Below are 1136666 nucleotides of genomic sequence, written 5' to 3' on the forward strand. Positions count from 1 at the left end.
TTAATTCATTTTAACAGCGCAAATGCAGCAATTTCTTGAAACTCATGGGGAGGTTGACAGGAGCTCCTGTTTTGACAAGGTGAATTGCTGAGTGGTGCAAATTGTCCAGCAATTTGTTGCGATTCGCAACTCGTAGGGTATCTCTTCCTCGCCACAAATTGCTAGGTTATTTACACACTAATAACAGCGTGTACATTAAACTTGCTGTTATTTTGCCTGCAAATTCTGGCCCAATATGTATTTATCAAGAATTAACTGTATTACAATATCATTGATGTTGGAACTTGATGGAGATGAACCTTCATTTCATCATCTAAATGCAATGTAATTCAGAATTTAGATTTATATATCGTAACCTAGAACTTTTGAATTGTGATTTTAATATATGTCAATTGCTCAGGGCAGATCCAGATGGAAAAATGATTTTGCTAGGTGCCTAAGCTTTCAATAACTTTAATAATCAAACAATGCACATTTTATACTCCATTTATAAATCTTTAGAGTTTAAAGATCATTCATCAACAATAACAAATGTCCATCGACAGCAACGATGACGTCTGACTAAGCGATACAAGAAGCAGCCATCAATCATCACTGCAGATAAAAGTTTATCTATGATAATGTAAGTATTCTGATAACTTCCTAAATGATTCATAATTAAGAACAATCAGTTAAGGTATCAATGCTTCATTCGCTGAAAACATTTCCTGAATCACAAGCATTATCTATTTATTTTTCAGCACCACGGCCATATGATGTATAGCGTTTCTTGCTATCAGAAGGTTTTAAAAATATTTAATGCATCCTGTGCAACAGCAATTCTCTTAAGTTCTCATATTAAAGGGGCGATTTGTGAGGCATTAATGACTGCATAGAGCCTCAATAGATGGGAATGTGGGTCATAGAATTGGCCCAATAATGTTATAGCCTTTTCTTTGACCAAGGCTCTACACTGGGTAGAAAGCCTCGCCAAATTACCCCTTATAGTTTTAAAGGGAGCTTTACATAGATTACGTAGGATGTACAGCACATAAACAGGCCATTCGGCCCAACAGGTTCATGCCGGTGTTTATGCTCCACACAAGCCTCCTCCCTCCCTACTTCATCTAATCCTATCAGCATATCCTTCTATTCCTTTCTCCCTCATGTGTCTATCCAGCTTCCCCTTAAATAGATCTATGCTCGTCGCATCAACTACTCCTTGTGGCCGCAGGTTCCACATTCTCACCACTCTCTGGGTAAAGAAGTTTCTCCTGAATTCCCTATTGGAATTATTAGTGACTATCTTATATTTATGGCCCCTAGTTCTGGTGTCCTCTGCAAGTGGAAATATCTCTAGGTCTACCAAATCAAACCCTTTCATAATCTTAAAGACCTCTATCAGGTCACCCCTCAGTCTTTTCCTTTCTAGAGAAAAGAGCCTGCTCAGTCTTTCCTGATAGGTATAACCTCTCAGTTCTGGTATCATCTTAGTAAATCTTTTTTGACCCTCTTCATATTTTTATAAAATGGAGACCAGAACTGTTCACAGTACACAGTGTGGTTTAACCAAGGTTCTATATAAGTTTAACATAACTTCTCTGCTTTTTAATTCTGTCCCTCTAGAAATGAACCCCGCTGCTTGTTTTGCATTTTTTTTATAGCCTTATTAACCTGCGTCATTACTTTTAGTGATTTGTGTATCTGTACTCCCAGATCCTCTGCTCCCCTACCCCATTTGGACTCTCATTATCCAAGCAGTATGTGGCCTCCCTATTCTTCCTATCAAAATGTAATACCTCACACTTATCCAAATTGAAATTCCTTTGCCAATCACACGCCCTTTCTGCATCCTGTATTTTGTCGCCATCCTCCTCGGTATTAATTATACCCCCAATTTGGTGTCGTCCGCAAATTTTGAAATTGTACTTCTGATTCCTGAGTCCAAATCGTTTGTGTAAATAGTGAATAACAGTGGTCCCAGCACCAATCCTTGTGGAACACCACTTCCTGCCTTTTACCATTCTGAGTAACTACCTTTAACCCCGACTCTCTGTTTTCTGTTTTGTAGCCAGCTTGTTTTCATTCTGCTACTTGTCCCCTGACTCCACATGCTCTGACCTTAGTCATGAGTCTAAAATGCGGTACCTTATCAAAGGCCTTTTGAAAATCCAAAGATATTATCCTTGTCCACCCTTTCTGTTACTTCTTCAAAGAATTTAATAAGGTTGGTCAAGCATGACTGTCCCGTCCCTTTTGAAATCTGTGCTGTCTATTCTTTATTATATTTTCGGTTTCTAGATGTTTTTCTATTCCATCTTTGAGTAAGGATTCCATTATCTTTCCTACCACTGACATTAAGCTAATTGGTCTAGAGTTCCAATGGACTGGTTCTATGTCCCTTTTTAAATATAAGAATCACATTAGCTGTCCACCAATCCTCTGGCACTATTCCCTTTACTAATGAATTTTTATATATATGTATTGGTGCCTCTGTTATCTCTTCCCTAACTTCTTTTACTATGCACGGATGCAATCCATCCAGGGGTTTTATCCTCTCTGAGTTTGATTAGTTTATCAATTATCTCCCCCATTTCCATCTATTTAAGGGGAAGCTAGACAAGTACATGAGAGAGAAAGGAATAGAAGGATATATTGATAGGGTTAGATGTAGGGTAGGCATAAACACTGGCATAGACTGGTTGGGCAGAATGGCCTGTTTCTGTGTTATAAATTCCAAGTAATTGACCTCATGGTTGTATCTATTTAGACTGCTCCTTGCAGGGAGTATCTGAGCAGTAGTGCATAAACATTATTGTCATCTTCCAAACCCCAGACTACTGTAACTAACACCATGAGAGATCAACTGGTATATAAAGTAACAGCAAATTATAGTTATTAGCGGCAATCACTCACAACCACATTTATTTTTGTCAAGATTGCTGTGAGTTAATATTTTGGAAAAACAAATCTTTATTGATTTCCCTGCAGCATTTTTCAGGTTTTTTTTCAGATGGTGTGCATCTAGTGCTTTGATTACTGGCTGCGGCCTTTGCAAGAAAGATCACCAGCCTATTTTACTGATGACAAAACTCACATGTAATTTAACCCTAGTAAAGTTACAATATTCATAGGCTTACAATAGTTCAAAGCAACTAGGCATGCAATGGAAGGACTTCCTTCAGCCCACGTGAGACATCCAGGATTTGTGGAAAGAGAGGAAACAGTTGCCGGCAGGGAGAAGTGGTGTCCATACACCGATGTTTCCCTCAGCACCCTGGAGAGGGAATCAGCTCTAGGATGGGCAAATCTATTTGTGAAAGCATGAGGATTAGAATTGAGCAATTGGGGATAACACAGTCTAGTACACAATACTGGACGAGGATGTCTAAAATATCAAAATGACTGGCACATTGCAAACTGTCCTGCACAGGTTCTTTAACAATGCTGTAAGCAAATGTCACAGGAAGGAACATAGGACCATAGGAACAGGAGTAGGCCATTCAGCTCCTCGAACCTGTTCCACCATTCAATTAGATCATGGCTGATCTGTATCTCAACTCCATTTACCCACCTTGGTTCCATATCCCTTACCTAACAAAAATCTACCAATCTCAGTTTTGAAATTTGCAATTGACCTAGCCTTAACAGCTTTGTCCATCATTTAGCTGATGAAGAAACTCAGACTTATGATAGCTGCAAGAAGGCATTACCTAGAGGGTGGGTATGTAAACATGCAGTTGTACATACAGGTTTCAATGCCTATCTTGACTGGGTTGCAGAAAAGCAAGCAGTTGTTGATGAAGTTCTGCACCTCCATCTAGTAAAATCACTGTTTGATGGGTACAGTGTGTGTCCATGCTATGTTCAGGAATATGGTGACAGTGTACGACACAATGAGTTCTGTTCATTAATGTTCTGTTTGGGAGGCACTGCTTGTACCTGCTGTTCTAGGAAGGACTCAAACCCAACATTATCTAATGAACTAGTAATGGGTATGTGCAATCTCCTTGGGGTCAAGATGGCTCCAAGATGACACAGTGGCAATGGGAGATTGGAACTGACTCATTCCTCTGTGGCAGATTTAATAATCCAAAACCTGAGCCAGGCAGGTTTGTAGTGCACCAGGAGCTATTCCTATTTGAAAGTTACAGCATCCCATGCTTCAAAGAAACCAGCTTTAACTTCAAAGATCAATAGACATGGGAAAAGCTAATCTTACAGCTGCTCTTCCAGTGTTCTTGGTTGACAATGGGGATATGTTGGAATCTGCCTGAGAGCAGGTTGTGTTGGAAACACATTTTAAGTTCACAACTGGGCTTCCAGCTAGGTTTGCCCATGGGCTGAGGAAGAGGGTAGGCTGTGTCTGGCAAGGCCAAGTGTGAGGAAGACATGTCTGATTGGAAGCTGGTGTGAAGAATTCAGGAGTAATTTTAACCTAATCCACCCAGCGGACAACTGATGGGATTGGATTGGAAGTCAATGGGAAGCAACATCCGGCAGGGTGCAAAACAGGTGGCCTATCTGATCCCGTCACTTTCCCGCCGGCCGGGTTAGATTAAAATTATCTCCCTAGGCCTTGACACTAGCCACTTGCAGGCACACTTATCTTTATAATATCTGTAACTAAAATGCGTGTTGATTATAATGTTGCTGTCTTCTCCTGTTTAGCATGAAGAGAAACCTCCCAAAGCAGAATTACCAACTCGGTAATCAGTACCAGTCTAAATATTTAGGAGCCTTTCACAAACTGGGATGGTTATAGTAACACCCATCTGTGGGATTGTGATGATTAACACTGAGCAGCTTTTGGGAAAATAGCCCAAATAGTGAGAAATAGGTGGGCAGTACCTGACGATCCGGATTCTTTCCCCTCAGTCTGGTTCAGTAATAACTGAAGTCGAATACATTTTAAAGTTCAACACATCTTTAATAGCAGGGTTCTTAGTCTGCAGCATTGATTTGGACTCCTGATAGAGTCCCTCTATGCTGGCAGAGCAAGAACAAGAACATACAGAAATCCACACGTTTTTATACAATCAATAGGGGTTGGAACATACTTAACGAGGGTCAACACCAATCATAAGCCGGGCACAGGTTGCCATGCGAGGTTACATTATTTCCGGCCAATCATAAATCGTCCATGTGCTGATCATGCTGCTGTTAGACATCAAAGGGGATACTTCCTCACCTTCCAACTTGGAATGTTCTTCCCTGTTCCTTCTGTTCCTTATCTCCCAACCTGGAATGTCTTTCAACTTTGGCTAAGCTCGTTACCTATATTGATCTGCCATAAACATGGAGACATTCAGACCAGTCCTTGACTCACATCAAAGACCTATCATTGATAAGACAATGCAGGCCTGCTGACTAAGCAAACATATGGCCCAGCAGGAGGGCCAGGCCACTTGTATCAATCTCAGTTACTAACTAATTAACCCTTTCTAACCATTTTGCATTCTGCTTCTTTGCCACGTAGGCATTTTAATATTTTACCGAAAACTGACCATGTAGGGATTCTCATACCCATCCCAACACTAAGCACCAGATGATTAGTAATATATAGAAGATTTTGGGTAATATTTAGTTTTACCTAATGGATTACGTGAATGCTTGGTAAGGCCTGTTTAAAAAAAATACCGAAATGATTTTCAGTTACATGTTACAATGGGCAATAGCACGTAAACTGTGTCCAGAGTCTGGGGGCTCCAGGTTAAATCTGTCAAAAATACTCTTCCCCCACATAAAGATGATGTGGAGATGCCTGTGATGGACTGGGGTTGACAATTGTAAACAATTTTACAACACCAAGTTATAGTCCAACAATTTTATTTGAAATTCACAAGCTTTCGGAGGCTTCCTCCTTCCTCAGGTGAATGTTGTGGAAATGAAATCCTCGAACCCTTCGCATTTATAAATCACAGAACAATGCCTGGTGATTACAGATAGTCTTTCCAACTGCCCATTGCCACGGCAATCACAGTGTGCAGACAGAGAGGTGTTACCTAAAAGGCCACCGAATATACAAACCACAAAAAAAAAAACAGAGAGAGGCAGAAACATAGAAGAGACAGCAAATGACCCGTTATATTAAAAACATATAACATTTGTTCGCTGGTGGGGTTACGTGTAGCGTGACATGAACCCAAGATCCCGGTTGAGGCCGTCCTCATGGGTGCGGAACTTGGCTATCAATTTCTGCTCGACAATTTTGCGTTGTCGTGTGTCTCGAAGGCCGCCTTGGAGTATGCTTACCCGAAGGTCGGTGGCTGAATGTCCTTGACTGCTGAAGTGTTCCCCGACTGGGAGGGAACCCTCCTGTCTGGCGATTGTTGCGCGGTGTCCGTTCATCCGTTGTCGCAGCGTCTGCATGGTCTCGCCAATGTACCATGCTCTGGGGCATCCTTTCCTGCAACGTATGAGGTAGACAACGTTGGCCGAGTCACAGGAGTATGAACCATGCACCTGGTGGGTGGTGTCCTCTCGTGTGATGGTGGTATCTGTGTCGATGATCTGCCATGTCTTGCAGAGGTTACTGTGGCAGGGTTGTGTGGTGTCGTGGACGCTGTTCTCCTGAAAGCTGGGTAATTTGCTGCGAATGATGGTCTGTTTGAGGTTGGGTGGCTGTTTAAAGGCGAGTAGTGGAGGTGTGGGGATGGCCATAGCGAGGTGTTCGTCGTCAATGTCATCAATGACGACGAACACCTCGCTATGGCCATCCCCACACCTCCACTACTCGCCTTTAAACAGCCACCCAACCTCAAACAGACCATCGTTCGCAGCAAATTACCCAGCTTTCAGGAGAACAGCGTCCACGACACCACACAACCCTGCCACGGTAACCTCTGCAAGACATGCCAGATCATCGACACAGATACCACCATCACACGAGAGGACACCACCCACCAGGTGCATGGTTCATACTCCTGTGACTCGGCCAACGTTGTCTACCTCATACGTTGCAGGAAAGGATGCCCCAGAGCATGGTACATTGGCGAGACCATGCAGACGCTGCGACAACGGATGAACGGACACCGCGCAACAATCGCCAGACAGGAGGGTTCCCTCCCAGTCGGGGAGCACTTCAGCAGTCATGGACATTCAGCCACCGACCTTCGGGTAAGCATACTCCAAAGCGGCCTTCGAGACAAACGACAACGCAAAATCGTCGAGCAGAAATTGATAGCCAAGTTCCGCACTCATGAGGACGGCCTCAACCGGGATCTTGGGTTCATGTCACGCTACACGTAACCCCACCAGCGAACAAATGTTATCTGTTTTTAATATAACGGGTCATTTGCTGTCTTTTCTATGTTTCTGCCTCTTTTTTTTTGGTGGTTTGTATATTCGGTGGCCTTTTAGGGAACACCTCTCTGTCTGCACACGGTGATTGCCGTGGCAACGGGCAGTTGGAAAGACTATCAGCCCACATAAAGAAGCAGTCCAATGGAAAGAACCTGGCGAATTGTGCACTCCCATGCTGTTCCGGTGATGTATATTTGGGCGATGACCCACGTGTCCAGGAATGACTCCATTAATTTAAATTGGAATGGGTGTTTTGGATTTTTAATGGGTGTTGATTCGGCTATAAGATGGCCTGACGCTCGAGCTTTGACTGAAATCAATGGAACCACTCCAAGAACACATGGGCTGCCAATTCCCACCCTCCCCCACTATCCTACATTATTGAACTGGCTCAGGAGAGGGATGGAGATGCTAAATTGCAGGTTTTTCTGGGAAGATAAATACTGAACATAAATTGAAAATTTGCCGAATAGGTTTTTTTTCAAAGAGAAAGATGATGGGAGTACATTGTACAGGAAGTACTTCTTCTCCTTCTTTTACCTTTAAAGAGAAAGCTGAAACTGGATCAATCGAATCCTATTAATCAATTAGGAATAAATCCTACAAATAAACTATGTAATTACACAAAATTAACCAATTAATACACTAAATAAAAGATAAGATTATACATCTGTATTTGGGATTAACAGTTTCTCTGTTTCATTTTGACAGGCATTCTGAAAGTCCCACTGATGCTATGGGTGAAATAAACAATCCATGGCTGTCTTTCAATATCACATAGGTACTTAAATTTACATTCATATATAATTTTAAGTTCCCAATTAAAATAATTTCAATAGAGTAAAAGAGATAGACCACAAACTTTAATTCGCAAACTTTTTTTTTGCAACACTGACAACTTTCTGTAAGATTTTTATGACTTGATTGGGTTCAAAAAATTGAAAAATGTCTTTAACAGATAAAAGGCTTCAGTGTGAACACAAGAACTTCAAGAGACTTGCATGTGAAGATGAATCACTCAACATAGCGAATATTTTATAGCAGCAGTAAAATAGTACATGTACCAAGGACACATGTTTTACTGCTTACTGAGCATTGACAGTATATTGCTTTCTCATACAGGGGTCTTTCTAAAAGCAATGCAATGGCAGGGTGATTAATTGGCTCCAATTCCTTTGGGATTAATAATGCATTAAGGTTAAAAGAAAACTGAAATGGAAGTAAAAATGCAGACATCTTCAGTTCTGTTTTAATAATTTAAAGTTGCAATGGCCCAAAGTTTTGTTTTGCAGAGTAATGCAGTTTGATGTCACTTCTCTTATTGAACAGAAAGAAAGCACAGAAGGGGAGTACTTTTTAATTCAAAAATATTCCATTTTATATTGGGCAAGATTTAGGCATAAAAATATTGATTGACTTTTTTTTTAGTTCTCTTCACAGACACGCACCATATGCTATCTCTTTGTCGATAGGCCACTCCAGTGACTCTCTAATTACACGCATCCCTGAATGACTTTATTAATTGCAATGGGAGCTGCGACTTCAGACTGGTCGAAAAGCTAATCTGGAGTTGCCGACCGCAGGTATTGCTGGATTATTTGGCCATGTACTTTCCTGGGGCCAGTGGCTCTGGATTGGCTATCGGGTGAGTCCAAAGTCAAAACCCATTGCAATCAGTGGAGCTGCTCCGAGACATATGGGCCATTTTACCATCAGTGATGTCATTGGAGCAGCATGGACTGACCAGATCCAACATGGCAAGTCTCTGTGCAGACAAGATATTTTTATGAATAAATACCAACCAATATTTTAATATCCATACACCTTTTAATGCAAAATGGGGAGTACTTTTTGTACAAAGTACACTCTCCTTTTATATCAAAAAAATACAGATATTAAAGTTAATTTTTTTGTCCCCGTGGAGACTTTGCACAAAACATACTTACCCTAACTTTCCTCCCTGTTTATATATTCTTATTGTGAATAATTGAGAGTGAATTTTACGGCATCCACAAGCTTACAAGAATATTTTAAGAGTCGCTGCTGAATCCTTTCCGTCTTCTTTTATCTTTGGATTTCATCTTTTCCAATTTTCTGCCCTCTGTTGAAGGTATGTTTACATGTTGACCCTCAGGGACATTATCCATAGGCAAGGGGTCAGCTTCCACATGCACACTAACAACATTCAGTTGTATCTCTCCGCGACCACCTTCAAATCCATGACTATCACTGTGTTGTCCTATTGCTTTTCTAACATCAGGTCATGGATGAGCAGAACTTCCTCCAACTCAAATTTAGCAAGACTGAAGCCATCTTGTTCAGCTCCTAAGAAATCTCTGTCCCTTGCCCCAGATTCCAATCCTCTCCCTAACTGATTGCCTGGACTGAACTTGATAGTTTGCACTGTCCTGTTTGACCCCAACCTAAGCTTCAAACTCTATATCTGAGACAATACCAACACCCTTACTTTATCTCTACAACATTGTCTGCTTCCATTTATCTCACCCCACTGCTACTGAAAACCTTATCCATGGCTTTGTCATCTCCACGCTTAACTTCTCCAGTGCTCTCCTTGCTGGTCTCCGTAGTTCCATCCTACATAAATTCAAACCCCACTGCCTACATCCTATCCTGCACAAAGTCTTGCACACTCATCATCCCTATTCTCTGCATCTGTCTGATTCATTGGACACAATTTCCTCATCCTCATTTATAACTGTCTCCAGGGCCTCAAGCCACTTTCCTCTGCAACAGCATCAACTTACATTTATTTAACATTTTTAACATAGACAATTCTCCCATCCAAAGTACTCCACACAGAAAGAGGAATGGACACCAATGCTTTTTGGAGGAATTGAGAGATGACTGAACAAGGACGTAGATTTCAAGGCTTTTAAAGATGGGAAAAAGTGGAGTATTTTAGGGAGATAAATCCAGAAGTAGGACTGAAGTGGCTGAAGGCTTTGCCTTCCGTTGGAGCAGATGGAGAGTGGGAAGAACAGAAGGCCAGAGTCAGAAAATTGGAAGGCACGGGAGCAATGTCAGATTGGAAGAGATTATAAAGGTAGGGCATGACAAAGATGTGGAGGGATTTGTAGATATGTACGAGGATTTTAAATTTGATTCATTGGAGGTCAGGAAGCCAGTATTAGTCAGACTGGGGTGAAGGATAAGCAGGACTTAGTGTGGGTAGCTGAGTTCTGGACAAGTTGCAGTTTATGGAACGTGGATGTTTGGGGTCCTGTGAGCGGAATCAAATCAAGATAACAAAATTATGAGTAAAGATTTTGGCGCTGGTGTGGATGAGGTAGTGGACAATGTTACAAATATGGAATTAAGCAGGCTTGGAGTGAATAGGGTATGGAGTTTGAAGCAACTCCTCAAGACCTGTGTCCTAACACAGGTTCTTCAGGATTTCAACTCTGGCTTATTGTGCATCCACCCCTCCCTCTGCTTTACCATTGGTGGCAGGACCTTCAACCATCAAGGGCCTCCCTCTTAAACCCATCTGCCTTACTAACTCTCTCCTACCTTCAATAGCTTCTCAAAAACCTGTCTTCGTCCATGCTTTCAGACTTCTTCCCAAACATTCCTACTGTTGTTTAATGGGACATTTACTGCATTAAAATGGCTGTAAATCCCCAAAGGTACCACGAGCTCTCTAGTACCTTGCAAGTAGTCATTTTTATGTGAAATCTTTAATCAGTAAAAGTTCACATGTTATGGGGCTATCAAGAATATCACACCTAAGCCCAATCTTGCTTTCGCCTTGTGTCCACACATATATACTTTCCAGTAATCAAGGCTGATGTATACAATTGGCCGAGGGTACAGGAAATTGGAATCGCCTGTTTTAACTACAGTGTAAATGTGAACAAATGGGCCACTAGAGGCAAGTTCTGGCTATGAGGCCTGCCCATCCTGAGTGAAGACCAGCAATCACTTCAGATTAAGAATGCACCCCACTCCGGATATTAATATTGGGCAAAGTCATTGCTTCACCTTAGTTAGCATCTATGGTCTGGGTGTCCATTTGTATTCCACCTGGCTATGGGATATGGCCAAAGTTGGCATTCAAAGCAGTTCACTCTCTGTTCAGTGAGAAAGAAACATCAAAATACTATTAAGAGGTGGGGCTATCTCACCATTCATCAAACAAACAAAGGGGCTCTCCCAAAACTGTGGATTTACAGTTTTATAGAACTATAATTTCTATATTTTTTCATTTTTTTGTGGAGTGTGTGAAATGTCTGTTTCCACTCAGCAACTGCCAACAATGGGATATTTGAAATCAGGAGCTTGCTGTGTGGGAAACTGCAGCTGCAGACTTATGCTCCAGCACCCCATGGTATAACATGTTGACGAATTCCTCAGATTTGCCCTCTAACAAAACACTGTTTGGGATTGTGGTCTTTAACAAAGATTAGTGTAAAATAGTGGGCTTTTGTCACACCGACTCTTTATGCTCCTATCACAAGATAGTCACAGATAAAGAAGGCAAATTCAGCTCATCTTAATTCATCCATGCAAAAATATCCTAACATCCCCACATTTCAACATCCAATTGTTTCTTAAAAGTCCAGGGTTCTTAAAAGACTCCAAAGCTCTTCCTGGAAGTCTATTCCATATGTTGATCACTCCATGGGAAGAAGAATTTTCTGACTGTTCCTAAATTTTCTTTTACCAGTTTGAATCCTCTTGTCCTATTCTCACAATTTAATTTCAAGTAATATTTCAGTTTTACCTTTTCCATCCACTGGCCTTTTTTATATATGTCTATAAGATCTCCTCTCTGGCATCAGTCTTTCCTCATAACTCGGACCACTGACACTGGAGATTAGTCTCGTAGCTCTTCTCTGCACTCCCTCTTGTGTTTGAATTTTTCCTTTGTGCCTCGGCAACCAGAACTGGTAGCAGTATTCAAGGTGCAGTCGGACAAGAGCACTGCAGTTTGGACATGACTTCCTCTGACCAGTAAGACTCCTACCTTTCTTTTGGCTTCATCCCCAGCTATTTCAATATAATTCCCAAAGTAGCTATGTCAATTATTTTTTTTCTTCCAATGTGCAGTATTTTACACATGGCTGAATTAAATTTCATCTGTGATTGTTCTGTCTACTGAGATATATATAATCCAACTCATTCTTTGCCCCCTGATTACCCCTTTAACCTGTTTGTGTATATTTTTATATTCATTCCAGTGAACTTCTTACCCCTGTCTCACTCCAAAATTTGTAGAGATTATTTTCCTCCTTAAAGGCAATAGCGATCATCACATAATAAGGTTTAAAATGATTGAGAAAGACATAAGTAAGACAAAGACCAAAGTAATAGATTGGAAAAAAGCTAATTTTGAGGGGATGAGAGCAAAACCAGGGCAGATAAACTGGGAAAAAAATTGAAAGACAAAGAAATAGATCAATAGAGTTCAGGAGAAATCTATTCCTCTAAACAGCAAGTAAAAAAATAGCCAACAATGAAACACCATGGATAAATAAAGAGATAAGGGTAAAATTGAAACTAAAGAAAAAGGCATACACTAAGTACATAGACACGAAAGGAGAGGATGACAAAAGGGAATACGAAGAGGTTAGGAAAGAAGTAAAAAAAAAATTAGGAAAGCAAAGAGGAACTACGAGATTAAATTATCAAGGAATATAAAAAGAAATAGCAAAGTATTCGACAGACACAAAAATAACAAAAGAAAAATCAGAATAGCAATAGTGCCACGAAGGGATGCACAAGATAAACTCACAGGTAATGACAGCAAAATGGCAGAAATATTGAATAGTTACTTTGCCTTAGTATTTACCAGGGAGACTAACAAGGTAGGCAGGATATTGGAAGAAGAGGTCGAAAAATATATTTAAATATTTAAGATAGGAAGGAGGGATATAATTGATAAACTAATCAAACTAAGGGAAGATAAGATCCCTGGTCCGGACGGATTGTAACCGTGAATATTAAAAGAAGTTAGGGAGGAGATAGCAGAGGCCCTATTACATATCACATTACTTGGAAATATATCGCCGTTCCTTCATCGTCGCTGTGTCAAAATCCTGGAACTCCCTTCCTAACAGCACTGTGGGAGAACCTTCACCAGACAGACTGCAGCGGTTCAAGAAGGCGGCTCACCACCACCTTCTCAAGGGCAATTAGGGATGGGCAATAAATGCCGGCCTCGCCAGCGACGCCCACATCCCATGAACGAATGAAAAAAATATATATAATTCACTAGAAAAGGGAAAGTGCCAGAGAACTGGTGGTCAGCTAATGTGATTTCTATATTGAATGATTTAATCCTATATTTAATAATTTATTACATGGGTACAGTAGCATAGCGGTTATGTTACTGGACTAGTAATCCAGAGGCCTGGACTAATAATCCGGAGTCATGACTTCAAATCCCGCCACGGCAGCTGGCGAATTTAAATTCAATTAATTAAATAAAATCTGGAATTAAAAAACTAGTATCAGTATTGATGGCCATGAAACTACCGGATTGTCGTAAAAACCCATCTGGTTCATTAATGTCCTTTAGGGAAGGAAACCTGCTGTCGTTACCCGGTCTGGCCTATATGTGACTCCAGACCCACAACAATGTGGTTGATTCTTAATTGCCCTCTGAAATGGCCTAGCAAGCCACTCAGTTGTACAATCTCGCTACAAAAAGTCAAAATAAGAATAAAAACGGACGGACCACCCGGCATCGGACCACTGGGCACCGGACACGACAAAGGCAAACCAAGCCCAGTCGACCCTGCAAGGTCCTCCTCACTAACATCTGGGGACTTGTGCCAAAATTGGGAGAGCTGTCCCACGGACGAGTCAAGCAACAGCTTGACATAGCCATACTCACAGAATCATACCTTTCAGCCAATGTCCCAGACTCTTCCATCACCATCCCTGGGTATGTCTTGTCCCACCGGCAGGACAGACCCACCAGAGGTGGCGGTACAGTGATATACAGTCAGGAGGGAGTGGCTCTGGGAGTCCTCAACATTGACTCTGCACCCCATGAAATCTCATGGCATCAGGTCAAACATGGGCAAGGAAACCTCCTGCTGATTACCACCTACCGTCCTCCCTCAGCTGATGAATCAGTCCTCCTCCATGTTGAGCACCACTTGGAGGAAGCACTGTGGGTAGCAAGGGCACAGAATGTACTCTGGGTGGGGGACTTCAATGTCCATCACCAAGAGTGGCTACGGTAGCACCACTACTGACTGAGCTGGCTGAGTCCTGAAGGACATAACTGCCAGACTGGGCCTGCGGCAGGTGGTGAGCAAACCAACACGAGGGAAAATCCTACTTGACCTTGTCCTCACCAATCTACCTGTCGCAGTTGCATCTCTCCATGACAGCGTTGGTAGGAGTGACCACCGCGCCGTCCTCATGGAGATGGAGTCCCGTCCTAGCAGAGAGGATACCATCCAACGTGTTGTGTGGCACTACCACTGTGCTAAATGGGATAGATTCAGAACAGATCTCGCAGCTCAAAACTGGGCATCCATAAGGCATTGTGGGCCATCAGCAGCAGCAGAATTGTATTCCAGCAAGCCAGGGGATCAACCCTGGTTCAATGAGGAGTGTCGAAGAGCATTCCAGGAGCAGCACCAGGCGTACCTAAAAATGAGGTGCCAACCTGGTGAAGCTACAACTCAGGACTACATGCATGCTAAACAGTGGAAGCAACATGTTATAGACAGAGCTAAGCGATTCCACAACCAACAGATCAGATCAAAGCTCTGCAGTCCTGCCACATCCAGTCGTGAATGGTGGTGGACAATTAAACAACTAACGGGAGGAGGAGGCTCTGTAAACATCCCCATCCTCAATGATGGCAGAGTCCAGCACGTGAGTGCAAAAGACAAGGCTGAAGCATTTGCAACCATCTTCAGCCAGAAGTGCCGAGTGGATGATCCATCTCGGCCTCCTCCCGATATCCCCACCATCACAGAAGCCAGTCTTCAGCCAATTCGATTCACTCCACGTGATATCAAGAAACAGCTGAATGCACTGGATACAGCAAAGGCTATGGGCCCCGACAACATCCCGGCTGTAGTGCTGAAGACTTGAGCTCCAGAACTAGCTGCGCCTCTAGCCAAACTGTTCCAGTACAGCTACAACACTGGCATCTACTCGACAATGTGGAAAATTGCCCAGGTATGTCCTGTTCACAAAAAGCAGGACAAATCTAATCCGGCCAGTTACCGCCCCATCAGTCTACTCTCAATCATCAGCAAAGTGATGGAAGGTGTCGTCGACAGTGCTATCAAGCGGCATTTACTCACCAATAACCTGCTCACCAATGCTCAGTTTGGGTTCCGCCAGGACCACTCAGCTCCAGACCTCATTACAGCCTTGGTACAAACATGGACAAAAGAGCTGAATTCCAGAGGTGAGGTGAGAGTGACTGCCCTTGACATCAAGGCAGCATTTGACCGAGTGTGGCACAATGGAGCCCCAGTAAAATTGAAGTCAATGGGAATCAGGGGGAAAACTCTCCAGTGGTTGGAGTCATACCTAGCACAATGGAAGATGGTAGTGGTTGTTGGAGGCCAATCATCTCAGCCCCAGGACATCGCTGCAGGAGTTCCTCAGGGCAGTGTCCTAGGCCCAACCATCTTCAGCTGCTTCATCAATGACCTTCCCTCCATCATAAGGTCAGAAATGGGGATGTTCGCTGATGACTGCACAGTGTTCAGTTCCATTCGCAACCCCTCAGATAATGAAGCTGTCCGTGCCCACATGCAGCAAGACCTGGACAACATCCAGGCTTGGGCTGATAAGTGGCAAGTAACATTCACGCCAGACAAGTGCCAGGCAATGACCATCTCCAACAAGAGAAAGTCTAATGACCTTCCCTTGACATTCAACGGCATTATCATTACCGTATCCCCCACCATCAACATCCTGGGGGCCACAATTGACCAGAAACTTAACTGGACCAGCCATATAAATACTATGGCTACAAGAGCAGGTCAGAGGTTGGGTATTCTGCAGCGAGTGACTCACTTCCTGACTCCCCAAAGCCTTTCCACCATCTGCAAGACATAAGTCAGGAGTGTGATGGAATACTCTCCACTTGCCTGGATGAGTGCAGCTCCAACAACACTCAAGAAGCTTGACATCATCTGGGACAAAGCAGCCCGCTTGATTGGCACCCCATCCACCACCCTAAACATTCACTCCCTTCACCACCAGCGCACTGTGGCTGCAGTGTGTACCATCCACAGGATGCACTGCAGCAACTCGCCACGGCTTCTTCAACAGCACCTTCCAAACCCGCGACCTCTACCACCTAGAAGGACAAGAGCAGCAGGCACATGGGAACAACACCACCTGCACGTTTCCCTCCAAGTCACACACCATCCCGACTTGGAAATATATCGCCGTTCCTTCATCGTCGCTGGGTCAAAATCCTGGAACTCCCTACCTAACAGCACTGTGGGAGAACCTTCACCACACGGACTGCAGCGGTTCAAGAAGGCGGCTCACCACCACCTTCTCAAGGGCAATTAGGGATGGGCAATAAATGCTGGCATTGCCAGCGATGCCCACATCCCATGAACGAATAAAAAAACGGGAGACAGAACAAGTCCAGGGAACTATATACCAGTGAGCTTAACGTTGTTGGTAGGAAAGATAATGAAATCTTTACACAAAGATGTAATAGAAAGACATCGAGAGAATTTAAAAATAATAAAGAATAGTCAGCAAGGATTTCAGAAGGGAAAGTCACGCTTGACCAACCTTATTGAATTCTTTGAAGAAATAACAGAAAGAGTAGACTGGGGTAGTGCAGTGGATGTAATATATTTGGATTTTCAAAAGGCCTTCGATAAGGTACCGCATTGTAAACTCATGGCTTAGGTCAGAGCAGGTGGAGTCAGGGGACAGATAGCAGAAGGGATAGCAAGCTGGCTACAAAACAGAAAACAGAGAGTCGAGGTTAAAGGTAGCTACTCAGACTGGCAAAAAGTCGGAAGTGGTGTACTACAGGGATCGGTGCTGGGACGACTGTTGTTCACAATTTACATGAACGATTTGGTTTCGGGAATCTGAATTGCAATTTCAAAATTTGAGGATCACATCAAATAGGGGGGTATAGTTAATACAAAGGAAGAATGCGTCAAAATGCAAGAGGACATTAATAAACTTGCAGAATGGCAATGTAATTGGCAAATGAATTTCAACATAGAGGTGGTGCAATTTGTTAGGAAGAATAAAGAGGCCACATATCGCTTGGATAATAAGAGTCTAAAGGCAGAGAGGAGCAAAGGGATCTAGGGGTACAGATATACAAATCACTAAAAGTAGCGATGGAGGTTAAAAAGGCAAACCAAGTACTAGGGTTAATTTCTAGAGGGATAGAATTGAAAAGCAAAGAAGGTTTGTTAAACTTGGATAGACCACACTTGGAGAATTGTGCACAGTTCTGGTCTCCATATTATGGAAAGGATATAGAGGCATTGGAGAGGGTGCAAAAAAAATTCTCAAGGATGATACCAGAACTGAGAGGATATACTTATTCGGAAAGGCTGGACAGGCTGGGGTTCTTCTTTCTGCAAAAGAGAAGGCTGAGGGGTGACCTGATTGAGGTCTTTAAGATAATGATAAGGTTTGATAGGGTAGACATAGAGAAAATGTTTCCACTTGTGGGGGAGTTCAAAACTCGAGGTCATAAATATAAAATAGTCGCTAATAAATCCAAAAGGGAATTCAGGAGAAACTTCTTTATCCAAACAGTGGTAAGAATGTGGAATATGCTACCACAAGGAGTAGCTGAGGCAAATGGCATAGATGCATTTAAGGGGAAGCTAGATAAACACATGAGGGAGAAAGGAATAGAAGGGTGTCCTGATAGGGTTAGATGAAGTAGGGAGGGTGGAAGCTTGAATGGAGCATAAATACCGGCATGGACCTGTTGGGCTGAATGGCCTGTTTCTGTGCTGTAGTTTTGATGTAACTCAATATCATTTTTAATTTGTTTGTTAAACCATTTATGGTCATTTCTGTTTAGTCTGAACTTGTTCGTTTTGGGAATGTTTTTATTCTCCATGTCCAGCATTACTCATTTAAAGATGTTCCACTTGCTCAACAATACTTCAGTGGAGGACAACTTTTAAACTTATTACCTGACTCCTGGTCTGATGTCTAGAACCCTAAATCAATTTGTGCTTCACAATTTTTGCTAATATTTAAATCATTACTTCAATGCAGAAAAGCTACTGTAGTTCTCAGAAGATGAAACAAAATGGGTGCCAATCAATAAATTGGATTTTGCTGTTAAATCTTTTAATACAGTAGCCATGATACGATTTAGAGGAATGTAATCACTTCTGTAGTTGTCATATTGCCATGACCAAATATTACGTACTTAGGAGTCTATGGCCTGGATATCCCACCATGTACTGCCTGATCTTCAGGTGGGTAGGAAATGAGACCTGAATCCTTTATGGAAGATCCCTACCAACTTGAACAACCACTCAATGTCTCACCATCACTTCCATCGGATGGTGGACATATTTAAATGGGGCAGTAGAGCTAGCAATTTCATCAGCTTCACCAGAGACAAGCCACTCAGTAAAACTGTAGTGACAGAACATTATGATTTTACTGGGTGGCAGGATTCCCCGATGTCCATGGAGTCATGCATGACACCCACATGGCCTTTAGAGGCAAAGACAGGAGAAATTATAATGGGTAATAAGGAAATGGCAGAGATATTAAACAAATATTTTGTATCCGTCTTCACAGTAGAAGACACAAAAAACATATCAGAAATAATGGGGAACCAAGGGTCCAATGTGAGTGAGGAACTTAAAGTAATTAAGATTAGTAAAGAAAAAGTACTGGAGAAATTAATGGGACTAAAAGCTGACAAATCCCCTGGATCTGATGGCCTATATCCTAGGGTTTTAAAGGAGGTGGCTGCAGAGACAGTGGATGCATTGGTTTTGATTTTCCAGAATTCCCTAGATTCTATAACAGTCCCTGTAGATTGGAAGGTAGCAAATGTAACCCCGCTATTCAAGAAAGGAGTGAGCGAGAAAACAGGGAACTATAGGCTAGTTAGTCTGACAGTAGAAGGGAAAATGCTAGAATCTATTATTGAGGACGTAGTAATAGGACACTTAGAAAATTATAATATGATTAGGCAGAGTCAACACGGCTTTATGAAAGGGAAATCGTGTTTGACAAATCTATTAAGAGTTTTTTGGGAGGGTAACTAGCAGGGTAGATAAGAGGGAACCAGTGGATGTAGTACATTTGGATTTTCAAAAGGCATTCGATAAGGTGCCACACAAGATTGGGGTCATATATTGGCATGGATTGAGGATTGGTTAACGGGCAGAAAACAGAGAGTAGGTATAAATGGGTCATTCACAGGTTGGCAGGTTGTAACTAGTGGGGTGTTGCAAGGATCAGTGCTTGGGCCTCAGCTATTTACAATCTATATCATTGACTTATATGAGAGGACCAAGTGTAATGTAATTAAGTTTGCTGATGATACAAAGCTAGGTGAGTAAGTAAGCTGTGAAAAGGACGCAAAAAGGCTGCAAAGGGATATAGACAGGTTAAGTGAGTGGGCGAGAAGGTGGCAGATGGAGTATAATGTGGGAAGAATAGAAAAGCAGAATATTTTTTAAAAGGTGAGAGACTAAGAAATGTTGGTATTCAGAGGGATTTGGGTGTCCTTGTACACGAAACACAGAAAGTTAACATGCAGTTTCAGCAAGCAATTAGGAAGGCAAATGGTATGTCAGCCTTTATTGCAAGGGGGTTGGAGTATAAGAGTAAGGAGGTCTTGCTGCAATTATATAGGGCTCTGGTAAGACTACACCTGGAGTACTGTGTACAGATTTGATCTCCTTACCTAAGGAAGGATATACTTGTCTTAGTGGGGGTGCAACGAAGGTTCACTAGATTGATTCCTGGGATGAAATGGTTGTCCTGAGGAGAGATTGAGTAAAATGGGCCAATATTCTCTGGAGTTTAGAAAAATGAGAGGTGATCTCATTGAAATGTATAAAATTCTTAGAGGGCTTGACAGTGTAGCTGCTGTAAGGCTGTTTCCCCTGGGTGGAGAGTCTAGAACTAGGGGATCTCAAGATAAGGGTTCGGCCATTTAAGACTGCGATGAGGAGGAATTTCTTCACTCTTCACAGGGTTGTGAATCTTTGGAATTCTTCACCCCAGAGGGCTGTGGATGCTAAGTCGTTGAATATATTCAATACTGAGATTGATAGATTTTTGGACACCAAGGGAATCAAGGGATATGGAGATCGAGCGGGAAAGTGGAGCTGAGGTAGAAGATCAGCCATGATCTTATTGAATGGCAGCGCAGGCTCGAGGGGCCATATGGCCTGCTCCTGCTCCTATTTCTTATGTTCTTCATCAATGGCCAGATGTACGTCAACATGAAAGGACACCACTCTGTCAAAGTGCAGCTTGGTTGTGACCAACAGCACAACATCAAGCAAGAGATGCTCATGATCCAGGAATCTGCCACAATGCCTTTATGAAATTTCACTGCTCTGGCTCTCTTTACCACTGAAAGGTAAATCATTGGGTGGATCCTCAGAGATCAAGTCTACCCTCTGACACCATGACTGATGACACATGTACTGTCACTGGACTCCAGCTGAGCAGTGCAACAAGGTGCATGCAGCCACCAGAATTATCATAGAACATACAAGGGCATATTAAAGGCTCGCTTCAGTTACTTGATCCCAATTAGGTGTTCTGCAATACAGTCCAGCCAAGGTCTGAAGAATCATGATGGTGAGCTGTATGATGCACGATTCAGCCATACAAAGAGGCCTCCTTCTGGAGATCCCGGGTGATGAAGGCTCCCATAAGGAGCAGGGCCATCAGTAAGAGGGGCAGGAGCAGCAGCAGCCTGAGGAACTTGTGCAGGACTTCCTATTACTGGCTAGAAAAGAGACATTTGTGTATACTCTGATTCAGGAGACCTTCTCTTGACTACCACATTTGGCCACTGCACGAGCAATCCTGTCTGCATCTTCTCCCTTCCCACCACAAATATGCTATCATCCACAGAGCCTTCTCTGTGCGCATCAAATTACACAGTTGCCATTCATTGCCCTTCGTCAAAGCCACTTGGAAACCTTGCCAAAAACAATGTCTGCAGGCACATCAACTTTAGTGCAAGTATATTTTTAATCAAAACCCATACAGTGTGTGAATTTCCTCTTAATTCTTATCACAGTGCTGCCCCCTTTGCTAGTGTGTGAATTGGAGCTTTTAAACTTAGTCTTGGGCTTCTCCTAGGTGCTATCTGAGCAGCAGGAGTCTGGGAGGTGGCTAGCTGTTGTGCTCCTAAATAAGCCTTCTGAGACGGAGGGAGCCTTTCTCTTATGGCAGCCAAGTCCCAAGATGACCTGCAAAAGGTTACATTACCTGTGTAGCTGCACAGGCAACTTGGCCTGCGCTCCTTCAGCCGCAAGTACAGGTATTAGAGGAGACTGACTTGAGGGTCCAAATGTGATGCGATCCTGAGAGACAGCAGCATATTATGGCTGCCCATTCCTGCCATACCATTAGATTAGGCAATCCTCCACATGGGCACTGATTTGCAGGAACGTTGTCCTAATGGTACCAATGAGATCAGTGAAGCCCTTTGACATACTTGCCAGTATCCCAGTTTGGAGCCCAGAATAGACAGCTCTTTCTAATCCCAGGCCTTCTGGCAACAGTCTGAACATCAATGGAGGAAGCACAGACTGTCCTTTGCACTTCTGTTGTGGGGGCTTCTGTTGGAGAACTGCCAGGATGGATTAGAGCGCTGTGAAGCCATCTATCAGAGTACTGCCTGCACGCTTCTATTTGATCCAGCATCTACAATGTCAGACACGCTCCCCAGTACCTGCACATATGCTCTGCAAGCATCCTTCTTTTAAAAGCAGGTCCCATGAGATCCCCAGGCCTTCAGCCAAGGAGTGACATCTCCTGACCCTCCTGTCAGCAATGTTTTCCTCCTTATCTTCCACCCATAGCTGTCCCACATTTATCATGAACTATGCTTCACCCAGAACACTTCCCTCTGGTTCACTCTCTAATTCCCCACAGTTGGATGTCTCCAGGCTAATGTTCATGTGCTGAAGTTCTGGTAGAACAGAAGCAAAGGGGCCTGATATTACTTCTTCCTTTGCTTCGTCTTTCTTGGGCACATCTAGAGGCTGAAAAGAACAAAAAAGGTTAGAATGGGTAGTGCAGGAGCAGAGAATACATCGCTTTCAGTAGGAGTGACATGAGGATTTTATGATTTAGTTTGCTGACAGGTAACGTGGGGTGGGGGGGGGGGTCAGAGGGTGGAGTTTTTAGGGTTCACCGCCAGTCACTGATCTTGCTGTCTGGTGTTATGGGCTGTTTTCTCGTTTTAAAAGAATGCAAATAGTGAGAATGATCTTTGTTTACCATGAGATGCAGTAACACCCAGGTGTCAGCATGCTCCAAACAATTATAAACCCTGTGAGGCTTTTAGTGGGGTGAATGCATGTAAGCCCATGAGTGAAGGAAGACTTCTGGGTGAAGGCTGGGTGTGTAAAGAACACTGGGTGCCCTCTAGGGAATTGATAGTGATCAATTAAAACACTTCAGTACAGTGTGAGGAGAGGACGTGGCAGATCTGATAAGGTCATTAAACTTTTTGCAGCCCTGGGTTACCAGGCGTGAAGGTCCCAGTATTGACAGTTGCACCCCTCGCAACCACTTTCCACTGATACTGTGCTGCTCTCCTTTGGGGACAGTGCTGCTCAGTTCTTAACTGAACATTCCTCTATTGCCTAACTTCTGAGAGGCATCTCAGCTACAACATCAGTGAACCAGAGGCTCTGGTCCTCCAGCAGGCCTGACAGGCATTGCTTGCAAGCCAAGTTGCACTATTGCTTTCTTCAAGATTTTCTTCTGGTCTGACCCCCCTAAAGGTTTCCGACCCCATATCCTCTCCTTCACCAAGACCACCTACTTCCACCTTCGTAACATCGCCTGTCTCCACCCCTGCCTCAGCTCATCTGCTGTTAAACCCTCATCAATTCCTTTGTTACCTCTAGGCCTGACTATTCCAATGCTCTCCTGGCCATCCTCCTACCTCCGTAAACTCGAACTCCCAAAATTCTGTTGCTCATATACTAACTCGCACCAAGTCCTGTTTACTCATCACCCCTGTGCTCACTGACCTACAAGCGAGATCTCTGCAATTCTTCAATTCTGGCCTCTTGCGCATCCCCAATTTTAATTGCACCACCATTGGCTGCCAAGCCTTCAGCTGCCTCGGCCCGAAGCTCTGGAATTCCCTCCCTAAACCTCTCCACCTCTCTCTCCTGTCCTAATATCTCTTTATGTGGTGCGGTGTCAAATATTGTTTGATAATTGCTCCTGTGAAGCTCCTTGGGATGTTTTACTACATTAAAAGCGCTATATAAATACAAGTTATTGTTTTTGTTGTCTGATGGCAGGACTATGGCAAGTGGGCCTGCCAGCCTCATTAGGATAGTACTGGCGAGCTGTGAGCTCTAGTCGCAGCCCCAGAGGCAGCTCACCAGTTGTGGAGGAGGAGTGAATTCAGCTCGCTCAGACGCCAGCTGAGGGCTTCAGGGGGTCCGGAGAGGGAGGCAATCGGGAGGGGGGCAAGCAGTAACCAGCAGTGGCACTCCTGGATCCACAATAAGGTCAGTAAAAAAACTTGAAACTCATCTTTTGGGTGGCAGCCCTCAGCAGTCCCTTTAAGGACCATTGGTTTGCTTGTTGTGCTCCTGATAAAATTGACCGGAGCATGAATGGCGCAAGTTTCAGGCGCGCGCCCTGGACGACTACAGGGTCTCCTAACCAATATGACGTGTGGCGCACTTCCACGCAGAATGAGCACGCACGCCATTTTGGGTCCTGCAGCGATAAAAAATGGGTGGTGCGTAATCGAATTTCTAGGCTACTAAATTTTAAATCCCTTGCAGTAAGCAGAAGGAAAAATGTATTGAATTAGATTCAGAAGCAAATATTTTTGGCTTGTGAATGTATTTTAACAGCAAAATAGCAATAACTGAGCCTCCAGAAACGTCAAAATTTTTTAAATACAAATCTGTATGCTTATCCTGTTTTCCACATACTTTGAATGAATCATTGCTACAGAAGCACAGTCGATTCATTTACCATCTATAAGAAGCAGGAAGTTTGCCAGCACTCCGGTTTTTCTAAGCAGGAAATCCACAAGTTAATGTGTTTACTGTCTGCACTGTGAAGACTGGGAGAAGAAACTCCTAATTTGTTGCTGCCAAGTTCCGGGTACGTACTGCATTGCACTTCTCTGCTGCTGGATGTTTTCAAATAGTTGCATCTGTTTGAGAACCACATCTCAACAGACAGTAAGCAGAGCTGTTCATAAAAAGCCTCACTGCTGAGTAATAAAGTACAATTATGCATCTCTGTGTTACAAACTGGATAGCCAGGTGGTGAAGGATAGAATACTAGAGCCTGGTCTTCAGTTGCTTCCAAGCCTTTATTCACAGAGCTCCACATTACCCACTCCACACCCGAGATCAGCTCTCTTATAAATGGATACAAGAGCGTTCCCAATTGATACGCACCATCTGAATACAATTAACACTAATTGATATAAATCACATGGATACAATTAACATCTGCAGACCTTTACCCAGAGGAATGGTAAAGATTGACCTACTCACGGCATTGATATGTGATTGATCTGTGATATATAAAAATATGTGGAAATAGAGATGGCTGCAGACAAACAAGTATACTTGCCGATGGTTCAAATAGTCTGAATGCGCTTGAATGACCTGCATTTATGCTACAGCTGTAGTGTCGGTGCATAGTAGTCTCACTTCACAACAATGTTAAAAAGTTGCATTGCAAATGTGAAATCAAGGCCCAATCTGACTCTACAATGTTGGCACATCTCTTGCTTCTTATAGATGGTAAATGAATCAACTGTGCTTCTGTGGCAATGATTCATTCAAAATATGTGAAAAATAGGATAAGCATATGGACTTGTATTATTCCCTGGAGGAAGGAATCTCACTCTGCTTCATTCTAGAGTCAGGCTGGGCTCTGACTTTTGATTTCATTGCGATGACTTTAGCATCAATGTGAAGTGAAAGCATTTTGCACCAATGCTACACCTGTAGTGTAAAAGTACTTCCACCTCCAGAATATCGCCTGTCTCTCCCCCACCAACGTCAGCCTCATCCATGCTTTCGTTACTTCCAAACTTGACTATTCCAATGCTCTCCTGGCCGGTCTCCCATCTTCCACCCTCCATAAATTTGAGCTCATCCAAAACTCTGCTGCCCCTATCCTAACTCACACCAAGTCCCCTTCACCCATTACCCCTCTGCTCGCTGACCTACATTGGTCCATCAACGCCTCAATTTTAAAATTTGCATCCTTGTATTCAAATCCCTCCATGGCCTCTCCCCTCCCTATATCTGTAACCTCCTCCAGCCCTACAACCCTTCGAGAACTGTGTGTTCCTCCAACTTTGGCCTCTTGCACATCCCCCGTTTCATATGCACCACCATTGTCAGCCTTGCCTTCACCCATCTAGACCCTAAGCTCTGGAATTCCCTTCTCAAACCTCTTCACCTTTCCACCTCTCTCTGGTCCTTTAAGATGCTGTTTAAAACCTACTTGTTCAATCAAGCATTTGGTCACTTGTCCTGATATCGCTTTCTTTGGCTTGTTGTCAAATCTTTGTCCTGTAACACTCCTGTGAAGCGCTTTGGGATGTTTTACTACGTTAAAAGTGCTATATAAATTCAAGTTGTTGTTGTAGTGTAAAAGGAACCTAAGATTTTATCACCAGCCTGTAGCTTCAATTTCTTTTTAATGAAGCTTTAAAAATATTAACTAAAACTAATGTGAGAAGTGCACTGTTACTTGCAGGCTTCATTCCCATAATTAGCATGATATAGGTGTTGGTGCACAAAGTAAACAAAAAATGTAACATTATGCAAATTACACCTATTTCATATGTTAATTGCTGTAACCTGTATTGAAGAACTTTCTAAATTAAAATCCACAGGAGATTGGTGATTTGAGTCCCTGCTTTTGAAAAGCAGCAATTGATATTAATCTATGGATTATATCATCAACATATATATCAGCAACATAAAGTAGTAAATTCAAAATTCCAAAACCATCCTCTAACAAAATATATTGAAACAACCAATCCTTCAATTGACATTCAAGGAAAAAGGGAACTCTATCTTTATATGTTTGGCAGGTCGTCCTTTCCTCCTACATCTTATTAGGAACTTTTAAAATGAGAAAAGACCCATCAAAACCCATTCCTTCCACTTATTGTCAATGACTCTACTCAACCTAATCTCTTGGAGTTTTCCCAATAGCTCATTGAGATTATCCATTGAGTGACTGAGTGATACACACCAGGACTGTCCAAGATTCAATCCCTAGTCTATACTAAATTTGCTGATTCCAACTGAGGCAGCGGTAGGGGTGCTACAGTTGGTTTCACTGCAGCTGGGTTGGGGAGCAGAAAATCAGCCAGAATTCCTGCTCCTGATCACTATTCAGCAACCCTTGCTGGAAGTGCATGTGTATGGTCTTCAGGTGACAATAAGATGCAGCTCAGCTACCCCCAGAGGTCAAACAGCCTCGTTATTATTGCTCACACATGAATAATTGTCATTTTGGCGAGGTACCACTGGAACCATGCTCCAGCAAGAAATCAAGCAGAGGAGGGGAGATAATTGAGGGAAGGTTCTGCACAGTTTCTCCTTGCACCCAAAGATAATTGAGCAAAACTCCAGAATAGCCTTACAATCTTGAATGGTGGATCTCTGGTTTCAGTAAATTGGGAGAGCTGTCCCACAGACTAGTCAAGCAACAGCCTGACATAACCATACTCTCAGAATCATAACTTTCAGCCAACATCCCAGACTCCTTCATCACCATCCCTGTGTATGTCCTGTCCCACCGGCAGGACAGACCCACAGAGGAGGCGGTACAGTGATATACAGTCAGGAGGGAGTGGCCCTGGGAGTCCTCAACATTGACTCTGGACCCCATGAAATCTCATGGCATCAGGTCAAACATAGGAAAGAAACCTCCTGCTGATTACCACCTACCGCCCTCCCTCAGCTGACGAATCAGTACTGCTCCATGTTGAGCACCACTTGGAGGAAGCACTGTGGGTAGCAAGGGCACAAAATGTACTCTGGGTGGGGGACTTCAAAGTCCATCACCAAGAGTGGCTCGGTAGCACCACTACTGACCGAGCTGGCCAAGTCCTGAAGGACATAGCTGCCAGACTGGACCTGCGGCAGATGGTGAGCGAACTAACACGAGGGAAAATCCTACTTGACCTCGTCCTCACCAATCTACCTGTCGCAGATGCATCTGTACATGACATATTGGTAGGAGTGACCACCGCACAGTCCTTGTGGAGACAAAGTCCCGTCTTCACACTGAGGACACCGTCCATCGTGTTGTGTGGCAGTACCACCATGCTAAATGGGATAGATTCAGAACAGATCCAGCAGTTCAAAACTGGGCATCCATGAGGCGCTGTGGGCCATCAGCAGCAGCAGAATTGTATTCCAGCACAATCTGTAACCTCATCGCCCGGCATATTCCTCACTCTACCATTACCAACAAGCCAGGGGATCAACCCTGGTTCAATGAGGAGTGTAGAAGAGCATGCCAGGAGCAGCACCAGGCGTACCTAAAAATGCGATGCCAACCTGGTGAAGCTACAACACAGGACTACATGCATGCTAAACAGCAGAAGCAACATGCTATAGACAGAGCTAAGCGATTCCACAACCAACGGATCAGATCAAAGCTCTGCAGTCCTGCCACATCTCGTCGTGAATGGTGGTGGACAATTAAACAACTAACGAGAGGAGGAGGCTCCGTGAACATCCCCATCCTTAATGATGGCAGAGTCCAGCACATGAGTGCAAAAGGCAAGGCTGAAGTATTTGCAACCATCTTCAGCCAGAAATGCCGAGTGGATAATCAATCTCGGCCTCCTCACGAGATCCCCACCATCACAGAAGCCAGTCGTCAGCCAATTCGATTCACTCGACGTGATATCAAGAAACGGCTGAGTGCACTGGATACAGCAAAGGCTATGGGCCCCGAAACATCCCAGCTGTAATGCTGAAGACTTGTGTTCCAGAACTAGCTGTGCCTCCAGTCAAGCTATTCAAGAACAGCTACAACACTGGCATCTACCCGACAATGTGGAAAATTGCCCAGGTATGTCCTGTCCACAAAAAGCAGGGCAAATCCAATCCAGCCAATTACCGCCCCATCAGTCTACTTTCTGAGGGAAGGTGTCGTCGACAGTGCTATCAAGCGGCACTTACTCACCAATAACCTGCTCACCGATGCTCAGTTTGGGTTCCGCCAGGACCACTCAGCTCCAGACCTCATTACAGCCTTGGTCCAAACATGGACAAAAGAGCTGAATTCCAGAGGTGAGGTGAGAGTGATTGCCCTTGACATCAAGGCAGCATTTGACTGAGTGTGGCACCAAGGAGCTGTAGTAAAATTGAAGTTACATAAGAACATAAGAAATAGGAGCAGGAGTAGGCCAATCGGCCCCTCGAGCCTGCTCCGCCATTAATAAGATCATGGCTGATCTGATCCTAACCTCAAATCTAAATTCATGTCCAATTTCCTGCCCACTCCCCGTAACCCCTAATTCCCTTTACTTCTAGGAAACTGTCTATTTCTGTTTTAAATTTATTTAATGATAAATTTATAGGTTGTTACATAAGGTTAGATCTCACGGGATCTAAGGTGAGGTAGCCAATTGGACACAAAATTGGCTTGACGACAGAAGACAGAGGGTGGTTGTAGAGGGTTGTTTTTCAAACTGGAGGCCTGTGTCCAGCGGTGTGCCTCAGGGATCGGTGCTGGGTCCGCTGTTATTTGTTATTTATATTAATGATTTGGATGAGAATTTAGGAGGCATGGTTAGTAAGTTTGCAGATGACACCAAGATTGGTGGCATTGTGGACAGTGAAGAAGGTTATCTAGGATTGCAACGGGATCTTGATAAATTGGGCCAGTGGGCCGATGAATGGCAGATGGAGTTTAATTTAGATAAATGTGAGGTGATGCATTTTGGTAGATCGAATCGGGCCCGGACCTACTCCGTTAATGGTAGGGCGTTGGGGAGAGTTATAGAACAAAGAGATCTAGGAGTACAGGTTCATAGCTCCTTGAAAGTGGAGTCACAGGTGGATAGGGTGGTGAAGAAGGCATTCGGCATGCTTGGTTTCATTGGTCAGAACACTGAATGCAGGAGTTGGGATGCCTTGTTGAAGTTGTACAGGGCATTGGTGAGGCCACACTTGGAGTACTGTGTACAGTTCTGGTCACCCTATTATAGAAAGGATATTATTGAACTAGAAAGAGTGCAAAAAAGATTTACTAATGCGACCGGGACTTGATGGTTTGACTTATAGGGAGAGGTTAGACAGACTGGGACTTTTTTCCCTGGAGAGTAGGAGGTTTAGGGGTGATCTTATAGAAGTCTATAAAATAATGAGGGGCATAGATAAGGTCGATAGTCAAAATCTTTTCCCAAAGGTAGGGGAGTCTATAACGAGGGGGCATAGATTTAAGGTGAGAGGGGAGAGATAGAAGGGTCCAGAGGGGCAATTTTTTCACTCAAAGGGTGGTGAGTGTCTGGAACGAGCTGCCAGAGGCAGTAGTAGAGGCAGGTACAATTTTGTCTTTTAAAAAGCATTTGGACAGTTACATGGGTAAGATGGGTATGGAGGGATATGGGCCAAGTGCAGGCAATTGGGACTAGCTTAGTGGTATAAACTGGGCGACATGGACATGTTGGGCCGAAGGGCCTGTTTCCATGTTGTAAACTTCTATGATTCTATGATGTAGCTTCCACAGCTTCCTGGGGCAGCAAATTCCACAGACCTATTACCCTCTGAGTGAAGAAGTTTCTCCTCATCTCAGTTTTGAAAGAGCAGCCCCTTATTCTAAGATTATGCCCCCTAGTTCTAGTTTCACCCATCCTTGGGAACATCCTTACTGCATCCACCCGATCAAGCCCCTTCACAATCGTATATGTTTCAATAAGATCGCCTCTCATTCTTCTGAACTCCAATGGGTAGAGTCCCAATCTACTCAACCTCTCCTCATATGTCCACCCCCTCATCCCCGGGATTAACCGAGTGAACCTTCTTTGTACTGCCTCGAGAGCAAGTATGTCTTTTCTTAAGTATGGAGACCAAAACTGTGTGCAGTATTCCAGGTGCGGTCTCAGCAATACCTTATATAACTGCAGCAATACCTCCCTGTTTTTATATTCTATCCCCCTAGCAATAAAAGCCAACATTCTGTTGGCCTTCTTGATCACTTGCTGCACCTGCAAACTAACTTTTTGATTTTCTTGCACTAGGACCCCCAGATCCCTTTGTACTGCAGTACTTTCCAGTTGCTCGCCATTAAGATAATAACTTGCTCTCCGATTTTTCCTGCCAAAGTGCATAACCTCACATTTTCCAATATTGTATTGCATCTGCCAAATCTCCGCCCACTCACCCAGCCTGTCTATATCCCCTTGTAGGTTTTTTATGTCCTCCTCACTCTCTACTTTCCCTCCCATCTTTGTATCATCTGCAAACTTTGATATGTTACACTCGGTCCCCTCCTCCAAATCGTTAATATAGATTGTAAAGAGTTGGGGACCCAGCACCGACCCCTGCGGAACACCACTGGCTACAGGTTGCCAGTCTGAGAATGTACCATTTATCCCAACTCTCTGCTTCCTGTTAGATAACCAATCCTCCACCCATGCCAGAATATTAATGGGAATGAGGGGGAAAACTCTCCAGTGGCTGGAGTCGCACCTAGCACAAAGGAAGCTGGTAGCGGTTGTTGGAGGCCAATCATCTCAGCCCCAGGACATTGCTGCAGGAGTTCCTCAGGACAGTGTCCTCGGCCCAACCATCTTCAGTTGCTTCATCAATGACCTTCCCTCCAACATAAGGTCAGACATGGGGAGGTTCACGGATGATTGCACAGTGTTCAGTTCCATTTGCAACTCCTCAGATAATGAAGCAGTCCGTGCCCGCATGCAGCATGGGCTGATAAGTGGGAAGTAACATTCATGCCAGACAAGTGCCAGGCAATGACCATCTCCAACAAGAGAGGGTCTAACCACCTCCCCTTGACATTCAATGGCATTACCATTGCCAAATCCCCTACCATCAACATCCTGGGGGTCACCATTGACCAGAAATGTAATTGGACTAGCCACATAGAAACATAGAAAATAGGAGCAAGTGTGGGCCATTCGGCCCTTCGGGCCTGCTCTGCCATTCAAAATGATCATGGCTGATCGTCTAACTCAGTACCCTATTCCTGCTTTTTTCCCCCATATCCCTTGATCCCTTTAGCATTAAGAAATATATCCTTATCTGAGGAAGGATGTCTTTGCCATGGAGGGAGTGCAACGAAGGTTTACCACACTGATTCCTGGGATGGCAGGACTGACGTATGAGGAGAGATTGGGTCGACAAGGCCTATATTCACTCGAGTTTAGAAGAATGAGAGGTGATCTCATCGAAACATATAAAATTCTAACAGGACTAGACAGACTAGATGCAGGGAGGATGTTCCCGATTGATGGGGAGTCCAGAACCAGGGGTCACAGTCTCAGGATACGGGGTATGCCATTTAGAACCGAGATGAGGAGAAATTTCTTCACTCTCTTTAGAATTTAAGACCCCTAAATTCAAGAATCATTCTGGTCAATGCTCTCAATATCTGTTTCATAGTAGGATGCCTCACACTGTATGCAATGGCCTAAATGTTTTGATGTGCACTGGTGAAGAGAAACCTCACTGCTAGTGGTTGCTTACAATTTTGCGATGTGCACCAGTGGCAGGTGAGGCTCCTTGCTGCTGTCACATACTTGGAAATGTTAGGCAAGTATTTCAGATGAGGCCCCACTAATGACCTAGACAATGTCTGAATAACTTGTTTGAAACAAATTAAAACTGTTAAAGGGACTGACCTTCTGCATTTGGCATTATGCTCGACCTTTTATTATCTCATTCCATTTGACTTCTTATTTGTTCAGGCACTGATGGAAATTGAGTGTATTGCTGTAGATAATTATTTCAAAACAAAAAATTCCACCTTGCTAATGAAAGTAAGCTGTTTACACAAAATAATTCTCTTACCTGCAGAAATGTTTTCACTTAAAAGCTTTAAACTCAAAATCCAATTTCTTCAAAACAACAACTTTCAAATGGTAATTCTGAATCGCTGGGTTGATGCACTGTCTTAGAGGACTGTTCTGTCACCTCTGGAACCCAGGATTCAGTGCAGCTCAAAATCAAGAAATTAAAAATTCCTCTTTCCGACACCTGTAAGGTTCCTGTCACTGCCTCCTCTATTACCTCCCCTGGATCAGCTTATTATCATTTTTCTGTTGTCAAGCCAAGTTTCAATCCAGCAAACTCATTTGTGGTTATTTGCATGTTTCTTGATGTTCTATATAAACTTTATGTTGCACAGTTTAATCTTTCAGAATAATCTACTGCAGCCTTGTCTATTTAAATTAGTTACTTTTTCAAAGAATTTAAATTGCGAAGCACGACATATCTCTTCTAAAAACCATGCTTATTGTTTTGTTCTTGATCCTTAGATGAACATTGCTAATGTCCCATAAAAAGCCTACAAGTGTTTTGCCCACTTTGAGGGGAAGAAATTTGGATTTTCATAAAACTTGTCCAGTGGTTTCTCATATATTTGGTTTCTTTTGAAATAAGGTAGAAGGGGTCTGTCCATAAGTTATCTTGTCATTTTGGAATTGAAACCTATTCAGTTTCGGTTTTCTTCACATCTGCATTTTACATTTTACTGCAAAATTTCATTAATATTTTACTAAATCTTCCATAGTCTAATAATTCTTTATGTGGGGAAAACATTATTTTAACCTTTCTGTTTCTAATACTAATCCTAGATTTATGCCCACATTAGCCTTCATTTGATTGTGTACTTCCTTTTAAACTTCATTTTTGACCTCATCTCTTTTTTCATTTGTGGAACTCGGACGTTTTCCGCAATCCCTTCACATCCAGTGAGAATGTTTTTAGTCTGTACCTTACCTTCTTCATAATTAAATATTTCCCACTGCTTATCTGCTATTTTATCTGCCAGCTTTTTAATCAAATTAATCTGCCGTTTTCCAGCATAACACATTTGTTTTTGATTCACTTTTTTCTTTAACTTTTCAACCTGTAAACTTAATTGCATAATGCTCATTGGCCCCTAAGGTTCTCCTACTTTTATGTCACTTATTAGTCCAGTTTGTTACCCATAGCCAGGTCTAGTACATAATCTTTCATCTTTTGATTTGTGTTTTCCCAGGCTTGAATCCCCCTTGAATAAGCCCTGCTATCTCTGCCCCTCTTGGCGTTCTCCATAGGGCCCATCGAGGCATGCATCAGTACTTCTTTAAAAGCAACAATCCCAACTGTCCCATCTTCTTCTCTCACCAATCTTCCCATCTATTGCCCCTGCTGAGGGCTAACCTCGCCACAACCCCTGTCTGTCCCACTCAGCCCACCCTTTGGAGTCTGCTAGTGGATCGACAATCATTTGACCACCATTGTTGGTGTAATTTAGGTACCAAATGTGGGGATGAATGAATAGCATGGAGTTTTGCTTGATTACCTCAGGAGAGTAAATTGATGGGGTAGGGTACTTGCGGTCTTTGACTGAAGCTGGTTTGATGGGCCTAATCTCCTTTTCTTATGCTATGCTTTCTCTGAATCAGAAGGTTATGGGTTCAAGCCCCCTTCAGTCCTTGAGCAAGTAATCTAGCCTGACACTTCAGTGCATTACTGAGGGAGTGCTGGATGGTCAAAAGTGCTGTCTTTCAGATGGCACATTAAACCAAAGCTCAGACTGCCTGTTGCAGGTCAACGTAATAGATTCCATAGCACTATTTGCTCTAGTCTTAGCCATTGTTCTTCCTTCAGCCAATGCCTCCAAAAAAAAATACAGATTAATTTGTCTTTGATCTCATTTGCTGTTTCTGGGATCTCTCTGTGCAAAAGTTTCTGCCACAGTTGCCTACATAAAAGTTATTTCACTTCAAAAGTAATTGTGAAGTGCTTTGGACATCCTGATGACTTGATAAGATGCTACATATAAGTTATTTATTTCTCTTTATGTTCTTGCAAGCTCTTCCAGCAGATTGCATTACAAAGTGATATCCATGTAAAATGAAGAAAGTTCCTTCTGTTTACAATTCTTCATTCACTCCTAGGAATGTGTTTTGTAGTTTCCATCTTGCCTGATTGATTTTAAAAAACAATTGAATTGGGTTAATTAGCTCCTACAGCAACACTCTCCATTGGGAGATTTGAGTGAGTTGCTCAGAAATACATTTTTTAACAGTCTAATACGCAAGTCCTGCTGTGTCTTTAAGCTAAATTAAATATAATTATTGTTTTTTTATTTTTTGTATACTTGTGCATCATTTATAGCAAAATCCTTGCTATAACAGCTAAATAATATTTATATGTATAGTATTGAATATCTCAGTTACAGGACTTGCTGAGGGGGATGCACTATTAAGCAGTACTGAAAATCTCAGTAGAAATGTCACAGACAAACATTTCACAGATACTATTACCAATTGTTTTACTAGTAGTAATTGCTTCAGTGCTATAGAAGTGGCAGATACTCCATAGTAATCCCCTAAGCAAAAGAGCAAGCACAAAATTACTCATGGACAAAATATTCTTTTGCACTACCTGAATGACAGGTTTTCCAGTGCTCAATTCATTCCAACTTAATAATATAACTTGTATTTCATCAATGTGCCTCTTGTTTTATGAATGGTTAATGTGCTACAGTATTGGTCTAGTGGTAAGAAGAATAGCAGATAAGTGTATTTGTTCTGTAATTCAGAAACCACAGGTTTGTGTTTCAAGGTTGCCTGACATTCAGAGCTGGCAGATGAATGCTATTAGTTCACAGGCCACTAGGTGGTGCAACTTGCACTGGTGGAGAACTGTGCAATATAAAGTTTCTCCATGCAAATTTTTGTAATTTAGTAAAGCACTTACATATAAAGAGTATCTTTCACGTCCACAGGACATCTTTGTGCACCAGCTCAATCCTTAGTGAATTGATGCAGTAAGAAATGCATGAACCTGTGTGGTGGTGTATCAAATATAAACCGATAGAAAATAAGGTTTGAAAAATCTTTTGTCCTGCATGTTTATATAGCCGGTTATGTTGCCATTGCTTTGATTTAGTTCTGTTCTGGCCACATTATCCTTGTGACAGCACTCCAAAAACCTGATGGGCTCAGTCTATTCTCCAATAGGAATCATGTGGCTTTTAAAATGTGTACCCCTCCCCTTGGAAAATTTTGCATTCAGTCTCACTGCAGGAGTTTAAGCTCCCTTGTAGAAGTCAGCCCGTTTTCAGTTCTTAAAGGTATTATGATCTTTCTGCTGCTCTCTAATAAATATATTTACAATGTAGCTTAAGGCTACGGTGGCTGAGCACAAGATAGATACAGAGGAGGCAGGCCATTTGGCCCATCCTCTCACTTCCATCCAAGGGGAAAGAAGCTGTACTCCCCATCACAACATGCAGCTATTGCTTGGTGACCAAACTCTGGATGCACTGCTCAAGGTCTGATCTGACCACAGTGCCTTACAGTTTTAGTTTGACATCCTCTGATTTGTACTCCACTGATTCACCTTAATCGTTCAGCATTCTGTTTGTTTTGTTGGTTTCTGCTCTGCATTAATTGGCCACGTTGGGATGATTTTTAACATCCACCCAAGAAACGTGTGAAGTCGGTGGAGCAGCCCTGCCACCTCCGAACCCCCACCCCCTCCACAAGAAGCCGGTGCTGAGAGACCTGAACCATTTTCAGTTTCAGGCCTCATCAGTATAACTCGGCCGATCTGCCAAGAACTTGACACAGCGCTGGCAAGCAGCTTGCCACACTGGGAGCGGGAAATCCAGTGGCTCCAGGGCGGGCCGAGCCAGATGTCGGTAGTAAAGGGGGGGGGGGCGCGGAGGAGGCGCACCTGATAAGCACATCAGGCAGGCCTTGGGCATCCAAGGGGTGGCCAAGGTACCGCCCACTCCCCCCTCCCCACCACCAATTGTCCACTGCTGGAACAGACAACAGCAATTGGAAATTACCCCCATTAAACACCTGTTCAACTTCATTCGTGGCTATTTCTGCACTATTCATAGTGTCCATATGTCACCCATTTTTTTCCTCCAACGTGTAATACTTTACACTTAATCATCTGGTGCTTACAGATTTTTTGTAGCTTATTTTGTAGACCCTTAACTAATAACATTAATCTCTCCCACTTTGGTTTACTAGAAAAATATATTTACTAATTCACCATTTGTTGTATCTTTTATCATATTTTAACCAATTTTCCTCTTGTTTGTCCTAACTAGATTAGTATAGTTAATCTGTTGGTTGCTGCTTTAAGGGAGATATCATCTGTCAGTGTTATTGGCACAATTAGACCTGGGCAAATGGCAGCAGGGATCTCTGTAAAATGAAAAGAACATTTTCAATGATCAAAGTACAGCATTATTACTGGAACTTTTTGTTTATGATGAACAGACCTCATGCCCTTACATTGCTTTAACCTTAAACAAATGCTTCACAATTCAGATGGTCTCATGTTTTAAGATTTATGTCTGAAGAAAAGACTAGTGCTTGTGTTAAACCCTGTAAAATTATTGGCCACATTAAGGCCTGAACTTTCCCACTTTCCAGGACCATAAATAGTGTTCTGCTAAAAATGTTAACATGGTGTGGATTTCAACAGTACTATTCTCAAAACTGAATATGCACAGCGAATCCATCAGCATCTGAAAAGAGGAGACATTTTGGAGGGTGACCATTTTTCAGAATTTATAACTTCTTTTCTCAAAGTACTGCTTGTTCTTAGATGGGAACATGGAATTCTTCAGTGACTGGGATAATAAATATAACCAACTTTTATATTTGCCCTTCTCTCCTGAAGATGCAAACTCATGTTGGGCACAATTCCACAGGCACTGACACCTACCCAAACTGACTATTCTTCATGTGTGTTCCCAGATGGTGTGTTTTGGCAGACTATTATATTAATGGAAGCTCCACAGCTGTGCCGAATTCTGGTCTTACCCAACATCCACATACAGGTAATTACCAGCAACACTCACTGGATGGCGATCAAGAGTAGGAACCCTGGTGGATTTCTTTCTAGCTCTGTAACACATGGGCACTGAGGCCAATTTTAGCACCCCTATGACTGCCTTGGATATGATCAGCTAACTCAGCATAGATTGGGGATTGAATCTGAGACCTAGGAGATTTTAGATCCTAATTGCTTATGACTGTATTGTCCAAATTATATTTTGAAACTGATCACCAATTTTTCAAGTTAGATGTTTCCTGAAAACAAAGCTGTGGTCATTATGTAATGAACCAACCCATCGCGTTGTGTTGTAAATTTGCATGTTTAGATAAATTTATCAGTATTAGTTATTTTCTTCTAAGTATTCTCTATATCTTTGCACAGCTAATGAAAGAATAACTAGAAATATCCATCGGGTGCCTTGCTGGTTTTTGTTTCTGGATTTGTCAGGGCAACTGACAGTGTTCTGGCCCTTTGTCCTCTTTAAACTTAGAGGAGCCAAAAGGAGTTGATTCTGGAAGTGCAAAGAAGTCAGAGTTCAATGTCTTTTGTTTGTTTCTTATAGAGATTAGCTGGCTTTGGAGAAGGACTGAAGGCCGGAAACCTCATTCTGAATGGAAAGTTTGAGTTGTTTTGTTGAACTAAGAATGTCTGGAGGCTGGAAACTTACCCTCAGGGATACACAGTCCAGAGTGCTTGGAGGGGGGAATGGCCAATAGATATTTCTTTTGGTTCTTGCTTCCAAGGAATTGTGGTCATTTGTTCTCTGTGTAATCAAATAATCCAGTTTTAATTCTTCCCTGTCCTGCCTTTCTTCCTCCACTTATCGACCAAGTACGTATTAAACCTGATGACATTAGTTACTGACCAGGGGTCATATATTACAGTACTGTATATTAAAAAAGCTGAAAGCACCGCAGAGCTGTCATACTCACATGTAAACAAAAATGTCCTCATTGTACCCTGTTAATAATAGACATCTAGTACTAGAATGATGAAACCTTTTCTGTTAGATAGCACAAGGAAGGTACCGATTTCAGGCATTATTAGTCAGGATTTTCTTGATCACAGCCTGATTTAGAGTGCAGGTTACCAGTTGCTAAAACATACAGAGGCTGAAGCTTCTATTAATGAAGCAACTGAGAATTTTACATGATGAAATATTAGCTTAGCAATTAGAGATTAAGTACATTTTCAATTTTATTTATAGACACATGTTTACACATTACATTGTTAGGGTATGTTGACTTTCAGTATGCTTGGAGTCAATAACTTTTTGTAACAGGAAGCTTTGTTTTGTGTGTATAGGGTCAATATTGATAGTACTAAACAGTTAACACCTCCATTACATCTATGAAAAATGTATGTCCAGCAGTGCTGCATCCCCTTTGAATGATTTCAAATATCAACTTAAAGCCATCATCAGAAGAGTAGTATTTGATATATAGGATATATTTATTCACATCCCCATTTATGGTTTTGCTGAAAGGTGAGATTGTTGAATTTAGAATATTTTTATGCAATGAGCTCTTGTTCCATGGGGAACAGGCTACAACTGTCAAAATTCATATCAGCTGTGACCCTTAACAGGCATCACTGAAAGCTGACATTAATTACTCATCCCTGGACTTAATTCTGTCTGTTTTCCAGAAGTAGATGTCATTTTGCGAGACAGATGGCTAAGTCCTCTGCATCACTTAGACCCTAACATATCTAACATAATACAAAAGAGATAAAGTGTTGTCTCTAAGACATTAGTCAGGATTTCAGCACCAAAGTCCCATGACATAACTGGTTCAGTTCAGGAACTGAACTTGGATGAAAATCCTCCCTTCTACTACTGTGGCAATTCTAGTGATGATTATTCATTTGTACAAAACCACAAAAATGATTGCAGACCTTCAGGGTTTTATTTTTGTTTGTGGGAAGGGGTACAAAGTGTATGTGATTCAATTTAGTTGGTCAACCCAGCTGATTCATTCCAGTATTGCTACATCATTTGGTTTAGCAACAGATGTGGCAGGTCATGGCAACACAGACTTTAAGGCTCCATTGATATTGGCTAATAACAGACATAAAGCTGAAAAACAAATAATTCTTTCTGAGAAAGTTGTGTTTTCTTTCATCTCACTTTCTTTGTAGATTTCACACTTACTATTTCTGTCAAGGTGATTATAGTTTTGTTTACCTGAGGGTCTGTTTATTTGAGCATCCTTTGTTGGCTTAGCTTAAGCTCCCAGAAATGTGGCTCCATATTAATCTAAAAATGGACATCAAGTGAATAGAACACATTAACTAATCAGCATTTCATACAATTGATTCAATTTTCATGTGTCAATGCAAATTGCATTTTTAATGCTTTATTTTGTTTCTTCTTATTCTCTTGTAGTGCCAAAATTAATTAGAATGGCATTTTAATATTATACTGATTACCTGTTCCACATATTGACCGAGGCTTTCTGATGGTGGGGCATCTCCAGTTGGGCGGGGTTTTTGCCCCCTAGGGGGATGCACCCCCATTGCGTTAATCTCCTGACTACAGAATACTATTTGCATGTGAGAAGGAGGCTCCTTGGCCTCCAGCAGGGAATCGTGCCACACTAGGGCCTTGGACCTGCTACAGTGAGAGGAAGAAACCAGCCACAGAACTCTCTGAAGAATGTTAAAAAAGTTTTGATTTGTTTTTTCCTGCAGCTGTTGGGACTTGTGCATGACCACACTCCCAGCATGATTGTATCGGCCCCTTCACAATGAAATCTCCAATATCTGCTCTGCCGACCGTTGAATGCTCGGTGCTAGACGCAGCATCCAATGCCTTTGAGGGGAGAGAATTGCACATTTCCATTACACTTTGTGTGAAAAAGTGGTTCCTAACATCACTCCTGAATGGCCTAGCTCTAATTTTAATGTTCTGGGTTCCCCATCGAAGGAAATAGCTTCTCTGTATCTACTCTATTGAATCCTTTTATTATTTTAAATGCCTCAATTAGATCATCCCCTCAACTTTCTAAACTCAAGGGAATACAAGTCAAGTTTATGCAACTAATACTCATAACTTAACCCTGTATGGCCCAGTATCATTTTGGTAAATCTGCGGTGTACTTCCAAATGTTGATCACTAAGAAGAGGTTCTTGAAAAATAGCTTTGGAGATGATTTCAGGGACTAAATTTTATTACTACTAGTAAATTGCCTGCGGCAGTGTCCATGGTCAGTTGATAAATATAAGGTTTTTTTGTGTATAACGTGGTGACTGAATTGGGAGAGACTTCAGAAATGTGCTCAGCATTGCTACCTACTAGCCGGAATATGCAATTACATTGTTATTGACAACTTTATATAGCAGAGATTCACAAACTGGTGGGGGTGATGCCCCCCACCCTGGTGGGTGCAACAAGGATATAGGGTGGGGGCGTGAGGAGGACAGGCTAGCCGAGGAGAGCCATCGATGAAACCTCACAAAGACAGAGGAGATGTATCTAAAGTCTGAATTTTAAAGAAACTAAGTAAATTTAAGTTTAAATTCAAATAAAAAGTATACATCAATGCAGCCTCACCAGCACAGTTTAAATTCCAGCTGATTTCTGCAAATGGTAGTTGGACCAATCAGAGCTGCCTCTGATGCACAGCAATACTATGCACCAGAAGGAGCTCTGATTGGTCCAACTTCCAGTTCTAGAAATCAATGGGAATTGAAACATCCTGTTGCGAGCACCATGTGCAAGGCTGCACTGATGTGTACCTTTTATTTGAACTTAAATTTGTTCAATTTCTTTAAAATTCAAAGAAATTCTGACTTTTGATTGTCAGTCTACTAGAGTAAGACAGGAAGTTGAGGTGAGGCCGCATTGATGGTAGCTGCAGGCACCCACCAGGTGAGCAGTGTTTTTTCACAATATTATAATTTTCTACCCATCTAAATGATCCTTGCTTGAATTGTGTCACTACGTGCTGAGGTTCTACCTGTCCCCGGTGTTGAGAAGGATGGGCCTGGCCACGCTGCCACGGAACGCTCCGTCCAGTTGGACCGTTCCGCCCCACCTGTCCTTTGTGGTAAGGTTTGTGCAGGAAAACACCTTTGACCACAAGGCGATCAGCAAGTGGTCCGCACGTAACGTCCTCGAGACCCTGCGGGAAAAGGAGATGGTGGATCCTGTCGGTTGGTTCCCCGAGCAGACTGTCAATGTCATTTGGCAGAACGCCTCATCGCCAGAGCTTTCAAACAAGCACCAAGACCTTGCTTGGCTGGTGGTGAGAAGGGCCCTTCCCGTCAGATCCTTCATGCACTCCCGGACTCTCAGCGCCACCGCGCGCTGTCCCAGAGGAGGCTGCGGTGGAGACGAGACCGTCACCCATCTCCTTATGGAATGTGCCTTTGCAAAGAAGGTCTGGAGAGAGATGCAGTGGTATCTGTCCAGGTTCGTCCCGAGCAGTTCCGTAACACAGGTTTCTGTGCTCTACGGGCTGTTCCCGGGGACGCACACTGAGACGGACATCGGCTGCTGCTGGAAGACCATCAACTCGGTGAAAGACGCCCTTTGGTCTGCCCGAAACTTGCTGGTCTTCCAGCACAAGGAGCTGTCCTCGACCGAGTGTTGCAGACTGGCACATTCCAAGGTCCAGGACTACGTGCTGAGGGATGCACTGAGGATGGGTGCGGCCGCCGCAAAGGCCCTGTGGGGAAAGGCAACCGTTTAGAGCCTTCCCGCCATTGTAAACCGAGGGGCTGCAATCAGGGAAAAACCCCCTCGGGCAGAATGTAAAATTCAAATTGCTGTAATGTACCTGTAATGAATCTGAAATGGACCAGAAATGAATCTGTAAGCAATAATCTGTGTTGACGTATGATGCAATGAGACACCCTAGAGTGTCATGAACTGCAATGATGTCCAATGTGTTCACTGTACTGCACTTAACGTAACCTGCAAATTGTATAATCTGTATTGTGTACGTTTGGAAAGTGATATGACAACTGTTTTGTATGTACTGCTGCAAATTTTATGAATAAAGTATATTTTTTGAAAAAAAAAATGATCCTTGCTTGAATTGTACTGATCTGCCATTTCAAATTAAAGTATTCTGGACACACCAGCACCCTCTCGCTCCCTGGTGCTATATAACTGATGTGAGTATGATGTTTGTTATATTTGTGAAGGAATAGAGTGTTTTTTAAAGCGTAAAGTTGAGGATGTTGATCATGGGGAAGGAACAAGTAGAGCCGGGCAAAAGAATAATGGGAAATACGATCCTTCCTACTGGGATTCACATTTATTGGTTCTGACAAAAATCCTCATTGTGGTGTTTGTGCTGATGTTCCTGCTCGTGATAGCATGAAACCAAGCAAACTAAAACAGCGCTTGGAGACCAAACATCCTGCCCTCAAGGGTAGACCACAAGATTTTTTAAAATGAAAGCTCTTTCAACTGAAAGGACAGATGAAGGTAATCAAAGAATGCAGTGCTTGAAGCATCCTATGGTGTCTCATGTTAAATAGCAAGAAGTACAAAATCTCATACGGTTGGTGAAAGTCTTGTATTGCCAGCAGTGATTGAAATGGCACTGACAGCATATGGAAGGAAAGTTGCTGACCAGCTAAGTCTCACCCCACTATCTGACAACACAGATAGCATCAGAATTTCTGACATGGAAGGAGACTTCGAGGAGCAGCTGGTTGAAGCAGTGAGTAAAGCCCTTTTATCGCACCACAAATTGACCAAAGTACTGACTTATGACAATGCAGCACAAATTATAGCTTTCATTCGATACATCAGCTAATCTGGGACCAAAGAGGACTTTTTATTTTGCTGTTCTGCCCCAAGGAGACCAAATGGGGAGTTGTTGTTCAAGGTTTTAGACCAGTATATGACAGATTGAAAACATAGTGTGGAATTGTGTCAAGCTTTGCATGGATGGGGCAAAAGCCATGAGTGGTCGAAATAGTGGACTTGCTCAGGTGAAAACTGTTGCACGATGCTGTGTATGGCACCACTGTTGTATACACAAGGAGGCACTAGCTGCAAAAGTGTGCCAAAAGGCCTGTCAGATGTACTGATTACTGCTGTTAAGATTGTGAACCACATAAAAGCTCGACGGCTGAACTTGCGCCTCTTCTCGGTCTAGTGTAAAGAAATGGGATTGTTGCACTGGAAACATCTGCTTCATGCAGAAGTTTGATGAATGTCCCGTGGTAAAGTTTTGTCAGGAATCTGCAAACTCAGGGAGGAGTGCCATATGTTTTTGATCGACTCTGAATCACCACTTCATCATTTCCTCGACCAGCACTTCCACGTTTTACTGAGCTGTTTGACCGATGTACGTGACAGGCTCAATGAACCTTTCGTTGCAAGGTAAGAACTGTAACATTTTCGTCATGCACAAAAAAGTACAGAGCTTTGCCAAAAAACTTTTGCTGTCGAGTAGCTACGTGCTGCAAGAAAATGCAACTTGTCTTCCGTCATTATGCACTGTGATATGTTGGTCCTAGAAGTTAAAGATGGAGGAGTGGAATTTCCTGTGGGCACAAATACACATGATATTCCATCCTATAATCCTGGAGTGTTTGTCTCAGCTTTGCACAAAATTCAGTGAACATTTTCCTGAAAGAGAGGCAAAAGAATTGCAAGATTTCACCTGGGTTCGAAATCCATTTTCAGAGGACTTCATAGCGAAGGTCAAGACAAGGACATGACCTCTCACCTCCAACCGCCCCACCTAATCAAACAGTCTTTTTGCCCATCTCCAATATTTTCATAACTAATAAACAAACATGTTCAAAGAAAATGAAAAATACACACTTTTTAAGTCTCCCTATGATTTTTTTTTTCCTGGGTTGCTTGCAGCTGTGTCTTGGAGATTAATCTTTACTTCCTGAACATAAGAAATAGGATTAGGGGTAGGCCATACAGCCTCTCGGGCCTGCTCCGCCATTCATTAGGATCATGGCTGACCTTCGACCTCAACTCCACTTTCCTGCCCGATCCCCATATCCCTTCATTCCCCTTGAGTCCAAAAATCTATCGATCTCAGCCTTGAACATATTCAATGACTCAGCATCCACAGCCCTCTGGGTTAGAGAATTCCAAAGATTCACAACCCTCTGAGTGAAGAAATTTCTCCTCATCTCAGTCTTAAATAGCCGACCCCTTGTCCTGCGACTGTTCCCCCTAGTTCTAGACTTTCCAGCCAGGGGAAACAACCTCTCAGCATCTACCCTGTTAAGCCCCCTTGGAATATTGTATGTTTCAATGAAATCACCTCTCATTCTTCTAAACTCCAGAGAGTATAGGCCCATTCTACTCAATCTCTCCTTATAGGACAACCCTCTCATCCCAGGAATTTAGTGAACATTTGTTACACCCCCTCTAAGGCAAGGTGTGCTCCGCTAAATAAGTTTAGGAACCAATGGCATTCAGGATTTCCATTCTAAATGTTTACATAGGTAGTTTAAACGTTGCTAAATATGTATGACCAAAGTACATGACAATCGCAAGTTGGTCATGAAGTATGCACATACATAAGATTTTTAATATAAAATATAAATGGTTCTAGCTCAAGCATGCAAGCCTAGCCTGTATAGGCAGTGAAGAACGAGTAAAGATTTGTGTTTAAAAAAATTGAATTTGTTTAAAAAAAAAGAAAATAAAAAAGTTAAAAGTGAAAATACAAAACAAATTAGAGAGATAAAAAGAATGCAAAAAAATGAGAAATGAAGTTTTCAGAACTTTATTTTTATTTATATATTTTGATTCTTTTATCTATAAAACATTAATCCATAGTGATAAAGCTATTCCTGATACCTGAGTGGTATATCAACAACTTGGATTTATATAGTGCCTTTTTAAGGTCAAAAAATGTCCCAAAGAGATTTACTGAGCTATAATTGGAATAGTTGAGTCTGGAGGTGACAAAAGCATAGATCAGGGTTTCAGCAGCAGATGGGCTGAGGTAGGAGTGGAGTTGGGTGATGTTATACAGATTGTAATAGGCGGTCTTTATGATGGAGACGATATGAGGGTTGAAGGTTGAGCTTGGAGTCCAATAGTGTGCCAGAGTTACAGACAGTCTGGTTCAGCCTGAGATAGTGGCAGGGAGGGGGAGGGAGTTGTTGGTGAGGTTACAGAGTTTGTGATGGGGACCAAAGACAATGGCTTTGGTCTTCTCAATGTTTTGCTGGAGGAAATTATGGCTTATCCAAGACCCGATGTTGGACAAGCGGTCTGACAGCATAGACGATGTGAAGAAAGTTATGATCAAACTGTACAGTGCTCTGGTGACACCACTCTTTGAATACTGTGTCCAGCTCGAGTAACCAAGAAATGAGGGAGAACTTCAAGCACTGAGGTCAGTGCAGAGAAGAGCCATGAGGCTGTTCACTAGTGTCAGAAGTCTGCATTATGAAGAAAATTGAAAAGACTTGGACTCCTGAGGCTGAACCAGACCGTTCAAAACCTTGGAGTCCTATTTGACCCTGAGCTGAGCTTCCGACCACATAGCCACTTCATCACCAAGACCGCCCACTTCCACCTCCGTAACGTTGTCTGTTTCCACCCTAGTTACCTTTAGACATGACTATTCCAATGCTCTCCTGGCTGGCCTCCCATCTTCCACCTTCCATAAATTTGAACTCATCCAGAATTCTGCTGCCTGTATTTTAACTCGCACCAAATCCCGTTCACCCATCAACCCTATGCTCGCTGACCCACTTTGGCTCCCAGTCCGGTAACGCCTCGATTTTTAAAATTCTCATCCTTGTTTTCAAATCCCACCAGGTCCTCGCCCCTCCCTAGAACCCTCCGAGATCTCTGCGCTCCTCCAATTCTGACCTCTTGCACATTCTCGATTTTAATCGCTCCACCATTGACAGCCATGCCTTCAGCTGCCGAGTCCCTAAGCTCTGGAATTCCCTCCCTAAACCTCTCTACCTCTCTCTCCTCCTTTTAAGACGCTCCTTAAAACCTACCTCTTTGACCAAGCTTTTGATCACCTGACCTAATATTTCCTTATGTGACTCGGTGTCAAATTTTGTTTGATAATGCTCCTGTGAAACATGTTGGGACATTTTACTACATTAAAGGCGCTATGTAAATGCAAGTTGTCGTTGTTGTTTTTGGATAGGTGATGTTTGAGAGGTGATCTTAGAGATTTATAAGATGATAATACGGAAAAGGGTTAACCCCGGAATATGACTGTAAATTAAACTGTTGGAGTAAATGTCCTGACATCAATGGGACCCGATTTGCGTATATAAAGAAGGACTCCGCTATTTTCCTGCGGGTGTCTCGCTTGCATGCTCGACAGAGTAGGTTAATATCGTGACACGGCAGGAAGGCAGCGGGATGAGAGGGGGTAAGTTTTAACTGCCCCCATCCCCTGGTCCAGTTTCTGCAGGGAGTTAAAATCGGGGCCTCTGTGTTTTTGCTAAAGGGGATGGACCTTCTAGAGGTCCGCTCTGCTTCTGGAAGACCAATATAGCAGGACCTCCATTTGCCAGTCTGCCCTAGTCTTGACTCCCTCTCAAAGCCTGGCCTTTTTTTTTAAAAAGTCGATTTTTGAAGGAGTCATTTTGCTAACAGCAATCAATCATTCTGTTGTAATATCTCTTAATGCAAGAAATCGAGGAAGAGACTCAATGGAACCAGATCCCGCCCCAAATCCCCCCTTCCCCCCAACTGACTTGCTCTTTGGAAATGCCCTCCAAAGCCTTGTATTTCAGGAATAGGTGCCAGGACTCTTGTGTTCTGAACTGAACTGTGCTGAACCAAATGGGGCCACTAAAAACTTGATATGAAAGCCAGCTGGGTTTATGGACCTCAACTGGCCTTAAAAAAAAAAGTTTTTCAGGATTAATCTGTGTCTGTTGTAAACTGGAGGTATTTCCTTCCTGCATCTAAAAAATTATAAAGTGATGGTGGAGACAAACTTTATTGCAGAGCCAAACGTCAGCCAGCACTATCACCTCATAGCAGCACTGGTCCAGATGTGGCCATCGTCTGTCAACCATAATCTTTCTCAGTAAGCCATTTTGGGGAAATTAAACACTTAAAACCCAATGGGGAATCTCATTAGCTCATTGCTGAAGCTGGAAAGAAAACCATGTTAATGGTTTGAGTGCAGTGTCAAACTGCTTTCAATTCCAAGGTAAGGAAATGGACATTTGCAACCTTATTAAATAGCCATGCTGCTAAAGGTAATTATTTGGAATGGGTCCCCAAGGAATCTTCTGCACTGCTCCTGTGTGATAACTTGCTGCTTTGAATGGTGTTAGGTCTGCTTTAAATTTCCTGTCAAAAACATTTGCCGTAGTCTATTCTTGTTTGCATATTACACTACTGCTGTAAATAGTATCATTTTAATAAACATATGGGCTTGAATATGAATATGAGTCAAATCATCATAATCTAATAAGATGTTGATTGAGTTGCATTATCTCATGTTGTTAACATCTGTGGAGATATGAAACCCACAATCACTACCAACTAAAAGTGATTAGAGTGCTCCATTTGAGCTCTTTTTTTGATGGTGATTGAATTTACATTTGTTGCAAACTATCATTTTTCATTTGTTACAAAGCAAAAAAACCACCATAGATCATGTTGGGATAGTTTATAATTGTCATTTTTGCAAGAGTACGAGTAATACTGGGGTAAGTGAGCCATTGTTCCTTGCACATTATTATGAAACACACAATATAAAAGTGATTGACGGTGCTGCAGCATTCTTGATGTCGGATGTACTTTCAAGGGACTGCTCAAGCTCTCTCCATGGCGAGTGAGTCATCTTTTACATAGAATTACATAGAATTTACGGCACAGAAACAGGCCATTCGACCCAACTGGTCCATGCTGGTGTTCATGATCCACACGACCCTCCTACCAGCCTTCTTCATCTAACCTTATCAACATATCCTTCTGTTCCTTTCTCCCTCATGTGTTTATCTAGCGTCCCCTTAAATCAATCCATGCTATTTGCCTCAACTACTCCTTGTGATGGTGAGTTCCACTTTCTGAGTAAAGAAATTTCTCCTGAATTCCTTATTGGATTTATTGGCGACTATCTTATATTACTGGCCCCTAGTTTTGGACTCATCCACAAGTGGAAACATTTTTTATACGTCTACCCTATCGCACCAGTTCATAATTTTAAAGACCTCGATCAGGTCACCCCTCAGCCTTCTCTTTTCTCGACAAAAGAGCCCCAGCCTGTTCAGTCTTTCCTGATGGTTATAACCTCTCAGTTTTGGTATAATCCTTGTAAATCTTTTTTGCACCTTCTCCGGTGCCTCGATATCCTTTAACCATCACCAATGAAACAGAATAGAGGTGCAAGAAGAGCTTCAGCTGAAGGTTGGAGTTGGGACTTGGTGGTCTAGGTGGAGAAAGTAAACTTTAAATAAACCACCTAGCAGCAGAGTTCTAGTTGGAGTGGGGGTAAAGATGGAAGTAAAAGTAGATTTTAAAAAGGGAGAGAAATTATATTTGCACCCGTCTACTAATAATTTTCAGAATATGATCGTGGGAAATGGTTGAGTAATGGAGTACCAATGACAAAATTGTAACTTCTGTAAACAGCCCCTTACTACAGATTCAACTGGAATCTTGCACACCTGAGTTAAAAGGTTTCATTTCTGCTGGGATTGGGTGTCAACAAGTTTTAATTCACACATCTGAAGATGCACTGCATCAAGCAGGTAATATAACACCTCACAAAACTTAACACATCTATTTATGCACAATAAACACATTTATTCACGATAATCTTTAGAAACTGGAGCATGTAATCCTGGTTGGAGCAAGCTATAGTGTCAACCAGAGTAAAGTATTCGCACTTGTGTCATCAGATTATGTATCAATTCTTTGCATACTGCCTCTTGGCAACACATCCATAGACGTGCAGTCAGCCTCCACATAAATGCTGATGACACCCAGCTCTACCCCTCCACCACCTCTCTCAGCCCCTTCACTACCTCTGTTGTCAGATTGCTCATCCATAATCCAATCTTGAATGAGCCACAATTTCCTCTAGCTAAACATTGGGAAGATCAAAGCCATCATCTTTGGCCCCTGCCTCAAAATCCATGCCCGTGCCACCGATTCCATCCCCCTTTCCAGCCACTTTCTCAGGCTGAACCAGACTGATGATGTTGGCTTCGTATTTGACCCTGAGCTGAATTTTCGATCCTATATCCTCTCTATCACTAAGACCACCTCCATAAAATCATCCATCTCCGCACCTGCCTCAACTCATCTGCTGCTGAAACCCTCGCCCATGCCTTTGTCACCTCCAGACTTGACTACTCTAACGCTCTCCTGGCCAGCCTCCCATCCTCCAACCTCAGTAAGCTTAATCTCTTTCAAAACTTTGGTTCCTGTATTCTATCTTGCACAAAGTCCATCTCACCCATCACCCCTGTCCTCACTGATCTACACTGGCTCCCGGTCACCAAACACCTCAAATTTAAAATTCACATCCTTGTGTTTAAATTCCTTCATGGCCTTGACAATCCCTACCTCTGACCTCCGTAACCTCCTCAATCTCTACAATCCCACACCCCGAACACACTGTTCCTCTGACTCTGGTCTCTTATGCATCCCCCCCACCCCCATCTCACCATTGGTGGCCGTCCCTCCCTAAACCCCTCCATGTCCAGCCCCCTCTTTTCCTTCTAAGATATTCCTTAAAACCCATTTCTTTGATCAATCTTTTAGTCACCACTTCTAATAGCTCTTTCTTTGGCTTGGCATTCACTGTTTCCTTACGCCTCAGTGAAGTGCCTTGGAAAGTTTTTTCCAAGTTAAAGATGCTATATAAATGTAAGTTGTTTGCTAGTTCTGTGTTCTGTTGTTCTTTCTTGAAAGTCATTGGTAAATGAGAGGGTGAGATGTCAAAACCCATGAACATACTGGCAAATGTCATGAATTTAAGGAGGCCTAATAATCATTAAGAGACATGTATATTTTCATTTCAGTGTAAAGGCTGATTGTTGTGTGGTTACAAAAAATTACCTATCCATTATGCGATTAAGCTACTCACTTCCAAATTTGAAATTAAATTAACCAGAAGAAAGTTATCAACATTTATAAAAGTTGGATATTCTTAATTGGGTTTACTTTTTATATTAACAATGTTTCCAGAGCTAAACCATGGTCTAACAGAGTAGGAAACAACTCTATATTCCTTATTACGCCATCAGCTGCATTAGATCAATGAACAAAGACTTTGGCCTAGAAATTCAATGATGCTGTGCCCTTTTTACTGGTGTAAAATGGGCACAAAAGTGTCCAATAACGCAGGTGGCCCTGTTTGAGGCCCCTTTGTAAAACAGGGCTGCCCTGAACTCAGCCAAAACCGGACCGACTGCATTCATAAAAACCAGGTCTACATGCGACCTAAGCAGCAGTCCTTAAAGGGACCACTGCAGGCCGCCATCAAAAAGGTAAGTTTTAAAAAAAATTTTGTACAGGAGTGCTCGTCCCGGCTCCACATTAAAACCACAGCTCGCACCACCTCTCTATTTCCTTTCTCCCTCTCCCGGGGTAGCTGCCCCCCCACCCTACTGGTCGCTCCCCTCCCTCCCGATCACTTCCAGGATCTACCTGCGGGCCACAGCCAGCAACGCAGTGGCCCAAAATTCAAATAGTCTTCACCTATGTGCTGCCCAGCAGGTGTCTGCAGCTCAACAGTTTAATGTAAATGAGGCTGGAGACCCAATATCTGGTGAGCCTCAGGCCTATCTGTTCCACCGCAGGCAAGGGTGAACAAATTTCTAGGCTGTTGACTCCTTTGCTCATCTTGAAGTAAACTGGTTTGGAAGCCAACATTAAGTATTTTCAATGGTTATTCAGGCCATGATGTGGAGATGCCGGTGATGGACTGGGGTTGACAATTGTAGACAATTTTACAACACCAAGTTATAGTCCAGCAATTTTATTTTAAATTCACAAGCTTTCGGAGGCTACCTCCTTCCTCAGGTGAACGATTCAGGTCATGTTTGATGTATACCAACTCCTATCAAAATAATTCTGACTAGGGTATTCTTCTGCCATAAATGTAAAATAAAATGCAAAATATTTTGAAAGGACTGACCAGTTGCAAAATTACTTTTTTAAAAAATTAGCATTTTTATCTTACTGGTTTTAAATTGCAAAATAATATCAAAAAAATGTTAAAGGTAAATAATTGTGCTTAATTTTGACAGGAGAAAAGAGAGAGTTCACCATGGGACAAGGAAAAAAATCCACCTGAAGAGCAAATGTTTAAAACTTCCCAATCATTTATTTTCTTTAAGGAGCTCAATGCACATTGGCTTTATCCTTTATCAGGCAGGCAGATGGTATCACTCATTGTGGCAAAATTAATATATATCATTTAAGATAATTCTTTAAATGTTGAAAACAACCCACCATTGCAATGTACATTAAAATCTCTCAGATAAAATTACAAAGAATCTTCAGGTGCAGTTTTTTGTATGTCCTATTTGAAGGGGTGGCCCTTAAGAAAGCATTTTCCTTCTTTACTGCCGCAAATCCACACCAAAAATGGGTACTAATTCAGAAGAGAATCCAGGCCGTAATGTCCTACCAGAAACAGAGATGGAAGCAGAATCCATCAAAAGCGTTAGAAGGGAAGTGGGTAAATGTTTGAAAATGAAAAATTCAGAAAGTTATGGGACAGGGCAGGAGAATCGAACTGAATGGATAGCTCTTTCAGAGAGCTGACACAGATGTGATGGGCCGAATGGCCTCCTTTTGCGCTTATAAGAATTTATAATGGACTGGATAGTAAATGATGTGAATTCTAAATAATGCACACTAGTCACAATATATTGGAAATATTGTACTGAAAAATTCCAATACAAAAGCTTTATTAGTTGAAGGGTATCAAACAAAAGTTCTCTTCTTTACTGACATATAAACGTCAGAAGTTAGATTGGAATTTAATATTGTCTAAGGTGTTTTTTATGGTGCCCAAATTAGCTTGCTTCAAATCATCCTACTTAACTCAGTCTGAAAGGTATTGATTATTGATCACGCCAGATCAATCAACTACAGGACTACAATATAACACTGAATGAAATGCAACTTAACTCTTATTTGGCAGAGACATCAAAGATTGAGTCACGCATAGAAATGCATTACTAACACTATTGAACTACATCTGCAATATTATGATTAGTACTATCACAATGTTAAGTATTGCCAATTACAGTAAAAATTATACTTGATATCAAAGAAAAAAATCTAAATCATCCTAAGCCAACAGTTGCTTAATTATATCACAATATCTCAGCTGTAGTGGCAATATTACAGAGTTATATTTGATGTCCAGGATTATAAGATTAAATTCACAGTCTATATCACAGTCTATATTCATCGTATCAATAGTAGATATCCATTGTTAAGACTGTCCCTTGATGACATGAACATAAAATCATACAACCTCTATCCTTGAGTAGTAGGCTGGCTGCAGAGTTGGGTAGTTCTGGCTTTCTCCGGGATATTCTGGCTTTGCTCCCGTGGACTGTGTTGAGCCATTGTCCATGGTATTTCCTGCCTCTCTTCAGTTGTCTTCATTGCCTCCTGGCTTTAGATAACTTGGCATGCCCCATATTTTCTCTGGTTGTAATACTATACTTTCTGACCGAGAACTTAGGCTGCTAAATTATGTGTTGCAATATCCTTAATTTTCCAGTGGGGATCCTCATCTGCCAAAAGTGCATGTCAGAAATTTGGGCATGTAATAATTGAAAAATCATGGGCAATGTGCACCATAATTTCTCACATGCACTCTTGATCAGCAAGGCTTCCTGTTGGGAGTGTGAAGTCAGCAAATTACTCATTTAATTTCTATTTCTATTTTCAATCTTATGGCTTTATACTCTTAAATATTCACTGAACTTTTGAAGAAAAACTCTTTCAAAGCTTGCTGACCTTTTAATTTCCAGGACTTCTGAAAAACCTTCGGCTTTAGCCAAACCAAGTCTGACTTTAGATACCTTAGAGTACCACAAAGATTCTGCCTCAAGTGGCATGACCAATCAAGGTGGCCAATTTGACTAAATGGATCACTTTTTAAGGTGTCATTCAACTAAACAAGCATGTCTTAGTAACTTTAGTTGCCAGATCTTAATTAATTTTACAAAAACACACTTATTTCCTCTTTCCTCTTTTTTTGTCCCAGTATTTAATTCACTGGGTGGAAGGCAGCTCTTAAGGCCTTGTTAAGAACTTATCTGTCCAAGGCAAATCAATCTCCTTTTGTTCTTGAGACTCAATAGGCCCTGAACTTGAACTAGTTCAATGGTACTAATTAGTTACACGTGACTATAATATACTGTCTCAGAAGGATTAACTCTTTAATTTGAGCATTTTAGATTGATGCTTTTTCTTTTCCAACTGGTAGTAAATCTGGAAATAAAAAGTTGGTATCGGTAAAAGTGACCATGAAGCTGTCGGATTGTTGTTAAAAACCCACCTGGTTCACTAATGTTCTTTAGGGAAGGAAACCTGCCATCCTTACCCGGTCTGCCCTAAATGTTGACTCCAGTCCCACATCAACATGGGTGACTCTTAATTGCCCTCTGATGTGGCCTAGCAAGCCACTCAGTTGTATCAAACCGCTACACATGCAATGGTTTAAAAAGAAAGCCCACCACTACCTTAGAATCATAGATTCATAGAAATTTACAGCACAGAAGGAGGCTATTTGGCCCATTGTGTCTGTGCCAGCCATAAAGAGCTATCCAGCCTAATCCCACTTTCCAGCTTTTGGTCCGTAGGTTATGGCATTTCCAGTGCATATCCGTGTACTTTTTAAATGCGATGAGGGTTTCTGCCTCTACCACCCTTTCAGGCAGTGAGTTCCAGACCCTCAGCGCCCTCTGGGTGAAAAATTTCTCCTCAACTCCCTTCTAATCTTTCCACCAATTACTTTGTATCTATGCCCTCTCTGCTAAGGGAATAAAGTCCCTCCTATCCACTCTATCTGGGCCCCTCATTATTTTGTACACCTCGATCAAATCACCCTCAGCCTCCTCTGTTCCAAAGAAAACAACCCCAGCCTATCCAATCTTTCCTCATAGCTAAAATTCTCCAGTCCTGGCAACATCGTCATAAATCTCCTCTATACCCGCACTCTTGCAGTCACATCTTTTCTGTAATGTGGTGACCAAAACTGTATGCAGTACTCTGGCTGTGGCCTAACTAGTGTTTTACACAGTTCTAGCAATAACCTCCCTGCTCTTATATTCTATGCCTCGGCTAATAAAGGAAAGTATCCCGTATGCCTTTTTAACCACCTTATCTACCTGTCCTGCCACCTTCAGGGATCTGTGGACATGTACTCCAAGGCCCCTTTGTTCCTCTACACTTCTCCGTATCCCCCCATTTATTGTGTATTCCCTTGCCTTGTTTGCCCTCCCCAAATGCATTACCTCACATTTCTCCAGATTGAATTCCATTTGCCACTTTTCTGCCCACCTGATCAGTCCATTGATATCTTCCTGCAGTCTATAGCTTTCTTCCTCACTATCAACCACACGGCCAATTTTTGTATCATCTGCAAACTTCTTAATCATGCCCGCTACATTTAAGTCTAAATCATTGAGATATACCACAAAAAGCAATGGACCCAATACTGAGCCCAGCAGAACCCCGCTGGAAACAGCCTTCCAGTCACAAAAACACCTGTCGACTATTACCTTCTCAGGGCAACTAGAGATGGGCAATAAATGTCAGCCTTGCCAACAACACCTAGATGCTGAGAATGCATTTTTTAACTTTTAATGGAATAATCTTTGTTCATGCAGATATCTCAAGTGCAGCACCTGATCTGCTTACCTGCTTAATCATGTTTCCTGGAAGGTTGATTGAGGAGCGGAGCCAACTGCATCCACAGCTAAATCTGCATGATGTGCAGTACTACTGAGGTTAGGGCCTGTTGATCCTGAAGAACAAAGGAAGATCTGTGTGTCGTGATCCTTGGACAGATAAAGCCTTGAAAAACAGCACTATTCCCAAGTTTCATCCCACCTCTCGAAGGTGGTGAATCATGCTGGGGTACAATTCTGTGTTGTGGCATAGCAGCCTCCCGTTCCTCTCCTAAGTGACCATTAATATATCGATATTAAACAGTGAGTGTTGGTTATTCAACTGTGGATAGGCACCAAAGTTGAGTTTGACCTCCTCACACCTCCAGATGCAAATATAACAGTGGGGTCTCTGGATAGCAATTAGCAGTAGGAAACCTAGCTGAAAGTGTATAGTTTATTCCTTTTGAAGTCTTATTTTGATAAAGGCCATAGGGAGGAAGTGTGAATAAAACCATAGAAAAATGTAAATAGAAGTACAGGTTTGCACATTTTATACTACAGTTTAAGTGTTGCAACTTGGGAACAATTAACACTTGCTGATGCTCAGACTTGGCTGAAGCCGAGGAATTTTGGAAGCTGTAATTGTAGTGAACTAAGCCCCATTGTTATCAAAAGCAAAAGACTGATCACATTGGAATTCCAGGTAGATTCTAGTGATAGCTGCATATAATAATGATTAAAATCTATAGATAAACACCTCACTGAAAATCACGCTCTGGATTCTCACTGACGATAGGTATAGAAATACTTTTGCCACCGCTTTGACAGTGCTCTTAAATCATCTGTCAACAGTATCAGAGAAATGGTTGCTTCACAGTAGCTCAAATGACAGAGCATGCCATGGGCAATCCAGACAGAGTTGGCTGACATATTCAAGATTTGTTTCTTACACTTAGACTTAATTATATCTTTTCAAGTCTTTTTTCCCCTTTTAGTTATTAGCATCAGCAGCTGTGGAATTACTTATTCTGAGACACTGCGGAGAATGTGGCTTTCAGTTGTAGCTGTTATGCTTGAGTATTGTTATCTCTACTGGCTGCCAGTCATCTTGTCAGATAACAAGCTCGCTCTTGTTTCCTGATAATTGTATCCAGGAGCCTATGTTTGTAATTCACGGTAGGCCAGTATTGTTCTATTTGCCTATATCTCTCTCTTGTTAATTGAAAATTATATTTCAAACACTGGCTGGATAAACCAATAGGTCTGCAAGATTTACAAAATCACTGTCCTGGGGTCAATCCCATTCTTTTATCTTTTGAACTGACTGAACATAGTGTTTTTTAAAAGTGAAACAAAGCTATTAAATACAAGTTCAATTAGCTTTTCTTGGCTTATCATGCATTTCAGTTAACACATAGGCAGTAAAGCTAATCTGCTATAACAGTGGTCCCAACCATCTGATTCAGCTGAGCTGGTAAATTGCAAAGCTGCTTCAGACAGGCTAAACATAAAGACATTTCTCCATAGGCTGCCCACATTGAAAATTAATAATATGTTTTTAAATCACATTCCAGAAGTATCTTTGATGAGGACTGACTGTTTTTCATCAAGATACAAATCATGTTTTAGCTGAAAGGCTGAAAAACATGGGAGTAATTTTAACTTTTATCGCAGGACTAAAAGGGGGTGATAGCGAATTGACAACCATTTTACACTTGCCCAATTTTTCTTTTCCATTCATATAACACCTTTCACGACCTCAAGGCACTTTACAGCCAATGAACTACTTTTGAAACGTAGTCACTGTTGTAATGTAGGGAAACTCGGCAGCCGATTTGTGCACAGCAACTTCTCACAATCAGCAATTAAGTAAATGACCAGATACTCTGTTTATGATGGTGTTGATTGAGGGATAAATGTTGGCCAAGGCACCAGGAGAACTCCCCTGTTGGTCTTTGAATAGTGCCATAGGATCTTTTACGTCCACCTGAGAGGGCAGATGGGGCCTCGGTTTAACGTCTTAGTCAAATGACGGCACCTCCGACAGTGCAGCATTCTCCCGGTACTGCGCCGAAGTATTAGCTTAGATTAGTATGTGCTTAAATCTCTGGGGTTGGGCTTGAACCATGACCTTCTGGCTCATATAATTATTTCTTAAATAATTTGAGGGTTTTTGCCTCCACAACCTTGCCCATAAATTAATCACTCTTTGTGTGAGATTGAGCTCCTTGATATCAGTTTTAAATTTGCCTTTGTCAGTTTCAGTTTGAACCCCCTTCCTTCACTGTCACAGTTTAATTTTAAGTAATAATTCAACTTAACTTTTCTATGCCATTCACTAACTTACATAGCGATGAGGTTCCCTCTTAGTTGCTAACGTTATTCCATTCTTTCTTTGTAGCTCAGTGCTCTGGTGCTAGTGATCAATCTTTTGTCTCTTCTCTGTACTGGGTCAAGGCGTTGAATACTTCCCTTGTGTCAGTGACCGAAACTGGACATAATACTGGAAGTAAGGTACGTCCACAGCACTGTCCAGTTTAAATGTAACATCTCTGAACTGTACCTTGTGCTTTAATTATAACTGAGCAGACTGTTTGCCTTGCTGAGTGCTGCTCTGCAGTGATTGGCCATGGTAACCACCAAGGCCACTGATACCCCTAAGTCTGTTTCAACTTCACCCTTTGTATTTTAATACCATTCATGGAGTACTCATGCCCATTTTTTCTTCCTGTATGTAAAGTTTTGTACTTGCCTATTTTAAATTTCATTTGCCACTGTTTTGACCACTTAGTATATTTTATGTAACAAATGAGGATTCTGAGATTTAACTCCCACCGCAACAGATCTAGCAGCTCAAAACTGGGCATCCATGAGGCACTGTGGGCCATCAGCAGCAGTAGAATTGTATTCCAGCACAATCTGTAACTTCATGGCCCGGCATATTCCTCACTCTACCATTACCAACAAGCCAGGGGATCAACCCTGGTTCAATGAGGAGTGTAGAAGAGCATGCCAGGAGCAGCACCAGGTGTACCTAAAAATGAGGTGCCAACCTGGTGAAGCTACAACTCAGGACTACATGCATGCTAAACAGTGGAAGCAACATGCAATGGTCAGAGCTAAGCGATTCAACAACCAACGGATCAGATCAAAGCTCTGCAGTCCTGCCACATCCAGTCATGAATGGTGGTGGACAATTAAACAACTAACGGGAGGAGGTGGCTCTGCAAACATCCCCATCCTCAATGATGGCGGAGTCCAGCAAGTGAGTGCAAAAGACAAGGCTGAAACGTTTGCAACCATCTTCAGCCAGAAGTGCCGAGTGGATGATCCATCTCTGCCTCCTCCCGATATCCCCACCATCACAGAAGCCAGTCTTCAGCCAATTCGATTCACTCCACGTGATATCAAGAAACGGCTGAGTGCACTGGATACAGCAAAGGCTATGGGCCCCGACAACATCCTGGCTATAGTGCTGAAGATTTGTGCTCCAGAACTAGCTGCGCCTCTAGCCAAGCTGTTCCAGTACAGCTACAACACTGGCATGTACCCGACAATGTGGAAAATTGGCCAGGTATGTCCTGTTCACAAAAAGCAGGACAAATCCAATCCGGCCAATTACCGCCCCATCAGTCTACTCTCAATCATCAGCAAAGTGATGGAAGGTGTCATCGACAGTGCTATCAAGCGGCACTTACTCACCAATAACCTGCTCACCGATGCTCAGTTTGGGTTCCGCCAGGACCACTCGGCTCAGACCTCATTACAGTCTTGGTCCAAACATGAACAAAAGAGCTGAATTCCAGGCAGCATTTGACCGAGTGTGGCACCAAGGAGCCCTAGTAAAATTGAAGTCAATGGGAATCAGGGGGGAAAACTCTCCAGTGGCTGAAGTCATACCTATCACAAAGGAGGATGGTAGTGGTTGTTGGGGGCCAATCATCTCAGCCCCAGGGCATTGCTGCAGGAGTTCCTCAGGGCAGTGTCCTAGGCCCAACCATCTTCAGCTGCTTCATCAATGACCTTCCCTCCATCATAAGGTCAGAAATGGGGATGTTCGCTGATGACTGCACAGTGTTCAGTTCCATTCGCAACCACTCAAATAATGAAGCAGTCCGAGCCCGCATGCAGCAAGACCTGGACAACATCCAGGCTTGGGCTCATAAGTGGCAAGTAACATTCGCACCAGATAAGTGCCAGGCAATGACCATCTCCAACAAGAGAGAGTCTAACCACCTCCCCTTGACGTTCAACGGCATTACCATCGCCGAATCCCCCACCATCAACATCCTGGGGGTCACCATTGACCAGAAACTTAACTGGACCAGCAATATAAATACTGTGGCTACGAGAGCAGGTCAGAGGCTGGGTATTCTGCGGCGAGCGACTCACCTGCTGACTCCCCAAAGCCTTTCCACCATCTACAAGGCACAAGTCAGGAGTGTGATGGATTACTCTCCACTTGCTTGGATGAGTGCAGCTCCAACAACACTCAAGAAGCTCGACACCATCCAAGATAAAGCAGCCTGCTTGATTGGCACCCCATCCACCACCCTAAACATTCACTCCCTTCACCACCGGCGCACTGTGGCTGCAGTGTGTACCATCCACAGGATGCACTGCAGCAACTCGCCAAGGCTTCTTCGACAGCACCTCCCAAACCCACGACCTCTACCACCTAGAAGGACAAGGGCAGCAGGCACATGGGAACAACACCACCTGCACGTTCCCCTCCAAGTCACACACCATCCCGACTTGGAAATATATCGCCATTCCTTCATCTTCGTTGGGTCAAGATCCTGGAACTCCCTTCCTAACAGCACTGTGGGAGAACCGTCACCACACGGACTGCAGTGGTTCAAGAAGGCGGCTCACCACCACCTTCTCAAAGGCAATTAGGGATGGGCAATAAATGCCGGCCTTGCCAGTGACGCCCACATCCCATGAACGAATAATTTAAAAAAAATTTTCTTGGGAATTTCACCAGTTTCTATTGATCCTCTGAATATAAGTTGCGGTTATAAAATAGAAAGAATAAGAGTCCCAATACCAATCCTTGGAGCACCCCACTTAGTACTCATCATCCCCCACCCATACCTCGCCTCTGACAAGTACACAATGCTTCCTATTCTTTAACCATTTTAATTCCCTAGTTTTACCTTAAAGGTTAATAGCTGTTTTTCAGTGAAACTTTGTCAAGATTTCTTGGAAATCCAAGTGTACCATGCCATAGGCCTTTCTACAGCTCATTTGGGATGAAGATTGGTTTCTGCTCCTATTGGGAATATTGGGGCTTCTTCGAATTGTCAGCAGAGAGATTGCAGAAGCTGGCTTTCATTATCAAGTGTCCAAAAGCACCATCTAGCCTCTTTCATGATTTTTCCTTCGGGGTCACAGGGGTCTGTTCATAAGAAAATATTGCTGAATCACATATTCTAGTATGACCTAGGCATGCTGTTGGGAATTCCCTTTCAACACTTTTATAAAATTACAATTACATTACATTGTTAGCACTATATCATGTGCGATTCTCAATAGTAAAAGCATCTAGATCAATATCTAGCCCAAGATCACTGGTGCTCTTAATCTCCCAATAGAACCTGAGGCTTTTCCTGATGGTGAGCATGGTTCTTCTTAGGAACATAGAAATTGCCAGACAAAAAAAGACCACGGTCCATCTCGTTTGCCTTCTACCATCCTGGTAGTCACATGATACAATGACAATGGAGTTGTTGACTAAGCTTAGGAATCAATCTCTACTAATGTCTACAACATTAATGACAACATACCCAGACATGAGGCGAGAAAAAGCCCCATTGCTGGGAAGGTTTGGAAACAATAGGTCTAAAGACATCTGTTCCTCCCAAGTATGTTACACTTACCATAGTCATGTCTCAAATTACACATATACTGTATCCCAAAATATTATATTCTGAAAGAAATCTACTTCATTTGCATTTGAATTAATCAACACTATCTGCTTTCACTATCTCCCTAGGGAGTCTGTTCCATAAATTGACCACTCGTTCCCTGAAATGTTGTTTCCGCAGATTAGTTTTGAATTTACCCCCCTTCATCTACAGACTGTGTCCTCTGGTTCTATTGTTCTGGACAAGGAGAAATAGCTTGTCAAGGTTTACATTATCTAGCCCCTTTAGAACCTTAAAAACAGCAATCATTTTACCTCTCAACCATCTCTTTTCCAGTGAGACCATGCCCAATTTACATAATTGCTCTTCGTAATCCAATTCCTCCATCTCCTCAATCATTCTAGTTGCCCTCTCCTGTATTCTTTCAATAACTGCAATATCATTTTTGTATTGCAGCAACCAGAACTGTACATAGTATATAGTACAAAATACACCAATAATTTATAAAGTTGCAGGATTACATCACTATTTTGGCATAATATTTGATATTATTTTGAAACATCCCAACATCTGATTTGCTTTACTCACTGCCACAGAGCATTGTTGTGATAGCTTCAATTTATCGACAATCAGGACCACCCGATCTCTTTAATTTTACATACACATTGTTTTCTTTCCATTTAAATAACAGTCCCTTCCTGGATTTTTTTTTTCCCAATGTGAAACATTTTGCATTTCTCTACATTAAATTCCATCTACCACCTTGCTTCAATCATAAACACCAGGAATGCATCCCAAAGAATTTCAGCCCCATTGGTTTAGCAAATATCAGCAATCAAAAGCTCCATCCTTATGACTGTGCTTTTGACAAATAAGTCATCTTGTGGATACTCGATGGCCACAGAAAATTGTCACATTATGTGGTTCTGCAGCAGCACATCATATCTGGAATCATAGCACTTGGATGTCCACCCAATATTATGGAATCAAGATAAATGCATTATCATCACCCAAGTTCTAAAGATTAAATGAAAATGTTCGATTCATCCGGGTGCCGGTGTAGGATCAGCAGGCTCTCCATGAAGACTTTGTTCTCTGTACATTATTGCTGCGGTTGTATCTTCTCATCCCTTCTGATGCAAAAAAAAGCGTAAGAGATTCAGTATCTGATGTTGTTTTATTGACCCAGTAATCTTTCATGTCTTCAATGTCGGGCCTTCACAGCTCTTGAATGAATGGCTGTTCTAAGAAGATCTATGTCTGCCTTTCATCAAGGCTCTATTAACACTTTAACAAGTCTAACCTCTTTTCATTCATATTAGGAAAGAACCTTCTGCTTTAGCCTTCATCTGAATCCATCCTTCCAGCATAGAATTTGAACTTGCTGCTAGCCAAATTCACTGCCCCCACCCCCCACCCAACTTCCATCTGCTTGACCTAGCTGCAGTTTGTTGTGTTAAGTTCCTGTCATAAAAAACAGCACTTTCTTCTGGCCATGAAATCAACTGACAAATGGGTGAGCTTTCACAGTTTAGTTAGTTCTGTTTATTGAGATACTAAAGAATTTTTGTCCTCCAGCCAAGGCTGAATTATTTCAACTTCTGCTGTTGATTGACTGTGACCGCAGCAAAACTTTTGTCGTGGTACTTTAGAAAACAAATCACAGCTCCAACTCTACATTCAACAATCAAAGTATACTGATCTCCATTCTACCTGCTGCTGTGTTTATGAAGGGTACTCATGTCTACTGTCAGCTGAACACGTTCACTCTTGTGATATTCCAGGCTGCTCTGGGCTATCAAACAGATTTTCAATAAAAGATTCATGTTTGTGTGTAGTAGATAGCAATCAAACATAAATAGATATATATTTCCACTGAAAATACTTCCCTCTTCTTCAGCTGATTTTGAAATGCTAAAAGTTGTGATAGTATTTGATGTGTACCCCATTCTCTCAAATTGTGATGACACATGCAAATTAAACATACATAAATAAAAGCTTTTTTTTCTGTAGCTTCAAATTTTTGTACTAGTCACAGTTTATATCATTTCTGAGTTCTCTATCAAAACTGAATATAAATGTATTACATTATCTCACTTTGATTCCCTCTAATTTGCTTTTCTTAGGGTGGAGTTATACTGTCACTTTTGCATCACTGTGAAACAGTTTCCCTGTGAGAGGCTGTTACACACTGTTTGGGACTGATAGCTTGTGGAGTGTAACTCTGATCAGGTGTCAAACCAGGTTTAAAAAAATGCTCAGTTGGACCTCCAGTGCATTTGAAAGTGCATTTGAGAAAGTGGTGCTTTATTGAATAAAACACTCAAGGAATTTTAAATATCACTTGATTGGCTGGTTTGATTAATGATATCTTGCACTCAGTTCAAAATATTATACCTTTCAAACAAGATACCAGTAATTGGCTAAAGAATTGTCATATTTGAAAGATAGTTTTACTTTTATCAATGAGCTAGAGTTAGTAATGTCAACAAGCATTAGAACACAGGCTATTTGAGCTGAATGTATTAAAAAGGACACATTTTATTACCCTACTTGTGATTGCAGGGCAAAAATTGGCAAGCTATTACTCCAGAAGTTACAAAAAGTCTGTTATAATTCTCTCAGATAACCTATAATAGAGTTTATATTTGTATAAAATGATTATCTAAAGTGCAGATGATTGAAGAATCAACAAATATATTGGTTTTAAAATTAAGTTAAATTATTAAAAAGACTGGTTTTACAAAATTATCTCTTACTCATCATAATATACTAGAAACCATAGAAAAGATACAGCACAGAAGGGGGCCATTCGGCCTATCGTGTCCGCGCCGGCTCGAAGAACAACCAGATGCCCATTCTAATCCCACCTTCCAGCACCACCGGTCCGTAGCCCTGCAGTTTACAGCACTTTAGGTGCAGGTCCAGGTACTTTTTAAAAGATGTGGAGATGCCGGTGATGGACTGGGGTTGACAAATGTAAGGAATCTTACAACACCAGGTTATAGTCCAACTGTTTTATTTGAAAATCACAAGCTTTCGGAGGCTTTCTCCTTCGTCAGGTGAGCAAGTGGCTCACCTGACGAAGGAGAAAGCCTCCGAAAGCTTGTGATTTTCAAATAAAACAGTTGGACTATAACCTGGTGTTGTAAGATTCCTTACTTTTTAAAAGAGTTGAGGGTCCCTGCCTCTACCACCAATTTGGGCAGTGAATTCCATACACCCACCACCCTCTGGGTAAAAAAGTTTTTCCTCATGTCCCCTCTAATCCTTCCACCAATCAGCTTAAATCTATGTCCTATAGTTCTTGAACTCTCCGCTAGGGGAAACAGGTACTTCCTGTCTATTCTATCTAGGCCCCTCATAATTTTGTACACCTCAATCAAGTCTCCCCTCAGCTTCCTCTGCTCCAAGGAAAACAACCCCAGCCTATCCAATCTCTCCTCATAGCTGCAATTTTCAAGCCCTGGCAGCGTTCTTGTAAATCTTCTCTGCACTCTCTCCAGAGCAATTACGTCCTTCCTGTAATGTGGTGACCAGAATTGGGCGCAATTCTCCAGCTGTGGCCTTACCAACGTTTTATACAGTTCCATCATTACATCCCTGCTTTTGTATTCTATAGCTCGGCTAATAACGGAGAGCATTCCGTATGCCTTCTTCACAACCTTATCTACCTGTACTGCCACCTTCAGGGATCTGTGCACATGCACTCCAAGGTCTCTCACATCCTCTACCCCTCAATATATTCCCGTTTACTGCTCTTTTACTCTTTGCCCTCCCTAAGTGCATTACCTCACACTTCTCCGGGTTGAACTCCATTTGCCACTTTTCTGCCTACTCCACTCATCATCATTTTATTCCTGCTGTCAACTAATCATAATTTGCGATTGGAGAAAATGAACAGAATCAGAACCATGCATAATATTTTTAATGAAACCTCTAATATTTTGTTTACATATTAATTTTCCAAAGATCTCAAATATAATGCACAGTGTATTCATTACAGTAGCCTAATTACTGTTATGGTTATGGTATTGGATTAGTAACCCAGAGGTTGTGAGGTCAAAACCCACTATGGCAAGTTGTGAATTTGAATTCAATAAATTTGGTAATTTGTAGGTGGGTACCAGAAAAATGACTATGAAAGCTGCTGGATTGCTTAAAAAAACCAACTGACTCACTAATATCCTTCAGGGAAGGGAACTTGCCATGCCCACCTGGTGGATCTATCTGGTCTGACCTACAGGTGACTCCAGTCCCACACTGTGTGATTGATTCTTAATTCCCTCTGGACAGCTAGTGATGAGCAATAAATGCTGCCTTGCCAGTGTTGTCCACATCCCAAGAAAAAATAAACAATTTGTTTTTAAGCTCAAAATAAACCAGTTGCACTAATTATAATTTCTTCACCTTTTTAGGTTTCTTCTCAGCATGAAGACAGTTTTATAGTTAGCTTTTATGTCCTGTAGCCCAACGGCTAGTAGGTTTAGGTTATATTTAGCAAACAAAATATCAATGTATGTTACATGTTGGCTTATCCAGTACTAGCAGTTTGCTGTCCCTAATGTTTCCTCAGTTTGATGATGAGCCATCAGCCGGTCACGGGTGTTATCTTGTTGGCATTTTGAAGTGCTGATTTCTGCAACATTTTTCAAACATTGCTGAACTTTTTCGGTTGGTCTCATTGATCTGCTTGCGGTAAAATAGAAGATAGCAGAAGATCAAGTTGAATCCTGATAAATGACTAAATAATTTGACGAGAAATGCTATGCTTGGGTCAGTAGTTCTCTAACGAAACAAAATTAGTAATGTACATTGTTGTATTGAAATGTTATGCCAAGATCAGGCACATGACTATCCAATCACTAGTGTACTGCAGTCTGGTCTGCAGGATAATTTATTCTCTTGTGTTTTAGGGGTGGGGGAGGAGGGGAGAGTGTGCAACTTTTGTGCTTATCAAGATAAGGCACATTGCTGCTGGTATGTGAAACATTTTTCATTTTTTTTTCCCATTTAGTGTCAGCATCAAGTACTCCCAGGGTAACTATAATGTGGTTTAGATGCAACATAAAGATCCATCAACATGCTTTGACTCAAATCTCTTAGGAGCATTCCCTGCTACACCAGTGTGGTATTTCCATTTCCCATATCAGCTATCTTTCTGAGATTGATAACTCACTGCTAATTGTGGGTAGTTTTGTGCTGTGGACTTACACCAATGAGTAACTAGACTTAGTCTGCCCAAATTAATTTCTTATATCTCTTATAGCTGTCACAGAAAGGAAACTTTCATCCTACTTGGGTCAGATTAGAATCCAGGTTACGTAAGTACTCAAGGAAGTGTCTTAACTCACTGAAGCAGCCAGCACCCATTTAAACTGGAATTCTTTTCTACTGAATTGTCTGATCTTAAAAAGGAAGATACCTGTCCACTTGCTGGTGTCTGTCACTCCTTGTTTTTTTGCTTTTAATCTAGTGGTTACAAGTGGATTGAGAACAGACATTTAATGTATTCTGCCTGCTGTGGCATCATGAAGTTATGATCAAGTAACATTATGAATGGACTGAAATCTTCATTTACAATGGCATTGGAGCAGAAGTTCAAAGTTTCAAATTACAAAATAAATGGCATCCCAAATACAAACAAAATATATAATAGTAGAAAATCAGAATTAGCAGCACCAAATTGAATAACATAATTCACAACTGCAAAGAAAAACAACATTCAAAAGTTAAGTTAATTCTGTGGAAATCTTATACACATCAGGGGAGTTCTTTTGGTATCCTGGAAAGCATTTTTCCCTCAACCAACGCCACTTTAAAAAACAGATGATCTAGTTATTTATATAATTGCTGTTTGTGGCACCTTGCTGTGTGCAAATTGGCTGCTACATTTCCCTACATTTCAAAAGTACTTCATTGGCAGTGAAGCACTTTGGGATGTCCTAAGGTTATGAAATGTGTTATATAAATGCAACTTATTTCTTTCCGTAACCTCCTGCAACCTTCAAGATGGCTGACCACACCATCTGTCCTCCGTTGTCCAGCTCTGTGGGACTGCCCTCACCTGGTTCCACTTTCACCTATCTAGATGTACGCAGAGCATCTCTCGTAATTACTTTTCCCATCCACATCTGTCACCTCTGGAGTGCTCAAGGATCTATCCTTGACCTCCTGCTCTTCCTCATCTACATGCTGTCCCTTGTCATGGAGTCAGTTTTCACACATATGCTGTTGATATCCAGCTCCACCTCTCCAACAACTCTCTCGACCCCTCTACTGCCTCTGTGCTGTCAGACTGCTAGTCCAACATGCACTCTTACATGAGCCTTAATTTCTTCCAGTTAAACATTGGGAAGACCGAAGCCATCATTATCGCCCTCCCCTCCCCTTCCCCCCCCCCCCCTCCTCCCCACCCCAAATACAAACACAAACTCCATATCCTCGCAATAGCCACCTTCCTACTTCCCAGCCGCTGCCTCAGGCACAACCAGACTGTTCATACGCATTACGTATTATTTGACCCTGAGCTGAGCTTCGGACTCCATTTTCTCTCCATCAAACTTCTACTTCCATCTCCTAACATATAAGAAAGAAATAAAAGATAGGAGCAGGAGTAGGCCATATGACCCCTCAAGCCTGCTCTGCCATTCGATAAGATCATGCCTGATCTTCAATCTCAACTTCTCTTTCCTGCCCGATCCCCATATCCCTTCAATCCCCTAGAGTCCAAAAATCTATCGATCTCAGCCTTGAATATAGTCAACTACTCAGCATCCACAGCCCTCAGGGGTAGTGAATTTCAAAGATTCACAACACTCTGAATGAAGAAATTTCTCCTCATCTCAGTCTTAAATGGCCGACCCCTTATCCTGAGACTATGCCCCCTAGTTCTAGACTCTCCAGCCAGGGGAAACAACTTCTCAGCCCCCTCAGAATCTTATATGTTTCAATGAGATCACTTCTCATTCTTCTAAATTCTAGAGAGTATAGGCTCTTTCTACTCAACATAGCCTGCCTCCATTCCTATCTCAGCCTAGCTACCTTTGAAACTTTTATATATGCTTTTATCATCAACGCAGCTGATTGCTCTCCAGCCAAGTGCTCTCTTGACAAGCCTCCCATCATCTACCCTCCAAAAATGTCAGCTGCTCCAAACTCTGCTGCCTATCCAGCACCCGCCAATTTACATTGGCTATCGGTCTCCCAATAGCTCAAATTTAAAATTCTTATGATTGTGTTTAGATCCCTCCATTACCTACCTTCTCTCTATATCTGTAATCTCCTGCAGTCCAACAACACTCTCCCTGCCCCATACTCTCAATTCTTCTCACTTTGGCCCCTTGTGGATTCCCCCCAACTTTACCTAATAGCAGCTGTGTCCTCAGCTGCCAAGGTCCCACGGTTTGGAATCCCTCCCCCTCCCCTGCCCCAAACCCCTCTACCTCCTCGGACCCTTTTCGAGACCCTCCAACACAACTCTTTCACCCTCCTCATCTCTCCTTGCGTGGCTGGCATCCATTTATTGCTTACACCTACGTGAAGAGCGTTTGGACATTTTTCTACATTAAATGCGCTATATAAATGCAGGTTGTTGGTGGTGTTGGCGAATTCTTGCATGAGAACATGTGAGAAACCAAGAATTGTGTGATGACTGGTTTGGCGGGTGTCTTAACCTAACCCTGCCTCCATCCCAGCAGCTTGGCTCTGTTTTCCTAATACTACATGATCAGTGTTAAACATGATAAATTCACCATCATAAAATAGCCTTATAGAATAGAAAGTCACCATTCAATATGCTAGTATTATATGGATTTGTATGGCAGATATTTAGCAATTAATGTAGCTGACTGTAGGGCTTAGATTGAAGTCATTTATTTTCTAATAATCCTGCTTCTAACTTGGCCAAGGATCATTAAATAAGTGCTTTGAGTTTTCTGAAATTAATTGTTAGCTGTTGCTTCCCGAGTGAGGAATGACGTTCACCAGTTTGCAGGCACAGAGATTTCAAGGGCAAACCATGAAAAGTGTGTTGATCTTTCAGTGCAGTCTTGATTTTTTAAATTCATATATAGTCATGCTCAAATGGGCTCTTATGATCAGATATGCAGCACACGATTGTCCTGAACCCAGGTGCAGCCATTGGTTGGGAAAGGGGAACATGGTTTTCCCTCCTCCCAATTATTTACATGCCTCTCTCCTCCCTGCTTTAATTCTGGAATTACCCCCAATGTCCATCCACCAGGTCTTCAGACATGGTTGTGTTTCTGAGACAACATACTGTCAAATGTTGTACTGAATGTTGCATATAAGTAGGCCAGATGTTCTGTTGGAAACAACAGGCTCAGTTCTAAAAATGGTGCTCTTGGACATGTATCTACTTTAGCACAGATGTGCCAATTTAGACATGTCCTACATTAACATTTGAAGAGAGTACCCAACAAAAATAATTAACAGCTAACTTTTAATCTGTTCAAAAATACTGCAAAAAAAAAAGGAAATTTTGCTTTTTCTATTTTTCCCCTCCACTCAAAAGTGTTGAATCATGCTGGGATGTGGCTCCTTCAATACTGGCCACCCTCTAGTACCTCCGCCGAGTGTCCATTCTTCATGCGTGAACTTAAACAATGAGTGTCTGCAGCCTATTTGAATACAAAGGGCACCACAAGGTCTTTAAGATAATGAAAGGGTTTGATAGGCTAGATGTGGAGAAAATGTTTCCACCTGTGGGGCAGTCCAAAACTAGAGGTCATAAACATAGAATAGTCGCTAATAAATCCAATAGGGAATTCAGGAGAAACTTCTTTACCCAAAGAGTGGTGAGAATGTGGAACATGCTACCACAAGGAGTAGTTGAGGCAAATAGCATAGATGCATTTAAGGGGAAGCTGGATAAGCACATGAGGGAGAAAGGATTAGAAGGGTATCCTGATAGGGTTAAATGATGTAAGGAGGAAGCTTGTGTGGCACATAAACGTCGACATAGACCAATTGGGCTGAATGGCCTGTTTCTGTGCTGTAGTTTTGCATTTGATAACTCGATGTAACAACACAGCCAACATCCACACTTGCATTTTCTAGAAGGGAATCACTGAATAGCAGTCAGCAGTGGGAACCCAGGTTGATTTTTCTCCTCCCTTCCTCAGGGTGCTAATGCCCATAGTAGTACTAAACTGCAAATGGGCTTGGCTGAGATCAGCACAGACCAGAAATTGAAGCTAGGAACCTACTGATCTATATAGCTTAGTAAATACCTTTATCTATTGGGCTATTGGGAGAACTCATGGATACCTAGTTAAACATCATTACATTTTGAAGGTTTAGAACATACATCTTTCCACAATGGACTGTTCCACTAATGCATGTCATTGGTTGAGTCTTAGGCATATTCCGTGCATTAACTCTTTAATTTATGACATTATCTAATGGAGCAATGCATACTAAAAGAAGGGAGCAACAAAACCTTAGTAATAACATTCAGGCTTTTAATTTTCAGTACTGCGTTATATACGAACATATGAATTAAGAGCAGGAGTGACCATTCGGCCCCTCGAGCCTGCTCTGCCATTTGATAAGATCATGGCTGATCTGATTGTGACTTCAACCCTACTTTCCTGTCTACCTACTATAACCTTTGACTCCCTTGTTAATCAGGAATCTATCTAACTCAGCCTTAAAAATATTCAATGACCCTGTCTCCACCGCTCTCTGGGGAAGGGAGTTCCACAGACCCACGACCCTCTCAGAGCAAAAAATTCTCCTTATCTCCATCTTAAATGGGAGACCCCTTATTTTTAAACGGTGGCCCCTAGCTCTTGTCTCTCCCACAAGGGGAAACATCCTCTCAACATCTACCCCTTCAAGTCCCCACAGGATCTTATATTTCAATAAGATCACCTCTCATTCTTCTAAACTCCAGTGTATACAGGCCCAACTTGTCCAGCCTTTTATCAAAAGATAACCCCCTCATTCCAGGAGTCAGTCGAGTGAACCTTCTCTGAACTGCCTCCAAAGCAATTATGTCCTTTCTTAAATAAGGAGACCAAAACTGCACACAGTATTCCAGATGTGGTCTCACCAATGCCTGTACAACTGTAGCAAAATATCTCTACTTTTATATTCCATTCCCCTTACAATAAATGACAACATTCCATTTGCCTTCCTAATCACTTGCTGTACCTGCATACTAACTTTTTGTGATTCATGTACTAGGACACCCAGATCCCTCTGTACCTCAGAGTTCTGCAATCTCTCTCCATTTAAATAATATACTGCTTTTCTATTCCTCCTGCCAAAGTGGACAAGTTCACATTTTCCCACATTATACTCCATCTGCCAAATTTTTGCCCACTCACATAACCTATCGATATCCCTTTGCAGTCTCCTTATGTCCTCTTCACAACTTACTTTCCTACCTACCTTTGTGTCATCAGCAAATTTAGCAACCATACATTCGGTCCCTTTTAACATAACAGTTTGTAACGGATACAAAAGCTGTGTGAAAGAGTCAAGGAGTTATTCATAACTATCCTTTCACCTCAAAACTGGCCCTGATGTTCGTTGGAAGTGCTTAATATTGATAGTGCGTACAAAAAGTAGAAGAGTTTTCCATTCCGCAGGATTCATATTCTTTGCCTTGATAAGTGTAAAAGGTTATCAAAAGAGCAGTTCTGAAACATACTGCTAAAACCTGACTGTCTGTTCATGCTATTTTAATAGGAACCAAGTAGCAATTAGAATTCTTAAATTTGATATTAGCTGTACATGGAGTGTGTGTGACATTTCTATATAGGAAGCTGAAGATGGGCCTTAAGTTGCACTTTCATCAGCTTGCAAAAATTAAAGCAAATCAGATTCTTAACTTCTGAGCCTGTACAAGACTGCTGTACTGCTGGGGAAATGTTTACAGCATTTTAAATTATTGTGAGGTCATGAATTCTCCAGTTTTCTCCCCGAGCAGCACACTTCCTGGAGGAGGGATGAGTGGGTGAGTGATTTGCTCCCAGAACTGCGTTAATGCTGCTCTGACCCAGCCATTCAGAGATTCATAACAGTGGTTCTGGAGCAAGGTTCCCTCTGATTTCTCCTGCTCTTTGTGTGAGGGCATGACCTCGACTTAGCATCTCACTGTAGCTGAAATAAGAAAGCTAGCAGCATTAAAGGTCAATCCTGCCTGAACCACAACTTTGGGGTAGCATGCTAGTGCTCCACTATGCTGCACCTCCATGCCAATGATGATTTTTTTTGTCATGGACCATTTTAAAGCCTTTGGAAAAGCTATATACTAAAAATGAGCGCACTTGTGCTTGGTGTCTCACCACGTGCAGATCCTTCCTCTAACCTAGCCTCTAAAGTACTTGAAGTGTCGGTCTCTGAGCTGGTGGCTGCAAGTGTAAGATCAAGTGACTGTGTGTCTTCATCACCAATATCGTCATCCTCTTCCTCCTCTGACTTTGCCGGTTTCAGTTCTTGGGTATCTGAATTGACAAAGGGACATGGGTTGAGTTGTGGCGAGGGGAGAGGAGGAAGTAAGAAGTGCGTGCTTACACCATCTGCAGCACGTGAGTCAGAAAAGATTGTGGGATGAGGGAGAAGTGGGAAGCGAGAATGAGGATTAGGTATGCAGAAACCCTCATCATCGATCTCTCCAGTACCGCCAGCCCACGGCCTCAGCAATGACCCTTCCAATGATGGCTAGTATTGTCTCCTCCATGGGAGTTAAGATGGGTAGGCACGCTTATCCTCTTCCAGTTCATTCTTGCTGCCTCCTGTTATACGCTGTCACCTCTTGCAGGAAATAGGGAAGTGTGTCAGTGAGTGTCCTGCAAAATGTTTGGGTGATGTGGCAATCATGGTTGAATAGCTGGCAGTGTGTGTGACCTGTGAGTTGTGGGTATGCGGCTTGAAATAGTGGTAATGTGTGAGGGTGAGATGCAGCATCTGATTTGAAGGGTTGAGTACTGATTGAAAGAGATTGTTGGTAGGTGGGTGATGGGGGTGTAGTGCCTGGAGCAGTGGATGAGGTTAGTGGTGCAGTCGGTAGGATAGGCCACTTGAAACTTGAACTCACTCACCTTGACCACTCGTGTCAAATTACTGAACTTCTTCCTGCACTGCATGCATGTTCTTGGCGCTTTGTTCCTGGCATTGACCTTGTCTGCTACTTCCTCCCACTGCCTCTTGAGCATATATCTGGAGGGCCTCTTGCCACCCTGCAGATGTAGGATGGCCCTCCTTTTGTCCACCTCTTACACCGAGCCTCTAGTGCCTCATCAGAGAACCTTGGTACACGCTCTCTCGCAGGCGCAGCCATTCTTCTAAGTATGACAGCCCAGAAATCACTTCTCACACAACTCCTACCACCCCTTTAGGAGGTATAGGTTGCCTTTAAGTAGCTCTAGCCACTCACGATAGCAGGGTCCCCTGCTGATGCGTGTAGCCAATCAACAGCGCCGGTAATGCTGGCTGCACGCAGCTATCATTTAAATCAGCAGGCAGCACGAATGTTACGTGCTGCCTGTGTTGCAATGAACAGGTGCAGGTTAATCGGAGACCACAATTTTTGGGGGTTATCCACTTTTTAACCACCATTATCTCAAATCAGAGTTAGGCCATTCAAGAGCGAAATCAGGAAGCACTTTTTCGCACAAAGAGTAATAGAAATTTGGAACTATCTCCCCAAAAGGCTGTGGGTGCTTGGACATTTGGGGCTATCAAGACTGAGATAAGTAGATTTTTGTTAGGTAAGGGTATCAATAAATATGGAGCAATGGAGTTAAGGTGCAGATCAGCCATGTTCTAATTGAATGGCACAGCAGGCCCTAGTTGAATGGCCTATTCCTGTTCCTATGACAGCAACCAGGGAATTACAGGCTTAGGTGTAGCTGGTAACTTCCTTCAACTGACACAGAGATAGCTCTGCAAAGTATCAATTGTAAGGCCATACTTTTAAGAAAGGCTGAGGTGTTCTAGTGAAAATGTTACTATGTTAAAGACAGAAAAGAAATCAACTTTATAGGTAAGTTTAATCATGTTATTGTGAAATATGTAATTTTAAAAATGTTTTTATGTTAAGCCTTATTTTGAGCAAGTAGTCAGGCAAGGGGAACAAATGGATGAGAACATTTTCAAAATGTATTTTGAGCAACTTGATTGGTTGGTTTTGGGCCTTCTCTTGACTGGTCATTCAGGATTGGTTGTTTTCATAATTGAAAGCTTTTCATTGGAAGCTCAGCTCCCCACTTTTCTCATGTTTGGTTATGGTGCCTAACTGTTCAGTTGTGATGTGTCATTGGCTCAAATTTTGTATTTGTAAAACAATCAGGTGCAAGTGTGACAAGTAAAATGGACCTCTATTCTCTGGAGTTTAGAAGAATGAGAGGTGATCTCATTGAAAAGTATAAAATTCTTAGCTTGTACCCTGTAGAGCCCTCTAAGAGGCTGTTTCCCCTGGCTGGAGAGTCTAGAACTATGGGTCATAGTCTCAAGATAAGAGGTTGGCCATTTAGGACTGAGATTAAGAAATTTGATGGGCGTGAAGTGAAGATATACATACCATTTTTCTAATACTAGATAAGAATGGCATTTTCTGTGGGCATACCTTTTATGCCATTATCTTAGGAACATAGGAACATAGGCACAGGAGTAGGCCATTCAGCCCCTTGTGTCTGCTCTGCCATTTGATAAGATCATGGCTGATCTGTGATCTAACTCCATATACCTACCTTTGGCCCATATCCCTTATTACCTTTGGTTGCCAAAAAGCTAGGGGAGGAGCAGGAGAGTTTGGAGGAAAAGAGAATGAAGCAACATTTAAGAAGCATGCACTCCCTCCACCCCCCAAAGAATATGTAGGCAGCACAGGTCCTACGAAGACCGGAGTGATATGTGAATAGAAGAATACATTTCACCTGAGAGACAATAGGGGGGCTCTGCCAACAAGTCTCAGTGGGATAGATCTTGACTTCATGTGAATAGAAATAAAAATCAGGAGAGATGTAAAACAGGCTGCCGATTTACTATCACGTGTTTTACACTATCGTTCAAAGTCAAATCTACCTCATTGTGTCTGTGTTCATATGGATTACTGTTAATATTTCTAATTTGATTAACTTGCCTTTTGCTATAATTATTACTTTAAAATTATAATGAGTACTGTAGAAAAGTACTTTAATTATAGATTGCTGTACCTTTTTTTAATCAGCTTTACAAGGTAACTGCACCTAAGGCGAGTGCCTATTTTTTGCTCTCAGATAAAATGAGCAGCAAACCGTGGGAAAGAGCAACTAGATCTTGTTGAAAAGGTTTCTTTCTTCTGCTTAAGAGATACAGGTGTTGAAACAGCTGCAATACAGAATGGTGCAATTCGAAAAACATCAGTGTTGATACAGCAAGACATCAAAATCAGTGTGATGACAGAAATGTGGCACTAATGTGAAATTATTCCTGAGCTGCAATGTGTAGTCTCTTGGGGATAGGGCGTGAGAACAACATTTGCACATAGGTGACTTGGCAAACTATACAGAGCTATGATACAGATGAGGTTACATTGAGGTACATCGAGTCTACAGCACAGAAACAGTCCATTCAGCCCAACTAGTCTATGCCGCCATTTATGCTCCAAATGAGCTTCCTCCCTCCCTACTTCATTTAACCCTTTCAGCATACCCTTGTATTCCTTTCTCACTTATCTAGTTTCCCTTTAAATGCATCTATGCTATTTGCCTCAAATACTACTTGTGGTGGCAAGTTCCACATTCTTACCACTCTTTGGGTAAAGAAGTTGCTCCTGAATTCTCTATTGATTTATTAGTGACTATCTGATATTTATGACCTCTAGTTTTGGACTCCCCAACAAGTCGAAACATTTTCTCTATGTCAACCCTATCAAACCTTTTCCTTATCTTAAAGACCTCTATCAAGTCACCCCTCAGCCTTGTCTTTTCTAGGGAAAAGAGCCCCAGCCTGTTCAGCCTTTTCTGATAAGTATATCCTCTCAGTTCTGGTATCATCCTTGTACCAGGTGGGAGCTGGTAAGCACATAGCCAACCATTCATTCCATTGGTATTAATGTGAGACCCTTTTGCAATGGCCTTTTGAATTATTTTATTTCTGAAAATATTTTCTTCTCATTTTTAAACTTTATTTTTATTTGCTCCCTCTGTTGAGGCTAAGGCAAATTGGCAGAAGATTTCCTCTTCGCTATTTGTAGTGAAATCATAAATATGAGTAACAATGGAAATTTTCCCTCATTGTTGGTGCTGAGAGGAGACTTTACTCTGCAGCTACCCATACTGTATCTGACCTGCGAATGCTTGATGCTGTCGAAGAGTGCCAAAGTATTGACATTTCTTACTTTGCTGCGCACAATCCTATTATTTTCAACTTTATTTCACCTTCTCGATCTTTCTAGTGGTCACTTTTTGTAACACAGCATTCTAATTAAGTCTTGGCATCAGATATATAAACACAGCAGTCTTTATAAATAGAGGAATAGAGTACGAAAGCAAGGAAGTTAAGCTAAACCTTTATAAATTACTGGTTAGGCCCCAGCTGAGTATTGTGCCCAATTTTAGGCAGTGCACTTCAGGAAGGATGTCAAGGCCTTGGTGAGGGTGCAGACAAGGTTTACTAGAATGATACCAGGGATGAGGAATTTCAGTTATGTGGAGAGACTAGAGAAGCTGGGATTGTTCTCAGACTAGAGAAGCTGGGATTGTTCTCAGAACAGAGAAGGTTAAGGAGACATTTAAGAGAGGTGTTGAAAATTCTGAAGGGTTTTGATGAAGTAAATAAGCAAAAACTGTTTTCACTGACAGGAGAATCGATAACCAGGGGACACAAATTTAAAATAGTTGGCAAAAGAACCAGAGGGGATTTGAGGAGTTTTTTTTTACACCTGAAAGTGTAGTGGAATCAGATTCAATAGTAACTTTCAAAAGGGAATTAGATATATACTTGAAAAGGAAAAAATTGCAGGGCTATGGGGAAAGAGCAGAGGTGTGGGACTAATTGGATTACTCTTTCAAAGAGCCAGCAGAGGCACGGTGGGTTGAATGGCCTCTTTCTATGCTGTGTGATTCTGTGATTTACAATTTTCTTTCACTTGTCCTTTATATTTACTGAAGAAGTCACAGTTACCTCTGTCTATGTGATGTGGTTCCACTGATCTCACACTTGCCGGTCAAATTGCTAATAGCAACATTCAGACTTTTTTTTAGATCAGTTGATTCAACAATAATTCTACATCAAAGTAATTGTTTCAATTCCGCACAATAATCTATATAAAATGTGGAGTTGCCTTCATTTCATTTCAATTATTATTATTTAATTAATTTCATTAATTTACTTTCCTCGTTTTCTAATTACGTTTTTCTTCTCTTTTTCAGGCTGCTTTCCACTATCCCTTTGTTTGCTACTGTCAAGATGGAGCAGCTTGAGCCATCAGCTTATGACTACAATCAGTTCTACTCTGTGAACAGTTGACAAGAAGTATGATTTTGTGGTAACACAGGCTTTCTCCTCCCCACCCCACCCCACCCGTACATACAGACAACAACAACTTAAACTTATAGAATGCCTTTAACTTAGCAAAACATCTCAAGATCCTTCTCAAGAGGGGGGATAATTTTAACATTGAGCTGTAATTAGAAAAGGAGTTGGGAGAAGTGACCAAAGACAAGGTTAGAGTTAGTTTTCGAGGAGGCTTCTGAAGGTGTGTAAAGCTGGATGGTTTTAGGAGAGAATTCCAGAGGATTTGGCCCTAATGGCTAACGGCTTTACCACTTTGTGGAATGGAGGGGAAAGGGTGGGGGTGCACAGTAGTCCAGAAGAGCAGACACTGCAAGCTATGATGTAGGTCTGGAGAAGGCTGCAGAGGTAGATTGAAGTGAAGCCAAGGAGGGAATTACATCAAAGGTAAGGATTTGAAGTCAATAAGTTGGGGAAGGGGAGCCAGTGGAGGTTGGCAGGTACAGGGATGATAGGTGAGGGGGCCTTAGTATAGGATAGAATATAGGTGACAGAGTTCTGGATCAGTTGGAATTTGTGTAGGTAGAGCTTGAGAAGCTGCTGAGGTGAGCATTGGAGAAATTGAGTTTGGAGATAACAAAGGTGTGGATAAAGGCTTTAGAGGTAGTGGGAGTGAGGTAGGGACAGAGGCAGGTGTTATTGCAGAGGTGGAAAAGGTGGCCTTGGTGGTGAGTTTCATGTAGCGCTTGAAGCTAAGCTCAGGGTAGAGCCAGATACTGAGGATCAGCCAGGGAGGGGGATGAATCAGCGCCTAAAATACTGAGTTTCTGGCAAAAAAAACAAGGTAGATTCAGTCTTGCCCATGTTTAGTTGGAGAACTTCTCACTCATCCAGGATTTAATAATTTACCGGCAGTCTGAAAGCACAGCATCAATCATGAAATGGAGGATGGTGTCAGACAGATAAAGCTTCATTTCATTAGCAAAGATACAAACCAAGTGCAGTGCTCTAGTTAAATGGACACTGCCTTCATGGAAAAAATGTCTGGTAAAGCTTTTTTGTTTGCGGAATCAAGAGTCATATGTCATTTTGTCACAATGATATTGGATACAAGTGATGTATTTTGACATCAATTAAGTCATTGTTTGCCAAACCTTTTATTTGTTTACAAACACTTTTCTCATAAAGCTAGTATAACTTTAATAGGTCAGCCAAGAACTGAGAAAACTAAAAGGGAATATTTGATAAAATGGATAACTTTCCTACCTCTGTGCAGGTTGCACCATTTTGTTTTTATATTTTGTTCTCTCTGTGCAAATGACTTTCTCCTGCTTCCCTCGAGTTACCCTGCCATCTAGATACACAGAATCCTAGTGTGAATCAAGAGCTTTCTGATTAGAGTTCTACTCCATCCTTTGCAAATTGAAACCCATGTGAGACAGCCTCCTGGAGGGACCTCAGGTCTTTAGTGTGCTCGGTAGTCTCCTGAGATATTTTGCCACTTTTGCGTTGTGTGTCCAAAACAAGTTGCATTAATGCAAAAGTGGAAGTCTAATTGTACCCTCTCTCGTCTGCACATCCCTTAAAAGTATGGAGACCCCGCCACAGATCGACACACTTCATTGAACCCCAGCAAGCTGGCCCATATCTCTCTGGCTCCGGAGTGCAATGAATATCTAGGCTTCCTGCTAGTTTTGCTATACTAACACCGGAATGAGGAAAGCCTCTTGCTGAATCAAAGAATGTGGCTGGGTTTTTCTTTGTCGCATTGCAGCTCTCACTGCTTCCTCTCACAAAGTGTTTGAGTATTCGATCAGCCTCTAAGCCCCTCTCCCAACTAATCCAAATCACTGTCTTTCGTTTGTCTGATGTTGCCAATTCTTTCATCTGCATGATTGAAAGTATCAGAGTTTTCCTGCTCACAATATCTCAGTAGCTTACATGCCAACCTAAATCAGAAAAGCTGATGAATGGCTTCAAAAGAGCATTGTACAACTGAAAAATAGCCCTTCATAAACACCTATGACTAAGGGCACTGCTTCAAGATAGCTGAATAAGTTAAATTCCTTTTTATTAGATTGGATTTCAGAATCTTAATTGGTGTTTTGTGTTCACATTCTGGAATTCAGTTTATTTTTCCGTGAAAACTAAAACCCAATGATTTTGTGTATGACGCATGAAAATAATCAGTTACGGTGGGAGTGCAGTGATACATGAATTTGTCATAACTGAAGCTGCAGCTATATCCAATTTTCCATTCGTTGCATTATATAGGGGGAAAACAACTGAAGTGCAGAACAGTGCAATTTCTGCATGGTGTATTTGGAACTTTTTGAAGGGAAAATGAGCTCTAATGGTACAAAATGTATTTTCTGTGAAGATTTGGGGGAATGCACCCTCCCCAAGAAATTTTGATTTTTCTTTTTACATCTTTTGGTGTCCATTCCAGCATTTTGAAACACACTGTGATTCTTTTTTTTAATCTACTTTCCTTCCTCCTACAATCCAAGATTGGTGGGTCACCTAGCCGTTACTTCCTGATTAATCTCACTTTTTATTACTTTATTACTTTCAAACTTGATGGTATCTTGCATTGTGAGCCTTGGCCCTGTATCTATCTCAATTAAGTTATAAACAAAGCAGGAACATTTATCTCTGATGTCTGTTGATGAGAAATTTGCAAACAGAATCCCACTGTGAGTGGGAAAGTTCTGGTATTCACAAGATGCTGTAAAGATTTAAAGTATTGTACCAAACCACCAGAATTGTTAAGGTAGTTGAACATGCCAATGTATCTTCAAAAGTAATACAATGTACCTGATTATCCTTCCTTTTATTGGCTTTTACTGGCTATTACTGGCTTTGAGGATTATTAGCATTGCTCCAGCTGGTAACCTGTATCACCAAGGCTATCAAGATTCACATCTATTTCAAACTTCCTGTAGAAGGAATTGTCAGATCAATTGGTATCATTGCTGGATCCAGGGAAATTAGTTAACATATATTTGGTAATATTTTTGGCAGCACACTACCTGTTTACACTGAACTGCTCTTGCCCATTACAGAAAATAATTTAATCTACTGAAAAAGTGAAAATTCTGCATGGCTGCAACCTACTGAGCCGAGACTATGTGGAATCCAGCAATCTTATAAAGTACTAGGCAGTTTTTTGTTACTATTCGCTGCTGACGGAGAAACAAATACAATGGGATAATTGATTATCTGAATATTTCAGGGGTACATGGTAGACTTACTGACAGTCTGTCACATTACCATTACAGTTAGTACTGTTGCTGCTCACCACTTCTCTATACCCCGCCTTGTGGCTGCTCTTCACTTCCCACCAACTTAAACAATGCCTAGTTGTGTGTTTCATACTTTTTGGCAGTCAGTGAGAGATGACAGTTTTCAATCCTGCCTTGATATTTGCAGTGTTTGAATTGGTGTGTGGTTTTTTGTGCTGAACAGATATACAATGAATTGGAAGTGAGCATAAGTGAAACTATAAGGTTATAGCTTTTAAGAAAGTAACTCGGTGATAAATTCACACTTTAGGATATGCATGTATTCTCTGCCTTTCCCCTAGGGTCAAATCATTGACCGCCATGATGACTACTGTGTCTGTGTGTTATTGGACTTCCTTTTATATGCTTTGGGACATGCTTATGCTTATGGCAAGTTGAATCCTGAAGTCATTTGTGTGCAAGTGAATTAGTTTCAGAAGACAATTGTTTAGAATATAGCTTATGGAACAATTTTAGTGTGGAAACTACTCTTGTACCATAAATGCCAATCCCCATCCTGTCTGTTCGCGTAATGGCTCCTAAACCAATGCATCTGGCTCTCAGCTGACTTACACTTCTCAAAGTTCATAATTTGTTGCTCCTGCATATGTGCAGATTTTATGGAGCAGGAGTCAGCAGAGAGCCAGAAGCGCTGGTTGAGAAGCCACTATGCGAACGGAACGGACAGGAATCACAAAGTGAGTTTTCCGCTCCAAACGTCGACTGTTGGCAACTATGCAGTAGTTGAGAGAGAAGGGACTCTACCAGTGAAAATAAATCAGGTTCACGCTGCACAGAAAGCTGGGATACAGCCTGCTCTCTTGCCCTTCCCCTGTAACATTCTCCAATTCTCACTATGGCTGTGAGAGTAAGGAAACTGCATTGGAATGATGGAGAAGAGACACAGGGAGCTAACATCTAGCAAGAGTACTGCAGCAATAACAATTTGAATTTAGATAGCACCTTTACCATAGAAAATGTCCCAAGACACATTGCATGGGGAGGGGGCGCGGGAGAAGAAAAAAAATGGATAAAATTAATAAAAGTGGGGCCATGGTACAAGAGTCAGGAGAAGTGCCTGAAAGTTTGGTTAAAAAGATGGTGATTGAGAAGGTTTTAAAGGTGGAGAGGGAGCTGGAGAAGCTGCAGGTTTCGGCAGGGAATTCCAGAGAATAAGGGTTTGGGTAAGTGGGAGCTGCACAGAGTGTGATGTATATAATTCTGAGTATTCCGCCAGTGTTACGTTATAGTTGAATCTATATTATTCCATATGCTGCTAAGAGTGTCATGATATGTACATTGTTATCAAGGCCCAAGTTTTCTCCTTGCATGGACAATAATGTTTAGCTGTCCTGTTAAGTGTAAGTCTAGTTACAACAACTTTTAGTCTGTCTCATCCAACTGCATGAGATCCATAAAGCTTTTATTCTTTGCACACACTTTTGTGAACCTTTATATAAAACATTTTTAATCAAGAAAAAATGAAAAAGAGAATGCCTCTCGTTCTCCTGGGGTCTTGGCTCCATTTCCCACCCCCTGAAAAGAAATAGTATTTTGTTCAATGGAACCACTTCACAACAGCACGATACTAAGAACCTGTAGAAGCCATATAAATTTTATATTTTTAAAATTTGCTATAAACTTCATATGTTGGTCATATTCACTAAGAATGCAATGACTGTTGGCTCTGTTCACTCAAATACAATATAGCTACAGAAATCAAAAGTGACTTGTAGTGGAATATTCTATCAATAGGGAGGTATTAAGATTGTAACTTTAGAGAGTGACCTCAATATGTCAGTTCCACCTCGGGAACTATTACTCTATCTCTTGGCTTCTGCTAGTTGTATGATGGATAATACATTTATAGGTTTTATATTCTTGCATAATGCCAGTGCTGGCAGCTGTTTAAACAGGTGGTATTTCATTTCTTTTTAATCTTTTAAAAGATTAAAATCAAACCAATATATGTTTGTAAAATGTTTAATATGCTTTCTGGTTATCTTGTGCTTACCTTTGTGCATCAGACATACAAAAGCGTTTTGCATCCATTACACCAAATAATTAGTGATTATAGTTTATATCCTTTTTTTAATTCTCCACTAATTTAGGTTTGTTGTATCATACAACGTTCTCCTTCAGAAGGTGCCCACAGCAAATTCCTGCCATCTTTTGCCAGTGGCACTAAGTAATCTCCACTAAAAGGTGTTTTCAATTATTTTTTTTTCTTTCACCCGGTGAGGGTGTTTATTGCCTCCCGATGAAAACCCATCTGTGATCAAAAACGCAGTATGTGGAGACTACGGTCACAAATCCATGTTCTACTGCTCCTGCAAGTGGCAGTGTGTTTGTAAATCAGTACACTTTCCCACCAGACTATCTACAATTAATAATTTAAATCAGAATGAAGTTTAGTGGTTTGTAGTTTAGTGCCACATTTATGAAAGTTTTAAGTGCTGTGATTTCCTGTTTGCTTCAGATAGTGATTTTTCTGTTTAGCATAAAATTGCATTCAGTTCTATTGACTATTTGTTAAATATAATTCATACTAAATCACTAGCACCTGTATTTCTTGTTACATTTTTGGGTCTTTTTTAAACATTTTACTCTACGGTATCCCAGCTCTTATAACGCAGATGGGTGACTCTTATGGGTAAATCCCAACCTCCCAAACCTTTCAAGAGTATAAATCCTTGTCTTGATCTTTCATTACTAACTTTTAAAGATATACTCTATCTTTCAGGAATATCAATCTTGTGATTATTTACAAACTGTCTCCTGGCTGCCTTTCTCAGATTTCCAAGCTGTCTTTTCTTATAAAATTCTTTAACTGCCCATGAGGTTATCCAACTCATAGAATCATAGAATCATAGAAGTTACAACATGGAAACAGGCCCTTCGGCCCAACATGTCCATGTCGCCCAGTTTATACCACTAAGCTAGTCCCAATTGCCTGCACTTGGCCCATATCCCTCGATACCCATCTTCCCCATGTAACTGTCCAAATGCTTTTTAAAAGACAAAATTGTACCCGCCTCTACTACTGCCTCTGGCAGCTCGTTCCAGACACTCACCACCCTTTGAGTGAAAAAATTGCCCCTCTGGACCCTTTTGTATCTCTCCCCTCTCACCTTAAATCTATGCCCCCTCGTTATAGACTCCCCTACCTTTGGGAAAAGATTTTGACTATCGACCTTATCTATGCCCCTCATTATTTTATAGACTTCTATAAGATCACCCCTTAACCTCCTACTCTCCAGGGAAAAAAGTCCCAGTCTGTCTAACCTCTCCCTGTAAGTCAAACCATCAAGTCCCGGTACCATCCGAGTAAATCTTTTCTGCACTCTTTCTAGTTTAATAATATCCTTTCTATAATAGGGTGACCAGAACTGTACACAGTACTCCAAGTGTGGCCTCACCAATGTCCTGTACAACTTCAACAAGACATCCCAACTCCTGCATTCAATGTTGTGACCAATGAAACCAAGCATGCTGAATGCCTTCTTCACCACCCTATCCACCTGTGACTCCACTTTTAAGGAGCTATGAACCTGTACTCCTAGATCTCTTTGTTCTATAACTCTCCCCAACGCCCTACCATTAACGGAGTAGGTCCTGGCCCGATTCGATCTACCAAAATGCATCACCTCACATTTATCTAAATTAAACTCCATCTGCCATTCATCGGCCCACTGGCCCAATTTATCAAGATCCCGTTGCAATCCTAGATAACCTTCTTCACTGTCCACAATGCCACCAATCTTGGTGTCATCTGCAAACTTACTAACCATGCCTCCTAAATTCTCATCCAAATCATTAATATAAATAACAAATAACAGCGGACCCAGCACCGATCCCTGAGGCACACCGCTGGACACAGGCATCCAGTTTGAAAAACAACCCTCGACAACCACCCTCTGTCTTCTGTCGTCAAGCCAATTTTGTATCCAATTGGCTACCTCACCTTGGATCCCATGAGATTTAACCTTATGTAACAACCTACCATGCGGTACCTTGTCAAATGCTTTGCTGAAGTCCATGTAGACCACGTCTACTGCACAGCCCTCATCTATCTTCTTGGTTACCCCTTCAAAAAACTCAATCAAATTCGTGAGACATGATTTTCCTCTCACAAAACCATGCTGACTGTTCCGAATTAGTCCCTGCCTCTCCAAATGCCTGTAGATCCTGTCCCTCAGAATACCCTCCAACAACTTACCCACTACAGATGTCAGGCTCACTGGTCTGTAGTTCCCAGGCTTTTCCCTGCCGCCCTTCTTAAACAAAGGCACAACATTTGCTACCCTCCAATCTTCAGGCACCTCACCTGTAGCGGTGGATGATTCAAATATCTCTGCTAGGGGACCCGCAATTTCCTCCCTAACCTCCCATAACGTCCTGGGATACATTTCATCAGGTCCCGGAGATTTATCTACCTTGATGCGCGTTAAGACTTCCAGCACCTCCCTCTCTGTAATATGTACACTCCTCAAGACATCACTATTTATTTCCCCAAGTTCCCTAACATCCATGCCTTTCTCAACCGTAAATACCGATGTGAAATATTCATTCAGGATCTCACCCATCTCTTGTGGTTCCGCACATAGATGACCTTGTTGATCCTTAAGAGGCCCTACTCTCTCCCTAGTTACCCTTTTGCCCTTTATGTATTTGTAGAAGCTCTTTGGATTCACCTTTGCCTGATCTGCCAAAGCAATCTCATATCCCCTTTTTGCCCTCCTGATTTCTCTCTTAACTGATTCATACAAAATTGTCTCTTTTGTATCCTGGAAAAAGATTACTGGGACATTATGACTTTGAATGTCTGATTCCTCAGATCCAAAAGAAACTGTTAGTCAAATACAAACTGAACCAATCATGTTTGTACTTGAAATCTGTGTTAGATTCCCTCTCCAAGCTCACAACAAATCTTGCAACATTGTATGAGTATGGGCTTCAGGTACCTTCTAAACCCCCTTTGCATAATGACTGAGTTTTAAAGTGACAACTGCCTAAACAATATTAGATAAAAACATCATTTTTAACATAGCAATACACATTGGGAGAAAATTGCATGTCACAAGTGTACTCTGAATGGTGTGGAAATAGCTAAAGGTGAAGTGGAAAGGGATCGGGGGGTGATAGTAGATTTAGTATTTAGCATATCAAATCATAATGGAGTTGTAACAAACACAGTGAATAGAATGCTTAATTATATTGCTAGGTCAGTTGAATATAAATAGGGAGATGTCATGTCTGTGCACTGGTCAGACTGCACCTTTAATACTGTATTCAGTTTTTGTCACCAAGATATAAAGGAAATATTCATGCGTTGCAGAGAAGAGTCACAAGGCTAATCCTCAGCATCAAACAATTGACTTACAAGACTGGAAAAACTGAGGCTCTTATCTTTGAAAGAAGGCTACTGAGACAGAACCTTGTAGAAGTATACAAGCAGGGATTACATGTCTGGGGTGGAGGAGGGGTGGGAAGTGTCTAGTCATGATGCTCCAGCCATCATGAGCGTGCGGTAGGCTTGATGGACCAGCTGGTCTTTTCCAGCCCTTCATTTCTGTATGTTCATATGTTAAACAACATAAATAAGCTAAGTACAGGTATGTCAGGATACTAGAACAAGGAGTTATAGGCTCAAACTGGTGAACAGATACCAGGAAGAACTTGAGCAGTAAGAGACGAGTGAAGTGTCTCCGTCTACTTGTGTTCAAATTCAAGGTTTTTGAGCTTGAGGGGCAGCTGGGGCAACACTCTATCATATACAGGAGGTTGAAGGGTTCCTGGAATGCACATTCTCAGAAAAAGGTTACCACCGTTGGCAGAGCAAGTAAGTGAGGAATGGAAGTGGGTGGCTATCAAGTGGGTTAGGAAGAGGAGACAGGATGCAGTGCAGTGACCTCCCAAGAGTGCTGAATTAACAGATAGGTATTCAGTAGCGAATGCCTTAAATAATGACAGTAACTTAGTGGAGAGAATTGAAGCAAAACCATGACACTGTGAAACAAGTGGTTATAAGGGAGTAGTAATAAGGGATTTAGTAGTTAAGGGACTAGAGAGACGCTTTTGTAACCACGACTGAGAATCCTGAATAGCATATTGCCTCCCAGGTGCCAGGTTAATTGGATATTGTGGAGTGGATCCAAAAGATTTTGGAAAGGGGAGGGGAACAGCCAGACACTGTGGTTCACGCTGGAACTAATGACATAAAAAGGAATAGAATTAAGGTCCTGCGAAGGGAGTTTCGAGAATTAGGAGATAGATTAAAGAGCAGGACCTCAACAGTAGTATTACTCCCATTGTCATGCGCTATTCTGTATAAGAATAATGAGAAGTGTTAAATGAATGGCAGGAGAGATTGTGTAGGAGGGAGAGATTCAGAAGCCTGGGCTGTTGGGAGCAGTTCTGGGGCAGGATTAGCCAGTAGATGAAGGGCAGACTTCATTGAACAAGGCTAGAACCAATGTCCTTGCCGGGATGTGGGCAAGTTTTCAACTAGGGGGAGGTGAAAAACAAGATGAGGAAACAAAGAAAAGCAAAAGCGGCAAGATTTGTAGGAAAGGAAAATAATAATTTTAAAAAATTAGAAGAAGGAGGAATTAAAAAGAGTATGACTAACAAAATTAGGATTGAGTGATACGTATATGAATGCACATAGTATTCAAAACAAAATTGGAGAGTTAGAAGCATTAATAACTATGGAGAGTAATGATATAGCAGCTAAAATAGAGACATGGCTTAGGTTTTGGATGGGATTGGAAACTTGATATTCCTGACCATAGCATTTTCAGGAGAAGTGGGAGAAAAAAGGGGGGCAGTATTAATCAAACATTTTATCACATCATTAAGACAGAATCCATGTGGATAAAGTTAAGGAACAGGAAGGGAAATGGTACAATTCTCAGTGTGCATTACAAGCCACCAAACAATGAAGGAAAGATAGAGGGGGAGATTTGTAGACTGTTCAGATAGATGTGTAAGAAAAACAGGACAATAATGATGTGATGGGAGGAATGTAAGTTTTTTTTTTCCTGAATGGATGAGTCTAGATGAACCCAATGACCTCCCTCATTTGTATTTATCTAATAATCAGGTTACAGAGCTACTTCCATCTCGTGTTGAAAACTGAGAGGTTAAATGAATTGTCATCATGGCATGATTGGATGTAGCACTGACAGACCATTGTGGTCCTAGCCTTAAGGGTTGAAAATTCAAATCCCAGTGTCAACTGATATTCTGTCTTACCTTATTGGACAACTGTTACCAGTTCTTTCCTATGTCGCTATAATCTCAGGATGGAGCAAAGACTTACAGGAATAATTCAATCCTTTCAAGGCAACTGGATAATTATCTGCAGAAAATGCTAGAAATACTCAACAGGTTGGGCAGCATCTGTGGAGAGAGAAACAGAGTTTATGTTTCAGGTCGATGACCTTTCATCAGAACTGACCTGCTGAGTGTTTCCAGCATTTATTTTTCTATTCGTTCATGGGATGTGGGCGTCGCTGGCGAGGCTGGCATTTATTGCCCATCCCTAATTGCCCTTGAGAAGGTGGTGGTGAGCTGCCTTCTTGAATGGCAGCAGTCCGTGTGGTGAATGTTCCCCCACAGTGCTGTTAGGAAGGGAGTTCCAGGATTTTGACACAGCGACGATGAAGGAACGGCAATATATTTCAAAGTCGGGATGGTGTGTGACTTGGAGGGGAACGTGCAGGTGGTGTTGTTCCCATGTGCCTGCTGCTCTTGTCCTTCTAGGTGGTAGAGGTCGCGGGTTTGGGAGGTGCTGTCGAAGAAGCCTTGGCGAGTTGCTGCAGTGCATCCTGTGGATGGTACACACTGCAGCCACAGTGCGCCGGTGGTGAAGGGAGTGAATGTTTAGGGAGGTGGATGGGGTGCCTTCAAGCGGGCTGCTTTGTCCTGGATGGTGTCGAGCTTCTTGAGTGTTGTTGGAGCTGCACTCATCCAGGCAAGTGGAGAGTATTCCATCACACTCCTGACCTGTGCCTTGTAGATGGTGGAAAGGCTTTGGGGAGTCAGGAGGTGAGTCACTCGCCGCAGAATACCCAGCCTCTGACCTGCTCTTGTAGCCACAGTATTTATATGGCTGGTCCAGTTAAGTTTCTGGTCAATGGTGACCCCCAGGATGTTGATGGTGGAGGATTCGGCGATGATAATGCCATTGAATGTCAAGGGGAGGTGTTTAGGCTTTCTCTTGTTGGAGATGGTCATTGCCTGGCACTTGTCTGGCACGAATATTACTTGCCACTTATCAGCCCAAGCCTGGATGTTGTCCAAGTCTTGCTGCATGCAGGCTCGGACTGCTTCATTATTTGAGGGGTTGCGAATGGAACTGAACACTGTGCAATCATCAGCGAGCATCCCCATTTCTGACCTTATGATGGAGGGAAGGTCATTGATGAAGCAGCTGAAGATGGTTGGGCCTTGGACACTGCCCTGAGGAACTCCTGCAGCAATGTCCTGGGGCTGAGATGATTGGCCTTCAACAACCACTACCATCTTCCTTTGTGCTAGGTATGACTCCAGCCACTGGAGAATTTTCCCCCTGATTCCCATTGACTTCAATTTTACTAGGGCTCCTTGGTGCCACACTTGGTCAAATGCTGCCTTGATGTCAAGGGCAGTCACTCTCACCTCACCTTTGGAATTCAGCTCTTTTGCCCACGTTTGGACCAAGGCTGTAATGAGGTCTGGAGCCGAGTGATCCTGGCGGAACCCAAACTGAGCATTGGTGAGCAGGTTATTGGTGAGTAAGTGCCGCTTGATAGCACTGTCGACGACACCTTCCATCACTTTGCTGATGATCGAGAGTAGACTGATGGGGTGGTAATTGGCTGGATTGGATTTCTCCTGCTTTTTGTGGAGTTCCTGTTTTTATTTCAGATTTCCAGCATCCGCAGTATTTTGCCTTTATATTGGATAATTATCTGGCTAGGAATTGGATTTAAGTTTGTAAAGAGAAGTATAGAAGTAATTATATTAAATAGCTCATGTTTTCTGTGCTGTTAGGACAAAGGGAATGGAGAAAGCAATCAGGCAGGATTTAGTTTGGAGGGGAGGGATTGGAGAGATATCCTGCAGATTTGCTTGATTATTTGGGAGGATCGGAAATTGTACAGAAATCTCTCTCAGAAAATGAGGTAATAGAGTAATCCATAGACAGAGCAGCTTTTACATGCTCTGTGGAAAAAATTTGGTGGCAAATGGCATCTTCATTATCCATACTTTTTTAACCAGTACCAACCTACAAAATGTATTTCCTCTTAAGACAATTTAGAGAAGCAATTGGCCAGATTGTCTTGGCCACTGATGACAGCAATGATAGACCTAACAAGGGGAGGTGAAATTATGTTTTATTACAACTTCTCGCCCATTTAAAATAGAATTAATATGTACATTAAAGAGGAGTGCATGTAACCACAGGTTTCGTGCAGATGTACGAATAACACCTAGGAAAGTTTATGATGGAAAATCATGGGAGCATTTGCCTAAATTCCCGATATGGGCTGCCGACAAGTGAAGCTCCCTGCTAGAAGCAGGATTACATAAAATTATAATTGCCTTGTTGGAATTGTACCATCCCAGTACATTATTAAGTTAAGCACTTCAATCATTCTCAACATCAGAATCAAAATATATTTGAATAAACAGGTGCTTGTTCTAAACAAGTGTTTATTTTAATGGGTTTTCATTTAACTACAAAGAAGTAAATTGTGGATGGGAACTATAACAAGTTGTCCTATGAATCTGTCACAACAGAAACTGAAGTATATATAGAAAGTACAAAGCAGTACTTTTTAAAAAAACCTTTTCTATTGTAGTATCCATTCGTAACCTTTTAAATTCAGCGAGTCAAATGGCTTGACAAGTGGAGGCGATTTACTGTTAGCTTTTCATTACATTGCATTTAAATCGGACGGCTGCTCTTGACAACAGTGATAAAAGCTAATAGTGCACTTACACACACCTGCTAGAAAAGATAGCTGCTTGAAATGTTTGTAATGATTTCAGTTTTCAGGCTCCCTTGTTTGAGAGCGACTGTGCAGCACACAGCTGTACAATGAAGTGACAGTGTGAAGCATAGGCGTGGGAAGAAGTGGACATGATAGAATTAAAAATAAATGCACTCATTTTTATTATTCTGGTCTTTTCACCCAATTTCTGGTGTCAGCAGCTGAACAGAAGGGTTTAAAATCTATCCATGAAGAAAGTATTCATGTTGTTTGATTTCAGAGGCTATATATTTAAAAAATGTCTGAAATCAAATTTATCCAGTGTATCTTTTCAAGATAGTCTTGGTTGCTCAAAACGTGATTTCCTCAAGCATGATGTTTAAAGGATGATATATTGGAATTTTAAATTTTCTAAATATGAAGTTCATTTGCAGTTTTTTTGAGTTTTAATACATTTGGGAAGTGTCTATGTTAGTTGTCTCCTTTTAAGACGGATAAAGCATCTAACAGTGACTTAAAGTAACTGCATTTATCTAGTAAAAGCCTATCCAATTTGGAGTAAGGGGGTTATCGTTATACTCACTATATTTGAGCAGCATTCAAGATGTGCTCTCAATCATATTTTTGAAATTGTTCAAAAACACGGTTATAAAAATTAGACCAACCTCCTTGATCAGTACCATGATATACCCTATAGTTGGCCCATGTGGTTGTGCATTGCAAGATTATTTTACAAAACAATACAACCTTTTTAAAACTTGCAAAGAGTGTGAATGTGAATTTCATACAGATTCTACAAAAAACATTTGATTCAGTTGCTAATATCACTAAAGCCTATTTGTTTTTTTACTTAATACATGGAGTCTAAATTTGGGAGAGAGGAATTATCATCACCATCTGAATCTAATATTGCTGGTTAATTATTTGAAGTCTGAAGCTTTTTTTAAGTAATGCTGCAAACATATCATTTTTATAATATGAAGTGAAGGTATCATTTAATGGAACACCAAACCTCCAGCTGGTTGTGGTCCGTGTTGTTAGGTTAATTTCTGTAGAGACACTAGTGTGTTATGGTCCTGAGTGACTATACAAACCACTGCTAAAACACAGTGATGTAATTTCCAACAATACAAATTGCACCCAGCTGGAGGTTTCATATTCCATCAAATGCTCCCTTCTATATGCCACTGGCATTTCTCCACTGAATATTATAAGATTACACTAGCATGTGAAATAAAATGGAATGTCCCCACCACTAATTTTCCCCTAAGGGTAATGAATCATATTGGGGCCATTCCAATGGCAATGTTAGACATCTGGGAGTTCATCCAAGAGCTCATTCTTCACATTTACATTTAGAAAATGAACACTGATGGGCTATTTCACCATGAAAGTCGAGATAATTGATCTCAATTATATCCTCACCCAAAATCCACATAGTTCAATAAAAATAAAATACTGCAGATACTGGAAATTTGAAATTAAAACAGAAAATGTTGAAAGTACTCAGCAGGTCAGGCAGCATCTGCAGAGGGACAGAAACAGAGTTAATGTTTCAGGTCGATGACCTTTCATCAGAACTGGAAGATGCTAGAGATGAACAGTTTTTAAGCAATTACAGACCCTGGGAAAAGGGGTGGAGGGGCAGGAGAAGAACAAAAGGGAAAGGTCTGTGATAGGGTGGAGGGCAGGAGTGATTATATGTGACAATAGGGGTGATGGTGCAAGGCAAAAGGTTCTGAAAATGAGACAAACATGGAAACAAAAGATGGGTCCAGAGGAGGTGTAAGTGGCTACAGAATGGCCAAGAGACAATGGTAGCTGTGGTTAAGATCTAAAGTTGTTAAACTCAATGTTTAGGCCGGAAGGTTCATAGTTCACTTTCCAATATAAGTCACTAGATGGCAATTCGGAATGGGAACTAGCTGATGGTTTTTGTTCCTCCCTATTGCAAGGACACTGAAGCTAATTATAATGCCCTCACTGATCCCTCAGCTGTGATCAGCTAATTCAGAAGAGACCAGGGATTGAACCTGGACATACATGGTGAGTGCTACACAGTGCCTTTATTAGTTGAGCTATCAGTGGAGCCATTCCAATCTGAAACACCATCAGCTACAATTATTATGACATTTTCAATGTATATAATTTCACGTTATGTGTGATGTTGCTATAGTGGTAACATAGCATTACTTGGTATCAGCAAACAAGTATATATACCATGCCTCACTATCCTCTGCCAAAACCGTCCACTACTCTAGGATCATTCTGGAGAGCAAAGATAACACGACTTCTTATCTTCACTACGAACTGCCTCCCTAAACCGCTCGTCCTTGCCCCTCCGTCCTCACCTCCAAGAACAAGCAAAGGGGTATTAGAAGAGGATGGTATGGTCAACTGTGTCAAAGGTAGCAGAGAGATCAAGGAGGACGGGGAGGGATAATGCACCATGGTCAAAGTCACAGAGGATGTTATTTGTAAATTTGGTTAGTGCTATTTTGGTGCTGAGGCAGAGATGGAAACCTAATTGGAGAGATTCAAACATGGAGTTGTGGGGAAAAATGGACAAGGTTATTGGAGGTGACATCACATTCAAGAGTGTTGGAGAGGAAAGGGAAGTTGGAGATGGGGTGTTAGTTTTCAAGTACAGAGCAGTTGAGTGTAGGTTTTTTGAGGAGGGGGGTAATGATGACAGTTTTGAAAAAGAGGGGAATAGTACCTGAGGAGAGGGAACCATTTACAGTCAGCTAGCAAGGGGGCTAGGAAGGGAAGTTGGGTGGTCAGCAGTTTAGTAGGAATGGAGTCAAGAGAGCATGAGTATGTCTCATGGACGAGCTCGGAGAGGGCATATGGGAAAATAGGAGAGAAGCTAGAGAAAGATGCAAGTTCACGGTTAATGCAGGGGGGAATAGTGTGGGAGATTTTGGCTTGGTGGGCAATGGGAAGGGGGATGCTGCAGAGGCAGCTGAATGTATGGTCTCAATCTCAGTCAGAAAGAAGTCTGTTCACACTTGCTGTTGGAGGTGAAGGTGTAGGAGGCAGGAGAGAGGGGTTTAATGAGATGATTGGTAGTGGGGAAAAGAAGCCAGTTATCCTGGATGATACTGGAGTAGTAGGAGATTTTGGCAAAGAAGAACAAGGCTCGATAGTGTTCAATGTGGTCCAGCCAGATCTGGCAATAGGTGGCTAAAACAGTTGTGCACCTGATCTACCCAAGTCTGCACCCCTTGGACTTGAGGGAGCAAAGATGGGAGCCATATCAGATGGAGGAATGACCAGGCTGGCAGAAAGTATGGGTTTTACTGGGGACAAGGGCATCAAAGGTGGAGATGAGGGAGTGGTTAAGCAGATTGACTGCTGCAGAAGTATCATGCCAAATGGAGGGCTAAGGGCTAGACAGCTGGGAGTTTGAAAGTGCAGTTGTAAGTGAGTCGGGGGAAGAGTATTTTCCAGGGACAGAAGCAGAAGGAAGTGGGATTGGAAAGAGGTAGACGGATGTTGGTGGTGAGGGTTACAAGGAAGTGGTGAGAGGTGGAATTGCCTATGATCGAGACGATACGAGTAGAGAGACCTTGTGCGATGGCAAGGTCAAGGGGGTGGCCATAAATATTGGTTGGAGAGTTTATATGGAGGAAAAGTTTAAGTGAGGATAGGAGGACAGTGAAATCAGAGGAATGAGGGCAAAGTGAGTTAAGATAGAGATTGAAATCACAAAGGATGAGAAGTTACTCAATGCAGACGCTGAGGGAGAAAAGGAGGGAAAGATCTTGTGGATCACCATTAACCAGAAGCTTAACTGGATCAGTCGTATCGATACCATGGCTACAAGAGTACGGCAGGGACTGGGTACTCTGCAACAAATGGCTTACCTTTTGACCATCTACAAGGCTCAACTTAGGAGTGTGATGGAATACTCACCACTCACCTGGATGGGTGAAGCTGCAATAACGCTCAAGAAACTTGACACCATCCAGAACAGAGCAGTTTGCTTGATTGGTGCCCCAATCATCAGGCTCAATATCCACCACCTCCATCACCTATGGCTACAGTATATACAATCCACAGGATGCACTGCAGCAACTCACTAAGGTTACTTCAACAGCACCTCCCTCCTATGTGAATGCAAGTTGTTGTAATATATTTTTAATTAAATTGAAGCATGCTTTAGATGAAAAGTACTCTCCCTAAACATAATTTTCCCATTAATCATTATTGAATAGTTTGAGCTACTTTTAGGTTTGAATAGATATGATCTTTTCACTCTTGGAAGATCTGGCAATATCTGGTGTGTAAGAGGTTTTTTTAATATAACGTACATATTGCAATGCAGTTGTAATCAAAGTTGACCTATATAAAAACATGATGTGGAGATGCCGGTGATGGACTGGGGTTGACAATTGTAAACAATTTTACAACACCAAGTTATAGTCCAGCAATTTTATTTTAAATTCACAAGCTTTCGGAGATTTTCTCCTTCCTCAGGCAAATGTTTCAAGAGCTCCTTGAAGCCTACGCATTTATACATATAGAACAATACATGGTGTTTACAGACTGCCCCTGCCCCGGGCAGTTGCAGGGGCAGTCTGTAAACACCATGTATTGTTCTATATGTATAAATGCGTAGGCTTCAAGGAGCTCTTGAAACATTTGCCTGAGGAAGGAGAAAATCTCCGAAAGCTTGTGAATTTAAAATAAAATTGCTGGACTATAACTTGGTGTTGTAAAATTGTTTACAATATATAAAAACAGAAAGAATGCTGATTAACCATACTCAGAGGTGGTAACTCTTAGATATACCGTAGGACCAAAGCAGGGGTATACAGCGCAGTGATAGGCAAGCAGTCACATTATTTTAGAAAATCTTGTCTCAGTGATGATAATGTTAATTTTCATATCTAATGTACGGCCTTGAAACAATAAGGGTGACATGATAAATAGGCAGGGAGGAGCGAGGAAAAATTGCATTATTATGAGGGAGACATGAAAAGAAGTCGGAACGGTCAATATTTAATTAGTGGCTTAATTGATGCAAAAAATCTATTACAAAATCTATTTAAACAAGAGTTAATGTTGTAAATATTGATATTTGTGAGTAACATGGTAGAGAAATGTATTCCCAAAGTTATTTTAAGCTCTGGCGTTTCTAATACTGCAGAGGAATAAGGATCTTGTAAACAATCTATAGTGGGGGATCATAACATTATAGCAGAAATGTCAAGTGGCCCTCATTTCACTGTCAATCCTCTGTAGCCACAATTTAAATCCCTCAACTGAGACATTCCAGTGGAGAGGCAGGGATTGTTTTAAAAAGCACCACCAAACTTGATGAGAAAATAATGTTATTTTTTTTTCCATTGAGATTTTTTTAAGGAGGAGTAAGACTTTTTCTTGAGCCTCTGAGTAAGTTAGCATTTACCTTGATTGTGAGATCTATATTTGATTAGACAACAACATTATGACATGCAACAAGAGATACCTTAATTTCGTGTTTTGGTTTTACTTTCTTTTGTCACAATTTTTTTTTAATATACTGCATGACTTATTTGCATTTGATAAACGCAGTGGCCTGAATTCTCCCGGTCTTCTGCTGTAAGCCTAGCAGAACTCCTGGAGAAACATTGTAAATGGTTGAAATCACTGTTTCCATGAGGTTTCCTGTCAACGTTATGCTGGAAAACTGGGAGAACACCCATGGAATTTCAGGGCCGATGTTTCTGTTATGGTATACTACTTATTATGAAATGTTTGAAAAGAAAATTATAAAATTAGCAATTTTTAATTTGTGAAACAGGGGTTCTCCTTGTTTTTCATAAATTGTGAAAAATTGCTGTTATCAGATTCACTTTCCTCTTAAACCTCCGGTAATAAAATTACCCACCTGTTCATAATACAATTCTGAGTCATATTTTATTCCCTCAGTATCTGTGGAATTTAACTCACAGATCAATGGGAGCCAATATTTCGATGCACTGTACCTGTTACCAGCATCAGTACTCCCACCACTGGCATACCATGGATGCAGTGTGTACTATCTTCAGGATGCACTGCAGCAACTTGCTGAGGCTTCTTTGGCAGAACTCCCAAATCCACAACCTCCAACACCTAGAAAGACAAGGGCAGCAGATGCATGGGAACATCATCCCCACCAAGTTCCCCTCCAAGCCACATACCATCCTGACTTGGAAATACATTGCCGATGCTTCATCGACATTGGGTCAAATTCCGAGAACAGAACAGCATTGTGGGAACACCTTGACCACATGGACTGCACCGGTTCAAGAAGGCCCACAACCACCTTCTCAGGGAAACCAGATGGTGGGCGGTTAAAATCCCTGATGGGATTTACTTGTCATGGTCCCGCTATCTTCCTCCAGGTTCTGATTTTAACATGCTGTTCTGAGCAGGTGAGATGGACACTAGCTGGCAACTGGTGTGGTCTTTCTTTAAATATGCAGATCAGGCTCCAATTATATCATTGGGGCCCAACTGCAATTTTAACCATAGACCTGCGCAGGGAGGTCATTGTGGCTTTTCTGCCAAGCCAACTTAGGATGAGCAGCTGGGACCAGAGCAGGCCCAAAAAGATAATTGGTTTCCCTTTTTTTAAACTTTCCTTGTGGGACCAGGAGGAACAAGGTTTAGGTCTCCCCAGCCCTGGGCTCCCCAAATTGCAACGCGAGTGTGATAACATTGCGAGGAGAAAGGTTTAAATATCTCTCATACAGAATCTTGGCAGTTTAACCAAAATACAGAGGAAAATGAAACCAAAGTGTTCAAATCAACTCCCATCTGTTCCCGGTACTCTGAGTAAATGAAGGACAACAGAGAAGAGATAGTACAACATCAGAATTTTATAGTTTGCAATTACCTAAATATCAAGGTCCAATTTTAGAATCCTAGTGAAATCATTGTCGGGACTGCTGTGAACATAGTCAGAAGCGAGGAGGACTGACTTCATCGAATCTTGAGAGGTCAGCCCCTCCCATTCATTTCAATGGGTTCTCTGTACGTGGACCATCACAATTGACAGGGGAGGGTGGTTAAGGAATCTGACGAGGCAACAATTCCTAAAAGCTGCTGTTCTCCAGGTGTTGTGAATTAGGGAGGCTTGCGCATGCCTGGTACACTGTGAGGAAAGATGCATTTGTGGGTAGCAGGTGAAGCAGGATGGAAGAAGAGATCAGTGGTTCAGAGTTCAGCCTAGAACACAGAGAGGTTAATAAATGAAGGAGCGCCACACATACCAAGAGACTGCAAGCAAGTTTCAGGGGTAGCAGGTAACTTACCATGGCTCCTCTGGTGAGGTCATTAAATTTCTTCCTGCCTTGCAAAGGCTCCAAGATAATACATTTTAAGTTAGTCTTTTTAAAAAAAAATCTTCCTGCCCCTTCACTTTATTTATGCAGTTAATTCCTGGTTGTTTTAGAAGCCTATTTCCAAGAGTGTGGGAGACAAAATATGTGAAATAAATGCAACTACTGAATCCATCTGTAAAAATAACATACCTGTTGCCAATCAGTTTGCAGTCTTACTGGTAGTGTCTCTACTGAGCTGTTTCAATAAATTCAAAGTTTCATGTTAAACTTGGAATACTGACAGTAAAATAATTTTTACAACTCTTACATTTCCTATATATTTCAGCCTGGTGTTTTTTCTGAAGCAATAGCTGAATATTACTATGGAGAAACCTGTTACCTGAGTTTTACCAGCAAAGATCTGCTACATGAATGCTGCTCAAAAGCTACATAGAGATAGGAACAGGAGTAGATCATTCAGCCTGTTGAGCCTGTTCCACCATTCAATTTGATCAAGGCTGATCTGTATCTTAACAATATCTACCTGCCTTGGTTCCCTAACCCTTAATACCCTTGCCCAACACAAATCTATCAATCTCAGTTTTGGAACTTTCAATTGACCTAGCCTCAATAGCTTTCTGGGGGAAGAGTGTTCCAGATTTCCACTACCCTTTGTGTGAAGAAATGTTTTCTGACATCACCCCTGAATGGCCTAGTTCTAATTTTAAGGTTATGCCCCCTTGTTCTGGATTCTCCCATCAGAGGAAATAGTTTCTTTCTATCTATCCTATCAAATCCTTTAATCATCATAAAACCTCAATTAGATCACCCCTTAATCGTCCACATTCAAGGAAATACAAGCCTAGTCTATGCAAGCTGACAATATAATTTAACCCTTTTAGCCCCGGTATCATTCTGGTGAATCTGCACTGCATCGCCTCCAAGACCAATATATCCTTCCTGAAATCCGGTGCCCAGAACAGAATGCAGTACTCCAGATGGGATCCAACTAGACCTCTGTGCAGCTGTAACACAATTTCCACCCCTTTATGTTCCAGCCCTCTTAAGATAAAGGCCAACATTCCATTGGCCTTTTAAATTAATTTTTGTACCTGTCCACTAGCTTTTAGTGATTTCTGTACTTGGACCCCTAAACCACTTATCCACAGTTCCTAACTTCTCGCCATTTAGAAAATATTCTGATCTATCTCTCTTAGGTCCAAAATGGATGACCTTACACTGCCCACATTGAACTCCATCTGCCAGTTTTGTACACTGATTTAATCTATTAATGTCCCTTTGCAACTTTCTGCTCCTGTCCACACTGTGCCACCTAACTTAGTGTCGTCAGCAAACTTAGACATATGGCTCTCTACATCATCCCTGAGCTGAGCTTCCAATTACATATCCGTTCCATCACCAAGACCGGCTACTTCCACCTCCATAACATCTGCTGAAACCCTCATCCATGCCTTTGTTACTTCTAGACTTGACTATTCTAATAGTCTCCTGGCCGGCCTCCCATCTTCCACCCTCTATAAACGAGCTCATCCAAAACTCTGCTGCCCGTATCCTAACTCGCACCAAATCCCATTCACCCATCACCCCTGTGCTTGCTGACTTACATTGGCCCCCGGTCTGGGAGTGACTTGATTTAAAAATTTTCATCCTTGTTTTCAAATCCCTCCATGGCCTCACCCCATTCTATCTCTGTAACCTCCTGCAGCCCCACAACTCTCCAAGATCTCTGCGCTCCTCCAATACTGGCCTCTTGTGCATCCCTGATTTTAATCGCTCCACCATTGGTGGCCACGGCTTCAGCTGCCTAGGCCCTAAGCTCTGGGATTGCCTCCCTAAACCTCTCCACCTCTCTACCTCTTCCTCCTCTTTTAAGACGCTCCCTAAAATCTGCCTCTTTAATCACTGAGGTAGGTGGCTCAGTGTCAAATTTTCTTTGATAACGCTCCTGTGAAGTGCCTTGGGACGTATTACCAAGTTAAAGGCGCTATATAAATGCAAGTTGTTGTTGTTGTTCTATTCCTTCATCCATATTTATAAAAATAGTGAAAAGCTGCAGCCCCAGTATGGATTTCTGGGGGACACCATTAGTCACATCCTGCCAATTTGAGTACATACCCATTATCCCTACTCTCTGTCTCCTACCTCCTAACCAATTCCTTATCCAAGCCAATAGGTTGCCTCCAATTCCATGTGCACTCAAATTGTTTAACAGTCTCTTATGTGGAACTTTGTCGAATGCTTTCTGTACGTCCATATAAATAACATCCATAGACACTCCCTTATCAACCAAGTTAGTTACCTTATCAAAAGATTCAACTAGGTTTGTTAGACATGACTTATCCTTTACAAATCCACACTGGCTCTCTTGAATTACTAGCCAGGTAATTAGAATAAAATCCTTTCTGTTAAGATTTATTGATGCTTTTATGTCTGTGAGCAGCTCCACATAATTTAAAGCACGTTCTTTAATGTTTGCTTTTATTAAACACAATTAAACAAATTATAATTAAAATAATCAAAGTTGAAAGGAAGAAGTTAGTGTTTGGAGTTAATCTCAAAAGTTGTTGCACAAGATATTATATATTAAAATCGGTAGGTGGATCACTACATTCCATTTCAAAATGTATTGAAAACCCCTATGTGAACCTCTGTCGATTAGTTTTTCCATTAAAGCAATGTCCACATTTACATACGATATCTGTTACGCCTGTGATATGATTTTCCAGTGTTGCGTGTTGTGCTTGTCAGCTGACGTTACGTGACAGACTAACTCCTTATGTATCTGTCATGGAGTAGAACGGGGACACTGCGATTATGAAAAATCTGGGGCCATTAAAAGGTGGGTAAAATTAAGGCCAGTCCAAATGTAAAATAATCATAGCCAATACAAATATCAAAACATCAAGACCATTAATGGGTGCTAAAATTATGGCTGGTACAAATTTAGGGAAAAAAAATAGGGCTGAATCAAATGAAAAAATGGGACCAGTAAAATCTGCAAATCATTGTCATTTTCTGATTTTAAAAATTCCTTTTCCCCACTATCAATTTTTTGATCCTGCTTCTCCATACCTGGCTGGCTGCCCTAGCCACTGCCTCCTGATGTGATGGAAAGCATCCTTATCTGGCTCAGGCCCTGCAAGGTTTGCCGAGCATAGGATGCAACCTGCTGCTGCTGGTGGACCAGTTTTTTAGTGTCAGCCCTCTTCCTGCCTCCTGCTGCTGCCCCCCTGGCTTCACTTGTGTACACTGCCCACTCTCCTGCTCTCAGCTACACCTGAAATCCAGCTCCTGTTCTTAGTTTCCTTCCTGCTTCTCCCACTTGGCTGCCCATCTTAGCTGCTGCCTCCGAGCGTGGTGCAAAATGGACTGGCTGACTCAGAGCCTCTGAGATTTGCAAAGCACCCAATGCCATCTGCTGTTGTTGTTGCTGCTGCTCAGAAGGTCTGAGGCAGAGAAAGAAACAGCAACATGAAGGTCATAGGCACAAGTAAGATACAAGTCATATACTCTGACCTACCATGAGCAACACTATGGGAGATCTACAAGTGTACAAAATAAATGAATCTGCATGCATATATTGTACTTTGAAAATATATGTAATCAAAGGCAAAATACTGCAGATGCTGGAAATATGAAATAAAAACAAAAAGTGCTGGAAATACTCAGGAAGTCAGGTAGCATCTGTTGAGAAAGAAACAGAGTTAACGTTTCAGGTCGATGACCTTTCATCAGAACTGGAAGAAGTTAAAGATTTAACAGTTTTTAAGCAACTACAGAGCAAGACAAAGGGGAGGAAAGAACAAAAGGGAAGGTCTGTGATAGGGTGGAGGACAGGGGTGATTAAATGACAAAAGGGATGTTGGTGCAAGGCAAAGAGAGTGGTAATAGGACAAGTAAAGAAACAAAAGATGGGTCCAGAGGAACTGTAAATGGTAACAGCAGAACCATTACCAGCACCTGCTGTCCGAAAAAATGGGAGCAGTGGTTATGATCTGAAGTTATTGAAATCAATGTTGAGCCTTGAAGGTTGTTAAGTGTCTAATCGAAAGATAAGGTGCTGTTCCTCAAGCTTCCGTTGAGCTTCATTGGAACAGTGTAGGAGATTGACGACAGAGAAGTGGGAATGGGAGTGGGACGGAGAATTAAAATGGCAAGCGACTGGAAAGTCAAGGTCACACTTGCGGACTGAACGGAGGTGTTCAGCAAAGCGATCACCCAATCTGCGCTTGGTCTCCCTGATGTAGATAGATGGATGCATAGATAGATGGATAGATGCATAGATGCTCCTGTGGGAGCTCCAGGCATCACCTCAAAGGTGCATTCATGTTCCTATTGCGGCCGCAGGATATTCTCCAGCATCAGAAATGGATTATTTGAATGTGTCTAGCTGAATTGTACTGTGGACACCACTGGTGTCCTGCTTGATTTTTGTTGAATCCTTTCGCTTACACTATGGTGACTTGGATGTAGCTGGGTGCTCAGTGCTGGCTCTGGTGTGCCAGGCTGGGTGCGCTGTCTCTCCCAGTGTTTCACAGGCTGCTGTTGGGAGGGGCAGAAAGAGTTGACAAGACAAGAAGACAGGGTGGGGAGAGGGTGGAGATCAAGAAAAGGAGCCATGGGGAGCCATGCTTGCTGCAGTATGGGTAGCTCTTCTTTTAAAGCATTCCCATTCTTTTCTTTCTCTTTCCACCCCCCACCCCACCTTTTCTTTCCTTCTCTCTCTTTCCTTCCTCAGGTTTTTGCATTTCCTTTCCTCTTTCCCCTTTTTACTTTTTTCCGTGCTGCTTCCTTCAATATTTACCTTTCTCCTGTTTTCTCTTTATGCAACTAACACAACTCCTTCCTCTCTCCCTTCCTTTCTGCTGCAATGTGTGCATTTAGGAGACAGTGGTGTGGAAAAAGCCCAGGGAGCTGGTTTTAGGATGAGGTAAGACTGTCAAAAGTCCAATTCTGCAACACTTGTTGAATGTTCAACATTATTGTAGAGGTGAGGCCTCCAAATCTGCCAAAACGGGAGGAGGGCTGGAGACAGAGAGAGGCTGAGGACCAAGTGTCGAGCACTTTAGCAAAAGGAGGATGAGAGGCTCATTTTTTTAAACTTTGGATGTGTCTTGGGTGGACCAGGGAGAAAGTATGGCCCCAGTTGCAAGTGGGGAAATAACTGGGCTCAAGGCCAGAATGAGAAGATGGAGAAGCAGATACCAGTCTTGGATGAATGGACTATTTCTGTAATAATTGTAATAAGTTACGATAGGACATGATTTCTGTAAATGAAATTGATTTTTAACTTCTTATGTACCATGACAGAATTAAAGATGCCAATACCAGATTAAATCTTTAACAAAAATGCTTAATTTTTATCACATCTCACCCCCTTGCTTACAGCAGTGTTTAGGAATCCTTGTGACTGAGTACCTTGGCCCAATCATTCATATCACTGAAACCATCAACTGCTGTGAGTTGGCAGTTGCTATTCGTTGTGAGGCCGGCATCTTGTCCAAGACACCTAAGGCCTGGTTTCTTGATGATGAAGATAATTTGCTAGCAGTAAGAAGTTTCCCAGTGACATTGAACAATGCAATTGGAAATTAAAGTATGCGCCAAGCTATTCGGAATAACTTGATTTATTACTGTACTGCTTTGAGCCCTGTATCAATACTACATAGTTAGTGAACCTCAGAAAGGAAGCAGAGAGCATTGCTTTCAGAGGAATTTGCACCACCTTTGGAGCCCCAGGTCTTACATATTCCAATCACCTATAAGGAGCAATGGACATTTAGGAAACCTATTGGTAATGCGGTCCACATATGTATCTAGTCTTGGGGATCCTCTGGCTTCTGAGGAATGTACCAGGATCCCACAAGCCCGGGCCTGTTTCCCTTATCGAATATCTTTGCCCAGACAAGTTTAGTAAGCGCACCCCAGCTTCCACTGCGAGTGGGTCCTGGCAAATGATCAAAGCCACCCCTTAGGCCTTGTTTGTATCTGGGACCATTGGCCTTCAATTACCTGGTAGCTGTGGAACCTCACGTGACAGCCAATGACCATTTCACATGTTTCCTCTACAGCTAGGATACAAATCCATTCTTGGGAAAAGAAATTGGGGACCAAATACCTTGGACTGGATCACCAGAGGCACACATCTGAGTCATGCTGAGCACCTAGGGTATGGCCCAGGCCAGGTCATTAGGCTATCCCTATGGTCTAGGTAGGCCAGGTCATTAGGCGATCCCTTTGGTCTAGGTAGGTCAGGTCCTTAGGCTATCCCTATGGTCTAGGTAGGCCAGGTCCTTAGGCTATCCCTTTGGTCTAGGTAGGCCACGTCATTAGGCGATCCCTATGGTCTAGGTAGGCCAGGTCATTAGGCTATCCCTATGGTCTAGGTAGGCCACGTCATTAGGCTATCCCTATGGTCTAGGTAGGCCACGTCATTAGGCTATCCCTATGGTCTAGGTAGGCGAGGTCCTTAGGCTATCCCTTTGGCCTGGGTGAATGCCGCTGGCATGATAATGGCACTCCTGTATGCCCAAGTGGTAGGTGTTATAGAAATGAAGTTGCACTTATAAGCTTGAAGTCCACACTCACTTGCCTGGAATGCTTTTCTCTCAGTTTAAGTTTGGGTAAGGAATGTCATGGTGACTGTATCTTGGAGAAAATAAACCATGTCATGATTGAAGACTTTTTTTTGCTGTAATGCATTTTAATAGATTTTTTTGTTGCAATTTGATTGGACAGAAAAAAATTGAGGAGTGAGAAAGGTTTTGTGTGATATGATTTTGGTTTCTATGATCTAAACGATTAAAAGGCCACTGGTTTCAGGTTCTGCAATTTGCTTGGTTAAAGGGGCTCTTTAATAGTACATACATTCACATACAAGATAGTTAATAATATCGATAGATGGATGGATATCATGAACATTAGATTAGAACTCGATATTAGATGTGAAACTGCACCAGATCAAGATCATTATGGACATCCAAAATGGCAGCAGGAAGGACATTTTAAATGACAATGCATGCACCATCACTGCTGTGAAATATTATGGGTATTTCTTTGTCCTATTTTTAGAATCATCTCTTTTAAGTCTGACAAGAATTTACTTAAGATTATTCAGGAAGACATATGTGGAACACAGCAGACTTGGATGAGTCTGCTCCTGGGCTGTCTAAGTGGAATAGATTGCTTGTTCTTGATTCACATAAAACTGGTTGAGACGAGTAATAAGATAATTCCACACAAATGCTTTTCAGTTCAGGTCATGATTCAACCAAATTGATCAACAGTGAACTATGTTTGCCAATACGGCAAAAGAAAACAAAAATATAATCCATACATAAGTGCTCATAAAATTATAATGTTCATTTTTGGTCAGCTCTTTAAACTCAGACAGTGCTGCTTCTATCCATTTTGTTTATTATTATATATTCATTTGTTGCTATAAAAGGAGCCTTATAGGTTCCTCCATGTCTGCTTCTCTGCATGGCATACACACATTTCAGCAACTATTGATTTTGCTGTCATAAAATGTTCCAATTAGGCCTCCATTAGCTGATCCCAAGAAATATTGAAAAGCATGTTATTTCACTCAATAAACTGCCATCAGCATGTGAACATCAAAAACCACATGCTCCAGTTTATTTAAAGTCAAAAACTTTATCTGTAGCTTGAAAATGGCCTAACAACAAGAGTGGAAAATATAATCATAAATGGCAGTCGTGCCTAAGATTTAAACTATCATTTATTAATGTTAAATCATTATAGTCTGTTAGAGAATTACAGAGTGTATTTCTGACAGATATGTTTCTGTTACTTACATATTTCAATTTAAGAATGTATATTCAATCATGGCCAATGTTGAACGTTCTTTCGTAGAATTTGACTTAAAGGATACCCGATGCCTTGATTATATGTGGAATTTTGCCATAAGTCAAATACAAAAATCATATATTACACGCCAATTTGATGGCTCTGGCTCAAATAGTAGTGTTGACTCTAGTATATCAGCTGAAGCTGGCACAGTGCTCTCGAAATCAGTGCATATCACAGTATCTCAATAACACGGTTCACATTTAAACTCTAGCTATTTTCCAGTAAACTTTTGTCAGTAGGTGGATTGAACATGTATGTGGCTGAGTGAAACAAATTGCACACACTGGCCAGTCCTGTTGCCCTAAAACTCAGAAGTACCACTGTACCAAACTGTCATCATTGAAGGGGGAAGTTCTGCATACATTCCCCTACTGACCTTCCATAGCTGCTCTTCAATGCAGCCAAAACAACCAGCAATGTTAAAATGGAGCAGCAGACTAATAGTTTCTGCTCTCAGGATTCCACACCCTCTTCCAATCATTGCATTCCCTGTGCTTGTGAAAGATATGCAAGGACCACATAAAAATTATTTCAAAGAGCTGACCTCGCTGAATTTGGCTCCATTTTGCTGGGATCACTGAATTGGACCTTCAGCCTTTTCCTGACAGCTGGTGCAGTCCTAGTAAAAAGATAGAAGTGCTGTGATAGTGCTCATTCTGTTTACAAAATAATTGAATATCCTGCTTTGGGTCATTTTTTTCAACCCTCCTTCATAGTTATGGTTTGACAAAGGAGGAGCACCTGTTAATAAACAAAACAGGTGCATGTTTTGTGTACTGAAGCTGTGGGCTTTGGCCTATTTCTTATTAAACCACATATCAGCCTTAGTATAGGTGAAGGACAAGGTCAGGGATGCTGCATATTTTTCACCACCAATGCTGAATATCAAAGTTCCTGTAAATTTTGTCAACAATGATTCCTCCCTGGAGACTGTAATTTTGACACACCAATGCATTAACCTTGTGAGGTTTAATAATGATCTTTACCAAGTGCCAGCATTTGAACTGAATCAGTTTGATTTTTTTTGTTATTATTATTCTTTTCTGTCCCAGCGTTCTGGCACAAAATGCACCTCTCATGGGATGATTGAGGCTCTTATTTCCCTTAGACATCTATGCCTCAGAGCAGCAGAATCTAGCTAATTGAAAGCTGGCTTGATGAATACATTTTCTGCAGAATGTGAGCATTATTAAATTGCTTGAACAAAAATGAACTTATAAGACCTGATACAAATGATTTTTCTTTCTAAGCACTTAAATTAAAAGCTATTAAAGGAAACAGAATCCTAATTTAATTGCTAGTAATCTGAAAGACAACTTAGTTACGGTCAGCATTTGTTTGTATCCAACTATACCAATCATATTCGAGCAGACATTGAATCTAAGCTGCATCTTTCTCACTTTTCTAGCTTTGATTATCTCTGCTCAGCATGGAGGCTGCTTGCAGTAAAACACAGTGTACCAACACGGTGCTTCAGAATCATAGAATGGTTACACCACAGAAGGAGGCCATTCAGCCCATCAAGCCCGTGCTGGCTCTTTGTCAGAGCAGTCCAATTAGTCCCATTCCCCAGCTCTTTTCCTGTACCCTGCAAATTTTTTCCCCTGAAATATTTATCTAATTCCTTTTTGAAAGCCATGATTGAATCTGCATCCACTACCCTTTCATGCAGCGCATTCCAGATCATAACTACTCGCTGCGTAAAAAAGATTATCCTCATGTCGCCTTTGGTTCTTTTGCCAAATACCTTAAATCTGTGTCCTCTGGTTCTCGATTCTTAGTCATAGAGTTATACAGCACGGATAGAGGCCCTTCGGCCCATCGTGTCCGCGCCGGCCATCAAGCCCAGTCTAATCTAATCCCATATTCCAGCATTTGGTCCGTAGCCTTGTATGCTATGGCATTTCAAGTGCTCATCAAAATGCTTCTTGAATGTTGTGAGGGTTCCTGCCTCCACAACCCTCTCAGGCAGTGAGTTCCAGACTCCAACCACCCTCTGGGTGAAAAAGTTCTTTCTCAAATCCCCTCTAATCCTCCCGCCTTTTACCTTGAATCTATGCCCCCTTGTTATAGAACCCTCAACGAAGGGAAAAAGCTCCTGAGTATCCATCCTATCTATGCCCCTCATAATTTTGTACACCTCAATCATGTCCCCCCTCAGCCTCCTCTGCTCCAAGGAAAACAAACCCAATCTTCCCAGTCTCTCTTCATAACTGAAGCGCTCCAGCCCTGGTAACATCCTGGTGAATCTCCTCTGCACCCTCTCCAAAGCGATCACATCCTTCCTGTAGTGTGGCGACCAGAACTGCACACAGTACTCCAGCTGTGGCCTAACCAGTGTTTTATACAGCTCCATCATAACCTCCTTGCCCTTATATTCTATGCCTCGGCTAATAAAGGCAAGTATCCCATATGCCTTCTTTACCACCTTATCTACCTGTTCCGCCGCCTTCAGGGATCTGTGAACTTGCACACCAAGATCCCTCTGACCCTCTGTCTTGCCTAGGGTCTTCCCATTCTGCCAATGGGAACAGTTTCTCTTTATTTACTTCATCTAAACTCGTCATGATTTTGGACACTTATATCAAATCTCCTCTTAACCGTCTCTGCTCGAAGGAGAACAACCCCAGCTTCTCCAATCTATCCATGTAACTGAAGTCCCTCATCCTGGAACCATTCTAGTAAATCTTTTCTGCACCCTCCCTAAGGCCTTCACATCCTTCCTAAAGTGCGGTGCCCAGAATTGGACACAATATTCCAGTTGTGGCCGAACCAGTGTTTTATACTGGTTCAACATAACTTCCTTGCTTTTGTACTCTATGCCTCTATTTATAAAGCCCAGGGTCTCATATGCTTTTTTAACCGCTTTCTCAACCTGTTCTGCCATCTTCAAAGATTTGTGTACATATACTCCCAGGTCTCTCTGTTCCTGCTCCCCCTTTAGAATTGTACCATTTAGTTTATATTGCCTCTCCTCATTCTTCCTGCCAAAATGTAATACTTCACACTTTTCTGCGTTAAATTTCATCTAACATGTGTCCGCCCATTCCACCAGCCTGTCCATGTCCTCTTGAAGTCTATTACTATCCTCCTCACTGTTTACTACATTTCCAAGTTTTGTATCATGTGCAAATTTTGAAATTGTGCCCTGTACACCCAAGTCCAAGTCATTAATATATATCAAAAAAAGGAATGGTCCTAGTACCGACCCCTGGGGAACACCACTGTATACCTTCCTCCAGTCTGAAAAATAACCATTCATCACTAATCTCTGTTTCCTGTCACTTACCCAATTCTGTATCCATGCTGCCACTGCCCCTTTTATACCATGGGCTTCAATTTTGCTTATTATGTGACACTTAATCAAACACCTTTTGAAAGTCCATATACACAACATCAACCACATTGTCCTCATCAACCCTCTCTGTTACCTCATCAAAAAACTCAGTCAAGTTAGTTAAACACAATTTGCCTTTAAGAAATCTGTGCTGGCTTTCATTTAATAATCCACATTTGTTCAAGTGACTATTAATTTTGTCTCAGATTATCATTTCTAAAAGCTTCCCCATCATCGACGTTAAATTGACTGGCCTGTAGTTGCTGGGTTTATCCTTACACCCTTTTTTGAACAAGGGTGAAACATTTGCAATTCTCCTGTCCTCTGGTACCACCCCTATATCTAAGGAGGATTGGAAGATTATGGCCAGCACCTCTGCAATTTCCACCCTTACTTCCCTCAGCAACCTAGGATGCATCCCATCTGGATCGGGTGACTTATCTACTTTAAGTATAACTCGCCTTTCTAGTAACTCCTTTACCAATTTTTAGCCTATCCAGTACCTCAACTGCCTCCTCTTTTACTGTGACTTTGGCAGCATCTTCTTCCTTAGTAAAGACAGATGCAAAGTACTCATTTAATACCTCAGCCATGCCCTCTGCCTCCATGTGTAGATCTCCTTTTTGGTTCCTAATCAGCCCCACTCCTCCACTTACTACCCATTTACTATTTATATGCCTACAGAAGACTTCTGGATTCCTTTTTATGTTAGCTGCCAGTCTATTCTCATACTCTCCCTTTGCCCCTCTTATTCCCTTTTTCACCTCTCCTCTGTACTTTCTATATGACACTGCTGTCACTATATGACAATGCTGACACTTCCCAATCATTCGCCCGTTGGTCAGTTCCTAAATTCAGCTGGGCATCTGGTGAAGGTTTTAAGATCACCTCAGAAGGAGAGAGAGGATAACTAATTGGCAAGTGCTTTTGTGTATATCCTACGTCCAGCAAATCTTGCATCCAGTTCCAGGAATAGGTTTCTAGCCCACTATCTCCATCATAAAATGGTGGCATCGGGATTATAAGAGGGACAAAATAGCAAAATCAAGCACTGGAATAAAGAAAGTTTGAATGTACCTTGTCTTCACAAACTATATAGATAAAATGGTTTGGCAGTTATAACATTGCATTGTCGGCACACAGCAAAGAACCTAGCTGTAATGGACAATTGCTCTTTGTCCTACCTATAATCAAAATTAGGTAGTGATCCCTTTGATGGTATAGGAAAATCTCATTTAGCTGAGCATCAGTCAAGCCCCCATTTAGTTACCTGACCAGTAAATCTATGAATAAAATTTAATTTCTTCTTTGCAGCAGTTTTAAAGTTGATGAAATACTTACACATCTAAAATGATTCAATTTTGAGTATATCAGTTAAAGAAAGCTTTATTATATTTGGTTGTTGTGCCAGACATCATACTTGTGAAAAATAATTATTGGATAATGTATATTCATAGTATGTTAGCAAATTCAATATCCTCAGGGTGTTACGGTGAGACTTCACTGTAGAACTGAAGGTTTACTCCCATGAGACATTTCGACAGCACCTTCCAAACCCGCAACCTCTACCACCTGGAAGGACAAGAGCAGCAGGCGCATGGGAACAACACCACCTGCACGTTCCCCTCCAAGTCACACACCATCCCGACTTGGAAATATATCGCCGTTCCTTCATCGTCGCTGGGTCAAAATCCTGGAATGCCCTTCCTAACAGCACTGTGGGAGAACCTTCACCACATGGACTGCAGCGGTTCAAGAAGGCGGCTCACCACCACCGTCTCAAGGGCAATTAGGGATGGGCAATAAATGCCGGCCTCGCCAGCGACGCCCACATCCCATGAACGAATTTTTAAAAAAGACATCCTTATGTTTTCTGTAAATGGGATATTTCCACTTGCATGCTTGCAACAGCCAGGGTAACGAGGACAACAGTAAATGAAAGAATCTGTTTCCTTGCAGTATTTGTTTTACTTTCCCCCCTTAATTTCCTCCCATTAACAAAGAGTTAAATTCAGGATTCAACCTACACATCTTGCATGTGTATAGTGTTTTTCACATTGAAACATCTCAAAGCACTTTAAACAATTAATTACTTCTTGAAGCCAGTGACTGTTGTTCTGTGACTGATTGAAAAGCGCACCAATATTTGAGGGCCCGAGCTCTAACTAGCAAAGTAGATTCTGCACAAGAATATTTTGCATGTACCACAAGTCTCTGATTTCTCAACTGGATCTCTAAGCAAAGCACTTAACATTAATTGAGCATTTTACTTCAAGCAAAATGATAACACAACATTGACCATTTTGGCTTGCTGTTCCTGTCAGCCAATCATGTGAGATGCAACAGTTGTTGATACATCTGTGAACTGTGGTGCTGTCTGCCTAATGCTGCATGGAGACATACAGCCATATGGGGGGGAATGAAATGGAAATATGAAATGTCATTTATAATAGTTACATGCCACGAGAACTCAAACAATATACAGTATGTCACTTTGTTTAATGAAACACTTTTGATTAAAAGCTAAGCTCGAAGTCATTCTGAGCCCTTTGCTTTCATTGAATACATGGCAGAGAATATTTAAATATCCCTTAGGATATTCTAAATTGAGCTTTTTAAGAGCCCACCACGGTAATGGAAATTTGCACTTTGCTGTCTCCTACAGAATAAATTACAAACTGGTGTAGTACTCACTAATTAGAAGCTGTAGACAACTGCTGATGTCAGTATATTAGATGCTTTGAAGCCTTGTGTTGTAGGTTTCAATGTATCAGGCTATGGATGTCTCACAGCATACGAATATCTTTTACCACACTACAGACTTCAGAAAATTGATACTAATATATAAAGTTCTGCAATAGCAATTTTGATATGAGTTTGTTCTAATCTCCAATAATCAAAATATTGTTTATAATGTTCTGAAAGTTTGTTCACTCAATTTCATTCTATTGTCGTGAGACACAGATCTTCATTTTGAAGCGGTAAAGGATGATGTAGCATGATTTAGCAAATAAAAAATTCCAATTTTTACAGAGTAGAATCTATATTTTTATACTCTTTAATCAATTGTTTCCATTACTGTAGAATGCATGGACCAGGATTTCCCACTTTTGTGGAATCCCGGCATCTGCCCCAATGACCCATCCCTGACCCTGGCCCATTTTCTGGGGTCAGGGTAATTTGAATAATGTTGGCAGGCCCTTGGTAGAGTTTCTGCCACCATGGAGAGCTCACCTTGAGGGAAGGAGGAAAATCACTATGGGGGGCCTTGGGTGCCTGCTGCAGTGTAACTGAGCCAGCTGTCTCCATGACAGCACATTGTTTTTAAATTTAAAATTTGCAGGGTGGGGTATATTGAATCGATCGCCCCTCATGTGCCTTATCAACAATGATCGGCTGGAACACATGCCTAGTACCCAGTGCTACTGGAGAACGAATGGCAGGATGTATGTTGGATGACATGTTCCAATCACTTGCATTCCCTTGGAATATGCCCACCTACATTCTACGTTCCTTGTCACTTCTGGATTAAAGATTCCTGGAAGTGGAAGTGGAAGCTAGTGGAGCAGATCCCAAAGAATTCCCCCCACCTCCCACCCATTGGATTTATGCTGAGAAGCTAAATCCAATGGAAATTTTACTCTCTGGTATATGAAAAAAGTGCATTCAAATATGTGATTCCTTCAACACAGTCCTCATTAATATTATTGTATTATATATGGGATGAATACATTCTATGTTGCCTGATTAATATGAGTTTTGCTTTGCTGTAGTACAGTATCGTTTTGTCTGGAAACTGTAATGATGCTGTTTGAATTGGAATTTACAAAAATAATTTCCATGTACAGTCAACCAACAAGAATGTAACTGGAACCAGTCCTATTCTAAACACCTACTTGAAATCTTATTGCCAAGAATTTAAAATTTTCAATGGCACAAATACCACTTCAATATTCTGCCTTCATGCTCTGACATGGCCGATCTAGAGATCGTTATATTGAGCTGTTCTGATTTTTCTTCTTCCATTGCTCCTGAAGCTGTGAATCTTATCAAGTTCTAGAATGGTTTGTTAATTTGACTGAAGTATTATTGTTGGCTTTACCTTCCACTTTACATACCAACCAAGACACTACAGCAGCTACAGTTTTGAAGTTAAGAGGAAATACTGCAGCAGCTTATGTGTTCCTCGCATAAACACGGAGGACAGCCTTAAATACTATGGGGCTGCTAAAGTTATGATCTTGACAGATCATCCAGCCACATCACCCCAATATTGTAGGAAATAGAGTTTAATATAGTGCAAATCATCCTCATCATCCAATGGTCTATGCAGCTTTGGACTAGTTGAGCATTTTTATTATTCATTCATGGGATGTGGGCGTCGCTGGCAAGGCCAGCATTTATTGCCCATCCCTAATTGCCCTTCAGCATATCTGTATACATATATTGCACAACTGACTTAGCCATTCATCACCAGACCTGGCTGGACTACATCAAGCACTATTGAGCCTCACACTCCTCTGATAAAACAGCCTACTGCTTTGGGATCATTCTGCAGAGCAAAAATAGCAACCAGCTTCTTTTCTCCACTTCCTTAAGCCCCTCTCCCTTTCTCCACCACCCTCATCTCTAACAACAAATTTGTGTAGCTCATGGATTTCTTTTTTTACCAAAGTAGAAACCACCTGCCTTTGCTGCTTCCCCCCACTTCCCCTTGCCCACCAAGCCAAACCTCTCCCCTGGCCCTCCAACCATAGCCCTCAAACCGCAACTCTTTCTCATTTAACCCTTATCTTCCCCCCTGCCAACTCCAAGCTCAATTCATTCATGAGCCCCATCTCCTGCTCCTTCAACCCCATTCCCAATAAACTGTTGACCATCCAACTTCCCCAAACCAGCGAACATTGTAAATGATTTCCTCTCTGCATGCACTATCTTCCTCCCTTTCAAAACCACTATCATCACCCTCCTTAACAAAATTCACCTTCGACCCCTTTGTACCTGCAAACTATCATCCATCTCCAACCTCCCTTTCATAGAAATCTAGAAAATAGGAGCAGGAGTAGGCAATTCGGCCCTTCAAGCCTGCTCCGCCATTCAATATGATCATGGCTGATCCTTTATCTCAATACCATATTCCCGCGCTCTCCCCATTAACCTTGATGCCTTTTGTGTCTAGAAATCCATCTATCTCCTTCTTAAATATATTCAGTGACTTGGCCTCCACAGCCTTCTGTGGTAGAGAATTCCACAGGTTCACCACCCTCTGAGTGAAAAGATTTCTCCTCATCTCAGTCTTAAATGACCTACCCCATATCCTGAGACTGTGACCCCTTGTTCTGGACCCCCCAGCCAGGGGAAACATCTTCCTGCATCCAGTCTGTCTAGCCCTGTCAGAATTTTGTGTGTTTCAATGAGATTCCCTTCTCATTCTTCTAAACGCGAGTGAATACAAGCCTAGTCAACCCAATCTCTCCTCATATGACAGTCCTGCCATCCCAGGAATCAGTCTGGTGAACCTTCACTGCACTCCCTCTATGGCAAGTATATCCTTTCTTAGGTAAGGAGACCAAAACTGCACACAATACTCCAGGTGTGGTCTCACCAAGGCCCTGTATAACTGCAGTAAGACATTCTTGCTCCTGTACTCAAATCCTCTTGCAATGAAGGCCAACATACCATTTGCCTTCCTAACTGCTTGTTGCACCTACATGTTTGCTTTCAGTGACTGGTGTACAAGGACACCCAGGTCCCTTTGTACATCAACATTTCCCAATCTATCACCATTTAAATAATACTCTGCCTTCCGAAGTGGATAACTTCACATTTATCCACAATATACTGCATCTGCCATGTATTTGCCCACTCACTCAACTTGTCTAAATTGCCTTGGAGTCTCTTTGCATCCTCCTCACAACTCACAATGCCACCTAGTTTTGTGTCGTCAGCAAATCTGGAAATATTACATTTGGTTCCCTCATCCAAATCATTGATATATATTGTGAATAGCTGGGGCTCAAGCACTGATCACTGTGGTACCACACTAGTCACTGCCTGCCACCCGGAAAAAGACCCATTTATTCCTACTCTCTGTTTCCAATTTTCAATCCATGCCAGTATATTACCCCCAATCCCATGTGCTTTAATTTTGCACACCAACCTCTTATGTGGGACTTTATCAAAGGCCTCCTGAAAATCCAAATAAACCATATCCACTGGTTCTTCCTTATCTATTCTACCAGTTACAGCCTCAAAAAACCCCAGTAGGTTTGCCAAACATGATTCCCCTTTCATAAATCCATGTTGACTTTGTTTAATCCCATCGATATTTTCTAAGTGTCCTGTGATCACATCCTTTATAATAGAGTCTTGCATTTTCCCTCCGACTGATGTTAGGCTTACCAGTCTGTCGTTCCCTGTTTTCTCTCTCCCTCCTTTTTTAAATAGTGGGGTTACATTTGCCACCCTCCAATCTGCAGGAACTGTTCCATAATCTATAGAATTTTGGAAGATGACAACTAACGCATCCACTATTTCCATGGCTACCTCTTTTAGTACTCTGGGATGCAGATTATCAGGCCCTGGGGATTTATCGGCTTTTAGTCCTATTAATTTCCCCAGCACTATTTTTTTACTAATACTAATTTCCTTTAATTCCTCCTTCTCACTCGTCCCTTGGTTCCCTAGCATTTCTGGGAAGTTATTTGTGTCCTCTTCCGTGAAGACAGAACCAAAATATTTGTTTAATTGCTCTGCCATTTCCTTGTTCCCCATTATAAATTCTCCCATTTCTGACTGTAAGGGACCGACATTTGTCTTCACTAATCTTTTTCTTTTTACATACTTGTAGAAGCTTTTACAGTCCACTTTTATGTTCCTTGCAAGTTTACTCTCGTAATCTATTTTTCCCCTCTTAATCAATCTCTTGGTCCTTTTTTGCAGAATTCTAAACTGCTCCCAATCCTCAGGCTTGCTACTTTTTCTGGCAACTTTATATAACATTCTCTGTGACTGTGACCATGGTGCATTATCCGTCTTTGACCTCCTCTATCTTTCTGCAGTCTTTGACAGTCAACCACACCATCCTCCTCCAATGCCAGTCCTCCATTATACAGCTCACTGCTTGGTTCCACTGGCTGGACCACATCAACCTATCAATTTGTAGCTGGGGCATCTCTACCAATGGCTTCTCTTCCCACTCCCCATAATATCATCAAGGATTCATCTTTGGCCTTTTCCTCTTCCTTATCTATGTGCTGTCCCTTGGTGACATCGTCGGAAAACATGGTGTTAGCTTCCACGTGCACAGTGATGACACCCAGCTCTACCTGCCCACCACCTCACTCAACCCATCCACTGCCCTTGTGCTGTTAGACTGTTTATCCCATATCCAGTCTTGGAGGAGCCACAAATTACTCTAGCTAAACATTGGGAAGATGAAAGCCATTCTCTGAGGCCCCTGTCACAATCTCCCACCAAATCCACCCCCTTTCTGCCATTGCCTCTTTAGACTACGTGCAGCTTTAGTGTTTTGTGTGGACCCCTAAGCTGAGCTTCCGACACCATACGCTGTACATTGCAAAATCCACCTACTTCCACGAACATAACATTGCCCGCCCCTGCACTGACCTCAGCCCAACTTTGACTGAAATCCTCATCCATGCCTTTATCACTTCCAGACTCAATTAATCCAATGCTCCCGTGGCTGGTCTTCCATCCTCCAAACTCCGCAAACTTCAGCCCTTCCAAAACACCGCTGTCTGTATCCTATCCTTCACTGTCTCACTCACTCATCACTCCTGTCCTTGCTGACCTAAAATGGCTATTGGTCCCCCAATGCCTCCAATTTAAAATTCTTATCCTTGTATTTAAATCCCTCATGGCCTCGACAGTCCATTTCTCTGTAACCTTCCGCAGTGTTACGACCATGTAACCTTCCGCAGTATGCCTTCAACCGCTTCAGCCCTATGGTCTCGAATTATATCCATAAACCTCTCCATCTGTCCACCTTCCTCTCTTACCGTAAGATCTCCATTAAAACCCCCTCTTCTCCCAAACTTTTAGTCACACCTCCTAATATCCACTTCTTTGTCTCAGCATCATTTTTTTTCCTTACAGCTCTGAAGCACCTTGGAACATAATCCCATGCTAAAGGTGGTATATAAAGGCAAGTTGTTGTCCCTTGCATCCAGTGTTGTTTGAACGCAAATGCTGGGAAATGTATGACATATTTTTCCCATTTGCATGTTGTCACAATACCCATTCGTAAATGGACAGGTGTATTATGGGACTGCCTCCAAATCAACCAATTCTTCATTATAATATATAGCTTTAACTTAGACCTCCTACAGAAAGTATATTAAGAAAATTGACACATTCCACTGATGGCATCTCTATAACATCCTGATATTAAATGGTGTGACAAAGGGACCAATGGCAAGGTACAGATATAGAATCATAGAAGTTTACAACATGGAAACAGGCCCTTCGGCCCAACATGTCCATGTCGCCCAGTTTATACCACTAAGCTAGTCCCAATTGCCTGCACTTGGCCCATATCCCTCTATACCCATCTTACCCATGTAACTGTCCAAATGCTTTTTAAAAGACAAAATTGTACCCGCCTCTACTACTGCCTCTGGCAGCTCGTTCCAGACACTCACCACCCTTTGAGTGAAAAAATTGCCCCTCTGAACCCTTTTGTATCTCTCCCCTCTCACCTTAAATCTATGCCCCCTCGTTATAGACTCCCCTACCTTTGGGAAAAGATTTTGACTATCGACCTTATCTATGCCCCTCATTATTTTATAGACTTCTATAAGATCACCCCTAAACCTCCTACTCTCCAGGGAAAAAAGTCTCAGTCTATCCAACCTCTCCCTATAAGTCAAACCATCAAGTCCCGGTAGCATCCTAGTAAATCTTTTCTGCACTCTTTCTAGTTTAATAATATCCTTTCTATAATAGGGTGACCAGAACTGTACACATATGGGCAAGCATCACTGGCATTGAGGTGATGCTGGTAAAGGTGCAACTGTGGTGGATCAGTCACGTGGTGAAAATGGATGCAGGTCAGCTATTAAAACAGTTCTTTTATGGCATACTCAAGAATAGAAACTGTATGAGAACGAGCCAGCACAAAATGTTCAAAGACACCCTGAAGTCAAAAATGTCAGGTGCCAGTGGATGACTTGGAAGATGCTGTCATGAACCGGCTAGGCTGGCATGAAACTGTTGAGAAAGGAGTGATACAATTCAACTAGGAGCTGTGCAGTGGAAAAAAAAGAGGAGAGGAAGGTTTGTTTGAAAGCTCAACTTGCCAATGATGGATATCACTGCTAAAATTTTCATGAGTCATCAGCCTTGCTAGCCATCTGCTACATACATATGTCAAGCAAACTCAAAAATGAATATGACCTAAGAATACAAAAAAGCTGAGGCCAAATGGCCTTTTCTTGTTCTATCAAACGAGTTCAGTTTGTGTATAACTATTCCTTCACAGATATGTTCCCCACCCCAAAGTTATCAATTGACTGAGAATTTCTGATAGTCTGTTCCACAAATTCACTATCTCTAAATTTGCTCAATGCTTTTAAATTTTGTAATTGTGTCCTTGCATTCCATGCTCTATGTCTGAGCTAAATAGCCTGTGTACCTTTATCTTCTATGTATGTTTTATTATTTTGTAAAATCCTCAGACTTAAATTGCCATCTGACAACCATCATCTGTGCTGTGGTTGCTCTAGTTTATACCTGCAGAAGTGTTTGAAGATAATAATGAATAGCACCTCAAATAAATCAGGCAATAATGAGTCATAAAAGTGCAGGTGCATTCAGTTGTAATTTAGGAACTGCAGGTTGATTGAATGCAGGATTAGAGGTCAAATCTTTCAGTCAAATTAGCATCAATTACAATTTGATGCATGACCACAACATCATTTTTTTTCAACAATTCAGTCCCCTTTGCCAAGACAATCCCCTCTCAGTTTTAATGCTGGGGATAATTGAATCCTAATTATTTAATCTTCTGATACCTGGTGCAGGATTTTGAAAGGGAAAAATGGGTGGTTTCGGTGCAGTTGGGCAATCAAAATCGTTGGTTTTGGGAGCGGGCAGACATCCCAGCTGGAACCCACACATTTTTGAATGAAACTCAGGCTAATCTGTGTGCACACATCAGTCACCAAGAAGTCCCGCCCCCACTTAAATCCAGCGGGCCGATAATTAAAGGGGCAAATGTACCTCATTGTGTACTGGTCACTTAAAAAGATTTTAACATTACCATGGCGGCTTTCCCAGATTGACAGGCTGGCTGCCGACGGGAGTTGCACATCCCAGAGGTGGGGGGGGCGGGGGTGGAGAAAGAGAGAGACCAACCTCAACGGCAGTTAGGAAAGAGGTGGGGGGGATTAGAGTGGAGATATCGGACATCGGGATCATGCCTGGTGAAACCGGGAAGGGCCGGATCGATGAAAAAGAGAGACTAAATAAATTAAATAAAATTACATTTCCCATTGTAAAAAAAAGTAAATAAACATACCTTAAAAACAATGTTGCCTGGACCCCCCCACCCCAACACCGATGTCCGATGTCTCCACTCTGATCCCAGTGTCTGATGTCTCCACTCTGATCCCGATGTCCGATATCTCCACTCTAATCTTTGTCCCCCCCCCCACCTCTTTCCTAACTGCCGTTGAGGTTGGTCTCTCTCTTTCTCCACCCCCGCCCCCCCCACCTCTGGGATGTGCAACTCCCGTCGGCAGCCAGCCTGTCAATCTGGCTGGCTGCCGGGTGCGAAACCTGGAAGAGCCTTTGATTGACCTTATTAGGGTCGTGAGCCTACTTCCCTTCTGGGTTTCGCACCCGCAAATCACCCTGCCCCACCCCCCAGACTCTTCCCGCTGGCATATTAAAGTCCTGCCCCTGGTGTCTGGCTTTTCCACCATCTGCAGTCACTTTTAATTTATTTTAAATACTTTTATGTCCTTAATATCATTTTAACTTTTGTGCTCTGACCCTAAACATAAAATAAGCTAGCTAGGCAGACTCTAATATGAAAAGGCATTCCCATTTCCCTTAGATTTGTAATGTGTACAAAACAGCTCAACCAGATATGAAGCAGAGTCCCAGCCAGCTGAAAATTGGGGTGAAGATAAATCAGGGGTATGTTTTTATTTTCTTTATTCCTTGAGACTCCAGAAGATTTCATTGTAGCTGTAATTTAATTATATATTGGAATTTTTCCTTTATTTCTGTTTAATTACTAAAGCCCTCACATTTTGGACAGGATGATATCATGGTGGAGTAATGAGTGCTATCAGTGATCACAATTGTTCCTAAGTTTGATATCACAACGGTATTTGTGCATTTGCATCATCGTCATAAAGAACATAAAATACCTCAATTCACAAATGTTTAAGTGTTTGATGGAGGTAGGATGTGGGAAGTGATAAGTAATAAGGTGGAATGAGATTATTGCTGGAGATATGTTTGCAGATACATTTTCTGCTTTCCTTTTTAGAGAATTTAATTAAACAAGACAAAAAAGGAACACATAACCTGCTAGGCACAGCAAATTTTAAAGTTTCCATTTTCTATTGCTCCTCTGCAACACGGTTACATATGATTGTGGCAATACCTTTCTCTCTGCTTGTTGTCAATTGACAGTTGCTTGTTGCAAAAGCAGCAGCCTTGTAGGCACTGGCACAAAACTGATGGAATGTTTGTTCATTACTGAAATTCATTGGTAAAATTCAAGCCATCTCGATCGTGTTTCCATATTGGATTAAGAATATTTGATAGGTTTATACCAAATTTATTATATAGATCTTATTATTCATCATATGAATCCCTTTTGGAAACTGGGCCTATCCTGTCACATGCAAATTGGCAGCCTTTGCCATATTGATTTCTACGGGACGATTTTTCCAAATGCCCCCGCCTGGTGTGAAGGCCCATCCACTGAGGACGCATATTGGGAAATTGTGGGAATGCCTACGATTTTTTGGCCTGCACTCCTGGAGAGGAAGGCTCAATACTCAGAATACATGTTTGTAAAATCTTCCACCTACTGTCAGCTCAATTAAAGAAAATAATTGACAGATGCATCAAATTCAATATGTCGACCTATTTTGTAATTATTTCCAAGTTACATCATTCGTATCATTTTTTCTCTTCTCTTGCAAAATTGATTAATACCCATTTTTCATAATTTTTTGACCTATTAACAAATGATGGGAATATACAGTTTTGAAACATGCACTTTCTGAGAATGCAATTTTGTTAGAGGTCAAAACAACTAATCACAATGCACCAGGAGTAATAATCCTATTACCCTTTACAAGCAGCTAATGAGCTACTTAGCTGTATTAAGTGTAGAAAAAAATTGTCAATGTGGAGTGATCAGATTTATTTGAAAATGGCTCTACAGAAAAGAGGCAGGTGAAAAATCGGCAGAAACATAATTTCTCTGAGGTTTCTGCCAATCTCTCGCCAAAGTTACAGTAGATCAGGAGATCCCCTGCAGAAGTTCCAGGCATATAACCCCAATTTTACGAGCGCAGCAAAATCAAGACTCATGTACTGTAAGAAAAAAATTCTAAATATTTCAGCAGGGTTTGGTTTGTTTACCAGGAAATAGAATTCCCTGCTCCCTCCCAGTAACTTTTGCTGCTGTCATTCAGCATTTTTTGGGGTAATTTTAATCCAACCCGCCCGGTGGGAAACTGAAAGGATGGGATTGGCCACCCGTTTAACACTGCGCCCGATTTTACTTTCCAATTGACTGATTGGGTAGGGTCTAAAAAAGGCGGCCAACCCAATCCCGTCAGTTTTCCACAGGGCGGGTTAGATTAAAATGACCCCCTTGCTGTTGAGGGAAGATGACTTCAAGAATCCAACTGCCCACTATCACTGTAAAAATTTCTGACAAAACTTTTTGACTGTTTTAAAAAAATATATCCAATTCTGCAAATTTTGTGTTATATATTTTGTCCAACTTTGATTTTAGAAATTCACAGGGCCATATCTGTCTGTCTCTCTTTGTCTTCCTCCTTGTGCGTTGTACTGCAAGAAACAGTTTTGCTGATCAAACAACCACATTGTTCAACGCAGCCATGAAACAAAACAACCACTCATTTCTTTACACTCAGAACATCAACGATAACCATTGCTCAGCAGGTAATTTACTTCACTGCCAAAATGTGAGCCATAATGATTAATCTCTTTTGGGAAGGGATGTCCACAGCTGACTGGCATCATGGTTGATTGATATATGGAGCTGTAAACATCAGATAACCCAAAAGTGCTGATAATACATCTTTATAATAAAATATCTTCTGTCTGTCATGTACGTCAAGTATGTCACCAATGTTGTGACAATCATGCAATTTGTCAATTATTCTGCTCCTGATTAGTTGTGTTTTTCTCCTTTCCAATTGTTCATTTTCTACTTTCATTGTTTATTGATCATATTGTGCAACATCTTTCTTCCCAATTTCAATTTTTGCCCCATCGCATTCTACCAAATAAGTTCTCTGAGATAGAGCTGCCATGATAGTTTCTTATCCATTCCACAATTGAGCTTTAAAATAAAATGATCACATAAAAAAAATAATCAATCACAAACTTTTCTATAAATGTGGCTCCAGAAACTTCCACTCCTTCCACAAATACTCCATGCTGGCTACTGAACACCCTGAACTCGGGGTATACCTTCTTTTTCTACTCCCTCCGTACTTTATGATCCTCACCTAACTATAATAAATTGGATAGGCAGGTGGTGAAGGATAGAATACTAGAGCCTGGTCTTCAGTTGCTTCCAAGCCTTTATTCACAGAGATCCACATCCACTGTGCAACCCTTAGATAAGCTCGCATATAAATGGATACAATAGATTCCCCAATTGATACACGCCACCTGAATACAATTAGCATTAATTGATATCAATCATATGGATACAATCAACACTAACCAGCTGGCTCCCCATTTTCAGAGACCTGTTGTAATGTTTTTGATGTTAATGAAAATGCATGTGGTCCACCTCCAATGTAAAAAAACTACAATTCCCAAAAGCCACTACTTGGTCAGCTCCAGTACGTGAACCAAGGAAAGAGAGAGAATCAGATATTGTCAGTGAAAGGGGAAGGAGAATGATCCTGCTGAGAGGGAGAGGTCCTAAGGAAACAAATAGGTAGAGGGAAAGGGAAACTGTTAAGGGAGAAGCGAGAGGGCAACACTACAGGGTGGGCGGGAAGAAAAGAGAAGAAGAAATATCTCGTTTTGGGAAATGGTGAAAGAAAATTTGCTAAAGGGAGAAGATATAGGCATACTAAGCAGCAAGGGGGAAGAGAAACCATGTGTGGACAACACTGGCCATGTGAGGAGTGGGAGCAATGGTCATTGTAGGGTCGTTGGCTGATTTCCCGCAGGTGCTCCTCCAGTCCCAACACCTTAGGGGAAAACTTAGGCCTCCCCTGACTCTGTCTTCTCTCCCCTGATCTCAAGACCCTCCCAAACTCCCTCATAACCACTTACCCGAGTGCTGGGGACTGTTTCTTCGGGTCCCTGGTGGCAGCCTCCTGCTGCCTGACATCCCGGTCCCATCTGACTCCTCAGCATCTTCCTAGAAAGGCCCAGGTCAGATTTGGAATTAACTATGTGTCTCAGAGGCAAAATCACATCTTACTATCCTGTGGTGCAGCACGTTGGGGCCACCATCCCATCCCATCTATGGAAACCACTTCTACATCCATCCTGTTTATCTTGAGTTTTTGTTTCTATTTTTCTGTATTTTGTTTTCTCACTGGTTTTTATTTCTATCCTCAGCTCACCCTGCATTGATACCTTCTCCAATATGGCAGCTACCAGGTTTTCATTGTCCCTCTTGCTCCCTTCCCACGACAGAGAATAGTGCTTGCGTCAGTACCTGGCAGGAATACTAAAGTGTTGGGCACAGCAGCCCCAACTCCTACTTTGAAGTCCAACTAGAGTGCGAGTCAGTGCCCTCTGTTTAGAGGACATGAAAAAGTGTGAGTTATGCACCAGGTTTTAGGATAGCTATGAATGAAACGCCTGCTGTTTGTTCTACATATTGACTGAGTAGCTACAAATGTCATACAATGTTTCTTACTAAATCTGAAAAAGATGGATGTCTTTTCAGATCTTAGTTGCCAAAATCTGGCACATCTCATTAAAATTGGCATAACATTTATCAGTTGCGCTTAGCAAGCAATTCAGTGAATTGCATTTCAATGAACAAATCTTGCAGCTCTGCCAAAACTAATCCTGGCAGAGGTGCAAATGAAGGGGTCCAATTGCTGCATGTTTAACACAATCTTTCTCTCTCACCCATATTCTCTTTCTGACTCCAATCTCTTTCTTTCTCTTTCTCTCTCTTAGTTTAATATATGTTTTAGAGTTTACCACTGGATCTCTTGTAGTGTTGTACACCAGTAAGCAAGACCATTTTCAATTTGGTCAAGCAGGGTGAAGGGGAGGAGCATAATGGAACCAATGGGAGAAGCAGAGATAGTGGAAGGGGGTGGAGGTGGAGAGGGGAAGGGCAGTATGGGAAAGGGTGTGGAGGGAAAAGAGGGGAGGTGGGAGAGCAGGTGAGGGGGAGGAGAAAACAGGAAGGGGATGGGCAGGCAAGTGGGAGGAAGAGAGGAAGGGAAAAGAGAGGAGGGAGAAAGGGAGGGGGGTGAGTGAAGGGAGAGGAAGGAAAATTCAGATCAGATAGGGTAGGGATTGAGTCATGGAGCTGCCAGCCATTGGAGGAGGATGAGAACAGCTAGTGGGGGGGGGGGGGGGGTGCATGGGTGGGAAATTCAGTCAGGAGTTAGGTTACTGTAAGAGGAATTGAAGCAGTGTAGGTATAGCCTGTGAGGGACAACATTTTTTTTATTCGTTCATTGGAATTGGGCGTTGCTGGCAAGGCCAGCATTTATTGCCCATCCCTAATTGCCCTCGAGAAGGTGCTGGTGAGCCGCCTTCTTGAACCGCTGCAGTCCATGTGGTGAAGGTTTTCCCACAGTGCTGTTAAGTAGGGAGTTCCAGGATTTCGACCCAGCGACGATGAAGGAACGGTGATGTATTTCCAAGTCAGGATGGTGTGTGACTTGGAGGGGAACATGCAGGTGGTGTTGTTCCCATGTGCCGGCTGCCCTTATCCTTCTAGGTGGTAGAGGTCGCGAGTTTGGGAGGTGCTGTCGAAGAAACCTTGGTGAGTTGCTGCAATACATCCCGTGGATGGTACACACTGCAGCCACAGTGCGCTGGTGTTGAAGGGAGTGAAAGTTTAGGGTGGTGGATGGGGTGCCAATCAGGCTGCTTTGTCCTGGATGGTGTCAAGCTTCTTGAGTGTTGTTGGAGCTGCACTCATCCAGGCAAGTGGAGAGTATTCCATCACACTCCTGACCTGTGCCTGGTAGATGGTGGAAAGGCTTTGGGGAGTCAGGAGGTGGGTCACTTGCTGCAGAATACCCAGCCTCTGACCTGCTCTTGTAGCCACAGTATTTATGTGGCTGGCCCAGTTATGTTTCTGGTCAATGGTGACCCCCAGGATGTTGATGGTGAGGGATTCGGCGATGGTAATGCCGTTGAATGTCAAGGGGAGGTGGTTAGACTCTCTCTTGTTGGAGATGGTCATTGCCTGGCACTTGTCTGGCACGAATGTTACTTGCCACTTATCAGCCCAAGCCTAGATGTTGTCCAGGTCTTGCTGCATGCGGGCACGAACTACTTAATTATCTGAGGGGTTGCGAATGGAACTGAACACTGTGCAATCATCAGTGAACTTCCCATTTCTGACCTTATGATGGAGGGAAGTTCATTGATGAAGCAGCTGAAGATGGTTGAGCCTAGGACACTGCCCTGAGGAACTCCTGCAGTAATGCCCTGGGGCTGAGATGACTGGCCTCCAACAACCATTCCCATCTTCCTTTGTGCCAGGTATGACTCCAGCCACTGAAGAGTTTTCCCCCTGATTCCCATTGACTTCAGTTTTACTAGGGCTCCTTGGTGCCACGCTCGGTCAAATGCTGCCTTGATGTCAAGGGCAGTCACTCTCGTCTCGCCTTTGGAATTCAACTCTTTTGTCCATGTTTGGACCAAGGCTGTAATGAGGTCTGGAGCTCAGTGGTCCTGGCAGAACCCAAACTGAGCATCGGTGAGCAGGTTATTGGTGAGTAAGTGCCGCTTGATAGCACTGTTGACGACACCTTCCATCACTTTGCTGATGATTGAGAGTAGACTGATGGGGCGGTAATTGGCCAAATTTGATTTGTCCTGCTTTTTGTGGACGGGACATACCTGGGCAATTTTCCACATTGTCGGGTAGATGCCAGTGTTGTAGCTGTACTGGAACAACTTGACTACAGGCGCGGCTAGTTCTGGAGCACAAGTCTTCAGAACTACAGCTGGGATGTCGTCAGGGCCCATAGCCTTTGCTGTATCCAATGCACTCAGCCGTTTCTTGATATCACGTGGAGTGAATCGAATTGGCTGAAGACTGGCTTCTGTGATGCCTGCAACTAGTGGGGGGTTGAGGAAAATTGGAAGCCCATGGGTGGGTTGCAGTGGAAGATGCAGCCAGCAATGGGGTGGAAAGGGGGAGGGAGAATGGATCGTGGGGATGAGGAATGGGGTCAAAATCTTGTTCAGTGATGGGGTGGGTTGAGGGCTGGAAAACTTGCTGAGTTGAGGGTAGGGTTTTCAGGCCAAAATCTTGTTCAGTGTGTGAGGCAGTTGAGGGCCAAAAACTTGCCACATGGGTGGGAGAAGGAGTTTGAAGGACGATAATTTATCTTATTGGGGTTTGGGATCTGAAAACTTACTGAGTGAGGGGGGTGAGGCTGAAATTTAGTTCTTTGGGGGTGGACTGAGTATCTAGCTCAGTAGGGGAGGGGTGCAGGCCAAAATCTTGATCATCAGGATTGGGGGTTTGAGGACAGAAAACTTGATCAGTATGGGGAGAGGGACAAATTTTGACCTATATGTTCATTTGGAGACCATAATGTAGCATTACGTCCAATCCCAGTGTAACAAATTGGTCACCATCTACAACTGTAATCCCATTAGAATCTTGAGCTCACTCACTGTTTTTGATAGATTACTTGTAGATCACAAAACAAAAGCTACAAGTGTGTAATGAGAACGCTATCAACTTTTTTCTCTCTCATACACACACACCTGCATACACCTGCACACACACACCCACACACACTTACACACATCCTTTCTGGTTTAAAAAATAATATAGATTTTAGCTCCAAGCAAGGCTTTTGAAACGTGTCCTCTTTTTCACAATTATTTCAAGAAAAGCTACTGAACAGAATGTGCTGGAAGCTAATATAAACAGTCCATCAATACAGCTAATGAAAGAGTACAGATGCATTCTGGAGAGCTAGTTATAATGCACATGCTCAGACTGCACAATCCTGACTCAGCTCGCAGAATCACAGCTCTCGGCAAAAATATTGGGCCAGATTTTGCTGAAGCAGGGCATCTAACGCTGAAAGTGCGAGCTGTAATAAGGGTGCAGCAAGGAAAACATGGCATCTGGGACATGAGTGAACAAGACAAACAACAGGATATCTTCTTAGCCAATCTGAGATTGTATGTCAAGGGAAGGTGATTGGACTCGCTCTTGTTGGAGATGGTCATTGCCTGGCACTTGTCTGGCGCGAATGTTACTTGCCACTTATCAGCCCAAGCCTGGATGTTGTCCAGGTCTTGCTGCATGCGGGCTCGGACTGCTTCATTATCTGAGGGGTTGCGAATGGAACTGAACACTGTGCAGTCATCAGCGAACATCCCCATTTCTGACCTTATGATGGAGGGAAGGTCATTGACGAAGCAGCTGAAGATGGTTGGGCCTAGGACACTGCCCTGAGGAACTCCTGCAGCAATGTCCTGGGGCTAAGATGATTGGCCTCCAATAGCACTACCATCTTCCTACCATCAACATCCTGGGGGTCACCATTGACCAGAAACTTAACTGGACCAGCCACATAAATACTGTGGCTACAAAAGCAGGTCAGAGGCTGGGGATTCTGTGGCGAGTGACTCAATTCCTGACTCCCCAAAGCCTTTCCACCATCTACGAGGCACAAGTCAGGAGTGTGATTGAATATTCTCCACTTGCCTGGATGAGTGCAGCTCCAACAACACTCAAGAAGCTTGACACCATCCAAGATAAAGCAGCCCGCTTGACCGGCACCCCATCCACCACCCTAAACATTCACTCCCTTCACCACCAGCGCACCATGGCTGCAGTGTGTACCATCCACAGGATGCACTGCAGGATCTCGCCAAGGCTTCTTCGACAGCACCTCCCAAACCTGCGACCTCTACCACCTAGAAGGACAAGGATAGCAGACACATGGGAACAACACCACCTGCACATTCCCCTCCAAGTCACACACCATCCCGACTTTCAAATATATCGCCGTTCCTTCATCGTCGCTGGGTCAAAATCCTGGAACTCCCTACCTAACAGCACAGTGGGAGAACCTTCACCACACGGACTGCAGCGGTTCAAGAAGGCGGCTCACCACCACCTTCTCAAATGCAATTAGGGATGAGCAATAAATTCTGGCGTTGTCAGCAACGTCCACATCCCATGAACAAATAAAAAAAAACATAGATTAAATTTTGTTCTATTTTACTATAATTCTTTAGGGTAGCACTATTTAAGTTTGTTGTTATTTATGTAGAAAACACTAGAAAATAACATGGAGAAAAACATTGTTTTATTTTCAGTGTTTTTGAAAAGAGCTTTACCAAGCTGTTTTGGTACTGCTGAGAAAATGTACTGCTTGATAACAACAGCCTGAACTGTTCTGAACTAATACTGCGACCACTTAGTTTCTAACTCTTCCCAGCCCTTTAGTCCAACCCTCTCCCTACAAATAACTAATAAATTGCTAAATTAAGAATAGATTTTGAAACTGATGAAAAAACGAACAAATACGCTTTATCAAACATTAGAGAAGCCTTAATTTTCAGTTGTTGTTTCTATGTAGCTGAAGCAGCAGTAGTAGTTCTATCAAACACTCTATTGTAAATTCATGCCACACAAAGCCCAGTGGTTGCAGATAAGGCTTATTTATAATCCATTGCAACCTTTAAAACAAAACTGAGCGAATATGTAATATTTAAAGAGCTACAGAATTTGACCTTTGGAAATAAAGGAGAAAGATTTCCTCTATGCGCTATGTATAGCAAAATCGTAAACTTATTTTTGTTACACAAAGTTCCCCCCATGGAGAGTTGTATCATCAAGAAAAACTCTTCATTTACAAATAGAAACCATGTCACAAAGCAGCCTTGTGACTGTATCATCTAGAACTTTTTTTTAAAGTCAGATTTGTGCGGTTGCTACAGGCTTATGAGTTATTTTGAAAATGGAATAGAGATGGGCATAATCCTGAATTGTTCACTTCTTGTGACCTTTACAGGCAGTAATTATGATAAATCATTTAGAATAGCTGAAAGCTGTTCTAAGGGATGTCACTGTGATGAATTGTTTTCTGAGGCCCAAATCCATTGGAGAGATGTTGCTATTAGTCTCCCTGGAAGTCCCAGTGACGATGTGGGGGAGATTAATTTCACAATTATTTTATTTATCATCTCCAAGTTGACTTTCTCATCTCTTCTATATTTTACAGCATCCCCTCGGCTGCCTATGGTCATACAGGACGGGGTAATATTGCAAATGCTATCCTTCAGCAGAAGTCCCAACATTACCATACAATTTGCATGGAAATTAATATTCAGCTTGTGAATAACATCACATCTCCAAACAAACTGAAAATACAAAAATGCAACTTTTCAGAAAGCAACATATATCACAGGTGTAGATTGTGTTGGCAATCAAACATTGGGGGACTAAATGTAGACCTTGCAGCCAATTCTATTTACATCAAATTGCATTCTTAACTTGAAAAAACTGGTGTAACACATAAAAGTGTAAATAATTAATTAATTTACTCATTCACTCACTATTATGTTTGTTCCAATATTTCTTAAAGGTGCAATAAAATCAAAGGCTACAGAAAAATGTATCACCCATTATCAGAGGAATGTTACTGGCATTTAGTTTCTGGGAAAAATAAAGACTGATGCAAGAAATATTCTTTTCTCATAACTATATGTGACCATAAGCCGAATTCTAAGGAAATTACTGGCACATCAAAAACAAAGAAGAACTTGGACAACCCAAGGATAACCCGTCTTTCAACCACAAGGTCATAAGTGTCGTTCCAAGGCCGTCTGTCATTTGTTGAGCAAGTTCAGTCAGTTCTTGGCTAGGTTGCTAGACAGAGTTCTTCAAAATATAACAGCAGGGGTTTGAATAAACTGCCTGCATTCGACCCATTCAATTTGAATCTAACCTTCTGCCCAGTAATCATGAAGAGGCATTGATGGAAATCAAGAAGCCTCTCAGCTGGAGGAAAATGTGGGTGACAAACAACTCAAGGCGGGGGAGGGAAATCATGGGTATGTGTCTTTTTTTAACAATTGAAAATTCTAACTGTTCATGACTGTCACTTTCTCAATCTTTTTAATTTGTGCCATGTATCCAATCATTCCAATATATGAAGTATATGTGATTATTTGTAATTGTCACTTGTACATTGATAAAATTTAATTTTTAAAATTTAAACCCTCACTAATTTGGTTCATGTCCAAAATCGTTAACCTTTATTACCTTATAGTGAGCGGTAAATTTTGGCACAAACAAAGCAAGTTGTTTTGTTGACTCTGAAATGTAGCTCTTGGCAAAACAAATCATGTGCAAAGTGTACATCTGGAAGCTTTGTGCCATTATTTTTTTGAGTTACTTTATAGCAGCAGTAACACATCTTCCAGATGTATTTGTGTAACTAGACCATATGTGTATGTTTTTTTTCATCTCATAACTAAAATTTTCTACCAAGCATATATAGGAGTTATAATCACCTTTTGAAAGGTCAGACATACATTCACATAAACAAACTGATAGAATGGCTCTAAAGATAGATTCTTATTTATGATAGCATTAGGACAGATGTAGACGATGCAGTGTTGTGATGGTATTATAGGCAAACTTCAAATCTTTATTAATTTTTTGTCAAATATAACACAAAAATAAATGCAATGCTAAATAAGGGTGAAAACTCAATGATGGAATTTAATATCCTTAATGCCTTAGTGTTCATGAAATCACTGCCAAGTGATATGTTCATCACACAGGGTCTCAGCTGTGAGAAGAAGGTTTTATATTTATCTGAACAAGCAGCGGATTACATTTTAGTTTGGTTACTTTTAAATAAATTACCCTCTAGATTTCTATGTTTAACTGCTGATGTCATTTCTCTTCTTGTATTCTCTTGTATAGAGCATTTTATACTTACTGATTTGAGCCACCTGGGTTGTACTGAAATCTTTATCCTACTTAGAATTGTGGGCAATTTAGTGCCCGAAAAATGGGTGCTGTGCAGTCGGATTTCTAGGCTATTGTCTGGAATGCAATTGTTCAGGTTCAATAATATGAATGGTCATGTTACATTGATGTCCTCAAGCTTTCATTCATTCATTACCTTTTGTGGAGGTGGGGGGGGGGGGGGCGGGGTTGAGGAGAAGTTTTGCAGTTTTCATTCCTTGGAGTTTTACCTGTGCGTATTTGCTTCTGTCAGAAGATTCATTAACTTTGACGGAGCCCATGGTAGTGCAAGTTGCACTTGAGTCATTGAAATGAGCCAATAAGCTGAATTTTCTTTTCTTTTTATCATGCTTTCATATGTTCTTTTTGGTACATATTGATATAGTCCAAGTGAAATGAGAAATACAACAAGCTTAAGTAAATGTTCCACTGCAGTTGCACACTTCTCCTGACCTATAACAAAACTTATATTTATATAGCACCTTGTCATATCAAAACATCTCAAAGTACTTCACAGAATTAATTCCTTTTAAAATACAGTGACTGTTGCTATGTAGATGAACATAGCAGAAATTCTGCACCATTAACATTCATAAACAGCCATGAGATGAATGACCACTCCATCTGTTTTTAGATGGTACTGGTTGAGAGAGGAGAACTCTCTGTTTTTCTTCAAATATAAATTGTAAACAATTTTACAACACCAAGTTATAGTCCAGCAATTTTATTTTAAATTCACAAGCTTTCGGAGATTTCCTCCTTCCTCAGGCAAATGTTTCAAGAGCTCCTTGAAGCCTACGCATTTATACATATAGAACAATACATGGTGTTTACAGACTGTCCCTGCAACTGCCCGTTGCCAATATGTATAAATGCGTAGGCTTCAAGGAGCTCTTGAAACATTTGCCTGAGGAAGGAGGAAATCTCCGAAAGCTTGTGAATTTAAAATAAAATTGCTGGACTATAACTTGGTGTTGTAAAATAGTTTACAATTGTCAACCCCAGTCCATCACCGGCATCTCCACATCATTTCTTCAAATAGTGCTATGGGATCGTTAACATAAACCTGAACTTGCAGATAGGACAGCACCTCCAATAATTCAGCACTTCCTCAGTACTGCACTGGTGTGTCAGCCTAAATTATGAGTTCAAGCCTACAACGTTTTGATCCAGAGATATGAGTGCTCTGAAACAAGATAAGAATTGTCAAAGAAAAACTGATGAGTTGTATTTTGGACAAGGTCTCTCCAGATGAAATGTATCCCCAGTTACCAGCTGGCAACTATTGATTTGTCACGTTGCAAGTAGACAGGTTAGAGTGCTAATCACTGCTATCACCAGACTTAGCTAGTGGTCTTTCAATACCTAATTTATCAAATCAATTTCAATTCAAGTATTACTCATTACAATTTAAAAACTATTTGACATGAATAATTTAAACTTTTAACCAGCTCAATTTCTAACATCAAATATCATTCAAATTGACATGGCCACAGTTTTGACATTTCCGGACCAAATTGTTTGATGGAGCAACATGAGACCAGTGATTCATGTTAGAGGGAGTGGGGGATGGCAGTGGAAGGAAGAGAAAAATCTGGCAGAGCCAGTCTTCCATATGGTTTACTTTGACAATATTCCTTATTGAAAACCAACAATAAACCAAACAAATACAACATTAAACAATCTCCACTCTTTCATCAACTGCCAGGAACATGAATTAAAGCTGAGTTGCTTATTGTTGCCTCATAATTATATTTTCCCACATCTACAAAATATGTATTTCCCAATGGCTTTCATTTCAAACATACTTAACTTTTAAGATCATTTTGAATAAGTGGTTTGTGTCCTTATGGGGCTGACCTCCACTCTTGCATTTGAGTCAATCGCAGCCAGTTATATGTGGATCATGAGTGCATAAATTACATATCACTGAAACTGATCTCTGCTCTAAAAAAGGCCCAGGTTTCTCACAGAAAAACTTCTTTAGTTGCTACTTTGCATAAGGGAAAGAGCTGTGATGCAACTGTGAACCGCTGCAACTTTATTTTTCAGAATTTTTCATACATACCCACATTTTGTGACGCCATGGTACATTTTAACTGTGGAAGGATTGTGGGAAAATACATTTTTTAAAATTCATTCATGGGATGTGGGGATCCTTGGCAAGGCCGGCATTTATTGCCCATCCCTAATTGCCCTTGAGAAGGTGGTGGTAAGCTACCTTCTTGAACCGCTGCAGTCCGTGTGGTGACGGTTCTCCCACAGTGCTGTTAGGAAGGGAGTTCCAGGATTTTGACCCAGCAACGATGAAGGAACGGCGATATATTTCCAAATCGGGATGGTGTGTGACTTGGAGGGGAAAGTGCAGGTGGTGTTGTTCCCATGTGCCTGCTGCCCTTGTCCTTCTAGGTGGTAGAGGTCGTGGGTTTGGGAGGTGCTGTCGAAGAAGCCTTGGTGAGTTGCTGCAGTGCATCCTGTGGATGGTACACACTGCAGCCACAGTGCGCCGGTGGTGAAGGGAGTGAATGTTTAAGGTGGTGGATGGGGTGCCAATCAAGTGGGCTTCTTTGTCCTGGATGGTGTTGAGCTTCTTGAGTGTTGTTGGAGCTGCACTCATCCAGGCAAGTGGAGAGTATTCCATCACACTCCTGACTTGTGCCTTGTAGATGCTGGAAAGGCCTTGGGGAGTCAAGAGGTGAGTCACTCGCAGCAGAATACCCAGCCTCTGACCTGCTCTTCTCGCCACAGTATTTATGTGGCTGGTCCAGTTAAGTTTCTGGTCAATGGTGACCCCCATGGTGGGAGATTTGGCAATGGTAATGCCGTTGAATGTCAAGGAGAGGTGGTTAGACTCTCTCTTGTTGGAGATGGTCATTGCCTGGCACTTGTCTGGTGCAAATGTTACTTCCTACTTATCAGCCCAAGCCTGGATGTTGTCCAGGTCTTGCTGCATGCGGACATGGACTGTTTCATTATCTGAGGGGTTGCGAATGGAACTGAACACTGTGCAATCATCAGCAAACATCCCCACTTCTGACCTTATGATGGAGGGAAGGTCATTGATGAAGCAACTGAAGATGGTTGTGCCTTGGATACTGCCCTGACGAACTCCTGCAGTGATGTCCTGGGGCTGATATGATTGGCCTCTAACAACCATTACCATCTTCCTTTGCGCTGGGTATGACTCCAACCACTGGAGAGTTTTTCCCCTGATTCCCATTGACTTCAATTTCACTGGAGCTCTTTGATGGCACACTGGATCAAATGCTGCCTTGATGTCAAGGGCAGTCGCTCTCACCTCACCTCTGGAACTCAGCTCTTTTGTCCATGTTTGGATCAAGGCTGTGATGAGGTCTGGAGCTGAGTAGTCCTGGCAGAATCCAAACTGAGCATCGGTGAGCAGGTTATTGGTGAGTAAGTGTCACTTGATAGCATTGTCGACGACATTGCCGAGCACATTGGTACTTTGAGCTTGTTGGTATGCAGTGGGAAAAATGACTGTCTAAGTGTTGAGACTATTTGTCAGGATTTGGTTGCTGAGCTTGAATTGGGCAGGATAACAAGAGGGCCTGCCTATGTTGACTGGTGCTGGGTTTGGTAGCAGAACAACTTTAACAAGAAGCAAAAATACATTTAAAACCAATGCTAACATCTTCTATGCTTCCAAAATTTATTTGAAAAAAATGTCCATAAGAATATATGCCCATTAGAATTGCTAATTCATGCAGGCTTCCACAGCCTTAGAATAATACAGCTGATTTCCCTTTACTGTGTGCCTGGGAATACTCAGTTCATGGTGCAAAACAGAAAGAAAAGGAGCATAGACCCATTACACCAGGTTTCCACTTCCTTTCTGTTACCCAGGGATATTCTGGAGGTCGGGCTTGTGCTTGGACAACAGCCAAAAGGGCTCACAGCGGCCAGTGCTGCTGCTACAGGCCTCTCAGGCCTACAACAGTGATTGACTTTTCTCTCCCACCTCTAGTCACTACACTTTCCAGGGGACAGCTCAATGCTGGGGAAGCATCTGGCCTACGTAAATGAATTGAACCCAGAAATACAGGTGGGATAATGATATGCGGAGCACACTTTGGGTGAGCTCTGCCTGACTAGCACCTGGGTGGGGAAATCGCCCAGAAGAATTTTTAAGACAGGAATAGGTAATTACACCTTCCTTGATAACTTGTTCTGTAAGTCTATGATCATAAGCGTTAAAGAAAAATGCACTTAAATTCTCTTCTAACTCCTAACTTCTTGCTTTTTTGCTTGTATCGCCCGGTATTTGAACTTTTCACCATAATGAACAACTTGCCCACATCAGTTCATCAATCCATTTCATAATCTTTAAAACTTTAATTTGGTCACCTTGAAGTCTCTTATCTTTTCCTCATAACTGAGATTCATAATGTCTAGAATCATCTTGGCTGCATATCTCAGTCCCCTCTTAAAGGCAAGGCCTTATACAACATCACTAAATATCTCAGAACAGCTATATAAATATATACACATATAGTTTTGTTTGATATTATATGCATGTACATAAACATCAAATCCCAGTAAAGAAAAGTGATCCCGGTGATGAGAGTAACTAAAAGCAGAAAGAATTTGGGAGTGATCATTGACCATCTACTGAAAGTATCAAATCAATGTGAAGCACTCGTGTTGGAATTTAACTATAATGGAAACAAGTTTTTCTATCCTCCTATAGATCATTGGTGAGGCTACATTTAGAATATTCCATGTAGTTTTGGATAGCCTATCTTTAAAGGGATACCAATGCATCAGAGAGAGTTCAAAGAAAAGCAAGAAAGGTTATGGAACTTAGAACTCTTAGTTACTAAACTTATTTTCATAGCGAGATCATAACCTAGGTATTAAGAATGCCAAAGTAAATAGATGATGAAAGGAAGGCATTTAATTTGGATTGTGAGCACAGAAATAGAGAATATGAGTACAAAGTTAAAACGTGTCAGTAGATACAAGGATTTGGAACAAAAATTGCCACACAATAATAACAAACACATGGTCCATGGGATCTCCTGGATGGATTTTGATTGTCTGAGAGGGTTGGAGAGGAAGTTTCCTGAGTTTCCCCCCCTTATTGGCCCTGGGCTTTTCTCTTTTTTTGCCTCTCTCAGGAGATTACATGGTTGTAGGGGTGGGGGTGGGTGGGGGGGAATGATAGGAAATGTCTAGTCATGATGTTCCAGCCATTATGAGTGTGGGACAGGCTTGATGGACCAGCTCGTCTTTTCCTGCCCGTCATTTCCATATGTTTCATATATTTAATATGTATATACACAAAAGCTGTTAATATCATGTAGATTAAAGCTGTTAAAAAAAAAACTGGCTAAATATCTGATGAGGAACAGGATTAAAGCTTACTGGGACAAATACAAACAAAGATGGCCAAATACTTTATGTGACACAATGGGGGGCGAAATTGCACCCCCACCCCCATCACGCCTGTTTGTTTAGCGCAAAATTCACATGTGGGGATCAATTTTCAGATGCAATGTCCCGTGCCCGAATGCTCCCCCCCCAATTTGGCAGTCAGCAACTTCCAAGTTCCTGGGACACCTGTCTAAAAAAGGCATTAGGCCCCTTGAATATGTTTATTAGTGGCCTAACACCTGTTTCAGGACCCCGTGCCAAATTCAGCAAAAGCTGCGCGCATGGTCCGCTCTGTTTTTCAGGGTCTACGGCGATGTTACCAACGGCCTCTTTTTTCACTTACCTTAATATGGAGCAAGGAGGAGCAGGAGCGTTCATCTCTTTCCCATTTGCCTCCCCCCCCCACCGCAACAGGACTTACCTGTGGGCTGGCTTGGCATCTGAGCGGGACAATTTTGGGAAAGGCCTGACTGGCAAGCTGCATGAGGGCACCCAATTGGTATCCGCAGCTCACTGGTAATATAGAGATAAGGCCTGAGGTCCAATTTGGAGCAAACCTCAGGCCTCCAACTTTGTGCGTGCATTCTAAATGTGTTATGCTGATTCCCGGCAATAACCAAATTTCTCAGCCATGATTCCTATGCTAATGGGACTATGGCAGTGTTATCTATGGAAAGCAGGTGGCCAGGGCTGATGAATTATAATATGTGTATGTTTGTGCGTATTGGAACAGGAAACAAAAGGTTATACTGCTGGTTAGATATCATGGGAGTCAAGGAGAAAGTTCACAAAGCTTTCCCCCCTGTCAATGAATAAACTGAAACAAGCCCACACAGTGCAAAGTGAACAGACTTATTGATCTGAAAGGTATTTTCTTATTCCACATTTTCTTACATTATTAAGATATCAGACTCAGAGAAAGGTTCGTAGAGAAGAAAGGATAAACGAATAAGGATGACTGTTTTGATTGTTTTGACCTCTGTCGTTTGGATACTCACAAAAAAGTGAACAAATCTTTGGCTCCAGAGAACACAGATGCTTACCCCACTCCGCACCCCCCCCACCACCCGCCACCACACTCACGCAGAAGTTAGGAATCAGACACATACTTAAATCTGCTACAGTTGGAATGAGTATCAGAAGATCATCAGGGATCAGGTACATATCTCCTCCACAAGACTTATCAGAAATGAAACTTGTAAACTCATCCCTAACAAAAGTATCAGGAAATAACTGCTTGTTAATCTCCCCTCCTTCACCTCCCGTTGTGACTTCCAAGGAGATTAACAAGCAAATAAAATAAAAAAGATATTGCAGTTGTAAGATTGGTCACACAAAAATAAATTATCTTGAACAAACAGAACAAGAGACTAAATGATCATGTTTTAGTCTTTTAAAAATATTACATGTAAACTATGATAACTATACAAGCAAAAAACATGAGATGGTTGTTAGTCTTGACCAACATTCATAATGAATGTACATCAAAAGTCTGTATGGCTCCCACATCACTAAATGGATCTTTGATAACAAGCATACCACTAATTTCAAAAATGCCAAATTAATAAGTTGGCTGTAGCTCAATTGGCAAATATGGCAATACCTATCTGTAAAAAAAATATAATGGACGACTGTGTGCTTTTGTGCTCCCTGTAAAGTAGGTATGAATTATAATTCAGAGTACGTCCTATGTTAGGCCTGGTACACTATGGAATTGAGGATATGAAAGTCAGGTAAATTTTAGAAACATACAATAAAGGAACTGCTCCATTTCCTCTGAGGCTCCAAAGCTTTTCCTTTCTGGCCAAGCATTATTAGCCAATTTAAATCTCTTTTCAAGATCTGCATTCTGTGTAACACCAGCTTTTATAACTTTTGCAATCCTGTGATTGTGTCTTGGCTTTCCAAGAAATAAAAGTGGTGTTAGCTCATCTGCCATCTGCAAGAAAGTTGACTCCTTAAAAGCAAAAGCTGATATTTCATTTTCAAAAGGCTCCAACATACTACCGCATTATTTGTTTGAAAGGTCAACTGTGATTTCAAATGGCAATCTACAAAGCTTGAGTGAATCCTGCCGCAACCTATTGAGTCAAATCATTATGGCAAAGCAACAAGAGCACCACAATGATACCAACCTACAGTTAGTCTAGAAATTTGGTAAATTGAAGTCCAACTCAAAAAGGGAAAAGTTGGTTCTTCTTTGAGATGCCTTTTGAGCCTTTCTAAAGACTTTCAGAATTTTTGCCCGCTGTTGTGACACTTCTCTTTAATTGTGCCCAACTCTTTAAATTTCACTTGCTCACTGTTTCCCATTCCCATAATTATCTGAGCACATTTATGTCTATTTTCATAATTATTCACAGATCCAGGTGCAGAATGTGCTCCCTTCACCTGTGGAAATCTGCACATGGATTTGTGAAGAATATGCAAGTGCCATGACCTAGGATATTTGAGTAATATTAACACTTTACTACCATTCTAGCAGGATTCGCACCAGTTGTTAACCATTTAGACTTGCATCGGTAGTCAAAAATTAGACTCTTACCTTTATTAGCCATGATATTTATGTTTATCAAGTATATATTGGGCCAGAAATCGTGCAGAGAGGTGAGGCAACGGTAACTGCTGCTCCTGCAAATTAAATGAACGAATTTACTTACTGCTGGCTCAGTGGCGTCGAATTGCTTGAATTTGAACTTTTAAAAAAATGTGCGCTTTCAATCCAGCCTCTGAGCAGCGTGAGTTGCTGTGCAGCTGGAAAAGTATGTGAGAGGAGAAGACACGCCCACAAAATCTGTCAGGAAGAGAAGTCACACCCACAAATTCAGGCTGCATTGCTCAAGCAGTGAATCACTCAGGCTTCATTCATTTATTCTGCATGTCATTGGGTATCATTTTAGCACCCGCTATCGGGTGCGTTCCTGGCGGGGGGGCTCCGAAAATCGGAGAATCCCAGCGCGGGACCGGAGCCCGGCTCCAACCTGCCGACTTCCGGGTTCCCCACTGACGCGCCGGCGTGCGTGCGCTGCCCCCGCTGGTGGGAATCCCGCAGGCAATTAAAGCCGGCGGGGTTCCACTTGACAATATTTATCTTGCTTGTTCAGGTCATTAACTGACCTGATTAAGGGATTATGTCAGGAGGGGTGGGATTTTATAGCAAACTGGGACTGTTTCCCATACTGGGGGAAACACTCCCAGTTCAAATGGACGTGTTGCAGCTGTCAGCCTGTGGCAGCTGCAAAGGTCCATTTGACAGGTGGTGGGGGGAGACCCTCACTCATTGCAGGAGGCCACTCTGTCACTTGGGACAAAGTTTGGCCTCCACCACCCACCTCCTGACAATCAAAGTCACCAACTTGCACACCTACCCCGGGGTCCAGAGACATGTACCTACCTTGCGGACCCCCTCAGATGTACATCTTCCGGATGGGGGCCTCCGTAGCTGCAGTCATGACCTCCTCGGAGGGCGAACAGCATCGCCAGCCTCACCAGCCTCGCCATCCACGCCGTCCACCTCTGACACGTGGAGCTCCACAACAGAGTGCTGTGACACATCCACCTGTACAGCAGGAGGGAGGGCTACCGCAGAGAGAGATGCGTCACAGAGGGCACTACCCTCGCCACAGGGACCACAGACCGAGGCTCAGCTTCTTGGTCCTCTCTGAGCAGCAGTGCACACGGAGGCTCAGAGTCACTCGACATGTAGTCGTGGACATCTGCAGCCTCCTTCATGCCAAGCTGCTCCCGGCTGACCCGAGCACCATCTTCTTACCTGTCGCTGTCAAAGTCACCACTGCCCTCAACAACTTCTCCTCCGCATCCTTCCAGGGTGCCACCGGGGACATCGCCGATGTCTCCCAGTCGTCTACGCAGAAGAGCCCTGCAAATACACCTACACCCACTCTGCAGTGACACAATGGGTGGCATCAGTTGTGGGTCCTCATAGTGATCCTCAGGAGCGGGCATTATTGCACAAACCAGACAGGATTCGCGAAGACATGACAGTAGTGGTGCCAATATAAAATGTAATGTGAGTTGTTCAGAAATTCAATATAAGTAACACCCATGACAAACCCTCAAACACCCTTGTGCATCCCCTTCATGCTCACGACACGTTTGCCTTACGCTGCCTACTGCACGTATGTGATGCATGCCCTGTGGCTGCAGCACAGGTAGTGGCAGGTTGAGTGAGGCTGACCGTGAAAGAGATGCACGAGAGGGTGAGTATGAGATAGAGCCATGAGATTGTGTGAGGATTGGGTTGAGTGGTAGTGGCGGGATGAGTACTGGCGAGGTGAGTAGGTGCAGGTAAGATGAGGATGAGGTTTGAGTGGGTATGAGGGGTGATGTGACAGAGTTGTGTTGGCAGTGCAGAAGGAGGTGTGGGGTGGGGGCGGTGATGTGGCAGACGGAGTGTAGGGGAAAGACTACGTGTACTCACTTTGGCTGACCTACTGAGGTCATTGAAGTGCTTCCTGCACTGTATGCAGGTGGGCGATATGTTGGTTGCGCTGGTGACCTCCTCTGCCACCTCGAGCCAGGCCTTCCTGGTGGCAGAGGCAGGCCGCTTCCTCCCGCACGCCGGGAGGAAGATCTCTGTCCTCCCCCTCCTCCTCACCCCATGTATTGATACCTGGAGTGAGGCATCATTAAACTGGGAGCAGCCTTCCCCCTGGGCTGCTCCATGCTGTAATTTTTGCTATTTGTTGCAGCATCTGTCAGTGGAGGACTGCCCCTTTAAATAGAGCTCCTCCAGCTGACAGATCTCACTGCGCATGCGCAGCCCGCCCGACGCGCAGATCAGCAGTGGGGAACCCGGAGGAGCAGGTAAGTGGATCCAATTAGTGGATTGGATCCTACAATCGCGCGGGAAACTGACTAATTTCACCGGGCGCGTTACCCATGCGCCCAATAGCCCCCCCCGCCGAGAACCCGCAGCCCTGCTAACATCGGGCCCAATGGGTGGCATCGGTTGTGGATCTTCATAGTGATCCTCAGGAAAGGGCATTATTGCACAAACCAGACAAGATTCGCAAAGACACGGTAGTAGTGGTGCCAATGTAATATGTAATGTGAGTTAGTCAGAAATTCAATATAAGTAACAACCATGACAAACCCTCAAACACCCTTGTACATCCCCTTCATGCTCACGACACGTTTGCCTCACGCTGCCTACTGCACGTATGTGATGCATGCCCTGTGGCTGCAGCACAGGTAGTGGCAGGTTGAGTGAGGCTGACCGTGAAAGAGATGCATGAGAGGGTGAGTATGAGATAGAGCCATGAGATTGTATGAGGATTGGGTTGAGTGGTAGTGGCGGGATGAGTACTGGTGAGGTGAGTAAGTGCAGGTAAGATGAGGATGAGGTTTGAGTGGGTATGAGGGGTGATGTGACAGAGTAGTGTTGGCAGTGCAGAAGGAGGTGTGGGGTGGGGGCAGTGATGTGGCAGATGGAGTGTAGGGGAATGAGTAAGTGTACTCACTTTGGCTGACCTACTGAGGTCATTGGAGCGCCTCCTGCACTGTATACAGGTGCGCGATATGTTGGTGGTGCAGGTGACCTCCTCTGCCACCTCGAGCCAGGCCTTCCTGGTGGCAGAGGCACGCCGCTTCCTCCCGCCCACTGGGGGGAAGATCTCTGTCCTCCCCCTCCTCCTCACCCCATGTATTGATACCTGGAGTGAGGCATCATTAAACTGGGAGCAGCCTTCCCCCTGGGCTGCTCCATGCTGTAATTTTTTCTGTTTGTTGCAGCATCTGTCAGTGGAGGACTGCCCCTTTAAATAGAGCTCCTCCAGCTGACAGATCTTACTGCGCATGCGCAGCCCGCCCGATGCGCAGATCAGCAGTGGGGAACCCAGAAGACCAGGTAAGTGGATCCAATTGGGCTGCGATTGCGCGGGTGGCTGACTAATTTCACCGGGCGCGTTACCCACGCGCCCGATAACCCCCCTGCCGCGAACCCGCAGCCCTGCTAACATCGAGCCCATTGTAAATAAAAATTTTACCTTTTTTTAATAAAAAGCCAAAGAAATAATTTAATTAAATTAAAGAGACTGAAGAGAAAAGTAAAAAAAAGTTTTAATTTTTTAATTTAAAAAAAACTTTAATGACCAAAAATTATTAAAATAAGGAATATGAGACTCCACATTTTTAAAAGTTAATTTTTAGTTGTTTGGCAGTCATTAAGACTTACTGCGCTGTTAAAACTTAGTTTAGACCTGATATTTTTAAGCGTATCTGTTTGGTGGCATAATTAGTTACTTTCCAGCTGGGCAGATAATTAAGTTGGCACCTTTTCAATGATTTCTCTGATTTTGCACACACCAAGGTCCCACAAGCAGCAATGAAAGAAATGACCATTAATCTGTTTTGGTGGTCTTCGTTGGCCAGAACACTGGGAGAACTCCTCTGCTCTTGAAATAATGCCATGAGATCTTTTATGTCCAGCTGAACTGGCAAACAGGATCTCGGTTTAATGTCTCATCTAGAAGACTGCACTCTGACAATGTAACACTCCCCCAGTACTGCACTGCATTGTCAGCCTAAATAATGTGCTCAAGTCTTGGAATGGAGCTTGAACCAATGATCTTCTGACTAAGAGGTGACAGTGCTACCACTGAACCAGCTGCTATTTTTAGAGCTGCATGGAATAATCAAGGACAGCCAGCAGATTTGTTAAAGATAAAGTCATGTTTGACAAGTTTAATAGAGATTTTTGAAGGAGTGACTAACTGTATATGGATAAAAGAAATGCAGTCGATGAAGTTTATATGGATTTTCAGAAGGCATTTGATAATTACACAGGAGGCATGCAACAAAAATTCAGATAGATGTTATGAGGAAATGTAGTCGGCATGGATAGAAGATTGGCTAATGGACAGGAAAATGTTGTGACGGAAGTGGAAGTAGACAGTCTTTATGATGGAGAGGATATGAGGCCAGAAGTTCAGCTCTGGGTCGAATAAAATGCTGAGATTGCAAATAGTCTGGTTCAGCCTGAGACAATGGCCAGGGAGGAGGATTGAATTTGCTGCTGAGGGTATAGAGTCTGTGGCGGGGGCCGAAGATGATGACTTCAGTCTTCCTAATGTTTAACTGGAGGAAATTTGCGGTTCATCCACAACTGGATTTTGGACAATGCAGAACTAGTGGAGGCATCCAAAGAAGTGGTGGAGAGGTGGAGCTGGGTGTTGTCAGCGTACATGCGGAAGGTCACCCCATGAATGTGGTTGGTGACAGTTTGTATGGAAAAGGAAGGAGCCAAGGATAGATCCTTGGTGGACTCCAGAGATAACAGTGCCAGGCAGAAAGAGAAGTCATTGCTGTAGGTGCTGCGGCTACAATTGGATAGCTAAGAGTGGAACCAAGCAACAGAAATTCTATTCAGCTGGACAACGGAGAAAAGACAAAGTCAAGGGTCTGGGCAAATCCAAGCACAGGCTTTTGGGATAGACTAAGTAAGGCCTTCAAGTAAAAACTTAATTTAAGGTATTAAAAAACAAAAGAAGCAATTCGATAGGTAAATGTTGCTGTGAAGTATGCGATTCTTAAAAACATCTTTATTTTGTTTAATACCTTACTTTGGACATCAGAAAAACTGCAGATTAGTTTTTTTTTAAAGTATTTTTTGATTGAATTGGTTGTTTTCACAAGTCATTAGTAGTTTCTCAGTAGCAGTTTCCTAGCTGCTTTTCCCCCTCTACATTCCCTAATTCTTTGGCTCTGATTTATTCCTGTTTTACTTTGAGCCCATCAACAAAGACTGAGTGTGACTGATGGAAAAAAATGTCAAATTTAATGTTACTGGAAGTAAGTGTTACAGAAGAGGAAAGGCACATATGTGCAAGACTTTTAATTATAATAAATATTATGGACTTCATAGCTTATAGAATAGTTACATTTTGTAATTCATAGGCGTTATTTTTGAGCAGAATATTCCATGCACTTCATGTGTGATAACATCCAAACGGAAGGCTTCTCATTGTGACATATTCACTGCAAGTTTACTTGGACTTTAATCTGCTGTTGAATAGATTACAATAACACAACACAGCTGTGTAGACTGAAGCCATCATTTACAGGCCCCGACACAAACTCTGTACCCTCGCCACTGATTTCATCCCCCTTCCTGGCCACTGTTTCAGGCTGAACCAGATTATTCACAACCTTGATGTCCTATCCCACCCTGACCTGGGTTTCTAACCTTATAGCCTCTCCATTCCGAACACTGCCTACTTCTACATCTGTAACATCGCCTGCCTCTGCCCTTACTGTCTGCTGCTGAAGGCATCTTCCACTCCAAACTCGATTATTCCGAAGATTTCCTGGCCAGCCTCCCATTCTCCCACCTTCTGTAAAATTCAGTTCATCCACCTCTACAAAGCGCCTTGGGACGTTTCTCTCAAAAAATGTTCTCTCTCCCCAATTCCTTAAGTGAATGATTTACTCAGATATCAGTACGACAAAAAAACTGCTTGAGAATAGAAAATGCTGGAAACACTCAGCAAGTCAGACAGCATCTGTAAAAAAAGGAAAGTGTTGATGACTTGCTGAATGTTTCTGTTTTTGTTTCAGATTTTCAGCATCTGCATTATTTTATTTTTTGTTTAACTGCTTGAGAAGATTCAGCTTTGCAATTCCTCAAGCGTTTGATAAAAACTGCTCTCATGGGTGAAAGTTATCTAATTAGTTGGGTTGAATATAATGAAGTAACGATTCATCAATACAATGGATTCTATGTATCGTCAATTTCAGTTTAATTAGGGACATTAATAGGATTTCATTTCAATATGATATTGTTTACCTCAGAGATGAATCATCTTGCAATATAATCATTACACAAGTAAGAATATTTTGCACTGACTGGTGTAGCAGTTTTCTAGAGATTTTGATTACACTTAGGACTTTAGAACAGAGTTAAAGTTGGAAGTGATAAAAGAACAGGTGACAATTAGTAGAATGTATAACAATCTTTATAGATATGCAGGTCCAAGACCATTAAAATGATAACCATTTTTTTCACATTGAACATGAAGAGCTGTTATACAAAATTACAATTGACATCTAATTTAGAACAACTACAGTTGTCAATCTCAAGAACCCTGTACAAAAGCTCTACTCTGAGTCGAAGGATTTTTTTATGGTTGCCCATTTCCTCTGTCATGATGGATTAAGATTTCTGCTGCAGCTTTTGACCAAATAGTATGGTCACATAAGGTTCTTTTCTACAGGATCTCTTGAGATTGGTCTTTAGTTGCTTGTTGTAAGTTAGATGTCAGTTTTAATTTTGTACAGGACTGTTTTATTCTAATGTGAATAATGATTGTCACATTCACAGTCTTAGTAACGTGCATCTACAAAGATCACTAGACTAAGTAGCTTATTCATACACTATTATACTTAAGAGAATAAAGTTCATTATATAGATTGGAGCCAGTTACTCACAACATATCTACACTGAAACCAGATATCAAAGTTATGGACCAGAACTCACTACACTCAAGTGCTACTGCAAAATAGAATTCTATTTAAAAAAAACTATCCAAACCCAACAATTTTATTGATACTCAATAACAGGTTAGGAAAGACTCGTGAGAATAGATTGAAATTTCCCTGAAAAAATGTAATACAATTTTGAAGTTAGGAATAAGGTGGAAAGCCAACAAGGAGTAAACATTTTATATAATTGCTAGAAAATTATTTTTGGTGCAACTATTGTGTAACTCTAGCAGAAGAAGTCCAAGTCTGCTGTATATAACAGCAAGAATAATTCTTAGCTGCAGTGATCAGGGCCATAGTTACTACTGAGCCAGTCATGGCTACTGCTACAGCAGCTATTTGTCCTTTAACTCTGTCTGATTGGGAAATGGGTATATCCATAATTTCAGTTCAAACTATTAAATTTCATTGAAAAAACAAATCTTGAAGTTAATGTGATTGATGGAATAGGGTCATATGTACCTGACTGCAGGTCAAAGGATTTTTTATGTCTTCCCTGTCATGGTGGATGGAAGAAAAGAAAGAGAGAACAGTTCTGCAGAGTCTGGCTAACTAAACTCAGCAATTTAGACTGTGCAGTACTTTATCCACAATAAATCTTCTTAACATTTTCAAAGGTTGAAATTCCACTGAAGGAACATTTAAATCTTGTTAGTGTAGTCTGGGTTTAAATCCACGATTGAAGATATTTTATATGAACCAATCACGTCTCTAAGACTGAGAGATAATTTATTGAATTTCTGCATAATTACCTGTTTACTTTACAAAATGCCATACTGATCAGAAACCAAGTCACGGACTTCAGTAAAATAACTAAAATGTTAATATAATAAAATTCCACCTACCAGAAACTTAAAAAAAAATTGTTCAGAGTTTACACACTGGAGGTAATTTTGACTTTGGGTGATTGTGTAAAATGAGCAATATCATTTCAGCTTCCCATTATATATTTTTTTTATTCGTTCACGGGATGTGGGCGTCGCTGGCAAGGCCAGCATTTATTGCCCATCCCTAATTGCCCTTGAGAAGGTGGTGGTGAGCCGCCTTCTTGAACCGCTGCAGTCCGTGTGGTGACGGTTCTCCCACAGTGCTGTTAGGAAGGGAGTTCCAGGATTTTGACCCAGCGACGATGAAGGAACGGCTATATATTTCCAAGTCGGGATGGTGTGTGACTTGGAGGGGAACGTGCAGGTGGTGTTGTTCCCATGTGCCTGCTGCTCTTGTCCTTCTAGATGGTAGAGGTCGCGGGTTTGGGAGGTGCTGTCGAAGAAGCCTTGGCGAGTTGCTGCAGTGCATCCTGTGGATGGTACACACTGCAGCCACAGTGCGCCGGTGGTGAAGGGAGTGAATGTTTAGGGTGGTGGATGGGGTGCCAATCAAGCGGGCTGTTTTATCTTGGATGGTGTCAAGCTTCTTGAGTGTTGTTGGAGCTGCACTCATCCAAGCAAGTGGAGAGTATTCCATCACACTCCTGACTTGTGCCTTGTAGATGGTGGAAAGGCTTTGGGGAGTCAGGAGGTGAGTCACTCGCTGCAGAATACCCAGCCTCTGACCTGCTCTTGTAGCCACAGTATTTATATGGCTGGTCCAGTTAAGTTTCTGGTCAATGGTGACCCCCAGGATGTTGATGGTGGGGAATTCGGCGATGGTAATGCCGTTGAATGTCAAGGGGAGGTGGTTAGACTCTTTCTTGTTGGAGATGGTCATTGCCTGGCACTTATCTGGCACGAATGTTACTTGCCACTTATGAGCCCACGCCTGGATGTTGTCCAGGTCTTGCTGCATGCGGGCTCGGACTGCTTCATTATTTGAGGGGTTGCGAATGGAACTAAACACTGTGCAGTCATCAGCGAACATCCCCATTTCTGACCTTATGATGGAGGGAAGGTCATTGATGAAGCAGCTGAAGATGGTTGGGCCTAGGACACTGCCCTGAGGAACTCCTGCAGCAATGTCATTTAATTTTCATTTAATGAAAATCGGGAGAGATGTATAATGGGTGGTTGAAACTATATCGTTCATTTTACATTATCGCCCAAAGTCAAAATCACCCCCACTGAGTTCACTCAGATACCACAGCACAGTTCATTCATTTTATAAATTTGTTTCATTTTTTTTAATTTGCTTGTTTCTTGCGCCTTGATGAGGTTAGTATGCATCATTCCCTGCCTGAGATGGTGCGTAGGTCAGGGACACCCAAACTTTTTCAGTAGCATTCTTGATGGTGATATAAGGTCAACGCCATGAACCTGGTATTTCCTTTGTTTCTTGAGGCAAGGTGCTTGACCTCTGCTTGCAGCTTCCCTGACTGCTCAGCTGAGACTGTGAACTCAATGGATCATTGTTAATAAGAGCATATGTTCTACAAAATCTAAATATTTATTAAAATGTTGAAAATTTATGAAATGTTGGTGGTATACAGCACTTACGTTCCAAAGTAGGATGTTGGTACATGAATCATTCACCATGTGGTGAATTTTTGATCTGAGCTGTGTTATTAGATGGATGCCACCATTGAGTGCAGGGAAATTCAAAGAAGCAGCATCCTTGAGTCATGCTTGAGTGCCACCTCTGACTTGGAACAAGAATGGTGGCTGTTTGTGATAGGTGTACCTATCAGTTAATCACAATTTAAATAACTCAAACCGACTCCTTACTAAGAAATAACTAGAATCTCCTTACCATCTTTCTGATGTAATTTTTGGAAGTAATTCAGCAGAAGCTGCGCAGGCAAGAATGAAAAAGTGAGGCACGTTTGCCTCAGTAATAATTAGACTGTGGCTAAAGTCATGCTAATGTCACTCAGATACTTTCGACTGTGCCTCAACTTTACTTACTACTAGTCCCATCCTTACTCCTTACTCCACTAAGTGGAGGGGGGCTGGAGGGGGTGGGGGGGGAGGGTGGTGGAGGAAGTTACGGCAATCAAATTTGACTTCGTATTTTGACTCTGACCTGACGTCCTCTCCAAAACTAAACTGACTGTTTCTCCCAGTCCAATCCTGCCAGTGTGTCTGGTAGTTTAGCCAAAGTAAAATCTACATGTGAGTCCCCATTTCATTTAAATACAACTTTTGTATCTAATCTTTGTTGAATAAGTAGCAGTTCATACAATCAAAATGTAGAGGTAAGTTACTGTACATACTCTTGTCACATGGATCACAAAGTTACAACTTTATTTTAAGCACTTAATTTAAGCATGTAATTCACTGGTGCAGATTTGAGGTTCCTGATGGCTTCCACCCCAGGGTTTTAAAGGAAGTAGGTGAGGAAATTGCAGATGTTTTAGCCATAATCTTCCAAAGCTCTCTTGATTCAGGAATTGGCCCTTTAGATTGGAAAATTGCAAATGTGACACCATTATTTAAGAAAGGTAAGAGAGAGGAACCAAGAAATTATAAACCTGTTAGTCTAAGATCTATTGTGGGGAAGTTATTGGAATCTATAATTAAGGACAGAGTCACTGAGCACTTAGAGAAATTTGAGCTGATTAGAGAGAGCCAACATGGATTTCTAAAGGGTAGGTCATGGCTAACGAACTTGATTGAATTTTTTGAGGAAGTAACTAAAGTAGTAGACAGCGGAATGTCTATGGATGTAATTTATGTAGACTTCCAGAAGGTGTTTGATAAGGATCCACATAAGAGACTGTTAGCTAAAATTAAAGCTTGTGGAATTGAAAGCAAATGGTTGACCTGGTTAGGAGATTGGTTAGGCAGTAGAAGACAAAGTAGGGATATTGGGCATGTACTCGAATCGGAAGGAAGTGACTACTGGTGTCCAACAAGGATCTGCGCTGGGGCTTCAACTATTCACTATATTTATTAATGACTTACATAACACAACAGAGAGCCATATATCCAAGTTTGCCGATGACACAAAGATTGGTGGCATAGTAAATAGAGTAGACGGGAGCCTAAAATTACAAAGAGACATCGCTGGATTAAGTGGGTGGCAAAACTGTGGCCAATGGATTTCAATGTAGGTAAGTGTGAGGTCATCCATTTTGGATCAAAAAAGAATAGATCTGAGTATTTTTTAAATGGTGAGAAGCTAGGAACAGTGAAAGTCCAAAGAGATTTAGAGGTCCTTGTACACGGATGTGTACTAAAATGTAGTATTCAGGTACAAAAAATAATCAAAAAGTCTTATGGAATGTTAGCCTTTATAACTAGGGGGCTAGAATATAAAGGGGAGGAAGTTTTACTACAACTATACAAAGCCATGGTTAGACCACATCTGGAGTACTGTGTACAGTTCTGGGCACCGCACCTTAGAAAGGATATATATATTGGCCTTGGAAGGAGTGCAGCACAGATTCAGCAGAATGTTATCAGGACTCTAAGGGTTAAATTAGGAGGAGAGATTACATAAACTAAACTTGCATTCCCTGGAATATAGAAGGTTAAGGGGTGCTTTGATGGAGGTTTTTAGGATTTTGAAAGGAGTTAATGGGGTAGATAGAGAGAAACTTTTTCCGCTGGTGGGAGAGTCTAGGATAAGGAGACATAACCTTAAAATCAGAGCTAGGCCATTCAGGAGAGAAGTTAGGAAACTCTTCTTCACGCAATGGGTGATAAAAGTGTGGAACTCTCACAAAAAACAGTAGATGTTAGCTCAATTAATAATTTTAAATCTGGAATCTATAGATTTTTGCTGGCCAAGGATATTCAGGGTTATGGAGCCAAGGCGGATGGATGGAGTTAGGATACAGATCAATCATGATCTTATTGAATGGCGGAACAGGCTCCAGGGTCGGAATGGCCTACTCCTGTTCCTATGTTCCCCATTTTGGATATAAATGGGAGATCAAGTTTAATTTAATATATGTATATAAACTTAAGTGTCCTTCGACAGCATTAACTGACTTCCAAAACATGGAAACAGATGAATAAATTGTATAGGTGGCTAGATATACTGTTTTCAGGGTACAGTCAATTCTCCATGATAGATTTTTGTGTTTGTACGTGTGCATGGAGTGATTAGGAAATCAACGGGTACATGTTTAATAATGAAAGGTCCCACTCTTCAAAATTTCATTATCGTTTTTAACAGCCAGTTAAACCACTAGATGTCACTTTTTGTGAATAATTTAACTTAACTGGTTTGAAAAAGAAGAAAAAATGTGATTTTCTTTTAACAAACTAAGCTGATTTTACAAAAAATAACAAATTTTCAAACTAATAAGTAACAGAATGCATAGTATATTACAAAATGTAAAATGACAATATTCTGTCCATTTTGTTTTGAATCTCAGTTGACAGATTTCTGTTCCTTGAAAATACACAATTGCAAAGCTGCAAAAATACTGTTTACACAGAAACAAAAAAAAAGTTCTGAAGTGTATGTTTGGATTTATTACTGAGAGTGGCATTTCCGTACTGCCCTGGGTTTAGAAAATTCACATCTCAAGTATGATATTACAGTAACATGGTGTTTTAATAATGTTTGTTATGTACAACATGCATTAGTTTCTCTCCTATGTTGAATAACTCTCGCTGAAGACTCGTTTCATGAGCGAATTAGACTAATACATATATCAAATTACTCATCATTATACAGTAATAAATGGTTATAAAAACTACTGTGCCGCAGCTGTTTGCAGCTAGGGTTTGCTATGAAGAAGGCAGTGTAAATAAATACTTTGGTAGGAAACCGGACGCAACAAAAACTGTTTTCATCTCGGTTCTGCAGGCATGATGTTTACGTTCTTACAGTTACGAAGAAATGCAATCTTATATTTTCCACACGCCGCATGTAATTATTTTATTTAAACAAAAATAGTTTCTTATTTTCCACTTAATTTACTTTTCAGTAACTAAACAAATGTACTCTGAGTGCTAAAATTGGAAAGGTTGAAAGAGTTAGAGGAATATGTTTGCATTGGTGGGGGGGGGGGGCGGGGGAGGGGGTGTAAGTAAAGGGGTAAGTAAAATGAAAAAAATAACTTTAATTGACCTGTGTCCAAAAATGCTGGATGTTTATTTCAGGACTATGTTATTTTCACTTCTGAGGGGGATAATACAATCACAAAGTAAACAAGCCGCAAAATACGTGTGTCTATGTATAAAATAAAAAATGTGCACAGCCTCAAATGTATCTATTTAATAACTAGTTGCACTTTGATGTAAAGTGAACAGCCCTACAGTGTGAATCAACTAGTGTTTTATTTTCTTTGTTCACAATAAGATGGTGATTAAGCGTGACTGTCACTAGATATAGTATGTGCAAGAAGGAAAGGATCAGTTCGAATTTTTCCAAGGCTTGAGGTTTGGCCTATCCGGTCCAAAGCCAGCAGCAGTCCCAGGTGTACTCTGCAAAGTCCAGTATCTGCCAATCTTCTGCACTGCTATGTCATATGAAGCTATGTGCAGATGTTGTCCAGATAATGCAAGGTTGGATCCAACAGATGTTCAAAAATATATTGCATTTTTGTTTTTACCTATTTGCATGAAATGGAAATCAATTGGGATTGCACATGATGACTGATATATCTGTCTGAATACAATGTATCACTGCTTGAAAAATACAACATACGTGACTGGAATATCAACATTAAAATTTTTAAATGTGTTGCAGATAAACTGAATACAAAACAATTTTTTTAACTGCATTAAATGCATATTTGATTGTGTTCTTGAGCTGATATGTGCACATTAAGGACATGCATTAAAGAAGAGAATTACGCAACATATTCATGGTATCACAGTAGGTACAGCACAGGAGAAGGCCAATTGGCCCATCGTGCCTGTGCCGGCTCTTAGAAAGAGTCCCATTCTGCTGCTCTTTCCTCATAGCCCTGTAAGCTATTTCCCTTCAAGTATTTATCCAATTCCCTTTTGAAAGTTACTACTGAATCTGCTTCCACCACTCTTTCAGGCAGTGCATTCCAGATCATTACAACTCGCTGCGTAAAAAAAAGTTTCCTCATGTCGCCTCTGGTTCTTTTGCCGATCACCGTTAAATCTGTGCCCTCTGGTTACCGACCCTTCTGCCACTGGAAACAGTTTCTCCTTATTTACACTGTCAAAACCGTTCATGATTTTGAACACCTCTATCAAATCTCCTCTTGACCTTCTCTGTTCAAAGGAGAACAACTCCAGCTTCTCCAGTCTCTCCACATAATTGAAGTCCCTCATTCCTGGCACCATTCTAGTAAATGTGTGCACTTTTAAAATCTTTAATTTACTTTGTGAGTCATAATGAATGCAAATCAGATGAATTATACAAATATTGTTTGTCTGCATGAGCAAAGGAAATCATAATCGTGAAACACTCAACTGGGATCAATGATAAAATAACAAACAATAAATTGTGGCATTCCAATTTGCTACACAAATCCACATCTGACAAACGCCAACGGTTTGTTCTGTTAATCCCCTGATTATCCTGTATTCAAGTTACTTTTGATAGTCTACATAGGGAAACTGGCAGAGTATCCATATCACAAAGTAATTGCAGATGACGAAAGACATTCAGACCACCTTTTTTACATCCATCCAGGAAGACACTACAGTGCCCCCATTGCAGTACCCAATTCTTTCTGAAATGACTCCAGGTTTTTCACTTCCACCCCTCTACCTGGGAGTCCATTCCACCTGTTGATCATGCTTTATATGAATGAGAACCTCCTGATATCAGTCTTAACTTTACTATTTTTTTTCTTTTCTTTCTTAACTTTACTATTTTCTATTTTGAACCTGTGTTGTCTTGTTTTCCTCTGGCAATTTAAGTTAAAGTTAATATTCTGGATTTACCGTTTCCATACCCTTAACTTTCTAATATAAAGAACCTCTGACAGCTCAGGCATCTCCTTTCCAGTCTGAAAACCCTAATTTTCTCCAAACTTTCCTCATAACTCACACCTTTTACACTAAGAATCAGCCTCATGGCTCTTCTCTGCACTGTCTCCAGTGCTTGAATGTTTCTCAGTGACCAGAATAAACATAATACTCAAGCTGCAGCTTGGCCAGGGCACTATGTAGTTTAATCACAGTCTTCTCTGATATATATGGTGCTGTGCTGGTTGTGTAGTTCAGCATTCTGCTCTGCATTGGTTGGAAGCATGGCATGTTGAATCTACTGAGATGCCTATGTATTTTTCAGTTTCATCCTTTGCTATTTCAACACCATTCATGAAATGAGTTGGCCATTTTCTTTCCTTTGTGCAGCACTTTACACTTCTCTATATTAAATTTCCTCTGCCATTTTTCTGACTGCGTACATATTTTTTCCAACTCAATCTATAATTTCTGAGCTGCCACCTTCGATTCCGCTGCCCCACCTAGTTTGGTATCATCTGCAAATTTTACTAATTTGCATTGTTTCTGAATCCAAGTCATTGATATAAATTAGAAATCTGTGCAGATGAATGTAAAAGATCCCATGGCAATATTCAAAGAAGAGCAGGGGCCAACATTTATCTCTCAACCAAAATTACCAAAACAGAGTAACTGGTCATTTATCTCATTGCTGTTTGTGGAATCTTGGTCTGCACAAATTAGGTGCTATGTTTACTTACATAACAACAAGGGATTAGACTTCAAAAGTAACTAATTGGCTGTGAAGCACTGAAAGATTTTTTACTATTATATTTTCAGCTTTTTTAAAGATATCTCTGCCTCTTTGGTCACCTTTTTAACTAGCTTCTGAATGTTCCTACATTAATCCCAGTGAACCCTTTCCCCTTGCAGGATTTGTAGAGGGCATCTTTCTCTTTATTTCACTTCTAATTTGTTAATCTATATATGTATTAATTATAAATTAACTTCCTTTAAAGGGTCTCCAGCTTGCTTTGGTATTTTTTATTAATTTCCAGAATTTTCTTTTTTTATTTCACAAGATCATTCGAACACAAGTTAATTAAGGATGAGAAAAGCCATTTTGGTCCATTTTAATTCATCCATAGAAATCCTAATGTCCCATATTGTGGCATCCAATTGTTTATTAAATGATTCCAGGGTTTTGTCTCAACTATTCCATCTGGACGTCTATTCCACATGTTGATCACTTTGTGTGAAGAACAATTTTCTATTATCAGTCCTAAAATTACCTTTACTAGTTTCAACCTGATTGTTCTACTCTCACAGTTTAAAGTAGTTTTCTCAAACTTTTTTATACCCTTGAGAATCTTATATATGTTAATAAGATTACTTCTCATATACCTCCCTTCTCAGTTGAAAAGCCCACGTTTTTCCAGTCTTTCCTCACAACTCAGATGCCTGATAATAGGGATCAGCCTAATGGCTTTTCTCTGACTATCTTCAATAGTTGACTGTCTCTCTTGCTTCTTCGCGACCAGAACTGGATGCAACATTGAAGTTGCGGTCTGATCAGAACACAATAAAGTTTGATCACCTACCTCTTCTGATATATATATTCCACTGTTTTGGTTTTGTAGTTCAACATCCAACTGGTTTTATTGATGCTGCTGACCTGCTGAGTGTTTCCAGCATTTTCTGTTCTTATTTTTGGTTTTATTGATTGCTGCTCTGCATTGTTGAGCATGTTTAGCATTGATGCTATGAAAACTCCTAAGACTCTTTCAGCTTCATCCTTAAATATTTCAATACAATTCTTGGAGTATGCTCATCATCTATTTTTGATTCTGATGTGCAGTGCCTGACATTTGTTTGCATTAAATTTCATCTGCCAATGTTCTGTCCACTGACATATCTTGTCCAATTCATTCTATAATTTTTGAGGTGCAGATTCTAAATCCACTGTCCTTCCGAATTTGGTACCATCTAAAAATTTGACCACTTTGCACTGAGTTCCGGAATCCAGGTTATTTATGTAAATTAGAAACATTAGTGGTCCCAGGATGGAGAGCTGAGGCACCCACTTCAATCATGAATACTTATTTTATTGTTACAATTGAACTGGTAGTTGCTAAAATTTGGATTTTGAGCGCTTCTAACTATCGCTTAGGCAAGACAACACCGAGCAGCATTATGTCATTTCACCCTTAAAGTGACAAAGAGCTGCACGAACACTTGCCCCTTTAAAACCGCAAAGGTAGCGAGGGAGGCGGAGGTTTGAACGACGTCACCGCTCTCCTCAGCAACCCATAAACACACGTCGCGCGTGCGCAGCTGGGGGGGAGAAAAACCCCATCGCTTGTGGTGATTGACGTGTCGATTGTCGAATCACGAAAGGGAATTTCACAAAAGCTGTGGCCATTTAAGCCAATGGAAGAGCAAAAGAAGGAGGGGGAGGGGGAGGGGGAAGCTCTGATCAAGTTAGATCAGTGCGAAGGGGAGACTGAGGTTTTAAAAAAAACCGTCCGGAACCAGTTGTGAGGAGGGAGGGAGAGCGCGTGAGAGAGAAGGTGTGCAGGGCTCCGAGAGGCAGAGACACATACAGACACACTCAGCAGCGGAGTTCGGCGCTTTTACTCTGAGGAAAAAAAATGTTTTAATGACCAGCAAAAGAGCGAGGAAATTCTACCACACATCGCGGAGGAAAGGCTTGAATGAGTCGGTGTCCGCAGCATTGGGGATTTGTTGCCTCTCTCGTGAAGAAAAGAAACTGAGAGGAAGAAATTGAGAGAGCATATAACGGCGCCTCCTCCACTTCAAGCCACCCGAGCCCCGTGAGACGGAATCGTTCAGGGGATTCGCGCTGATGGATGTCTGTGCTCTTTCCCACATCTATCACAGTGTGCACATTTATCTGGGTATTTACTCGCACACGCTGTAAAGGGGGTGGCAGGAGTTGTTTGAAACCGACGAGGTTTTGGAAAGTTGACGGAATTTCTTTGGTTTCAAAAAAGCAGCGATTATTTTATTCCTCCTCGCAGAACTTTTCCTCCCCAGCTGTTTCGGTAACAAAATGAGGACTTTTATCACTAACGACTGACAGTGGAGGGGGCAAACTTTTTTTAAAAAAAAGTGAATAATGTTTCTTCTTTTAAAAACAAATATTTTGTGTTTTTTATTTGCATGAAAGAATTTGATTTCTCACGACAAATCTGGAGCAAGATCAGCGTCAAAGAAAATATGTTGCCTATGCCGATGGTGACCTTGGCTTCTCCGCCAACTAGACGATAGGTTTGAATAATAAAAATAAAATCAAGGACACTGATCATTCCAGATGACAGCCCAGCGAAAAGAATATCAGCAACATATGTAACTATAAAACACACACAAATGCATGCAGGATGACTATTATCTCAAAGAGTAAAAGAATGAAAAAGGGAAAAAGTTGTTCCTGATGACAGGCTCCTGTACTGTAACTCTCAGACAAAAGCCAGGTACCCGATGATAATTCATAGTTATAAATGAAGTAATTGTTAATAAAAGTACTAGTTATGGCAACGAACTTTAATTGTCCATGCATTAAAGAGCAGGATTATCGTCCCAACCTGGAACCATGGTTTATAAATAGTTTTATTTTATAACAGTTATTTTTCTAAGTTGATATTTTTGGCGGTTTTTTTTTGTTTATAAGACTGTATTTGTGCTGATGTAAAAGATTTTTGATGGCAACCTCCTCTCTCTTTCTCTTCCCCCCCCCCCCCCCCGCGCGACACACAACAGAACCGATTTAAAGCGCATGAAGCTGTTTATATTTCTAAAGTAAGATACCATTAAAGTAGATGAAGTTAATAAGTGATTCTCACTCCTGACCATTGACGCTTGCCGCTGCTGCCTGCTTGCCTGGCTCCCGGTATTCCGGGATGTTTGGTACTGAAAGTGCCAGGTTTCCGAGTTTTGCTAATACATATGTGTGAGTTGAGGATGCAGCAGAAAAGAAGCTGCTGCTTCTCGCCTTGGCAACCACATCAACATGGCGGCGGCGGGCTCGGCTTCAGCCTCGGCCAGGGGGCAGTAACATCCTCCTCAGTCCCAGCTCTCACATCCAACACAAAACACAACTGCAGGGCTTTATATTAATAAAATAAAGTCAACTTCGAAAGGGAGGGATTTTATTGTTATATTTCTTTAACGTTGTAGAAATGTTTGCCATTGAAACTTAACTGTTTTAAGTGAGATTTTGTGATTTAGTTGACAATTGTTTTTTTTGTCTGATATTATGTGGGATTATAAACATCGAACTGTGGTGGAAACAGTGTGTTTCTCTCTCTCCTCTCCCATCCTTTTTTTCTATTCATTTCTAGCGGCCCCCCGCTCGTCCACATGCAGGCCAAGAAAAGGTATCTTCTAGTGTCATTCGGCGCCTGTCTTTTGCTGTTTTTCTACCTGAGAGGAGCGCGATTCCGACAGTTGCCCCCAAATTTACCTTCATCTTCATCATTATCATTATCACCCGATCATTTTCACAACGACCTCAGAGATCAAGGTTCACCCCCAGTCAGGCGCCGCTGGCCCGTGTGGATTAACCTTTTGAGCAGTTATTTCAGCTCAGAGGATGGGCGAAATGATGAAGAGGAGGAAACCAACCTTGGCCTCAACCATGGACTTTCTCCAAGGGAGAGGAGAGAGATCAAGGCGAACGTTTACAAGAATCGAAAATGCAGGATGGAGACTTGCTTTGATTCCTCTCTCTGCCAAAGGAACGGATTCAAAGTGTACATCTACCCGCTTCAAAAGGGGGAGAAGATTTCCGAAAGTTACCAGAAAATCATTACTACTATCGAGGATTCGAGATACTATACATCAGATCCGAGACAAGCTTGTTTGTTTGTCCTCAGCATCGATACCTTGGATAGAGATCAACTTTCATTTCAGTATGTTCATAATGTAAAAACTAAAATTCAAAGCCTCCCACTGTGGAATAATGGGAGGAATCATCTTATATTCAATTTGTATTCAGGGACCTGGCCTGATTATACGGAAGATTTAGGGTTTGATATCGGGCAGGCTATGTTAGCCAAAGCCAGTATCAGTATGGATAACTTCCGATCAAATTTCGATGTGTCTATCCCCTTGTTTTCCAAAGACCATGCTCAAAAAGGAGGCGAGAGGGGCTGGCTTATGTACAACAATGTGCCACCCACACGAAAATACTTGTTAGTTTTTAAAGGCAAAAGATACCTAACTGGCATTGGGTCAGAAACCAGAAATGCCTTGTATCATGTACATAATGGAGAAGATATTATTTTATTAACTACTTGTAAACATGGGAAGGACTGGGAAAAACACAAAGATGCCAGATGTGATAAAGATAACGAGGAATATGAAAAGTAAGTGACCTGCTTTTATACTTTGATTCTATTATACCAGATGGTACTGAAATTGATAAGAGTCACATGGAAAGCTTTCTGCTGCCACTCCTGTAGGGTGTAGTATAAATTCATGCACTGAAAATAATCATTAACTGATTATTTAATATTTTCTTTTTTTTAAATGAAGAATGGACATTATTGATGTTTCTTCATATATTGTGTCATTTGTTGGTTTTGATGGACGTACAGAAAATGTGCTACACATGTTTACACGTACATTTTAAATGTTTTAAAATCAGTCTTTGAAAATAATCTGGTATTCTTCAGATGTATAATAAATTGCTATTTTAAAAATTGATTCCAATCGTACAATAGTAAATGTCAGGGAGCGAAATGTTTGACTTTAGTATGAAGTAAAATACCGAAGTCTTAAGTTCATAAATACAGTTAAAATCTTTTAATGGGACACTTGTATCACTTTCCAAACATTCCTATTGAGCAGACACAAATAAAATATGTAACAAGTCTGATTATTTATGCTGTGTTTATTACTTGTTGGCGTTATGGAATCCTCTTTGCAGGACAATTTCCGTGGCACCATTATTGGCACTATCAAACAACCAGACACATTTGCAGCTGTTTGGTGCTGGGGAAAGTTACAATTTGCAAATTCCTGTGTGGCCTTACGACCCAACAATTAGGAAATCACATCATGGATGAAGCGAAATGTTCTCCCAACAGGGTGTTCACTAATGGGAACACAGGAACTGGAGTAGGCCATTCAATCCCTGGAGCCTATTCTGCCATTCTGTTAGATCATGCTGATCTATATCTCAACTCCATTTACCTCACCTTTTCTCCACATCCCTTCATACTCTTACCTAACAAAAATCTATCGCTCTCAGTCTTGAAAATTAGAATTGACCCAGCATACAACGCCTTTTGGGGGAGAAAGTTCCAAATTTCCACTACTTTTTGTGTAAAAAAAGTGCTTTCTGGCTTGAGTCCTAACTGGCCTAGCTCTAATTTTAAGATTATGCCCTTTGTTCTGGATTTCCCCATCATAGGAAATAGTTTCTCTGTAACTACCCTATTGAATCTCTTTTATAATTTTAAAGACCTCAATAAGATCACCCCTCAATCTTCTAAACTGAAGGGAATACAAGCCAAGTTTATGCAACCTGTCCTCATAATTTAACCCTTTAAGCATTCTGATGAATCTGTGCTGTACCTATTCTAAGGCCAAGATATCTTTCCTGAGGTTTGGTGCCCAAAACTGAACACAGTACTCCAGATGGGATCTGACTAAGGCTCTGTACAACTGAAGTATCACTTCCTCACTTTTATATTCGAAACCCCTTGAAATAAAGACCAGCATTCCATTAGCCTTTTTGATTGCTTTTTGTGCCTGTGCATTAGCTTTTAATAATTTGTGTACACGGACATGTAAATCCCTTTGATTCACCACAGGTCCTAGTCTTTCGCTATTAAGAAAATATTCCAATTTGTCTTTCTCTGATACAAAGTGGATTATCTCACACTGAACATCCCCACATTGAACGTCAACTGCCATAGTTTTTCCCACTCACTTAATATGCCTAATTGCTTTGTAACAACCTTCTTCCATCTATGCAACTTACTGGAGCCTAAATTCATTAGTGCCTGAAACCCAACGCGATTCTGGTGGCACATAATAATGGCATGCCAGAACATGGAATGTCCTAAATTCGTCCTCTGGCTTCATCTTCATAACTCAACAAACTGCAGGCGCCAACCAGGCTCCACGTCACAGCTGGCCTGTTGGGGCTTAACCAATTTTGGCTGGTGCAGAGATAAGTCGGAGGGTAGGCGATCAATTGGGGGGGAGGAGGGTGGGGGCGAGGGCAGGCCCGCAGTTTTCTGGAGCCAGGCGAAGCACTCCCACTCTTTCTGACTTCACCAAAAGAACCTTTTTAGGAAGCGTAGGGGCTTTTCCTTGAGTGCCCTCCCAGCTCTTTAAGGGCTGCTGATTAGGCGTCTCAAAACCTGAAAATACTGGTTGGAGCTTGCAAAGCCCAAGCTCCAACTAGTTTAAATAAATTTTGGCATCTGGGTTGGAAATGGGTGCAGGGATGTTATTTCAGTATGGAAGAGAGGCCTGTGCTCGTTGGCGGCCATCTTAAAAAAAAAAGACCCCGACCATTTTAGCAGTGGCCCGAGCACCTGTCCAAATCAGACGCAGCCTCTGCCCTGCTAAATTAGTTATCGTTGCGCCATTTCACACCTGGAAAATGGGTGCAATGTTGTTGAATTTAGATCCCACTATGCCTCCTAACTTAGTGTCATCTGCAAGCTTGGATATACAACGATCTATTCCTTCATTCAAGTTATTAGTATATGTAGTGTAAAGCTAAGTCCGTGGTTCAGATCCCTGTTGAATACCATGTGTCTCATTCTGCCAATCAGATTACGTTCCCTTTATCCCCACTTTGTCTTCTACCTCTCAACCAATTACCAACCCATGCCACAAGGTTGTCTCCAATTCTGTGCGCTTTCATTTTTGATAATCTCTTGTGCGGAACCTTATCAAATGCCTTCTGGAAGTCCATACGGACAACATCCACAGACACTCCTCTATCCACTATGCCACTGACCTCAAAAAAATTCAACTTGTTTAGTCAGATATTACCTACTCTTCACAAATCCATGCTGACTCACTTTGATCAGCTCATACTTAACCAAATGCTCAGTCACACTGTCCCTGATGATAGATTCCAGTAATTTCCTCACAACTGAAGTTAAACTGTCGGGTCTGTAGTTATCTGGTTTCTTCCTCCCTCTTTCCTTTCTTCAATAATGGAATGACATTTGCAATTTTTGAATCCATAGGCACATTTCCTGAATCTAGAGAGCATTGGAAAATTATGACTAATGCATCTGTAATTTCCTCACCTATTTTTTTTAATACCATGGAGTGGAAACCATCAAATCCTTGAGATTATAGTCTTGTCTGCATGTCTTTAATGGACCCACAATCCCCTTTACCACTCTCTCAATATAGTTTTAAAAACTTCTGCTGTTAGCAAAATTGGTAAGCTGTACTGCATAAACTACGTACTGTATTGCTGTTCGAACAAAGTTTGCATAAACTTTACTACATAAGTATTTGGAAATATGCTGTAAGTTGGGTCATGTAAATATTTGATTTTTGTGCAGAGCTTTGGTCTTTTACTCTTGGTTGTTTATTGAAATATTTACCATTATTTCTCATTTATAAAGTGACTTCATCTAATTGTAAACTATTTAAAATAAGATATGATATAATTCTGTAGATGAACGTGTTTGATATTTTCTTCTAAGTTTATTTATAAAAGGCTTCAAGGTCAAGGTCTGTAATCAATAAGAGTATTTGAGATTATGCAATTGTTGCAGAATGTAGTAAATTGTTTACTTAAAAGTACATGTTTGATGTAGTTCTGTAAATCAACAATGCCCCTTTGATTACTGCTATCTTTAAAGTCCTGTGAGCTTTGTGTTGGTGAGAAGATTTGTTGCATTTTTGCTGTACCTATGTGAAAGTAGAAATTGGATTTCACGTTTGTACTTTGGTTAAGCACATGTTTACATTAACCAATTTCACAATTCTGGCTAATTCTGATTTATTGAATGAGGTTATTGATTCTCAATTGTGTCGTTGGCTCTCTAGAAGTGTCTTGGATTGTGAACCTTTCAAAGTGAAAGTAATAATTACTGAGAGGGTCAGGAGAATTGCACTTTTGGAAGTTAAATACTTTCAGTTCTATCCTTTATTGTCGTTTCAATTTTACCATATTGATTCCAAAATGAATATTAGTTTTGATACTGGCTTTCTCTTAAATGACTGAGCGATGAAGATGTTATTGCATTAACATAGAGAGTGTTTTAAACACTGACTGTGGGTAAGTATGTCTCTAAACCTGTCCCTACTTTAATTCTAGTAATAATCAATGATCCTAACCTTCCATTTAAAACAAACCCTCATTCGTGTTTGTAAATTATGTGGCTAGTTTAGGGACATAATAAAAAAAAGACAATAGTCATAAAAATTTCTCCTTTAAGTAACTGTTTGGTACAAAAGACATTTGTCATCTCACATTTTGTATTTTGAGTTCTTTGCTGCTCAGCAATTCTTAAATTTTGTTGTTGTGTTTTAAATATCTCTGTTTTATTTAATTTGAATGCTTGGTGTATCTGCTTGTAAATTGAAGCATCCTTCATGTCATGCTACAAGTGTAAGCACATTTGTGCATTAAAACCAAATATATCCTTATTTGGACTTAAATGATTAAGTTAGGAGTGAAATAATTGTTCTACTGAGCAGTTCACATTGTCATAAAATGTATTTCAATTACTGCACTTTAAAGAAGAATTGAAAGGATGCTTATGAAAATGAAATGAAGCATGACTCTTGGGACTGGTACCTTCTCTGTGGACAAACCAGAAGTAAGGAGAATGGACACAACCTGGTGCCATGCATTTTGAAAATCATTCCAAGCACGTTAGAAATGGTGCAATTTTAAAGATTTAATGCTTTTTATTTCTGTAGGTGTACCTAGTGATTCTATTAGACTGCCACTTAAACATTCTTCTCTGTACCTCTAGCTAGAAGGCAGTATACAGCAGTCTGTTCTAAAACAAGTACATTAACAACTGTAAGCCTTTGAGTATAAAAGATCCCCCACCTGTGTATATTCACTTGGGACATGCGTATTAAGAAAAAAAATTGTGTTTTGGATATATTTTAGTCTCCATGTATAATATACATCATCCCTACTTAGCTTTTTTGGGGGGCCATTTTATACATGAAGATTTTCTGTTTTTGTTCAATGTTCAGGTAAAGCTGGAAAACAGGAAGTTGCTGCTTTAAATTTAAAAGTATTTTGTAAACCAGCCACTTAGACCAAAAGAATTTCTGGAATTTAGATGTTGAAATTGAGAAACAATTCACTTCTAAAACTACTATCACACTAAAACCTGATGCTGCATTTATCCATGAGATAAACTAATGTGCTGAGTTTCTCTGGTGTATTAAAAATAGAAAATGCTGGAAATACTCAGCAAGTCAGGCAGCATCTGTGGAGAAAGAAACAGAGTTAACATTTCAGGTTGATGAACTTTCATTAGTACTGGAAGAAGTTAAAGGTTTAACAGTTTTTAAGCAAATACAGTGCCAGGGAAAGGGGAGGAAAGAACAAAAGGGAAGGTCTATGATAGGGTGGAGGGCAGGAGTGATTAAATGACAAAAGGGATGATGGTGCAAGGCAAGGAGAGTGGTAATAGGACAAGTAAAGAAACAAAAGATGGGTCTAGAGGAGCTGTAAATGGCAACAGCAGAACCATTACCAGCACCTGCTGTCTGAAAAAATGGGAACAGTGGTTATGATCTGAAGTTATTGAAATCAGTGTTGAGTCTGGAAGTTTGTAAAGTGGCTAATCAAAAGATGAGGTGCTGTTCCTCGATCTTCCATCGGGCTTCATTAGAACAATGTAGGGGGTCGGAGTGGGAGTGGGATGGAGAATTAAAATGGCAAGTGACTGGAATGTCAGGGTCACGCTTGTAGACTGAATGGAGGTGTTCAGCAAAGCAGTCACTCAATCTGCATTTGGTCTCCCCGATGTAGGGGAGACCGCATCTTGAGCAGCGAATACAGTATACTAAATTGAAAGAAGTACAAGTAAATCGCTGTTTCACCTGGAAGGAGTGTTTGGGGCCCTGGACAGTAGGAACGGATGAGGTGAAAGGGCAAGTATTGCAGCTCCTGCGCTTGCATGGGAAGGTGCCGTGGGAAGTGGAGCGGGTGATGGAAGAGTGGATCAAGATGTCGCGGAGGGAGCGGTCCCTTCGGAATGCTGAAAGGGGAGGGGAGGGGAAGATGTGTTTGGAGGTGGCATTGCGCTGGAGTGGTGGCATGGCGGAGGATGATCTGTTGAATGTGGAGGCTGGTGGGTTGGAAGGTAAGGACGAGGGGGGACCCTATCGTGGTTCTGGGAAGGAGGGGAAGGGGTGAGAGCAGAATGCGGCAAATGGAATGGATAGGGTTGAGGGCCCTGTCAACCACAGTGGAGGGGAATCCTCGGTTGAGGAAAAAGGAAGACATATCAGAAGCACTGGTGTGGAAGATGGCATTGTCAGAACAGATGCAACGGTGACTGAGGAGCTGGGAGAATGGAATAGAGTTCTAACAGGACGGGTTGCACCTCAACAGATCCGGGACTAATATCCTCGCAGTGGGGTTTGCTACTGCTGTTGGGGAGGGTTTAAATTAGAGTGGCAGGGGGATGGGAACCTGAGTCAGAAGAGAGTAAAGTTGAAAGCAGCAAGAGAGGGGAGGACCCAGGGGAAATTTACAATACAAATAGTTGTTCAAGAACAAGTGAAAGGGAAAAGCGTAGAGCAGCAGAAAGAAAGTGTACTTTAGGTACTACAGATAAAGTGAAAACTAGAAGGTGTAAAGCGATTAACCCAGCATCAAAGCTGAAGGTCAGGCTAGGGTGTGTGGCCCAATTAAGAGTTCTATATACAAACGCATGGAGTATAAGGAATAAGTTAAATGAACTACAGGCACAAATTCAAATTGGAGGGTATGACATGATAGCTATTACTGGGACATGGCTGCAGGATGGTCAGGATTGGGAACTAAATATACCAGGTTATAAGTTCTACAGGAGAGATAGGGAAAATGGAAGAGGGAGAAGAGTAGCCTTAGTGATTAGAGATGAAATCACTTCAATGATAAAGGAGGATATAACGAGAGGTAAGCAGCCAACAGAGACCTTATGGGTTGAATTGAGAAATAGGAAAGGATCTAAGACTATAGTGGGAGTTGTGTATAGGACCCCTGGCAGCAGCTCTGAAGTGCTAGATTGTATAAATGCAGAGATTAGACAAGCGTGTAAGAAAGGCATAGTGGTCTTAATGGGGGACTTTAACCTTCACGTAGATTGGGAAAAGCAGACTAGCAACTGTCAGAAAGGTAGTGAATTTCTTGTGTGTCTGGGATAGTTTTCGACAGCAGTAAGGGGGCAAGCCATACTTGAGTAATGAACCAGATTTAGTTAACAGCTTAACTGTGCGTGAACATCTATCCAATAGCGATCATAACATGATCGAGTTCAATGTAGTGTTTGAAAGGGAAAAAAGTGAATCAGCTGCTAAGATTCTAGAATTGGGTAAGGCTAACTTCAATGGGATGAGGCAGAGACTGTCCGCAGTAAACTGGGCAAATATGTTAATGGGTAAAACGACTGATGATCAGTGGGAAATGTTTAAAGAAACTTTAAATGAGATACAGAACCGGTTTATACCCCTGAGGGGCAAGAACTCTACTTGCCAAGAAAAAAGCTATGGACAACTAAAGAGGTAAGGGACAGTATAAGACATAAGAAAAGGGCATACAAAAAGGCAAAAAATGGCACAGATCCTGGTGAATGGGAAAGATCAACAAAGTGTCACAAAACAGATAGTAAGAGCTACAAAAAGAGAGTATGAAAAGAAACTTTTATAGTTACGTGAGGAAAAAGAGGGTGGTCAGGAGCAGTGTTGGCCCCTTAATAATTGAAAGTGGGGATATTGTCATTGATAATGAGGAAATGGCAGACATGTTGAATAATTACTTTGCGTCAGTATTTAGAGTAGAAAAAGAGGATAGCATGCCGGAAATCCCAAGAAAACTAATATTGAATCAGGGACAGGGACTTAATAAAATTAACATCAGTAGAACAACAGTAATGAAGAAAATAATAGCACTAAAGAGTGACAAATCCCCAGGACCAGATGGTATTCCTTCCCAGGGTTTTAAAGGAGGTAGGTGAGCACATTGCAGATGTCCTAACTATAATCTTTCAAAGTTCTCTAATTCAGTAACCATCCCTCTAGATTGGAAAATTGCACATGTCACTCTGCTTTATAAGAAAGGAGAGAGAGGGAAACCAGGGAATTATCGACCAGTTAGCCACACATCTGTTGTGGGGAAAATGCTGGAGTCTATAATTAAGGATAGGGTGACTGAACACCTCGAAAATTTTCAGTTAATCAGAGAGAGCCAGCATGGATTTGTGAAAGATAGGTCATGCCTGACAAACCTGATTGAATTTTTTGAATAGTTGACTAAAGTAGTGGACAGGGGAATGTCAATGGATGTTATTTATATGGACTTCCAGAAGGCATTTGATAAAGTCCCACATAAGAGACTGTTAGCTAAGATAGAAGCCCATGGAATCGAGGGAAAAGTACGGACTTGGTTAGGAAGTTGGCTGAGCGAAAGGCGACAGAGTAGGGATAATGGGTAGGTACTCACATTGGCAGGATGTGACTAGTGGAGTCCCGCAGGGATCTGTCTTGGGGCCTCAATTATTCACAATATTTATTAACGACTTAGATGAAGGCATAGAAAGTCTCATATCTAAGTTTGCGGATGACAAAGATTGGTGGCATTGTAAGCAGTGTAGATGAAAACATAAAATTACAAAGGGATATTGATAGATTAGGTGAATGGGCAAAACTGTAGCAAATGGAATTCAGTGTAGGCAAATGTGAGGTCATCCACTTTGGACCAAAAAAGGATAGAACAGGGTACTTTCTAAATGGTAAAAAGTTAAAAACAGTGGATGTCCAAAGGGACTTAGGGGTTCAGGTACATAGATCATTGAAGTGTCATGAACAGGTGCAGAAAATAATCAATAAGGCTAATGGAACGCTGGCCTTTATATCTAGAGGACTAGAGTACAAGGGGGCATAAGTTATGCTGCAGCTATACAAAACCCTGGTTAGACCGCACCTGGAATACTGTGAGCAGTTCTGGGCATCGCACCTTTGGAAGGACGTAATGGCCTTGGAGGGAGTGCAGCATAGGTTTACTAGAATGATACCAGGACTTCAAGGGTTAAATTACGAGGAGAGATTACACAAATTGGGGTTGTATTCTCTCGAGTTTAGAAGGTTAAGCGGTGATCTGTTCGAAGTTTATAAGATATTAAGGGGAACAGATAGGGTGGATAGAGAGAAACTATTTCCGCTGGTTGGGGATTCTAGGACTAGGGGACACAGTCTAAAAATTAGAGCCAGACCTTTCAGGAGTGAGAATGGAAAACACTTCTACACACAAAAGGTGGTAGAAGTTTGGAGCTCTCTTCCGCAAATGGCAGTTGATGCTAGCTCAATTGCTAATTTTAAATCTGAGATAGATAGCTTTTTGCCAACCAAAAGTATTAAGGGATGTGGGCCAAAGGCAGGTATAAGGAGTTAGATTACAGCCATGATCTTATCAAATGACGGAGCGGGCTCGAGGGGCTGAATGGCCTACTCATGTTCCTATGTAACAGGAAGTGGGTTGGAAGGAAGTGTAATCAAGATAGTTGTGGGAGTCAGTGAGCTTATAGTAGATACTGGTTGACGGCCGATCCCCAGAAATGCAGATAGAGAAGTTGGGGAAGGGAATGGAAGACGGAGATAGACCAAGTGAAAGCGAGGGAAGGGTGGATTTCCAGCATCTGCAGTATTTTGCTTTTGATTCTCTGGTGTATTGTCTGGTAAACACTACTGCACTAGAATGTCAACAGTATTTGTGTTCAAGCTGCACTGCAGAACTTGAACACGTGAGCTGGGCTGACACTCAGTATAGACTGAGGGAGTGCTACAGTGTTGGAGGTGCAGGCCTTGGAATTAGACATTAAACAGTCTGTCTGTTCTGGTGCTCCAGATGGACGTTAGAGATCCCATTGCACTATTCAAAGTGGAGCTGGGTGTTCTCCTGGTGACCTGGTGAGAATTCCTGCTTAAACCAACACCATTACAAACAAATTAACTGATCATTCACCTCATTACAGTTTGTACTGGCTTGCTGTATGCAAAATGGCTGCTATGTTTGCTTGCACAGAAACAGTGACTGCACTTTCAAAGTAATATATCGTATATGAAATACTTTGAAATACTTTTGAGAGTCCAGATAAGGCAATGTATAAATGCAAGTCTTCCTTTTGTTAGGACTGTTAAAGGATATTGAATGCTGTAATACTCAGTCTCTATGATTTACATGCCAGCAGTGTTGACGTGCTTCATTGTCACTAAGTAAAAGTTGCTTTAAGGGTTCGCTATAGCAAGTGGTGCTGCATTCTGTTAACATATTGTGAAGTAATGATAATCAGTTTGGTCTGACTCTTTTTTCCCTTTATGCTTTCATTGTATAATTTTTTTAAGGCTTTAAAATATAGAAGTATATTTTGCGTGTTTGGTATTTAAAAAAAGATCCAAGTTCGGTTGCTAATATGTTGAGTTTTTCAATGTATGAGATTTAGTTGAAAGTTAAAACCAGAGCATTTCATGTCATAAATTTATATGAAAAACTTAAAGGTTATGTCTTCTATTACTAACATCATGTAACCTTTGTTATCGGCTTGCACGTACAGATTCATTGTACTTAGTTTACTAAATTGTTACAGATGGATGACAGAACTTTGCTTTGAAGGTACACATCTGTACCAGGAGGAAAATAAATAATTTGACTTTAGAATTTACAAAGAAAAAAACTACAAATGTTTTAAATCTGGAAAAAAAATACTGGAATAAACATGTGGTCTATCAGCATCTGAACATAGAAAAAATAGATTCATCTTTCAGATGAGACCTTTTGTGATGACTGTGTTCTGACAAAGGATTTCCACCCAAAACGTTAACTTGTCTTTTCTTTTTTCAGATCCTGCAATGTATTTCCACCATTTTCTGTTTTGACATTAGAATTTGCAGTCTGTTAATGGAGACAGACATCACTGCATATCATATTATTGTGGTAAAACACATCTATAACTGACACTTGAGTGTCCAATGTAGCCTTTGTGTTCTTTTCTTTATGTGCAGTAATGACTTTAGAACTATGGTTTTGTATTATGGACCTTCAGGCAGAATTATAGGTAGTGTTTATATTAAGCAGTAATAGTATGGAGTGTTGCTACACAGTGAATGCATTACTTGAAGGATGCACTCAAAAAGTTTCTGTGACTGGAGGGGCTGCAGTGTGATATATTGTCATTTTGTTGGTGTTGATAACATTCACCTTTGGCTAGTAATCTTGAAAATGATGAGAGTGAAATACAGCCTGTGGTACCAAAGGTTATTGTGTTCAGCCTGCCCATGGGAATAGTAAGCTATTAATAATATTAAAGGGTAGAGACTGCAGCTCCTTGATGTACTCAATGGCAGGTGATCGCAGTCTTGAATAGAACATAAGAACGTAAGAAATAGGAGCAGGAGTAGCCCATATGGCCCCTTGAGCCTGCTCCGCCATTTATTATGGCTGATCTTCGACCTCAACTCCACTTTCCTGCCCGATCCCCATATCTCTTGATTCCCTTAGAGTCCAAAAATCTATCTAGCTCTGCTTTGAATATACTCAACGATTGAGCATCCACAGCTCTCTGGGGTAGAGAATTCAAAAGATTCACAATCCTCTGAGTGGTCTCCACAAAGTCCTGTACAATTGCAGCAAGACTTCTTTACTCTTGTGCTCCAACCCCCTTACAATAAAGACCAACATACATACCATTTGCCTTCCTAATTGTTTATTGTACTTGCATGTTAACTTCCTGTGTTTCATGTGCAAGGACATCCAAATTCCTTTAGGGTTGCAGTGTCCCTTTGTGACTCTCATACTGATTTACAAATGATCAACATTTGATCCTAAAGCACTTCATCGAAAGTAAAAATAAACGTACATAACAGTCACTGCACTCAAGTAATTAATTGTATTTGAAGTGCTTTGAGACATTTTTGAGAGATGTCGTCAGGTGCTGTATAAATGGGAGTGTTTTCCTAAAATCATTTGTCAACAGTTTGAGAAAAGTCTTTGGATATTGACAGTATTTGGCTTGGCAAGTTATACTTGTCTTTGACTCTCATCCCCCTTTAGTCTTGGTGTTCATGGGAATTGCTAACATATCTAACATGCCTCCTGTTACTTGGGTCAGAAGGAGGACTCAGTTAGCACAATTTTGAATGTACTGCAGAACTGAAGCATAAATCCAATTTTTAATCTGTTGGGACAGTGGTACCAGCTTTCTGGGAATTTTGTATTGCAGCCTTTCCCAGGCAAAGGTAAATAATGACTCATGCCACTTGATAGTCTAGGAGATGCTCATTAATGTCCTGTAGACAGTTTTTCTGGACAAGATTATAGTTTGACAAAAAGAAAACCATTACCTATCAAGGTTACAATTTGATAATACAAAGAAAACCATTCAGTGATTTAAACATGTGCACATGTAAGAAACAGATTTCCAGTAGAATTTCCTATAATAAGTCAGAGGTTGCACTGTTTTATAAGGAGACGAACATCATGCCATGTGAAGCACAATATTATTCTGCTGCTAAAGTATGGGTGTGTTTCCTCATAGACTGTAAATAATGACCAATTCAGTAGCTTGTCTCAGCAATTGATTAAAAAAAACTCACACCCATTATATTTAGAAGGCCCTCGTCCCAAGTGCACAGGCGGAGGGTTGTTTGGCAGGCCTTCCCTTCTACTGGTGAACACTGAAAGATACAAATAGAGGCAGCGACACAGATCTGGCAAAGGCTCTGAGGGCAAGTTTTGGCCAGGCTTAGAAAGAGAATGCAGGGGGTTAGCTAAGAGTTATTTTGTTTAAGTCAAGTAACACGACCCACTGATGTGGGGATGTGTAGTGTATTTATTATTTTGTATTATTATGCAAATACAAGTTGTACTGATTGAACTAAGTGACTCTGTTGCGCTTTATGTTCACTCACTGTGAAATAAAGCTGCATAATGAATCCTATCTGGCCTTGTCTCAACAAATGTTTTCTCGGTGTGCCTTTGAAGAGATCGACGTAGTATACTTGCAAAAGACACAAATATTCAGTTCAGATCACAAGAGGATACTATTGTTACATATCTGGGTTATGCTATCAATAGTTAGATGTTGGGCAGTTCGAGCACACCCCTAAATGTAAGGTGCTCGGACCGCATACGCTAGTGACTAGCATTGTTGTACCTGAGCAAATATCTAAGGTCAGACCCTAAATTTGTAGCATTCCCCTTTGTGGCATTCAGTTTTTTGTTAAATAATTCTAGGATTTTAATCTCCACAACACTATCTGGAAGGCTTCATGTTGATCATTCTTTATTTGAAGAAGAACTTCTTGACATCAGTCCTAAATTTGCTTTTCACTGTGTCCCCTTGGCCTACTCTTGCAATTTAGTATGAGGTAATTTTTCGGTTGGAACTCTGACCCTAAACTCTGGCCTTGTGGCTCTTATCTGAACTGTCTCATTGCTTGAATATCTCCCTCATGTTTTGTTAACAGGAAGTAGACACAGAGTTCAAGATGTGGTCTAAATAGTTTGAGCATAACTTCCTCTGATTTGTACTCTACCGTCTTGCTGATCTAGTTTGGAATTCTAATTTTTTTGTTGGTTGCTGCTCTGTAGTGGTGAACGTGTTGAGCGTTAAGTCTACTAAGTCTATTGGATCATTTAATAACTTTATTCTTAGCTATCTTGACACTGTTCTAAAATTCATGGAGCGTATATGTCACTTTTTTTTCCCTATTTGCATTAATTCTTATCTGTCATTGCTCTGCCGACTTACATATTTTGCCCCACTCATTTTGTATTTCCTGTGCTACTCCTCAGAATCAACTGCCCCTCCTAGTTTGGTATCACCTGCAATATTTGACTCGTTTACATTGAGTATCTGAATCAAAGTCATTAATGTAAATTAGAAATAGTATTGGTTCTAATACTGATCCCTGGGGCAACCCACTCAACAATTCTGCCCACCTCATCTTGACGTAACTTCTCTAACAAGTACCGATTGTTTTCTACCCGTCGGCCAATTTCCTATCCATTCTGTAGTTTTACCCTGAAATGTCACTGCTTTGAGCTTAATTACTAGCTTTTGTCAAATGATTTTTAGAAGTCTAGGTAGACCATAGCATAGGCTTTTTGCAGTCCACTCAACGTGTCACTTCCTCAAAAAAGATCGTATATTCATCCCAGTGAATCGCTTCAGGTTTCTCTGTGCAGGAGGACATTCTTCTGCCTTATTTAATTTCTAATCCCTGCCCCAGCCTATTCCCACCTTCAATTTATTTATTGTCATTAGATCACTATACTTCAACACATTATTATTTTACTAGGTTTTTTTCAAAGCAACTAATTGTACCAGGAATAAAACTGCTTTAAAGCGAACAATGATGGTTGCTCTGGGACTTTGAAAAAGCAGTATGCAGAAGCAACAATTAAAATGTAAAATTAATGTTCTGAGTGAGCATACTAAGAGTTTTTTAGGACTGTGATGACTAATCACAGTATTGGTATTATTTCAAAAGTAAATTAATAGTATACTGGGCTGTAGGCCCCAGTAACAGGGTATAATGAACATTCACATATTTTTCTAGCATTGAACTATAGTCGCAGTAGCAATGTAAACCTGTTTGAATGAACAGTTGCTGAAGTAAACATTTTCAAGGTTATTAATTTTATTTTGATGTGCCAAATATTTCATGTGCTGGCTTCCTTTGCAATATAAAATGTTCCTATGGATTGTTGCATGGCTTTTCCCAATTTGATAGTTTCTAATCTGGGTCTATTTGTACTTTCCCTAGTTTTCTGCTGAATTCATGTTACGAATATTGCACGATACCTGCTGTAGGACAGATTCTAAATTAACCTAATTGGCACTGAAGTACAATATTTGCATAGATCCTGAGTCATTCGTCCATTTGGACTCCTTTGAATGGTTGTCGATTGAACAGTATGTCTTATTGCTATATGATCATATAGTTTTTATTGTTACCTGCCAAATAAAATCTTTTCCAGGCAGTTAAAAAATATATGCTGTTTAAAAACTAATGATTATCTATATTGGCAATCCCATATTATTGTAGAGTCCATCAGAATGATCCTGACTCAAATTTCACACCATTAATTGATTTCTCCTTCCTTTTTCAATACATTCTTCTTGATTTTAATTTTGTAATGTATTACATGATCAGATCTAATGCATATAGTAGCTCTTTCCATTGCTCATGTTGATTTTAGAACCCTTATTACCTCGACCCCGCACATGAATGGTATGCATTTGCAAATTATCTTGCTTTGTGCAGAGAGACAGACCTGCGCAGCAAACCTTACAACATATCACTTGAATATATATACATATGTGTATAGTCAGTCTTGTGCGTGCTTTCTGTTAGTGAAAGAAAGACTTACATTTATATAGCGCCTTTGACGACCTCAGGAGGTCCCAAAGCGCTTTACAACCAATGAAGTACTTTTGAAGTGTAGTCACTGTTGTAATGTAGGAAAGTGTAGCACTGTTGTAATGTAGGAAGTGTAAAACCTTTTTCTTGTAACACTCTTTTATGCCTTTTCTGGCACAATTAAACATATTCATTTTATTTGCCTCTGATGTGGTTCTCCCAAATTTGGCCTCTAAGGTAGGTGTCACTGTTGATTACATGCCGCTGAGATCTCCCAGACAGATTAACCCCCACCTCTGTTGGAACCAGACCCTTTACCAATCATGCCTAGTGTTCCATTTCCCCACTGCAGCTAAACTCAAGGCCCATGGCCCAAGGTCCCCACCCGCATTCTCAAAAGTTGCATTCTCAGCCACTGCCATAGCTTAGAGTACTTTAAGTGCTTTTAAAGTCAATGGTTGGGTACAGAGGATTTACCAGAATGGTACCAGGGATGAGGGACTTCCGTTGGGTGGAGAGACTAGAGAAGCCTGTATTGTTCTCCTGAGAACAGAGAAGGTTAAGGGAAGAATTGACAGAGGTGTTCAAAATTATGAGGGGTTTTGATAGAGTAGATGGGGAGAAACTGTTTCCATTGGCAGGAGGGTCAGTAACCAGAGGACACAGATTTAAGATAATTCGCAAAAAATCCAGGGGGGAAATGAGGAGAAATATTTTTTACACAGCAAGTTGTTATTTTCTGGAATGCACTATCTGAAAAGGTGGTGGAAGCAGATGCAATAGCGACTTTCAAAAGGGAATTGAATATACATTTGAAAAGGAGAATTTTGCAGGGCTATGGGGAAAGAGCAGGGGAGTGGGAGTAATTGGTCAGCTGTTTGAAGAGACATCACAGACACAGTGGGCCAAATGGCCTCTTTCTGTGCTGTACAATTCAATGTATTGCAAACACTGTTGTGGTGAGTGTCAAGCAGCATGCTCAGCAGTGCAGATATCCTCAGGATCTTTTTCAATAAACCATTTGGGGCCAGTTATGGACAGGCAGCAGGCCTTCAACAATGTCATTATGCATTGATATTTTAGATCATACAGATTAATGTTATAACTGAAGTAACTGTTATTCAACAATGGGGAGCTGCCAATAACGTGATCACTACAATTGAACTGTGCTGATCATTGTAAACTATTGTAATAACATTGTATCAGATGTTTGTGGTTTTGGAAAGCAGCTACAATGACCAGTTTATCAGGAATGCACTTTGAATATTATTAGATGTTGGTAAAATGGTAAGACAAAAAGCAGAGTGCGAGTGTTTATATTGATTGTTGTGAGTGCTTTACTTCCTTGGTTACTGAATGATGGTAGATGATTGTTAAAGTAAATATACACATGTGAAGTACATTTACCTGTATTGTGTGAATGAATGTAAGACATTTTCTGCTTAAAATTAGTGCATATGGCTAAAGTGGTATCACCGTAGCTACACCTGTGGTTAGTCAGCAATTTTTATTGGACAACACTGCCTTGCATACAATCTCTTGTGGTAGGTGTTTGTATGCTCATGTTTTAGAGATTTTCCGATAAATATTGTTAGTGATGTTTACTGTACAGTCGTAACTTTCCGACTTAATGCTCCTGGCAGGGAGCTTTGTTCCCAAGGGCACATAAAGGAAATTCTAATGCTGTACATGATCTTTTGACCATTATTTTAAGTGGTCAGAAAATCATGTACAGCGCACCTGAATTTCCCCAATATGCGTTCTTGGTGGGCAAGACGTCCTGCCAGGAGAGCAAAAGCAAAAAATTAGCCCTTGGATATGAGGGAATGAAAGTGCAGTTTCTTTCTATGGTATTTTAAACAGTTTCAAGCGTAATTTAATATAATTTAGTCATTTTGCAGCAAGTTTTATTTTCCTTTTTGGGGTGTGTAACCTGCATAGAGAGACCATTATCAAATGCACTTCCTCATTATTAAACTTTCAGTGATAAAAATATGAACAAGGCTGTATTTTCACTATTTGCATCAGCAGTAATGCTAGAGCTACTAATGCATGTACAACATAATGGTAAAAATTTACCTCATTTGGTGTTGCTAAGTGCAATAATGTGAGGCTGGATAAATCTCTAAATAAATGTTTCTGTTGCCCAACACTGTTCTTTCTGCATCAGAACCTTCAACACTTCCGTAGAAGAGAGCAGTGTGGCCCACATGTCTCTGTTGTGTTCACTTGCTTCATCTTTTTGTCCACAACAAACTTGCCCTTTAGTCGCCAGCTGCAATCTTTGAAGAACTGCTCCATCGCTAGATTTCCCGATCCCCAGCCAAGTGTGCTGCAGGATAAGTTCGAGGGGCAAACCTTTCCTGTACATATGGCCTACTCAAATTACGAGGAGGGGTTCCCATCGGAATGAGGAGATGGCTCTGAACTATAGGCACAAGGCCAGCACAACCTCGTTTTTGCCAAAGTCAGAAAATCGGTGTTTATTTTTCTATGCAAGCATAACTGTCATACTAAAATGTGTATAAACCAAATTTTAGGAAGGGAATTCAGAGTGCAGTTACTTGTATTTATTTACAATCAGCCCATAAAAGGTGTGCTCATTCTCGATGATATATCAAGAATAATGAAGATAAGTATCGGGAGCCAAAAATGCAGGCCTGCGAGCTTCTCCTGAAGTTCTCCTGAATTCAGTAAGGGTCCAAAATCAGGTTATTTAAATATTAAAATGAGTCTGCACACACTGGCAACCATACATAGAATTATATACAGTTCCTACCGCTTACACCGACCAAGTTTATCAAGGGCATCTGCCTATATTGGGCAACTAGCACTAACCGTTTGCCAGATAGTGCATCTGGCCGGGTTCAGGCAGGACTCCAGTTAAATTTATGGAAATGAGGCCTGGCCAAGATCAGCTGGACTTCCACGTCCCTGGACATGCCGGGTGTGCCGCCTGCTTCAGGGCTCGTGTGCACCGTACCTGCCCCCCTTTAAAATTGTGGCCATAGAATCTATAGCACATTAACAGTCCATTGGCCGAACTGGTCTATACTCCATACGAGCCTCCTCCCACTCTAGAATCTGTTCCCACCCTGCCTCTATGCCTCTTTATTCCCATCTCCTTTATGTATGCATCAACCCTCTCCTTAAATGCATCAATGCTATGTGCTTCAACAAGTCCATGTGGCAGTTTACCTTCAGTGGACTGCAAAAAGAAAAACATTAATGAAGAGGTCCCTTACAATCAGAAACGGGAGAATTTATAATGGGGACCAAGGAAATGGCAGAGCAATTAAACAAATACTTTGGTTCTGTCTTCACGGAAGAGGACACAAATAACTTCCCAGAAATGCTAGGGAACCAAGGGTCTAGAGAGAAGGAGGAATTAAAGGAAATTAGTATTAGTAAAAAAAATAGTACTGGTGAAATTAATGGGACTGATAGTCGATAAACCCCCAGGGCCTGATAATCTGCATCCCAGAGTACTAAAAGAGATAGTCCTGGAAATAGTGGATGCATTGGTTGTCATCTTCCAAAATTCTATAGATTATGGAACAGTTCCTGCAGATTGGAGGGTGGCAAATGTAACCCCACTATTTAAAAAAGGAGGGAGAGAGAAAACAGGGAACTACAGACCGGTTAGCCTAACATCAGTAGTAGGGAAAATACTAGAGTATTATAAAAGATGTGATAACAGGATACTTCGAATCATAGAAGTTTACAACATGGAAACAGGCCCTTCGGCCCAACATGTCCATGTCGCCCAGTTTATGCCACTAAGCTAGTCCCAATTGCCTGCACTTGGCCCATATCCCTCTATACCCATCTTACCCATGTAACTGTCCAAATGCTTTTTAAAAGACAAAATTGTACCCGCCTCTACTACTGCCTCTGGCAGCTCGTTCCAGACACTCACCACCCTTTGAGTGAAAAAATTGCCCCTCTGGACCCTTTTGTATCTCTCCCCTCTCACCTTAAATCTATGCCCCCTCGTTATAGACTCCCCTACCTTTGGGAAAAGATTTTGACTATCAACCTTATCTATGCCCCTCATTATTTTATAGACTTCTATAAGATCACCCCTAAACCTCCTACTCTCAAGGGAAAAAAGTCTCAGTCTATCCAACCTCTCCCTATAAGTCAAACCATCAAGTCCCGGTAGCATCCTAGTAAATCTTTTCTGCACTCTTTCTAGTTTAACTTAGGAAATATCAATGGGATTAGACAAAGTCAACATGGATTTATGAAAGGGAAATCATGTTTGACAAACCTACTGGAGTTTTTTGAGGATGTAACTGGTAGAATAGATAAGGGAGACCCAGTGGGTGGGGCTTATTTGGATTTTCAGAAGGCCTTTGATAAAGTCCCACATAAGAGGTTAGTGTGCAAAATTAAAGCAGGTGGGATTGGTGGTAATATACTGGCATGGATTGAAAATTGGTTAACAGACAGGAAACAGAGAGTAGGAATAAATGGGTCTTTTTCAGGATGGCAGGCAGTGACTAGTAGGGTACCGCAGGGATCAATACTTGGGCCCCAGCTATTCACAATATATATCAATGATTTGGATAAGGGAACCAAATGTAATATTTCCAAGTTTGCTGATGACACAAAAGTAGGTGGGATCGTGAGTTGTGAGGAGGATGCAAAGAGGCTTCAAGGCGATTTAGACAAATACATGGCAGATGCAGTATAATGTGGATAAATGTGAATTTATCCACTTCGGAAGGAAAAACAGAAAGGCAGAGTATTATTTAAATGGTGATAGATTGGGAAATGTTGATTTACAGAGGGACCTGGGTGTCCTTGTACACTAGTTACTGAAAGCAAACATGCAGGTGCAGCAAGCAGTTAGGAAGGCAAATGGTATGTTGGACTTCATTGCAAGAGTATTTGAGTAGAGGAGCAAGGATGTCTTACTGCAGTTATACAGGGCCTTGGTTATATCACACCTGGAGTATTGTCTGCAGATTTGGTCTCCTTACCTAGGAAAGGATATACTTGCCATGGAGGGAGTGCAGCGAAGGTTCATCAGATTCCCAGGATGGCATGACTATCGTATGAGGAGAGATTGGGTCGACTCGGCCTATATTCACTCGAGTTTAGAAGAATGAGAGGGGATCTCATTGAAACGTATAAAATTCTGACAGGGCTAGACAGACTGGATACAGGGAGGATGTTTCCCCTGGCTGGGGTGTCCAGAACGAGGGGTCACAGTCTCAGGATACGGGTAGGACATTTAGGACTGAGATGAGGAGAAATTTCTTCACTCAGAGGGTGGTGAACCTGTGGAATTCTCTATCACAGAAGGCTGTGGAGGCCAAGTCACTAAATATATTTAAGAAGGCGCTAGATAGATTTCTAGACACAAAAGGCATCAAGGGTAATGGGGAGAGCACGGGAATATGGTATTGAGATAGAGAGTCAGCCATGGTCATATTGAATGGCAGAGCAGGCTCGAAGGGCCGAATGGCCTGTTCCTGCTCCTGTTTTCTATGTTTCTATGTTTCCTTAGTTCCATCCTCATTCCCTCATAGTCTATCTATGTGTCTCTCAGTCATAAGTCTAAATTTTTGGCTGAAGTCACTGGTCAGAAAATTGGACCCCTTAGATTCAGGCACACTCGGTCGGGTGCCCAATTTCTGAGCTGGTTGAGCATGGCCAGTGGTGTAGTGCCTCAGAAAATGTGCCCTATACTTTACACACTAACAAACACAGACAATGTGCCTTTCTACAAGTAGCCTTTTGAAAAGGTTTCAAAGGGTATCTTGATGAGGCCGAACAATGCAAAGACATTATACTGTATGCTTGGAGAATAATAGAACTACATTAAATCTCTGACTGCATTCTTTCTCCCCTCTCATACTATGCCTGTACAGTACCTTGGAAAAGAAGCATTAGTATTTCCCAATTGGCCTTATTAGGGCCGTTTTCAGTCTAATCCTGTGGTTTGGAACTGCTCATTTGATTTAATAAAGTATAGCTGAATCAATTATGCATTTTTATACCCATGAGTACAGAGAAAAAGATCATGTTAACTAAAATATTGCAGTAAATAGATATAGCTAATAATATATTGCATAAGCTGCAGTCTCATAAAGTATAGATAAAGGCAATAATAGGTTATTCAAAGCATAGGAGAAATAAGTTGTATTAAGATTTTATCCCAGTTGGGCAAGTGTGAACTGTTTTCTTGTATCAAAAATATCTTGGAGCCAGAAATCCTCTCTGTTCCTGACTCCACCGGCCAAGGCAAAATCACAGAATTTAAATTCTAGCAGCAGGCACCTGTGCCCCTATGGGTGCATCTTGGATGCCTGCCAGAGGAAGGGGATGCAGGAAATGCACTACTGAGAAACCGCTATTACCACAGATGGTGCCACCAGCCAGGAAGATTTTTAAAAAAAATATGCCCCAGCAGCCCCTTCATGGGGGGCTGAAAAGAAATAAGGATACTGCCATTTTTGGGGGTTTAGGTCTGAACCCACAGTTGGGCCTCACTTACACTGCTGAGCTAACCTGTACATTGGATTCATCATGGCATCCAGGTCATTCATGATAAAGATGTCAAAGTCGAGGATTCCGCCCTCTGGCCCCGCTGCCTGTGATGTCGGGACCATGTAAGAGATGGAAGAATTTCTGCCTACCCCAGGCCCCTGTGCAAATTTGAACCTGGTAATACAAGTGGAGACCCGGGAGTAATTTTAACTCCCAAAAATGGCTAGGTTGGGGGTGGGTGGGAAGTTTAAGAAGCATCCTGGCTCCATCTCGCCCACTTCCGGGTTTAATCCAGGCGCGTTAGGAAGCGCACATTACAGAAACCCAGAAGTCCCACTTAAAGAAGGCAGGCTGATATTTAAAGGCCCAATTAAGGTAGTTGAAACACTTCACGTACTTACCTTTTTGTGGATTCTGCAACGGAAATGGATTTAACCATGCCTGAACGTGTCTTCCGTGGCTTCTGCAGCAAATCATTAAAACGGAGGTGAGTTGCGGCCACAGCTCATTTGGCTCTTTAAACCACTGATTGACACTTCTCAATAAAAGGTGATGTATTGCAGCTGGGCACTCATTTCTTGCAGACAAACATTTGGCTGGGAGTTCTTTTGTGTTTAGACTGAGATTTCTTTGAGACTAAGAATTCTTGTGTTCAGACAAATTTACCTCCATTTTGGAGTTCCTCAAACTGACTAGATGAAGCAATGGATCTATTCCACGGTACATCTGAGGAGGAGGAAAATGAAGATGGGGAACCCACAGCCAGAGCAGCCATGCACATTGCTGCCCGTGATACCAGGGATGTCCTCATCTCTAACAGGTTCTCATAATGAGATGTGCAAATTGAAGACTTTTTGAAATAGTCAGGTCGCCTGGAACAACCACCGTTACCAAACCCCACCCCCCCCCCCCCCCACCCTAAACTCCCTTTGCACAAAACAGTCCTTCAACTACGCATACACCCAGTGCACATGTGCCCAATGGGTGGGGTCATGTTTTGGCATTCATGATGAAGCACATGAAAGGGTGAATTCACAAAAGGGACTCAATAATGGCCAAGACATGGCAGTGGCGGTGATTAAATTTAATGTGCCATAACAAAAAAAATATAAATTAACATGACAGCTCATCAAACACCCTTGAGCATACCCTTGGCGAACTACAATTGCTTAGCCTTTCTCATTCTGTCACTTCTATGTGGCGCATCCCCTGTATCTCCAGCAAAGGTATTGGCAGGTTGCTCAGATTTCAGCCTTGACTGCTGAGACACTCTCAGCCTACGACCTCTGGGTTTTGGAGCCTGTGAGCGCCCTGCCAAAGACTGCTCCACCTGTGAAGGGGCAGACTCTGCCATCGGGAGAGGAGGCAGCATTGCGGGCACTGGTTGAGGAGGGAGCGACGGCATCACAGACATTCTCGCACTTCCCTGCACCACTAATCCACTAGCAATGGAATTGGACTCCTCCATCCTCTCCGCTATTGTGGAGAGAGTGCATGGCACTTTTTCCATTACCTTGCAAAGTTGCTGCTGCACCCCTATCATTCTGCTTCTCAACGATGGCCCTTGGGGTTCATCATCCATGTCCAGCTGAGCAGAGCTTGGAGAGGAGTGTGTCCCCCTGGCGCAGACTCTCCACCGCTGCCCCGGCACCATTATCTGCACACTTGTGAGTGGGGAATCACCAGGTGACAACCTAACTAACTGTCTAACAGGACCCGCCGACATGCAAGTATCAGCACTGATGCATAGCTGTATGTCCTATGATGGTGCACCCTCAGAAGGAATGAGCTCTTCTGAGGAATCGCTTTCTTCCATTTCTGCTGATTTCTCGGGAAGACTATGGAAGACAACAGAAATCGATATTAATGATTCATCGCAAAAGTGACAGTCTTTCCAATGACCATATTGAGGTCTGGCACAGTTACATCATTGATAAAATCAATTCAACACGTGTGAAAGATGTTAAAAGTCCTGTCACCGGCCATCAGCGGGTTTCCATTCTCTCCATCTCCAATAGATGGGCATGCGACGATCCGACTTATTTCCATGGCCTTCTCCTCCATACCTGTCACCTCCACTATGTAATAAAAACAGAAAATGCTGGAGCAGCTCAGCAAGTGAGGCAGCATCTGTGGAGAAAGAAACAGAGTTAACGTTTCAGGTCGAAGATCTTTCATCAGAACTTTAACTTGAAACGTCAACTCTGTTTCTTTCTCCACAGATGTTGCCTCACTTGCTGAGCTGCTCCAGCATTTTCTGTGTTTATTTCAGATTTCCAGCATCCGCAGTATTTTGCTTTTGACCTCCACTATGTGGTGGGCCACCTCCAGTTTTGCGCTCTCTTCTACAAGGGGAGAAAGAACAGACCTGTGAATGATTGAAGGTGACATATTTACCCTATGAATGTATTTCTTTGGGTGAGGCTGACCATGAAAGAGATGCAGCAGAAGGTGACGATCAGACTGATACATCACATTGCATCAGGATTGGGGTGAGTGACAGTGATGGGCAAATAAATCGGCGGATGAGGAAGTGCATAGAAAGTGAAGGATGTTTGCTGCTGCTGAAACTTAAGTGGGTGTGAGGAGTCATGTGAAGGGGTTGGCGAGCCAACACAGAGTGACGCGGGGGTCGGGGGGTGCGGGTGTTGAACAATACAGGATGTGGCTGAATCAGCAACTGTACTCACTTTTCCTGACCTGATTAGGTCATTAAATTGCTTCCTGCACTGAACCCAAGACCTGGGCACCATGCTGCTCACTGCTTCTGCCACCTCCAGCCAAACATTTTTGGTGACAGAGCCAGGTTTCTTCCAGCCATCCATTGGAAACATTACCTCCCTCCTGGCTCTCACTGCAGCCAGCAGTACATCCGGGGAGGTATCGTTGAATCTAGGGACAGCCTTTGCTTTCCCGGCCTCCATTTCTCCTTCAAAGTCTATTCTTGGACTAGCCCTTTTAAATAGTGGGCTTTAAGTTGCGTCATTCAGGTGTGCATTAGACCTGCTGCGCAGCTGGGAGACGTGGCACCCAGAAGCAAAGATAATTGGCTGCAATCAAGTTGCGATTGCAGATTTAAATGCCCACACTTGACTTCCGGGTTCCCCATGCACAAATCCACCCACCCGCTGAGTTCCCGTCTCCAGGTTAAAATCCAGGCCCCAGTGTCCCCAAGCCCACCAGAAATCTTGCTTCTGGCCTCCTGTTCCCAGTTGCCACCATTGGCGCACTGTAGATGTTGAGGAAATTCAGCCTCTTGTTCCTAGATATAATATGGCATCTAATTGTGATCTGATTGCCATTCATTTCTGGTAGCTCTGTTTATATTTTTTCTCTTTATACTTATAAACCGCACTTTAATACCCCTAAAAGATGAGTCCTTGAATAAACTATTTGAATTTTATTGCCTTTCTGTGTTATGGTTTATTGATGAAACTCATCAATATTACAGTTAACATCATATCCATTTAAAAGATATTTAACATTGTTGAAGTTCATAGAATCATAGGAAGTTACGGCATTGAAGGAGGCCATTCAGCCCAACATGTCTGTGCCGGCCGAAAAAGAGCTATCCAGTTTAATCCCACTTTCCAGCACTTGGTCCGTAGCCCTGTAGGTTACGGCACTTCAAATGCATATCCAAGTACTTTTTAAATGAGTTGAGGGTTTTTATCCCCCACCACCCTTTCAGGCAGTGAGCTCCAGATCCCCACCACCCTCTGGGTGAAAAAAATTTCTCCTCCGCTCCCCACTAATTCTTATACCAATTACTTTAAGTCTACACCCCCTGGTCACTGACCCCCCTGCTAAGGGAAATAGGTCCTCCCTATCCACTCTATCTAGTCCCATCATAATTTTATATACCTCAATTAAATCTCCCCTCAAAAAAGTAAAAGCCCATGGGATCAAAGGGAAGGTGGCTAGTTGGATCCAAAATTGGCTCAGTGGCAGAAACATCCCCAGCCTATCCAATCTTTTCTCATAGCTAAAGTTTTCCAGCCCTGGCAACATCCTCGTAAATCTCCTCTGTACCCTCTCTAGTGCAATCACATCTTTCCTGTAATGTAGTGACCAGAACTGTACGCAGTACTCAAGCTGTGGCCTAACCAATGTTTTATACAGTTCTAGCATAACCTCTCTGATCTTATATTCTGTGCCTCGGCTAATAAAGGAAAGTATCCCGTATGCCTTTGTTCCTCTACACTTCTCATTATCCTCCTATTTATTGTCTACTCCCTTGCCTTGTTTGCCCTCCCCAAGCCCATTACCTCACACTTCTCTGGATTGAATTCCATTTGCCACTTTTCTGCCCACCTGACCAGTCCATTGATATCTTCCTGCAGTCTACAGCTTTTCTCCTCACTATCAATGACACAGCCAATTTTTGTATCATCTGCAAACTTCTTGATCAAGCCCCCCACATTCAAGTCCAAATCATCAATATATATTACAATAAAGCAAGGGACCAAGTACTTAGCCTTAGGGAACACAACTGGTAACAGCCTTCCAGTCGCAAAAATACCCGTCAACCATTGCTCTTTGCTTTCTGCCACTGAGCCAATTTTGGATCCAACTAGCCACCTTCCCTTTGATCCCATGGGCTTTTACTTTTTTGACCAGTCTGCCATGTGTGACCTTGTCAAAAGCCTTGCTAAAGCCCATGTACACTTCATCAAATGTGTTACCTTCATCGACCCTCCTTGTTATCTCCTCAAAAAATTCAATCAAGTCAGCCAGATATGACCTTCCCTTAACAAGTTGCTGATTGTGTGGTGAAAAACATGTAAAATGTCTATTGATTCTGGAAAGACCTTAGTGGTTCTTGTTTCTGGGCCTGCTGTAAATGTGGCCAGGTGGGATTTTTGCCAACCAAAAGCTGTGCTGCTAATGGACGTTTCTTATGGTTAGTCTAATTTAAAATTTTTTGGTGGCCTCCTAGTGAAGGTTCTGTCTGCGAAAGGGAGCTGGTTATGATGAGGGTAAGAGGCATGGAGAAGCTTTGCTGTTGGAACTTCCCTGGTGCCTATAGGAGCTCAATTGAGCCATCTTCCTCCAGGCCAGGAAAAAGTATCCAGCATTGAAAGCAAAATGCAGATTGGAGAGAGTGAATTGGTTACTTTTCAATCGATTGCTGTCCCTTGGAGGAAGGGAGGGCACTTTTTTTAAAGCCTCTGCTGGCCCAATTGACACTGGATGCCCGTTGTATGCAGGTGGTCCGTAATAACAACAAATGTTACATATGATGTCACTTTGCCATTACTAACTTATTTGGTTACACTCACCCCTCTTTGGACAGGTGCTTCTGTTGTTTGGTGGGAGTCATACTGAAAGGCCGGCATGGCCATTAAATGGTTTGGGATCTATTTGGACTAGGCCCTGTCCAACTTTCTGCCATCGAGTTCTGCCAGAACTTCAGAACTCTTCTAAATAAAAACTTTTTAAAAATACACCAAGAACTGAAATCTTTTAATATTGCACACTGATTTATAGTGGTGTGCACATAGTTGGCTGGAGTTTCCACCACAGTTGGCCCAATTTTGGGGGAGAAATGGAGTGGGGGTCCCTGTCCGCTTTTGTGCCCAACCCATTTTTCGCCATTATTTGTTGCAGGCGATGGAAGTGCTCCCCCTTTTTGGGGACGTGAAGGGCACTGTGCAGTCTCCTGGGCATTGAAAGTGAGTAATGACTGACTATTCTTAATTTGGCAGACCTCGTAAACTTTTTTTTAGCACTGAGTTACCGTGCATGGGCTCGTCGAGTTGGCACTAACTAAGTTGTACATCTCCTGCCACTGCTGCTCCCCTGCTCTCCTTATAGGCTGTATGCCAAACGGTGTGTGTCACCTCTGCCATACATCATGTAAAAGCACTTCTTCATCTTCATCCGTGACTCTGGACTCTTCTACAGACTTTTTAGATCTGATAGACATTCTTGTGGGTAAATTTCTGTTTTGCATCCAAAATAATTTTTTTAGCATGGTCCCATCATACTACTGCAGACCTTTTAAATCCTGTAATTGTAATTTATTTTGAGGAGAACAATGAAGATATCAACCAACTAAATGGCGCTAGTCCTCTCAAAAATGATATAAGATCACCCGAAATTGTTTAAGTGGGCTAAATGTCAACCATAATCAGTGTATCCCAAACCAATATAATAATCCTGGTGACTAGTTAGTAATTGTGAATTACCAGTAAATTAGAATTGTAGAATCGTTTAATTTTACAGCACAGAAGAGCCCATTGTGCCTATGCCAGCTGTATGGCAGAACTATACACTTAGTCCCATTTCCTATCCCCCTCAACATACTCTTTCATTTTTTTTCTTTTTCAAATATTTATCCAATTTCTTTTTAAAAGTTATTAGGGTAGAGTTTCCTTTACCTTGCTTCCAAATAATGGGTGCAACACATAGGGAAAATGGGGGCTTATGCTCTATAGCTTTTCTCGTGTCTGTGTCTGAAGAAGATGCAGCAATGTAAATTACATGTAACTAATTGTCATAGAGGGTTTTGCATAGAGTGTCTCAAACTCTGGGTGCAGATCAGGGGCAGACTGCCCCATTAACCCTGGCGCTACTACTTTCTGAGCTGTGTAGGTGCTATGTGTCTTAAATGTCTTCATTTTGGATGCTAAAAGGCAAAAATAAGGGTGCAGCTACAGAACTTGTTTCTGAACGCTGTTAGTCTTTTACACTTGCTGGTGGAGGCTGCATTCAGTACTGTTCAACCCCCTCACCCATCTTTCAATATGGCTTATTTGGAGGTAGATAAGGGAAAACAACCACACGCCGCCTTGTCAACTGCTGAAGAAATTCGACTAGCCCTCTCCTGAACCACTGACACTTGTTTCCTTACCACAAAGCAAGATTTCGCCCTCATCCTATCCATACAACTACACCATCCCACCTTGAATAAAGAAAAGCCTTACAGTCAAACCATCATTCCTCATACCCTCATTTGTTCTTCCTGTTCCTCTAACTACTCCTTGACACCACAGTGCTGTGCTTTAATCAGCTCCCTCCAAGGCAGGCTGCAGGGGCACCCAGACTCTTGCTTGGAGTGCGGCTGCCACCCCACACTGGAGCAGCAGCATGAGCACGTTGATGGGGGTAAGCACATGAAAATAACCAAGAGGAGCAGAGGCATGCACATTTTAGCATCTGGCTGACAAAAATGGATTTCAACACTTTTAAATATTCAGGAACAGCTGACATTAACAGTCCTGCTTCCCGAAACACTGGGTTGCACAGATATCTGTCTCTTAGGGGACCACTAATGTACAGTGCACAAGCCTGATTACATCAGAATCTGAGTACTTCCAAAGTGCAACACCTATGAATCACTCTCTTGAGGCTTTAAACACAGCTTTCCTCATTTTCTACCTTCTCATCGCTGAATTGTCTATCACCAATTCTAGCGCCCAGTGAAAAATCTCCAAGGAGTTTGCCCATAAAACTGACTGATTAAGGAATCCATTGTTGAATTACTTCACTTCTATAATTTTGAAAGACAGAATGATCACTGAAACCCTTTTCCGATACAAGAGGGAAATAAAAATGCTAGGCCAAAGAAAGCTCAACATATTGGTAGGAGCTGTACATTTTCGTTCCTGTCACAAAAGATTGTATATTCTACTAGTTCTGATGAAAGGTCTTCGACCTGAAACGTTAATTCTTTTTTTCTCCACAGATGCTGCCTGACTTGCTGAGCTTCTCCAGCATTTTCTGAGTTTATTTCAGATCTCCAGCATCCGCAGTATTTTGCTTTTGACAAAAGGTTATATAGCTCTTTCCATGAAACCACTGAAATTATTCTGAGTAAAAGTTCAAACATCAAGTGGACAAAACTAACTGCATGCTATTAGACCGCCATGAAAATCTCAGGAGCACCCAGACTTCCTCTTCCTATTGGCTTGAACCAAGTAGTGCATTCCCAAGTACGCATAGTGTACCAATAATATTTAAACAAGTCCCGGCAGGAAATTTAGTGCACTTCTGCTGTGCCCAAATTGTTCCCGGACAGTGCTGGGAGAGAGAAATCAGCTCAATTATGGATTCTGCTTCTACCGCTGTTTCTGATGCGGCATTCCAAGTCCTAACAACCCTCTGCATAAAAGTGGAAATAGTTTTTCCCTATTTACCGTACCAAAATTATAATTTATGACACCTCTGTCAGGTCTTCTCTTAACCTTCTTTGTTATAATGGAAAGCGCCCGGGTTTCTCTCGCCTCTCGATAACGAAAGTCACTCATTCCTGGAATCATTTTAGGGAATCTCTTCTCCTCTCCATGGCCTTGACATCTTTCCTAAAATAAGGCTCCCAAAATTGGACATAATATTCCAACTGCAGTCTAACCAATGATTTGTACAGGCTTAGCATAACTTTGCTTTTGTACACCGAGCTCCTATTTATAAAACATAGGATCCCATATGCTTTTTTTTTGCAGCTTTTATTAACCTGTCCTCCCACTTTTAAAGTCTCTCTGTGCCTCCATTCCCTTTACATTTTTAGCATTTAGTGTATATTTCCGCTGCTTATTCTTCCTCCCAAAATATATAATTTCACATTTCTCTGCATTAAATTTCATCTCCTTTGTATCAGCCCAATCTACTAATCTGTCTATGTTGCTACTGTCGAGAGAGAAGAGCAGTGGTCCCAACACTTTCTTCTGAGGGACACCACTGTTTACATCCCTCCAGTCCAAAAATTGTAACATTGCTTTAAAAATAAATGCTTTAAACATTTACCTGAGGAAGGAGAAAATCTCCGAAAGCTTGTGAATTTAAAATAAAATTGCTGGACTATAACTTGGTGTTGTAAAATTGTTTACAATTGTCAACCCCAGTCCATCACCGGCATCTCCACATCACGCTTTATGTTTAGAACATCCATAGAGAATTTATTATGTGTAATTAGAAAATTCCGTGTAATTGCTGGATCTATAATGTCTATGTAAAATTGCCCCTAACCCCCACCTCCAGCCAGCTGTTACTGTACTTTTGCATACAGTTGAATAAGATCACTGATGGAACAGCTGCAGCTAGAGTTGCTCTTGTTAGCAGTGTCTCTTGAGGGCTAACAGCCACTGTTATTGAAACCAATTAAACATGGCACTATTCGGAATATGTATGCATTACAGGTTAGAGCTGGTAATGATCCTCCAGAGAGCGATGAAAACTGTCTTTTTATACTGCATCAGTGGGTGACAAGAGTTTGCTCTTTGGAAGATTTCATACAATGAGTAAGGTTTTCTACTAATTTGGCTTATTTGACACTTCAGAAATAACTGGGAATGATTACTCAACCAATGGCTATTAACTAGCTAAGATTAATGAAGGCAGCAGTGATTACATACAAGGGTAGAGAGTATCTCATAAATGATATTTGTCATATGAATATGAAAAACTAGTAATAAGCAGTTTCGTCATGAATGAGGTACGAATGTCTTTCACATTACAAAAGAACAACAATAATCCATTGCTATTGTGCACTACTGATACAGGATAATGGATATTAGACTACATAATATAATAAATATTTCTACTTGTGAACTTACTAATATGCAATATGTGTTGTTTGGTCAGCTGATAAGTCGGTACTTTTCATACCGTTTCATTATTAGGCTGTGAAACCAAATAGTTCAATGATTCTTGCACTTTTTAAACTTGAGTTTTAAATTTATTGTAATTGTCAAGCATTATTGGTTTATTTGAACTACTTCTTGTCTCTCCTCGGAGATGTATGTCTGGCATCCTGAAAATCTCTGCAGTGAGGATTAAATTAAGTTGGGTCCTTCCAGCTCTAAGTGCAAGTTGCTTAACAGTGATTCACAGTGTAGTGACTAAATATAAATACAATAACATCTAGATTTGCCATTGTACAGAATTAAAATGGTAAGCATTTATTTTTTTTCAGACAGCTGCCACCTGTGTATTTGAACAAGCTATATTTATAACGAGTAATGGAAATAGTCGTTGATACTTGCTCTGTCATTTGCAACATATTTGGGGTTGAGACAGCTCTGTCTATTATAACATCCAAAAGCAAGGTTGGACTTTAGTTGTTGAAATTGGTGGATAAGTATTAAAATAATCTCAGTCCTGGCACCTGAATAATGATATCACTATTATGGAGATGCAGAGGATACATTACAAAGACCTATGGCATGTGATTATATCCCATACGTGGGCTGACCTGAGAACTCGCAGATGCTAAAGTTGCCACTGAGTTACAGTGTGTGTTGTGATTGTGATATAAATTGTATCCCATGGGTCTTCATAATGTATTCTGTTTATGGATTGGTTGCACTGTGAACCAGTGTCATCTCACACTGTTTTTCACTTCAAATCATGTTCAACTGGGTTAGGGGGGTGCGAAAATGCAAATTTTAAAGGAAATATAGTTCCAGGAATAGGAATGTGAAATGATGATGTCTAATCTATGAGGGATATAAAAAGTAATTAAACAAAGGTAACATCATGACTTGTAGCTGAAAAGGGAGAACATGAGATATCTGTTATTGGGACCGGTTCTGGGGAAGGTGGGACCTGTACACGCGGGACGGGTTACACCCGAGCAGGACCGGGACCGATGTCCTCGCATGGGTGTTTGCTAGTGCTGTTGGGGAAGGTTTAAACTAGAATGGCAGGGGGATGGGAACCTGAGCAGGGAAACAGAGGAGGGGGAAACAAGGATAGAAACAAAAGACAGAAAGGGAAGATGCAATAGTGGAAGGCAGAGAAAACAAGGCCGAAAAACAAATAGGGCCATAGTGCAAAATAATACTAAGATGAATAGCAATCTTAAAAAGACAAGTCTAAAGGCATTGTGTCTTAATGCGCGGAGCATTCACAATAAGGTAGATGAATTAACAGCGCAGATAGATATTAACTGGTATGATATAGTTGCGATTACGGAGACATGGCTGCAGGGTGACCAAGGATGGGAACTGAACATCCAGGGGTATTCAATATTTAGGAAGGTCAGGCAAAAAGGGGTAGCGTTTCTAGTAAAGGAGGAAATCAATGCAATAGTGAGGAAGGATATTGACTGGGAAAATCAAGATGTGGAATCTGTATGGGTGGAGCTAAGAAACACCAAGGGGCGGAAAACATTGGTGGGGGTTATCTGTAGGCCCCCAACAGTAGTGGAGATGTAGGGGAGGGCATTAAACAGGAAATTAGAGACGCATGCAAGAAGGGTACAACTATAATCATGGGTGACTTTAATTTACAAAAGACATACTTGCTCTCGAGGCTGTACAAAGAAGGTTCACTCGGTTAATCCCGGGGATGAGGGGGTGGACATATGAGGAGAGGTTGAGTAGATTGGGACTCTACTCATTGGAGTTCAGAAGAATGAGAGTTGATCTTATTGAAACATATAAGATTGTGAAGGGGCTTGATCGGGTGGATGCGGTAAAGATGTTCCCAAGGATGGGTGAAACTAGAACTAGGGGGCATAATCTTAGAATAAGGGGCTGCTCTTTGAAAACTGAGATGAGGAGAAACTTCTTCACTCAGAGGGTGGTAGGCCTGTGGAATTTGCTGCCCCAGGAAGCTGTGGAAGCTACATCATTAAATAAATTTAAAACAGAAATAGACAGTTTCCTAGAAGTAAAGGGAATTAGGGGTTACGGGGAGCGGGCAGGAAATTGGACATGAATTTAGATTTGAGGTTAGGATCAGATCAGCCATGATCTTATTGAATGGCGGAGCAGGCTCGAGGGGCCGATTGGCCTACTCCTGCTCCTATTTCTTATGTTCTTATGTAGATTGGTCAAACCAAATTAGCAATAATACTGTGGGGGAGGAATTCCTGGAGTGTGTACGTGATGGATTTCTAGACCAATACGTTGAGGAACCAACAAGAGAACAGGCGATCCTAGACTGGGTATTGTGCAATGAGAAAGGATTAATTAATAATCTTGTTGTGCGAGGTCCCTTCGGGAAGAGCGACCATAACATGATAGAATTCCTCATTAAGATGGAGAGTGAAGTAGTCGAATCCGAAACTAGGGCCCTGAATCTAAATAAAGGAAATTACGAAAGTATGAGGTGTGAGTTGGCTTGGATAGATTGGGGAACTTTACTAAAAGGGTTGATGGTGGATAGGCAATGGCTAATATTTAAAGAACGTGTGCAGGAATTACAACAATTATTCATTCCTGTCTGGTGCAAAAAATAAAACAGGAAAGGTGGCTCAACCGTGGCTTACAAAAGAAATTAGGGATAGTATGTATTAGATCCAAAGAGGAGACATATAAAATTGCCAGAAAAAGCAGCAAGCCTGACGATTGGGAGCTGTTCAGAATTCAGCAAAGGAGAACAAAGAGATTGATTAAGAGGGGAAAAATAGAGTATGAGAGTAAACCAGCAGGGAACATAAAAACTGACTGTAAAAGCTTCTATAAATATGTCAAGAGAAAAAGATTAGTGAAGACAAATGTAGGTCTCTTACAGTCAGAAATGGGGGAAATTATAATGGGGAACAAAGAAATGGCAGAACAATTAAACACATACTTTGGTTCTGTCTTCACAGAGGAGGACACAAATAACCTCCCGGAAATGTTAGGGAACCAAGGGTCCAGTGAGAGGGAGGAACTGAAGGAAATCAGTATTAGTAAAAAAAAATTGTCCTAGGGAAATTAATGGGGCTAAAGGCTGACAAATCCCCAGGCCTTGATAATCTACATCTTAGAGTACTAAAGGAAGTGGCCCTGGAAATAGTGGATACATTGGGGGTCATCTTCCAAAATTCTATCGACTCTAACAGTTCCTACAGATTGGAGGGTGGCAAATGTAACCCCACTATTTAAAAAAGGAGGGAGAGAAAAAACAGAGAACTACAGACCAGTTAGCCTAACATCAGTAGTGGGGAAAATGCTAGAGTCTATTATAAAGGATGTGATAACAGAACACTTGGAAGGCATTAATGGGATTGGACAAAGTCAGCATGGGTTTATGAAAGGGAAATCATGCGTAACAAATCTACTGGAGTTTTTTGAGGAGGAAACTAGTAGAATAGATAGGGGCGAACCAGTGGATGTGTTGTGTTTGGATTTTCAGAAGGCTTTTGATAAGGTCCCACACAAGAGGTTAGTGTGCAAAATTAAAGCACATGGGATTGGGGGGAATATACTGGCATGGATTGAGAATTGGTTGACAGACAGGAAACAGAGAGTAGGAATAAAAGGGTCTTTTTCCAGGTGGCAGGCAGTGACTAGTGGGGTACCGCAGGGATCAATGCTTGGGTCCCAGCTATTCACAATATATATCAATGATTTGGATGAGGGAACTAAATGTAACATTTCCAAGTTTGCAGATGTCACAAAGCTGGGTTGGAATGTGAGCTGTGAGGAGGATGCAAAGCGGCTCCAATGTGATTTAGACAAGTTGGGTGAGTGGGCAAGAACATGGCAGATGCAGTATAACGTGGATAAATGTGAAGTTATCCACTTTGGTTGTAAAAACAGAAAGACAGATTATTATCTGCATGGTGATAGATTGGGAAAAGGGGAGGTGCAACGAGACCTGGGTGTCCTTGTACACCAGTCGCTGAAAGCGAGCATTCAGGTGCAGAAACAGTTAGGAATGGTACATACACTGGGGTCGATTTTAATTTGCCGAAATTGGCATTATGAGGATGATAACAACCTCAAAATGGGGTCAGTACACTTACCACCCCGTTAATGCCAATATTTGGCTTGCTGCCACTTGCACTGAGCCTACTGCTGAGTGGCCAAAGTGCCTGCCTGTTTCAGGTGGTAGGCTCCTTTTAATATGTAAATCAGAGATACATATTGCCATTTTAGGATAAAACTGGTCGGAGTGTGCGCCTTGCACTCTCTAACTTGTTTCACTAGCGATAGAGCTGATGAAGCCCTGAAAAGATAAGTTTGAAATTATTTTTGTGGGGTTAGGAAGAGGAGTGCTCTCCCTTCCCCCAGACTCACCTTTCTGTCAGCCTACTGGCTTCTGGGCTGCCCTGAATCTGTCAAGCTGCATCAGGACGCTCATTTGGTGCCTACAGCCAGTTGCACTTAAATGAGACTCTGGCTGCTTTGCTACCTGAAAGGGCAGGCTGCTACTGTACTTCAGCGGGCAACCACCCAAAAGTTTAAAATCAACCCCACTGTCTTCTCTCTTTGCAGATTCGAACTGACATGGTGTATATTTCCAGTATTTCTGTTTTTACTTCAGGTTTCCAACATTTGCAGTTTTTCCATTTTATTTTAATAATCTTTATTGTCGACTTTCCTTTGAGTTTTCAGAGTTTCCTTTTTTTTTAAAAAAAAGTTTCAGTGCCAGCTTGTCACCTCTGTGATCTTGTTTCAAATATTCTTTTGCCCATTTCTCTCCTTTCCTCCCCTCTGCCGTCGTCTCCTCTCTCTTGAAGGCATTGAATCTTGCTGGTTTCATGAGCACTTGTTGCCCATTGGCACCTCACCCAACTGGCCATCCTTAACATGTGAATTTGGACAGTGAGTATTGGCAAGCTGTTGGACCATAGCGTCACCACAGCCAAGCGCGATCCTGCCCTCACTTGATACCCATAGATGTGTACTTTCCAGCAGGCATCAGTGAATACTGATTAGGAGTAGAAACCTTAGCTAATTTTCTCTTCCCTAGCTCAAGGACATTGAGACCAACTGTAATGGCCTGACTGTCACCAAGACTGAGATCAACTTAACTTGAGCTGGTACTCTTAAATTGGTTAGATTTTTTTTTAATGTTGGAACTTTTTCTGGCCACGCTCCGGGCGGCCAGAGAGTTCGCCACCCACTTTGGCATCTGCACACCCAATTCCCACCCCCAAATTAAAATTGACCTCACTCTTTATGAATAAGTATGCCCTTGACACTTGCACTTAATAAGATTTTTTTAAAATCACCTTTGCAATGATATTTTTGGATTTTATGGGTACTTATTGTATACCTTGATGTAATATAATTAAAATGTTTTGTAAATGAGATCATTTACACTTTTACCAATACATCCCTTGGCTGATTAGAGAGAACAGCATTGAAATCAGTTGTGTGGAAACCTGATGATCAGACTGCCGCACCCTTCAGGATTCCTTTCAAAAAAGGCAGGTTTGAAATTGTCCGCATGTATATCTTTCTGGCCAACAGCAGCATGGATATCAAAGTTTATGAAGAAAAATTTGAAAGGAAAATCTAAAGGAACATGTATATTTTTAAAAATTGTATATCTAGCCCTTTGTCCATTCTTTATTGTTTATATTTTGAGACGAAGCATCTGCATATATTATGGTGTAGATAAGGTAAACTGAGAGTAGCAGTCTATCAAATGGCGGTACTAAAAGTCACAATTCTATATGTAGGTTATATTGCTTAATTCCTGTTTATCTGATACTTAAGAAGTGGAACAATGTGTTACATTAGTAAACAGATATTTACTGTATAGTCATTTTTAAACTGCCCTTACTTAAGATTGCTGAATATTTTCAGGTGTGACTGCTGCAGTATAACACAGCCCAAAAATGGCTAATTTGGATAGAAATTCCAATGGCCCACAAGATTGTGCTATAGCATCATTAATTTTTCTGAAGGGCATTTCTCTCTGATGGTAAAAATGTACTGCCAACTGTTAGATAATGATCTCTATGTCTAATACCCTCAGGTTTGGCTAAAATGCACAATGGCAATTTTGTGCCTGAAAATGTTACTCAGGTTACAAAGAACAAAGTAGTTCTTCATTTTCAATGCACATTGAGCAACAAAGGTCTTTTTTTAGTTTGTGGTTAAATTTCAGATTTGGACTTCATTCTTTTTGCACTCTGCCAATTGGTACATTTTGTTTTGTATGTATTTTCCTATGGGTAATGTCTTCTCCGATCACATGGTATTACTGTCATACGAATCACCTACAAGAGAGCATTGTACACTTAAAAGTATATCTTACATACTTTCTGGAATTGGAATCAAACCAGTGAACAAAAAATGCACAATTTACTGTATTATTTGTTCCCCTGATTTCCTTTTCATGTGCAGGCATCAGCCCAGTTGTTTCCTTTATTACTTCTAGGTGTCAAAAATATAATGTGGGTAGGTTTCACACTGCTATAGTTTACTGTCTAAATACAGACAGAAATATATTACTAATTAGTAGGGAGTGAGATATGCATCAATTAAGAACTACAGAATCTTTTTTTCATTCTTGTGAACTTTTGAAAATGAAATTATTATTTAATTAAGATGATAAATTTGTACCTTACAATAGTACATTATGAAGAAAAATAAGTTAAACTGATAAGTAAGAATAATGGTGTGCTTATTAAAATAGCTAATCAGTTTTATTTTGTAACTCACAAATGCCTTCCAATAAAGGTGTGCAGAGATGGGTTATGATGATATCTATCTGTGAGCATTCATCAATAACATTAAAACCATTCACTAGATCTTAAACTTAATAAATGTTCTCCAATCTTCCCTGGGGTCTGTTATATAATAGGGACCTACCCTATTTGTACAGCTGTCCTTTTGTACTTCTGTAAGAAGTGCAGCACTGCATAGTAGTTTCATCAGATTTTAATCCAATGTCACCAGCCTTCTCTCCTCATCAAATCCTATCTTTTGGAATTGATTATGATCATTCAATGACCTAATTTTCTTCAGTGTGGCTGAATTAAATCCAGGAGGAAGTAGGTTTAACCCAATACCAGCAATCTAAGCTGTTAACCTAAACTAACACTCCAGTGTAATTCTGAGGGAGTGCTGCCCTTTAGGAGCTGTCTTCCCTTCGGTCTTGCCTGCCTGTTCTGTCGGTTCAGGTGGATTTTAAGGATCCTATAATACTATTCAAGGAAAAGCAGGCGTTCTCCCAGTGTCTGGGCCAACATTCTTGCTTCAAACAATACCACCTAAAAAAATATAAACTGTTGGATGATTCATCTCATTGCTATATGTTGGAAATTGTGTGGAAAATGGCTGCTGGATTCGATGATATAACAGTCACTACAATCCATAGCAATTGATTGTAAATAATGAGCTTTGAGATGTTTAAGAGCTGGATGAGGCACTCCTGTAAGATTTTGTTTAACACTCCTTGAAACATTTTCTGAACACTGTTGATTTTCAAGTAGTGCGTACAGATGTACACTCTGTGCACATTTCAAGGCATTTTAAATATAATGAGGGGTCTTCTCATCACATGCTTTCTTTTGGAATTGATTATGACAGAAATTAATCCTATTAATAATGCAAAGCTTGGAGTTTTCAAAAACAGTGTGAAATTAGGTGCTCAAATTCACAGCCCTTCCCTTATGAGACACAAATTAAAACAAATCATCAATTTTTACATTCATATCAGGCTAAATATATTAGTTTATTTGATTATTCTAAATTTTGTTCTGTTCATAAAAATCAGGAGAATTGCCTGTTTTAATGGAAATTAGCAACCTGGTAATGAAATCACAGGAACTTGTAGTTTGGAAATATGCGCATCTTGAGAATGTGACTTTGTAGGCAGGCATGAATAAACAATAATAACACTTGTATTATTACATTTCTCAAGCAGACATATGAGTTGAATTAAACAATATAAAGGTCAGAATGTTCATTAATCCACCTGCGGAGTGCGCAATATTTCTGCAAAATAGTTTAAAGTCAAGTTCAAAAAGTTCATTACACCAAGCATGCTTTGGGTGCGATCATAGCTGCTGTAATGGAGAAGCATGAGCAGCTTTTTAATGGGAGAAGATGGCCCCTTGCCATCTCAAGTAGTCAACAACAACTACATATATGTAATGCCTTTAACGTGGAAAACTTTGCAAGGTGTTGTACAGAGGGACGAGAAAAAATAGATAAAGGGAACAGAAGTCAAGCCGTGGTATGAGAGGTGACAGGAAGCTTTATTGAAAAGATAAATTTTGAGATTTTAAAGGCGGAGAGAGAAGTGAAGAGGCAGATGAGTTTAGGGAGGAAGTTCCAGAAAATAGGGCCAAGACAGTGGAAAGCTATACCACATAGGACAAAGGAAGAATGGGGAGCTTGAAAGGCAAATGTCAGAGGACTGAAGAGAATATAAGGCTGGAGGAAGTTGCAAAGATAGGGTGGAGCGAGGTTGTGAAGACATGGATGAGAATTTTAAACTCAATGCATTGGTGATGCCTGAGCAGGACTTAGTGTGGGGCAGGATATGGGAGATTGAGATTTGGACAAGTTGAAGTTTATGGAGGGTAGAAAGACAGCAAGGAGGACATTGGAAAAAATCAAGTTCAGAAATGACATGAGCATGGATAAGGGATTCACCGATGGGATAGTGGTGGAGGCAGAAAGTTTTGTGGAAATGGAAGCAACCAGCCTTTGTGATGGATAGGATGTAGAGTTTGAAGCTCAATTCAGGGATGAATGGAAGACAAAGGTTTTCCATGATTTGGTTGAACATTAGCAAGTAATTGAAGAATCAGTGGCAAAGGAATGAAGTTTGTAGCCACAGCCAAAATCAGTAGCTTCAATCTTCCCAGTATTCACCTGCACAAACGTGCCGATTTATCATTGAGTCATTGTAGTGTTAACAACTTGGAGGACCAGACAGCTTCCCATAACAGACATTCCTGTGGCTTCAGTGGGTTAGGTTCCAAAATCAGTGCTACTTTGGTACTGCTCAAGCTCCCTAAGAACTGGGTTAAGACTTCCCAAACTAATTTTACATGAAACACTTAAATCCAACAGAAAGAAGTGGCCTTCATCCCAACACTTTGAGCTGGATTTGAACCTAGAATCCAGAAATGAAAGAACAGCCTCCTAACCCACTGCATCACCCAGTGCCTGAGACAGATGGGGCTGATTTCTCTTTTGGCTGCAATGAGTGCAGTGGAAATAAATGTTGTAAATCGTATTATCTAAATCATATAGCTTGTGTTTTAAAATGGAATCAGGTGTTTGTACATTTTGATAAAAATGTTTGTAGTTAGAGCTTTTAGTCTGAATGCATAGAAAATGCAATTTTGTTATGCAGTAATACAAAAATGTCCTTATGTATGCTGCATCAATGTTGCGTAAAAGCTATGGCAATTCATTATCACAATATGCTGTCTTTTGTTCATGTTACTTGACTCAAAAAGTTTTCCTTTGGTCATTGAAGAACAATTTAGATTCCCTTTAAGTACTTCACTCTCAAACCGAGCTAAAAATCTTCAGTGCGAACTTCTCTGATAATTACAGCCAACAGTTTCACACCTATAAGTGGCGTTAATAGATCAAAGCAACTGTGCTCACCTGGCTCAGTGCTAACTGCTCAGTAGCCAGGATTCATCATCACAATTCTTGCATCAGCCCAGCAGACGAAAGGTGTTAATTTGATTTTCATTTTAAAGAAGCGATAAAACAATGGAAATCTGATACTAAAAACAGAAAATGGTATAAACGCTCAGCAAGCCAGACAGCATCGGTAAAGAAAGGAAAGGAAAAATCTTGATATTTCAGGCAAAGCCTTTCATCAGAACATAAATCTAATGTTGGTGTTGATTTTAATCAATTCAAATTCAGATGCAAAAATGAACAGATTAACCACACAAAAAGCAATGCTATTAGGTTAATAATGACCAGGCATATATATGAATTAAACATAGATTAAACATATTTAATTGCATTGTCAACATAATTTTTTTTGTTACTTTATAATTTGTTATCCTATCAGCCACAAGAGTGTATTGAGACAACAAAGATTGATTTTCCTAAAAAGCACCACCATCACAAAATATACAATATGATTGGCTAATGACATGATTGTGGTTTATAGCATGTTATATTATTCAAAATTCAGAAGTAGTTAATTTTGCTTTTCTTATAGGCCATGAAAGTCCATAACATAAAATTATGTTTCTATATAATACAATAAAGTAAACTGATACTATAGGTCATGTTTAATGATATAAGAAGACTCCCATTTGATTCATACAATTCTTGTTCAGCTGAGTGTCTTAAATGATAAATAGGCCTGTACCCACATCTTTCCATTCTCCAATTGAAAATCACTGGTCTGTTAATATGCTGTGGCACGGCAATCGATTCTTACAAAATGCCTGAAGCTACGTGAGTCATTTATTTACTAGCTGTTTAACACCCTGTTAATTTGCTTTTTAAAGTAGCGAACTGTGCAGGGTAATAAGGGACAGCCCATTGCCAGTTATTAAAACAAGCTAATCGAAATGGTTGGAATTCTGCACTGAAAGATATATGATGGACAAACATATAACATGGCATATGCCTTATTAATATATTTGTTATCTTATCCATTTGTCTCCTCTGTATGCTCATTGATTGTTTTATTCCGTTCATACCTCGTGTAATTTATTGTGTCCTCTGTTCACCACATAGTTTGAGGGATGGGATAGATTCCTACTAATGACTTTAATTCCTGTTGAGATGGTTTATGGTGTTGTTATAAAACTTGTAGCGTGGCTGCTAAATGGTGGACCTATTCATTGGCAATAGCTGAGCTGGAATATCTGTTGATGGTGGGATTTAGTTGCAGTCTCTGTCTCTACTTACAGATACCGTACCAGGCTGTTAGGTTTTTTGCATTGGTAATAACCATGTAAAGAAGCATATGAGAATCACAAGAAATGAGGTTGCAAGCCAGTCTAATCATCATAAAATACTTTTAGCATTCCATGGTTACCTACTGAATTTATGCCATGAAAACTAGAACACTTTCTGACTTTCAAAAATCTTGAAATCTTGCTTCTTTCAAATGATCTTTGCCACTAAGGCAGAGTGGTACCTGACAGTATTGTGGGATGAGGTCAGGCATGCATTTTTTCAGTGGTGTGCTTCTAGGTCTCAAGTACAGCCACATAACATTATGTTCAGTGGATATTATTCAATGCAATGGAGTCATTTTAATGGCACCAACATCAATTTTATTGACAGCTGTAAAGTATAGAAGATATTTGCTATATATGTGTACTAGAGTTTACAATGGCAAAATTCTTGGATTAATTGTAGTATAACCTCATAAGCCAGGCTTATACCATTATGTATACCATTGTGAACCATGGTTGTATACCATTATGCTTTAGGTTTCTCAGCAAGAAGTAATTCTTGTGTACTATTTTCAATTTCAGTACAACTTATAGTTGCATTATTTGCAGTGTCGGCAATCATTATTGCTTAGCGGAATAGAAGTACAGTACAACATTGTGAAGTGGTAAGATGCACAACCATACCCACAGTTCCTTTGCAATTATCCTATCTCAATCATGCCATCTTAGAAAGGGGCAGTTTGTTTCCTCAGAGGGAGGGAGGAAAATTCAGAGGGCCAGCTTTTCTCTTCAACCTTCTATCATTCATTTACACAATAGCATTGGTAGCAGCCTGCAAAAGAAAATTAATGGATGGAAAATCCTGCGAGGCCCAGTGACCTCAGCGTCTAAATTCCCAATATATGCTCTGGCGGGTGAAGCTCCATGTTGAGAGTGGAAAATCATAAAATTTACCCTAGGTTTATCAGCCTATTTTTTTAGTCAAGAAAGGTGCACAATTTGGAGAAATTGTAAAGGGAAGAAAATTAAAATGTTTCAGGATTAAAGGGGGAAAAAAACCATATGAAGCGTAAAAATTCTGGCAGGGAGACTCGCCCTTTTTAAAAAATTCATTCATGGGATGTGGGCGTCGCTGACAAGGCCGGCATTTATTGTCTATCTCTAATTGCCCTTGAGAAGGTGGTGGTGAGCCACCGCCTCGAACCGCTGCAGTCCGTGTGGTGAAGGTTCTCCCACAGTGCTGTTAGGAAGGGAGTTCCAGGATTTTGACCCCGCAACGATGAAGGAACGGCGATATATTTCCAAGTCGGGATGGTGTGTGACTTGGAGGGGAACGTGCAGGTGGTGTTGTTCCCATGTGCCTGTTGCCCTTGTCCTTCTAGGTGGTAGAGGTCGTGGGTTTGGGAGGTGCTGTCGAAGAAGCCTTGCCAAGTTGCTGCAGTGCATCCTGTGGATGGTACACACTGCAGCCACGGTGCGCCGGCGGTGAAGGGAATGAATGTTTGGGTAGTGGATGGGGTGCCAATCAAGCGGGCTGCTTTGTCCTGGATGGTGTTGAGCTTCTTGAGTGTTGTTGGAGCTGCACTCATCCAGGCAATTATCCATGACACTCTTGACTTGTGCCTTGTAGATGGTGGAAAGGTTTTGGTGAGTCAGGAGGTGAGTCACTCGCCGCAGAATACCCAGCCTCTGACCTGTTCTTGTAGCCACAGTATTTATGTGGCTGGTCCAGTTAAGTTTCTGGTCAATGGTGACCCCCAGGATGTGGGGGATTCAGTGATGGTAATGCCATTGAATGTCAAGGAGAGGTGGTTAGACTCTCTCTTTTTGGAGATGGTCATTGCCTGGCACGAATGTTACTTGCCACTTATGAGCCCAAGCCTGGATGTTGTCCAGGTCCTGCTGCATGCGAGCATGGACTGCTTCATTAGCTGAGGGGTTGCGAATGGAACTGAACACTGTGCAATCATCAGCGAACATCCCCATTTCTGACCTTATGATGGAGGGAAGGTCATTGATGAAGCAGCTGAAGATGGTTGGGCCTAGGAGACTGCCCCGAGTAACTCCTGCAGCAATGTCCTGGGGCTGAGATGATTGGCCTCATACAACCACTACCATCTTCCTTTGTGCTCGGTACGACTCCAGCCACTGGAGAATTTTTCCCCTGATTCCCATTGATTTCAATTTTACTGGGGCTCCTTGGTGCCACACACGGTCAAGTGCTGCCTTGATGTCAAGGGCAGTCACTCTCACCTCACCTCTGGAATTCAGCTTTTTTGTCCATGTTTGGACCAAGGCTGTAATGAGGTCTGGAGCCGAGTGGTCCTGGCAGAACCCTAACTGAGCATTGGTTATGTTATCCGGCTAACATTATTATTAAAATTTTGTATAATTGTACAAAATGAATGTTGATTGTCTAATTCACATTTCTGGTTGATTATTTCATAAACTGTTAAAAGCAAAATAACCTAAAGAGAAGACTAGTATTGTATGTTTCGTGACATTTTGCATCTGTGGTACTTCAAATACTTTCTTTTGAGTAGGGAATAAATATGAAAAGTGGCATCTAAAATTGATCAATGTGTTAAATTGTTGCATAAAACAAGTGCCCTTTCTCTAGCATTACAATTTCACCTTCTCTGTTATGTGATTCAATCTAATATATAATATATTTTTCATTACTCTGGATCGAAATATCTTTGCTAACCTATCAATTTGTATCATTTGACAGGGCGTCAGTTATTGTGTACACTCACTTAGTCATTAACTGGGAAGGCTATCTGTCGATAGTCTGTTATATAGCTGCAATTAGATAAAGGGGGTGATTTTAAACCCCAAGAACGGGTGGGTTGAGAGCAGGTGGGAGTTGAAAATAGTTGTTTTTTTGGGTCGTGACCGCAAAATTTTTGGACTTGGCATTCCCAGTAGGAAGCCTGTCCTTTTCCACGCCGATGTTCAACCCGGAAATAAAGCCGGGTTGCGGTCGCGACCCAAAAAACAAGTTTTCAACTCCCACCTGCCCCCAACCCACCTGTTCTTAGGGTTGAAAATCACCCCCAATATGTCTGTCATGCCAGTTAGTTTTTTGTTAATTTTTTTTTCACAGGAAACCTATATTTTACAGTGGTGAGAATTGTTAGATCCAGCAGTGAAAAAAATCTAATGCACTTCATTTTTAATAAGAGGTTGCAATAACATTGGGCCAGAATTTGCTGGCAAAATAACGTCAAGTTTAATGCGCATGCTGTTATTAGTGTGTAAACAACCCAGCAATTTGTGGCGACCGTCAGATACTCTGAGTTGCGAATCGCCACAAATTGCTGGACGATTTACGCCTCCGTGTTTGCCAATAATGCTGGAGGTGGAAGATGTGGCGCCTGATAGCTGCGTGGTTCAGCACCCTTCTCAAAGGGTGCAGTTGTGATATTGATCAACCCTCCTTGTCAGAGGGCCAATTAAAACATTTGTGCAGGCAATTCTGGGCTCTTCCAGACTAGGATCCCAGTGTGAAGACCACACGGGCCCCATTTGCACCCTGTAAAACGGCCTGGATGCCATGTTCTTCCAGATTTCTGGGCAGATAGGAAGCCTGAGCCCTGGGAATTCAGTGGTGGAAAGCGATCCTTAAAGCTCTGCCTCCTCTGATGTAATGGATTATGTGTTGGGTGGATGAAAATTCTGCCCTCCCCAAGTCCCCAGTTCCCCACTTACCCCCTCACTATGTTATCAAGGGAATTTCAGGTACCAGTTTCTAAATAACTTATTAATTGCTTATGGAATGAATGAAAACGAAGGGAAGGATTTTGCTAAAAAAATTCAAATTTGTGTTTGACCAGATCCATTGCACTAAAGTTCAATGTTGTCAGTCACATCAAGCTGTCACTGGTTTAAATAAATGGATTTATGACATTGGTCAGAATTTTGTGGTAATGTCTGAGGCATTTTAATGGGGAGAAAATGACTTTGGTTGCTCTTTGTAATGACATCGTAAAAATGCATTTTAAAAAAGAATGCATTTTTCAATTTCACTACAGGCGCCGGTCAGAGCAATTCTTCTGTCTTGTTTATTAATCTGTACATTGTTCAACTGTAGGAGAGAATCTGCATTTTAGAAACTCATTAAGTTCAATTAGAGCACACAGAATAAAAGAAAGCGTATAATAAACATAGGCAGATATTAGGGCTTGGGACGAAGATACACTAAATATTTTCAAGCAATCTGTGACCTCACTGAGAATTAATTTATTGATAAACCCTAATGGCAGCTTCATTTTATCATGGGATTGTTGCATGCAGATACAGCCTAGAGAGCACACTGCATTTCTGATCAGTTATAGATGTGCATCATGGCCCAGTGGTATTTGTGAAAAGAGGTGGATACATTTTGTTAATGTCAGTTTGTTTTCATTTGGCAAATTGAAGCTTCTGCAACTCAGTGCCATGTTTTCACATCACTTTTTTAACTGTCATTTGTTGGATGTGTGGATACCACACTGCATAGCTCTTAACCTTATTTTCCTCTCATAGTTGTGATAAGTCACAGAGCTGTGACTACCTGAAAGCCAGTGCAAACCCCTTGAAAGTAACAAACTTTCTAAAAATATACCAACTTTATTGATTTACAATAAAAAAGTGACAAAATTGACATACTTTTTAAGATTGAATCCTTAATATTTATGGCATTATATCAAAGAGGTGGCAGAACCAGTTTGACACTTTTGTATTAGAAGTCGAAGGTAGTGCCTAGTGTTTGCTGTCTGTCTTGGAAATAATTTTTTTTTCTGCGGAATCCTTTCCTTATTATGGAAGCCCTGACTTTGTTTCTTTTAAACTAAACTCGCTGGGGTAGAGTTTCTGCTTTGGGCGCAAATTGCACCTGAAAGTTGTATCATTTGGGTTATAGTTCGAGTTTCCGTATTTGCATAATGACAAATGTAAAATCTTCCATGAACCAGCACAATCCGGCAGCTTAACAGAACGTAAAAATTTTTTTTTTCTTTTCCAATAAAAAATATTCATTGATGTATTTCAGAGTTGTAACCTGGTGTAGTTTTATTAATACAGCTGAAAATGGGTTTATCACAAAAATAAGCATTTTTTGATAAGTGTCTAGTCCTCCACCTGTGAGTAACCTGATTTTAAATCACTGAAAATGACTTAAAAAACTATACTGAACCATTTACTACTTTAATTGGTGTACACTAGTCAGTTTCTTCATAAATTAAATATTTTTTAATATGAAAAATATCTAAAATGTGCCTACTAGTGCCTGTGCGCCTAAGAAAACAAACTTCATTTGAAGACCTTCCTCGAACGGCCCCAAATGGGCACAATCGGTGGAGACTCATTATTTCATTCAGAGGGCCTGGTCACTTTTGTGATCGGGGCCGGCTTTAGTGCAATGATTTTTGAACCAGCACAAAAGATCGTGGGAACTCGAATTACGCCCAGCGTAAATAGAAATTCCTCGATCTTTTGTGCTGTTTTGGCCGGATTGCGCTGATAAAAACCAGCACAATCTAGTGGAAACCCACTAGCTATTTTTAAGTACCTGTATGCAGATTCTGATTTGTATCTTCTGTATTTATTCTGGTCAGATGTAATATTGAATTACTGTATTTAAAGATAAATGACATGAATTGTCAGAAAATTGGCTTATATGTAGTCATCTGTTATAGTAGTTTTTTATTCATAATTTAAAAGCGATTTTTAAATTGTATTAACAAAATTAAATATATTGGACTATCAGAATTTTCAGAATATATATTTTTGCAATTTATCAGCTGAGTTTTTTTTGTTTAGAAGTGATTTCCTACTACCCCAATAACTCAGCTGGTTGAGGTAGTGAGTAGTTGATCCATACAGATCTGGACCAATGCAGGAAAGTCTTGAGTTAATTGATCTCAATTGCTACAATTGGTCTCAGTATCTCTCGATAAGGAAAAGGAAAATTGTACAGGATTCCAACTCCTGATCACTTTCTGTTGACCCCTGATGGAAAGTGCGTGTATGTAGGTGCCTGATAGAACGGGATCGTCATCAGCTGTGATCATCTTCCATAGCTTAGAATGAACAATTGAATGAGGTACCGGAGGGTGCCTGGTGCCTGGCAAACCTCTTCTCCGAAGGAATCAATGTCTTCAGGAGAGACGGAGGGGAGAAGGCAAAAAATATATCCTTATGATTGTCCACTCCTAAATCTGCCTTAATATGCAAAAAACATTTATTTGTTTGATTTGAGTTTATAGAAATAAACTGAGTTTGATAATATTGAAATAAAAGGTATGGTGTCGAATAAAGATGGAGCCGAAAATCCCCAGCCCCGCTCTCAGCATAAGTGTGGTGGACACTGGTAACGACTGCTCCTGACCCTGCCGGAGTATCCAGGGTCAGGGCAGGTCTCTGAATTTAAATGCCAGTGATGGGCACACATGCCAATTTGGGCATCCACCAAAGGAGAGGGTGGGAAAGTGGTACTAATGAGCTGTTTGATGGCCATGCAGTGTCACCGACTCACTAAATTTTTTTCTGAGCCCAATTGACTTTCTGATTGAGGCACCAGGCTTGGGTATTAGAGAGGCCAGGGCAAAGAAATTCCCTGCATGGGAATTCTCTCACCTCAGCCCCATCCCCTCTGATGTCAGCAGCAATGTTTGGAAAGAAATCCTACTTCCATGGGCCTCCTGCCTTGTGCCACTTGGACTTGGAGCAATGTTGAGGCCGAGGACTTTCAGCCCCGCATTTGTTCAGTCCTGAAAGTCTTGTTGCTTTATTTATGTCTTGCTTTGTGCTGAAATAGTAAATGAAGAATTTTTCATTTCGAAAGTTGTTTTTAGAAAGTTTAGAAATTTAGAAAGTTGAAAGGAGTGTGGCATTTTTAGAGATGTGGTATTCGGATGAGACTATTTGAAGAAGAGCGGGAAGTTCTCCTGGTATCCTGAGTAATATTCCTTCCTCAACCAACACCACCAAACAGATTAACTTGTCATTAATTTCGTGGCTATTTTTGGGACCTGTGAATACAAAATGGCTGTCACGTTTACTTACATAACAATAGTCACGGCAGTTTAAAGTAATTTATTGTATTTAGAGTGCTTTGAAATGTTTGGGAGATGTGATGAAACACTATATTAATGCAATTCTTTTTATTTATTTCTTTTTCTTTCACATCCACTCTTTTTCTTTCTCTCTTTATGTTTCTTGAATTTATAGGCAAAATTGAAGCAGCCTTTACTTTGCTTTCTCCTATAAAAGCAAAAGAATTAATTAAGAGGTTGGGCTCGATTTTAGGGTCGGGTTTCCTGCGGGTTTCCAGTGGGGGGGCCCCGAAAATCCCGATATGAGGTCACGTGACCGGATCGCGCCGCGATCCCGACCACTTCCGGGTTCCCCGATGACGTGCGGGGCTGCGTGCGTGGCCCCCGCTGGTGGGAATCCCGCAGGCAATTAAAGCCAGCGGGGTTCCACTTGAGAGTACTTACCTTGCTTGTTGAGGTCAGTTAATGAGCTGAATCAGCTGTCAAAAGAGGAAGTGTGGGATTTTACCTGCATCGCAGACTGTTTCACACACTGGGGGAAACAGTCTCTCTCCAACCAGGCGTGTTGCAGCCAGCAGCCTGTGGCAGCTGCCAAGGTGCACTCCACGGGGGAGAGCCCTCACCCACGCAGGAGGCCACCGCGTCACATAGGGCAACCCCTGCCCCCCACCACCCCCCGCCAAGCCAGAGGACAGACCGACACGAAACCGCAGCCCCAGTCTGAGGAAGCACCCACCTACCCTGCACAACCCCTCAGACCAACACCTGCCAGATGGGTGGTGCGTGGACACCCTCGGAGGACGAACAGCATGACCAGCCCCAGCAGCCTCGCAGTCCAGGCGGTCCGCCGCAGAGACGTGGAGCCCCCCAACACGGTGTTGTTGCACGCCCACCTGCACAGCAGGAGGGAGGGCTACCGCAGAGAGAGATGCATCGCAGAGGGCACTACCCTCGCCACATGGTCCACAGACCGAGGCGAAGCTCCCCGGACCTCTCCGAGCAGCAGTGCACACGGAGGCGCAGATTCGCTCGACATGTAGTCGTGGAGATCTGCAGGCTCTTTCATGCCGAGCTGCTCCTGGCTGGCCCCAGCACCAACTGCTTACCTGTCGCTGCCAAAGTCACCACTGCCCTCCACAACTTCTCCTCCGCATCCTTCCAGGGTGCAGCCGGCTACACCGCCGATGTCTCTCAGTGGTCTGCGCGGAAGAGCCCTGCAAATACACCTGCACCTACTCTGCAGTAACACGATGGGTGGCATCAGTGGTGGGTCCTCATAGTGATACCCAGGAGCGGGCATTATTGGACACAACAGACAGGATTCGCGGTGACATGGCAGTGGTGGTGCCAATATAATGTGTGCTGTTTGTTGCTCTGAAATTCAATATAGGTAACACCCATGGCAAACCCTCCGACACCCTTGTGCACCCCCTTCATGCTCACGAAACATTTGCCTTACGCTGCCTACTGCACATATGTGATGCATGCCCTGTGGCTGCAGCACAGGTGGTGGCAGGTTGAGTGAGGCTGGCCGTGAGGGAGATGCACGAGAGGGTGAGTATGGGATAGAGCCATGAGATTGTATGAGGATTGGGTCGCGTGTTAGTGGCAGGATGAGTACTGGCGAGGTGAGTAGGTGGAGGTAAGATGAGGATGGGGTTTGAGTGGGTATGAGGGGTGATGTGACAGAGTAGTGTTGGCGGTGCCGAAGGAGATGTGGGGTTGGGGCAGTGTTGTGGCAGATGGAGTGTAGGGGAAAGACTTCGTGTTCTCACTGTGGCTGACCTACTGAGGTCATTGGAGCGCCTCCTGCACTGTATGCAGGTGGGCGATATGTTGGTTGTGCAGGTGACCCCCTCTGCCACCTCGAGCCAGGCCTTCTTGGTGGCAGAGGCTGGCCGCTTCCTCCCGCCCGCCGGGTGGAAGATCTCTGTCTTCGCCCTCCTCCTCACCCCATCTGATGATACCTGGGGTGAGGCATCATTAAACTGGGAGCAGCCTTCCCCCTGGGCTGCTCCATGCTGAAATTTGTTCCATTGGTTGCAGCTTCTGTTAGTGGAGGACTGCCCCTTTAACTAGAGAGCCTCCAGCTGACAGATCGTACTGCGCATGCGCAGCCCTCCCGACGCGCAGACCAGCAGCGCGGACCCCGGAGGAGCAGGTAATTGATTCCTATTAGTGTGTTGCCTGCTACGATCGCGCGGGCAACCCACTAATTTCACCGAGCATGTTGACCACGCTCCCGAAACCCAACCCGCCGGAAACCCGCAGGCCTCGTAACATCGAGCCCGTTGTCTTTGGAACATTTTAGTGTGCATCACAAAAAAGGTAATATTATAGATAGGTATTATTTAGATGGATAGGGACAAGTATGTCCTAATGTCCAGTGGATGGTGCAGGTTTGTGCCTCAACATTGCTTCACATCTATCGCAGCTGGTTGAGTTAGCTTAGTCTGCTAAGTAAAGAGTTTTGTGAGATAGAACTGGCTGACAGTCATGCTGCAACTTGGTGCATTCCTAATTTTCTGCATTCTTGAGGCTGGTCACAAAGTGGCTTTTATAGCAGTTATGGAGGCATAGCCCTGTGAGTCCTGACCAAAAAGGAAGAAAGAACTTGCATTTATATAGCACCACTGATGACCTCAGCATATCCCAAAGCACTTTGCAGCCAATTAAGTACTTTTTGAAGTATATTCACTGTTGTAATGTAGGGAAATGTGGCAGCTAATTTGTGCACAGCAAAATAAATGACCAGATAATTTCTTTTGGTCCTGTAGGTTGAGGGATAAATGTTGGCGAGGATATTGGGAGAACTCCTTACTGGTCTTCGATTAGTGCCGTAGGATCTTTTACATACAGCTGAGAGGGTAGACAGGGTCCCGGTTTAAAATCTCATCCAAAACACAGCACCTCTGCGGAGCATTGCAGCAGCCCCTCTACTGCACTAAAGTGTCAACCTAGATTATGTGCAGAAGACTCTGTAGTGGGGCTTGAACTCACAACCTTCTGATTCAGAGGCAAAAGTGCTACGACTGAACCAAAGCTGATATCTAAAAGAGCGTTTTGCTGGGGAGTGGTACCTCTGAAAGTAGAAAGTAAATAGGAAATTTAAAAGCAATATATTACAGAATGCTCCATTCTTAGCCTTAGCCATATTGCCCCTGTTCAGGTTTATTATAGCCTTTGAAAGCTCCTACTGCTATGAGTTCACCTGTGGCTACTTTTTCATTTCCCCAATGCAGTAACACTTTATTGAATGAAAAAGGTAGTTAAGTTTTCATTGTGATGTGTTCTGTTTCCTCTGGCTTTGCATCTTAGTAATATTTCACTTCTCACTACTCTAGAATAGTATACAATGTCCAATACTATATTTCAGAATGAAGTACGGTTCTTTTTTTAAAAAAAATCTGATAATACCTGTAGATTGTGAAGCAGTCATGTAGAAGACTGTAGTGATACTAATTGAAGCACATTACTTCAGTCACTTCAAATAATTTGACATTTAAGAGTGAGATAGAATGCTTAGACGAGTGCAGTTCTTCACTGTATCTGTTCCAGATCACATTTCACATTTGTAGATGTACAGTAGCTAGTTTTGGGTAATTTGTTTAGGCTAATATTTCACCTGTCTATACGCTATTGTCAAGTGGAAATGAAACATTTCTGTTACAAAACACACGCATGTAGAAAGAGATGATATCATAATAAGCTTAATTTATCTGTATCACATCTTTTAGGTAGTAAGCATGCCAAACTAATAATTTTTCCATTTTGGATCTGTTTTTACTATTGCTAAGCATTGTAGAATGCCCTTTAAGGCTGGGTATCCAGGCTTTATGTTTTGGGCCGCACAGGACAAGACATGTGGTCCAAGATATGCCACATATGAAATTTAAATCCATGTTCGCATTAATTTGCATGTATCTCAAGTTTCTGATACCGACCAGCCTTGATGTTCTGATTTGAATGTATTCCCCAATGAGGCAGTAGCACTAAAAGCAGCTCTTTTCAAATCTGTTGGCCCACAAAATTTGAACAGGATAAATTGCAAATAAAAAAAATCTAAGCACAAATAGGACTGTATGGCCTGGGCTTTGAGGGTAGATTACCAGGACTGAGGGGAGGGTGGGGCAGGGCAGGGGAGTCTGCATGTGGCCTCACAGCTGCAGGTTGGACACCACTACTTTAAGGGAATGTCCCATGTAAGCAGAGCATTCCAGTTAAACAGTCAATCCCACTAAATACACAAAACAGGATAAAAACCATCAGGGTTGGAATATTAACCACTCTTCTGGATAGGAGTAGCTGCAACAAAGCTCAAGAAGCTCAACACTACTCAAGACAGAGCAATTTGATTGACCGACACCCTGCCACTGGAATCAACATCCGCCTCTTCCATCACCAGCACACCATGCCTGCAGTATGTACAGTCTACAGGATGCACTACAGCGACTCGATGTGATTACTTCGACAGCACTTCTCTCCTCCGTGACCTCTATCATCAAGAAGGACAAGAGCAGCTATATCATAAGAACACCAACACCTTCAATTTCTCTACAAATCACACACCATCCTGGTTTGAACATATACCAAGAACAAATTTTAAAAATGAACTGCATATGAAAAGTGCCACCTGTTAACTATTATATATTAGTTAATGCAGTCAATGCAGCATGTTGTTTAACCCTGCTTTGAAATTATATTCCAATTTTCAAAATATTCATAGTTGTAATAATGTATCAGCCATAAGAGTGATGCTCGTGTTTATTTTGAATGTTAGATATTTTCAACGAAACTCGGAGAAGCAAATGAACTAAGGACCATTTTATTTACATTCTTCTATGGACAACTGAAAGTTGTAAACATGTTTTTAATTCAACATGCTTATGTACTATTAACCCTTGAAATATTGCAATTTTTTCACTTTATCCTCTCCAACAACCAAAATGACTGAGGCTGGCAAAATTTACCTTCTAGTGCAGCCTAGTTGAAATGTCAGTTGGTTATGAATTTTAGTTTCCCTTTTGAGTCCAGTGTTCTTGGATAGCCAGTGCACAGTCACTGAAAGCATTTTTTGATTTACAGTGATCTTAATTCTAGGTTCCTTTCAAAGCAAAAATGGGCACGTCAATGCCATTCTTGAACATTTTGTTTAATTTTGACCAAGTATGAATGTTTTGTTTAGTAGTATAGCACAACGTTTCATGATTTATATTGAAATATTTTATTTTGAAGTTCTGAGGTGTGATTCAATGTTAAAATCTGGCACTGCCTATCACTATAAGAAATTTTACAGCATCAGCTATTGTATTACATTCTGTTGGAAAAAATTCTTCCAAAGTTAAAGTGAAAAAGTGAATTAAGTTTATGCTATACAATTATATAAGCCACTATTCTCACATTTAATCCATTTTGTGAATGATTTTCCAAACCTATATCAACCAATTTTCATCATTTAAATTTTTCATTCCATTCTAAAAAATAAACAACATTCACTTTCTCACCTTAGAAGGATTTTTTCCAACAGAATGTAATACATTAGTTGATGCTGTAAAATATCTCTGACTGGTAGGCATTAAAGGAAATTGTTAAAAGCTTAAGAATACCGAAACGAAATGTTGTGTTTTGGTTAAAGTTTGATGACCTGAGTGTTACTGCTAAGCAAAAAAATAAATAAATAAATGAAACATTCCTCCTGATAATTTTAGCAAAAAAACTCAGTGTGAGTTTAAAACTGGTTTTTCTAACATTTTTGCTGTTATCAACAGGAGGAATTTCACCCCGTAGATACCTATGACCTCGTCTGAATTAGGCTGTAAGGAACTTTACAGTTTGTATTAAGTGAGAAAAGCTTTAGATGATGCATGGTAAGATTTGACATCTACATAATAAAAGTACAATCAGATTAACTTTGCATTCGATTAAAAGAAAATGTTTTAGTGAAAGGCATTGAAAATAAATTTAGAAGTAGCATTTTGGAAAACATAAGCGGTTGCTTATCTTTACCAACTGCAATGTTTTTGTTTTACTTTTAGAGATCAAACTCAGTTCTGAAGTTTATGATAGTATGTAAAACGAATCTTAATGATGGTTTTACATGGGAAAATACATTAGCATTTGGCTGATAATAAATTGACTTTGAGAAAACTATTATACATTCAGGGTAGATTCCCTGATCATGTGCAGTGGTAGCACTCGCACTGATTGGGAGGGAGGGGCCGGGCGAGGTGAGTCAGAGAATTGGGTAAACAGGCTTTAGACTTATTTTGTAACTCGTGCAGAAAATGCAATTTGTTTGCCCGGTTCACGCACTGAGAAGCAGTAAGTTACAGCTCAGGTGGGCTGCCTGCACCCAGCCTAAGTCAACCAGCCGTGTCTATAGGCCAAGACACGGCTACATGGATATGTTCAATGAGATTTGCCTTTCCTGCCTATTTTTAAAATGGTTGAGGAAAAAAATAATTTCTTCAAGTTTGATATCATACTGGACTATAAAATGGTAGATATAGTTCTTTTTGTATCCGTACAAAAAGGTTTAAAAAGAAGATAAATAGGAAAAAGTGCAAATGCTGGAAATCTAATGTAAAAGCAGGAACTGCTGGAAATCCATAAGCAGATCAGCATCTGCAAAAGAGAAAAGACAGGTTAGGACATTTGGTTGTGTACCCATAGTCAGAAAAATGTTCTGATAAGTAGTACATGACTGAGACTTCATACATTACCTTTTCCCTTCACAGCTGCTGACTGATCTGTGCATTTCCAGCATCTTCTGTTTTTATTATTGTAAAGACGATACCTGTTTAATGAACCTGTTTATAAAATTTGTGTAGTCTGGTTTTACAGGTGCACAATAACTTTGGTTGACCTTCCTTAAATACAAAACAAAATAGGATTTGTAGAGTTCAGTTCTTTGAACAAAATTCAATTTTGTGGCATTGCTGCATTGCTTATAAAAGGGATGAATGTGCACAGATGAACCACAAGTTACATTTGTTGCAGATAATTAATTAATAGAATGGAATAAAAATGAAGGGATTTATTTCATTGGCTGGTAAAAATAATATTGCTGGGCTAGGGTAATCTTGGATTTCTTGGGGCAGTTCTTCATCATTTCACACCACTTACGTAAGCACTAAGTTTACAGTATCCTGGATAAAGCATCATATTTTTAATGGATCAGGATCAAATTTGACATGTATTTACTGATAAGTACATGATATTATTGTGAACATAAGAAATAAGAGCAGGAGTAGGCCATTGGCCACTCGAGTCTGCTCCGCCATTCAGTAAGATCATGGCTAATCTTCAACCTCAACTCCACTTTCCCACCCAATCCCCATATCCCTTGATTCCCTTCGTTTCCAAAAATCTATCAATCTCAGCCTTGAATATACCTCAAAGACTAAGCATCCACAGCCCTCTGGGGTAGGAAATTCCAAAGATTCACAACCCTCTGAGTGAAGAAATTCCTCCTCATCTCAGTCGTAAGTGGCCGAACCTTATCCTGTGACTATGCCCCTAGTTCTAGACTCTCCAGCCAGGGGAAGCAGCCTCTCAGCATCTACCCTGTCAAGCCCCCTCAGAATCTTGTGTTTCAATGAGGTCACCTCTCATTCTTCTAAACTCCAGAGCGTATAGGCCCATTCTACTCAATCTCTCCTCATAGGACAACCCTCTCATCCCAGGAATCGATCTAGTGAACCTTCGTTGCACTGCCTCTAAGGCAAGTATATCCTTCCTTAGAAAAGGAGATCAAAACTGTACACAATACTCCAGGTGTGGTCTCACTAAGGCCCTACACAATTGCAGCAAGACCTCCTTACTCTTGTATTCCAACCCCCTTGCACTAAAGAGCAACATGCCATTCGTCTTCCTAATTGCTTGCTGAAATTGCATGTTAACTTTCTGCATTTTGTGTACGAGGGCACCCAAATCTCTCTGAACACCAACATTTAATAGTTTCTCACCATTCAAAAGATATTCTGCTTTTCTATTCTTCCTTCCAAAGTGAATAACCTCACATTTTCACCATGTTATACTCCATCTGCCAGCGTCTTGCCCTGTCTATATCCCTTTGCGGACTCTTTGGGGTGATTTCAAAGCCCAAGAACAGGTGCACTGGGGGCGGGAGGAGTTGAAAATAGTTGTTTTTTTGGATCGCAACCGCAAAATTTTCGGACTTTGCATTCCCAGTGGGAAGGTTGTACTTTTAAGTGCCAACATTAAACCCGGAAATAAAGCCAGGTTGCGGTTACGACCCAAAAAACAACTATTTTCAACTCCCACCTGTCCCTAACCCACCCATTCTTGGGGTTTAAAATCATCCCTTTGTGTCCTTCTCACAGCTTACTTTCCCACCTAGCTTTGTATCGTCAGCAAACTTGGTCCCTTCATCGAAGTCATTAATATGGATTGTAAATAGCTGAGGCCCAAGCACTGATCCTTGCCACACAATAACCATGACATCGTAAAAGTAGTCCTTGGGACCTTTGGGGGAAAAGAAATCAGAACTTTTCTAGGTCCAGGGCCTCTGCATGGCTCAGCTTTAATCAAATTACTAGCCTTATTGAAGAAAATGGAGCATAAAATGGGTGTCCGCTCCATTGCTGTTTGGTTAGGTTAAAATCGGGGCGTTAATATTTTATTTTTCCAAATACACATGCGAATATACAAAATAGGAAAGGAAAAGACCATCAGCCTTCGTGCACCATAGGCCTACCGTCCAGTCACGCAAGCTCCTAGAAGAGGCAAAAAAAGAGAAAAAAGTCAGACGAGTTTATGAAGAACTCTCCGACCCCTGAAGGCTGTAATAAGAATAAAACCGGACTGACCACCCGGCATCGAACCACTAGGTATCGGACACGACAAAGTCAAACCAAGCCCAGTTGCCCTTTCAAAGTCCTCCTCGCTAACATCTGTGGTCTTGTGCCATAATTGGGAGAGTTGTCCCACAGACTAGTCAAGCAACAGCCTGACATAGCCATACTCACAGAATCATACCTTTCAGCCAACATCCCAGACTCCTCCATCATCATCACTGGGTATGTCCTGTCCCACCGCCACGACAGACCCACCAAAGGTGGTGGCACAGTGGTATGCAGTCAGGAGGGAGTGGCCCTGGGAGTCCAAAACATTGACCCCGGACCCCATGAAGTCTCATGGCATCAGGTCAAACATGGGCAAGGAAACCTCCTGCTGATTACCACCTACCCCCTCCATCAGCTGATAAATCAGTACTTCTCCATGTTGAGCACCACTTGGAGGAAGCACTGAGGGCAGCAAGGGCACAGAATGTACTCTGACTGAGTCCTGAAGGACATAGCTGCTAGACTGGGCCTGCGGCAGGTGGTGAGGGAACCAACACGAGGGAAAAACCTACTTGACATCGTCCTCACCTGTCGCGGATGCATCTGTCAATGACAGTATTGGAGGAAGTCCCATCTCAGCAGCTCAAAAGTGGGCATCCTTGAGGCGCTGTGGGCCATCAGCAGCAGCAGAATTGTATTCTCCCACAATCTGTAACCTCATGGCCCGGCATATCCCTCACTCTACTATTACCATCAAGCCAGGGGATCAACCTTGGTTCAATGGGGAGTGTAGAAGAGCACGTCTGGAGCAGCATCAGGCATACCTAAAAATGAGATGCCAACTTGGTGAAGCTACAACACAGGACTACAGGATGGTTGCAAAGTGTTCAGTTCCATTCGCAACCCCTCCGATAATGAAGCAGTCTGTGCCCGCATGCAGCAAGACCTGGACAACATCCAGGCTTGGGCTGATAAGTGGCAAGTAACATTCACGCCAGACAACTGCCAGGCAATGACTATCTCCAACAAGGGAGAGTCTAACCACCTCCCCATGACATTCAACGGCATTACCATTGCTGAATCCCTCACCATCAACATCCTGGGAGTCACCATTGACCAGAAACTTAACTGGACCAGCCACATTCATACCGTGGCTGCAAGAGCAGGTCAGAGGCTGGGTATTTTGCAGCAAGTGATTCATCTCCTGACTCCCAAAGCCTTTCCACTATCTACAAGGCACAAGTCATGAGTGTGATGGAATACTTTCCACTTGCCTGGATGAGTGCAGCTCCAACAACACTCAAGAAACTCGGTACCATCCAGGACAAAGCTGCTGACTTGATTGGCACCCCATTCACCACCCTAAACATTCACTCCCTCCACCACTGGCACACCGTGGCTGCAGTGTGTACCGTCTACAAGATGCACTGCAGCAACTTGCCAAAGCTTCTTCGACAGCACCTCCCAAACCTGCGACCTCTACCTCCTAGAAGGTCAAATGCAGCAGGCGTTTGCAACCATCTTCAGCCAGAAATGCCGAGTGGATGATCCATCTCGGCCTCCTCCCGATATCCCCACCGTCACAGAAGCTAGCCTTCAGCCAATTCGATTCACTCCATGTTATATCAAGAAACGGCTGAGTGCACTGAATACCACAAAGGTTATGGGCCCCGACAACATCCCGGCTGCAGTGCTGAAGAGTTGTGCTCCAGAACTCGCCGCGCCTCAATCCAAGCTGTTTCAGTACAGCTACAACACTGGCATCTACTCGACAATGTGGAAAATTTCCCAGGTACGTCCTGTCCACTAAAAGCAGGACAAATCCAATCCGGCCAATTACCGTTCCATTAGTCTACTTTCGATCATCAGCAAAGTGATGGAAGGTGTCATCGACAGTGCTATCAAGTGGCACTTACTCACCAATAACCTGGTCACTGATGCTCAGTTTGGGTTCTGCCAGGACCACTCGGCTCCAGACCTCATTACAGCCTTGGTCCAAGCATGGACAAAAGAGCTAGATCCAGAGGTGAGGTGAGAGTGACTGCCCTTGACATCAAGGCAGCATTTGACCGAGTGTGGCACCAAGGAGCCCCAGTAAAATTGAAGTCAATGGGAATCAAGGGGAAAACTCTCCAGTTGCTGGAGTCATACCTCGCACAAGGAAGATGGTAGTGGTTGTTGGAGGCCAATCATCTCAGCCCCAGGACATTGCTGCAGGAGTTCCTCAGGGCAGTGTCCTAGGCCCAACCATCTTCAGCTGCTTCATCAATGACCTTCCCTCCATCATAAGGTCAGAAATGGGGATGTTCACTGATGATTGCACAATGTTCAGTTCCATTTGCAACCCCTCAGATAATGAAGCAGTCCGTGCCCGCATGCAACAAGTCAACATCCAGGCTTGGGCTCATAAGTGGCAAGTAACATTCGTGCCAGACAAGTGCCAGGCAATGACCATCTCCAACAAGAGAGAGTCTAACCACCTCCCCTTGACATTCAACGGCATTACCATCACCGAATCCCCCACTATCATCATCTTCGGGGTCACCATTGACCAGAAACTTAACTGGACCATCCATATAAATACTGTGGCTACAAGAGCAGGTCAGAGGCTGGGTATTCTGCAACAAGTGACTCACCTCCTGACTCCACAAAGTCTTTCCACCATCTACAAGGCACAAATCAGGAGTGTGATGGAATATTCTCCATTTGCCTGGATGAGTGCAGCTCCATCAGTACTTAAGAAGCTCGACACCATCCAGGACAAAGCAGCCCGCTTGATTGGTACCCCATCCACCATCCGAAATATTCACTCCCTTCACCACCGGCGCACAGTGGCTGCAGTGTGCACCATCGACAGGATGCACTGCAGCAACTTGCCAAGGCTTCTTCGACAGTACCTCTCAAACCCGCAACCTCTACCACCTAGAAGGACAAGGGCAGCAGGCACATGGGAACACCACCACCTGCACGCTCCCCTCCAAGTCACACATCATCCTGAGTTGGAAATATATCGCTGTTCCTTCATCGTCACTGGGTCAAAACCCTGGAACTCCCTACCTAACAGCACTGTGGGAGAACCTTCACCACACGGCCCACAGCGCTTCAAGAAGGCGGCTCACCACCACCTTCTCAAAGGCAATTAGGAATGGACAATAACTGCTGGCCTTGCCAGCATTACCCACATCCCATGAATGAACAAAAAAAAGCAATAAAACAATCATCAGGAGACTGCAATAACTCATATCAGTAATCCCAGGTAGCTCTTACCTACCTTCTATAACTTGAGGCGTCCCCCACTCTCATGAACTCATCCAGCCCCCTTTAGATGGACTCGCACTTACATATAGTTGGGTCATCTGTTCCAAGTGCTTCCCAGCATTTTACTAGCTCTTTGCATTCATACTTTAAATTAATACTCCCTAGATCTCCCATCCCTAGCTCATATAACATCAACCCAGACAGAAACTTTTCCCTTCATCATTTTAAAACCTCAGTCATATCTCTTTGAAATCTAACTTCTCCAATGAAAGAAGCTCCAATTACTTAAGCCATCCTGATGGCTAACAGCCCTATCATTCTGGTTGTTCTTCTCTGGCCCATCAGGTCTCTAAATCCCCTGCCATGAGAGTGGACCATAACTGGATACAATATTTGAAATGCAACCATACCAAGATTTATAACTTAATATTGTATTTCTACTTTTATATTGAACTGTCCGAGCAATACACCTTAACATTCTATTTACTTTCCCTTTGGCCTCACAACACTAGTTGTGGAATTTCAGTGTTTTATTGCTATGACCTCATATCTCTCTCCTCTACAACTTTAGTCATGATGTGGAGATGCCGGTGATGGACTGGGGTTGACAATTGTAAACAATTTTACAATTGTCAACATTACATTTACCTGACGAAGGAGGAAGCCTCCGAAAGCTTGTGAATTTAAAATAAAATTGCTGGACTACAACTTTAGTGGGTAACTCTGAATGGTATACACACACCTGGAATTATCCAGACCCAAGTGCATCACACTTTTTTAACTACATTGAAGGACATCTGCCAGACGTGAACCCATTGTTCCAATGTATGTAAATCAGCCTGTAACCTATTTATTCCATCTAGATTGCTAACTCCTGTGCACATTTTTGTGTCATCGACAAACTTGAGAATTGTTCCCTTAATGGCATTTATTCAAATCATTGATAAAGCTGATGAAGAGCAACAGTCCCAATACTGATCACTGCAGGACTCCACTTTGACTGGACTCCATGCAGAGCTGCTTCCGTTAGTAACTACCCCCGCCTTCGAGAATGCAATCGATTCACTACCCAACTCAAGATCTGCCCACCAAACCCACACAATCAAACCTTACTTAATAGCCTTCTATGTGGCACTTTATTGAAGACTTTCTCAAAATCAAATTGTAAAATATCAGTTGGGTTACCATCATTCACCAACTTCTTCATGTCTTCAAAGAATTCACAGAGAGACAAGACCTCCATTTCCAAAAGCTACCCTGCCACGTTTTCCGAGCAACTATAAAGCACATCTTCTGATAATGTCTTCCAACATATTACTGAAGTCAAGCTATAATTCCCAGAATCTGACTTACTCCCCTTCTTAAATAGTGGCACCGCATGGGGCTCTCCAATCCATAGGAATGATCCCAGACAGCAATAAAGTTTTAAATATATAAGCCAGTGACTCAATACATTCCTGCACTCTAGGGTGAATGTCATCAAGTCCCACAGGCCCCATAAGTGTTAAGTGTCATAATCCTTGCTAGAGCCATTTTCAGGTTAACTTTTAAGCATTTAATTTTGGAAACACCTTTAACCATCACCACTGGCAAGTTAGCATCATCGTTAGTCATGAACCACGCGGAACCACAAGAGATGGGTGAGATCCTGAATGAATATTTCACATCGGTATTTACGGTTGAGAAAGGCATGGATGTTAGGGAACTTGGGGAAATAAATAGTGATGTCTTGAGGAGTGTACATATTACAGAGAGGGAGGTGCTGGAAGTCTTAACGCGCATCAAGGTAGATAAATCTCCGGGACCTGATGAAATGTATCCCAGGACGTTATGGGAGGTTAGGGAGGAAATTGCGGGTCCCCTAGCAGAGATATTTGAATCATCCACCGCTACAGGTGAGGTGCCTGAAGATTGGAGGGTAGCAAATGTTGTGCCTTTGTTTAAGAAGAGCGGCAGGGAAAAGCCTGGGAACTACAGACCGGCGAGCCTGACATCTGTAGTGGGTAAGTTGGTAGAGGGTATTCTGAGGGACAGGATCGACAGGCATTTGGAGAGGCAGGGACTGATTAGGAACAGTCAGCATGGTTTTGTGAGAGGAAAATCATGTCTCACGAATTTGATTGAGTTTTTTTAAGGGGTCACCAAGAAGATAGATGAGGGCTGTGCAGTAGACGTGGTCTACATGGACTTCAGCAAAGCCTTTGACAAGGTACCGCATGGTAGGTTGTTACATAAGGTTAAATGGGATCCAAGGTGAGGTAGCCAATTGGATACAAAATTGGCTTGACGACAGAAGACAGAGGGTGGTTGTAGAGGGTTGTTTTTCAAACTGGAGGCCTGTGTCCAGCGGTGTGCCTCAGGGATCGGTGCTGGGTCCGCTGTTATTTGTTATTTATATTAATGATTTGGATGAGAATTTAGGAGGCATGGTTAGTAAGTTTGCAGATGACACCAAGATTGGTGGCATTGTGGACAGTGAAGAAGGTTATCTAGGATTGCAACGGGATCTTGATAAATTGGGCCAGTGGGCCGATGAATGGCAGATGGAGTTTAATTTAGATAAATGTGAGGTGATGCATTTTGGTAGATCGAATCGGGCCCGGACCTACTCCGTTAATGGTGGGGAGAGTTATAGAACAAAGAGATCTAGGAGTACAGGTTCATAGCTCCTTGAAAGTGGAGTCACAGGTGGATAGGGTGGTGAAGAAGGCATTCAGCATGCTTGGTTTCATTGGTCAGAACATTGAATACAGGAGTTGGGATGTCTTGTTGAAGTTGTACAAGACATTAGTAAGGCCACACTTGGAATACTGTGTACAGTTCTGGTCACCCTACTATAGAAAGGATATTATTAAACTAGAAAGAGTGCAGAAAAGATTTACTAGGATGCTACCGGGACTTGATGGTTTGACTTATAGGGAGAGGTTAGATAGACTGGGACTTTTTTCCCTGGAGAGTAGGAGGTTAAGGGGTGATCTTATAGAAGTCTATAAAATAATGAGGGGCATAGATAAGGTAGATAGTCAAAATCTTTTCCCAAAGGTAAGGGAGTCTATAACGAGGGGGCATAGATTTAAGGTGAGAGGGGAGAGATACAAAAGGGTCCAGAGGGACAATTTTTCAACTCAAAGGGTGGTGAGTGTCTGGAACGAGCTGCCAGAGGCAGTAGTAGAAGCGGGTACAATTTTGTCTTTTAAAAAGCATTTGGACAGTTACATGGGTAAGATGGGTATAGAGGGATATGGGCCAAGTGCAGGCAATTGGGACTAGCTTGGTGGTATAAACTGGGCGACATGGACATGTTGGGCCGAAGGGCCTGTTTCCATGTTGTAACTTCTATGATTCTATGAAGTATGCATTTTGCACTTCAGCCATATCTTGGTTCCCAATCTTATCTTGCTCTGCAAAATCTCTCAAAGGACCTGTCCTTTATCATTCTCCTGATATAATTGAAAAGATCTTCCTGCCACTGCCCCTTTCCTACTGCTCTAATAGCAGATTTTGTTACCCTCAACTGTATCTTACACCTATCTCTACTTTCTTGACAATTAATTTCTTTACATTTGGTAAAATATCTTTTTGAGGTCATTGTGCGTACAAAACTTGCTAAATAACCATTTGGGCTTCACTTTACCATACTCTCTTTTTTGACTTTACCATGTAGCCTCTTTTTTATCCGATGAAAGTACATAGTTTCACTGTCCATGTGTATAAATTTAAAAGAACTGCAATTTTCTTCTGTATTGCAGTTGCTTCTGTCTAACAGCATCCCCAATAAACCTTCCCAAATATTTCCTCATTCTTGAAATTTTAACCCTCTTGAAATCTGACAGTAATATTAAATTATGTGCAGCAGAAAATAAATTAACCAACTGAAGCCTGATGATGCAATGATCACTGCAACCCAGATGTTTCCCACGTGGAGATTATTTTAATTGGGGAAGAGTGTTTTATAGCATATTAATGGAAAAATGTGTTTCAGTACATGCCAAATTGCTTTATGTGGAGGTAATGTGCTTTACCCAAAAATTAGTGATTATTTCCAAATTGGATCTATCTACTGCAGCAGCATAACATATTGTGAGTGTTGGCTTGGTTTACAATTTTTACTTCATAAGTGTATAGCTTATTCGACTTTTAAAATAAATTTCAAGATAAAATCAGTTATTCAAACAATTCAGGAGCTGGACTATATTTGAATGTGCCAAAATTTGAGCTATGTAACACAATACAAATATTGTACACCTATTTTCCAGGTGCTTTTCTTCATGTATGATTTGGCATGAGAAGCTCTCATTCCTTGGTTTTGAAAACATGTATTTGAGGCTCTGGAAGACAAGTGATTATTCCTAAACTTTTGCTTAAAAACAACTGTGGCACAGTTACACTTTCTGGATCTATCATCTAGTGCACTATGTGTATGTGTACCACATTAGTATTACTACATAGTTTTGATATGCAGTGTTCAGATAAATGATGTTGCATTAAACTACTGAGCAGGGATGTGGCATCTTTCTGGAAGGGATGTAGGAATTTTCTGAGATCCTACATATTTTGCGAGCATTTTGTATTACTAGCTATTCTCCTTTGGCATTGCCGACAGGGAATCTTGAGACTGGAGTATGTTACGATGCTTAGCTGCTAACTTGGCCCTCGCTTCTAAAACTACAGCTCTAATTAGGCAAATTCAGATAATTGTAGCTACTTATAAATTGCAGATGTTGATCAAAGGGTAGTTATAATTAAATTTCTGGCTCTAGATTAATGATTGACTTTCTCTTTTTTTTTAAAAGGACTGTTTTGCATGTGATGCGTGGCGGACATGCACTCGATACAGGACTTCAAATTAACTGATCTCCCATGGCACTGCCCACTGTAAGCTTGAGGATACACTTTTACAACAGGAGATAATACAATGAAACTTTAATTTTAATCAGCAGTATGTTTTAAAGTGCCAGTGTCCTGTCTCTCTCAACCTACCCAAGAGTGAACAGTGTTTACATCAGGTTATTGTAATAGCTGCTCATACAGTTCAAATGTGCTCCTCTTAATGCAATTTAGTTTAAACTGTCATTTTAAACAGTGCGGATAAGCTGATCACTTGCCGACTGTATGGTCAGCTATTCAGTCACCAGCTAGAGACTTTCTTCAATGTAGGCAGGCGAAAAGAGGGAGAACATGGGCATTTCTAAATAATGCTGCTGATTAAAACTGTATTTGTTTCCATCTCTCTCTCTCTCTCTCTTTCTCTCTCTCTCTCTCTCCCCCTTTGTGTCTCCACTTGATTCTGTCCTCTCTTCCGTATGTCTGTAACACAGGTTATATCTTTCTCTGTGTGCATGTCTTTCTGTACGTATGTATTTTATTCATTATGTTTGAATGTCTCTTGCACATTTTCTCCCTTTTCTCTCTGTATATCTCTGCTATCTCTTTCTAACCCCTGCTACTGTCTCTCTCTTACACATTGTTTGTCTGTCTTTTTGTCTCTCTTTCTTTTCTATTCTGCATGCAATCTCTCTCTCTTACTCTTGTGTCTCTCTCCCTCCCTCATGCTTGCTTGCTCTCACACTCTCTCTCTCTCTCTCTCTCTCTTTCTGCTTCTTTACCTTACACATGGTGAGACTTTCAACTGTCAGCTGCCTGTCTCTAGTCTGCAAAATGGGTCACCAGCAGGTGAAAATCTGCTGGGGACATTGTGCACCCATTTGCACTTTCAGGCAGGCCTTTAAATGGGTGCCCAGTATTCCCGCCCAAACAGGTGGGAGGCTGTTTAAATATGCAAATCGGGGTCTTACACCTGTTGCAGGGCTCCGATTGTAACTTTTAATGAGAAATGAATAAAACATTTGCAACGCATGCTGGTCCCACTCTCTCCAGGTGTTGAGCGACCTCTCCCAAAAGGTATGTTTTTTTTGTGGGGCCAGAAGGAGCAGGGGTAGTCCTCCAAGCCCCACAAAAATCTTCTGAGCCGCTACTGACCCGTTTTTCCCCCCTCCCCAGCATCTGATTCCCCCCCCCCCCCCCCCCACCCCCCCACAACAGGCCTTACCTGCCAGCGAGCTGCAGTGATGAAAACTTGGGGGTGAGGGGGGGGGAGGAGGAGGGGGGAGGAGGAGGAGGGGGGAGGAGGGGGGAGGGACAGACCTGTCACTGGGAGATAGGATTCTTTCCACTCAGTTTCAAATAACCCCACAAACCAATGTCTTAATAGGTAAGCTTAGACAAACTGTGGGAAATTTACCAGTGTTCAGTGCTGGTAGAATGTTTGGTTTAAACCGGCTAAACACCAGAAGTACCCAACCTACCACTGTGTTACCACCAGTCAGCCTCCTGTCCAACCGGTCTGCAGCCAATTTTGTGCTGTCAGTTATTTCCCCCCCCCCCCCCCCCCCCCCCGACTACCATCACCATTTACCCCCATCCTCTTTATATTCCTGATTTAAAGCACTTTAGATAATTTTCTGCTTCTTAAAACTAATTTGCAGAAACTGCAGGCTGGGATTTTGCATTTTGCCAGTATGTACTCCTGCCACAGGAAGAGAGAAAATTTACCCTTAGGGAGTTTATTGACTTATACTTAATAAACATAAATTTCCATAAATAAATAAAAATTACTTTGTAATTTATGCTGTTTCCAAAAGTTTGTGTATATCTTTAAACCTCAAAAATGGTTTAGAAGAGAGATTTGTAACTTTTTTAAACAGCAATAAACAGGTGAGCGACAAAAAAAAATCCATTCTCTTTTCCTAACTGTCAGCAAAGAAACGGCAGTTGTTTTTTTTTATTCGTTCATGGGATGTGGGCGTCGCTGGCAAGGCCAGCATTTATTGCACATCCCTAATTGGTGAGCCGCCTTCTTGAACCGCTGCAGTCCGTGTGGTGAAGGTTCTCCCACAGTGCTGATAGGAAGGGAGTTCCAGGATTTTGACCCAGCAATGATGAAGGAACGGCGATATATTTCCAAGTTGGGATGGTGTGTGACTTGGAGGGGAACGTGCAGGTGGTGTTGTTCCCATGTGCCTGCTGCCTTTGTCCTTCGAGGTGGTAGAGGTCGTGGGTTTGGAAGGTGCTGTCAAAGAAGCCTTGGCGAGTTGCTGCAGTGCGTCCTGTAGATGGTACGCACTGTAGCCACGATGCGCTGGTGGTGAAGGGTGTGAATGTTTAGAGTAGTGGGTGGGGTGCCAATCAATCGGGCAGCTTTGTTCTGGATGGTGTTGAGCCTCTTGAGTGTTGTTGGAGCTGCACTCATCCAGGCAAGTGGAGAGTATTCCATCACACTCCTGAATGTGCCTTGTAGATGGTGGAAAGGCTTTGGGGAGTCAGGAGGTGACCTGCTCTTCTAGCCACTGTATTTATGTGGCTGGTCTAGTTAAGTTTCTGGTCAATGGTGACCCCCAGGATGTTAACAACACCAGATTTACCTGAGATAAAGCTTTCAGAATTCAATTTCTAGTTTTTTTCCAAAGTTTTTTTTTGGAAAAAATAAAAATAAAATTCAAGCCACAGAGGATGCGGGGACCTCTACTCTCCGAGTCATGATGATGCACAGAATGCATGCTGGTAGATTGTGCAAAATGCATATGCTTGGAATCAACAGATATGATTGAAAGCTCCGGACAACTGTTTTGAGGTAAAAAATCCCATCAAAGCTCAGGCTTTTGCAACAGGCTGAGACCTTGAAGTAAAGACTTTAATGAAAGCAATACTGCATAAATTTAATTATGTAATTGTGAAATATGCAATCTAAAAAAAAGCTGTTTAAAATCTTATTTTGTACCTTGGAGATTTTAGTTATTGAGAATAAAAAAAATGACGGATTAATTTTTTTCAGAAAGCATTCGCAGTTATTTGATTAGTTCATCAATAAACCATGACGTGCAAATGCTTATATGCAATGTTCCCATTATCAAATGTTAATATATGGTTTTCCCATTATAATTACTGTTATGGAAAGTGTTACAGAAAGAAACATTCGTGGATAGCAAGTGCACACCATACATAAGATTGTAGAAGGGGAGAGAGAGAGACAGGCAAACAGAGAGAGGCAGACAGGCGCATACATAGAGCAAACACTGGGTCAGCTTTTCCTCTCCACGTAATTAATTCCTGTGTGCACGGGAGGAAAATTAGGTCGATGCCACTCTGCTGCCTCCCCACTAGCCATTGCCACTTTGAGGATTTCCTCAAAGCTGCTAGAAGCAACTTTGGGCATCCAATACTTTTACCCAAATATGGATGGACTTATTAAAATATAACACATTTCCCAACATTTGTGCCATAGCAACATTGGATTCTAAAAATGTGTTCTTTACATACAACATTCCTGCTGATAGACCACATTCCTGCGGCATGTGAAGGGGGGGATTTAAAATGTAAAGTCCCAAGGGAGTATAATTGAGTACAGGATAAATCAACTACACTCTCACATCCACAAATTTTGTTCCTAAAGCCTGCAGCAGCAACTTCCCTTCCTCCCTCAGGCAGACATCCAGACACAGGTAGTAATCCCATTGGCTGCCTACCCCACAAATTAAAATAACCTAACCCTGGGAAATTGGCTAGGGTCTGGGGCACACACAATGGGCAGGTGAAAGTTCTGCAATTTTGAAGTTGTGCAACTGTCGCATCCAAGAGAAAAATTAGTCCCCTATGTGTCAGTGAAAGAAAGAAAAAAAGAGACACATTGGGGGAGATTTTCGGGCTGGACGCTGATTGGATGTGCTGACGGCGGTGTGTCCGCAGCACACGCCCCAATTCAGCAGTCAAGACGCCCAAACCGCTTTCAGGTTCAAGCCTCATTAACATTTTCTGAGCGAGCTGCTGAATATCCCACTGGTTGGCCCATTGTTCAAGACGTTGAGTAGGATGTACACCAGATCCTTGGGTGATTGTACCAACAACACAATATTATCTACGAGAAACAGTGTCGCAGTTTTTCAGAAATGCCCAGAACAGATACTACATGGCCCTCTCTTACGATGTCAGCCATTATATCATGGCAGTGGCAGAGAGAGAGAGATCGCGATCACCTGCTGGGGGGGGCGGGGGGGTAGTGGAGACTGGATTGCGGGTGGGGCCTGGAGATCGCATCACAGGGAGGGGTCGGCTGATCGCAGGGAGGGAGGCTGATCGCAGCAGGTTCGCTCGGGGGGCCGGGGAGAAGCACTCCTGCTCCTCCTGGTCCACAAACAGTGCTGGAAAAGCATTTACCCACTGGATCCAGCCGTTCTCGCCTTTTAGTTGCCAGGTTTCCCAAGCCCTGAAAAACCAGCCTGCAGCCGTTAAGTCCAAATGGCTGCTAAAATCGGAGGCGTGCAGCTTCATTAACATATTATAATTACCGACCTGCCTCTCGAGAGCGGGTTACTCGGCTGACCCCCAACCCACCCTGGTTAAACCGGAAGTAGGCACATTTGCGGCGGGTTGGGGTGGAGTTTCCCATTTGTAACAATTTAACCCCCCTCTCCCGCCCATCCTGGAGGATTAAAATTTGCTTATTAGGTTGAAAGCCTTACGAAAAGAATGCAGGAAGTGGAAAAATTCATATCAATCAGTAGAGATGTTCTTCTGAGGTTGGATTTAAGGAACATCTGGGACAGATTAAATTAAGCTTTACCATTCATCTGGTGGTGGTATACTTGATCTGAAAATGCTTGATATTAATATGGGTGCCCAACTTGGAAAAGTCTTTATCCAGTGTGAACATTCCTGATCTTGATGAGCATAAAATAAAATAAAATACATAAAAATAATGCTTTCTTCAATAAAGTTTGATCGACTGTATTGATTTTTCCTGTGTCCAAGTCGCACATACAAAGTGTTTTTGAGTGAGGCATCGTGCACTGTACTATATATTCCATTGTTCAGTCAAGAGCGATTTTTCTGCCCTCACAATTGGATGTAACTGCTGTCACCCTTGAATTATATCTACTGTCCATTTGGTGATGTGTTAGCCTTTCCAAAGCAATTTATGTGTAAAAGTACTGTTTTTATGTGCACGTTTCTGGACAATCTAATGTTATAAGAGTGACTTTGACCAATCAGATTGTCGAGCCAGAGACCACTGTCCCTTCAACCAATTGCCTGATCAAAGTGATCTGACTACTGACTACTCGCAGATCAGCTTTTTCTGCAGCCAGATTGCCCAAAATGATTGATGAACAACACTAAGACTTCCCCTTTGTACTTTACACATCCACATTTTACAAGTGGAAATTCACTAGTAAAGGTTTTAAGAAGCTTTGCTTGTTAATCACTACCCAAATATTTAAGCAACATTAAACACGCAAGCTTATAAACAGGATATGAGAACACCAATCGCACAGTGAGTGAATGCGTGCTGTTTGGTTTTGAGCCTTAAAGAGCAGGGAGGCTGATCAATGGTTAGTGCTGAATTCATTTAAATCAGCTGTGAGAGAAGCAAGGACAATCCAATTGGCTTCAGTGCCCATTGGAAAAAAGCAGCCAAGGCACTTGCTCTTGGTTGCTACCAAGTGGTCCCTGCTGGAAAATGCAGGCGTACAGTTTATTGGGTGAGAACAAATAGAGCTCAGCTGTGATTTCCCCCTCCCCCTCCCCCACCCCCTCCCCCTCCCCCTCCCAACCATGTAGCGTAAATAAAGAATGATTAATGGGGTGAGATACCAGACATTTGCTAGCACCATGGAACCATATATCAGCATGAGTCAATGCGGAGGAGACAAAACTGGATCTAAAAAGTATAAAACTATATATGGAAGGTGCACTTATGATAATCAAACCTTTGTCATGATGCTTAACTGATGAGAACATGAATATAAATAGATGAACTACCTTAAGAAACCTATGCAAAAAGCTTCTTAGCATATTTTCAACAAAATTGCCTCGTTGAGTGGGTGGATAACATTGTCTCTTCAAAGCTTTAATGTGCGTTTCTTTTCAAAGTTCCTTGCTTTAGTTCAACTAAAGAACGATATGGTTCTATTTGTGTCACTGATGTAATTACAGCCAACTGCCACATGACAGATGATGAATGTGCCATGGTGTTCACTACCTTTTGGATGGATTCATATGATAGCTTCAACAAAAGTACTTGACACAATCACATTTCAGAATGCTTAAAGCAACTTTAATCTTCTTAACACTGGGGTTTCACCTGCAATTCACGGACAAAATTGCTGTCACAAATAACTAAAAGGATGAGTTGTACAGAAGAAGTACACATTACACCAATAGTACATAGTGCAGTGAAGTAGGAGGAAGTAGATTCAGTCCATCCACCATTCCACTCAGTTCCCAATCTGAGCTGTTGTAGGTGAAAATTGCAGTACAGTACCTTTGTGCAGGGCGCTAGGGGAAGGGGAGAGAAGGGAAAATTAGTTGGCATTATCATCTCCAGGTTGCTGATGCATTCTTTTGGAGTCTGAAGATGACTGGGGTCTGAAAAGCAGCCTGCGATTTTCCCCCTCAGCAACAGAAGTGAGGACTTAGAACATTGGGGAAATAAAAATATGACTGAAATGGTGTGAAAACAGTCTAAGGAAAGAAAACTGTCTTCCACTGTGCAACCTGAGTAAAGAGTAAAATATTCCAGCAATGACGACTCTCCGAATCATTGCTGGCTGATTGTACTTAGTCTTAGGAACATTGGAACAGGAGGAGGCCATTCAGTACCTTGAGCCTATACCACCATTCAATTAGATCATGGCTGATCTGTACCTCAACTCCATTTACCTGCACTTGATCCATATCGCTTGATAACTTTGCCTAATAAAAATCTGTCGATTTCAATTAACCCAGCATCCACAGCCTTTTGGGGGAGAACATTCCACATTTCCACTACCCTTTGTATGAAATAGTGCTCTAATTTTAAGATTGTGCCCCCTTGTTCTGGATTCCACTGCCAAAGAAAATAGCTTCTCCAATGGATAAGAAAATGGGGCAGGGTGTAAAATGGACAGCCGACCCACTATCCCCTGTTTTTCTGGCCAGCGACAGAAGTTAAAATTGCCCCCAGAGAAATATGAATGGTGTTACAGCAGACCACTAGAGTTCACTCTTGCTTTCTAGGGGCTTTGTACCAGCTAGTTTTATCATGCAGTTAGTACTGATCCTTACTGGTGTATGACCACCTCTTCCAGGTGGCTTCATTGACAGTTCAATTACGTGTTCATTTTCTACTGAATGTTTGATAGTGTGACATCATCATAGATGAAGATCCAATGACCCTAAAAGTACCACAGAAAATAAGTAGTTCTAGAGAAGTGCGCAGCCTCAAAACAGAATTGATACGATAGTGTCCTTAATTTTGGTGCTTTGTCCCTGATTTTTAAGGGTTTATCCCCAATTTGTTGGTCCAATATGTTTTAAAAACCTTGAGGATATAATATTAGGTCTTCATTAGCAGATCTCCAATTGCATTGCTCACAGTGCAACTGAGGCTGCGCTGTTTTATTCCATGTAACGTACAATATGAGGGTCACTGATTTATGGTGATTGAGTAAGGTAAATAATATAAACATTTTACATATATTCATAATTTGCCAATTTATTCCAGCCAGACCATTTTCTGATACATTTAAACAACTAAGAATCATAACTTGTACGCAGCTGAATAAATTACAAAAAATGTTCTGATAGGAATTTTGAGAGATGGTAACGAAGTTGCATCACAAAAACCTTGACGTTATGCTGTGCCGTAACAGCAGGTGAATGCTTACCTCATTCCTCTGACATTCCTTTTAGCAGAAATGTTAACCCATTTATTTTAACATTTTGGCTAAAACAGCAGACAGTGGAATTTCAGGTGAACACATTGGGCCAGAAATTGCTCCGGTCACCACTCCATAGATTTACACTCGCACCTGCAAACTTGCTGTGGTCTTTACTGCGGGAAATTCCTCCAGTGCGAACTTGAAAAGAGTCCAGCGTTAACTCCAGTGAAGGAAGGACCCATGCGAGTGACGAGAGACGAGAGAATCTCTCCCTCCCCTTGACCAACCAGATTGCAGCATTATTGCCAAGTCGCGAAGAGTCGCAAGCTGCAACGAGTCAAAACCAGGAAGTGAAAACTGCAACAGTAAAATTATTGTAAGAACAGTTAGACACAGCAAAATAAAGAGAAGGTAAGAAATATTAAAATAAGAGAAAAATAAAAAGTAAAACAAAAATTTTAAATGATTTTTTAAAAAAAGTCCAACTATTAAAATCGCAATGAATGAGACTTCACATTTTTAAAATTTAATTTTCAGTGCCAGGGAGGTTGTTTGGCAGTCATTAAGACTTACCACATTGTTAAAACTTAGTTTAGACCTCATATATTTGAACCTACCTGTTTTGTGGCGAAAATATTTAGTTTCCAGCTGGGCAGGAGAGTAAGTTGGTCCTGGTCTATTGATTGCAGCTGGTGATGTCCCTTTAAAACAAATCTGTCAGATCGCTGGCGAACCAGAAAGAGCAAGTTCCGGATTTCCGTTTTTGACTGCGCATGTGCGGGCCGGAACTTGCTCTTCCATTTCGCCATTAATAACGGTGAGCACTATTGGGTTCACCATTATTTTGAAAGCAATTTCCGGCCCATTAGCATTTGTATATTATCTACATTGTTATTTCAAGCTAAGGAGTTCCAAGTGAATATTTAATGATGTTGTGCTTTTTGTAAGATATGATTAAAAGTATAGTACTATCTTTAAATGCAGAGATCATATAAGAAGCTTTAGTTTTGTCATAGTGCTTTTGCTTTTAAAAAAATACATGTAATTGCTTACATTCTGAAGGAAAAGTTGAATGCTTTGAAATTCCTTGAGTTTCTTTCCATCACTGGAAGTGTAGTGGAGCAGGACTTACGGTCAATAGTCTGCCCTGGTGTTGACACCCATCAAAAGGAATGGGTTCATTAGCATAAATGAGTGGGCGCCCATGCCATTTCCAGTGCAATGTGGGCATCTGCCCTGCAAAAAAGGTGAGGGGGTGGTGGGTAGGAATATTGGAGTAACACTTTGCTTATCTTGGGGCAGGGACAGGCTGTTGCATCTGAAGACAATGCCAAAATTTAAGAGAGCTGCTGATTTTACCATGCCGGTTTCCTAATGGTATTGTCGACCTCCATTTCCACTGGATTTTTGAAAATATATCTGTATCATGCAGGCATACTTTCTGTGGGGTCGAAGAGGAGGCAGAACTGGCAGACACGAAGTCTTTAATTTGTAAATTATTCTATTTAAGCTGAAGCTTAAACCTCTCCAGTCTTCTGATGTATTCATTAGAAGTATTGTCATAAGGTGGCTCTGAAATTTGCACAGATAAACCAGTTGAAGAGGTTAGAGTTGATCATACACATGGCCCCACTACATGCACAGTCCTAGCATGGTTGCTGGATAGAGATCAACAGCAGGAATCCTGGCAGAATTATTTCACCCCCTCCAAAAACTAGGGATGCTGAAGTCAGTTGTGGAGCTCCTTCCGCTGCCCCACCTGAAATCAGGTAACTCAGTAATACCTGGGGATCAAACTTAGACATCTTCTGATCTATATGGCTCAGCTGGTTAAACTTGCTGAGTCATTAGTAAAGTACAGTCTGATTTCTTAATGCTGTACTGCATTGGTTTTCCACAAGTTAACAATGTATAAGCTGTAGTAGACATAGGTTTTATGTTTCTCAGAGAAATCTGTGACCTTGTCACTTTCCTTAATTTTGCATATATCATAATGAGTGTATTTTTGTTCAAAACCTAGTGGGGAACTTTTTATATGAAATAATAACAGAATTACTAGCCATGGGCTTGAAGATGTGAATGCAAGAAGTGAGTCGTTGCTTTCTAATGAAATGCTAAGTTTCAAAAGATGTTCTCGCTGTAACGTTTTCTGATCAGTAGTTCCCTGTACTGGTGATTTACTGCATTGGCATTTACAGAGCTACAGGCAGACTGGATTAATTGTGAATGCACACAATATACCTTAACAATTACAGAAGATCTGTGTTTGTAAGAGTTCACATCACTCGGCCTCAGTGGTGTAAACCTAAAGACCTATTCAAACCAAGCTAATGTACTTCATTGATGTCTCGAGTGCAAAACGATACAGAAAGCAAAATAAAATCCTGATAATTTTGAGTGGAAATGGGCCAAATCTTCCTGGATAAATAATGGTGTGTTAACGACATACGGCGTTATTGATGCGCAAATCGCCCATCAAGTTCAGGGGATAAAGAGATATGCTGTGAGTAGCGAATCTCCAGAACTTTCTGGTCAATTTATGCCACTCCTCTTTGCCTTGCACAAATGCCATCTCGCCCTTAGCCTCCCCATTATTTTTAAGAACTTGCTGGATTTACACATTAATTGACCACTAAACTCTCCGCACAAAGTTAGGGCTCATAACTTAGTACCCTATTAACGACGTGATAATTGTTAATGCAATGCCAATCAATCTCTCTGGCTCAGAAAGGGAGCAGTTTAAACTGTTGGGCCTCATTCCTGCATGTAGTAAATTGTTGTTAAAGATTTTAAAAATGTCAAATTTAAAAAATTTTTTCTTACTTTTCTGTCCCTTTTTTCCTCTTAATCCAATCTTTCCCTCTTTATTTCTCATTCTGTATCTGATTTGATTCAAATTCATCCACTCTAATTCACCCTCCTTCTCCGTTGTTCCTCCATTTCTTTCTCAATCCTTAAATCTCACTGGTTAAGGAGATACATCGTTGGTCCCGTCATTCACTAAGATCCCAGATGCCCTATTGCCCTGCCATTAACAGCTTGCACTTCCAGCAAGTTATGTTGTAAAAATTTTTCGAGCTGAAGGTCGCAGGAGAAAGTCTAACTAATGGCGCACGCCGCGAGATGCCCCACTCCAGCAAGATTTGGCCCGATGTCTTTGTTTTCACTTAAAAATCTTTGCTGCTAAAAGTTTGTAATATTACCTTAACTGTTGTGATTGCTATCTGGGCCGAAGGTAAATCATTAAGTTCCAAACCAATAGTGCTTAACACACAAAATGCACTTTCAGTTCCTAGCATCAAACAAGTGTCTGTCAGTGTGGTGGTGAGAACAATGCTACGTTCATAAAAAAAAATGTGAATCCTTCCAGAATGCAGCAAGACCTGGACAACATCCAGGCTTGGGCAGATAAGTGGCAAGTAACATTCGCGCCAGACAAGTGCCAGGCAATGACCACCTCCAACAAGAGAGAGTCTAACCACGTCACCTTGATATCCGACGGCATTACCATCACCGAATCCCCCACCATCAACACCTTGGGGGTCACCATTGGCCAGAAACCTAACTGGACCAGCCACATAAATACTGTGGCTACAAGAGCAGGTCAGAGGCTGGGGATTAGGTGGCGAGTGACTCACCTCCTGACTCTCCAGAGCCTTTCCACCATCTACAAGGCACAAATCAGGAGTATGATGGAATATTCTCCATTTGCTTGGATGAGTGCAGCTCTAACAGCACTCAAGAAGCTCAACACCATTCAGGACAAAGCAGCTTGCTTGATTGGCACCCCATCCACTACCCTAAACATTCACTCCCTTCACCACCGGCGCACCGTGGCTGCAGTGTGTACCATCTACAGCATGCACTGCAGCAACTCGCCAAGGCTTCTTCGACAGCACCTCCCAAACTTGCTACCTCTACCACCTAGAAGGACAAGGGCAGCAGGCACAAGGGAACAACACCCTACACGTTCCCCTCCAAGTCACACACCATCCTGACTTGGAAATATATTGCCGTTCCTTCATCATCGCTGGGTCAAAATCCTGGAACTCCCAAGCTAATAGCACTGTGGGAGAATCTTCACCACACGGATTCAAGACGGTGGCTCACCACCACCTTCTCAAGGGCAATTAGTGATGGCCTTGCCAGCGACGCCCAAATCCCATGAACGAATAAAATAAATAAACAATGACTGGTGCAGGGGAGACAGCCTACACTTAAACCAAATGGGGCAAAGAAAGTTTTGAGGAACATTGAGACAGCAATAGAAAATCACTCCTGCTTCTCCTGGCCCCCAAGGAATCCTATCCAAGATTTAAAAATATTACTTACCTCGGCCTTTTCAGACCACTCTGCTGCATCCTGCCAGGTTTCTCTGGTGGGTTTGACACTGGACGGCATTCCCCCTTCGACCTCCCAAGTTGTCAAAAAACTAACCTCACGGTGCCAAGGGCATCGTTGGGCTGTGACTTTTAGATTTAAGCGGGAGCCACGATCAATTTCAAAGTTGGCGAAGAATGGTGCAGCCTTGAGCTAGGAAGTGGACTTAGCCGATTTTAACCCATCCACACCCCGCTGGGCAGGGGGTTCAAAACTAACTCCATTGTTTACTTGAGAAAAAAACCAATTTTTTAAACTTGGCTCTTCTCTATTCTAGCATATTTTGTTTTGGGCAGATAGTGTGCAGAAATTGGCAATGAGTAGCAAATCATCAGTCACAAAATAAAGCATTGACATAGAACTAAGAGGTATTAATTTAACTTAAATAAACATAAAAGAAACTTATGTAGTATAATGTGTCCCACTGGTAGAGTACAAAGTAAGCCTATAAACACTACAGCAAACTTTTTATGGTTTCTAATGCTCAGGATTAAGAAAATGATTGAGCAGCATTGGTTGTCTCATGCTTTGCACAGGTTATTGTATATTGGTACCACATTGTGATGCACATATATGGAGGTAAAATTGTGATTCAGTTTCCCTGCTTTGTATTAAAAATATCAACACAATAAACTTTCCTCAACATTGCGGAGTGGAGCGGCGGGAAACAGTGAGAGCGGAGCGAGGTTAAAAAACAGCGCACAGCGAGAGCGGGAGTTCACCGGAGCGGCGGGAAACAGTGAGAGCGGAGCGAGGTTAAAAGACAGCGCACAGCGAGAGCGGGAGTTCACCGGAGCGGCGGGAAACAGTGAGAGCGGAGCGAGGTTAAAAAACAGCGCACAGCGAGAGCGGGAGTTCACCGGAGCGGCGGGAAACAGTGAGAGTGGAGCGAGGTTAAAAGACAGCGCACAGCGAGAGCGGGAGTTCACCGGAGCGGCGGGAAACAGTGAGATTGGAGCGAGGTTAAAAGACAGCGCACAGCGAGAGCGGGAGTTCACCGGAGCGGCGGGAAACAGTGAGAGCGGAGCGAGGTTAAAAGACAGCGCACAGCGAGAGCGGGAGTTCACCGGAGCGGCGGGAAACAGTGAGAGCGGAGCGAGGTTAAAAGACAGCGCACAGCGAGAGCGGGAGTTCACCGGAGCGGCGGGAAACAGTGAGAGCGGAGCGAGGTTAAAAGACAGCGCACAGCGAGAGCGGGAGTTCACCGGAGCGGCGGGAAACAGTGAGAGCGGAGCGAGGTTAAAAGACAGCGCACAGCGAGAGCGGGAGTTCACCGGAGCGGCGGGAAACAGTGAGAGCTGAGCGAGGTTAAAAGACAGCGCACAGCGAGAGCGGGAGTTCACCGGAGCGGCGGGAAACAGTGAGAGCTGAGCGAGGTTAAAAGACAGCGCACAGCGAGAGCGGGAGTGGAACGACAGCGTTCCGATAAAAATCAAAGAGTGACGTCACAGGTGAAGCGGGTTGGTGATTGGTGAGACCGGAGCTGATTGGTGAGTAGGTTCAGGTGAGTATTTCTACCATTTTACAGTAAGTAAAGTATTAAGAAAGGGAAGGCAGTTGGCACTTTCAACCTACATCGCACCATTTTTTATTCACATCTGACGGTGTTGGGGCCACTGCTGTATTTGATATTTATTAATGACCTGGACTTGGGTATACAGGATATAATTTCAAATTTTGCAGATGACACGAAACTTGGGAATGTAGTAAACATTGAAGAGGATAGTAACAGACTTTAGAAGCACATAGACAGACTGGTGAAATGGGCAAACACATGGCAGATGACATTATATTAATGATTTGGATGAGAATTTAGGAGGCATGGTTAGTAAGTTTGCAGATGACACCAAGATTGGTGGCATTGTGGACAGTGAAAAAGGTTATCTAGGATTGCAACGGGATCTTGATAAATTGGGCCAGTGGGCCGATGAATGGCAGATGGAGTTTAATTTAGATAAATGTGAGGTGATGCATTTTGGTAGATCAAATCGGGCCAGGACCTACTCCGTTAATGGTAGGGCGTTGGGGAGAGTTATAGAACAAAGAGATCTAGGAGTACAGGTTCATAGCTCCTTGAAAGTGGAGTCACAGGTGGATAGGGTGGTGAAGAAGGCATTCAGCATGCTTGGTTTCATTGGTCAGAACATTGAATACAGGAGTTGGGATGTCTTGTTGAAGTTGTACAAGACATTAGTAAGGCCACACTTGGAATACTGTGTACAGTTCTGGTCACCCTATTATAGAAAGGATATTATTAAACTAGAAAGAGTGCAGAAAAGATTTACTCAGATGCTACCGGGACTTGATGGTTTGACTTATAGGGAGAGGTTGGATAGACTGAGACTTTTTTCCCTGGAGAGTAGGAGGTTAAGGGGTGATTTTATAGACGTCTATAAAATAATGAGGGGCATAGATAGTCAAAATCTTTTCCCAAAGGTAGGGGAGTCTATAATGAGGGGGCATAGATTTAAGGTGAGAGGGGAGAGATGCAAAAGGGTCCAGAGGGGCAATTTTTTCACTCAAAGGGTGGTGAGTGTCTGGAACGAGCTGCCAGAGGCAGTAGTAGAGGCGGGTACAATTTTGTCTTTTAAAAAGCATTTGGACAGTTACATGGGTAAGATGGGTATAGAGGGATATGGGCCAAGTGCAGGCAATTGGGACTAGCTTGGTGGTATAAACTGGGCGACATGGACATGTTGGGCCGAAGGGCCTGTTTCCATGTTGTAAACTTCTATGATTCTATGATTGATTCTGTTGCATACATTCAATGCCACAAAGTTGTTCCAGTCAAAGTACTTTCAAAGGATGACAACTTGATAGTGCTGACATGAAATATGAATTTCAATTTATGAAACATAAGTCGACCATTCAAATTTAATAGCCAGAATTTACGACAGCTGACAAACAAATGCCACCTGCCGTTCGTTAGACTTGCCCTTGCCCATGTAATTTCCATGAGCTTTTGCGCTGGAAGTTAGAGATCCAAATGTTGCCCTCTACAGGGCATCTGGAACCTGTGTGAACAGGGCAAGTAACTGTGTATCTCCTTAACCAGTCAGATTGAAGAATCTTTAATGACCAGTGCAGTGTCTGAACCAGGAAGTGTAAGTTAGAATAGGGAATTCAATGTCAAATCAGGTACAGAAAGTTAAATAAAGAGAGGGAAAGAAAGATTGGATTAAGAGAGGAGAAATAAAATAGATAGAAAGAAAAAGTTAAATCTCCCAACAGCTAAAGGAGTGAGACATCACACTTGTTAATTTTCAGTGCCAGAGAGGTTGTTTGGCAGTAATTAAGACTTATCACATCATTACAAGAGTACTTAGACTGAAAAGGACAAACCCTAACTTTCTGTGGCGAGTTTAGTTCATATCTACCATTCAAGTACAGGAACTTCACGCCGTCATAGAAACATAGAAAATAGGAGCAGGAGTAGGCCAGTCGGTCCTTCGAGCCTGCTCTGCCATTCAATATGATCATGGCTGATCCTCAATCTCAATATCAAATTCCTGCTCTCTCCCCATACCCCTTGATGCCTTCTGTGTCTAGAAATCTATCTATCTCCTTCTTAAATATATTCAGTGATTTGGCCTCCTCAGCCTTCTGTGGTAGAGAATTCCATAGGTTCACCACCCTCTGAGTGAAGAAATTTCTCCTCATCTCAGTCCTAAATGTCCTACCCCTCATCCTGAGACTATGACCTCTTGTTCTAGACCCCCCAGCCAGGGGAAACATCCTCCCTGCATCCAGTCTGTCTAGCCCTGTCAGAATTTTATACGTTTCAATGAGATCCCCTCTCATTCTTCTAAACTTGAGTGAATACAGGTCTAGTCGACCCAATCTCTCCTGATACGACAGTCCTGCCATCCCAGGAATCAGTCTGGTGAACCTTTGCTGCACTCCCTCGATGGCAAGTATATCCTTTTTTAGGTAAGGAGACCAAAACAGCAACAATACTCCAGGTGTGGTCTTACCAAGACCCTGTGTAACTGCAGCAAGACATCCTTGCTCCTGTACTCCAATCCTCTTGCAATGAAGGTCAACCATACCATTTGCCTTCCTAACTGCTTGTTGCACCTGCATGTTTGCTTTCAGTGACTGGTGTACAAGGACACCCAGGTCCCTTTGTATATCAACATTTCCCAATCTATCACCATTTAAATAACACTCTGCCTTTCTGTTTTTCCTTCCGAAGTGGATAACTTTACATTTATCCACGTTATACTGCATCTGCCATGTATTTGCCCACTCACTCAACTTGTCTAAATTGCCTTGAAGCCTCTTTGCATCCTCCTTACAACTCACAATCCCACCTAGTTTTGTGTCATTAGCAACTTGGAAATATTACATTTGGTTCCCTCATCCAAATCATTGATATATATTGTGAATAGCTGGGGCCCAAGCACAGATCCCTGCGGTACCCCACTAGTCACCGCCTGCCACCCTGAAAAAGACCCATTTATTCCTACTCTCTGTTTCTTGTCTGTTAACCAATTTTCAATCCATGCCAGTATATTACCCCCAATCCCATGTGCTTTAATTTTGCACACTAACCTCTTCTGAAAATCCAAATATACCACATCCACTGGTTCTCCCTTATCTATTCTACCAGTTACATCCTCAAAAAACTCTAGTAGGTTTGTCAAACACTATTTCCCTTTCATAAATCCATGTTGACTTTATCTAATCCCGTTGATATTTTCTAAGTATCCTGTTATCACATCCTTTATAAAGATGCTAGCATTTTCCCTACTACTGATGTTCGGCTAACCAGTCTGTAGTTCCCTGTTTTCTCTCTTCCCTCCTTTTTTAAATAGTGAGGTTACATTTGCCCCCCTCCAATCTGCAGGAACTGTTCCATAATCGATAGAATTTTGGAAGATTACAACCAATGCATCCACTATTTCCATGGCTACCTCTTTTAGTACTCTGGGATGCATATTATCAGGTCCTGACTTCAGTCCCATGAATTTATCCAGCATTTATTTTACTAATTCTAATTTCCTTTAATTCCTCCTTCTCACTAGTCCCTTGATTCCCTAGCATTTCTAGAAGTTATTTGTGTCCTCTTCCGTGAAGACAGAACCAAAGTATTTGTTTAATTGCTCTGCCATTTCCTTGTTCCCCATTATAAATTCTCCTGTTTCTAACTGTAAGGGACCTACATTTCTCTTCACTAATCTTTTTCTTTTTACATACTTATAGAAGCTTTTACAGTCCACTTTTATGTTCCCTGCAAGTTTGCTCCCATACTATATTTTTCCCCTCTTAATCAATCTCCTGCTCCTTTTTTGCAGAATTCTAAACTGCTCCCAATCCTCAGGCTTGCTACTTTCTCTGGCAACTTTATATGACTCCTCTTTGGATCTAACACGATCCTTAATTTCTTTTGTTAGCCTCGGTTGGGCCGCTTTTCCTTTTGTGTTTTTGTGCCAGAAAGGAATGTATTACTGTTGCAATTCATGCATTCGTTCCTTAAATGTTAGCCATTGCCTATCCACCGTCATGCCTTTTAATAAAGCTCCCCAATCTATCATCGCCAACTCACTCCTCATACCTTCATAGTTTCCTTTGTTTAGATTTAGGACCTTAGTTTCGGATTGGACTACTTCATTTTCCATCCTAATAAAGAATTCTATCATCTTATGGTCACTCTTCCCGAAAGGATCCTGCACAACAAGATTATTAATTAACCCCTTCTCATTGCACAGTACCCAAGCTAGGATAGCCTGTTCCCTGGTTGGCTCCTCAATGTACTTGTCTAAAAAAACATCTTGTGGACACTCCAGGAATTCATCCTCCACAGTATTGCTAATTTGGTTTGGCCAGTCTATATGTAGATTAAAGTCACCCAAATGATTACTGTAGTACCCTTGTTACATGCATCTCTAATTTCCTGTTTGATGCCGCCCCTACATTACCACTACTGTTTGGAGGGCTATAGACAACTCCCACCAGTGTTTTCTGCCCCTTGGTGCTTCTTAACTCCACCCAGACTGATTCTACATCTTGATTTTCTGAGCCAATATCCTTTCTCACTATTGCTCTGATTTCATCCTTTACTAACAATGCCACCCCACCTCCTTTTCCTTTTTGCCTGTCTTTCCTAAATATCGAATACCCTTGGATATTCAGCTCCCAGCCTTGGTCACCCTGCAGCCATGCCTCTGTAATTGCAATTATATCGTATCCGTTTACATCTATTTGCGCTGTTAATTCGTCTACCTTATTGCAAATGCTTCGTGCATTCAGATACAGTGCCTTTAGATCTGTCTTTTTAACATTTTTAGACATCTTAACATTTTTTTGCACTGGCCCTATTTGTCTTATTACCATTTTTTCTTACCGGGACCCTATTTGTTAGTGGACTCTTTTGTTTGTATGCTTTGTCACTTCCTGAGACAATCTGGTTGTCCTGATCTCAATCACTTTCCTGCACCGCTTCCTTGTCTTTTCTCTTTAGCATTCTAGATTTCTCTCCACCGGGACCCTCCCCAACCCCCCCCCACCACCTTATTTATTTAAAATTCCCATCTACCTCCCTGGTCATTCGATTCGCTATAACTCTGGCCCCAGCATAGTTCAGGTGTAGTCCGTCCTAACGGAACAGCTCTCTCTTTCCCCAGTACATCCCACATTTCCCACGAATCGAAACCCACTTCTCCCACACCAATATTTGACCACGCATTCTTTTTTTTTAATTCGTTCACGGGATGTGGGCGTCGCTGGCAAGGCCGGCATTTATTGCCCATCCCTAATTGCCCTTGAGAAGGTGGTGGTGAGCCGCCTTCTTGAACCGCTGCAGTCCGTGTGGTGACGGTTCTCCCACAGTGCTGTTAGGAAGGGAGTTCCAGGATTTTGACCCAGCGACAATGAAGGAACGGCGATATATTTCCAAGTCGGGATGGTGTGTGACTTGGAGGGGAACGTGCAGGTGGTGTTGTTCCCATGCGCCTGCTGCCCTTGTCCTTCTAGGTGGTAGAGGTCGCGGGTTTGAGAGGTGCTGTCGAAGAAGCCTTGGCGAGTTGCTGCAGTGCATCCTGTGGATGGTGCACACTGCAGCCACAGTGCGCCGGTGGTGAAGGGAGTGAATGTTTAGGGTGGTGGATGAGGTGCCAATCAAGCGGGCTGCTTTATCTTGGATGGTGTCGAGCTTCTTGAGTGTTGTTGGAGCTGCACTCATCCAGGCAAGTGGAGAGTATTCCATCACACTCCTGACTTGTGCCTTGTAGATGGTGGAAAGGCTTTGGGGAGTCAGGAGGTGAGTCACTCGCCGCAGAATACCCAGCCTCTGACCTGCTCTCGTAGCCACAGTATTTATATGGCTGGTCCAGTTAAGTTTCTGGTCAATGGTGACCCCCAGGATGTTGATGGTGGGGGATTCGGCGATGGTAATGCCGTTGAATGTCAAGGGGAGGTGGTTAGACTCTCTCTTGTTGGAGATGGTCATTGCCTGGCACTTATCTGGCGCGAATGTTACTTGCCACTTATCAGCCCAAGCCTGGATGTTGTCCAGGTCTTGCTGCATGCGGGCCCGGACTGCTTCATTATCTGAGGGGTTGCAAATGGAACTGAACACTGTGCAGTCATCAGCGAACATCCCCATTTCTGACCTTATGATGGAGGGAAGGTCATTGATGAAGCAGCTGAAGATGGTTGGGCCTAGGACACTGCCCTGAGGAACTCCTGCAGCAATGCCCTGGGGCTGAGATGCTTGGCCTCCAACAACCACTACCATCTTCCTTTGTGCTAGGTATGACTCCAGCCACTGGAGAGTTTTCCCCCTGATTTCCATTGACTTCAATTTTACTAGGGCTCCTTGGTGCCACACTCGGTCAAATGCTGCCTTGATGTCAAGGGCAGTCACTCTCACCTCACCTCTGGAATTCAGCTCTTTTGTCCATGTTTGGACCAAGGCTGTGATGAGGTCTGGAGCCGAGTGGTCCTGGCGGAACCCAAACTGAGCATCGGTGAGCAGGTTATTGGTGAGTAAGTGCCGCTTGATAGCACTGTCGACGACACCTTCCATCACTTTGCTGATGATTGAGAGTAGACTGATGGGGCGGTAATTGGCCGGATTGGATTTGTCCTGCTTTTTGTGGACAGGACATACCTGGGCAATTTTCCACATTGTTGGGTGGATGCCAGTGTTGTAGCTGTACTGGAACAGCTTGGCTAGAGGCGCAGCTAGTTCTGGAGCACAAGTCTTCAGCACTACAGCTGGGATGTTGTCGGGGCCCATAGCCTTTGCTGTATCCAGTGCACTCAGCCGTTTCTTGATATCACGTGGAGTGAATCGAATTGGCCGAAGACTGGCTTCCGTGATGGTGGGGATATCGGGAGGAGGCTGAGATGGATTATCCACTCGGCACTTCTGGCTGAAGATGGTTGCAAACGCTTCAGCCTTGTCTTTTGCACTCACGTGCTGGACTCCGCCATCATTGAGAATGGGGATGTTTGCAGAGCCTCCTCCTCCCGTTAGTTGTTTAATTGTCCACCACCATTCACGACTGGATGTGGCAGGACTGCAGAGCTTTGATCTGATCCGTTGGTTGTGGAATCGCTTAACTCTGTCTATAGCATGTTGCTTCCGCTGTTTAGCATGCGTGTAGTCCTGAGTTGTCGCTTCACCAGGTTGGCACCTCATTTTTCGGTATGCCTGGTGCTGCTCCTGGCATGCTCTTCTACACTCCTCATTGAACCAGGGTTGATCCCCTGGCTTGTTGGTAATGGTAGAGTGAGGAATATGCCGGGCCATGAGGTTACTGATTGTGCTGGAATACAATTCTGCTGCTGCTGATGGCCCACAGCGCCTCATGGATGCCCAGTTTTGAGCTGCTAGATCTGTTCTGAATCTATCCCATTTAGCACGGTGGTAGTGCCACACAACACGTTGGATGGTGTCCTCAGTGCGAAGACGGGATTTCATCTCCACGAGGACTGTGTGGTGGTCACTCCTACCAATACTGTCATGGACAGATGCATTTGCGACAGGTAGATTGGTGAGGACGAGGTCAAGTAAGTTTTTCCCTCGTGTTGGTTCGCTCACCACCTGCCGCAGGCCCAGTCTAGCAGCTATGTCCTTCAGGACTCGGCCAGCTCGGTCAGTAGTGGTGCTACCGAGCCACTCTTGGTGATGGACATTGAAGTCCCCCACCCAGAGTACATTTTGTGCCCTTGCTACCCTCAGTGCTTCCTCCAAGTGGTGTTCAACATGGAGGAGGACTGATTCATCAGCTGAGGGAGGGCGGTAGGTGGTAATCAGCAGGAAGTTTCCTTGCCCATGTTTGACCTGATGCCATGAGATTTCATGGGGTCCAGAGTCAATGTTGAGGACTCCCAGGGCCACTCCCTCCTGACTGTATATCACTGTACCGCCACCTCTGGTGGGTCTGTCCTGCCGGTGGGACAGGACATAAGCAGGGATGGTGATGGAAGAGTCTGGGACGTTGGCTGAAAGATATGATTCTGTGAGTATGGCTATGTCAGGCTGTTGCTTGACTAGTCTGTGGGACAGCTCTCCCAATTTTGGCAGAAGTCCCCAGATGTTAGTAAGGAGGACCTTGCAGGGTCGACTGGGCTTGGTGTTTTGCCGTTGTCGTGTCCGGTGCCTAGTGGTCCGATGCCGGGTGGTCCGTCCGGTTTTATTCTTATTATGACTTTTCGTAGCGAGATTTTACAACTGAGTGGCTTGCTGGGCCATTTCAGAGGGCATTTAAGAATCAACCACATTGCTGTGGGTCTGGAGTCACATATAGGCCAGACCGGGTAAGGGCGGCAGGCTTCCTTCCCTCAAGGACATTAGTGAACCAGATGGGTTTTTACGACAATCCGGTAGTTTCATGGCCATCATTACTGATACTAGTATTTTATTTCCAGATTTTTATTTAATTAATTGAATTTAATTAATTAATTGAATTTAAATTCGCCAGCTGCCGTGGCGGGATTTGAACTCATGACTCTGGATTTTAGTCCAGGCCTCTGGATTACTAGCCCAGTAACATAACCACTATCTCCCTGATCGATGTATTTGAAAGGTGAGTCAGGCAGCGAGATGCCGTTTTCACGAAGCTGACGCCAGAATGGCGCATCTTGGTCAGCAGCCTCTGGATTTTCGGGTTTAACTGCGCATCTGCCCTCGCCTGAAGTTGCTGTCTGATTTGTGCATAAATAACAGTGAGGGCTGTTACCCTCACCGTTATTTTAACAGTAAATTCTGGCCCATTGTTTTAGGGCCCTTTTTTACTTAATCAACAAGAAATAATAGTTTTAAAGACATACCATCTGTACTGTGCTTTGTCTCATTTAAATTTCACGAGATCAAAATTCTTAATATTCCACAAAATAGTGTTTATATCCGCACATACAGATGCAAAATACAATGTGGTCACTCAGTGTCATCTTTTGGGAAATTTAAAGTTTTACCAAAAATCTAACCTCAACCCGACTTGACTGCAGAGAACACTGGCAAAGCAAGGAGTGAAACAATATTATCAGATATCACCTTAAATCATCACAATCTGAAACAATTCCTATCTACTGGAGTTTGGAAAAAGAAATGACGAGTGGCAATTTACTGATGCCTGATTTGAGGAAACATGCCTCGGGAAAAAATCACTCAAAAATAATTTTGCATCTTTTCCACATTGGATTAAACCAGAATACATACTGCATTTTAAGTTTCATTATACATACTGAAAATTATTTTCTGTTAATATTACAGTAACATTATTATAAAAGGGGTTTATTGTCTTTTCCTCAACACTAGAGTGTCAAATAATTCTGAAAATGGATACAAATAGAAGTCAAGTTTCTATAACATTGAAAACATTTTCATAGTATCAATCGAAAAGAAAATGAGGCGGTTTCCACAATGGGTGGCCAATCCACGACAGTAAATTGAAAATCATCACAGTATATCCAAATTGTGTGAGCAATGCCACAGGAGATCCATTAGTATATAAAATAACACATCCCAGAAATTGAGTGCAAAGATGTAATAACATTCAGGTAATCTTTTTAAATCACACTTACAATCTTTTCATGGTTTGTAATGTAATTTGAGCCCTTCAATTACCTTGCAGCCTCATATTGCAACTTAGTACCACATATTCATTATTCTATAATTACTCTGTGCAAGTCATTGCTTAATCGAAAGGAAATATATTCTCATCCACTATCGCATTATTGTCCTTGACATTCAGTAGTGATTCAAAACAGAGGTATGATCTTCATTGACATTTGAAGTCGTTTGTTGTTATCATTTGAAAGAATGTCAGAATTGCATGCTGTCCCAGCTCTCCTGCTACGTAACATTGAAACAGACACAAAACATGTTATTTGCTGTAGCATGAGCAGTGTCATACACTGTACATTCTGTACATTGATAAATTGTCTCTGGTACACTGACAGTTCAGAATTTTACAGTATGTTTTGGGAATGTATGTTACTTATCTGGCAGGCACTATTTAGTGGTCATAAAATAATTTGCTGAAGTACTCCATGCATACAAAAGCCAAGCTGAAGAAAAGTTGTTTCCTTATTCTCCAATATAAATAAGATAATATGTAACTAAGCCTACACTTTTTTTTACGAATTTGTGTTTTAAATGCTGCTATGTAGCAGAGAGAAGTAAGAAACTTTTCATCTTCTGATTAGAATGCTTTGACCTTAAACTCAGTAGATGTATCTTTTCAGATATACACATGCACATATATACGAGAAGGAGCTGAATAATGAAACTAGAATCCATAGGAAGGATTTGAATTTACCATCTGTGTAGTAGATGTTGTGTTGCTCCATGGATATTGCAGTCCGTCATCTACCTCTATGAGACAAAAATACAGGAAAAAGCAATGGTGTATTTCAGTTTGTTTTCATGCTAATCAAGGCATGAAATATATTAAAATAATCATTTTGATTCAGCTGCCATTGAGCCTAGAACTCATTTGTTATTGTAGACATACCGTAGCTACTTCAATATGTAGTAGTCACACTTCTGTAAAATGTTATCTGGATAATGGTTTGGGAAACATTTGCGTTGTCTTTTTTCAGAAAAGAAACTGAGATGAGAATTTTAGTGTATCAAGAATAGAGGTACTTGTTAAGTTTGTAAAGTTTCGTGTTATTCAATGCCCTCCAATTGCATTTTATTTTGCCATGGTGCTGTGTAAACAAATTAGCCTCAGTTTGGATTTTCAGAGTCATTTAGCATGAACTGGCCCTGCCTCAGGAAATCTGACCCTTAATTCAAGACAATTATAGCTGTCCTGCGGTCAATCGGAAAACGTTTGCAACTGCTTGTGAATTGCTGGTTCCAGGTCAGAAGAACTCCTCATGAGATGACTGGCTTTTACTGATTGTTTTGCATTTGTAAGAAAATATGACACTTCAAAGTTTGTAAGATGCGCACTGAACACAAGACTTTTATATGAATACGAGTGAATCTCCTGCGGCATTACTCAAGGTGAATCGGAGGATATATAGTGTGTTACACCATAAAATGCACAATGTAGTATAGGATATAATAGATTTCCTGCGGGGTTGGCCAAGGATAATATGGGGCATGGGAGGGAGAGTGGAGTAGTCTGGATCATTCATGTAAAGAAGCATGCTGACCCCCGGCCTGTGGCTTTGATCCCAGACCTGATCCCTGGCCCCACTTACCTGAGGGCTGCTGCGATGGTAGCAGTGGCCCGATCTTACACTCCTCTTCGTCGGCAGGCCCTCATTGCCACACCGGCTGCATTACAATGAGGTCCAGTGCCCAATCCCCACAACTCCGCCGTCACAGTCACCCGAGCTATCTTCCAGTTTGTCTGGAGGTCCAAGGTAGAACGCATCCGCAGGGCCACCATGCACAAGACCCCAGACAAAGGGGGGAAGAGCGTCCCCGATGCAGCTCTGATCCTGATGGCCACCTTTGTGTGTAGCTGCCTCAGGATATGTGTAGAGCCCCAGTACACAAACATCAAGTTCTGTCCAACACACTGAGAAGGCTGGGTCTGGCCACGCTGGCCGAGCAGGCGCAGGACGTCCCATCCAGCTGGACCGCCCACCCCACCTGTCCCAATTTGTGAAGTTCCTGAGGAGGAACCCCTTCGACCACAAGGCAGTCAGACAGTGGTCGACACAAAATGTTCTCAGAATCCTGCAAGGAACTGGGAGGGTGGACTCGATTGGTTTCTTCCCCGACCAGACGTCGATGTCGTTTGGCAGAACGTCTCGTCGCCGGAACTGACCAACAGGCACCAGGATGTAGCCTGGATGGTGGTGAGGAAGGCCCTACCAGTGAGTAGTTCCAACACGCATGGAACCTCAGCGCCACCGCGAGCTGCCCTTGAGGCTTTGGCGAGGAGGAAACCGTCTTCCACCTCCTGATGGGCTGTCCCTTTTCACAGAGGGTGTGGAGAGAGATGCGTTTGTATCTGTCCCGGTTCATCCCAAACAGTTTGGTAACACAGGACGCTGTGCTCTACGGACTGTTCCCTGGGATGCACACAGAGACATATATCACCTGCGGTTGGAAGACCATCAACTCGGTGAAGGAGGCCCTTTGGTCTGCCCGAAACATGCTCATCTTCCAGCTGAAGGAGCTGTCCACGACCGAGTGTTGCCACCTGGCACACTCTAAGGTACAGGAGGATGTGCTGCGGGACACACTGAAGCGAGGTGAGACCTACACAAAGGCTCTATGGGGAAAGACCACCGTTTAGAGCCCTCCTGCTTAAAAACCCCCTTAGGCAGAATGTAAAATGATAAATGAACGTTACACAATGTACTGAATATGTAACCGGTAATGACTGTAATGCAAGGAGGCACCCTAGGGTGCCATGAATTGTATTTACAATGTATAGTGCGTAACTATTTGATTGTGCCGTGACCATTGATTTGTACTGTATGTACCGTTGCAAATTTTATGAATAAAGTTTATTTTGAAATATAAAAAAATGAAGTCCAACGCCCAATATCTGGGGCGCCTCGGGCCTCACCAATAACTTGGAATTTGGTACAAATTTGCAGAATGCTAACTTTTAACTTGATGAGATCGTGCAGATGACTGCCATTGGTATCTGTACCCTTACTGTAAGTGAAAATTTTAAAAAATGAGGACAATATTTAAAATTCTTTTCAATGCTAGTTTTAACAAGATAGAGCAAATACACTGCAAAAGGGGAAGTGCTGCTTTTCTGTAAGTCTGCCTTTCTTGAAACACTGACATTATTAAACCTGAGGAGAATTCTGAAAAAGTTCTGTACTGTAATATCAAATAATTATTCACTTTGAAGACTGTTGTATTTATCCCATGGGAAGTAGTTTATAGTGCTTATAGATTTCACCTAAATCCTGTTCCAGATGATATACTGTATAAATATAAAAATGCATTCATCGCAGTAATGGGATTCCAAACTATTACAGATTGAGCAGATGTATTTGTTTACAATTTTTTCACTTTTAGATAAAGTGCAGCAGTCATTAATTACTTCCTTTAAGCCCTGTGCGGTTATATCTTCTGATTAATCAGCGAACAGGAAAACACTGTTCACTAACAATGTACATTGTTTATGCATTTGTTCTTGTTTGGCTTTTTGCATTAATACCAGAAGTACTGGAGTCCCTTCATCTACAATCTACTTTTTAACCTTATTTGCCTCTTTTGGTGTTGAGCTCCTTCTTGCTATTTCTACATTATTGCAGTCATTTATTAATGCATTTATAAAACTATTTAGTATGTATGTATGTTTCACCCATTTAAAATCTTATTTTGTTTTCTGCCATTATTCACTGCCACTGTTCCCTGTTCCCTAGCCAAGAAGACTTTCAAATGGCCTGTTCCGAGACTTCTGCCAAAGCCACTTTTGAGCTAGTGGCTACACGTGATGACTTGCCAATGATTTTCTTGTTCATTCTCTGTTGGAACATTTGACCTCTGATCAGTCCTTCCCCTTGATAGTACTGTCAAGTTTGTGACCTCTCCATGTAGGGAACATGGATGGGAACCTGAGTGCTACAAGCCTGGGGCATAGAATGTTACAAATCCAATCTTCATGTATATTAAAAATGCCACATGCTGGGATATGTTGTGCTTCACTATTGGAGGATGTGCTATCAGCCACCATGCTCCTGGACTGGGAAACTCTCTTCCAAAAGCATTCTGCCCTAGTATCTCTCTCTTGCTGCCTTCAAAAGTCTTTGTAAAATCAGTCTCTTCGACCTAAATTTGACTTTCTGCCTGTATGTACCTTTTCCTTTTGCTAACTGCTTTGAAACAAGGGTAGAAATCTTAGTGCTGTGACAGTGTGAATCTGACGGGGTGAAGGATCGAAAAATGGGCGGAACCTAGACCCACTGAGTTTCCACCCTATTCACAAAGAGGAAGGAAATCCCGATCGGGGAGGCGGGCATTGTTTCCTCAGTCATCCCACTTTCCAACAGCATCTTGGATCGTTTCTGGGGGCCGTTCCCTGGCTACCCTAGGAATCACGCCAGATACACCTCTGGCCCAGCAGTACTCTGCTGCATGTAGATGTGAATCTGGGCCGTAAATGGTCCCAACCAGCAGAGTTTCTTAAAGTCTTCTTCACTCGGATAGCAGTGAGTCAGAACATTTGTGCAGCAGTAGGTCTAAGATGTAGATCTACCACTATGGGACACTCACTCGGTGCAGGTTCAGTGGTGCAAGCACCTCTGTTGCACCTCTACAGGCTTGGCTCCCACCCCTGTTTTTAAATGTCATAACCCCGAGATTTGGGATGGAGTAATGCTGGGCTGAAAACGGCAGGCGGAAGTTCTGCCTTGCCACACATCAAGTGGCGCAGTGAAGCTGCCAGAATTTCCAGGCTACGTTTTATGTGGAAAGTGTTATTTAAGTGGACATTTCTGTTGTTTCTGGATTTTGTTTACTTAAGTTTTGCATTAAAGTTTTTATTTTTAGTGATTCAAAAGGCCTGTTTCTTCATATATATATGCAAGATATCTGAACCAACATGTATTTTTGGATTAAACATGTGGGGGCCTGTTTTCCTCAACCTAATAGGCCACATGTGCCAGTTTCTGGGGCATTCGATACAGGAAAAAACGATAGAGATCCACGGTGCCAGGTTTCTGCAGTGCTTGCGCTTGACGTTTTCTGGGGCATTCCTGATGTGGGCAACAATCGTTAAAATCAAATACCACCTATTTCATTCTCTAGGCATTAAGTTTGGAGTGGCCCGCTAGCAAAGAAGACCTCCCAAGGAAACTGAGTAGTAAAGATAGCGGACCTACCCCTTTAGATCGGAGGATCTGTAAAGAGGTTGCCAACATCTTCTTAGGACCAGCCAGCAAGACAGCTGGATATAGGCACGATCAAGTTGGGTGCTTGCGAAAAGCACACTGCCCAATTTATGCTGGGGTGGAGGGAGGAAAGGGAAATTGGGCCTTTGGTGCAATGGAGTGATGAGATATGTCTGTTCCTGCAATTGCAATGCAAAACTCCCAATCCTAACCATGCTGTCAGCAAGATACTGTGAAGATTAGCTATTTCCCCACAGAAGAGCTGTCAGTGGAGGTATCAATTTTCCCCAAAATAATGCACCCATTATTTTTCAGTGAGGCAGCAATTCCTCTTATCCCATTAATAGCCAAGAGTGGGCAAATGTCTTTTCTGTTCATTGCTTCTTGCGTTTGGTACTTTGAGTGTGTTCACACTTCCTCTGCCCATTGCTCTGGTAGGAAACTTCCAATTTCCACCCTTTTACTCTTATTGTAGTGGTACTAATGTCAGCAGTTTGGTCGGGCTAATGTCCTACATAAATCAAACTTTCTTGTTTTTCTCGTCAGCTTGTCTTGCCTGATCTAGTGCAAGGCCTACTGCAATTGACCCATTACTATCTGAACAGCTGAAATTGTACCCCGGGGTGGACGAACCTAATAAGACAGCAGTTGCAAACGGTACCTTCCACTCAGCCTATGTAATCCATTTGAAAAACAATCTGTATGTCATTACTGTGGTTTGCAGACACGAGGAAAACATTTATTTAAAGCATTTCTTCCCTGAGGGGATACACTTGTACAAATTTTCTGGACGATTGTAGGATTACAGAATGAATGCTGACTTCAAAACTCATCAACCATGAAACAATACCAGAGGATGTTTCCAAAAGAAGTAGATTTTAACAGCTAACTATCTTACCACTGCTCTTGGTGCAATGTGTGGAATCCTTGCAAGAGTTGGTGAGGTACACTGGTTAGACCGCACCTGGAGTACTGTGAGCAGTTCTGGGCACCGCACCTTCGGAAGGATATATTGGCCTTGGAGGGAGTGCAGTGTAGGTTTACTCATAGAATCATAGAAGTTACAACATGGAAACAGGCCCTTTGGCCCAACATGTCCATGTCGCCCAGTTTATACCACTAAGCTAGTCCCAATTTCCTGCACTTGGCCCATATCCCTCTATACCCATCTTACCCATGTAACTGTCCAAATGCTTTTTAAAAGACAAAATTGTACCCGCCTCTACTACTGCCTCTGGCAGCTCGTTCCAGACACTCACCACCCTTTGAGTGAAAAAATTGCCCCTCTGGACCCTTTTGTATCTCTCCCCTCTCACCTTAAATCTATGCCCCCTCGTTATAGACTCCCCTACCTTTGGGAAAAGATTTTGACTATCTACCTTATCTATGCCCCTCATTATTTTATAGACTTCTATAAGATCACCCCTTAACCTCCTACTCTCCAGGGAAAAAAGTCCCAGTCTGTCTAACCTCTCCCTATAAATCAAACCATCAAGTCCCGGTAGCATCCTAGTAAATCTTTTCTGCACTCTTTCTAGTTTAATAATATCCTTTCTATAATAGGGTGACCAGAACTCTACACAGTACTCCAAGTGTGGCCTCACCAATGCCCTGTACAACTTCAACAAGACATCCCAACTCCTGCATTCAATGTTCTGACCAATGAAACCAAGCATGCCGAATGCCTTCTTCACCACCCTATCCACCTGTGACTCCACTTTCAAGGAGCTATGAACCTGTACTCCTAGATCTCTTTGTTCTATAACTCTCCCCAACGCCCTACCATTAACGGAGTAGGTCCTGGCCCGATTCGATCTACCAAAATGCATCACCTCACATTTATCTAAATTAAATGTGAATGATACCTGGACTTCAAGGGTTAAGTTATGAAGAGAGATTACACAAATTGGGGTTGTATTCTCTAGAGTTTCGAAGGTTAAGGGGTGATCTGATCGAAGTTTATAAGATATTAAGGGGAACAGATAGAGTGGATAGAGAGAAACTATTTCCGCTGTTTGGGGATTCTAGGAGTAGGGGGCACAGTCTAAAAATTAGAGCCAGACCTTTCAGGAGTGAGATTAGAAAACATTTCTATACACAAAGGGTGGTAGAAGTTTGGAACTCTCTTCCACAAACGGCAGTTGATACTAGCTCAATTGCTAAATTTAAATCTGAGATAGATAGCTTTTTGGCAACCAAAGGTATTAAGGGATATGGGCCAAAGGCAGGTATATGGAGTTAGATCACAGATCAGCCATGATCTTATCAAATGGCGGAGCAGGCACGAGGGGCTGAATGGCCTACTCCTATTTCTATGTTCCTATGTACACCTTTCAAGATTTCAAAAACTGAGCACAACAGGTACAGAGTAAATCGGAGCAATTATATTTATTTATTATTCTATGAATTTGGTCTCTGATTCATATCTGTGTAAATTTAGCGCAGGATATGTTGTATTATGCCACCAAATGCAAATCTAAGTTGTTACAGTGCTTTAAGTGTAGCATCAGGTAGTTTGATGCTGGGTTACTGGTGTGTAATTCTAACACTCTCACTTGGAGTGTACAGCAAGTACTGCACAGCATTGTTATGTGGAAATCATGAGACTCACAAGCACAAGACTATAAACCAAGTGTGCATGTAAAAGAACCTCTTCCCAAGAAGCAAGACTATAGTCACGAACAATTTTCCTTTTAAAATATTAAGGTGGCCTTTTGTTCTGACTAAAGATAACGTCAAGCTGTTTTCTTGCTCCACCATTAAAGAGCCGTTGCAATGTAAAGTACGTTGCTTGCATGCTAGATATTCCTTGGGGTAGATTTGTAAGCTGCCGCCTGGGTGTAAGACTGACATTACACCCCTTTGTACAAACCGCCTGATTTTCATTTTCATTTACTACACTAGTTTTGCACCCTGGCGGCAAGTTGAAAATGACCCCAATGTGTAAATAAAGTGGTGCTTAATGTTATCTAACTTAGTTCTTGACCGCAAATCAACATTCTTTTTGAGAGAGCTTTGAAGAGGCTGTTGAAGTTTCTATCTGAGTAATGGAGTGTTGAAAACTCTTCAAGATAACAATATGAAAACACCATGGCATATGCAGAGGCGGCTACCTCCTTATGTAATAAATGTTTCTTTTAGTCATTTCCTCTAAGTTGTTACCACAATTACTCACCTCATGCCCTTTTACAATTGGAATTATATAATTATGGTATGGGGATTGTGGGATGAAACACCTTAAGTTCATCATTGAAGATAATTCAAAACAAATGACAGAATATCTAATATACTTGCAATTACCAAAATATTACTAATGTTATTCAATGTGTCAGTCCATTTGCTGCTTATTTTTGCCCACTCCTTCACACGTGTTTTTTGTTTTTTGCGTGGGTAGGCAATATTCTAATTGTCAGCATGTAATATTTGCCATCATTTACATAAAAAGAGTAGAAGTTAAAAGCAATTAAGGGCAGTTTCTCAGAATGATTAGAAGTGGGTGCTGGTGTCCCACAAGGTTCTTTTCTGGGATTGCATCTATATATATCAGTGATTTGCATATCGGGCTCGAGGGAGTGGTGTCCAAATTTGATGACAATTTTTTTCATTCTAGGGATATGAGTATCGCTGAAAAGGCCAGCATTTATTGCCCATCCCAAGTTGCCCTTGAGAAAATGGTGGTACGCCTGCTTCTTGAACTGCTGCAGTCCGTGTAATGAAGGTGCTCCCACAATGCTGTTAGGTACGGAGCTCGAGGATTTTAACATAGTGGCGGTGAAAGGGCAAAATCCTGGAATTCTCTACCTAATATAGTAAAGAATTCTGAGGAACAAAGGAAGCTGCAGAGAGCTATTGATAAGATGGTGGGATGGGCAAACAAGCGGGCAGATAGAATTCAATGTCAGTAGAAGTGAGGGGGTTCATATAGGCTAAATAAAAGTAATAATTATGCTTTGAATGGGAGAAGGCAGGTAGAGTGCAGAGGGATTTGGGGGTTCAGGTTCACAAGACATTAATAGCAGCACCTCAGGTGAATAAAGCCATAAAAATGCGAATGGAATACTAGGTTTTATGGCAAGAGGTATAGAATGCAATAAAGAGGGTACAATGCAGATTTATTAGGCTGCTGCCTCAAATGAGGAAATACAAATACGAAGAAAAACTTGAAAAATTGGGGCTGATTTTATTAAAACAGAGAAGATTACGGAGCAATTGGATAGAGGTGTTTAAAATTATGAAGGGATGGAGACAGAGCAGACAGAAGCAGACCATTTCCAGTGGCCAATGGGTCTAGAATGAGGGCACATAGGTAGAAGGTTAAATGTAAGCGATTTCAGACAGAGAACAGGAGAAACTTGTTTACACAGAGCTGTGGAATGCACTACCGTATATACTGATTGAAGCAGAGATCATGTCAATATTTAAGATTAGGTTAGACAGATAGTTGAGGAAAGGGGAATAAAAGGATATGGAAACTGGATGGGCAAATGGTACAAGTGGAGGTTAAACACCACTGATTGGGCCTAACTGCTTCTTTCTGTGTTGTAATTTTTTATGTAATTTGATTGTTTCTGTAATGATTAATGGGATATTTATTATTGAAAGAATTGGTTGGATTATTTGTGTTATTAGTCAAGTGAACAGAAAAATTACTCCAAATCAAACCAAACAAAGTAGCGCGTAGCAATAACATTAAAATATGAACAGGTAATAGGAAGAACAAAATTTGAACCTCTTTCTTGACCAACATTGGTGCAGGGCCTCAAGTATCGACTGGATCCTCCCTTCCTTCCTGTTCTAGTCACACTGTATTTTCCAGTGGATTAAGAGTGGAATATTAATGGCATCAGTCTCGATGTCAACCACCTAAACCTTCCTTATTTCCTGGCTGAGCAAGATGGTGTATTTTCCCTCAGGCTCATCTGAAGAAAAGAAAAAAACTATATATATATATATATATATATATATATATATATACATATATGTGTACTGAAGATCCCATTGGACTATTCGAAGAAGTGCAGGGGAGTTTTCTCGGTGTCCTGGCCAACATTTATCCCTAAACTAACATCACCAAAATAGATTATCTGATCATTTATCTTACTGGTGTTTGTGGAACTTTATGTGTATGCGTTTCCCTACGTTAAAACAGTTACTATGCTTCAAAAGTATTTCACTGGCTGTGAATCACTTTGGCACGTCTTAAGGTTGTTAAAGGCGGTAAATAAATCAAGTTCTATCTTCTTTCTTATTTGAAGTAGGTATGTATATATTAGTTGTGTTATGAGTTTAAACATCTTTTAATGTAATAAACTCTTTTAAATACAGAAAAAATGTATTGTTTTGAAGTTCTTGCTGCAATACAGAAAAATGTCAGTAATGTATTAATACTATAGCAACTCACTGACATTAGAATCATAGAATCATAGAAGTTTACAACATGGAAACAGGCCCTTCGGCCCAACATGTCCATGTCGCCCAGTTTATACCACTAAGCTAGTCCCAATTGCCTGCACTTGGCCCATATCCCTCTATACCCATCTTACCCATGTAACTGTCCAAATGCTTTTTAAAAGACAAAATTGTACCCGCCTCTACTACTGCCTCTGGCAGCTCGTTCCAGACACTCACCACCCTTTGAGTGAAAAAATTGCTCCTCTGGACCCTTTTGTATCTCTCCCCTCTCACCTTAAATCTATGCCCCCTCGTTATAGACTCCCCTACCTTTGGGAAAAGATTTTGACTATCTACCTTATCTATGCCCCTCATTATTTTATAGACTTCTATAAGATCACCCCTTAACCTCCTACTCTCCAGGGAATAAAGTCTCAGTCTATCCAACCTCTCCCTGTAAGTCAAACTATCAAGTCCCGGTAGCATCCTAGTAAATCTTTTCTGCACTCTTTCTAGTTTAATAATATCCTTTCTATAATAGGGTGACCAGAACTGTACACAGTACTCCAAGTGTGGCCTCACCAATGCCCTGTACAACTTCAACAAGACATCCCAACTCCTGTATTCAATGTTCTGACCAATGAAACCAAGCATGCTGAATGCCTTCTTCACCACCCTATCCACCTGTGACTCCACTTTCAAGGAGCTATGAACCTGTACTTCTAGATCTCTTTGTTCTATAACTCTCCCCAACGCCCTACCATTAACGGAGTAGGTCCTGGCCCGATTCGATCTACCAAAATGCATCACCTCACATTTATCTAAATTAAACTCCATCTGCCATTCATCGGCCCACTGGCCCATTTTATCAAGATCCCGTTGCAATCCTAGATGACCTTCACTGTCCACAATGCCACCAATCTTGGTGTCATCTGCAAACTTACTAACCATGCCTCCTAAATTCTCATCCAAATCATTAATATAAATAACAAATAACAGCGGACCCAGCACCGATCCCTGAGGCACACCGCTGGTCACAGGCCTCCAGTTTGAAAAACAACCCTCTACAACCACCCTCTGTCTCCTGTCGTCAATCCAATTGGCTACCTCACCTTGGATCCCGTGAGATTTAACCTTATGTAACAACCTACCATGCGGTACCTTGTCAAAGGCTTTGCTAAAGTCCATGTAGACAACGTCTACTGCACAGCCCTCATCTATCTTCTTGGTTACCCCTTAAAAAAACTCATCAAATTCGTGAGACATGATTTTCCTCTCACAAAACCATGCTGACTGTTCCTAATCAGTCCCTGCCTCTCCAAATGCCTGTAGATCCTGTCTCTCAGAATACCCTCTAACAACTTACCCACTACAGATGTCAGGCTCACCGGTCTGTAGTTCCCAGGCTTTTCCCTGCCGCCCTTCTTAAACAAAGGCACAACATTTGCTACCCTCCAATCTTCAGGCACCTCACCTGTAGCTGTCGATGATTCAAATATCTCTGCTAGGGGACCCGCAATTTCCTCCCTAACCTCCCATAACGTCCTGGGATACATTTCATCAGGTCCCGGAGATTTATCTACCTTGATGCGCGTTAAGACTTCCAGCACCTCCCTCTCTGTAATATGTACACTCCTCAAGACATCACTACTTATTTCCCCAAGTTCTCTAACATCCATGCCTTTCTCAACCGTAAATACCGATGCGAAATATTCATTCAGGATCTCACCCATCTCTTGTGGCTCCGCACATAGATGACCTTGTTGATCCTTAAGAGGCCCTACTCTCTCCCTAGTTACTCTTTTGCCCTTTATGTATTTGTAGAAGCTCTTTGGATTCTCCTTTGCCTTATCTGCCAAAGCAATCTCATGTCCCCTTTTTGCCCTCCTGATTTCTCTCTTAACTCTACTCCGGCAATCTCTATACTCTTCAAGGGATCCACTTGATCCCAGCTGCCTATGCATGTCATATGCCTCCTTCTTCTTTTTGACTAGGGCCACAATCTCCCGAGTCATCCAAGGTTCCCTACTTCTACCAGCCTTGCCCTTCACTTTATAAGGAATGTGCTTACCCTGAACCCTGGTTAACACACTTTTGAAAGCCTCCCACTTACCAGACGTCCCTTTGCCTGCCAACAGACTCTCCCAATCAACTTCTGAAAGTTCCTGTCTAAAACCATCAAAATTGGCCTTTCCCCAATTTAGAATTTTAACTTTTGGGCCAGACCTATCCTTCTCCATAGCTATCTTAAAACTAATGGAATTATGATCACTGGTCCCAAAGTGATCCCTCACTAACACTCCTGTCACCTGCCCTTCCTTATTTCCCAAGAGGAGGTCAAGTTTTGCCCCCTCTCTAGTCGGGCCATCCACATACTGAATGAGAAATTCCTCCTGAATACACTCAACAAATTTCTCCCCATCCAAGCCCCTAATGCTATGGCTGTCCCAGTCAATGTTGGGAAAGTTAAAGTCCCCTACTATTACCACCCTATTTTTCTTGACATTGTTCCTAGTTCTCACTTTCGATTTGCAGAAATTCTAATTGTCTATGTTAGGAATTCATGGGATTCTAAAAGCCACAAATTCCCACTGGATTGACCTATCTGAAAATTACTGGCATCAACAGACAGTAGGATTTCACATGTTATATGTCTCAAGGCCACTATGGGATGTAGTGGATTAAAAGCATGCATTGCTAGTGATCGCTAATTGTCATACAGCATAAATGACAATAACAGTCAGAATACATGTTCTCTGTTGCTTTTTCGTTTGTGACCATTGTTTACCTAATTATTTGAAAAACAGATTAATTCCCAGGTAGTAACAGTTATTGCACAACATCAAGAAAATTGAAGGTCATGTGATTCAATGTTAAGCCCCAATTACCAAGCAACTAACAATAATAGCTGGAACTGACTTGATTGAATAACTGTAACCTCCCCATTAAATGGATTGTAAACCTTTTGTAGTCTGGAAGTCAAGTTTGACAGAAAGGTTTTCCCAATTTTACTTTGTATAAATGATAACTGGTCCTAACGTTTTCGGCTTTGTGTATTATTTGATCACACTAGGTAGCATTGCATTTCGCATTTAAAAAAATTAGTCCTTGTGAATAATTTATTTCACTTAGCCATTACATTTTTCATACACAGCTGATAGAAACATTCCTTCTCAGTTACAGCGGTTGTGTTTCATGAATTAAAATGTGTTGTCACAATTCTGTAATTATTGGAAAAAATTATGCAAATGCTTCAAAGTTATGTTTGAGCCTTACACGACAATTGATGGAAATAGGTTAGATGGGATTTACCTTCTTGCCTGCTGTGCAATTGTATGAGCTTAGCTATACATGCTGTGTTAAAAGAATTTGTTAATGGAATGCAGACATTTTTTGAGTCTCGTAGAGTAGGTTAAGCAGAGGAAAAAAAAGGATGAGCAATATGGCTTTTTTATTCTTAGTTGACACACCAGTTGCCATATTTACAATTTAAACCTTATTTCTGGTTAAAATCTAAGAGATGTGAGAGAAAGACTCCACACCATTAGAGAAAAGAGATTGTCTTTCCCACGCAGGGCAAGAAAGACATTGAAGATATTTTTCCCCTTAGGAACCATTAGCAGAAGACAGAAGCTTAGCAGATTTCGTCTTTCAAAACTGCCACATAATGTTATGAAGAATATTAGATATGCCAGATACGATTACAATAAAAAAATGTTTTTTGTTTCCAGGGTTGCAAACTCTTTTCAGAGAAAAATCTGTAGAAGTCCCATGAGAGTAAGATTGGTAACTGTAGGTGATTACACAATTGAGTTGGTGAATCATACATGGCCTGTTAGTTAAAAATGGATGCGTGACCTCTAAACAATATTGGGCCAGAATTTGCTGTCAAACTAATGGTGGCTAATGGTGCTCGCCATTATTTATGTACAAATGCTACCACAACTTCACGTGAGGGGCAGATGCTCGGTTAAACACAGATAACCAGAAGTTGCTGTTCAAGATGCGCCAGTCCACCGATGGCTTCACGAAAACGGCACTTTGCTGTCAGCCTCACCATTGAAATGTATTGAACGGCGTGAAGTTCCTGTATTTGTGCAGTAGATACGAACTGAACTCGCCACAGAAAGTTAAGTCTTCTCCATTTCAGTCTAAGTACTCTTTTAACAATGTGATAAGTGTTAGTTACTGCCAGTCAACCTCTCTGGGACTGAAAATTAACTGTTACAAGTGTGGAGTCTCATTCCTTCAAGTTTTAGTTGTTGGAGATTTTAAAAATGTAAAATTTAAAATTAAAACTTTTTAACGTTTCCTTTCTGTCTCTTTTTTTTCTCTCTCTCTTAATCCAATTTTTTTTCCCTACCTTTATTTCTCTTTCTGTACCTGATTTGACGTTGAATTCACCCAATCTAATTTACACTTCCTTCTCTGTCCTCGCACTGTTAATTTCACAATCCTTCAATCTGATTGGTTAAGAAGATACACAGTGGCTTGCCCTGTTCACTCAGGTCCCAGATGCCCTGTTTCCCTCCCTATGACGTTGTCAGCTCGCACTTTCAGCAACTTGCCATGCAAAATCCTAAACTTGCAAGGGCAAGTCAAACTAATGGCAGATGCCGTTAGATGCCCTGCTATAGCAAATTATGGCCCATAAATTTGTTAAGATGACATTCTTGCCACAGTCTTTTGGAATTATCAAAACCATCTTACTAGCATCCCCCCAAAATTTTATGGAACATATGATCAGGAGTAGGAGATTCAACCCCTTGAGCCTGTTCTGCTCAAATTACTTTGAAATTTAATTTCTTATAAAGTGCATTTGTCCCATACTTTTAAAGGTATCTCTCAAAGTGCTTTGATACTGTGCTTTAGACTGTTAGAAACATTCCGGAAGCCGACATATTGTACAGAAATCCCTCCTCATGTGACTTCATGACATTTTTCTCCAGTGGCACGAATGGAGGCAATGGACTGTGGGTAGCATTCTTCATTTATGATGTCATTAGAACAGGACTTTATGAAATCACTTGAGAGGGAACTCTAAATAAAATGTATGTTTCCAGGTTGTCTCTAAAGAGAAATTGTAAAGTAGAACAGGTAACAAGGGGTGATTGAGAGACACTGATAAATGTATAACATTTCCAATTATGAAATAACTGTATCTTTCTGCTATAATAAAATGTTAATGTAAAACCACATTCATGCCCTATAGTCTAAAACGTAATCAAGGCAGATAGATATGTATTTAGCATTGTCTCAGAATCAGGCTTAGTTATTATGCTTTAGATTGATAAAAGCATCCCAGAGTAGAAATGTTTTTGTTAATGCTGGTACAGTCTTGAACAAAGTTTATATATAAGTTAAAGTTGTCTTTTACATCATTAGATGTAATGTTTTAATAAACTGTTCAGTTTTTGAATTATTAATTAATAGTATCAAATTTTGATTCTTCCCGTTGCATTTTCTATAGACTTTTCTCCTCCCAAATATACTCTAATACAAAATTATCAAGTGACTTGCAAAATTCAGCTACTGATTACTAAGCGAACAAACAAAAAATTGAAAGCCCTACCTCCTGCTGTCAACGCATATTATTAGGGTGCCATGGGACTATCGCTGTAGTATGGCCAGTCCTCAACATCCACTGGAAGGTGTCTCCTGTGAATACTATGAATGCATGGATGGCTGAAATTACTTGATTTTAGATAGGTCAGTCCGACAAAAGATTTTTAGAAGTGTAGCCTCCGTAGTGTAATGCTTACATTTAATGTATATTAGAATCTGGCTTGTGTTCACATGATGAATTTTGATTTACCAACTCATTCAAGCAAGTTAAAGACAAATGTACCATCTGACAGTACAGCACTTACAATGTTTGGAATTCGTAAAAGTCATTAATATTCAACACGATGCTCAGTTTTTCTCAAAAAGTGGTCAAGAGAAATCATTTCAAATGTGCTGTAAACTGTGATTTTGTACGAATGTTAACAATGGAGAAATGTAGATAAAGAAAATCAATCACAGTAACAAGAAATATTGTCAGATATATTTGCTTTAAGAACAGAATTCTGCCAAACTCAGCCAAGCCTGATAGAAGTTGTTTGCAAAATCTTCATTAGTGTCTGATTGTATCCTGCTAGATTGGTGTGCATTGCTGAGGTCTTAGGGTAAGTTCTGTTATACTGGATATCACTGCATGACAATTTATCTTGGCCTTTAAAGATATAGCAGTTTGTTACTATAACTAAATATTGGGAAGACCGAAGCCATTGTACTTGGTCCCTGCCACAAACTCCATCCCCTAGCTATGGACTCCATCCCTCTCCCTGGCCAGTGTCGGAGGCTGAAACAGACCGTTCGCAACCTTGGAGTCCTATTTGACCCTGAGATGAGCTTCCAACCACATATCCGCTCCATCACCAAGACTGCCTACTTCCATCTCTGTAACATCGCCCGTCTCCGTCCCTGCCTCAGCTCATCTGCTGCTGAAACTCTCATCCATGCCTTTGTTACCTCTAGACTCGACTGTTCTAATGCTGTCCTGGCTGGCCTCCCATCTTCCACCATCCATGAACTTGAGCTCATCCAAAACTCTGCTGCCCATATCCTAACTCGTACCAAGTCCCGTTCTCCCATCACCCCTGTGCTCGATGACCTACATTGGCTTCCGGTTCGGGAACTCCACGATTTTAAAATTCTCATTCTTGTTTTAAAATCCCTCCATGACCTCGCCTCTCCCTATCTCTGTAACCTCCTCCAGCCCTACAACCCTCCGAGATTTCTGCGCTCCTCCAATTCTTGCCTCTCGCGCATCCCGGATTTTAATCGCGCCACCATTGGCGTCCATGCCTTCAGCTGCCTAGAGCCTAAGCTGTGGAATTCCCTCCCGAAACCTCTCCAGTTCTCTCTCCTCCTTTAAGACGCTCCTTAAAACCTACTTCTTTGACCAAGCTTTTGGTCATCTGTTCTAATATCTCCTTATGTGGCTTGGTGCCAAATTTTGTTTGATATTCGCTCCTGTGAAGCACCTTGGGGTGTTTTACTATGTTAAAAGTGCTATATAAATGCAAGTTGTTGTTGTTGTTATAGCAGGTCTTTGATATACAGCATCAGGACTTTCAGCATAATGTGCATTGTTTCATGGATTCTACATTAATAGAGAAACCATTTAAAAAAAAAGTTCATAATATGTTCCTTTAAATTATCTTGTGTAGCCTCCCCCAGACAATGTTATTGTGAAAGATATATTTTTACACACTGGCAATGATTTGTACCCTTTAAATACTTTCTTCAGTAAGAATGTTGAAAATAATTATTGGAGATTTCAAACTTCTGAGAGCATAGTTCCTAACTGTTGTAGTTACACAATGGCGTATCATTTTTGACAGTGTTTACAATCAAAATTTTAATGATTTGTACAAAATAATATGCTGAGTTGAATCATTTAAATCAAAATATCTGAGTTTTCTGTAAGAAAAGAAGCATTTTTTCCAATTATAGAACTAACTTCCATTTTAAATATATGGAGAAAGTCGGAGTTGTTATTGTATTTCCTATCTACAGGCAATCAATCATAGTTGGATAATGACGAACAAACCCATTCTCCTACCCATAATATAATCTGTGTATGCTGGAATTTGCCTATGTTTTGGGGCAATTTGTGAGTCAGCATTCAGTAATGTTAGCATTTGGCCTGGGGTATTGATTTCACAATGAGTTTATTGCGATGAATAGGGGACAAATTCTGCCATTGTTATTTAACTTTCAGTTTCTTTGCTGAATAGAGCGATTATCTCCAGTACTGAACACAGTGGTTCTGCAATTAGTATAGCAATGTGAAACTATCTTAGTAAAACCACTGTTAGCTTTCAAAATGTCAGACTTTTAAAAATTGATTTCTATTTACTTATTTCCAATGCTACTTTTATATGAGTACTGACCTACTCTGATACTTTGGTCAATCAGCTTCCAGGTTATAGTGCCCAGGTTGTACTATTTAGCAATAGACTTTGGGAACTTAATTCTATTTATTGTACATTTACTATACATGTTTGCTTGCTACTATGTGACATGACGGATCCATAGAGAACAGCCAAGTTCTGGCATAAGCACAGTAAATGTCAGCTCTAGATCTGGTCTCTATTTCAGATAATTATGTTGTAACATAAGCGTCCCAGGAAGTGGAGAAATTCAAAGTAAAGGTATGGATTGAATCTGACTGTTTTGCCAAGCAGCAAATTACAATGCTAACATTTCAGGTACCTGTATAGGAAACAAAAACTTTAACTGGGTCATGTTGAAAGCCTCATTAACTTCTTAAATAGAAATGAATTGCACTGCCAAACATTACAGAAAAAGTTAAATCCCACTGTTTTGTGTTTGGGATAATCTTTGCATATAAACAAAATGGTTAAGTAAATTCTAAAATATATGCTGATTCTTCTTGGAGTATTTATTTACTTTCCAGTCAGGCTAGCCATTTATGCAGTAAATGATATAATGGTAATAATTATTCCCATCACTTATTGTGCATCTGCTTGACTTGACTAATATACAATAGTTTTGATTTTATGAAAATAGGAAAAATGGGGTTGAGTTGTCTCACCTGCACCTCCAGCACAAGCAGTTGGCCTGGCCAAATTTTACAGTGGATAACACTACCCCCTCCCCCCCCCCCTCACCTCGCCCAGCTATTTTGAATAGGCTACAAGTATAGAAAAAGCTGACTCAGAAAAGGTGACCAAAAGCACACTTGTTACACTATGCTGGGTATTGGAGAACTTTGAGGGAACAACTCTGAAAGGGTTATAGCTAGCCATTAAAGATAAAGTTGTAGAGTAATTGATTGCAATGGCACAGCAGCACTGCTCCCTGTGATACTGAAGAGTTAGAGGTTCTGCTGCAGGAGCTGAGCCAAATGAGTATGGCCCTACTAGGAGCTCAAGACCATTCTCCAGTAAAATCACAGGTATAAGCTGCATTGAAGAATGTCAGCGACTAAGTCCTAGCAGTCACCCAGGTCCCTTGCACTGGAGGCAAATATCAAAGACATTTTCTGGTATCATAGGAACAGGAGTAGGCCATTCAGACCCTCGAGCCATTTACGCCATTCAATGAGATCATGGCTGATCTGTATCCTATCTCTACCCACCCACCTTGGCTCCATATCCCTTAATACCCTTGGCTAGCAAAAATCTAACAATCTCAGATTTAAAAGTATTAATTGACCTAACACCCACTACTTTTTGTGGGAGAGAGTTCCACACTTCTACCACCCTTTGCGTGAAGAGGTGTTTCCTAACTTCTCTCCTGAACGGCCTGGCTCTGATTTTACGATTATGTTCCCTTGTCCTAGACTCCCCCCACCAGCGGAAGAAGGTTCTCTCTATCCACCCCATCAACTCCTTTCAAAATCCTAAAAACCTCAATCAAATCACCCCTTAACCTTCCATATTACGGGAATTCTTATGATCTTAATACAAGCCTAATTTATGTAATCTCTCCTCATAATCTAACCCTTGGAGCCCTGGTAACATTCTGGTGAATCTGCGCTGCACTCCTTCCAAGGCCAATATATCCTTTCTAAGGTGCGGTGCCCAAAACTGTACATAGTACTCCAGATGTGGTCTTTGTATAGCTGTGGTAAAACTTCAGGAGGGAGGCAATGGTAGCTGTGTTCCTCTTCGTTGCACACATTTCTTGTGAGGCCCATCAAGCGTGACAAAAAACTAAGATGGAAACTCCCACATCATCTGGGAAGTACTATTTCAAGCACTGCACACAATCATTGTCCTTTTACACAGACTATTTCATTGTGTCTCAGCTGGACAGCACAATTCTCTTGCAAATTGAAGTGGCAGATTTGGGACAGCAAACTAAAAAGGGGGAGGGGAAATTTAGAAATCTAATGAGGAAAGTCAAGCCGACAGAGCAATGTAGTGATTTGGGTAAAGATAAGCACAGTGTGGTCGGAAAGAACAGAGAGTTTACCAATAATAGTGCATCACCAAATAATGTCAAAGCAGGAAAAAATGGTAAGACTTCAAAATTAAAGACTCTTTATCTGAATGCACGGAGCATTTGTAACAAGATAGATGAATTAATTGCACAAGTAGAGATAAATGGGTTTGATCCATAGCCATTACAGAGACATGGGGCTCAATTTTGAAATGGCGGCGAGTTGGCAACGGTGGGGGGTGAAGATGCACGTGGCAAACCCGCATAAACAAAACTTACCATTTCCGATGCGATCACATCGTAATTGATGGTGATTAACACGCTCTCCAGGTTTCGCACCCTGCAGCCAGCCTGATTGACAGGCTAACTGCCGTCAGGAGCTGCAACACGAGGGTGGTTGTGGGGGGGGGGGGGAGATGATGGAGAGAGAGAGAGAAGTCATCCGGCGCTGGAACAGGAGATCGGGGTGGAGGGGAGAGTGGAAAATTGGGATGGGGGAGATTGGGGTGAAGAGGAGGAGATTGGGGGGACATCGGGGGGGTGAAGAGGGGAAGATCAGGGGGACATCGGTGGGGGGTGAAGAGTGGAAGATCGGGGGGACATCGGGGGGGGGGTGAAGAGGGGAAGATCGGGGGGACATCCGTGGGGTGAAGAGGGGGTGATCGGGGAAGATATCAGGGGGGTGAAGAGGGGAAGATCAGGGGGACATCGGGGGGGGGGTTGAAGAGGGGGAGATCAGAGAGGGAGACATTGGACATCGGAGGAGGGTGGAAAGGTAGGTTGATTTTGTGTTTTAACTTAGAGCAATAGTTTTTTATTTAATTTATTTCGTTTCTTTTTGCCTGATCCGGCCCTTCATGCTTGGTTTCACCAAGGGTGAATCAGAAGTGGTGGGCAGGCCACCCAGGTAAGTTAAAAATTGTTCTAAGTACGTAATCTGTCACAAGTAAAGTGCCTTAAGAACCTCAATGAGGTACATTTGGCTCTTCAACTATCATCCCGCCGGCTTTAATTGCCGGCGGGACTTCCGGATTCGGGATGCAGGTGCGTCCTGGGGAACTTGGAAGTCGGCGGATTGGAGCTGGCTTCCGAACCCGAACGGGATTTCCCCAATTTTCGGAGCCCTCGCGCTCCCAACACACACGCAATTTCCCGGGAAAATCGAGCCCATGGTTGTAAAGTAACCAAGGTTGGGAACTAAATATTACAGGGTACATGATGTTTATAAAAGACAGGCAGAATGGAAAGTTGGGGGTGGGGGTGGGTGGTGTGTAGCCCTAATAATAAAGGATGACGTAAGAAAAGTGGTGAGAAAGGATCTTGGCTCAGAAGATCAGGAAGTAGTTTATAGGCCCCCTAATAGTAACAATATCGTTGGACAGAGTATTAATCTTGAAATAATAGAAGCCGGTAACAAAGGTAATGCAGTAATCATGGGGGACTTTAATCTTCATATAGACTGGGCAAATCAAATTGGCAAAGGTAGTTTGTCAGATGAGTTCATGGAATGCATTCGAGACAGTTTCCTAGAGCAGTATGTCATGGAACCAACCAGGGAACAAGCTATTATGTAATGAGACAGGGTGAATTAGTAATCTCACAGTAAGAGATCCTCTGGGGAAGAGTGATCATAATATGATAGAATTTCACATTGAGTTTGAGAGTGACGTACTTAACTCCGAAACTAGAGTCTTAAACTTAAATAAAGCCAATTACATAGGTATGAGGGGCGAGTTGGCTAAGGTAGATTGGGAAAACAAATTAAAGAATATGACGGTTGAAAAGCAATGGTACACATTTTAAAGAAATATTTCAACATTCTCAACAAATATACATTCCATTGAGAAATAAAAACTCCATGGGAAAAGTGATCCATCCATGGCTAACTAAAGAAGTTAAGGATAGTATTCGATTAAAAGAAGAGGCCTATAATGTTTCCAAGAAGAGTAGTAAGCCTGAGGATTGGGAGAGTCTTAGAAACCAGCAAAGGATGACCAAAAATTGATAAAAGGAGAGAAAATAGAATATGAAAGCAAACGAGCAAGAAATATAAAAACTGATTGTAAGAGCTTCTACAGGTATGTAAAAAGGAAGAGAATAGCAAAAGTAAACGTTGGTGCCTTAGAGGATGAGACAGGAGAAATTATAATGGGGAATCAGGAAATGGCAGATGTGTTAAACAAATATTTTGTGTCTGTCTTCATAGTAGAAGACACAAAAAACATACCAAAAATAGTGGGGAACCAAGGGTCTAATGAGAGTAAGGAACTTGAAGTAATCAACATCAGTAAAGAAAAAGTATTTGAGAAACTAATAGGACTAAAAGCTGATAAATCCCCTGGACCCGATGGCCTACATCCGAGAGTTCGAAACGAGGTGGCTGCAGAGATTGTGGATGCATTGGTTATGATCTTCCAAAATTCCCTAGATTCTAGAATGGTCCCAGCAGATTGGAAGGTAGCAAATGTGACCCCACTATTCAAGAAAGGAGGGAGAGAGAAAACAGGGAACTACAGGCCAGTTAGCCTGACATCAGTCATCGGGAAAATGCTGGAAACCATTATTAAGGAAGTGGTAACAGATCACTTAGAAAATCATAGTATGATTAGGCTGAGTTATGAAAGGGAAATCGAGTTTGACATACCTATTAGAGTTTTTTGAGGATGTAACTAGCAGGGTAGACAAAGTGGATGTCGCATAGTTAGATTTTCAAAAGGTATTCGATAAGGTATGACATAAAAGGTTGTTACACATGATAAGGGCTCATGGGGTTGGGGGTAACATATTAGCATGGATAGAGGATTGGTTAACGGACAGAAAACAGAGAGTAGGGATAAACGGATCATTTTCAGGCTGGCAGGCTGTAACTAGTGGGGTGCCGCAAGGATCAGTGCTTGGGCCTCAGCTATTTACAATCTACATTAATGACTTAGATGAAGGGACCGAATGTAATGTATTCAAGTTGCTGGCGATACAAAGCGAGGTGGGAAAGTAAGCTGTGAGGAGGACGCAAAGAGTCTGCAAAGGGAGGATATAGACAGGTTAAGTGAGTGGGCAAAAAGGTGGCAGATGGAGTATAATGTGTGGAAATGCAAGGTTATTCACTTTGAAGAATAGAAAAGCAGATTATTTTTTAAATGGTGAGAAACTATTAAATGTTCGTGTTCAGAGAGACTTGGGTGTCCTCGTACAAGAAACACAAAAAGTTAGCATGCAGGTACAGCAAGCAATTAAGAAAGCAAATGGAATGTTGGCCTTTATTGCAAGGGGGTTGGAGTACTAAAGTAAGGAAGGCTTACTACAATTGTACAGGGCTTTGGTGAGACCTCACCTGGAGTACTGTGTACAGTTTTGGTCTCCTTATCTAAGGAAGGATGTACTTGCCTTAGAGGCTGTGCAGCGAAGGTTCACTAGATTAATTCCTGGGATGAGAAGTTTGTCCTATGAGGCGAGGTTGAGTAGAATGGGCCTATACTCTCTGGAGTTTAGAAGAATGAGAGGTGATCTAATTGAAACATATAAGATTATGAGGGGGCTTGACAGGGTAGATGCTGAGGGGTAGTTTCCCATGGCTGGAGAGTCTCAAACTCAGGGGCATAGTCGCAGGATAAGGGGTCGGCCATTTAAGACCGAGATGAGGAGGAATTTCTTCACTCAGAGAGTTGTGAATCTGTGGAATTCTCTACCTCAGAGGGCTGTGGATATATTGAATATATTCAAGACTGAGATAGACAGATTTCTGGACTATAGGGGAATCAAGGGATATAGGGATCGGGCAGGAAAGTGGAGTTGAGGTCAAAGATAAGCCATGATGTGATTGAATGGCAGAGCAGACTTGAGGGGCAATGTGGCCGACTCCTGCTCCTATTTCTTATATTCTTATATTCTTATGTTCTTATGCTCAAGCTTCCATACCAAGGCTCTCCTATGCTGTTATGGAGTTTCTCATCGGATCAGCAACCATGATTGCATAAGTTAGCCTTGGTGCCCTAAGTTCCATTCCCGATACCCCCCACCAGTATTGCTTCTAAAAATGCAGTCACTGTGGACAGCTACTTACTGATGGTATCATGGCTGCCTCCTGAATAATGATCATTGACATGGACAATGCTATTTCCGTGGCCACATATCATCTACAGGGAAAGTGAAGAAGGCGTAACCACAGCATCTCTCGTACTTGATACAGCCATGCACTGCAGACTGTTTGATATGGTACGTAACCCTGAGTGACTTTGGAGGATCCAGCAGCATGAAAGCATTGTGCCTCCAAGCTAAACGTGATTGATAAGCTCCACAGCTTCAAACCCTAAAAGAGAGAGGGCCATGCCCTCAAATTGTGACAGCTACTTCAACATGGTTGTCCACTGCCCAGCCTGGTCCTCCTTCTGTGGTTGTGTGCTGTCTTGGCGTGAAAGCACGCAACATTTACAAAGTTGTTAGCAACCGCCTGAACACCCAAAGCAGCACTCCCTCCCTCCCAAGTAGATTGCATGCTGGTTATGCTGGTAGTGCTAATTCGGATCTGAGCATAGAACTGGCATGTCAAGGAATTTGTATGCCCCACTAGAATTGTGCCCTGAGGCTTTTATTCGTCGAAGGAATGTTGAGAATAGGGGAAAATATGTTTTTGCATGCTATCTCAGTGAGAGGGCAGGAGCTTAGCATCTAGGTTTGTTCCATGCCTTCTTTGCCTGAATAGTAAGCATGTATACTTAGACTCTGCCAGTGGATCAACAATCACCACTCCTCTCCATTTATTGTGGCTGATTGCATACTTTGTTCCACCCCTCTTGCTTCTCCTTTAAAATCCCCTACTCTCCTCCCCCCCACCGCCCCCAGGCACCACCCCGAGTTTCATACTGAGATATCCTCCTGCTTTTCTCCTTCAGCTTCTGCACTGAGCAACCTGTCATCCTGGATGACTTCAATCTACAGCTCAACTCACCTTGCTCTCTTTTCTCTGATTTCAATGCCTCCTTTACATATAATTACATAGAATGTACAGCATAGAAACAGGCCACTCAGTCCAACAGGTCCATGCTGGGGTTTATGCTCCACACAAGCCTCCTCCCTCCCTACTTCATCTAATGCTATCAGCATATCCTTCTATTCCTTTCTCCCTTGTGTTTATCTAACATCCCCTAAAATACATCTATGCTAGTCACCTCAACTACTCCTTATTGCAGCGAGTTCCACATTCTAACCAGTCTCTGGGTAAAGAAGTTTCTCCTGAATTCCCTATTGGATTTATTAGTGATTACCTTATATTTATGGCACCTAGTTCTGGTCTCCCCAGCAAGTGAAAACATCTTCTCCACGTCTACCCTTTCAAACCCTTTCATAATCTTAAAGACCTCCATCAGGTCACCCCTCAGTCTTCTCTTTTCGAGAGAAAAGAGCCCCAGCTTGCTGAATCTTTCCTGATAGGTATAATCTCTCAGTTCTGGTATCATCCGAATAAATCTTTTTTGCACCTTCTCCGGTGCCTCAATATCCTTTTTATAATATGGTGACAAGAACTGTTCACAGTACTCCAAGTGTGGTCTAACCAAGATTCTATACAATTGTAAACAATTTTACAACACCAAGTTATAGTCTAACAATTTTATTTGAAATTCACAAGCCTCCTCCTTCCACAACATTCACCTGAGGAAGGAGGAAGCCTCCGAAAGCTTGTGAATTTCAAATAAAATTGTTGGACTATAACTTGGTGTTGTAAAATTGTTTACAATTGTCAATCCCAGTCCATCACCAGCATCTCCACATCAAGGTTCTATACAAGTTTAACTTAACTTCTCTACTTTTCAATTGTATCCCTTGAGAAATGAACCCCAGTGCTTGGTTTGCTTTTTTTTAATGGCCTTTTTGGGCTCGATTTTAGTATCTGCGATCGGGTGCATTGGTGGCGGGGGGGCTACGAAAATCGGGGATTCCCGGGGCAGGTCGGGAGCCCGGCTCCAACCCGCCCCATTTCCGGGTTCCCCACTGATGCGCTGACATGTGCGCGCAGCCCCCGCATGTGGGACTCCCGCCGGCAATTAAAGCCGGCGGGGTGCCACTTAAAGTAATTGAACAGGTACTTCAGGTTGTTTACAGACCTGATTGACCTGTTATTTTAGCAGGGATGGGAGTGTTACTGGGGGAAACACTCCCAGTTCAAATGGACGTGTTGCAGCCATCAGCCTGTGGCAGCTGCAAAGGTCCATTTGACAGGTCGGGGGGGAGACCCTCACTCATTGCAGGAGGCCACTCTGTCACTTGCGACAAAGTTTGGCCTCCACCACCCTCCTCCTAACAATAAAATTCACCAACTTGCACACTTACCCCGGTGTCCAGACACATGTACCTACCTTGCGGACCCCCTCAGATGTACATCTTCCGAATGGGGGCCGCCATATCTGCAGTCATGACCTCCTCGGAGGGCGAACAGCATCACCAGCCTCGCCGGCCACGCCGTCCACCTCTGACACGTGGAGCTCCACATCCACCTGCACAGCAGGAGGGAGGGCAACCGCAGAGAGAGATGCGTCGCAGAGGGCACTACCCTGGCCACAGGGTCCACAGACCGAGGCTCAGCTTCCTGGACCTCTCTGAGCAGCAGTGCACACGGAGGCTCAGAATCACTCGACATGTAGTCGTGGACATCTGCAGCCTCCTTCATGCCAAGCTGCTCCCGGCTGGTCCGAGCACCATCTTCTTACCTGTCGCTGTCAAAGTCACCACTGCCCTCAACAACTTCTCCTCTGCATCCTTCCAGGGTGCCACCGGGGACATCGCAGACGTCTCTCAGTCGTCTGCACAAAAGAGCCCTGCAAATACACCTACACCCACTCTGCAGTGACACAATGGGTGGCATCAGTTGTGGGTCTTCATAGTGATCCTCAGGAAAGGGCATTATTGCACAAACCAGACAAGATTTGCAAAGACATGGCAGTAGTGGTGCCAATATAATATGTAATGTGCGTTGATCAGAAATTAAATATAAGTAAAATCCATGACAAACCCTCAAACACCCTTGTGCATCCCCTTCATGCTCACGACACGTTTGCCTTGCGCTTCCTACTGCACATATGTGATGCATGCCCTGTGGCTGCAGCACAGGTAGTGGCAGGGTGAGTGAGGCTGACCGTGAAAGAGATGCATGAGAGGGTGAGTATGAGATAGAGCCATGAGATTGTATGAGGATTGGGTTGAGTGGTAGTGGCGAGGTGAGTAAGTGCAGGTAAGATGAGGATGAGGTTTGAGTGGGTGTGAGGAGTGACGTGATAGAGTAGTGTTGGCAGTGCAGAAGGAGATGAGGGGTGGGGGCGGTGATGTGGCAGACGGAGTGTAGGGGAATGAGTAAGTGTACTCACTTCGGCTGACCTACTTACATGATTGCAGCGCCTCCTGCACTGTATACAGGTGGGCGATATGTTGGTGGTACAGGTGACCTCCTCTGCCTCCTCGAGCCAGGCCTTCTTGGTGGCAGAGGCACGCCGCTTCCTCTCGCCCGCCGGGGGGAAGATCTCTGTCCTCCCCCTCCTCCTCACCCCATCTAATAAGAGCTGGAGTGAGGCATCATTAAACCTGGGAGCAGCCTTCCCCCTGGGCTGCTCCATGCTGTAATTTTTCCTATTCTTGCAGCATCAGTCAGTGGAGGACTGCCCCTTTAAATAGAGCTCCTCCAGCTGACAGACCTTACTGCGCATGCGCAGTCCGCCCGCTGCGCAGCTTAACAGCGGGGAACCCGGAAGAGCAGGTAAGTGGATCCAATCAGGCTGCGATTGCGCGTGGAGCAGACTGATTTCACCGGGCGCATTACCCACGCGCTCAATCGACCCCCCGCCGTGAACCCGCCACCATGGTAATATCGGGCCCTTTAACCGACATTGCTACTTTTAGTGATTTGTGTATCTGTACCCCCAGATCCTCTGCTCCTTTAATCCATTTAACTCATATCATCCAAGCAGTATGTGGCCTCCTCATTCTTCCTACCAAAATGTAATATCTCACAATTATCTATATTGAAATTCATTTGCCAATTACAAATCCATTCTGCAAATTTATTAATGTCTTCCTGTATTTTGTCGCAGTCCCCCTATAACTATACCCCCAATTTGGTGTTGTCCGCAAATTTTGAAATTGTACTTCCGTTTCCCAAGTCCAAATTGTTGATGTAAATAGTGGACAACAGTGGTTCCAGCACCGATCATTGTGGAATGCCACTTCCCACCTTTTACCAATCTGACCAACCTTTAACCCCGACTCTCTCTTTTCTGTTTTGCATCCAGCTTGCTATCCATTCTGCTACTTGTTCCCTGATTCCACATGCTCTGACCTTAGTCATGAGTCGACTGTGTGGTACCTTATTTAAGACCTTTTGAAAATCCAAATGTATTACATATATTGCATTACCCTTGTCTACTCTTTCTGTTACTTCTTCAAAGAATTCAGTAAGGTTGGTAAAGCATGACCTTCCCTTTTGAAATCCGTGCTGTCTGTTCTTTATTATATTTTCGGTTTCGAGATGTTTTTCTGTTACATCTTTGAATAAAGTGTCCATTATCTTTCCTACCACCGACATTAAGCGAAATTGGTCTATAGTTCCCTGGACTGGTTCTATCTCTCTTTTTAAATAAAGGAATCACATGGGCTGTCTGCCAGTTGTCTGGCACTATTTTAATGAATTTTTATATATATGTAATAGTGCCTCTGCTATCTCTTCCCTAATTTCTTTTAATATGCACGGATACATTCCATCCGGACCAGGGGTTTTAACCTCTCTAAGTTTGATTAATTTATCAATTATCTCCCCCCTTTCTATCTCAAATGTCTTTACATCTTTTTTGATCTCTTCTTCAAATGTCATGCCCACCATGTTAGTCTCCCTGGTAAATATTGAGGGAAAGTAATTATTTAATATTTCTGCCATTTTGCTGTCATTACCTGTGAGTTTATTGTGTGTATCCCTTAGTGGCCCTGTCCCTGTCCTGATTTTTCTTCTGTTATTTATGTGTCTGTAAAATACTTGACTCTTTCTTTTTATATTCCTTGATAATTTAATTTTGTAGTTTCTCTTTGCTTTCCTAATTGTTTTAAAAAAAAATTTCCTAACCTTTTCATATTCCCTTTTGACATCCTCTCCTTTGTTGTCTATTTACTTAGTGTATGCCTTTTTCTTTAGTTTCAATTTTGACCTTATTTCTTTATTCATCCATGGCGTATCATTACTGGCTAGTTTGATCTTGCTTTTTAGTGAGACATTTCTCCTGGACTCGATTGATCACTGTTTTAAATGATTCCCACTGCTGTTCTATTTCTTTGTTTATCAGTAAATTTTTCCAATTTATTTTCATTAGTTCCATTCTCATCCCATGAAAATCAGCTAATGTCCTTTAGGGGAGGAAACCTGCCGTCCTTACCTGGTCTGGCCTGGCCTATATGTGACTCCAGACCCACAGCAATGTAGTTGATTCTTAATTGCCCTCTGAAATGGCCGAGCAAGCCACTCAGTTGTAAAATCTCGCTAACAAAAGTCAAATTAAGAATAAAACCGGACGGACCACCTGGCATCGGACGACTAAGCACCGGACACGACAAAGGCAAACCAAGCCCAGTCAACCCTGCAAAGTCCTCCTCACTAACATCTGGGGACTTGTGCCAAAATTGGGAGAGCTGTCGCACAGACTATTCAAGCAACAGCCTGACATAGCCATACTCACAGAATCAGACCTTTCAGCCAACGTCCCAGACTCTTCCATCACCATCCCTGCTTATGTCCTGTTCCACCGACGGGACAGACCGACCAGAGGTGGTGGTACAGTGATATACAGTCAGGAGGGAGTGGCCCTGGGAGTCCTCAACATTGACCCTGGACCCCATGAAATCTCATGGCATCAGGTCAAACATGGGCAAGGAAACCTCCGGCTGATTACCACCTACCACCTACCGCCCTCCCTCAGCTGATGAATCAGTTCTCCTCCATGTTGAACACCACTTGGAGGAAGCACTGAGGGTAGCAAGGGCACAGAATGTACTCTGGGTGGGGGACTTCAACGTCCATCACCAAGAGTGGCTCGGTAGCACCACTACTGACCGAGCTGGTCGAGTCCTGAAGGACATAGCTGCCAGACTAGGCCTGCGGCAGGTGGTGAACGAACCAACACTAGGGAAAAACTTTCTTGACCTCATCCTCACCAATCTACCTGTCACAAATGCATCTGTCCATGACAGTATTGGTAGGAGTGACCACCGCACAGTCCTCGTGGAGACTTCGTACTGAGGACACCATCCAACGTGTTGTGTGGCACTACCACCGTGCTAAATGGTGATTCATGTAAATGTAATTCAGAACAGATCTCGCAGCTCAAAATTGGGCATCCATGAGGCGCTGTGGGCCATCAGCAGCAGCAGAATTGTATTCCAGCACAATCTGTAACCTCATGGCCCGGCATATTCTTCACTCTAGCATTACCAACAAGCCAGCGGATCAACCCTGGTTCAATGAGGTGTAGAAGAGCATGCCAGGAGCAGCACCAGGCATACCTAAAAATGAGCTGCCAACCTGGTGAAGCTACAACTCAGGACTACATGCATGCTAAACAGCGGAAACAACATGCTTTAAACAGAGCTAAGCGATTCCACAACCAACGGATCAGATCAAAGCTCTGCACTCGTGCCACATCTAGTCTGAATGGTGGTGGACAATTAAACAACTAAGGGGAGGAGGAGGGTCTGTAAACATTCCCTTCCTCAATGATGGCGGAGTCCAGCACGTGAGTGCAAAAGACAAGGCTGAAGCGTTTGCATCCATCTTCAGCCAGAAGTGCCGAGTGGATGATCCATCTCGGCCTCCTCCCGATATCCCCACCATCACAGAAGCCAGTCTTCAGCCATATTTGATTCACTCCACGTGATATCAAGAAACGGCTGAGTGCACTGGATACAGCAAAGGCTGTGGGCCCCGACAACATCCCGGCTGTAGTGCTGAAGAGTTGTGCTCCAGAACTAACTGCACCTCTAACCAAGCTGCTCCAGTACAGCTACAACACTGGCATGCACCCGACAATGTGGAAAATTGCCCAGGTATGCCCTGTCCACAAAAAGCAGGACAAATCCAATCCGGCCAATTACCGCTCCATCAGTCTACTCTCAATCATCAGCAAAGTGATGGAAGGTGTCGTCGACAGTGCTATCAAGCGGCACTTACTCACCAATAACCTGCTCACCGATGCTCAGTTTGGGTTCTGCCAGGACCACTCGGCTCCAGACCTCATTACAGCCTTGGTCCAAACATGGACAAAAGAGCTGAATTCCAGAGGTGAGGTGAGAGTGACTGCCCTTGACATCAAGGCAGCATTTGACTGAGTGTGGCACCAAGGAGCCCGAGTAAAATTGAAATCAATGGGAATCAGGGGGGGAAACTCTCCAGTGGCTGGAGTCATACCTAGCACAAAGGAAGATGGTAGTGGTTGTTGTAGGCCAATCATCTCAGCCCCAGGGCATTGCTGCAGGAGTTCTTCAGGGCAGTGTCCAAGGTCCAACCATCTTCAGCTGCTTCATCAATGACCTTTCCTCCATCATAAGGTCAGAAATGGGGATGTTCACTGATGATTGCACAGTGTTCAGTTCCATTCGCAACCCCTCAAATAATGAAGCAGTCCGAACCCGCATGCAGCAAGACCTGGACAACATCCAGGCTTGGGCTGATAATTGGCAAGTAACATTCGCGCCAGACAAGTTCCAGGCAATGACCATCTCCAACAAGAGAGAGTCTAACCACCTCCCCTTGACATTCAACGGCATTACCATCGCCGAATCCCCCACTATCAACATCCTGGGGGTCACCATTGACCAGAAACTTAACTGGACCAGCCATATAAATACAGTGGCTACAAGAGCAGGTCAGAGGCTGGGTATTCTGCGGCGAGTGACTCACCTCCTGACTCCCCAAAGCCTTTCTACCATCTACAAGGCACAAGTCAGGAGTGTGATGGAATACTCTCCACTTGCTTGGATGAGTGCAGCTCCAACAAAACTCAAGAAGCTCGACACCATCCAGGACAAAGAAGCCCGCTTGATTGGCACCCCATCCACCTCCCTAAACATTCACTCCCTTCACCACCGGCGCACAGTGGCTGCGGTGTGTACCATCCACAGGATGCACTGCAGCAACTCGCCAAGGCTTCTTTGACAGCACCTCCCAAACCTGCGACCTCTACCACTTCGAAGGACAGGAGCAGCAGGTACATGGGAACATCCCCACCTGCACGTTCCCCTCCAAGTCACACACCATCCCGACTTGGAAATATATCGCCGTTCCTTCATCGTTGCTGGGTCAAAATCCTGGAACTCCCTTCCTAACAGCACTGTGGGAGAACGTTCACCACAGGGACTGTAGCGGTTGAAGAAGGCGGCTCACCACCTCCTTTTCAAGGGCAATTAGGGATGGGCAATAAATGCTGGCCTTGCCAGCGACGCCCACATCCCGTGAACGAATAAAAAAAAGCTTTTTTCCAATTTATTACTTCGGTCTTTGTCTTACTTATGTCCTTTTCAATCTTTACCTTAAACCTTATTATGTTGTGATCGCTGATGCCTAGATGTTCCCCATTGCTTCTCTTCTCTGTTCTAGTTCATTTCCCATTACTGGATCCAGCAGTGCTTTGTCTCTTGTTGAGTTTTTTAAGTACAGAATGGAGTCCTGCACATATTGTAAAACTCCATTCCCTGTACCCCTTTACCTTGCTCTTCTTGCCAGTTTGTTTGAGGATAGTTTAAAATCTCCCATGATTATTATTCTATGTCCTTTACTCATTTCACATATTTGCTTACATGTTTCTTTCTCTACCTTCTTTCCACTATTAGATGGTCCATAGTATACCACTATTAGCATGATCGATCCCTCCTTATCTTTTATTTCAATCCATATTGATTCTGTTTCTGTCCTTCTGTTAGTTATGTCCCTTTTTTCTATTGCCATTAACTTATCTCTAATTAATACAGCTACTCCACCCACCCCCTGCTTCTTCCTTCCCTATCCTTTCTGATTATGTCATAACCTGCAATATTTAGTTGCCAGTCCTGTTCTTTATGTCGCCATGTTTTAGTTACTCCTACTGCATCTGGTTCCTCGCTACGGATTATTGCCATTTCCCCCGTTTTATTTTGGATGCTACGTACATTGCTCTACAGGCAGTTTAATTCATCTTTAATTGTTGTTCCATTTACTTTATTTTTAACAGTCCTTTTATATTTCTGTTCCTTTACCATTTATGTCATCTTTATTCCTTACATGGTCTGACCTATACACTCATCTCCTGTTCCTTTTATCTTTAAGCTTTTGTTAATGCTATCAGATCCCTCCTCCCATCTTGCTAGTTTAAAGCCTGAAATCCTCTTTCCCATACCACTCTTTCAGCCACGCATTCACCTTTCTGATCTGCCTATCCATGTGCCAATTAGTGCGTGGCTCGGGTAGTAATCCTGAGATTACCACCCGTGAGGGTCCTGATTTTTAATTTAGTTCCTAGCTTCTGATATTCCCTTAGCAGGACCTCCTCCTGGTTCTTCCTTATATCATTGGTGCCGACATGGACCACAATAACTGGATCCTCCCTCTCCACAATCATAGAATCATAGAAATGTTACAGCACGGAAGGAGGCCATTCGGCCAATCGACTCTGTGCCGGCTCTATGCAAGAGCAATCCAGCTCGTCCCACTCCCCCACCCTATCCCCGTAGCCCTGCAAATTTTTTCCTTTCACGTACTTATCCAGTTCCCATTTGAAAGCCATGATTGAATCTGCCTCCACCACCCCCTCAGGCAGTGCATTCCAGATGCTAACTGCTCGCTGTGTGAAAATTTTTTTCCTCATGTCACTTTTTGGTTCTTTTGCCAATCACCTTAAATCTATGTCCTCTGGTTCTTGACCCTTCCACCAATGGGAATAGTTTCTCTCTATCTATTCTGCGTAGACTCTTCAGGATTTTGAATACCTCTATTAAATCTCCTCTCAACCTTCTTTATTCCAAGGAGAACAACCCCAGCTTCTCCAGTCTATCCTTGTAACTCAAGTCCCTCATCCCAGGAATCATTCTAGTAAATCTCTTCTGCACCCTCTCTAAGGTCTTTTCATCTTTCCTAAAGTGCGGTGCCCAGAACCGGACACAATACTCCAGTTGTGGCCGAACCAGTGTTTTATAAAGGTTCTTCATAACTTCCTTGCTTTTGTACTCTATGCCTCTATTCCCGAATGCTTTTTTAGCCACTTTCTCAACCTGCCCTGCCACCTTCAACGATTTGTGCACATATACCCCCAGGTCTTTCTGTCGCTGTACCCCCTTTAGAATTGTACCCTTTAGTTAATATTGCCTCTCCTTGTTCTTCTTACCAAAATGAATCACTTCGCGCTTCTCTGCATTAAATTTCATCTGCCACTTGTCCGCCCATTCCACCAGCCTGTCTATTTCCTCTTGAAGTCTATCACTATCCTCCTCATTGTTCACTACACTTCCAAGTTTTGTGTCATCTGCAGATTTTGAAATTGTGCCCTATACACCCAAGTCCAAGTCATTAATATATATCAAGAAAAGCAGTGGTCCTAGTACCGACCCCTCGGAACACCACTGTACACCTCCCACCAGTCCGAAAAACAGTCGTTCACCACTACTCTCTGTTTCCTGTTACTTAGCTAATTCTGTATCCATGCTGCTTCTGCCCCTTTTAATCTTTTATTCCATGGGCTTCAATCTTGATGACAAGCCTATTATGCAGCACTTTATCAAACGCCTTTTGAAAGTCCATGTACACTACATCAACTGCATTGCCCTCATCTACCCTCTCTGTTACTTCATCAAAACACTCTATCAAGTTAGTTAAACACGATTTGCCTTTAACAAATCCGTGCTGGCTTTCTCTAATCAATTCACACTTGTTCAAGAGACTGCTAATTCCGTTTCGGATTATTGTTTCTGAAAGTTTCCCCACTACCGAGGTTAAACTGACTGGCCTGTAGTTGCTGGGTTTATCTTTACACCCTTTTACACCCTTTTTTGAACAAGGGTGTAAAATTTTCAATTCTCCAGTCCCCTGGCACCAGCCCCATATCTGAGGATGTTCGGAAGATTATGGCTAGTACCTCCACAATTTCCACCCATACTTCCCTCAGCATTCTAGGATGCATCCCATCCGGACCGGGTGACTTATCTACTTTAAGTACAGCTATCCTTTCCAGTACCTCCTCATTATCAATTTTTAGCCCATCCAATATCTCAACTACATCTTCCTTTACTGAGACTCTGGCAGCATCTTCTCCCTTGGTAGAGACAGGTGCAAAGTACTCATTTAGTACCTCGGCCATGCCCTCTGCCTCCATCAGTAGATCTCCTTTTTGGCCCCACCCCTCCTCTTACTACCTGTTTACTGTTTATATGCCTATAGAAGACTTTTGGATTCCCTTTTATGTTGGCTGCCAGACTATTCTCATACTCTCTCTTTGCCCCTCTTATTTCCTTTTTCACTTTCCCTCTGAACTTTCTGTATTCAGCCTGGTTCTCACTTGTGTTATCAACCTGACATTTGCCATACACCCCCCTTTTCCGCTTCATCTTACTCTCTATCTCTTTTGTCATCCAGCGAGCTCTGGCTTTAGTTTCCCTACCTTTTTCCCTCGTGAGAATGTACCTAGACTATACCCGAAACATCTCCTCCTTAAAGGCTGCCCACTGTTCAATTACAGTTTTGCTTTCCAATCTTTGATTCCAATTTACCCGGGCCAGATCTGTTCTCATCCCACTGAAATTGGCCCTCCTCCAATTGAAAGAAGTGATCAGAGATGGCCTTGTCTGTGATTCAGACACTGGGAGTAGAGGGGCCACTTGAGATGGCACGATCAAGGGGGTGGCCATGAACATGGGTAGAAGAGTTTATATGGAGGGAGAGCTTGAGCACAGGAGTTAGTAAAGACAGAGAGTGAATGTCTAATGGAGTGAATTGCTAACAGAGTGAGGACTTTGAACTGGGAATTTAGTGAGTATAGGAATTAGATGCAGAGGGGGAGGGAGCTGCTAAGTGATCAGAATAGAAAGGTTTTAGTCATAGGGGATTCCATAATCAGGAGGATTGATAGCATCCTCTGCAGTCGCGACAGAGAGTCCAGGAGGATGCTTTGCCTACCTGGTGCAAGGGTAAAGGACATCTCGGAGCAACTGGAGAGGAACGTGGAAAAGGACTTCGACGGGGGACTTCAACTATCTTAATATAGACTGGGATAGTAATAATATAAGGGGCAAAGAGAGGGAGAAATTTTTGAAGTGTGTTCAGGAGAGCTTTCTTGACCAGTATGTTTCCGGACCAATGAGGAAGGAGGCATTGCTGGATTTGGTTCTGGGGAATGAGGCGGGCCAAGTTGAGCAAGTGTCGGTTGGGGAACATTTAGGGAACAGCGATCATAGTATCATAAGGTTTAAACTAGATATGGAAAAGGACATGGACCCCCTACCATCTTCTAACCCCACTTCCTTTTGAGTCTGCCCTGGAAAAAGCTCTCCGCCAAGTCATTAATAACAGCATGTTCATACTCCCAACTGTCTAGCCTTTGTCCGTCCATTCGCCACAATCTAATGCAGCTGTTGAAGTGCTCTATCAGTCCCTCACCTCCGCCTTTGTTACCCTTGTCCCGAGTAAAACTCTTACTCTTTCCCACCTCAGTTGTTCATCCTGGTATGGCACCCATCTTGACTCCATCAAGTCCAAGCGGCACAGACTTGAACATATCTAGCCATCCATCTCCAGATCTGGCTGGTCCACATCAAGCACCATCAGGCCTCATTCTCCTTCACCAATGAGGCTCACTATTGCAGGATCATGCTGAAGATAACCCCCGGGTGTTTTCTCCACCACCAACTATCTCCTTACACCAATCTCCCCTGCCACCTTCAACGTCACCTCCTACATAAAGTGCGATGAGCTCCTTAACTTCTTTGTCATTAAGATTGAGACCATCCGTTCAGCTGGCTCTGCCGCATTCCCCCCTTCTCCTTGCCCCCAAGACGAACTTCCCAAAGGTTCATCCTTTCCCTAGCCCTGAACCAGTGTCTATCTTTAGATTTTTTCCTATCTCCTTTCTTGCCTTCTCCGAGCTCATCTTGTCCCTAAGACCCACCTTCTGCTCTCTCCACCCTATTCCCTTTAAACTGCTGACCACGCAACTTCCTTTCCTGGCCCCCATGCTAGCTGACGTAATAAATGGCTATCTCTCCTTGGGTTCTGTTCCCCCTCTCTTTCAAAACTGCTATCATCTTCCCTACTCCTCAAAGAACCCACCCTTGACCCCTTTATCTTTGTATACAACCTGGACCTGATGGCTTACATCCGAGGGTCTTGAGGGAAGTGGCAGTAGGGATTGTGGATGCTTTGGTAATAATTTTCTAAAATTCTCTGGACTCGGCAAAGGTCCCGGCAGATTGGAAAACTGCTAATGTAACACACTTATTTAAAAAGGGTAGTAGGCAGAAGGCTGGAAATTATAGACCAGTTAGCCTAACATCTGTGGTGGGTAAAATTTTGGAGTCTATTATTAAGGAGACAGTCGCGGAACATTTGGATAAACATAATTTAATAGGACAAAGTCAGCATGGCTTTACGAAGGAGAAGTCATGTCTGACAAATTTGCTTGAGTTCTTTGAGGACATAACGTACAGGGTGGATAAAGGGGAACCAGTGGACGTAGTGTATTTAGACTTCCAGAAGGCATTTGACAAGGTGCCACATAAAAGATTATTGCTCAAGATAAAGAATCACTGGATTGGGGGTAATATTCTGGCACGGGTGGAGGATTGGTTCTCTAACAGGAAGCAGAGAGTTGGGATAAATGGTTCATTCTCGGACTGGCAACCAGTAGCCAGTGGTGTTCTGCAGGGGTTGGTGCTGGGTCCCCAACTCTTTACAATCTATATTAACGATTTGGAGGAGGGGACCGAGTGTAACGTATCAAAGTTTGCAGATGATACAAAGATGGGAGGGAAAGTGGAGAGTGAGGAGGACATAAAAAACCTACAAGGGGGATATAGACAGGCTGGGTGAGTGGGCGGAGATTTGGAAGATGCAATACAATATTGGAAAATGTGAGGTTATGCATTTTGGCAGGAAAAATCAGAGAGCAAGTTATTATCTTAAAGGCGAGAAACTGGAAAGTACTGCAGTACAAAGGGATCTGGGGGTCCTAGTGCAAGAAGATCAAAAAGTTAGTATGCAGGTGCAGCAGGTGATCAAGAAGGCCAACGGAATGTTGGCGTTTATTGCTAGGGGTATAGAATATAAAAACAGGGAGGTATTGCTGCAGTTATATAAGGTATTGGTGAGACCGCACCTGGAATACTGCATACAGTTTTGGTGTCCATACTTAAGAAAAGACATACTTGCTCTCGAGGCAGTATAAAGAAGGTTCACTCGGTTAATCCCGGGGATGAGGGGGCGGACATATGAGGAGAGGTTGAGTAGATTGGGACTCTACCCATTGGAGTTCAGAAGAATGAGAGGCGATCTTATTGAAACATATACGATTGTGAAGGGGCTTGATCGGGTGGATGCAGTAAGAATGTTCCCAAGGATGGGTGAAACTAGAACGAGGGGGCATAATCTTAGAATAAGGGGCTGCTCTTTCAAAACTGAGATGAGGAGAAACTTCTTCACTCAGAGGGTAGTAGGTCTGTGGAATTTGCTGCCCCAGGAAGCTGTGGAAGCTACATCATTAAATAAATTTAAAACAGAAATCGACAGTTTCCTAGAAGTAAAGGGAATCAGGGGTTACGGGGAGCGGGCAGGAAATTGGACATGAATTTAGATTTGAGATTAGAATCAGATCAGCCATGATCTTATTGAATGGCGGAGCAGGCTCGAGGGGCCGATTGGCCTACTCCTGCTCCTATTTCTTATGTTCTTATGTTCTTATGTAACCACCTCATCTTCAACTTCACTTCCCCCTTCAAAGTTCTTGAACGTGTTGTCGCTGTTCAAGTCCAGGTCAATCTTTCCTGCAACTCCATGTTTGAATCTCTTCAACCAGGTTTCCACGCCTGCCGCATCACTGAAACAGCCCTAATCAATGTCATAAGTGACATTCTCTGTGACTGTAACCATGGTGCACTATACTCGTTGTTCTTGACCTCTCTCCAGCCTTTGAAATAGTCGACCACATCATCCTCCAATGTCTCTCTTCCATTGTCCAGCTGAGTGGGACTGTCCTTCTTTGGTACAACTCTTACCTATCCAATTGTAGTCAGAGCATCTCCAATGGCAATGGCATCTTTTCCCACACCCACACCGTTAGCTCTGGAGTCCGCCAAGGATCTATTCTTGGCCTCTGCTCTTCTTTATCTCCCTCATACTGCCTCTTGGCAACATCATCCAAAGATATGGCATCACGTTCAACGTGTGCCTGACGATACTGAGCTCTACCTCTCCACCACCTCTCTCGACCCCTCAACTGCATCTGTGCTGTCAGCCTGTTTGATACAATGCCTAGTCCTGGTGAGCCACAATTTCCTCCAATTAAACATTGGGAAGACCAAAGCTATCATCTTCCACCCCCACAAACTCTGTGTCCTCTCCACCGATTCCATCAACCACACTGGCCACTATCTCAGGTTTGCAAACTTTGTGACGGAAGGGATCCCATATCCTTTCCGTCACAAAGATAACCTATTTCCACCTGAGTAACATCGCCCATCTCCGCCTCTGCTTCAGCCCATCTGCTGCAGAAACCCTCATCCATGCCTTTGTCACTTCCAGGCTCAACTATTCTAATGCACTCTTGGCCGGCCTTCCGTCCACCATTCTCTATATAAACATCAGTTCATCCAAAACTCTGCTGCCTCTATCCTAACCACTACCAAGTCCTGCTTACCCATCACCTCATTGACCTACATCGACTCCTAGTTCCCTAATGCTCCCAATTCAAAATTCTCATCCTTGTACTCAAATCCCTTTGCAGCCTGTCGCCTCCTATATCTCTGTAACCTACAGCCTTCTGAGAACTCTGTGCTCCTCCAGCTTTGGTCTTTTGTGCATCCCCCACTACTGCGCCCCACCATTGGTGGTCATACCTTCAGCTGTCTAGGTCCTAAGCTCAGGATTTCCATCCTTAAACCACTTCACCTCACTTTGCTCCTTGAAGACACTTCTTAAAACCTACCTCTTTGACCAAGCTTCTACTCACCTCTCCTTCTTTCGCTTGGTGTCAATTTTTGTCTGATTATGCTTCTGTGAAACATCTTGGGACGTTTTTAAAGCCCACTTTACATTAAAGGCACTAAAGAAGAGAAAGTTGATGTTGCATGTATAAAAGGTGGGTATTTCTCCTGATATTGAATTTTTGCGATGGGCCTGGCAATTAAATCAAATTGTACTGGAACCAACATGAATGGAAGTTGTACCTATAATTTAACAGAAGGGTGCCTCCAATTCAAAATTCTCATCCTTGTTTTCAAATCCCTCATGGCCTTGCATCTCCCATATCTGCATAGAGGTTCACCCTCCCTTGCTGCACTTCCTATCACAGAACATCTAACAACTTGTCTTAAAAGGAGGGAGTTTTTCCCATTACCTTTATTGTGCACAATTTTCAAAGTAAACTATACATGCATACCTGCTCACAACAATGACACCCCTTCAGGTTAATTGAAAAACAATCCACTCCCCTTTGCTGTCGAGTTCTTACTTTTTAAGAGCAGCTGTTCCACCTGATTTTTCACCACCCAGTCAATCACACAACAGAGCTGCCTCCATGCACATGAGCAGGAAGCATATGAAAATTAAGGAGAAGGGCTTGCTTTGCAAAATTCGGGCATTAATGAGACCTATCCTCCCCAGTCCTGGGTCAGGGCTTTTCTGCACTACTGATGAGCCCTAATTTGCCATTCTTGCAAAATGGAAGTATCGTTTGCACAGTTATAATTCTATCATCTACTACTTTTACACCTGCAAGAAAAAGGATAAATTTTACAAATTCTTGCTTCCAGCACAAAGTTTCACATTCCACGCTTTCCCTGATTGAAACCTCATGTACCTATCTTAGGCCAGAAAATTGTGTATGTGTTTTGGGAAGTTGGGAATATTGTGAGGCTTTTACTATACATACCTATGTGTGGAGAGAGAGAATGCAAAAGGCCTCCTCTCCCAAAATGGCTATGTGAATTGCAAATTTAGTGGAGATGGTGAGTCAATGATTCTGAGGAAAAATATAAAACTTTGTTGAACCAGCACTGAATCCGAAAGGTTTAATATTCCATCAATTTTAAATGCCGTATTTCTCTGAACGAGAAATGTGGCAGTGCTATGTGCTTCATCAAGCATGTTATTTGTCAGTAATTCAAAAGTTACTGAGTTACAATTTTGCTTGCACGCACACAACCGATATGGAGTGAGAAAGCAGAAATGAGAGATATCCCAAGTTGTTCAGTCAATCGATATGTTGAGCTGCCTTGTTACACTGAGCTCTGCTGTAAGCTTGATTTACAGTCATCTGTAAACAAATAAAATATTGAGAAAAAATCAGCCCATTCTGGAAGCAGCTTATTTTTAACAACATTTGATGATAAACAATGAGAACTGGCATTTTAATAAATGTATAAATACATTTTTATATTAAATTCATATAGTAAAGTTCTTGTTCTAATTTTTTTCAGTTGGGCAGGTACTCAAGTGCTGCACTTTTGAAGGCAGTCAGTGGACTAGAAAAGAATTTACCAAGATATTGATTCAAATGGATGAATTACAGAACGGGCAGCCCAAAGCTATTGCTTTGCTGAGAATTAAAAACGTTAGCTTTAACTCCCCTTCCTGCCAAAGTATGCTGTAAAAATAAATTGAAGCTGAACAGTTAAGATTATTCTTTTGGAAGCAATCCCACCTATTTAACCCAACGTATTCTTTGTCATAGGAACAGGTGTAGGCCACTCAGCTCCTAGAGCCTGTTCCATCATCCAATCAGATCATGGCTGATTTGTACCTTAACTTATTTACCCATCTTGGTTCCACATCTTTTGATACTCTTATCTAACAAAAATCTATCGATCTTGGTCTTGAAAATTTCAATTGATCCATCATTCACAGCAACTTGAGGGAGAGAATTCCAGATTTCCACTATCCTTTGTGTATAAAAGTGCTTCCTGATTTCACTCCTAAATGGCCTTGTTCTAATTTTAAGATTGTGCCCCTTGTTCTAGATTCCTCTACCAGAGGAAACCCTATCAAATTCCTTTATCATTTTAAAGATCTCTATCAGATCGCCTCAGAACCGTCTAAACTCAGGAATACAAGCCAAGTTTATGCAACCTGTTCTCATAAGTTAACCCTTTAAGCCCCAGTATCATTCTGCTGAATCTGTACTGTACCCCCTCCAAGGTCAGTATATGCTTCCTGAAGTGCGGTGCCCAAAAATGAATGCAGTACTCCAGATGGGGCCTGACCAAGGCTTTGTATAACTGAAGCATAACTTCCTCCCCTTTGTATTCCTACACCCTTGAGATAAAGGCCAGCATTTCATTAGCCTTTTAGATTACTTTTTGTACCTGTGCACAGGCTTTTAGTGATTTGTGTACATGGACACCAAAATCTCTTTGCTCCTTCACAGTAATGTTGCCCAAGTGTTAACAAAATGAATGATCCATTAGGAATCATGCAGAACTGACCTACATGAACTTCTGCTTATGCATTACTGGACAGAAATGTACTAGAGCACTGGGAACTAAGGGTAAAATAGTGGTCAGTGACATTCAAAATAAAATGCTGAAACAATTAGGAGGCCAGATCATGCTGGCAGATATTTTTTCTTTCAATGCTGCGCTTTATTTTATGAAAAAGCATTGTGAGGTGCAGTATCTGAAAATTGCAAATGTGATCGTGCAATTCAATGTGAAGATTTTTAATAATTGCTATTCCTCTCCCCTTCTCACTATTTAATTTACTGACATACCTCAGTTTGTTCCTATTAATTATGCCTCTGCTCATTGCTTGGTGCTCTTATAGTATAGTTCACGTCCATAAAAAAAATACCTGAGGGTGCCTAAAGCATGCATAATTCTGTGGGCTTTTAGTATTTGCAATATATTAAATGAAATAAATAGAGTAACCTGATCTGTCAAATTTTATTTCAATCGTGTCAGTATATAATAAATTGAATGTTCATTGGCTGCAAATAAAGCTAAACTGGAGATTTTGGCCAGTGGAAGAATGTTCCAGGCTTTATGCAAGATGTAGAGTGTGATAAACATTTTTTTGGGGGATGCAGTGATTGAAGAGAAGATCATTCTAAGGGAAAGACATTAATGTTGGCAAAGAAAACCAAATCTAAAATGACATTCCAGGTAATTGTAGTGTCATGTTTACCCAGCACTGTTAATGAAAATGGAAGACGAAAAGAGGGATGATTATTGTGGCTCATTATGTAGAAGTGCCAGTTTATGGTTCTCAGTTGGCAGGCTGTGTTATATAGCAGTGTATAAAATATTCTATAGCAATAAGGAATGTTAGTTATAAAAGTATGTAGTCATTATTGTTGTATGGCTAATCATAAGAGTTACAGTAGCATGTGTTGTGTCTGCTAGACTGTAGTTGTAACCAAAGGGCTGAAATTCCACTTGGCCCACTCCACCGGTGGAAATGCGGTGTAAGTAATCCATCCTCGTAGAGTCTTCCCTGAGTCTCTCAGCTGGTATTAGTTCCACTGAGGGCTTTAAAGAGCATACTGGGTTGTATTCCCAGGGAGCCCATGAACTCTTTCAGATAAGCCCCCTTGCAAGGGGAGGGAGGTGGGGGGGACAGGCAGAAGATCCATTTTCTTCCCCCTCCACTCACTGGAATTTCTCTGCCTCTTCTCCATGGGGCAGAATCTCAGTGGAACCAGGTTGTGTCCCATTTTCTGTCCTCTGTCCAACAGTTGTATCAGAGAAGTAACCAGGGCCTTAATGAAATTTTGGACCCACATTTTTTTTTGTTTTAAGTAGCCAGCCTTGGCTCAGTGCATTTACACAGTGAAAAGCTGATCCATACAGACCAGAAAGGTCTCAGGTTTAATCCCCAGTCTGCACTGAGTTAGTTGATCACAGCTGGGTGATAGTAAGATGCTGTAGTGTCCCACGGTTAAAAAAGAAAATCGTCAGGAATTGTGCTCCTAACCACTATCCAGCGACTAGCTGGAAGTGTACATGTATGAATGTCAGGTGAGGGCAGCAAGGTTGTGATGCCCACATAATTAAAAGAACTCATGGCATTCAATGACAATCTTACATATGCCCTTAGGTGAGGTACCAGGGGGTTTCTGTCTCCCTTGGTACCATACACTAGCAAGGAGTCAGTGCCTATAGGGGAGGATCTTTGGAATTCTCTACCCCAAAGGGCTGTGAATGCTCAGTTGCTGAGTATATTCAAGACTGAGATCGATAGATTTTTGGACATTAAGGGAATCAAGGGATATGGGGATCGGGCGGGAAAGTGGAGTTGAGGTCGAAGACTAACCATGATCTTATTGAATGGTGGAGCAGGCTCGAGGGGCCGAATGGCCTACTCCTGCTTCTATTTCTCATGTTCTTATGTGACATCATTTCCGCCGGCCTTAGACAGGAGACAGTGTCGGTGTATGTAAATGAGGCTCAGGAGTTCGAATCTCCCGGGCCTCACGCTGTGGGGGAACCAGACAGTTCACTGCCCACTTCGGCCCTCACACAATCTATTAGCACCCTAAAAATTCACCCAAAAAATGTCGAACTACCTTGTTAAATTTTTAGGAATGAGAACCTATTGAGTAGAAGCAGTAAGTTTCATGTTACTGGACAAAGTGGTATCCAACAGATTTTAGGTGATGGATTATAAAATCAGACCATGGAATGTAAGAGTTTTGAGTTTGTAAAAAAGGATAATGAGCTAACATTAAGTAACAGGCAATCTATATTAGCATATTAATAGCATATAGCCCTTACTAATTTTTTGAATAATGGTTGTACACTTGCTGCAGTCAATAACCTTGACACAGTGACTGCATGTTGACTTTTTTTATGGTTCTATTCTAACAAAATATGATTTAGAATGCAATGTAAATGTATACAATGGATCTTTTTTGGGTGCTGCCAAGTATCAATTCTGTACCTTGAAATGAGCAAATGTAGCAGTTTGGGGAGTATATTTGAGATGACTCAGCAATTAAGGGGTTAAACGGGCATTGCAGTGTTGGTCACTTTTTTGCTAAGCCGCGTGAAACTCAATGTATGGTAATTGTACACTGAGAATTATTATTCTACTACACCTATAATTTTGTGAACTATAAAAAAAAGTTAGGAGCTAATTTCACAATTGTTCCAAAAGCTATGGAATAAATTCTGCAGCCAGGTCAGATATCTCTCGGGCGTATTTTGGGTGCTGGATGTTGGTTCCTGAACAAGATCCAATTTTTACCCCCAAATCTCAATAAATATTATTTGGACTGATTGTGCAAAGTACCTTTCAGAGTCTGCTAGTATATTGATGCTGGAATTTGTTATAGAATAGTAGGATGCATGTTTGGGCCATTCATTGCCACATTTGTTTGTGCTGCTATCAGTCCAGTTAGAACATAGGAACAGGAGTAAGCCATTCAGCCTCTGGAGCCTGTTCTGCCATTCAATAAGATCATGGCTGATCTGTGACCTAACTCCATATACCCACCTTAGCCCCATATCCCTAAATATCTTTGGTTAACAAAAATCTATCAATCTCAAGATTTAAAATTAACAATTGAGCTAGCATCAACTGCCATTTGCGGAAGAGAGTTCCAACTTCTTCCACCCTTTGTGTGTAGAAGTGTTTCCTAACTTCACTCCTGAAAGCCTTGGCTCTAATTTTTAGGCCATGTCCCCTAGTCCTAGACTCCCCAACCAGCAGAAATAGTTTCTCTCTATCTACCCCTTAATATCAGTTCCCCTTAATATTTTGAAAACTTCGATCAAATCACCCCTTAAACTTCTAAATTCCAGGGAATACAACCCTAGTTTGTGTAATCTCTCCTCATAATTTAACCCCTGGAATCCAGGTATCATTCTAGTAATAGCGCAGGAAAGCCCCCCTCCCCTAGTGGCCCGGTATAAAGGAGCAGCGGAGAGAAAGTGTGGGAATCCCCCGCCCAGCGGCCCGGTATAAAGGAGCTGTGCAGAAAGAGAGCAGTGCAGAGAAAGCACGGGAATCCCCCCTCCCCCAGTGGCCTGGTATAAAGGAGCAGTGCAAAGAGAGATCACGGGAATCGCCCCCTGCCAGTGGCCCGGTATAAAGGAGCAGTGCAGAGAGAGATCACGGGAATCGCCCCCCACCAGTGGCCCGGTATAAAGGAGCAGCAGAGAGAGATCACGGGAATCCCCCCCAGGGACCGGGTATAAAGGAGCAGCAGAGAGAAAGCGTGGGAATCCCCCCCAGGGACCGCGTATAAAGGAGCAGCAGAGAGAAAGCATGGGAATCCCCCCCAGGGACAGGATATAAAGGAGCAGCAGAGAGAAAGCGTGGGAATCCCCCCCAGGGACAGGGTATAAAGGAGCAGCAGAGAGAAAGCGTGGGAATCCCCCCCCCAGGGACTGGGTATAAAGGAGCAGCGGAGACAGAGAGAAAGCGTGGGAATCCCCCCCCCCCCCAGGGACCGGGTATAAAGGAGCAGCGGAGAGAGGGATAGCATGGGAATCCCTCCCCAGGGACCGGGTATAAAGGAGCAGCGGAAAGAGGGCGAGAGCAGGAATCCCCCCCCCCAGGGACTGGGTATAAAGGAGCAGCGGAGACAGAGAGAGAGCGGGAATCCCCCCAGGGACCGGGTATAAAGGAGCAGCGGAGAGAGAGAGAGAGCGCGGGAATCCCCCCAGGGACCGGGTATAAAGGAGCAGCGGAGAGGGAGAGGCAGATGTGTCACCTCAATACCTGTCCCTGTAAAGAGAAGAGAATTTACGTTCATTTAGCGCCTTTCATGTTCTCAGGATGTCCCAAAACTCTTCAAATCCAATGATTTAAAAAAAAAATTGTGTCATTGTTTTTTTGAGGGCAAATGGAGCAGCCAATTTGGACACGACAAGGCCCCACAAATGGTAAATAATAAATAACCGTTGATGGTGTTGGTTGAGAGATGAATCTTGGCAGGACAGCGGGACAACTCGCTGCTTTTCTTTGAATAATGCCATGGGATCTTTTACATCCACCTATAGACTATGGAAGGGATGATATACAGATCATCGGAGACAAAAGAGTGGAGACTGAGCTGGAATGTAGGGCTGGGAGAGGTTGCAGAGATAGGATGGAGCAAGGCCACGGAAAGATTTCTAAACAAGGACAGGAATTTTGAAATCAGTGTGCTGGGGTAGGAAGTCAATGGAAGTTGGTGATAACAGGGTTGATATGTGAATGCGACTTAGACACAGGAGTTTGTAGGTGGTGAATCTCGGAAGGCTGGTGAGGAGAGTGTTGAAAAAGCCAAGCCTGGAGATGATGAAGGCATGAATGAAAATTACTGCAGTGGTGGGGATGATGCGAGGATGGTGGCAGGTGATATTGTGGAGGTAAAAATAGGCAGTCTTAATGGGGTCCGAAGCTCAGCTCAGACAAAAAGATACCAAAGTTGCACACTACTGTAATCTTTACCAAAACCATTGGATTTTTCTCCACTGTGTTCATTTTATCTTTCTTTCATATATCACGCCATGCATTATTCTCTTGGCCGGGCGATGATTTGCAGCCAGGACTCAGACAGTGCTTTTCTGTCATCAGTTGCTAGAAGTTTGCGAGAGCAGCCTGTGATTATTGTCTGCTAATTTTCTATCTCGCTCAGGGGACGAACCTGGTGTGTATTTGTTGCCTCCACCTGATGGGGTTGAAATCATGAACTTGCTGCATAGGAAATCTCATACTGTTTACATTTGATGATTTTGTAAAATGTTACCATCTTAGTTTCCTAAATGCATATTGACGATACGCAGAGTTAAAAAAAAATGGAGAGTAAGCACTCCTAAACCGTAGCTAATGCTTAGTTATTAGGTGCGCATTTTCATCTTGTGATTGGTATTATTAGATTCGCCCTTTCTGCCACTGCATCTAATGCATGTCTGATGAGAGATTGTCCTTTAGGTTCTAATAATTAAAAGCACCTTCATCATACTTGTCCTAGGTAATAGCTGACAAAAACGTCTACAAGCGATGGATCTTTAATTAGGATTTTTTTGTTATTTAGTTCCACCAGCAGTCATAGTGCTTAAAGCAGAAGATTATGGGGTTTTAATTTATCTGTCTGTCGCATTGTCTATCTGGGGAACTGTAAACGCCAAGGGGAAAAGAGTCATACTCTGAATTCAGGCAGTTAACGAGGTTTGATTTTAGTGATCATAGGTTCACATAACTTTATCTTATCTGCTGTAATTCTTTAAACCACTTGTGTTGGATTTTTAACCTCTACAGTTCCGACTTTTTGGACCAGAGAGAAAAAAATGTTACTAACTCCAACTCCATTTGTTCATATAAAAAGAGAATGAAATCAATATATAATACCAAGAAAAATGTGAAGATCTCTTTACTTGTAGATGTTCCTGATTTCATTGTTTATTTTCATTCCTGTGGACTACTATTTACTGAAGTGGTGTTGACTTATTGTGGCTCAGACACCTCACTGCTGCATCAAAACGTGGTCCTGGGTGCTAATTTGGGATTACCTATGGCACACTCTCTGATACATTTCAAATTGATGAGCCACTATCTTATGTGAAGGGAGACCAGAAACATACAGAGGGCTGAAAATCAATAATGAAGTTAGCTATATCTTCTACCAGGTAGGAGAATGTGATATTGGAAGTGAAGACATCTGTGGTGGCACCTTAATTCATAGGCAGCCTTTTCCAAGACTAAAGGGGGAGAAGGTTGAGAAGTGACAGTAAAGTTGCCCATAAGTCAGCATTGCAGCAATCCTGGAAGGAGATAGAAGCATGTTTGAGGCTGCAGGTAGCAGATGGCACAGCTTTGCATATAAACATACATAGAATTTACAACACGGAAACCAGCCATTTTGCACAAACAGTCCATGTCAGTGTTTACCCTCCACACAAGCAAATAGTTCGAATTACATTTACCTACCCTTTCCCATATCCCTCCAACTCCCTTTCCTTCATCTGCCTATAATTTCTGTCTCAACCACTAACCCTGGAAATGAATTCCACAGCCTCACAACTCTCTGCCATCTGTTCTAAATCTCTTACACTTAATCTTGTATCTATGGCCCCTCAATCTTGATCCTTCAACGACTGGAAACGGTCTGCTTCTGTCTACCTTGTGCTATCCTTTCATAATTTTAAACACTTCTACCATAGCGACCTGTAATCTGCATTGTTCTAAGGAAAAAAGCTCCAATTTTTCAAGTCTTTCCTCGCATATGCAAAGGGCCTGTTGTCAGTTTGAGGCGTGGGCCCTGGAGGCCTATTTATTTACCTCTACCAATATGGCAGGTGGTGAACTTCCGTCTCATAATGAACGTGCGCTACCTGCCTGCCATATAGGAGGCTTAGGTGTCTATTTAGCGCCCGGGAAACGGGCGCAGTGCCATTGAATTTCTAGGCCACAGTGTTTTCCCTCAATTTTATATTAGTTTGAAGCCTAATTAAGTCTTTAAATTACTAGGCATATAATAACAACCCTGGGATGAAAAAGGTAGTTATGCCATGAGAATCCTGCTACAGTTGCATTACTCATTTTCATTCTATAATGAATCACAGCTGAAAAAATATATTTTTGTCTTATGATCTATTTAGGTTAAGTAGCTCAACAGTTAGCAAAAATAACAATTCTGTTTGAACCTTCTAGTAGTGTGCACTTATAATTGCTTAACATGTTGGACTCCAGCACATTCTTGCCACATGCAATTACATCAACAGATGCATCCTGCGTGACTCTTTCACAATAGCATATGCACTTACCTTATATGTACTCAGTCTTGCAGTATAGTGCATGGTTTTTCAAGAGTTATGGTTCAGTGCTCTCAAACTTGAAGTCACTTACACTTCTGTATAAAATGAGAGACCAAAGATTCAGTAAATTTTCCATGATCAAAATGTCAGAGGTGTATCTCAAATTTATGTTCTACTAGTTGATCTCCAATGGCATTGCACACTGGGAGTCAAGAACAAGATTTATCTTCATGTGAAGGAGGGTTTCACAGTGTGGGATAATTGGATCAGGGCATTTAGATGTAATCCAGTCATCATTTTAAGGTCATACATCCTGGGCCCAAAAATCCACACTGGTTCTGGCATACTCCCACTGTAATTTTGGCACGAATCAAAGGAAGCTTTAGTGGAAGTTGGCGAGATACACTGGGTCCCAACCTTATGCTCCAATTTCCAGATAGACTAGTCAGGACGGAACCTCCATCCACTCCAAAGAAGGTAAGCAATGTAATTCAGGTGGTACCAGGAGTCCCCATGATCTCGGCCATGAAATGGACCCAGCGTCTCTTAGGTGCAGGTATGCCTGGGTCAGACCTAGCATATCAACCACCTCCATGGCAAAAGTGAGGCCTATCTGGGAGTCCAGCCCAAGATTGTGGCCTGGATCCCTCCCCAAAGAAATTCCTCCTAAATTCTTCATTTGATTTGTTAATGGCGATCTTATATTTATGCTCCCAAGTTCAAGACTTACCTACAATTGGGAACAGTTTCTCCACATACGCCCTTCATAACTGTAAGGACCTCTATCAGGTGTCCTCTCTTTTCCAGGGAAAAGTGCCCCAGCCTGCTCAATCTTTCCTGATAGTTGCATCCTCTCAATTCTGGTAACATTCTTGTAGATCTTCTTTGTACTTTCTCCAGTGTTTCAATATTCTTTTTGTAGTATGGAGACCAGAAGTGCACACAGTACTCCAAGTATGACCTAACCAATGATCTATATAAATTTAACATTACCTCCCTGATTTTTTAAAATTGTACACCTCAAGAAATGAATCCCAGTACTTTGTGCTCTTTGTGGCCTTATCAACTTGCATATCTACTTTTAGCAATTTATGTATCTGTATTCCCGGATCTCTTCGGCCCTCTACCTCATTTTGTTTCATATCTTGCCAGGAATAAGTGGCCTTCTTATTCCTCCTACAAAAATGAACCACCTCACACTGTGCTATATTGAATTTTATTTGCCATTTATCCGCCCACTCTGCAAGTCCGTTTTATATCTTCCTGTATTTTGGTGCGGTCCTCCACACTATTAGCTGTACCCCCCAATTTGATATCATCGGTAAACTTTGACACTATACTTCAATTCCTGAGTCCAAATCATTTATGTATATGGTGACTAACAGTGGTCACAGCACGGATCTCTGTGGGGCACCACTTCCCACTTTCTGCCAGTCTGAGAAGCTTCCTTAGCTCCTACCGCCTGTTTTCTATTTTATAGTCATCTTTCAATCCATTCTGCTATCTGGCCTCTGACTCCACACGCCATGACCTTTGTCATGAGTCCCTAATGTGGAATCCTATCGAAACCCTTCTGTCCATCCACAAAGATATATTGTAGCATCCAATTGTTTCTTAAATAATTCCTGGGTTTTTGCCTCCACTACTCTATCTGGAAGCTTATTCTACATGTTGATTGCTGTTTGTAGAATTTGTAGAAATTTTTTTTTTAATTCATTCATGGGATGTGGGCATCGCTGGCAAGCCCAGCATTTATTGCCCATTCCTAATTGCCCTTGAGAAGGTGGTGGTGAGCTGCCTTCTTGAACTGCTGCAGTCCGTGTGGTGAAGGTTCTCCCACAGTGCTGTTAGGTAGGGAGTTCCAGGATTTTGACCCAGCGATGATGAAGGAATGACGATATATTTCCAAGTAGGGATGGTGTGTGACTTGGAGGGGAACGTGCAGGTGGTGTTGTTCCCATGTACCTGCTGCCCTTGTCCTTCTAGGTGGTAGAGGTCGCAGGTTTGGGAGGTGCTGTCGAAGAAGCCTTGGCGAGTTGCTGCAGTGCATCCTGTAGATGGTAAACACTGCAGCTACAGTGCATCAGTGGTGAAGGGAGTGAATGTTTAGGGTGGTGGATGGGGCACCAAACAAGCGGGCTGCTTTGTCATAGAGTCATAGAGTCATAGAGTTATACAGCACGGATAGAGGCCCTTCGGCCCATCGTGTCCGCGCCGGCCATCAAGCCCAGTCTAATCTAATCCCATATTCCAGCATTTGGTCCGTAGCCTTGTATGCTATGGCATTTCAAGTGCTCATCCAAATGCTTCTTGAATGTTGTGAGGGTTCCTGCCTCCACAACCCTCTCAGGCAGTGAGTTCCAAACTCCAACCACCCTCTGGGTGAAAAAGTTCTTTCTCAAATCCCCTCTAAACCTCCCGCCTTTTACCTTGAATCTATGCCCCCTTGTTATAGAACCCTCAACGAAGGGAAAAAGCTCCTTAGTATCCATCCTATCTATGCCCCTCATAATTTTGTACACCTCAATCATGTCCCCCCTCAGCCTCCTCTGCTCCAAGGAAAACAAACCCAATCTTCCCAGTCTCTCTTCATAGCTGAAGCGCTCCAGCCCTGGTAACATCCTGGTGAATCTCCTCTGCACCCTCTCCAAAGCGATCACATCCTTCCTGTAGTGCGGCGACCAGAACTGCACACAGTACTCCAGCTGTGGCCTAACCAGTGTTTTATACAGCTCCATCATAACCTCCTTGCTCTTATATTCTATGCCTCGGCTAATAAAGGCAAGTATCCCATATGCCTTCTTTACCACCTTATCTACCTGTTCCGCTGCCTTCAGGGATCTGTGAACTTGCACAGCAAGATCCCTCTGACCCTCTGTCTTGCCGAGGGTCTTCCCATTGTCCTGGATGGTGTCGAGCTTCTTGATTGTTGTTGGAGCTGCACTCATCCAGGCAAATGGAAAATATTCCATCACACTCCTGACTTGTGCCTTGTAGATGGTGGAAAGGCTTTGGGGAGTCAGGAAGTGAGTCGCTTGCGGCAGAATACCCAGCCTCTGACCTGCTCTTGTAGCCACAGTATTTATGTGGCTTGTCCAGTTAAGTTTCTGGTCAATGGTGACCCCAGGATGTTGATGTTGGGGGATTTGGCGATGGTAATGCTGTTGAATGTCAAGGGAAGGTGGTTAGACTCTCTCTTGTTGGAGATGGTCATTGCCTGGCACTTGTCTGGCACGAATGTTACTTGCCAATTATCAGCCCAAGCCTGGATGTTGTCCAGGTCTTGCTGCATGCGAGCACGGACTGCTTCATTATCTGAGGGGTTGTGAATGGCACTGATCACTGTGCAATCATCAGTGAACATCCCCATTTTTGACCTTATGATGGAGGGAAGGTCATTGATGAAGCAGCTGAAGATGGTTGGGCCTAGGACACTGCCCTGAGGAACGCTTGCAGCAATGTCCTGGGACTGAAATAATTGGCCTCCAACCCACTACCATCTTCCTTTGTGCTAGGTATGACTCCAGCCACTGGAGAGTTTCCCCCCTGATTCCCGTTGACTTCAATGTTACTAGGGCTCCTTGGTGCCACACTTGATCAAATGCTGCCTTGATGTCAAGGGCAGTCACTCTCACCTCACCTCTGGAATTCAGCTCTATTATGCATGTTTGGATCGAGGCTATAATGAGTTCTGGAGCCGAGTGGCCCTGGCGGAACCCAAACTGAGTGTCGATGAGCAGGTTATTGGTGAATAAGTGCCGCTTGATAGCACTGTCGACGACACCTTCCATCACTTTGCTGATGATTGAGAGTAGGTTGATGGGGCGGTAATTGGCCGGATTGGCTTTGTCCTGCTTTTTGTGGATAGGATATGCCTGTGCAATTTTCCACATTGTCGGATAGGTGTCAGTGTTGTAACTGTACTGGAACAGCTCGGCTGGAGGCGCGGCTAGATCTGGAGCACAAGACTTCAGCTCTACAGCCAGGATGTTGTCGGGGCACATAGTCTTCGCTATATCTTGATATCACGATGGAGTGAATCGAATTGGCTGAAGACTGGCTTCTGTGATGGTGGCGATATCGGGAGGAAGCTGAGATGGATTATCCACTAGGCACTTCTGGCTGAAGATGGTTGCAAATGCTTCAGCCTTGTGTTTTGCATTCACGTGCTGGACTCTGCCATCATTGAGCATGGGGATGTTTCCAGAGCCGCCTCCTCCCGTTAGTTGTTTAATTGTCCACCACCATTCACAGCTGGATGAGGCAAGACTGCAGAGCTTTGATCTGATCCGTTGGTTGTGGAATCGCTTAGATCTGTCTGTAGCATGTTGCTTCCACTGTTTAGCATGCATGTAGTCCTGAGTTGTAGCTTCACCAGGTTGGCACCTCATGTTTAGGTACGCCTGGTGCTGCTCCTGGCATGCTCTTATAATTTCCTTATATTTGTGCTAAAAGTATCCTTTTCTAGTTTGAACCTCTGTCTGCATGGTTCTACTCCCTCAGTTTAATTTAAAGTAATATTCCGTGTTAACTTTTTCTATACCCTTAACAACATTATATACCCGTATTTAAGATCACCACCTATGTATCTCCTTTCAATGCTGAAAAGCCCAATTCACCACTCTTTCCTCATAACTCAGATCCTTGATATTAGGGATCAGCCTCATGGCTCTTCTCTTTACAGCCTTTAACGCTTGAATGTCTCTCTTGTTCCTTAGTGATCAGAAGTGGATGCAGTATTCAAGGTACAGTCTGATCAGAGCTACAGCTTGATTGTTACCTCCTTTGATATTGGGACGGCCTGGTGAAGCAGCAGCCCAACTGGAATTTCCAGCCCAGCTTTTATTTGCCTTCACAGATTATCCATGCATAAATATTTATATGTTTAAATTTTTGTTTTCTGTTCCCCTCCTTGATGCTTCAAATGTCTGCCATGGAAACTTATCATGTTCCCATAGCAATTGTAACTAAAATCTGATGAAGCTCGGTCATACAGTCCATGCAAATGTTCTTAATAACTAATAGAGGTGCTCCAGTTTCTGCTTGTAGCCAGAGGCAACATGGCCCTTATGTCTGCAGTTCTGGTGTCATGCAGAGCTCCTACTTTAGATTTTAAGCAGCTTTCATGATGTGTTGCTACTTTTCAGATTGCAGGCTATCAGTGCATATGTTTTTTTAAAATTAAATTTGGTTGATCAACTGGTGTTTCAAGACCACTCAGATCAACTGCTGGGCATAAATAAATGCTATTAACATTGTGCCACAACAATAGATAATCATTAAAAACTGAAACAAGCTTCATATTGAAAGCACAGTTTGCTTGACATGGTTCCCTTCTTTCCTCTGAGGTAAAGTCAAAACCTATATTCCTCAACAGAGCAGAACTGTAAACTGTGATAGATCAGTGTACAATATTTGAAGTCTTGAAATCTGATGCATTTCATTGCTCAGACCTTGGGCACTGCGTTTAGATGGTGTTTGAAAGAATTTAAAATGATATTTTGACTGTGGAAAAAGAAGTTCAATTTGCAGAAATTACAGCATTAATGAAATGGTTCAATGCCGTGAGTAGTTTTATTGACTGACCATTGACTAATAAAGACTAAATTTTAAACCCTCCCACCCCGACGGGCAGGAAAGGGCCGGCCGAGGGGATAAAATAATAATAATCAAGATCCTGCCACATTCCCGGCTGCCATAATATTTACAGCCACAAATGTAATTTAAACGTCCACGCAGGGGGAGTCCCATGTTGTCTGCTTCCCAGCAGCAGAAGCACGGCGGGAAGAGCCGACTGGCCGAATGAGGCCCAGGTATGTTATAAAACTTTCCCTCTCTTTGAACTCCTTGTGGGCTCGGAGGAGCAGGAATGCCCCAGGCCTCTCTTCGGCCTCCCCAGCCCCAGCATATCCCCCCCAATCTTCGGGCAATCCTCAGCCTCCCAATGTCAAGAAAACCCCCAGTGCTGCAGCTTCCTGCGGCCAAATTCCCACTCCCACCCGCCAGTCAAGTAATGTATCTGGCCGGGTGTCGGCCAGGAGTCCAGGAAGTTTTATTTAAATAAGGCCCTGCTGTTAAGATCGTCAGGGCCTCCACGTCCCCAACCTGGCCGGGTGCGCCGCCTGCTACCGGGCTCCCCCGCACCCTTCCCGTCCCCCTCCCCCGACCCCCCCTTTGTTAAAATCAAGGCCTAACCTTTCTCATTCTTTCACATACTGGCACAGAGCCCAATTGATACAATGCCAATAAATCAGCAAGCAAACTTACAGCTACTTGTGTGCTGCATAGATTGAAACTTAAATTATATAATTTTTCTTTGTCAGTTTCTAATTTCATGATACTGAATATAATAATTCTAATTAAGCAGTGGAGCGGTTTAGAGAAGCTGAAAGAAAAAATGTATTAACTGAATTTGTCACAAAATTATCACAATGATTAAACATATAAGCTAAAACACATGACAAAGAAGTAGAGAATAAATTATTTTGTTGGTCTTGACAGGGATGTACGCCAACACTGGATGCTGTCAGAAGAAATGACTTTAGCAAAGAAGTGAAAAATATGCAGCTCAGTGCTGACCATGTAGCATCAGTAATACTGATTTCCTCCCACTTTGTCATCCCTCCCCCACCCTCCATCTCTCCTTACAACTGTCGTAACATATCCCAACGAGCGGAACAGGAAACCCATGCCAGCAGTGCTCCCACAGCTACTGTAGGCACTGTGTTTAATGGACCACTTGATCATTTGTTAGAAAGTGTGTGAAAGACCCACCTCCTCTACTGAACTGTATTATTGGGCTGAGAAATAAAAGCTTCACCTTGAACGATGAAGGGAAAGTGGCCAACTTGATCTCAATTCTAGAATCTGTTAACTGAAAGCACCATGTCAGATCATTGTTGACCCTTCCCTCTACCGATCACTACCCTCCTCCCTCTCAATCACTTCCCTCCTCCTCATGGGCACTATCTAAGGGCTGCTGCCAGTGATGCAGCAGCCCGAAATTGAAACCCTGTTCGCTGGCGAGCTCACCGGTCTCATTGTAAATTAAGCTCGAGGCCCAATATCAGGTGGGCCTTGGGCCTATCTATTTCGGTGCAGGGATTGTTCCCTGCAGGCTGGCGCAAACTAATTTCTCGGTGGTTTCAAATGCTATCCTATCCTGGCCCATTGATAATGCTGGTTGGATGCTGTTCAAGGTCTACAGAGATGGAAAAGTGACAAATGTTATAACGTTGTTTCTAAGATAGATCTTCCATCACAGCTTCTATTACAAGATACTAACTGTGTATGCGGTTTCTGTGGTTGGGTAAATGCTGTGTCGGAATGAGTGAGAAGACATAAGAACTGGCTAATACTAGCTCATATTGTAAGGAAGACATGTGGCTTAACCACCTCTTACCCTCTTGATGCTCTTACAGGCTAGGTTGTCTGGGAAGGCCTTAATTTTTTTTTTCCCATGCTTCATTACTCCTAGATATTGCTGGCTTTGATGTGTCATTTAAGAAGGTGGTGAGGATGAGATTGCATAATTGAGAGGAGTGCACATATATCAAGGAATTAATAACAGCTATGTTTGTAAGGGTCAACACTGTCATCACTTTCCATGTGGAGGGAGGCATTAGCTGGACAGTACACACACTTTTCACGAGGTGGCAACGTTCCCTTAAGTGCAAAGAGGCACACATACTTCCCATGTGGCATCAGGGCTCTTCATATCAACCCCATAAGCTCCCTGAAGAGAAAGTATGATAATCAATGTTCAGGTGGTTTCTGACCACGAAACCATTTCATGCATGTCAGTGGCTGTTTTCCAAAAAGCAGCCATGATAGCCTCATTGTGCAGCATTCCACAATTATTGAAGGCAAAGAAGCACTGAGTGCACGGCTCAGGCAAACATGGCCATCCTCTACATTATGGCTGTTAACCCCACTGAGAAGCCACCTAACAGCAGAAGACTGGATGCCCCAGCATCTGATTGCTGATCAACAGGTACAATCTCTGCCCTCAAGAAAAGAACATATGCAAAAAAGCAGTGGTAACGCATAATTCTTGAAATAGCACCACCCTGAGGGTGCATGAATTCTCAACTTAGATTTGTGCCATGGTTGATGGGTCCCACAAGAAATGTGAGCAAAATTGAGGAATACAGTTATTTTCACCTTCCTGCTGGTAGCAGAAAACCATTTTCTCATTTGCAGCCAAACACAAGAGAGCTGCGTGACTGCACTAACTCAGTCAGTGACATCCTTCCATGCAGATGGTGCCTTCAACTTCAAATAGGGCCATCCTCCTTTGCCGCACCTTCTGCAGCAGAACCTCCAACTCTTCAGCGTCAAAGTGAGCAGTGTTGGCTGAATGTGTCCGTTGTGCCATTGTGTACAATTATGCAACTCACCACTACAAACTTTTCCTCTTATGGTAAGTTGGAACCTTTTATGTGCTGATTTCTTGCTGGATAGTGTGATTCCTAACTAGGTGTGGTGCAGGCCAAGCAGTCTGAACCAGCTTTCTCTGTGTCTGTAGTCTGTTGAAAATGGAGGGTAAAGCTCGGTGCAGCCCACCTTCTGAGCTATGGGTACAGATGTTTCTGCATATTGGGCCAACACAACCCAATTGTTGTCAGGATCTCAATATCAAGGCTATTCTGTACAAATGTTGAAAGTTGATCCCGCTAATAACTCAGTATAATTATAATATAGCAGTGCTATATTATGACCGGGTGAGGAACAGGTGGGGGTTTTTATTCAAACCTCATTCCCAGGAGAAAGCAATAATGGGGTTCTGCTTGATTTGCCTATCAGTGTGTATGATGATAACTGCACTAATGTTGCCTGAGCTAGGCATGGTTGAGTGGGCAGATAGTGAGCAAACAGATTGAGAAATCGTTTTTTAATGTTGGTACATGTTGAGTCCAAATCCAAATTGGTTAACAACCCTAATGTATCTTCTTCTCATTATGTCATTTTTTAATGATTTCCACACTGCTATTTTATAGTAACATCTTTTATATGGTAATTTGTGTGAATATTGCTGTCATTTCCATATTTTGTTTGGCTGACAAAATAGAATATCAGTTTTTTTTATGGCTGAATTAATGATTCTGCAACTGCACCATGGTATATCCTGCCAGAAAGTTCATATAAGCAAATTTTTACTGTAGAATATGTATGGATTAGAATCATGTTTCTCTATATCCACTAAACTGGAACAGACTTACACGTAACAGGAAAAAAATGTCATTGCTGAGTATTTTAGGAATAAAACTGCGACTTGTCTAACTCAAGGCCATGATAATATACTTGGACTTAAATTGTATGTGAACTCAACAGGTAAAGTGGGCAGCTCAACAAGAATGATAAAAAGTTGTGAGTGCACATCTATATCTATCTGTACTATACTGAAAATCTTATGCCTGTGCGCTGTTCCTGTACATGAACTTGGACTTCCTGTTCTCTTGTTTTGTCACACTTTTTATGTCGCCGTTTTCCCATTATAAGTTCCATTGTTCACATTTGTTTACAATGTAAACTTGCCACTCTGATTGTGCAGTCTGGCCACCGGGTTCCCACAATTCAATCAAAATGTTTTGTGAAAATCATTTTCATCTGCCTTTTTTCTTCTGTAGCTGAAATTTGGAACATCTAAAATAAAAATTTAAACAAAATTTTAAAAATTGAAAATTATGTGATGAAATTTAGCCATTTAATTGTCTTTTGTGTCTTTTAATGTCAATATTAAAGTTTTCACTTTAAGCCCTTAGCTTCTATCAAAAGTCTGGGCTTAGATCAGATAGAGATAAAAAAAATAAAAAAAACATGAGTTAAATTTTGAAAGCTCTACTTACCACCTGTGTATGGTTAATGGCTAGTAATTAGAACGTTTACATTTTCTTATAGCTGTGTGTGTGTGTCAGACACAGCAATAAATGTTCAGGAACCAATCACAAAGCAGCAACTCGCCAAGGCTTCTTCAACAGCACCTCCCAAACCCGCAACCTCTACCACCTAGAAGGACAAGGGCAGCAGGTACATGGGAACAACACCACCTGCACGTTCCCCTCCAAGTCACACACCATCCCGACTTGGAAATATATCGCTGTTCCTTCATCGTCGCTGGGTCAAAATCCTGGAACTCCCTTCTTAACAGCACTATGGGAGAACCTTCACCACAGGGACTGTAGCGGTTGAAGAAGGCGGCTCACCACCACCTTCTCAAGGGCAATTAGGGATGGGCAATAAATGTTGGCCTCGCCAGCGACGCCCACATCCCATGAACGAATAAAAAAAATATTGGCATATCACTGATTCATTCACGCACTTGCATAAAACGGGCATCTAAAAAGAGCGGCTTGATATTCAGAATTATTGGGGAGGGTGAAATGGCAGTTAGCTACACTTGGGGAAAGGTGTGGGCTTTGGTAATACTGGGATTTGGTAGCACTGGAACTGACGTTAATGGAGATGCTGCACTGTGAAACCTCGGCGTAGATTTTCAACTTCGCTGCCTGGGCAGTAAACTGGTAGAGCGGATTGCCTGCCTATTTAGAACCCACCTAACTTTCGTTCCATTTTGCATTCCGCCAGTTTATAGCCCAAGCAGCAAAGTCAAAAATCTACCTTCCAATGGCACTGGACTTGGCAGAAGAGGATGAGCAAGAGCAAGCTGAAGGTGTCAGGTGAAACATGGTGCACCATCAAGCCCTGCTGTTAATCTCCCATACTATGGCACAGTTACCTGGTAACAACAATAACAAATATGCCTAAGGAGACAAAAAAAATGACCAAGAAAGCTACCAGATGGTTATAAAAACCCAAATGAACTTGTGATCTTCCTGAAGAAGAAGGCATAGCTCTGTCAATTGAAGCATAGTTACTGTTATTATGTAGACAGTGAGGCCTCCTTAAGTGCCTCAACTGCCAGATTAATTGGTGTAGCATACAAATTGAGCGTAGTGCTCAAAGTAAAACATTCTTCTGGCAGCAATTCTGCTTGTGTCAGAAGGCAAGGAATCTTCCAACATTGGTCGCCAGGATCACTTACTGGCACTGGCATAAAGCTTTACACCAGCGGCATAATTTCTAGGTTTATACCCCTATGGAGAAGGAGAAACATTGCAAAGCAGGACCACAGTGATTGAATAGGATGCCAAAAATGAACTTATAGGATAAGCGGCAGTTCTTCAAAATGAACAAAAATTAGTAAGATAAATCTCGAATATTATTTTAAATTAAATTGCTAGAGTAAGACAAGCGGACATAGGTTCAAACCATTAAATGGTAAATTTAGACTGATAAAAGGGGGTACTTCTTTACACTTGGAATAGAGTTCCAGATAGAGAACCCTGGAATCATTTAAGAAATAATTAGATGCTGCGTTGCTGGTGGAATAATAGGGTCTTTCTAGATGGATGAATTAAGATGGGACGAATGGCCTTTTTCACCCATAATTATCCTGTAATCTTGTGACTGAGAATCATACAAAGTTCAATTGAGGATAACTAAAACAAATATTAGAATGAGCAAAGGGGCAACAGAAAGGTAGACTTGTGGATAGCAGCAAAGAGTATGCAAAGTATGCTTTAACCATGTATCTGGTAGATGGGTCTGTTAAAGGATAAGATAAAAATATTGTAGAGTATTAGGAAGTGACAGATCTTAAAATCAGCCTTTAAAAATAAAGATTGTAGACATTTTTGGATATAGGTATTTTAGTTCCGAGATCCAACATCAGTCAAGCTTATTTTCTGAAGAAACTCAAGGATTGGGGCTAGCTTTTGCACCCATCCACAATCAGCGGGTAGAAAATTTAGCCCCACAAGGCACCTTGACTACATAGTGTACGCCTTTGAATTGTCAATAAAATAGTGCAGATAAGGAGTTTGTGCCAACTGCAGTGTCCATGGAGTTTTTGTTTTTCACTATCTTTGCTGTGTGCAGAGAGAGCTGATTTGGAGAGAGGCAGATTGTCCTTCCTGGAACCAAAGGCTTCAATATACCTACATTAAAAAACAGTTAACTCTAGGTTGGATTTTGAAACCAATTTTCACTGGTATGATTGCAGAGCATGGTCTAAAAACACAATAATATTATTAGAATAATGAAAGTGAACTGCCAGCACTCCTACAAAAGTATCTGTTTTTAGAATCATAGAAAGGTTACAGCACGGAAGGAGGCCATTCAGCCCATCGAGTCCGTGCCGGCTCTAAGCAAGAGCAATCTCCACCCTATCTCCGTAGCCCTGCAAATTTTTTCATTTCAAGCTATCCAGTTCCCTTTTGAATCTGCCTCCACCACACCCTCGGGCAGTGCATTCCAGATCCTGACAACTCGCTGTGTAAAAAAGTTTTTCCTCATGTCACCTTTGGTTCTTTGGCCGATCACCTTAAATCCATGTCTGCTGGTTCTTGACCCTTCTGCCAATGGGAACAGTTTCTCTCTATCTACTCTGTCTAGATCCTTCATGATTTTGAATACCTCTATCAAATCTCCTCTCAACCTTCTCTGTTCCGAGGAGAACATCCCCAGCTATCCATGTAACTGTAGTCCCTTATCCCTGGAATCATTCTAGTAAATCTCATTTGCACCCTCTCTAAGGTCTTCACATCTTTCCTGAAGTGCGGTGCCCGGAACTGGACTGTGGCTGAACAAGGGTTTTGTAAAGGTTCATCATGACTTCCTTGCATTTGTACTCTATGGGGGTGATTTTAGGGGGCAATTGCGGGTGCGTTGGGGCTCCGAAAATCGCGGGAATGCCGTTTGGGTTCAGAAGCTGGCTCCAACCCGCCGACTTCTGAGTTTCCCAGGGACCCACCTGTGTGCGCGCGGGCGACCCGAGAACGGAAGTCCCACCGGCAATTAAAGCCGGCGGGATGACAGTTAAAGAGCCAAATGTACCTCATTGAGGTACTTAAGGCACTTCACCTGTGACAGGGTAAGTGATTAGAACGATTTTTAACTTACCTGGGCGGCATGCCCACCGCTTCTGATTCACGCCTGGTGAAACCAGGCATGAAGGGCCGCATCAGGGAACAAGAAACAAAATAAATTAAACAAAAAACCATGGACGGACGTGAAAACACAAAATGAACCTATCTTTGCATCCTGCTGCAGTGTCCGATGTCTCCCTCTCTGATGTCCTCCTCTTCAAACCCCCAGTATCCTCCCAATGTCCCGCTCTTTACCCTCCCGATGTCCCAGTCTTCACCCCCCCCCCCCGATGTCCAACACTTCACCCCCCCGATGTCCTCCCGAGCTTCCCCCGATCCTTCGCTCTCCCCCCCTGATCTTTCCCTCTCCCTCCCCGCCCCAGCTTCCAGTCCAGCGCCAGATCTTCCACTCTCCCCGCCCCCCCCCCCACCCCAGTCTTCCGTTCCAGCGCCGGATGATGTCTGACATCTCTCTCTCTCTCTCTCTCTTACTTGCCCCCCACCCCACCTCACATTGCAGCTCATGACAGCAGCCAGCCTGTCAATCAGACTGGCTGCCGGGCACGAAACCCGGGGAGGACATTAATCATCATCAATCAACATGCGATTGCGTTGGAAATGGTAAGTTTTGTTCATGCGGGTTTGCCACGTGCACCTTGACCCCCCCCCCCCAACTGCTGCCAACCCGCCACCACTGCAAAATCGCATCCTATGCCTCTGTTTATAAAGCCCAGGATCCCGTATTTTTTTTTAACCGCTTTCACAACCTGCCCTGCCACCTTCAACGATTTGTGTACATGTATCCCAAGATCCCTCTGTTCCTGTACCCCTTTTAGAATTGTGCTTTTAGTTTATATTGGCTATCCTCATTCTTCCTATCGAAATGTATCACCTCGCATTTTTCTGTGTTAAATTTCATCTGCCACGTGTCCGCCCATTTCATCAGGCTGTCTATATCCTCTTGAAGTCTATCACAATCCTCCTCACTGTTCACAACACGTCCAAGTTTTGTGTCATCTTCAAATTTTGAAATTGTGCCCTGTACACCCAAGTTCAAGTCATTAATATATATCAAGAAAAGCAGTGGTCCTAGAACCGACCCCTGGGGAACACCATTGTATGCCTCCCTCCAGTCCGAAAAACAACCATTCACCACTACTCCCTGTTTCCTGTTATTTAGCCAATTCTGTCTCCATGCTACTACTGCCCCTTTTATTCCATGGGCGTCAATCTTGATGACAAGCCTATTATGCGGCACTTTATCAAACGCCTTTTGAAAGTCCATATACACCAAATCAACTGCATTGCCCTCATCTACCCTCTCTGTTACCTCATCAAAAAACTTTATCAAGTTAGTTAAACATGATTTGCCTTTAACAAATCCGTGCTGGCTTTCCCTAATCAATCCACACTTGTCCAAGTGACTAATAATTCTATCCTGGATTATCGTTTCTAGAAGTTTCCCCACCACCGAGGTTAAACTGACTGGCCTGTAGTTGCTGGGTTTATCCTTGCACCCTTTTTTGAACAAGGGTGTAACATTTGCAATTCTCCAGGCCTTTGGCACCACCCCCCGTGTCTAAGGATGTTTGGAAGATTATGGCCAGTACCTCTACAATTTCCACCCGTACTTCCCTCAGCAACCTAGCATTCATCCCATCCGGATCGGGTGACTTATCTACTTTAAGTACAGCTAGCCTTTCCAGTACCTCCTCTTTATAAATTTTTAGCTCATCCATTATCTCAACTACATCTTCCTTTACTGAGACTCTGGTAGCATCTTCTCCCTTGGTAACTACAGATGCAAAGTACTCATTTAGTACCTTGGCCACGCTCTCTGCCTGCATCAGGAGATCTCCTTTTTGGTCTCTGATCAGCCCCACCCCTCCTCTTACTACCTGTTTACTGTTTATATGCCTATAGAAGACTTTTGGATTCCCTTTTATGTTGGCCGCCAGACTATTCTCATACTCTCTCTTTGCCCCTCTTATTTCCTTTTTCACTTCCCCTCTGAACTTTCTATATTCAGCCTGGTTCTTACTTGTGTTATCAACCTGTCCAGTGGTGTAATGGCACCCCTTTTGTTTCTTAATATAGATTCTGTCTTTGACCCCTGTAGGACATCCTCTCTCTCCAGCACTGCAATATTCTCCTTAATCAATACTGCCACCCCACCACCTTTCTTTCCTTCCCTATCTTTTCTGAACACCTTGTACCCAAGAATATTTAGTACTCCATCCTGCCCTTTTTTGATCTAGGTCTCTGTTATTGCCATGACATCATTTTCCCATGTGGCTATTTGCGTCTGCAACTCACCAACCTTGTTTACCACGCTTTGTGCGTTTACACACGTGCACTGTAAACCAATCTTAAACCGTCTTGTACTCTCTCTTAGTCTGATCCCACCTAATACCGTACTATTTCTTATTCTAGTGCTATCTTTCTCTCCCAATCCTTTGTGCACCTTGTTTCTCCTTTCCAATGCTACATCCCGGTGCCATCCCCCTGCCAAATTAGTTTAAACCCTCCCCCACAGTACTAGCAAACCTCCCCGCGAGCACATTGGTCTCAGTTCCGGCCTGTACAGATCCCACCTCCCCCAGATCTGGTCCCAATGCCCCAGGAATCTAAAGCCCTCCCTCCTGCACCATCTCTCCAGTCATGCATTCATCTGCACTGTCCTCCTATTTCTATACTCACTAGCGCGTGGCACCTGGAGTTACTACCTTTGAGTCCTGCTTTTTAATCTCTTTCCTAACTCCCTAAAACCTGCCTGCAGGACCTTGTCCCTCTTTCTACCTATGTCTTTGGTACCGATATGGACCACAACCTCTAGCTGTTAACCCTCCCCCTGCAGAATGTTCTGCAGCCGCTCAGTGACATTCTTGAACCTGGCACCAGGGAGGCAACATACCATCCTGGAATCACATCTGTGGCCGCAGAAACGCCTGTCTGTTCCCCTAACTATAGAATCCCCTATCACTGTTGCTCTCGTGACGTTTCTCCTTCCCCTATCCCCCGGAACAGCTGAGCCACCCATGGTGATGTGGTCTTGGCTCTGGCTGCACTCCCCAGAGGAACCCTCTCCCTCACCAGTATTCAGAACTGAATACTGGTTAGACAGTGAGATGCACTCAGGGGACTCCTGAACTACCTGCCTGGCCCTCCTTGTGTGTCTGGCGGTCACCCAATCCCTCTCTGCTTGCACTTTCTTAAGCTGTGGGGTGACCACCTCCTGAAATGTACTATCCACAAAACTCTCAGCCTCGCGGATGCAATGCAGTGACGCCAGCTGTTGCTCAAGCTCCGAAACCTGGAGCCTGAGCTCGTCCAGCTGACGACACTTCCTGCATATGTGGTTGTCTAGGACACGGGAAGCGTCCTGGAGTTCCTACATGGCACAGACTGTGCGTTCGATGGGTCTGAGCTGCCCTGCCATGCCTCGATTTATTAGATTATTTACTAACTTAACAGAAATAAACTAAGGCTTAAGAAACAAAAAGTACTCACCAGAAAAAGAAACACTCACCAGCTACCAACCAATCAGCTCCTCCTCTTGTGCCTGACCTCGCTTTAGGTTTTCTTACCTCGTTCTTTATCCGCTACAGTGATCCGATGATAATTAGTTTTTAAAAGTTTTTATTCATTCGGTTGTTTATAGTTTTATTAATCTAGTTAATAAACTAGTTTAATTATTAAATTTAATAAACTAACGGCAGTTTTATGCTCCCAGCTTTTAATTTAATTTTACCCACTTCTCTAAGTTTAGCGTGTTCGTTTTCCAAATTTATGACAGGACCGTTAGAGATTCTTGCTGCACATTGTGTCTGAATGTGACCGTTCTCACTGGGGCAGACTAGAAAATGGCAGTTGGTATGGGACAAGTTCTCTTTACATCATCAGCCATCTCATGAGCATAGCTGAACAATGGCAACTATGAATGGGAGGAGGCAATCCATGTTTCATTACTGGTGTAATCATAGTGCTTTTGTATTATTTTCATACTAGAACAATTGTGACAGAAAATTTTTCATCTAATGATTAATTGTTACTCAAGTTGTGGTTTTATTAATGTGTTCTATGCACAGCATTAAACTGTTACAGTGAAGACTTACTTCTAGTGATTGACGTGAAATGAGAGCATCATGCCATTTTGATCCAGTATTTGAAATTTTCCAATGGTATAATGTTTTTTTCATTATTGTATTATTAGAAGCAGGGCAACTCCAGAGACTGATAACTGAAAAAATGTGTTGCAATAGAGCAGTTGTAATTTGGAATAAAGTCTTCAGCTTTATGTGGTTATAATGCGTTTTTAGTATCTGGCGCCGAAGCGTGTGATGTGGCAGTATAGAAGTCATTTTTTTATGTATTCTGAAATCAAACTGTTGTCTCTGTGAAATGCATTCAGCAAAACTTGCTACAGTTTCAACTGATGTCTGAACTATGCTCATATTTCCTATGAAACCTAATGGAACCTCCCATCAAGATGGTGGTGTTCTTATCATGCAGTCTGAAGTACCCTTGTTTGTCATTATGCACATTTAAGCTCTTCCCACCTTATGTTTGACAAATATGCAGTTATGGCCAAGAGGTAATGATGAGCTTAGATGAAAACTTAATAAGACCTCAGTCAGAGTACTGTGTGCAGTATTGGGCTCTACACTGCAGAAAGGATATCGAAGCTTTTGAGAGGGTACAACGCAGATTCACTAGGATTCGCCTGGCATAAGGAAATACAAATATGGAGAAAGACTTGAAAAATTGGGTCTTTTTCTGCTTGAACAATGCAGATTACAGGGCAATATAATAGATGTGTTTAAAATTATGAAAGGATAGAAGCAAACTGTTTCCAATAGTTGAGGTCAAGAACGAGGGACCATAGATACAAGATTAAATATGAGAGATTTAAAACAGAGGCCAGGAGAAACTTCTTCACGCAGAGAGTTGTGAGATTGTGGAATGCACTTCCAGGGTTAGTGGTTGAGGCAGAAACTATGACAACATTCAAGGTTAGTCTGGATAGATGGATGAAGGAAAGGGGTTGGAAGGATATAGGAACAAGATGGAGAAAAGTGATTAGAACTATTTTCTTGCGTGGAGGGTAAATGCTGACACGGACTGGTTGGGCCAGATGGCCTGTTTCCGTGTTGTAATTTCTAAGTATTTCTATGTATAGTTTAATATCAGGCCAATGAGAAGCTGTTACCTTTTCAGAATTTTTTCCAGAACAATATGTATCTGATCTTAAATTACATTATCATTTTCTACTTTATATTATCGTACAGCTTCATAGTCCTGAAACTGTGATATATATATGGGAAGATAGAACTCTGTGTTATTCTTTAATTGATCATGATCAAAGGAAGTCCATAGCAATAGGAATGCAAACCCACGGGCCACAGTAATAGGACTGCAAGGCTACTGTTACATTAGTAGGACTGTATGGCTGCAGACAGACTGAGTGGTATTATACATGGTCATCACAAGGAAAGACACTGAGGTATACGCAGGTGCCTTGCACAGATTTCGCTTGATTACATAACTCCATTCGTTTTACAAGGGTAAAAATTCTGGTAAGTGAAAACTATTTGTGAAATGGGTAAGTGGGGTCCAGAATGTGAGGTGTAATCAAAGTCACCAGGTTCCTCACTCCAGTAACACATTGTAATCTCACAGAATGCATGGGAGCCTTATTAGCCTTTAGGAAATTATGCAAATGAGGGGCAAATTGGTTTACATGCAAAGTCATGGATTTTGCGATGTATACCATCTCTGTGCTCAACGGGCCCATTAAAACTAAGGGTTTTTTTTCACCACCATTGCAATCTAGGCTTTTTACCTGCTTTCAGGAACAGAACTAGCCAGCAACATAATGAACTGACCGCTCCCAATTTTCTGTTGCCAACTCATTTGAATAATTATTCATCGCTATTTGTGCAGCTTGGCCTTGTGCATGGAGTGAGCCTAATATGGAAATGTGGAAAGTCTGGCCAGCAGTCCAAATTAAAGGATTCTTAGAGGCAAGAAGTTGCATGTAGGGATAAATATTGTTTCATCCTTTATAATGCTTCAAAATTATTTTTTTTCATAAATGTCTGCCTTTGCCTAGCCTAGGGACAGGGAAGTGCCAAAAATAAATAAAGTGAAAAGAAACCAAATGTGGAGGGACAAAACAAACACTGTTGGCAAATGTACAGCACTCAACCCCGTTTGATGGTTGGCAGAATGGATGTGCAGCTGCATAAGGTGGTCGTGAAAAGGATTGAATAATTTGGCACTTCAGAATATAGGGATCTTCTGTGCCATGAGGGAAGCCGAGGACTGTGAGAGACGGAGATGTACGAGCCGCCAAGCAACACTCTGAAGGAGCATACTACATTAATGATGATGTACTTCAGGGCACACTTCCCCAAGGACAGCAGTTTACCATTTACCATCAGTTATGCACAAGCCCTCAGCTTCACATGTGCTCCCCACCACATCATACTGCTGTGTGTGTAACCAAAGCATAGTTTGCTTCGAGCTTCCGTCAACATTCCCTGTTTAGATTCACAAATGAGAAATGGCCAATATCCCAGCTTGAGTCAGTATCTCCAGAAGGGGAGGAAATTGTCTACATAAATAAAAGAGCTTGAGAACAGAACCGTTTACTACACTGTTCAGAATTTAAGGATCTCCCTCATGAAATATGTGGTAATATTTGGTACTTAGCTAAAGATTTCTTTGTTGTACTGTGGACCTTTTCTTGTATTTTGAAACTGGACAATTATTTCACCAAAATAAAAATTTCAGTCCCTGTAAAATGGATTTTATTCTTGTGCTCCATGTTGCATTCTTTAAGTTAGGGCAGGAGATCAGGATAACCCTGTGGAAATTCTGTTAATTTTGAAAAAATAAAACAAATACAAAGCTTTTGCCACTTGAAGAACTCCTGTGGCCATGGAGCTTCCCTTGCTCCCATTATGAGCCCTTAATGAGGCTTGTTCACCAGATATGCACAAGCCCTCAGCTTCACATGTGCTTCCCCACCACATCATACTGCTGTGTGTGTGCAATAAAAGCATAACTGGCTTCGAGCATCTGCTTCAGATAATCCGGTGAGCTGGCACCTGTACGGCAGCAGCATTACTTGAGCACAGGAGCTATTATTAGCCGCTTATGACCTGGACCTAAGTAGAAAAATCGTAGACACTACGGGGGTTAAATTGGATAAGGCAACAAACCGGGTACCGGCCCGGTGCTTCTATTGCAGGCACTCACCTCAGCCAAGCGTTAAAAACCTACGTTGACACCAGGATTCAAGGACATTCGCACTTTCCACCAGCAGGGGGAAGCCCAAATCTCTTAAAGGCAGGCTCTCTCTCTGACAGCCTGCCAAAATCTCTTAAAGATGGCCAGTATCTGTAATTTGCTAAAATAATCTGCTGTCTGCAAAGAGTCTGAACGGAGATCAGGCCTCGCACATGTAAATCACAGATGCAGTCCCGTTCCTATGTTAACAAACTGTTGAGTTATTTTAAAACATTGAATAAAGGTTGCACACCACTAAATCCCACATCCTCCAATCGGCATGCCACACCTCACCAATCTGTCGGTCTGAGTTGGTACCAGGCCTGCGGGAGTATGTGCACCAAAGTTCTCTGCTGATGTACTTGAGGACTTGGTGCAAGAGGTGGACAGAAGGAGGGCCATCCTATATTCGCAGGGGTGGGCGGGAGGGGCAAGAGGCCTTCCAGTCATATGCTCAAAAGGCATCGGGAGGCAGCAGGGGATGTAGTCAATGCCAGGCGCATAGCACCACAAACATGGATGCAGTGCAGGAAAAAGTTCAAAGCTTTGACATGAGCGGTCAAGGTGAGTGAGGTCAACTGTCAAGTGGTATCTCCTACCAACTACACCACTAGCCGCGTCCACTGCACCACGCACTACACCCCCCCATCACCCAAATACCAACAAGCTCTTTCCATCAGTACGCAACTCTTCCAATCAGATGCATCCTCTCACCCTCACACATTACCACTGTTGTAAGCCGCTCACACACATTGGCAGCTATTCAACCATGACAGGCACATCACCCAGACACACGTCCTGCTTTCTTGCAGGAGAAGGTGGTGCATTACAGGAGGCAGAAAGTGGCAGTGGCATTTAGGTCCTCAAACCTGTTCCGCCATTCAATGAGATCATGGTTGATCTTTGAACTAACTCCACGTACCCACCTTAGCCCCATAACCCTTAATACCCTTGGTTCACAGAAATCTATCAATCAAAAATTTAGAATTCACAAGTGAGCTAGCATGAACTGCCGTTTGCAGAAGAACGTTCCAAACTTCTCCCACCCTTTGCGTGTAGAAGTGTTTCCTCACTTCACTCCTGCACGTCCTGGCTCTAAATTTTAAGCTATGTCCCCGCGTCCTAGTATTCAAATCTAGGAGACTTCCAAAAACAGTTACAAATGCATCTGTAGCCAGAAGCAATAATCCAGCAACTAACCTGTAAATCCTGCATGGTCCCTTTAAATAGCACTGATGAGGGGTCCTGGAACTCGAAGACATGTTTAGATGGTCGCGTTGAGTGGAGCGTTAAGTGCCAAAATGGTGTCTATCACTTTAAATCAGCATTGCACACTGATCAAACACATATTCTCCCAACTTTACGGATGCTGCATTCGTTATTTACGCATGTGGCGTCCGGCGCACATCATGCTGGAAGTGTGCGCACCCAAGATGCCATCTTGGATCTCCGGGAGGCCGCGTAGCGTCAAAACAACGGGTGTTAGATGGCGCAATTTAGCGCCATACTTTTGATAAATAGATATATTTTGTTAGTTAGGAACATGTTTATGTTGATTGGATTCTTTATTATAATTTCCTTATCATCCTGCTGTAATGTAGTCTACCAGTGGTTATAGGGCTTACTTTCAATCGGGGGATTCAATCCTGCTGACACGAATGTATTATCGGGAACCAGGAAATTGGGCAGGGAATTCCTTTTAAAAAAAGAGGGAATATCAAGAATCTCTTTGATGGATTTTCTTTGAGATACAAGGCCAGCTACAAAGTCCTGTGGTGTGTGTTCAGCAAGCTGTTAAAATTAATTATGCCTTCCTGCTTTCAGATTCGATTTTCCATTTGCAGGTCTTCTCCAGCCAACAACCCCACCCCCCCACCCCGCCTCAAGCACTGAAAAATAATTTCAAAGTTATTGTAGCCTTTGGAAAGGCTAAAAAAGAGTTTTGTACCACATGCAGAAAAGTGACTTTAAATCTGGGGCACAGCCATTTAAAGGCTGAAGACGTGCACTATTTTCCAGATGTACACCAATTTTTCGGTGTGCTCCTTTCTGTAGACCCAATCCAAGCCAGATGCTTGCCTTGCATAACAACTGAGTGCTGACCCTAGAAAATTTGGTATGGTGGTATAGTGGTTATAGACCTAGTTTTGTAACCCGGAGATTGTGGGATAGAAATTGGACAACACCGAAACCAGGTGCTACTGCAACAACTGCCTGCCAGAATTGGGGGGGGTGGAGGGGTGGGCCGCAATTGCTTTGTGGAGTCAGGAGGAGCACTCCTGTTACTTATGACTCCACAAAAAACGACAGTTCTCAACATTTTGGGCCTTTTTATGAGTGGCCACCAGCTGTCCCTTTAAGGACCACTGTTTAGACCACTCAAGACCTGGAAATACTAATCGTAGCTTATGCGAGAATAGGAAGAGGGTGCTAGTTTGACCATGAGGCTTCTTTTTATTCAAGGTGGAATGGAGCTTCTGCATGGTTGGGAGGAGGGAATTCTTGTTCTGTGGTAGAGAAATAGATGTTTATGACTCAGGAGAGAGCCAGACAAATGACTTCAACAGCTGACAAGAAGGCTTATGGTTGTTTCACTTCATTTATTTTCAAGTAAGTCACATTGCAAAAGAGCAAGTACTGAGCTTGGCCTCCAGGCAATGACCATCTCCAACAAGAGAGAGTCTAACCACCTCCCTTTGACATTCAAAGGCATTACCATCGCCGAATCCCCCACCATCAAGATCCTGGGGGTCACCATTGACCAGAAACTTAACTGGACCAGCCATATAAATACTGTGGCTACAAGAGCAGGTCAGAGGCTGGGTATTCTGCGGCGAGTGACTCAACTCCTGACTCCCCAAAGCCATCTACAAGGCACAAGTCAGGAGTGTGATGGAATACTCTCCACTTGCCTGGATGAGTGCAGCTCCAACAACACTCAAGAAGCTCGACACCATCCAGGACAAAGCAGCCCGCTTGATTGGCACCCCATCCACCACCCTAAACATTCATTCCCTTCACCACCGGCGCCCCGTGGCTGCAGTGTGTACCATCCACAGGATGCACTGCAGCAACTCACCAAGGCTTCTTTGACAGCACCTCCCAAACCCGCGACCTCTACCACCTAGAAGGACAAGAGCAGCAGGTACATGGGAACAACACCACCTGCACGTTCCCCTCCAAGTCACACACCATCCCGACTTGGAAATATATTGCCGTTCCTTCATCGTCACTGGGTCAAAATCCTGGAACTCCCTTCCTAACAGCACTGTGGGAGAACCGTCACCACACGGACTGCAGCGGTTCAAGAAGGTGGCTCACCACCACCTTCTCGAGGGCAATTAGGGATGGGCAATAAATGTCGGCCTCGCCAGCGACGCCCACATCCCATGAACGAATAATTTAAAAAATTACTTAGTATTAACAGACTAACAACATTTGGCAACAAGTACTGAAGCAGCTAAACCATTTTTTATTCAATAAAATCAAAAGTAAAGAGCTTTCTTGACAATACCAGATTGTCCCTTAAGACAGCACCTAAACAGCATCTCAGGAAGCAGTAGTGCCAGGTGTTTTGGGGAGCATTTTGCTCGTAATCTGCACCCAGCAGGGTAATTTTAACTTTGGGTGATAATGTAAAATGGGCACTATTGAATTAGCCGCCCATTATACCCCACACGCAATTTTCCATTGACTTCAATGGAAGGTAAAATCGAGAGAGTTGTATAACGGGTGGCCGATCTGACATTGTCCATTTTACACGATGGTCAAAAGGGTAAAATTGCCCTTGGCGATATTACAGAAAATCTGTGTGGAAAGCCCTCTGACATTTACTTGCGCATAATTTACATTGCTGCACCCGCTCCAGGCACTGTCAAGTGCAGACACCAGAAAAGCCAGAGAGGATGCAGTGCAATTAGGAGCAGAATGAGAACAAAGGATTAGCAGCCTTTTCCCCTCTACATTGCACCTATTTTTCAGGTGCTATTTGGGAGCATGGGGGAGGAAAATCAGCTCTGATAATTTTGATCATTTGGGCTGACATCAGAAAAAAAATTGACAATGTGAACCCCGAATTGCAAAAACCCAACTGGTTCACTAATGTCCTTAAGGTAAGGAAACCTGCCTGCCACCCCTACCCAGGCTGACCTACATATTGACTCTTAATGCCCTCTGAAGTGGCCTAGCAAGCCACGTAGTTCTAAAAGCAATTGTTAACTAGAAGGCCATCCAACTTCACAGGGCAACAAGGAATGGACAGTAATTATGGCCTTGCCAGCATCACTCACATCCTGAGAATAAATAATAATAAAATATTGTTTGGGTCAGCCCTTTCCGTTCATGTAAGCACTCCAGTCCCACCACTTCAGGACCTGAAAATAGGGCCTTATATGTTTTACCAACCCAAACTTCACATCCAAACTGAAGGATGGAAAGATATTCCTATTGTGTCCTTACTGCATGTCATTCGTAAATATGGAAGATAATCCTTACTGCATGTCATTCGTAAATATGGAAGATAATCCTTACTGCGTGTCATTCATAAATATGGAAGATCTGTCTGCTATGTTTGATCAGAAAAGTGAAGATCCCAAAAGAGCCGGCAACAGTTTACTGGGGAAAGATATAGAAGGGTTTTGCGCCCTGTGAGAGGATGTACACAAAATTCATCTTTATATGTGTGAAGCAGTAGATGTGTGAAGCAGTATTTCTTTTTTCTAAAGAAATGATGCGGACAAGTGGGAGGTTTACATTCCACAGAGTGTTGTCTGGTTAAATGCTGTGGATGCCTTCTGTCTTCTCTGAGCAATTACTCTAGTAGTTTAATTCAAAAAATTCATTTCAGGTTTTGAAATCATAATAAAAAAACAAACAAGAATTTGACACTATAAAGTGTAATTTCTAATTAATTTCCTTTTCAGTCTCACAGTCAGTTGTTTTTTGTAAAAACAATTTGTTTATACTTCAGTGACATATATTAGCATTAATAAGATCGAGGATCTGGTCCACCATCACCCATCCTTTAGGAATTACCTCACTGTGAAGACAGCTTTTCTGAAACTGAGCCTGAGGTTACCATATTTTCAATGTCATCCATGGAGTACAATAGATACCATAGCATTATCTGACTGGTCTGCAGTGTTCAATGTCTGCAGTATTTAGGGGTGAAATTGGACCTTGTTTTACCCATTTCTCGAATGCGAAACAGCGGCAAAAAGAGCACCCAAGGGCACCTGAAATACATCCAATGCCATATTGGCTCAGACGATATTCAGGCATCCCTGTCAACCACCTTAAACACATGTTGGGACCTTTGCACGTGTTAATGAAGGGCCTGACGCCTGTTTAAGGATCCCTTTCCAAAACTTGTCAGAAGCTGATCGGTGCATGCACCAGGCATGCTTCGCTCAGTTTTTCCAATTCCTTCTGTGGCCTCAGCAGCAGTCCTTAAAGGGACCGCTGGAGGCCGCTATCAAAAAAGTAATTTTTTCTTACCTTACCTTAATAAAGAGCCAGGAGGAGCAGGACTATTCCTCCTGGTTCCACAGCACTACTGTGGGCTGCTGCCAGCCCCTCTCATTGGCCTCACTACTCCCAGGACCTCCCTGAGGGCCGCTGCCAGTGTCGCAGCTGCTCAGATTGGTCCAGAGGAAACCAGCGAGCTGCCTCAGGATCCCGCAGTTTGCCGGGATGTCCAACATTGGGCCTCGGGCGAATGGCTTCTATCCATTCCGAAATGGGCCTAAACAAATTTATCCCCCTTTGTCTTTAATATAGTACCTATTCTTTAAAATATTAATGTTGGCAAAAAACTTGATTTATTGAAGACCAGGATCAATTATTTTTGCCTCTTATAGCTTTCAGCTGGCAAAAATTCTGCTGTTGCCTTAGTAGGATGGAAATGGGTGTCCTAGAATTCCCATAGACATGATCCCTTGACATAGAAGAAGTGCTCTCTTTTCCCTCTCACTGGAAAATGGTAATCTCTAAGAAATAAGGCCACCAGTAGTTAATCCATCTGCTCTCCACCCTTGGCCCACATCAGAATTTGAGGCATTAAGACCATTGAGGTGAATTTTACAGGGTTGTCTGCTGGTAATGCAGATGCTCAGCATGTTCTGTCCCATTGGTGCAGCCGGGTAGTGCAGATGGCACTGAGGGCTTGCACACCTGGTACTCACTTGGCACATTAAAGTCCTGAAAAGAGTTTTCTAGGATTCAGATTGGATCTGCCAGGTTTACGCCCCATTTAAGTTTTGTCCTAAATTACATTGGAACTGAGGGAGTGTATTTTTGTTTTTTTTACTTCTGAGGTTTGTAGCTTCATTCAGAAGTCTACCTTGAGACTAATTTTGTTTGTCAAATTTCCCTTAATCATGCTGTTAGGCTGCAGTATGGGTTTCCCAGTGGCAATTCCTCTCTTTACATATGACATTTTTGTTAGAGCAGGAGGAAGAGGAGGAACAACAGGAAACTGGGAGGCCAGGCTTATATTGCAGCACTGCAGGAAATCTAAACCCTCTCACAGATACCCAGCCACTAGTGTGTATAGACCCAGAAGATCTTATTTGAATATATATTTATGGAGTTATGCAAAGAAGGCTGCAGTCCAATCCCGAAGCCCTTGAAGAGCTTTGCTGCTTCCTACAGGAAGATCTTCCTCACGAATCAGAAAACTGCTTATGTTGGCTTATGGAGTCACTGCAGCATTTAATTTCCAGGCCACTGTATCATTCCATGGGGCAGCAGGCAACTTCTGCCAGGTCAGTCAATTTGCTGTCCATACTTGCATCAGACAAGTCATGAACAGACTGTTTGCCCAAGTAGCCCAGTTCATTATATTTGATGGAGGATCAAGACAAATGGGTGAGTAGACCATTAATTTTTGTCGATTCAAGAGTTTCCACAAGTACTTGGAGCCCCAGATTTCTGTCACGTGGTCGTATGACCCCTACTGCCAACCCACACCAATATGTGAACTGAAAGGGATTTCACTTCCTTACTATCCAATTAATGTGTGATTACAGGCACTGGTCTCTGCAGGTCAATGCTCAGTGTTCAGGAAGTTATCAACTCCTGTTATTGCCCTGGTATTGGGCACTCCTTCAACACTTCCAGAGATCTAAACCAGGAGCAAGCTGCTGGGCAGCGATGAGGCAGTTGAAGCCCTCTGCTATGGCTCCACTGTGACTGTCTCAATCTGATACCTCAACATGGTGAATCCAGACAAGGCAGACCGGTATATTGGAACCTGATGTTTGTAGAGCATCAGCCAGAACATTCATTATGGAAGCTGGACATTTATGTCTTTTCTCTAGGGCTCTGCTGGTCTGCTGCTAAAGTTAAGGTGGGAGATTGGGGGAAGCCTTGCAGAATTTCCGGATACCTACGTCTGAGCTTCGAACTCAGTCAGGAAGACTCTGCTGCAGAGGTGTGACCTCATTCCATGGGGGGCTGCAACTTGGTCAAACAGTCATGCACATAAGTGGCTGGTGGACTCCCCATAGACACCCCAAATTTAACAGGCTGCTTGACTCAATTTCAAATCATGAAACTCTGGTACTGAGTTATCAAACTACATTTATGGGCAGGCCCTGTGAGGTTCTGGACTTGGCAGCTGGAGGAACACTTGAGCTGGCCCTCCAGCCAGCAGGTCATGACTCCTCCCATTCCATCTCCATTTGCCCCTCTTCACTTGTGCTAAGTGATTCACCAACTCACTAACTGAAACCCCTGGATGGATGTATTTGTGCTGTTGTCTGCCACTGTAGGAGTGAGCGTAGCAGGTTTTGTAAGATGCTCAGTCCAGGGATATTGGCCAAAGGTATCGCTTCCTCTTGGGCACCCATAGGATCAGAAGAAGAACATACTTTAAAATGCTTGCTTCAAACAGAGCTTACATGGCAATACTTTATAGTTAGTTATGCTGCAGCACTCCAATGTATGCATGTGTGTGAGAGACTGAGTGAGTAATTATGGAGATAAGAAATAAAAAGCAAAGGATGGTACTGAGTTATGGGTATGTATGATATGCGGTGAAAGAGCTGTAAGGTTGTAGGAGGGCTTGACAAGGGTGGTCAGTAAATGTAGAATAGGTTGACAGGCAACACTTGTAGCATGCAACCTTGGGTCATCTATGAGACATGGTATTGTTGGGTAGTCTTTCCTTGCCAGATTCTTTCAAGCGTGCCCGGATCATGTAGGTAGTGTACACAGCCTGAGCCTCGTTACACTTTCTCACAAGAATAATGCACTGTTGTCTTTTGGTGAGAGTGCCCTGAAGTGCCAAATAGGGCAACTGTCCTCACATCCACCCCATTCAACTGCCCATTTAGCTATCATCAATTACAAGGCTGGGAACTGTAACACTCTGTCACAGAATCCCTCCACATTGGGTTTCCTTTCACTTCATCTATGCCTGCCATTTCTCCCCTGCCCCCAGCCTTGGTCAAGACTGACGAATATATACAATTCATTTTAAAGCTTTGTCCACATATATAGCTACATACCTTTATATGTATACATGCCTTAATTTGAAACTGCTGGTTGGATTTAGGTTTGATCCATGCACAAGGCCAAAGCTGCAGAAGCATCTGTGAATAATTATTCAAATGAGCAAACAGTAGAAAATGTGGGCAGTCAGTAAATTGAAGTGCCCATCAATGTGATACAAAAGCCTCAATTGCACCATTAGTGTAGAATCGCCCCTTAGGATAGTTAGTTTTCTTTCAGCTGTTTAAAATGTAAGGGTCTATTAAACACTGAAACCATTATTTTTCTCTGGTGATGAGATCACCTTGGATACTTAGGGACAGGTTTTCCTCTTTTACATTTAGGCATAAATAGTCATTTGGGTGGAACCCATAGAGGAAAATCATACAGGGAGGTTTGCATATCCATAATGGAGCCTGCCTGATTATCCTTCCATTTTAATTAATGGACAGAAAATTGAGCGTACTCCATCACAGACATCTGATCCTCTCCATCTGTCTTTCTTCTATGTGCTCCACCCAGGTGATTATTTACACCCACGCCCAAAAAAGGAAAATCTGCCTGAGAGTCTAATCATTGTAGTTTTTGTACTGCTTTTAAATCATTAACAATGTTTTCATTTTATTAAGATAATGCAAGAAATCACTGATTCATTGTCAATGAGTGGAAAATGTATCCCTAGTATCTTTTTTGTAAATTCTTTGCTCATCAAGGTGAGGGATATCAGTGCTAGGGAATGGAACACTCTTTTCAGACACTCAATATTGCCACCATTAACGACAACTTCTATTTACATACCACCTTTAACATAGAAAAACATCCCAAGTTGCCTGACAAAGGAGTAGAGGAACAAATGACGTGCCATTGTGGGAGTGTTCGGGGAGGTGATTGAAAGCCTGGTTGAAGAATTGGGATTTGGGCAGAATTTTACTGGCTGGGAGGAAGGTAGAGAAGTGAAAGGGTTTAGGAAAGGAGTTCCAAAGAGTACGGCTTAGATGACCGAAAGCTCTGCCATCAATGATGGAGCAAGGGGAAGGGATGATAGAAAGGAGTCCAGAGTCAAAAGACCTGTAGGGATGTAAAGGGGCCAGGGTTGCAAAAGTAGATGGGGTGAAGCTGTGGAGGGATTTGAAGATGCTAATGAGGATTTTGAATTTGATGCATGGGGATAGGGAGCTGGTATTGGTCAGCAATGACAGGGGAGTAATGGCTGGATCGGGCTTAGTGCAGGACAGGATGCGGGCAGAGTTTTGGACGATTTGAAGTTTCATGGAGAGTGCATGCAGGTCATGAGCTCAGCAAGGACAGTTATGGAAAAAAATTGCCAATTATCTGCTTCAGTTAATTCAGGTTTCCTGCGTACCCCAAGCTGGTGGGGGTGGTAAAACCAGGTGGAAAGCCGTTCTGCCACTTCCTGTGGCCTGCTGCCAATTCTGAGATTTTCCACCAGAGGTGACGTTGGATTTTGAATACACTTTGGGCAGACGTATTCAAATTACGAATTAATGACTAGAAAAATATTTCCCCTCCTTAACAGCATGACACCATGGGTTATTGGGATACCAGTGCATTCCTGGCAGCCAGTGCAAAAAAGGAAAATCTGCCAGCTTCCCATCTGTTCACTTCCCCGAACTCCCACGATGGCTCGTCATTCGTTCCTTTACTCCTCTGTCAGGCATTTTGGGATGTTTTTCGACGTTAAAGGTAGTATGTAAATAGAAGTTGTCGTTAGTGGTCTGCTTTGAAGGGCAGAGGGGAATTTAAAATTTAAATCCTTGCCCTCCCCCCAAGGAAGTGTAATTGGTCGTAGGGCCCCAGTTTATAGAAAAAGAAGTCTTCAGCTGCCCCAGAGAAGCCAGCCACACTTCACTGATGGAAGTGCGCGAGGCGGCAGCAGTGATTTTTCAAGCCCCCACACCTTCTCCGAGGCAGACTTTCCCACACGGGTGGGAATCCTGTTGGAAGCCCACCCAAATTATTATAATGAGGCTGACCTCATAAAATAAACCAGGTTAGTGGTGAGTCAAACAAGCGGTTAGAAGTCACTGCTCTCCACAGATATGGCGTGATCCCGCCCAAGTGGAAAATTCTAGAGGCGATGAAGGCGTGGATAAGGGTTCTGGCAGCAGTGTGGGTGAGGTAGGGTTAGAGGCGAGCAGTGTTGTAAAGGTTGAACTAAGTGTTTTTGATGATGAATTGGAGTTGCAGCTTGGCTCTGGATGAAGCAGGATGCCGAAGTTGCATAAAGTTTGATTCAACCTGAGTAAACAGTCAGGGGTAAAGCAGTTGATGGCAAGGGTGCAGAGATTTTGGCGGGGATGAAAACGATGGCTTTGGTCTTCCCAGTGTTTATTTGGAAGAAATTCTGTTTTATCCGCAGCCTAATGTTAGAGAGGCAGTCAGACACCACAGAGGTGATCATGAGTTTGAAGAAAGTGATGGAGAGGTGAAGCTGGATGTCATCAGCATATATATAGAACTTGACCTATGCCTATGAATGATGTCACCAAGGGGCAGCATGAAGATGAAGAAGAGGAGAAAACTAAGGATAGATCTTTGGAAAATTCCAGAGGTGATTTTGCACGGGTGGGAGGAGAAGTCATTCTAGAAATGCACTGGCAGCATTGGTACAGAGAGGCACGTAACCATACAAAAGAACTCCCACAGAAGAGAGATGGCGGAGGGGTCCAAATTGTTAAAAGTTGCAGAGAAGTCAAGGAGAACAAAGAAGAATAATGCGGCATGGTTACAGTCACAGAGGTATCTGAAAAGGGCAGGTTTTCCACTTCTTGTGCTTGGGTTTATGGGATTCACTGGGTGCAGGACAGAGAAAAATCGGGCTGTTGAATCGCACACATGTAATGGAGCTTATCTGACATTCTCTTCATTTCTGTCTATGCACCCAGGCGATCTTTTATGCCCAAACGCAACAGGAGGAAAATCTGCCCCACACACACACGTATAGCATAGCTATATGGAAAGTGAAGCTCCTGTACTGTGCCCAATAATGTGCCTCAGCTCCAACCTCAAGAAAACTCAGCTACAGCAGTGTGGTGTTCCATTTCATATATCATCCACCCTATGGCCTCTCTGAATGAGTTTGTGGAAGAGTCTTGAATTAGGGGTAGTGCTGTGGTATGGCACCATGCCCACTAGGAACATGGATTCAGAGAGGCCAATTGGTATATGATCCTTTTGGCTAGCACACAGAGGAAACCTTTGCCATCAGCCTGGAATTCGAACTCTGGACCCAGAGGTGAAAAGTGTCTAATCCACTTTATCATCCAACTCCCCTATCGTAGTTTGTATTCTGAAAGTTTACAGACAGATTTAAATTAATCAACGGAAAATCAGATAGGCTGCATTCTGGGCTCCCAAACTTCCTCTATGCGTTTCAGCCAAGCTTTGCTTTATACCCAACATTACAACAGTGACGACACTTCAAAAGTATTTAATTGGCTGTGAAAATCTTTTGTTATGTAGTTGTGAAAATAACTTTTCACAGAATAATTGCTAGTTAATATCTGTTTTAGTTCTAAATGCAAATCTTATATAAGGTACAGCTACAGAGGACAAGCTGCCTACAGTGATACAATCCTACCAGATTGCAGAAAACAGAAATGTCGATAAAAATGGAATCTGGATTGAAGTGAAGATTAAAATAAAACTTTCTTAAATTGTATACAAAGCAGTGGCATTATTATAAAAGTGTATATTTCAAATGAAATGTTAACCAAAGCACTGAGAAGGCAGGGCCTACAATTGTTTGAAGGTATATGAAAGTTCATCAATACCACTACTGTACAAATCACCAGTGCATACGATCCATCTTGTCTCATTTCTAAAGCTCATCTTAAGGTCCTGTTAAAGCTCTTTTTCAAACCAATACTGCAAGTATTGGCTTGAAAAAAGTATCAGCCTTTAAGTAGTGGATATGGTAGTGTAGTGGTTATGGTACCAGACTATCAACACAAAAGTTGTGAGTTCTAACACTACCATGAAAGCTACTGGATAGTCATAAAAACCCAGCTGGTTTACTAATATCCTGCAGGGAAAGGAATCTGACACTACTAAATGTGACTCCAGTCGCACACTACATGGCTCACTCTTAATGCCCTCTCGACTACCAAGCTACTCAGTTGTAAAAACAATTTCTACGGAGAAAGTCCCACCACCTTGTCAGGGTAATTAGGGATGGACAATAAAGTTTTCTCTTTTGTGTTGTACACATCTTGAGAACAAACAAAAAGGAACTACTAAATGGGAGACAACAGTAAAGTCAGCTTTTTGTTGGCATTGAAAAGTTTTAAAATGTAGTGTAAAACATCCTGGTTTGGAACTTTTTAATCCTTGTTTTGAACTTTTTGCAGTGCATACCATAGTTTGTGCAAAACTGATGTTCCTCAGATAGTCTTATATTTCTTGCTTGAATTCAGTGCACCATCAGATCAACTCCTGCTTATTTGAAAACTCTGGGTCATGAAACTCCCAGACATGTTCATTGACAAACAGCAGTTTACCAAAGGCATTGCTTCTTTTTTAATCTCTTCTGTGTCTTATAATCCAGCGAACTAGAGGTGATGTAACTGTCTGGGAAAGTTGCTCTTGCTATTTTTTCCAAAATGTTGCCACAAGGTCGAAATAGCAGCCTGTCCGTGTGTTCTATGAATATTGTTTTTTTCTTAAAGTGCAATAGAATATTCTTTTACTGGTATAAAAAGGGCAGAAATGAAAGCCCTGAAATTCCAAGCAGATTCCACAAGTCTCCCACCCTAAATCTAATGGGAGTCTGGCAGAACTCCCAGAAAATGATGGAGACCCAGTTGCACTGGTTGTCCACTGTTCTTCGTAGTTTCCTCACTGCCTTGTATGGGGCAAAACCTCATTACGAGGCAAATGCCGGGCAGAAGATGAAGGTATGTACGGGGACTCCCTAAGCAGTGGAGTTCCCACTCCTGAGGCTCATTCGGTACCCTGCATTTGTGTGGCGGCTAGTACACAGGAACAAACCGGTTGGGTCCAGACCAGGAAGTGCCCTCGAAGAAACAGAAATTTAAAAAAAGAATTTAGCCTGATGTGTTCAGGGGGCTGATAGGAATGTTGCCAGAGTTCAGAGGAGGAGCCTGGACAACCCCCTTCCCCAACAGTGGGCAGGCGGGTGCTGGAGGTTCAGGCAGTCTTAGGCAGAAGGGCCCCTGCAATTGTACCCACCTAGCCCGTATAAATGAAGTGCTTTCCCATTAACCCTGCGAACACCAGCGGGAGCAGATCTGGAGGACACCATTGGGCTTGATTCCAGTGTAGCTGCCGGGATTGCGACCCGAGGTATTTCGGGGCTCCTGTTTTTAACCCATTGTAGTTTCTTTCTGCATTTCACTATAATATCCATGGTTCAGCTCCCATATAGCTTAGCTATTTAAGGCAGTGAGTAGCTCAGCCATACAGACCAGGAAATTCTCAGGCTTGAGCCTTGACCTGAGTTAGCTGATCTCATCCAGGATGTTGGTAGGGGCACTATAATTGGCCTCAATGCCCTTGGTTCGGGTGGGGATAATTGGCTTGGGTTCTTCCTTTTTATCACTATCCTGTGACTCCTGATAAAAGAGCATATATGTAGCTGTTTGGCGAGGGCAAGATCAGGCTCAGCTTATGCCCTGCAGTCGAATAATTTACTGACAATTGTTATTTCGGCTCAAACACAAAGAATGGTCACTTGGGCAAAGTACACTATCAACCATATCCCAGCAAAGGGTAAAGGCCTTCAGGAAAAGAGGAGGAGAGGGAGGAAAAAATTAATTTAAATATACTGTATCATATTTAAAACTGCATTTGCAAAAATAGAGTGCTGCTCAAATAAAGCTGATTCATATTGATCTTGTCTTTGAGAAAATAATTGCATTTTTACAAGTTTGTTACTTTCCCTGCCCTCGTGTCACATTGTAGAAAATAACTAGTTTAAGCCTTAAGTTAATGACTACAGCAGCTGGCACTGTTGCTATAACATGCATGCTAATTAGATTTTTCTACATCCTTATTAGACTTGCCTTAGTTGGACAATTAAATTATGTATTAATTGCAAGTTTTATAGATTCTGCTAAAAAAAGACATTTTTTCTAAATTGGTTAATGTTAAAGCTATACAAGTCATTGTTTAGGCCATAGTTACAATATTATGTCCTGCTTTGGGCATCTTGGGATAGATGTCAAGGCCATGGAGAGAGTACAGAAGAAATTCTCCAAGATCTTGGGGATAAGAGGCTTTAGTTTTGAGGAGAGATGAGAAAAAACTGGGCTCTTTTGACCAGAACAAAGAAGGTGAAGAGGCGATCCAGTAGAGTTGTTCAAAATTCTGAAGCATTTTGATAAGCTTTTTTGGGAAAAACTATTTCCCGTTGTCAGTGAGTCAATAACCAGCGGGCATAAAATTAAGATCATTACCAAAATAACAAAGGGAGAGATTAGGAGATTTTTTTTTACACACAGGATTGTCAGAATATCTACTGGAACGAACGATAACCATAGTAGTTATGGTGCTAACTATCTGCATGTCTCATCAATCTTTGAAACTTTTCAAGAATGTCTACCATAGGACCAGCTGGCACATGAAGCCAAACACGGCACAAGGCATGACACACAGGCAGAGAAGAAGATGCCATAATTTCACAGACCCTGACCTGCAAGCACTCTTTGAGATCGGGAGACATAGACTGCTCGGTGTCCGCGGTAAATGTAACTTGTGCTACCTGGGTGGACATGGCACTGGCACTGAGTGGAAATTCACCCCCGGAACTGCAGATCACTGCCGCAAGAAATTCAATGACCTCGCCCTATGGGGTGAAGACTATGGAGCTCATGGTGGCGGCACTTTGCTCTTGCCGTGGGAGATGACAAGGTCAGGAGCATATTGCTGGCGGCATCTCTGTGCAGCAGCACACAAGCACAAGATTCTACCCCCTTCTCTATCCCCATAATCATAAAGGGGTAATGCTCATCCTTTCTTAGTTTCTACAACCCTTTCCTGCAGATCCACCACAGCAATGGGAAGCACAGGAGGAGGAAGATGATGACGAGGAAAAAGAACAACAAAGGCAGAACTACCTCCTTGTAAACTATGATGATAAGGAGGATGATGATGAAGAGAGAGAAGCAGTTTGACTCAAGCCCATCCATGAGTTCCTGCAGAGACCATCTGGCCTGTGTTCCTCTGCCCCAATCACCTCCAACTCACATCCTGTGTCACTTGCTGCTTCATTCCCATGCATAGATACTTTTGCCCTTGAGTAATTAGATAGTATTAGTGAGGATGTGGCACAGGGTGATTCAGAAAGCACGAGGGAGCCAGAGGAGTGGAAAATGGGTGAGGGTGTGCCACCTTCCCAGCAGAGGCTGAAGAGTAGGCTGCCTATGGCTTTGCAGTTCTGGGACCCAGAACTCATGGTACTCGCCTGAAAGGAAGGATGTTCAACGAATATTGTACCAACGTACAGGCTCTGACGTCAGTCTCAGCGTGTACATCAACTGACAGATGTAACTCTTAAGTCTACAGCTCTAATTTGTGGCAACATCAGGGAAGCTTTTTCTTTGTTGAAGGCACCAATGATGCATGTGGCAGCTTCATTGGAATCTGCAGCGGACCCTCAACCAAGACCAGATTGTGCCTCCACTTCCACAGAAGCTCAGGCTGCAGCTCTCAAAATCCAGCAGCAGTTTCCTGCCAGGTGAAAGTTTCCATGAGAGGAGGCCACCTCAGATCAAAAGCGATTTGTAGAGCCTGATCAGCCAACCACCTCTCAGGTTGCACCCAGGAGAAACAGTAGAATAAGTGAAAGAAAGACATGTGTAACTCCCCAGAGGGAAGAATGGTGATAGGAAAGAGTAGGTTGCCTTCTGTTCACTTTGGACTTTATTGTAATAAATTAGAATGTGCACTGACATCACGCTTCATTATTTATGGAAAAGGGTGCACTTATTTGGTGCTGACTTATTCATTTAGGTGATGAATATTGGCATGCTGTTATCAATTGTCATGTTGTAGGATGGGTAATGGATTGAGTGAATGTTCCTTTATTTGAAAGTGAGTGAGAAGGAGGTAAGGGTCTGGTGTCAAAGGTAGACTGTGCTACACAGAAGACTTCAGTCACTGAGAAGTTCTCTGAGTACAAGTCATCATGTTGCTCTCCTCCATGTAGTTCTGCCTCCAATGGAGCCAGTGCCTCCTTGCCAGTAATGTCAAAAGTCCAGGTCTTTTTATATGGCAAAATTACAGTTGGGGCAGTCCACCAGTGCCTCCATGGCGCTTGAAAGACTCCCAACCCAATCCACTAGCAGCAATGTCAGAGCAGCTCCCTACTAATCTGATGGCATAAAAGAAGCCCAGAACAGGCCCAACCAAAAGGTAGACTTTTCATTCTTAAGCTCCTCAAGGAACTATTGGGACATTTTCTGCAGTTAATCAATCCCTTCTGGGATTAATAACCTTTGCCTGCTGAAGTTTTGTGGCCTTTCCTGGGGCCTCATTGGGAGTCACGCCAGTTCTCAGCTGGCGTGAGTTCCCCTGAGAGCTGCTGAGGGCATACTGGACATAATTCCCATGGTAGCCCAGCAATTCCCCCAGACACGCTTCCTTAACGTGTGAGGGGCAGGTGAAAGATGCATTCTCTCTCCCGCTTCCCACCGGAATTTAGCTTAACCACATTGCAAGAATTAAGTCATTTGCATGGTCAGGGTGGGCAACCAGTGGCCCACAGCCATTTCACTAAAGGTCTTCTCCCAGGCCTTTTCAGTCCAAAGATAAAATAAGCAAAGATAATCTTTAGCTTCAACGAGAGCCAGAATTTGTTCAAAATGAGATAATCGATCCCTCTGGATTCTTTTGGTATCAGTTACCTTTGGCTCGGAGGGTTTTGGGACCTCAATAGGAGTAATGTCAGAGACCTTCAAAGGATATACCGGGTGCAGTTCCTGGAGAAGCCCAGGAACTCCCCTGACATAAGGGGCACAGGCTTCCTCACAGGGGAGAGAAACTGACACAATTGTCAGACTATGGAAGGAATGATTGGAGTTTCACTCCAAGTTCCTGCACCCCCACCCGGGGGTGGAAAACTCCTTGTCCGCCCTTTCTACTACCCAAGAATTTCAGGACTTATATGTATATATTTTTACGTACAGATTATATTTGCAAAAATTCCTAAGTTACAAAAACATAGGCTGAAAATCCAGCTGGCAGAGGTGTGCAAATCCAGCATGATTCTAGCTGGTGGCGGGGGGGGGGGAGCAATATGGGGTGTAACCGAGATCTGCTGGGTTTCCACCACACATAAGATTCCCCACAAATTGACCTTGGGGAGGGCATGCGGGTGCTTTTTAAAGCCCACCCATATCGTTGTCGAGAAAAGTTGGGAATGTCTGGGGGGAGCTCCCAGGCGACCCCAGGAATTCCACCCAGCTTGCGCCACTTGCTGAGAGCTAGTATAGGTTCCACAATAGGCTCTAAGAAGGTCCCCTGAAAGTTGAAAACTATCAAGGCATCAGTTACCTTTGGAAAGTTGGCCCTCTGTTTCCTGGTAGGATTCTAAAAACCTCATGGCCACTTATGTGTGTCAGCTGTGGCTCAGTGGAAGCACTCTCGCTTCTGAGTCAGAAGGTTGTGGGTTCAATCCCCCTCCAGGGACTTGAGCACAAAATCTAGGCTGACACTCCTAGGTGCCGTCTTTCAGATGAGATGTTAAACCGAGGCCCCGTCTGCCCTCTCAGGTGGATGTAAAAGATCTCATGGCACTATTTTGAAGAAGAGCAGGGGAGTTCTCTCCAGTGTCCTGGCAAGTATTTATCCCTCAACCAACATCATTAAAACAGATTGTCTGGTCATTATCATTGCTGTTTGTGGGACCTTGCTGTGCGCAAATTGGCTGCTGTGTTTCCTACATTACAACAGTGACTACACTTCAAAAAGTACATAATTGGATAGTAAAGCACTTTGGGATGTCCTGAGGTTGTGAAAGGTGCTATATGCATGCAAGTCTTATTTTTTATCTTGGGCCTCAGGTGCCCACTCTCAGAGCAGCAGGATGCCGCTCTTAGTTCTGCTTCCTTAATGCACATCTGTTGCGTCACCAAAGGTGCAGTGCCCACTCCAAATATTTAAATGACTACATCCTCGGGATTTGAGATGGGATCAGCAGCAGGGCAAAACAGCAGGTGGAAGTCCCGCCTGCTGCACTTCCGCCCCCTCAAAAGGGTCTGCAGAAGTTCTAGCCTGATAGGTTTAAGCAAATACAAGTCATAAGTTAAAGATGTTTTCGAGAATCGTGTCGGATTATAACTTACCACAAGAAGTGTACATTGCGGTAGGCCATTGACTAGCTTCTAAACAACACTGGTATTTTTAAGCATAATCAATATATAGATTTAATCATCATGTGGAAAGAAAACAGTGTTTGTTCAACACAGCCAAGTGATCTATTATTGGATTCAACGGCAGCTTATCTGTGTGGGATTACCGTTTTCTGGTCCATTATTACAACCAGTTCCAAGCTAAATATTGAATTTATAACACAATTAACACCTCAAACCTCAATTCTGAAGAGTTTCCTGGCACTGAGCATGGCATGCTTGCAAAATTCCCAATGTTTTATATAAAGCCCAGTCGAACTTGTAACTTTTAATCATCTGACTCTATTAAACAGTTGCTGTTTTAAAATAATGACTTCTGAAATATTTTTCAGGGAAACACATACGAACATGCCAAAAGTAATGTCACTTATATTATTGATATGGAACTTAAAGCCCACATTGATTTCTTCATACAAGAAGAAATGCATGTACATAGTTAGTATAAGTGTGCTGGGTGTGCTGTTAAACAAAGTGGGCCGTTTTTCAACAGCTTGGGTTCTGTACCCCAATCAATTACTCTGTAATAAATTGCAGTAGGGAATCACAGTCTTAAATTTTAGATCCCTCCAATGCCCGTAACAATGTTGAACACCAAGTGTGTACAGGGATCCTTTGCACCCAGATTGCTAGGGTACAAATACTAGGAATTTTGTCATATGATGTAAATCCCTAATTTGCATGCCATAATAATACACCTGTCCCCAAATGCTGGCCAGATTCTGACAGATGGAAAAATGAGGGGGACTCTATAACCCAGTCCCGCTGCAATTTCTACCCCCGCTCACCCAGGTTAGATCAATTTTACATCAATATCAATGCAGGAATATGGCTTCATGGGTTTTAATACAACTTTTGATGTTCAGTGGCAAAGACATGATCCCAGCGAATGATCCTCACCCAGTTATCTTGCTGAATAGATTCTTGATGTATAAAAATATAGGTAGCAAAAATAGAAAAGTTTGCTCTCTTCCCTTTTAATCTCCTGGGGCAGAGTAAGGACATTTCATTTATCATAAGTGCAGAAGACTTTGCAGTAAGTCAAATGTAATACACTTAGATGGGTGAGAGGATTGTGTATTCTAGTGCAAATATAATTCAAGCCAGTTTTCTGTTTTACTTTTATAACTTACATTGCTACCTTCTCCCCAAAATGAAGTAGGTCGCATTGTGACCTCCTGCTGAAACATATTCTCCTGCCGGTGGAGTCTCTGGTCTCGATCGCAATTTTCCTTGGTTGGTGCAGCTGTGATGAAAATCATTCCTTCCATAGTCTGACAATTGTGTCAGTTTCTCTCCCCTGTGAGGAAGCCTGTGCCCCTTATGTCAGGGGAGTTCCTGGGCTTCTCCAGGAACTGCACCCGGTATATCCTTTGAAGGTCTCTGACATTACTCCTATTGAGGTCCCAAAACCCTCCGAGCCAAAGGTAACTGATACCAAAAGAATCCAGAGGGATCGATTATCTCATTTTGAACAAATTCTGGCTCTCGTTGAAGCTAAAGATTATCTTTGCTTATTTTATCTTTGGACTGGAAAGGCCTGGGAGAAGACCTTTAGTGAAATGGCTGTGGGCCACTGGTTGCCCACCCTGACCATGCAAATGACTTAATTCTTGCAATGTGGGACAAGAATTATGGCTTTAGGCATGGGTGCACTTCCAGCAGAGCAGACTGATCGGAATTTCGGCCCCCTGAAGTTTCTGACAGACACGTCGACAAAAATTGCAGAGTAGTTTAGGATTTTCCATTTAATATCTGCTTTTGACATGCATTAACATTTTTAATGAGCAAAAATGTGTTGGAGCAGCACCAAAATATTCTACAGGTTATTATGAAGAAAGAAAGAACTTTTATATATTCATAGCATTTATATAGCACCTTTCACAATCTCAGGACATCCCAAAGTGCTGTACAGCCAATGAAATACTTTTGAAGTGTAGTTGTAAGGAGGGAAACATGGCAGCCAATTTGCACACAGCAAGGTCCAACAAACAGCAATGTGATAATGACCAGACAATCTGTTTTAGTGATGTTGATGAGGGATAAATATTGGCCAGCACACCATGGAGAACTCCCCTGCTGTTCTTCGAAATAGTGCCATGCGATCTTTTACATCCACCTGAGAGGTCAGACGGGACCTCGGTTTAACATCTCATCCAAAAGACTATAGCAGGCTCATAATAATGTCATAACCTGATATAAAACTGTGATCCTCATGGCATCCAAATCTTTCAAGTATGAGGAGGTTTTCACTTGTTAGAATTTATGGACATGCTGAACTAGTATCTTAAAATCCTACAAATTTCAGTGGTTGGCTCTTACGTGTTAGGATCATGTAGAAATTAGCTGAGCCAAAACCTCCAATATACCTGTTTTTCATATCATTAGAACTGCCACCAAGGCAATAAAGTATGTTTGCAATTATTCCATTGGCCTTATTCTGCAGCCACATATTGTAGTGATTTACTTTTCTGTAAATTTTGGATCAGTGTACATTTTGCATCCAGAGCAAAATAACTGGTACAATAATGTGTTTGAATGCATCAGAATAACTTAATCTTTATGACCAAATGTTTCAAAGTTTATACAGTATTCATCAATTAATTACCCGTACAGTGTGAATCAGGTCTGTTAGGTTCAGTTGACTTCGATTTTTCTTGTGTGTAACGTGATAGGCAATTTTACATATGTCCTTATCCATTATTACACCCCTTCTTCCATTGCTACAGAGCAGCTGTAGGTGAGTGGCATGTTAGTGAAGCTACGCACTGTGCTGTGGTTCTCTCCACAAATTCCTATACAACGGGCCAGAATTTACTTTAGCTGGCGAACGAACGGTGCCTGCCATTCATTAGACTTGCCCTTGCCTGTTGAATTTCCTTGAGCTTTTGCACGGCAAGTTGCTGTAAGTGGGAGATCGAAACAGGACATCTGGGACCTGTGTGAACAGGACAAGCAAGTGTGTATCAGATTGAAGAATTGTTAATGAACAGCGCAGAGTCTGAACCAGGAAGTGTAAGTTAGAATAGTGAATTCAATTTCAAATCAGGTACAGAAAGAGAAATAAAGAGAGGGTAAGAAAGATTGGATTAAGAGAGAGAAAAAAGAGACAGAAAGAAAAAGTAAAACACTTAATTTAATTTTTAAAAAAATCTCCAACAACAATTAAAAACTGAAGGAACGAGAGACCACACTTGTAATAGTTAATTTTCAATGCTAGAGAGGTTGTTTGGCAGTAATTTAGACTTATCACACCATTAAAAAGGGTACTTAGACTGAAATGGACAAGCCCTAACATTCTGTGGTGAGTTTAGTTCATACCTACAATGCAAGTACAGGAACTTCATGCCGTTCAATGTATTTGAACGTCGAGTCAGACAGTGAGATGCCATTTTCAGGAAGCTTACGAGGGGTACGATAACATAGTGGTCATGTTACTGGACTAGTAATCCAAAGGCCTGGACTAATAATCCGGAGTCATGAGTTCAAATCCCGCCACGCCAGCTGGGGAATTTAAATTCAATTAATTAAATAAAATTTGGAATAAAAAGAAACTAGTATCAGTAATAGTGGCCATGAAACTACTGGATTGTAGTAAAAAACCATCTGGTTCACTAATGTTCTTTAGGGAAGGAAACCTGCCATCCTTATCCGGTCTGGCCTATATGTGACTCCAGACCCACAGCAATGTGGTTGATTCTTAATCGGCCACTGAAATGGCCGAGCAAGCCACTCAGTTGTACAATCTCGCTACAGAAAGTCACAATAAGAATAAAACCAGACGGACCACTAGGCACCGGACACGACAAAGGCAATCCAAGCCCAGTCGACCCTGCAAAGTCCTCCTCATTAACATCTGGGGACTTGTACCAAAATTGGGTGAGCTCTCCCACAGACTAGTCAAGCAACAGCCTGACATAGCCATACTTACAGAATCATACCTTTCAGACAAAGTCCCAGACTCTTCCATCACCATCCCTGGATATGTCCTGTCCCACCGGCAGGACAGACCCGCCAGAGGTGGCGGTACAGTAGTATACAGTCAGGAGGGAGTGGCCCTGGGAGTCCTCGACATTGACTCCGGACCCCATGAAATCTCATGGCATCAGGTCAAACATGGGCAAGGAAGCCTCCTGCTGATTACCACCTACCATCCTCCCCCAGCTGATGAATCAGTCCTCCTCCATGTTGAGCACCACTTGGAGGAAGCACTGAGGGTAGCAAGGGCACAGAAAGTAGTCTGGGTGGGGGACTTCAATGTCCATCACCAAGAGTGGCTTGGTAGCACCACTACTGACTGAGCTGGCCGAGTCCTGAAGGACATAGCTGCCAGATGCCAGACTGGGCCTGCGGCAGGTGGTGAGCGAACCAACACGAGGGAAAAACCTACTTGACCTCGTCCTTACCAATCTGCCTGTCGCAGATGCATCTGTCCATGACAGTATTGGTAGGAGTGACCACCACACAATCCTTGTGGGGACAAAGTCCCGTCTTCACATTGAAGACACCATCCAACATGTTGTGTGGCACTACCACCGTGCTAAATGGGATAGATTCAGAACAGATCCAGCAGCTCAAAACTGGGCATCCATGAGGCGCTGTGGGCCATCAGCAGCAGCAGAATTGTATTCCAGCACAATCTGTAACCTCATGGCCCGGCATATTCCTCACTCTACCATTACGAAGCCAGGGGATCAACCCTGGTTCAGTGAGGAGTGTAGATGAGCATGCCAGGAGCAGCACAATGCATCTGTAAAAATGAGGTGCCAACCTGGTGAAGCTACAACACAGAACTTACACGCATGCTAAATAGCGGAAGCAACATGCTAAAGACAGAGCTCAGCGATTCCACAACCAACGGATCAGATCAAAGTTCTACAGTCCTGCCACATCCAGTCGTGAATGGTGGTGGACAATTAAACAACTAACGGGCGGAAGAGGCTCCGTGAACATCCCCATCTTTAATGATGGCAGAGCCCAGCACGTCTGTGAAAAAGACAAGGCTGAAGCATTTGCAACCATCTTCAGCCAGAAGTGCCGAGTGGATGATCCATCTCGGCCCCCTCCCGATATCCCCACCATCACAGAAGCCAGTCTTCAGCCAGTTCGATTCACTCCACGTGATATCAAGAAACGGCTGAGTGCACTGGATACAGCAAAAACTATGGGCCCCGACAACATCCCGGTTGTAGTGCTGAAGACTTGTGTTCCAGAACTAGCTGCGCCTCTGGCCAATCTGTTCCAGTACAGCTACAACACTGGAATCTACCCGACAAAGTGGAAAATTGCCCAGGTATGTCCTGTCCACAAAAAGCAGGACAAATCTTATCCGGTCAATTACCACCCCATCACTCTACTCTCAATCATCAGCAAAGTGATGGAAGGTGTCATCGACAGTGCTATCAAGCGGCATTTACTCACCAATAACCTGCTCACTGATGCTCAGTTTGGGTTCCGCCAGGACCACTCAGCTCCAGACCTCATTACAGCCTTGGTCCAAACATGGACAAAAGAGCTGAATTCCCGAGTTGAGGTGAGAGTGACTGCCCTTGACATCAAGGCAGCATTTGACCGAGCGTGGCACCAAGGAGCCCTAGTAAAATTGAAGTCAATGGGAATCAGGGGGAAAACTCTCCAGTGGCTGGAGTCATACCTAGCACAAACGAAGATAGTAGTGTTTGTTGGAGGCCAATCATCTCAGCCCCAGGACATTGCTGCAGGAATTCCTCAGGGCAGTGTCCTAGGCCCAACCATCTTCAGCTGCTTCATCAATTACCTTCCCTCCATCATAAGGTCAGAAATAGGGATGTTGGCTGATGATTGCACAGTGTTCAGTTCCATTCGCAATCCCTCAGATAATGAAGCAGTCCGTGCCTACATGCAGCAAGACCTGGACAACATCCAGGCTTGGGCTGATAAGTGGCAAGTAACATTCGCGCCAGACAAGTGTCAGGCAATGACCATCTCCAACAAGAGAGAGTCTAACCACCTCCCTTTGACATTCAACAGCATTATCATCGCCGAATCCCCCACCATCAACATCCTGGGGTCACCATTGACCAGAAGCTTAACTGGACCAGCCACATAAATACTGTGGCTACAAGAGCAGGTCAGAGGCTGGGTATTCTGCGGTGAGTGACTCACCTCCTGACTCCCCAAAGCCTTTCCACCATCTACAAGGCACAAGTTAGGAGTGTGATGGAATACTCTCCACTTGCCTGGATGAGTGCAGCTCTAACAACACTCAAGAAGCTCGACACCATTCAGGACAAAACAGCCTGCTTGAGTGACACCCCATCCACCACCCTAAACATTCACTCCCTTCACCACCGGCACACCTTGGCTGCAGTGTTTACCATCTACAAGATGCACTGCAGTAACTCGCCAAGGCTTCTTCGACAGCACCTCCCAAACTCACGACCTCTACCACCTAGATGAACAAGGGCAGCAGGCACATGGGAACAACAACATCTGCACATTCCCCTCCAGGTCACACACCATTCCGACTTGGAAATATATCGCCGTTCCTTCATCGTCGCTGGGTCAAAATCCTGGAACTCCCTACCTAACAGCACTGTGGGAGAACCTTCACCACACGGACTGCAGCGGTTTAAGAAGGCGGCTCACCACCACCTTCTTAAGGGCAATAAATGCTGGCCTTGCCAGCGATGCCCACATCCCAACAACGAATAAAATGGCACTAAAGAGTGACCAATCCCCAGGACCAGACGGTTTCCATCCCAGGGTTTTAAAGGAAGTAGGTGAGCACATTGCAGATGCCCAAACTATAATCTTTCAAAGTTCTCTGGATTCATCAACTGTCGCTCTCGATTGGAAAATTGCGCATGTCACTCCGCTTTTTAAGAAAGGAGAGAGTGGGAAACCAGGGAATTATAGACCAGTTAGCCGAACATCTTTTGTGGGGAAAATGCTGGAGTCTGTAATTAAGGATAGGGTGATTGAACACCTCGAGAATTTTCAGTTCATCAGAGAGAGCCAGCATGGATTTGTGAAAGGTAGGTCGTGCCTGATAAACCTGATTGAATTCTTTGAATAGGTGACTAAAGTAGTGGACAGGGGAATGTCAATGGATGTTATTTATATGGACTTCCAGAAGGCATTTGATAAAGTCCCACATAAGAGACTGTTAGCTAAGATAGAAGCCCGTGGAATCGAGGGAAAAGTACGGACTAGATTAGGAAGTTGGCTGAGTGAAAGGCGACAGAGAGTAGGGATAATGGGTAGGTACTCACATTGGCAGGATGTGACTCGTGAAGTCCTGCAGAGATCTGTCTTGGGGCCTCAATTATTCACAATATTTATTAACGACTTAGATGAAGGCATAGAAAGTCTCATACTAAGTTTGCGGATGACACAAAGATTGGTGGCAGTGTAGATGAAAACATAAAATTACAAAGGGATATTGATAGATTAGGTGAATGGGCAAAACTGTGGCAAATGGAATTCAGTGTAGGCAAATGTGAGGTCATCCACTTTGGATCAAAAAAGGATAGAACAGGGTACTTTCTAAATGGTAAAAAGTTAAAAACAGGAGATGTCCAAAGGGACTTAGGGGTTCAGGTACATAGATCATTGAAGTGTCATGAACAGGTGCAGAAAATAATCAAGAAGGCTAATGGAATGCTGACCTTTATATCTAGAGGACTAGAGTACAAGGGGGCAGAAGTTATGCTGCAGCTATACAAAACCCTGGTTAGACCGCACCTGGAGTACTGTGAGCAGTTCTGGGCACCGCACCTTCGGAAGGACATATTGGCCTTGGAGGGAGTGCAGCGTAGGTTTACTAGAATGATACCCGGATTTCAAGGATTAAATTACGAGGAGAGATTACACAAATTGGGGTTGTATTCTTTCGAGTTTAGAGGGCTAAGGGATGATCTGATCGAAGTTTATAAGATATTAAGGGGAACAGATAGGGTGGATAGAGAGAAACTATTTCTGCTGGTTGGGGATTCTAGGAGTAGGGGGCACAGTCTAAAAATTAGAGCCAGACTTTTCAGGAGTGAGATTAGAAAACATTTCTGCACACAAAGAGTGGTAGAAGTTTGGAACTCTCTTCCGCAAACGGCAATTGATACTAGCTCAATTACTAAATTTAAATGTGAGATAGATAGCTTTTTGGCAACCAAAGGTATTAAGGGATATGGGCCAAAGGCAGGTATATGGAGTTAGATCACAGGTCAGCCATGATCTTATCAAATGGCGGAGCAGGCACGAGGGGCTGAATGGCCTACTCCTGTTCCTATGTTCCTATAACGGCAGCACGGCGCATCTTGGATGACAACTTCTGGATTTTCACGTTTAACTGTGCATCTGCCCTCTCCTGCAATTGCTATGTGATTAGTGCCGGTGAGCACCGTTATCCTTACCGTTATCTTGACAGTAAATTCTGGCCCAATAACTTACCAATTACACCCAGACAGATATGGAGAGGTTCTAAATGAAATTCAGGTGTTTCCTCAAAGAAAGGGAGGGGCAATTAGTGAAAGAATTTCTATTGCATTATATGTGTCGCCTCCTAGCTGCTTCCAAGCAACACAGAGGAGAAGCTTGGCAAAGTTTGCCTGTTAGCCCGTCACTCAAGAAAGGGTAAGGTGACTCTGAAGAGGAAGCGAAACTAAAATAGAAATTGCGGGAGAAGGGAATGAAATGGCTCACAACAGATTCTACTTTTTGTCTATTTGATATTAGCAAACAGAAGGAGTAAGCATAGAATAAACAGCATGATACAAACAGTTTTTCCTAATGTGGTTTCAAAAGTAACATTTTTCTTAATTGCTGATTTTCCAGGTATCAGAGGTACATCAGTTTCCCTCTGTCCAATTTTCTTCCCTCTCCTGTCAGTGCTGACTCCTGCAGGGTACAGTTCCATAAGTGCTGATAACTTTTCAGTCGCAAGTGATTATTTTTCATGTCTGAACCTAGTCAGTGTCAGCAGAATGTTTGATCGTGGGGACATTAGAGCCAAGCCTGATCCTATACCCAGCCAAAATCCACATGTGCTCTTTTCCACACAGCTCACTTTATAGTGATCAAGAGGGGGAACACTGAGTTTCTTTTTCTTTAGGTGTCAGCCTTGGCTCAGTGGTAGCACTCCTGCTTCTGCATCAGGAGGTAATGGGTTCAAGCTCCACTGCAGAGACTTGAACATGTAATCTAGGGTGACACTTCAGTGCAGTACTGAGGGAGTGCTGCACTGTTGGAGGTGCCATCGTTCAGATGAGATGTTAAACCAAGGCTCTGTCTGCCCTCCCAGATGCACGTAAAAGATCCCATGGTACTATCTGAAGAAGAGTGGGGATTTCTCCTGGTGTCCTGTTCAACATTTATCTCTCAACCAACTCCACCCAAAAACAGATTATCTGGTCATTTACCTCACTGCTGTTTGTGGGATCTTGCTGTGTGCAAATTGACTGAATTACAACAGTGACTACACTTCAAAAGTACTTCATTGACTATAAAGCTTTTTGGGACGTCCTGAGGTCATGAAAGACACTATATAAATGCAAATTCTTCTTCAGCTTTTCTTTCCTAGACCAGGAAGGCTGAAGCCTGTTGTGGCACTCCAATTGCTACCATGGCTGGTATCAGCTTACTATATTTCTGATCTGAATGAATTTGTACCACAGCAGCTTTATTCACAAGGACATTTAGGTTCCTTCTCACCTTAATGAATCCATTCCAGGACTGCTAAACCTGGAACTATGTAATGACCGGTAAGCTGACGTCCAATTGTGAAAAAGAGCCTCGTGCACAGATGATATCTGTTTCAGGCATACTGTAATCACATTGCACGAACTGGCAGGAGGATGATAGCAATACTACTCAAAAAGAGGAAATAATCACCCCATTCCAGCAAAAATGTGTGACTTTGCACTTATGATTGAATTTTGGTAAAAGTCAGAAGAATTGGAAACATAAAAATTTTATATTTGAGATTTCAATCGAGGTATACCACATTTATTTGAAGGTTGATTCATAGCTAAATGGTGAATTTAGTTATTTCCCAAAAGATTTTGTGATGGAAGTATGGTTTGAACAGTTGATATTCACTAGTGCTTTTTATGTAGAAATTACAAATCACATGGCAGTCAGCAAGTAAGGTCAGTCGTCATATATTTATGATACACTACAGTGGAGGAAAAGGAGTCTACATATGTCTTTCCCTTTTTTTCTCTCTCTAATTTAGCCCCTCGCCTCTTTTCCTGAAGGCATTGACGACCCTCACTGGGGTACGATTCCATAAGTGGCTGTTGCTCCTTTGGTACTTTGTTCAAGTGGTCACTATTTGTGTGTGAACCCTGACAGTGAATCCTGATAGGCTATCCAACGGTGAAAGCCATCACAATTTTTCACGAGGGAGGCTGCGCTGCACCAGTGCAACTACATTCATTAACAGGAAAGGGTTCTACTCTAAAACGGACTGTCTGTGACCATAGGCTTTTCATCATGCAGGTAGATGCCAGGTAGTCAGGCAGCAGCCATGACTCGCATGATAGTCGACAGTACCACTTTTGTTTCAGGGATGGACAACGCTCGATGAATGGCTTCTGCAGCTACATCTACTGATACTTGTCTGCAACCTGTGAACAGCAGCTGAAAGTAGGTACAATGAAGCCCATTCTGCCATCAGGAGCCAAATCAAGCCGATTATAGGGCTGTTAAAGCAAAGGTTGTGTTGCCTGGATTGATCGCAGTGGTCATCCTGCTCCAGAAACCCACAACACTCTTCAGAATTATCGTGGTCTGCTGCATGGTTCATAATTTTGCAGTTTGGAGAGGTATCGTAAGGGCAGGAGGAGGCCCAAGGTGGGGGTCTATAAAGGGAGCTGTCCTCCCTTTCTTGGGAATTGTTACACATTTGGCTAATTTCTTCAAGACTTGCAGCAATAATTTGGGTGATGCAAGTCATGCTGAGAACGTATGTACCATATGTTAATAAGAGGACCCTGGAAAGCCCAAGGAAGTCTCCTCTGTGTATTGCCAGCCCAAATGTGTTACGTAAAATGCCCTCTATGCTAGCATTGCACCAATATCAGCCCCCAAATTCCTCCTCCGACGCTAGAACAGTTAATCAATCATGATTAAAGCAATATTAAATCAGAATATCATGAAGACAATCCCATATTAATGAGAAGGTAAACACACACTATCTGTAATCTACCATTCAACTGTTTCCACGCAGATTTGTGAAACGTGACTGACAGGAAACAACAATGCAGACAAATCCGCACCAGACATCAATGCATATTAAAAAAAAAATCCTATATGCAAAATTCAAGAAGCACAACATTGTTAGCTCTTTCAGGATGCAAGATTTCACAGTGCTGACAACAACTCATTGTGCTCGATTTTACACGTAAATTGTGGGCGTGTTGGGGGCAGGGGTCTGCGAAAATTGCATAAATGCAGAAGGGGTTTGGAAGCCGACTCCAACCCGCCGACTTCAGAGTTCCCCACGGATGCAACTGTGCGCGCGGGCGTCCCGAATCCGGAAGTCCCGCCGGCAATTAAAGCCGGCGGGATGATAGTTAAAGAGCCAAATGTACCTCATTGAGGTACTTAAGGCACTTGTGACATATTAGGTAGTTAGAACAATTTTTAACTTACCTGGCCAGCTTTCCCACGGCTTCCGATTCACGCCTGGTGAAACCAGGCATTCGGGGCCAGATCAGGCAAAAAGAAACAAAATAAATTAAACAACAAACCATTGCATGAAATTAAAACACAAAATCAACCTACCTTTCCACCCTGCTCCGATGTCTGATGTCTCCCTCTCCGATCTCCCCCTCTTCACCCCCCCCCCCAGATGTCCCCTGATCAACCCCTCTTCCCCCCCAATCTTCCCCTCTCCCCCCGATCTTCCACTCTGCCCCCCCGATCTTCCACTCTGCCCCCCCGATCTTCCACTCTGCCCCCCCGATCTTCCACTCTGCCCCCCCGATCTTCCACTCTGCCCCCCCGATCTTCCACTCTCCCCCCCAGATCTTCCACTCTGCCCCCCCAATCTTCCACTCTCCCCCCCCCAGTCTTCCACTCTCTCTCCCCCCTCCGATCTTCCTCTCTCTCCCTCCCTCCGATCTTCTACTCTCTCCCCCCCTCCGATCTTCCACTCTCTCCCCCCCCCCCCCGATCTTCCACTCTCTCTCCCCCCCACCCCCGATCTTCCGTTCCAGCGCCGGATGACATCTCGCTCTCTCTTTCTTGCCCCCTCCTCGCGTTGCAGCTGATGTCGGCAGCCAGCCTGTCAATCAGGCTGGCTGCCGGGCGCGAAACCCGTAAAGAAGTTTAATCACCATCAATTACGTTGCGATTGCGTCGGAAACAGTGAGTTTTGTTTATTTGGGTTTGCCACGTGCACCTTCACCCCCCCTGCTGCCAACCCACCACTATTTCAAAATTGAGCCCATTATCTTTCAAAGAGCATTAAATTAATTAATTCTTGATCAAAGAATTCTATGGCTATGAGTCTGATAAATTGTCTCCGAGTAGCCATTTAAGATTTCAACAAGGGAAGTGAAATCCATCTTACCACTGCGCTACCATAATTTATTATATATACACACACATGTACAAGCCTAACAAGACAAGATTTTACTTTTATCTTGTTAGACTTGTATATCTTGCATCAATTCTATTAACTGCTAATGATTCTATTCTTGTCACACAGGACACTTTAATTTTAAAGATTTTTGTTCTATTTCTATCACAAGCTGCATTGCAGGTGACAGTTTATCTGGGTCTTACAATTAAAAAACTGCTGAGTTCTCACATTGTCAGATCAGCTGTATCTACAATGGCACATCTCACAGCAGGCAGTGGATTAATACTCTATGGAGAAAAAAACTTAACATTGTCCCCCAAAGAAAAGCACCTTACAGCTAACTGTGCCTCACTGTTTTACGGAACTTCAGCATGGTATGATTTTAATAAATATGGTAGATAAGAGTGTTTCCCAAGAGTGACCATGTGGAAGATATGTGAACCATGGTACATGCTTCTTGTAAAATAACAGATGATCTATGTTCAGTCATGTAGGATTATTACATGACTACTCATGCGATTGGGAATGTGTTAAAAAGCATTGGTGCAGAATAGTTTAAGTAAGGGCTCTTACTAAAACAATTCATTGGATACTGTTGATACTGTGCAAATTCCTTATTAAACTACATCATTACAGCAGCCCTGCGAGCTTCATCATTTGCAGTGCAATACTTTTATCTTTGCTGAGTTATTCTTACTGTGTAGGTTGTAACAGTCACATGGGGATAAAAGAAATGGAATTTGTTTGCGACGTCTTTAGCTCTTAAAAATTTCAGGAATGCCTATAATTTTCACTGGGAACACGACAGGTTTGTCCTGATCTATAGGAAAAGCGATATTTGATATAGTATGCAAAATGTTTGAAAATAAAGATTAGGCTGTATAAATTAAGCTTACCAGACCAAACTGAATGGAACGTGTCAGTATTGTTGATGTGTCTGAGATGTATTATCACTGTGCTTCAAGATCATATTAGAATCCTCTCGGTAAATTACACTCTTCTATCAATTGTTCAAACTGTGCAATGAAATTTGTCTACTACCGTATCAGTAAAGTGTTCACTCTATTTCATCCAGTGATAGATTTATTTGAAGGAGAAACTGAAACTTTCCTATGTATTGGTTAATAGTTTCTCAATGAGCCAATGAACATATCTGCTGAAATGAAGAACTATATTATTTTTGAACTCTATTAAGAAATTTAAAAGAAATTGCTTTTTTGACATTTTGGGGGACTTCTCAGCACAGCGCTTTGCCCACTGGGAGCACATATCAGGAATTCAGGCATAGAAAATGGCCTCCACACACAAATTCCTAACATGTACTCACCTTGGGTGAATATCTGTGCCAGGAGGGCAAATTTGTAAAAATTACACTCCAGCCTATAATTCCACTCTCTCTTAGGCACAGCGTCTCTGTGTTCCATTCTCTCCAGCCTGGCCCTGCTGTTTTTCCTTTGTTTTCTCCTTGTACGCTGGTAGGAGGAAATTGGGGCAATCAAAACAAGGTTTATTTATTGAAATTTCTTTCCAAAGAGTCCAATCTGAGTATAAACAGCAGTGTTAAAGTAATGACTGAAAGATAGTAGCGTATCTGTGTTTCTAAATGACCTACCACATATAAAAACAGTGGAGTGCCCCCGTCCCCCAACTTTCATTTCTTGATAACCTTTGTTTTTGTTAAATTTCCATCAGATACACAGCAGAGATTTCAGATGGGGGAAGAGGCTACATGAAATGAGACTCAAAACAGACCAATCCCACTGACATCAAACTTGTTACTGAGTGAAATATGCACTGAAGGGATGATCTCTGAATCACTGTTGCCATTCTATGATTTGAACCATGAAATGGAGAGTGTAGAAATGACACATAAATACGAGTATTTCAAAAGAATTACTTAAGCATACAGAGGTAATCTGTGATTAAGTACTTATCTACAGTCCTTATATGTGGAGTTATCTTCTTTTAAACTCTCTGCACTCAAGGATCTGTTCATCTCATCAGGGTGCTCTTTGATTCTCTTCCCCAGGATTTCTCCCAACCCCACCCAGTCCCATAGTCCTTGGTTGACTAACCCTTGTGAAATATTATCCATGAATGCAATCCAAACTTGGGTGCTGTAATACCATACAGTAGCAATTAGACCAACACTCCTGTCACTCAGTAACATTTTATTAATTAAACTCCATGCCCTTTAAAATAATCAATCTTGATGCCAAATTTGTTTCTTGACTGACAGTTGTTAATTGTACTGCAGTAAAGTGTTTCAAGTGTATACTTTCACTTGGTGATTATATCTGCAGAACATATAGTATTTTATGTATCCTTGGCCCCAATATTAGAGTGGAGACGGGATGGCAGCGAGGGGGTGAATGGGCACGTGGGTAACCCGCCCAATAAAAAATGTCCGTTCCTCTTGCGATCGCAATTCACTTGGTGCCACTTAACGTCGCTTCCGGGTTTGCTGTCCGAAAGCTGTGCAGCGGGCGGGCTGCGCACCCACATCACAGGCTGTCAGCTGGAAGAGCTGTATTTAAAGGGGCATTGCTCCAAAGGCTTTTCCTGGAGCAAACACCCACACACCACAATGGAGCAGCGCAGGGGCAAGGCTGCTCCAAGGTTCAATGATGCCTCACTCCAGGTGCTACTGGATGGGGTGAGGAGGAGGAGGGAAGTGTTTTACCTGGCGGATGGAAGGAAGTGACCTGCCTCTGCCGCCAAAAAGGCCTGGCTCGAGGTGGCAGAGGAGGTCACCAGCAGCAGCAACATCTCGTGTACCTGGGTCCAGTGCAGGAAGCGCTTCAATCACCTAACTACGTCAGCCAAAGTGAGTACACTTATTGATTCTCCGACATTCCATCTTCCACATCACCGCCCCCGACCCCCAACTCATTCTGCACTGCCAACACTATTCTATCATATCACTCCTCACACCCATTTAAGGCTCATCATCAACTTACCTGCCCTTCTTCAGCACTTCCTCACCCCATCACTACCACTCAACCCAATCATCATACAATGTCATGGCTCTGTCTCATACTCACCCTCTGATGCATCACTTTCACGGTCAGCCTCACCCAAACCAACGCATTAATCGGTTGGCCACATCACCATCACTCACTCACACATCTGTACTTTCTCCCGTTTTAGGAGAAGAGAGCTCGGAATGCACAGGAGAGGGCGAGGACCGGGGTTGGGGGGGCTGCAAAAATCTGCGTCCTCACAGAGGCGGAGCAGGAGGCGCTGGAGCTCAGCTGAACCCTCAAGTGCCTGTCTATCGGGGACGCTGAGATTGGCACCCAACAAACGACTGGTGACATAACTTTAACATTCATCACACACAATATGATTTGATGTTAACATGCCTTGCCATCTTTAGCACCTCAGTATGCTCATCGCAACATGACACATCTGCGACGATGCTCAATTTTGCCTTCTGTTCTCCGACAGGGCTTTCAGCGACCTTTGTGATGGCAGAGGGTGATTCCTCAGGGGTGCACCTCTGATGGTGCACCGTCACATCTTAGCGAGCCATCCGCCAGCACAGATACTCAGTGGGTCCTAGTCCTCAGTTAGTTGGGTTGGCACCCGGTGAGTTACCACATACGTGAGCACGAGCAGACACTGGTGACATGGACAGCTGCAGAGAGTCCTCGTCGGTGGGAGCACTTCTCTCCAGGCTCTGCTCAGCTGGACACAGATGCGGAACCCTGGGGGCCATCCTTTAAAAGGAGAATGATCAAGGGACAGCAGCACATTTGCGAGGTACTGGAACAGGTCCCACGCGCACTCTCCACAATAGCGCAGAGGAGCGTAACTGTGCCACCATTTCACTCATGCAGGAGTCCAACTCCTGCATGAGTGGAATGGTGGCACAGGTACGGGAGGGAATCTCTGAGGTAGTGTCACAGGGACGTGAGCAACTCTCTGAGATACTGTCATGGGTAAGTGTGGGAATGTCTGCGATGGAGAGAAGGCTAGCCTCCATTGAGCTTCAAGCACAGCTCACAAATGAGTCCATTCAGGCCCTGACAACGGCCGTTCGGACTCACAGTGAACAACATAGCCATACTCACAGAATCATACCTTTCAGCCAACGTACCAAACTCTTCCATCACCATCCCTGCTTATGTCCTGTCCCACCGGCAGGACAGACTGACCAGAGGTGGCGGTACAGTGATATACAGTCAGGAGGGAGTGGCCCTGGGAGTCCTCAACATTGACTCTGGACCCCATGAAATCTCATGGCATCAGGTCAAACATGGACAAGGCAACCTCCTGCTGATTACCACCTACCATCCTCCCTCAGCTGGTGAATCAGTCCTCCTCCATGTTGAGCACCACTTGGAGGAAGCACTGAGGGTAGCAAGGGCACAGAATGTACTCTGGGTGGGGGACTTCAATATCCATCACCAAGAGTGGCTCGGTAGCACCACTACGGACCGAGCTGGCCGAGTCCTGAAGGACATAGCTGCCAGACTGGGCCTGTGGCAGGTGGTGAGCGAACCAACACGAGGGAAAAACTTACTTGACCTCGTCTTCACCAATCTACCTGTCGCAGATGCATCTGTTCATGACAGGATTGGTAGGAGTGACCACCGCACAGTCCTCGTGGAGACGCATTCCCGTCTTCGCACTGAGCACACCATCCAATGTGTTGTGTGGCACTACCACCGTGCTAAAATGGGATAGATTCAGAACAGATCTAGCAGCTCAAAACTGGGCATCCATGAGGCGCTGTGGGCCATCAGCAGCAGCAGAATTGTATTCCACCACAATCTGTAACCTCATGGCCCGGCATATTCCTCACTCTACCATTACCAACAAGCCAGGGGATCAACCCTGGTTCAATGAGGAGTGTAGAAGAGCATGCCAGGAGAAGCACCAGGCGTACCTAAAAATGAGGTGCCAACCTGGTGAAGCTACAACTCAGGACTACATGCATGCTAAATAGCGGAAACAACATGCTATAGACAGAGCTAAGTGATTCCACAACCAACGGATCAGATCAAAGCTCTGCAGTCCTGCCACATCCAGTCGTGAATGGTGGTGGACAATTAAACAACTAACGGGAGGAGGAGTTTCTGTAAACATCCCCATCCTCAATGATGGCGGAGTCCAGCAGGTGAGTGCAAAAGACAAGGCTGAAGCGTTTGCAACCATCTTTAGCCAGAAGTGCCGAGTGGATGATCCATCTCGGCCTCCTCCTGATATCCCCACCATCACAGAAGCCAGTCTTCAGCCAATTCAATTCACTCTAAGTGATATCAACAAACGGCTGAGTGCACTGGATACAGCAAAGGCTATGGGCCCCGAAACGTCCCGGCTATATTACTGAAGACTTGTGCTCCAGAACTAGCTGTGCCTCTAGCCAAGCTGTTCCAGTACAGCTACAACACTGGCATCTACCCGACAATGTGGAAAATTGCCCAGGTAAGTCCTGTCCACAAAGAGCAGGACAAATCCAATCCGGCCAATTACCGCCCCATCAGTCTACTCTCAATCATCAGCAAAGTGATGGAAGGTGTCGTCGACAGTGCTATCAAGCGGCACTTACTCACCAATAACCTGCTCACCGGTGCTCAGTTCGGGTTCCGCAAGGACCATTCGGCTCCAGACCTCATTACAGCCTTGGTCCAAACATGGACAAAAGAGCTGAATTCCAGAGGTGAGCTGAGTGTGACATCAAGGCAGCATTTGACTGAGTGTGGCACCAAGGAGCCCTAGTAAAATTGAAGTCAATGGGAATCAGGGAGAAAACTCTACAGTGGCTGGAGTCATACCTAGCACAAAGGAAGATGGGAGTGATTGTTGGAGGCCAGTCATCTCAGCCCCAGGACATTGCTGCAGGAGTTCCTCAGGGCAGTGTCCTAGGCCCAACCATCTTCAGCTGCTTCATCAATGACCTTCCCTCCATCATAAGGTCAGAAATGGGGATGTTGGCTGATGATTGCACAGTCTTCAGTTCCATTCGCAACCCCTCAGATAATGAAGCAGTCCGAGCCCGCATGCAGCGAGACCTGGGCTGATAAGTGGCAAGTAACATTTGCGCCAGACAAGTGCCCGGCAATGACCATCTCCAACAAGAGAGAGTCTAACCACCTCCCCTTGACATTCAACGGCATTACCATCGCCGAATCCCCCACCATCAACATCCTGGGGGTCTCCATTGACCAGAAACTTAACTGGACCAGCCATATAAATACTGTGGCTACAAGAGCAGGTCAGAGGCTGGGTATTCTGTGGCGAGTGACTCACCTCCTGACTCCCCAAAGCCTTTCCACCATCTACAAGGCACAAGTCAGGAGTGTGATGGAATACTCTCCACTTGCTTGGATGAGTGCAGCTCCAACAACACTCAAGCAGCTCGACACCATTCAGGACAAAGCAGCCCGCTTGATTGGCACCCCATCCACCACCCTAAACATTCACTCCCTTTACCACCGGTGCACCGTGGCTGCAGTGTGTACCATCCACAGGATGCACTGCAGCAACTCGCCAAGGCTTCTCCGACAGCACCTCCCCAACCCGTGACCTCTGCCACCTAGAAGGACAAGAGAGCTGGCAGATGGGAACAACACCTCCTGCACCTTCCCCTCCAAGTCACACACCATCCTGACTTGGAAATATATCGCCGTTCCTTCATTGTTGCTGGGTCAAAATCCTGGAACTCCCTTCCTAACAGCACTGTGGGAGAACCTTCACCACACGGACTGCAGCGGTTCAAGAAGGCGGCTCACCACCACCTTCTCAAGGGCAATTCGGGATGGGCAATAAATGCCGGCCTCGCCAGCGACGCCCACATCCCATGAACGAATGAAAAAAAACATTCTGCCGCCTTAAACAGGCAGACAGATACATATGTCCTCCAAACTGTTCCAGCAGAATGGTAGGAATGATGTGGCCCTGGCCCAGGGGAGGGATGATGGTGAAAGGGGACATGGAAGTGGGGACGCCACTCAAAGCACCCCCACATCTCACCTGTTGCCCCCATCTCAACCAGTACCCGCAACGCTGCCTCCTCTCGAGGTGGCCGAGTCTGCCGCTGCACAGGTGCAGGTGGAGCAGTCTTTGGGGGGGCCCTCACGGGCTCCAAAACGCAGAGGGCGTAAGCCAAAAGCATCTAAGCAGTCAGGGCATGAACATGAGCAACCTGCCACTACCTCTGCTGCAGCCACAGGTGATGCACCATGTAGAAGTAGTTGTAAGAGAAAGGCGAAGGTTTTGTGAGCACGAAGGGTATGCACAAGGGTGTTTGACTGACTGACTCATGTTTTTCATTTATATTTAGTTTTTGTTAAAGTGACATTAAATTTTATGATTATCACACTACTGCCATGTCTTGCCCGTTCTTGACTGGCTTTTGTGATCGGGCCTTTGAGAATCACCATGAACGGCGACACTTGATGCCACCCTTTGGGTCACTTTACAGTGGGTGTATGGATAGTTGCAGAACTGTTTTGTGCAGGGAGGGGTGGGCAGCCTGGTGTAGGCGTTGCTCTTTCCAGGTGGTGTGAGGACTGCTTTTCACACTTCCTGATGTTAGGAGAACCGTTCACATATCAGTGACTCCCTGGCCCCACGAGCAGCCAGGTGAACCGTTGCTCTACCCATGGGTTCCTCCTCCTCCTCCATATGGGTGGCAGATGTGGTTGGGGTTTCCTCAAGCGGCACCCCGCTCTGTTGTTGCCCTCCGTGCTCTTCTGCAGGTGCCTGTGGTGCCAAGTAGTGGAGGTGGACGTCGTGCCTGACGAGGCTGGTGAAGTTGCTCGTCCCCGGACATAGTGGTGAATGCAGCCATGGCACCCCCCACCCTGACGGTGTGAGTTTGAGGGGGTCTGCAAAGTAGTTAAATATGTGTGAACAGAAGAATTTTGAGTGGAAATTAAGAATTTTTAGTGAAAGCACAAAGTTCTCGCAGCCAAAACTTTGAAAGAACTGAATGCCCTGCTGCAATAAGTGACCTTTTCTCTCCATCTGTCAAAGAAGCATATGAATGTCTCACTGGCTGCTGGCTGAAACACGTCTTTTGCAACATGGAGTGTTTCCCACAGCACAAGTTGAGGATGCTTCAAAATCACAACCCTGCCTCATTGTGGAGAAAATTAAGTCGTTCAACTACTTAAACAACTGTGTCAAGTATCATCCCGCCGGCTTTGGTTGCCGGTGGGACTTCCGCATTCGGGAGGCGCGCGCACATCCAGACGCGTCAGTGGGGAACCCGGAAGTCTGCGGGTTGGAGCCAGGTTCCAAACCCGAACGGAATTTCCCCGATTTTTGGAGCCCCCCCCCTGCCCCCAACGCACCCGCAATTTCCCAGGAAAATTGAGCCCCTTGTGTTTAGATTTTATTGCGATAGAGGGGAAATAAAATGAACAGCTGATTTCTATTGCTTGAGAAATATACCGAATAATGTTATTACATATTAAATTTGTCAGGCAATATTGTATGGAAAAATAAAAGATTCTTATTCAAGATAATTTATTTCAGTAGAGCCAGTACAATTATTATAATATAGCAGATTATGTTTTCAAGCGTGGGTGATTTAAAACAATCCTCTTGACCTTTAACTGAATTCTGTTTCATTATGTATCTGTTGAAGTGTGTAATTTGCCAGGTAGTTTACCTAAAAGGAGGGATGATTAATTCCCACAGTTTGTCTGATGATGATGATGATGAATTAACTTTTTATTGTGACTCTCGATATGTAATTGGGGCATATTTATTCTATCATCTTATGATAAAACTATTTCTAGTTGCTTTTCAAAATATGCAATCTCAGTTTTCTGACTTTAGCTTAATTTGTGTTCTCCATGGGATATTTAAAAAACAAAAATAAATACTTTCGGTGTCATTCAAAAGTATTTGGAAGTCAATCTCGGCCATTAGAAATCAAAGAACTAATGGCCATTGATTCTATTGGATAATTGCTTTTAGGTACTTTCCTGTAAATTTTACATTTCTGTAACAATATCAGCACACTTTCAATTTGCAGAAGTTTTCATGCAGACTGAAAGTAATAGATTTGTATTTTAAATAATGTAAGCAGATGCTTGTTGTCAACATTGGCTATTCCTGCCTCTGTTCATAGGATGAGGAGATAATGAAGTACGACTGCTTCTGTTTTCAATGTTTCAAAGTGATCTGCTCCACAATGGTCATTTTTCATTAATATATTTCAGTGCTCAACATTTAACTTAAGATTCCAGTCTGCTAAGTCTGTTAATTAAGCAGAATAAATTATGCATTTTATATAACAGTTACATATTTTTAAACCAGTGATACATTTTCTATTAATAATATTCAATAACTTTATCTGCTAAACATTCTAAAATTCTTATAAAGCTCCTTTTGAAATTCAGCACTATTCTGAGGTTATTTGTGGCATAAACTTCCTGGAAGTTGTAAGCTCACTGTTAGACATGTTAAATTTTCTAAGGCTTCTTTACCAACAGATTAGTTGGAATGGTATAAATTAGGTCAGAGTGGGTTACAGTAAACTCTTGTAATTAGGTGTGTGAGCCAAAATGCACATCTTGAACTATAGATTTGAAAGTGAGTGTCCCTTTCCTTTCTCTTAAAAAGAGAAAAAAAACAAGGTTGTTGTATACAATATGTAATACCTACTCTTGCAGCAGGAATGGAGTCAGGATTTAGTAAGGGCATTAGATTTATTTTTTTTATTCGTTCATGGGATGTGGGCATCGCTGGCAAGGCCAGCATTTATTGCCCATCCCTAATTGCCCTTGAGAAGGTGGTGGCAAGCCACCTTCTTGAACTGCTGTGTGGTGAAGGCTCTCCCACAGTGCTGTTAGGTAGGGAGTTCCAGGATTTTGACCCAGCGACGATGAAGGAACGGCAATATATTTCCAAGTCGGGATGGTGAATTGGAAATGACTGGAGTTCTTTTTAATCATTCCTGAACTGTACTAAGAATGATGACTCAGATACTAATCTCAGTTAAATCTCCTTGCCAAAAACACTGTTATACTTATTCCCACCTGCATGACTCCATTTCCAGCCTTTTAATTTCCCTATTGGCATGATCCTCCTTCTATATCTGCTTCTAGCTCATTTGATCTATGTCTGTGGTTCTGCGCTGCTGGTCCCTGGCTAACATGCATGTATATGTTTATTGTTTAATAGGTCCATTGACTCAGCGCTGGGGAGTTTCTGCGTAGGCTTAGTTCCTGGAATTACCAAGAATGGCTAGCACTGAAAAGTCAGCTCAGGATCCTCCATGTAATTTTATGGAGTAAAGGCCACATTTCAGTGCAGAGTTTTATAGCGTGGCTTTAAATCAATGCTCTGATGACATCACAAATTACATTCAAAAAACAGAAAATGCTGAATACACTCAGTAGACCAGGCAGCGTCTGTAGAGAGAACAGAGAAGTTAGTGTTTTGGGTGTGGATCCTTCATCAAACCCGTTTTGTTTGAGATTTACAGCATCTGCAGTTTTTTGCTTTTTGCCACAAATCACATTGTTGTAGCATGTCTTTGAAGATACTTTAAATAAAATAAATTACTCAACTGAAGGCACAATAATATATGAAATATGTAAACAACCTTCAAATAAACAAATGTGTCTACCTTGTTGCAACAAGTTTAATACCAGATGGAGTCAAAGTGGCTGCAGGGTGTTAGAGAATAAAAAATATAGAAACCTAAAAATGACATACTGCAACTGAGAAAGACTTCAGACTTCAGACTTTTTTCCCCCATATTGAGTAATGTCTTTGTGGATTGGGACTCCCAGCTAATACATTTAATACTGGAACAATTAACATACTTAAAGAGCTGGTAAAGAACAATCAGGATAAGTACAGAAAGAGATGATAGGCAGAACTTTCAACTTCAGCAGGGGCATAAAATGGGCAGCAGCAGATCAACCACCTATTACCTACCTCGCCCAATTTTTCTTTCTGTGGGAGGAGTGTACAATGGACAGCCGATCCCCTGCTGAAGTTGAAAGTTCTCCCCAATACAACGCTCTGTAAAACATGAAAACACCTGAATTGCTGCAATTATGAAAATGTCATGTCAATGAAGGCAATAGACCAAGGATAAATATTATAGGATATATGGTTAAACAGGCATTCTTGAGATGAGCACAATGGTGCTAAGCTATTGTGTAATCATTATTACAACACATCTAAATCTTATACTTATATTGAAAACAGTGGAAGCATGCTCAGATCTTAAAACTGATGCATTCTCTGGTCTATACACTGCATAATAATTCTGACACATACAATCAATCTTCCACTGCATTTAAAATAAAGCAATATGGAGAAAGTATAGGGTCAATTTTAACCCTACCTGTCCAGCAGAAACTAGGCAGGCAGTTAAAATTGGCTAGGTGACTTACCTGCCAACAGCCTGCATGGATCTCACTGTCTTCCATTTTAATCTGAGCAGGCATCAAAGACACCCACCTGAAGCTGGTGGGGTCCTTCTTTAAATAGGCAGATCAGGGTCTGATGATGTCATGTGGCCCCGACTGCGATTTTAACTGGTGGCTTTCCCACCAGGTGAAAACAGTGGGAAGAGGAACCGGGGCAGAAGAAACCCAAACAAGTGTTTTTTTTTTTTTTTTACCTTCCTTATGGAGCCCAGAGGAGCACTCCTGTTCCTCCAGGCACCACAAGGAAAGCTTAGGCCTCCCCTGCACCAGGCTCCCTCCCCCATCCCAAATGCAAGACCTTCCCGAAACCCCCGAAAGTTCAAATCGCCTGGGCCTCATGTTGCTGCGGTCAGGGGGTTTTGGTGCTCGCCTCGCCCTGCTTCCTGCTCCAGGTTAAAATAGGGCTTAATGTATATTAATATTTATTTATACCATGATATTTCTTAAAAGATGAAAACTGTTTTTAAGTATATCATTAAATTGTGCAGTATTTTGTAAATTCACTTATGGAGAAGAGGATTTTCTTCATACATGTAGTGTAATTCAACTACTTTTGGAGCTAAATCCCCCTTATGTTTTGTGATTTTGTTTTTATTCTCCATGTGAGGGGTATCAGTACTGGAGCACAGAAAACTTCTGTATCTTTTTCACTCATTGTCAGCACAAAGCACTTCCAGGTCTGGTATAGCATTGGATAGGTGCAGAGTAAAGCTCCCTATACTCTACCCAATAATGTGTCCCATCTCAGCGTATCCCCTCAATGCACACTGCACTAGTGTGAGATTTCAATTTGCACAGCATTCATCTCTCTGGGGCTCCCAAGTGAGATTGACAATCAGTGCTGGATTATAGGCAAGTTGAGACTGACCAAACTCATTTCACAGAGGGAGCCCTCACCTTCCCCACTCCAGGCAGCATAGAAAAGAAAATGTCATCCAATCAATTTGAGCTGGGTATAGGAAGGGACAATTGTTACTGAGAAAACATGTCAAGCTTAGCATTTATCAAGAAAAACATATTTGTGTATTATCATCAAAATACTACCTTCATTTTATTTATTATGAGATAATTATAATGAAAGCAGCAGCTATACACATTGTGGGGGGAAATTGCTCCTTTCTGCAAGTTTGAGTACCAGTGAAAATATTAAGATGGGGGGGATGGAGTTTTAACCATCCCCCTCCCCCGCAATAGTGGGCAGGAGAGCTTTAGGGGGAGGGGTTAAATTGGTAAAAATGTGAAACCCGAGTCCAATCCGCCGTGAACACGCCTGCATCTGGTTTTACCGCGGCGGAGTTGTTAATGAGGCTGCGTTCCTCATATTTTGGCAGCCATTTGAATTTAATGGCTGTGGGCCAGGGAAACCCAGCTGCTAAAGGGGGGCAAGAACTGCCGGATCCAACACTGCTGTGGGCAAGAGAAGCAGGAGTGCTTTCCCCCACCTCCAACCCCACCTCCAACCCCCCCAAAGCAAACCTGTCGTGATCTTCCGACCCCCAACCTCCCCGTGATCGGCTGACCCCCCCCCCCCCTCCCGTGATGTCTCCCTCCCGCTCTCCGAGCGCTCTCCCATGACCCCTGATCTTGATTGCGTGGGACCGTCCCTAATGCCCCCAAGCTGCTGCGTTCGACATCAGGCTTTCCTGCCCAGCGAATGGCCAGCCTTCCTGGTATTTCTGGGTATCCCGGCAGCTGATGTGCTCCCGTTCCCTCCCCGCCTCCCTGTAACTATCAGGGCCTGGAGTGTTAGACTGTTTTAAATGTTTCATAAATCATGCTTGGAACAAGTAGGTTATCTCCAAAGCGCAAGAGCCATTATTTTGCTTTGATAAGCTACTGTATGTATTTCCTGCCACTGGTGACTGATCAAGAGTATCACACTTTTTATATAGTACAAACTGATCAGGATGCTGTATTTTAAATTGCTGCTTGATGCAAATAATTGGGTTGATGCACTAAAACAGCAGAGGAATTATAGTTGAACATGTCAAGCATTTATATGCTAGTGGTGTAATTGCAAAGTCTTATGGCCCAGAATTTCCTCAGAGCTGCTCTTGCTTCACTGCGGTAACTTGACTAGAAGTGCAGCGTAGAAAATCAAGGGGCAAAGGGGAGGGAGGAACTAAAAACAATCACTATCACTAGAGAAAAAGTACTAGGTAAACTAGTGGGTCTAAAGGCTGACAAGTCCCCTGGACCTGATGGCTTGCATCTGAGGATCTTAAAGGAAGTGGCTACATAGATAGTGGATGCATTGGTTGTAATCTTCCAGAGTTGACTAGATTCTGGAAAGGTCCCAGCGGATTGGAAAACCGCAAACGTAACACCCCTATTCAAGAAGGGAGTGAGACAGAAAGCAGGTAACTATAGACCAGTTAGCCTAACATCTGTCATTGGGAAAATGCTAGAATCCACTATTAAGGAAGTAGTAGCAGGACATTTGGCAACTCAATACAATCAAGGAGAGTCAACATGGTTTTATGAAGGGGAAATCGTGTCTGACAAATTTATTAGAGTTCTTTGAGGAAGTAACGGGCAGGGTGGATAAAGGGGAACCAATGGATGCATTATATTTGAATTTTCAAAAGGCATTCGATAAGTTGCCACATAAAAGATTACTGCACAAGATAAGAGCTCATGGTGTTGGGGGTAATATACTGGCATGGATAGAGGATTGGCTAACTAACAGAAAACAAAGAGTCGGGATAAAAGGGTCATTTTCAAAATGGCAATCTGTAACTAGTGGGGTGCCACAGGGCTCATTGCTGGGGCCTCAACTATTTACAATATATATCAATGACTTGGATGAAGGAACAGAGTGTCTTGTGGCCAAATTTGCTGATGATACAAAGATAGGTGGAAAAGCAAGTTGCGATGAGAACACAAAGTGTCTGCAAAGGGATATTGACAGGTTAAGCGAACGGGCAAAAATTTGGCAGATGGAATATAATGTGGGAAAATGTGAAGTCATCCACTTTGGGAGGAAAAATAAAAAAGCAAAATATTATTTGAATGGAGAAATACTACAAAATGCTGCGGTACAGAGGGATCTGGGTGCCCTCGTACATGAAACACAAAAAGTCAACATACAGGTGCAGCAGGTAATCCGGAAGGCAAACGGAATATTGGCCTTTTATTTCTAGGGGGATGGAGTATTAAAGCAGGGAAGTCATGCTACAACTGTACAGGGTGCTGGTGAGACCACACCTGGAGTACTGCGTACAGTTCTGGTACCCTTATTTAAGGAAGGACATACTTGCATTGGAGGCAGTTCAGAGAAGGTTCACTAGGTTGATTCCGGGTATGGAAGGGTTGTCTTATGAGGAAAGATTGAACAGGTTGGGTCTATACTCATTGGAGTTTAGAAGAATGAGAGGAGATCTTCTTGAAACATACAAGATTCTGAGGGGACTCGATAGGGTAGATGCTGAGAGGATGTTACCCCTCATGGGGGAATCTAAAACTAGGGGGAATAGTCTCAGAATAAGGGGTCGCCCGTTTAAGACGGAAATGAGGAGGAATTTCTTCTCCCAGAGGGTCATGAATCTTTGGAATTCTTTACCCCAAAAAGCTGTGGAGGCTGAGTCATTGAATACGTTCAAGGCTGAGTTAGACAAATTTTTGATCAGCAAGGGAGTCAAGGATATGGGGAAAAGGAGGGAAAGTGGAGTTGAGGTAAAAATCAGATCGGCCGTGATCTCATTGAATGGCAGAGCAGGCTCGCGGGGCCGAATGGCCTACTCCTGCTCCTATCTCTTATGGTCTTATGATTTTATGGAAATGCACGTAAATGGGGCTTCTGCCGAAGTTACGGCAGCAGAGTGGGAACAGCTCTGAGAAAATTCCAGGCCTAAATTTTTTTAATCTGTGCATTTCGAAACTTGAATCCTAATTGATGATGGGTTTAGCCTGTGGTGGTAACCCTAATAAGATTGTTGGAGTTCTCACTGGTGTTGTTTGGAACAGCTTTTTGCATTGAACTAATTAACCTGATTTTTTTAGGCAAAGAAATGAAAGGTGTTCACTCATGTCCAGCAAGCAAATTGTAAGTACCTGCTTTTAAATTCCAAAATACCCAGCATCAAGCATATTCCTTAAAAACTTTTGACAATAGATCTTCCAGCTTGGAGAAATTGACTTTTATGGGTTGCACCAATTCAGCTCTAGTGAGCCAAGAAAATAATAAACCAGCATCTTGGGACATTTTACTATGTTGTAGGTGTTATATAAATGCAAGTTGTTATTGTTGACACTAAATGCTATTGTATGTAATGCAACATGCTTCTAATATTGTTCAAATCTTTTTTCTACTGTTAAACCACTGAGAATTCTCAAAAAAATAAATCTTTGGCAGCCTCAATTCTCATGTTCAGTAGTTAAAATATTCCATTTGCAAAGTACCAAGTCACTTAAATATTAATTTATGGTTACTTAAATGTTCATTTGCTTGGTACTGAATTTTAGTGGATGAGATCATTATTCTTTCACCTCAGATATCTAGGTTTGAATGCAATCCTAATGATGGGATGAAAGTTTCCTCTATCTGGTAGCTGTAATTTTGAACATTCCCCATTGAAATTCACAATGAAGACCTAACACTAGTTGCTACTCAAAGAAACCATGAATATGGTTTATGTAGCTAATGGAAATATCATACTGCTGCCTTTCTGAGGTCATGGATTAAGTACTGGTTTCAGTGCACAAGGTTTACCCTGTATAATGTATGCTTTGGCTGTTTCTCCCTGGCGACTAGCGGTGCATGGTGATGGATTGGGGTGGGGCGGGGGGTGGTGGGATTTCATTTTTTAGATTCAGAAGGCCTGTGATCCTGATGTGATGCAAAAAGTAGAAAAATGTTCCCCAGCACCTTAATGAGCACAAAATTCACTAAACCCTAAAAACTCTAAGGTTTAACTTCAACATTCCAGATCAAAACTTTTGCAGCTGTTTGAGCCCCAAAGACTGTGAAAGGATCAGGAGGTTGACTTGACATCAGGATTCAGAGTCAACACTTTCTAGCTCATCAAAGGAGCCACTAGGGGAGACTTGAGGTAACTTGGTCACTATTTGTAGCGAGACTGAAAGTGCATTCATAAGTAATATTGATGCAATTTTGCTACACATAGTGACCAAAGTAACACTTTCCCTCCCACATATTTGCAAATAAGATTAGTTTAAATTAGCACAACATAGCACAATTTTTCAGTCGAAGTGTGTAATCCACATTATTGCAGTCAATGGCTTTCATGAATTTGCTGGATTTATGTTCGTTTTCATGCCGCAGCCACTTAGACTGAAAAATAATGGCGCAGGTGATGGGGTATTGCTATGATTTATGGCCCTCACAGGACTCAACCTGGGAAACCAACAAAGGGACTATAAAAGCTGTGGAGCCTCACCTCTGCTGTCTGGAAATTGTTCTCATTTTTTAAAAATTCTCTCAGCTTTGGCAGTGTTTTTTTGCCACTTATGCCATCCAGAGTCCTGTTAGTGTGTGAAGTCAATTACTTCCAGCCCCGCACCACTTTCCATGCATTAAGAAGGTGGAAACATTGGAAGGCCTGTCCAGACGAGATGCCCGTGGAACCGGTGGATCCCAACCTGCATGTCCCTGGGCCCATTGGTTATGTCCCACCCTCTTGACGAGGGCACAGTGGCAGCGGCCAGGGCAACCAGAGAGCAGTTGGTGGCTCAGGTTTTTGGACAATGATAACCAACCCCAGCCCTCGTTCTCTTTTCCACCCCCCCCCCCCCCCACTGCCCCGACAAAGTCACAGCAACCAAATGGAGCTGCATCAGGAAGTCTGGAACTGATCCCCGTGCGGCCACGAACGCAAAGAACGACAGGCAAGATTGAAGCAAAGAATTGAACTCTTATTTAGTGCAATAACGAACAGTCAGCAAACAACGTCAGTGGAAAAGTGGATGAGGACAAAGAAACAGGAAGCTTTCATCAGAAAAACTCAACAAAAGACAACTACTGAAAATGGAACCTTCTTAAAACTGGCTCAAATAGTGAGGCCCACCACTCTCTGCATACTGCAGCATTGTTGGGCAGTAATGCAGCCGGTGCAACAAGGAAGGTGGCCTAGGACTAAAAGGCCCGCCAGCAGTGGTAACTCTGTGTTGAGGTAGCCAGTTATAAAGTAGTGCATACTATTAGAAATTGAGCAAAAACTTTCCTGTTATAGCACTTTAGATACAAATGCATTTAACAGTAGTAAATAACTACCACTATTCTACAGTTGACATGTCTGCATCACTGCCTGCAAAGTAAGCAACAGCAGAAGTAACACTGTGTTGAGGTGGTCAATTAAAAAGTATGCCTAGAATTAAAAACTGTAGCAACCTGAAGAGAAAAAGTTCAGGGTAGTGGTGACTTTTAGAACCACTTGCAAAGCATGGCTCCATGGTCCAGTAGGAAGCAGGTACTGCTTCAGGACGCTGCACAGATCTGTAACAGCCTGCCTGGTGAAACGCACAGGCCCTTAGATGTCCAGGAAAGTGATTCTAGGCCTAGAGACCCTGTTGGCTGGGTAAAGCCTTCTCACCTATTGTGCTCTAACAGTTCCCCCCCCCCACCCCCGTTTGCTGAGGCTACTGCTGGTCTTCCTGCAACTGCTCCTCCATCCAGAATAAAGAAGCAAAAATGGTGCCTATGATAATCTGAAGAAGCTTAGTCAGGGTGAGTAAGGCAAACAAATCAAAAAGAAGATATCTCCAAGCTTTGAAATGCCTTGGCAATCTAATAATCAGAAAAGCACAGAAATCCTAATAATCCAAATGATTGTAGGGGAGTGCCCCTTTACATAGTTCTCTCAGTTGGGAAAGTCAGTTTGAGGTTTTACTGAGCAGGTTGGCCGCTGTCCCGCCCAGTGAAATAGCATCGGGGTCTCTACGACATTATAGGACCTCTTATTGAATATATTCATCAGGACCCGCCAGTTTACGGCGCTTGTGTTTCTGACCTGAGCCAGTGGCGCCATTAAGATCACGATTGGGGAGTTCACAGCGTGACCGGTGCAGTAAGTTGATCCCCACAATTATAACTGCTCACCTGCCCCATTCCCACTGGACAGAAAATTAGAATCTGGGTCCCATTTTTGGTCCTAAACCTTTACCCTTACTTTGATAGGTTCGCTTTGGGCAGTTAAACAGGCCATCATGGCAGTCTTATGTAATTTAGGATACAAACAAATGGAAGAAAAATTTGTGCCAGTGTGCAGAAACCAACAAAAAGACTTCTTCAATGGCTGATGCCACGATACTGGTTGGAATTGTCAGTGCTTGCCTTAGGGAAGTTCAAGTCTGGGGCTGTGTTTTGTGGACTACAGCACTTAATACAAATACAGCTCTCTAAACCTAGAAATGAAGTATATTGCCTTCATTTTTGTTTCAAAGGGGGCTTCTTAGATTTGGTCTACCTAAATGGTTGCTCCATATTCACCTTATAAATTGCTTCCCACATAGGAAAGAGCTGTAAATGGGTCTATTGGTAGAGTGACCTAGGTTGTTAACATGGCATATCATAAGCTTGGCTTGTTGCTTTCAAGTTGTGCCTCTGTGACTTCTCTTTTGTGATGTTTTGCTGTAGCCTCAATACTAGCTTCCAGGTTGTTATAGCTGCTTTGACCTTCTGTGCACCCATGGGATAATATCTGTTTGATCTGGAGGTAGTACCTGCTCAGAATAACAATGATTTGTTATTCACCACAGTTTTAGCCAGGGACCTGCTGACATAAGAAGTTAACCATACTCACCTAGACTCTGACATTAGCAGTGTAAAAGCTTCCGCTTTTGCTGGTACCTTAAGCAAAAAAAATCAGCATTCATTTGAAGAGCTTTTAAAACGAGTGCTGTGAAAATGTTCACATCATTCTTCCAAAAAGACGATGCTTATTTAAAATCTAATTATTCGAGTGAAACACATGGAACTTTCCATTATGTCAAATTTACAAAAAAAATACAAAATTATCAACACTGGTCCAGTTTTAAATTGCTACATTTAAAGTTTGGGTAGACAGATACAACATCAACATAGCATGCTAAGTGGACAGTAAGCAGGCTCAGTAAGATGAGAACAGAGACTGAAACATTTGTTGGAAGTTATTAGAAAGCAGTTATATATCTTAGCTCATAAAATATCAATGATTACAACTGAATTGCTTCATAGAGGGATTTCTGGTTATTGTTTATTGGTTGTTAAAATAACACAATTTCCTATTACATTAGCAAATAACATAAAGACCTACATTTCATGAGGCTTGCAATGAGCCAACTCCTACCTGGAAATGGAATCAGTCATTTTTCATTTCTGTCAATAAAAATAGAAATGCTCACAAAAGGGCATTGCTTCGTCATAGAGCTGCAGATAATTGCAAATGCAAATATCTTGTGAAAATTCAGAGGTCTGAACTAAAGTAATTCTGGCAGTCTTACAACTAATTTTCGACATGACTTGAAGGGATAGAAGAGTAATTAAACTGAATAATTAGCCATTTTCAATCTTGCACCAACTTATCCTGATTTTTACTGATTGCCTGTATTATAGTAAGTGGGAGGGAGGGCATCTGAGTCAGTCACTAATTTCCACTAATAAGTCTTCATTATTAAGAAGAAAGATCACAGCAGATATAATGTGCTAAGAATGCAAAGGACACTCTAGGACTTCTTTACAGACATCTTTCCACTCCACCATCCTTCAGCTGTCAATCACTTTTCCAAACCAATGACATTTACAAGTTGGACAAAATGTGTACCAGTGTAGCCAATACACAGCTAACAAAGGTAATCTGAGGTGACTGGCTACATGTGAATGTGACTTAATTATGCTCACAAATAACTTACAAATCTATGGAGTTTTGATTTTGCTAAATAATATACAACAACAGAATTAAAAGAATGCAGTCCCTGGATTGGAAGTAAGATGTTTATTTGAATCATGATAAATCTACTTTCTGCCTCTTTAGTGTAATTTCATTCCTAGCTGATATTATATGGTCCATATCTTTTGTAAGAAAATACTTTATCTCCAACACAGAAAAGGCATCGTAAGATTATATGGCATTTTACTGCTCGTAAAATAAAATCAATAACATTCCAATAATGTTTTAGAAAACGCATAACATTGACTAGGATTTTCTCTGGAGCAACTGGTAGTGAATCTACTACTGTTTTTGTGCCTTACAGGGGAAACTAAAAACACTGATATTCAAATGTTTGTCATATAGACATGTCTCAGTTGTATTAAACCACTAGAAAGGAAAACAAGAATAATACTGGACGGATAACTCGGCTGCAGCCTAGGCATCAAATCAGGACATGACAAAGGCAAACCACACCCAGTCAACCCAGCAAAGACCCCTCACTAACATCTGGCGACTCATGCCAAAGTTGGGAGAGCCGTCCCAAAGACTAGTCAGGCAACAGTCTGACTTAGACATACTCACAGAATTATACCTATCAGGCAATCTCCCAGCCTCCTTCATCATCACCCCTGGGTATGTCCTGTCTCACCAGCAGGACAAATGCATCAGAGGTGGGGGCACAGTGGAATATAGTCAGGTCCTGGGAGTCCTCAACATTGACTCCATACCCCATGAAGTCTCATGGCTTCAGGTCAAACGTGGGCAAGGAAACCTCCTGCTGATTACCACCTACCTCAGTTGATAAATCAGTGCTCCTCTATGTTGAACACCACTTAGAGGAATCACTGAGGGTAACAAGGGCACAGAACGTACCAAGAGTGGCCCGGTAGAACCACTACTGACTAAGCTGGCTGAGTCCTGAAAGACATAGCTGCCAGACTGGGTTGAGAGAGGGAATAACCTTCTTGACCTCATCCACACCAATCTACCTGTAGTGGATGCGTCTGTTTATGAGAGCATTGGTAGGAGAGACCACCACATACTCTTCATGGAGACCAAGTCCCATCTTTACACTGAGGGCACCCTCCATTGCATCATGTGGCATTATCACCGTGCTAAGTGGGATAGATTAAGAACAGATCTAGCAGCTCAAACCTGGGCATCCATGAGGTGCAGCAGAATTATACATTACCACAATCTGTAACCTCATGGCCCAACATATCCCTCACTTCTCCCATCACCAATAAACCAGGTGACCAACCCTGGTTCAGTGAGGAGTGTAAAGAGCATGCCGGGAGCAGCAGCAGCAGGCATACCCGAAAATGAGGTGCCAAACTGGTGAAGCTACAACATGCATGCTGAACAGCAAAAGCACCATGCTATAGATAGAGCTCAGTGATCTCACAATGGATCATATCAAAACTCTGCAACCCTGTTACATCCAGTCTTGAATGGTGGTGGACAATAAAGCAATTAACGTGGGAGGAAGCTGCATGAACATCCCCATCCTCAATGATGGCAGAGCCCAATATGTGAGTGCAAAAGGCAAGGCTGAAGTGTTTGCAACCATCTTTAGCCAGAAGTGCCAAGTGGATGATCCTTGGTGCTTTTTCTACGTAACAAAGGATTGAGAGTGATATTCTTCAGCTTATTAAAATATAGGGCTCATTGGCTGGAATCTTTATTTTAGATGGACCAATGGGGGTGACATCAGTCTACATCATTCTCCAAGCATTCATCTCTTGGGAGAGTACCACTAATAGGTTTCGGTTGACTTGCGTCAATTATAGCAATTTTCAGATATTTACACCTGTATTTTACCGTAAGTATTGTAATGTGAATCCCTTGCAGTGCCCACTGGTTGCAAAAGACTTCAAGTGGACCGGTGAATACCGCATGTTTGTGCTTAGTGGCCACCCGGGTGTATACCAGAGCTCTGAACAAAAGCAAGCAGGCAGAGACACCACTCCTATACATCCTTTATAATGGCAGCTTTTGCCAGGCCCAGGAGCAAACCCAACAGGAGAAAATGTAAGCAGATTGAATATCATATCTGAATTTGGACAAATTAAACTGATCTTGTTAGCATCAAATGCATAAGGTGAAGGACAACGCATGTAAATCAGTCATTACATGAAGCACCTATCTTCTGTTTACTCCAAAAAAAACATAAAACCTGAGGTACACTGCGCTGCACCACAAGAGAATACCTATGATCAATTTTCAGTTTGTGGTTGGTATGCGTGGAGCTTGTTTTTTTTGTGAACTAACATTTGTGCTTGTTGATCACAAACAGCTGGGGCAATGTTAATGTTGCAGTGGAGCAAGCTGCCTCTTAGGTTCACAGATACAATTTAAGTCATTGCACAGCCAATTCAGGAGCAAGCAGGTTATTTTTATATTCCAACTAAATACATTCTAAATGTTATGCCATTTACTTGCCAAATAACTGCACTCTCGGACAGGAACAGCTCTGCAGCGTTTGGCAGAATTCAAAAATAACATGCAAGATTTAAGAAAATTTATGAAAAAGACAAATCTGTTAGTGTGAATGTTCTAACAGTGCAAGATCCTTTGTGAACTCATACCAAATAAATACATGAATTGCAATCACATGGAAAATGACTGGGATGTGCAATGTCAGAAAGTATAATTAAAACTAAATGAATTCAAATTCCAAGATGAATAGTAATTAAACTGGATTTAGGTAGTGTAGTCTAAATATATTCATTATTGGTTCTGTTGTGCTAAATTAGAACTTCTGTACAATCTGTTAGAAATACTGAAGTGAGTAGATTTTGTTTGCTACCCGTGATACTTGTCCTGTGAAGTTTAAAAAAAGGATTTTCTGTGTTGATAAATACTGATACAATGAACTAAATGTCATCTTACTCCCACAGGCTCCACAGTCCAACAAAAATGTACTGCGCTACACTTGGGTTGGAAAGTTAAAAATTTGTAACATATTCTAGTGGAGAATGATAGGACCACTGTGGCAGTAATCAGTCAGAAAGCTACATAACAGCATTTATGTTTATGTGTTGTGTCCCATTATGGGCTTGATTTTCACTCTCAGCAAGTACCATTGCAGTCCCCCTTTTCTTTGTCATTGGGGCAACAAACATGAGGAGATGTTCCAGCTCGACAAGTACTGAATGCAATAGGTTTTTTCTTTCCAGTTGATGGGGAGTGGGGGTGGTGGGGTGGTGTGGGGGGGTGGGTGTGGTGGGTGATAAAGGAACATATAGGGCACTAAGATGAACTTGTGCACAGTAAGAAAATTATCTACTTTTCAAACCAAGTTCATTTGAAGCCCTGCTAGCATCAAGACATGGATACAGCAATCTAATTCAGAAATGTCTTAAATAATTAAAGACTTATTTTAGCAGATTAGGATAACAATTTCTCTAGATCACAAGCACAACAATTTGTGTGCCACACAATCATTGCAGTATGGCTTGAATTTTAATGTTTAATGCTACTATAATTAGTCTCTTTTGTAATACTTTGTTTTGCTATTCTCGGTACATGTCCAAAAATGTTACTATAAAATAACACTTGGAAGCTCATTTATAATGCAGCAAATGTTTGAAAATTCCATGTAGAGATGCAATAGTAAAAAAGCTGATGCTGTTTTGCATGCATTTACTTCAGCAAAAGTGATTGGTGTGAGAATAGATACTAAGGGGGATATTTTCCGCTGATTGCAAATTTTAGCGTAACTTAAAGCATAACACAGAGCACATTACAATCTGAAATGTTACTCAATAGAACTGCAAACATTTCAATAGAATCCTTAGCCTCCAAATTTTCATCTTTTCTTTCTTTTCCTTAGATCATAAGACCAAAAGATTAAGCGTCCAGAACTGATGTTGCTATAAAAGTTGGCTCCGAATAAAATGCTGACAAGAACAAGCAAATGCCAGAGTGCACTAATTGCTACCATTATAATGGAGTGCAGCATGCCGCTATCCCTTAAAACTGCTGTACATTGCCCTGATAACAAGCACATTTTGAAATCTGCACACTATTTCTTTCTGCGGTGTCCAAAAATGTTCCCTCTTTTTCTAACAGGCCAGAAGTCAGTTCTGTGTGCGACATATATATCCGAATTAAAGTGACAATGCTGTAGCTTGAAATGTGACCTTTTCAACATATCACGTAGCGGTTTCATTTGTTTATTACAGCAGGACCCCATTTCCTGAATGTATAATTTAAAATATTGAGTTTCAATTCTTTGCAAAAAACCTTTACAAAAGTTTCATCTGTGGGGTTTATACAGCACTTTTTAAAAATCTTCTTATTATCCCGTATGGTTGTAATATTTGTAATTGTTCTTTGGCCATTTTATCCTCCTTGATCAGAAAAGGATGGTCCTGCCAACAGAATCACGAATACAACCAATGCCACCTCAGAAGTCATGTTTGATCAACGCTGGAATTACATGTCTATGCCCTTTTTTCCTTTCTTCTCCAAATGACTCAGACAAAAATGACAAACTCACCCTTGGGGGATAAGCCATAAGACCAAAGATCAGTGAAGTCTGAGAGCCAACCTAGAGGCGCAAAATAGGCATTGCGCATGGAACATGCGCCTGAAGATCTCGGCCCAACGTTTGCTGGAAATTAGGTCTCGGGCCTCGAGCCTCATCATCATAAATGCGCAGAGCTGTGGACGCCAGTTGAGCGTCCCGATGCAACTCGCCAGCCGGGACTGTGGGCAATTTGTCCGGCTCGCACTCCCGCAGGTAAGCCCTGGGAGGGAGGGGTGTGCAGACCAGAGCTGGTTGGTGGGGTGGAGGGCAAGTCCAGGCCAGTAGTAGTCTGCAGTATCTCAGTGGAGCCAGGAGGAAATAAAAGTATAAAGAAGTTAATTTACCTCATTCTGGGCGACCACCAGCAGCCCTTTAAGGACTGCTGGTTAATCCAATGTAGATCTGAAAAAACTGAGTGGAGCATGCACAATCCAGTTGATGACAAATTTGGAGCGGGGACCTAAAACAGGCATTAAGACTCTGATCTGCATATTCAAGGAACCTAATGCCTGTTTTGGGCAGGCATCTTGCACACTTGGAAGTTGTCGGCTGCCAATTTGGGGAGATCAGCCGCAAAAAATTGCGACCTGAAATTTGTCATCTAACACAAAAAAATGGGTGCGTTGAGGATCAATTTCTCCCCCATGGTGTCCTCGGTGAATTCAGTGCTTTAGCTTATATTAACTGAAGTATTTCAACTTTTCATAGTCTTAATGCAACATCCTACGGCTTTCTTGTATAATCCTTTGTTCTCCGAGGATGTCCTGTATTGTGAAAAGGAGCTATTTCATTTTTGCAATTTTGTAAATCCATGAAAACTATTTTTAAAATCACTCTACAGAATTATAAACACATGGTTGACTGCATTAAACGATTAATTATGGTTCTTATCATTTGTTGTAGTTTTCTTGAGCTACAGCTCTGAATACATCTGAGCCAAACCTTTTTATAACCTTTTATTGTTGCTTGATGTTATCAGAATATAAAGCTGTCTGCTTGCAGAGAAATTTCATTAATGTACAATAGTCTGCAATACTCTGGAGAAGGTAGCCAGCTTCCACAGTGAAAACATCGATTTTGCACATGAATCGTACTTGAATTTTACCCAAGTTTATACATCCAGATTTACATAAACATGAGATCAGATGTAATTTGACATACTTTTATCACCTTCACCAGCTATCCCACAGATATAGGGACCATCCTCAGTCAACTTTGTCCTTTTAAGGGAATATAGCCGCTAATTTATATTAAAGAATGAAAGCTTACCAAGAGTTAAACTAAATCAAGTAAAACTGAAGATAGCATGTTTGATCAATGCTGTTTTCCACATCTTAAAAAAAAATATCATTTTAGAGCAACCATATCTCACTTGAGCATAGTGTGGTAATAGCTATTTGATCACTTCACTTGATCTATTCCTTCTCTGTATTGCAGTCCATTTCAGGTAGCATCGTCCCATGTTGTTGAAAATTCCCTTTTGCAATATATGTGTTACAATGTATATGGGTAAAAATATGGCACAGTAATAATGTCAAACTTCTGAATGTTTCCGATTTGTAGATGCAGTAAAAAAAAGTGGTTTAAAGACTTTTAGGACAAAACACTTTCATAAGGAAGAATTTTACTTATCTAAATTTGTTTTCAATTTTTAAAAAGAATTAATAATTCCTCTGTTATTTGTCTGATATATTTTGATGTGCAATGTTTTGCAGTTTGCAGGAATCACCAATTACAGAAAATACTGTGCATGTTTAGGAAAACAGTGATAATGAAACATAATACAGTGACTCCTTTAGGACAGGAGACCCATTCATGTGTGCTGGGTTTAATCTTTTTTCAAAACATTTTTTAAAAGGTTCTCTTGATTCCACTTTCCTCAGTCCTCTTCTCCTGTAGATGGTAACATACTGAAGTATAGTTCACAGAAGGCATGACCCTCTGGATCCTCATCCAAGCAGCTTTCTTCAGGTGTGAATTTGGACAGTGTAAAGGCAGATGGTTTGATACAACAACTACTTGCATTTATATAGCGCCCTTAACATAGTAAAACGTTCCAAGGCACTTCACAGGAGCGTTATCAAACAAAATTTCACACTGAGCCACATAAGGAGATATTAGGACAGATGATCAAAAGCTTGGTCAAAGAGGTAGATCTTAAGGAGGAGAGAGAGATAGAGAGGTGGAAGGGTTTAGGGAGGGAATTCCAGAACTTAGGATCTAGGCAGTTGAAGGAACGACCACCACTGGTGGAGTGATTAAAATTGGGGATGTGCAAGAGGCAAGAATTAGGGGAGCACAGAGATCTCGGAGGGTTGTATGGCTGGTGGAGGTTACAGAGATAGGGAGGGGCGAGGCCAAGGATGGTTTTGAAAACCAGGATGAGAATTTTAAAATCGAGGCATTCCTGGACTGGGGTAATGGGAGAACGGGACTTGGTGCGAGTTAGGATACGGGCAGCAGAGTTTTGGATGAGCTCAGGATTATGGAGGGTGGAAGTTATGAGGCCAGCCAGGAGACCATTGGACTAGTCCAGTCTAAAGATAACAAAGGCATGAATGAGGGTTTCAGCAGCAAATGAGCTGAGGCAGGGGCGGAGACGGGGATGTTACGGAGGTGGAAGTAGGCGGTCTTGGTGATGGAACATATATGTGGTCGGAAACTCATCTCAGGGTCAGATAGGATGCCAAGGAGAACGGTCCTGTTCAGCCTCAGACAGTGGCCAGGGAGAAGGATGGAGTCAGTGGCTAGGGAACGGAAATGCAGCGGGGACCAAAGACAATGGCTTCGGTCTTCCCCATATTTAGTTGGAGGAAATTTTTGCTCATCTAGTACTGGATGTCGGACAAGCAATGTGACAAATGAGAGACAGCGGAGGTCGAGGGAGGTGGTTGTGAGGTAGAGCTGGGTGTCATCAGCGTACATGTGGAATCTGACGTGTATTCGGATGATGTTGCCAAGGGGCAGCATGTAGATGAGAAATAGGAGGGGGCCAAGGATAGACCCTTGGGGGACTCCAGAGGTAACGGTACGGGAGCAGGAAGAGAAGCCATTGCAAGTGATTCTCTGGCTATGACTGGATAGATAGGAATGGAACCAGGTGAGTGCAGTCCCACCCAGATGGACGACGGAGGAGAGGCGTTGGAGGAGGATGGTGTGGTCAATCATGTCAAAGGCTGCAGACTGGTCGAGATACTGGGGAATATCAGAGCCTATACTGATCTTGTTTTTACCCTGACATCCACACTTGTGCACTTCCAGCAAGAGATGCTGGATTGCAATGAGGAGTGGAAGTCCTGACTGATTTGTCTTTTCCCTAAGCCAGGACAGATTGGAAAGGGACACAGAAAACATCAGATGTTGGTGGGGGGAGCTTGGAAGTACATGAGTAGAGGGGGAAGGAACATGAGGATATGAGGAAGAGGGGCTTAAAGGTATGAGGCAGTACCAGAATCAAGATAGCGTTAGAGGGACATCAGAGACATGCAATAAAGAAAAGGGGATCAAAAACAAAAAGGGGGGAGAGGCAGGGCAGAAGCATGGAACAAGGGAATAGAGAAAATAATGAGGATACCATTGTCCACTAAAAATCAAAAAATGTTGGACGTGCACAGCAGTGGATCAGTGTCTCAAAGAGAAAACAAAGTTTACATTATAGATTTGACCTGTCATCGGTACTGGCTTCTTTTTAGTTCACCCCCTTGCCCAGAGGCACTGAGACCAATCGTGGTGCCTGTACTGCTGAACTAGCTGAGATCAGGTAACTCAGCACACACCAGGGATCAAACTTGGGACCTCTCTGGTCTGTATGGATCAGCTACTCATTGGATGAGCTAGCTGAGCCATTTTGAAAAAAGAGGAGGAACATACTTAAACCTATAATTCCATGACCATCCAGATATTTCTCCAACTCCTTTTTTTTATTCAACTGCATTCCTCAGAGTCTGTATAATATTTACACTACTCTTTGAGGGAAGAAAACATGTTTCTCATTATCATGCTCAAATCTTAATAATTTTGACCTATTATATGTGTTATTAAATTAAATGTGAATTAGCAAAATTATGGTTTTATATTGAAATGGTTCAGCAGCCAAGGTTATGTTTATGGAAAATACCAAAAGCCCAAAGGTTAAAGTTCTGTCAGCAACAAGACAAATAGCCAGAGGAACTAGCAGCCTCTGTGTATAGAAATAGTGCGTTCAAGTAAATTGTGGTAAGTCTAACAGAAATAAAAACATTCCTATTACTGTAGTCATGTCTAGATTTCAGTATTGCTACATACAAAACAGAATATAGTCAATGTCAGGATATAGTCTTTGCATGGGAACTGACAAACTGTTGATCACGTTTTCTCTAACTGTAGAGGAATATTAGTTTTATCAGGTTTACTTAAAAGGAATGCATGGAAGGGAGTTCTCAGTGTTTGGAAAGAAAATTGTGATTTTCCAATGGTCCTATTGATACTTTATGCTACTTAGGTTCTAGCAATATGATGAATTCTGTTAGTGAAATGCTATCAACAGATCAGCATTTACTCACAAACTCGTATGGTTTGTCTCTCCACCTCTCCTCTATCCTGTGACAGACTAATTAATGTTTTAGCTACTTCGTGATTAACACTGAACAGCAGAGAAAATTAGAGAGTAATTTAACTCATCCTAAGCAAATCCTTAGTGAATTTTCTCTTGAAATTCTGTAACCTCAGAAACCTTTACTTCATTATTGCACTAGAGTTTGTTTAAATATGCAGTTGTTAATGAGCTTCCTACTTCAACAGTCCAAATGTGAATTTGAGATTTAACTCAATGTGTTGACTACTACAGATTTCATATTGTTAACAACTGGAGAAATACATATAATGAATTTTTAAAAATATTTTTAAAGACTACAAGTACTTTCAAAAGGGAATTAGATAGTTGATTGAAAAACAAGTATTAAAAGGTATGGGGAGTAAGCAGGCATGTTGAATTAAGAGGAGAAAAACATTTGTGCAGACTTGATAAGCTGCATGCATATACTATTGCAATGCAAAATTTATTAGCAGGCTGATTTAAATTCCAAGTGAAACTGTGTGTTGACTATGACTGTGTAATCTTGCTGTAAATGCAATTAACCTTTTAAATACTGCCTATCTTTCGCAATTACAAAAACCATGAGCGTTGTATTATAATTAATTTTGACCAGAATAACAGTGTCCACGGTTGTGGAGGAGGTGACAATGAAGCACATGACATAAAGGTTATTTTCAGCACTCTTATCACCATCTAGTAGGAGCATTTATGAAAACTATAACAGCATTAAAAGGAGTATTTTGCATCTCTCTGATTCTGCATCAGATATTTACAGAACAAAAGTCATTTTAAAGAATCAGCACTTTTAAAAGGGAATTCGATAGTTGCTTGAAAAAGGAACAGTAAAGGCGAATGTTGTGGGCACCCTGTGAGGTACTGCTGGATGTGAAAACTTGTGTAGCAAAAAGGGATGTAGTCTATTCCTCTTAATTCAAAGTTGTTTAATTTCAATTCCATTAAATTCCTCTGTGTGCTATTTATCTTGTTTAATTCAAATCATTGGATGATTTTTTTTTAGTGCAAAAGTGACTAGAATTACCAGGAGTTGACTGTGGAGGATAATGGAAACATGAATATAAGAATTATCTTAGGAGGCCAGTCTCTGTGCATTGTGATACTGTTGGGGATCAGGAAGGGAGGATTTCTTTGGGAAGTGGTTTCTGCAAAACCCATAGTTTCTCACGGTGATGAGTGTCATTTGGCTCAGAGGAAATGAACTTTTACTTGGTAATTGCGATGAAGCATTTAATGCTGATAGGAATGATAAGATTGAGAAGTGCTTTGATATTTTGAGGCAATTTCAGAATGATCACACAGTACTTAACAGGGCTGGGTGAAATGATTGCAAATAATTCCTTATGCAGGACTACATCTCACTAGAACAAGATTTTTGCATTAGCTCTATTGTAGGGCTTTAAAAGGTTAGCTGGTTATTGCCTAACTTGTCTTGCCTATGTTATGGACCTCTACTCTTGAACAATTTGACTTTTTTGTCATTGCCGTGGAAATCCTGAAAGCCTTTGACAAGGTCTGTCACTATATAATTTTAAACAAGGTACCATTATATAGTCTCCCATAAAGCTGTGTCTGATGTTAATGAGGCCCAAGGCCCAATATCGGGGACACCTCGGGCCTCACCACTCAGGCACAGTGATCTTATCCTGTGCTCCCCGCTTGCACAAAAATGCTTGTGCCCTGTGAGGTACAAATTCCAAAGCACAACAGTTAAGGAAGTATTGAGTTGGCTGTTAGCCCACCAGGTTGCATCTCCTGTAATTCCACCCACACCTTTTGCTCCTCCCAAGTGTTTCACCAAATGCTCGCTCCTGCAACTCACTAACAGACCTTCCTACCCAGCGTGGATGGGGCAGATTTTCCTTGCGCTTGGGCATAAATTCGTGGATGTAAAATGCTATCCACTCCAGCCTGCTTTTCTTTCTGTGCTTCACCCAGACAATGCCCTGATATATCTGTGCTGGTGCTTGCTGCTATAGGACTGGGTGATGCTGGGTGCTTTGAGGCTGTACAGTTGGCTTAGCTGTCTCCTTTTGGGCACCTAGTGGAGCAAAAGAGAGATATACTTTATAATGTTTGCAGTGGTACTTCCCTTGAAATATACCTGCACATGTCAAGAGACTGCAGTGTGTTACACTGACACATTGCAACGTGGGCCTGTGTGTGAGGGAATGAATAAGTGAGTAAATAAGGAGGTAAACAATAAAAAACAAATGTAAGGAATCTTACAACACCAGGTTATAGTCCAACAGTTTTATTTGAAAATCACAAGCTTTAGGAGGCTTTCTCCTTCGTCACCTGACGAAGGAGAAAGCCTCCGAAAGCTTGTGATTTTCAAATAAAACTGTTGGACTATAACCTGGTGTTGTAAGATTCCTTACATTTGTCAACCCCAGTCCATCACCGGCATCTCCACATCAATAAAAAACAAAGCATATTAGCCTTGAGATTGAGGGAGGCCTCCGAATTCTCCCTCGCCACTTCAGGCCCATAACCTCAATGGCCCTGCTCTCCTAAAGAGTCAAGGCTCCAGTTATGTGAAGCTTTCTCCTGCAAGCATTAGAAAGGGAGTTGTGAGAGAAAATGAGTTATACTAAAGTACCCAGGTCTAGTGTGATCATGTGAACATGCAACTCTAAGGAACCTTGTGCTGGCACAGTACTTGGTGCTTAATACTTAGCCCATTTAATGGCCAACATGGCTAGCACCGTATGTGGTAACATGGCAAAGTAAAACAGAAGAATATGAGCATACCTGTGCATTTACATTGATCAGCAGTTGACAAAGCTCCTTGCACTCTCCCTTTGTAATGGTGAACCAAGTTTACAGTGAGGAGCAATAAAGAAGCTCTGCCAAATAAGTTGTTAAATGTGTGCTTATTTACCTCAGTAACCTTGTGTAGGCCAAAACATTTATTCCTCCCCTGTTCCCAGATTTGAGTCACAGATGAGACTGCATTGGTGTGTTCTGTCACCACCAACCATTATGCTCTGGCTGTACATTTTATTGTTGTGCAGGCCTCTTTTCCAAATAAAGCCACTCTTTTCCACAGGACCTGATGCAGAAACACCTCCACCATCTAATGGCTGAATGGGGCCATTCTGCGGCCAGTCATTTTCTTTTGTAAAATCTGAAATGCAGCCTTAAGGACAGCCGCCAGCATCCCTTTAAAAGCTGCTGGCAATGGAAATCTAGCCCTCACAATCTTGGCACATGTGCTATGTGCTGTCATTAAAATCTGGTAATGAGCTGATCTTATATTACTGGGCGAGGTAAGCTCAGTGAGGCACAGGCACATAGAGAGCATGAGGAGTCATTGCATCACGGTGCTGCACTCGAACTGCAGTACTGCCACCTATAAGAATTTAAAAACTGTTTAAGGACACATCGCTGCTCAATCTGCTCGAGGAAAAGGGATTTGTCCTGCACTGGTGTTCAGATTGACAGTGGGTACCTGAGACTCACAGAATGCAACAAAATATCTTTGGTATGGTTATCTTTATTAAGTTGGTTTGAAATTCCAGAACAGTGGAACAGAGGAATTATTTTGAGATGGGACATTTCAGCTTTAATATATTGTGTGCTTGTGCTTCTAATGAGTAGGCTGTTGAACTATGTACCAATAGATGGGCAACTCTTTGCTTTGTCAAGAGAAAAGTGAACCAGCCGAGCAATAATTCTCTGGCAAGTTGTAAACTGATGGGGGTGGTTTTAACCGCCTCCAACCAGCGGAAACAGGGCAGTAGTGGAGTTAAAATCAACGTGGTCAACTTACTGACCCGTTCCCGCTCCACCACCATTTTAAATTGGGCCTTAATAATCTATGCAAATTCTGGTCCTATGCAAATGGAGTCCTATGATGTACATAGGATCCTGATGCAATTTTGAAGGCCTGTTGGAAAGAGTATGTGCCGTGGACACTCCGCTTAGTAAAACCTGGCGGTCAAGAGGCGGAGGTCCTAAAAGGGTAAGTCTAAAATTATTTTTGTAGGGCCAGGAGGAGAAGAGTGATCCTCTGGACTTCACAAAAATAATGTGGGTCGCTGCCTCCCCAAGTTCCCCTGCACTGCGATCATCCTTCCCCCAACCCACCCCCACCCATCCCTCCGCCCCCACCTACCCAAGACCTACTTTTCTGCCAGCTGGACTGGCCTCCAGGCTACCTGAAGCAACCCAGAGCCAGCGAGATGCAGTACGTGTCTATTTGGGGCATGTAGCTCTTATGGGCCTCCTACCAGAGGGATTCGGCAGCCAGACCACATATTCCGTTGACTGGCTGCCCGATAGTCAAATTCGTTCCTTATATGTTTTAGCTCTTTGATAGTAGGAAGCCTTTAAAGTCGAAGTTGTAACAGATTGCTGGACATATGGTTGCTTATGTTTGTAGACTAGCATGAAGAGCCTGATAAGCTGTCAGAGGTATTTTAAGATGCCTCACAGCTTGTTAGAAGGAAACATCTTATGGAAATACTTGTGTCTTCTCAGAAAGCAAAATATATTCTCATGAATATAGTAATTTAATCAGTTGACGATGGGATAATGACTGTGTGCAGCTAGAAGGAAGCAAGATTTTTTTTTAACAATGAGCCAAAGCAGCATAGCTAGTCCAGCCTTTTTTCAAAAATAAGTCACCATTTTTATTAGGCAAAAAAACTTCCCAATGGCCATTTTGTATCATCTGCCAATTAATTTAGTTTGTAATTAAGCTCAACATTCAGTCTTTAACAAATTACAGAAATAAATAAACGAGTGTGTTGTAAGGTAGTACCACATTGTGAAATTTGAAACCAACTGCATTCAGGTCATCAGAAAATATTTCTGCAATCACACCAGTTTGCCGTACTCCATTCTCGGATAGCATCTGTCACAGCACATTGTAAAAGGGATTACATGATATATCTGTTTTACTTAAGTCTGAAACTTCAGAGCATTAGGTGCATATTGGGAAATTGCAGTGCATGACCCCCAAGATTATCCACCCATTAATTTTACTTGGATCGGCAATGGAAACGTGGGGCATGATTTTGACCTGGAGCCGGGGACAGAGCGGGTGGGTAGATTTTCGCGTGGGAAACCCGGAAATGAAGTGAGTGCGCCAGAAGCTGCGATCGCAACTCAATTAAAGGCAATTATTTTAGCTTCCAGGTTTCCCTGCGCGACAGCCAGCCAGATTGACAGGCTGGCTGATGGGTGGGAGGGCAGGGGACCAGAGAGGACGGCGTGATCGTGAGCCATGATGGACATCGGTGGGGGGGGGGGGGGTGCGGTGGTGTGTGTAGGAGATTGTGGAGGGGGAGTCTGATGCCGGGAGGAGATGGGGGAGATCGTCGGGGTCTGATGCCAGGAGGAGATGGGGGAGATTGGGAGGTGGGGGGGAGCCTGATGCCGGGCAGAGGTAGGGGGGGAGCCTGATGCCGGGCGGAGGTGGGGGGGAGCCTGATGCCGGGAGGAGGTGGGGAGATTTGGGGAGGGGTCTGATGCTGGGAGGACATGTGGTGGGTGGCTGTGGAGAAGATCATGGGCCAGGAGGTGATCAGGTCATCAGAAGTGTCAGAGGTTGGGAGTCATCAGAAGATGCTGCCCATGGAATTGTACTTCCAGTGAGTGATTGTCTGCAGGAAAGGAAGAAAGGTGGTTGCTGGATGGCAAACAAGCATTGTACCACTGGAGTTAAAAAGCAGGTAATAGGGGCTTTCACTTTAATGAATGTTGTATAACATGTAAATACAGGCAGGCACATTTTCTCTATATTTTTCTTCTATTTCCACCTCAAGCCCTTTTTCAATGCACTCTGCAGTCAAGTACGACAATAACTTGCATTTATATAGCACCTTTAATGTAGTAAAACATCCCAAGGCACTTCACCGGAGCGTCATCAAACAAAATTTGACACTGAGCTACATAAGGCGATATTAGAACAGGTGACCAAAAGCTTGGTCAAACAGGTAGGTTTTAAGGAGCGTCTTAAAGGAGGAGAGAGAGGTAGTCAGATTTAGGGAGGGAATTCCAGAGCTTAAGGCCTAGACAGCTGAAAGCACGGCCGTCAATGGTGGAGTGATTAAAATTGGGGATGCGAAAAAGGCAAGAATTGGAGGAGCGCAGAGATCTCAGAGGATTGTAGGGTTGGAGAAAGTTACAGAGATAGGGAGGGGCGAGGCCATGACGGGATTTGAAAACCAGGATGAGAATTTTAAAATCAAGGTGTTCCTGGACTGGGAGCCAATGTCGGTCAGCGAGCACACAGGCGGTGGGTGAAAGGGACTTGGTGCAAGTTAGGATATGGGCAGCAGAGTTTTGGATCAGCTCAAGTTTATGGAGGGTGGAAGATGGGAGGCCAGCCAGGAGACCATTGGAATAATCGAGTCTTGGAGGTAACAAAGGTATGGATGTGGGTTTCACCAGCAGATGAGCTGAGACAGGGGTGGAGAAGAGCGATGTTACGGAGGTGGAAGTAGGCGGTCTTGGTGATGGAGCGGATATGCGGTCGGAAGCTCGTCTCGGGCAAATAGGATGCCAAGGTTGCGAACGGTCTGGATCAGCCTCAGACAGTGACCAGGAAGAGGGATGGAGTTGGTGGCTAGTGAACGGAAATGCAGCGGGGACCAAAGACAATGGCTTCGGTCTTCCCAATATTTAGATGGAAGAAATTTTTGCTCATTCAGTACTGGATGTCGGACAAACAGTTTGACAAATGAGAGTCAGTGGAGGGACTGAGAGATGTGGTGGTGAGGTAGAGCTGGGTGTCGTCAGCGTACAAGTGGAATGTGACATTGTGTTTTCGGATGATGTCGCTGAGGGGCAGGATTTCGATGAGAATTAGGAGAGGTCCAAGGATAGATCCTTGGGAACTCCAGAGGTAATGGTGCAGGAGCGGGAAGAGAAGCCATTGCAGGTGATTCACTGGCTACGACTGGATAGATAGGAACGGAACCAGGTGAGCACGGTCCCACCCAGCTGAATGACGGAGGAGAGGCGTTGGAGGAGGATGGTGTGGTCAATCATGTCAAAGGCTGCAGACAGGTCGAGAAGGATGAGGAGGGATAGTTTACCATGGTCACAGTCACATAGGATGTCATTTCTGACTTTGTGGGATCATGAAGTGGGCTCTTGCAGTACATGAAACTTTCCATGACCACTGTTAGTGCCATTTTATGGTTAGTGAAAGCAGGCATACTATTTTGAGGTGTTGCAGGGAGTTTGGTTTTCCAATGTGAGTCACTATTAATGAAAATAGGGCCCCGTACAAAACTGCTGTAGCAATTCTCATTTTTAGCTAAGTCTGTTGACAAAAGAAACTTCCTCTATCTTTCTGATATTTATTAGTTTGTTACCAAATAAGAAAGTGTAAAACAACAGGGCTGAAATTCCTCGCTGTTTCCAACATTTTTAACAGCGTGGCAAAGCTGGTTCCAGAATTTGTGCATCTTTATAGGCTTCCCCGAGTTCCCTCATGATCCTGGTGCCATTTTGCAATTCACCCACTGGTCTCATTTACAAATGGCCATGTGAGAGCGTTGCTGTGGGCGGGACTTTCCTTGATTCACCCTGCTAGTGCACTCGGCGTAAGTTACACCTGTTTCAATGAGGCACAGCAGCATCGGGATCAGCTTTGAAGGCGGAAGCGAGGAGTTTCTGAAACAGAAAAGAATGGAGATCTTTTATTGAAAATTATAGAAGGATACATTTTTAAATGTTTTTCGCTTTGCATTCTGCCTTCTGGCACCTGCACTTCCTTCTCAGAGGGCTGCAGCGTTAAAGATTTTCAGACCTCTCAAATCCCTCCCCCTAACTCGTCAGGGCTACTCAAGAGGAGCATGACATTCTCTATGGGCACCTATTCTCGTGTTTCTCCGAGGGACTACTTGAGGGCCAGGATTGCAGGAAGTGTTTGGCTCCTCATGCTGCACAGAAAGGCCATGGGACTGAAGTATCTTGCATCCTATGTCAGCTGGCTCCTGGCTTGGAGCTGCTGCTGGCTGAATCTCTGGAGGGTGTCCTGGACAGCCTGGTCTCGTCTCTCATTTTCCACTGGCATGGTGTTCTGAGGGAGGCGGCTGGAGGCCTGGCATGTGCTGCTGTCCTGAGGAACGGCAGTATCAGGCAGATGCGACTCCTGGGTGGCTTGATCCTCATTTTCCTCTTCATCATCATCTTCATCCTCCTATTCTCCAGTTCTGGGGGTGAGGACGTTGACCGTCAGTGCCAATATCACTTCCCTCCAGACGGCACAAGTGATAATTTTGGGTGACTTGGTGGCACTCACATCCGGATTCTGTTCTTCTTGCCTTCAGTGTCCCCCAGGAGGGTTTGGAGGTCTGAATGAGTGAAGTTATAAGATATGCATGGAAGTAATTTGAGAGAGCAATGAAAGAGCCAGGCAGTGTTCTTGCCTTACTTTCATGTTTTGCTTAAAAGCACAGGCTGAGCAGTGCTTTTAAAAGGGTGCACAGAAGTTTCCTGCTGGTTTAGCTGCTTGCACCAATGTTACACTAATGCTTGCATCAATAGCTATGCAAATGAGCATACCCGGGAAAAAACAGTTTTTTTTAAAGGTGCAACAGCAGTGTGAATCACATTGAGGAGATTCTGGGCCAATGTCTTAGAAAATGACAAAAATGTGCTTGGTAAAAGTATAAAGCTTGAATAATTTGTAAAATCTTCAGACTGTATTACAACCTGTGACACAAGTTTGGAGATAACTGTCTTATATATTTTTTATAAGGAGACTCTAAAGAGGCTATCAATGAGTGTTAGAAACTTTCATTGGCATATTCTGAATTGATCATGTTAAACAGCACTTTTTTTTAGATTTGTTGAAAATCCTTGAATTCTGTCATATGCATGATGTGTACTGATGAATGATAAAATTCTTAATGGGCCAGAATTTACTGTCAAAATAATGGTGAGGCTAATGGCACTCGCCGTTATTTATGGGTAAATGGTACAGCAACTTCAGGCGAGGGGCAGATGCGCTGTTAAATGTGACTATCCAAAAGTTGCTGTCTGAGTTGCGCCACTCCGCCGTGAGCTTTGCGAAAACAGCATCTCGCCTTAGCCTACCTGTTTTTTTTAGGAACTTGCTGTATTTGCCCATTAATTGCCCATTAAACTCGCCACAGAAAGTTAAGACTTGGCATTACAAGCATAAGTACTTTTTTAATGACGTGAGAAGTGTTAATGGCTGTCAAATTACCCCTCTGGCATCGAAAATTAACTATTACAAGTGTGGAGTCTCAGTCCTTCAGGTTTTGAATTTTTCGGGGAGATTTTAAAACTCATTTTAAATTTAACATTTTTTTTCTTGCTCTTCCTTTCTGTCTCTCTCTCTCTTAATCCAATCTTTCTTTTCCTCTCGTTATTTCTCTTTCTGTACCTGATTTGATATTGAATTCACCCACTCTAATTTACTCTCCTCTGTCCTTCCTGTGTTTATTTCCCAATCCTTAAATTGCACTGGTTAAGGAGATACCCTGTTGGTTGCCCTATTCACTCAGGTCCCAGATGCCCTGTTATCAGGCTGTACATTCAGCATCTTTGTTGGCAAAAATTTTTTGAGCTGAAAGGTGCAGGAGCAAGTCTAACTAACGGCAGACACAGTTAGATGCCTTGCTATAGCAAAATCTGGCCCACTGTGTACACAGTAATTTTAAAGTAGCTGCTTCCAATTTTTAAAAAAATAGTTTGTGGTGTAATATTATGAGGCCTAACAAATTTGACACGTTTTATGTTTTTGCATAAATATTAAGTTGCAGCTATAAAACAAATTTTATGGTGCGCTTTTAAATTCTCTGTATCAAAAGCCCTTGAGATAAAACAGGACACGGTGTAAAACTCAATTAATTTATGTAATCTTCAGATTGTGTTACAATTTGTGGCCGAAATTCTGAAATAACTGTTTTATATACTGCAATTGATGCATTTTTTAACTTTACTTTTGCACATTACCATTGAGTTTTCCTGCAGAGATTTGGTGAGATTTTGTCATGGATTTGTAACTTATGTTACGCACACCAAACTTTGAGTTTGTACAACAACAACTTGCATTTATATAGCGTCTTTAATGTAGTAAAACATCCCAAGGCACTTCATAGGAGCATTATCAAACAAAATCTGATACCGAGCCACATAAGGAGATATTATAACAGGGGTCAAAGAGGTAGGTTTTAATGAGCATCTTAAAGGAGGAGAGGTAGAGAGACGGAGAGGTTTAATGAGGGAATTCCAGAGTTTAGGGCCTAGACAGCTGAAGGCACGACTGCCAGTGGTGGAGCGATTAAAATTGGGGATGCGCAAGAGGCCAGAATTGGAGGAGCGCAGAGATCTTGGTGGGGGGGGGGGTTGTAGGGTTGGAGGAGGTTACAGAGATAGGGAGGGGTGAGGCCGTGGAGGAATCTGAAAACAAAGGTGAGAATTTTAAAATTGGAGTGTTGACGGATTGGGAGCCAATGTAGGTCAGTGAGCATGGGGGTGATGGGAGATCGGGACTTGGTACCTTAAATTACTACCACAGAGTTTAGTTGTGGTTTCTATTTTCATTTAAAGCTGAGAGGGCGAAACAAATAAGGGCAAGCATTACATTAACAATGATTGGATACCACCAGGTGAATATTTGCAATATGTTCTGTTAACTGGCTTTTCATGGTGTTGCCTGTGGAATAAATGTATTCCTGTTAAGTGTCTTCCCGTTCAAGTGCGTTGATTTTTCATGGTTCTCTTTAGGAAGGTATGTTTTTTTAAAGCAGGACACAGAGGGTCAGTTCCATTCAGTGTATGTGTATAGTTCTGCAGTCTACACACACTGCATGCAATGATTACTTAAGCAAAAGATTAATGTTTCCATGCTCATGTTTGCAGAAGTCAATCTATGCTTCATTCATCAAAAGGGATCAATTTTAGCACTTCTCAGGCAATTTACTAAGCACAGAGTCCACGTAATTGAGACTTGAGCACAAAATCTAGGCTGACACTCCAGTGCAGTACTGAGGGAATGCTGCATTGTTGTCTTTCAGATGAGATGTTAAACCAAAGCTCCGTCTGCCCTCTCAGGTGGACGCAAAAGATCCCACAGCACTCTTTCGAAGGAGAGTTGGGGAGTTCTCCCCGGAGTCCTGGCTAATATTCATCCATCAACCAACATCAATAAAACAGATTATCTGTTCATTATCACATTGCTGATTGAGGGTCCTTGCTGTGCGCAAATTGGCTGCCGTGTTTCCTATATTACAGTGACTACACTTCTAAAGTACTTAATTGGCTGTAAAATGCGTTGGGAAATCATGAGGTCGTGAAAGGCGTAATGTAAATGCAAGTCTTTCTTTCTTTTAACTATGAGATAATTGAGGTTACTGTGCCAGATGCCATTTTCCTGAACAGAGCTAGAGGCTTAGAATATATTTATGTCACGTTTAGCAATAGATGGCAACTTCTTAGGCACAGTACAACAAAATTATGCTTCCATATTGTAAGTGTATAATTAACTGAAGGGATGTTGAGAACAGATTAATACAATTTAATACTTAAATGGTTTTGGTACATTCAAAAATGTGAAAGATTTCAAATTGTGAAATCTTGCTCCATTGGCTCAACTGGTTAAGGTAGGCAGTAGCTGAACAGGAAACTTCCAGGTTCAATACCAGATCTACACTGAGTTAGCTGGTCTCATTGAGGTCAATGATAGGAGTACCACAACTGGCTTCAGCCCTCTGACCTAAGGAGGCAAAGTTGGCCACAATTTCTGCTCCTGAAATACGGTTGTGTGGATATCAGTTAAGGACAGGATTAGTCTTGGCTGTAATGCCCCTTATAGTTGAATAGCCTGCCAACACTTACTGACCATGTTCTCATAAGAAGAATTGTTACATGGGAACTAGATGGCACAGTAGGTTAGACATTGGTTTCACCTCTGGAACCTGGGTCAAACCCATCCCAGACTGATGGGATGAAAGTTCCTGTGGTCTGTTGGCTGTAAGAACCATATGTGAATGAGTTTGGACAGTCTAAATTCAGTTTCCAATTGGCATAACCCACAGTACAAAACTATCCCTAATTTAGTCCTAATCAGAATCTCAATCAGAAAGGCAACAACATGGCTGATGTGGGAAATGGAAAAAATGGTGCAGTAGGGAGTATTATTCTAAGGTTGGGGCTGAAGCACATTGTTGGGGCTGTGCTATACCTGAGCTGACCTGGGAGTGCTTGATGTTGATGCTGGGTGCCTGCAATGAGAAGAGTTCCATTCCTTAGCACTAACATCCCTCACCTTGACAAGCACAAAATAACTGAATGCCAGTAAGGAATCAACACTTCAAAAGAGGAATAGACTGAAAAAGGAAGTAAAAAAATGGACTAGATCTTGTAAGAAAACTTTAATACACACAACAATCTCTCTCCTTTTTCTCCCCTTGCCTCCACTTCCTCAAGGCATTGATTGTTTGCTGGGGTACAGTGCCATGAATAGCAGGCACACTCTGGCCATTAGTCCAAGTGGTCATTCTTCATTTGTGAGTCCAGTCAATGAATGCTTGCCCATCTCAGATGGGAATTGAATCTAGGACCTTCTTGGCATGTATGGCTTAACTATTCAATATCTTAACTGCTTGAACCCTCAGGGGAGCCTAGCACTAATTATTTTTCGTAATTTTACTGACATAGTTTCAAAGTGGAGGTTTCCCCGATTGAGAAAGCAGACATTGAACACTGGAGCGATCAGATTACACTGCTTGTTGCTGTCTAAAATTACATAACAATCTATGTTGCTGTCTAAAATTACATAACGTAGTACATAAAATTACAAGGATGTAGTAACAGGGCACTTAGAAAATCATAATATGATTAGGCAGAGTCAACATGGTTTTATGAAAGGGAAGTCGTGCTTGACAAATCTATTAGAGTTTTTTGAGCATGTAACGAGCAGGGTAGATAAAGGGGAACCAGTGGATGTAGTATATTTGGATTTTCAAAAGGCATTCGATAAGGTGCCACACAAGATTAGGGCTCATGGGATTGGGGGTAATATATTAGCATGGATTGAGGATTGATTAACAGACAGAAAACAGAGCGTAGGAATAAATGGATCATTCTTACGTTGGCAGGCTGTAACTAGGGGATGCTGCAAGGATCAGTGCTTGGGCCTCAGCTGTTTACAATATATATCAATGACTTAGATGAGGGGACCGAGTGTAATGTATCCAAGGTTGCTGATGATAGAAAACTAGGTGTGAGGAGATTACAAAGAGGCTGCAAAGGGATATAGACAGGTTAAGTGAGTGAGTGAGAAGGTGGCAGATGGAGTATAATGTAGGGAAATATCAAATTATCCACTTTGGTAGGAACAATAGAAAAGCAGAATATTTTTTCAAAGGTGAGAGACTAAGAAATGTTGGTATTCAGAGGGATTTGGGTGTCCTTGTGAGAATCCCTACGTGGTCAGTTTTTAGTAAAATATTAAAATGCCTACGTGGCAAAGAAGCAGAATGCAAAATGGTTAGAAAGGGTTAATTAGTTAGTAACTGAGATTGATACAGGTGGCCTGGCCCTCCTGCTGGGCCATATGTTTGCTTAGTCAGCAGGCCTGCATTGTCTTATCAATGATAGGTCTTTGATGTGAGTCAAGGACTGGTCTGAATGTCTCCATGTTTATGGCAGATCAATATAGGTAACGAGCTTAGCCAAAGTTGAAAGACATTCCAGGTTGGGAGATAAGGAACAGAAGGAACAGGGAAGAACATTCCAAGTTGGAAAGTGAGGAAGTATCCCCTTTGATGTCTAATAGCAACATGGTCAGCACATGGATTGTCTATGATTGGCCGGAAATAATGTAACCCCGCATGGCAGCCTGTGCCCGGCTTATGATTGGTGTTGACTCTTGTGTTAATGATGTTCCAACCTCTATGGATTTGTATAAAGGTATGAGTCTTTGTCTTTGTCTTTGTCTCCTTATTCTGTTAGAATCGTTCGGATTCTCTCAGGAATCTGAATTGAAGCTACAGACTAAGATCTGCTATTAAAGTTGTTTGAACTTTACGGTGTACTCGAATCAGTTCTTGCTGAACCAGACTGAGGGGAAAGAATCCGGTTCGTCACTTGTACACAAATCACAGAAAGTTAGCATGCAGGTACAGCAAGCAATTAGGAAGGCAAATGGTATGTTAGCCTTTATTGCAAGGGGATTGGAATATAAGAGTAAGGAGGTCTTGCTGCAATTATATAGGATTCTGGTGAGACCACACCTGGAGTATTATATACAGTTTTGGTCTCCTTACTTAAGGAAGGATATACTTGCCTTAGAGGGGGTGCAACAAAAGTTCACAAGATTGATTCCTGGGATGAGAGGGTTGTTCTATGAGGAGAGATTGAGTAGAATGGGCCTATATTCTCTGGAGTTTAGAAGAATGAGAGGTGATCCCATTGAAACGTATAAAATTCTTAGAGGGCTTGACCGGGTAAATGCTGTGAGGCTGTTTCCCCTGGCTGGAGAGACTAGAACTTGGTGTCATAGTCTCAAGGTAAGGGGTCGGCCATTTAGGACCGAGATGAGGAAAAATTTCAGAGGGTTGTGAATCTTTGGAATTCTTTACCCCAAAGTGCTGTGAATGCTCAGCCATTGAGTATATTCAATACTGAGATCGATGGATATTTGGACACTAAGGGAATCAAGGGATATGGGGATAGGGTGGGAAAGGTGTGTTGAGGTAGAAGATCAGTCATAATCTTGTTGAATGGTGGAGCAGGCTCGAGGGGCCGTATGGCCTACTCCTGCTCCTATTTCTTTTATGTTCTAACAATCTAAATTTCAGTGTATTTTCATTCACTAGGGTGCAGGACCATCATTAACACACACAAAATTATTTTAGGCGTTACTAGTAGCATCTTGGCTTAGCAGTAGCACACTTGCCTCTAAGTAGGAAGATTATGAATTCAAGCCCCACTCCAAGTCTTGAGCATGTAATCTAGGCTGATGGGTCAGTGTAGTACTGAGGGAGCATTGTATTGTTGAGGGTGCCTTCAAATCCTTTGATTGTAACACCTAGGCCTCATCTGCACGCTCCCGGTCAGTAGTCTGCCTGCAGCCGATGGGATGCGGCAGCTGGCCGGTGGTTGCGAGCGGTATGTCAGGGACTGAGAAAACGGCGTATGGCAATTGCTGGGAGATGGTTTTGGGAGGGTCTCATAATTGGGAAGGCGAGGCCTAAACTTTCCTGGTGGGGCCTGGAGGAGCTGCAGAAAACGTTTTAAAAACGAACCTCTTTGAGCCTCTTTTGGTCCATTAGCTTCACCTGGTGGGAAAGCCACAATTGCTTCCCCGCTCAGGCCACTAGCAGTCGGGCCCTGATGATGCCATCGGAGCCCGATCTGCATATTTAAAGAAGGACTCTGCTGGAGACCTTGCCGCCTACTCAGAAGAGCAGATTAGAATTGAAGACTGCGGGACGGGAACAGGACATCAGGTAAGTCTCCCGGGTGATTTTAACTGCAGGCGAGTAGGGTTAAAATCGCCCCTAATGTTTCTACGGTCCCATCAGGACACGGAACCATATGTTATATAAAGTATCTGATCTTCAGAATGGAACGGACATAAAATCAAGCCCTCTAACCTTCAATTTTGTTCTTAACCAAGTATTTATCTACCTCGTGTTAGAAGGATTTAATATATTTGGCATTAGCTGCCAGTGGTAGGAATCTATTTCATGTATAGACTACTCTGCAGGAAGAAAAAAATTCTAACCGCTAGTCTCACTTGAAGGTTGCCAGTTTTGTACTCCCATCTCTTGTTCTTCAATGGCACACTACATTGGAGCATAAAGATGCCATGCCACAGCAATGTCCACACACAATAAATATTCCCTTTTTTCTTTTCTGAAAATACTAAAGAAGTAATTTTCAGACTTTGAACTTGTACAGGGAGCCTTGCCTGGCAGTAGCACATATGGGAAATTAATTTAAGTGGTTGGAAAATCATGTACAGTGCGTGTATGAATTTTCAATTATGTGCTCCCAGCATGCAAAGCTCCCTTCTCTGAATGCATAGTCAGAAAATTAAAAATAATGCAGAACTTTGGAAATTGTGCTGCACTTTATGCAAGTCCTGGAATAATATGTGTTGTAGTTTTTCCTATTTTCGAGAGGTAGCTACTACAATCACAGAAGCCAGTTTTCAGCCAATTCGATTCACTCCACGTGATAATAAGAAACGGCTGAGTGCACTGAATACAACAAAGTCTATGGGCCTCGATAACATCCCGGCTGTAGTGCTGAAGACCTGTGCTCCAGAACTAGCTGCGCCTCTAGCCAAACTGTTCCAGTACAGCTACAACACTGGCATCTGCCCGACAATGTGGAAAATTGCCCAGGTATGTCCTGTCCACAAAAAGCAGAACAAATCCAATCCAGCTAATTACCGCCCCATCAGTCTACTCTCAATCATCAGCAAAGTGATGGAAGGTGTCATCGACAGTGCTATCAAGCGGCACTTACTCACCAATAACCTGCTCACCGATGCTCAGTTTGGGTTCCACTGTGACCACTCGGCTCCAGACCTCATTACAACCTTGGTCCAAACATGGACAAAAGAGCTGAATTCCAGAGGTGAGGTGAGAGTGACTGCCCTTGACATCAAGGCACCAAGGAGCCCTAGTAAAACTGAAGTCAATTGGAATTAGGGGGAAAACTCTCCAGTGGCTGGAGTCATACCTAGCACAAAGAAAGATGGTAGTGGTTGTTGGAGGCCAATCATCTCAGCCCCAGGACATTGTTGCAGGAGTTCCTCAGGGCAGTGTCCTAGGCCCAACCATCTTCAGCTGCTTCATCAATGACCTTCCCTCCATCATAAGTTCAGAAATGGGGATGTTCGCAGAGTGTTCAGTTCCATTTGCAACCCCTCAGATAATGAAGCAGTCCGTGCCCGTATGCAGCAAGACCTGGACAACATCCAGGCTTGGGCTGATAAGTGGCAAGTAACATTCGCGCCAGACAAGTGCCAGGCAATGAGCATCTCCAACAAGAGAGAGTCTAACCAACTCCGCTTGACATTCAACGGCATTACCATCGCCGAATCCCCCACCATCAACATCCTGGGGGTCACCTTTGACAAGAAACTTAATTGGACTAGCCACATAAATACTGTGGCTACAAGAGCAGGTCAGAGGCTGGGTATTCTGCGGCGAGTGACTCATCTCCTGACTCCTCAAAGCCTTTCCACCATCTACAAGGCTCAAGTCTGGAGTGTGATGGTATACTCTCCACTTGCCTGGATGAGTGCAGCTCCAACAACACTCAAGAAGCTTGACACCATCCAGGACAAAGCAGCCCACTTGATTGGCACCCCATCCACCACCCTAAACATTCACTCCCTTCACCACCGGCGCACCGTGGCTGCAGTGTGTACCATCCACAGGATGCACTGCAGCAACTCGCCAAGGCTTCTTCAACAGCACCTCCCAAACCCACAATCTCTACCATCTAGAAGGACAAGGGCAGCAGGCACATGGGAACAACACCACCTGCACGTTCCCCTCCAAGTCACACACCATCCTGACTTGGAAATATATTGAAGTTCCTTCATCGTCGCTGGGTCAAAATCCTGGAACTCCCTACCTAACAGCACTGTGGGAGAACCTTCATCACACGGACTGCAGCGGTTCAAGAAAGTGGCTCACCACCACCTTCTCAAGGGCAATTAGGGACGGGCAATAAATGTTGGCCTTGCCAGCGACGCCCACATCCCATGAACGAATAAAAAAAATACATTTGGCACCTCCCCATGGTAGTATGTGTGTGATCAGAAATTTGGCACACCATCAAATCTCAAAGCAAATCCCATTCTAACACTTTGTGGAGCAGTGCATTGGAGCTCAAACAAGCTGCGCAATTATGCCACCTTGTGTAAGACTCACTCTTGAAAGGTTTGTGAAATTTTTGTTTCCACATACTGGAATTATTCACAATTCATTATTCACCCATTATTCACAAAATATGCTCAGCATTTGTAAAACATAGACAGCATTGCAAATTCCACAATAGTTTGAATGAAGGCCAGTGCAGATTAAAATCCATGCAAGAGTCAGATGGACAAACTATGGTTAACATTATTGCGGAGTTGATTATCTGCAATCAATTTCACATTGTATCAGCACTGACTGCACTTCTGACAATATGGCCATACCACACTAACTGTAGATAAATCAGGCTGAAAGCTGCTGTTCAATTCGTTCCTTCTATAAAAGAGAATACCATAAACCCTTCCTTCCCAGGATTCAAAGCATAAATTACATTCTTGGGCAGAAAGATATCCAGCTGAATAAGAAGTGACATGGTTGTTGCTTCAGAACATTCCACATTCTCCTGATGTATGCAATCATCTCATTATTTGAGAGATTTTCTTTACATTTGGGAAAAGTTCCTGCTGCACTTTATTTTTTCACGGTCGCCCTTGAACCTGAGCTAGATGCATTTGAAAAGTTCACTTTCGTACTAGTAACCTCTCTGGGAAGCAGCTTCCTCAGAGCTGACTGGCCATCCCCTTTTTGGTTTCTTTTGCTGCATTAGCCATTCTGTGCACTTCTGTGACTTTAAAGTGCTGCTTGTAGTCATGGAATGCAATAAGACGCCAATTATACCATTTGTAAAAGTACAACAAAAGTCTGCAGACACTCACTGAATAATGGAGTAGCTGCAATTCACAATTTATCTGCTGTCTTGATGCCAGTTGCAGAATATTGCAATAAAACTACTTATTCATTGTGAATGAGATCTTTAATGTTTACAACTATCACACTTAGAATTTGAAGGTAGTTGCAGTTGAAAGGAATACTCGTGGAAAGAACTCAACAGTGTCCTTAGATTAAAATACTTTTCATCCTTATAATGGACTCAGATGGAAGAGGAAACATCTTACGGTACTTCACATACAATAAATTTATTTGATATGCAGTGACTGTTGTTATGTAGACAAACATGGCAGCTGCTATACGCACAGCAAGGTCCCATGATTAGCTATTAGATGAACTCCCTGCTCATCTTTGAATCATGCCATGGGATCTGTTAACATTCAGCTGAACCACCAGAACAGACAGACAGAGCCTCAGTTTAACATTTCTTCTGAGAGTGTAGCACTCCCTTATTACATTACTGGAATGTCAGCCTAGATTATGTGCTCAAGTTCTGGAATGGGATTTGAACCCCCAACCTTCTGAGTCTGGGGAAGAATGCTACAAATTTTGCCAAGCTGACATTCTAAATACCAATAAAATTAAATAGATTTCTTAAATGTATTATATCTAAATCATATTTCTGGCATTAATAGCTTTGAATACATTTCTCCACTTAGCAGTGGGGCCTGTAAAATTTTTCATCAAGTTCCTCCTAAATTACTTGGTCCCTGTCATTCATGAGACAAATTGTGTATTAAAAGCTCATCTGCAAGTAATCTATATATAGCACTTTTATTAGATTGTTATTTATATGAATAAATAATCAGCTTTCCACGTTAATTGAATCAAATATACAAGGATTTATAGTCAAATTACCAAAGTCTGAACACATTTTAAAAATGATTAAGTTCAAGATCTTTTTTAAAAACTCATCACAAAATACCTGCTTTCCTGGTTGATAATATATTGTTGTTTCCAAACCTGGGTACAGATGCTTGACAACTCTCCCTCACAATTTTTAAATTTTTGAATACAGCAGCAGAGTGCTGGGAAATAAAATGAGTGAAGAAACAGTGGGCCATATTTTCCCCAGGTCACTAATTTTAATGAAGGTAGCTGTGCATAAACAGTGATACTATACAGTAGACAGTAGAAAACAATAATGGACTATTCATCTGTCTTTCATGCTGGACTGCTCCGATCCATGAATGGGTTCAGGAAAGTTAGTAAGAAAAATGGGTTTTGCTTGTTAAGGCCTTGTTAAAGGCCAATCATGAATAATTCCTGCAAATGATATCGGCAGGTCAGGGAGACGAGGGCAATTATTGAAAATTGAACACCATTAGTAAGATCAAAGACCAGGAGAGTGCCACCACAGCAATGAAGGAGTTTAAATGGTTTAAACAAACCCCTAAATTAAATGCAACTCATGCAGAAGTGAAAGAAGAGAATACCTGGAGAGAGAGAGAACGAGTGGGAGCTCCAGAACTTTTATTTCTTTTTCAATTAGTGTCCATACCCAGTGCAGAACAGCTCGACACTGAACTGTTTTTTGAATGTTCAGTTGGGATCTTACCAACAGAAAGTGAACACTCACAGGAGAATACTTTGCAAGCTGCATTTAAGCTGTTTTCTTTTAGCTTTTAGACTGGGTGAACGTTTACTGTAGATTTTGTTTGTCAGGGGGGGGATTAAATAAGATAAAAACGAGCATTTAAAGGACAGGAGATAAGGAATTGCAAACCCATGCTTGCTCCATAAAGGATGATAACCAAGACATTTGCAGATGTTTAAGCACAGACATGCTATTCGACGTAGGTTCAGTGCAACCACCTAACTACTCATTTTCTGAATTGTTTGTATGGTCCTCCTGTTATAGTAGCATAAATGGTTAGTGTAATTTCCAAATCATCCATAAACCTAGATAAACATTTTGAATAGCAGCAAATATAAACTTTTGGAAGGATTTGTTCAGTTGTTAATTCACAATCTGTAATGAATGTTAATGTTTTCACAATAGAGAACAATTCAGTGTAATTTTGTAATCAGGGTTTAATATATTAACATAACCTTTGCATATGACTGGAAAAAGTGCACGTACAGCAGATGCATTTATAACTTGGCTTGTATTCCCTAGAGTATAGAAGATTGAGGGGTGATCTGATCGAGGCATCTAAAATATTAAAAGGATTTGCTAGAATAGATACAGAGAATCTATTTCCTCTGGTGGGGGAATCAAGAACAAGGGAACATAATCTTAAAATTAGAGCTCGGCCTTTTAGGAGGGAAATCAGGCAACACTTTTGCACACGGACTGCAGCGGTTCAAGAAGGCGACTCACCACCACCTTCTCAAGGGCAATTAGGGATGGGCAATAAATGCCGGCCTCGCTAGCGATGCCCACATCCCATGAACGAATAAAAAAAAGACACACAGGGTAGTAGAAACCTGGAATTTGCTCCCCCAAAAGGCTATGGATGCTGGGACAATTGGAGCTTTCAAGACTGATATTGGTGGATTTTTGTTATGTAAGGTTATCAAGGGATATGGAGTTGAAGTACAGATCAGCCATGATCCAGTTGAGTGGTGGAGCAGGCTCAAGGGGCTGAATGGCCTACTCCTGTACCTATGTTTCTAAGATCTTGTATGAAAGAACCACTGTAGTAGAATGAGAACATGAATGCCCTGTCTCTAGAAATGTAGCTTTACTTTCATTGGATATCAAGTATGATGCCTCTTTCCTTTTAAAGGAAAGCTTTTGCGTTCAACAGTTTGTACTAACACACTTTTAAAACTAATAAATACTTTGTCCAGCAAGTGAATTTGTGGGAATTTGGACGTGCCTTGTTTGTCGAGGAAATTCAGTGCCTCTTTAGTAAATGACTCTGGGTGCTTGTTTAAAGGATCACTGTGTCAGCTTTGGCTCAGTGGTAGCACTCTTGTAGCTGAGTCAGAAGGTTCTGGGGTCAACCTCCACTCTAGAGACTTGAGCGCATAATCTAGGCTGATACTTCAGTGCAGAACTGAGGAAATGCTGCACTGTTGGAGTGTGCCATCTCCCGGATGAGATGTCAAACTGAGGCCCCATCTGCTCTCGTGGGCATAAAAGATCCCATGGCACGAATCCAAAAGCAGGGAAGTTCTCCTGGTGGACTGGCCAATATTTGTCCCTCAACCAACATAATTGAAACAGATTACCTGGTCGTTTACCTTATTGCTGTTTTTGGAACCTTGCTCTACATTTCCCTACATTACAATAGTGACTACGCTTTTTTTAAAGAAGTACTTAATTGACGGTGAAGCACTTTGGGATGTTGTGAAAGGCATTATGTAAATACAAGTTCTTTCTATTGTTGGTGTTTCATGATTGCCTATTTCAGTCATTTTCGGTAATGGATTAACATTAAAGGGCAGATTTTATGAATCCTCACCCCCAGCAATGTATCTGGTCTGCAATTCCCCATCGAGTGAAATAAAGTGACAGAAAATCACGGCCATCACGCCCACAATTTTCTGATCTGAACTTGCAGTAGGCACAAAAGAGGATGTGGAAAATCTATGCTTATATGAAATCCTCATTTAACAAACACACATTCCTGCCATTTGATTAGTGGGTCATAAATGACAAAAAGTGGGTTTTAATCCCTTTTATCAAACAAAGAGGGAAGTATGGTACATTTGTTTCCACCCACAGCTTCAGAAACAGCGCAGAGATTGTGGCTGCAACTGGGAGGGTAGCCATTCATGGCAATTTTTTTTTTAAATCAAGAAATAGGAAACATTTTTTTGCAGTTTGCTTGAGGATGAAGCTATTATTATAGGGATGTATTCCCCTAATGCAATCTGGTTTGTCTTTGAAGGAAAAGTAAAAGTCTTTGCAGTACAGAACCCAAAAATTAACTCCAAAGTTTCTCTTCTGGCCATCAATTTTACAGAATCTAACAAAATGGCTCTCTTAAGGTAGATAGCAATTGTTATTTCCCACTGATGTACTGAGTGCCAGAGTTTCCACCTGCACACAGTAAGCTAATTTATCTCTGTTTTACTTCTTCCAGTCCACTTAGCATTTTCCGTGTAAACCTGCTCTTGATTGCCAACCTAATAAAGCCAGCAGCATAGGTTGCACAGCTGGGATGTGCACATGCTTGTCGCAGGTGAGATTTATCAGGCCAGAACAGAAATCCCAATTAAAAGACTGAACTTTAACTTGTACAATGGTCAGATGGCAATGTGTGCTGCAGATAGTCATATACATGCAGGGTACTGGTGGGTCATGGCTCAATAGCAGTTTGGCTGATAACATTATTGACTTTAAATTTACTGTGTGCAGCTATATTGTTTTAAGAAGAAGTGCAGTTATTGGAAAATACACAGTAAGTTGGTATAATAATACAGATGCCAACAATGTGTCTTCCAAACATTCAAGCATTTCTTGCAATCCAGAACTTCAAGTAAAATGTGGAATAAAGTTCCCCTAAGGATTTGCAAAATATTTTTTAAAGCAATATCATGTATTCTACATGAATTGCAGGCAAAATTAAAAGACAAGATACAAGCTTTTCTCTCTGGATAGAATCTTGCTTGGCAGTTGCAAAGAAACACACCAAGGTTTTATACACAGGATTATTTTTCTGATATTTTAGACTCATTAACCCCCACAAAAGCAATTTTGAAATAAATGTACATAAATAAGTAAAAGTACAAGAAATGGTCAGATTATCCCTGCAAGCTAAGTATCATAGTCGTAGTATTGTAGTATGGTACAGCACAGAAGGAGGCCATTTGACCCATCGTGCCTGTGCCGGCCCTTTGAATGAGCTATCCAATTAGTCCCACTCCCCTGCTCTTTCCCCATAGCCCTGCAAATTCTTCAAGTATTTATCCAATTCCTTTTTGAAAGTTACAATTGAATCTGTTTCCATCACCCTTCCAGGCAGTGCATTCCAGATCATTGCAACTCGCTGCGTAAAAAAGTGTTTCCTCGTGCTGCCTCTGATTCTTCTGCCAATCACCTTAAATCTGTGTCCTCTGGTTACAACCCTTCTGCCACTGGAAACAGTTTCTCCTTATTTATTCTATCAAAACTGATCATGATTTTGAACACTTCTATCAAATCTCCTCTTAACCTTCTCAGGTCTAAGGAGAACAGCCCCAGTTTCTCCAGTCTCTCCACATAACTGAAGTTCCTCATCCCTGGTACCATTCCAGTAAATCTCTTCTGCACCCTTTCTAAAGTGTGGTGCCCAGGACAGCCGTCTCAACTTGTCCTGTCACCTTCAAAGATTTGTGTACATACACCCCCAGATCTCTCTGCTCCTATCAGTGTACTTCCCTGATAGAAATATTATAAATAGAGAATACTTGATGAAGAACCTAGAACATTTAAATTGTCCCATGAGTACAAGTCCTCCCACAACTCCCAAGATTATTCTGGAGGATAAGGATAACCTCAGATTCCCTTCTTTCCCTCCTCATTCTCACTTCCAACATCGAGTGTGAGGAGGTCATGGATTATTTTTCACTTTGGTGAGCAAGACTATCCGCTTGGCTGCCTCAGCCTCTTCTTCATCCCCTCACCACCCCCCCCCATACTGCCCCCATACTCCTGCAATGACTTCACATCACTTTTGCTCTGGCCCTCCTCCCTCCTGGTCCTCACCAAGCTTACCGGCTCCGTGAGCCCCACCTCCTGCATTGTCGATCCCTTCCCTCCCAGCTTCTCATCACAACTACCTTTTCTCAGCTCAATGCTCACTAACATCTTCAGTGATTTCCTTTCTTCAGGGTCTGTCCCTCTACAGTTCAAAACTGCCATCAGCTCCTCCTCCAAAAGACCATCCACCATCTTTCTGTCCTTTTCAATTAGCACCCAATATCCAACCTCCCTTTTCTCTCTATAACTATGAATGGGGTTGTGACCACTCAGGTCCATGTCCACCTCTCCTGAAATTCTGTGTTCAAATCCCTTCAGTCCAGTTTCTGCCATGACCAGTGCACCAGGAATGCCCTGATCAAAGTCATTAACAACATCCTTTGAGACTTTCATTATTGTAAACTATCCATCCTTGTCGTCCTCAACCTCTCTGCAGTGTTTGATGCACTCCACCTCCATTATCTCTCCTCCTTGGGCCACCTCCATGGTACTCTCCTCCTGATTCCATTCTTATGGTTTCTGCTCCAGCCATTGCATGGTTAGCTCAGGAGTGCCCCCCTCTTTCCCTTGACTACATGCTACTCCTGGTAATGTCATCTGTAAGCATCTGCTCTTTCAGGCTGAACCTGATGATGTGCAACCTTGTTGTCCTGTTCGAATCTGAGCTGAGCTTCAAAAGTCACAAACCAACTTTGAAATTATTTTAAAACTTCTGGGTGGAAGATTGATAAAGACTGGCAGACTCCATTCTCCTGCATTTTCCTCCCTCACAATGCTACCAGATATTTTCTCCCCAAAAATACTACTAGCTTCACAAAATCGTGCAAGATCTTCTGGCAGGGAATTTCTTCAGATCTGCTCCTGCTCCTGCTCCGCTGCTGTAACTTTACCGGAAGTGTGGCGGAAACAGCCTATGCCTCGAATGGATCCCAAGATCCTTCTCCCCAATCCTCCCAGATATTTGGCCTGCCCCTCAGCAATATACCAGCAATCCAGGATTGCTTCGATATATTGGCATCTCCAGTTAATCCACACTCATGGATCCCTTCCCCAATACTACCAGACCCCAGCACCGCATTTGCTGTACCCAAATCACACCATGCCCTCTTCCAATCTTCATATTAGCCCGCTCCTCACTGCTGCCATATTTTGGAACTCCCCACTGCTACCAGACCTCAGGAATCTCTTAATAAACCAAGCCCCATATGCCACCCTTAATGCTACCAAATCCCAGGTTCCCCTTTCACTGTACCCCAGAACCAACCTTGCTACACACTTCCCGTCCCTTTACTGGGAACTGGATAAGTACTTGAAAGGAAAAAATTTCCAGAGCTGTGGGGAAAGGACGGGGGAGTGGGATTAGTTGGTTTGCTCTTGCATAGAGCCGGTGTGGACTCGATGGGCTGAATGACCTCCTTCCGTGTTGTAGCCTTTATATGATTCTACGCTTAAACCCCATATACGTATCTCCAATCTACTACATGTTGCCCATCATCTTCATGTGTATCCTGGATTTTTTTTAAAAAAGTAACTACACAGGTAAAGGCACATAAAATAATAACCAAGGCCAGTAGCCTATTCAAATTAAGGGGAGGGGCCTCTGCCAGGAAATTCAGTGCAGCCTGTCCCCTGAGGGGCCAGTACAGTGCACTTACATTTTCAAGAAAAATGGACAGAATTGCAGATTTTGATCGTCAAAGCACTGGTAAAAACCTCTGACTACCATGCACTGGCAGCTCTGAGGACAGGCTACACTGAATTCTCTGCCTGAGGCCCCTCCACTTAATTTGAATGGGCTACCGGCACGTGAAAAGCTTGCTCAGAGAGCTTGGCCTGTAGTACACTTGTCTGGGGAGCAGAATTTCCGGCAAGGCAGCAGCTCATAAAGGGTTGCAGCTGGCCACTAAAGGACAAGAGTTCCATGTTTAGCTAATTGGGGAGACAGGAATTTCCGTAGATCTGTTGACAGTCACAGGGTGGAAGAATAAAATTAAATTTCAATATAAAGCTTATTGTTAGTTGGTGATAAGCTACCTTAATTTATTTCCCAACCTGACAACTTAAAACTCTATTTATGTGGAGAAAGAATGGATATCCAGTAGTGATTACAAGGCAATCTTTTCATTGAAGGGTCAGATGATACTATAAACTGCAACACTCAATACCACTCCTAACAGCATAAGAAATAGGAGCAGGAGTAGGCCATTCGGCCCCTCCAACCTGCTCCACCATTGAATCAGATCATGGCTGATCTTCAACCTCAACTCCACTTTCCTGCCTGATCCCCATGTCCCTTGATTCCCCTAGAGTCCAAAAAATTATCTATCTCAGCCTTGAATATACTCAACGACTCAGCATCCACAGCCCACTGGGATAGAGAATTTCAAAGATTCACAACCCTCTGAGTGAAGAAATGCCTCCTTATCTCAGTCTTAAATGGCCGACCCCTTATCCTGTGACTATGCCCTCTAGTTCTAGGCTCTCCAGCCAAGGGAAACAACCTCTCAGCCTCTGCTCTGTTAAGTGCCCTCAGAATCTTATATGTTTCAATGAGATCACCTCTCATTCTTCTAGACTCCAGAGAGTATAGGCCCATTCTACTCAACCTCTCTTCATAGGACAACTCTCTCATCCCAGGAATTAATCTGGTGAGCCTTCATTGCACAACTTCTAAGGCAAGTATATCCTTCCTTAGATAAGGAGACCAAAACTGTACACAGTACTCCAGGTGCGGTCTCACCAAAGCCTTGCACAATTGTAGTAAGACTTCCTTACTCTTGTGCTCCCCTTGCAAAAAAGGTCAACATGCAATTTGCCTTCCTAATTGGTTGCTGTACCTGCATGCTAACTTTTTGTGTTTCTTGTACCAGGACACCCAAGTCTCTCTGGATACCAACATTTAATAGTTTCTCACCATTTAAAAAATATTCTATTTTTCTATTCTTCCTATCAAAGTGAATAATCTCACATTTCCCCACATTATACTCCATCTCCCACCTTCTTGCCCACTCAGTTAACCTGTCAATATCCCTTCACCGACTGCTCATAGCTTACTTTCCCACCTAGCTTTGTATCATCAGCAAACTTGGATCCACTGCACTCGGTCCCTTCATCCAAGTCATTAACATAGATTGTAAATAGCTGAGGCCCAAGCACCGATCCTTGCGGTACCCCACTAGTTACAGCCTGCCAACCTGAAAATGACCCATGTATCCCTACTCTCTGTTTTCTGTCCATTAACCAATCCTCTATCCATGCTAACATGTTACCCCCAACCCCATGAGCCCTTATCTTGCGTAACAACCTTTTATGCAGCACCTTATTGAATGCCTTTTAAAAATCCAAATATACTACATCCACTGGTTCCCCTTTACCTATGCTAGTTACATCCTCAAAAAATTCCAATAAATTTGTCAAACACGATTTCCCTTCCATAAAACCATGTTAGCTCTGCCTAATCATATTATGATGCCTGTTACCACTTCCTTAATAATGGATTCCAGCATTTTCCCTATTACTGATGTCAGGCTAACTGGCCTGTGGTTCCCTGTTTTCTCTCTCCCTCCTTTCTTTAATAGCGGGGTTACATTTGCTTCCCTCCAATCTGCTGGGACCGTTTTAGAATCTACGGAATTTTGAAAGATCATAACCAATGCATCCACTATCTCTGCAGCCACCTCTTTTAGAACCCTCGGATATAGGCCATCAGGTCCAGGGGATTTACTCACTTTTAGTCCCATTAGTTTCTCAAGTACTTTTTCTCTACTGATAATTACTTTCAGTTCCTCACTTTCATTAGCCCATTGGTTCCCCACTATTTCCGGTATGCTTTTTGTGTCTTCTACTGTGAAGACAGATACAAAACGCATCTGCCATTTCCTGCTTCTCCATTATAATTTCTCCTGTCTCAGCCTCTAGGAGACCAACGTTTATTTTTGTTACTGACTTCCTTTTTGCATACTTGTAGAAGCTCTTACAGTCCGTTTTTATATTTCTTGCTAGTATACTTTCATATTCTATTTTCTCCCTTTTTATCAATTTTTTGGTCGTCCTTTGCTGGTTTCTAAAACACTCCCAATCCTTAGGCTTACTACCCTTCTTGGCAACATTATAGGCCTCTTTTAATCTAATACTATCCTTAACTTCTTTAGTTAGCCACGGATGGATCACTTTTCCCATGGAGTTTTTATTTCTCAATGGAATGTAAATTTGTTGAGACTATTGAAATATTTCTTTAAATGTTTGCTGTTGCTTTTCAACCCTTCAATTTAATTTCCCAATCTACCTTAGCCAACTCGCCCCTCATACCTATGTAATTGGTTTTATTTAAGTTTAAGACTCTAGTTTCGGACTTAAGTATGTCACTCTCAAACTCAAGCATATTATGATCGCTCTTCCCCAGAAGATCGTTTACTGTGAGATTATTAATTAACCCCATCTCATTACAAAATACAAGATCTAAAATAGCCTGTTCCCTGGTTGGTTCCATGACATATTGCTCTAGGAAACCGTCTCGAATGCATTCCATGAACTCATCCTCCAAACTACCTTTGCCAATTTGATTTGCCCAGTCTATATGAAGATTAAAGTCCCCCATGATTGCTGCATTACCTTTGTTACCAGCTCCTATTATTTCATGATTAATACTCTGTCCAGTGGTATAGCTACTATTAGGGGGCCTATTAACTACTCCCATCAGTACCCCGTGATTACTGAATTACCGTTGTTACTAGCTCCTATTATTTTCTTGCATCCTGTGGATGGTACACACTGCAGCCACGGTGCGCCGGTGGTGAAGGGAGTGAATGTTTAGGGTGGTGGATGGGGTGCCAATCAAGCGGGCTGCTTTGTCTTGGATGGTGTCGAGCTTCTTGAGTGTTGTTGGAGCTGCAGACATCCAGGCAAGTGGAGAGTATTCCATTACACTCCTGACTTGTGCCTTGTAGATGGTGGAAAGGCTTTGGAGTCAGGAGGCGAGTCACTCACCGCAGAATACCCAGCCTCTGACCTGCTCTTGTAGCCACAGTATTTATGTGGCTGGTCCAGTTTAGTTTCTGGTCAGTGGTGACCCCAGGATGTTGATGGTGGGGGATTCGGCGATGGTAATGCCGTTGAATGTCAAGGGGAGGTGGTTAGACTCACTCTTGTTGGAGATGGTCATTGCCTGGCACTCGTCTGGAGCGAATGTTACTTGCCACTTATGAGCCCAAGCCTGGATGTTGTCCAGGTTTTGCTGCGTGCGGACTCGGACTGCTTCATTATCTGAGGGGTTGTGAGTGGAACTGAACGTTTGACTTGTCCTTGCTCATTTAGGTTTTTAATGTTTAAGTAGCAAGTTACTGAAAGTGCGAGCTGATGTCGCAGGGAGGGAAATAGATCATCTGGGATCTGAGTGAACGGGGCAAGCCACTGTGTATCTCCTTAACCAATCAGATTGAAGGATTGTGAAATTAACAGCACAAGGACTGAGAAGGAAGTGTAAATTAAACTGGCTGAATTCAATGTCAAATGAGGTACAGAGAAAGGAATAAAGTGAGGAAAAGAAAAATAAGAGAGAGAGAAAGAAAAGAGACCCAAAGGAAAAGTAAAATAAAATGTTTTTTTAAATTTAACATTTTTAAAATCTCCAACAACAATTAAAACCTGAAGGAATGAGACTGCACACTTGTAATAGTTAATTTGCAGCGCTAGAGAGGTTGACTGGCAGTAATTAACACTTATCACAAAGTTAAAAGGGTAATTAGACTGAAACGGACAAGCCCTAACTTTCTGTGGCAAGTTTAGTTTGTATCTACTGCACAAATACAGGAACTTCAGGCATTTCAATGGTGAGGCAGACAGCGAGATGCCGTTTTCGCGAAGCTACCAGCAGAGCGGCGCAACTCGGACAGCAACTTTTGGATAGCCGCCTTTAACCGCGCATCTGCTCCTCGCCTGAAGTTGCTGTACCATTTGCGCATAAGTAACAGTGAGCGCCATTAGCCTCAATGTTATTTTGACAGCAAATTCTGGCCCGTCTCAGTTCAGCTTGTCTTGAACAATAGTGGTGTATTTTCTCATTGCTCCTCCAGAGTAAGCTTCAGCACTGACCTACTTTTAAAAAATTATTTAAACAAGAATGTCAGTCTTGACTTAGTGAGCTGAACTATTCTGATCCCCTCTGGGCTCAATTTGTAAAGTTTTTGAAGGGAAACAAGCTTCTTTTTAGGGTATTCTTCTCTTCAAAAGATGTTTCTCTTCAGTACTTTTGTTTTTGTTAGAATATTTGCTGTCCAACAGGCTTTTATTTTGGTTTATGTTTTTATGGGGCATCCGAGTTCTATAAGGAAAGTAATATAAATGATATATTAGAATTGTCAAGTTTACTAGATAATAAAAGGCTTCCACACTGAAAGAAATGATAAAGCTCCAGGCCAAGTCATTTATGACCAGCTGGCAGCTGGTTTTGAGCAAGCTCTCGGTGTCTCTGATGTATATCACAATTGTACTAAGTGGAGATAGGGGAGGGGAGATAGTTGTTAAATTTAGGGGCAGATTTCCCTCTGCTGCGCTCAAGCGTAACGAGTCGCCTGGGCGGAACACAAGAATTAAAAACTGGGCAGGTAGGATTGCTCGCCCATAACAGAGCCCACCTGATTTTCCGTCACTTAATTTGAATGGATTGAAACTGGCCTGGAACTGTTATAGGCATGTGATGTTCCCTACTCAATTCTCTTCTACGTGCTCTGCTACACATACTCAAGCGCAATAGGTGAAAACCTACACCTTAGCTTTTTTTCTAAATTCAAAATTAGAGGCCATGAAATTACTCTGTGGGAAATTAATGCATATTAGATGTTATGAAGTTCCTTTATCTGCCATTTTAAATATTAAGCATTTATACAATATTATTCCACAGCATAATTTCAAGGCTGCAATGATTTCGCAGTTGTAATTTTACTATTTTTTTTGGATGCAATTTTTGTCAGGAGCAGATATGAGAAGAAATGAAAATGTTAAACATTCTAAACAATAGATTCAGAAATATTAAAAAGTTGATTTAAGAGTTTAAGAGTAATCCCTGCGATGCTGGTTCAATAAAATTGTTTGTGGCCCTCACGGAGTGATTAGGGAATGCTTGTTTTTGGTTGGTTGATAGGTATCAGTTGATCAGTTGTGTCTGGTTTTGATTGTTCAGTTGTGCATTGGATTAAAATCAAAACCATGTGCTTGTGATTTAATGTCAGCTGGTCATTTTTAACCATTCTGATTAGTTAAGTGCACTTAATGCCTACAGTACATAAATAGGTTTTGCCAAGTTACTGGCTCCTGTTGGGTCATAAATGATTCAGCCTGGTGACGCCTCATCATTTATTCAGCATGAGGGCAATTTATTGCCTCATAAATTCTGAAACTTTAACATCTATAGCAACTTACATTTGTATGTAATACATATTTTAATACAAACAAAAGAGCCCAAGGTGCTTTACATGGGGTAACGAAGGACACAATAGAAGTAGGAGAGAAGTTGTGACCAAAAGCATGGTTAGAGTTAAGTTTCTAAGAGATTTTTGAAGGAAGGGATAGGTATAGAAAGGTGAATGGGTTAGGGGAGAGATTTCCAGGGAGCGGGAACGTGATGGATGAGTTCTAAAGAGCAGACACATGGGGGTAAATTTTAACCCCCAAGAACAGGTGGGTTGGGGGTGGTAGTTAGTAAAGACCCTCCCTTTTCGGAACGGGACCGTATCCCGGCTCCAACGTGCTTACTTCCAGGTTTGACCCAGACGCATTTGAATGCGTGTGCGCTTCTGACACCCAGAAGTCCCGCTGGCACTTAAAACAGGCGGACCGATATTTAAAGGGCCAATTGAGGTATTTAAAGTACTTAATGCTTTAACTTTTTGTGTATTGACTTAAACAAACCATTTTAACTTCTCCTGAACGTGTCTCCCGTGGCCTCTGAAACACCATGGAAACGGAGCTGAGCTGTAGCCGGCCCTCATTTGGACCTTTAATCCAGTGATTGACACTTGTGAAGAAAACGTGAGTTTTTGCAGCAGGGCAATCAGTTCTCTCAGACAAACCTTTTGGCTGGGAGTTCTTAGTGTTTAGACTGAGATTTCTTTGTTCACACTGGGAATTCTTGTGTTCAGACATATGTACCTGCATTTTGGACTCCCTCAAACTAACACCATCAGAATGGGGGGCACAATGGGTGTATTCAGCAGTACATCTGAGGAGGAGGCACATCACCATCTACGGCAGGCATGGCATGCAGTTCTGGGAGTTGCAGCTCCACAAGATAGGACCTGCAGAAGAGCAGAGAGGGAACCAACTGAGGAGCCGAAGTTGCAGGAGGCACTACAGATTATAGGCTGAGCTTCCTGGACCTCTCTGAGGAGCAGTGCCTATGCAGGCTGAGATTGAGTCGGCAGGAGTTCACAGACATCTGCACGCTCCTTCGTGCGGGGCTGCTCCCAGTTGGACCTGGTGGCCAGGCATTGCCTGTTGCAGTTAAAGTCACCACTGCCTTCAATTTCTTTGCCTCCGGATCCTTCCAGGGCGCCACCGGTGATATCACCAGGATTGCTCAGTTGACTGTACATAAGTCTGTACAGGTGACGGATGGCTTGTTTGCCAGGGCATCCGACTACGCCAACTTCTCCTGTGACGTCATCTGCCAGACTGAGAGAGCAGTGGGTTTCAACTCTCTGGCTGGCTCCCCACGGGTGCAGAGTGCAATTGATTGCACACACGTTCCAATCCGAGGCCCTGCACATGAGCCAGGACTGTTCATCAACTGAAAGGGATATCACTCCATCAATGCACAGCTGATGTGCAACCACCAGAAGAGGTTTCTGCAGCTATGTGCCAAATTCCCTGGCAGCTGCCATGATTCCTTCATTTTGTGCGAGTCCAAAGTCCCGGCCCTCTTCCATGCACAAGACAAACCCAAGGGCTGGCTCCTTGGAGAAAAGGGATACCCCCTGCAGAGATGGCTCATGATATCTGTGAGAAACCCCACCAGTGAGGCACAGCAGTGGTACAACTAGAGCCACATTACCACCAGGAGTGTCATTGAACAATCCATAGGAATGCTGAAGCTGCACTTCAGGTGCCTAGATTGATCCGTGGACCCTTCAGTACTCACCAGCGAGGGTGTGCAGAATAATAGTCGTGTGTTGTGTCCTGCACAACATCGCTCAACAGAGAGGGTCACAGGTGGAGTTGCCGGCAGATGCGGATGCTTCGTGAATGCGCTCATGAAGCATCCGCATCTGCCGGCAACGTTGAAGAAGACGATGAGGAGGAGGACGAAGATGGGCAACCCATCAGCAGAGCAACGGCACACATGGCTGCTCGTGATGCCAAAGAGTCACTCATATCTAATAGGTTCTCATAAGGAGATCTGCAAACTGAAGATAGTGAATTATTCAGACTGCCTGGAACATCCACCACCAACAACAGTTCTCCCCCCGCTGCTTGCTCAAAACAGTCCTTCAACCACACATACACCCATTGCAAACGCGCCCAAAGGGTGGCATCAATTCTTGGCGTTCATGATGTAACCCGTGAAAGAGCGCTTTCACAAAAGGGACTTTAGAATGGACAAGACATGGCAGTGGTGGTGACAATTATAACATTTAATATGCACGCAAGAACAAACAAATATAAATGAAAAACATGACTTTTTGTCCTTACACCTTTGTGCATACCCTTGATGATTACAAAACCTTAGCCTACCTCTTCCTACCTTGTCTACATGGTGCATCCCCTGTGGCTTCAGCAAAGGTACTGGCAGGTTGTTCAGATCCCTGCCCTGACTGCTGAGATGCTCTTGGCCTACGCCCTCTAGTTTTTGGAGTCCGTGAGGGCCCTGCCAAAGACTGCTTCACCTGCACCTGTGCAGGGGCAGTCTCGGCCATCGGGAGGGGAGGCAGCATTGCGGGTACTGGTTGAGGGGGGGCAACGGGTGAGACGTGGGAGTGCTTTGAGTGGAATCCCCACTTCCATGTCCCCTTTTGCCATCATCCCTGTCCAGGACCATGGCCACATCACTCCAACCACTCTGCTGGACCACAGCTTGGACGACATCTGTGATGTGTTGTAAGGCCATGGCTAAAGTATCTGTCTGCCTGTTTAAGGCGACAGAAAAGTTGGCATCCTGAGTCCGCACGGCCCTTGTCATGCCTGAATGGACTTATTTGTGAACCGTGCTTGAAGCTCAATGGAGGCTGCCATTCTCTCCATCGCAGACATTCCCGCACTTACCTACGCCACCATTCCACTAATGCTAGAGGTGGATTCTTCCATCCGCTCCATTATTGTGGTGAGTGTGCGTGGCACATCTTCCAGCACCACTATCATTCTTAATCTCAACAATGGCCCCCGGGGTTCATCATCTGCGTCCAGCTAAGCAGAGCTTGGAGAGTAATGCGCCTGCCACCAGTGCCTGCTCGTGCTCATTTGTGAGTGTTGAATCACCAGGTGACAACCAAACTATCCGCCTAACAGGACCCACCGAAGTGCGAGTATCTGCGCTGGTGCGTGGCTGGTGATGTGACGCAACGCCTCTCTGAGGAATCGCCCTCTTCCATGGCGGGAACCTCTTCATCAATCCTTGAAGGCCTTCAAGAGAATATAAAGCAATATTAAGAAACATCGCAGATGGTAGTTTGCAATGAGCATACTGAGGTGTGTAAAAGGTCAATCATTGATAATATCAATTCATGATTTGTGTGAAGGATGTTACAGTTCTGTCACCAGCCGCTTGCGGGGTGCCAGTCTCGCCATCTCCGACGGCCAGGCATTCAACCATGCAGTTGAGCTCAAAGGCCTCCTCCTCCGCCATTGTCAAGTGGCACTCTTTATGGTGGCCCCCACTCCAGTCCTACTCCTCTCCCGTGCATTTTGTGCTCTCTTCTCCTGCAAGGGGTGAAAGAACAGGCGTGAGTGAGTGAAGGTGACCTGGTCACCCGATGAATTCATTGCTTTAGATGAGGCTGCCATTGAAAGAGATGTGAGTATCAGACAGAATCTTCACATTGCATCAGGATTGGGGTGAGTGGGAGTGGTGGGTTCACAAATGGGGAGGTGAGTAAGTGCACGGAAAGTGAAGGTAAGTTGATAATGAGACTTAAGTAGGTGTGAGAAGTGATGTGACGGAGTAGGCTTGGCAAGACGGGGTAGTGGGGGGGGGGGTGCAGTAAAGTACACCACAGGATGTAGGTGAATCAGTAACTGAACTCGCTTTTCCTTTCCTGGTTAGGTTATTAAACCACTTCCTGCACTGCACCCACGTCCTTGTCACGGTGCTCCTGCTGCTCAGCTCCTCTGCCACCTGAAACCAGGCCTTCTTGGAGGCAGAAACAGGGTGCTTCCTCCTATCTCCTGGGTACAGTATGTCTCTCCTTCTCTTCACACCGGCCAGTAGCAACTCAAGCAAAGAGTCATTAAACTGGGGTGCTCGTGTACTCCTTTGATACCATTTCTTCAAATCCCGCCTCAAAGTCCATGGTTGCAATGACCCTTTCAATACTCCAGTTCCCAGCATGTCATTCAGGTGTGCAGTACGCCCGCTGCACAGCTTGGAGACGGGAAATCTGGAAGTCAAATTAAGGGCCTTCAATTGAGTCGCGATCGCTCGAGCCGATGCACGCAAAGTTTTTCCAGGTTCCCATGCGACTATTCACCCCCGTGCTGAGTTCCCGCTGGGTTGTTAAAATTTACCCCATGCTGACTGAATTGGAGAAAATGGGAGTGTGGTGGCTGAAAGCTGTGTCACCAAAAGTGGAGCATGGAGAGAGCAAATACAACGTAGATCAGTTGAAGGTGCGGAAAGTCCAGGCTAGGACGTAGGGCTGAAGAAGATTGCCTTTGCCCCTACTTCAGCCCATCTGTCACTGAAACCCTCATCTGTGCCTTTGTCACCTCCAGACATGATAGTTCCAATGCTATCCTGGCCGGCCTTCCAACCTTCACCTTCTGTTAATTTGGGATCATCTCATCCAAAACTCTGCTGTTTCTATCCTTGCTTGCCCATCACCTTGCTGACCTACATTGTCACCCAGTCCCCAAAAGCTCAAATTAAAAAATTTCACCCCTGTGTTTAAATCCCTTCATGGGCTTACCCCTCTCTATCTCTGTAACTTCCTCCACCCCTACATGCGCCCACCCCCGCCTCCGCTGCTACCCTCGCCTTTTAACTGTCTGTTCTTCTGATTCTGGCCTCTTCTGTATCTCACCCTCCCTTCACTTGACCACTGGCAGTCGTGTCTTCAGCTCTGGAATTCCTTCCCTAAATCCCTCCACCTCCTGCTCCTCTTTTAAGTCCCTCCTTAAAACCCAATATTTTTGTAAGATCACGTTTTTGGCCACCTCTCCTAATATCTCCTTCTTCAGTTCAGCGTCCATTTTTTCATTTAAGCCTCTGTGAGGCACCTTGGGATGCTTTTCTTTGTTAAAGGTTGCGATATCAATGCAGATTATTGTTCATATTTGAAATTCTGGGGTACAGGGAGCCATTGGAGGTTGTCAAAGACAGCGTGATAGGCGTGCAGAATGTTGTGTGGGATAGGATGCAAGGAACAGAGTTCTCGATGAATTGAAATTTATGTCAGGTGGAGCTAGGAATGTTGGTGAAAAGAGCCTTGGAGAAATTGGGCTTTGAAGTGACAAAGGTGCGTATGAGGGTTTTACGGATGGCAGGGTGTATGTGGACTATATTCTGGAGATGGAAGTAAGTACTTGATGATGGACCAGATCTGGTGTTTGAAACTCGGCTAAGGATCAAGCAGGACACATAGGCTGTGTACCTTCAGTATGAGTGAACTACGAGGGAGGTTTCTGGTGAGAGCCAAACAGCATCGCTTCCGGATGGCTTATGTTGAGCTGAAAAAATATTGCGGAAGATGGGGGTCCTGGGACGGCAGTGGCCCAGATCATTTTTGTGGGCCCTGGAGGAGCATTCCAGCTCTTCCGGAGGTCACAAAAATAATTCGGGACACTTACCATTGGTGGGCCAACTGCGGTTCCATTGCCCGTGGAACTGGTCGGAGTGTGCACAGCGCAGGCTCTGACCAGTTCCAACCTAAAATGGCAATCAGAGTCCTATTTATGTCATAGGATTCCCTCGATTTCCATATTAAAATGGACCTATCGCCTGAAACAGGTGGACACTTTGGACACCCAGCATTAGGCTCCTTTCAATAAGGAGCCAGCCGCATCGGCGGTGTCAATGGGGCAGAAAGGCTATCGACCCCATTTTGAGGCCATTGCCTCCCCGATAAAAGGAATTTTAAGCGTTATAACATTAACCATCCCTGCCTTTACAAAGACATGATAAAGAGGAATATTATGCCTGAATACTGAGCCAGTAGGTACAGTGTGCTTGCTTTTTCATTACCAAGTTACGACCTTCAGAATCTTATTAGCATCAATGCTGCTAGGAGCCGCATGAGGTGTACATCTGGACAGGGCAATGGTGTCAGGTCAGACAGGGTACAGCATGTCAGTATTCGTTATTCCTATGTGCCTGCTCATGCAAATACTTGTGAAGTAAAGAACTAAATAATACTGCATGCTGCTGCTCTGCAGAGAAGAGCCCCAGGATGCCGAATAATCACATTCACATTCAAAGCATTTGTTCAGTGTTCATGCAGAACTTGGCTTTGTGACCACCCCCTCCACGCTTTTGGCCTAGACTTTTATTTTCTCATTCTAATTTATACCTGTGTTATAGAAACAACAACAAAGGTTCTCTGTAATTTGCTCCGTTCTCTAAGGAAGGATTTTCTCAAAAAGGCTGTGGTGTAGGAATTTATTTTTGTTAAAATATTAAAAAAACTGAAATTAGATACAGACAGTATTGTGCAGGCGTGATGTGTTTAAACTTGAAACCTGATGACAACTGCTGTAATTTTCTCAACTTCATTTTTTTCAGAAAAATTGCTTTTTTACACCAGAAATTATAATTTTTAAGCAAGTTTTAAAAGTAGACTATTTTAATTTTACTTCAACAACTCGTCAGTAAACATTTTTGAGTTTCATATTTAATGAAGTTGTGTAATATACTGGTTGTGCCAATTCTCTATTGTACAAATGAGAACCTTACAGAAGAGTAACTACAATAGATCACAAGATGAGGACTGCCATCAGCCCATTCCAGTTCATTTCATCATCCATCCCTCTATCGCAGCATTCAGCTGTTTCTTTGATTCCAGGGTTTTTGCCTCCACTGCCATACCCAGGTGTCCATTCCAAATGCTGATCATTTTGTGTGAAGAACATCCTAAACTTGCCTTTCACAAGTTTAAACTTAGTGTCATGGTTTCAATTGATTACCTTTTCTGTATTGTTTGCTATCTTATACACCTCCTGTGAGAGCCACTATCAGTTGCCTCTTTTCGAGGTTTTATGAATGAAATTTCTCCAGTTTTTCTTTATAACACTAACCTCTGACACTATTGATCAGTCCTCTCCAAACTGCCTCCAGGGCTTGAATGTCCTGTTGTGTCTTGTTGACCAGCTCTGGACACAGTACTCAAGGTGATTTATGACCAGAGTACTATAATATTTAAGCATTATATCCTCCAGTTGGTACTCTATTGCTTTGATTATATAGTTTAGCATTTTATTTGCATTCTTAATTGCTGTTGTGCAACATTTGGACAAGTTAAGCACCAAGTCCACCAATACCTCTACTTCTCTTTCAACTTCATCCTTAACTATTTCAACAGCATTCACAGACTCTGAATCTTAAGGATCATTATCAACTCCCCTAAAAGTTTCTGGGTAGGCTCACAGCTTTGCGAAACAAAGAACAGCCAGCTAGAAAAACTGGAGAAATTTCATTCATAAAACCTCGAAAAGAGGCAACTGATAGTGGCTCTCACAGGAGGTGTATAAGATAGCAAACAATACAGAAAAGGTAATCAATTGAAACCATGACACTAAGTTTAAACTTGTGAAAGGCAAGTTTAGGATGTTCTTCACACAAAATGATCAGCATTTGGAATGAACACCTGGGTATGGCAGTGGAGGCAAAAACCCTGGAATCAAAGAAACAGCTGAATGCTGCGATAGAGGGATGGATGATGAAATGAACTGGAATGGGCTGATGGCAGTCCTCATCTTGTGATCTATTGTAGTATATTGCTCGCTGACGAAAGTTCATTGCAAATCCTCCAATGTCCCCGGTTTAATAGTTTGATAAAATATCTTACACAAGTTAACAGACCGCAATGCTTGAAAAAAACATTGCATGAATTAAACCATAACCATAATATTCCGCTCAAAAAGTTAATTTTTTTTTAAATAAAGGCTGAACCCGTGTTGAGATTTCAGCAATTTGTATGGATTAAATCAGTCGCGTACCTGCAGGAGGTTGAAAGCGGTACTTATCTACTAAGCAAACATGGAGTCCTTTTGTAGTTGGTTTACACCTTGTCTGTTCACTTCTTTCAGAAATCACCCCATTTCCCTTTTCATTTTTTTGCACAGTGACAGAAGTCATCAGACATGTCAGCTTCTCTCTGTACCCTGTATGATCTGAGTTTAAAAAAAGGCAGTGTTGTCATGGCAAAACATCTTGTATTGTAGAAGTACACTCTGCAGCAGATATAGTGCCTGCTGTGATTTTGGAGGAAACTCTTGCGTGCACTGAGCCTGCTCAGTAAGCTCCCCCACTGAGGCAATAAGGCCCATTCGATATAACCATATGGAGGCTCATAAGAAATGGCACTCATTCCACTTATTCAGGTAGCACACCTGCTAATTTTGTTGCTAGTTGTGAGAATCACCAATGCTGGTGGACCATCAGAGGCAAGACCTGGAATGTGAAAACTGCCAAAGGACAAACAATGTGAGGGAATGTGGCTGGTAATTTTTTAAAAGCAACAATTTAATGCAGTAATATATTGCGATAAGCCAAGAATAATAATACATACAAACCTTGCAGAATAATTATTCCAGGACATGTATACGTTTAACCTCACATTTTTTGCTTGTAATTCTTCCAATACAAGGCTCCAGATGGTGCACGTACAAAGAAGATTAGCATTGATAGTGGCCATTTGTCACACGTTTTCTTGCTCTGTAATTTTTTCTTACGTGAAGAACTACTAGCCCAGCTGAAATCTCACAGTATGAGCTTTTCGTTGTGCTGAATGCTGAAAAGTTAACTTTTTTTATTCGTTCATGGGATGTGGGCGTCGCTGGCAAGGCCAGCATTTATTGAACTTTAGAAGGTGGTGATGAGCTGCCTTCTTGAACCACTGCAGTCTGTGTGGTGAAGGTTCTCCCACAGTGCTGTTAGGTAGGGAGTTGCAGGATTTTGATGCAGCGACGATGAAGGAACGTCAATATATTTCCAAGTCAGGATGGTGTGTGACTTGGAGGGGAACGTGCAGGTGGTGTTGTGCCTGCTGCCTGCCGTTATCCTTCTAGGTGGCAGAGGTCGCGGGTTTAGGAGGTGCTGTCGAAGAAGCCTTGCTGAGTTGCTGCAGTGCATCCTGTGGATGGTACACACTGCAGCTATGGTGCGCCAGTGGTGAAGGGAGTGAATGTTTAGGGTGGTGGATGGGATGCCAATCAAGCGGGCTGCTTTGTCCTGGATGGTGTCAAGCTTCTTAAGTGTTGTTGGAGCTGCACTCATCCAGGCAAGTGGAGAGTATTCCATCACACTCCTGACTTTTTTTTATTCGTTCATGGGATGTGGGCGTCACTGGCGAGGCTGGCATTTATTGTCCATCCCTAATTGCCCTTGAGAAGGTGGTGGTGAGCCGCCTTCTTGAACCGCCGCAGTCCGTGTGGTGAAGGTTCTCCCACAGTGCTGTTAGGAAGGGAGTTCCAGGATTTTGACCCAGCGTCGATAAAAGAACGGCGATATATTTCCAAGTCGGATGTCAAGGGCAGCCACTCTAACCTCACCTCTGGAATTCAGCTCTTTTGTCCATGTTTGGACCAAGTGGCGGAACCCAAACTGAGCATCGGTGAGCAGGTTATTGGTGAGTAAGTGCCGCTTGATAGCACTGTTGACAAGACCTTCCATCAATTTGCTGATGATTGAGAGTAGACTGATGGGGCGGTAATTGGCCTGATTGGATTTGTCCTGCTTTTTGTGGAGAGGACATACCTGGCAATTTTCCACATTGTCGGGTAGATGCCAGTGTTGTAGCTGTACTGGAACAATTTGGCTAGAGGTGCGGCTAGTTCTGGAGCACAGGTCTTCAGCACTACAGTCGGGATGTTGTCGGGGCCCATAGCCTTTGTTGTATCCAGTGCACTCAGCCATTTCTTGATATCACGTGGAGTGAATTGAATTGGCTGAAGACTGGCTTCTGTGATGGTGGGGATATCGGGAGGAGGCTGAGATGGATCATCTACTCGGCACTTCTGGCTGAAGATGGTTGCAATCGCTTCAGCCTTGTCTTTTGCACTCACGTGCTGGGCTCTGCCATCATTGAGGATGGGGATGTTTACAGAGCAGCCTCCTGCTGGCTGTTTAATTGTCCACCACCATGCACGACTGGATGTGGCAGGACTGCAGAGCTCTGATCTGATCCATTGGTTGTGGAATTGCTTAGCTCTGTCTATAGCATGTTGCTTCCGCTGTTTAGCATGCATGTAGTCCTGAGTTATAGCTTCACCAGGTTGGCACCTCATTTTTAGGTACGCCTGGTGCTGCTTCCAACATGCTCTTTTACACTCCTCATTGAATCAGGGTTGATCCCCTGGCTTGTTGGTAATGGCAGAGTGAAGAATATGCCAGGCCATAAGGTTAGAGATTGTGCTGGAATACAATTCTGCTGCTGCTGATGGCCGACAGCGCCTCATCGATGCCAAGTTTTGAGCTGCTAGATCTGTTCTGAATCTATCCCATTTAACATGGTGTTAGTGCCACACAACATGTTGGATGGTGTCCTCAGTGTGAAGAGGGGACTTCGTCTCCACGAGGACTGTGCGGTGGTCACTCCTACCAATACTGTCATGGACAGATGCATTTGTGACAGGTAGATTGGTGAGGATGAGGTCAAGTAAGTTTTTCCCTCGTGTTTGTTCGCTCACCACCTGCCGCAGGCCCGGTCTGGCAGCTATGTCCTTCAGGACTTGGCCAGCTCGGTCAGTAGTGGTGCTACAGAGCCACTCTTGGTGATGGACATTGAAGTCCCCCACCCAGAGTACATTCTGTGCCCTTGCTACCCTAAGTGCAGCTCTTCGTGAGCAAATTATGTTTTTTTCCTCTACATTTCCTCAACCTAGTGTTTTTTTAATGTATATTTTTTGTGCTCATCAAGGTGAGGAATGTTAGGGAATAGAACATTTTCCCACACATTGGTATCAATATTTAACACTTGCTGATCAGGTGTAACAGAGGCAGATTTAGAGCACAGCTCCATCTACACTGCTCTAACAATGGGGAAAGATTTTCTCGAGACAGAATGGGACCAAAAATCTGTAGGGTGGTGCATCCTGCCATAACTTCCAAGATGTGGTCACCTGGGACCTCCACGACTGACTGCTAAACTCAGTGTGATCAGGGGAAGGTCCCTTAATTACCATCCCAATGGCAGGTGTACATGCGCTAGGGGTGCACGTAAGCTATGTGTCCTGCCCAGGAGGCTGAATACTGTGGTGCAACTGCTGGGAGAGAGGGCACTTGTCCTATTTAAAAAGAACTGGCTGAATCCTGGTTGGTAGTGGGCCTCACAACTGCCGATCAATGACCTGGTACATCTGGTCTCAGCATACCAGCGCCAATGATGTCCCCACCTGATGAGAGACACAGAAACACTCCCCTGCCCTGCATATTTTTCCCCTTCAAGTATTTATCCAGTTCCCTTTTGAAAGTTATTATTGAATCTGCTTCCACCACCCGTTTAGGCAGTGCATTGAAATTATATTGAACACAGACATATAATAATTGATGTAGTGGAAACAAAAGAAGGTACACCATTGTCATAGAAAGCATAACAACTGAATGAAGAATTACTCCTGGGAGACATATAGGGCGGGTTGGGTTTTGGGTGCGTGGCCTCCGTGCCCGGTGAAATTAGTGGGTTGCCCGCGCGATCGTAGCAGGCAATGCACTAATTGGAATCACTTACCTGCTCCTCCAGGCTCCGCGCTGCTGGTCTGCGCGTCGGGCGGGCTGCGCATGCGCAGTACGATCTGTCAGCTGGAGGCTCTCTACTTAAAGGGGCAGTCCTCCACTGACAGATGCTGCAACCAATGGAACAAATTACAACATGGAGCAGCCCAGGGGGAAGGCTGCTCCCAGTTTAATGATGCCTCACCCCAGGTATCATCAGATGGGGTGAGGAGGAGGGGGAGGACAGAGATCTTCCACCCGGCGGGCGGGAGGAAGCGGCCTGCCTCTGCCACCAAGAAGGCCTGGCTCGAGGTGGCAGAGGGGGTCACCCGCACCACCAACATATCGCCCACCTGCATACAGTGCAGGAGGCGCTCCAATGATCACGGTAGGTCAGCCACAATGAGAACACGTAGTCTTTCCCCTACACTCCGTCTGCCACAACACTGCCCCCACCCCACATCTCCTTCGGCACCGCCAACACTACTCTGTCACATCACCCCTCATACCCACTCAAACCCCATCTTCATCTTACCTGCACCTTCTCACCTCGCCAGTACTCATCCTGCCACTAACACGCAACCCAGTCCTCATACAATCTCATGGCTCTAACCCATACTCACCCTCTCGTGCATCTCTCTCACGGCCAGCCTCACTCAACCTGCCACCACCTGTGCTGCAGCCACAGGGCATGCATCACATATGTGCAGTAGGCAGCGTACGGCAGACGTGTCGTGAGCATGAAGGGGATGCACAAGGGTGTCGGAGGGTTTGCCATGGGTGTTACCTATATTGAATTTCAGAGCAACAAACATCACACATTATATTGGCACCACCACTGCCATGTCTCCGCGAATCCTGTCTGTTGTGTCCAATAATGCCCGCTCCTGGGTATCACTATGAGGACCCACCACTGATGCCACCCATTGTGTTACTGCAGAGTAGGTGCAGGTGTATTTGCAGGGCTCTTCCGCGCAGACGACTGAGAGACATCGGCGGTGTACCCGGCTGCACCCTGGAAGGATGCGGAGGAGAAGTTGTGGAGGGCAGTGGTGACTTTGGCAGCGACAGGTAAGCAGATGGTGCTGGGGCCAGCCAGGAGCAGCTCGGCATGAAAGAGCCTGCAGATCTCCACGACTACATGTCGAATGAATCTGCGCCTCCGTGGGCACTGCTGCTCAGAGAGGTCCGGGGAGCTGCGCCTCGGTCTGTGGACCTTGTGCGGAGGGTAGTGCCCTCTGCGATGCGTCTCTCTCTGCGGTAGCCCTCCCTCCTGCTGTACAGGTGGATGTGTCACAGCACTCTGTTGTGGAGCTTCACGTGTCAGAGGTGGACGGCGTGGACTGCGAGGCTGCTGGGGCTGGTCATGCTGTTCGTCCTCCAAGGATGTCAACGCACCACCCATCTGGCAGGTGTTGGTCTGAGGGGTTGTGCAGGGTAGGTAGGTGGTTCCTCGCACTGGGGCTGCGGTTTCACGTCGGTCTGTCCTCTGGCTTGGCGGGGGGTGGTGGAGGGCAGGAGTTGCCCTACGTGACGCGGTGGCCTCCTGCGTGGGTGAGGGCTCTCCCACCCACTGTGGAGTGCACCTTGGCAGCTGCCACAGGCTGCTGGCTGGAACACGACCGGTTGAAGGGAGACTGTTTCCCCCAGTGTGTGAAACTCACTGCGTTGAAGCTAAAATCCCACACTTCCTGTTTTGACAGCTGATTCAGCTCATTTAATGACCTCAACAAGCAAGGTAAGTACACTCAAGTGGAACCCCGCTGGCTTTAATTGCCTGCGGGATTCCCACCAGCGGGGCCTGCGCACGCAGCCCCGCACGTCAGCGCGGTACCCGGAAGTGGCCGGGATCTCGGCGCGATCCGGTCACGTGACTGGATATCGGGATTTTCGGGCCCCCCCCCGCTGGAAACCCGCAGGAAACCCGACGCTAAAATCGAGCCCATAGAAACTGATAAAGGGAAACAATATATTGTGTAAGAAAGTGTATGTTCTTGATGCAAAGTTTGTCAAACTTATTGATTATGTGCCGAGCAGAGCCTGTTATGGACAAATCATAAGCCTCCAGTAGCTCACAATGTAAAATGCGCTCAATATACCAGAATTTATTAAAATTCTTTGTGACTGTACTAAGGTGTGCTTGACTGCATTATATGGTGCTAACACAGCTTAGTTCTTTATGCAAGAAAAGACACAATTTTAAATAAAATGTTAGGAATCGACACTCAATTTTCTGCAATTTGTAGAAACATAAGTATAGATATTTGTAGCCTTTTCTTCCGATAAAAGGGGTTCAAGTTCCAAGCTCCATACGTGATCGCGCTAGAAATTAAGGGCCAGTTTTACATTATTAAAACAATCATATATAAAGAAAACTAATAAAACACTCTAATTGTTGAGTACGTACCATTTGTGCTTTAAAACTTTTGAAGTGCGCCACAACACAAAGCAATTATGTTTAATTGTTGGGTCAGTTGGTTCCAAATCACAGCCATGCTGAATGGTGTTTGATGTGGATGGGGATGACTGTAACAGCTGAGTCCTAGCATAGATCTAAATTTACAAACACATCAGTTTACAAACTGTAAAATTTCTTGCTGCAATATGTAGAGAAACGGCTTTTTGTCTCACTTTAAATGTGTTTGATGCAAAAGCCAGATTTTAGCCTTTTAATTTTACATGCATTTCACAGTCCAGCTTGATTCTTAATTTACACAATACTGATGGGAAAAGCCTAATCAGAACATGACAAAATGTTGATGATTGAAGCAATGCCTTATTAACTTCCATTTTGCTGCAGTCGAATATGAATCATGGTAGAATGTTTCTGTTTCAGGGCCCATTACTTGCGTGGTTGTGTTGTTAGTAAAATATAGAGTGGGTGGAAGCAATACAACTTACGAACAATCCTCTAATAAAGCTCTGCTATACATGTATTTCTTAACAAAAATAAAGAAAAGAGTGATTTTGCTGCATGTGCATTTGCTTTGTACACTAATTATCTTCATCACTGCAGCATTATGCTTTCTAAACGTCACTATGTTTACACGCGACATTATATATTCAGGGCCGGGATTCGCTCTAAAAATAACAATGAGGCTAACAGGGCTCACTGTTATTTCAGTGCATCTGGTACAGCATCTTCCGGTGACCGCACATGCGCAGTTAAATGTGGAAATCCAGAAGTTGCTGTACCAGATGTCCTACTCCTCTAAGCTGCACAAGAACTGCATCTCGCCAACTAACTTGCCGTTAAAATGAATGCAACAGCGCGAAGTCCTCCACTGCCCTGATGGAAATGAAGTAATCGCTCCAGAGAAAGGTATGTCAAGTTTTTTAAGTCGAAGCAAACTTTTAACAGCGTGGTAAGTCTTAATGACTGCCAAACAACCTCTCTGGCACTGAAAATTAACTTTTACAAGTGTGGAGTCTCATTCCTTCACATTTCAATTGTTGGGCATTTTAATTTTTATTTTTTTACATTTCTTTCTTTCTCTCTTATTTCTGTCTTTTAATTCAATATTTCTTACCTTTTCTTTATTTCGCTTTCTGCACCTGATTTTTTTTTTATTCGTTCACGGGATGTGGGCGTCGCTGGCAAGGCCAGCATTTATTGCCCATCCCTAATTGCCCTTGAGAAGGTGGTGGTGAGCCGCCTTCTTGAACCGCTGCAGTCCGTGTGGTGACGGTTCTCCCACAGTGCTGTTAGGAAGGGAGTTCCAGGATTTTGACCCAGCGACAATGAAGGAACGGCGATATATTTCCAAGTCGGGATGGTGTGTGACTTGGAGGGGAACGTGCAGGTGGTGTTGTTCCCATGTACCTGCTGCTCTTGTCCTTCTAGGTGGTAGAGGTCGCGGGTTTGGGAGGTGCTGTCAAAGAAGCCTTGGCGAGTTGCTGCAGTGCATTCTGTGGATGGTGCACACTGCAGCCACAGTGCGCCGGTGGTGAAGGGAGTGAATGTTTAGGGTGGTGGATGGGGTGCCAATCAAGCGGGCTGCTTTATCTTGGATGGTGTCGAGCTTCTTGAGTGTTGTTGGAGCTGCACTCATCCAGGCAAGTGGAGAGTATTCCATCACACTCCTGACTTGTGCCTTGTAGATGGTGGAAAGGCTTTGGGGAGTCAGGAGGTGAGTCACTCGCCGCAGAATACCCAGCCTCTGACCTGCTCTTGTAGCCACAGTATTTATATGGCTGGTCCAGTTAAGTTTCTGGTCAATGGTGACCCCCAGGATGTTGATGGTGGGGGATTCGGCGATGGTAATGCCGTTGAATGTCATGGGGAGGTGGTTAGACTCTCTCTTGTTGGAGATGGTCATTGCCTGGCACTTGTCTGGCGCGAATGTTACTTGCCACCTATGAGCCCAAGCCTGGATGTTGTCCAGGTCTTGCTGCATGCGGGCTCGGACTGCTTCATTATTTGAGGGGTTGCGAATGGAACTGAACACTGTGCAGTCATCAGCGAACATCCCCATTTCTGACCTTATGATGGAGGGAAGGTCATTGATGAAGCAGCTGAAGATGGTTGGGCCTAGGACACTGCCCTGAGGAACTCCTGCAGCAATGTCCTGGGGCTGAGATGATTGGCCTCCAACAACCACTACCATCTTCCTTTGTGCCAGGTATGACTCCAGCCATTGGAGAGTTTTCCCCCTGATTCCCATTGACTTCAATTTTACTAGGGCTCCTTGGTGCCACACTCGGTCAAATGCTGCCTTGATGTCAAGGGCAGTCACTCTCACCTCACTTCTGGAATTCAGCTCTTTTGTCCATGTTTGGACCAGGGCTGTAATGAGGTCTGGAGCCGAGTGGTCCTGGCGGAACCCAAACTGAGCATCGGTGAGCAGGTTATTGGTGAGTAAGTGCCGCTTGATAGCACTGTCGACGACACCTTCCATCACTTTGCTGATGATTGAGAGTAGACTGATGGGGCGGTAATTGGCCGGATTGGATTTGTCCTGTTTTTTGTGGACAGGACATACCTGGGCAATTTTCCACATTGTCGGGTAGATGCCAGTGTTGTAGCTGTACTGGAACAGCTTGGCTAGAGGCGCAGCTAGTTCTGGAGCACAAGTCATCAGCACTACAGCTGGGATGTTGTCGGGGCCCATAGCCTTTGCTGTATCCAGTGCACTCAGTCGTTTCTTGATATCACGTGGAGTGAATCGAATTGGCCGAAGACTGGCTTCCGTGATGGTGGGGATATCGGGAGGAGGCCGAGATGGATCATCCACTCCGCACTTCTGGCTGAAGATGGTTGCAAATGCTTCAGCCTTGTCTTTTGCACTCACGTGCTGGACTCCGCCATCATTGAGGATGGGGATGTTTGCAGCGCCTCCTCCTCCCGTTAGTTGTTTAATTGTCCACCACCATTCACGACTGGATGTGGCAGGACTGTAGAACTTTGATCTGATCCGTTGGTTGTGGAATCGCTGAGCTCTGTCTTTAGCATGTTGCTTCCGCTATTTAGCATGCGTGTAAGTTCTGTGTTGTAGCTTCACCAGGTTGGCACCTCATTTTTACAGATGCATTGTGCTGCTCCTGGCATGCTCATCTACACTCCTCACTGAACCAGGGTTGATCCCCTGGCTTCGTAATGGTAGAGTGAGGAATATGCCGGGCCATGAGGTTACAGATTGTGCTGGAATACAATTCTGCTGCTGCTGATGGCCCACAGCGCCTCATGGATGCCCAGTTTTGAGCTGCTGGATCTGTTCTGAATCTATCCCATTTAGCACGGTGGTAGTGCCACACAACATGTTGGATGGTGTCTTCAATGTGAAGACGGGACTTTGTCCCCACAAGGATTGTGTGGTGGTCACTCCTACCAATACTGTCATGGACAGATGCATCTGCGACAGGCAGATTGGTAAGGACGAGGTCAAGTAGGTTTTTCCCTCGTGTTGGTTCGCTCACCACCTGCCGCAGGCCCAGTCTGGCATCTGGCAGCTATGTCCTTCAGGACTCGGCCAGCTCAGTCAGTAGTGGTGCTACCAAGCCACTCTTGGTGATGGACATTGAAGTCCCCCACCCAGACTACTTTCTGTGCCCTTGCTACCCTCAGTGCTTCCTCCAAGTGGTGCTCAACATGGAGGAGGACTGATTCATCAGCTGGGGGAGGATGGTAGGTGGTAATCAGCAGGAGGCTTCCTTGCCCATGTTTGACCTGATGCCATGAGATTTCATGGGGTCCGGAGTCAATGTCGAGGACTCCCAGGGCCACTCCCTCCTGACTGTATACTACTGTACCGCCACCTCTGGTGGGTCTGTCCTGCGGTGGGACAGGACATACCCAGGGATGGTGATGGAAGAGTCTGGGACGTTCGCTGTAAAGGTATGATTCTGTAAGTATGGCTATGTCAGGCTGTTGCTTGACTAGTCTGTGGGACAGCTCTCCCAATTTTGGCACAAGTCCCCAGATGTTAGTAAGGAGGACCTTGCAGGGTCGACTGGGCTTGGTGTTTTGCCGTTGTCGTGTCCGGTGCCTAGTGGTCCGATGCCGGGTGGTCCGTCCGGTTTTATTCTTATTATGACTTTTCGTAGCGAGATTTTACAACTGAGTGGCTTGCTTGGCCATTTCAGAGGGCAATTAAGAATCAACCACATTGCTGTGGGTCTGGAGTCACATAGAGGCCAGACCGGGTAGGGACGGCAGGTTTCCTTCCCTAAAGGACATTAGTGAACCAGATGGATTTTTACGACAATCCGGTAGTTTCATGGCCATCATTACTGATACTAGTATTTTAATTCCTGATTTTATTTAATTAATTGAATTTAATTAATTGAATTTAAATTCGCCAGCTGCCGTGGCAGGATTTGAACTCATGATTCTGGATTTTAGTCCAGGTCTCTGGATTACTAGTCCAGTAACATAACCACTATGCTACCGTCCCCTTGAATTCACTATTCTAAGTTACACTTCCAGGTTCTCGTTCTGACTGGCTTATTACTATGCTTCAGTCTGATTAGTTCAGGGGATGCCCAGTTGCTTGCCCCGTTCAGAGGTCCCAGATGTTCGAGAGAGGGCACTGCCTTGGATTGAGCGCCCCATGAGAGGAACTTGCTGCGCAAAAGCCCATGAAAAGTCTATGGGCAAGTCCAAGTCTAATGTGCAGCAGGCACCGTTCGTTTGCCACTCAACAAAATCCAGGCCACAGTATCTGTCAAATTTAGACAATCTGTTTAAATTTTTTTTTAGGGATCTCAATGGATTAATAATTTCACTTTAATTAGGAAAAAAACCAAAATCTGTCTTTAAGTTTATAATATGGGGCAAATTCGCAGGGAGAATCACTTTCGAAAGGAGCTAAGGTCAAGATGGGTCTGTAGCAATGTAGCGACAGTTCTCAGATGTGCAACCCCTGAGGGGAGCTCTGGATCTGTGAATTTATCCTTCTATGACTAAAAAAGATGGTTTGTGTAAAATCAAGGCACCAATTGATCCCATAACTTGTGAGGCCACTTGGGAAGTGGATTATAATTTCTGCCATCTGAAGTGAGGTATTTTAAAAATGAATGTGGGACCAAGCATGTGTGAAATATAACATGGGGTCACATAAATCAGGAGACTAAATGTTGGGCTGCACTAAGGCTGCAGGAGTGTTTGAGGTTCACAACTGTTGTATATTACAACAATATCAGGGCAGCTCAACATATTTTTAAAATAAACAGGTTAACACCTGACATTTGGCGGAAACCCTGTTTACATGCGTAAGCAAGGCTTCCACCGATCTTCTGTTGAAGTTACGGTAGTGGAGCGGAAGAAGCCCGAAGGAAATTCACCCCCTATATTTATCAAAGCTATGATACGTGTCATATGACTGAATCTTTTAAAGGAAAAACAGAAAGGAAGCTTTGTGGCTTCATCACTGTGGCTTCTTCCCAGACACCTTAGTGAATTATGCTTAATTGACCACTTAATATTTTTTGTAATGTCATCATCAATTAAGATGTGGAGATGCCGGTGATGGACTGGGGTTGATAAATGTACAGAATCTTACAACACCAGGTTGCAGTCCAACAATTTTATTTGAAAATCACAAGCTTTCGGAGATTATCTCCTTCATCAGGTGAGTGTGGGATTCCTTGAACGTTTCGCATTTATCGTCAGTGAACAATACCTGGTGATTACAGATAATCTTTCCAACTGCCCGTTGTCAAGGCAATCAAAGTGTTCAGACAGAGAGGTGTTACCTACAGGACCACCGAATATACAAACGGCCAGAACACAAGACAGAGAGAGAGAGGGAGAAACATCCGAAAGGAAGACAAAGACAGAGAATGACCCGTTGTATTAAAAACAGATAACTTTTATTCGCTGGTGGGGTTACGTGTAGCGTGACATGAACCCAAGATCCCGGTTGAGGCCGTCCTCATGGGTGCGGAACTTGGCTATCAATTTCTGCTTGACGATTTTGCGTTGTCGTGTGTCTCGAAGGCCGCCTTGGAGAACGCTTACCCGAAGATCGGTGGCTGAATGTCCTTGACTGTTGAAGTGTTCCCCGACTGGGAGGGAACCCTCCTGTCTGGCGATTGTTGCGCGGTGTCCGTTCATCCGTTGTCGCAGTGTTTGCATGGTCTCGCCAATGTACCATGCTCCGGAGCATCCTTTCCTGCAACGTATGAGGTAGACAATGTTGGCCGAGTCACAGGAGTATGAACCATGTACCTGGTGGGTGGTGTCCTCTCGTGTGATGGTGGTATCTGTGTCGATGATCTGGCATGTCTTGCAGAGGTTGCTGTGGCAGGGTTGTGTGGTGTCGTGGACGCTGTTCTCCTGAAAGCTGGGTAATTTGCTGAGAACGATGGTTTGTTTGAGGTTGGGTGGCTGTTTGAAGGCGAGTAGTGGAGGTGTGGGGATGGCCTTAGCGAGGTGTTCGTCGTCATCGATGACATGTTGAAGGCTGCGGAGAACATGGCGTAGTTTCTCCGCTCAATTAATGTAAGTCTGCCGTACAACCTTCAAAGTAACTTCTATGGAGAAGATACTGGAGGTGAGATTGTCTGCGGCAGTGTTGAGAAATTGAAGTTAATGGAAGAAAACATGGGGCGGGTGTAAAATGGGCTGTCGAATCGCTGTGGTCCATTTTGCGCTACTGCCGAAGATCAATTTCACCCCCACTAAGTCTTAACAGTATGAGGGAGATACAATCAGTAATATGAAGTGAATATGAAGTGCAGTAGGTTATTTCCTTGTGTTCGTTCCCTCACCGCCTGATGCAGGCCCAATCTGACAGTAATGACCTTCAGGACTTGCCAGCTCAGTCAGTGGTGATACTATTGAGTCTGATAGTCGACACTGAAGCCCTGCACCCAAAGTATATCCCTCAGTGCTTCCTCCAAATGGTGTTCAACCTGAAGGAGTATGTAGTTGAGGGCGAACAGGAAGTAATCAGCTGATGTTTCCTTGGCCTTGTTTGACGTGAAAGCATAAAATTTAGAAGCTTACTTTTTTGTAGGCAATGATTTTTAGCATTGATTTTGGTTGTTGTTTCTAACAGCTAAATGAATAGAAAAGTCTAATGTTGTGATAGGAGCAGTAGCTGTTGTGATGGCAACGATGGACGTATATTCCTCAGTGAATAAATTATAGAGGCAGAGCTGGAAGATGAGAAGGAAAGAATGGGAAATTGCAAGAAAAACAAAATAGAAGGAAAGTTGAAGCAAGAAATGGTGGTGATGAAGAAATCAGCAATCACAAATGAAGACAAGCAAAGTACTTATTTTGTCTATGCCCTATGGTAATATCCTGCCCCCATTCGCACAACTTACTGTGCCTCCTAACTTAATGTTATCTGCAAACTTGGATATGCAACTTTCTATTCCTTCATCCAAGTCATTAATATATATGGTGAAAAGGGGATCTAGCCCAGGTGGATTGGAATCAGAGATTGACAGGTAAAACAGTAAATGAGCAATGGCCAGAGCCTCCACTATCTCCATCCTTACTTCCCTCAGCAATCTTTTCCTTCAAAGAGGACGTAGTTTGGGTACGAACTAGACACACTCCCACGAGGGGGAAAGGAAGGGCATCCAAAGCTAGAGTTCCCTGGATGACTAAACATATAGAGATTCAAATGAAGCAGAAAAAGGAGGCTTATGATAAATGTCAGGCTCATAATACAGTAGAAAACCAAGCTGAATACAGAAAGTACAGAGGAGAATTGAAAAAGGAAATAAGAGGGGCAAAGAGAGTGAATGAGAATAGATTAGCGGGTAATATAAATGGGAACCCAAAAGTCTTTTATAAACATATAAATTGCAAAAGGGTAGTCAAAGGAAGGGTGGGGTCGATTCGGGACCAAAAAGGAGATCTTCTAGTGGAGGCAGAGGGCTTGGCCGTGTTACTAAATGAGTACTTTGCACTTGTCTTCGCTAGAGAAGAGGATGCTGCCAATGTCACAGTAAAAGAGGAGGTAGTAGTGAAATTGGATAGGATAAAAATAGATGAGGAGGTCAAATTTTTAAAAATCACCCAGTTCAGATGGGATGCATTCTAGATTGCTGAGGGAAGTTAGGGTGGAGATAGCAGAGGCTCTGGCCACAATCTTTCAATGCTCCTTAGGAGCGATGCCAGAGGACTGGAGGATTGCAAATGTTACACCCCTGTTCAAAAAGGGGGAGAGGGATAAACCGGCAACTACAGGCCAGTCAATCTAATGTTGGTGGTGGGAGAAACTTTTAGAGACAATAATCGGAGACAAAATTAATTGTCACTTAGAAAAGTATGGGTTAATAAATGACAGCCAGCACAGATTTGCTAAAGGCAAATCGTGCTGGACTAACTTGATTGAGCTGTTTGATGAAGTAACAGAGAGGGTTGATGATAGTGCGGTTGATGTTGTGCATATGGACTTTTAAAAGGTGTTTAATAAAAGTAAGGGATAGTAAGCTGTGAGGAGGACACAAAGAGTCTGCAAAGGGATATAGACAGGTTAAGTGAGTGGGCAAGAAGGTGGCAGATGAAGTATAATGTGGGGAAATGTGAGGTTATTCACTTTGGTAGGAAGAATAGAAAAACAGAATATTTTTTTAAATGGTGAGAAAGTATTAAACGTTGGTGTTGAGAGAGACATGGGTGTCCTCGCACAAGAAACACAAAAAGTTGCTATGCAGGTACAGCAAGCAATTAGGAAGGCAAATGGCATGTTGGCCTTTATTGCAAGGGGGTTAGAGTACAAGAGTAAGACAATCTTACTACAGTTGTACAGGGCATTGATGAGACCTCACCTGGAGTACTGTGTACAGTTTTGGTCTCCTTTTCTAAGGAAGGATATACTTGCCTTAGAGGCGGTGCAATGAAAGTTCACTAGATTAATTCCTGGGATGAGAGTGTTGTCCTATGAAGAGAGGTTGAGTAGATGGGCCTATACTCTCTGGAGTTTAGAAGAATGAGAGGTGATCTCATTGAAACATATAAGATTATGAGGGGGCTTGCTGGGGTAGAGGGTGAGAGATTGTTTCCCCTGGCTGGAGAGTCTAGAACTAGGGGGCATAATCACAGGATACGGAGTCAGCCATTCAAGACTGAGATGAGGAGGAATTTCTTCATAAAGTGGGTTGTGAATCTTTAGAATTCTCTCCCCCAGAGAGCTGTGGATGCTGAGTCATTGAATATATTCAAGGCTGAGATGGATAGATTTTTGGACTCTAAGGGAATCAAGGGATATGGGGATCGAGTGGGCAAGTGGAGTTGAAGATCAGCCATGATTTGATTGAATGGCGGAGCAGGCTCGAGGGGCCAAGTAGCCTACTCCTGCTCCTATTTCTTATGTTCTTAAGTACCACATAATAGACGTATTAGCAAAATTGAAGCCCAGGGGATTAAAAGGCCGGTGGCAGTATGGATACGAAATAGGCTAAGGGACAGAAAGCAGAGAGTAGTGGTGATCAGGTGTTTTTCAGGCTGGTGGGAAGTATACAACGTTGTCTCTCAGGGGTCGGTATTGGGGCCACTGCTCTTTTTGATATATATTAAAGACCTGGAATTGGGAATACAGGTCATGATTTCAAAGTTTGCAGATGACATGAAACTCTGAAATGTAGTAAACAGGGAGGAGGATGGTAACAGACTTCAGGAGGACATAGACTGGTGAAATGGGCATACACATGACAGATGAAATTTAACACAGAGGAGTGTGAAATGATGCATTTTAGTTGGAAAAATGAGGAGAGGCAATATAAACTAAATTGTACAACTGGAGAGGAATTTGGAAAGGGAAGGGGAAGATCCAGTTGTTGTGCTCCATGTTGGGACCAATGACATAGCGAAGAAAAGGGAGGCGGTCCTGCTAAGAGAATATCAGAAGTTAGGAACTAAATTTTAAAAAAAACAGCACATCACGGGTGGTAATCTCGGAATTACTACCTGAGTCATGTGCTAATTGGCATAGGGATAAACAGATCAGGAAGGTGAATGCGTGGCTGAAAGACTGGCATGGGAAAGAGGGGTTCCATTTCATGAGACATTGGCACCAGGCTGTGCCGGAATGGGTCCAGAGTCCTGGTGGAAAGGATAAATAGGGCTGTGGACAGGACTTTAAGCTGTTAAGAGAGGAGGCGGGATCTGGTGAAAATTACATAAGTCTGAAGATAAAAGAAATAGATGATGAGAGGAAAGGTCAGACCAAGGTAAGGAATAAGGGTAACATAAATAGTCAGGAAACAAAATGATTGTTTAAAATAAAGTGAGGGGAACAATTATTAAAAACAAATTAAATTGCCTGTACAGCAATGTGCACAGCATCCAAAACAAAACAGAGGAACTGGAGGCAATAATTTATAGCAAGGATGTAGTAGGGATAACTGAAACATGGCTACATAAAGAACAGGACTGGCAGTTAAATATTGCAAGATATAACGTATTTAGAAAGGCTAGGGAAAGAAGGGGGGTGGGGAGCTGTAATAATTTGAGACAACAATGGCAGTAGAAAAAAGAGACATAAGTAATATTAAGATAGAAACAGAATCCATATGGATTAAGACAAAGGATAAGAAGGGATCGATCACATTAACAGGTATATATTACAGACCACCTACTGGTGGAAGGGAGGAATTATGTAGTTACATCTATGAAATGAGTTTTTTTAAAAATCGAATAATAATCATGGGAGATTTCAGCTACCCCTAAATAAACTGGCACGAGGAGGTAGGGAAAAGGAACAAGGGAATGGAGTTTTTACAGTGTGTACAGGACTCCTTTCTTAGTATGTGAGAAGCCCAACAAGATAGAAATCACTGCAGGAGCTAGTAATGGGAAATGAACTAAAACAGATAAGAGAAGTAAGCGGAGGGGAACATCTAGGCAATAGCAATCAAAACATAATATGGTTTAAAATAATGATTCAGAAAGACATAAGTAAGACAAAGACCAAAGTAATTAATGGGAAAAAAGCTAATTTTGAGGGGTGAGAATGGAACCAGGAAAGGTAAACGGGGAAAAAAATTTGACAGACAAAGAGATAGAATAGCAGTGGGAAATATTTAAAATGGTGACCACTAGAGTTCAGGAGAAATATATTCCTCTTAAAAAAACAGAACAAACTAGCCAGTAATGAAACAACATGGATGAATAAAGAGATAATGATAAATTGAAACTGAAGAAAAAGGCATTCATTAAGTACACGGACAGTAAAGGAGAGGATAACAAAAGGGAATATGAAGAAGTTAGGAAAGAAGCCAAAAAAACAATTAGGAAAGCAAAGAGGAACTACAAAATTGAATTATCAAGGAAATTATCAAAGAATATAAAAAGAAATAGTAAAGTATTCTACAGACAGTGAAATGGCAGAAATATTGAATAGTTACTTTGCCTCAGTGTTTACCAGGGAGACTAACAATGTGGGCATGACAATAGAAAAAGAGATCAAAAAATATAAGAAGACATTTAAGATAGAAAGGGGGCAGATAATTAATAAACTAATCAAATTTAGCGAGGATAAAACCCCTGGTCTGGATGGATTGCATCTGCTCATATTAAAAGAAGTTCGGGAAGAGATAGCAGAGGCGCTATTACATACCTATAAAAATTAATTAGAAAAGGGAATAGTGCCAGAGGACCGGCGAACAGCTAATGTTATTCCTATATTTAAAAAAGGAGATAGAACAAGTCCAGGGAACTATAGACCAGTTAGCTTAATGTTGGTTATAGGAAAGATAATGGATTCTTTATTCAAAGATGTAATAGAAAAACATCTAGAAAACAAAAATATAATAAAGAGTAGACAGTACGAATTTCAGAAGGGAAAGTCATGCTTGACCAACCTTATTGAATTCTTTGAAGAAGTAACAGAGTAGACAAGGATAATGCAGTAGATGTAAGATATTTGGATTTTCAAAAGGCCTTCGATAAGGTACCGCATTGTGGACTCATGGCTAAGGTCAGAGCATGTGGAGTCGGGGCAGGTAGCAGAATGGATAGCAAATTGGCTACAAAATAGAAAACAGAGAGTAGTGGTTAAGGGTAGCTACTCAGACTGGCAAAAGGTGGGAAGTGGTGTTCCATCGGGATTGGTGCTGGAACCTCTGTTGTTTATAATTTACATCAACGATTTGGAATTGGGGAATCGGAAGTACAATTTCAAAATTTGCAGACGACACCAAATTGGGGGTATAGTTAATACAAAGGAAGACTGTGTCAAAATGCAAGAAGACCTTAATAAATTTGTAGAATGGGTGTGTAATTGGCAAATGGACTTCAATATAGATAAATGTGAGGTGGTGCATTTTGGTAGGAAGAATAAGGAGGCCACAGACTGCTTGGATAATAAGTCTAAATGGGGTAGAGAAGCAAAGGGATCTTGGGGTACAGATATACAAATTACTAAAAGTAGCAACGCAGGTCAGTAAGGCCATAAAAAAGACAAATCAAGCAGCGGAGTTCATTTCTAGAGGGATAGAATTGAAAAGCAGAGAAGTTATGTTTAACCTGTATTGGACCTTGGTTAGAACACATTTGGAATACTGTGTACATTTCTGATCTCGATATTATAAAAAAGGATATAGAGAATTGGAGAAGGTGCAAAAAAAATTCGCAAGAATGATACCAGAACTGAGAGGATATACTTATCAGGAAAGGCTGAACAGGCTGGGGCTCTTTTCTCTAGAAAAGAGAAGACTGAGGGGTGACCTGATAGAGGTCTTTAACATAATGAAAGGGTTTGATAGGGTTGACATAGCGAAGATGTTTCCACTTGTGGGAGAGTCCAGAATTAGAGGTCATAAATATAAGATAGTCACTAATAAATCCAATAGGGAATTCAGGAAGAACTTCTTTACCCAAAGAGTGGTAAGAATGTGGAACTCTACCGCAGTAGTTGAAGCAAATAGCATTTATGCATTTAAGGTGAAGCTAGATAATTACATGAGGTAGAAAAGAATAGAAGCATATGCTGATAGGGTTAGATGAAAATTGGTGGGAGGAGGCTTGTGCGGAGCATAAACGTCAGCCATAGGCAAGTTGGGCGGAATGACATGTTTCTGTAGACTCAATGTAACTTGATGATGTTCATACAGGGGGTGCAGGAACAGAGAGACCTAGGGGTGTACGTACACAAATCTTTGAAGGTGGCAGGACAAGTTGAGAAGGCTGTTAAAAAAGCATTTGGCATCCTTGGTTTTATAAATGGAGGCATAGAGTACAGAAGCAAGGAAGTTATGCTAGACCTTTATAAATTACTGGTTAGGTCCCAGCTGGAGTATTGTATTCAATTTTGGACGCCACACTTTAGGAAGGATGTCAAGGCTTTAGAGGTGATTTACCAGACTGGACCCAGGGATGCGCGACTGCAGTTATGTGAGAGACTAGAGAAGCTGGGGTTGCTCTCCTTAGAGCAGAGAAAGTTAAGGAGAGATTTAATAGAGTTATTCAAAATCATGAACGGTTTTGACAGAGTAAATAAGGAGAAACTGTTTCCAGTGAGCAGAAGGATCAGTAACCAGAGGACACAGATTTAAGGTAATTGGCAAAAGAATCAGAGGTGAGATGAGAGGTTTTTTTTACGCAGCGAGTTGTGGTGATCTGGAATGCACTGCCTGAAAGGGTGGCGGAAGCAAAGATTTCAAATGGGAATTGGATAATACTTGAAGGACTATGGGGAAAGGACAGGGGACTGGGACTAATTAGAAAGCTCTTTCAAACAGCTGGCACAGGTACGATGGGCCAAATGGCCGCCTTCTGTGCTGCATCATTCTGTGATTTTACGAAGCTGTTGTTGCTCAAGTCCTTTTTAAATTTATTTTTTTAACTAATTTATATTGATACCCTTTGGTCCTACTTTCTTGGCTTACTTGAAGTAACATCCTGGGCTTACCTTATCTATTACGTTGATGAGAGAATTCTTCCTCATTAACTGCCTTCTTTCCAGATTGAGCCTCTCTGATTCATCCTCAAAGTAATTCTCTTTACACTAGGGATCAGTTTTATTGCTGCTCTTTCCCCCATTCCAACACCTGTAATCTTTTTTGTGGCACAGTAACCAGAACTGAACAAAATATTTCTAAGTGTGATCTGCCAGTATATTGTAAATTTGTGCAGATCTGTAAAGACAAAAAGAAAAAACTGCAAGTGCTAAAAATCTGAAATATATACAGAATCTGCTGGAAATACAAAGCTGATGACTTAGCACCTGAAAAGAGAAATGATGGGTTCATATTTTGAGTGTGAATTGCTTGGTTCTGATGAAGGGGCTCACCCGAAATGTTAACCTGTCTTTCAGTTTTAAAAATGCTGACGTACCTCCTGTGTAATTCAGCATTTTCAGTTTTTATTTCTGTAGATTTGAATTCCCATGTTCTGGCTATATATCTGTATTTTCTATTAGATTTTTTAATTGCTTTGTCATGTTGTCTAGACATCATTGAAAGGCACCCAGTTGGTGTTATTCTATATAATATAATCAGCTGAAGCTCATAGAATTGGTTCTATATCATTTTTGGCTCTATATCATTTTTGGCAAGTGTTTTTGTTGACACTGAGTGTCATTGTGGATACTGAGGGACTATAGACCCTGCAATCATACTGTATGATTCAAACTGAAGTTATGTTGCGTGACATAATTGGAGCTACAGTGATACTAAGTCTTGTTTCACTGCAGTTTTCAGGGAAATAGCATAGTCTGTATAGTTTATAAGGCATTAACAACAATGACAACAAAAACAACTTGCATTTATATAGCGCCTTTAATGTAGCAAAATGTCCCATGGCGCTTCATCGGAGCGATTATCAAACAAAATTTGACACCGAGCCACATAAGGAGATATTAGGACAGGTGACTAAAAGCTTGGTCAAAGAGTTAGGTTTTTGGGAGCGTCTTAAAGGGGTAGAAAGGCAGAGAGGTTATGGGAAGGACTTCCAGAGCTTAGGCTCTAGACAACTGAAGGTGCAGCTGCCAATGGTGGAGTGATTAATATCGGGGATGTGCAAGAGGCCAGAATTGGAGGAACGCATAGATCTCGGAGGGTTGTAGGCTGGAAGAGGTTACAGAGATGGGGAGGGGCGAGGCCATGGAGTGATTTGAAAACAAGGATGAGAATTTTAAAATTGAGACATTGCCGGACTGGGAGCCAGTGTAGGTCAGCGAGCATAGGGGTGATGGGTGAACGGAGCTTGATGTGAGTTAGGATATGGGCAGCAGAGTTTTGGATGAGCTCAAGTTTATGAAGGATGGTAGATGGGAGGCCAGGCAGGAGAGCATTGGAATAGTCTAGAGGTAACAAAGGCATGGATGAAGCTTTTAGCGGCAGATGAGCTAAGGCGGGGTGATGTTACGGAGGTGGAAGTAGACGATCTTAGTGATGGAACGGATATGTGGTCAGAAGCTCATCTCAGGGTCAAATAGGATGCCAAGGCTGCGAATGGTCTGGTTCAGCCTCAGTCAGTAGCCAGGGAGAGGGAAGGAGTCAATGGCTAGGGAATGGAGTTTGTGGCGGGGACTGAAGACAATGGCTTCTGTCTTTCCAATATTTAGTTGGAGGAAATTTTTTCTCGTCCAGTACTGGATATCGGACAAGCAGTGTGCCAAATCATAGACAGTGGAGGAGTCGAGGGAGGTGGGGGTGAGGTAGAACTGGGTGCCGTCAGCCTACGTGTGGAACCTGATGTGTTTTTGGATGATGTCATCAAGGGTCAGCGAGGAGATGAGATATAGGAGGGGGCCAAGGATAGATCCTTGGGGGACTCCAGAGGTAACGATGCAGGAACGGGAAGAGAAGCTATTGCAGGTGATTCTCTAGCTACAACTGGATAGATAAGAATAACACAAACAAAGGTTTATACCATGGACTGTGGGAGCATAGTTAAACCCTCCCAATGGCCTATTTGATCTTTTCGGAATTGTATAACTATGACCTGCTTAATAAATTTTGTTTTTATGTTTAATATGCGTCCCACAGATTACTCTTAAAAAAAAAACACATTGCTTTTAATTCATTTACTACCATGCAGATATTTCAATGACCAAGTTTTATAGATGATTTAAGAGAAATTTACTGCATATCTAGTTATTTCTTTGCCGTTTCAGTTTAGCTCCGCTGCAACTACTGTAGCTACAATATTACAACTCACCCAGTAGGAAAGCATTATGTGATGAAGAGATGGTGGAACAAGGTTATTTATAGCAGTATATAACAGAGGTATTACATTATAAATATTTTAACATTTTTTCCGTTCTAATTATGCACCTTAAATGCAAGTTGTTGTTATCTTTAGGATGGTATTTGTGCACAAGTATGGTGCCATTTTCGTAGTGCTGCCATTGTCAATACTCTTGGTATCAGTGGAAAATCTGCAACAATGAATTGTGTACAATTTCCCCATCTCCCTAAGAAGGGAGTTTCTGCAGCATCCCTGGGAAAAGGTGCAGGTCGGCAATACTGACTGTGCTACATGATTATCTCTTTCCTGTGATGTTGCTGGTGTTGAAGGTCAAGTCTAATTGAAGCTGGGCTTATCTTCACCGCAACGTGCATTCATAGTTTAGGCCTGGAGATCTGTCTTTGGTAGGGCAAGGTTTCCACCTCTCCATGATGGAAACAAAAGTTAAATTCAAAAATACTGGAGTACAAATGAAAAGGGGTGAAGATACCGCAGGGTGGACTGGCATCACCAGTTTCTGTTCACTGGTAGTGGTCACTGCAGAGGTCTCTGTGGGAAATAAAATAATTGAATTCTTTCTCACTTCATGGAAGGGAAGAACTCAATCTTTGACCAGTAGTTGTACTAGTTTCTTTGAAAATTATGCTCATTGACAATTGAAGTATTGGTTTAATTTTGGTCCGTCAAATGTCTCGTGTGCAGAAACCTGTCACTATGTTTAAAGTCTCCAGTTCAAGCCACAGGTTGCTGCACACCCATCTGTAAAGCTTCTTTTGCCTAATATGGAGTGCACATTCTCTGGACTTAGGTAAGTGAGACCTATCCTTACACAAAGAGCTTAGCTGCAGGTTGTCAAAGCCAAGACTTAGGGACCTTCAAATATGCACAGGGAGTTTAACCAGCTAAAGCCGTCTAGTTTATTAAAGTAGATCATTGATTCACTTTCCATTGCCTTTCAATGCCCATTAGTGCTTTTGGCCTGCTGATTTAACTGGAGCTGATTGAGAAGAATCCCAGACCCAAGTGATTGGTCAACCCATCAAACTAGCTGATCAATTATAAACAGTGCTTTGGAGTACTGGACACCTGCCTGTCCTGTGTATTGAATAGCCAAGTATGCCACAGAGAGTTCACTTGGTTCGGACATCCATCACTGGGCATGTCATCTTAGAGATACCTTGACTGCAAGGAGAGCCCACCTACCTCCCTTCGCCAAGGAAAATAGTCACTAATTGGCCATTAGACAATTGACAAATTTGTGTTTGAGCTCTCAGTAGCTGGATGCCATGTACTCGGAGCTCCTCATGAACAGCTTGATGAATAGTGCAACTCATTATAAAACTAACCCAAGCTGATAAGTTTGCTAAAAACACTATCATCTTCAAAAAGGAGTGCCACTTACTTTCAGAAATGCTTTTAATAAGCGCTCCAAGTCTGTCCCTTTATAGTGCCACTTAATACATCATTGATGAAGAAATCAAATAAGTTGGGTGACAGGCCAACCGTGCCTCATTCCTGAGAAATGAAGCAAGGTTGTCCCTTGTCATCCAATCTATTCTTCATCAATGATGTGTTGAATGGCATCATAGGGGACAGACTAGGACTATCTACCCTTACATTAGCCTTGGAGCTGGAGTACCCATTCTATATAAAATTCAAGATTTGCCATGTACCCCCCATAGTTTCTAGCTTCTTCATTCAAGGCACAAGGTCAACAACCTTACAAAAATGGGTGAAAGGACTAACTGGAGTTCCTGACTGATCCAGTTTCATCTCTCTAATGACCCTCCTAGCTGCACAATATACTGTATCATAGTGTACCTTTACAGCAACTCTTGATTGCTTTGAAAAGGCTTTCAGTACTGCTTTAAAGGTTCTCTGCTTTTGTCTCACTGCATTCCTTCCCTTTTGTTAGCTTGACTGGGTGCTGCTCAGTGGATGAGTGGCCAACAGGCTTTAGCGTCACCTTGTTTATGAGTTCAACTGTTGAGGTAAGGACAGTATTGATCATATCATCAATTATTGTTGCAAATTTTATTTTGAAAAAAGGCTCATCACACAAATGGTTTTGTGCAGAATTTAATACAGGCTCACCATATAAACAGCACAAGGTAACAAAGAAGCTTATAATTGTTCAGAAGAACTGGGAGCATACAGTTCCAACAGGGAAAAAAATGGCAGATCCTCTTATTTTACTGTTTCCAAACCAACATCACTCAAATCTGCACTGTCTCCTCATTAACAGTTGTCAAGATATCTTGCAAATGTTTTGAAAGTTGGATTTAAATATCCCGGTATCCTCTAAGTGTTTTCACTGATCAATTCAAAACTGTAACAGGTACTTAAAGAATACAGTGCAGTTTTAAAAATCTCAAATTAGCTAACAAATGTAAGCTTTCCTCCTAAAAGATTGTATCTACTTATAAACTGATCGAGTTCTCCAAAGTAGAGACCAAACAGTATAATGCAATACAAATGGCTAATTTCTGTTCAGGGTACCCTGTGTTAGTATTAATTATGGTACTGTTACCTTAAATTAACGATAGTCATCTATATTAAAAGTTTCCCAGAAAATGGACAATTTAAGATTATGGTCTATTAGAAGACAGAATACACTAATTTGTAGTTCAGTGCTTGATGTTAGGAAATTTATCTTAAATCTTGAATCGTATTAATTTGCTGTGACACTGGAAATAGTAAATGCACTAAATTGAACCAATTAGTCAATGAATTGGATGTACAAATGGACAATTTTCTTCACAGAATAAATGCATAATTACAATCTAATTTACATAATTGGATTTTTAATGACTTCTTAAATACAGAGTGATTTTTCAAAAGGATTTTAACTTAAGTTTATAAACAAAACTAGTTGACATTGTAAATGGTTTCCTCTCCTCAGGTACTATTCTCCCTCTTTCAAAGCTACCATTATCACCACTCTCCTTTTTAAAAAAAACCACTCTAGACCCCTGTGCCCTTTCAAACTACCACCCCATCTCCAACCTCCATTTCCTCTTCAAAGTCTTTGAACATGTTGTCAGCTCCCAATCTTCGTGCCTATCTTTCCTGCTACTCCAGGTTTGAATCTCTCCAATCAGGTTTCCGCTGAAACCGCCCCACTCAAAGTCACATTGACATCCACTGTAGCTGTGACCAAGGTGCATTATCCCCCTCTTTGTTCTCCTCGACTTCTCTGCACGGTTGACTTCATCATCCTCCTCCTCCAATGTCTCTCCTCCATTGTCCAGCTCTGTGGGACTGCCCTTGCTTGGTCCTACTCTTACCTATCCAATAGTAGCCAGATCATCTCCAACAATGGCTTTTTGTCCCACCCCAGCATCATTAACTCTGTAGTATCCTGAGGATATCTTCGCAACCCCCCTTCCTCATCTGCATGCTACCCCTTAGCGATATCATCTGCAGAAATGGGGTCTGCTCGCAATCTTGGTATCCCATTCGACCCTAAGCTGAGATTCTGACCCCATATCCTCTCCATCACAAAGCTCACCTACGAACATACGAACGTACGTATTATGAGCAGGAGTAGGCCATTCGGCCTCTCGCGCCTGCTCTGCCATTTGATAAGATCATGGCTGATCTGATTGTGACCTTAACCCTACTTTCCCATCTACCTACTATAACCTTTTGACTCCCTTGTTAATCAGGAATCTATCTAACTCAGCCTTAAAAATATTCAATGACTCTGCCTCCACCGCTCTCTGGGGAAGGGAGTTCCACAGACTCACGACCCTCTGAGAGAAAAAATGTCTCCCCATCTCCGTCTGAAATGGGAGACCCCTTATTTTTAAACTGTGGTCCCTAGTTCTAGTCTCTCCCACAAGGGGAAACATCCTCTCAGCATCCACCCCTTCTAGTCCCCTCAGGATCTTATATGTTTCAATAAGATCACCTCTCGTTCTTCTAAACTCCAGTGTATACAGGCCCAACTTGTCCAACCTTTCCGCATAAGATAGCCCCCTCATCCCAGGAATCAGTCGAGTGAACCTTCTCTGAATTGCCTCCAAAGCAATTATGTCCTTTTTTTAAATAAGGAGACCAAAATTGCACACAGTATTCTAGATGTGGTCTCACCAATGCCCTGTACAACTGTAGCAAAACATCTCTACTTTTATATTCCGTTCCCCTTGCAATAAATGACAACATTCCATTTGCCTTCCTAATCACTTGCTGTACCTGCATACTAACTTTTTGTGATTCTTGTACTAGGACACCCAGATCCCTCTATACCTCGGAGTTCTGCAATCTCTCTCCATTAAAATAATATACTGCTTTTTTATTCCTCCTGCCAAAGTGGACAAGTTCACATTTTCCCACATTATACTCAATCGGCCAAATTTTTGCCCACTCACTTAACCTACCAAATCCCTTTGCAGATTCCTTATGTCCTCTTCACAACTTACTTTCCTACCTACCTTTGTGTCATCAGCAAATTTAGCAACCATACAATCAGTCCCTTCATCTAAGTCATTGATATAGATTGTAAACAATTGAGGCCCCAGCACTGATCCCTGTGGCACTCCACTCGTTACATCTTGCCAACCTGAAAATGACCTGTTTATGGCTTCTTTCTGTTTCCTGTTAGCTAACCAATCTTTTATCCATGCTAATATGTTACCCCCTACACCATGCGCTCTTATTTTGTGTAGTAGCCTTTGATGGGCACCTTATCAAATGCTTTCTGGAAATCCAAGTACACCACATCCACAGGATCCCCTTTATCCATGTTGCTTGTTACTTCCTCAAAGAACTCTAATAAATTAGTCAAACACGATTTCCCTTTCACAAAGCCGTGTTGACTCTGCCTGATTGCATTGAGATTTTCTAAGTGCCCTGCTATAACCTCCTTAATAATAGATTCTAGCATTTTCCCTATGACAGATGTTAAACTAACTGGCCTGTAGTTTCCTGCTTTCTGTCTCCCTCATAACATCACCCGTCTCCAACCCTACTTTAGCCCATCTGCTGCTAAAACCTCATCCATGCCTCTGTCACCTCCAGACTCAACTACTCCGGTGCTCTCCTGGCCGGATTCCCATCCTTGTGTACACTTCAGATCATCCAAAATTCTGCCACCCGCATCCTATCCCTCACCAAGTCCTGCTCACTCATCACCCCTGTCTTTGCTGACTTACATTGGCTCTCGGTCCCCCACTCAAATGTAAAATTCTCATCCTCGTGTTTAAATTTCTTCATGTCTCCCCCCTCCCTGTCTTTGTAACCTCCTCCAGCCCTATAACCCCCCCCCCCTCACCCTCAAACTCTCCATTATTCAGTCTCTGACCTCTTGTGCAAACCCTCCGCCCACCCGCCAATTTGTACCCCAACATTGGCAGCCATGCCTTTTGCTGTCTAGGACCCATGCTCTGGAAATCCCCTCCAAGCCCCTCTAACTCCCTCTCCTCCTTACGACCCTCTGTAAAACCCATCTGTTTGAGAAGCTTTTAGTTATTACTCCTAATATCTCCATCATTGGCTCGGTGCCCTTTTTTACCTGATTACTCCTTTGTGGAGCTACTTGGGACGTCGTTCTATATAAAAGGCACTATATAAATGCAAGTTGTCATTGCAGTTTTGTGTTTATTGAATAGTATGGTGAGTTAGTGAAGATAAAAGCATTCATTCTACAATAAAGTAGCCTAATAGCACTTTGGGTAGATGTACTGCTGTCTACACCTCAAAGGACTGCAGCTTGGATTTCTATCTGTGATTTTCCACACAGCAAGTGATCTCAACTGGAAAGCACTGAAGAGGTAAAGTGCTTTTGTCAGCAGTGGGGTGGGATAGGCAAGACAGGTCAACTCAGAAGCCTTGTGCAGCTTCGAGGAACCAGTTATAGAGCAGCACAGGCAAAGGATTGGAAGCAGGTTCCTTTTCTGCATGGCACAAAAGAACCCAAAGAATAGAAAATAAAGGGCCAGAGATTACTCACCTAAGGATGCCGTTCCATAATGGCGTCCTCTCCAACCGCCGGCGAATCAATTGTGCAAGTTCGCGAATGCGCACATGCACGGTAAAACCCGGAAATCGCAAACTTGCTCCCATTGGTTTGCCGGCAGTTTGACAGATCTGAATTAAAGGGCCACTTACGCTACAATCAATAAAATCCGGAAACATTCGTAAACTTACCCATCTGCCCAGCTGGAACGAAGATAGCCACGCCACCAAAAGGTACGCTGGAAAATACCAGCCCTACACTACTTTTTAAAAGTGCAGTGACTGTTAATGACTGCGAAACAACAAAAAATTAAATTTTTAAAATGTGGAATGTCAAATTACGCATTTTAATATTTTTTGATAATTAAAAAAAAATTAATTAATTTTTTAAACTTTTAATTTCTAAGTTTCATTAAATTAAATCATTTGCTTGGCTTTTTATAATAAGGTATGTTAAATTTTTATTTACACTAACGTAGAGAATTTCACTTTAAATGAATGAGTTTTACTTGCCTGCTTGTGGGCGTGACATCTCTTGGCAGATTCCATGGGCATGACTTCTATTCCCACAGAGCCTATCGATGCGAAGGACGGTGCGCTGATATCACAGCGCTGAACTGAGAAAAAATTTTAAAAGGAGCAAGTGGACACCAGAGACCACGAGGTAAGTATTTCCATAGTCTTTGTCTGCAGGATGTGCGGACAGTCTCGCCACACCGGCTGGAGCAAGTGGAGATTTGCATTTACTACTACTACTACCACTACTACTACTACTACTACTACTACAACAACAACTTGCATTTATATAGAGCCTCTAACATAGTAAAACGTCTCAAGACACTTCACAGAAGCGTTAACAAATAAAATTGACACCAAGCCACATAAGGAGATTTTAGGACAGGTGACTAAAAGCTTGGTCAAAGAGGTATGTTTTAAGGAGCATCTTAAAAGGAGGAGAGAGAGTTGGAGAGGTTTAGGGAAGGAATTCCAGAGCTTAGGACCTAGGCAGCTGAAGGCTTGGCAGCCAATGGTGGACCGATTAAAATCAAGGATGAGCAAGCGGTCAGAATTAGAGGAGCGCAGAGATCTCAAAGGGTTGTAAGGCTGGAAGAGGTTAGCGAGATGGGCTGGGGCAAGGCCATGGAGGGATTTACAAACGAGGATGTGAGTTTTAAAATCGAGGCAGTGCTGGACCGGGAGCCAATGTAGGTCAGCGAGTACAGGGGTGATGGGAGAACGAGGCTTGGTGTGAGTTAGGATACGGGCAGCAGAGTTTTGGATGAGCTCAAGTTTATGACGGGTGGGAGGCCAGGCAGTAGAACATTGGAATATGTAGTGCCTGTAACTTCAAAAATGCCCCAGGTGTTTCACAATTGAGATAAATAGGGGAACAGATGCTGAGTCATGAAGGGAGAGAATCAGAATATTGACTGAACACTTGGTTAAAAAAATGATTTTGAGTAGGTTTTTAAAGTTGGAGAGAGAAGTGGAGAGGCAGAGGTATTTAGGGAGGGAGTTCCAGAGAGTACGGCTGAGGCAGCTGACAGCTGTATCACCATTATGGGGCAAAGGGCAGGGAGATGCACAAAAGGCCGGAGGCAGAGGAGCTAAGAGTGTCGGAGAGGACATGACTGGAAGAGGTTGCAAAGATCGGGTGGAGCGAGGCCATAGAGAGATTTGAAAATGAGGACAATGATTTTACATATGATGCATTGGGGATAGAGAACCAATGTAGCTTAGCAAGGGGTAATTGGCAAGCAGGACATGGTGGTGGAGAAGTAAGCTAAGTGTCATCAGCATAAATATAGAAGTTGATCCCATGCCTGCTGATGATGTCACCAAGGGGCAGCATAAAGAAGACAGGTGCCAGGATAGACCTTCTGAGGGTGATGGTGCAGGGGCGTGAAGAGCAACCATTACTGGGGATGCAGAAGCGACATTGGTTGAAAGGTAGAAGTGGAATGACTCAAGGACTAGATAACAAAGGAGATGTGATGGAAGAGAATGGTGTGATTGACAGTATCAAACATTGCAAGAGGTTGAGGATGACAAAGAGGTTAATGTACCACGATCACGATCACAATCACAGAGGGTGTCATCTTAGAGACAAAGAAAGGTAACTCTTTGCACTTGGCATTTAAAGTGTAGATGGAGGGAGTAGGGAAAAGGATTTGAGCAGGCATTCATCACAGAGAATAAGTACCTAGTGTTGTACTTGTCATCCCGGATGATTCTGGTGTACTGGGAGGCTTTGGCTACAGAAAGTATGCTTGACATTGTTAAACCAGATCAGGCTTGACTAACAGGTCCAGTTGTGTACCATGTGTGCTTGGGTTTACAATCCACGAACTTGAAGGCACAAAGATGAGGACTGTATGGTAGTGCAATAGGGATGGGAGAACAATGGATGTTAATGGCGGTTGAGGTGTCCAGGTGAAGTGAAGACCAGAAGAAAGGGAGTTGTGGGTTTGAGAGTGAATTAGTGAAGGAGCTGGAGGCAGAGTTTTTTTCGACAGGCGGATGAAAGGGGCTGTGGGAACAGAGGGATATATGGATGGAGAGGGAGACAAGGAAGTGAATAGGTGATTGAGACCTCTGGAACTGAGTGACCGTGAGAGATAATGAGGTTGATTGTTTGGGTAAGAGTAGGGGAGTGTGTGTGTTGGGTGTGTTTGAGTGAAGATACAGGGGTGGAGAGATTGGAGAAAAGGGGGGCGAGGAGTGTGCGTGCATAAGCTGAAGTACCAAGGATGAGGAATCACGGTACGGAGGTTAATGAGGAGAGGAAGGACGGTTTCTTGGTGAGAAATCAGCATGGGATTTAGGAAAGTAAAGTTTTAAATAGCGAGGATTTTAAATGTGCGGTGCTCAAAGGAGGAAGAAGTGCCAGAGCAGTAGGAGTAGGTGGGACTTGGTGATGCAAACTATACTACCACTGCAGCAATTTGGGCAGGACAGGTGATGGAATGTATAGCCAGGTAGGGAGACTTCAACGAGGGGGAAAGAATTGTAAATGCACCAGGTTTCGGTCAACGCTAGGATATCAGTAGATTCATCCAAAAAATGGGAGATGGCACAATTGTATACATTAATAGAATGGTAAGTTTTTTTGGGCTGGTTAGCAATTGTGTAGTGGATAACCTTAGTAATAATCTAAGGCATAACATTGTAAAAATGTTGCAGTAGCTATTATAATGTAAAGTCACGGAATATTTAAAATGTAAATGAAAAGCAATTGGACTTGAAGTGTACAAATTAATCCTAATTAAGACATTTAGGGACTGTGTAGCACTTGAAGTGCGCAGGACGCCATCTTGGTAAAGGCGTTTGCACACGCGCACCTAACGATCGCCGACAGCATGTAAAGTAGGGAGATTATGACTGTAAATCAGTGTGTAATGCTGATTTGAAGCAGCTAGCGACATTTTGGACCTCCGCGCTCCAGCCAACGCACTGTCTTAACCTCGCAGAGCTGAACAGGACTTAAAAGGCATGAAGGACCCCCCTGCCACCCCCATTTGCGCTATTTAAAGGGATCACATAGGAGTTACACGTTAGTTGCTAGATTCGTTATTCTGGCTGCTGGTACAATTGTACATGTTTGTGGAAGTTTCCAATACTTGGATAAAAATGCAATATTCTATAGAGAGTGGTCTGGCTGGTCTTGCAGTACTGTTAGTGGCAATTAAAATAGTGTGCTGAACAAAGTTGCTTCAAGAGATGGGTGGCCTGCTAGGGCTTCCTTTGGGAATTGAACATGACTTGGAGCATGCAGAGAGGCCACGCAGAGCAGGACAAGCTGCCAGAAGAGGGAGGAGGAGGCGGCGCAGGGCACTGAGCAGGAGGCCATATCCAAGAAGGGTTTTCAGGGACGAATTCTCTTACCTCAACTTCAGTGACGACCAGTGCATCCGACGGCTGCAGTTCACTAAGGAGGTCGTGACTGAAATTTGTCAACTGCTGCAGACTCAACTGCAACCTCAGAGCAGGGCAAGAACAGCATTGCCTGTGGCTGTCAAGGTAACTGACGCTTAATTTTTACGGCTCTGGCTCCTTTCAGGTTGCTGCTGGTGATATAAGCAACATCTCACAGTTTGCAGTGCACTGCTGTATAATGGAGGTCACGGAGGTTCTGTACGCACTAAGAAACAGATTCATCTCATTCCCTCTTGCCAGAGACAAGCAGCAGGAGCAAGCATGACGGTTTGCTCGCATTGCAGGCTTTCCCTTGATGCAGGGTGCCATTGACTGCACGCGTATTGCCATGGGTGCTCCACATCTGAACTCGGCCATATTTCTGAAGAGAAAGGGATTCCACTCCCTCAATGTGCAGCTGATGTGCGACCACAAGCAGCACATCATGCAGGTCAACGCCTGCGATCCTGGCAGCAGTCATGATTCCTTCATTCTGCGGCAGTCCAACGTGCCACCTATATTTCAACCAGTACACAAGTCAAAGGCTAGCTACAGGGCAACAAGGGTTATCCTCTCATGAAATGGCTTATGACTCGAGTCAGGAACCCACGCACATGTGCACAGCAAGCTTACAACGAAAGCCATGCTGCCATACGGAACATCATAGGGTACACCATAGGCATCCTCAAGCTGTATGGAACGCTCTGGGGGAGCCCTGCAGTACTCAGCTGAGTGAGTATCACGATTTGTCATTGTATGCTGCATGCTGCACAAACTCACCATTATGAGGGAGCAGCCCTTGCCACCACCTATCAGGTGAGAACCTGAAGAACAGGCAGAGGTAGAGGAGGAGGCGGAGGAGGAAGTGGCAGGGAGGCAACAAGGTAGACAGGGCTTGTCTGCCAGGGCTCTGCGTGATCAGATTATTAATGAGCAATACCAGTAACCTCAAGGACACCTCCCCATTCACCAACAGTCCCACACTCCTTACCTTTCCTCTCCCACATGACCATCAAATCATCCTTCTCACGATTACACGTTGCTTCCTCCCTCAGACCATTGCAGAAATGAAAACCAACACCAAATACAAATTTAAAAGCAAATTTATAGATTTACACAGGAAATGATTCAAACAAACTGATACTATTCATTCTTGTGCATTCCCTTAATGCCTATTGTTTGTGTGCCTTTAGCTTTCCTTGTGCTCCTACAAGATGCGTCCCCAGTGGCTGGAGCACGGGTGGTGGAAGGCTGCTGATCTTCAATTGAGGAGAGTGCAGATGGCCTTGGAGGATGACCTCGAGCAGCTCTGGGCCGGGAGGACCCGGCTTCAGACTGCACCATCTCGTCCTGGGCTGTAGCAGTCTGGCCTGGCTGGCTGACAGGCAACGGCAAAGGCACATTGCAGAGCTGCAGGAATGGGAGCAGGAATGCAGTTATCCTGAGAGAGGACAGCAGGTTCGTCTTCCATGGCACCACTGCCATTCTCCCGGGGTGGCACCTCAGCAATCCTGGTTGAGAAGAGATTGCTGGACTGCTGTGACACCCTGGAAGACCCATACAATGAGGTCCCCAGAACCACGATAGCAGCAGTCTGAGTTTCCAAAGCAGCAGCCTGAGCTCCAAATGCAGCAGTCAGACCCTTGGATGGAAGATATTTGTGCTGCAATGGAAGCTGTGACATCAGTCATCAGACGCTCCATCATGGTGGGTTCCACAGGTGTGCTGATGGAGGTGACCACCGGTTCCATGTGGGAAAGGATGGGCTCCAAGCTCTGCGTAAGTCCTATGCCAAGTTGGAACTGGACTCCTGCATGCTCCTTGACATTGTGCGCAGGCTTTCTGGCAGGTTTCCTAGTGCACCAAGCACTTGGTTGTGTACACCCATCAGCTGGCTTCTGTAGCCTGGCCCATCAAAGTCATCATCTGACTCCTCTGCAACAGAACTAGTGTGCGACCTCACCCTCCGGCGAGCTGGCACCTGTGGTAGGAGATGCCACATGACACTTGAACTCACTCACCTTGACCACTCGTGTCAAACCATTGAACTTCTTCCTGCACTGCATCCACATTCGTGGTACTATGCTCCTGGCCATGACCTTGTCCGCTACTTCCTCCCAATGCCTCTTGAGCATATGTCTGGAGGGCCTCCTGCTCCTCTGTGGATATAGGATGCCTCTCCTTCTGTCCACCTCCTCTACCAAGGCCTCTAGTGCATCATCTGAGAACTTGGTGCACGCTCTCTCGCAGGCCCAGCCATTCTTCACAAAATTCCAGCACAGATTTACTTCCCAATGGACTTCTAGCACTTCCTGCAGCCACAGCGCACCTCCCCTTTAAGAGGTACAGGCTGCCTTTATGTAGTGTGAGCCACTCCCACTATCGAAGCCCCCTGCTGATGCATCCAGCCAATCAACAGCACAGATAACGCTGGCTGCATGCAGCTGTCATTGAAACCACCAGGCAGCAGGAATGTGACATGCTGCCTCCATCGCAACGACCGGACGCAGGTTAATAGCGCACCGTGATCCCAGCACCCATTTTCGGAGGTTATCCAATATAACCCCCTATCACTTTACCAAGAAATGTGTTTGAATTAGGATTATGCTTCGATCAGGATTTTTTAAAAATGAAACTATTAATAGCCATTGGGAACTCTTTGTATCGTCACAGCCATAACCATTCTCAGGTTGTACAGAACCGAAAATTCTTAAAGGGGAAAGGGTAGGATAGAAAGGAGTCATTTCATTATAAAGTACTTTCCCTATCTGCATGTTGTCAAAAAGTGAAGCGATGATCTCCTATGTTATATGAAAGGCCATTAGATTTATTACCGAATTTTCCCTTGTGGAGTACCTCATATCTTGGGTTTTCTAATTGCACCAGGGAACTTCTCCAGTGATGAAGTTAGAGATACGTTCAGGAGAAGTTGGACAAAAGAACCCAGAGATAAATATTTGGGACCAGTTTGAATCGGAATCCAGTTGTCCAAGCTGAGAAATAAATGTACTGGCTGAGTATACTACAATACTTTAAACAAAAATGATTAGATCCCTTAAATGGGACGCTGTCTTTCAGTGAAATATGCCAGCGTGGGGGAATAGCTTATGCAGGGATCAAGAATTCTCTACAAACTGGAAATGATTTGATTTGGTGGGGATCAGCAGTGTAATATTGTGGAACGATAGCTTGCAAAATTGCAATGGAATGAGCAGATAAATGCCTGCATTTTCATGACTGTTTTAATTGAGAAAAATCAGCATTGTAGATATTCAGTACAGCAGCACACAAACAAGCCACACTGTTATATGAAGTGGCCAACCTTACTGCACAATCTAAAACACTTAGGGCTGTGCACTGCATTTTGGCTTCCCCCCCGTCAGTGTTAACATTGCAGTAGCAGTTCACAAGCTTTTAATTTCATCTTTACTTTGGCCATTGCTGCTATGTCAGACGATCATTAGTTGATCAATGGTAGTTTGGTTTGGGGATGGGTTGATAACCTTGTCCTTTAAAGGAACTAGTTTCCTTTATTGGTATGATTAGTCATTGAAATTCTACCACCAGCTATCTGCCAAATATAATCATATAATTTAAAAAGTATGTGTTTGAAATTTGTACCATGCGATATAGCACCCCACTGTTCTGCATTTTTAGTGTAGATAGATTGAACAGGCTGAACCTGTGGGTTCCTCCCCACCAGCCACATGAGAACACTTTCACTCTGTGGGTCAATAGCAGATGAAACAGGCTCACTGTAGCGTCTGTCACTCCATCAGACCTGGAAGGAAGCAGGACTGATCAGGTTAGGGATGCAACATTGTAACACATATATAGTTTTTTTTTATTGTTCCACAGAGAAATTGCACACTTTAATCTTATTTAACTTGGAAAAAGTTACACTTTAAAACAGGGTGAACTATAGCCTCAAATCAGCTTTTAATAAGTTTTTTTTACTTAAATTATGAAATATTGCAAACACACAGACCAAAGTGAACATAAATCTTTAAGGCTGTTCTGATATTCAGCAGTGTTATCAGATTTACATATTGTAAACAATTTTACAACACCAAGTTATAGTCCAGCAATTTTATTTTAAATTCACAAGCTTTCGGAGGCTTCCTCCTTCGTCAGGTGAACGATGTGAAAATGAAATCCTCGAAATGAAATCGCATTTATAATTCACAGAACAATGCTTGGTGAGTACAGACAGTTTTTTCAACTGCCCGTTGCCAAGGCAATCAGTGTGCAGACAGACAGGTGTTACCTGCCAGGTCTCACAGAATATACAAATCACCAAAAAAAAACAACAAACAAAAAAAAACAGAGATAGAGAGGTAGAAACATAGAAAAGACAGCAACTGACCCGTTATATTAAAAACAGATAACATTTGTTCGCTGGTGGGGTAACGTGTAGCGTGACATGAACCCAAGATCCCGGTTGAGGCCGTCCTCATGGGTGCGGAACTTGGCTATCAATTTCTGCTCAACGATTTTGCGTTGTCGTGTGTCTCGAAGGCCGCCTTGGAGTACGCTTACCCGAAGGTCGGTGGATGAATGTCCATGACTGCTGAAGTGTTCCCCGACTGGGAGGGAACCCTCCTGTTTGGCGATTGTTGCGCGGTGTCCGTTCATCCGTTGTCGCAGCGTCTGCATGGTCTCGCCAATGTACCATGCTCTGGGGCATCCTTTCCTGCAACGTATGAGGTAGACAACGTTGGCCGAGTCACAGGAGTATGAACCATGCACCTGGTGGGTGGTGTCCTCTCGTGTGATGGTGGTATCTGTGTCGATGATCTGGCATGTCTTGCAGAGGTTACCGTGGCAGGGTTGTGTGGTGTCGTGGACGCTGTTCTCTTGAAAGCTAGGTAATTTGCTGCGAATGATAGTCTGTTTGAGGTTGGGTGGCTGTTTAAAGGCGAGTAGTGGAGGTGTGGGGATGGCCATAGCGAGGTGTTTGTCCTCATTGATGACATGTTGAAGGCTGCGGAGAACATGGCGTAGTTTCTCCGCTCCGGGGAAGTACTGGACGACAAAGGGTACTCTGTTGGTTGCGTCCCATGTTAGTCTCCTGAGGAGGTCTATGCGATTTTTTGCTGGCTTTTTCATAGGCCTGAAAACTTTGAGGCAGTTTGAGCCAGCCTGCTCTTTGGTGTCTTCAGGGTATTTTCTCCCTGAATACAGGGCAAAAGTACATAAATAATGTACTTATTGCAGGCACTCCAATGTAAAAATGACTTCCCCCAAATTCCAGACGTAGAAAAATGATCAACACTACCCTTCCTTTTTTCTGTGGAAATGCATTCACCTGACTTTCCTAATATTTTAATCAAAAACATTTTTATTAACATTTTATTTTATTTTATTCTGTCTTTCTTTCCCTCCCTTTTGGGCCTTTCTCCAGCTGAAACACCAACTGGCAACCTGCTCTCAGGTGATTGCCAATGCTCTGCTATGAGGTGTGCAAGAATGGCCCAGGGTAACTTTCTATCCAGATTTTCCCTCACTCTATGGAGAAGTATGTGGCCTTCACTCTGGCCCTCTCTTAATGGCATAGCTGAATTTGAGAACCCGCCATATGGGAAATAGTTGAAAATCCACATAATATCAGTCAGTGGTACACCAGGTGAGAACAGCAACACACTGACTTAGTGTGCAACTTCCATGGAGAACTTTTTGTCCTCTGTGAAGTAATAGGACTCTCTCTTCACATGCTGTTTACTATTTGAGTATTTGACCAGGACATTTCTCATTTGCTTCCAATGTGATTAAAAAGTATCCATTTCTGTTCCTGAGCAGATGCATCTTGATTCTGTAGAAAACCATCAGTTGGAATCTATTTCCAAGCACAGGTGGTAATATTTTTTGCATTGGCACAATGCCACAAATGATGTTGGCTGACATTTTTAGACCTGGTACAGGAACAAGCAACATTTTTCCCAGCATAAGCAAAGATGATATTTTGATTTTCTTGGCAGCTGTACTGTGCAAGAGGGGAAAGCAGTCAGAGAGATATGAGCACTGATGAGCTGGGTTCACTGATTTTCCATTTCCACAGTTGGAGAAAAAGCTAATTGATGGGAGCTGACATTAGATCAATGGAACAGCTGCAAAAGTGTATTATTTTAAAAATGCATGGACCTTTGCCCCCAGCATGAAAGGAATATAGGATGACCTTGTTTTTATTTCAGAAAGACAAAACATTGATGGTTGCTGTTTAGCTTTAAAACATCCAAATTCATTACAATTTGGATGTTTAAAAACTGCCAAGCACTGGAAATTTTAATATAATGGCCCCAAAATTACTAAACATAGTGAGGGTGTGATGGTGGCATACCCTAGGATGGGGGTTAAAATTTGCAGTTCAACAAGATTCTGCCGGGTCCACACCCCTTTTTCTGATACGGAGAAATTGCAATGGGGGGGAGGTAAGCAATTATTGCACGTGCCCCCCCCCTTTTGTTCGGACGTTAGAACAGGAGGTCAGATTGGAAGGATAATACCACCAGAAATTTCATCAGTTTTGCCTCCACTTCTACCCCACAGAAAGTATGCCTGCATGATACAGGTGTACATAAAGTGGCCGAAGTAAAGGCCATTTTCCAGGAAAGCAGCAAGTTTAAAATCCGCAGTTTTCTGAGAGGCTTTGATTGCCTTCAGACCCAACGGTCCAATTGAGTGGCAAGGTGTCATTCCAGTATTTCTGTCCCCAGCATGGCAGATCCCAAGGAGCACTGTAAATGGCATGGGCCCCCTTAAAATAATGACCCCATCCCAAGATTTGGGACATGATCACCATTGAGAAAATATACTATGCTACTTATGCCCACTGCCACAATTGCTGACACAGGGAATGGACAAAAAGAAGAAAACACTGTGATGGATCAGAAATCTGTCCTATTTATTGCCATAGAGCAACTACAACAACTTGCATGTATGTAGATCCTTTGAATGTAGAAAAATATCCCATGGCGCTTCACAGGCATCAAACAAAAATGGACACCGAGCCAAAGAAGGAGATATTAGGAAGGGGTGAGCAAAAGCTTGATTAAAGATGTAGATTTTAAGGAGGGTCTTAAAGGAGGAGTGGAAGATCGAGAGGCGGATCGAGATGGGGTTGGAAATTCAGCTCAGGATCGAATGGGCTGAGGCAGGGATGGAGGCGGATGCTGTTACAGAAGTGGAAGTAGGTGTTCTTTGTGATGAAGAGGATATGGGTTCATAAGTTCATTTTGGGATTCAATAGGACACCGAGGTTGCAAACAGTCTGGTTCAACCTGAGACGGTGAAGGGGATGGAATTGGTGGCAAGAGCACGGAGTTTGTAGCCAAAGATGATGGCTTTGGTCTTCCCAGTGTTTAACTGGAGGAAATTGCAGCTCATCCAAGACTGGAATTCAGACAAGCAGTCTGACAGCCCAGAGGCAGCGGAGGGATAGCGAGAGGTGGTTGTGAGGAAGAGCTCAGTATTGTCAGCGTACATGTGCAAGCTTCTTCCCATGTCTTCAGATGATGTTGCCAAGAGGCAGCATGTAGAGAGGGAGGCCAAGGCTAGATCCTTGGGTACACCAGACATAATGAAGAGGGGGTTGGAAGAGAAGCCATTTCTGGAGATGCTCTGGCTATGGTTTAATAGATAAGAGTGGAAGCAAGCAGTCCCACTGAGCTGTACAACAGAAGAGAGGCGTTGGTTTTATTAAGAGAGTTAGTGGAACTTTACATCTTTTATTATTTTGTGAACCAAGGAATTGTAAATTACATGTTGCAACCTGCTGTATTGATCTTTTGCTATTGTTTTACTTTTTATTTTTAACAAGCCTGTTTCGTAGATTATAGTCGAAGTCACATGGTCTGACAGAGTGATTATTCTTCTATTATCCAAAGACAAGGACACAAGAGGGCTTGTATCATTTCCAGTGAGTGCACTACAGTAACAAGGGTGTACTGTTTGACTTTAGCAATGTTACATTACCAGATATTGTGTGGATAAGGTCACAGCTCGATTCGTAGGGAGTGACGATTCGTTTACAGCCAATTGATGCTGTTTTCCACTCAGTGCAATAAAATCTGCACTAGCACCAGTTGATCCTAACACAAGTTATTGTTCTCCAGAATAAGCAAACATGTTGGTGAGCATTACAGCTTCAATAGTTGCAGACCTGCATCACCATAGGAGATTGGGCAGAGCAAGAGTAAAGGTTTCATAGAACATTTGGGACTACTCACGCCAAAAGAGTGGTTAGGGAGAAATTGTTTCCACTGGCAAGAGGGTCAGTAATCAGAAGACACAGATTTAAAATAATTGGCAAAAAGCCAGGGGGAGATGAGGAGAATTTTTTTTTACTCAGCGAGTTGTTATGGTCTGGAATGCATTGCTTGAAAAGGTTTTGGAAGCAGATTCAGTATAACTTTCAAAAGGGAATTAGATCTCTACTTAAAAAGGAAAAATTTGCAGGGCTAAGGGGAAAGAGCAGGGGAGTGGAACTAATTGGAAGCTCTTCCAGAGAGCTGGCAGAAATATGATGGGCCGAATAGCCTCCTCCTGTGCTCTATGACTCTATAACTATCCCAGGGCTGTACATGGAGGAAATAATGCTGCTATTGCTTGCAAAGGCTGAGGGTGTTCAGGGAGGTGCTTCTTCCTGAAGAATAAACTGCAGGAACAGTCTACCAACTTGCATAGTTCCTTGGGCTTCAAGGAATAATCGATTGTACCCATGTCAGTACGCAGGTACTCATACATAAATCAAAAGGACTTTTGGTCCCTTAATATGCAGATGGGATGTGACACTTCACTTCGTCTTAATTTTTATGCAACTAGCTCCTTCCAGGCTGCAGCAGGTGACATCAGCAACATCTCCCAGTTTGCTCTGCACTGCTGTATCCGGGACGTCACAGAGGCTCTTTACACCAGGAGGAATACCTACATTACCTTCCCAATGAACAGAGTGAAGCAGGAGAGAGCACTAGGCTTCGCACGTATTGCAGGCTTCCACAGGGTGCATGGTGTCATAGACTGCACCCACATTGTTTTGCATGCTCCCCATCACCATCCTGGTATCTTTCTGAATAGAAATGGATTCCACTCTCTCGATGTCCAGCTTGTTTGCGACCACAGGCAGCGCATCATGCAGGTCCCTGCTCAGTTTCCTGGCACCAGTCCTCTGTGCCACCTTTATTCCAACCAGGCCTGCAGGTCACGGGCTGGTTACTGAGTGACAAGGGGCATCCCCTTCATACATGGCTCATGACTATTGTCAGGAACCTGGGCACAACTGCAGAGGTCGTCTAGCCAATGAATAGCGTGGGTGGCGCTGGCTGCATACCTGATTATTATAATGAATTGGCAGCACCAATTTCGCATGGTCCTTGCACCCACATAAACAAGCGCTTGCACTTCTGCTCCCTCCCACCCGTTTTCAGGAGCAATTGAATTTCAAGGCCAAAGTTTCTATACCACTTCTATCTGTGCCAAATAGACAACAGATGGACACATTCATTGAGGAAAGAAAAAGAAAAAAAATGTATTTTCTGTGTACTGTGTCAAAATAAAGCACTTTTACAACTACCTTCTGTGAAGAGAAATACTGTAATCAGTATACCAAACTCACTGTTGTACCAATGTACTTTACACAGTAACAATTTTGCATTGTTTGACAATTCTTTTTATTATCATTAATCCACTTGACATTTAGCAGTTCTGTCACGAATTGTAATTAGAATTCAAAGTATGGATTATCTTTGCAATTTCAGAATATGTCTGTTTTAACAGAATCAAAGTGGGTCTAATTGTCGGATTAATTAACACAAAGAGGAAGTTGAAAAATACCATGACCTGCACCATCCTGACTTTTAATTATTTACTAGCGGATCTCCTGTGGTGTTGCTCATGGTGTGTCGGCAGGATATGCTGTTTTAGAACAATAAAGGTGTTATGTCATGTAATGCACAATGTATTATCAGCCCTGCTGATTTACTGTGACTGCATTCTGTTTTTACTACATCGTATTCTGGGATTTTTACCGTACTTTAGAGATTAAATTCTTGATTGGCACCCCATCCACCACCCTAAACATTCACTCCCTTCACCACCGGCGCACAGTGGCTGCAGTGTGTACCATCCACAGGATGCACTGCAGCAACTCGCCAAGGCTTCTTCGACAGCACCTCCCAAACCCGCGACCTCTACCACGTAGAAGGACAAGAGCAGCAGGCACATGGGAACAACACCACCTGCAAGTTCCCCTCCAAGTCACACACCATCCCGACTTGGAAATATATCGCCGTTCCTTTATCGTCGCTGGGTCAAAATCCTGGAACTCCCTTCCTAACAGCACAGTGGGAGAACCGTCACCACACGGACTGCAGCGGTTCAAGAAGGCGGCTCACCACCTCCTTCTCAAGGGCAATTAGGGATGGGCAATAAATGCCGGCCTCGCCAGCGACGCCCACATCCCATGAACGAATAAAAAAAAACTCTGTCCATTATTCTGTGAAAAACCATAAATGAGTGTCCTTTAATATATAACTATAATATATATAAAAAAATCTTATGTCTGCATGTACTTCCTGTTGACTATTTCTATAATAAATTCCTTTTGTCCACTGCAGTATCACTGCTGATAGGGTGTAATTACAGCGTGACAAGTTTGTGTAGGCAGTTTCAATCATAAACATGCACATAGGAATTTATAATGGAAATATAAAAATAAGGACAGAATGTGTAATTATAAATTGGGGACGGAATTATGTCAGCACACCCTGGTCCAATTAACACCACCCTCTAACCCCACTGCACCTGATCACTACACTTGGTCATGACTCCCTGAATGCAATGTCGTGGGAGATCAACTAATGTTTGTATGTCTAAATATATATTGTACATTCCTTTAACTATGTATTTAATTTTTAACCCTTGTCTTTTTTAAAGCCAAGGATACACAGCAAGATGTTACACAAGGCGTGCCAGGTTGGAGGTAGTTAGCTAAGCCCCAAAAATTTACAGCCATTTTGGCAGACTCCCAGTGTCCACTGGATTGGCCAAAAACTAGGGTGAGACCCAGCTACATTGTATTTGCTCAACCGCTTCAAGAAAGCTTGCAATGTCAAACAGTTTAAAAGCAATTGTAAACAATTTTACAACACCAAGTTATAGTCCAGCAATTTTATTTTAAATTCACAAGCTTTCGGAGGCTACCTCCTTCCTCAGGTGACCTGAGGAAGGAGGTAGCCTCCGAAAGCTTGTCAGTTTAAAAGCAAGCAGCAGTCAGCGTTTGTGAAAAAATTGTTTGTCATCAGCATGTATATGCTTTAGGTCAGTTGCACATTCCTTTGATCTACACCCGTGTATACATTCTCCACTTCAGGCCTCAGAAAATGAGACCTGAGGTTGGGCTTGGCCTTTGGTGTAGGGTAATGGTGCTTTTATTGGGGAAGGGAGAGTCTAGGCTTGTATAGAGGAGGGGATCGAAATTAAGTAATTCAAAGCTGGCATCATTGCATTTATGGGTAAGTTTGTCATTTTTTTTTAACAGAATCTACAGCACAGAAACAGGTCATTTGGCACAACTGGTCTATGTTTATGGTCCACACAAGCCTCCTCCCACTCGAATTATCTTCCCCAATTTCCCTCTCTGGCCTTCTCCCTCATGTATACATCAAGCTTCCCCTTAAATGCATTAATGTTATCTGCTTCAACCACTCCAAGTGGCATTGAGTTCCAGACTCTCTGTGTAAATAAATTCCTCCTACATTCTATATTTGATCTGTTAGTGGTCATCTTTTATTGATGCTCTCTCGTTCTGGAAACAGTTTCTCTACATCCACCCTATCAAACTCCTTCATAATTTTAAAGACCTTGATCAGGTCTCTTTTTAGACTTCTCTTTTCCAGAGAAGAGAGCCCCAGCCTCAATCTTGTCCGATACTTGCATCCTCCCAAATCTTGTAACATCCTTGTAAATCTTGTCTGCGCTTTCTCCAGTGCTTCAATATCTATTTTGTAGCATTCTGAATTCCTGTGTTTATGTGCTAAATTTAATTTTTAGGGATAAATAGTTGGGTGGATGGGGGCTCTCGTCATTGTTCAAATGAGAAAGAAGGAATATTAGTCTATACTGTACACTACAGACACAATCTTTTAATCAGAGGTTTTGGGAGTCCTGTGTTGTAGCTATTGTGCCACCTGTGTAAGGATGAACTAGTTAACACCATGAAAACATTCATGTTTAAATATTTCAGCTTTAGTTACTGTATAACTCTTCCTCAGTTAGTTATAATTTGAAACAAAAATGTCACTAAAAAACAGGACAATCTATTGTATACAGTGCAATAATGCAGCCTAAGATACTACAATCTATTTCAAGTATTTCAACTATTTAGCTGTTTTATAGGAATAAAATTACCATCAGTATCTGCGCATGCACAGGTGTTTTGAGTATCTGCCATAATAGCAGGTGGGCAGATAGCATCTGAAGCTAGAACTAATGCAGCAAAGAGAACATTTTTTAACTTATCTGATATCTGGAAGTCTTTTGGAAGGGAGTAGGGAATCTATTCAAACCTCCAAGAGGGTTGGGGTGGTAATATGTCCTTGTTGCCTGACAGTCCAATGATGAGTATGCACTTGTGTTTACTTAGGGGGGTAGCAGTTACTGTCGTTGATGTCATTGTATTAGCATTTCTATCAAGTTTCTCTTTCTACTAATTTAATGGAGGTACTAATCCATCTTGAAGAAACAGGTTAACACCTTTGTTAAAAAAGTGTATGGAGAAATTTGATGTAAGTACACTAAGCATTTGTACAATAACATCAACAATAATTTCCAGGGTATGGTTTGTAGTGAGTTTTGAGTTCAATCTCTGGCAGTCTCATGGGGAGTTTGTAGCTGATCTCTGACAGTCTAGTGGATGCTGGGAGTTGGAGCAATCATTAATCATAAGTTTATATTGATAAAAGGGTCTTGATCGGGTGGATGCGGTAAGGATGTTCCCAAGGCTGGGTGAAACTAGAACTAGGGGGCATAATATTAGAATAAGGGGCTGCTCTTTCAAAACTGAGATGAGGAGAAACTTCTTCACTCAGAGGGTAGTAGGGCTGTGGAATTTGCTGCTCCAGGAAGCTGTGGAAGCTACATCATTAAATAAATTTAAAACAGAAATAGACAGTTTCCTAGGAGTAAAGGGAATTAGGGGTTACGGGGAGCAGGCAGGAAATTGGACATGAAGCTGAGTTCGGATCAGTCAAGGCCCTGTGGGTGGCGGAGCGGGCCCAGGGGCTGAGTGGCCAGGTCCTGCTCCTACTTCTTGTGTTCTTTAGATTTGAGGTTGGGATCAGATCAGCCATGATCTTATTGAATGGCGGAGCAGGCTCGAGGGGCCGATTGGCCTACTCCTGCTCCTATTTCATATGTTCTTATGTTTATCTTGTTTTTGGGGATTGGGCTGCACTTTCATGAATGCCCACATGTTCATCTATCAAACAACAAAACAAACTCTTCAACCAGGTTCATTCTACCACATCACCCCCTCCCTCAACCCAGCAAAATATTTCCCTTGCTGAACATGACTGCAAATAACCTCATGACGTTCGCACTTCTGTTGTATTCTAGACTTTTTTAGTTACTAGGAAAGCCAGTAATACAATAAATTCCAGTTAGGCAGGATTTTTAAATGTATTAATTGAAAATGCCTGACTTTCAATAGAATTATACAAATATGCAAGTTATATTTTATTTTTAATTCAAATGATTCCCAATTTGCCACATTAGCCTTTGGTGGTGTTGCTAACTTATTGAAAGGGAATTCACCCATCCTCATTGTACAGATAAATGAATCCATTCTGATTGAATGAAAATCTGTTGATGATGGGGTCTGGATCTAGCTGACATAGTGAAATACAAACCTGTCCTTTTAGCTAAGACCTGGGTTTGAACCCAGTCCAGCTTAAAGCATTGAAAATATCCTTTTTCTGATAATTGTAAGGATCCTGTAAATGATTTTATTGAGTGGATGCCCATGGGACAAAATTGTCCAGAACTTGGCACTAAATTGGCAGTCTCACATAGACCACAAGAATAACTGGTGTGGGAAATGGAAATCTTCACATTGTTGCATAAAGGATGCTCTTCTAAGGTTGGATTTAGGGAATATTGTTGAGAGTTGGAATTTTACTCTGCATCTTGCCCAAAGAGGAAAACTGCTTGTTGTGCAATACTGAATCACCCTGATCAGCACAAAAAAAATCACCGAAATATACAATTGAAGTATCAAGCCTACACTGATCGCATGACTACTGAGCTGAAGGAATAAGGCTAACTTTTTAACTTATTGAAGGGTGGACCTGACTAAAGAGTATTTTTTTCTTGTTTGGGCCGCCATCTAAAGGCCACTGCCAAGATGGCATTGGCTGGAGCATCAGTATAAATAGGGCAATAAATGACCCAATGCCATTTTTAGGCGCTACTGCCCCCCTTAACTTTATCCTTTTGTATTCAGATTCCACCATAGCATGGAACCTTCACAGGATGATAAGGCATGCACTGGATTAGTAATTTGTACCTTTGTTTACATAAGAACATAAGAAATAGGAGCAGGAGTAGGCCAATCGGCCCCTCGAGCCTGCTCCACCATTCAATAAGATCATGGCTGATCTGATCCTAACCTCAAATCTAAATTCATGTCCAATTTCCTGCCCGCTCCCCGTAACCCCTAATTCCCTTTACTTCTAGGAAACTGTCTATTTACAGTATTGTAACATTCTGTTTTACGCCTTGGTGCAAAATATCCTTAAAAACAAATAAATAAAGGCAGAAGTTAGCAAAATAATTGGAATCCTGCCATTTATTTTTTGCCTGATGTTGAACTATCTGTTGTACTGTCAAGTCAACAGATTAGCCTGAAAATGAGGGTAACTCTTGTCCAACACATTGTAAAAATAGAACAGGAAGATGAGATAAAATTGTTGGTCTTACCAAATAATTACTTTCTCTCTCCTTCATGAGTCTGTGTTAGATGAAGGGTTTCATCATCTGTCAGACAAACATTTGGAGATTTTTATCTAACTACGAAGAGGAATGCCCTCCAGCTTTATTCTTCTGCCCCCCTCCCATAGATCCCCCCCAAAACTGTCTCACAATTGCACTAACTTTGACATCATGAAGTAATCTCTGCACACCTTTGCTCGATATGAAGCTTTTCTTCACAGTTTTCCTTGTCACCGGTTTCTATGGAAACTATCTGATCACTCTTGAAGCTGACTTTGTGTTAATGGCTTCCTCTTCACAACTACCTTTACCATCAGGTCTTCTAATATAAACGTTTGCTTTAGAGCTGTCTAACAATTAGAAAAGGAAATCACCATGAACCATGTATATTGACAAAATGGGCATACAGTAGTTATGAATGCTACAAAGTGGTGAAGGAAGGCACAATATTTAAACAAGCATTTAAACAGAAACTAGCTGTAGCGAGACACAATGCCCATGCAACTGGCATTTATGGTATTTGAGTGTAAATTAAAGTTTATAATAATCATAATTTACATATGCAAAATGGTATAATTTGTTAATTTGATCTTTTGCAATAATAGCCCATAAGTTTCATAAAGGTAAAGCTTTTTTGACTTATTGAAAGTTCCTTTTCTCCCCACTTTAAGTACAATCGGGAAACGCACCGGAAATTGTGCAGGTCAGGGCTGCCGGATTCTGCGGGCGGGCTGCCAGAGTCTGCAGCCGATCAGGAGGGCAGCCCTTCCTACAAATGTTAATAGGGCCCAGGAGTTAAAATGGTCCTAGCCTCACACTGACAACGTTATGGAGACTTGCCGTGGGACCCCGCTCCCCGCCCAATTTGTGTCCCAAGTTAAAATCAGGGCTTTATTTTTTTAATGAAACTTCAGTTTATCAGGAGTGAAAGCTTTGTGTGTTGACCATGTACTTTGGGAATATAGAAGTTGTGATGAAGGAAATCAAGGATCAGATTATTTTGCATTGTGAATTATACAAAAAATAATTATCCTTGTATAATGTAATAAATGCACTACATGATACTGCAATCAGTCATCACTTCATTGTGCAGCTAATTTGTCAACAGTTATAAAAATCAAATAATTACTAAGAATGAATTATCTTGACTTTAACATCTTTTTAGTCTTTTAGTCTCGATTATTAAAATATTTTGTGAAATGAAAATATCATTAGGAGAGCCAGCTGGATTGAGTTATCATAGTATGTTACAGCACAGAAGGAGGCCATTCGGCTCATGGTGCCTTTGCCGGCTCTTTGAAAGAGTTATCCAACTAGTCCCACTTCTCTGCTCTTTCCCCATAGCCCTGTAATTTTTTCTCCTTCAAGTATTTATCCAATTCCCTTTTGAAAGTTATTATCGAATCATCTTCCACCACCTTTTCAGGTAGTGCATTCCAGGTCATAACAACTCTTTGCGTAAAAAAAATTTCCTCATCTCACCTCTGGTTCTTTTGCCGATCACCTCAAATCTGTGGCCTCTGGTTACCGACTCTTCTGCCACTCAAAACAGTTTCTCCTTATTTACTCTATCAAAACCGTTCATGATTTTGAAGACCTCTATCAAATTTCCTCTTAACCTTTTCTGCTCTAAGGAGGACAACTCCAGCTTCTCCAGTCTCTCCACAAAATTGAAGTCCCTCATCCCTGTAAGGCCTTGACATTTTTATGCTTCAGTTGAATCTGCTTGAACTCAACCATATAGCATAAAATCTGCAAATGAAAAAGTAGCCACTCTTGAAAGTTATTCATGTATCACAGGGTACATTAAATGAAATTTACTGGGTAGCTCCAGAAAAGAAAGACTTACGGGTGGATTTTAACTCTGAGCAAGTTTCCGGGGGGCAGGGGGAGTGCGAAATTCGCCAGCTGTTGTAAATTTCAGACCCGGGATATTTGAACTCACAGGCCTCATTTATAGAATCTTACAGCACAGAAGGAGGCCATTTGGCCTGTCGTGCTTGTGCCGGCTCTGAACGTGCTGTCCAATTTAGTCTCACACCCCAGCTTTTCCCCTATGACCCTGCAAATTATTCCTCTTCAAATACATGTCCAATTCCGTTTTGAAAGTTCCAATGGAATCTGCTTCCACCACCCTTTCAAGTAATGCATTCCAGATCTTAACAACCCTCTGTGAAAGAATTTCTCCTCATTTCCCTTCTAGTTATTTTGCCAATTATTTTAAATCTTCGATCTCTGGCTACTGACCCACTTGCCAGAGGAAACAGTTTCTCCCTACTTGGTCTATCAAAACCCTTCATAATTTTGACTACCTCTATTAGGTCTCCCCTTAACCTCCTCTGCTCTAAGGAGAACAATCCCAGCTTCTCCAATCTCTTCACATAACTGAAGTCCCTCATCCCTGGTATCATCCTGGTAAACCTTCTCTGTACCCTCTCCAAGGCCTTGATATCCTTCCTAAAATGTGGTACCCAGAATTGAACACACTACTCCAGCTGAGGCTTACCCGGTGTTTTCTAAAGGTTTAGCATAACTACCTTGCTTTTGTACTCTATGCCTCTATTAATCAAGCCCAGGATCCTATAAGATTTTTTAGCAGCCTTCTCAACTTGTCCTGCCACCTTCAAAGATTTATGCACATATACCCCCAGGTCTCTCTGTTCCTGTACCCGCTTTAAAATTGCACCATTTAGTTTATATTGCCTCTCCTCATTCTTCCTGCGAAAATGTATCATTTCACACTTCTTTGCATTAAATTTCATCTGCCATATGTCTGTGTATTTCACCATTCTGTCTATGTCCTCCTGAAGTTTGTTACCATCCTCCACATTGTTTACTACATTCCTGAGTTTTATGCCATCTGCACACTTTGAAATTATGCCCTGTATACCCAAGTCCAGGTCATTAATATATATCAAAAAGAGCAATGGTCCTAATACCAACCCCTGGGGAACAAGAGACTTCCCTCCAGTCTGAAAAACAACCGTTCACCACTACTCTCTGTTTTCTGTCCCATAGCCAATTTTGTATCCATGCTGCCACTGTCCCTTTAATCCCAAGGGCTTCAATTTTGCTTACAAGTCTATCAAGTGGTACTTTATCAAATGCCTTTTGAAAGTCCATATACACATCAACCGTACTACCCTCATCAACCCTCTCCGTTACTTCATCAAAGAATTCAATCAAGTTAGTCAAACATGATTTTCCTTTAACAATTCTGTGCTGACTTTCATTTATTAGCCCATACTTTTCCGAATGCCAATTAACTTTGTCCTGGATTATTGTCTCTAAAAGTTGGAAGGTTGTGGCCAGAACCGCCCCAACTTCCACCCTTACTTCCTTTGGCAACCAAGGATGCACTCCATCTGGACAGGGTGACTTTTCTACTTTGAGTAGGGCAAACCTTTAAGTACCTCCTCTTTATCTATTTTTATCCTCTCCAATATCGGTACTACCTCCTACATTAGCAGCATCCTCTTCTCTCGTGAAGACTGATGTGAAATATTCAATTAGTACCTCAGCTATGCCCTCTGCCTCCACAAGAAGACCTCCTTTTTTGTCCCTAATCGGTCCCACCCTTTGACTTCCCTTTTCACTATTTATATGTTTATAAAAGATTTTTGTGTTCCCTTTTATGTCAGCTGCTAATCTATTCTCATACTCTCTCTTTGCCCCTCTTATTCCCTTTTTTACATCTCCTGTCCACTTTCTGTATTTAGATTAGTTCTCTACTGTGTTAGGAATCTTACATTTGTCATAAGCCTGCTTTTTCACTTTAATTTTAATCTCTATATCTTTAGTCATCCAGGGAGCTCTAGCTTTGGATGGCCTTCCTTTCCCCCCTGTAGGAATGTGTCTACTCTGTACCCGAACCATCTCCTCCTTGAAGGCCTCCCATTGTTCAATTACTGATTTGCCTACCAATTTTTGATTCCAATCTGCCAGGGCAAGATCTTTTTTTTAACTCACTGAAATTAGCCCTCCTCCAGTTAAGTATTTTTACGCTTGATTGTTCCTGATCCTTTTTTATTCTAAACCTAATGATATTATGATCACTGAGACATGCTCCACTTGCCCCACTTCATTCCCCAGGACTAGATCCAATACTGCTTCCTTCCTCGTTGGGCTGGAAACGCACTGATCAAGAAAGTTCTCTTGTATACATTTCAGGAATTCCTTCCCCTTTTTGCCCTTTACACTTTTGCTATCCCTTTCTATCTTTGGATAATTGAAGTCCCCCATTATTGCTACTCTATAGTTCTTGCATCTTTCTGTAATTTGCTTGCAAATATGCTCCTCTTATCTCCTTTCCACTATTTGGTGCCCTACAGTATACTCCCAGTAGTGTAATAGCTCCTCTATTGTTCCTCAGTTCTAATCAAATAGATTCTGTCTTTGACCTCTCAACTACATCCACCCTTTCCAGTGCTATAATAGTTTATTTGATCAATACTGCCACCCCCCCTGCCACCTCCTTTCTTTCATTCCCTATCTTTCCTCAATACCTTGTAGCCAGGAATATTAAGTACCTAACCCTCCCCTTCTTTGAGCCAGGTCTCTGTTATTGCCACTATATCATTGTCCGATGACTATAAGACCATAAGAGATAGGAGCAGGAGTAGGCCATTCGGCCCCTCAAGCATGCTCCACCATTTGATGAGATCACGGCTGATCTAATTTTTACCGCAACTCCACTTTCCCGCCTTTTCCCCATATCCTTTGACTCCCTTGCTGATCAAAAATTTGTCTAACTCAGCCTTGAACGTATTCAATGACTCAGCCTCCACAGCTTTTTGGGGTAAAGAATTCCAAAGATTCACGACCCTCTGGGAGAAGAAATTCCTCATTTCCGTCTTAAACGGGCGACCCCTTATTCTGAGACTATGTCCCCTAGTTTTAGATTCCCCCATGAGGGGTAACATCCTCTCAGCATCTACCCTATCGAGTCCCCTCAGAATCTTGTATGTTTCAAAAAGATCTCCTCTCATTCTTCTAAACTCCAATGAGTATAGACCCAACCTGTTCAATCTTTCCTCATAAGACAACCGTTCCATACCCGGAATCAACCTAGTGAACCTTCTCTGAACTGCCTCCAATAAAAGTATGTCCTTCCTTACAAAAGGGCACCAGAACTGTACGTAGTACTCCAGTTATGGTCTCACCAGCACCCTGTACAGTTGTAGCATGACTTCCCTGCTTTTATACTCCATCCCCCTAGAAATAAAGGCCAATATTCCGTTTGCCTTCCAGATTACCTGCTGCACCTGTATGTTGACTTTTTGTGTTTCATGTAAGAGGACACCCAGATCCCTCTGTACTGCAGCATTTTGTAGTATTTCTCCATTCAAATAATATTTTGCTTTTTTATTTTTCCTCCCAAAGTGGATGACTTCACATTTTCCCACATTATATTCCATCTGCCAAATTTTTGCCCATTCACTTAACCTGTCAATATCCCTTTGCAGACACTTTGTGTCCTCATCGCAACTTGCTTTTCCACCTATCTTTGTATCATCAGCAAATTTGGCCACACTCTGTTCCCTCATCCAAGTCATTGATATATATTGTAAATAGTTGAGGCCCCAGCACTGATCCCCGTGGCACCCCACTAGGTACAGATTGCCATTTTGAAAATTACCCTTTTATCCCGATTCTTTGTTTTCTGTTAGTTAGCCAATCCTCTATCCATGCCAGTATATTACCCCCAACACCATGAGCTCTTACCTTGTGCAGTAATCTTTTATGTGGCACCTTATCGAATGCCTTTTGGAAATCCAAATATACTGCATCCATTGGTTCCCCTTTATCCACCCTGCCCGTTACTTCCTCAAAGAACTCTAATAAATTTGTCAGACACGATTTCCCCTTCATAAAACCGTGTTGACTCTCCTTGATTCTATTATGAGTCTCCAAATGTCCTGCTACCAATTCCTTAATAATGGATTCTAGCATTTTCCCAATGACAGATGTTAGGCTAACTGGTCTATAGTTACCTGCTTTCTGTCTCACACCCTTCTTGAATAGGGGTGTTACGTTTGCAGTTTTCCAATCCGCTGGGACCTTTCCAGAAACCAGTGAATTGTGGAAGATTACAAACAATGCATCCACTATCGCTGCAGCCACTTCCTTTAAGACCCTCGGCTGCAAGCCATCAGGTCCAGGGGAGTTGTCAGCCTTTAGACCCATTAGTTTACCTAGTACTTTTTCTCTAGTGATAGTGATTGTTTTTAGTTCCTCCCTCCCCATTGCCCCTTGATTTTCTACTATTATTGGTATGTTATTAGGATCTTCTACTGTGAAGACAGATACAAAATATCTGTTCAATTCCTCTGCCATTTCCTTGTTTTCCATTATTATTTCCCCAATCTCATCCTCTAAGGGACCAATGTTTACTTTAGCTACCCTCTTCCTTTTTATATACTTGTAGAAGCTTTTACTGTCAGTTTTTATATTTCTTGCTGGTTCACTCTCATAATTTATTTTCTCCCTCTTTATTATTCTTTTAGTCATCCTTTGCTGGTTTTTAAAGTTTTCCCAATCTTCGGCCTTACCAGTAATCTTTGCCATGTTGTATGCTTTTTCTTTTAACCTGATACCATCCTTGACTTCCTTCGATAGCCATGGTTGGTTCACCCTTTTTGTGGAGTCTTTCCTCCTCACGGGGATATATTTTTGTTGCGAGTCATAAAATATCTTTTTCAATATTTGCCACTGCTTATCCATACCATCTAATCTGTTTACCCGGTCCACTTCAGCCAATTCCGCCCTCTTTCCTTTATAATTGCCCTTTTTCAAGTTTAATACAGTAGTTTCAGACCCAAGATCCTCACTCTCAAACTGGATGTGAAATTCTATCATGTTATGACCACTGCTTCCCAACGGATCCTTTACTTTGAGATCATTAATTAATCCTGTTTCATTACCCATTACCAGATCCAAAATGGCCTGTTCCCTACTTGTTTCCCTGACATATTGGTCTAAGAAACAGTCCCTAATACACTCTCTGAACTCCTTAGGGCTATTTTTGCCAATTTGATTTGTCCAATCTATGTGAAAGTTAAAATCGCCCATGATTATTGCATTACCTTTTTTACAAGCCCCCTTTATTTCCTGATTAATATTTTTCCCTACAGTGTAGCTACTGTTAGGGGGCCTATATATCTCTCCCACCAGTGATTTCTTTCCTCTGCTATTTCTTACCTCCACCCAAATTGATTCGACATCTTGATCTTCTGAGCCAAGATCATTTCTCACTATTATACCAATTTCATCCTTTATTAACAGAGCTACTCCACCACCTTTTACCTTTCTTCCTATCCTTCCGAAATGTTAAATAACCCTGAATATTTAGCTCCCAATCTTGGTCACCTTGCAACCATGTCTCTGTAATGGCCACGAGACCATACCCATTTGTTTCTATTTGTGCCGTCAATTCATCTATCTTATTATGAATGCTGCGCACATTCAGATAAAGAACCTTTAATTTTGTCTTTTTACCATTCTTTCCTACCCTGGCCCCATTTGCTAGTGCACTCTTATGCTTGTACGCTCTGTCCCTTCCTGACACACTATTTATCAATACCCCCATCACGTTCCTGTACTACTTCCTTGTCTTTTCTCTTTATCAATCTAAACTTCGCCCCACCTGAACCCTTCCCCCCTCTATTTAGTTTAAAGCCTTCGTTACCACCCTAGTTATTCGATTCGCCAGAACACTGGTCCCAGCATGATGTGGCGACTTGTACCTGCAGCTCACCAACCTTATTTACCACACCACGTGCATTTACGCACATGCACTCCAAGGTCATCTCAGACTACCTCGCATTAGCCTCCTGTTTGACCCCTCCTATTTCTGAACTCTTCTTTACTTTAGTGCTATTTGTCTCTCCCAGTCCTCTGTGCACCCTGTTTCTCCTTTCTAATGTTTTATTCTGGTGCCCATCGAGTTATGAAACTTGGTAGTGCATTGGAACTGAATTAGCATACCAGGTGAAATAACCTGATTGCTGAAGCATTCAGGATTATAGGATGACTTTCTTTACTGATGTTCAGCTGGGAAAGGAAATATGTGTGTAGTACTATGTGTGGGAAGGACCAGAGCCACAGAGGTCTGGATTACCCACGGTTTGTAAAAAGAGAAATCAGTCCTTGAAGTGATGAACATAGGAAGGAAGATAGGATGAGGCTGAGGGCTCAGGTACAGAGGTGTTGAGGTAAGCAGTATGATGCTCCAGAGCTGAAGGAAGACAGTCTTGGTGATAGATTGGATATGGGGTAAAAAGTTTACCTGAGGTTGAACAGAATGTCAAGATTGCACAGCATTGGGTTCAGTTTGAGTGAAACGTCAGGAAGCTCAATCATTCAAAGCCATATGTATTAGGTGCTAGTGACAGCCATACAAAATGGCTTCAGTTTTGCCAACATTAAGCTGTAAGTAGTTATGACTTACCTAGGACTTGATGCCAAATCAGTTAGCTGCATAGTACAGTTATAGCCTGAAGTCAATGTTGAAGTCCATTCTGCTCCCTCAGGCTGTTATTAAGTGACTTCTCCCAGTCAGTATCCAGGAGAATAATTAACATGAATAGATATAATCATTAACCCAAGGTCTTGGTTCATATTTTGCTCGGCTTACTAATGTAGGGCATAAAGTGGATGCAAATTAAGTGTTCAGTGGAAGATGCTAATAGACTGTTCAGACACGTATAATAAAAACAGAAAATGCTGGAAAGCTCAGCAAGTGAGGCAGCATCTGTGGAGAAAGAATCAGAGTTAACGTTTCAGGTCGAAGACCTTTCGTCAGAACAGGAAGATAGATTGGATATGGGGACCCTTCTGACGAAAGGTCCTTGACCTGAAATGTTAACTGTTTCTTTGTCTGCAGATGCTGCCTCACTTGCTGAGCTTCTCCAGCATCTTCTGTTTTTATTTCAGATTTCTAGCATCCACAGTATTTTGCTTCAAACATGTATAGTGCTGCTCTGAGGATTCCTGCCCTTGGAAAAATGGATGTGTGAACATTAGCAAAAAATTTCAAACATAGCTCATTTGTGCTTAATCATTAATGATGAACCAGTGCAGTGTTTCACAGCTGCACAATCAAATTAATAAGCAACTATTTTACTCCAGGCTCAGACCTGTGCTGAATGAAGGGAAAAATTTCAAAGTACCATCACAACGGTGACAGAAGTGAATAGTGTAAGCTCATACGAAGGTGGTTCAAACAAATTCCCTAAACTAAATGTTCATGTGGTAAAGCAGAGGGGGAAAGTGAGGGGTCCTCAGACTTTTATTCTCTTTTAGTTAGAATTCAGGGTCCATGGTGGAGAAACTCTAAACTGCACACTTAGTTTGTGCACGGAATCTCCTCAGTGCATGCAGGGGGGAATACTTTGTAAGGCATTACTTGCCCTCTTAGTTTGGGTAAGCATTTATTGTAGGTGAAAGTGAATGTTTCAAGAATGGAAAAGAAGAAAAGGAAATGTAAATCCATGCTACCTTCAAGAAGGAAGAATAACCAAGAGATTTGGAGATAATTCGGTAGAGACATTATTATACTTAGATTCAGGTACATTAGATAGTTAACATGATGGAAAAAGTAAGTGCAGAATATTACTTCAAAGTAAATTGTATGAGTGGGACAAGCGGACATAGGTTCAAGCTAATGAAAGGTAAATTTAGGACATATGAAGCTCTTCTTCACAGAAAGAGTGGATCAATACATGGAATGGACTTCCAGATAGAGTATTGGAGATAAAATCCCAGCAACCATTTGAGAACCAATTGGATGCTGCAGTGGGGGGCATTTAGGGTATTCCTCGATGAATGAACTAAGATGAGCTGAATGGTCTCCCAAAGCCTAGATGAAGGACTCAAGGCCCAAAATACAGGTTATTTTAGATACTTTTTCTTGTGCCCAGAGCAAAGATCATGTCTACAGGCAAGAAAGAAAAAAGTAAACCTGGATGAAAAGTTTAAAAATTGATCCAGAGATATGAGTGTCAGCTGAGATTGCTATTACTCCAGCAACAGCGATTGGTGTCCTTTTTAAAACAAACATTACAAACATGTGAAATTGATGGGCAGGAAACGATCAACTGGTCCATCAAGCCTGCCCCACTCCATGATGGCTGGAGCGTCGTGACCAAACACTTCCTCCCTCCCCACCACAGCCATATAATCACCTGGGAGAGGCAAAAAAACAGAGAAAAAACCCAGGGCCAATTAGGGAAAATTCCTCTTCGACCCTCTCAGGTGATCGAAACCAGTTCAGGAGATCACGTGGACCAAGGGCCCGATATTAGGAGGGAGGCGGGTTGGCAGCGGGGAGTCGACTGGACGCGTGGGTAACGCGCCCAGTGAAATCAGGGTGCTCCGCACGCAATTGCAGCTTAATTGAAGGTACTTACTTGGCTTCCGGGTTTCGCGCTGGTAAGCTGCGCAGTGGGCGGACTGCGCATGCGCATCACAGGCTGTCAGCTGGAGGAGCTCTATTTAAAGGGGCAGTCCTCCACTGACTGATGCTGCAGAAAATAGGCAAAATTACAGCATGGAGCAGCCCAGGGGGAAGGCTGCTCCCAGGTTTAATGATGCCTCACCCCAGGTCTTATTGGATGGGGTGAGGAGGAGGGGGAGGATAGAGATCTTCCCCCCGGCGGGCGGGAGGAAGTGGCCTGCCTCTGCCACCACGGAGGCCTGGCTTGAGGTGGCAGAAGAGGTCACCAGCACCACCAACATATAGCACACCTGCATACAGTGCAGGAGGCACTTCAAACAAATAAGTAGGTCAGCCGAAGTGAGTACACTTACTCATTCCCCAACACTCCGTCTGCTACATCACCGCCCCCACCCCACATCTCCTTCTGCACTGCCAACACTACTCTGTCACATCACCCCTCACACCCACTCAAAGCTCATTCTCATCTTACCTGCACTTACTCACCTCGCCAGTACTCTTCCCGCCACTACCACTCAACCCAATACTCATACAATCTCATGGCTCTATCTCATACTCACTCTCTCATGCATCTCCTTCATGGTCAGCCTCACTCCACCTGCCACTACCTGTGCTGCAGCCACAGGGCATGCATCACATATATGCAGTAGGAAGTGTAAGGCAAACGTGTCGTGAGTATGAAGTGGCTGCACAAGGGTGTTTGAGGGTTTGTCATGGTTTTTACTTATATTTAATTTCTGATCAATTCACATCACATATTATATTGTCACCACTACTGCCACGTCTTTGCGAATCTTGTCTGGTTTGTGCAATAATGCCCTTTCCTGAGGATCACTATGATACAAATACACCTACACTCACAACTGATGCCACCCATTGTGTCACTGCAGAGTGGGTGTAGGTGTATTTGCAGGGCTCTTTTGTGCAGACGACAGAGAGACGTCGGCGATGTCCCCGGTGGCACCCTGGAAGGATGCAGAGGAGAAGTTGTTGAGGGTAGTGGTGACTTTGACAGTGACAGGTAAGAAGATGGTGCTCGGGCCAGCCGGGAGCAGCTCAGCATGAAGGAGGCTGCAGATGTCCACGACTACATGTCGAGTGACTCTGAGCCTCCGTGTGCACTGCTGCTCAGAGAGGTCCAGGAAGCTGAGCCACGGTCTGTAGACCCTGTGGCGAGGGTAATGCCTTCTGCGACGCATCTCTCTCTGCGGTTGCCCTCCCTCTTGCTGTGCAGGTGGATGTGTCACAGCACTGTGTTGTGGAGCTCCACGTGTCAGAGGTGGACGGCGTGGCCGGGGAGGCTGGTGATGCTATTTGTCCTCCGAGGAGGTCATGACTGCAGCTACGGCAGCTCCCAGAAGATGTACGTTTGAGGGGGTCCGCAAGGTAGGTAAATGTGTCTGGACACCGGGGTAAGTGTGCAAGTTTGTGAATTTTATTGTTAGGAGGAGGGTGGTGGAGGCCAAACTTTGTCCAAAGTGACAGAGTGGCCTCCTGCAATGAGTGAGGGTCTCCCCCCCACCCACCTGTCAAATGGACCTTTGCAGCTGCCACAGGCTGGTGGCTGCAACACCTCCATTTCAACTGGGAGTGTTTCCCCCAGTACGGGAAACAGTCCCAGTTGACTTGTAAATCCCACCCCTCCTAAAATATCCTACAAATCAGGTCTGCAAACGACCTGAACTATCTAATTAATTGGTTTAAGTGGGATCCCGCCGGATTTAATTGCCGGCGGGAGTCCTGCACGCGGGGGCTGCGCGCACATCTAAGCGTGTCACTGGAGAACCCGGAAGTGGGCGGGTTGGAGCCGGGCTCCGGACCTGCCCGAGGAATCCCCGATTTTCGGAGCCCCCCCCCCCACCACAAACGCACCCGCTCGGGTGCGAAAATCGAGCCCCAAGTTTCATCTATAAAGACACTTACCTTCTATATGATACGTTCTCTGCCCCAGTCAAGAACTGGTCCAGCTCCCTCTTGAAGTCATGCAGAGAGTCAGCACCCACCACACCGGCCGGCAATGTATTCCAGAGGTTTGTTACTCTCTGGGATAAGAAAAACTGCCTAATATCCAGTCTGTTTCAACTCTTGTCCTGGGGTCCTCTACAACCAGTTTAACTGGAATAATCTGTCATTATGCACGCTATCCAGCCCTTTAATTATTTTATAGGCCTCTATCAGGTCTGCTCTAAGTCTTCACTGCTCTAAAGTAAATAGACCGAGGTCCTTGAGACTCTCTGAATAGCTGAGGTTCTTTCAGCTCAGATTCATTCTTCTCGTGTACTGAAACTACTGTATTAAACTTAAATAAGGGCAATTATAAAGGAAAGAGGGCGGAATTGGCTAAAGTGGACCGGGTAAACAGATTAGATGGTATGATGGTGGATAAGCAATGGCAAATATTTAAAAAGATATTTTATGACTTGCAACAAAAATATATCCCTGTGAGGAGAAAAGACTCCACAAAAAGGGTGAACCAACCATGGCTAACTAAGGAAGTCAAGGATGGTATCAGGTTAAAAGAAAAAGCATACAACATGGCAAAGATTACTGGTAAGGCCGAAGATTGGGAAAACTTTAAAAACCAGCAAAGGATGACTAAAAGAATAATAAAGAGGGAGAAAATAAATTATGAGAGTAAACTTGCAAAAAATATAAAAACTGACAGTAAAAGCTTCTACAAGTATATAAAAAGGAAGAGGGTAGTTAAAGTAAACATTGGTCCCTTAGAGGATGAGACTGGGAAATAATAATGGAAAACAAGAAAATGGCAGAGGAATTGAACAGATATTTTGTATCTGTCTTCACAGTAGAAGACGCTAATAACATACCAATAATAGTAGAAAATCAAGGGGCAAAGGGGAGGGAGGAACTAAGAACAATCACTATCACTAGAGAAAAAGTACTAGGTAAACTAATGGGTCTAAAAGCTGACAAGTCCCCTGGACCTGATGGCTTGCATCCGAGGGTCTTAAAGGAAGCGGCTACAGAGATAGTGGATGCATTGGTTGTAATTTTCCAGAATTCACTAGATTCTGGAAAGGTCCCAGCGGATTGGAAAACCTCAAACGTAACATCCCTATTCAAGAAGGGAGTGAGACAGAAAGCAGGTAACTATAGACCAGTTAGCTTAACATCTGTCATTGGGAAAATGCTAGAATCCATTATTAAGGAATTGGTAGCAGGACATTTGGAGACTCATAATAGAATCAAGGAGAGTCAACATGGTTTTATGAAGGGGAAATCGTGTCTGACAAATTTATTAGAGTTCTTTGAGGAAGTAATGGGCAGGGTGGATAAAGGGGAACCAATGGATGCAGTATATTTGGATTTCCAAAAGGCATTCGATAAGGTGCCACATAAAAGATTACTGCACAAGATAAGAGCTCATGGTGTTGGGGGTAATATACTGGCATGGATAGAGGATTGGCTAACTAACAGAAAACAAAATGGCAATCTGTAACTAGTGGGGTGCCGCAGGGCTCAGTGCTGGGGCCTCAACTGTTTACAATATATATCAATGACTTGGATGAAGGAACAGAGCGTCTTGTGGCCAAATTTGCTGATGATGCAAAGATAGGTGGAAAAGCAAGTTGCGATGAGGACACAGAGGGCCCGATGTTAGCAGGGCTGCAGGTTCTCGGTGGGGGGGCTATCGGGCGCGTGGGTAACGTGCCTGGTAAAATTAGTCAGCTTCCCGCGCGATCGTAGCATCCAATCCACTAATTGGATCCACTTACCTGCTCCTCCGGGTTCCCCACTGCTGATTTGCACGTCGGGCGGGCTGCGCATGCGCAGTAAGATCTGTCAGCTGGAGGAGCTCTATTTAAAGGGGCAGTCCTCCACTGACAGATGCCGCAACAAATAGAAAAAATTACAGCATGGAGCAGCCCAGGGGGAAGGCTGCTCCCAGTTTAATGATGCCTCACTCCAGGTATCAATACATGGGGTGAGGAGGAGGGGGAGGACAGAGATCTTCCTCCCGGCGTGTGGGAGGAAGCGGCCTGCCTCTGCCACCAGGAAGGCCTGGCTCGAGGTGGCAGAGGAGGTCACCAGCGCAACCAACATATCGCCCACCTGCATACAGTGCAGGAGGCGCTCCAATGACCTCAGTAGGTCAGCCAAAGTGAGTACATGTAGTCTTTCCCCTACACTCCATCTGCCACATCACTGCCCCCACCCCACATCGCCTTCAGCACTGCCAACACTACTCTGTCACATCACCCCTCATACCCACTCAAACCTCATCCACATCTTACCTGCACCTACTCACCTCGCCAGTACTCATCCCGCCACTACCACTCAACCCAATCCTCATACAATCTCATGGCTCTATCTCATACTCACCCTCTCGTGCATCTCTTTCATGGCCAGCCTCACTCAACCTGCCACTACCTGTGCTGCAGCCGCAGGGCATGCATCACATATGTGCAGTAGGCAGCGTAAGGCAAATGTGTCGTGAGCATGAAGGGGATGCACAAGGGTGTTTGAGGGTTTGTCATGGGTGTTACTTATATTGAATTTCTGACCAACTCACATTACATTTTATATTGGCACCACTACTGCCATGTCTTCGCGAATCCTGTCTGGTTTGTGCAATAATGCCCACTCCTGAGGATCACTATGAGGACCCACAACTGATGCCACCCATTGTGTCACTGCAGAGTGGGTGTAGATGTATTTGCAGGGCTCTTCTGCGCAGACGACTGAGAGACATCGGCGATGTCCCCGGTTGCACCCTGGAAGGATGCGGAGGAGAAGTTGTTGAGGGCAGTGGTGACTTTGACAGCGACAGGTAAGAAGATGGTGCTTGGGCCAGCCAGGAGCAGCTCGGCATGAAAGAGGCTGCAGATGTCCACGACTACATGTCGAGTGACTCTGAGCCTCCGTGTGCACTGCTGCTCAGAGAGGTCCAGGAAGCTGAGCCTCGGTCTGTGGACCCTGTGGCGAGGGTAGTGCCCTCTGCGACGCATCTCTCTCTGCGGTAGCCCTCCCTCCTGCTGTACAGGTGGATGTGTCACAGCACTGTGTTGTGGAGCTCCACGTGTCAGAGGTGGACGGCGTGGATGGCGAGGCTGGTGAGGCTGGTGATGCTGTTCGCCCTCCGAGGAGGTCATGACTGCAGCTACGGCGGCCCCCATCCACAAGATGTACATCTGAGGGGGTCCGCAAGGTAGGTACATGTCTCTGGACCCCGGGGTAAGTGTGCAGGTTGGTGACTTTGACTGTCAGGAGGAGGGTGGTGGAGGCCAAACTTTGTCCCAAGTGACAGAGTGGCCTCTTGCAATGGGTGAGGGTCTCCCCCCCCACCTGTCAGCTGCCACACGTCCATTTGACCTGGGAGTGTTTCTCCCAGTGTGGGAAACAGTCCCAGTTTGCTCTAAAATCCCACCCCTCCTCACATAATCCCTTAATCAGATCAGTTAATGACCTGAAATACCTAAATAAATACTTTCAAGTGGCATCCCGCTGGCTTTAATTGCCTGCGGGATTCCCACCAGCGGGGGCTGCGCGCGCACGCCGGCGCATCAGCGGGGGACCCGGAAGTGCGCGGGTTCGGGGCGGGCTCTGGTCCCGCGCCGGGATTCTTCGATTTTCGGAGCCCCCCCGCCAGGAACGCACCCGATAGCAGGTGCTAAAATGACGCCCAGAGTGTCTGCAAAGGGATAGTGACAAGTTAAGCGAATGGGCAAAAATTTAGCAGATGGAATATAATGTAGGAAAATGTGAAGTCATCCACTTTGGGAGGAAAAATAAAAAAGCAAAATATTATTTGAATGGAGAAATACTACAAAATGCTGCAGTACAGAGGGATCTGGGTGTCCTCGTACATGAAACACAAAAAGTCAACATATAGGTGCAGCAGGTAATCTGGAAGGTAAACGGAATATTGGCCTTTATTTCTAGGGGGATGGAGTATAAAAGCAGGGAAGTCATGCTACAACTGTACAGGGTGCTGGTGAGACCACAACTGGAGTACTGCGTATAGTTCTGGTGCCCTTTTGTAAGGAAGGACATACTTGTATTGGAGGCAGTTCAGAGAAGGTTCACAAGGTTGATTCTGGGTATGGAATGGTTGTCTTATGAGGAAAGATTGAACAGGTTGGGTCTATACTCATTGGAGTTTAGAAGAATGAGAGGAGATCTTTTTGAAACATACAAGATTCTGAGGGGACTCGATAGGGTAGATGCTGAGAGGATGTTACCCCTCATGGGGGAATCTAAAACTAGGGGGCATAGTCTCAGAATAAGGGGTCGCCAGTTTAAGACGGAAATGAGGAATTTCTTCTCCCAGACGGTCGTGAATCTTTGGAATTCTTTACCCCAAAAAGCTGTGGAGGCTGAGTCATTGAATACGTTCAAGGCTGAGTTCGACAAGTTTTTGATCAGCAAGGGAGTCAAAGGATATGGGGAAAAGGCGGGAAATTGGAGTTGAGGTAAAAAATCTGATCAGCCGTGATCTCATTAAATGGTGGAGCAGGCTCGAGGAGCCGAATGGCCTACTCCCGCTCCTATCTCTTATGGCCTATTCTTGTAGCTCTCCTCTCCTTTCAAGGCCACTATATCACTCACCATGTGGGGGGACCAAAACTTTGCGCAGTACGCCAGATGTGGTCTGACCAGCATAGTGTCAAAATGGTGGCTGAATAGTTCTATTAATACAACCCAATATCCTATTAGCTTTAACTACAATTTCTCTACATTGGTCATGAACCTTCAGTGATCTGTGCACAATAACACTTCGATCTTTTTCTCATCTATTCTTGTCATGGTCTTCCTGTAGGTGGGTAATGGAGTCCACGTATCATCTATAAAACTGGATAAGCATTTCCAATAGCATCAAAAGGCAGATTTTCTGAATGCATATTTCTGTCACGATGCCTTCCCTGCTGGGAATGCATATCAGGAAATTGTTGGCGCATTCCCCACAATTTTCCATCCATTATTTCCTGCACTTTAACGTAAATCGGCAGCATGTGAAAAGTGCCTTTTCCCTAGCCACCTGAGCATAGAGGAATTTACCAGGTACTACATCTGGTGTTACACTCACTTTCTCTGCTCACTGGCACGCTTCAAATGAGAGCAGAGCTATAAAATCAGCTGATTATTTTACCGGTTGTTAGCTCCTAGAGGAAGTATGCCAATGAGCAGAGCACTCGAAAATAAAAATAGATTAAAAATGCTGTTAAAGTTAATTCTAGTGCTTTGATTTTATCGGGCACTGATGGTGAGACTGCGGGGGAGAAATTGGAATAGGGGTGTTTTTGGGCGTGGGTACCGTGATGTGCTATTACTCCGCGCCCAATGACCCCTGCGCAGGCAGGACGCGGGTTTCGGCCAGCCTGAGTACTAACCTGCAATCAGCGTTCCTTTCCAGGCCTTGCATGTGGAATCAATGCAATTTGCACTTTCCACCAGCAGGGGGAGCCCAATCTCTTAAAGTGAGGATGTTTCTTAGAAATCTCTTAAAGGTACCTGGTACCTGTTATTTGCTGAAAATAACAGTCTACTGTCTGCACGGAGTCTGAACGGAGTTCGGACATCGCACATGTAAAACACATATGCAGGTCCCATCCCTATGTTTACACACTGATGAGTTATGTTAAAACATTGAATAAAGGTTGCGCACTACTAAATCCCACATCCTCCAATCTGTGCGCCAGACCTCACCAATCTGCCGATCTGAGTTGGTACCAGGCCTGCAAGAGTGCATGCACCAAGGTTCTCTGCTGATGGACTAGAAGGTGGACAGAAGGACGGACATTCTATATCCGCAAAGCGGGAGGGTGGGGCGGGGGCAAGGGGCCCTCTAGACATCTATCCAAAAGGCAGTGGGAGGCAGCGGGAGACGTAGTCAATGTCAGGCACACAGCATCATGAATATGGATGCAGTGCAGGAAGAAGTTCAATGCTTTGACATGTGTGGTTAAGGTGAGTGAGGTCAACTATCAAGTGGTGTCTCCTACCAACTGCACCACACACTACACCCCCATTCCCCCACATACCAACAAACTCTTTCCATCAGTACTCAACTCTTCCAACCAGATGCTTCCTCTCACCCTTACACATTTCCACTGTTTCAAGCCTCCCACCCGCAACTCACAGGCCACACATACTGGGAGCTATTCAACCATAACAGGCACATCTCACAGACACACATCCCGCTTTCTTGCAGGAGAAGGTGGCGCATATCAGGAGGCAGCAAGTGGCAGTGGCATTTAGCCCCTCGAGCCTGTTCCGCCATTCAATGAGATCATGGTGAACTTGTGACCTAACTCCATATACCCGCCTTAGCCCCACATCCCTTAATACCTTTGGTTCACAGAAATCTATCAATCTCAGATTTAACATTCACAAGTGAGCTAGCATCAACTGCCGTCTGCAGAAGAGCGTTCCAAACATCTCCCACCCTTTGCGTGTAGAAGCATTTCCTAACTTCACTCCTGCTCATCCTGGCTCTAAATGTTAGGCTATGTCCCCGCATCCTAGTATTCAAGTATAGGAGTCCTCCAAAAACTGTTACAAATGTCTCGGCAGCCAGAAGCAATAATTCAGCCACTAACCTGTAAATCCTGCATGGTCCCTTTAAATAATGCTGGTTGGGGGCGGGGGGGTCCTCCAGGCACTCTAAGACATGTTCAGATGGTCGGGGTTAAGACTTTGCGTTGAGTTGAGCGTTAAGTCCCAAAATGGTGTCTATCACGTTGCACAATGATTGTATCCATTTTCTCCCTACTTTACATGATTCCAGCTTTCGTTAACTGCGCCTGCGCTAACTCCTATACCAAGATGGTGTCCGGCGCACGTCACGCTGGAAACATGCGTGCGCATCCAAGACTCCATCTTGGATGTCAGAGAGGTCGTGTCGTGCCAAAATAACGGGCGCTACACGGCCCAATTTAGCGCCCTGCCTCTCTTAAGAAAATCGGGCGAAGTGTAAAAAGGGCTGCCGATTTGCTATTGCCTGTTTTACACTACTGCTGAAGACAAATTTCATCCCCATGTGCCTCTGTGACTCATCAGTGGTGTGAAAGTTGTGAAAAAAAACTGTACTCCTGTTTTTTCTGCAAGGGAAAATATAGCTCCTTAGTATGTATGTTAATACAGCTCCCTCACTGTTGGGTTCAGTAATCTCTTTAAAAAAACACAGTCTTTAAAATAATGCCATCAGCACAAGAAAATAGAAATACATTTAAAAATGCTGTTAAAGTTAATTCTAGAGCTTTGATTTTAAAGGGCACTGATGGTGAGACTGCCTCTGTAAAACTGTGAAGGCTACCCATTGTGCAAATGGACAAGTCACATATTATCTGTCCCAGTGGATAAAGGATTTCGGCTTTATAACATATTACTTTCATCTTGTATGGAAGAAAGAGAACAAGAGATAGCTGCAGGAGCTGGCAGAAGGGACAGTGCAGTGGTGAGGAATTGTGACATCTTTGGCCAGCCTGATTATGATGGATGTTGACTGATATTAGTTCCATAGTAATGAGATTTTTGTTGGGTGATGAGTTAGCAGTAGTCATGTGATTCATTACAGTGCATTAGGTTAATAATGAGGGATGTGTGAAGTATTTATATTGAAAGCTGTATTCAGTAGAGTTTAAAGTCTTGAAGAAATTGCAAACCAAATGGCTGTGTCATAATTCATAAACTGTACAAAACATGAATAGGTGTGAGACTGAGTGTATAGTAAGGCATTATATCATTTATCCATATGTAAACTTATTGCATTCCTCTTTCTTCCCACAATGATTGCCACCACCTGTATTCTGTCCAGTGTGAATAGGTATTAGAAGAGCCCATTTCCCTCCCCCCCCCCCTTACATGACTGACAAACCCTCCTCAAGTGCCTACAAAAAAACTATTAGAAACCAGCTGGCTATGGAAGGGAGAGCATCTGAGTTACAAATGGTCGATATTTACTGTCGTTTGGTGGGTTATGTGTCAGTCTGCTTGGGCGCAGTGCTGGAGCACCCAAGATGGGAGAAGCACATAGCAGTTGGGCCGGGCCAGGCCGGATTGGGGAAGCATTTATGACAGAGCAGGTTCCAGGTTAGTAGCTTTCAAAACATTTTGATTGTTGGTTTTGTGCATGTTGCTGGTCTTCAGTGGTAGCATTAGCCAATACACAAACAACATCATAAAGGCTGCATTTTCAAATTTGTTGTATCTATTGTGCCTCTGAGTTCTGAAAAGCAGTGTAAGTGAATGTACTCATATTTCATTGGCTAATTTTGGTGTGAGGGTTGAGGTACTACCCCATTTTTTTTTGTGCATGGGATGTGGGCGTCGCTGGCAAGACCAGCATTTATTGCCCATTCCTAATTGCCCCTGAGAAGGTGGTGGTGAGCCGCCTTCTTGAACCGCTGCAGTCCGTGTGGTGAAGGTTCTCCCACAGTGCTGTTAGGAAGGGAGTTCCAGGATTTTGACCCAGCCTAGTGTCCAATGCCAGGTGATCCGTCCGGTTTTATTCTTATTATGACTTTCTTTAGCGAGATTTTACAACTGAGTGGCTTGCTAGGCCATTTCAGAGGGCAATTAAGAATCATCCACATTGCTGTGGGTCTGGAGTCACATATAGGCCAGACTGGGTAAGGACGGCAGGTTTCCTTCCCTAAAGGACATTAGTGAACCAGATGGGTTTTTACGACAATCCGGTAGTTTCATGGCCACCATTACTGATACTAGTGTATTCTCTTCCCGCTGTCTTCACCTGGCGAGAAACAGGTGACTAGTCCTTTGCATAATCAAATAAGGGGCCTAACGCCTATTTGAGACCCTTTTCCTGAAATTGGTCTGCTGGGCTGGCTGCGTTCAGGAAAACTAGATTTACATGCAGTCCAACAGGGTCCTTAAAGGGACCGATGGAAGTCGCCACCAAAAAGGTAAGGTTTTTTTAAAAAATACTTACCTGAATGTGGAGCCAAGAGGATCGCCACAGCTGTGCCAAAGGCCATCGCCAGCCCCGCTCTGCCCCCAACTGATCGCCTCCCCTTCCCCCTCCCAAGACCTAGCCAAGGCTGCTGCCAGAGATGTAGTGGCTTGAAATTCAAATCCGATTCTCCGGCGAGCTGCCTGGCAACTGCCAGCAAGCATCCTCAGCTCGCCAGCCTCATGTAAATGAGACCCAAGGCCCAATATTGGGTGTGCCTTGGACCTACTCGTTCCAGCACAGGGATCATTCTCAATTTCTAGGCCTCTGTATTAAATTACAAGATGGTGCTGAAGGCAATGCATACAACAGTGCGTCAAGTGCATATCAAACAGTTTCATGTTGAAACTGTCCAAGTATTGTTTACCGTGGCAGGAGTCTGTCATTATTGGGGAAAAGATTTAATTTTAAAAATTGGACAAAATTTTCCAACCTGGTCTGGATGTCTCTACTTTTATTACTATGAGAAGCATGATTTTTGGGAATGAAAAGATTCCTGCCAGTCGTAAATTTAAATATTGAAGTGAATAGGTCAATCAACCCAATAGGAAGAGGCAGAGAAAAGTGTAAAAATTTTATCTTAATTGTTTTGAAATTATAACAATTTCTGTTTGTGTAACAATTCACCACATGTAAATTTTGCAAGTAAGAATTTCCAGCTGTTCTTAGTCTCATTTCCACAGATAATTACATACACAGGTCACTATACCCTGCCTCGTTAATGATAAAAGGATGCTGCTGAATGCAGATGTTTGCAAGTCCCTCTGCACTTTAAAGTATCAAAATTTTTTGGATGTGATGCGAAGATGCAAACTAGACAGAAAATGTTTATTGATAAATGAAACTATGTGATCGAGTCCAGCATCCACCTGAATCCCATGATTAGAACAACACTGCATTATAGTCTACCAAGAATACACCTGAGAGGGATTAATGTATCAAGCATTATGAAGCATGTTTCTTACTGTGTTTTAATCTTGTGTTTCAGTTTATACAGAGAATACTATGCACAGAAAATGGTCTGCAATTCCATGTAATTCTCTTCTTTAGGTTTTGCACCTGATTCTTTGCCAGTGCCGGAATTGAACCAATTTCTGGGTGGTCAAGAGCAGGCCATAGTGATCACCTTCTGAATGTCCTTCCTTGTGAAGCAAATGTGAAGGTTGTTTTCAGCATCTGCTGCAATGACATGTTGGAGATGACTAACTAACTACACATGAAATTGTAGGTTATACCTGAGAAATTAAGAAAAGAAGAACTGTAGAATAACAGACCTACAAATGCTATTTGGTTAAAGGTTGGAAATATCTTGTACTGATTAGCTAAAGACAATGCATAGAAACTCGATTGAGTTGAAATGAGGGCCCCTTCATGCAACATATGATGGTAGTGTCTACGAGTCGCACCCTTCACTCTACTAATAGCAGTAGGAAGTTCTCTGCTATTGTTTGAACCTAGTCAAAAAGTTAAAGATGGAAAGGATCAGAAAAGAAAGAACTTGCATTTATATAGTGCCTTATCCCAAAGCACTTCACAGCCAGTAAATTATTTTGGAATATAGTCACTGTTGTTTTGTAGCCAAATGCAGCAGACAACTTTGCACACTACAAAGTGTCACAAACAGCAAATGAGATAAGTGACCAGTTAACCTGTTTTGGTGATGTTGCTTGAAGGATAAATGATGGCCAGGGCACTGGGTGAACTCTCTACTCTTCCTTAAATCGTGACATGAAATCTTTTACGCCCATCTGAAAAGGCAGATGGGTCCTGCTTAACGTCTCCTCTGCAAGATTGGACCTCCTGGCAGTGCAGTACTCTCTCAGTACTGCACTGAAGAGTCAGCCTAGATTAAGTGCTCAATTCCTGGAGTGGGGATTGAGCCCACAACCCTCTAACTCAGAACTGAGAGTGCTACCAACTGAATCCAGCTAACACACAATCGAACAAGATAATGGTTCAACTCATAGTTAATTATGACTGAGTAGTAACAGCGGATCACTGTTTGTACTGTACTGTGGAATTTTGGATAGAAAGACACTATACATTGCGTGATTCTTCAGATTAACTGAACTACCTTTAATTCCCCACTATAGTGCAGTTTATTATTTTAAAAGGAAAATCTTGTAAGAATGCTTTCACTGTTAAGTACTCCTGTTTGTATATATTTATTAATTGAGTAGCATATATCCTATGTGGCAGGGGAGATCTTCAGTTTAGCAAGTCACTAATATTTGGTTACTCACATCGAGTCTTTCTGATGGTGTAAGTTACAAATGTGTGCAGAGGAGTTCCATTCATTTACATGAAAGTTGATGCCAAGGATCTGCCTGGATGCAGATTCAAATCCAGAGGTACACAAGCTGAAAAATGTAGTCCTGACAATATGCAGCCAGTACAAACTTATTTTGGCTCCTTGCCTCTAGATTGGCTTGAGGAGGTCTAAAGTGCTGACTATACCATTAGTGAAAGAAGTTGCTCCAGGATTTGCGCAGACCATACTTGTAACTACGTTAGAGCAGCTTTGAATACAAGTTGTGACCCAAGAGGATGAGTCTCCCAGGGACAGAAAGTGAGTGATTAAATTTAAGATATTGCCCACAAACTTCCCACTTTTAAAAAATTATACAGATGGTGGACCAGATTGTTTTAAAAGTACTAGGCTGTTGTAATTTCCTTTTCCCATCTACACAATTTATTATGCCTCCTATATTCGTGTTATATCCTAACCATATGACAAATTCCAGGTCCCACCTCCTAGTGTGCAGAAGTACTGAGTAGAACTTGTTTAATAGACAGTATCTAAATCTTAGTAGCTAAATAACTATAAGTGGTTTACTATCTGGACCTGATTTTTAGCAGAAAAGAATGAAGACTGTATTGTGATAAAACAAGGGGCAGTACTGCATACTGAACATTTATACATGTATATAGTTATACAAAATGATGTTTAAGTTAATATTACCAATTTAAAAATCCAGTTTTTTTAAGGATTTATTTTTAAAATAAATGGGAAAAATTTCACCATCTGAGAGGGCAGCCAAGCTCTGTGCTCCCAAGTTTCTCAGTGTCATCATTGAGCTTCCCGCTGGGTGGTTTGCAAGATTGGCTCACCTGACTTGTCTTCTAGTTTTCCTCCCTCCCTCAAAGGAAATTCCTGCTTTCAACTTGTCATTCCATTGCCAGCAGGATCACTGAATTGAGGAACTTACCATAATAGGTGCAAAACTACGTCTCACCATTTTGGAGCTGTGTTTTTAACAAACCAAGAGTATTGCATTCTTTTAGTTATTTGTCTCTCTTTAAAAACAAAACTAGCTGGGGGCTAAATTGGGCTGTATTCTGTTGGCGCTTTGTAGACACCTAAGCCCCGAAAATGGTGTCCGAGATGTGCATGCACATTTCCGGTGTGATGTGCGCAGGACGCCATCTTGGTAAAGGGGTTTGCGCACACGTACCTAACGAACGCCGGCAGCATGTAGAGTAGGGAGATTATGATGTAAATCAGTGTGTAACGCTGATTTAAAGGGACCGCTGCTATTTTGGAACTCCTCGCTCCAGCCAACGCACTGTCTTAACCTCGCACAGCTGAACAGGTCGTAAACGGCACGGAGGACCCCCCCCCACCAGCGCCATTTAAAGAGATCATGCAAGAGTTACAGGTTAGGTGCTAGATTAGTTATTCTGGCTGCTGGTACAATTGTACCTGTTTTTGGAGGTCTCCTAAACTTGAATCTGAGGACTAGGAGACATAGCCTAAATATTAGAGCCAGGACTTTCAGGAGTGAAGTTAGGAAACGCTTCTACACATGAAGGGTGGTAGAAGTTTGGAACTCTCTTCTGCAAACGGCAGTTGATGCTAGCACAATTGTTAATTTTAAATCTGAGATTGATAGATTGTTGTTAACCATAGGTATTAAGGGATATCGGGCTTCGGCGGGTATATGGAGTTAGGTCACAGATCAACCATGATCTCATTGAATGGCGAAACAGCCCGAGGGGCTAAATTGCCTACTCCTGTACCAATGTTTCTAAGTTCCTATAATAAAGTTTCAATACTCTACAGGGAATGGGCTGGCTAGCTGACAGGCAACAGCAAGGGCACTGGTGGAGTGGCAGGAGTGGGACAGGAATGCTGTCACTGAGAGGGGACAGCAGGTTCATGTTCCATGGAGCCACTGCCACTTGCTGCTGCCTTTAATGCGCCACCTTCTACTGCAAGAAAACGGGAAGTGTGTCGGTGAGTGTCCTGCAAGATGTTTGGATGATGTGGCTCTCGTGGTTGAATAGCTGCCAGTGTGTATGACCTGTGAGTTATGGGTGCGCAGCTTGCAACAGTGGTAATGTGTGAGGGTGAGAGGAAGCATCTGATCGGAAGAGCTGAGTACTGACTGAAAGAATTTGTTGGTGGGTGGGTGATGGGGGGTGCAGTGGATGAGGCTAGTGATGTAGTTGGTAGGAAATGCTACTTGACAGTTGAACTCATGCACCTTGACCACTCGTGTCAAATCATTGCACTTCTTCCTGCACTACATCCATGTTCGTGGTGCTATGCTCCTGGCATTGACCTCGTCCACTATTGCATCCCACTGCCTCGGGAGCATATGTCTAGAGGGCCTCTTGCCCGCCTCCCCTGTGGACACACGATTCCCCTCTTTCTGTCCACGTCTTGCACCAAGGCCTCTAGTGCATCATCGGAGAACCATGGTGCACGCTCTCTCGCATGCCTGGTACAAACTCGGATCGGCAGATTGGTGGGATCTGACGTGCAGATTGGAGGATGTGGGATGTAGTTTTGAGCAAACTTTATTCAATATTTGAAAATAAAACAACAGTTTTTAAACATAAGGATGAGACCTGTAACTGTGTTTTACGTGTGCTATTTCCAATCTCCATTCAGACTCCGCTCAGACCCGTATCTTATATTTTGAAAATATAAGAGTCCCGCAAACTTTGAGCAGCCAAGTTGTTGCTCGTTAAAAATTCCAGAGTTCCCATCACCATGTTTCACTGTATTGCAGCACAGATTCATTTCACAGTTGACTTCCACCACTTCCTGCAGCCACAGTGCACCTCCCCTTTAAGAGGTGCAGGCTGTCTTTAAGTGGTTCTAGCCTCTCCCGATATCGGGGCCCCTAGCTGGTGCATGCAGATAATCAAAAGCGCAGTTAGCGCTGGCTGCACGCAGCAATCATTGAAATCATCAGGGAGCACAAATGTTACATGCTGCCTCCATCGCAATGACTGGGTGCGGGTTAATCGCACACCGCGATCCCAGTGCTCGTTTTCGGGGGTTAACCAATTTACCCTCCCGCTGTGTCTTAGCGAACATCATGACTTACTGTCCATTCTCATTAATTGTAGCAATGTTGCTTCTGGAAGCTTCTGCTTAATGCATAACCATTTTAATGCATACCTTCAAAATTATTGCTGAAATATATTAAAGCAATTAATAATTCATAAAACTTTCCATAGCTGAATGCTTCACAGAAGTCACAGGCAAGTAACCTTGACCTACTCCTTTCCTTGAGCAGTGTTAGTGAAGCAAAGCTTCTGCTTAGCCAGCTGATGGTCACTGGTTTCAGCTGTGTAAAAAGTTCTTCATGACTTCAGGTAGGGTTCCCAACCTGGAGTTTCCCGGAATCAAGGAGCGCTGCCTCCACTAGCCCCGGGAGATCAGCAATTTAAATTTCCCGCCACATTGTGCACACCCCCGCTTCATGGCGTCACCAGCTGCTGGAGAAGCCTCCTGCTTGATGACGTCACCTGACCACCCCTGCAGAGCCATGACCGCATGGAATGCAGTCGGGAATCGGGGACTCTCGGCAATTGTGGGGACCCTCAGCAATTGGGGGTGTCTCCTAAATGGGGGTGGGAGTCTGAAATGGGGGGTTCCTCAGTTTCACCTCTTCCCCACCCTGGGTTTCCCCTCTTCACCTGCTCACGAGCTGCCTCCTGGTCTTGGAACTTATCACACAACAGCTGCTGGCGCGAAACCACGAGCAAAAATACTCAACTACAGGGGACCCAACCTTTCGAAGGTAAATGCAACAACATTTGTAGAAGTCATGTGGTCAGTACGTCATGTGATCAAACCTCCAGAAATGCCTCCAATCAGTTGGCAACCCGAACTTCAGATGAATGAATTTATGTGTTGGTCCATTTTTTTTAGTACACCTATATTTTTGTGCCTGTCACTTAGCGCTGCTCTTTGGCTAGCCTCCACGGGTTCCATTCATATAAATAACATCACTGAAGCATGACTTGACTAGATCAATTAGAGCCTATTGTTAGGCATACTGAAAGGAAAAGAATCCATTGGGTTGCTCTCTAAGGGAGTGGTTACAATTCACAGCTTCATCCGACCTTTACTCCATTTGGGAATTTGAGATTTAGCTACACTTTGTACTGGAGTGCTCAGAAAAACGTTTTACCCCTTGGTTGTCATGGTATTAATGATAAAGTTAAATTGTTTTTTTTATTCACAACAGAACAAATAGTTTTGATCCTTCAAAACACTTTTTAAAAAACTTTTGTTTTTTCAAGGTGACATTATTAGAAATCGGTATCCAGACATTATGTTTGAATCCATGTTCTCATTTCCTGGATTTGAATTTTGGATCTGTTTTGGGTGTGGAATCCTGCATGAAAAGGAACGGAAAATAAACATCAGAGGCAAATGATGTTTGAAGCTTCAAAAAAAAACACTTTGACGGTCATCTTAACCTAACCTGCCCAACAGGAATCTGACAGGATCGGGTTGGGCGCCAATTGTACATCCCGTTCCATTGAAGTCAAATCCAAAGTAAAATCGGGTGGGATGTCAAATTGGCGGTTGATCGGATTCCATCAATTTCCCGCTGAGCGAGTTAGGTTAAAATTACCCTACCCAGCTCCCCACCCCCCCACCGTCCTGCAGTTTGGAGGGAAGCAGGTGGGTCCACCAGTTGCCTCTCATTGGGCTCAATTTTACGGGGAAATTGCGGGTGCATTGGGGGGGCGGGGGAGAGGCTCCGAACATCGGGGAAATCCCGTTCGAGTTTGGAAGCCGGCTCCAACCCGCAGACTTCCGAGTTCCCCACGGATGCACCTGTGTGCGCGCGGGCGTCCTGAATCTGGGAGCCGGTGGGATGATAGTTCAAGAGCCAAATGTACCTCATTGAGGTACTTCAGGCACTTTACTTGTGACAGATTATGTACGTAGAACGATTTTTAACCTACCTGGTTGGCTTGCCCACGTTTCTGATTCATGCCTGGTGAAACCAGACCTGAAGGGCCGGATCAGAGAAAAAGAAACAAAATAAAGTACATCAAAAACCTTTGCACGACATTAAAACACAAAATCAACCAACCTTTCCACCCTGCTCCGATGTCCAATGTCTCCCTCTCCGATTTCCCCCTCTTCACCCCCCCGATGTAAACCTGATCTCTCCCTCTTCACCCCCTCTTCGTCCCCCTGATCTTCCACTCTTCCCCCCCCCCCTCGATTTTCCGTTCCAGTGCCAGATGACATCTCGCTCTCTCTCTTTCTCTCCCCCGAGAGTTGCAGTTCCTGATGGCAGCCAGCCTGTCAATCAGGCTGGCTGCCGAGCGAGTAAACCAGAGAGCAGGTTAATGATCATCAATCACGATGTGATCGTGTCGGAAACGGTAAGTTTTGTTTATGCGAGTTTGTCACGTGCACCTTCACCCTCCCACCCCGTTGCCAACCCGCCACCATTTCAAAATTGAGCCCATTATCCACACACATTCTGGGCATGAGATAGAGCAGGTGAGAAGACAGATTCCTGTCACTCTTAGCCAAACACCAGATGTGTGATAGTGGCTCCGTGCACATTCTCCAGCAGATCTCTCCCATTTGGATGAGTTGTTAAACCGAGGCCCCATCTGGTGGATGTAAAAGATCCCACTGCATTATTCAAAGAAGAGCAGGGGAGGTCTCCCCGGTGTCCTGGCCAATATTTATCCTTCAACCAACATCACTAAAACAGATTATCTTGTCATGTATCTCATTGCTGTTTGTGGGACCTTGCAGTGTGCAATGGCTGCCGCGTTTCCTACATTTCAACAGTGACTACACTTCAAAAGTACTTAATTGGCTGACAAGCACTTTGGGACATCATGAGGTCTTGAAAGGCGCTAAATAAATGCAAGTTTTTCTTTCTTTCTTTCTTCCTCACTCCATCCTACTCCTTACCCCCAATTGGGGGCCAATCGGAAGCCAGGCAGCTTAGCTGCAATTTAACAAAGTTTCAACTTAACAAAGTGGAGGATTGAAAATGCTTCCCTCCATCTATAATTCCACATCTTGGTGCTTCAATATGCTTCACCACAGTGCTGCCGAATGAAAATTATCCTAATGTACACAATTTAACAATTTAGACTTTTAAAAAAGACACAGTATATTATTTTCAAATGCTAAAGTACAATTTTCTGAAGACTGACAATAAAATTAAAGTAACTTCTTTGACTATAATTTAGATGTCTACTTTATTTTAATCATTATTTAGGATAGAGTATGCCTGAAAGGCTTGCAGAAGTGTGAGTTATTATAACTGATGGATTTAACCCTTTGATTTCTGTCTCAGAGCTTGTGCTATCAGAAAGCATGGCGTCTCAGAGGAGTTGCTGAATTGAAGGGTGCTATTGGAAAGTTGTTGTGTCATAGAGAGTGCTATCAGAAGGATGCTGAATCACAGAGGCTGCTATCCAATCTGTGCTGTATCAGAGAGGGTGATGTTCAAAGGGTTACTTTTTGGAGAAGTATTGTTAGAAAGTTTGCTGTTTTATAGGGATGATGATTCGAAGAGTGCTATCTTCTTTATTCTTGTCCTCTGTTCAAGCTAAAAATGGTAGCCACACCGTTCACCTGAGGAAGGAGGAAGCCTCCGAAAGCTTGTGGAATTTAAAATAAATTTGTTGGACTATAACTTGGTGTTGTAAAATTGTTTACAAAAGCTAAAAATGACACATTTTGCAGTCAAGAACAGTTGTGATACAGATTTGCACATACAGTACTACTATTGGAAAAAAGGGCCTAAACTTTTATTGACAGTTTAATCCTAGTTATTGTCTAGAGAAATAAATCAGCTGCTCTCCCCATCAGAATAAAGTGTCTGCAATTAAGCTTCTCTTGTTATCATAGTCCCGTTAAGCTTGAAAGCTCAATGTTGCATAAATTTGTACAAAAAATAAATATAATTCAATTAGTTTTTCACAGTATTCTCAATGATTGAGAAAAGGTTCTATATGCCTCTATTTTAAAATATCTGTGTAATATATTATTTATTCCAAACATTTAAAGAATATAATTTTATGATGTTACAATGTGTTAGAAACTTAGCTCAGTAATCCCTCACATTATATAAAATAAGTGATAATATTTTGTACCACGTAAGCCATGGTTTATTTCTCTCAGGAATTCTCACTAACACTCCTGATTAGTTATACTAAAACATATTTAATAAAACCAATAAATGACTTTGGAGCTGTTCTGTACTGGAAAATAAACCACTTTGTGAGAAGACAATGTAACCCTTGGCCCTTCAGGCTTGTTGGTTATGCATGCCAGATGTGACAAAATGGATCATATTTTAGTAAGTCATTGCTCACAAGCCATTTATTGATTTTATCAAACTTGCTTCAATGGAATTGTTAAGCAATTTAATGGTTCCTGTAAATTAAGCAATGGTTCCTGTAAAAAAATAAACTGTGGATCAGATATAAGACAGAGTATTAGAATCATAGATATTACAGCACAGAAGGGAGCCAATTGTCCAGCCATGCTCTGCTCATGCTAGCTCTTAAAATGAAGCTGTCAAATCTAAGCCCATTTCCCTGTCCTTTCCCCATATCCTTTTATGTTCTTCCTTTTCAAATACTTAGTCAATTCCTATCAAATGATGTTACAGTCTCTGCCTTAGTAGCCACTTTTGATTAAGCATTCTATGTTCTAATAATCCTCTATGTGAAAAATATCTTCTAACTTCCACCTTCATTAATCTAGTGATAATCTTTAGACTGTGGCCCTCCACCACCACCTTGTTACCGATTTGCCAGCCATTGGGAACAATCTTTCATTATTTACTCTCTCAAAACTTATCAGAATCTTGAAAACCTCCCTTAATATTCTCTGTTCCAGTGAAGAAAGTACCAATTTTTCTATAACCTCTCATTCCTGGTATCATTCAAATGCATCTTTGTTGTACTCTTTCCAAGGCTGTAATATCCTTCTTGTACTGGGGAGCCCAGAACTGCATACAGTATTCCAATAGTCGCCTAACTGATGAATTAGAGTCAAATCAGGTACAGAAAGAGAAACAAAGAGAGGGAAAGTAAGATTGGATTAAGAGAGAGAGAAAAAAAAAGAGACAGAAAGGAAAAGTAAGGAAAAAAAATTAAAATTGTAAATTTTTAAAAATTTCTAAGGACAACTTACTACCTACAGGAATGAGACGCCACAGTTTCAATTGTTCCCTTTCTGGGCCAGAGATGTTGAGTGGCATTGCAGGAACATAAATCTCGTTATTAAAAGAGTCCTTACGCTGTTCAGTAAAAGCCCTAACTTTCTGTGGTGAGTTAATTCATAATTAATGCGCAAATGCAGCAATTTCTTGAAACTCACAGGGAAGTTGAGGGCGAGCTGCCATTTTCACGAGGCTAAAGCTGGAGCGGCGCATATTGTCCGGCATTTTGTGGTGATTCGCAAATCACAGCGTATCTCTTCCTCGTCACAAATTGTTGGATGATTTACACACTAATAACAGCTTGCACATTAAACTCGCCATTATTTTGCCAGCAAATTCTGGCCCAATATTGTAATACTAGAAATAAATTATGCATAAATGAAACAAGCCTCTAGAGCATCATGTGTTTGAATCTGACAGCCACGCCAGGGGCTAACTGCCTCCTACTGGGATCTGGGTAGATGTATAACAGCACCCCTGAGCAAACCTGCACTAATATGAAAGCACTTTCTGGCAGGTCTTGGAGTGAGCTGCAGCTTAGAAAGTTTCTTACGTGTGAGAGGAAACAAAATGCAAATGGGAGGAAGATAACGTGTTTCACAAACAAGACTAATGAGGATAACTGTGTTACTGTACTTCAGCCTCAAGTCTTTTATTGAGCATAATGAATGATCTTTTCCTGATTACTGTCAGGATCATTTATTTTCTATTCCATTCCCTGCCACCAATGCTTTCCTTCCCACATGGACTCTTCCCATCAACTTCCTTCAGCTGAGACTACAGGTTAGGGCAGTCTATCCAAGTGCTGTCCATACCCTACACCCCATCCATGATAGCACTAGAAAGGATGATTCTTAAAATGTTTGTTTACAGACTGATTCTGATCAGCAGTTTTAAAGTATAAAACACAGGATTAAAGGAGGACTGTGAGGCACCAGTAAATGCTGCTGGAGCATGCAATGGTTTTAGAAAATATGAATTGCTTGTTGATACAATTTCACCAAATCGGTTCTCAAAACACCCCGTGCTGCCTGTAGACCTGCTGTAGTGGATAGTACCTGGTGGGCTGGTGTCTTCTGCCTTATTCTTCCTGCCTGCACATGCTGCTGTTTGTCCTCCTCCATAAGGATGACATAGAGAGCTCAGCTCCTGGGGGAAGACATACCTTCTCTAGAGTCATTCTGAGTATGTGAGAAGCCAGAGAGTGGAGGGGTTGAAAAATGTAGGGCTGGGGTGAGACTATGGCAGTATGGGGAGGAGGTCAAGTGCAAGAATCAGTGAGCAAAACTGTGGGAAAAAAACTGAAAAAACAACGGTGAAGCCAGAAATTAGTGAGAAAAGTTCAAAGCTCTGAAACTCCTTACTTCCACCTGAATCAGGTGGCTGGGTGAGCAGCTGTCTCCTTTTTATATTGATCTAACTTTTCTACAGTGCAGAGGTGGTGTTATTGCAGATACAGTGCCACTACGTGAGTGGTGCTCCTATGCAAATGAGCCTCGTGGGGCATACGCGGGCGGATCGTCAAAGCTGTCGGAAAGATCAAGGACACTCGTCTAGCGCTTAAGGGACGAAATGCGCTAAACGCGGATTTCCTTGATCTATTTTAGTGCAATAATGGCGTAAATGCTGAAGATAGTAAGGAAATTCAGGGCCTTTTAGTCAAATTTCACAATTTGAAATGGTATTGTGGAAAGTGTGAATAGAGGCTGGATCCAATTGCAACTAATAAATGTACTAGTCTTTGTCTGGATATAAAACAGCTTCCAGACAGTATTGCACTGACTCTGAATGGTCTGCTGTTCTGGCATCATGTTAACATTTTCATCAAACTGCTTATTGATAAATCTCCCTTTTCTTTCAGATAGGTAGCAGGGTAATGGGTTTCTTTCATTCATAAATAGTCCAGGAAGGGCAGGGCAGATTTTGAAGCATGATTCAAGAAAATTAAGTGGAGGGCAAGCCTCCCACTTTGCACAGTTCCATCACAAGTATATCACTTCTGATCCACAAGACAACGGGGATTAAATTGGATAATCCCTGAAAACGGGCACGGGGATCGCGGTGCGCGATTAATCCGCGCCCTGTTGTTGCGATGCGGCCAGCACATTACATTCATGCTGCGTGCAGCCAGCATTACCTGCACTGTTGATTGGCTACGTGCACCAGCAGGGGGCTCCGATATTGCGAGTGGCTCGCGCTTCTTAAAGGCAAGGTGCATTTTGTGGCTGCAAGAAGTGGTGGGAGTCGTTTCAAAACTGAATCTGTGCTGTGATACTTTTAAGAATGGCTGCGCCTGGGAGTGCTGGATGGCGTGTAGAGTTCCAAAATAGCAGTGGTCCCTTTAAATCAGCGTTGCATGCTGATTCGTATCATATTTTCCCTACTCTGCATGTTGCTGGCGGTTGTTAGGCGCCCGCAAACTCCTTTACCAAGATGGCGTCCTGCACATTTCCTGTCGGAAGCACGCGCACCCATCTCCGACCCCATTTTCGAGGCTTAATTTGCCATGTAGCGCCTAAAAAAATTCGGGCGCTAAAGGCCCAATTTCACCCCCTACATCTCTGAAAGTTCACCACATACCATGTATAACAATCTAACAAGATTGTGTGTGCAGTAATTCATAAATGTTTGTGTTTAATCTCTTTCTCTCCCCGCTCCTCCTCCCCATCTTCCAATGCTACATACCATTATCTGATAAAAAGGATCAGCAAAGAGATTATCCTCAGGTCAGTGTCATTCTTCTTCAACTGCTGATAGAACTCGTGCTTCATTTTTCTTTCTCTTTCTATGTGAGACAGCACCTCGTCTCTACTCAACACCACCTAATGATGAGACGAGGAGTTCGCTGCACTGGTACTTCATATCCCATATTCAATCTAAAAGATTCATCCTTGGATGACTTTTAAATTGCTCATTTCTTCCCAGGAAGTATGGATACATGTCTCAATATTGCATCAGCTCTAATTAAACTAAAGAATAGTTCTACAGTCAAAATTATCTGATGACCATTTTTGGGACTCTCCTACCTTTCTTAGTCTAGACTTTTCAGCTTCAGTATTATAGATCGCTCTCATAGGTGAATCCCAACTCCCTATGCCTTCAAGAATATCTTCATCTGGCTATCATATATATATATTTTTGAACACGTCACACAGTCTGTGTTTGAGTGGCTTGGCCCCTCCTTCCAGCTTTGCAGACAACTGAAGAAACATGAAACATTTGTCTTGAGTTAAGCTTGGCACTAGATTCTGCCTGTAGTTTTTTTTATAAAACTGCTAGTGACTGAATTCAGCTACAAAGCTGAAACAAGACAGAATTGCTTCATGTTTGTCACAGTCATTAGGAAAAATCAAAACCTTGTGAAATGACAGATAAGAGCTCTATCAGTTAAATATGTAAGCTGCGAAGGGAGGTATTGAGTAAAAATGCAACTGGCTGCAGGTAATAATCAATGGAGAGTGAAGAACTACTATATACAGTATTTCAAAAGCAGCTCACAAGTGTCTTAGAGTAAACTTGCTCTGAGACTGCAGGCTGTAATTCACTTTGCATTAAGCACCCCGGCACAGACTCCATTGTCTTAGTGAAACGATTACAAGGCTGTGTCTCATCCTTATTTCCATGGAAAGTAGTCTTTATATACTTCAAAGCTAAAAAATAATTAATTTTGTGCAATGCTTTGAGATGTTTCTGCTTGATAATCTGCTATATGAATTCATTTTGTTTTAGAATTGTGATGGCACTCATTGTCAAATAGTAATTCCATCTAATGTTTTGCTATGCAAACAAATATCCAATATTGTATGATCAAAGCCAACATGTCAGAAACTTGCAAAAGTGAACATCTGTGTTAGCACTGCAGACACATTCTGGGGTCAAGAAATTGCTCACCCAGTGCAGTTGCCGATGCCAATGCGATAGCTGATGAACTTTCTTGTTTTTATCTTTACAGAATCTTTAATGATATCTGTAGGTGATGAAAGAGAAGTGGCCAAGAAACAAACTGGCTCCAGGCCCATTTATAGCCAGTTGCTACGCCAATAAAATCAAAAACAGTAAATCCAATTAAATCATTTCCTGAGCATCAGTGGAATTTTGGCACTCGGTACAAGGTTGGATGCCAGCACCAAATTCTGATGACTTTCAGTATCACAGCAACTTAGAGAGTGCCTGGCCCCATACAGATGCAATGAAGGTGTGTTCATTCTGGCACAGCCAAATAACCGAGTCAGCCATTTTCTGTTGAACTGCTGTGAGGAATAGCCAAGGAAACTGGTGAAATGTCAAGCAACCAGTGCCTTCCCAAATTCTTGTAACTTTTGCCAGCAGAAGTTCTATTACCAACCTTTTCATGAGCTCCTGTACGACAAGTTGGGAGCACTTGAAAAGAGAAAGATAACATTTGGAGACCTTTGACAAACTCTACACCTACGAAGCATCAGTGAAAGAGCAAAGTGCTCACATCAGCAAAAAGTTCAATATTGAGTAACTCCCGCAAAACTGTGGGGCTGATATCTGTGAGAGGGATGCATCATGGTGTAAGTGCCGTGATGAGTCCAGGGAGGATCTCCACCACTGATGCTGCTAAAGTTGGGCCACGAGTGGAACAGGCGCCTGCCATTTCTATGCAAATAAAGAGGCCTCCTCCTGACCCACCTACGCCACTAGAGTAGGGTTCGCAACCCTCCTGGAATGACTGGGAGTTTCCATCCTGAACACTGCCTCCAGCCACCTGGGATATTCAGCGATTTTAAATTACCCGCCGCAGTGCGCCCCTGCTCCGTGACGTCACCGGCTGCTGTTGGAGAAAGCCTTCAGCTCAGTGACATCAGCCACAGACAGCCACGACCGCACGGCTTTTAGTCGCGAGGGGGTGGAGGGAGGGCCTCTGAACTCCGGGGGGGGGTGGTGCGGTGGAGGGAGGGCCTCTGAACTCCGGTGGGGGGGGGGCGGTGGCGGTGGAGGGAGGGCCTCTGAACTCCGGGGGGGGGGCGGTGGAGGGAGGGCCTCTGAACTCCGGGGAGGGGGGGGTGGAGGGAGGGCCTCTGAACTCCGGGGAGGGGGGTTGGAGGGAGGGCCTCTGAACTCCAGATTGGGGGGCTCATGAGTCAAGTGGAAGAGAGGGAGACTGGGGAATAGGAGATGGGAGGTCAGGGGAGAGAAGGGAACTAGGGTTCAGGATTGGTCCTTGAGCAGCGGGGGGTAATGGTTTGGGGGTGAACATGGGGACCAGTATTTCCCACAGAGCCAAGAGCAGCAGCAGCAGCAGCAGCAATGTAGTGAGTGGGAGCAGCCAGGGAAGGGGTAAATGAAACTTGGGACCTTACTGTGGGTAAATAATGAAAGATTGTTTCTACTGGTGGGGACATAGATTCAAGGTAAAAGGCGGGAGGTTTAGAGGGGATTTGAGAAAGAACTTTTTCACCCAGAGGGTGGTTGGAGTCTGGAACTCACTGCCTGAAAGGGTTGTGGAGGCAGGAACCCTCACAACATTCAAGAAGCATTTGGATGAGCACTTGAAATGCCATAGCATACAAGGCTACGGACCAAATGCTGGAATATGGGATTAGAGTAGACAGGGCTGATGGCCGGCGCGGACACGATGGGCCGAAGGGCCTCTATCCGTGCTGTATGACTCTATGACTCTATGACTCTATGGTGGGCGAATGGGGAACAATGGAACAAAAAACAAGGATTCTCACTGAAAGAAACAAGGGGGAAGGAAGGAGGAAAGTTCTTGAATTGAGGGCTCTTAGATCATGGGATACTTCACCACATGTGATCATTGAGGTAGAGACTAAAATCTAATTTCAAAGGGAATGGGGTAAATATTTGAAAAGGAGGATTATAAAAAGATTTTGGGGGGAATGGGGTTACAGGAGAGAGCACCAGCACCAGGGGCTTAATTTCTATAATTCTATGAAATCTTTCCTATATTTATTCTGAGCTCAGGGAGTGGTTCAGAAATGTTGATGCTGAGCTGAATTTAGGACGATGTGCCCTATGAGAAATGCCCCAAACACTGAGCCCACTGCCCCTTGTGCCATCTCTTGGTTTGGTTCAGGTTGGTTTGTGCCGCCTGGTTTTGATGTGTGAAGTCCAAGTACCGATCAGCTGTGACTGAGGTTCCCAGTTCAGAGTTCTCACCTTCACACGGAACCGGAGTCCAAACCAGAATCCAGGGAGTGTGATCGGACCAATTAAAAGTGACATTAACTGGTGGAGCCTGGCTGCACCTTGTGCAGTGCAGGGGGATTCTGGCTATTGTTTCAGGGTGAATATCAGCTGGTTATAAGATTACTACTAGTTACAGGTAGGATATCAGGACATTACATCTATTACTACCAGTTACATCCAGACTATCAGTGAGTTATTGTATAACTGTTAGTTTTGAGGAGAATCTGAGTGTTACCACTTTACTATTAGTTATCAGTGCAATTTCAATGACTTCCCATTGGTTACTGGTGGAATCAAAGTTCCTCCCACCTCTGGTTTCCCCTTTGCAAATCATCCCCCACCCTGGGTTTCCCCTCTTCACCTGCTCACAAGTGGCTTCCTGGTTCTTGGAATTTATCACACAATAGCTGCTGGCGCGAAACCACGAGCAAAAATACTCAAATACAAATGTTGTTGCGTTTACCTTATTAAGATTGGGTCCCCTGTAGAAGTCCTGTGGTCAGTATGTCATGTGATCAAACCTCCAGGAATGCCTCCAACCGTAGTTGGCAATCCTACACTACGGGCCGGGAGTGGTTGGGCCGGGAGTAATCGGGGCGGGCCCCCTCTCCCTCTCCCTCTCCCTCTCCCCCTCCCTCCCTTCTCCCCCTCCCTTCTCCCCACTCCCCTCCTCCCCACTCCCTCCTCCCCTCCCCTCTTCCCCTCCCCTCCCCCCTCCGCTCCCCCCCTCCGCTCCCCCCCCTCCGCTCCCCCCTCTCCGCACCCCCCCTCCCCCTCTCCGCACCCCCCCTCTGCACCCCCCCTCCCCCCCTCCGCACCAGAAAGAACTGTGAAATGGCCCCAATGGCCACCACAGTTAAATGATTTTTAAAAGCTTAACTATTTTTCTTCTGGGGTCCAGATCACGGCCCTGGCGGAACAGGGTTGAGGGGATGAATGGCCTACTCCTGTTCCTATTATCCTCCAGGTTGGGCTCACGTGCATTATTTAGCAGAGTGATACATGTGATCTCCTTGTGAGGCCAGGGCCCAGCCTAATTTCTGGGCCTTCTTGACCTTGGAGTTACGACGGGAATGTGCTGGAAGAGCCAGATTTTTCGGCCCCCATATTTATTTCCTCAGTGATCTCCGTTTTCCTCTTCTCTTGAATGCAGTGACTTATGCCGGGATATGCCAGCATCTTTCTGGGATTTGATTTAAGTGTAAACCTAGACAGTTTTAGCATTGTTTGTTTCCTTCACAAATCTATCCTTTCATCAATAGTTGCAGTGTGAGTTCCATCATGACATAATTGTACATTCAGTTAATTGTATTATTTCAGTACCTTTTGTAAAAGATTATATAACCATTTTCTACTTTGTTTGAATGTCTCTTGTTTTTCTAGAACATGACCTTAGTGTTATAAATAGCAGTAACAAATGTGTTGGGTATCATTCTACCCTTTTGGTTCATTTTAAGTTACTTTTAGTTAACTAAAAGTTCCCAAATATTTATTGATCTGCTTGTTCCCTTTATCTCCTTATAGGTAATTCATGTTGGCCTCCATTACCTTCTGGTATTAGTATGGATCTCACGTAGGCACCAGATTAGTTCAGGTATTCGGTGTCCGACCTGAAATCCTAATCTTGCAAGATTAATTCATTTGACTATTTAATAGGTGCTGAAAGATGTAATTAAGAAAGCAAATTACTGGGCATACAAATAGTACAAACTGAAGCAGAGAACAGCTGAATTACTTCAGTCAATGAGAAAAGTAGTTTTGTCATTGGTTGGGTAAGAATGTTACTCACACTACTCAGGCTTAAATGTTGAAAGTAGCCAACCCTTAAAATAATATGGCATTAATTCAGAAGCCTCTTTACACCTTTCTAGAGCTTAGCACTTAACATTCCTTCATTTATAATACTTGTCGTTATTACGCTAGAAAGCCAAACTGCCAAGAACATAGAATTATCATTTTGGGAAAAGAGTCTTAAGTAATTTTTGCATAAGTGGGCAATATTTCAACAAGCCACATTAATCTTCATGAAATGTGTGACCTTACATGTAGTATTGCGTGCTACTGGTGTTTACTTGTGGATGTGCTTGTTTCATTCCTGCTTCAGTCTCTTCAGTGCATGTAGAATTGGATTTTCTTACTGTTTCCAACCCAGGATATAACTCAAGATAAGAATTTATCCATCTGGAATTGTGTGCAATTTACAGCATTTGACAGCTATAGTGTGTAGTAACTTAAATGACTAATCAAAGGTCCTTTGTGAATGAGGCTATTAAAGACTCACTCCTGCAGCACAATTTGTGTGTGTATCATTGAGACTGATAACTGCTGTGGTATCTCACCTCTAAGGAGCAGTTCAGTGAAATGTTGAAATTTGATTTTCAAACAAATTTGACTTTGGAAAAAGTCTATATAAAGCAGTGAAATATTTTAGTAGACATAGTGGTGTCCAGCCTACTGTAACATCACAGATAAAAAGAGCCACAGCTGATTCGGAAAGGAACTGTTAGTACAATAGTTTAGCAACCATGTGAGTCTCACAAAAGCAAAATACTGCGGATGCTGGAAATCTGAAATAAAAACAGAAAATACTGGAAATACTCAGCAAGTTAGGCAGCATCTGTAGAGAAAGAAACAGAGTTAATGTTTCAGGTCGATGACTTTCGTCAGAACTGGAAGAAGTTCCAGATTTAAGAGTTTTTAAGCAAGTACATAGGTAGGGAGGGGAAGAAAGAACAAAAGGGAAGGTCTCTGATAGGGCGGAGGGCAGGAGTGATTAAATGTCAAAAGGGATGATGGGGCAAGGTAAGGAGGGTGGTGATGGGTCAAGTAAAGAAACAAAAGATGGGTCTCGAGGATCTGTAAATGGCAACAGCAGAACCGTGACCAGCACCTGCTGTCCGAAAAAATGGGAGCAGTGGTTATGATCTGAAGTTATTGAAATCAATGTTGAGTCTGGAAGGTTGTAAAGTGCCTAATTGAAAGATGAGGTGCTGTTCCTTGAGCTTCATTGGAACGGTGTAGGAGGTGGAGGACAGAGAGGTCAGAGTGGGAGTGGGACGGAGAATTAAAATGGCTAGCGACCAGCAGGTCAGACTGAGCAGAGGTGTTCAGCAAAGCAATCACCCAATCTGCGTTTGGTCTCCCTGTTGTAGAGGAGACCGCATCGTGAGCAACGAATGCAGTATACTAAATTGAAAGAAGTACAAATAAATCGCTGTTTCACCTGGAAGGAGTGTTTGGGGTCTTTTTTTATTCGTTCATGGGATGTGGGCATCGCTGGCAAGGCCATCCCTAATTGCTCTTGAGAAGGTGGTGGTGAGCCGCCTTCTTGAACCGCTGCAGTCCCTGTGGTGAAGGTTCTCCCACAGTGCTGTTAGGTAGGGAGTTCCAGGATTTTGACCCAGCGACAATGAAGGAACGGCGATATATTTCCAAGTCGGGATGGTGTGTGACTTGGAGGGGAACGTGCAGGTGGTGTTGTTCCCATGTGCCTGCAGCCCTCGTCCTTCTAGGTGGTAAAGGTCGCGGGTTTGGGAGGTGCTGTCGAAGAAGCCTTAATGGTAGGAAGGGAGTTGGTGAAAGGGCAGGTGTTGCATCTCCTGCGCTCACATGGGAAGGTGCCGTGGGAAGGAGAGCGGGTGATGGAAGAGTGGGTGTGGAGGAGTGAACGGTACCTTCAGAATGCTGAAAGGGGAGGGGAGGGGAAGATGTGTTTGGTGGTGTCATCATGCTGAAGGTGGCGGAAATGGTGGAGAATAATCCATTGAATGTGGAGGCTGGTGGGGTAGGTGGTGAGGACAAGGGGGACCCTATCATGGTTCTGGGAGGGAGGGGAAGGGGTGAGGGCAGAAGTGTGGGAAATGGGACAGACACTGTCTAGGGCCCTGTCAATTACAGTCGAGGGAAATCCTCGGTTGAGGAAAAAGGAAGACATAGCGAAAGCGCTGGTGTGGACGGTGGCATTGTCAGAACAGATGTGACAGAGACAGAGAAACTGAGAGAATGGAATAGAGTCCTTACAGAAAGCCGGGTGGGAGGAAGTGTAATCAAGGTAGGTGTGGGAGTCGGTGGGCTTATAATAGATATTGGTTGACAACCTATCCCCAGAAATGGAGATAGAGAAGCCGAGGAAGGGAAGGGAAGAGTCGGCAAGGAAAGGGTGGAAATTGGAAACAAAGTTGATGAAATTTTCCAGTTCAGGGCAAGTGCAGGAAACGGCACCGATACGGTCATCAATGTACTGGAAAAAGAGGTGATGGAGGGGACCTGAGTAGGACTGGAACAAAGACTGTTCCACGTATCCCTCAAAAAAGGCAGATATAGCTAGGACCCATGTGGGTTCCCATAGCGACACCTTTTAGTTGGAGTCAAAGGAGAAGTTGTTCAACGTAAGAACAAGTTCAGCCAGGTGGAGGAGGGTGGTGGTGGATGGGGACTGGTTAGGCCTCCATTCAAGGAAGAAGTGGAGGGCCTGCAGGCCATCCTGGTTGGGGATTGAGGAGTAGAGGGACATCCATGGTGAAAAGGAGACAGTTAGAGCCGGGAAATTGGAAACTGTTAAAGTGGCAGAGGGCGTCGAAAGAGTCACGGATGTAGGTTGGAAGAAACTGGACAAGAGGAGAAAAAAGAGTCGAGATAGGAAGAAATAAGTTCCATGGGGCAAGAACAGGCTGAAACAATGAATCTACCGGGGCAGTCCTGTTTGTGGATCTTGGGAAGGAGGTAGAAGCGGACTGTGCGGGATTTGGGATCTATGAGGTTGAAGGCCATGACGGGGAAGATCTCCAAAGGAGATGAGGTCAGTGACGGTCTGGGAAACTACGACTTGATGTTCGGCGGTGTGGTCACAGTCCAGGGGGAGCTAGGAGGAGGTGTCGGAGAGTTGGCGTTCAGAGTCCGCAAGGTAGAGGTCTGATCGCCAAACAACAACAGCGCCGCCCTTGTCAGCAGGTTTAATGTCATTGTCAGGGTTGGACCTGAAAGAACGGATTGCTGCAAGTTCAGAGGGAGGTAGATTAGAGTGAGTGAAGGGAGTAGAGAAATTGAGACAGCCGATGGCATACCGGCAGTTCCCAATGAAAAGATCAAGAGAGGGTAAGAGGACAGAGGGAGGGGTCCAGGTGAAACGAGAATTCTGAACGCTGGAGAAAGGGTCCGCTTTGCGGAGAGAAGACTCCTGGCCAAAGAAGTGGGCTTGAAGGCGACGGAAGAAGTGTTGAGCACAGCATTGTGTCGAGCTCGAAATTCATTGAGGTGGGGGTGTAAGGGGATGAAGCTGAGGCCTTTGCTGAGGACTGATTGTCTGGGGTCAGAGAGTGGAAGGTCAGAGGGGATAGTGAAAACACGACAAAGGGTGAGATTGGAGGGTGGGATGGGGTCAGAGGAAAGTGAAGGGGAAGAAGGATCAGGAGGGGTGTTGGTATCTAAGAGTTGTTGAAGCTTGCAGCGACCCCACCCCAAGATCGACCCCCCCCCGACCCTGAGCCCCCCAATAACCCCCGATTGACTGACCCACCCCCGACTGAGGCCACGCTGTCAATCAGGCTAGCCTGTCGGGCGGAAAACCGTCAAAAAAAGAAGACGTCCTTGCATCAAAATCGTAAGTACGTCCAGGAAACCCGTAATTCCAGGTTTCCGGTCAGGAATTCCACCTGCCCTCCCAATAAAATCATGCTCTGGATATCAGACAAGAAGCTTAGCAACGTAGAAGCAGTGGAGGGATCGAGAAAGATGGCAGAGAGGCAGGGTTGGGTGCCATCGGCATACATGTGGAACCTGTCTGTGGATGACGTTTCCAAGGAACAGTTTGTAGAAGAGGAGGAGGTCAAGGATAGATCCTTGGTGGACTCTGGAGGTAACAGTGTAGAGGTGGGAAGAGAAGCCAATGCTGGAGATGCTCTGACTACATTCAATCCCCTTTAAGTCAGCTCCTACTCAGCAATGAGCTCAGTATCTCCAAACAAGCATTTTCTCTGACAATGTCATAAATAACTCACTATTTAAACTAAAATATACAAGTATAAAAAAGGATTTCTTTGTTCAAATTTTTAAAGGGATGTTGACGATACGATGTCTTTAGATAATTCACATACTCATTATTTACAACCAAAATATCAGAGTTAACCTTTGAATAAGTTCCAATTTGATTGTTGGGAGTAAACGTGGTCCATTTTGGGTCGATTAAACACTGCTGATCCTTAGAGGGCTATGATGAAGTAAAGTGAAAGAAGATTTAAGTAAACCAATTTGAATCATTTCAATCAAATCAGTCTCTTTTAAATTACTTCACTGTGGTGCATAATAGATTGATGGCTTATATCCCTGGACATTGACTGATTCTGATCAATTCAGATTGGTTTAGCTTAAGAGTGTAATGTAACTGGTGCAATGCGTTACCTCTCCCAGGTCTATGTGGTATCATAACATGAACCTGGGTAAAATACAGATGAAGCCAGGAAAACAGAAGTCCTGACTAATCAGCGGAATTTTTGTTACTATGCTTCCTGCCTTTGAGAATCTTGTAGAAAATCCACGATTAAAAAGTGTCAGTGCGTTAATAGGAAAAGCAGAAAACAAAGCAAACAAAACCTCATAATGTACATGAAAAATGCATCATATTCTGGATGGACTATCAGTGAAAAAACTATTCGCCTATTGCATCGCCTACTCCTTCTCAATAGGTATTTTTTAACAATTTTCGGGATAATTGGGACAAAATCAGTTTTTTGGCGATGAATTACCATAAAAGTCTCAATGCAATTTCCAGTGAACCAACCAATCAAAAACTCTAGCCTGCTTCTCGCATCCCACCCTTCCTGCTCACATAACCAATTTGCCCATCCTCATTTTCAACCCCAAGCAACTGAGTCGGAGAATAAAAATATATATATCTAAGTGTAGCATTACAGTGTGCACTCCTGTAATGCTACACTTACAGGAGTGCACACTTCCTGTAAGTGTAGCATTTATTTCCTGTATTACCACTTTAAATAGGTCTCTGGCTGACTCTCTGGAAATTGTGCTCCGGAAGTGGGCGGGTTTCCCGGTGTGTCAAGGAATAGGGTGGGAAACCCACCCATGTGATTCTAATGAGGCTCGGGAGTTAAAATACCCCAGGTTTGCTTTCTGGGGGAACGGTTGAGTTTCAAACTCATTCTGCTGCCCTGCCACCCACAACCCATTCAATGTTAAAATCAGGGCCATATATATTTCAGGAACTTCATTGGTGGTGTAATATTGCACAACGATATGTTGGAGTGTAGGAAGTGCCTTTATTTATAATTATTTCAATAGATTTCATGACAATATATTATATAATAACACAAGTTGACATGAAATAAACATTTATGCCATTAATGACATTTACTCATCATTTTTTGAACTGGACTTTTAATTGCCAACTTTAAATTACCTGGCAAAAATGATCATGCAAAAAGTACTTGCATGTTAAAATACTCAAATTCAAGATTAAGCACAGGGACTAAAGAACCCAATAATGTGTCAGAAATCTTTCTGCAAAGGCTCAGGTTACACAAATAAATATGTCTGATTGCAGGGGTGCCAAGTTTCAGAAATGATTTTAGGCGGATCATTGTCCGAGAAAGGTTAAAAACCTCTTTGCACACTCCCACAATAAATATTCTGATGTAAGCTGTTAAGATAGCTACTAATGTGCTTTTTTGGGGGGGATCGCTGAAGTGAAATTGCTGAGCATTTTACAGTAATACAAACAGTATCGAAAATACGAAGTGGCAACACAAATAGGCACATTCAAACAGTACACTAATCAAAATTAAGATATTTCCAGTCCGATTGTAAGTGTTGCCCAAAAATAATGAGACTTACTAACATTTCAGAGAGACTTTCCCTGCCTGCTGTTCTTTGGTTTACACAATACGTGAAGTGAAACAGCTGTACCTAGGGCAACCTGCTCACAACATCCTGGTCTAAGGAATGTTCCCATAGCAAACTGTTCTAGATAAAAAGTTTGAATTCGGAACTTACTGAATAAATGCAGTAAATTTACTGCCATATAGGCATATCATATATCTGTAATAAAGCTAGCAGATTTACCACCAGTCATTTAAAGATTCAGTTTAAATAAACATTCTTCTGAGGGAGATTTATTTTGACAGCAAGTAAGTTTGGTAGCTGTTAGGATGCTTCATATCAACAGAACTACTGGGTCTGAAAGGAAAATAAATCTTTTCAAGCTGCCTTTATTGTTTTAAATCTTGAACAATCAGTAAGTAATTTTGTTAAATGCTTTCATTTTTTTTGTATTAGCAGAGGATTGGAGTACTTGGTGGTAAAATGAATATTAATTTGTGGCTTGCAGCACTGATTTGTTTTCTGTTTGTGCTGGGCAGGAATATAAATCATTGCTTTATTAAATCTGTCAATAAAATGAAAATCACCAAATACGATCATCTGTTTGAAGCTGCAGAAGTGTTTGTGTTATTAATATGCAATTATGTACATCATCCAGACTGTAAAAAAAAGGAAACCTAGTTATTATTTAAAAGTGTTTAAATATCCTCACTTGATTATGCTGTAACATGAACTTCATGAGTGTATTTCCACTACAGTTGAGAGCAGTCTAAGACAAATAGGTATAGTTTATATTACTTGTTTCCGTCATGGCTAGAACTCTTATCATCTTGCCAAGGAGAAAGCTCTGCGTATGCCTGGATGTGAGCGTACATAGAACCCTCTCTCAGTACTTAAAAATAAAAATGTGTGAGTGTGCGGAGGGGAGAATCACTATTCTCTAAACATTTAAATCGTTAGGTAGGTTTAAAATGTGCTCAGGAGATCCAGCTGGGCTTCATGTGGATTCTCGCTTGCTTCGCTCCAAAGTCAGGTGGAACCGTGAGTGCACCCTAAAACAGTTTGTCAATGCAACAAGCCAATAAAATAGTAAGGATGGTCCTGTACAATATGTGTTTACTCAATTAAATGAGATAACATTAAACATAAGAAAAATATATATGTGGAAGTACAGTAGAACACTAACACATGGTGCTACGGAGTTGTGGGATGCAGGTTTGATTCTGATCTTAGTTCTTCTGCAGGAAGCTGCTCAGTGGAGGCCAGGTTCCTCCCTGCAGAGCAATGGGAAATTGAGATGGTGAGCCACTGCCAGGCCTCTTACATTTAGTGAACAGTAGCATTCGGACTAGCCTAAGAATGCCTCTCCCACTTTTTCAAGTTCAGGAAGTGCATGACTTGAGAAAGGACAAGCGTAAGGTGAAAAAAAATCAAAAATCAGAGCTCTGTGCCCTCATTTTTAAAGAAAGGTGTAAACACATCCTAATATAGTGAATAATATTTTAATTACTATGCAGGTCCTGTACATGGACCAAAACATCAGGATGAGCACGATGGGCTGACAAGTTTGTTCCTGCCTTTCCCCCCCACCGAAAACACCGATAATCAGTCCCAAGATGCCCCCTTTAACAAACCCAAAGAATTGACTACCTGTAAGTCTTTGGGGGTGCAAGTTGGTTTTTGGGTCCAGTGAGGCCCACTTTCATGCTTCAAGAGACCGGTATGGCTCTTCTCATGCAGTGTACTCACCTCCAATGTTTACACCAGCTCCCTGTGAGCCCGAGGGTATGAGAACTCCCAGTGTACGGTGTTCTTGTCTGCAGCCCTGTCCCCTCTGATAAGGGTAGAAAAGTTCCAGCACTTACATGGCCCATTGGGTACTGTCGTATCCAAGCCCTGGGCTGTTTTCCGGCTCTTCTGCTGTATTCCCCCCGGATTTGTCTTGGAAGTGTGCACTAGAAGGGCCATGGAATTTTGGACCTGTTAGCTTGGTGTGTTGAAAGTTGGAAGCGAGGCAAAATGCACCTTTCTCTTTATTATTGCTCATATGTATTGCACTAGGAATTTCTATGGAATCAGCTGAATATTGTAATGGCATCATTAAGGAAATCAATCTCCTAGAACTTTAGAAGTTTACAGCACAGAGGAGCCATTCAGCCCATCATATGTTGACCCATGTGAACGTCTCGAGGTGGAGAAACTCAAACTGTCCCAAAGCAACAATTGGCTGAAATTGTGATTTTTAGCTTAAATGTAAACCGTATATATATTGCATAAGACAATAGATGACAAGAGAGTAACTTTGATGCTGTGATGTATTCTCTGTATTTCGATGATATTCCAGCCATGTACTCGCTGAAATTCCTATTGAGATTTCAATCAGGTGTGCGACAGAGAACGTGGGGGTAATTTTTTAACCCGCAATAATGGGTGGGTGTGAGGTTAAAATAACAGCTTTTTGGAGCGAGACCGCATCCCGGCTCCAATGCGCCCACTTCTGGGGTTAGGCCAGGCAGGTTTGTATGCGTGCACACAACGGACACCGAGAAGTCCCGCCTCCAGCTAAAGCCGGTGGGCCGATACTTAAAGGGGAAATGTACCTCAATGAAATACTTGAAGTACTTAACTCTTTGTGTATTTGTAAACTTAAATGAATTTAACCGTATCTATTTGAGTTTCCCATCACTTCCGATTGACGTCAGGTGAAAGCAGGCGGGAAGGGCCGGATCCATGAGGTGAGTGCCTTTATTGCACTGCTTGTGGGCCCAGAGGAGCAGGAGTGCTCACCTGGCCGACAGGGCCCGGCGATCGCTCCCCCATCCTCAGATGGTGGCCCCCCACCTACCTCAGACTTTTCACCCGAACTCGAGACCTCTGATCTCCACCTCCCAGCCCACGATCTTCTCCTCGACGCCCTCGATCTTCTCAGCCCCCCGGAGGAGCTAAATACGATTAAAATCACTAAGGAATTGGTACTCAGTAAATTAATGGGACTCAAGGCTGATAAATCCCCTGGACCTGATGGCTTACATCCGAGGGTCTTGAGGGAAGTGGCAGTAGGGATTGTGGATGCTTTGGTAATAATTTTCCAAAATTCTCTGGACTCGGCAAAGGTCCCGGCAGATTGGAAAACTGCTAATGTAACACCCTTATTTAAAAGGGTTGTAGGCAGAAGGCTGGAAATTATAGACCAGTTAGCCTAACATCTGTGGTGGGTAAAATTTTGGAGTCTATTATTAAGGAGACAGTAGCGGAACATTTGGATAAACATAATTTAATAGGACAAAGTCAGCATGGCTTTACGAAGGGGAAGTCATGTCTGACAAATTTGCTTGAGTTCTTTGAGGATATAACGTACAGGGTGGATAAAGGGAAACCAGTGGACGTAGTGTATTTGGACTTCCAGAAGGCATTTGACAAGGTGCCACATAAAAGATTATTGCTCAAGATAAAGAATCACTGGATTGGGGGTAATATTCTGGCATGGGTGGAGGATTGGTTATCTAACAGGAAGCAGAGAGTTGGGATAAATGGTACATTCTCGGACTGGCAACCTGTAGCCAGTGGTGTTCCGCAGGGGTCGGTGCTGGGTCCCCAACTCTTTACAATCTATATTAACGATTTGGAGGAGGGGACCGAGTGTAACATATCAAAGTTTGCAGATGATACAAAGATGGGAGGGAAAGTAGAGAGTGAGGAGGACATAAAAAACCTACAAGGGGATATAGACAGGCTGGGTGAGTGGGCGGAGATTTGGCAGATGCAATACAATATTGGAAAATGTGAGGTTATGCACTTTGGCAGGAAAAATCAGAGAGCAAGTTATTATCTTAAAGGCGAGAAACTGGAAAGTACTGCAGGACAAAGGGATCTGGGGGTCCTAGTGCAAGAAAATCAAAAAGTTAGTTTGCAGGTGCAGCAGGTGATCAAGAAGGCCAACGGAATGTTGGCTTTTATTGCTAGGGGGATAGAATATAAAAACAGGGAGGTATTGCTGCAGTTATATAAGGTATTGGTGACACCGCACCTGGAATACTGCATACAGTTTTGGTCTCCATACTTAAGAAAAGACATATTTGCTCTCGAGGCAGTACAAAGAAGGTTCACTCGGTTAATCCCGGGGATGAGGGGGTGGACATATGATGAGAGGTTGAGTAGATTGGGACTCTACTCATTGGAGTTCAGAAGAATGAGAGGCGATCTTATTGAAACATATAAGATTGTGAAGGGGCTTGATCGGGTGGATGCGGTAAGGATGTTCCCAAGGATGGGTGAAACTAGAACTAGGGGGCATAATCTTAGAATAAGGGGCTGCTCTTTCAAAACTGAGATGAGGAGAAACTTCTTCACTCAGAGGGTAGTAGGTCTGTGGAATTTGCTGCCCCAGGAAGCTGTGGAAGCTACATCATTAAATAAATTTAAAACAGAAATAGAAAGGTTCCTAGAAGTAAAGGGAATTAAGGGTTACGGGGAGCGGGCAGGAAATTGGACATGAATTTAGATTTGAGGTTAGGATCAGATCAGCCATGATCTTATTGAATGGCGGAGCAGGCTCGAGGGGCCGATTGGCCTACTCCTGCTCCTATTTCTTATGTTCTTATGTTCTTATGTTCCCCGGCCCCTCGATCTCACGACACCCTGATCTCCTCCCCAGCCCCCTGATCACCTCCCTGGCCCCCCCCACCCATCTTCATCCTGGCCCATTAATCTCTGCACCCCCCCCATCCCGATCTCCTCTCCGCCCCCCCCCCCCCAATCTTCAGCCGGCCACCCCTTCGATGTCCTCCCCGGCCCCCCGAACTCCTCCCTGACCCCCCTGATCTTCTCCCTGGCCCATGATCCCTCCCTTCCTCCCTCCGATCCCTGGCTGCGGCCTGCTACTGCAGGCCTTCCTGCCCAACAGCCAGTCAATCAGGCTGGCTGCCGGGCGCGAAGCCTGGAAGTAAAATTTGTTGACCTCGTTAAGTTCACAATCGCCAACTTACCTTCCGGGTTTCAAAAATCTTCCCCCCTGCTCCCTTCCCAGCTCAAGGTCAAAATCATACCCCACCTCTCTGTGGTTTATCAGATCTGTTTTTTTTAATAAAAGATATGTCTCCTAACAGTCTCCTCCCCTTATGGGCACTCAGTCATTATGTACATTTTGATTGCTCCCTGTACAATCCTTTCAATTTTTCTATGCTTTCTATGCACTTTTTAAACTACGATAAACATTAAATACTAATACCAATGAGAAAAAGCACTCTTCATTCACTATTCATACTTGTAACCCCCTGACACAATCCATGATTTCCTATTTAATCACAGTTGCCTGGGTAATGGTGTGTGTTATTCTGTCATTGTTTAGATGTAGATTCTTAAAAATCCCTCTTAGCCACGAATACATTGTTTAAAAAAAAAACTTTCAGGATTTATGGACTAACCTGTCAAAATGTCTTTTGAATAAATGTTTCTTTAAGGACTATCATATGAAGTATTCAACAGGATTCAACAGGAAGAAATATTTCCTACAATCGTTCATCAGACACTGCACAGAATGGCTATGTTATTTAAGCCTGTGAAGTTAAAATGTATATATATATACACACACATATATGGGTGTGTGTACGTGTGGTTTTTTTGTTCTCGGGATGTAGTGATACTGACAAGGTTACATTTATTGCCCATCCCTGGTTGGCCTGAAAAGGTGGTGGTGAGCCGCCTTGAACCGCTGCAGTTCTCATGGTGAATGTGTTCCCACAATGGAGTAAGATAGGAAATTCCACGATTTTGAGCCAAATCAGGGTGATGTGTGACTTGGACTGGAACTTGGAGATGATGGTGTTCCCACAACATTGCTGCTTCTGTCCTTCTCAACGGTAAAGGTTACTGAGAGTGTACTGTACATCCTACATACTGCGTGCATAGTACGTCAGTTATAGAGGAGGTGACAATGTTGCCAATCAAACAAACTGCTTTGTTCTGGATAGTGTTAAGCTTCTTGAGTGTTGTTGTTGGAGCACCGATCCAGGTGAGTGGTGAGTATTCCACCTCACTCCTGATTTGAGCCAGGTACATGGTGGATGGGTTTTGAGCGGTCAGGAGGTGAGCCACCCATAGACAAGAGCCCAGCCTCTGCCTTGCTCAGGTAGCCATGGTGTTGATATAGCTCATCCAGTTAATCTTCTGGTCAACGGTGACCCCCAAGATATTGATAGTAGGGTCTCAGCAAGGGTAGTAAGATGGCTGGGCTTTCTCTTGTGTGAGATGCTCATTAGCTAACAACTTCAGCTGCCTAGGCCCTAAGCTCTGGAATTCCCTTCCTAAACCTCTCTGCCCCTCTACCTCCCTCTTCTCCTTTAAGACGCTCCTTAAAATCTACCTCTTTGACCAAGCTTTTGGTCACCTGCCCTAATATCTCCTTATGTGGCTCAGTGTCAAATTTTGTTTGATAATCGCTCCTGTGAAGCGCTTTGGGATGTTTTACTATGTTAAAGGCGCTATATAAATGCAAGTTGTTGTTGTTGTATGTGAAACGAATGTTGCCTGCCATTTATCAGCCCTAGCCTGGATATTATCTAGGTCCTGTTGTGGGCTGGCATGAGCTGCTTCATTATTGGAAGAGTTGTGAATGGAGCTGAACACTGGAAACGTCAGTGAACAGCTCCACTTCTGACCTTATGATGGATGAAAGGCCATTGATGAAATGGCTGAAGATGGTTTCTTGAGGAACTCCTGAAGGGATGTCTTTGGGCTGCAATGACTGGCCTCTGACAATCACAACCATCTTTCTTTGTGTCAGTTATGACTTTAGCCACAGGTGGGTTTTTCCTTTGAGCCCCATAGACCTTGGTTTCTCTCGGGCTCCTTGGTGCCATACTCAGTCGAATGCTGCCTTAATGTCTCGGGCAGCTATTCTCCCCTATCCTCTGACATCAGCTCTTGCATCCAAGGCTGTGATGAGGTCTGGAGCTATGTGGTTCTGGTAAAACCCGAACAAAACATCCGTGAGCAGGTTATTGGTAAGTATTTTTCGTTTGATGGTACTGTTGATGGCTCCTTCCATCACTTTGCTGATGATTGGGAAGAGGATGATGAGGCAGTAATTCACCAGGTTAGATTTATCCTGTTTTTTGTGGATAAGACATACCTGGGCAATCTTCAATATTGTCAAGTCGATGCCAGTGTCATAGCTGCACTGGAACAGTTTGGCGAGTAGCGTAGCTAGCTCTGGTGCGCAGGTCTTCAGCACTACAGCCAGAGTGTTGTCCGGACCTTTGCTGTGTCCAGTGCACTCAGTTCCTTCTTAATGTCACGTGGAGTGAACCAATTTGTGTAAAAAGGAATACTTTGGATTCATTCTCATAAACCTATAAGTACAGCAATGTGTAGAGTTATGTTATATTACTGCGATTAAAATATCAACATTGCTTGTTTACAGAAAATAAGTCCACATAGAAGACAGTTGATGCCAATTTTTCACAACTGTGAAGCTGACCCCTGTAGCTTGTCAAATGATGGGGATGTGAGTGTATTAACAAGTTGTGAAGATAAAATGGTGCCACGTATCAGCTACCCTATTTATACTGTTAAGTGCTGAGAAATGTCAGTATTTTTTTTCCATTTACATTCACCATCATATTTAAAATTTAGATTTAAGTGTGGGTAGTCGCTGTACCTGACACAGTGGCTTGACGCAGTGAGACTCCTGTCATTGTCATAACATGTTTCTTAGACTTCGCCCCATGAAATATAGATCACACCACTGCAGGACCACTTTCATTCCACATCAGCAAATTGAAAGGTTTAATGAACCCTGCTCCTCACCCTACACATACACAATACTATTTCTCCCTTTTACCAAAGGATTGGTCCGTGACAAGAATACATCCACTAGTGTATCCTTCAAAAGCACACTGCTGGATCCTCCGATAGCTCAGCTGCTGGGTGCATTGTGTGGAACTGAGCTATATTCACTTGGAAAGTCCCCATGTTTGAGCCCCAGTCTGTGCTTAATTTGTTGATTTCGTTAGGGGATGCTACAGGTGGTCTCAGCATTTCTGAGTTAGGAAAGAGTCTCCTGACTGCTATTCAATGCTGGAAACAGTGTGTGTGGAGAGTGACTGAGAACTGAATCGAGCTCTGTTGTGATGCCTCCGCTGATTGAACCATACACAGTCAGCACACATGAAACCTTACCGCAGCACAAAAATCAGTCTTTAGGAGAGATTGGGTGGAAATTAAGTGGGGGGAAAAATTCTAAAAAGAGCACCCATCAGGTTTCTTTCTCAGAACATCGATGTTTGAATTTATGAGGAAGACTCAATTTCATATTTTTATGCTTCAGTTAAATCCATTCACAGATAATTATTTCTGCTTGAACTCAACCATATAGCATAAAATCTGCAAATGAAAAAGTAGCCACTCTTGAAAGTTATTCATGTATCACAGGGTACATTAAATGAAATTTACTGGGTAGCTCAAGAAAAGAAAGACTTACGGGTGGATTTTAACTCTGAGCAAGTTTCCGGGGGGCAGGGGGAGTGCGAGATGCGCCAGCTGTTGTAATTTTCAGACCCGGAATATTTGAACTCACAGGCCTCATTCTTAGAATCTTACAGCACAGAAGGAGGCCATTCAGCCTGTCGTGCCTGCGCCAGCTCTGAAAGAGCAGTCCAATTTAGTCTCTCATCCCAGCTTTTTCCTCATGACCCTGCAAATTATTCCTCTTCAAATACATGTCCAATTCCCTTTTGAAAGTTCCTATGGAATCTGCTTCCACCACCCTTTCAGATAGTGCGTTCCAGATCTTAACAACCGTCTGTGTGAAAGAATTTCTTCTCATTTCCCCTCGAGTTCTTTTGCCAATTATTTTAATACTATGACCTCTGGTTACCGATCCACTTGCCAGAGGAAACAGTTTCACCCTACTTGGTCTATCAAAACCCCTCATAATTTTGAATACCTCTATTAGGTCTCCTTAACCTGCTGTAAGGAGAATAATCCCAGTTTCTCCACATAACTGAAGTCCCTCATCCTGGTATCATCTTGGTAAACCTTCTCTGTATCCTCTCCAAGGCCTTGACATCCTTCCTAAATACTCCAGCTGAGGTCTAACCAATTATTTGTAAACATTTAGCATGACTTTCCTTGTTTTTGTATTCAATACCCCTCCTTACAAAGCCAAGTATCTCATATGCTTTCTTAACCGCCTTACCAACTTGCCCTGCCACCTTCAAAGATTTGTAAATATGCACCCCCAGATCTCTGCTCAAAATAATACCATTTAGATTATACCGCCTCTCCATGTTGTTCCTCCCAAAGTGCATCACTTCACAATTATTTGCATTAAGTTGCATCTTCCATGTCTCTGCCCATTTCACCAGTCTGTCCATGTCCTTCTGAAGGCTGCTATTATCCTGCTCACTATTTACTACATTGCAAAGTTTTGTATCAAATGCAAACTTTAGAATTGTATTCCCGATAACAAGTCCAGGTCATTTATGTATAACAAGAAAAGCAATGGTCCTAATACCGACCCCTGGGGGACCCCACTGCATACTTCTCTCCGCTCTCTGTTACTTCATCAAAGAACTCAATCAGGTTAGTCAGACACGATTTATCTTTAACAAATCCATTCTGGCTGTTCCTTATTAACCCATGCTTCTCCAAGTGAGAATTAATTTTGTCCTTAGACAATGGTCTTTAGTAGTTTTCCCACCACTGATGTTAGACTGGCTGGCCTGTAGTTACCAGGTATATCCCTCTCCCCTTTTTTGAACAGAGGTGTAACATTTGCAATCCTCCAGTCCTCTGGCACTGCCCCCATATCCAAGGAGGATTGAAAGATTGTGGTCAAAGCTTCTGCTCTCTCCATCCTAGCTTTCCTCAGCAACCTAGGACGCATGCCATCTGGACCAGGTGACTTGTTAGCTTTGAATGATGCCAACCTATTTAGCAACTCCCTTCTATCTATTTTTATCCTATCCAATATCTCCACTCTCGCCCCTTCTCCTGCGACATTAACATTTGATTGGCAGTCTTCCTACCTGATAGCATCGAGAGCGGGCAGCCCACCCATGTTCCAGGCATAATTTCCAGCGGGCCTCCAAAGCCCTATTTAAAGCGGTCTCAAATTTTCTCCAGTGAATGCATTTCACATTCACCCCATCTGTAACCTGACAAGAGTTAAAATCGACTCCATGATTTACAGGTGAACTTGCAGGGTGCATTTTGGATTATGGCAGGTTAGGTTTGAGACATCTAACGTATATCCTTGAAATTAGGTTTTGGAACTCAGGATGGCTTCAATATTGGGGTAGAAATTGGTATGCGTTAGGCGCCTTGAATATGTAAATTAGGGGCCTAATGCGTGTTAAAGGACACCTTTTGAAAATTCACTTTGCCTGTCCCACTCAGGAGTCTTAAGCAGCCCCCTGCCCCAGCTGCCAATGAGAGGTAAGTTTTCCATTTTTTTAAAAACCCTTCCTGTGGAGCCAGGAGGAGCAGCAGTGCTTCTCCTGGCTGCACAGCAGTTCCAAAGATCATTGCCAACCCCAGCTAGGCCCCTCACTCGCAATCGCTTCCCCCTCTCCAATTTGCCTCCCAATCAGCTCCCCCCTCTCCCGATTGCCTCCCCCTCTCCCAGTTGCTTCACTCCTCCCTCCCGATTGCCTCCCTCCCCCAATCACCTCCCCCTCTCCCAATCAATCACCTCCCCCTCGCCCAATCAATCACCTCCCCCTCTCCCAATCAATCACCTCCTTTCTCTCCCGATTGCTCCGCCCCTTCCTCCTGATTGCCTCTGCCCTTTCCTAATCACCTCGCCAGTCCCAATTTCCAGCCCCCCCCCACCCCTCACACTCAACAGCATCCACAGCTTGGCAGTCCAATTTAAATGAGACCCAAGATATTCTCTGTGCCTGGTTCTCGCCGGCATTATGCAATTTCCACCCCAGTGTTTCATAAACTTCTTCACTGACTGTGACCATGGGACATTATCCCTTGTTGCCTCTTCAATATTCGATATGGTCCAGCCTAAATAATACCTCCCTTTCATGGTTCCATTCCTCCCTGTCCCTACAGCTAACTAACCTCCTGCAATAATTTTTCCTCCTATCCCTAGCTGGCCACTTTTGCTAAACTCCAAACTCCCATCCTTGGGTCAGTGCTATTCTTCATTTACATGCTCCCTTTTGGTAACATTATCTATAAACATAGAAAATACCGATAACATCTCAGCCACCATCCTTTACTATTGATACAGTGCTGTCTGACTACGTGTCTGATATCAGGTTATGATTGAGTCACAACTTCCTCCAGCTAAACATTGGCAAGATAGAAGATATCTTTTTCGGTTTTAACGGAAACTGTGCACCATTATCCCTAATTCTGTTTCCCTCCCTGGCTGTTCGTTCAGGCTGGACCTGACAGTGTGCAACTTCAGTGTCCTACTTGATCCTTAGGTAAGTTTCAAGCCCTACATCCAATCCATCATCCAGAACTGTGCCACTCGCATTCTATCCTGTCTTAACTGTCATTCATCCATCTCTCCAGTCCTTGGTGATCTCAAATCGCTCCCCATCCCTCAGCGCAGTGATTTCAAAATCCCGTCTCATTTATTAATTCCTCCATTGCCTCACTCCATCTTTTTCCAGTGCTATGTACCAACTTGCACTCTTGGCTCTTTTGACTGTCATCACGACCCTGAACTCTAGAAACTTCTTCCAAAACACCTCTACCTTGCTATATCTCTAACCCCCTTCAACCACATTCTGTTTGGTGTCTATTTTACCCACTTATGAAGTGCTTTGGGATATCTTGTTGTAAGCGTTCCTGACTAGGCAATAGACATTCTTGATGTCAACGAAAACGAGCACTTATATGCCTCTTCATTCTCTTGTTAAAAAATGTTTATGGATCTTTGCGGAGTATGCAAACGAGGCGCCTATGATTTTTTTTTATTAGCCCTGTAGGAAATCCCAGTAAGCTGGTTAAAAAGTGTTGAAATGCCACAAAGACAGGAGGAGTTTCAGCATTCTATGAAATGCTTCCTTTTAGTTTTTTCTTTCCTTTTCTATGTTTATGACCTTTTTTATTCGTTCATGGGATGTGAGCGTCGCTGGCAAGGCCAGCATTTATTGCCCATCCCCAATTGCCTTTGAGAAGGTGGTGATGAGCCGCCTTCTTGAACTGCTGCAGTCTGTGAGGTGAAGGTTCTCCCACAGTGCTGTTATGTAGGGAGTTACAGGATTTTGACCCAGCGACAATGAAGGAACGGTGATATATTTCCAAGTCGGGATGGTGTGTGACTTGGAGGGGAACATGCAGGTGGTGTTATTCCCATGTGCCTGCTGCCCTTGTCCTTCTAGGTGGTAGAGGTCGCGGGTTTGGGAGGTGCTGTCGAAGAAGCCTTGGCGAGTTGCTGCAATGCATCCTGTGGATGGTACACGCTGCAGCCACGGTGCGCTGGTGGTGAAGGGAGTGAATGTTTAGAGTGGTGGATGGGGTACCAATCAAGCAGGTTGCTTTGTCTTGGATGGTGTCGAGCTCCTTGAGTGTTGTTGGAGCTGCACTCATCCAGGCAAGTGGAGAGTATTCCATCACACTCCTGACTTGTGCCTTGTGAATGGTGGAAAGGCTTTGGGGAGTTGTGAGGTGAGTGACTCGCCACAGAATACCCAGCCTCTGACCTGCTCTTGTAGCCACAGTATTTATGTGGCTGGTCCAGTTAAGTCAACCTGATTTGAGTCAACTGACAGAGAGGACACCAATCCTGACAGTGATGGAATTGAAACAAGCAGTTAAAATGACTCAATCATTGAAACCCCAAGTTTGATGTCTGGATCTCTGCTGATGCCAATTCAGCTCCCTCACAAAACAGTTTTCTGAATGTGTCATCAATATTTGCTGTTTATATTTTAGAAAGCAATTCACAGAAAAAAAAAGAACTCAAAATGAATCAGAATTCTTTGCAACTGATTGTTTTTAAGTAGCAAAGTTGAAAAAGCTCCCTTAATGCTCAAACAGCTCTTCACTGACCACTATAAAGATATAAATACTTTACAGCAACATTTCATTGATTAAATATGTCTCATAATTGGTTAATCATTAAACATTTGACACACAGTACATACACTACATTCAACTTACTATTATTTAGTTGAACAGAATATCCATTTGAAATAAAACTTACAATTAATCTTCATTACAGTACAGCACCTTTAGGTAGCTGGTGCAATAGTTCCTTTTATTTTAAATTAGTACATTGCTTATGTATAATTCCAGAGTCCATCTACCATGACTTGAAAAATATACCACTTTCTCTTCCATTACATTGAGTAATAGATACCTGGGAGGAAGGTAGAAGGCTGGAATTTATTCGAGGGTTTCTGATGGTGTTCTAAACCATGAGAACAAAGGTTTTGATTTACGAAATAATTTATGAACAAAATTTGACCCAAGAATCCAGCCTTGAATTCTGCTATTGTTTTCTTAAATAAAAAAATGTTTAATTTGTATGAGATTTTCAAAAGCTGTACAGTAATTTTACTAATGGTTTCCAGTGTATATTGTGTGTTTAATGCAGGGTGATGCAGACAGAATGATATTAAAACTCATGACATTGATGAAAAATTATTAACGGAGAACAGCACTGTGAACCTGAAGTACTTACTGCAGAATTTGTGTATTGATAATAGTGGTGTAAAAATGCACCTGCAACTTCAACGTTAATTTGTAAAAGATCACTCACACCAGTGTGTAAGTTACATGTCTTAAAACTTGTGTAAAGGTGTGACTTATGGATTTGATGATGCTTTGTGTGCCCCACAGCTTTTATGTTTAATTTCTACTGTAACAGAACAATCATCAGCTTGAGGACCACACTGTAAATCTCAGACTAGATGTTCCATCTAACCAGAAGGGTGAAGTGTTTGGCTCAAATCAGACAGGGAAGATTTTGTGGAGTATTTATGCTAGCCAGCATTGATTGCGTATATAGTTGGTCTTTTTACAGAGCAATTGAAAGCCATTTGTCTTAGTAACACACTCCCTGCTGAGTTTTCTTCATAGCCAAATGCAGTTGGTCTACAATCTACATCCTCAGAATTTTCCCATGTGGGAATATTTGCCTACAGTTTTTTTTTAACCAGGATTTCCCTTAGTCAATATATAGTTGCCTTTTAAATCAGCAGAAGTGTTCCTATATTTTCCAAATAGGGAATGAGAAAACATTTATCGAAAACCTGATCAGTGTAGCATGTTGTGGCGATATCTCAAGAAATTCCCATAGCAATAATCTAAGAAAGTCAGCAATCAAGAAGTTCCTGAATTCTGGAAAGAGATGTGGCAGATTGCCAGTTTGAGAGTGATGGATTTAGAATTAATTACCAATAGGATGTGAAGCCTTTCTGGTCAAAACTCTCAGGCAAACTGGACAAGTTATGAATTTAATGAGCCTGAACAGTTTCTGTTCAACTTCCAATTATTTGTGGCTCACTCCTTCATGCAGTGTAAAGAATGTTTGTAAATTTGGTTGCCATCCTTTGTTGAACTCAAAACCGAACAGCGGCTGGGCGGGCTGGATGGACAAAGAGCAAATAATAGGAATGTGGTTTCACCAGAACTCTGAAACGGTCTTTCATTATGAGATGGTAAAAGAATCACTAGATGCATTTATCTCTTCAAGAGAAGAGGTTTTAACCACAAAGCAAATAAAAAAACTCAGACAGTTTTCTTTCTCTGTTTCAAAAGCAAAATACAGCAGATGCTGGAAATCTGAAATAAAAACAGAAAATGCTGGAAAAGCTCAGCAAGTCAGGCAGCATCTGTGGAGAAAGAAACAGAGTTAAGGTTTCAGGTTGAAGACCTTTCATCAGAACTGGAAGATGGTAAAGAGTTAACACTTTTTAAGCAAGTACAGAGCCAGGGAAAGGGGGGGTGGGGTGGGGGGAAAGAAAAGAACAAAAGGGAAGGTCTGTGATAGGGTAGATTAAATGACAAAAGATGTTGGTGCAAGGCAAGGAGAGTGGTAATGGGGCAAGTTAAGAAACAAAAGATGGGTCTAGAGGAGCTGTAAATGGCAACAGCAGAACCATGATCAGTAGCTGCAGTCCCACAATGCGGTCTCCTCTACATTAGGGAGACTGAATGCAGATTAGGTGATTGCTTTGTTGAACACCTCCGTTCAGTCCGCAAGTGTGACCCCAACCTGCCGGTTGCTTGCCATTTTAATTCTCCATCCCACTCCCACTCTGACCTCGGCCTCTTACAGTGTTCCAATGAAGTCAAGGAACAGCCCCTCATCTTTCGATTAGGCACTTTACAACCTTCCGGACTCAACATTGATTTCAATAACTTCAGACCATAACTACTGCTACCATTTTTTTTGTGGCACTGCAGCCGCTGATCATGCTTCTGTTGTTGCCATTTACAGCTCCTCTAGACCCATCTTTTGCTTCTTAACTTGCCCCATTACCACCCTCCTTGCCTTGCACCATCATCCCTTTTGTCATTTAATCACTCTTGCCCTCTACCCTAACACAGACCTTCCCTTTTGTTCTTTTCTCCCCTCCCCTCCCCCTCCCCTTTCCCTGGCTCTGTACTTGCTTAAAAACTGTTAACTCTTTACCACCTTCCAGTTCTGATGAAAAGACTTTGACCTGAAACATTAACTCTGTTTCTTTCTCCACAGATGCTGCCTGACTTGCTGAGCTTTTCCAGCATTTTCTGTTTTTATTTCTTTCTCTGTTTACCTGCTTCAAATCCAGCACACGATAATTGTAACTTAAACAGGGGCTCTATTTTCAATTCCCGTACTGAAAAAAAATGCAGGAGCTGCAATGCAATATCACCCTCCAAATATAACACATTAGAAGAGTTTGCGCATTATATATCACATATGCTGCAACTCAACAAACATGATTTTACTTGAGCTGAGGATTTTTTGTCCCCCAGTTTATTAATTTTCTTAGTCTTGTTAAGACCTCCCTCACTGTGTGAGCAGCTGACCCGCTTCTCCCATTACTAACAATTTTGTTCTTTGAGGAAGGTGCATGATTAGTCTGTGAGAGCAGCTGTTCTTGTACAAGGACTGGTTGCAAAGAATCAGAAGGCAATGGGAGGCTCTGTGAAACTGGTTGAGAAACTGGGTGCAAAGTGACTGCCTAGAAATCAACGACATATCCACAAGATTTCAAACATGGAAAAAGCTGGGGCAGATTTTCCACTTCAGTTATTCTGACTTTCTGCCAGACATGATGGTGGACTTTGAACATGTTCGCCAAAATTTGGACAGGCATATTTAAAGTAGGGAGTAATGACAGAGTGCCATCATACATCATATTTTCCATCATTATCACCATAGAATGCTGGATACTATTAATGCCAGCATGTTACTGCCATCCAGACACAGAAAAATACTGGTCAGAGTTTTTGTATGAAAGTAAATACCTGGGGCATGATTTTATCAGGGTGGAGGGGGGGAGCTCCTGTTGGGAAACCCAGAAATACGGGTTGCCCAGACATCTTTACGATTTTGACATAAGGATGTCTTTTATGTTTTTTTGACGGTTTCCTGCCCAACAGGTGGGCCTGATTAACAGGCTGGCCTCAGTCGGATGGGAGGAGAGGAAGGAAGAGGACATGAACAGATTAGTGTTAGATGGGGGGGGGGGGGGTCAGTCATTAGAGGGTGAGCTCAGTCTTGGGGTGGGGGGGGTCAATCATCGGGGGATCAGTGGGCGGGGGGGGTCAGTCATCGGGTGTAGGGGGTCATCGTGGGGATCGGGGATCCTGGGGGGATTCGGAGATCGGTGGGGCCGGGGGTCATTGCGGGGGTTGGAAGTCATCGGTGGAGGAAGGGGGGTCGATTGCGTTTGTAGGGTCGCTGCAGGTAGGCTTGTTGGGTTTGGGGGAAGCACTCATGCACCTCCTGGCCTACAAGCTGCGCTCTAAAGGCACTTACCTGTTGATCTGGGCCTTCTTGCCTCCTGTCACATGGCGAGAATCAGAAAGCCCGGGAATCCCGGCCCCCAGGGATTAAAAACAAAATATCTGTCAAAACGGAGGCCTGCTGGCCTCATTGAAAGCTTTTGATGACTGACCTGCCGCCTGAGACTGGGTTGGTCACCCGCCCCTTGTCCCGCCTCCGTGAAAACCGGAAATGGGCAGGTTGGAGGCGGGTTGGGGCAGGTTTAAGATTTTTAAAATTTTTACTGCTTCCCCGCTCCCAACCCACCCGTTTTTCCCATTTAAAATCATGCCCCTGATGTCTCTACGATTACCTGTGTTGTGGAAATACTAAGCATGGCTCAAAAATGGCCTGTCCATTTTAAGTTGAAAAAAATAAACCGTTCAGCCAAAAGGCAGAACCATGGCAACCCTATATATGAACCTATATGTCCCCCACCGTTTATGACTTAACATGCAAATCCTCTAAAAAAAAAAGAAACATAGAAAACAATACCTACACGCATAGATAAAAATAGAAAATGCTGGAAATATGCACCAGATCTATTCGAGAATATACAAGTTAATGTTTCGAGAGTAACCCTTTGTGAAAACTGTTTTGCTTTTCCAGCTTTTTTCTGTTTTTATGGCAGATTTCCAACATTTGCAATTTTTACTTTTGTTAGTGTAGACATGTATATTTTGAAAGAAAGAGCTTGCATTTAAATTGCATCTTCCACATCCTCAGAACATCCCAAAGTGCTTCACAGCTAATGAAATGGAGTCACTGTTGTAGTGTAGGCAAACATGACAACAAATGAGATAAATTGATCAGTTTTGGTGTTGTTGTTTGAGGACATCGGGAGAACTTCCCAGCTCTTTTTTCAGTAGGAATTGTGGGATCTTTAACATTCACTTGAACAGGCAGAGGGGGCCTCAGTTTAACACTTCACCTGAAAGACAGCACCTCTGAGAATGCAACACAGCCTGAGTACTGCACTCGGTGTGTCGGCTTAAATTATGTGCTCAAGCATTTGGAGTGGAACTTGATCCCATAATTTCTTACAATATATTATGCAGATGTTCCAAGGTGCCACTTTAGCGCCCGTCCTGTGTACTCCCAAAACTTCCACTGGCAGCTTTTGCTGCACTTTATTTTGTAGCTTGAGGTATGGAGATCTTGGACTATTGTCAAAGGTGTTCGAGGATTAAAGTAAGTGACGTTGTTTATACACTAAAAACAGTGACATAATTTAGTCGTGGCACTGCTAGAGTAAAAATTTGGTTTGTATTATATTGTCAAGTTTGAAACATTTTATTGATTAAATTACAAAGTACCCTCACACAAGAAGGTTCAAAGACATAACTAGAGACCGGACCCGTGAGTACGTCAGCCTTATACATCTACAATAACAAAGATCACTTGCTGCTACTGAAATTGGAATGAGTAATACATACATGAGGAGACAGCATGTGTCAGGGACAGTATAAGGTGAGCATTGTACAGGCATTACAGACATGACATAGTACTGGCATTGCAGACATGACTTCCGTGAATATAATACAATTCACACTAACACACACATCTGGAAGAATCGTGGTGCTTCTTATCCATCTCCAGGAATTGGTCAATTTTGGCAGCTCATTAGGAAATTCTGTTGGCTCATTGTTTCCTTGCTGTATGTCATACTTTGTTTAAATTTGGCAAGAAGCATTTGCAGGCTTCTGTGTATATGTACCTATTGCACCCAGTACAGCACAAAGCAGCTGAGCAAATTATTGTAGGAAAAATGAATCAGTGCTTTATAGTAGAGCAAACAAGACCTATTTAAAACATAACAGTCCATACCAAATCCTTTGTTTTCTGTCAAATCCTTTAATCAGGGAATAGGGTGAAACAAGTTTTATTGAGCAATTCTGTTTTCATTACTGAGGGTCAAAGCACATTATTGTGTCTTAACGGAAGAATGATACAGAGAAACCACATCAGCGGATAGCAGACTACATAGCTTGTAATACAAATGAAAAAGATCAACCTGATAACAAAGTAATAAGTGAGGTTTGAAAGTGTAATAGGCTGAGTATTCTGCTGTTTTCATTTTGTATTCTGTTTAATGGAACTTGTGATAAGTTTTAAAGGAGTATTTTGCTTTAGTTTGCACCTAAGCCAGGCTTTCTAAGATGAAGACACAATTGTTTTAAACACCTGGTTGTAATTACAGCTTTATTTTTTGTGTTTGATTCCATTTTATATTTTACCTTTTTTTTGTTCATTTTGTCAATCCAATTTTCTCCCTATCCCTTCTGAAGACATTAACCCATGCTGAGTCCTGCTTCCACAAGCATTCCAGTACATCAACCAACAGGATATTCATCATATGTAAGTCTAGATTATGAATGCTGGCAGGCAATTCGACTTTGGGGGAACAGAACAGCCAAGCCTGATCCTGATATCCCCAGGAACTTACAGAACCAAAAATGTTTGCAGCATCTAATTGTGTCTGTACCAGCTCTTTGCTGGAGCAATCCAAACCTGATCCTACTGCCCTGTTCTTTCCACATAGCCCTATATCTTCCCCTGCTTCAAATATTTATCCACTTTTCCTTTAGAAGACACAATGGGATAGAAATTGGACCTAGTTGTGCTGGTTTAACAGGGATAAAATGGAAGCAACGAGGCCCAATTTTGGGGACCAACATCCTGCGCCCGAGGATGCCTGAAAAACATCTGACGTGAAATTGGGTTGAGCCATTTTTCAGGGGGCCCTGGTGGCCACCTAAAACGGGCATTAGGTCCCTTGCATATGTAACTAAGGAGCCTAAAGCCTGTTTTAGGTCCCCTCGCCAAAATTGGTCTGTGATGAACGGAGCAGGAGTTGGGCCGGTCCCGCTCAGAATGCTTAAGTAGCTGCTGTGGCCACGACAGGTGAGTTTTTGGAAAAAAAATGTTTGAAGAACGTTCTTGTGGAGCCTGGAGGAGAGGGAGTTCTCCCGGATCTACAGCCCTCCTCAGGTCTGCTACTGTCCTGCTAATAGCCCCCTCTTCTCCTTCCCCCTCTGGCATTTACCTGAGGACTGCTGCCAGCAAGGCAGGCAGCCCAAAATTTGAACCAGCAGATGGACAAGGTGTCTGTGCAGGCATGACTGGCGATAGCAGTCTGCCCAGATTATTTGGATGAGGCCCAAAGCCCAATTTCAGGCCAGCCTCGAGCACACGTCGCGCCCGGGCACAGATGAATTTCCACCCCAATGGGTCTCTAGCTCCCTGTAGCAAGGGGGCCTAAAATTTCAACTAACCTCTCTCTTCGTTCCAGCAAAAGTCACAGCAAGAGTAGTAATTTCACTCCTAACTAATCCAAGGCACTAAGGCCAATTGTAGTACCCCTATTGCCGCCCTGGCTGAGATGAGTCAATTTTGTACAAGCCAAGAATTGATCCTGGCAGCCTTCCTGCTCTTTATGGCTCAATTCAACATTGGGCAGTGAGTTTACCAACCAAGTCATGGGGGACAGCATGTTTTCTGATTTTTAATTCAAATGTGTCTTGCATTGTTGGTTAGAGCAACAATTGAAAGCTACTCCCCACTCCCGTGAAAACCAGGGGATGTATCGTCTGGTAGCACACTGGTTAACAAATTTACGCAAAGTTTCTTTGTGTGATATTTTAACAGCATCAGAATGCATTTAAAATAAATGAATTAACGGCAGATTAAAATAGTGCAAAAGGAATTTTATACAAATGAGTTAATCAGTGCAGTAAACTCCAGAAATGATGCTGAGCTCCTATGTGGCAGAACTCCAGGCCATTTTCTTTTAGATTGGGCAGAAACAATAGGATTTCATACCAATAATTGGTAAAAATATTGATAAATTTATAAGAGCATGGATTATTAATTTAACCTCAAAAGACAGGAGACTTTTCAGAGGACCTGAGCAGCGGAGGGGTTGCAGAATAGGGAGAAGCTCTGAGTAGCGTGAAACTTCAGATTTTCCACATCTGATTAATGAGGTTCTCACAGGTGCAGAGTGCTACTATAGTATGTACAAACAGGAACAATTGATATCAGCAGAAAAAGTAGATTTTAATACATTTTGTGTTGTGTCTTATCTTCTGTATCATGTAAATAGACTCCAAGAGACATTCCTGACACTTAAATGAACCGAAGTTACAACCTGTCTTATTTGTACATCCAAATTGATGTGTTTCTAACACATTTGATGGGTTGCGTTATATTTATAATGCTCCACTGAGTAATTGTGAATGGATAGCTATTTGATTTAACTGTGGAAAGTTATGGCCTTTTTCAGAATTTTGCCACAGGAGTATTTTGGTGTAAACAGTCAGTTTAGTTTGAAGGACCTCTTCTGTTGTGAGGTTTCCTGCTACGTTCCAATGTTGGATTGTTGTAAAAACCCACTAATGTCCTTTAGGGAAAGAAACCTGAAAACCTTACCCGGTCCCACACCAACATGGTTGACTCTTAACTACCCTCTGATGTGTCACTCAGTTGTATCAACACCTTCTCAGAGCAACTACAGATGGTCAATAAGTAATGCCCACATCCTGAAAATGAATTTAAAAAAACATTTTGCCACTAGTAATTTTCCAGTACAGAGTTTGCACTATAGCCCCTTCTGCCTTTGAAATGTATCTACATGAAGATCAAGAAACTAAAAATTCAGGCTGTTTAAAGGGTTCAGTTGAACTGAAAAAGAGACAAAGGGTCACAGCAAACTTATTCACAGACAAGATGCTTAATTTTTTTAAAACTTTCTGCAAGAATAAGTGGAGAGCGTTTATTCGAGATCACTTGCTCATTAGATCAGTTGGCATATTCCAATTCATTTAAATTTCATTGTTCTTTAATGTGGATTACTGCAAGGATACATTAATGTAGCTTGCTATGTCTGGGGTGACCACCCATCCAATTTTGAATCAGTGTGGTCTTGGGTTGGCCAACCAGTAATTTTGAGATATGAAAACCAAACAGCAGAAGTCCAATTTTTGTTTCCTGCATTTAAAAACTGCTGTGTGACATGCGCAAGCAGACCCATTTCACATTCGTAAATGTGGGAGAACGATTTGTTTCTTGTTTGCACATATGTGAGTAGACCTGTTTTGTGAATCTGCTCAGCATGCTTTTTAAATACCAGCCTCTGACCAGTTCATGACTGGGCATAAAAGGTGGCAGCCCTAGTTATGTCCTATGAATTGCTTTCTACCTAACTCTAAAGTTGACTGGTCTTCCTCTTGAAAATCTGTTCAGCACAAATTACTAAATTCACTGACCTGCTACCAGTTTCACCACTGAGTTGTGGAGTTTTCTGAATAGAGCAGACACCTGCATAGTTTTGAACCACAAGTTCCCAGTCATTTTCATTCCATGTCTCCGTGATCTGATTGATTGGTTTTCCTCTTCAGCACCTGAGCAGAAGAGCTTGGTGGAGCAGAAATTCTGTAATTTTGGGCGTTTTTCCACCTGTTCATTTATTAATTCACCTGTTAATTTGCGGTAAGTGTTTTGGCATGTCAAACTGTTACACTGAAGAAGAAAATCTGCCCCATCTTGATTTATGCATATTTGGCTACAAGACTTTATTAAAGGTAACATTTTAAAATATATTCAGTGGGTTGCTGGAAAACCTTGGCTGTCATTGTCGCTTCAATTGAAGGAACTGCAATTTCAGGCAGAAAAAAATCAACTTCTAGTACGTAGCAAGCAGCCCAGGCGTGGTACAATTGCACACTAATGAAACTACCATTACAGAGTCTGCAATTTGTTTGATTATTCCTGTTGATTCAATCAACAAGGATTTTTGATCTGTTGATAATTACTCTCAAGTGAGTTTGATTTGCTTAGAATAAAAGAACTTTGTAATTTATAACAGAAAAATGAAGAAATACCACTGTGAGTCTCTTCAGGGAATTAAGCATTTGCAATTGCAGTATGACTGTATAATGCCTTACTTCACTGATTTTTTTTTGTGATTTAATCTTTGCTGTAGCAGTTGGATTGTTATATAGAGAACTAAAAATAAATAACACAGTGGGCCAAATGTCAATGGGATTTCAATTTTGTGGATTTTATTTCAACCGTAACTTCAAAATAACTTTTGTTAAATTGAGTTAAAACAAATTGTTTTCAGTAGTGTTATTTCTTAATGTGTAGTTAGTTCCATTGGGATAAGAATCCTCTGGTCACTATTTGTAGCCAAAACTATAAATGCATTAATTTTATTAATAAAAATCTCTTGGTCACTTTTATTGAATTTATTAACAAATTCTAAAAGAGCATAGTTACAATTTTGCTACAAATACTGAACAGAAGAAATCTTCACAAACACATTTACAATGTTACTTCAGATAGCAAACAGGAGAAATCTTACCTGGTTAAAAAGGGGTTTCATTATCAAAAACAAAACAGCTAAGAATCATAATGAATTTTAACATTATTTGTTGTGTTTTTTTATATCTTTGTTATTTTTAAAAATATATTTTTACTGTAAAATATTTATGTGAAATTGTGTTTTTGGTGCAGAATTTAATGGCTAATATTAGAGTAATAAAGCAAATCCTGAACTCTAAGTAGCTTTGTTATGGTTACATTAATGTGTATTTTAGCATCACAATGCAAGAGCTGTAAATGAATAAAATCAGTCACCTTATGGAGACTTACGGTTCACTAATTGGGAGTCTAAGGATTAACTGTTTTATGGTATACATTGGTTCTGTAGAGCCAGTGCATATAAAGTTTACAATTTCCTTTTGTTCCAATAATCATTTTACCTTGTTAACTGATGTGTCTACTTGAACTTTATAAATCCCAAGTAGCTAGCCTGCGACCCTCCATTCACCATAGTACTTCAGCAACTGTCAATCTACTCAACCAATCCCTCACACCCACCTTTGATGCCCTTGTCCCCTACAAGACATTTACTCTCTCCCATCCCAGTTGATCCCCCTGGATTGGCTCCACCTTCCCTTCCTTAAGTCCACAGAACGCAGATTTGACTGTATTTGGCGCACAAAACTGGTATCCATCAGATTGGGCTGGGCTACCTCAAGCTCTACCAGACCTCACTGTTGTCTGCCTAAACCAGCCACTACTCCAAGATCATCCTGGAGAGCAAAGATAACCTCGACTTCTTTTCTCCCCACCCCTCTACCCTCCACCCTCATCCCCAATACGTGCAAGGAGCTCATGGACTTCTTTGTCACTAAAATTCAGACCATCTATTCAGCTGCTTCCTCCCTTTCCCCTTGACCACAAACCGAAAGGTCCCCCCAGGTTCCCCCCTGCCCCTTTCTCCACTACCAGTCATCTTCTTAAACCCCTTTCTCCTGCCCCAGCCCTGAACCTACATTTTTCTCTGGTTTCTCTCCTATCTCCTGCGTGAGCTCATCTTGTCCACGAGAACCATCTCTTCCTTCCTGATCCCCATTCTCATTAAACTGCTGACCTCCCAACTTCCTTTCCTGGCCCCCATGGTAGCTGACATTGTAAATGGTTCCCTTTCCTCAGGTATTGTCCCCGCCTTGTTCAAAACTGCCATTATCATCCCTCCCTCACACTCAAATAACCCACCCCTGACCCCTCTGTCCTTACAAAATATTGCCCTATCTCCAAACTCCCTTTCTTCTCCAAAGACCTTGAACGTGCCTATCTATCCAACCCACCATGTTTGAATCGGCTCCCTCCTCTTCCTCATCTACATTCTGCCCCTTGGTGACATCCGCAGATATGGTACATGTACAATGATGACACCCAACTCTACCTTGGCACCACCTCTCTCCACCCCTCTACTGCCTCTTTGCCAGACAGCTTGATCGATATCCAGTCCTGGATGAGCTGCAGTTTCCTCCAGTTAAACATTAGGGAGATTAAAGCCATAGAATCCATCCCCTTTACACCGATTCCATCCCCCTCCCCGGCCACTGTCTCAGTCTGAACCGTGTCGTCCTATTTGTTTTTTATTCGTTCATGGGATATGGGCGTCGCTGGCGAGGCCGGCATTTATTGCCCATCCCTAATTGCCCTTGAGAAGGTGGTGGTGAGCCGCCTTCTTGAATCGCTGCAGTCTGTGTGGTGAAGGTTCTCCCACAGTGCTGTTAGGAAGGAAGTTCCAGGATTTTGACCTAGCGACGATGAAGGAACAGCGATATATTTCCAAGTCAGGACGGTGTGTGACTTGGAGGGGAAAGTGCAGATGGTGGTGCTCCCATGTGCCTGCTGCCCTTGTCCTTCTAGGTGGTAGAGGTCGCGGGTTTGGGAGGTGCTGTCGAAGAAGCCTTGGCGAGTTGCTGCAGTGCATCCTGTGAATGGTACACACTGCAGCCACTGTGCACCGGTGGTGAAGGGAGTGAATGTTTAAGGAGGTGGATGTGGTGCCAATTAAGCGGGCTGCTTTGTCCTGGATGGTGTCGAGTTTCTTGAGTGTTGTTGGAGCTGCACTCATCCAGGCAAGTGGAGAGTATTCCATCACACTCCTGACTTTTGCCTTGTAGATGGTGGAAAGGCTTTGGGGAGTCAGGAGGTGAGTCACTCGCCACAGAATCCCCAGCCTCTGACCTGCTTTTGTAGCCACAGTATTTATATGGATGGTCCAGTTAAGTTTCTGGTCAATGGTAACCCCAGAATGTTGATGGTGGGGGATTCGGCGATGGTAATGCCATTGAATGTCAAGGGGAGGTGGTTGGACTCTCTCTTGTTGGAGATGGTCAATGCCTGGCACTTGTGTGGCGCGAATGTTACTTGCCACTTATGAGCCCAAGCCTGGATGTTGTCCAGGTCTTGCTGCATGCGGGCTCGGACTGCTTCATTATTTGTGGAGTTGCGAATGGAACTGAACACTGTGCAATCATCAGCAAACATCCCCATTTCTGACCTTATGATGGAGGGAAGGTCATTGATGAAGCAGCTGAAGATGGTTGGGCCTAGGACACTGCCCTGAGGAACTCCTGCAGCAATGCCCTGGGGCTGAGATGATTGGCCTCCAACAACCACTCCCATCTTCCTTTGTGCTAGATATGACTCCAGCCACTTGAGAGTTTTCCCCCTGATTCCCATTGACTTCAATTTTACTAGGGCTCCTTGGTGCCACACTCGGTCAAACGCTGCCTTGATGTCAAGGGCAGTCACTCTCACCTACCTCTGAATCTTAGCTCTTTTGTCCATGTTTGGACCAAGGCTGTAATGAGGTCTGGAGCCGAGTGGTCCTGGCGGAACCCAAACTGAGCATTGGTGAGCAGGTTATTGGTGAGTAAGTGCAGCTTGATAGCACTGTCGACAACACCTTCCATCACTTTGCTGATGATTGAGAGTAGACTGATGGAGCGGTAATTGGCTGGATTGGATTTGTCCTGCTTTTTTATTCAACCCCAAGCTGAGGTTCCAACCACATGTACTCTCTATCCGCCTACTTCTACCTCCGTAACATCATCTGCTTCAGAGTAGCAGCCACTGAAACCATGTATTTGTCACCTCCTATTCCAATGCTCTCCAGGCCAGCCTCTTGGTCTCCCAACTCCTCCAATTTGACATTCTCATTCCATATTTAAATGTCTTCATGGCCTTGCCACTCCCTATCTCTGTAAACCTCCTTCAGCCCCACAACCCCCCCAACCTGAGCTCTTCATTCCTTTGACTCTGACCTTTTGTGTATCCACCCACCCCACCCCCCTGCCCTTCGTGTTGTGCCTTCAGCTGTCTTGGCCCCTCAATCAGGGATTCCCTCCCTAAACCTCTCCACTTCCCTCTCTGCATTAAAGACCATCCTTAAAACCTACCTCTTTGACCAAGCCCCTCCGATTATCTCCTTTTTTGTTTCTGTGTCCATTTTTGTGTGACTTTGCACTTGGGACATTTTTCTACATAAAAGGCGTTTTATTAACGCAAGTTGCTGTTGTAGTTTATATCCTAATTGAATATTTACACTGATTCAGTTAGTTGTGGTTGAATGACATCTATTTTCTAGACAAACCGAAGATACGGCTGTGAAGTGCTTTTGAATGTACAGCCATGGGCATTTTGTTCAACTGTGTATGTCTACACTAGCAAAATGTGAAAAGGAAATTCTGGCAGTGCTGTAAATTTTAAAGAAAATGCAGCCCTGAAACTTTCCAACTCACCTAAACTGACAGCCAGTGGTGAAGCTGCATTCCCAGATTGGCAAAGAATGGCTCCCATTCTGTGCAAATGAACTTCAGGTTGACAGGGAGCAGTTCCCTGGTGTAATCAGTTATTCTCTCGAATGAGTACCAGACTGGAACATCCTGCAGTACATAAACGCTGCTTTGTGTTTGTTTATGCCTGGAAAGTTGCAGAGCACAGGTCAATGCATCTCCCTGCCCTATCGATGCTTTGAGGAAACAAGACCTTGTTGTGAAAGCTTTGTTTGCTCTGGTAATGTACCCTGCATTTAGCAGAATTCTCAGGTAGATCTGTTACTTTCAACAATATTTTTAACCTTATGAGTACTGAACTTTTCGGTGCACTTTATGGAACATAGGAATGGGAGTAGGCCATTCAGCCCCTCGAGCCTGTTTTGCCATTCAATTAGATCATGGCTGATCTGTATCCCAACTGCACCCACCCTCCCTGGCTCCACATGCCTCCTGTTGGAACAGGAAATATGAAATATGTATATACTTAAGTGTCAGTAAGAAAAGGTGGATTTTTGGGGGGTGATTATTGATCATTCACTATAAGTATCCAGTCAATTTGAGGCATATTATGTGCTGGGATGCATTGCAAAGCCATTTGACTATAATTGATATAACATCTGCCGAAACAAATTTTTGTACATTTTTCTTTTTTTCTACACCTTTTCTCTCTTTTGTTAGCAATGGTTCCATGGGCAGTGACAGCCCTCGGGTAACTTGACCGACTGACTGTTCTCCACGTGTGAGCCTGAGTAGTAATCGGCAGGCTACTTGACCATGGTAGGCATCATAGCTAAGCCCAATCCTGTTCTTATCTGACGCCCATGCATGGTCTCAGTTGCCAACAAGAGTCACTGGATTGCAATCAGGAACGGGAGCCTCAGCTGATTTCTTTTTTCCTTACTCGTCCAAGGTTGCTCAGATCAATTGCAATGCCCAAACTGCAACCCTATCCAAGACCAGCTAAGTTAACATGGACCACAGATCAAATTTGGGATCTTGAGGTCCACATGACAGTATGACAATGTCTTTACTGACCTTTACTACCTTTACTCATTAAGCCACTGGGGGAACTCTCTGTACATTTTTCATGATGGATATAACAAAGTGGAAGTAAGAAATGTGTGGAAAAAGAGCAATTTCTCGTAACCCTGGCTAATCCATCTGAATGTCCAATTACTGTTCCTCCAAATAAGTACAAGCATTTTCTAATGTACATTGCAGAACTGATTTTCTCTACATCTTTGCACCGGGCGCCAGAGTGTGGCAGCGCACCCAAAGTGCTTGTGAAGACCGCAGATCGCCCAAATTTACTGTCCCAGGCTATTACCATGGCGCTGACACAACCAGGAAGGGCCTTGCACTGGAAACTGAGGGAGGAAACACTACCACAGCTGCAGTCCTAGCTGTTAGCTTCAAGGCATTCGAACTGCTGCTCAATGTCCCAAGGCCCAAAGATCCTGCTGGAATGCCTCATTGATGGACATGGAGGAAACTGAGGCAGGATTTCCAGAAATGCTTCCTCTCACCTCATTTCAGTAGCAATGCAGGACCTGTGCCAATTGCAAGCACAGGCTCTGATAAACCCACGCAGGAAAGCTTTGGAAATCCTGGGACAATTGGGGGCATAGGACCTGGCATAACGGGTTTCTTCCCCATTTTCCTTTTCCCAGTTCCTAGGGAACTGAACATTCCCAAGGCACTGTGTTGAGGAAAATCAGCCCTTGCAAATCAAAATTATTCTGGTTTGAAGCTCATAAAACTGGAAACATTTCAGAAGTTCACTAAATAGTCTTCAAAAAGGAAATCATATTAGGGTGCATTATTTACACTACAACTGTAGTGTCGGTGCAGTGTGATTTTGCTTTTCAGCAACACTGAAGTTACAGCATAAATACATCCTGAATCCAGAGTCAGGGACCATCTTGACACTGGAATGAAATTGAGTGAGATTCACCCGAGCTCGGACTCTCAATCTTCTTCACATTGGAGTCCTGTCAGGCCTTGATGACTAATTTACACTGAGAAGTTTAATGTCAGTGCAAAGCCAGCACTGCTTCACACTAATACTAATATAGTGGTATAAATGAGCCCTTAATCGTGAACATATCCAAATGGATATATATGCTGTTATATATCCACTGTTCAGTTCAAAAAGAAACTTAAAACAAGTTAAAAATGATTCAATGTATGCTGTGCTGCATTGCACACAGTAAGAATTGCACAGACATGCTGCAGGACTGGAACACATTCAATATTTACCATTTATTTTGGGCTTGAGAGTCTACGGGGTCATTTCAACCTAACCTGCCTGGCAGGAAACTGCTGAAGATGGATCAGCCGCCTGTTTTACACCCCGCCCAATTTTACTTTTCTTTGAAGCCAATGGAAAGTAAAATCGGGCGGGATGTAAAATGGACAGCTGATCCGATCCTGTCAGTTTCCCGCTGGGCAGGTTAAGTTAAAATTACCCTAAAAGTTTGTTCTTTTTAAAAGCAATTACATATTGAGCTGGCTTTAGGCTATTCAAATACTAAAAATGTATCAGTTAATCTAATAGTCAACTAAGTGGAATGGGAAGATCACATTCTGATGACAACTGATTGTTTTTGCTTGAGAAACGCTATAGCTCTGGGATATCTGCATTTAATTACTTTTGCAGTTGACGGCATTATATTTGATTTACATTGCTTAATGGCATTAACTTCAGCTGAATAAAAGAATTTTTGATTCACCAGGAATTTTGATAAAATGAAAAGCTTCTAAACCAAGTTTAAAGTCATTAAATTTGAGAGTATGCTGGCAGATTATAATTTGATGAAATAAGAAATATAAACTGTCTTTTTTTGTAACAATCTACATTAAAATTTTGGCCTGCAAAGTCGCTGACGCTGCGCCCATTTTATAGGTATAAAGCAGGCAGCGAGGCATCCAATATGATGGGCGACACCCATCTGCATATTCTGAGTTAGAAGTGCAGTGCCCACCTTTACGTTTTACTATGTTAAAGGCGCTATATAAATGCAAGTTGTTGTTTGTTGTTATTGGTATAGGCATCAAAAGAGGCGTCCAGGGCCCATGCCTGAAACAGGCGTTGGGCCCTTTGCATATGCAAATTAGCACCCTAATGCCTCTTTGATGCCCCCTTCTCCAAATTGGTTTGCCCCAAACGCAGCTGGTACCGGGCTGGCTGCGTTCAGGAAGATTAGATCTGCATGCAGCCTAAGCAGCAGCCCTTAAAGTGACCGCTGCAGGGATACCAAGGACAACTCTAAAGGTTTTAAGAGAAGCAGTGTGTGCTAAGAGTAATGTGGGCCCCTTAATGACAGGTGCAGGTGATACTGTAATTGGAAATCAGGAAATGGCAGAGTTTCTAAATAGCTACTTTGTATCGGTCTTCACAGTAGAGGATGAGGATAATGTACCAGAGATACAAGGAAAAATAAAAATTAATCAAGAGGGGGAACTAACGAGATTCAATATTAGTTTTTTAAAAAATGGTGATGGAGAAACTAATAAGATTAAAGGTAGACAAATCTCCAGGACCTGATGGTTTCCATCCCATGGTATGAAAAGAAGTAGGTGAGCAAATTGTTGACCTGCGTTAAATATGATCTTCCAAAACTCTCTCGATTCAGGAATTGTCCCCTTGGATTGGAAAATTGCCAATGCCACTTCGTTATTTAAGAAGGGTAGGAGAAATAAACTAGAAAATTATAGGCCCATTAGTCTAATGTCAGTTGTGGGGAAGTTACTAGAATCTGTTATTAGGGACAGAGTGACTGAGCATTTGGACAAATATGAGGTGATCAGAGAACCAGCATGGATTTGTAAAGGATAAGTCATGTCTAACCAACCTAGTTGAATATTTTGAGGAGGGAACCAATGTGGTAGCTAAGGGAGTGACCATGGATGTTATTTATATGGACTTCCAGAAGACATTCGACAAAGTTCCGCATAAGAGACTGTTAACAAACATGAGAGCACATGGAATTGGGGGCAACCTATTGGCTTGGATAGGAGGAAGGAGACAGAGAGTAAAGACAATGGGTATGATTTTAAATTGGCAGGATGTGACTCATGGGGATAAATTTTAACCCCATGAACGGGTGGGTTGGGGGTGGGTGAGAAGGTAAAAGTTGTAAAAAGTGGAACCCGACCCCAACCCGCCTCTAACCTGCCCACTTCCGGTTTTAACAGAGGCAGGTGGAGGGGTGGACGACCAATCCACTCTCAGGAGGCGGGTCACTCAGTAAAATCTTTTAAGGAGGCTTCGGGCCTCCATTTTAACAGGTTTTTTTTTAACTCCTGGGGGCCTGGATTCCTGGGTCTTCTGACTCACACCACATAAGAGGAGGCGAGAAGGGCCAGATCAACAGGTAAGTGCCTCTATTGCACTGTTTGTGGGCCAGGAGGAGCGGGAGTGTTTCCCCCAGGCCCAACAAGCCTATCTGCCGCGATCTCACACATGCGATCGGCCAACCCACCCCCCCCTCGCCCCCTATCTCCGATCCCCCCCCCCACGATCTCCGATCCCCCCCCCACGATCTCCGACCCCCCCGCACGATCTCCGACCCCCCCAACGATCTCGTAACCCCCCCCCACCCACGATGTCCGACACCCCCTCCCACGATTTTTGACATGCTCCTTTCTCCCCCGCCCGACCCCCCCCATGAGTGAGCCCCTATGACCGACCCCACCTTCCCCCTGATGCCCAACCCCCCCCCCCACCCCCCCGCCCTAAGATACCTGCTGGCATCTGCTCCCTGGCTTCTCTCCCGTCCGACTCACAGCCGGCCTGTCAATCTGGTTAGCTGTCGGGCGGGAAACCTACTGATAAAATTGAAAGATGTTCTTAAGTCAAAATCGTAACGACATCCAGGAAATCCATACTTCCGGGTTTCCAGTCAGGAAATCCCCCCACTCCGCTCTCTTTCCAGCTCCCTGTTAAAATTTACTCCATGGTGTCCTCTAGGGATCTGTACTGGGGCCTCAGCTTTTCACTATATTTAGAAATGACTTAGATGAAGGAGTAGAGAGCCATACGTCTAAATTTGCTGGTAACACTAAGTTAGGTGGCACAGTAAATAGTATAGATGGGAGCAGAAAGTTGCAAAGGGACATTAGTGAGTGGGCAAAACTGAGGCAGACGGAGTTCATTGTGGGAAACTATGATGTCATCCACTTTGGACCTAAAAAAGATAGATCAGAGTATTTTCTAATTGGCAAGAAGCTAGGAACTGTGGATGATCAGAAAGATTTAGGGGTCCAAGTGCAGAAATCACTGAAAGCTAGTGGACAGATACAAAACATAATTAAAAAGGTTGATGGAATGTTGGCCTTTATCTCAAGGGAGCTGGAATACAAAGGGGTGGAAGTCATGTTACAGCTGTACAGAGCTCTGGTTAGACTCTATCTGGAGTAATGCATTGAGTTCTGGGCATTGCACCTCAGAAAGGATATATTGGCCTTGGTGGGGGTGCAGCACAGATTCACCAGAATGATAAAGGGTTAAATTTTGAGGACAGGTTGCATAGACTAGGCTTGTATTTCCTTGAACATAAAATATTAAGCGGTGATCTAATTGAGGTGTTTAAGATGATTAAAGGATTTGGTAGGGTAGATAGAGAGAAACTATTTCCTCTGGTGGGGGAGTTCAGAACAAGGGGGCATAACTTTAAAATTAGAGCTAGGCCGTTCAGGGATAATGTCTGAAAGCACTTCTTCACAAAGATTAGTGGAAATCTGGAACTCTCTCCCTCAAAAAGCTATTGAGGCTAGGTCAATAGATTTTTGTTAGGCAATGGTATTAAGGGTCACAGAACCAAGGCGGGTAGATGGACTCAAGAAACAGATCAATCATGATCTAATTGAATGGCGGAACAGGCTCGAGGGGCTGAATGGCTTATTCCTGTTGCTATGTTCCTATGCCACCAAAAAGTTAAGCTTTTAAGAAAAGCTCCTCCTGGCTCCACATTAAAAGCACGGGCCGCTGCTGGTCTACTCTCGCTCCCCTCCCCCCCTCCTGATCGCTGCCTCACCTCCCTCCCCCTCCTGACCGCTTCCAGGATCTCCTTCCAGTCAATGCCTCGAACCCCCTCCCGATCACTGCTTCAACCCCTCACCAGTCACTGCCTGGACCTTTCCCACTCACTACCTCAATCCCCTCTTGATCCCTCCCCCCCTCTTCCGGTCACTGCCTCTCTGTCTCCCAATCGTTCCCCCTCCCCTTTCCTGACCTGCAGACGCCTCCTGGGGAAATGAGGCCTGAGGCCCAAACTAATTTCAAGGTCTTTGCGTCTGCAGTCTGTAAGACTATAACAATGCTGATTGGTTCATGCTAATCGCGTGACAAGACACCACGGTACAATCAGATTGTTGCAAAAAATTTTGAACCCAGTTTTACCACCAAGATAATTCCCCTATCTGTTAATCCCAACTCTTCTATATGTTAATCCCTGTTGTCCTTTCCATTAATCCTTCACCTGAGCACTGCATCCATTCACCTTTATCCATTTACACCTGTGCATTTACATCTAAGGTAGTCTTGCCACACCTGTCCTTAACCAACCACTCATGTACAGACAGAGACCTTCCTTGACCTCTCTAAGGAGATCTGCCTTCATTTCCTATAATTCACAGAAGGCAGTCACAGAAATATGCGATTTCCTGCAGCCAGACCTTTAGACTAATTCCAGGACAGGGACAACTCTGTCAGTGGTTGTCAAGATGACCAATGCTTTGAATTTCTACTCAAATAGTCTTTTCAAGCAACAGCAGGGGATAACTGCCAAATTTCACAATCAGCAGTGCACCCATGCAGAAAGCAGGCGGTTTGTTTGCTATGGTGAAGTCCTTTGTTACTTTCCCAATGGAAAGCAGCCAGCTGCACAACAGAGCTGTGCACTCTTACCATATGGCAAATCTAAAGTGCAAGGTATTATTGATGATATGCATGTGGCCACCCAGGCTCAGCATCCTCCACCTCTTCTTTTACTACTACTTGCTCTTCTTCACCTCAATACCCTGGCTAAGTTGATTCTACCTCCTCAGGCTCACTACTTGTATCCCCCAGGATGTTTGAAGCACTGCTGTTGCTTTATGAGAGGGATGCAAGGTGCTGTGTGGTGCTTTATTGTTCTGGGCCACTGGCAATGCTGACTATTCTACAATGACAAAAAGAGACTAATGTTTTGATTATTCTTTATCGGGATCTGGCCGTCACTGGCAAAGCCAGCATTTATTGCCCATCCCTAATTGCTCTTGAGAAGGTGGTGGTGAGCCTTCTTCATGAACCGCTGCAGTCCGTGTGGTGAAGGTTTTCCCACAGTGAGTTCCAGAAATTTGACCCAGTGACAATGAGGGAGCAGCAATATATGTCCAAGTATGGATGGTGTGTGACTTGGAGGGGAATTGGAGGTGATGGTCTTCCCATGCATCTGCTGCCCTTGTCCTTTTAAGTGGTGGAGGTCGCGGGTTTGGGAAGTGCTGCCGAAGAAGCATTGGCAAGTTGCTGCAGTGCATCCTATAGATAGTACACACGGCAGCTGAACACTGCCTCCAAGAAATACTTTCAAACAGAGCTTGCCTTGCAATATACCTTATTTCTTGTTTGTGTTGTGTGTATGCCCTCAAGGAGCAGCACATCTATTTCATTAGCAATGAAACACAGCATCGGGTAAACCACTGCTCCATCACTTGCCCATAGACTCCATTTTATGCTCCAGTCATGGCAGATATCCAACCCACAGATCACTTGCACTACCTGTGCCTGGGCCAATTTGTGCAAGAAGTGTATTCAATTTAAAGCTGACCTTGTGCACTTAGGTGAGGTCAGCTCTTCTTACTCATTGCGATGTGATCCCTCCAATACATTGCATGTTTCAACAGCTTCCATTGGCTCCCTGTCTCCCACTGCACCAATGTCAAATCTACCTCCACATCTTCAGATTCACTTGCCCCTCCTTGCCTTTACAATCTTTGCTAACACAAATCCCACTACCCTACTTTCTCCCCATGGTTGTATACTGTCCTTTGCTTTCCCTCTCCCCCATTGATGGCAGAGCTTTGAGCCATCTTACCTATATACTCTGATATTCATCCTAAACCCTTCTGCTATGCCAAATTTCTCACACTCTTCATGTTGTGCCTTCAACAACCTCTCCCAGTCGCCAGTGCTCCTGGTTGGGTCTGAACCCAAGCTCTGATGCACCTTTTGGTATATGAAGGTGCTATATCAATGCAAGTTGTTGTGGCAGTAGCAGTCGTCGTTGTGATCTCACTGAGTGGAGGACAGGCATTTCTGTACAGCATGTAAGAAACTCAGAGGTGTCTAGACTGCAAAGCAGTCCAAACATTTCAGGGTTATGTCAATTTACAATTAATAATTGGCCCGCAGTAAACGCAAGCCTCTTAATATCGCATAATACAGAGAAACCTAATTGAAATACTATTGGTGTTAAGGTCTAACAAAAGTAGTAATTGGCAGTTCTTTGTAGGATAAAGTTAAAGGACAGGTTCACCATCCTCACCCACATCATGAGAGCCATGGAGGCATTTTGCCCAATACATGCCATTTTTGCTTAAGTCATCCACGGATAGTTCTGCAAGATGGTTTAGGTTAATACAATCCATTTTTGTGACTGAACTGGACCCAAATTATGTTTGTGCTGACCCTTCTATGAGAGTCGACTGCTGCAGTGGATTAGCATACTGTCCTACCATCGCTGGGATGGAATGCAGCCCAGACTGATGGGATGAAGGTCTCCTGTGTCTGCCAGCTGTAAGTCTTACAAGTTAAATGAGTTTTGATAGTGTAGGCATTTGCCCATAAATTAATAGTCTTAATCAGGGAGGATTTAAGGATGGCTGGTCCAGGAAATAGAATCGCCACACAAGTGCAATACGACGTGCTTTTAGGAACATAGGAACAGGAGTCGGCCATTTAGCCCCTTGAGTCTGTTCCTCAATTCAATGAGATCATGGCTGATCTGTGACCTAACTCCATGGCTTCACCATATCCCTTAATACCTTTGGTTAACAAAAATCTATCAATCTCAGATTTAAAATTAACAATTGAGCTAGCATCAACTGCCATTTGTGGAAAAGAGTTCCAAATTTCTATCACCCTTTGCGTGTGGAAGTGTTTCCTAGCTTCACTTCTGAAAGTTCTGGCTCTAATATTTAGGCCATGTCCCCTAGTCCTAGACTTCCCAACCAGTGGAAATAGTTTCTCTCTATCTACCGTATCAGTTCCCCTTAATATCTTGAAAACTTCAATCAAATCACCCCTCAGTCTTCTGAATTCCAGGAAATACAACCCTAGTTTGTGTAATCTCACCTTGTAATTTAACCCTTGGAGTCCAGGTATCATTCTAATAAATCTACGCTGCACTCCCTCCAAGGCCAATATATCTTTCCTAAGGTGCGGTGCCCAGAACAGTACTCCAGGTGTGGTCTACCCAGTGCTTTGTATAACATCTACCCCCTTGTATTCTAACCCTCTAGATGTAAAGGCCAGCATTCCATTAGCCTTTTTGATTATTTTCTGTACCTGTCCATGACATTTTAATGATCTATATACAAGGACCCCTAAGTCTCTTTGGACCTCCACTGTTTCGAGCTTTTCATCAATTAGAAAGTACTCTGATCTATCCATTTTAGGTCCAAAGTGGATGACCTCACACTTGCCTACATTGAAATACACTTGCCATAGTTTTGCCCAGTCACTCAATCTATTAATAGTTCTCTGTAATGTTATGCTTCCATCTACACTGCTTACTATGCTGCCTACCTTTGTGTCATCAGCAAACTTGGATATGTGGCTCTCTATCATGTCATCTAAGTCGTTAATAAATACAGTGAATAGTTGATGTTTATGTTGTGGCACATTATTACGGCAGAGTAAAGGAAGCCTTGGAGTCTTGTTACTTTAAAGGCGCTGGTGTGAACAAGGCACGTTAGCCACAATGTTGGTGTTGTTAGCATAGTGTGTAAAAAAAAAATACTAGAAAATACAGGGATTTGGTGTTATTCTCTATTGATACATAGGGTGGTCAGTCCACACATTACAACTTAATCTGATTCAGATACCATAATGGATTGTATTAATCTACTGTACTACAAAAATGATACAGAATTATACCAGGGCTTAAAGGGCTAAATTATGACGACAGGATGCTTAAATGTGGTTTGTATTCCCTTGAGTTTAGAAGGTTGATAAGAGATTTGCTAAATTTTCTGCCCAGTTCATTTGGGTCAGATTCCTTCTTAGTTCACTGAAATTTATCTTTTTTTCAATCCAGCACCCTCATCTTTGACTGTTCATTATGTTTTTCTATTTTCACATTGAACCTAGCTATTAATTTCCCCATCTTGCCCAAACCATGTACCCATGATAGTTATTGTACCATACCCCTCCCCCAAAAAGTTGTTGAGGCTAGGTCTATTGAAAATTTCAAAACTAAGATTGATAGATTTTTGTTAGGCAAGGGTATTAGGGGTTACAGAAAAAAGGCAGGTGGATGGAGTTAAGATGCAGGTCAACCATGATCTAATTGAATAGTGGAACAGGCTCGAGTGGCTGAATGGCCTCTTACTGTTCCAAGGTGCTAAATATGTTAAACAGAATCCTTGCCAGAAAAAACATTTTCCTCTGCTGTGTAATTGGGGTGGAATGCATTAATCTCAATTGAGTATTGTGTGCATTTGATTTCAGACAACATCTCTGTTTATATTTTGAGTTATTTAAAACTCTTAACACCTGTGAAGGACAACCTTATGAGTAACCAATCTATCCTTCATGGCTGTTACTGAATTTCATAAAGAACAAAGGCTTGGGTGATGTAATGGTTGGTCAGCGTGAGCTCCTGCGAGTAAATAGTGCCATTGAGTGAACAACAAGAACAATGCAAATAGAAACTTAACTTAATGCTTTCCAGATGCATTTGCTCAAACCATCATTAATTGAGTTTTGGTTGATGAAGAGGTGCAGCATTTCAATTTGAACCCTATCATTATATATAAAGTAATTAATCAGTTAAAAAATAAGCTAAATAAACTTTGTTTTGTGTTATACACTCAAATTTAGGCAATATTTTTTCAGTAAGAGGGTGATAGAAATAGAAATTACTAACAGGGGCGATGAAACAGAATACCATGGCAGGCTTTAAAAAGGTGACCAGATAAATTCCTGTAGTAAATAGGACTCAGCGCTATTAGTTCTTGAATCATAGTAAGGAACCTGATGGGAGGTTCGGAAGGGTAGACTAAATGAACCAATGGGTCTTCCACCCAAAACATTACTATGTCACTATGTTTTTATGTCCACCAGGCACTTTAATGAGACTGCCCAAACTCATTTCTTGTTGATCCTGTGTTCTTTAGAGAGAAGGTTTTCATCACGTAAGTGGATAGGCTTCATAATACGGCCCCAGAGTTGAAAAGAAAGTATTCTGACCAATTGCAATAATTTGCCCTCCATTAGAGGGAGATTTTCATCATTTAAATCAGATCCCAGAGGTGAAAGTGCAATGTTCTTATAAACTGCATCAAACATCCCCCCGTCAGAGAGAGAGTTGTTTTCTATTCCATCAGGCTGGACTGGTTTGAAATTTGAGCTCCCCAGAAGAGACAGTTTGCTAACTCATGGTGCCAGCCAATCTTCATTGATATTTGGTTTAGAAACATTGGTTTGGAGAACAGATCACATTGCATTGTGAGGCAAGACGTTTGATATTGCATTTTGTTTTTCAGCAACTCAAATTATTTCTAAGTGCAAAAAGCCATTACTTGCATTTGCAGCCACGTCTGATAAGCTGATGCCAGTAGTGCCATTACACCAATAATGGAATGAACTAAACACAAAAATCCTAGAACAGAACAGCTAAGTCTCAATCTAGTAGGTAGTCCGACAGTGATTCCAGTACAAGAGCTGAAGTTGGTGCAGTGCCCCAGACACCAAGGCACACCATAAAATCAAGACATATTTTGAGTCTGAGCCTCCCTCCTTCCCCACTCCTTTTGGCTGATCGATTTGTGCTAGGTTTTAAATGTGTGGCAACGTGAAGTTGGTTGTATCTATGGGGGGTGAGGGGTGATCTGGCTGCACATACTGGGTACTCCAAAATTGTGAAGACTACTGGCGTCGGAGATGGCTGCCTATGACTAACGAAAGGTCAAAAATACTGATGAAGGAATTGTACTGAATCTTCACAGTCAGCCTCAATTTGTAAATACAAATAATGGCATTTTGCATCATAAATAGTTTGATTTTCTGAAAAATGAAATGCTAATGTCTTACTTCTCACCTGGCATTGCACAATGTCTATCTGGGAGGAAATCAGAAAGCCACCAACTACCTGTGTGTATGTAATCTTACTGACGTGAGGAAGATGATATTGTGCCTCACTTACTCTGACATTCTTCACACAACGATACAGCCAGATTTTAGCTCACTCTTGATTATTCTTCCCTAGTACTTTTAACTTTTTAGCAAATGTACTAATTCAATTATTTACATATTTTTGCCATTATTATTTATCAGAAAACAGGATTGGGAGCATGCTGAGTGAGCTTGTCAGAGTCCACCTCTGGGGGATGGAGGAATAACGCTGCTGCAGGTTTCGGGCACTGAGTCTGTGCATTCAGGCAATTACAGAGGAAAATCCCCGAAGTGGCAGAGAGCCAGCAGAATTGCTCCTGGCCAATTTCTCTCACCGCTCACCCAGATACCCAAGAACACGGAATAAAGAGGAAGAAAATCTAGCCCAAGGTGTTAAAAATCAAAATTCATGGGGAGGATTCTCCAGACCATTCCCCGTGCAAAATAAACCTTGTTAACCGCAGCACTTGAATTCCCCTTTGAAATTTCTAAATTCACAACTTTTTGTGCAGTTTAGTTTTTTTTCTTTGCAATTCAAGTGTGGAATGTTGGGCATATCTGAAACTTGTTATGTTCTTGTCCCTGTACACTTTGAGTGTAACTTTTTTTTCCACGTACCATAAGCATTTTTGGGGTTGTTTGGAGTCAAACCTTTTTTAAAGCTCTTAACCAGGTTTTGCTAGTTTTGTAGATTGGCAAATCGGGGTACAGTAGATTTGTCTGTCATTTGCAGCTAATTGCAAATACTTGTCAGAAGAATTCTGCCTGTTACCAAGGTTGTACTAGAAGAAAAATCTGATGGAATACTTTGCAATTTCATGCATAGAACCAACCAAAACAAGTTGTGCTTATAATGAGGCATTGCTTTAACTGATAAAGGAACTGTAAGAAACCTGCAAAATCTCAGCGTGTATATTTGCTTTTGAGAAATGTTTTTGTAACAGGTAGAGTTCTTTATAGAAGCTGCATCAAGCATAGCGGCTACATTAATAATACAAATTAACATTTCATCAATGAATCAAGTAGTGTTGTATTTCCTTTTTACTATTCACATTGTATTTTTACAGTGTATTATCCTATGACTTGCATTTCACTAGATTTGTAATGGAGATGCACAGTGACACCTCTGGGTGATAAGATAATATTAGCATTTATGTGTGATTTACAAAAATGTTAAAAAAAAAGGTTGCATGACATGGTTTGTGTTACAGAGCTATAGCTTCAGTTGCAGTGCAGGCTTTTCTGGCAGCTGTGAAAGAGAACTTCAGAGTAAGTTGTTTATTGCCATTCCAAATTCTCAGATTATGCAAGAACTCCCTAAATGTGTGGCCACATCTCTTTAATTGTGTTAAGTCTGATATTGTGGTGTTGATTATTTCAAAGTTATGAAGTACAGAGCACTCTTATTAGAAATTGAGAAATGATAATATTGTACATTTTAAAAGACTTTTTTGGAGACTCCTACATATCAGTAACATTTCAGGGAGAAAGACGTAGCCCATTCCCATCAATGGGAAGATCATCATCGTAAGGTCAGAAGTGGGGATGTTCGCTGATGATTGCACAATGTCCAGTTCCATTGGCAACCCCTCAGAATATGAAGCAGACCGTACCCGCATGCAGCAAGACCTGGACAACATCCAGGCTTGGGCTCATATGTGGCAAGTAACATTCACTCCAGACAAGTGCCAGGCAATGACCATCTACAACAAGAGAGAGTCTAACCATCTCCCCTTGACATTCAACGGCATTACCATCGCCGAATCCCCCACCATCAACACCCTGGGGGTTACCATTGACCAGAAACTTAACTGGACCAGCCACATAAATACTGTGGCTATTAGAGCAGGTTAGAGGCTGGGTATTCTGTGGCGAGTGACTCACCTCCTGACTCCCCAAAGCCTTTCCACCATCTACAAGGCACAAGTCAGGAGTGTGATGGAATACTGTCCACTTGCCTGGATGAGTGCAGCGCCAACAACACTCAAGAAGCTCGACACCATCCAGGACAAAGCAGCCTGCTTGATTGGCACCCCATCCACCACCCTAAACATTCACTCCCTTCACCACTGGCGCACCATGGCTGCTGTGTGCACCATCCACAGGGTGCACTGCAGCAACTCGCCTAGGCTTCTTCGACAGCACCTCCCAAACCAGCAACTTCTACCACCTAGAAGGACAAGAGCAGCAGGCACATGGGAACAACACCACCTGCACATTCCCCTCCAAGTCAAACACCATCCCGACTTGGAAATATATTGCCGTTCCTTCATCGTCGCTGGGTCAAAATCCTGGAACTCCCTACCTGACAGCACTGTGGGAGAACCTTCACCACACGGACTGCAGTGATTCAAGAAGGAGGCTCACCACCACCTTCTCAAGGGCAATTAGGGATGGGCAATAAATGCTGGTCTTGCCAGCGACGCCCACATCCCATGAATGAATTTTTTTTTAAATTACCAGTTTATATGTAGCTATGACATTTCCACATCATTTGCAATCCTGTTCCCATCGAGACTTCTAGTGTCGGTGCAATGCTTAAAACAGATTATTAAATTCCGTACACAAACTGGTGCAACTCTCCACAGGACAACAGAAGAATCTTTTTTGTTTTGTTTGCATTTTGATATACAGAGTCCAAAATTATCATATCTTTTAATACATGGGTCTCATATTCAGAAATTATTTTGCATACATTTCTAGGCTGAATATTATAAGAACGTAAGAATTTTTCAGAAGAGGATAAGACTATTAGGTCTGACAAGCCTGTCCCTTCTTGATTGATCTCATTCCCAGTTGCCTGCCTACTGAATCCATTTGCTCGCCAAAAACAAATCCGGTTAGGTCTTGAACACATCTGTACTGTTTTCTTCAGTGGCCTTCCCTGGTAATTTGTTCCATAAGCCTAATACCCCTTGTACCAACTAGCTTCCCTTCTTAGTCCTACTTTTCAACTTGTTTCCCCTGATACTTGAACCTTTTGTCATGTTGATCAATTTGCTTGGATCAGCTTTATCATTCCTTTCAAAGTCTTGAAAACTGCAATTAGGTCATTTTAACTTTTCTCACCAATGTCCGACACAGCAAAAATGGTGACTTCTTTTGCTCTGAGAAAAGTTTTGAACCCTATTTCATGATCATACATTATAAACTAAAATAATAGTTATGTTTTATATTTTGGTGCTGAAAAGAATTGTCATAATGCCACAATTTTAATGTCTGAATTGTTCAAGATTGTTGCAGTTTTTAAGCAAGCAGATTGTGATTTGGCAAAAGTTACTTTGCCACATGATTTCCTGCAAATTCTTCTATAAACTATTCACAATCTACAGAATCAGTCACAGTATTATTATGTACTGCATTACAGCATGACAGGAAGAGCCATATTGAGTATTAACCCATTGGACAATTTCTGCGATATTACCTGTTATGGTAATATGGGAATTTTAAAAAATTCATTCATGGGATGTGGGCGTTGCTGGCAAGGCCGGCATTTATTGCCCATCCCTAATTGCCCTTGAGAAGGTGGTGGTGAGCCATCTTCTTGAACCGCTGCAGTCCGTGTGGTGAAGGTTCTCCCACAGTGCTGTTAGGAAGGGAGTTCCAGGATTTTGACCCAGCGACGATGAAGGAACAGCAATACATTTCCAAGTCGGGATGGTGTGACTTGGGGTGCCAATCAAGCGGGCTGCTTTGTCCTGGATGGTGTCCAGCTTCTTGAGTGTATATTATGGACTAATCAACTATAGTCATTTTTGATCACACTGATCACCAATAGAACGGATAACTTTTCTTTTGTTTATCTAGATTCTTAATTCACAGGTGCTTTTCAATAAAAGCATTCCTGTTAACATGACCACCTTGCATTTCATTAGCTATCATTATCTGCAGTTAGTTTACAGAGAATATGTTCATATTTGTCAATAATTCCACCTGACCTCAGCTTATTCACCACTGAAACCATGTGCACCTTCAGAATTGACTACTCCAATGCTTTTCTTGACAGTCTCTCATCCTCCACAAATTTCAACTTGTCTAAAACTCTGTTGCACGTATTCTGCCCCGCACTTAGTCCTGCTTGCCCATCACCACATGCTGCCCATCCCCAACACCTTAAATTTAAAATCCTCATCCTTGCCTTTAAGACAATTCATGGTCTTTCTCCAACCTACCATTGCAATCTCCTCTAGCTCCATATAAACCCCTGCCCGCCACGCCCCGCCTCCCCCCAAACCACACTCCTGAACTCTCTGTTCCTTTAGATTCAGGCCTTTTGTGCCTCAGCTCTCCCTCTGCCCTACCATTGGTGGCAGAGCATTCAGCTTCCTTGGCCCTACTCTCTGGAGTTCCATCCCTAAACCCCTCCACCTTTCCACATATCTTTCCTTTAAAAACCTCCTCAAAACCCATCTCTGTAACTAACTTTTTGGTCACCCCCTCCTAATCTGCTTTCCTGGCTTGGTGCCATTTTTCTCATGCCTGTCTGTAAAGCCTTTTGGACTTTTTTTTTAAGTTAAATAAATGCAAGTTGCTGTTGTTTTGCACTTTATTGTCAATTTATTGAGGCTGTATGAGGGCTAAATTGGGCCGTCTAGCGCTCATTGTTTCTGCGCTACACGGCCCCCTGAATATCCAAGATGGAGTCTTGGATGCACATGCACGCTCCTAGCGTGAGTTGCGCCGGATGCCATCGTGGGAAAGGGTTTAGAACATGTGCAGATAGCGAACGCCGGCATCTTGTAAAGTAGGGAGAATATACGTTCAATCAGTGTGCGACGCTGATTTAAAGTGATAGTCACCATTTTGGCACTTAATGCTCCACTCAACGCACTGTCTTAACCACAACCATCTAAACATGTCTTAGAGTGCCTGGAGGACCCCCCACCAGCGCTATTTAAAGGAACCATGCAGGATTTTCAAGTTAGTTGCTGGATTATTTCTTCTGGCTGCTGATGCATTTATACCTATTTTTGGAAGTCTCCTGTACTTGAATACTAGGACTCAGGGACATAGCCTAACATTAGAGCCAGGATGTGTGGGAGTGAAATTAGGAAACGCTTCTTTACGCAAAGGGTGGTAGAAGTTTGGAACTCTCTTCTGCAAACGGCAGTTGATGCTAGCTTAATTGTGAATTTTAAATCTGAAATTGACAGATTTCTGTGACCCTTGGGTATTAAGGGATATGGGGCTAAGGTGGGTATATGGAGTTAGGTCACAGATCAACCATGATCTCATTGAATAGCAGATCAGGCTTGAGGGCTAAATTCCACTGCCACTTGCTGCCTCCTGTTATGCGCCACCGTGTCCTGCAAGAAAGCAAGAAGTGTGCCTGGGTGATGGTTGTCATGGTTGAATAGCTGACAGTGTGTGTGGCCTGTGAGTTGTGGGTGTGCGGCTTGCAACAGTGGTAATGTGTGAGGGTGAGAGGAAGCTTCTGATTGGAAGAGTTGAGTACTGATTGAAAGATTTTGTTGATAGGTGGGTGATGGGAGGTGTAGTGCGTGGAGCAGTGGATGTGGCTAGTGGTGCAGTTGGTAGGAGACACCACTTGACAGTTGACCTCACTCACCTTGACCATTCATATCAAAGCATTGAACTTCTTCCTGCACTGCATCCATGTTCGTGGTGCTATGCGCCTGGCATTGACTTTGTCCCCTGCTGCCTCCCACTGCCCTTTGAGCATATGTCTGGAGGGCTTCTTGCCCTCCCCCCCCCCCACTCTCTGCAGATATAGGATGCCCCTCTTTCTGTCCACCTCTTGCACCAAGGCCTCTAGTACATCAGCAGAGAACCTCGGTGCACGCTCTCTTATAGGCCTGGTACCAACTCAGACCGGCAGATTGGTGAGGTGTGGCATACAGATTGGAGAATGTGAGATTTAGTGGTGCGCAACCTTTATTCAATGTTTTAACATAATTTAACAGTCTGTAAACATAGGATAGGACCTGCATCTTTGTTTTACGTGTGCGATGTCTAATCTCCGTTCAGACTCCGTGCAGACCCGTATCTTAGTTTTAACAAAAACAGTTAACGGCTACCTTCAAGAGATGCAGGCTACCTGTCAGAGAGACAGCCTGCTTTTAAGAGATTCGGGCTCCCCCTGCTGGTGCAATGTGCAAATGTTGTGGAATCCTCATGTCAAGGCATGGTTTTTGCACATGCGTGAGGTACATTCTCTGGGAACATGAATGTCTTGTGCTACTTGCGACGGATCGACCGGGTGCGGGTTAATTGCGCAATGCGATGTCCGCGTCCGTTTTTGGGGGTTAATCAATTTAACCCCCATTGTATTCCCAGTCTTTTGATCCATGTAAGACCAACACGAGGAATTGTGCACAGAATTCCCAATTTATTGGACCAATACAGTACTCCGAGTAGTTTGTGCAATGTACACTAGTCCTGATCCATTGAACCACGTACAATAATTCAAGTACAATGATCTGTGTAAAGTATTTCTGAAAAATTAGAATTTGTACTCTTAAAATATGTAACTATATAGAGTAGTCCTACCACACGGAACCATTCCTAGTGCTCTGGATCTATTGAGATCCCCAAGTCTATTCACAATATACAAAACAATGTGCTTATTCCCAACCTATTGAACTGTTTTCTATATTCATGAAGTCAACCGTCTACAGCATAATATATTGGACTGTATAAAGCACAGCTTTCTAAACCAATTGAGTGGTATATAATATTCCCAATGTATTGAACAATAACGCATTGAACAATGCACAATCTTCCCAAAATGTATCTGTATAGCTGTTCCAAAATATTAAATCATGTACATTTCCAGGACATTGAACTCTGTACAGTACTTTTGACATATTGAAATGTGCACAGCATTCACCAGGATCAAACTGTCTCTTTTAAGTAATGCCTGTGGGAAATAGAAAATAAGTTAACTGTGGTCATTGTGCAGAAATGCTTCTGCGTTCCACAAAGGGCACAAACCAAAGAATATACTTGTTAATTATTAACAAGGGAACATTTTCCTTGTATTGATTACAAACAATGATGGCTGAGGAAACATAAGATGTTCATGTTCACAGGAATATTTTGCACAGCTGATTATAGATATAAAAACTGAGACATACAGCTTGTGTATACAAAGGAAAAGATACATGCCCGATTGCCAGAGGATGATTACAGGAAGTGATTGTATCCAGTTTTATGACACCATGGGCAAAACTTTCAACTGCCAACCACCCGTTTCTCCCATGGAAAAAATGAGTGACCGGCAGTTGAAAGTCTGGTGGGGACCTTGTGCATTGATTTGCCCGCTTGAATCAACTTTCAGACAAGCCTTTAAATGGGCATCCAGCACTCCCACCCAAACAGGCAGAAGGCTGTTTACATAAAAATTGGGATCTTACGCCTTTTGTAGGACCCTGATTGCAACTTTCAAGGAGAAATGGACAAATCATGCCTGGCACATGCTAGTCCCATTTCTCCAGGCTTTGAGAGGACTAACCTATGGACCTTAAAAGGACCACTGGAGGCTTCTCCAAAAAGGTTAAGATCCTTGGCTCTTTTTAAAGATTTCTGTCGGCCCATTCTCACTCCCCTCGGTATCTGTACACCCCTCCCCACATCAGGCCATACCTGCCAGCAGGCTGCATGGAGTAGCTGGCCAATTTTCCTCCTGAGGATACCAGCAAATAGTAGCGAGGCGCCCATTTGACACCCACAGCTCGCCGAGAAAATGTTACAGGCCCGATCCTGAATGTGGGTCAGGCCTCCCAAAATGCTGTGTTGGGCGGGAGCTGGGAGTGCATCGCCAATATTGCGCCTGTTTGGCACCCAACCTCCATAAGAAAAACATTCAACTTCAGCAGGAGCATAAAATGGGCAGTAGCGGATTGGCCACCCGTTATATACCCTACCCGATTTTCCTTTCCATTGAAGTTAATTGGGCGGGTTGTATAATGGACAGCTGGTCTGCCACCGCCTCTCCTATGCCCCCGCCAAAGTTGAAAGTTTGGTGTGTAGAGATTATTGAGATTAAACCTAGAACCCATTCTGTTTCGCATGTGTTAGTCATGCCAAATTGGTTTAAGATATATATAAAGTCAAAGGTGCTCTACCAGAAACTACCAAGATCTCGTTTTGTGCAGTCCAAGAAAAAAGAAGACAATTAAGTAATGCTGATGCGTTTGAAAAACATTTTTTTAAATAAAGTATTTAAATTCCATTATTTATTTTTTCTCTGCAGGTTTGAATACCAGGAATTGCTACACAATTCAAGCTTTTGCCTTGTCCCAAGAGGCAGGAGGCTAGGCTCTTTCCGTTTTCTGGAGGCTCTTCAGGTAAAGCAATAGAGAAACAAGAGGATGTACAACTCTGGTGTTCATGGATTATTAGCTTTTTTAAAAAATGATCTGTCAAACTAAATGGTTTTCATTTTAACTTTGAGATTCCAAATGGACTCACTGGACCATTAGAAGATTTTGTTAATGACTAATAACAATCTAGTAATGCCACTGCAAAGCTTTTTTTTACTATTTTAAAATTGTTTCTTTTTGCAAATTGTTAAATTTAAAACGTATTATTGACATTAATCTCTTTGACCCAATGTTCCCCTGTGGTCTCCTTTAGCGAAGGTTGATAAGTGGCAAACAGCAGGGTTCTCCTGCAGTGCGGTTAATCATCTCATCATAAAAGGAAAACCATAAGCAGTTCAGCTGGGTTTAGAACAAGTGCCAGAGGTGCACCTGTTCTAGGCCCAGAGAGACAGCTTGTGGGTTTCCTTTTTCTTGCCCCTCTCCTTTCCCAGTGTATACAATCAGTTTTTCACCTAGCAAGGCGATTGCAAACTTTAGTAGATAATATCGTAGCGCATGACAAACTCTACCTATTATTGTGAGAATAAAACTCCTTAATATCTCAACTGCATTTAAATAGAATTTTGGCAGAGATGGTTGCAGTTGCAAAATTTAAAAAATGAAATTGTGCTACCAATATTTATCAATTGTTGTATATTATTAACTAAGATTGGTGGTATCGTAAAATAATTAATCAAATATTTCAAAAAGATACATATACTTTTTATCCCCTATCTTTCTGTATTCATAACCCACATAGCCCGGTTATTTACCATATCTCATTTATGTTGTATCCTTGTGGAGAAACAGTACTGTGACCCATTCACTGCCCTCTTCTTCCTCCTCCCACGATCCCTCCTCGACCACTAAAGTAAGGTTTCAGGGTTGGATGGAAGTGGAAGATTCCCAGGTGGAACTTGAACTGACAACCTTCTGGTCCAGAAAACTAACTGTTCTATAGATAATTTTGTTTCCTATGAAACAGACTGATCTGCTGTATCATGCTTTCTCATTCGATATGATTTGATATCATGGCCAGGAATTTCCTCGGAGCTGCTCCCACTCTGCTGCCGTGAATTTCCTCGGAGCTGCTCCCACTCTGCTGCCGTGAATTTCCTCGGAGCTGCTCCCACTCTGCTGCCGTAACTTTGTTGGAAGCGCAGTGGAATGCCGTGTTAACGGGTTTCCTGCTACGCTTCCAGTGAAGTTACGGTGGTGGAGTGGGAGCAGCTCCAAGGAAATTCCTGGCCTATTTTAGAATTAGAAATGGTGGATTTCTTTTAGGATTAGTTCTAAAATGACTGTTTATGTGATATAATGATCACTTTTCTCTTTAAGATCACTTTCTACCAACCCCACCACCATATTTAGTAAATGTTTCTTCTTTGCTTTGGCATTTTCGCGGCACATAGCATTCCTCAGGACAAGAGGCAGCTAAGCAACCCCCAATTGAACCAGCATTGTGAAGTGTGTGACAGCAGCCTAAATTGACTCAACCTTTGACCTTCCTTCTCTCCCTGTGACAGGTTCTTAGCTTTTACCTTGCACTTCCCCAATATTCTGGAATTTGCTGAGTGGGAAATCACAAAGGCATCAGCTTGCGTCCTGACCACTCAGTGGCACAGTATATTACAGCATTAATGCCCTGTGTTACTGTGCTGCCCATCTCCACCCTCACCAGTGGTCTATTATTTTCACTAAAGGTTCATCAGAGCTGTGCCAAAGATTATTTTGGAAATCACTATCCAGATATTATGTTGATTGTTGGAACAATTAATGAAAATGTTAGATACATTAAATTATTATAAAGGTTGATCGTCCCTCGTTAATAATGCAATTTAATTGTCTGCAGTAACATGCTGACATTATGGTGAATGAAACCTATCTGTTGCAAATTACAGTTTCATCCACTAGCACATAGAAAAAAGTATCAAAAGCAACAAAACTATGTTACAATTGTAATGCAGAATTGCGGAAAGAAAAAAAGACTTGTTTTTATATAGTGCCTTATCACATCTCTCAGAAACATCTCAAAGCACTTTGCACAATGAATTTCATTGAAGTCTAGTGGTTGTTGTTATGGAGGCAAATGTAGAAGCCAGCAAGATCCCCCAAACAGCAATGAGACGAATGACAAGTTAATTTGTTTTCAGTAGTATTGGTTAACAAGAATGTTGGTCAGGATGCTGGGAGAACATTACACATTTAAATGATGCACTTAATATAAAAAGGTAGGAATGAGAAAAGACTGTTCAATCTGTCAGTTCACTTCTTTGTTTAGTCCCTCATTTGGATTCTACACAAACCATTCTCCTCTTCTTCTTCTTCCAGCTACTGGCCCTTGTCCAGCTCTGTATTGAATCGAAAATTTTTAATTTCCTTTTTGAATGTTGCAACTGGGTTAACACTACATTGGTTGGCTCACATTTCTCTGCAAAGAGGTTACACTTCAAATTATATTTGGTTTACAATTATGGTCACTGGTTTACTATTCCAGCTTCCTCATAAGACAGGTCCATCTTGATTGATTATCTAAATGTTTTTAAACTTGAATCACATATAATTTCTGCCACTCTTTTTCGCAATGCCAAGAGCTTGAGCACAGGTTGGTAAGGACAGACAGTAAACTTCTAACAAAGTGAATTGCTAACAGAGTGAAGACTTTCAACTGGGAATTTGGTGAGTGTAGGAATTAGGTGCAGGGGGGGAAGGAGGTGCTAAGTGACTTAAACCAAGGGACTATAAACTAATCTATCAACTTTTGAAACTTAAATTTTAAAAAATACATCAAATTTTTAAAAAAAGATTAATTACTAATTATTTTGAAATCAGGCTAAATCCATTTACTAAATACAATCTAGATCTCAAGTGATTATATTAGTCCTAGAAATAAATTACTGATAATAAATAAATAAAAACTGGAAATGGTAGTACTTTTGGGACTGTAATATGTGGGAGTTTGTGGACAGCAAGACTGTTCTGGATTGTAACATCTGCAGTAAATGTCTCTGGCTTGAGACACTCCGACACAGAGCCTTTGAGCTGGAGTGCGAGTTAGAGACACTCTGACACATAAGGGAGGGGGGTGTTAGTCAGCAGGCAAGTGGGAACCTAGGAGAGGTAGAGAAGGAGGTCACGCAGACATTGGGCCTATTCAACAGGTACGAGGTACTTGATATCTGTGAAGATAAGGATGACGACTGCAGGGAGGATGCCCAGAATGCTAACCATGGCACCGTGGAGTATGAGAGGATCCAAGCAGGGGATGATCAGAACAGAAAGGTTGTAGTCATAGGAGATTCTATAATCAGGGAAATCGATAACGTCCTCTGCAGTCATGACCGTGCGTCCAGGAGGGTGTGTTGCCTGCCTGGTGCAAGGGTAAAGGATATCTCTGAGCAATTGGAGAGGAATTTGGAAAGGGAGGGACAGGATCCAGTTGTCGTGGTCCATGTTGGCACCAATGACATAAGGAAGAACGAGGAGAAGGTCCAGCTAAGGAACTATCAGAAGCTAGGAACTAAAGCGAGGAACGGTTTAATAGAGTAAATAAGGAGAAACTGTTTCCAGTGGCAGAAGGATCAGTAACCAGAGGACACAGATTTAAGGTGATCGGCAAAAGAGCAGGAGGCGACATGAGGAAACATTTTTTGATGCAGCAAGTTGTAATGATCTGGAATGCCCTGCCTGAAAGGGTGGTGGAAGCAGATTCAACAGTAACTTTCAAAAGGGAATTGGATGAATACTTGAGGGGAAAAAATTTACAGGGCTATGGGGAAAGAGCAGGGGAATGGGACTAATTGGATAACTGTTTCAAAGAGCCGGAACAGGCATGATGGGCCGAATTGCCTCCTCCTGTGCTTTACCTACTCTGATATTATGAGTTTAAAACGCACCTGTGGTAATCTCAGGATTACTACCCGAGCCACATGGATAGGCAGACCAGAAAGGTGAATGTGGGCTCCACCTGAAACAGAGTAGGACCAGAGTCCCAGCGGAAAGGATAAATAGGGCGGTGCATAAGGCTTTAAACTAGCAAGATGGGGGGAGGGCTCTGGTAGCAATAACAAAAGTCGAAAGATAAAAGAAACAGGAGATGAGTGTAAAGGTCAGACCAGAGTAAGCAATGAAGATAACATAAATGGTCAAGGAACAAATACAGTTATAAAACAGAAGTATAAAAGGTCTGTTAAAAGTAAAGTGAAAGGAATAATTATTAAAGATGAATTAAACTGCCTGTAGAGCAGTGTACACAGCATCCAAAATAAAACAGGGGAACCGGAGACAATAATCTGTAGCGAGGAACCAGATGTAGTCGGAATAACTGAAACATGGCTACATAAAGAACAGGACTGGCAACTAAATATTGCAGGTTATAACATAATCAGGAAGGATTGGGAAGGAAGAAGGGGGAGTGGTGGAGTAGCTGTACTGATTAGAGATAACATAATGGCAGTAGAGAAAAGGGACATAACTAATAGAAGGATAGAAACAGAATCCATATGGATTGAAATAAAAGATGAGATGGGATCGATTATGCTAATAGGGGTATACTACAGACCACCTAAAAGTGGAAAGGAGATGGAGGAAGAAATATGTAAGCAAATATGTGAAATGAGTAAAGGACATAGAATAATAATCATCGGAGATTTTAACTACCCCCAAATAAACTGGCAAGAAGAGGTAAAGGGGTACAGGGAATGGAGTTTTTACAATGTGTGCAGGACTCCTTTCTTATCCAGTATATAAAAAGCCCAACAAGAGAGTAAGCACTGCTGGATTTAGTAGTAGGAAATGAACCAGAACAGATAAGAGAATTAAGCGTAGGGGGAACATCTAGGCTAATGGCGATCAAACATAGTAAGGTTTAAGATAAAGATTGAGATGGACATAAGTAAGACAAAGACCAAAGTAAAAATGGGAAAAAAGCTGATTTTAGGAGATGAGAATGGAACTAGGGAAAATAAACTGGAAAAATTTACTGACAAAGAAATAGAACAGCAATGGGAAGCATTTAAAACAGTGATCAAGAGAGTCCAGGAGACCCCACTAAAAAGCAAGAACAAACTGGCCAGTAATGACACACCATGGATAAATAAAGAAATAAGGGTAAAATTGAAACTGAAGAAAAAGGCAAACAGTAAGTACATACACAACAGAAAGGATGACAAAAGGGAATACGAAAAGGTTAGGAAAGAAGTAAAAAAAAAACAATTAGGAAGTCAAAGAGAAACTAGAAAATTGAATTATCAAGGAATATGAAAAGAAATAGTAAAGTATTCTACAGACACATAAATAACAAAAGAAAAATCAGGATAGGTATAGGACCACTAAGGGATACACACAATAAACTCACAGGTAATGACAGTGAAATGGCAGAAATAATAAATAATTACTTTGCCTGAGTATTTACCAGGGAGACTAACAGGGTGGGCATGAAGTTAGAAGAAGAGAGAAGAAGAGATCAAGGATCGGTGTTGGGACCACTGTTGTTCACCATTTACATAAACAATTTAGACTCAGGAATCAGAAGTACAATTTCAAAATTTGCAGACGACACCAAATTGGGGGTATAGTTAATACTGAGGAGGACTGTGTCAAAATACAGGTAGACGTTAATAAACTTGCAGAATGAGCGTGTAATTGGCAAATGAATTTCAATATTGATAAGTGTGAGGCAGTACATTTTGGTAGGAAGAATAAGGAGGCCACGTACTCCTTGGAAAATAAAAAACTAAATGGGGCAGAGGAGCAGAGGGATCTGGGGGTACAGATACACAAATCACTGAAAGTAGCGACGCAAGTTAATAAGGCCATTAAAAAAAGCAAATAACGCAGTGGGGTTCATTTCTAGAGGGATAGAATTGAAAAGCAAGGAAGTTATGTTAAACTTGTATAGAATCTTGGTTAGACCAGACTTGGAGTACTGTGAACACTTCTGGTCTCCACATTATAAAAAGGATATAGAGGCATTGGAGAAGGTGCAAAAAAGATTTACTAGGATGATACCAGAACTGAGAGGTTATACCTATCAGGAAAGATTGAACAGGCTGGGGCTCTTTTCTCTAGAAAAGAGAAGCCTGTGTTATAAGCTGGGTAGCCTGGTTGTGATGGATAGAATACTAGAGCCTAATCTTCAGTTGCTCCTACGCCTTTATTCACAGAGCTCCACATTACACACCACACCCAAGATCAGCTCTCTCATAAATGGATACAAGAGTATTTCCAATTGATACGAACCACCTGAATACAATTAACACTAATTGATATAAATCACATGGATACAATTAACAGCCTGAGGGGTGACCTGATCGAAGTCTTTAAGATTATGAAAGGGTTTGCTAGGTTAGACATAGAAAAGATGTTTCCATTTGCGGGGGAGACCACGACTAGGGGCCATAAATATAAGATAGTCACTAATAAATCCAATAAGGAATTCAGGAGAAACTTCTTTAGTCAGAGAGTGGTTAGAATGTGAAACTCCCTACCACAAGGAGTAGTTAAGGCGACTAGCATAGATGCATTTAAGGGGAAGCTCAATAAACACATGAGGGAGAAAGGAATAGAAGGATATTTTTATGGGGTTAGATGAAGAAGAGTGGGAGGAGGCTCATGTGGAGTATAAAGATTGGCCTTTTTCTGTGCTATACATTTATGTCATTCTATGTAAAAGATTGAGCTTGCTTAGCTTCTTTTCATAATTCAATGATATAAGACCTTTCACCATTTTTGTTCTCCTTTAATGCAATATAGAAATTGCATCTATGTCTTCTAGTAAGTATGATACTTCATATGGGTCTGATCAATACACTAGTGCATCTCTAAATTGCTTGGATTCGACAAAGCGATATACACCCTGAAATTCTGTGTGCCAGGGTAGTTAATGCTATCTTCAGTGTTTGGTTAATTATTACACCGCTTGAAATTTCCTGATCCACCTTATTGATTATTATTTTTAAGGCCAAAATATGTATTGCTTTAAATTTTTCGATATGCAGTCATGCGTAAGCCATTCGGTTACTAAATTTCTGCTGGTATCTTTTTATTGAACCATATCCCTCTCCTCAGAACATCCTGGGTTCCCGTATAAACTGATATAATTTGAAAACTTGGATATTTTATTTGCAGGACCCCCATTGAAATCAATAATGATACAAACTGTAGGAATTGCAGGATTGTTCCGAGCATAACTTCCCAATTAGAATTATCATTGACAATTGCCTGTGTTTCATATTATCAAGTAAGATCATTATCCAACTTATAATATTCTTCTTAATCCTATGAGTTTATACCTTAATTACAGATTTGTGAGGAAACTTATCCAATGCTTTCTGAAAGTCATTTATCAATCATTTTGACATCATACAATTACTCAGTTATGTCTTTTAATATTTAAATAACCTGTCTTTCATAAATCTAAATTGTTTTAGACTTATGGACCATGCTCTTGAATTATTTTCTTTATAATGGACTCCCACTACAGATATGGATATAAATATGTTCCCACTATAGATCTCAATCTGACAGATTTATAGTTCCCAAGATTATGCTTCAAACATTTTTACAGATTGGAATAGCAATACTTACTTTCCATTCTTCCAGTGCCACCTATGAACTCAGTGAACAGCAAGAAAACTCCAAAACAGCATTCCTTCTGTTCATTTCTTTAAGTTCTCATGGTTACAGCCCATCGTTTTTTAGTGTTTCACGAATATTGAAGTACCCAAGTTTTTGTTTAAATTCCTCCATTCATCCATCAAATTTCTCCAGTCCTGAAGGTGTTAACTCTTTGTTGGGCTTTGGTTCTACAGGCTTCACTCTCACTCTGAAACTTCTCCCTAGTGGCCATGTGCGAGCATGGAGGGGTGACTAGGTAAAGAGTATGGCAGGCTTCTGAGCATGGAGGGGTGTCACGGCCTAACCTCATCCAATATTTACACATACGCACTTCTAGCTGGACAGAAATTGGGAATAGAGACTATAGCTCGTTTTTCCTCTCTGTAATCGAGGAGCGCTGAGGCCAACTGTAAAACCGTGATTGTCACCCCAGCTGAGATCGGCTAACTTCGTATAGACTGGAGATTGAACCTGAGACCTCCGTCTTCTGTATACACACTTTATAGGCATTTTATTGTTAGCCTCACCTTTCTCCATGAATTTAACACACACGTCCTCTACTTCTATGTTTATGGGAACTCCAGGATGCTTCTTGTGTTCTGGATTACTACATGTGTAGGAAGTGCCTCCAGTTGCTTGAACTCAGGCTCAGGGTTTCTGAGCTTGAGGAGCGGCTTGAGTCACTGCAGGGCTTTTGGGAGGCTGAGAATTTTCCTGGACCGTACGTTCCAGGAGGAGGTCACCCCACAGCCAGAGTGTTCAGGAGGGTAGTAAGTGGGTGGCCATCCAGCAGGGTAGGAAGGGACAGGCTGTGCAGGAATCCTCCAGGAATTTGGTGCAGGAATCCTCCAGGAATTTGGCGCCCTCAAACCGGTTTTCAGTACTGAATACCAGTGAGGCTGACAACGCCTCAGGGGAGTGCAGTCCATGCAAATTCATGGCACGTGGAATGAATGACTGCATAGAAGAGCACAGCGAAGTGCAGACATGCAGTGGTCATAGGGGATTTGATAGTCAGGGGGATAGACAGGCATTTCTGTAACTACCAACGTGAGTCTCGCATGGTGTGTTGCCTCCCTGGTGCCAGGGTATAGGATATCACCAAGAGGGGCAGAACATTTTGAGGGGCAAGGGGACCAGCCGGAAGTCATGGTCCATGTGGGAACCAATGACATAGGTAGGAAAAAAGTTGAGGTCCTGCAGTCAGAGTTTCAGGAGCTAAGGAGGAAGTTAAAAAGCAGGACCTCAAAGGTAATAATCTTTGGATTACTCCAAGTGCCACATGCTAGTGAGTATAGGAGCAGTAAGATAAGACAGGTTAATGCGTGGCTGGAGAAATGGTGCAGGTGGGAGAAGCAGATCTGGGGCAGGAGGGACCTGTACAAGATGGACAGGTTGCACCTTAACAGGGCTGGGACCAATGTCCTTGGTGCTGTGGGAGAGGGCTTAAACTAATTTGGTATGTTTCAGTGGGGGAACATTTGGGAAATAGTGATCACAATATCATTAGGTTTAGAGTAGTTATGAAAAAGGACCAGGATAAATCAAATGTGAAAATACTTAAACTGGAGAAGGGGCTAATTTCAGTGAGTTGAAAATGGTTCTGGCCCAGGTGGATAAGAATCAAAAATTGGCACATAAAACCGTAAATAAGCAATAGGAGGCCTTCAAAGGGGAGATAGTTCGGGTACAGACTAGACACATTCCCACGAGGGAGAAAGCTAGATGACTAAAATTATAGAGATTAAAATTAAACAGAAAAAGGAAGCTTACAATAATTGTCAGGTTCATAATTCAGTAGAGAACCAAGCTGAATACAAAAAGTACAGGGGAGATCGGAAAAGGAAAATAAGTGGAGCAAAGACAGTGTATGAGAATAGATTGGTGGTACCATAAAAGGGAACCCAAAAGTCTTTTATAAACATATAAATAGTAAAAGGAAGCATGGGGCCAATTAGAGACCAAAAAGGAGATCGTCTTGTGGAGGCAGAGGGCATGATTGAGATATGGAATGAATACTTTACATCTGTCTTCACTAAAGAAGAGGTTGCTGCCAATGTCACAGCAAAGGAAGAGATACTAGAGAAATTGGATAGGATAAAAATAGATGAGGAAGTACTTAAACGGTTGGCAGCGCTCAAAGTAGAAAAGTCACCTGGATGGGATACATCCTAGGTTGCTGAGGGAAGTAAGGGTGGAAATTGCAGAGGCTCTGGGCACAATCTTCCAATCCTCCTTAGATATGGGAGTGGTGCCAGAGGACCAGAGGATTGCAAATGTTACACCTGTGTTCAAAGAAGAGGAGAGGTATAAACCCAGCAACCACAGGTCAGTCAGCCTAAGATCAGTGGTGGGTAAACTTTTAGAGACAATAATCCGGGACAAAATTAATTGGCACTTGGAAAAATATGGGTTAATAAATGAAAGCCAGCCCGGATTTATTAAAGGCAAATCTTGGTTGACTAACTTGATTGAGTTCTTTGATGAAGTAACGGAGAGGTTGATGAGGGTAGTGCAGTTGATGTTTTGTATATGGACTCCTAAAAGACTTGTTAGCAAAATTGAAGCCCCTGGGATTAAAGGGGCAGTGACAGAGTGGATACGAAATTGGCTAAGGGGCAGAAAACAGAGGGTAGTGGTAAATAGTTGTTTTTCATACTGGAGGGAAGTGAGCAGTGGTGTCACCTAGGGGTCAGTTCTTTTTGATACATATTAATGACCTGGACTTGGGTATACAGGGCAGAATTTCAAAGTTACAATCATAGAAAGATTACAGCACGGAAGGAGGCCATTCGGCCTATCGAGTCTGTGCCGGCTCTATGCAAGAGCAATCCAGCTAGACCCACTCCCCTGCTCTATCCCCGTAGCTCTGCAATTTTTTTCCTTTCAAGTACTTATCCAGTTCCCTTTGAAAGCCATGATTGAATCTGCCTCCACCACCCCCTCGGGCAGTGCATTCCAGATTCTAACCACTCGCTGTGTAAAAAAGTTTTTCCTCATGTCATCTTTGGTTCTTTTGTCAATCACCTTAAATTTATGTCCTCTGGTTCATGACCCTTCCGCCAATGGGAACAATTTCTCTCTATCTACTCTGTCTCGACCCTTCATGATTTTGAATGCATCTGTCAAATCTCCTCTCAACCATCTCTGTTCCAAGGAGAACAACCCCAGCTTCTCCAGTCTATCCACGTGACTGAAGTCCCTCATCCCTGGAATCATTCTAGTAAATCTTTTCTGCACCCTCCTTAAGGCCTTTACATCTTTCCTAAAGTGCAGGGCCCAGAACTGGACACAATACTTCAGTTGTGGTCGAACCAGTATTTTATAAAGGTTCATCATGACTTCCTTGCTTTTGTACTCTATGCCTCTATTTATAAAGCCCAGGATCCTGTATGCTTTTTTAACCGCTTTCTCTAACCTGCCCTGCCATTTTCAACGATTTGTGCACATATACCCCCAGGTCTTTCTGTTGCTGTGCCCCTTTTAGAATTGTGCCCCTCAAATTTATATTGCCTCGCCTTGTTCTTCCTACCGAAATGCATCACTTTATATTTTTCTGAATCATCTTCATCTGCCACGTTTCCACCCATTTCACCAGCCTGTCTATATCCTCTTGAAGTCTATCACTATCCTCCTCACTTCCAAGTTTTGTATCATCTACAATTTTGGAAATTGTACCCTGTACACCCAAGTCCAAGTCATTAAAATATATCAAGAAAAGCAGTGGTCCTAGTACCAACCCCTGGGGAACACCACTGTACACCTTCCTCCAGTTTGAAAAGCAACCGTTCACCATTATTCTTTGCTTCCTGTTGCTTAGCCAGTTTTGTATCCATGCTGCTACTGTCCCCTTTATTCCATGGGCTTCAATCTTGATGATCAGCCTATTATGCGGCACTTTATCAAACACCTTTTGAAAGTCCATGTACACTACGTCAACCGCATTGGCCTCATCTACCCTCTCTGTTACCTTATCAAAAAACTCTATCAAGTTAGTTAAACACGATTTGCCTTTAACAAATCCGTGCTGGCTTTCCTTAATCAATCTACACTTGTCCAAGTGACTGCTAATTCTGTCCCAGATTATCGTTTCTAAAAGTTTCCCCACCACCGAGGTTAAACTGACTGGCCTGTAGTTGCTGGGTTTATCTTTACACTCTTTTTGGACAAAGGTGTAACATTTGCAATTCTCCAGTCCTCTGGCACCACCCCGTATCTAAAGATGTTTGTAAGATTATAGCCAGTACCTCTGCAATTTCCACCCTTACTTCCCTCCGCAACCTAGGATGTATCCCATCCGGACCAGGTGACTTATCTACTTTAAGTACAGCCAGCCTTTCTAGTACCTCTTCTTAATCAATTTTTTGCCCATCCAGTATCTCAACTACATCTTCCTTTACTGAGACTTTGGCAGCATCTTCTCCCTTGGATATAGACCTCATTACAGCCTTGGTCCAAACATGGACAAAAGAGCTGAATTCCAGAGGTGAGGTGAGAGTGACTGCCCTTGACATCAAGGCAGCATTTGACCGAGTGTGGCACCAAAGAGCCCTAGTAAAATTGAAATCAATGGGAATTAGGGGGAAAACTCTCCAGTGGCTGGAGTCATACCTAGCACAAAGGAAGATGGTAGTGGTTGTTGGAGGCCAATCATCTCAGCCCCAGGACATTGCTGCAGGAGTTCCTCAGGGCAGTGTCCTAGGCCCAACCATCTTCAGCTGCTTCATCAATGACCTTCCCTCCATCATAAGGTCAGAAATGGGGATGTTGGCTGATGACTGCACAGTGTTCAGTTCCATTCGCAACCCCTCAGATAATGAAGCAGTCCATGCCCGCATGCAGCAAGACCGGAACAACATCCAGGATTGGGCTGATAAGTGGAAAGTAACATTCGCGCCAGCCAAATGCAAGGCAATGACCGTTTCCAACAAGAGAGAGTCTAACCATCTCCCTTGGACATTCAACGGCATTATCATCACCGAATCCTTCACCTTCAACATCCTGGGGGTCACCATGACCAGAAACTTAACTGGACCAGCCATATAAATAGTGTGGCGACAAGAGCAGGTTAGAGGCTGGGTATTCTGAGGCGAATGACTCACCTCCTGACTCCACAAAGCCTTTCCACCATCTACAAGGCACAAGTCAGGAGTGTGATGGAATACTCTCCACTTGCCTGGATGAGTGCAGCTCCAACAACACTCAAGAAGCTCAACACCATCCAGGACAAAGCAGCCCACTTGATTGGCACCCCATCCACCACCCTAAACATTCACTCCCTTCACCACCAGTGCACCGTGGCTGCAGTGTGTGTACCATCCACCGGATGCACTGCAGCAACTCGTCAAGACTTCTTCAATAGCACCTCCCAAACCCGCAACCTCTACCACCTAGAAGGACAAGAGCAGCAGGCACATGGGAACAACACCACCTGCACGTTCCCCTCCAAGTCACACACCATCCCGACTTGGAAATATATCGCCGTTCCTTCATCGTCACTGGGCCAAAATCCTGGAACTCCCTTCCTAACAGCACTGTGGGAGAACCTTCACCACAGGGACTGCAGCGGTTCAAGAAGGCGGCTCACCACCACCTTGTCAAGGGCAATTAAGGATGGGCAATAAATGCTGGCCTTGCCAGCAACGCCTACATCACATGAACGAATTTTAAAAAAAGACAGGTGCAAAGTACTCATTTAGTAACTCGGCCATGCCCTCTCCCTCCATGAGATCTCCTTTTTGGTCCCTGATTAGCCCCACCCCTCCTCTTACCACCCGTTTACTGTTTACATGCCTATAGAAGTTTGCAGATAACACGAAACTAGGAAATGTAGTAAACAGCAAGGAAGACATAGACAGACTGGTGAAATGGGCAGACTCATGGCATATCAAATTTAACGCAGAGAAATGTGAAGTGATTCATTTTGGCAGGAAGAATGAGGAGTGGCAATATAAACTAAATGGTACAATTTTAAAGGAGGTGCAGGAACACAGAAACCTGGGAGTGTATGTACACAAGTCTTTGAAGGTGGCAGGACATGTTGTTAAAAAGGCATACGGGATCCTTGGCTTTGTAAATAAAGGCATGGAGTACAAAAGCAAGAAAATTATGCGAAACATTTATATAAAACACCCAGCTACAGTATTGTGCCCAATTCTGGGCACCACACTTTAGATAGGATATGAAGGCCTTAGAGAGGGCGCAGAGCAGATTTACTAGAATGGTACCAGAGATGAAAGAATTCACGTGGAGAGCCTGGAGAAACTGGGATTGTTCTCCTTAAAACAGAGGCGGGGTTAAGAGGAGATTTGATAGAGGCATTCAAAATCATGAAGGGTTTTGATACAGTAAATAAGGAGAAACTATTTCCAGTGGCAGAATGGTTGGTAACCATAGGACACAGATTTAAGGTAATTGGCAAAGGAACTAGAAGCGACATGAGGAAAAAACTTTTCCGCAGCGAGTTATAATGATCTGGAATGCACTGCCTGAAAGGGTAGTGGAAGCAGATTCAGTGATAACTTTGAAAAGGGAATTGCATAAATACTTGAGGGAAAAGAATTTACAGGGCTATGGAGAAAGAGCAGGGGAGTGGGACTAATTGGACAGTTCTTTCAAAGAGCCGGCCAGGCATGATGGGCTGAATGGCCTCCTTCTGTGCTATATCATTCTATGATTCCATGATTCTAAATAGTTCCTGTTACTGAATTTTCTCTATAAATTTAGTTATAAAAATGATCATTTTATGCATAAAACTGATATTTTCTATATTGAAAGATCTCATGTGTCGGGCACCCCATTTGTTCTTTGAAACTTTGCCTACTACAGATATATGCAAAAATCCCTTCTTTTCTCTTAATGCTTTTTTCCTTTTATGTACCCATATTTTTTCTTTTACTTTTCATATATATTCCCAACCTTCCTCCTTCCCAATTTACCTAATACAGTTTTGTTTTTCCTTTATGCTTATTTTGTCTTCCTTATTTATGCTTTTATATTAATTTTCTATTGAGTTATGAGGTATATTTGACTTGTATCCACTCCACTGTACACTTAGAAATTTCCCACTTTTCTTTCTTTTTTATCTGCAGTATTCAGTTCCAATTAATTATCCCCACGTCGTCCTTCGTGGCCTAAACATCACCTCTCCTGAAATCTGGTACATCACTTTGATTATTTCTAGCTGATACTCATGTCAAAACTATTAAATTGAATAATATTCTGATTACTGGTACTCAACTGGTACTCCCTGAGCTCTAAATTTTTCACCATCTCAGCATCGCTACCAAATATTAAATCAATTATGGTCTTATTTCTGGTCCCTTGTTCAACACACTGAATCAAGAAACAGTGCTGCATTAGTTCTGTGAACTTATCTCCCATTTTATAACATCACCGTCCATGCTACATTTTAATTAAGTGTAATTTAAATCATCCATATTTTTTACCCTCACTGTCCCTAATGCATTCCTCATTTGTTCAGATAATTTCATAACAGTTTCTTATTTTTGACCTGGTGGCATTCCCAGATATTAATTCCTTCCCAATTGTATCAGGAGTTTCCACCCAAACTAATTCAACCTTCATACATCTGAGGTTAAACCAAGTCTTGCAAGAAATTTAAGGTTCTCACTTATTGAAAATGGAATTGTATGGTCTGAGTAGAAGGATTTTCTCCCTGTTCTTACAACTGTCTAATTCTGTGCATCTTTGGACAGTCAGTCGTACAGTGAAAAAAATCTGTTGTAATTGCTCATTTAAAACCGGTTGATTCGAATATTTTAAAGAGTGTAATGTAATTATAGTTTTCAATATCCTTTGTTTCAGGCTGCATGTATCCCAGTATTACTGAGTAATGGATGGGAGCTGCCATTTTCAGAGATCATTGATTGGAGTAAAGCAGCAATTATTGGGGATGAGAGGCTCCTTCTACAGGTAAAATGTTCACAAGAAATCAATGGTTGTATTACCTGTAAATGTATTGAATGATCCCACAAAAGAACTATTAATGGAGTCTTATGTGGAATGTAGGAAACACTTGATAATCGTTCTTGAAAAATTCAAAAACAAGTGGAAAATATGCATCTTAACCAAGATTCAACTACCCCTAAACCAAAATTGGATGTAGATCATAAAATAAATCCATACATATCTAGAATGAGATTTCGTTATATGATTCCCTCCAGTCTTCTCTGAATTATTTTCTGGTAAACTTGCAGTAATGACTGTGCAAAGGAATCAAATAATTTGCTTATAGTTACAAATGGGAGCTTAATTCCTGAAAAATTAATGAAAATCTTTACTAGTTCAGCATTGATTTAAACTAGAAACATGAAAGAGGTCATTTCACCCGAACAAGCCGGGCGGGAAACGGGCAGGTTTGGGTCAGCCGCTATTTTACACCCTGCTCAATTTTACTCTCCATTGAAGTCAAGGAGAGTAAAATGGGTGGCTGACCCGAATCCGCCCGACAGGTTAGGTTAAGATTACCCCTAGTGAATTTAGGCAATCCAGAATAAATAAGTAACATCTCTGATAGTTGAGTTTGATTTATTCTAAATGCTATTAATGTGGTTTTTGTGCCAGGATAGATATCGACTGTCTCCACAGCTGAATTTGCAATGGTAAAAAGACATAGGTGCTGCCAGCCCATGTGCCTCCTGTTCTCCTTAACAATAATTTTAACAGAAATCACATTCCTCCTTCTCGCCATAGTGAAATAAAATTGTAAAAAATATATAAGCAACACATACACACATGGACCTCAGCTGTAAGTGTAAATGGCCTATGATACCTTTTAATGAACATCTTTCAGCACCAGACCAAGATCCTGCAGCTCTCCCCCAAATCAGGAAAAAAATGGCAGGACTCTCCCAAAACCAACGAGAATTGTAACTTTTCAAGTTACACATTTAATTATATACGAACAGCCCTCCTGTTGTGCTGCTCATGTTAAGTCACAAGATTTTTTTTTATTTGTTCATGGGATGTGGGCGTCACTGGCAAGGCCAGCATTTATTGCCCATCTCTAATTGCCCTTGAGAAGCTGGTGGTGAGTCGCCTTCTTGAACCGCTGCAGTTCGTGTAGTGAAGGTTCTCCCACAGTGCTGTTTTATAAGGAAAGGAACATTATACCGTGTAATTCAGAGTGTACTATTCTACATAAATAAGAAACCATACAAAAATTCACCCCCAATGTATAATTCTGTTGCTCACGTGTAGGTGTGTGTTCTTTTAACGCAAGAAGTCTCATTGCTAAGTAAACACTCAAACGTTCATTCAAAAGTTAATTGCTATTTAGGTTAAGAAACAGAACTTTGTTTATGCAAAGATTGATTAAGAACTTGCAGATATTACAGCTGCGATATTTTCTATTCCTTATTACTTTTTGTTAAGTGACACATGTGTAATGTCTGAAGTATATTAGACAAGAAATGTGTGCTTATGTCAATTTTGTTATATCTCTATTATATATTAAAATCAGAATGAGTTGCAACTTATCATTTGAAAATACATTGAGAAGTCTGAGGGGGCTTTACAGGGTAGATGCTGAGAGATTGTTTCTCCTGGCTGGAGAATCTAGAACTAGGGGGCATAGTCTCAGGATAAGGGGTCGGCCATTTAAGACTGAAATAAGGAGGAATTCTTCACTCAGAGGGTTGTGAATCTTTGGAATTCTCTACCCCAGAGGGCTGTGGATGTTCATTGAGAATATTCAAGGCTGAGATAGATAGATTTTTGGACTCTAGGGGAATCAAGAGATATGGGGAATGGGCGGGAAAGTGGAGTTGAGGTCGAAGATCAGCCATGATCTTATTGAATGGTGGAACAGGCTCGAGGGGCCATTTGGCCTACTCCTGCTCCTCACTCTTATGTTGTTATGTCCTGTGTCAATGGGAAAATGCATAATAAGTGTCAACATTTACCTGCAGTACCAGTTATGCCTGTAGGTGGCACTGTGATAGGGGTTTTCAATGTTAAATATCATGTAACATTAGCTGTTAAAACATTGGGCCGGGTTTTGCTGTGAGACTTGTACTTGCCCATAGATTGTGAGCTTTTGCATGGCATGTTCCTCTAAATTAGAGAGCCAATAAGTGCAGCGCCCTCTACAGGGCTTCTAGGATCTGTGTGAACAGGGCAAACAACTGTGTATCTCCTTAACCAACCAGAATGAAGTATCGTTAATGAGCAGCACAAAGTCTGAACCGGCAAGTGTAAGTTAGAATGGTGAATTCAATGTCAAATCAGGTACAGAAAGTGAAATAAAGAGAGAGGATAAGAAATACTGGACTAAGAGACAAAGTTAAAGGAGACAGAAAGAAAAAGTAAGAATTTAAAAAAAAATGTTTAACAATAATTAAAAGCTTAAGGAATTGGACTCCATGCTTGTAAAAGTTAATTTTCAGTGTCAGAGAGGTTATTTGGGAGTAATAAAGACTTTACTACGCCATTAAAATGGTACTTAGACTTGAAATGACTTGACTTAAATTTTGTTGGTGAGTTTTGTCCGTATCTGCAACGTCAGTACAGGAACTTCACGCCGTTCAATACATTTAAACGGGGAGCCAGCCGGCGTCTGGTACAGCAGCTTTCGGATTTCCACATTTATCTGCACATGTGCAGTTGCCGGAAGTTGCTGTCTGATTTACACATGAATAACAGTGAGCGCTGTTAGCCTTACCGTTATTTTTACAGCAAAATCCAACCCAATACCTGTTAAAAAATAGTGAGAATTAATGGTGAGAAAAACAGGTTGATTCTGCATGCAATTGCAGGCTCTGGCCACCAAGTATGACTGCTCTCACAGCGCAGCCGTTTTGGTATAGATAAGTAAAGTCGGTCAGAAATTAGGTTTAAAACTGAATGGTAATTTTTTATTTTAAATTGATGCCCCCATATAGCTCTCCCGGACCACCCACTACCTAACTATTTTCCATCACAGCAAACACCGAAACATTTCTTCAGTCCACTCTACCTGCTTTCTTCACTAGCCTACCCTGCTTGCACCCACGCTTGCCAAGGTAAACATCCAGCCCCTGCACCCCACTGGGATGCACGGTCCCTACAGCCCCATGGGCTACTTGCCTTCCCAGCTACCCAGCATTCCCGCCCTACTGCCATACTCTCCCTAATTATGGGCCTCGTGCATCCTCCTCCCTGCCGCCCGCCAACTTGCTCCGCAGCTCCTTCCACCTTTTGATTAAACATCCCTACTCCCCCACTGAGCAACATCCTGGACTTTGTCTTTCCCCTCTGACACTGAGCATCACTTTGACCTTTCACTTCCCACTAGCTCCCTCAACCCATCCATCCGTACTGAACAGCATTTAGCCCTCCCCCATTATGCCCCCACCACTGAGCACATATCACTCTTGACTTCATCCCGAAAAATACATATTTGCCGCACTCACTCACACCCCCATGCATAAACACTGTGGCCTGACCTCCTCCCTGAGCTTTCTGAATAATTTTCATTCATTATGTTTTCTCAGTAACTGAAATTTCTAATGTCCAAATTAAGAGTTTAAACAAAATAAAAATTTCAAAAAAATACCTATTTCACTATAATTTACCTTTATCCATTGAGTTGTCTTTTTCAATTTTTAATGCCTTCATTAAATAACAAGAACAACTTACATTTATATAATGCCTTTAATGTAGTAAAACATTCCAAGGCACGATTTTCAAACAAAATTTGATACCAAGCCACATAAGGAGATATTAGGACAGGTGACCAAAAGCTTGGTCAAAGAGGTAGGTTTTAAGGAGCGTCTTAAAGGAGGAGAGAGAGGTAGAGAGGCAGAGAGGTTTAGGGAGGGAATTCCAGAACCTAGGTGGAGCGATTAAAATCGATTGCGCAAGAGGCAAGAATTGGAGGAGCACAGAGATCTCGGAGGGTTGTAGGGCTGGAGGAGGTTGCAGAGATAGGGAGGGGTGAGGCCATGGAGGGATTTGAACACAAGAATAAGAATTTTAAAAATCGAGGCGTTCCTGGACCGGGAGCTAATGTAGGTCGGCGAACACAGGGGTGATGGGTGAACAGGACTTGGTGCAAGTTAGGATATGGACAGCAGAGTTTTGAACGAGTTCAAGTTTATGGAGGGTGGAAGATGGGAGGCCAGCCAGCAGAGCATTGAAATAGTCAAGTCTAGAGGTAACAAAGGCATGGATGAGGGTTTCAGCAGTAGATGAGCTGAGGCGGGGTGGAGACGGGCGATGTGATGGAGGTGGAAGTCGGTGATGGAGCAAATATGTGGTCAGAAACTCATCTCAGGGTCAAATAGGACACCAAGGTTACAAACAGTCTGGTTCAGCCTTAGACAGTGGCCAGTGAGAGGGATGGAGTCGGTGGCTAGGGAATGGAGTTTGTGGTGGGGACCAAAGACAATGGCTTCGGTCTTCCCAATATTTAGTTGGAGGAAATTTTTGTTTGTCCAGTATTGGATGTCGGACAAGCAGTGTGACAAATCGGAGACAGTGGACGGGTCAAGAGAGATATCACTTGTCAGGGATTTGCCGAACATGCTCTGGATCCCACTGAGGGTTCGGGATGCGTTAACTTCTGACTTAGGGTGGGGTCAAACCGAGGACTCCCTTACGATGATGGGCATGTTTGAAGTGGGCGGAAAGCTCTGCCTTCCAAAGTTCAGCCAAACCCCAGATTTCCTCCACAGTGGTCCCAGGTTAAAGAACCCCCTCCAAGCTGCCAAACTCCAGCCGCTCCAGTATAAATTCTGTCAGGCTCCAGGAACCCCCCACACCCCAGTTCTGCCAACACCCAGGATCATCCCCCACTGTTAGCAAAGCCCAAGACTGCCTCCAAATGCAGCTAAACCCCATCCCTAGTACTGCTAGATAACAGGGACTCCACCAGAATGGCTGCAAAGTAGGCCAGGAACCAGATTTTCCAGAGAAAACAATGTGCTGCAGTTTCCATAATGGCTTTATGGAAGTGGGGCCTCCGCCCACTTCAAACATGCCCAGTGTCAAACATGCCCGACATCATTATTTTAAGGCCTGGACTATTTTAACTCCTAGGCCTCATTCTCATCCCACCAGCCAGCTGCCTGCCCAAAACAGGTAGAAGGAGGCAGCTCGCGGGTTTTGGACAGGACAAAATCGCAGAGCCTGCAGGCTGCCTGCCAGCACCAAGGTTAGTCATAGTGGGTGGTGGGTTCGGCACCATTTCATGGATGGGAAAGGAGGGGAACCCAACGCAGCAGAGGTTCAGATTTTCCTCGTGGGACCTGGAGGAACACTCCCCCTCCTCTTGGCCCCACTAAGGAAAGCTTTTGACTCACCTTGGAGGACTTCCCCCTCTTCCCCCTCAGGTTTTACTGAGCGTGTGCCGCAGCAGTCACCCCACTCAGTTGGCTGTTAAAAAGCTATCGGAGTCCTAATTACATCATAGACCCCTGATTTGCATGTATTAATGAGGCTCCAGGCTAAGTCAGGCAGGTGCATTGACAACCTTAAAAAAAAGGGCCCAGTTAATATGGTGGTGGGCAGGAATCGAGTGCGAACATGGCAGTAGGCCTTTGTCCGGCTATTTCAGTTGCACGTCTGCCCCATTTCCATTGAGCAGCGTGCAATACAAGGCCCCTCAGAGAATCAAGACTAAGTGTAGCCTTCAGGTGAAGCAGAGTTAGAGGGTGGGGAGTACTTGGACCAAGGTGCACAATTGTAATTCAGCCCCTATGAAAAAGTCATACAGTTTGTCCTTATTTTTCATTACCATTATAAAAACATAATTTGATTTGTTCAGTCACTGTAAACACACACATATTTATTTAAAGCAAGCCAGTAGAGAGTGAGTTTAAGGTTATAACCTGGTCGCAGGGTAATGAAGTTTACAACTTGCTCGAGTTTAGCTTTCACAATTTCTGACAACAGCTGAGGCCTTCAATTCAACTACAGCCTTGTAACTCTCCAAAGTATCTTTTATTATTATTTAAATATTCTGAAGATTCTAATTTTAAGAGGTAATTTATTCTTTGGCAAGGAGGTTTTCTCATACAATTTCCTCACTGATGTTAATTTTTCTTAGAGAAAAACATCACAGCCACCTGTTCGCTGCTGACATGTTCAGAATTTGTCATCAAATTGTGAAACTTTTTAGCACTAAATGGATGGCTGAGTTCTTGTTAACAAAATAAAGTTTATGCATAATAGCTTGTAAAAGAAGTAATTTGGGCTGATGATGTAAGTTCCTTGATGGTGCACAATTACAGATCATAAACAAGAACGTCTGACTTGCCATCAAGATGTAGGAATGTAACTTGATCTAATGTATATTAAAGGGCATCCTCACACCCTGAAGTCAACAGCACTACAGATCTAAATTTGAGAAAATGGTATGCCCAGATACATTAATAGAGCTCCATTGGATAACAATAACAGAAAATGCTGGAAGCACTCGGCAGCTCAGCCTGTATTTGTGGAGAGAACAGGTGGGTTAATATTTCAGGTCCCCTTTGTCAGAACTGGAAATTACAGATGAACAACATTTAAAAAGGAACAGAGAAAACACATACACACACACACATACACATGGAAAAAAAATGGAACTTCAGCCATTTAACCATTACCTGTTGGCCACTTAATCCATTTTCAGGTCATTCTATTTCTTCTCTTGTGTGTGTGTGTGTGTGTGTGTGTGTGTGTGGCATTTGGATCCATTTCTTGGATGTTTCAATGCAGCAGTCTACAACCTGAATTTCATTTTCTGACTGGTATGCTGCTTTTCAGCGTGTAAATCTATAACTAAAGCTATTCTCTGCAGCCCTACTTCCCATTATAGAAATAACGCACATTCACTTGCAAGCTTCCATCATTGCAGGTTATGTGCAGATTCTGATCATGTCAACACACTTCTGGAAACCTACTGACCGCCTGCAGCTATTCATTGGTTGGATTCTTTTTTAACTATTATTTTTTGCTCATTCACTGTTGTTCATAATAGTATTCGTACAATCCTATACCATTTTAGCTTGACAGTCTAGCACCGAAATCCAGCAATCTTGTTGAATAGTATGGAATTTAAATGTGTAGATACCCGATTGAATGAGTTGTTGGGCTAATATGTTGCTGTCTAAGAGTGCGCCAGACCTTACAAGCAGATGGGTGGTAACTATTATTCCAATCTTCTTGCCACTGTAAATGAGAGTATTTTAAATTCAGAAACCTAGGTGAAGGGCCACCATTCATAGTTCAGTGCACCACATGATTTGAAAAGAATATGATAGATTAGTTAAATCAATATGAAGTGATTAGAATTTTAAAAACTTGTGGAATGTGGAAGGAAGGGAGGGATGGGGGAGGCGAGGAGTTACTAATGTTTGAGCCTGTTTGCATAAGAATATAAGAAATAGGAGCAGGAGTTGGCCATATAGCCCCTCGAGCCTGCTCCACCATTCAATAAGATCTTAGCTGATCTTCTCCCTCAACTCCATTTTCCCGCCCGACCCCAATATCCCTTGATTCCTTTTGTGTCCAAAAATCTATCGATCTCAGTCTTGAATATACTGAATGACTAAGCATGTACAGGCCTCTAGGGTAGAGAATTCCAAAGATTCACAACCTTCTGAGCTCGGTCCTAAAATGCTGACCTCTTATCTTGAGACTATGACCCCTAGTTCTAGATTCTCCAGCAAGGGGAAACAGCCTCTCAACATCTACCTTCCTAAGAATTTTTTATGTTTCAATGAGATCATCTCTCATTCTTCTAAACTCCAGAGAGTATAGGCCCATACTACTCAATCTCTCCTCATAGGACAACCCTCTCATCCCAGGAATCAATCTAGTGAACCTTCATTGCACCCCCTCCAAGGCAAGTATATCCTTCCTTAGGTAAGGAGATCAAATCTGTACACAGTACTCCAGGTGTGGTCTCACCAGAGCTCTATATAATTGCAGCAAGACCTCCTAACTCTTATACTCCAAACCCCTTGCAATAAAGGCTAACATACCATTTGCCTTCCTAACTGTTTGCTGTACCTGCATGTTAACTTTCTGTGATTTGTGTACGAGGATACCCAAATCCCTCTGAATACCAACATTTCATAGTCTCTATATCCCTTTGCAGCCTCTTTGCATCCTCCTCACAACTTACTTTTCCACCTAGCTTTGTATTGCCAGCAGACTTGGATACATTACACTCGGTCCCCGCATCGAAGTCATTGATATATATTGTGAACAGCTGAGGCCCAAGCACTGATCCTTGCGGCACCCCACTAGTTACAACCTGCCAACCCGAAAATGAACCATTTATTCCTACTCTCTGTTTTCTGTCCATTAACCAATCCTCAATCCATGCTAATAATATATTATCCCAAATTCCATAAGCCCTAATCTCGTGCAATAACCTCTTGTGTGGCATCTTATCGGATGCCTTTTGAAAATCCAAATATACTACATCCACTGGTTCCCCTTTATCTACCCTGCTAGTTACACCCTCAAAAAACTCCAGTGGATTTGTCAAACACAATTTCCCTTTCATAAAACCAAGTTGTCTCTGCCTAATCATATTATGATTTTCTAAGTGCCCTGTTACTATGTCCTTAATAATAGATTCTAACATTTTCCCTACTACTGACATCAGGCTAACTGGCCTATTACTCCCTGTTTTCTCTCTCCCTCCTTTCTTGAATAGCAGGATTACATTTGCTACCTTCCAATCCAGGGGGACCGTTCTAGAATCTAGGGAATTCTGAAAGATCAAAACCAAGGCATTTACTATCTCTGCAGCCACCTCTTTTAAAACACTAGGAAGTAGGCCATTAGGTCCAGGGGATTTGTCGACTTTTAGTCCCATTAATTTCTCCAGTACTTTTTCTTTACTAATCTTTATTACTTTAAGTTCCTCATTAGACCCTTGGTTCCCCACTATTTCCGATATGTTTTTTGTGTCTTCTACTGTGAAGACAGATACAAAATATTTGTTTAATGTCTCTGCCATTTCCTTATTCCCCATTATATTTTCTCCTGTCGTTGCCTCTAAGGGACCCACATTTACTTTCACTAATCTCCTTTTTACGCACTTGCAGAAGCTCTTACAATCTGTTTTTATTTTTCTTGCTAGTTTACTCTCATATTCAACTTTCTCTCTCTATCAATTTCTCGGTCATCCTTTGCTGATTTCTAAAACCCTCCCAATCCTGAGGCTTACTACTCTTTTTGGCAACCTTGTAAGCCTCTTCTTTTAATCTATCCTTAATACTATCCTTAACTTTTCTAGTTATCCACAGTCGGATCATTTTTCCCGTGGAGTTTTTATTCTTCAAAGGAATGTATATTCATTGAGAATTATGAATTATTTCTTTAAATGTTTGCCATTGCTTATCTACCATCACATTTTTTAATCTAATTTCCCAATCTACCTTAGCCAAGCGCCCCTCATACCTACCTAATTGGCTTTGTTTAAATTTAAGATCCTAGTTTTGGACTAACTACGTCACTCTCAAACTGAAACTCATGTAGTTAATGTTTGCTTGACTATTTTTGTTTCAACACAGGATCTATCAATGTCTGTCGGCAGATTTCATAATATTGCCTGATTTTAGAATTTCCCAAGGTCTGGTGCATGAATGAAGCCAGAGAATTTCTTAGGGTAGAATTTACAAACTTGTGTTCCTGCAAGGGGAGCGCGTTGCATGAATTCAGGCAACAGGGTGGGTGGACCCTGCACGATTTTTCATCCATTAAAATTAAAGGACAGAAGATCCTGTGAGGCCAGCTGACCTTCAGGCCCAAGTTCCTGATAAGTGCTCCCACTACACAAAGCTGGTAGTGTGAATTTGTATAATTTCCTCTAATGACTATTGCCTCCCAAGCATCTAGTCTCCATGATTTGTTGACGCAAGCAGCCATTTTTTGTTGCCAAATTTTTAATTAATTCTCAACACATTCCTTGATCTTGAGGATAAAATAGCAATGAAACCATCCTCTAGTGTCACATTATGCAATTAAAAGAATTAGTTGATGAAACAGGGATAACTTTACAAACAACAAATTTGGCACCACACAGCAACTTAACACAGATGGGATCAACACATTTTTGAAACTGTTGATGTTTTTGCAACAGATTTGTATTTTTATACTATATTTGTCATTGCTTGCACATATAATTTGGTACAGCACAACATCCCATGAATTTCTACACTTACTGCATATGGTGTGATTTGCGGTCCAAGTACTGCAATTTTGCATTAAAAAAGTCACAGAGGCAGTTTCTGAGTGGATTTAAGCAGTAACAAATCATCTGCCCGAGTAATAACTTGGTATCATTGATGTTCCTAAAAGCCTTAATGGTTTTATATAAAACTCCTTTGTCCCCTATTTTAGTTAATACATCTGTTAAAATAGAGAACAAAGGAATTTGATGTGAACACATTAAGTACTTGTATGGTAATATTCACACATTGGGGGTCATTTTAACTTTCAGCGGTGGTGGAAAACGAGCAGTAGTGGATTTGCCGTCCGTGTGCACACTGCCCAATGTTCCTTTAAAGGAAAATCGGGCGGGGTGTATAACGTGTGCCTGATCCGCTACTGCCCGTTTTCCATCATTGCCAAAAGTGAAAGCTACCCCATTGTAACTTAAAAGGCTTAATCTTTTGGAGCACTAATGGTTGTTACCATCTGAAGAAACCTCTTGACGTCCTATCCTGTGACTGAAATTTATAATATTTCTAAAACGCCCATTGTGTTTTTTAATAAAGATAGATCCCAGTAAAATAATGAAGGTAATTTTCAACTTCGGCAGCAGTGGAGAACTGGCGGTATCGGATTGGCTGCCCGTTATATACCCCGCCCAATTTTGCTTTGTATTGAAGTCAATGAAGAAAATCGGGTGGGGTGTATAGCGGGCGGCCGATCTGCTTCCGCCAGTGTTCAGCCCCTACCAAAGTATCTAGATCAGGAATGCCTGACGGGTACACGGTGTATATAAACTGTAATTACCATAATTATAAACTGTAGTACAATAGGATCCTAGCAGACCTTTGGTTACAAGATGGCAAGAGACTTATGATGAGGAAGACCTTTTGACCCATCTTACTTTATCCATCCTGAAAGCCCTTACAAACCTCTATTGTTGCATCTGATTGTTTCTTAAATGATTCCTGGGTTTTTGCCTGCACCACTGTTATCTGAAAGTTTATTCCAAGTGTTGATCACTCTCTGCGTGAAGAATGTCCTGAAATCAGTCCTGAAATGAACATTTACTAGTTTGAATCTATATCCTCTTGTCCTACATCCACAGTTTAGTTTAATGTAGTATTCCGGGTTAACCTTTTCCATTCCCTTAACTATCTTAGATAAGATAGTGTGTCAGATGCCTCCTTTCCAGGTTGAAAAGCCCAAGTTTCTCCAGCCTTTCCTCATAACTCAGAGCACTGATACTGGGGAGCTGCTTCGTGGCTTTTCTCTGCACTGCTCCCAGTGCTTGAATCTCTTTTTTTTCTCTCAGTGACCAGGACTGGACACGGTATTCAAGGTGTGACCTTATCAGAGCACTGTACAGTTTGATCATGACTTCCTCTGACTTGTATTCTACTACTTTGGCTGTTAATTCAACTTTCCAGGAGGTAGATTTCAATTAATGTGACAAAGTAAATTCTGATAAAGTCTATTGGCAGAAGTTCTGAAAACCTGAAAGTCCAACCTGCAGGTAAATGTACAATGTCTGTAGAGCCCATGTCTGACAGTGGTAATCATTTAATCAACATTTTAAACCAAATCTTGCATGAAAATCCTTGCATTTGTAAACACAATTTTCAATGTATTCTTTGAGTGCTGTCAATTGTAGTTATCAAATTACATACATTTCCATCGTACAACTTGCTCAAAAGTTATTATTCAATAACTTTCTGGTGCCAAATATAATGAGATAAAATGTTTCTTACATTCACTATATCCTCTGAATAAACTAAAAAGGGTGTGATTGTCAGGATTGGTGCAGAAAGAGCATTTAAGAACCTAAGTAGATAGGAATGAGGAAAATTCCTCACCCCACCATTTAAGTCCATCTGACCATTTTTATATCCCTTCTGCATGGCACCAAATCCATTTTCTGTTGTTTGCTTATGAATCAGGAATTTGTTCTATTTCTTTTCCAAATTCTTCAACCAATTCCACATTCACTGTGCTAGGTGGCAATCTCTTCAGAACCTAACAACCCCAAGGGGGTGAAATTTGTCTTTTAATTGTGGAATGTTTTTATCCACAGTTAATGACCAACTAATGGAATCGCATTCTCAGCAGTCACACAATTCCACAATTTTATTATTGAGTTAATTGCAGAAAAAAGGGACATTCTCCAATTTTCATTAAGACAAATTTCACCCCATCAATCACTGCTGGAGTTAGAATTCCTCTGTGCGCTATATTTAATGAATCAGTTAATGCATCAGGTAAAATTCCTTCCTTTGCTTCTTTAATGCAACCTTTAACTTACTTATTTTAAAGAGGTTAACGACTTCATTACAACAATACAGGAATTTTATCTGAATGCATTAACCAATTAATTTTTAAAAAAGCACAGATATGAATTTCTATCTCCCAAACCCGCGACCTCTACCACATAGAAGGACAAGAGTAGCAGGCGCATGGGAACAACACCACCTGCATGTTCCCCTCCAAGTCACACACCATCCCGACTTGGAAATATATCGCCGTTCCTTCATTGTCGCTGGGTCAAAATCCTGGAACTCCCTTCCTAACAGCACTGTGGGAGAACCGTCACCACACGGACTGCAGCGGTTCAAGAAGGCGGCTCACCACCACCTTCTCGAGGGCAATTAGGGATGGGCAATAAATGCCGGCCTCGCCAGCGACGCCCACATCCCGTGAACGAATAAAAAAAATTAAATTGAGCTTGTAGTTTCCTTATTTTATGATCAAACCTCCCTCCCCCCTGTTATCTTTTCCTACTTCTGCACAGAACATTCTTCCACCTCTACCCCAAATAGTTGCATTAATTTTTAAAACTGTGCAACTTGTTATTTTGACTTCCTCCACCCAGTAAAATGCTTTATACCAATAACATTTTGTAATAAATATTAAAAACTTGGATACTACCTTAAAAAAATTGTCCTGCGAAGATTTCTTGTGATAGAATCACTGCATCAGCAATTCTACCACCAGGAGTGTAAAATACATCATCGTGATTTTTAAATGCTATCTTGGAAATGAGATGGTGCAGGGGGCTGTGACAGGAAATTTCTACCCCAGCTATCTGACATTTCCCTAATTGCTTATACAAGGATGGAAAAAATAGACCAGTAGACTCACAACTATATGTGGCCCTATTACTGGCAATGGTAGAGTGCAGAGGCTGGCAGAAACAGACAGTTACTCTAATGGTTAGTTTTTTTTAAAAAAAGCTAGCTACGAGTATTGAATGGAGCCACAGAAAAGGTCTGCAGGCAGTTTTTTTTGATGAAAGACAAAAGTCCTATTTAGTTCTGAACTAAATAAACAGAAGGCAACTAAATTAACAACATATTTCAGTGGATTCTTATTGGGATATCTGGAAAGTAAAACCTTGCTGAAGATAAATCTGTTTCACCTTCACATAAATGACACATTATTGTTACAAAACATAGATAATTAAAGTATGAATAAAAGGAAAAACCACATTCAATGAGTTAACAAAAACCTTCCATTTAGTTGCTAATTGTTTTGAATTACTACCCATAAAAGCAATGCACCTTTATCGTGCACTATGAAATCACACTTCACGTTGCCAGTTGCTGACTGACGTTGCAAGTAGCCATAAAGAGGTGCTGATAAGTGGCAAGTAACATACCCACCATACAAGTGCCAGAGAATGACCATCTCTAACAAGAGACTTAACCCCTTGACATTAAATGGCATTACCATTGTCGAGTCCCCCATCATCAACATCATGGGGGGTGATTACCATTGACCAGAGACACAACTGGACCAGCCACATAAATGCCGTGATTACTAGAGCAGCTCAGGGGCTGGGTATTCGCAGCGACTAGCTCTCCTCCTGACTCCCCAAAGCCTCGCCACCAACTACAGGGCACAAGTCAGGAATGTGATGGAATATTCTCCATTTGCCTGGATGTAGCTGTAACAACATTCAAGAAGCTTGACACCATCCAGGACAAAGCAGTCAGCTTGATAGGCATCCCATCCATTAACTTAAACATCCACTCCCTCCGCCGCCGCGTATCATGGCTGCAGTGTGTACAGTATCTATAAGATGCACTGCAACAAGTCATCAAGGCTTATTCGGCAGCCCCCCCCAAACAACCTCCACCACCTAGAAGGACAAAGGTAGCAGATGCAAGGGAACACCATCACCTCCAAATTCCCGTCCAAGTCACACACCATCTTGACTTGGACATCTATTTCCGTTCCTTCATTGTTGCTCGGTCAAAATCCTGGAATTCCATACCTAACAGCATTGAGGGAGCACCTTCACTATATGGACTGCAGCAGTTCAAGAAGAAAGCTCACCACCTCTTTCTCAAGGGGAACTAAATGGTGGTCTTTGCCAGCGATGACCACATCCCAAAGAATTATTTTTAAAAACTGGGGTAAACATGGCAACCACATGCGACAATTAAATATTGCAGTCATTCATTCATTCTTAGAATTCAATTAATAAAACAAAATTTACTGTTTAAATCTTTAAAATGTTTGGTGGATTTGAAGTTGTACTACTCAAATCAGCTAAAAGGATTCCATCTTAATTGTGTTCACTTCTGTCAGTCTGATACATGTAAGATGAAAATGACTTCTGCTGACAGGATTTACAAGACTTTTTAAGCAAATTTTTCATACACTATTTATGAGAAACAAGAGCAGTGCTGCGGGTAAGCTGGGATTGTTTGATTCAGAGGAAACAATGAAGCAGACCCTTATCCAAACTAGGCCATGAAAAAAACTGTACAGAATTTCTAGAAACTGGGCACTTTTTCACAATGGCAATTTTTATGCCATTCAGTTCAGTGTACAGCTTGATCATTCCAGCCGACTTGTTATTGTTTTTGTTGCTACGGAGACCGAGTTAAAGTAATCATTAAAGCTGTTTTAATTAAAATGAGTCAAATTTCTTTATTAACCCATAGCTTCACAAATTTACGAGGGCTTTTTAAAAACTCTTGCACATTAACTATATCTCACTTTCAGAAACACAGCATATGAACAATAGCCCTTAATGTACATATGTCTTAATAACTGGCAACATGCTATGTATCAGTTCACAGCTATTTCTTTGACTTTCCCAATAAATCAACCTTTATATCTAAGGACACAATGCAACGTTGTGTTCAAGTTAAATAATGTAAAAATTTGTTCAATATAGGGGAATTATAAACACAACTTTACAGAATTTGATATTGTGACAGTTATTTTTATGTGGACATGATGGGTTTTGATACGGACCAGGTGGCACATATAGGAGAATAGATGGTGAGTGCTGGGACATCGGGACAGCCAGCATTTTGAACCCAGTGTTAGGACTGATCATCTAGAGCAAAATACACTGGAACTTACTGTAACTTTGACTTTCAAGCCGAAAGATAATTTATCTTGGAAAGGTTACAGATTCACCACCAGGTCTCCAGTCTTGTGTCACAATGGACTGTGTGTGCCATATTAAAACTTAGCTCAGTGAGTGATGATGCGCCTTAGTGAATGTTGGAACTTCAGATGGGATTTTGGGGCACTGCTAATTTAAACGACAAATACAGGCATTGGGTCCAAACTGTTGGCTGTCCATGTAAAACGCGGATAGCTAGCACATATACATTTGTGCCATTATGTGTGGTAAGTACATACTCTGGTACATACTGGCTGCAGCAAATAATACAGTGGACACTATGTGGAATGGTCATTAAGTTCTCCAAAAATCTGGTGAATACTACATGGTCCAACCATTATACTCAGACTAATGCTAATAGATAATTTCACAGAAGCAGAATGACATAGGAAGAAACTAGTAGTACTCTTGGCTTACGCAAAAGATAATTTGTTTCAAAACAAGAAAACAGACAGTCCAAACTTTTTGTTGTTATTTTCCTTAGCTTTCAACTGCCTCTTGTTACATGGGAGTTCAACTTCACACAGAACATCTGTTAGCCCCTCTCGTGGTCGAAGCAGGGAACTGGAGACCGTAGAGCTGATCTTCAATTATATGTTTGTCTATACTCTGATGTTAAAGCAGACTCATTTGATGATCAAATAATTCTTCTCAACGATCAGGCAATTGCGATATTAACCATTTCTAACATTTAAGCAGATCAGATGCAAATAGTAGTTTCGTGGTCACCCGATGACCTGTTTGTTTTTGTAGTTTTGCATCATGGTTCTCCCGTAACAAAGCTATAAAAACTGTGGCAAATGGATTTCAATGCAGGCAAGTGTGAGGTCATCCACTTTGGATCTAAAAGGATAGATCAGAGTACTTTCTAAATTGTGAAAAGCTCGAAACAGTGAAGGTCCCAAGAGGCTTAAATGTCCATGTACATAGATCATTAAAATGTCATGGACAGGTACAGAAAATAAACAGAAAGGCTAAAGGAATGCTGGCCTTTATATCTAGAGGACTAGAATACAAGGGGGTAGAAGTTATGCGATAGCTATACAAAGCCCTGGTTAGACCACATCTGGAGTACTGTGTTCAGTTTTGGGCACCGCAGTTTAGGAAAGATACATTGGCTTTGGAGGGAATGCAGCGTAGATTTACTAAAATGATACCTTACGAGGAGAGATTACGCAAACTAGGGTTGTATTCTCTGGAATTTAGAAGACTAAGGGGTGATTTGATAGAAGTTTTCAAGATATTAAGTGGAACTGATAGAGTAGATAGAGAGAAACTATTTTAACTGGTTGGGGAGTCTAGGACTAGGGGACATAGTCTAAAATTTAGAGCCAGGATTTTCAGGAGTGAAGTTAGGAAACACTTCTACACACAAAGGGTGGTAGAAGTTTGGAAATCTCATCTGCAAACAGCAGTTGATGCTAGATCAGTTGTTAATTATTAAATCTGAGATTGGTAGATTTTTGTGAACCAAAGGAATTAAGGGATATGGGGCTACGGCTTGGACCTCAGCTATTTACAATCTATATTAATGACTTAGATGAAGGGACCGAGTGTGATGTATCCAAGTTTGCTGATGATACAAAGTTAGGTGGGAAAGTTAGCTGTGAGGAGGATGTAAAGAGTCTGCAAAGGGATATAGACAGGGCAAGTGATGGGCAAGAAGGTGGTAGATGGAGTATAATGTGGGGAAATGTGAGGTTATTTACTTTGGTAGGAAAAATAGAAAAACAGAATATTTTTTAAATGGCGAGAAACTATTAAATGTTGGTGTTCAGAGGGATTTGGATGTCCTTGTACACGAAGCACAGAAAGTTAGCATGCAGGTACAGCAAGTAATTAGGAAGGCAAATGGTATGTTGGCCTTTATTGCAAAGGGGTTGGAGTACAAGAGTAAGGAAGCCTTACTGCAATTGTACAGAACTGTGGTGAGACCACACCTGGAGTACTGCGTACAGTTTTGTCTCCTTACCTAAGGAAGCGGTGCAATGAAAGTTTAGTAGATTGATTCCTGAGATGAGAGGGTTGTCCTACGAGGAAAGATTGAGCAGAATGGGCCTATACTCTCAAGAATTTAGAAGAATGAGAGGTGATTTCATTGAAACATAAGATTCTAAGAGGGCTTTTCAGGGTAGATGCTGAGAGGACGTTTCCCCTGGCTGGAGTGTCTAGAACTAGGGGACTAGTTGCAGCATAAGCGGTCAGCCATTTAGGACTGAGGTGAGGAGGAATTTCTTCACTCAGTGGGTCGTGAATATTTGGAATTGCTACCCCTGAGGGCTGTAGATGCTCAGTCATTGAGTATATTCAAGATTGAGATCGATAGATTTTTGGACTTCAGGAGAATCAAGGGATATGGGGATCAGGCGCCAAAGCGGAGTTGAGGTCAAAGGTCAGTCATGATCGTATTGAATGGCGGAGCAGGCTCGCGGGGCTGTATGGCCTACTCCTGCTCCAATTTCTTATGTTCTTATGTAAATGGAATTAGGTCACAGATCAGCCATGATCTCATTGAATGAAGGAACAGGCTCGAGGGGCTAAATGGCCTACTCCTGTTCCTATATAGCACACGCCTTCATAACATGGTCTTGGCTAGAAGTTATGTATGGCCATGATATGAAACATCAGTGTCCTGCAACTATCTATAATAATGCATTTTAAAATCACTTATATTATTTGATTTTTCAAAACTAGCTCTAACTCAAGTTTAAAACACAAACATCTGTTTTTCAAATAATAAAACAATGATGGCAGAGCAATCGGGAAAACACAAACCATTTGATGTTTCAGGTATAAAACCTTGCCTCAGAATGTAAAGATATTGCAGATGAACAGCTTTTAAGAAAGAACAAGGGAAAGGGGGAAGCACACAGACACAAAGGTCACACACAGACACAAAGGTCACACACAGGAAAAGACATATAATGACTTGTAAAGTGCTACGGCGGGGATCACGAAATGCTTCACTTTGCCAGCTTTTCATGCTTCCCATTCTACTTACCCGTCCCTCTTCAACTCCTCAAACTCTCGGCATGATTTTAGCTCAGAGTTGGGAACCCAGCCCGTCTCTAGATATTCATGAGGGGAACCCAGAAGCCAAGTGAGTGCGTTGTAATCTGCGATCGCAACTCAGTTGAAGGTACGTATTTGTGTTTCTGGGTTTCCCACGCGGCAAGCAGCCTGATTGACAGGCTGACTGCTCGTCGATAGGGAAAGGAGCCGCACGTCGGAGAGAGAGAAGGGAGGGAGAAAGAGATCATGAGCCCTGGAAGAAATTGGAGGATTGGGGGATGTGGACGATAGCGGGTGGCCTTGGATAAGATCGAGGGGTTCAGCATCGGGCTGGGCGGGGGGGTGTGCGGATTGGCCGATCACACAGTCTTGTGAGATTGTTGGGCCTGGATGAAGCACTCCTGCTACTCCTGGCCCACAAGCAGTGCAATAAAGGCACTCACCTCATGGATCCGGCCCTTCCTGCCTGCTTTCACCTGACATGAATCGGAAGCGATGGAAAACCCGAACAGGTAAGGTTAAAGTTGTTTAACTTTTGTAATACACAAAAAATTAAGTACCTCAACTATCGCAATGAGGTACGTTGCCCCTTTAAGTATCGGCCCATCGGCTTTAAGTGATGGCGGGACTTCTGGGTTTCTGTTGCACACACATCCAAACATGCCTGGTTCAAACCCAGAAGTGGGTGCGCTGGATCTGGGATGCAGTCCTGCTCCAAAAATCCACCCATTCTTGGGGGTTAAAATGACCCCCTCAGGGTCTTGTACATGCCTTTTTATTTCTTTGATTTCTCTCATTATGCCTCCTTTTGGTTTCTGCACATATCACTGCTGCCCTGTAACTGGTCCCCACATTAGCACTTTACCCTTTTCCTGAGTGTGGGGTCTTTGTATGGGTATGTGTCTTTTTTTCCCTTTTCCCTTTTCCCTTGTTCTGTTCCTTCATAAATGCTGTTCATTTGTAATTTCATTTCTGAGGAAAGATTTATACCTGAAACATCAACTACCTCATGTTTTCTCAACAGATGCTGCCTGACCTGCTGAGTATCTCCAGTGTTTTCTCTTTTTGTTTCAGATTTCCAGCATCTGCAATATTTTGCCTTTTATTCATGCAGAACAATATCCTATTTTACAAATCTTGTACGTGAATGAAGTGGATATTAGACGAGAAAGAGCATCACGTTATTTATTTTTAATACTGTTGCTGAAGACTAAATTGTGGATAGTTTGATTTGTTCTTTGTCAAATAGGAAAGTGCTGAACTAAGCAAAAGAGGCTTACTGAAATTAAATACACCCAACTCCTGTGTTTTTAAAAGGTTCCTACAGAAAATTGGGTGTACCTGTACCTGAATAAGCAGAATTTGGAATGGTGCAAAATAACTTGGTTGATCACAGCAAAATATCAGCTTTCAGGTTGCAAAAGTTATTATGTATCAGAATTCATAATAATGATCCCAGTACGTTCTCAGAAATCTTTAGGGATTGTACCAACAAACTCTTTTTAAGTAGAGGAACCATGTTAGGTAGTAATCTGTGCACAGCACTAGGTCACAATGATTTATGGGCAATCCTCGAGGCATTTGAATTCCTAAGAAATTTGAATCCCCACAGATTTCTGGCTGAAAATGTGGGAAAATGGGCACTGGGTCAGAAATGCTGACTGCCTGTGTAAAACTGACTGATGTGCCGACCATTCAGTTGCACAATATGTTGGTACACAAAAACCTAACACTTCTCGACAGCGTTCGATATTGCTGAGGGGCAGCATGTAGACGAGATGTAGGTTGGGTCCAAGGAGAGAATCTCGGGGGGCTCTAGAGATAATGGTGCATGGGCAGGAAGAGAAATCATTGCAGGAGATTCCCTGGCTATAACTGGATAGGTAAGAGTGGAACCAGGCAAGGGTAGTCCCACACTGCTGTACAACAGAGGAGAGGCGTTGGAGGTTATGGTGTGGGTCATCTGTGTCAAAGACTGCAGACAGGTCAAGAAGGACGAGGAGGAACAGTGCACCATGGTCACAATCACAGAGGATGTCATTTTGGTGTTGTAACCCCAACAGCAAATGTAACCCCGTTATTCAAGAAAGAAGGGAGAGAGAAAACAGGGAACTACAGGCCAGTTAGCCTGACATCAGTTGTCGGGAAATTGCTGGAATCTATTATTAAGGAAGTGACAACAGGACACTAAGAAAATCATAATATGATTAGGCAGAGTGAACATGTTTTTATGAAAGGGAAATCATGTTTGACAAATTTATTAGAGGTTTTTGAGAATGTAACTAGCAGGGTAAATAAAGGGGAACCAATGGATGTAGTATATTTGGATTTTCAAAAGGCATTCGATAAGGTGCCACATAAAAGGTTGTTACACAAGGTAAGGGTTCACGGGGTTGGGGGTAATATATTAGCATGGATAGAGGATTGGTTAATGGAGAGTAGAGATAAACAGGTCATTTTTGGGTTGGCAGGTTGTAACTTGTGGGGTGCTGCCAGGATCAGTGCTTGGGCCTCAGCTGTTTACAATGTATATTTATGACTTGGATGAAGGGACCGAGTGTAATGTATCCAAGTTAGCTGACGATACAAAGCTAGGTGGGAAAGTAAGCTGTGAGGAGGACACAAAGGGCTCGATTTTACAATGGTGGCAGGTTGGCAGCGGCGGGGGGCGGGGGGGCTGCGGGTGGTGTGGAGGTGCGCGTGACAAACCCTCATGAACAAAACTTACCGTTTCTGATGCAATCGCATGTTGATTGATGATGATTAACGTCCTCTCCGGGTTTTGCGTCCGGCAGTTAGCCTGATTGACAGGCTGGCTGCCATCAAGAGCTGCGATGCAAGTTGGGGGGAGTGAGAAAGAGAGAGAGCGAGATATCATCCAGCGCTGGACTGGAAGACCGGGGTGGGGGGAGAGTGGAAGATCCGGTGGGGGGAGAGTGGAAGATCTGGCGCTGGAACGGAAGACCGGGGTGGGGGGAGAGTGGAAGATCCGGCGCTGGAACGGAAGACCGGGGTGGGGGGAGAATGGAAGATCCGGTGGGGGGAGAGTGGAAGATCTGGCGCTGGAACGGAAGACCGGGGTGGGGGGAGAGTGGAAGATCCGGCGCTGGAACGGAAGACCGGGGTGGGGGGAGAGTGGAAGATCCGGTGGGGGGAGAGTGGAAGATCCGGCGCTGGAACGGAAGACCGGGGTGGGGGGAGAGTGGAAGATCCGGCGCTGGACTGGAAGACTGGGGGTGGGGGGGGAGGGGGGGTGGGTGAAGATGGGGACATCGGAGTGGGAGACGTCAGACATCAGAGCAGGGTGCAAAGGTAGGTTAATTTCGTGTTTTCACTTCCTTCCATTTTCTTTTATTTAATTTATTTAGTTTCTTTTTCCCTGATCTGGCCCCTCACACCTGGTTTCACCAGGGGTGATTCAGAGGCGGTGGGCAAGCCACCCAGGTAAGTTAAAAAAAAAATCATTCTAATCACTTCATTTGTCACAGGTAAAGTGCCTTAGGTACCTCAATGAGGTACATTTGGCTCTTCAACGGCTTTAATTGCCGGCAGGACTTCCGTTTTTGGGTCGCCCGCGCGCACACAGGTGGGTCCCTGGGAAACTCGGAAGTCGGCAGGTAGGATCCGGCTTCCAAACCTGAACGGGATTTCTGCAATTTAGCGTGCAGGTACAGCAAGAAATTAGGAAGGCAAATGGCATGTTGGCCTTTATTGCAAGGGTAAGGAATCTTACAACACCAGGTTATAGTCCAACAGTTTTATTTGAAAATCACAAGCTTTCCTAGGCTTTCTCCTTCGTCAGGTGAGTGTGGAATTCCTTGAAGATTATCGCATATATAGTCAGAGAACAATGCCTGGTGATTACAGATAATCTTTCCAACTGCCCGTTGTCAAGGCAATCAGACAGAGAGACAGTACATACAGTACTACTGAATATACAAACGATCCGAACCCAAAGACAGAGAGAGAGAGAGAGAAACATCCGAAATGAAGAGAAAGAGAGAGAATGACCAGTTGTATTAAAAACAGATAACTCTTTTTTCGCTGGTGGGGTTACGTGTAGCGTGACATGAACCCAAGATCCCGGTTGAGGACGTCCTCATGGGTGCGGAACTTGGCTATCATTTTCTGCTCGACGATTTTGCGTTGTCGTGTGTCTTGAAAGGTGGCCTTGGAGAACGCTTACCCGAAGATCGGTGGCTGAATGTCCTTGACTGCTGAAGTGTTCCCCGACTGGGAGGGAACCCTCCTGTCTGGCGATTGTTGCGCAGTGTCCGTTCATCCGTTGTCACAGTGTCTGCATGGTCTCGCCAATGTACCATGCTCCGGGGCATCCTTTCCTGCAACGTAAAGAAGTCTTACTACAATTGTACAGGGTTTTGGTGAGACCTGACCTGGAGTTATGTTTTTGTCTCCTTATCCAAGGAAGGATATGCTTGCCTTAGAGGCGGTGCAACGAAGGTTCACTAGAATAATTCCTGGGATGAGAGAGTTGTCCTATAATGAGAGATTGAGTAGAATGGGCCCATACACTGGAGTTTAGAAGAATGAAAGGTGATCTCATTGAAACATACAAGATTCTGAGGGGGCTTGACAGGGTAGATGCTGGGGGATTGTTTCCCTGGCTGGAGAGTCTAGAACTAGGGGGCATAGTCTCAAGATAAGGGGTCGGACATTTAAGACTGAGATGAGGAGGAATTTTGTCACTCAGAGGGTTGTGAATCTTTGGAATTCTCTACCCCAGAGGGCTGTGGATGCTGAGTAGTTGAATATGTTCAAGGCTGAAATAGATAGATTTTTGGACTCTGAGGGAAACAAGGGATATGGGGATCGGGTGGGAAAGTGGAGTTGAGGTCGAAGATCTTATCGAATGACAGAGCAGGCTCAAGGGACCTTATGGCCTACATCTGCTTCTATTTCTTATGTTCTTATGTTATGGTAGGAGTGCAAACTTGATTGGAGAGGTTCAAACATGGAGTTGCGGGAAAGATGGGCACGGAGTTGGGAGGTGACAATATGTTTAGAGAGGAAAGGGAGTTTAGAGATGGGGTGGTAGTTTCCAAGGACAGAAGGGTCAAGGGTAGGTTTTTTAAGAAGGGAGGTGATGATGGCAGATTTGAAAGTGAGAAGGACAGTATCTGAGAAGAGGGAACCATTTACAAAAGCAGCTAACATGAGGGCTAGGAAGGGAAGTTGTGTGGTTATCAGTTTATCAGTAGGAACAATCGAGAGAGCAGGAGGTGGGTTTATGAACAGGATGAGCTCGGAGAAGGCATGAGAGGAGACAGGAGAGAACCTAGAGAAAGATGCGGGTTCAGAGCTTGGGCAGAAGGGAACCTTGGGAGAAGATTGGCTTGGTGGGCTAGGCAAAGAGAGGGATGCGGCAGAGGCAACTGAATGGATGGTTTCAATCTTAATGATAAAGAAATCCATGAGCTCCTCGCACTTGTTGTTGGAGGTGAGGGTGGAGGGGGCAGGTGAGAGGGGTTTAAGGAGCTGGTTGGTAGTGGAGAAAAGAAGCTGGGGGGTTATCTTTGCGTTCCAGGATGATCCTGGAGTAGTGAGCTGTTTTGGTAGAGGAGAGCAGGACCTGATAGTGCTTAATGTGGTCTAGCTAGATCTGGTGATGAATGGCTAAACCAGTTGTACGATATAAGATAGCAAATGGTATGGAAAAGGCTAATTTGGAACACTGCTTGAAACTATGGGAGAAGGACAAGGAGACATAGGTTCAAACTATAAAAGGTAACAGAAGAACTGATGTCAGAAGGTCCTTCTTCACACAGACAATGATCAACACTTGGAATGAACTTGTTGGCAGAGTGCTGGAGGTGAAAACCCAGGAATCATTTAAGAAACAACTAGTTTCTAGCAGTGAGGGGAGTGTAGTTTGTTCTGGATGGATGAATTAACTGGGGCTGAATTGCCTTCTTCATCTGTAATATATTGTGATCTTATGTGAAGAGACGGTACCATGAGTCTTGATTTCAACACATTTAAAGAGGCAGAGGAATGTGTAGGATGTTACATAGGATGAATAGAGAAGAAAGTTCAGGGGAATAATTGAGATACTGATAGAATAGGGAATGACAACAAAAGCACGTAAGAAAGAAAGAAAGAGAGGTTTGAGGAGTGGGTTCATGAAGCCGGAATAAGTGGAAGAAAAGCAAAACATTACTGTAGCTATCAGAAGCTAAGGAACAAGCAGATAATACTATACTTCCATGATCCCAGTGGCCTCTTCATATAATATATTACATGAAAAAGCACTGACTTCTGGTATTGCTATCAATCCAGAATAATGTTTATTCTTCTCAATGTTCATTTAGCTCTCTTGTTCTCTGTCTTTTTTTGTAGATTCCTTCAATAACTAGATCTGTACACCATGACAAGATACTGGCACTTAGGCAACAAACACAGTTCCTTTGGGATGCTTATTTTTCTTCCGCAGAAAATATAGTATTAACTACTTTAGAGGTAAGTGGTTCCATTTACGTGCTTTTAATTAATATCAAATCTTGCGGTTTTGGCTTCTTTTACACCATTTTCCCATTCAATGGCCTGAAAGCAGCTTCCATAAGTGGATTATGACCCTTACAATCTGAAATCTGTATCTTTTCACTTACTGCCACGCAGGGTATGTGGACCTAATGATTAACAATTATACCAAAGGTGAAACTGTTACTGGTTTAATCATACTCTCACACTTACTACAGATAGATGGAAAGTACTACACACCAACCAGACTTTCAACAGGCCAAAATTGATCAGATTTATTTACAAAATTAGGTGGAGTTGTAAAATGCTGTGAATTAATCCTCCTAAGCTCTCCAGCCATTAGAACAGTCTGTTGGAATTAAAGCAGCGTCTTAGAAAACAAACATTTTAATTTTTAATATTAATGGACGTAAATTCTGTGGAACCTGTTGACCTCTCCATCCAAGTTTTCAATGTGTGCTCCCAACGGGCAAAGTTCCGCACTGGGAGCACAAATTTATAAAATTTACCTAAGGGCTAATTCCTGAGAATGGGTGGAGTAAATTTTGACAGTCCAGCCTTTTCATGCCCTGTGGTAATGGAATATTGTCTTATGTTTATCCCTCGGGTAGGAATTTCATTTGAAATATGTGAGTGACAAACTTGCTCTTCATAAAATCATAGAATGATACAGCACAGAAGAAGGCCATTCGGCCCATCATGCCTGTGCATCCTGCTCTTTGAAAGAGCTATCCAATTAGTCCCACTCCCCTGCTCTTTCCCCATAGCCCTGCAAATTTTATTTGGTTGATTTCTTTGAAGAGGCCAAAGCAGATGCATTTTGGTGGTATTACACAACAAAAATAAAATGCAGTAACTTTAGGGAAGTCTTTATCACTTTTACCATAGCAGTTAGTGAGTTTCATCACATAATCACAATGAAACCACATGGGAGTCTGATATTACCCAATGTTGAAATTCATATAAATAATCCTGATTCTGAATTGAATGGTTGAGGTCATCCCATTAACACCCCCAAAACATAGGACCTGATATTTACATTTAAGCTACCTCACAAGAACAAAGACAACTAAAACCCTTTTTTAAATGAAAGAAAGCTTAACCATCTTTTTAACCCTTGTTTAGTAAAATCTTACTGGTATATTTAAGATTAATCCACACAGATTTCACAGTTTGTAATATCAAGACAATGGCTTCAATTGCAGATATCATGGATAATTGATGTCTTTAATGAGTCCTAGTATTTTACAAGGCTAGGACCAGTTAAATAAATGCTGTCCAAATTGTGTCTTCCAGTTCACTGTTATTCAATCAAGAAATAGCTATTATATAGTAAATCCTGATAAACAAAGTCTCTATTAAAATTAAATCCTGCAGTTTTTCTGCTACACAGCCACAAATGTCACAAAACATGTTCCTTCAGTTTCTTACCTAGGTTTTCATTGTGTTTTGTCTAACTGGTTTTTCACACAACGCTTATCCTACTTCTGCACACATGATGAGTATCTATAAAGTGTCCTTTCTAAACAGATCTATTTAGAAACAAAATACTTTTTCGATGGACGTTTGTCTTCATTTTACCCCTGGCTGAGATGCATAGATCATCTGCTCCTAAACCTCTTGTCAAAGCTGCTTTTGAGCTAAATGCTGGGAGGTACTTACATTCGGCCCACTGTGCATATAAAAACATAAGAAATAGGATCAGGAGTAGGCCATCCGGCCCCTCGAGCCTGCTCTGCCATTCAGTAAGATCATGGCTGATCTTTTACCTCAACGCCATTTTCCTGCACCTTCCCCATAGCACGATTTGATCATAGGCCGCCTTTGCTGTTGCATCTGTGAGAACTTCCAGAGCCTGGGATAACTGATGAAACAATTCCACTGCTTTGGGATTGTCTGGGTTCTTGTCAGGGTGACATTACAAAGCCTTCTGCATGTATGCTTTCTTAATCTCTTTGCCAGTGGCATCCTCACTGACGTCCAGCAGCGAGTATAGGTCTAACTGCAGAATTTCTATAGCTGCCCTCTTCTCGCACTGACTACAAATAACACAGACCCCCGGCAGTGTCCTAGGCCCAACCATCTTCAGCTGCTTCATTACTGACCTTTCCTCCATCATAAGGTCAGAGATGGGGATGTTCGCTGATGATTGCACAGTGTTCAGTTCCATTTGCAACCCCTCAGATAATGAAGCAGTCCGTGCCCGCATGCAGCAAGACCTGGACAACATCCAGGCTTGGACTGATAAGTGGCAAGTAACATTCACGCCAGACAATTGCCAGGCAATGACCATCTCCAACAAGAGAGTGTCCAACCACCTCCCCTTGACATTCAATGGCATTACCAGCGCCGAATCCCTCACCATCAACATCCTGGGGGTCACCATTGACCAGAAACTTAACTGGACCAGCCATATAAATACTGTGGCTACAAGAGCAGGTCAGAGGCTGGGTATTCTGCAGCGAGTGACTCACCTCCTGACTCCCCAAAGCCTTTCCACCATCTACAAGGCACAAGTCAGGAGTGTGATGGAATACTCTCCACTTGCCTGGAAGAGTGCAGCTCCAACAACACTCAAGAAGCTCGACACCATCCAAGACAAATCAGCCCGCTTGATTGGCACCCCATCCACCACCCTAAACATTCACTCTCTTCACCACCGGCGCACTGTGGCTGCAGTGTGTACCATCCACAGGATGCACTGCAGCAACTCGCCAAGGCTTCTTCGACAGCACCTCCCAAAACCGCAACCTCAAGCACCCAGGAGGACAAGGGCAGCAGGCACATGGGAACAACACCACCTGCACGTTCCCCTCCAAGTCACACACCATCCCGACTTGGAAATATATCGCCGTTCCTTCATCGGCGCTGGGTCAAAATCCTGGAACTCCCTTCCTAACAGCACAGTGGGATAACCTTCACCACACGGACTGCAGTGGTTCAAGAAAGCGGCTCACCACCACCTCCTCAAGGGCAATTAGGGATGGGCAATGAATGCTGGCCTTGCCAGCGAAGCCCACATCCCATGAACGAATAAAAAAATAATCCGCATATCCTTTGATGCCTTTAATATCTAGAAATCTATCGATCTCTGTTTTGAATGTACTCAATGACTGAGCCTCCACAGCCCTCTGGGCTAGAGAATTCTAAAAGATTCACCACCCTCTGAGTGAAGAAATTTCCCCTCATCTCGGTCCTAAATGGCCTACCCCTTATTCTGGGACTGTGACCCCTGGTTCTAGACTCCACAGCCAGGGGAAACATCCTCCCGTATCTACCCTGTCGAGCTTCAATATTCTATCTCACCTGGAGGTACCCAGAGGTAGCAACTTCGAGAGCCAGGGTCCGGGGCCCGAGGAAGCCTGAAAAAACGTCTGAAATATGTCTGAAATTGGGTCGGGCCATTTTTCAGGTGTCCCTGGCAGCTGCCTAAAATAGATGTAAGGTACCTTAAATATGCAAATGAGGGGCCTAACGCATGTTTTAGGTTCCCTCACAGAAATCTTCATGTATAATTTCATGAATATTTTGAGCATTATGAAGAACTGGATAAATTGAGGCTTTTTTTAGGCTGCACGGAGAGTGGTGAATACATTTTCCACTTCACTTTATCTGTCTATTCAATATGATTTTGGGAAAAGAACTTGACTGATTTTGTTAAGTATAGAAACAGTAGAATGAATGTAGCTAGCAGATTGTCAAATTTTAGTTGGAATTGACAAATAGTAGTACGCTACAAACCTTGACGCTATTTGCTGAGTTACAGTTGATAGAGTTTATAGAGTGATAGACCGACAAGAAGATTACATACGACATCCAAGGTCAAAGGTTATCTAATCTCATAATGTCACTGGGTTAGAGAGGAAGCTCTCTGTCACCCATTTCTGGATGGATTAACTGATGTCTTTGCAAAAATAGTGTTAAGTGTGAAGAACAAATGCAGTATGACTTCTGCCACAATTTTTTTCTGTTTAGGCTTAAGGGAGGAATGCTTTACAAAAGCATTTGATTTAAAGGAAATTAAGGTAATAGGAATCATTCAAAATAAAGGTTTCATTAAATGCAAAATTATTATTTAGTACTAATGATCCCCCAAGGTGTTGCACACAGGTAGTCAAGACCAAGGGCAGTATTCAGGTCAGGCAGGGTAAGAGGGCAAGGGAATAATTGGATCGGAGGGTAAGTGGAGGAGGTAGATAAGGGGAGGGGAGACAGAAGATTGGAGGGGAAGAGGATGGAGAAGTGAGAGTAGCTGTGGAGGGAGAGAGAGATGGAGAAGGAGGGGAGGTGAGGGAAGTTGGACAGGGGAGGAGGAGATGGGAAAGAGAGGGGAGAGGGAGAAGGGGAAAATAGGAGGATGGGGGACAATGGACAAGGGATGTGGAGAGGACATGAAGTATGAGTGAAAGAAGGAAGAGGAAGGGAGATCAAAAGAAGGTGGAGGAGAGAGGAAAATGGGAAGGGGATGGGCGGAAAATGGGGGAGGGGAAGGGTAGAGAATAGGCAGGGTGTAGCAAACTTTTTTTGATGGGGGGAAGGGGCGGGTTGCTGTGAGCTGTCCTTTGCTTTCCTAGGCCTGGAGATATTTTTCTCAGTAGGGGGTTTTGAGGAGGTTGCCTGCCTTCCTCAGGTCCTGATTTTGGAGTCAGTGAGTTGGGGGTGGGGGGAGGGGGGAGAGAGGGGAGGAGTAGGCTCCTATCTTAAAGGCTCTGATCTTCTCAATTTTGAGGGAAGGAAGTGGGTAGCTCTCACCATGGACCAATTTTCTGTCTTGTTAGAGAAGGGGGTTGTATATGAGCTACCTGCACAGGGAACTGATTCACTGAACTTGGTGGAAGAGAGTTGTTTGCTTCCTTCATCCAGGATCACATATTCTGCTCACTGAGGGGACGGAGGCAGAGCTCTTCCTCCCTGCAGAACCTGGTATTCTGCTCATTGTAGGGGGGGCAGGGGGCAGAAAAAAGGTCCAGATTTCATGCATTGTTTGCAGGGGAGAGAATGCAGAACATTGAGTGCTGAGTGATCAGGTCTGTGTCCCACTTAACATCTGCAGGGCAGGGCCAGCAGCTGTTCATGGCAGCACAATGTTGAATGATGAAAGAAGCAAGGATCTACAGTACATGCATGGAAATCTTACTCTGATACCAGGGTGCAGGAAATACCGCAGACCTGCCAAAAACAATGGCCAAAGAGACATTTTAAACATTATTTATTAACTGGAGATAGGGAAATAAAGTGTTCCCAAATATATGCACTTGTAAAAATATTCAAACTCCAACAAGAGAGAGTCTAACCACCTCCCCTTGACATTCAATGACAATACCATCGCCGAATCCCCCACTATCAACATCCTGGGGGTCACCATTGACCAGAAACTTAACTGGACCAGCCACATAAATAATATGGCTGCAAGAGCAGGTCAGAGGCTGGGTATTCTGCAGCGAGTGACTCACCTCCTGACTCCCCAAAGCCTTTCCACCATCTACAAGGCACAAGTCAGGAGTGTGATGGAATACTCTCCACTTGCCTGGATGAGTGCAGCTCCAACAACACTCAAGAAGCTCGACACCATCCAGGACAAAGAAGCCCGCTTGATTGGCACCCCATCCACCACCCTAAACATTCACTCCCTTCACCACCGGCGCAGTGTGGCTGCAGTGTGTACCATCCACAGGATGCACTGCAGCAACTCGCCAAGGCTTCTTCGACAACACCTCCCAAAACCGCGACCTCAAGCACCTAGAAGGACAAGGGCAGCAGGCACATGGGAACAGCACCGCCTGCACGTTCCCCTCCAAGTCACACACCATCCCGACTTGAAAATATATCGCCGTTCCTTCATCGGCGCTGGGTCAAAATCCTGGAACTCCCTTCCTAACAGCACAGTGGGATAACCTTCACTACACGGACGGCAGCAGTTCAAGAAGGCGGCTCACCACCACCTCCTCAAGGGCAATTAGGGATGGGCAATAAATGCTGGCCTTGCCAGCGATGCCCACATCCCATGAATGAATTTTTTTAAAAGTCATTAAAACTAACTGACTTAGCTGATTTCTTACCTCGCACAACAAAAATCCAATATGGCACCAATTTAGAGCTGAGAGGAGAAAAATACACTGCTCCACAGTGTTACCCAGTGGCCAGAGTTTGCAACTGCCATGTCACAGAGCATCGCATTAATGGGAAAATCTTACTAAAAATGTGACAGGTATCAACAAGTGTGATCGCAATTAATATTGAGAAGTTCATAGTCATTGTTGACATAAGACTTTTGAATGATGGGTCATACAGTTGTTCTTATTAATATATAGATTTTAACTCAAGCTGGAAAGGTACTACATTTTCAAAGAAACATATGTTCCTCAGGCAAATACTATCTGAATAACATAATTGAATCGCACAAGCTCCACTTAAAGTCACTTATACTATATTAATAATCATTTTTTATCTGGAGCCTTTCATAGCCTTCTAATTAAATTTATAATAAAATGAAAGCGTATTTTCACCATATGAGTTAGCATATTAGTTCCTTTGAGTAGAGCTTTTTCAATTATATTGCTGGAATCATCTTTCTGTTGGCTGTGCATTGCGACAGAGCACATGCACAGCAATGTTATGTCTAAAATAGTCTATCCTGATTCTCAATTTATGAAATTGGCCTGAAAGTGACAATAGATCATTGAAAAAAATTGTAATTTTAAAGCTACCTCGTAACAACACTTCACTCTAATGCTGGCTTGGAACTGTGATAGCACCTACCATGGTAGGGCCAAACATCGATGGGCCTGCAGTCCTGGCATAAATGTTGGGACGCGCCTGCCAGGAACCTTTGTTGCTGGTCCGCTGGTCTTACCAGAGCATGTGGGAGCAGAGGAGATTCCCCAGTTTAATCATTACTGGTGGCTCATGCCACTACGGATAAATCTCAGGCATTGCCAGAAGTTGGGGCGGGAAATGCGGCGCTGGTAAGCTGCTCACAGGCCTGCCAGCACCAACGGCCCAGAAGAGGCCAAACAGTAGCCCAATCAATCCCCTTTAAAAGGAGGCCAAAAATAATCTCAAAGTGCTGCTAAATGGTTAGGGATAGACTTTGCTTCCCGTTATAAGAAAATATAGACCACTGCCTCGTTTAACATTTTCAAAGTGAACTGAAATAATGGGATAAATTTTAACCCCCAAGAACGGGCGGGTGGGGAATAAAAATCCTCCGTTTTCAGAGGGACCGCATCCTGACTCCAACTCGCTTACTTCTGGTTTTAACGCAGGTAGGTTTGTCTGCGCGTGGAGAGCAAACACCAGGAAGTGCCGCCCCCACTTAAAGCCGACGGGCCGATGCTTAAAAGGGCAATGTACCTCATTGAGATGCTTGAGGTACTTAATATTTTGAGTATTGGAATAATAAAACAACTTAACCTTACCTGTTCAGGTTTTCTAACGCTTCCAGTTCACGTCAGGTGAAAACAGGGGGGAAGGACTGGATCCATGAGGCGAGTGCCTTTATTGCACTGCTTGTGGGCCCGGAGGAGCATGAGTGCTTCATCCAGGCCCAACAAAGCTCATCTCATGGACAGGACCCCCACGATCAGCCAACAATCCCTTCCCCCCCCCCCCCCCCCATGGTGGACCCCTACCTACTTCAGCCGACCTTCACCAACCTCCAATCTGTTCCTCGCCAAACCCCCCCCCCCCCCCGCTGATCTGTTCCTCGGCCCCCTCCCGATCTTCTCCCTGGCCCATGATCCCTCCCTCCCTCCCTCCGATCACTAGCTGCTGCCTACTGCAGCAGGCCTTCCTGCCCGACAGCCAGCCAACCTGGCTCACTTATCTTCCGGGTTTCTCACCCGGAAATCATCCCCCCCGCTCCCTTTCCGGCTTGCTGTTAAAATTTACCCTAATAAGTTTATTTCACATTTGTTAATTTTCTGCCCACTTCTCTTCTTGGTGTCCTTATAGAATGAACTATGACCTGTCCCTGAAGATGCAAGCTGTTTGATTCTTGTCCTCCGCCATTGCTGCTCTGTAAACAATGACAGGAGATGTACAAAAGTAGCCCAGTGTGACTGTCTTCCTGATTTTTTCCCCCCTTCTCTGTGACAAGACCCCCGAGACCTTCACTTGATGCCTTTGCTTGAAGATATGGCTGGGATTGGGATCTCTTAGTGCAAGACATCACCGCTGTGAGCCTGTGTCCTAACATTCTGAAACACAGGAATTTAAAGTTTCAGTGCCCTGCACCATCTATTACTACCTTATATTTTATATTCTGCCACTTGTAACAAGTACTATAGTGTGGTGTGAGACTATATAAAATCCAGTACACAGATCACTGTAAGTAGGATGATTGTTAATTCCTGGGATATACATTTCTGCCAGGACGGCATATGGGAAAGATACACATTCTGGAATGTAGAAGACAAAGTGGGAATAGTATTTTTGTTTCCATGTAATCAGTTTAGCCCTGATGACATTATAGGGTAAATTAATCGATCATACGCTCAAACGGAGCGCAGATTGTAGAATCAGCACCACAGTGTTGTAGCCCCATCTCTGACCTATACTCCCTTTGCGCACAGTTCCCTGCTAGGAGTGCAGAATCAGTGAATTATCCTTGTATGATAGTCTTTGTAGAGGACCTTTTTCAACCAATCAGCAAATTATGCAAATATAGATATACTATCGATGGAATCTTTAATCTCTCTTTTGAGTTAAACTTGTGCTCCATGATATTAGTAACAAATGTGTTACGAATTCATATGACATTCCTTTGTCTACTATTTTAAACAAACCATTAGCTCAATTATTTTAACCTCCCAGTCACTCTGTACAGAGTTAAAAACACAGCTACTTGTACATATTTGAGGTTTTGGTAACTGCAAGTAATTTATTAATAATAAACATTGTAAAATTTAATTGCAGCTGATTGTAGATGTAAGATTTTAAATGCTTTTTAAACAAGTAAAAATGGCTATGGGGAATACTTCCTGTACAAAGTACTCCCCTATCTATATTTGAAAAAACAAGAGACCTGATAGAAGATATCTTGATTTTAATAGCAGATTTTAACTGCTACGAAGACCTGCCAATATGAGTCTCAGTTCCCACCCTGAGCTGCTCCAGTGACATAAAATATAGGGCAGCATGTGTGTGTTCCAGAGTAGCTGCATTCATTTGAGTCCAGAGCACTCTGCTAGCCTCCATTCTCTTCTAACAATAGCTTATACTTGCTGAAGTACAGAAGTGGAACTGCTCTCTTTGGAAAATACAAAGTTAGACATTTGTGCAAGGTTTATATCAGACTACACTATGAAGACCAAACTGAATGACATTTGAAATTGTTTTCTTCCACAGATCATACACGATAGGATATATTCACATATAGCAAGAAATATGTTCATATGGAATAAACCACCAGGTGGACTGTACATATTACCACAGTATTCTACAAATTTAGCTGCTCTTCCTTTTTATTATTTAAGTTTGGGTAAGTACTGTCCTTTTGGACATATATTTTCATACAGAATGGATTTTGATGAACTTTATGTTTTCTGCAGTGATAAAGTCATAATATTCTCAGATTACTGACTTTAGTTTCTCGGGCAGATTATTTGCATCTATTACTGTATCTGTAGGGTAATGAATCATTTGTACCTACTTTGTCACACAATTCAAATCATTCACCTTTTAAAAAGGTGACCATAATCAATCCAAACCATCCAACCAACCAACCATTCCCTTTAAAAGGCCACATGCCTATTGATATTTTTTAATATAGGTAGCATTTGTTTGTGGAAATATCCCTGGTTATTGCAGTGTATATTGTTTTTTCCCCTCCTCAGGTTGCAGACCATTCCCAATCCAGCCGTGCTTCGGTGCTCTTGCCAACGCGCCAACACCACTCCTTTAGTTATTTTTGTGCCTACTTTTCAACATAAATTCTTTCTTTCTAAGTTACTCCTACCTTCGGCTTGACTGCTTTTGACACCTAATGCACTAGGATGTGTTAACCTCAAGGAGCCCAAGCTATTGTCTTTGTGGGTGATGTAGGTGTACACCATGGAGTCTCGAGGATCACGTACAAAGTATAAATCTATGTTCCCATTAATTCACATGTTGCTCCTAATAGATCCTGATTTAGGATTTATCTGCCAATAAAACAACCATTAGGAAGCATTAACAAGCATTAGGAAGAACCCGTTCTAAAAATCTAGGCCCAAAAAATTCAAACCCGAAACCAGCAAACAACGACTTGCATTTATAATACTTTTAACATAGAAAAATGCTTTACAGGCAGGTAAGGAAATATGAACACGTAGCCAAAGAAGAATTTGGCAAGGTAATCAAAAGCTTGATCAAAGAGGTGGGTTTTAAAGATGGTCTTAAAAGAACGAGCGGGATGATGGGCAAACGGGACTTGGTATGGGATGCAATATAGGATGAGTAAAGTTTATGGAACGTGCAGGATGGGAGGCCAGCCTGGAGAGCATTGGAATAGTTGAGTCTGGAGGTGACAAAGACATGGATGCATATTTCAGGTGGGCTGAGGTGGGGCGAGTTAGGGAATGTTACAGAGTTGGAAGTAGGCTTTGGAGACAATATGGGTCAGAAGCTGAATTCAGGGTTGAACAGGATGCCAAAGTTACAAACAGTATGGTTCAGCTGACAGAGTGGCCAGAGACTGGGGACGAGGGGGTGGAGCTTGTGGTGGGGCTCTGACAACAATGACTTCGGTCTTCCCAATATTTAGCTGGAAGAAATTGTGGATCATCTAAGACTAGATGTCAGAGAAGCAGTCTGACAACACTGATGCAGTAAAGGGGTCATGAGTAGTGGTGGAGAGCTAGAGGTTGGTATCAACGACACACATGTGGAAGCTGACTGTATGTCTGCGGGTGATGTAGCCAAATGACAGCATGTAGATGAGGAAGAGGAGGAGGCCAAAGTTGGATCCTCGGGGAACACCTGAGGTGATGAGCCTGATATTTTTCAAAAAAGAAATATAAGCACAGATAGGACTGAGTTGCATGGGCTTCACGGGCCTGATTGCCAGGACTCAGGAGTCACATTGTGACCTAAGGCCACAGGTTGGACACCCTGTGTTAGGCATGGCAAGGAAACACCACAACATTCACTTGGCATCTTCCCACTTGGCACTGCTCTGTTCAGGAATTGAGTAGAACTGGGACTTGACCCATGTCCATCACTCACTTTGTAACTCTATATGTTTGTGCTTGAACAATTAGTACCACCTAGGGTAGGAGGTGTATGAAAGAGGCATGAGTTGACTTGCCCTAGCTTGCCAGGTACCATTACAAACTAACTGTGCGAAGAATTGGGAAGAAATTTTATTTTGCTACTCCAAGGTGCAGCACATTAGTGCACCAGCGTCCTGCTGTACCCAAATTACTTCATGGTTACATGAGAACAACTGACAGCTGTTCACAAGATAATTTCAGATGAGGAAGGCCATTCGGCACACCTCAATTCATCCATCCAGAGAGATTCTAATGTATCTCCATTGTAGCATCCAATTGTTTCTTAAATCATTCTGGGGACATTAGAATCTCTCTCAATGGATGAATTAAGATGGGCTGACTAGCCTGCCACATCATCCAGCCTACCACAGTCCACTTGGGTTTTCACTTCTTCAAAGAAGGTGAGGAGGTTGGTCAGTCAGAATCTTCCCCCTCTGAATCCATGATGACTGCTGATAACTAGATTATTGTTGTACAGATGACATTCCTGATAATGGAATGGAAGTAAGATTAATGGATCTGCAGATATTTGTGTCTGTGTTGGCACCCTTTTTGAATGTGAGCACCACATTAGCCTGTTTCCAATCTTCTGGTATCTCCCCGGTGTCCGATGCTTCCTCATAATGTTTGCCAGCATTTCACAAATCTCTTTCGTAGTCTCTTTCAGAACCATCTATCCCTGGGGAATTTATTTGTTTTGAGTCCTATTCACCTCTCTGAGATTTTTATCTCATTTGTAACTGTCATTGATTTTACTTGGAATATCTGTTCGGAGAAGGCATGCTGCTCATATTTTCTCTTGGAATACTTGGAGGAAGTAGTCATTCAGAATAATTACTACCTTGTGCTCATCCTCAGTTTCAAGCCTGCTTGCACCTTTTATGGTTTTCACCTGTTCTCTGACTGCCCTCTTGCTGTTTTGGTATTGAAAGAATGTTTTACTGTTATGCATTGCCTCAGCTGCTGTGCATTTTTCCAGGTCAATCTCAACCTTGTATTCATCCTAGTGAGCCCCTTCTCCTTTCTCCCTGCACAGGCCATTTTTCCTCTTTATCTCACTTTTAACTTATTTTATAATCTATTTCAGGTCATGTTTGCTTAGTCTGAGCCTGTTGGTTTTGGTTTGGGGAATTTATTCATTCTGCATGATCAGCACTATACCTTTGACTGAACAAAAACTGATGAAAATATCACAAACAACCACACTGTTCTAATGCAATTTAGAGGGAAGACAGCCCAAAAAGAAATAGGGGCAGAAATTGCTCAGAGCAGCGAACCAGCACTGCTCGCCACTCCATAGATTTATACTAACCCACGAACATTTCTTCGGGCACTTCCTCTAATAGGAAGTGGAGAAGAGCCCGGCATCGGTTCAGGCAAAGCTAGGACCCTGGGAGAAGCGAGAGGATCACACTCTCCCCTCAACCAATCAGTTTGCAGAATTCTTAACAAGCTGCGTAGCCCTCTGCAGGTTTCCAACGTTAAAACCTTGAAGTGAAAGGTACAACATTAAAATCTTTGTAAAAACAGCGAGAAAAAAAGAGGGTGAGAAATAATTGAATTAAATAAAAGAGACAAAAGGGAAAAAGTAAAAAAAATGTAAAAAAATTTTTCAACTTTTAAAGAAAAAAAAATTTTTAATGACCAAAAACTATTAAAATAAGGAGTAACGAGACTCCACATTTTTAGTTGTACGGCAGTCATTAATACTTACTATCCTGTTAAAACTTAGTTTATTCCTGGTATTTTAAGCGTACCTGTTTTGTGGCATAATTAGCTACTTTCCAGTTGGGCAGATAAGCAAGTTGGCACTTTTTCAATGATTTTCCTGATTGCAGCCGGCGATATCCCTTTAATTCGAAGCTGTGATATCGCCGGCGAACCACTAGGAGCAAGTTCCGTATTTCCACGTTTCACTGCGCCTGTGCGAACGCCGGAACTCGCTTCTCCATTTCGCCGCCAACAACGGTGAGCGCTGTTGAGCTCTCTGTTATTTCGCAACAATTTCTTCCCCAATGTGTCTGTACATTAATAGATTGTCCGAAAGTGTTGAATATGTCCGCCCTAATGAAGGACAGCTGTGTTCAAATAACATGTTAATGATGGGAAAATGTCATGCAGTGTATTTCCTGCATTTAATGGCATTGCAACGTTGCATGCCAGGAACACCAGTAACTTTGTGGCATAACAGTGTTAAAATTGGATAGCCATGTGGTGAAGGATAGAATACTATAGCCTGTCTTTAGTTGTTTTCTAAGCCTTTATTCACAGCCACACCACACCCTAGCTAAGCTCACCGATAAAAAGGATACAAGAAAGTCCCCAGTTGATACCCACCACCTGAATACAATTAACACTGATTGATAATCATACAATTAGCGTACAGTGTTGTTATGATGAGTAGAGGGATTTAAAATCGCAATCCCTCCCACCTCAAGGCAGTGTTGCAGTGCAATTGATTGTAGGCCAATCACTTACACTCCCTCTGCTAGGAAATTTTAATTTAAAAAAAAATAATGGCTTCTTCGGCTGTCCTGGTGGCAGCCGCTCAGCTGCGGCAGGAGCCCAAGGCCTACAATCGCAATTTTCTTCCCTCCCTCGAGGCAGGCTCCCCAACGCAAGTGGGAATCCTACGGGGCGCCTGCAAAAATTAGTCAAATGAGATTGACCCCAGAAAGTTTATCAAGGTCAGCAGCAGGACAAATGGGCAAGCACATAGCCCGCCTCACTGACTTTACGCTTGGTTTCCACCAAACCATTAAATCCTGGCAAATATGTAGGATGAGAGGGTCCTATGATGTGGGATTCCATTCTTGTGGATCTACATTTGTTTAGGTTTATAATGTAAAGCACATCTGTACCAGAGAACAATAAAAACAGCTTGCATCATGATTTGTCATTTTTCTTAACAGGGCATCAAATCTTATGATACCATAAGAGATAGGAGCAGGATTAGGCCATTCGGCCCCTCGAGCCTGCTCCGCCATTCAATGAGATTATGGCTGATCTGATTTTTACCTCAACTCCACTTTCCCACTCTTTCTCCATATCCTTTGACTCCCTTGCTTATCAAAAATTTGTCGAACTCAGCCTTGAATGTATTCTATGACTCAGCCTCCACAGCTTTTTGGCGTAAAGAATTCCACAGATTCATGACCCTCTGGGAGAAGAAATTCCTCCTCATTTCCATCTTAAACGGGCAACCCGTAATTCTGAGACTATGCCCCCTAGTTTTAGATTCCCCCATGAGGGGTAACATCCTCTCAGCATCTACCCTATCGAGTCCCCTCAGAATCTTGTATGTTTCAAGAAGATCTCCTCTCATTCTTCTAAACTCCAATGAGTATAGACCCAACCTGTTCAATCTTTCCTCATAAGACAACCCTTCCATACCCGGAATCAACCTAGTGAACCTTCTCTAAACTGCCTCCAAAGCAAGTATGTCCTTCCTTAAATAAGGACACCAGAACTGTACGCAGTACTCCAGGTGTGGTCTCACCAGCACCCTGTACAGTTGTAGCATGACTTCCCTGCTTTTATACTCCATCCCCCTAGAAATAAAGGCCAATATTCCGTTCGCCTTCCAGATTACCTGCTGCACCTGTATTTTGACTTTTTGTAGTTTCATGTACGAGGACACTCAGATCCCTCTGTACCGCGGCATTTTGTAGTATATCTCCATTCAAATAATATTTTGCTTTTTTATTTTTCCTCCCAAAGTGGATGACTATACTTGATAGTCTCCATCACTAATTCTCACTCACTGGTGGCAATTTTGACTTTTTGGTGACTGACCGGCAGAACATGAAGTATGGTTTACAGTTTTGGTCCCCATTTCAAAAACACATCATGAAGCATAAAGAGGTGAGTGACCTGGATAATTCAAAACCTTAGAGAGCTAAATTATGAAGAAAGGCTGAAACAACTAAACTTATTTTTGCTGGAGAAAAGACTGAGGAGAGGTATGATGCAGATCTTTAAAATAATGAAAGATATAGATATGTTTGAAGTAAGCAAGTCAACTTGGGCAAAGAACATAAGACGAGGGGACATGGATACAAAATTTATAGGCTGCAAGCAAGAATAGAGAATAGAAAAGAAAATCCCCAGAGGATAATAGGTATGTGGAAGAAACTCTTGAAGAAAGCAGCTGATTTGGGGTCACCTATAAGAGGAACATGAGTAGGATATTCGGCCCCTTTAGCCTGTTCCACCATTCTATTAGACTGAGGCTGATCTGCACCTCAACTCCATTTACCCACCTTTGTTCCAGATCCCTTGATACCTTTACCAAACAAAAATCTATCGATCTCCGTCTTAAATATTTCAATTGACCAAGCATCCACAGCCTTTTCAGGGAGGGAGTTCCAGTTTTTGTGTGAAAAATTGCTTCCTGATTTCACTCCTGAATGGCCTAGCTCTTATTTTAAGATGGAGCTTGATCGATATCTGTTGAGAAGGGGAATTGAGGGTTATAGGGGTATTAATGCTTGTTTTTTTTTCGGGCAAGGTAGGGAAGGGAATTAATATTTCTTAAAGTAGGAGATCGCATTGGGGAGGACTGTGGAGGAAGGGGAACAGTGTAGTCCATGAGAGAATAATCCTTACATGGATTCTGGATGGAGCGCTGATGGGCCAAGTGACATTTTCTCACTCTGGCCTTTAAACTCTTGGAATAGATTTTCCAAATCCTCACCCACAGCAAAGTAGCTCACATCCCATGAGCACACATCAGCAAAACACAAGCATTGGGCCTGTGATGCATTCTCACAACATGCAAGGCATCGCAAAACAGGCGAGGACTCAGAATCACCGTCTCATGTGTTGTTAATTTTATCCCCTTATTCATCTGTCTTCTCTGATGTCCCTGTGGTCGAAAGGGTGGAACATATTGATTGCATTTTAAAATAGCACATGTTTTAAAATCTAATTTTGATTGTCAAATATTGGGTCAAATTGTAATCCTAAAACTCTCCGTCATTTATTGCTATTGATGCATTGCAGCTAAAATTGCCTTCAGCGCACATCTGCGCTTCTGTCTGAAGACTAATGTTCTGCTAATCCGTTCGGAGTTATATTTGTCAGACCATCCATTTTGTGGTTTCGAGAGAGGTCACTCACAGGTTTTATATTGGGTTAATATTGGAATATGTAAATTTAATCTTCCCACAAAAAAGCAGCACCTGACTTGACATTTTCAAATTCAAAAATGTCCTTTCTGTAATATTTTGAAGATTATGTTGCTCTGAATTTTAAGCTATCAGTCCATTCAGAGTTCCTCCAATAAATATACACCAGCACAATTAGAAAGAGAACATATATAGTGTAATCACAACAGTATATTATATAAGAAAAGCATATATATGATTACCCCACATTTAAAATAGCTATCAAGCAGAAAATCTTAAAGAGCACAGAAGAAGATTGGAGTCCTTGGCAGAATAAGCTAGCCAGGAGGAGAAAATTAGACAATGTTAAACTCACCATGAATGGTGGGCTGTGGGTCACAGTTGGCAAGAACGCTGTCATTTCACTTCTGGGTCAGATTCGGCCCAGATTAATTTATACATGCCAAATGTTTGTGGGGACAGTGGGAGAGAGCCTCATTTACATGGAGGCAGCACGTGCCCATTGCCACTCCTAGCGCATCTTTGGTGCGCGTCTGCATCATGTGGTCAGAAAATCCAGTAACTGCCAGCCGTCCGGGGGTGGGGGGGGTGGTGCTTAATTCCCATGACCTCATAGTGCCTCCCCCTCAGCCAGGTAGGGCTGGGCCCATGCTGGTTTCCACTGCGTTTTGCTGAACTCCCACTGAGGTCAGTTCCCCTTTTCAGCAGACATCAATTGAGCTCCTTTTTAAAATGGTACCGTGACAGGTTAAACCTCTCATGTGGACGTAAAAGATGTCATGCCACTACTGAAAGATTAGCAGGGTCGTTCTCCTGGGGTCCTGGCCAACATCACAAACAGATTATCTGGTCATATATAACATTGCTGTTTCTGGGACCTTACTGTGCGCAACTCTCTGCCACGTTTCCCTCCACTACAACAGTGATGACACTTCAAAGGTACCTCATTGGTGTTAAAATTAGATAGCCATGTGGTGAAGAATAGAATACTAGAGCCAGGTCTTTAGTTGCTTCCAAGCCTTTATCCACAGATTACAGATACAGATTCCACTATACACACATATACACATGCACACACCACACCCAAACTAAGCTCTCCTGTAAAAAGGATACAAGGGAGTTCCCAATTGATACCCACCACCTGAATACAATTAAAACTCATTGATATAAATCGTACAATTAACAGATTCCCTTCTCTTTAAATTAAAAAAAACTTCATATACACACAATACATAGAAAAAAATCAAAAACGTCCATACTCTTTACAACTTGTACTATTCACAGCATTACATTATGAGACGACCCTTCTCCAGGACCCCTAATAATTTCTTTGTACATGTACTTCTTTTAGTAAAACAACCCGACAGTTGATGGCTTGAATTCACCCATTTAATTTTAGAGATTTCCTTTCCAGCATTTGTTTCAAGGCAGCAACGTCAATCCGTAATCTTTTCTCACTCACATTTTTCGTAGAGTGTACATTATCTCACAATGAACAATTATCTACATAACATTCAATGGGTATTCTATCTTTTGTATTCCCATTGTGCAGGATGTCACTCAAAATATTTGCCTGATAGAATCCCACATCCACTGTGCCGACAAGAGTCAGTGTTTCAGCAGCCAGAGTACTTTTAATGACCCTTTTTATTTTTTTAGCTTCCCATGCGAAAGGACAACATTTCCCATTCTCACCCATAAGAAACACTATGGGCTCAATTTTAGGAGGGAGGCGGGTTGGCAGCGGTGGGTAACACACCCTGTGAATTCGGGGTGCTCCGCACGCGATCGCAGCCTAATTGAAGCACTTACCTTGGCTTCCGGGTTTCATGCTGGAAAGCTGCGCAGCGGGCGGACTGCGCAGCTGCCTCATAGGCTGTCAGCTAGAGGAGTCCTATTTGAAGGGGCAGTCGTCCACTGACTGATGCTGCAGAAAATAGGCAAAATTACAGCATGGAGCAGCACCGGGAGAAGGCTGCTCCCAGGTTTAATGATGCCTCACTCCAGGTCCTACTGGATGGGGTGAGAAGGAGGGGGACAGAGATCTTCTCCCTGGCGGACAGGAGGAAGTGGCCTGCCTCTGCCACCACGAAGGCCTGGCTTGAGGTGGCAGAGGAGATCACCAGCACCACCAACATATCACGCACCTGCATACAGTGCAGGAGGTGCTTCAATGACCTAAGTAGGTCAGCCGAAGTGAGTACACTTACTCATTCCCCTACACTCCGTCTGCCACATCACCGCCCCCACCCCACATCTCCTTCTGCACTGCCAACACTACTCTATCACATCACTCCTCACACCCACTCAAACCTCATCCTCATCTTACCTGCACTTACTCACCTCGCCAGTACTCATCCCGCCACTACCACTCAACCCAATCCTCATACAATCTCATGGCTCTGTCTCATACTCACCCTCTCATGCATCTCTTTCACGGTCAGCTTCACCTAACTGTGCTGCAGCCACAGGGCATGCATCACATATGTATAGTAGGAAGCATAAGGCAAACGTGTCGTGAGCATGAAGGGGATGCACAAGGGTGTTTGAGGGTTTGTCATGGTTTTTACTTATATTTGATTTCTGATCAACTCACATTACATATTATATTGTCACCACTATTGCCACGTCTTTGCAAATCTTGTCTGGTTTGTGCAATAATGCCCATTCCTGAGGATCACCATGAAGATCCACACCTGATGCCACCCATTGTCTCACTGCAGAGTGGGTGTAGGTGTATTTGCAGGGCTCTTTTGTGCAGACGACTGAGAGATGTCGGCAATGTCCCCGGTAGCACCCTGGAAGGATGCGGAGGAGAAATTGTTGAGGGCAGTGGTGACTTTGACAACGACAGGTAAGATGATGGTGCTTGGGCCAGCCAGGAGCAGCTCGGCATGAAGGAGGCTGCAGATGTCCACGACTACATGTCGAGTGACTCTGAGCCTCCGTGTGCACTGTTGCTCAGAGAGGTCCAGGAAGCTGAGCCTCGGTCTGTAGACCCTGTGGCGAGGGTAGTGCCTTCTGCAACGCATCTCTCTCTGCGGTTGCCCTCCCTCCTGCTGTGCAGGTGGATGTGTCACAGCACTGTGTTGTGGAGCTCCACGTGTCAGAGGTGGACGGCGAGGCTGATGATGCTCTTCGTCCTCCGAGGAGGTCATGACTGCAGCTACGGCGGCCCCCATCCAGAAGATGTACGTTTGAGGGGGTCCGCAAGGTAGGTAAATGTGTCTGCACACCGAGGATGAGGTTGCAAGTTTGTGAATTTTATTGTTAGGAGGAGGGTGGTGGAGGCCAAACTTTGTCCAAAGTGACAGAGTGGCCTCCTGAAATGAGTGAGTGTCTCCCCCCCACCTGTCAAATGGACCTTTGCAGCTGCCACAGGCTGGTGGCTGCAACACGTCCATTTCAACTGGGAGTGTTTCCTCCAGTACGGGAAACACACTCAGTTGAGTTGAAAATCCCACCCCTCCTAAAATATCCTACAAATCAGGTCTGCAAACGACCTGAACTATCTAATTAATTGGTTTAAGTGGGATCCCGCCGGATTTAATTGCCGGCGGGAGTCCTGCACGCAGGGGCTGCGCGCACATCTAAGTGCGTCACTGGGGAACCCGGAAGTGGGCGGGTTGGAGCCGGGCTCCGGACCCGCCCCTGGAATCCCCGATTTTCGGAGCACCCCCGCCACAAACCCGCCGGCTCGGACGTCCTAAAATCGAGCCCTATGATACCAGCTGCACTAGAATACCCATCAGGAAGATTAGCATATGAAGCATCACTAACGATAACTAGCTTCATTTTCTTTGGGTCACCTAAGGATGGGAACTTAAGTATGCATTTATCTATATTTAATTTTTGTAATGTTTTATTTGCCCATAAAACATTCTCCATTATGGGGTGTTTCATTGAAGTACTTAACTCCAACACAACAAAACCAGCATCTGGTCTAGTCTGAGCGCACTACCAGTTCAACTGACCCATCAAGCTTCGAATTGCTCTGTCTCTCATTTAGATATGACATCACCTTACTGTGACGACCTAGTACGATTCACCGGGACGGGAATAACACTCTCTAAATAGGACTGTTGATTTAAAGTTATACCAGACCCACTTTGCTTAATATCTAAACCAATATATTTAAAAGCTCCACAGGCCTGACTCCCAATTTTAAATTCTACTCTAATCTTATTAATGACGAGTTTCTCAAATTCTGCAGTACCACCCCATAAGAAATCATCAACATGCATCATGAAGATGTCTGAAAGTTTTCTGTTATGGTACCAATAAACATTGCGGAATCTGATTTTAGTTGAACACAACCTATCTTCAACAAAACAGATCTCACCGAAAAATACCATACCTTGGAAGCATCATTCAGGCCATAGATGCATTTGTTTAGTTTCCATAGTTTTCCTTCCACATCCGCTGCCTCTTTAGGCGGTTTCAGAAACACTTCTCTCTGAAAAGTATTGTTCTGCAGAAATGCGGCTTTTATGTCAATTGACCTACACTCCCATGAATATGTTGCCAAAAGAGCCAAAAAGATTTTTAAGATTACCTTTCCAGCAGTGGGAGAATCCACTCAAACATCTGTATCACTGAGTTTCTCTTCAAAACCCCTAGCTACTAACCTTGCTTTAACTTTATAAGTCCCACCTGCAAGGACTTTTTCAGTACAAACCCATTTATGCGACAAAGCTGGTTGACCCTCATCTGTTACCTCAGAATAAACTCCAATCTAGGGGGATAGAATATAAAAACAGGGAGGTATTGCTGCAGTTATATAAGGTATTGGTGACACCGCACCTGGAATACTGCATACAGTTTTGGTGTCCATACTTAAGAAAAGACATACTTGCTCTCGAGGCAGTACAAAGAAGGTTCACTCGGTTAATCCCAGGGATGAGGGGGCGGACATATGAGGAGAGGTTGAGTAGATTGGGACTCTACTCATTGGAGTTCAGAAGAATGAGAGGCGATCTTATTGAAACATATAAGATTGTGAAGGGGTTTGATCGGGTGGATGCAGTGAGGATGTTCCCAAGGATGGGTGAAACTAGAACGAGGGGGCATAATCTTAGAATAAGGGGCTGCTCTTTCAAAACTGAGATGAGGAGAAACTTCTTCACTCAAAGGGTAGTAGGTCTGTGGAATTTGCTGCCCCAGGAAGCTGTGGAAGCTACATCATTAAATAAATTTAAAACAGAAATAGATAGTTTCCTAGAAGTAAAGGGAATTAGGGGTTACGGGGGCGGGCAGGAAATTGGACATGAATTTAGATTTGAGGTTAGGATCAGATCAGCCATGATCTTATTGAATGGCGGAGCAGGCTCGAGGGGCCGATTGGCCTACTACTGCTCCTATTTCTTATGTTCTTATGTAAATTCTTTCCAAATATTTAATTCCCTTTGTTTTGCCTCTCTTACTCATTTATCCTCATGTTTATTGGCAGCCACCAAAACTTCACAATCGTGAGGACTTCTGCTTCTAGTTCTGTACGTGACTGTTCTGTGGCCTTTGTTTCATTGGCTGACCTAGTCAAGCTATGTCTGCTACTTCCACTTCTATGTCTGTAGGGACTACTACTGTCAGATCTCCTTCTTTCATCTCTAATTCGTGATTGTTTTCTGACGTGAGATTCACTTCCAGACTCCCTATCACAACTTGTACTCCGCTTTCATACTCTCTACTCTTTCACTCTATTCTGCCAGTCCTTGGACCTCGCTGCATGGCCATCATCCTGAACATTCAACCAAAATTTAAACCTACCAGTAGCTTTGCCTGCACGTCCCAAAATTGTTGCATCTTTCCATTCATTAGTCCTCTCTGGAACACATGTCCCCTGTGGACCTACTTCAGGTAATTGTTCTGTGGATGTGATAGCTCTGTCATGTGTTTCCTGATCACTGACATTACCACTGTCCAGCCCTTGATCTACCTCAGTCTGTACCTCAGGAACCTCATCAAAAGAATCATGAATATCTGAGGCACAAGGTGCCTCGTTTACTTCTACCAACTGCTCAGAGTCCGAGATTTTATAATTAATTCCAATTAATCGTGAGGAATGAACCGTAACAGTTTGATTGCCATGTTGGACAATTACCGTCTTCCCATCATGACCTATTACCTTACCAGGGCCTTTCCATTCCTGGTGACCCTCTCTTTTATAGTATACCAAATCTCCTGAATTGAACTCTGTCTCAGATGGTCTAATACGATGCCTCAGTGCTCTACGAATTTTCTCTGATACCTAAGCCTTGATAAAAGCCTGTCTCCCTGCATGCAAAACATTTAAATGCTCAGAAAAAATGGCACTGATTGTAGTACCTTCAAGAGCAGGAGGATTATCACAAAGAACAGAAGGTAATTTGGGATTGTGCCCATAGACTAGTTGGTAAGGACTACATCCTCCAACCATCTGAAGAGAATTCTTTGCATGAACTGCTCATGCAATTTACACTCTGTGCGATCAGCCAAAATTTTATGTACCATGCTATCAATCACAGCGTGATTCCTTTCACAAAGACCATTGCTAAAAGGGCTCACAGCTGCTGTATTCATGACAATTATATTCATGTTCTCACACATATCTGAACTCTGCATTAGCGAATTCACCTCCATTATTGATCAAAAACCTTGCTGGTGTCCCAAGTCCAGTCCCTATCCATTTTTCCATAATTTTATCTAGAATAACCTTCTTCTCCTTACTATATATTAGTGTAGAAATCTAAATCTTATAGCCAGGTCAATGAAATGTAAGATGAAAACATTTCTGTCTTAGTCCCATACTTTTAGATCCATGTCAACTACCTCGTTAAAGTCACGTGCTAATGGAACACTTACAATAGGACATGGAGGTGTTCGTCTATACTTCTTACAGATTTCACAGTTCTCACTAATCTCATCTGTTAGCCTTGTTTATTCCTCATTAACTACACCAGCACCTTTTGGCAGGATCTTTAAACGTTGACAAGTAGGGTGGGAAAATTGTCAATGTAACTTTAAGACAATTTGTTTTTTTTCTCTCTCATCCTTATCACTTGATGCCATTAATACTTGCCTAACACGCTGATGAGAAACATCAGGTTTTATTAAGGGGATACAATAATGTCCTGACTGTGTAAACTGTAGATCAGCCAATTTCCCAAAAATGATTGCCTCTTCGTGTTCCATGTCAACTTTCATTTTTGCCTTTTTCATGGAAGGTTTTCCCAAAAGCAAAGGTATCTCACCAGAGACTACATCCTGACTTATAAACTGGCATACTCCAGCTATCTTACATGGAATTACCACTCTCTTGCGTGACCTCAAGGTGTTGTCATCTCTGAACCTAAAACATGTAGAACTTTTATATTCCTTAACCTTGCTTCGATCCTCACTACTTAATGAATCAAGATAACATTTTAACCAATTTACCCAGCAAACAGTTGAAGTATATGCTCTAACACCGCACAATTAAAGGAATCCACAACTAATACATTCAACACAGGATTAAAATTCCTTGTGACCAGTATAATCTGTTCATATTCATCATTATCTTCATCCTCTTCCTCAGAACTACTTTCTTCGTAAGTCATTTCAAAGACCCTACGTCTTCACTTATTCACCTCATAATGATACTTAGAATCACATCTAAAGCATCTCCTAATTTTTCCTTGAGCATTCCTGAAATTCGTTCCTGAAATTACTGTCGCAATTTTGTCCTCTGTTGAAATAACTGGATTTGCTGTACCTGCTTTCATCACCAATCTGGCTGTCTTTAATCCTTCCATCATACCAACGGCTCTGTCCGGTCTCTTGAAAAGTTTGATACCTGGTCTTGCGCCTGCGTTTAGTATCTGGAACATTTTGAAACCTGGTAACCATTGAATCTTCCATTCTTTGTGTCACAGCAGAAAGCCTCATTTGTTCCATAAAAGCTGAAGGGAATGACTGTTTCCCCAGTTAGGACCAGTTGCCTGTCCATATGAGACACCTTAGCACAACCGAGTAATTTAACACTAGTACCGATCCAGGTATTTCCAGTTTGATCTTTATCAACCTTTTGTACAATTTGTTAAAGTCCATGATATACTCTTCCACTGAATGACTGTCCATTTTCCGAAATCTATCAAATGCTGACCAGGCGTCATAGACACTTAATAGTTCATCTTTCTTATAGATTTGATCCAGAAATTCCATTAGAAAGGTAAAACCTTCATCATTATCCAAAAGATCTGCATCCATCTCAGAAAATACCTTACTTCTGATTTTACTTCGTTCGGGAAGCGACAACGTCAAGGCCACGCCTTGTTTTCTCTTTGGCAGAGTAGTAACCCGTGTCCACATATCAACCCCATTCTTCCACTGTTCATATGTTTCAAATAATGAAGCAGTCCGTGCCCACATGCAGCAAGACCTGGACAACATCCAGGATTGGGCTGATAAGTGGCAAGTAACATTCGCACCAGACAAGTGCAGGCAATGACCATCTCCAACAAGAGAGAGTCTAACCACCTCCCCTTGACATTCAATGGCATTACCATCACCGAATCCCCCACCATCAACATCCTGGGGGTCACCATTGACCAGAAACTTAATTGGACCAGCCATATAAATACTGTGGCCACAAGAGCAGGTCAGAGGCTTGGTATTCTGTGGCAAGTGACTCACTTCCTGACTCCCCAAAGCCTTACCACCATCTACAAGGCGCAGGTCAGGAATGTGATGGAATACCCTCCACTTGCTTGGATGAGTGCTACTCCAACAACACTCAAGAAGCTCGACGCCATACAGGACAAAGCAGCCCGCTTGATTGGCACCCCATCCACCACCCTAAACATTCACTCCCTTCACCACCGGCGCACCGTGGCTGCAGCGTGTACCATCCACAGGATGCACTGCAGCAACTCGCCAAGGCTTCTTCAACAGCACCTCCCAAACCCGCAACCTCTACCAGCTAGAAGGACAAGGGCAGCAGGCACATGGGAACACCACCTGCACGTTCCCCTCCAAGTCACACACCATCCTGACTTGGAAATATATCGCCGTTCCTTCATCGTCGCTGGGTCAAAATCCTGGAACCCCCTTCCTAACAGCACTGTGGGAGAACCTTCACCACACAGACTGCAGCGGTTCAAGAAGGCGGCTCACCACCACTTTCTCAAGGGCAATTAGAGATGGGCAATAAATGCTGGCCTTGCCAGCAACGCGCAGATCCCATGGACTAATAAAAAAACCCTCTACCTTTAGGCAACCATCCCCTGCTACCATGTTAAAATTGGATAGCCATGTGGTGAAGGATAGAATAGTAGAGCCTGGTCTTTAGTTGCTTCCAAGCTTTTATTCACAGAGATCGCTCGCTCGTTCGCTCACGCTCGCGCACACACAATAAGCTCTCCTGTAAACAGGATAGAAGAAAGTCCCCAATTGATACCCACCACCTGAATACAATAATCATTCATTGACATGAATCATACAATTAACAATTGGCTGTACATTGGCTGTTGCTATATAAATGCAATTTCTTTCTTTACCAATTAAACGCAAAGTAGCTACCATCTTTAGAACTTTGTTCCATATATCCATTATCCTGTTGGAGGGAAACGTTTTTCTAACTTACTTATCTTGTTGAAGGCTTCTGAATTTTGTACTAGTGTCCTTTAGTCCAATGCTAATTGTTCAAGTTAAATAGCTTCTTTATTTCAACCTCATCTGTATCTTCAGTTATTATGAAAACTTCTTTTGTGTACTTCCCTCAAGTCGTCTTTTCTTCTGTGAAAATAAGTTTAATCGCTTCAGTATTTGTTCTTAGCTAACTGATCAAGGTAATAAAAAAAATAATGGTTATTGTAATGAAAAATTAACAGACACTCAATCATCAAGTCCTGTAGTAAATAATACAACTGTCTTCATTTATAAATGCCATTCTGTCATAACATTTTTAATAGAAAGCATAACTTTCACAGTTGACATGTGCCTAAGGCTGCACAACTGCTTACTAAATTTATTTTGTTTCAATCTCTGTTTTAAAGTTCAATTACTAAACTAGTTGATCTCCGGTGGTATTGCTCACAGAGAAATCAATTACATACGAACATATGAATTAAGAGCAGGAGTAGGCCATACCGCCCCTCGAGCCTGCTCTGCCATTTGATAAGATCATGGCTGATCTGATTGTGACCTTAACCCTACTTTCCTGTCCACCTACTATAACCTTTGACTCCCTTGTTAATCAGGAATCTATCAAACTCAACCTTAAAAATATTCAATGACTCTGCCTCCACTGGTCTCTGGGGAAGGGAGTTCCACAGACTCACGACCCTCTGAGAGAAAAAAATTCTCCTCATCTCCGTTTTAATGGGAGACCCCTTATTTTTAAATTGTGTCCCCTAGTTCTAGTCTCTCCCACAAGGGGAAACATCCGCTCAGCAGCTACCCCTTCAAGTCCCCTCAGGATCTTATTTGTTTCAATAAGATCATCTCTCATTCTTCTAAACTCCAATGTATACAGGTCCAACTTGTCCAACCTTTCCTCATAAGATAACCCCCTCATCCCAGGAATCAGTCGAGTGAACCGTCTCTGAACTGCCTCCAAAGCCATTATGTCCTTTCTTAAATAAGGAGATTAAAACTGCACACAGTATTCTAGATGTGGTCTCACCAATGCCCTGTACAACTGTAGCAAAACATCTCTACTTTTATATTCCATTCCCCTTGCAATAAATTATAAGGGGAATGGAATATAAATTGTATCTGTGTTTCTGTAACTGTGGGGAAATTCACCAGTCCTAAGCTCTCAGAGGTCAGAGAACTGACAATACATTGTTTTAGCCCTAACTCCAACTCATACCTCCTTCGAGCATGGCTCCCTGCTGGGAGCAGAGAATTGGTGAATATATTCTTAGAACCTTAAATCTTCATTGGAATGAAACTTTAATACAATTATAGCGTACTGAAAGATGAATGCATAGAGAAATGAGTCAGAGGATAATTTATGTGACAAAGCTAATTTACATCTAAATTGTTGAATGACCAGCAGTAAAATGTTCATATTTATGTTTTCTGTTAGTTCATTATAACTATACAGCTGATTTGGTTATATGAGGATTTTAAATAATGCACAATACATAATACTTGAATAGGCTGCGCTCAAGTCTGAGGTTCTGAAGTTCAGATGTCTTACCTGAGGAAAGTTCAAGTGACTTGGAATCTATAATTAATGTATGGCCCCTTTAAACAGAATGGAACTAAATTATTGCCAGTTTAAACAGCTAATTTATTATGCTGACAGCAGTTGTATGTGTAATTTGGAGTTAAAACAATTTTGTTGGTGAACAATGAAAAATTGTAACTTCTTCCAAGATGTTGCCGTTGTAGAGCACAGGGAGGGCAGAGGATGAGTGCAGGGCTGGGAGAGAAGACTGGAGAGAGGAAGGTCTGGTGCAGAGAAGTAGGAGTGAGAGGTCCAGCTTTCAGGTCTGGGATGTATTCCAGACATTAAAATATTTTGATATTTTGTCTACTTTCTTTCAGAAATTGTCATGGAATTTTATGTTTTTAATGTTAAAGAAAGGTCTCCCTCGCATTACACATAGCCCCTGCATTAGGGAATAGTGTGTGGGGTATGGGAGATAACATTTTACAACTGAAGGCTGTCAGCTGCAGGCTTGGAGGATAGATTGTAAACAATTTTACAACACCAAGTTATAGTCCAGCAATTTTATTTTAAATTCACAAGCTTTCGGAGATTTTCTCCTTCCTCAGGTAAATGTTCCGGAGGATAGAGTGTGAGAACAGAGAGTGGAGGCTGGATACTGGGGGCAGGCCTTCGTGGGAGAAAGGGAGCAACCGGGGGCTGTGGAACATGGGGAGGGCCTGGAAGGTAGGAAAGAGTGCAATTCAATATTATAATCACACAGTATTACAGATGCTCATATATGAGGTTTATATATATATATATATATATAGATAGATAGATATTAAAGAAGGAGAATAAATGCTCTAAAATTTCCCCTCTCACTGGTTTCCTTTGTAAAAAATGACATAGTTACATAGGGAAGTCAAGTGAGGATGCACTTCTGGAGTGTAGTGGTGATAGACAGAGCTTGGGTTGGAGAAATGGTGCTAATAATGATATGGCCTTGCTCCTGTCTAGCAAGACTGTGCTCTGGGAGTGTTGCATGCTGAATTTGCCACAGCACAAAAGAGTCAGGAGATTTAGACTACATAGTAAATGGTTTATTTTAAGAAGATATGAGTAACCATATGGTGACACATCACAAAATAATTATTGCACTTCAACTAAATTTTTAATCGATTGACTCTTGAACAGCAAACTGAGACTATGGACGGTCTATATAGTGGCATTATCTGTTCAACTGTCTCACCATATGAGTATTGACATGCCACCATAATAATTTAAAAGCGTTTCCCAAATTTTAATCAAATTTAACAATTGTTCTCTTCCTCTCTTGGCTCCATTGTAACAGCAGGCATGAGCAGAACCAGTTGTATGTACCATTCATGTATTTATTAGAAACAGAAGGGTAGATTTTCTGATCGAAATGCATGTAACCAATCAGGAAATGGTTGGAGATCTGTTTTGCCAGATATCCATCCTTTTTCCGGTTGGGTTTTGTACTGGCGCTAGAACAGTTCTCCAGTTTGCAATTAATAATATAACAATGAACCTCGATGTTGTCATTTATACTTCCATGCAATTTCTCAGCCTTTATACTGGTATAACATTGTCCTCTACCCGCCTATATAAAGTGGGCATCCCGGGTTACTAGGTCGTGCTTTTAATGGGAGTCCATTCATAAGCACATAAGAAATAGGAGCAGGAGTAGGCCATACGGCCCCTCGAGCCTGCTCCGCCATTCAATAAGATCATGGCTGATCTTCGACCTCAACTCCACTTTCCCGCCCATTCCCCATATCTCTTGATTCCCTGAGAGTCCAAAATTCTATCGATCTCAGCCTTAAATATAATTAACGACTGAGCATCCATAGCCCACTGGGGTAAAGCATTCCAAAGATTTGCAACCCTCTGAGTGAAGAAATTCCTCCTCATCTCAGTCTTGAATGGCCGACCCCTTATCCTGAGAGTATGCCCCCTAGTTCTAGACTTTCCAGCCAGGAGAAACAACCTCTCGGCATCTACCCTGTCAAGCCCTCTCAGAATCTTATATGTTTCACTGAGATCACCTCACATTCTTCTAAGAATGGGCCAATACTCTCCAGAGAGTATAGGCCCATTCTACTCAATTTCTCCTCAAAGGACAACCCTCTGATCCCAGGAATCAATCTAGTGAACCTTCGTTGCACTGCCTCTAAGGCAATTATAACCTTCCGTAGGTAAGGAGACCAAAACTGTACACAGTACTCCAGGTGTGATCTCACCAAAGCCCTTGATAATTGCAGCAAGACTTCCTTACTCTTGTACTCCAATAAAGACCAACATTCCAATTGCCTTCCTAATTGCTTGCTGTACCTGCATGTTAACTTTCTGTGTTTCATGTACAGGGACACCTAAATCTTTTTTTAAATTCGATTATGAGATGTAGGTGGCACTGGCAAGGCCAGAATTTATTGCCCATCCCTAATTGCCCTTGAGAAGGTGGTGGTGAGCCGCCTTCTTGAACCGCTGCAGTCCGTGTGGTGAAGGTTCTCTCACAGTGCTGTTAGGAAGGGAATTCCAGGATTTTGACCCAGCGACAATGAAGGAACGGAGATATATTTCCAAGTCGGGATGGTGTGTGACTTGGAGGGGAACGTGCAGGTGGTGTTGTTCCCATGTGCCTGCTGCCCTTGTCCTTCTAGGTGGTAGTGATCACGGCTTTGGGAGGCAAGTGGAGAGTATTCCATTAAACTCCTGACTTGGGCCTTGTAGATGACTCCAGCCACTGGAGAGTTTCCCCCCTGATTCCCATTGACTTAAATCTTACTAAGGCTCCTTGGTGCCACACTCAATCAAATGCTGCCTTGATGTCAAGGGCAGTCACTCTCACCTCACCTCTGGAATTCAGCTCTTTTTTCCATGTTTGGACCAAGGCTGTAATGAGGTCTGGAGCCGAGTGGTGGTCCTGGTGGAACCCAAGCTGAGCATCGGTGAGCAGGTTATTGGTGAGTAAGTGCTGCTTGATAGCACTGTCGACGACACCTTCCATCACTTTGCTGATGATTGAGAGTAGACTGATGGGGCGGTAATTGGCCAGATTGGATTTGTCCTGCTTTTTGTGGACAGGACATACCTGGGCAACTTTCCACATTGTCGGGTCGATGCCAGTGTTATAGCTGTACTGGAACAGTTTGGCTGGAGGTGCGGCTAGTTCTGGAGCACAAAGCTTCAGCACTACAGCCGGGATGTTGTCGGGGCCCATATCCTTTGTTGTATCCAGTGCACTCAACCATTTCTTGATATCTCATGGAGTGAATCGAATTGGCTGAAGACCGGCTTCTGTGATGGTGGGAATATCGGGAGGAGGCCGAGATGGATAATCTACTCGGCACTTCTGGCTGAAGATGGTTGCAAACGCTTTAGCCTTGTCTTTTGCACTCACGTGCTGCACTCTGCCATCATTGAGGATGGGGATGTTTACAAAGCCTCCTCCTCTCTCTGAATACCAACATTTAATAGTTTCTCACCATTTAAAAAATATTCTATTTTCTATTTTTCCTACCAAAGTGAATAACCTCACATTTCCCCACATTATGCCCCATCTGCCACCTTCTTGCCCACTCACTTAACCTGTCTATATCTCTTTGCAGACTCTTTACATCCTCCTCACAGCTTACTTTCCCGCCTCTCATTGTATCAGCAGCAAGCTTGGATACATTACACTTGGTCCCTTCATCTACATAAGAACATAAGAAATAGGAGCAGGAGTAGGCCAATCGGCCCTTCGAGTCTGCTCCGCCATTTAATAAGATCATGGCTGATCTGATCCTAACCTCAAATCTAAATTCATGTCCAATTTCCTGCCTGCTCCCCGTAACCCCTAATTCCCTTCACTTCTAGGAAACTGTCTATTTCTGCTTTGAATTTATTCAATGATGTAGCTTCCACAGCTTCCTGGGGCAGCAAATTCCACAGACCTACCACCCTCTGAGTGAAGAAGTTTCCCCTCATCTCAGTTTTGAAGGAGCAGCCCCTTATTCTGAGATTATGCCCCCTAGTTCTAGTTTCACCCAACCTTCGGAACATCCTCACCGTATCCACCCGATCAAGCCCCTTCACAATCTTATATGTTTCAATAAGATCGCCTCTCATTCTTCTGAACTCCAATGAGTAGAGTCCCAATCTACTCAACCTCTCCTCATATGTCCACCCCCTCATCCCGGGATTAAACGAGTGAACTTTCTTTGTACTGCTTCGAGAGCAAGTATGTCTTTTCTTAAGTATGGAGACCAAAACTGTATGCAGTATTCCAGGTGCGGTCTCACCAATACCTTATATAACTGCAGCAATACCTCCCTGTTTTTATATTCTATCCCCCGAGCAATAAACGCCAACATTCCGTTGGCCTTCTTGATCACCTGCTGCACCTGCATACTAACTTTTTGATTTTCTTGCACTAGGACCCCCAGATCCCTTTGTACTGCAGTACTTTCCAGTCTCTTGCCATCAAGATAATAACTTGCTGTCTGGTTTTTCCTGCCAAAGTGCATAACCTCACATTTTCCAATATTGTATTGCATCTGCCAAATCTCCGCCCACTCACCCAGCCTGTCTATATCCCCCTGCAGGTTTTTTATGTCCTCCTCACTCTCTACTTTCCCTCCCATCTTTGTATCATCTGCAAACTTTGATATGTTACACTCGGTCCCCTCCTCCAAATCGTTAATATAGATTGTAAAGAGTTGGGGACCCAGCACCGACCCCTGCGGAACACCACTGGCGACTGGTTGCCAGTCCGAGAATGAACCATTTATCCCAACTCTCTGCTTCCTGTTAGTTAACCAATCCTCCACCCATGCCAGAATATTACCCCCAATCCCGTGATTCCTTATCTTGAGCAATAATCTTTTATGTGGCACCTTGTCAAATGCTTTCTGGAAGTCTAAATACACTACATCCACTGGTTCCCCTTTATCCACCCTGTATGTTATGTCCTCAAAGAACTCAAGCAAATTTGTCAGACATGACTTCCCCTTCGTAAAGCCATGCTGACTTTGTCCTATTAAATTATGTTTATCCAAATGTTCTGCTACTGTCTCCTTAATAATAGACTCCAAAATTTTACCCACCACAGATGTTAGGCTAACTGGTCTATAATTTCCAGCCTTCTGCCTACAACCCTTTTAAATAAGGGTGTTACATTAGCAGTTTTCCAATCTGCCGAGACCTTTGCCGAGTCCAGAGAATTTTGGAAAATTATTACCAAAGCATCCACAATCCCCACTGCCACTTCCCTCAAGACCCTCGGATGTAAGCCATCAGGTCCAGGGGATTTATCCGTCTTGAGTCCCATTATTTTACTGAGTACCAATTCCTTAGTGATTTTAATCGTATTTAGCTCTTCCTCCCCTAGAGCCCCCTGTTTGTCCAGTGTTGGGAAATTCTTAGTGTCCTCTACCGTAAAGACTGAAACAAAATATTTGTTCAGCATTTTTGCCATCTCCATGTCTCCCACCATTAATTTCCCGGTCTCATCCTCTAAGGGACCTACGTTTGCCTTAGCCACCCTTTTTCTTTTTATATAACGATAGAAACTCTTGCTATCTGTTTTTATATTTTTTGCTAATTTATTTTCATAATCTATCTTCCCTTTCTTAATCAATCCTTTCGTTACTTTTTGCTGTCTTTTGAAGACTTCCCAATCTTCTATCCTCCCACTAAGTTTGGCTGCCATATATGTCCTTGTTTTTAGTCGGATACTATCCTTAATTTCTTTACTTAGCCACAGATGGCTGTCATTTCTTTTACACCCTTTTTTCCTCAATGAAATATATATCTAAGTCATTAATATAGATTGTAAGTAGCTGAGGCCCCAGCACTGATCCTTGCGGCACCCCACTAGTTACAGTCTGCCAACCTGAAAATGACCCGTTTATTCCTATTCTCTGTTTTCTGTCCATTAACCAATCCTCTATCCATGCTAATATATTACTCCCAACCCCATGAGTCCTTATCTTGTGTAACAACCTTTCGTGTGGCACCTTATCGAATGCCTTTTGAAAATCCAAATGTACTACATCCACTGGTTCCCCTTTATCTACCCTGCTAGTTACATCCTCAAAAAACTCCAGTAGATTTGTCAAACACAATTTCCCTTTCATAAAACCATGTTGACTCTGCCTAATCATATTATGATGTTCTAAGTGCCCTGTTACCACTTCCTTAATAATGGATTCCTGCATTTTCCTGACTACTGTTGTCAGGCTAACTGGCCTGTAGTTCCCTGTTTTCTCTCTCCCTCCTTTCTTGAATAGTGGGGTTACATTCGGAGATCCCTGTGATGAGATTTGTAGCTGCATTTTGAGCCATTTCTGAACCTTTTACTTCCTTTTTTTGTTTATTTCCTGTCTCCACAGTTGGTCAGGAGCCTTTGTGCTAAGTGTTTTGCCATTGCCATTTTGTTGGTCTGTCCATGATATTGGGGCAATGGGTTTCCCAATTGGAATCTCTCTTTTCCTATGTTTTTATGGAAGAAAAGGAGGAGCAATTAAAGGAGGACAGGCTGCACCAGAGGAAGACTACATCCACCTGTTGGTACCCACCCCCCCACCCACATTTAAAGGCAGAGGCAAGCATAAATGGCAGTGGCCATTCAGAACTCGATACACAGGCTCTGGGCCAGTAGACAGATGCAGAAGTGTGCCATCTCTTGCAAAGATACCTTCAGCTAATGTGCATTCTTCTTGTCTCCTTCCAGGCATGCTGCAATGTTGTCCTTTGGGGAGGGTGTCCTGGAGTGAAAAGCAAGGCTGCCCTTCTTGTTATTGCCTTCTTGTGCACCACCTCAAATTGATGGTTGAAATGTTGCACCACTTAGCAACAGATTCAGTTCCCTGCCTCCATATTTATTATGCCTAGCACTGAGTTTTGCCAGGCATTTTTGTTATTCAAACATCCTTTGCAAAATCATTTGCTTAATTATATATTATGACTATTACCTGCTATTGTAATTGCTACTACCATTTATGCAGTCACTTATTTGTATCCATAATGCCTCACAATTTCTGCCCCTCTCTGCCAAGCTCCCAACGCCAGACCCAATATGGGCTGAGTGTTAACCCACAATGTGTAAAGGAAGCAAATTCTGCACATTCAGATGGAATTAGCACACTAATGGTTGGATGGGAACCAATAAAATCCTGCTCAACTAGAGCCTGATCAAATGCAAAATCAGAAAATCGACCCCAGATTTTAGCCAAATCCCAAGTTTCTTTTCCTTTCCTGAACACTAGCTGCCATTAGAAATCTCATAACTATATAAAACTGTAAAATTTTATAAACACGTGCTTAATTTTATATGTATTGCTGATAAACATTTTCTGTTTACTTTTTATGTCATATGTCCCTTCATTTTGAACACAGAGGCTGGGTTTATACTGCACTCCTTGGGAGCTCAAACCAGGGTGAGAAAGCCCCCCTGAAAAAGGGTTTTACACCTCAGGACTTTAGTGTGCTTAGTAGTGTTCTGAGTTATGCTGCCACTTTTACAGTGATGTGTACCAAAACCACTTTACTTGGCTGCAAAGATGTCAGTTTAAATGCAGCCTTAGTACAAGTACAAAACGCCGGTAAAAATAGGATCCAAACACAAAAGAATAGGTACAATAGCTACTGTAGTGTGAAATTGCCTTTTTTAATTTTAATCCTCTTACATGTGTCTGTCTGCTTCCTCCTTGTGACATTTTGACTGCTTTATAAATGATTATCAGTATTTTTACTAACATGTTTCACAGGAGGATTTTAGCAAGATTTGTTTTCAATTTTCTTCTCTCCTTTCCTGAAGATGTGACATGCAGCACCCCCCACCCAATACCTTGACCAAGTGGTCATTCTGTAATTATGGGTGCAGACAGTGAATATTGGCAGGCTATTCAACTGTGTGGAGCAGCACAGCTGAGCCCGGTCATGTCCTCATCCAATGTCCACTTTAAAGGGTACTCATTGAACAGTGGTTAGGGGTGGGAACCTGACTGATTTTGTTGTTGCCCTCCCTAGCAAGGCACACTTGTAGTGTCCCACCACTGCCCAAGGTGAGAATCAGCTGATTCAGGATTGGATGTGTGACCTTCCTGGTTTATGTTGCTCATACAGCAAACCAACAGTGCATTTACCCACTGAGTCAGCAAGAAGCTCAAGTTATTTGTTGTTAAGTGATTGTAATCGCTAATCCTTTAGTAGAATAATTGGTTTGTGTTACTTATTTGCAAAATCAGCAAAGAATTCTGCTTTTGAGTGTTTCATATTCTGTTCAAATTATTTTAATATGTCATCTGATGAGTTTACTATAATGCTGCTAATTGTTTCAATTATTGTTGTTCTGTACTGATCAATATGACTTGTTTTTTTTAAACAGGTATAAGCCCAACAGAGGAGTTCACAGCAGTCATTCAGGCAGTTTCCCCTCTTCTGTCGCAGTCCCAACCTATTGTCAAATTGATATTAGCCGTTTCAAGGTCAAAATACTGCAAGCAGGTATGTAATGAGTCAAGAATATTAACTCTTCACAGGATTGTGGTGGCACTGCTGCAGAAACAAAGATTATAATTTTTTCATTTCCTTCAGCAGATATCTTCAGTTGAGTTATCTTCCATGGATCCAGATTTTAACCTTGTTGTATTCTGATATTCAACATTGTTGTTCAGAATCTCATTTTAGAATAGAAATATATATGCTTGAAAAATATGATTTCTCCAGACCAGAAAGTTCCCAGGTTCCTGGTCCCCATCCAAACTTCACAGATCTCAACTGGGCCAGCACTAGGAGCACTACAATGGACCTAGGCCCAGGGCTGGAGAGGAAAAATTAACCAGAGTTCCTGTTACTGATTGCTCCGGTGACACCTGCTGGAAAGCGCATGTGTTGAACATCATTGGATAAACAGTTCCTCATTTAATGAAAAATGGGTAATGTCTATTATTCTCCATAATTCACAACCACAAACAAAAGAACATTCTCAAAAGTCACATTTCAAAGGCCAGGTATTGGATCAAAGCTGGTGACATGGAATCATATCCCAGCATAAATGAACGCATTCAGGAGAAGTTGGGAGAAAATACAACAACAACTTGCATTTATACAGCACCTTTAACGTTGAAAAATGTCCCAAGGCACTTCACAAAAGCATAGTCAGACAAAAATTGACACTGAGCCAAAGAAGGAGATATTAGGAGGGGTAACTTAAAGCTTCCTCAAAGACATAGCTTTTAAGGAGGGTTTTGAAGGAGGAGAGAGAGGTGGAGAGGTTTAGGGAGAACGAGAAATATATTTTTAAAAATAAATTTGGAGCCTTTCAGTACGCAATATATATATTTCGGTTTTAATTTAGAATGTCTCGTGAATGCAGCACAGCTTAATTTCCTCATCGAATTGTCCTTTTGTAGCTCAGTGGCTGCATGAATAGCATACTTTGAGCACCTCTAAAGTTCACTATTCCTGTATTGGTATTATACTGCTCAACAAAGCAGACATGGAGAGACATCTGACTGAAGTGTCACTTCTGCTCAGTGGTAATACTTTTGTCTTTGAGTTAGCAGTTGTGGGTTCAAGCCCCACTCTAGTAATTGAGCACATACTGTAGACTGACCCTTTAGTGCAGTAGTGAAGGAGTGTTGGGGGGTGCTGTCTTTCAGATGAGATATTAAACTGAAGCCCTATCTACCTGTTAAGGTGAATGTAAAAAATCCAATGGGACTATTTGAAGAAGAGTAGAGGAGATATCCTGGCCAGCATTTATCGCTTAGTATCACCAAAACAGATCAACTGATCTTTTATCTCATTTGCTGTTTGTGGGATATTGCGATGTGCAAATTGACTGCCATAGTGACTGAACTTCAAAAAGTAATTCATTGGCTTTGGGACATCCCGAGGATATAAAAGGTCTATGTAAATACACATCCTTTCTTCAGTCGAGTTTTTGGTTTACATGCTGGAAAAGAGCTCATTTGACATAGAGCAACTGAATATCGATCTGGCATCAGATTTTCCTCAAAGCATCAAATAACCGTCTTCGATCGGAGATCGTCTAACTATTTCCAACTATTCCAAATAACAGTGCAATGCCATTACAAATATGAGCAACTTTAAATTCACATGAAAGAGAAAATCAATTTCTAGATTTCAGGATACCCAGGAATATGTAATTTGTTAAATTTTAGTGAGCATGTGCCATAGTACAACCACAGGTTATATATTCTTTTCCAGTTTCCTCCCTTAGCTCTCCTCTCTTAAAGATGGTGTCTCTTATCAGAGTAGATTCCACAGGTTTTGATAACTCTGTTGGGTTATGATTTTATGAGGGCTGCTGTCCTTCCAAATCTTGTCCCAGCAGTCATGATGTTTGAGTGGGGAGAGTGGACATTGTTAGGTTGTTTAACAAAGGGAGAGAAGGGAAAGGCGTCATGGCCAAGCCTGATCTTGACCTCAAAGGTTATCCTTATGTGCACATTCCAAAAGATGACCATTGGATAGCGATTACGGGCAGGAACCCTGGACAGTGTCTTTTTTTTCCTTCCTAGCCGAGAAACACACCCAATAACAGCATCCCCATCAGCCCCTTAGCTGCAATCAGCGAACTCAACGTAAACTAAAAATCAAACTTATGACTTCTCTGGTCCAAATGGCCCAATATGATACCATGTGAGGGACTGACCACCCATACTGTCTTTTAAAAAAATAATGGTATGCATTTTTTGTGCCACATTTTTAAATTATGTTCTCCACTCTTGTAAGTTATGCTACGCCATTCCCTGATCAAGGATGCAAGCAAGTGACCTGCTCAAAGGATTTGGCTAGTACCCCTCTGCACTTCTCACGAGGAGGTGTCTAAAAGCACCTTTAAGTGATGCTTTTTATTCTCATTCCCCCCTTCTGAGTAAGAATCTGGCTTCCAGCTAGGCCCTTCTCCTCCATTTCCAATGGTATGAAGAATTTACATTGTATTATTCTGTGGTAAAGCACATTCGTACATCAATGAGCTGCCTGAAAGGACCATCAAAGCAGAATATCAGGAAAGAAATATTGTAGATTTTGGGAAGTATCATTTGGCTCCAGTATCTCTAGAGTAACCAGACAGTGCTTTGAAGAATGGAGATGGGTGAAAGTCTATATGAAGATAAATTAATATATGTAAATGTGAGTCTGTACATGTTTTATCTTTATAAATGATATGAATGGGTGTATTGCAGCCAAGGAAAGTGGTAAGAAGACCATACATTCAGGATTACAGAAATTATAGTACCAGTGACTCTTGAATTTCATGAATTATAAATATATGGTTAACTGGAAACAAGAACCAAAAGAACTACCTGCCCTGTCCTTCAAGATTTATTGATATTTTTCAGTGGTTCAAGGATTTAAAGGAGAAGGATAGTGCATGCATACGTATGCATAGTAAGGGAGGGGAAATTACAGTACTCCTAATATAAAGATCCCTCCATCTAAATGATAATAAAACAGTGATTTTTTTTTACCGAGGAGTGGTATCCTAAATTTTACCATTGATTCTTAACTCCATGGCAGCACATCATTTCAAATTATTTCTTTGCACCAGGGAAGCTGCTCAGCTTATATCATTTATGGCTGTGTCAGGGAGTATGGAATCCTGTACATCAGAATCAAGGACCAGCTTGCATGCTGATTTACAGGAATCCCTATGCAGCTACTCCCTTATGTCTCTTAACATCAAGGTTATCTTAACAGTGTGCTCTAGTGCAAGAGAAGACCCAAATAGAAGTCTCCATGGGGTTGAAAAGGAATAGTAAAAATAGGGATAATTCTTACCTCAGACTTGTTTAATTATGTTTCCATTGTTAAAACAGGATCAGCTGCCTGTTTTACATTAAAGTCAAGAGAAAGTAAAATCGGGACAGGATGTCAAATGGGTGGCCGATCTGATCCTGTCAGTTTCCCAGCAGACGGGTTAGGTTAAAATTAGCCCCACAGTTTCCTCCTCCTTTAACAGCTTTTTTTCCCTCCAAATACTGGATATATTTTCAGAGGGGAAAAATGTTCAAAATATTTGGATGGGATATGGTGCTTGACAAGTAACTTCACCTCAATAAAGCACAGAACACAGAAAAAGGAGAAATCTACAGGGCTTTGGGGAAAGAGCAGGAGAGTAGGATTAATTGCATAGCTCTTTCGAAGAGCCAGCACAGACACGGCGGGCCGAATGACCTCCTTCTGTGCTGTAAGATTCTATGATTCTATGAACACATAACTGCATAATGTAGAGAATCCAATCAACAAAGGAGGTTCAATCCAATGAGGAGGAAAGTTATGCTTGTTTGTGCCATGAGTAATGAAAAGAAAAATGCTGCTAATAAGTGACGGCGTACTTTTAAACGGCCGACAATAACACAGGCAGCAAACCAGTTTCACTGTTACTGCCATTAGAGGGTTGTAAAGTGAGAGGCCAGATTTGCCATGTGATGGTAACTCGATTTTGATATATACATTTCGGCACAATGAATAGTCACAATAGTCCTTTTTCTGAAGTTAAAATTAAGTTAAATGACGAACTCTGGTATTGCTAGAATAAGAGAGTTTTGATATTCCCAACAACATAATCATTGGTTGAAATAACTGATGAGAAACCAAATACATTATAAAATTCAATAAATATTCACTGTGGCTCCTAGATGAGTCTGTGGCTGTCGTTACTCTAAGTGAACATACATTATGCAGCCACCTCGATTGACTAGCTGTGTAAATTCATTCTCGTTAATGACAGATTTCAATCTATTTTACGAAGATGGAAATATGCAGCAGCTATCAAAAGCACTTTCAACATGTACAGCAATATGTTTTCAATATAAAGCATGGTTTAAAAATGACTAGGTTCATAGAGCAGATACAAGTTTAGTATTAGTGGTTTATAAAACATGTCCCACTGACTGTTACCACCAGGATATTTTTAATCATCAGTCACTATCTATTTAACTTATATATCACAATATGTCATACTTTAGAGATACACTTCCTGCTTTGTTCAGAATTGGTTAATTATGTGGATTGATCTTTAACATATAACCTCACATATATCCTTGCTCCCGACTCTCAACAGTGAGAGAAAAAAATCTTTCGGTTTAAAATTCCTTCAGTTCACAAGATACTTAGGATGGAGAAGGCCATTCGACCCATCTTAATTCATTCATCCAAAACAACCCTTTTCAGCATCTAGTTGTTTCTGAAATGATTCCAGGGTTTTCACCTCCACTGAATGTCCATTCCAAGTGTTGATCACTCTCTGCGTGAAGAAGAACCTCTTGATAAAGTTACCTTTAACTAGTTTGAACCTGTGCCCCCCTTGTCCTACTCCCACTGTTTATTTGAAAGAAGTATTTCGGATTGACCTTTTCCGTACTATTTACTATCTTATATCCCACTGTAAGATCACCCCTCAGACGTGTCCTTTCTAGGTTGAAAAGCCCAAGTCTCTCCAGTCTTTCCTTATAACTCAGATACCTGATGCTAAGGATCAGACTTGTGGCACTTTTCTGCACTGCTTCCAGTGCTTGAATGTCTCCCTTGTGTCTCTGCAACCAGAAGTGGACACAGTGTGCAAGGTGTGGTCCAACCAGAGCACTGTAAAGTTTGATCACAACTTCCTCTGGATTATATTCCACTGCTTTGGCAATATAGTTCACCATTCTGTTGGTTTTACTGATTGCTGCTCTGCATTGATTGGACATTTGGTTGAGTCTGCTCAAACTCCTAAATTTCTTTCAACATCATCCTTTGGACCATTCATAAAGTACGTGTGTGGCCTATTTTTCACCACCTACCTTTCTGAATATCACAAATGATGCATTGAGAGCTATTTTCTTAGAACGGTGTTGTTTAATGTGTAACAGCTGTAATTTAAAAACAATCACTGCTACAGTAGTGTTTCAGAGCTTACATAAAGCACTCAGTCATCTTGGAGTCATCCTTACATACATTCTCACTTCTTGCTGCTCCTTTACTTCCAAGTCTGCCTTAAATGGCCTGGCAAGCCACTCAGATGTTCAAGAAGGTGGCTCACCACCACCTTCTCAAGGGCAATTAGGGATGGGCAATAAATGCTGGCCCTGCCAGCGATGCCCACATCCCATGAACAAATAAAAAAAACAAATGAACTCCGGTCAGATTCTGTATTTCTAGGGCAGACTCCGTAACTTAGCATTTCTAAAAACAAATCCACCTCACAGTTCCAAAGCACCAGCCCTCACACTCGCCCATTCCTAGAAATAGCTGGTTACTGGATAGCCTTCTTGCAGAACAGGATTAATCAATTCAATTTAACTGACTCTAACAGATTATAGGAAGGGAAATGGTGATATAAGCACCATGTATTTTTAGAAATAGATTTTTTTGTATGCAACGAATGGTTAGTTATGGTGTTGCAAATCATATACCTTATGTAATGATTTATTGGGATTAAGAAATGCTAGCTTGAATCACAAGCGAGAAAGGGTTCAGTTATATATGGGTTGACTTATTTTAATACCCCTAATGTATTAAGCTTTTAAATATTAATAAGCAGGATAAATTAACAATTTATGGCTGATTTATACCGATATTATGTGCCAGTTAACAAAATGGAAAGTGATGCTGCCTTTTTTAGGGAAAGCAATCTAGCACAGAGCACTATATAATTTGAGGAAGAATTCTGCAGGCACAGACTGTTGTACCTTGTGACATATCTGCACATGTACATCTTTTGATTGAAGATTTCTTTATCAGAAGTGCCAATATCACATTTTTTCTCAAAAATGAAAAATAATGGATTCCTAAATTGCAGAGAGAACTTATCAATAAAATTGAGCATATGCTTTTTGCCTTATAGATTTTTTAAATATTGTAATGTCTGTGTTCACCGCAGAATTCAAAATGCTGGAAAATGCACCAAATGATGCGTCAAGAATGAAAATTTCCAGCAGGGGTGGCATCCACCCAGACACCCCAGAATATAAATCATCACTTGGAATTTCCTCACAGTTCTCTCGATGGGCTGCTGTAAAGAGACTTAGGGGTCCATGAACATAGATCGTTAAAATGTCATGGACAGGTACAGAAAATAATCAAAAGGGCTAATGGAATGCTGGCCTTTATATCCAGAGGACAGAATAGAAGAGAGTAGAAGTTATGCTACAACTATACAAAACCCTGGTTCGACCACACCTGGAGTACTGTGTTCAGTTCTGGGCACCGCACTTCGGAAGGATATATTGGCCTTGGAGGGAGTGCAGCGTAGATTTACTTGAATGATACCTGGACTTCAAGGGTTAAATTACGAGGAGAGATTACACAAACTAGGGTTGTATTCCCTAGAATTTACAAGATTAAGGGGTGATTTGATCAAAGTTTTCAAGATATTAAGAGGACTTTCAGGAGTGAAGCTAGGAAACACTTCTACACACGAAGAGTGATAGAAGTTTGGAACTCTGTTCCACAAACGGCAGTTGATGCTAGCTCAGTTGTTAATTTTAAATCTGAAATTGATAGATTTTTGTTAACCAAAGGTATGAAGGGATATGGTGCTACGGTGGGTATATGGAGTTAGGTCACAGGTCAGCCATGATCTTATTGAATGCGGAACAGGCTCGAGGGGCTGAATGGCCTACTCATGTTCCTATGGTGTATCCAAGGTTTCCACCAATCCTCTGCCGAAGTTATGGCAACCAATCGGTAGAAGCCCGAGGAAATTCCCGGCACTCATGTCATCGACGTTTCTATCCCTTTTCAGGCTTTCATTTACTCATGTTTTTTCTACAACATAGATGAAGGAATGCTACAGATGAAGTTACATGCCTGCGTCCTACTGCACTTTCAGTGCAATTACTTCTTTTCACTTGTCATAGCCTTACATTCAGGGTTGTTTTGAGGTGCCTCCTTTTTTGAAGCTGTTAGTCAGCCTTTGCTAGTTTTCTAGGTTGGCATGTATGATGCTGATTCATGCTGAGGTAAAGTTCAGGAAGGCTGTTTGGCTTCCATTACCTCACTCAAGTGGACATACTTCATGTGTGAGCTTAAACTAGGCAATGAATGTTGGCAGGGTATCAGCTATGGGGGGCATTTCAGCCTGACCCACAAATGTGCTTTCCAGTGGGAGTTACTGGGTTGCAGTCAGAAATGGGAAGCCTGGCTGATTGTTTTTTTTAACCTCCCTAGCCCAGGGTCAGTGAGGACAGTTGTAACACCCTAACTGCAATCATGGCTGAGATCAACTAGCTTAATACAGATGGAGATGAACTGGAACCGTTCTGGTCTGTGTGGTTCAGTCCCAGTTAATTTAGCAACTGAACCAATGGGGAGCTGAAAAATTTTAGTAATTTAACATTGTTTATTTAGTTCTAAGTCTAAGAAAAATATATATTTTTAAATGAAAATGAGTACTAATAACATTATGAACTGGCTGGGAGCCTGAAAGGACGAGATCCACTACTTTAACCATGGTGGTTCAGTGATATCATCATTTCAAAGACTCCTTCTCACTACTGAGCTCAGGAACAGTTCTCCCAATGATTAATCAGTACTCATGGTTTAAAAAAAATCAGTTAATTAAATGGACAAATAAAAAAATAAATAAAGGCTGATTGTAATTCTTGCTATTTGCTGAATTTTAAAATTAACTCCAATGTTCAAACTTCATTTTTAAGGAAGTGATATTAATCTTTTAATAAATTTTCTTTAATCTATTATGGCATTTAGAATAACATACCAGTTCTAATTTTGAAAAGCACTGTTTATATTAGCATGTAAGATGAATTAAGCTGTCTATATGTTTTTGGAAGAAAACATTAAAAGAACTAATATTTGAAAAAAATGTTTTTTAATGAAAAATTCCCTATGTTTCTCTCTGGTATCTTCAGGTCGTGCACCTACAAAATAAATATGTTTTTAATTTGAAAAGAATATTAATGTATATACTGTTTTTTTTTAAGATTATAGTGTTATGGAACTGTGATAGGCCTTTCCCTCCCAAGAGCAAGTGGCCCTCCACCTCAGTGCCTATAACTGTAATTGAAGGAGAAAGTAAGGTGGGTCTGTATATAACATCCTCACAGTGTTTAGTAAGAATATTTTCAATTGAAAAAAACACATCTTGGTCGCTCTTCTTAAATGACTGAGCAATGTAATGTCACTGTTATACCCACAGAAAGCTAGTAGTAAATATTTATTATTTTAGGACTGTTTCCGGACAAGGTAGGCAATGTCTCCTAGCAGCTATGCTAATAACTGAAATAGATTTTGAGGTAAATGTGATTTCTTCTAGCACAGATCAGCTTTAAGTTAATGGACCTGTTGTGGAAGAATTGACAGTGTACAAGAAAGAAGAGCTGAATCTTAATAGTAAACTGTCAGAATCAATTTCGGTAGAATTCATGGTAAGCAAGGGTGAGGGATCTTCTTTGGTAACTGAACAACAATGGGGTAAATGTGTGCAGGCTGACACGGAGCTATTTGCACAAATAAATGAAGGTGCTGAATATGTTCCAATTGTTTGGGAATAGATGGAGCCCTTAAGGAAATAAATGTATTCAGATAATACAGGATTCCTTTTAAATATAGCATCTGAATCAATTCACCACATGAGATTTAGCAGAAAACTGAAAAAGGACATTATAGTGGTAGCAGAACATTAAGACACAGTGATTATGATATTACAATTGAACACATTGTTATGGGTAGTGGTGTTGTGGACTAGAATAGTATCCTTTCATCTCTGACCTTTGGAAGCAGACTTTCCTCTTTTGTGCTTGGGTGTAAATAATCAGCTGGGTGGAGTGCATACCAGAAATAAGGGAGCCCACAAGACTTTCTGTCCATTTTACATGTAAATGGGCCTGGGGCCAGAAATTCTGCCAGAATCAAGGGTGCATCTACATGACAGGCAGAAGTCCCACCCTGTCAAGACTGCACCCGAATAAAGAACTATCGGAAAATCCCAGTAAAATCTTACTGTCAGTCAAATGTCATTTTATTATTTCTCAGCATTTCTTGTGATTTGTGTGAGAAGTGAAGCTACGAGCGCAACCTTCCTCGGAAATGGAGCACTTCCTGGCCAGGCGGGGGTGCAATTTATGGTGGGGCCCATTAACGGCAAGCCCCCACCCCCTTTACTGTGTCATAATACATGCCAGAGGTGGGGAGAGGTGTATTTTGATGCCATGCAAATCAGGGAAATACGTCATACAGCATCTGTTTCTCCATTTACGCCCAAGCAATGCTGGACACATGGAATGTTTGTACATCTTTAGCATACAACACTGCTAAAGGCCTCAAGGGAATTTAAATTAAAAACTCGCTAAATATAGCAGCCAGCCTATTAAAAAAGAGGGGATTCTTAAAAATCTTTTTAAATATTGGAGGCGGGACATTTACTCTGCAGCAATCCCCCCACCTCGTCCCCACCCCCCACCTGAGGCGGGTGCCCAAGTTGTGCCATGAATGGTGTAGGTGTCCACATGAAATATGTAAATGTATCTGATGAGCGGGCTGGAGGATCAGATTGGAGGGTGGCAAATGTAACCCCACTAATTAAAAAAGGAGGGAGAGAGAAAACAGGGAACTACAGACTGGTTAGCCTAACATCAGTAGCAGGGAAAATGCTAGTGTCTATTATAAAGGATGTGATAACAGGACACTTAGAAAATATCAATGGGATTAGACAAAGTCAACATGGATTTATGAAAGGGAAATTGTGTTTGACAAACCCACTGGTGTTTTTTGAGGCTGTAACTGATAGAATAGATAAGGGAGAACCAGTGGATGTGGCTGATTTGGATTTTCAGAAGGTCTTTGATAAAATCCCACGTAAGAGGTTGGTGTGCAAAATTAAAGCACATGGGATTGAAGGTAATATACTGGCATGGATTGAAAATTGATTAACAGACAGGAATCAGAGAGTAGGAATAAATGGGTCTTTTTCGGGGTGGCAGGCGGTGACTAGTAGAGTATCACAGGGATCAGTGCTTGGGCCCAACTATTCACAATATATATCAATGATTTGGATGAGGGAACCAAATGTAATATTTACAAGTTTGCTGACGACACAAAGCTAGGTGGGATTGTGAGTTGTGAGGAGGATGCAAAGAGGCTTCAAGGCAATTTAGACAAGTTGAGTGAGTGGGCATATACATGGCAAATGCAGTATAATGTGGATAAATGTGAAGTTATCCACTTTGGAAGGAAAAACAGAAAGGCAGAGTATTATTTAAATGGTGATACATTGGGAAATGTTGATGTACAAAGGGACTTGGGTGTCCTTGTACACCAGTCACTGAAAGCAAACATGCAGGCATGCAGCATGCAGTTAGGAAGGCAAATGGTATGTTGGCCTTCATTGCAAGATGATTTGAGTACAGGAGCAGGGATGTCTTACTGCAGTTATACAGGGTCTTGGTGAGACCACACCTGGAGTATTGTGTGCAGTTTTTGTCTCCTTACCTTACCAAACTGATTCCTGGGATGGCAGGACTGTTGTATGAGGAGAGATTGGGTTGACTCGGCCTGTATTCACTCAAGTTTAGAAGAATGAGAGGGGATCTCATTGAAACGTATAAAATTCTGACAGGGTTAGACAGACTGGATGCAGGGAGGATGTTTCCCCTGGCTGGGGGGTCCAGAATGAGGGGTCACAGACTCAGGATACGGGGTAAGCCATTTAGGACTGAGATGAGGAGACATTTCTTCACTCAGAGGGTGGTGAACCTGTGGAATTCTCTACCACAGAAGGCTGTGGAGGCCAAGTCACTGAATATATTTAAGAAGGAGATAGATAGATTTCTAGCCACAGAACGCATCAAGAGGTATGGGGAGAGAGCAGGAATATGATATTGAGTTAGAGAATCAGCCATGATCATATTGAATAGCAGAGCAAGCTCGAAGGGCCGAATGGCCTACTCCTCCTATTTTCTATGTTTCTATGCCAGATAGTGAGCTAGGGTCAGGGGTGCATCTATAGAGCAGGCAGAAGTTCTGCCCCAGTCCAGATCCGCCCTAGAGCCCTAAACATAAATTTTGGGAAGAAATCTTGAAAAGAGTAGAACAAAAATATGGAAAACTAAGACTAAATTTTTTTTCCAAGGCTAAAAGTAAAATGTGGCTAAAATTTGGAAGAAAAGACTAGACCAAAAATAGGGCTAAATTGCTTTGAAGACTATAAGTAAATTAAGGCCAGCATTTGAAGTAAAAAAAAGCCACTTTTCAAACTAATACTAACACTATTTCTCGGATTAAAACAACACCAGTGGAGACCTAATTTTATAAAATGATTCCCAGCAAAAATGTGGTAATTGGTGATCATCCGCTATGGTTGTATCTCAATGTAATTCCAGTAATTGGGAGAGTTTTAAACAATATGAGCAGCCTGTAAAAGGTAAAGTTGAATATTAAACACAGATGGGGATTACTAACATGCAAATTAGGAGAGAAAGGGAAATTCTTAGGAGAGATTAGGAAATTAAAGTTAAATTGTCTTTGGACATTAAAGGGAATAAGAGTACATTTTTAATTCCCCCCCCATGTCCTGGAAGGGATTACCAGAGAGGCTGAGTAGTCAAGCTAATGACTGAAAATGGCATTTAATTTAATACAAATGCAATATCAGTTGGCATTGCCAGAAGCACAGACTATACATCCAAGTATGTAATACTAACTTTGCATTAATACATTAGCGTGACCATGCTAGAATATTGCATTTAATTTTGGTCATCCAGTCTCTAAAGTAACAATCATAGAGAAAGGTTTCAGAGAAGAACAATTGAGATGATTTTTGCATTTAGTTTCACTAAAGTAAGAGAACCAAGATTGTTTTCTTTAGGGAAGGATGAGAGAAAGTATGACTTTCATTTTTTTTAAATGATGAAGGAAATGGTAAAGTTAGATTCTAGCAACTATTTTGAAATGATTCAGGAACATAGGACAATAAGACATGCTTTCAAAATTAAGCAGCTCCTTGCTAAATGAACATTTAGAAGGAGCTTCTCACAAATGAAAACTAAAATGGAAGGTACTGCACTATGTATAGTCCAAGATGGGTTTGTAGATTCTTGCAAGAGGAGCACTTAAAAGAATTTCAGTTCCAGAATCAAAGTTTAATGCATAGTGCATCTCAGATGGGCATTTTTGTCCAGGCATACTCTTCCTTTATAGGCTGCTGACGGGTTTACTTGTCATCTATACATGTAAAAATCACATCAGAGATCGATTCGTTATGCCTGTGCTATGGCCATGTCAGTCTTCATTCTCCTGTCTTTTGATTGGCTAAAAAAGAGACCACAGCGAACACTTTAACCAATCAAAACCCAATTTTTAGGAACATAGGAACAGGAGTAGGCCATTCAGCCCCTCGAGCATGTTCCGCTATTCAATTAGATCATCGCTGATCTGTATCTTAACTTCATTTACCCTTCTGGTCTGTATCCCTTAATATACTTGCCTAACAAAAACCTATCAATCTCAGTTTTGAAATTTTCAATTGACCTAGCCGCAATAGCTTTTTGGGGAAGAGTTTTCCAGATTTCCATGTGAAGAAATGCTTTCTGACATCACCCCTGAACAGCCTAGCTCTAATTTTAAGGTTATGCCCCCTTGTTCTGGATTCCCCCACCAGAGGAAATAGTTTCTCTCTATCTATTCTGTCAACTCCTTTGACCATCTTAAATATCTCAATTAGATCACCCCTTAATCTTCTATTTTCAAGGGAATACAAGCCTAGTCTGTGCGACATGTCCTCATAATTTAACCTTTTTAGCTCTGGTTGCTACCACGTTAAAAATTGAGAAGGTAAGCAAAGGGTTTTAAAGCTAGTTTTTAGAGAAATAAAGAATACAAACAATTTGGTTAGATTAGGTAGAAAAAAAGTAAAATTGAAGTTTAAAAAAATCAAACTATGAGAGAATGAATGGAAAAGAGAATGGGGAAAGCGAGAGCAGGATTAAACTGTTTAAAATTTGTCACCTTGGCTCAGTTGATAGCACTCTTGCCTCTGAACCAGAAGGTTATGGGTGCAACATCTATTCCAGGATTCCAACACATATTCCAGTGCAGTACTGAGCAGGTGCCCCCTTTAGATGAGATAAATTACCAAGGCCATATTCCAGTGATTCAACTGAATATTAAAGAACCCATGGCATTGTCGGAAGAATAGTAGGAAGTTCTCTTGGTGCCCAAGTCAACATTCTTCTCCTAGTCAACACCATCAAAAACAGATTTACTAGCCATTCATCTAATTAATGTTTATGGGATCTTGAAGTGTACAAAGTGGTGTCTTCCTGCATAACAGCAGTCATTGGACTTCAAAGTATTTTATTGTGAATGAAGTACTTTGATGTTTCTGAGAGATGTAATAAGGCACTATGTAAGTGGAAGTTTTCCTTTTACTTTTTTTAAATTTTTAATTAAAATTTCTTACTAAGGCCATGGAAATTCATGGGCCACGATCTCGGGAATTACGTTGGGATTGTAACCGCTAATGACCTCCTATGCTGAACCTGCCAGAATTTGCAGGGCCAGATGGACCTCGTTTGAATGCCCATGATGGGTGCCGGCACCATAGGGGAGCATCTCGAGTATCCGCCTTTTGTCTTGGGCTAGAAAATTCATGGAAGTTTGCGATGTCCTCGAGCTGCCCACCCACCTCTGTCAGAAAGAATACATAACTCTTTGTCAGGCCACCAAAATAAGTTACGCTTTTGCCAGGCCACGGTCCAGGTGGGCCTTGCTTCTTCCAGGAAAGAGGCATGTATGTTTCTTCTCACTGGGCATACTGGCCTCAGAAGACGCCTCAACCTTCTGCAAGGCCACAGACACGGGACTACTAAGGTAGGGAGTTCCTCCCCCACCACCAGCGTTGCCATTAAACAAGGTTCAGTGGGAACTCCCAACACAGGCCGAGCCCTGGCGTATCCAGGGCCCAGCTTATTTTCTGGCACTTCCTCCTCATTCCTGCCGGAGTTATAGCAGGAGTACATCAGAAAGACTGCGAGTTTTTTGGCCCCTAAGTCTTTATCTCTGTAATTCAGAGTTAATATTCCAAGAAGAAAGCAACTTTAACATCTGAGTAGATTCATTGCTGTGATATTAGCGTTTGTTTCAATATTGCAAGATATCATGGGAAAACTTACTAAACTGGCTAATCAAGGGAGACAGAGATCTCCCTTCACCTTCCAGTGGTCTCAGAATGAATTTAGGACAACATGCTGATAGAAAGTGGCTATGATTTGGGATTTGAGAGAATCAGAGGATAATAATGAAACCAGGTTCACTACAGGACCCATCCACTAGATGAAATGTGTTTGATGGGGTGAATAGCCTCTCTGGTAAGCAGGTTGGAGCTTCCAGGGTTCAGACATGTGACTGTTTATTTACTACACCTCCAGTCTGCTCCGTTTCTTACATTAGTTCTGCAGAAATCCAAATGACTGTACAAAGATACAACTGTTTCAGTAAATTTAGTTAACGTTTCATAATACAGAGTAATTGTATTAGGGACAGTGCTGCAAAATGTTTCAGCTCAACAAGACAGTAAAACTTTATGTGAACTCTGCAGACAGGCAAAATTAACAAAAGTCTGTATTTAAGACTGTTTACAATCCCTAGCTGCTTCATTCTTACTGACCCCATGTACCTCCATGATGAATTATTTATATTGGAGAAGAAGAGCTGAAGTGTACATGTCCCACAGGCAAAAGCTGGCTTGGCAACAGACAGTGATGAAAAGAAAAGCACCAGTGGGAATTGAAGAAAGCCCAAACATTGTTTGCCAATTCCATTTCACTAAAAGCATAACACATTACAAGAATCTTCCAGGCTGGTAAATATACGTTAAATACTGAGATTTTACAAACACATTTCTGTTCATTTGAGTTCATCTAATAAACGTATAATCCAAATTTTTGAATAGCTTTATCAATGAGAGATGAGAGGCATGAAATGAAAGTAAAAATAACATAATCAGAGAATAGGCTATGCACAAGAAACCAATCTTTAATTCAGAGTGTCTGTTGACACCACTGTGTCAGCGAATGAGTTGGAGGTGGGGTGGGACTTAAGGCAGAACTCACAGCAAACAGTCTTTTTTTACAGCAAAGTCTATTTACTCAGCAGAGTCTATTTAAACAGCGCATTACAGCAAACACAACTCATGACCAAAACTACAGCAATGTATCTCCATAAAAGCAGGGTGATTTCACCAGCAAATTGCAGTGAGTGGAGGATAATTACATAATACAAATTGATTATTTCACCAGCAAATTGCAGTGAATGGAGGATAGTCACGTATAAATTATGTGTTGAAAGTCAGTCCCAGTCACTTACAGCAGTGCTGTCACAGGCGTGGTTGATGGGAGAATTATCCTATCATCATCTTTCTGGCTGGGAATAGTGGTGTCATTATATGCAGCCATCTTAATTTAGCAACAATCCTACTCAAACAAGAGTTTTGTTTTCAATATCGAATTGTTTTTTGTGCTTTTGAGCTAAACTTGCAAACAGTGCTAGCTTATATGAACTCATGGCAGCATAATTGTCACTTTTAACCTCAACCTCTGTCCTGAATTCCTAATAAATTACAATAAAGAATTGTATTCCCCATGCAACTATTCAATAATGGGGTCTTAATGCATTAGAGTAAAAAGATTAAGTGAGGACCGTTAATCGTTGGGCGTTCTGCCACTGCCTGAGGGCCTATCTCCACTCCTTTCTTGACAGTCCCTGGTATTGGGGGTTGGGAAATCAGACGGGTACCCTGGCTTTGCCTCCACACTGTCATTTACATGTGGCAAAGCGGTCAAGGGGCAGCAGATGAACTTCCTTGCAGCAGATTAGGAAGAAAAATGTAAAGTGGTGCTGATATGGGTTGGAATTTGGCACTGTAGCAGAGGAAAATCCAGCTCTATATCTCCCAGAGTTGAGACCAAAGTCCTTTGCACCGCATTATATGTGCTCCTATCAGCACATCAGGGAGTATCACTGGAAGCAATCTCTCAGAAGTCCATACCCAATTCTGCTTTGCCCTCCAGCTAAAAGGAAATAAATGGGTGTCAGAAGCTAAAAGGTTGTGGGTTCAAGCCTCATTCCAGGCTTTGAATATAACATCTAGGCTGACACTTCAAAGTAGTACTGAGTGCTGTGTTGTCAGAGGTGATAGGGCTGATTTTCACCCTGTCCACCCAGTGGAAACCGGGCGGGCAGTTAAAAAGCCACAGCGACTTATCCTCTCTGATCCTGCTGCTTTCCCGCAAGTTGCAATTTTAACTTGTTCTTTTGAGCAAGCGAGCATGATGCCTGCTGGAGGGCAGCGGGATCCTACTTTAAATATGTAGATCAGGCTTTGATGACATCATCAGGCCCGACTGCAATTTTAACTCAAGGCCTTCATGGAAAAGTATTTGTGGCTTCTCTATTGGGCTAATCTGGCGGCAAGCGGATCCAGGGCCAGAAGGAGCCCAAAAATGTACATTTTTAAAAATATTATTTTTGTTTCCTTGTGGGCCAGTTACTTGACTGCCAGGGACCTTACTTCAGTACCCAGTTTAGGCCTCTTGTTGCCTGATTAATGGTGATTTAAACCCTTAAATTAAATTTTGAGCCAATTGCACCTCAAATCAGAACTCCCTCTGAGGCAAGCCTCCCGCTGAAGCAAAATCCCACACTCTCCCAGCCTTTTGTATTCCAATGGTCTCTATCCACTGAAGATTCAGTCAGGAAGTACTGTGGTGAGAATTTTAACAAAGTTTAATGCAGAGAAAGCTATAAGAAGTGTATTCAGGCCGAATGTTGGCAGGAGGGGTTGGGATCAGGACAGCAAGTCACAGAATTTTAAACTAAGAAAGTTTTAGATATGACTATCAGCGTTTAGAAAGGTCAATCTTGGAAGAATTAAAAATTATTGTAGGGAAGCAAGTGAATATTATAGCTGCAGGAAGATGAAAATGGGGAATCAATAATGCAGGGAGAGGAAAGGACAAGGTTAGCCAGAATAGTGCCGAGTACAAGGCAAAAAGATGGGGGGGGGACACACAAGTGGAGGGGGGCACGGGGTGGGGGGGGTGGAATGGGGAACGGTGAGGTATATAATCCTCCAGAACTTCAGCAATGCCAAATCCAATTCCGGAGCAGGCCCAGGGGTCAATTGTGTAGTCGCTCTTTTAATAGTAGACATCAAAGAAGCCATTGGGAATGATATAAAATGCATCAAAAAGCCCACAAATTTCAAATCTGTAGCCAACAGTCACAGGTGAACAACCATGGGATGTTTGTCAATAGCAGGAGCTTCATTATTTCCCAATAACAAGAAACCAAGATGGTTTTGACACCAGAGAAAAAACAATTCAACAGAGATGGAAAAAAATTGAATTTCATTTCAAATTTTTAAAAAATTTGTTCATGGGATGTGGGCGTCGCTGGCGAGGCCAGCATTTATTGCCCATCCCTAATTGCCCTTGAGAAGGTGGTGGTGAGCCGCCTTCTTGAACCACTGCAGTCCGTGTGGTGAAGGTTCTCCCACAGTCTTGTTAGGTAGGGAATTCCAGGATTTTGACCCAGTGATGGTGAAGGAACGAGGATATATTTCCAAGTCAGGATGGTGTGTGACTTGGAGGGGAACGTGAAGTGGTGTTGTTCCCATGTGCCTGCTGCCCTTGTCCTTCTAGTTGGTAGAGGTCGCAGGTTTGGGAGGTGCTTTCAAAGAAGCCTTGGCGAGTTGCTGCAGTGCGTCCTGTGGATGGTACACACTGCAGCCAATGTGCGCCGGTGGTGAAGGGAGTGAATGTTTAGGGTGGTGGATGGGGTGCCAAACAAGCGGGCTGCTTTGTCCTGGATGGTGTCAAGCTTCTTGAATGTTGTTGGAGCTGCACTCATCCAGGCAAGTGGAGAGTATTCCATCACATCCTGACTTGTGCCTTGTCGATGGTGAAAAGGCTTTGGGGAGTCAGGAGGTGAGTCACTCGCCGCAGAATACCCAGCCTCTGACCTGCTGTTGTAGCCACAGTATTTATGTGGCTGGTCCAGTTAAGTTTCTGGTCAATGGTGACCCCCAGGATGTTGATGGTGGGGAATTCGGCGATGGTAATGCCGTTGAATGTCAAGGGGAAGTGGTTAGACTCTCTCTTGTTGGAGATGGTCATTGCCTGGCATTTATCTGGTGCGAATGTTACTTGCCACTTATCAGCCCAAGCCTGAATGTTGTCCAGGTCTTGCAGCATGCGGGCATGGACTGTTTCATTATCTGAGGGGTTGCGAATGGAACTGCACACTGTGCAATCATCAGCGAACATCCCCATTTCTGATCTTATGATGAAGGGAAGGTCATTGATGAAGCAGCTGAAGATGGTTGGGCCGAGGACACTGCCCTGAGGAACTCCTGCAGCAATGTCCTGGGGCTGAGATGATTGGCCTCCAGCAGCCACTACCATCTTTGTGCTAGGCCTGACTCCAGCCACTGGATTCCTATTGACTTCAATTTTACTAGGGCTCCTTGGTGCCACACTCAGTCAAATGCTGCCTTGATATCAAGGGCAGTCACTCTCACCTCACCTCTGGAATTCAGCTCTTTTTTGTCCATGTTTGGACCAAGGCTGTAATGAGGTCTGGTCCTGGCGGAACCCAAACTGAGCATCGGTGAGCAGGTTATTGGTGAGTAAGTGCCGCTTGATAGCACTGTTGACGACACCTTCCATCACTTTGCTGATGATTGATAGTACACTGATGCGGCGGTAATTGGCCGGATTGGATTTGTCCTGCTTTTTGTGGACAGGACATACCTGGGCAATTTTCCACATTGTCGGGTAGATGCCAGTGTTGTAGCTGTACTGGAACAGTTTGACTAGAGGCGCGGCTAGTTCTGGAGCACAAGTCTTCAGCATTACAGCTGGGATGTTGTCAGGGCCCATAGCCTTTGCTGTATCCAGTGCACTCAGCCATTTCTTGATATCACATGGAGTGAATCGAATTGGCTGAAGACTGGCTTCTGTGATGGTGGGGATATCGGGAGGAGGCCAAGATGGATCATCCACTCGGCACTTCTGGCTGAAGATGGTTGCAAACGCTTCTGCCTTGTCTTTTGCACTCACGTGCTGGTCTCCGCCATCATTGAGGATGGGGATGTTTACAGAGCCTCCTCCTCCCCTTAGTTGTTTAATTGTCCACCACCATTCATGACTAGATGTGACAGGACCGCAGAGCTTTGTTCTGATCCGTTGGTTGTAGAATCGCTTAGCTCTGTCTATAGCATGTTGCTTCCGCTGTTTAGCATGCATGTAGTCCTGTGTTGTAGCTTCACCAGGTTGGCACCTCATTTTTAGGTATGCCTGGTGCTGCTCCTGGCATGCTCTTCTACACTCCTCATTGAACCAGGGTTGATCCCCTGGCTTGTTGGTAATGGTAGAGTGAGGAATATGCCGGGCCATGAGGTTACAGATTATGTTGGAATACAATTCTGCTGCTGCTGATGGCCCACAGCTCCTCATGGATGCCCAATTTTGAGCTGCTAGATCTGTTCTGAATCTATCCCATTTAGCACAGTGATAGTGCCACACAACACGTTGGATGGTGTCCTCATTGCAAAGACGGGACTTCGTCTCCACAAAGACTGTGCAGTGGTCACTCCTACCAATACTGTCATGGACAGATGCATTTGCAACAGGTAGATTGGTGAGGACGAGGTCAAGTAGGTTTTTCCCTCATGTTGGTTCGCTCACCACCTGCCGCAGGCCCAGTCTGGCAGCTATGTCCTTCAGGACTCGGCCAGCTCGGTCAGTACTGGTGCTACTGAACCACTCTTGGTGATGGACATTGAAGTCCCCCACCCAGAGTACATTCTGTGCCCTTGCTACCCTCATGAAAATGAATGGCTGGAAAATCATGGGGCACTTCCACCCAAATTGACGGTATGCATTCCAGTGTGTGAAATTCTGCATTGGGCCTGCTAGATCCTGCAACATATAAGAGTCATGGTGGATTTGATGTAGGAGCACTATGGCATAATTGTGTTTGTAACTGAGAGCGGCACTTTAAGATATCTGTTGGAATACATATCAGATGACTTACTTGGAGGTGTTCTTCATGTAGTGTGTGAGGGACCATATTTAATTTTCATAATTTTCACAAGAGTAAAATGAGTATTCTTTGCAGAGGCTGAAGCTGGACTTTTTATAGGATTGCTTTCTTCATTTTTTACAGCATGTTTTGGAAGGGGAGGGTAAGCAGAATTTATGCCGTTGTGAAAAAATATGCAAATTATAAGTAGACCTTTCCCACAAAACTGTATTATATTTGCCACTATATAGTTTCTTGATCCAGTATCTAATTCTCAAGTGCCTCATTGTGTATGTACTTCTATACCAATTAATAGCAAATCATGACAAAATCAGAAGTTTGTCTTGACCAGTGGCGAATAGAAAGGACAACAGTTCAGAGTTCTCAGTGAACCTTCATTTTATGTAAAGCCAAATATAGTATGAATCCCTATGAGGGTCAGGAATTTAGCTTCTGGAATATTTGTTGGGATACATGAAATTTAATCTGGGTTACCATGACCTGTAATATGGGTGTTCAGAAAGGCATACATTTTCCATTTTTGGGATGCATATTTTTTAACTTTTAGATAACCAGTGTATTTTACAGTATTGAGAATCACCAGGTATCACCCACTACCCATGCTATGGATTACGCCATTTGTTTAGGGTTTATTTAACAGATAGTCCTGAAATTGCACATTACCCTGTAGGTAGCTATATCACATGTGATACTACTTTGGCTGCAGGTTGACAGATCTCAAATATCTGAGCTGTTCACTCACTCCAGTCAATGTGGAAAATACTCTTATTTTGTCAAAAAGACTGTTATTAAAGACGCATGTTCAACACAGTGCTGATTTTTCACTTATCGGAAGCATTTGTGGGAAAGCAGACGTGAAGCATATTGCAGCATAAGTAATACTGTGCTATGTACACAATAACTTGGCAGTTTATGACTGCTTAAGGAGCTGTTGATATACTAATTTCCAACAGAAATGATACAAAGATGAACAATTCGTAGATTCATTTTTATAATCTGGCAGTGAGAATAAGTAAGCAACTGTAAAATTGTCCACATCTTCCCGGTCATGTGAAGAGCAAGCTCTTACATGAATGAGTGGAGACGATTTTGTCTCTTACGTTACTCTAAAATTAACAAAGTATACAATCATGTGAAGTAGATTCTATCAGTTATGCAAACTATCTGTAGTTTATCCCACTTTGAGAGTAATAAAATGAGAATTTATTCTCAAATAATTCATTTCAGTTATTAATTATGCAGAGTATATTGTCTTAGCTCAGCAGCTAGTGGTAAATTGACAATTTATGATGCACAAATTGATGACTTGCTGAGCTGTTTGTGGAGTTTTAAAAAAAAATTCTGATCTCCAAAAATGTGATTACCGTGAATGTTGTGATGCTGCATACATATATGGTGTCATGTTTTGACCCCACCCTGTTTACACCAGTTCTTGAGCTTTGCAGTGTATCCCAAAGGAGAGTTGTCCCCTAGATTATATCATTGTGTCCTGCCTTTCTTCACCACCATGAAGCACAAAGCTCTATCTCTGTACCAATTGATGTGCAGGCACAAAATAATTGGGGTAGAAATTGGACCTTGTTACATCCATTTTTCAAACAGAAAACAGGGGCAAAAAGAACCAATTTCATGGGGCTATGTCTCATGCCCTCGCGGCTACCTAAAACAGACATTTTAGGTAGCCTGTGCATATGCTAGTGAGGGGCCTAATGCCTGTTTTTGGACCCTTTTCCTGAAATTGGGCTGCCCTGAGCAGAGGAGGCGCCAGGCCTGCTCTGTTCAGGTTTTCCTGCAGTGGATGCGGCCTCACAAGTGGCCGCCAACAAAAGATAACTTTTTTTAAAAACTTGCATGTTGAGCCAGAAGGAACAGGAGTACTCCTCCCGGCTCCATAGCACTCTTGAGGCCCACTGCGGCCGTGATCGGCACTTCCTGTTTTCCTTCCTCTCCTTCCTGGGACATACCTGAGAGCCACTGCCTGTGAGGCAGGCAGCCCACATTGGATGGATTAATTTGGGCTAGCTGCCTCTGAACGCTCATCCCAACTATTACAATGACGCCCGAGGCCCAATTTTGGGTGAGTCTCGAGCCTCCTTGTTTGGCAGAGCACAGTGTGCACGTTGTCAGTTATGTGCCCAAAAACAGGCCACAGTGAATTTCTACTCCAATTACCTGTTTTTCAAAAAGTACTTCTTTTACAGTGCTGGTTCTCCAACTAGGGACAACATGGCCTCACTTGTACTGTGCCATGTGAGGCAGTGTGAAATCATGTTTTGTGCCATCTAATTATCACTTTTTAGGCATGAAGCACATTAGGCATGAAATTTATTAGCGTAGCTATTATTGCACTGAAGCAAACAAATGCCTCTGCACAAGGTATGATTTTCCATACAAACCGCTGATATTCCACAGCAGCGTGATTCCAAGTAACATCTATCTCAGTGCTAAGGAAGTGGCAGCTCAGGCACTGAGAGAGCCCTTGTGATAGTGTCTTGTTTAGTAACAGAGCAATAACATGTGATTTTCATTTGTTCAAATGAGCTGAAGGGTTGTCACATGTGAGCATTAGGTTTGTTTTACCTTTGATTTCAACAACTGAGCCAAACCCTTCTTGCCCTTGCATGACTGACTCTTCACAATATTGCATGCGTTACATGACTGTCAAGCCAGCACAGACATCTAATTTTTTTCAATAATCTCCAAGTTCAATACTGTGCTGTTATAGAAATTTGGAATTAAAGTACAAATTAATAAGGAATACTAATGTATGCATACCATTAAAAAGGAGATTATAATTATCATTTCAGTTTCAGCTGTGGTATATTAGGTAGTTACTTGAAAGCATATGTCTCAGCAGTCATCACCTCCCCATCATGAAAAGCCATCAGACCTGTTGTGAATGGCAGGATTTATTGTAGCTGGACAGTAATTCTAGCTATCAAAAATTAGATCTATCCTCTTAAAAATATTTTGTCCTTAAAAAAATACTTTTACACAAGTAATTTTCAATGTCTTTTAGAAAAGTTTCAACCTTTTGCTAAGGCCAAAATCAGACTTTGGCAGAATCCTTGGTTGCAGCCTGGATGAAATTGCTCTTTTAAAGAAAATGGACAGAATGCCTTTTTTCCTCCACGATTAGCCACTTGCAATATTGCATTCTCTGAGATGGAATATTTCAAAGCTGCATGATCCTGCAGTTACAGTGACGAGTTATTAATTTTGTAGAAGAACAAGAATTCACCCCATTTCGACAAAAGAGGAATTTCACCCCCTTAATGACATCAGGTAAATTTTCCACTTTAGCCCTCCTGGCACAGAACTTCGTGCACCAGCAGTGTAGATCAGAAATTCGGCCAATCAGACAGTACCAGCACAGGACGTTAGGTAATTGGGAGGGTATTCATGGGGGCGTTTACAATTTCAGGTGGACTTCAGGCGGCGGAGCAATCATGCCACCCGTCCGAAGTCCTTGGTGAGAGGCTCAAGCCATTTTGAGGGCCAGGCCTCATTTGTTTAATGCTGTCAATCTGCAAGCGCTGAACCAGCACTCATAGGCAACTCGCCATTCAGGAAGGTGGAAAATCCGTTGGCTCCTCCTCGCAGCCGAGCCACAAGTCCGATGTTAAAGTTGGGGGGGGGAGGCAATGCTGGCGGGTTGTGGGGGGGGTGCAGATGGGCCAGCAGTGGACAAGATTTTTGTGGGGCTAGGAGGAGCGGTGAATGCTCCTCCTGGCCCCACAACAATCTTTTCAAAGACCTTTACTTACCTGTTTTCTGAGTGGCCTGAGGCGCCCCTTTAAGGACCAATGGTTAGGCCGCTCAACGCACAGTACCAAGGAACGGAGTGTGCGTGGTGCACAACTTACCCATTGCTAGCTCAAAATTGCTTCTGATGTAGGACCCTAATTTGCAGGTTATTAATAGGCTCCTGCCTGAAACAGGCGCACACCTGGGCTGTATTAGTGAAGGCCCTCAGGAAAATGGCAGCAGGCGGGAACAGGGTGGTAAAAGGGATATGAACTTCATTACCTTTTCAGTGCCTTATTCAGATATTCTCGGCCTGAATACTGTGTATTGTGAAGTTATGCTTGCAGTTCACTTCTAGTTGTTTGACTTCACAAAAGCTGATAGTAAGTTGTTGAATTCAGATAGTTTTACACGTGTCTCATTTATAGAATATCACATTGAAACAAACTGATAGTTTAGTTGAAATAAAGTAAAAGGATAGCAGTAGAAACCAAATTACTAAACTACATATATGTGTTACAAAGAGGTTGTTCCAGATGAGTTATAAATTTGCCTTTGTAAAAAGATTCATTAAAAACATGAATATTGGACAGTATCAGAGTTCAAAAGACTGTAAAACTTACAGTTTTTGTATTTTTACAGAGTATGAGCAGCCGTTTCTTCCCATATGATGTCATCCAAACAGATGCCGTACTCAGTTTAGATGAAGATACTGTGCTGTCAAGCAATGAGGTGAGTCACTAGTCCTGCAAAATAATGGCTTCGAAAAAACTCAGTTGGGAATTTCCATTCAGTCTTCAAAGGGGTGGAGCCTTTGACTGCCTTTACAAGACCATTTATGTGGCCAGAGGCTGGTACTCCCTATGCTGGGAGTCTCCTGGCCAGCCTTCCATCCTCCACCCTCCATAAAATTTAGCTCATCCAAAATTCTGCTGCTGGTATGCTAAGCCGCACCAAGTCCCACTCACCCATCATCCCTGTGCTCACTGACCTACATTGTCTCACAGTCCCCCAATAGTTCTAATTTACAATTCTCATCCTCGCGTTCAAATGCCTTCATGGCCTTACCCCTCCCTATCTCTCCTCCATCCCTCCAACCCCCCCAAGAACTCTACATTTCTACAACCTTGGCCTCTTGTGACCATTGGTGGCCTTGCCTGCAGATACCTACACTCTGGAATTCCTTCCCTAAACCTCTCGCCTCTCCACTTCTCTCTCCTTTTAGGCCCTACTTAAATCTACTTCTTTGACCAAACCTTTAGTCACTCCTTTTTATAATCTCCCACTTTGGCTCATTGTCAATATTTTGTTTAATTATGCTTCAGTGAAGCGCCATAGGACATTTTCCTATGTTAAAGGTACTATATAAATGCAAGTTGTTGTTGTTGTTATGTGGCCCACTGCGCTTGACTGCACATGTTGAAGCCTACTTGCTGACAGATGTATACCAACCTAAGGTGAGACTCACACCGGCATGTAGGTAGATCATAGCTTCTACACACGTCAATCCTTGGTCAGACATCACTTTCTAGTAACCTAGCTTCCAGCCTACATTGGGATTTAGACAACATCCAGACTTAGACTGACAAGTAGCAGGTAACATTTACACCATATACATGCCAGGCAATGATCATCTACAATAAGGAAAAGCCTAACCACCTCCCCCAACCTTCAACAGCACCACTATCACCGACTCTCTCACCATATCATGCATAGTAAATAAGGGCAGACCTCAGAAGGGTCACCCCTTCCAGATTAAGGAGAGCAAGAAGCTCACAGCATTCTGGTGATTCCAATTAAGCATTGGGACCAGAAAATATGCCCATAATAAAAACTTAACAAGTTGAGCCACACAGTGACATTGCAGCTGTATTTCAAAACAGTAACAGTTCCAATATAATGAGCCTGTCTGAAACATCCGCAATGTGGCATTACCACTCCTATCATGCTATTATGCAGTGTAAATAAACCAAAGAAACAATTTATTAAATACTAATACAAAATCCCTGTTTTCAAAAGGACTACTATTGTGCTTACGTACATACGAATGCAACTAGGAGGATCTGAGTGGCACAAAACACTCTCCTTAAGCCTCAGTTTGTATCTGCCCAGACCGATGAGATAAAAATCTGATGTCTCTGACGCCTGTAAAGGTCCTGCGTGAAATAACCCTGGAATCAGTCCCTTGAAACAAACCTGTCCACAGGGGGAGAAAAAGCCCAAAATTCAGCACTAATTGGCACTAAATTAGTGCTCTCACTTTGAGACACCACAAGAACAGAAGAAAATGTCAAGGAGAAAAAGCCATTCAGCCTAGCAAAGCTTTCAAAAAAGAATAATTCATAACAAAAACAATGCTTTTTTCATTATTATTAAAAGCAGGAATGGGAAGTGTGCTGAGCTGTAAGTTTCCTGACCCTGAGAGAAAACAGCTGATGATTAATGGCAGTGCCCTATTGGAGATCATGCCAAAGAAATCTTGAAAAACGCATGTTTCAAAATTTCTTTGGGGTTACCAAATTAGTTTAAATAAAAAGAAAAATTTATGAGTACCTGATAATTTATTAGCAGTAAATGCAAATTCATAAGCATTGAGTCTCTAGACCCATCATAAATTCACTTTTCTGTGAGCCTACAGAAACTGTCTCATGGGATCAATTGAAGGAAATGTGAATTAAGTATATCATTTTTATTTAAGTAACTATGAAAGCAAACGGTGTGTAATGCATTATCTGTAGTATATTGACAGTATTAATTAAGATATTTCTGAGTAGGGTAAACTATTTGTACATTTGCCATTTGTTTTTCATCCAGGATTTTGAATAAGGAAGTCTGAAGAATAAATACATTGGCCCAGATTTTGCTGTCAAAGCAACAGCAAGTTTAATGGTGCTCGCCGTTATCGTCCACCAACTTGTGGTGAGGAAGAGATACCCTGTGAATTGCGAATTGCCACAAGTTGCTGGACGATTTGTGCTGCTCTACCATTAGCGTTGCAAAAATGGCAGCTCGCCTTCAACCTCCCCGTGAGTTTCATGAAATTGCTGCATTTGCGCATTAATTGCCAACTAAACTCGCCACAGAAAGTTAGGGCTGCCACTTAACAGCGTAAGTACCTTTTTAATGAGAAGAGTTATGTTCCTGCAATGCCACTCAACCTCTCCAGCCCAGAAAGGGAAAAATTTAAACTGTGGAGTCTCATTCCTACAGGTAGTAAATAGTTGTTAGAGTTTTATTTTAAATTAATTTTTAATGTTTTTTCTTACTTTTCCTTTCTGACTCTCTTTTCTCTCTCTCTTAATCTAATCTTTCTTTCCCTCTTTCTGTACCTGATTTGACTCTAATTTGCCCTATTTCCTTCTCCATTGTTGTTGTTTCTTTCTCAACCCTTAACCCTCAATGGTTAAGGAGATACAATATTAGTCCTGTCATTCACCAAGGTCCCAGATGCCCTGTTGCCCTGGCCACGCCTTTATCAACTCACACTTCCAGCAACTTACAGGGCAAACAATTTTCGAACTGAAGGGTGAGGGAAGAGGTCTAACTAATGGTTCATGCAGCAAGTTGCCCTGCTCCAGCAAAATCTGGGCCAATATATTACGCATTGCTATAGGTATCCTTAAGCAGTTGAGAAACGTATAACTTATAGCTGTATTAAACTATTGACAAGCATTTTATTTCACCTGTGAAAGACATGAGACAAGTATTAGAACAAATTGATGTTTATATATTTAGGCTTTTCTGGTTAGTAAAAATTAGGCATCCTGATTACTAGTTACATAAGTGAAGTTAACCCCACATGGGTTATAGTCGTAGCCATTTACAATTGTCTAAAACATTAAATCAAGTTGTACCTATTATGAATATTTTTTATTTTCAACGAGCAAGTAGGAAAGAATAATAAAAAAATAAAATACAATGCATTGAACCATGAAGATAAATCCCCATGGAATGTGTGATTATCTTATTAATTTTTATCATTTTTGTCATTGGTGAAAGTTAGCTAAATGAGTCTTAAGTCAGTGGATTAAAGAGTAGGAAAACCAAGCAAAAAAACTTTTTAGATTTAAGACAGGCTGAACTTTTCAATCTTATTTTAGTTTGTTCTTACAATTGTTATAGATTATCGGATTGTTTTAGATTGTTCTTTAATGAGAGACCTAGGTGAAAGGGTTAAGGCCCACAGTGAAGGCTTAGGACATCATAGGAACTGGGGTGGGGAGGGGGGGGGTTCCTTCCATCAAGAGGGAACCTGCCAGTGCAGGGGCAGAGAATCCTGGCATTGCCGTAGTGCGGAGTCTGCACTAGTATCGGCACAGCTGGAGCATCCGGTATATAGGGGTGGAGGGAGCAGATAGCAGTGTTGGCCAGCTACTGGATTGTATTGTTCTGCCTAAGGTGGTTAAGAAGGCATATGGAATGCTTTCCTTTATTAGTCGAGGCATAGAATATAAAAGCAGGGATGTTATGCTGGAACTGTATAAAACACTAGTTAAGCCACAGTTTGAGTACTGCACACAGTTCTGGTCACCACATTACAGGAAGGATGTAATTGCACTAGAGAGGGTGCTGAGGATATTTACGAGGATGTTGCCAGAACTGGAGAATTTTAGCTATGATGACAGATTGGATAGGCGGTTGTTTTCCTTGGAACAGAGGAGGCTGAGGGGTGATTTGATTAAGGTGTACAAAATTATGAGGGGCCTAGATAGAGTGGATAGGAAAGACCTATTTCCCTTAGCAGAGGGGTCGATAATCAGGGGGCATAGATTTAAAGTGATTGGTAGAAGGATTAGAGCGGAAATGAGGAAAATAAATTTCACCCAGAGGGTGCTGGGGGTCTGGAACTCACTGTCTGAGAGGGTGGTAGAGGCAGAAACCCTCAACTCATTTAAAAAATACCTGGACGTGCACCTGAAGAGCCATGACCTGCAGAGCTATGGACCAAATGCGGGAAAGTGGGATTAGGCTTGGTGGCTCGTTTCTCAGCTGGCGCAGACACGATGGGCCGAATGGCCTCCTTCTGTGCTGTAAATTTTCTATGATTCTATGCCTCGTTCGCTGACGTACCTGCAAAGGGAGCAAACACAAGAACCACCTACCTTTTTGCCCCCAACATAAACGGCACAGCAAAAGGGGTATGTGGTGACCCAGTGTTAATGGGTCCCGTCCCAATTTATGGCACTAGCCCCCACTTGCTCCAATAATGCCCTCAGTACACCAAAAACCCCGAGGAAATTTGAGGGCATTGTTACAAATTAAAATTTTCTACTATCATAACATTCATTTTCATCATACTAGTTATTGCAGCAATTTTATCTTGAGCAAATCTATTTTTTTATTTTCTGAACTTCCCCCAAAACACACACAGCTGGCAGCCATGGGTCACTGCAGCCATCCAGAAACTAATATTTTTAAACTGTAATTTGAAGAGTCTAAAACTTACGGCAAAGGACAAAATGAAGTCTTCAGTTTTGATTGCTTATACATTTTATAATGTTACTCAGCTGTGGATTTTGGTTCTTTTCTTATTATAATGAAAATGTACAACATTGTGTCTCTTTTAGCAGTTGCTTCAACATTAGTCTTGTCTTCAATGAGTCAATCGTATTGCTATGTGGGAATCTGTATCCAAGCCAACAATGAAAACAGACATATGCTAAACATTTCTTCGTGAAAAATTTACATCCATGTCTCACTGCGGTTGTTTGTCATTGCGAAAGTCCTGACTGTTCTAGAGCTGAAGCACTAAAGAAAGTTTTCAAATGTTATCTTTTCAGCTTTGTCTCTACTTTTTAACCAGACTCAAGTATGTCAATTTGAAAAGATTTTGCATTAAAATATATTGAGTACTCGGGGGTTTGGAGGACTGAAGTGATTCAAGTTCATGACAGTTTGGCAATTCAAATGTTGATGATAGATTTATGGAACAACTAAGTAAAAATTGTTCTCAGACAGATGTTATGAAATAGATTTTAATTTAATAAAATGGCATCTTTATATATAGGCCCCAATTTTGTAAGAATGGCAACAATGGGCTTGAGTTGGCCCATGGTATATAGACCTGTACCGGACGTGCAGATGGTGTGCTGCACTGAATTTTGCAACGGGTGTTCTTCCCCCTAATTTGAATAAGCTACTGGCACATAAAAAGCTTGCCCAGATGGTTTTGCTGTAGAACACTTAGCTATGGAGTGTATAATCCATTGAAGCAGCAAACCTTAAAAGTTAGTGACAATGGAATGGTACTGTGCTGACTGTCAGATTTCTAAGAGACTGCTGAACTATAGGGGAATTGATGGTTTTTGAGGCATTAACAGCACTACATGATTTTGTTTCACAGGGGAGGTAGGAGAAGGTACTTGAGAATAAATTTTCATTTTCAGCACAGAGCTTCACACCCAAGAATTCATATCAGGAATTTGGATACATGACCTCCAGATTTTTCAACCATTAATCCAAAAATGTACCCTTTAGTGCTCTTTAGAATGGGGATCGACATGTGGAGGAGGGAGTCCATTATAGATCAGTTGTCTTGATGAGTGTTTTCTTGTTCTAGACTACCTTATGTTCTTTTGCATCCAATTATATGGAGTTAACCAGAATCAAATCAAACATATGGTTTGGAGAATGAAAGCTAATCAGGATTCTAGACATTATTTTGAGGATTTCAACAATATTGGAATTAACTTTGTTACTGACAATAAGATGCCTAAATGCTTTTTCCAGGAGGATGTGTTTTTTTATTAAAATAGATAAAAGTATACAGAATTTTTTTGTGAAAAGTGTGATTTGAGATCAAAACTTTGAGCAGGCAATCATGATTTTTTTTTAAATTCAATTTTATTTATTATTCAATCAAGCTGAATCTCTGGTTCGTCAGCAGCTAAGACCTCTTCAGCTTCCGGTGTCTACATTACATAAAGCATGAAGCTGGCATTGATATATGTATTTTAAAAGTAATGTGTGTCATAGGAGACATGCCTCATTTATTGGACTACTGTACCTATCTGTATTGCTGATAAATAAATGTCTTACACCATTACCACTTCTATCAATTAACCATCTCCTGTTCTCCATCTAATCACTTCACAGCCTATTCTATTTTTTCTTGTGCATATGTTCCCCCCTACCCTTCCCCCACTCTCTCCCCACTCTCTCAATTTCAGGACTGCTGTGTATACATGGTGAGAGAAGAAAACACTTCCATTTTCTCTTTTCACATTTCATAGAATCACACGGCACAGAAGGAGGCCATTTGGTCCATTGTGCTTGTGCCAGTTCTTTGAAAGAGCTATCCAATTAGTCCCACTCCCCTGCTCTTTCCCCATAGCCCTGAAAGTTTTTCCTTTTCAAGTATATATCCAATTCCCTTTTGAAAGTTATTATTGAATCTGCTTCCACCACTCTTTCAGGCAGTGCATTCCAGTTCATAACAACTCGCTGCATAAAAATATTTCTCCTCATCGCCCCCTGGCTCTTTTGCCAATTATTTTAAATCTGTTGCCTCTGGTTACTGACCCTCCTGCCATTGGAAACAGTTTCTCCTGCATCAAAACCCCTCATAATTTTGAACACCTCTATTAAATCCCCCCTCGGAGAACAATCCCAGCTTCTCTAGCCTCTCCACATAACTGAAGTCCCTCATCCCTGGTACCGTTCTAATAAATCTCCTCTGCACCCTCTCCAAGGTCTTGATGTTTTCTTGTATTCTTATGTAACTTACTCTTTGTGACTTAATTGCACAAGATTTGCCACTGAGAAAAAAATTAGCTTGTCCCAGAAATGAGTGAATTGTCTCTGCCCCTTTAAATCATTACAAAAGGATATGTAGCTATCAGGTTTTGACTGTTTAAACAACAGAAGCTTCTGCACAGCTCCATGAAAAGTATGTAACGTGATTATTTCCTCACCCCCTATTTTGTGGAGAAAGGGCTATTATTTTTACTGGTTCTTGTTTCTCATTCTCAGAATCCCAAATGCCTGATGCTTTCTTATGCTACAAGGATTTTAATTCACGACTGTTTTAATGGGATGTGAGCACGGCTGTTGCCGGCCACCAAAGCAAAGGAAAGACTTTGTTCCCAAATGCCTATAATTAAGTTTGTGACTCTAGAACCATGTGGTATGATTGTTGACTTATCATCTTATTCTTAGGTTGATTTTGCCTTCATTGTATGGCATAGTTTCCCAGACCGTATCGTTGGCTACCCAGCCCGGAGTCATTACTGGGATAACGGTAAGGGGCGATGGGGGTACACTTCAAAATGGACAAATGAATACTCCATGGTTCTGACAGGAGCAGCATTTTATCACAGGCAAGTTAAATTCACTTTGCTCCATCTTACTCTTTTTTATATTTACTATTTAATGTAATTTTGTTTTATGAGAAAACCACCATAATATACACACTGCATAGTGGAGAACAACACATTTTATGCTTGCAGTTCATCAAGAATTATGTGTCTGAATTTTAAAAATTCTTTCAGATTTTTTTAAACAACTGTGGAATAAATCAATATTTTGTTTTACATTTCTTTACCATTCTTTCATAACCTGAAGCATTTGGATTTCGCAAAGTACTATTCTCGGAGATGAGAATAATGTGCTATGCTCTGTTTCTGCTAAACAAAATAGCAAGATAAAGAATTTCCTCTGAATACATTAAGCATTCCTATGCTATAATCACACACTATAATTTCCAGGCTTTAGTTCTTTAGCACTGATGGGGGCATTTCAGATTTATATTTTATTTTAAATGGGTAACAAACTATACTTGTATAGTGGGACAGAGGAAAGTTCTATGAAAACAATCAGCATGTGCTATTGCACAGCATAATTTATAAGATTAAATTCATTGAGCTGCCTTTGTCAAAAAAAACTTATTTCAGCAGTGATTCACACAGCTACTAAGTGAATCTGTGTATTACAGCTAACCTACAACTAAGTATATATAAATGTGTAGCAATTTAGGTATTAATGGAGCATTAGCATATTTCTGCATACACTCCCAAAATTCCTTCTAGGACCAAACCGGATGAATGCATGTTAACCCACAGACCCAACATTACTATCTTTTTGGCATGTTGAGAACACCAATTAAAAGCAAACATGCAAATTTTCTTACACTTGCCTTCCAGCCCACATCGAACTAATGATGTCCTTCTAAGGCTGGTGTTAAGCCAGCAGGGAGTGTTAAAGAAAAGATTAAAATTTATATAACGCCTTTCACGACCTCAGGACATTCCAAAGTGCTTCAGAGCTAATGAAGTGTAGTCACTATCGTAATGTAAGCAAATGCAGCAGCTAATTTGCGTACAGCAAGGTCCCAAAAAATGCAATCAGATAAATCACCAGTTATTTTGTTTTTGCTGATGTTGGTTGAGGGATAAATGTAGATCAGGACAATTTCCCTGCTCTTCTTCAAAAAGTGCCGTAGGATCTTTTACATCCACCTGGGAGGGCAGATGGGGCCATGGCCTCACGTCTCATCTGTAAGATGGCACACTTCCTCAGTGTCAGCCTTCATTATGTGCTCAAGTCCTGGAGCGTAGCTTGAACTCACGACCTTCCGACTCTGAGGTGAGAGTCATACCACTGAGCCAAGTCTGACACTTAAAAATTTCACCACATAACAGAGTAGGAGCCAGTGTAAAGAATGCGTGGGTAAATCAGCTAGTTTCACTTTTCTGGACTTGTTGGAGGAAGGGGAGCAGCAGAAGGGGGACATGGATGTACTCAGCTATGTTTATTCAATCTAATTCTCAATTATCACCTTGAAATTTTCTTTAAGCCTGACATCTTCTTCTGGATAACCTTCTAGATTCTCTGTACATAAACTCATGTTGACTTGTGTGATAACCTCCCACAACTGCTTCACCCTGTGGGCATTGGTGGCTTGTTGGTCTGCTTCATAGAGAGCACTTTTCTAGATCCTTGCACCACGATCTTGATTCGATTTATGCCTTTTACAGTCTCCCTACATTTCTCACAGAAATTGTGCACTGCCCAGCTGAAATGGCCCACAGTGCAGGACTAGGTACGGCAGTGATGGCAGCACACATTAGCCAGCATCATGTATGAAGAATGGCCACTTGAACAAAGTAACAGGGCACTGGCTGTTCTCATCCATCGTCCACACATGGGCTTCTGGTGGGGAGTTACAGTATCGCAATCAGGAAGAGGATCCTGACTCATTTTTTCTTCTCCCTTAGCCTGAGCACATTGAAGACATTTGTAACAGCCCCACTGGCACCCAGCTTAGATCAATTAACTCAGCATGGACCAGCAATCGAAACTAAAATTTTTACAACATGTTTTAAAATAAACCTCAGAGCTGAAATGCTTTCTATGTTAGACAGAGGTAGCCCAGTGAATTTAATTTTTGATTGGCACTAAAAAGATTTTCAAGGTGGTGAACCTATTGAGGAGTACTAGAATACCTTCCACAATCAGCCCCATTGTAGGTTGCTGAAGTGAACGATTAACAAGGGCCCCTTTCCTGGACAGAACCATCATCACTCTCAAACCTCATGATCGTCTGCTGCTGATCCTATTGAACATATGTGGCAATTGAGGAACTCATCACAGGAAATACTAGATTCGTTATATTAGGTTGTTTACAAGGACTTATCTAGAACAAAAGTCAGAGACAAGCACCCTATTATTTGATTAGTTTGCTGCTCTACTGTCCCCCAATCTGGATGCTCTTAAATATTATATATGTGTACTTAAAACTTACAAGTAACAGTTTATAGTCTCAATTTTCCATGTGTCAGTAAATTAATTTAAATGTAATTTAAAGGTAGTTATCAAAGTTTCTTAACAATTACAAAGAAGTTGACATATAAATGTAATTAAAGTGATCAGTGACTGGAGGGGATTTATGATATCGGCATGTATAAAGACTAATATTATCTCCCTTTACTTCAAATTGTGTTCAGGAATTTTGACACTTCTATACATTACAAAACATGCTTAGCTGTGTAATAATAAATTGAATTACAGTGTTTTTCTTGACATCACCAGAATTTTGATTGGATTGAAAAGGTCATCTGTCAATGTAATTGATTGGTGTGTTTCACAGTCTACCTTTTGCTGCTGATACATTAGTGGTAAGGTTACTTGTGAAGTATACATCTGTTACAAATTCAGGTCTGCTGTAGATACCTTCTTAGATTCAGTGGCATCAGTCACTCTCCTAAGAGGTCTGAACATCTCACTTTTATGGGAGTTGACTCACACTGTCCTACTTGTATGATAGCATAAATCAGGGTGTATCAATAGGACCTCCGAGTGACCTGTACCAGATATTCGTGTCTCTCGCATAAATATTGCTTCAATCTCTCCGAAAGTGGTCTGAGGATACACTTGGTTAGAGTTGGCCATAAAGAAATTGTTGAGCTGCATTATTTCACAGTAAGGTGGACATATAAAACAACTATTATAATCTGACTCAATTCAAAGAGTACAACTTATCGTCATATAATAATACAAAATATAGAACACATTACACTACCGCACATCAGCAGGTTGCCGTACTCCAATTAAACAAGGTGGCTTCAATTCGCTAGCATTTCTAACCTCTTCACCTCAGCGAAAACCCTCAGGGCTAGAAATTGGGCCGTGTAGCGCCTGTTATTTTGGCGCTGTGCAGCCTCCCGAAGTGCCAAGATGGCGTCTTGGCTGCGCACACGTTTCCAGCGTGAAGTGCGCCGGACGCCATCTTGGTATAGGCGCAAATACTGAACGCCGGCAGCATGTAAAGTAAGGAGAAAATGGATACAATCAGCGTGCAGCGCTGATTTAAAGTGATAGACACCATTTTGGGACTTAACGCTCAACTCAACACACAGACTTAACGGCGACCATCTGAACATGATTATTGCTTCTGGCTGCTGATGCATTTGTAACTGTCTTTGGAAGTCTCTAGACTTGAATACTAGGACGCGGGGACATAGCTTAACATTTAGAGCCAGGATGTGCAGGAGTTAAGTTAAGAAACGCTTCTACACGCAAAGGGTGGGAGAAATTTGAAACGCTCTTCTGCAAACGGCAGCTGATGCGAGTCCAATTGTGAATTCTAAATCTGAGATTGATAGATTTCTGTGAACCAAGGGTATTAAGGGATATGGGGCTAAGGCGGCTATGTGGAGTTAGGTCAAAGATCAACGATGATCTCATTGAAAGGCGGAACAGGCTCGAGGAGCTAAATGCCACTGTTACTTGCTGTCTCCTGATATGCGCCACCTTCTTCTGCAAGAAAACAGGATGTGAGTCTGGGTGATGTGCCTGTCATGATTGAATAGCTGCCAGTGTGTGTGGCCTGTGAGTTGTGGGTGGGCGGCTTGCAACAGTAGTAATGTGTAAGGGTGAGAGGAAGCATCTGATTGGAAGAGCTGAGTACTGATGGAAAGAGTTTGTTGGTAAGTGGGTGATGGGGGGTGTAGTGTGTGGTGCAGTTGGTAGGAGATGCCACTTGACAGTTGACCTCACTCACCTTGACCACTCGTGCCAAAGCATTGAACTTCTTCCTGCACTGCATCCATGTTCGTGGTGCTGTGTGCCTGGCATTGCCTTCGTCCCCCGCTGCCTCCCATTTCCTTTTGAGCATATGTCTGGAGGACCTCTTGTCCCCTCCCCCTTCCTGCGGACATAGGATATCCCTCCTTCTGTCCAACTCGTGCACCAAGGCCTCTAGTGCATCAGCAGAGAACCTTGGTGCACGCACTTTTGTAGGCCTGGTACAAACTCAGATCAGCAGATTGGTGAGGCCTGGCATGCAAATTGGAGGATGTGGGATTTAGTAGTGCGCAACCTTTATTCAATGTTTTAACATAACTCATCAGTTTGTAAACATAAGGACGGGACCTGCATCTGTGTTTTACGTGTGCGATGTCTGATCTCCATTCAGACTCCGCGCAGATAGCACACTATTATTTTTAGCAAATAACAGGTACCGGCTACCTTTAAGAGATTTTAAGAGACATCCTCCCTTTAAGAGATTGGGGCACCCCCTGCTGGTGGAAAGTGCACATTTACTTCAATCGTTGTGTAAAGCCTACTTTTCAATGCTGCTTGAAGCTAAGTACTCAGGCTAGACAAAGTTCTCATCCTGCCTGCGCAAGGGCCGTAGGGCGCGGGTTAATAGTGGATCGTGCTACCCGCGCCCAGTAATGGGCATCATCTATTTTTTTTCCCTCTCATAGTTTTTCTCTTTAACAAACCTGACTGCCTTCACAGCCTTCCTGTTTGATAAAATTCACTGCCTGCCTGTGCCCCTAGGTCTGTCTTATCTCTCTTGCTGTTCACAGCGAGAAAGTGGAACACTTTCCAATACAGTGGGATGACTTGTTTCTTGATTGCCAAGATAAGCTAATGAATTGTTTTCTTTACAGTAAATAAGTAAACAATATCAAAGCTAGCACATTAGCATCTTAACTACCATCCCAGAACCCCAATTCTTTCAGCTAGTATGAATATAATATGATTTAAAACACAATGTTTAAAGTAACTCTTTTTTTCCAAATCTTTTCTGTGGAAAAATGGCTAAATGATCCTGAAAAATCATGTACGGAGGGTGGCGGATGGGAGGCTGGCAAGGAGAGCTGAGTCTGGAGGTGACAAATGGTTTCAGCAGCAGATTAGCTGACGCAGAGGCGGAGGCAGGCAAAGTTACAGAGGTCTTTGGCGGTCTTTGTGATGGAGATGAAATGGGGTTGGAAGCTTACTCAGAGTCGAATAGGATGTCATGGTTACAAACAGTGTGGTTCAACCTGAGACATAGCAGGAGGGGGATGGACTTGGTGGCCAGGCCAAAGACGATGGCTTCAATCTTCCCAAAGTTTAATTGGAGGAAATTATAGTTCATCCAAGACTGGATGTCGAACAGGGAGTCTGACAACACAGTGAAGGGGGCAAGACAGGTAATAAAGAGGTAAAGCTGGATGTCATCAGTACACGTGTGGAAGCTGACACATGGGGATAATTTTAACCCCCAAGAATGGGTGGGTTGGGAGCAGGCGGGCAGTAAAACTGGTTGTTTTTTGGAGCGGGAACGTATCCCGGCTCCAACACTTCTGGGTTTAACCCAGGCGGACCGATACTTAAAGTGGCAATGTACCTCATTGTGATAGTTGAGGCACTTCATTTTTTGTGTATTACAAATGTAAAACAGATTTAACCTTACCTTATCGCTTCTGATTCACGTCAGGTGAAAGCAGGCGGGAAGGGCGGGATCTATGAGGTGGGTGCCTTTATTGCACTGCTTCTGGGCCCGGAGGAGCAGGAGTGCTTCATCCAGACTCAACAAGCTCACCTGGCATGATAGGACCCCGGCGAACAGCCAACCCCCTCTCCCCGGCTGTTGGGCCCCCCAGATGCTGGATGTCTCCCCCCCCCCCCTCCCCCGATGCCCCATATCTTTGGATGATGTCACTAAGGGGCATCCTGTGGAAGGATGAGGAAGAGGCGGGGGCCAAGGATCGATCTTTGGGATACTCCAGAGGTATAGGGAAGAGAAGTGTTTGCTGGAGATGCTCTGGCTCTTGGTAAAAGCGGAGCAAGCGAGGGCAGTCCCACTGAGCTGGACAATGGAAGGGAAGCATTGAACGAGGATGGTAGGTCAAAGGTTGCAGATGGTCGAGAAGGACGAGGAGAGATAATGCACCATGGTTACAGTCGCAGGATGTCATTTGTGACATATTCGCATATACAGCAGAAAGGTGCAGGTTTTCTTTGCACCACCATGCAGTGTTTATACTGGCTCATTGGATGCCTACTGTGGCCAATGGCCATCACAAGAATATCTTCTTTTGATTTCTCCCAATTTTTACTCTTTTGATTTAATTTTGTTATTTTTGTTAGTTTGATTTGTTTCAACCAGTTTGATTGGGCTACCCCTTCCTGCAAATGTAATGTCACATCTTTAAGGACAGTAATTTTTAAAAATTTGCTCTCGGGATGACACCAGCAAGGCCGCCCATCCCTAGTTGCACTGAGATGGTGGTTGTGGGCCTGCTCCTTGAATCGCTGTAGTACTTGTGCTGATAGTGTTCCCATAATGGTGTTAGTTACGGATTTCCAGGATTTTGACCCTTAATGTGTTTCGGTAGAGTTGAGCTAGACCTAATCCCCTAGTCTCACCGGCCTGTCTGAAATAGGATGCTTTCATTGTCATAGAAACATAGAAAGGTTACAGCATGGAAGGATGCCATTCGACCCATCAAGTCCGTGCCGGCTCTGTGCACGAGCAATCCAGCTAGTCCCACTCCCCCGCCCTATCCCCGTAGCCGTGCACATTTTTCGTTTCAAGTACTTATCCAGTTCCCTTTTGAAGGCCATGATTGAATCTGCCTCCACCACTCCCTCGGGCAGTGCATTCCAGATCCCAACCACTCACTGCGTTAAAAAAAATTTCCTCATGTTGCCTTTGGTTCTTTTTGCCAATCACCTTAAATCTATGCCCTCTGGTTCTTGACCCTTCCGCCAATGGGAACAGTTTCTCTCTATCTACTCTGTCTAGACGCTTCATGATTTTGAATACCTTATCAAATCTCCTCGCAACTGTCTCTGTTCCAAGGAGAACAATCCCAGCTTCTCCAGTCTATCCATGTAACTAAAGTCCCTCATCCCTGAAATCATTCTAGTAAATCTCCTCTGCATCCTCTCTAAGGCCTTCACATCTCTAAGGCCTTCAAATGCGGTTCCCAGAACTGGACACAATACTCTAATTGCGGTCAAATCAGTGTTTTATAAAGGTTCATCATGACTTCCTTGCTTTTGTACTCTATGCCTCTATTTATAAAGCCCAGGACCCCATATGCTTTTTAAACCACTTTCTCAACCTGCCCTGCCATCTTCAACAATTTGTGCACATATACCCCCAGATCCCTCTGTTCCTCTACCCCTTTTAGAATTGTGCCCTCTAGTTTATATTGCCTCTCCTCATTTTCCCTACTGAAATGCATCACCTCGCATTTTTCTGCGTTAAACTTCATCTGCTATGTGTCCGCCGATGCCACCAGCCAGTCTATATCCTCTTGAAGTGTATCACTATCCTCCTCACTGTTCACTACCCTTCCAAGTTTTGTGTCATCTTCAAATTTTGAAATTGTGTCTTGTACTCTCAAGTCCAAGTCATTAATATATATCAAGAAAAGCAGTGGTCCGAGTACTGACCTCTGGGGAACACCACTGAACACCTCCCTCCAGCCCGCAAAACAACCGTAGTTTCCTGTCATTCCTAAATGATAGGAAACTACTCTCTGTTTCCTGTCATTTAGCCACTTCTGCATCCATGTTGCTATTGCCTCCTTTATTCCATGGGCCGCAATCTTGATAAGCCTACCATGCGGCACTTTATCAAACGCTTTTCGAAAATCCATATACACCACATCAACTGCATTGCCCTCATCTACCCTTTCTGTTACCTCATCAAAAAACTCTATCAAGTTGGTTAATCACGATTTGCCTTTAACAAATCTGTGCTGGCTTTCCTTAATCAATCCACACTCGTCCAAGTGACTGTTAATTCTGTCCCGGATTATCGTTTCCAAAAGTTTCCCCACCACCGAGGTTAATCTGACTGGTCTATAGTTGCTGGGTTTATCTTTACAACCTTTTTTGAACAAGGGTACACCATTTGCAATTCTCCAGTCCTCTTGCACCACCCCCGTATCTAAGGATGTTTGGAAGATTATGGCCGGTACCTCCACAATTTCCACCCTTGCTTCCCTCAGCAATCTAGGGTGCATCCCATCCGGACCGGATGATTTATCTACTTTAAGTACAGCTAACCTTTCTAGTACCTCCTCTTTATCAATTTTTAGCCCACTATTGTATACATACTTGGTGTGTGAGGCAGTGGTTGTATTCCAGCAGTGCTTTTAATAGAACTGAGTAGTATTCTCAATGATAGAGTAGAAAGGTAGAAATTTTCTTTGTACCATAAGTGGTGTTTATCGTCTCACAGGATACCTCCCATATCCAATGACATTGTATGAAATTAGTGCTTTGATTACCCCCTAACTCATTGTTTTGATTTCATTTTGTTATTTTTTTGTTAGTTTGTATTGTTTACACCTACTTCGGGTATGCCACCCTCCCTGAGCTTTCAGTAGTGTTGCCCTTTAAGGTGAAGCACTTGATGTCTCACAGTCCCAAAGGTCTAGCTTAAAATAGGACCCCTTTACCATATGCCCCTGCTTCAAGCTTCTGTTTCCTATTCTAGTATGGATCATCTTATATACATCAACATTAAAATCCCTTCTTCTAGCTCACCTATTTAATAACTCCAGATGCCTTTGAATAATATCAACTTATTTTATACTTGTCAGCTAGACACAGCTTTGTGAAACCAATAAATTTTACAAAAAGGGCCCTTCGCAATATCATTTATGAATAGTGCAGGGAAACTGTTGTAGAAATCCAATCATTGTGTTTTTTGCTTTTATCATAACTCTTGCTTTCTTTTACTAAGCCAATTTTCAATCCAATTAGCTAATTTGCCTTTCATTCCAAGATGCTTAATTTTATTTAAAAGCTTTACATGTGGTACTTTAGCAAATGGCTTCTGAAACCCAAAGTAGATTATATTTACTGGATAGCCAGTATATTTGTCTTATCAACTTAATTTCCTCCAAGAAACTACAGTAGATGTGTGAAATACAGCTTGTTTGCTTTTAAATTCATGCTGAGTTTTTCTTATAGCATCACCATTCTTTAGATAAAAATTGATAGTATCTCATAAAATGCTCTTGATTAGCAATTTCTCTACTATGGATGTCTAGTTAACTGATCTATAATTCCAGAGGTAATGTTTCACTTCATTTTAGAATATAGAGATAACACTCATTATCCTATCCTGAGTCCTGTATTTGTGGAACTCTTAAAAATATTAAGCAGACTGTTGCCTGCTTTCTTTCTCATTTCCTTGAGGATTTTGGGATGTATATTAGTCCATGTCCCGGTTGCCATTTATGCTTTAGTTATACTTTTTGGAACCGGTCCCTGCTTTGAGAATGATGCAAAAGAGGCAACAGCAAGTAATGTTGGCTTCTCACACGACCTATGCTTTGGCAAAGCAGAGCTGTACTCACTGACATCCATCCACCAGTGAGATTTTTGGAACCAATAAAGAGCCAAAAGGACTTTACAAACGTTAAAAAAAAATTGAAGGTAGTCTGCCTGGAGCTTTTCAAACTTCAATTTTAAAATCTAGAAATCTTTTGAAAAACCGAACAAAGCAATTGGATATCTGTGTTTGAATCCCAGCCTCAGTCAACATTTGCACATGGACTTTCCTCAAAAGTTGTTAGTGTCACTCAGTTCATGGGGCTAGATTTTCAACTTGCTGCCGGGCGTAAAACTGGTCTTGCGGCTTGGCCGCCTGTTATAGAAACTGCATGATTTTAATTACCATTGATTTGAGTAGGAATGAAAATCGACCGGTTTCTCGAACTAGCGGCTGGTACACAATGCCTGTTTTACGCCTGGGCGGCAAGTTGAAAATCTATCCCATGGCGTCCAGTGAAATCAAAGAGGAAATGTTAGTTTGGTGGCTCCACTTTTGATTCATCTTCTTAGCCAGCATCCAGGATGTAATAAAATGAATTACTTTTTAAGTAATTTTACAAATCTGTGCATCAAGCAAGGAGCTTTGCCTGTTGGAAGCAAGTCATGGGAACTCGGGCACTCACCCCAAATTTTCCAAACACAATAGTAACAAAATAAAGAGGGTGCATGCCAGAATTCCTGAAGCTCTGTGCCGGGAGAGCAAATTCGTAAAATTACCCCTATAGAAAGCTGAATATATTTTACAATGTGTTATTTTTTAATGTTCAAAGAATACTGTTAAAGCAATTCACATAGATTGGTACATAGTTCATCATCAATATTTACAGATTTGTAGTCAGAAAACCAGAAGGATGGATTTTCCACTCCCATGCAGGCAGCTGGAGGAAGACAGGAAAATTGGGGGCAGAGACTGAGCATCTGAAGTGCATTGGTAGCGCGATGCTTGGTACTTTCTGACCAAGCAGCACCTTGAGAGCAGGAGGCTTGCACTGCTCCAGCATTTAAGCTTATTAGACTTCAATCATTCATGTAAATGGAGTTAAAGCACCCTGATACCACATCACAACGACATTGCTATTTGTAAAAAGTGCGCGACCATCAGAAATGGCTCTGGTACACATCTTGACTTGGTAATGTTAATCAACCAGGCAATATACAGGAAATGGAAGTTGTGTTCCCCTCGGGGAGTAGCAACCACAGAATGATCAAGTTCAACATGATCTGGCATTCAGAATACTGAGCTTAAAAATTGTTCAGGAAGGTTGTTCAACAGTAGAGAACAAGTGGAATACCTTTAAAGGCGTGAAGGATAAATACATTTTTAGGATCAACAAGCATAGACTAAATAAGTGTGGCCCTAAATCGATCAACAACAACAGCAACAAGAACTTGCATTTGTATAGCACCTTTAACATAGTAAAACGTCCCAGGATGTTTCACAGGAGCGTTAACAAACAAAATTTGACACCAAGCCACATAAGGAGATAAGGACAGGTGACCAGAAGCTTGGTCAAAGAGGTAGGTTTTAAGGAGTGTCTTAAAGGAAGAGAGAGAGGTGGAGAGGTTTAGGGAGGAAATTTCAGAGCTTAGGCAGCTGAAGGCACGGTTGCCAATGGTGCAGCGATTAAAATTGGGGATGTGCAAGAAGCCAGAATTGGAGGAGCGCAGAGATCTCGGAGGGTTGGAGGAGGAGGTTACAGAGATAGGGAGAGGCGAGGCCATGGAGGGATTTGAAAGCAAAGATGAGAATTTTAAGATTGAGGCGTTGCCAGACTGGGAGTCAGTGTAGGTCAGCGAGCACATTAACAAATGAATAGAAGTGAAATAAAGAGAAAGAATGACTTCCAGAAATCCTGCAGAGCGAAAAGTGAAGGGATACAGAGAGAAAGACCTGGAAAACAGCATAGCTGCAGACAAAAATATACTGTTGGAAATTCTTTCAGTTCTTTAATGGAAAGAGTACTGTCCGAGAAGAGGTGAAATACATAACAGATGCAAATTGAGTTGAAACAAAGGATGAGCATAAGATAGCTAATATTCTGAATGATTTAATCTTCCAAGTATTCATTTGAGAAGAGATGAGGAACATGCCCTCCCTAAGTAACCATAACCTAAGTAGAATTAATGACTTTGATGTAAATGAGATGAAAATCATAGACAGACTAATTGGGCTTAAAACAAATAAACCTTGAGGAATAGTTGATATTTATCCCAGAGTAGCAGGAGACACTAGGGAAGATATTTATAAAACTTTGATGGTCATTATGAGAAGTCTATTAACATTGGGGTGATACCAATAAATTGGAAACAGGCTAACAAGGCACCCATTTTCAAGAAGGGTGACAAATGAGACTCATTAGGCTTATTTGAATAATGGAATCAATTGTCAGGAGCAACCTTGTATTTATCTGTATAATCATTTCCCCACCTAGTTTCTCTGTATTTACCTTATTGAAGTAAATAGCAGTCAACACAGATTCAGAAAGAGAAGATCTTACCTGACCAACCTCCTTGACTTTTTCAAGAAAGTGACATCGGAAGTGAACTATGGAAAGCCGTATTTTATGGTAAACCAGGCAAAAGGCTATCAGTTAAGTTTAAAGTGGTAAGGATTAAAGGTAAATTTTGGAAATGCTTAAGAAATTGGTTGAAGGATAAAAAACAGTGGCTGCTTGTTAGAGGAGTTATGTAGTGATGAGGGGAAGTGCTGAGCATGGTTCCCCAGGGATTGATATTGGGACGACTGCTTTTTATAATTTACATCAATATTTTGGACTCACAAAATCTGTGAAACTGGTCAAACTTGCAGATGATACCAAACTAGGAAGTTCAGTTGATTCTGTGAAGGCAGCACAGGACATACAAAATGATTGGGGCAAAATGGACGGAACAATGGAAGATGAAATTTAATATGGACAAGTATAAAGCCCTGCACAAAGGAAGAAAAAATGGGCAACACAAATAGTGTTGAAATAGTTACGGGTGAACTTGAACGAGATCTAGGGATATTAGTAGATGTTTGCTCAACATGTCCAATCACTGCAGAGCAGCAGTCAACCATGCTCATAGAATGCTGAACTATATCAACAAAGTAATAAAGCACAGGTCAAAGGTAGCTAAGCTCAAACTGTATAGTACTCGGTCAGACTACATCTTGAGTGCTGTGTCATGTTCTGACCACTGAGGAACAAGGGATACATTCAAGAGCTGGGAAAATTCAAAGAAGAACCACAAAGCTGATCTGTAGTGTTAAAGATATGAGGAAAGATTGGAGAAACTTTTTTTTTGGCCTTTATCTCAAGGGGGCTGGAATACAAAGGGGAGGAAGTTATGTTTCAGCTGTACTGAGCCTTGGTCAGACCCCATCTGGAGTTCTGCATTTAGTTTTTGGCATTGCACCTCAGAAAGGATATAATGACCTTAGAGGGGGTACAACACAGAATGACACTGGGGCTTACAGGGTTAAATTATGAAGACAGGTTGCAGAAACTTGGCTGGTATTCTCTTGAGTTTAGAAGGTCAAGGGGTAAAATGATAAAGGGATTTGATATGGTAAATACATAGAAAATACGTCCTCTGGTGGGGGAATCCAGAACAAGGGTGCATAATCTTAAAATTAGAGCTAGGCCATTCAAGATTGAAATCAAGAAGCATTTTTTCACACAAAGGGCAGTGGAAATCTGGAACTCTCTGTCCAAGAGGCTGTGGATGCTGGGTCAATCAAAATTTGAAAGATTCGATCAATAGATTTTTGTTGGATAAGGGTATCAAAGGATATGGATCAATGGTGGGTCAATGGAGTTGAGGTACAGATCAGCCATTATCTGATTGAATGGCGAAACAGACATGAGGGGCTGAATGGCCTATTCCTAAGATTTCACCCTTGATAGGAGGCAACTGAGCTGTGACCTTATAGACATCTATGAGATAGTGTAAACAGTATAGAAAAGGTTCACCTGAAATACTACTACAAATTAAACCGTGAGAGCAGACAAGGGGAAACAGGTTCAAACTAATAAAAAGTTAATTCAGGACGGATATCAGGAAATTCCTCTTGAAGCAATGAAGTTAATTTTGACTTTGGGTGACAGTGTAAAATGGGCAATATCGGATCAGCCGCCCGTTATACAATTCTCCCAATTTAAAATCGGGAGAGGTGTATAACGGGCGGCTGATCTGATATTGCCCATTTTACCCTATCACCCAAAGTCAAAATTACCCTCAAAGAGTGATCAACACATGGAATAAACCCCTGAATAAAGTAGTGGAGGTAAAATCTCTGGAATTATTTAAGAAACAATTTGATGCTGCAATAGGGGGAACTGAAGGTTCTTATTAGATGGATTAACTAAGGGACCAATGGCCTTCCTCATTCATAATTGTCTTTTAATCTTGTAATAAACTGGAAAATTGGTACTCACTGTATTGTGAGGCTGTTTCTCTACAATAGGAGCAGCCATTTCATTCTATTGTAAATTAGTTTTACTATATTGAAGGTAACTATAACCAAGTTCCACTATATGTTTCCCATAGGTATGCTGTAAAAGAATTTATTGAATGTTGCTGACTATAAGATAGTCACTAATAAATCCAATAAGGAATTCAGGAGAAACTTCTTTACCCAGAGAGTGGTTAGAATGTGGAACTTGTTACCACAAGGAGTAGTTGAGGCGAATAGCATAGATGCATTTAAGGGGAAGCTGGATAAGTAAATGAAGGAGAAAGGAATAGAAGGTTATGCTGATAGGGATAGATGAAGAGGAGTGGGAGGAGGCTTGTGTGGAGCATAAAGACTGGCATGGACTAGTTGGGCCAAATGGCCTGTTTCTGTGCTGTAAATTCTATGTAATGAGGCAAAAGGGCTGATTTTAACATTCAGTGGTGGCAGAAAACAGGCAATAGTGGATTGGCCGCTCTTTGTACAGCGGGGTGCCTGATTTCGCTTTCCATTTGGAAAGGAAGATCAGGCGGGTGTGTATCAAGTGGCAGAACCACTATGGCTTGTTTTCTGCCACCGTCAAAAGTTAAAATCAGCCCTATATTCTTTTTTTTAATTTTTGGATGTTGGGGAGTGACCGTTTTAATGTTACGTTACGCTTACAGTAAAATAAAACTTCAAACAAAAATAAAGCAGCTTAGTGAAAGAACAATGAACATCACCAATTTTAAATGCACACCAGAGGGAATAGTTGATTTATTTATGGATTTAATTATATATTTTTACTGGCTCACAACAGAAATTTTACCCTTGTACTTAACGCAAATAATGGCTAAATGAAGTTTTTCATCAAAGAAACCATAAACCAAAGGGGAGCTGATTTATTTTTTTAATTTGGAAGAGTTACAATAACTCAACACTTTTTCTTCTCTGCAGATTTGTGAGAAAGCATTTAAGTGTTATTACATTCTTAGTGAGAGCAAAAATAGCCACAATAATCGACTCAAAGATCTGATGAGAAACATCATTTTTAAAACGTCTACGCAGGAAACCATTTATGCATTGGCATGTGGTTTCAATTTTGGAAGACGTTAGATAATTGGCGGTGTTGAGTTGCTTTGTACTTGAGGAAAATGTGGCTGTGACACAGTAGACCGAACAAACAGGAGAACAACCACATTCTGCAAGGTGTCATATCATCAAAGGACTCTAGGGAAGCGTCAGTACTAAAATGTCACAACTATTGATTTTTCATTAAGAGTACACTGTAATCATTTCTCTGCATGATAAAGTCTGAAGTGTTCAGCTGAACTTAAAATGAGATGTTACGTTTAGCTGCTTCTGAGCTGCAGCAATGTAGGTTGGCTGTTTGTGTTGAGAAGTACAAGTCTACATTTTAGCTTCTGGCATCGTTCATGTGATTTAAGTTTTCCAGTCTGGTAAGAAATATTTGTACGGGCTGAGGAGGGGGTGGAGCCGGAAGAGGAGGTGGAGGAAGACGCAAGGTTACAGCAGGAACCACATGCCTTGTCTGCAAGGGCAGTGCGTGCTCGCCTGATCAGTGCCCACTATCAATAATTGGAACTACATCCCCCAACTCACCAACAGTTCTACATTCCCCACCTTTCCACTCCCACAAGACAATCAAATCGCCCTCCATCAGATTACACATTGGTGTCCTTCTCAGCTCATTGCATGAATAAAAACCACCACCAAATGCAAAATCAAACTCTCATTTGTGGATTAATAAATGAAAATATGCAAACATAACAGAACAATTCACCCTTGTGCATTCCCTTAGTGCCTGTTGTTTGTGTGCCTTTACCTATCCTAGTGCTCCTACGAGGTGCTTCCCCAGTGGCTGGAGCATGGGTGGTGGAAGGCTGCTGGCTTTCAATGGAGGAACGTCCAGAAGGCCTTGGAAGATGACCTCGAGCAGCTCTGGGCCTGCAGGGCCCGGCTTCAGACTTCACCATCTCAGCATGGGCTGCAGCAGTCTGGCCTGGCTGGTCGACAGGCAACAACAGGGGCACTGGGGGAGTGGCAGGGGTGGGAGCAGGAATGCTATCGTCCTGAGAGAGGACAGCAAGTCCGACTGCCATGGCGCCACTGCCACTCTCCCGGGTGGAGAACGGATTGTTGGAGTGCTGTGATGCCGTGGAAGCCCTGTTCCACAGTGGTCTCCAAATCCACGATAGCAGCAGTCTGAGCCTCTAATGCAGCAATCAGACCTTGGATGGCAGATGTTTGTGCTGCAATGGATGCTGTGACATCAGTCATCAGACGCTGCATCATGGTGGGTTCCACAGCTGTGCTGATGGAGCTGACCACCCGTTCCATGTTGGAAAGGATGGGCTCCAAGCTCTGCGCAGAGCCCTGGCCCAAGTTGGAGCTGGACTCCTCCATAGCCCTTCTCAATATACGCAGGCTTTCTGGCAGGCTTTCCAGTGCCCCGAGTATTTGTTGGTGTACGCCCATCAGCCGTCTTCTGTAGCCTGGCCCATCGAAGTCCTCATCTTACTCCTCTGCAGCAAAACTAGTGAGCGACCTTGCCCTCCGGAGAGTTGGCTCCTGTGGTATCCACTCCCTCCGCCCCAGATCCGTCCTCTAACCTAACCTCTAAAGGACGCGCAGTTTCAGTCTCTGAGCTGGTGGAAGCAAGTGTCAGATCGAGTGACCATGTGGTTTCAGTGTCCTCCTCCTCCTCCTCCTCAGGTGCCGCCATGTGTTCTTGGGTATCTGGTATCTACAATGTCAAAAGGAAGCAGGTTGAGTTGTGGAGTGGGGAGAGGAGCAAGTAAGAGGTGCGTGCTGGCAGCATGTGCAGCACATGAGTCCAAAAAGATTATGGGAGGAGGGAGATGTGGAAAAGGAGAAGGATCATTAGATATGCAGAGGCCCCCTTGACTGGGACATCCAGCGTGGCACATTGTAACGGCTGAAGCGACGGCCCGCCCAATGATCCTGAGCACCATCTCCTCTAGGGGGATGAGGTCGTGTAGACATGCCCGTCCAGCCTCAGGTCCGTCCTGCTGGCGGGTGTTATACGCCATCTTTTCCTGCAAGACAGAGGACAGTGTGTGGGTGATGTGCCTGTCATGGTCAAATAGCTGCCAGTTTGCGTGACTTGAGTGGTGGTTGGGTGGCCTGCAAGTGCAGTATTATGCGCGTGTGAGATGCAGCATTGCGTATGGATGGGCAGTGTTTTTTGGTGGGTGGGTGGGTGATGGGAGGTGTCGTGCTTGGAGTATTGGTGCAGTGGGTAGGATGTGCCACTTGACACTTGCATTCACTCACCTTGACCACTTGTGTCAAGTCATTAAATTTCTTGCGGCACTGCACCCACGTGCATGCTGCCATGCTCCTCGCATTCACATCCTCTGCCACGGCCTGCCAATGCCTACGCAGCTGTGGTCTAGACGGTCTCCGGCCACGCTGCTGGTACAATGCTGCCCTCCTCTGGTCCGCCCCTTCCACCAGGGCCTCCAGAGCATCATCCGAGAATCTTGGTGCCCGCTCTCTTGCTGGTGCAGCTACTCGTGATGCCATTCTCCCTTCTCCTCCTCGGCTGTATATCTGCCATTAGAAATGTGCCTGCACCTTTAAGTAGTGCAGCCAGCTGATGACATGCGCTGGCCACGCTCCATTTTCAACTTCCTCATTCTCCGTGCAGCCTCTCAGCACCGAGGACTGCGCTCGCTGCACAGAGATTTCAGGGTAAGTAGCAGGCAGCACGAATTTCACGTGCTGCCTGCGGAGGGTCTGTTCGGCGCGGGGTGCGCTACCATTGCTCAGAATGGACCCTTATTCAATTTTTCCCCCACAATATCTGGTAATGTAGCATTGGGTAGAAGTCAAACTGAGATGCTTGTTACTGCACTTGGCTTACTGGATATGATATGAGTTCTGCTGTGATCTCCTAGACTTCAGAAAGTGGAAGAGTAACCATGGTATAGGCTGTAATCTATGGAACAAATTTATTAAAAGGAACAGATAAATTACTTTAAAAATTACTTATAAAAAACTTTAAAATATTTAAATATATACTTTTAAAAACACTTTAAAGATTTTTTCCAAAGTTTCTTTAAGAAAATTAGAGACTTGAAAAAAATTTCAGCTGCTGCAGCAGCACTGGATGGTTTCTCCTCCCGAGGCAGAATCTGTAGCACTGGAAATCCACCATCAGATGCAATGAGGAGAATTGGACTGGTTTTGAGAGGAGTTACGCTGACTGGCGGATGTGCTGTTTCAGTGTTATTTCAGTGGGAAATCCACCACAGAGGAAAATCTTGCCCTTTGCCGCATACTCTTTAAAGTTAAGAACTGGGGTGAAGAAGATCAAAAAATGTTTCCTATTGTTAGCCATTTTTTTCAAGTATACATAACAGTTTCTTGAACAACCCCAAATGTGAGACCCAGCACTTTACCTTAGGTCTCAGGACTAATCAAGCAGACTGCACTATATCATTTCTAAATAAAAATCACAAAGTTTTGGAAATCTGAAACAAAAATAGAAAATGCTAGAAACACTCACAATGTCAGTCATCCTCTATAGAGAGAACAGATAAATTAAGAACTGGAAATAAGTACAGATGAACAACATTTAAAAAGGAACAGAACAACAGGAAGGAGAAGGGAATAAAAACAGACATACATACGAGCAAGGAAGTGGAATGTCCATCAAGTGCTTAAAAGGGAAACAGGAGCTGGCAAATATACCAACCTACAAAACTCGGAAAAGCTGACGAACAGTTTCAAAAAACCTGACACAGGCCCAAAAAAGCTGGTAATTTAAACAATGATGTACAACTTAACAACCCTGAATAAAATCCTATGACCAAGGCCATTGCATCAAGTTGAGCGAGTAAATTTCTTCTAATTACATTGGATTTCAGGATTTTTATTAGTGTTTTGGGATCACATTCTGCAACTTGTTTATTTTACTGTGAAAACTAAAACCTAATGGCTTCACGTATGATATACAAAAAGTAGTTACAATGGGATTGCAGTAGGACATGAACTTGTCGTGCCTTAAGCCAGCACCAAGCCCAATAGTCCATCATTTGTATTATTATGGGAAATAACTCAGATGCACAAGAGTACAATTTTTTGCTATGGTGGATTTAGAAACAAGTAACAAGGTAAAAACAGAATGTAGTTAGTGCCTGTTGTGTAGGCAGCAGCAACCAATGGGTGAGTGGTTGGAATGAGAAGGAGATTTGTTACAGTGTCCCCTTGTAATTGGTGAAGAAGCATGTGGAGCATGGGAGGGAAGTGTCTGGAGTGGTGGAAGTTCTGTGGCCAGGTCTAATGCAAAGAAATAGAGATAGGAAGACATCATGCTCACCCTTGCTGTCTGAGTCAGGTTTTTGAAGTGCTTGCGGCACTGAACGCATATCCTGGGAGTGATGTTGTGGGCTTTGACATTATCAGTCACCTCCTTTCAGGCCTGTATCAGCATCTGTTCGAGCACCGTCCTTTCATCGGAAGAGAACAGGATCTGCCTGCATGCCCTCACCTACTCCACAAGTATCTCCACTGCTGCATCTGAGAAGCGAGGTACTTTTGCCTGAGATATATTGCTCTCCAGAAACCTCTCAGTAGCAGCACAAATTTGCACAGGGTTTAATTGACATGTCACTTTAAGAGATACATTCACTCTTTAAATGGGTGTCAGGCCTGCCAGAAATCCCACCCTCCAATTGAGCAGACTGCCCTTCACCGTTTTCACACCTGGGCAACCCACAGCTGTCAAAATGGTACGGGCCTCAAACCGATGACACACTTCCCACTGCCCACTCAAAAACTGTCTGTAGTTAAAATCGACCCTAATAAGTTCCCGCGAACAGCAATGAGGTAAATAACCAGTTAATGGGGGTTAAATCGGATAACCCCTGAAAACTGACGTGGGGATCGCAGTCCCCAATTAACCCGTGCCCATTCGTTGTGATGCAGGAGGCACGTTACATTCGTGCTGCCTGCTGTTTTAAATGATTGCTGCGTGCAGCCAGCACTACCCGCGCTGTTGATTGGCTGCAGGCATCAGCAGGGGGCCCCAATATCACGAGTGACTCGCGCTTCTTAAAGGCAGCCTACACATCTTAAAGGGGAGATGCATTGTGGCTGCAAGAAGTGGTGGGAGTCAGCTGAAAACTGAATCTGTGCTGTGATATTTTGAAGAATGGCTGTGCCAGGAGAGAGCATGCACCAAGGTTCTCTGATGATGCACTGGAAGCCTTGGTGCAAGAGGTGGACAGAAGGAGGGGCATTCTATATCGCAGGGGGGCAGGAGGCCCTCTAGATATATGCTGAAGAGGCAGTGGGAGGAAGTAGCGGACAAGGTAAATGCCAGAAGCAAAGCTCCAAGAACATGGATGCAGTGCAGGAAGAAGTTCAACAATTTAAAACGAGTTGTCAAGTTGAGTGAGTTCAAGCTTCAAGTGGCATATCGTACCAACTGAACCACTAGCCTCATCCACTGCTCAATTCACTACATCCCCATCACCCACCTGCCAACAATCTCTTTCAGTCAGTACTCAACCATTCAAATCATATGCTTTATCTCACCCTCACACACTTGGCACTGTTGCAAGCCTCACACCCACAACGCACAGTTCACACACACTGATAGCTATTCAACCATAACAGCCACATCATTCAAACATCTTCCAGGACACTCAGTGACACACTTCCCTCTTTCTTGTAGGAGTAGGAGGCATAACAGGAGGCAACAAGTGGCAGTGGCTCCATAGAACACAAACCTGCTGTCCTCTCTCACCATTCCTGCTCCCACCCCTGCCACTCCGCTAGTGCCCTTGCTGTTGCCTGCCAGCCAGCCCACTCCCTGTAGAGTATTGAAACTTTATCCAAGTATAGGAAACCTCCAAAAACATGTACAAATGCACCAGCAGTGAGAATAAATAATCTAGCAACTAACCTGTAATTCCTGCATGATCCCTTTAAATAACACTGGTGGTGGTGGTGGAGGAGGGGGGTCCTTCATGCCCTTTAAGTCTTGCGCAGCTGTGCGAGCTTAAGACAATGCGTTGGATGAAGTGTGGAGTTCCAAAATAAAAGTGGTCCCTTTAATCAGCGTTGCACACTGATGCGCGTTATAATCTCCCTACTCTTTATGCTGCCGGTGGTCGTTAGGCGCGCCCGTAAACCCCTTTACCAAGGTGGCATCCTGCACACTTCCCAACGGAAATTGGCGCACGCATTTCGGACTCCATTTTCGAGGCTTAGTTGACCACGTGGCGCCATGTGGCCTAATTTCACCCGCAATCTGTTTTGTGGTCTTTTGAGGGAGGAATTTCAACCAAGACATTGGGAGGAATTCCCTGCTCTTCTTCAAATAGTGCCAAGGGATCTTTAGTGTCCACCTGAATGGGTAGGTGCGGCCTCAGTTTAACATCTCATCTAAAAGGCTCCACCTCTAACAATGCAGTAGTTTCTTAGTATTGGACTAAAATTACAGTTTAGATTATGTGCACAAGTTTTGGAGTGGGGATTGAATCCAGAACCACCTTAGTCAAGGGTGAGGGTGCTACCGACTGAACCAAGCTGCTGTCATCCACATATTGCCATAATAAATCTATCCATAGCAGATGGAGAGTAATCAGGAGGTTTTGCCATCACAACATGATATTTGAAACCTCTAATACTTCCCTATCTATCTAATTGTTTGACTGTTTCACTGACGCAAATTTACAATTTGAGTGGTTTTTTTTAAATGACTCAAGTCTGCATTAATATATATTTCCGATGCACTCCTCTGATTCTTTTGGTTTCAGCAATACAATTTCACAGCTGGGTGAAATTCTCCATATGAGCCAAAGTAGCTCAACATTGCTTTCAGCAGAATAAGAAAAGTACAAGTAAAAATAGATCAATATAATTTTACGATAACTACATTGGGCCAAATTGAGAGTTTCTGCATCATCTGCACTGATCAGTGAAAGGCTTGTTGGATCTCAGTTATATGTGCTTCAAAGACTCACATTCAAATTATTGGTACATCATTATGCCACAATGATAAACACATTAACATTTGGATTCTTGTCAAGAAAGAGACTGACAAGTTATTGGAGAATAACATACTGCACAAATTACAAGATATTAAGTTACAGAGTAAAGTGATAATAAGTCATTGGCTGCTTATTAAATAATACAGAAAGTGGGCAGTGCTGTATCACTAAATGTTGGGCCACAAACCAAACCCAATCCTAATGATGGGATACTGGTTTGAAACTATGATCCCGTACATCCCCGGATCCCAAACCTCAGTCACTTTGTTGTGGTGATGCACCAACCACAAGCTGGATACCACGGTACAAGACGGGTGGAAGCATTAGAGAAAGAATAATTCCACTCATGCACCTTGCAGCCAGTTTCAGAGTTGTATTGCTGAATGCTGGGTATAGAGGTAAAGGCGCCCATTTGACTTTCAGCCTTGCAGAGGAATATTCAACTAAGGAGGAATATACCTTAAAATTAAGGATTGTTACCCTGAATACTGAAAACCTAGCATTGATTTGTGTTGTGTGTCCTTTTTGTGATTTTCTTTTAAATATATTGTTGCAAGTGGCTAATATGGGAATCATGCCTAAATAATATAAAACCAATTTTTATCCGAAAACATTTTGTTTTCGTTTTCAACTAGTCAGTTTGAATTAAGACGATCTATTTTCTACCTTGAAAGGCAGCATCTGTGATTCTTCATTGTTTAATGAAAATATTCCAACATAAGTAGGAGGAAACAGCCTGCTGAAAATGAAATTGCTCTGTCCTAATTATATTGTGAGTAGTAGAATATTAATTGGGTGATAGATGTCCAAGTAAAGTTTCTATTTTGGTTACAGATACTATCACTACCTGTACAGCTATTACTTGCCAGCCAGTCTTCACAACATGATAGACCAGATGACTAACTGTGAAGATATCCTAATGAATTTTCTGGTTTCAGCCATCACCAAACTCCCTCCGATTAAAGTCACACAGAAAAAGCAGTATAAGGAAACTATGATGCAACAGGTATGTATAAAATGCTACTCAAATCTCTCACCATTTTAGCAGTTTCCATTTAACATATAAACATGAAAAAACTGATGAACAGCTTCAGAAAAGCTGACACTGCCCTCAAAAAGGTGTCAACTCAAAAAAACAACATTCAACTGAAAAACAGCCCTGAATGAAGGCCTGTGACCAAGGCCACTGCTTCAAGGCCACTGGATAAGGTAAATTCATTTTTATTACATTGGATTTCAGGATTTTATTGGTGTTTTAAGACTATATTCTGCAATTCAGTTTATCATTCTGTGAAAACTAAAATCCAATGACATACAAAAAAAAGTAGTTACAAAGAGAGTACAGTGGGACCTGAACCTGTGATGATTTAAGGTGCAACTATGCCCAATATCATCAATTGTATTACAGGTAGAAACACTGAAATACACAAAAGTGCAATTTTTGCAGTGGAAGATTTACACATTTGTGAAGTAGGAAATTAACTTTGATGATGGTTAACCCTTAGTAATTTTAATTTTTGACACTTTTTGATGTATTTTTTGAAGCCAAAAATAATTTATTCTGGAATGTGATAATGTATATAATAATGGTCTGTAGGGTTATTTATGCCATCATAAAATTACTGAAATGGACATAAATACTAGAAAGCTTGTAGTACAAAAAAGCATCAATATAAAGAACATAACAACAGCTTATGTTTCTGTAGCAATCCTCATGTGCACTTTAAAATGAGGAGGATAGAACGTACTAATTAGGAAATAAATTATGGCATGGGAGCACCAAATAAACTTTTAAATGTTTTCAGCATCCATTCTCCTACTGCCCCATTCACAAAGCCTCTCTACCCCTTGCAGAAAAAGACAAAGCTGCTCTACCCCCTCCACAACCAGTCAAAGCCGCTCTACCCCCTCCAGACCCAGACAAAGCCACTCTACCCCCTCCAGACCCAGACAAAGCCGCTCTACCCCCTCCAGACCCAGTCAAAGCCGCTCTACCCCCTCCAGACCCAGACAAAGCCGCTCTACCCCCTCCAGACCCAGTCAAAGCCACTCTACCCCCTCCAGACCCAGTCAAAGCCGCTCTACCCCCTCCAGACCCAGTCAAAGCCGCTCTACCCCCTCCAGACCCAGACAAAGCCGCTCTACCCCCTCCAAACCCAGACAAAGCCGCTCTACCCCCTCCAGACCCAGTCAAAGCCGCTCTACCCCCTCCAGACCCAGACAAAGCCGCTCTACCCCCTCCAGACCCAGTCAAAGCCACTCTACCCCCTCCAGACCCAGACAAAGCCGCTCTACCCCCTCCAGACCCAGACAAAGGTGCTGTACTCCCTCCAGACGCAGAAAAAGCTGCTCTACCCCCTCCAGACCCAGACAAAGCCGCTCTACCCCCTCCAGACCCAGACAAAGGTGCTGTACTCCCTCCAGACGCAGAAAAAGCTGCTCTACCCCCTCCAGACCCAGAAAAAGCCACTCTACCCCCTCCAGACCCAGACAAAGGTGCTGTACTCCCTCCAGACGCAGAAAAAGCTGCTCTACCCCCTCCAGACCCAGAAAAAGCCACTCTACCCCCTCCAGACCCAGACAAAGGTGCTGTACTTCCTCCAGACCCAGTTCACTGAGAAATTGCACCCCATCCAAGTCCCATATTTTCACAAATACAATTTCTTCTCCAACCTGTCCAATTTATACTGGCACACTTCTCTCTCTCCCTCACCAATTCAATCAGGCACTCTTCTCCATCTCTAACCCAGTTAAGATGGTACTCCTCTTCCACTGTCTCTTGTTCATGCTAGTGCTCTTCCCCCATTCCAAAGAGTTCATGGGGTTTCGCTGAGGTTACCGTGGCGGAGTGGGAAAAGTCCCAAGGAAAATTCCTTGGGGAGGTCTTTAAATGGAAAGCTTGGAAAATCCAATGCAGCACCCCCGGGAAAGAAATGTCAATCAATGCACAGAACAATAAGTGAGATCAAGTAACATATCGATCTTTAATTTACATGAGAAAAATCAACTGAACTCACTAGTGCCTACGGCATTTGTGAATTATGCTTTCATTCAGACTCATGAAGTAAAAATCGATACCACGCTAACCATCATTTATTATCTTCAAATTTTTCCTACAAAATTTGTTTTTCACTTGTATAGGTTAATAATATTAAAATGTTTTTTGAATGAAAATATCTCTATATTTCTGGAGCCCTATTCTGCCTCAATGTTAAAAAATAGATTTGACTCCCATCTGAAATGTAGTACCAGCAGCTAATTGTGATAATTACCTGGGAGAGGAGATATTATTTTGCTATCTACACCATGCATAACACTTTGAGGAAAGTTTGGCAATATGGGTAGAGATATGCAAATGGTAATCTTCAGGTAAATTTACTTTTTTCTAAGTGAATCACAATTTTATTGTAGTGCAAAATAGAACAGTTTTTTCAGGCACCACTGTTGGCATCAAGTATTCCTAGGTTACACACAGCATCGGTTGATGCAGAGTGAAGTTCCCTTTAAACTGCCCCAACCATGAGCCTCAGTCCTATCCTTGGAAGAACGACAGTATAATATATTTCCATTTCTCACATCAATCATCCTGTGGCATCTCTAAGTATGATTGTTAATTTAGTGCAAATTAGTGCCAAATTAGGTGTTGTTTTGTGCTATGGGCACAGTCATTAAGAACTAATATTGGGCTGCCCAAACGCATTTCACATCGATTCTTTATAGGTAACACAGAGGGGAGACATTCATCCATTCCATCTGAGCTGGATTTGAATTTGATCCCAGAAGTAATATGCCAGCATGTAACCCACTATGATATCTAATCTCTTGTTGCCATTTTGAAAGATAGATGCATTTATTATTGCTTTTAATTAAAAAGGACTTCAGATTTTGCAGCCTCGTTTGATGCAGTGATTCTAGTCCCTACTGTACAGATTTGCTGGCTGGATACAGACTTACCTTTTTCGGCTTCACCTTCCAGTTTTGCTCCACATTAATTTCATTAGAAGTGGGTTGTAAGATATAACACAAGAAACCTGATTGATATGATGGTTGTTGATTTTGATTTGATGCATGTTTAGATGCACAAAAAATTAAATAGAGATAATTGAGTCATAGAATGTATAAGTGGAGTTGCATTGGTCAAATACGGAATTAATTCAGAATAAAGTAATGTTAATAATAAGAAAAGAAAGAACTTGCATTTATATAATTCATCCAAACTAATTGGGAACTTGACACTGCACATTGCTTCATTATCATAAGTATTGCATGCTACAGAAATCCAGTATTTCATTGCTCAAATCAATCTACATGCATGTGAATGAGTTGGATTCAAAGTGAGGGTTCAGTTGCACAACTGATCTAAGGTAACTGCAGTTTCACATTTTATGTGGAATATAAGATGATAAAATTGTAGCCTATTGTTTCAGAAAATCACAAGATAGATACAAATTAGGAAGGCCATCCGACCCTTCTTGGCTTATCCATCCAGAAAGATTATATGGTTCATGTATTACAGCATCCCACTTTTTCTTAAATGATTCCACTATTCTACTCAGGAGTCAATTCCACGTGTGAAGATAAACTTCTTGTCAGTCTTAAATTTGCATTTTGCTTGTTTGAACTGTGTCCCGCTGTCTTGCTTCCATGGTTTAATTTGCAGTGTTCTAGATGTATGTTTCCCTCTTAAGCAACTCCTTTCAAGGTTGAAAAGCCAAAGTTTCTCCAGTTTTTCCTCATAACTCAGTCTTTTGATGTTGGAGATCAGTCTGATGGCTCTTCTCTGCACCACTTCTAGGCCTCGAATCTTTATGGTCCAATCAAAGCAGTATACATTGATTTCCTCTGACTTTATTCATTCTCGGGATGTGGGTGTTGCTGGCAAGGCCAGCATTTATTGCCCCTTCCCTAGTTGCCCTTGAGAAGGTGGTGGTGAGCCTTCTTCTTCAACCACTGCAGTCCATGTGGTGAAGGTGCTCCCACAATGCTGTTAGGTAGGGAGTTCCACGATTTTGACCCAGCGACAATGAAGGAACCACGATACATGCCCTAGTCAGGATATGATGTGGAGATGCCGGTGATGGACTGGGGTTGACAATTGTAAACAATTTTACAACACCAAGTTATAGTCCAGCAATTTTATTTTAAATTCACAAGCTTTCGGAGACTTCCTCCTTCCTCAGGTAAATGTTTCAGGAGCTCCTTGAAGCCTACGCATTTATACATATAGAACAATACATGGTGTTTACAGACTGCCCCTGCAACTGCCCGTTGCCAAGGCAATCACCGTGTTCAGACAGAGAGGTGTCACCTGCAGAACCCCCGAATACACATTCAACAAAAAAACAAACAGGGAAAAAAAACAGAGAAAAAAAACAGAGAGAGGCAGAAACATCCGGAAGGCAGAGAGAGCCAGCAAATGACCCATTATATTAAAAACAGATAACATTTGTTCGCTGGTGGGGTAACGTGTAGCGTGACATGAACCCAAGATCCCGGTTGAGGCCGTCCTCATGGGTGCGGAACTTGGCTATCAATTTCTGCTCGACGATTTTGCGTTGTCGTGTGTCTCGAAGGCCGCCTTGGAGTACGCTTACCCGAAGGTCAACGATGAACTGCGACAACGGATGAACGGACACCGCGCAACAATCGCCAAACAGGAGGGTTCCCTCCCAGTCGGGGAACACTTCAGCAGTCATGGACATTCATCCACCGACCTTCGGGTAAGCGTACTCCAAGGCGGCCTTCGAGACACACGACAACGCAAAATCGTCGAGCAGAAATTGATAGCCAAGTTCCGCACCCATGAGGACGGCCTCAACCGGGATCTTGGGTTCATGTCACGCTACACGTTACCCCACCAGCGAACAAATGTTATCTGTTTTTAATATAATGGGTCATTTGCTGGCTCTCTCTGCCTTCCGGATGTTTCTGCCTCTCTCTGTTTTTTTTCTCTGTTTTTTTTCCCTGTTTGTTTTTTTGTTGAATGTGTATTCGGGGGTTCTGCAGGTGCCACCTCTCTGTCTGAACACGGTGATTGCCTTGGCAACGGGCAGTTGCAGGGGCAGTCTGTAAACACCATGTATTGTTCTATATGTATAAATGCGTAGGCTTCAAGGAGCTCCTGAAACATTTACCTGAGGAAGGAGGAAGTCTCCGAAAGCTTGTGAATTTAAAATAAAATTGCTGGACTATAACTTGGTGTTGTAAAATTGTTTACAACTAGTCAGGATAGTGTGTGACTTGGAGGGGAACTTGGAGGTGATGATGTTCCCATGCATCTGCTGCCCTTGTCCTTCTAGGTGGTGGAGGTCGTGTGTTTGGGAGGTGTTGCTGAAGAAGCCTTGGTGAGTTGTTGCAGTGCATTCTGTAGATAGTACACATTCCTGACTTGTACCTTGTAGGTGGTAGAGAGGCCTTGGGGAGTCAGAAGATGAGCCAGTCACCACAGAATACCTAGCCTCTGACCTGCTCTAGTAGCCAGGGCAATTATGTGGCTGGTCCAGTTCAGTTTCTGGTCAAGGGTGACTCCCAGGATATTGATCATGGGGGATTCGGCAATGGTAATGCCATTGAATATCATGGGGAGGTGGTTATGCTCTGACTTGTTGGAGATAGCCATTGCCTGGCACTTATGTTACTTGTCACTTATCAGCTTAAGCCAGGATGTTGTCCAGGTCTTGCTGCATGCAGGCATGGATTGCTTCACTCTCTAAGGAATTGTAAATGGAGCTGAACACTGTGCAATCATCAACGAACAGCCCCACTTCTGACCTTATGATGGATGGAAGGTCATTGACAAAGCAGCTGAAGATAGATGGGCTTCGGACACTGCCTTAAGGAACTCCTACAGTGATGTCCCGGAGCTGAGATGATTGGCCTCTGATCCTCTTACTTATATTCTACTTATGGTTTTTGTGCTCTTCAAGGTGAGGGATATGAGTGCTAGCTCACCCACTAACATTCACGAGTCAGATGCAGGGCAAAGCTCCCTCCACTCTGTCCCAACTGCATACCTCAATCCATATCCTTAGAATAGCACTCTCTACTGGCCTAGTGTGGTACTTTTTACAGTTCCCCATACCAACGATCCTTTGCCCTGTATGAGGGGCAGTTTTATGATAAAGTCCGTGCTTGGAACTGGATTCAGACTGCCCAAACTCATTTCACATAGGACCCTTGCAGTGGGCCGAGGAGACTTTCATCCCGTTAATCTGGGCCAGATTTGAATCCAGGTCCTAGAAGTGACGTGCAAGTGCCTAATCCACTGTGAAACTTAGTTCGCCTGTATGTTTTGACTACATAATTCAACATTTTGTTTGTTTGGTTGATGGTTGCTCTGCAGATGATTGGACAATATTGAGCACTGAGTTTACTAGTACAGTTCCCATTGTTTATCGTTGGTGTTAATGCAATTTGTACGCTATACGTGGTGAACGGTAAAACCAAAAAGCGAAATAACCAACATTTTTTTAAAAAACAGGAAATGTGTTTTGCAAATTAGCATCTGCTTCTCTTTATTGTTAGCAGTTGCATCCAGAATCTCATCACTAAGATGCGAACAGCTGATCGAAACTGCTTGATGACCTGATTGTGCCTGAAATCAGCAGAGCTTTTTAAATGGGTAAGTACAGGGTAAGTACTTATTGAACTGTCCGAAAAAGTCGGCAGCTCAATACGTTATAAGTGGTGCCTTTATAATTGACTCCTCTGGTAATGGCAAATGGTGACCGCCATTTGCCCAATATAGGCCGCTACCCATGATAAGCATGGACGGTGTGAGTGGTGGGGACTGTATCCTAGATCTCTTTCAAGTTCACCGTAAACTCTTCTAACATCATGGAGTCAATTTTCATCTTCAACGTATATCAGGCAGACCTCAGGTGGAGTGATTAAAACGCTCAGCCGATGTCGCCAGTAAGAGGCCTAAACTATTTTGACGGTTGTGCCTCATTTGCATTCTTTTGAAGAGTTGTCCTCACATTTCCAGTACTGACAGGCAGCTTGCCATTTTAGGAAGGCAGAAAATCCAGCAAAGAAACGACAGAGCCTACAGCAGTACATTAAAGGATAGGGCTGGGCAGATTGAGGGGGGAAGACGGAGGGCGATAATAAAGCGGCTCAGGACTGAGAGTAGGGAGAGCAATCAAGGTCATCCTGAAGGCTGAAAGCTGAAGACTTGCACGTCTATAAATTTTTAATAGTGCCAGACCTGACTCCAGTGATCCCTTTATGTGACACTGGCCGTTTTACATCTGTACCACTCGTGTACAGTGGGCAGGTTCATATGTCATAGGACCCCAATTTGCATAGATCATTGACACTTCCTGCAGGAGTGCTGGCTGCCTAAATTGAGGCCCGTTCAAAAATGGCAATGGTGGCAAGTATTTTTTTAAAATTTGGTCTCATTGCTGCCCCGTTCCCACTGAAAAACAGGGTGCTGGAGAGACCAAAATTGGGCACCATGTCAAAAATTGAAGAGCTTGTTTTCCATAGAGAAAAGAAATGAACTTTGAAATAACACAAAAGGTTATTAGTCTCTTATTAAAGGGTCACCATCTTCAGGGCAAAAAAATGTTTGGCAAATCTTTTCTGGTTTGAACAGGGGAGGGCAGATCAGATGTGTATCATTTTCATTACAACATAACATGCCAGTGGCAGAATGATTCAGATTTGATTTGAATTACATCATTTTATTGCAAACAAGTCAAAACAGTTTGCCGAAATCTTTGGCATGGGGACATTGCCCCTTTAAATGTGCCTAAAATTGGTTTAACCTTTAATAGTCTTTACTGGAAGTGTATAACGGAACCAGGAGCTGCACCATCTCTAACATCATCTCTAACTTAGAGGACACTGCTACATGCAGAAGGAAAAAAATGAATAGAAAACTGACTAGAGATGAATTATATTGGGTCACAAACTATGGTATACCTTTGCCATCAATACTTTTCACACCTCTGACCAATCATCTGCTACATTTAGCTGACAGGTCAACTTGTGAACTGCCTGTTGAGCTGAATGGGTGGTGTCTGAAATCTCTCTAATCACTCATTCGGCTACACTGTCATTTCCCAGCACCAGATCGATTTCCAGGTCCACTGTAGATTGATTGCTCTGCAAAACACAGCAGTGATCAATGCCAGATTCTGGATTCTTGCTGAAGTTTCGTTGGAATTTATGATATTCCCCTGCTTACAAGACAGCGCTCCTTTCTATCAGATTGCAAGGAATATAGTCTCTGAAAATCTGTGCGGGCAACATCCTGGCATAAATGCCAGGATACGCCCGCTGGAACCTCCCTGCCAGTGATTGAGGGGGCGGAGGGAGGTTCCCTCTTTTAGATATCTTTGATGAGTGCCCATATCACTCAGGGCACATCTCGGACTCCCACTAGAGGGAGAATGCCGCAAATTGCAGCAGAGGCTGCCCACTCCAGGGGTTGTCGAGCCCCTGCCCTGGAAACATGCCAAAAGTTGCCCATCAGATCCCTCTTATCAAAATCTTCAGGGAATCTAGGCCTGGACACCAGCTGAGTGCCACTGAGGCCCTTGCAATGTACCGGCCTTCTCTTACACCAGATATAAGGAAACAATTTGCACTTAAAAAGTGCTTTTGAAATCCTCAGGACATCCCAATACACTTTATAACCACTGGATTACTCCCGAGGTGCAGCTACTGTATGTAGGCAAACCTGCAGCCAATTTGCACACAGCAAATGAACGAATGACCAGTTAATCTTTCTTCAGTGGTAATAGTTTAGGAAGGAAAGTCAGCCAGTAAACCTTGAGAATTGCCTAGTCTTTTTCAAAAAGTGTCATGGGATCTTTTACATCCGCCTGAGAATGGCAGATAGGGCCTGAGTTTAACATCTCATCCAAAAGACAGCATCTCCAACATTGTATAGCACTCCGTCAGTGCTGCACCAATATACTCAAATCCATTGTGGGGCTTGCACCCATAACCTTTTGACTCAGGTGAGAGTGCTACCAACTGAGCCAAGCTAACACATACTGCTAAATACTATGTTGATTGACCATATATTCCTGGCTAAACTATGAATTAATTAATTGTTATGAGAAAGAAATATGCATAGAAGTTAAATCAGCAGAATAACCAAGCAATGCAGATTTAACTTTCACTGGCGCATTAAACTTTTTCCTGAGTCCGACACAACAAATCATTTGAGATTCTTATAATTTTTTTGCAGTTTTTAAATAAGCTTTTTACGTAGATTTACCCTCATCCACTTCTGTCTTGCTGCAGTGATCTGGAAATATGGTTGTTCTGTCTGTTTAGTTGCTAGTATTTATCACAGCCTAGAGGCCTGTAAGTGCAGAGCTGTCAATCAAGCCAGCTTCAGTGACACAATGAAGCATCTCCAACATAGCACCATTTGATTGACTCATGGTTCACATCTTGTATGCCCAATTAATGACTTGACGAAGCACAATCGAACTAGTGCTGAGAAGAGTCTTCTGCACCTAATTAATTTTCAAACAAAAGCAGCTGTCCTGTGTGCTGCAAAGCTTATTTTTGATGGCCCAGCTATTAACGATGATGAATGTAGCTGGAAGTCCCCATTCTCTGACACCTATCTGTTGGGAGCTTACAAAACAAGTAAAGATCATTAAGGTTGTTTTTCCGCTGATTTAAAAACCCGTGTTTTTTCAAGTGTTTCTCACATTTTTTTTCCCTAGTGGGAGAAAATCAGGGAAAAATTGGGGCCCAAAACCTACATAAATTTGAAGAAACTCAGTAAAAAAAAGTTTTTATTTTGGAAGAGGGCTTAAGAAAACAAGTAAAGACTAAAAAAAGAACACGGGTAAGCTAAATGAGAACCCAGAATTATTTATACAGATCATGTACACCACTTTTGGGTCCAATGGCAGTTCTAAAGATTCTGTTTATATGTTTCTATTTATAGAACACTGTATTGTGATCAGATGGTTATGGAAATAATAAATGCGGCAGGTTTTTGGATCAGTAAGAACAAGTTTTCAACCTGTAAAAACGTGTTTATTGTGAAAAAAAATTAAATGTGGCCGTATAAATATAGGTTTTACAAAATAAGTACAATTTGCAAAAGCATTCAATTTTCTCTTGTTAAATTAAAAATGGCCACCCAAAAATCTGGAGTTTTGGGGGCAGTGGAAAAGCAGGTAAAATGCAAAAGAGAACAGTCACTACTTAAACATTTTCTTTCTTCTTACTAAACTAAACTCTGAACTCAGCTCATGTGTGATGATGTCACGAGTACAACGCACACAAAGCTCAGCTTCCAATTTTCAGCATGAAGAACAGGTAGAATTACAGAGGGAATTCAGGTTAATGTTTTCAAAAATCCAATCCACCAACACACAACATTCTGCAATTCATGGTGGAAATCAGTACAAACTAACTTTAGTCATTCCTAAAAGTAAATTACTCATTGCCTTCAAAAGGATCCACAATTTGGATAAGTATTGTTTCAAAAACCACTGGGTCAATCAAATGGCTTTCACAGCCAGGACATAATTTGTGTTATCAATAATATGTAATGTCCCCAATTAGAATTGTGTATATTCAAGCAAACCACAAAAACACACATCTCTCTCTCTCTCTCTATATATATATATATTTTAAAAAAAGAGAGAGAGAGAGAGAGAAAATAAGCCACTACTAGAAAGCAGTTAATGGAAACCAGTTTAAATTTCTTAACATTGTCACAGCTAATATTCCTTAGTGTCATCCTTGCCTCAGTGGTCGCACTCTTGCCCCTGACTCAGGAGGTCATGGGATCAAGCTCCAGTCCAGAGACTTTAGCAATTAATCCAGGCTGATACGTCAGGGCAGTACTGAGGGAGTGCTGCCTATCTTTTGGATGATACATGAAGCCAAAGCTCTGCCTGCCTGTTCAGGTAGATATAAAAGACCTCATGGTATTATTTGAATGGCGGTCACCATTTCCCAGTGTCCCGGCTAACATTTACCCCTCAACCAACACCACTAACACAGATTAACTGGTCATTTATCTCACTGCTGTTGTGGGACCTTGCTGTTCACAAGTTGGTTTCAAAAGTAATTCATTGGCCGTGGAATGCTTTGGGTCATGCTGAAGCCATGAAAGGCACGAAATAAATGCAAGTACTGTTCTTTCCTTTTCCTTAAAAAGATATAAGAGCCGATTTTAACTCCCGGCGGGAAGTTGGTGGGAGTAGATGGCAATGCTGCATGGGAGTGTGAGTCAGTGGTGCGGCAAATTTTAACTGCCAGGCGCTATTTGAATTCCGCTGGTCAGCTGCTCTGTCTTTTCTGGCGGAGAATGGCAACTGGCTGGCAGGAAGGACGAAAATCGGGCTGCTCAGAGGCCATCAGCCATCATTGGAAGAAGAACGGGGGGAGGGGGGTTGCAGTTTGCAGGACCTTATGGCTGGGGGCAGCCCGGGACCGCAGATGCCTGGACATTCTTTGTGGGGCCCAATGATGCACTCCTGCTTCTCGAGGCCCCTCTAAGAAAAGTTTGTTTTAAAGTTTGTTACCTCGCTGACTTTCTGACAGGTTTACCTGATGGGACAATCGCGGCAGGCTCCCCACACAGGAGCCGGTCAAAATTCCTTCGGGGTCCACTGTACATCATGGGAGCCTGATTTGCATTTATTGATAAAGCACCAGCCAGAGTCCAATGGGATCCTCATCAATTGACAAAATCAGTGATGTTAAAATTGCATATCGCGGGAATGGAGCTGCTCCATTTTAACTTCTCCCCTGCTCCATTCCCGCTAATCAGGAAAGTTAAAATCAACCCTAAACTTCTGAAATTTCTAAGCTCTCTTTTGGGCATGGACTCTGTTGCACAAATCAGAACATTGGATGCTGAGAACATTGATTTTCATGGCTGGGATATTGGGAGCACCATGAATCAGGCACACAGGACCGCCCTGCCCAATTCTCCTATCTCCATTCCTGTTAAGCGAGACTATCAGGTTCAAATTTTATAAACTTAAATAAGATTGATCTCAGTTCCATCGCAAGATGTAGGCTCAGACATTCAGGCGTGCCCATTTTTCCCTGCGCCTGAATGGTGTGGCCAGAGGCTCCTCAGATATTGGGCCTCGAGCTTTATTATAATAGAGTCAGCACTTGATGAGAGCCCGCCGGTGAAGAGTTGTGCAACGTCGGGCCGCTGCTAGTGTCGGAGCAGGCCTCAGGTAAGTGTGTTCAGGGGTCAGGTCCACGATCAGGTCAGGGTTTCAGGAATTGTAGGGTCCGATCGGGGGTTGACAGAGGATGCCCGGGGGTGGGGGGGCATTCGCGGGTCAACAGAGGAGGTCGGATCGGGGGTTGAGGCTGGGAGCGGGTTGATCGAGGATCAGGGTCAGAAGCGGCAGCGATGGGGGGTGGGAGCTGCAGCAATCGGTTCCTTTAATCTGGGGTCTGGAGGAGCACTTCTGCTCCTCCCCGCTCCACATTCTGGTAAGTTACTAACCTTAGCTGGCAGATGATCCCTAGACCTGGTTCCCTGAGTGCAGCCAGCAAATGGCACTGGCTGCCTCTGGGCAAACCAGTCTCGGAGAGGGGTCTCAAGCAGGCATTAGGCCCTTTGCATATACAAATAAGGGGCCTAACTCCTCCTTCAGGCATGGGTAAAGGACACCTTTTTTTCCTTTCCCAATACGGCGGGCGGCGCACTTACAAGTGTGTGCACACTCCCTGCCCGCCCTATTGGGGGCTTAGTAGGCTAGTTAGCGTCCAAAGAATGGATGCTGCTCGGCCGAATTTATAGGCCATATTGTTTTATTCCAGTGAATTCCACAAAGTGTCTCCTCCACATCTAAGGTAATTCTTCCTATTATAACCATTACACGGTTGCTTCTCAGACATTCAGCAATGGGTCTATTTACTCGCACAATGGTCCGGAATTTAACAGATTATCTTTAAAGCCAAAGGGTGGATTAATAAATAATTTCCAGTGTGGATGACAGTAAGTGAACAAGGCCTGATAGACAAATGACTAAGTGAACTGTGTAGATCTAACTAATATAATGGAGTACTACCTCCAGGATCGTTCCAGGAGTTATGTGCAAGATTGTATCTTGTGTATTGATCCTGTGGTCTTGTATTTTTATGTAACAAGGTCATTTTTCATAGTCTGTAATGCTTGTTTATATTTAATAACAATGTCAATAAAGAATTTAGTAGAATCTGTTGGGTTCTGAGGAAAAAATGTACCTGCTTGAGAGAAGCCTTCAAAGCAACAGAGTCTCTTTGTTAATTCAGGACAAAAGATATGCGGTGCAACATTTCTAACACTGCTATTTTTTTCAAATTTTGTTTCTTGCCTGACTAGAATGTTTTAATTACATCTTCAGAGACCATCTTCACCACTGTATTCAAACCCTACAAAAAAAAGGAAAGAAACTCCATTGCCAAATACGAATTGATTTATGACAGAAAGTACAAATATCTTATGTTTTAAATAAACTTGAACAATTTAATAAACTATGTTTTGAATTACCACTTAAGCAGATCAACAAATAAAGGATCAAGGCCATATGAAATTTCTAATTAAGAAGCGAAATGTCTGCCAGTGAAATGTGAAGCTTTGAACTGTTTGTTTACAGCAAGATGGATCTGTGCAGATTATATTTTAATGTCATCAAAAGTTCATACTCATAATGTTCCAGCAACTCCACATACAATAAATCACATGGATTGCTTAATGTTTTTACTACTCACTGATCATTATGGGCTACATTTTTCTCGTTCACTAATATTAGCAAAAAAAATAGTGGTCATAATAAATTTTGGTGCACTGATAAAAAGTGAACAGAGTAGTTTACTCTACGTAGTTTAAATGTACCTATAAAGCACATAGCCTACAGTAGAAATGATTTGTGGTTAAAATATATAAACAGTTATGTAGTCATGGAACACATTCAATCTCACAGGGATATAAACAAACAGTTAGAAAAAAAAAATTAACATTATTTTGTAGAGCAGTTCGCATAGCCTAAGACAGTCACTAGAGTGCCATATTAAATCAGGCAGGAATAGAGGTAACTCTTTAAGATTAAAATGCTATCATAACCGTCCATTGTAGTACTCAACCATGCAAACCAGGGGTAGGTCCCAGATTTAATCTCTGATTGGTGATGTTAGCTGATCTTTGCCAGGGTAGTAGAGGGGATACTACAATTGGCTTACTGCCCTGGAGCAGGGAGGGGTAAAATCAGTCCGGGTTCCTGAACATCATCCAGCAGTGATCCCCGTTGGAAAGTGTGGACATCAGGTGACAAGAGGATCAGGCTCTCCTATTTCTCCGCCCACCCCACCTCAAACAGTTGAATGTGTTGCCAACATTCAGTATCTAGGCTTTCTCATGATGAATGGCCACTTGCATGAGGAACTGGAGGGCAAACATTACCTCCGACAATGGTTAGCACCTTCAGGAAAGCAGGTGGGGATGGGGAAGTTGGAGGGAATAATAATAAACCAGCATCATATTCATGTGACTATGCATGCAAGGGGCCGAGTCACTTAGTCATCAAGCTCTTAAAGCAGCTGTAAATTCAGCCCACGAAGGCCTCGTTGTCTGCAGGAATAGGCATGGCATTCCAGCAGAAGAATATGTTTTTCAGCTACTTTCCCAGCTATGATTTTTAACTATAAATGTAAGTTATTGCAGTCTCATGACATGATATAGCCTACCTCCTTGGAGTAATGGTGATCATTGGAATGTTCATGAAAGAAAAGATCAATAATATTGATTTACTGTTGGATGTTTTAAAAAAAATGTTTTTAACACAGATGTTTTGGGCATGATCTGGATATCAACAGGTAAGTTTCCTCAAGTCACCAATGTGAGGGGAAAAAGTCAGAGTGATTTTAAAAGGTTTTACTGTACTTCATTATATTCACCAACTTTTTCACTGATATTCAACCAGAGCAAAATATAACTCCATATCACCAGAACTGAATTATAAGCTATCGGGGCCAATAATGTGGTCCTATAACATTGGCAGTAGGTCCACTGCTTTATTCGTGCTGTGTGCACTTGCGGTGCTGTTAGCTGACCTCCCGCCAAAAAGTGAGATCAGTTAATGAACATAATTTAGCAGCAGTCCTGGTGGGTTTTTTTTTTATTCGTTCATGGGATGTGGGCATCGCTGGCAAGGCCAGAATGTATTGCCCTTGAGAAGGTGGTGGTGGTGAGCCGCCTCCTTGAACCGCTGCAGTCCGTGTATATGCAGCGGTACAGGAGGAGCACACTGGGGTTAAGTGCAGCTCTCACAGGGCTGTGGCTGTACCTTGAAGCTGTCCGACTGAAGGCAGCTCCACCAATGGATTGAATAACAACTACTTAATTAGAAGGTGCAGCTTTGGACGTCCAGCTGCAAGAGATTATCCACAGAAGGGATCATCGGAGCATCAAGTACATCACATGATGGTTATGCACAGGACATGAGATTTTCAGGGGTTTAGGTTGCTTAACAATCAGAGAAAAATTTGGTGTATTTGATGTTGCAAGACAATGATGATCAGTGACAAAAGCAATTTTATAATACACATAAAATATTATTTTTTGTTGTGCTTAAATATTACTAGTACTAAAATGAGATGTGATTGTTGAATTAAGTGCATATTCATGCTGCCATGACCAACAACCAGGACATAGAAGCATCCTCTTCCTAAATTTAATGTTTCCCACTGAGATCCTTAGCACAGTGAAATGATGTTTTCATTTTTTAGGTTTATTTGAGACTAACCTGTTAATCTTGTGTTCTAGTTCCATGAGTGTGTCTGAGATGATCTGCTCAGTGAGATTCTCATTTTATTAGTATAGGTTGTGTAACTTTTATTGCAATTGAAAATCATTTTGAATAAGCTTAACACTGAAGACAATATAGCAATCTAGCCTATTAATGTACAAACATTGTAGTTACCAAGGTATCAGGTTAGAGGCCATATTTTCCTACTTTATATTATACTATCACGCTTATATTATACATTGTCCCCTCTTCCTCTGACACCTTATCTTCCTTTGAGCATCTCACCTTGTTTCACCCCTGTCGCCTCTCTTTTAAAATGCTCATTCTCTACCGCCCACCCAAGTACCATGCAAAGTTTCTCATCAAACTTCCTTCACTGCTTTCTTCCCTCAGCCTCTGCACCGAGCGACTCCTCATCCAACCTCCATCTCAACTCATTATGCTCTCTCTCCTCTGAGTTCACTGTACTCCTATCCTTCCTTAATCTCTCTCTCTCCATATGAACTCCCCAACTCATATTCACGGCCACCCCCTCGACCTTGCCATCATACGTGGCCTCTTTACTCCCATAGTGTCAATCGCAGATAAGGCCATCTCTAATCACTTCCATGTATCCCTCTCCACCCACATCCGCTTTTCCCCCTCCTAACCCAACTTCCTTCTGTGTCCGCCTCTGGAATAAACTCTCGCCCAAGTCACTTACAACTGCACTATCAAATTCCTAACTGTCTAGCCTTTGGCCCTCCATTCACCGCAACATTTCTACAGCTACCGATCTGCTCAATCACACCTTCAACCTCCAAAAACAATGTCCTTGTCCCCTTTAAAACCATTACTCTCTCTCACCCTGGCCATTCCCCCTGGCCCTCATCTCCGCTCCCTTAAATCCCAGGGATGCAGTCTTGAACGTTTATGGCGGGACAGCTGGTTTAGCCATTCATCGCCAGATCTGGCTAGACCACATAAAGCACTATTGGGTCCTGCTGTCCTCTGCCAAAACTGCTCACTATTCCAGTATCATCCTGGAATGCAAAGATAACCCCCGGCTTCTCTTCTTTACACAAACTGTCTTCTTAAACCCCTCTCCCCTCCACCCTCACTTCCAGCATCAAGTGCGAGGAGCTCACGAACTACTTTGTCACTAAGATTGAGACCATCTGTTCAGCTGCCTCTGCCGCTTCCCTCCTTTCCCTTAGCTCACCAAGTCAAACTTCCCCTACGGTTCCCCCTGCCCTAGCCATGAACTCACATCTTTCTCTCGTTTCTCTCCTATCTCCCCTCATTCGCCCTCCGAGCTCATCTTGACCATGAGACCCACCTCCTGCTCCCTCGATCTTATTCCCACCAAACTGCTGACTACCCAACTTCCCTTCCTGGCCCCCATATTAGCTGATAATGTTAACGGTTCCCTCCCCTTCAAATCTGCCGTCATCACCCCGCTCTTCAAAAAACCCAACCTTGACCCCTATGTCCTTGCAAACTACCGCTCCATCTCCAATCTCCCTTTCCTCTCAAAGTCCTTGAATGTGTTGTCACCTCCCAAATCCATGCCCACCTTTCCCGCAATTCCATGTTTGAATCCTTCCAATCAGGTTTCCACCCCTGACACAAATACTGTAACGGCCCTTATCAAAGTCACAAATGACATCCTATGTGTCTGTGACCATGGTAAACTATCCCTCCTCATCCTTCTTGATCTGTCTGCAGCCTTTGACATGTTGACCACACCATCCTCATCCAATGCCTGTCCTCTGTCGTCCAACTGGGTGGGTCTGCTCTCGCTTGGTTCAATTCCTATCTATCCAGCCGTAGCCAGAGAATCACCTGCAATGGCTTCTCTTCCCACTCTCACACCATTACCTCTGGAGTCCCCCAAGGATCTATCCTTGAGCTCCTCCTATTTCTTATCTGCGTGCTGCCCCTCGGCAACATCATCCGAAAACACGACATCGGATTCCACATGTATGCTGACAACACACAGCTCCACCTCACAACCACCTCTCTCGAACCCTCCATTGTCTCTCAATTGTCACATTGCTTGTCTGACATCAGTACTGGATGAGCAAAAATTTCCTCCAACTATACATTGGGAAGACCCAAACCATTGTCTTTGGTCTCCACTGCAAACTCCGTTCCCTAGCCACAGACTCCATCCTTCTCCCTGGCGACTGAGGCTGAACCAGACCATTCGCAACCTTGGCATCTTATTTGACCTTGTGATGAGCTACCAACTACATATCCGCTCCATCACTAAGACCACCTACTTCCACCTCTGAAACATCACCCATCTCCAACTCTGCCTCAGCTCATCTGCTGCTGAAACCCTCATCCATGGCTTTGTTACCTCTAGACTCGACTATTCGATTACCTCTAGCCTCTCCTGGCTGGCCTCCCATCTTCCACCCTCCATAAACCTGAGTTCATCCAAATCTTTGCTGCCCAAATCCTAACTCGCACCAAGTCCCGTTCTCCCATCACCCCTGTGCTCGCTGACCTACATTAGCTACCGGTCTGGGAACATCTCGATTTTAAAATTCTCATCCTTGTTTTCAGATCCCTCCATGACCTCGCCCCTCCCTATTCCTGTAACCTCCTCCAGTCCTACAACCCTCCTTGATTTCTGTGCTCCTCCAGTTCTTGCTTCTTGCGCATCCCTGAATTTAATCGCTCCACCATTGACGACCATGCCTTCAGCTGCCTAGGCCCTAAGCTCAGGAAGTCCCTCCCTAAACCTCTCTACGTCTCTCTCCTCCTTTAAGATGCTCCTTAAAACATACCTCTGAGCAAGCTTTTGGTCACCTGTCCTAATATCTCCTTATGTGGCTCAGTATGAAATTTTGTTTAATAACGTTCCTATGAAGTGCCTTGGGACATTTTACTATGTTAAAGGCATTATATAAATGCAAGTTTTTGTTGTTGTTGTTGTTGTTCTCATAATCTTGCAGAATTATTTACATAACTAAAATGACACCTGGCTCCCTCATAGGAAATGCTGTACTGCTTTAACAACTTACAGCTACACATCTTGTGTTTTTCTATCTCATATATGCAAAGTGTGAAATGTCCCACATAATGCTGGTTTAAATCTCTTGTCTGACACTATGGAAGTTTTCCAAAATATAAATGGAAATACTTTAAGTAACATGCTTGGTCTATAGTTATATCACATTTTTTGCCCTTTGCTGCTATTTTTCATTTTCAAGTTTTGACTTTCTGTTTTCTCCCCAGGGATCAAAGACTTCCCGCTGGGCTGATCCAGATCATTTTGCACAACGCCAGACCTGCATGAACACTTTTGCCAGCTGGTTTGGCTTCATGCCTCTCATTCACTCACAAATGAGGCTGGATCCCATCCTTTTCAAAGACCAAGTTTCCATCCTGCGCAAGAAGTACCGGGACATTGAACGATTGTAGAGCTATGCCGCAGACATTTGAGCTGGATTGTTGTACTTACAAGCCTGTGGCAATTGCCTATTATGTTCAAATAGGGACCCCAAGTAAATCTTGACTATGCTGTAACACAGAACAATAATGGCAACAAGAATACTCCACCTACTGGGGACCAAATGACAATGACCTTAGTGCAATCTAAAAGATAGTTGCCAGACTGGCTTTTGAGGTGTTTCCGATCATATTACTGTTTTATTTTGTCTGCACAGACTGAAATCTCTGACAATCGTGCCTAATCTTTGAGGGTTTTAGGGATAAACAACACATAGCAAATTTATGGTCAAAGAATGTACATTTTCTATTTAAAGCTTGCAAGGGGATTGGGGAGCTCAGCAGAATACAAATCATTTTTTGTCTTTGCTTTTTCATCTAATTGTCACCTCTCACATTTTAATTATTTCTCTGTGTCTTACAGTTGTGTCTTTTTAAATGGTTAAAAGTATATTCATTGAGATCAAAACGAAATGGTGTGTAGCAACTAAGTAGAATTACAGAATAAGACAGATGGTTCAAAGCAACTCTCAACATGCACAGTGTATCTTTTGAAATTATACTGCACGCTAGGTTGAAAAAGAAACCTTAACGAGTGCTGACAGTCGATTCACACACCAACTGAATTCGGAGCTGGATGAAACCATTCGTCCTGAGTCATGAACCTTACAATATCCAAGACGACTGCCAGGATCAGAATTTGGTACACTAATGAACCACAAACTTACAATCTTAAACAGTGACATTATATTTTGATATAACAATTGCTATTCTTAGTATATACAGTGTTTTCTGCTTCGTGATCTAAGTAGATACAAAGAATGGGACCAATGGTGATGTCCTATGGCCCACAGGCTTGAAATTGCTAGTGGTTCTGTGTCATTAATGTACAGAAAGATTCTTCTAACCCTGGAAATACAACTTAAATATAAAAGTACTCCACATATTCAAAATAAACAAGCCATTTTTGAAATAGCATGATCCAAGGTCGCTTTTGCTAATAGTTGTAACAGTGAGTTTGTTTAGGTGACTGGTTGTTTGCAAGTTGTCAGCTGCTTTTTAAAAAATCTTTTATCGGAGCATACAGGTTAGATTTTTAGATTCATTCTGACTGTATGCAAAACTTTTCAAAGAAGAATAGCCACAAGTAGTGATTCATTTTACATCTGGTTGTATCATTATGCCAGACCAAAAGATTAGGAAATAAATTCAAAACATAGATTGGCTTATCATTACAAATTTATTTTATACCCATATGCAATGTCAGCATATTCATTTTGTTTTGTCATGGCCTAGAAGAAACGTCATTCCTATAAAGTTGCTTTTATGATGAGAAATTTCTTCATTGACACACAGGAGTCTCAGTTCTGTGACAAAAAGTCTAATTATTGATAGTCATAAGGGTTTTGCTTTGGTTTGGCCGATCATACATTTACACAGAGATTGGATGAGCAGCATAGCAACTTGGAGTCTGGTTTATTAGGTCAAGTTACTTCTAGAATAGGACTTCATTAACAGCACCCCCTTCCCCGTGACTTATATCAAACACATTTTGATTCATATCTCAGTATAGTAGACTAAATACATGTAACATTCAACAGTAGCACTTCTGCAAAATGTGTCTTTAGGGCAATTTGTAGATTTTAACAGCTGATTGTGTTCTCATTTATAATATTTATGAAGGAACCCAAATAGTCAACAGGGTCAGGTTTAATCAGTTTAAATTACTGTATGAAACTGAAATTAAAATAATAATGAATTGTTGATTCTACCCTGATTTTCTCAAATTTGCTCTTAAACAATCCTGATCCATTCATTGGTTCATTGAGTCTATGCTGAAGTCATTTTTCTGGGATACTAATTGTAATCATTGAGAAGTTATGTTTACTATTAGCTTTGAAATTCAGTTTTACTTGATTCATAAAATAGATCAAAGTTTTTCTTGAATTATATCTCTTTAGAGGGGTACTGTCCAGTAACTTGTCTTACAAGATAAATACAGACACACTTAATGACATTATGGCCTCGGCTTTCTGGTCTCATCCCTCCAGTTTTCTGGTGGTTCTGGGGTGGACAGGGCCAAAAATGTGCTTGGGCACAGGCTCCACCATGTCCTGCCTCCCCACTTTCTGGACAGCAGCCCAGATGGCAAAAAATATGCCACCCATGTATGGCAGTTGCATGCAAATCATAGAAGTGAGGGAAACACAGCCTCCACCAGGCTGCCTGCTATTTTCCCAGTTTGAACGCTGGATGCAAAGGCCACCTATTAGGCCTCGACAGCCCATGTTCAAAGATCGGCGGAGGTGGGCCTTGGGGATTCAATCATGGAGAGGCCTGTGCAAGCATTCTCAGAGTATGACTGTGCACAGGCACCCAGCAGCAGGAAGAAGAATTTTGGGGGGAGAATTATTTTCTTCAAGCAGCTCGGCGGCTGCCTTCCTCTTCCTGCTGCTGCTGCTGCTGCTCAAAACCTGAGGCTTGTTGAGGTAAGGCACTGCCCCCAATCTGGTGGAACTCCCCAGCAAAGGGCAGGAGACCTGCCTCCAGCATGTAAGTGACCCTAGGGCCATAAAGCCACATCAGGGAGCATCTCCATGGCAAGCAGAAGTTTCACCCCAGCGGAGAGGCTCCCCAATTGGAGAGTCTAGGCCAACTGCTCTAAAATAATGCTGGAATAGCAAATTGCAAAGTTCATCCTGAAGCAGTTACAGCCTCTACTGCAACACAAACTTCTCCCGTAAGCCAGCATAGGCGCTGTTTATGCTGCCATTCAGTGTAGGCTGCTCCTGAAAGAATCAGTCACTGGTCCTATCAGAAAACTCCCCATTAAGGCAGCAATATTCCTGTAACATATACATTCTACACAGCATGCATCAAGTGAAAAATATCCAACAAACACAAATAATTAAACAGATACCAGTGCAAACTAATATGCAGGTGGATTCTATCCAAGAAGCATTCTTTTTCTTCCGTGAAAGTGTAATAAGCTTACGATAAATAGACCGTGGCATACAATATCACAATACGTCAATCGCTTTCTCTTTATGTAGATTTTCCCTCAAGCTGCTACATGCTGACAGACTATCCTTCCATTTATAGGTCTGTTTGGGATTTTTTTTCCTTGCGAGCTTCCTTCCTATTATCAGATCAACATCCCAAGCAGCATATCAGTATTGTTTCCTGATTTAATTATACATTAGTTTTAGTGCATTGTTCTGTCATATGCTATATGTACATGATCAGTTTTCACTGATATTAATTTGTTTCAAGATTTGTACAGCATTTGGTTTCTGAGTAACAATAATTTAACAACTGCAGATCAGCAGGGTATCAATAATACAAAGTGAATTTTGCTGGGATAAACTTAAAATGTACTGTAAACTGGATTAGATTTGGGGTTTAGCCCGTTCCTAATTAATTATTGGAAAGAATGTAGGCGTTATTTAAATTAGATTGTGCAATGCAACATCCAAGCCATATAGCGAAATATTCTGATAGAATGGTTCTCAGAAGTCAATGCACAATATCAGCGTGTCCTTGCACAGTAAATGCAGTTGAGGCATAATGATGATTGTCATCACAGTATGAATATGAATGTGAATCTCAATTAAAGGCATCATGTTTTAACATTTGACACTACAATCAAATATTTGCTAATTTTAAGTATTGCCTGGCCACAAAGCTTTAATGCCATTACACATATCTTTTTTCAGTAGAGGTTAAAAGCATTGTGTTGCCAGATCTGTTCATTCTGAATTCTTCTTTTAGTTGTGCCTTTGTTGTACTACCACACTGTTCGAACTGTTGTACAAAATGCAATACTTTGTTTCATTGTGGTCAGATTTTATAACATGCTGGGCTATTAGAAGTCCTTACAGGTATGATAGAAGAGGTGTCAAAAGATGCAACGATTCCCTAAGCCAATGTTATTCCCAGGTGGGCAAGGAAGAGATCCATCAGTAGAAAGCTCTTTGAAATCCTGGGGTCTGTGTTCACATTCCTGCTCGGTCTGGCTTATATGCAAACCTGCCACTGCATGCGGCCGTGTCGCAATGCTGAATCAGGAAGTGTGAAATGTACACTCTACTTTCCACTTTGCTTATGTAAAACAAACTTGCAGAAATTTTTTAGATATGAAAACAATGAATACTGTAAATGCCAATTTTCTATAAATGACTCAATTTGTTGAAATAAAATGATTTTTTAAAATGAGAACATTTTGTAACTTGTTAGTTTTTTTGTTCCAGTTGAACAGCCAAGTAAGTAGCAGGTAAGGCACTTGCACCAATCATCTACTGACCCATGCTTGAGCCTCAGCAGCCAGGAGAGTAGACAGGACATCCCCTGGCTGGACACATCACTGTTATTCCAGTGATGTACTCATCCTGTAAAAGGAACCACGAATCTGCAGTAAGATGAAATGCCATGAGGGATTACACAGATGAACGAAAAGCAATATACTGAAGATACTGGACATTTTGAACAAGAACAGTAAATGCTGGAAACACTCGGCAGGTCAGGCAGCATCTGTGGACAGAGCAGAGAAGTTAATGTTTCAGGTATGGACCCTTCATCAGAACGGGAAGATATTAGAAATGAAAAGGATTTAAAGAGCAACAGAACACAAGGGAGGGAAAAAACATATTTCCTTCCCCCTCCCCACCCCTGCTTCACAGACTTGAATTGCACCCTGGAGAACTTGACACCTCCAGGGGCATCTGTACGGGAGCCCCCCCCCCACCCCCTTAACCAGTTCAACTCCCAGGAAAAGTTCATATGAAATACACTCAGTTTATTTCCCGACAAGTAATAACTATGTGCCATTAATGCTTTCATCCTGGTGCTTCCTCTTGATGATACTTTATGATTTGTGTCTTTCAGAACATATTCTAGTGCTCCTCATTGTGCTTCCGCAGTAGGAAGAGTAAATGAGGTGATTAGCTGCTGAGTGTCAGTCAGTCTGTGCTTCTGCACCTCTGTACTAGATCTTAAGATGGCCCTGCAACTGATTCAATTACATCAGAAGCTACAGTTCTGCCTTCTTTGTGACACATCTCATGTCATTTGAGAGAGGAGGCTGCATGTTTTTTTTTCACTCTCAAATTTTGTGTATTTTGCACTCAAATTACTGCATAAAACTTTGGTGCTCAGATAACAGAATTCTTTCACATGCAGGCCCTGTGTGGTCCAAATCCCTGGGCTCACAGGTGAGGAAGAATGCAAGCTGATCCTGCTGCTCCTAACTCATGCTTGGTGCTTCACTTAGTGCTCTCTTTTCAAATTGACTCTCCATGGGGGAATTTAGCCACTGACATTGGGCTGCAAACGAGTTTGTCCTGAAGTCCAACATACAGCGCATCTTGGGTACTATCAAAGTTCATGTCGATTATTAATTTGCAAATTTTGCTTTGGCACTAAATCACTGATGGAGGGATTTGGAAAATATTTCTTATACACCATTTAATCATTCTTTTAAAACCTTGTACTTCAATTTTGCATAACACAAAAATCTTTACAGAGTGGTTTTATTGGAAATTGATCCAACTTAAAGCCCATAAATCTTCAATCAGATTTTTAACTCCATTCAGTGTTTCTGTGAGTTCAGCATGTTAATGCATTCTGACTCCTTTTTTCACACCTTTTATCATTTACGGTGACAATTTTGGAGTGTATACTGTTGTACATCGATCTTGTGAAACATCCAAAAGATTTCAAATTTCCACTTTGAGATAATTGAAGCAATTTCTTGCTGCTCTAGTACGATTCCTAGTGATTGATAATGTGGTCCTTGAGCTGTAATGCCAAGGCCAGTGTGCATTGGATGCTGTTCTTCCACTGGGGATAGGAGGGGGGTGGCGAGCAACTGAAAACTAGTTTTGTGGCAATTGCAATGCTTAGTGCATGATATTCGGGGAGTGGTCAGAGGTTGGGGAGGGATCTCTGATCCCAGCTGCATTTAAAAGGGTTGCTGGCGGCCCTTAACGGAGTCCAAAAATGGCTGCAGGCATGGCCCAATTTGGAGCAGAGGGCACCCTGCAATAAAAGGTACTGCCAGAACAGCCTGGATGGAGGTAATGAAGTGTGCAGATGCTGTCTCCCACCTTGTACTGAACCTAGGAACAGGTGAGGAAGAAATTTGTTAGACTGTGCAAGGTTGCCAAGGTAAGTGTGTCAGCATCTTAAATAGGTTGTTCCTCACTATAAACTTTGTGAACCATCAGAGGGAGAATGCAGTATTCTTTGTAAACTGTTCACCTTTCTGAATGCACAGACATGCTCAAGTTCTTCCATGGCAGTGCACAAAGTAACTATTCTCAAAGTGCTGAACATGTTGCCCATTAAATGTGGCAAGCACATGGTCAGCACAGATCTCTCACCTTTCTTATTCCAACACATGTCCCTCTTATACCTGCAGCATCTCGGTGGTTGCCGGGGCAGACTAGTGCAGTTGGCTTTATGGTAGTACTAGGGCAGGCATCGGTTGAGGGGCTGTCTTCCTGAGAGAGGGCAACATGTTCCACTCCCATTGTACGACTGCCTCTGCTATGGGACTGTGCCTCAGCGCTCCCACTGATCTACAGAAGAGCAGACTGCAGGAGATCTGTAACGTGAAGCCCCTGTCCATTTGGTCTTCCAACCGGTCCAAGGCAGAGGAAATGGTGGAGCCCAGACCATGCATGACTCCAGTATGAGCATCCCTTGAGAGAAGCTACTATTGCTGCTACAGACTCAGCATTCCAATCCCAGGAGCTGCTTTGTCACTGGCTTCAGAAGTACAAGGAATCTCGAGGGAAGACTTATAAAAGAAAGGAATGAAGAAAGAACTTGCATTTATATAGCACCTTTCATGACCTCAGAATGTTCCAAAATGCTTCACAGCCAATGAAGTATTATTGAAGTGTAGTCACTGGTGTAATGTAGGAAATGCAGCAGCCAATTTGCACACAGCAAGGTCCCACAAATAGCAATGAAATAGCATCTGTTTTAGATGTTGGTTGGATCGCTGGGTCCCTCAGAGCCAGGAAAATGGGAACTCCCAATGTCTCTTATCCTGACCCCCCTCCTGCATTGATGGCCTTGCTTTGGCTGGGCACAGGCTCTGCCCCCAACAGGCCAAACAGAAAACTCATGGATCCTGGCCGATTTGTGGCTGTTTAGAACATAAGAACATAAGAAATAGGAGCAGGAGTAGGCCAATCGGCCCCTCGAGCCTGCTCCGCTATTCAATAAGATCATGGCTGACCTGGTCCTAACCTCAAATCTAAAATCATGTCCAATTTCCTGCCCGCTCCCCGTAACCCCTAATTCCCTTTACTTCTAGGAAACTGTCTATTTCTGTTTTAAATTTATTTAATGATGTAGCTTCTACAGCTTCCTGGGACAGCAAATTCCACAGACCTACCACCCTCTGAGTGAATAAGTTTCTCCTCATCTCAGTTTTGAAAGAGCAGCCCCTTATTCTAAGATTATGCCCCCTCGTTCTAGTTTCACCCATCCTTGGGAACATCCTTACCGCACACTCCTGCTGGAGTTACAGCAACAGTGCACCAGAAGGCCATGAATTTTCAGCTGCAGTCATTTAAGGAAAGAAACTAACTACTCTTACCCAGTCTGGCCTGTATGTGACTCAGGTTGGGGTAGACTTTGACTTTGGGCGATAGTGTAAAACGGGTGATGGCAAATTGGCAGCTCGTTTTCCATCTCCAAATGGAAATAAAAATCAGGAGAAATTTAAATGGGCTGTCAATTCGCTATCACCCGTTTCACACTATTGTACAAAGTCAAAACCTACCCCGTTGTCTCTTAACTGCCCTCCGAAGTGGCCTAGCAAGCCACTCAATCAGAATCATAGAATCTTACAGCACAGAAGGAGGCCATTCAGCCTCCATTCGTGCCAATTGTATCAAACTGCTAAGAAGGCTCACCATCATCTTCTCTGGGAAACTAGGGATGTGCAATAAATGCCAGCAGTGCCCATATCCCAAAAATTGATTTTTAAAAATAAAATCCACACCTTGAAGTTGTAATTGAGTCTCACTAATCTGTCTTCATAAACTTCTGCTATGATGGAACAGATTTGAAAATTAAGGATAACAAGCAAACAGTTCTTTGCCATGTAAATGTTCTCAAAGGGCAGGTTAAAAATACTCACTTTCAAGGATGATAACTTGGAAAGTAGGCTACAAAGGAATAATCTGCATTTTGAAGACTTCCTTGCAGGAAACAAAGCCAGAAATAACACTGACTTCCTGCAGAAAGTTTTGTTTGACCTCTTAGGAGTAACAAAGTGCCTGTGAATGTGGTGCTCAAATAGCACAAAACCCAATGGGTGAAAGCTACTGCATCATCTCACCAAAACCAGCTCACAACCCAAATCATCTCCATTTTCAAAAGGTAGTTGAAAAAAGGGGGAACTTTTTGATTGAAAATCTGGATTAAAGAGAGACTCACCATTAAGACCACTTTGAAAAATCAAACAGTTAGAGTTATTAGCTAAGAGTTACTGAAGCTGTCAGACTGAGTGTGAGGAACTGAATAAATATATACACTTTTAGGTTAGTGAAAGTAATTATGAATGTCAGCTCAACTCTCTCACAGTTAAACCTTTAAATCAGCACCTCCCATTGTGTCATTAAGATCATTTTCAGTAAAACATATTCAAAATCTGATGGAAATGGACAAATAAAGCAGTTTTAATGGTGGCGAGCTGCCAGATGCATTGGACTACCAACACACGGTGCCATTGGGTTGTGGAGATTACAGGTCCAATCCTCTGCTTTACTGAACTCTCAATCTCAGCCGGCCTAGAGTGAGGAGACACAGATGCTTGCTTCCCTGTGAAGGTGGGAGTAAGGGACAAAATTAAAGAGAATCATGCTGAGGCCTCTCCCAGTATCTTCTAGCTGCTAGCTTAGAAAAGCATTGTTGGTGGCCTCAGAACAGTTTCCTTGTCCAGCTTCTAAACAATGAGATATGCATCATGTGTGAGACCAAAGAGGGCTGGGACGAAAGGGTCTCTGAGGTGCTCAGTAACTATAAAAATAATTATCTGTATATTAAATATCCACTGCACCATTTTTGTCCAATACTAACAATTTTTTTTTATACAGAATACCTCTGCACCTTTTTTTTGCATTTCCTGCTTCTATTTCCAACTATTAATAATGTAAGAGCAACTGAACACTTTGTTTTGTACTTGCCAAATACTGTATTCATTTAACAGCTTTAATGTCCAAGGCCAGGGGATTTACTGCTGACCCCAGTATAATCATACACCTCAAATGGCAACAGTTCAGAATCTATAGACTAGAAATGACAACAATAATAGCAGGTGAAAGCTTAATGCATTTATGTAAAATGTTTCTGTCTGCTATTTTAATGGAGGAGTTTAGTTAATGCCTCCATTAAAATAGCAGACAAAAGAATATCATGCAAATTCATTCAGTGTTTGTCACTCTATCACTAAACAGTAATTTCTAGTCTATATGGCATTGATATTCACCCATTGACTACGAATAGGAAAAACATAGAATCATAGAATGATACAGCACAGAAGGAGGCCATTCGGCCAATTGTGCCTGTGCCGGCTCTTTGAAAGAGCTATCCAATTCATCCCACTCCCCTGCTCTTTCCCTATATCCCTACAAACTTTTTCCCTTCAAGTATTTATCCAATTCCCTTTTGAAAGCTATTAATGAATCTGCTTCCACTGTTCTTTCAGGCAGTGCATTCCAAATGATAACAACTCACTGCATAAAAAAAATTCTCCTCATCTCACCTCTGATCTACCGCACTTCCAAAACTGCCCTCGATAGGTGCCTTATTGCACTTGCAAACTAAATTCAGTTTGAAAAGGAGGTAAATTTGCTGCGACACAGAGTGGTGGGTCATAGGTCCTCCTATAGTTTTCTGCACAGTAAGTTCCCAATTGTACTCAAGTTACCTGGAAGAGGCGTTACGTGTGCAAGTTGTTTTGAGAAAGGGTAAACCAGAAGCCAGAGTGCTGCATTGCTCTCACATATCTCCTAGCAACAAATTAAGAGTAGCATCAGTGAACACCTGGAAATAGATTGGCTTATTCATTTGGATGGAGGAGAAAGGAGAGAATTTAAGAGTGGAGCTAATAACTTAAATAATTGAGAAACAGAAATAAAGCAAAATGCAAAAAATATATTGTTGCCTGTTATGTGCAGGTCTCAGGCTGTTACGTCAGCAAGCTTTGTCTTGTTGCTTATTTTATTCACTGTTTACATCAATTAGCAGACAATAATGAAAACTATTTTCTCCATTGGCTATTCCTCCAAACACTTTGGCCCCGCCCAATAAAAAATGTCCGTTTTCCAAGCGATCACGAGTCAATTGGAGCCACTTAACATGGCTTCTGAGTTTGCCGTCCGAATGCTGCGCAGCGGGCGGACTGCGCACCCGCATCACAGGCTGTCAGCTGGAGGAGCTCTATTTAAAGGGGCAGTCCTCAAATGCTGCTCCTGGAGCAAACACCCACACACCACAATGGAGCAAGGTGCTACAAGGTTTAACGATGCCTCACTCCAGGTGATAGTGGATGGGGTGAGGAGGAGGAGGAGGGATGTGTTCTACCCGGCGGAGGGGAGGAAGTGACCTGCCTCTGCCACCAAGAAGGCCTGGCTCGAGGTGGTAGAGGAGGTCACCAGCAGCAGCAACATCTCCCGCACCTGGATCCAGTGCAGGAAGCGCTTCAATGACCTAACTAGGTCAGCCAAAGTGAGTACACTTACTCATTCTCCTACACTCCGTCTTCTACATCACCGCCCCCACCCCACAACTCATTTTGCTCTGCCAACACTACTCTATCATATCACTCCTCACACCCACTTAAGGCTGATCCTCAACTTACCTGCACTTCCTCACCTCCCCATTACTCACCCCACCACTACCACTCAACCCAATCCTCATACAATGTCATGGCTCAGTTTCGTACTCACCCTCTGATGCATCTCTTTCATGGTCAGCCTCACCCAAACAAATGCATTCATCGGTTGGCCACATCACCATCACTCACTCATCGGTACTTTCTCCCCTAATAGGAGAAGAGAGCCCAGATTGCATGGGAGAGGGTGAGGACCGGGGTCGGGGGGGCCACAACAAATCGTTGTCCTCACAGAAGCGGAGGAGGAGGCGCTGGAGCTCGGCCGAACCCTCGAGTGCCTGTCCGTCGGGGACGCCGAGATTGGCACCCAACAAACCTCTGGTGACATAACTTTAACAATCAGCACACACAATATGAATTGATGTTAACATGCCTTGCCATCTTTAGCACCTCAGTATGCTCATCGCAACATGACACATCTGTGATCATGCTTAATATTGCCTTTTGTTCTCTTACAGGGCCTTCAGTGACCGCTGTGATGGCGGAGGGCGATTCCTCAGAGGACCTGCTGGCCTCTAAGGGTGCACCATCACATCTGAGCGAGCCATCCACCAGCACAGATACTCACACCTTGGTGGGTCCTAGTCCTCAGTTAGTCGGGTTGGCACCTGGTAAGTTAACACACACATATGTGAGCACGAGCAGACACCGGTGGCAGGGGCTGCTGTGGAGAGTCCACGTTGGTGGGAGCACTCCTCTCCAGGCTCTGCTCAGCTAGACAGATGCTGAACCCTGGGGGCCATCCTTTAAAAGGAGAATGATCGAGGGACAGCAGCACATTTGCGAGGTGCTGGAACAGGTGCCACGCGCACTCTCCACAATAGTGCAGAGGATGGAGGAGTCCAACTCCTGCATGAGTGGAATGGTGGCACAGGTACGGGAGGGGATCTCTGAGATACTGTCACAGGGACGTGAGCAACTCCCTGAGGTACTGTCACAGGGACTTGAGGGCATCACTGAGATAGTGTCACAGGGATGTGAGCAACTCTCTGAGATAGTGACGCGGGTAAGTGCGGGAATGTCTGCGATGGAGAGAAGCCTAGCCTCCATTGAGCTTCAAGCACGGCTCACGAATAAGTCCATTCAGGCCCTGACAACAGCCATTCGGACTCAGGGTGAATAACGTTCTGCCGCCTTAGACAGGCAGGCAGATACTCTGGCACTGGCCTTACAAGGCTTCACACATGTTCTCCAAACTGTTGTCCAGCAGAGTGGTAGGAGTGGTGTGGGCCTGGCCCAGGGGAGGGATGATGGCGATAGGGGACATGGAAGTGGGGACGCCACTCAAAGCGCTCCCACGACTCACCTGTTGCCCCCCTCTCAACCAGTACTCGCACTGCTGCCTCCTCTCCAGGTGGCCGAGTCTGCCCCTGCACAGGTGCAGGTGGAGCAGTCTTTTGGGGGGGGGCCCTCACGGGCACCAAAACCTAGAGGCCGTAGGTCCAAAGCATCTAATCGGTCAGGGCATGAACAAGAGCAACCTGCCACTACCTCTGCTGCAGCCACAGGGGATGCATCGCGTAGAAGTAGTCGGAAGAGAAAGGCAAAAGGATTTGTCAGCGCAAAGGGGATGCACAAGGGTGTTTGACGGTCGGTCATGTTTTTTATTTATATTAGCTTTTTGTTAACCTCACGTTAAATATTATTATTGTCACCTCTACTGCCAGTCTTGGTCATTCTTGACTGGCTTCTGTGATAGGACCCTTTCATGAGGTTCACCATGAACGGCGACACTTGATGCCACCCATTGGGTCACTCTACAATGGGTATATGTGTAGTTGCAGGACTGTTTTGTGCAGGGACGGGTGGTGGGGGGGGCGGGGGGGTTTGCTGGTGTGAGCGCTGCTCTATCCGGTGTGTGAGGACTGGACTCTTCACACTTTCTGATGTTAGGAGAACCGTTCATATATCAGTGACTCCCTGGCCTCACGAGCAGCCAGTGAACCACTGTTCTGCCCATGGATTCCTGTTGCTGTTTCTCCTGCTCCATGTGGGTGACAGATATGGATGGGACCTCCTCAAGCGGCGTCCCTCTCTGTTGTTGCCCTCTGTGCTGTTGTGCAGGTGCCTGCGGCGCAGCACTGTGTTGTGGAGCTCCACGTGGCGGAGGTGGACGCCGTGCCTGGCGAGGCTGGTGATGTTGCTTGTCCTTGGATGTAGTGCTGAATGCAGCAATGGCACGCACCCCCCACCCCCAATCCTGATGGTGTGAGTTTGAGGGGGTCCGCAAAGTAGTTAAATATGTTTGGAAGCAGAATTTTGAGTGGAAAGTAAGAATTGAGTGAAAACACAAAGATCTTGCAGCCAAAACTTTGTCTGAAGTGACAGAGTGCCCTGCTGCAATAAGTGACGTTTTCTCCTCATCTGTCAAATAATCATTTGAATCTCCCACTGTCTGCTGGCTGAAACACATCTGTTGCACCATGGAGTGTTTCCCACAGCACGGGAAACACGCTGAGGATGCTTCAAAATCGCACCCCTGCCAAAATGTGGAAACAATTAAATACTTCAAGCACTTAAACTACCTCAACAACTATGTAAATGATCATCCCGCCGGCTTTAATTGCCGGTGGGACTTCTGCATTTGGGAGGCGCGCACGCACCCAGACGCATCACTGGGGAACCCGGATGTCTGTGGGTAGGAGCCAGGCTCCGAACCCGCTCAGGATTTCCCTGATTTTCGGAGCCCTTTATCATTGCAATCCTAAAGTATGATAAATGTATACTATAGTGTAGATTTATTTTTTGGTGCCATTCAGTACTTTGTTTTTTTAAAAATATAGGTGGTTTATCATTTTCAAAATGTGTTAGCTGAATCTCCATTAATGGTCACAGACCTGATTAGTAAGAAAGTACAGCATCGATGTTGGAGGATGCTTAAAAAGGTCCAAAGAAGGTAGTGTAGTTGATATAAAACACGAACGTCATCGATAAAGCAACAATGACAATAAAAACAGATAAAATGAGTAAGAACAAAGCTATCTCATCCATATAAAATAAATGGGATTCATATTAACATGGTAGGCCTGCTAATATAAGCAAATAAAATGATCGCGGTGCCTTATTATTAACATTTGTCTTTATGTTTAAACATTTGTTGTTTGACCAGCCACACACAGTGCATTTTTGGGCTCTTAACTCAACCCCTGAGTGCAGTGAATTGAGAGAACAAGAGACCTCTCCTAGGCGGGGAAAGGAAAAATTACATAGGTCACTACAGTTTAACATTATTTTTTCTATTTGATAATCTCCATTTGCCTCCAACTGAGAAGGCCAATGGAAAAACAATCTACTTTGCAACTCCTTGTACCAGCCCAGCTGTGCAGAACAGCTGGCTGACACAACAAGCTATAAAATGTGGTATCAGTCAGAGTATCAGGCTCTTAGGTAAGGACATGTAAGAAATAATAAAGTATGGAAAAAGAAAAGGCAATTCAGACCAGCAAGCCTGCTCAATCCATAGATTATGTATAATTCACCCCTCCATGGAACCTAGCCCACATAACTAATCTTATGAGTGAAATTCTGTATAAATACCTTCTAATCCCCAAAGGCAGAACTTCAGAATATTCATCCATCTTCACATTTCCACCAACAGTTGGCTGAATTTCACTCCCAACCAACTGACTCAATTGTCCATCTTGGCTGCTGATAATTGCTGAAATCAAAATACATAAAATCACATCTCTGGAGGTCGAATCAAAAGTCAGCTACAAACTGAACCTAGAGCATTGTTCGACCAGCTTGAGTTGTTGTATCCTGAAGTATTCAAATTGACCCTAATAATGTACAAAAAGGATACTGGGGTAGAACCTGATTTGCTCTTCACCTATTTTCCGGCTCCAAAATAGGTACTCACAAATCCAATTTTGAAGCGCGATGTCTGCTGCCCAACACCATATTAGTTCAGGCGCTTGTCAGGCATCCCTGCGGCTGCCTGAAACAAATGCTGCCATCATTGAATCAAAAGCAAAATACTGCAGATGCTGGAAATCTGTCTTAGTTCTGACGAAAGATCTTCAACCTGAAACATTAACTTTTTTTTTTCTCCACAGATGCTGCCTCACTTGCTGAGCTTTTCCAACATTTTCTTTTTTTATTGCAGCCATCATTGAAACATGTTAATGAGGGTCCTGCACCTGAATCAGGACCCTTTTGAGAAACTGGTGTCCATGTGTGCCTGAAACATCACTTCCGAAACCCACCCAGTAAATCGTGATGGAAACAGCCTTCAAGATCATATCTAAAGGGATCCTTTCAAGGTAAGTCTGTGGTTAGTCGTTTTAGGCCTCTTGGGGTGTTTTGGGACAAGTTTTTGGCTGCTTTCATTACAGTTTGGCTGTGAAATTCTTTGGAAGAGAGAGTTTGTGGAGGTCCTGAATTCTTTCTCAGGATTTGCTTATTCTCAGTTGCTAAACATGGGAATGCTGTTGGGCTTAACCTTGAGGCTCCCAAATCAGGAGGAGGGGCAGCAGCAAAGGCCTGCACAGGCTGCAAGAAGAGGGCGAAGGAGCCATTACAGCATATAGGTATTCAGAAACAGAACATTATACCTGAACCTCACAGAGGAGCAGTGCGTAAGGCAGCTGCATTTCAATAGGGAGATAGTTAATTACCTGTGCCACCTATTGGAACGAGAATTAGAGCCCAACATCAGGGCATGCACTTCACTGCCTGTCAGTGAAGGTCTCCGTAGCTCTAAACTTTTATGCCTCTGGTTCCTTCCAAACTGATATGGTCATAACACTTTCATACTACGCCTGTCCTCAATAGCCCCTCTGTTCCACCAGGCCAGCAGGTGACAGGCTGGCTGCTAGGGGACAAGGGGTATCCCCTCGCCAAGCACTTCATGACTCCTGTCAAGAACCCGGGTACAGAAGTGGAGTACCAATATAATCAGAGCCATGCAGCAACAGGGGTTCTGATTGAACAGACCATTAGTGTCCTGAAACAACTGTTCCACTGTCTGGACACAGTGGGAGAGGTCCTTCAGTACAGCCCAGTAATGTCAAGATTCATTATTGTTTAGTGCATGTGCCAGAATCTCGCAATACAAAGTGGACTTGCCTTGGAGCTGCCTGAGAAGGGAGAAGTGATGTAGGAAGATGAAGGAGGAGACAAGGAATCAAAGAATGCAGAGGAAGAGCACAGTCCAACACAGCAAGGGGATACCCCTTGAGCTGCCAGAGCTGTAAGACAGCAAATTATTGAGGGAGAGATTCTCCTGAACCATCCTTCTCCTTCCCAGAGCACCAACACTCCCTCCATCCATTTGACCCAGCCCTGACTCACACCATATTAATGCCTTAAAACTGTACAACTTCATGGGAGTTTGTGTTACATCACTAAGATTATGAAGACCTACAGCTATACTGATACAAAACATTTTACTTCACTACTCCAAAATATTCCAATCTTGATATGATAAATGGTTACATGAATAATGCATATCTACAAATCACTCCTGTGCAATCTCCGAGTGGTTGTCTTGTATACTCGGTTACCAATTCTAATATTCCTATGAGGTGCTTCCTCCGTGGCCACAGCTTGGGAGGCGGAAGGCTGCTGAACTCCCACTCAGAGCACTTCAAATGGGTGGGCAATCTCAAGGAGCTCTGGCCCTTTAGAACTCGGCTGCAGACTGCTGGGAGTCTGCTCGGCCGGGACAGTTTGGCCCAGGTGGCTGTTTGGCACCAACAAAGGCATTGGTTGCGATGCTGGCGGGGGAGCAGGTGTGTGGTCATTCTTGGAAAAGACATCATATGCCTCTCCATGGGAGCCAATGCCAATGTCAAGGGGCTGAGCCTCAGCTCTCCCACTGCTCTGCGCAAGAACAGAGTGCAGGCGCGTTGGGAAGCTTTTGATGCCCCAATCATGCTCTCCAGACTTTGTAAGTCAGAAAAGTTGTGGAGCCAAGATGGCAGCAGTCTGAGCTCCCGTCGAAGCTGTCAGAGCCATCACCAGAGGCTCCATCTGTGTGGGGCCTCCCCCGCAGTGCTCATAGAGCTGACCACTCGCTCTATAGTTGACTGCATGGTCTCGATGCCATTTGAAAAGAAAGCACACTGGTTGGGGCTGGACTCCTCTATGCTCTCCGACATTATGCGTAAGCCCGCTGACAGGCAGCCCAGTGCATTTAGAAGGTCCGTGTGGATCGCCGTCGGTCTTCTTATGTATGCTGAGCCCTCTATCTTCATCTGTGCCCTCTGCAACAGGGTTCGGGTGCGAGCTGTCCCACCGGTGAGCTGCTTCCCGGGTCGTCCTGTACCCCTGCACTTGATCCTGTGCACTAGTGTTGGGTGCATCTCAATATGCAGAGCCCCTAACCTGCTCTCTGAACTACACAGGGTGCTAGTCTCTGAGCTGGTGTCTGCAAGTATAAAATTGAATGATGCTTCCTGTTCTGCAGTGCTGCTACAGAACTGTGTGGAGCTTCTAGACCTGAAATGGAAGATAAGGACAAGGGTTAGCATTTGGCGGCATGCATAAGCAGAGACAAATGAGTCACTTCCAAATGTTGCAGCAATTTATCCTGCATAGCGTGTGAGCGTGAGATTTAAGTGAGCAGAGTATGAGGGAAAAATGGTGGGAAACCCTGTCCTCCAACCAGACACGTTCCCTGCCCACAATGACCATGACTTGTTCTTCCAGTGGGGACAGAGCATGGATGAAAAGTGTCCCTCTTCCTGTGGCTGCCTGCTCCCTGTTGTTGCAAGCTTGACCTGCAAGAAAGGAGGGAGTATGTCTGGGTTAAAGTAATGAGAATGCTTGAGGATGTGCATGTCAGGTTAGAAAGATGGCAGAGGTGTGAGGAGGTGAAGGAAGTAATAGTGAGGAAAATAGCAATTTTACATAGAGTCCTAGAGGCAGTGAGAATGTTTGTTCCTGAGTGGATCTGAGTAATAACAACACTTGCCCCAGCCATAACATCATAACACTCTGTTAACCATAGAATATGGACTTCAGAATATAGCGCAAGACATGATTACAATGACATAAACTACAAAATTACATGGATTGAAAGTTAGAAGAGGTAGATAAGTCTGACAATGCATCAAAATAGTATTAATTTTATAAGCTTCCAGCTCATTTCTAGGCAAAGATATTCACTTTGCAAGTCTGTGGTTGTGGAATCTTGGCAAGAATCAGTCTCAATTTGATTTAAGTAGAAATGGTTCATGTCACCTTGGAGACATAAAACAGATTTCTCTCCATTCTGTCTCACAGCATATGTGTGACTGACCAGTGAAGGTGTCAGATATCATAAAGCAGTCTGTCACTTGTTCACTCAGCTTCTCAACCATGGGTTCTGTGCAATCATTAGAAAAACATAAAGGCAAAGTGACCACAGATGTAATGTGAGGCAAAGCCTTGGCTTTAAAGCCAACACAAATTATTAATACCAGATTACCTCAACTAGAAGTACTTTTCTGCTGGAGTTACTGCTAGTTTATTTTATAATTTTCAAACTTGCAATGCTGGATAACTCTAGTTACGACAGGTCAGATTCTGTCTTGTTTTGAACCCCGAAAGTCTATGGTGGTAACTTTCAATTTCAGCAGGAGTGGAAACCTGGCACTCAATCTTACTCTCCATTGACTTAAATAGAAAGGAAAATCGGGTCGTGTATGACAGGTGGCCAATCTTCAACCGTCTGAAGTTGAAAATTACCCCATATATTTTAATTTTTCTTTTGGGAGTTTATATCTTTGTAATATTATGACAAGTTTATAATGTCTCCTGTACTTTCTGGAAGGATTGTCTGTTTTTCTCAATCAAAGGAGATGCACAACTTGACTAATGTATTAATGTCACTTCAAAGAAGTTATCTGTTCCTGACTAGATGAATTGCTTAACAAGTATCACAGACAGTCTGGCCAGCCCAACGGGAGGAAGGTTATTACTTTCTGTATCAGAGTTGCTTTGTTTCCCAGGTCACTTTACAACGGGAAAACCTGTCAGACAGATTCTGCGCCACTTTTAATGGCAGTGTTGTTTAATTGGGAAGGGTATCTTTTCTTAAATCATCTTTTGTCCCAGTTCAAGCTTCATAGCAAAGAGAACTTCCTGTATCAATGATGTGGAGATGCCGGTGATGGACTGGGGTTGACAATTGTAAACAATTTTACAACACCAAGTTATAGTCCAACAAATTTATTTTAAATTCCACAAGCTTTCGGAGGCTTCCTCCTTCCTCAGGTGAACGGTGTGGAAATGACATTTTCGAATCCTTCGCATTTGAAAATCACAGAACAATGCCTGGTGATTACTGCCCGTTGCCAAGGCAATCACAGTGAGCAGACAGAAAGGTGTCACCTAAAAGGCCACCGACTATACAAACCCCCAAAAAAAAAGAGAGAGAGAGAGAAGGAAGACAGTCAATGACCCGTTATATTAAAAACAGATAACATTTGTTCGCTGGTGGGGTTACGTGTAGTGTGACATGAACCCAAGATCCCGGTTGAGGCCGTCCTCATGGGTGCGGAACTTGGCCATCAATTTCTGCTCGACGATTTTGCGTTGTCGTGTGTCTCGAAGGCCGCCTTGGAGTATGCTTACCCGAAGGTCGGTGGCTGAATGTCCATGACTGCTGAAGTGTTCCCCGACAGGGAGAGAACCCTCCTGTTTGGCGATTGTTGCGCGGTGTCCGTTCATCCGTAGTCGCAGCGTCTGCATGGTCTCGCCAATGTACCATGCTCTGGGGCATCCTTTCCTGCAACGTATAAGGTAGACAACGTTGGCCGAGTCACAGGAGTATGAACCATACACCTGGTGGGTGGTGTCCTCTCGTGTGATGGTGGTATCTGTGTCGATGATCAGGCATGTCTTGCAGAGGTTACCGTGGCAGGGTTGTGTGGTGTCGTGGACGCTGTTCTCCTGAAAGCTGGGTAATTTGCTGCGAACGATGGTTTGTTTGAGGTTGGGTGGCTGTTTAAAGGCGAGTAGTGGAGGTGTGGGGATGGCCATAGCGAGGTGTTCGTCATCATTGATGACATGTTGAAGGCTGCGGAGAACATGGCGTAGTTTCTCCGCTCCGGGGAAGTACTGGACGACGAAGGGTACTCTGTTGGTTGCGTCCCGTGTTAGTCTTCTGAGGAGGTCTACGCGATTTTTCGCTGTGGCCCGTCAGAACTGTTGATCGATGAGTCGAGCATCATATCCCGTTCTTACTAGGGCGTCTTTCAGCGTCTGTAGGTGTCCATCGCGTTCCTCCTCGTCTGACCAGACCCTGTGTATTCGCAGGGCCTGTCCATAGGGGATGGCCTCTTTGACGTGGTTAGGGTGGAAGCTGGAAAAGTGGGGCATCGTGAGGTTGTCCGTGGGCTTGCGGTAGAGTGAGGTGCTGAGGTGCCCGTCTTTGATGGAGATTCGTGTGTCCAAGAAAGAAACTGATTCTGAGTAGTCCATGGTGAGCTTGATGGTGGGATGGAACTTGTTGATGTTATCGTGTAGTCTCTTTAGTGATTCCTCACCGTGGGTCCATAGAAAGAAAATGTCATCGATGTATCTGGTGTATAGTGTTGGTTGGAGGTCCTGTGCAGTGAAGAAGTCCTGCTCGAACTTGTACATGAAAATGTTGGCGTACTGGGGTGCGAATTTGGTCCCCATGGCTGTTCCGTGTGTTTGGGTAAAGAACTGGTTATTGAAGGTGAAGACATTGTGATCCAGGATGAAGCGGATGAGTTGTAGGATGGCGTCTGGAGATTGGCTGTTGTTCCTGTATCAAGGTTTCTTCAGTGAGTCTCTGCTTCACCAGGCAGCTGGGGCCAGTGGAACACTCTATAAATATACAATTTAACATAGAAACTTTGCATCACGATGTTGGTCCAAACAAAGGGTGTTACTTCTGAAATGCTGTGAGGCATTTTATTGTCTTGTAAGAGATTCTGTGAGTTAAGTGGGAAACACATTAGCACCGATTTTAACCTGAGGCAAGATGCAAGACAAGTGGGAGTCCCCCACAGACTCTTCGACATAAGGCCTGAGCCATTTTAACTCCTGGGCCTCATTTAAATTTGTCTGCACTGTCTCGTGCTCGAATCCAGCGGGAATGATCTAATAGCCAACAAACGGGAGATCAGACAAGAGGCTGACAAGGGAATGGGCCCTAGAATAAAGTTAGTGCTGGTTGAGGGGGGGGGGGGGGGGGTCACCAAAGAGCTGCTAGTGGTGGGAGGGAGAGAGAAGGCCAGGGCAAGGGAAGCCCAAGGATTCCTTGCAGGTCCCGGAGAAGCATGCCTGCTCCTCCCGGCTCACAAAGAATCCTCACAAAAATTCCACATGAGACTGGGAGGGAATGTTTCTGTCAGGGCTTAGCAGACCCGTATTATAAAAGAGTATCCTCTGACTCATCACGAACACCATCACAGGAGATCGAACAGTCATCATTATAGTGTATAAGCATTGTGGAACTTCCTCGTTATAGAATAGAATTGTCTGAACTCTTTACTTTGTTGCTGCTGTTCTGTGATCCAAACAAAATCATGGTAGGTTTACTCTTCTGTTTGTGTCTTGGTCTTCACACAACATCTCACATTATCACCACTAAAAGTATTTAAATCTGTCATGTAAAATATACATATTGAAAGATGCTATCAATCATGTTTTTCCATTCATAGATCTCTTATTAAAAGAAGTTTGGTGGTTTGTCTTCCTGGCAGTGTCTTGTGATGGACTTTTAGCTCACTTCATTGTTGAGGAATAATAAGAGATCGTTGATTGTAACTCTAGAATTAAAATCTGTCAGTTTTGAAATAGTCCATCCAAAGGATAACCAGGATAATTTACTGAGCTCCTGAATGTGCTTTGTCAAAAAGATGATTGCACAAAATTGCTTGTTCTAACCAATTTGCCTGAGCTTCATATATTTTTCTTTCCCAAACAAACACGAACAGACCTTAGAAACACTGCTGTGGATCTCAGTCATCACAATGCGACAGCTTTTGGCTATAATTAAGGGACATCTGACACAGGAAAATAGCTGGAGTAGAATTGTGCAGTCTCAGATGCCCCTGTTTACCATGTAGGTCATGATTTGCCACCTTATGGGACTCCATGGCGAACCTGCTACCCCAAATGTAATTTGCCGAGGACACAAAGTTTTTTTTGAAGTACATTGGATTCAAAGGAGAAGGAAAACCTGGGGAATACTTTCAGTACAAAGTACTCTCCTCATCGGTCTAAATTAGAAAAGAAAGATGTGTGTTCCACTGGTCCAGGCTTCACCAGATGCAGGCACCTCTGGATCGTTTTAATTGGACAGTTGGGGAGCACTTTGTGTTGAATGTTTAATTCACACAGCGATGAGTAAAGACATTGCAGCAGACACTTCAACATGGGAACCGTGCACAGTGCTGGCAAATAACAGAATTAAAATAAGAAAGATATAATAAATAAATTTGAAACAGAATAAACTAGAAATGATATTAACTGCTGCCAAACCTCACTGTTTCTTTTCCTGACATTCTCTGCAGTCTCTCTAGTCCTTCTCAGTTCAGTTTTTCATATTTATTTCTTCACTTTCACTTTCTTTTATCCAATGTTTGGCAACACTGATTTTTTCTTTCTATAGGAAAACAAAAACACATGGAACAAGAATATGCTATTTGACTCTCAAAGTCTGATCCTTCCATTGACCATGTAAAATTTTCCTTATGAACTCTATCTCTTGAGGGGCAGTTCTATATAAATGCTCTGATAAATGATTTCTGTCTCTCTTCTACCTCATTTTTTCCCCTTTTCTCTCAATCACTTTTTGTTCTTAGTCCCTTGTTTTCTCTTTGAGATGTTTTGACTTTATAGCTGTTCTTTTTATGCCAGGCTACTGAAAGACAGATTGAAACTAATCCAGAGGCAAAAAGCAGGTTGTTCTGCTCAGCAACTGTCCAGCACCAATGTTGGCTGAGCTACGTTGCCAGTGGTAACATAAGCAACCAGGATGCAAGAGAGCCTCAAAAGTGTTGTCATTGGACAATGAACCTGTGTGATGTCAGTCTCTGAGATTCTCTGCCATTTCCCACAGGTTTATGGCTCCTCAGCATTGGTCAGTGTTTTGGCCAACCCTACCATTTCCAGAAGAGTAATTCCCAATGGCCATTAGATTCTGAGAGTGGTACAGAAGATTAAGGGGGAAGGCATGGCTAACTTTGAGTTGGGAGACACATGCTATAAGTAAGTGAATTGGTAGTTATGCATTGCAAAATATGAAGCCCATATCCTGACTCGCACCAAGTCCCGTTCTCCCATCACCCCTGTGCTCGCTGACCTACATTGGCTCCCGGTCCGGGAATGCCTCGATTTTAAAATTCTCATCCTTGTTTTCAAATCCCTCCATGGCCTCACCCCTCCCTATCTCTGTAACCTCCTCCAACCCTACAACCCTCCGAGATCTCTATGCTCCTCCAATTCTGGCCTCTTGCGCATTCCCGATTTTAATGGCTCCACCATTGGCGGCCGTGCCTTCAGCTGCCTAGGCCCTAAGCTCTGGAATTTCCTCCTTAAACCTCTCAGCCTCTCGAATTCTCTCTCCTCCTTTAAGACGCTACTTAAAACCTACCTCTTTGACCAAGCTTTTGGTCACCTGTCCTTATACCTCCTTATGTGGCTTGGTGTCAAAATTTGTTTGATAATCGCTCCTGTGAAGTGCCTTGGGATGATTTACTACATCAAAGGTGCTATATAAATGCAAGTTGTTGTTGTTGTGTACAATGCAGCATAACCTGTAATCCATCTTGAACAACAACATAGTTGGTGCATTGGAGTCCATTTTTGAAGGACTTAATTCTGTCCTGCACGTTGATATAATCAACCTGGTTCTTTTTTCCAAATTCCTTAGCGCTCCAAAGGGGACGTGATTCTGGTGCCGCACAGCACAGCTGCTGGAATGGAGAGGCCCAAGGACTGAAGTAAATTCATCCTTGGGCCTCATCAGAGTAAATCAGGTGAGCTGCCGGCGCCAATGAGATGCCCCGGTGCAGCTCGTCTGTCGGGAATTTATGAATTTCGGTCAATGCCAAGGCCCAGAGATAAGTCTGGGAAAGGGGGGAGCGGAGAGGGAATCAGAATGGGAGCGAGGAAGGGCCAGTAGAGGCTTGCAGTTGTTTTGCGGAGCTAATAGGTGCGTTCCTGCTCCTTCCGACTCCACAAAATACGAAAAAAAAAATTTGGGCCTTTTCTGAGCAGCCTCCAGCGGTCCCTTTAAGGGCAGCTAATTAGGTTGTGGCTGCTCAAGTTCTGGAAATGCCAGTCGGCTCCGCAAATTAATTTAGAAGTCCGGATCTGAAATGAGCACAGGAGTCTCATTTCAATATTGAAAAATTGGCATGGGGTTCACCAGGGGGTGTGCATGGTGCCATAACCAAATAAGGTCAGGGTCAAAAAGTTTAAACACAATCAAAATGCTGTCAAATCTAAAACAAGTATGCTATGTGGTGAAGACATTCAGCTTTTAGCATCACATTTTATCATCACTCCAACACCTTATTTCTGCTCCTTCTGACAAGAATTTCTGGTGGGACGACGTCAGTCTGGCCGAATTGTTCTTTTCTGCACTGATGAGATTGGTACTGAATTTGAAATCTGAATCATGCAAATTAGCCCAATCTCTCGCTCTCCACCGGCGAATCAATGAAGCAGATTCACTAATGCGCACTAAAACCCGGAAATCGTGAACTTGCTCCCATTGGTTCGCCAGCGATTTGACAGCTGCAAATTAAAGGGGCATGCTACGCTACAATCATGGAAATCACTGAAAAATCGTAAACTTATCCATCTGCCCAGCTGGAACGAAAATACGTATGCCACCAAAAGGTACGCTGAAAAAATACCAGGTCTACGCTACTTTTTAAAAGCCCGGTGACTGTTAACGACTGTAAAACAATTAAAAATTAAACTTTAAAAATGTGCAATGTCATATTACTTATTGTAATATTTCTTGATCATTTCATTAAACAAACTTTGGCTTTTTATTTAAAAAATTGTTAAATTTTTATTTACGCTGACATACAGAATTTTACTTTAAATGAAAGATTTCTACTTGCCTGCTTGTGGGCGTGACTTCTCTTCCCGACAGATTCTGGTGGGACCTAACAGGGACGATAAGGGTAACTTGTGTGTAGAAGCAGAGGATGTGGGTAGGGTTTTAAATGAATATTTTGTCTCCGTATTCACAAAGGAAAGGGATGATCTGGTTGTAGTAGTTAAAGAGGAGAGGTGTGAAATATTGGACAAGGTAAACATTATGAGAGAGGAAGTACTAGAGGGACTGGAATCCTTGAAAGTTGATAAGTCACCAGGGCCGGATGGATTGTTTCCTAGGCTATTGAAGGAAGCCAGGGAGGAAATAGCGGATGCTCTGAGGATCATTTTCCAATCCTCACTAGATACAGGGGATGTACCAGAGGACTGGAAGACTGCAAACGTAATACCATTGTTTAAAAAGGGTACGAGGGAAAGGCCGAACAATAATAGGCCGGTCAGTCTTACCTCGGTGGTGGGCAAACTATTAGAATCAATACTGAGAGAGAGGATAAACTGTCACTTTGAAAGGCATGGTTTAATCAGGGATAGTCAGCGTGGATTTGTTCAGGGAAGGTCATGCCTTATAAATCTGACTGAATTCTTTGAGGAAGTAACAAGGAGGATTGATGAGGGTAGTGCAATGGGTGTTGTCTACATGGATTTTAGTAAGGCATTTGACAAGGTCCCATATGGCAGACTGGTCAGAAAGGTAAAAGCCCATGGGATACAGGGAAATGTGGTGAATTGGATCCAAAATTGGCTCGGGAACAGGAAATAAAGGGTAAAAGTCGATGGATGTCTTTGGGAATGGAAATCCGTTCCTAGTGGTGTGCCACAGGACTCAGTGTTGGGTCCCTTGCTGTTTGTGGTATATATTAATGATTTGGACTTGAATGTAGGGGGCATGATTAGCAAATTTGCAGACAACACAAAAATTGGCCATGTAGTTGATAGTAAAGAGGATAGCTGTAGACTCCAAGAAGATATCAATGGGTTGGTGGAGTAGGCATAAAAGTGGCAAATGGAGTTCAACCCAGAGAAGTGTGAGGTAATGCACTTAGAGAGGGCAAACAATAAAAGGGAATACGCAGTAAACAGGAATATATTGAGAGGGGTAGAGGAAGTGAGAGACCTTGGAGTGCATGTGCACAGGTCCCTGAAGGTGGCAGTAAAGGTAGATAAGGTTGTGAAGAAGGCATACGGAATGCTCACCATTATTAGCCGAGGTATAGAATACAAAAGCAGGGATATAATGATGGAACTGTATAAAACGCTGGTAAGGCCACAGCTGGAGTATTGAGCGCAGTTCTGGTCACCACATTACAGGAAGGACGTAATTGCTCTGGAGAGAGTGCAGAGAAGATTTACAAGAATGTTGCCAGGGCTTGAAAATTGCAGCTATGAGGAGAGATTGGATAGGCTGGGGTTGTTTTCCTTGGAGCAGAGGAGGCTGAGGGGAGACTTGATTGAGGTGTACAAAATTATGAGGGGCCCAGATAGAGTAGACAGGAAGTACCTGTTTCCCCTAGCGGAGAGTTCAATAACTAGAGGACATAGATTTAAGCTGATTGGTGGAAGGATTAGAGGGGACATGAGGAAAAACTTTTTTACCCAGAGGGTGGTGGGTGTATGGAATTACTGCCCGAATTGGTGGTAGAGGCAGGGACCCTCAACTCTTTTAAAAAGTACCTGGACCTGCATCTAAAGTGCTGTAAGCTGCAGGGCTACGGGTGCTGGAAGGTGGGATTAGAATGGGCACCTGGTTGTTCTTCGAGCCGGCGCGGACACGATGGGCCGAATGGCCCCCTTCTGTGCTGTATATTTTCTATGGTTCTATTCTGTGGGCGGGGCTTCCATTCCCACAGATATTTCCCATGCGAATCAACCCACACTGTTCGGAGGACGGGTTGATGTTGTGCATTTTTTGAAAACTTACAAATCACGTGAGTCTATGCCATGGGATCCGCACTAAGTAAAATTTGTACATTTAATCTGCAGGATTGCGACATCGCTCTGAGCAAGTTCAGGCTCATTCATTTTGCTTACGGCCACCTTCACATCAACAATATTGTGGCAAAGACATGATTACTGTGTGCAATTGATCAGTCTGATTTATGTCATAGCCTAGCAGCTATGCATGTGAAATGTCTTCCTGCAGTTATCCACCCAAAACTTCATTTTCCTGGTAACCCATTGGCCTCTCATTCACTAGCAATTTAGTATTGCTCTTCAGACATGGAAGCGGATATAAATGGCGGGGGGGGGGTGGATGTGAAGAGGATGAGACATCGGATCCAAATCCAAAATCTCTATCCATCTGAACAATTATGATTTTAGAATTTAATTTGTTTTGCCGTCATTATAAGTCACCGCGCTTTTAAAAAAGTAGTGGTATTTTCAAGCATACCTTCTCGTGGCATAAGTATCTTCGTCCCAGCTGTGCAGATGGGTAAGTTTACGTTTGTTTGGTGATTGTATTGATTGTAGCGTAGGTGGCCCTTTAATTTGGAACTTTCAAAACACCGTTGAACCAATCTGAGCAAGTTTCGCAATTTCCCGGTTTTACTGCGCATGTGCACATTTGCAAACTTGCTTAGATGGATTCGTCGGCGATTGGGATGGACGCCATTATGGAGTGGTATCCAAGGTAAGTAATTTCTGGGCCATTATTACATTATTCTGAATGTCCATGTTAGGCATGAATGAAAATTAGCATTGACCTGGAGCAAATAATTAATCAGTCGCACCTGGCATAAATCAAGACAAACTCCATATGAATCTATTAATGACCCTCGAGAAAAAAAATCAACATGTGTGACTGAACGTTCCAGAAACCAATCACGCTTCCAAGACTATTTTATATGACAGTTACAGCCTTACAGATATTGCCTGTCAGCTACGTTTGCAGGTTTTTTAATTCCAAGATTTAACTACAGAACTGAATATAAAATGGAACTTAATATAAATGAATTCATTTCGTAAAATGATTTCCCTTATTATGCCTCAATCTTAATCTCTAACATGGGGCTTAGATGGCTGAGATGGTGGGGCAAAGGGAGGGACGGATGCACAAAAGGCCAAAGTCAGAGGTCCAGAGAGTTTGGGAGAGGTGGTTTTGGGCTGGAGGAGGTTACAGAGATAGGGATGGGCAAGGCCTTGAAGGGATTTAAACATGAGGATGAGAATTTTGAATTGGAGGTGTTGGAGGACCAGGAGCCAATGTAGGTCAGCAAGCACAGGGGTGATGGGTGAGTGGAACTTGGTTTGGGATAGGATATGGGCAGCAGAGTTTTGGATGAGCTGAAGTTTACAGAGCGTGGAGTATGGGTGGCCAGCCAAGAGATCATTGGTGACAAAGGCATGGTTGAGAGTATTAGGGGCAGAGACGGACAATGTTATGGAGGTAGAAGTAGGTGGTCTTTGTAATGAAGAGGATATGAGCTCAGGGTTGAATAGGACGTTGAGATTGCGAGCAGCCTGGTTCAGCACGAGTAGGGGGGGGGGGGTGAATGGAATCATTGGCGAGTATATGAAGTTTGTGATGGGGGCCGAAGACAATGGGTTCTGTCATTTAAACATACAAAAAGCACTCAACAATAAAAGGGCTAATCAGCAATTGGTCCTTTTGTTTGGCCAACCGCCATTGGAAAGTAGAGCATACAGTGAAGTGAATCGCTCACTTGATTACTTTATCAATTTCTCAGTCAAATTGCTGAAACTTGGGGAGTGTGGGGTGGACATATATCAAATTATGTTGACAGTACACTATTTGGCTACACAATGTTGGACAGTAATCGTTATATTTAAGTCATCCCATGAGGAAACAGTCAGCACTGGCAAGCAAAACACACTGATTAGATATAAGCTGGTGAAAGAAAATCATTTTAACTATCCTAATAACATTGGTTAGGGTATCAAATCCATCAAAGCTTTCACTACAAGCAGGATATTTGGGCTGGAAACAGATTAGCATTGTAAAATACCTTGGTCAGTATTCATAAAGTCACAAATCGTAATATCAATAAAAATGGATTCCGAGTTCATATTGTTTCCTTTCTGCATTACTTGAACACAATTTCAAACATTTTTTTTCAATCTGAGATTGGATTCACTTTATAATAGGAGAAAACAACTTTGTTACATTTGCAGAATGCATAAACTACTCTCTCATTTTCAAAGCCTTTGAGGAATATAAATTTAGACTGTTTTGTGTATTTATCCTGTACAGAATGTCTGCTCATTATCAGAGGATGGACCCAGGCCATAAAATAAAAGAAAGATATTGAGCGTTTGAAGATCCATTATGATACCAACGATCAATATATTTTCAAAATGTCTCAATTGTAAATCAAAATTTTTATTATTTTAGAAAGGAATTTTTTGCAGAAAGAATTGGGTGTGGCCCAATAACACTTTTTAAACTCAGCATTCTTAAAAGAAATTAAAATTAACAGCAGTGCATGGCCTTATGAACCCTGTAGTAGGGCAGATTTTTGTATGTGACGCACACTGGGAGCCGCCCGCTCGATGTCACCAGCACGAAGTCCGAACCATTGTGACGACCGGGCCTCTTTTATATTTCTTTGATGAGATGACTGTACATATCCAGCATTGATTGGCAGCTCCCCGCTTTGTAGGGCGGCATGTCTGGCTGACCCAACGTCACTTGCTGTTCATAAAGCGAAGTGTCCTTGAACTTTGAATCAATTTTTGGCAGAATTATTCAACTTGGTGCCAAGAAATGTCTTCTGCAAAAAGTATATTTTAATGAGGCTCCTGCCTGTTTCAGGTGGGCGCTCTGGCTGCTACGTCTGGAACAAAATGGGTTCGGCTGTGGGAATGGGGCGGTAAGTTGTGCACCTCCAATTTCATTGTGCTTCCTGCCCAAAAGTGGGGATGAAAATCAGCTCCAGTGAGTGCTTCTGGTGACCCATCACAGTTCTCAGATGGGTCGCGAGATGGACAACTTTAAAATATAGGAAGAAAATTGCTATTAAAAAATACTATCCTTTTTGTAATACCTGCAATTATATGAAGATTTTAATTACATTAGCCATTTGGAAAGAACTGTGAACATTATCTAGAGAATGAAAATCTATTAAAGAGAGCATAGACAGGAACTGATAATAAATACAGGGTAATTAACATCCTGATAAAAATTGGGTTTACATTTTCTTGCTGGTAGTGGCTGGGGGCAGTGTTACAATAACATTGTGATATTCCATCTACTGGTACCAAAATTCAAGAGTTCTGAAGATCTCCGGCAAGTGCTGGCAGAACAACCTGCTGCAGGGGCATCAGGAAGGGGTGGGTTGGCAGTACTGCATAACCCACTACTCAATCATCCCTTTAATTGTTTGAAAACAACCTTTTGGTGTATAACCTCTCTGCTCCTTCAAAAAAATAGCCTCACCCACTTAGCAATTTGGCAAACACACTACCCACGAATACAATTAGGACACTTGCCTGTCACCTCTGGGACAAGGGTTCTAATGCAGCCACCTTGATGGGCAGAAAATCTCCTATATGTGTTGGCTACAAGAATCTTATGTGAGATAAATTTGAACAGACTCCGCCTGACTCCTGTTGGGCCCATAGCACAAAACTGTCACTAATTTGGCACTAATTGGGCAATCTCATTCAAAGAGGCTACAGGATGGGTGTTCAGGTGGATGTTAAAGATCTCATACCTTAACAATGGAGTAAGAACTCCCCGGCCGGGAATGCATATCATGAAATTGCATTCTCCCACAATAGTTTTCCATCCATTCATTTTAAAGAATAGAAAATCATAGGCTAGGTTTGCACAATTTCATGATGTGTAGTGACTGGATGCATTAAATGGAAGTGCTTTATTTCCCAACATTAACTTCCCTTACCTTGTTGTATCACAAAATTCACCCCAAAAATTGTCTGAAAAGTCATAAAAAAAAGAATTGGATGATTATTTGGTTCGGAATGGATTGAGATTCATAACGATTCAGATAGAAATCATAGAATGATGTAAGAAACATAATTCCTGAACTGCTGGAGCTTTGGAATATTATGCCAATGAAGGCAACAAGATCATGATTAATAATATAAGATGTTCTGGAGTCACGCTTGATTCAGCTTAAAGAGGTAAGAGAAATTTTACCAGGGTTCCTCAGGAGTTAAAAATGATCAGGTAACATCCATGACAGAGCCGATTGTATATGATCTGTAGAAGGAACAAGCTTGATGGACTGAATGACCTTCTCTCATTCAATGTGTAATGTTCTTAGTTCAATTGAATCAGGTTTCTATGCAAACCAGATATAGAAATGGACTTGGCCCCACTCCATCGGTGGAAGTGCGATAGAGCAGATGACTGGGACACGGCACCTGGCCTGTGAAGGGGCAGTAAAAGTGCCATTGGTCAGGACGATTTTCTAAAATCTGCCGCAGCGGTTTCCTTCATAAGGTGCTGAAAAGATATAAGATTGCTGTCCACCGTGTGTAGCGGCCAAATCACGTTAACACCAACACGCCCCCTATAAGCAGTGGGGACTGTATTTGTAGTTGTGAGGCTATTTAATTTGCACGGTCAGTGCAGGACTAGAGGATATTAGTATGAAATTAGCAAGCCACAAGTGACACTGATGTGATACAGGCATTTTTGAAAGTGCTTTTACTTTAGTAGGTGTTCATATTTCATATCAGTTTTAATATGTAATTTAGAGACATTCCCTTAACAGTCAGTGTCTGACAAAGGTACAGTTAGCAGAAAAGTTTGCGGCATTTTGCTCAAGTCAAGACTGCAGATAGAATATGTTAACTGAGGCTGTTGAACACTGTTGTGTATGCTGTTATATTAAAATATGAATAAAGTTATTCCTTTTCATTCAACTTTGAATTCCAAAGAGGCCTAAAACAAGAACATAGGAACAGGAGTAGGCCATTCAGCCCCTCAATCCTGTTCTGCCATTCAGTGGGATCATGGCTGATCTGTATCCTAACTCTATTTAGCTGCCTTGGTTCCATATCCTTTAATACCTTTGGCTAACAAGAATCTATCGATCCCAGATTTAAAATTATTAATTGAGCTAGCATCTACTGCTTTTTGTGGGAGAGAGTTCCACACTTCTACCACCCTTTGCATGAAGTGTTTCCGAACTTCTCTCCTGAATGGCCTGGCTCTGATTTTAAGGTTATATCCCTTGTCCTAGACTCCCCCACTAGCAGATAAAGTATCTTCCTATCTACCCTATCAATTCCTTCCAAAATCCTAAAAACCTCCATTAAATCACCCCTTAAACTTCTATATTCCAGGGAATACAAGCCTGGTTTATGTAATCTCTGCTCATAATTTAACCCTTGGAGCCCTGGTAACATTCTGGTGAATCTGCGCTGCACTCCTTCCAAGGCCAATATATCCTTTCTAAGGTAGACCGTACTCCAGATGTGGTCTAACCATGGCTTTGTATAACTGTAGTAAAACTTCCTCTCCTTTTAATTCTAGCCCGCTAGTTATAAAGGCTAACATTTCATTAGCCTTTTTGATTATTTTTTGTACCTGACCACTATATTTTAGTGATCTGTGTACATGGACCCCTAAATCTCTTTGGACCTCCACTGTTCCTAGCTTTTCACCATTTAAAAAATACTCAGATCTAACCTTTTTTGGTCCAAAATGGATGACCTCACACTTACTAGTGATGAAATCCATCTGCCACATTTTTGCCCACCCAGTTAATCTATCAATGTCTCTTTGTAATTTTATGCTCTTGTCTACACTACTTACTATGCCACCAATCTTTGTGTCATCAGCAAACTTGAATATATGGTTCTCTATTGTGTTATCTAAGTCATTAATAAATATAGTGAATAGTTGAGGCCCCAGCACAGATCCTTGTGGGACACCATCAGTAACTTCCTTCCAATTTGAGTACCTACCCATTTTCCCTACTCCTTGTCTTTTACCACCTAACCAATCTCGTAACCAGATCAATTGAATAGTAGAATTTCCCCATTCCCCCCTACACACGTGCACACGCCCCCACCCCCCAAACACAAGCACGCGCGCACACACACACACATGCCAATGCTAATGAGTAATTCATTTTTTTAAAAAGCTGTATAAAAATCTGGCTAGGAATGGAATTAAAGGGTAGAGGAATAATGATAAGTAGAGAATGATTGAATATTCCGTGGACTATCAGAGCTCCTGTGCTGCAGGGACCACGGCTATGTCACGTGTAAACCATGGAAAGCCTCTGGCCGAGCTTGTATAATTGGGTGTTGTAAAGTTTGATGGATATTCTGGAGTTTTCCTCAATTACCTGTCTAGGCTCAAACATGAAAAATGACCACATGGCTGAGACACTGAAGGGCAACTCAGTCAATGAAACCACGATGCAGTAATGAGTTTGATGCCTTCAGGAGAGTAGTGGAGAATATTGGCACTTTTCTTTAAAATGAAGTGATTTCCCCCAAACTTAGCAGTTAATACATCGGGCTGGATTTTCCCAAATCTGCCCCAGGACCCTGACACGGCCCTAGCCCTGTTTCCTCATAAAAGATGCAATGCGGACTCCCAGCAAGATCTCTGCCACCAGAGGAGCAAAATGCAGCAGGTCTTTTCCTTCTTACAGCACTGAGCCCATTTTTGTTGCCACTTAATGGTGTAGAACTTACTCAGGTCGGGACGCCATTCATCAGTGGCGTCCTCTCTCTCCGCCGACGAAGACAGGGAGCAAGTTCACGCATGCGCACTAAAACCCAGAAAACGTGAACTTGTTCCCACTGGTTCACCGGTGGTTTGACAGCTGAAAATTAAAGGGGCATGCTACGGCTACAATCATGGAAATCACTGAAAAATCGAAAACTTACCCTTCTGCCCAGCTGGAATGAAAATATTTACGGCACCAAAAGGTACGCTGAAAAATACCAGGTCTACACTTGCCGGGTTTTAGTGTGCATGCGCGCATTCGTGAACCTGCTTCATCGATTCGCCGGCGGAGAGAGAGGACGCCGTTGAGGAACGGCGGCCCGACCCGAGATCGATGGATTTTTGTTAAATAACGGTATCCAGGGATATGGAGAAAAGGTGGGTAAATGGAGTTGAGGTACAGATCAGCAATGATCTAATAGAATGAAGTAACAGGATTGAGGGGCTGAATGGCCTATACCTATTCCTATGTAAATACTCTGAAACAAAATGTTTTCTGTGTTGCTGCAAACATGGACCTGTAATGCCATGGAAAGCAACTTGCCAAGGTTGAATAATGTACATTGTATTGTTAGATAGACATTCTGGAGCTTTGCATGATTAGCTATGGACTAGGGAGAAACTTCAGAATCTTCCTTCAGCAGATAAAATATATTGGGTAGGGCTATTATAATGGCGCCCTGGAAGGATTGTTTTATCTTGCACGTTTTCTTATTCTCTATAATACCAGGGGCCGTAGGATAAATTTTACAAATTCACACACTAGAAGAGCGTGCAAGAATTTCGGGCATGAACGATAATGGGTCCCACAGGATTTCCTACTCCTTAATATTAATGAGGGTGGGGGGTACTATCTTCCATGACTGATTTTCCAATATGCACTCCTGGCACATGACTTTGTGAAATCTATACTCATATTTACCCAGTTGTCCATCATAACAGTGGACAAGCAGGCGAACTCCCACAGAAAGTCACCCCCTTGTCTTGAGTACAGTTATACCGTGGGAAAGAATGTCTTTTATCTTTTCCATCCAGGTATCACTTGGAGATACATTGGTTTTGTCAATATCAAGAAGACCTTAGGATGGCTGGAAATTGAGATATGTCTGGAAAAATGCAGCTCAGGTTCTTTGTTATGCATTAGGAAGAAAGATACATGCTGTAATAGTTCATGGGGGAAATTTCCTCAAGATTTATATGTTAATCACATCATAAATGCAGCAAGATTTCCTATCTCCAAAAAATCTGGAAATAAAAAGCTGGTAAAAGTGAAAAAGTAGCCCCATTGGATTGTTAAAAACCCAACTGGTTCACTAATGTCCTTTAAAGAAGGAAAGCTGATGTCCTTGTCTGGCCTGGCCCACATGTGACGTTAGTCCACACTCTGAAGTGGCCTAACAAGCCACTCAGTTTCAGGGCAACTGAGGATGGTCAATAAATGTCAGCCTTGCCAGTGACGTCTACACCCAAGAATTATTTTTTTTCCCCCCTTTTAGGTATGCTTTCCCCTTATTCTTTTCCTTTGATCTCCCTGCACCACACATCATCCACGTCCAAGAAAGGAGGTGAATAATAAACTTCATCAATGCTGCCCTGAGGCCTGAGGAAGACCACAAGAGATGACAGAAAATGACACTCTTTCTGACCTCCTCTCCCTCTCTGTGGGAAAACAGCTGACCTTTGGGCAGTATCTCCCCATAAAAGCTCATCACTAGTATGAACATATGTTCTGTGACATATGTGCCATACCAGTACCATTCAGTAGTATTTTGAACTGAGAAGGAAATAAATTCACTGTTTAATTTAATTAAAAACACAGTCGTGTATATTCTCAAGATGCAGGTGGAGGTGTACAGTACATGTCTGTGGTAGAAGTGAGGCCCACAAGAATACTTTAGGCCGGATTCATGGCCATTAACACTAAGAAAACTTTTTGCCACCTTCCTAAAAAATGTTCTTCGGTTTAGTTAATCATTTAACCAAACAAGCCCACAGGCAGATGGCCAGCAACGCATGTTGCTGACCCACTCCCCCCACAACATCTAGTGGGCACCTGCCAACATTATGCAAGTTGGCCTGACCCTGAAAATCTGACAGAGTCAGGCACATAGGTCATTGCTGTGTTAGAAGTCCCGCTTCGCCATTAGTTACGGCCGCAGAGCAGGATCGTGGATTGTCGGGCCCAGAGACTCCACCTTGGTACTTAGAGTAAGGATGCGGATGTTCACTGGCAGTTCCACAGGTCCTGCAGAAATTGAGTGAAGGGAGTTGTTTTGTTAAACGTTACACTTTTCAGGGTAATGTCTGAACCAATTCCTGCTCCTCTGCTGTGGCCTTTTTTATACAGAAACATGGTTAATTTAGCATCAGTAATAAGATGTATTGCATCTCTTAATAATTCAATCTTCTTTCAGTCAATTGAAAAGGAAAGTTGATACCAACACGACACATTTCAGAGTCTGCAAACAGAATATAAAGTAGAAGATGTGCAGTGTTTCTACAATTTTTTAAATAGATAACAGATTTGTAGTAATATTACTGTTCGTTCTTACTGGATCATTACAAATGAATCATTTTCTAAAACCATGTAAAGCTAATATTCTTTGGCTTCATATAAATTTTATGTAGCTAAATATGAACAGAGGGAACAATTTTTATGAGAACATTCTGTGCATTGCAGCTTCAGTGATAACATCCTTGCATGTCATGCGAGAGGCTGAGGTTCAATTGCTAGCCAATGCAGTGTGGATTTTGCTTTATTACACGTATATTGCAATTTGAACCTACAGGCAATGAGCTAGCACATCCTTCGTTTGGAATTATTCAGTGGCAAAGCAGGTTGAAAGGCATAGAGATTTACACAAATCTTCCACAATTTTATTGGTAGGGATTGATTGACACAAATGTTGGATTCTTTACCAGAATGGAAATTTTATGTGCCTCCACCAGAACAATACCAGTAGCTTAGGAACAAGAGTTGGGGAAATAAATATATTAAAGAACTAAAGCATTTTTGGCTTACTGTTGGTTTGGAAAGTATAAATCAAACTAGAGTAGTGGTTGCAAATGTGATTCAATCACATCTACGGATAGTAAAAAAGCAAAATTCTGCAGATGCTGGAAATATGAAACAAAGCAACCTGTTGCTCATGGTGTGGTTTCCTCTACAATGGGGAGATTAAACATCAATTAGGTGACCGCTTTGACAAACACCTCCATTCTGTCCGCAAGTGTGATCCTGAGCTCCCTGCCACTTAACTCTTTAGTCCCCATACTACACCCATTCTGACCTCTGCTTTTGGCCTTCAACACTGTTCCAATGAAGCTCAATGCAAACTCGAGAATCAGCACCTTTACTTTCTATTGTGTACTTTCCAGCCCTTTGGTCTTAATATTGACTTCAATAACTTCAGACTTCAGCTCTCACTTTCTCACGATAGGCAATGCCGGCATTATAGGATGGGTATATTGGTGGTTTGCGGGGTGGAGGGATGGATTGATGTTTGGGGTGGGGACCTTTTGTCAGAACAGTGTGCTAGTGGGGTGGTATGCATCGTTGGTGTTAACCTGCGTTTTTCCTTTTCCTTGGCTTCTGGGCCATTGTGGCCTGGTCTGATTTGCCAGTTTTTCATGCTTCCATTTTACCTACTCTGTGTCGCGTAAAGGTCTTTAATTTCTTTAATTTCTCTCGTTTTGCCTCCTGTTGTCTCATGTTAATATCACTTCAGGCATTTAATCATCTCCTGTTTTCCATTTATGCACTTTGCAGGTTATTCTGCTTCTTCACACGTGCGTGCGTGCATGTAGCATTTTCTGTTTTTGTTACACCTGTGAGTATAACTTTGCTTAATTCAGGATATGATCACAAAATAGGATTTTTGCTTTGCACAGTTGGGCATTGCTGGAGGTGAAATAGGTTTCCAAACACACTAAATATTATTATTTTGTTCAGTATAAATGTATCTGTATACGTATTATAACAGGGATTTGAGAATAAGCCAGTAGCATGAGTTGCCAAGTATATATTATCACTTATCATTAGGAATATATAGAAATATAGGAACAGGAGTAGGCCATTCAGCCCCTCGAGCCTGCTCTGCCATTTGATAAGATCATGGCTGATCTGTGATCTAACTCCATATACCTGCCTTTGGCCCATATCCCTTAATACCTTTGGTTGCCAAAAAGCTATCTATGTCAGATTTAAATTTAGCAATTGAGCTAGCATCAATTGCAGTTTACGGAAGAGAGTTCCAAACTTCTACCACCCTTTGTGTGTAGAAATGTTTTCTAATCTCACTCCTGAAAGGTCTGGCTCTAATTTTTAGACTGTGCCTCCTACTCCTAGAATCCCCACCCAGCGGAAATAGTTTCTCTCTATCCACCCTATCCGTTCCCCTTAATATCTTATAAACTTCGATCAGATCACCCCTTAACCTTCTAAACTCTAGATAATACAACCCCAATTTGTGTAATCTCTCCTCGTAACTTAACCTTTGAAGTCCGGGTATCATTCTCATAAAACTACACTGCACTCCCTCCAAGGCCAATATGTCCTTCCAAAGGTGCGGCGCCCAGAACTGCTCACAGTACTCCAGGTGCGGTCTAACCAGGGTTTTGTATAGTTGCAGCATAACTTCTGCCCCCTTGTACTCCAGTCCTCCAGATATAAAGGCCAGCATTCCATTAGCCTTCTTGCTAATTTTCTGCACCTGTTCATGACACTTCAATGATCTATGTACCTGAACCCCTAGGTCCCTTTGGACATCCACTGTTTTTAACTTTTTACCATTTAGAAAGTACCCTGTTCTATCCTTTTTTGATCCAAAGTGGATGACCTCACATTTGCCTACATTGAATTCCATTTGCCACAGTTTTGCCCATTCACCTAATCTATCAATATCGCTTTGTAATTTTATGTTTTCATCTACACTGCTCACAATGCCACCAATCTTTGTGTCATCGGCAAACTTAGATATGAGACTTTCTATGCCTTCATCTAAGTCGTTAATAAATATTGTGAATAATTTAGGCCCCAAGGCAGATCCCTGTGGGACTCCACTAGTCACATCCTGCCATCATTAATTGTGAATGTAATATCCAGATTCCAGTCCATTATAAAATAATACACTGCACACGTTGATCATATGTGTGGTATCTCTTTTATTGTTTCCAGGCCTTGTTCTGATTTTGCATGTAACAAATATACTCAGATCAGTTTGAAAGATGCCCAGTTGCTGATTCAAGCATTTCAAGTGTACGTGACACCAGATTTTTTTTTATTCAATTGTATTTTTGGTGAGTTCAGAACCAAAGTTGGGCAACTCTATTTATGTACTTGACATATTCTGTGGGCAGTGAAGAAGATCAGAGGCAGAGCTGAAGCCTGGGCTGGGAAGCAGATTATAGAGTGGCTGGGAGATGAAGGCTTGAAAGATGTGGGTGGGGGGGGGGGGGGGTGCAGGGGCAGGTGGTGCAGGCTGGACATGGTAGGGTGGCACCTACCTAAAAAATGTATGCTGAAAATGTTTTGGCAGGATCTTGTACATTGCAATTGGTTGGGGTTCGTGATGTCTTAACCGAATGGTGGTTGGGCCCTGAAGTTTCATACTTTGGTTAATAATCCTGTCAATGAAATACAATTAAATCAAACAAAGTAGGCAGACACAACATGAGAAAGAGGTTCGGTATTCATTATAGACACAAAATTTACCGGGGGAGAAATTGGACAGCGATGTGCTCATTTCACGGGCCTGAACTGGGTGAAACGGGGTCCAAAATTAGGTCACAATCTCCTGCACCCAATTGACCCTGGAAGTGTGCCTCCTGCAAAATTGACTCAGGTGACTTGTAGCTGCCAAGGGCGCCCACCTGAAACAGGCAGCAAGCTGATTTGGTTATGCAAATTGGGGTCCTAAGCCAGTTGTAACGAAGCAGAGTTTGGACGGCACAAGCACCGACTAGTTCTGGGTCTGGAGCAGCTTAACCCAATGGCACCACTGGAGGCCGCTGAGAAAAGGCCCAAAAACATTATAAGTTATTTGTATTTTGTGAAGTTGGAAGGAGCTGGAGAGCTCCTCCTCTTGGCCAAAGAGGTAGGTTTTAAGGAGCATCTTAAAGGAGGAGAGAGAGGTGGAGAATCATAGAGATTTATGGAGGGAATTCCAGAGCTTGGGGCCTGGACAGCTGTAGGCACTGCTGCCAATGGTGGGGCAAAGGAAGTCGGGGATGCACAAGAGGCCAGAATTGGATGAACGCATGGTTCTCAGAGGGTTGTAGGACTGGAGGAGGCTACAGAGATAAGGAGGGGCAAGGCCATGGACGGATTTGAACACAATCATAGTATCATACAGCGTAGAAGGAGGCCATTCAGCCCATTGTACCTGTGCCGGCTCTTTGAAAGATGCAATTCATCCTGCTCTTTTCCCATAGCTCTGTAATTTCTTTCCCTTATCCAATTCCCTTTTGAAAGTTACTATTGAATCTGCTTCTACCACCCTTTCAGGCAGTGCATTCCAGATGAGAACAACTCTCCGCGTAAAAAAATGTTTCCTCATGTCGCCTCTGGTTCTTTTTCCAATCACCTGAAATCTGTGCCCTTTGGTTACCGACCCTTCTGCCACTGTACTATGTCCTCCTGAAGTCTGTTCCTATCCTCCACATTGTTTACTACATTTCTGAGACTTGTGTCATCTGCAAACTTTGAAATTATACCCTGTCTACCCAAGTCCAGGTCATTAATATATATCAAAAAGAGCAATGGTCCTAAGACTGACCCCTGGGGAACACCACTATATACTTCCCTCCACTCTGAAAAACAACCGTTCACCACTATTCTCTGCTTTCGGTCCCTTAGCCAATTTGGTATCCATGCTGCCACTGTCCCTTTAATGCAATTTTGCTAACAAGTCTATTATGTGGTACTTTATCAAATGTATTTTGAAAGTCGAGATGCACAACATTAACTGCACTACCCTCATCAACCCTCTCCGTTACTTCATCAAAGAACTCAATCAAGTTAGTCAAACACGATTTTCCTTTAACAAATCCATGCTGACTTTAATTTATTAGCCCATACTTTTGAATTTTAAATTCAAGGCATTGGTAGGTCAGTGAGCACAGGGGTGATGGGTGAATGGAACTTGGTGCAAGTTAGCATATGGGCAGCAAAGTTTTGGATAGTGTATTATTATTTGTGGTTTCTGTGTTGTGTGCAGAAATGAAAAATATACAACAAGGTAACTCATTCCAGGATCAACAAGGGTTTAGAGACACTCCCATTTTTAAACTTCTGGGGTAGAGATTGAGAGGTGGGGAAGAAAAGAATGGAGACAATGTGGCAGAGCGGGTTAGCACTGGCAGATTTGGCAGTGCATCTCTAAAGTTGGGTTGTCAAACCTTATGGGACAAAGTAGAGTGAGCTTTACTCTGCAGCTAGCTGTTTATATTGATCCACAAGTGATTGATGCTGACATTAGGTGCAAAAAGTGGAAAAGTGTCAAAAACAAAACAAAAGGAAAGGAACACTTTCTTCACTTCAAGATAGTACTTACATCATGTAGTTTTGAATATACTACAATTGAATATTTTTGATAATTCCCATTACTTTTTTTCTGTAAATAATAATCTATCATAATTAGATATTTGAGTCAGCCAGGACACAGTAGCATTGTCTAAGAACTTCTATTCCTCATACCGTTCCCTCTTTGTGTCATCGGACACACAGGCAACAGCAACTTGCATTTGTATAGTTCTCCGCAAGTGATAGAATATCTCCAAGTGTTTGACAAATTGAAAAAGCTGGACACTGTACAGGAAAAAGGGAAATTTGGAGAGGCCTATAGGCATGGGCAAAGAGATGAGTTTTTAGAATGATTTAAGGAGGGAGATAGTGAGGTTAAGTTGTTTGGGAAGAGCAGGGAACAAGCAGTAATCTGGAGACAGAGGAGTGACAGGTATTGCCAAGAATGTATGGCTGAAGAAGATTGCTCAGATTGGGAGAAGCAAGGCCAAGGAGGAATTTGAAGATGAAGACAAGGATCTTGAATTTGATTATCTGGAGCATAGATTGTCAGTGGAACTTGGTAGGGATTGCGGGGGAGGGGGTGAAGGATGTGCAAGTAGTGTAGAGGAGAGGGTACAGCCAAGGATCCTAGAGGCCAGTGAGGCATTGGAGAAAGCATGGATTAGAGTTTCAGCAACAGTGGAGCATATTGCTTTCCTTTTACATTTAATTGCTTTCCAACCATGTGACTCTGTTGACCACAAAGGTAACGGTATAAGCGAGAAACATTCCAGAGGTGGAGGAATGTGGTCTTGGTGGTGGACTGGATGTAGAATAGAAGCTTAGCTCAGAATTGAACAGAACGCTTGAGAGGGCATCCAGTAAGCTTGATGGCGTGTCAGCCAGGGGCAAGTAGGCGCTGATGGGAGTCAAAAATGGTTGGCTTTTGTTTTGCTGACATTGAGCTGGAGGAATTTCAACTCAACTAAAAGTTAGTGTCGGTCAGGCAGTTGGAAAATAAAGCAATTGCTTTGAGGTTGAGGGTAGAGGCAGAGTCATTGAGTTGAATGTCATTGGCTAACATGTGGAAGTTGACCTCATGCTTGCAGATTGATGTTGCCGATGGTAGCAAGTAGATAGGCCTTATTTAGGCCATGGTTGGAATATTGTCTACACTTCTAAGCATGGCATTATAGATTTGCTAGAATGTTGACAGGAATGAGGGATTGCAGTTATGAAAGAGATGTAAGAAGTTAGGACTTTTTTCATTAGACATGAGAAGATTAAGGGGTGACCTGGTAAACGTCTTCAAGATTATCATGAGCGCGATCATAATGAGAGGGCATGAATCACAAAGAATTAAAATGGAGGTTAGAAAAAAAATCTTTACACAGACTGTTAGAGCTTGTATTTATTTATGATTAGATGTTCTATCTAATCCTCATAATCAATAAGGCTCTTGAAACGTTAAAGTCAAGTACTCATAAATGTATTTATCGTATAGAACTTACAATCACATCGGGTGAGCATGTCTCTACGTTACATAGTTACACCAAAAAGTTACAAACAACTCTACATAAGGAGAAAATAATAAGGGAACCTATACTTAATCAATAACTCAATTAATAACCTGAATTTCTCACTAACAAGCTCCATTTCCATTGACCTTATGAGAGTATATCTCCTTATTTTTGTTATTGCATATTTCTTTCCTTTTACATTTAATTGCTTTCCAACCATACGCATCTGTTAACCATAAGCTTGTCCTTGATTCTGCATCCCTCAGCATCAGCCACACTACCCTGGTTTCCCACTTCACATAAACTCGAATTAAAAAGGGGTCAACTTTCCATTCATTTACGCTAGTACTATCAGTGCAATCCGGGCGGAATTGGTCTAACCAGCACAATAGATCAGGGAATTTTAAACGTAAGTGGGTTACACCCAAAGCCACTTACTTTTGTGTTTTCCATGATCTTTTATGCTGGTTCAAGATTCAATTTGCCCAGAGCAGGCCCTGCCCACAAAACTGGCCACGCCCCCAGGTCGACATTGCGAGATTTCACCAAATGCACTGGTTCGGGAGGCTCATCAAATTGTGTTCATTTTCTTAGGTGCACAGGCACTAGCAGACACTTCTTAAAAAAAAATTTCATATCAAAAAATATTTAATTTACTAAGAAACTGACTAGTGTACATCAATGAAACTAGTAAATGGATCAGTATAGTGTTTTAAGTCATTTTCAGTGATTTTAAATCAGGTTGCTCACAGGTCGAGGACTGGACACCCTTATTAAAAATGCTTAATTTTGGTGATCGATCCATTTTCATCCGAATTAATAAAACTGCACCAGCTTACCACTCTTAAATACATCAAGGAATATTTTTTAATGAAAAGAAAAATAAATGATTATTTTCTTTTTTTCTGCCCGATTGCGTTGGTTCATGGAAGATTGTACGTTTGTGATTATGCAAATGATTTTAGCAGAAACTTGAACTGTAACCTAACCAGCACAATTTCAAGCACATTTTGGGCAATTGCGCCCTAGGCAGAAACTTTACACCATAATGCTTTACACAGATTTACTCTTCTCCAGGACTAACTCCGGCATCTTTGAAACTCACATCAGTGATTACAGTTCCCTTAAACTTAGGACTAGTACATACTGACATGTGATCAATTAGCTTACTCCATTAAGACAAATTGGGGTAGATTTTGATTTTGAGCAATAGTGTAAAATGGGTGATAGCGAATTGGCAGCCCGTTTTACATCTCCCCCAACTTTTATTTCCATGTGGAGAAAAACTGGCTCAGATTTGATGGGCCGAATGATTTGCTTCTGTAACATTCTATGATTCTATCGGTGATGAATAGAAGGGCATCAAAGATGCAGCCCTGGGGCATACCAGAAGTGACTGTGTGAGCTCGCAACGAGAAACTATTTGAGGAGATGTAATGACAGCTTTGGGACAGATATAATCTAATAATTATGTACCTGAAATTTCCAGCGTTATTTTAACCATGAAACCTTAGATTAACTGCACTCAATGACATACCTAGAAGTATTAAGATTATTTAAATAAGGCAGACTGTGAGCTGCATTGGGGAACAAAATATTAATGACAATGAAGTGCCTGTCACACTGTCATTTGAGCTCTAATACATACTGAATCCTAATGAATCTAATAGGTTGGATCTGCTGAACTTCCCCTTAACATTTACCTGTATTTTTTCTATATCAGAAATTTGATATCCTTTGTATATTTGATGCTAGAGATTTGTGACAGACGTTTGACATTTTATACTCATAAAAGCTTCATATCCTTTCTGTTCCCCATTAATTAATGTATCTTCAGAGAGGTACAGCAATATTCAAGACAGAGAAGATTCACAATAGTCAACTCAGTTCCTGATTGGACTAGAATGGACTACACTGCTTATGTGCCTGAAATATTTATTTCCTAACATGAAAATATTGGACAATATATCCGTGTTTGGAAAAGGCATTCTGGTTTCATTACTGTCAGAGATTAACGGCCAATACCTTGATGACGAAGGGTCTTGTAAATCCTTACTATGCTCATACTGTCATTGTGTCTCATAATGTCATTGATGATGCATATGTGTTATCCCAAAAGCAGTAGTGCCTGCATCTACAGATTATTTATTTCATAGTTTGAATTTTGAGTTTTCAAAAGTTCCATGCTCCGTCTGTTTCTCCAGTGTGGAAAGAAAGCCAAAGTGAGATGAGCAGGGATTTTAAGAGATTTCACAAACCAAGAAAGCAGTTGAAACTTCCAAATTGAAATTTTAAAAGTTCTAAAACACAAATAGCCTGAATTTGACCACACACTATAAAGGGTGAATTGTGGTTCATTACTAAGCCCAAGTTTGACACATCAGAACAGAAAACCCAGGATGAACAGCACAAGGGAATGCTTCCTAATTGCAAGGGTAATTGCCATTGGATGGATAGTTGTCGTCTTGGTGTAATGTTAACCATGCCTCCCGTTAGCTCACTGTACTTCCATCTTGTTCCTACAACTGGAATGCTTTAGGTTAAAGCAGCAATAATGCTTAATTTTCAAAACAAAACTGTTTTTGATATACTTTAAAATTGAAGTGTTTTCCTGTGCTATCACCACATTAGGATAATGGGTTGTCCCTATCTCAAATATACATGTAAATGTTTTTATATTAATAAATGAATTATTATGTACAACACTATAAGTAAACAGGTTTTGCATACAATGCTCTGCTCAATACGATGCTATTTTCCTTGGCTCCCAAGCATAGTGTTATATTGGCAGTCAGCTATACTTTGATATCGACACAGGTTATTCAACCAACTATAATACATAAGACTGAAATATTTTGTAGAAAAGTATTTTAAAATAATAAATTGCCAGGGCTCAATTTTAATCCATAAACCGGCCTTGGATTGAGGAGGCATTACACAAAAATAGACCAGCAGCTGCAGAAATCCAACTGTCATGATGATACTTTGTGAATGCTTGAAAACAAGATTTTGACTGTCAGGAAGCAAGTTTGATCTTTGAAATTAAGCACCTTATTGTTTTCTCTAAGGCATGCTTCTGCCAAGCATTTGTAATGAGGGGAATCATAATTAGTTTTGTATTCAGGCTGAGAGGAAGAAGAGGAAGAAAAAAGAAAATGAACAGGAACTCAGCAATAGGAAGAGTGGAGTTATGATGGTAAAGTAACATAATATTGAGAGAGATGGTCAAACAAGACAGATTTGTTCTGCTAGTAGTCAATGTTAAAGCATCCCTTTACAAATACCCTGGAATTAGGTGTGTGAGAATCTGCTCATCTTACTGAACAGTTTAGAATAGTAAACCCAATCAGATGGTTAAACTGTCCTCTTCATCTAATCCATACTCTACCTGACCTGAGAGTGCTTGATGCTGACACTGGGTGAAAAAAGTAGAAATATGTTCCATTCTCCCAGCATTGATGTCACTTACCTGCAGTGAACACAAAAATATTCCACACCTCAGTTCCCCCAAAAAAGGAGGAAAATCTGGTTGATTTAGTATTTGACATCCAAAAGCTTCCTTAATATAAACATAAGAACATAAGAAATAGGAGCAGGAGTAGGCCATACGGCCCCTCGAGCCTGCTCTGCCATTCAGTATGATCATGGTTGATCTTCGACCTCAACTCCACTTTCCCTCCCGATCCCCATATCCTTTGATTCTCCTAGAGTCCAAAAATCTATCCATCTCAGCCTTGAATATAATGTTTGACATAGTGATTTTAGCATATGAACATTTCATGCATTCACATCAAATTCCTCATTCTCTGCTATTTTAACAGTGCTAACCTGAAATGGGTTAATGCTTCTGTTAAAATAGCAGTTATAGGAATTTGATATGAGTGTGTTAAGCATTTGTACAATAATGTTACCAACTGTAATTTCAACCCTATAGTTCAACATTTTAACTTACTTGCTTCCACAATTGGCACAATTAGTCATAAATTCTCACAGTAGATATCTGATTCTGATAATAACCTGGCGTGCATGCAAATAAAAAAGAATACCAATTGAATCAGTACAGGGAATGAAAAAAGGTCAGCAGCCCCTCATCCAATTAAACTTGTCTGTTGATGTTGGCTTTCCCTACACAAATCTCCTACTAGAACAGTATTATTTGACAAGCCAAAAGCCCAGAACAGAGGTCAGCATGGCTCAAAGAGAAACTATCATTCTGTGATGGGCATCTCATTGTTAGTTCGAAGAGAAACTTGTTTAGCAATACTTTTCGTGCCACTTAAATGTTATGCTATTGCCCATTTTGTTAATGAATCTTTTCACTGCATTAATGTATTAGTCAAAGGAAATTGTGATTGTTACCATGTTCCTGTTATATTTTAGCTGCAGCCTAAGTATATTAGACATGGCTACGGTTTATCATTAATTATACATTTATGGCCTGATTATTTTATTCAAATGTTACCTCATTTCTCTTATTTTCAATTTCCAGTAATCCATTCTTTGAGAACACAGGGTATATTTTCTGGTCCTGGTGCTTGGGCTGAGGGGCTGTGAGCTTTGCATTGACCAAAATAGGAATGGGCGACCCCATCAATTCTTCTGGGTTTGGCCATAATTAGATATTTATTGTTAACTCTTGCCTTGAATTAGACCTCATGCCAGGAGCTTACCAAATGGGCAGGGCAGATTAACAAGTGCAACTGCCATTTAAAGGAGAGGCCATTTTTTATTCTTCAGCAAAAAAATCAGAGACAGGAAATTGTTGCAAAGCAATAGTGCTAAGCTCACAAGAACCCCATCACCAATTAATGATGCAACTATGGATCTGCTCCTTCACAAAGTAACCCAAAAAAAGGGATGTCCTGTTTGGCAGTGAAGAGCACCCTCCCCACCGGAGGAGGTAGCAGAAAGAGTCAACATAATGTCCACCTCCACCTGATTAGTATGTGATCTTGCGCCCTTTATTAAAGGCATGAATACTGCGCAAATGAAGTGCACTTATCTGATAGCAAAATTTCCTGATGAGGGGCAATCATGGAGTAGGGTGGGGGGGGAAAGCCTGGGCAGCAGCGGTCCACATTATTCTTGTGGAGTCCAGAGGAGCACTCCTGGTTCACCTGGCCCCACAAAAATAATTTTCCACTTGCCTTGGGGCCTTTTCCTCTTCATCACTCGTTACAACTTGCAGAGCAAGCACAGACCACTTGTCCCTCAAAATTGCATCAGGGACCTATGTACGTCATTGGACCCCAATATGCATACAGTAATGAGGCTCCTGCCTGATTCAGGCAGACACCTGGGCCACCCAGTGGAAGGCCCCAGTAAATATCAGCGGTGGAGCAGGTGTGGGGCAGTAACTTCACTATAGCTATTCTAACAGCCCTATCACTCCGTTTCCACTGGACAGGCTGAGTTAAAATCGGCCTTATTTTTAGAAACAATAGGATCTGTGGAGTGATTACAGCTGCAATGAGGAATATGTAGCAACAATCCACATGTGAACCTTTGCTCTTTAGCAAAATGCATTAAAATATTAGTTAAAGTAGTCAATAAAAATCATATAAAAGGGGCGAATTCAGTTATTTTGTCTAAACTATGGAACCTATATATTAAGGCCAACAATGTTCAAAATTTGGCACGAAATATTTTTCTGTCATACTAAGAGGAAAGAATCATTCTTTGACACCATTATCAAAACATAGCTTGTGAGTTTGAAAGGCAAGCAGAAGAAAAGGATTTCAGCTATTCCCCCAGCAATCCGAGAATGCTATTTAGTGGCAGTATAAAGTTTATTGCTTGTTTAGATTAGCACATTACTACAAAAGGCAATAGAAGCTAAAAACACAATTTATTGCCTATTATGTCTGCTGCACAATCTGTAATTGGTTGGACACCTGAAAACTGTCTGTCTGCAGCTGAAATTCATTTGAAATTTCATTTTCTCCTGGTGCTTCAATTTTTTTGTTACAATTGTTTTTGAGTCCTTGATAGTTATATGAAATGACAAGACCATCGTGAACGGCAATCTAATCCTGGTTGCTTTGACCCTAATGTAGTGTGAAATCGCCATAGTGACACTGACAAGGTCTCAGCTGGTGTAAAATTAGCAGTCACTCAAACGCCACACACAAAGTACAAAGAAAATCCAATTGGCTACCAAATAATGCTGGCAAGCTATCACACAAAAGCAGCAAATTTGAAAGCATTTTCCCATGTGCAGTAGAATCAGGCTGTGTGTGACTGAAGTGCTGATTGTCCCCCGAACTATGACTTTATTTCATTCCTGCTGTGTAGGCGATAAGTGACGATTTCCTCAAAGTATAAAACTTGAATAGTAAATACTTGAGAATTTCATACCCACAGACGAGAAAAGGAATTTATAAAATGGGAAAAACCCAGAAAATTCTGGAAACACTCAGCACGTCAGGCAGAGAGAGAGTTAACCTTTCAGGTTGATGACCTTTCATCAGAATTGATAAAATGGAGTCTGCTCCCTCCACTACTCCTTCAGCATTAGCCATTTCCTCCATTCCTCCATTCTCTCCTCTTTCAATTCAATCTGGACCGCTTTCCATTCATTTACATTCTGTGATTATTATCTTGATGCTATTTTATCTGTCTGGATTTTTGGAAGGAGTAAGTGGGAGGAGTAAGTATGTGTTTTCGCTACCTTGCAAAGCCTGTTATTTTGCACCGAATTAAACTACAGCATGAACTCTCTGTGGCATGCACCTTCTGTTTGCAATTTGTTGCAAATACTTCTTCTGTAGAATTGAAACCATGATTCTCCAACCCACACTCCATATGGATATAATTCCCTGCTGGGAGCTGAAATGTGGAATTATCCCTTATATTTCCACCTCAGCCTCCCAGTACAGTATGAGTGTCAATTCTTTCTTTTCTGTTGAGAGACCATGGTCAAGGCTTATAATACAGGCCACTTGCCATAGAATACCAGCCTCTGACCTGCTCTAGTTGCCACGGCATTTATGTGGCTGGTCCATTTGAGTTTCTGGTCAATGGCGACCCTCAGGATGTTGATGGTGGGGATCCCGACGATGGTAATGCCATTAAATGTCAAGGTGGGGGTGGTTAGGCTTAGTTGGGTCTAGTTGAACTGAGGGAGGTAAGGATTCTACAGTTTTGAGTTGTTGAGAAAACCCAAATTAGAGTAAGGGACCGTATGATGAGTCTTGATTTTAACACAGTGAGAATGCAGGGAGGAGGTAGAGCACGCAAAACAGGTGTACTTGTGGCATAGGAGCCATAGAATCATAGAAGTTTACATAACAGAAGGAGGCTATTTGACAGATAAGGGGGAATTTTAACCCCCAAGAATGGGTGGTTTGCAGGCGCATTTGGCTGTGTGCGAGTAACCTGCTTGCCGGAGGCTGGTCGGTCCTCGTCACGGGCGGCTTGGCCGTCATCATGCACGGGTCGATTGTCATCACATACTAATGAGGCACATTTGAAAAGATTTCAACAGAGATTTGAATCTAATGCCTCCAGCACGGATTTCCCGGGGCTCGGGAAACTCGCCAGTGAAACGCAGGCGAGATTGAGCGGCACTTCACGGGACTGTTTAAAGTTCTGATTGTCCGATATGAATAAAAGCCCAGTGCTTATAGCTGCTTTCTCAGTTCCCTCCGGCAAACGTTTTGCTGAGAGTTTTTGTGATCATAGACGTGTTTCAGAAGTTTGGATGCTTTCAATGGACAACATCAGGATGGGGGGGCACCATGGATGTTTTCGATAGAACAGCGGACGAGGAAGACAGTAACCATCCACGGCAGCAATGTTGTGCTATGGTGGGATCAGCAGGTGTACAGCAGAGAAGTGCACAACACAAATCTGGAGAACAGTGTGGGGAACAGCAGAGAGGAGAACAACAGAGGGGCCGAGGTGGCAGGAGGGACTACCCATGTGAGAGGGTCTGCAGACCGAGGCTCAGTTTCCTTGACCCATCTGAAGAGCCGTGCTTCTGCAGGCTCAGATCAATACGGCAGGTGGTTGCAGACATCTGCAGCCTTCAAGAAGAGCTGCTCCCTGCTGGATCTGGTGGCCACTCATTGTCTGTCGCTGTGAAAGTCACTACTGCCCTCCATTCCTTTGCCTCTGGCTCCTTCCAGTGCGCCACCGGAGACATCTCGAGGGTCTCTCAGTCGGCTGTACATAAATGTGTAAGACAGGTAATGGATGGGTTGTTCGCCAGGGCGTCAACTTATATTAACTTCCCTCCCTGACGACAATAGCCCGAATGAGCAGGCAGTTGGATTCGTGACTCTGACTGGCTTCCCACAGGTACAGGGTGCCATCGATTGCACATACGTGGCAATCCGAGGACCATCAGATGAACCAGGAGTTTTTATCAACCACAAGGGATTTAATTCCATCAATGCACAGCTGGTGTGCAACCACAAGAAGAGGTTCATGCAGGTGTGCCCCAGATTCCCTGGGGGCTGTCATCATTCTTTTATACTGCCGCAATCCAACACTACAAACCTCTTCCTACCAGAAAACAGACTTAAGGGCTGGCTCGTAGGGGTCAAGGGATACCCCCTTCAAACTTGACTGATCATGCCTGTTAGGAATCCTACCAATGAGGCGCAAGAGTGCTACAAGGAGAACCACAAAAAAAGGAAGCTTAACAAAATAACATTTTGTCAAACACCCATGTGCATACCCTTAGTGAATTACAATTGCTTTCTCTTACACTTTCTACCACTTCTCCGTGGTGCATCCCATGTGGCTTCAGCAGAGGTAAAGGCAGGCTGCTCAGATCCCTGCTCTGACTGCTGAGACGCTCTTGGCCTATGACCCCTGAGTTTTGGAGCCCCTGAGAGCCCCACCAAAGACTGCTACACCCACACCTGTTCAGGGGAAGACTCGGCCATCAGGAGACGAGGCAGTATGTTGGGTACCGGCTGAGGGTGGGGGGTGAAATGGGTGAGAAGTGTGAGCACTTTCAGTGGAGTTCCCACTTCCATGACCCCTTTTGCCATCATCCCTCTTCTGGGCCAGTGCCACATCACTCCCACCACTTTGCTGGAGAGCAGCTTGGTGCAGATCACTGATGCGTTGTAAAGCCATGGATAAGGTATCTCTCATCCTGATCAAAGCAGCAGATAATTCCTGCACGGCTGTGGTCATGGCCTGCAGGGACTCATTTGAGAGCCGTGCTTGAAGCTCCAAAGAAGTGGCTACTTTCTCCATGGCAGACATTCTCGCAATTACCTGGGACACCAATCCATTACTGTTGGAGCTGGACTCCTCCATCCTCTCCGCTATTGTGGAGAGTGTGTGTCACACGTTTGCCAGTACCTCGCAAAGTTGCTGCTGCACCTCTATCATTCTGCTTCTGAACGATGGCCCTGGGGTTCAGCATCTGTGTCCAGCTGAGCAGAGCTTGGAGACGAGTGCATCCCACGACGTGGACTCTCCACAGCTGTCCCTGCCACCAGTATCTGCTCGTGCTCACTTGTGAGTGGTGAATCACCAGGTGAAAACCCAACTAACTCTCTAACTGGACCCAGAGAACTGCGAGTATTTGCGCTGGTGAATGGCTGTACGTCCTGTGACGGTGCACCCTCAGAAAGAAGGAGGTCCTCTGAGGAATAGTCGACAGGAATGTCCACAGATTGTTGTTGTACGTGTGAAGGCCCTGGAAGACAAAAGAAACCGATATGAATTTGTCCTGGCAAAATAACAATCTTGACCATCACCATACTCGGGCTTCCCATAGTTCAGTCCTTGATGAAATAAAGTCAGCCTGTGTGTCAGAGATATTTTTAAATTCTGTCACCAGGCTTCTGCGAGTTCCCAGTTTCTCCATCCCTGATTGACAGGGACGCAGATGTGCCACTTATCTCGATCACGTCTTCCTCTGCATCTGTGAGCTGCACAATTTGTGATGGGCCACCTCCAGTCCTCTCCCTCTTCCTTGCGTTTTGCGCTCTCTGCTCCTACACGGGCCAAAAGAACAGACCTGTGAGTGACTGAAAGTCACGTACTCACCCGATGGATGAATGTTTTGGGTGAGGCTGACTATCAGACAGATGCATCACGTTACATAAGGATTGGGGTGAATGGCAGCAGTGGGTGGATAAACGGGGAGGTGAGGAAGTGCATAGAGAGTGAAGGATAGGTGCTGTTGAAACTTAAGTGGGTGCAATGTATTGAAGTATGCTTGGCAAGACAGAGTGAGGTGGGTGTCGTAGACCACAGGATGTGGGTGAATCAACAACTGTACTCACTTTTCCTGACCTGGTTAGGTCATTAAACCGCTTTCTGCTCTGCAGCCAAAACCGAGACACCGTGCTCCTGCTGCTCACCTCCTCAGCCACCTCCAATCATGCCTTCTTGGTGATAGCGGCAGGTTTATTCCTTCAATTGCTGAGGAAAATTATCTCCCTCCTGCTCCTGACTGCACCCAGCAGTAAGTCAAGGGAAGCATCATTAAATCTAGGTGCTGGCTTTGCTCATCCTGATTCCATGTTCTCTAACTCTCGCTGTCTATTCCCAAAACCTCCGAGCTCCTACAAATTCCATTTTTGCATTGGCCCTTTAAATAGTCGAGTTGAGACCACATCATGCGGGAACACATCACGCCCGCTGTCGTCGTTGGAGACGTGAAACCCAGAAGGAAAAATATAATTAAGCAATCAAGTCGAAACCGGACATTCCGACTCGCTAAATTTTCTTCCGGGTTTCACAAACACAATTCTCCCTCCGCCCCCACTCAGAACCCGCCTTTGCGTTAATATCGGGGACATTGTGTCTGTGCTGGCTCTTTGCTAGAATAACCTCAAACTAATTCCACTGTCCCACACTCTTCCCCCGGTCTTGTATTGTCCTCTGCTTCAAAATGTTCCACTTTTCCTCTTAAAAGCTGCAATGGTCTCATTCTCGACCATTTCCTGTGGCAAAGCATTCCATGCTCCAGCTACTGTCTGTATAAAGAAACTTGTAGAAGCAGGACAAGCTGACTCTTTGTTATGGGTTCCATGGCAGCCTGGTCATGCAAAGTGGAAGGTTCCAGTGGGGAGCTGGTGGAATTCTCCCCTGTGCAGCTACCCTCAGGGAAAACGGCCTTGATGGCACACACGCCAGCTACTCCATTGACACTGAGAACAGGATTCTTGTTTGCAATGATCCGTGAGAGAACTGTCCTTATGGTCTTCTTGTGCTCTGTGTCTCACTATATTTTCTCATCGATGCTATCCGGACACCCCAAGTGACTGAGTGCAAGGGAGAGGGCGAATGATACGGTGGTGAGTTGGTGCCAGTGGTGTCAACGTAGAATGAACTGCAATCCCTTGGTCATCACCATCCTTTTCTTCTGTTTCCTGGCTTGCAGCCTCTGGAGGAAAAAACACTTATTTAATTTTGGTCTGCGAGACATGAATGATATCTTAATCAGCTATTTTGTGGATCTCTTAAAAGGGAACTGGTAGCTCTTGGAGTGATTGAAGAATACATAGAAACACTATATAAGAAAAGATGTATGTGATCACAAACTTGTTAAGGGCACCTTGCCTCCCACACCTGCCAGACCCAACTGCCAGACCAGAGTTAGTTCCTGTAACCTCCTCATGATGAGTTAATGTGTGGATGTCTGCGCTTTCTCCCAGTGACTTGATGTTCCCTGGCATTATGTGCTGTCTTCTCCTGCATTGTGTTAATGTATTATATTGATTGGCTGTAGCTATCTGCAGATCCTGCAGTCACATTCTGTCAGGATTCATGGAATGGATGGTAATAATAGTCCGTAGAAGGGAATAAGAACCTAGGATGTAAGCTTTCAATGGTCTAGCTTGCATTATAGAATACAAGAAAGCTGACATGACTGATGCCACGTTACAATGCTTCTTAGACAAGGAACAAGGTGCCATGTGATACCCCAAATAGCATTACTTGAACATTGAGGCAGGGAAATACCCATTTTTCTCTCTGTTTTCCTGTTATTCAGCTGACTACTAATTTACCTTTACTGGTCTTGTGAGGTCATTAAACTTCTTTTCAACACTGTAATGGAGGCCTTGGGATTATGGAGGACCCACTCACTACCACAGCCACCCCCACAGACCTCTGGCCTGCAGGATTCCTGGGGTAGGGTCCTGTGCCAGCTTTCTTCAGGTGCCTCTCAGCTGGAGCACCCAAGGAACATACGGAGTGGAAACTTAGGTGGGAGGCTGGGAATTCCCCTCCCCCCCCCTTATTTAAATCTGATTACAGCCTGCACATCCGACAGGCATAGGCCCATTTGCATCACCAGGGCAACACTCAAGAAATCTGTGAGGGTGAGGAGGTGTGGAGGCCTAAACGAGTCTCTGGTTCATTTTCCTCTGTGCTGTGCATGGGGAACTCTGATTTCCCAGGCATGCTGAAGTGAAAAATCTACCTTCTTAAATCTCTTCCTGAATCACCAGCCAGCTAGACAGGATCTTGGCATCTAAAGGGTAGTAACTCCAACAATGTGGCTCTTTCTCAATACTGCACTGGAATTGGAATATCAGCCATGTCTAAATCATGTGCTCAAGAAAATTTGCAGATCCTTTCCTCAAGAGGTTAAAAAGGCTGGGCTGAGTCCATAATAGGACAAATTGTATACGGTCTGTTGAAGGAATGCAGTTGATGGGCAGAATGCTGTTTTCTCATTCCAGAATGCAGAATGGATGCGTCGTTTGTCAAAATAATAAGTTACTCCCTTTCTGAGGTCATTTATTTTGTGAAGTGCTTCGACATGTTTCAATGTGATAAAGTGCTATGTAAATAAAAACAATCCTATTGTATTAATAGTGAATTCCATATCAATTTCAGTGCAATCTGATACTTAAAAAATACATAGACTTGGCTGAATAAAAGCACATTACTCATGCGTTATGGAGTCAGTGACACTTAATATTTATTTCCTTTTTATATTATCTTAATTAAAATGATATGGATTTAGGAAGAATGGAAGATAGCAAAATGACACTAATTTCCAGAAAACAACAAGGTATTTATGCAAACTAATCTAATCTAAGAATATTTGTTTGAACTAACAAGAAAACCCATCACCAATGGTTTAGTTGTTTAAATGCCATTATTTGAAAGCCAGGTTGATATCTTCCAACATACTGACACACAATGTAAATGTAATGGTTCTGGCTCTAGTGCCTTATAAGTACAGGCACACGCTAAGAACATTTTAGAGAATATGAATCAAAAAGTTTATCCCAATGAGAAAAAAGAGAAACAAAGCAAACCCAAGAATACATTGGCTGATTAGAGAGGTCATAAATAACCTAAAGGCCAAGCAGAATATTGTAGCAGATAAAAGAGAACAAGTACCAGTGAGAAGCAGTTACCCATATAAAAGTCAGATCAGGACAAGAAAAATTTAGAAGCAGGAAAAAGGCAATGGAAAGGTGTATTATCGGCAGTAGCAAGAGGGATCCAAAATAATGTTTAGCTACGTACATAGCAGATAAAAAATTATCATGCTCACTCATATAAAAGCTGAGTAGAACTAAGTGATGGAGCATATCAAGTGATAAAGGCAGGGAGAAATAGCAGACAAACCAAGGTAGACAACAAAGCCAATAGTTAGAATATGTGGCTCAGCAGAGGCAGCCAATCTCTGTGTTCTCTCGGCAGTTTCACCAGACCTCTGTCCTGCTATGTCACTTGCCTCTAGAATTCCAACAGCCAGACCTCCATTGCCAAGAGTGATTTATGGAGTAAAAAGTAAAAATTGACTTTGCTGACAGCATTACTGGTCCAGCGAGTTACAGAGCTGTCATACACTGAAATGTAGTGTCAGGCGTTCTCTCTTTTGAGATATAATAGAGTTAGCTGAAGTACAGACTTAACACTTTCATTCCCATAGGCAGCTTAAGTCAATAATTTAATCTCTTGAATGAAGTGCCTGTTGGTCACGTAAAAAAAGAACTTTTCAACAGTTTTTTCTAAGTGAAAATATTTTAAAATATTCATGAAAGTTTCAGTAATGCCAAATCCTAAGAAGTCCCTTTCAAAAGTTGCCAAAAGAATGTATGGTAGAATTTCCACAGAGTTTCTCCCGATCTCCCGCTACAACTTCAGCGGAAGATTGACGGAAACCCCGGAGAAACAGCTTAAGCAACAGTTATGCCATTTCTCCGGGGCCTCCACTGATCTTCCGCCAAAATTACGACAGATCATCAGGAGAACGGCCATGGAAATTCCAGGCACATCACACTAAGGCCTGGATTTTCCACAATAAAACCACCTATTTTCAGGCAGTGTAGTAGAGGCAGTCCAGCAAGTAAAATGGACGACACTGGCCCTCCGCCAAAACTCTGACCCTAAAAATGGCTGCAGCGATTACCTTCATGTGACCCGCTCCACTGCATTTAAATGAAGCGGGAAAGGGGCATGGCCAACTGCCACTGTAAAGGGAGCGATGCTGAGCATGTACGGTAGCCCACAGAGATCGGGAAGGTGAAAGATCACAGAGGATTGCAATCCTCAATGCTGTTTCGGCTGGGAGTCACTTGCACTTCTTTGAGATCTATACTCCCAAATCATAGATTTTTTAAAGACTGGGCCCATGAATTGGTTTACTTAGCTGAGAGCAGCTGTTTGTACCCCCTCCAGGGAGAGATGGCTGTTTCCTCATGACTCCTTCCCGTCTCCACCTGCTCGCTGGTGCCCTGTTAATCACCCAGTGATATCCCCTTTGTCTCAGTAATGCCCTGAGTGAGCGTATCTGGACTAGTGTTTTTGTAAGTAAGGTGCCATGATGGAATGGGTGGATCAGGTGGAGGAACGGTTGTTCTGCAGTTGCGAGGCTGCTCTCAGATGCTTCTTCTTGGAAGTGTTCAGCACCTGTGAGGGACACTACGGACATTCATCTTAGGAGGGTGCTTTCTGATTTGAAAATCAGAAGATGTGACTGAGAAATACCAGGCCTTTCAAATCATCAGAATGCCTGCAGACAGCAAAAAACTCACGGTTGTGGAAGTGCTTCATCCCAGTATCAACCTGAACTTCTCCTCCAATTTCTCCATTCCCCCACGGGCTTCCCAGCGTGTCTGTCCAGGAGCTGCAGAGCTTTCACCTCGTGCTTAGTGAGAGGCCTGATACGAGTCATTCTTTTACCCATGGCAGTCTTTTGCCTCTGGTTGTGTGCATGTTTCTCTTTGCAAAGAACACAAAGATTTAGACATGATACACATTAATTCACAATGGGGCTGCATTTCCTTGATGTTTCTGGTGTACAGGAACGGCACAGGATCAATTTCAAATAAGGAAATTCAGGTGGAAGCAATTTCTACCGCTTGTGCACCTTTAAATTGTTTCCCTCAAATTTCCTCAACCTTTTTGACCATTCTCTCAATCCGCCCACCAAGCTCACCAAGCTCCCGCGGGGCTCGTTTGTATCCAGCAGCAGTCAGCCAGTGGCACTGCAGACTTGAGTCTCCTGTTTTTGTGCCCCTATTGTAACTTACATCCAGATAAATGGTGCAGCAGCTCCCCCTGACACTTGGGTTCTTAAATACTTTAAGAGGAAATATGTGCAGGGCTACAGGGAAAGAGTGGGGGAATGGGACTAACTGGATTGTTCTTAGAAAGAGCCAGCTCAGGCTCGATGGGCCGAATGGCCTCCTTCTGTGCTGTTATCATTCTATGATTCTATAAATAGCTGTTCATGGAGTGGTTGACTTGACGTTGACTGCAAGTGCCACCTCCCTGCAGACTATTTGCATATCCTTTTTCTGCAGTATATCTCCCTGGGTGCCAAATAGCCATTAACTTCTATCCTTATCTCTGCCAACATTATCTCCACTGCAGCTACCAAGAATCTTGAGGCCTTGCTAATTGCAGATTCCCTAAAAGGTGCTCCTCCCTACTGCCATCTCAAGTGCAGCTCCAGCTCTCTCTGTCCCTCTCGTCCACTCCCACTCCCCCGCCCCCCCCCCTTCTGAATGCTTGTGGCCATTTCATCTGCAGCCGCCTTTTACCTCCTGCGGCCTGCCTCGATTTCCTTTCCTCCCAGAGGCAGAGATCCACCTAGGAGTGATATCCCAGCCAGCATACTCAGTGAGGCCCCCCCCACCCCACTCAAAGGAAAATGCAATTAGGTGCCAGCAGGAACATATGGGCGGTGGAAGTACTGCCCTGCCATCATACTGACGATATCGGGAAAATCCCCATTCCCCGAGTGTTAATGTACCAATCAAGACTCTGAATGAGCCAATTATCCTATAATGTAGATTAGCACAGCTTTCATTACTGGCCGCAAGATGGTACATCCCACCTGCTTCCATATGAGCTATTTGGTAGAAATGCTTTACGACTTGCTGAATCTTCAGTTAATAAATAAAACATTTAGATTTTATAGAATCATAGAATCATAGAAGTTACAACATGGAAACAGGCCCTTCGGCCCAACATGTCCATGTCGCCCAGTTTATACCACTAAGCTAGTCCCAATTGCCTGCACTTGGCCCATATCCCTCTATACCCATCTTACCCATGTAACTGTCCAAATGCTTTTTAAAAGACAAAATTGTACCCGCCTCTACTACTGCCTCTGGCAGCTCGTTCCAGACACTCACCACCCTTTGAGTGAAAAAATTGCCCCTCTGGACCCTTTTGTATCTCTCCCCTCTCACCTTAAATCTATGCCCCCTCGTTATAGACTCCCCTACCTTTGGGAAAAGATTTTGACTATCGACCTTATCTATGCCCCTCATTATTTTATAGACTTCTATAAGATCACCCCTTAACCTCCTACTCTCCAGGGAAAAAAGTCCCAGTCTGTCTAACCTCTCCCTGTAAGTCAAACCATCAAGTCCCGGTAGCATCCTAGTAAATCTTTTCTGCACTCTTTCTAGTTTAATAATATCCTTTCTATAATAGGGTGACCAGAACTGTACACAGTACTCCAAGTGTGGCCTCACCAATGCCCTGTACAACTTCAACAAGACATCCCAACTCCTGCATTCAATGTTCTGACACAATGAAACCAAGCATGCCGAATGCCTTCTTCACCACCCTATCCACCTGTGACTCCACTTTCAAGGAGCTATGAATCTGTACTCCTAGATCTCTTTGTTCTATAACTCTCCCCAACGCCCTACCATTAACGGAGTAGGTCCTGGCCCGATTCGATCTACCAAAATGCATCACCTCACATTTATCTAAATTAAACTCCATCTGCCATTCATCGGCCCACTGGCCCAATTGATCAAGATCCCGTTGCAATCCCAGATAACCTTCTTCACTGTCCACAATGCCACCAATCTTGGTGTCATCTGCAAACTTACTAACCATGCCTCCTAAATTCTCATCCAAATCATTAATATAAATAACAAATAACAGCGGACCCAGCACCGATCCCTGAGGCACACCGCTGGACACAGGCATCCAGTTTGAAAAACAACCCTCTACAACCACCCTCTGTCTTCTGTCGTCAAGCCAATTTTGTATCCAATTGGCTACCTCACCTTGGATCCCATGAGATTTAACCTTATGTAACAACCTACCATGCGGTACCTTGTCAAATGCTTTGCTGAAGTCCATGTAGACCACGTCTACTGCACAGCCCTCATCTATCTTCTTGGTTACCCCTTCAAAAAACTCAATCAAATTCGTGAGACATGATTTTCCTCTCACAAAACCATGCTGACTGTTCCTAATTAGTCCCTGCCTCTCCAAATGCCTGTAGATCCTGTCCCTCAGAATACCCTCTAACAACTTACCCACTACAGATGTCAGGCTCACTGGTCTGTAGTTCCCAGGCTTTTCCCTGCCGCCCTTCTTAAACAAAGGCACAACATTTGCTACCCTCCAATCTTCAGGCACCTCACCTGTAGCGGTGGATGATTCAAATATCTCTGCTAGGGGACCCGCAATTTCCTCCCTAACCTCCCATAACGTCCTGGGATACATTTCATCAGGTCCCGGAGATTTATCTACCTTGATGCGCGTTAAGACTTCCAGCACCTCCCTCTCTGTAATATGTACACTCCTCAAGACATCACTATTTATTTCCCCAAGTTCCCTAACATCCATGCCTTGCTCAACCGTAAATACCGATGTGAAATATTCATTCAGGATCTCACCCATTTCTTGTGGTTCCGCACATAGATGACCTTGTTGATCCTTAAGAGGCCCTACTCTCTCCCGAGTTACCCTTTTGCCCTTTATGTATTTGTAGAAGCTCTTTGGATTCACCTTTGCCTGATCTGCCAAAGCAATCTCATATCCCCTTTTTGCCCTCCTGATTTCTCTCTTAACTCTACTCCGGCAATCTCTATACTCTTCAAGGGATCCACTTGATCCCAGCTGCCTATGCATGTCATATGCCTCCTTCTTCTTTTTGACTAGTTGCTCAATCTCCCGAGTCATCCAAGGTTCCCTACTTCTACCAGCCTTGCCCTTCACTTTACAAGGAATGTGCTTACCCTGAACCCTGGTTAACACACTTTTGAAAGCCTCCCACTTACCAGACGTCCCTTTGCCTGCCAACAGACTCTCCCAATCAACTTCTGAAAGTTCCTGTCTAATACCATCAAAATTGGCCTTTCCCCAATTTAGAATTTTAACTTTTGGGCCAGACCTATCCTTCTCCATAGCTATCTTAAAACTAATGGAATTATGATCACTTGTCCCAAAGTGATCCCTCACCAACACTTCTATCACCTGCCCTTCCTTATTTCCCAAGAGGAGGTCAAGTTTTGCCCCCTCTCTAGTCGGGCCATCCACATACTGAATGAGAAATTCCTCCTGAATACACTCAACAAATTTCTCTCCATCCAAGCCCCTAATGCTATGGCTGTCCCAGTCAATGTTGGGAAAGTTAAAGTCCCCTACTATTACCACCCTATTTTTCTTGCAGCAGTCTGTAATCTCCTTACATATTTGCTCCTCAATTTCCCGTTGACTGTTTGGGGGTCTGTAGTACAATCCTATCAAAGTGATCTCTCCCTTCTTATTTTTCAGTTCTACCCATATAGACTCAGTGGGCGAACCCTCGGATATATCCCCTCTCACTACTGCCGTGATGTTCTCCCTAATCAAGAACGCAACTCCCCCTCCTCTCTTACCTCCTGCTCTATCTTTCCTATAGCATCTGTACCCTGGACATTGAGCTGCCAGTCCTGCCCCTCCCTTATCCATGTTTCAGTAATAGCTATAACATCCCAGTCCCATGTACCCATCCATGCCCTGAATTCATCTGCCTTGCCCATCAGACTTCTTGCATTGAAATAAATGCAGTTTAATCTAGACTTCCCTTGGTCTTTGCCCTGCTTTCTCAGACCATCTGTCCGGTCATGTTCTGTACACTCTCCCTTACTGCCTTTTGTTTCTGTCATCATTTTATTTCCCACTGACTTCCTGCATCGGTTCCCATCCCCCTGCCACATTAGTTTAAACCCTCCCCAACAGCACTGGCAAACACTCCCCCTAGGACATTGGTTCCAGTCCTGCCCAGATGCAGACCGTCCAATTTGTACTGGTCCCACCTCCCCCAGAACCGGTTCCAATGGCCCAGGAATTTGAATCCCTCCCTCTTGCACCATCTCTCAAGCCACGTATTCATCTTAGCTATCCTGTCATTCCTACTCTGACTTGCCCGTGGCACTGGTAGCAATCCTGAGATTACTACCTTTGAGGTCCTACTCTTTAGTTTAACTCCTAACTCCCTAAATTCAGCTTGTAGGACCTCATCCTGTTTTTTACCTATATCGTTGGTGCCAGATGCACCACGACAACTGGCTGTTCACCCTCCCCCTCCAGAATGTCCTGCAGCCGCTCCGAGATATCCTTGACCCTTGCACCAGGGAGGCAACATACCATCCTGGAGTCTCGGTTGCGTCCGCAGAAACACCTGTCTATTCCCCTTACAATCGAGTCCCCTATCACTGTAGCTCTGCCACTCTTTTTCCTGCCCTCCTGTGCAGCAGAGCCAGCCACGGTGCCATGAACCTGGCCACTGCCACCTTCCCCTGGTGAGCCATCTCCCCCAACAGTATCCAAAACGGTATACCTGTTTTGGAGGGAGATGACCGCAGGGGACCCCTGCACTGCCTTCCTACTCTTCCTCTGTCTGTTGGTCACCCATTCACTATCTCCCTCAGTAATTTTTATCTGCGGTGTGACCAACTCACTGAACGTGCTATCCACGACTTTCTCAGCATCGCGGATGCTCCAAAGTGAGTCCATCCGCAGCTCCAGAGCCGTCAAGCGGTCAAACAATAGCTGCAGGTGAAGGAATCAGGGATACAGGAAGGAGCCCTGAATTCCCACATCTCACAAGAGGAACATGACACGGCTCTGGGATCTCCTGCCATGACTTAACCCTTAAATTAGCTTAACAACAACTGCAATGTCAAGAGAAAAAAAAGGAAAGAAAAACTACTTACCACTCCCTTTAAGGAGTTTACTCCTTTAAATTGTTCTCAATTTAGAGAATGTTAACTACACTAGGGACCTTGATTCACTAAAAAATAAACGCTACTTCCTATAAGACCAGCAGACCTTCCCTTTCTTTTTACTTCAGTTACTGTCGATAAGTAGAAATACTCACCTGAACCTACTCACCAATCAGGTGCCTCCCCTGTGTCGCGTCCCGATCTGATTCCTGACGTCACTTCGAACTCTGTCGCAGCTCCGCTCGGCTCGGCTCCTCTCAGCTGTTCTCAACGCTCTGAAATCCCGCCTTTTATCGGACGCTCCCTCAAATTAAATGAATCCCACCAATTTCACTTCAATTAAAAAGGTATACTCAAGGGCCCTTGCTGAACAGCAGTCCCCCACTACACAACAGAGACCAGAGAATCCACAAACTCTAACCTTAGACAAATTCAGCAGGAAAATACTCACCAGCCAATCACTTACCTCTTCCTTGGTGACGTCCCACTTGGATTACTTTTTGCTTCTTATTTATCTTAGGTCCAGGAGTTAAGTCCCTGTGATGTCGCACAGTAGTTGTCTCTTGTTGCAGGTCTGCTGCTGCTTTTATTCCACAATCTCAGTCTTCTACTCTCAGGTCCACTACCGCTCTGCAGGAAAAGCAAGGCAAAGCAGCACCTCCTTCCCCCACTTCACCAAACTCCCACACTTACCGAACTCTCAGCACACTGTGTTGTCCTCATGGTAGAATTGATAATGGAAATGCTTACAGGCAATCGCCTCCATTACAACTTACTCTACTCCCACTTTATTTCAAAATATGGTTTAGAAACTTACAGTTCACAATAAATCGAACCTTACTGAAATGGAAAAACTGAGAAAAGTTCAAAAATAGTTTTGCTAAGAAGCCGAGAGGCAGGCTTGTGGCTGACGGTACAATGACATTCATGATCTCACAGGAATATAAGCGATGGTGTACCTGAGGGGGTTTGTTGTTGGAGATTCCTTTAACTGCCCCTGGCCTTGTTCCTCTTTTACCCAGATAACTATGGAAGTGACTGACCAGTGTGCATCAAGCTCAGCAGAGACCCAAGTTTATGATCAGTCAGGGACCTGGACTGCTGAAGCAAATGAGATTGTATTATTATATGATATGGTTTACACAGAAACATCCAGATTGACATTTTCTATTACAGAAGGAAATTTAAATTCTACAGCTCCATGTAGAGCTTATTTATATTGGGTTTGCTCAATGTCAGATCATCAATCATGTGATACAAAATAAGTTAAAAGGAAATCTAGGAGTGCACGATTGGTTTGTCACAGACCTTAGTCAGAAAGTTAAAAAAAAGAGAAACGGCAAAATAATCAGAAGGAACATGATACCACAGAACTGACACTGAGCAGAAGAGATGTGCTTTGGATACTCAGGCTTGACACAGAAAGTAATGGGGAAAAAAGAAATAGGTGGCAAACGATTTCATCACTTTATGGCATGTCCGTTAGGAATGTTGCATAATTCTGAGAAGACGTACGTCAGTAGAAATCAGAAAGATGAATCGGAGCCTCGTCGTCCCCCTAGGCAGAGTGAAATCTCTTCATTCACTTTACAATAAATATTACAAGCATTCTGTTACTGTACATTTCACTCAAACAAAAATTATAATCCAAATTCGGTTTACGACATTAGATGGAAGGTTTTTTAAAAATTTAAAAGAAAACGAAAGCTGGAATGAAGAAGTAGGTAGTGTTAAAATGCTCAATTCATACTATGGTGGTCGGCTCCCTGGGTAGGCTGGCATTCATGCCCAACAGTCACTATGCATTAAATTGTCACAGGACTTAGCCAGGTTTTGAGATAACATGTGCATTTTAATACAGTTAAATCCCCATAGATGAAAGTTATAAGAACATAAATAGGAACAGGAGTAGGCCATACGGCCCCTCGAGCCTGCTCCACCGTCCAATAAGATCATGGCTGATCTTCGACCTCAACTCCACTTTCCTGCCAAATCCCCATATCCCTTGATTCCCCTAAAGTTCAAAAATCTATCGATCTCAGCCTTGAATATACTCATCGACTGAGCATCCACAGCCCTCTGGGGTAAAGAATTCCAAAGATTCACAACCGTCTCAGTGAAGAAATTCCTCCTCATCTCAGTCTTAAATGGCTGACCCCTTATCCTGAGACTATGCCCCCTAGTTCTAAACTCTCCAGCATCTACCCTGTCAAATGCCCTCAGATTCTTGTATGTTTCAATGAGATCACCTCTCATTCTTCTAAACTCCAGAGAGTATAGGCTCATTCTACTTAATCTGTCCTCATAGGACAACCCTCTCATCCCAGGAATCAATCTACTGAACCTTTGTTGCACTGCCTCTAAGGCAAATATATCCTTTCTTAGATAAGGAGACCAAAACTGTACACAGTACTCCAGGTGTGGTCTCACCAAAGCCCTGTACAATTGTAGCAAGACTTCCTTACTCTTGTACTCCAACCCCCTTGCAATAAAGGCCAACATGCCATTTGCCTTCCTAATTGCTTGTTGTACCTACATGCTAACTTTTTGTTTGTCTTGTACAAGGACACCCAAATCTCTTTGAACACCAACATTTAATAGTTTCTCACCATTTAAAAAATATTCTGTTTTTCTATTCTTCCTACCAAGGGGAATAACCTCACATTTCCCCACATTATACTCCATCTGCCACCTTCTTGCTCACTAACTTAACCTGTCTATATCCCTTTGCAGGCTCTTTGTGTCCTCCTCACAGCTTACTTTCCCACTTAGCTTTGTATCATCAGCAAACCTGGATACATTACACTTGGTCCCTTCACTTAAGTCATTAATGCTATAAGTCATAGTGCTATCAAGTGGCACTTACTCACCAATAACCTGCTCACCGATGCTCAGTTTGGGTTCCACCAGGACCACTCGGCTCCAGACCTCATTACAGCCTTGGTCCAAACATGGACAAAAGAGCTGAATTCCAGAGGTGAGGTGAGAGTGACTGCCCTTGACATCAAGGCAGCATTTAACCGAGTGTGGCACCAAGGAGCCTGAGTAAAATTGAAGTCAATGGGAATCAGGGGTAAAACTCTCCAGTGGCTGGAGTCATACCTAGCACAAAGGAAGATGGTAGTGGTTGTTGGAGGCCAATCATCTCAGCCCCAGGACATTGCTGCAGGAGGTCCTCAGGGCAGTGTCCTCGGCCCAACCATCTTCAACTGCTTCATCACTGACCTTCCCTCCATCATAAGGTCAGAAATGGGGATGTTCGCTGATGGTTGCACAGTGTTCAGTTCCATTCGCAACCCCTTGGATAATGAAGCAGTACTTGCCCGTATGCAACAAGACCTGGACAACATCCAGGCTTGGGCTGATAAGTGGCAAGTAACATTCGCACCAGACAAGTGCCAGGCAATGACCATCTCCAACAAGAGAGAGTCTAACCAACTCCCCATGACATTCAAAGGCATTACCACTGCTGAATCCCCCACAATCAACATCCTGGGGGGTCACCATTGACCAGAAACTTAACTGGACCAGCCACATAAATACTGTGCATACAAGAGCAGGTCAGAGGCTGGGTATTCTGCCGCGAGTGACTCGGCTCCTGACTCCCCAAAGCCTTTCCACCATCTACAAGGCACAAGTCAGGAGTGTGATGGAATATTCTCCACTTGCCTGTATGAGTGCAGCTCCAAAAACACTCAAGAAGCTCGACACCATCCAGGACAAAGCAGCCCGCTTGATTGGCACCCCATCCATCACCCTAAACATTCACTCCCTTCACCACCAGCACACCGTGGCTGCAGTGTGTACCATCCACAGGATGCACTGCAGCAACTCGCCAAGGCTTCTTCGACAGCACCTCCCAAACCCATGACCTCTACCACCTAGAAGCACAAGGGCAGCAGGCACATGGGAACAACACCACCAAGTCACACTTGCAAATATATCGCCATTCCTTCAACGTCGCTGGGTCAAAATCCTGGAACTCCCTACCTAACAGCACTGTGGGACGACCTTCACCACACGGACTGCAGCAGTTCAAGAAGACGGCTCACCACCACCTTGTCAAGGGCAATTAGGGATGGGCAATAAATCCTGGCCTCGCCAGCGATGCCCACATGCCATGAACAAATAATTTAAAAAATAAAATAGATTGTAAATAGCTGAGGCCCAAGCACTGGTCATTAGTTACAGCCTGCCGACCTGAAAATGACCCTTTATCCCTACCCTCTGTTTTCTGTCCATTAACCAATCCTCTATCCATGCTAATATATTGCCCACAACTTCATGAGCCCTTATCTTAAGAACATAAGAAATAGGAGCAGGAGTAGGCCAATCGGCCCCTCGAGCCTGCTCCGCCATTCAATAAAATCATGGCTGATCTGATCCTAACCTCAAATCTAAATTCATGTCCAATTTCCTGCCCACTCCCCGTAACCCCTAATTCCCTTTACTTCTAGGAAACTGTCTATTTCTGTTTTAAATTTATTTAATGATGTAGCTTCCACAGCTTCCTGGGGCAGCAAATTCCACAAACCTACTACCCTCTGAGTGAAGAAGTTTCTCCTCATCTCAGTTTTGAAAGAGCAGCCCCTTATTCTAAGATTATGCCCCCTAGTTCTAGTTTCACCCATCCTTGGTAACATCCACGCGATCAAGCCCCTTCACAATCTTATATGTTTCAATAAGATCGCCTCTCATTCTTCTGAACTCCAATGAGTAGAGTCCCAATCTACTCAACCTCTCCTCATATGTCCGCCCCCTCATCCCCGGGATTAACCGAGTGAACCTTCTTTGTACTGCCTCGAGAGCAAGTATGTCTTTTCTTAAGTATGGACACCAAAACTGTATGCAGTATTCCAGGTGCGGTCTCACCAATACCTTATATAACTGCAGCAATACCTCCCTGTTTTTATATTCTATCCCCCTAGCAATAAAAGCCAACATTCCGTTGGCCTTCTTGATCACCTGCTGCACCTGCATACTAACGTTTTGATTTTCTTGCACTAGGACCCCCAGATCCCTTTGTACTGCAGTACTTTCCAGTTTCTCGCCATTAAGATAATAACTTGCTCTCTGATTTTTCCTGCCAAAGTGCATAACCTCTTGTGTAACAACCTTTTATGTGGCACCTTAATGCCTTTTGAAAATCCAAGTATGCCACATCCACTGGTTCCCCTTTATCTACCCTATTAGTTACATCCTCAAAAAACTCGAATAAATTTGTCAAACACGATTTCCCTTTCACATAACCTTGTTGACTCTGCTTTATCATAGTGTGATTTTCTAACTGCCCTGTTACCACTTCCTTGAAAATGGATTCCAGCATTTTCCCGATGACTGATGTCAGGCTAAGTGGCCTGTAGTTTCCTGTTTTCTCTCTCTCTCCCTTCTTGAATAGTGGTGTTACATTTGCTACCTTCCAATCTGCTGGGACTATTCTAGAATCTAGGGAATTTTGGAAGATCACAACCAATGCATTCACTATCTCTGCAGCCACCTATTTTAGAAGCCTAGGATGTAGGCCAGGGGATTTGTTGGCTTTTAGTCCCATTAGTTTGTCTAGTACTTTTTCTCTACTGATATTAATTACTTTAAGTTCCTCACTCTCCTTAGACCCTTGGTTCTCTACCATTTCTGGTATGTTTTTTGTGTCTTCTACTGTGAAGACAGATACAAAATATTTGTTTAACATCTCTGCCATTTCCTTATTCCCCATTATAATTTCTCCTGTCTTAGTCTCTAAGGGACCTACATTTACTTTCGCTAATCTCTTCCTTTTTACATACATGTAAGGAATCTTACAACACCAGGTTATAGTCCAACAATTTTATTTTAAAATCACAAGCTTTCGGAGATTATCTCCTTCGTCAGGTGAGTAGTGAATGAGAGGTTCTCAAATCGCATATCTTATATTGGGCTGGGACACCGTCACACCAATCAAAGGTGTCGTTGGTGTTCAGACAGGTTAGCCACGGAAAACAGTTGGTCCCAGTATGCTGAATACACAATGTGTCAAATTACACAGACAGAGAGAAAGAGACCCGAAAGGCAGAGAGAGAGAGAGAGAGAGAGAGAGAATTTCCAGTTGTATTAAAAACAGATAACTTTTTTTTCCTTGCTGGTGGGGTTACGTGTAGCGTGACATGAACCCAAGATCCCGGTTGAGGCCGTCCTCATGGGTGCGGAACTTGGCTATCAATTTCTGCTCGACGATTTTGCGTTGTCGTGTGTCTCGAAGGCTGCCTTGGAGAACGCTTACCCGAAGATCGGTGGCTGAATGTCCTTGACTGCTAAAGTGTTCCCCAACTGGGAGGGAACCCTCCTGTCTGGCGATTGTTGCGCGGTGTCCGTTCATCCGTTGTCGCAGTGTCTGCATGGTCTCGCCAATGTACCATGCTCCGGGGCATCCTTTCCTGTAACGTATGAGGTAGACAACGTTGGCCGAGTCACAGGAGTATGAACCATGTACCTGGTGGGTGGTGTCCTCTCATGTGATGGTGGTATCTGTGTCGATGATCTGGCATGTCTTGCAGAGGTTGCCGTGGCATGGTTGTGTGGTGTCGTGGACGCTGTTCTCCTGAAAGCTGGGTAATTTGTTGCGAACGATGGTCTGTTTGAGGTTGGGTGGCTGTTTGAAGGCGAGTAGTGGAGGCGTGGGGATGGCCTTAGCGAGGTGTTCGTCGTCATCGATGACATGTTGAAGGCTGCGGAGAACATGGCGTAGTTTCTCCGCTCCGGGGAAGTACTGGACGATGAAGGGTACTCTGTTGGTTGCGTCCCGTGTTTGTCTTCTGAGGAGGTCTATGCGATTCTTCGCTGTGGCCCGTCGGAGAGACCATGCAGACACTGCGACAACGGATGAACAGACACCGCGCAACAATCGCCAGACAGGAGGGTTCCCTCCCAGTTGGGGAACACTTTAGCAGTCAAGGACATTCAGCCACCGATCTTCGGGTAAGCGTTCTCCAAGGCGGCCTTCGAGACACACGACAACGCAAAATCGTCGAGCAGAAATTGATAGCCAAGTTCCGCACCCATGAGGACGGCCTCAACCGGGATCTTGGGTTCATGTCACTCTACACGTAACCCCACCAGCAAGGAAAAAAAAGTTATCTGTTTTTAATACAACTGGAAATTCTCTCTCTCTCTCTGCCTTTCGGGTCTCTTTCTCTCTGTCTGTGTAATTTGACACATTGTGTATTCAGCATTCTGGGACCTACTGTTTTCCGTGGCTAACCTGTCTGAACACCAACGACACCTTTGATTGGTGTGATGGTGTCCCAGCCTAATATAAGATATGCGATTTGAGAACCTCTCATTCACTACTCACCTGACAAAGGAGATAATCTCCGAAAGCTTGTGATTTTAAAATAAAATTGTTGGACTATAACCTGGTGTTGTAAGATTCCTTACATTTGTCCACCCCAGTCCATCACCGGCATCTCCACATCATTTTTACATACATGTAGAAGCTCTTACAATCTGTTTGTATATTTCTTGCTAGTTTACTCTCATATTCTATTTTCTCCCTTTTTATCAATTTTTTCGTTGTCCTTTGCTGGTTTCTAAATCTCTCCCAATCCTCAGGCTTACTACTCTTCCTCGCAATATTATAAGCCTCTTCTTTTAATCTAATACTATCCTTAACTTCTTTAATTAGCCACGGTTGGATCAATTTTCCTGTGGAGTTTTTATTTCTCAATGGAATGTATATTTGTTGAGAATTTTGAAATATTTCTTTAAATATTTGACATAGCTTATCTACCATTATACCTTTCCAGACTACCTTTGCCAATTTGATTTGTCCAGTCTGTATGAAAATTAAAGTCCCCCACGATTATGGCATTACCTTTGTTATAAACTCCTATTATTTCTTAATTAATACTCTGTCCAATGGTATAGCTACTGTTAGGGGGCCTATAAACTACTCTCACCAGTGTTTTCTGCCCCTTATTATTTCTTATTTCCACCCATACTGATTCAACTCCTGATCTTCCAAGCCAAGATCCTTTCCCACTACTGTCCTTATGTTATCAGGGCTACACTGACACCCCCCACCCCACCTTTTCCATTTTGCCTGTCCTTTCGAAACGTCAAGTTCCAGCACATATTTTTCCACAATTCTGCAGACTCAACTATGGTATCAATGCAATTTCCTGGCCATCTTGATGCAGTGTCTGTAGGCTATTTTGGAGTGAAATCAGGAAGCACTTTTTCACACAAAAGATAAAAGAAGTCTGGAATTCTCTTCCCCCAAAAGGCTGTGGATGTTGGGACTGTTGGAGCTATTAAGACTGAGATCGATACTTTTTTTTCGGCAAGGGTATCAAGGGATATGGAGCAAAGGCTGGCAAATGGAGTTGAGATACAGATCAGCCATGATCTAATTAAGTGTCAGAGCAGGCTCAAAGGGTTGAATGGCCTGTTCCTGTGTTCCTATGTAACAAAATGCCAATTGTTCATTTTTTTGTCTGAATCTATTGCACAAAGCAGGATTTGGCACTGATTGGTACAACAAATACCAACTCTGACCTTATCTGAACTGAACTGATATCACATTCGGATTTTTACAAAAGATTTTGGTAAACATTTTAGTTCTATTGGCTATTTGGGATGTGAATATGATTAGTAAATCACCACCAAACACCAAATGATGTTGTCATGGTGACACAGAATTACATAGAATGTACAGAATAGAAACAGGCCATTCAGCCCAACAGGTCCATGCCGGTGATTATGCTCCACATGAGCTTCTCCCTCCCCATCAACATATCCTTCTATTCCTTTCTCCCTCATATGTTTATTTAGCTTCCCCTTAAATGCGTCTATGCTAGTCGCCTCAACTACTTCTTGCCGTAGCGAGTTCCACATTCTAACCACTCTCTGGGTAAAGACGTTTCTCCTGAATTCCCTATTGGACTTATTAGTGATTATCTTGTATTTATGGCCCCTATTTTTGGTCTTCCCCACAAATGGAATCATTTTCTCTATGTCTACCCTGTCAAACCCTTTCATAATCTGGAAGACCTCTATCAGGTCACCCCTCAGTCTTCTCTTTTCTGGAGAAAAGAGTCCCACCCTGTTCAATGTTTCCTGATTGGTATAACCTCTCAGTTCTGGTATCAATTCTGGTATCATCGTGGTAAATCTTTTTTGCACCTTCTCCATGACTCTATATCCTTTTTATAATATGGAGACCAGAACTGTTCACAATACTCTAAATGTGGTCCAATCAAGGTTCAATACAAGTTTAACATAACTTCTCTGCTTTCCAATTCTATCCCTCTCGAAATGAACCCCAGTGCCTTCTTTGCTTTTTTTTATGGCCTTATTAACCCACGTCACTACTTTTAGTGATTTTTGTATCTGTACCCTCAGATCCCTCTGCTCCTCTACTCCATTTAGACTCTTAATTCTTCCTACCAAAATGTACCACCTCACATTTATCAATATTGAAATTCATTTGTCAATTATGGGCCCATTCTGCAAGTTTATTAATATCTTCCTGTATTTTGTCGCAGTCCTCCTCAGTATTAACTGTATCCCCCAATTGTCGTCTGCAAATTTTGAAATTGTACTTCCAATTCCCGAGTCCAAATCGTTTATGTAAATGGTGAACAATAGTGTTCCCATGAGGTGCCATGCAATGTGATGATACCAACAGGTCAGTGGGTTTACGGTTGTCTTATTTGCACATTTAGGAGCAAACTCACATATAATTCAAGGGGGAATTATTGCTGATTTGCAGAAGGAGAGTGGATATACAAACCCTAATGAGTATGATGACATTTTTGCAATGCAGTGAATTTTTCTCTGAAAACTAACTCACCACGTGAAGTTTTTTGATAACGAAAAAGAAAGCTTTACAGAATAAATTTCAGGGAAAGCAATACTTATTTAAATAATTCTCAACCTAAAGGTGTAGATTTTTCTCCACTATCCCACCAAAAATCAGGCAGGATGGTGGCAGAAAAGGGGGCGAAATTAGGCAGTGAAGCCTAATGCCGCCTTATTGACCTGACCTGAATTTCCCTCTCTCCACCCCTGCTGGAGTAGCCATTGGCCCTTCCAAACCTGCTGGTTCCTGGCCCACTTCCAACCCTTCCACCTTTGCTTTTGCCAGTCTCCAAGACTGTCAGGTGAACTATGGCGGTAGGTCTGGAGGAGTGACAAGAATGGCTCCGTATGGAGTTGGCGGGGGGGGGGGGGGTCCGATTATATCAGTTCCCTCCAATTTGCCATGATGCATTATCTGCTGAGGGCCTTCAATGGATGATTTCTCAGGGTCTTCAGGGCACTGTGGCCCAGAAGGCAATCTTTCTGTCGGCCATTGGTGGGTTCCTGCTTCCCACCTGGAGCCTAGATAATGACCCCCGATCCAGAAAACTGGGCTGGAGTCATAGCAGGATCAGAGGTCTCACCCCAACCCTGTAAAAGCAGGCACAGGAAAACCCTGCCCAAAAAGTTTGCAGAGCACCATCAGTAAAATTTGCAACACCATTTCCCCTGAATGTGGAATTTTCCCATTCTGTGTCAACATCTAGAAGTCTAAAGCAAAATACTGTGGATGCTGGAAATCTGAAATAAAAACAGAAAATGCTGGCAAAGCTCAGCAAGTGAGATAGCATCTGTGGAGAAAGAAACAGATAGGGTCCCCCTTGTCCTCACCTTCCACCCACCAGCCTCCACATTCAACGTATCATCCGCCGTCATTTCCGCCACCTCCAATGCGATCCCACCACCAAACACATCTTCCCCTCTTCTCCCCTTTCAGCATTCCGAAGGGACCGCTCCCTCCGCGACACCCTGGTTCACTCTTCCATCACCCCCAACACCCGCTCTCCTCCCCACAGCACCTTCCCGTGCGAGCGCAGGAGATGCAACACCTGCCCTTCACCTCCTCCCTTCCCACAGTCCAGGGCCCCAAACACTCCTTCCAGGTGAAATTGCGATTTACTTGTACTTCCTTCAATTTAGTATACTGTATTCGCTGCTCACGATGCGGTCTCCTCTACATCGGGGAGACCAAACGCAGATTGGGTGATTGCTTTGCTGAACACCTCCGCTCTGTCCGCAAGCGTGACCCTGACCTGCCAGTCGCTTGCCATTTTAATTCCCCGTCCCATCCCACGCTGACCTCTCTGTCCTCTGCCTCTTACACTGTTCTAATGAAACTCAACATAAGCTTGAGGAACAGCACCTCATCTTTCGATTAGGCACTTTACAAACTTCTGGACTCAACATTGACTTCAATAACTTCAGATCATAACCACTGTTCCATTTTTTTTCTTTTTTTTTATTTATTGGACTGCAGCTACTGATCATGGTTCTGCTGTTGCCATTTACAGCTCTTCGAGACCCATCTTTTGTTTCTTTACTTGTTCCATTACCACCCTCTTTTTTGCCTTGCACCGTCATCCCTTTTGTCATTTAATCACGCTTGCCCTCTACCCTATCACAGACCTTCCCTTTTGTTCTTTCCTTCCCTCCTCTCCCTCCCCCGCTTTCCCTGGCTCTGTTCTTGCTTAAAAACTTTAACTCTTTAACATCTTCCAGTTCTGACGAAAGGTCTTCGACCTGAAACGTTAACACTGTTTCTTTCTCCACCGATGCTGCATGACTTGCTGAGCTTTTCCAGCATTTTCTGCTTTTATTACCTAGAACTCTATATCTTGCTTGTAGAAGTTCAACTGCAGCTCGCTGAAGAAGGATTACTAGAGCCTACAATCTGTTATGGGAAATGTGTGACTTGCCCATTGCTGCCGAGGATAATTTCTCCATATCTTTCTGTGCTCCCAGCAGCCACTAGAATCAAATTAGTGGGATATATGTCCTTGTTACAGTTGGTTGCACCCTGTTGTTAATCTGTCTGGCATTCATGAAAACAAAATCAACTAGAGGAAGAATCATTGTACATTTTTTGAGGACAAAAAATGCTTTCACTAACAACTTTTAAAGAATGTCATAAGAATCTAATGTTCTTTGATCCCTGACCCCCGTAGATTGTTTCTTGTGTACCTGACACATTTACACATGGAACAATTTCCAATATGTGCTCTCAACAGGTGAAGCTGCCTGAAGGAAATGCAAAGTCAGAAAATTGCCCTATTAATTCCTCAGCACCTTCATGTTATTTAAATTATTTTTTTATGTCGTACTTGATTTCATTCATCATTATACCTCTCTTGTGAGCATTTTAATCTCTGTAAATTTCTCTAGGCCAATTACCCACCTTCAACTGAGAGGATAGGCAGCACTTTCCTCTACAATCTGCTAGTCCTATACTGTCACTGTTGAGTAGGGATCAGTATGGGTGTACCCGATTAATATGAATTGATTCCCTCTGGATTTTAGCTTCTTCTTTCCCATAGAAGTGCCTCACACCTGCCCAACATCTTTCCAGATGGAATTGGGACCTCAGTGTATGTGGAATTGCAGGCAGGCAGTGAATCTTTGCTGCTTAGCATAGTAACCCACTGTGTACCCGGGTACCCTAATGTTCCACTTTTGAAAGACTCAAGAGAATTTTACAATGCAATAGGAGGCCATCCAGCCCACCTAACACTCTAAAGAGCCCACCCTTTCCCCATATTTTTTTTTGTTTTTCAAATATTTATACACTTTCTTATTAGAAGCTACAATGGATTCAGCTTCCATCACTGTTTCTGGTAAGGCATTAGTGAACCAGTTGGGTTTTATGACAATCCAACAGCTCCAAGATCACTTTTACTGATACCATCTTTTTTAAACTGAATTCAAATTCGCAAACTGCCATGGTGGAATTTGACCTTACGTTTCCTAGATTACTAGTCCAGTAACATAACCACTACACTATGTTTCCTGGATTACTAGTCCAGTAAAATAACCACTACACTATAGTTCCTAGATTACTAGTCCAGTAACATAATCACTACACTATGTTTCCTGGATTACTAGTCCAGTAAAATAACCACTACACTATGTTTCCTGGATTACTAGTCCAGTAAAATAACCACTACACTATAGTTCCTAGATTACTAGTCCAGTAACATAATCACTACACTATGTTTCCTGGATTACTAGTCCAGTAACATAGCCACTACACTATGTTTCCTAGATTACTAGTCCAGTAACATAATCACTACACTATGTTTCCTGGATTACTAGTCCAGTAACATAACCACTACACTATAGTTCCTAGATTACTAGTCCAGTAACATAACCACTACACTATAGTTCCTAGATTACTAGTCCAGTAACATAGCCACTACACTATAGTTCCTAGATTACTAGTCCAGTAACATAGCCACTACACTATGTTTCCTAGATTACTCGTCCAGTAACATAGCCACTACACTATGTTTCCTAGATTACTCGTCCAGTAACATAACCACTACACTATGTTTCCTGGATTACTAGTCCAGTAACATGACCACTACACTACTTGCCCTAGATTACTCGTCCAGTAACATAGCCACTACACTACTTGCCCTAGATTACTAATCTGGTAATATAACCACTACACTACCATAACCTTCTCTTTATCTCTATAAAAGGTGAAACCACATAATTGAATTCTGTCCTGCCGATGTCTTGATGTGATTCCCATCACCATCTTCAAGATTAGTGCTCCAGTTGGCCTCTTCAGACCCAGGTTAATGAAAGGAAAAAGCAGCCAGCTCTCCCTCTTAATCATAATTCAGCAATTTTGTATGAAGTGCCCATGTGTGGACACAGGGGAAGGCCAGGATTGGGTCCTTATTATTGATGCCTCTTATGGTCAAATTGCTTCCCACATCTCACTACCCATATTAAGAATGGCCACTTCAATCAGATACAAGACGGCTTCGCTCTTTTACAAGTGATGGGCTGGTGGAAAAAAGGTTGGAGCAAAAAAATGGAGAAGAATAAAAATGGCTGTCACAATTTCAAAATCATCAATCCTGTAAAATGAATGCTGTCATCAATAATATGAAGCCCAAAGATCAGAGTAAAACCCTACCCCCATGAAGTTAGCAGATAAAATAAAGAAAAGGGACGTCAAACATTTATTCCAAGGAAGTAATCTATTCATTAAGTTCAAATGCAAAGAACACAAGCACTGGGAATTTCCCTGGAGTATCTCCTGCTCCACCGTTTTAATTTTAGTGAAAGTTCAACGGAAACCCTGTTTATGCTCGTAAATGAAGTTTCCATCAAAGTTACAGCAGAGAAGCTTCGAAGAAATTCCCAGCAAAGATTTGCCTTTGCAGTTTAAGACATTTTCTAAGCCCTTCATTTACATTGTAATCACTTTCACATTTCCTTAATCTTAATATAATTTGCCTTGCACCGAGGGGCCCAAATTTTCTACATTTGCAGAATTGGAGCGCAGATCAGAATTTGCCATGTCAGAATTTCTCCTCACCACAAAGATGCACCCTTGACCCCAGCCAATCTCGCAATCACGTTGCCTCAGGATCATTAACATATTTCGGGTGGGCTCCCTGATTTCGGCTGGGGAATCCTCCCAGAGTGGGGGTGGAGTTTTGCTACAGATGGCCTCAGAGACCTGACACAGCCTCGCACTGCCAACACACTTTGAGCTGCCAGTGAAACTCTGAATTTCTTTTTCCAATTGAAATCTGCCAGCCTGTCCTGTGCAATCAATTGTGCAGGCTTTTTGGATTTTTAAAATTCAAAGCATCACCGCCATAGCAACGGTGGACACCAGGGCCCAACAGGAGTTCCTGCTGTCCAGCATTATTAGGGCACAACTGACAGAAAATACGTCAGATGATGTATTTCCATTTTTTGCATGTAGCCTGCGGATAAGTGGGTCAGCATATTGTTCGTCCCTCATTTCTCCTGGCAGGAAATCGGAGGAATGTTAAAAATAGACGGGGCAAAGTGAACCCCAACAAATTTCCTGCTGCTGCCCACCCCAATTACACCAAACAATTTGGCGGAGAGAGGGCTGGATAATCCTAGGTTAAGATCTTTCGGCAGTTGCAGGTTATTTCTTGATCAAGTTGCAGTAATTACATATCACCAAATCTTCCTGGCCCAGTGCAACCCCAGCACAAGCCCACAGCTGTAGATCTGCATGTCCAATCTGATTTCTTCTCTGATTTTCCGGCACTAGCACGAGCCAGAAGATAGGCCTGTGCCAGGGATGGGCTTAATTCACGACTTTTAATTTAAGTTAGTTTGAAGAAGAGCAGGGAGTTCTCCTGGTATCTTGGACAACATTCTTCTTCAACCAACGCCACTAAAAATAGATTAACTAGTCATTCATTCATTTTCTGTTTGTGAGACCTTGCTGTGAGCAATTGGCTGCAATTAATCAATTGGTTGTAAAACACTTGATGTGTTAAGGTGCTATATAAATGTAATCTTTCTTTCCTCAGTTTTCCCAATTGTTGACGCACCCCCCCCTCCCGCTGATACTTTCAATACTCTTTGCTCCCATTCAAATATTCTACATTTGTGTGAAATGGATATTAAAAAATTGATATGCAAGTATGATAAAAGAAATCAGCAAAATGATGTCTGAAACTGGAAAAAAAGTATTGTTTCACATCTTTTAAAACGCTGGGCCTTCATTTGTAAATAATCTTCACTAAGATCCACATCTAAAGACCAGAACCTTGAATTCATTACAATTTCCCTGAAAGCATTTCTTTCATGTTAACTGTCTGTTGATGGCACTGATCTTGTCTTGCAAAAAATTATTGATTTTCCTAGAACTTTTATAAATAGCAATTTCCTTCTCAAGAAAAATTTTAACCGATAGTTTTGTACGACATTTGTTATAATGTAGCTATTTCCCCATTATTGTTTTTGTTTATGAACTCTCGAGATCCTAAGGTACACCTGAGCACCCATCTAGAGACAGCCGTGGGCATCTATTAATGCAGTGAGTTGATTGCAATAGGAACTTTGCATGCCTTAAATTTCTATACATTTTCAGCAGCTTAAGCAATGCTGTAAAATTTCTGCTTCCGTGATAAAGATTGTGCGGGGGAATTTCTGCCATTTCGTCGAAGTTTCCACCAATCTTCCACTGAAGTTACAGCGGACGATCAGGAGAAGCTCCACAGACTTTCTACCCCTAGTAACTTACAATGACTCATTGCGGTTCAGATCCTGTGCCAAGCTTGTCTTAATACATATGTTGAAAGTTTGGTTCAAACTGATTTGTCGAGTATAGGTTTGAGGAAGGAACCAAGCTAGGGTTCAACACAAACAGAAGGTGTGATTTGTTCAGGTAAATTTATCACAACTGATTATTTTGAATCAAACTGTCAGTTATGCAAACAAGCCACTATTGAAAGAGTATTTTATTGGCTGGACTAAAAACAGAAAGTGCTTGAAATACTCAGCAAGTCAGGCAGCATCTGTGCAGAAAGAAACAGAGTTAATGGGGTCGATTTTAGCAACCGCGATTGTGTGCGTTACTGGCGGGGGGGCCACAAAAATCGGGGAATCCCGGGGCGGGTCGGGAGCCCAGCTCCAACCCGCCCACTTCCGGGTTCCCCACTGACGCGCTGACGTGCGCGCAGCCCCCGCATGTGGGACTCCCGCCGGCTATTAAAGCCGGCGGGGTGCCACTTAAAGTATTTATTTTGGTATTTCAGGTCATTCACAGACCTGATTAACGAGATATTTTAGGAGGGGTGGGATTTTACAAACAACTGGGACTGTTTCCCGTACTGGGGGAAACACTCCCAGTTGAAATGGACGTATTGCAGCCATCAGCCTGTGGCAGCTGCAAAGGTCCATTTGACAGGTGGTGGGGGGGAGACCCTCACTCATTGCAGGAGGCCACTCTGTCACTTTGGACAAAGTTTGGCCTCCACCACCCTCCTCCTAACAACAAAATTCACCAACTTGAACACTTACCCCGGTGTCCAGACACATTTACCTACCTTGCGGACCCCCTCAGATGTACATCTTGCGGATGGGGTTCGCCGTAGCTGCAGTCATGACCTCCTCGGAGGGCGAACAGCATCACCAGCCTCACCGGCCACGCCGTCCACCTCTGACACGTGGAGCTCCACAACACAGTGCTGTGACACATCCACCTGCACAGCAGGAGGGAGGGCAACGGCAGAGAGAGATGCGTCGCAGAGGGCACTACCCTCGCCACAGGGTCCACAGACCGAGGCTCAGCTTCCTGGACCTCTCTGAGCAGCAGTGCACACGGAGGCTCAGAGTCACTCGACATGTAGTCGTGGACATCTGCAGTCTCCTTCATGCCGAGCTGCTCCCGGCTGGCCCGAGCACCATCTTCTTACCTGTCACTGTCAAAGTCACCACTGCCCTCAACAACTTCTCCTTTGCATCCTTCCAGGGTGCCACCGGAGACATCGCCGATGTCTCTCAGTCGTCTGCACAAAAGAGCCCTGCAAATACACCTACACCCACTCTGCAGTGACACAATGGGTGGCATCAGTTGTGGGTCTTCATAGTGATCCTCAGGAAAGGGCATGATTGCACAAACCATCAAGATTCACAAAGACGTGACAGTAGTGGTGACAATACAATATGTAATGTGAGTTGATCAGAAATTAAATATAAGTAAAAACCATGACCAACCCTCAAACACCCTTGTGCATCCCCTTCATGTTCACGACACGTTTGCCTTACGCTTCCTGTTGCATGTATGTGATGCATGCCCTGTGGCTGCAGCACCGGTAGTGGCAGGTTGAGTGAGGCTGACTGTGAAAGAGATGCACGAGAGGGTGAGTATGAGATAGAGCCATGAGATTGTATGAGGATTGGGTTGAGTGGTAGTGGCGAGGTGAGTAGGTGCAGGTAAGATGAGGATGAGCTTTGAGTGGGTGTGAGGGGTGATGTGACAGAGTAGTGTTGGCAGTGCAGAAGGAGATGTGGGGTGGGGGCAGTGATGTGGCAGACGGAGTGTAGGGGAATGAGTAAGTGTACTCACTTTGGCTGACCTACTTAGGTAATTGAAGCACCTCCTGCGCTGTATGCAGGTGCGTGATATGTTGGTGGTGCTGGTGACCTCCTCTGCCACCTCGAGCCAGGCCTTCTTGGTGGCAGAGGCAGGCCGCTTCCTCCCGCCCACCGGGGGGAAGATCTCTGTCCTCCCACTCTTCCTCACCCCATCCAATGATACCTGGAGTGAGGCATCATTAAATCTGGGAGCAGCCTTCCCCCTGGGTTGCTCCATGCTGTAATTTTTCCTATTTCTTGCAGCATCAGTCAGTGGAGGACTGCCCCTTTAAATAGGGCTCCTCCAGCTGACAGACCTTACTGCGCATGCGCAGCCCGCCCGCCGCGCAGCTCAGCAGTGGGGAACCCGGAACAAGAGGTAAGTGGATCCAATCAGCCTGCGATTGCACGCGGGGCAGACTGATTTTACCGGGCGCGTTACCCACGCGCCCAATCGACACCCCGCCGAGAACCCGCCGCGATGGTAATATCGGGCCCAATGTTTCAGGTCGATGACCCTTCGTCAGAACTGGAAGAAGTTGAAGTTTAGACTGTTCTTAAGCAAGTACAGAGCCAGGGAAAGGGGGGAGAAAGGGGAGGGGAGGAAAGGTCCCTGATAGGTGGAGGGCAAGGAGGGTGGTAATAGGACAAGTAAAGAAACAAAAGATCTGGGGATTGCCTGGGTGAACACCTCCGCTCAGTCCACAAGCGTGACCCTGACCTGCCGGTCGCTAGCCATTTTAATTCCCTGTCCCACTCCCACTCTGACCTTTCTTTCCTCGGCCTCCTACACTGTTCCAATGAAGCTCAATGGAAGCCCGAGGAACAGCCCCTCATCTTTCGATTCGGCACTTTACAACCTTCTTGACCCAATATTGATTTCAATAACTTCAGATCATACTGCTCCCATTTTTTTGGACAGCAGGTGCTGGTAATGGTTCTGCTGTTGCCATTTACAGTTCCTCTAGACCCATCTTTTGTTTCTTTACTTGTCCTATTACCACTCTCCTTGCCTTGCACCATCATCCCTTTTGTCATTTAATCACTCCTGCCCACCGCCCTATCAGAGACCTTCCCTTTTGATCTTTTCTCCCCTCCCCTCCCACCCCCACCCTTTCCCAGCTCTGTACTTGCTTAAAAACTGTTTAATCTTCAACTTCTTCCAGTTCTGACGAAGGGTCATCGACCTGAAACGTTGGGCCCGATATTAGGAGGACAGCGGGTTGGAAGTGGGGAGTCGACTGGGCGCGTGGGTAACGTGCCCGGTGAAATCAGTCTGCTCCGCAAACAATCGCAGGCTAATTGAAGCCACTTACCTGTGCTTCTGAGTTTCGCGCTGGAAAGCTGCGCAGTGGGCGGACTGCACATGCGCAGCATAGGCTGTCAGCTGGAGGAGCCCTATTTAAAGGGACAGTCCTCCACTGACTGATGCTGCAGAAAATAGGAAAAATTACAGCATGGAGCAGCCCAGGGGGAAGGCTGCTCCCAGGTTTAATGATGCCTCACTCCAGGTCTTATTGGATGGGGTGAGGAGGAGGGGGAGGACAGAGATCTTCCCCCCGGCGGGCGGGAGGAAGTGGCCTGCCTCTGCCACCAAGAAGGCCTGGCTCGAGGTGGCAGAGGAGGTCACCAGCACCACCAACATATCGCGCACCTGCATACAGTGCAGAAGGCACTTCAATGACCTCAGTAGGTCAGCCAAAGTGAGTACACTTACTCATTCCCCTACACTCCGTCTGCCACATCACTGCCCCCACCCCACATCTCCTTCTGCACTGCCAACACTACTCTATCACATCACTCCTCACACCCACTCAAAGCTCATCTTCATCTTACCTGTACTTACTCACCTCGCCAGTACTCATCCCGCCACTACCACTCAACCCAATCCTCATACAATCTCATGGCTCTATCTCATACTCACTCTCTCATGCATCTCCTTCATGGTCAGCCTCACTCCACCTGCCACTACTTGTGCTGCAGCCACAGGGCATGCATCACATACATGCAGTAGGAAGCGTAAGGCAAACGTGTCGTGAGCATGAAGGGGATGCACAAGGGTGTTTGAGGGTTTGTCATGGTTTTTACTTATATTTAATTTCTGATCAACTCACATTACATATTATATTGGCACCACTACTGCCACGTCTTTGCGAATCTCGTCTGGTTTGTGCAATCATGCCCTTTCCTGAGGATCACTATGAAGACCCACAACTGATGCCACCCATTGTGTCACTGCAGAGTGGGTGTAGGTGTATTTGCAGGGCTCTTTTGTGCAGACGACTGAGAGACGTCCCCGGTGGCACCCTGGAAGGTTGCGAAGGAGAAGTTGTTGACGGCAGTGGTGACTTTGACAGTGACAGGTAAGAAGATGGTGCTCGGGCCAGCCGGGAGCAGCTCGGCATGAAGGAGGCTGCAGATGTCCACGACTACATGTCGAGTGACTCTGAGCCTCCGTGTGCACTGCTGCTCAGAGAGGTCCAGGAAGCTGAGCCTTGGTCTGTGGACCCTGTGGCGAGGGTAATGCCTTCTGCAACGCATCTCTCTGCCGTTGCCTTCCCTCCTGCTGTGCAGGTGGATGTGTCACAGCACTGTGTTGTGGGGCTCCACGTGTCAGAGGTGGATGGCTTGGCCGGCGAGGCTGGTGATGCTGTTCGCCCTCCGAGGAGGTCATGACTGCAGCTACGGCGGCCCCCATCCGGAAGATGTACGTTTGAGGGGGTCCGCAAGGTAGGTAAATGTGTCTGGACAACGGGGTAAGTGTTCAAGTTGGTGAATTTTGTTGTTAGGAGGAGGGTGGTGGAGGCCAAACTTTGTCCAAAGTGACAGAGTGGCCTCCTGCAATGAGTGAGGGTCTCCCCCCCACCCACCTGTCAAATGGACCTTTGCAGCTGCCACAGGCTGATGGCTGCAATACGTCCATTTCAACTGGAAGTGTTTCCCCCAGTACGGGAAACAGTCTCAGTTGTTTGTAAAATCCCAACCCTCCTAAAATATCAGGTCGATCAGGTCTGTAAATGACCTGAAGTACCTGGTTAATTGCCGGCGGGAGTCCCACATGCGGGGGAGCCGTGCGCATGGCAACACGTCACTGTGGAACCCGGAAGTGGGCGGGTTGGAGCCGGGCTCCAGCCCCGCCCCGGGAATCCCCGATTTTTACAGCCCCCCCCCCCCCCCCCGGCCATGAACACACCCGCTTGGGGGTGCGAAAATCGAGCCCGTTAACTCTGTTTCTTTCTCCACAGTTGCTGCCTGACTTGCTGAGTATTTCCAGCATTTTCTGTTTTTATTTCAGATTTCCAGCATTCGCTGTATTTTGCTTTTGGTTTAATTGGCTGGGTCTGTTCATTGAATAGGGTTATCAAATGGTAATCAAACTAATTGGAAGCTTCACAGGAAAAAATAAAATGGTTTATAAGAAGGGGACTATATTTCCAAAAATTATCTATAAAAGAATAGCTTTAGTATTAAATTGTGATTAATTTAATATTTTGTCTACTTGAGAAGATAAATGGTTTTCCACTATGAAAAATAACTACTATATCACTGTTAGATCATCTGCTTGTTTATTATATAGGTTTAATAAATTTGTTTGATATCTTAAACTAAAACATGGGGGGTGATTTTAAACCCCAGTAACGGGTGGGTTGGGGTGGGTGGGAGTTGAAAATAGTTGTTTTTTTGGGTCGCAACCACAAAATTTTCGGACTTTGCATTCCCAGTGGGAAGCCTGTACTTTTACACACCGACTTTAAGCCCGGAAATAAAGCCGGGTTGCGATCCCGACCCAAAAAACAACTATTTTCAACTCCCACTCGCCCCAACCCACCCGTTCTTGGGGTTTAAAATCACCCCCATAACATCTGATGTGATGCTGTTATCACTTGCAAAGTGTTATGAAGGCATAAGATAGTCCATTACCCAAAAACAATTACACAACCATTGTTTGCTGTTCGTTTTAATGAGCATGTTAAGTTTACATAGATCTCAAGGCAAGGATAGACACCCTCAAAGGCATGGGGAGTTGGGACTCATCCATGAGAGTGGTCTAAGATATGAGAAATAAAAATAATCCTGCGTGAGATGATTTTAAAAGACCCAAAGATGTAACAGCCAACAAATTAAAATATTTAACAGGAATACAATTTTCTTTGCATTTTTTGCAACAATTCTATCGGTCTGTTCCATACTCAAATTCTAATTCAGAATATTTACTTACAGAAAATGATTTATTCAGATGTTACACAATAGGAAATGTGTTCCGTGTGTTAGCAGAAGGTTACATACTGATTTCTATAGTTTGCCTTCTCTACAAAGATGTTCTGTTGAGTGTGTTGCAGAAAGGTTGCTTTCTATGGTATCTCAATTAATGAGAAGTGTTATAGCGAGAGGCAAATGTATTTGGATGCTTTCCAAAGAGTGAGTCAAGAGAGTCGCCTATGCTGTGCCATTACAAAATCTGTTAGTATTTTCTGGAAGGGTTTCATAAGAAAAGATTTCTTCAATTACTAAGACTAAATGAGTTATGAGCTTCACAAGCATTTCAGCCATTTTTAGAAATGTTTGAATTAGAACATTTTGTGTTGTTGTGAATTTTTTTTTAAAATTTTTGTGCCTTTGTTCATGAGTGCACTGTGCAGTAGCAAGGCATTATTCTACATTAATGCTTTCAATCCTTTTGGAAAGTGTGATATTTGTAAAAATGACTTCAATGTGCTATTTTAAGACTTTAAACCAGATCTTTTCTGCTGGAGTTATTTTTGCCTGATTTTGATTGCCATTAATTTTCCACAACTTCTTTCAAAGCCAAGCATTCCTGAAACTTAAATGCAAGTAAGAATAAAATGACTACTAGCTACCTATAAAGATTAAAAGACGAAAGAATCAAACACTCCAGGGCAGGTTGAATTCATTGGCCTGGAATCATATTTCTGGCTAGAAGATTTTTTTTATTCGTTCATGGGATGTGGGCGTCGCTGGCAAGGCCAGCATTTATTGCCCATTCCTAATTGCCCTTGAGAAGGTGGTGATGAGCCGCCTTCTTAAACCACTGCAGTCCGTGTGGTGAAGGTTCTCTCACAGTGCTGTTAGGTAGGGAGTTCCAGGATTTTGACCCAGCGACGATGAAGATACAAATCTTCCTTGGATGTGGAGTCCAAATAGGCTGGCCAATGGCAGTGCTGGCAGGACCATTATGCATCACCCACATTGAGTCAATGCAGTCTCTCAAATCCATAGGTTACGGAAGTTAATTCTCAAGAAATTTTCTGGACTTACGAAGATTAACAAGGAAAGAGCTCAAGTCTCAGTTTGGCTCAATGGTAGTACTCTCACCTCTGAATCAGCAAGTTGTGGGTTTACACCCAAGAGAGTGCAGAATTATTGGAGGTGCTATATTTTGGATGTGGCACTGCCTTCCTGTGGACATGACGTTATTTGACAGAGAACAGGGAGTATATATCCTTATGACAAATAAAACAAGAGATCACTGTAATTTTGGTGCTGTTTCACTGAGGCAGCATTGAAAGCACTCGGGCAATCCATCAGTCAAATTACAAATGCACATCTATGTCTATGTTACTGCAAGGGCACTGAGGGACAATGCACTATGTTCACAATCACAAAGGATGTCATTTGTGACTTTGGATAGGGCTATTTTAGTACTGTAGCAGTGGTGAAAACCTGATTGGAGAGATTCAAACAGAGTTGCGGGAAAGATGGACGGAATTAGGCGATAACATGTTCAAGAACTTTGGAGATGGGGCAGTAGTTTGCAAAGACGGAGGGGGCAAGGGTGGGTTTTTTGAGGATGGGGGTGATGGTGATTTTGAAAGGGAGGGGGGCAGTACATGAGTATAAGGAACTGTTTGCAAAGCCAGCTAGCATGGAGGGCCAGGAAGAAACAATGGCATTACCTATTCATTGCTGATTAAATATGGAGCAGATCCAATTGAAAAAAAAACAGAAGGTTTAGGAAATAATGGGTGTAATAATAATCACTAGCGGTGACTGGGGAGCAGCACAAATCTGGAACTTCACAGTGTCATTCACATACGACACCTGACTCTAAAAAGTCTACATGAAGTAAACATAATTCACAATGAATGATAATTGCTGGGGATGCAGGATTAGTACCATTTAGGTATGGAGGTACCTGGTGATGTCTCAGTTCTGGAAGGAAATAAGGAAATTAATTGAAGAAATGGTATGGAACTCATCACAAACCACGTACACCAGGGAAGGGTCTGTTGAGTGTGAATGTGTGCAGAGACAGAACCAGAGTGATGGAACTGGGAATATAATTGGGCAAAAAGGTAGCGTTGCAAGCAAAGACGGCAAAGGACACAAAAACTGTACAAAAGGCTGTGAGACACATGCAGATTTGAAAGGCCAATGTTTTACTATTGAGGTACATGAAGAAAGGGGACTGTTTTGGGAGGTAGTAGTGAAGGGTCAAAGTAAAGATGGAAAATTAGGAGTGTAAAAGGAAAAAAAGAGAGGAAAGCAATCCGAGAGAGAAAGATATTACTGTATGTGCAATTGAAATGTTGCGAAAAGTGTGTTTTTGTGGTTCAAATCTGTATAATAACATGGGAGAGGAGGTCCAATTTGTATTTTTCCTGAGAATCATAGAAAGGTTACAGCAGGAAGGAGGCCATTCGGCCCATTGAGTCCATGCTGGCTCTATGCAAGAGCAATCCAGCTAATCCCATTCCCCCGCCCTTGCCCCGTAGCCCTGCAAATTTTTTCCTTTCAAGTACTTATCCTGTTCCCTTTTGAAGGCCATGATTGAATCTGCCTCCACCACCCCCTCGGGCAGTGCATTCCAGATCCCACCCACTCGCTGTGTAAAAAAGTTTTTCCTCATGTCACCTCTGGTTCTTTTGCCAATCACCTTAAATCTATGTCCTCTGGTCCTTGACCTTCCACCAATGGGAACAGTTTCTCTCTATCTACTCTGTCTAGACGCTTCATGATTTTGAATACCTCTATCAAATCTCCTCTCAACCTTCTCTGTTCCAAGGAGAATAACCCCAGCTTCTCCAGTCTATCCATGTAACTAAAGTCCCTCATCCCTGGAATCATCCTAGTAAATCTTACATTTTTATTTGCAATATCCTTTTATCTGGTGAAGTTCTAAAAGTAATTAAAGCAAGAAAAGAAATATTAACTAATCATAGACATTGTACACCTTTATTATAACATGACTGTGGAAAAATACCAATAAAAACATTAATACAAAACAAGATTGCTTGCAAGCATCTTTCCCTGTACCTGCTGCTCAGCTGCCAAGAACCTAGCATTCTGAGGTGACCATTTAAAGGAAAACATAACATGAATCTAGAATGACAAGAACCTATTTCAGTAAATTCAGTTCACCCTGATTATATAAATCTGTTCTCATGCATTTTAAAAATGGTAGATTGCTATCATTTGTTTATCAAACAGCCTTCTGTCCTACTTCTATCACTACTGGTTTGGTTTGTTCTGGATGAATTTAATTGTGAACATATTGGAGTCGATTTTGACTTTTGAGCAACTGACCGGCAGAACGTACTGGTTGGCCGCCCATTCCATTGGCAACGAGGCCCCTGTGAATTTGAGGCCTCGGCCTCATTTAAATTTGGCAGGCACATTGCAGGGTGCCAAACAGACTCCCGATTCAACTCACCGGAATGAGGCCTCAAGACCGGGCCAGGGCGGCTGCCAACTTGGTAAATTGCGGGGGGAGGGATCGTGATCACGGAGGGTGGGGGTCCTGGGGCACACGCTCTGAACAGTTCTGACCAAAAATGGCAATTGGGATCCTATTTACTTAATTGAACTCCAATTTCCATACTAAAAGGGGTCCATCGCCTGAAACAGGTGGGTGTTTTGGACTTCCAGCGGTAGGCCCTTTCAAAATAGAGCCAGCCGCATTGACGGTGTTAACGAGGCGGTAAGCTTACCGACCCCATTTTGAGGCTGTTACTGTTGGCGTCAGGCGAAGGCAGTGAAAATCAACCCCATTATTTTTCTAATCACAAGGGCTCTGGTACATTTCTTGCTGTGACTGCTGAGAAAAATAGAATTGGACAGGTTCAGATTGAAATGGTTCAAGATGTTCAGAGTACATTATATGGACTGGAATCTTGGCATCACACTTTGGGTGATAAAATATCTGATTTGTTACAGATTATGGTATTGAATTAAATTATATATAATTATGCATTTCCCCTCTTAAAAGTCCTGCCATAAATGATTTCCATACACTAAAGAAAATTACAGTATTATTTGATGTCAAGCACTTGTGAATTTGTTCCACTATGATGCATCTGCCTTGGTCCAGTTTTATAATAATACACACTCAGTCCTGTTAATCATGAACAGGTAGATGCAACCATTGAGCAAAGGCCATGTTAACATCATAATGAAAAGGAGCGTTGATAACATATTGTTCTCTTTGTGAAGGTGCTTTTTTGACCAAGTGGTTTTCTGTGTCGAATTTGCTATGTATTATGCACAATGATATTTAGATAATAAAACGCATTTGGTATTTAAACACACACTTTTCTTTTCATTAAAATATACTTTATTCATAATATTTGCAGCAATACATACAATACAGTTGTCATATCACATTCCAAACGTACACAATACAGATTATACAATTTGCAGGTTACATCAAGTACAGTTCAATGCACACATTGTACATAATTACAATTCATGACACTCTAGGGTGCCTCATTGCATTACACTCAATACAGATTATTGATTACAGATTCATTACAGGTACATTACAGATTCATTACAGGTACATTACATCAATTTGAATTTTACATTCTGCCCGAGGGGTTTTTCCCTGATTGCAGCCCCTCGGTACACAATGGCGGGAAGGCTCTAAATGGTTGGCTTTCCCCACAGAGCCTTTTCAGCGGCCGCACCCAGCCTCGCGTGTCCCTGAGCACGTAGTCCTGGACCTTGGAGTGTGCCAGTCTGCAACACTCAGTCAAGGACAGCTCCTTGCACTGGAAGACCAGCAAGTTTCGGGCAGACTAAAGGGTGTCTTTCACCAAGTTGATGGTCTTCCAGCAGCAGTTGATATCTGTCTTGGTGTGCATCCCCGGAAACAGCCCGTAGAGCACAAAGTCCTGTGTTACGGAACTGCTCGGGACGAACCTGGACAGATACCACTGCATCTCTCGCCAGACCTTCTTTGCAAAGGCATGTTCCAGAAGGAGATGGATGACAGACTCATCTCCACCGCAGCCTCCTCGAGGACAGCGCGCAATGGCGCTGAGAGTCCGGGAGTGCAAGAAGGATCTGACGGGAAGGGCCCTTCTCACCACCAGCCAAGCTATGTCTTGGTGCTTGTTTGAAAGCTCTGGCGATGAGGCGTTCTGCCAAATGACATTGACAATCTGCTCAGGAAACCAACCGACAGGATCCACCATCTCCTTTTCCCGCAGGGTCTCGAGGACGTTACGTGCGGACCACTTACTGATTGCCTTGTGGTTGAAGGTGTTTTTTTGCATAAACTTTTCTACACACACACGACAATGCTGCTTACAAGCTCATGAATATAAGGAATTACCTTCCCACTTGAAGCTATTTTGCTGCAAGTCTTCCGTTAAACATTTAACTCGTCTGTTTATAAAGCTGTGATAAATGTCTGGTATTCGCAGATTCTATTACTAAAATAAGTTAATTGATTGTCCACAGTATAAAAGTACCTTTTGGAGACAATTTTGAAATTATTTAAGCAAGTTCTGAACAATGCTCTAAAGTGCACCAAATATTTAAAATGTAGTTTTCTTTAAAACATACCAGGCTGGAAGATTTGTTTTTCTTCCTGAGATGGCAGTGCTGGAGAATGGAATACCTGACACAATAGAACATACTTAAGTAACTAATGGATAAGCAGTCAACATAACTACTCTACTTTGAAAAACAAATGAAAAATACTACATTTTATTTTTTAATTAAAGATATTAAACCAAACATATTTATTTCCAGTACAACATTTTTTTTTATTCGTTCAGGGGATGTGGGCGTCGCTGGCAAGGCCAGCATTTATTGCCCATCCCTAATTGCCCTTGAGAAGGTGGTGGTGAGCCGCCTTCTTGAACCACTGCAGTCCATGTGGTGAAGGTTCTCCCACAGTGCTGTTAGGAAGGGAGTTCCAGGATTTTGACCCAGCGACGATGAAGGAACGGCGATATATTTCCAAGTCAGGATGGTGTGTGACTTAGTCATAGAGTCATAGAGTTATACAGCACGGATAGAGGCCCTTCGGCCCATCGTGTCCACGCCGGCCATCAAGCCCTGTCTACTCTAATCCCATATTCCAGCATTTGGTCCGTAGCCTTGTATGCTATGGCATTTCAAGTGCTCATCCAAATGCTTCTTGAATGTTGTGAGGGTTCCTGCCTCCACAACCCTTTCAGGCATTGAGTTCCAGACTCCAACCACCCTCTGGGTGAAAAAGTTCTTTCTCAAATCCCCTCTAAACCTCCCGCCTTTTACCTTGAATCTATGTCCCCTTGTTATAGAACCCTCAACGAAGGGAAAAAGCTCCTTAGTATCCATCCTATCTGTGCCCCTCAAACATCCCCATTTCTGACCTTATAAGAACATAAGAACATAAGAAATTGGAGCAGGAGTAGGCCAATCGGCCCCTCGAGCCTGCTCCGCCATTCAATAAGATCATGGCTGATCTGATCCCAACCACAAATCTAAAGAACACAAGAAGTCGGAGCAGGACCCGGCCACATAGCCCCTGGGCCCTCTCCGCCACCCACAGGGCATTGACCGATCCGAACTCAGCTTCATGTCCAATTTCCTGCCCGCTCCCCATAACCCCTAATTCCCTTTACTTCTAGGAAACTGTCTATTTCTGTTTTAAATTTATCTAATGATGTAGCTTCCACAGCTTCCTGGGGCAGCAAATTCCACAGACCTACCACCCTCTGAGTGAAGAAGTTTCTCCTCATCTCAGTTTTGAAAGAGCAGCCCCTTATTCTAAGATTATGCCCCCTAGTTCTAGTTTCACCCATCTTTGGGAACATCCTTACTGCATCCACCCGATCAAGACCCTTCACAATCTTATATGTTTCAATAAGATCGCCTCTCATTCTTCTGAACTCCAATGAGTAGAGTCCCAATCTACTCAACCTCTCCTCATATGTCCGCCCCCTCATCCCCGGGATTAACCGAGTGAACCTTCTTTGTACTGCCTCGAGAGCAAGTATGTCTTTTCTTAAGTATGGAGACCAAAACTGTATGCAGTATTCCAGGTGCGGTCTCACCAATACCTTATATAACTGCAGCAATACCTCCTTGTTTTTATATTCTATCCCCCGAGCAATAAAAGCCAACATTCCGTTGGCTTTCTTGATCACCTGCTGCACCTGCATACCAACTTTTTGATTTTCTTGCACTAGGACCCCCAGATCCCTTTGTACTGCAGTACTTTCCAGTCTCTCGCCATTAAGAAAATAACTTGCTCTCTGATTTTTCCTGCCAAAGTGCATAACCTCACATTTTCCAATATTATATTGCATCTGCCAAATCTCCGCCCACTCACCCAGCCTGTCTATATCCCCTTGCAGGTTTTTTATGTCCTCCTCACTCTCTACTTTCCCTCCCATCTTTGTATCATCTGCAAATTTTGATATGTTGCACTCGGTCCCCTCCTCCAAATCGTTAATATAGATTGTAAAGAGTTGGGGACCCAGCACCGACCCCTGTGGAACACCACTGGTTACTGGTTGCCAGTCCGAAAATGAACCATTTATCCCAACTCTCTGCTTCCTGTTCGATAACCAATCCTCCACCCATGCCAGAATATTACCCCCAATCCCGTGATTTTTTATCTTAAGTAATAATCTTTTATGTGGCACCTTGTCGAATGCCTTCTGGAAGTCTAAATACACTATGTCCACTGGTTCCCCTTTATCCACCCTATACGTTATATCCTCGAAGAACTCAAACAAATTTGTCAGACATGACTTCCCCTTCATAAAGCCATGCTGACTTTGTCCTATTAAATTATGCTTATCTAAATGTTCCGTTACTGTCTCCTTAATAATAGACTCCAAAATTTTACCCACCACAGATGTTAAGCTAACTGGCCTATAATTTCCAGCCTTCTGCCTACTACCCTTTTTAAATAACGGTGTTACATTAGCAGTTTTCCAATCTGCCGGGACCTCTCCTGAGTCCAGGGAATTTTGGAAAACTATCACCAAAGCATCCACAATCCCTACTGCCACTTCCCTCAAGACCCTAGGATGGAAGCCATCAGGTCCAGGGGATTTATCCGCCTTGAGTCCCATTATTTTACTGAGTACCATCTCTTGAGTGATTTTAATCGTATTTAGCTCCTCCCCCCCGAGAGTCCCCTGTTTGTCCAGTGTTGGGATATTCTTAGTGTCCTCTACTGTAAAGACTGAAACAAAATATTTGTTCAGCATTTTTGCCATCTCCATGTTTCCCACCATTAATTTCCCGGTCTCATCCTCTAAGGGACCTATGTTTGCCTTAGCCACCCTTTTTCTTTTTATATAACTATAGAAACTCTTGCTATCTGTTTTTATATTTTTTGCTAATTTCTTTTCATAATCTAACTTCCCTTTCTTAATCAATCCTTTAGTTACTTTTTGCTGTCTTTTGAAGAATTTCCAATCTTCTATCCTCCCACTAAGTTTGGCTACCTTATATGTCCTTGTTTTTAGTCGGATACTATCCTTGATTTCTTTACTTAGCCACGGGTGGCTGTCATTTCTTTTACACCCTTTTTTCCTCAGTGGAATATATTTATTTTGAAAGTTGTAAAATAACTCCCTAAATGAACACCACTGCTCATGTACCGTCTTACCCTTTAATCTATTTTCCCAGTCCACTTTAATCAATTCCGCTCTCATACCATCATAGTCTCCTTTATTCAAGCTCAGTACGCTTGTTTGAGAATCAACCTTCTCACCCTCTAATTGGATATGGAATTCAACCATGTTGTGGTCGCTCGTTCCAAGGGGATCCTTAACTAGGACATTATTAATTAATCCTGACTCATTACACAGGACCAGGTCCAAGGTTGCCTGCCCCCTTGTAGGATCAGTTACATACTGCTCAAGAAATCCATCCCTGATGCACTCAATGAACTCGTCCTCAAGGCTGCTCTGCCCAATTTGATTTGTCCAGTTAATATGATAATTAAAATCCCCCATAATTATGGCTGTTCCCTTATTACATGCCCCGACTATCTCCTGATTAATACTTCTTCCAGCAGAGTTGCAACTATTAGGAGGCCTATATACTACGCCCACTAATGTTTTTTTTCCCTTATTATTCCTTATCTCCACCCAAACTGTTTCATTATCTTGATGCTTTGTCCCAATATCATTTCTCTGTATTACAGTGATTCCTTCCTTTATTAACATAGCCACCCCACCTCCCCTTCCTTCCTGCCTGTCCTTCCTGATTGTTAAATACCCTGGCATATTTAATTCCCAGTCGTTGTCACCCTGCAGCCATGTTTCTGTAATGGCCATAGATCATACCCATACGTAGTTATTTGTGCCATTAACTCGTCCATTTTATTACGAATGCTACGTGCATTCAGATAAAGAACTTTCAAATCTGTTTTGTGACGCTTAGTTCCTGCTTTTTCCTTTTTTAACACTTTACCTATTACTCCATACCTTCTGTCCCTTCCTGTTACGCTTTCCTCTCTCTCCCTGCTCAGGTTCCCAACCCCCTGCCACTTTAGTTTAAACCCTCCCCAACAGCACTAGCAAACACTCCTCCTAGGACAGCGGTCCCGGCCCTGCCCAGGTGCAGACCGTCCGGTTTGTACTGGTCCCACCTCCCCCAGAACCGTTTCCAGTGTCCCAGGAATTTGAATCCCTCCCCCTTGCACCATTCCTCTAGCCACGTATTCATTTGAAATATCCTCCTATTTCTACTCTGACTAGCACGTGGCACTGGCAGCAATCCTGAGATTACTACCTTTGAGGTCCTATTTTTTAATTTACCTCCTAACTCCCTATATTCTGCTTTTAGGACCTCATCCCCTTTTTTACCTATATCGTTGGTGCCTATGTGCACCACGACAGCTGGCTGTTCGCCCTCCCCCTCCAAAATGTTCTGTAGCCGCTCCGAGACATCCTTGATCCTTGCACCAGGGAGGCAACACACCATCCTGGAGTCTCGGTTGCGGCCCCTTACAATTGAGTCCCCTATCACTATAGCTCTGCCACTCTTTTTCCTCCCAGCCTGTGCAGCAGAGCTACCCATGGTGCCAGGAAGTTGGCTGCTGCTGCCTTCCCCTGATAAGTCATCCCCCCCAACAGCATCCAAAGTGGCATATCTGTTTGAGAGGGGGATGGACACAGGGGACCCCTGCACTACCTGCCTGCATCTCTTACTCTTCCTGGTGGTCACCCATTCACTTCCTGCCTGTATACCCTTTACCTGCGGTGTGACCAACTCGCTAAACGTGCTATCCACGAGTTTCTCTGCATCGCGGATGCTCCACAGTGAGTCCACCCGCAGCTCCAGCTCCGAGATACGATCGGTCAGTAGCTGCAGGTGGACACACTTCCCGCACACATGGTCGGCAGGGACACTGGTAGTGTCCATGACTTCCCACATCTTGCAGGAGGAGCATATCACGGGTGCGAGGTCTGCTGCCATGACTTGCCTTAGCTGAGTTACCCCTTTTAAATTACGTTGAAATTAGAAAATGTTAACTATACTAGGGACCTAGGTTCACTAAAAAAAAACACTATCTGCTATAAAACCTGCAGATCTTCCCTTTCTTATTACTTTACTTACAGTAAAATGGTAGAAATACTCACCTGAACCTACTCACCAATCAGCTGCCTCCCCTGTGCCGCGTCACTTTCTGACTGGTGACGTCACCCCGAACTGCCGCTGGTCTCAGAGTCTCGCTCTCAGAGTAAGCTCTGGTCTCGCTCTCTCCGCGCTGTTTATATCTCCGCTCTGGTCTCGCTCTCTCCGCGCTGTTTTTATCCCCGCTCTGGTCTCGCTCTCTCCCGCCGCTCACCGCTCTCAGGTCCACTACCGCTCTGCAGGAAAAGCAAGGCAAAGCAGCACCTCCTTCCCCCACTTCACCTAACTCCCACACGTACCGAACTCTCAGCACACTGTGTAATATCCGCACACCGATGGAGGGAAGGTCATTGATGAAGCAGCTGAAGATGGTTGGGACTTGGAGGGGAGCGTCCAGGTGGTGTTGCTCCCATGTGCCTGCTGCCCTTGTCCTTCTAGGTGGTAGAGGTCACGGGTTTGGGAGGTGCTGTCGAAGAAGCCACGGCGAGTTGCTGCAGTGCATCCTGTGGATAGTACACACTGCAGCCATAGTGCGCCGGTGGTGAAGGGAGTGAATGTTTAGGGTGGTGGATGGGGTGCCAATCAAGCGGGCTGCTTTGTCCTGGATGATGTCGAGTGTTGTTGGAGCTGCACACATCCAGGCAAGTGGAGAGTGTTCCATCACACTCCTGACTTATGCCTTGTAGATGGTGGAAAGGCTTTGGGGAGTCAGGAGGTGAGTCACTCGCTGCAGAATACCCAGCCTCTGACCTGCTCTTGTAGCCACAGTATTTATATGGTTGGTCCAGTTATGTTTCTGGTCAATGGTGACCTCCAGGATGTTGATGGTGGGGGATTCGGTGATGGTAATGCCGTTGACTGTCAAGGGGGGTGGTTAGACTCTCTCTTGTTGGAGATGGTCATTGCCTGGCACTTATCTGGCGCCAATGTTACTTGCCACTTATCAGCCCAAGCCTGGATGTTGTCCAGATCTTGCTGCATGCGGGCACGGACAGCTTCATTATCTGAGAGGTTGCTGTGCAATCATCAGCGAACATCCCCATTTCTGACCTTATGATGGAGGGAAGGTCATTGATGAAGCAGCTGAAGATGGTTGAGCCTAGGACACTGCCCTGAGGAACTCCTGCAGCAATGCCCTGGGGCTGAGATGATTGGCCTCCAACAACCACGACCGTCTTCCTTTGTGCTAGGTATGACTCCAGCCACTGGAGAGTTTTCCCCCTAATTCCCATTGACTTCAATTTTACTAGGGCTCCTTGGTGCCACACTCGGTCAAATGCTGCCTTGATGTCAAGGGCAGTCACTCTCACCTCACCTCTGGAATTCAGCTCTTTTGTCCATGTTTGGACCAAATCTGTGATGAGGTCTGGAGCCGGGTGTTCCTGGCAGAACCCAAACTGAGCATCTGTGAGCAGGTTAGTGGCGAGTAAGTGGCGCTTGATAGCACTGTCGACGACACCTTCCATCACTTTGCTGATGATTGAGAGTAGACTGATGGGGCGGTAATTGGCCGAATTGGATTTGTCCTGCTTTTTGTGGACAGGACATACCTGGGCAATTTTCCACATTGTCAGGTAGATGCCAGTGTTGTAGCTGTACCAGAACAGTTTGGCTAGAGGCGCAGCTAGTTCTGGAGCTCAAGTCTTCAGCACTACAGCCGGGATGCTGTCAGGGCCCATAGCCTTTGCTGTATCCAGTGCACTCAGCCGTTTCTTGATATAACATGGAGTGAATCGAAGTGGCTTCTGTTATGGTGGGGATATCGGGGGGAGGCCGAGATGAATCATCCACTCGGCACTTCTGGCTGAAGATGGTTGCAAACACTTCAGCCTTGTCTTTTGCACTCATGTGCTGGACTCCGCCATCATTGAGGATCGGGATGTTTACAGAGCCTCCTCCTCCCATTAGTTGTTTAATTGTCCACCACCATTCACGACTGGATGTGGCAGGACTGCAGAGCTTTGATCTGATCCGTTGGTTGTGGAATCGCTTAGCTCTGCCTATAGCATGTTGCTTCCACTGTTTAGCATGCATGAAGTCCTGAGTTGTAGCTTCACCAGGTTGGCACCTCATTTTTAGGTACACCTGGTGCTGCTCCTGGCATGCTCTTCTACACTCCTCATTGAACCAGGGTTGATCCCCTGGCTTGTTGGTAATGGTAGAGTGAGGAATATGCCGGGCCATGAGGTTACAGATTGTGCTGGAATACAATTCTGCTGCTGCTGATGGCCCACAGTGCCTCATGGATGCCCAGTTTTGAGCTGCGAGATCTGTTCTGAATCTATCCCATTTAGCATGGTGATAGTGCCACACAACACGATAGATGGTGTCCTCAGTGCGAAGACAGGACTTCATCTCCACGAGGACTGTGCGGTGGTCACTCCTACCAATACTGTCATGGACAGATGCATCTGCGACAGGTAGATTGGTGAGGACGAGGTCAAGTAGGTTTTTCCCTCGTGTTGGTTCGCTCACCACCTGCCGCAGGCCCTGTCTGGCAGTTATGTCCTTCAGGACTCGGCCAGCTCGGTCAGTACTGGTGCTACCGAGCCACTCTTGGTGATGGACATTGAAGTCCCCCACCCAGAATACATTCTGTGCCCTTGCTACCCTCAGTGCTTCCTCCAAGTGGTGCTCAACATGGAGGGGGACTGATTCATCAGCTGAGGGAGGACGGTAGGTGGTAATCAGCAGGAGGTTTCCTTGCCCATGTTTGACCTGATGCCATGAGATTTCATGGGGTCCGGAGTCAATGTTGAGGACTCGCAGGGCCACTCCCTCCTGACTGTATATCACTGTACCACCACCTCTGGTGGGTCTGTCCTGCCGGTGGGACAGGACATACCCAGGGATGGTGATGGAAGAGTCTGGGATGTTGACAACATTTATTATTTATTGTGTTGCATTCCAACTCATAAAAAGGACCGTACATTAGATGAGGAAAATTTTGTTGCAGTGTTTATTCCACAAATCAGATTAATCTCAGTGTTTATATTTAGAACAGAAATTAGATGAAGTTTGTGCTGGTGATTGGAATTAAGAATTTAGGTTGAATTTTCCATATTTCCTTTCCTCAATTAAAGCAGTCAAGAGGTACAATCAGCATGATTTTTTTAATATTCATTCTTTGGATGTGAGCATCACTGGCAAGGCCAGTATTTATTGCCCATCCCTAGCAGCCCTGAGAAGGTGGTGGTGATGGGCTTTCTCCCTCAACTGCTGCAAGTGTGGTGTTTTGATACAACTGAATGATTTGCTGGGCCTCTTCAGAGGCAGTCAACCACATTGGTGTGGGACTCGAGTCACATATAGTCCAGGCTTTTTTATTTATTTCCAGATTTTTTTATACTGTACTGAATTCATCGAATCACAGAAAGGTTACAGCACAGAAGAAGGCCATTCAGCCCATCGAGCCATGATGGCTCTTTGTAAGAGCAATCCAGTTAGTCCCGTTCCCCCGCTCTTTCCCCATTGCCCTGCAAATCTTTTCCTTTCAAGTATTCATCCAATTCCTTTTTGAAAGCCACAATTGAATCTACTCCCACCACTCTTTCAGGCAGCGCATTCCAGATCATAACTACTCACTGCATAAAAAAGTTTTTCTTCATGTCGCCTTTGGTTCTTTTGCCAAACACCTTAAATCTGTGTCCTCTGGTTCTTGACCCTTCCGCCAATTGGAACAGTTTCTCTTTATTTACTTTATCTAAACCCTTCATGATTTTGAACACTTCTATCAAATCTCCCCTTAACCTTCTCTGCTCTAAGGAGAACAACCCCACCTTCTCCAGTCTATCCACGTAACTGAAGTCCCTCATCCCTGGAACCATTCTAGTAAATCTTTTCAGCACCTTTTCTAAGGCTTTCACATCCTTCCTAAAGTGGTGCCCAGAATTGGACTCAATACTCCAGTTGTGGCCGCACCAGTGTTTCATAAAGGTTCAACATAACATCCTTGCTTTTGTACTCTATGCCTCTATTTATAAAACCCAATATCCCATATGCTTTTTTAACAGCTTTCTCAACCTGTCCTACCTCCGAGGTTAAACTGACTGCCTGTAGTTGCTGGGTATATCCTTATACCCTTTTTTGAACAAGGGCGTAACATTCAGCATGCTTGGTTTCATTGGTCAGAACATTGAATACAGGAGTTGGGATGTCTTGTTGAAGTTGTACAAGACATTAGTAAGGCCACACTTGGAATACTGTGTACAGTTCTGGTCACCCTATTATAGAAAGGATATTATTAAACTAGAAAGAGTGCAGAAAACATTTACTAGGATGGTACCGGGACTTGATGGTTTGACTTATAGGGAGAGGTTGGATAGACTGAGACTTTTTTCCCTGGAGAGTAGGAGGTTTAGGGGTGATCTTATAGAAGTCTATAAAATAATGAAGGGCATAGATAAGGTCGATAGTCAAAATCTTTTCCCAAAGGTAGGGGAGTCTATAACGAGGGGGCATAGATTTAAGGTGAGAGGGGAGAGATACAAAAGGGTCCAGAGGGGCAATTTTTCACTCAAAGGGTGGTGAGTGTCTGGAACGAGCTGCCAGAGGCAGTAGTAGAGGCGGGTACAATTTTGTCTTTTAAAAAGTATTTGGACAGTTACATGGGTAAGATGGGTATAGAGGGATATGGGCCAAGTGCAGGCAATTGGGACTAGCTTAGTGGTATAAACTGGGCGACATGGACATGTTGGGCCGAAGGGCCTGTTTCCATGTTGTAAACTTGTATGTATTTGCAATTCTCCAGTCCTCTGGCACCACCCCCGTGTCGAAGGAGGATTGGAAGATTCTGACCAGCACTTCTGCAATTTTCACCCTTACTTCTCTCAGCATCCCATCCGGACCGGGTGACTTATCTACTTTAGGTACAGCCAGCCTTTCTAATACCCCCGCTTTATCAATTTTTAGCCCATCCAGTATCTCAACTGCCTCCTCTTTTACTGTCACTTTGGCAGCATCTTCTTCCTTGGTAAAGATAGATGCAAAGTACTCATTTAGTACCTCAGCCATGCCCTCTGCCTCCATGTGTAGATCTCCTTTTTGGTCCCTTTTAGGCCCCACCCCCACTCTTACAACCTGTTTTTATGCCTATAGAAGACATTTGGATTCCCTTTTATGTTGGCCGCCAGTCTATTCTCAGACTCTCTCTTTGCCCCTCTTATTTCCTTTTTCACTTCTCCTCTGAACTTTCTATATTCAGCCTGATTCTCACTTGTATTATCAACCTGACATCTGTCATACGCCCATTTTTTCTGCTTCATCTTACTCTCTATCTCTTTCGTCATCCAGGGAGCTCCGGGTTTGGTTGTTCTACTCGTGGGAACGTATTTAGACTGTACCTGAACTTTCTTCTCTTTAAAGGCCGCCCATTGTTTGATTATAATTTTGCCTGCCAATCTTTGATTCCAATTTATCCGGGCCAGATCCGTTCTCAACCCACAGAAATTGGCCCTCCTCCAATTAAGTATTTTTACTCTAGATTGCTCGTTGTCCTTTTCCATAACTAATTTAAACCTTATGATACTATGATCACTGTTCTCTAAATGTTCCCCCACTGACACTTGCTCCACTTGACCCACCTCATTCCCCAGAACCAGATCCAGCACTGCCTCCTTCCTCGTTGTGCCAGAAACACATTGATCAAGAAAGTTCTCCCGAACACACTTCAGAAATTCCTCCCCCTCTTTGCCCTTCACACTATTACTATCCTAATTTATATTAGGATAGTTGAAGTCCCCCATTATCACTACTCTATAGTTCTTGCACCTCTCTGTAATTTCCCTGCAAATTTGCTCCTCTACATCCTTCCCACTAGTTGGTGGCCTATAGAATACACCCAGTAGTGTAATGGCGCCTCTCTTGTTTCTTAACTCTAACCAAATAGATTCTGTCCTTGACCCCTCAAGGACATCATCTCGCTCCAGAATTCAAATTCTTAAACTGCCATGGTGGGATTTGAACTCATGTTCTCTGGATTACTAGTCCAGGCCTCTGGATTACTCGTCCAGCAATAAAACCACGGCACTACCATATCCAATCAGCATCATTGGGAACTGACTCAGTTATGGAACTGTGTCTAATGGAAATGGTTGCATAACATAAAAGCTCATAAGAGAAACAATTAGTCACAGTTCTGCCATAAATTATCTGATACTCACTAAGGTGGTATGATTTATGGTACTATTCTTATTCATTGACATTGAATATAATGCAATCATCTGGATGATTTTTACAGAATAACTGTAATGATTAAATGATACCATGTTCTTAAAGGGGCAGAAAGAATTATTGAATATTGGAAATTTTACTTTGTTCAATGATTGACTGCTTTCCCTTTTTGTTTGGTTGAAGTGTATGTGGTTTTTGACATCTGATAGCTCTCTCAGGACCATGGCCCAGTCTGAAGGCTGTTGTCACAGCCCCAGTGGTTGCTCAGTCCAGTATTTTTTCCATTACTTTGTTCAAGCGTCATAAAGTGGAGCTGGGTTTGATATGGAGCCAACTATCTCTACTTTTACCATTTCAAATTAAAACATCCGTGGGTTTCAATGGAAAGCCAGCAGGAACCTCACCAGACTCCTGCCATTTCACCAATGCATCATATAGGAACATAGGATCATGTGCTCTTCTTTCAGAACTTCCCTTTTATTTCATTCAGCTTCTGGTCCTTCATTCTCTCTTTTTCCCTATTTTCCTCTCCCTTCCCTCCTTAGCTTTTTTTCCCCTTCCTTCCTTTTTTCTCTGCTCTATTCTCCCTTCATTTGTTTACTTCTACCTTTTTTCCAGCCTTTTTTTCTTCTCTTAACTTCATCCACCACAGGTGGAATGGTGGCCATGGTGTTACTGACAACAACAGAATCTCAGTGGTGCACTGAAGTCTCACCACTATTCAGGGGAAAGTTGAATGATGTCTGGCCAGAATGCCTCAAAAAGTGCTGATTAAAATATTATTTGGATTATGTAACAATGAATGAACGTGTATCATTCTGGAGTGGAAAACTCTGAGCAATTGAAAGCACTCAACTAAAGTAGTTTGTACTTTAATAAATTATTGGTCTCCCATTCCAGAATAAAACACGTGAATATTATTACTACACCACACCTTCATGCTTGGTAGGTTTACTTTCACAGACAGAATTCTACTTACTTTTGGCAAAATTTTACAATCTAACAAAATAATTTAGATATAATTAGTACAGTCTGGCACACCTTTAATTTTTACTGGTGTCATTGAAATTAGGCTTGGTTACGTGATCAGTTGGAGATTTCCATTTTTGAAACATGTACAAATATCTCCAGCAACACAGGACAAGTCGTCTCCATGGTTAATTCATAAAACCTGACTGAATACTCAACAGTTGCAGGAGAATCATTGTTTTGGATATAGCCTACCATCAGTCTTACTCTAATCATCCAAATCGTTCATTTAGTTTCTCAGTCATGTTTCTGAAAATGATGGGAGCTTAATTTGAGTAAAGAATTTAATTTAAATTTTATTTCTGGTGTGCTATCACAGAAGGCATGAAATCCTTCATAAAACTAGTTCATTATTGCACAGCTTCAGTAGTGATTTACACTTAATTGCTGGGGTAGTTGGTGCAGCTGGTCATTTACAACAAATATGTGTCACATTACTATGTTCGAAGTAATGGGGTAAAATTTCCATGGGGTTCACCTGATGTCTTACTATAACTTCAGCGGAGAAATGGCATAAACAGCTGTTTACGCTATTTCACCGGGTTACCCTCAATCATCCTTGAAGAGACCACAGGGGATCGGGAGAACCCCCACGGAAATTCCAGGCCATTTTCCTCATTATTGAAATCTATGCTCTTGCTATTAATAGAGTGTCACTTTTATTTTTAAGGGTGAGTTTGCTCCTTATTTAAGATACTTTTCTCTCCTCCCCCATTCTTGGGTTGCATGCACCATCCTTCTTCAAGATTAGGGTGTCCCACTCCCGGGTGTCAGCCAATAGTAGTTTGAAATTGACCACTGGGAGGTGCTCACGAGAGACTCAGGGCACCTCGCCCTCTGATTTTCTCTCTTAGCAAAGTGCCTGTGTTCAGGTCCTGGCCTTTGCAGAGCAAAATGACAGTCATTGACAACTCAGTATGTGGAGGATAATAGACGTGAACCCACATACCAACACACCGTGGCAGAGTGTTAGTGCTCCTAAGTGCTGCACCACATGCCAACTAATCCGATTTTTTTTCTCTAATTTTCTGGATTGCTTGGCTGGATTTACACATTGGAAAATAGGTGGCTGGCTGTGAGCTGCAAAGGGACATCGTCACTTAAGTGGTTCTCATAACACCACACACTACAAGGACTAAGCTTTGACAGAATTGCTTGACTTGATCTGCTGCTTTGTAGGTCACTGCAAGATTGTTCTATATATATTCTAATGTTTATTTTAAAACATTAAATATAGAGTAGAGGTATATTGTGATTAAGATGTTGAGAAAAATAAGTATGTGATGAGAATTGAAAGTATATAGCACCATTTAGCTGATACTTTATTAAGGCCGAGGCCTTGAATTTGCCTGGGGCTTCTGGCGTGCTCTTGCTTTAGCTCCAGGGGGGAGTGCTGCGGGAAGCTTCAGAAATGGTCCAGGACCTGGATACACCAGGTCACGTCCTTCACTAGGAGTTTCTGTGTGTGGTGGTGGGTGGGGGGGGAGAATTATCTGGTGTGGAACTTACGTACTCCACAAACATGGTCCCCCATGTCAGAGCGGGCGAGGCAGGGATTCCCTACACTGGGAGTTCTCACTTTCCTGAACTCAATAGGATCCATGATTTGATTCTAAACAGAAAGTACAGATTGGATCCTTGGAGACCAGGGACACACACTACAACCCTGGCTTATAAGCCCTCTACAACATTCAACAACAGAGTACAAGTGTAGTGAGGTAAATGCTTCCATCAGAGCCAACACTGAACACACATAATAGGTTGGGGCATCCTCCACTACAGCCCAGCCAAGGTTTCCTGAATTATTGTGGTGTGCTGCATACTCCAAAATTCAATGAACTATCCACATGGAGCAGCTGAAGCAGGCGGCCTCTGAAGAACAGCTCGGAGATGTCTCTGAGGATCCGGAGAATGCAGTGGCACAAGCACCTTTGCCAACTGCAAGAGCCATTCAACAGGCACTCTTGGAGGACGCTTTCTCTTAATTAACCCACGCACCTTCCATCTTCCCCTTGCCTTGGGATAAATCACCATCATCAACATTTGCACTATCACCCTTCTCATCTACCAGCCAGTCTATTCTTCCAACAAGCATACAAAAGGAACTCGCTAAACACACTGTATTTCAAGTGCCACCATATTTTGTTGTGCAAAATTTAATGTGTTTCTGATTCTAGTGGCTGCTAACTCAGTGTGTCACCTTCTTAACAGATAGTGTGTAGAGTGTAGTACCTAATCTTGTACCTCTTCTTGGTGCTACTCTATGGCTGGAGCCTGTGAGATGGCTGGCAGCATTCTGTCCATCAGAGGCTCTTGGGATTGAAGTGGCACTCAACCTCAGTGGGCATGAGCCTGAGATGGTCGAGCTGCAGCATTTCTGCAGTTGTGGATGCCGCTCAGCCCTTCCCACCTTCTGGCACATGTGAAGGGGTGATTCTGGTCTGCAAGTTTTGCAGTGTGATGACATCTAAGGGGACATAAAATTGAATTCTCAATCACTTAACTCAACACAAATTGAAGAATGCCACAAAAAGTGGTGCTGTGTTCCCCAGTGAAGTGTCAATTTCTGATTTCAAACCTTTTTGTTTTAATTTTTGGTCCAGTATTGAAAGTAACAATTTTTGAAAGCTTAAAAATATTGACATTGCCCTAAAAATTAAAAAGACTCAAAAATGGGAAAAGATAGAAACGGATATGTAGTGTTAACCTCTGCCTGTCAGAGGTAATAGATGTCAATATCAATTATACCCCGTTCCTTTTATACCATGTTCTTTGTGGCAATAAACCTAATACTATAGTCCACTGGAGGCAAACGGTGGAGGTCAACTCCTTAACTATACAAGCCAGCTTTTCCTGTTCTCAGTCTTGAACTAATAACTCCAGAATTAATCACATTAAGAACAAATTGGTTAGATTATCTATTTCTTGTCTACAGATATATATAGTTCAACTTATTCAGCTGACATAATAACTAAATACAACAACAACAGCAATTTCCATTTATATAACGCTTTTAGCATGGAAAAATTTGCCGAGGTGCTTCACAGAGGTGTAATCAAAAAAATGGACACCGAGACAAAGGTATTATGAGGTATTAGCAGAGGTGAAAGTGGTGGGTTTTAGGGCAGTCCTTAAAGGAGGAAAAGGAAGTAGAGCGGTAGAGGATTTAGGGAGGGAATTCCAGAATGTGGAGCTTAGACAGCTGAAGGCATAGCCATAATGGTGGGGCAAATGGGAGGGGGGGGATGTGCAAAAGACTAGAGTCAGAGGAACAGAGTTTGAGGGGTTGTAGGGCTGGAGGAGGTTACAGAGATAGGAAAGGACTAGCCATGAAAGGATTTAAACAAGAGGATAATAAATTTAAATTTGAGGCATTGGATGATGGGTGACACTTAACGCAGGATAGGATATGAAAGCAGAACTTTGGATGAGCTGAAGTTTACGGAGGATGGAGAATGGGAGGCCGGCCAGGAGAGCATTGGAATAATCGTCTAGATGTGACAAAAGCATGGATGAGAGTTTCAGCAGGCGATGGGCGGAGGCAAGCAATGTTACGGATATCTTTGTGATGGAAAGTATATGGGGTCAGAGTTCAGGTAGGGGTTGGAGGTGAGATGGGGTCGGAAGCTCAGCTCTGGGTCAAATAGCGACCCAAGCTGGAGACAACAGTAAAAAGGGGATGAGCTGCCGGCACCTGGCGACGTGAGGGGGTTAATGCCTATTTTAAGACCTCTCTGCCATATGGGGCTGCCCTGAGCAGAGCAGGCACTGGGCCTATCAAGCAGCCGCCACCAATAAGGTCAATAAAATATTTTTATTTACAGCTTGATGGGGAGCTATGAGTGCTCCTCCCGGCTCCTCAGCACTCCTGAGGGCCACTGCTGGCCCCCCTTCCGTCATTCTCCCCTCCTCCCTCCCCCGGACTACTGCCAGCAAGGCAGGCATCCCGAAATTGATCCCTTGGAAATGAGCAAACCGACCTTGTTACATCACAGGCGCCAGCAGCTCGCCCAAAGTATTCAAATAAGGCCTAAGGCCCAATTTAGGGTGAGCCTCAAGCCTCCCTGTAGAGTCGCGCGTCGTCTGCATGCCATTGATTATATGCCCAAAAACAGGCCATAACCAATTTCTACCCCAAGAATTGCAATTTGTTTGTGTCTGCAACTGTGAGTCAAGCAACGTCAACTTTTCTACTTCTGTACCTAGATTGCCCGAACAAATAGCCATTTGAGGTAGTTTTCAGTCAATCTGGAGACCAATGTTTTTTAATGCGGTCCCATCTCTAAACAGTGAGATTTAGATTGCGGAAAAAAAACAAATCAGCAAAGATAAATGAGAGTGTTTAAAATTAGATTTTTAAGGAAAGGTTCAGAATAGTCAAAGTACAATATGTCAATTAAAAAAGTTAAAATAATAAAAACAGTTTAAGATAATTGGCAGAAAAACTAGAGGGGAGATGAGGAGAATTATTTTTACGCAGCGAGTTGTTATGGTCTGGAATGCAAAGCCCGAAAGGACGGTGGAAGCAGATTCAATAGTTACTTTCAAAAGTGAATTGGATAAATACTTGAAAAGGAGAAATTCACAGGGCTATGGGGAAAGGAGGGGAGTGAGACTAATTGGATAGCTCTTTCAAAGAGCCAGCACAAGCATGATGGGCCAATTGGCCTCCTTCTGTGTTGTATGATTCCATGAGAAAGTCGAGAGAATGGGGCAAAAAGAAGAAAAGGCAATGTTTTCTTCTGTGTGGCGAAATTATAAACTCGTTCTTTATGTACACTTAGTGCACAGAGGAAAACTTCCCAAGGAGAGTCAGAATAGTTTTTTTTCATTTAAAATTTGTTTTCTAAGTATCTATTTTAGCAGTATAAAAGCTAATATTAGGGTAATACAGGTACTCCTGAATATTAGTGTTTGACTTTAAAAATTGGTCAGCTCAGGAAGCTTGCAAGTCGCTGGCCTTATTGGCAGTCTCAGGTTTAAAATTACAGTAATGGTTCTCAATTACCCAGTAAGCCTCTGTCCAAAACCTGTAAGTCACATTGCCTTAAATCCAACCACTTTAGTTCAATTAATTATTTGTCTACCAGTAATTTATAACATATTCTGCAGGTACTCTTTATTTCTCTTTATTCATTGATGGTAATAACTCCGTGTTTATAATTTAAAACTCAGGATGAATCATTTGTGATTACCACATCAGAAAGTCTTGAGTTAAGTCCTAAAGGCTATTAGCAGCCCAATAGAAATCTTTAGTCATTACACTTTGGTACTTTTAAATTAAATAGGTTTGGACTCCAACTGTTTTTTTCTGTAAATCTTCCTACTTCTTTGGGACTGTAAAAAGTCCAAAAAAAGCCTATTACTATACTTCTTCGGGCTATGAGGTAATGTAAAGAGAGGATAATAGATTCCTACATGAATTGCAAGGCAGTAAGTCTCCTCCAAAAGCTGCGTGAAAACGGCATCTCGCTGTCTGGCTCCCCATTCAAATTATTGAACGGCGTAAAGTTCCTGTACTGACGTTGCAGATACAGACTAAACTCGGCAAAAAAAGTTAAGTCAAGTCATTTCAAGTCTAAGTACCATTTTAACTGCATGGTAAGTTTTAGTTACTGCCAAACAACCTGGCTGGCACTAAAAATTAATTTTTACAAGTGTGTAATCTAATTCCATCAGATTTTAATTATTGTTGGACATGAAAAAAAAATGTACTTTTTGTTTACTTTTTCTTTCTGTCTCTTTTATCCCTGTCTCTTAATTCAATCTTTCTTATCCTCTCTTTATTTTGCCTTCTGTACCTGATTTGACATTGAATTCACGATTCTAACTTACACTTCCTGGTTCAGACTCTGCGCTGTCATTAACGGTGCTTCAATCTGACTGGTTAAGGAGATACACAGCTGCTTGCCCTGTTCACACAAGTCCCAGATGCCCTGTGGAGGGCACCGCGCTTTTTGGATTTCTAATTTACAGGAACTTGCTGTGCAAAAGATCATAGAAAGTTAATGGACAAGTGCAAGTCTCACGAACAGCTGGCACCGTTCGTTCGCCGCTCACAGCAAAATCCAGCCCAATAAAAATACTAAACATGAAAGTAACACTGGTAAGTCATGACCACATGTTGTTCTCTCAATTTCCACACAATTTCCACACAACTGAGATTGAGGGATATAGAATCAAAAATGACAGAACAGATCACTGATGACGGCCTGACCACTGTGAAAAGCGCCAATGATAATGTTATTGAACAATACAATATTTTTTTTGATTACTTGCTTCATAATAACAAAAATTGTATAAGAAATGTGATATTTTGAGTCAATGACAGAGAGTACTTCACTTCCAAGAAATAGCTCAGAATTCTGTGCTTCTCATGAATTATGAATCTTTTGCATTCATGAAATAAACCTAGTAATGAACTGTTGGCGGCATAATAAGCTCTATTTCTTGAAAATGTCAGCCAAAGTCTGAAGGGGAAGTGTGGAAAATACATAATTGGTTTTTGGAATAATTTCTATTTTTATTAAAATAATGGTAATTTTATCTGTATTTAAATCTATTTTCTGTAATATTCTGGTTATGTCATTTCAGACAAATGAATTTGAAAATTAAAAAGATATACAGGATATTTAAGCTTATTAGGTAGTTGTTTGAATGATAGTTTTGGAATGAGCTTCCCTTTGAATTTATTCTTGTGTTCAGAATTTTTCCCTATCATATGGACCAATTTCCTGGGCCTGGCTTAGTGGAGCCTGAACTAGCTGGCAACTACTGCAAGTATAGAAATAGAGTCAGTTTGCAAGTGATAGAGCAGTGCAGTACCCAATCTATTTTGGAAAGACTGAAACAGATTATAGAAGGGAGGGAGAGCAGCTAGTCATTGTAGTCCACATGGGAGCCAACGATATAGGAAAGGAAAGTCTTGAAGACCTGCAAAAGGAGTTTAGGAGGTTTGGAAACAGATTTAGGAAAAGGACTTCAACGGTGGTAATCTCTGGATTACTCCCTCAGCTACGTGCTAGAATAGGGAAGGATAGGAAGATTAGAAGCTCAACGCATGTTTAAAGAGATGGTGTAAGGAAAGAGTTTCCATTTATAGACCATTAGAACTAGTTCTGGGGAAGATGGCAGCTGGGATAGGCTACATCTGCAAGGATGGGCTCTGTCTGCAAGGATGGATGACATCCAAGTGAACTAAAGAACTGGCATAATGGATAAATAAGGAAGTGACTATGCTAGAAATAAACTACAATTGAAGAAACGGGGAACAGAATTCTATGGAAGGGGAATAAAGGGTATATGGGAATAGAGCGAATACATGGGATTAGGACTACTGCTCATGTGAAGGATAAATACCAATGTGGACTGGTTGGGCTGAATGGTTACAGCACAGAAGGAGGCCATTCAGCCCATCGAGCCCGTGCCAGCTCTTTGTAAGAGCAATCCAGTTAGTCCCATTCCCCCGCTCTTTCCTCGTAGCCCTGCAAATTTTTCCCTTCAAGTATTTATCCAGTGCCTTTTTGAAGCCATGAGTGAATCTGCTTCCACCACCCTTTCAGGCAGCACATTCCAGATCATAACTACTCGCTGCATAAAAAAGTTTTTCCTCATGTCGCCTTTTTATTTGCCAATCACTTGTCTGTGTCCTCTGGTTCTCGAACCTTCCGCCAATGGGAACCCCCCCCCCCAGGTCTCTCTGGTCCTGCACCCCATTTAGAATTGTACCATTTAGTTTATATTGCTTCTCCTCGTTCTTTCTGTCAAAATGTATCACTTCACACTTCTCTGCGTTAAATTTCATCTGCCATGTGTCCTCCTGAAGTCTATCACTATCCTCCTCACTGTTCACTACACTTCCAAGTTTTGTGTCATCTGCAAATTTTGAACATGTGCCCTGTACACCCAAGTTCAAGTCATTAATATATATCAAAAAAAGCAGTGGTCTTAGTACTGACCCCTGGGGAACACCACTGTATACCTTCCTCCAGTCTGAAAAACAACTGTTCACCACTACTCTCTGTTTCCTGTCACTTAGCCAATTTTGTATCCATGCTGCCACTGCCCCTTTTATTCCATGAGCTTCAATTTTGCTGACAAGCCTATTATGTGGCACTTTATCAAACACCTTTTGAAAGTCCATATACACAACATCAACCGCATTGCCCTTATCACCCCTCTGTGTTACCTCACCAAAAAAATCAATCAAGTTGGTTAAATACGATTTGTCTTTAACAAATCCGTGCTGGCTTTTCTTTATTAATTCACACCAGTCCCAGTGACTATTAATTTTGTCCTGGATTTTCGTTTCTAAAAGCTTCCCCACCACCAGGTTGTTTCCATGTTATAATTTCTATGTAATTCTACATAAATCTATGATTATGACAGCTGGCATATGGGCCAAGCAGAGGAGTCGAGTGAGGAGCAGATCAAAGGAGCAGGAAATTGGTCTGAAGAATGAGATAATTATGGAATATTGAGGGGCGCAGAGATGGGCAAGGAAGATGGTAGTGGTTGTTGGAGGCCAATCATCTCAGCCCCAGGACATTGCAGCAGGAGTTCCACAGGGCAGTGTCCTAGGCCCAACCATCTTCAGCTGCTTCATCAATGACCTTCCCTCCATCATAAGGTCAGAAATGGGGATGTTCACTGATGATTGCACAGTGTTCAGTTCCATTTGCAACCCCTCAGATAATGAAGCAGTCCGTGCAGCAAGACCTGGACAACATCCAGGATTGGGCTGATAAGTGGCAAGTAACATTCGAGCCAGACAAGTGCCAGGCAATGACCATCTCCAACAAGAGAGAGTCTAAGCACCTCCCCTTGACATTCAACTGCATTGCCATCGCCAAATCCCCCACTATCATCATCTTCGGGGTCACCATTGACCAGAAACTTAACTGGACCAACCACATAAATACTGTGGCTACAAGAGCAGGTTAGAGGCTGGGCATTCTGCAGCGAGTGACTCACCTCCTGACTCCTCAAAGCCTTTTTACCATCTACAAGGCACAAGTCAGAAGTGTGATGGAATACTCTCCACTTGCCTGGATGAGAGCAGCTCCAACAACACTCAAGAAGCTCGACACCATTCAGGACAAAGCAGCCCGCTTGATTGGCACCCCATCCACCACCCTAAACATTCACTCCCTTCACCACCGGCGCACCATGGCTGCAGTGTGTACCATCCACAGGATGCACTGCAGCAACTCACCAAGACTTCTTCGACAGCACCTCCCAAACCCGCGACCTCTACCACCTAGAAGGACAAGGGCAGCAGGCACATGGGAACAACACCACCTGCACGTTCCCCTCCAAGTCACATACCATCCCAACTTGGAAATATATCACCATTCTTTCATCGTCGCTGGGTCAAAATCCTGGAACTCCCTACCTAACAGCACTGTGAGAGAACCTTCACCACACGGACTGCAGCGGTTCAAGAAGGCGGCTCACCACCACCTTCTCAAGGGCAATTCGGGATGGGCAATAAATGTTGGCCTTGCCAGCGATACCCACATCCCATGAATGAATAAAAAAAGGAACTGCAAAAAGGGATCCTGGACTAATGTGGATGAGATTAGAGGGAGTTTGGAGGGAAGTTGGGAGCTGGGGATTGGAGGAAGTGGCAGAGGTAGCTGCATGGATGGTCTGAATCTTAAAGACAAAGGAAAGCTTGAGCTCCATACATTTGGTGTTAGAGGTGAGGGAACGTTATTTACGAAGGTGGTTGGTCGTGGAAAAAAGGAGCCATGGGAAAGTTGACTGAATTCCTGATATGCAAAGCTGTGCTGAAGATGAAAATTTACTCCATCCAGGTTGGCCAGTAGGTTGGGTGCATGATTGTCTATTGTGTTCCTTCAACTTACTACATCCCAATACCAACTTGCTGCTTGTATGACAAGATGGCATGAAATTCAAGGTAACAGGTCCCAACTGGAGAATGGCTTTCTAATTACGGGTCCTTGACTCCTTTTGAGGAGATCACCATGTGCATCCTAGCATATGAGCACATAGAGAGAGTAAGGAAAGGTGAAGAAACAGAATTCAGGACTAGTACCAACCTGCTCTTCTGTCTTGTCCCCTTCTCAGTCACTTCTACATAATCACACAAACATCACACAAAGTACCTTGTAATGCAAGCTCTGTTTGATGATGTGTCAGGGAACCAGCATTATAACATTTGTTCCTTTACTGTCATTGCATACATGGAACAGCAGTCTGCCAGTACTGCCAGGGATCAGATCAAGACAACACCACACAGTATTCTGCATCCCTTGAAGTTTTCAAGCAACAATACAGTTACATACTGCATCAGAAGACTTCAGGATTTTTAGCTCCCCTACCCCACCACCTTCAGTTAGATAGGCCCAGGGAGCGATGGAAACTGGGGAAGGTAGTAGAGAAAGGAGTTTGGAACCTGGGCCCTCCCTCCCTGCTAGCATTTACATGTAGTGGGCAGGGATGCGGTGGTCAGCAGCGATCCCAGCAGGGCAAAGGGGAACAAAATCGAGGTCTGGGCGGGGTGGCAGCACTGGGCCTCATTACCCCATTTTCCTGCCATTTCTGCAGTGATTCCACCCGAAAGCTGAGGAAAACCCAGCCTTAAGTGACAGAAACATGTAATCTCCTGGAACCAGACCTTCAGACCAGTTCCAGGACTGGGATGGATGTCAAGGTAACCACTGCCTTGAACTTTTATGCCACTGGTTTGTTTTGTGGAATAGCAGGGGAAATCTTTCAAATCTCCCAACCTGTATCAAGAGTGTGACAGATGGTTTGTTTGCCAGGGTACTTACCTTCATCAGTTTCTCTATGGAACCCAGCCAACAATACAAATATGACCATTCAGTGCCATTAAACTCGCTCTCTGCATCAAAAGAAATAGCATCTGCCTGGATGATTCATTTCCTATATATCAAGAAAATATTCCAGATAAAGTAATGTTTGTTTAAAAAATCTGATTAGAGTTGATTATCTCTATAGTAACCTCATCTCAAGCCTTCCGGTCATTATCTTGACTGATATTTTTGAATCCATAATAATAAGCAAAATAGATCTGTAGTTAGAGTAATTCATTTAAAAAATTTTGTAATGACAATTATGATTGTTTTAATGAGTCTGGTATTCTGCTCTAGCTTATTAAAAATGATCAGTTATAGCATGATTAAAGACTTAGATTATTTATATTTGCCAAGAGAGCAGGGAGGAAACATACTCCTCAGCTTCTGCCAGTGCTGCTCTGTGACTGAATGTTTGGAAGTGGTTGAGAGTGGCTTAAGGTGATTCACCCAACCGAGCACCTGCAACCTCAAAGAAACCTGGCTATTGTCAAAACAAATCATCTTAATTGAAAATTACACGAAATATCTTGTTCTAAATAGGCATATTCAGTTTTAACCCGCAAAGCACTGATAGCTGATATCTTAAGAATAATTTGCAATTCCCTGAGGCCAATATTATTGATGAAGACATTGCGTTTACTGAATTTTTCCTTTCTCAGTGTATTTCAGTACTCCTGATGGACACTCATGGCTCTATTGCAATTATAGCTTTAACTAATAAAACTAAATACAAGTTAATAGTCTCTAAATGTACTGGAAAAGCCATCAGAACCAAAGTCACAAAGGTAAGTACAGATGATGGAGGCCAGTCAGCCAACTAGGTAATATTTTCATAGATTAGGGGTAAATTTAACAACACCCCACACCACCAATGGGGTCTCATGTACAAACACACTGGACGGAAAATCGTGAGCAGCGAGTCTGCAATTTTACAATCTCCAACTGCAGCACAGAGTCTCGCAAAATTTACCCCAAGGTTCCATCACAGTACCTCTTAATTGAATCCTGCATTTTTACCTCCACTACCCTTCCTGGAAGACCATTCCGATATTAAACAAGAAATGCTTCAGTCCAGAACTCGCCAGTTTGCACGCATGTCCCCCTTGCCCTGCAGTCGTGTTTGACTTGAAACAGTGCTCTGAATTAACATTTTCCTGTTCCACTTAGTACGTTATATATCTCCTTTCAAGATTGAAGAGTCCAAGTATTTCCAACCTGTCCTCGTGCATAACTCAGTCCTCGTGCATAACTCAGTCCTCCGACGCTAATCCTCACGGTCCTTCTCTATGATTAACATTCTGTTTGTTTTCTTGATTGCTGCCTTGCAACGACTGGACGTGATGGGGCTGATTGCGCAGGCCTGTGCATTGCTGCCAGTCTTCGGGTGTTCTGTGCTCCTGTGCAGGAATGAGCTGACCTCGTTCGACAACACAAAATCAGATCAATTGAATATTTTTCTGGTGCTCTGGCAGCATCGCTTATGAGGTGGGGGACAGGGGGCAGGGGAAAACAGGGGCCAGAATCTTGGGCCCCAGCAGTCAGTCAAGGGCTGCCTATAGAATGCTAGCAGAATTTTACAGCAGGGGAACCATAGGGGCAAGGCTGTGCATTTAAGGAGGATGCACTCCACCAGACATTATTCCTTCGCCCCCGCCCCCCGCCCCCGCATAGATTATAAAGGCAACATACGTTATATGAAGCTCAGTGAGATGTGTAGAAGAAGAGTGTGCTTCACCAAAAAGGCAATAGGGCAGCTGTGCTAACTACTGGATGAGGACCTGCAGCCAAGCTCATTTTCCTGCACCGCTCTCTTTGTGGCTGTGAAGGTGACTCAATTTTAATGGCATCAGTTCATTTCAGGCAGCCATGGGGGATCTCTGTAAGGTAGAGCCATCCAGATTTACAAAGTCTTTGGCTTTCCCAAGGTCCAGCTTGCAATCCGTGTTATTTTGCAAGCTCCTACAGAAAACCACCTCAACTACCTCAACAGGAAGTGCTTCCACTCTATCAATGTACAGATTGTTGTGACAACATGCAAAGGATCCCACACGTCAACCCCAAATATACTGGACGATGTCACAATGTATTTATCCTTAGAAATTCATTCCTCCCAGATTTCTTCAGGGAGGAAAATCATGTTAATAGGTGGTTTGTCAGTGAAAAAGCTTACCCCATACAGACATGGGTCATGATCCCACTAAGAGTGGTTTAAACAACAGCAAAAGAGCACTAAATGAGGCACATGCCTCGACAAGATTGGTTATCGAGACGACCATTTGGGTCTTAAAGGCATACTTTCACTGCATAGAAAAGTTTGAAGGAGCTCTTCAGTATGCTGCAAATCATGTGTCAGGTAAAGTTGTAGCCTGCTGCACCCTGCACAACTTTGACATATAAAAAGCTCTGGAATTTGATATAGCTGGCGAGGCAGTCCTAGTTTCCTTGGAGGCAGAGCTACTTGGAGGAGAGCATCATGATGTCCTGCACTCAGAGAACTCCTCAGTGACTGCTGCAAGGGGTATCAAAGTACATCTTATCACTGAAGTCTTCTATGTAACACAGTCTACCTTTTACAGCAGAGCCTTACCTCCTTTTCCCCCACTTTCCAATAAAGAAACATTCCCTCAATTCCCCATCCTACAACATGATGATATATCAGCCCTTTTGACTCGACACGATGGTGCCAGTAATCATCAGCACCAAATAAGTGCACCCTTTCTTGGGTGACACTAACCTCCGTGAATAACAAAGTGTGGCATCAGTGCACAACCTATTTTATTACAATAAAGTCCAAAGTGAACACAAGCCAACCTACTTTCCTAGCACTGTGCTTCGTCTGGGTGGCAATACGTATCTTTCTTTCATCTATTCTACTACTTCTGCTTGGCGTAAGCTGAGGGCCAGCATCACAAGAGGTGTTTGGCTGCTCATGTTCTAGAAAAGGATCATGGGACTGAGATGGCCCTCCTCTCATGGCAGCTTGCTCCTGGGCAGCCAGGTGGCGCCTCCCAGGTTCTACTGGTGTGGTGCTCTGAGGGTGAAGGTCAGAGGCCAGGCATGTTCCACTCTCCTGAAGGACTGCAGTATCTGGCAGGAGTGGAAGCTTGGTGGCTGTGTGGTGCCTCACATGGATGCCAAGGCGATAGTGTTGGTGTTCAGTCACTAACTTGGTACCGACAATAAGCCCCCAACCTTGTCATCTCGCACTGCAAGAGCAGAGTGCCTCTCTGTGAACTGCACGGCATTCTCCTCGTAGGGCATGAGGTGTTTAACGTTGGGATTAAAGTGGAGGGAGGAGCTTTAGGATTGTACATGCAAGTAATTGCTGTGAGGGGAGATGGGTACCCATACTATAAGATCCCATGTTAATGCCCCCCCCCCCCCCGTTAACTAGAGATCATTATGAAGGGTTAGTTGTACAAGCGTTCCTTTTAGAAGGTGAAGATTGTGCTGATGCCTAGGATACCCAAAGAAGAAAAGGGTTTGCTGCCACAGACACCCAGAAGTCCATGTCACCTGATCTCAATTTCCTCAAAGAGGGCTTGCAGGTCTGAGTCTGTCAAATTATGGTATCTTCTTCTCTGCCTGGATGCCATGTCCTGCTGCCTTGTTTGGCTGCATGTGCCAGCTGCTCCTGTGGGAGACATTCTTAAAAACTGGCACAAAATGATTCGTGAGACATGAGCATGATTTTAACTTGGAGCCAGGAACTCAACGGGTAGATTTTCACATGGGGAACGCGGAAGTAAAGTGAGTGCATCGGAATCTGCGATCGCAACTCAATTGAAGGCAATTATTTTTGTTTCTGGATTTCCCGCATGACAGCCAGCCAGATTGATAGGCTGGCAGCCTGTCAGGGGGGAAAGCAGCTGGGGAGTGGATGCTCGGTAAGTCTGAGATCGGGGGGTGGGGGGGGGGTGAGTCTCAGCCATCGGTGGGGTCTCAGGGTGAATGTTGACTTAAATCCTAACCAGCAATTTCTGGGATGGGGTGGTTGGGGTGAATGACAGTTTGTGATTCTATGTCAGAGTTTCTGTTCAATGGTAGGGAGAAGATTTGTTGTCCTATCCTGGAATTTCTGCTATGTGTATGTGGTTGTATGCTGTGGAGATGCATTTGGATGTCTGAACATTTTTTGGGGAGTTGTTCTTGGATATATACTCATTTGCTTGGTTCCCAGTTTTTGCTCAGTGGGTGGGGTTTGATTTGGGCTTTTTATGCTCAGCTGATTGGGGGCAACACTTATTATTATACAGGGGAATGTAGAAAGTGATGCAATGGTGGTGTTGCAGGGGAGGGATTTCTTTTCATTGGTTGCAGTTTTTGCTAGTTGATCTCCCCTGGCATTGCACATGGGGAGTCAAAACCAATGAAACTTTTCAGGTCAACCAAGGGTGACAATTGAACCAAGACAGGGAGGAGAGGGGTGAGAGAAAGGGAGAGAGTGAGAACAGTGAGGGCAGACTGAGTGAGGGGGAGAAGAAGGGTAGGGAAAGGAGAGGCAGCGAGTGGAAGGAATGGGGACGGGAGAGAGGGCAGATAGAGGGTGAGGACAAAGGAGGGGTGGGGTGAGGGAGAGATGAGGGGAGAGGAGGATGGTAAGGGAGAGGTGAGAGGGAAAGTTAAAGATGAGGGGTGGAATAGAGAGGGAGCAGAAGGAGGGGAGAGGGAGAGAAGACAGTGAGGTGGAGAAGAAGAAGCTGAGGGAGAGAGAGGGACAAGTGGGGGAAGGGGCAATGAGGTAGGAGCTTGAGATTTATCCGATTTATGGTTGGGGTGTCTTGGTACTTCCCAAGAACTCAGCAACAAGTCCAATTGGTACTTTCCTCAGCAGGTTGGAAGTTTGCCGAACTATTTGTAGGACATATACACCCGCCGCCAGCCACAAGTGTAATTCAAGTGGATTTGTTAACAAACTTTTTCAATCATTTTTGGTTGGCTTCTGTGTTTCATGTTATTTGGGATTCATTCTTTGGGGTTGCCTATTGCTCTGAGGATTCTACTGGTGATTCTGTGCGTGTTTCCACCATCCTGGATTTCCACGGATGTTTACTCTTTGCAGGTTAGACATCTTGTTGTATTTTTAAGGTACTGTACACTTCCTTATGTTTGTAAACTACTTTAGGTTTTTTTATTACTGACCATATATTGGTGGGGAGAAGCCAGCAGACAACATATACCAACATTAAACAAGGAAAGACCTGCAGCCAATGTACTGAGATTGAGCAGGGAGTCAATGGGAGCCACCTGCATCTTGCACCCACTGCAATACATGGTGGTCTGCATTGAGATTGCATGGGGAGGAGGGCATGACGAGCTGGCTCCAGATTCAGGCCAGGAATAAGTAACATATACAAGGGTGAGCAGGAGAGACACGGTTTGATGATCAGTGCAATATAAGTAACATTCATAATTTGAACTTCCTAACAGCACCAGCACTAGCATTAGCATTAAAAGATGAAAAGCATAACGGATGTCCCTGGCAGTTATTTTCTGTTGCAGATGGGAGATGTGGTGGATTCAATCAAAGGGCCTGTCAATCACTGCTGAGGGAAGACTTGGCTGAGGAAAAAGAAGGACGTTTAGGAACTGTGGTGTGGAAAGTAGATTTATTAGAACAGATATGACAGAGAAGGAGAAAATTAGAGCAAGGGATGAAGTATTTACTGGAAGTCGGGTGAGAAGAAACAAAATCCAAATAGTTGTGGGAGTCTGAGCTTGTAATAAATATCTATGGAAAGCCTATTGCCAAAGATGGAGAGAGAGAAAGCCAGAAAAAGAAGGGAAGAGATGGACCACACAAAGGTAAAGAATGGATGAGATTTGGAAACATATTTGGAGCGCTATCATTTCTATAAGCAAAAAAGCCTCGTTCTTATCCAATTTTATGATTCTTTCAAGTAACTTGACTGCAGAATATTCCAATATTTCAGATTTTGTCATCATTCTTAAAAATATAAGCTTGTGCATACACTCAAGATTTATTCAGAATGTTAACAATTGATTTTTTTTCTGAATATTTAATTTAATTGACTGATGGCTGGAAGAGTGAATAGAGACCCAAGACAAACAACTCTCAGCCAAACGTTTGCCTGAGAGAACTGAAAGATGAGTGGCAATTCCTGAGCTGTTATTGATATGTGTCATTCACAGGTTTAAAGGGCCAAATCAACTTCAGCTGCATCTTGCCTCCGTTTCAATGGCGAGATTCAGAAGCCATGGAAAATCCGGGCAGGTGAAGTAAAATTTTACCTACCTCAAGTATTTCAAGTAGGGTAAATTGCCCTGTTAATGATCCGCCCGCCGGCACTAATTGGGGACCCGACTTCTGGGTTTCGGCTGTGCCCGCATCCTAACACATCCACGTTAAACCCAGAAGTGGGCGCATTGGAGCCAGGTAGTGGTCATGCTTGAAAAAGCTGTTACTTTAATCTCCCGTCTGCCCCCAACCCACCCGTTCTTTGGGGTTAAAATTATCCCCATGCAGTCAAGCCAGCTGACGGTCAAGTACATGAGCTAAGCACGGTTCCTTTCTTACCTGCTGCTCCCCCGTTTGCTGCTGCTTCTGCTGCAGTCTTCAGCCAGAAATGTCTTTTTAAAGGCTGCACTCTAATTCCCAGGCACCCCAGCTGATTACACCCATTGTACACAGGTTTTATGCCAATCACAATCGCAATATCTATGAAAATGAGCTGACCCGAGAAGCGCTTGTGTAAATACCCCTCCAGACCATTGGCCGGCACAAATCCTTTTCCATTGGCGTAAAAGCGATGCAACTCACCGTGTGGAAACGCTCCCCAGTAATTAAATGCATGTTGTTGTCATTGTTGACATCGCGTCATCATTGTGTCTTCTAGTGTGGCTCCTTCTAAAAGCTCTCCAGCCAGTACTTTGTAAATTTGTGAACAAAACAGAGCAATGTAACTTTAATGTGGAGATGCCGGTGATGGATTGGGGTGGACAAATGTAAGGACTTGCACAACACCAGGTTATAGTCCAACAGTTTTATTTAAAATCACAAGCTTTCGGAGCTTTCCTCCTTTGTCAGGTGAGTGAAGGGGTCTAAAAACGCATAGCATATATAGTCAGAGAACAATGCCTGGTGATTACAGATAATCTTTCCAACTGCCCCCTATCACACCTCGGCTGGGAGACGATCACAGCAATCAAAGGAGTCGTTGGTGTTCAGACAGGTTAAGACCTGATTCAGGTGTCTCCTTTCGGAATGACAGGGCGCCTCTTCAGTGGAGCAGGCACCTCTATTGTACCGCTACAGCCATGGGTGTCCACAATAAATATTCTAATGAACCCATCCCCGGGATTTCGGATTAGATCAATGGGGTAAAGTGACAGGCAGAAGTCCCTTCCCACCCCGGCCGGAGTTCTGCCCCCTCAAAAGACTCCACAGAACTTTCACTCTAATACGGTTAAAGTTTTTTTTATATCTTTCAGAAAGTGCTACTTAAAAAACAAACTCTACATTCTGATGTACATGTTGACATCATGTACCAAGGCCCATGAGTTGTGCCCACAATGGAGTGCACTGCAAGATCTGCTGTGAACTCTTTCCATTGCATCACATTAATCTGATGCAAATGTTGGGCAAGGAAGCAAACGTAATGTTAATGCAGAAGAAATAACTTCTCTGCTGCAACTGACACAAATCGATGCACTCTCTACAGGAATATACTTAGAACAGCAGGATTTACAAGTTAAAAGAGTGCTGCATGTGACTGAACATTCAAAAAAAAGTTGCAATGGCACCCAGGAGCGTGAACAGTCAGCATACCGATGAGTCAGGATACTGAATACACAATGGGTCAGATCACAAAGACAGAGAGAGAAAGAGACCCGAAAGGCAGAGAGAGAGAGAATGTCCAGTTGTATTAAAAACAGATAACTTTTTTTCACTGGTGGGGTTACGTGTAGCGTGACATGAACCCAAGATCCCGGTTGAGGCCATCCTCATGGGTGTGGAACTTAGCTATCAATTTCTGCTCGAAGGAGGAAAGCTCCGAAAGCTTGTGATTTAAAATAAAACTGTTGGACTATAACCTGGTAATGTAACTTTAGAACACAAATCATAATAAAATGTAATTAATATTGCTATGAAAACATCAGAGGTTTATTAAACATCAGAGGTTTGTTTAAATTTTTTAACGTGGCAAATATTATTGCAGCAGGATTACTTTAGCACTGCAGACATTGGACAAATTAATTTTTTTGAATGTATTATTTCTTGCTTTACATTTATTATCTGATGTTATAGTGAAGATAAGTAAAGAAATATGTACATTTGTTTTAACAAGCAAGTTGAGATTTCATTTATCTGTAATATTTTTAGTGTTCTCAAGGGAAAAGTTATTTACTTTCTCCCTTATATCTCCTATGTCCTTTTCCCTCCTTGGTATTGATAGATTTTAAATCCCAACTTGATATGCAAAATTGACTCATCGGTATGCTGACTGTTCACGCTCCTGGGTGCCATTGCAACTTTTTTTTGAATGTTCAGTCACATGCAGCACTCTTTTAACTTGTAAATCCTGCTGTTCTAAGTATATTCCTGTAGAGAGTGCATCGATTTGTGTCAGTTGCAGCAGAGAAGTTATTTCTTCTGCATTAACATTACGTTTGCTTCCTTGCCCAACATTTGCATCAGATTAATGTGATGCAATGGAAAGAGTTCACAGCAGATCTTGCAGTGCACTCCATTGTGGGCACAACTCATGGGCCTTGGTACATGATGTCAACATGTACATCAGAATGTAGAGTTTGTTTTTTAAGTAGCACTTTCTGAAAGATATAAAAAAAACTTTAACCGTATTAGAGTGAAAGTTCTGTGGAGTCTTTTGAGGGGGCAGAACTCCGGCCGGGGTGGGAAGGGACTTCTGCCTGTCACTTTACCCCATTGATCTCATCCGAAATCCCGGGGATGGGTTCATTAGAATATTTATTGTGGACACCCATGGCTGTAGCGGTACAATAGAGGTGCCTGCTCCACTGAAGAGGCGCCCTGTCATTCCGAAAGGAGACACCTGAATCAGGTCTTTAAATTTTTTTAAATTCCCTGTGTTCAGGTAATCGATCCCTTTGGTGTTTTTCTTCTTGGGGCCTTCAGGAAGCCAACAGCACCACCCACGCTGTGGTCAGCAGGCATAGATCTCATTGGGCCTATCAGGGGTGAGTTGGGCGTAATTCCCAGAAACACACACCACACACATCTGGTCCAAATCTATCTTATAAGTCCAGTAGCGTACATCACATAATTGATTGAAATTCCAGCATTACTAGAGTTAATTTCATTTGACCACCCCACCCTACCCCTAAGCGACTGGCTACATTAATGTTTTAGTGTACCAGTAAAATTGACTTACTGGCCTAAACATATGTCAGTGGAGTGAGCATTGGCTCAGTGATAGCATTCCTGCTTTTTAGTCAGATGGTTATCGCTTCTCGGCCTTTTGGCTAAGATCAAGTGGTCAAGTGGGGGAAGGCAACCATTTGGAGCCTTCCCGCCATTGTATGCCGGGGGGATGCATTCAGGGAGAAATCCCCTCGGGCAGAGTGTAGAGTTTTGGCTTGATGTAATGTCACTGCAAGGAATCTGAAATGAACCTGTAAGGCAATAAGGCACCCTAGAGTGTCAAAAAAAAAGTCAGATCGTTATGGGTTCAGACAGCCTCCGCCAGTGGAGATGAGGGTTCCGGTCTCTGAATACTGGGATGATATCAAGCAGGGTACCCGCATCTTGCGTTCAATAGGAGAGGAATTGCGACTACCTCCCCCCCACCATATCTAGCCAGTCGCTTTTGTCAAGTTAATGACCTGTCCACATAAAAAAGGACTTTGTTACGGAAAAACCCAGAGCACGATCTGCTGGATGTAAAGTAGTGGAAAAATGGTTTGTCTCATGTGTTAGGCATGGAAAAGAGAAGAGAAAAATGTCAGACTTTGCAAACACTGTTACTGGACCCAAATGCATTTACAACTTGATGATAAGTTAGGGTACAAGTTGCCTTTGGTCAAGAAATCACCCCTACATTTCTGAAGAAGGTGTGCTGCAGTGAAGTGATCGCAAAGGAGTGTTGTCATTGTGATAGAACTGTTGGGTTATAATGCCACCTAGTGAAATGTTAGGTCCCTCCATTATTAAAAACAATTTTCAGAATAAGATTGCACCACAGATGATCACTGATAACAAAAACTATGAATAACTATCTCTGAGTCACCAGCAATATGCTTCGGAATAACTCCCTAGATTCCACTTGTGCATTTGCTCCATCTTTTCCAGAAAAAAAATGTAAATACTGACTGGAAAATACATTTAATTGGTCTGTGGAAGAAGTATTTGGTAGCAGATTGCCATCTAGTGAATAGTTCCAAATGGAAATTTCGCAGATGTGGAGAGAATGCTACCTGAGACAAGGTCACTTTCAATGGGAGCATAAAACTAAAGACAATTGACCTTTGTGAATGCTTCCTGCATCCTAGATCTAAAAACATGGAAAATTTCATAGAATTATGGAATCATTGAAAATTTACAGCACAGAAGGAGGCATTCGGCCCATCGTGTCTGCACTGGCCGAAAATGAGCCACCCAGACTAATCCCATTTTCCAGCACTTGGTCCGTAGCCTTGTAGGTTATGGCACTTCAGGTGCACATCCAGGTACTTTTTAATGTGATTTGGGTTTCTCCCTGTCCGGCCATTTCAAGGAAAAATGATGACTGCAAGACAGAATTCTTTTCAGAGGGGGCGCCATACTAATTTTAAAAAATCACTGTACAAAACAGGTAGGAAAAATAAATCAAGTCAAATTCCTTCTATTAAAAAATTAAACTATCACATTATTATAGCGATTGATTTTGTTTTACCAGGAAAGGCACATTCTCGTACAGTGAATGTTACAGACATTGATTTTGTGATTTTAATTTGTTTTTATTGATGATCATCCAACTTGTACAATAAATAGAAAAAATGCATAGTTAGAAACTCAAATCCTGGTGGGGATGTGATTTTAAAAAAATATTTCTCTCTAATATTAAAATGATAAATTCAAGTTTAATAAACTGCACCGTTCAAGCTGTCACATATTTGTGTCATATTTACTCATGTTTTTTTGCCTGTCACAGGGCTTGACAGTGCAGCTGGTTAAAATTGCAGCTTCTGTCATGGATGCATTTTCAGCTTCAAAAACTAATTAAATTCTTACAGTCATCAGTGAGAAGATTTGGCAGAGGGCCTCTGTAAGTCTGTGCCTATTATAATTTCAACTCCAGAAGGCTTAGCCCTGAGAGACTGTGAATAAGAGAAGAAAGCTTACCAGTGTGCAAATACTTCTCTAAGGTTTGATTGAGCTGCATTGTTAGAGGAATATAATAGCTTACCAGTGCAACAGCTATCCCAGGAGTACCTATTATCATTGTTACTGCATGCAATGGTAGAACAACACTCCACAGTCTGAAACTGTCATTCTTTGTTGTAATGAGCACAAAGGTAACATAGGTTCTTTATATGTAACGAGTTGCTTTGATGGAGGGGGATTGCATTAATGTTTTAATTCGATACATGTGTTTTGATACATGCCCCAGTAAACTCTAGATTCTGCCCTGCCTATGCTTATGTTTTTAATAAAATTTCTCAAAAGTTTTAAAAGAAAATGAAAAACATTTGAGGCATTTTCAAGTGTACTTGTGTTATTCAGATACTTCCAATTCACTTTGTAAACTTAAAAAGAGAATTAAACATCACACATGCTTGTGGTAATTTAACTTAATAGGAGTCAGTGAGGAAACTTGTAAATTGTTGAGAACACCAATTACGGTGAGAGCACCAAGTACGGTAGCTTACTGGTTATGTTACTGGCTTACTGGTTATGTTACTGCTCAAATGGTACAGCAATTTAAGGCGAGGGCAGATGCGCGGTTAAACTCAAATATCCAAATGTTGCTGTCCAAGTTGTCCCACTCCGCCGTTAGCTTTACGAAATCGGCATCTCACTATCTGCTTCTCCATTGAAATGCATTGAACGGCGTGAAGTTCCTGTATTTGCATGGTAGATACGAAGCAAAGCCGCCACAGAAAGTTAAGTCTTGTCCATTCCAGTCTAAGTACCCTTTTAACAGCATGCTAAGTATTAATTACTGCCAATCAATGTCTCTGGCACTGAAAATTAACTATTACAAGTGTGGAGTCTCATTCCTTCTGGTTTTAATTGTTAGAGATTTTAAAAATGTAAAATTCTAAATTTTAATTTTTTTTTTAACTTTTCCTTTCTGTGTCTTTTCTCTCTCTCTTAATCCAATCTTTCTGTCCCTATCTTTATTTCTCTTTCTGTACCTGATTTGAAATTGAATTCACCCACTCTAATTTACACTTCCTTCTCAGTCCTTGCGCTGTTAATTTCACAATCCTTCAATCTGATTGGTTAAGGACATTCACAGTGGCTTGCCCTCTTCACTCAGGTCCCAGATGTCCTGTTTCCCTCCCTGCGAAGTTATCACCTCACACATTTAGCAACTTACCACGCAAAAAAATTTAAAAAGCTAAACATGCAAGGGCAAGTCAAATTAACGGCAGATGCCATTAGATGCCCTGCTACAGCAAATTATGGCTCAATATGATCTCAAGTGAAAAGGGGATATGCAATGAGGAATGATTAGAAAAGCTTCAGCTCTAAAGTCCAGTAGGGGGATCTCCATCAAGGTACATAAACTATTACATGGTGTTAATGAGGTGAATCCAGAATATACTTTAAGAAGACTCATGCAGTAAAACAAGAAGGCATAAATTTAAATCAGTGAAAAGTAAATTCAAAATATCTTTATTGAGAGTGATCAACATTTAGAACATTATACCAGATGAGGTACTGGGATCAAAAACATTAGGGGAATTCACAATGCAGTTGGGTGTTAGACTGAATAAGTTGTAGTGCTACGGGCACGAGCTTTGATGGGTTTGGACCTTTCCTTAAGTTCATTTGTCGATCATCAGGAACAGATATTTTATCAAAATACAGTACATGGAATTTATCAAGGGTAATTTTGACTTCGGGCGATAGTGTGAAATGGGCGATATCAATTGAAGTCAATGGAAATGAAGATCAGGAGAATGTGTTTATCGGGCGATTGATCTGATATTGCCCAAAGTCAAAATTATCTCCATCCAGTCTTGTGGATATAATTAGAGAAATTGATGGATATGAGAAAATGCAAGACTTCATTCCTATGGCTCTAACTTTCCTATTAAACAAAAATAGAAAGACCGAACAAATTGTGGAAATTATAGGCTGTTGTAGATGGAATGATTTAACTAAGTTTGCCTTCTGTCTCTAAGAATATCATTATATGGTACCAGGAAGCTACAAGCCTAATTCACTTACATGATGTTGGCATTTCAGACAGAGCAGAAAAAGTTTTTGATCAACTTGCCATGAAATATTCATTATAAGTTCTCTTCCGGTTTGGCCTACACTTTGTTTGCTAGATCGATTGTGATGCTCTACGTTAGGTCTTCGGTGGCAGTTCTGATCAATTGTTTTCATGTCCTTCCTTTCGAAAGAAAGAAAATAACTTGCACTTATGTATCACCTTTCACATCCTCAGGATGTTACAACGCACTTCACAACCACTATAGTCTGAGCTTCAGCACAGAGGTTGGAGAGCTTGAGCACAGAGGTTGGAAAAGACAGAGAGTGAACCTCTAATGGAGTGAATTGTTAACAGAGTGAGGACTTTCAACTGAGAATTTGGTGAGCGTGGGAATTAGGTGCAAAGGGGAAGGAGGTGTTAAGTGATTTCAAACAAGGGACTATAAACTAATCTATCAACTTTTAAAACTTAAATTAAAAAATACATTAAAAACTTTTAAAAGTCTAAGTAATTACTAATTATTTTGAAATCAAGCTAAATTCATTTACTGAATATAATCTAGACCTCAAGCGATTCTATTAATTCTAGAAATAAACCACTGATTAAATAAATAAAAACTAGAAATGGCAGTATAGGCTGTGTGTCGGGACTGTAATATGTGGGAGTTTGTGGACAGCGAGACTGTCCCAGATTGTCACATCTGCAGTAAACGTCTCTGGCTTGAGACACTCTGGCTCAGAGCCTTTGAGCTGAAGTGCGAGTTAGAGACACTCTAACACATAAGGGAGGGGGAGGTAGAGAAGGAGGTCCAGTAGATACTGGCCCTATCCAACAGGTGCGAGGTACTTGATACCTGTGAGCATAAGGATAACGGCTGCAGGGAGGAGGCCCAGAATGCTAACCATGACAACATGGAGCATGAGGCAGTCCAAGGTGGGGGGGGCGGGTGCGGTGGGGGGTGGATCAGAATAGAAAGGCTCTAGTCATAGGGGATTCTATAATCAGGGGGACAGATAGCATGCTCTTCAGTCATGGTCGAGAGTCCAGGAGGGTGTGTTGCCTACCTGGTGCAAGAGTAAAGGACATCTCGGAGCAACTAGAGAAGAACTTGGAAAGGGAGGGGGAGGATCCAGTTGTTGTGATCTATGTCGGCACCAGTGACATAAGGATGAACAAGGAGGAGGTCTTGCTAAGGGAATATCAGAAGCTAGGAACTAATTTTAAAAAGCAGGACCTCAAAGGTGGTAATCTCAGGATTACTACTCAAGCCACGTGCTAATTGGCTGGGATAGGCAAATCAGAAAGGTGAATGTGTGGCTGAAGGACTGATGTGAGAAGGAAGGGTTCCATTTCATGGGACACTGGCACCAGTACTGGGACAGGAAGGAGCTGCACCGCTGGGACGGGCTCCACCTGAATCGGAGCGGGACCAGAGACCTAGCGGAAAGGATAAATAGGGCGGTGCATAAGGCTTTAAACTAGCAAGATGGGGGGAGGGATCTGGTAGCAATAACAAAAGTTTAAAGATAAAAGACAGAGGTGATGAGTGTAAATGTCAGTCCAGGGTGAGGAACAAGGATAACATAAACAGTCAAGGAACAAATACAGTTATAAAACAGAAGTATAAAAGGACTGTTAAAAATAAAGTAAACGGAACAACTATTAAAGATGAATTAAACTGCCTGTATAGCAATGTACACAGCGTCCAAAATAAAACAGGGGAACTGTAGGCAATAATCTGTCACGAGGAACCAGATGTAGTAGGAATAACTGAAACATGGCTATATAAAGGACAGGACTGGCAACTAAATATTGTAGGCTATAACATAATTGGAAAGGATAGGGAAGAAAGAAGGGGATGGAGTAGCTGTACTAATTAGAAATAACATAATGGCAGTAGAAAAAAGGGACATAACTAACAAGGATAGAAACAGAATCCATATGGATTGAAATAAAAGATAAGAAAGGATCGGTCTCACTAATAGGGATACACTACAAACGACGTAATAGTGGAAAGGAGGAAGAAATTTGTAAGCAAATATGTGAAATGAATAAAGGACATACAATAATAATCAAGGGAGATTTTAACTACCCCCAAATAAACTGGCAAGAAGTGGTAGGTAAAGAGGTACAGGGAATGGAGTATTTACAATGTGTGCAGGACTCCTTTCTTACCAGTATGTAAAAACCCCAAAAATTAGAGGTAGCACTGCTGGATCAAGTAATGGAAAATGAACCAGAACAGATAAGAGAAGTAAGCGTAGGGGAACATCTAGGCAATATTAATCATAATATAATCATAGAATCATAGAAAATTTACGGCACAGAAGGAGGCCATTCGCCACCATGTCCACGCCAGCTGAAAATTAGCCACCCAGCCTAATCCCACTTTCTAGCACTTGGTCCGTAGCCTTGTAGGTTATGGCACTTAATTGTGGCCCAACTAGTGTTTTATACAGTTCTAGCATAAGCTCCCTGCTCTTATATTATATGCCTCGGCTAATAAAGGAAAGTATCCCATATGCCTTCTTAACCACCTTATCTACCTGTCCTGATACTTTCAGGGATCTGTGGACAAGCACTCCAAGGTACCTCACTTCCTCTACACCTCTCAGTATCCTCCCATTTATTGTATATTCCCTTGCCTTGTTTGCCTTCCCCAAATGCATTACCTCACACATTTCCAGATTGAATTCTATTTGTCACTTTTCTGCCCATCTGACAAGTCCATTGATAGCTTCCTGCAGTCCACAGCTTGCCTCCTCACTATCAACCAATAAGGTTTAAGATAAAGATTGAGAAGGACATAAGTGAGTCAAAGACCAAAGTAATAAATTGGAAAAAAGCTGATTTTCATGGGATGAGAATGGAACTAGGGAAAATAAACTGGAAAAATTTACTGATAAACAAATAAATAGAATAGCAGTGGGAAACATTTAAAACGGTGGTCAATAGAGTCCAGGAGAAATATATCCCACTAAAAAGCAAGAACAAACTAGCCAGTAATGATACACCATGGATAAATAAAGAAATAAGGGCAAAAAATTGAAGAATTAAAGAAAAAGGCATACACTATGTACATAGGCAACAAAGGGAATATGAAAAGGTTAGGAAAGCAAAGAAAAACTATGAAATTAAATTATCAAGGAATATAAAGAGAAATAGTAAAGTATTCTACAGACAAATAAATAACAAAAGAAAAACCAGGATAGGGATAGGGCCACTAAGGGATACACACAATAAATTCAGTTAATGACTGCGAAATGGCAGAAATATTAAATTAAATAATTACTTTCCCTCAATATTTACCAGGGAGACTGACAAGGTGGGCATGGCATTAGAAGAAGAGATCAAAAAAACACGAAGACATTTAAGAGAGAAAGGGGGAAGATAATTGATAAACTAATCCAACTTAGACAGGATAAGACCCATGGCCTGGATGGATTGCACCATTGCATATTAAAAGAAGTTAAGGAAGAGATAGCAGGGGCACTATTACATATATACATAAATTTATTGGGAAAGGGTATAGTCCCAGAGGACTGGCGGATAGCTAATGTGATTCCTATGTTTAAAAAGGGAGATAGAACAAGTCCAGGGAACTATAGACCAATTAGCTTAACATCGGTGGTAGGAAAGATAATGGAATCCTTATTCAAAGATGTAATAGAAAAACTGAAAATATAATAAAGAATAGTCAGCAAAAGGGAAGGTCATGCTTGACCAACCTTATTGAATGCTTTGGAGAAGTAACAAAAAGGGTGGACAAGGGTAATGCAGTAGATGTAATATATTTGGATTTTCAAAAGGCCTTCGATAAAGTACCGTATAGTAGACTCATGATTAAGGTCAGACCCTGTGAAGTCGGGGGACAGGTAGCAAAATAGATAGCAAGCTGGCTACAAAACAGAAAACAGAGAATAGGGGTTAAAGGTAGTTACTCAGACTGGTGAGAAGTGGTGTTTCACAAGGATCGCTGCTGGGACCCCTGTTGTCACCATTTACATAAATGATTTGGACTCGGGAATCTGAAGTACAATTTCAAAATTTGCAGACGACACCAAATTGGGTGCATATTTAATACCGAGGAGGACTGCAACAAAATACAGGAAGACATTAATAAATTTGCAGAATGTGCGTGTAATTGGCAAATTAATTTCAATATAGACAAGTGTGAGATATTACATTTTGGTAGGATAATAAGAGTCTAAATGATGTAGAGGAGCAGAGGGATATGGGGATACAGATACACAAATAATTAAAAGTAGTGATGCAGATTAATAAGGCCATAAAAAAACAAACAAAGCACTGGGATTCATTTCTAGAGGGATAGAATTGAAAAGCAGAAAAGTTATGTTAAAATTGTATAGAACCTTCGTGAGACCACACCTGGATTACTGTGCGCAGTTCTGGTCTCCATATTGTGAAAAGGATATAGAGGCATTGGAGAAGGTGCAAAAAAGATTTACTAGGATGATACCAGAACTGAGAGGTTATATCTATCAGGAAAGATTGAGCAGGTGGGGCTCTTTTCTCTAGAAAAGAGAAGAATAAGGGGTGACCTGATAGAGGTCTTTTAAGATTATGAAAGGGTTTGATGGGGTAGGTATAGAGCAGATGCTTCCACTTGTGGGGGAGACCAGAACTAGGGGCGATAAATATAAGATAGTCACTAATAAATCCAATGGGGAATTCCAACAGAAACTTCTTTACCCAGAGAGTGGATAGAATGTAGAACTCACTACCGCACGGAGTAGTTGAGGCGACAAGCATAGATACAATTAAGGGGAAGCTGGATAAGTATATGAGGGAGAAAGGAATAGAAGGATAAGCTGATAGGGTGAGATAAAATTGGGTGGAAGGAGGCTCGTGTGGAGCATAAACCACCAGCATGGACCTGTTGCACTGTTTCTGTGCTGTACATTATATTTAATTCTTTGTAATAGTCACTGTTATTATGAAGGCAAATGCAGCAAATTTACAGCAAATTATCCATAATTATCATGTGATCTTGCAACACTTAGGGGACCATTATCAGAAGCTGTCTGATCTCACAAGCATATTAAATAAATCAGAAGTTATGAAGATCACACTTTATGCAGTTGATACTTTAATTCATGCTAAAAACACAGGAATGATTCCTTCACTTGCTTATTATTTGTTGTCGGGATGTGAGCGGCACTGGCAAGGTCACATTTATTGTCCATCCCTAGTTGGTTTGAGAAGATGGTGGTTGGTCTGAGAAGGTGATGGTGAGTCTTCTTCTTGAACTGCTGCAGTTCTTAACTAACTGTTGGTTTGGTTGTCTACTCATTTGAACAACTAATTAGCAAAATAGGAAATCATGAGAGTGAAGTACAGGTGTTGTCCTATATTGGTCCAACATGTGCCATTTGGTCTGGACCATATTTCAGTTTAAATATCTGGGTATAGTACCTGTGCACAGCTAATTGAGATAACAACTATGGTAATATTTTGCAATGTTAGAAAAAATTATTTAAGATAATTGCTTGGAATCTCCATGGGTGTTCTCCCAATCTCTTGCTGAACTTTGGTGGAGACTCTGAAGCAACAGCATAAGTAACGGCTTAAGTCGTTTCTCCAGGGTTTCGGCTGACCTCGTACCGAAGTTACGGTGGGAGATCAGGAGAACCCCGCGAAAATTCCCTCCCCGCCCCCCCAATTTTGATGTTATCGAAACTTCTTTTTGTCTATCAAGTGACATATCAAGGATTAGCAACAAGGACTGATGCCTCAAAATTTTGTCCTTGGCAAATGCTGGGAGCATAGAAAAATTTGAAGGCTATTGTTCAGGACTTTCCCATAATTTAATACATGTTGCAGGAACTCTGGTTCAGCGGCTGGCAGTTACCTCAGCATCTGAGCTGCTGTGTTCAAGAGACAGATTGATGAGACCATGGGGGTCATTTTTAAAGCTTCCACTAGCAGTGGTGAGTCTTGCCCACTGACTGCATATAGTGAAATCGCAGGTGTGCAACCCACAATTTTCTAACAGTTAATTTTAATAAACAAAAAATTGTTGGCAGCAAACCTGCTTTTTCCAAAGATGTGCAGCCCCCGGAAAATTCTCCCCATTGGTACGGTGAACTCAGAAAACTACCCTACAATGGCCCAGAAAATTCTCCCCATTGGTAGGGTGAACTCAGAAAACTACCCTACAATGGCCCAGAAAATTCTCCCCATTGGTAGGGTGAACTCAGAAAACTACCCTACAATGGCCCAGAAAATTCTCCCCATTGGTAGGGTGAACTCAGAAAACTACCCTACAATGGCCCAGAAAATTCTCCCCATTGGTAGGGTGAACTCAGAAAACTACCCTACAATGGCCCAGAAAATTCTCCCCATTGGTAGGGTGAACTCAGAAAACTACCCTACAATGGCCCAGAAAATTCTCCCCATTGGTAGGGTGAACTCAGAAAACTACCCTACAATGGCCCAGAAAATTGCTTTTAAAATAATTGTGAGCTGAACAGAGGAAAACCGGAGCTTGCTCTTCCTGGTTCGCCAGCAATGTGAACGCTTTGCCTTAGAGGAATATCGTTGGCCGCAATCAATAGAATCAATGGATCAGTGCCAACTTGGTCTCCTGACCAGCTGGAAACTAACTAATCTTGCCTCAAAACAGGTACGCTCAGTTTTTTTCAGGTCTAAACTAAGTTTTAATGGTGTAGTAAGTCTCAATGACCACCAAACAACATCTCTGGTCCTAAAAATTAACTTTTAAAAATATAAAGCCTCATTAGTCTTGATTTTTATCGTCTTTGGACATTTAAAAAAAATTTAAAATAAAAAAAATTTAAGAAATTAAAACATTTTTATTTACTTTTTCCTTCTGTCTCTATTATCTCAGTCTTTTAATCCTATCCTCTCTTTATTTCACTTTCTCCATGTCATTTTATAATACCTTATTGGGCACATCCGGGTTTTTAGTTTGCGTGGTTTGTGAATGAACTGCACTTCCTGGTTCTCACAGCATGCCTTGCTTCAAGCTGATTGGCTGAGGGGCCTTAGCGATCATTTCACCACTCACACAGTCCGGGAAAGAATGCGGAAGCTTTTTGAACTCGTCGTTCAAGCAAGTTGCTGCCAAAAAGAATGCGGTGATTTTGTGACTGAATTTACATCTAATTAGCAGCGACCACTGCTGGTTCGCCGTTCGTAGCAATTTACAGGCCGGTATCTTTCTAAACTTTTTTAAGTTGCTGTGATCAGCAAAGGGCCCACATAATATAGGTTTTTCAAGTATATTCAGTTCCAGAGGGTAATAGTAGCTGTGATCAAATCAAAAATCTCTGCTGGACTGTTTTTTTGAGGAGAACCGGGATAAAAGGCACATGGATTCAAGACGATGCATATGCCTTCAAAAAGCTAATCATATTTTATTTGGGCTACAACCGATTTGAGAATCAAATTGAGCCTGGGGAATCCAGAGAGATGTGTTTCTGGCATGAGAAGAATCATGGACTAGGCTCATTCTTAAGACAATTTATTGGACACCCATTATATACATCCAATAGATATATGTGTTATATATTATAGGTCTCTCAAAGGAGGACTGCAACTGGTGGTTAGGTATCATCATTAGTCCAATTGTAGATATTCTATTTGAACACCATAGAAAGGCATCCAAATGCGATAGCTTGTTAATATAATAGAAACAACGTTTATTGCAGTTGAAATTCTAACACATTTAGTAAATTCATTTTATCATATTTATAAATAATGCACCACAGTTTTTTTCCCAGATTGATACCAATATTCACAGTTAAATGTGAAAATCTGAACAGGCTTCTACTTTTAGAATGATGTAGGTGAAAGATCCTGGTTGTGCACAGTTATGCAAAGAGTGATGCAAGATCGGAGTTAGGTCAGGTCAGGTCATTAAACTTCTTCCTACATTGGTGCCAGGTCTGTGGGGCATTGTTCCTTGCTGCTGACACCCACCACCACCTGTGCCCACAGATACTGAGCAGCTTGGTGGGATAACTTCCTGTCGCTTGGTGGGAAGAGGATGTCCCTCCTCCTGTTGACTTCCACCACCAGGGCCTCCATTGCAGTGTCAGAAAAGTGAGGGGCCCTTGAAGTATTTGATTTTCCTGTCATGTCTTCAGCTGCCTTCAGGTTGCCTACAGTCAAAGTGCACCTCCCCTTAAGTGATGCAGGCTGCCTTTAAATAACAGAAGGGGTGCAGTAACTGAATGCCCCAATTATGTGAGCAGCCATAAGAAGATAAGAAATAGGAGAAGGAGTAGGCCACGCGGCCTCTCGAGCCTGCCATGCCACCCTCAAAAAATTCTACTAGATTTGTCAAACATGATTTCCCTTTCATAAAACCATGAAGACTCTGCCTAATCATATTATGATTTTCTAAATACCCTGTTACTACATACTTAGTAATAGATTCTAGCATTTTCCCTGCTACTGATGTCAGGCTAACTGGCCTATTGTTCCCTATTTTCTTTCTCCCTCCTTTCTTGAATCGTGGGGTTACATTTGCTACCTTCCAATCCACAGGGACCATTCTAGAATCTAGGGAATTCTGGAAGATCAAAACCAATGCATCCACTATCTCTTCAGCCACCTCTTTTAAAACACTAGGATGTAGGCCATCAGGTCCAAGGGATTTGTTGACTTTTTCTTTACTAATCTTTATTACTTTAAGTTCCTCACTCTCATTAGACCCTTGGTTCCCCACTATTTCCGGTATGTTTTTTGTGTCTTCTACTGTGAAGACAGATACAAAATATTTATTTAACATCTCTGCCATTTCCTTATTCCCCATTATAATTTCTCCTGTCTCAGCCTCTAAGGGACCCACGTTTACTTTTGCAAATTTCTTCTTTTTTACATACTTGTAGAAACTCTTACAATCTGTTTTTATATTTTTTGCTAGTTTACTCTCATATTCAATTTTCTCCCTCTATCAATTTCTCGGTCATCCTTTGCTGATTTCTAAAACCCTCCCAATCCTCAGGCTTACTACTCTTTTTGGTAACATTGTAAGCCTCTTCTTTTAATCTAATACTATCCTTAACTTCTCTAGTTAGCCATGGTTGGATCGCTTTTCCCATGGAGTTTTTAATTCCTCAAGGGAATGTATATCCGTTGAGAATTATTTCTTTAAATGTTCACCATTGCTTATCTACCATCATATCTTTTAATCTAATTTCCCAATCTACCTTAGTCAACTCTTCCCTCATACCTATCTAATTGGCTTTGTTTAAATTTAAGACCCTAGTTCCGGACTTAACTACATCACTCTCAAGCTCAATATGAACTTCAATCATGTTATGATCACTCTGCCCCAGAGGATCTATAATATAAGATTACTAATTAACCCTGTCGCATTACGCAATACTAGCTCTAAAGTAACCTGTTCCCTAGTTGGTTCCTTGACATATTGTTCCAGAAAACTGTCTTGAATGCATTCCATGAACTCATCCTCCAAACTACTTTAGCCAATTTGGTTTGCCCAGTCTATATGAAGATTAAAGTCCCCCACGTTATTGCATTACCCTTGTTACATGCTCCTCTAATTTCCCGATTTATACTCTATCCAACACTATAACTACTGCTGGGGGCCTATAAACTACTCCCACCAGTGTTTTCTGCACCTTGTTATTTCTTAGCTCCACCCATACTGATTCTACATCCTGATTTTCTGAGCTAAGATTCCTTCTCACTACTGCCTTTATCTCATCCTTTATTATCAGGACCACCCCCTTCCTTTTCCATTTTGCCTATCTTTTCTAAAAGTCAAGTACCCTGGAATATTTAGTTCCCAACCTTGGTCACCCTGCAACCATGTCTCTGTAATGGCTATTAGATCAAACCTATTTATCTCTATTTGTGCCATTAATTCATCTATCTTGCCAATCAACAGCGGTAATAACGCATGTTGCCCGCCTATCTAATTATAATGAGGGCCCCCGACCAATTTACTAGCCTTGTTCTGCCCACGCGATTCGGCACGTGCTATCTACCTGTATATATCCTAAAAGGAAGAGTATGTATCTGTTCTTCGGGGAATGTTTGACTTAGACACAAAAGGAACACAAATGAAGCAGTGTAAATGCTGGAAACTTAATATTCTACTCCATTATTCATACATTATCTGAGTTAATTGACCGTAGCGATTATTTTTTAAATTCCATATTGAGGTGAAGGTCATTTCAGAAAGGCAATTAACAACAAAGATACTAACAAATCATTAATTGAATTTATCTCAGAAAGATTGAACATGTGTATCTGCTAGAGACAGTGTTGTAAATAATGAGGTTATTGTAACATGAATCATGTTTGACAATTGAAATGCCAGACAAAGATACAAATACAGTTACTAGGTCGTGCAGTGTGTTAGAACATTGCCCCTTTGAGACCTGAATTCAAAGCCTACCCAGACAAATGGAATTGAGACCTCCTCCCTAACACTTCCAAATTAATTGATTTTTCTTTTCACCTCACTGTAGTTTGCAATAAATGTAGATCAATAACACAAAACAATATTTACAATTGATCCTAAGGTTGAGTACAAGCAAAAAGGCAAAGATGTGGATGACCCCATAACAATCTACTTCTTAATGAGCTGTAGTTAATGGACAAAGTCTTGTTATTTTGTTAGCACTGAAACATTCTCACAAAGTACTTTATCCTGATCTATTACAGCACAATGGGTTACAAAAGGAATTTCTTATTTAAGGTTCCCCTAAATTAGTCGATTTCTGGATTTATTACAAAGGCTCATTCACTTTTTGCTGTGCATCTCTGTAGACTTTCGAATACATTAGGTAGAAATTAGTCTGGGCCCGTTAGTGGGCCCAGATCCGGCCCTGCGGATTCAACGCTCGCCCGAAGCAAGAGGCCCGGGGATCGATACAAAATGGTCCTTGGGCCTCGTCTGCATACTCGGTGTAAGCTGCCGGCGCTGATCATGCCTTCACTGGCAGCTCGCACCATGGGAGAAATCAATTTTGGCCCGCCTGCCTCATCGGCAGTGGCCATCAGGTAAGTCCCTGGAGAGGGGTTGGAGCAGGCTACAGGGATATGGCTGATCTTGACTCTTGTGGAGTTGGGGAGCATTCCTGCTCCTCCTGGCTCCATAGGAAGATGTTTTTGAAAATAAAATGTAAAAACATACCTTTGGTTGGCAGTCGCAGAGTCTGCTGAAAAATCCTGCGTGAGACAGGTCCAACGTTTGCCAGCCTCTTGAGATGACCAATTTGTCAAAGGGGTCCTTTAACAGATGTTAGGCCCATAATTTACATATTCATGGGGCCTAACACCTGTTTTAGACAATCCGCCATGGACGCCTAAAGAATGGGCCCCACAAATTTGGCAGTGCAACCAACACCTGCGCAGATTGGGTGCAGGCCATCTCACTGCTAAATTGGTATGCTTTAAGCCTGTTTTAAGCCCGAAAAATGGGCGCAACACATACCAATTTCTACCCCATTGTATTTCTGGTCATGAAATAATGCCTGTCTTATGTGTAATAATCCATAAACAAATTAAAAACAAGAAAGTAAGTGCGCTCACTGTGTGATTAAACAGAGATCTTCAGCCTATGCCAACATGATCACTCTACTGCTGAGACCTTAATAAGTATAAACTTTCTGAATTACTATTGTTAAGGAATAAAGAATTTGCTTTTATATAGCATTGCGCATCATCACATCTTAAACCACAGGCTGAAGCTGCCTGAGTAGAGGTGGCGGAGCAGGTCTGCACAGTCTCCCAGGCACAGTATACCTGGGAGCAAATGAGGAAGAAGTTCTGTGGCATCAAAAGAAATGCCACAGTCAAGCACACCTTTGCTTGCATGTTCTTCTTCACACAAGGCAGAAGCCATGTGAGTAAATCATGACCCCGATATTAGAGTGGAGGCAGGACGGCGGCGGGTGGGGGGGCAGTGGTGATTGGACGCGCGGGTAACCCGACCAATAAAACATTGTCCGTTTCCCACGTGACTGCAATTCAATTGGTGCCACTTATCGTGGCTTCCGGGTTTGCCGTCTGCAAGGTGCGCAGCAGGCAGACTGTGCACCCACATCACAGGCTGTCAGCTGGAGGAGCTCTATTTAAAGGGGCAGTTCTCCAATGGCTTTTCCTGGAACAAACACCCAAACACCACAGTGGAGCAGCACAGGGGCTGCTCCAAGATTCAACGATGCCTCACTCCAGGTGCTACTGGATGGGGTGAGGAGGAGGAGGGATCTGTTTTACCCGGTGGACTGGAGGAAGTGGCCTGCCTCTGCCACCAAGAAGGCCTGGCTCGAAGTGGTAGAAGAGGTCACCAGCAGCAGCAACATCTCCCGCACCTGGATCCAGTGCAGGAAGCGCTTCAGCGACCTAATTAGGTCATCCAAAGTGAGTACACTCACTCATTCTCCTACATTCTGTCTTTCACTTCACCGCCCCCAACCCTCAAATCATTCTGCACTGCCAACACTACTCTATCACATCACTCCCCACACCCACTTAAGGCTCATCCTCAACTTACCTGCACTTCCTCACCTCCCCATGAGTCACCCCACCACTACCACTCAACCCAATCCTCATACAATGTCATGGCTCTGTCTCATACTCACCCTCTGATGCATCTCTTTCACGGTCACCCTCACCCAAACCAACGCATTCATCGGTTGGCCACTTCACCATCACTCACTCACACATCTGTACTTTCTCCCCTTATAGGAGAACAGAGCTTAGAATGCACGGGAGAGGGCGAGGACAGGAGGAGGGCTGCAACAAATCGTCGTCCTCACAGAGGCAGAACAGGAGGCGCTGGAGCTCAGCCGCACTCTCGAGTACCTGTCTATCGGGGACGCCAAGACTGGCACCCGACAAACGTCTGGTGACACAACTTTAACATTCATCACACACAATATAAATTGATGTTAACATGCCTTGCCATCTTCAGCAACTGAGTATGCTCATCGCAACATGACACATCTGTGATGCTGCTTAATATTGCCTTCTGTTCTCTTACAGGGCCTTCAGCGGCTGCTGTGATGGCGGAGGGCGATTCCTCAGAGGACCTGCCATCGAGCCATCCACCAACGCAGATACTCACACCTCAGTGGGTCCTGTTGTGAAGCTCCAAGTGGCAGAGGTGGACGCCATGCCTGGCGAGGCTGGTGATGTTGCTTATCTTCGGATATAATGGTGAATGCAGCCATGGCGCCGCCCCCCCCCTCCCCCAATACTGACGGTGTGAGTTTGAGGGGGTCCGCAAAGTAGTTAAATATGTGTGAACAGAAGAATTTTGAATGGAAAGTAAGAATTTTCAGTGAAAACACAAAGATCTCGCAGCCAAAAGTTTGTCTGAATGAACTGAGTGCCCTGCTGCAATAAGTGACCTTTTCTCTCCATCTGCCAAAGAAACATTTGAATGTCTCACTGGCTGCTGGCTGAAACACATCTGTTGCAACATGGAGTGTTTCCCACAGCACGGGAAACAAGCTGAGGATGTTTCAAAATCGCACCCCTGCCTCAATGTAGAGAAAATTAAGTAATTCAACTACTTAAACTATCTAAACAACTGTGTCAAGTATCATCCCGCCGGCTTTGATTGCCGGTGGGACTTCTGCATTCGGGAGGCGCGCGCACATCCAGACGCGTCAGTGGGGAACCCGGAAGTCTGCGGGTTGGAGCCGGGTTCTGAACCCGAAAGGGATTTCCCCGATTTTTGGAGCCCCCCTGCCCCCAACGCAACCGCAATTTCCCGGGAAAATTGAGCCCCATGAGTCTGTGAAGGGTTTTCCCTCAGCTTTTGATTTTATTAATTAAAATAAAGCAGACACTTGCTTTATTCATTAATTTCCCTTACAAAATTCCCTTACAAGATAAATATGGACAAGGAAGGTCATTTGTCCCATCCTTGCTCATCTGTTCAGAAAGAAATTACAGACCCCCATCACAGCATTCAACTGTCTCCTAATTGGCTCCATGGCTTTTGCATTCACTATGCTACTCAAAAGTACATTCTATGTTTTAATCATTATTTGTGTGAAGAATCTACAAATGTCAGTTCTGAATTTGTTTTTCACTAGTTTGAACTTGTCCTTCAGTCATGGTTTATTCTGAAGTAATTTTCCAGGAATAGGGCTCTGAGACCACACTTGGAGTACTGTGTACAGTTTTGGTCTCCTTACCTAAGGAAGGATATACTTGTCTTGGAAGGGGTGCAACGGACGTTCACTAGATTGATTCCTGGGATCAGAGGGTTGTCCTCTGAGGAGAGATTGTGTAGAATGGGCCTATATTCTCTGGAGTTTAGAAGAATGAGAGGTGATCTCATTGGAACGTAGAAAATTCTTAGAGGGCTTGACAGGGTAGATGCTGAGAGGCTGTTTCTACTGGCTGGAGAGACTAGAACTAGGGGTCATAGTCTCAAGATAAGGGGTCAGCCATTTAGGACTGAGATGAGTAGAAATTTCTTCACTCAGAGGGTTGTGAATCTTTGGAATTCTCTAACCCAGAGGGCTGTGGATGCTCAGTCGTTGAGCATATTCAAGGCTGAGATCGACAGATTTTTGGATGCTAGGGGAGTCAAGAGATATGGGGATCAGAAGGGAAAATGTAGTTGAGGTAGAAGATCAGCCATGATCTTATTGAATGGCAGAGCAGGCTCGAGGGGCCATTTGGCCTACTCCTGTTCGTATTTCTTATGTTCTTATGTTCTTACCCTTTCTGTTTATTATTGTATATAACTCTATAAGATGACCTCCCTGTTGTCGCCTTTTGAAGGTTGTAAACCCCAGGCATCTCTGCTCATAATTCAGTTCTCTGGCGCTGTTCTCTGCACCTCCTCCAGTGCTCAAGTGTTTTCCTCGTGTCTTGGTAACCAGAACTGGATTCAATACTCATTGTGACCTGACCACAGCACTGTGCAGCTTAAATGTGACTTCCTCCAATCTTTACTCGATTGAGCAGCTATACAGTTCAGTATTCTAATTGCTTTGATTTCTGCTGCTCCACAGCAATTGGACATGTTGAGCACAAATTGCAATACCTTGATTCTAGATCTAAACAGTTTCACCCTTCTTAAGAATGGGATTATATTATTTTTCATTTCCTTTTGCCAACAATGCTGTCATCCTAGCTGTCTTTAGCCAGCAGAAGCCACGAACCTTACATTTAATGGGCTGTCGTTGATCGTGGTAAGTTGCAGTAATGGTTTGGATGTAAATTGAGAGAAACAGTGAAGTAAACCAAAAGGTAAGTTTATGTTTAGTGGGTGATGAATAAGCATTCACAGAATCTAGGGGACAGAATGTAAAATATGTAATCTTTCTAGAGAATTGAGCATGAATGACAGGTCCCAAACAATAGAGCTGGGGACAAAGGAAGGAGTCCGAAGGAGAGAATCAAGACAGACTAATAAGAACATAAGAACATAAGAAATAGGAGCAGGAGTAGGCCAATCAGCCCCTCGAGCCTGCTCCGCCATTCAATAAGATCATGGCTGATCTGATCCTAACCTCAAATCTAAATTCATGTCCAATTTCATGCCCGCTCCCCGTAACCCCTAATTCCCTTTACTTCTAGGAAACTGTCTATTTCTGTTTTAAATTTATTTAATGATGTAGCTTCCACAGCTTCCTGGGGCAGCAAATTCCACAGACCCACCACCCTCTGAGTGAAGAAGTTTCTCCTCATCTCAGTTTTGAAAGAGCAGCCCCTTATTCTAAGATTATGCCCCCTAGTTCTAGTTTCACCCATCCTTGGGAACATCCTTACTGCATCCACCCGATCAAGCCCCTTCACAATCTTATATGTTTCAATAAGATCGCCTCTCATTCTTCTGAACTCCAATGAGTAGAGTCCCAATCTACTCAACCTCTCCTCATATGTCCGCCCCCTCATCCCCGGGATTAACCGAGTGAACCTTCTTTGTACTGCCTCGAGAGTAAGTATGTCTTTTCTTAAGTATGGACACCAAAACTGTATGCAGTATTTCAGGTGCGGTCTCACCAATACCTTATATAACTGCAGCAATACTTCCCTGTTTTTATATTCTATCTCCCTAGCAATAAAAGCCAACATTCCGTTGGCCTTCTTGATCACCTGCTGCACCTGCATACTAACTTTTTGATTTTCTTGCACTAGGACCCCCAGATCCCTTTGTACTGCAGTACTTTCCAGTTTCTCGCCATTAAGATAATAACTTGCTCTCTAATTTTTCCTGCCAAAGTGCATAACCTCACATTTTCCAATATTGTATTGCATCTGCCAAATCTCCGCCCACTCACCCAGCCTGTCTATATCCCCCTGTAGGTTTTTTATGTCCTCCTCGCTCTCTACTTTCCCTCCCATCTTTGTATCATCTGCAAACTTTGATATGTCACACTCGGTCCCCTCCTCCAAATCGGTAATATAGATTGTAAAGAGTTGGGGACCCAGCACCGACCCCTGCGGAACACCACTGGCTACTGGTTGCCAGTCCGAGAATGAACCATTTATCCCAACTCTCTGCTTCCTGTTAGATAACTAATCCTTCACCCATGCCAGAATATTGCCCCCAATCCAGTGATTCTTTATCTTGAGCAATAATCTTTTATGTGGCAGCTTGTCAAATGCCTTCTGGAAGTCTAAATACACTACGTCCACTGGTTCCCCTTTATCCACCCTGTATGTTATGTCCTCAAAGAACTCAAGCAAATTTGTCAGACATGACTTCCCCTTCGTAAAGCCATGCTGACTTTGTCCTATTAAATTATGTTTATCCAAATGTTCCGCTACTGTCTCCTTAATAATAGACTCCAAAATTTTACCCACCACAGATGTTAGGATAACTGGTCTATAATTTTCAGCCTTCTGCCTACTACCCTTTTTAAATAAGGGTGTTACATTAGCAGTTTTCCAATCTGCCGGGACCTTTGCCGAGTCCAGAGAATTTTGGAAAATTATTACCAAAGCATCCACAATCCCTACTGCCACTTCCCTCAAGACCCTAAGATGTAAGCCATCAGGTCCAGGGGATTTATCCGCCTTGAGTCCCATTATTTTACTGAGTACCAATTCCTTAGTGATTTTAATCATATTTAGCTCCTCCCACCCCCCCCCCCAGAGCCCCCTGTTTGTCCAGTGTTGGGATATTCTTCGTGTCCTCTACCGTAAAGACTGAAACAAAATATTTGTTCAGCATTTTTGCCATCTCCATGTTTCCCACCATTAATTTCCCGGTCTCATCCTCTAAGGGACCTACGTTTGCCTTAGCCACCCTTTTTCTTTTTATATAACTGTAGAAACTCTTGCTCTCTGTTTTTATATTTTTTGCTAATTTATTTTCATAATCTATCTTCCCTTTCTTAATCAATCCTTTCGTTACTTTTTGCTGTCTTTTGAAGACTTCCCAATCTTCTATCCTCCCACTAAGTTTGGCTACCTTATATGTCCTTGTTTTTAGTCGGATACTATCCTTAATTTCTTTACTTAGCCACGGATGGCTGTCATTTCTTTTACACCCTTTTTTCCTCATTGGAATATATTTTTTTGAAAGTTGTAAAATAACTCCTGAAATGAACACCACTGCTCATGTACCGTCTTACCCTTTAATCTATTTTCCCAGTCCACTTTAATCAATTCCGCTCTCATACCATCATAGTCTCCTTTATTCAAGCTCAGTACGCTTGTTTGAGAACCAACCTTCTCACCCTCTAATTGGATATGGAATGTCACCATGTTATGTCACTCATTCCAAGGGGATCCTTAACTAGGACATTATTAATTAATCCTGGCTCATTACACAGGACCAGGTCCAAGGTTGCTTGCCCCCTTGGAGGATCAGTTACATACTGCTCAAGAAATCCATCCCTAATACACTCAATAAACTCTTCCTCAAGGCTGCCCTGCCCAATTTGATTTGTCCAGTTAATATGATAGTTAAAATCCCCCATAATTATAGCTGTTCCCTTATTACATGCCCCGACTATTTCCTGATTAATACTTCTTCCAGCAGAGTTCCAACTATTAGGAGGCCTATATACTACGCCCACTAGTGTTTTTTTCCCCTTATTATTCCTTATCTCTACCCAAACTATTTCATTGTCCTGATCTTTTGTCCCAATATCATTTCTCTGTATTACAGTGATTCCTTCCTTTATTAACATAGCCACCCCACCTCCCCTTCCTTCCTGCCTGTCCTTCCTGATTGTTAAATACCCTGGCATATTTAATTCCCAGTTGTTGTCACCCTGCAGCCATGTTTCTGTAATGGCCACAAGATCATACCCATACGTAGTTATTTGTGCCGTTAACTTGTCCATTTTGTTACGAATGCTACGTGCATTCAGATAAAGAACTTTCAAATATGTTTTGTGACACTTAATTCCTGCTTTTTCCTTTTTTAACACTTTACCTTTTACTCCATACCTTCTGTCCCTTCCTGACACGCTTTCCTCTGTCTCCCTGCTCAGGTTCCCAACCCCCTGCCACAGCTTTGATGCTGGGTTAATTGCCTTACGCCTTCTAGTTTTTATTTGATTTGTCGTGCCTAAAGTACACTTTCTTTCCGCTGCTCTACGCTTTTCCCTTTCACTTGTTCTTGAACAACTGTTTGTACTATTTGTATTGTAGATTTCCCCTGGGTCTTCCCCTCTCTTGCTGCTCTCAACTTTATTCCCTTCTGACTCCCCGCTCAGGTTCCCATCCCCTTGCCACTCTAGTTTAAACCTTCCCCAACAGCACTAGCAAACACCCCCACGAGGACATTGGTCCCGGTCCTGCTCGGGTGTAACCCGTCACGCTTGTACAGGTCCCACCTACCCCAGAACTGGTCCCAATGTCCCAGGAATCTAAATCCTTCCCTCCTACACCATCTCTGCAGCCACGCATTCATCTGGTCTATTCTCCTGTTCCTATACTCACTAGCACGTGGCACCGGTAGTAATCCTGAGATCACTACCTTTGAAGTCCTGCTTTTTAATTTATTTCCTAACTCCTTAAATTCACCTTGCAGGACCTCATCCCTTTTTTTACCTATGTCATTGGTACCAATATGGACCACGACTACTGGCTGTTCACCCTCCCCCTCCAGCAATAAACATAGAGTAAGGCAAAAGGGACAGAGGGATAAATAGTAAGATATTTATAAAAGGTGATTTGCAGGAAAGTAGAAAGTGACACAGGCAGAGAGAAAATGATTAGACTAAAAGAAGGTAGAAAAAAAGTGCACTCAAATTATAGTCATATTATTATCAATGATAACTTCAGTACTTTCATTAATTTGCATGTGAAAATGTATTCCCTTCTCATAACACATCAGTCTTTTTAATCATGATGGATGATCAGACTCATTAGATTAAATGGCATCCAGCTAGAAGTGCTGTACAATATTTCAATATAGGTGTACCATTATTAATCAGAGAAACAGGTCTAATCCCCAGCAATTGGCTTGAAGAAAGTCCAATCATTTTCTTCGTTCCTTCGTCTGAAAAACACACATTTCTTTAACTATTGTACTCACTGCTGTTATAGTCCTGATGACACAATATACATTTCCATTATAATAACCATTTAACACAGTATAATATAGTAACCATAGTTTTTAAATAATCAACCGCATATTACTTCTTGATAAATTTGTAATAAAGGCATCATCATCATTAATCCTTCAATGTAATAAATCTGTAATAGATATAGAAGTCAGTGTGAGTGGAGGGTGGGAGCAGGTTCGGGACCCAAGTACTTACTTTCAGGGTTAAACAGGATTGAAGAGTGGATGCATCCTGGTAATTTTTTGCTCAGTGGCAGTATCGTTGCCCATGAGGTTTAACCCTGGCAGGGGAGATCTCATGATGAAGGAGGTGCCAGATCAAGTAGAATCAGCTATTACCAGTTTAAGCTTTGCTGACGTAGAGGTGGATCCTCATGCTGGCTAGACACTGGTCGAATACCTTTTTCCAGAAGAGTGAAAATTAAATCACAGCAGACATGGCGACAAGGGCTACCCAGGCACCTGGGCACAGGGTGCGAAATACTGTCAGGCTGACTGCAAGGACAGGTGAAGGAACCTCAACGTGACAATGAAATGTCTTTGTAAAGAAGGTTCTTCTCGAAACCTATGGTTTCAAGGCCATGGACATCTTCCGCCAGCAAGACTTCGCGAGGAGTGGATACTTTGACGTGACCTTCAGGGATGTCACAGGATGCCAAAAGATGCTCCAGGTCTTCAAGAAGAAGGCGCTGTTGTCGCTTCTCACTGCAGACCCGCTCTTCACTCTCCCAATGGAGAAGGAACGGACGCTGGCGGTCCACATGTTCAACCTGCATGTGCCCGTTGTGGATGTGCTGATGTTCCTCAGGAGATATGTGGACGGAGCAGATCAGAGCATCAACATCGAGGGCATGTACGGGATCTGGACCAGCAAGAGGAGCGTCAAGGCAAAGCAGAGGGTGGATGCCGAGGGAAACATCGCTCACCTCCCCATAAGCTTTGAGATTTGGATGAGTCGTGGGTATGTGGTGTACCGAGGCAGCCCAGAATGCATCGCTCCTACGGCAAACCCGGGCACGTGGTGGCCTCCTGCAAGGCGGTGGTCTGCAGGAACTGCAGGAAGGAGGGCCACTAGACACTGGACTGTCAGGAGGCCAAGTGCTGCAACCTGTGTGGAGAGGCTGTTCATCTGTACAAGACTGCCCAAACCACTGACACGGCTACGCACAGGCAGCAAGGGGCAAGGCGACACAGGAGAAGAGAGCAGCAGTCGTGGCTGCCCCAGAGGAGGTCAGACCCCTCCCCACCGTCGTGTCTCCCAGTGAAAGAGCCAACGACCAGGAGGAGGACAAAGAGCAGGAAGGGAGCGTTGAGGAAACCAGCCAAACCCCGACACTCAATCCCGAGACTGTCCCTGAGTACGTAGAGCCGATGGAAAGTGAACCGGGGGAAGAAGAATGGACCATGCAGGAAAAGTGAAAGAGGCAGTCCCATAGCAGCAGAGGAGCTGACGCCAAAGGTGGGACCAGCAGCAAGAGGCGCTTAAAATCCTCAATGGACAACAGCGACCACTCCTCAACTGACGAAAAGGAAAAAGGGGGGAGACCCAGCTATCCTCAAAGGAAGTGGCAAAACGCGACAGTGACCAGTAACACACACAGCACAGTCCAGCTCTAGGAACCCGGAAGCAGTAACCCCCAGGGTAAAGGGAGCAGCGACACGTCCAACGCACCCCAACTCTGGAACACCGAAAGAAGCAACATGGGGAGCAAGGTCTCCCAACTCAGGGCAACCGGGAGCAGCGCAACGGTCACGAAGAGCGAACAACCAGCAAAGGCTGAGGAGCCAGACCTGGTCATGGATCTCACAGGCAGATCACCCCACAAGACCCTGCCAACGACCCCCGAGTGCAGACACTCCCCCAAGGGAGGGCAGACCTCATACCTCAGCCCAAGGACTGTCTAGCAGTTCAAGCACACCACGTAAATGCAGAATCTGGACCAAGGGATGGGAATGGAGAGCAATGTAGAACACGGATTGATGTAATTGTAGGAACATAATTTTTGTCCTTTTTTCATTTTTAAATGGCTTTAAAAATCGCATCAATCAACGTGCGTCATGTTAAATCGACTATGCGATGTGCTGCGACCCTGAACTACCTGTCCAGGGTCAGGGGGGACCTGCTGTTCGTGCAGGAGAGTGGGATCCTGCACCTCAGCAACTACCGGCAGTGGATCCAGGGGCAGTCGATCTGGTTAGGAGGCAATGATTGGCGTTCCTTGAGGATTCTACTGCGAGGAGGCCAATTCACCATCACTGAAGTTAGGGAGGTGGTGGGGGGCCGCGTGCTCGTAGCAGACATTCTTTATAAGAACGCCCTGCTCCGACTGATCAATGTGTACGCCCCGACTCTCAAGACCGAGCGGCTGGAAGTGTTCCAGCACCTCCCAGTGCTGTGACCTCCAGGCTGGTCGTTCTCGCCGGAGACTTCAACTGCATCATCAGTGCAGCTGGACAATCCAGCAGGGCCGACAGAATACTGGACAACACGTCCAAACTCCTGACGGAAGCGGTGAATGATGCAAAGCTTTGCCACATTTTCAGTGACCCTGCAGATGGAGTGCTGCAGAGATACACCTGATCAAGGCCAGACGGGTCCGTCTAATCCAGGATAGACTTCCTATTTATGTCCCCAACGCTCAAGGTCAGGTCCACCGACGTCCAGCCGGTGATCTTCTCTGACCACTGCCACCTACTGGCCCATTGACAACAGCAGGAGGACCAGAAGACGGGCAGGGGGATATGGAAGCTGAACAGGAGACTGTTGACCCTGGAGAACATCGAGGAACAAAGGAGGGATTACACAGGTTGGAGGACACAGGTTTGACTCCACGGTGCTGGTGGGAAGCGATCAAGGCCAACATCAAGAGGTTCTTCATCCTCAAAGGTGTTCAGAAGGCGAGAGAGTGAGACAGAGGGAATTATCCCAGCTCCAGAAAAGCATGCAGGATCTGCTCCAGCTGCAGTCGATGGGGGTCAATGTCGGGAAGGAACTGAGAGAGATGAAGGGGCAGCAAGCCTCACTCTTCACCTCTGATGCCTCAAAGATCATTTTCTGATCCAGAGTCCGCTCCGTGGAACAGAACAAGAAGTGTTCGTGCTTCTTCTGCCAGAAGTTGCACAGAGAGACCTCAGTAATCAGCACCCTGAAGGAAGAAAACAGCTCGGTGACAAAGCCCACAGACAGCACAGCCTCCAGACAGCACAGTCTCCCAGTCCTTCCTGTCCTCTATCACCGAGGCTTAGGGAACACCGAGCAGGAAGGCATGGATCGGCTGCTGACTTTGGACGAGCTGACAAAGGCCGTCCGTTCCTTCGAGAAGAGTAGAATTCCTGGAAGCGATGGCTTACCGTTTCAGTTGTACTTGGCTCTGTGGGACTGGATAGGCTCAGACCTGCTGGAAGTGTACGGGGGTATGTTTCTGGTAGGCAGCATGTCAGAGTCCATGAGGAAAGACATCATCACCTTCATCTACAAGTGGAAAGGGGAGAGGGAAGAAATCAGGAATTGGAGACCCATTTCCTTGTCGACTACACGATTCTGTCTAAGGTCATCACCAACAGGCTCAAGTCTGCTCTGGAGCTGATGGTCCACCTGGATCAGGTACCACACAGACTGCACGGTTCAAGAAGGCAGCTCACCACCACCTTCTCAAGGGCAATTAGGGATGGGCAATAAATTCTGGCCTCACCAGCGATGCCCACATCCCATGAATTAATAATTTTTTTAAAACCATACTGTACCCGGCAGGAAGATCTCTGATAGCTTTGCGCTACTCAGGGATACGATCGCCTACGTGCAGGACAGGGGGTGAACACTTGTCTCGTCAGCTTAGACCAGGAGAAGGCCTTCGACAGACTGTCCCACACATACTTGATGGACGAGCTCTCCAAAATGGGGATTGGGGAGGGAATCCGCGATTGGATCCCACTGCTGTACGCGGAAATCCGTAGCGCAGTCCTAATCAACAGGTGGTAGTCGGAGAGCTTTCTGATCAGATCTGGAGTCAGGCATTGCTGTCCTCTCTCTGCGGTCTTATTCACGTGTTGTATCGAGCCACTTGCCGTGTCCATCAGGAAGGACGCAGGGATCGGGGTGGAGGGGGGGGGGGGCGTGGGTGACGATACCAGGCAGCGGAGGCTCTCAGGTTAAGGCCTCCCTGTACATGGACGACGTCATCATCATTTGCTCCAATCAGTGGTCCACAGACTGATGGGCATCTGCGACCAGCTCAAGCTGACCAGGGGAGGCCAGAGTGAACCACAGTAAGAGCAAGGCCATGTTCTTTGACAGCTTGGAGATCCGATCCTTTGTCCCGCTCACCATCAAGTCCAATTGCCCGAAGGTTTTAGGGATCTGCTTCGGGGGGCCCTAGGCCTGCACCAAGGACTGGGAGGAGTGGGACGCTTAGGCCAAACATAAATTTGGTATGTGGGGGAAGTGGGGGGGTGCTCCCTCTCCGTGGCCGGCAGGAACCTGGTGATAAGGTGTGAGGTGCTCGCGGTGTTGCTCTACATGGCCCAGGTCTGGCCCATTCCCCGCCGCTCTGTCACCACAGTCACCCGAGCCATCTTCCACTTTGTTGGAGGTCCAAGATGGACCGCGGCCACAGGGGCACCATGTACAAGCCCCCAGACAAAGTGGGGAAGGGTGTCCCCAATGCTGCCCTGATCCTGATGGCCACCTTTGTGTGCGGCTGCCTCACAATGTGTGTCGACCCCAGGTACACAAACACCAAGTATCATTACGTGCTGAGTTACTATCTGTCCACCACACTGAGAAGGTTGGGTATGGCCACGCTGGCCAAGCAGACGCAGGACAACCCGTCCAGCTGGACTGTACCCCACCCCCAAGGTGGAGAGGTTCCTGAAGTGGAACCCTTTCGACCACAAGGCCGTCAGACAGTGGTCGGCACGGAACATTCTGGGGTTCCTACAGGGAAAGGAGAGGGTGGATCCGATCAGACAGTTCCCCAACTAGACAGTCGAAGCCATTTGGCAAAACGTCTTGTCGCCGGAACTGACCAACAGACTCCAGGGTGTAGCTTGGATGGTGTAAAGAAGGGCCATCCCAGTGCGGTCCTTCCTGCATGCACAGCATCTTAGTGTCACCACGAGCTGCCCTCGAGGCTGCAGCGGGGACGAGACCATTGTCCATCTCCCAGTAGACTGCCCCTTCAAACAGAAGATTTTTTTTTATTCGTTCATGGGATGTGGGCGTTGCTGGCGAGGCCGGCATTTATTGCCCATCTCCAATTGCCCTTGAGAAGGTGGTGGTGAGCCGCCTTCTTGAACCGCTGCAGTCCGTGTGGTGAAGGTTCTCTCACAGTGCTGTTAGGAAGGGAGTTCCAGGATTTTGACCCAGCAACAATGAAGGAACGGCGATATATTTTCAAGTCGGGATGGTGTGCGACTTGGAGGGGAACGTGCAGGTGGTGTTGTTTCCATGTGCCTGCTGCCCTTGTCCTTCTAGGTGGTAGAGGTTGCGGGTTTAGGAGGTGCTGTCGAAGAAGCCTTGGCGAGTTGCTGCAGTGCATCCTGTGGATGGTACACACTGCAGCCACGGTACGCCGGTGGTGAAGGGAGTGAATGTTTAGTGTGGTGGATGGGGTGCCAATCAAACGGGCTGCTTTGTCCTGGATGGTGTCGAGCTTCTTGAGTGTTGTTGGAGCTGCACTCATCCAGGCAAGTGGAGAATATTCCATCACACTCCTGATTTGTGCCTTGTAGATGGTGGAAAGGCTTTGGGGAGTCAGGAGGTGAGTCACTCGCCACAGAATACCCAGCCTCTGACCTGCTCTTGTAGCCACAGTATTTATATGGTGGATCCAGTTAAGTTTCTGGTCAATGGTGACCCCGAGGATGTTGATGGTGGGGCATTCGGCAATGGTAATGCTGTTGAATGTCAAGGGGAGGTGGTTAGACTCTCTCTTGTTGGAGATGATCATTGCCTGGCACTTGTCTGGTGCGAATGTTACTTGCCACTTATCAGCCCAAGCCTGGATGTTGTCCAGGTCTTGCTGCATTCGGGCACGGACTGCTTTATTATCTGAGGGGTTGTGGATGGAACTGAACACTGTGCAATAATCAGCGAACATCCCCATTTCTGACCTTATGTTGGAGGGAAGGTCATTGATGAAGCAGCTGAAGATGGTTGGGCCTCGGACACTGCCCTGAGGAACTCCTGCAGCAATGTCCTGGGGCTGAGATGATGGGCCTCCAACAACCACTATCATCTTCCTTTGTGCCAAGTATGACTCCAGCCACTGGAGAGTTTTCCCCCTGATTCCCATTGACTTCAATTTTACTAGGGCTCCTTGGTGCCACACTTGGTCAAATGCTGCCTTGATGTCAAGGACAGTCACTCTCACCTCACCTCTGGAATTTAGCTCTTTGGTCCATGTTTGGACCAAGGCTGTAATGAGGTCTGATCTGAGTAAGTGCCGCTTGATCGCACTGTCGACGACACCTTCCATCACTTTGCTGATGATTGAGAGTAGACTGATGGGGCGGTAATTAGTTGGATTGGATTTGTCCTGCTTTTTGTGGACAGGACATACCTGGGCAATTTTCCACGTTGTCAGGTAGATGCCAGTGTTGTAGCTGTAATGGAACAGTTTGGCTAGAGGCGTGGCTAGTTCTGGAGCACAAGTCTTCAGCACTACAGCCGGGATGTTGTCGGGGCCCATAGCCTTTGCTGTATCCAATGCACTCAGCCGTTTCTTGATAGCACGTGGAGTGAATCGAATTGGCTGAAGACTGGCTTCTGTGATGGTGGGGATATCGGGAGGAGGCCGAGATGGATCATCCACTCGGCACTTCTGGCTGAAGATGGTTGCAAACGCTTCAGCCTTGTCTTTTGCACTCAGGTGCTGGACTCCGCCATCATTGAGGATGGGGATGTTTACAGAGCCTCCTCCACCCGTTAGTTGTTTAATTGTCCACCACCATTCATAAGAACATAAGAACATAAGAAATAGGAACAGGAGTAGGCCAATCGGCCCCTCAAGCCTGCTCCGCCATTCAATAAGATCATAGCTGATCTGATCCGAACCTCAAATCTAAATTCATGTCCAATTTCCTGCCCGCTCCCCGTAACCCCTAATTCCTTTACTTCTAGGAAACTGTCTATTTCTGTTTTAAATTTATTTAATGATCTAGCTTCCACAGCTTCCTGGGGCAGCAAATTCCACAGACCCACCACCCTCTGAGTGAATAAGTTTCTCCTCATCTCAGTTTTGAAAGAACAGCCCCTTATTCTGAGATTATGCCCCCTAGTTCTAGTTTCACCCATCCTTGGGAACATCCTTACCGCATCCACGCGATCAAGCCCCTTCACAATCTTATATGTTTCAATAAGATCACCTCTCATTCTTCTGAACTCCAATGAGTAGAGTCCCAATCTACTCAATCTCTCCTCATTTGTCCGCCCCCTCATCCCTGGGATTAACCGAGTGAACCTTATTTGTACCGCCTCGAGAGCAAGTATGTCTTTTCTTAAGTATGGAGACCAAAACTGTATGCAGTATTCCAGGTGCGGTCTCACCAATACCTTATATAACTGCAGCAATACCTCCCTGTTTTTATATTCTATACCCCTAGCATAAAAGCCAACATTCTGTTGGCCTTCCTGATCACCTGCTGCACCTGCATACTAACTTTTTGATTTTCTTGCACTAGGACCCCCAGATCCCTTTGTACTGCAGTACTTTCCAGTTTCTCGCCATTAAGATAATAACTTGCTCTCTGATTTTTCCTGCCAAAGTGCATAACCTCACATTTTCCAATATTGTATTGCATCTGCCAAATTTCCGCCCACTCACCCAGCCTGTCTATATCCCCTTGTAGGTTTTTTATGTCCTCCTCACTCTCTACTTTCCCTCCCATCTTTGTATCATCTGCAAACTTTGATATGTTACACTCGGTCCCCTCCTCCAAATCGTTAATATAGATTGTAAAGAGTTGGGGATCCAGCACCGACCCCTGCGGAACACCATTGGCTACTGGTTGCCAGTCCGAGAATGAACCATTTATCCCAACTCTCTGCTTCCTGTTAGATAACCAATCCTCCACCCATGCCAGAATATTACCCCCAATCCAGTGACTGGATGTGGCAGGACTGCAGAGCTTTAATCTGATCTGTTGGTGTGGAATCGCTTCGCTCTGCCTATAGCATGTTGCTTCCACTGTTTAGCATGCATGTCGTCCTGAGTTGTAGCTTCACCAGGTTGGCACATCATTTTTAGGTACGCCTGGTGCTGCTCCTGGAATGCTCTTCTACACTTCTCATTGAACCAGGGTTGATCCCCTGGCTTGTTGGTAATGGTAGAGTGAGGAATATGCCGGGCCATGAGATTACAGATTTTGCTGGAATAGAATTCTGCTGGTACTGATGGCCCACATTGCCTCATGGATGCCCAGTTTTGAGCTGCTAGATCTGTTCTGAATCTATCCCATTTAGCACAGTGATAGTGCCACACAACACGTTCGATGGTGTCCTCAGTGCAAAGACGGGAATTCATCTCCATGAGGACGGTGGTCACTCCTACCAATACTGTCATGGACAGATGCATCTGTGACAGGTAGATTGGTGAGGACGAGGTCAAGTAGGTTTTTCCCTCGTGTTGGTTCACTCACCACCTGCTGCAGGCCCAGTCTGGCAGCTATGTCCTTCAGGACTCGGCCAGCTCAGTCAGTAGTGGTGCTACCGAACCACTCTTGGTGATGGACATTGAAGTCCCCCACGTGGAAAGAGGTGCGTTGGTATCTGTCCTGGTTCATCCCCAACAGCTCAGTAACACAGGACTCTGTGCTCTACAGGCCGTTCCCTGGGACGCACACCGAGACAGATATCAACTGCTGCTGGAAGACCATCAACTCAGTGAAGGAGGCCCTTTGGTCCATCCGAAACCAGCTGAAGGAGCTGTCCACGACTGAGTGCTGCCAACTGACTGGCACACTCCAAGGTCCAGGAGTACGTGCTGCGGGACACACTGAAGCGAGGTGCGGCCTACGCAAAGGCTCTATGGGGATAGGCTATCATGTAAGGACATCCCACCTTGTATTGTTCACTATGTATTATCATAGAATCGTAGAATCATAGAATGTTTACAGCAAAGAAGGAGGCCATTCAGCCCATTGAGTCTGTGCCGGCTCTCTGCAACAGCAATCCAGCTAGTCCCTCTCCCCCACCCTATTCCTATAGCCCTGCAAATATTTTCCCTTCATCATCAAAACAAATTATCTGGCCATTCTCTCATTGCTCTTTGTGGGACCTTGCTGTCTGTAAACTGGCTGCTGCATTTCTTACATTACAACAGTGACTACACTTCAAAAAGTACTTTATTGGTTGTAAAACGCTGTGGGACGTCCTGAGCCCTTAAAAGGTGAGGTATAAATGCGAGTCTATTTTTTAGTCAATTATAACATGTTTTGCATGTTGTATTCTCTTTCTTTCTAACTCTCTCTAATATCTGGGTTGCTTGTTGTACTCGCTCTAATATCTAGGTTGCGTGTTGTACCCTTTCGAATATCTGGGTTGATGTTGTACTCTTTCTTTCTATCTACTCTCTTTCTTTCCATCTCTAATATCTGGGTTGCAGTGTTTTACTTGCTCTAATATCTGGGTTGCTTCTTGTACTCTTTCTTTCCATCTATTCTTTCTTTCTCTTTATTATCCGGGTTTTACTCTCTCTGTAATATCTGGGTTGCACTCTTTTTCTCTTTCTCTCTAATATCAACCTTGCACTCTTTCTCTCTAATATCTGGGTGGTATTTCTCTCTAAAATCTGGGTTGTACTCTTTCTCTCTCTAATATCTGACTTGCACTCTTTTTCTTTCTCTCTAATATTTGGTTTGTAATTTTTCTCTTTCCGGGATGCACTATATCTCTTTCTCTCTAATATCTGGGATGCATTATATCTCTTTCTCTCTAATATCTGGGATGCATTATATCTCTTTCTCTCTAATATCTAGGATGCACTATATCTCTTTCTCTCTAATATCTGGGATGCATTATATCTCTTTCTCTCTAATATCTAGGATGCACTATATCTCTTTCTCTCTAATATCTGGGATGCATTATATCTCTTTCTCTCTAATATCTAGGATGCACTATATCTCTTTCTCTCTAATATCTGGGTTGTACATGGGATTGGGGGGAATATACTGACATGGATTGAGAATTGGTTGACATACAGGAAACAGAGAGTAGGAATAAACGGGTCTTTTTCCGGGTGGCAGGCAGTCACTAATGGGGTACCGCAGGGATCAGTGCTTGGGCCCCAGCTATTCACAATTTTTATCAATGATTTGGATGAGGGAACTAAATGTAACATTTCCAAGTTTGCAGACGACACAAAGCTCGGGTGGAATGTGAGCTGTGAGGAGGATGCAAAGAGGCTGTTGGGGAAGGTTAAACTAGAATGGCAAGGGGATGGGAACCTGAGCAGGGAGACAGAGGAGGGGGAAACAAGGATAGAAACAAAAGACAGAAAGGGAAGAAGCAGTAGTGGAAGGCAGAGAAGACAAGGGCAAAAAACAATTAGGGCCATAGTGCAAAATAAAACTAAGATGACTAGCAATCTTAAAAAGACAAGCCTAAAGGCATTGTATCTTAATGCACAGAGCATTCGCAATAAGGTAGATGAATTAACAACGCAGATAGATGTTAACGGGTATGATGTAGTTGCGATTACGGAGACATGGCTGCAGAGTGACCAAGGATGGAAACTGAACATCCAGGGGTATTCAATATTTAGGAAGGACAGGCAAAAAGGGAAAGGAGGTGGGGTAGCGTTGTTAGTAAAGGAGGAAATCAATGCAATAGTGAGGAAGGATATTGGCTCAGAAAATCACGATGTGGAATCTGTATGGGTGGAGCTAAGAAACACCAAGGGGCAGAAAACATTGGTGGGGGTTATCTGTAGGCCCCCAACAGTAGTGGAGATGTAGGGGAGGACATTAAACAGGAAATTAGAGACGCATGCAAGAAGGGTACAACTATAATCATGGGTGACTTTAATTTACAAAAGACATACTTGCTATCGAGGCTGTACAAAGAAGGTTCACTCGGTTAATCCCGGGGATGAGGGGGTGGACATATGAGGAGAGGTTGAGTAGATTGGGACTCTACTCATTGGAGTTCAGAAGAATGAGAGGCGATCTTATTGAAACATATAAGATTGTGAAGGGGCTTGATCGGGTGGATGCGGTAAAGATGTTCCCAAGGATGGGTGAAACTAGAACTAGGGGGCATAATCTTAGAATAAGGGGCTGCTCTTTGAAAACTGAGATGAGGAGAAACTTCTTCACTCAGAGGGTGGTAGGCCTGTGGAATTTGCTGCCCCAGGAAGCTGTGGAAGCTACATCATTAAATAAATTTAAAACAGAAATAGACAGTTTCCTAGAAGTAAAGGGAATTAGGGGTTACGGGGAGCGGGCAGGAAATTGGACATGAATTTAGATTTGAGGTTAGGATCAGATCAGCCATGATCTTATTGAATGGCGGAGCAGGCTCGAGGGGCCGATTGGCCTACTCCTGCTCCTATTTCTTATGTTCTTATGTAGATTGGTCAAACCAAATTAGCAATTATACTGTGGGGAAGGAATTCCTGGAATGTGTACATGATGGTTTTCTCGACCAATACATTGAGGAACCAATGAAAGAACAGACGATTTAGACTGGGTATTGTGCAATGAGAAAGGATTAATTAACAATCTTGTTGTGCGGGGTCCCTTAGGGAAGAGTGACCATAACACGATAGAATTCCTCATTAAGATGGAGAGTGAAGTAGTTAAATCCGAAACTAGGGCCCTGAATCTAAATAAAGGAAATTACGAAAGTATGAGGTGCGAGTTGGCTTGGATAGATTGGGGAACTTTACTAAAAGGGTTGATGGTGGATAGGCAATGGCTAATATTTAAAGAACGTGTGCAGGAATTACAACAATTATTCATTCCTGCCTGGTGCAAAAAATAAAACAGGAAAGGTGGCTCAACCGTGGCTTACAAAAGAAATTAGGGATAGTATTAGATCCAAAGAGGAGACATATAAAATTGCCAGAAAAAGCGGTAAGCCTGAGGTTTGGGAGCAGTTTAGAATTCAGCAAAGGAGAACAAAGAGATTGATTAAGAGGGGAAAAATAGAGTATGAGAGTAAACTAGCAGGGAACATAAAAACTGATTGTAAAAGCTTCTATAAATATGTCAAGAGAAAAAGATTAGTGAAGACAAATGTAGGTCCCTTACAGTCAGAAATGGGGGAAATTATAATGGGGAACAAAGAAATGGCAGAACAATTAAACACATACTTTGGTTCTGTCTTCACAAAGGAGGACACGAATAACCTCCCAGAAACGTTAGGGAACCAAGGGTCTAGTGAGAGGGAGGAACTGAAGGAAACCAGTGTTAGTAAAAAAAATAGTGCTAGGGAAATTAATGGGGCTAAAGGCTGACAAATCCCCAGGGCCTGATAATCTACATCCCAGAGTATGAAAGGAAGTGGCCCTGGAAATAGTGGATGCATTAGTGATCATCTTCCAAAATTCTATAGACTCTGGAACGGTTCCTGCAGATTGGAGGGTGGCAAATGTAACCCCACTATTTAAAAAAGGAGGGAGAGAAAAAACAGGGAATTACAGACCAGTTAGCCTCACATCAGTCGTGAGGAAAATGCTAGAATCTATTATAAAAGATGTGATAACAGAACACTTGGAAGGCATTAACAGGACTGGACAAAGTCAGCATGGGTTTATGAAAGGGAAATCATGCGTAACAAATCTACTGGAGTTTTTTGAGGATGTAACTAGTAGAATAGATAGGGGAGAACCAGTGGATGTGGTATATTTGGATTTTCAGAAGGCTTTTGATAAGTTCCCACACAAGAGGTTAGTGTGCAAAATTAAAGCAAATGGGATAAGGGGGAATATACTGGTATGGATTGAGAATTGGTTGACAGACAGGAAACAGAGAGTAGGAATAAATGGGTCTTTTTCCGGGTGGCAGGCAGTGATTAGTGGGGTACCGCAGGGATCAGTGCTTGGGCCCCAGCTATTCACAATATATATCAATGATTTGGATGAGGGAACTAAATGTAACATTTCCAAGTTTGCAGATGACACAAAGCTGGGATGGAATGTGAGCTGTGAGGAGGATGCAAAGGAACATAGGAACAGGAGTATGCCATTCAGCCCCTCAAGCCCGCTCCGCCGTTTGATAAGATCATGGCTGATCTGTGATCTAACTCCATATACCTGCCTTTGGCCCATGTCCCTTAATTCCTTCAGTTGGCAAAAAGCTATCTATCTCACATTTAAAATTAGCAATTGAGCTCGCATCAATTGCCATTTGCGGAAGAGAGTTCCAAACTTCTACCACCCTTTGTGTGTAGAGGTATTTTCTAATCTCATTCCTGAAAGGTCTGGCTCTAATTTTTAGACTATGCCTCCTCGTCCTGGAACCCCAACCAGTGGAAATAGTTTCTCTCTATCCACCCTATCTATTCCCCTTAATATCTTATAAACTTCGAGCAGATCACCCCTTAACCTTCTAAACTCTAAAGAATACAATCCCAATTTGTGTAATCTCTCCTCGTAACTTAACCCTTGAAGTCCTGGTATCATTCTAATAAACCTACGCTGCACTCCCTCCAATGCCAATATGTCCTTCCGAAGATGCGGTGCCCAGAACTGCTCACAGTACTCCAGGTGTGGTCTAACCAGGGTTTTGTATAGCTGCAGCATGACTTCTGCCCCCTTGTACTCTGGTCCTCTAGATATAAAGGCCAGCATTCCAATAGCCTTATTGATTATTTTCTGCAACTGTTCATGACACTTCAATGATCTATGTACCTGAACCCCTAAGTCCCTTTGGACATCCACTGTTTTTAACTTTTTACCATTTAGAAAGTACCCTGTTCTATCCTTTTTTGATCCAAAGTGGATGACCTCACATTTGCCTACATTGAATTCCATTTGCTACAGTTTTGCCCATTCACCTAATCTATCAGTATCCCTTTGTAATTTTATGTTTTCATCTACACTGCTTACAATGCCACCAATCTTTGTGTCATTGGCAAACTTAGATATGAGACTTTCTATGCCTTCATCCAAGTCGTTAATAAATATTGTGAATAATTGAGGCCCCAAGACAGATCCCTGCGGGACTCTACTAGTCAAATTCTGCCAATGTGAGTACCTACCCATTATTCCTACTTTCTGCCGCCTTTCGCTCAGCCAACTTCCTAACCAAGTCCGTACTTTTCCCTCGATTCCATGGGCTTCTATCTTAGCTAACAGTCTCTTATGTGGGACTTTTATCAAATGCCTTCTGGAAGTCCATATAAATAACATCCATTGATATTCCCCTGTCCACTACTTTAGTCACCTCTTCAAAAAATTCAATCAGGTTTGTCAGGCACGAACTACCTTTCACAAATCCATGCTGGCTTTCTCTGATTAACTGAAAATAGGCTCCAATGTGATTTAGACAAATTGGGTGAGTGGGCAAGAACATGGCAGATGCAGTATCAAGTGGATAAATGTGAGGTTATCCACTTTGGTTGTAAAAACAGAAAGGCAGATTATTTTCTGAATGGTGATAGATTGGGAAAAGGGGAGGTGCAACGAGGCCTGGGTGTCCTTGTACACCAGTTGCTGAAAGCAAGCATTCAGGTGCAGCAAGCAGTTAGGAAGGCGAATGGTATGTTGGCCTTCATTGCAAGAGGATTTGAGTACGGGATCAGGGATGTCTTACTGCAGTTATACAGGGCCTTGGTGAGACCACATCCGGAGTATTGTGTGCAGTTTTGGTCTCCTTATCTGAGGAAGGATGTCCTTGCCATGGAGGGAGTGCAACGAAGGTTTACCAGACTGATTCCTGGGATGGCAGGACTGACGTATGACGAGAGATTGGGTCGACAAGGCCTATATTCACTCGAGTTTAGAAGAATGAGAAGTGATCTCATCGAAACAAATAAAATTCTATCAGGACTAGACAGACTAGATGCAGGGAGGATGTTCCCGATGGATGGGGAGTCAAGAACCAGGGGTCACAGTCTCAGGATACGAGATATGCCATTTGGAACCGAGATGAGGAGAAACTTTTTCACTCAGAGGGTGGTGAACCTGTGGAATTCTCTACCACAGAAGGCAGTGGAGGCCAAGTCATTAGATGTATTCAAGAAGGAGATAGATATATTTCTTAATGCTAAAGGGATCAAGGGATATGGGGAAAAAGTGGGAACAGGGTACTGAGTTAGACGATCAGCCATGATCATTTTGAATGGTGGAGCAAGCCCGATGGGCCGAATGGCCTACTCTTCCTCCTATTTTCAATGTTTCTATCTGGGTTGTACTTTTCTTTCTCTAATATCTGGGTTGCATTCGTTTTCTCTCTCTATTATCAGGCTTGCACTCTTTCTCTTTAATATCTGGTTTTACTTATTCTCTCACTATGATCTGTGTTGCACTCTTTCTCTCTCTAATATGAACCTTGCACTCTTACTCTCACTCTAATATCTGGGTTGTACTTTTTCTCTAAAATCTGGATTGCACCCTTTCCCTCTCTCTAAAATCTGGGTTGCACACTTTTTCTTTCTCTCGCTCTAATATCTGACTTGTACTTTTTCTATAATATTCGGGTGGTACATTTTCTCTCTCTCTCTCCCTCCCTCCCTCTAACATCTGTATTGCACTCTTTCTCTCCAATATCTGTGTTGCACACATTCTCTCATGCTGTCTATCAGGCTTGCTCTCTTTCTCTTGCTCTAATATCTAGGTTGTACTTTTTCTTTAAAATCTAGTTGCACTCTTTCCCTTTCTCTAAAATCTGGTTGCACTCTTTCCGACTCTCTAATATCTGGGTTGCACTCTTTCCCTTTCTCTAAAATCTAGGTTGTACTCTTTCCCTTTCTCTAAAATCTAGGTTGTACTCTTTCCCTTTCTCTAAAATCTAGTTGCACTCTTTCCCTTTCTCTAAAATCTGGTTGCACTCTTTCCCACTCTCTAATATCTGGGTTGCACTCTTTCCCTTTCTCTAAAATCTAGGTTGTACTCTTTCCCTTTCTCTAAAATCTGGGTTGTACTCTTTCCCTCTTTCTGAAATCTGGGTTGTACTCTTTCCCTCTTTCTGAAATCTGGGTTGTACTCTTTCCCTTTCTCTAAAATCTGGGTTGTACTCTTTCCCTCTTTCTGAAATCTGGGTTGTACTCTTTCCCTCTTTCTGAAATCTAGGTTGCACTCTTTCCCTTTCTCTAAAATCTGGGTTGCACTCTTTGCCTCTTTCTGAAATCTGGGTTGCACTCTTTGCCTCTTTCTGAAATCTGGGTTGCACTCTTTGCCTCTTTCTGAAATCTGGGTTGCACTCTTTCCCTCTTTCTGAAATCTAGGTTGTACTCTTTCCCTTTCTCTAAAATCTGGGTTGTACTCTTTCCCTCTTTCTGAAATCTAGGTTGCACTCTTTCCCTCTTTCTGAAATCTGGGTTGCACTCTTTCCCTCTTTCTGAAATCTGGGTTGCACTCTTTGCCTCTTTCTGAAATCTGGGTTGTACTCTTTCCCTCTTTCTGAAATCTGGGTTGCACTCTTTCCCTCTTTCTGAAATCTGGGTTGCACTCTTTCCCTCTTTCTGAAATCTAGGTTGCACTCTTTCCCTCTTTCTGAAATCTGGGTTGCACTCTTTGCCTCTTTCTGAAATCTGGGTTGCACTCTTTGCCTCTTTCTGAAATCTGGGTTGCACTCTTTCCCTCTTTCTGAAATCTGGGTTGCACTCTTTCCCTCTTTCTGAAATCTGGGTTGCACTCTTTGCCTCTTTCTGAAATCTGGGTTGCACTCTTTCCCTTTCTCTAAAATCTGGGTTGCACTCTTTCCCTCTTTCTGAAATCTGGGTTGCACTCTTTCTCTTTCTCTAAAATCTGGGTTGCAATTTTTTACCCTTTCTCGAAAATCTGGTTGCACTCTTTCCCTCTCTCTGAAATCTGGGTTGCACTCTTTCCCCTTCTCTAATATCTGGTCTGTACTCTCACACACTCTCTCTCTCTCTCTCTCTCTCTATCTCTAATATCTGGATTGTACTCTTTCTCTCTGAAATCTGAGTTGCCCTCTCTCGCTGTAATATCTGGGTTGTACTCTTTCTCATGCTCTAATATCTGGTTTGTAATCTTTCTCTCTCTCTAATATCTTTGTTGCGCTCACTCTCTTTCTCTCTAATATCTGGGTTGCACTCTTTTTCTCTCTAATATCTTTGTTGCACTCTTTCTCTCTCTAATATCTCTGTTGCACTCTTTCTCTTTCTAATATCTGGGTTGCACTCTTTTCCCCTCTAATATCTCTGTTGCACTCTTTCTCTCTCTAATATCTCTGTTGCACTCTCTCTCTCTAATATCTCAGTTCCACTCTCTCTCTAATATCTTTGTTGCACTCTCTCTCTCTAATATCTCCGTTGCACTCTCTTTCTCTAATATCTCTGTTGCACTCTCTCTCCAATATCTCTGTTGCACTCTCTCTCTCTCTCTCTAATATCTCTGTTGCACTCTCTCTCTCTCTCTATCTATCTCTGTTGCACTCTCTCTCTCTCTTTCTCGAATATCTCCGTTGCACTCTCTCTCTAATATCTCGGTTGCACTCTTTCTTTCTCTAATATCTCTGTTGCACTCTCTCTCTCTCTCTAATATCTCTGTTGCACTCTTTCTTTCTCTAATATCTCTGTTGCACTCTCTCTCTCTAATATCTTTGTTGCACTCTCTCTCTAATATCTCAGTTGCACTCTCTCTCTCTCTCTCTCCAAATATCTCTGTTGCACTCTCTCTCTAATATCTCTGTTGCACTCTCTCTCTCTTTCTCGAATATCTCCGTTGCACTCTCTCTCTAATATCTCTGTTGCACTCTCTCTCTAATATCTCTGTTGCACTCTCTCTCTAATATCTCTGTTGCACTCTCTCTCTCTCTCTCTCTAATATCTCTGTTGCACTCTTTCTTTCTCTAATATCTCTGTTGCACTCTCTCTCTCTCTAATATCTCTGTTGCACTCTCTCTCTCTCTTTCTCTAATATCTCCGTTGCACTCTCTCTCTAATATCTCTGTTGCACTCTTTCTTTCTCTAATATCTCTGTTGCACTCTCTCTCTCTCTCTCTCTCTAATATCTCTGTTGCACTCTTTCTTTCTCTAATATCTCTGTTGCACTCTCTCTCTCTCTAATATCTCTGTTGCACTCTCTCTCTCTAATATCTTTGTTGCACTCTCTCTCTCTAATATCTTTGTTGCACTCTTTCTCTAATATCTTTGTTGCACTCTTTCTCTCTCTAATATCTCTGTTGCACTCTCTCTTTCTCTAATATCTCCATTGCACTCTTTCTCTCTCTAATATCTCTGTTGCACTCTCTCTTTCTCGAATATCTCTGTTGCACTCTTTCTCTCTCTAATATCTCTGTTGCACTCTCTCTCTCTCTAATATCTCTGTTGCACTCTCTCTCTCTAATATCTTTGTTGCACTCTCTCTCTCTAATATCTTTGTTGCACTCTTTCTCTAATATCTTTGTTGCACTCTTTCTCTCTCTAATATCTCTGTTGCACTCTCTCTTTCTCTAATATCTTTGTTGCACTCTTTCTCTCTCTAATATCTTTGTTGCACTCTTTCTCTCTCTAATATCTTTGTTGCACTCTTTCTCTAATATCTTTGTTGCACTCTTTCTCTAATATCTTTGTTGCACTCTCTCTTTCTCTCTAATATCTCAGTTGCACTCTTTCTCTCTCTAATATCTCTGTTGCACTCTTTCTCTCTCTAATATCTCCGTTGCACTCTCTCTCTAATATCTTTGTTGCACTCTTTCTCTAATATCTTTGTTGCACTCTCTCTTTCTCTCTAATATCTCTGTTGCACTCTCTCTCTCTCTCTCTAATATCTTTGTTGCACTCTTTCTCTCTCTCTAATATCTCCGTTGCACTCTTTCTCTCTCTAATATCTTTGTTGCACTCTTTCTCTAATATCTTTGTTGCACTCTCTCTTTCTCTCTAATATCTTTGTTGCACTCTCTCTTTCTCTCTAATATCTCTGTTGCACTCTTTCTCTCTCTAATATCTCTGTTGCACTCTTTCTCTAATATCTTTGTTGCACTCTCTCTTTCTCTCTAATATCTCTGTTGCACTCTTTCTCTCTCTAATATCTCTGTTGCACTCTTTCTCTCTCTAATATCTCTGTTGCACTCTTTCTCTAATATCTCTGTTGCACTCTTTCTCTAATATCTTTGTTGCACTCTTTCTCTAATATCTTTGTTGCACTCTCTCTTTCTCTCTAATATCTCTGTTGCACTCTTTCTCTCTCTAATATCTTTGTTGCACTCTTTCTCTCTCTAATATCTTTGTTGCACTCTTTCTCTCTCTAATATCTCTGTTGCACTCTTTCTCTCTCTAATATCTCCATTGCACTCTCTCTCTAATATCTCCGTTGCACTCTCTCTCTAATATCTTTGTTGCACTCTCTCTCTCTCTAATATCTCCGTTGCACTCTCTCTCGAATATCTCTGTTGCACTCTCTCTCTAATATCTCCGTTGCACTCTCTCTCTAATATCTTTGTTGCACTCTTTCTCTCTCGAATATCTCTGTTGCACTCTCTCTATAATATCTGTTGCACTCTTTCTCTCTCTAATATCTCTGTTGCACTCTCTCTCTAATATCTCTGTTGCACTCTCTCTCTAATATCTCTGTTGCACTCTTTCTCTCTCTAATATCTCTGTTGCACTCTTTCTCTCTCTAATATCTCTGTTGCACTCTCTCTCTAATATCTCTGTTGCACTCTCTCTCTAATATCTCTGTTGCACTCTCTCTCTAATATCTCTGTTGCACTCTCTCTCTAATATCTCTGTTGCACTCTCTCTCTAATATCTCTGTTGCACTCTCTCTCTCTCTAATATCTTTGTTGCACTCTTTCTCTCTCTAATATCTCCGTTGCACTCTTTCTCTCTCTAATATCTCTGTTGCACTCTCTCTCTAATATCTCTGTTGCACTCTTTCTCTAATATCTTTGTTGCACTCTCTCTTTCTCTCTAATATCTCTGTTGCACTCTTTCTCTCTCTAATATCTCCGTTGCACTCTTTCTCTCTCTAATATCTTTGTTGCACTCTCTCTTTCTCTCTAATATCTCTGTTGCACTCTTTCTCTCTCTAATATCTCTGTTGCACTCTTTCTCTAATATCTTTGTTGCACTCTTTCTCTAATATCTTTGTTGCACTCTCTCTTTCTCTCTAATATCTCTGTTGCACTCTTTCTCTCTCTAATATCTCCGTTGCACTCTTTCTCTCTCTAATATCTCCGTTGCACTCTTTCTCTCTCTAATATCTCCGTTGCACTCTCTCTCTAATATCTCTGTTGCACTCTTTCTCTCTCTAATATCTCTGTTGCACTCTTTCTCTAATATCTTTGTTGCACTCTCTCTTTCTCTCTAATATCTTTGTTGCACTCTCTCTTTCTCTCTAATATCTCTGTTGCACTCTTTCTCTCTCGAATATCTCTGTTGCACTCTTTCTCTAATATCTTTGTTGCACTCTCTCTTTCTCTCTAATATCTCTGTTGCACTCTCTCTCTCTCTAATATCTTTGTTGCACTCTTTCTCTAATATCTCTGTTGCACTCTTTCTCTAATATCTTTGTTGCACTCTCTCTCTCTCTAATATCTCCGTTGCACGCTCTCTCTAATATCTCTGTTGCACTCTCTCTCTCTCTCTAATATCTCTGTTGCACTCTTTCTCTCTCTAATATCTTTGTTGCACTCTTTCTCTCTCTAATATCTTTGTTGCACTCTTTCTCTCTCTAATATCTTTGTTGCACTCTTTCTCTAATATCTTTGTTGCACTCTTTCTCTCTCCAATATCTTTGTTGCACTCTTTCTCTAATATCTTTGTTGCACTCTCTCTCTAATATCTCTGTTGCACTCTTTCTCTCTCTAATATCTTTGTTGCACTCTTTCTCTAATATCTTTGTTGCACTCTCTCTCTAATATCTCTGTTGCATTCTTTCTTTCTCTAATATCTCTGTTGCACTCTCACTCTAATATCTCTGTTGCACTCTCTCTCTAATATCTCTGTTGCACTCTCTCTCTAATATCTCTGTTGCACTCTCTCTCTAATATCTCTGTTGCACTCTCTCTCTAATATCTCCGTTGCACTCTCTCTCTAATATCTTTGTTGCACTCTTTCTCTCTCTAATATCTCTGTTGCACTCTCTCTCTAATATCTCTGTTGCACTCTCTCTCTAATATCTCTGTTGCACTCTCTCTCTAATATCTTTGTTGCACTCTTTCTCTCTCTAATATCTCCGTTGCACTCTCTCTCTCTAATATCTCTGTTGCACTCTCTCTCTAATATCTCTGTTGCACTCTTTCTCTAATATCTCTGTTGCACTCTTTCTCTCAGTAATATCTCTGTTGCACACTTTCTCTAATATCTCCGTTGCACTCTCTCTCTAATATCTCCGTTGCACTCACTCTCTCTCTAATATCTCCGTTGCACTCACTCTCTCTCTAATATCTCCGTTGCACTCACTCTCTAATATCTCTGTTGCACTCTTTCTCTCTCTAATATCTCTGTTGCACTCTTTCTCTCTCTAATATCTCTGTTGCACTCTCTCTCTAATATCTCCGTTGCACTCCCTCTCTCTCTAATATCTCCGTTGCAATCTCTCTCTAATATCTCTGTTGCACTCTTTCTCTAATATCTCTGTTGCACTCTTTCCCACTCTCTAATATCTGGGTTGCACTCTTTCCCTTTCTCTATAATCTAGGTTGTACTCTTTCCCTTTCTCTAAAATCTAGGTTGTACTCTTTCCTTTTCTCTAAAATCTAGGTTGCACTCTTTCCCTCTTTCTGAAATCTGGGTTGCACTCTTTCCCTCTTTCTGAAATCTGGGTTGCACTCTTTGCCTCTTTCTGAAATCTGGGTTGTACTCTTTCCCTCTTTCTGAAATCTGGGTTGTACTCTTTCCCTCTTTCTGAAATCTGGGTTGCACTCTTTCCCTCTTTCTGAAATCTAGGTTGCACTCTTTCCCTCTTTCTGAAATCTGGGTTGCACTCTTTCCCTCTTTCTGAAATCTGGGTTGCACTCTTTGCCTCTTTCTGAAATCTGGGTTGCACTCTTTGCCTCTTTCTGAAATCTGGGTTGCACTCTTTCCCTCTTTCTGAAATCTGGGTTGTACTCTTTCCCTCTTTCTGAAATCTGGGTTGCACTCTTTCCCTCTTTCTGAAATCTGGGTTGCACTCTTTCCCTCTTTCTGAAATCTGGGTTGCACTCTTTCCCTCTTTCTGAAATCTGGGTTGCACTCTTTGCCTCTTTCTGAAATCTGGGTTGCACTCTTTGCCTCTTTCTGAAATCTGGGTTGCACTCTTTCCCTCTTTCTGAAATCTGGGTTGCACTCTTTCCCTCTTTCTGAAATCTGGGTTGCACTCTTTGCCTCTTTCTGAAATCTGGGTTGCACTCTTTCCCTTTCTCTAAAATCTGGGTTGCACTCTTTCCCTCTTTCTGAAATCTAGGTTGCACTCTTTCCCTCTTTCTGAAATCTAGGTTGCACTCTTTCCCTCTTTCTGAAATCTGGGTTGTACTCTTTCCCTCTTTCTGAAATCTGGGTTGCACTCTTTCCCTCTTTCTGAAATCTAGGTTGCACTCATTCCCTCTTTCTGAAATCTAGGTTGCACTCTTTCCCTCTTTCTGAAATCTGGGTTGTACTCTTTCCCTCTTTCTGAAATCTGGGTTGTACTCTTTCCCTCTTTCTGAAATCTGGGTTGTACTCTTTCCCTCTTTCTGAAATCTGGGTTGTACTCTTTCCCTCTTTCTGAAATCTAGGTTGCACTCTTTCCCTCTTTCTGAAATCTGGGTTGCACTCTTTGCCTCTTTCTGAAATCTGGGTTGCACTCTTTGCCTCTTTCTGAAATCTGGGTTGCACTCTTTCCCTCTTTCTGAAATCTGGGTTGCACTCTTTCCCTCTTTCTGAAATCTGGGTTGCACTCTTTGCCTCTTTCTGAAATCTGGGTTGCACTCTTTCCCTTTCTCTAAAATCTGGGTTGCACTCTTTCCCTCTTTCTGAAATCTGGGTTGCACTCTTTCTCTTTCTCTAAAATCTGGGTTGCAATTTTTTACCCTTTCTCGAAAATCTGGTTGCACTCTTTCCCTCTCTCTGAAATCTGGGTTGCACTCTTTCCCCTTCTCTAATATCTGGTCTGTACTCTCACACACTCTCTCTCTCTCTCTCTCTCTCTCTCTAATATCTGGATTGTACTCTTTCTCTCTGAAATCTGAGTTGCCCTCTCTCGCTGTAATATCTGGGTTGTACTCTTTCTCATGCTCTAATATCTGGTTTGTAATCTTTCTCTCTCTCCAATATCTTTGTTGCGCTCACTCTCTTTCTCTCTAATATCTGGGTTGCACTCTTTTTCTCTCTAATATCTTTGTTGCACTCTTTCTCTCTCTAATATCTCTGTTGCACTCTTTCTCTTTCTAATATCTGGGTTGCACTCTTTTCCCCTCTAATATCTCTGTTGCACTCTTTCTCTTTCTAATATCTGGGTTGCACTCTTTTCCCCTCTAATATCTCTGTTGCACTCTTTCTCTCTCTAATATCTCTGTTGCACTCTCTCTCTCTAATATCTCAGTTCCACTCTCTCTCTAATATCTTTGTTGCACTCTCTCTCTCTAATATCTCCGTTGCACTCTCTTTCTCTAATATCTCTGTTGCACTCTCTCTCCAATATCTCTGTTGCACTCTCTCTCTCTCTCTCTCTCTAATAACTCTGTTGCACTCTCTCTCTCTCTCTATCTATCTCTGTTGCACTCTCTCTCTCTCTTTCTCGAATATCTCCGTTGCACTCTCTCTCTAATATCTCGGTTGCACTCTTTCTTTCTCTAATATCTCTGTTGCACTCTCTCTCTCTCTCTAATATCTCTGTTGCACTCTTTCTTTCTCTAATATCTCTGTTGCACTCTCTCTCTCTAATATCTTTGTTGCACTCTCTCTCTAATATCTCAGTTGCACTCTCTCTCTCTCTCTCTCCAAATATCTCTGTTGCACTCTCTCTCTAATATCTCTGTTGCACTCTCTCTCTCTTTCTCGAATATCTCTGTTGCACTCTCTCTCTAATATCTCTGTTGCACTCTCTCTCTAATATCTCTGTTGCACTCTCTCTCTAATATCTCTGTTGCACTCTCTCTCTAATATCTCTGTTGCACTCTTTCTCTCTCTCTCTCTAATATCTCTGTTGCACTCTTTCTTTCTCTAATATCTCTGTTGCACTCTCTCTCTCTCTAATATCTCCGTTGCACTCACTCTCTCTCTAATATCTCCGTTGCACTCACTCTCTAATATCTCTGTTGCACTCTTTCTCTCTCTAATATCTCTGTTGCACTCTTTCTCTCTCTAATATCTCTGTTGCACTCTCTCTCTAATATCTCCGTTGCACTCACTCTCTCTCTAATATCTCTGTTGCACTCTTTCCCACTCTCTAATATCTGGGTTGCACTCTTTCCCTTTCTCTATAATCTAGGTTGTACTCTTTCCCTTTCTCTAAAATCTAGGTTGTACTCTTTCCTTTTCTCTAAAATCTGGGTTGTACTCTTTCCCTCTTTCTGAAATCTGGGTTGTACTCTTTCCCTCTTTCTGAAATCTAGGTTGCACTCTTTCCCTCTTTCTGAAATCTGGGTTGCACTCTTTCCCTCTTTCTGAAATCTGGGTTGCACTCTTTCCCTCTTTCTGAAATCTCGGTTGCACTCTTTCCCTCTTTCTGAAATCTAGGTTGCACTCTTTCCCTCTTTCTGAAATCTGGGTTGTACTCTTTCCCTCTTTCTGAAATCTAGGTTGCACTCTTTCCCTCTTTCTGAAATCTGGGTTGCACTCTTTGCCTCTTTCTGAAATCTGGGTTGCACTCTTTGCCTCTTTCTGAAATCTGGGTTGCACTCTTTCCCTCTTTCTGAAATCTGGGTTGCACTCTTTCCCTCTTTCTGAAATCTGGGTTGCACTCTTTGCCTCTTTCTGAAATCTGGGTTGCACTCTTTCCCTCTTTCTGAAATCTCGGTTGCACTCTTTCCCTCTTTCTGAAATCTGGGTTGCACTCTTTGCCTCTTTCTGAAATCTGGGTTGCACTCTTTCCCTTTCTCTAAAATCTGGGTTGCACTCTTTCCCTCTTTCTGAAATCTGGGTTGCACTCTTTCTCTTTCTCTAAAATCTGGGTTGCAATTTTTTACCCTTTCTCGAAAATCTGGTTGCACTCTTTCCCTCTCTCTGAAATCTGGGTTGCACTCTTTCCCCTTCTCTAATATCTGGTCTGTACTCTCACACACTCTCTCTCTCTCTCTCTCTATCTCTAATATCTGGATTGTACTCTTTCTCTCTGAAATCTGAGTTGCCCTCTCTCGCTGTAATATCTGGGTTGTACTCTTTCTCATGCTCTAATATCTGGTTTGTAATCTTTCTCTCTCTCTAATATCTTTGTTGCGCTCACTCTCTTTCTCTCTAATATCTGGGTTGCACTCTTTTTCTCTCTAATATCTTTGTTGCACTCTTTCTCTCTCTAATGTCTCTGTTGCACTCTTTCTCTTTCTAATATCTGGGTTGCACTCTTTTCCCCTCTAATATCTCTGTTGCACTCTTTCTCTCTCTAATATCTCTGTTGCACTCTCTCTCTCTAATATCTCAGTTCCACTCTCTCTCTAATATCTTTGTTGCACTCTCTCTCTCTAATATCTCCGTTGCACTCTCTTTCTCTAATATCTCTGTTGCACTCTCTCTCCAATATCTCTGTTGCACTCTCTCTCTCTCTCTAATATCTCTGTTGCACTCTCTCTCTCTCTCTATCTATCTCTGTTGCACTCTCTCTCTCTCTTTCTCGAATATCTCCGTTGCACTCTCTCTCTAATATCTCGGTTGCACTCTTTCTTTCTCTAATATCTCTGTTGCACTCTCTCTCTCTCTCTAATATCTCTGTTGCACTCTTTCTTTCTCTAATATCTCTGTTGCACTCTCTCTCTCTAATATCTTTGTTGCACTCTCTCTCTAATATCTCAGTTGCACTCTCTCTCTCTCTCTCTCCAAATATCTCTGTTGCACTCTCTCTCTAATATCTCTGTTGCACTCTCTCTCTCTTTCTCGAATATCTCCGTTGCACTCTCTCTCTAATATCTCTGTTGCACTCTCTCTCTAATATCTGTTGCACTCTCTCTCTAATATCTCTGTTGCACTCTCTCTCTCTCTCTCTCTAATATCTCTGTTGCACTCTCTCTCTCTCTAATATCTCTGTTGCACTCTTTCTCTCTCTAATATCTCTGTTGCACTCTTTCTCTCTCGAATATCTTTGTTGCACTCTCTCTCTAATATCTTTGTTGCACTCTCTCTCTCTCTAATATCTCTGTTGCACTCTTTCTCTCTCTAATATCTCTGTTGCACTCTCTCTCTAATATCTCCGTTGCACTCTCTCTCTAATATCTTTGTTGCACTCTCTCTCTCTCTAATATCTCTGTTGCACTCTTTCTCTCTCTAATATCTCCGTTGCACTCTTTCTCTCTCTAATATCTTTGTTGCACTCTTTCTCTCTCTAATATCTCTGTTGCACTCTTTCTCTCTCTAATATCTCCGTTGCACTCTCTCTCTAATATCTCCGTTGCACTCTCTCTCTAATATCTTTGTTGCACTCTCTCTCTCTCTAATATCTCCGTTGCACTCTCTCTCTAATATCTCTGTTGCACTCTTTCTCTCTCTAATATCTCTGTTGCACTCTTTCTCTCTCTAATATCTCTGTTGCACTCTTTCTCTAATATCTCTGTTGCACTCTTTCTCTAATATCTTTGTTGCACTCTCTCTTTCTCTCTAATATCTCTGTTGCACTCTTTCTCTCTCTAATATCTTTGTTGCACTCTTTCTCTCTCTAATATCTCTGTTGCACTCTTTCTCTCTCTAATATCTCCGTTGCACTCTCTCTCTAATATCTCCGTTGCACTCTCTCTCTAATATCTTTGTTGCACTCTCTCTCTCTCTAATATCTCCGTTGCACTCTCTCTCTAATATCTCTGTTGCACTCTTTCTCTCTCTAATATCTCTGTTGCACTCTTTCTCTCTCTAATATCTCTGTTGCACTCTTTCTCTAATATCTCTGTTGCACTCTTTCTCTAATATCTTTGTTGCACTCTCTCTTTCTCTCTAATATCTCTGTTGCACTCTTTCTCTCTCTAATATCTTTGTTGCACTCTTTCTCTCTCTAATATCTCTGTTGCACTCTTTCTCTCTCTAATATCTCTGTTGCACTCTTTCTCTCTCTAATATCTCCGTTGCACTCTCTCTCTAATATCTCCGTTGCACTCTCTCTCTAATATCTCTGTTGCACTCTCTCTCTCTCTAATATCTCCGTTGCACTCTCTCTCTAATATCTTTGTTGCACTCTCTCTCTCTCTAATATCTCTGTTGCACTCTTTCTCTCTCTAATATCTCCGTTGCACTCTCTCTCTAATATCTTTGTTGCACTCTTTCTCTCTCTAATATCTCTGTTGCACTCTCTCTATAATATCTGTTGCACGATTTCTCTCTCTAATATCTCTGTTGCACTCTCTCTCTCTCTAATATCTCTGTTGCACTCTCTCTCTAATATCTCTGTTGCACTCTTTCTCTCTCTAATATCTCTGTTGCACTCTCTCTCTAATATCTCTGTTGCACTCTCTCTCTAATATCTCTGTTGCACTCTTTCTCTAATATCTTTGTTGCACTCTCTCTTTCTCTCTAATATCTCTGTTGCACTCTTTCTCTCTCTAATATCTCCGTTGCACTCTTTCTCTCTCTAATATCTTTGTTGCACTCTCTCTTTCTCTCTAATATCTCTGTTGCACTCTTTCTCTCTCTAATATCTCTGTTGCACTCTTTCTCTAATATCTTTGTTGCACTCTCTCTTTCTCTCTAATATCTCTGTTGCACTCTTTCTCTCTCTAATATCTCCGTTGCACTCTTTCTCTCCCTAATATCTCCGTTGCACTCTTTCTCTCTCTAATATCTCCGTTGCACTCTCTCTCTAATATCTCTGTTGCACTCTTTCTCTCTCTAATATCTCTGTTGCACTCTTTCTCTAATATCTTTGTTGCACTCTCTCTTTCTCTCTAATATCTTTGTTGCACTCTCTCTTTCTCTCTAATATCTCTGTTGCACTCTTTCTCTCTCGAATATCTCTGTTGCACTCTTTCTCTAATATCTTTGTTGCACTCTCTCATTCTCTCTAATATCTCTGTTGCACTCTCTCTCTCTCTAATATCTTTGTTGCACTCTTTCTCTAATATCTCTGTTGCACTCTTTCTCTAATATCTTTGTTGCACTCTCTCTCTCTCTAATATCTCCGTTGCACTCTCTCTCTAATATCTCTGTTGCACTCTCTCTCTCTCTCTAATATCTCTGTTGCACTCTTTCTCTCTCTAATATCTTTGTTGCACTCTTTCTCTCTCTAATATCTTTGTTGCACTCGTTCTCTCTCTAATATCTTTGTTGCACTCTTTCTCTCTCTAATATCTTTGTTGCACTCTTTCTCTAATATCTTTGTTGCACTCTTTCTCTCTCCAATATCTTTGTTGCACTCTTTCTCTAATATCTTTGTTGCACTCTCTCTCTAATATCTCTGTTGCACTCTCTCTCTAATATCTCTGTTGCACTCTCTCTCTAATATCTCTGTTGCACTCTTTCTCTCTAATATCTCCATTGCACTCTCTCTCTAATATCTCTGTTGCACACTTTCTCTCTAATATCTCCGTTGCACTCTCTCTCTAATATCTCTGTTGCACTCTCTCTCTAATATCTCTGTTGCACTCTCTCTCTAATATCTCTGTTGCACTCTCTCTCTAATATCTCTGTTGCACTCTTTCTCTCTCTAATATCTCTGTTGCACTCTTTCTCTAATATCTCTGTTGCACTCTTTCTCTAATATCTTTGTTGCACTCTCTCTTTCTCTCTAATATCTCTGTTGCACTCTTTCTCTCTCTAATATCTTTGTTGCACTCTTTCTCTCTCGAATATCTCCGTTGCACTCTCTCTCTAATATCTCTGTTGCACTCTCTCTCTCTCTAATATCTCTGTTGCACTCTCTCTCTCTCTCTAATATCTTTGTTGCACTCTTTCTCTCTCTAATATCTTTGTTGCACTCTCTCTTTCTCTCTAATATCTCTGTTGCACTCTCTCTCTCTCTAATATCTTTGTTGCACTCTTTCTCTCTCTAATATCTCCGTTGCACTCTCACTCTAATATCTCTGTTGCACTCTCTCTCTCTCTAATATCTCTGTTGCACTCTCTCTCTCTCTCTAATATCTCTGTTGCACTCTCTCTCTCTCTCTAATATCTTTGTTGCACTCTTTCTCTCACTAATATCTTTGTTGCACTCTCTCTTTCTCTCTAATATCTCTGTTGCACTCTCTCTCTCTCTAATATCTTTGTTGCACTCTTTCTCTCTCTAATATCTCCGTTGCACTCTCTCTCTAATATCTCTGTTGCACTCTCTCTCTCTCTCTCTAATATCTCTGTTGCACTCTCTCTCTCTCTCTAATATCTCTGTTGCACTCTCTTTCTCTCTCTAAAATCTCTGTTGCACTCTTTCTCTCTCTAATTTCTCTGTTGCACTCTTTCTTGCTCTCTCTCTCTAATATCTTTGTTGCACTCTTTCTCTCTCTAATATCTTTGTTGCACTCTTTCTTTCTCTCTCTCTTATATCTCTGTTGCACTCTTTCTTTCTCTCTCTCTAATATCTCTGTTGCACACTTTCTTTCTCTCTCTCTAATATCTCTGTTGCACTCTTTCTTTCTCTCTCTCTAATATCTCTGTTGCACTCTTTCTCTCTCTAATATCTCTGTTGCACTCTTTCTGTCTCTCTCTCTAATATCTCTGTTGCACTCTTTCTCTCTCTAATATCTTTGTTGCACTCTTTCTCTCTCTAATATCTCTGTTGCACTCTCTCTCTAATATCTCTGTTGCACTCTCTCTCTAATATCTCTGTTGCACTCTCTCTCTAATATCTCTGTTGTACTCTCTCTCTAATATCTCTGTTGCACTCTCTCTCTAATATCTCTGTTGCACTCTCTCTCTAATATCTCTGTTGCACTCTCTCTCTAATATCTCTGTTGCACTCTCTCTCTAATATCTCTGTTGCACTCTCTCTCTAATATCTCTGTTGCACTCTTTCTCTCTCTAATATCTCTGTTGCACTCTTTCTTTCTCTAATATCTCTGTTGCACTCTCTCTCTCTCTCTAATCTCAGTTGCACTCTCTCTCTCTCTCTCTAATATCTTTGTTGCACTCTTTCTCTAATATCCTTGTTGCACTCTCTCTCTAATATCTCTGTTGCACTCTCTCTCTAATATCTTTGTTGCACTCTTTCTCTCTCTAATATCTCCGTTGCACACTCTCTCTAATATCTCTGTTGCACTCTCTCTCTAATATCTTTGTTGCACTCTTTCTCTCTCTAATATCTCCGTTGCACACTCTCTCTAATATCTCCGTTGCACTCTCTCTCTAATATCTCTGTTGCAATCACTCTCTGATATCTCCGTTGCACTCTCTCTCTAATATCTCTGTTGCACTCTCTCTCTAATATCTCTGTTGCACTCTTTCTCTCTCTAATATCTCTGTTGCACTCTTTCTCTAATATCTCTGTTGCACTCTTTCTCTAATATCTCTGTTGCACTCTTTCTCTAATATCTTTGTTGCACTCTTTCTCTCTCTAATATCTCTGTTGCACTCTTTCTCTCTCTAATATCTTTGTTGCACTCTTTCTCTCTCTAATATCTCCATTGCACTCTCTCTCCAATATCTCTGTTGCACTCTCTCTCTCTCTAATATCTCTGTTGCACTCTCTCTCTCTCTAATATCTTTGTTGCACTCTTTCTCTCTCCAATATCTTTGTTGCACTCTCTCTTTCTCTCTAATATCTCTGTTGCACTCTTTCTCTCTCTAATATCTTTGTTGCACTCTTTCTCTCTCTAATATCTCCGTTGCTCTCTCTCTCTCTCTCTAATATCTCTGTTGCACTCTTTCTCTCTCTAATATCTCCGTTGCACTCTCTCTCTAATATCTCTGTTGCACTCTCTCTCTCTCTCTCTCTAATATCTCTGTTGCACTCTCTCTCTCTCTCTAATCTCTGTTGCACTCTCTCTCTCTCTCTAATATCTCTGTTGCACTCTTTCTCTCTCTAATATCTCTGTTGCACTCTTTCTTTCTCTAATATCTCTGTTGCACTCTTTCTCTCTCTAATATCTTTGTTGCACTCTTTCTTTCTCTCTCTCTAATATCTCTGTTGCACTCTTTCTTTCTCTGATATCTCTGTTGCACTCTTTCTTTCTCTCTCTCTAATATCTCTGTTGCACTCTCTCTCTCTCTAATATCTCTGTTGCACTCTTTCTCTCTCTAATATCTCTGTTGCACTCTTTCTTTCTCTCTCTCTAATATCTCTGTTGCACTCTTTCTCTCTCTAATATCTCTGTTGCACTCTTTCTTTCTCTCTCTCTAATATCTCTGTTGCACTCTTTCTTTCTCTCTCTCTAATATCTCTGTTGCACTCTTTCTCTCTCTAATATCTTTGTTGCACTCTTTCTCTCTCTAATATCTTTGTTGCACTCTTTCTCTAATATCTTTGTTGCACTCTCTCCCTAATATCTCTGTTGCACTCTCTCTCTAATATCTCTGTTGCACTCTCTCTCTAATATCTCTGTTGCACTCTCTCTCTAATATCTCTGTTGCACTCTCTCTCTAATATCTTTGTTGCACTCTTTCTCTCTCTAATATCTTTGTTGCACTTTTTCTTTCTCTCTCTCTAATATCTCTGTTGCACTCTTTCTTTCTCTCTCTCTAATATCTCTGTTGCACTCTTTCTCTCTCTAATATCTCTGTTGCACTCTTTCGTTCTCTCTCTCTAATATCTCTGTTGCACTCTTTCTTTCTCTCTCTCTAATATCTCTGTTGCACTCTTTCTCTCTCTAATATCTTTGTTGCACTCTTTCTCTCTCTAATATCTTGGTTGCACTCTTTCTCTAATATCTTTGTTGCACTCTCTCCCTAATATCTCTGTTGCACTCTCTCTCTAATATCTCTGTTGCACTCTCTCTCTAATATCTCTGTTGCACTCTCTCTCTAATATCTCTGTTGCACTCTCTCTCTAATATCTTTGTTGCACTCTCTCTCTCTCGAATATCTCTGTTGCACTCTCTCTCTAATATCTCTGTTGCACTCTCTCTCTAATATCTCTGTTGCACTCTCTCTCTAATATCTCTGTTGCACTCTCTCTCTAATATCTCTGTTGCACTCTCTCTCTAATATCTCTGTTGCACTCTCTCTCTAATATCTCTGTTGCACTCTCTCTCTAATATCTCTGTTGCACTCTCTCTCTAATATCTCTGTTGCACTCTCTCTCTAATATCTCTGTTGCACTCTCTCTCTAATATCTCTGTTGCACTCTCTCTCTAATATCTCTGTTGCACTCTCTCTCTAATATCTCTGTTGCACTCTCTCTCTAATATCTCTGTTGCACTCTCTCTCTAATATCTCTGTTGCATTCTTTCTCTCTCTAATATCTCTGTTGCACTCTTTCTCTCTCTAATATCTCTGTTGCACTCTTTCTTTCTCTAATATCTCTGTTGCACTCTCTCTCTCTCTAATATCTCATTTGCACTCTTTCTCTAATATCTTTGTTGCACTCTTTCTCTAATATCCTTGTTGCACTCTCTCTCTCTCTAATATCTCTGTTGCACTCTCTCTCTAATATCTCTGTTGCACTCTCTCTCTAATATCTTTGTTGCACTCTTTCTCTCTCTAATATCTTTGTTGCACTTTTTCTTTCTCTCTCTCTAATATCTCTGTTGCACTCTTTCTTTCTCTCTCTCTAATATCTCTGTTGCACTCTTTCTCTCTCTAATATCTCTGTTGCACTCTTTCTTTCTCTCTCTCTAATATCTCTGTTGCACTCTTTCTTTCTCTCTCTCTAATATCTCTGTTGCACTCTTTCTCTCTCTAATATCTTTGTTGCACTCTTTCTCTCTCTAATATCTTTGTTGCACTCTTTCTCTAATATCTTTGTTGCACTCTCTCCCTAATATCTCTGTTGCACTCTCTCTCTAATATCTCTGTTGCACTCTCTCTCTAATATCTCTGTTGCACTCTCTCTCTAATATCTCTGTTGCACTCTCTCTCTAATATCTTTGTTGCACTCTCTCTCTCTCGAATATCTCTGTTGCACTCTCTCTCTAATATCTCTGTTGCACTCTCTCTCTAATATCTCTGTTGCACTCTCTCTCTAATATCTCTGTTGCACTCTCTCTCTAATATCTCTGTTGCACTCTCTCTCTAATATCTCTGTTGCACTCTCTCTCTAATATCTCTGTTGCACTCTCTCTCTAATATCTCTGTTGCACTCTCTCTCTAATATCTCTGTTGCACTCTCTCTCTAATATCTCTGTTGCACTCTCTCTCTAATATCTCTGTTGCACTCTCTCTCTAATATCTCTGTTGCACTCTCTCTCTAATATCTCTGTTGCACTCTCTCTCTAATATCTCTGTTGCACTCTCTCTCTAATATCTCTGTTGCATTCTTTCTCTCTCTAATATCTCTGTTGCACTCTTTCTCTCTCTAATATCTCTGTTGCACTCTTTCTTTCTCTAATATCTCTGTTGCACTCTCTCTCTCTCTAATATCTCATTTGCACTCTTTCTCTAATATCTTTGTTGCACTCTTTCTCTAATATCCTTGTTGCACTCTCTCTCTCTCTAATATCTTTGTTGCACTCTTTCTCTCTCTAATATCTCCGTTGCACTCTCTCTCTAATATCTCTGTTGCACTCTCTCTCTAATATCTGTGTTGCACTCTTTCTCTCTCTAATATCTCCGTTGCACTCTCTCTCTAATATCTCTGTTGCACTCTCTCTCTAATATCTCTGTTGCACTCTCTCTCTAATATCTCTGTTGCACTCTTTCTCTCTCTTATATCTCTGTTGCACTCTTTCTCTAATATCTCTGTTGCACTCTTTCTCTAATATCTCTGTTGCACTCTTTCTCTAATATCTTTGTTGCACTCTCTCTTTCTCTCTAATATCTCTGTTGCACTCTTTCTCTCTCTAATATCTCTGTTGCACTCTTTCTCTAATATCTTTGTTGCACTCTTTCTCTCTCTAATATCTCTGTTGCACTCTTTCTCTAATATCTTTGTTGCACTCTCTCTTTCTCTCTAATATCTCTGTTGCACTCTTTCTCTCTCTAATATCTTTGTTGCACTCTTTCTCTCTCTAATATCTTTGTTGCACTCTTTCTCTCTCTAATATCTCCGTTGCTCTCTCTCTCTAATATCTCTGTTGCACTCTCTCTCTCTCTAATATCTCTGTTGCACTCTCTCTCTCTCTAATATCTCTGTTGCACTCTCTCTCTCTCTCTAATATCTCTGTTGCACTCTCTCTCTCTCTAATATCTCCGTTGCACTCTCTCTCTAATATCTCTGTTGCACTCTCTCTCTAATATCTCTGTTGCACTCTCTCTCTCTCTAATATCTCTGTTGCACTCTCTCTCTCTCTCTAATATCTCTGTTGCACTCTCTCTCTCTCTAATATCTCTGTTGCACTCTTTCTCTCTCTAATATCTCTGTTGCACTCTTTCTTTCTCTCTCTCTAATATCTCTGTTGCACTCTTTCTTTCTCTGATATCTCTGTTGCACTCTTTCTTTCTCTCTCTCTAATATCTCTGTTGCACTCTTTCTTTCTCTGATATCTCTGTTGCACTCTTTCTTTCTCTCTCTCTAATATCTCTGTTGCACTCTCTCTCTCTCTAATATCTCTGTTGCTCTCTCTCTCTTTCTCTCTCTCTAATATCTCTGTTGCACTCTCTCTCTCTCTCTAATATCTCTGTTGCACTCTCTCTCTTTCTCTCTCTCTAATATCTCTGTTGCACTCTCTCTCTCTCTCTCTCTCATCTCTGTTGCACTCTCTCTCTCTCTCTAACATCTCTGTTGCACTCTCTCTCTCTCTAATATCTCTGTTGCACTCTTTCTCTCTCTCTCTAATATCTCTGTTGCACTCTTTCTTTCTCTCTCTCTAATATCTCTGTTGCACTCTCTCTCTCTCTCTAATATCTCTGTTGCTCTCTCTCTCTCTCTAATATCTCTGTTGCACTCTTTCTCTCTCTCTAATATCTCTGTTGCACTCTCTCTCTCTAATATCTCTGTTGCACTCTCTCTCTCTCTCTATCTCTGTTGCACTCTCTCTCCCTCTCTCTCTAATATCTCTGTTGCACTCTCTCTCTCTCTCTAATATCTCTGTTGCACTCTCTCTCTCTCTCTAATATCTCTGTTGCACTCTCTCTCTCTCTCTCATCTCTGTTGCACTCTTTCTCTCTCTCTCTAATATCTCTGTTGCACTCTCTCTCTCTATTATCTCTGTTGCACTCTTTCTCTCTCTCTCTAATATCTCTGTTGCACTCTCTCTCTCTCTAATATCTCTGTTGCACTCTTTCTCTCTCTCTCTCTAATATCTCTGTTGCACTCTCTCTCTCTCTCTAATATCTCTGTTGCACTCTTTCTCTCTCTCTCTAATATCTCTGTTGCACTCTCTCTCTCTCTCTAATATCTCTGTTGCACTCTTTCTCTCTCTCTCTCTCTAATATCTCTGTTGCACTCTCTCTCTCTCTCTCTCTAATATCTCTGTTGCACTCTCTCTCTCTCTCTCTAATATCTCTGTTGCACTCTTTCTCTCTCTCTCTCTAATATCTCTGTTGCACTCTCTCTCTCTCTCTAATATCTCTGTTGCACTCTCTCTCTCTCTCTCTAATATCTCTGTTGCACTCTCTCTCTCTCTCTAATATCTCTGTTGCACTCTCTCTCTCTCTCTAATATCTCTGTTGCACTCTCTCTCTCTCTCTAATATCTCTGTTGCACTCTCTCTCTTTCTCTCTCTCTAATATCTCTGTTGCACTCTCTCTCTCTCTCTCTCTAATATCTCTGTTGCACTCTCTCTCTAATATCTCTGTTGCACTCTCTCTCTCTCTCTCTCTAATATCTCTGTTGCACTCTCTCTCTGTCTCTAATATCTCTGTTGCACTCTCTCTCTCTCTCTCTCTCTAATATCTCTGTTGCACTCTTTCTCTCTCTCTCTAATATCTCTGTTGCACTCTTTCTCTCTCTCTCTCTAATATCTCTGTTGCACTCTCTCTCTCTCTCTAATATCTCTGTTGCACTCTTTCTCTCTCTCTCTCTAATATCTCTATTGCACTCTCTCTCTCTCTCTCTCTAATATCTCTGTTGCACTCTTTCTCTCTCTCTCTCTAATATCTCTGTTGCACTCTCTCTCTCTCTCTCTAATATCTCTGTTGCACTCTTTCTCTCTCTCTCTCTAATATCTCTGTTGCACTCTCTCTCTCTCTCTCTAATATCTCTGTTGCACTCTTTCTCTCTCTCTCTCTCTCTAATATCTCTGTTGCACTCTTTCTTTCTCTGATATCTCTGTTGCACTCTTTCTTTCTCTCTCTCTAATATCTCTGTTGCACTCTCTCTCTCTCTCTAATATCTCTGTTGCTCTCTCTCTCTTTCTCTCTCTCTAATATCTCTGTTGCACTCTCTCTCTCTCTCTAATATCTCTGTTGCACTCTCTCTCTCTCTCTAATATCTCTGTTGCACTCTCTCTCTCTCTCTAATATCTCTGTTGCACTCTCTCTCTCTCTAATATCTCTGTTGCACTCTCTCTCTCTCTCTAATATCTCTGTTGCACTCTCTCTCTCTCTCTCTAATATCTCTGTTGCACTCTCTCTCTCTCTCTAATATCTCTGTTGCACTCTCTCTCTCTCTCTCTCTCTCATCTCTGTTGCACTCTCTCTCTCTCTAACATCTCTGTTGCACTCTCTCTCTCTCTCTAATATCTCTGTTGCACTCTTTCTCTCTCTCTCTAATATCTCTGTTGCACTCTTTCTTTCTCTCTCTCTAATATCTCTGTTGCACTCTCTCTCTCTCTCTCTAATATCTCTGTTGCTCTCTCTCTCTCTCTAATATCTCTGTTGCACTCTTTCTCTCTCTCTAATATCTCTGTTGCACTCTCTCTCTCTAATATCTCTGTTGCACTCTCTCTCTCTCTAATATCTCTGTTGCACTCTCTCTCTCTCTCTATCTCTGTTGCACTCTCTCTCTCTCTCTCTCTAATATCTCTGTTGCACTCTCTCTCTCTCTCTAATATCTCTGTTGCACTCTCTCTCTCTCTCTAATATCTCTGTTGCACTCTCTCTCTCTCATCTCTGTTGCACTCTTTCTCTCTCTCTCTAATATCTCTGTTGCACTCTCTCTCTCTCTAATATCTCTGTTGCACTCTTTCTCTCTCTCTCTAATATCTCTGTTGCACTCTCTCTCTCTCTCTCTAATATCTCTGTTGCACTCTCTCTCTCTCTCTCTCTAATATCTCTGTTGCACTCTCTCTCTCTCTCTAATATCTCTGTTGCACTCTCTCTCTCTCTCTAATATCTCTGTTGCACTCTCTCTCTCTCTCTCATCTCTGTTGCACTCTTTCTCTCTCTCTCTAATATCTCTGTTGCACTCTCTCTCTCTCTAATATCTCTGTTGCACTCTTTCTCTCTCTCTCTAATATCTCTGTTGCACTCTCTCTCTCTCTAATATCTCTGTTGCACTCTCTCTCTCTCTAATATCTCTGTTGCACTCTCTCTCTCTCTAATATCTCTGTTGCACTCTTTCTCTATCTCTCTCTAATATCTCTGTTGCACTCTCTCTCTCTCTCTCTAATATCTCTGTTGCACTCTCTCTCTCTCTCTATCTCTGTTGCACTCTCTCTCTCTCTCTAATATCTCTGTTGCACTCTCTCTCTCTCTAATATCTCTGTTGCACTCTCTCTCTCTCTCTAATATCTCTGTTGCACTCTCTCTCTCTCTCTAATATCTCTGTTGCACTCTCTCTCTCTCTCTCTCATCTCTGTTGCACTCTTTCTCTCTCTCTCTAATATCTCTGTTGCACTCTTTCTCTCTCTCTCTAATATCTCTGTTGCACTCTCTCTCTCTCTAATATCTCTGTTGCACTCTTTCTCTCTCTCTCTCTAATATCTCTGTTGCACTCTCTCTCTCTCTCTCTCTAATATCTCTGTTGCACTCTTTCTCTCTCTCTCTAATATCTCTGTTGCACTCTCTCTCTCTCTCTAATATCTCTGTTGCACTCTCTCTCTCTCTCTAATATCTCTGTTGCACTCTTTCTCTCTCTCTCTCTAATATCTCTGTTGCACTCTCTCTCTCTCTCTCTAATATCTCTGTTGCACTCTCTCTCTCTCTCTCTCTCTAATATCTCTGTTGCACTCTCTCTCTCTCTCTCTCTAATATCTCTGTTGCACTCTCTCTCTCTCTCTCTAATATCTCTGTTGCACTCTCTCTCTAATATCTCTGTTGCACACTTTCTCTCTAATATCTCCGTTGCACTCTCTCTCTAATATCTCTGTTGCACTCTCTCTCTAATATCTCTGTTGCACTCTCTCTCTAATATCTCTGTTGCACTCTTTCTCTCTCTAATATCTCTGTTGCACTCTTTCTCTAATATCTCTGTTGCACTCTTTCTCTAATATCTTTGTTGCACTCTCTCTTTCTCTCTAATATCTCTGTTGCACTCTTTCTCTCTCTAATATCTTTGTTGCACTCTTTCTCTCTCGAATATCTCCGTTGCACTCTCTCTCTAATATCTCTGTTGCACTCTCTCTCTCTCTAATATCTCTGTTGCACTCTCTCTCTCTCTCTAATATCTTTGTTGCACTCTTTCTCTCTCTAATATCTTTGTTGCACTCTCTCTTTCTCTCTAATATCTCTGTTGCACTCTCTCTCTCTCTAATATCTTTGTTGCACTCTTTCTCTCTCTAATATCTCCGTTGCACTCTCACTCTAATATCTCTGTTGCACTCTCTCTCTCTCTAATATCTCTGTTGCACTCTCTCTCTCTCTAATATCTCTGTTGCACTCTCTCTCTCTCTAATATCTTTGTTGCACTCTTTCTCTCACTAATATCTTTGTTGCACTCTCTCTTTCTCTCTAATATCTCTGTTGCACTCTCTCTCTCTCTAATATCTTTGTTGCACTCTTTCTCTCTCTAATATCTCCGTTGCACTCTCTCTCTAATATCTCTGTTGCACTCTCTCTCTCTCTCTCTAATATCTCTGTTGCACTCTCTCTCTCTCTCTCTCTAATATCTCTGTTGCACTCTTTCTCTCTCTCTCTCTAATATCTCTGTTGCACTCTCTCTCTCTCTCTAATATCTCTGTTGCACTCTCTCTCTCTCTCTCTAATATCTCTGTTGCACACTCTCTCTCTCTCTCTAATATCTCTGTTGCACTCTCTCTCTCTCTCTAATATCTCTGTTGCACTCTCTCTCTCTCTCTAATATCTCTGTTGCACTCTCTCTCTTTCTCTCTCTCTAATATCTCTGTTGCACTCTCTCTCTCTCTCTCTCTAATATCTCTGTTGCACTCTCTCTCTAATATCTCTGTTGCACTCTCTCTCTCTCTCTCTCTAATATCTCTGTTGCACTCTCTCTCTCTCTCTCTAATATCTCTGTTGCACTCTCTCTCTCTCTCTCTCTAATATCTCTGTTGCACTCTTTCTCTCTCTCTCTAATATCTCTGTTGCACTCTTTCTCTCTCTCTCTCTAATATCTCTGTTGCACTCTCTCTCTCTCTCTATTATCTCTGTTGCACTCTTTCTCTCTCTCTCTCTAATATCTCTATTGCACTCTCTCTCTCTCTCTCTCTAATATCTCTGTTGCACTCTTTCTCTCTCTCTCTCTCTAATATCTCTGTTGCACTCTCTCTCTCTCTCTCTAATATCTCTGTTGCACTCTTTCTCTCTCTCTCTCTAATATCTCTGTTGCACTCTCTCTCTCTCTCTCTAATATCTCTGTTGCACTCTCTCTCTCTCTCTCTAATATCTCTGTTGCACTCTTTCTCTCTCTCTCTCTCTCTAATATCTCTGTTGCACTCTTTCTTTCTCTGATATCTCTGTTGCACTCTTTCTTTCTCTCTCTCTAATATCTCTGTTGCACTCTCTCTCTCTCTCTAATATCTCTGTTGCTCTCTCTCTCTTTCTCTCTCTCTAATATCTCTGTTGCACTCTCTCTCTCTCTCTAATATCTCTGTTGCACTCTCTCTCTCTCTCTAATATCTCTGTTGCACTCTCTCTCTCTCTCTAATATCTCTGTTGCACTCTCTCTCTCTCTAATATCTCTGTTGCACTCTCTCTCTCTCTCTAATATCTCTGTTGCACTCTCTCTCTCTCTCTCTAATATCTCTGTTGCACTCTCTCTCTCTCTAATATCTCTGTTGCACTCTCTCTCTCTCTCTCTCTCTCTCATCTCTGTTGCACTCTCTCTCTCTCTAACATCTCTGTTGCACTCTCTCTCTCTCTCTAATATCTCTGTTGCACTCTTTCTCTCTCTCTCTAATATCTCTGTTGCACTCTTTCTATCTCTCTCTCTAATATCTCTGTTGCACTCTCTCTCTCTCTCTCTAATATCTCTGTTGCTCTCTCTCTCTCTAATATCTCTGTTGCACTCTTTCTCTCTCTCTAATATCTCTGTTGCACTCTCTCTCTCTAATATCTCTGTTGCACTCTCTCTCTCTCTAATATCTCTGTTGCACTCTCTCTCTCTCTCTATCTCTGTTGCACTCTCTCTCTCTCTCTCTCTCTAATATCTCTGTTGCACTCTCTCTCTCTCTCTAATATCTCTGTTGCACTCTCTCTCTCTCTCTAATATCTCTGTTGCACTCTCTCTCTCTAATATCTCTGTTGCACTCTCTCTCTCTCTCTCTCTAATATCTCTGTTGCACTCTTTCTCTCTCTCTCTAATATCTCTGTTGCACTCTCTCTCTCTCTAATATCTCTGTTGCACTCTTTCTCTCTCTCTCTAATATCTCTGTTGCACTCTCTCTCTCTCTCTCTCTAATATCTCTGTTGCACTCTCTCTCTCTCTCTCTAATATCTCTGTTGCACTCTCTCTCTCTCTCTAATATCTCTGTTGCACTCTCTCTCTCTCTCTAATATCTCTGTTGCACTCTCTCTCTCTCTCTCTCATCTCTGTTGCACTCTTTCTCTCTCTCTCTAATATCTCTGTTGCACTCTCTCTCTCTCTAATATCTCTGTTGCACTCTTTCTCTCTCTCTCTAATATCTCTGTTGCACTCTCTCTCTCTCTAATATCTCTGTTGCACTCTCTCTCTCTCTCTAATATCTCTGTTGCACTCTCTCTCTCTCTAATATCTCTGTTGCACTCTTTCTCTATCTCTCTCTAATATCTCTGTTGCACTCTCTCTCTCTCTCTCTAATATCTCTGTTGCACTCTCTCTCTCTCTCTATCTCTGTTGCACTCTCTCTCTCTCTCTCTAATATCTCTGTTGCACTCTCTCTCTCTCTAATATCTCTGTTGCACTCTCTCTCTCTCTCTAATATCTCTGTTGCACTCTCTCTCTCTCTCTAATATCTCTGTTGCACTCTCTCTCTCTCTCTCTCATCTCTGTTGCACTCTTTCTCTCTCTCTCTAATATCTCTGTTGCACTCTTTCTCTCTCTCTCTAATATCTCTGTTGCACTCTCTCTCTCTCTAATATCTCTGTTGCACTCTTTCTCTCTCTCTCTCTAATATCTCTGTTGCACTCTCTCTCTCTCTCTCTAATATCTCTGTTGCACTCTTTCTCTCTCTCTCTAATATCTCTGTTGCACTCTCTCTCTCTCTCTAATATCTCTGTTGCACTCTCTCTCTCTCTCTAATATCTCTGTTGCACTCTTTCTCTCTCTCTCTCTAATATCTCTGTTGCACTCTCTCTCTCTCTCTCGAATATCTCTGTTGCACTCTCTCTCTCTCTCTCTCTCTAATATCTCTGTTGCACTCTCTCTCTCTCTCTCTCTAATATCTCTGTTGCACTCTCTCTCTCTCTCTCTAATATCTCTGTTGCACTCTCTCTCTAATATCTCTGTTGCACACTTTCTCTCTAATATCTCCGTTGCACTCTCTCTCTAATATCTCTGTTGCACTCTCTCTCTAATATCTCTGTTGCACTCTCTCTCTAATATCTCTGTTGCACTCTTTCTCTCTCTAATATCTCTGTTGCACTCTTTCTCTAATATCTCTGTTGCACTCTTTCTCTAATATCTTTGTTGCACTCTCTCTTTCTCTCTAATATCTCTGTTGCACTCTTTCTCTCTCTAATATCTTTGTTGCACTCTTTCTCTCTCGAATATCTCCGTTGCACTCTCTCTCTAATATCTCTGTTGCACTCTCTCTCTCTCTAATATCTCTGTTGCACTCTCTCTCTCTCTCTAATATCTTTGTTGCACTCTTTCTCTCTCTAATATCTTTGTTGCACTCTCTCTTTCTCTCTAATATCTCTGTTGCACTCTCTCTCTCTCTAATATCTTTGTTGCACTCTTTCTCTCTCTAATATCTCCGTTGCACTCTCACTCTAATATCTCTGTTGCACTCTCTCTCTCTCTAATATCTCTGTTGCACTCTCTCTCTCTCTAATATCTCTGTTGCACTCTCTCTCTCTCTCTAATATCTTTGTTGCACTCTTTCTCTCACTAATATCTTTGTTGCACTCTCTCTTTCTCTCTAATATCTCTGTTGCACTCTCTCTCTCTCTAATATCTTTGTTGCACTCTTTCTCTCTCTAATATCTCCGTTGCACTCTCTCTCTAATATCTCTGTTGCACTCTCTCTCTCTCTCTCTAATATCTCTGTTGCACTCTCTCTCTCTCTCTAATATCTCTGTTGCACTCTCTTTCTCTCTCTAATATCTCTGTTGCACTCTTTCTCTCTCTAATTTCTCTGTTGCACTCTTTCTTGCTCTCTCTCTCTAATATCTTTGTTGCACTCTTTCTCTCTCTAATATCTTTGTTGCACTCTTTCTTTCTCTCTCTCTTATATCTCTGTTGCACTCTTTCTTTCTCTCTCTCTAATATCTCTGTTGCACTCTTTCTTTCTCTCTCTCTAATATCTCTGTTGCACTCTTTCTTTCTCTCTCTCTAATATCTCTGTTGCACTCTTTCTCTCTCTAATATCTCTGTTGCACTCTTTCTGTCTCTCTCTCTAATATCTCTGTTGCACTCTTTCTCTCTCTAATATCTTTGTTGCACTCTTTCTCTCTCTAATATCTCTGTTGCACTCTCTCTCTAATATCTCTGTTGCACTCTCTCTCTAATATCTCTGTTGCACTCTCTCTCTAATATCTCTGTTGTACTCTCTCTCTAATATCTCTGTTGCACTCTCTCTCTAATATCTCTGTTGCACTCTCTCTCTAATATCTCTGTTGCACTCTCTCTCTAATATCTCTGTTGCACTCTCTCTCTAATATCTCTGTTGCACTCTCTCTCTAATATCTCTGTTGCACTCTTTCTCTCTCTAATATCTCTGTTGCACTCTTTCTTTCTCTAATATCTCTGTTGCACTCTCTCTCTCTCTCTCTAATCTCAGTTGCACTCTCTCTCTCTCTCTCTCTAATATCTTTGTTGCACTCTTTCTCTAATATCCTTGTTGCACTCTCTCTCTAATATCTCTGTTGCACTCTCTCTCTAATATCTTTGTTGCACTCTTTCTCTCTCTAATATCTCCGTTGCACACTCTCTCTAATATCTCCGTTGCACTCTCTCTCTAATATCTCTGTTGCAATCACTCTCTGATATCTCCGTTGCACTCTCTCTCTAATATCTCTGTTGCACTCTCTCTCTAATATCTCTGTTGCACTCTTTCTCTCTCTAATATCTCTGTTGCACTCTTTCTCTAATATCTCTGTTGCACTCTTTCTCTAATATCTCTGTTGCACTCTTTCTCTAATATCTTTGTTGCACTCTTTCTCTCTCTAATATCTCTGTTGCACTCTTTCTCTCTCTAATATCTTTGTTGCACTCTTTCTCTCTCTAATATCTCCATTGCACTCTCTCTCCAATATCTCTGTTGCACTCTCTCTCTCTCTAATATCTCTGTTGCACTCTCTCTCTCTCTAATATCTTTGTTGCACTCTTTCTCTCTCTAATATCTTTGTTGCACTCTCTCTTTCTCTCTAATATCTCTGTTGCACTCTTTCTCTCTCTAATATCTTTGTTGCACTCTTTCTCTCTCTAATATCTCCGTTGCTCTCTCTCTCTCTCTCTAATATCTCTGTTGCACTCTTTCTCTCTCTAATATCTCCGTTGCACTCTCTCTCTAATATCTCTGTTGCACTCTCTCTCTCTCTCTCTCTAATATCTCTGTTGCACTCTCTCTCTCTCTCTAATCTCTGTTGCACTCTCTCTCTCTCTCTAATATCTCTGTTGCACTCTTTCTCTCTCTAATATCTCTGTTGCACTCTTTCTTTCTCTAATATCTCTGTTGCACTCTTTCTCTCTCTAATATCTTTGTTGCACTCTTTCTTTCTCTCTCTCTAATATCTCTGTTGCACTCTTTCTTTCTCTGATATCTCTGTTGCACTCTTTCTTTCTCTCTCTAATATCTCTGTTGCACTCTCTCTCTCTCTAATATCTCTGTTGCACTCTTTCTCTCTCTAATATCTCTGTTGCACTCTTTCTTTCTCTCTCTCTAATATCTCTGTTGCACTCTTTCTCTCTCTAATATCTCTGTTGCACTCTTTGTTTCTCTCTCTCTAATATCTCTGTTGCACTCTTTCTGTCTCTCTCTCTAATATCTCTGTTGCACTCTTTCTCTCTCTAATATCTTTGTTGCACTCTTTCTCTCTCTAATATCTTTGTTGCACTCTTTCTCTAATATCTTTGTTGCACTCTCTCCCTAATATCTCTGTTGCACTCTCTCTCTAATATCTCTGTTGCACTCTCTCTCTAATATCTCTGTTGCACTCTCTCTCTAATATCTCTGTTGCACTCTCTCTCTAATATCTTTGTTGCACTCTTTCTCTCTCTAATATCTTTGTTGCACTCTTTCTTTCTCTCTCTCTAATATCTCTGTTGCACTCTTTCTTTCTCTCTCTCTAATATCTCTGTTGCACTCTTTCTCTCTCTAATATCTCTGTTGCACTCTTTCTTTCTCTCTCTCTAATATCTCTGTTGCACTCTTTCTTTCTCTCTCTCTAATATCTCTGTTGCACTCTTTCTCTCTCTAATATCTTTGTTGCACTCTTTCTCTCTCTAATATCTTTGTTGCACTCTTTCTCTAATATCTCTGTTGCACTCTCTCCCTAATATCTCTGTTGCACTCTCTCTCTAATATCTCTGTTGCACTCTCTCTCTAATATCTCTGTTGCACTCTCTCTCTAATATCTTTGTTGCACTCTCTCTCTCTCGAATATCTCTGTTGCACTCTCTCTCTAATATCTCTGTTGCACTCTCTCTCTAATATCTCTGTTGCACTCTCTCTCTAATATCTCTGTTGCACTCTCTCTCTAATATCTCTGTTGCACTCTCTCTCTAATATCTCTGTTGCACTCTCTCTCTAATATCTCTGTTGCACTCTCTCTCTAATATCTCTGTTGCACTCTCTCTCTAATATCTCTGTTGCACTCTCTCTCTAATATCTCTGTTGCACTCTCTCTCTAATATCTCTGTTGCACTCTCTCTCTAATATCTCTGTTGCACTCTTTCTCTCTCTAATATCTCTGTTGCACTCTTTCTTTCTCTAATATCTCTGTTGCACTCTCTCTCTCTCTAATATCTCATTTGCACTCTTTCTCTAATATCTTTGTTGCACTCTTTCTCTAATATCCTTGTTGCACTCTCTCTCTCTAATATCTTTGTTGCACTCTTTCTCTCTCTAATATCTCCGTTGCACTCTCTCTCTAATATCTCTGTTGCACTCTCTCTCTAATATCTTTGTTGCACTCTTTCTCTCTCTAATATCTCCGTTGCACACTCTCTCTAATATCTCCGTTGCAATCACTCTCTGATATCTCTGTTGCACTCTATCTCTCTCTAATATCTCAGTTGCACTCTCTCTCTAATATCTCTGTTGCACTCTCTCTCTAATATCTCTGTTGCACTCTCTCTCTAATATCTCTGTTGCACTCTTTCTCTCTCTAATATCTCTGTTGCACTCTTTCTCTAATATCTCTGTTGCACTTTCTCTAATATCTCTGTTGCACTCTTTCTCTAATATCTTTGTTGCACTCTCTCTTTCTCTCTAATATCTCTGTTGCACTCTTTCTCTCTCTAATATCTCTGTTGCACTCTTTCTCTAATATCTTTGTTGCATTCTTTCTCTCTCTAATATCTCTGTTGCACTCTTTCTCTCTCTAATATCTTTGTTGCACTCTCTCTCTCTCTAATATCTTTGTTGCACTCTTTCTCTAATATCTTTGTTGCACTCTCTCTTTCTCTCTAATATCTCTGTTGCACTCTTTCTCTCTCTAATATCTTTGTTGCACTCTTTCTCTCTCTAATATCTCCGTTGCTCTCTCTCTCTAATATCTCTGTTGCACTCTCTCTCTCTCTAATATCTCTGTTGCACTCTCTCTCTCTCTAATATCTCTGTTGCACTCTCTCTCTCTCTCTAATATCTCTGTTGCACTCTCTCTCTCTCTAATATCTCCGTTGCACTCTCTCTCTAATATCTCTGTTGCACTCTCTCTCTAATATCTCTGTTGCACTCTCTCTCTCTCTAATATCTCTGTTGCACTCTCTCTCTCTCTCTAATATCTCTGTTGCACTCTCTCTCTCTCTAATATCTCTGTTGCACTCTCTTTCTCTCTCTAATATCTCTGTTGCACTCTTTCTCTCTCTAATATCTCTGTTGCACTCTTTCTTTCTCTCTCTCTAATATCTCTGTTGCACTCTTTCTTTCTCTGATATCTCTGTTGCACTCTTTCTTTCTCTCTCTCTAATATCTCTGTTGCACTCTTTCTTTCTCTGATATCTCTGTTGCACTCTCTCTCTCTCTAATATCTCTGTTGCTCTCTCTCTCTTTCTCTCTCTCTAATATCTCTGTTGCACTCTCTCTCTCTCTCTAATATCTCTGTTGCACTCTCTCTCTCTCTCTAATATCTCTGTTGCACTCTCTCTCTCTCTCTAATATCTCTGTTGCACTCTCTCTCTCTCTCTCTCTCTAATATCTCTGTTGCACTCTCTCTCTCTCTCTAATATCTCTGTTGCACTCTCTCTCTCTCTCTCTCTCATCTCTGTTGCACTCTCTCTCTCTCTCTAACATCTCTGTTGCACTCTCTCTCTCTCTAATATCTCTGTTGCACTCTTTCTCTCTCTCTCTAATATCTCTGTTGCACTCTTTCTTTCTCTCTCTCTAATATCTCTGTTGCACTCTCTCTCTCTCTCTCTGATATCTCTGTTGCTCTCTCTCTCTCTAATATCTCTGTTGCACTCTTTCTCTCTCTCTAATATCTCTGTTGCACTCTCTCTCTCTAATATCTCTGTTGCACTCTCTCTCTCTCTCTATCTCTGTTGCACTCTCTCTCTCTCTCTCTCTAATATCTCTGTTGCACTCTCTCTCTCTCTCTAATATCTCTGTTGCACTCTCTCTCTCTCTCATCTCTGTTGCACTCTTTCTCTCTCTCTCTAATATCTCTGTTGCTCTCTCTCTCTTTCTCTCTCTCTAATATCTCTGTTGCACTCTCTCTCTCTCTCTAATATCTCTGTTGCACTCTCTCTCTCTCTCTAATATCTCTGTTGCACTCTCTCTCTCTCTCTAATATCTCTGTTGCACTCTCTCTCTCTCTCTAATATCTCTGTTGCACTCTCTCTCTCTCTCTCTAATATCTCTGTTGCACTCTCTCTCTCTCTCTAATATCTCTGTTGCACTCTCTCTCTCTCTCTCTCTCATCTCTGTTGCACTCTCTCTCTCTCTAACATCTCTGTTGCACTCTCTCTCTCTCTAATATCTCTGTTGCACTCTTTCTCTCTCTCTCTAATATCTCTGTTGCACTCTTTCTTTCTCTCTCTCTAATATCTCTGTTGCACTCTCTCTCTCTCTCTCTAATATCTCTGTTGCTCTCTCTCTCTCTCTCTAATATCTCTGTTGCACTCTTTCTCTCTCTCTAATATCTCTGTTGCACTCTCTCTCTCTAATATCTCTGTTGCACTCTCTCTCTCTCTAATATCTCTGTTGCACTCTCTCTCTCTCTCTATCTCTGTTGCACTCTCTCTCTCTCTCTCTCTAATATCTCTGTTGCACTCTCTCTCTCTCTCTAATATCTCTGTTGCACTCTCTCTCTCTCATCTCTGTTGCACTCTTTCTCTCTCTCTCTAATATCTCTGTTGCACTCTCTCTCTCTCTAATATCTCTGTTGCACTCTTTCTCTCTCTCTCTCTGATATCTCTGTTGCACTCTCTCTCTCTCTAATATCTCTGTTGCACTCTCTCTCTCTCTCTCTAATATCTCTGTTGCACTCTCTCTCTCTCTCTAATATCTCTGTTGCACTCTCTCTCTCTCTCTCTAATATCTCTGTTGCACTCTCTCTCTCTCTCTAATATCTCTGTTGCACTCTCTCTCTCTCTCTCATCTCTGTTGCACTCTTTCTCTCTCTCTCTAATATCTCTGTTGCACTCTCTCTCTCTCTAATATCTCTGTTGCACTCTTTCTCTCTCTCTCTAATATCTCTGTTGCACTCTCTCTCTCTCTAATATCTCTGTTGCACTCTCTCTCTCTCTCTCTAATATCTCTGTTGCACTCTCTCTCTCTCTAATATCTCTGTTGCACTCTTTCTCTATCTCTCTCTAATATCTCTGTTGCACTCTCTCTCTCTCTCTCTCTAATATCTCTGTTGCACTCTCTCTCTCTCTCTCATCTCTGTTGCACTCTTTCTCTCTCTCTCTAATATCTCTGTTGCACTCTTTCTCTCTCTCTCTAATATCTCTGTTGCACTCTCTCTCTCTCTAATATCTCTGTTGCACTCTTTCTCTCTCTCTCTCTAATATCTCTGTTGCACTCTCTCTCTCTCTCTAATATCTCTGTTGCACTCTTTCTCTCTCTCTCTAATATCTCTGTTGCACTCTCTCTCTCTCTCTAATATCTCTGTTGCACTCTCTCTCTCTCTCTAATATCTCTGTTGCACTCTTTCTCTCTCTCTCTCTAATATCTCTGTTGCACTCTCTCTCTCTCTAATATCTCTGTTGCACTCTCTCTCTCTCTCTCTCTAATATCTCTGTTGCACTCTCTCTCTCTCTCTCTAATATCTCTGTTGCACTCTCTCTCTCTCTCTCTCTAATATCTCTGTTGCACTCTCTCTCTCTCTCTCTAATATCTCTGTTGCACTCTCTCTCTAATATCTCTGTTGCACTCTCTCTCTCTCTCTCTCTAATATCTCTGTTGCACTCTTTCTCTCTCTCTCTAATATCTCTGTTGCACTCTCTCTCTAATATCTCTGTTGCACTCTCTCTCTCTCTAATATCTCTGTTGCACTCTCTCTCTCTCTCTCTAATATCTCTGTTGCACTCTTTCTCTCTCTCTCTAATATCTCTGTTGCACTCTCTCTCTCTCTAATATCTCTGTTGCACTCTTTCTCTCTCTCTAATATCTCTGTTGCACTCTTTCTCTCTCTCTAATATCTCTGTTGCACTCTCTCTCTCTCTCTCTAATATCTCTGTTGCACTCTTTCTCTCTCTCTCTAATATCTCTGTTGCACTCTTTCTCTCTCTCTAATATCTCTGTTGCACTCTCTCTCTCTCTCTCTCTAATATCTTTGTTGCACTCTCTCTCTCTCTCTAATATCTCTGTTGCACTCTCTCTCTCTAATATCTCTGTTGCACTCTTTCTTTCTCTTTCTCTCTCTCATATTCTCGTGCAGATCCACATTCACGGTGTGAGCAGTGCCGGGCGGAAGTGTCGTGTGGAGCCACTCCTTGCCCCCGGTGCGGCGGCGTCAGTGTGTGCGGAGCGCCTGTGATTTTCAAGGTACTGTAACTGCGGCATTCACTCGGTATTTAACTGTAAATATTGCCTCCGAACATGCAATCGAAACCAAACGTTCCTTTGGCTGTCGCCCTGTTGTCGGTGGCGGCGCCTCTGCGGGGAGCAGGGGATGGGAAGGTGCAGAGAGATGCCTGGGAGGCGCTTCTGCTCCCGGTCCTGCGCTTAGTTTCTGGATATTGTTGAGGAGGCGGTTTTGTTGTTAACGCCATTTTTTTGAAGGAAATTTTTTTTAAAAAAAAAACATGTGCCTTGAATAAATATTAGGATTTGCATTCTGTGTGAACATTGTAAGATGAGCGATGGGTGTGGAAAAGTAAGAAGCATTTTAATCCGTGTTTTAGTTTTCAAAATGAATGTGTTATTATTAGCTCTTGGGCTGCTTGCTCAGTGGTTTCTTTCGAGTGGAAGTGAAAGTTTAAAGAGACAGTATCCGGCTGCCTTTTACTCTAGTTTCTTGTCTCCTTCTCTTCCAAAAATAATCTGCATTGTTCCTGTGTTGTGGGGAGATTATACAGGAGCCAGGAAGGCGTTTACCTTTACTCACTGATTTTATCCTGCTTGCTTGTGCATTTTTTTTTAAGAAAAAAAAACATATCCATTAACTATTGTGTGGGCCAGAAGAAACCAGTATTTTCAATGGGACTGTGTATCAAGCTACTGTTGGTTGTTGTTGAAATTGTGGACCACTGCCCTAGAAATAGAGAACAATTAAAAGTGTTGTACCTTTTTTATATTATATTGAACAATTCATGTGAATATATTTTGTTGGTGCCCGTTCTGTAGGTTATTTCTGCTGATCTGGGCATCAGCAATTGTAATAATATTGATTTTAAAATAGCTGTGCACTGTCATGGGTGCATTCTGGGAAGAGTGGGCTGTGCTGAAGTTGCTGGGTGTGAGATGCTGCATACAGTTGAGAAGAACAGGCTGATTCCACTGCGATGAAGTTACAACAGGCTGTTTTACACCTCGGTGTTTTATTTCAGGGAAATATGACTGGATCTTCTCACACATTTTGTAATCTGGTTTCGTTGACTATTTCTCTTCCACTGCTCAGATCAGGAGAATGTTATTTGAAAAGTTTACCTCACCCAAATGTTGACTGGTGTGTGTATATATATATAATATATATATATATATATATGTATGTGTATGTATGTGTGCGCCTTTGTTTGAATTCACAAAGCACTCCACAGGAGCATCTTACTCCTGTCCTGAAGGCATTGACTTGTTGCTGAGGTTTGGTTCCATAAGCAACAGTCTCCCTCCAGTACCTTGCCCAAATGGCTGCTTGTCCACATGTCAGTTACCTGTTTTACCATGGTGTGCATCACAGCTGAGCTTAATCGATCAACAACTTGTATTTATATAGCGCCTTTAACATAGTAAAATATCCCAAGGGACTTCACAGAAGTGTTAGCGGACCAAATTTGACACCGAGCTCCATAAGGAGATGTTAGGACAGGTGACCAAAAGCTTGGTCGAAGAGGTAGGTTTTAAACAGCGTCGTGAAGGAGGAGAGAGAGATAATGAGGCGGAGCAGTTTAGGGAGGGAATTCCAGAGCCTAGGGCCTATACAATTAAAGGCATAGCCACAAATGGAGGGGTAAAGGAAACTGGGGATGCACAAGAGGCCAGAATTGGAGGAATGTAGTGTTCTCAGAGGGTTGTAGGGCTGGAGGAGGTTACAGAGATAGGGAGGGGCAAGGCCATGGCCATGGAGGGATTTGAACACAAGTATGAGAATTTTAAAATCCAGCCCTCAATTTGGAGTTTCTTCTATCAGGGAAACTAAGTTGTTTTCTAATGATGTCTCAATTTTGCCACAAGCAGTAGCAGTAGAAAAACATGGCCATGCCACCTACTTTTGTTCAAATCCATGCAGGAATCTTTAAACTCTGAAAATAAGATCACATAATATGTTGTAGGCACTTGATAGTATTAAAGTGAGTGGTGCTATAATGCAGTGTGTCAGTCTTTCATGGCCCAGGAAGTACTTTGGAGATTATGTGCTATAATCTGGGACCTTAATCTGTCACAGGAAGGAAATGCCTGATCTATGACAAGGAAGTGTTTGATTTGGTAGTAGAAGAGTGGTCTTCAGGAAGCAGTTGGAGGGTAGGCCAGGGAGTGGAGGATTCAGCAGAATGACACTTCAGGATTATTGGAAGGGAAAGCCCTCGAAGGAGGTCGTGCACTGCAAATGAGTAGGAAGAGAAATGGAATCCAAGAAGGATTAGCACAAGAAAATACTTGAGGTGCAAAAAGGATAGTGAGAAAATGGAGGAAAATTTTATGGAAGAAATTAAGTATTAAGGATAATGGTTCAATATAGTTGTCAGAACAATAAGGCAGTAATAGAAATTCAAGTGTGAAGGAACAGAATGCAAAAATCAGAAGTATACCGAAAGGAAATGGAAACATAATTTAACAAATTGCGCAAGAATTTCAAGGAGGAAACAAACTAATGGCGAACCAAATAAGAAAAAGTGAAAACTGAAGCCAGAATAGTGAATGAAAATTAAGAGCTAACAGGGGAAACCAACCAATAAAGACATTGGGTGAATGAAGAGAGCTGATAATAATGTAATTTGTGTGATGCAAAAAAAATTGCTTACCCAAGGACAAGAAACAGTAAGACAGATTGAAAGAATTAAGTGCACTAGCTTGAATTTTCTGAAACATGGCACTTTTACTGTCAATTAATTCTTGCAGACAACTGTTAAAGGATGATTCTGTTTTAATAAAAGTGCATGGTTCTGTTACAAGTTCCAGGAGGCCTTTCTCATGTTATTGATGACATGACTTATCACTTTAGAACTCTGCCCTTGTTTAAATGTATTGTTTATCTTTATGTATCCAGGATGAGTTTCTGTTGTATCGAAGAGACAAATTCTAGTTCAGTTACTATTAACAATTGAACAGAAGTACAAAATTGAAAAGAAAACAGCAGGGTTTAATACCCTATTCAGCTCTCCTCTGTGTTTCCTTTTCTAGCTTTGTTCCTCCTAGAATATGAGAAGTGTTATTGTCCTGTCAAAAACTAAGAGGAAAAAAATATTAAAATATTCTTGTACCATGTAATAAAATTAAACAATTGACGTGACGAATTGTATTCTGTTGTAATTGGTTCTTTCCAAAAGTTACTGTGATATTGATTCTACTTTTGAAATCATTTAGTGCAAAATAAATTGAGCAAAGTTTGAATGGTCTCCAGCACTGTTCTCTCCAAGCCGCGCGGCCATGCAGCAGTCTGTTGTGGGCTGCGCGCTTAATCATTCTGTCCACGCACCAAACCAGTGCTCTCGGCCCCTCTCTCACACTGACTAGTCCCCAGGCCCCTCTCTCACACTGACCAGTGCCCGGACCCTAGGCTCTTCTCCAGCTGTGCCTCCCCGGTCCCCAGTGCTCCAGCCCTAGGCAGGCTGTTCTGCCTCTGGTGCTTGGGAGTATCATAAGAACATAAGAAATAGGAGCAGGAGTTGGCCATATGGCCCCTCGAGCCTGCTCCGCCATTCAATCAGATCATGGCTGATCTTCGACCTCAACTCCACTTTCCCACCAGATCCCCATATTCCTTGATTCCCCTAGAGTCCAAAAATCTATTGATCTCAGCCTTGAATATACTCAACGACTGAGCATCCACAGCCCTTTCGGGTAGAGAATTCCAAAGATCCACAACCCTCTGAGTGAAGAAATTCCTCCTCAACTCAGTCTTGAATAATCGACCCCGATTCCTGTGATTATACCCCCTAGTTCTAGACTCTCTAGCCATGGGTAACAATCTCTCAGCATCTACCCTGTCGAGCCCCCTCATAATCTTTGTTTCAATGAGATAGCCTGCCTGGGGCCCGTGCACTGGGGACCGGGGAGGCAGAACTGGAGAAGGGCCTGGAGTCAGGGTACTGGTCAGTGTGAGAGAAGGGCTGAGAGCACTGATTTGGTGCGTGGACGGAACGTTTAAGTGCGTGGCCCACAACAGACTGCTGCGCGGCCATGCACGCAGCTTAGAGGGACTCGTTCAAAGTTTGCTCAATTTATTTTGTACTAAATATATGTTTCAGTGAGTGGCCGGAGGTCCAAGTGTCCAATCCCATGACTCCAGCCCCAGCCATCGCATTGTTTACCGTGTTGCTAGGAGATGCAGTCAGCAAGCAGCTGATTGGCTGCGCGGAAACCAGACCAGGAAGTAAAATGAAACCAATGGATTTGTCAGTGGCCTATCAGAGACCAAGCATCTTTCCTCCCCCCACCCCGGCCCATCCCCAGTCAATGAGAGACCAGGGGTCCGTACGTAGAGGCAGCCAAAGCTAATGAGAACTGCAAGATGTACAATTGGAATGCAATAATTTTTAAACCCCACTGAGGATTCAATGTGGGGGGAGGGGAGAGCTTTAATTAAACTGTTCCCTATCCCAAAATTCACACTGACTGACTTGACAGCTGTTTAGTATTTGACTCAATTTAAAAATTCTGATTGCGCACGATTTATTTCTGTTTGAATCAGAGTCATTAAGCTGATTGGAATTGTTCCCATCAGATAATTTTTAATAAAATATAATGTGACTGGTCTGCAACTTAAGAAACCCATTTCATAAACGATATAAATTTATCCACCAATATAATATTAAATTGTTACAATTATCCATTATTTTGTACCTTTGTTCTGTTTGTTACTTACCCTGAATAATCTTTTCTAAAAAGATGTTCTGTTTAAAGTTGTGATTTTTTTTTTACGATGGCGCACACAGCCTTTATCGGTGCACAAACCCAAATTCATTCTGCACATGGCCGAAAAAAATTAGAGAGAACCTTGGGCTCCTATGCTGCGTGTTTTATTTGAAAGTATTACTTTTTTTTCTCTCTCTGCCAATTTTCTCCTCTCTCTTCCTCTCTTGAAGGTGTGGACTTCTTGCTGGGTTACAGTTCCATGGATGCTGGTGAACTCCTCATCCAAGTGGCTGTTATTCATATGAACCTAAACAGTGAACGTGGGGAGGGGGAATTGGGATATTGTAAGCGAAGGCCGATTCCTGTGTTCTCCTGACATCTGCATTTGTGCACTTCATTTTAGGTTTATATATGTCAACGGTAAACTGACATACACAGGTCACTGGAGGGCAATCAGGAGCATGATTTTCAGTTCCTGCTCCCTCAGTGACAGGGTAGTAGATGTACCACATGGTTTTTTACTAAACCGTACATACCAGATAGAACCACATTTATGGGTCTTGGGGAGAGAATGGAGGGAAAAAATTACCAGTTTTAACTGAGAAAAGTAAAAAGATCTTTTGTACTTCAAGAAAATCAGCTGAAACTGCTTTGCAGTTTCATATCTATAAAATATGATTTGGTTCCATTGGTTTCCCACAAAATACATTGTGCGCAACCATTGGCCAAATATATCTTAATGGGTGCCCTAAATGCCAGTGTATGTTACTTACGGGAATAAACCTAAAAACTATGTTAAGCAGCTTCCTTTCCGCCTTATTTGTTGATACCACTGCCCAGTGGGGAACTTTCCCATACCAACCAGGAAGAGCCCAGGTTTGATCCCTAGTCTAGCTAATTATGAGCAGGGATAGCTGATCTGCTCATTGCTGCAGGGGTTGTTGCCAAACAAAGTGCCTGTGTGTGTGTTGTTGTCACATCAGAACAGAATTGGGCTCAACTGTGAGACCTCCTATTTTGCTGACTGTGTAGGTTCACACGAAAAATGGCCATTTAGAAAATGTTATCAGAATAACTGGTGCCTGTGGAACAAGACCCCAGCTGGACTGGAGAAAATTGGTAACGGATGGGGATAATATGCTGAACGTTGCTGTGATTCTTCTGTGTGTCATTAAGTGCAGAGAAAAATGGGTGCTCCCCTGTATTTTTTGGTTCAATAAGGAATTTTGTTCCTTAGATGAGTTTTTTAAAAAAAATAGATTTGCTAGCTTGTGCCCTTTAATATTTTTCTTCATGTTTTAGTTAGTTTTCCCTCTTAGATGTTCTGATTGACTTGGCTTTAATAGAGACTTGCAGTAAACATTCCATACCCTAATAACTGCATGGAATAAAATCCTTCAAATCACCCCCTTGTGTTCCTAGTACTAACCCTGAGTTTATGATACCATGTTACGGATTTGCTGATCAGTGGAAATAATGTTCCATTATTTACTCTCGTAAACTCTTTCATAACTATGAACATTTCTATTACATCCTCCCGTTAATGCTCCTTGAGTCTGAAAATACAGCCCTCATTTTTTTTTAAGTCTCATTATAATTATGTTCTTTTGTTGTACTTTTCAGTTTCTTGTGATGGCACAGAAGAACAAGATCAGCTCTGCTGTGGAGGTTTCCAGCAAAAAGTTGTTTAAAGCAAAATCAAAACGAAAGACAAAGGCACGAGGTAAATATGAAAGTGTGTTAATCACATATGCTGTACACATTGATTATTAAAAACTGGATTTTAAAAAATCTACTTGTTTGTTTTCATGTGAAATTGACTAGTAATCAATTACTTATTATTTGAAGTTTCTTTATAGCATTTGTTTTATTGGTACGGTATGACATGTACAACAAGCTATAAATTATTGCAGCAAATTACTTTGTGCTGTCATAATTTTAGCTAATTGCTATGCTTATCTGAGCCATTGAGGGACAGCTGACCCTAAAACCATTCTAAGGTTGTGAGATGTGAATGCTGAAAATGATTTTTCTTTTTAAAATCTGTCTTATATACTCCAGTTTCTAAATGTTACATTTTTGTAGAAAGTTTTAGTGAGGAATGTTAGTGCTGGGTAATATGTTTCCATTTTAAGTACGTAGACTCTATTGAACACTCCCAAGCCAGCTATAGCACAGGTTTACTGTGAAAATGTACATGAACCCACCCTTGACTATTCCACACTGCATCAATCTGAGTGCCTTTCAGGGGTCAAGCTTTTTCTTCTATCCAATTCAGGAGCATGAGAGAGATGTCAGAAATATCTCCCCAGAAATGGGAGCGGTATTCAAATCTTGGGTGAACATGGGTTTTAAAGCAAATCCATGAGTTGTGAAGGTGGGAAGTGTGTTGGCATAAGAGGAAACTGGGCTTCTTGTACATAACAGAGGAAATCCACACAGCCTTTCTGAATGAGATCGTTGGGTAGTTTTTAGGACTATTGCAGAGGAGACTATTGATGCAACAGTCTGGGCTGGATTCAAAGCTAGTTCCAGAGATGCAAGGGCAGTGTGCTAACTCGCACAGTCTCCTTACTGGCAGTTTTTAGGAGTCCTTGTCCTGTAGCATTTCTTAGTAGATGCAAGTTCTAACACAAAACGGTAACAAGAAATGAGTGTTTCCAGATGCTATGCCTGACCAAGCTATAGCAAGGAAGAGCTAACCTTAAAAATGAAATTTTCAGCATCTACAATATAAAAAATATATACGGTGAATACTGCAAATGTATTTTTAAAAAAACCTCCTTTTAGGTTGTTAATGTCACTGTGAAGGTTATCCATCAAATGCACAGGTATTCCCTATGTATTTCTTACCTAGAACCATCAGTGCTGTTTAGCAAAACGGGAAGTGTTCCTTGTTAACTTTGTTATGTCCTATTAAATGCTTTTGGATTCAGATGAGTGTATTTATATTTTCCTTACTTAGACGTATAGTTATTTCAGAATAAACAGAATAAATCCTACTCTAGAAATGTTGGCCAGCAGGACAAATTGAAGAGTTAGCACAAATTTCCTTGGGGTCTGAATTTGGGTGGGAAGAGAGGAGAGGCATGTTGTGAACATCAAAAAAAAATTGCAGAAAACCTGAGGGCCAGCAATTCTTCTAGGATCGTGCCCACTGCAGACCCCACCAGAGTATGTTGACTTGGGGTGCTTGCAAATTTGAATGTTCCTCGTGGGTGCCCACGCCTGTAAGGATGCATCTCGGGCACCCGTCTTCTCCCAAAGGCTGGAAAACTGAATGTCCAATGCCGGGGTGGGGGTTGCCGAGACTCCTCCACGCCACCCCCCACCTTCCCCTTTACTTGCCACCCTATGTCCTCCTTGTGAGAGGGCTGTATTTAACATAAGTTTTAAAGAAACTTATCTTTTTTTTTCTTCACTGGTCCAGCACACGATCCACCCCTATTCTCATTGGACATACCTGCCACCGATCCCAGGCTGGGAAAGTGGGAACTTCCAAATTGGGAGCCCCTGCTCATGGCCCCACGCCTTCTGTGTGAGTGGTCTTGTTTGGGTCGGGCAGAAGCTCCACCCCAAACAAAGTCCACAGGTCTGGGCAAGGTTGGAACCAAGTACATACAGTTTCCAAAGTGTTGAGGATTTTTGGCCCCATAGTTTTTTGGAGAATATTCCTGGTGGTAATGCAAATATAAGCCGGGTATTTTTTCTCTGTGTATAATTTTTTAATGTATTTTGAGGTTTCAATTTGAGTTTTGCGTGTTCAGAGCTTTGATTACTTGTTTGTTAGCGTTTGCTATTTCTATTTTGGTCACTGAATCTTGTTTTGTGACTGTTTTATGTGAATGAAAGGATTATTTTCCTTCACGTATTGCTGGACTGTAGGATGGGGATTACTGAAAATTAAATGTGTGCTCCTTTGACCTATTTGTGTGAATATTTTATTGTGCTTTTAAAAAAATTGCTCCTATAGGTGTACAAAATATAAAAGGACAATAGCTTATCTCCATTTTACCCTGCCTCCCTCAGGAAACGTTGAGACTTTGGATCCAGATTTTTTGATTCATGCTTGTATTGATAATGTCTGCCTTGCTAAATAACTGCAGATCCTGCTGGGCTACCTATTATAGAATAACATTTAGAGTTAACTCACAGTAGCTTAAATTTAGTGAATGAAACCTGAAGTGTGTGTACGTACATGTGTGCAGAGAGTGGTGAATGTGTGGAATGATCTATCAAGATATAAAAACTAAAGAGAGAATTGGATAGATAATTGAAGCAGGTGGGCGATTGAGATACTGTTTCTTGGACCTCTGAGATGGATTACATAGCCTCTTCCAGTCCTGTACTATTTAGAATTTTTGGTGAGTTATGTTGGAGTGAAACACTTTTATTACCCTTTGTCACAATCCAGCATTCTCAGGACAGGTATGGTACTGGCTAGACGCAAAGTAAAGTTTCCTTTACTGTGCCTATGCAATGTATGAACCTCAGAGGAGCGCCGCAACTGCACAAAGCCAGCTATAAATATGGCTTTTCGGAGTGAGATTGCTGAGCAGTTTTTGTACTGTGTGACCACAGCCACTTAGAGATGAATTTAATTGTGCAAAGTAATTTCACCAAGGACTCTTATCGTTACCCAATTTCGACTGAGCCCCATTTCAGTTCAATAAATGTGCCATACCCCAACCATTTCAGTACATGGTGAGTTTAAGATGTCTTAATCCTGTATAACTCATTGATCAGACCAGATTTGCAATACCTTGTACAGTCTTGAGTGCCTTCCAAGATCTTTTATTTAAGAGAAATGTCACGGGAACAGAAAGATGAAAGGAACAAAGACATTAGGTTTTCTGTAGAAGTTGCTGAAGCAGTAAGAAATGGGACGCAGTTTTGTATTGGCAGTTATAAGGAACTCCAATTTTTTTTGTGCCTATGTCTGTTTCTTGTTTTAAATTTGTGCAGTATTAAATAATGCGGTGTCTCTTGTATTATTCTGCAGGTTTCTCCACCGCTTGTCCTCCTGTTCTTTAGTATTTTGCTGCAGTTTTATAGAAACACCAAGATGAGACTTTTCTAGGCATTTGTCAGGCAATGACTTGTCAAACCAATCATCTATAAGCAGTTATAGACTTCGCATTAGTATAAAGAATAATCATGGCATAAATTGTAAAACTGTCTGTTTGAGGTACAGCTCTTTATATCTTTTCAAGTACATGCACTTTTTAAAGTTACTTCTTATTTGTTTGTTTTATCTCAGATAGTTTGCAATTCTTACTCCTTCAATCCTTTTTTTCTTGGTGTGTGTCACTAATTGCAGGTGATGAAAATGTATACAGTATAAGAGGTGGAAATTTCAGAGACTAGACTGGAGGTTTTTAGGTGAGATTTTAAAATTTGGTGAGATTTTAAAATTTGTTTTTACTTGTTTGTTATGAAGGAACGAAAGAAGAGACTGGGAGTGAAGATAAACCATCAAAGGGAAAGAATGCTAAACATTTGGAATTTCGGGTAAGGGTACATTTTCTCTCGGTGATCAGATCCATAAATCAATAATTCCTACCCCGCGTCACCTAGATTGAACTAATGCTCTTGTATGTCGCTGTAATGTTCTCCAATCAGTATAATCTCTATTATTTTACAGCTTCCTCTGTAATAGGGAACCCTACACGAATTATATTCCAGCAAGGATCATGCTGCACATAGGGCATTTCCTATGGCTTTCCTAAGACTGCCGTTTGCAGTTTGGATCTAACATACCTGCAAAGGTTTTAATCATTTTAAATTTCTGCTCTAGTTTTCTTCCCTTGCGCCCTTCCCCTAAAGATGGTTATTCCTGCTGTGGTACTGTTTTCTTGAGAGTTGTGACTCTCTGGTACCTCAGCCAAATGGCTGTTTGTCATGAGTGAGCTTGGACAGTGACTGTTAGCAGGATATTTACATAGAATTATATAGAATGTACAGCACAGAAACAGGCCATTCAGCCCAACAGGTCCATGCCGATGTTTATACTCCACACAAGCCTCCCCCCTCCCTACTTCATCTAACCCTATCAGCATATCCTTTCATTCCTTTCTCCTTCATATGCATTTAAGGGGAAGCTAGATAAACATCTGTGCTAGTCACATCAACTACCCCTTGTAGCGAGTTCCACATTCTAACCACTTTCTGGATAAAGAAGTTTCTCCTGAATTCCCTATTGGATTTATTTGTGACTATCTTAAATTTATGACCCCTAGTTCTGGTCTCCCCCGCAAGTGGAAACATCATCTCTACATCTACCCTATCCAAGCCTTTCATAATCTTAAAGACTCAGGTCATAGAATGATACAGTACAAAAGGAGGCAATTCGGCCCATCGTGCTTGTGCCGGCTCTTTGAAAGAGCTATCCAATTAGTCCCACTCCCCTGCTCTTTCCTCATAGCCCTGCAAATTTTCCCCTTCCAGTATTTATCCAATTCCCTTTTGAAAGTTATTATTGAATCTGCTTCCACCACCCTTTCAGGCAGTGCATTCCAGATCATAACAACTCGTTATATAAAAAAGCTTTTCCTCATCGCACCTCTGCTTCTTTTGCCAATTACCTTAAATTCCCTGGATACTGCCCCGTCTGCCACTGGAATCAGTTTCTCCTTATTTACTCTATCAAAACCCTCCATAATTTTGGACATCTCTTTTAAATCTCCCCTTAATCTCTGCTCTAAGGAGAACAACCCCAGCTAGTCTAGTCTCTCCACGCAACTGAAGTCCCGCATCCCAATACCATTCTAGTAAATCTCCACTGCATCCTCTCTGAGGCCTTGACATCCTTACTAAAGTGTGGTGCCCAGAATTGGACACAGTACTCCAGCTGGGCCTAACCAATGATTTATAAAGGTTTAGCATAACTTCCTTGCTTTTGTACTCTATGCCTCTGTTTATAAAACCAAGGATCCCATATGATTTTTAACAGCCTTCTCAACTTGACCTTCAAAGATTTGTGTGAGCACACCCCCAGGTCTCTCTGTTCCTGCGCCCCCTTTAAAATTGTACCATTTAGTTTATATTGCCTCTCCTCATTCTTCCTACCAAAATGCATCACTTCACACTTCTCTGCGTTAAATTTCATCTGCCATGCGTCTGCCCATTTCATCGGTCTGTCTGTGCCCTCTTGAAGTCTGTTCCTATCCTGCTCAATACTTCCTACATTTCCGAGTTTCGTGTCATCTGCAAACTTTGAAATTATGCCCTGAATACCAAGTCTAGGTCATTAATACATATCAAAATGAGCAGTGGTCCTAATACTGCCCCCTGGGGAACACCACTGTATACTTCCCTCCAGTCTGAAAAACAACCGTTCACCAGTACTCTCTGCTTTCTGTCCCATAGTCAATTTTGTACCCATGTTGCCGTTAATTTTGCTAATAAGGGATTGCAACTGATTCACTTAGCTGCCCCATTGATACCAGTGGCTTTCAGCAATGTTCACGGACAGACATCACTTTTTTTAGCTTTTGCGTATATGCGCAGCAGACTATCTATGTATGCATGTCTAGTACTTTGCCTCCCCTTCTATATAGTAAGCAAAACAAAGACTAGCTGGTATGGAGTGCATGTGGAAAATCGCATTGGCAATCCTAGATCCACACTGTGATTTCAGGAGAAAATCTCTCAGATCCAGATCGTAATTAGGATTGCAATTTACCATTTCTTTCACCATTTGTTCCCTTCATTTGTGGCTTCTTATCTCACTTAGCTGTGCCTTTCTCTCTTTGCCTCCCAATCTGGCTTTCGCCCCACTGAGAATCAAGTAGGCTATTAACTCTCCAATATGAATTGCATTATACTTCAATAAAGTTTGGCCCCAGTTAAGTTGCTCCATGTGATAGTGCACTTACCTAGCTAGTTATCTGGGAAAATGTTTACCTGCGAGGATAGAAAAGAAGCCTTGAGGCTGGGAAGGGTGATTTCCTGACATATCGAGGATGTTAAGTTGATAAACGTCATCGTGCGGTGGAAGTCGTCGATGGGGTGCACTGGTTCACAACTTCATCATTGAGGAAGTGGAAGATGATTTCTAGCACTTTGGAGGAGCCCAGGATCACCATTCAATAACCGATTTTGGTGGGAATATTCAGCTGTAACTTGTAGGGTGCATCTTGGTCATAACAGACATAATCCAGAAGAGAGAAGGTTCAAATACAGGGTAAATATTGCAGTGGGAGGCTTTTTCTTTTTCCCCAAGCTTGACAAGTAATTCCTATGCAGTAGCAAATCTGCATTGAGGCAGCAAGAGGTGATTGTGACTGTTATAGTGGTGTATTTTGTGTTCGCACAGCATCGCAGGAGATGCAGTTGGGTTGTTCAGAGTAAACACTAGAACAGTTTGTGTCTGAAGCTGGCTTTGCATCACCTCCAAAACTCAGCCGTACACTTGGGAGTGTAATTTTTCTTTTTTGTTAGGAATTGAGAAAAAACTACTGAAAACCTACCAATCATCACCTCGCACAGAGCTGTATTAGGCGACAGGATGGTGTAGGGAAGGGAATAGTTTAAAGGCACAGCTTTCCAGCTATCAAATTAAACATAGCTTATATTTATTAATAAATCTTAGGATGTAATTTTCAACTTCACTCACTGGATGGTAAACTGGCTGAGTGGAGTAGTAAAATCTGACCCATTTTCATCTCGTTGATTTCAATGGAATGAAAATTGGGCGGATTCTACAATGGGTGGGAAATTTGCTCCGCCAGATTACTGCCCAGTCGGTGAGGTTAAAAGTGACCCTCCTGATGACTACGGATAGTGCAGAAGGCACAGTATTTGGTGAACTTCACTCTTGCTGTCCTTTCAGTTCTGCAGTGCTGATATTAAGCTGCTAATCTTGGGATTTCAGAATATTTAAAATGGTTGTAAATTCCTTGGGAAAGGTATAACTACAAATCCACCTAACATAGTTTCTGTGATTCACATGACCTCTGTGTCTGTGGAATTGTGGCATTTAGTGATGCAGCATATACTGACATTTAGTTCTCAAAACACAAAAACCTGAAGGAATTCAGGCAAATCATTTGGGTTTACTGAAGTATTATGCAATTCATATTGGAGAATAACTATCCTACTTAATTCTCAGATTTGTGGAATATAGAGTTCCCAGTGCTTATGTTCAACTGTAATTTTATAATTATTTACAGAAGTTTTTTTTCCCCAGACTACTGATCCTCCTGAAAAGGATCGAGAACCAAGAATACAAAAGATAAAGATCACTTTGGGAGATGAGAAGTACGTACAGCTTGCTGGACTGAATAATTTGTTTTCATTTAAAATTCTGAGTAGGAAATTTTACATTTGTCTTCAATATAATATTTCCTCTTTTGGTTTACTAGTTGTCTCTCTTCCTCCCCAGTCTTTAATAAAAATTAGTATTTGTAATGCTTTTTTGCTTATAGAATAACTAAATGAATTGCATTTATGTTGCCTGCATTCAGGCTTATCTAGTTTGTACCCAAAACCAGGGCTGTACTAATCTGTATATTATTAAAATAAATAATGTGAATCTTCAGCAATGCCTTCAGTTAAAGTACTCCTCTTTCCCCTTCTCTAAGCTATTAGAATCACCTCTTCGTGAATCAATGTATCCTTCTGCAGTATTTTAATTGTGGTCTAATATTAAACCGATCACATTATTTACTTGAACTTTTTTTTACTAGGGCTAAACAATACAAAAGTAATTTTGTTCCGAAGGACAGCCAAGATGAGTCTTTCAGTGATGCTTCATCCTCAACATCAGAAGATAAGGTTAATGGAGAGGATGATGGACAACTGGCAATCAGGAAGCCTAGATACTGGTTAGAGATGAAGGGAATGGAGGATTATGTGGGAAAATGCAAGCAGAAAGGGAAAGGTAAATTACAGATCTTATCTTTATAATTGTGTAGTTCGCACACACAACCTTTGATTTTCATAACCTGGAAGGTGGGTAGATCATTTTGAAGAATCGGCAGGCATTAGGTAAAGATTATGTTGGCTGTAAGCAACGGTAATCATAGCATGGAAAGTGGGGCCCCTGCTCTGAAGATAAATTATCTAACTACAGGAGAGCCCATATCATCTGCAATTCCATCATCTGCACTCTTGATTATCCAAGAGAGATTTTGTGGAAGATGGAACTTGGTTTTGCATAGATCAGCTAAAACGCATTTGCACATTTTAAACTGATTTTTCACAGATTCTGTGCTGTGTTCTGGATTCAGAAAATAAGTAGTTGTTATCTGGATGTGCTGTACCTGGTAGAATTTACTCTCCATGCAGCTGTCGGTCTCAACACCAGCCAGAGTCGTGGCTGTGGGCCCAGGATGCAATTCTTTCAAATATGCCTCCCTTTTAAAATGGAAAAACATGGAATCTTATCTTCACATGCTGGGAACATGATTGGGTAATCCAAGTAGACTAAATACTCAGACTAAGTATACGGGTACTCTGTTTATAGGAGTACAAGGGGGAGCCCTTTATTATGGCAGATAATTGCGGTTTCACTAATTATATTTGAATTGAAGTTCTTGGGATTACTGTTTCCCTTAGAAGAACTACATTCCTCTGCCGTCTCCTCATTATAAAGATTTGTGCTACAATCTGTTCAGATATTTAAAAGAAAAATCTGGTTTGGAGAGGGATTGCTATTTTATTGCCAAACATGGTGATGTGTTTCTGTCCATGTCGGATACCTGCCTGAAAAAACAAATGGTAATGTGACCATTTGACTTATTGTTGTTGCACACTGAGCCCTTTCACACAACTCAGGACACCATTAGTAGGAGTTACTGACAAATATAGATAAATAGCAGCAATTGATTCATGTAGCTTTTTTTTTCAGCAATGCAGCAGCTATTTTAATTTATTGGTTTATTTATTTTTAGTATGGGTTTCTTTATTTTTAAAATGTGACCTGCAATGGGATATAAAATTTAATGCTAGGTGTTTGTTTCCTGCTTTCAATTTCACTTCAATTCAAATAAAGATAGATGGATTCTGTGGAAAGAACTAGAGCCCATTTCTTAGGAACTGGGTACTGTGGTAGGCCAGCACACTGCTCTTTCATTTCTGTAACCTGAGTTCAGATGCAGTCAAAAGAGATCAGATATATGTCTCTGCCAGCCATACGGACCCTGAGTGAAATGAGTTTTGGCAGTCTCAACTCTGTTCCTATTTAGGAGGGAGTACAAATCTGCCCAAGTTTAGTAGCAGTTGCTGATCCTGGTAAGGGAGGCCACAAGGATGGTGCGACAAGTGAAAAGATTCAGCAATCTGGAAGGGATGCTCTTCTTGTGTTTCCTACGTTACAACAGTGACTACACTTCATAAGTACTTCATTGGCTGTAAAGTGCTTTGGGACGTCCTGAGGTCATGAAAGGCGCTATATAAATGCAAGTTTGTTCTTTCTTTAGTTTGAAGCTGAGTAGAGGAAGCTTTATTTTGCATCTGGTGTTGTTTTCCTGACCCAAGATTGCTTTATGCTGACACAGGGGGCTCGATTTTAGCGTCTGGTTTCCAGCGGGGGGGCCCCGAAAATCCTGATGCCCGGTCACGTGACCGGATCGCACCGCGATCCCGACCACTTCCGGGTTCCCCGATGACGTGCGGGGCTGCATGCATGGCCCCCGCTGGTGCGAATCCCGCAGGCAATTAAAGCCAGCGGAGTTCCACTTGAGTGTACTTACCTTGCTTGTTGAGGTCATTTAATGAGCTGAATCAGCTGTCAAAAGAGGAAGTGTGGGATTTTACCTTCATCGCAGAGTGTTTCACACACTGGGGGAAACAGTCTCCCTCCAACCAGGCGTGTTGCAGCCAGCAGCCTGTGGCAGGTGCCAAGGTGCACTCCACGTGGGAGAGCCCTCACCCACACAGGAGGCCACCGCGTCACATAGGGCAACCCCTGCCCCCCACCACCCCCCGCCAAGCCAGAGGACAGACCGACACGAAACCGCAGCCCCAGTCCGAGGAACCACCCACCTACCCTGCACAACCCCTCAGACCAACACCTGCCAGATGGGTGGTGCGTGGACACCCTCGGAGGACGAACAGCATGACCAGCCCCAGCAGCCTCGCAGTCCACGCTGTCCGCCTCAGAGACGTGGAGCCCCCCAACACGATGTTGTTGCACGCCCACCTGCACAGCAGGAGGGAGGGCTACCGCAGAGAGAGACGCATCGCAGAGGGCACTACCCTCGCCACAGGGTCCACAGACCGAGGCGCAGCTCCCCGGACCTCTCCGAGCAGCAGTGCACACGGAGGCGCAGATTCGCTCGACATGTAGTCGTGGAGATCTGCAGGCTCTTTCATGCCGAGCTGCTCCTGGCTGACCCCAGCACCAACTGCTTACCTGTCGCTGTCAAAGTCACCACTGTCCTCCACAACTTCTCCTTCGCATCCTTCCAGGGTGCAGCCGGGTACACCGCCGATGTCTCTCAGTCGTCTGCGCGGAAGAGCCCTGCAAATACACCTGCACTTACTCTGCAGTAACACGATGGGTGGCATCAGTGGTGGGTCCTCATAGTGATACCCAGGAGCGGGCATTATTGGACACAACAGACAGGATTCGCGGAGACATGGCAGTGGTGGTGCCAATATAATGTGTGATGTTTGTTGCTCTGAAATTCAATATAGGTAACACCCATGGCAAACCCTCCGACACCCTTGTGCACCCCCTTCATGCTCACGACATGTTTGCCTTACGCTGCCTACTGCACATATGTGATGCATGCCCTGTGGCTGCAGCACAGGTGGTGGCAGGTTGAGTGAGGCTGGCCGTGAGGGAGATGCACGAGAGGGTGAGTATGGGATAGAGCCATGAGATTGTATGAGGATTGGGTTGTGTGTTAGTGGCAGGATGAGTACTGGCGAGGTGAGTAGGTGGAGGTAAGATGAGGATGGGGTTTGAGTGGGTATGAAGGGTGATGTGACAGAGTAGTGTTGGCGGTGCCGAAGGAGATGTGGGGTGGGGGCAGTGTTGTGGCAGACGGAGTGTAGGGGAAAGACTTTGTGTTCTCACTGTGGCTGACCTACTGCGGTCATTGCAGCGCCTCCTGCACTGTATGCAGGTGGGCGATATGTTGGTGGCGCAGGTAACCCCCTCTGCCACCTCGAGCCAGGCCTTGGTGGCAGAGGCAGGCCGCTTCCTCCCACCCGCCGGGTGGAAGATCTCTGTCGAAGATCTCTGTCCTCCCCCTCCTCCGCACCCCATCTGATGATACCTGTGATGCGGCATCATTAAACTGGGAGCAGCCTTCCCCCTGGGCTGCTCCATGCTGTAATTTGTTCCATTGGTTGCAGCATCTGTCAGTGGAGGACTGCCCCTTTAACTAGAGAGCCTCCAGCTGACAGATCGTACTGCGCATGCGCAGCCCGCCCGACGCGCAGACCAGCAGCGCGGAGCCCGGAGGAGCAGGTAATTGATTCCTATTAGTGTGTTGCCTGCTACGATCGCGCGGGCAACCCACTAATTTCAACGGGCGCGGAGGCCACGCACCCGAAACCCAACCCGCAGGAAACCCGCAGGCCTGCTAAAATCAGGCCCAGGATGTCAAAATGGGAGTACTTAGTTCCCTCACCTTGGTGAACGCAAAATTAAAAGTTTGCACAAGATCAGTGTTTTTCTGTTGGCTCTACTATGAGTTAGCCTTTTGTTCTCTGGCTTGTACATTTGTACTTTCTTTACTATTTGATGTTTCCTCTTGCCCTTATTACTATTTATTTGATTTTGCAGCTTTCTTTCCTCCCCTTAATCCTAATGAATACATCCTGCATTTTCTACATTTATACCTGCTCTTCAAAACATGCTTTGTAATGTACCTTATCTGACAAATTAGTGATGTGTAATTATCTTATTTGGACGTTTCATGTTTTAGTGGGTGGAGCAAAAAATAGATTTCCAATTGTTTATTTGGAGTGCCTGTCTGCTTTTATGTCTTTAAACTAAGCACAAATGACTACAAGCTAAGCATGTATTGGATTTCTTGCTGCAGCACCTGTTTGGTGCTCTTGAGGACTGCATTTCCTTTGTGGCATTTGATGTTGCACAGCATCTATAAATTTGAATTCTCTTAAATTTTCCTGTCCTGAATATTTAAACTAAATGTAGAGAATAAGTACAAAACTGCATTTATATATTTGTATTCTAGAATCTTTGTAGCAAATGTGTAGATTTAAAATATTTCTAATGCAAAAAATACAAAATTGTTTCAAGAGTTAATCTGGATATTTTATTGCAGCAGAGAGCAAAGCTCTGCAGAAGAAAAGGAAGATGAATAGTGCTGATGCTGATGATGAATCTGCTAGGAAAGAAAGAAAGCTCACAGGTATAAAATTTGTGTGTACAAGAAATTTGAAATGTCTAAAGGCTAAGATGTGCAAAGTCCTGAACATTAGTTTTTGGCATGTTTTCCTGAGGTAGCTGAAGTCTACCTTCCTCGTTGTGAATTAATCTCGCTTTGCCCTAGGTTTTAAAAAAAAAATGAATTGTTCTGTACTTCCGCATCCCCTCCAGATATAAATTTCTTAAGCCAGGGCTGATGGTCTTTGCCACATAATGTGCAATTATGAGTCTTCGAAGATACATTGGCCCCATTTCACATTTTGCATTAGGTTCTGGCATAAATAATGACATTGTGCTACAGTTCCTTTACTCCAAGAATGATTATTTTCAGGGTTTGTGCTGGCACTGTTACCTATCATATGACATGTGTAACTCAAATTGACAGTTTATTTTTTATTTTTAATAGTTGCTATATGAGGAAGAAAAACTGATTTTAAGAGTAGCATATTCCATGGGACCAAGCCACAAATTAAAAGTTTCGAAAGATACCCTTTTGGAAAGGAAATAAACTCTATCCATGAACAGGCAAGAGTGATATGATCTTTAAAACTCGTGGTTATATTGAGATGCAATCTCCCTGGTGCACCTGTGGCAGAGTGGCAACCTCAGCATCAGTAGCAGAACCTGTGGGTGCAATTAGACAGCTTGACAAGCCAAAAAATTGTTTTGAATTGAATGGAGTTGAATTTGTGGCCAAAACATTGGGGGTGAAATTGGGGTGTTTAGCATCCGTTTATTCGGCGCTACGCGACCAACTAAGCCTCGAAAATGGAGTCCGAGATGCGTGCACACACTTCTAATGGGAAGTGTGCAGGACGCCATCTCGGTGAAGAGGTTTGCGCGCACGTCTAACGACCGCCGGCAGCATACATAGCAGGGAGATTATGACGCGAACCGGTGTGCAACGGTGATTTGAAGGCAATGCTGCTATATTGGAACTCCACACTCCATCCAATGCACTGTCTTAACCTCGCACAGCTGAACAGGCCTAAAGTGGCATGAAGGACCTCGCCCTCCCAGCAGTATTTAAAGGGATCATGCAGGAGTTACAGGTTAGTTGCTAGATTATTTATTCTGGCTGCTGGTGCATTTGTACATGTTTTTGGAGGGTTTCCTATACTTGGATAAAGTTTCAATACTCCACAGGGAGTGGGCTGGCTGGCAGGCAACAGCAAGGGCACTAGTGGAGAGGCAGGGGTGGGAGCAGGAATGTTGAGAGAGGACAGCAGGTTCGTGTTCTATGGAGCCACTGCCACTTGTTGTCTCCTGTTATGCGCCACCTTCTCCTCCAAGAAAGAGGGAAATGTGTCACTGAGTGTCCTGGAAGATGTTTGAATGATGTGGCTGTTCATGATTGAATAGCTACCAGTGTGTATGAACTGTGGGTGTGAGGGTGAGATAAAGCATATGATTTGAACGGTTGAGTACTGACTGAAAGAGATTGTTGGCAGGTGGGTGATGGGGATGTAGTGAATTGAGCAGTGGATGAGGCTAGTGGTTCAGTTGGTACGATATGCCACTTGAAGCTTGAACTCACTCAACTTGACAACTCGTTGTAAATCATTGAATTTCTTCCTGCACTGCATCCATGTTCTTGGAGCTGTGCTCCTGGCATTTATCTCATTCACTACTTCCTTCCACTGCCTTTTCAGCATATGTCTGGAGGGCCTCCTGCCCCCCTGCGATATAGAATGCCCCTCCTGCTGTCCACCTCTTGCATCAAAGCTTCCAGTGCATCATCAGAGAACCTTGGTGCATGCTCTCTCCCGGCACAGCCATTCTTCAAAGTATCACAGCACCGATTCAGTTTTGAAACGCCTTCCGCTATTTCTTGCAGCCGCAATGCATCTCCCCTTTAAGAGGTGTAGGCTGCCTTTAAGAAGTGTGAGCCACTCACGATATCGGGGCCCCCTGCTGACGCATGCAGCCAATCAACAGCGCAGGCAGCGCTGACTGCACACAGCAATCATATAAAATAGCAGGCAGCACGTATGTAACGTGCCTCCTGCATCAAAACGAATGGGCATGGGCTAATTGGGGACCGCGATCCCTGCGCCCGTCTACAGGGGTTATCCGATTTAACCCCCATTGTGTTCAGTGCACCCAAACCATGCAGAATACAAATCTGGCCAGGCCAGATTTGTATTTAGGCCAGAATCAGATCAGCAATGTTCTCGTTAAATGGCGGAGCAGGCTCGAAGGGCCAAATGGCCTACTCCTGCTCCTATCTCTTATGTTCTGGACAAATATTCCTCCAGCAGTTATGCACAGACCGTTTATCTACTCTGTTTATTTTTTGGCAGGTAATCTGGTCTAGTTCAGTAGTTGGCATTTTGTATTAATTGAGTAAATCTTGATTTATTATTTTTGTACAAAGTATATTGTATTTCAAGTTATGAAACATGAATAATGACTTGTCTGGGTGTTTTGTATGGCCAGCTATGACTAGAACTAGGAACTCTGTAGTGTGGTGGGTTAGCATAGAGTCCTTTTGCCTCTGGAAGCTGGGTCCAAATTAAACCCAGACTGAAGGGACAAAAATTTCCTCCTTCTATGATTATAAGGGTCTAATGTGAAATGAGTTTGGAGAGACTGAACTCAGTTTCTAGTGGATATGAGCTCATAGCATAAAACTTGTCCTAATTTGGCACTAAATTAGTAACTGCACTGAGACACCACGAGGATGACTGGCGTAAAAAGTTGAAACTGTCTCACTGATGCAGTAGGGGAAATGCTCTTCTGATATTGGAGCTAAAGCATATTGAATAGTCAGATTGGAGGGAGCATTATTCTGCATCTAATGGACTATATCTGACCTAGGAACACATATACAAACAGTGGACCAGGAAAAGAGGAGAACATCGGTGCAGTCTAGAATTTTGGGGGTGGGGATGTGAGAAAGAGAGACGTGACCTGTGCCAAAAGTTTTTGGGCTGGGACCCATTCTCGCTCATCCCACCCAAGGCTTGGGAATGTTTATTGGTGACACTGGCAGTTTCCAATGTGGACATAAAAATTTGTAATGGGAAAAAGTTGACACAAACGTGACAGAAACATGCAAGAACATAAGAAATAGGAGCAAGAGTAGGCCATCCGGCCCCTCGAGCTTGCTGCACCGTTCAACAAGATCATGGTTGATCAACTACCTCAACGCCATTTTCCTGCACTATCCCCATTTCCCTTGATGCCTTTAATATCTAGAAATCTGTTGATCTCTGTTTTGAATGTACTCAATGACTGAGCCTCCACAGCCCTCTGGGGTAGAGAATTCCAAAGATTCGCCACCCTCTGAGTGAAGAAATTTCTCCTCATCTCGGTCCTAAATGGCCTACTCCTTATTCTGAGCCTGTGACCACTGGTTCTAGGCTCCCTAACCAGGGAAACATCCTCCCTGCATCTACCCTGTCAAGCCCTGAAAGAATTTTGTATATTTCATTGAGATCACCTCTCATTCTTCTAAACTCTACAGAATACAGGCCTAGTCTATACAATCTCTCTTCATACGACAATCCCGCCAGTCCAGGAATCAGTCTGGTGAACCTTTGTTACACTGCCTCTATGGCAAGTATATCCTTTCTTAGGTGAGGAGACCAAAATTGTACACAATACTCCAGGTGTGGTCTCACCAAGGCCCTATATAATTGCAGTAAGACATCTTTATTCCTGTACTCAAATCCTGTTGTAATGAAGGCCAACATACCATTTGCCTTCCTAATTGCTTGCTGCACCTGCATGTTAGCTTTCAATGACTCATGTACAAGGACACCCAGGTCCCTTTGAACATCAACATTTCCCAATCTCTTATTTAAAAAATACTGTGCATTTCTGTTTTTCCTACCAAAGTGGATAACTTTAGATTTTTCCACATTATAGTCCATCTGCCATGTTCTTGCCCACTCACTTAGCCTGTCACTATCCCCTTGAAGCCCCTTTGCCTCCTCCTCACAACTCACATTCCCACCTAGTTTTGTGTCCGCAGCCAACTTGGAAATATTACATTTGGTCCCCTCATCCAAATCATTGATATAGAATGTGAATAGCTGGGGTCCAAGCCCTGATCCCTGCAGTACCCCACTAGTCACAGTCTGCCAACCTGAAAAAGACCCATTTATTCCTACTCCCTGTTTTCTGTCTGTTAACCAATCCTCAATCCATGCCAGTATATTACTCCCAATTCCATGTGCTCTAACTTTGTTCACCAACCTCCTGTGTGGGACCTTATCGAAAGCCTTCTGAAAATCCAAGTACACCAGTTCCCCCTTATCTATTCTACTAGTTATATCCTCAAAGAACTCCCATAGGTTTGTCAAACATGATTTCCCTTTCATAAATCCATGTTGACTCTGCCAAATCCTATTATTATTTTCTAAGTGTCCTGTTATCACATCCTTTATAATAGATTCTAGCATGTGACAACAAGAAGTATGGTTTCGGAAATAGGAAGTATGTGCAGGCGTAAGATTAATATATAGATAAAGACAATATATATAACTTCAAACTAGGGACTGAATTATGTCTGTGTGCCCTTGTCCAATTATCTCTGATGCTCTAACGCTGCTTAACCTGAACCTTAACACATGAGATTGACTGTTTTATGAATAAAAGGATAGGTTGACTTTGGTGCTTTAGTGATGCTCCAGTACAGTTTTAGTGCTGTTTATATTTTTGGCACTAGCGTATACAGCATCTGTGTGCAGTAAATAAGGCATACCTTTTTTGTGGTAGTGGTAGTGTTAGTTTGGCATGCTAAGCCTGGATATGTATTACTATTTCAATCAATGCTCTCTTTTATTTACAGTAACAAATAAACTTACTAAAAAACGAAAATCCTTTAAAGTCAGTGCAAAAGTACAGAGTCCAAAATCTCGAAATCGCTCTCGGTATGTGAGAAAGGATCCTCCTTCGTATCCAGCAGGTATGAGGTAAATGCTGCTGTGTTGAAAGTAACTTGTCATCGCAGAGCTTCACTTTTTTCGGTATTTCTGCTGAGTTGTATAATTCAGATGTTTATGGACATGTATATCAGTTAAGAGATCTCTTTACTAGTCTGTGCTAACTACTATGAGACAAGGCAACAAGCAACACGCTTGCCCTGTAGTTATTGCTGGAAGTATCCTCTCGAGCGATGGATTGGATTGTTTTGCTTTGAATTGGCAGGCTTATTCAATTCAGTTTAACTTTTGTAACCTCAACTTTAGACTCCTTTCTTCTGATGGTTCTGACTGATCCAGTAGATAGATCCATAGAAATTTAGAGCACAGAAGGATTCGGTCCATGGTGCCTGCACCGCTCTATGCCAGCGCAATTCAAAACTCATCCCACTGCTCTGCTGTTTCCCCACAACTCTATCTTCAAATATTTATCCAATTTTCCCTTAATAGATGCAATGGTCTGTGCCTCAACCGTTCCCTGTGGCATAGCATCCCATTGCTTTCATCAACCCTATGTGTAAATAAATTTCACTTAACCCCTCTCTGCACTCTGTAACCATTTTAAATTGATGACCCCTTCATACTGACTCCCCTACCAGAGGAAATAGTATTTCCCTATTCATTCCATCAAAACCCTTCATTATTTTATAAATCTTTATTTAATCTGTCCTTTGCTCCAGTCCCTAGCATCATCCTAGTGAATCTATGCTGTATGTGCTCTATGGCATTAATGCAGAGGTGGCTCGTTAGGTGAGGCAAGTGAGGCCCTGCCTCAACTTGAATTTTGTGTGTGCGTGCGCGGGAGTCAGTGTCGCTGTCCGTAGCAGCTCGATCCCTGGGTGAGCAGGTTGGGGCCATGCTCCACATTGTGATGGACTGCCAGGTGAGTGCCGTGCCAGGCTGGAGCCCGAAGTTTTGGGCGGGGGGGGTGCGGGGGCGGAGTGGGGTTGCAGTGGTGGAGAAGGGCCTGGGCTGTGAGATTAGAGGGAGGGATGGAAGTTTACGATGTGCATATCAGGAATGAGCTAAATAAAAGGATTATTGGCTTCCTCTCCTCCCATCTGTTTACTGGTTCCCCTCCTACTCTTTTCTTTGACCTTGCTTTGTTATAATGAAAGATGCTTGGAGAAGAAGCACAAAGGGTCTGTTGCCATGGTAGCACACTGGCTTGGTTAGGCATGTACAGCTGCCTCACTTGTCTAAAAAAGTGACCAGCCGCCATTGCTTTCTGTAATGGGGTGCCCGAGACGACACAGAATATTCTATATGTGATATAATTAATGTTTTATACAGCCTTATCGTTTGCTTCTTCATTCTTCAACTAAATTGAGGTGCCCAAAACTGGATACTGTATCCTGTGGGCTAACCAATTATTTGTATAGGTTCAGCATTACCTCTGCTTTTGTACTCTTATACCACTATTTATAAAGCCTAGGGTCTTTGTTACAAATTCGTGGGTCTACACTCAATATTCTCTCACGTGTCGTGTCACCAGCTACTTCCATAAGCAGACTATGCAGCCACTTTGATCCAGAGCGCACGTTTACTGCCTTCGCCCTTCGCCCCCCGCCCCCCCCGGCCCGCTTTTGTGATTAATGGATACTATGATCTTGCACATGCTGCCGTGTGCATTCTTTTGACATTTTGGAAGGTGGACTGAAAAGCGTTCCATTGAGACAAGGCCAATTGTAAACAAACAAACTGGTTTATTTTACATGGAATGTATGAATGAACAAAATATTGTTTTCCAATGAGATACATCGATTTCCTACTACATTTCGTATATAAAATAATAAATACTCAACATTGCCACTTTCCAGGCAGATCCCACATGCAGTCTAGCTGGCCATTAGACTTGACTTTCTCTGTTACAGGCCGCAACTCAGCTAGACTCACTCATTCTGGCACACTCGAGGGAGGGAACTTTCTGTGTCTCTGAATGCCTCAGTCTGCCCGCTCCAGAGAGAGAGAGAGAGAAGGCCTGTCCTCTGACCACTCAACTCTGTGTGACAAGGATTGGTCAACTGAGCTGCCAATCAAAGTTCTTATCTTGAATGCCCGCCGCGCCCCCCCCCCCCCCCAAAAAAAAAAGTGTAGAAGCTTAAAACACCAACATAGTCTGTTGAGCGAACGAACCTGACAGGTATACTGAGTGAAAACCCATTCTAACATCAGGATGCTAATTGCTCAAGAATGTGGTCAATGACTTCCCATTGTCTCAAAGCTGATATAAGGTGTAGAAGGACGCAGTGTGATCTCTGATTTGCCTGGGGTCCCACCTGATCACCAAATCAAAATTCTAAATGGCTTGTATGTCTCTGGGTGTTAATGGCCCAGAAATTGCTCCGAGCAGCGAACCAACAGTGCTCGCCGCTCCATAGATTTATACTAACCCACTAAGTTACCGCGGTCTTTACTGGGGGGACCTCCTGTAATAGGAAGCTGAGAAGAGCCCGGTGTAAGTTCAAGTGAAGCTAGAGCCCTGGGAGAAGCAAGAGGATCACACTCTCCCCTCGACCAATCAGATCACAGTATTTTTGACACACTGCGAACATTTTTTTGCAAGCTAGAACGTAAAATCCAGGAAGTGAAAGGTACAACATTAAAATCATTTGTAAAAACAGTTATAGACAGCGAAAAAGAGAGGGTAAGAAACAATCGAATTAAATAAAGGAGATAGAAGGGAAAAGTAAACAAAAATTTAATTTAAAAAAATTTTAATGACCAAAAACTGTTAAAATAAGGAGTAATGAGACTCCTTTTTTTAAAAGTTAATTTTTAGTTGTTTGGTAGTCATTAAGACCAAACTATTACAACTTAGTTTAGACCTTGTATTTTTAGCGTGCCTGTTTTGTGGTGATATTACTCATTTTCCAGCTGGGCAGAAGAGCAAGTTGGTGCTGGTCCCTTGTTTCCACTGATTCCAGCTGGCGATATCCCTTTAATTCAAAAGCTGTCATATCGCCAGCGAACCAGGAGGAGCAAGTTTCGGATTTCTGCATTTCACTGCACATGTGTGAACGCTGGAATTTGCTCCTCGATTTCGCCACTAACAACGGTGAGTGCTGTTGTGGTCACTGTTCTTTTCTAAGCAATTTCTGGACCAATGCTTTGTAAGCTGAATTTGATACCATATCAATATAGTAACATAAATTAAATCAAAATCCCTTCCAGGCCATATAGGTAAAATTCCCTGAATGTTATAATCCCGTTTATTTTTGCAGCTTTTAAATCTCTCAGCACTGCTAATCTTAAAGTTTTACAATTCAGTGTAAATATCCTCCTTATTCTTCCTCCCAAAAGTATTGCCTCACATTACATTAAATTTCATCTGACATGTCTCTGCAATCTACTAACCTGTCTGTCATCCTGAAGTTGCGTTAATCTTCTTCAGTCATGCTCCCTATTTTTATGTCATCTGAAAATTTTGATATTGTGCTCCCTATACTGAAGTCCAGATCAGGTATATTGCCTCCAGTCTGAACATCCATTAACCACTTCTGACCTTTTTAACTGACTTCACAGCCATACTGCCACACTCCCTTTAATACCACACACCTTAATTTTATGAACAGGTCTCCTATGCAGCACCTTATCAAATGCCTTTTGAAAATCCATATATGCAACATCCACTGCATTTTCTTTATCAATACACTCCATTTTCTTTATCAATACACTCCATTATTTCCTCAAAGAGCTCTATTAAATTTGTCAGACATGAATTGTCTTGTGTAAATCCATGTTTAATCAGCCCATGTATTTCTAGGTGAGTATTAATTTCACTCTGCATTATGGCCTCTAGAAGCTTACTCACTTCTGATGCTAGGCTGATTGGTATATAGTTACTTGGTTTATCCCTTTTTCCCTTTCTGAACAGAGGTGTTACATTGGCAACCCGCCAGTCCTCTGCCACAACTCTCATATCCAAGGATGTTTGAAAGATTTTGGTCAGAGACTCTATGTCCTCTCTGACTTCCCTCAGCATTCTGGGATGCATATCATCAAGACCTGGTGCTTTTTCCACTTAGAGTTCCACTAGTTTGTCCCATACCACTTATCTGTAAACATCATATCTAAATGCTCCACTTCCTCCTCTTGTGTGGTTTCATTTCTACTAACGCACTGTTCTGTGAAAATCCAAGCTAAGTACTAATTTAGTATCCTTTTTCATCTCTAACAGGTTCTACCCTTTCTTTAACTATTTTACTTTTTATATGTGCTTATAAAATCGTTTACTATTTTCTTTTGTTACCGGTCAGTCTTTCTACATACCCTCTGTTAATCTTTTGTTTCTTCCCCTCCGTATTTTCTAGATTCCACTTGATTTTCTTTTGTATTATTAGCCCTACACCTCTTTTCTGAAGTCTCATTTATTGCTCTTCTCGTTCAAGGAACTCCAGCTTTTGCTGCACTCATTTGGGAAGGGCTGGGGGAAACTTGAAAAATGCCTGGAATCAGTTTTAATTTTAAAAAAAATAGACTATCCATATTAGCTGTGTCTTTTTTTTAATTAATGTGAATTTTAAATGTGATTGGATTTAATTCGCAGGCAGTCGGGAGGAACACTGGTATCTGGAAATTCTGGAAAAGGGGAAGATTACATGTCCTACTTGTAAGGCTGTCATGAGAAAGACAGTAGAAGGACTGAAAAAACACATGGCGAACTGCAAAGAGGTGCCTCTTAGTTTTACTGTGTAACGTCTCACTTAAGACAACAGAAATAAGTTATGTCGTATATCCTGCTACAAACTGGGGTCAAGTAATTGATGTATCGTAGTCTTGTGACTCACTACACTATAACTGCTACATGCAGTTTGTTTGCAAGATGTGGGTTTGGCGCTAACAAATGCAGTAGTCCCATTTTGAGTTGTAAGCCTTTAGCAAGGTTGAAGTCTTTGGTAAGTCAGAGTGATATTCCTTCCACTATATATATGATTTAAATTTTCATAGGATTGCAAAAGAAAAATTAGAACTCATGTTTGTAGACAGTAGCCTTTTATTTCTTTCTGAAACTCAAGTTTCCTTCCATCGCACCAGGGCAGCACACGATCTGCAGCCTTTGTTTCTATTTATTTGAGGATATGAGCTCTCCTCTTTAACCTCTCTGAAGTTATACTTCCCACCCCAATCCTCCAGGCCACTGTCTGAGGTTATTATAACCAGCATTAAAAAAAATTGTAGACGATGACAAGATAAGAATGGTAGTTTATTCTCCCCTCCATCTCCCAGGCCTCTGTTAGTAAGTTTTTGTTGCAACCACTGGGAGGTGTATGAGGTGGGCCAGCGGAATAACTTTTTGTGATATTCTCCTCTCTCCTCCCCCCGCCCCCCCCCCCCCCCACCCCCCCCCCCGACGTGAAAGAACTCCATGTGACTCCTCCCTTTAATGAAGCAAGTATATCTGGGCAACTCTACGATGTGGGGAATTTTGTATCAACTTCCTTCCGTCATGCATGATGCCATGTGTTGTTGCTTAAACCCACCATCTTCTGATTTAGGAGCGGGTGTGCTACCACTGAGTTGCGATTGACACAGATGTCTAAATTTATTTTTTACAATCTCCTAGAAGCACAATATTATCAGCATCCATCTTCTCTCCTGCTGCACAGCATAGGCAAAACTGGGCAACTCTCAAACACCTGACACTAATGATGTCAGAAGTATAAGAAATGGGCAGCACTTAATGTGGCACGGATGATGAATGACTGGTGGTTACATGTTCATTGCAAACTGAATCTCAAATACTTTAGAATTATGTGCCTATTCTGTATGAAGCCTTTCTGAGCTAATTTAAAGATTGTTGCAATATTTACTTATTGAACATTTGTTTAAAGCAGTGTAATGGAATGTTCTGGTCTTTTAAAGGACATTTCAAAATGTTGTCATGTTTTTTGTTTTAAATTAACTAACAATATTTGTTTTCTTTGCAGTAGAATAAGGAAGCAAAAACCATTTTGACATTCCATTCTAAGAGTTACTCTTCTTCTTTTAGGAACCTTTTGTATGCCAACACTGTGGAAAACAGTTAAAGTCTTTAGCTGGGCTCAAGTATCACTTAATGGCAGATCATAACAACATGGTAATGTAGTTACAATCTAAGCAAAACCTTGGGTGTTTTGCTATCGCAACGCATGACCAAGCTAAAGTGTTTTTCTCCTCGTTATACCCCATGAAATAGACCTGTATTCTCGGGTCATATTCATGAGATACAGTGGTCATATGGCTGGGCTTTCTGGACAGCAAACCTAGTCAAATCTCATTGGCTGTTGCTATCAGTTTAACATTCCTGTTCTGAGTCTTGATTAAGTGCATTTCAGCAGGTTGTTGGATCTGAGCTTGATTTAACACCTTTTTAATGCAAAAATAAATAAGTAGCATATCCGATGAATGGCATTCTGTCAAATAGACTATCTGAGAACTCATGAAATTTGACCAAATGAGTGATGCGAGTTGAAGTGTGAGTTCCAGAATTCAAACTTGCAAGTTTGTGGCTGGTAGCGAAACGTTCAGCTGTGCGATCTAAACACCTACCATGACCATGTATCCGTCTCGCTTAGTTTTGGTGCTTGGCATTCATATGGAAAGAATGTGTGTAGAAGGGGTGAATGCCTTAGTGGTGGTATGATTGGATCTTTGTCAAAATAAAGAATGGAACATAAGGAAACAACATTGTTTACAGTTCTTTGCTAAATTATACATAGTTTTTATCCTTCACAGAGGATAAATTATTTCAAAACTGGATTTGATGACTTTAAAAAAGAAAGTGTTATTGACATATAGGTTGTCAGCTGTGAGGAATGGAACATTTTTCTAGTTTTTGGGCTCACTGTGAAATGAGTCCAAAAACTAGAAGAATGCACAGCAGGTGAGTCCGGTGCAGTGACAAACTCCCTGTACTCTGCCACAACACTATCCCTTGTGCACAGTGTGACATTTCTGCTTCCTATTCCAGTCATCCCAGTAAGATTGCCAATTTAGTGCCAAATTCTGGGTAGTCATGTGGCTTCTGGGAACTTGGATTGATATTACCCAAACTTAATTCTCTAATGGACCCATGCAGCTATCAGAAGGAGGAGAACTTTAGTCTACCTTTCTGAGCTGGGTTTGGGTTCAGGTTCCAGTGTGCTAACTCAGTAAGTCAGGTTTGATGATTTATTTGAATGGTTTTAGAACAGGGGTGGTGGGGGGAACCAAATGATGTCCAATACTTTTTGTATAGCATTGACAAAATGTGCACGTATGCTCACAATGCCGGGATAATGCTTTCAATTTCTTCTTTCCAGCCAATTTTGAAAGATGGCGATGTGGTTGATGAGCAGACTGATAGGGAGAGACTTCGAAAGGTGTTGAGAAGAATGGGGAGACTGAAGTGTCTCCGTGAGGTAAGGGCAGAAAATGTTGCATGCAGTTAAGAACATAAGAAATAGGAGCAGGAATAGGCCATACTGCCCCCCGAGCCTGCTCCGCCATTCAATCAGATCGTGGCTGATCTTCGACCTCAACTCCACTTTCCCACCCGATCCCCATATCACTCAGCGTCCAACAATCTATCGATCTCAGCCTTGAATATACTCAACGACTGAGCATCCACAGCCCTCTGGATTAGAGAATTCGAAAGTTTCACAACCCTCTGAGTGAAGAAATTTCTCCTCATCTCGGTCCTAAATGGCCGACCCCTTATCATGAGACTATGCCCCCAGTTCTAGATTCTCCACTTACTGCCACTGACTAGTATATATTATTATTATATATCTATATATACAGAAAGATATTTATATATTGCTTTGAAAAGTTCACTTAAAAACTTCCATTCTGATTTGCTTCTTTTTGAAATGTCTGTGGACGTTGTTTATATGGCCTTCCAGAAGGCAGTCGATGAAGTCCCTCATAAGAGACTGTAGCTAAAGTTGAAGCTCATGGAATTGAGGGCAATTTATTGACCTGGTTAGGAAATTAGCTGAGCGGCAGGAAGTAGAGAGTAGTGATAATGGGCAGGCACTCAAATTGACTAGTGGTGTCCTACAGGGATCCATATTGCGGCCTCAACTATTCACTATTTATTAACGACTTAGATGACTGGATAGAGAGCCACATATCCAAGTTTGCCGATGACACAAAGATAGGCAGCATTGTAAGCAGTGTAGATGGAAGCATAAAATTAGAGAGAGAGATTAATAGATTAAGTAAATGGGAAAATGGATTTCAGTGTGGACAATGTAGGTAATTTAGGTCATCCACTTTGGACCTAAAAAGGATAGATCAGAGTACTTTCTAAATGGTGAAAAGCTTGAAACAGTGGAGGTCCAAAGAGACTTAGGGGTCCATGTACATAGATCATTAAAATGTCATGGACAGGTACAGAAAATAATCAAAAAGGCTAATGGAATGCTGGCCTTCATATCTAGAGGACTAGAATACAAGGGGGTAGAAGTTATGCTACAGCTATACAAAGCCCTGGTTAGACCACACCTGGAGCACTGTGTTTAGTTCTGGGCACCGCACCTTAGGAAGGATATATTGGCCTTGGAGGGAGTGCAGCGTAGATTTACTAGAATGATACCTGGACTCTAAGGGTTCAATTACGAGGAGAGATTACACAAATCAGGGTTGTGTTCCCTGGAATTTAGAAGATTAAGGGGTGATTTGATTGAAGTTTTCAAGATATTAAGGGGAACTGATAGGGTAGATAGAGAGAAACTATTTCTGCTGGTTTGGGAATCTAGGACTAAGGGACATGGCCTAAAAATTAGAGCCAGGACTTTCAGGAGTGAAGTTAGGAAACACTTCTACACACAAAGGGTGGTAGAAGTTTGAAACACTCTTCTGCTTGATATTAGCTCAATTGTTAATTTTAAATATGAAAGAAATATTGAGATAAAGTGGTTCAATTTTCCAGTGGTCTTATCCTATACTAGAGCATTTATCTTATGCTAGAGTATTTGTGTAATAAATATTCCTCCTCTTTCCCCACAGAATATTGAATTTATTGTTTGAAGAAAAAACATTAATCTTACGATGCAGTGGCTGGCTTTGACCAGCCTCCAGTGTGAGGCTGCCATCTTTGCAGTGTTTGAGGCAAAGCAGTGAAGTATATTATTTATTCTTGAGCCTCAGCTCCCAGTCTCCTTTGCTGTTCCAGTGAGAGCAGTAAGTTGAGGGTTTCTGGGATGGGAATACACGTGCAAACGTACATGTTCCTGGCTTAGTGTGCACTGGGTTTCAGCAACATCAGCTCTATATCTGGTCAGTAGGTTCATTAAGCAAGATATTGGGTACAGTAGCATAGTGGTTATGTTACTGGATTAATAATCTGGAGTCAGGAGTTCAAATCCTGCCACGGAAGCTGGGGAATTTAAATTCAATTAATTGAATAAAAAATCTGGAATTTAAAAAAACTAATATCAGTAATGGTGGCCATGAAGCTACTGGATTGTCATAAAAACCCATCTGGTTCACTAGTGTCCTTTAGGGAAGGAAACCAGCTGTCGTTACCCAGTCTGGCCTATATGTGACTCCAGACCCACAGCAATGTGGTTGATTCTTAATTGCCCTTTGAACTAGCCTAGCAAGCCACTCAGATGTACAATCTCACTTAAAAAAAAAAGTCATAATAAGAAAACTGGACGGAGCACCTGGCATCGGACCACAAGGCACCGGACATGACAAAGGCAAACCAGTCAACCCTGCAAAGTCCTCCTCACCAACATCTGAGGACTTGTGCAAAAATTGGGAGAGTTGTCCCACAGACGAGTCAAGCAACAGCCTGACATAGCCATACTCACAGAATCATACCTTTCAGCCAACGTCGCAGACTCTTCCATTACCATCCCTGGGTATGTCCTGTCTCACCGGCAGAACAGACCAACCAGAGGTGGCGGTACAGTGATATACAGTCAGGAGGGAGTGGCCCTGGGAGTCCTCAACATTGGCTCCAGACCCCATGAAATCTTATGGCATCAGGTCAAACATGGGCAAGGAAACCTCCTGCTGATTACCACCTACCGCCCTCCCTCAGCTGATGAATCAGTCCTCCTCCATGTTGAGCACCACTTGGAGGAAGCACTGAGGGTAGCAAGGGCACAGAATGTACTCTGGGTGGGGGACTTCAATGTCCATCACCAAGAGTGGCTTGCTAGCACCACTACTGACCGAGCTGGCCGAGTCCTGAAGGACATAGCTGCCAGACTGGGCCTGCGGCAGGTGGTGAGTGAACCAACACGAGGGGAAAAACTTACTTGTCCTCGTCCTCACCAATCTTCCTGTCGCAGATGTATCTGTCCACGACAGTATTGGTTGGAGTGACCACCGCACAATCTTCGTGGAGACGAATTACCGTCTTCGCACTGAGGACACCATCCAACGTGTTGTATGGCACTATCACCGTGCTAAATGGAATAGATTCGGAACAGATCTAGCAGCTCAAAACTAGGCATCCACGAGGCGCTGTGGGCCATCAGCAGCAGCAGAATTGTATTCCAGCACAATCTGTAACCTCATGGCCCGGCATATTCCTCACTCTACCATTACCAACAAGCAGGGGATCAACCCTGGTTCAATGAGGAGTGTAGAAGAGCATGCCTGGAGCAGCACCAGGCGTACCTAAAAATGATGTGCCAACCTGGTGAAGCTACAACTCAGGACTACATGCACGCTGAACAGTGGAAACAACATGCTATGGACAGAGTTAAGCGATTCCACAATCAACGGATCAGATCAAAGCTCTGCAGTCCTGCCACATCCAGTCATGAAGGGTGGTGGACAATTAAACAACTAACGGGAGGAGGAGGCTCTGCAAACATCCCCATCCTCAGCCAGAAGTGCCAAGTGGATGATCCATCTCTGCCTCCTCCCGATATCCCCACCATCACGGAAGCCAGTCTTCAGCCAATTCGATTCACTCCATGTGATATCAAGAAACGGCTGAGTGCACTGGATACAGCAAAGGCTATGGGCCCCGACAACATCCCAGCTGTAGTGCTGAAGACTTGTGCTCCAGAACTAGCTGCGCCTCTAGCCAAGCTGTTCCAGTACAGCTGCAACACTGGCATCTACCCGACAATGTGGAAAATTGCCCATGTATGTCCTGTCCACAAAAAGCAGGACAAATCCAATCCGGCCAATTACCGCCCCATCAGTCTACTCTCAATCATCAGCAAAGTGATGGAAGGTGTCGTCGACAGTGCTATCAAGCGGCACTTACTCACCAATAACCTGCTCACTGATGCTCAGTTTGGGTTCCGCCAGGACCGCTCTGCTCCAGACCTCATTACAGCCTTGGTCCAAACATGGACAAAAGAGCTGAATTCCAGAGGTGAGGTGAGAGTGACTGCCCTTGACATCAAGGCAGCATTTGACCGAGTGTGGCACCAAGGAGCCCTAGTAAAATTGAAGTCAATAGGAATCCAGTGGCTGGAGTCATACCTAGCACAAAGGAAGATGACAGTGGTTGTTGGAGGCCAATCATCTCAGCCCCAGGACATTGCTGCACGAGTTCCTCAGGGCAATGTCCTAGGCACAACCATCTTCAGCTGCTTCATCAATGACCTTCCCTCCATCATAAGGTCAGAAATGGGGATGTGTGCTGATGATTGCACGGTGTTCAGTTCCATTCGCAACCCCTCAGATAATGAAGCAGTCCGAGCCCGCGTGCAGCAAGACCTGGACAACATCCAGGCTTGGGCTGATAAGTGGCAACTAATATTTGCGCCAGACAAGTGCCAGGCAATGACCATCTCCAACAAGAGAGAGTCTAACCACCTCCCCTTGACATTCAACAGGCATTACCATCGCCGAATCCCCCACCTTCAACATCCTGGGGGTTACCATTGACCAGAAACTTAACTGGACCAGCCATATAAATACTGTGGCTACGAGAGCAGGTCAGAGGCTGGGTATTCTGCAGTGAATAACTCACCTCCTGACTCCCCAAAGCCTTTCCACCATCTACAAGGCACAAGTCAGGAGTGTGATGGAATACTCTCCACTTGCCTGGATGAGTGCAGCTCCAACAACACTCAAGAAGCTCGACACCATCCAGGACAAAGCAACCCGCTTGATTGTCACCCCATCCACCACCCTAAACATTCACTCCCTTCACCACCGGCGCACTGGCTGCAGTGTGTACCATCCACAGGATGCACTGCAGCAATTGGGCAAGGCTTCTTCGACAGCACCTCCCAAACCCGCAACCTCTACCACCTAGAAGGACAAGGGCAGCAGGCACATGGGAACAACACCACCTGCACGTTCCCCTCCAAGTCACACACCATCCTGACTTGGAAATATATCGCCGTTCCTTCGTCGTCGCTGGGTCAAAATCCTGGAACTCCCTCCCTAACAGCACTGTGGGAGAACCTTCACCACACGGACTGCAGTGGTTCAAGAAGGCGGCTCACCACCACCTCCTCAAGGGCAATTGGAGATGGGCAATAAATGCTGGCCTTGCCAGCGACGCCCACATCCCATAAACGAATAACAAAAAAGATGACCCCTCCTCTGATTTTTTTTTCTCCTTCCATCACATGGTCCGTGCGCTCACCCTCCCCTCTGGAGCATCTGTGACTGGGATCTCTGCTCTTCCGTAGTTATAGATGGAAGCCCAATGAATCAGTTTTTGAATTGAGTAACTAACATGCTCAGGAAGACCATCCATTGTTTCTGTGTTTTATCAAGTGATCGAAGGCATGTTCTTTCTAAAGAAGGTGTAGTCCAATAAAAAAAATCTTAAAAATTTCAGGGGGGCTCTGAACACCCAGAACACTTCTCCCCCCCCCTCCCCCTGCCCCGCCCCTTCTCTGACTGTCTGTCATTTCAGCTGGTTAGCTGTGATATACTAACTAAAGGTAAAGTTTTTTTTTGGTCAGAACATTACTAGAACATATTTCAGGACCTCTCTTTTCTTTCTCAACCCCTCTTGCTGTGCCAGCCTGGCCTTTTTCTTTGGGCAACACATGAATCCTGGACAAATATATTGGACCATACTATAATTGGCATTGGGCTATATTTGGCACTTCTATTATTTTAATTAGATACTTCATCTAAACTTTGAAGTGAGGTATGACAGATCCTATTACATTTCAAAATTAATGGGCCTGATTTAAATTGGAGAGTAGAAAGTTTGGTATGTAAACTTTCCTTTTTTAAAAGAAAAAGCATTTTTTTTGCATGCACGTTCTTGAAATTTGATTTGGTATTGATACGTTCCATGTAAAGAAGTCTTAACTAAAATATTTGAGATTATATAATCTGATCTCTTTTCAAGTCAAGTGGCAACAACCATATTGAGCATATCAGGAATGACTAAAAGTGCTTTGGATGAGCTGGAAGGTGTCTTATTTCCAAGCCTTCTCTGTACATATTTCTTCAAGTAATGACATTACCTTCCCTTTCATTGAGTTCTTTTAAATTGTTAACTCTGTACCTTTCTGATCTTCCCTCAGGACTGTGCTGCCAGCTTCACTAGTATAATGGGTTACCTCTATCATCTGAAGAAGTGTGGCAAGGAAGAGTCTGAGCTGGTAAAACAATTATATAAATGCCAACACTGTGGGAAGCTGTACAAGTCGAAGGCCGGCCTGGATTATCACTTGAAATCAGAGCATGCACCGGTATGTTCACAAGTAATTTAAATTTCCGTGAAGTTACTTTTCATCCTTACTAGTTGCCAATCCTAGACAGTACAGTATATGGACGTGGGACAAGAATGTTAGGTTTGCATTGTTAAAGACTTTCTTGTGATGAGACTTTTGATGCTGAAAATGTCTAGTATGTACTTTTTTTTTGTTTCAATTGTATTTCAAACTGATAGTGACTGGTATCAGTTTCAAGTGCTTCTTGGGATTGCGGCAATGCTAACTCTGCGCAGGAAACCTTTGCCATAAGTCTGTGACGTGGGGAACTTTTTACTTCGCAGTTCATCTCTCTTTTCTCTCTTTCCATTTGCATGGGCTTATTAAGTGGGCTGATAACACAGCATATCATTGGCACATTAATACTGTGCAATGACACAGTGAGTTCCTAGTTTCAGCTGGAATGTCTGTTGGGGAGGTTCTGAGCAAAAGCAGGGCAGTCTCCTCAAAGTACCCTCTTATGAAGGGAAAGACAATTACAGGGTTAATCAACCCAACTCACACCACTGTTGCATACCTAGTGGAGAGATCAACATAGATACCAGAGGTTGGTATGCTCCATGTCATTGATGTGTGGTGCAATTGCTGTAAGCTTTGACTTGTATACTAAAACTCAACATATGGTATGCAGAAAATCTTTGCTGGCCAGCCAATTCCTTGCATTTGTGTCTGATTGTCTAGTCACCAGAAACTACAGACGACGAGGCTGCTGAAAAAGAAAGTGAACCAGAAGTGGAGAGAACATCCAGTGGAAGAGTGCGGAGGAGCTCTGCCAAGCTGGCTGCTTACCACTTACATGAGATAGTGGCAGACGAACTTGCTCGAGAATGGCCTCGGAGGAAAATCCAACGGGACCTGGTACCTGATGATGATAAGGTGAGAAAGAAGCTGCGTAATTCGTAACTTTGCTTTTTCCCTGGATAGGCATTGATCAGTTGTTAAGGGATCATCAGTTTCCTCAACTTCAGCTGCCACTTTTGACAACTCTATGTTGTTGTTAGCACTTGACCCAAGTGGCTATTCATTAACCCTAACTGAACCTAGACATGATGTGGAGATGCCGGTGATGGACTGGGGTGGACAAATGTAAGGAGTCGTACAACACCAGGTTATAGTCTAACAGCTTTATTTGAAAACACAAGCTTTCGGAGCTTTCCTCCTTCATCAGGTGAGTCAAATATAACCTGGCGTTGTATGACTCCTTACATTTGAACCTAGACAGTTAGGGTTAGCAGATAATTTAATTGTGGGGTACAATTCCCAAGCCAATCAACACCTCTAGTGACATGCATGCATGCGTACGCGCGCACACACACGCACAGTAACCAGTAGGAGTCACTGGAGAAGGATCGGCACAGACTTGTAGCAAACTTGTACAGTACAAGCATAGGATTAATCATCTACAAGAATGTAACTCAATCCAGGTGTTAAGATAATGTCATAAATAATACGTGTGAGAATATCTTATGACATGAGCTTTCTTTCTCTACCGAGATAAATTACTGTCCAGTTTTTTTTGCTTCTAACATATACTCGTGGTTCTCCCATCATGTTGATCACAAGAGTGGAGACAGGGAGGGTCCTCTGACACTGGTGGTGCAGATTCAAGCTGCATGTACGGATGATAAATTGTTAATGAAGAGTGTTATTGGGCCAGAAATCACGCAGAGCGGCGAGGCAATGCTCACCGCAGCTTCTGCAACTTAAATTAATGAAAATACTTACTCTGGGCTCTGTGGCGTCCAATTGCTTGAATTTGAACTTTAAACGAAATGTGCGCTATCAACCCAGCTTCTGCGCAGCGTGAGTTGCCGCACGGCTGGAAATGACCGTGAGGAGAAAACACACCCACAATATCTGTCAGGAAGAGAAGTCACATCCACAGATTCAGGCTGCATTGCTCAAGCAGGCAAGCAGACTTCATTCATTTAAAGTTAGTATTCTGGATGTCATTGTAAACAAAAATTTTACATTTTTTTAATATAAAGCCAAAGGAATAATTGAATTAAATTTAAACAGACAAGGGAAAAATAAAAAAAATTAAAAGTTTTTAATTTTTTTAATGACCAAAAACTATTAAAATAAAGAGTAATATGAGACTCCACATTTTCAAAAGTTAATTTTTAGCTGTTTGGTAGCCATTAAGACTAATCATGCTTTTTAAGCGTACCTGTTTGGTGGCGTAATTAGTTACTTTCCAGCTGGGCAGATAAGCAAGTTTGCACTTTTTCAATGATTTCTCTGATTGCAGTGTGCGATGTCCCTTTAATTCGAAGCTGTCATATCGCTGGCGAACCACTAGGAGCAAATTCACGATTTCCGTGATTCACTGCGCAGGTGCAAACATGGGAACTTGCTCCTTCAATTCACCACTGAAAGCTAAGAGCGCTGTTGAGCTCCTCCGTTATTTCGGAAGCAATTTCTGGCCCATTGTATTAAATAAGTAGATGCAGTTTGTGTGTTGGACCCTCATGAACTGAAGTAGCCATCATGGTAGAAGTGCACACAGGATGGGGGCAGTGAGAGCATGCGTGCAGAGGGATGAAAGGTCACATGGGCATAGAGTTAACGTCATAGTGAAGGCCAAGAAGAAGAATAAGATCTCCAAGAACAGAGCTGAAGAAAGTGGAGGCCTGTGGTAAGATGTAATGGATAACTGAATTGGTAATTTTTTTTTTAGAATTCTTGAACTTTGTGTATATTGTAAATGTTACTTTAGGGATACATAGGAGGGTAGGTGAAGAAGAAATATAGCTGCTGGTAAGTTTTTCCTACCAGTTGAGTGCATTATAAGGTTATTTCATCCAATCAGGTGTGTGATTTGTGTGGCAAACATATTTAAAGTATATGCATGTTATGTGTAAGATAATTGTATATAAGACAGATATAGGTGTATATCAATAGAGAGACAGAGTGAGTACTGAAGTGTATTTCTTAGTGCGATGTGGGAGAGTAATGTTTCCACTACTTTTTGCTTTATCTGTAAAGAACATGAGACATATTTGGCCAGGTGAAGAGACCGCTTTATTGCTGCATGTTCAATGGTGGAATTTAGGAGTTGATGATCAAAAAAGCGTAGCTGCCATTTCTATTTATTTTTTGGTGCATTTTGCAATAATCAAGGTAGAGAACATCAGATCCAGGAAATTAAACATCATTCTACTTTTTGAACCCAGTGAACTCCCAGGTTCGTTCAAGCATGGAGCAGACACGGAGTAAAACTCCCTCTACTCTGCTTCAGCAATGTCTTAATCTATGAAAAATGCTAACTACTGCAACAATGTATGTTTACTTTGTCTTTTTTTCCTAACTTCTCGCACGTGGGTCTGGTTTTTCTAATACTGACTGGTAGTTTTATGTATGCCCACTGACTTTAAACTGCCCAAGCATCATTCCAGTCTGTTTTTGTCAGACCAAAATTCTGGATTTGAGAAGAATGTGTGGTAATGGTGATTTTTGTCTTTTCTTTAGCTAAAGTACACCAGGCCTGGCTTGCCTACATTCAGTCATGAAGTGCTTCGCAAGTGGAAGAATGAGATGAAAACCTATAAGAGAGTGCAGTGTCCAAACAAGGTAAACACAGTAGCCACTTGCATATCTTGGTATTGGTAGTTGTGAAGAAATTCCACCTTGGTTCCATCACTATGAATGACCCTCCTACCTTCGGTCATTATATAAATATAATGTTGTTTTGGTCACAAGTTATTGTACAACAAACTTTTTGTACAGGTTTCCTTCCACAGTACAAAGCAAGCCATTGCACTTAAAAAGAAATTCATTGTGTGAAGCACTTTGAGGTGTTTTGACAAGAAGTCAGTGTGTATGGAGCATTTTGTGCCATTATTCTTTACTGACGTTAGTTCAATTTTCTCACGCAGATAATTAATGATCAAATTTGATATTTATGCTAAGTATTGATTGGAATGAGCTAGTATTCAAAATGAATGTAATATGGTTTATCTTGGACACATTTTGAATGATTGTGAGTTGTACCTATGTTATAACCGTTTACTGTAGCAGCTCCTCACAATGACTTTTATCATTTTCCTAGTTACATACATTTGTTCCATTGCGTTTTTTATAGTCAAGCACCAAACATTACTAGCAAGTGATAAAAATTTTGCAAACAATGATAGTTTTCTATTTGAGAATCGCAGCTTGACAGAATATTAATTTGTAAAATTAAATGTTGTTTGTAAATACATGTTTTGACAGAAACAAGTAATGCTATATTAGGTCAGGTTAAGTCCATAATAGATTCTGGTGTAAAGATCTGCCCTTGTTGGTAACTTTGTTGGTTTTACACTCTGATTTTGTAATGAAGTACAGTGTAGCCTGATTGTTTCAACTCTGATTTGCTTCCACAAACTTGAGCAGAAGTGGAATTGATTCCAGTACTGACTCCCGTAAAAGTAAATAACTCTAATGATGTGGCATAATCTGATGTGTTTGATACATAATTCTATTTCAATAGGTCTTATTGGTCCTGTCTCACTGGTTAAGAATTTTAACATTCATTCTGATCTGAGGGGAGAAATATTACACTGGGATTATACAATTCCCACACCCCCCTCCCCCCATCTTTCCTATGAAAAATGAATAGTTACCATTGAAAAGAATTTTGAAATAACCCCAGTTCCTATTAGGCATGCAGGCATGGCATTGTAATTTAGTTGTGTAGCAACTCTTTAATGTAAGTTGCTAACTCACCTGGAGAAGGGGCAAGAAGGCAGGAGAGGGACTGCTGCTTCTGTTCAGCTGAAAGTTATGTAAATCTCTGCTGTATGCAAGTTAAGGAAGGTGATTTGTACAAATTCAGGATTTACATTAAGGCTCAGATAGCATCTAAGAATGCTAACCTGTTTAGTTGCTGTCCTTAGCTGCTCAGTGAAGGAGAGGCCGGACAGAGGGTAAAATTTAAAGTGTTAACTCAGAATTGTTTTGAGCACTTTCTTGCAACTGGCTTTCATAGTATAGGAAGAGAATTGGGAGCAGATAATCTCTTTATGTACTCAACCAAAATATGGGTAATTGTGCACCACAAAGGGAGACGAAATCAAAAATAGTGGTGAGGAGGCATGAGATTTCTGGGTTACACTTAATGCATAAATCAGAAATTCCATATAGCTTGACCTGTTATATTCAATCTTTATTTCAGGTATGTATTTTTTGAGCACACTTTGTGTTACCTGTGTATTTTAAGTTTAACTGAAGAGTGCTTAGATTCCGTGACCTACATGGAACTGAAATGTTCAAACTGACATAATTTGTAATTGCATTTAACAGCTCGTTTTTCTTTAGGATTGTGGTTCTAATTATACTAGTGTATCAGGATTGAAGGCTCATCTTGGTTCTTGTACAAGGGTAAGTATAATTTTTTTTAAGATTTAGAAAAGAATATTTATAATGCATTTATATTTTAAAGTCTGTGCTGGGGTTTTAACCTTCTAGGTCTCTTTTTAGTAGCATGTAGCATTGTACTTAAGCTAAATCTAACCCTATTCTGACCACCTGACAGGTTAACTTTAAAGCCATTGCCCTGTTCATGTTTGTTCAAAAACACTTACCCGGTGTCCCCATTTTTTGTTTCTTCCGCATAACGTTTGCCTGATTTTAATGGGGAGAAAACTTCATAACCATCTCTATCAACACTTCCCCAAAGACGTTCATTTCCTTCCTTTTTGTTGGATATTGCTTATATTACTCAGTTTTATTCTATTTCTAGACTGCTGTGAATTTTTTTTTATGTCCATTCTGTAAAATGTAGAGGAACTTCTTGTCAGAGTGAATAACTTAGATATTTTCTGAAACTGTGAGGTAACAAACAAATTTGTTCTGCCTTCATACCTTTCCAGTTGTAGATCAGCTTCTGAGTTGATAAATGATTATATGGTATAATCTTGTGTCTCTGATGCATGAATGGTAGGTTAAGTAGGTATAAGGATCAAGATATAAGGTTCCTATTTCACTAGTTAATATTTGCTCCTTTTAATGTGATTCCAAGAGGAGAAATACTTAAGTATAAGGCGTAAAAAAAATTGAAGTAATAATGTTATTTTTATATAAATAATCTCCTTTTCTCTCTTTAGTTTAACAGTGTAGTCTGGGGATATTCTGGAAATATGCCACATGACTTGTATCAATGTAGGAACTGTTGAGCTTTTACTTCTTCCCTACCCCTCCCCTTTCTGTTAATTTCTAACATTTACAACTAAAAGCAATTTTAAAATAAACCCAAATCCTATTCAGCGTACATCCAGTGCATCACAACACTGTTGTTTAAGAATTCCTACTTGGATCAGGTGCAAGGGGAATAGTTAAATGGCATTTTTGTTTTGAATTCATAGTTTCGAGTCAAAGGGTGTTTTTATTTTCTTGTGACTATCCTATTCGCATATTAATTTTATGAAATGATATACGTATTTTTTTTAATATTTGGGGCCCTAGATGAAGGGACCACCAAGAATGAAAATACCAGACAAATCAAAAAATGGTGATTAGGTAGTGCCAGTTTTTGATTTCAAAAATCTGAGCGCAATAGAGGAAGGGAAGACTGAGGGAGATAAGAATTCTTGATTTATATGTAGGAAGGGACAGGAGCATATGGTGCGGCATATTTGTTGCTTAAGAGCAAAAGAAGGGAAAATTCAATGGAACAATGATCCTGATGGTATTAATGCAATGAGGAGAGAGACAAGAAAAATTCTGAGAGAAGTATCATCAAACAATAAGCTGCTTCTTGTATCCTCTCCAAGAGTGTGAGAGAGGTACAACCTTGCCCATATTAAGGGAACTGGATGGTGTGTTGTGTTTGGACACTGACTTTTCACCTGTAGGACTTGGGTTCAATTCCAGCCCAGACTGATGAGGTGAAAGTCTCCTCTGGGTGCAAGCGTCCTATGAGAGTTAGGAGTGTATAGTCTCAATCCATTCTCTATGCTGGTGTAGGAGTAGAAAAAAATATTGTTGAGGTTGGAACTGAGGCTTATAGTTGGGGCAGAGTAGAGGAGGCTTTGCTCTGTATCTTTTTTATTCGTTCATGGGATGTGGGCGTCGCTGGCGAGGCCAGCATTTATTGCCCATCCCTATTTGCCCTTGAGAAGGTGGTGGTGAGCCACCTTCTTGAACTGCTGCAGTCTGTGTGGTGAAAGTTCTCCCACAGTGCTGTTAGGAAGGGAGTTCCAGGATTTTGACCCAGCGACGATGAAGGGTCAAAATCCTGGAACTCCCTTCCTATCTAGCTGCGCTTTACCTGACCTAAACTTCTTTATGCTGAAATGGATGTCTGAAATGGGAAGAGTTCTACTCCTCAGCACTAACTTTTCTCATCGTGGTGAGAAAAGAAAAGCCATATTGTATCTTGACTAAAGCTGATCTTTGTATGTATTAAATGCTGATTTGTGTTTTTTAAAATCACTAGGGGGAGTATGTTGCTGGAAAGTACAAGTGCCTGATATGTGAAAAGGAATTCAGCTCCGAGAGTGGAGTAAAGTATCATATTAATAATGTACACTTTGAGGTAAAAAAAAACTTTCCAATATCTTCCAGAAAGCAATAGGAGTTGGTCTGTTTTGCATCTTAGTAACTAGAATTTTCTTTGATATCAATCATAATAACAGTTAATTGCTTTACTCTTAACATTTTTTTACTTCCAAAGAACTTGGAGACTTGCCCTTTGAATAATATAATATCTTTGTTTGTCTTTGTTCAAATTTCAAAGCAGAGAGTGTGTTTCACTGCCCCTATCTAAACTCTTCAGTGGATTTCTGCATTGCCAGGCTTTAAATATGTGGGTGCTACTGGGAAGATTGTGAATCCCAGATTTCACTTATTAACTTCACATCATGCTGTATCAAATTGATACATTATAGAGAACATCAAGGACTTCGAGACAGTTTTTTTTGGTTCTAGAACCGAGTTTATAAGTTCAAGATATGAGTTCTATTCATTTGTCTGGCTAACAGAGATCTTGTCAGTAGCTGCCTCATACTCTTATCAGAACACTGGCTCAGAAGGGTTGCTGAGCTCAACAGTGTGATGCAACGAGATTAACATGTATATTTAATGCTGAACCATCCCTGAGTTTATGATTTATGTCTTTGCTAATGCCAATTTACGTCCCTGGGTTCAGTAGTTCCTTTGAGCCCATCCCTGACGATGTAAGCTGCACTTGTTTAAACAAAAAAAATAATTTAGAATATCAACAGAAAGAAGACACAAAAAAAATGCTAATGATGATAATTCTATAACTTTTTTACATGGATCCCGTTGGTGGAGCTCTCTTAAAATATCTGGAGAGCATTGATCGTTTCTGATTGCATCTTAAAGGCATATGAAGTCTCTAAGACTGATACATTTAATTCATGAATTATATACAAATAACGGTCAATAAAGTAACGCTTACTAACATATCTGTACTTTCCGCTTTTTACTGATTTACTTCTTTTGCTTAACATGACATTCATTTTTACGGACAGGACTGGTTTCTTCCCACTTCTAAAGCAGCTAAAGAATTCAAACCCTTGGTGAAAACTAGCAAAAAACAACCCAAAACGTCAAACAAGAAAAAATCATCTCTAAAAATTGGCAAGAAACAAAATGCACAAATAGTGTCAGTGAACGAGGTTTCCTTCCTTAAAAAGGTCCGTGAGCCTTCGAAAGAACGCGATCAATACAGGTTTACTGATAGTGAGGAAGACCAGGATGAACAAGAAAAGGTGGGAAACTGGCGCCTCAAAAGACCGAGTGCAAAAGCTGAATTAAAGACTGATCGAGCCAGGAAATAAGCAACTCTGGAGGATAAAGGAAAGCGAACAGATTATGTCGCTTTGCAGCAAAAAGCAACAGTGATGGGCATTGATTAAAACACGGTAACAGTTCTGCAGACAAATATAATTTGGTGCATTTTGTCAACAAGATTTTTAAAAATTTTAAATTGTGTCCTCGTCCCCATTTATTATTGGGAATAAGGAATTGGACCAGATCAATTTTGGGGCACAAGGTTGGAAAAGGGAAAGAAAAAAATATCCAGGTTGTGTATGTAGATTTAGCAAAGATTGTGGATGTGGATTCGTGTAATGTAAACCTTCCACCTCAAACTTCCTTAATAGTTATAGTTTGATGTCCACATGATGGAAATATTGTGCTATTTTGTAGAAGGGGAGAAAATTATCAATACGTCTTCACCTTTATATAAATAGGAATCTGGAGTCTGTTCGTATAAATTCACTCTGGGTTAATGTGTTCTGCTTTTGTGCACCATTGGCTTAGAAGAGACTAGAAGTCATTGGTGCTGTATATTGGCAGTGATGGAGTTGCTTTACATACCATACATACTGCCGCTTTGTGCAAGGGAAGATTTCAGGCTAGAAATTCCAGTTTGACTGCACACCACCTATGTCGAGAGGGCGGGAGGGGGGAATAACATCTCTATTTATTAAAACCCCTTTTTATGGTAATTTTGCAATTTTAGAGATGTCTTCTTGCAGTGGCTAGTTACGAGGTTGTGCTGATTATAATGCCTTAAATCTTCAGGGCCAGTGATGAGAATACTTGTTGTAAGATCAATGTGATCTTTTGGCATATTTTCTTACAAGAAGAAATTGTAGATTGTAGGTAGTTTTGGTGGGTCACTGGTAGATTTCCAAAAAAAAAGCGCAAGTAAAAACTGCATCTTAGATTGAAAGCAGTCTACACATGCACTATATTAAATACACTAATTTAACCTGCTTTATCCAGTTGTTACTTAAGAGGATGTGTAATTAACAATAGTACAATATCCAGTTTATTCCACTTGACAGGAATACCTCAAACCTCCTGAGTAATGAAGAGTATAACATGTTATTTTGCTCTTCTCCACTTTTTTTTAGACTAAGTAAAACAGACCAATCCATTTTTTAAAAATCACCAAAAGTTCCTTTTTAATGTGCTGAATGTTAAAACATTGATGGCAGTTTGAGCTGCATCATGTCATGAGGAACCTGCTGTGACATCCTGTTGATTGGACATCATCATGAAGAATTTGTTCTTTTATATGTGATGGCATTCATTATTTACAATATGAAATTTATCACATAATTGGATAAAAGCAGTAATTTTTAATAAGTCAGTTTTTCAGGTTCTCAGTCCTTTTAGTGTATGTTAACATCAGTGATGCCAAGTAAATTAAAATAAAACAATGTTGTTAAAATCAGTTTTAAAAACTAATCTCCCAGTGCCAAAATGAGTACAGTTTATCACCTTGATATTTGTTTATTACCCTCTTTAGCTATATATTTCTTCCTCAGGAAGGGACCTCATTAAAGCTTGTCAACCTATTTCCTAAAAGACTATCCTTTTTTCCACGAAGGCTATTTATGAAACTGAGAAAAAACTGTTCTGGTACCAGATTTTAGTGAGGTGTTGGCAAAGGTGATGTATTTTAATACATTACCTGCTGCTAAGCCAATGGATCATTTTCTGGTGCTAAATTCAATTGAACTTGGTTGGCTATTTCATACCGCCCTCACACTGAAAGCAAAACTTGGTTACAAAATCTTGTTTGCTTGTACAACGATTAAAATTGGTTTTGTAGCTTTTTTTTATGCTTGAGCTATTAAATTCTACAATGCGAATGCAATAATGAAATGAGGTACTTACTATATCTACACTTTTAAGAAAGTCCACCTTTGAGGCCTCTAGTTATCTTTTTTCTAATTTCTTCCCTCTCCTGAAGGTGCAAATTCAACAATAATAACTTGCATCTATATAGCACCTGTAACATCATAAAACGTCCCAAGGCACTTCACAGGAGCATTAACAAACAAAATTTGACACCAAACCACGTAAGGAAATATTAGGACAGGTGACTGAAAGCTTGGTCAAAGAGCTAGGTTTTAAGGAGCGTCATCAAGGAAGAGAGAGGTCGAAAGGTGGAAAGGTTCAGGGAGGGAATTCGATTGCTTAGGGCCTAGACAGCTGAAGGCGCAGCCGCCAATGGGGTAAAGGAAGTTGGCTATGGTTTCATGGACATTGGGCATCCTCCCGTACCTCATTCCATTGGCTGTTCTTCGTTTATGAGCCTATACTGTTCGACAACAGAGGGGGACGTGGAAGATGGACCCAATTCTGTCCTTATCTGATTTTCACTTTCCAGTAAGTCCTATAGGATAGTGATCAGGAGTGAGAGCCATGGCTGTTTTTCTTTTCCCTTTCCTGGCCTGGAAGTGTGAGGCCTATTATAGTATCCGCGTGCTGCCTCAGCAGGGATCAACTGATTCAGCACAGACCAGAGTAAGGCTCTTCTTTTAAAATGCTAGTGGTATTTAGGGTTCGATACTATTAGTGCTGCAAAGTATTTCAAAATACATAAATTAGAAATCTATATAGCTGACACCCCAAATAGAAATTACAGCAAACGGATCATTTTCAGGTATGTTTGTATCTTCAGTCATTGATGGTTTGGGATACAGCCTTTGTAAGTGAACAAAAAGCAGATGCTGCCTGTTTGAATAATTTATTCAGTAGAACTGTGTGGTGTGCCTTTAACTGTTTGCTACCTTATTTACAGGTACATTATTTGAGTACAATGCTTCTCAAAATCTGCCTTTATCTTTTTGGAGGCAATGAATGTAACAGTTAAATCAGTTATGAATTGGTGCTTTTTACAATGCACAGTCAAATTAAAAGCTCTTCCAACCTATTATTTTTAGAACACCAGGTTTTTTATCTATAATGTGATTTATTTTAATCTCAGTTACTGCCTTGTGTCCTTTCATGTTTAAGAATGCCATTTAAAGTACTGACTGTATCTGCTAACCCAAGAATTTGCTTGCAGGAAGTTTGTTACATACATATAACCTTCCCTTTATATAAATTTAATGTTAATACAATTGTAATAAAAATAGTTTAATTTGTCACTTTTTGTTTATTGGAAACTTGAGGAAATTTACATATTTTAGTAATATTGTTTTTGACCATCTCTTGTATATGACAGACAAATGCATTTAAGCAATAATGATTGTGAAAATGTGCATTTCAGTGCACAGGGCATTCCAGGAGCCTTAGACTCAAAATTGGTGGAAAGCTTGGGTATAGTATGAGTATGTGCATGCACTTGCCCATATGTTCTACACATGAAAATTTAAACCTCCAGGCCCAAGATTCATTCCAGTATGGCCATGATCCAATCACATTACTTTGGCCACCCAATATTTTCTGCATTTTCACAAAGATTGTCTCGTACTCTGTGGAACTGGGTCCACATCTGTGTATATACTTGACAATTAAAATCTTGACTGTAGCAACAAAAGTAATGTTCAAAGTCCTCTGATATAGCTTTTGTTGGTCTGGTGGGTGAAGGGGGAGGGGGCACAAAGGCAGTGAGTACAATGAAGAACATTACTGAACATGAGACAACAAAAGGTGCTCAAAATGACCAGCTCAGCAAGACTAATCTAAAAAAAAATTGAAAATTTTCTTTTTTCACTATCCTTAATTTTTATTTTCCCATTTTGTTTTTACACTTGTCTCCATTATTTATGTTTTCTTTCCTCTGTAACCTCCTTCACTGATATGAATAGGCTACATAGTTACAGACAGCAACTCATGGCCATGCTCAGAAGCAACATTTTTATTGTTGAATTTACTAAGCTACAGTCAACTCCACAAGTCAGTTTAGGAAATGCACAATATTTTCTATCTAACCTCATTGCTTTCACTATTGCTAACAAATTGCAGCAAGTAAATAAATTGATTGGAGCCAAATCTGTAGTTAGATTACAAATAGTGTTAAGTGTTTACATTTGGGAAATCTTCCCTTTCAATAAGGTATCCAAGAAATTAAATGACAGCAAACTTAGGCCCTGAAATTACTCAGAGGGATATCAGCCCTTAATGCACTCATCTGAAATTCCACTCTCCACTATTTCAGTGGTGGCATTGACTTATTTATTGTAAATAGGTTAAAATCGTGGAGGAAGAAATTTCAGATGAACACATTAAGTGTTCATGTGCTAGTATCCCCTGGTGTAATTTTAGGGCTTTATTCTTTTACTGTGAAGTAAGTAGCAATTAAAGTAGAAAAAACTAAATACTTGGAGGTATTACATAAAGTGCTTGAAATGTACAGCAGGTCCATCAACATCTGAAAAGTAAGATTAGTATTTTGGATGAAGACTCTTTATCACCAGGATCTCTATCTGAAATCTAATTTTTTTGTTGATGTTGACTGACCTGCTGTGCATTTTCTAGTATTTTTTTATCTACCATTACTACACATGTGAAAACCTGCAGTTCTCTGAGCTTTAGATGTCTCCCATAATGGACAAATGTTTTTTTTTAAACTTGTTCTGGGAGGATGAGGAAAGATATTGGGGTAAGGAAGAGTGCTATACTGACATGGTAGGTATGTACAAATATCTTGCCAGGTAAGCTCGCCACAAAGTCAATATTTGTGTTAAACTCCATCTTTTCGGGGGTGGAGGAGAAGGATGAAATTGCCCAGAGCTTTATCTTTTTGGGGAATTTCATCTGTGGTTACTTAGTTCCCTTCGGAGATTATGCCATTTTGATGTATTGGAAAACTCTTTTTAATAAGAGAAACATGTATTTTACGTATGCAAAAAAAGTATTTAAATTGTTGCAGAGAACTCAAAAACAAAGGTCAACTATTTGTATGTCGGTACATATGTTTGTTTAAATGTTTTATCTGCCTCTGATAAATTATACAGTTTATAATCCTCTGAGTTGCAGTAGTGAATGAAATAAACATGTAGGTTTGAAAACCTCGTGTTCACCTAGATTTTATCCTAGAAAACTAATGTGACATTGCCTCTCTTGCTTCTTACTTGTTTCTGGTTCAGTGAAAAAAAAGTTAATGTCCCCCTCCCCAATCAGTCATGCTCCATTGTATTTGATTGGATGGGGATTGTCACATTTTGAACTTCTTTAAGTATTTGTATCAGATTGTTTTGTTTTAAGTGCTAAGTCTAGTTCAGTTGTTAATTATTTGTTAAACAGCAGTACCTAATATAACACCGTGTACAAAATTGATGAGATAATTTGAACTTTTGTTACAGACCTTAATTGGTGTGATTTGTTACTATTGCAATTGTTGCACAGTCTAGGAGTACAATATTTGTTCAGAGCACCTAGAAAGTAATGATTCTGTTACTGCTATTGTCAATCTTGTGAATTCTGAAAGTCATTAAGAAATGCAACTTTTACAGCAGTGGATCATGTGGACCAGTATATTGGATGTCTAATTTCAAGGAAAAAAATTATGTTGCTTTCTCTCCTTGTTGAGATCAATCAAAATAGATTCAGCTTGTTGGGCCTAATGACCTTTCCTGTTTCTGAAATCTCTGTCTCTGTAATTGTCCAGAGGGGTGCAATGTGTGCTAACACATGGGTAGGTTTTGTTGTGCAACCTGTTCTACTTGCCACCTTTGTGATTAAACAGTTTCTTGTTTTAAGCATCCAGTTTTTAATCTAAAGTAAAATAAGTTTTTAATTGATTTGGTCTGGGATATACTATTTACCTACCGACATGCTCAAGGGCAGTGGTGCAAACTGCTTCGCAAATGAGTAGCACTCCTTAAACTATGGACATAATCACTTTTTAACCACTGTCAGGGCACCAAATTCAGAATTCAAAGTTTGTCTTCAACAGATATACCAGAAGCAATCCTTGAGTAACTAGTTTGATTAAGTTCTAACGGTGACCTCTTAATACAGGTTTCATTGTAAACACATCTGTGTGATGCAGAAAAATTATCACCTTTAATGTGGTCATCATCCAAAGTGTAGTTAGGTATTAACGTGCTTGTAATGTAGTAGTTGGATTGACTGTTAATAAAAAAAAATTGTATTAAGACTGCATCTTTTTTGTTACTCTGTGCACAAGTTTACAAATCTGCAAATCTCTTAAAGAAAATAACAAATCTCCTTTGTCTGATTACACCAGTTGTTTTGCAAAATTTAACGTAGCCACTAAATAATTAACGGTGAGTAGCATGATGCCATATAATATTTTACAGAATGACCGCTTTTGTTTGTATAGATGCAATTGGCTACAATTGTGAAAAGATTGACATTTGTACGAGCATGTAAATGGCAGTCAGAAGCATCTGAACCAATGAGAAACTCTGCTGTGTCTAATAACACTTAATTTATCAACTGCTCGAAGAAAAACTGGTTATACAATACTGTTGGCTGCTGGTGCTGTAGAATCCATCCTGTATGTTTTGCTGGGTGGACTTCAGTAAGGAAGTAAATCCTGCTTTTCCACCTAGTCGAGAAAGGCTTTTCCAACAGTAAACTTGCATGCAAACAGAATTTTGGTGTCTCTCATTAGACCATAAATGTATTACCTTTGAAACCTATCTCAGGTTTTCCAAATAAAGACCTCCACAAACTCAGCACTCCAGTTAAATTTAAGTTGGTGTCTGTGGAACCTGAACAAAAGAAAAAGATATGAGGGGGGAAAGAGAAGGACCTCAAAACTTCTTGTTTTCTACCAAAAATAAAATTACTAAGTAGATGGATATATATTGGGGAAATTGTGGTTAGAAGATAGAGTTTTCAATCTATCCCCTTGACAGCAGCTAAGAGATCTGATTATGTCAAAGATAATGGCCCAGAATTTGGTGGAGCAGGGCATCTCGCGGCATCTGTGAGTTGGATTTTTTCCTCATCCTTCGGCTCCCTCAGTGCAAAAAAAGATTTACAAGGGTGATATGAGAGGGTATTCTTATCAATAAAAACTGAACAGGCTGGGGTTCTTTTTATGTAGAAAAGAGAAGATCAAGAGGTGTCCTGATTGAGGTCTTTATCCCATTGAACCCTTTCATAATTTTACGCATAGAAAAGATGTTTCCACTTGCAGAGGATACCAGAACCAGGGGCCATAAATATAAGATAGTCACTAATAAATCGTATAGGGAATTCAGGAGAAACTTCTTTACTCAGGGAGTGGTGAGAATGTGGAACTTGCTACCACATGGAGTGGTTGAGGCGAATAACATAGATGCTTTAAGGGGAAGCTCGATAAGTACATGAGGGAGAAAGGAATAGGATGTGTTGATAGTGAGATGAAGTAAGGTGGGAGGAGGCTGGTATGGAGCATAGACCTGATGGACCGAATGGCCTGTGTCTGTGCTGTAAAATGCTATGTAATTCTATGGAATCACCATTTCCTGGAGTGTGGGAGATTTGTATCAGTTAATTTTAATGCGCACGCACCTTCTACTGATTAGTGCTATTAGGATTGTGGAGCAGCCACTCTTCCCAATGTTATAGTTCACCAAGGCTGTCTGTTGGATTCACCAACATTACCCATACCTCCACTTACTCAGTGCCCGCAGCTGCAGGTGATAATGCCAGTGTCAATCCTTTAGCACGTAAGCAAAGCACCAAATTCAGACGACAGGATGAATTTCCAGGAGTTTGATATGTTGGGAAGTTAAATATTTCAAGACTGATTTTTGGAACTGGATCATGAAAAGTAATAATAGTGCAGTCAAGGAGAGGGGGAGAAAAGTCAGTCATTTTTGCATGTAGTTCAACAAAAGCCCTGGCTTCTGAACTATCACTTTTCTTTTACTGTATAGCTGTAATTTGCACTAGATCTGTGCCTTTGAATTACAGCATGTTACCATTATAAAACGAAAGACCTCTAAAAGGCAGGTAGGCCCAAACTAAAGAAACAGCAGCAATCCTCATTAAAGGAAAACACGAGGAAGTTGAAAACCTTTTGCCTTTGATTTCTGAAATGAATAATGATGGTGATGTGCCATTTTTGATGTTCAATTTAACTGAAATGTTTGCATTAATATTGAAATTCATTAATACTTAATGGTTATAGAATATAGTTTGTTCAATGGCATTTTACTCAACAACATATAGCACTTTTTATTTTGTGTGTTTATTTGTTTCACATCAGACAACAACAGGTTGCATTTATGTAGCACCTTTAACATAGAAAAATGTCCCAAGTCTCCTCACAGGTGTAATCAGACAAAAATGGACGTCAAGACAAAAAGTGGAACTTAGGACGGTGACCAAAAGCTTGGCCAAAGAGCTAGTTATTAAGGAGCACAGTCATTTTGGATTATACTGAGAACAGAAAAGCAGACATGAAAAAGAATCACTGTACACCTCAATATGCTGGAAATATATCAAAATATGTCAGTAGAAACCAAAATTTTGGAATATGTGCAGTATATTAGCCTGTTCCCAATTTACTGGAACCTCCACTGGAGTGTCCACTGACTCCCTCATAATGATTGCCAATGCTTCACAAATCTCCTCGCAAGTCTCTCTCAACACTTGAGAATAAATACCATCTACCCTAGGGATAAATTAAATGTCCTCAATTCTTCTCTGACAGTACTCTTGCTATTGTAGTACCGAATTGTTTTTTACTGTTATATTTAACCTCTGCAGTTATGCTTTTTTCTAAGTCTAAGCTCTTCTGATCACCCTTTTAACTTGTTTCTAGATGATCCTCTCTTCATTCTAGTGAGCTCATTATCTTTTCCTCCTGCATGATTTGTAAAGGTAATTTTTCCTCTTTATTTCCCTTTTAATTTGTTGGTTACTCCACTTATTTAGTCTGAGCTTGTTGATCTTGAGTATGCCTTTTCTTAATTTAAACGATAAGGAAACACTGGGTTGCCCCAGTGTCCTCAAACAAAAACAAACCTAACAAAAGTGCCCCCTTTTAGAAGGGCACAATTAATATAAAATGAAATGTAAAACAAAGGAAACTTATAAAATTAAATAATATTCATAATATCATGAAGTTTAGATTAGTGATGGAAAAGGTCAAGGAGCAATCTAGAGTAAAAAAAAACTTAATTGGAGGAGGGCCAATTTCAGTGGGATGAGAACAGATCTGGCCCGGGTAAATTGGAATAAAAGATTGGCAGGCAAAACTGTATTCGAACAATGGGCGGCCTTTAAAGTGGAGATGGATCGGGTACAGTCTAGGTACATTCCCATGAGGGGGAAAGGTAGGGCCACCAAAGCCAGAGCTCCCTGGATGACAAAAGAGATAAAGTAAGATGAAGCAGAAAAAGGGGGCATATGACATGTCAGGTTGATAATATAAGTGAGAATCAGGCTGAATATAGAAAGTACAGAGGAGAAGTGAAAAAGGAAATAAAAGGAGCAAAGTGAGAGTATGAGAATAGACTGGCGGCTAGCATAAAAGGGAATCCAAAAGTCTTCTATAGGTGTATAAATAGTGAACGGGTAGTAAGAGGAGGGGTGGGACCAAAAAGGAGATCTATGCATGAACATACAAATTAAGAGCAGGAGTAGGCCATTTGGCCCCTCGAGCCTGCGCTGCCATTTGATAAGATCATGGCTGATCTGATTGTGACCTCAACCGTTCTTTCCCGTCTACTTACTATAACCTTTGAGTCCCTTGTTAATCAGGAATCTATCTAACGCAGCCTTAAAAATATTCAATGACTCTGCCTCCACCGCTCTCTGGGGAAGGGAGTTCCACAGACTCAACCCTCTGAGAGAAAATTTCTCCTCATCTCCGTCTCAAATGGGAGACCCATTATTTTTAAACTGTGGCCCCTAGTTCTTGTCTCTCCCACAAGGGGAAACATCCTCTCAGCATCCACCCCTTCTAGTCCCCTCAGGATCTTATGTTTTGATAAGATCAACTTGCATTCTTCTAAACTCCAGTGTATACAGGCCCAACTTGTCCAACCTTTCCTTATAAGATAACCCTCTCATCCCAGGAATCAGTCGAGTGAACCTTCTCTGAACTGCCTCCAAAGCAATTATGTCCTTTCTTAAATAAGGAGACCAAAATTGCACACAGTATTCTAGATGTGGTCTCACCAATGCCCCGTACAACTGTAGCAAAACATCTCTACTTTTATATTTCATTCCCCTTGCAATAAATGACAACATTCCATTTGCCTTCCTAATCACTTGCTGTACCTGCATACTAACTTTTTGTGATTCATGTACCAGGACACCCAAATCCCTCTCTCCATTTAAATAATATACTGCTTTTGTATTCCTCCTGCCAAAGTGGACAAGTTCACATTATACTCCATCTGCCAAATTTTTGCCTACTCACTTAACCTATCTATATCCCTTTGCAGACTCCTTATGTCCTCTTCACAGCTCACTTTCCTACCTATCTTTGTGTCATCAGCAAATTTAGCAACCATACATTCATTCCCTTCATCCAAGTCATTGATATAGATTGTAAACAATTGAGGCCCAAGCACAGATCCCTGTGGCACTCCACTCGTTACATCTTGCCAATCTGAAAATGACCCATTTATGCCTACTCTCTGTTTGCTATTAGCTAACCAATCCTTTACCCATGCTAATATGTTACCCCTACACCATGAGCTCTTATTTTGTGTTGTGGTCTTTGATGTGGCACCTTGTCAAAAGCCTTCTTGAAATCCAAGTACACCACATCCACAGGATCCCCTTTATCCATGTTGCTTATTACTTCCTCAAAGAACTTCAATAAATTAGTCAAACATGATTTCCCTTTCACAAAGCCGTGTTGACTCTGCCTGATTGCATTGAGATTTTCTAAGTGCCCTGCTATAACCTCCTTAATAATAGATTCCAGCATTTTCCCTGTGACAGATGTTAAGCTAACTGGCCTGTGGTTTCCTGCTTTCTGTCTACCTCCTTTCTTGAATAGAGAAGTTACATTCGCTATTTTCCAATCTGATGGGACCCTTCCAGAATCTAGGGAATTTTGGAAAATTAAAACCAATGCATCTGATATCTCTGCAGCCACTTCTTTTAAGTGTCGATGGTAGCCATGATGTGGAGATGCCGGTGATGGACTGGGGTTGACAAATGTAAAGAATCTTACAACACCAGGTTATAGTCCAACAATTTTATTTGAAAATCACAAGCTTTCAGAGGCTTCCTCCTTCGTCAGGTGAATGTGGGAATCCTTGAACGTTTCGCATTTATATTCAGAGAACAATACCTGGTGATTACAGATAATCTTTCCAACTGCCCTTTGTCAAGGCAGTCAAAGTGTTCAGACAGAGAGGTGTTACCTACAGGACCACCGAATATACAAACGGCCAGAACACAAAACAGACAGAGAGAGGGAGAAACATCCGAAAGGAAGAGAAAGACAGAAAATGACCCGTTGTATTAAAAACAGATAACTTTTATTCGCTGGTGGGGTTACGTGTAGCGTGACATGAACCCAAGATCCTGGTTGCGGCCGTCCTCATGGGTGCGGAACTTGGCTATCAATTTCTGCTCGAAGATTTTGCGTTGTGTGTCTCGAAGGCCGCCTTGGAGAACGCTTACCCGAAGATCGGTGGCTGAATGTCCTTGACTGCTGAAGTGTTCCCCGACTGGGAGGGAACCCTCCTGTCTGGCGATTGTTGCGCGGTGTCTGCATGGTACCATGCTCTGGGGCATCCTTTCCTGCAACGTATGAGGTAGACAGCGTTGGCCGAGTCACAGGAGTATGAACCATGTACCTGGTGGGTGGTGTCCTCTCGTGTGATGTTGGTATCTGTGTCGATGATCTGGCATGTCTTGCAGAGGTTGCCGTGGCAGGGTTGTGTGATGTCGTGGACGCTGTTCTCCTGAAAGCTGGGTAATTTGCTGCGAGCGATGGTCTGTTTGAGGTTGGGTGGCTGTTTGAAGGCGAGTAGTGGAGGTGTGGGGATGGCCTTAGCGAGGTGTTCGTCGTCATCGATGACATGTTGAAGGCTGCGGAGAACATGGCGTCGTTTCTCCGCTCCGGGGAAGTACTGGACGACGAAGGGTACTCTGTTGGTTGCGTCCCGTGTTAGTCTTCTGAGGAGGTCTATGCGATTTTTCGCTGTGGCCCGTCGGAACTGTCGATCGATAAGCCACTGGGTCCGGATGGGATGCATCCTAGGTTGCTGAGGGAAGTAAGGGTGGAAATAGCAGAGATGCTGGCCATAATCTTCCAATCATCCTTACATATGGGGGTGATGGCCAGAGGACTGAAGAATTGCAAATGTTACACCCCTTTTCAAAAAAGGGTGTAAGGATAAACCCAGCATGGATTTGTTAAAGGCAAATCGTGTTTAACTAACTTGATTGAGTTTTTTGATGAGGTAACAGAGAGGGTTGATGAGGGCAATGCGGTTGATGTGTATTTGGACTTTTGAAAGGCATAGGTGTTTTTCGGACTGGAGGAAAGTATACAGTGATGTTCCCCAGGGGTTGGTACTAGGACCACTGCTTTTTTGTTATATAAATGACTTGGGTGTACAGGGCACAATTTCAAAATTTGCAGGTGACACAAAACTTGAAAGTGTAGTAAACAGTGAGGAGGATAGTAATAGAGGATATAGACAGGCTGGTGGAATGGGCGGACATATGGCAGATGAAATTCAATGCAGAGAAGTGCAAAGTGATACATTTTGGCAGGAAGAATGAGATGAGGCAATATAAAATAAATGGTACAATTCTAAAGGGAGTGCAGGATCAGAGAGACCTGGGGATATATGTGCACAAATCTTTGAAGGTAGCAGGACAGGTTGAGAAAGTGGTTAAAAAGGCATATGAGATCCTGGGCTTTATCAATAGAGGCATAGTATATAAAAGCAACAAAGTTATATTGAACCTTTATAAAACACTGATTTAGCCACAACTGGAGTATTGTGTCCAATTCTGGGCACCGCACTTTTGTACTGATGTGAAGGCCTTAGAGAGGGTACAGAGGGTACAGAAAAGATTTACTAGAATGGTTCCAGGGATGAGGGACTTCAGTTATGTGAATAGACTGGAGAACCTGGGGATATTCTCCTCAGAGCAGAGAAGGTTAAGAGGAGATTTGATAGAAGTGTTCAAAATCATGAAGGGTTTCGATGAAGTAAATAAAGAGAAACTGTTCCCATTGCCGGAAGCGTCGAGAACCAGAGGACACGGATTTAGGGTGATTGGCAAAAGAACCAAAGGCGACATGAGGAAAAACTTTGTTACGCAGTGAGCAGTTATGATCTGGAATATACTGCCTGAAAGGATGGTGGAAGCCGATTCAATCGTGGCTTTCAAAGAGGAATTGGATAAATACTTGAAGGGAGAAATTTGCAGCGCTACAGGGAAAGAGCGGGGGAATGGGACTAACTGGATTGCTCTTACAAAGAGCCGGCACAGGCTCAATGGGCCGAATGGCCTCATCTGTGCTGTAACCATTCTTTGATTCTATGTCACCCGTGTCCAATATGTCCTCCAATCTCTGCGGTGCCCAAGCAGACACCACATGCTCCTTCTCCAGGGCCACCCGGGTGCCGACAAGACCACAGAAGAGAGGCAAGCAACCAGAGCGACCACCCCCATGGGCCACGTCCAACCTGGACCTGAGGATGGCCACCTTAGCCAGGCCCAGGAGCAGACTCACGAGAAGGCCCTCTGACTTGCCCACACCCCCTCCCGCCCCACCGTCAGGCCGGGTGGCCAAAAATCAGAAGTGTGGAACTAAAGTCGAGCCAGAAGTTGAGGAGCAACCCCTTCAGATCGTGAAACAGAGGCTGAAACCTCACGCTCCCTATAAATGTGAAATATGGACTCATCCGGGCCCCAAAGTTGATCTTGAGTATGTATTTGTCCTGCATGTCCAGCATTATTTTTTTTCCTGAAATTTTGATGTCAAGTGAATAATGCTAATGGAACACTGGGTTAGAGCTATGGAATATAAAAGTTGAGATGTAGTAGTGAATCGATATAAAATCTTACTAAGACCACAGTTGGATTACTGTGTGAAATTTTGGGTTCTGCACTATGGGAAGGATGTTGAGTCAATAGAGGGGGTACAGCACAGATTTACTGGGGTGCTGCCTGGTATGAGAAAATACAAATACCAAAGAAAGACGTGAAAAATTGGGGCTATTTTCATTGGAACAGAGGAAATTACAAGATGATTTGGTAGATGTAGTTAGAAATCGACTGTTTTCAGTGGTTGAGTGATCTAGAATGAGGGGGCATAGATATAAAGTCAAATGTAAGAGATTAGGATGGAGAGGAGAAACTTTTCAACACAGAGGCTGCTGAGGCTGTGGAATGCACAACTGGAGTTAGTGATTTAAGCAGAGACCATGTCAATAATTATGAATAGGTTAGATAGATGGCACTAAGTTAGGTGGCACAGTAAATAGTGTAGATGGGAGCAGAAAGTTGCAAAGGGACATTGATAAAGTGAGTAGGTAAAACTGTGGCAGATGGAGGTCATCCACTTTGGACTGAAGAAAGATTGATTAAAGTATTTTCTAAATGGTGAGAAGCTAGGAACTGTGGATGAGCAGTGGAACTGTGGAATACAAAGTGGTGGAAGTCATGTTACAGCTGCATAGAGCACTTGTTAGACGCCATCTAAATACAGCATTTAGTTCTGGGCACTGCACTTCAGGAATGATTTTTAAAAATTCGTTCATGCGATGTGGGCGTCGCTGGCTAGGCCGGCATTTATTGCCCATCCCGAATTCCCTTGAGAAGGTGGTGGTGAGTGGCCTTCTTGAACCGCTGCAGTCCGTGTGATGACGGTTCTCCCACAGTGCTGTTGGGAAGGGAGTTCCGGGATTTTGACCCAGCGACAATGAAGGAACGGCGATATATTTCCAAGTCAGGATGGTGTGTGACTTGGAGGGGAAAGTGCAGGTGGTGGTGTTCCCATGTGCCTGCTGCCCTTGTCCTTCTAGGTGGTAGAGGTCGCGGGTTTGGGAGGTGCTGTCGAAGAAGCCTTGGCGAGTTGCTGCAGTGCATCCTGTGGATGGTACACATTGCAGCCACTGTGCGCCGGTGGTGAAGGGAGTGAATGTTTAGGGTGGTGGATGGGGTGCCAATCAACCGGGCTGCTTTGTCCTGGATGATGTCTAGCTTCTTGAGTGTTGTTGGAGCTGCACTCATCCAGGCAAGTGGAGAGTATTCCATCACACTCCTGATTTGTGCCTTGTAGATGGTGGAAAGGCTTTGGGGAGTCAGGAGGTGAGTCACTCGCTGCAGAATACCCAGCATCTGACCTGCTCTTGTAGCCACAGTATTTATACGGCTGGTCCAGTTAAGTTTCTGGTCAATGGTGACCCCCAGGATGTTGATGGTGGGGGATTCAGCGATGGTAATGCCATTGAATGTCAAGGGGAGGTCATTAGACTCTCTCTTGTTGGAGATGGTCATTGCCTGGCACTTATCTGGCGCCAATGTTACTTGCCACTTACCAGCCCAAGCCTGGATGTTGTCCAGGTCTTGCTGCATGCAGGCTCGGACTGCTTCATTGGCCTTCATATATTGGCCTTTGAGGGGGTGCAGCGCAGATTCATGAGAATGATACTGGGGCTAATAGGATTGTTAAGAGAACAGGTTGCATAAACTAAGCTTGTATTCCCTTGAATATAGATTAAGGGGTGATGTAATTGAAGTGTTTAAGATGATCAAAGGATTTGATAGGGAAGACAGAGAAAAACTATTTCCTCTGGTGGGAGAGTCCAGATCAAGGGGGCATAACCTTAAAATTAGAGCTAGACCTTTCAGGGGTGATGTTAGAAAGCACTTCTTCACACAAAGAGCAGTGGAAATCTGGAACACTCTCCCGCAAAAAGCTGTTGAGGCTAGGTCAATTGAAAATTTCAAAACTGAGATGGATAGATTTTTGTTAGGCAAGGTTATATGGGGTTACAGAACCAAGGCGGGTAGATGGAGTTAATATACAGATCAATCATGATCTAATTGAATGGTGGAACAGGCTCGAGGTGCTGAATGGCCTACTCCTGTGCCTATGTTCCTCTTGGTTTGAAAGTAAATGGAATAAAGGTGAGATTTGAACTGAATATCTTTGAGGTGGTAGTCTTTCGGGTTGCCAGTCCTGGAGGTTTCATCACATGACCTCTTGCTTCCAACCACCCCCTCAAATCAAACAGCCTTTTCTCCCATCTCCAATATATTTTTACAACTAATAAATTAGCAAAAAATATAAAAACAGATAGCAAGAGTTTCTATAGTTATATAAAAAGAAAAAGGGTGGCTAAGGCAAACGTAGGTCCCTTAGAGGATGAGACCGGGAAATTAATGGTGGGAAACATGGAGATGGCAAAAATGATGAACAAATATTTTGTTTCAGTCTTTACGGTAGAGGACACTAAGCACATCCCAACACTGGACAAACAGGGTGCTCTTAGGGGGTGGGGAGGAGCTAAATACGATTAAAATCACTAAGGAATTGGTACTCAGTAAATTAATGGGACTCAAGGCGGATAAATCCCCTGGACCTGATGGCTTACATCCGAGGGTCTTGAGGGAAGTGGCAGTGGGGATTGTGGATGCTTTGGTAATAATTTTCCAAAATTCTCTGCACTCAGCAAAGGTCCCGGCAGATTGGAAAACTGCTAATGTAACACCCTTATTTAAAAAGGGTAGTAGGCAGAAGGCTGGAAATTATAGAACAGTTAGCCTAACATCTGTGGTGGGTAAAATTTTGGAGTCTATTATTAAGGAGACAGTAGCGGAACATTTGGATAAACATAATTTAATAGGACAAAGTCAGCATGGCTTTATGAAGGGGAAGTCATGTCTTACAAATTTGCTTGAGTTCTTTGAGGACGTAACGTACAGGGTGGATAAAAGGGAACCAGTGGACGTAGTGTATTTAGACTTCCAGAAGGCATTCGACAAGGTGCCACATAAAAGATTATTGCTCAAGATAAAGAATCACTGGATTGGGGGTAATATTCTGGCATGGGTGGAGGATTGGTTATCTAACAGGAAGCAGAGAGTTGGGATAAACGGTTCATTCTCGGACTGGCAACCAGTAGCCAGTGGTGTTCCGCAGGGGTCGGTGCTGGGTCCCCAACTCTTTACAATCTATATTAACGATTTGGAGGAGGGGACCGAGTGTAACATATCAAAGTTTGCAGATGATACAAAGATAGGAGGGAAAGTAGAGAGTGAGGGGGATATAGACAGGCTGGGTGAGTGAGTGGAGATTTGGCAGATGCAATACAATATTGGAAAATGTGAGGTTATGCACTTTGGCAGGAAAAACCAGAGAGCAAGTTATTTTCTTAATGGCAAGAAACTGGAAAGTACTGCAGTACAAAGGGATCTGGGGGTCCTAGTGCAAGAAAATCAAAACGTTAGTATGCAGGTGATCAAGGAGGCCAATGGAATGTTGGCTTTTATTGCTAGGGGGATAGAATATAAAAACAGGGAGATATTGCTGCAGTTATATAAGGTATTGGTGAGACCGCACCTGGAATACTGCATACAGTTTTGGTCTCCATACTTAAAAGACATACTTGCTCTCGAGGCAGTACAAAGAAGGTTCACTCGGTTAATCCCGGGGATGAGGGGGCGGACATATGAGGAGAGGTTGAGTAGATTGGGACTCTACTCATTGGAGTTCAGAAGAATGAGAAGCGATCTTATTGAAACATATAAGATTGTGAAGGGGCTTGATCGGCTGGATGCGGTAAGGATGTTCCCAAGGATGGGTGAAACTAGAACTAGGGGGCATAATCTTAGAATAAGGGGCTGCTCTTTCAAAACTGAGATGAGGAGAAACTTCTTCACTCAGAGGGTAGTAGGTCTGTGGAATTTGCTGCGCCAGGAAGCTGTGGAATCTACATCATTGAATAAATTAAAAACAGAAATAGACAGTTTCCGAGAAGTAAAGGGAAATAGGGGTTACGGGGAGCGGGCAGGAAATTGGACATGAATTTAGATTTGAGGTTAGGATCAGATCAGCCATGATCTTATTGAATGGCGGAGCAGGCTCGAGGGGCCGATTGGCCTACTCCTGCTCCTATTTCTTATGTTCTTATCAATGAAAGTGTTCAAAGAAAATGAAAAACACACAATTTGTTTTAGTACCCTTATGATTTTTCTTGTGGGTTGCTTGAAGCAGCGTCCAGGAGATTAATCTTTAATTCCTGGAGACTCTAGGACAATCCTGGAAGGTTCGTAACTTTATAATCTAGTTCCATAACCACACTGCTGTACCCACTGCAGCAGGAATTGACTTCAGTGTCAGGAAAAGTGGACGCTGAAGTTCGACAGGAGAGGATTTGCAGATTAATAGATAAGAATATTTTTTAAAATCGTTTTGTTAATTTCTCAGCCTCTTACAACTATTGGAAACTAATAAACTTCTAACATCAGGTAGTTAATGGAAAATCGCTGAATGGGAGATGCAACTGCAGTAATTCAATTTTGGTTTTGATTCAATTGGCTACAGCTGGCAAAAATTCCCTTGGATATTCTGGCAAATCTCCATGAAATCCGATAACATAACCTTCCCCAATGTGGTTCAATGATGTGGACATCTTGAAACATTTACCTGAGGAAGGAGAAAATCTCCGAAAGCTTGTGAATTTAAAATAAAATTGCTGGACTATAACTTGGTGTTGTAAAATTGTTTACAAATGTGGTTCAAGTGCGGGCCTTGACCAACGTTGGCATGAACCATTGCCCAGCCCCTGCCGCCAGTATCCTAACCCTATTATAATCGGACAATGCCAGCCCCTGCTTATGCCATTATTAAAGATGGCGATACAATCTTCAAATTGGCATCAGTAGTGGTGCCTTTCTCTGGATCCACCTAATTGAACGGTCGCCCTTCTATGACATCATCTAATTTTCCGATCGGTTGGCTGCGTCCGCCGATTAATCTGCATAAATCAGCGTCACGATGTCCCGCCCATCCGATTGGTCTGATGGACTGCTTATATACGTCATGAAAAGTCGCTGCAGTTCGGGACTGTCTATTGGACAGTTTCCGTGTCAATCACACGAGTCGGCCAAGTCCCGCCTCACTACGGTGGCTTGCTCGGCGTTTGTAAGTCGGACTCTCGAATGGCCTGTGAGAAAGGTTGGGGAAAATATACAAAAAAATAACGGCGGGTTAAAGTTCCACGTGTACCCGGGTCTGAGCCGCTTCGGCCGCCATCTCATCCTCATCCTTGTCCGTTCAGTGAAGGAGCCTGCGGACGCGGGGGTGCGATGAGACAAGGTAATATTGACAGTGATCTGACGGGAGGCTGTGGCGGTTTTTAATATGACGTGAAAAAAGGTGGCCGGGGCCGGGGCCGGGGTCAGCGGCTGGTCCTGGCCTGTCACTCAGAGCTTCAGGCACCTGGTGTCAGTGTACCAGTCCGGGGTGAGGGGCCTCGGTGCCCGCTGCAGACATTGTTAACACGGGGTGATTTATCAGACAGGGGTTGGAGCTGATTACATCATCTCTGTCATTCCACCCACCCGAGCCTCACTGCCTGCCCTGCCACTTTACAGTAAATTTCAAATACTAATGTTTGTTTTTACATTCTCACTTCCAAAGGCATTGATGTTATTGCCGCAGTGAAACACCACCGGTACCTCCTCAAGTACTTTATTCTTCACGTGTGAGCCCAAGCTATGCTGTCCAACTGTGAGAGCATACACCAGAAGTCACTGGTTACCCCACCCCACCGCCCGAGTCCAGGGGACGCAGCTACAAATTGTAGCACCCGTTTGAATCAGCTAACTGAGCACAGACTGGCGATCGGACCTGTGTAGTTGTGGTCTGTGTGGCTGAATACTGTACAGAGAGAACGGTGTGGCTTTACCCAATAACTTGACAATGAAAGTTGCCAGGATTGGCCATTTTGTAGGTGTGTTATCTAATTTCCCCTTTTTTTAAAAAAAAAGTTGTTCTCCAGAGGTAAACCTTTTATTTAAACTTGTATAGGGAGTGACTGTTTTAATGGGTTACACAACTGCTGGTTCAGTTCTACAGTTGTTTAAGTTGAGGGATGATGGAAATTGAATGTTACTTCCACAGTGTTAATCCTGAGCTGACTGTGGCATTGCACAGCCAGGTGGAGAGTAAAGTTCTTCAAGGACAATCTCAAAAGAGCACCCATGCCGCACAATGACTTATTTTTCTATTGCTCACATTCTTATGGGCTCTCTAAGTGAGAGAAAGCCAATCCATTCACAATTGTTTTTTTTCAAAATTTGCTTTTTTGTTAAGCACCCACTAAGAATTGTAATGAGATTAAATTTGTTTAATGGAAGATGCTTATAAATTGGGGTGGGTGGGTGGGGAAAGAGAGGCCTTCAGCAATATCAGTCTGGGCTGGGTTTGAACCCACATTTTAGATGCAAGGGTAGTATGCTACCCCATTGCACCACTTAACCGTAGCAGCTTTTAACTGTTCCTCGGAGATTTGGAGCCACAGCACAAACTTGCCACTGTTGTGTAATTTTATTCAGACATAAGCTCGGAGGCATGGAAAATGGAAATGTTACTTGTACAGTGAATTTGCAGCATTGAGACATAATTAAAAACATGGGTGTTGTGAGTGTACATTAAAACATGTATTTATATAGTGCCGCTCATGTAATAAAACATCCCAAGGTGCTTCACAGGAGTGTAATCAGACAAAAATTGACACTGAGCCAAAGAAGGAGACATTAGGACAGATGACCAAAACCTTGGCCAAAATGTTAGGTTTTAAGGAGCACCTTAAAGGAGGAGAGAGAGGTGGAGCAGCGGAGAGGGTTAGGGTGGGAATTCCAGAGCTTAGGGCATGGACGGCTGAAGGCAGGGCCACCAATGAAGGGTGAAGGAAGTGGGAGATGAGCAAGATGCCAGAGTTGAAGGAATGCAGAGTTCTCGGAGGGGTGTTGGGCTGGAGGAGGTTAGCGATAGGGAGAAATGAAGCCGTGGAGGGATTTAAATCCGAGGATGTGAATTTTAAAATCGAGGTGTTGGTGGACTAGGAGCCAATGTAGGTCAGCATGTACAGGGATGATGAGTGAATGGCACTTGGTGTGAGTTAGGATATGGGTAGTGGAGTTTTGGATAAGCTTAAGTTTATGGAGGATGGGAGGCTGGCCAGGAGAGCATTGGAATAGTCCAGTCTGGAAGTAACATCTGCATGGATGAGGGTTTCAGCAGCAGATGTGCTGAGCCAAGGGCAGAGACAGGCGATATTAAGGACACCAGCACACACTCAACTCTACATTTCCACCACCTCTCTTGATTCTTCCTCTGTCTTTTGCTAAACTGCTTGTTCGATATCCATTTGCAAATGATCTACAATTTCCTTCAGTTAAATATTGAGAAGACTGAAGCCATCGTCTTCAGCCCTCACCGCTGATTCCACCCCCTTCTCCAGACATTGTCTCAGGATAAACCAGATCACCTTCAATTTCAACACCCTATTCTGGCCCCATATATGCCCCATCACAAAGACTGTCTCCTTCCTCTAACATCGTCCACCTCTGTAACATCGCCTGCCTCTGCCTCAGCCCATCTGTGGCTGAAACCCTCATCCATGCCTTTGTCACCTCCAGAATCACCTGTTCCAGTGCTCTTTTGACTGGTCTCCCATCCTGCACAATCTGAACTTCAGCTCATCCAAAATTCTGCTGCCCGTATCCTAACCTGCAGCAGGTCCCACTCACCTATCACCCCTGTCCTTGCTGCCCTACATTGGCTCCCATTTCCCCAAAGCTTCCAATTTAAAATTCTCATGCTTGATTTTCCTTGCTCTTCCCTAACTCTATAACGTCTTCCTGCCCCACAAGCCTCCCCTTCTTGAATTCTGTGTTTGTCTGACTCTGGCCATTTGTGCACCCCCCACCCCACCTTCCTTTGCATCAACATTGTCGGTTGTACCTTCAACTATCTAGGCCCCATGTTCTGCAATTCCCCTCTACCTCTTCACCTCTCCTTTTCAACCCTCCTGAAAACCCACGTCTTTGACCAAGCTTATAGTCATCCCTCCTAATATCTCATCCTTTAGCTTGGCATCCATTTTTGTCTGATTATGCTTCAATGAAGCACCTTGGGAAGTTTTTCTACGTTGAAGGAGCTATATAAATGTACGTTGCAGTTATAATGTTGAGCTTTATAGTAAAATACGTGGCTGAGGCATGTGTTGAATACAAAATGTGATTTTTTTTTTCAATTTCTCTGAATTTGTATGCTGATCTGGGTAAGCATTATACCCTAAAATAATTATAATGGATAGCTGCTTAGTCTTTGGTGTGTTGTTCAAATTTTAAAAATGAAAAGCTTTCAAAAGTCTATATAGCAACTAATATTGTTTCTGAAATAAAGTTTAATTTTTCTTTTTTGCTATTAGAATATCAGTGGTATACCAATGAATTAAAGCTTCACCACTCTACTTCCAGGAAGGGTATAGGTTTCGTTGAATATTTTTGTTTGCACGAATTGATATAGTTTGAGATGCATTGAGTGTATATTACAAAAATTGAGAAAATCTACCTGTTACATTTAATTATTTTTGATTCAATTGAAGTTGATCCAATTATTCTTTCACCCCCCCCCCCACCCCCGAAGATTCTAACTCTGACTGGAGTGCAGTTCCATGGGTTAGGTTCACGAGCCTCCCATACCATGTCAAAATGGCCATTTTTCATGCGTGAACTTAAACAGCAAGTGTCAGCAGACTATTCTTTTGTAGAGGGCATTTAGTTGAACCTAATCATGTTTCCAACTAACGTCCACACAGACATACTTTCCAACAGGGACTGCTGCATGGGAACCAGGAAAGGGAACTGTAAATTAATTTTTTTCTCCCTCCTTTAGCCCAAGGTTGCTTTTAGCAATCCAACTGCTGTCCTGGCCAAGATCAGCTAACTCAGCACAAACTGTGGATCAAATCTGGAACCTTCTGGTATATGTGGCTCATTGTCAGAAGAGCTTTACCATGTGCCACATCTGTCCTGAGAGTGCTCAATGTTTGCACAAAAGGGTAATAAAATCCACAATTATAATCGATAAAGGCATCAAAAGTGTGACAACAGAGCTCAAATTAACCGAATATTAGTAGTACTTCATTATATAGTTGAAAACTGATCAACAGTGTCTTTGGGTTTTCTTTTGCTCTCATCAAATTGAGGGATATCACTGATGGGAAATTGAACATTAATAGAATGATAGAATGGTTACAGCACAGAAGGAAGCCATTTGGCCCATCGAGCCAGTGCTGGCTTTTTGTAAGCGCAATCCAGTAATCCCATTCCCCTGCTCTTTCCCCATAGCCCTGCAATTTTTTTCCCTTCAAGTCCTTATCCAATTCCTTTTTGAAAGCCATGATTGAATCTGCTTCCACTACCCTTTCAGGCAGCGCATTCTACATCATAACTTCTCGCTGCATAAAAAAAGTTTTTCCTCATGTCGCCTTTGGTTCTTTTGTCAATCACCTCAAAAGCATCAGTCGTGCTTTATTCCCCTATTATGAAGTTTTCTGTTTCCCCACATCCTTATTAATTCTTGCAATGTGGGCATCACTGGCAAGGCCAGCATTCATTGCCCATCCCTAGTTGTCCAAAGCAATTTGATATAACTGAGTGGCTTGCTGAGCCACTTCAGAGAGCAGTTAAGAGTCAACCATGTTGGTGTGGGACTGGAATTGCATATAGGCCAGATCGGATACGGTCAGCAGGTTTCCTTCCCTAAAGAATATTCATGTTACTTTTACTGATACCAGCTTTTATTTCCAGATTTTTTTTTATATATATCTCTGAATTCACATTCTCAAACTGCCGTGGTGGGATTTGAACTCGCATTCTCTAGATTATTAGTCTAGACCTCTGGATTTAAAAGTCATATAACATAACCACTATTTTACTGTAGCCAGTGTACTCTGAAAGCTTTCAGAGTGAGTTTTCCAAATTAAGGATAGTTTTGTGCCCTGGGCCCAGACAACTAGAACTGGGTAAACTGATTTCACTTGAAATCCTTGGAACTGATCGATTAAAGGAGATTTTCATCACATCACTTTGGTTTGGATTGAAACTCAGGACCTTATATTGAAAGAGTAGCATGCTAACCCATTATTCCACCCAGTCCTCTTGATGGTTGTATGTGACTGCTAATGTTTTTGTTAGTGTTGTAGATTGGGTACTCCCACAGTGAATGTAATCTAAAATGGCAAATGCTGTGTTGTAATATACTTGCATTATTTCATGTTGCCCTGAACTTTGTTATACTTTTGATATACTAACTGTATACAATACAGTTGCTCATGTGATATTTGATTTGATAACTGGTTTAAAAATGAATACAACATTGGCCTCAAACAATGCTGTGCCAATTTAATCTTTCAGAAAAAAGATGGAAGAATACTTAAGAGCAGGTTTAATGATTCCTGAGATACTGGACTATGGAAGTGTCATCTGTGGAATGCAGCTGATAAAGTATACTTAATGAGTTGCAGTAATGTTATATTGATACCTTGGGGCTTTCTTTAATTACTTTGAGGACCAGGGAGAATTTTCCAGGAACTATTACCAGCCAGATGAATAATTTTGTCGTGTATGTGTTCTGTGGAAGGAATGAGCTCAACCTGCCAAATGGCCTCTGTTGAATTCTCAAGTCATCTATATTTTGGAACAGGAGTTTATGATAGAATAGAATGATACAGCACAGAAGGAGGCCATTCGGCCCATCATGCCTGTGCCGGCTCTTTGAAAGAGCTATCCAATTAGCCCCAATCCCCTGCCCTTTCCCCATAGCCCTGCAAATTTTTCCCCTTCAAGTATTTATCCAATTCCCTTTAGAAAATCATTATTGAATCTACTTCCATCACCCTTTCAGGCAGTGCATTGCAGATTATAACAACTCCCTGGGTTAAAAAAAAATTCTCCTCGCCTCTGGTTCTTTTGCCAATTACCGTAAATCTGTGTTCTCTGGTTACCGACCCTTCTGCCACTGGAAACAGATTCTTATTTACTGTATCAAAACAGTTCATGATTTTTGAAGGCTATTAAATCTCCACCGTAACCTTCTCTGCTCTCAGGAGAACAACCCCAGCTCCTCTAGTGTCTCCAAGTAACTGAAGACCCACATCCCTGGTGCCATTCTAGTGAATCTCCTCTGCACCCTCTCCAAGGCCTTGACATCCTTCCTAAAGTGGATTTATGAATATTCAACTTTGAACAGTGTTGAGGGAGACTCTCTATTGGGAACCCTTTTAAAAATTAACCAATAAAAAACAATTTGAATTAACTAGTTATCCCATAAGCTATTATTTCTGTCTACTTTTGAAAAATTCATTATAACAGTATTACATAATCTAGGAGGAATTAGATTATGTAATACTTTTAGTAATTACTGACCTGGCGGCATGATCGCTGGTAAAATCAACAAAGTCAAGAATGAAACACAGTGGTTGTGGCTCAGCACCCAAACTGGTGTGTGTATTGTATGCAGTTTGATACCACAAGCTCAGAGACACGATCTGAAAGTAACCTTTGGAGTATGCCTGCTTAGTTGGAATTTAGACTTTATGGTATGAATCCAACAGTTGAGGCAGTATAATGTGAAGTGTGCTTAACTGCAATACTAAATTCTAAGTTTTCCCATTTGTTTTCTAGACTTTAATGACATTGCTGAGCCTGAGCTGATCAACTGCCTGAAGTGTACAAGGAGGAAAATATATTTATGGAACCAAATCTTCAAGAAACACGTGAGGCTGATGCAGAAGAAGCGCAAAAAAAGGTTGTGTCTGCCGAAACTGCACAAACTTCTGCAGACACCACGCCCCAAGTAAATAAAGATGGATTGGAACATTCATCCAGTGATTTTTGCATGGGAATCCCTGCTGAGAACAGTGTGCATTTGGAAAAAGACACCATGTGTATGTCCGGTATTTTGGAAAGAGGCTGTAAGAACTTGAGGTTTATAGGCAATACAAATAAGAGTACTTCATCTATACCCGAAGCATCCATACAAGTTGCTGAACCATTGCTTGCTATTAGAACATCAGTGCGACGAACAGCTGGTAACAAAAGGCAGTGTCCACAAAAAGGTGAGGGTTCACGGGTCCCTGGCCTAAAATTAACTAGTGATCTTTCCACCACAGATGTGATCCCTGTGACAGCTTCTGGAGTGTCAGCAGATGAGAACAGCCTAAATGTTGGTACAACCCTTTTACAGCAAAGTGCTAACATTAAAAGGGAAAAATCCAAATCTGCAGACCATAGTTTACAACTTGCAGATAGTCATTCCACTGTGGGTAAGAGTACTGTGATAAGTGCCGAAATCTCTTCAAAAGATACCAATCTCTTACCTGAAACTCCAGTAGTTTCACAGCAAAGTACTTGTGAGATAAGAGGGAAATCAAGAAAAGAAGGAAATGATCAGCCAATTGATCATTTAAAACATTCTGCTGTGGATGAGAATACTGCAGTTCCTTTTAATGAGTCTGGAATTGAGTCTTGTCTAACTGTTGATACGTTACCTATAAAGCAAAATACTGGCAAAAAAAGGGGGAGATGCAAAAAAGAACAAGATAAATTGATCTGTAGTCCGGCAGTGGACCTTTGTAATATCTCTCTGAATGGTGGTTCTAGCGAAACAGGAACTGAACCTGTGAAGATCCCGAAGAAACGAGGAAGAAAACCTAAAAGTGCAATTGCTGCACCTGAGAAAGAAATTCTCAATCACCATAACACTGAAAATGATGGTGACAGTGAGGTGGAAACTCCTCAACCAGTGAAGATTCCAAAGAAACGAGGAAGAAAACCTAAGAATACAAAAGCGGTGCCTGTTGAAGGAGTAGTGCAGCAAACTCCATCAACAGGGGGTTGTAATAGTGCTGAGAATGGTGGTGACAGTGAAATGGGAACGGCTCAACCTGTGAATACCCCAAAGAAACGAGGAAGAAAACCCAAGAATTCAAGAGCAGTGCCTGTTGAAGGAGTAGTGTCACAAACTCCATCAACAGGGGGTTGTAATAGTGCTGAGAATGGTGGTGACAGTGAAATGGGAATGGCTCAACCTGTGAAGACCCCAAAGAAACGAGGAAGAAAACCTAAGAATGCAAAAGCGGTGCCTGTTGAAGGAGTAGTGCCGCAAACTCCATCAACAGGGGGTTGTAATAGTGCTGAGAATGGTGGTGACAGTGAAATGGGAACGGCTCAACCTGTGAAGATCCCAAAGAAACGAGGAAGAAAACCTAAAAGTGAGATGGTGCCACAAGAAGAGAATACAGATACCCATGGGCTGTTGAGGCCGATTGTCCAGAGATTATTAGAAGAGAGCGGTGCCGATGATGAAATAACAGCAAGTGGACGACCGAAGAGAAGGGCGGCCAGAGCGTAAGAAAATAATCTTGTTGGCCATGCACGCGTGCTTGAATTTTTGATGTGAGTTCCTGGTGGGCGAGACTCCCGCCAGGATGCAAAGTTGGAAAATTACTCCGATCTCAAAATGAACAATGTATTTAACTACAGCACAAATTGGAGAGAGATCAAAACACTGGAATCAGTTTACATTAAGCATGAACCAACCAATGGGTGTGTCACTGATCCCTGTTTCTATTGCCACAATAATCTGATGAGTGTAGTGCAGCCCCTATAGTCTCATGTTTTCTCCCCACATCATAATTTATGGTTTATTTTATCCATCTAAGAAGGATGAAAGATTGAGTTGACACTAAAATTTGGCAATAAATGGGATGTGCTTAGGTGGCCTGGTGGTTGAGATGTTGGTATACTGAAGAGCTCTGCCATGCACCATTAGGACATGGTCACGCTCAATGTTTCCTACACAAAGCTTCATGATCTCGGGTTGGAGGTGCTGGGTGATTTCCTAATATAGTGCAGAAGGAGGAGTAATTGGAGGGCAACTTACCTCTGGGCACTCTCTGATTAGGAAACATAAAAGTGTTGGAAACAAAAAATGGAATATGCTACTTGCTATATTTGAATGCTTGGGTAAATGGAGGTGCTAAGCTTGCAGCTCTGTTTTGCAGAATTTTCTTATTAATGTGAACAAAACCATTGCAATATTATCAAGCTGTTTTTTCTTGGAACATTAAATTAGCAGTTTTTTGGAAGTGTATTATGTTTTGAATTGTGCTGAAGTAAATACAATTTTTTTTTAAATTACAATTTTATATATTTCTATATATTTTCCCCCTCCCCCATTTATATTCTCCCATAGTGAACTTTCAAATGTGTTTTATGCTGCATTTTACTTTACAACAATTCCACTGCCAGTAAAGGAGATAGAGTTACTGCCTCTAGAGGCATGGAGACTGAAGAAGTGGCTTTAAGCTGCAGTATTAGAGGCGCAGCACTGGAGCAATAACTTAAATAGCTGCTGCCCACCATTTTTCCTGGCTATAGGCAGGCTCGTGCTCAGGCCAACTGTGCAGTTTTCTAATTGCCAGTCTGTACGAACCTTTCCAAACCATGAGGGAAGATAAAGGAAAGGCATTTCTGTATCACCTTTCATGACCTCAGGACGTCTCAAAGCGCTTTACAGCCAATGAAGTACTTTTTGAAGTATAGTCATTGTCATAATGTAGGGAAAAGCCGCAGCCATTTTGCGCACAGCAAGGTTCCACAAACAACAATGTGACATGTGACCAGATAATCTGTTTTTCAGTGATGTTGGTTGAGGGATAAATATTGACCAGGACACCGGGAGAACTCTACTGCTCTTCTTCGAATAGTGCCTTGGAATGTTTTATGCCCACCTGAGAGGGCAGATATGGTGTAACGTCTCATCCAAAAGAGGGCACCTTCGATGGTGCAGCACTCTCTCAGTATTGCAGTGGAGTGTCAGTCTGGATTATGTGATCAAGTCTCTGGAATGGGACTTGAACCCAGAACCTTCTGACTCTGAGGCAAGAGTGCTACCAACTGAGCCACAGCTGACACCTTGAGTAGCCAGAAATGAGTTACATTTGTGAGTTGTTTTGTCTTTTGTTCCAGTGCTGTGCAATCTGCTTCATAATGTGAAAATAGAAGTTTATAACATAAATGCATTTTTAAAAGTTTTGGGGCTTTGCTGCTTTTACCCTTTTGAAGCAAACAGCTTCAAAATTGTTGGCAATTCTATCATATGAACATTTAACAGGACTGCATCCCACTTCATTTCAATATTAAAATACCGGAGAGAGGAATTTGATATGTGTGGTAATATCGCTGACAGCAATTTTTACCTTTAAATTTTCAGCTTTCAATATATTCAGGTTATCTGTCCATAAAGGTGAAAACTCAGTTTGCAGCACATTTTTGTGTTAGAAATTCAAGAGAACTAGATTTTGTTACTAATCGCTAATGCCTGTTGTACTATTTGCAATTACTTTGCAATATTATGGCAAATGAGGTGCAAAATTTTTTTTTCTTACACAGCATTAATGTAAAAGAAAGAAAGAAAGAACTTGTGTTTATATGGTGCCTTTCACAACCTCTAGACATCCCAAAGGGATTTTCAGTCAATTAAATACTTTTGAACTGTAGTCACTGTTGTAATGTAGGAAATGTGGCAGCCAATTTGTGCACAGCAAGGTCCCACAAACAGCAATCTTATAATGACCAGATAAGCTGTTTTAGTGATGTTGGTTGAGGGATAAGTATTGGCAGGACATCGGGGAGAACTCCCCTGCTTTTCTTTGAATAGTGCCATGGGATCTTTTACGTCCACCTGAGAGCACGGTTTAACATCTCAGCTGAAAGACGACACCTCTGACAGTGCAGCACTCCCTCAGTACTACGCTTGCGTGTCAGCCTAGATTTCGTTATCGAGTATCTGGAGTGGGACTTGAACCCACCACCCGCTGACACAGAGGCAAGTGTGCTACCACTGAGCCATGGCTGACACAAGTGCATAAACGTAGTGCGCAAAGGTGGAAAGAATTGGCCCTCAATTTATAATCATTTTTGAAGTACCTTATACATTTCACAAACTTTTATCTGCTCATAGCAGGGAAAGTTTACAAGCTCAACCTATGAATTATTTTGTTGAAATCGGTACAACTTTCAAGGAGCAAAACTCTTCATCCAAAGATATTAAGTGCTAGGGCATTGGTTCTCAACTCCTTGGAGGGTCATGAGCATGTGCTGGGGATTGGAGTGGAGATTGTGGCTGCTTCTGTCCACGAGGCTGTAGCTGTCATTCCTGGCTCCGTTTGCTGCAAGTCCCAGTTCCTACCACTCTTGAAGTTGTGATTTTGTTCCATGAGTAGATTCTCTGTCCCTTGAGCAGGAATTTGTAATTTTGTGCCAGATGAGATACGTTCACCCACAACGCGCAGCGGAATCTGATCCTAGAATGAAGCATCAGCCTCGGATAGCAGCCAGGAACCATCAGGTAGCTAAGTGGCAAGGAAAAGCATCACAGGACGAGGGTGAGTGCCTTAGCAGCTGGGTGGGAGTTCTATTGGAAGAAGGAGATTACCCTCAGGTAGAGATGGCAGGGAGAAGGACCTGAAATTGACAGGAGTGCCTCCAAGAATGGGGTGACATTTTAGTATTTAGTGGATAAATGTTGGCCAAGACATCAGAAGAACTCCCCTGCTCGTTGAATAGTGGAATATTTTACACCAGGCAGGGCCTCAGCTTAATGAGTCATCTGCAACAATGCAGCAGTAGATTATATCCTCAAGTCCTGGAGTGGGGCTTGAAGCCACAACCTACTAACTCACCTATGATTGAGCCAAGCACATACTTGATACTAAATAGGAGGGGTAGTAGAATCAGAAGAGGTAGCTCAGAAATTACAGAGCAAGTTGTGCAAAACTTGTAAGAGTGTAGAACAATGGCAAGTGAAATTGATAGACAAATATGAAGTATTGCACATAGGAAGGAAAAAATGTCAGTGCATGTACTCCATGAATGGTAGCACTCGCCTTTGAGTCAGAAGGTTGTGGATTCTAGCCCCACACCAGGATTAAGTTGAAGATAGATCATTAAAGAACGCATTTATATAGCGCTTTATCATGTCCTCAGATATACCACAGAGTTATTGTTGAAGTGTAGTCATTGTTGTGTAGGAAATTGTGGCAGCAAATTTGCATGCAGCAAGGTCCTGCAAACAGCAAATGAGATAAATGACCAGTTAGTGTGTTTTGGTTGAGGGATAATTGTCACTCCCCTGCTCATTAAATAGTGCCATGAGATCTTTTACTTCCACCTAAACAGGCAGATGGGGCCTCAGTATAACATCTCATCCAAAAGATGGCACACCTGACAATGCAGCACTTCCTCAGTACTGCACTGAAGTATCAGCCTAGATTATGTGCTCAAGGTTCTGGAGTGGGACTTGAACCCACAAACTTCTGTCTAAGGTGAGAGTGCTACCAAGCTGACCTGGAAGTCAAGTCCTACTAAATTTGACGGTAAATATGTCGAATCGATGCAAAACAGCAATCAGTAAAGTCATTAGAATGTTAAATTACATACTCAAAACAGTAGAATACAAGTCAGGAAGTCATGATCAAACTGTACAGTGCTCCGGTCAGATGATAGCTTTCATGCTGTGTCCAGTTCTAATCGCCAAGGCACAAAGGAGACATTCAAGTTTTGGAAGCAGTGCAGAGAGAGCCACAAGGCTGACCCCTAGAGTTAGAGGTCTGAGGAAGGACTAAAGAAGCTTTGGCTTTTCTGCCATGAAAGCATGCATCTGAGAGGTGATCTTATAAGATTGTAAGCGATATGGAAAAGGTAAATCTGGAAAATTATTTTTTCAATTGTGTGAATAGGACAAAGAGCCACAGGTTCAAACTAGTTGAAGGTAAATAGGAAATTTTTCTTCAGTGTTCACCACATGGAATAGACTCTTAGAGTAGTGGAGATGAAAACCGTGGAATCATTTATGAACCATTTAGATGCTTTAGGTTAATTTTGGATGAATGAAGTAAGATGGGCCCGAATGGCCTTACTTATCCATAATTATATTGTGACCTTGTGAGGTATAGTCGAGTAAGATTAAAATTCCCTCTCTTCTATCTCCATCTTAGAAAAGCACTGCTTACTGAACTATTGTGACCTTTTTCCAGTTCCCAAACCAGACATCTTGTACCTTCTTTCCATGAGTTTGCCAATTAGGTGTCCCATTAAGGGCCATTTCGTGCCATCAGAGTCTGAGTTTGATTTGAAGCAGGTCCCACTACACCACTCAGTCGTCATTTTTTCTTTGAAGTGTTTTCTTCCTTTTGCCTTTCTTGGATCTCCCCATATACACAGTCGCGACCTGGTCTCAGGTATCTGGAACTGGCTCCAAAAGATGCACTAGATGACTGACTGTTTCACTCTGCCTATCACTTCCCTGTTTGCAAGCACTTTGTATCTGTTTGGTGCCTGCTCTGATGATGATGATGTAGCTGAGATCAGATATGAAGGGATTACAGATTAATACCTTGCCACTCTGTGGTACAATATGCTGAACTCTTAATGCCTTGTGGTGCCATGCAATCATTTTTGTTTCTGTGATACATGTCCCTAGCCTATCAACCATGCTCTACTTGTTCTGTGCATTGGAGGACATTGCAGCACTTATATTATCTTCTGTGTATTTGACCCTTTCTCAGAATAACACATTGAGAGGTTGAAATGCATTGTATTTTTAAGTCATGCTCTGGCTTATGATCTACATAAGATGCGATTCATTGGTTGGAGTTGGGGGGAGGAGAATGGTTGGAATTCCATTCTGAGTGTTAAGGAAGAGAGCAGGTTTTATTTTGTTGTGTGTTACAGTGAAGTAGCATACACTTGCCTGTATTATAATCTAGTATCAGTATGTGTGTATATTATCTATTAAGTGCATTGTGTTTTCTTTCAGTGCCTTGCTTTACCTGCATGAAATAGTTGAGGAAATAAAATCACCTTCTTATAAAGTAGATGATGTGGCTGACAGTGCAAATGATAATAGTGAACCAGACCAATCTCGGTATCAGTCACCGTCTGAATCTCAATCCTCCTCTAAACGAAGAAGAGGAAGGAAGAGGAAAAAATTCAATGATGATTTTGATGACTTGTCAGATGACAAGGATTTTGTGGTCTCTGACGGAATAACTGATGAGGAGGAGGAGGAAGAAGAATTTAGTGAAGTCGATCTGTCCAGTGATATTTCTGAGTCTGACCTGGACGATCTTTACGATGGGGAAGGTCACAAAACAAGAAGGATTTCAGTAAATGTGAGTTATTTTACATTACAGCCCATATCTCTAGTCACTTGCATATAACCATTTCCTGTATAGTTATGGGGTAATTTGTGAGGTTCTACTCTCAGCATGGAGCAGAACCTCACAAAATTACCTCCGTAGTCTCTGCACGTCTATTAATGTTTTGGGAACATCAAGATGTGCAAATTGAAAATTATTACTAACTGGATGGTACAAACACAGTAGGGGTGATTTTAATCCTACCTGCCTGATGAAAAGTGTATGGGCGGGCAATTAAAATTGTCCTGATGTCCTATTGCTTACGTCCCCCCTGGATAGCGCCATCAATTTTAACCTGCTGTTCTGAATTGGCAGGGCCCAGCTTTATATATGCAGATTGGGGTCCGATGGTGTCATTGGTCCCTAGCTGTAATTTTAACTTTGGCCTGAGTGTGGAAGCTTTGTGGCATTCCTGCCAGGAGAAGACAATGGGAAGAGAATTTGGAACCAAGAGGCCATTTTTTTTTCACTTTCCTTGTGGTGCCAGAAGGAGCAGGATTGCTCCTCAGGTTCCCCACGAGGTAAGTTTAGGGCTGCCTCACTTTGGTGCCGCCCGAAATTCCACTCTCGCCCGCTAGCCAACACCAGTTTTGGGTGGGCAGCTGACGAACAGCATGCATATCAGGCCCGGGAGTTAAAATTGCCTGGGCCTCACGCTGCCGATGTCAGGTAGTGGGGGTGGCGTTAGAGGTCGCCCCACTTCCTCGAATCGGTTCCCAAGTTACAATTGAGCCTAGTGTGTCTGGTAAATTACATAGATCTCCACAATTCGGATGATGTGGATAATTTCTTGTGATTGTTCATTTTGTTAGCATCATTTAAAAATGAATATATTTTGAAGCTATTTCTCTCTTTCCCCTACTCCCCTCAAACACTGGATATGATAATAGGAATGCATCTTTTTCATATTGTGCCCTTGAAGTTTTTATATGGAAGTATCCTAGCACAACTGGAAGCCAACTGACCCTTCTACCCCTCCATTTCAGCTGGCCATAGATGCAGTAGTGAACATGTGTCTCTGCTGTTCAACCAGGTTGGCTTGGTTTTCCTATGTTTAGAAAAAAAATTACAAGAATGGCATTTAATTGGCAGAAAGGAATATTCAGCATGGATTAGAAGCAGTAGATTCTACTTCACTATGCTGCTGGAATTCTTCTAGGAGGATAGTAGATGAGGGCTTTTCAGTTGATATAATTTTCTTGGAGTTTCATGTTTGAGAATTGTGAAGAAACCAATGGCAGACTAACTCTTTGGATTGAAAACAGAACTGAAGATACTGATGAATAGGAAAAGTTCTGTTGAGGATGGGGCAGTGACTACAACAACTTGCATTTATATAATGCCTTTAATGTAGAAAAACATCCCAAAGCACTTCATAAAAGCATAATCAAAAAATGGACGCCGAGCCAACGAAGGAGATATTGGGAGTGGTGACCAGGAGCTTGTTCAAAGAAGTGGGTTTTATGGAGGGTCTTAAAGGTGGAGAGGCCGAAGGGTTTATGGAGGGAATTCCAGAGCATGGGATCTAGGTGGCTGAAGGCATGGTCACCAATAGCGGGGCGCAGAGAGGGATGGATGCACAAGAGGCTAGAGTCAGAGGAACAGAGAGTTTGGTGGAGATTGTAGGGCTGAAGGAGGTTATAAAGATAGGAAGGGGCAAGACCATGAAAGGATTTAAACACAAGGATGAGAATTCTAAACTGGTGGAGTTCTGCAACCGATGGTTCTGGGTCCCAATTTGGAGAAGAGTACTTACTGTAATATAAAATTTGCTGATGCAAGGCTATATGCCAAGATGACAAGAATATGGGCGATAAGCAGCACTTTGCAATCTGGACCAATTAACTAGCTTGGTTAGGGGAAGGCAAGTGGAGCTTAATATAGATAAATCTAAGATAACCCTAAGATATTTTGGAACAGGAAATGGCAAACCTACATAGAATCATAGAAATTACAACACTGAAAGATACCATTTGTCCCATCATGCCTGTACCAATGCTACCTCTTCAGCTGGAGCTATCGGAAGAAATCCCATTTCCCTGCCCATTCTCCATATCCGTTGATATTTTTCCTTTTCAAATACTTAGTCAGCTCCCTTTTGAATATTATGTCTGTGCCTCAATAATCACTTTTGGTAAACCATTCCATGTGAAGAATAGTATCCGTTGGCAAAGATGGGAAAGGATTTGGATGTAATTGTTGGATATTGATGAGTTGGTGAGGACCCAGAGAATCGTGGAAATTTTAACAAGGATGCCCATTGCACGTGTGCTGGTATCAGCTCTTCAACTAGAGCTGTCTACTCTAATGCCCTTTCCCTGAATTCTTCCTTTTCAAATACTTATCCAATTCCCATTTAATTGGTAAGTGTCTATCAATAGCCACCAATGCTAAAATATTCCATGTTCTAATAATCCTCTGGGGGGGGGAAAAAGTCTTCTAACTTTCACCTTTGTTCGTGCACACAAACATATGAAAAGATGAATGGGAAAGACCATCCAGTGCATCAAGCCTGTCCCATCCAGATATGGTGCAGCCATGTACATATTGACCCCCACCCCCCCCCCCCCTAAAATTCTGGGAAATTCTTCTGTCGTCTTAGGGAAATCAGTCAAAGCTCCAGAAGGCTGCGGTATCCTATACATCATTTTAATCCCACCTAACCTGTAAATTAACTAGAAATGACCAGTCTCAGGAACTTTGAGATTTTCAGTGCCTTCCACCAAGTGGGGGTGGGTGGAGTGCCTGTGCCTACAAAAGGCACTGGCAAGCTGCAGCCATGTTAATGAGGCAGCAGGGAGGGTGGGTGGGGGTTCTTGGGATATGGACAATGTTGGCAAGGTCACATTTACTGCTCACCCCTAAAGCAGTTGTGTTTACAACTGGGTGGCTTCAGGATGCATTAAAAGTGAACCACATATTATGGGACTTGAGTCACAGGTAGGTCAGACCAGGTAGGGATGGAAGGTTTCATTCCATGTAGGACATTAGTGAGTCAGTTGAGTTTTGTTAACAGACTGGCAGCTTTCATTTTTCCTAGTGCTAGTCCACAACTACCAGACTAACTGAATTCAGATTCAAAACTTGCTTTGGTGGGATTTCAAAACACAGCCATCTGGATTGCTAATCCAACACCATAACCAGCACATTACCTTTTGAGTTCATTATTGCTGTTGGGCTTCTGGGTCACATTTGAGAGTCTTTTAACTTCATGGTCACAGCTCTGATACAAACTGACATCTAAGGATAGAGATAATGTTTTCATTGTGGTGGCTTACCTCCAAATGAGTGAAGGAGAGAATCACAGGGATGGTGTTCATTTGAATGTGGCTTTCCTGGTCGTCTGGAAAAACCATGTGGTTTTCACTATTTTCATGGTGCTGTAACCAAAGGCCAAACCTGAATTATTTTCCTCATTAACAGCATTGTCTCACCATTGCTCTCCTGTAGGAAAAGTTCTTGGAGTCATTTTTCTCATTTTGGTTTCCAATTTCAGCGTCAGCATAACCAATACCAGAATGTAATCTTGTTTTATGTCGAAGAAGTGTTTCAGTAGAATTACATTTTTTCTTCAGTTAATAAATACATAAGGCTTCAAATTCTGTTGGAGCCTTTCCAGCTCCTGATGATCAGATAGTTCATAGTATCATAGTAGGTACAGCACAGGAGGAGACCATTCGGCCCATTGCGCCTGTGCCGGCTCTTTGAAAGAGCTATCCAATTAGTCCCATTCCCCTGCTCTTTCCTTATAGCCCTGTAATTTTTTTTCCCTTCAAGTATTTATTCAATTCCCTTGTGAAAGTTACTATTGAATCTGCTTCCACCACCCTTTCAGGCAGTGCATTGCAGATCGTTAGAACTCACTGCGTAAAAGAAATGTTTCCTCATGTCGCCTCTGGCTCTTTTGTAGATCACCTTAAATCTATGTCCTCTGGTTACATAGGAACATGAATTGGCCATTTAGCCCCTCAAGCCTGTTCCACCCTTCAACAAGATCATCGTTGATCTGTGATCCTACTGCATATCCCTGCCGTAATACCTTTTGGTTAACAAAAATCCATCAATCTCAGATTTACAATTAACAATTGAGGCAACTGTTTGCAGAAGAGAGTTTCAAACTTCTACCACCCTTTGTGTGTAGAAAGTCCTGGCTCTAATTTTTAGGCTATGTCCCCTAGTCCTAGGCTATCCAACCAGCGGAAATAGTTTCTATATACCGTATCAGTTCCCCTTACTATCTTGAAAACTTCGATCAAATCATCGCTTAATCTTCCAAATTCCAGGGAATACAACTCCAGTTGGTGTAATCTCTTCTCGTTATTTAACCTTTGAAGTCCAGATATCATTCTAGTAAATCTATGCTGCATTCCCTCCAAGGACAATGTATCCTTCCTAAGATGTGGTGCCCAGAACTGAACTCGGTACTCCAGGTGTGGTCTAACCAGACTTTTGTATAACTGTAGCATAACTTCTACCCCCTTGTATTCTAATCCTCTAGATATAAAGGCCAGCATTCCATTAGCCTTTTTGATTATTTTCTGTACCTGTACATGATATTTTAATGGTCTATGTACATGGACTCCAATGTTTCGAGCTTTTCACCATTTAGAAAGTACTCTGATCTATCCATTTTAGGTCCAAAGTGGATGACCTCACACTTACCTACATAGAAATCCATTTGCCACAATTTTGCCCATTCATTTAATCTATTACTATCTTTCTAATTTTATGCTTCCATCTACACTGCTTACAATGCTGCCTATCTTTGTGTCATCGGCAAACTTGGATATGTGGCTCTCTATCCCGTCATCTAAGTTGTTAATAAATACAGTGATTAGTTGAGGTCCCAACACAGATCCCTGTGCAACACCACTAGCCACATCCTGCCAATTTGAGTACCTGCCCATTATCCCTACCCTGTCTCCTGCCACTCAGCCAATTTCCTAATCAGGTCAATAATTTGCCCTCAATTCCATGAGCTTTAACTTTAGCTAACAGTCTCTTAACATAGAATCATAAAAAGGTTACAGCACGGAAGGAGGTCATTTGGCCCATCGGGTCCGTGTCAGCTCGGTGGGGTGGGGGGCTTTATCAAATACCCCCTGCATGTCCATATAAACGACATCCATGGACATTCCCCTGTCCACTGCTTTAGTCACCTCTTCAAAAAATTCAATCAGGTTCATCAGGCATGATCTACCCTTTACAGATCCGTGCTGGCTCTCTTGTCAGCTGAAAATTTTCCATATTTGACCCTTCTGCCACTGGAAACAGTTTCTCATTTACTTTATCAAAACCGTTCATGATTTTGAACACCTCTATCAAATCTCCCCTTAACTTTCTCTGTTCTAAGGAGAACAACCCCAGCTTCTCCAATCGCTCCACATAACTAAAGTCTCTCATCCTTGGTGCTATTTTAGTAAATCTCCTCTGCACCCTCTTTCAGGCCTTGACCATCCTTCCTAAAGTGTGGTGCCCACAATTGAACACAATACTCTAGCTGAGGCCTAACCAGTATTTTATAAAGATTAGCATAACTTCCTTGCTTTTGTACTATATGCCTCTATTAATAAAGCCCAGGATCCCATATGCTTTTTTAACAACCTTCTCAACTTGTCCTGCCACCTTCAAAGATTTGTGTATGTGCACCCCCAGGTCACTCGTTTCCTACACCCCCTTTAACATTGTACCATTTAGTTTATGTTACCTCTCCTCATTCTTCCTACCAGAATGCATCACTTCACACTTCTCTGCGTTAAATTTCATGTGCCATGTATCTGCCCGTTTCACCAGTCTGCGTGCCCTCCTGGTGAACATTTAAAGAAATATTTCATAATTCTCAACAATGGAATTCTCTACCCCAGAGGGCTGTGGAGGCTCATGAATTGAGTACGTTCGAAAGAGAGATCGATAAATTTCAAGATATTAAAGGCATCAAGGGATATGGGGATAGTGCAGGAAAATGGCATTGAGGAAGAAGATCAGCCATGATGTTGTTGAATGGCGGAGCAGGCTCGAGGGGCCGGATGGCCTACTCCTGCTCCTATTTCTTTTGTTCTTAAATGTACATTCCATTGAGGAATAAAAACTCCATGGGAAAAATGATCCATCCGTGGCTAGCTAAAGAAGTTAAGGATAGTATTAGGATAAAAGAGGCTTATAATGTTGCCAAGAAGAGTAGTAAGCCTGAGGATTGGTAGTGTTTTAGAAATCAGCAAAGGATAACCAAGAAATTGATAGAGAGAGAAAATTGAATGAGAGTAAACTAGCAAGAAATATAAAAACAGATTTGTAAGAGCTTCTACAACTATGTAAAAAGGAAGAGAGTAGCAAAAGTAAACGTTGGTCCCTTAGAGGCAGAGACAGGAGAAATTATAATGGGGAATAAGGAAATGGCAGAGACGTTAAACACATATTTTGTATTTGTCTTCACAGTAGAAGACACAAAAAAGTACCAGAAATATTGGGGAACCAAAGGTCTAATGAGAGTAAGGAACTTGAAGTAATTCATATTTAGTAAAGAAAAAGTACTGGAGAAATTAATGGGATTAAAAGCCGACAAATGCCTTGGACGTGATGGCCTACATCCTCGGGTTCGACAAGAGATGGCTGCAGAGATAGTGGATGCATTGGTTGTGATCTTCCAAAATTCCCTAGATTCTAGAACGGTCCCACTGGATTGGAAGGTAGCAAATGTAACCCCGCTATTCAAGAAAGGAGGGAGAGAGAAAACAGGGAACTATGGGCCAGTTAGCTTGATGTCAGTAATCGGGAAAATGCTGGAATCTACATGGTAACGAGGCACTTAGAAAATCATAATATGAATAGGCAGAGTCAACATGGTTTTATGAAAGGGAAATCGTGTTTAACAAATCTATTAGTGTTTTTTGAGGATGTAGCTAGCAGGGTAGATAAAAGGGAATCAGTGGATGTGGTATATTTGGATTTTCAAAAGGCATTCGATAAAGTGCCACATAAAAGGTTGTTACACAAGATTAGGGCTCATGGGGTTGGGGGTAATTTATTAGCATGGATAGAGAATGATTAGTCTGCAACATCCTGAGAACCATGAGCCAATATATTTGTTGTGATGGACAGAAAACAGAGAGAAGGAATAAACTGGTCATTTTCAGGTTGGCAGGCTGTAACTGATGGGGTGCCACAAGGATCCGTGCTTGGGTCTCAGCTATTTACAATCTATATTAATGACTTAGGTGAAGGGACTGAGTGTAATGTATCCAAGTTTGCGGATGATACAAAGCTAGGTGGGAAAGTAAGCTATGAGGAGGGTACAAAGAGTCAGCACAGGGATATAGACAGGTTAAGTGAGTGGGCAAGAAGGTGGTGGATGAGGTATGATGTGGGGAAATGTGAGGTTATTCACTTTGGTAGGAAGAATGGAAAGACAGAATATTTTTAAATGGTGAGAAACTGTTAAATGTTGGTGTTCAGAAGGATTTGGTTGTCCTTGTACATGAAACACAGAAAGTTAACATGCAGGTACAGCAAGCAGTAAGGAAGGCAAATAGTATATTGGCCTTTATTGCAAGGGGGTTGGAGTTCAAGAGTAAGGAAGTCTTGCTGCAATTGTACAGGGCATTGGTGAGACCACACCTGGAGTATGTGTACACTTTTGGTCTCCTTATCTAAGGAAGGATATAATTGCCTTAGAGGCAGTGCAGCGCAAGTTCACTAGATCAATTCCTGGGATGAGAGGGTTGACCTATGAGGAGAGATTGAATAGAATGGGCCTATATTCTCTGGAGTTTAGAAGAATGCGAGGTGATCTCATTGAAACATATAAGATTATGAGGGGGCTTGACAGGGTAGATGCTGAGAGGCTATTTCCCCTGGCTGGAGAGTCTAGAACTAGGGGGCATAGTCTCATGATAAGGGGTTGACCATTTAGGACTGAGATGAGAAATTTTTTCACTCAAAGGGTTGTGAATCTTTGGAATTCTCCACCCCAGAGGGCTGTTGATGCTCAATCGTTGAGTTTATTCAAGACTGAGAGCAATAGATTTTTGGACCCTAAGGGAATCAAGGGATATGGGGAATGGGTGGGAAAATGAAGATGTGATCGAAGATCAGCCATGATCTTATTTAATGGCATAGCAGGCTCGAGGGGCCATATGGCCTATTCTTGCTCCTATTTCTTCTTATGAAGTCTTTTACTATCCTTCCTATTGCTTACTACATTTCCGAGTTTTGTGTCATCTGCAGACTTTGAAATTATACCCAAGTTCAGGTCATTAATATATATCAGAAAGAGCAGTGGTCCTAATACTGACCCCTGGGGAACACCACTGTGTACCTCCCTCCAGTCTGATAAACAACTGTTCACCACTACTCTGCTTTCTGTCCCTTAACCAATTTTGTATCCACGCTGCCACTGCCTTTAATCTCATGGTCTTTAATTTTGCTAATAAGTCTGTTTATGTGGTACTTTATCAAATGCCTTTTGAAAGTCCATATACACATGAACACCGCACTACCCTCATCAACCCTCTCTGTTACTTCATCAAAGAACACAATCAAATTAGTCAAACATGATTTTCCTTTTAACAAATCTGTGCTGACTTTCATTTATTAGTCCATATTTTTCCAAGTGCCAATTAATTTTGTCCCACATTATTGTCTCTAAGTTTCCCCACTTAGTCTAACTGACCTGCATTTGCCAGGTTTATCCCTCTTCCCTTTTTTGAACAGGAGTGTGACATTTGCAGTCCGGTACCGTCCCCATACCTAAGGAGGATTAGAAAATTGTGGCCAGAGACTCCACAATTTCCACTTCCCTCAGTAACCTAGGATGCATCCCATCTGGACCGGGTGACTTTTCTACTACCAGTCTTTTAAGTACCTCCTCTTTATCTATTTTATCTTATCCAATATCACTACTATTTTATCTTATCCAATATCACAATTGTCTGCTCTGTACCCGAACCAACTTCTTCTTGAAGGTCTCCCATTGTTCAATCACTGTTTTGCCTACCAATTTTTGATTCCAATTCACCTGGGCAAGATCCCTTTTTAACTCACTGAAATTAGTCCTCCTCCAGTTTATTACTTTCACATTTGATTGTTCCTTGTCCTTTTCCATAACTATTCTAAACCAAATGATATTATGATGTCTAATGATATCAAGGTTTTGAGACTATGACAAATTAGAAGCCACCTTTGATTTATTAATTTAGAAGAATAGTCTGCCATACAAACTTTCATAATGGAAGGATTACTTTTGCAACATTCACTTATACAGGCTTGTTTCCCTAACAAGTAGTCATCCGGTTTGACCGTTGTCATTGCCTTTAACCTTGTTTGGGCCTGCTGAGCATCTTTGGTTGATGTGTTCAAGGGCTTCAAATTCAGATTATCCCTTGGAGCCCTCAGAATTTAGGGAGGAGGCAGTGATCTTTTAGCTTGGACAGCGGCACCCAGTGTGGGCATTGACCATTCCCAGGTCAGGTATAGCGAAACCAGATGCAGAATGAAACTCCCTTTATTTTACCGCAACAGTGGCCTAAAGGAAAATAATAGTAATGGATTGGTAATTCAAATGTGCATGTGTGTGTTTTTAATGATATAAGGTAGACTATGGCAGTTGGTCTGCACACATTGCTCATGTGATGCAGTCAAGTAATTTGTGTTGATCAGATATTGTATTGCTCATGCATATTGTCACGCATTGTGGCCCTTCATTCTCCTCAACAAGTCCCTTTAAAAATGATCAAGATGAAATCCTCCATGCAGTGTAATTTTATTATATACAACATGCCTGCACTGTACAAAGGGTAGGCTCAAGTAACATTTTAGGTCGGTGTAAAATTTGATGATTAAACCAGTTTTAGTTGGGGTCCTTTTGGCCTGAACACTGGATTATATAGATTGACATGTCTTTAAAGAAATAACTATATTTAGGTTATTTTATTTCCAGAAACAATCTTGCAGTACGAAACGGCGGCTGTATGGAAATTTTGCAAATGGCCTGCCCAACACTATAATGGTTCCAGTATGGGAAGCTACGACAATTACAAGAAAGCAGTAAGTCTCTGAACTTCTTTTTCGATGAGAAAAATAAACTAAGAACAAAACAATTTTAATGTACTCAAAGGTGTGATTACATTTTAGATTTTGGAAATGTAATTTATATATTTATATAAACTACGTATCTCTTGAGACTTGCGATTTTTTCTATGTTTAAGAGCTATATAAATGCAAGTTGTTGTATTTCTCCTCATAAATGCAGAGAAAGTAAATAAACATAACGTGCATTAATCTGTTAACAACTTAGAACATTCACAAGATCTGAATGCCCATAGATGCATTTCTTGCTCATCCTTCTCTTTTATAGTTTTGCCTATTAGTGCTTTCCTCCATTTGCATCCTACATGTAAAAGTCCATATACCTTCTCCCAGTGCCACTCCTCCTCCTGGCTTCACAGGAAGATGTTTCTTGAAAAACAAAATTTTAGGTACTTACTTTAGGGTTGAAAGAGGTCATAGAAGGATTTGAAGACTCGGCCAAAAATTTCAAACTTAATGCATTGGGGACAGGGGATCCAGTGTAGGTCAACAAGGATAGGGTTTCAGCTGTGGTGTGGAGAGACAGGGACACAGGCAGGAAGTGAAAGTAAGTGGTCTTGGTGATGAATAGGATATGAGGTTTGACGCTCTGGTTAGGGTTAAATAGAATACCAAGGTTGTGCACTGGTTTAGCCTGAGTAAGCAGTTGAGGAGGGGGATGGATTTGGGGGCAAAGATTACCTGATGTTCAGTTGGTGAATATTCTCAGTTTGCCATAACATGATGTTAAACAAGTAATCTGGTAACAATGATGGTTGTGTAATTGAGGCAGGTGGTGGAGAAATGGGGCTGCATGTTGTATGCATACATGTGGAAGCTGACCCCATGCCTACAGATAATGTCACTGAAGGGCAACATGAAACCAAGGAAAAGGAGGAGGCCAAGGATAGAACTTGAGGTGACCTTGTGGGGACAGGTAAATCCATTGCTGGAGGCTTATTAGGACAGATGGGAGTGGAACCAAGCAAAGGTAGTCTATGGAATTGAACCACAGAAGAAAAACAGTGGAGCAGGATGAAGTGGTTGATCATGTCCAGCAACATGAAGAGGCTGAGGAGGACAGGGAGGGATAACATATTATGCTAACAGTCAGAAAGGAAGTAATTTGTTACTTATACCAGGGCAGTCTAGGTCCTGCAGGGTGGAAATCAAACTGAAAAGATTCAGTTGAGGAATTGTGACAGATGTCAGCATGTAGATGAGTGGCTCATTCATGAACCTTGAGAGTAAAGGGCAGTTAAATATGGGGCAATCTGTGGCGAGGTCTAGAGGTAGGTGTTTTGAGGAGGCAGGTGATGGCAGTTTTGTAGAAGAGGGAAATGATGTGTGTGCAAAGGGAGCTATTAAAGATGCGAATTGGGGCAAGGAAAAGTAGTTATGTAGTCAGGAGATGAGCCTGATGAAGGCTGGTGTGAGTAAATGGGGGAGTGATGGGGAGTCAGGGAACAATTGGGGACAAGAGTTGGTTGAGGTGGCTGAACAGATAGTCTGAATGTTGGAAATTTAAAAATCTCTAAACTCCTTAATTTCCTTTCTTCTATTGACAATGAACGAATTGTCAATATATGAAAGTACATAACTGAACTAAATACGACAATTGTTTTATGTTTTTGTTCCAGTCGAGAGAAGCATCACTCCCCATGGGTATTTCCAGATTGGATGCCTTCAACACAGGATTGGAGTTTTCTGTCCCAAAGGTAATAGTAACTTTACTTTTTATTCTTGCTGACATGAAACTTCATGTGATATATTATAGTTATCAAATCACTTCTTTATAAAGTTGGGACTTGGACTGAGTACTGATACAATAACTAACAAAAATCCATCTATCTATCTATGCATGCATTAAAAATTGTAGTAGGTAGGTCATGACATTCTAGTTCAAAATGCATTGAAAACCCCATTGTCAACTGTTTTTATAGCACCTTTGCATTAGATTTACTTGTGATACCTGTTAATCATGTCGGTGGGGCTGTGATGAGGGTTTTCATTGTAAACATTTCATTAACATTAATAACACTAATTTAGTAACACTAGTTTCTATTTTATACTGGTGGTTTATGAGTTAGAGTGCAGTTGCAGACTCTGGCCACCAAGTGTCACTGTGGAGCAGCCAACATTTGCCATTTTGGTATAAGGTGAAGAAAGAAGTTTTACATTTGGGCCTTTCAGTCCCAGCTCCCCTTTGTGCCTTGGTTCCAGTTGCTGCCTCTGGCCCTGCTCCAAGCTCCCTACCTCCCTTTATCATTTTAAATGCCTCAATTAGATCACTCCTTAACCTTCCAAATTCAAGGGTTTATGCAACTTGTTCTCATAATTTAACTTTTTACATCTGATAAAAATTCTGGTGAATCTGCGCTGTACCCGCTCAAAGGCCAATATATTGTTCCTGAAGTTCGGTGCTCAAAACTGAATGGAGTACTCCAGATGAGGTCTGACCAGGCTCTGTACAAATGAAGCATCATTTTCCTCACTTTGGAATTCGAACCCCCTTGAGATAAAGCCCAACTTGAGATAAATGTGCATTCTGGCACAAGCGCTGGGACGTGCTCATGGGAACTTCTGCTGTTGACCCGGCTGGTTTTCCAGATCGGGGGAGTTTCCCTACTTTGTATGCTAATGGCGAATGCCTGTCCTACTAGGCCACATCCTGAGTGCTGCCTGCCCCTGGATGCTACAAACTACGGTGTACTGTGCTGGGATCTGGAGGGGGGATGTCAGGGCCCTCCTCCCCAGAAGGAATAACATTTGCTTGAAAAATCTAAAAAATTTGTGCATAGCATAATTTCTTCACTGGTCCTACAACCATTATTCAACAGCAAAGAATGCCAGGTCTCGCCAGGCATGCCGCTACTAATGATGTGCCTTCTGACTGAGAGGATGGGGATATGAGAACTGCGTGCTTTGGGAATCCACAGCCCTGCCCTCTCCTACACTATTGACCTTTTTAAGGTGCAGAATGAGGCTCTGCCACTTATAAGGCCCCGTAGAATCCCCAAGGCAAGGCTGGGACCTGGCATATCCAGTGGAAGTGCACCAGAAGGGCCACAGATTCAATGTGTTGATTTACTGTTTCACACAGTTCCCTTATCTTCATTAGTAAATTCAGGTTTTGTATTCTGTTGACTGACAGTGCGCTCTTGCCTACAATCTATATGCCCCATGTCCAATCACAGCTGTACCAATTAGGGTGGATTCATGTAAAACCAAGGTGTCACTGTCTTGTAAATTCCTAAATAGAAATTACTTCAGCTATCCACAAGAAGGCAAAGAGGAAAGTTAGGGGTGACCTGATAGAGGTCTTTAAAATTATGAGGGGGTGCGATATGGTAAACATGGAGAAGATGTTTCCACGAGTGTGTTCAGGACAGCTTTCTGCAACAATATGTCCTAGAACCAACAAGGGAGCAGGCCATGTTAGAGATAATAATGAGTAATGAGCCAGATTTAGTTTAAGCCTAACGGTGCATGGATATTTATCAAATAGCGATCATAATATCATTGAGTTCAACGTTGTGTTTGAAAGGGAGAAACCCTTAACAGCTACTAAGATTCTAAATTTAGGTAAGGCCGACTTGAACGGGATGAGTCAGAGACTGTCCACAGTAAATTGGGCAAATCTGTTAATGGGTAAAACAACAGAAGATCTGTGGGAGGTGTTCAAAAAAGGATTTAACGTGTTACAGAACCAGTTTATACCCCTAAGGGGCAAGAACTCTACTTGCCAAAAAAAAACAGCCATGGACAACAAAAAAGGTAAAGGACAACATAAAACTAAAAGAGAAAGCATACAAAAATAGCACAGATCCTGGCGACTGGCAGAGATACAAAGAACAGATTGTAAGAACTACAAAAAGGGTGTATGAAAAGAAACTTGCAAGGGATATCAAAATCAACGCTTTTTTATGATTTATAATAGGAAAAAGGGGGTGGTCAAGAGTAATGTGGGCCCCTTAAAAAAACTGATGATGGTGATATTGTAAAAGAAAATAAGGAAATGGTGGACACGTTAAATAATTACTTTGCGTCAGTATTTACAGTAGAGGAAGAGAATAGCATGCCGGACACCGCAAGGAAACTAATTTTGAACCAAGGGTGGGGACTCACCATAATCAATGTAAGCAAATTAACAGTAATGAAGAAAATAGTGGCACCAAAGAGCGACAAATTCCCAGGACCAGATGGTTTCCATCCCTGGGTTTTAAAGGAAGTAGGTGAGAACATTGCAGATGCCCTAACTATAATCTTCCAAAGTTCCCTCTCTTCAGGAACAGTTCCTTGAGATTGGAAAATTGCACATGTCACTCCATTATTTAAGAAAGGTGAGAGAGGGAAACGAGGGAATTATAGACCAGTTAGCCTAACATCTGTTGGGAAATTACTAGAGTCTATAATGAAGGATAGAATGACTGAACACCGTGAAAATTTTCAGCTGATCAGAGAGCGCCAGCATGGATTTGTAAAGGGTAGGTCATGCTGATGGACCTGATTTAATTTTTTGAAGAAATGACTAAAGTAGTGGACAGGGAAATGTCTATGGATGTTGCTTATATGGACTTCCAGAAGGCAGTCGATAAAGTCCCTCATAAGAGAATGTTAGCTAAATTTGAAGCTCATGGAATCGAGGACAAATTATTGACCTTAGGAAATTGGCTGAGCAGCAGGAGACAGAGTAGGGATAATGGGCAGGTACTCAAATTGGCAGGATGTGACGAGTGGTGTCCCACAGGGATCTTTGTTGGGGCCTCAACTATTCACTGTATTTATTAACGACTTAGATGACGGGATAGAGGGCCACATATCCAAGTTTGCCGATGACACAAAGGTAGGCGGCGTTGTAAGCAGTGTAGATGGAAGCATAAAATTACCGAGATATATTAATAGATTAAGCGAATGGGCAAAACTGTGGCAAATGGATTTCAAAGTAGGCAAGTGTGAGGTCATCCACTTTGGACCTTAAAAAGGATAGATCAGAGTACTTTCTAAATGGTGAAATGCTCAAAACAGTGGAGGTCCGAAGAGACTTAGGGTTCCATGTACATAGGTCATTAAAATGTAATGGCTAAGTACAGGAAATAATCAAAAAGGCTAATGGAATGTTGGCATTTATATCTAGAGGACTAGAATACAAGAAGGTAGAAGTTATACTACAGCTATACAAAGCCCTAGTTAGACCGCACCTGGAGTACTGTGTTCAGTTCTGGGCACCACACCTTAGGAAAGATATATTGGCCTTGGAGGGAGTGCAGCGTAGATTTACTAGAATGATACCTGGACTCCAAGGGTTAAGTTGCAAGGAGAGATTACACAAACTCGGGTTGTATTCCCTGGAAATATGAAGATTATGGGGTGATTTGATCAAAGTTTTCAAGATATTAAGGGGAACTGATAGGGTAGATAGAGAGAAACTATTTCCTCTGGTTGGGGAGTCTAGGACTAGGGGACATAGCCTAAATATTAGAGCCAGGACTTTCAGGAGTGAAGTTAGGTAACACTTCTACGCGTAAAGGGTGGTAGAAGTTTGGACTTCTCTTCCGCAAACGGCAGTTAATACTAGAGAGTCTGAGAGGTGAGCACAGTGTAAAAGGAGAGTCCGAGAGCAGGAGGAGAGTCAGAGAGGTGAGTGCAGTGTGAAAGGAGGGTCGAGAGGACTGAATGCAGTGTAAATCTAAGGCAAGTCATGGCAGCAGTGCTCGCACCTGTGATATGCTCCTCCTGCATTATGTGGGAAGTCATGGACACTACTGGTGTCCCTGGCGACCATGTGTGCAGGAGGTGTGTCCAGCTGCAGCTACTGGCTAACTGCATTTCGGAGCTGGAGCTGCGGGTGGATTCACTGTGGAGCATCCACAATGCCGAGATTATTGTGGCTAGCAAGTTCAGTGAGGTGGTCACACCGCAGGTAAAGATTACGCAGGCAGAAAGGAAAAGGGTGACTACCAGGCAGAGTAAAAGGACTAGGCAGGTAGAGCAGGAGTCCCCCGGGGCCATCTCCCCCTCAAACAGATATACTGTTTTGGATACTGTTGGGGGAGATGGCTTATCAGGGGAAAGCAGCAAGAGCCAAGTTCGTGGCACCACGGGTGGCTTTGCTGCACAGGAGGGGAGGAATAAGAGTGGCAGGGCGATAGTGATAGGGGATTCAATTGTAAGGGGAACAGAGAGGCATTTCTGCGGCCATAAATGTGACTCCGGGATGGTATGTTGCCTCCCTGGTGCTAGGGTCAAGGATGTCACTCAGCGGCTGCAGGGCATTCTGGAGGGGGAGGGTGAACAGCCAGTAGTCGTCGTCCATATCGGTACCAACGACATAGGTAAAAAAAGGGATGAGGTCCTGCAAGGTGAATTTAAGGAGTTAGGAGATAAATTAAAAAGCAGATCAAAGGTAGTGATCTCAGGATTACGTGCTACGTGCTAGCGAGTATAGGAACAGGAGAATAGACCAGATGAATGCGTGGCTGCAGGGATGGTGTAGGAGGGAGGGATTTAGATTCCTGGTACATTGGGACAGGCTCTGGGGAAGGTGGGACCTGTTCAAGCGGGACGGGTTACACCCGAGCAGGACCGGGACCGATGTCCTCGCGTGGGTGTTTGCTAGTGCTGTTGGGGAAGGTTTAAACTAGAATGGTAGGGGGATGGTAACCTGAGCAGGAAGACAGAGGAGGGGGAATCAAGAATAGAAACAAAAGACGGAAAGGGAAAAAGCAATAGTGGAAGGCAGAGAAAACAAGGGCGAAAAACAAATAGGGCCATAGTGCAAAATAAAACTAAGATGACTAGCAATCTTAAAAAGACAAGTCTAAAGGCATTGGGCCTGATTTTAGCACCCACTATCGGGTGCGTTCTCGGCGAGGGGGCCCCGAAAATCGCGAAAACCCGGAGCAGGACCGGATCGCGCCTCGATCCCGCCCACTTCTGGGTTCCGCGCTGACGTGCGGGGGTGCGTGCGCAGCCCCCGCTGGTGGGAATCCCGCAGGCAATTAAAGCCAGCGGGATGCCACTTGAGTGTATTTACTTTGCTTGTTCCGGTCATTAACTGACCTGATTAAGGGACTGTGTGTGATTTTGGATAAACATGGGACTGTTTCACACACTGGGGGAAACAGTCCCAATTGAAATGGACGTGTTGCAGCCGTCAGCCTTTGGCAGCTGCAAAGGTCCATTTGACAGGTGTGGGGGGGTGGAGACCCTCAGCCATTGCAGGAGGCCGCTCTGTCACTTGGGACAAAGTTTGGCCTCCACCACCCTCCTCCTGATGTTCGAAGTCACCAACCTGCACACTTATCCCGGGGTCCGGAGACATGTACCTACCTTGCGGACCCCCTCAGATGTACATCTTGCGGATGGGGGCCGCCGTAGCTGCAGTCATGACCTCCTCGGAGGGCGAACAACATCACCAGCCTCGCCATCCACGCCGTCCACCTCTGACACATGGAGCTCCACAACAGAGGGCTGTGACACATCCACCTGTACAGCAGGAGGGAGGGCTACCGCAGAGAGAGATGCGTCGCAGAGGGCACTACCCTCGCCACACGTTCCACAGACCGAGGCTCAGCCTCCTGGACCTCTCTGAGCAGCAGTGCACACGGAGGCTCAGAGTCAGTCGACATGTAGCCGTCGACATGTAGCCGTGGACATCTGCAGCCTCTTTCATGCCGAGCTGCTCCTGGCTGGCCCGTGCACCATCTTCCTACCTGTCGCTGTCAAAGGTCACCACTGCCCTCCCGAACTTCTGCTCCACAGCCTTCCAGGCTGCAACCGGGGACATCCCCGATGTCTCTCAGTCGTCTGCGCAGAAGAGCCCTGCAAATACACCTACACCCACTCTGCAGTGACACACTGGGTGGCGTCAGTGGTGGGTCCTCATAGGGATACCCACGAGCGGGCATTATTGCACAAACCGGACAGGATTCGCGAAGACATGGCAGTAGTGGTGCCAATATAATGTGTGATGTGAGTTGTTCTTTAATTCAATAGAAGTAAGAACCATGACAAACCCTCAAACACCCTTGTGCATCCCCTTCATGCTCACGACACGTTTGCCTTACGCTGCCTACTGCACATATGTGATGCATGCCCTGTGGCTGCAGCACAGGTGGTGGCAGGTTGAGTGAGGCTGGCCGTGAGAGAGATGCACGAGAGGGTGAGTATGGGATAGAGCCATGAGATTGTATGAGGATTGGGTTGCGTGGTAGTGGCGGGGTGAGTACTCGCGAGGTGAGTAGGTGCAGGTAAGATGAGGATGAGGTTTGAGTGGGTGTGAGGGGTCATGTGACAGAGTAGTGTTGGCAGTGCCGAAGGAGATGTGGGGTGGGGGCAGTGTTGTGGCAGACGGAGTGTAGGGGAAAGACTACGTGTTCTCACTGTGGCTGACCTACTGAGGTCATTGGAGCGCCTCCTGCACTGTATGCAGGTGGGCGATATGTTGGTGGCGCAGGTGACCCCCTCTGCCACCGCGAGCCAGGCCTTCTTGGTGGCAGAGGCAGGCCGCTTCCTCCCGCCCGCCGGGGGGAAGATCTCTGTCCTCCCCCTCCTCCTCACCCCATCTAATGATACCTGGGGTGAGGCATCATTAAACTGGGATCAGCCTTCCCCCCCTGGGCTGCTCCATGCTGTAATTTTTGCTGTTTGTGACAGCATCTCTCAGTGGAGGACTGCCCCTTTAAATAGAGCGCCTCCAGCTGACAGATCTTACTGTGCATGCGCAGCCCGCCCGACGCGCAGATCAGCATCGGGGAACCCGGAGGAGCAGGTAAGTGGATCCAATTAGTGTGTTGCCTGCTACGATCGCGCGGGCAACCCACTAATTTCACCGGGCGCGTTTTCAACGCGCCCGCTGGCCTACCCACCGAGAACCCGCACCCCTGGTAAAATCGGGCCCATTGTGTCTAAATGCGCGGAGCATTCGCAATAAGGTAGATGAATTAACAGCACAGATAGATATTAACGGTTATGATATAGTTGCGATTGCTGAGACATGGCTGCAGGGTGACCAAGGATGGGAACTGAACATCCAGGAGTATTCAATATTTAGGAAGGACAGGCAAAAAGGGAAAGGAGGTGGGGTAGTGTTGTTAGTTAAGGAGGAAATCCATGCAATAGTGAGGAAGGATATTGGCTCAGAAAATTACAATATGGAATCTGTATGGGTGGAGCTAAGAAACACCAAGAAGCAGAAAACGTTGGTGGGGATTGTCTTTGGGCCCCCAAACAGTAGTGGAGATGTAGGGGAGGGCATTCCACATGAAATTAGAGACGCATGCAAGAAGGATACAACTGTAATCATGGGTGACTTTAATATACATATAGATTGGTCAAACCAAATTAGCAATAATACTGTGGGGGAGGAATTCCTGGAGTGTGTACGTGATGGTTTTCTAGACCAATACGTTGAGGAACCAACAAGAGAACAGGCGATCCTAGACTGGATATTGTGCAATGAGAAAGGATTAATTAGCAATCTTGTGCGGGGTCCCTTAGGGAAGAGCGACCATAACATGATAGAATTCCTCATTAAGATGGAGAGTGAAGTAGTTAAATCCGAAACTAGGGTCCTGAATCTAAATGAAGGAAATTATGAAAGTATGAGGTGTGAGTTGGCTATGATAGATTGGGGAACTTTACTAAAAGGGATGACAGTGGATAGGCAATGGCTAATATTTAAAGAACGTGTGCAGGAATCAATTATTCATTCCTGTCTGGTGCAAAAATAAAACAGGAAAGGTGGCTCAACCTTGGCTTACAAAAGAAATCAGGGATAGTATTCGATCCAAAGAGGAGACATATAAAATTGCCAGAAAAAGCAGCAAGCCTGAGGATTGGGAGCTGTTCAGAATTCAGCAAAGGGGGACAAAGAGATTGATTAAGAGGGGGAAAATAGAGTCTGAGAGTAAACTAGCAGGGAACATAAAAATTGACTGTAAAAGCTTCTACAAATATGTTGAGAAAAAGATTAGTGCAAATAAATGTAGGTCCCTTACAATCAGAAATGGGGGAAATTATAATGGGGAACAAAGAAATGGCAGAACAATTAGACACATACTTTGGTTCTGTCTTCACAAAGGAGGACACAAATAACCTCCCAGAAATGTTAGGGAACCAAGGGTCCAGTGAGAGGGAGGAACTGAAGGAAACCAGTATTAGTAAAAAAAAAATAGTGCTAGGGAAATTAATGGGACTAAAGGCTGACAAATCCCCAGGGCCTGCTAATCTACATCCCAGAGTACAAAAGGAAGTGGCCCTGGAAATAGTGGATGCATTGGTGATCATCTTCCAAAATTCTATAGACTCTGGAACAGTTCCTACAGATTGGAGGGTGGCAAATGTAACCCCACTATTTAAAAAAGGAGGGAGAGAAAAAACAGGGAATTGCAGACCAGTTAGCCTAACATCAGTAGTGGGGAAAATGCTAGAGTCTGTTATAAAGGATGTGATAACAGAATACTTGGAAGGCATTAACGGGATTGGACAAAGTCAGCATGGGTTTATGAAAGGGAAATCATGCGTAACAAATCTGCTGGAGTTTTTTGAGGATGTAACTAGTAGAATAGATAGGGGAGAACCAGTGGATGTGGTGTATTTGGATTTTCAGAAGGCTTTTGATAAGGTCCCACACAAGAGGTTAGTGTGCAAAATTAAAGCACATAGGATTGGGGGGAATATACTGGCATGGATTGAGAATTGGTTGACAGACAGGAAACAGAGTAGGAATAAACTGGTCTTTTTCCAGGTGGCAGGCAGTGATTAGTGGGGTACCGCAGGGATCAGTGCTTGGGCCCCAGGTATTCACGATATATATCAATGATTTGGATGAGGGAACTGAATGTAACATTTCCAAGTTTGCAGACGACACAAAGCTGGGGTGGAATGTGAGCTGTGAGGAGGATGCAAAGAGGCTCCAATGTGATTTAGACAAGTTGGGTGAATGGACAAGAATATGGCAGATGCAGTATAACGTGGATAATTGTGAGGTTATCCACTTTGGTTGTAAAAACAGAAATACAGATTATCTGAATGGTGATAGATTGGGAAAAGGGGAGGTGCAACGAGACCTGGGTGTCCTTGTACACCAGTCGCTGAAAGCGAGTAATCAGGTTAGGATGATAAATGGTATGTTGGCCTTCATTGCAAGAGGATTTGAGTACAGGAGCAGGGATGTCTTACTGCAGTTATACAGGGCCTTGGTGAGACCACATCTGGAGTATTGTGTGCAGTTTTGTTCTCCTTATCTGAGGAAGGATGTCCTTGCCATGGAGGGAGTGCAACGAAGGTTTACCAGACTGATTCCTGGGATGGCAGAACTGACGTATGAGGAGAGATTGGGTCGACTCGGCCTATATTCACTAGAGTTTAGAAGAATGAGAGGTGATCTCATCGAAACAGATAAAATTCTAACAGGACTAGACAGACTAGATGCAGGGAGGATGATCCCGATGGCTGGGGAGTCCAGAACCAGGGGTCAGTCTCAGGATACGGGGTATGCCATTTAGAACCGAGATGAGGAGAAATTTCTTCACTCAGATGGTGGTGAACCTGTGGAATTCTCTACCACAGAAGGCAGTGGAGGCCAAGTCATTAGATGTATTCAAGAAGGAGATAGATATATTTCTTCATGCTAAAGGGATCAAGGGATATGGGGAAAAAGCGGGAACAGGTTACTGAGTTAGATGATCAGCCATGATCATTTTGAATGGTGGAGTAGAGCCGAATGGCCTACTCTTGCTCCTGTTTTCTATGTTTCTGTGTTTTAATTGTTAATTTTAAATCTGAGATTGAAAGATTTTTGTTAACTAAAGGTATTAAAGGATATGGGGCTACAGCGGGTATATGGAGTTAGGTCACAGATCAGTCATGATCTCATTGAATGAAGGAACAGGCTCGAGGGGCTAAATGGCCTACTCCTTATCCTATGTTCCTATGTCACTAATAAATCCAATAAGGAATTCAGGAGACACTTCTTTACTCAGAGTATTGAGAATGTGAAACTCGCTGCCACATGAAGTGGTTGAGGTGAATACCAAAGATACATTTAAGAGGAAGCTGGATAAATATGAGGGAGAAAGGAATAGAAGGATAACGTTGATAGGGTTAGATGAAGTAAGATGGGAGGAGGCACGTGTGGAGCATAAACACTGGCATGCACCTGTTGCGCTGAATGGCCTGCTTCTGTGCTGTAAATTCGACGTATTTGGGCAGGGGGACTTGTTGGGAGAAATCAGGCTTGCTTTCATATATTGTACTATTTAGTGATTATGGGAATTTTTATCTGTGGTTTGTTATCTGTGCTGCTTTGTTCCCTGGTGAAAATAGCAACAAAGTTTGAAAGGCCGCTAAGTGCTTGTGTTTTTGTCTTGATTGGATCTCAGTGGAGTGGCTGCATTTTTAATGAACATTTCTCGTGTCTTAGGTGATTGTAATATCCTGTCCCACCATATTTTCTGAATGTGATATCAAATTGAGGGTCACTTATTTAACTACCACCAAAGCGCTTAAACAATACTGTAACATGATGTGTGTAGGCTGCAATTAGTGATTGTGCTTAGTTCCAATCTATAAGGTAACTTGATTTATTTTCTTTTAGTGAATCACTTAAGTATTTGCCTGATGAGGTAAACTCACCCATGTTTAAAGTTAAGAGGGAGGGACTTCGAGAGGACCCCATAACTCAGAGACTGAGAAGGTAAGACAAATTTACATTATTAACAAAAACAATTTGCATTTATATAGCGCCTTTAACGTAGTAAACAGTCCCAAGGTGCTTCACAGGAGTGTTATCAAACAAAATGTGACACCGAGCCACATAAGGAGATATGAGGACAGGTGACCAAAGGCTTGGTCAAAGAGGTAGGTTTTAAGGAGCGTCTTAAAGGAGGAGAGAGAGAGAAAGAGAGGCATAGAGGATTCGGGAGGGAATTCCAGAGCTTAGGTCCAAGGCAGCTGAAGACTCCTAATGGCTGCCAATGTTGGAGTGATGAAAATTGGGGAGCGCAAGAGGTCAGAATTGAATGAGCGCAGAGATTTCAAAGGGTTGTAAGGCTGGAGGGAGGTTACAAAGATTGGGAGGGGCAAGACCATGGAAGCATTTGAAAACGAGGATGAGAATTTTTAAAATCGAGGCGTTGCCGGACTGGGAGCCAGTGTAAGTCAGCGAGCACAGGGGTGATGGGTGAACGGGACTTAGTGCGAGTTAGGATACAGGCATCAGAGTTTTGGATGAGCTCAAGTTTACGGAGGGTGCAAGGTGGGAGGCCCGCCAAGGGAGCATTAGAATAGTCGAGTCTGGAAATGACAAAGGCATGGATGAGCGTTTCAGCAGCAGATGAGCTGAGGCAGGGGTGGAGATGGGCAGTGTTACGGAGGTGGAAGTAGGAGGTCTTGGTGTTGGAGAGGATATGGGATAGGAAGGTCAGATGGGAAGCCAAGGTTGCAAATGGTCTGTCAATGAACAGTATTGATTCACTAGTCGCCTAAAAACAAACTGAATACAATGGATGCCCAGTATGACTGCTTTGCTAAAATGATCATGAACCATATGTGTGGAAGGTTTATTTGTTTTGAACTTCTTTTAAATGTACTTATTAGGCATTGTTCATTAGTTTGTATATTGTTGTGGATTTGAGGGTTTTTGCAGATCTTTAAGCATTGGCCCTCCAATTCCTTGGGAGTTCTACCAGCCTCCCACCATAACTCCAGCAGAGGACTGGTGAAATCCCCAGTAAAATGGCGAGACTTGGTTGCAGAAGCGGGTGATGGTACAGAAGTGGAAGTAGGTAGTCTTTTGTGATGGAGAGGATATGGGGTCAGAAGCTCAGATCTGGGTCAATTAGGGTGGCACGGTTTCAAACAATCTGGTTCAGCCTGAGACAGTGGCCGGGGGAGGCGGTGGGGGAGATAGAATTTACGGCTAGGGTATAGAGTTTGTGGCAGAGGTTGTGGTCTTCCTAATGGTTAGCTGGAGATAATTGCGACTCATGCATGACTCTGTCGGACGAGCAGCCTGACAACACTGAGGTGGAGAGGTAGAGCTGGGTGTCATCAATGTTCATGTGGAAGCTGACTGATGTTTACAGATGTTGTTGCCAAACATTGGCATGTAAATGAGGAATAGGAGAGGGCTGGAATAGGAGATCTTTGGGGGACTCCAGAAGTAACGGGGCAGGAAGAGAAGCCACTGCTGGAGAAGCTCTGACTACGTTTGGATATGTAAAAGTGGAACAGTGAGTGATCCCACTGAGTTGGACAATGGATGAGAGGTGTTGGAGGAGGATGGTTGCCTTCTCTACCAATGTCAAAGGTTGCAGAGAGGATGAGGAGGAATGATGCACCACGGTGAGTGAGGGAGAGGGAGGGAGGGACAGTCGATTTGGCTTGGTGGGCAAGGAGAAGAGGGGGATGCAACAGAAACAACCGTGGCAGCTGAACATACAGTCTCAGTCTTACTGACTAGAAATCCACGAGTTCCTTGGGCTTGTTTTTGGAGTTGACTATAGATGGGGCAGGGGAGAAGGGTTTAAGGAGATGGTTGGTAGTGGAGAAAAGAATCCAGGATGCTCCTGGAGTAATGGACTGTTTTGGCAGAGGAGAGAGAAGCCTGATAGCGCTTGATGTAGTCCAGCCAGGTCTAGTGATGGGTTGTTAAACCAGTTGTGTGCCAAACGCATCAAAGGTGCAGGTGAGGGCAGGGTTAAGCAAATTGATGGTTGCAGAAGTATCATGCTGAACGGAGGGCCTAAGGCTCAGCATTTGGGAGTTTGATGGTGCAGTTGTAATTATCTGGGGGAAAGTTTTCTGAGGGATGGGCGCAGTTACAACAGATATGTCTGTTCTACTCCTGTTCTTTTTTTTTATTTGTTCATGGGATGTGGGCATCGCTGGCGAAGCCAGCATTTATTGCCCATCCCTAATTGCCCTTGAGAAGGTGGAGGTGAGCCGCCTTCTCGAACTGCTGCAGTCCATGTGGTGAAGGTTCTCCCACAGTGCTGTTAGGAAGGGAGTTCCGGGATTTTGACCCAGCGACGATGAAGGAACGGCGATATATTTCCAAGTCGGGATGGTGTGTGACTTGGAGGGGAACGTGCAAGTGGTGGTGTTCCCATGTGCCAGCTGCCCTTGTCCTTCTAGGTTGTAGAGGTCGCGGGTTTGGGAGGTGCTGTCGAAGAAGCCTTGGTGAGTTGCTGCAGTGCATCCTGTGGATGGTACACACTGCAGCCACAGTGTGCCGGTGGTGAAGGGAGTGAATGTTTAGGTTGGTGGATGGGGTACCAATCAAGCGGGCTGCTTTGTCCTGGATGGTGTCGAGCTTCTTGAGTGTTGTTAGGGCTGCACTCATGTAGGGGGTGGTGGTGTGTGTCAGCTTCACCTCTGACTACTGAGCGGTTCGAATCGCTCCCACTCCCTGGGTTCTAGACCTTGGACTTATTTGGGGGTTGTGACAAAGTGCAGCAGACAACTGGTTTTGGTGCAAGAAACTTTGACCTTTATTCAAGAGAGGAAATACAACACAACAATCTTAACACTCTAATAAAATGGGGAACACTACAGTACACGTGAGGGAAATTACAGTAGAAAGATACCTCACCCCTCCCAAATCCCACTGTACTAGTTAGGTTGGACTCTAAAGGACCAGGGATAATGCTCACCAAACGAAACCTTGACAGTAATTCACCCAGAGGTAGGTCAGAAATAGATTGTAAGTGGAAACTTTGCGGATCTTTGGTTTTCTCCCGAGTTGGTTTTCTTTGGTCGCGGTGGCTCAATATTACCCGGTTGGTTGGTGGTGATATTCGGTTGGTTGTTTCGTAAGGCCCTTGTTGCCGCGAGGTGTCTGATGGTCACTGGGACTGTTGCTCTGGTTTCTTCTTGTATGTCAGCCTGCTTCTAGAGCTGCTGTCCTTCCCTGTCGAACTGCTTTCCTTGTTGTCTGCTGGAATCTGCTCTTCTTTCCAGACACAGGCAGAACCAAGACAGTTTCTTCTTGTGTGTCGGCCTGCTTCTAGAGCTGCTGATCTTCCTTGTCAAACTGCCTTCCCCTCGCCTTGTTGTTTGCTGGAAACTGCAAACTGCTCTTCTTTCCAGACACAGGCAGAACCCACACAAGCAGCCCACCAGAGCCAGCAAGCCAGAGAGCGAGAGCGAGAGAGAGAGCTTTCGCCTTGTGGCTGTCTCTTCTACAATGGTCTGTTTAAACAGTTCTTACAAAGTTCTTTGATGGCCTTTTGATGGTCCCAATCATATTGCAAATTGCTTCTCCCAATGTGTCATTGTTTTTAATTCTGATTTAGAGCTTGTCACATAAGGCTTCCTTTTGTATCCAACGTCCTAGGTGTTGATAGGTTTTGCATTAAAACAAAAGCATGGCCCCACCAGTCTGGAAACAGTTATCTCTTTCAATGGGAGTGCTTATCGACCCCCTGCTGTCCGTTTTGCATTAAAACAGACATGTCTGAAGCAGTAATTCTCCCACCTTCCACGTGTGGGTTGTAGATTTCGTCTGGTGACCTCTCAACTATCCTTCCATTTTAGGATTATAGTCAATGGCCAAAGTTTTCCCATACTCAGGGTAAAGGTGAATTTCTTTAGGGTTTTTCTCTGAGTTTTTGGGGGATCTGTGAATTTTGAGAATCTTACACTCCCCCCTGTGATACTTTAACCTTGCTTCAAGTATCATACTGGTCAAAGGTGAGCAAAATTCTCGATCCTCGAGAGCCAACCTTCCCCTGTAGTTTACCTATCTAAGACCCAAAACATGCATTCCCCATGTTCAGATGCAGACACAGGTAAGAATTCAGTTACATTCATATCCAAGCACGGAGGGGGTCCAACACCCCTGCACCACTTAGAAAATACGGTACATACATAGAAAAATAATACATGGTAAACAATAATACTTAAACTACCAACCACCTTATGTAAAATATTAACTAAAACACCCAAACTTAACAATCTCAAAATTAAATAACAGAAGCTATGTACATCCGCCGCCCGTCCCCGGGCGGCCAGGCTAATCCCTGTTCGGGTTACAACACACTACTCCCTTCGGTGTGGCCGCGCTGTCCTGTACCTTTGGTCCCTCGCAGCCTGCGGCTGCTGGCTGGGGACCCCTGTGCTCAGATCGATCCCTGACTTGAGGGGCTGCCCTTTTAAACTGGGGAGCCGGTGACCACGGTTTCTTTGGCTGTGGCGTTCGTGGGGGCCTTCTAGGGACTCTGGCTGGTTGGGGTTTTCTGGCTGGCGAGTCTTTAACTCGAGCCACTGTCCCCTCTTGTGCGGTCTGTGGAATCTCCACTGCCGCTGGCTGGGGATTTCTATCCTCAGGCTGTACCTCTTCTAAACCTGTGTCAGGGGCAGGTAACTCTCTGCCCTCAGGTCCCACCTCGTCTGAGTCCCAGATGAGCGGGGGAGTGTCCCAAACGGTGGGTGGGATGGCCCTTCCCTTAAAACAAGCCATTGCACCCACTTGTGCAGTCTGTGAGTTTGCTCCTGCTGCAGGCTGAGGATTTTTATCCTCAGACCTTGCCCCAACTGGCTGTTCCCTTCTCTTGGATTTAAACAACTTACATTGGTTAATGTGGAACCATTTGGTGCGCCTAGGCAGCTTTATGGCGTATACCATGGGGCTTGCCTTATCTACAATGCTGTAGGGCCCCATGTATAATGGTTCTAGACTGCCTACCCGAGCAAAATTCCTAACCATAACCTGATCCCCTATCTCCCACTCGTGGTGCGTACGGGGTTCTAACAGCAGTCGGTCACTCCGATGCTGTTTTCCCATGTTGCTAGCAGCCTGCCAGTGAACCTGTTTAAGGTGTTCAAACAGATTCCTGACGAAGCTGTCCCGGTTCACCTCTCTGAGCTGACCCTCCGTGAGCACCGGGACTAGCACATGGGTGGGGGTCCGCATAACCCTACCAGTCATGAGCTCGTGTGGGGAATACCCTGTGCTTTTTGACTGGCTGGCTCGGATCCCCATTAGGACCAACGGTAAGACTTCATCCCACTTTCTAGGTGAGTCTACCGTCTCTTTCCTCAGCCTTTCTTTCAAGGTTCTGTTCATCCTCTCTACAATCCCTGAGGACTGTGGGTTGTGTGCAACGTGCCATTTCCCCTCTATGCCAAGTACCATAAGGGTATTCTGCATGACCTGCCCAATAAAGTGACTCCCTTGGTCAGACTCCACGTACTGTGGTAGCCCCCATCGTGAGAACACCTCCCTGACCAGGATCCTGGCTGTACTCATAGCCGTGGCTGTTCGACAGGGGAAGGCTTCTACCCACTTTGTGAACACATCCACCAGGACTAGGCAGTACTTATAGCCTCCCTGGGTGGTGGGTAGGGGCCCGATGTAGTCGACCTGGATCGACTGCCATGGTCCCTCTACCCTCCTGATGTGTCCCATAGGTACTTTCCTTTTGTGGGGGTCAGGGTTGTTAGCAGCACACACCAGACAGCTGGCACAGAACTCGCGGACATCTTCCCTGAGTCCTGGCCACCATCCTGCCTGTTCCACCCGCTGCCAGGTGGTCTCAGGCCCGGGATGCCCCGCTCCTGGACCCTCATGGGCCAGTTGAAGGAATTCCCTCCTGTGCTGCTGCGGTACTACCCATTGCTCTCCCTTAAACAGCATGCCCTCCTTTACAGAGAGGGCTGCTGTGCTGTAAGGGCCCTCTACCCTTTTCCCTTCTGCCACTGCACTGAGGACTGCCTTGAGGACGGGGTCTTGGGTTTGGACCATCTTAAGGTCCGGGGTTAAAGCTACCCCTGCACTCCCCTGTGTCCCATTCCTACCAGTGACTGCTGCTATAGGACGGGACCCAAATGGGTCCCAGAAAGTGCCTGTGCGGGCACCCTCCTTAGCTAGCACGTCGGCCTGCCGGTTGCCCTCGCTCCGGGGTTCTGCGGAGGAATGGGCTTTCACGTTATGGATGAAAACCTCCCCTTCCTCCCCCACTGCTGCTAAGATTTTCTCCAGCAAGGGTTTCACTGTGAGGGGTCTCCCATCAGCGGAGGTGTATCCGCAGCGGGACCAGATGGCCAGGTACTCCGTACACGAATTGCATGTGAACATGCTGTCCGAGCAAATCGTGTAATGGGTGGGGAACCACGTACACTACCGCGGACAGTTCAGCCTGCTGGGCGCTCATGGTGCTGGGGAGCTTAATTGCCATGGCAAGGTCTGCCGCTGGGTCATAAACTCCACACCCCGTGAGTCGCTCACCAGCAGATACTGTGCTGGAGCCATCCACATAGATTTCACGGCCTGTGGGATGTGTCCCGGCCCGTAAACCTATGTTTGCTTCCCAAACCCCTTCTATGGAACACCGGTGGGCTGTTCCAGGATATACCAGGTTAGCTGCGAACTTTGGCTCGCAGAGCCCTTTTACTTTCAGGTCCATCTGTGAGAGAAGCAGGATCCAGCGAGCAATGCGGGCACTGCTCACTGTCCCATCCTTGATTCTCCCGTCCAGGAGCATCTGGGTGGGCGTGTGATGGTTGATGGGAGAGGTGCCTGTGAAGATCAGCGATCTTTTCACAGCCCAATATGTTGCCAAGAGGTGCCTTTCACAATTGGAGTAGCTCTTCTCCACATCTGTGAGTATCCTGGAGGAGTAGACCACCGGTCTCAGCTTGCCATGCCGCTCTTGGAGCAGCACAGCACTCAGGCTGTCCCCGCTCGCTGCTACCTCCAGGAAGAACTCTTTCCCTCCATCTATGGCCCCTAAAGCTGGTGCGGTCTGCAGATCTTTCTTGAGCCTGACAAATGCTGCCTGGCAACCCTCATCCCAAACCCACTCCACTCCACTCCCTTATGCAGGAGTCGGAGCAGAGGGGCTGCTGTGGCTGCATAGTCCTCAATGAAGTCTCTGCAGTACCCGGTTAGCCCCAGAAACGATCTCACTCCCATGACTGTGTTGGGGACTGGTAACTCCTGTACTGCTTCCCTTCTCGCTTTATCTATGGCCCTTTCCCCAGCGCGTATTGTCAGGCCCAGGAATTTCACCTCCTGCTGGCCGATCTGTGCTTTCTTTGGGTTCACTTTAAAACCTTCCTGACCGAGCAGTTCCAGCAGTTCGGCCAGAAGTGGGCCATGCTCCTCTCTCGCATCGGTGAACAGGAGCAGGTCATCCACGTATTGTACCAGCTGCCTGGGCTGGCTGAAGCCCTTTAAACTGTTTGCCATGCATTGGTGGAAAATGCTGGGGCTATTGTGGAAGCCCTGAGGCAGACAGTTCCAGGTGTACTGTTGCCCTTTAAAGGTAAAGGCAAACTTGTACTGATCCTCTCTCCTTAAAGGGATGGACCAAAACCCGTTGGAGATATCCAGCACCGTGAAAGTGGTCGCGGATGCTGGGATACTTCCTATCAGGTCGGCAACTGCTGCTACCGTGGGTGCACAGGCTGGGATGTTACTGTTGAGCACCCGATAGTCCACTGTGGCCCTCCAGGAGTTGTCCGGTTTTCTAACCGGCCACAGTGGCGAGTTCACGTGGGTGGCTATCGGTCTCAGGACGCCCTGTTGCACTAAAGACGACATGGCTGCTTCCATGTCTGGCTCCGCTTCCCTGGGGAAGTTATATTGCTTTTGTGGTCGGGCCATAGGGTCCCCATCTACACTGACCTCGAACCCGTTGACCCTCCCACAGTCGTGTTTGTGTGTGGCAAATGTGGCTAGGTGGGCTCGCACAAATGCCTGGAACTCCCTTGGGGTATTGCTGACCATGAGTTCGAGGTTATAACCCTCTTTAGGCTTCATGGTACACAGGGTCCCCTTCCCCTGTTTCCCTGGGATGACTACTACTCCGCCTTCCTTTCCTGTATTTGCTCCCCACAGGCAGTGATTCCTCAAATCCACTAGGATCCCGTGGCCTACAATAAAGTCGGCTCCCAGGATCCCTTTTCCACCCTCCACTTCCCACTTCATTAGGACACAGGTCCACTTAGAGCGGAGTGTTCCTAAACGAATGTTCAGCGGGATGGAAAATGAGCCAGCCTGTTCTTTACCTGTGAATCCCGACAGACTGTATGGGACCCCGTCAGATAGAGGTGAGGTGGTGGGGTTTGCTGAATGGATCACGGTACATGATGCTCCCGTGTCCAACAGATAGGTCCCCTTTACCTCTTCTACCTCCATCTCAACGAGGGGTCTCTTCCATAAGTCATAGGTAAGGGAACACAGGTAAACAGGCTGCGCTGGCTCTAGTCAGGGTTGTGGGTTAGATGGGGCTGATGGGGTCAGAGCGCCGGTGGTGGCTGCTACCTTCCCTGGGCCAGTCAATAGGGTTCTCATGGCGTCCAAAAATGACTCGACCGTGGCGGGAGGGATTCCTGTCTCTGCCTTTTGGGCTGGGGTTGAGGAATTCTTTCCCTTGTTATCTTTCCAAGGATTCTTACACTCCTTCCTCCAGTGTCCATCCTTCCCACACCCATAACAGTTAAGCTTTGTGCTGGAAGGGTTATTCCCTTCCTGATGCCACTCCTTCCTACCCTGGCCGGGTTTCATTTCATGCACTTTCCCTTTCGGTGGGTGTGCATCGGTTCCTTTACCATTACGGTAAGCAATGGTCAATTGTCTGACCACTGTGAGTTCGGTAGTCAGGGGATTCTTTGGGTCAAACCACATTCCTGCCGCGGCCCTGACCTGTGGCAAGCTGTTTGCCACCAGGCAACGGAGCCAGTGGGCCCGCTGATCCTGGTCCAGGTTAGCTCGGTTAGGCGTCCCACTGCATGCGCTCCTATACACCGGCCACAACCTGTCTGCAAAAGCCTGCGGGGTCTCTCCTACGAGCTGCACTGTTTTTTCCACCCGGGAGAAAGGACTTCCCTCATTCATCCCCATGGCCTCAAGAACTTCCTCCTTGAGCTCCCCATAATCACACTGTCCCATCTTACATTGGTCAGAGAGGGACTGGAAGAGCTTACTCTCCAGGGAGAATAGCAGCATTTTGGCCTGTTCAGCATCATTGCACTCGTTGATGCTTGCTGCTTGTTCCACTTCCCTGAAGTGGACCGAGGGGTCCCCATTTGCAGCAAGTTTAGTTAAATGGCTTACCATGGACCTAAGCTGTTGGGTGCCGTGGGGAACTACGAACTGGTTTTGGAGGGGTCCCTCATCCCCGTTATCAGCGGGCGGGCCGAACCTTTGCTGCCGGGCCGGGCACATCGGCCCCGGTCCCAGCCTCTCTTGCTGGGGGTTTTCCTCCTCAGCTTCTGCCCCTACTTCCACCCCCCTCTCCTGCCAGATTTCGCTAAAGCTTGGCGCTACGGGTGGTGGTCGTGGGCCCTCCTGCTCCTCAACCGGGTCGTCCCTTGGCACGACCTGTGGTGTCTGAACCGTTCTCCCCAGGTTCCCTGTGAAGTCGACCTGGGCTGCACTAGGGCTTATGAGGCACACCATGCCTTTTGCCGTCCTTAGAGCAAGGTTCAGACACTCTATCTGCTTCTGACAGGGGCCATGGTCTGCATCCTCAAACCTCTGTGTGCTCACTATCTTATAGGCTGCCTGTAAGCCTTTTACTTTCTCCTCCTGCTCTCTTACTTGACTTGCCAGGCGGGCATTCTTTTCCCGCAACCTCAGCTCGTTGATCTTGGCCTCAGTGACCTGACACTGTAAATATTCCTGCTGGGTCTTATGCTCCCCCACTAACTGCACCCTTTCCTGGTTCAGAATCTGCAATGCTAACAGTAACTTCTCCCCTGCTAGGGCCTTCGTTTGGACTTCAACGGCTGACTCCCGAATCTCAGCTGCCTGTGCTTCAACGAGCCTGTCCAAAAGCTGGATCTGTTTCTTGAAGCACATCAGCCAGACTGCCTTTTCTATGGATTTCTTATGATCCTTCCCTCCTGTCCATTTAGCTGCAGCATCTACCGGGCGCCCAGCCTTTAACAGATTAGTGACCCATTTTTTTTCCATATTCACCTTACTGAACACATAATTTGAAATCCTCTCTTCCATTACAGTTCTCTCTTCCAAATCAGTGTCCACTGTGTCACATCCCTTTTGCCAGGGTCCCATCTGGGGTGCCATTTTGTCGGGGGTGGTGGTGTGTGTCAGCTTCACCTCTGACTACTGAGCGGTTCAAATCGCTCCCACTCCCTGGGTTCTAGACCTTGGACTTATTTGGGGGTTGTGACAAAGTGCAGCAGACAACTGGTTTTGGTGCAAGAAACTTTGACCTTTATTCAAGAGAGGAAATACAACACAACAATCTTAACACTCTAATAAAATGGGGAACACTACAGTACACGTGAGGGAAATTACAGTAGAAAGATACCTCACCCCTCCCAAATCCCACTGTACTAGTTAGGTTGGACTCTAAAGGACCAGGGATAATGCTCACCAAACGAAACCTTGACAGTAATTCACCCAGAGGTAGGTCAGAAATAGATTGTAAGTGGAAACTTTGCGGATCTTTGGTTTTCTCCCGAGTTGGTTTTCTTTGGTCGCGGTGGCTCAATATTACCCGGTTGGTTGGTGGTGATATTCGGTTGGTTGTTTCGTAAGGCCCTTGTTGCCGCGAGGTATCTGATGGTCACTGGGACTGTTGCTCTGGTTTCTTCTTGTATGTCAGCCTGCTTCTAGAGCTGCTGTCCTTCCCTGTCGAACTGCTTTCCTTGTTGTCTGCTGGAAACTGCTCTTTCCAGACACAGGCAGAACCAAGACAGTTTCTTCTTGTGTGTCGGCCTGCTTCTAGAGCTGCTGATCTTCCTTGTCAAACTGCCTTCCCCTCGCCTTGTTGTTTGCTGGAAACTGCAAACTGCTCTTCTTTCCAGACACAGGCAGAACCCACACAAGCAGCCCACCAGAGCCAGCAAGCCAGAGAGCGAGAGAGAGAGCTTTCGCCTTGTGGCTGTCTCTTCTACAATGGTCTGTTTAAACAGTTCTTACAAAGTTCTTTGATGGCCTTTTGATGGTCCCAATCATATTGCAAATTGCTTCTCCCAATGTTGTGGAGATGCCGGTGATGGACTGGGGTTGACAATTGTAAACAATTTTACAACACCAAGTTATAGTCCAGCAATTTTATTTTAAATTCACAAGCTTTCGGAGATTTTCTCCTTCCTCAGGCAAATGTTTCAAGAGCTCCTTGAAGCCTACGCATTTATACATATAGAACAATACATGGTGTTTACAGACTGCCCCTGCAACTGCCCGTTGCCAAGGCAATCACCGTGTTCAGACAGAGAGGTGTCACCTGCAGAACCCCCGAATACACATTCAACAAAAAAACAAACAGGGAAAAAAAACAGAGAAAAAAAACACAGAGAGAGGCAGAAACATCCGGAAGGCAGAGAGAGCCAGCAAATGACCCATTATATGTCATCAATGAGGACAAACACCTCGCTATGGCCATCCCCACACCTCCACTACTCGCCTTTAAACAGCCACCCAACCTCAAACAGACCATCGTTCGCAGCAAACTACCTAGCTTTCAAGAGAACAGCGTCCACGACGCCACACAACCCTGCCACGGTAACCTCTGCAAGACATGCCAGATCATCGACACAGATACCACCATCACACGAGAGGACACCACCCACCAGGTGCATGGTTCATACTCCTGTGACTCGGCCAACGTTGTCTACCTCATACGTTGCAGGAAAGAATGCCCCAGAGCATGGTACATTGGCGAGACCATGCAGACGCTGCGACAACGGATGAACGGACACCGCGCAACAATCGCCAAACAGGAGGGTTCCCTCCCAGTCGGGGAACACTTCAGCAGTCATGGACATTCATCCACCGACCTTCGGGTAAGCGTACTCCAAGGCGGCCTTCGAGACACACGACAACGCAAAATCGTCGAGCAGAAATTGATAGCCAAGTTCCGCACCCATGAGGACGGCCTCAACCGGGATCTTGGGTTCATGTCACGCTACACGTTACCCCACCAGCGAACAAATGTTATCTGTTTTTAATATAATGGGTCATTTGCTGGCTCTCTCTGCCTTCCGGATGTTTCTGCCTCTCTCTGTGTTTTTTTTCTCTGTTTTTTTTCCCTGTTTGTTTTTTTGTTGAATGTGTATTCGGGGGTTCTGCAGGTGACACCTCTCTGTCTGAACACGGTGATTGCCTTGGCAACGGGCAGTTGCAGGGGCAGTCTGTAAACACCATGTATTGTTCTATATGTATAAATGCGTAGGCTTCAAGGAGCTCTTGAAACATTTGCCTGAGGAAGGAGAAAATCTCCGAAAGCTTGTGAATTTAAAATAAAATTGCTGGACTATAACTTGGTGTTGTAAAATTGTTTACAATTCTCCCAATGTGTCATTGTTTTTAATTCTGATTTAGAGCTTGTCACATAAGGCTTCCTTTTGTATCCAACGTCCTAGGTGTTGATAGGTTTTGCATTAAAACAAAAGCATGGCCCCACCAGTCTGGAAACAGTTATCTCTTTCAATGGGAGTGCTTATCGACCCCCTGCTGTCCGTTTTGCATTAAAACAGACATGTCTGAAGCAGTAATTCTCCCACCTTCCACGTGTGGGTTGTAGATTTTGTCTGGTGACCTCTCAACTATCCTTCCATTTTAGGATTATAGTCAATGGCCAAAGTTTTCCCATACTCAGGGTAAAGGTGAATTTCTTTGGGTTTTTCTCTGAGTTTTTGGGGGATCTGTGAATTTTGAGAATCTTACACTCATCCAGGCAAGTGGAGAGTATTCCATCACACTCCTGACTTGTGCCTTGTCGATGGTGGAAAGGCTTTGGGGAGTCGGGAGGTGAGTTACTCGCTGCAGAATATCCAGCCTCTGACCTGCTCTTGTAGCCACAGTATTTATGTGGCTGGTCCAGTTAAGTTTCTGGTCAATGGTGACACCCAGGATGTTGATTGTGGGGGATTTGGCAATGGTAATGCCATTGAATGTCAAGGGGAGGTGGTTAGACAATCTCTTGTTGGAGATGGTCATTGCCTGGCACTTGTCTGGCGCGAATGTTACTTGCCACTTTTCCGCCCAAGCCTGGATGTTGTCCAGGTCTTGCTGCATGTGGGCACGGACTGCTTCATTATCTGAGGGGTTGCGAATGGAACTGAACACTGTGTAATCATCAGCGAACATCACCATTTCTGACCTTATGATGGAGAGAAGGTCATTGATGAAGCAGCTGAAGATGGTTGGGCCGAGGACACTGCCCTGAGGACCTCCTACAGCAATGTCCTGGGGCTGAGATGATTGGCCTCCAACAACCACTACCATCTTCCTTTGTGCTCGGTATGACTCCAGCCACTGGAGAGTTTTTCCCCTCATTCCCATTGACTTCAATTTTACTAGGGTTCCTTGGTGCCACACTCGGTTAAATGCTGCCTTGATGTCAAGGGCAGTTACTCTCACCTCACCTCTGGAATTCAGTTCTTTTGTCCATGTTTGGACCAAGGCTGTAATGAGGTCTGGAGCCGAGTGGTCCTGGCAGAACCCAAACTGAGCATCGGTGAGCAGGTTATTGGTGAGTAAGTGCCGCTTGATAGCACTGTCGACAACACCTTCCATCACTTTGCTGATGATTGCGAGTAGGCTGATGGGGCGGTAATTGGCCGGATTGGATTTGTCCTGCTTTTTGTGGACAGGACATACCTGGGCAATTTTCCACATTGTCGGGCAGATGCCAGTGTTGTAGCTATACTGGTACAGTTTGGCTAAAGGCGCAGCTAGTTCTGGAGCACAAGTCATCAGCACTGCAGCCGGGATGTTGTCGGGGCCCGTAGCCTTTTCTGTATGTAGTGCACTCAGACGTTTCTTGACATCACGTGGAGTTATTCGAATTGGCTAAAGACTGGCTTCTCTGATGGTGGGGATATCGGGAGGAGACCGAGATGGATCATCCACTCGGCACTTCTGGCTGAAGATGGTTGCAAATGATTCAGCCTTGTCTTTTGCGCTCACGTGCTGGATTCCGCCATCATTGAGGATGGGGATGTTTACAGAGCCTTCTCCTCCCGTTAGTTGTTTAATTGTCCACCACCATTCACGACTGGATGTGGCAGGACGACAGAGCTTTGATCTGATCCGTTGGTTGTGGAATCGCTTAGCTCTGCCTATAGCATGTTGTTTCTGCTGTTTAGCATGCATGTAGTCCTGAGTTGTAGCTTCACCAGGTTGGCACCTCATTTTTAGGTACGCCTGGTGCTGCTCCTGGCATGCTCTTCTACGCTCCTCATTGAACCAGGGTTGATCCCCTGGCTTGTTGGTAACGGTAGAGTGAGGAATATGCCGGGCCATGAGGTTAGAGATTGTGCTGGAATACAATTCTGCTGGTACTGATGGCCCACAGTGCCTCATGGATGCCCAGTTTTGAGCTGCTCGATCTGTTCTGAATCTATCCCATTTAGCACGGTGATAGTGCCATACAACACGTTGGATGGTGTCCTCAGTGCAAAGATGGGACTTCATCTCCACGAGGATGATGCGGTGGTCACTCCTACCAATACTGTCATGGACAGATGCATTTGCGACAGATAGATTGGTGAGAACAAGGTCAAGTAGGTTTTTCCCTCGTGTTGGTTCGCTCACCACCTGCCGCAGGCCCAGTCTGGCAGCTGTGTCCTTCAGGACTCGGCCAGCTTGATTAGTAGTGGTGCTACCAAGCCACTCTTGGTGATGAACATTGAAGTCCCCCACCCAGAGTACATTCTGTGCCCTTACTACCCTCAGTGCTTCCTCCAAGTGGTGCTCAACATGGAGGAGGACTGATTCATCAGCTGAGGGAGGATGGTAGGTGGCAATCAGCAGGAGGTTTCCTTGCCCATGTTTGACCTGATGCCATGAGATTTCATGGGGTCCGGGGTCAATGTTGAGGACTCCCAGGGCCACTCCCTCCTGACTGTATATCACTGTACCACCACCTCTGGTGCTTCTGTCCTGCCGGTGGGACAGGACATACCCAGGGATGGTGATGTAAGAGTCTGGGATGTTGGCTGAAATTTATGATTCTGTGAGTCTGGCTATGTCAGGCTGTTGCTTGACTAGTCTGTGGGACAGCTCTCCCAATTTTTGCACAAGTCCCCAGATGTTAGGGAGGAGGACTTTGCAGGGTCGACCGGGCTTGATTTGCCTTTGTCGTGTCCAGTGCCAGGTGCTCCGTCCGGTTTTATTCTTATGACTTTTTTTAGCGAGATTTTGCAACTGAGTGGTCTTCTAGGCCATTTCAGAGGGCAATTAAGAATCAACCACATTGTTCGTCCCATGACAAAAGAATTGGCGGAGGTAGAGACTGCAATCTATCTGTAAACAACTCACCTGGAATTTCCTTGAGGTTTTTCCTGATCAGCTACCATAACTTCAGTTGAAGATCAGTGAAACCCCGTTCACGCATTCATCCGGAGTTTCTTCCGATCTGTCACCGAAGTTATGGCGACTGATTGAGAGAACCTTGAGGAAATTACGGGTGACTGTAAGCACAGACAATATAATGCCTTGAAAAGCTTTGTGCTGGCATGCTGGCCTATGTCATTGTAACACATTGATCCTTGTGAGTCAATGGAGATAATTGATCAAATAAACCCCCACCAAAAAAAACAAATTTTACATGCATCTAGATATAAGTGGTATAATCTTTCCTTCCAAATATTCCTCCTTACTTAATATTGCAGATTTTCGTTCAATGCAACCTATGGATATTAATAAACAAGGAGGAAAATTAAATAATTGAAGATTAAATAAGCACCAGAAACGGATAAAGCAGAGAACAGAAGCAAATGAAAGGTGGTAGGAAGCAGAGGAAGATACAGGGTTATGGAAAGGGAGCAGGATAATGGGATTAGTTTTGATTTGCTGTAACAAATGGTCAGTACAAACACAATGGGCCAAATGCCCTCCTTCTGTGCTGTAAACTTCTATGGTTGTAAGCCCACATGGATTCAGAAGGGGAAGATCCTGCCTGACCAAATCTCCTTGACATTTTTTTGAAGTGACATTCCCAGTAGACCATGAAAAGCCCAAAAAGCATTTAACAATGTTCTGCACAAAAGGATGCTACTTAAGTTTAAAATTGGGGAATTTTGGGTAAAACTTGGGAATGCATAAGAATTTGGGTTAAGAATAGGAAGCAGCAGTAACAGAAATTTTATTGAGTGGAGGAAAGTGCTGGCTGGGGTGTTCCAAGGATCATTTTTTGGGATTCCAACTGTTTCTAATTTACATTAATGACTTGAATTCAGAAACTCAATGCAAACTAGTCAAATTTATATATGATTATAAAAACTAGTAGGAGCAGTTGAATCTGAGGAGGGACCTACAAAATATAAGTGGATGAAACAATGGCGTGTTAAAAATTTAACGCAGACACGTGTAAAGTGCTACACATCGGAAGGAAAAAAATGGGTAACATAAACACTTCATGAATGGTATTGAAATAACTACGGATGAAGTTGAAAGACCAGGGGGTTTTCGCTGATTCAACATTCAACCTATCCAATCTCTGCAGAACAGCAATCAGCAAAATACTGAACTATATTGCCAAAACAGTAGAGTACAAGTCAGAGGAAGACATGCTCAAACTGTGTAGTGCTCTGGTCAGTGCACACCTTGAGTATTACATCCATTTCTGGTCATAGAGACACAAGAGAGACATTCAAGCAGCAGAGGGTGAGGGGTGGTTTATTTATGAACCTAGGGCCAGAGGACTGCATAATAAGGAATTGGAAGAGAATTCTGGTCTTTTAGCTTTGAAAAGAGATGACTGAGAGGTGACCTTGTATATGTGTATATATAACATAATAAACAGTTAGAAAAGGTAAATCAGAACACTAATGCAGTAAGAACCATGAGAGTAAGATAAAAGGACAGATTCAACTCGTAAAAGGTAAATTTAGGACTGATGACAGAAAGCTCTTCAATCAGTGATTAACTCAAAAGGACTCCTGGATAAGGTCGTGGAGGCAAAATCCTTGGAATCATTTAAAAAACATTTGGATGTTGCTGTGGGGGGGAATGTAGGATGTACCTAGATCGATGAACTATGTTGAGTCGAATAGTCATCCTCATCTGTATCATTAGGGTTCAATTACCAGGGGACACAAATAGGAAATTAGGAGTAAAAAAGGTAGACAAATGGAACTTTGTCATCCAAGGAGTAATAGAATTATGCAATAAGTTAACCAAGGAAGGCCACTGAAATGATAGCACAAAATGGAGTAAGAGACAGTTGGATGCATTTCTAGAGAGAGAAGAGAATGAAGGATATGGTGGGACGGAGAGTAGGTGGATTGCTATCTGGAAAAGAGAGGGGCTTGTTGGGCTTAGTAACATTTTCCTGTTTCTAAGAATTTTTATGTTAAATAAAAAAAGGAAAAGGAGGGAATTGTCTGGTTATGTCACTTTGAAGTGCCAGAATGTTTTTCTATGTTAAAGCCGTTATATAAATGCAAGTTGTTATGAAATTGAATTAAAGTAAAATGAACAAAAAGTGCTGCCTTTACTCTTTTTGTATAGCTGCGGTCACTCTGGCCCATTGAAGTTGGTGATTACGCACATCATGACTCCAGGGATATGCTGTGGTGGGCGAGAAGAGCAGGATAGAATCATAGAATAGCTGCAGCAGAGAAAGAGGCCATTTGGCCCATCGAGCCTGTGCTGGCTCTTTGTAAGAGCAATCCAGTTAGTCCCGTTCCCCCGCTCTTTCCCCGTAGCCCTGCAAATTTTTTTCTTTCAAGTATTTATCCAATTCCTTTTTGAAAGCCACAATTGAATCTGCTCCCACCACCCTTTCGGCAGCACATTCCAGATCATAACTACTTGCTGCGTAAAGAAGTTTTTCCTCATATCGCCTTTGGTTCTTTTGCCAACCACCTTAAATCTGTGTCCTCTGGTTCTCAACCCTTCTGCCAATGGGAACAGTTTCTCTTTATTTACTTTATCTAAACCCTTCATTGAGCACTTCTATTAAACCTCCTCTTAACCTTCTCTGCTCTAAGGAGAACAGCCCTATCTTCTCCAGTCTATCCACGTAACTGAAGTCCCTCATCTTTGGAACCATTCTAGTAAATCTTTTGTGTAACCTCTCTAAGGCCTTCACATCCTTCCTAAGGTGCAGTGCCCAGAATTGGACACAATATTCCAGTTGTGGCCGAACCAGTGTTTTATAAAGGTTCAACATAACTTCTTTGCTTTTGTACTCTATGCCTCTATTTATAAAGCTCAGGATCCCATATGCTTTTTTAACCGCTTTCTCAACCTGTCCTGCCACCGTCAAAGATTTGTGCACATATACCCCCAGGTCTCTCTGTTCCTGCACCCATTTAGAATTGTACCATTTAGTTTATATTGCCTCTCCTGCTAAAATGTATCACTTCGCACTTCTCCGCGTTAAATTTCATCTGCCATGTGTCCGCCCATTCCACCAGCCTGTCTGTGTCCTCTTGAAGTCTATCATTATCCTCCTCACTGTTAACTACACTTCTAAGTTTTGTGTCATCTGCAAATTTTGAAATTTATCAAACACCCTTTGAAAGTTAATTTACACAACATCAACTGCATTACCCTTATCAAAAAAACTCAATCAAGTTAGTCAGACATGATTTGCCTTTAACAAATCCATGCTGGCTTTCCTTTATTAATCCACACTTGTCCAAATGACTATTAATTTTGTCCCAGATTATCGTTTCTAAAAGCTTTCCCACCACCGAGGTTAAACTGACTGGTCTGTAGTTGCCAGTTTATCCTTGCATCCTTTTTTGAACATGGGGGTATAACATTTGTAATTCTCCAGTCTTCTAGCACCACCCCGATACCTAAGGAAGATTGGAAGATTATGGCCAGCACCTCTGTAATTTCCACCCTTACTTCCCTCAGCAACCTAGGATGCAACCCATCCACAACGGGTGACTTATCTACTTTAAGTACAGCCAGCCTTTCTAATACCTCTTTATCAATTTTTCGCCCATCCAGTACCTCAGCTACCTCCTCTTTTACTGTGACTTTGGCAGCATCTTCTTCCTTGATAAAGGCAGATGCAAAGTACTCATTTAGTACCTCAGCCATGCCCTCTGCCTCCGTGCGTAGATCTTCTTCTTGGTCCCTGATCAGCCCTACTCCTCCTCTTACTACCTGTTCACTATTTATACGCCTATAGAAGACTTTTGGATTCCATTTTCTGTTAGCCGCCAGTCTATTCTCATTCTCTCTCTTTGCCCCTCTTGTTTCCTTTCTCACTTCTCCTCTGTACTTTCTATATTCAACTTGGTTCTCTCTTGTATTACCGACCTGACATCTGTCATACGCCCCCTTTTTCTGTTTCATCTTACTCTCTATCTCTTTCATCATCCATTTGATCCTAATTTTAGTAGATGTTTCTAGTTATATAGATATTTTTCATTTTGCAGATTCCAGTCACTGCCTCCTCACAAAGAACGCTGGGATGTAAACTTCTTTGTAGGTGGTCCTGTGTGGTGCCTAGAATGGTGCCCAACCCCAGAGGGCTCAGCTGCCTGTCAGTATGCTGCTATTTATTGCAATAAAGGAATGGATGATAGGCATAAACTGATGAATCAGCATGTCGAGCCAACATTGCTTCAGATATGGCAACTGGGAGACTTCCAGCAGGAAAAATGGTGAGTGGGAAGAAATAAAAGTGATCAAAACATTGTGGGTTCATGTTAGAAACTATAACACAAAAATTGGCTTACACTTGGGACCCATGAACCAGAAACAACCAATGTGTGTTTGTGCAATCATGAATATTGACAGTGAGGTTAAAAAAAATTAAGACCTTAAAATTTCTGCCAAACTTGTAAGTGAATTTCCTGTCATTGGGCACTGGATTTATAAAAATAATTAACTTAATGGAAGTGATTATTCATGTGTCTGTGATTCTTAACATATTTCCCTAAACATTACAATAAATTCAAAAATCCCAAAAGGCTTGGTGATTAAGCACTTTCAAAAATTGCAGAAAAACTTATCAATATTGCAAGCAAATATTCTGTTATTTAGATACATGTGAAATTGTAACTTGTTAAAGGACAGTTGGCCTGCCTGGATTCAGGAAGGAGAGTTCATATTTAACTAACCTGCTGGAGTTTTTTTCAAAGATATTAGTGACGCGATACACAAAATTTAATGAAGTCTGTATTCTGTGCGAGAATTTTCAGAAAGCCTTTGACAAGGTTTTACATTGGCCATTTGTGATGAAGGTAAAGAGTCACAAAATAAGAGGGTAAAGTGTTATGTTGAACAAATAATTGGCTTGTTATAGGAAACAAAGGGTAGCAATAAACGAGAACTTGGAACTGGAAAGAGGACGAATGGGGAAAAATTGAAAATGTAAGCCTTGATACTCGTGTTAATATAAGTAACTTAAAATAGGGTAATAAAAACAAAAATTCAAAGTTTGCATTTGATAACTGATATAACTATTAAACTGTGAACCCATTGTTTGGCTGCAGGAAAAAGTCAAGTAAGGTCGTGGATTGCATTAGTAGAAGTTTTTAGGGTATAAATCACAGTTATATTGTTGATGTGAGGTATTGATCATACCCTATCTAAAGTACTGTGTGCAGTTATGGTCACGAACCCACCAGCCGTTTAGACTTTTGGACCAACAGCAAGTAATGACGAAGATTTCAGGTATCAGGAATTTAAATTGTGAGTGAAGGTTAGGAGATTGCTTGTTTTCTATGGGATGGGGGGAAGTGAACTAATCGAAGATTTCAAAATTATGACTGGAATTCACAAAGTTGATGCAGCTAAGTTCACTATGCAGAAGAACTCCTACTAGGAAAAACAAGTTATAATTGGGAAATTAGGATTAAGCAGGAAAGTCGGTTGGAACTTTTAACAAAGTGTTTTTGTGAAATGTTACAAGGGAGGCTATTGAAGCAGACATTATAAATGATTGAAGATGCAATTGGGTGCATTTCTGGAGAGAGAAGAGATTGAGGGATGTGGTGAGAAGGCAAAAAAATCTAGTTGAGGTCAGTCAAAAAGGAGCTGCTTTGTTTGGCCTATAGATCTTCTCCCTTTTTAAAAAAAAATCACATTCTTGCAAAATAATTGTTTTCTTGATTGTAGGGAAAGCAGGTCCAAAAGATCACAAGTAAGTTTGGATGAGGAAGACCATTCACCTCATCTTGGTTCATCCTTTCAGAATGACCCTAAAGTTGCCTCCACTACATCTGGAAGTCCATTCCATGTGTTAATCATTCTGTGTGAAGAAAAACTTCTTGATCTCAATCCTAAATTTGCTTTTTACTATTTGTGATCCCTTGCCCTGTTCTCACAGTTTAAAATGATTTTCTATATTTACCTTTTCCATACTGTTTACAACCTTGTTTACATCTATAAGGATTATGCCTCAGATGTCTCCTCTCACAACTGAAAAGCCCAAGTTTTTTCTTATAACTCAGACCTTAAGATTAGGGATCAGTCTTGTGGCTCTTCTCTGCACTGCCTTCATTGCTTGGATGTCTACCTTGTGTCTCTGTCACCAGAACTGGAGGGGAATTTATTTAATTTTTTGGAGTGAATTTGTGCAGTGCTATTGCAGTTACGTATTTGTGTACACATTGCTAAATATGATTTGTTAAGTTGTCTTAAACTGTTTTAATTTTTCAGTGACCCCAGTTAAGGTAAAATGCTCATAGATGTACTCAAAATTGGCTCAAATTTCCCACTTGTAAAATTTCATACAACATTTAAAATGGTTGTTCATGGCCCTCCTCTTCACCGAGTTTTTAAAGTTCATTCTCCGGGGCTTGGGCATCACTGGCATTTATGGCCCATCCCTAGTTGCTCTGAGAAGGTGGTGAGCCACTTCAAGAGGGCAGTTAAGAGTCAACCACATTGGACTGGAGTCACATATAGGCCAGACCAGGTAAGGGCGGCAGGTTTCCTTCCCCAAAGGTGATTAGTTGGGTTTTTACGACAATATGATGGCTACATGGTAACTTTTATTGATACCAGATTTTTGTTTCTAGATTTAAGAAAAACTGAATTCACATTTTCAAACTGCCATGGTAGGATTTGAACTCATGTGCTCTGGGCTATTAGTCCAGTAACGTAACCACTATGCTACCATACTTTTTCCTCCTCTTCCCAGTTTAAAATCACTTCTCTTGTTCCCCATCCCCTTCGCAGAGGCACTTTTTTTTCCCCCTCCCACCCCACTTCATGGAGACATTCTTCCTTCCCCAGTTTGTCCCTCCCTGCCCCTTCCAAATCCTTTCTACTGCTGCTCTTTTGCTCAGGGATCCTACTCTTCCGCATGCTATGGATGCGAATTCCTGATCTCTCAAAACTATCATGATCAAGAATTTTTGCCGACAGTGTGCAACAGAGTTGGAACCTTGAGCAGCAGTTGCAGGAAGTGAGTCGGGAGTGGTTACGAGGGCTGAATCAGGGAGTGGAAGATTAATATTTTCACAGACGCCACAAAACAATTATGGCCACGATTTTCCCTGGTCGTGGGGTGGGTTGCAGGCTTCTCTGCTTCATTGTCACTGGTTCGTGAGCCAACTGGAAATGTGCCATAGTGTGAACATACGAAATTGATGAGCAGGAAAATACCTGCTGGTCCATCAAGACTGCCCCACACAATGATGGCCGTAGCATCATGACTAAACTGTTCTCCCCACCTCTCACCCACCCCCCACAGCCATGTAATCTCCAGGGAGAGGCAAAAAAAACTCAGGGCCAATGAGGGAAAAAATACTCTGGAAAATTCCTCTCAACCCCCCCACCTCAGGCAATGGAAACCAGTTCAGGAGATCACATGTATCAAGTGTTATCTATAAAGACACTAACCTTCTATATGATGCCATCTCTGCCCCAGTCAAGAACCGGTCCAGCTCTCTCTTGAAGGCACGTAAAGAATCAGCATACACTACACCAGCTGGCAATGTATTTCAGGGGCGATACAGAGGTGTGGCAAGGAATCCTTCTCTACCTTGCCAAAGGTCTATGGAAGACTTGTCCAAGTTCATGGGAGGTTGGAATTTGAAGTACGTTGTCGGTATTGTGGTTCCCCCATTATATAGTTTTTTGGATAGTACATCAAAGTTCATATAAGTCAGTTTATTATAGCTTTGAGTCAATCAGGTCTTTTGTCATGAGAACGTTTCACCACATTTTGATAGGGTTGCCTAACATCAACAACTTACATTTAAAAAGAGCCTTTAACATGGTACTTTGTAAATGACGGGGTCGGTGGGGTGGGGGGGTGAAGAGGAGGGGGGAAAGAAGAACAAATAACAAGAAATGGTGGGAGAGTTATGAGAGGTGACGAGAAGTTTGGTCAAAAAGGTCGATTTTAAGAAGGATTTTAAAGCTAGAAGGAAAGTTAGAGGTGTGGGGGTCTTGAGAGAGGGAGTGTCCAGAGACTAGGGGCCAGGCACCTGAAGGTTCTGGCACCAGTGATGGGATGTACAAAGGACCAAAGGCTGCGAGAGGGGACAATAGGTTACTTAAGTAGAAAGTAGTGGAATAAGGTTGTGTTGGGATTTGAAGATCGTGGTGAAGATTTTAAACTGAGTGTGCTATGAGACAGTATAAGTCAGAAAGGACGGAGGTGACTGGCAAGCAATATCTAGTGCAGGACAGGACGTGGGCAATTTGGAGTTTGTTGACGATAGATCATTGCAGAAATTGCATTTAGAGGCAACAGAAGCACGGACAAAGGGTTTCAGCCGTGATGAAATAGGGACTGAGGCAAACGATATTGTGGACATAAGTGGTCTTGGTGATGGGTAAGTTGTGGAGTTTGAAACTCAACTACGTGTCAAACAGGATGAGAAGATTTTGCACAGCCTGACCAAACAGCTGGGGATGGGGTAATGAATCGATGACAACAGAGAATTTTATGGCGAGGACAGAAACCAATGACTTCAGTCTTCCTGATGACTGATTAAATATTGTGTCTTTGCTCTGTTTCTTTTATAGTTCATTCCTGATTTTCTTTTTGGTGTTAGTATCCAGGTTAATAGAGGGTACAGCGCTTGTGTTTATTGTGAGGAAAAATAAAGTATATATTGTAACTTCTTCTTTTATAGCCCTCAAATGAATGCTGCTTTAGCTTATGGCATTGCAACAGACTACGGTTGCATCTGGGATATGAAGTGGTGTCCCAGTGGTGCTTGGGAACTGCCAGAAACCACTAGAAAGGTAATTAACCTGCTGTTAAAATTTGTTTAAATTGTTTGTAAGCCACTTTGTTTTTAAAGTGCATTCGGAGGATTTGGCATGTTTGCTTAGTATTATAATAACACTGGGATTATCTTTAAGGTTACAAGTGTAGGGGTACCCATGATGAATTTTGAACTGGTTTTGGGTGGAAATTTGCCTAGTGCATTGCGCAAAAGCATATATCGAAACATTCAAAAAAAAATTCCTGTATGTGGACATTCAATCAGAGCTCGTTATAATATTTAAATATGGGTTTCATGCTTGTTTTAAAGTTGGTCTGCCCCAGTGCCTGACTCCTACAGGATAAACTCGCCCAGTAAATCATGGTGCTAACAGTCAGCAAGGACCATGCAGGAGTGCTATATAAAGGGCACATCCACTCCATACAGGTTTGTCCTCTTAGGCTGCTGGTTAACTTCTAGGCCCCTTTATTGGATATTTTCTGCATTCTGCAAGTGAATTTTGAATTCTGAGAACAACTTTGTGCTGGCGCTGGCCTGCTTTTGTCTGCATTGCAAACTGTTTATTCTAGTCATGGATGGTCTGGTAGGTCTGCCTTTGGGGTTAGAGGAGGAGAGGGAGCAGCAAAGAAGACAGGAGGGGGTGAGGGGGAGAGGGAGAGGGAGAGGGGCACTGTGCAAGAGGCCATACACGTGGCGGGTCTCCAGGGAGCACTTCTCCTTGAACTTCACTGAGGTGTACACTTCACCAAGGAGGCTGTCACCGAGCTATATCACCTGCTGTAGCCACATCTAGAGCCCCAAATCAGGGCACGGCAGCAATATCTGTGGCTGTCGAGGTCACCGTGGCCCTTAACCTTTACGCCAAAGGGTGGTTCCAGGCTGCAGTAGGTGACATCAGCAACATATTGCACTTTCTATACACCGCTGTATCAAGGAGGTGACTAAGACTCTCCATGCCAGGTGGAACGCATGCGAAGCAGTGAGAGTGCACTAGGCTTTGTCGCCCTTGCAGACTTCCTCAGGGTCCAAAGTGCCATAGACCGCATCCACATCGCCTTCTATGCTCCCCTTCACCAGCCTTGCATTTTTCTCAATAGAAAGGGATTCCACTCCCTGAATGTGCACCTTGTTTGCGATCACAGGCATTATATCATTCAGGTCCGTGCCCGGTTTCCTGGCAGCTGTCATGTTTCATTCATCCTGCACCAGGCCTCTATGCCACCTTTATTTCAACCAAGCCATCAGATCACAGCTGGCTACTTGGTGACAAGAGAAATCCCCTCCAGACATTGGTCATGATTCCTGTTGGGAACCCAGATGCAGAGCATGCCTACAATGAGAGCCATGCTGCCACCAGAAATATCATTGTGCAGATCATTGGCATGCTCAAGCAATATTTCCACTGCCTGGACCATTCAGGAGGAGCTCTGCAGTACACCCCTGACCATGTTTCTAGAATTGTGATCGTATGCTGCATACCTTCACTATACTGAAGGCCCAGCCCTTACCAATAAATTGAAAAGCAAGATGTGGAGGAGGGAGAACACGAGCATACCACCACCAGTCCCGCTAACTGCCAAAGCTCTTGGAGAACAACTGATATAAGAGCACTTCACCTGAACAATCCCTCCCCTCCCCAGTACATCAACAGTCCCGCCAGCTTTATAACTACTGTCCTCACAACTACTATCGAATTGCCTTCCTGCAGTCCAGCCTCACAGGTCTTGCCTTCACTTGACTACAAATATTAACACCAACACTAAATCCAGAACAAAAAACTTTACAACAACTCCAGTCATATTTGAATTGCTGAATTAAGAATTACCCTTGTGCAAACCCCTAGTACCTGCCTTCTGTGTGCATTTACCTATCCTAGGGCTCCTATGAAGTATATTCCAGTGGCTACAGCTTGAGAGGTGGAAGGCTACTGAGCTTCCGTTGAGGACACTTCAGATAGCTGTGATGGGCGACAAGCAGCTCTGAGCCTTCAAGGCCCAGCTACGGACTGTAGCATCTCGGTGTGGGCTGGAACAGTCTGGCCCAGCTGGGCTGTGTGGCACAGACAGTGTGTGTGAAGGGGGCGCAGGCATGCTGTCATCCTGAGAAAGGACAGCCAGTGCCCCTCTCATGGAGCCGCTGCCACTCTCCTGGGACTGTGCCTCAGCACTCCTACAGCTCAGCGCTAAAACAGAGTGCAGGAGTGATGTGACGCTCTGGAAGCCCCTGCCAATGCTGGCCAAGATGGCAGCAGTCTGTGCTTCCATGGCAACAGTGTGAGGTGCCATTGAAACTGTCAGAGCTGTCACCAGAGGTTTCAACATGGTGGACCCTACTGTTGTATTTGTGGAGCTGACCACTTGCTCTGTGTTCAACAGAATGGTCTCTATGCTCTGCGCGAAGCTCCAATACAAGTTGGAGTTGGACTCTCCAGTGGCTCTCAGCCTTTGTGCACAGGCTTGCTGACAGGCTGCCTAGTGCACCTAGCATTTCCTGGTGTATGCCCATCAGCCTTTTTCAGTAGCCTGGGCCCTCGAAGTCAGCATCTGAGTCTTCTGTAGCAGAGTGTAGGGTTTCAGTATACCGCTGGTAGTACCAGAATAACGTGGACCCAAGTGGTGTGATCGAGGAACACGCAAGACAACAAACTGTCCTTTAGGCTAAACTACTTCTTATACACGCATCAGTAATCACACAATTTCACACGACCTTGTAAAACTGAAGAGTGTCGTCAAGGCTACCGAGTGATCAATCCATTTGCATTTGAAGTTAACGCGTCTGCTTCTTCCTAGATGGGTCGTCATGTCTTCCTACTGACTGCAGCCCCATCCTGCTCCGACGTCCTCTTATATTTTTCTTCTCGGTTGGGGCGCGAGTACCAGTTGCTGAAAGTTCCACTTTAGCCAATCACGCACTTTTGTTTAAGCCTTCTTAATTGGCTGGTGATTAACAGTCTTGTAATTGAGTAGAATCAAACTGCCTGACCACGTACAGTCCTAGGCATGTCCTGTTATCACCTACAATGTCTGGTTTTGAGATGTTTGTTTCCTTTGCACACCCACTCAGGTTAACGATCTTCCTTATTCATTAATTATTTTAATCTCTGTACCAGACTTCAGGCTGTGCCAAGCCACTGTCCATTGTGTTCCTGGGTACGTATCAGCAGTTTTGCAATAGTGTCCAAAAAGGTTTAACACTTTAAATCCTTCAAGGGCTAGTATGTGATCTCGCCTTCTGGGGTCCTATCCCCCTTTCCGAGCTCCTGAACACTTGTGCCCAATGATTCACTATATGAAGAACCCTCCTCTCACCTGCCCTCTAAAGTACGTGTGGTGCCAGTCTCTGAGCTGGTGCTTGCTATGGTCAGAACGAGTGATACTACATCTTCAAGAAGGCTGGCCTCTTCTTCTTCATCTCCTGCAAGAAAGAAGGGAGTGTATTGGTCACCTGTTTTGAGAATGTACCTGTCATGCAAGAATAGTGCAAATGTGTGCAAGGTGTGGGGAAATTAAGGTTGCAATAGTGCTGAGAGTAGGAGGTGCAGTGTGTGAAAGGAGTAGGAGAAGGAGGCGGAGTGGCATGGTGCAGTGATTTGTAGGAGAGTGAAGGAGAGGGGAGTGTTGAGTACTGTGGTGCAGGTGTAAGGAGAGAGTGGTTGAGATGAGAGCTAAGATTCTTACATTGACAACTCTGGTGAAGTCATTAAACCTCTTTCAGTATTGAAGGCATGTCCAGGAGCTAAGCTCCTGGAATTGACCTTCTAAAGTAGCTCTTCCCACTGGCGATGGTGCATTTGCCTGATGGGCTTTTTGCCCCCCCCCCCCACAGAGGGAACAGGATCTCCCTCCTCCTGCCCACTGCCTAGTTCAGAGCCTCCAACACATCATTGGAGAACCTACGTGCCCTCTCTGAACCTGGTGCAGCCATTTTGCACTTTTCTAAACATTTCCTGCTGTCTACAGCCACTGTGCACCTCCCCTTTAAGAGGCGCCGGCTGCCTTTCAGTGACATCAGATTTTTCTGTCTCTCCCTCCATCTCTCTTTCTCTTCCCCCCCCCCCCCCCCCCCCACCCTCCCCCCCTCCCAAACAAGCGTGCAGCCAATAAGCAACACGGGTAGCACCGCTGCATGCCTGATACATGATAATTAGGTCCCAGCGCGAATTTAACATGGTCCCTGTACCCACATGAACAGGTGCATGCAGTGTGTGCCTGTTTTCGGTAGCGTGTTTTTTTTAAACCAGTGCTGGTCTAGGATTCACCCATTGATGATCCCGCTGTTGGATTCATCCCAATAAAATAGGGAATTTCAATTCTGTGCAGAAAACTTTTTCCACCAAAATAAATGTCAAATGGATAATTAGACCTAGTGGAAAACCAGCTAGCAGGAAATGGTTAGAGAACTTACTGACTCCTGGAAGACACACACCTCAATACTTTTTAAAAGCAAAATACTGCAGATGCTGGAAATCTGAAATAAAAACAAAATGCTGGAGAAGCTCAGCAGGTCAGGCAGTATCTGTGGAGAAAGAAACAGAGTTAACGTTTCAGGTCGATGACCTTTCGTCAGAACTGGAAGGTGTTAAGAGTTAAAGTTTTTGAGCAAGTACAGAGCCAGGGAAATGGGGGGAGGGAGGGGAGGGGAGGGGAGGGGAGAAAAGAACAAAAAGGAAGGTCTGTGATAGGGTAGAGGGAAAGAGTGATTAAATGACAAAAGGGATGATGGTGCAAGGCAAGAAAGGTGGTAATGGGACAGGTTAAGAAACAAAAGATTGATCAGGAGTAGCTGTAAATGGCAGCAGCAGAACCATTATCAGCACTAGCTGACCGATAAAATGGGAGCAGTGGTTAAGATCTGAAGTTATTGAAATCATTGTTGAGTCCGGAAGGTTGTAAAGTGCCTAAATGAAAGATGAGGTGCTGTTCCTCGAGCTTACATTGAGCTTCATTGAAACAGTGTAAGAGGTCGAGGACAGAGAGGTCAGAGTAGGAGTGGGACGGGGAATTAAAAGGGCAAGCGACCGGCAGGTCAGGATCTTGCTTGCGGACAGAGCGGAGGTGTTCAGCAAAGTGATCTCCCAGTCTGCGTTTGGTCTCCCCAGTGCAGAGGAAACCGTGTTGTGTGCAGCGGATACAGTATATTGAATTGAAAGAAGTTCAAGTAAACTGCTGATTCACCTGGAAGGAGTGTTTGGGGCCCTGGACGGGCGAAACCCGGCAGAGGAAGTCCCTGCCCACTGGCTGTCCCTGACATCATTTGACTTGTATGAGGCAAGTAGAGGTTCCACCCCTTACAAGACTGCCCAGAAAATCATGGAGACCTGGCACAACTGGAAATTCGAGGCCCATGTTTGTACGAACTTCACAATCATAGTATTACAGTAGGTACAGCACAGGAGGAGGCCATTTGGCGCATCATGCCTGTGCCGGCTCTTTGAAAGAGCTATTCAATTAGTCACGTTCCCCTGTTCTTTCCCCAGAACCCTGTGAATTTTTTTCCTTCAAGTGTTTATCGAATTCCTTTTTGCAAGTTATGATTGAGTCTGCTTCCACCACCCTTTCAGGCAATGCATTCTAGATCATTACACTGCATTGAAAAAATAAACGTTGGCCAGGACACCAGGAGAACTCTCCTGCTCTTGGAATAGTGTTATGGGATCTTTTATATCCGATTGAGAGGGCAGACAGGGCCTCTGTTTAATGTCTCATCCAAAAGATGACACCTCTGACAGTGCAGCACTGCTTCAGTACCACACTGGAGTGTCAGCCTAGATTATGTGCTCAAGTCTCTGGAGTGGGGCTTGAACTGACAACCACTTACTCAGCAGCGAGATTGCTACCGCTGAACCACGGCTGATGCGATAAGTAAAGTGAGGCAATAAAGTCTGTTGGTATTCATCTTTTGGTTTTTTTCTTCTATAGCGCCCTCAGATGGCAAGACTTGGTATGCTAGCAGCTGCATTTTCTACTGGAAAGGTTGTCGTCTACAGTTTGCCACATCCAGAATCCCTAAATATGTATAAGATGAAGCATTTAAAAGGTATGTTGCATAGAATTACATAGAATTTACAGCACAGCGACAGGCCATTTGGCTTGCTTCATCTCATCCTATCAACATATCCTTCTGTGAAGATCAGTGAAAATTAGTTGTGGTTTACATTTGACCTGGCTTTCATTGTTCTCCACAAAGAAACTGATATCCTTTTTCACCATGACTATGATCTATTGTTATTCTGTTGGAGAGAAAGTTGTAATAACTTGCTTTTTAATGATGAAAGCTTGTTCACTACAGGTTATATTTGCAGAGAATTGCTTTCAGGTGTCGGATTTGAATATTTTATACACGCTATGTTTGAAATGGATTTATATTTTCCACTCTTCACACTAGAATGATGAACTAAACACAAATGCTGAAACTAGACACAAATGATGCAATAAGATTGAGGGACCACTTTCCTCTCCACTGTGCCTAGGGAGTTCCCAGAGACAAAGGAGTGGGAAAGGAGGCAGAGACCCACAATGCAGGTTATTTACCACATGGTTTCCCCAGGGGACGGTGGAATACTGGCATCTGCAGCAGACACAAGCGTAGGGCAGGAGTAATTATGATGCAGGAGAGAGCATGACTGGTCCTGCTGCTTCATTTTTGTTCCACAGTACTGGAAGGGTGGGCTGAAGAAATGGGCATCAGGCCTGGTATCCAACCCCTCTCCAATGAGAGAATTGGAGAAGGGCAGGTAGCAAAGACCAGAGGATTGATTAAGTGAAGATCCTTTTTTTTTCCAGAAACATCAGGCCAGGGACTGGAGGTGGAGGACGTCTGCCTGCTATTTTTGGATGGCAGTCACAGGTCCTGAAGCTCGCAGCCATTTGGTTTAATTTCCAAGCAAGGGGTGGGCTTGTGCCTAGGATGTATTGGGCTTAGGCTAATGACTTGAACTTCTGATATGTTCTGCCTTTAGTACCAAGCATTGGGGAAGGGGAGAAACCAGCCCTGAATTTCTTAGATGAGTAAATGTAAAAACTACTTGCCTCAGGTTGAAAGTGTTGCTTGATGCTAATATTTTCAGATCAGTTAAGAAATTTGCTATGGCTTCAGATAGAGGAAATGTAATATTTAGAGGTAGGAAATGATTGCCTCCTGCTTTTATTTTTCATCTTTTTGAGAAGATAAATAGGAATCTGAATATCAAGTTGCATACAAATAATGTAATATTTTTATATTCTAATTTCTGTGTAGCCATTTTTATCCTGTTTGTAATTGTTTGTACCTATGTACCTATGCTCATTTCTCCAGAGTTTGGTGCTTACCTTGATTGCCCCTCTGTGAACCAAGCAGACATTGCTGATGCTCTGCACCTCCAACTATTGGAACCACAGGGGTACACTGTATCGATATAATGCCACCATCTTCCTGATATCAGTACTCGCACGTTTAACAGTGAATTGTGTTGCTCAACTTGCTGCTCAGAATGAGCTTTGGGAGCGCCTGGTACCTCTTGTCCACTGAGCAGTTGATGCGTCTGTCGGTTATACATAGAAATACAGACATAAAAGTTACAACACTGAAATGGGTCATTCAGCCCAACCAGTCCATGTTAGTGTTTACCCTCCACACAAACAAACAGACCTAATTATACTTACCCATCTTGCCCCCATATCCCTTTGTCCCCTTTTCCTTTATCCACCAATCCAATCTAATCTTGAATGCTGACATAGTTCCTGCCTCAACCAGTAACCCTGGAAGTGAATTTCACAGTCTGACAACTCTATGTAAGGAAGTTTCTCTTGCTCTCTATTCTAATTTTAAACACTTCTATCATATTGCCCTGTAATCTGCATTGTTCTAACAAAAAATAATATCCACTAATGAATGACTGACTAGGGATTGTCCTCCAGGTGGGGGGTGGGTAAGAGGAGGAGATAAGTAGGGTCTCTGCGATCAAGGCAGCTTCGTGCTGACATGGCCTGGTGATGGAACGCAACCCTCTGGCAAACTTGGTAATCTGATACCTGAGCCAAGCAGGTATGGTGTACTCTCAAATGTTACTGATAATTGACTAGCCAGCTTGCCTCATTAATGACACCTGGAGAGGTAGCTTGTAAACTCAAACAGTACCCTTGAGCATGCTGGGAGGGGAAGGAAGAGGCCTTGGCTCTTGCAACCCTTCTTTAAGCTTTCTGGACTTGGGTAAGTATGCTCTCCATATTGGGCAAACAGAAACTTTACCCATGTGGATTTATCGGTAACTTGATTTGGAGACTGTTAAACATGGTAATGGACTTACAGGCATGTTGGATATCCAACTGCCAAGGGAAGAAAATAAAAGACTTTTGCTTTCACTGGTGATGTGAAGACGTGGCATCAGAGGGCAGCAAATAATTGTTGTAGGCATAGTTAATGCTTTATAGGAAAAATGATAAAAACCAAAGTATAATAAAGTCCTAGTGAGGCTAACTGAATTACACGTGATTGAGGACTTTCATATACTACATGAGAGAGAATAAGTCTAATACTTGTAGTGATTCTGTTTGATGAATTATGCTGCCTTAATTATGCAGTAGTCTAAGAGAGTTGTGGGACTAGGGTGAACGGTGAACTAGGGGGCAGGGGATTGGGGCTCGGCGGGGGGGTGGAGATTGGGAGAGTGAAAGCTGACTGGGGGGGGGGGGTCAGGTGAGAGGGAGATGGGATGGGGGAGTCAGAGATGAGGCTTGGGGATGGGGCCTTGTTGGGGGGGAGAGGGAGAATGGGATTTTGGGGCTCAGACGAGGAGAGAGAGGGAGACTGGGGTGGGTGTGGGAACAGCATTTTCAGCAGACCCTGGAGCAGCAGCAACGTGGTGAGTGGGAGCAGCACAGAGAGGAGCAGCCAGTAAACGGGTGAGTGAAACTGGGGACTTTACTGTGGCTAAATAGTGAAAGATTGTTTCTACTGGTGGACGAATGGGAAATAAGGGGACAGAAATTGAGGATTCACACTGGAAGAACCAAGGGGGAAAGGAGAAGGAAGGTTTTTGAACAGAGGGCTATTAGACCATGGGATGCTTCACCACGTGGCTATTGAGAGACTGGAACATAATTTAAAAGGGAATGGGGTTACAGGAGAGAATGGCAGCACCGGCACAGGGGCAGTGGGGGCCAGATGGCCTCCTCCTGTGCTGTAATTTCTATCATTCCATGAAAACTCTCCTTTATTATGTGGAGATGCCGGTGATGAACTGGGGTTGACAATTGTGAACAATTTTACAACACCAAGTTATAGTCCAGCAATTTTATTTTAAATTCACAAGCTTTCGGAGGCTTCCTCCTTCGTCAGGTGAACGATGTGAAAATTGGGAGAGTGAAAGCTGACTGGGGGGGGGGGGGGGGGGGGGGTCAGGTGAGAGGGAGATGGGATGGGGGAGTCAGAGATGAGGCTTGGGGATGGGGCCTTGTTGGGGGGAGAGGGAGAATGGGATTTTGGGGCTCAGACGAGGAGAGAGAGGGAGACTGGGGTGGGTGTGGGAACAGCATTTTCAGCAGACCCTGGAGCAGCAGCAACGTTATTAAGTCTGAGCTCAGAGAGTGGTTTCGATATGTTGGTGCTGATATAACAAATTCGGAGGTGACACCAATTGGTAATCATTGTTTCATTTATTAATAGTCAAATCAAACGTAAAGGTATCAAATATTTAGACAACAAAGATCAAAACAATATTACCCTGTTTGATCTCTGGGCAGAGTTCGTAATTAAGTTGGCGGCGTGGTCGTTTTGAGTTTTCCCACAGTGAGGTAATCTTCTGATAGTCAGATGTTCTTTTGACGGTGGTGTCGTCTTCAGACAACTAAGTGTTCTTTCGACAGCTGCTGGTCTTCGCTGATTCCTTTGCTCTGAGCTCAAAAGACGTTGGGTTTTTATCTCCCCCTTGGCAGGAAACCCACACCATATATGGAACAACACTCATAAGACCCTTCTAGGTTAACAAAGTTGTTTTTCAAAGAATTTCAGATGATTCCTTTGTTTCAACATTACTCATTTAACCACAAGCTCAATTTTCAAGGAAACACTGTCTAGGTATCTCGGCAAGGGTCAGTCACTAGTCAAAGGTTAACAGTTTGCAATTCAGTAAAATAAGCCACACGCTCAGCAAAATTCGCAGCACAGCCTGCAGAGCATGATGGTTAGTAGCTTTAAGAAAAAGATGTCAATTTTTTCCCATTTTCAATATTCTTACACTGAGCAGTTTAGGACGATGTGCCCTGTGCAAAGTGCCCCAAACACCAATTCTGCTGCCTTTGTGCGATATCTCAGTTTGGTTCAGGTCGGTCTGCGCTGGACGGTTTTGATTTGTGAGGTACAAGTACATATCGGCTCTGACTGAGGCTCCCAGTTCAAAGTTGTTACCTTCGCACAGAACCTGTGTCTGAACCAGCGTCCAAGGAGATGGGGATAGAGGTGAGGCCTGTTTAAAGTGGCATTGACTGGGGAGCCTGACCGCACCTTGTGCAGTGAAGGGGAATTCTGGCAGTGGTTTCAGGATGAATATCAGCGGGTTATAGGATTATTACAAATTACAGGTAGGATATTGGGGAGTTACACCTATTATTATCAGTAACTTATTATATTACTATTGTTCATAAGGGAAATCTGAGTGTTACCAGTATTACTGAGTGTACCAGTTATCTGTACAATTTCAGTAAGTTACTATTAGTTATTGGTAGAAGTTTCCCCTCTTCACTATCTTACGGGTGGTCTTCTGGATCTCGGAACTTCTTGTACAACAGCTGCAGGCGTGAAACCACGAGCAAAGATTCTCAACGACAGGAGATCCAACCTAGAATTATAGAATCACACATAGAAGGGGGCCATTCAGCCCATCCTGCCTGTGCCAGCTCCAGAAAGAGCTGTCTAATGAGCCCCACTCCCCTGTTCTTTCCCCATCGCCCTGCAAATTTTTCCTTTTCAAGTATATATCCAATTTCCTTTTGAAAGTTACTATTGAATCTGCTTCCACCACACTTTCAAACAGTCCATTTCAGATCATAACAACTCAAAGCGTAAAGAAATTTCTCCTCATCTCCCCTCTGGTTCTTTTGCCAATTATCTTAAATCTGTGTCCTCTGGTTATTGACCCTCCTAAACAGTTTCTCCTTATTTACTCTTCACTACTCAAAACTCTTCATAATTTTGAACATCTCCTTTAAATCTCCCCATAACCTTCTTTGCTCTAAGGAGAACAACCCCCACTACTCCAGTCTCTCCACGTAACTGAAGTCCCTCATCCCAGGTACCATTCTAGTAAATCTGCACCCTCTCCAAGGCCTTGACATCCTTCCTAAAGTGTTATGCCCAGAATTGGACACAATACTCCAGCTGGGGCTAAACCAGTGTTTTATAAAGGTTCAATATAACTTCCTTGCTTTTGATTTCTATGCCTCCGTTTATAAAGCCCAGGATTCCATGTGCTTTTTTAACAGCCTTAACAACTTGTCCTGCCATCTTCAAAGATTTGTGTATGTGAACCCCCAGATCACTCTGTTCCTGCACCCCCTTTAAAATTGTACTATTTAATTTATATTGCCTCTTATTCTTCCTTTCAAAATGCATCACTTCACACTTTATAAGGTAAATGCAATAATATTTCCAGATGTCATGTGATCAAACCTCAAGGAATACCTCCAACCAGAGTTCACAGCCCTACATTGTGCTGGGATTCGCAGCAGTCACCTTAGGCGATGTCCACATGCATAAAATGGGCAAGCTGTCTGTGCAGGCACGATGGGCACCAGCAACTTACCCAAATAATGTCGCTGAGCCCAAGGCCCAATTTCAGGCGTGCCTCGGGTCTCCCTGTTGGGGTACGCGCTTCGTGCACAGCAACCATTTCAGGTCTGAATATGAGCCTAAAAGAATTTCTGCCCCTATATATGAAGTTCAGAAGCATTAGAAATGAAGTGGTTGAACTAGAGGCATGGCTGATGACAAAAATATTTTACAAGGGCAGGGGACGTTCAGGAAGGACGGGGTATGAAAGTTATCATATATGGAAGCTTAATTGTAAACAATTTTACAACACCAAGTTATAGTCCAACAATTTTATTTTAAAATCCACAAGCTTTCGGAGGCTTCCTCCTTCCTCAGGTGAATGTGGAACTGAAATCCACGAACCTATCGCATTTATAAATCACAGAACAATGCCTGGTGATTACAGAGAGTCTTTTCAACTGCCCGTTGCCAAGGCAACCAAAGTGTTCAGACAGATAGGTGTTACCTACAGGCCCACCGAATATACAAACGGCCAGAACTAAAAAAACAGATGATGTGGAGATGCCAATTAAAAAAACAGAGCGAGAGAGGTGGAAACATAGAAACATCCGGAAGGAAAAGACAGCAATTGACCCGTTATATTAAAAACAGATAACATTTGTTCGCTGGTGGGGTAACGTGTAGCGTGACATGAACCCAAGATCCCGGTTGAGGCCGTCCTCATGGGTGCGGAACTTGGCTATCAATTTCTGCTCGACGATTTTGCGTTGTCGAGTGTCTCGAAGGCCGCCTTGGAGTACGCCACGGTAACCTCTGCAAGACATGCCAGATCATCGATACAGATACCACCATCACACGAGAGGACACCACCCACCAGGTGCATGGTTCATACTCCTGTGACTCGGCCAACGTTGTCTACCTCATACGTTGCAGGAAAGGATGCCCCAGAGCATGGTACATTGGCGAGACCATGCAAACGCTGCGACAACGGATGAACGGACACCGCGCAACAATCGCCAGACAGGAGGGTTCCCTCCCAGTCGGGGAACACTTCAGCAGTCAAGGACATTCAGCCACCGACCTTCGGGTAAGCGTACTCCAAGGCGGCCTTCAAGACACTCGACAACGCAAAATTGTCGAGCAGAAATTGATAGCCAAGTTCCGCACCCATGAGGACGACCTCAACCGGGATCTTGGGTTCATGTCACGCTACACGTTACCCCACCAGCGAACAAATGTTATCTGTTTTTAATATAACGGGTCAATTGCTGTCTTTTCCTTCCGGATGTTTCTATGTTTCCACCTCTCTCGCTCTTTTTTTAATTGGCATCTCCACATCATCTGTTTTTTTAGTTCTGGCCGTTTGTATATTCGGTGGGCCTGTAGGTAACACCTATCTGTCTGAACACTTTGGTTGCCTTGGCAACGGGCAGTTGAAAAGACTCTCTAATCACCAGGCATTGTTCTGTGATTTATAAATGAGATAGGTTCGAGGATTTCAGTTCCACATTCACCTGAGGAAGGAGGAAGCCTCCGAAAGCTTGTGGATTTTAAAATAAAATTGTTGGACTATAACTTGGTGTTGTAAAATTGTTTACAATTGTCAACCCCAGTCCATCACCGGCATCTCCACATCATGGAAGCTTAAGATAGTGAAGCCAGCTTTGCATGAAAAGTAGTGGTATGAAATTCGCTGATGAGATGTATGTAATGAGAAGAGGGCCAAGACAGTATGTTGGGCTTGTTGTAGAACCTTCAGACCAAAATAACCAGAACTTTATAATGAGATTAGACAGTCAGTGAGATAAACAATATCGTAATGATTGGGGATTTCAACCAATCCAACATTGGACATTCTGAACTCATCCATTTAATGGACAGACTGTTTCCTAGCTCAGTGCGTCAGGGAGCCCATGATATTAAGTCTTGTTTAATTTCCCTTGGTTTATTCCAACTGAACTAGTTTCAAATTTATAAATACCATTTCTGCTGCTGGAGCTATATGGAGATAGTGTCCAATGCACATGCACGTACAGACTTGCTGTCATAAAATACCACTGAATCACGATTAGTGTTTGGAAACAAAGAAAATGTAATAAAAGGCTTATGGACTTCTAATGTATAATTATCAAAATCCACCACCGTGAAATCCCAAGAAACTGGTCCACTGGGGAATAAAAAGAATATAAGTGTCCTCCTCTTTTAGTATCACAGTAGGTACAGCACGGGAAAAGGCCATTCGGCTCATTGTGTCTGTGCTGGCACTTTGAAAGAGCTATCCATTTAGTCCCTTGCTCTTCCCCTGTGAATTTTTTCCCTTCAAGTATTTATTCAATTCCTTTTTGAAAGTTACTATTGAATCTGCTTCCACTACCCTTTCAGGCAGTGCATTCCAGACCATTACAACTCGCTGAGTTTAAAAAAAGTTTTCTCATGTCGCCTCTGGCTCTTTTGCCGATCACCTTAAATCTGTGTCTTCCGGTTACCGACCCTTCTGCCACTGAAAACAGTTTCTCCTCATTTACTCTATCAAAACTGTTCATTATTTTGAACACCTCTATCAAATCTCCCCTTAACCTTCTCAGTGTCTATGGAAAACAACTCCACTTTCTCCACATAACTGAAGTCACTCAACCCTGGTACCATTCTAGTAAATCTCTTCTGCACCCTCTCTAAGGCTTTGACATCCTTCCTAAAGTGTGGTGCCCAGAATTGAACACAATACTCCAGCTGTGACCTAGCCAGTGTTTTATAAAAGTTTAGCATAACAACCTTGCTTTTGTACTCCATGCCTCTATTTATAAAGCCCAAGGGTCAAGGATGTCTCGGAGCGGCTGCAGGACATTCTGGAGGGGGAGGGTGAACAGCCAGTTGTCGTGGTGCATATAGGCACCAACGATATAGGTAAAAAACAGGATGAGGTCCTACAAGCTGAATTTAGGGAGTTAGGAGTTAAACTAAAGAGTAGGACCTCAAAGGTAGTAATCTCAGGATTGCTACCAGTGCCACGGGCTAGTCAGAGTAGGAATGACAGGATAGCTAAGATGAATACGTGGCTTGAGAGATGGTGCAAGAGGGAGGGATTCAAATTCCTGGGCCATTGGAACCGGTTCTGGGGGAGGTGGGACCAGTACAAATTGGACGGTCTGCATCTGGGCAGGACTGGAACCAATGTCCTAGGGGGAGTGTTTGCTAGTGCTGTTGGGGAGGGTTTAAACTAATGTGGCAGGGGGATGGGAACCGATGCAGGAAGTCAGTGGGAAATAAAGTGGTGACAGAAACAAAAGGCAGTAAGGGAGAGTGTACAGAACATGACCGGACAGATGGTCTGAGAAAGCAGGGCAAAGACCAAGGGAAGACTAGATTAAACTGCATTTATTTCAATGCAAGAAGTCTGATGGGCAAGGCAGATGAACTCAGGGCATGGATGGGTACATGGGACTGGGATGTTATAGCTATTACTGAAACATGGCTAAGGGAGGGGCAGGACTGGCAGCTCAATGTTCCAGGGTACAGATGCTATAGGAAAGATAGAGCAGGAGGTAAGAGAGGAGGGGGAGTTGCGTTCTTGATTAGGGAGAACATCACGGCAGTAGTGAGAGGGGATATATCCGAGGGTTCGCCCACTGAGTCCATATGGGTAGAACTGAAAAATAAGAAGGGAGAGATCACTTTGATAGGATTGTACTACAGACCCCCAAATAGTCAACGGGAAATTGAGGAGCAAATATGTAAGGAGATTACAGACAGCTGCAAGAAAAATAGGGTGGTAATAGTAGGGGACTTTAACTTTCCCAACATTGACTGGGACAGCCATAGCATTAGGGGCTTGGATGGAGAGAAATTTGTTGAGTGTATTCAGGAGGAATTTCTCATTCAGTATGTGGATGGCCCGACTAGAGAGGGGGCAAAACTTGACCTCCTCTTGGGAAATAAGGAAGGGCAGGTGACAGAAGTGTTAGTGAGGGATCACTTTGGGACCAGTGATCATAATTCCATTAGTTTTAAGATAGCTATGGAGAAGGATAGGTCTGGCCCAAAAGTTAAAATTCTAAATTGGGGAAAGGCCAATTTTGATGGTATTAGACAGGAACTTTCAGAAGTTGATTGGGAGAGTCTGTTGGCAGGCAAAGGGACGTCTGGTAAGTGGGAGGCTTTCAAAAGTGTGTTAACCAGGGTTCAGGGTAAGCACATTCCTTATAAAGTGAAGGGCAAGGCTGGTAGAAGTAGGGAACCTTGGATGACTCGGGAGATTGAGGCACTAGTCAAAAATAAGAAGGAGGCATATGACATGCATAGGCAGCTGGGATCAAGTGGATCCCTTGAAGAGTATAGAGATTGCCGGAGTAGAGTTAAGAGAGAAATCAGGAGGGCAAAAAGGGGATATGAGATTGCTTTGGCAGATCAGGCAAAGGTGAATCCAAAGAGCTTCTACAAATACATAAAGGGCAAAAGGGTAACTAGGGAGAGAGTAGGGCCTCTTAAGGATCAACAAGGTCATCTATGTGCGGAACCACAAGAGATGGGTGAGATCCTGAATGAATATTTCACATCGGTATTTACGGTTGAGAAAGGCATGGATGTTAGGGAACTTGGGGAAATAAATAGTGATGTCTTGAGGAGTGTACATATTACAGAGAGGGAGGTGCTGGAAGTCTTAACGCGCATCAAGGTAGATAAATCTCCGGGACCTGATGAAATGTATCCCAGGACGTTATGGGAGGTTAGGGAGGAAATTGCGGGTCCCCTAGCAGAGATATTTGAATCATCCACCGCTACAGGTGAGGTGCCTGAAGATTGGAGGGTAGCAAATGTTGTGCCTTTGTTTAAGAAGGGCGGCAGGGAAAAGCCTGGGAACTACAGACCAGTGAGCCTGACATCTGTAGTGGGTAAGTTGTTAGAGGGTATTCTGAGGGACAGAATCTACAGGCATTTGGAGAGGCAGGGACTAATTAGGAACAGTCAGCATGGTTTTGTGAGAGGAAAATCATGTCTCACGAATTTGATTGAGTTTTTTGAAGGGGTAACCAAGAAGATAGATGAGGGCTGTGCAGTAGACGTGGTCTACATGGACTTCAGCAAAGCATTTGACAAGGTACCGCATGGTAGGTTGTTACATAAGGTTAAATCTCATGGGATCCAAGGTGAGGTAGCCAATTGGATACAAAATTGGCTTGACGACAGAAGACAGAGGGTGGTTGTCGAGGGTTGTTTTTCAAACTGGATGCCTGTGTCCAGCGGTGTGCCTCAGGGATCGGTGCTGGGTCCGCTGTTATTTGTTATTTATATTAATGATTTGGATGAGAATTTAGGAGGCATGGTTAGTAAGTTTGCAGATGACACCAAGATTGGTGGCATTGTGGACAGTGAAGAAGGTTATCTAGGATTGCAACGGGATCTTGATAAATTGGGCCAGTGGGCCGATGAATGGCAGATGGAGTTTAATTTAGATAAATGTGAGGTGATGCATTTTGGTAGATCGAATCGGGCCAGGACCTACTCCGTTAATGGTAGGGCGTTGGGGAGAGTTATAGAACAAAGAGATCTCGGAGTACAGATTCATAGCTCCTTGAAAGTGGAGTCACAGGTGGATAGGGTGGTGAAGAAGGCATTCAGCATGCTTGGTTTCATTGGTCAGAACATTGAATGCAGGAGTTGGGATGTCTTGTTGAAGTTGTACAGGGCATTGGTGAGGCCACACTTGGAGTACTGTGTACAGTTCTGGTCACCCTATTATAGAAAGGATATTATTAAACTAGAAAGAGTGCAGAAAAGATTTACTAGGATGCTACCGGGACTTGATGGTTTGACTTACAGGGAGAGGTTAGACAGACTGGGACTTTATTCCCTGGAGAGTAGGAGGTTAAGGGGTGATCTTATAGAAGTCTATAAAATAATGAGGGGCATAGATAAGGTCGATAGTCAAAATCTTTTCCCAAAGGTAGGGGAGTCTATAACGAGGGGGCACAGATTTAAGGTGAGAGGGGAGAGATACAAAAGGATCCAGAGGGGCAATTTTTTCACTCAAAGGGTGGTGAGTGTCTGGAACGAGCTGCCAGAGGCAGTAGTAGAGGCGGGTACAATTTTGTCTTTTAAAAAGCATTTGGACAGTTACATGGGGAAGATGGGTATCGAGGGATATGGGCCAAGTGCAGGCAATTGGGACTAGCTTAGTGGTATAAACTGGGCGACATGGACATGTTGGGCCGAAGGGCCTGTTTCCATGTTGTAACTTCTATGATTCTATGATTCTATGATCCCATATGCTTTTTTAACAGCCTTCTCTACTTGTCTTGCCACCTTCAAGGATTTTATGTTGATTTGGCAGCAAGCTTGCTCAATATGTTTTATGTACATCGAATAGACTTTTGACTTAATGAATGTTTCCAAGGTCCTTTTAGTCCATGAAAACATATATGAAATTGATCTTTCAGAACCTATAGGTTTCACAGGCTGCTTCCAACCAAACTTGTTCTTGGTTTCTAACTTTTCCTAATGCTGAGCCACAAGTGAAGAATTGGCTCAACCCTGGCGTAGGCTTTTCTTGTCTTAGCATACTTAAACCTAAATAAGACTGAGCAGCTTTTTTAGTGGGAGGGAGAAACTGAGTGTTGTAAAGAAATATAAACTAGGGAGATCAATTCTGACACACAAGGCATAGCTGTTGTCAACCAGTGCAAAGCAGAATTGACAACAGCCATGGAAATGCCTGTGATTCAGTTGACCATATTGATTTGAGAAAGCAGCAAAACAGATAGATTTGGTGGGGGCACATTGTTTTATGGTTTTAATAAATAGGATTGAAATCCAATATAGTTTTCAGTATTTTGATGTTTTAATTTTTGTCATTCAAGGTTACTGTATATCATAAAGCCTTGTCCTTCAGCTAAATTTGTCTCAAGTCTTCTATTAATTTAATCTTGATGATTTGTGCCTCACTGTAAATGATGTCATTCTGAACTACTACCATTTGTTATGTGAGGAGCTTAATAATGAACTGTAAGTTGACTTCTGTTAAGAGAACATGCAAAAATTGAAGGACATGGATAAAAACACATTGTTGGGTCATAGTGAACGTGCCTCTGCTGTACAGATGGCCCATGGTAAACCTAACCAGAGAGTGCTTGGTGGTCACAGTTTGTCAAAAGAGAAAAAGTGTGCCATTCCCCAGCACTGAATTTCTTCATTTTGATCCCGGAACAGGACAATACATCCAACAGGCCCCACTGAGCAGCAAAATTGGAAGCCCCCCCCCCCCCCCCCACCCCACACTTGCTCAAACTGAGCTGGATTATTGGAGCCCCACCCTGCCTAGCAGAAAATACCTGTCTCCTCCAACTGAGCAGTAATATTAACAACACCACTCCCCCCATCCTCTGACCCTATTTGACCTGAACACTGCACTTTGTCTTTACTCCCCACGTGCAATACCACAGGAGATTAATACCATTATATAAATAAAATGCTTTTCGCAATTCAAAATATTGTGCTCAGTGACTTCATCCAGTAATTAACTGAGTTATACACCATAGGAAAGTCCCAGGTTGGATTTCCAGTCTGTGCTGAATTGCATGCGGTAGTAAGGGAGCAGAACTGAGATGCCAAACCAGTAAGTCCTGCATCCAGGTTCCTCCCTCTTTCTGTATCCTGTCCCAGCATGATACTGAACTCATTTTCACAGCGCTTCTCCATAGCACAGGCTGCCAGGCCAGAACAACATTAAAATGTGTAGTTAATCCCACCTCAGACCTGTAATGTCTAAAACAAACTTGCGATTAGGCCAGTGGTAGCTGACAGGGCTCAATTAGTAGTGATGGTTGGCTAAGGCGTGTTACAGGCGTGTTTGATTGCAGGCAACATAAGAAATGCGCAAAAAAGACTTGCGCATGCTCAGATCATGTACTGCAGTTGTCTATCAAGTATTGCAAGAACGTAAACTATCAGTGGATAGGGCAGGAATGGTCATATTCATAAGACTCGTAGTAATGAAAGTCGGCGTTAATGCCTGTGGGGTGTTAGCTGAGTTCAGCTGGAGCAGCAGGAGGGGTGCTAAGTTAGTCTTGGTACTCCTGGATTAGGGAAGGAAATATTGTCCAATTCCTGCTCCAAATTGCTTTTTGTGTGAGTTGATGTCAGGCAAAGATAAATTGAGCTTAGCTGTGACCCCCCCACAATTGAATAGTCTGCCAACACTCACTGTCCAAGCTTATACATGAATAATGGCCACTGTAAAAGGTAGTAGAAGGTGACTCATACCAACAGTGCTGGATCCCAGCAAAGAGTCCGCACCTTCAAGAGAGGGGAAAATTAGTTTAAAAAAATATATATTTTTAAATACATTTTAATTTTGGATTGCATTCAACAGTCAGTTGTGCTATAAAATGTTATTTGGTCTCTGCCTTTTCCCTTTCAGTGTTTTCTGATTACATTACATTATTTATACTTTCTCATCATTTACCTGCAAAATCTGTGGCAGTGCTATTTGTAGAGTGAGTTGTGGCTGGAAAGATAAGAGCTCCTGAAAAGGGTCCTGGAAGGTTAATTAATGTTAAGAATCTTTTATCATCAATTTGGTAGGCAATTTTCTCTTGAGGTTTACAGTGCAATTGTAATTACAAAATTCAGGCCAGCTTCAAAGCCGTATAGTATGCAACATGAATACTCTTGAGATTTATTCGCTACCATTTGCTTGTGGCTTCATCTGGAGAACTGTAATAAATAGAAATCAGACACTTGGGAGTATTTACCTTTCGCTGCTTGGTGTTGGTGCCTAGATAATTGATTTTGTGTGTGCAATAAGGTTGACTCGTTTAATCAAGTTCCCAGTGGAGAGGTGTGTTTGGCTGTTAAAAGGCAGTACCAATATTGCTTACTGTAAAATGAGTATTTTCTTTTTAACCGTGTTAACTCAAAAGGAAAGAGGAAGACTTACATAGTCTGTATTCTAACTTAAAAAGTTGTGTAAGCTGCAGAGGCCTCCAGGTCAAAAGCTTGTGCATGTATCGTACACTGCCTTTAACAGTCCGTTAGCGTCAACTGTTGTGGTGGTAACTAGGGCAAAGACACTTATTCCCTTGTTCTCCCTTCCCCCTTCCCCCCCACTGCATTTGTGACTACTGACAGTTTGGAAGATAAGAGTTCATATTGGAGAGTGAAGTTTAGGAAGGCATTTTTTCCTGATTTTCTGATTAAATTTGTGTATTGTGACTTCCTTCTCCTGCCTGTGTACTAATTTTTAAAAAGTCTCTCTTCCCCCGACCCACGGTGAATACTTTGGGTTGTGAGATAACGTGGTTGAGAAGGCCTATGGAATACTTTCCTTTATTAGCCGAGGCATAGAATATAGGAGCAGGGAGGTTATGCTAGAACTGTATAAAACGCTGGTTAGGCCACAGCTTGAGCACTGCGTACAGTTCTGGTGTGGAGATGCTGGTGATGGACTGGGGTGGACAAATGTAAGGAGTCTTACAACACCAGGTTATAGTCCAACAGTTGGACTATAACCTGGTGTTGTAAGACTCCTTACAGTTCTGGTCACCCCATTACAGGAAAGATGTGATTGCACTAGAGAGGGTACAGAGGAGATTTACGAGGATGTTGCCAGGACTGGAGAATTTTAGCTATGAGGAAAGATTGGATAGGCTGGAGTTGTTTTCTTTGGAACAGAGGAGGCTGAGGAGAGATTTAATTGAGGTGTATAAAATTATGAGGGGCCCAGATAGAGTGGATAGGGAAGACCTATTTCCCTCAGCTGAGAGGTCAATAACCAGGGGGCGTAGATTTAAAGTGATTGGTAGAAGGATTAGAGGGGAGCTGAGGAAAAATGTTTTAACCCAGAGGGTGGTAGGGATCTGGAGCTCACTGCCTGAAAGGGTGGTAGAGGCAGAAACCCTGAACTCATTTAAAAAGTACCTGGATATGCACCTGAAGTGCCATAACCTACAAGGCGACAAGTGCTGGAAAGTGGGATTAGGCTGGGTGGCTCATTTTCGGCCGGCATGGACACGACTGGCTGAATGGCGGCCTCCTGTGCCATAAATTTTCTATGATTAGAAGAGCTAGGGGGTAGAAATTGGACCTCATTGCGTCCGTTTTACGCCCATGGATGGAGTGAGGCCCAGTTTCAGGGACCAACATCCTGAGCCTAAGGACGCCTGAAAAACGTCTAACCTGAAATGGGTCGTGCCATTTTTCAGGTGTCTCTGGCGGCCACCTAAAACAGGCATTAGATTCTTTAGATATGTAAATCAGGGGCCTATTGCCTTTTTTAGGTCCCCTTACAGAAATTGTCTCTATCAGGATTGTTCAATGGCCACCAACTAAAAATAAGTTTTTTTTTAATGCAAATTTTTACAAAATCTTTCCTGTAAGAGCCAAGAGGAGCAGGAGTGTCCCTCTAACTCCACAATGCTCGCGATTGCCCCCGCCATTGCCCGCTGTAATCCCCCCCGGACTTGCCTTCGGGCTACTGCCGCAATGCTTGCGGCATGACATTCGTGCTTTTCAGATCTGCGAGCCGCCTGTGGAGGCGCAACGGGCACCGGTAGCCCAGGCATAAAATGTTAGAGTCCCAAGGCCAACTTTCAGGCCTCTCGGTTGGGGTGCAGCGGCCCCATATTTCTTCCTGAATGGCTAATGAATTGGCCATTGTTGGGGATCTGTGCATAACAACTCCCCATCCTGCATTTAAATCACCTCTGGATGCCTATGGATGGCCAGATCAGAATGGGGGCTGTCTGAGGAACAGCTCCCTTTCAGGCAAGCTTCTGTTGAAAACACACAAAAAATCCCTTATGTCCAAGTCTTTTTGTGAAAGAATGGCTGAAGAACTCCAAAGCGTAACAATTACAGTTAGTCAGGCATTCACATAACTTGGTGCCATCAGGTCTTCTGACCCAGCTTCCGTCTCTTGTGCAGCCTGATCTCCGTAGGTCCTCCTTTCCTTCCAAACACATTAGATAGCGTGATTACAATTGGGAACTGCTTCTGCTGGGCAGGTAAGATTAAAATCGCCCCATTTGTTTTTGATACATAATAGATTATATATAATAATTCTAGCATGTGTTTTGTCCATCACATTTTCTTTTAAGATGGTTTGGCATCTGTAACAGAGAAAGAACGCCAGTCACTTAATGTTGGGGGTGTCTGACCTGCAGCCTGGTTGCTTATGATATGCAGCCTGCAACTTCCAATCCCTTTCTAATCTGCAGAGTTACCTCACCAAACAATTAAACTCAGATTGACTAGAAGTTGTGTTTACTTAACAAATAGATTTTTGTGGCCATAAAGGAACATAACTGCAGTTTGGCAGGAATCTAATATTGTGCACTACATGGTACAGCACTTCTGTCCTTGTGAAGCAGCATATCATACAACTTACAACAGCAATGACATAGGAGATCCACTATATATAAATTAAAAATGGTACATCGACCGTCGGACATCATGCATGCAAACCAATCTTAAAATGCTGGGTGCATCTGAGCTGTTACCTGAAACTCTTCAACGTAGTCGAATCCGCAAAATTCCTTAACCAAATGACAATTGAAATCTGAGTGACCACAGACTGTGTTTACTTATAAAGTTAAGCTTTCTGGCCTTAAAAGACAAACTAGTTTAATTACTGCTCCATCTTAGCAGCAAAATTATATGTTCTGCATTATATGATTTGATACTTCTGTCATTAAAACACCATAATGTGAGTCACACAATGGGAGATCCACTAGTGTTAATAAATTTTTCAGAAATATAAAAATTTTAATCTGTTTCAATGGACAGATTTTTCACAGTTCTTGCTGTTGGCAATGAAGCTTAACAGTCATAGACCCAGTGTTAAGTGAAGGTGCTTTAGATGGTAACCTGTTAATTGCATTAATTTACTGCGGAGCCAGTAATATCCAATATGCTGATCTGCTTAATTTACAGCCAGCAATATGTTAAGCTAGCCAATGGGAAATTAGTTAAAATTGTTCATATTTACCACTTAACCAGAAAAGAGCCCCTTGAGCTATACAGAGTCCACCTTATGGGGAAAAATAATCTTTTTAAAGGAAAGATACAGTGCAGATCATGTTTTGTTGGCAATGAACTGCAAAGGTTATTGAAGTAATACATAAAATTAGTTTAGTTTCTTTAGGCACCAAAATTAAATTGACTAAAGGAGTGGTATTGAAAAACCCATGTGAAGATGTATGTAAATTCAACCAAATTTCCAAAGATTAGTGTGATGTGGAAAATTCCAGGAAATAAGTAATTTGAGATATATTAGTTTAAAAGTAGCACTTAACCAAAAAAATTTTTGGTGAACAAAGTTGGTGAAATATTTCCAAAAGAATAAGACTGAAGTGGGCAGAAGCCAAAATTGCCAAATTGAACCACACCTATGGTGGTACTAGTACCAGTTAGAACATATATTTTATTTTCATATGTATATAGAATATTATTTTCTTAATCTATGAATAAAGGCCATACAAGTGGTACAGTCTAGTTTAAAATATGTTTACATGGCTCAGAAACAAAATGCAAGAAATACAGTTCTTCCTGATGTTTGTCAGCTTGTCAAATATTCTTTTTATGAATAGACTTGTTTTTCATTTTTATAGCCTCATCTGTTCAAGGACCAATCATATGCAAGGTAAGTTCATTTAATTAAATAATTTACCTAGAAGAGGGATTAAAATGTATCTAAAATGACAAGTTGGCTACTAAATTATTATTCTGAAATAATACATAAATTTAGCTTACTTGTAAAATGTTGATTAATTAAAACCAATTGCAAAAAATGTCATTTTGCTTTGCAGGTGCAATGTAATGTAATTCTGGAGATTGGATCAGTTCAGTTTAGTGGTTCATCACAATGTGGCCAATGTTTCTGCCTTGACTGGATGCCCTCTGAGGAACATGAATATTTGGCAGCAGGCTTTTACGATGGTATGTAGCAGTTTGAGTTGTGAAACTTCAAATCACTTCCCTTACCCCAGCAATTAAATCTCTACTGTTTAATCTGACTTGCGGTGCCTGTCTGTTCCTTTACTGTTTGTGATTTTAAGTCAAGCAATAGCGTGATGTTTATGCATCTTTTTTAAGCTATTATTAATTGCCTGTTCAGACCACTATACTAACCTCATAGTCGTGCATAACAACTGTATCACATCTAACAGCCTTGTACCCATGTTTGTACCACAGTAAGTGGTTATACGAAATAGCCGCAGGAGTAGGCCAATCGGCCCCTCGAGCCTGCTCCGCCATTCAATAAGATCATGGCTGATCTGATCCTAACCTCAAATCTAAATTCATGTCCAATTTCCTGCCCGCTCCCCGTAACCCCTAATTCCCTTTACTTCTAGGAAACTGTCTATTTCTGTTTTAAATTTATTTAATGATGTAGCTTCCACAGCTACCTGGGGCAGCAAATTCCACAGACCCACCACCCTCTGAGTGAAGAAGTTTCTCCTCATCTCAGTTTTGAAAGAGCAGCCCCTTATTCTAAGATTATGCCCCCTGGTTCTAGTTTCACCCATCCTTGGGAACATCCTTACCGCATCCACCTGATCAAGTCCCTTCACAATCTTATATGTTTCAATAAGATCGCCTCTCATTCTTCTGAACTCCAATGAGTAGAGTCCCAAACTACTCAACCTCTCCCCATATGTCCGCCCCCTCATCCCCAGGATTAACTGAGTGAACCTTCTTTGTACTGCCTCGAGAGCAAGTATGTCTTTTCTTAAGTATGGAGACCAAAACTGTATGCAGTATTCCAGGTGCGGTCTCACCAATACCTTATATAACTGCAGCAATACCTCCCTGTTTTTATATTCTATCCCCCGAGCAATAAAAGCCAACATTCCGTTGGCCTTCTTGATCACTTGCTGCACCTGCATACTAACTTTTTGATCTTCTTGCAATAGGACCCCCAGATCCCTTTGTACTGCAGTACTTTCCAGTTTCTCGCCTTTAAGATAATAACTTGCTCTCTGATTTTTCCTGCCAAAGTGCATAACCTCACATTTTCCAATATTGTATTGCATTTGCCAAATCTCCGCCCACTCACCCAGCCTGTCTATATCCCCCTGTAGGTTTTTTATGTCCTCCTCACTCTCCACTTTCCCTCCCATCTTTGTATCATCTGCAAACTTTGATATGTTACACTTGGTCCCCTCCTCCAAATCGTTAATATAGATTGTAAAGAGTTGGGGACCCAGCACCGACCCCTGCGGAACACCACTGGCGACTGGTTGCCAGTCCGAGAATGAACCGTTTATCCCAACTCTCTGCTTCCTGTTTGATAACCAATCCTCCACCCATGCCAGAATATTACCCCCAATCCAGTGATTCTTTATCTTGAGCAATAATCTTTTATGTGGCACCTTGTCGAATGCCTTCTGGAAGTCTAAATACACTACGTCCACTGGTTCCCCTTTATCCACCCTGTACGTTATGTCCTCAAAGAACTCAAGCAAATTTGTCAGACATGACTTCCCCTTCGTAAAGCCATGCTGACTTTGTCCTATTAAATTATGTTTATCCAAATGTTCCCCGACTGTCTCCTTGATAATAGATTCCAAAATTTTACCCACCACAGATGTTAGGCTAACTGGTCTATAATTTCCAGCCTTCTGCCTACTACCCTTTTTAAATAAGGGTGTTACATTAGCAGTTTTCCAATCTGCCGGGACCTTTGCCGAGTCCAGAGAATTTTGGAAAATTATTACCAAAGCATCCACAATCCCTACTGCCACTTCACTCAAGACCCTCGGATGTAAGCCATCAGGTCCAGGGGATTTATCCGCCTTGAGTCCCATTAATTTACTGAGTACCAATTCCTTAGTGATTTTAATCGTATTTAGCTCCTCCCACCCCCCCCCCTCGAGCCCCCTGTTTGTCCAGTGTTGGGATATTCTTAGTGTCCTCTACCGTAAAGACTGAAACAAAATATTTGTTCAGCATTTTTGCCATCTCCATGTTTCCCACCATTAATTTCCCGGTCTCATCCTTTAAGGGACCTACGTTTGCCTTAGCCACCCTTTTTCTTTTTATATAACTATAGAAACTCTTGCTATCTGTTTTTATATTTTTTGCTAATTTATTTTCATAATCTATCTTCCCTTTCTTAATCAATCCTTTCGTTACTTTTTGCTGTCTTTTGAAGACTTCCCAATCTTCTATCCTCCCACTAAATTTGGCTACCTTATATGTCCTTGTTTTTAGTCGGATACTGTCCTTAATTTCTTTACTGAGCCACGGATGGCTGTCATTTCTTTTACACCCTTTTTTCCTCAGTGGAATATATTTTTTTGAAAGTTGTAAAATAACTCCTTGAATGAACACCACTGCTCATGTACCGTCTTACCCTTTAATCTATTTTCCCAGTCCACTTTAATCAATTCCGCTCTCATACCATCATAGTCTCCTTTATTCAAGCTCAGTACGCTTGTTTGAGAACCAACCTTCTCACCCTCTAATTGGATATGGAATGTAACCATGTTATGGTCACTCATTCCAAGGGGATCCTTAACTAGGACATTATTAATTAATCCTGGCTCATTCCACAGGACCAGGTCCAAGGTTGCTTTCCCCCTTGTAGAATCAGTTACATACTGCTCAAGAAATCCATCCCTAATACACTCAATAAACTCTTCCTCAAGGCTGCCCTGCCCAATTTGATTTGTCCAGTTAATATGACAGTTAAAATCCCCCATAATTATAGCTGTTCCCTTATTACATGCCCTGACTATTTCCTGATTAATACTTCTTCCAGCAGAGTTGCAACTATTAGGAGGCCTATATACTACACCCACTAGTGTTTTTTTCCCCTTATTATTCCTTATCTCTACCCAAACTGTTTCATTATCCTGATCCTTTATCCCAATATCATTTCTCTGTATTACAGTGATTCCTTCCTTTACTAATATAGCCACCCCACCTCCTCTTCCTTCCTGCCTGTCCTTCCTGATTGTTAAATAACCTGGCATATTTAATTCCCAGTCGTTGTCACCCTGCAGCCATGTTTCTGTAATGGCCACAAGATCATACCCATACGTAGTTATTTGTGCCGTTAACTCGTCCATTTTGTTACGAATGCTACGTGCATTCAGATAAAGAACTTTCAAATATGTTTTGTGACACTTAGTTCCTGCTTTTTCCTTTTTTAACACTTTACCTTTTACTCCATACCTTCTGTCCCTTCCTGACACGCTTTCCTCTGTCTCCCTGCTCAGGTTCCCAACCACCTGCCACAGCTTTGATGCTGGGTTAATCGCCTTACGCCTTCTAGTTTTAATTTTATCTGTCGTGCCTAAAGTACACTTTCTTTCCGCTGCTCTATGCTTTTCCCTTTCACTTGTTCTTGAACAACTGTTTGTACTATTTGTATTGTAGATTTCCCCTGGGTCTTCCCCTCTCTTGCTGTAAGTTTAATGCTATATTTTTCATTTTCGTGGAGGTAATAACACAACATAACATCCTGGTTACTGGAACTACTTCCCCTTGAAAAAGCTGTTTGAATAAAATGTTCTCAATGTAAATGTTCCAAAACTGAAGAAGACAACAATAATTTCATCAGTTCTCACTGTCTACACTGCACTGAAACTATACACAAAGGGGTATCATGTACTGTTAAAACAAGTTATCTTTTTCACACAACTAATAAACTAACAATATGATGTAAGCGTTTTTAGTTTCAACTGAACAAAAAACTTGAATTGAGTTTTCATAGCCATAAACCTAAGTGAAAGCAGTGTTTAAAAGCTTGGAACAGAAAGTCCATAAAATGGTTAATTACCTTGTTCTTGCCCTATAATACTCTTCCATCAGGAATTATGGTCATTACCCTGACGTAATTTGAAAGGGAGAAGTTTATAAAGGCTGCTCACTGGGAGGGCATGCCTTTATAATAAAGTTTCTTGTGACCTGATCTTTATATCCTGAGAGTTGAGTCTGTCCGTCAATCTTCTTTCTTATTGAATAAATCTGTATTTTTCTCCTTTTTAATTTGATTATTTAGGTAGTTTTCTACTTTTGTTACTCAACAATCATATTCAGCAAAACCTTTCTCAGAATTTCAGTTTTTCCGCAGTCACATTCCACCAGAAAAAGTTCTACTCTTAGTGCATTGCAGCAAAAGAAAGTTTCTCTGAGATACAGTGGCTATACCAGTTCCCCACACACTTAGGTTTATACCGAGGAGAAAGCTTAAAATGTGGTTAATTCTAAAGTGATTGGACTTTCATGTACTCCTCGGAATAAAATAGCTGAGTTTCTTGTACAAACATGCAACTCCATTTATAGATATCTGGGTTTCCACAATCCTTGGACTTGATTTAAGGAGTCAATGCCTTACACTGCACCCACACCCAACAGTAAAATAATGGGACTCAAGGCGGATAAATCCCCTGGACCTGATGGCTTCCATCCTAGGGTCTTGAGGGAAGTGGCAGTAGGGATTGTGGATGCTTTGGTGATAGTTTTCCAAAATTCCCTGGACTCAGGAGAGGTCCCGGCAGATTGGAAAACTGCTAATGTAACACCGTTATTTAAAAAGGGTAGTAGGCAGAAGGCTGGAAATTATAGGCCAGTTAGCTTAACATCTGTGGTGGGTAAAATTTTGGAGTCTATTATTAAGGAGACAGTAACGGAACATTTAGATAAGCATAATTTAATAGGACAAAGTCAGCATGGCTTTATGAAGGGGAAGTCATGTCTGACAAATTTGCTTGAGTTCTTCGAGGATATAACGTATAGGGTGGATAAAGGGGAACCAGTGGACATAGTGTATTTAGACTTCCAGAAGGCATTCGACAAGGTGCCACATAAAAGATTATTACTTAAGATAAAAAATCACGGGATTGGGGGTAATATTCTGGCATGGGTGGAGGATTGGTTATCGAACAGGAAGCAGAGAGTTGGGATAAATGGTTCATTTTCGGACTGGCAACCAGTAACCAGTGGTGTTCCACAGGGGTCGGTGCTGGGTCCCCAACTCTTTACAATCTATATTAACGATTTGGAGGAGGGGACCGAGTGCAACATATCAAAATTTGCAGATGATACAAAGATGGGAGGGAAAGTAGAGAGTGAGGAGGACATAAAAAACCTGCAAGGGGATATAGACAGGTTGGGTGAGTGGGCGGAGATTTGGCAGATGCAATATAATATTGGAAAATGTGAGGTTATGCACTTTGGCAGGAAAAATCAGAGAGCAAGTTATTTTCTTAATGGCGAGAGACTGGAAAGTACTGCAGTACAAAGGGATCTGGGGGTCCTAGTGCAAGAAAATCAAAAAGTTGGTATGCAGGTGCAGCAGGTGATCAAGAAAGCCAACGGAATGTTGGCTTTTATTGCTAGGGGGATAGAATATAAAAACAAGGAGGTATTGCTGCAGTTATATAAGGTATTGGTGAGACCGCACCTGGAATACTGCATACAGTTTTGGTCTCCATACTTAAGAAAAGACATACTTGCTCTCGAGGCAGTACAAAGAAGGTTCACTCGGTTAATCCCGGGGATGAGGGGGCGGACATATGAGGAGAGGTTGAGTAGATTGGGACTCTACTCATTGGAGTTCAGAAGAATGAGAGGCGATCTTATTGAAACATATAAGATTGTGAAGGGTCTTGATCGGGTGGATGCAGTAAGGATGTTCCCAAAGATGGGTGAAACTAGAACTAGGGGGCATAATCTTAGAATAAGGGGCTGCTCTTTCAAAACTGAGATGAGGAGAAACTTCTTCACTCAGAGGGTGGTAGGTCTGTGGAATTTGCTGCCCCAGGAAGCTGTGGAAGCTACATCATTAGATAAATTTAAAACAGAAATAGACAGTTTCCTAGAAGTAAAGGGAATTAGGGGTTATGGGGAGCGGGCAGGAAATTGGACATGAAGCTGAGTTCGGATCGGTCAATGCCCTGTGGGTGGCGGAGAGGGCCCAGGGGCTATGTGGCCGGGTCCTGCTCCGACTTCTTGTGTTCTTTAGATTTGTGGTTGGGATCAGATCAGCCATGATCTTATTGAATGGCGGAGCAGGCTCGAGGGGCCGATTGGCCTACTCCTGCTCCAATTTCTTATGTTCTTATGTATGTTCTTCCAGTTGCCTGCTCCTGGCTTACATGTTTTGTTTAATTTTCTTTCTTTTGTAAATCAACCCGTGTCTCCAGGATCCAATCCAGTTACTTATACAGCCCAAACTTCAACCTGGTATCTACCCTAAGCATAAGCCTCAACTTTGGCCTCTAGCCTTTATTCGTATCACGTCCCTCACTTCTGGTCCCATTAGATACACAGCCAACCTCCTCCTCACTTTTTGAGCAACATTTCACGATATCGACTAGTGTTCCTGATCAAATCCTCTTCGCAGACGAGACCTGAACTTACCCCATTGTCAGTCAAAAATGTTAGTAAATCTGCTGCAAGTCAGCTGTTCCAGGATTAAAATGTTTCTGGATTAAAATATTAATCAAAAGCTTGGACATAAGCTCATGTTTTGCATTAGAAATTGAATGGTACCAGAGCAACTCACACAATTATGATTTTTTTGAGCTTTCCTTGGATTATTCTTTTCAAATACGAGGAAGATGTATGTACATTTTAAGTTTTCTGTTATAGGTGCATTTTCAGAACAAACATTTTATTGTAATAGAGCTGATCAGATGTAAACTGGTAGAGCATAAGCAATTGCTACCAAAGAAATACTTTAGGGTTGTGCTATAAGTGTATGTCAAAATGAAGCCAGCTGTAAGAAGTTGTGTGGAAGGCTACTTCCAGTGCATAGCATGGTTGACAAATTATTAGGTGGAGTAGTTATTAGAAACAATGCAATAGATAGGAATAGATGACTGACTGTGAGCTACAGGCAGCCAGCTGGTTTTTATTACGTAAGCAATTAATGAACGCCAGCAAGACTAACTACCAGATTTTTTTCAAATATATAAACAATCTATTTTTAAGCATTAGTTCACATGGTTCTGTTTTATTTTTAAATATGAGTTTACATGTTCTTTCTGTTATCTGATGGATGTGGTAGTGCTGGCATGAGGTAAGTAAAAGCGTAATAAGATTATAGTGCTGTGGGATTTGAAGGGATATGAAGTCGGGTAATTGGCACTGTAGTATCGCCAGTTATTTTGTTAAGTGAATTATTGGGAAATATAGAGCAAAATTATAACTGCAGGCATTAATAAAGAATATAGTCTCCTGATAAAGTCGCAAGTGAATTAGAAATCTTCACAATTAATTAGCATTGAGCATCTTATTTCTAAGATGAATTTCAAAAACAAAAAAAGTCTTAAGAGCATATTTTACTTAATGTTAATGGGACTACAAGTCCAACCTTGTGTAGTTGGTCACTTTTTTTTAAAGTCTGTAACAAAAAAAACAATTTTAAAAGTTGCATCTTGTAGAAAAATGCTGGTGGCGATAAATTCATTTTGGTGTGCACATTAAAAAGAGTGTTTTGTACAGGAGCTTGATTGACTGAATAGCATTGTATTTCTAGAAGCCTAGAGACTGGTGCACTAAATATAATAAGATTACAGATGACCAGTAGTGAGAGAGAAATAACTGAACCAAGCAATTAAACACTGCTTTCATTTAAGTTCTGATGGTAAGATAAACCCAGGCATTGAATTACTATGTTGTCTCTGTCAGGCGATTTTCATTCTTTACAATGTACAGCAGGTACAGTATAGTTATTACTAATGCAGGGTTGAGTTAGTATTGATCTTGTCATTGTGGAGCAAAGCTCATGGATGTGGTTGGTAATTAGGTAATACAGGTATGGGTGGTCAAATCTGTAGGTGTACCCCAGTTTAAAAAAAAACATATAACCAAAGTATTTCTGTTAAACTAGCTTTCACTGTGATATCAGGGCATAGGACAATGGTTAGTTTCCTGGGACTCCGTGATACAAAAAGTTATACGAAAAATGCTACTTCACAATCTTTGTAAAAAGATTTCATTTGAGTGCTTTGTTACCTACTTATGAAAGATAATTTCGCTACAGATACAATCTGTACTCATAGGGTACAAAACATATTACTCTGATGGTACCAGGGATAAGAGCCTTTACACATGTGGAGAAACTAGAGATGCTGGGCACTTCATATCAGAACAGAGACGGTTGATGTTATGTAGCTGGGACAAATAAAGGTCCCCAGGCCCATGCGTGCTTGCCTGTTTTTGTTTTAATGGACCTCATTCCCATATACCTAACCTTTCTCCCTCCACCCCACCTACAGGTGAAAAAACATGAGACCTCTAGCCAATTTAGGAGTCTTCTGTCAAAAATTTCCCTTGGATGCATTAAAGGTGATCAGGCAAACCCCAGGAGGGCCCAAGTTATTTCAAGAAATAATTAGTTTCTGCCGTGATCATGTATTTTCTCAAACATGCACCTTGTACCTCCAGAATCCTACTCCATTGTTTGATCACCCTCTGAATCATAGAAAGTTATGGCACAGATGGAGGCCATTCAACCCATCGTGTCTGTGCCAGCCGAAAAAGAGCTATCTAGCTTAATCACACTTTCCAGCACTTAGTCCGTAGCCCTGTAGGTTACGGCACTTCAAATGCACATCCAAGTACGTTTTAAATGTGATGAGGGTTTCTGCCTGTACCACCCTTTCAGGCAGAGAGTTCCAGACCTCTATCACTCTCTGGGTGAAAAAAATTCTCCTCAGCTCCCCTCTAATCCTTCTACCAATTACTTTAATTTTATGTCTATATTGAATTCCATTTGCCACTTTTCTGCCCACCTGACCAGTCCCTTGATATCTTCCTGCAGTCTACAACTTTCCTCCTCACTATCAACCACATGGCTAATTTTTGTATCATCTGCAAAATTCTTAATCATGCCCCTTACATTTAGGCCTAAATCATTAATATATACCACAAAAAGCAAGGGACCTGGTACTGAACCCTGTGGAACCCCACTGGAAACAGCCTTCAAGTCGCAAAAACACCCGTCGACCATTACCCTTTGCTTCCTGCCACTGAGCCAATTTTGGATCCAACTTGCCACTTGCCCTTTGATCCCATGGACTTTTACTTTTCTGACCAATCTGCTATGTGGGACCTTGTCAAAAGCCTTGCTAAAATCCATGTAGACTACATCAAACGCGCTACCCTCATCGACCCTCCTTGTTACCTCCTCAAAAAATTCAATCAAGTATAGTCAGACACAACCTTCCCTTAACAAACCCATGCTGACTGTCCTTGATTAATCCGTGCCTTTCTAAATGATGATTTATACCGTCCCTCAGAATTGTTTCCAATAATTTGCCCACTACCGAGGTAAGGCTGACAGGCCTGTAAGTACTCGGCCTATCCTTTTCTCCCTTTTTAAACAACGGTACATTAGCAATTCTCCAATCCTCTGGTACCATGCCTGTAGCCAGAGAAGATTGGAAAATGATTGTCAGAGTCTGCTATTTCCTCCCTTCCTTCTCAACAGCCTGGGATACATTTCATCCGACTGTGGTGATTTATCTACTTTCAAAGATGCCAACCCCCTTAATATTTCCTCCTTCACCATGTTTATCCCATCCAATATTTCGCACTCCTGCTCCTCCTCTTAACTTCAATGCCGGCATTGTTCCCCTCTTTTATGAAGACAGTCGCAAAGTATTCATTAAGAACCACACCCACATCTTCTGCCTTCACATATAGATTACCTTTTTGGTCTCTAATAGGCCCTACTCTTCCCTTAGTTATCCTCTTGCTCTTTATGTTTTTATAAAACATCTTTGGGTTTTCCTTGATTTTACTTGTCAGTATTTTTTCATGCCCACTCTTCGCTTTCCTAATTTCCTTTTTAATTTCACCCCGACACTTTCTATACTCTAGGCTTTCTGCAGTATTGAACTCTCGATGTCTGACATAAGCTTCCCTTTTTTGCCTTATCTTACCCTGTATGCTCCTTGATATCCAGGGGGATCTAGTTTGGCAGTCCCACCCTTTTTCTTTGTGGGAACATGTTTACTCTGAACCCCTTGAATGCCTCCCACTGTTCTGACACTGATTTACCTTCAAGTAGCTGTTTCCAGTCCACTTTGGCTAAATCACTTCTCAACTTAGTAAAATTGGCCTTTCCCCAATTGAGAACTTTTTCTCCTGTTCTATTTTGTCCTTTTCCATAACTATGCTAAATCTAACTGAATTATGATCTCTACCACCAAAATGCTCTCCCACTGATACTCCTTCCACCTGCCCAGCTTCATTCCCTAAAACTAGGTCCAGAACTGTCCCCCCTCTTGTTGGGCTTGCTGTGTACTGGCTAAAAAAGTTTTCCTGAATGCATTTTAAGAATTCTGCGCCTTCTATATCTTTTACACCAATTCTATCCCAGTTAATATTCGGGTCGTTGAAATCCCCTACTATTACTACCCTATTTTTGCACTTCTCAGAAATTTGCTCTTCTATCTCCCTCTGACTGGGGGTCTATAGTACACTCCCAGTTTTGTTCTTTAGCTCAACCCATATGGCCTCATTTGATGCTGCTTCTAACATATCATCCCTCCTCACAGCTGTAATTGTTTCCTTCACCAATATTGCCACCCTCCCTCCTTTTTTATCCCCCTCTCTATCTCGTCTGAAAACCCTGTAACCAGGAATGTTGAGCTGTCATTCCTGCCCCTGTTTAAGCCATGTTTCAGTAATAGCTAAGATATCATACTTCCACGTGTCTATCTGTGCCCTCAGCTCATCTGCCGTACTCACTGGACTCCATGCATTGAAGTATATGTATACCATTAAGCACTGCCAAACTCCTTTGTCGTCCATTTTCTAACCTTTGTTTCCACTGCCTTGCAAACTCGCTTACTAATTTTCTGCCTTCCATTTCCAGCTCTGCTTCTCTCCCATCTGAATCTGGGCTTCGGCTCCCATCCCCCTGCCAAGCTCGTTTTAAACCCTCCCCAACAGCGCTAGCAAACCTCCTCGTGAGGATATTGGTCACGGCCCTGTTGAGATACAACCCATCCGTCTTGTACAGGTCCCACCACCCCCAGGACCAGTCCCGATGCCCCAGGAATCTAAAGCCCTCCCTCCTGCACCATCTCTCCAGCCACTCATTCGTCTGCACTGTCCTCCTATTTCTATACTCACTAGCGCGTGGCACCGGGAGTAATCCGGAGATTACTACCTTTTGAGGTGCTGCTTATTAATCTCTTTCCTAGCTCCCTAAAATATTCCGGCAGGACCTCATCCCTCTTTCTACCTATGTCATTGGTACCAAGACCTCTTGCTGTTCACCCTCCCCCCTCAGAATGTTCTGCAGCTGCTCAGTGACATCCTTGACCCTGGCACCAGGAAGGCAACATACTATCCTGGAATCACATCTGTGGCCACAGAAACGCCTATCTGTTCACCTAACTATTGAATCCCCTATCACTATTGCCCTCCTGACCTTTCTCCTCCCCGCCCCCCCCCGGCCCCGTACAGTTGAGCAACCCATTGTGCTGTTGACTCGGCTCTGGCTGCACTCCCCAGAGGAACCCCCTCTCACCAGTATCAGTTACAAAGTGAGGTGCACTCGGGGGACTCCTGCACTACCTGCCAGGTCCTCCTTGTCTGTCTGGCGGTCACCCATTCCCTCTCTGCCTCCACACTCCTAAGCTGCGGGTGACCACTTCCTGAAACGTGCTATCCACGAAACTCTCAGCCTCGTGGAAACACTGTAGTGATGCCAGCTGCTGCTCAAGCTTCAAAACCCAGAGCTCTAGCTCCTCCAGCTGATGACGCTTCCTGCACATGTGGCCTACAGGACAGGAGAAGTGTCCTGGAGTTCCCACATGGCACAGAATGTGCATTCAGTGGGACTGAGGTGCCCTGCCCTGTCTCTATTTATTAGATTACTACTAAGCCTACAGGAAACAAAAAAATATATAATGAGAAATATAAAACTTCTGAACATCCAACTGCTCTCTCGCTTTCTCAGTTCTATTTGGCCCCATCATAACATCCAAGCAGGTAAAGTGTTTATCAATGCCTTAATTTTACGTACCTAAATCACATCCCCTCTAAGTCCACACCTCTTCAGTGAATACAAACCCAAGCCATGAAGTCTTTTTTCATAGCTCAGTGCACTTAGGCAAGGGATCATCCTTGTTGCCCTTCTCTGTACCTACAGTAGAGCCGTAATGTCCTCCTTGAGGTGAGGGGACCAAAACTGTATGCAGTTATAATAACAGCTTTTAAAAAGGAAGTGGTTTAAGAGGAGATCTGATCTGAGGTGTTCAAAATCATGCGGGATTTTGATAAGTTAAATAAGGAAGAGTTATTTCCTTTGATTGGTGAGCTAGTAACTCGAGGAGATGAATTTAAGATCATCACCAAAAGCATTGATGAAGGTTTTCAGCAACAAATGGGCTGAGGCAGGAGTGGAGTTTGGTAATGTTACGTAAGCGATCTTTGTGATGGAGAGGACGAGAGTTTGGAAGCTCAGTTCAGAGTCAAATAGGATGCTGAATGAAGGGAAAGGCTAGGAGACTTTCTTTTCATGCAGAGGGATCTTAGAGTATGGAATTCCCTATCAGAAACGTGGTGGTAGAAGAATCCGTAATGACCTTTTAAAAGGGAAGTGCTTAAATATTTGAAAAAGAAAAATAAGCGTGAAGGGAAAGACTGGGGGGAATGGAACTTAGAGAGCTGACACAGGTTCGATGAGCCAAATGGCCGCCTCCTCGACTAGAAAATGCTATGATCATACTTTTTTTTGAACTTTAAGTTTTCATTTTGGTTCTCTTATCCCTGCCCTTCTGAGAGAGGTAGCTCATGCTAGGATATGTGTTCCAAGGGCAAAAATGTAATTCACTAAAATGGCCATTCTTTGTGTGACTTCAGACCTGAATGTTTGGGCTGTTCAACAATAGAGATGTTACACCCAAATCCTAATCTTGACTTCACTTCGACATCCACATACACTTCCATCATGGGTCAATGGATAGCAGTTAGTGCAGAAATGCTAGCCATTTTGGTTTGGGACTACTCGTGTGGAAGAACAACACCAACACGAATGAAGTATAGTTTTCATTTCTATATTTCTGTGTAATTGTTCTTCTTCCGTTCTAGTCCAGCGATGCTGAGATCAATTGCAGCATCCTTACCACCAACCTGACTGAAATTAAAAGGTTACAGTATTGTAATAGTTATGATACTAGACTAGTAATCCAGAGAACGAGTTCAAATCCCACCATGCCTTGAATTAAGTTTTTTTAAAATATGGAAATAAGAAGCTGATATTAGTAAAAGTGATCTTGAAGCTTTCAGATTGACGTAAAAACCCAACTCATTCATAACGTCCTATAGGGATGGAAACTTGCCATTTTTACCGACATCGTTACTTCTGGAATCGCCCAAGGATCTATCCTAGGCCCTCTCCTATTTCTCATCTACAGGCTGCCCTTCGGACCTCATCCAAAGACATGACATCAGGTTCCGCGTGTACACTGACGACATTCGGCTCTACCTTACCACCACCTCTCGACCCCTGCATTGTCAGCTTGCTTGCCTGACATCCAATGCCGGGTGAGCTGCAATTTCTTCCAATTAAACATTGGGAAAACCAAAGCCATTGTTTTTGGCCCCTGTCATGTACTCCATTCCATCACCATCGATTCCATCCTCCTCCCTGGCCACTGTCTCAGTCTGAACCAGACTGTTCACAACCTCAGCATCCTATTTGACTCTGAACTGAGCTTCCAAACTCTCGTCCTCTCCATCACAAAGATCGCTTACGTAACATTACCTAACTCCACTCCTGCCTTAGCCCATTTGTTGCTGAAAACCTTCATCAATGCTTTTGTTACCTCCAACCTCAACTATTCCAATGCTCTCCTAGCCGGCCTCACATCATCTTCCCTCCATAAACTTGAGCTCATCCAAAACTCTACTGCCCGTATCCTTACCCGCACCAAGACCCACTCACCACTCACCCCTCACCCCTGTGCTCGCTGACCTACATTGGCTCCTGGTCTGCCAATAGAATCATAAGATGGTTACAACACAGAAAGAGGCCATTTGGCCCGTCAAACCTGTGCCGGCTCTCTGCAAGAGCAATCCAACTAGTCCCACTCCCCGCCCTTTCCCTGTAGCCCTGCAATTTTTTTCCCTTCAAGTACTTGTCCAAGTCCATTTTGAAAGCCATGATTGAGTCTGCCTCCACCACCCCCTCAGGCAGTGCATTCCAGATCATAACCACTCGCTGTGTTTTTACAAAAAAGTTTTTCCTCATGTCGCCCTTGGTTCTTTTTCCAATCACTAAGTCTGTGTCTCCTGGTTCTTGACCCTTTTGCCAATGGGAAGATTTTCCCTCTGTCTAGACCCTTCATGATTTTGAATACCTCTATCCAATCTCCTCTCGACTTTCTCTGCTCTAAGGAGAACAATCCCAGCTTCTCCAGTCTATCCATGTAACTGAAGTCCTTCGTCCCTGGAACCATTCTAGTAAATCTTTTCTGCATCCTTTCTAAGGCCTTCACATCCTTCCTGAAATGCAGTGCTTAGAACTGGACACAGTACTCCAGTTGTGGTCGAACCAGTGTTTTATAAAGGTTCGTCATAAATTCCTTGCGTTTGTACGCTATGCCTTTATTTATAAAGCCTAGGATTCCTTATGCCTTTTCAACCGCTTTCTCAACCTGCCTTACCACCTTCAACGATTTGTCTCTCTGTTCCTGCATCCCCTTTTAGAATTGTACCCTTTAGTTTATAATTCCTTTTCTCGTTCTTCCTACTAAAATGTATCACTTTGCACTTCTCTGCGTTAAATTTCATCTGCCACATGTCCGCCCATTCCACCAGCCTGTCTATGTCCTCTTGAAGTTTGTCACTAATCCTCCTCACTGTTCACTACACTTCCAAGTTTTGTGTCATCTGCACATTTTGAAATTGTGCTCTGTACACCTAAGTTCAAGTCATTAATATATATCAAGAAAAGCAGTGGTCCTAGTACCGACCCCTGTGGAACACCACTGTGTACCTTCCTCCAGTCCGAAAAACAACCGTTCACCACTACTCTGTTTCCTGTCACTTGGCCAATTTCGTATCCATGCTACCACTGCCCCTTTTATTCCATGGGCTTCAACTTTGATGACAAGCCTATCATGCGGCACTTTATCAAGTGCCCTTTGAAAGTCCGTATACACATCAACCGCATTGCCCTCATCAACCCTCTCTGTTACCGCCTCAAAAAACTCAATCAAGTTAGTTAAACACGATTTGCCTTTAACAAATCCATGCTGGCTTTCCTTAATTAATTCATACTTGTCCAAGTGACTGCTAATTTTGTCCTGGATTGTTGTTTCTAAAAGTTTCCACACCACCGAGGTTAAGCTGACTGGCCTGTAGTTGCTGGGTTTATCCTTACACCCTTTTTTAAACAGGGGTGTCATATTTGCAATTCTCCAGTCCTTTGGCACCACCCCTGTATCTAAGGATGATTGGAAGATTATGGCATTAATGCCTCAAATTTAAAATTCTCATCCTCATGTTGAAATCCTTCCATGGCCTCAACCCTCCCTATCTCTGTGAGCTCTTCCAGCTTTACAACGCTCCACGAAAGTGTTCCTCCAACTTTGTCCTCTTGCATATTCCCTGTTCCCTTCACCTCATCATTGGAGGCTGTGCCTTCAGCTGTCTGGGCTCTAAGCTCTGGAATTCCCTCCCTAAGTGTCTTCGACTCCACTTCTCTGTCCTTAAGACCTTCCTTAAAACCTACCTCCTTGACCAAACTTTTAGTCATTCATCCTAATACCTCCTTCTTTGGTTCGGTGTCAATTTTTGTCTAATTACGCTCCTGTGAAGCGCCTTGGGACATATTACTATGTTAAAGGCGGTTTATAAATGCAAGTTGTTGTCTGACCTGTATATGACTCCAGTGCCTCTCAAAAGTAGCTGAGCAAGGACAACTGGGGAGGCACAATAAATGTCAGCTTTGCCAGTGATGCCCTCATCCTGAGAATTAATTTCATTTTAAAAACCTTTTAACAGACCAGAGATCAAACCTAGGTTCTTCATGATCCTTATGGCTCGGTACAATACCATGCAGTGCATGTATCCACTGAGCCTTCAGAAGTGCTTTGCAGAAGGGGTTTTTGATGTCATCTACTCAAGATTCATTTATTGCACTAAAAATCAAAATTACCCAATAATTTTAATGAAGCAATGTAAATAGCACAGAAAAGTGAGAATTTAGTGCTTTAAAAATGTGAATTATCGGATAATTTGAATTAAGAACACTAGATTGTGTACTATGGGCAGTAATTTATTTTGATTACTTTTTTTCTTTTGTGACTAATCTTCTTTTAGAATATGTCAGTACGGCAGTATCCCTACAAAGTAGACTGCTGTCTGTATGAGACTTTCCTGCCTGTTTACTTAGTCCCATTTTAAAATTCTATTTGCTTCATCCATTTTAGCTCTTCATGCATGCGTTTCTTAGTCAGCTGGGTAGGCAGACAACTTGTTCTTAAATCTTTGCCAGTGCCTCTATATAACCAACGTGTATCGAATTGATCCAGAATAATTCTTTGGAACCAATAATGTGATGTAGGGAGCCCAATGTGCTGACGTGCATTGGGCATCTGTTTCCTGTGTTATTGAGCGCAGAGGCCTGAGATATTACCACACTCTAATGCAGCTGGAGAGTGCAAAGGCTGCTGAAAGTTTGGTCACAAACTGCACTAGGCTTATTAAGGCTCGAAGAAAAATTTAAGTTAGTGGTCTCCCAATAATGCAGGTGAAATTCCTGAGTAGCACTGCAGCCTTACAGCACCTGTTTGGAACAAGTGCGGTGGGGGGAGGGGGTGCGGGCCGGGGGTGCGGGCGGTGTGTGTTATACGCACACATCCTTGACAGGCTGATAATGCCTTAAATTTCAGCCCCAGTACATCATGCACTACATACTAGTGCACCATAAAATTATGTTCATGAGTTTACACACAGACAACAATCCTGTTGTCGCACAGCCAGGATCACATAAATTGGCCCCATTGTCTCAATTCTTTCCCTTCGTATGATGATGTGCTGCCAATCCCTTCCTTACAATGACCTGACCATAATAAGGAACTAGCTTTGTGGATTATTACAGGTGCAAATGTGAGACTACCAACATGCAATGGCCCACATCATCAACTATTACTGATGCAAGAAAACTTGTATTATTTGCGATTCTAATATTTTAGAAGAATGTACATAACTTTTTCTGTTTTTTAATTATTTTCTCGTTAGGTACGGTTGCTCTCTGGAATCTGAATACAAAATCATTACTGTTACGAGTCCGACAAGGAGATGGAACTTTGAAGGTCTATCCTTTCCATTCCTTTGTTGCACATGACCATGCTGTCAAAGCCATTGCATGGAGTAAAGCCCACAGGTAGGAAATTAAACCAATAGAAAAATGTGAGCAAGCAATTTTAATACTGTTTGGATCAGAAATTGTATAGTCATTTTTTTCTGTGTGAAATCCATTTATTTCCTTCCTTGTCTTCTGGACCAACAATAAGACCCATGAAAAGTTCTGAGTCAACAGGTAAGGATGTACAAGAGAAGAATCTCTCCTTCTTCTGTTGCTTTTATGTGTCCACTTTCCCCCTCTATGGAAGCACTGTAACTCAACAGAGTAGATTTGAAGCTGTGTCAGACATGGCATTGCAAATTATGGCTCCACAAAACTCCATTACTATACGGCACTAATATGTCGGAGTGCATTAGATAAGACATAATGTTTGCTTTAACTGTTCCACTGGAGCTATCCAATACTCCCTTGGTGGAGACAGTGCAACCATGGTAGATGTAAATTTGAGTATAACAAGGATTCAAGACACTTTGGGGCAGAGTAGGAAGAGCTTTATTATGCATGTGGCACACCCCAGTCAAGTACAGCATGAGGAAGATACAGATATCTTGTACAAAAAGTAGAAATTTTATATTTCCCAGAACTGACATGCATGATATAAAATGAACATAAAAATCCTTGTGTGTTTCTCAAATATTTTTGAAAATGGACTCCATAAGCCAACAAAAGAAGTTTCACTAGCAAATGCAAAATACTGAGGATGTTGGAAATCTGAAATAAAAATAGAAAATACTGGAAACACTCAGCAGGTCAGGCAGCAAGTTCATTGGCAATGTTTATATAGCAGTGTGCAATTTCCAGGTGGTCTGTGAAAAGAGGCAATATTTAGAGAGTAAAACCACTTTGTCACATTTTCTCCCCATATGTTGCGACGCATGTATGAACAGCATTTGGTAGAATTGGCACTTACTGAGCCAAATACAGCAGTGTCGGCACCAAAAGCAAATAACAGATTGATTCCTTTTTTCTCCTATCAGCACTTATATATGTTTCTCACCAACACAGCTGCAGTTTACAGTGTCCTACTTTTACAGATTGAGATAACCATCTGCTTCTAAATTATGGCTCATATTCTTCAATTTAATACAAAACGTTGGAAGAGAAAAAAAGACATTTTTCAGGCAGTGTTGGTCCAGTTTGTGTTGCATTGTTATAATATTCCTTCTGTGCTACTAGCGCCCGCTAGTGATTTATATAAATGTTAAAGCAATTACCAGTGATAGGAAGCTTTACAGTATGCTCCATGACATTAACAAATCCACTCTGTTCCCCCCCCCCCCCCCCCACTCCCCACCATTCAACATTCTCTGTTTTACGGCCCTTTTCTCCTGATGGCAGTGACTCATGCTGCTGCAGGGTTAGCTTTCACATGTATACTGATAGGCTTCAGCTCTACCTTTCTCCAAATTTGTTGTCGCAATAACTGATGGCCTGTTCAACATCAAATCATCGATGAGCCAAAGTTTCCTTTAGCTCAATGCCGGGAACTCTGAAGTTATCCATTTCTGTTCCCAAGAACACCTACGTGCCTCATCAGTCTCCTCGCTGGCCTGCTCACGCTGAACCAGGTGATGTGCACCCTCAGCATTCTGAGCTGACCTTGCTGCCCCACATCCCGACAGTCAACAAGACTATGCTTTTCCAACTATTGAGCATTGGCTGCCTGCATCCCGACCTCTCCCTCTAAAGCTGAAACACTAAATGGTGCTTTCATCACCTTAAAAATAGCTTTCTCTAATGCTCTCTTCAACAGCCTGTATCCTTCCACAAACTCCAGTTATTCCATAACTCTGCAGCCCAAGTCCTCTTGCACAAAGTCCCACACTCTCGCCACCCCATCCTTCCCACAGTCCATTGGCTCCTTGACCCCAGCGATTAACTTCAAGATCATTGTTTTCAAGTCCTTTCACAACCTTGCCATATCCTGAATGAGAAATTACCTCCACCCATATTTCCTAGCCTGTATCCTCCACTCCTGTACAACTGGATTACTGCTTGTTTTTATGTTCCCCTCTTGGTAGACACACCTCTAATGACTACGTATCTGCTTTTTGTAATTCTCTCCCAGAAACACTTCGCCGTCTTTTCCCTATTTCAAAGCCTCTTTAAAAACTTAACTCTTTGACTATGCTTTGTCCACCATCCCCCTAACCCATACCCCCAGCCCACACTTCACATATCCTGCTTTGTATCATTCTCACCCTTTTGTAAAATGCTCTTGAGTCATTCCTCTACATGAGAGATGCTATAACATGTAAGTAGTTGTTGTTGACAGTGTACAAACAGCATCCCTCCAGCACCATGGATAGACTATTTTGAGTTTGATCGGTTAGGGAGGACCAGGGGACAAGCTGTGTGAACAGGTTAGATGTCAGGAAGTTTTTCTTTTCACAGACCTCTGGAACAAATTGCCAATTAGTGCAGTGATTATGTATTCACTGCAAGGGTTCATAAGGGAGCTGGGTGAGTTTCTAACCATGGCCAATTCCACAAAAAAGGTAGGTGGGGCATTGACCGAAGTGTCTCATGGTCACTGGTCTCCTAGAACTTGTTTTGATCACCTTCAGGCATGGAGGAATTTTCCAGACCTTTTTTTCCCCCTCCAGGAGATCATGTGGTTATTGGTGGGTGGGGGGTTTATGCTCAGTTGCATCGTAACGATATGGGTCATGCTCGATGGACCTGTTCATAATTTTTGTATGGTGTATGTAAATTGCTGATCTTTTTGTGTGAACCTAGACAGTGACTTGGGATATTATTAATTAAAAAGAGAGTTCATATTGAGAGTGCTCATTCTTCCATGCCCCCCCCCCACAGTGGTTCTCTTTTAAAAATTGATTGTTTTGTGCCCTTTTGATGGTTTATATGCATACATTCAGATTCTCTTTATTTGTGAAAGCGAGTCCTATATCACTGTATTTTTTAAATCCAGAAGAAAGTCTTATTCCCTTACAATTGTTGCGGCTTTATTATGTTGTCTTTTTCTCCCTACTCCATTGTGTATGTACCTTTCTCTTGCCATGGGATCATTTACTTCCACCTTGTAGCAGGTTTACAAATTCGGACGATGAGTTTGCTTTTGGGGTACGAGAGTTTATTGATACTCCAACATGGCACAAATCAGTAGCCAATTGTACGTTACAGTATGGTACAGATTATTAAGTAGTTATATTTTAGTTAGCAAGCAGATATACAACCTGGTGCCTCTGCCCTAGATCTTACGTTGATCGGACCCAGGGCTCTTGAGTATTCTTGGTGAGCAGCCCAATAGCTCCGAGATGTCTTTCTGCCCATAGCTATGCTGACTCTTTTATATCTTCAATGCTGAGGGTATCAAGAGTGTCCTTTTTGCAAGGCAGCTGTCTGTCTTGAGGTTAATGAGGTTAACCGTCATCCCTGCAGAGTTCTCAGTTCTGCTAACGTCTGTTACCTTGCTTCCTCGTTTGAGGGCAATGGCTAATTTTGTGCTAGGTTGAAGTTTGTATGAGCTGGAACAATAGGTTACGTTAGGCAGCTAGACAAGGTCAGAGTCAGCTCTTAGCCGGATTTATTTAACCTGGTGTATTTCGCCATTATTTTACACGCCTGAGTTGATTAAACTTGGTTTTAACATCTCACCCCAAAGCCAGGACCTCCACCAATGCAGCACTCCCTCAGTACTGCATTGGAAGTGTGAGCCTAAATCATGTTCTCAAATTCTAGATTTGGGGCCTGAACCCACAGCATTCTGACTCGGAGGCAAGAGTGCTACCATTAGTTGACTTAATCTGAGGCCTTCGTCAATCTTGCTAATCTGGTTTATAGCAGGAGCAAAACATAATGTAAGTTTTTTTTAAATTCATTCTCAGGATGCGGGTGTTGCTGGCAAGGCTGGCATTTATTGCCCAACCTTAGTTGCCTTGTGAAGGTGGTAACTGTTCAATACAATTTGAGTGGCTTGTTCGGCCACTTCAGGCAGTTAAGAGTCAACTACATTAGTGGCTGATAGTCACATAGGCCAGGCTGGGTAAGAACAGCAGGATTCCTTCCCTAAAGGACTTAATTGTCACTTGGAAAATAAAGGGTTAATAAATGATAGCCAGCACAGATTTGTTAACATCAAATTGTGTTTGACTAACTTGATTGAGTTCTTTGATGACATAATGGAGAGAGTTGATAGTGTGGTTGATGTTGTGTATATGGACTTTCAAAAGGTGTTTGATAAAGTACCACATAATAGACTTGTTAGCAAAATTGAAGCCCCTGGGATTAAAGGGGCAGTGGCGGCATGGATACGAAATTGGCTAAGAGACAGAAAGCAGAGAGTAGCGGTGAACGGGTGTTTTTCAGACTGGAGGGAAGTATACAGTGGGGTTCCCCAGGGGGCAGTATTAGCACCACTGCTCTTTTTGATCTATATTAATGACCCCTTCTTGGGTATGCAGGGCATAATTTTGAAATTTGCAGATGACACGAAACTCGGAAATGTAATAAACAGTGTGTGGAGGATAATAACAGACTTCAGGAGGACATAGACAGACTGGTGAAATGGGCAGACACCTGGCAGATGCAATTCATGCAGAGAAGTGTGAAGTGATGCATTTTGGTAGGAAGAATGAGGAGAGGCAATATGAACTAAATGGTACAATTTAAAGGGGATGTAGGAATAGAGGGACCTGGGGCTGTATGTACACAAATCTTTGGTAGCAGGACAAGCTGAGAAGGCTGTTACAAAGCCAAGGATTCCATATGCTTTTTTAAGAGTACAAAAGCAAGGAAGTTATGTTAAATCTTTATAAATCACTGGTTTAGCCCCAGTTGGAGTATTGTGTCCAATTTTGGGCAGCACACTTTAGGAAGGATGCCAACGCCTTAGAGAGGGTGCAGAGGAGAGTTACTAGAATGGTACCAGGGATGAAAGACTTCAGTTACATGGAGAGAATAGAGAAGCTAGGGTTCTCCTTAGAGCAGAGAAGGTTAAGGGGAGATTTAATAGAGGTGTTCAGAATCATGATGGGTTTTGATGGAGTAAATAAGGAGAAACTGTTTCTTCTTTGGGAGTATTGTGCACAGTTCTTGTCTCCATATTACAGAAAAGATGTAGAGGCATTGGAGAGGATACAAAAAAGATTCACAAGGATGTTACCAGAGCTGAGAGGATATCCTTATCAGAACAGGCTGGTGCTCTTTTCTCTAGAAAAGAGAAGACTGAGAGGTGTCCTGATAGAGGTCTTTAAGGTAATGATAGGGTAGATGTCGAGAAAATATTTCTACTTGTGGGGGAGTCCAAAACTAGAGGTCATAAATATAAGATAGTCACTAATAAATCCAGTAGGGAATTCAGGAGAAACTTCTTTACCCAAAGAGTGATAAGAATGTGGAATGTGCTACCATAAGAAGTAGTTGAAGCAAATAGCATAGATGCATTTAAGGGGAAGCTAGATAAGCTCATGAGGGAGAAAGGAATAGAAGGGTGTCCTGATAGGGTTAGATGAAGTAGAGAGGGAGGAGGCTTGTATGGAGCATAAATCAGTTGGGCCGAATGGCCTGTTTCTGTGCTGTAGTTTCGATGCAACTCGATGTTTCCAGTGTCAGAAGGATTGATAACAAGAGGACACAGATTTAAGGTAATTGGCAAAAGAACCAGAGGCGGGATGAGGAGATTTTTTTTTTTCGCAGAGTGTTGTTTTGATCTGGAATGCACTGCCTGAAAGGATAGTTAAAGCAGATTCAATAATAACTTTCAAAGGGGAATTGGATAAATACTGGAAGAGGGCAAAAATAATAGGGCTATGGGGAAAGGGCAGGGAAATGGGACTAATTGGATAGCTCTTTCAAAGAGCCGGAACGATGGGCCGAATGGCCCCCTGCGCTGTATGATTCTATGATAATGAACCAGTTGGGTTTTTACGACAGTCTGATAGCTTCATGGTCACTTTTACTGATACCAGCTTTCTATTTCCAGATTTTTTTGTTAAACTGGATTCAAATTCTCAAACTGCCATGGTGGGATTTGAACTCATGTTCTCTGGATTATTAGATGAGGTCTCATGGATTACTGGTCCACTAACCTAATCACTACACTATTGTACTCCTTGTGACTTACCTTCTGCTTTGATCCCTCCTTCCTTCTGGGAAGCTTCTTGACATTGCTCAGTGCTGTTAGCAGATGGAAGCTTAAGATATTAGGGAATCTGACACAACCTAGCATTTTACAGTATAATTTCAGCACATTAGACTGTTAATGCAGTGTACCATTAACTAACTTGCTAATGCCACAATAGTTGAATAGTTCTGCAAAGAAATTAGATTTCTCCTGCTCCCTTTTTATATAAAGTAGTGAATTTGGCTTTGAAAAAGATATAATTTTGGTGCAGAAATAGAAGTACTGTATTTCAGAAAGGAATATTCATTCATTTATAGTTAATCAAGTGAATTGTTCTGTTCCTCGCTTTTAAACTCATGGCTGGGTAGAATTTATATTTGGAGCTGAGAACCCTGTTTTGCATGTTTTACTTTCAATTCTTCAAGATTTGATTTCTTATGCTGAAGAAATGTGAGACCAACTGAGTCTCAACTAGTTACAAATTACTGATTTAAAAAATGTAAAATTGTTGTTAGTTGTATATACTGCAAGCTTCAAGTGTTAGAATCATTTTCTCCCAATGTTCTTTATTTATGTTCACAGTAAATTGCAGTTTCCATAGCTGAGCCCAACTTTATTTATTTTGCATTAATGGCATCTACCGTTTCCTTAGGTAAACTAGTGTTCTATATGGACTGATACAGTATACCCTTGTACCTTTAAGGTTATGCACCAGGATTAGTATGGGTGTCCACTGTATGCTACTGATCTCTTTGATAGGTAGAAATAAACCATACTGTCAGATCATACAGTTCAGGCTAAAGCTACAAAATCAGATTTATTAACTGAATAGAATTTTCACAAAAGCAAAAATAAACCAGTAGATATCAGCACTTAAGTTATACCAATATTTTAAATTGTTTCTGAAACCAAAATAACAAAGTATTTGCATTTGTAGAATCCTTTTGTGTCCCTTAACTGAGTCCTTTGTTCTTAAATGGAACAAACCTTGCCCGCACCAGTGATCTAGAAATATTGTTGAAGCTGGAGAACTGAAAGAAAATGAACAACAGTATGCAGAATCTATTCACACATTAATAGGCCACTGGTTAGTAAGCTGTCAGTCAAGCCAGATCAGAGAGGGGGTGGTGGGGGGTGATGTGTACACTTCATGCTAATGAGCACTCACACCCATGTTTGTATACCCAGGAATTGGTGCCTACTTGTCTCCTCTTATGAATACAGTCCTCCTTATCCAACTTGCCCTGCTTTTCCCTGAGATAGCATACACCTAAAATACATTTTTGTGTATCATTTAAGTCGTTATGGAAAATTTATATAATACCACAGTTTCACAATTTGCAACAGGTCGAGGATCAACAAATGTCACAGGAATTATAAAGCAATATTGCCGTCAAGGGACTTAGATAATCAAAAACTGAGACAGTGGAACTCAAATGGTTTACAAACAGCATCTGAATCCAAAGCGTGGATTGAAGTCTATAGCATACCAATTGTTCTGTTTTTATAATGTATACAGTTTCATATTGTTTACCTTTTCAGGAGTTTCCCATTTTAGTTTTGCCACTGGAGTTCATAAAGTCTCATAAGTTCATAAATGCGGTTAATGCTGAGGTTTTTTTATGCATCCGTGGTCATATAACAAGAAGGGTGTGTTTTTTTTTTAATTCGTTCACTGGATGTGGGCGTCGCTGGCGAGGCCAGCATTTATTGCCCATCCCTAATTGCCCTCGAGAAGTTTTGTGGTAGACTGAGTACAATGGTGTCATCCTAAAGAAAAATATTTTACGTGGGATTACTGAACCTTATTTTATAAACAGTTTTGTATATGCTAAATGGGGGCTGTGTTAATAAGTTTTTAAAACTTACTTAGTGTAAAACCGGAATCAAGAGGGAAAAGTTTTCCTGTGTTTCCTGAAGTGCAGTTGAACAGATGCAATATTAAGACCAATAATAAACCGTGTCAATTATTAAAAATCACATTTGAATTGTTTTGTACGTGAAATTATGGCACACCCTCAGATTTTTAAATTAGTTCAGATGTACAGTGTTAATTGCTGACTATCATAATGCATTACTAGTAGTGTCAATAGGGTAATCTGGTATGAAAATAAGATTAGCATAAATTATTATAGACTGCAGTTTTGTTCATTATTAATGAAATTAATGACAAGTGCCATTTAAGTATCACAGCTTCAGTCTGTAATTTATAAATTACAATTTAAGTTTGTTGTAATGCTGGTTAATTTTCATTTGCTTTCTCTTAAATTGTCTACTGATAGCAATTTTTTAGTGACAGCTAGCCCTGATAGGAAGATCAAGTTCTGGGATCTCAGAAGAACATACCAGCCAGTCAACGATATCAAACGATACTTGAACACTGAAGTTGCTTGGTTGCTGCCCTGGTGCGGAGTTATGGTGGCACAGGAAAATTGCTATGCTGCGTAAGTTTTAAATGCCTTTTTGGCCAAGGTTTAATACTGTGACAAATTGATTTGTGTGATGTTTAATACATATGGGGTAATATTAATACCCTCGTATTTATTTCTAGTTAATTATAGTTTCAAGTTTTAACGTCAAGACTTCTTAAATACACTTATTTGAAGTGGAGAATGACCAAATAAGGGATTGCTGAAGAAATATAGACTATAGTTTGTGGTATTCATGTATTTGTATATTATGTGATTTTTAAATAAGGGAAAGTTACTTTGAGTCAATATAGTTAATCTCAAGGGAATTGAGACCAGCAACAATTGTCACTAGGAGGCTTAAAGTTGTAATTATCGTTGAACTGAACTAGCAAATATACAGTAAGAAAATGTTTTGCTGATTTTCCTTTTTGCGCCTCCTAAATAGAATCCACAGTATTATACAAAAAAAAAATCAATTTTGCATAGACATAAAATTCATTTTGGGGTCATTATGGTTAAAATAATGTGCTTTAAATCCACAATACTCCTACATTAATTTACTTAATAATTTTATTCATGCACACCCATGGAAAAAATGGGTTTACAATTCTGTCACTAGGATAGGAGAGCTAGATTCAGTAATGTAAATACATGAATGAATGGTGGCCTCCCATGATCCAGACTATTGAGCACCAGTGTAAAAGCACCTTAATCATGAATTCACACATCAGAAGCTATGTACATTGATATACTGAATAGTTAAGTGGATGATAAAGGCAAGTGATTTGATGGAGCAGGTGATTTATCAGATCAGATCAGAAATTTGGATTTCAGGACCATTTGTGTTGTACTACAATATTCAGGCGGCAAATTACATGACATACAGTAAGGGTAGAAATTTGAAAGATTTGTTCTGCCATGCTGAGCCAAATTACTTGCTCTTGTTATAAATACTGCTCTCTAACTGAACCTGAAATCGAGCATACTGTCGGAACTTTTTATTACCCATGTATCATTTTGTGGTGAAATTTATGTACCGTATTTGTTAACTTGATGGGTATGATTTTATCAGGGAGCCGGGAAGGGGGTGGGTGGAATTCCTGACTGGAATTCCTGACTGGAAACCCGGAAGTACAAATTTCACGGACGTCCTTACGATTTTGACATAAGGATGCCTTTTTTTTGTGTACGTTTCCCGCTCGACGGGCAAGCCTGATTGACAGGCTGGTTTCAGTCGGATGGGAGAGCAGCCAGGGAGAAGACATGAAAAGGTAAGTGTTCGATTGACCCCACCCCCCAAGTCATCGTGGGGGAGGGTGTCAGAGATCATGATGGCTGGAGGTCGGTGATCGTGGAGGGGGGCTGCTGCAGGTAGTCTTGTTGGGCCTGGGGGAAGCACTCTTGCTCCTCCAGGCACACAAGCTGTGTGATAAAGGCACTTAGCTGCTGTTTTGGGCCTTCTCTTCTCCTCTCACGTGGCGTGAGGTAGAAGCCCGGGAATCCTGGCCCCCAGGGGTTAAAAACAAAAAATCTGTAAAAATGGAGGCCTCCTCCTTGAAAGCTTTTACTGACCGACCTGCCTCCTAAGAGCGGATTGGTCGCCGCTCCTCATCCCGCCTCCATGGAAACCGGAAGTAGGTGAGTTGGGGGTGGGTCTTAGGTTGGAGGCAGTAAAAAATGTTTTAAATCTATCTATTTTTCCCATTTAAAATCATGCCTGATGTGTTTCTGTGAATTTCTTTAGTTAGATTGAGAAGGGAAAAAGGTACTGAAAGATCTACAAAATTTCACGTGCACTGTTGTCTTTTGGGGAAGTAGAAATTATGGTCTGACCCATAATCGTGGTCAGAAGAAAGATGAAGTTATATAGAATGATTAGTATGTCTGCCACCAGCATCCTGAGAACCATGAGCCAATATTTTTGTTGTGACGGACAAAAAAACAGAGAGAAGGAATAAACGGGTCATTTTCAGGTCGGCAGGCTGTAACTAGTGGGGTGCCACAAGGATCAGTGCTTGGGCCTCAGCTGTTTACAATACATATTTATGACTTAGATGAAGGGACCGAGTGTAATATATCCAAGTTTGCTGACGATACAAAGCTAGGTGGAAAAGTAAGCTGTGAGGAGGGCGCAAAGAGGCTGCATAGGGATATAGACAGGTTAAGTGAGTGGGGCAAGAAGGTGGCAGATGGAGTATAATATGTAGAAATGTGAGGTTATTCACTTTGGTAGGAAGAATGGAAAGACAGAATATTTTTAAATGATGAGGAACTATTAAATGTAGGTGTTCAGAGGGATTTGGGTGTCCTTGTATACGAAACACAGAAAGTTAACATACAGTTACAACAAGCAGTTAAGAAGGCACATACCATGTTGACCTTTATTGTAAGGGGTTTGGAGTATAAGAGTAAGGAAGTCTCGCTGCAATTGTACAGGGCTTTGTACTGGAGTACTGTGTACAGTTTTGGTCCCCTTACCTAAGGAAGGATATACTTGCCTTAGAGGCAGTGCAACGAAGATTCACTAGATTGATTCCTAGGATGAGAGGGGTGTCCTATGAGGAGAGATTGAGTGGAATGGGTCTATGCAATCTGGAGTTTAAAAGAATGAGAGATGATCTCATTGAAGCATATAAGATTCTGAGAGAGGTTGACCGGGTAGATGCTGAGAGGTTGTTACCCCTGGCTGGAGAGTCTAGAACTAGGGAACATAGTAAAGGGGTCGGCCATTTAGGACTGAGATGAGAATTTTCTTCACTCAGAGATTTGTGAATCTTTGGAATTCTCTACCCCAGAGGGCTGTGGATGCTCAATCATTGACTATATTCAAAAGATCGATAGATTTTCGGATTCCAAGGGAATCAAGGAATATAGGGATTGGGCGGAAAAGTGGAGTTGAGGTCGAAGATCGGCCATGATCTTATTGAATGGCGGAGCAGACTCGAGGGGCCGTATGGCCTACTCCTCCTATTTCTTCTGTTCTTAGAAGATGTTTCCATTTGTAGGGGAGTCCAAAACAAGGGGCTATAAATATATCCACTAATAAATCCAATAAAGAATTCAGGAGAAATTTCTTTACCCAGAGAGTGGTTAGAATGTGGAACTTGCTACCGCATAGATACCTTTTAAGGTGAAGCTAGATAAGTACATGAGAGAGAAAGGAATAGAAGGATATGCAGCTAGGGTTAGATGAAGTAGGGTGGGAGGCGGCTAGTGTGGAACATAAACATTGTAGGGGGTGGTGGTGTGTGTCAGCTTCACCTCTGACTTCTGAGCGGTTCGAATCGTTCCCACTCCCTGGGTTCTAGACCTTGGACTTATTTGGGGGTTGTGACAAAAAGTGCAGCAGACAACTGGTTTTGGTACAAGAAAAGAAACTGGGTTTATTGCAGTCACAAATGAACTTATAACATTAGGATAACACTGAGATTATACAGACATACAAAGTACACTTAGTTAAGAATGAGGAACACACGGCATAACGAGGGAAAATCACCCGACTAATCCCCTTACCCTTGTCCCACCCCCAAAACCTAACTAAATTGAACTAGGAGAGGTCAGGGATCATGCTCACCAAACCAGTGTTCCTTGACAGTTCGAAATCCAGCCAGGTAAGCCGGTTGCAGTTTTGGGGTACGCTCTTTGTGTCCTCTGGGCCCTGCCGTCCCCACGTGGTCCTGGTCTGTGGAATCTGCAAAGGTTCTTCAGTTGGATAGAGTCTGTTGGTGCGGTAAGGCGCAGTTGTGGGTGGGCGATCTTCGTGGAGGGCTGCGGTTGCCTTGTTGCTGCTCCAAAACTGCTGTTTAAAACTGAACTGCTTAGAACCTGCTCCAAAACCAACTCCTTGTGCTTCGTAACTGGTCGCCCAGTTATACTGTTTTTCAAATTTCTTATCTGATTCCAAAACAAGGTTAGTTCTTTGTCTGATTATGGTGGGCTTCTTCCGGTGATTGTTGGTTTCCTGTCCCCGTAACTAGGCTTGAACTGAAAGCTATTGTATTGATGGGTTTGCATAATTGCATTGATTGCTACCTTCCTGCTTTTAGTAGTTAGTAGCGATAATTTATGCAAGGTTTTGATGGGCTTTAGTTTCGTGTAAGCTGAAGTCTTTCTCTGGGTTGATTGTTTTAAAGGGAAGAATGCGTATTCTGTCTTCTCCCATTGTCTGGTTTTCAGGAACAATCCACACTGTCCCAACAAGCCCGGGCATATCCAGTCCCAAGCCCTCATGGGCTGAATCTCCTGTCTGCAGGGATCCATATTTAACCCAGTAGTTGGGTCCTCTGCCATAAAAGTCCAAAAGTCATATCCTCGTTGATGATATGAAAAATGTGGGAATTTTGAGAACCCTTCAACATCGGCATAGACCAGTTGGCCGAATGACCTGGTTCTGTGCTGTAAATTCTTTGTAATTCTATGACCTCCTATATTGATAGTTGAGAAAGTATCAATACCAGGCCTAAGAAATGTTTCTTTTACAGGTTTGGACTCAGTGGAATTCACTATGTGGATGCTGGTTTTCTTGGATTTAAGCCATATTTTGCTGCTCCAAGAGCAGGAACAGTCTGGGTAGGTTTGTTTGTCATTTATATATTTTTCCTTACACAGAGGGATAGAATTCAACCAGTTTATGATATAATGGAGCATTATTATAGGAGTTCAAGCAGTTTACACTGCACTTATACTGTTGTTTTTGAAGTTTGTGTAATACATTTTTGCCCCTATTATAAGTGTCATCGCATCAACTGGGGGCATATTTTCCTCTGACCATCTTATGATCTGAAGAGATAAGAATAGGAAGGGAATTGTCTGTTAGTGCTGCTCTGAAAATGTGCACCCATTCAAAAATGCATTAATGAACATTGGTGAAAAGTGTGGGGAAAGTTTTTTTTTTGTTACAGCCTTGTTAAAAGTAATTAATGGTGAACTCGTGTAGTATTTCACAGCGGCAAAGACAAATCAAAAAGTGGTATTTTCTTCCAAGTCAGACTTGGCATTAGTGAGTTTAATTAATGGGAAAAGCAACACTTCATCTGTGGTTAAGGCAAGTGATTTGGCATGCTGTGACTAATTTCGCAAATCTCTGCAATTGCAATGTGCAATACGGTTTAAAAGCCCAGGAGACAGTGAAAATATGGAAAGAAAGGGGCTTGCATTTACCTAGCGCCTTTCACGACCTCAGGGTGTCCCAAAGCGCTTTACAGCCAATGAAGTGTAGTCACTATTGTAACGTATTGTAATAAGTCACTCACTACAACAATCACTTGCCCAACCACAATTTCTGTCTCCAGTACCCTTATCTTTTAAAGTTTCTTTGAGATCTTTTTTCAGTAAAGATTGCCCCCCCCCCACCCTTCCTCCCTTTTTATGTAATTTTATTCCATTTCTCTGCCTGGCCTGATACATCTCCATCCAGGGCGACAGGTGCATAGCTGTTCCCAGGAGTCTCAGGCATAAGTTTTCCCTCCAACTTTCCCTCCCCAGGAGACACCATAACCTCATTCAACAAGGTTTAAGTTGGAAATTCAGCACATTGGGATGTGAACCTGAATTATTGAGACCTGAACCTATATTTAATCCCCACTTTATGGCATTGCACATTATATTAATAGTCCAAATATAAGATATCCTTGATCTGCATTCTGTTTCTGCTATTCATAGTTTCTGACACAAGATTTGCATGATCATAGATCTGCCTAAAAACAACTATTTAATGTTTTTGAAATATTTCTCCTTATTTCAGTTTAAAAAAAAATTCCTAACAGAATATTACTTAGTTAACCCCTGACTTTAGGTTTTGTACGTAAGTCTTTTTCTTTAAGGTCTTGGTTTTGTTTTCTGCTTGTAGAGTATTTCTGGCTCTGATTGGTTGAATACCTGTGTCTCAGGAGACAATACTGGAGAAGTGATGGCTGTGATCCTTCCAGACTGTATGAACAACACAATGAATATCAAGCGACCAAACGAGCGTCGTTTTGTGAGTATATATTGAAGTGTTGTCTGTGCGTGCTCTTTAAGATACTTGATGAATGATCATTGAAAAAAGCTAATTTAGTAATATAAAGATTAATTTGTCATGCATACATTTAAAATTGAATGGAATCTACAATAAAAATACTAATACACTAAAGTATGAATTATAATTGGATGCAGTGTTTAATCAGAATCAATAAAATAAACATGTTTGTCCTTCATATGCTCAAGCTCATGTGCTAAGAACGTCCCTCAACACAAAAAGGGAATGTTAAGAATAATTAAGATTTTAAATAAGTTCCAGATACATTATAGGTTGCAGGATACACAAATTCTATTCGGTTAAAGGCTTGAGTAATAACATTTAATCGTAAACTATGCACTAATTTAAAAACCAAACATATGGATGTACATCTTCTGTATAATTTAAAGTCTGCATCTAATGTGTGTCTACAGTGGTCCACCTTTCAAAGGTCTCACCCCTGAAAGTGTTAGCTTCGAGAGACATCGAAGCTCAGAGTATGTCACAAGACTGCAGGATTGGCTCCAATAACCAATTATTTCTTACGTTACCAATCAACTATCCAATTGGTTAAATGTAAATGAATCAAAAGTATCAATGAGGAAAGAGTCACCAGCAGAAAACTACAATCAAATCTTTCAGTTTTTCCAAAAGCTACCATTCGTGAACCAACAAACACCACAAAAATAACCAGTCATTGCTCAAATTTCTTCTACGATGTCATATAAAAAATACAGAATTCTGGGGGGTGGGAAATGACTAGCTTCCCCATAAAATTAGCATTTAATGTTAAAAATGTCTGCAAGAGGTTTCCCTACATGGGCTCGGCTTCTTCCTGGGGCTTGAGCTCAAAATTTCATCTGGTCCTTGAGTGCTCGGGATTTCCAGCTGCTGTGAACAAATTCTGCGTGTATAAGAGTAAACTATACTGAGTATTTTATCGCAAGGACCAGGAAGAAAGTTACATTGCTCTCGTGACAATCTAGTCAAAAAACTATATAGCATAAGAGATAGAAAAGAATAAAAAGATTCAATCTTTTCACACATTTTATACAGTTTAAACCCTTAAATAAAAATCTTGAGCTGACTGCTGTTTGGGATTATGCTTTTTCTGTCACTGAGGGGCAGATGTTTACTTTGGGGCTAGAGCTTTGATGATAACCTTGGATATTGTAGGTGGTGGAGTTGGTCAGTCAATCAAGTCCAGAACATGGTGAATGACTACCTGTTCAGGTGCTGGTCAATGGAGACTCTGCAGTAAGAAAAACTTCTTTGGGTGGTGCTATATCAACAACTGCATCAGCAAGAAAATTCTATGTTTTCTTTCTCTGGCTCCCTCCAGTGGCTTGGTAGTTCTTGCTGATAGTTATGCTGTAGGCCCATACCTACTAGGAACTAGATTGAAACTGTCCAAATCATTTCTCATAGCCACCGAAAGCAGATGCTTTCATCTCCTCAGATGAGCTGGACTTGAACCAAGTTGTCGGATATGAAAGGCCAGTGTGTAACCCATGTGCCGACCAGTTCCGCTCGCAATTTTTAAGAAAGCAAAATTAAAATAACTGTAAGATGCTCCTTTTATTCTATTGCACTTTTGCTTATTCACTATTATTTTTGTGCAGCCAATTTATAAAGCTGACCTCATTGATCACAATGTTGCCAGCACATGCCAAGAAGAGAAAGAGGCCAACATCCAGAAGAATTCTTCAGAAATGGAGAAGGAAGATTTAAATTCCAGCCCTATCATTGAACCAAAGACTTATAGTGACACAGTGAAGAAATACTACCTAATGTTTGATGATACTGACCTGGTGAGCAAAAATAGATCTGTATCCTACTTATTTCATATTCCTCTCAGTGCTGTGCAATGAGACATTCACAGTTTTGTTTGTATGTGCGTGCGCACAATCTGCATCTGTATCCCTTTCAACGTGCCGCTTAAAGGTATTTAGACACGTTTCTGGTATTTGTTGCTGGAGACACAGCAATGAACATTTTTTAAAATAAAAATTTATTCTTTCGTGGTGTTTTGTTTAAAACACATTCCATTGGCAGCAGCCAACTGAACATTTCTAAAAATGTAATCTCTGGCTGCATGGGGAAGGGAGTACACTGAATGCAGACCATTAACCATGCTGCTTTAGGGCAGGTCAAGTGTTTTAGCTGCACTAAGGAGCTCAGAATATACAAATAATCTTACCATATGGAATGCTTCACTTGCGACGGGGAACATGGTGTAAGCATTGTCAGCATTTGGACTTGTGAGGAGGGTATACCTCGTGTGTCCATTACAATCCAGAACACCCATGCATTAGACCCTCATCTGATCATGAACACTGAGGTTAATTTTCAACTTCGGTGGGGGAGGAAAACTGGCCGTTTCGGATCGACAGCCCGTTACACATCCTGCCGGATTTTCCTTTCTGATGCCGACAATTTTCCACCCCAACTGAAGTTAAAAATTACCCCATATATTTTGCTAACTAACCTGGGCGCTTTTTAAAAAATTCTTTTGAATTCATCAAGGATTCTTGGAGGGGTCAGACAGGAGTTGGTAGGGGTAGCGGGCGGGAGTATTTTTGTGGGGTCAGGAAGAGCACTCCTGGCCCCATAAAAATAAAATTAAAAACATTTTGGCCCATTTTTTAGATGGCCTGCAGTTAGGCCGCTCCACCCCAAAATATTGAAATAAGGTTCCCACCTGTTTCAGGCAGGAGTGCTGGCCATCCATTTTGATACCCGTTTAAAATCGAGTTGGGGTGTCCTGGGGCAGCCTGTGGGGTGACTCTTCATTTAATAATAAAAATAAATTTTGATAGCCCACTGTCCCACTTTCCTGCATAAATGAGGTGGTAGGCAAAGAAAAAATGCCCCTGTGATATCTGGAATGCTGTTAGAATTGCCGATGGTTAGTTTAATGATGGAAACTGGCAGAGCGCGCAGTGTGGGGTATAGCTGGGGTTGAGGCTAGGCAGGAAGCACGATGTATAGGCTAGGTTACGGTACAATTGTGGTTAAGTGGGAGAGAGTGGCAGATGTTGGGACTGAGGCTGGGACAATGACTGAGGGACAGTGGTGGTAGCTGAGGTGAGCACGAAGGCAGCTGAGAGAGTGGACAGGGTATAAATAGGACTGAAAGTGGGAAGAATGCTGTGAGTATAATCACGTGTGAAGGAGTGGGACTGGACCAGGTGGGTCAAGGTTGATTGAGGGTGCCTGGGACTCAGATCTGTCTGTACCGTCTTAGCACAATCTGTGCATCTGTTTGCCTTTTATGAGACCCATAGTTCCAAACTGCTGGTTTACAGCTTAGTGCTTGGAACCAGTGAAGCGTAGTGGGTTTGGAGTAGGGGCTGGTGCAGGAATAGGGGCAGAGGCTGAGACCTGGGTGGAGAGCCGTTTGAAGGGGGCAGATGCAGAGGCCAGACTGTTCCTGAGTGAAGGCAATCAAGTGGAACTGATGGAGGGGAATGAAGGTGGGAGTGGGCTGGAGTCTGATCTTGCTATTGATTATTTAGTGCTGGGAAGCAGCCAGCAGTTACAGTAGTGATGGGAAACAAGCTGAAACCGGTTTAGGGTTTGTACTGGCAGTAAGAGTGCCACACACAATGCCATTTATTCCAAAAGTATTGATTAGGACTCATTGGACATTATAGCACTACCTGTTAAAATTAATATTAGGAAGTGTTACTGAGGTGTTACTCAGGCCTTGCTAATTGTCACATCAGCATGACTAAATTATAACGAGGAAGTACACAAAGGAAAATGTGAGCCTATTAATGATTAATAGGTGAGGATACAGTATAGCCCCATAATAATAGACATGTTGATGTCGTCAAATGTACTTGTTATAAAGGGGGAACAAGTCTGAGACGTAGGAGTCTTGATGACTACATTGTAATTTCAGTACGAACAAAGTAACAGCCACTTTTGTGTTGGTGCTTGTTTACGTCTGATTCTGGGAGACCAGCATCTGTGAGCTGGCCCCATTACTGACACAACTAAATCAAGCTTCCTTATCCCACAGCAGAATCGAAGAGCCACAAAAACTAGGTGTGTGTTCCTGTTGCAAGGAAAAGGGCACTAGATTTAGTAATCATTGGGAGTGGTTCACAGGGAACAGGCTCCCGAAATCCAATGGAAACAAATTGAAGTAGGTCAAGCGGAGCAAGTGTCAGTGCGGGAACATTTAGGGAACAGTGATCACAGTATCATAAGCTTTAGATTAGTTATGGAAAAGGATAAGGAGCAATCTAGAGTAAAAATACTTAATTGGGTTGAGAATGGATCTGACCCAGGTAAATTAGAATCCAAGACTGGCAGGCAAGATTGTAATCGAACGATCCCCCTTCAGTTTATTTCAACTGCTAGAGTTTAGGGTGTAAGGATAAACCCGGCAACTGTAGGCCAGTCAGTTTAACCTTGGTGGTGGGGAAGGTTTTAGAAATGATAATCCTGGAACAAAATTAATAGTCACTTCGACAAGTATGGATTCATAAAGGAAAGCCAGCACAGATTTGTTAAAGGCAAATCGTGTTTAACTAACTTGAGTGATTTTTTTGAGGAAGTAACAGAGAGGGTTGATGAAGGCAATGCGGTTGATGTGTATATGGACTTTCAAAAGGCATTTGATAAAGTGCCACACAATAGGCTTGTCAGCAAAATTGAAGCCCATGGAATAAAAGGGGCAGTGGCAACATGGATACCAAGTTGGCTAAGTGACAGGAAAAAGAGTAGTGGTGAATGGTTGTTTTTTGGCCTGGAGGAAGGTGTACAGTGGTGTTCCCCAGGGGTCGGTACTAGGACCACTGCTTTTTTTATATATATATTAATGTCTTGGACTTGGGTGTACAGGGCACAATTTCAAAATTTGGAAGTGTAGCGAACATTGAGGAGGATAGTAATAGACTTCAAGAGGACATAAACAAGCTGGTGGAATAGGCGGACACATGGCAGATTAAATTTAACGCAGAGAAAAGCAAAGTGATACATTTTGGCAGGAAGAATGAGGAGAGGCAATATAAACTAAATGGTATAATTCTAAAGTGGGTGCAAGAGCAGAGAGTCCTGGGGGTATATGTGCACAAATCTTTGAAGGTAGCAGGACAGGTTGAGAAAACCGTTTTTAAAAAAAAAAAAGTATATGGGATCTTGGGCTTTATAAATAGAGGCATAGAGTACAAAAGCAAGGAAGTTATGTTGGACCTTTATAAAACATTGATTTGGCCACAACTGGAGTATTGTGTCCAACTCTGGGCACTGCACTTTAGGAAGGATGTGAAGGCCCTGGAGAAGGTGCAGAAAAGATTTACTTGAATGGTTCCAGGGACGAGGGACTTCACTTACATGGATAGACTGGAGAAACTGGGGTTATTCTCCTTAGAGCAGAGAAGGTTAAGAGGAGATTTGATAGAAGTGTTCAAAATCATGAAAGGTTTCGATAAAGTAAATAAAGAGAAACTGTTCCCATTGGGTGGAAGAGTCGAGAACCAGAGGACACAGATTTAAGGTGATTGGCTAAAGAACCAAAGGTGACATGAGGAAAAACTTTTTTACACAGCGAGTGATTATGATCTGGAATGCGCTGCCTGAAAGGGTGGTGGAAGCTGATTCAGTCATGGCTTTCAAAAAGGAATTGGATAAACACTTGAAGGGAAAACATTTGCAGGGCTACGAGGAAAGAGCGGGGGGAACGAGACTAACTGGATTGCTCTTACAAAGAGCCGGGGTGGGCCGAAAGGCCTCCTTCTGTGCTGTAACCATTCTCTGATCCTAACGATATTAAAGCAGTTACCATGAAGTTTTTAGTTACACTCACAGTGCTAACTAGCGTTCTAACGGCTTAGTGGAATTGAAGGTGATAATGAGCAGACGGACGTTAGCAGGAGTTCAGTCTGTTGAATTGAAGGAAATATTTAATTAACTATAGCAATTGTTACTGTGACTTGCAGCTGAAAATTTCCTGAGAACATCAGGAGGAAGTTGGTGTGGGGCTTGGGTGAGGCGGGGACGATGGTAACCAAAGAAGTTTTTAAATGAAAGGTGTGATATGCTCAATAGAAGGAAAGGTGCTGGAGGAGTAGGGGAGAAGTCCAGGTATGCATTGGAGGTAAGGACTTTGCCACTGCTGGAATAGTTCAGGCAGTGCTAGTGGTGAAAAGGTATAGCCTGGAGAGACTTCGGCAGATATCAAGAAGTCCTGCCTGTGAGCGATGTTTCTGTCAGTGTCAGAATGTCGATATCCCCAATGAGGACATGGATGGCAAGGGTCTTGTTGTTTGCAAATGAGCAAACATTCTGGAGACAGATTTGTAGGAGGAAGTGTTTGTGTATTGGTAGGGAACAGGGCTCTGGTGAAATGGTATACTGAGGTGTTTTACTGTGATGTGTAATTATCCACTAATCATGAGCCACTACGCTGTGAAAAATGAATTTTACATTATATCGTTGATGCTGGTTACTGTTGAGCCAAGATGTACAGAATCTATGTTCTTTTATAAATGTATGTGTAAAATTTTACCTAAAGTATATTTAGTCGTTGATTTGTATGCATGGCGACATTCAAATACATACTGAAGCCAGTTCAGACTGGTACAGACTGCAGACTGAAGGTAATAGATGTGCTTTATGGGCCGTTGAGTTATATAAAAGAAAAAGCATTTGTCGTTCTCTGGGTTGCAGTCAACAGGAAACTGGTGGAGTGGAATAGAACACAACAGATGGCATACCCTAGGCAGAGAGAGATTAATTTTTAAATTAATGAAGGATGAGGCACTTAATCAACAGTGTAAGCCTGTCAGACTATCAGCCATTAAGACCATTGCTGGTGCCTTGTTGAAATCATTGGCTTTTTAGTAGCATTGCTCTTTCTTAGAAACATCAAAGCTGCTCGCTGAAGTGTATCAAAAAGATAACCAAGATAATAAATTCCGTTGCTTTTCTCAACTTTAAAGATGCCTAATTGCAGCAATAAAACCAAGGGCTACATAATTCAGAAGCAAATTTCCACAAACTGTGACCTTTTCACAGCTGAATTTTCTCAGGCACTTGAAGGTTAATAGCTGAATAAGATTTCAGCAAATGTCTCCCACACAAATTCGCTTGGTTACCCAGTGGCTGATCACCTTTCCAAGAAAAACTAATACTGATTGTGTATTGCCTATTTTGTGACCGTGACACAAAACTGTTCATTATTATACCCTTCTCTTTGGCGGCTGGCTGCATCAGCAAAGGTGATGAAGTAATTTTGGGAACTGTGTCTTGCATCATTAACTCAGCAGCTGTCAAGTAGATATGGTGTGATACAAATGTGGGTGTCTGCAACCTCGACAACAGATATGTAGATTTTGAACCAGATGATGAGCCTGCGCATTGTGAGCCTGTACCGGTACAGCCAAGTAGATCACAGAGGGGCCAATACAAGGGACTAGGAAGTGGGAGTGTCTAACAATTGCTGAACAGAATAGCTTCAGTATTGCCAGTGTTGAGCTATAAGAAATTCTGGGTCATCCACAACTTGATGTAGAACCATAGAAAAGATACAGCACAGAAGGGGGCCATTCGGCCCATTGTGTCTGCACCGGCTTGAAGAACGACCAGGTGCTCATTCTAATCCCACCTTCCAGCACTTGGTCCGTAGCCCTGCAGCTTACAGCACTTTAGGTGCAGGTCCAGGTACTTTTTAAAAAGAGTTGAGGTTCCCTGCCTCTACCGCCAATTCAGGCAGCGAATTCCATACACCCACCACCCTCTGGGTAAAAATGTTTTTCCTCAAGTCCCCTCTAATCCTTCTGCTAATCAGCTTAAATCCATGTCCTCTAGTTCTTGAACTCTCCAACAAACAATCCAACAGGAAGACAACATTCTTGGAATCAAGGGTATTAGTGGAGAGGTAAAGCTGTGTATCATCGGGATATATATATCATATAAAATGTGTTTGTGTGTAAATATGATACATACTGAATCCATGTTTGCAGATAATGTTGCCGAAGTGCAACGTATAGATGAGGAATTGTAAGAGGCCAAGCATGAAACCTTGGGGCACACTAGAGATTCCAGTGCAAAGAAACCACATTCTTGTTTCCCCTCCCAATCCACATCCTCATCTGTCTCTAACTCCACTCCCATCCTCTGCCCATCGATAAAAACTATTCCCTAGCCCACTCTCTAATGGCCTTTCATCCACTATGCTGTCACTGCTTGCAGCAATCTTCTCACTAGCTCCCTTGCCTCTGCTTTCAATGTCCTTGTCTAAGCCAGAACCCTCACAGTTTCCCAACCCATCACTCCTCCTGGTGTAACACTCACCTTCACATTCTCAAATTCAAGGGCCACAAATTCGAATTCGAATTGCAAAAGATGTATTGACCGCATTGGTACTGATGGGATTGGAACCAGGCGACATGGAAGAGAGATAGTGGAGTAGGTCCATACATTCGACCATGTCAAAGGCTATGAAGAGAACAAGGAGGGCCAAAATACCGCAAAATGTCGTTGGTGACATTGACCAGGGCAGTCCTGATTTTGTGGAGAGGATAGAAACTGGATTGAAGAGATTAGAACACGGAATTCGAGAGCGATGGCCACAGAGTTGGATGATGATGACGTACTCCAGAACTTGCGAGGAACGGGAAGTTGGAGATGGAGTATTATTTAAAGCAAATGAAGGAGTCAATAGTAATTGTGTTTTTTAAGGAACAGAGTAAGTTTAGTAGTTTTAAAAATGGGGGAAGGGAAACAAGAGCATTGGCTGAGGATGGGTAGTTTTGTCAAGAGCTGAATTGGGCAGAACTGAAGGGAGGTGGAGGTGGGTTTCGTGCAAGAGATGAATCTGGTGAGGGCTAAGGTGGAAATAGGGGAGAAGCTATGAAGTATTTTGAGGTTGGTGGTGCTACTGAGTGAGCTGAAACTGGTCAGGGAAGGCACAGAGGCTGGCGGATGATCAGGGAGTTGAGCAGATTGCTTCAGTTTTGAAGACTAAGAAATTCATGAGCTGCTCATAACAGTGTCACGTGGAGATGGTTCGGGGCAGGGGAAGAGAGTTGAAAGGAGGCAATTTGGAGTGGAGAAAAGGAGTTTGGGATTACCTTTGCTGTCCAGGTAGATCTAATAATATGATTTGACTATGAAGGGAGATATTTTTAGGTAGTTGAGCTGGAACTAATGTCGCATAACCAGGTTTGTGCCGTGTTTATTGGGGCATCTTTCTCCATCAAAGGTGCTATATAAATTCAAGTTTTTGTTATGTGAATTCGAATTTGTGGCCCTTGAATTTGAGAATGTGAAGGTGAGTGTTACACCAGGAGGAGTGATGGGTTGGGAAACTGTGAGGGTTCTGGCTTAGACAAGGACATTGAAAGCAGAGGCAAGGGAGCTAGTGAGAAGGTTGCTGCAAGCAGTGACAGCATAGTGGATGAAAGGCCATTAGAGAGTGGGCTAGGGAATAGTTTTTATCGATGGGCAGAGGATGGGAGTGGAGTTAGAGACAGATGAGGATGTGGATTGGGAGGGGAAACAAGAATATGGTTTTAAAAAAAAAACTGGCCTTGTTGGTGACAGACCTCGGAAGTAGCGATAGCCCACGTAATAGCAGGGTTGAAGCGTAGCCATGGAGTGGGGGTATGGGTGGAAGAATTAATGTACAGAGTAAGATTGAATAAGGACAGGAAGGCAGAAAAATTAGACGGCAAGAAGTTGAAATCAGAAAATGTGGGGGATCTTTGAGAGGAAGTTACCAGCGGGCCGTTGAGAGGTGGTAGTTATTAAGGACTTTGAAGGAGAAGTGGGGTTGATAATGGTTTGGTGTTTGATTATGGAAGAGGAGCTTATGGACTAAGGAGGCCGGTCAAGGCGGGACCGGAGGTGAGATTCACGCTGCTGCTATGGTGGTTTGGGCCGGGAATGTGGTGGAACATGTACCTGGGCAGATAGCTTCTGAGGAGAAGGCAGTCACTCTTGCTTAGCCAGGTCTTGATCCAGTCCAGGATGTCAATGGACATCCAATATGAGGATATGAATGAAGAGGGTCGAGTTTCCAAAGGAACAAACCTTTTGTCGGATAATCTGCAGTGGACCATCAAAGGGGAAGCAAGTGGAGAGGGGAATAGGGGGATTACGCTGGGGGATAATAAGGGCAGGGTGTGCAGCAGGAGAAGGGATGACACAGTTGGTGACGGTATTTTGGGACAACCAACGGCCATTGAGTATACGTAGGGGGATCTCAACCCTTGGGTAGCAGCAGGGGAGGGTGTGGGCAGAGTAATAGTACTGAGAAGAATGGGATGGAGCGGGACAGGTTGCAGAAAAGGGGGTTATGAAGAGTGGAGTGGATGAGACTTTGGAGATGGGTAGGCTAGAAATGGAGGATGGAAGATTGAACTAGCAACCTGAGAGGAGGAGGAGCTTTGTTCTGGAGCCGTGGCCAAAACACGCATGCAAGTGGACACCAGGGGTAAATTTGAAATTGCGTGTGCAAATCTACGGGAACACTATACATAGTTGAAGGAGGGTGTAAGAGATCGCAACAGGTCCAAATGTTCAGGAGGTTTTAGATGCAGAGGAAGCACATCTTGGGATCCCATGAGTCTCATTAGGCTCTGAAACTGGAGAAACCTGTTGACATTGCTCCAGGCTATCCACCTGAGCAAGACACTGAAAATAATTCTCACCAGCCCCACATAAGTAGCATCAAGTTCCCATCTCGTTGGAGGGAAAGTTATGCGACTGAAATAGGAATCTGCTGTTTGAGATCATTAAAAATTTTATTATTTTTATAAATTTGTAGGTAAGCCTAGTATTGTAACAGTTTAAACTGGACTCTTGTTAGCAACATGCAAAGGAATCTTTTGTCTTTGTGTGGTAGGGAGGGCGTGAGGTAGAGTTAGCTATTGATCATTCTGGGGCTGGCTATCTCCAACCAGACTCTCATTGGCCTATACTTGCAATCAATTGCATCTGCAATTAATCCTGGTCATTGAAAAACCACATACAGCTATGCTGACAATCTCTTATCAGTGCCAGCTATCTGAAAACAACGATGCTGTTTGGTATGCCAGCCTGCCTGCAGGAAAACAGGCCAGAGCAATTGATTCAGTTGTCAAGTAGATGTGGGCTCTGGAAGGAACAATTCCTGCTTTATCTACCTGGAAGGTAGAATTTATTAAAATTTTGTTCCTGGTGAGAGGATCTGGGGCTTCTTGCTTAGTGAGGAAAGGATTTTTTTTTGAGGTGCGAGAAGCTGCCTAGACCAATTATATTTGAGCAGCAACCCGAAGTTCTGAAGTCCACTCAGACCAACTTTATTGCTGGGCCACTTTAGCAAAACAAAACTCCTTGAGGGAAAAATTGGATAAGGGTTCTTTCTGGGCGATGGTAGCACGACCACCCCGCGCCTGATGGACCCTACGCAGGCAGCACGTGAACTTCGTGCTGCCTGCTACTTACCATGGAATCTCCGTGCAGCAAGCGCAGTCCTCGCTGCTGAGAGGCTGCACGGAAAATGAGGAAGTTGGAAATGGGGCGTGGCCAGCACATGTCATCAGCAGCCTGCACTACTTAAAGGTGCAGGCACATTTCAAATGGCAGGTACACAGCTTACTAGAAGAAAGGAAAATGGACACGAGAGTAGCTGCACCGGCAAGAGAGAGGACTTCATGCTTCTCTGGTGATGCTCTCGAGGATCTGGTGGAAGGCGTGGATAAAAGGAGGGCCAGCATGTACTCGCAGGGTGGCCGGAGACCCTCCACGCTGCAGCTGCACAGGCATTGGCAGGCTGTGGCGCAGGAAGTGAATGCTAGGAGCAATGTACCACACACGTGGGTGCAGTGCCAGAAGAAGTTTAATGATTTGACACGAGTGGTCAAGGTGAGTGAATACAAGTGTCAAGTGGCGCATCCTACCCACTGCTCCACGTATGACATCTTCCGTCACCCATCCACCCACCAACAAACACTGCCCATTCATACGCAATGCTGCGTCTCACCCGCACATAGTACCACACTCGCAGGGCACACAACCACCACTCACAAGTCACACAAACTGGCAGCTATTCGACCATGACAGGCACATCACCTACACACCTTGCAGGATGCTCACTGACACACTATCCTCTAGCTTGCAGGGGAAGGTGGCGTATAACACCCGGCAGCAGGAGGGACCTGAGGCTGGATGGGCACGTTTGCATGTCCTCACCCCCCTAGAGGAGACAGTGCTCCTGATCATTGGGTCGGCCGTCGCTGCAGCCGTGCTGGAGGTTCCGGTGAAGGGGGTCTCTGCATATCTAATGCTCCTCCTCCCTTTCCACATCTCCCTCCTCTTACTTGTTCCTCTCCCCACTCCACAACTCAATCTGTTTCCCTTTGTCATTGCAGATACCCAAGAACACATGACTGCACCCTCCGAGGAGGAGGACACTGAAGCCACACCGTCACTCGATCTGACACTTGCTTCCACCAGCAAAGAGACAGACACTGTGCCTCCTTTAGAGGTTAGGTCAGAGGAGGGATCTGCACGTAGTGAGACACCGAGCACAAGTGCGCAGGAGCCGGGGCGGAGGGAGTGGATACCACAGGTGCCAGCTCGCCGAAGGGCGAGGCCGCTCACTAGTTCTGCTGCAGAGGAGTCAGATGAGGATTTCGATGGGCCAGGCTACGGAAGACGGCTGATGGGCGTACACCAAGAAATGCTTGGGGCACTAGAAAGCCTGCCAGAAAGCCTGCGCATAATGAGAAGGGGCATGGAGGAGTCCAGCTCCAACTTGGCACAGGGCTTTGCGCAGAGCTTGGAGCCCATCCTTTCCAACATGGAACGGGTGGTCACCTCCATCAGCGCAGCTGTGGAACCCACCATGATGCAGCGTCTGATGACTGACGTCACAGCATCCATTGCAGCAAAAAAATCTGCCATCCAAGGTCTGACTGCTGCAGTGGAAGCTCAGACTGCTGCTATCATGGCTATGGGGACCACTGTGGAACGGAGCTTCCAGGGCGTCATAGCACTCCAGTAATCCATTCTCCAGCTGACCTCCAGGATTGCTGATGCGCCGCCCTGGGAGAGTGGCAGTGGCGCCATGGTAGTGGGACCTGCTGTCCTCTCTCAAGACGACAGCAATCCTGCTCCCACCCCTGCTACTCTGCCAGTGCCCCTATTGCCTCTCTGCCAGCCAGGCCAGGCTGCTGCAGCCCATGCTGAGATGGTGACGTCTGAAGCCAGGCCCTCCAGGCCCAGAGCTGCTCGAGTTCGTCCTCCAAGGCCATCTGCACATTCCTCCATTGAAGGGCAGCAGCCTTCCACCACCCATGCTCCAGCCACTGGGGCAGCACCTCGTAGGAGCATAAGGATAGGTAAAGGCACACGAACAACAGGCACTAAGGGACTGCGCAAGGGTGAATAGTCCTGTTATGTTTGCATAATTTCATTTAATCATTGATAAATGAGACTTTGAATTTGCATTTGGTGGTGGTTTTTATTTATGCAATGAGCTGAGAAGGACACCAATATGTAATCAGATGGAGGGCGATTTGATTGTCTTGTGGGAGCGGAAAGGTGGGGAATGTAGAACTGTTGGTGAGTTGGGGGATGTAGTTCAAATTATTGATAGCGGGCACGGATCAGGCAAGCACGCACAGCCCTTCTGATTTCTGTTGCACCCTTGCGTCTTCCTCCACTTCCTGTTCCGGCTCCACTCCCTCCTCTTCCGTCTCAGCCTCTTCCTCCGCCTTTTCCTCCTCAGCTTCCTCCTCCTTCACCTCTGGCTCAAGGTCTTCTCCAATCAGTGGTGGCAAAGGCTGGTCCCTCATGATAGCGAGATTGTGCAGCAAGCAGCAGACCACCACAAATCTGCCCACCCGCTCAGGGGAGTACTGCAGGGCTCCTCCAGACCGGTCCAGGCAGCGGAAGCGTTGTTTGAGGAGGCCTATGGTGTGCTCCACGATGTTGCGTGTGGCAGCATAGCTCTCATTATAGGCCTGCTGTGCACATGTGCGTGGATTCCTGACCGGTGTCATGAGCCATGTCATGAGGGGATAGCCCTTGTCGCCCAGTAACCAGCCTTTGACTTGCTGAGTCGGGTGAAAGATCACTGTCACGTTGGACTGCTGCATGACGAAGGCATTGTGACTGCTCCCAGGGTAGCGGGCATTGACCTCCATGATGCGATGTGTGTGATCACACACCAGCTGCACATTGAGGGAGTGGAAGGCCTTTCGGTTGACGAAGGCAGCCGAGTTAATGTGCGGGGCACGCAGGGCAATATGTGTGCAGTCAATTGCACCCTGCACCATGGAGAAGCCAGCAATGCGGGCGAACCCCCGTGCTCGCTCATTCTGTTCCTCTCTGTTGAGAGGGAAGGTGATGAACCTGTTCCTCATGTGGTACAGTGCGTCTGTGACCTCCCTTATGCAGCAGTGCACTGCACACTGCGAGATGTTGCACACGTTGCCAGCAGAGGCCTGAAATGTTCCTGAGCCATAGAAATTCAGCGCCATGGTGACCTTCACAGCCACAGGCAATGCTGTCCTCGCTCTGCTCTGAGGCTGCAGTTGTGGCCGCACCAGTTGACAGATCTCAGGGACGGCTTCCTTGGTGAACCTCAGGCGTCGGATGCAATCCTCCTCGGTCATGTTGAGGTAAGAGAATTGATCCCGGAAGGCCCTTATTGGGTAGGGCCTCCTGCTCAGTGCCCTGCGCCCCCTCGTCCTCCGTCTCCTCGCAGCTTGACCTGCTGGGCGTGGCCTCTCTGCATACTCCCAGTCACGCTCAATGCCCAGCGGGAGCCCTGGCAGACCGCTCAGGGTTGGCAGGAATTTTGTTCCACCAGGGTTGTAACTTTCCGACCCGTAAGGCAGTACCTGCCAAAGCAATCTCAAATGTACTCTCGGAACGACCCAGCAATAAACAATCTCAGTAAGAATAGGGAGCTTCAAAAAACACTTCCTCCTCCTCCTGCAGCAAGAAGCAATAATCCAGCAACTAACCTGCAACACCTGCACAGCCCAAATAGCGCTGGTGTTGGTGGGGGGGGGTTCCTTCAGGCCCTGTAAGACACGTTTAGGTGGTCGGGGCTAAGACCGTGCGTTGAGTTGAGCATTCAGGTTGAAAATGGTGTGTATCACTTTAAATCAGCATTGCACACTGATCGCACGCATTTTCTCCCTACTTTCCATGCTTCCAGCGTCCAGTATTTGCACTAACTCCTATACCAAGATGGCGTCTGGCGCACGTCACACAGGAAACGTGCGTGTGCATCCAAGACGCCATCTTGGATGTCGGAGAGGCCGTGTAGTGCCGAAACAACCTGCGCTACACGGCCCAACTTAGCGCCCCTTATGCGTAAAGAAAGAACTTGCATCTACATAGCATCTTTGATGTCTCGGGATGTCCCAAAGCATTTCACAGTCAGCGAATTATTTTGAAGTGTCACTGTTATGTAGGCAAACTTAAAATTAAGTTCTGTGGTAGTTTAGGACAACATTGTGCCCAAATCATCATTATTACATGGATGCTTTTGTAATTGGAAATATTAATTTTTGATGCTAATGATAGAGCCTGTGTGTATTCACCTTAACTGAATTTAATAGAGACAACTGCACATTTTCATGTTAGAGATTCACCTTTTCCAGTGTCATAAGATAGATGGCATAAACTGTTCCCGTGAATGGTCATGTTGGTAGAAGGGTATCTACTGTAATTACAGCAACAGTAATTTTAAAGAGTATTAAATAATTCATACTGATATTTTTTAAAAATACAAATATTAAAGCAAGTTTAAATGCCATTTGCCTTCAAAAAGTAAGTATTTTTCTAACCAATTCCTAATGACCTAGATTTAAAGTTACTGAGATTGTTTATTGCTGGGTCGTTTCAAATCTTATAAAATGTAGCTTTCATGTTTGTTATAATTTTTGCTGTATTAGAAAGTAATATACAGTATTCTATACAGTTTTGGTTTTGAAGTGTTGTGGTCCAAATAAACCACACTTGGTTTTCAAGGTTACGCGATTCGTTCGGTAGTTTTGAATTCTTTCTTGCTCGTGTCGTCAAGATTATTTAAGCTACATTCTGATGTTCAAATGACAAGTCACAGAAAAGTGTTTTTTCAATTTAAAGTAATATAAACCTATACATTTTTGTTTCAAAAAAATGTTAGCTACATGAAGTTTTCCATAAAACTATAACTCTGGTTTGGCTTGCTGACAGTTGATATTTATACAATATTTGATACAATAACTGTTCGAGTCAAGGTGTTTCACTACATAAGATTAAATATCTAATGTTGGTACAGTGATCTATGTATTGATTAGATACCATCTTTTACATGTGGAAAACTGTTCTTAATCTAAATTAAAACATTTTCCTTATTTTATAGAGGAGTTTCAAGAACTTGTTTTCCAGAGAGCCTTTTAAGAGGATGCAGACCGTAGACAAAGAAAAAACGTATCCTGACCGAATGCCACTGGAGTCTGTATATAAGGTAAATTCTGCATCGTTGCTGCATCGTGCATAATGGAGATCAATATCTGTGATGGATACATTGCATATCCAAAATCACAGCCAAAAAAATTCACTCATCCAAAATACTGAACTGTGTAAAGTATATTCCACGAAGTGGAAATGTAGAAAAGTATTTTAGATAGATCTGTGTTTTAGACACTGTGCTCAAGTAAATTCTTGTGTGTTTCTCCATCACAGCTACTGTTTTTATGCTGAAGTCAACTCCTGACAAGCACTTGAGAAGCAACAAACTCCATTATCTTGTGATTCTGCAGGGTCTCCAGCAGAGTCAGTTGATTGCACTGTTAATTTATATACCTTGCTGCTTGACATCAACCAATCTTGTTGTTTTTATGGTGTGAGCGTTAAAGGAGGAGAGGGACAGAGACTCCTTTTGTAAGATTCCTCTTTTCCAGATACAACTTATTTACTGTGGACAGTGATACTGGCCGTATGCCCAAATGTGCTACCAGAACAACCATTCACTCAACCAAAATAAAGGTTTATAGCATTTTGGGATTTATAAATAGGGGCAATGCAAGAGGGTATGATAAATTTGTGCAAGGCAGTTGTTAGGCCATAGAGTACTGTGTACAGTTTTGGGTGTCCCATTATAGAATGGGCATTAAAACCATAGAAAGCATATAGCTTAGATTCACCAGAATGAAAAGCAATATTTATGAGGAGCGCCGAGGTACTAGGACTATTCCCACTAGTACAGAGAAGGCTAGGAGGAGAGTTTTTTAAATTATGAAGGGTTTTGAAGGGGTGAATTGGGACAGAGTATTTCCTCTGGTTGGGGAGTTTTTTAATTTCACTAAGGGAGAGTGGTAAAGAAATATTTATTTATTGTTAGAGAATGGAATGTTTTGCCACAGGAAATGGTTGAGACAGAGACCACTGCATCTTTTTAAAGGAAGAGTAGATAAATATTTGAAGTAGAAAAATACAAGACTTTGGGAAGGCCAGGAAAGTGGGATTAATCTTGGATTGCTTTGACCACCTCCTTTCAAGGTGAATAGCTCACATTTCCCCAGTCTTTCATTATAGCTCAGTACTATTGATGCAAGAGATCAGTCTTTGGCTCTTCTTTTGGCTGGAATGTCTCCTTTATAACTTAGTGGCAAGGAATAGACATAGTGCTTAAACTATACAATGCTCTGGTCAGACCACACCTGAATAATAACTTCCTCTCAATTGCAATCTACTGTTTTTGTTGTATAGTTTATTTGCCTTGTTCATTGCCGCTCCATTGTAATTGGATGTTACATTTCAAATCTACTAATCCGTAGACCTCTTCCAATGCTACCCTCATTATTTTGACACATTCATGGAGCACTTCTGATGCCCATTTATTCTTCCTATGTGCACTTGACTCTATTAAATTTTACCATGCACACTCCGCCCATTTGTACTGGCGTTGCACAGCCTACTAACCAGCTGTCCTTAAAGGGACTGTCGAAGGCTGCTCAAAGAATAGCCCAAAACCATTCTCATTTCTTGTGCACCTCCCGGCCCCACAAATACTGCAGCCCTGCCAGCCTGTGTGCGCTACCCCCAGATCGCCTCCTGCAGGCCCAGATTGTCAGCTGGCGCCACATAGGTGCCGACAATTTCCAACCCTCCCCAACTGCCGAGCTTCATCAGATTCATCAGCGCTGTTTTGACCTCTTGGCAGTAACAGGCACATTCCAACTGGCCAATTTGCACCAAATTGTTAAAATCGGTGCAAATCGGACCCAATGCCATTTTCAGGCCTCTACCGGCAGATTTATGCTGGGCAGCTATGGTTAAATTCACCAGAGAGCGTTTTCACGTGCCCAGATTTCTAAGTAAATTTGTAACGTGCCCAGGGAACGATCCCCCTTCAGTTTATTTCAATTACTAGAGTTTATCACCTGTTTTCACCTTGTGCTTCTTATTTCCAGATGAATAACAGTATACTTGACTTTGATTTGGACATTAACTGCTAAGTAAAATTATTAAACAGTAAAAGAACATGTAAATAGTAGCAGTAATAATATATATATTTTGACAGTAGCTGTTAAGCATAGTCAGTCAGCTCCTCCTATAGTAAACAAATAGTTTGCAGCTGCTGTGTGAAACTATAATCTAAGTAATATTCTTGTGCAACAATTCTTTTTTCATCATGTACAGAAGTGATCTAGCCTAAATATCTCTTTTTGAAGTCTACAGACGATCACTGATTTAAACAATACAGGCTGATAAATATCTTCAAAAAGGTTTCTAGGTGAAGCAGATTTAAATAATTGTTAAATTCAAAAAAAAGCTGCAAATTAAACACATATTTGAACAAATCCCACAAGATGTTAATATTTGAACTGAATGTCTTGGCCCCTCCTTTAGGCACCAGTCTCAGACAAGCTGGCTAAAATTTACAACAATTGCATTGTTGAGTTGGCTTAAATAACATGGGCCAAGAATTTTCTCAGTGCTGCGTCCGCTCCATCACTGTAACTTTGCTCTACTTTCGGCGCAGTTACGGTGACTGAGCAGGAGCAGCTCTGCAGAAATTCCCGGCCATGATTTCAGTCACAGGGCCCTGCCATCCATTACTGTCTGCCACAACACCTATTAACAGCAAAAAATATGTAGCTGGCAAAGCCTGAATAAAACCATCCCTGTGCTTTCCATCTGTATTTATTACATAAACATACATTGGAGTGTGTTTTGAGGATAATACATAATCTACTCAAGTGACATCAGCTCATCAGTTTGATGTGTTCCTGCTTAGTAACCTACTTCACTCAGTTATTTATTCTTTATGAAACAGCTGAATGCAAATAGACCAGTTTCTACCCACCCTCCCTCCCAAAACGCAGCAGTTGAAATATGATTGGGATCTTGTTTTCAATAAGAATATCCTGTGTAGAAGAGAATTTGTACAGGATTGGGTTCTGATGATCACAAAATGATTCCAACGAAGAAGGCCCTTCGGCCCATTTGATTTCATCTTCCTGAATGCCAGTCCTACTGTTTTCTTATTAAAGCATCTTGCTGCTTTTTACGTTAGTTCAGTGACTGGCCTCAACCGTCCTCCTTGACAACCCCTTCCAGGTGTTGGCTGTGAAGGTTCTGCTTCACTGCTGGCATTTTGTGGAATTTTGGCTAGTGCCAAATCATTGTTCGGTGTACTGCACTGAATAATTTTTACTCATTTAAAAATGGAAAATCTAAATTACTTTAATTCATAAAAGGCCTTCAGATTGTAGAAATAAGATTTATTTTTTTTAATGTTTCCGTATTTGTATAGTACAGCTGCTTTAAGCTCCCACACCAAAATATATGCTGCTATATAAGTATTTAATACATACTATTTCTCCTTGAAATATTTTATCTGCAACCTTTGTTTTGTGGCAATGAGAAATGTTTACCTATATTTAATGTGTACCTATATCTAATGTCGTAAGCTGCAAATATATTCTCATCATGAAAAAAATAAAATGAGAGGCAGTAGCACGCACTCTGGTTGCTGAATGACCAGAGCATACTGTTGGTCTTCATTCAGCATTTTGGAGCAATAATAGGAAATTGCTGTTTCAGTGTTGACTTCAAATAAAGATGGACAGAAACAAATGGGGTGTAAAATTAAGAGAGCTTAATTTCACATTCTAGTGTGTGAGATTACAATAAGGACATTGGCAAAGATATAATATTCCAGGGACTCATTAAGCCCATGCGATGCTGGGAAAGTATATAAATATCTAATGCCAAGTGATAATACTTGCTATGTTCAAAGTATGATTTGTAACCCTTTGTGTAAAGAAAATGCAAGTCATCACTTAAGGTTGATCCTTTTAGAATAAAGTAGTAATTGATTAAGTTGGCGGTGACCACAGTTGACTACCTCAATCTATATAAAGGATGCACTGGCTTTTAAATAACTGGTCTTTTTCTGCAACCTCTTGATGCTTATGTAGCCATATAACTTGTTAATAATGGCAGGTTAATGCGTGGCTAGAGACATGGTGCAAGAGAGAGGACTTCAGATTCTTGGGGCATTGGGACCAGTTCTGGGGCAGGAGGGACCTGTTCAAGACGGACGGGTTGCACCTCAACAGAGCTGGGACGAATGTCCTCACGGGGAGGTTCGCTAGTGCTGTGGGGGAGGGTTTAAACAAATTTGGCAGGGGGATGGGCACCAGGGTGTAGCATTAGAAAGGAGAAACAAGGTGCTGAAAGGATTGGGAGAGACAGATAGCACTACGGTAAGAAATAGTACCGTATTAGATGGGATCAGACTAAGAGAGAATACGAGAAGGTCTTAGATAGGTTTAGAGTGCACGTGTGAAAATGCACAAAGCATGGTAAATAAAGTTGGTGAGCTGCAGGCGCAAATAGCCACACGGGAATATGATGTAGTGGCGATACCGGAGACCTGGCTCAAAAAAGGGCAGTAGTTGAGGAGCCGTATGGCCTGCTCCTGCTCCTTTTATGTTCTTATGATTGGGTGCTAACTATTCCTTGATACAAAGTGTTCAGGAAAGATCGGGAAGGATAAAAAGGAGGAGGGGTGGCAGTATTGATTAAGAAGGATATTGTGGTGCTGGAGATAGAGGATGTCCTGGAGGGGTCAAGGACAGAATCTATTTGGTTACAGTTAAGGAACAATAGAGGTGCCATTACACTACTGGGTGTATTCTATAGGTCACCAACTAGTGGGAAGGATATAGAGGAACAAATTTGCAGGGAAATTACAGAGAGGTGCAAGAACTATAGAGTAGTGATAATGGGGGACTTCAACTATCCTAATATAGACTGTGATGATAGTGTAAAGGGCAAAGAGGGGGAGGAATGTCTTGTGTGTTCAGGAGAACTTTCTTGATCAGTATGATTCCAGTTCAATGAGGAAGGAGACATTGCTGGATCTAGTTCTGGGGAATGAAGTGGGTCAAGTGGAGCAGGTGTCAATGGGAGAACATTTAGAGAACAGTGATCATAGTATCATAAGGTTTGAATTAGTTATAGAAAAGGACAAGGAGCAATCTAGATTAAAAATACTTAATTGGAGGAGGGCCAATTTCAATGGGTTGAGAACAGATCTGGCCCGGGTAAATTGGAATCCAAGATTGGCAGGCAAAACTGTAATCGAACAATGGCTCCCTGGAAGACGAAAGAGAGAGTAAGATGAAGCAGAAAAAGGGGGCATATGACAAATGTCAGGTTGATAGTACAAGTGCGAATCAGGCTGAATATAGATAGTACAGAGAAGTGAAAAAGGAAATGTGAGGGGAAAAGTGAGAGTATGAGAATAGACTGGCAGCCAACATAAAAGGGAATCCGAAAATCTACTATAGACATATAAATAGTAAATGCGTAGGAAGAGGAGGGGTGGGGCTGATTAGCAACTAAAAGGAAATGTACGCATGTAGGCAGAGGGCATGGCTGAAGTACTAAATGAGTACTTTGCATCTGTCTTTACCAAGGAGGAAGATACTGCCAAAGTCACAGTAAAAGAGGAGGTAGTTGAGATTCTGGATGGGCTAAAAATTGATAGAGGAGGTACCAGAAAGGCTGGCTGTACTTGAAGTAGATAAGTCACCTGGTCCGGATCAGATGCATCCTAGGTTGCTGAGGGAAGGTTGGAAATTGCAGAGGTGCTGGCCATAATCTTCCAATCCTCCTTAGATTCGGGAGTGGTGCCAGAGAACTGGAGAATTGCAAATGTTACACCCTTGTTCAAAAAATGATAAACCCGGCAACTACAGGCCAGCCATTATAACCTCCGGTGTTGGAGAAGCTTTTAGAAACAATAATCCGGGACAAAATTAATGGTCACTTGGACAAGTGTGAATTAATAAAGGAAAGCCAGCATGGATCGTATTTAAAAACTTGATTGAGATTTTTGATGGGATAACAGAGAAAGTTGATGAGGGCAGTGTGGTTGATGTTATGTATGTGGATTTTCAAAAGGCATTTGATGAACTGCCACATAATAGGCTTGTCAGCAAAATTGAAGCCCATGGAATAAAAGGGGCAGTGGCAGCATGGATACGATGTTGGTTAAGTGACAGGAAACAGGGAATAGTGGTGAACGGTTGTTTTTTGGTCTGGAGGAAGGTACATATAGTGGTGTTTCCCAGGGGCTGGTACTAGGACCACTTTTTTGATATATATTAATGACTTGGACTTGGGTGTATAGGGCACAATTTCAAAATTTGCAGATGATGCAAAACTTGGAAGTGTAGTGAACTGTGAGGAGGATAGTGATAGACTGCAAGAGGAAAAAGACAGGCTGGTGGAATAGGTGGATACATGGCGGAGGAAATTTAACGCAGAGAAGTGCAAAGTGATACATTTTAGCAGGAAGAACAAGGAAAGGCAATATAAACTAAATGGTACAATTCTAAAGGGGGTGTAGGAACAGAGAGACCTGGGTGTGTATGTGCAGAAATCTTTGAAGGTGGCAGGACAGGTTGAGAAAGTGGTTAAAAAAGCATACAGGAGCCTGGGCTTTATAAATAGAGGCATAGAGTACAAAAGCAAGGAAGTTACGTTGAACCTTTATAAAACACTGGTTCGGCCATAACTGTAGTATTATGTCCAATTCTGGGCACTGCACCTTAGGAAGGATGTGAAGGACCTGGAGAGGGTGCAGAAAAGATTTACTAGAATGCTTCCAGGGACGAGGGACTTCAGTTACATGGATAGACTGGAGAAGGTGCTTCTCCTTAGAGCAGAGAAAGTTAAGAGGAGATTTGATAGAAGTGTTCAAAATCATGAAGGGTTGAGAACCAGAGAACACAGATTTAAGGTGATTGGCAAAAGAACCAAAAGTGACATGAGGAAAAACTCCTTTACACAGCAAGTGGTTTTGATCTGGAATGTGCTGCCTGAAAGAGTGGTGGAAGCAGATTCAATCGTGGCTTTCAAAAAGGAATTGGATAAATACTTGAAGGGAAAAATTTGCAGGGCTGCAGGGAAAGAGCGGGGGAATGGGACTAACCGGGTTGCTCTTACAAAGAGCTGGCAGGGGCTCGATGGGCAGAATGGCTGCCTCCTGTGTTGTAACCGTTCTATGATAGGCAAATGGAGACCATTATGTGTAAACTATGCCAGTGATTGATTTTTAAAGCCTGTTTTTCCCATTTTTTTTCTTTCCCTTTTTTAAAAAATCTCATTTCCCCTGTGTTATGATTAATACCTTACATGATATGCAAAACCACAGTGCATTTGTTAGTGATTTCTGAACACATTTATAAAGTTCAGGTTATCATGCAATATTGATGCTGCAGCCTTCAGAAGGGTTATCATTTTGAGTATGTGTTACGTTTTTACATTTGGCTGTATAAAATATTGGGGCGTTTCATATCTTTGTTAAACTGTAAAATTGTATTGTATTTCGAATCTGCTGCATTTTTGGAAGCAACAGATTGACATGTTTGGGCAGATTTTCATGTTCTGGCACCCAGGGCTATTGGATCGCTTGAACACAATGGATATAGGAAATTTGGGTGGGGAGGAAGAAGCATATGGCCCTAATGAAACAGCATATGGCCCTAATGAAGCTGCTCAATTTTCCATCTTTTAACTTAAATAGTCATTTGCACTTCACCACCCTATTTTCCTGTACTCGGGCAATCCACCTGCCTGAGGTGCAGGAACAGAAAAATCTGCCTATTTTGTTTTTAACGTGCATTTAGATATTCAATTCAATCAGTTTAGATTGTCTTCAAAAGGTACTTGGAACATTGATATTTTACAGAGGTGCATTACGTTGGTCAGGCTTTCTGTACTTTGCAAGCATTGAAACGGTTCCAGTGAACTGTTCTTTCTGAAGAAGAGGTGCAGACAGGTGAATTGTGTGGTTCGAAGGCAGAGAACTAATGTCCCATGTGTCGATTAATCGAATTTGTTTCTGACTACAGTTGGTTCAGCACACTGTAGAGATTCTTATTAGTCAACTGGAAATGGTAACAAAGTGGTGTACAGCACAAACCATCCAAACCTCTTCACTGAAGGAAGCTGCACAGAGACCCCATGGAAATGGAAGGGTGGGGCGGGGGGGAGATTGAAGATGATATCAAAAGTTATCCAAGCCTGATCAGACTTCCAAAGTATCCATCACACTTATTTGATTGGAACAAGTAACTTGCTATCCATTAAGTTAACCATGCAGTTTGACTGATACATGTCCAAGAAAAGCTACCAATCATGAATCAGTGAACAGGTTTGTAGGGAAGACTACCAATCAAATTGCTCACACAATTTATTCTGATTTCTTTGGGCCACTGACTACTTAAAATTTTAATAATTTGCAAAAAAACATTGCATTTTGGAACTCTGTCCAATAAGTTTTCCTCTCAGGGACCTTGGATTTGAGCTTTGCTCTTTTCTAGCAGCTTTCATTTGTATTTTGCTCCCAAGGTTGGTCACATCCAGTCTTGCATCTGTATGCAGGGCCTCTGTCCTGCGCTGCATGCAGCCCTACATCCCCTCCTTCAGTTCTCTAGTCCCCCGCTTTGTTAGGACATCTCCTTCTGTCTTTAATCTTTGATAATTGGGTGCTTCAGAATCTTTTGTGGTGCCACCTTCTGGTTTCAGTAATGCGACTGATCACCCCTAGCCACACTGTATGCCAGAGACACTCTGGTGTCTCTGGTGCATGCCGTTGTTAAGGGTGTATATTAGGGAAAGAAGTCATATGATGTAGTTCCCTTATTTATGTTGGATTCTAGTATGTCTGCCCGTTTGAAGACGGGCTTATTATAGTCCTGGCCCTGCAAGCGCTGGACCCAAGTTTGCCCCAAATTCTGCCCACCCCATCCTAGGAGGTAGTCCGCCATGAATTTCAGGACTGAGGGTTGAGAGTAATGGGCCGAAATTATCCATCAGTTCAGTTTGAGATGCATATCTTACCCTTCAGAAACCCTCCATATGTTGGCTTAGAATTATTACCTTTATTCTTGTTTGCTTTTGAATTGTTTTCTTTATAATGGTCTCCAATGTTGGCTTCCTCCCTGCCTGCACCCTAATTTCTTAAAGTACTCTTAAATGCATTCTATTTGGCCCTGTTGTTTTGACTATTTAAACTCTCCAGTTTTTGTCTAGTTCATTACTAATCTTTGTTTTCTCCATGAATTTATGTACATCTCCGCCAGCAACTTGAAAGACTACATTTTTTTTTGTTGTTTTTTCTTTACCAATGTTTTTCCCTTCTCCCCAAAGCATTGACTCCTCACTGGGCTACAGTTCCACAGGATTGGGTTCTCTCTGATACCTTAGCAAGTGGCAATTATTTTGTGTTAACCTTGCCCGTGATTGTTGGGAGTGTATTACAACAGAGTCTAATCCTGTCCTCACCTGATGTCCATACAGATCCAGTAGGAGTGGCTGAATAGTGATCAAATTTGGGAACTTGGCCTCTTTTTCCCTTACTTGAGCTGGAGTGCTAAGGACAGTTTTGTCGCTGCCACTACCGTGGCAGAAATCAACTAACTCACACGAGGCTGGAATTTATCCTGAGACCTTCCTGGTCTGCATGGCTCAGTTACTCACTCAATAAATTAGCCCTCCCAATGGCGTAGCAATCAATTTTTTTTCTACATTGAAATCTGTTGTGAAAGAGTATTTAAATTTGTCATTTACGTTTGTCACCCACTATCTTGCTGCTTATCTGAGACTCCAGTTCTTAAGCATTTTGCCAATTATCAACATACCAAACTAAATACTGTACCTTCAGAGTTGCATGCAACTTCATTTTCCAGTTTTCTGTTTTCATTCTAGATATCTTTTTATTTAACATTTTTAAAATGTTGGTACATTTTTATTTTCAATTATGGCACTGTCCCAGTTTCCATAAGTCGTCTTAAAGCTCTTTTTTGTTTAATTTATTTTACTACTTTGCACTCACTTTAACTTATTACATCACTGTTGGCTGCTTTGGCAACTTCCTTGATTTCAGGCTTAGACCATAACATTGAGCATTTCACTCACTTTTGACATCCACTATTTTTTTCTCCCACCCAGGTCCGTTTCAATCCTAATCTTGACGCCCACGGATGGGTCCTCTCAGCTGGGCAATCGGGCCTTGTCCGAGCACACTGTTTGCGGAGCCTTAACACGCACGTCAGCAGGAAGCTGATCAAGGAATATCGAGCACAATTCAGTTCTATGTTCCAACCTACAGAAGCTGAAGCAATTGAGAATTCCATTTCCTCTACTATTCTGCACAGTGTAGAAACAGCAGTGCAAACAGAATGATATGCATCAGCATGGCTGGAGAATATAAAGACACCACTCTGTACTGACACTCTGTACCGATTCTGTCTCCCAAGCAACAAATGCAGTAGTGATGTGAATCCCACCTACTGGGGTCCTACCAGGGCACAATAACTGAACATGGCACAGGTATGCTTCTCTGCCAGTTCAGCTGTGTATGTTTTTCTAAAGTTTGTTATTTAGAATAATATGTCTTACTTAAATGTGTTACTGGAGCTCAATCTGTTGAATCAGACACATGATTTTTCAAATTAAATAGGCAAACAGAAGTGCTTCTTTCACTCATCTTTTCAATTCTGCTGTAAAATTGAGGAAGTTCTTTTTAGTCCCTATCTATTGCTGTTATACTTTTCTTGAATTTTAGTGAGATGTGGTTTTTCTTTGGCTTTTCTAAACAAAGCTTAGAGGTGAATGTAGTCTATTTGAACTTGTGTCTGATTTCACAAGATTGACTTTGGGCTGATTTTTAGCTGCTAAGAACAGTTTTACAAAACCACTGTTGTTAAAATCATGAAATGTCTCACAATTATATTTACAAGTTGCTTTTTTTTTTCAGTGAGCCAGAAACAGTGGTCCTCGTTTTCCTGCCTGTCAGCATAAGCCAGCACCCCCAATTTATGGCAGCCACTAAGTCTTCTGTGGTACAGAATCAAAATGTAATTGGATGCAAATGATTAAGTTTTGCAGTCTAAGAGCTGTTTTGTAGTTGGTGGCCTGTTTGGAGCCTGGTATAGGTAGACAACAGGTCAGGTTTGTATTTAAGGGGAAAAAACACAAATTTGGAAATTATCTAGAAAACATGTTGTCTGAACTGAATGGGCTTCTGTCTGCTACCTACAGGATTCGTGTTTTATAAAAATGACTGCAGTTAAAGTAAGATAAAATTGCATTTGCATGGAAATAAGTTTAATCCTTTCTCTTGTCTTAACTGTAATTGGTAGCATAAGTGAAGAGATCAGTTAGCAGGGCTCTTGAGGATTAGGTGCACCCTCTCTGTATGATTGTGCCATCTCCCTGGCACTATGCAGGTGGAAGGGATTCGTGCCACTGTGGATGTACCAACAAAGCTTCCTTTAGTTTCAGACAGAAGTGCCATTTTTTTCTAGAATACACAATTTTTGCCCTTGTGGAATGGTTGCGGCTTATCGGAACATGCTGGTGAGGGGGCCACTATATTGGGCATCATTGTTCGATGTGCTGTAAAGTTTTTGTTTATTCTTAGTAAAAGTGTGAATATTAGCTATTCTAAGGGATTTCTGTTGAATAAATATTGCTGGAAACTGACTTTCCTTTTGTATTTTGATCAACATTTCATGATTTTTATAACTTGGCTATTGTGAAACAGGCAATGGTCAATTTGCTCACACTGAGCATTGCTGTCATTTCCATACTGCTTTTTCAAGGTTAAATGATGCACTGTGTGTAAAATTAGGCTTTTAGCTGTGAACCTTTCTAAAAATTCCTTTAACAGTTCAAGCGTCCACTCTCTTTCTCCCCCCCCCCCCACCATCCCAAAACAAATCCTGTAAAGTTAATTCAGAATTTTCAATTTTTCAATTCTTTCGTAAAAGTGATGTCTGTTTTATAATTATAATATAACCAGTGCTGTATTACCTTTTTTTTTATTTCTCTTGGATTCTGTTTTATGTTGTGTATTTTAATTTGCTGCTGCAAGTAGGTTGGGCATTCAAAGATCAGTAAATCTGTAACTTACTGATGTAGTTGGGTGCATCTTGATGTACAACTACCTCAAACACAGGAAATAATTTAGACTTTTTGTAAAGATTCATATGTGCTTTATTGTGATCAGAAGATGCAGAATTACTGGACTACATCCTTAATGTTGGTACATCCTACTCTTCAATTATTTTATAGTGCTACCTTTACCATCGAAATTGCTTTACTCTGGGATACAAACAATAATCATCACAGTTCACACAATGCTTCCCTTGTGCATGTATGGCACACTTGCACACAGGAGGTATGTGTTGAATGAATTGGAGAGATCTATACCATTTTGTATGGCTGATGCACATCCTTCCCCCACCTCTATCACAAGAACCACCTGTTGTATTGAAACTCTAGACCCACTATGATCAGCATTTTTTCTTAATTACTGTCTCCTCTGCTGTGGTAAGATCACAATTTACTCATCTTTCATTGTAGATACAGAAGCTGATACAGAGACCTGCACTTTCAATACAGATGCATCTAAACTACCAGTTATATACAAGTTGCTTTTTCTCAGTGTACAGTATATCACATTAAAAACTGCTCTATTTTTGACAGTTCTGCCTAACTGTAGTATAATTCTTTTTAGATGTACTATGTCATGCAACATTTTATCCTTTAATAATGTGTCCACAACAGACTCCTATTTGAAAGAATGTTTGCCTTTACTCCTATTTGAAAACTGTTATTAGATATACAGGCGACATTGTTAACGTACAGTATGTGGAGAGGTAGTCTAGCGGCATAGATGTCTCCATACCAGTGATTTGTCCTGCAGAGTGGTCTGCCTTTCATTCATGCATTGATTCCCTATCAGTAAATTTTCAGTCTTGGTAGGAAATGCATTCAAAATCTACTGTAAATTCATTTCAGGTGCATATTAATGAATTGCTTATTTTAATGCATTTCCCACATTTGTTGTTTTTTCACCTCTGGATCCTCCCTGGGCAAGACATCAGGCAGGTGACTTGCTCCCAGGCCTCTGCCAATGCTGCTCTGTAACCAGCCACTAACTGCTAGTAAGTGATGCCCCATAAAGATGCTCCCCCTCACCATTCCATTTGTGAATCACCTTCCTGGGTAATGTGACAGAAATCAAAAACTTGCTGCCTGGAGCATTGTGGATGTTAACCTGCATTCTACCACTCTGAGTGCAGCATGTTGATACACCAACACACGGCTGAAAGCATGTACTAATAGTCTTGGTTTAGGTTAGTGTACCGTGTGAATCTGTAGTTCCATTTTTTTTATAAATCTCTTTCCTAAGTGCTCTGATTTTTTTTTTAAAATCAGAAATATACCTTGAAAACTGGGTAAACAAAAATTTCAGCTTTCAAGGAAAAAGTTATTATCATTCCATTAGTTCATGCGTTAAGAGTTCAGTCCCAATTGTTTTAAACTATGTTGTAAAGAAAAATAAATTTCTTTCTCTCCCCTCCACTCCCCCCCATTTTTTTTGATTAGCCACAAGAGATCATTTCCCCTTGCCTCATTTGGCATATAACTTTTTGTCTAATGTTGGTTCCATAATGAAGTAGATTTTTTTTTCTTTCGTATTTTAAATGCTCTATTCTTCTCTTCCTCCCCCTCCCCACGCACTTTGTCAAGTTGAAGATCTACCTTATTTTCTTTGGTTTCCTTTCTTTTCAATCTCTACTTGCCAGTATTATTTATACAATTTGAGTAGGATTTTTTGTAGAATTCCTTAAAAAGTTATAAATCACAGTTCCATAGTTATCACCATGCACAAAGTGCACTGCTGAAAGGTGAAGAGTGGAATGTTACAAACTGAACTTCTTCATAACCTAGATGCACATGGTTTAAAACACTTGACAGAGAATGTGTTTTTTTTCTTAAATTACCATTTGTTGAAGCATCTTTTTCAGAAATTACAAAGTTGTGGATGCAGTATGGAGATTAAAATGTTTCTTTTGGTTACAAAATGTTCCAGTATTGTTTCAGAGTTATTTCTGATCCATTATGTGGTATGGTGCACAAGAATATGCTTCTCCATTACAACTTCAGGGAAGCTCTAATCCATTGTGCACTGGAATATTGGGTGTGCACATCACAGTAAAGTCCTGCTTGTGTATAAATAAGGCTTTTACATTGTTGGATAACAGGCCTTAATAATGAGGTATAACCAACTAGGTGAAATTGATTTTGAAATAGTATCCCTGGGTAACTAGTATATAACTTTTTTAATATTTACGTATGATTCTTATGAAAGGGCCAAATAAACCCTGTAAACAAATAGGTGGGAAGCTACCATATAATTTCAGTCCAATACATTTTTAATTTGGAAAGTCTAATATAGTACTATTTTCATGCAGTATTTTCCCCAAATCTGTATTTTTTGATTCTTTATTTGTTACAATACTTGTCTTCACAAGTTTTTTTTTCTCTCTTGAAATGATTACCGGTGGCCAGTAATTACTCTTTCTGGCTGCTAGATTTAAAGGATACTGGTGAATCTTCCGTATTGGAATGGTTTAGTTCTGATATAAATATGTATAATGCATCAAGTCATTTATTAAAATGTATCTTGGAGATACCTGTTTATTTAGGAACAAGAGTTGTAGATTTATTGCATAATAAGGCACCTTTTTAAAATACTGGGTCAACAGGTGTAATTGCTTCATTGCCTTTATTTCTACAGTTTAGTTAAATTCCCAAATAATTTTGTAGCCAAGATTGTAGCATTCTGGCAGTTATATTACCCAATCCAGTAAGACTGATACAGTTGCTGTCCTGACCACAGACAGTTCTGGAATGCAACATTTAGTTTAGTAAAATAAATTGGAAAGTATGAATAAAAGGAAATTCATCTGAAAAGGGAAATAGAAAATTTATTTGAGAGAATTTTCATTTCTCTCGATCACACATATATTTAGTAGAACGGAAAGGTGGTTTCTGGTTGGCTATGGCCAAAGTAAATGCCTACCTTATTTCCTAATTTGGTTTTCGATGGTTAGTAATCCATGAGGATTTTACCAGAGGTCAGGTTATCTACCCTTTCCATTTAATTTCTCACCTGCTTATGTGACATCATGGTCTTGTGATATTTACTGTAAATATGTCTACCTGTATTTTAGTAATTAGAGTATGATTCATACTCTTACATACTCAGGCTTTAAGACTGTCTCAAACTGAGTGGTCATATCCTTTTATATTTATATGTTACTTTGACCCTGTGGTCATAATATACAATTAAAACACTTCGATTTTTTTTTAAAACTGTCTGCTTTTTTCCAATGTTTATTTGGGTAACATTCCAATAACTTATTAATTAAGATGCTGAATTTTTTGTTATTGCAGAGGGTGACTATGGTCCTGCAATATGTAGACATGGCCATTGGCAATAGAGTTGTTAGCACCTCCCCCCCACCTTTCCCAGATTGTCCTAGAGGCTCCAGGAATTAAAGATTAATCTTGCGGGACTAAATCATAGGAACATTCTTTTTTTTAAAAGTCTTTTTTTTAATTTTCTTTGAACATTTTTTTTTAGTTATAAAAATATTGGAGCTGAGAAAAAAGGCTCTGACAGTTAAGATTCATCCAGTCAGGTAACAGAGCCTGTTTGCTTTCCAACTGGCATGGATGGACTTGCTGGAGAAGCAATAGGGGGAGCATGGGGGTGGGGCGGTTGGAGGTAGGAGATCATGTGATGAAGCTTTCTGGAATACATCCAACCAGAGTTGACAATTCTAATCATAAGTGAACACTTTTTTATTAACTGCTTCTCCAGGGTTTATGATGTTGCTGCACTTGGCACACAGAGGAAATCCTCCTCCTTTCAAATGATGTAGTAGAGAATTTGAGAGTTTATTTTTTAAGTAAGTAGATGTTGAAAACATGCATGCTACACATTAAGCTTTAGGACAGTCGGACACAGCGTTACACCCATACAGCAAGTTCCTAATCTTGTCTGAGCTGTTTGGAAAGTGCCATCTGGAGAAAAGGGGCTTTCTTGTGGGTTGGGTGGGATTTTAAATAATGTACATTTTAAAAGTCAGCTCCTTAAATGTACTTTCTGGTGTGAAATTGAGTCATTGAGAACAGGAAGGTCCAGGACCTAGTCTGTACTGATCTCAGCCAGGGTGGCAGTAGATACAATTAGATTTGCATCAGTATCCCTAGGTTAGATGGGTGGGGGGGGGGGAGGGGGGAGAATCAGCCAGGGTTCCCATTCCTGATCACCATCCTGTTATTCCTGCTAGAAAAGGGTGCACGTCTGGGTTTCACTGTAATATCCCTGGCAAATTAGCCTGCCAGTACTATTCTTTACTTTTGATAGCTGGGTTATGACAATCTTGGAATCTCATCACGATGCTGAAGAGTATCAAAGCCAAGCTCCTAAGAAATCCACACAGGTCACGTTTGCCGGATTTGGTGTGCGTACTCTCTCCCAATAGAGAGCCAGCCCATTTACCGAAGACCATAGGCATTGTTTGGCAACAGCTTAGGCTTAGAATCTTCCTAAGTGTACGTAGGAATGCTGCTGGAGTTAAACCAGTTTAAAAACCATACAACTTACCAGCACGGAGCACTGGTAAGTGGTTTGTTCAACCTGGACCACCCTACCTATCAGGACATCGGCTTGCAGGGTTATCTGAAGATGATTGGATAGAATCTCCATGCTCTCAGTGACACCGGAACTCCTCCAAGTCCCATTAATCATCCATGTTCAGGAGTACTGAGGGCCTGCACTCGAGTATCGTGTAACCAAATTTGACACAAGCATGTCATCCTGGATCCAATTCAACCTGGCTTATCCCTCCCTCCTTTCCCCAGGAGGATAGTTCATAGTTGGTCATTAGATAACTGATGAGTGCAGATTTTAACGGTTGCTAGATGTGCTCATCATGGTGCTGTCTCCCCTTCCAGGGTGCTGAGCAACATGTCAACATAGTCCAGAGACCTTCCTCCCTGCAACTTCCCTTTTTGCCTCAAATCTACATTAAAGTTTGCACTTGGGCCTGATGAAGCCCTTCCATTGTATGCCTATGAATTTAGAGCCATGAAGTAAAACCTTTTAAACACATACACTACAAGCTTAACCTGCTTTGGGATTTCCCTCCAATATTCTTATTAGGGAGTAAGTTTCCTATTTATCGGAAGCTTTGCCTGCCACAAGTTTATGTCAGTAATTCCAGCATACACTATGATTTTCCAGGAGTGCATAGTTGGAAAATTATCCCGATTGTCTAGATTCACACATGAAGAATGACCAGTTTAGTAAGGTACTGGAGGAAGGTAAGCATCTTTTGGTCTGTATCTCATCATGTCAGTACCTTCAGCAAAGGAAAAAAATTAGAAGAGAAAACAAAGTCCATTCCAACAGTATAATTGCAGCTAATGTACAACACCTGGCAGTACAAGAGTACCTCCTTCAGTGGTCGATGCAAAAAAAAAGTATGCTTCACTTTTGTTCAACCTGCACGTAACTAGAATGATCCACTCGTCAACAAATGGCTAATCTTTTTCTCTATAAAATATGATAAAATGTTTATTTAAATTACATTTCATGCATTGTTCCAGATACATTTAATAAACTACAATTGAAAAACTTAGTATTTCTCGGGTTATTAATGAAAATTGTTTGTATTAAGAGGTACCAGAGAAAACATCCAAGTGTTTTTAAGTCTTGACAACAACCTATTGAAAACACATGAAGTTAATCTGCAATTGCTCAGGAATGAGCTCATCTGTGATTGAGAGATTGGTAAGTGATAATGGGAAAATTGACTACTGTGAACAGTCATTTTTATTGACATGAAAATATTTTGGAATCGCACAACATCTGATGTACAACACTCCTGTACACATGTACACCCACATATAAAACAGAAGGACATTTAACTCCATTTACAAAAACAGTACAACAGAGAACGTTGGCTCCTGTAGAGTTAGATAACCTCGTGTTACATGGAAAACCTCTTACACTTAAAAATTTGACACACGTAACAAACAGCACACATTTGGATAACATTCACACCATAGTCATCGGACAAGAACATTAACAAAGAATACAAACAAATTCATGTTCTTTTTACCAAAACCCATGTATCGGTCTAATTTTTGATTCCATATTATTGAATACTTTTTTTTTCCCTTGTACATGTTTTCATCTGGGAGTAAATTCAGATCACACCTACATGCATTACATTTGCCTAACCTGGACTCATTTTACAAGCTTCCAGCAGTTTTCCTTTGAAACAATTAGTTTTCATTTGAAATGGGATGTATTTTGTTTTAAAAGCAGTGTTTGACTAATGACCCTGAATGAGGTGCTGGTTATAAAAGTTTTTTATAGATTTTTTTTTTAAACTGCTGATCCTGGTAGCACCCTAGTACTGGTGGCATTGGCCACTGGTAGCACTGGCTATGCGTTTGAACCCCAAATGTTCTTTCTGTACAGATCTTCCCCAGGCATCAAAGATCAATAACATCGTTGTCCCCTAGTACTATGGAATCTGTCCTGTTGAGTAATTGGAGAGGATTCCATAGCACCAGGAGCTCCAGGATATTACAGATGCTCTCAAAGCTTTTCTAAAATATAATGGAGGTATAAAGTTATCTTCTGTACCAAAACAAACAAAATTCAGGGAGCAAAGCATCCTCCCTATTCGTACATATGAGCAGTGTGGTGACCCAACAATGTGGAACATCAATGCACTGTCCCATGGAGTGATGTGATGTGCATTTGCACATTGCAATCACTCATACGAGTTGCCAATCTTGGCTTAATACAACCTGAAACTCCATTCTTGTGGATCTGTGATTCTGCTTTTGGGTGTATAACTGTGATGTGGCAATCCATGGAACTATTTTCACAGTCCATTTGGATCCAAAAGATCTTAAAGATCACCCAGTTGTTCTGGAGAGATTATGTTCACCCTCCAAATGAAACGGGATAATTTCCTGCAGATGTGGACTTTCTTTTTTTCAGTCCTGCAAAAGATGAATAGATGCAGGAGCCCCTTGACTTGGTTAGTTTTGCCAGACATCTCTGTTGAGCCGAAGTGTGGCATAGCTGGGACTTAGTCTGAGAGATTTGTGTGATTACCCAATTCTGAAAGGGAGAAATAGATTTGATCTATAGGATAAATACATTTAAATCATTTAAAATACATTTATCCTACATTTTTAAAAAACTATTCTTCCTCTTATCATCCTTGATGTAATAAACACAACAACTGGCTTATATGGCACTAAATGTGAACTCAACACAGTTACAATGAGGTTTCTGCAAAACAAAATACTCAATGTATGGTGTGATGTGCATTTTCTGTACAAATTCTGACTGCATTCCCTTCTATTTTACTGTTATGGTTTGTGTCTCCTCTGCTTTAGGATTTTTTTCTGTTTTCAACTATCTTATGTATTTGAAAATTATAAAGTTCTACCTTGGGTCACGGCACTTTTGACTAGGGTTCAAATGAAATTACATAAAAACATCTGTAAGCTAATATGATCTTCTGGAATCAACATTTGGAAAAGGTGAATTCAGATTTGTAAGAAAGAATGAGTATCTCTTTTTGCAAAAAAAATGGGTGAGAGTTGTGTTAACTAAAAGAAGACTGACAATTTCAGTTCCTCAGCATTGACATTATTCAGTTTGAAATATGGTGTTGTGTGTCTTATTGTACTTCAATAACATCACATAAAATTGTTCAGCATAGATTGGACAGTCTCTATAAATGAAAAATAAACAAAGAAAAAATACTTCATATTTCTAACTCCATACAGTGAAGTCTCCACATATCAAAGTTGAATCAATTGGGTGAGAAACCTTGAACATTAAAATGTGTAAATATTGAGACTGCTAGGAAACTATATCTATAGTATGTAAATATTCGTGATATTGAGAAACTACTAAAGTGGTTTGTGTAAACGGATTTAAATAGTGTGTAACAAAATGTACTGGCTTGTTTCAACGGAGCTAAATAGTGTATAGCAGCACTCTGTGGCAACATAATGGAACTGGTTCATTTAATTGGGTCTAAATGGTGTGTAGCAGCATACTGTAACAACATACAGTAACCGGTTTATTTAAGCAATGCATAATGAAACAGCATAATGTAACTGGTTTAAATAGTGTATAACAGCATACAATAGCATAACAGATTAAACAATTCTAAACATTACAAAATATTTATTGTACTAGGTAAGGCAATCAAAAAAGCCAATTATTTTTTCCTTCTGGCAGGAATATATTCTTCAACACTTTACCCAGCTGCAATGTGTTGAGGCATCTTTGCACATTGACATCATCATTTAAAGGTAGAGGAAAATCTGGATAGTTTTTTCACCATTTCCATTGTCTCTTGAGTGGATGACTAGCTCATGCTTACCAGTGTCACCATCACCCTCCTCCTCCTCACTTTTAACTCTTTCTGCAGTGAGGAGCATAAATAATTTCTCAATCTGTAAGGTCAGCCTAACTTTCAATATGTCCATTTGTCAAAGCCCATTGTGTCTGTATTTAGAGGCCTCTTGTCTTTATTTCCATTCTCAATGGCAGGAGAATCGCGAAACTGAAGTGGCAGTAATGATTTTTAGTAGTTTACTCATCATCTTCATTCTGTGAATAGAGACTAATCTGCGTTGCCTGCAGAATACCAGTGCTGCTCATCTTTTCTCATTCTATGGTTGCACTTGTGTTAATTGTCAGTTGGCACTGGTAAACACCATCGAAATTTCATGTCACACCTTGATTCATTGGCTAAGTGAAGCTCATCATGTTCAGGGGGAAGCAGATGATCTTTGTCGCACAAAGTGTTTTTTGAGTGAGTGGGACAATAATCTGTGACGAGGGTAATCTTTCCCTTCCATCTTGCTGTGTCCTTTATTGAAGTCCTAGATTCGCTGTGAAAAGTTCTAAAGTCATCCAAGCCTTTTTGCTTTCATGTGTCATTGATAGTATGTATATGCTGTTGAAACAACATTGTTTCATCCATTTGCCAATGCAAATTACAGGCATTTTGTCACCATCCATGCTGGCACATGCCAGAAACATGCAGTTGTTTTTTTCCCCCCCATCTAGGCTTTTTTTCTCCCTTAACACCAAGTGCCTTTTTTGACAAGAGTTGGTGAAACGGGCCAAACCTGTCTGTGGAAAAAATGCTCTGGACAGTAAATGTATAACAATGCGCAGAGCTTGGTGAGGTGCCAATCTTCAGTCATTACTGTGTCAGTTTGGCTCAGTAGCAGCACTCCCACTTCTGAGTCAGAAGGTTGTGCATGCAAGCCTCAATATAGACTTGCACAGATAATCTAGGCTAACACTTTACTGCAGTACTGAGGAGTGCTGCATTGTTGGCTCTGCTGTCTTTCAAATGAGATGTTAAACCAAAGCCCCATCTCCCTCTTCTGCTGCATATTAAAGATTCCCACCATTTGAGATAGAGCAGAACATCCTTCCTCTGCCACTACCATCAAAAACAGATTAACTGAGCAATCATCTCATTTGCTATTTGGGGGGATCTTGCTACGTGCAAATTGGCTGCGTTTGCCAATTTAACAGCAGTGATTACACTTCAAAAGTAATCCACTGGCTATAAAGCACTTTGGGACTGCCAGAAAATCTGATAAAGCTTTATATATAAAGGCAAGTTTTTTCTTTTTATTACTGGCATGACAGTTGGTCTCACTGCATATTGTTCCCTCTTAAAATTATGAATCTAGCCAATGCTGCCTCTGCAGTCACCAAAAATTAACAATCTGTTGAGTGAACTGTTTTACCTTTTTCACAAAACACTGATGATGAGTATTGCTTCTTCATTCTCATTTGGGTTACCTTATTTTATCATGGCTTCTTCCCATTGTGAAAATTGACTGCCTTTCTTTGCTTATGAGGTTATCAACATTGGATCCTCGCATAGTTTTACCTTCGTTTTCTGTCACGTCAACAGTGTGTTTGACACCATGCTATACTTTTGAACTTCAGTTTGTTTCCAAGCTCTGCTGCAAATCTTGTCACTGTTGGCTAACTGTGATGAAATTTCCACATTTTTTTGTTTGCTTCACAATTTGTCTCCTGTCTCAGGATGAAAGTAACCAGAATTGAATTGCATATCACATGGATTCTACAGCCTGTAATCTGCTTTGGGTATGAAAGTCAAATTGACATTACACCCTTTAGCTGCTGTCAACCAGGTTCTCACGATAACCACAAAAAACAGCCCAGAGCGTGGTAGGCCACTGACTTTGCAGTCAACCCTCAACTTGGTTCATATCGCTTAGCTGTGATACATAAAGAGGAATTGATCGTGGAGCCACAAAACACTTTGATAACATCACTTTGATGGCCAGAGCCTGGACTCATGCCAAAACACCTAGATATATTAAGAACCTTCATATACAATACATCTACTGCACATCTGATTTGCATATTTATGGCCATATTGAAATGTACTAATCAAGTTGTTGAAATGTTAATTTAGGCATTAATGACTAACCTTCCTTGGGTTACACAAAGGCAATTGAATCTAGAATAGGCAACTAGCTGTTCAATCGATCAACCATTTATAATCAGATAATTGATTGGGATCTGAGCAATTTAATGTGACATTTTAAAAAATGTTTCTTTGTCACTTTTGTATTTAGGAATCAAATGTGGTAACTTTTAGAACACTCCTGTACCATGACCACCTGGTACAAGGTAATCTGGTAAAGGCTCCCCAAAAGAAGGGAAATGTGATTAAATATTCCTGTTGTGGTGCAGAGCGACATTGCTGGGAGCAGTCTGAGGTCTCAGCTGGCAATGTTACATGAGACAGCAAGCTTATAAGAAGGGGAAAGATGACAAAATATAATTTTTTAAAGGAGTTTTGCTGTGAAATGCAGCACTTTTTATATGGCTTTCAATGAGTAGTTCATAGAGAGGCTCTGTGTGTATTTATTTGAAATTCTTCACCTTTAAAGTTCCCCCTGCTCTGTCCCATTTGCAGCCTGTTTCCTTCAGCCTGGAGGAAGTCAGTCTGAGCAATGTACATTCCTGCTAATTTCTGTTTGACTAACATAAGGCGCACCTGGGAGGGGTGGCTCGATCACACTCATACAATAGAGACCTATGACCATCAAAAATAAATATCACTGCTGTGGGATGGGAAGGTGGTCAAGAAATGTAAAGGTGTTGGATATTCATCTTCAGTCACTTGTAAACTATTCTATCAATTCTTAACCTTTTTCTCATCTTAGTCTTATACATTTCTTTAAATCTGTTTTTACAGGATGGTCTATTGAGCACAAAATTTCTTTTACAATGGGTTCCTTCCCAAGGAGGTGTATGAAAATCCACAGGTATACAAAGGCACAACCGTACATGCAATTACTCTCATTACTATGATTCATTTGGAGAGTCGGATTCCAAAGTTTTGTTTTTACAGTACATGACTAAAGTTTCAGAGTGACCATCCATTTACATCCATTCAAGTATGAATCTGCCCAGACCTTATTGAGAACTGAGCTGTATAAAGCTCTATTAATATCAATGTGACTGCAGCAGTTGTTCTAAGATCCATAAATTTCCACTGTGGCTACCCTTAGGGCACTTTTACAATTGGCACTTCAGTAGTTTGGATCATGAGGGAGTCTTGTTCATGTGCCAACTCCCATTTTCCTCTCCCCCCCCCCCCTCCCCCCCCCCCCACTCACCAGCTTCCAATACTAAAGTAATCCCAACGGCCTTATCCGAACAGCAGAGTCGTAGACACATGAAATTGTGGCTTCATGTTTTACTGAGCCCAAGTGATATGAGATGGCATCCCTGAGGGGGTCTTAAACCATTGCATTCTGGATCAGGAAATGATTTGAGAGTTAAACGGTCACTTGAGTGTTGCTGCAAACTGGAAAACTCAAAAGTAACAGTAGAACTGCACTCTTCAGTTTTATTTTAAGAAATCTTGTATCTATTTTCAAAGTGAATCCATAAATTCTTGATTTGGTCCACTATTCCCAACAAAACACCTCTGAATAATCAGCCTTGGCAAGACAATGATTGGAGGCAATTTGTCAGAGGCTATTTGTTTCTCTACATTCAGTGTCAGTTTGTGGTTCACATTCAATCACTGAGAAATGTTTAGCCATATCCTTTGTGGGCTTGGAACAAAACAGTATTATCTGTATATAAATAGACTTTGAAATGAATACAGACTTTGACAGGTTATTAACGTAACAAGGGAACAGTAAAAGGCTTAGTTCCCAGAGGACCACCAGTGTCAATCACATTTGTGTAATGCAGTGATCCATTGCCAACAACTCTGCTTTCTGCACAGATAAGATTGAAGCTATTTTGCTCCATTACTTGAGAAGTCAATTTCATGGAGTTTATTACAAAGTATGGCATAGATGATTGTTTCAAAGCCTTTTTTTTGAATCAAGAGATATTATCTTTGTCGGCACTACAGTAAATCTGCTTTGGTAAACCAAGAAAAGATGTACAAGTTGAACATCTTCCAGAAAACTTATCAGTAGCCTGATTAATTTTGTGGTGTTGTTAAATGATATAGTTTATAGTGTACTGTTTTCCTCGTTATCGCAGATCACTTGGTGGTCCCAGTACTTGATGTATTAACTAGGACTTAGTAAGCCCCCTTTTAAAAATGAAAAAAACAAATAACATATTTTACAGGTTGTGGAGAATATTACTGAAGAGAGAAAATACCACAGCACAGTAGATTCCAGATCAAATCCACTGCATTGGCACAAGTTCTGTGTACAAAGCATCTGCAGGTAATTGTGAACAAAATCTGGGCTGAATATTTTTAAAAATTAAAATTAAAGATTGTTCCACTGGGTTTGGCTCAAACTGTTTTGAGATCTGCGGTATGTGTTGTGCCAAGTATGAGTGGTGGCTCAGTGGGTGAAAAGACCATATTGTGCAGCACTGTGTAAACAGATCAGGAAGACTCCAGTTTTCATCCATGGTCTGTGCTGAGTCAGCCAGGATGACACTGGTAATGCAACCACTGAGTTCAATGTCCCTAGGGTAGGAAAAAGAAAAAAAATAGGGTCGGAATTTTTACTCCTGATCAGTGTGTGAACACTGGTTGAGAATGGGATCAAGCTTGACTGTGATAACCCTTGAGTTATAGCCCATTGGTATTGACATTCACTGTGCAGCATTACCACATAGATGGCCACTTGGAAAAGGTAGTAGAACACTACTGCCTTCTATGGAACCCCATACCCCTACACGATCACTGCCCTCAAGAAAAAATTTAAAACCAGAGGGAAAATTGGTTAGTGGAAAAACAGAACGTTATGGCCAGTTTATGTCTTACAGAAGAGTTTCAGATGGAAGCTGTTCTGCTTGTTTCGGCTCCCAGTGCAGTGAAACTTGAACATGACTCGACCACAGTAACCTTCGACCTTGTTTACATTTAATTAGCTGTGGGTCTGAGATTAATCAACTCTCGTATGATCCCGCACAAGTGCACAAAGGTTGAAAGGTTTACAGCTCTGCCAGTTTAATTACTTAGACTTTGGAGTATTTTTAATTCAAAATCTTTAAACACTAGACTGTGACCACTAATAACACTCGTGATGCCAGCAGAGATCATTATGGCCTGGAGCTATGTGCAACATCAATAAAGATGCTGGAATCCTTAGTTTTGGAATGAAATGTTTAATAAATTGTGGTAAACTAAGAGTTTAATAGCTGGGCTAGTTGGAATCTTAGTTCACCAGCCTGCGGTTAGGAAGGAACTAAAATTGATGTACTATTCCCAAGATGTGAATCTAGTTATAGAATTTATAGACCAGCAGCCGTCTTTGCTGGGTGGCCTGCAAATACATGTCATATGTGGTCTCTGAGCTGCTTATAGTGAAGTACAGATCAGCAGGTGGAAACCAGTGCTGTTATCCAGCTTAGTGTCTTTCCATTCTACATTTGATTCAATGGGGTAGAAATTGGACCTTGTGCCCATTTACAGGGTGGAAAATGGGGGCAAAAAGGAACAATTTTTCTGGGCTATGTTCCGCGCCCCGAAGACGCGTGATACCTGTCTGACCCCATATTGCGTTGGCCGATTTTTCTGGCATCCCTCGTGGCCGCCTAAAGCAGGCGATGGGCCCCTTGCATACGTTAATGAGGGTCCTAACGCCTGTTTTAGGACCCCTTCCTGAAATTGGGATGCCCAGAGCAGAGCAGGCACCAGGCCTGTTCCATTCAGGTTTTCCTGCCTTGGATATGGCCTCAAGTGTCCGTCAGTAAAAGGTGAGTTTTTTTTTAAAAAAGGAACTTTCACGTGAAGCCAAAAGGAGCAGGAGTGCTCCTCCCAGCTCCACAGCACTCCTGAGGGCCGCTGCCGGACTGCGATATGGTTGCCAATTGTGGTTGGATGTATTCCTGGATGTTTGGTCACATGATGCCTGATCACATGACACTTGCCCGCGGTTTGTAACAGTTGTATTCACCTTATAAAGTTAGGCCAAACAAGCTAAACATTTTCCTCTAACTGTTCTGTCTGAGAGAAAACCCTTGCACTCTGTTTCTCCACATCTGGAACTTTCCCGAGCTGCCTGGTGCTTTGAACGAAATCCCTGTCCACTTGTTAGCCATTCAGAATGCACTTACCACCAAAATTGTATTAAAAATTCTTGGGATCTTAGGCATGAAGAACATTCAGGGCTGTTCCGCAAACCCCCCCCCCCCCCCAAAAACAACCCTCCCAATCCATTAAAACATCCCCTTTTAAATCCAGTGTGTTCATTCCGGAGCTTCACTCCGATCCCTCAGTTGCATAGAGGTTCATAACTAGACATCTTTGAAGTGACTTGTAAAATATATTAATATATCCAATTAAGCATTAAATATCTGAAGATTTGTGTTTAAACAGTCACATTCATTGAAAAATATACTTATTAAAATAATTTCTCGTGGAACTATTGGTCAGCTCTATCACTAGTATTTCCAGATTTCAAGATGCAACCTGCATTAAATATTTTTCCCATATATTTTGTAAATAGTTGTGTAAAAGGAGTTTTCTCCAGCGCAGCCTAACCTGCTAATGGAAACTCACCCCCACCCCATGCCTATTGGCTACCACATCTGCCTGTAAAGCTCTGCCTCATCTCATTGATGCACTGTTCGTTGCCCATCAAATTCTACTTTCTTCTTTTCTCCTGGGTTGCACGTGGCAGTGCCCAGGAGATTAATCCGTCATTCCAGAAAACACCCGGACAATCCGAGAGGGCTGGAACC

The 1136666-nt window shown here is 42.7% G+C and overlaps 3 protein-coding genes across 4 annotated transcripts; all 3 read left to right on the top strand.

The window, feature by feature from the left end:
- The first annotated feature begins 157041 nt into the window (after window positions 1-157041).
- On the top strand, window positions 157042-717400 carry LOC137321776 (exostosin-1-like). The gene is made up of 12 exons (XM_067984436.1): window positions 157042-158032; window positions 158900-159925; window positions 561311-561404; window positions 576864-576971; window positions 601984-602103; window positions 611473-611605; window positions 638017-638135; window positions 646589-646684; window positions 663096-663185; window positions 670611-670771; window positions 693828-693999; window positions 712970-717400. Exons 2-12 carry the CDS (start codon window positions 158919-158921, stop codon window positions 713153-713155), a joined length of 2286 nt encoding a protein of 761 aa, XP_067840537.1. The 5' UTR covers window positions 157042-158032; window positions 158900-158918; the 3' UTR covers window positions 713156-717400.
- A 192282-nt stretch (window positions 717401-909682) lies between these two features.
- znf512 (zinc finger protein 512) lies at window positions 909683-962183 on the top strand. Its single transcript, XM_067984438.1, has 16 exons — window positions 909683-909733; window positions 916046-916145; window positions 919863-919933; window positions 923613-923683; window positions 924112-924305; window positions 928669-928755; window positions 933571-933687; window positions 938253-938377; window positions 939696-939782; window positions 940987-941085; window positions 947143-947310; window positions 948013-948207; window positions 950803-950904; window positions 952633-952695; window positions 954752-954850; window positions 955809-962183. The coding sequence occupies exons 2-16, from the start codon at window positions 916055-916057 to the stop codon at window positions 956115-956117; spliced, it is 1878 nt and encodes a 625-aa protein (XP_067840539.1). The 5' UTR covers window positions 909683-909733; window positions 916046-916054; the 3' UTR covers window positions 956118-962183.
- A 12943-nt stretch (window positions 962184-975126) lies between these two features.
- Window positions 975127-1123398, top strand: gtf3c2 (general transcription factor IIIC, polypeptide 2, beta). 2 transcript variants are annotated; one of them, XR_010962901.1, is made up of 19 exons: window positions 975127-975304; window positions 981685-983409; window positions 988883-989237; window positions 999199-999305; window positions 1000967-1001044; window positions 1011928-1012026; window positions 1031658-1031885; window positions 1036320-1036431; window positions 1042334-1042451; window positions 1060763-1060794; window positions 1060961-1061090; window positions 1078377-1078521; window positions 1086871-1087032; window positions 1091481-1091568; window positions 1092848-1092976; window positions 1094617-1094805; window positions 1109358-1109462; window positions 1119473-1119853; window positions 1120281-1123398. XR_010962901.1 is itself a non-coding variant. In XM_067984439.1 (18 exons), exons 2-18 carry the CDS (start codon window positions 981752-981754, stop codon window positions 1119704-1119706), a joined length of 3969 nt encoding a protein of 1322 aa, XP_067840540.1. In that variant the 5' UTR covers window positions 975127-975304; window positions 981685-981751; the 3' UTR covers window positions 1119707-1123398. The 2 variants fall into 2 exon arrangements, 1 of the variants encoding a protein (XP_067840540.1); XM_067984439.1 differs by having other exon boundaries at window positions 1119473-1123398.
- The last annotated feature ends 13268 nt before the right edge of the window (window positions 1123399-1136666 follow it).

Source organism: Heptranchias perlo, chromosome 5 (assembly GCF_035084215.1).
Source record: "Heptranchias perlo isolate sHepPer1 chromosome 5, sHepPer1.hap1, whole genome shotgun sequence".
NCBI classification, from domain to species: Eukaryota; Metazoa; Chordata; class Chondrichthyes; order Hexanchiformes; family Hexanchidae; genus Heptranchias; species Heptranchias perlo.

Coding starts and splice junctions, on each gene's coding strand:
- gtf3c2 (XM_067984439.1), top strand. CDS start 981,752: ATGGAACCAAATCTTCAAGAAACACGTGAGGCTGATGCAGAAGAAGCG. Junction 1,036,432..1,042,333: donor TGCCAGAAACCACTAGAAAG/GTAATTAACCTG, acceptor TTTCTTCTATAG/CGCCCTCAGATGGCAAGACT. Junction 1,078,522..1,086,870: donor GCATGGAGTAAAGCCCACAG/GTAGGAAATTAA, acceptor GTCTACTGATAG/CAATTTTTTAGTGACAGCTA.
- znf512 (XM_067984438.1), top strand. CDS start 916,055: ATGGCACAGAAGAACAAGATCAGCTCTGCTGTGGAGGTTTCCAGCAAA. Junction 938,378..939,695: donor ACATGGCGAACTGCAAAGAG/GTGCCTCTTAGT, acceptor TTCTTCTTTTAG/GAACCTTTTGTATGCCAACA. Junction 952,696..954,751: donor ATCTTGGTTCTTGTACAAGG/GTAAGTATAATT, acceptor TAAAATCACTAG/GGGGAGTATGTTGCTGGAAA.
- LOC137321776 (XM_067984436.1), top strand. CDS start 158,919: ATGCAGGCCAAGAAAAGGTATCTTCTAGTGTCATTCGGCGCCTGTCTT. Junction 561,405..576,863: donor GTTTTCTGGAGGCTCTTCAG/GTAAAGCAATAG, acceptor CCTTTGTTTCAG/GCTGCATGTATCCCAGTATT. Junction 646,685..663,095: donor TAATTGAAGGAGAAAGTAAG/GTGGGTCTGTAT, acceptor GTATTTTTACAG/AGTATGAGCAGCCGTTTCTT.